Source organism: Cynocephalus volans, chromosome 3 (genome assembly GCF_027409185.1).
Source record: "Cynocephalus volans isolate mCynVol1 chromosome 3, mCynVol1.pri, whole genome shotgun sequence".
Classification (NCBI taxonomy): domain Eukaryota; kingdom Metazoa; phylum Chordata; class Mammalia; order Dermoptera; family Cynocephalidae; genus Cynocephalus; species Cynocephalus volans.
This window is the reverse complement of record NC_084462.1, coordinates 130,587,768-131,741,200: the sequence shown is the minus strand read 5'-3', so window position 1 is coordinate 131,741,200 and position 1,153,433 is coordinate 130,587,768. Positions and strand designations below refer to the sequence as shown.

The following is a 1,153,433-nucleotide window of genomic DNA, read 5'->3' as shown; positions in this document are numbered from 1 at the left end:
TTCTGTCTTCTTCCCCTCACCTTTGATTTGTTTCTGTGTTTATTTATTTATTTATTTATTTTTATCTCCCACAAATAAGTGGGAACATGTGGTATTTCTCTTTCTGTGCCTTACTTGTTTCACTTAATATAATTTTTTCTAAGTCCATCCATGTTGTTGTGAATGGTAGTATTTCCTTCTTTTTTATAGCTGAGTAGTAACCCATTGTGTAGATATACCACAGTTTCCTTATCCAGTCATCAGATGATGAACATTTTGGCTGGTTCAAACTCTTGGGTATTGTAAATAGAGCTGCAATAAACATTGGAGCACAGGTATCCCTTTGGCATGATGATTTCCATTCCTCTGGGTATATTCCCAACAGTGGAATAGCTGGGTCATATGGTAGATCTATCTGTAATTTTTTGAGGAACGTCCATACCATTTTCCATAAAGGCTGCACCATTTCGCAGCCCCACCAACAGTGTATGAGAGTTCCTTTTTCACCACAACCTCTTCAGCACTTATCATTCTCAGTCTTTTGGATGTTAGCCATCCTAACTGGAGTGAGATGGTAGCACAAAGTGGTCTTGATTTGCATTTCCCACATGCTGAGTGAGGTTGAGCATTTTTTCATGTGTCTGTTGGCCATTCATATATCTTCCTTTGAAAAATGCCTATTCAGCTCCTTTGCCCATTTTTTAATTGGATTATTTGTTTTTTTTTTCTGTACAGTCATTTGAGTTCCTTCTGTATTCTGGATATTAATCCTTTGTCAGATGTATATTTTAGAATTATTTTCTCCCACTCTGTTGGTTGTCTTTTTACTCTGTTGATTGTTTCCTTTGCTGTGAAGAAGCTTTTTAGTTTGATGTAATCCCATTTGTTTATTTTTCCTATACTTGCCTGTGCTTTTTGGGTCCTATTCATGAGGTCTGTACTCAATCCTACTTCCTGGATTGTTTCCCCTATGTTTTCTTTAAGAAGTTTAATAGTTTCATGATGTATATTTAATTCTTTAACTCATTTTGAGTTGATTTTGTTTTATGGTGAAAGGTATGGGTTTAGTTTCATTCTCCTACATATGAGTGCCCAATTTTCCCATCACCACTTGTTGAAAAGACAGTCTCTTCCCCAGTATGTAGACTTGCTGCCTTTGTCAAAGATCAGATGGCTGTAGGCATATGGATTGATTTCTGGGTTCTCTATTCTATTCCATTGATCCGTGTGTCTGTTTTTATGCCAGTACCATGCTGTTTTCATTATTATAGCTTTGCAATATAGTTTAAAGTCAGATAGTGTTATGCCACCAGCTTTATTTTTTTTGCTCAGGATTGGTTTGGCTATGCATGGTCTTTTGTTGTTCCATATAAATGTCTGGATAGCTTTTTCCATCTCAGAGAAAAAGGTCATTGGAATTTTGATGGGGATTGCATTGAATCTGTAGATCACTTTGGGTAATATGGACATTTTCACAATGTTAATTCTTCCAATCCAAGAACGTGAGCTATCTTGCCATCTTCTTGTGTCCTCTTTAATTTCTCTCAACAGTGCTGTGTAGTTCTCTTCATGGAGATTTTTCTCATCCTTGGTCAGCTTTATTCCTAAGTATTTTATTTTTTTGGTGGCTGTAGTAAATGAGCTAGCTTTCTTGATTTCTTTTACTGCATGTTCACTGTTGATGTATAGAAATGCTACTGATTTTCGTGTGTTGATTTTGTATCCTGAAACTTTGCTGAAATCATTTATCAACACTAGGAGTCATTTTTATAGAGGCTTTAGGCTGTTCAATATATAGGATCATATCATCCACCAGTGGGGACAGCTTGACTTCATCCTTTCCAGTCTGGATGCCCTTTATTTCCTTCTCTTCTCTCATTGCTCTAGCTAGTACTTCTAACACTATGCCGAATAGGAGTGGTGAGAGTGGGCATCCTTGTCTAGTTCCTGTTTTTAAGGAAAAAGCTTTTAGCTTTTCCCCATTCAGGATGATATTGGCAGTGGGCTTATCAAATATGGCTTTAATTATGTTGAGGTACTTTCCATCTATACCTAAGTTGCAGAGAGTCTTTATCATGAAAGAATGTTGAATTTTGTTGAATGCTTTTTCAGCATCTATAGAGATGGTCATATGGTTTTTGTCTTTGCTTTTATTGATGTTGTGTATAACATTTATTGATTTGCATATGTTGGACCAACCTTGCATCCCTGGGATGAATCCCACTTGTTCATGGTGTATAATTTTGTGTATGTGTTGCTGTATTCTGTTAACTAGTATTTTATTGATGATTTTTGCATCTATATTCATTAAGGATATTGGCCTGTAATTTTCTATTTTTGATGCATTTTTGTCTGGTTTTGGTATCAGGGTGATGTTTGCCTCATAGAATGAGTTTGGAGGAATGGCCTCTGTTTCAATCTTTTGGAATAGTTTGTAGAGAATTGATATCATTTCCTCTTTTAGAGTTTGGTAGAACTCTGCAGTGAACCCATCCAGTCCTGGGCTTTTCTTTGCTGAGAGCCTTCTGAAAACGGCTTCAATCTCTTTTAATGTTATTGGTCTGTTCAGATTTTCTATATCTTCTTGGCTCAGTTTTGGAAGTTTGTATGCATCCAGAAATTAATCCATTTCCTCCAGGTTTTTGAATTTGTTGGCATTTGGTTGTTTATAGTAGTCTCTAATGATTCCTTGTATTTCTGAGGTGTCGGTTGTAATATCACCTTTTTCATGCCTAATTTTTGTTATTTGGGTCTTCTCTCTTCTTTTCTTAGTTAATCTTGCTAAAGTTTTGTCAATTTTATTTATCTATTCAAAAAACCAACTTTTTGTTTCATTGATCTTTTGTATTGTTTTTCTGTTTTCTATTTCATTTAATTCTGCTCTGATCTTAATTATTTCTTTCCATCTACTAACTTTAGGTTTGGATTGTTCTTGTTTTTCTAGATCTTTAAGGTGAAGTGTTAGGTAGTTGATTTGCCATCTTTCCATTCTTCTGAAGTAAGTATTTAATGTGATAAATTTCCCCTTTAGTACTGCTTCTGCAGTATCCCACAGGTTTCAGTACGATGTGTCATTATTTTCATTAGTTTCAAGAATGTTTTTTATTTCCTGTTTAATTTCTTCTTGGACCCATATGTCATTAAGTAGATTGTTGTTTAATTTCCATGTGTTTGTATAGTTTCCATAGTTTCATTTATTGTTGATTTCTAATTTTAACCCATTGTGATCAGAAAAAGTACATGGAATAATTCCAATTTTTTTGAAATTGTTGAGACTTGCTTTGTGACCTAATGTGTGGTCTATCCTGGAGAATGTTCCATGTGCTGATGAGAAGAATGAATATTCTGTGGTTGTGGATGGAATGTTCTGTACATATTTGCCAAGTCCAATTGGTCTAAAGTATTGTTTAGATCTTGTGTTTCTCTATTGATTTTTTTCCCTAAATGATCTGTCCAATGATGAGAGTGGGGTGTCAGGTCCCCCACTGTTACGGTGTTAGTGTCTATCTCTTTCTTTAGGTCTAATAGTATTTGCTGTGTAAATCTGGCTGCTCCAACATTGGGTGCCTATATGTTATGATTGTTATGTCTTCTTGATGGATAGATCCTTTTATCATTATATAGTACACTTCTTTATCTTTTTTTATAGTTTTTGCTTTAAAGTTTCATATAAGAATAGGTACTCCAGCTCATTTTTCATTTCTATTTGCATTATATATCTTTTTCCACCCTTTCACTCTTAGTCTACATGTGTCTTTACAAGTCAAGTGAGTCTCTTGAAGACAGCATATTGTTAGGTCCATCTTTTTAATCCAGTCAGTCCATCTGTGTCTTTTGAATGGGAAATTTAACCCCTTTACATTTAGAGTTATTACCAAAAGGTGTTGATTTGCTCCTAGCATTTTACTGATTTTTGTTTAGATGTCTTAAGTACCTTTTGTTCTTTTTTTTTCAGATTTTCTGTTTGTCTTATGTATTTGTTGGTTTCTTGCAGTGATAGATAAACTATTTTTGTTTCTCTTTTGTTAGCATTTTTGTTTTGCTGAAAGGTATTGTTCTTTCTTGAGTATTCATGGCAGTTATGGTTGTTTTCGTGGTATGAAACGCAGTACTTCCTTGATAATTTCTTGTAGGGCTGGTCATGTAGTAGTGAACTCTCAGTTTTTGTTTGTCTGAGAAAAATACTATTTGTCCTTCATTTCAGAAGGATAGCCTTGCTGGGTAAAGTATTCTTGGCTGGGAATTTTTATCCTTTAGTGTTTTGCATATATCATCCCATTCTTTTCTGGCTTTTAGAGTTTCTGATGAAAAGTCTGATGTTATTCTGATTGGGGCTCCATTATAGGTGACTTGCCACTTCTCTTTTGAAGCTTTTAAGATTCTCTCTTTGTCTTTGAATTTTGCCAGTTTGATTATCACATGTCTTGGTGAGGATCTTTTGGGGTTGAATATATTTGGGGATCTTTGGGCTTCCTGAATCTGGAGATCTGTGACTTTCCCTATACCTGGGAAGTTTTCTGCTATTATTTCACTGAATATGTTTTCAATGCCATTTCCTTTTTCCACCCCTTCTGAAATACCCATGATTCGGATATTTGAGCACTTAAGGTTTTCTGTGGTCTCAGATTTTCTTCAACTTTTTTGATTCTTTTTTCTTTTTTCTGGTCTGCCTGTGTTAATTCAAACAGCCTGTCTTCAAGGTCAGAAATTCTCTCTTCTGCTTGTTCAAGTCTGCTGGTTAAACTCTCTTTTTTTTTTTTTTTTTTTTGTTGTTGTTGTTGTTGAATGAATCCTTCAGCTCCACAAGCTCAGCTACATTCTTTTTCAAGGCATTGACTTCCTTGTGCATTTCTTCTTTCAGATCCATTATATTTTTTCTCATTTCATTGTGTTGCCTAATTGAGTTTTCTTGTATCTCATTTAGTTTCCTTAGAATTGTTACTTTAATTTCCTTGACTGTCATTTCAAAGACTTCCTGTTCTACAGGATCTAGCACTTGAGAGGTATTATTTTCCTTTGGTGGTGATGTACTTTCTTGATTTTTCATATTTCTGTTATCTTTCCTTTGTTTTATTGTCATTGTGGCTGGGGTATCACAGTCCACTCACTTCACCCTGATGTCTGGTTTGGATCCTGAAGGGACTGCCACTTCTGGTCAGCAGGAATTAGCCTGGGCTGGGGCTCCCACTGCACCTGCCCATTCTGGGACAGCTGACTTGGGGTGTAGAGGCCCTGAGGCTCTTAAGTCTCTTCTGGGGGCAGGGATAGGCCTGCTTTGGAGGTTCCACCCCAACTGCCTTCTCCAGCATGCTGGCTCAGGATGAGAGAGCCCCAAGGCTCTTAAGTCTCTCCCAGTTTGGGGGACTGGCCTGGGCCAGAAATCCCACCCTGCCTCCCTTCTCTGGGAAAGTTGGCTCTGGGTGTTGGAGCCCCAAGGCTCTTAAGTTTCTCCCGGTGGTGGGGACTAGCCTGGGCCAGAGGTCCAGCCATGCTTACCTTCTCTGACATGGCTGGCTTGGGGTGTGGTGTCCCCCAAGCCTGTTAAGTCTGTCCTGGTGACAGAGACTGGCCTGGGCCGGAATTCCCACCCTGCCTGCCTTCTCCAGCCCAGCAGGCTGAGGGCATGTGGTCCCAGAAGCTCTAAAGTCTCTCTATGCAGTGAGGAGCTAGCTGAACTGGAGTCCTGCAGTGCATGGTTCCTGCCTGCTCCAGCACAGATCTCAGGTCTTCTGTCATTGCTTCTTAATAGTTGCAAATTGGTCATTCTATGGGAGAGAGTGACACTAGGAATCGACTACTCTGCCATCTTGACAGGAAACTTCGGTGTATACATTTATACATGTGTAATTCTGAGGACTCTTCTAATTATAAGTCTTAATCCAACAAATCAACACAGGTGTATGAGAATATGACGAAGAAGCACATCTTAAAAAGTCATTGTTTCCCAGGACACCAATATATATGTTAGCTACTCAACTATCAATACTTTATTCATTTAGTCATTCAATCATTTAAGCATATTGATTGTCTATTCTTATTTTAGGCCCTGTGCTAGGTATTTGGATTACAGAAATGAATGAGAATTATCCCTTTACTTAATGACCTCACAGTGTACTCTAGACAGCAGTTCTAAACTGCAGTGAACAACACTGATATCATGGCTTTGAGTGAATATATTCAAAGAGAAACCATGACAAATTTCTTAAATTATGGGTTTTGGAGTGAATCTGCCTGGATCTGAATCTCACCAGTATAACCAACTAATTGTAATATAACTTTGGAGGAATTTAATTCATCTCTTTATAAATATTTCTCCATCGGAAAAATATGGATGGTAACTTTAAGATTTTTTCAATTTGTTGTAAGTATTTAGCTACATAATCCAGAACTTGTGTTCTGTTTCAGGAAAATTTTTGTCCAAATATCTATTAATAAAAATGTGAATACACATCATTCTATTAATGCATATTCACATGGTAATTAGTAATCCTCTTTAATAATTCTAACAGCATACTTACAATGAGTGGTCATCAGATATGCTCAAATTTCTAACTCTATAATTCATCTGCTTTGGTGTTTGTTACTTAATACTAAATAAAATATGCTCAAGATCAAAGAATATTACACATCTGCATCTGCTTGTTACACACACAAAAGTAAAATATGTTCAATTGGCGGCATATGTTAGAATGAACACCAATCTGTTATGGTAATAATTTCATTGTTAGATGTACTACAGAGGCCTGATCTATTATGTACTTTATTAAGATGGATGTGCTTTAGTTTGTTCAGCCAGTCATGGTGTAATATCCGGCTAATGTTTTTATTGCATGCCATCTGTGTGGGCAGTAAGGCTGTCCAATAACACATGAAATGTCACTGTTTTGAAATAGGTGTCTAATTGAGATTCAATCAGGTGGACATTTTACATTAATTAAATGCCAGTTGATTAATGAAAACTTATTTTTGATATTTAATAACTATGTAAAAATGGGACATAATTAACTCAAAATTCCATGCATTATGCACAAAATGTAGACTTTCTCATGAATACATGCATGTGAAACAGTGGGGTAAAACCTAGATACACTTAAATAGAATTAAAGTAAATGTCACCCTGCTACTTAAGAAATAACAGCACTATGTGTTTGGAAGTGATTCTAATATCTGGATTTCTTTGACCCTTCTTTGTACTGTCATAAAGCAGCACATTTTTTTCCCCACAGCCTGGAAGAATTTCAAATGTACCTACTCCCACTCTGATAAATAATCAGTGCCATATATGCAAATCCAGAAGCAGTGCTAACTATCAAAACAATTGCAAGAATCACAGAAGAACAAACTTGGGCAGATGTTTTAAAAACAAAACAACTTGTTGAAATTAAGCTTCTCAAGAAAATTCAAAAAATATGAAACAGCTTAACTTCCCATTTTTCTTCCTTTCTGATTTTCCATACTACCTTCTGGTGAAACCATTTTATATTCTGGCTATTTTTCACTATTGGTGCCCATTTCAAGTACATCCCCCTAATGATTGTATATGTACATTCCCTTTTGGAGAGTGGGAATTCCCTCTTTCCTGAAAGATGTTTTCTTATTCAAGACTATAAGGAAATACTGTTTATAAGAGAAGACAACTCTTACACACCATTCTCCTATCATTTACATCAACAAGTGATGATTGTTTCCCTCCCTTTCTGCTGGTGTTTTTCCTTAAGATTAAAGAAAAAAAAAATCAAAGTATGGGATCAAGAATTGGATGACCATTAGACAGAATCAGGCCCCAAACTTTCCCAGAGTGAGTCCAAATTTCTAGTACCTCTTAAACTTCCAGAAAATACTAGGTGAAAGTCATCTTTGGGCTCTTGTATTTACTATCATGGCTGAAGCCATGAGTGAAGAGAAAGGTGTAATATCTACCTAAGTGTTGTTCTACCTAAATGGATGTTTAATGCCTAACTGTGTGGCTCTCAGGAACTGGAGCCATTTCTTCTTTTTTTTCTACCTTTAGTGATTAATATACTAAATAACTATTATTTAAGTACACTAGGAGTTTTAAAGTTTCAGGCCTTATATTTAAGTCTCTAACCCATTTTAAGTTGATTTTGGTATATGGTGAGAGGTACAGATCAAGTTCCATTCTTCTACAAATGGACATCTGGTTTTCCCAGCACTATTTACTGAAGAGGCAGTCTTTTCCCCAACGTATGTTTTTGGTGCCTTTGTCAAAGATCAGTGGGCTGTAAATATGTGGGTTGATTTCTGAGTTCTCTATTCTGTTCCATTGGTCCATGTGTCTGTGTTTATGCCAGTACCATGCTGTTTTTGTTACTACATATTTGTAATATAGTTTGAAGTCAGGAAGTGTAATGCCTCCAGCTTTACTTTCTTGCTCAGGATTGTTTTGGCTATTCAGGGTATTTTGTTGTTCCATATGAATGTTAGGATTGATTTTTCTATTTCTGTGAAGAATGTCATTGGTATTGTGATGGGAATCGCATTGCATGTGTAGATGGCTTTGGGTAGTATGAGCATTTTTACTACATTGGTAATGAAATTGTGGTATATATACACAATGAAATACTATTTGGCCATAAAAAAAGAATGCAGCAATGTGGATAGCCTGGAGAAAATTATTCTAAGTGAAACAGCACAGGTACAGAAAGAGAAATATTGCATGTTCTCACTCATAACCAGGAGCTAAATCCATAAATACAAATGAACGGTAAAGAGAGACAGAAAGAAAGAAAGAAACAATATAACAGTAATATATAGAACTTTTAGAAAACTAGAGGTGGAAAAGGAGAGGGGAGGGGGAGCGGGAGGGGGTAATGAGGAATTGGTCAACGGACAGAAAGAATGATTGCATATTGTAATGATGAATAAGCTAACTATACTGATCTAACCACCACACATTCTACACAATTATTGAAATCAATGTTATATCTCACATATATGTATAATAAAATAAGTTTTAAAATACACTATTATTTAAATACTCAATATTATCCCAAACCTTTAAAATTAGTTTTCTTTCTACAATTTACACACAGTGATAAAATGAGCTATTAGACAAATGTATCTGTATATAAATCTGAACCCGTTTATAAATACACAAATTAATGATATCTTATTTCTAATCAATAATTCATCTATCCCAGGAAAGTTATAAGGTTTAAGAATTTTGAGGCATCCCCAACTTAGTATTAAAAACTGGCTAATTTATGGACTAATTTCAATGTTTTTGAGTTTATATTTTCAGGCTGCAGCAGCACTTTGAATAATGATACTATTAAATTTGCCACCTGCTATGGTTTTATTTGACTAAAAAGGGCTTATTTCAGTATATGCCTTTCATTCTATTCTGCATTGTGTACATTTGTGTGTTTGTGTAACCTCATTTGGCACTGACACCTATGACCTGAAATGTGTCATTTAACCTCCTATACTTTTAAAGTTATTTTATACCTAGGATTTTACTCTTTGTACTATCTTTTCTTAATCGTGTTTAAAAATATAAGTAAGGCTCAAGGCAACATGCTTTACAGTGAAGCATCACTGTTGGCACAGGCATCTAGACATATGAACGCTTTAATTCCTGTCTCTAAAGAGTACACATGATGAAAATTATCTTCCCATAAAGAGAAATATCTCATAATCTTTGGAAGAAGGGAGTGTCAAAAAGACTTCTTTAAATTCTCAAAAGATTAATTTAAAAGTAAAAAATTTAGTAAGGTGTGTTCTTGCTTATAGAATTGGAGCTGCTTTTTCAAAGTAAAAATCTATTTATATATTCTATCAACTTGGACACCAAAGAATTACATCTAATGACTGTGTTCAAAGAGTGTCTTCTGGATGTCAGTCACATTGGCAGGCTTCTGAACCCTGACAGTGCAGTTTTTACAACTAAAGGTAATGCACTTTGGCTAATAATTTTACCCTTGAGTTCTTTCAGAATTCTTGGGGAAATTCCAGTTGGTATTGGGGATTTATTTACATCAGTTTCCAGATTTTGCTGTGATTTCATTACTTTTTGACTAATTCTTTTCTCCTGTAACTTTTTTGACTACCTATTTACTGGACAGTAATGCTGAAAAGCAAGTCATAATGGCAAAAAAATAATAATTTTCAAAAATAATTTATTCTAGCAGCATAAAACACTTCAAACTTTAGGCATATCACTAATGTGTTTTCTAATTTTGGAATTTTTCAAATGAAAATGGAAAATTCATACATATTTTAGAGAAAAAAGGGAATTCTTTTACCCATATAGATGTAAACAAATACACAGATAAATATACACAAATTCAACAGTTCTGTAGAAGGTATATAGTAGAGATAGCATGATGCTTAAAAGAGATTAGTAGAAGAAACTTAAATATCTTTAATGTAATATGTTACAATTTTTAAGTAGTTTTCTACTTCTTAATAAATTGTCCTAAGCAAAGTAAACATCAAAGCTCACATATATTAAACCCAGATAATTGTTCTTAATTAAAGTTAAAATAATTTTAACTATCAGATATTTTAGACCGAGGATGATTTTTATCCTAAATATCCTTTACTGATATTTCTTTTAACAATTTCCCTTTAAGTCTTCAACTATGAGATTCCTTAAAATATAGTGTTTAAAGTAACATTCTAAACTAATAAAGTTATACTTTATATAAAAGGTGTGAATTAAGTAAAAATACTTAACGGTATTAACATCTGGATAAACAATAACATTTGGAAAACATGCAAACATCATTAACATTGACTTAACATTTGTGCTAGGCCAATCATTTTATGAAAGTTCTGATGAAATTGTCATTCTAATTATTATTAAATTTAAGATACGTATTTAATTGCTCCAATCCACTAATTCTGAGTTATTTGATATTAGTTCTATTTTACACATAAGGAAACCAAGGTATGTATGTGATCATTATCTCATAGCCACAAAGACCGACAGCCTAGATCTGAACCCAGATATGTCTAATGTCCAATTCCACGGTCTTTCCATCCTGATGCATTGCCTCCACCTACTAATCTCACACTTCCTTTGCTGCCATTCACTGTATCAGAGGCCCCTTATCTCCAGGTATGCGTGATACAGGTAGAGCAGGACACAAGGAGGAAATTAGAAATTAGGTAAGATGGAATTTTTTTTTTCATGAAAGGAGTTAGAACAACCAAAATTGCTTTTGTATTGGGTATGCCAGTGTGACCATGGATTAAGGTGGACAGTACAACTATACCAGAAGAAACATTAGGCCTTTGTCTAAATGTGGTTCTTTAGGAAGGGAGCCAGATTGGTAACTAGGATGCACATACAATCTCATCATCCCTCTCACTTTTCAATGTATTTTGAACACATCATTTCATGTGTAATTTTCAATCTTGTGTTTCTGGTTATCAGATTCCCCCCAAAGGGTAGAGCCAAGCAAAACTGTGAGATTGATAGTTTGCCTATAGAAAGTTTATTTCAGGTTGATAGGATCCCCCTGAAAGGTTGACCAAGAGGCTGTCATACAGAGCCCGGTCAGATTATTCAAGTCATCAGCTGGGAAATTAGTGTATTTAGTTTAAACTGCTCAGTTCTCCTAAGAGGCTCTCTCCATTCATGGAGATTTCTGTGAAGCATGAATACAACATCACAAGTCTTTCACAGATCTAAGTTGATGAGCTCTATCGGACCAGTATTAACAAATATCAGAAATTCATTTCAGAAAAAAAGTAAGTAAAACATCAAACTGGAATTAGTAGTTCATTAAGTTATTAAGGAAAATGTTTCGTATTTCTGAGTCATTGCTCTTACTTCTCTTATATTTTCCATCTCAGTGAATCATAAAACCATTCAGCCTATAAAAAAGCAAAAACCTGTATATCTGATCCCATTTTTCCCTTGTCTTGTTTTTTCTACATTTCACCAAGTCCAGTAGTTTAAATCTCTTAATACTCCTCAAATCTTCACCATTTCTCTCTTTGTTCCACTACCACTCAATCTATTTCTTATTCAGCTTTCTGACATAGCATGCTGAGTACTGTCTTCAAGTATAATATAAACTATCTTAGTGTGGCTAGTGATCCTGTAAATTATATTAGTGATAATGTCAAATTTAAAATATTTATATTGTTCCTTATGCCTTCATGGATAAACTGTAAGTTTCTAAACGTTTATCATAAAGTACAGCATGACCTGGTGCCATTAGGTGGTGCCTAGCCTCAGCTCTCAGAACCTTCTACTGCTCTTCCCACTTCCCACCCCCATCCCGCTTCACTTTAGACATATAGAACTACTTGGCTATTTCATGATTTGTGACATGTCAGGTCTTCCTTTTAATTAATAATAGAGCAGAGATGATAAAACAGAACTTTACCTTTTTAATTTAGAAGGCTTACCAATATGCCACACTGTTGTTGATTTCAACTGTATTACCCACGTCATGAATTTTCATGGAGAAATATCCCATTGTATTTTTCATGTAAGATGCCCAGTCTAAACAAAATAAGCACAAAATATTATTTTAGAGGAAAGCAGCAGGTATACTTTTTAATTTTAACTTGTATTCAAGTTTAATAAACACACATAATGTATAAAATTCACAAGCATGCATTTTAAATTATCACAAAAGAAATACCACTCCGTTACTCCTATATGGATCAAGATATAGAAAATTACGAGCACACCAGGAGCCCCTTTCAAGTGACTTTTCACATATTATCCCTCCTCTGCTCCACAAAGGAAAATGCTCTGGTAACTTCTAACACTATAGATTAGTTTTGCCTGATTTTGAATTTTATTTTAGTGGAATAATAGTAAATGTTTTATTTAAGACTTCATGTGTTCAGCACTATGTTGGTGAAGGTAAACTAATTCACATCTAGTAGATTTACTGACTGTAGTTAATTTATAATATTCTGTTTTATGTACATACTATAATATATTTCTTCATTATACTATTAAAGGACACAGATCTGATTTTTCCTCTGGTCTCGTTTAAATTCGTACTAAAAAACCACACATTGAAAAAACATTTTTTAAGATAACTTATTATATATATATATGTGTGTGTGTATATGTGTGTGTGTGTGTGTGTGTGTGTGTGTGTGTGTGTGTGTGTGTGTGTGTGTGTATGGGGTGCAAAGTTGACTTTCAATAGTTCTGTACAATGTGTGACACTCACATCAGGATAGTTAGCTTATTCATCATTCCAATACGTAATACTTCATTGTGTCCATTAACCAATTTCTCATTGACTCCCATCCCCCAGTCCCTCCCTCCCCTTTTCCAGCTCTAGTATCCATACTTCTTTTCTCACCTTCTAAGCGTTCAGCATATGATTGTGATTGTTCTTTTTTTCTTTCTCTCTCTCTGTATTGTTTATTTGTTTATTTATGGATTCAGTTCCCACTTGTTTGAGTAAGGACATATGGTATTTCTCTTTCTGTGTCTGGCTTATTTCACTTAGCATAATTTTCTCCAGGCTAATCCATGTTGCTACAACTTGCAGAATTTCATTCTTTTGTTATGGCTTAGTAGTATTCCATTGGTATGTATATATATACCACAATTTCCTTATCCAGTCATCCATCAATAGACATTTAGGTTGGTTCCATTGCCTGGCTATTGTAAATAGAGCTGCGATAAACATGGAAGTGCAGGTATTCCTTCAACACGATAATTTCTAATCCTCTGGATATATCCCCAGTAGTGGGATTGCTGGATCATATGGTAATTCTGTCTATAGTTGTTTGAGGAACCTCCATACTGTTTTCCATAATGGCTGTTCTAATTTCCAGTCCCACCAACAGTGCAGAAGGGTTCCCTTTTCTCCACATCCTTGCCAGTATTTATTATTCTCTGTCCTTTTCTATAATAGCTAGTCTGACTGGGATGAGGTGATATCTCAAAGTGATTTGATTTGCATCTCCTTTATGATTAGTGATATTGAGTATTTTTTCATATACCTGTTGGCCACTTGTATGTCCTCCTTTGAGAAATGTCTGTTCAGCTCCTTTGCCTATTCTTTAATTGGATTAGTAGTTTTCTTTACTGTAAAGTTATTTGAGCTCTTTGTATATCCTGGATATTAATCCCTTGTCAAATGTGTAGTTTTCAAATATTTTCTCACATTTTGTAGATTGTCTTTTCACACTGTTGATTGTTTCCTTCACTGTGCAGATGCTTTCTCATTTGATATAATCCCATTTTTTTTTTGTTTGTTTATTTTTTCTTTTATTGTCTGTGCTTTTGGGGTCATATAAAGTCTTTGCCCAGTCCTACATCCTGGAGTGTTTCCCCTATGTTTTCTTTAAGAAGTTTTATTGTTTCAGGGTGTATATTTAATTCTTTAATCCATTTTGAGTTGATTTTAGTATATGCTGAGAAGTATTGGTCTAGTTTCATTCTCCTGCATATGGATATCCAGTTATCCAAGTACCATTTGTTGAAGAGGCAGTCCCTTCCCCAGTGTATGTTCTTGGTACCCTTGTTGAAGATCAGTTGGCTGTAAATATATGGGCTGATTTCTGGGTTCTCTGTTCCACTGGTTCACATGTCTGTTTTTACACCAATCCCATGTAGTTTGGGTTAGTATAGATTTGTAATACAGTTTGAAGTCAGGAAATGTAATGCCTCTGCTTTACTTTTTTTGCTCAGGATTGCTTTGGCTCTTCAGGGTTTTTTGTTGTTCATTATGAATATTAGGATTCTTTTCTCTATTTCTGTGAAGAATGTCATTGGTATTTTGATGGATATTGCATTGAATCTGTAGATGGCTTTGTGTGATATGGACAATTTCTCTTTGTTGATTCTTCCAATCCATGAACAAGGAATGTTTTCCCATCTTTTGGTGTCCTCTTTAATTTCTTTCATCAGTGATTTGTAGTATTCATTGTAGAGATCATTTAGCTCCTTGGTTAGATTTATTCCTAGGTATTTTTCTGTGTGTTTTTGACTACTGTAAATGGGCTTGCTTTCTTGATTTCTTTTTCTTCTTGTTTGTTGTTGTAGTATAAAAACGCTACTGATTTTTGTATGTGATTTTGTATCCTGCAACCTTACTGAATTCGTTTATCAGCTCTAAGAGTTTTTTTGGTAGAGTCTCTCATGTTTTCTGTATATAAATCATGTCATCTGCAAACAAAGACAACTTGACTTTGTCTTTTCCTGTTTGGATGCCCTTTATTTCTTTTGTCTAATTGCTCTGGCCAAGTACTTCCAATACTATGTTAAATACTAGTGGTGAGAGCAGGCATCCTTGTCTTGTTCCTGTTCATAAAGGAAAAGCTTTCAGCTTTTCCCCACTCAGGATGATATTGGCAGTGGGTTTGTTGTATGTAGCATTTATTATGTTGAGATACCTTCCTTTTATACCTAATTTGTTGAGAGTCTTCATCATAAAGGAATGCTGAATTTTGCCAAATGCTTTTTCTGCATCTATTGAGAAAATCATATGGATTTTGTTCTTGATTTTATTGATGTGATCTGTCACACTTATTGATTTGCATACGTTGAACAATCCTTGCATCCCTGGGATGAATCTCACTTGATCATGGTGTATAATCTTTTTGATGTGTTGCTGTATTGTGTTTGGAAGTATTTTGTTGAGGATTTTTGTCTAAGTTCATGAAGGATATTGGCCTATAGTTTTCTTTTTTGTTGTTGTACCTTTGTCTGGTTTTGGTATCAGGGTGATGCTGGCCTCATAGAATGAGTTTGGGAGAATGGCCTCTGTTTCAATTTTTTGAAATTGTTTGGAATGAATTGGTATTAATTTCTCTTTAAAGGTTTGGCAGAATTCAGCAGTGAAGCAATATGGTCCTGGGCTTTTCTTTATTGGAAGATTTTGATTACTGCTTCAGTCTTGTGGCTCATTATTAGTCTGTTCAATTTTCTTATGTCTTCTTGGTTCAGTCCTGGTAGTTTGTATGTGTCCACAAATTAATCCATTTTCTCCAGGCTTTCAAATTTGTTGGTTATTCATAGTAGTCTCTAATGATTCTTTGTATTTCTGTGGTACAAAGGAGACACCAGTTGTGGTGTCTCCTTTTTCATTTCTGATTTTTATTATTTGGGTCTTCTCTCTTCTTTTTTTAGTTAGTCTAGATAATGGTTTGTAAATTTTGTTTATCTTCTCTAAAAAATAATTTTTGTTTCTTTTTTTTATCATATTTTTGGTCTCTATTTCATTTAGTTCTGCTTTCATTTTAATTGTTTCTTTCCTCTACAAACTTTGGGATTGGATTGTTCTTGTTTCTCTAGTTCTTTGAAGTGTAATGTTAGGTTGTTTATTTGAAGTCTTTCTATTCTCTTTATGTAAGCATTTATTTCAATAAACTTTCCTCTTCATACTGCTTTTGCAGTATCCCATAGATTTTGGTACAATGTGTCGTTATTATCATTAGTTTTGAGAAATTTTTTGATTTCTTATTTGATTTCTTCTTTAACCAATGTGTCATTCAGGAGCATGTTGTTTTATGTATTTGTATGGTTTCCAAAGTTTCATTTGTTATTGATTTCTAGTTTTAATCCATTGTGATCTGAGAAGATGCATGAAATGATTTCGATTTTTAAAAATTTGTTGATGCTTGATTTGTGACCTGATATGTGGTCTATCTTGCAAGAGGTTCCATGTGCTGATGAGAAGAATGTGTATTCTCTAGTTGTTAGGTGAAATGTTCTAAATATATATCCACCAAGTCCTATTGGTCTAAAGTATAGTTTAAATCCTGTGTTTCTCTGTTGGTTTGTTGTCTAGATGATCTGTCCAATGCCGAGAGGCAGTGCTCAGGTCCCTAGCTATTATTGTATTAAATTCTATCTCTCTCTTTAGGTGTAATAATGTTTTCTTTATATATCTGGGTGCACCAATGTTGGGAGCATGTATGTTTATATTCTTATGTCTTCTTGGTGGGTAGATCCCTTTAGCATTATATAATGGCCTTCTGTGTCTTTTTTTATAGTTTTTGGTTTAAAGTCTGTTTCATCTGATATGAGAATAGCTACTCCTACTCATTTTTTAAAAAGTGAAGATCTACTAAAGAAAAATTTTCTCACCTATTATTTATTAGAAAATGTCTTTATTCACACTCATTGTTATTAGATAGACGTTTTAAAAGATATAGAATTCTAAGGTAGGAAGTTGTTTTTTTCTTTCAGGATATTAAACATGTCATTACCTTGCATTCTCATCTATCATGGTTCCTGAAGTAAATTCAGCCACCATTCTCTCATATATACTGTATCTTTTTTTACTCTGCTTGCTTTCAGGTTTTTTCTCCTTATTTTTTGTTTGAGCAGTTTGATTATGATGGACTTAATTGTTATTTACATTGCATATTTCTTCCTTGAAATTTATTCAATTCCTTGGATCTGTATGTTAACATTTTTCTTCAAATTTGGGAAATTTTTGGTAATTATTTAGACATTTTTTCTGTGCTACACTCTGTTCCACCATCTTCTGGGTATCAATTCACATATGTTAGATGATTTTATATTGTACCACAGGTAATTGACCGTCTGATTATAATTATTTAATTATTTTTCTCTCTAGTTTTTAGATTGGATAATTTCTACTGACCTGCTTTCAAATTCATGATCTCTCTCTTTTGCCATCTACAATCTGCTCTTAAACCTATTCAGTAAAATATTCATTCTGGTTCTTGGACTTTTAAGTTCAAGAATTTCCATCTGCTCCTTTTTTATAATTTTCATTTCTTTACTGAGATTTTCTCTATTCACTCATTAAGAGCATATTTCTTTTTTTTTAATTAAATTATGGAATATATTTATAATAGTTGCTTTAGAGTCTTTGTGTCCTATTTTTAACATTCAGGCAACATTGAGGTCAATTGCTCTTGGTTGATTTTTTCTTTGTTTTTCTGAATGTTGCTCTCATTTTCTTTTTTCCTTGTCTTTTCTGAATATTTTTCTAAATGTCCTCAATTGCATACTTGACACCATTTTGCATATCTCTCATTTATAGTAACTTAGAGTTACTGAATTTTGCTATCTTTTTCAAAGAGTGTTGATTTTTGTTTTGGAAAGTAGTTCAATTAATGGCTGATCATTTTGAACTTGAACAGGCTTGGTTTACTGTTCTGTTACCATGAATCCATGGAATGCCTGAGGAATTTCTCTAACCACTTCAAATTGGCAGGACTCAAATTGCAAATTTTGTTTTCTTCATGGATCTTTTCAAGGCTTGGTTCTAAGCCTTGTAAGGGCAAGTCTAGAATATGGCTTATGCTAGGATGTGGTCCATATGCCTTAATTATAGCCTTTTTAGTGGTTCAGTGGATAAGTAGAGGATAGTGAAGGTATTAATGAGTTTTCTCTGTTCTGTCTAGTACTCCAACTAACATTGCTTAGCTTCTAGTATCTCTGTTCTGCTTTATATCCTTAAGCAGATGGTCTCTTATGATCCTTGCATAGTCTCACTATGAAAATACGCAATACAGCTGCCAGACAAGGGCATGTTGAAGAGCATACTGACTTCTAGTGATCCCCTGCTGTCCAGCTCCATCATCTTCAGGGCCATGCTCTGCAGACTCCAAGCATGTCAAGTGTTGTTAATTTTCTGCCTCCTCACCTCAGCCAGGCACTGTGGCTTCTGAGTTCTTCTTTTATCTGGGCCTGTAATTTTGGTACCTGAAATTTCAGGCCACTATCTAAGACCTAAAAATAATTTCCTCTCCTATTTTTCTATTTTTATGGTTATTTAAAGTGGAGGTGCTTGTCATATATCATTTCTTCTGCCATAGCTGAAAGTAACACTTTCAAATGTAATTACTATTATATTTGGATTTTAACTTACTATATTACTATTTGTTCTCTATTTTTCCATTTGTTCAATGTTCCTTTTTATCTCATTTGTTATCTTTGGAGCAAATTTTTATTATTACATTCTCACTTTCTCTTGGCAGACAAGTTATACATTTTTGTACCAAAGCTATTACAATGTGTGTTATTAATTTATTAAAGCCTAGTGAAAATTTTGTTTTATCAACCTGACTAATATAAAGTCCTTTAAATTTTTTAATCCATTCATGACCTCCCACTTTTTATGCAGTTACTTCATTTTTATGTGAAAATTTTCTCATTTGACACTCATTTTTATAGGACAATTTTGCTGGGTATAAAATTCTAGATTTATGGTTCTTTTCATTCTTAAAAAAAAAAAGTTGTTATGTTTACATGCTTATAACTGTTTATATCTTAGTCATGAAAGTGCATTTCTGCATTTGCTACAGTATTGTCTTATGCAAAAAGTGAGGGCATTTAGTGTCACTAGAATTCTTGTCTTTCTTATTTCTAAAAGTAATTAATATAAGAAGGTATAAAGAAAAAGATAATCACTTAACGATCCTACTCTCCAGAGTTAGCCAGGTTCTATTTCATGAAAGATCTTGCTATAGTTTGAATGTGTGTCCCCAAACATTTATATACTGAAATCCTAACCCCTAAGGTGTTGGTATGTAAAGGTGAGACCTTTGGTAGGTGATTAGATTATGAGAGGGGAACCTTCATGAACACGATTAACACCCTTATAAAAGAGGCTCCAGAGAGCTTCTCACCCCTTCCACCATGTAAAGGCACAGGAACCAGCAAGTGGTTCCTCCCCAGACACCAGCTCTGTCAGCACTTTGACCAGAAATTCCCAAACTCCAGAGCTGTGAGAAATACATTTCTGTTGGTTTTGAGCCACCCAGCCTATGGTACTTTGTTAGAGAAACCTGAATGGACTAACACACTATTTCTGTGCTTGATAAGTTTCTGAGGCTGATCTAAAAAGGAAAAGAAAGAAAGCCCCTGGTCATGGGCTATGATTTGCATCTCAATTCACTAACCAAACACCGGCTTCTGAATACCCCTTCTTTCCTGAACTCAAGGGCCAGGACCAGGATATAAATCATTGATATTAGGAAAGATATGAAAGGAGAGGAGTACCTGAGACCCTATTAAGTCTATAGCAATAGAGGTTTTGCTTTTCTTTATTTTATTTTATGGTCACACATAGCATTCCTTTTTCAGCAGATGTACTTTTGGAGTTGCAAGTAATTGGGATTATTTTTATTTATATTGAAATACCGAAAAAAAGAAATTAGTCCACATTGTTAGGTGGTGAGTCAGGGAGTAAGTCTAACATGAAGATTGAGACCAAATTCCTGAGATCTCAGCAGAAATTAGAAGAGGGCATTCTTTAAAAATAAATAAATAAATAAATAAACAAAAAATGTCTTCTAATCATTTCGTGGCATTTTAGACAAGATCAAGTGTAAATATAGATCTTTTAGCAGTTGTAATTAAATAGGATCACAGATGGATCATAAATTTTAGATTGTAGAGAGTAGTCTCCATATAGCACATGGAAAAGTTCAGCCCCATTCATAACCTTTATTAAATGTTATAGAGACTGATAGGTAGAAGATGACAGTGTACAGTAATAGGAGTAGCAGGGATAAGTTTAATAGAAGCCTCTGTTGTAGCAATAATGACACCTAATACTATTCATTATGTGCCTACTATTACGTACCAGTATATAAATACATATACACACACATAAATATGAGTGAGTATCTCAAAAATTTTTCTGTAAGAAGGTATAGTTGCCACTATAGAGATAAAGAAACTAAAGGTTAGATAAGTTAAGTAATTTCACCAGGCTAATAGCTACTCGCTAAACAGCTAAATATCAAATATCGAAAGCATAAGGATTTAAACCCATATTTTTATGTTCCAAAGTCACTACTACTTACACCATTCAATATTTTACCTATTATTTTACTTCTTGCAATATTTCATAAAGATTGCTTTTTCCTGCATATTATATTTTTCTTACTCTAGCTTTTCCTGAATTATTAATTCCTCTGGACTTTTTAAAGAATCAGTTCAACTCTTTTCAGTGGCTGGGCCTTTTTTAGCAGTTGTTGGGCCCTGATGGCTGGGGTGATCCTCATGCAAGTGGAAAACTGCCATTTCTCATTAGCTCATACTCTTTGTTATCACAAAGCCATCTCCAAGATTAAGCAGTGTACATAGTGATACCTGAGGTTTGCCCTTGCTTTTTGCATTTTATAGAATATTTGTGAGCATGAACCTAAGCTAGACATTCACTATTATCTTACTACTTTAGAAGGGGTATTATTTATTTATTATTTTTTATTTATTTAATTTTTATTGAATTAAAATTGATTGTACATATTTTGGGGGGTTAATGTTGAGATATGTTGATTGAATCAATATTATTAGTATATATATTGTTACAAATCATACTTATTCTTTATGCAGCTTGTCCAATCTCACCCCATCCATCTCCCCCTCCCCCCTCCCCTCCCCCCTCTAATTACCCTAGATTTCTTCTCTCTTTCTGAAAGAATAATATTTACTCTGTTGATTTGTTGCCTAGATGATCTGTCCAGTGCTGAGAGGTGTGGTTAGGTCTCCCAATATTATCATAGAGCAGATGCCTCTTCTGTCACTCTAGAATGGGCTTTGTGGGGGCTGGCCTGTGGCTCACTCGGGAGAGTGCGGTGCTGATAGAATGGGCTTTGTGGAGAGAGACAGACTCTTCTTTTCTTTATCTCTGCTGGTGACTCTCCTTGTGTAAATGCATTCCAGTGGTTGGTGGACCATCTGCGTGGTGGTTGTGGCATCTAGCTGTTTTTGCAGCAGCCATGGCTATTGTGGTGGCTGTGGTGGGCCACCCACATGGAGGTAATGTTTTTGGCATGCTCTTTGGTGCTGGCGGTGTGCCTGGTTGTGGGGGGTCTCCAGTCCCTGGCTTTCCCTCAGGACCCCAGGCGGGCTGAGGCACTGGCCCAGTGTGTCTGAGCCAGAACTAAGTTTTTTGTCCTTTGCTTACTTCTAAAGTGAGGGAACTTCCTGTTGGTACCAGTACCTGAGCTGGGTGGTTGAGCTAAATTGCTGCTTTGATACTGCTTCCCTAGGGAAGTCTTTTTGTGCAGCACAGGTTATAATAGTTGACTTTATAGGTACTTCCAGCTCTCCAGAGACTCAGTGCACCTGGGTTGTGTAGTAACTCTGATCTGGGCCTGAGTCTTTTCATCTAACTGCACCCCATGCAATTCTATATTCCTGACCAGTCTCTTCTGAGTGGTCCTGCACTGATTGAGGTGCAGATCAGCTGTCCTTGCTGTGCCCTAGTATTCCCCCGAAGGGCCCATCTTTCCCACTGCCTGTGCTGCAAACAATTCTCGTGGGACAGGCTGTGCACTCGTCCCTTATGATGACTCACCGGCCTCTGAGTGGCTCCATTTATTCAGTTGTTGTAGCTCTTTGCTTTTATGTGGGTCCATGGGAATCCTATTAGTGGTCTTGCTGGCCTGGGGGCTACCAAGGCCCTCCTCTCCCCTGCTGCCTCCAAGCAGCTCATCCAAAGTGCTCTTGCTCTGTGTGCTCAGCAGTTCCAGCCCTAAAGCGGCTGCAGCATGAAATGGTCAGAGCAGTTTTTTCTTTCTCTCGTCGTGGCTTCTCCCGTGTTCATGCACTCTGTAGGTCTCTCCTCCTCTTCCCCTGAGCTCTAGTGGCCCAAGCTTGGCTGTTGTTGCATTTTTATATAGTTGCAAATTGGTTGATTTCTGGGAGAGAGTGATGCTGGGGACCGTCCCTTTCTGCCATCTTGACCAGACAGAAGGGATATAATTTAATAAAACCAATTAACTAATATGAGGATACTTCAAAAAGTTCATGGAAAATAGAATTGGAAGATAATATGAATCTTTTCGTGAATGTTTTGAAGTACCCTTATACCTTTCATGTATACATACCATGACAATTACAATCAAGTTATTATTTGCTTCTAATTTGAAAGTAAATGACATTCCTATATCTTTACAAAGAAAATCAGATTTGTTATAAATGCACTTGCAATTCTGATATAATGAGCATGTGACATGTAAGCAGCCTGTTTAACAAGGTGTGACAAAATATGGTAAACCTCAGAGGATCAAGATGATTGCCTCACAGAAAGGATGTTGATGGTGAAAGAGGAAAAGGCAATAAAGTTGGAATCATCAAGACTTTAAAAACATACAGAGGTCAAATGACTTACCATGAAAGACTGAAGCAGATTAGTTTGGATCTTTAATGAAAAGCAGAGAGCATAATGAACTGAAGAACTTATACGCCCTGTAATGTGACAGCCACAGCTTGTGATCGAATGCTGCTAGTATTGTGAGAACTCTAAATCTTGTGGGAGAAACCAGAAATCCAGATTTCCATGTTAAATCTCCTAAATTTTCAATGTTGAAAGTAGATTCAATTTATTTTTAAAAAAACGGGGGCCGAGTTTGACATCTGTGATCTTTATACCAGAGTACTGTTTGGTAGGCATCAAAAAGTGTAGGATGACTTTTCCTTCCAAAAACCCAAAAGTGTCTATAGAAGCATTAACCAAAGCTAGTTGTATATCATATTTCAGTCTGAAGTAAGCCATAATGCATAGTCACCTCTGATTTTCCTCATTCTAGGAAATTGTACAACATGAGTTATAAACTGAAATATTAATTTTATGCATTATAGAAATTATGATACATTTTTAATAATAAATAAATATTAGACATTTCTTTAAGATAATTTAAATACCCAGTAATTATAATTTAAGTATTTGTATTAAAGACAGCCACACAACATGACCAGCAGAAAACTCAGGACAAAGACAAAGATAAAAGATTTCAATATGAGAATATTATATATTCTCTATATCATATATGAAACCTATGCCATATATGAAACTTTTAAATAAATAAACTAATGTCTTTAAAGTAATGTTTTTATTTAAATTAAAAATAATCTGAAATGATATACACCAATTATTTACTATCTCTGTATGTAGTATTTGGTGTGTGCATTTTCAATTGTTTTTCTTATCTGTGTTTTCTAATTTCTAGTCTCTTGAAAAGACACTTAAACTTGTAAATTGTTAATTTTTTTCTGTGTTTATTCTGATTGTATATATCTTAAAAGAGAGAAAAATAAATAAATGATTGAACTTATACCAAGTTATTCCAAACTATGAAAATAAATACCAAAAGACAAAAAGCAAACCATTTGGAAGTTTGGGAGAAATTTTCATTTTAAATAGGGTAGTTGATACAGAGAGTTATGTCTTATCACCAAAGACATCTCATAAATACTAAGGCAGAATTTTGCATTCAGCATAAAAGAGAACTTAAATAAAGTCATGTATATGCAAGACAATTTATCAGTACTCTCTCTCAGGTTGCCAGAGATCACAGTAAAAATGGCAAGAGGAATGGAATAGGAAATCTGAAAAGCTAGACCCTCAGCCAGAGCACTGATGTGGGAAATTTCAAAATTAGAGGCTAGGAGGAAAATATTATTGAGATAGTTATGAAATATAGGACAGGTTTCCCCCTATTTTCTCATGGGGCAAGAGAAGCAGCCTGGATTAATGACAATTTTGAGAATTCTCTCATAGTTATGAGCCTGGAAGTATAGAACATTGAAAAGCCCTTCTCCATTAGTTGTGAAATTCTAATGAGCCCAATGATTATGGGAATCATCTGGAAAGCACAGCTGTCCCACTTTTATCTGGATTCTAAATATGTCTCATAATGAAAGGAGATACTGAGAATAGCTTGCTCAAAATCCATGGCCTTTATTTATCACATGAATTTCAAAGCATAAAAATTTGGGTAGTGCATGATGTCAAGACACAACACTCTGGCCATTCAAGTGGGCTATATTCTGAGTGTGTCATGAATCTTCTGGAAAGATCTTGAAGAAACTAGCAAGTTTTCTATGTAACCTAGAGGAATATTGCTGTATTCGTTTTGTTTGCCCGCACAGGAGATTTATTGCAGGGTCCTGGACATAGAGTTACAGGGATCAGGTGGAGAACTAGGCCATTAAAGTTAATCATCCCTAAATCTGCTGTTCCTAGATCTCTGTAGAATAGATTTGTGTGAATTTTAATGGAAGCATTAAGTTTTTATGCTTATATTTTCAGTATATTGAAAATAAATATTGTAAAATAAATGCAAACAAAAACAAAATCAATGGACAAGAATTAAAAGCTAAAAGTAAAAAATTTTAAAAACATTACAACAGTACTAAAAAAAGAAAAAAAGATTTGTTTAAACCAAAGTAATTAATGAGAATTTTTAAAGAAAATGAGGGAAATAAAATATTGTTATGTAAGAAATGGAATAAAAAGTAAAGTGAACCAACCAAAAGATCACAACAAACTAAAACTAATATCAACCGTATTATAAGTATAACACAATGACATTGGTGATTATATATTTATATGTGCTTAAGTTTATTGTCAAGAGGTTTTATGTAAGTCAACTTTATTGGCAGTCCTTACAAATTTTAGTATAACAAAAACAATGACATTGATACTTCAGACACTGTCTTGGTGTCTTGCTTTCTCATGATGGTCTTGATTTGCCTTCTGGATTCATAATCCATTCTTGGCATACCTTTCCACTTCGACTACATACTTTCAACTTCTTTAATAATTTTGTTTTTATTCATGTTTCCTACTCATTGAAAGTTATCTCTAGGCTTCTTCTACCCTAACTCTTAGCTAACGCCAAAAATAAGTTTCCCATATGTGTGTATACACATTCTATTTAGGTTTATGCAAATGCACACTGACCTGTCGTGTACATGCATAAGCCAAATGTTGTAACCACCTGCTCTCTTATTGCAAAAACTGTTTCAAAATATTTGATGGGGAGAAACAGCTCTTCATGTTACGGCAGGGTCGGGGGGGGAAGTTTAATATCAGAGAGTAGAATTCTTATGTTCAGTCTCATAATAAGGAATACTTGAAATGGGATTCCATTTAGTAAATTCTTACAAAATACCTGATTTTTAAAGACATACTTCTTGCATTAATTATAAAAATGAAAATACATTAGAAATTTGATATGGCAGTTTTCACTAGATGGGTGATTAGTTTTGGACTCCATATGAAGAAGCTTCATCTATAAGACCATAATAGAAATGTAAAAAAAAAAAAAAAAAAATTATTTAGCAACAGTTCTGGAGATCTCTTTGTGTCTAAGGAAACTACAAGAAAGGTTTGTGAAAGAGAGTGGTCTTAACATTTCAGAGTTCCCAGAAGAAAAGAGATCTAGTGAATCAGGGAAACGTCTTCACAGTGGAATGCATCATAGAGTCCAGAACTGGACTAAAATGAAAACTTGGATTTTTGAATTCCATCCAATGTCTGGATTGGTCTTCCTTCTTTACCAAAGGGCTACTATTGGCTTTCACATAAATGACTAGATTTTCCTGAGCTATTTATTTCCACTTTTTTTGAACGAAAACTATTTTGTTTTTTGCATTTGTCATAAGTCTACTTGTAAGTTTACTCAGTATAAAGACACAGAAGGTGACATTTTACTCTTACGCATCTGGCCTTTTTGATATTAGGATTGTTACATTTTATTTTGTTTCCTCTCTTTATTTTTGTTATGTGAAAGAAGAAAGCAGGGTATGGGAACAAGATCACCTCTTTACATATTTTAGGAACTTTTTCTATTTTTTTTTCCCTAGCTTCTTCTCTGCTGCAAACAAACATATTTTTATTCCCTCCTGATGCACAAATCACTTTGCTCCTTTGTTCATTAATTGCTAGTTATTGCATAACACCACGGGAGCAACACATTGCTCCCCCTGGCGCTTTTCAATAAATAATGAAAGCAACCAAATGACTGAGGCTCACCAACATCCAAGAGAAGCAAGGAGCTGAGAATTCATGGAAGCCACAGGATTATTTTTTGTAAAGATGAAAAGTTTTTTTTTTTTTTCTTCCATTTGTGCAGTTTTGCAGCCCTGGGCTCCCTTATGGGGTTCCATAAGCTTTTAGCTCTAAAGTTTTATTGAGAAACACAACTGGGGACTTCTTAGGGATCCATACTGATCTTTTCAACTGCCTGTGTTGTGAACTTGGTGAAGGAAAAATGACAGGAGGGTTGTTAGCAGCCACCATGTCAGCAGAAAGCAAAGTCAACAGACATGCTTGTATCAAAGGAGTTATGTTTGTGACTAGTATAGCCTTAGACTGATTTTCTAATGTCTTATTCATGACACTAAAACAAGGAATAGGTGTTTATGTTCATGTCTGGGCTCCATTTACAATTGCTTTCAGCAAGGAAGTATCAGATTTGTAGGTGAGCATTTCAAAACTGGTTTATATTCTGTAATCACAGTGTGTTAAACTCAGTATATAAAAGGCATATTCACTATATTTTGCATCTCTAAAATTTTACCAGACACTAAATAAGAATAAGGTAAATAACTTGATAAGAAATTAGATTAAAGAAGGAACTTCTGTTTTGGTGAATTCCTGTCATTATTCACGAAATCTACTCACTGTTTCATGTTGGATTTATAATGTTTTATTCATCAAGAGATAAAAGGAAAAACGCAGTTGGAAATTTTGAGTACAAGAATCATAAGGCTAGAGGACTTGCTAATACATACCTTTGTTTTGAAATAGGACTGTATAATCAAAACTTACTAAGGGAAAAGGTAGCTGCTGATTATTGTTCTGAAAAATAAGAAGCAACTGAAGGCACACATATAATTTCCTTTTGCTACTTATCTATACATCCTGTGGCCCTTAAAATCATGATTTACTTCCTAACACAAACCAATACAAGCTGGTGAGTTAAAGGCACTATTTTTCTTGTCTTTATTTTTGGTTGAATCAAAATAAAAGCCTATACTTAGGCTTCTATATGCAATCATATTATGTAAATCCAGGTAGATCATTCTGGGATCTCCATCAGCACCACTGCCATCACCTTCTCTTCCTCACCCCATTAACTGGCACCTTTAATTTCCTTAGAAAGAAGCATCAGCAAGGATAGAAGTCATACACTGGGATAGTCTAGGGATTCTATAGCACTTTCTGTACATAAAATGTATTGAGATGCTGCCTACATTTCAACTTAACCCCCAAAGTACTTTTATTAGAAAAAGTTTATTTGTCTCAGTCTCAGCAATCACTTTCCTGAGTTGATGTGGATGGGTAGAATATGGGAACATAGAAAATAAAGGAGTGATTATTCTGCTTAATTTAGTTTGAAGACCATCTTCTGAGATTATGCAATGGTAAAAACATGGGCTTTTGACAAAGTTGACATGAGTTTGAAATCAACTTTGCTATGCCCCTTAAGTAAATTACTTGCATTTTCTGAGTTTAAATTTCCATAATTGTGAAATGGAGCTAAATCCATCCATCTTGCATGATTCCTGTTACTATTAGGAATAAATCATATTAAGCACCTAGCACAGCTTTTGGCATCTAGTGTATGTTTAATAAATTATAGCCAATGTTATTGTTATTATTCTTACCATCCCTTTAAAATATTAATTCACCTAATTTCAGCCACCAGTCTGAAATATATAGACAATTTTATTTTTAAATATGAGCTTTAAAATGCTTCATTTTATACATGCATATGTACATGTGTTTTAGAAATAAGTGAAACAGTAATTTCTTTGTTCTTAAAATGTCTGCCTACATTACTGATGTTTTGTCAAACAGCAACTTACGAGAACAGAAATAAGATCTTTCTGCCTTTTCTCTAAGCATTTATTACATTTGTCCTTTTCACCACTTAGCCATAAAAGTGATTTATGCTAGTTGAAAGTTAAATGTGATAGCTTAATTTCTTAAAATTAAACAATCACTCAAATCAATGCAAATTGAAATGTCCAAATGTGATGGGAGATGTAAAATGCTAACTGCAAATAATATTAAAGAGGCTATTCTTTTAATAAAGACTGACGCTATTAGCATTGTTAACAAAAGACATCTAAGAACAGATTCTTCCACATTTTATTTGTATACCTAACACTGGATACTCTCACAGCATTGCTTCAAATGGCAGTCACCAATTCATGAAAAAAGACTCTAAAAAATTGCAAATGCTGCAGTCATACTAATATGTATATTCTACCTGTAGAAGATTCATAAAGCAAATGTATTTCACAGGGTCTGGTTTTCCAAAGCCTTGCAGTTTCAAATATTGACCTTGCAAAAGACAGGAAAATTTCCCCAGGGTATTGAGTCTCTGATGCAAGACAAGAATTGTAACACAGCAAGGTTGCTGGCTCAAAGATAGACAGGTTACTAATTGATATGTACAGTTACTAAAAAGCTGCTGGAGGGAAAAGGAATGTTTGCTAGATCAAGACTTTGTTGCAAATTGCATTACAGAAGGTCACCTGGTTTGACTTACTGAATGTTACCAGCTTCTATTGTTAAACTTGTTAAACTGTACTTAGCACCCCCCCCCCCCCCCAATGTGTCTTCTTGTAACTTCTTGGTCTGGAGAATAAATGCAGGAAGAGAACCCCAATTTGTGGTTAATTTCCCAAATGGAAGAAATGCCTCACACTTGAGGAAGTTCTGGGATATTAACCCCTTTCTGGGGCTTCTCACTGCTCAAAAGAGATGGGCTTTGAGTAATCTTTGGCAGCTCCATCACCCAGGGGAAAAGGGGTGACAAATCTGTGGGAGGCAAAGCAACACTAGCCCTTTTACATAACACTTTAAAAGGCACTTCCTCTGGCTCATTTGTTCATCTCATGTACATAACATAAAGATTTTACATAACAGAATAACATTGCAGGAGAGACAGTTTTATTCATTTCAGTAGCTTACATTGACACTCCTTTAGAAAAACAGCCATTTTGAGGGCTAACATTTTGAAAAATCACATGTTAACTATGAACATATGAGCAGCTCAGAGCAACTTCTTTGTCATATTTGTCAGAAACTGAGAATTTCAGTTGGAGTTCTCAGAGCTCAAAGCAGATGGAAACGTGCAGCTCCTCAGTTTGAGAAGTCATTAATATTCAGACCTGTAATGGGCATTAAGAAAAACTACAGTCTGAGATTTGGGCCATTGTAACAGTATTAGTTTAGATTCTTTGAATATTGCTGTCATGGAAATATATTTTTCTTTTCAGAATTCTGAAGAAGTTCGTAGGGAAGAAATAACAGAAAAATAAGTTTGAATTACACATGTTAAACTTATTTTTCTTTTTTCAGGGGAATTTTTTTTTAATGAGTAGATATTTCAGAGTTGCCAATAATCTGAGAGATAGGAACTGAGGAATATTGACAGCTCCCTTGTATTTGAGATGATCTCTTAGACTCTATTCTATAGGGACTTACCTTGTAATCTGCTTCTTGTGTTGCCTTGAATACAATTTAATGTAGTTTGATCTAAGGTAGAAGGCAGCCATGCTGGGAAATGAGATCAGATATGAATATACACAAATACACACACACACACACACACACACACACACACAATTTTATAGTAGTTTACAGCAATCATTTTAGTGTGTTTCTTCTTAACTCTTATTATCTGCCTCAGTGTGTTCACAGTCAAGTAGAATCTAGGATTTTTCCATCCTACTGTAGTAAATGCCTAAGAGCAAAGATATGAGAACACTTCAGTGTACATGTATAAAGAAAAACACTGAAGTTCATGTGACATTACCAAAGTGATCATAATACCTAATGTTAGAATTCTTAATTTGTTTTAAAAAATAAAATGCTTTTTAAAAATGTCAAGATACTTGCAATAAAAATAAAAATAAAACTTGTCTGGGTCAAATGCTGCAGGAAAATATAAGTTCAAAATATAACTAGGTTAATGATTTTTACAACCATCATCCCAAATTTAACCATTATTTGAAAGAATAATTGCTTGAAAGCCACGGGCTTAAGAGAGCTTTTCCAGACTGTTGGCAAAATAATGTAAAATAGTCCCATGCATTCTCATAAAGAAATAAATAGCACTTACCCACAGGAAGAGATGAATTGAAGGGAGCAAAGTTACAATTGACTGTTTTGTACATTAGAGATATATTTTGAAAATGTTTTTCATGGTCAAGTTTTAAACTGATTAAGATTTAGTGATGAATTTCTGCTCATATTTAGGTTAACTGAGACTGCATTCCAAGTTTACATATGCGTAAGATAAAATTCTTTATATCATATTATTGGTGGGGGAAGAAGGAAAAGGAAGGAAGAAAAGAAAAAGAAAGAAAAAGTGAAAGTTATCTACAGATTATATACGTAGGAATTAGAAAGAAAATGTATCTGAGAAAGAAAATTTTAGCTTTAGGCTTCTACAGGTTAATTAAAAGAGAGAATATATCTTGAATTTTTAACAATTGCTCAGCAAGATGTTACGTTTTAGTCCTCTTCTGTATATAATTTTAAAAGTACAATAAAATAAGCTTATTTTATAAAATTCTTAAAAATAAAGATATCTCAGGCCAGCCCTGTGGCTCACTTGGGAGAGTGCAGTGCTGGTAGTGCCGAGGCCGTGGGTTCGGATCCTATATAGGGATGGCCCCGGTGCTCACTGGCTGAGCGTGGTGCAGACAACACCGTGCCGAGGGTTGCGATCCCCTTACTGGTCAAAAAATAAATAAATAAATAAAGATATCTAATATTTAAAAATATTTGTATTCTACTTTCTCAATCAAACCTGATTATCAATAGTTAATATCAACAACATGTGCTTCTTTCCTATTTCTTCATAACAATTATCTATTGTTTCCGTGAAATAAAGCTATGGATACACGCAGACCAGCTGTGCTCTCTTTGTTAATAGCCTATATACTATACATCGGAATTGATTCTGACAGGTTACTTATTATTGGCTTTACTCCAAGGATGAAAAATATCATAACAGTGTGAAAAAAGAATATACTGAGAAGAGAACACACTAAAGCAAAGAAGAAAATAGAAAAATAATTGCAATTAGATTATCTTTTTAAATGTGAAGAAACATGCTTTGCTAAAGTATGTATGACTCATGATACCAAAAATCTGTTGCAATTAATATCTTGAGTTACTTTCCAAAATTTAAAGTTTTAAATTATCTTCATACTCTCTTCATTTGGATTAAATCAAGGGACTATTGATATCTGTTTTTCAGTAAATAGAGTGATTTTCCACAGATCTAAAGAAATGATTTTATTTGTTTCTAATTGAAGTTTTTAAATTAACACCTTACTTAATTATTTTGACCACTAACAGTGAATGATAAATATATTTAATTATTTTTATAATTTTGACTTTGCTTCTGTCAACCACATTATGGTTCTAATAGGTTAGCAGTACTAAATGTTCTCTAGCATGGTTACTTAAGCTTTCAATAAACTTGGATTTCTTTCTGTTCTAGTTTTTGTGCAGATAGATTACTATAGCAATAGAAAATCAAGAATTAGATTATGCATATTTTTCATCTTCTAGAGTTATTTTCCTGTTGTACTTTTAGATTATGTAATTATATGAATTAATTCTTTTGTGTCTTTCTTTTTCAAAAATGCTGTGTCTGAAATACAATGATGATTTAACCTACATGGCTTATTGATTTTTTATTTTTTTTGTCAAAACTCTTGCATTGAATGAATATATCATATTGTATTACTGATGATATATGTTGAGTTGTTACCAAATTTTGATATTGAACAAATATGCAAAGAAAATTCTTGCTCACATATCTTGGAGAACATGTACAGAAGATTTGCATATATACTCAGGGGAAAATTGCAGGTTCAGAGAGCTTGCATGTCTTAAAATTTGTTAAATAATGCAAAACTGTTTTCTGAGGTGGTCAAAATAATTTACATTCTAAGTAACAGAATATGAAGATACTAGGTGCCTACAACCTCACTGACAGTTATCGACATACTTTTAAATTTTTGCTGTTTTGGTGAATGAGTAATGGTAACATATTTTTTCATTTTTCTGATTATCATTTGAAAACATCTTCATGTGTTTCTTGTCCTTTGGCATTTCTTCACGTGTGACCTATTTATTCTAGTCCTGGTTATTTCTCTTTTTCTCATTGACTGGTGGTAATTCTTTATATATTATAGGTACCATTTAATTATCTATTGTGTTTATGTAACAAGTATCTTCTCCTTTACTTTGTCTCTTTTAACATTTCACATTTTTATTATAGTCAATCTTATCATTACTTTTATTTATGTTTGGTGGTTTGGTTTTGGTTTGGTTTTGGCAGCTGGCCAATATGGGTATCCAAACTCTTGACCTTGGTGTTTGGTTATCAGCACAGCACTCTAACCATGTGAGCTAATTGGTTAGCCCTGCTTAGTGTTTTTATCCCTTCTTGCAGAAGTCATTCTTGTCTATAAGTTAATGGAGATAATTTTCTACATTACATTCTAGAATATGAACAGTTTTAGATTTCACATTTAACTCTTGATCTGAATAAAATTTACATTTTTGTGTGTATGAGTTCAAGGTCCAATTTTATGTTTTTTTCCTTTTGGATATCCAAATATATCAGCTTTTTTGTTAAAATGCTATTCTTGTCCCACCACTTTGCAGTACCACCTTATCATATATCAATTGTCCATATTTGTGTGAACCTATTTTTGAGTTCTCTATCATATTCTATTTGTCCATGTGTCCATCCTCAGACAAAAACTATGTTGTCTTCATTACTATACTTATATGTTTAGTGTCTATATCTGATAATGAAAATACTCTTTGTTCTTTATGACTATTTTGGCATTATTTGTCTTTTGCATTTCCATATAAATTTTAGAATCAGCTTGTCAATTCCACAAAAATGTGTTGGGATTTTGAATAGTGTTCTATTAAATCTGCAATTTAAATATGTAGTATTGGAATTTTTGAGAACTGGAAATTTCAATACGTAAGTGTGCTATTTCTCTTCATTTACTTCAGTTTTCCTTAATGTCTCTCAATAATTTATTGTCTTATCTTATATGTTTTCTCTAAATTAGTTCCTATGTGCTCTGTATATTGGATGCTATTAAAATTATATTCTTAACTTCACACTAAAAAGTTAACATCTGTAATCTAAAATATCTAAAAATAAAGATACGATGAGGGGCAAAAACTTAATAGAACCGATAATGGCTCCTTTCTCTCTCTCTCTCTCTCTCTCTCTCTCTCTCTCATAATGAATTTGAACTAATCTTCATAATAGAAAAAAAAAATTATTATGCTATTCCAGTTCTCGGGAAATTTTATTTCTCAGTGCCTGAGCAATATTTTTGGAATTTTTGGTTCAGTTTGAAAAATGGAGTTATGGTGAAATATGTAAGAAACAATAATGTAACCTAAAAGTAAAAACGAACTGTTAAAGGGCCACAGAAAATGATTATATTGTGTAATGTTGAATACACTAATTATACTTAAAATAAATAAATAAATAAATAAATAAAATTAATTTAAAAAGGAAAATGTTTTATGATAGACACAGCCTGATGATAACCATATTCCTTTTTGTATTTTTCAATAAGCTGTTTAGTGAGAATTATTTTTGCTGAGCTCCATAAAGCATCTTTTGAACTAAGCAACACTTTATGTGTGCTTAAACTTTAAAAAGTCATTCTCTTAATATATAAAAAATCAACCCAATAGGCATTTCACTCATTATTTGCCTAACTGATAGTCTGCCAAGAATATATTTACGCTAACTTTCACTAACACAAAAAAAGAAACAATTAAATCATGTATATCATATTCTCAAGTGACTTGTGGTACCAAGATTTTATGAGCCCTTATAGTCTTTAAAATTTTCCTGATGAAAATGGGTGTGTTCTAAACCACAGAGCTCCCTCCTCCTCTCTTGCTTTTTTTGGTATGTTTTTGCCCAACTTACCAACTTTCTTTCAATCTTGTTGCTTATTTATTTGTATAATAATTATTTTTTAAGATACAGATTTACACTTAGGCTATCCAGAAGCACATGGATTAAAAAAAAAAAAAAAAACTGCATTAATCTATACTATATCCACAATTGTGGGCCAAAAAGATTTTAAAAGAGCAAATGACTTTAGAAAGTGACCCAGCTTTTCTTCACGGCAAAAGCTATTAATTGAGAATTTTTACTTGCAATACACTATGCTATGGGGAATAACAAAAAATAGGAGTCCTACTTTCTAAACACTTCCGTCATGACAAGTTTTCAAAAAATAAAAAAATCAGCCAGAGAAATATTCAAAACAATAATGCAGAAGCTGTTAAGAAGGTAATGCAAACATACAGTATGATTTCAACATATTTACTTGTATACATATTAAAATATATATATACATATATATATACACAAAAGAGGGTACTTCAAATGTTTGTGGAAAAATAGAATTAAAAGATAACATGAGTCTTTCCATGAGCATTTTAATGTACTCTCATAAAAGTTTATATGCATACATATAAAACAATATTTTTGAAACTGTTAATTTCAGTTGTTAGGATTATTGCTGATTTTATACTCACCCAATATTTCAAATATCTCAAATAAAAAAAGTAAAAATGGGTAATTTTCATTATAATGAGATTGATGGCCTAATTTTAATAAAGAGTCTCTTAGGTTGGCAATTTGTAACAATAAAAGTGGCCATGTTATATTATTAATTTACAAATTTCTCAAATTGCAGATTTCATTGCCTAGCTATATACATGTATCACACACTTGTTACAGTTTTTTGATTAATTCTGATCATCTAATTGCTTAAAATCAATTTATGATCTCAATATGTTGTTGTTGATGTGGAATCCTATTAAGCTCAATTATCTTTTATTTATGAAAATATATTATATTGTCTTATTAAAGAGGTAGAAATTTTAAGTTCCTCCTACCTAAAACAAACAAACAAACAAAAAATCACCCAGAATACAGGAAGCAATGGTTTTCAAGACTTTGGACATCAGGCAACATGGAGCAGTGATCACTGAGAGACAAGAAACAATATAATGGTATAGCCGTAAAACCTTAAGGGAGCACCAGCATACATGTGGTGCATCATTAACCAAAGCTTAGTTATGTGGCACGTGACTGTATCAAATTTAGCATACAAGGACATTAAAGACACTATTAGAACTAAATTTCATATGTTCAGAACGTTACATACAGACATATACAAAAAACTCAAGTCAAATTTCTAGAGTTGAAAATTACAATGTCTTTTTTTTTTTTTAACTGACTGACTGTGACTAATCAAACTAGACATTACTGGATAAAAGATTAGTATCCCTGAAAGCATCAGTACATACAACCAAAAGTAAATGCAGAGAGATTTTAAAAGTAAAATAAACATTAGTGAGATTATGGAGCAATTTTAAGCATTGCAATATAGAGAGGAGGAAATTATTTAAAGAAATAAAGGGCAGAAAGTTTTCAAATTTGATAAAATCCATAAACTCAAAAGCTCAATAACACTCAAGTACAAGACACATGACGATTCTTATTGATTGAATCTCTTTGACACATAATTTATTTCATAAAATCATAATAATGGCAACGGGGTTTATAACATATATATGTAAAATATAAGACAACAATAGCACGAATGCCAGAAGGAGAGATATGGAAGTCTACTGTTCTTATACTATATATGAAGTGGTATAATATCACTTCAGTGTAGACTATTATAAATTAAAAATATGTCTATGAACACTAGAGAAACCAAAATAACAATGTGTTCATATCCAAAAAGATGACAAATGAGAAAAATTTAAATTATAAAAGTAAGTAATCAAAAAGAAGGTAGACAAAAAGGGAAAAGAGAACAAATCACAGATGGTACTGGGTTAATAAGAATTCATACTAACACATTTATTTTAATATTCATAGAGATAGATGCTGAAATAAGTATACATATGTATGTACATGGGTTACTATACATACATAGGTTTTCTACCTCTATCCATTGTGAAGCTCTAGGAACAATAACAACCCAAAATCAAATGAATACCCAACACCCACATTTTAGTTTCTAAATATTATTCTCTAATAAAAGATACCAGGGTTTTCTAAAGAAATGGATGATTCTAGAGCTGAGGAAGAGAAAATACATGATGAGCCAGGAACATCTCGTAGTACCCAAGCGTAAGAAAATGCTAGAAACAAAAAACAAACAAAAGAATGGGCCCATATCAAAAGGATACGGAGCAGAGAAGCCTGCCTCAAAGAACTTCCACTGGCCATACCTGGAACAATTTGAGTTACAAAATATAGTGATGAATAACAATATAAATATTGTAACAAATATTGATAAGCACATGCTTATATAAGTAAATTATTGCATAAATATATCAATGGGGGAGAAGAATTCTTCACAGAAAAATTCCAAGTAACAAATATAGAAGGACTGAGGGAAATAGAAAATCATTTTTAGAACACCGAAGAAACAGTTAGAGGCAAGATCCATTTATGAATACTAAAATTAGTGGATGAAACTTTAAATAGAATAATTGCAAAGCCTTAAAATATCTTGGCCAAACTATTTGTTAATTACTGTTGTATATTAAATATATGTTCACACATTCTGTGATACTATTCCCTCCAGGGGGAGTTTAATTCCCTTTTCCTGATTGTGAGATGGAAAGGGTTATTTGTCTCTAAACAATAAAGTTCAGAAAGGAATAGGAATAGCAGTAACTTTACACTGGAGAAATTTGGCATGCACCACCTGAACCACGTGATCGACATTAATATCACCAGTGATGTCAGGAGGACATTAGGTAGCACCTGATCTGAAATGATGAGGAGAACATTTTACCTTGCTGTATTGTTCTCCAAAATCCATAATTTCAGTCTAATCATGATAAAACATCAGGAAAAAAATCAAATGAGTCAATTTATAAAATACCTGATCATTGCCTTTCAAAGTGTCTAAGTTATGAAAAACAAATAGGTGGTGACACTATCATGCACTGGAACAGAATAAAGAGTCATGATTATTACATGCAACTTGGTACTCTGCATCAGATCCTGGAACAGTGGGAAAGGTTGGTAGTTTAGTTAAAAGTATTGTACCAAAAATAATTCCTTGTTTTTAATAAATGGACAATAATTAAGTAAGATATAACATTAGAGAGCACTGCCTAAAGTATATAAGTAAACTTTCATAATTCTTATGCTAATGTAAAATTATATCGATATAAAATAACTTTTAAAATTTTATGATGCTCATTCACTGACTTCAAGACTTACTGTAAAGACATAGTATTTAAGATAATGTGGTACAGCAGAAAGTATAGACATAGATCTATGAAATAGAACTGAGAGTCCTGAAAAAACCACACATATGAGTATATCGTCAATTGACTTCTGACAAAGATTCAAAGGCAATTCTATGTAATAAGGAGAGTATTTTCAACAAATGGTGCAAGAACAATTAAACATCTGTAAAAACACTTCACTCACTCCAAGGACTAGGGTTCAATCTCTGTACCAGCCAGCAAACAAAACAGAACAAAACAGAAAAACTTAATTCATACCTTATTCCTTACATAAAAATCAACTCAAATTGGATCATTAACTGAAATGTAAAACCAAGAATTACGTCTAAAAGAAAACGGGAAAATCTTTGCGACCATGAGTTAAGCAAAGATTTCAAAGACACAAATCTCAAAATACACTTCACATAAGAAAAAATAAATAAATTAGACTTCATCAAAATTAAAGGCACTGATGAGAGAACAAAAAGACAAGCTAATATTAGGGGAGAAATATTTGCAAGTTACACACTGGATAAACAGCTTGAATCCAGAATATATAAAGTTTTATCAAAACTCAATAATAAATATGCAAAAACCCATTAAATATGGGCAAAAGTTTTGAACAAACACTTCACCAAAGAAGATATACAGAGGGCAATAAACACATGAACACATGATTAACATCATTAGTAATCAGGGAAATGCAAACTAAAACATCATGAGATACCACCAAAAAACTAATTGAATGATTTAAAACACAAACACATACACACACACAGAAAATATCAAGTGCTCAGAGTCTGTGAGGATGCAGAACAACTGGCACTCTCATACACTGATGTTGGAAATGCAAATAGTACAGTTGCTTTGGAAAATGATTTGGCCCATTCATATAAATTTAAACACATACTTACCATATGACACAGCAATCCCACCCCCAGGTATTTATTAAAGTAAATAAAAATTTTGTTCATAAATAACTGTATGCAAACATGTATACTAAATTTGTTCATATTTGCTTAAAACTAGAAACAGTTCAAATGTTGCTCAGTTGGTGAATTAACAAATGTGGTATATCCATATAATAGAATATGATTCCTTAATAAAACGAACTAATTATTAATCTATGCAACAACATGGCTGAACCTCAAATGCATTGATGTTGAGTAAAAGAAGCAACAATAAAAAAAGTTATATACTATGTGATTTCATTTATATGACATTCTGAAAGAGGCAAAAATACATTGACAGAAAGTAGAGCAAAAATTACCTGGGGATAGGCATGGAAGGAAGGGTGGCTACAAAGAGGCATTGTGGAGTTAAGGGAGAATATTTTGATAGTAGTTACACAACTGCAAGCATTTGTCAAAACTTGCAGAAATGTACATTAAAAAGAGTGAGATTTACCATATATACATTATACCATAATTTTTTTAAATGTATTAATTCACTCATCCCTATCCTAATTTTTAAGTGAAAATCTAAGATTTAAGCATTTACTTTAGCTTTAAAATGATGTCGTAAATAGCACTTTTTGATGAAAAATTTAATCTCCATGAAATTGCAATTGTAAATATCTTTTTGGCCTTGCGGTGAATAAAGATGAGAAATTATTTCCTGAAATAATTCAGTCTTAAGAATAGTCATGTTTAATAAATTTACAAAAAATACATATTATTGCTAATAAACCAACATTAACAAATGTTTAGTTTAAAATTTTTTCTGTAATAATGTTTGAAATTGAAACTGAAAATGGTACTTCATTAATAGGAAGTGAATATTAAACCATTGTTACCCCAAAAGTTTATCAGGAGAATGTGTAAATAAGTTAGCGATTGACACAGAAAAAGTGATACTGCAAATGCAGGTGATAAAATCACTGTTAGTAATATAGCAAAAATGTGTATTTTGTTAATTTCTCTCCTTGAACAGCCCACATTCAAAGATCAGTGAGCAAGAAATTTATGGCCATTTACTTAATGAAAGAGATATTGCTTAGAAAGCTATGTTAATGGGACAGATAACAATGGAATAGTCTTTTAAAGGGCTTTTAAAACAAGTATGGTAGTGCTATTTTATCCCTAAGTATCCTGTTTCATCATCATCAAGAAATGTTCAACTCCAGATTGAACATAATGGCAATAATAATGCTTCGTCTATAATATCCTCAAACAATAGTTATAATAAATGTGTATTACATGTATACATACAGTTGACCCTTGAACAACACAGATTTGAATTGCCTGAGGTCCACTTGTATGTGGATATTTTTCAATTTATTTCAATGTTTTTTAAATGTATTTTCTCTTCCTTATAGTTTTCTTAATAACGTTTTCTTTTTTCTAGATTATTTTATTATAATACAGTATATAATACATATCACATTCAAAATATGTGTTTATTGGCTGTTTATGTTATCGGTGAGACTTTCAGTTAACAGTAGGCTATTAGAAGTTAAGTTTTGTGGGAGTCAAAAATTATGCATGAATTTTCAACTGCATAGGGGTCAGTGTCTCCAACCCTCACGTTGTTCAAGGGTCAACTGTGCAAGTATAATGTAGTTTGTATCTACGTATGATAGAAGTTTTATTGAACATTATGTCTTAAAAATAAAAAGTTCTAGTATTTAAGATTTATATTTGTCCCACTATTTCATTTACCAATTTGGTAAAATACAGTGTATGAATAAGTGGTAATGCATATAATAGTCTTTATCAAATTTAGTCTGAATAGTCTTACTTTTTTTGTGAAAATATTAATATTTATTCATATAAATGGTTCATTTATTACTATAATAGAGCGCTGCATATAATTAAGAATATTGCATAGTATTTTAGCATATTAGAGTATACTTCAAAAAGTTTGTGGAAAAATAGAATTAAAAGATAATACAAATCTTTCTATTAATTATTTGAAGTGCCCTAATATACATTACCACTATTAAAAGAAAAAAAACAATGGTAAATTCTAAAACAAAATTTTAGATGTGGTAGTCTAGAACTATAATTTTCTTCGTATCATTAGATGTCCCATTCTGGAATTATTTTCATTTTCTTTTAGTCTCTGAAAGAATATCTATATGAAGGAGTTTTTTTGTTCTCTGAAGATTTTAGTAAATCTTACCTGTAAGTATATTGGGTGGGTTCATTTAGTATTGTTAAAAGAAAAACTTTAGACAAATTAAATTTAAAAGAGTTTAATTGAGAAAAAAAAATGATTTGTAAATCAAGCAATCTCCAGAACCAAAATAGGTTCAGAGGAACTGCACAGCTGCCATGTGTTCGGGTAAGATTCATAGACAAAAAAAAAAAAAAAAGGAAAGTGACATGCAGAAAACAGAAGTGAGGTACAGAAACAGCTGGATTGGTTACAGCTGGGCATTGCCTTATTTGAACACAGTTTTAACAGTTGGCTTCCTGTGATTAGCTGAGATTCAGCTACCTTTTTACAAGACTAAGATACAGTCTGTTTACATATCAAATTAGGTTACAGTTTACTATGTCTAGAGAAAACGTTAGGCCAAACTTAATTTAACAATTTCCCCCTTTTCATCAACCACTCAAGTTTGAGTGATTGACCAAAACTTTTGGCATTGACATCACTCTCTGTCACCATCATAAATGGATTTATTTGTTCTCAAATTCCACCAGGAAAATAGAACTGTAGGTTTTATAAGGTGAGGTAGAGGAAACAGAACAATAGGAAAAAAACTGATCAACATCAGGTTACTTTTTTAAAAGGGTTAGAGCAGAAGGGACTTCTGTATTATGCTGGAATATCCTGTTTTCAGGAGGAAAATAAACACTGGTCTTTTTTGAAATCTATCTCCTTTCTTAAAGTTTCAATCTGATTATGTGGCACTAAATGAGTGATCCATTTTGGTTTGGTCTGATCTGTTGGGGACTAGTAAAGGAGCTCAGTGTAAAACAATGCCCTTCCATAATTTTATTTAACAATTTCCCCTTTTGGTCAGGTTCTCAGCTAGATGAGGGTATGACCAAAACTTAGGGCAATAATACTACTCTCAGTCACCATCATTTTGGGTTTTCAGTCTTAACACATCATTCACAAGTTACAGTGTCCTAATGATCACACATTTCTTTGACTTTTCGTTATTACGATAGAAGAGAGATCATTTGACATTCTACAGATGGCTGCATAAAAACATTTTAAACTTTTGGGAGAATACAGCACATAAGGGAGACAATTATTTTGGCTATAAGGGGGATAATACCAAGAGTTTGGAGTATGCTCCTTAGCAAGGGTCCCGTGAACCAAACCAACTAGAATTAAAGAGAGCAAAGAATAATCCAGATGAAGTGTCTACCCATTTTAACCAAGCAGGCTGGTTATTTATTTCCTGCAATTGAGTCATTATGATACCCAATTATTCATCCATTTGTAACAAAAAGTGTCAGCATCTGCACAGATTCTTTCCAGTTTAGCCAGTAGGTAATCTACAGCAATTTTATTATCTAGCACAAATTTAGCAAGATAATTTTTAGAAGTCTGTTGTGCAACCATAGCCTTTGCAGTAGAATCTGCTACAGAGCCTACTGCAAAAGATAATTTTCTATTCATTGCCTCACTTATATTTACTTCAAGCCATGGAAGAAAAAAAAATAGCAAATGATGCTCACCCAAAAGAGTTAATACCTTCTAGCAATATTCTCTTGAAACTATGCCATAGGTTCTGCAGATTGAATTGTGTCCCTCAAGGTCCATGTAATAGAAACTTAACCCCCACTGTCACAGTGTTAAGAGGATGGAAAATTCTATTATGGAAATTGAAAGGTGGGGCCTTGGAGATGTGATTAGGTAGTGAGGAACCATGCCTTAGTAAATGGATCAATATGTTGATGGTTTAATGGTGGTCATGGGTGCAGTTCTTATGGCTTTAAAAGGAGAGTGCACAAGGACATTAGTTTCTCTCTCTGCTTCCACCATCCGCCATACACCATGTGACACCCTACTTTGCTGTGAAGAGTAATAACCCACCAACAAGGCTCTCACCAGATGTATTCCCTGGACTTTGGACTACCCAGCCTCCAAAACTGTAAGAAATAAATATCACTTCTTTACAAATTACCCAGTTCCAGGTATTTTGTTACAGCAACAGAAACAGACTAGTACAGTAGGGTAAGAGGAGTGAACCAATGTTTTGTTTCTGAATGATTATGAAGCAACAAATATACCATTAAAATTCCTAGCCCACATTGGTCTTTCACCTTTCATTCATCAAGGTGTAAGATTGTCCATTATGAGGGGTTGACTGCCAAATACTCCACGAATAAGAGTAAATCCCATAGGTGTACACAGTTCCTTTTTCTAGTTCTGTTGTTCATAGATGTATTAATTATAATAGTGAAATTAGCAGTTTCTACCTAAGGGCTTTACACAAAGTTATTACAGGTTAAGAGAGCACTATAGTACCCTGGCACATAAATCAAACCTGTCTTGTGATATACTCATTGGTCCTGTTTCTTGTACCCCATTGCTGGGTTAAGTTAAAATAGGGTATAAAAATCTTACCATTAGTGCAATTTGAACAACAGCTACGTTAGGGATGTTACTAAAGTTATCCACTGGGTACACCAAAGGATCCTGTAAGTCATGCAAAGATCTAGGTTTGGCATGACAGATCCAGCACTCCATCAAATTACCCACAAAAGCTACTGATTATAAAAATTTAAATGTAGCATTATCCTGCCAAGTGAAAGAGGTAGGCATAAATAAAGAAAAATTTAGAGAAGGGTTTCATGATAACAGAGAAGTCTTGATCCATGATCTTGGGAAAGCTGTCCATGTTTAGGATGCCATCTGCTTCTGGGGAGAAATTTCCCTGGTTAGCTTTACCTTAAGGATTCCAGTGGTGTACAGTTTCAAGAGTCTGGAGGAACCCTGTTGAGCTGTGAGATGTGGGCCCAAAGCTCAAGTTCCCAAATTTTTGCTGCAGTGTGGATGGCAAGTGTAATCTTTTTTAAATGTCATTTCCAGAAGTTCCAACCTTCAGGTTTTAGATCCTGAAGGGATTGATCGTACTCAGTTGGTGGACCATGAAAATCTTCCTTTACCTGGTAAAAATGTACTTTGGCATAACACATTAAATCCTTGCAGCACTTAGTCATATCAGATCTTAGGAGAGCAGGAGATATATGAGGTTCCATTATTAGGATCATAAACCCTCCAGTGACTGTTTCATAAGGAGTAAATTATGTTTTCCACTAGAAGTAGATCTGATTGTCATCAATCTACAATACCTTTGGTCACGGCAATCCAGTTGACTCAGTTAGCTTTGCCTAATGGTACTGTATCTCTAATACCTTATGTAACTGTTTTATAACTTGTTTAGTGAAACAAGTTCAAGTAACTATCTCTGGAGACTTCGCCAGGAATGTGCCACAAGAAAAACACATTGTCTAAAAACATTGTAGCTACTATTATAGCATTGACCTTCCTTTATGGGAAAGCTTTTATACAAAAAGTCAGAAAATGCGCACTGAAAATGGCAACTGAATGAAATCCCTCTATAAATGTTCAAATGGCTCATCAGGTAGCAGAAATGTACCTGAAATTATGATTTTCTTCCCAGGATTATGGGTTTGACAAACCAAACATTGATCATAAACCATTTTGGCAATTTTAGAACAGTCACCACACTAATTTTTACCGCACAAATTGGATCATTTTATCTCTCCCATGATGAGTCACGGAGTGCACAGCTTTTCATTATGAAGCTTTAAGGACTCAAGAAGGACTAGGCAGTGGACAAGGTGACCCCCTGAGTCCGTGCTCAACACTTTTTTTTTTTTTTTTAGATTTTTATCTTTTTAAATGTCATTTTTCTTTCTTCAATTCAGATGCATAGTACTGTTTATTAAATGGCTTATCATAGGTAATTTGATTTGAATCATGGAATTCATTCAAATTGCATATTTGAATAATTCAGTACAGACTAACTTAGCATGAAAATCTGCCAAAATATTTCCTTGGTTTTTAATTAATTCTTGCTTACTTGATGATATTTAGTAGTTTTACAGACTGGTTCGTTGCTTCATTAAAGTTCTGGAAGTTCTTACCTAGTACAATTGTATAAACTAAGGTTATCAAAAACCTGTGTTAGAGTCTTTTCCATTCTTTCCATGAACCTCCTTGAAGACACAACACTTTACGGTTATAATTGTTTGCAAAGGCCATTTATAAAAAGCATCAAAATTTACTAATCAACTGTGGACACAAAAACTTAAAATGGTCATGGTTAAGGACGCAATCAACAAGAAAATTTGGTTATTTATTTGGCCTATGATAATTTAATGTAATAACCATAATTATGACTGATAACATGCCAAGACATATTAAAACTAGAAATCTCATGCAAGTTTGGAACATATATTAATAACATATCCATATAAAAATAACTCACAATAAAGGTTAAACATGATTTCTTATTTGACAATAACATATCATATAACTTATATTTGACAATAACATATTACATAAGTTATATCAAATAAGACTATTATCTCACTTTTGCATGCTTCAGGGGCCAAGGTTAGTTTGAGGTTAAAAAGATTTAATTTTGATCTTGAAATTTGATTTTGACAAGTCTATCAGTGGTTTAAAACACTTGATAAAAATAGTATCGTGAGTCACTATAAAATAATAGTCACTCAACTAGGCAAAGTGATAATTAAGATTTTGAAAAGGAAAAACCTTTACTCTTTGATAGAGAAGAGTTTTCCATATAATCAAAGATCTAATAAAAACTACATGAAGCTTGAAAAACAAATTCTAATTTTCTATCAGTATAATTTTAATACTAATGCTCAAGTTTTAGAAAAACATAAGTATCTTTCAATTTTAGGCAGCTTGTTTGCACAAACCTTTTATAACTTTTCCTGTAACTCATTTTAGAACAACCAATCATTCTAATTTAGGACAAAATTTACTCTTTTTTTCTTAACTAAAACCCATCTTTTATGTAAGCTTCATTTGCCAAAAGCACATCTTTCTTTCCTCACATACAGAGTTGTTTTAATTACCATAATTTAATTGGAATAATTTTTAACTCTAGTAACCTTAATTTCTAGTGAAAATCTAACAAGTAAGCAATTTTGGACTGTTTTACATCAGCATTTTGTAGATGAGAACCATTTCATAAAATTTAGAATCATGTTTCATCATGACACATTTTTCTCATTAACAAATGAAATTATTATTATTAAATTATCATTAACAAACCCAAATATACTTAGCTTCTCTATACCATATAAAAACAGGATGTTGAAGTATGTATATACTCTAAACCTATGGTTAGCAATTAATATTTTAGGATTTTAACATACTCAGAAATAACTCAGACATGTAATGAGTGTCTATTACTTAATTTAACATTACTAAGACTATAAGTTACTGTGTTAGTCCATTTTCTGTCACTTAGAATACCTGCAACTGGGTAATTCATAAGACATAAAATGTATTTCTTACGGTTTTGGAGGCTGAGAAGTCCACAGTCCAGGGTTCATATGTTGTGAGGGCCTTCATTTGGGTGGGAACTCTCTACAGGGTTTCTTGGTGTCCCGGGTATGATATGAAGAGAATGGCATGAGCAAGAGAAATAACATGCTCTCCTTATGAAACCATCAGAACCACTGCCTGATAATCTGTCAAACTATTAACCGATTACTTCATGAATAGATTAAAACATTTAGAATTGCATAGTTCTTATGATCCAATCACATCTTAAATGTTCCACCTTTCAAATACCATAATAGGATTTCTGACCCTCTTAATGCTGTTACAATGAGGGCCAAGCTTCAGTGAGTTTTGGGGGGACATCCAATCCACAGCAGACACTTGCTAAGAATCCTAGGCAAGTGTAAAATGAAGTGGAGAAGAGTAATAGCTTATATCCTGATAAAACAAAATTTTGTAACTATAACAAGTTTATTATAAAGTTTTATCCTATTCCAATAAGGGTGTGAATCAAGGGACTCTTCTTGATTAACGTGTCTGATTATTTCCGTAAGTAATTGTCAACTACATTGCTCATTGTGATTTCTGCCTTCTGATTTTTTAAATTTCTCCAAACTGAGACATATAGAGCTAAGTAGTTTGTAGCCCTGTAATGTTGGGAAAACAACAGCGGTCCCTCTGGTCCATCTTTGGTAGATTTAGTTTTTGTTTTAACCGCATTACTGTCTACTTTACTCATCCCATTTTAATAACCATCCAAAAAAATTTTAACCCTAAATTTGCATTTCTAAAAAGATGGTTTATGTAACACAAGGTAGAAAATTTCTATCTCGAAAGCACAGACCTGAGACTTCAGGCCTAAATACCATTATAAACCACATTTGCCCAAACCAAAGAAGGAGGATGTCTTACCCTATCCAATTAAGACAGAATAGCCAGGAAAAGCACCTTTAACAAAAGGCTGTTGCATAAAATTTAAACTAATACATTTTGCATTGTGAGAGTTTCTAGTGATTCAGTTCTTCCTTTCTTCCTGGTGCAGGGAGGCAGATATTCTTAAAATGGAGATTTCCTTTATAGATGTAAATTTCTTTTACAAAAGAGTTTCAAAATAGACAGCTAAATGCCAGAAAGATGTATTTTGGTGATCAATTAAATTCAACAGGTGGTCCTCCTAATTTAGCTTCTGTTTCTTAGCTAAAATTACTGAGTCCAGAGCATATTAACAATTAGGCAAAGAAAGCATTCCCTATGCCTGGACTCAGAATAGAGAGCTCTGAAAAAGAAGCACAAGCCTACTTTATCTGAGGGCCTACATTTTATTAATACTTTATCCAGCTTTCTTTTTACCTTTGGGGCAAGATAGTAAATGAGCCAAAAGGTTAGCATATTCATTTTTTTCTTAGTAATTAGTAGCTTAAGCTTTTTATTTACATTTTGTAAACATTTTTTAAATGTTTATATCTTAAAATCTTTCTAGAAGATTCTACATATCAATTGGTGTCCCTGAATAAGCCTAATTTGGAAGCCCTAATTTTTGAGTGCACTGTTGTTCATCTGGAACATTCAGGCATAATTTATAATTATTTATATTAAGATTTCACCATCTTTGTAAGCATTTACTGCTTCCTAATACTTATACACGTAAAAGTAGGCATAGCTAGAAGGTGGAGTATTCAGTTTTTTAGAAATTAAGGATGCCATTTTTATGTTAAATGTTGGCTTTGGCTCAAATCCCCTCGATAAACTTATGCAATAATTTGTTTTTACCTAAGCACTCTAAGAAAAAGAAACATTGAGGTTGGAGCATAAAATCCCTGCAAATTTCTGAAAGATGAAGCTCATACTCCGCCCAGTAATTTCCATTTACTGCCAGTTTCTGTCTGACCCAGACAGACATCTAAGTCCTGTAACTGGATCCAATAAAGTTAATTACCAGTTTCGATCCAATCCTGGACCCAGTTTAGTTTATGTTTTGACTTTCAAACCCAGTTCAGATAAAAATTTGCTCAAATTCAGATAGGCCAAAACACAAATCCATGGATAAGAATCCAAGAAAGAACTTATCAATGATACCCAGTTGTTGCAAGAGACCAGGGGATGCAGTGTGTCCTGTGGCCACCTCACTTGGTCACTCAGTGCCCCTGGGGGTCGATGGAAGCGCTACTTCTTATCCCACTTCTGACACCATTTATTAAAAGAAAATCTTTAAATAAATAAAATTTAATAGAGTTTAATTGAGCCAAGAATGATTCACAAATCAGGCAGTCACCAGAACCAGAATGGTTCAGAGCTCCTCCATGGCTGCTGCATGTTTGGGTAAGATTTATAGACAAAATAAGGGAAGTGATATAAAGAGAATGGAAGTGAGGAACCAGAAACAGCTGATTGGGTACAGGTTGGTGTTTATCTGATTTGAACACAGTTTTAACACTTGGCTGCCTGTGATTGGCTGAGATTTGGCTACTTGTTACAAGACTAGGTTACAGTCAGTTTATATATCAACCTAAGTTACAGTTTACCACATCCAGAGAAACTTTTAGCCACACTTAATTTAATAGTTAATGGGTAAGTTTTTTTTCATTATTATAGATCTATAGAGTTCCTCTGTTATTCTGGAAACATTTATGGTAATTTATAAACACTGGCAGAAAAATACGTATTTAATCTATTTCATTTTACCTTAAATATATAATACTGTTCATATTTTCTCTCTCCCCCACCTCCTCTGTTTATCTCTTATCTCTATCTCTGATGGAGTTTGGATGTATTGTCCTCCCAGAACTCATGGAAATTTGATCCCCAGTGTGGCAGGTTGAGTCACAGGAGCAGATCTCTCACGAATGGATTAGTGCTCTCCCTAGGAGGGCGAGTAATGAATGAGTTCTTGCTCTATTAGTTCTTGCAAGAGCTGATTGTTTAAAAGACCTTGGCACCTCCTCTCTCTCTCTTGCTTCCTCTCACCATGTGATCTGCTTGTACCTACTGGCTGCCTGCTATTTTCTGACCTGAGCAGAAGCAGCCTGAGGCCTGCACCAGATGCAGCTGTCCCAGAATCACAAGCAAATAAACCTCTGTTTTTTTATAAATTAGCCAGTCTCAGGTATTCTGTTATAGCAACACAAAATGGACTAATACAGAAAATTGATACCGAGGAGTGGGGTGTTGCCATACACACACCTGAAAATGTGGAATCAGCTGTAGAACTGAGTAATGGGCAAAGGTTAGAGGAGTTTAGAGGACTTAGAAAAGACAAAAAGATGAAAGAATATTTGGAACATTTTAGAGTTAAATGGTTAAATCATTTCGACCAGAACGTTGATAGAAATGTGGACAGTAAAGACCATGCTGATGATGAGGTCTCAGATAGAAATGAGGAACTTATTGGGAATTGGACAAAAGATAATGCTTGCTACACCATAGCAAGGAACTTGGCTTCGTTGCATCCATGCTCTTGGACTTTGTGGAAGGTGGGACTTAAGAGTTGTGAACTGGAATGTTTGGCAGAAGAAATTTCCAAGCAGCAAAGCATTAAGGAGGCTTCATGGTTACTTTTAACAGCCTATTCTTGAGTTATGGCAGCAAGGGCATAGTGAAAAGCCAGAATTTTAATGGGAAGCAAGGTAAAGATTTGGAAAATTTGCAGCCTGGTGATGTGGTAGAGAAGCTGAGAGCAAGAGAAAAACACAGGGTGAAGCAGATAAACTGGCCACTAAAAACATTAGCTTGGTGATGATGCAGCCAGATACTAATAGCCAAGGCAATGGGATAAAGGCCCTGAAGGCATTTCAGAAGCTTGGAAGGAAGGGTGCCCCTCCCATTACAGACCCAGAGGCCTAAAAAGACTGAGTTGTCCTGGAGGACAGACGCGGGGCACCATTGCCCTCAGGAATCTTCTCCCTGCATCCCACTCTGGCTGGAGCAGCCCTACTCAAGTAGACCCAAGTGCAGTTCCTGCAGCAGCTCTGTAGAGCAGAAGCCTGAAACCCCTGTGGCATGCATGTTGTGTTAAGTCTGCAGGCCAGCAGGATGTGAGAGCAGTGGAGACGTGGCAGCTTCCACCCGGATTTCAGAAGATGTATGGAAAAGCCTGGGGGCCCAGGCACAGACCTGCTGCAGGGCAGAGCCACCACAGAAGCCATCTACTAGAGCAATGCAGAGCAGAAACGTGGGGTTGGAGCCCCCACCAAGGAAATGTCTAGTAAAACCATGGCAGCAGGACCACCATGGAGACCCCAGATCTATGGAGCTACCAGAGTGGATACCAGCCTGGAATGTTTTCTAGAAATTCTAATTGCCATTTTTTTCAAACACATTTGCTTTTTTTCTTAATATTCTGTTATTTTTTTATAAACAGATATTTGCAATTTTCAATTGTATATAAACTACTTACAAACTATTGCTATTTATAAACAGATATTGCTATTATCAAAAATATCAATGACATATATCTGTGCACTGTAGGTTACTTTAATTCTTACTGGGTTTTTTTAATTAAATAATATTTATTTTACTGCTTGCAACCTTTAAGACATTCGTTTATGTAGTGGTAAAACTGGAGATAGCCAAATGCAAAATTCACTTTGACTTGCAATTCTGCTTTCAACATCCCCATCTTGACATTTTTGGTGTCAGTCCAGTGTGATGACATCAAGCTAAATATCCTCCAAACCAAAAAAGTGTTTGAGCATGGAACATTTAGGATTTTACTTACCAGCAACAGCAGGTTTTTAAACACATAGAAATTAGTTTACAACTCTTTTAAAATGTCCATCCCTTTGTGGTTTGTTCTGATGGACCAGCTATTTACCAGTCTGGCTCTTTGCATTTATAAAGTCATCACATCAACCATCCATTTCTAAAATACCCACTATTTTGCAATTCTTGGAAGCACATTAGATGTCATCATAAGTTTAACCCTTCTTCCCCAAGAAAAATGGTTTTAAAGAATAGATCTAATTTGAACTTGTGAAATTGAAGTTGGTTTCCTCACGAGTGTTTTCTTTTTCTAATGGAGTCTTTACAGTGTCTTTCAGATGTTTTTTTTTTAATGTGTGTTCCTCATTATTTTGTTTGTTGTGGCAAGTGAGTTTCCATTTTAGTGATTCACTTCTTTCTACAGATTATAATTCTTTTTTGAGCTTGCCTTCAGCATCAACTATATTTTTATAGGAAATTCATGTGCTCTTAGCTGTGGAAATGTCTTTCCTGAAGAGTTTTCCAGTAGATTTCTCAGGGTTTCAGAAGATCGCAAGGTCTGTGACCAGTTGCTATTTAATTTTTCAATATAAGATTTTTATACCACATGAACTATGTAAATATAGACCCTGAAGAGGACAATGGCTTAAGTTTTTTTTTTTTTAATAAGTGATTTTTATTTTTCTATGCAAAGCTAAAAGAAGTAGAAGGAAGGAAATAGCATATTTTATGATATTCTCGAACCAGTGAGCAGGTATTTTTAACTTCTTTTCATATGCTCAGTAGCCTTTGAAGATTCTAGATTTATGAAAACTTCTTAATTTCAGCTGCACTTTGAATAGGGCGAAAACTATATCTTACACTTAATGATGGGCATTTAAACTCCAGTTCCCTGCTTCTAGATATTATATACTAATTTTTTTGCCCCATGTCATCCTTAGCTAGCACTACATTTGTTTGTACATGAAGTACTTACATCAAAATCTCTTTTTTTGTGCATGTAAAGATTTACTTTTTTTTTCTTTCTAGCTACAGCCATATTTCCTTACTTAAGCTGACTAATAGATTAGGCCTCTGTGTATTGCCTTTGCTTAACTCGAAACCATGATCCATTATGTTTCTATTTCATAAGGTTAGTTATCATTTAGCATTTCATATCAGCCCAGAACACCATCTTTTCAAACATTTACCTTCGTATTCTACTATATCATAAATTTTTAATTTATCTCTTATCTGAAAGAATGATTTAAAAAATGGGATCCTAGGAATTTTCTTGAAATAAACTCATTTTATATTATCTCTTTTCTCTCTTATATGTATAAGTAATTTGGGCTACTTTTCTCCTATTTAGCTACCATTTCTACTTCATCCCTTTTAGATGTCTTTTAAAGTCTGGACACAAAACAGGATACATTCCTTCTACCTCACCTTTTTCTTTTTGGTATAACTAAAGAAAAACATATGAATTCTTTGCATTTGAGAAATTTTGTCAGTTATTATAACAAGGAGAAAATAATAATAGCAATTAATAAACAAGAGAAATTGGCAAAACTTAATATACCCAAAATGTTCCCACAATTATTATCTCTGGACTTTATTTTTTCATTTCCTTCTGAGATCTCACTTCTGTGTTTACTTATATAGTTAGTATTTATAATTTTCAAATCCCCAAACTTCTCTCCTTGAAGCCATGGATGCAACATTTAAATTTATGTAGAGAAGCCGTTTATCCCTTGTCTCAGTTGCATAATTTGTAATTTTAGAATTTCAAATCTAAATGTAAAATTTTATCACATATTAAAAAGTATTTTTTTCTTGACATTTCTCCAAAAGTTTTTAAGAAGACAGAAAGATGGACCAATTTACACGGAACTTTCCTGTGCTAATGAAAACTTTTAAAAAAGATAAAAGTGCAAGTGAAGTAGTAAATATCAATTCAAAAGGCACAATCACTTGTTGAATTAAGCTAAAGACAATTTCAGAGATTTTCAGCAAAAATAAATAAACCTGTTATAAAATTCTTCTTCCAAAATGTTGACCCACCATATAGTGATCAGCATGGCTCCCTATCCTAACATTTCTGCGATTTCAAGAATTTTCAACAGTTAGTCATTACCTATAGCTGACATCAAGGTTTTATTCAGTACTGTTCCTAGTCAAGAGGCACTTAAAGAATCCTAGGTCACACCTGGGCAACTGCATCAATATTTCTGGGGCCTACTGTGACTTCATCATAACCACTTTCTTTGTTCCTTTTGTATTTGCCCCAGAATTTTACTGCATTTAAAAAACCTTTTGTCTAGATTTTCCTGTACCTCCCTCTCTGTCCTCAACTTGCCCAAGTCAGGCTGAGAATAGCTGATGCCCTGCTGTTTTGATGATCATGGTTTTGCCATGCTTCACTTAGTCTCAAACTTTAATCTCCACTATTGTTTACTTTCTGGATAATGCACATTTCCTGACTGCTTTAGTCCCTTTAGTGTTGCTATAACAGAATTACCTGAGACTGGGTAATTTATAAAGAAGAGAGGTTTATTTGGCTTATGATTCTGGGACAGCTGCATCTGGCATGGGCCTCAGGCTGCTTCCACTCATGGCGGAAAGTGGCAGGCAGCCAGTGGGTACAAGCAGATCACATGGCGAGAGGAAGCAAGAGAGAGGAAACAAGAGAGAGAGAGAGGAGGTGCCAGGATCCTATAAATAATAAGCTCTCATAGGAACTAATAGAGTGAGAACTCACTCATTACTCCCCCCCTGCAGGGAGAGCATTAATCCATTCGTGAGGGATCCACCCCCATGACTCAATCGGTTTCCAACACTGCCACATTGGGGATCAAATTTACACATGAGTTTTGGAGGGGACAACACATAGGCTAATTGATAGATTGGGATTCTATGTATTGGTCTTTCGTCTAAAACAATGATATTATGTTTCTAGACTTGGAAACTATCAATTATAACCAAATACAGAATTATGTTGACAATAATTGAAATATATTACGTGTCTGCTATGTTCCAGTTGCTGTGCCAAGTGCTTCACCATGCCTTATAACATTTAACCCTCATAAACCTATAAGGTATATATTATTATGCTCATTTTATATGAGGAAGCTAAGTTTAAGAGAGTAAGTAGTTTAAATCAGGTCACACAGCTAATAATACTAGAAAAACATGATTTGAATCCAACTGTTTCGGACTCCAAATTTCAACCATTCTTCCCAGACTATTGCTTACTAGCTGCTTTTAAATCTTTTTCTGATGGATTTCCAACATAGGTGATTTGTTTAAAGCCATAGTCATTAATCCTGACTTACCACCTCACAATCTTGGTTTTGATGGTATGCTGTGTTTGTCAAGTAGAGGTATCCTTGGACTTTTTTCAGTTCTAATGACCATTAGGAATCAATGAAGTAGCTGAATCACAAACATTAACCCAATTTTAAGTGATTCCTCTTAATCTAGCTATGTTCCTCGGGAATGAATTTAATAATTCTATGGTATGCCATAGTTCAATGCCATGCTTTAAAAATTATAAGATCCTCCCAACAAGAATAGAGTCTTTACTTTTCTATGCTATTCTTAAAATTATAAGCACCCAAAAACTAAAACTGTGTTCTTAATCTTAACTCCCACCTAGTTCTTAGCCTCTGTCATTAGTCTGCATGCACGTTCTCTCATTCTCTTTTTTTTTTTCTTCTTTCCTCTATTCCATCCAGAACTACTGTCTTCTCTCTCCCTATTGAATCAAAGTATCTTTAAGGAGTTTCTTTCGTCATTATGTCAGTGGTGGCTCTACCAATCTGCACAATCCCAGATGGCTAAGAAATACTTTTTGATCATTTTAATCATCTGCTTTTCAGATCCCTGATGACTTTGAGTTTGTAAGAAGATTATCTTTCATAAATTGATTGAGTCGGGTAAAAAAGGACTATTAAAATTGCATTATTTCTTTCAACTGTTGTTATGACTATGGCTATATTTAGAATAAAATAATTTGTTTTGGTATAGTTGTGCATGAAAACAGATTAAGCAAGAGAAGGGAAACAGAAATTATTTCCTTCTACAAAATGCAATGATGCAAAATGGCCAAAATATGATCAATTTTGTATGGCATTAGTTCAATTCTATTAAATCCATCAGCAAAGACATGGATAAATGATGTCATTAGTCTTTACCTCTTGATGAGTTCCAATCTCAGAATTTATATTCATATAATATTCCTATGATTTTATATATATGAATATAATGGTTTTTAGCTCAGAGATTTTATGATAAAATGGCTAATCAAACTGAAGAACGCATTTAATTTCCAAGTTTACCAAATTTTTAGCATAAAGGAGATTGTTACAATGCAATACATTTGAAGTTTTTGTGGTAATAGTATAGAAGAATTGAAAAAAACATTTAAAATGATAAAAACTAGACCATCGATAATGTAAACAACAAAATATTGAAGGGATAAATTTTATATAATATCAATGTGCATTTAATAAGAAATCTTTGTTGCAATTTGATAATTGTATTATTAAAGTTGCTAACTCTCTCTTTCTCAGACCTGTCAAAATTTAAATGTCTGAGCATTTTTCTGTATAGTTTTATGAAATAACTATAAGACAAATCTGGAATTAAATTGCTGAATATATTTTAAAATCCTTCCCATCTGGTGTCTTACAGCTTGGCTTTTGTTTCAAGGTGATTTTTTAAAGTTTATATTACATGTAGGTGTCAATATGCAAATATGCATAACCACTTGTGGACTGATTTAAGCCACAAGCACTCATCCATCCGAGGAGGAGAAGGGAGAGAAACAAAACTTTATTGTATTTACTTGTTACAGAATCTACTACTGTATTGACATAGCATCAAGTTCATAGAGTCAAAATGAAAAAGTCTCTTTTAGATATGACAAAGATATAGTTAGACAAATAATATACAAGAAATATTTACTCTTTAGAAATGTTTAGAATGTATTATAACATGGCAAATTGGAGAAACATTGCTAAACCAGTAATAAAACCCAGAAACATTGTTTCTCTTGATTCTTTTTATTAACTCTAATGTTATTCTTAGATATTTAACTTTCATGTAACACATACCTACATACATATACAAATTTATAGGCATATGTGTGTATACAGTGATACTTTTATTGTATCATTTTATTATCCCTGTTTTCATAAATTAAGAAATTTAATATAAGAATATTCACAACAGTAAGATGGTCAAATAGGAAACCCTGGACCTTCCTTCCCCCATGAGCATACTAATTCAGCAACAATTCACTGACAAATTCCATTCATGAGAAACCAGAAACTAATTGAAAATCTCCTGAAGTCCAGAAGAATGCTAAACCAGGCTCACCAAAGTCAATAGGGAGAACTGGGACCCCTTCTCACCAGAGACTCTGACCCTGGTGCAGCACCATGTAATCATGAAGAGACTCTTTAGCTCTCAGCCTTATCCAGGGGATGGAAAGGGTTGGTTCACATGTCAAGTGCACCAACTTTTTTGAAGACACTCCCCAGAGCACTGTCTTTCATCTGACCGGTACTCAAGTTATGACAAGTCTGGCATAGTCTATCCAACTGGTAGAGGACCCTAGAATCTCTGTCTGTGTTGATTGGTGAAGTTCTTCTCCTGTACAAAGCCAGTCTGTGAAGACTGAGAGAGGCACCTGCTATATCTAATGGGCAGTAACCAACGGAGAGTAAAGAAAAATGAAGAATCAGGTAAAGACGTTCCAACAAATAAACAAGATAAATCTCTAGAAACCAAACCTAATGAAATAAAGTAATATGATTACCTGATAATCATATAACTTTAGATAATTTAAAATAACTCTCATAAAGATGCTCATCAAGGTCTAGAGAAAAATGCATGAACAAAATGAGAATTTCAACAAAGAGTTAAAAAATATTAAAAAGTATCCAGCATAGCTCTTTCTCTAGATTACATGTTATATCATTTTAAAAAGTCCTAACAAATTTTTTAAAAGATTAAAATTATACCAGCTATGTTTTTCTGATGACAGTGGAGTGAAATATAAATTAAGAGCAGGAGAAATACTGGAAAATTCACATATATATGTGAACATTGAACAATGCACTCCATTTGAACAACCATTGTATCAAAGAAAAAATCAAAATGGAAATTATAAAATATCTCAAGATGAAAGGACAAAAATGCCAAACTTATAAGATGCAGCAAAAGCAATACTAAGAGGGAAGTTAATAGCAATTAACACATAAATTGGAAAAGAAAAAGGCACATAAACAACCCAACACTGCACCATAAGGAACAAAACAAAGAACACACTAAGCCCAAAGAGAACATAAAGAGAGAAATAATATAGATTAGGGCAGAAATAAACAAAATATAGAATAAAAAATGGGGAAAAAATCAAGAGAATTAAGAATTGGCTCTTTGAAGAAATAAACAAACTTAACCAAGCCTAACTTTACCAAGAAAAGAGAGAATACTCAAATAACAAAAATCAGAAATGAAAGAGGAGACAAGGGAACTGATGTCACAGAAACAAAAGGTTCATAAAGGAGTATTATGAACAATTACACACCAGAAAATTGGATAATATGGAAGAGAAATTAAATTTCTAGAAACATACAACCTACCAAGACTTAATCATGAAGAAATAGAAAACCTAAACAGAACATTAACAAATAATAAGATGGAATCAGTAACCAAGAATCTCCCAACAGAGAAAAGTTTAGGATCAAGTGGCTTAACAGATTACTTCTACCAAAAGAATTAATGCCAATTTTTCTCATACTCACCTAGAAAATTGAAGAACAGGGAGCACTTTAAAACTCATTTTATGAAGCCAGCATTACCCCGATAACAAAGCCAGAAAAAGACACCAGAAAAAACAAAATTTATAAATCAATATCCTTGGTGAGTATAGAAGCAAAAATCCTCAACAAAATGATAGTAAACCAGATACAACAGATTAGAAGGATCATACACCATGACCAAGTGGGCTTTATCCCTGGGATGTGAAGGTGGTTCAAAATAGGCACATCAATTGTGATACTATACATTAAGAGAACAAAGAATAAAAATCACAAGATCATCTCAATAGACACACAACAAACACTTGACAAAATTCAACACCCTTTCTTGATTAAAAACTCTCAACATCTTAGATATAGAAGGAATTTCCCTAACTATAGTGAAGGTCATATGACAAGCCTACAGCTAATACATACTCAATGGTGAAAAACTGCAAGTTTTTTCTCTAATATCAGGAATGGCAAGGATGCCCACTCTCACTACCTCTATTCAACAAGCTATTAAAAGTCCACATCAGAACAATTAGGTAAAAATTAAAAATATAAGGCATCAAAACCTTAAAGGAAAATGTAAAATTTTCCCTGTTTACAGATGACATGATTTTATATAAAGAAAACCTAACTACTCTGTTAAAATATTGTTAGATAGGAGAAAATCTAGATGACCTTAGGCATGGAGATGACTTTTAGATATAACACAAAAGGCAGAGGTCATAAAAAAAAAAAAAATTATAAGCTAGACTTCATTAAAATTAAAATTTTCTGCTCTGTAAAATGTACTGTCAGCAGAAAAGACAAGCCACAGACTAAGAGAAAATATTATTTGCAAAAGACATATCTGATAAAGGACTGATAACCAAATATACAAAGAACACTTATAACTCAACAATAAGAAAACAAATAATTTTTAAAATGGGGAAAAGACCTAAAGAGACACCTCACCAAAGAAAATATACAAATGCCTAATAAGTATGTGAAAAGGTGCTGCACTTCCTAAGTAATCAGTGAAAGGCAAATTAAAAGATAGAGATACCACTACACACCTATCAGATGGCCAAAACGCAGAATACTTACAATGCTGGCAATAGGGAGCAAAAAGAACTCTCACTTACTGTTGATGGGAATGCAAATCGATATAGCCATTTTGGAAGACAGTTTCACAGTTTCTTTCAAAACTAGAAATATTCTTAACATACAATCCAGAAATTAGGCTCCTTGGTAGGAACCCATAGGAATCAAAAACTTATGTCTACACAAAAATTTGCACTTAAATGTTTATAGCAACTTTATCCATAATTGCCATAACTTGAAAGGACCCATAATGTCCTTCAGGAGGGTAATGAATAAATAAATTTTGGTACATCCAGAGAATAAATTACTATTCAGCACTAAAAATAAATGAGCTGTTAAGACTTAAAAAAACATGGAGGAATCTTATGTGCTTATTACTAAGTAAAAAAAAAAAAAAGAAAAGAAAACTAATCTGAAAAGGCTCCATACTATATGGTTCTGTTGGAGTGAGCAGGACTGAAGCCATGTTGGGACTAAAACCAACAGGCTGCAGGCAAATTTAAAGACAGTTTTTTTCGTGGCATGCATTTCTATGAGTTCCCTCTTTTCCCATGGTTATTTGATGTTTTGAACCTTGGTTATTGGGCAAGATGCATTATTTACATGAATGTAAAGTTGTTTTCCAGCCAACCAGCTGCAGACTTGCACATATCATACAGACCTTGATATAACAGCAGATGGGAGCAGAAACTGGAACAGATGGGATTTTATTGTTGTTGCTGTTGTTGTTGTTTACTGATTATGCATATTCATGAGATACAAAGCTGACCATCACCACTGGTGTCCAAATGTGATGGCCAGATCAATACTATCAGCATGCCCATTACCACAAATTGTGATTATTTCCCCATGTCACCCACCAAATTAATCCACGACCACCCTCTCCCTAACCCCTCCCCACCCCACTCTGCAACCCTAGGTATTTTCTCCTGATGCTGCAAGTCCAACACACCTCTGTGGTCTTTCTTTCCTTCCTTCTTTCTCTCTTATTTCCCACTTACGAGTGAGGACACATGGTATTTTTCATTGTGTACCTGCCTTATTTCATTCAACATAATTTTCTCCAAACTCATCCATGTTGAGGTGAATGTCAGAATTTCATTCTTTTTTATGGCAGAATAGTATTCCATGGTGTATATATACCACATTTTCCTTACCCAGTCATTCACTGATGGACTTTTAGGTTGGTTCCATATATTGGCTGTTGTAACTAGAGCCACAATGAACATGGGAGTACAAGTATCCCTTTGACGTGATGATTTCCATTCCTTTGGGTAAGTACCAGGAAGTGGGATTGCTGGACTGTAAGACAGATCTATTTGTAGTTGTTTGAGAAACCTCCATACTTGTCTTGTTCCTGTTATTAAGGGAAAAGCCTTCAGTTTTTCCCCATTCAGGATGATATTAGTGGTAGGCTCATCATAGATGTCTTTTATTGTGTTGAGATATTTTCCATCTATACCTAATTTGTTGAGAGTCTTTATCATGAAGGGATGTTGAATTTTGTCAAATGCTTATTCTGCCTCAGTTGACATAATCTTATGGTTTTTGTCCTTGATTTTGTTGATATGATGTATCACATTTATTGACTTGCACATGTTGAACGATCCTTACATTTCTGGTATGCATCCCACTTGATCACAGTGTATAACTTTTTTTTGATGTGTTGGTGTATTCTTATTGCTAGTATTTTATTGAGGATTTTTGCATCTATATTCATCCGAGATATTGGTCTGTAGTTCTCTTTTTTTGTTGTACCTTTGTGTGGTTTTCATATCAAGGTGATACTGGCTTCAGGATGAGTTTGGGAGACTGTCCCTTATTTCAAATTTTTGGAATAGTTTGAGGAGAATTGGTATTAATTCCTTTTTAAAGGTTAGATAGAATTCAGCTTGTAAAGCCAACCATTCCTGGGCTTTTCTTTGTTGGGAGATTTCTGATTACTGCTTAAATCTCGTTGCTTGTTATTGGTCTGTTCAGGTTTTCTATTTTTTCTTGGTTCAGTCTTGGGAGTTTGTTGTGTCCAGAAATTTATCCATTTCCTCCAGGTTTTCAAATTCATTGGTGTAGAGTTGTTTATGATAGTCTCTAATGATTTTTTGTATTTCTTTGGAATCAGTTATAATGTCTCTTTTTTATTTCTGATTTTTGTTGTTTGGGTCTTGTATTAGTCTGTTTCTGTTACTTATAAAAAAATATACAGAACTGAGTATTTTTTAAAGAAAACAATATATATTGCTTGCAGTTTGGAGGCTTGTAAGTCCAAAGTCCAAGGAACACATCTGGCAGTGGTAACAGTGACCCAGGGGTCTCATATTGCAAGATGCTGGAAGCAGAGAGAGTGTAACTTCCTCATTCACTCTCTTTTTAATGCCACCAGAACCACAACCCAGAACACATTTATTTATCCATTAACTATCACCTCTTCAAAGTCCCACCTTTCAATTACCATATTATAATTTCCTTCCCTCTTAAAAGTCAAAGTGGGGGCTGTTTCTAATACCGAAAACTTGGGGACACAATTCAAGCATCAGTGAGTTTGGGGGACACAATTCAATCTATTACAGGTCTTCTGTCTTCTTCTTTTGTTGTTAACCCAGCTAATGGTTTGTCTCTTTTGTGTATCTTCTCAAAAAGCCAACTTTTTGTTTCATTGATCTTTTATATTGTTTTTGGCTCTCTAATTTAGTCCTGCTGTAATCTTAATTATTTCTTTCCATCTACTAACTTTGGGATCAGATTTTTCTTGTTATTCTAGGTCCTTTAGGTGTAGAGTTAAGTTGTTTACTTGAAATTTTCCTATTTTTTTAAATGTAAGCATTTATTGCTATAAACGTCCCTTTTAGTACTGCTTTTGCAGTATCCCACAGGTTTTGATATGATGTGTCTGTATTTTCATTGTTTTCTAGAAATTTTTTGATTTCCTGCTTAATTTCTTTTTGGACCCATAGGCCATTCAGTAGCCTGCTTAATTTCTTGTGGGACTGATCATGTGATGGTGAACTCATGCAGTTTTTGTTTGTCCAGGAAATACACTATTTATCCCTCATTTCTGAAGGATAGCCTTGCTGTATATAGTATTTTTGGTTGGCAGGTTTTTTTCTTTTAGTATTTTGAATATGTCATCCTATTTTCTTCTTGCTTGTAAGGTTTCAGTTGAGAAGTCTGCTGTTAGTCTGACAGTGGCTCCCTCATAAGCTACTTGATTCCTCTCACTTGCTGCTGTTAGGATTCTCTTTGTTTTTGAGCTTTGTCAGTTTGACTACAATGTGTCTCAGAAGGTATCTTTTTGGATTGAAACTTTTCGGAGATCTTTGAGCTTCCTGGATATGAAGGTTACTGTCTCTCCCTATACATGGGAAGTTTTCTATTTTAATTTAACTGAAAAGATTTTCAATGCCTTTATTTTTTTCCTCCCCTTCAGGAACACCCATGATTTGTGTGTTTGTAGCTTAAAATTGTCTGCTAGCTCTCTTAGAGATTCTTCATTTTTAAAAAATTTCTTTTTTCCTTTTTCTTGTCTGCATGAGTTATTATTAAAGACCATCTTAATCTGCTGCTTAATCTCTCAGGTTGTTTTTTATTTAATTGAATGCATCTTTTATTTTCAGGAGTTCTGCTACATTCCTTTTTAAGGTACTAATCTCTTTGTAAATTTTATCCTTCATATCCTGAATATTTTTTCCCATTTCATTGTGTTGTCTTACAGAGTCCTCTTCTATCTCACTGAGTTTCCTTAACATAGTTACTCAGAATTACTTTTCAGTCATTTCAAGTGTTTCCTGTTCTATAGGGTCTGATATTTGAGCGTTATTGGATTCCTTTGGTGGTGTCATATTTTCTGATTTTTTTCATATTTCTTGTATCTGTGTGTTGATTTTTGGTCATCTGGTAGATCCATTGCTTTTTCTGTTTTTCAGGAGTGGACTGTAAGTAGAAAGACTTCTTCTTCCCTTTCCAGGCTCTTTCAGTGACTCTCCTTCTGTCAATGAAATCAAATATGTAATGGGCCACCAGCACAGTGGTTGTGCATGTTATTAAGGCAGTGAGCCCTCCTTGCATCAGTGTTAGCTGTGTTGGTGGTTGTTGTGACTACCTCTGCAGAAGCTGTGTGAAGCCTCATGGTGGTGGCATGGTTCACAGGGTCCTGCCTTCTGTATGGAGGGGGTGGGGGTCTGACTGGTGGCTAGCCTGTTCTCCTGCCTGGATGGGTGCCTCCCCTGTCAACAGTGGCATGGTGTCTGATGCTACCTTCTGCATACTCGGGGTGGTGTTCTGGTGGGTGGCTGGCCTATTCTCTTCCCGTCCTGGGTGCCTCTCCCATCAACAGCAGCACTGCATGTGGTCCTGCCTTCTGCTTGGGCAGAGTGGTATTCTGGGTGGGTGGCTGCTCTGTTCTCCTGCCTCACCAGACTGGATATTGGTGAGACTTTGCACCTGAGACCTTTCATGAAGCCCTCACTGTTCATGTGCCAGTCGCTCTTGCTTTTCACTTTTGCATGTTCCATTCCCTCAATCCCCTCTTTAGAAAGCCCTTAGTAAGCCTCAGTCTTTGAGATGGCTTTAGCCTGGCCATTCTCCTTCAGGTTTACCAGAATGATGAGTTAGCTTAACACCTCTTCTTAGGTCACTGGTATTCCTGAATAAAAGCTGACTTCCATTTTCACCAATATTTGACTTTTGGGTTGTTTGGTTTTTGTCTGGGGGCAGGCGGCTCGACCTGTGAGTCCGATATCAATTTTGGGGTTGGGTCAGCCAGGATCTGAGTGTATCCTGTAACAGTTCCATCTGTATGACATTCTGAAAAAAGAAAAACTGTGGATACAGTAAAAAGATCAGTGGTTCCAAGGAGTTGGTGGGAGAGAAGGATAAACATGTGGAGAAAAGAGGATTTTTAGTGTGGTGAAATTACTCTGTATGATACTACAATGGTTGATACAATTCATTACACATTTGTCAAAATACATAAGATGTATAACACCAAGAGTGAACCCTAATGTAAACTATGGTCTTTGGGTAACAATGATGTGTCGATGCAGGTTTATCGATTAATAAATGTACCACTCTGGTGGGGAATGTTGATGATGGAGGAAGCCATGCAAGTGTGGAGACACTGGATATATGGGATATCTCTGTACTTTCCTCTCAATTTTCAATACACTTAAAACTGCTTTAAAAATAGTCTTTTAAAAAACTCATAGAACTAAAAAATGAATTCAGTAAAGTGGCAGGTTACAAAATCAACTTATAAAGATCAGTTGCATTTCTAAACACTAGCAATGAACTATCTGAAAACAAAAGTAGGAAAACAGCCACATTTACAATAGAACTAGAAAGAATAAAATACCTAAGAAATTCTGTCATTTGTGACAATGTCAATGAAACTGAAGGACATTATGCTAAGTGAAAAAGCCAGACACAGAAAGACAGATACCACATGATCTCACTTATATGTGGAATATAAAAAGTTGAACTCATAGAAATAGAGAGTAGAATAATGGTTATCAGAGACTGAGGGATGTTAAGGGGTTGGGGGTGGAGGGAGGAAATGGGGAGTTGTTGGTAAAGGGGTACAACATTTCAGATAGGAAGAATAAGTTTTGAGATCTAATGCATAGCAACGTGAATATAATCAATGAAAATGTATATTTCAAAATAACCAAGAGAAGAAATTTTATGTATTCCACCCTAAAAAATGATAGATAAAAGATGGTAAATGTTAATTAGCTTGATTTAGTTATTCCATATTGTGTATGTATGTATATACTCATGTATATATATGTCTCATAACATTACATTTTACCCCTTATATTATGGATTGAATTGTGCCCCTTCAAAGTTTAATATGTTGGAGTCTTGGTCCCCACTATGACAGTGTTAAGAGATTGGGAAATCCTATTGTGGTAGTTGAAAGGTGGGTTCTTGGAAAGGTGATTGGATTGTGAGGATTGCACCCTTGTGAATGGATTGATCCATTCTTGGAATAATGGGAGTGGCTCTGAGGGCTTTAGAGAGTAAATGAGGAGGTTAGTCTCCCTCTTCTCTCTCTGCTCTGCAATTCTCACCTTGAAACACCTGTGTTTCTGTAAACACATCACCAATTTTTTCCCTGGACTTTGGACTTCTTAGCCTCTGAAATGGTAAGCAATAAATTTTGTTTTCTTATAAATTACCCAGTTCCAGGCATTTTGTTATAAACAATAAAAATGGACTAATATAGAAAATTAGTACCAGAGAAGTGGGATGTTGCTTATAACAAATACTTGAAAATGTGGAAGTGGCTTTGGAACTGGGTGTTAGGCAGAGATTGGAGGAGTTTGGAAGACTCAGAAGATGACAAAAAGACAATGGAAAGTTTGTAATGTCTTAGAGACTGATTAAATGGTGGTGACCACAGTGCTCATGGAAATATGGTCTGTAAAGACAATTCTAAGGAGATCTAAGATATAAATGAGAAGGAGCTTGCTGGAAACTGGGGCAAAGATCATCCTTGCTACGAATTTGCAAGGAACATGGCTACATTCTGTTCATACCCGAAAGTTGTATAGAATGTGGAACTTCAAGGTGCTGACCCAGGGTATTTGGTAGAAGAAATTTCCAAGCAGCAAATCATTCAGGAAGCTACATGGATACTTGTAACAGCCTACACAGAGTTATGGCTAAAAAGGCATGATGTAAAGGCAGAATCTATATGTCAAAAGAAAGCAGAGGGCAAAAAATTAGAAAATGTGCAGCCTGGCTATGAAAGCAAGGGTGTAGCCACTGTTTACTAAAGAGAATAGTATAGAAGAAAGGGATTATCAAGAGAAGAGAAAAAAGACCTTGAAGACATTTAAGAGTTCTTTGGGTCCACGCCTTCCAGAGGCCCATGGAGATAGAATGGTTTCAGGGAATAGAACCAAGGTTCCCTACACAGGCTCACCTCCTGGTGCCATCTGGGGAAACTACTTTCCAAATCAGCATCCCAGAAGTTTTGGCTACTCCAGCCATGGCTAAATTAGCCCCAGGTATGACTGGACGCACAGCTTTCAAACATACAAGCAAGAAGCCTTCACAGCATCTAAGCAGTGTTAAGTTTGCAGGCTCACAGAATGCTAGAGCTGTGGAGGATTGGAGCCTCTACTCTGATTTCAATGGATGTATAAAAAAGCCTGTCATGGGGGCAGAGTTACCACATAGAACCTTATCTAGATTGATGCTGAAAAGAAATGTGGGGTCAGAGGGAAAAACCCTACCAGTGCCATGTCAAGTGAAGTCATGAGAAAGGGACCACAGCATTTGAGACCCCTTATCTGTGGAGTTGCCATCATGTGGTGCCAGCCTATGAGAGATGAAACATGGCCTGAGACCATGAAAGCCATAGGAGCAGAGCTACCTGAACACTTGGTGCGCCAACCTCCACATCAGCATTCAGAGAATACCAAACATGTAGTCAAGGTACATGATTTGCCAGCTTTGAGATTTGATGCCTGCCCTGCTGGGTTTTGGCCTCATTTGGGACCTGTTACACCTTTCTTTTGGACTATTTCTCCCCTTTTTAATGGGAGTATGTACCCTATGATTGCCCTACCATTGTATCTTGGAAGTAGATAACTTGTTTTGATTTCACAGATGGGACTTCGAACTTTGGTCTATTGAGTTGAAACATGTTAAGACTTTGGAGATTAAATGTATATATTTACCTGTGACAAGGACATGAACTTTAGGGACCAGGGTTGGAAGATTACAGATTGAATTCTGTCTCCTCGAAGTTTAATGTATTAGTGTTAAGAGGGTAGGAAATCCTATTGTGGTAGTTGAAAGGTGGGGCCTTGGAGAGGTGATTGGATTGTGAGGACTGTACCCTTGTGGACAGACCCATTCTTGGAATAATGGGAATGGCTTTGAGGGCTTTAAAGGGAGAGTGAATGCAGAGGTTAGTCTCTCTCTCTTTTTCTCTCTCCCCCTCTGCCATTCTCAACATATTACACCCTGCATTGCTGTAAAGCCACAACCAGATTCATTCCCTGGACTTTGGATTTCGCAGCCTTCAAGACAGTAAAGCAATAAATTTTATTCTCTCATAAATTATTCAGTTACGGGTGTTTTGTTTTAAGCTACAGAAATGGAATAACACACCAGACATGTATACAATTATGATTTTTCAGATAAAACTAATGTTAACAATTAAGTGCTTCAATTAATTTTTTATAAAAATAAAATACCTAGGAATAAATTTAACTAAGGAGGTAAAACAATTTTTGTACACTGAAAACTACAAAACATTGTTGAAAGCAATTAAAGAAGACACAAATGGAAAGATATCCCATGACCATGGATTAGCTTTTCAGATTTAAGGTAATCCCTATCAAAATCCCATTAGCACTTTTTATAGGGATAGGAAAAAAAAATTCCAAGATTCATATGGAGCCACAAAAGGTCCTAATGCACCAAAGCAATATTGAGCAAAAAGAACAAAACTGGAGACATCACACTCCCTGACTTCAAAAATATATTACAAAGCCACAGTAATCAAAACAGTATGGTATTGACATAAAAACAGCCACACACCAATGGAACAAAGAGCCCTGAAATAAACCCACACATGTAAGGTCAACTGACTTCCAACAAGGGCACCAAGAAAACACAATGGGGAAAAGAGAGTCACTTCAACAAATGGTACTAGAAAAACTGGATATCCCCATGCAAAAGAATATATCATATGCAAGTATCAGCTCAAAATGAATGAAGGCTTTAACAGTTAGACCCCAAATTGTAAAACTATTAGAAGAAAACATAGAAGAAAAATGTTGTGATATTGGTTATAGCAATGATTTCATGGCAAAAAAAAGTAAACTGAAACAATGGGATTACATAAACCTAAAAGCTTATGCAAAGCAAAGAAAATAGTCAACAACATGAAAAGACAACCTGTAGAAGAGGACAAAATATTTGTTAACTACATGTCTAACAATGGCTTAATCTCAAAAATATATGAAGATATCCTACAACTCAATACTAAATAAACCTAATAACCAATAACCAGCTTTGAAAATGGGCAAAGAACTTAAATGGACAGTTCTTCAAAGAAGGCATACAAATGGCCAATGGTATATTAGAAAATGCTCAACATAGCTAACCATCAAAGAAATGCAAATCAAAACCACAACAAGCTATCACCTCACACCTGTCAGGATGGCTATTATCAAAGATAAATAAATAAACAAGCATTAGCAAGGATATGTAGAAATTGAAACCCTTGCATATTGTTAGTGGGAATGCAGATGGTGCAGCCACTATGAAAAACAATATGTAGATTCCGAAAAATATTAAAACTAGAACTACTTGATGATCCAGAATCTCACTAATACATTTTATCCAAAAGAATTAAAATCAGGAAATGCCAGAGATATCAACATCCCTATGTTCATTTCAGCACTATTCACACTAGCCAAGATGTGGAAACAATGAAATGTCCAAGGAAAAATGAATAAAGAAAATATGGTATATACTACAGTGGACTACTACTCAGCTTTAAAAAAAACCCCACACACAAAGAAATTTTGCAATATGCCTTAACATGAACCAACTTCAAGGACATTATGCTAAGTAAAATAAGTTAGTCACAGAAAGACTAACACTGCATGATTCCATATTTATGAGGTATCTAAAATAGTCAAATTCACATAATATATTTAGAGAGAAGAATGGCAGTTGTTATGGGCTGAGGAGAGAGGAGTATGAGGAGTTAACTAAATGATGTGCAGAAAGTATCAGCAAAGCAAGGTAAATAAGCTCTAGAGAACTGCTGTACATTATACCTATAGTCAACAATAATGTATTCTACACTTAAAAATTTGTTAAAAGGGCAGATCTCATGTTGTGTCCTTACCTGAAAAAGATAAAATCTAATTCTGAAAAGAAAAAGAATCATCAAATTACAAAATACAAATAGAAAAGTCCTGATAAGCTATTCCTATGAGTTAGAGTATTCCAATTTTGGAGATATACAAGTACCTGACATAATTAAAACTAAGGATGGTCCCACAATTTTTAAATGAATAGGTCATCTAAAAATTTCCAGACAGGTTATATTTATCCTCTTTAATGTGAAACAAGGATGGACACAGTTTTTTACTTTAATAAAATAAAATGACTATGTTTTACTTGAATAAATTCAGCAACAGCCAAAACAACCTGTTTATAAAATTCAAAGTTGCAAGATATTTGCTTAACATGTTAATTTGCTTTTCTCTCCTACTAAAAACCAAGATCAAAACTAGTAGTTGAATTTCTGACAATCCCAATATAGCCAGAGGAAAAATGAGAGTAGGAAATGCTACAAACAAACAAAAAAATAGGGTAAGTTAAAGACTTACCATAACAAATTTTAAAAGAAAAAGAAGGCAATATTTATAACTATCAAATGAAAGAGTCAAAATATATCATGAATAATATCTCCCAGAAATAATTAAGAAATGCTAATTTCCCAATAGATGTGAGTAAAGGACACAAAGAAACATTTTACAAAAGATGAAATAAAATAAATTTGAAAACTGGTGTCTATAGACAATACAAGGGTACTTCAAAAAGTTCATGGAAAAATAGCATTAATTTCTGGCAGCTGCACTCTCCAGCCAATCTTCTCATCACCTCTCTGGCCTGTGCTGACTTTTTGGTGGGTGCGACTGTGATGTCCTTCAGCATGTCAGGTCTGTGGAAAGCTGCTGATACTTTGGAGCCAAATTTTGTACCTTTCACAGTTGCTGTGACGTGACATTTTGTTGCTCTTCTCTCTCCCACTTGTGCTTCATCTCCCTTGACAGGTACATTGCTGTTACCGACCCTCTGGTCTATCCTACCAAGTTCACAGTGCCCGCACAATGGGTTGGGAAAAATTGCTGTTCATGGCTCTACAGTTTGATGCTTGCTGGATTTCGGCCCTTCCTTGTGTGATGGAGTAATAATTTTGAATTCTGAAAATTAAAAAGAAAAACCCAAAGTGCATATCTGAGCAACTGTTTTTAAATATTGCCTCATATATTCCATTATATTTCAGTTATAAAAATATAAAAGAAATTTAAAAACCCAGAAAAAAAAATTAAAAGATAATATTATTCTTTCCATGAACTTTTTGAAGACTTCTTGTATATCAACCATACTTTTAAACAAATAATATAAAAATAACATACAGAAAAGACAGGTTTTGACACTTAAATAGCTAAAGAAAGATAAAGTTTGTTTAAATATGTATTATATATGGTTTATAACAGTAAACATTGAACAATTTCTTTGGAAACTATTTAATACTATGAATGAAGATACTTAAAACTGTTTATTTCTTTGACCCAGCAATTCTAATCCTGGAAAAGTAGCCTAAGAAAATAAATAGAGTAACACTCCCCTCCACCCCCAAAGTTTACTGCACAGGGAATTCTCAATTCATAAAAGTGACTAATTAAAAAGCACAAAGCTCTAATTGTCAAACAGTTGGAGAATTACTAAAGGAGTTAAAGTGCTTTCTCCTTTTGTTCAATGATACAACAATCACAAAGCTTATATCAACCAAGAACAAGGGAACAACTCTAGTCCTTTATCCCTGGTGATTGAAATTGCTGTTGTTCCTTCCCTTCACTGACATGGTCCAAGAGATGGGCATTTCCACTGGTGGCCACTCTCCCTCTTTATAAAACTTGACTCTTAAGACTTTGACTAAAGCTCCCAAGAGGAATGAGGATCTATTTTAACTAAGGATGGAACTCACAATCTTTGCCTCACTACCCCATCTACCACCTCTTCACTAAGTCCTATTGGAATTCAAAGAACATGCAACTAAGCAGGACATTCTTCCTCTATCTAAATTTCAAAGTACTTGGACTCTCTGTCTAGGAAAAAAAAAATTTAACTGTCTTAGTGGATTTAGACTAACAATCAAAGAAGTTGCCTACTTAATGCCCAACTATACTAATGGAATTTAAGGTATTTTCTTCAATGGCAACTCTCCTTCCAGTGGTCTCAGATTTTATGGACCTGAAACAGGAAATGAGGACTATATTTCATTCAAAAAATTTATTTCTGTGTGTGCTGATAGGTATCAGGCATTGTTTTAAGCATGACACATATATTGTCAAACCCAAAAGGGTTGATTCAAGGAGGTTTTTTTATAGTGTAGAAGGATGTGTAATTAAGTAAATAAATGTGTAATATGGGGGAAGGGGTATTATTATTCTTTCCCACGTGATGAGCCTACAGTGAGAATAATTAGATATTTAATTTCTCAAATGGTTATTTTGCTATACAAAATTCTGCAATAGCCTTCCTAAAAGCAAAATATATAAAATGAAAATTTGTGTATAATTTTAGAATTCTATTAAAATTATAGAAATTGTTCTAGTTTAAAACGATATATAACGTTGTCTGAACCAAGTTTTACATAAAATAGCTCTGAAGACACAGAAAGGATTTTAAATATTGTTAGTCACTTTGTAACTGGAGGAAACCATAATAATAGCAAGAACAATGGAATATAATGAAAACTTATAATCTAATCTAATTGGTAACATGCCCTTCAATCTAAAATGCAATCTGCCAGATATAAGAAGTCCAAGAGATTTTTCTTTCCAATTTGTTTGAATATTTTTTTCAGAGAACCAGTTATATAAAATCAGAATGCTAGATGGTAAAACTATGAATTTTATATCTTGTACAAGAAAAAATATCTTTCTTGGCGAAGAGCTGAACACCAAATTGGAGGGATAAAATAGGTGACAGACATAGGTGACTGGAAAGAAGGGGAATTGCTGGAACTGGTAATAAAGAATGGCTGTTCATTCACCCAGAATAAAGGACTTGAGAGTCCAATGTTGATGTAAGATTGGAAGGTTTATTATCAGGAAGCGCAACCTGGGAAACAGTTCAGCTCTAAATTGTTTCACAGACTCAAGAGCCTCAACAAAGGTTTTTAAACGAAAGAGTGTGGGAAACAAAAGGGGGTGGTTAGTCCCATCAGAAAGCTGCTATGTGAAATTTTTCATGTTTTGGGTTTTCTTTATTTCAGGGCCACTACTATAACTCATTTGGTTCTGTAATTCTCTCATTCATCCTTTTAGAGCACAGGTGTTGTCTGGCTCCTACAAGGTGGACACTGTCTTGTTCCTGGGCAGCTGCGACTCCAAAGGAAAAATGGTTACTTTACCAAGTTCCCGATTCACTCTTATTATCTTGATCTTCCTGAGACTAAGTCCTGCAGTGTTTTTCCACAAGCAATGCTGTGAGCCAAGGTTACAAAAAGACTTCTTTATGGCTAGCATTCTGCTTAAAGCTTATTCTATAAAATGGCTCTTACAAAGCAAATTGTCTATGACTGTTTGCTGTGGTCAGGTCTTCTTACATTACTATTACTAGCATATTACAGCTGGAAATTTTAGTTCACATGAATTAAGCACTCAATATATGGCAAAAAAAAAAAAAAGAGCTTTGGTAGTATTCATGCTAATAATTTTTATTTTTGTATATACTTTCAGTTTCGTGCCCTAGAATCAGGAATGGAGGTTACGAATCAGCCCACTTCAACATGGTAAAGCTGTACTGACTGAATGCCTTCTAAGTATTTGGCATCGAATAGAACTTTGACATACCACTTCACACTTTCTTTCTAGCTGTGATAAAGGTCTTATCTAACTTACACATAGAAAATAACCAGAAATACTGCTTAGTATAAAAAACACAGTAAGTAGGTAAGCTAAGTATTAACCAAATAGTTGTTGTTAAGGTTCAGCGAATATTCAAGAAACTACTTTATATTAAACAGAGCTAAAAATTTTCTAACTCATTTTATAAGAATTTTGCAAATCCATGCATAAAGACTTTGTTTTTCCAGTTTTTAAGTCAGAGCTCAGAACAAAATCCCTTTAAATTCAATACAGGAACTTTTTTTTTTTTTTTTTTTTTTTTAAGAATTCTGTTAATACATACATGGATTTATGTTTCCACAGTCATTTCCACTAGCTTATTATGCTGTTTTGTTCAGCTTTTTTTCTGGTTCTCGCACCTTTTCCCTGCTGCCTCTCTTCATTCTAGGCTTATGCGTGGCCTAAAAATCTGTCTCTTAGGAGTGTTTTCCTGTTGACTTGTTTTCCACTTTGACATCGAGTTTTGAATTAACTCTTCCCACCTCCTTAAGCTCTCTTTAAGGGCCTGGCATAATGGACCAACAGATCTGCTTCTTAGTTGCAGTCACAAACTCTCATCCACTTTCGTAGACGTATGTTCTCCCAAATTCTAGGTGATGTCCAAGGTCCTCCAAGTCTTCACTACTTTCCCATAAATTCCAGCTTTCTGCTGCCCTCTCCTGGCCTACTATGGCATATAAACATTTAATCCTAGTGTCGAAATTAAATCTTGAGTTTTACATTAGAGGAAAGTAAGGCAATGATTCTACAAATTTAGTGTGCACAAAAATGAGAAGCTTATAAATAAAGGTAAGTTACAAAGCCTCTAACTTGGAGATTATGATTTGTATCTCTGAGCGTGGATCATCAATCTTCACTTTTAATAAACAGTCAGTGTTTTCCTGATTCATGTGATCTATAAGCCACATTTTTAAAAACTCTAAAATGGAAAAATATGACCAAAGTTTTGGTTATAATCTCTTTGGTTGAAAGAACAAGACTCGAACAGATGATGTTAATCTAGAAAAAAGTTATTTGCATGACTTTTAATTTAAATGTTTTTAATTTTTTATGTAAATGGCTAAAAAAATAAAATAGTTTTTTAGAGCCATTAAATTGATATTCAAACAGAGCAAAATTTAAAGGAATATAAATACCTAGGTACGAATAGATACAATGACCTCTACCTTTTATGTAGTAACTAACTCTTCTTATTCTTAAACTTTCATACTCTGGCCTAATTTTAATGTTAACAAAGAAAACATGTAAAAGCTTCTAAAGTGAGCAGACAAACACAGTATCAAATTTCTTTCTCACTGATAGGTAACAGCATTTCTTTACTTCAGTCTCTAAATCTGTGATTCACAACCTTAGTCCCATATCAGAATTATCTGGGAACTTTAATATACCCATACTTGGGCCCCACTCCAAGACCTTCTCATTTAATTGATCTGGGTGCATTTGGGGTATCAGGATTTTTGAAAGCCCCCCATGGTGAGTCTAATGTGCTTTGAAAACTTTTTTTCACTTAGAATTCTTGTCAGAACACTGGTGGTTGTGAATCTGTTTTCTGAGGCTCTTGAGCACTGCCTCTGCCTCCCTTCCATTTTCTGTCATCCTTATCCTGGAATTATTGATAGAATGTATAATCTCCAAATATAGTAAAACTGGCTGGAGGAGATTCATGATTCTGATACAGCTCGTTGGCACAGTATTAAGGGAGCCGGGAGACCGTTAACATAGTCTTCTACTCTTTTACCTTTAATCAGAAGAATCCTGACATTTCCCAAAATATTGCCAAAAGACCCTTAAGTCCTTGACCTTTTTTTGTTCTCAAAAGCAGATGAGAGAATAAAAAAAGTAAGGTACCACACTTTTCTTTTTCTGCATCCATTGCCTTTACTAATAACATATAGCTATCTTCCTCTCTTGATTCTGATTTTGGCGTTGAAATGTATGTCTATGTTAATCCTAATTTGCATGACACAGCCAATTTGTATCCATCCTACATAAAGGATTGATGACAAATGCATCATCATTTCTGAGAGAAATGGATTCCTAAAAATAATTATAGAGTTAAGCATTTGAAACCATTATCAATGTGATATATAGTGGCTTTATACCACATACAAACAAAAGAATCTTTTTGAGTTTGAGCTCATTGGTATGAATTTGTCTAAAATATGAATGTTACATTTTAATATAAATTAGTACTCTAAATAGTCAACAATCTCTAAAGCTAGAATAAAGTTTTAATTTATAAACTGAACAACTGGATACATTTTAGGTGCCCATTGTCATGAGATAATATGAAACTGCAGTGTAAGCCATGTGGAGGACAATGTGTGCCTAAATCTACAACCTGAGAGTGTTTTAGGAACTTTAAAATGCTGCATCAATTCTATAAACAATTCAGACTGTAAAAGAGAGAAGAAAATTTGGGCAAGCTTGCAAGTTTGCTCTTAAGCCTTTAATGTACATTTTTTATTGAAAGATAAATTTAAGTAGGAATTTGAACTGCCATATAAATAAGGTCAAACATCTGGCTGAGAGGAAGGCCCTGTGCTCAGTCCTTTCTAGAGGAGTGTGTACACAAATGCAATAAGGTAAAGAAATTGTTATACTCTTAGTATTTTGTGCACCCTCTCCCTTGGGGAGAAGAAATCTGCATTTGTGGGAAAAGTTCTCAAAAATCTCTTGTCTTGAGTCAGTTCAAAAAGTGGGCCTATTCCCAGAGAGAGCCAGGGAGTATATGCAGAGAAAAATGAAGGAGAAGATTAAGGCTAAATAAAGGGAGGCCATGGAAAGTAGTTATTTCCAGAAAACTACTGTAATCATAAAATTATTGGTGCAAGAAATCTTTTGTGGGAAATTGTGAAACAACTGTTTATTTCTTCCAGGTTGGTAGAGAGAACAGGGTGGAGACAGAGGGCAACGCAGGCATGCAACTACAAGCTATTTTTCGGAAATTCTAGGGAGACCTCAAGATTCTCAAAGATTACAAACCAAGTTCAACTAGGTTTCTGAATCACGGGGGGTACCAGCTTACAAGTGGTTTACCAACAAATTAATTGAAACTTTTAGATTTAGTCACTGGTACAACATACAGTCACTGTACCCCTCACCCCCCACCCCACATGTCCTAAAGAAGTGTTTTTCTAAAATGGATTTAACCCCTTTATAGATGGTGGGGCATGGAATAGCGAGCATTTTTAAACCTCCACATTGTAATCTGTGGATGCTGTGCCTCTAAATCCTAAAGCCTCTAGCTTAAACTAGTGAGAAGAAAATGAAGTGAGAAGCTTGACTAGGAAGCACAAACATGTGACTATGCACAATCTTGATATAAATGAGGTGACTGTCCACTTTATACCTCTTTTACATCCACTTTCTGGAAACACTTCTCTTTCCAGGTGCATTTTTTTTTTTTTTTTTTCTTTTTTTGACCAGTAAGAGGATCGCAACCCTCGGCACGGTGAGGTCCGCACCACGCCCAACCTGTGAGTGCACCTATATAGGATCCGAACCCGCTGCCTCGGCACTACCAGCGCTGCACTCTCCCGAGTGAGCCACGGGGCCGGCCCTCCAGGTGCATTTTGATCTCTGTTCTCCTGTTCACATCTAATTTTCATAAAAGAGTTATTTGTATTTAAGGTGTCCACTTTCCCTCTTTCTTCTCTTCTTTAAAATAGGTTTTAACAAGGTGATCAATGACTACTATGTGGCTAACTCATTTTTAATTCATAAAACTTTTATCTGTTTTTAGAATTCTCTCTTCCATCTGCTTTTCTGACACATCCTTCAACTGATTTTTTTTTCTACCTTCTCCCACGTATTTACCAATTTATTTTTACTTACCTGATATTCAGATTCAGGATCCTAGTTCATGGGTCAGTGAATTATGGCCCACGAATCAAATCCAGCTTTTTCCCTGATTTTTGTAAGTAAAATTTTATTGGAGCACAGCCATGTTCATTCATTTATGGATTATCCATGGCCAATTTTGCACTACAATGGCAAAATGTGTAGCTGTGACAGAGACCATGTAGACCACAAAGCCTAAAATATTTACTATCCAGCCACTTACAGAAAAAAAAAAAAGAAAAAGAAAAAAATGGCTGACTACAATTCTAGGTATTATATATTAGGACATTTTCTCATAGTTTTCTAATCTTTTTCTTATGAGAGATCTCATTGACTCCCTGCCTCCAATTTGTAACTATAAACAGATGACTTCAAATTTATACCTTAAGTCTAGACAACACCTCAGAATTTCAAATCTGTATGTCCAGTTGCATATTCACTACTTCTAGGGGAAGAATGACAAATATCTCAAACTCACATTCATGGTTAATGGATGCAAAGAATGCTTATGTTTTGTAATGATGAATATGTACATTATCCTGATTTGATCATGTATTTTACACTGGTATTGATATTCGACTCTGTACACCACAGACACATATAATCAATTATGTTTCAATAAATAATTTTATAATTTTGAATTTTAATCATACACATACATACAAACTTGTCCTCCTCAGCTCCTCCCCTTAGTGACTGACACCACCATTGATTCAACGGCTTAAATTAGAAGCCTGCTGTTCACGACATCTCCCTTTCTCCACACCACACCTAAGGTAACCAGTAACAAGTTCAATCTATTCTACCATAAATATCTCTCAAAACTGTCTAATTTTATCAATATATATGAGGATACTTCAAAAAGTTTGTGAAAAACAAAATTAAAAGATATTTGCATGAACTTTTTGAAATATCCTCATATTAACTCAATCTTCAGATTAGCTCGCCTCAGCTCTCATCTGAACAAATGAAATAACTTCCTAACTAGTCTCCCTGCATTCATTTGTATTTACACCCTATTTTCTCTATATGGAAAAAGGGATTTGTTTTGTTCAAAATGAAAAAAATGTTAACTGCACTTAGTAAGATGTGATTGTAGTGAACATACTTATGGTGTGCTGACCATCTGTGTTTTAATTTGCTCTTTTTTTTCTTTTCTTTTTCTTCTACATAAAAGAATGCATATGGCTTATAGAACTCAGACATTCAGTCAATCTCTAAAATAATTGCACACTGATAATAAAACCTTTTCATCTTTTGTCTAGATGGTCTAGTAATATATACCTATGCACTGAGTTTTAAGATCTGTCCATAACTTACATTTAAGGTAGAATGCTTTATTTATAAGGCTGAGATATTGCTGTAAACTATGCTAATCGGCATTATAAATTTCCCAAATTAAAACTTTTTGGATTAACCTTAGCAACCCTGCTCTTTCAGGCCTATATTTTTGCAATAAACTATTATATAAAAAATATGAATGTAAAGGACATGAAGACCCCCGACTAGCATTCTGTCCACAGCATTGGGCCAACATTTTACTTATTAATCCAGCCACTTCTTCAGGCCCCCTAGGTCCTGGTGCATAACTTTATCTGTGTCAGAGCAATCCTAAACTCCCACATCATTGTCAGAAAATGACTTGTGCTAAATCGTACACTGAGATCTGGGTAAGTCTCACCAGCAACGCCACAAAATAACATTTCTTTCTATGTCTACAATGCAAGTGATTTGTTATTTATATAATGACTTTAAACACTTATCCTTTGTGACCTACTATGCAAGTCCACCCAACACCAGATTTCTTTTGTCTTTGCCTTCAAATTCATCCTAGCTCACTAATCTCTTGGGGACAAGTGCTGCAATATTCAAATAACATAAGCCTATGCCTTCAGCAACCAAGTTCTCTGCCTCTCCAATTGTCTGACTTAAGATTTGTGCCTGGTGTCTGGAAAATCTATAGCAGCTACAGAAGATGGGCTGGAATCAATTAAACCAGCCATATCCATCATTGGATCTAAGTCTTTATATTAGTTTAATTAATTATTCATTCATTTATTCATTTAGTAAGTATATTGAGTTCTACTCTGTGCTGAGAACTTTTCTAAATTTGAGGAATATAGCAAGGAAAAGGAAAATTAAAAGAGAAAAAATAATCTCTAACTTCATAGTGGAAAGAGGCAGACAGTAAATACATACATAAGTTAAGCATATAGAATGCAAATTGTAGTGATAGTTTTAAGAGAATATAAAACAATAAGGAAGGGGTGAAAAGTGCCTATTCTCAAATGGTTGATTGACACATTTCTCATTAATAAGCTGATGTTTAAGTAGAGACGTGAAGGATGATGGGGACAAGCAATGCTCTTAAGTGGAGGAAAATATCCTGGTCAGCAAAACACAGGCTGTGAACATTTTGGAGTGTTCAGTAATATCACGGAGGCCGATAAGTGTACAGCAGATTGAGCAAACAGAGTGATAAAAGGCATCATCAGAAAAGATACAAAGAAGGACAGATTACATAGCACCTTGCAGGACATTATGGGGACTTCTTTTGAGTGAGGTGAGAAGTTATGGGGATTTTAAGAAGAAGAATGACATGATATGATTTATGTTTTCTAAAAGATCACTCTAGTGTCTGTATAAAGAAGAGAATGCAGAAAGATAAGGATGGAATCAGAAGAATACTTAAGAAGCTATTGCAAAACTTCTATTAAAAGATGAAAATGGCTTATACCATGTGACAGTGTTGGAAATGAGGTTAAATGTTTACACTCCGGATACATTTTGAAAGTTGGGTGAATAACACTTACAATTAAAATCGATATTAAGTACAAAATAAAAAGGAGTGGAAGACATTTTTGGCATGAGCAAACTGAAAGAATAGATTTGGCAATTATTGAAAAAAGTAATATTGTGAGAGGAATAGGATTTAGGGGAAAGTAAAGAATTTTATTTTGGACATGTTAATTTTGAGGTGGTCATCACATCTCTAGTAGGGATGCTTTGTGTGCTGTTAGATATGACAGTCTAAAGTTCAGGTAAGAGCATCTACATGGAGATGTAAATTGCAGAGTCGTTAAAGTACAGATAAATTTAGAAGCTGTGTAACTAAGGGAAATTGTTCAGGCACTTAGTGTAGATAGAGCCTGTAGAAGGTCTGAGAACAGAGCTCTGGACACTCAAATGTAAGAGGTTGAGGAAATGAGGAGGAACCAGCAAAGGAGGATGAGATGGGTAACCAGTGTGGTAAGAGAAAAGCCAGGCAAACATAAAGTTTGGGAATACAAGCCAAGAATAGGTTTTAAAGAGGTGAAAATGACCACCTAAATCCTGATAGGTCAAGCAAGATAAAGATAAGAATCACCATTGGATTTACCAATACAAAAATCATTAGTGATTTTGAAAAGAGTATTTTCCATAGAGTGGTGGATAAAAAGATCTGATTTAAATAGTTTGTGAGAAGGAATGTGCAGGCAATACTTTGAAGGCTTTCATATAGGAATGTGGAAACATTCCTATTAAAAGGAGGAAAGGCAGAATTTAAGAGTATGGGAGCAGATATATGTGTGATATATGTTAATATATTAGGGGAGTTTATGCAAGTTCCCTTCTCAGTGAAACAGGAAGCAAAATCATCTGCTGAGGATAACGATGGGGGAGGATGTATTAAAGACATGAAAAGAGAGGATATGATATGAAATCGTTTTCTAAAAGGATAGGAAAGTAAGGTAGTAATATTTTCTCATGGCACTAATACTGGTAATTAATATTTGGTTTTCTCCAAGGCTGAGATTTTTTCACATATGTACAGAAAAAGAAGAAAAGAGAAAGGAATTTCAGTGATTGTACAAGAGAGTGATTACAATGATGGACCATGGAAACTAAGTTGTTTGTGATGGGGACAATTCCATTTTTGCTCACCATTTGATGCCAAGAATGAAGATTAATCAATTTTATTTATTCAGCACTGACATGGTACCTATACACTAGTAAGATTTTAGTAGCGAAAGCAGGTATTAACAAAATAATCAAACAAAGAGTGTAAAATTACTATGATTAGAAATACCACAAAGGAAAGGTACATCATAAAATAGGGGGATTTGAACAATTTAGATGATCAGAGAACTCTTAAGTAGGGAATGTGGCAATCCACATGTGATCTGAAGAGTAGAAGAACTAGACCAGGGCATGGTAAACAGTATATGCAAATACATTGTGATGAGAGGCGGTTTGGCCTATTCCAGGGAATGAACAGAAAGCTGGAGCTACCAGTGCGAGAAAGAACAAGGTAAAAAATGAGGCTTACGAGGTAGGGAGAAGGAAGATGATAAAGGGCTTTATATTAGGGTGAGCATAAAATTTATTGTCCAAATTATATACCTCTGTGAGTGAAAGGAATACTGCTAACAATTATGCCACTAGGATAACAGATATAAACTGGGACTTCCTTGAGCAATGTAGTATATATAGTTACCACACTCATAAAGCATGTTAAGGCCTTAAAATTTTATTCTGCAGGTCACAAAGAATCATTAAACATTTTTTATGCAGGGAAGTGAAATAAACATACTTAAATTTTGAAATAATCACTCTGGCTGCAGTGTAGAGATTAAAATGGATAAAATGGAGATTGGTTGTTTATAGAGTAATTTAAGGATGCCATTCAGGAAATAACAGAATGATGGATAGAAATGAAGAGAAAGGATCAATTTGATATATATTTATGAGATAAAATTGACTTACTTTTACAACATTGAGGTGTTGAAAGGTGCTAAAACAGACTTGGGTCTTTCAGGCTTGAAAATCTGGATGGGAGATATAAACATTTCCTGAGATTGGAAACATAGGAAAATAATGAAATTTGTGGAAATATCATGGGCCCACTTTTGAACATGTTTAGTTTGGAGTACTCCTTTTTAATTGTTAAAAAAGTACTCACTCTCTTCTCACAGTGTTGTAGGACAGAACTCTACAATTTACACATCTTACATAACTACGAAATCATTTCCATTCAACAGCAACCACTTATTTTGCCCTCCCCTCATCTCCTGGCAACTATTACTCTATTCTTTGTCTCTATGAGTTTGAATATTTTGAATACCTCATGCCATGGTTTAAATGTGTCCCCCAAGGTTGTGTGTTGAAAACTTAATCCCAAAGCAACAGTGGGGAGAGGTGGGATCTTTAGGAGGTGATTAGGCCATGAGGGCTCTGCTCTCATGAGTGGATTAACGCAGTTATCACAGAAGTGGATTCCTTACAAAAGGACGAGTTTGGCCCCCTCTTGCTTTCTCTTCCTCTAACCCTCTGTTTGCCCTTCCACCCTGAGATGATGCAACAAGAAAGCCTTTGTGAGATGCTAGTGCCTTGATCTTGCACTTCCCAGCCTCCAGAACCATGGGCCAATAAATTTCTGTTTATTATGAATTACCCAGTCTCAAGTATTTTGTTATAGCAGTACAAAACAGACAAATGTACCTCGTATAAATGGAATCATGAAGTATTTGTTTTTCTCTGACTGGTTTGCTTCACTTAACATAAAGTCCTACAAATTCATCCATATTGTTCCATAAGGCAGGATTTCCTTCCTTTTTAAGCTAAATAAATTCCATTGAAAGTATATACCACATTTTCTTTATCCCTTCGTTAGTAGATGAACATTTAGGAATTTTTCAAATCTTGACTATTGTAAATAATGCTGCAATGAACATGAGAGTGTAGATATCTCTTTTAGATGCTGTTTTGAATTCCTTTGGATATATACCCAGAAGTAGGATTAAAAGAGCATAAGATATTTCCACTTTGGGTTTTTGAAGACCTTTCATACTGTTTTCCATAGCAGCTACACCCATTTACATTCCCACCAACAGTTTGCAAAGTTTCCAGTTTCTACACATCCTTGCCATTTTTTTTTTTTTTATAATAGCCATCCTAACAGATGCAAGTTGATATCTCCTTGTGGTTTTGTTTTGCATTTCCCTAAGAATCATTGATGTTGAACATCTTTTCATATTCCTGTTGGCCATTTGTATATCTTCTTTGGAGAAATCTCAATTCAAGTTCTCTGATCATTTTTAATCAAGTTGTTTGTTTTGGGTTTTTTTTTTTGTTTGTTTGTTTTTTGCTATTGAGTTGTAGTTCTTTATATATTTCAGATATTAATCCCTTATTAGAGATAAAGTTTGCAAATATTTTCTCAAATGTATCCCATAACTTTGTTTTTAAGTACGTAAGGTTTATTTTTATGTGTCTCATTACACCATTTAATTTTTTGCCTTAAATTCTCCTTTATCTCTAGTGTTATAACTCTTGCATTTTTGGTATAGTTTTTATCCTTTTACATTCAATAGTCTGTTATAATTTTTTCTTATTGAGGCCCTTATAAATGGCCTTTATTTGGATTTTTGCTGTTGCTGTTAGATTGATGGCTTTTTACTGATCTTATGGTCTCTGTATTTTAATAGATCCAAGCCATTTACACATACAACTTATGATATGCTTGGATGCCTGTCATCATTTTATTATTCTCTATTCCACATGCTTCCCTTTCCTTTATTTTCTCATTCTTGTGTCTTTTGCATTTGTTATGTTAATTTCATCCTGTTATTCTCCTTTCTAATATTTTGGAAGTTGTGTTTTAATTTCTACTTTTCTAATGATCATCCTTAAAATGTTAACATTACCAAAGTTAAAAAGTCTCTGTTTTTACTTATATCCAGATGAAGGCTTAACATTCCTTCAGTTCTCTCTAATCTCCTTCTTCATTGCTGTCACCAATGCTGATGTTATTTAGGTTTGATATTAAAAATATTACATTTGTATTAACACTATTTAATTTGATCAAATTGACTCAATAATTTTTCATTGTTACTTATACTTCCTATTAATCTTATATTCATTTCTATATTTAATAATTGAATAAATATTTACTGACATATTTCTTCTCCTTTCAGTAATTCTATCAGATTAAATCTGTAACTGGTAAATTTTCTGATCATTTGAATGTCTAAAAATATCTTTATTTTGACCTCACACTCAATTGTAGGGTGGGTATATATAATAAAATTAATTTTCTTCATAACTTTGACAATATATCACAACATGTATTTCCTCTTTGGAAGCATTTAAGTCATGCTCTTCATTCCTTAGTGTTCTGATATTTCTCCAGAGAAGGTATTAATTTTTTAACATTACTTATGACTTAGCAGGATTCTTTTAGTTTGAGTACATGACATTATTCAGTTTGGGACACTTTCCCTCTACTGCTTCCTTGAGTTTTACCTCATCTTCATTTCTTGTTCTGTCTTTCTGAAAGTTCTATGTGTTAAGATGTTGTCATTTATGGAACTGTCTCCCAGGTTCTTAACTTTCTTCCCTGCTTCTTTTTATTTACTTTCCCCATTGGCACTTGGGAAGAATTTTTTGTCATTGACCTTACTATTGATTAATTTTCTTTTCACCTTTGACAGTTGTGCTGCTGAGCTATATGTGCTGTTGCTACTGCTGTTTTTGCTGTGTAATTAGAGCAAACATGAATCATGAGGAGGCATGATGAGACCATTGGAAGAAGTTAGGAGATCCCTACAATCCAGTGCAGGAGAAAAACAGCAGAGAATTCCCCAGCATGCCGGCAAAAAAATTTCCCATATGACAGCTGTGCAATAGACCCAAGAGAAAGTAATTCAGATAGAAGAACTGAGCTCCCAGAGGAAATGTTTTCATGGGGAAAAAAATGGAGATCCATAGTTATGGGTTACATGGGTTGAATTGTGTTTCCCTTCTGCATCCCCCCACCTCAACACACAAATAATATGTTGAAGTCTTAACCCCTGGTACCTCAAAATATGACCTTATTTGGAAAAAGATTTGTTGCTGATGAAAGTAGTTAATTTGAGGTCATAATAAAGTAGGGTGGGCCCACAATCTAGTATGACAGATGTCATTACAAGAAAATGAGTGGAGACTCAGAGACAAAGACACGGGAGTAGTTGGGAGGGGAAAGAATGCCACATGACAGAGGCCAAGATTGAAGTTTTGCATCTGCAAGCCCAGCAAGGCCATGGATTGTCCACAGACCACCAGAAGCTAGGAAGAGGCAAGGTGGGATTCTCCCCTATAGGTTTCGAAGAGAGCATGGTCCTGTCAAAACTTAGTTTCAGACTTCTAGCTTCCAGAACTGTGATCATAAATTTCTGTAATTTCAAGCCACCCAGTTTGAGATACTTTGTTATGTCTGCCCTAGGAAACTAATACATCTATCAGTTATATAATTGGAATTGACAGTGTAAAGGAATAATACTAACAAGCTATTGGAGGTTATGTGAAAAGTTAGTGGGTACAAAGAACAATGAATAAATTATGAAACAAGGCAATTATTAGCTAAACCAGAAAGTAATAAAGAAATATAATCACAGCCCACTAAAGTGGTCAGCTACAAATATTTGAATAGACAAAATAACATAAATATTCAATACTGATTTAACCACAGTAGGATGGTGGGAAAATAAAAGTAGAAAGAATAGCATTGCTAAAGATGTAACCACACATTCACTGTAACAGGAAGTCAATTTTTTTTCTAAAATTGATGAATCAAAAGATAATAGTGTGTGCATGTCACTCAGATATTTTAAAATATGAAAGTAATAAAAAATAAGCTGAGTCAGTGTTGCAAATGAGGACTAAGGAATAGTGAAAAGAGGTCACCAGAGGATACCTGCCTTTTGTTTCAAATATTTAATCTCTATTAATTTAGAAAATAATGTTCATACATTGCTTTGATAAAAGCAAAACAAAAATAAAAAAATTTACAGCATGGGCAATGAAAAATAAGCATACAGAAAATAAAAGACCTCTTGGATATCAAAAATATGATAATATCCATTACAGGATAGAAGATAGGAGACAAAAATTTCAAAAATCTCCTAAAAGTTACAAATATTTGGAAATACATGATAAATATTGTAATAGGAAACAAATCTGATTTTTATTTTATTTATTTATTTATTTCTATTTTTGCATAGTACTTTTTTATTGGTTATGAATATTCATGAGATACAAAGCTGATTACCACCACTCATGCTCAAGATATGATGGCCAGATCCATACTGGCAGCATGCCCATTACTACAAATTGCAATTTTACCCCATGTCCCCCACCCAGTTATCTCCAGCCTCCCTCCCCACCCCTGTTTCCCCCACTCTACTTTGTATCCTTAGGTATGCTCTCTCTCTCTGCAAGTCCAATACACCACTATGGTCTTTCTTTCCTTTCTTCTTTCTCTCTTAGCTCCCACTTATGAGTGAGAACATGTGGTATGTATCCCTCTGTCCTTTCCTTATTTCACTCAACATAAGTTTCTCCAAGCTCATCCATGTTGTTGCAAATAGAAGAATTTCATTCTTTTTTATGGCAGGGCAGTATTCCATGGTGTATATATATCACAGTTTTCTTATCCAATCATCCATAGATGGACATTTTGGTTGGTTCCATGTCTTGGCTATTGTAAGCAGAGCTGTGATGAACATGGGAGTGCAGGTATCCCTTCGAAATGATGATTTCCAGTCCTCTGGGTATATACCCAGAAGTGGGATTGCTGGATCATATAGAAGATCAGTCTGAAGTTGTTTGAGAAACCTCCATACAGAAACAAATACGATTATTTCAAGAAATTCATCATATAAATTCCAGAGAGAAACATAAAATAGATAAAATATGGAGAAATAAATATCTAAAGATACCACAGAAGTGACAACATGTAAGACACATTTTTGGATTATGTTTTTAGACTCGTCTCCTGAAAGCATGGATCTTCTTGCACACAACTCTATAATCCAACCCCCATGCTTTGTGTTTCGTTTTTTTTAATTTCTAAAAATTCTCCTGCTCTCTTTCACATCTGGGTCTTCTCTTTTCCCCTTTGTTATGCATAGAAATTTAACTCTGAGTTAGCTTAGGTCTCAGCTTTGATGCCTCTTCTCTGGGAACTTTCACTGGTATCTTCCTGCTTTTCTTTTGCATAAAGGTTCCTCCTGGCACCCTCATGACGCTCTCTAATGCCTATATTTGAGCACTTATTAAGCTTTCCTGTTTATTTTACTTCTTCATATCCCAATCCCTGACTGTAATCTTCACAAAGATAAATAATGTGACCATAAGCTATGTCAGGATGGGTTCTCAATTTTGTTTTTACTAAATGAATGGATATTCCAGCGGAAACTGTGGTGTGCAACAGCACGTCAGTTTCTTTATCTTCTAAGTAGTTTGACTTTGCTGCAAACTTCTATTAGACACTTAGATGATAGAAAATAAAATACTACTTATATATTGATTTCCTAATATGGTCATACTCTGCTTCCAATTTCAGATGTGAAAAGATCATGAATTATTATGCATATCTTCATACCTTTTTCAAGTGGCCCAATACCTTCCTTAAAATTTAATATCCAGTGATATGCTTTCTGTACTTAAGACTACTTCAGTATTTCAATATTCTGAACTTATTACATAAATATTATCATAATTACATAGCATTCTTTTTACCTAAGAGTTTTTTAATAACAGGTAACAACTTGTTTAAAGCTAAAATTTTTAAAAAATATCTTTTCAACAAGTTTTCATTTTTATTATGTTTGCCCCAAGGCTACAGGGTCTTCTGCTGTATAAATAAAAAGTAGACTACAATATTAGGGAAACTTGACTGAATATGTGATTTCTGCCTAGTGTTTATTGCTTTTAGATAGGCTAAATTATTACATAAATAGCACCAGTCACATAATAGTACTATTAGATATATATAGGTGCCTTTTATAGAACTGCTATAGGAATATATTTTCTATGTCATTCCTTAATTTCCAAATCAGTAATTTGAGATCATTTATTTATATTTGAAAATAATACATACATTTTATTTTCTTGATTAGAAACAATAATATCTGTGTACTATTATTGAGAAAAAGCTACCAGAAGTGATAATATCACATATGAGTGAATCACATTCAATCTTGTTCTTTAACTTACAGGGTAAAATAATATATTTTTTTCTTGTAGTATACACACAATGTATTTTTCTTAATTATCCAAAGACTGTGCCAAATTCTGTAAAAAAAAAACACATATAGGAAATGTCATTATTATTTTTCTTTTAGCTTATAATGATTAATGTTATGTATATATATTAATTTATTCAAATAAAAACTAATGTAATGAGAATAATTTTATATTTGAAACTTCTATCAAAGCTTCTTCTGTCTAGTGAATCAGATTTAAATTCAGCTCAAGTTCTTAGAATGTCTGCTTAGCACCTTGGAATGGTATCCCTGGAAATTCTGCAGACTTACTGAAAGACTGATTTAATGATGAACTGCTCTGAGGATCTCTGAAAATATTCTTGGATGAAAAGAAAAAGGAAAAGAGAACCAAATAGTACCCTTTGGAAAAAAGAAGAAAAAAAAGATCATTTAGAAGGCAATTACATCCAAGCAAGTAAAATATACCCCAATTATCAACCATTCCTTTGAATCACTAATATAACAGTTGAAAAATAATTCAAAAGTTAAGATAATCTAAAGATTCAGGACTCCTTGTTCATTAGTAATTTTTTAAGTAATCACCATCTTCATTTACCTTAATACTCTGACAAATTTTTGCTCATGGCTCAAACTGGTCCCTAACATGGACATAGCATTTAAAGTAAAAATATTTCAGAAAATGAACGTATTTTCAATGATTTCCTTTTAAGATCATTTTTATCAGAGGAAACAATAGTTTGTTCAGATTAGTTATGAAATTAGTTTTCCATAGATGTTGGTAAATGTTGATGAACTGAATTTACATATTTAGAATTATTGTCTTCTAAATATTTTAGCTTATGTTTTAAATATATTCAGGTGACTTCTTTTTCAGGATACGACACACCCATTCAACATTTCTTAAGATATATTTTTTGTTAATTACCACTAATTTTTAGCAAAAATAAATCTAAACCTGTACTACATCTTTATGCCTAATAAATACTATGGACCGCAATTAATACTGTGACACTTTCCCAATTTAAATAGAAATGTAGCAAATAATTTTGAAGCTATCTCTTTTCAGGAAATTCTGATTAAAACAAGCTACATGAAATCTTACACAGTTTTTGATTACCAGGGCCTATTATAACTCTGTTACTGCTATATTTTTATCTTATAGTACAAAAAAAAAAAAAAAAAAAGGCATCACGAAAAATCCAGATTCTTAAATGTGCTGCTAGCCCTTATGTATTTATCCAAAAGGCAAGGCAAAGTATAAATTGACTACTTAAATGAGACAGTGGGAAAGCAATAGGACTAATCCTAAATAATAAGAGGTCAAATTCTATCAAGGAAATGTGTTTGCTCTCCTATTTTTGTTGTTGTTGTTGTTTTGTTTATTTGCTTGTTTGTTTTAACTCTCTTTTTAAAAAAAAAGCCTGGTACATTAGGGACCAAGTTATGACACATGCCAAACATAGTGTGTGAGAGCTTCTGTCAGAGGCACAGTGGTGAACTGTGACTTCAACTAAATCCATGTATGACAGGAAACTGGCATTGCATCCTGTCTCCTCTGCCCTGACAAGTTGCAACATTTTGACAATGCTTGAAATGCCCAGTGCAACATTTATATCAGAGAGAAATGTTGAATTGTTGGAAAACGCTAGTTTCTTATTACTGTTGGAATTTAGCTAAACGCCCATTAATTCACAAGATTTTGCTTACTGGATTATTTCTGAGTTAGAATCTCAAACTAAAAACTCATTTCCACTTATATTACCTAGTTAATTTATCCTCATTTAGGACAGTACTTCTCATTTTTCAAAGTCATTGTTTGCTTCTGCAAATTTTGCTTTCTTCAAAATCTATAATGCCATAATATTTTTAGAAATCTTACCATTTATGTATATGAGAGCAATGTAACTTTAGGGCTGAAATCCCCAACTACAGCACGTTCTTCCATTTTACCCTCTTTTTGGATTTTCATGTGTGCAATATGTCAACAAGCTGTTTTTAGGATGATGTTCACTCTCAGATAGATTTTCAATATTATTTTGCTCTTTAGCCAGTTTTGTTGATATTGATATTAACTCGGTTCCTGTAAAGACATAAATGCCTTTAGCAAAAGGCAATTGGCAGATAATTGAGCTATAATTATTTGTGTTTCTATTCTCAGGAATAATTCCTATTTAATAAAGATTATGCATTGATCATACATTTTAAGAACATGAATGTGCTGGCACATTTTAGTTCTTTTCCTACTGTGAAATGCAAATCGTGAGTAGCCCAAGTGTTCAGGCCTCATCAACCTGTAAATAATTACAAAGTCATGTTTCCACATCGCAAAAGCATGTGTTCCCCCCCCCCCCCCCATGATTGCTGCATGTCAAACTTCTCAGCAAAATAGAATGCTCTCTAGTTATCACTGGGAGTCTGCAAGGGAGAGTGTCTTGTTCTTACAATGCAACATGTCCCCTGTAGTTGCAGCACAGGGTCTTTCCTTGCTGCTGCTCCAGCTCCCCCTGCCCAGAGATCCTTCAATCACCCTCAGGGGATGGCTTATTTCCACCTGTCATTGGAGTTTCTTAAGAGATAAGTACTGTCCTCTTTCCCGGCACTCCGAAAATTCTCACTCACTGCAGAGAGTGAGTAGAGAGTGTAAGTAGAGAAAATAGCTATCTTCTTAAGTCTGAGCTAAGATTGTTTATCAGTGCCTCAGACCAACAATTCTTAGGCCCAAACTTTCAAAAAGTTTCTCACGACAGTAATTTTTTTTATGCTTTTTCCCCTCAGCTGCTCATCTCTTGTGAGTAACTTTCAAAAGTAATAATTAACCACCCATGACCTCACTACAAAAATTACCACTCTCGTACAAGCACACACAAAAATGTATTTCTCACACTTCCTCACTCCACCCCATGAATACATAAAGCAAACTTCCTCAGACATATAGCTCCAGCACATCTATACCTCCTAATATACATCACCTTCTGGTATACATATTAACTTTCGATGATCTGTTTCTCCAACAGCTGAGTAAATTCCAAGTGCATTAAGGTGATTTGCCTAAAATGAAGATATACCCTGACCCAAAGGAAGTATCCACCGCTAGAGACAAAAGAAAATGATACTTATAAATGACTATTTCTTCCTACCTTGTGTATCAAAAATGGTAAGCTACAGTCTCATCCAGTGCCCTATTGTAGGTGGAATTCATATACTCTTGTGAAATTTGAAATGCTGTCATTGGCTATGACTATATCTCATTAAACCAAGGAGAAGTTTGCCAAACACATATTTACCCTTGAATTCGATTTAATAAAACACCAATTTATGTCATTTGTCATAAATTATTGTGTTGAAATGCAATATACCTAACAACTTGATTACTTTTTTTTTGTTTGTTTGTTTTGTCTTTTTCGTGACGGGCACACAGCCAATGAGTGCACCGGCCATTCTTATACAGGATCCGAACCCGTGGCGGGAGCGTCGCTGCGCTCCCAGCACCGCACTCTCCCGAGTGCGCCACGGGCTCCGCCCACAACTTGATTACTTTTAGGAAGATTGTACTAAAGAAATAAAATGGCATTCATCAAATATTCAAGCATGTGTCAAACACTACTCTAATAGTCTCACAATATTGTGAAAAATTCTGAGCATAATGAAAATGAGTATATGCAGAAACCTAAATTCAGAGGTGTGAGGAAAATACAGTAGTTTAGTCAGGCCCCCTCACTTCAGGTCCAGCTGGGTGTGGTGCAGCACATCGTTTGTAAACAAGCTGTGTGGGAGCAGAGTTAGTGTGCATGCATGCCCGTGTATCCTTTTGCTTGTTGCTATTTTTGTGTGCTCTTCAGTGTGTGTGAGGCAGTGGCTCTGAACTGCTGTTCAGCAGAGCTGCGTCTAGAAATAAAGTCTATTATTTCTTCACCCACAGCTCCAAGGACCTTTTCCTGTTACCTAGCTCGTAAACCTGCATGTGAAGGGTATGTGAACAGGTTCAAGGGGTCTGTGAGACCTAGCCCTAGCTCTACAAGAGGGTATGAGAAATTGGAAGTTCTCAGAATGCCAGAAGTAGGAACAACACATACAGGACAACCACAGAAACTAACAGAAAAACAGCATGAGGGTGAACTTGCAATTGCTGCCCCTAACTCTACACCATAATTGAATGTGCCATGCCTAATATAGGTTATAGACCTTTTGTGATTTTTTTTTTTTTTTTTTTACTTAAATCCCATACTAGGTTCCTTCTTCAAAGCACTGTTGCACAGAGCCTAACCTCGAAATACTGTTTTCAGTTTGTCCTACAGCTCACTGATGTTCTGTTCTTTTGTGTTTGTTTCTTCCATGTCCTTTTTTTCTCTGTTTGATTTTACATTCGTTCTGTTGTTGTTCTCAATTTCACTAGCATTTTCTTCTACAGTGCTTAATTTGCCATTCAAGTATCCAGTGTATACTCATATTTTATCTCATCCATGTCAACTTTAAAAGTTCAGTTTGGGTTGCTTTTTTAAGTCTTCTTTTTCTATGCTTGTGTTAAATCATTCCTCAACTTTCTTTAAGGAAAGAAAAGAAACAGTTTCTCAACAGACTAACTGTTTTAATTACATTTTATACTAATGCTAGCATTTTTGTTGCATTTAATTGTCTGATTTTTCTCTATGTGAGGGGTCATAATTTTATTTTTTGGTTTGTTTTGCTTGTCTGTAGCTTTTTTCCCATTGCTAGACATTGTAAATTTTGCTTTGTTAAGTGCTGGATATTTTCATATTCCTTGCAATATTTTTGAGTTTTATTCTGAGACACAGGTTAGCTGGAAACAGTAAAATCTTTTGGGATATTGCTTTTTAACTTTGTTGGGTGAGACCACAGCAGCATTTATTTGAGGCTTAATTTTTCCCCACTATTGCATATGCTACTGAATGCCCCATGAATTACAAATATGAAGTTTTTCACTCTGACTTTTGAAAAAAGGCACTATTTCTGGCTATCTGTGAGCTTTGGGATTACTACTTTTAATCCTTTCTGACGATTTAACCTAGATTTAGGGAGATTCCTCACATGCACAGACCGATTAGTGCTCAACTGAATATCACAGAGTATTTGCATCTCTGGAGCTCTGTCTCTCTGTGCAACTGTCTCATCTCTGGTACTTTTCCCTGCAAAGTCTAGCCATCTTGGCCTTCCCAGACTCCTAGTTCTATCTCCTGTACTCAATGAGACTAGCAGACCCCATCTTGTTTTCTTTCTCCGTGCCACAATCTGGCATCACTCTTCAGGCTGTAAACTGGGGCAACCGTAGGGCTCATCTCATTTGTTTTCTTTCTCTAAAAGATTATGGTTTTTGTTGCCTATGTCCAATGTCTTGAGAACCATTGATTTATATTTTGTATTGCATTTAAAAATTGTTTTAGTTAACGTTATAGACTGAATGTCTGTGTTCCCCTAAAATTCATATGTTGAAGCCCAAACCACAGTGTGGCTGTATTTGGACATGGGAACTCTAAGGAAGTAATGAAGGTTAAATGAGGTCCTAAGCACGAGGCCCTGATTCCATAGAATTAGTGTCCTTACAAGAAGACAAGAAGAGACACCAGGGTGAGCTCGCTCTCTCTTTCTCTTCCTGCCCCTGCACAGAGGACCGGCTATGTGAGAATACAGTGAGAAGGCAGCCATCTGAAAGCCAGAAAGATGACCCTGTCCAGAAACCAAATTGGTTGACATCTTGATCCTGGACTTCTAGTTTCCAGAACTGGGAAAAATAAGCTTCTGCTGTTTAAGCCACCCAGTCTGTTATATTTCATTAAAGCAGCATAAGCAGGCTAATAGAGGCAGGTAGATAAATCCTGTCCATTTCTCCATGTTGGTTAAAAGCAGAAGTTGCAGTAGAGTAATTCTAATCATGTACCCAGAACAAAAACCTTCAGTAGCTTTAGTGATACAGAGAACATGAAAGTGAAAACATGGAGTTAATATCAGCAAGGTCCGTTAATATTAATACCAATAACATTGAGTGAGTATTTAGACATATTTCTTAGCTGCACATGGGATAAGTGCTTTACTTTCATTAAACCATTTGTTTATCTTCAAGAATCTACAGAAAAATCCAGAACCCCTTCTCTTCAGAAGAAGACCAACTCTCTCCAGAAATCTACACCATAGGCAGTAGTGAGAAGTGTTCTTGAGAGCTCAGTGTGCCCCAGTGACCTGACAAGAACCTTATGCTTGCTTTCATCTGTCATTCTTAACACTAAAATTCTGCCTTGTAGCTTAGGGAATAATAACACTAGTCATCCAATTTCACCGTATAATTCCACTTTATAAAAATGATTTAAGAGAATATGCTAGAAATAAACAAAAAATAAATATTTGGGATTAGAAATTAAACAGATGGAATTAACAGCAAATTAGATACAGCAAAGGGTGTATTAGTAAACTAAAGGTCAGATCAATAGGAAATATTCAAACAGCAGTAAAGAGAGAAACAAATAAAAAATATAGAAACAATTATGAGACTTGTAGGAAATAGTAAAATCTCTATATAGGCACACAACCCCATTTTCTCCCCTCAACACCCCCACTCTCTTCCTCATACCATCCCTCTCCCTGGCCCTGGGAAATCATTTAACTGCTTTCTGTCTCCATATATTTGCCTAATCTAGATTTTTTAAAATATTCCTCCTTTTGTTCTTGTTTTTCTCAAATGAAGGCAGGTATTGGACAGAACTCTTATTTCAATGAGTGTATTTACAGCATGGAAATAGAGCCAGCAACATTTTGGCATCTAACCATACTTGCTCAATGAAAAGAAACACTTAGCAACACTTAACATAAGTAGTATTTTTAGAATAGACATTTTACAGATGTGGAAAACATAGTAAGTAGTTTTGTAAGTTTCACCAGCAAATAAATGCTAAAATCAGGAATAAACCTGAAATAGTCCAACTTGTATTCCTTTCTTTTCACCATTGAGCTATCACCAAACCTTGCTTCAAACCACTGAAGGAGGATTTAATCAGTCTTTTTTCTCTAGCTAAGAAGAACCTGAGCTAATTCACACAGGAAATTTTTAAGACAGTAGGACCCATATGTTTCTTTTAATACTTGAATCCCAGAGAGCTATTCTCTTAGAATATCTCTGCCAAACTCAACGTCTACTCACTGGAGCCTTCTAAGGTGGGAAGTAATAGAAGGTATTTGAGGAACTCCTACCTCAAGATAAATTAATCTAAACCTTCACTGGGATTTTTGAACTGAAACATAGTGAACATAATCTAAAATTTTAAGTGACAGTGTTAGGAGATATACTACCCATGTGTCCCATAAAAGAAGCAAAGGGAGATAGTCTTCATAAGGAAAGCTAAAGATGAAGCAGAATTGGTGGGGGGGGGGGGATGGAGAGTTTTGAGCATTTTTCTGGTGCATTTTTAAAACTGACTTTTAGTATAAATGCATAAAGATTTCCTACCATAATATAACCTAAAAGTTTTCAAGATTCTTTTTTAGGTTTGTCTTGATTTGAAGTCTTTTGGTTTCCACTGGTTGAAATGAATATATAATTTTGTATATATGTGAAAGTCAATTGCCAAAATAGTATTCATTGAATTCTTTGTGTTTTCACAGTGATTTGGGATAATGTCATAATGAGAACAATCTGTATGATAAAATAAGTTTTACCCATTTTAGTGTTATGTGCTTTCTAGATGGAAGTTGAAGTGCTATGGAAATGGACTCAGCAAGCAGTGACTGACACTCAGAAGGTTGGAGAGCCAGGTTTATCATGCTGGTGGGCCCAGACAAGCTAATGCTTGAAAATCTGGACCCCCAAGCTCAGGTCTCACAAAGTTTTTATAAGTGGACTCTTGCAGGGTTTTTACATTTTTTTTTCTTTTCTCAGCATTCAGTACACTGGCATAGATGACCAAATTCGGTTACGAAGCCAAAAAATGCAAGTAGTGATTAGAGGCCTGACTAGTGTAACGAGCAAACATTGTTTCAAAGACAAAATATTACTTCATAGACAAAACAGGCTTATAAGAAAATTATTTTGGCATTTTCCCAACAGCAATACTGGTTAGAAAGAAGAACATTAAAAGTCTCCCTTATCTTTAGGCATACCTGTTGCTGTTATTTGCCCTGAAATCCTAAAAGATCATGTGGTGATGGCAATATATATCTTGACATTACTGTATTATAATCTTATACATTATAAAGGGTAATCTCTTCTTATTTTTGTACTGTTTAGGGAGTAGGTTACATTATTAAATGTATTCATCAATATAAATAGATAGATAGTGAAGTAAACATGTTATTTTAAATAAGTTGTATAGTAACACATACTCACAACAAATAGGCAAAAATGTAATATGTATTAAAAATTTAAATTATTCAATGATTGTATAGCAGTGATGGGCTTGTTTCCATGTGTGGGACTGACTTCTGATAAAATCAACATTTTCCTGCACTGGAAAAAAATTATCTGGTTTCTCATTTACCCACACATAAGATTTTAAAACAAAGTGTATCATACTTCCACATTTTTTAGTACATCTTACATCCTTATTATAAGAAAATAATTAGAAAATAGTTATAACTTATTAAATATTTCCTTATTTTTGTAGCTCTAATATTGATAACCATTATTCTGTATTTGGAACATTCTTTATTATTGTTTAAAAATAATGGTCACATTTATAAGAAGAAACTGTCTTTCTAGAAAATAGTATTACTTTCTACACATCATTCAGGGAAGTATTTATCTGATATATGTCTAATATTTAGATGATAACCAGTCTGTGGTGCCAAATCAGCCCTGATATCTCATCTACAATTTATTTCCATATCTCCTTGTTACTGCTGACTTATATTTTATTTTAAATGTTGTAGAAGTGTATACCAGTGTTCTCAATATGAAGAACATCTGATATTTCATTCTCATGTGGTGCTTTTGCTTCTTTTTCTTTGTTTTACTTCTCTAGAATTATATGTTTTTCCTGTTTTTACAACATTAAATAAATTACTTATTTTCTGAAGATTTAATTAATTTACATTTGCACCACTTTTCAGATCATTATAAAGCTAATATTATGATCAATTCCTATTTCAACTCCCTTCGACTTGACAGTTTGCTATTTTTCATGATTCTTTGTTTACTGTCCTTCATTATATTGTCAATCTTGCTGACAATCCTCAGATCATAGGCATTATAAGTTAATTTTTCAAGCAAGATTATGTGAGAAATGTGAAAACATTTTAAGAGTTTTATAATGATGGATTCTTCTAAAGCAAAATTCTACCATTGCTCACAAAAGTTACTTATCATTAATATGAGAAGAAAATGTAATCACAGTTATTAATATAATGTATTTTAATATTTTCTGCTCTAATCAATATATGGTAAAATAATAATAAAATGTGATTGTAAATTGCATCAAGCCATTTAAACAATTTTATAAACAGGTTTTGCTCTTATCCATTTGTACTCATTCTTGAATGCAATGCTGCCTCTTTTTTTGAGTTCCAATAATAAAGAAGCCCCAACTACTTCAATATGATTGTTCAATTAATCTGAAATATTTGCTTATTTGCTAATTGTATATAAAAATGATATAGTTCATTCCATAGAAAGGCTCATGAATAGAGCACCTTAAGTGCAAGAGAAATCTCTTTTAGTTTATAAAAGGGGACACATTGATGATTAGTACATTGTTAGTTACCTCTTGAAATTTCCTGAAACTTTTAATCAATATCCCTTAGGTTTATCAGTGAAACAATTTTGTAAAATTCACATGGTTTTTTCTAATATCCCCTTAACCACCCATCTTTTCAAAGATAACTGTTAATTATAAACGTAGCTCTGTCTTTTTCTGTTTTAGTGGTAAAAGATTTGTATAAATTTCTATTTATTTTTTTCCTGGTAGATATTTCTGTTTTATCAAAGAGGAAAGACACTGGTTATACTTTGTTTAACTGTATTTGAATCATAACAATGAATCTAATTTATCATGGAATTGCTTCATAACTAAACAACAATTTCCTAAAATTTAAGTTCATAGTATTAGCCCAGGGTTGTCAAATGTTTTGAAGAAATAGAACACATTTGCAAATGAACTCCTAGGAATAACTTAAGATATATAACAGATAAAAGCTGACAACTCTGTGAGAAACAGATGCAAGGGTCTAGGGGTCATTTTCCATCTGTGTCTGTAAACCTTCAATCTTTTCTACCTCACACACCGTAAAGCATCACCACAGAATTCTAATATGGTGAGAATATTATCTCTTTTGCTTGGGAAGGTTTGCATGGAGATACATGAATGAAGAGATACACATTCAGAGGGAGATGAATGACCTATGCCAATTGTTAGTGGAATAGTAGTTACACACTCATACACACACATTTGCTCTGAAAGTCTGCAAGTGTTCTATAGGAACAGCAGATCCCAAGGAAGATTCTATTCAGTTAGCTGAGATGTGTCAAATGTACTTTTCTAATGGATCTGAAAACCTTTCATAAGACCTATTTGTAATTGATTCCATATTGTGTTTTACATATGACATATAAATCATTTTTATGCTGCATTTATTTTCCAATTGAATCTAATGTGCTCTAACATGATAATAAATTATGCATGTATATATATATATATATCACAGAAATAAACTGTTACTCTAATTAATTTTCCTCATTTTTCAAGTACTATATGAGAATATCTTAAACTAATACTTAAGATAACCAAAGTAAAGAAATAGGGTGCACAAGAACAGGACAATTTTTTAAAAAATTTTTATTTTGTCGATATACATTGTGGCTGATTATTGTTGCCCATCACCAAAACCTCCTTCCCTCTTCCCTCCCCCCTTCCCCCCCACCAATGTCCCCTCACTTCGCTTGTCGTATCTACTTCAAGTAATTGTGGTTGTTATATCTTCTTCCACCCCCCCCCCCCGGTTTGTGTGTGTGTGTGTGTGTGTGTGTGTGTGAATTTATATATTAATTTTTAGCTCCCACCAATAAGTGAGAACATGTGGTATTTCTCATTCTGTGCCTGACTCGTTTCACTTAATATAATTCTCTCAAGGTCCATCCATGTTGTTGCAAATGGCAGTATTTCATTCGTTTTTATAGCTGAGTAGTATTCCATTGTGTAGATGTACCACATTTTCCGTATCCACTCATCCGATGATGGGCATTTGGGCTGGTTCCAACTCTTCGCTATTGTAAAGAGTGCTGCGATGAACATTGGGGAACAGGTATACCTTTGACTTGATGATTTCCATTCCTCTGGGTATATTCCCAGCAGTGGGATAGCTGGGTCGTATGGTAGATCTATCTGCAGTTGTTTGAGGAACCTCCATACCATTTTCCATAGAGGCTGCACCATTTTGCAGTCCCACCAACAATGTATGAGAGTTCCTTTTTCTCCGCAACCTCGCCAGCATTTATCGTTCAGGGTCTTTTGGATTTTAGCCATCCTAACTGGGGTGAAATGGTATCTCAGTGTGGTTTTGATTTGCATTTCCTGGATGCTGAGTGATGTTGAGCATTTTTTCATATGTCTGTTGGCCATTTGGATATCTTCCTTAGAGAAATGCCTACTTAGCTCTTTTGCCCATTTTTTAATTGGGTTGCTTGTTTTCTTCTTGTAAAGTTGTTTGAGTTCCTTATACATTCTGGATATTAATCCTTTGTCAGATGTATATTTTGCAAATATTTTTTCCCACTCTGTTTGGTTGTCTTTTAACTCTGTTAATTGTTTCTTTTGCTGTGCAGAAGCTCTTTAGTTTGATATAATCCCATTTGTTTATTTTTTCTTTGGTTGGCTGTGCTTTTGGGGTCGTATTCATGAAGTCTGTGTCCAGTCCTATTTCCTGAAGTGTTTCTCCTATGTTTTCTTTAAGAAGTTTGATTGTTTCAGGGTGTATATTTAAATCCTCAGTCCATTTTGAGTTGATTTTAGTATACGGTGAGAGGCATGGATCTATGTTCATTCTCCTGCATATGGATAACCAGTTATCCCAGCTCCATTTGCTGAAGAGACAGTCCCTTCCCCAGTGAATAGGCTTGGTTCCTTTGTCAAAGATCAGATGGCAGTAAGTGTGTGGGTTGATTTCTGGATTCTCTATTCTATCCCATTGATCAGTGTGTCTGTTTTTATGCCAGTACCATACCATTTTGGTTATTATCGCTTTGTAGTATAGCTTAAAGTCAGGTAGTGTTATGCCTCCAGCCTTATTTTTATAGCTCAGCATTGCTTTGGCTATGTGTGGTCTTTTATTATAACATATAAATGTCTGGATAGCTCTTTCCTTTACTGAGAAAAATGTCTTTGGAACTTTGATGGGGATTGCATTGAATTTGTATATCACTTTGGGTAGTATGGACATTTTCACTATGTTGATTCTTCCAATCCAAGAGCATGGGATATCTTTCCATCTTCTTGTATCCTCTCTAATTTCTCTCAGCAGTGGTTTGTAGTTCTCATTATAGAGATTTTTCACCTCCTTAGTTACCTCAATTCCTAAGTATTTTATTTTTTTTTGGTGGCTATTATAAATGGGCAGGCTTTCTTGATTTCTCATTCTGCATGTTCTCTATTGGAGAAAAGAAATGCTACTGATTTTTGTGTGTTGATTTTGTATCCTGCTACTGTGCTGAAATCATTTATCAATTCCAACAGTTTTTTTGTAGAGGTTTTAGGCTGTTCGATATATAGGATCGTGTCATCTGCAAACAGGGACAGTTTGACTTCATCTTTTCCAATCTGGATGCCCTTTATTGCCTTCTCTTCTCTGATTGCTCTGGCTAGTACTTCCAACACTATGTTGAATAGGAGTGGTGAGAGTGGGAATCCTTGTCTAGTTCCTGTTCTTAAAGGAAAAGCTTTCAGCTTTTCCCCATTCAGGATGATATTGGCAGTGGGTTTGTCATATATAGCTTTAATTATGTTGAGATAATTTCCCTCTATACCTAACTTACAGAGGGTCTTTGTCATGAATGAGTGCAGAACTTTATCAAATGCTTTTTGAGCATCTATAGAGATGATCATATGGTCCTTGTGTTTGAGTTTATTAATATGGTGTATCACATTTATTGATTTGCGTATGTTGAACCAACCTTGCATCCCTGGGATGAATCCCACTTGATCGTGGTGAATAATTTTACATATGTGTTGCTGTATTCTGTTTGCTAGTATTTTAGTGAGGATTTTTGCATCAATATTCATCAAGGATATCGGCCTGTAGTTTTCTTTTTTGGTTATATCTTTACCTGGTTTTGGTATCAGGATGATGTTTGATTCATAGAATGAGTTTGAGAGATGTACGTCCATTTGAATCTTTTGGAATAGTTTGTAAAGAATTAGTGTCAATTCCTCTTTGAATGTTTGGTAAAATTCTGCTGTGAATCCATGTGGTCCTGGGCTTTTCTTTGTTGGGAGCCTTCTGATAACAGCTTCAATCTCCTTTATTGTTATTGGTATGTTCAAATTTTCTATGTCTTCATGGCTCCGTTTTGGGAGCTTGTGTGTGTTCAGAAATTTATCCATTTCCTCCAGATTTTCAAATTTGTTGGTGAATAGTTATTTATAGTAGTCTCGAATGATTCCTTGTATTTCACATGAATCAGTTGTAATATCGCCTTTTTCATTTCTAATTTTTGTTATTTGAATCTTCTCTGTTCTTTTTTTTTGTTAGCCATGCTAATGGTTTGTCAATTTTATTTATCTTTTCAAAAAACCAACTTTTTGATTCAATGATCTTTTGAATTGTTTTTTGGGTTTCAATTTCATTCAGTTCTGCTCTGATCTTAATGATTTCTTTCCGTCTGCTAAATTTAGGTTTGGATTGTTCTTGTTTTTCTAGTTCTTTAAGGTGAAGTGTTAGGTTGTTCACTTGCCATCTTTCCATTCTTCTGAGGTGAGCATTTAATGTAATAAATTTCCCCCTTAATACTGCTTTTGCAGTATCCCACAGGTTTTGGTATGATGTATCATTGTTTTCATTAGTTTCAATAAATTTTTTGATTTCCTGCTTGATTTCTTCTTGGACCCATATGTCATTAAGTAGAATGCTGTTTAATTTCCATGTGTTTGTATAGTTTCCAGAGTTTCGTTTGCTATTAATTTCTAGTTTTAATCCATTGTGGTCTGAGAAGATACATGGGATAATTCCAATTTTTTTGAATTTATTGAGACTTGATTTGTGACCTAATATGTGATCTATCCTACAGAATGATCCATGTGCTGATGAGAAGAATGAATATTCTGAGGTTGTTGGATGGAATGTTCTGTAGATATCTGCCAAGTCCAATTGGTCTAGAGTATTGTTTAAATCTTGTGTTTCTCTACTGATTCTTTGCCTAGATGATCTGTCTAATATTGACAGTGGGGTGTTCAGGTCCCCTGCTATTATGGTATTAGTGTTTATTTCCTTCTTTAGATCTAATAGAGTTTGTTTTACAAATCTGGCTCCTCCAACATTGGGTGCGTACATATTTATAATTGTTATGTCTTCTTGATGGATCAGTCCTTTTATCATTAAGTAGTGTCCTTCGTTGTCTCTTTTTATGGTTTTTAGTTTAAAGTCTATTTCGTCAGATATGGGAATAGCTACTCCAGCTCGTTTTTCCTTTCTGTTTGCATGGTAAATCTTTTTCCTCCTTTCACTCTTAGTCTATGTGAATCTTTATGGGTGAGGTGGGGCTCTTTTAGGCAGCATATAGTTGGGGACTCCTTTTTGATCCAGTCAGCCAGTCTGTGTCTTTTGGTTGGGGAATTTAAGCCTTTTACATTAAGAATTGTTATTGAAAGGTGTTGATTTATTCCTAGCATTTTATTGGTTGTTTGGTTGTCTTAGGTGTCTTTTGTTCCTTGCTTTCTGATTTACTGTTTGCTTTCTGTGTTTGTTGGTTCCTTAAGTTGTAGATAGCATTTCTGTTTGTTTGTTTTCTCTTCATGAATGCCATTTTTGTTATACTAGTGGGTATTGATTTTTCTTGGGTTTTTATGGCAGTGGTAGCTATTTTTCAGGAACCAAACCCAGTACTCCCTTGAGGATTTCTTGTAAGGGTGGTCGTGTGGTAGTGAACTCCCGCAGTTTTTGTTTGTCTGAGAAATATACTATTTGCCCTTCTTTTCGGAAGGATAGCCTTGCAGGGTAGAGTATTCTTGGCTGGAAATCTTTGTCTTTTATTATTTTGAATATATCATCCCATTCCTTTCTAGCTTTTAGGGTTTGTGATGAAAAGTCTGATGTTAGTCTGATTGGGGCTCCCTTATAGGTGATTTGATGCTTCTCTCTTGCAGCTTTTAATATTCTCTCTTTGTCTCTGAGTTTTGCCAATTTGACTGTAACATGTCTTGCTGAAGGCCTTTTTGGGTTGAATACGTGTGGAGATCGTTGAGCTTCCTGGATCTGAAGATCTGTGATTTTTCCTAAACCTGGGAAGTTTTCTGCCACTATTTTGTTGAATATGTTTTCATTGCAATCTCCGTATTTCTCCCCTTCTGGAATACCCATGACTCAGATATTTGAGAGCTTAAGGTTGTCTGATATCTCTCTCAGATTTTCTTCAATGTCTTTGATTCTTTTTTCTTTCTTTTTGTCTGCTTGTGTTATTTCAAACAGCCCATCTTCAAGTTCAGAGGTTCTCTCTTCAACTACGACAATCCTGCTGGTTAAACTCTCTGTTGTGTTTTTTATTTTGCTGAATAACTTCTCCAGTTCAGCAAGTTCTGCTACTTTTTTTTTCAGGACATTGATTTCCTTTTACATTTCCTCTTTCAGGTCCTGTATACTTTTCCTCATTTCATCATGATGTCTAGCTGAGTTTTCTTGTATCTCATTCCGTTTCCTTAGAATTATCACTCAAAATTCCTTGTCAGTCATTTCAAGGGCTTCCTGTTCTATAGGGTCTAGAGTTTGAGATTTATTAACTTTTGGTGGTGTACTTTTTTGATATTTTGTATTTCTGCTATCTTTTTTTTGATGTTTATTCATTGTGGCAGGGGGTTTCACAGTCTACCAGTTTGAGACTATTGGCTAACTAAGATGTTGCTGTGGTTGCCAATTTGGTATGGCTACCTCCGTGACTGCTCAGTTGGCTTCTAGTGCCTTGTATGTGTGATTGCCTTGGGATCTTGGGCCTCTCCAGGGAGCCACCTCTCTGGTCAGCTTGGACTCTGCTGGGCTGGTGGATCATGTACCACAGGGTGTGTGATCTCTGTTGAGCTTTCACTTCCCATGCAGGACTTCTTCCTGTTCAGTGCGCTCTAGCCCGGGCTGTTGGATCATGCAGTGGTGACCCCACCGGGTGTGTGGTTTCTGTCGAGTCTCCGCCTCCCTAGCCGGACGTCTCCCTGCTCTGTGCGCATTGGGCTGGGCTGGGACGTGTCTTCTGCAACCCTCGTCTCTCAGCTGGTCCTTCAAGACCCTGCTCGGCACCGCCTTGCCCAGGAAGTCTACCAGGTTTCTGCTAGGGACAGACGACCAGTCACTCTGGGTGCCTTTGTAGCACTGTGTAGATCTTTCTCGGGACTTATCACCTTCCTCCTGGTATCGCAGTTATTTGTGTACTTGTCTTATCTCCCACCCCAGAGCGTGAGCTCCTCAGGGGAGGAGCCCACAGCACATGGTTCACCTTTGAATTCCCCTGGCGTGGACTGAGTCTGGTGCTCGGCTGTAGTCAGCTCTACGGCAGGTCAAGCGAACTTGGGAACTCTCCAACCACACTATTCCTAACCAGAAATCGGTTAGGTGTTTTCCCGAACTCGTGGCCGCAGAGATGGTATCTGCCTCCCAGTAACAGGAAGTTTACCGGGGGCTGGAGCCCAGGGTGCGGTGGAGTGACACTCGGCCCAGCCCATACTTCCTTGCCCTCCCGACGCTGGCTGTGGACGCCCCATGCCACCAGCCCCACCAGAGAACTGCAGAGGGATTGGTAGGGGAGGCTGGCCTGGAAGCCCCGGGAAGTCCCATGCAGGGGCAAGCAACTGGGAAGGCTCAGTGAGGAGCTGAGCCGGGCTAGGAGGACAGGCTTGGCCGAGCCGGGCCAGAGCTGCCACCATCTGAGAAAATGGAGGCAGCCCCGGGGGCAGTGAGTGGCCCGGTGGGTCAGGCGGAAGCCGGGTGGGCATCTGCCCCCCGAGCAGGGCCGGGCCGGGGGTCACTCACGGGGCTGTGCCTGGTCGGGCCGCTCCTTCTCTCCCTCTGCTTTGTCGCTGTCCCCGTTCTTGGCTGCTGCTGCCTTGGGCTGCTCAGTCGGTCCCGCGGTGCGGCTCAGGCACTCCCAGGAATCTTCTTTTATGCCGGCAGTTTCTGAGGCAGAGAAGTCCAAAGTCTGTCTGGTGGTGGCAACAGTGACCCAGGGGTCTCACATTGCAGGATGGTAGAAGCAGAGGGAGCAGAGCAAACAGGACATTTTTGAGAGAACTTCGCAATTTTCTCTTGAAACTAAAAATTTGGAAAAGATACTGATTTTTCACTGAAGAAAAATTAAATCATAAAATTGACTTACACAATGGGATTATATAAAAAATATAGTTTGTTCTCATAAAGAAGTAAAATTACATAGTTAATAAATACTGATATATTCAGTGCTTGTTTAGAAAAGTGCCATCAATTTCCGGATCATGTAGCTTCACAAATGTAGATATTTTGAAAATATATTTCAACTTAACAACTGTTCATTGAAAGTTAAACAGAGCATACTTGGCAAATTAAAAATGTTTTACTGTAACTCATTTCATTTTGTATGTTTCTTTCCTTTATATTGCTTATTATATTTGAGAAATCTGTGAAATTATGTGTATTGATTTTAACTATTCAGAATAAAAAGTGAAAGTTTTTCTTCCCTCCTAACTGTGCTCATAATTTGGAAGTGGAACAAATATAATAATTCAGTTGAGGTTGACTTGACAATATTGTTGTCTCAGATTTTCAGTTTTAGTACTGTTTGTGCTTCCCTTAGATCCAGGGAAGAGAGACACCTAGATGCCCTGGGCCTGTGTTTTGGAGAGCCCAATTCCAGCTCTTCTTCAACCATGATTCTTTTTTTTTTTTTTTCTTTTTTATAAAAGATGACTGGTAAGGGGATCTTAACCCTTGGCTTGGTGTTGTCAGCACCACGCTCAACCAGTGAGTGAACCGGCCATTCCTATGTAGGATCCGAACCCATGGCCTTGGTGTTATCAGCACCGCACTCTCCCGAGTGAATCACAGGCCGGCCCCTCAATCATGATTCTTATCATGTCCTTTTCTACAATGTAAGGAGTCTTAGAGGTCAAGCAGACAATGCTCCCAGCTGATTCCCTGGCTCCCCTTTAATCCACTCTGTAGAAACTCAAAAACCTGTAATTTTCTGTCCCAAAAGACTGCTGCCAGGACAGTCTGACTACTGCAAAGAACTGCACACCTTTAAGGGTACCTAGGAGGCAGCTGTTGACCTTCGTGAAGGGAGGGAGAAGGCCCTGGGAGGGGGAGTGGAGGGGCCATGGTAGAGGTTCAAAGGAATTTGGGGGTACTCCTTCCCTTAACATTATATTTCGGCATAAAGCTCTATGGAGTCCCAGAGATATAAACTCAAACCTGAACTTGCAGGGTTTATGAAGATTTTTATCAAAGTAGGAAATTAGAGCATATTTTATATTGTGAATTGTTGCTTTATTTTGTAACTTTTAAATATTTATAAATATGATACAAGAATCCCTATCTGTACTCTGACCTCAGGCACCCCAATGTCATAGGTAAACCCAATTAAAATAGTTTACAGCACAGCAAGTAAAGAAAAAAATGCTGAGAATAAGTCATCTTAATTGACTACTAATTCAAATAATGTAATATGCAAATATTTGATTTGTTTTAGCTTGTTTCTCCCCCCACCCAATGAGCTGAATCGAAAGTCCACGTTGTTTAATAAAATGGAAAAAGTAAACACATTGACCAATTTCTAATTCTATTTGGGAATGAGTGAGAGTTAAATGAACAAAACAAAATTATTCCTTATTTCTTTTATTTTTATAATCATACATCATATCATACATATCATATGTATTTCATATATGTATGACATAATATATGTGTATGTCATAATATTTAATATTTTTGAAACACTTTAGAATGAATTCCTCATAAATTTTTTAGTTTAAAGTTCTGATTAAAATTATCTTGATTCAAATGCTAAATGACACTGGGGTAAATTACACATTACATGAAGTCATATAAAAGGAAACAGAAAACCCATAAGAGTAGATATTACTTATATTTGCCCCAGGAGGTATCCTTCAGAAAACAGAAAATTTTAATATATTTTCTTAGAAATTATTCATGAGGTAAAAATATTTTATTAACATAGAAACTCTGAATGCTGGCATAAACACCTCTAGTCTCAAACTGTATACAATAATAGAATTTTGATGATCATGAATTATATATGATTATATTTTTATGGATATTGTATGAGCACCAAGTTCATGTGTGATTGATTTTTCAAAAGTATTGAATGGAATACATTTTCAGGGTCCATTTACTTAAGATAAATTTCAAGTCACATGAACTATAATTTGTTATGAATTGTAAAGACAAAACAGTCCCCAAAACACCAGAGTTCAAATGGATTCCTATAACAGAGTACTTTTACTAAATGGCACAATATTATTTCAATCAGCTTTTTTTTACAGAGTCTAATACACATCTCCAAAAACCTCAGTGTATGCTATTATCTAATTATTCAATTTAATCTCCTCAGCCATCATCCAAGGAACATTTTTCCTGAGTTTTTCTTCAATCAACGGGTATATCAAACTTTCTCCAACTTCACATTTATTTATTCACTTATTCATGTATGCATTCATTAATTTAACAAATTGTTAGTTGAGAGCCTACCATACAGCAGACACTATGCTAGGTACTGGCATACAAAGATGTGTACACACACACACACACACACACACACACACACACACGCACACACAAATTACTATATAAGAAAGTTAAGAATATAGAGAAGAAGATAGGTGCCTAGCTGGATTTAATAAAGATAGATAAATCTTGTGTTAGAAGGAAGTCCCTACCTGAATGTCTCTATCTGTTAAAACTTACCAAGGTAACCTCATCTTCTCTCCAACATGGACAATATGATTTCTTTCAGTATATTAAAGTTACTTCATGGTTGTACATATTCTATACTTAGATTCATATACTACTACCCCCCAAACAAAGCAATTGCAATTAAGACTCAGTACTGACACATGTTAAAATTGAAAGACAAGGACTTAAGAACAGTTACAGTAACTCTATTCCATATGTTCAAATGTTTAGTAGAAACTTGGAAGATGTAAAAAACAAAACAAAACAAAACAAAAAAACCACATTTTTTAAATTAATTAATTAATTATTATTATTATTATTATTTTAAATTCTAAGATGTTGTTGTGGAGCAGTTGTGGGGGAGGGGAGAGGAGAAAGGGGAAGGAGTAGGGTGGGAGGAGAAGGAAGGAGGAAGCGGGCATAGTCAAGGCCTGTGGCACCCCCTCATTATGGCAGGGGGGCCCAAGAGGATTCTGGTGGCAGCTCGGTCATGGTTGAGCTGGATGCAGACTTTGGGGGGATGCATGGCTGAGGCCCTTGGCCTCCCACTGCCCCAGCTCAGGATCTGGGGCCCTTCCAGCGATGGCTCACTGGTCATCACTGGGCTGGGTGCAGATGTTGTGGTGATGTGGCTGAGGTCCTCAGCACCTCCACCCCAGCTCGGGAGCCTGGGATACTTCTGGAAGTGGCTTAGTCATCACTGGGCTGTATGTGGATGTCAGGGGTGTGGGTGGCTGATGCCCTTGATGTCCCCCCACCTTAGCTTGGGAGCCCAGAGGGCTTTTGGTCCTTCTAGGTTTTATAGGTATTCTTTGGCAGTATTAGATCTTTACTGGTTAATATCAGTAGTTTGACTCTGATCTGTGGGTGTTTTGTGTTTCCTTTCACTTCTGTGTTGGATTATTTGCTGTTCCCACCACTTAAATTCTGCACTGGAACTAATTTATTGTCCTTTGGTTACTTCTAAAATGGGCTAACTTCCTGTGGGAACCAGCACTTGAGCCCTGTGGTTGAACTAAATTGCTGCTTTGCTGCTGATTCTCTGGAGAAGGCTTTTTGTGCAGCTCAAGTTTTAATTGTTGAACTTGTAAGCACTTCCTGGTCTTGCGAGGCCTGGTACACCTTAGTTGTATGGCAACTGTGGTCTGGTCTGAGCCTTTTCAGCAAACTGCACTCCCTGCAGTTCTATATTCGTGACCAGTCTTTGTAAGACCTGTGCAACGTGCACAAATCCCACTCATCAGGATGGCTCACCTCACAAGGACCAAGAGACAGAGATCGTTGCAATCAAGCAAGAGCAGTTTATTCCAGCATGCTGGGGTCGCCCAGTCTCCAGGACAGGAGCGGCCCCTAGCTCTTAACTCAAGCATCTTTTATACAGTTTGGTAGGCAGACTTTGGTAACAGAATAAGTTGTACACAGCTTATTGGTCATCTGAGGTGACCTGTAATTTTATTGGTGGCAAACAGATGAGGAACTGGAGGATTGGCCCATCCCTTTTGCGGTTAGGCCCTTCCTGGAACTGGGTGTACTTGGGTTCTTTTGGAAAGTCCCTTCCCTCCTGGTAATGGAAAGTCCCAAGCACCTGGTATTCTTTACCATAAAGGTCAGGGGTTATTTTTACCTCTACATCTTGATTAAGTGGTCTTGTGCTGATTGGAGAGCAGATTAGCTGTCCATGCTGTGCCTCATTGTTCCCCCAGTGGGCCGGTCTCCTCTAACTCCCACACTCCAAACACTTCCCATAGGGCAGGCCATGTGCCAGTCCCTTGAGATGACTCACCAGCCTCTGAGTGGCTTCTTTTTTCACTTGTCTGTGGCCTCTCACTCCTATGTGGGTCCACAGGAACCCTGTTAGTGGTCTTGCTGGCCTGGGAGCCACCAAGGCCTTATTCTCCCCTGCCACCTCCAAGCAACTTCATATGAAGGGCACAGTGGCAGCTTTTATCAGCTCTTGCTCCATGTGCTTACCAGAGCCACGCATGAAGTAGCCAGGGATTGAAAAAATCAGAGTCCCTTCTTTCTCTCATTATGTCTTCTCCCACCTTCGTGAAATCTGTAGGTCTCTCCTCTTCTTCCCCCGAGCTCTAGTGGTCTCAGCTTGGCAGTCCTTGCTTTATAATATTGTCAAAACAAACTCGTAATAATGAAAATTTCAGTATCTGTTATTTAAAAAACTAAATGGGATTAATAGCAGATTAGACACTGCAGAAATAAATATTAATGAACTTGAAGACATAGTAATCCAAAATGAAAAACAAATCAAAAAAGCACTAAAAGAAAATGTTTACAGCATTAATGTAATAATGTTCCGTAATGTTGTGGCACAAATTTAAATGACCTAAAAGCTGTAGTTGGAGTCCCCAAAGTAGAAGGTGTGGGAAGAGGGGACAAGGGAGAGAAAACGTGAACACTTTTTCTAATTTGAAGACAATTATAAACAAGAAACCAAAACAAAAAACAAACAAACAAACAAAAACTAGCAAAACTAAAGCACAAGAAATATGAAGAAAAAGGCACATTATAATCAAATTACTCAAAATTGGTAACTTTGAGAAAATCCTAACACAACAAAAGAGAAAAAAACACAAATTACATACGGAAAAGTAACAGTAAGGATGACAGCATATTTCTTTTTGGAAATATAGCAAGTGAAAAGACATTTGAGAGGCATTTTTAAAGTACTGAAAAAAAATTTCCTGTAAATGTAGAATTCTATATCCAATGAAAATCCTTTTTCAAAAACAAAGAGAACTAAAGGCTTGTTTAGACATTCAAAACCTAAAGAATTGATCACCAGAAGATCTGCACTACAAGAAATATTAAAAGAAGTCCTTCATACAGAAGGAAGTTATATCAGATGGAAATATAGGTCAATACAAAGGAATGAAGAGCAACAAATATGGTAAATGTATGGGCCTTTTCTGTACTATTTAAAACTCTTTAAAAGATAATTGATGGTTTAACAAAAATAATATATGAGGGATTTAAACATACATAGACTTCAAATGTATGAGAGTAAGAGCAAAGAGCCTGGGAGAAAAGAATGGGATTACACTGTTTTAAGGTTTAATAATATATATAAAGTGATATAATATCATTAGGAACTAGACTAAGATAAGTTAATGATACACAGGGTAAAGTTTAAGGCAACCACTAAAATAACAAAACAAGAGTTAAAGCTAATAAGCCAATAAAAAACATAAATGGGATCATGAAATATACTTACTTGATCCAGAAAGAAAAAAGTCAAAGAAAGAGGAAAAAGAAAAAAAAAAAAAAAAAAAAAAAAGATACGATAAATAGAAAACAGACAGGAAGATTACAGATTTAAATGTAACCATATTTATAGTCACATTAAATATAAAATAATCTAACCATCACATTGAAAAGGCAGAGATTATCAGATTGAATAAAAAGTAAGAGCCACCTTTCTTTATGCCTAGCCAAAATAAAAGAAAAAAGAAAACACTTTAAAGATATAATTAAGTAAATTGTAAAAGCAACAGGTATTGTTGACTCCTCTGAAACTCAAATGTTTAATGAAAGTCACCCTGTGTTTCAACAGGAAAGATGAAATCTGCAGTTCACTCTGGAACATACTATTTTCAGGGGTCAATGTCAAACAGATAATATTGGCCCTTTACCTATCATTCCAGGTAGATGTAAACGGATTTACGCATATTCTGGATTTACCTCTGCAAACTAGTGACTGAAGCCAATGCTGCTTATACTTTAAAGCACTGGAACCAAAAATATTGTACCAGTTTGGAACTCTTAGTTGCTTTCATCAGATCGAGGCACTCATTTCACCTCCTACTTGGTGCAGCAATGGGAGAAGAAACATCACATTTGATGGACCAATTACACTTATTACCCTCAAAGCAGTGAGTTAATGGGGAATTAGAATTAACAAGTAAAAATCTAATATAAAAGAAAGAAAGCACAAAATGAAGCACAAATTAGACTTTCATTTGTTAATTCTAATTCCCCATTAACTCACTGCTCACAAAAAATTAAAGGGCTGGTTCACAAATCTCCAGCACTGTGTTTTACAACTTAAAATGACATATATATAAAGTATTATGCTTTTTGGTGAAACTGAGGCAAAGGGACTGGAAGATGACATAGGAACTTAATAGAAATCTTCCTGATGTTATCACAACTTTTCAATGCCATACCTAATGGCTATAATCAAGAATCCCAGAGGCTAGCAATTTTTCAAATTAGGACACTTTGTCTATTAAATTGAATTAGCATTCTAACAACCCTAATTCATAAAATAAGGGATTTAAAAATTCTTTGAGTCAAATCATATACAACACCGTCAAACAATTATTCCTAAGTGAAGGAATATTAATCTACCTATCCCCCGCACAAAAAATAACACAGTGACAAAAGTCACAGCACTGTGTATTATATGGAAATTGATCTGTGTGTGTCACACAAAAGTAAAACAGCAGGGACTTTGGAATAAAAAAATCACTGGTAGTGGTCCTGGATCTATTTGCTCAGTAGCTCTTCTAACATTGTAAAACTGAAAATCAGTATTTTATTTAGTTAATTTTAGTTTCCAAATGTTGTCACAACAGTATCTCACATCCCACATGCTCTTTTGCAATGTGACTTGACCAGTCCCTCTTCAAGAGGTACAGTGTAATCTCCCCTCGAATCTGAGCTGGCCTCCGTGACTTGTGTGTAACCAACATAATGCAGTTGAAGTTACACTGCATGACTCTTGAGATTAGGTCACAAGGAGTCTCACAGCTTCTGGCTAGGTCCCTTGGAATGCTTGTTCCTCAGAAGCATAGTGCCATTCTGTGAGAAGCCCAGATCTCATGTAGAGGTGACAGTTGGTGTTTCCAGTTGACAGCCCCAGCAAACCTAGCCTTTGCCTCATCCCAGCCCAAGCACCAGATATTTGAGTGAAGTCCCTAAATAATTTCAGCCCCACAGAATTCAAATCACGCCTGCTATTCAGTTAGGAAGCCAGTAAGACCCCAGACATTATGGAACAGAGACAAATCCTCATAAGTGCCAGCTAAATTCTTGACTCAGAGAATTTGTGAGCATGATATCATGGTTGTTGTTTCATATCATTAATCTGGGGTGACTTTGAGGATTGAAGAATTAGAGAAGATAAAGTGACGGAGATACCTAATTTATTAAACAGCCTATTATCCGCCCTCACTAAGGATTAATTTCCTTTTTTTATTTCCCTTTATGGCAAGAGCTCAGACAGTCAAAGCAGAGTTGATAATACACCAAAACTGTGCAATGTCCTAAACAGGAATGATAACAATGACAAAATATATACCTTTGGATAAAGCACTGTACAGTTAAAAAATTCTCATTTTAATAGACAGTATGCCTCTTATTTTGTAGTTATAGAGAGTGAATGAAATAAAAATTCAACTTCACATTATACCCGATTTTCCTATGCAGTTTAGTTCCTCCCTTTTTTAAGGAAAAGTTTTGTTTTTGATTTTGTTTTTCTTTTTGTTTTGAATGTAACACCCAGTAATAATGATGACTTTATTAGTTACACAGTTAGGGGAGTAAGCTTTGATTCATAGGAACAGTCATAGCTAAGTTGGGAGCTTGCGGTTTTCTCAGCATAACGCTTGTATAGTGAACTCTTTGGGACAACATGCTATTTCATTAAATCATTCCTGCTCTAGACAGTTTAACTACTATTTCTCCACACGGCTTTCCCTAAAAATGTAATCATTCTATTATTTTCTCTTGTATATATTTCTAGACATACAACGTTTCGAGTTTTGCTAAAGAAGCAAATTATGTGGCGTTAATTTTGTTCAGGATGGAGCACTAGTTTTAGGACAAACATGGATTGTTCTTGCTGTAAAACAGGATGTGATATTCTGCGACTGTATTCCACTTATAACCTAGAGGCACTATTAAGTTTGCACACCCTGGGAGAATGTTGCAGCAGATCTGAAATTATTAATGTTTATTAAATATAAATATTAATACTTATGCCTTTGGAAAAGTTTTAATTTCCTAAACATAAAGAAAAGGAAATGGTAAAAAATGAAAATTTACATAGAAATGTTTAATGATTATTAATAAATATTCATTTCAGTTTCCCTGACCCACACCATCTAGGGATAAAATCAGACAATAATGGTAATAATAATAATAATAATAATTAATAATAATAATAATAACAAAAGTATGTCTCAAAGAATAGTGGAAACCCTAGCTACCTTAAAATACTTTCATATGATTCAGAATGATGCTGTAGGGTTCCTGGCTATGACGTGATACCTAACTTTAATCGAGTCAGCTGTTATAACATTTGATGATACTTTTCTCAGGCCTATATTTTTCATTAAAATCGATCTGTTTTTCAACTTATCTAAAAAAGAGCCTTCATTGGGAGTACATCTTCTGTTGGACAAGTGGAAAGTTCACTTTCTTCCTCAAAAATTTGAACTAGATTCTTATTTAATTCTTCTGTATGCACATCTAGAAGCTCATTTTAACGCAATTTAAATATGAATGAAATATTTTATCAGGCTAAAGCTTACTTGGAAAATTGGTGTCTGATTCCCTAGAGGGGCTCCTACTACTCTTTCACATCCTCCAATAAACTTTATATTTTTGTTCTCCCTGTATATGTGTAATATCTGGAGGGAGTAAAATCACTTCCATCCAAGAATATGAGTTTATGTTAAAAAGCTTTTTAGGTCTGAGTAGGTGAGAAAAAAAATGTAGATTTTAGCCCCCATTGTGACTGTTATGGGGGTGGAAAATCCTATTATGGTAATTGAAAGGTAGAGCCTTGAAGAGGTGTTTGGACTGTAGGACCGTGCAGTAGTGAATGGATTAAAAACGCTGGTTAGGGGTGTTGTTCTGAGGGACTTTAAAAGAAGAGGAGAGTTTTTCTCTCTGCTCTCTCTGTATCTACCATCTTGCAATGTGAGACCCCTGGGTCACTGTCACCACCGCCAGATGGATTTTGGACTTCTCAGCCCCGGAAACTATAAGCAATAAATTTTGTTTCCTTTATAAATCACGCAGCTTCAAGTATTTTGTTATAAGCAACAGAAATGGACTAATACAATTCTCAAATACATTGAACTTTCTTGTAATTAAGACCTAATGCAGTTTGCTTTGTTTCGGCTCTTTCTGCCTCTGCTCTTCAGAATATGATCATAATCTCTGGATAATTATGAAGTACTTCATACCTTGAGCAAGTTTTACAGCCCACTAAAAAGTTAATTAATGTTAAGTTCAAATCGGCTCTTTTGCACTGGTGTTGATGTGAGTACTTGGCTTGGTTCAAATGTGAAATGCACTTTCCTTTGACCTTATATAAATGAAAGCAAGAGCCGGTCATTAAGAGAGTTGCAGCATTTTTCTTGCATGAATATATTACTAATTCTTCACTTTCAGAAGCAAAAAAAAAGTGGGGGATGCAAACTAGTGAAAGTTCAGTCAGGGTCAAATATCACATGCAGTTTAATGCTTCTCTTAGCTTGCTCTTGACATTGGGCAGGAAGCAAGTCTCTGGAAGTCAGATGTAAAGAAAAGTGTTTACACCCTCATCCCTGTGCTTATCTTTCTAATTTTGAATTTAGAGCATTCAACATAAGGTTATTTATCCTTACTAAAAATTTATACAAAGCAATATTCTTGTTGTGTAGTCCAGAGAAATATAAGTATTTAAGTATATGTATAAGGTGCCTCTTGTGGCCACTTCAAATCCTCCTGGCCCCATCTCTTCCTAAACCAATGTCTGGCCATTTTTTTGCAAGCTTTGACCAACTTTGTGAAGACGCATTTAACAGTGTCTTGCTTCATGCCAGTGCTCTATATTTCTTCTCTCCTGCTCTACATGTATTGGTTGCCTGAAGCATGGGTAGTTAACAACTAAGAACCCACTCTCAACTAATGGAGATAAACTCTTCCCCCTTTCTTCCAATTATAGGGATTCCTGAGCTAATTTCATAAAGCCTAGATAAAACTCAGATGGCCACTAACAAATGGCAACTTGATATTGCTTCCGTGGAGAGTTTTCTCATTTCCCTGTTTTATTCCTTAACTCCTGTTCCCTTGGATCACTTCCCACATAAACTACCTGCATGCCAAACTTTCCTTCTGTCTCGGCTTTCAGGAACCTCAGACAAGACGGTTAAAAGATATAGAGTAATGCATATATTGAGAGTCTTCATTAAATATAATTGTCTCATGCTTTATGCTATAGTAAATATCCTGAGTCTGTTTTCTAAACTTTCCAGTTTCACTGACAGGCAAAATTTTAATACAGAACTAATATAGCACTGTCCACTTTTTTTTTTTAGCAAGTGCAAACATGTAAAACATAATAGTCATCTTCTTACTATCTTAGTCTCTAAAATTTTGCCTATATCTGAATCTAAAAATTGCCATTTGCTAGGGGTCTGACCTTAGGCAAGTTATTAATGACTTGAGCCTCAGTTTCCTTATCTCTAAAATAGAGATAATAAGAGTATAGTAAAAAGTTATAATAGTAGCATAGTAGATAATAGATAATGAAGTATATAAGGTATCACTTGTTGCATGATAAACCAACTCCAAACTAAGTGGCTGTGGTTGTCATCATCTGGAAGTTTCACTAGAGTTAGGTAATTCAGGATGGTATCACTCACATATCTGGTAGTTAGCTGGGGCGCCTTGGATCTTTTCCATGAGGCCCTTTCAGAGGACTGTTGGGTTTTCTTACTTTGAGGCAAGCAGCCTTCCAATTGGAAGAGAGTGGAATCTGTAAAAACCCCTTGAAGTTGAAGCTGGTAAGTAACAAAATGTTACTTATGTCACATTCTGTTGAACAGAGCAAATCATAGGGATTAGGGGGGAAAGAAATAAACTCCACATCTTCATGGAGAAGCAGAAACTAATTTGTGGCCATTTTTAAGGTATTCACCTCAGGCATAGTGCTTGTAAATAGCTAAAAACAGTGCCTGGCACATAGTTTCTATTATTTTTAGAAGTAGCTTGTTTTCATTATGTATTATTATTTTTTTACTGCTGTTTTATTAAAGAGCAATTCACTTTTCTTAAAAGTACAGGAAATTTATTCTCTGAAAATAAAGAATGACTCTTTTTGTATATTATTTCTAGTCTAGTAGAAACTCAGCATTTTTTTTGTTTTTCTCATTTCCCCCCAAATATTAAATATAGATATCTATGACTAGTCCCAGCACCAGCAACACCAGTGTTTAGTAATTACTGGTCAAAAGCACCATTTTTTGTTTTACAATCCAGTCATATGGAATTCAGTTTGCTTAGTTTTTGCAAAATTTCTTATCACAACATGGCCATGCCAGGATTTTCACGTAATTTTCTGCCACATCAGACCTAGAGCATCCAAATAAAAGGAGAACACATCTATTCTGCCTGGGAAAAAATTACAGGATTGGAATTGTGTGATTTCCTGTTCCACAACTGTTCCTAAGCTTCATGTATGAGGTGTAATTTAATTCTAGTAATGAAAATAAAATAACTATAAAGATTTGCCTTACAACACACGGCCAAGTGTCAGTTCTATTCTTGTGCTGACAAGGGGGTTAAGTATTATATGAAATAATGAAGTTGTGTGATGTCTTAGAACACAATTCATTATTTATCAGTATTATTTGTGTGTGTGTTTATATATATATGTACGTATATACATACATACTAATTTAAGCTATTGTTATGATGCAACAATAATACAGTGCATGCTTAGCCATAAACTGCTGAATGTTCAGACTCCAACATTAGCTTTTGACTGGGAAGTGTTGGTTCAGTAATACCACATGGGCATTTGGTTTCTGCATCACTTGGTTTGCTGAATTTTAGAATTCACCTGTGTGCGCCTAAGTGGCTGACCACTTCTTGTCATGTAGACCTTCCCTCTAGCTAAGATAACTTACTTTACCTGCTAGCTTCCCTTTGATTAAATCAAACACACTTCTTTGCCCTTTCCGCTCCCACCAGATGACCTTCCCACATTGGTGCTGTTCAAAACTTATAGTGAAAGAATTAGAAGGACTATGATAATCAGGTTAGTTGACATTGCTGATCTAATATTTATCTATTTTAGGCCAATTGGATCAGCTACATGAAGATTGCCGCTAAACAGCAATAAAATTCCACCAGACCCTCTAATTCCTACACTAACATCTCAGTACAGTGTAATCTTGGTAAGATTCAGCTAAAATCTTCTATAACCCAAAGAAGCCATCCTTCAATTATCTGCAATTCAGAGTATTTCCAGGGTGTCTGTATTTGCCTTCCAGAATTAATATAAATCTGGCAATGTATAAACACCAAATAATTTGTGCCTAATGCTCCTGAGTCTTGCAAAATAATCCAAAAGAGCAATATGACTCTAACTCCAAATAAACTATGCTATTTCCTAGGATACATGAACTACACTCTTTATTTTTGTGATTTATATAGTAGGACTTGCTTATTCAAACAATTGGACTTTTGGAAAAATGTTCAGAATTCCTACAGTTTTCATGATTTTTATTTTGTATAGTGTATATTTTCAAAATTCATAGAAATTATAGATCATATTTTTATAAGTATAATTTCTATTGATGAGGGACTATATTCTAATACTTAAGGAATATTTATTACCAAATAATACCTATTCTAGTGTCTTTACAGAGAAGGAATGAAGGACGAGATGAAAGAGGAAGGAATTCAGATAATTTAAACAGGTTAAGGAGACTATTTAAATTGTTATTGGTTGTCAATAGCAAGTTCTTCAAAGGATACTAGTTATTTTTTTAATTGATTTATTTTTATTGGAACATAGTCGATTGTACATATCTGTGGGCTATAGCATTGAATATCAATACCCGTGTGCAATACATGATGCTTAAATCAGGATAATTAATAAATTCTTCATTATAGAATGTAATCAATTTTTATGACCTTTAGCAATTCCTCCTTTCTCCCTGCCCCCCCCCCCCCCCCCCCCGGTAACCTCAGTTCTGTTCTCTCCTTTTGAAAGTTCAACATATTATTGTGATTGTTGTGTCTTTCTTTTTTTCTTTCTTTCTTTCTTTTCTTTCTTTCTTTCTTTCTTTCTTTCTTTCTTTCTTTCTTTCTTTCTTTCTTTCTTTCTTTCTTTCTTTCTTTCTTTCTTTCTTTCTTTCTTTCTTTCTTTCTTTCTTTCTTTCTTTCTTTTTTTAGCTACCACTTATAAGTGAGGATATGTGGTATTTCTCTTTCTGTGCCTGGCTTATTTCACTTAATATAATTTTCTCCAGGCTCATCCATGTTTCTGTGAATGGCTCTATTTCATTATTTTTATGGCAGAATAGTATTCCATTGTGTATATATACCACATTTTCCTTATCCAGTCAACCATAATTGGACATTTAGGTTAGTTCCAACTCTTGGCTACTGTGAATAGAGCTGCAATAAACCTGGGAGTACAGGTATCCTTTTGACATGATGATTTCCATTCTTTTGGGTATATGCTCAGCAGTGGGATTGCTGGTTCATATAGCTGTTCTATCTATAGATGTTTGAGAAACCTTCATCATGTTCTCTGTAATGGCTGCACCAACTTACAGTCTCACCAACAGTGTAGGAGGGTTCCCCTTTCTCCACATCTTCACCAGCATTTGTCATTCTCTGTCTTTTTTATAATGGCCAGTCTAATGGGTGAGATGACATCTCAATGTGGCTTTGATTTGCATTTCCCTGACACTGAGTGATGAGCATTTTTTTTTATGTATCTGTTGGTCATTCATATATCCTCCTTTGAGCAATGTCTATTCACCTCCCTTACCCATTTTTAAATTGGGTTACCTGGTTTTTTAATTGTTAATTTGTTTGAGGTCCTTGTATATTTTTGATATTAATCCTTTGTAGGATCAATAATTTGCGTATATTTTCTCCCACTCTGTAGGTTGTCTTCTCCCTTTGTAAATTTTTTCTTTTGCTGTGGAGAAGCTTTATACTTTGATATAATTCAGTTTGTGTATTTTTCCTTTTGTTGCCTGTGCTTTTGCCTAGCCCTACTTCTTAAAGAGTTTCCCATATGTTTTCTTTTAGGACTTTTATAGTTTCAGGGTAAACGTTTAAGTCTTTAATCCATTTTGAGTTGATTTTGGTATATGGCAAGTAGTACAGGTCTACTTTCATTCTTCTATGTATGGATACACAGTTTTCCAAGCACCATTTATCAAAGAGGCAGTCATTTCCCCAATACATGTTCTTGGTGCCTTTGTCAAAGATCATTTGACTCCAAGAATGTGGGTTGATTTCTGGATTCCCTATTCTGTTCCATTGGTTCATGTGTTTGGTTTTTGCCAGTACCATGCTGTTTTGGTTACTATAGCTTTGTAGTATAATTTGAAGTTAGGTAGTATTATGCCTTTTTTGTTGTTATTGTTTTGCTCAGGATCACCTTGTCTACTCAGGGTCTTTTCTTGTTCCATATGATTGTTAGAATTGTTTTTTCTATTTCTGTGAAGAATGTCAGTGGTATTTTGATGGGGATTGCATTGAATCTGTAGATCACTTTGGGTAGCATGGATATTTTCATAATGTTAATTTTTCCAATCCAAGAGCATGGAATGTCTTTCCATCTGTCGGTGTCCTCTTTAATTTCTTTTAGTATCAATTTGTAGTTCTCATTTTAGAGATCTTTCACATCCTTGGTTAACTATTCCTAGGTATTTTATTTTGGGGGCTGATTATTGTAAATGGGCTAGCTTTCTTTATTTCTTTTTCTGCTAGTTCATTGTTGGAGTATAAAAATGCTACTGATTTCTGTGAGTTGATTTTGCATCCTATGACCTTACTGAAATTGTTTATCAACTCTAAGAGTTTTTCTGTAGAGTCTTTAGGCTTCTCTCTATATGAGATCATGCCATCTGCAAATAAGGACAATTTGAATTTGTCTTTTCCAATCTGAATGCTCTTTAGTTCTTTCTGTTGCCTGGTTGCTCTGGCTAGTCCTTCCAATACTACGTTAAACAGGAGTGATGAGAATGAGCATCCTTATCTCATTCCTGTTCTTGTTTGTTTTTTTCCCCCCACTCAGGATGATATTGGCAGTGGGTATGCCACAGATGGCTTTTATTGTGTTGAGATACTTTCCTTCTATACCTAATTTGCTGAGAGTCTTTATCACGAAGAGATGATGAATTTTGTCAAATGCTTTTTCAGCATCTGATGAGATAATCAAATGGTTTTTGTCCTTGTTTTTTGATGTGGTGTATCACATTTATTGACTTGTGTATATTGAACCATCCTTACATCCCTGGGATGAATCCCACTTGATAATGATGCATAAATTTTTTTTTGATATGTTGCTGTATTCTATTTGCTAATATTTTACTAAGAATTTTTGCATAAGTTCATAACAGATATTAGCCTATAGTTTTCTTTTTGTTGTTGTTGTATATGTGTCTTGTTTAGGTATCAGGGTTAGTTTTGGCTTTATACAATGTGTTTGGGAGAATGACCTCTGTTTCAATTTTTTGGATGAGTTTGAAGAGAATTGGTGTTTATTCCTCTGTAAGTGTTTGGTAAAATTCAGAAGTAAGGCCTTCTGGTCTTGGGCTTTTCTTTGTTGGGAGACAGCTGATTACAGTTTCAGACTCATTGCTTTTTATTGATCTGTTCAAGTTTTCTGTGTCTTCTTGGTTCAGTCTCAATAGTTTGTGTGTGTCCAGAAATTTGTCTATTTCCTCCAGGCTTCAAATTTTGGGGCATACAGTTGTTTACAATAGTCTCTAATTATTCTTTGTATTTCTGTGGTATCAGTTGTAATGTCTCCTTTTTCATTTCCAATTTTTGTTATTTGAGTCTTCTTTCTTCTTCTTTTAGTTAGCCTATCTAATGATTTGTCTATTTCATTTATCTTTTCAAAAAAAAAACTTGTTGTGTCATCTATCTTTTGTATAATTTTTTGTCTCTTGTTTAGTTCTGCTCTGATCTTAATTATTTCTTTACACCGACTAACTTTGTGAATGGGTTGTTCTTGTTTTTCTAGTTCTTTGAGGTGTAGCATTAGGTTGTTTATTTACAATCTTTCTATTCTTTTCTTGTAACTGTTTATTGCAGTAAACTTCCCTCTTTGTAATGCTTTTGCAGTATTCCATTGGTTTTGGTATCATGTGTCTTTATTTTCATTAGTTTCAATAAATTTTTTGATTTCCTGTTTAATTACTTTTTGGACCCTTCTGTAGACTTGATGCCCCACCCCCAAACTTCACTGAAGCTTAATCCCCACTGTAACCATTCAGAGTGAGAAATTCTATTATGGTAATTGAAATGTGGAGCCTTGAAGAGGTGATTCGATTGTAGGACCATGCTGTATTGAATGGATTAATAATGGTGGTCGGGGGCATGGTTCTGAGGGTTTTAAAAGGAGAGTGCATGAGGAGCTCTCTGCTCTCTCTGCTTCCACCACCTTGCAATGTGAGACCCCTGGGTCACTGTTGCCACCCCAGATGGACTTTGGGCTTCCCAGGCTCAGAAACTGTAAGGAATAAATTTTTTTTTCCTTATAAACCACCCAGTTGTAGGTATTTTGTTATAAGTAACAGAAATGGAGTAATACAAATGCCTGTGTCATTCAGGAGAATGTTGTTTAATTTCTATGTATTTGTATAGGTTCCAGAGTTTTGATTGTTATTGATTTTAGTTTTAATCTGTTGTGGTCTGAAATGATACTTGAAATAGTTTCAACTTTTAAAAATTTGCTGAGACTTGATTTGTGACCTAGTATGTAGTCTATCCTGGAGAATGTCCCATGTGCTGATGAGAAGAATAAATGTGTATTCTGTGGTGGTTGGATGACATGTTCTCTAGATGTCTGCCAAGTGCAACTGGTCTGAAGCATGGTTTAAATACTGTTTCTTTTTTGATTTTTGCCTGGATAATCTGTCCAATGCTGAGAGAGAAGTGTTCATGTCCCCAACTATTAGTGTATTTAAGTATATCTCTTTCTTTATTCTTTATATATCTGGCTGCTCTGATGTTGAGAGCATATATATTTATGATTTTGATGTCTTCTTGTTGGATAGAACCCTTTATTATTATATAGTGGCCTTCTTTTTTTCTTTTATGCTTTTTCATTTAAAGTCTATTTTATCCAAAATAAGAATAGCTACTCCTGCTCATTTTTTGTGTCTGTTTCTGTGGTGTATCTTTTTCCACCCTTTTGCCATTAGTCTATGTGTGTCTTTACAGGCAAATTGAGTCTCTTGAAGACTGTACATAGTTAGGTCTAGCTTTTTAATTCAATAAGTCAGTCTGTGTCTTTTGAGTGAGAAATTTAATCCATTTACTTTAAGGGTTGTTATTGAAAGGTATAGACTTATTCCTCTTATTCCTGGCATTTTACAGATTTTTGTTTGTATGTTTTAAATATCTTTTGTTACTTTCTTACTGTTTTATTGTTTGTCTCCCATTTGTTGGTGTTTTGAGGTGGTTAGATAAAGTTTCTTTCTCTTTATCATTTGCATTTTTGTTCTACTTGTGGTTTTTGGTCTCTCTTGGTGTATTCATGGCAGTGATTATTGTTTTTCAGATTCCAGATGGAGTACTACCTTGAGGATTTCTTGTAGGACTGGATATGTGGTAGTAAACTTTACAATTTTTGTTTGTCTGGGATATATGCTGTTTCTCCCTCATTTTAAAGGCTAGCCTTGCTGAATATAGTATTCTTGCCTGGTAATTTTTTTCTTTCAATCTGTTGAATATATCATCCTTTACTCTTCTGGTATTTAGGATTTCTGATGAGAAGTCTGTTGTTAGCCTGATGGGGGCTCTCTTATGGGTGACTTTATGATTTTTTCTTGCTGGCTTTAAGAGTCTCTCTTTGTCTTTGAGCTTTGCCAATTTGACTATATTGTGTCTCAGAGAGGACCATTTTGGATTGAATCTGTTTGGGAATCTTTGAGCCTCCTGGATCTGAAGGTCCATATATCTCCCTATACCTGAGGAGTTTTCTGCTATTATTTTAATGAATGTGTTTTCAATGCCTTTTCCTTTCTCCTCTTTTCTGGAACACCCATGTTTCAGATGTTTCTGTGCTTCATGTCGTCTGCTAGCTCCCTTAGATTTTGTTCATTTTTTTATTCTTTTTTCTTTTTCTTTGTCTGCCTGGGTTATTTCGAAAAGACCATCTTCAAGATCAGAAATTCTTTCTTCTACTTGCTCTAGCCTGATGTTTGGTTGCATTTTTTATTTTGTTGAATGAATCCTTCCCCTCCAGGAGCTGTGCTACATTCCTTTTTAGGGCATTAATCTCTTTGTACATTTCCTCCTTCAAATCCTGGATACTTTTTCTCATTTCATTGTGTCACCTAACTGAGTTTTCTTGTATTTCATTGAGTTTCCTTAAGATCGTTGCTCAGAATTCTTTTTCAGTCATTTCAAGGACTTCCTTCTCTACAGTGTCTGGTACTTAAGAATTATTATATTGTTTTGGTGTTGTCATGTTTTCTTGTTTTCTCATATTTCTAGTATATCTTCATTATATAGTGTCTAGTCATCTGATCAAGCAATTGCTTTTTCTTGTACTCTGGAGTGAGCTTTGAGGAGAGGAAATTCCTCCTGTAGATGTGTTTTATAATGATTGTTGATGGGGGTGTTTAGTACTGGTCCCAGGCAGATGCAGTAGTTAGTCTCCATAATTTGGTCAAATTCAGTGTTGGAATTGCATGTGAGTGCCTCTTTGGCCTAGTCCCTGGGGCACTTAGTAATTCCATGCTGAGGTTGGTGACACTATGTTCATTCACCAGGCAAGCTCTCAAATTCTTGGGGGAAGTGTTTTGATGCTTTGTCACTCTTTGGGTATGGTGGATGACCTTGGTCAGGTCCACTGTCATCCTGGTTAGTTCCCCCTGACTGTGATGGTGCACTGGAGTATACTGATTCTCCTAGGTTTAAATGGGTTACTCTATGCAAGTTTTCTCTTTCTTCTTTCCTACAGGCAAAGATTCCTCTTGGGATCTTGCTTACCCCTGATGGGGGATGGGTTGGTGGTGATTAGGAATTTTCTTACCCACTCTAGTTGAGTATACTGGGTTTCTATACTGTTGGGGGATTCTGCATTTGTCTCTACCCAGATCTACACAGTCCCATGGGTTGCACACGTATCTCCCACCCCCAAGTGAGCTACTGCATATATCAGCATAATTCTCCCTGTGGTTTGGGCCACTGGGTTGTGGGTCTGCACTTGCTCACCCTTTTCCCTGCACCCTGCTGTTGACTCTCCATCTGTCTGTGCTGATGTGTAGTCAGCGGGCTGCCTATGAAGCATCGGTGGCAGCTGGTGTGGCAGCAAACTATCCTTGCAATGGCAGTGGCTATGGCAGTGGCTGTCATGGACCACTCATTCAGCACTGATGTCTGCAATAGTGGTAAGGAGTGCTGCTGCTGGAGAGGTGGCCAGTTGTGTTGGTGCCAGCAGTCAATGGGTTCTTGTTATTGTAAACAAAATATTATTGTGTTAGTCTGTTTGTACTGCTATAACAGAATACCTGACACTAATTTATAAACAACAGAAAGTTATTTCTCATAGTTCTGGAGGTTGAGAAGTCCAAGATCAAGGCACTGGCAGGTTCAGTGTCTGAAGTCTTGTTCCTCTTAGATGGTGCCATGTAGGTGTTCTCAAATTGCAGAAGAACTGAAGAGCAAAAAGGGCCTGAGCTAGTTCCATCTAGGATTTTTAATAAGGCACTAATCCAGTTATGAGGGCTGCACCCTCATGTACTTCCCAAAAAGCTCCACCTCTAAATACCACCACAATGGGGATTAAGTTTCAGCACACGAATTTTGGAGTGGACACGTTCAAACCATAGCAGTTATCTAACAGCTGTGCATTATTTTCCAAACATCCTAACCAAGGTAAAACAAATAATTTATATCCCAGATAGTCTCATAGTATTATGCAATGTGAACAGATGTAAATGCAGCTGGATCATAGAGGATTAAAAAGTAAATACACCAATTCACCATGCTGGCATTTCTGTCTAAAGTCTTTGTACTGCTTATGCAAATGTTCTTGTGAACAGAAGGTGGTGTAAATTTGAGGAGGAAAAAAGCCACAGTGAGGACATTTTTGTTGTTTTTGAGAGAAATTGTTTTCCTCATGGGGATTACTCAGGAATAAAATGTTTCCTTTTAAACATCAAGGTTTTTAAAGAAAAAGAAAGGACCTTTATATGATGACTGTAAATAGAAAATAAAATACCACTGCAGATGCAAATTTACAGGAACAGATGACTGTATAATGGAAAAGTAAAGAATGGGAGTGAATCATAAGTTGTGTGGAGAAAAGAAAAGAAACATGAAAGAGATATTATGCGGAAGAAATAGAAATCAAGAAAAAACGATTTTTGGAGAACACCCTGCCAAGTGTAAGAAACCCTAAGAAATGGTGGTGATAATAGGGACAGTGAGATATTTGTGGAAGCAGCATTTAAGCCCTCTGAAACAATCCAAGAGGAAAGAATAAAGAAAATAAATCAAGACATTTCTTGAGGGACCATTAACACATTCCCAGTGAGCAGCATCTAGAGGCCAATATTTAACAGACCCTTGAGTACTTCTGTAATTGGATTTGGAATATCTGCAGTGATATATAGTTTAGTAAAAACACTGATTGGAAGAATAGTGCAAAATGGAAAGATGCAGAAATGTACAATATGACCAGAAAACAGCGGCTTAAATTCTTGCTCTAGTTCTTAATAGCAGTGTGACCCTGGGCAAATTATTTCAGTCCTATTGATATAATTATACTGAAATATTTACTGAGATAAGCCTTCATTTCCTTATCTGTGAAATGACATTCTAATTGTCTTGTTCTATTGTGAGTAAAATTATTAAGTCTAATAAATTGTAATAATTAGAAATGCCCTTTCTGGGCATTACTTGGGAGAGAAATACTTATTCTTGAGGGACTATAATATTCCTTCAAATCAGTATTCTGGTGTCCATCACTGCATATCTTGTCTTTCCTTTCGTTTCTTAAAATTAGTAATTTTAAAATAGAAATGATGAAACTGGCTGAATCTAATATCATTAATATCATTAGAGTATTTAAATTTGTGAAATGATAACTTTAGTGTGGAATTTAAAAGGGGTTTTAAGACTACTAGGCAAGAAACTACTTATGCCTTTATTCATTTTATAGTTTAGCCTGTAATACAGAAATTTGATGTTTTATTTTCTCTCTATTTTATGTATTCTTAATAGACAAGTAAGCAACTATTAAATAGTTGCATAATTAATTTTTGAAGGTTAAAAAAATGGAGAAGTAGGAGCAAGTTTGGGGATGAAAAATGGATTATTTTTATATAGTACCTAAGGTATCTTCAGACATTGTAGTAAAATATCCAGCATGGGGTTAGAAAAAGTTTAAGACTAGAACTGTAGAAATGTCCTGACATAGTTAATTTGTCTAGAGTTAGGGATGTAAACTCATTTAGTATGGCTCAATTCCCTTGAACAAGCTCCTTAACCATGTTGGGATTCGTCCCCTGTTATCATGATTAGTTTCAGACTACCAGTTTCTAACAGAGAACTCAGAAAGGAAAATGGGAACTTATTCTCAAACAATGTAATAGATTGCTTCAAGGCATTCAACTTCCCTTTCCATGTTTTTCTTCTTGTACTTAGTCCAAAGTATAAACCTGACTTTGTTTTCCTATCTCACTCAAATATAAAGTACCTTATATTGATCAAAGGGAACACTTTTTTTCAACATTTTATATATTTTCATTTTTATATATTTTCAACATTATATATATATAATGTTCATATCTATCACTATAAATATTATTCCCATATCCCTCTAATGATTTTTAATTGTAAACTTACAATTTAGTTGTTTAAAGCCTTGTATCCCTAGTCAATTTTTTTTTTTTACCACTTGGAGTTCACACCCACTCTACTCTTTAACACATTTAATGATCTTTATGAACTCCAAAGCTCCACTTTTCCTGTTTCCTAACACTTCTATTTTCTTAAACAATTACCCCTTAGTAGTTAAAATAAACTATAGGAGCAATATTCTTCTCATGACTTCCTCGATCTTCTAAGATAAGATGAGTGTGGCTTTACTTGATTTCTGCCATGGCTGAGTGTAACCTCTGGTAGACATTACTGTGCAGTATGGCACAGTGCTTAAGACCATTGCTTCAGGACCAGACAGCCTGGGTTCAAACCTTGAGACTGCGACTGGTGTATTAGTTATGGCACTGGGAAAATCACTTAGCCTTCCTGAACCTCAGTTTCTTCATCTGTACCCATGTAGAACAATAGATCCTATTTCATAGTTTTGTGTTTATCTTACATTTGCTCACCAGACTCCCCTCTGCACCTAGCTCCAGCCTGCTCTAAATTCAGAAGGCCTATGTGCATGAACTGAATCATTGCACTCTCTTGTTTTTTTGTTTCCCAATAGACCACAGATGGAGATGATAGGGTGTGAAGAAGAAATACTTATTCCACTCTCTTCTTGTCAGGTTACTGCACATTGGCTGCATCCACCAATCAAAACCACATCTTCTGGTGGGCAACACACTTCGTATAACTACATGCAGTAAGTTCTAGTAACTCTTCCTTCAATATGCCCCTTCAGGCACAGGGTTGGTAAAGCACCCCCACACCTCCCCTAGTACTAGTCCTATGCTATCAGTAGTACCCCTTCCTGAGGTAGATTCAAGTCTTCTTACATTGCTTGTTTTGAATATTCCTTTACTTTCCTGATGGCACCCAGGGAGTAACTGAAGTGATTAAATGAGGTAGTATGTGTCCAAGGCCTGTCACAGAAGTAGTTCTACAAAGAGGTTGGCTATCATTAATGTTTCTTGATATTTAAACTATTTCTATGGTATAATAAAAGCATCACTTACATAGAACTGGTAAGTTCTAAGTGCTTAATGTAAATTAACTAATTTAATACCACAACCCTATGAAATAGTTTCTATCATTATACTTTATGAAAGTGAAAACTGAGGAATAGAGATATTAAGTAACTTGTCAAAAATGAGACCTCTAGTAGGTAGCAGGGCTGGAATTTAACATGTCAGCTAGCCTTCACAGTATTTGCTCTTAATATTGCCAGTATTCTTTCATTTCTGTCCTCTGTTGAGCCAATAATTCTGAAGTCTATTTTTACTTTTTTACTTTAATATCACTCTATTCCTCTCTTCATTTATCTCTATGCAAATAAAATTTATCTTGTTTTCTACCCTCATAGTCGTGCACTTTTGTATTGATATAAATATCTTGACCAAATACTAAAATATCTTACCTCTTAAAAAATCAGTTGAGATAAATGATGCACACATGCATTCACAATGCACCAAAGAATAGAAGCAAAATTAAGAATTGAAAGCCCATGTTTTAGTGATGGAGCTTAAACACGAATAAAATGGAATCATATAACGTTAAGTGATGCCAGTACAGAGAAAAAGGAATAGGTATGGGGTTAAATCAGAATCTTAGAGAAGGGTAATGGGAAAAATAAAATCCCCAGTACAAAGCATTTTTTTGCCATTTCAAAACATTAAGCATAATAAAGTAATTTTAAGTGTAATTCCAAAACCCAATTCTAATCCTTTATTGTTCTGAAATAAAAAATATAATTTAATTTTTATTGGGTTTAGTTTAAATAATACATAATTATCAAGTGATAACGTGCTTATAGTACATATTTAGCATGTTATTAATTCAAAAATATAATTCTTTTATTTGCTATGTTTTGCACTATTTTCATCATTCCTAACAATGGTGCTTTTCATGTTTATCTCAGGAGGAAGCAGCTTGACATTTTAGATATGAAGCAATACTTGCCCTTATGAAATAACATGTACCCAGAAATACAATTAGTTATTTACTTTTACATTAACATCTCATACACACAAATATATATATCATTATAACATTTAATGACAATAAATGTATATTAAAGGCCTACTATGTTCCAGATACCTTGCCAATTGCTATAATATGAAGAAAAAATAAGATTTAGTACCTACTGCGAAAAGCTTAATATCCAGGAGGGGAAATTAGATATTAGAATAAAACATTTTAATATAGAAGAATAAAATATTCTGAAAGAACCACCAAAGTGAGGGACATGCATAGTGATTGGGAGTTACCAGGGAAAGTATAAAGGAGAACTAATCATTTGAACTGGGTTTTAATGTTTAAAAAGATTTCAAAAAAAGGAGCATTAGGATGAAAAGAAAAGCATTTCTAGTCAAGAGAACCACTTAAATACAAGGACAGTGCCAGGAAAATTAAGGGTATTTTCAGCTTAACCAAACTCGCTTTCCTTTAGGGTATACTGTGTAATAAGTTTAACAGTGGAAAGTAAGCCATGAACAGCAGAGTGGTGGCAAACCATGTAGATTCTTCAGTGCTGGCCAAGGAGTTTAGACTTCCTTGTTGAAAAGCTGATGGTCTCTGTTTTAGAAAATTTATGATGTCACCAGTGTATGGGATAAATTGAGGATAGGAGATAATAATGGCAGAGAGAACAATAAGAAAGCCATTGCAATAGTCAATATAGGGAACAAATTTTCATAATGTCTTTGTGAATATAAAGAAGGGGAAATAATATGTCCTGTTCATAATCATCTATAGAGACTGCATGGAATAGATTAGCAAATTTCCTCTCAATAAAGGCATGTATTATTTTACCAGATGACTTTCTTCCTTTCACATTAGAACCCTTATAAATATTTTCTAAGGAAAGAGTAAAGAAAAATCTGATAAGAAGAGAGCAGTGTTTGGGGAAGGAGGAACTTGTTTTTTCTAAAGTTTTCTAAAAGTGAAGGAGTAGTTATTTATTACAAAGAATTGCAAAGACTTTACACAAGAACTGAAGAGCTCCCTACAAAGAAGTGAAAACTGTGCTGTAGGAGGGCTGTGCATTTATAGACACTGACCCACCCTTTGGCACTGAGAGCACAGCAGCCTGGAAGATGCCACTGGGACCCCTATACATGTGTAGGACTGGCACCTCGCCTCCTGCAACCATAGTGATCCTAGCCCATGTGCCCTACATGAGCCCTGTGGCTGGCTTCACTCTTGTGTGCCTGCTCTCAACTCCCATTCAAAGTCATTTTCTCAGACATTCATTATCTTCTAGCTGTTAGCAAGTTGGAGTTCTCATAATACCCATAGACACTGTGGTAAATGCTTTGCTCTAAGTAGGCTTTGTTATATTACAAGCAAAGCAACCTTACATCCCTTAAAACAGGAGGAAAGATAAAAAATAGCATTTAGTGTGTTTAGGGGGCAAGTGCATTCTTGGCATCCAGACAGGTTCGTGTTTCTTAGGAGGGCAGTATGCTGCAGGAGTTTAAAATCTACTTCAGGTAAAGCCCACCAAACTACAGTGTTATTATTTATTTTCCTATGCAAATTTTTTAAATTGCCCAAAATTTCAATGTTCATGAAAAATTTGTTCTCATTTTTTATATTCATAGTAATGTCATGTGTACAATTGTTTATTCATTAGACACAATTAGCTTATGATCAGTTGGAAATAAATCGATCACAGTGAACATAGTACTGTTTAACAACAACAGAGACTATAACTTATTGTATTAGTCTGTTTCTGTTGCATATAACAAAACACATGGAACTGGGTACTTTATAAAGAGAACAGAATCTATTGCTTACAGTTTCTGAGGCTGGAGAGTCCAAAGTCCAGGGAACACATCAGATGAGATCCTTGGTGGTGGCAACAGTGACAGCAGAGTATCATATTGCAAAAATGGTGTAGCAGAGAGAGAGGGAGAGAGACTAACCTCTTGTGTGCTCCTCTTTTAAAAACCTCAGAACCACTCCCCTGACCACCATTTTTAATCCATCCACTAACGCATGGTCCTACATTCTAACCACCTCTTCAAGGCCTCACCTTTCAATTACCATATTAGGATTTCCCACCCTCCCAACAGTTACAGTGGGAATTAAGCTTTGAATATATGAACTTTGGGGACACAATTCAATCAATCCACAGCACATATAAACTAAGTTTATGATAAATGAATACTATGGTTTCTTTTTTAAATAATTTATTTTAATTAGTTGATCACAATACAAAAGTATTTAACTTCTCTTTGTTATAGAAATAGACAATCAGAATACTCCTCTAAGTTAATAAATATCTAACTTATTAAGTAAAAATCTTACTAGCCTAGCCCCATTTGAATTTTTGTTCTAATACAGTTTTAAAAAACAAACAACACTCTAAATATGACTTTATTTATTAAAACATAGTTGTAATATATTTTATTATTGCCACCATTATCAAAAATTAATTGCATGTTTTTTGGCAGTTGAAAATAGTGTGTACCAAAAGATAATTCATTTTGGTCAAAGAATACTTCCTTATATGAAATGAAAGATCAAAGCAAAAGTTTCTATCCACTAAAAAAGATATATTTGCTAAAAAGATAGAAGTTAAAGGACAATAATTTAGATATTAGTTTTCATTTATCTCTACTCGTAAATTTACAAGAATTTGAGGGAGAGAGTGAGAAAAGGAAGGTGGAAATTTTACATGAACTAGATAGGCTAAGGAGAATAGAATCAAATACATCTTAAAAGATTAGTGTACCTTAGAGCAAAATCCACCATTTTTCTCAGACTCTTACATACATAGTGCAAATATCCCAAAGTATAATCATAAAAATAAAGTGATCCTTCAGGATAGATACACAAAAGGAAATCTTTAAATATTGTATTTCTTATTTTCTAGTGATGTATTTCAGGACTTTGGGACATATAGAAAGAATTTTATGAATGCAATTTAACTTACTAAAATTTTTTGACAATTAACAAGGATCACATTATTACATAGAGGAGAGATTTTTAGTATAATATTTTCAGGTGAAAGAATTTAATTTTTTTTCTCACCTTCTTATGAAAAAAAATCCTGAGAAAAATCTATATATTAATAATTTTAAAAAATGTTCTTGTATGAGTTTGTCTAAAGTATGGAATTTATATAATTTCACTCTCTAGAAATGAGCTAAAAAAGAGATATATATTATATATATTATTTTGCAAGTGAAAAATAATTAGAGAAATAGTTTAAATAATGATGTTTTAAAATAACATAATGGCAGCTACACAAGATATCTTATAAATAATTAAAGGGTAAAATAGAAAAGAATGTAAATACATATAGTCAAAGGCAGGAAATGCAAGGAATATTAAAAAGTCAGATACATAAAACAAAACAATAGAAAAAGCTCTCAGATTGGTGTAAATACTAAATCTGTACACATTATAAAAGACACAGACTAAACCTTACAGCATTCTATCACCATAAAACAGGAGGGCTAAAAAACCTAATTAAAAGGAACAGTCGAGTTCATTATGATACCTCCACAAGATGTGCTCATTAAAATTATGTTCTTGAAGAAGATGTAAGGTTATAAGAAAATGCTCAAAATAAGATGAGTAAAAAAGATTTTATTGATATTATATTATATATTATGTATAGATATTATATTATGTAAAATACGTATCTAGACATTAGAGATTGCTAAATATATAGATATATATTAAATTATATATATTATTTATAATTATATATATTATATATATTTATAAATATTATAATTATATATATTATATAATTATATATATATTATATATAAATATATATTATATTATATATAATATATTATATTTATATATAATATATTATATATATTATAATATATATTTATATATAATATATATTTATAATTATATATTATATAATTATATGTTATATCTATATATTAAATATATAGATATAAATTAAAATATTGTATGTTTATATAACAAGGAAAAAAACAAAGATATACACCAAAATATTAATGGTAATAATATCAGAATGGTTATAATATCTACATTACGTGATTGCTGGTAGTCTCCTTCAAATTTTTGGTAGTTTTCAAATTTTTCAAAAAAAAACCAAGCCTTTTTTTTTTTTTAAACAGGTTAAGGGGGCAAGGAAGGTACAACACGAGTTTGTTTTGTTTTGTTTTGTTTTAAGAACAAAATGGTTAACCGTTTGAAAAAAGAACTATACAGTCATCACTTGAACTCAAAATTTATTGACATTATCTTGTTTTATAGAAAAACATTAGCTAATATTTAAAACAATTAGAAACAATTTAAAACACGTTTTCATTTTGCACTTAATTTTCATATGTTAATATTTGGATATTTTAAATTTCACAATATCAATTGAGTTTTTTTATTTCTGAGCTTAGATGTGCCATAACGTGTTCCCATCATTACTGGTTCTCATTTATACAGATGACTGATAAATTCTTTGTTTCAAATTTGCTATTTACAACACTAAACTTTCCTTGTGGAAGAATGTATTATTTCAGTCTAAGAAGATTTAACTTAATTGTGACAGTTTGTTGAAATATCGTATGCTTACTAGAAGATAACTTTGTAATGTTTTATGGTTTAGATTGCACCTTTAGTTTTAAAATAAATAGTTATTTCCATTTATAAATGTCACTTCAAACAAGAGTTCTCATCACTGCTACTATTGGCTTTTTGGACTGGATAGTTATTTGTTGTTAAGGAAGAGTGATAAGAGATGGAAAGGCCTTCTTATACATAAAAGGTTGTGGAAGAATGATTTGGGAGGCTAGGCTAGTGATTCATATTGTCATTGGTTCCTGTTAACAGAACCCTGTAATCTTCCAAGGTATCTAGAAATCTTATAAGCATGTTGAGGTTCGAATCTTGATTTAAGTGACTAAATTTGCCTTGAGGATCTCTTCTTATTTCAGATAGGATTCTCATCTGAAAGATAATAATAGAAACATAATAAAAATAGAGAATTATGTCCCAACATGTGGTTTAATATAGACCAACTCCATCGTAATTGCCTGGAGGGCAGAGAGCAGTCATGTATAAATACTAACGTGTGAGAACAATTACTTTAAAGTTTCTAGAGGTTTAGCCTCTCTAGGCTTACTGAGATCTAACTTTATGAAATTGTCTTAAAATATTTTTAGAAGGCTTCATAATACCTGACAGAGCCTACAAATAGACTTGGAAATGAAGCTCATTCGAATATATAGATCACAATAATTCAAGTATATTTTACCACCAAAATTAGTCCTTTTATTCATTCTTTGATGTTACTTCGGAAGCCCTTCTAGGATTCAGAGGATTGATTAGCATATAGATGATGCTAAGTTTTTAGCTTACTCAAAAAGTGAAAATTTCTATATGCCCACTAACATTTGTATGAGAGAATAATCACTGTAAATTAAGAAATTCCCTTGAAAAAAAATATATAAAAATAGAGCCTCCTAGTAGTTTACTAACTCTTCATTCTATACTTAAAAGTTTTATTTAGAGTAGCATCATTACAATAGGTATGAGGCATGGCTTTCTACTCCAGATAAGTTAGAAGGAATCAGAATGTATTCTTAACACCTAAATTTCTTTGACATCTTCTATTTTCAGAATATGAAAAAACAAAATGGGATTTTGGCTCCTTCCTCCAAAGCAGTTTTAGATATACAACATAAATGAAAAGAAACTGATGGATCAAAGAACAAAATGTGGAATTATGAAACACTTTTGGCAGGGAAGAAAGTAGTTGTTTATTAGTGTGCGTGAAAATCGGTAGCACAGAAAAGTTGGCTGGACATCCCAAATGAAGAATACTTGAGGCATCTTTTAGCTGTCTTCTTTTCTCTTCCCTATATTTACTAGGTAAGTTAATGCCTCCTTAAAATTGAGAAGGTAGTTGCTATGGTTAATTTTATGTGTCAACTTGGCTAGGCTATAACACCCCATTATTTAATCAAACACTAACCAAGGTGTTGCTGTGAAGGTATTTTGTACATGTGGTTAACATTTACAATCAGTTGACTTTAAGTAAAGAAATTATCCTTGATAATGTGGGTGGGCCTAATCCAATCATTTAAAAGACCTAGTACAAACTGAAGTTTCCCAGAGAAAAATAAATTTTGCCTCAACACTGCAGCATCAACTTCTGCCTCAGTTTCCAGACTGCTGGCCTGCTTTACAGATTTTGGACTTGCCAGTTCCTACAAACTCATAATTCCACAATCACATTAGGCAGTTACTTAAAATAAATCTCTCTCTTCTTCCCCCACATATATAAGTATGGAGAGTTTTTATATAGTTTTACATATTGCTTTTTATGTTTTATATACGTAATATAAAAATTTCAATTCAAAAGTGCTCATTGATACACACACAAACACAAATCTAGACAAATTATTGTGAAATTCAAGAATATCTAAAATAACATGACATTTCTCCAAGCTTCTGGAGAGAGGGTGGATCTGCCCTAAAGGAGCAAGCATCAGAACATGAGGAATCATTGACACTGTAAGCAAAAAAACAGTGTTATATCATTTTCAAATTATTGAAGAAAAATAACTTAAATCACTTAATGACAGAATTTTATAATAGAAAATTCTCATTTAAAGGAATAAATAAAATAAAAATATTTTCAACTTCACAAGGTCTCAAAAGTTTTATATCAAAAGAACCTACTTAAAATTTTACATGGAGGAAATAGCCAAATAAGGATAGAAATAAATCCAAGAAGATGTTAATACATAAATAATATGTAAGAGTGAGTAAATACTTACTGAATTCTACTATTCTCTAAATACGTAACAAATAAAAATATTCAAAAAAACACAACTAAAACTCAAAACAATACCAAAATGATGGTTTTGGAGGTTGGGGTAGAGAGTGAGCGATTAGGAAATGAATATATGTTAAGGATATTGAGGAGGAAGAAAATTTTCATTATGTCAAGAAAGTGATAGAGAAAAAGGCTTTAAGTAACCTTAAATGTGTTGTCCAAAAGTTCATGTGTTGGAATCTCTATTGTAATGATCTTAAGATGGTAGGAAATCTGATTATGATTTTTTGAAAGGTGGGGCCTTTGAGAATTGATTAAATTGTGAGGACTATACCCTTGTGCATGGATTGATCCATTCATGGAGTAATGGGTGTGGTTCTGATGGCTTTATAAGGAGAGTTGGTGAGAAGCTTGCGAAGCTTAGCTCTCTCTCACTCAGCCCGTTCTCACCATGTGATACCCTCCATCTCTGTGTAGAGTCACAACCAAGAAAAAGCCCTTCACCAGATTTTCCCCCTGGACCTTGAACTTCCCAGCCTCCAAAATTGTAAAAAATAAATTTTATTTCTTTATAAATTACCCAGTTTCAGGTATTCTATTATAGACAACAGAAAATGGGTGAACACACCAAGTGAAGCACAAAAATCAAATTCACAAATTTTGCATATCTGCATAAGAATATTGTATCTATTCATTTATAAAAACAAATGTAAATGAGTTAAATTTACTTACCAAAACAGAAATTCTTAGATTTATAAAAACAAGATTTAGCATTACATAGTAGCCAAGGAAAACACTGAAAGATGACAGTGGTGAACAAAGAAAGCTTGATAGGAAAGGAATAGAAGAAGATATGCAAAGAAAAATAAAAACGGAAAAAGGAAGGCAAGAGTATAAATTTTAACACCAGGTAAAATAGAGTTTAATACTAAACAATCATAAGGATGAATAATATAAGTTGTCTTTAAGAGTAAAGCTTCTATAAATAAACACTGGATAAAATCTTTGTGACCTTGATGTCACCATTTTCTTTGACAAGTCACAAAAATCACTAATAGTTAAGTTAAAAACCTAGAGTATATAGAAAAAAACTCCTGAAACTTAACTAAAATACTAAGTAAGTTCAATTAAAATAAATGGGCCAAAGTCTTGAATGGGCACTTCAAAAAAGAAGATATTACAATGGCCAATAACTTTATAAATATTGACTAGCATCATTAGTAATCAGGGAAATTAAGTAAGCCACAATGCTTTGACTAATGATGCTACTTCAGATCCACTAAATGGCTAATATTAAAAAGACCAATAATACCAAATGTTGGCAAGGATTTGGAGCAACCAGACTCTTAACTTGCTATAAATGTCCAACCTCTTTGTAAAACTCTTTGGTAGTTAAATGTCTATTATATGATCAAGCAATTCCACTCATACATATTAACACTAGGGAAATGAAAGCATATGTCAAAAGAAGACTTCAAAAGGTAAAAAAAAAATAGCCCAAATATCCATCAGTAAGAGAATGAATAAGCAAATTGTGAAGAATTTATTAAATGGAATACTATTCAGCAAAAAATGGAATAAACTACTAATACATACAACAATATAGATGACTCTCAAATATGTCTTGCATAAAAGAGACAGATACATAAAATAACTCTCAAGTGAGATATTATAATAACTTCAGACAAGGCAGGAACAACTTTATCAGATTAGCAGGGGTTTTTTCTACTGACAAGAAAGGCTCAGTAGAATTTGCTCTTCAGGTACTAAGAAATATCTGAAAACACCAAAGCACTCCATATCAATTCTTAGAGTCCCACTCTTTTCCAAAATATGCCCTAAATTTAAATAAGGTATTTGGGAAGCTATGAATTCAACTTACTTTGTAATTTGGCAACTCGGGGAAAAGCTGTGTTTGTGATCTTTATGTGATAGCATTGTGCCTTCAAGAGATAGATTCTATTAGAAAACACAGTGGAAGATCTCTCATTCTCTGATAATTCAATGAGCAAGGTTTTAAAATTCTCAGCTTATCATTTTGATTCTTCTATAAGCCTTCTAAGTAAGCTAAAAACAGCCAGCCTAACACACAGTCTTTATATTATATAACAAGCACTTCATTCTAGGTAACGCCGGTAAAAATATAAGTACCTCTTTCACAACTATGTTCCATGTACCACCCTTGCCTCTTTCTCTGATATTTAACTGTAAGAAGGATATTTACTACTTTTGAACCCAACCAGATCAGTTTAGCAATCTTAGTATTTTCTTTTAATGAGAGCCTCTGGGTTTCAATATCTCCATGTAACATTTACTCTATCAGTCTGTATTTAGCACAAGAAAGAAGAATATCTTCTAGATAATTAAGCAGTAAGCGATTTATTGCAGTGGTTTACAGAATTTCTGGAAGAGCTGATGAGAGAGAATGGAGCCTGAGCTGATAGGTGTAGACCAAAAACCACCTTGCAGAATTAGGTGTCCAACTGTTGCTCAAGTCAAGATCAGGAGGCTGCCTGACAAACTAGGAAGTCACCACACTACTAGTATCCTCTGCTATGATGCATGCTTGCATTAGACAAATTAAGTAATACATGAGTGTTAAATAAGGTAATAAGAAAAACACAGTGTAAAACTGCATTGGTTGATAAGATTTTTTTCCAATTTGTTAAGCTTTTTTACCAAGTAATAACATCTGAAGGCACAGCGCACTAATACAGTCTAGTGCAGCAAGCACCAATAGGTGGCACTCTCTTCCAAATCACAGTATCCATTCACCCCCTACCTTCCTTCAATTGGGCTTAGCTTGCCAGGTATTCCTGGAGGTGCTTAATGTGGAGCTTTCCCCATCTCTGCGTATTTTGCCCTTACCTCAGTAACATAGCAGAACACAAGGATTTTGAGGAACACATGCATCACATTATATCAGAAAATCCTATTTAACAGCCCCCGTTACAAACTGCTTTAGTAAAATGGATATCACTAGCTCTACACTCCATTCCTGTTTTGCATGATGTGCTTCTGATTGCTGGAATCTCAGTCACGTCCAGAGCATGAGAAGCAAGTGAGCAAGTGAGAAGCAAGACAGGAGTAAAGTAGTTTTAGCTTTTTTTTTTTTTTTTTTTTTCTTTTTCAATTTTAGCACACTAGAAATAGTTGTTGAATCAAAGAGGGAATTGTTGGCATCTGGAACCAAAGAACTCTGTGACTCTATGTACAGAAAGGCACAAGGATGGGAATCTTTAAAAACCCACAAAATGTTTCATAATTTTAAAAAAGTAGGAAATTCTGCATTTGCCTCACAGAGGAATCTGATGCCATATTACTACTATACTGGTCTAAGTTGTTTTTAATATGTTTTCTGGTCCCTTACTTCTCCTACACCACTTCCTTCAATCCTGAAAGAGCCAACGAAGAAAAAGAGAAAAATCTACAAGAGAGAAAGTGGGGCAAGAGAGAAAATGTCAAATATTAAAACATTAACTCCTATTGCAGACTTCTAAGCCTAAAGTAGGCTTTCACCCCTTAAGGAGGTGCTATGGGCTAAATGTGTCCCACAAAAGTTCATATGTTGGAAACTTGATCCCCTCTGTAACAGTGTTAAGTGGGTGGGAAATCTGATTATGACATGTGAAAGGAGGGGCCTTTGAGGGGTGTTTGAATCATCAGGAATGTGCCCTCATGAACAGATTAATCCATTCATGGACTAATGGGTTGATGTTTTAACTGGTTGTCATGGGCAGGAACCAGTGGCTTTATAAGGATTAGACATGAAAGAGCTCATGCCATGCTCACCATGTGATACCCTGTTTGCCACAGAATTCTGTAGAATCCCCACCAAGAAAAAGGTCCTCACCAGATGTGTTCTTGGACTTCCCAGCCTCCAAAACTGTAAGAAACAAATTTCATTTTCTTTGTAAATTACCCAGCCTCACGTATTCTGTTATAAGCAACGCACAAAGGACTAATACAGGAGGGGGAAAGATTTGAACTGTATTAAAGTCTAAGTTTTTATTTTATTATCTAAGATTGGCCCAAAAAAGTGTTGGATATATTTGATATTTCACCTTGAGCCAGGAAAGAAATTTCTACATATGGAAATCACAAAAACTGAAGTGGAAAAGAAATTTATTTGCCTTTTGCTTGAATCCTACTGTGTACATCTTATTCAACAAACCACTCACCTTAGATGATAGACAGTTTCCAATTCTTCACTTGGCTGTGGTATAATTATACAACTATGGCCACGGTATAGCTTTATTATGGCTGGTTGAAAGCATCTTCATGAATGGAAAAAAATATCTAAATTAATGGTGGTAGGCCTATATAGAGGATTCAATGTTTGCTAGGATAAATTTTATCAAAAATAGTCTTTAAGTAGAATTCATTAATTACATCAATTATGAAAAGTAGAAAATATGAATTTATGCAACTGAATAAATTTCAGAAAACTCATTTGATTCTATTACAATGCAAAGTAATTTCTATTTTAATAATTGTTCATCTTTCACAGATAAGACTGAGATAAAGTTTCTTGCTGAAAATGTTAATAAATAAAATTTATTTGTTTACTATTTAACAAAATATGCTTTTAGGCCAGTCTGAGTGCAATGGTGTTTACCGCTAATTGATCACAAGTAGTTACAGATTTCTTTGTTCCTTCTCCACTCCCGCTGTTTCAATTGACTAGAAAAAAAATATGTTTTTAGTTGTTTAATAGATATAATAGAAAATGTTTAATAGTTTCAGAATTGATCGTGTTATTTTACCTCACCATTTTAAAACCAGCTATTTCATCCACTTCCCTGAAATTAGCACTCTACGTGTATCAAGTTGATAATGGGTAAAATGTGGACTAAACTTTCATTAAATAATTCCTCAGAAAAACACTTCAAAGTAAGAATATAAAGCTTCTCCTTTAAAATTAAGCCAAAAAATAAGCCTATTAAAATTGGTTTCCTCAAAAACATGAGTGTCCCCTAAAGTACAGAAAACATATTTTGAGGAAATAGATACTGCTAATGTCTTTGCTTCTCTCAATGCAAGATGACCTACGTAATCTAAAGTTAAGGAGAAAAAGAAAAGAAAATTAAACTTTCAAATTTATGAGAAAGTTGTAAAAGCCAACAGGCAAATGGATCCATATATTAAGGGCAAAGTAAGAACAAAGGAAAAAAAGAATAGCAAGCTATGTAGGACCAGTGTAAGAGGCGTGTGTGATCTGAGGACAGTGAGGTCCTTTGCCTTTGAAATGTGACTACAGCCCTGTCATGCTCTAATAGTCCACAGGGCAACAGAATGATTGGGACCAATATTAACTCCGACAGTTCTGGGGAGTCTCTATTTAGCAACAGCTATACGACTAGCACAAACCTAATATTGTAGAACAGGATAGATAGTGAAACACCACATAATCTTTTGGTCATGGGGCACTGTTACATAAATGCAACTGTGTTGTTCATTTGAAGACTTCCAGCAATGGTTTATTAGATTAAAACAAAAGGGCTGAAGTCAGAACTACACAACATGCAATTGTAATAATCTTTCCTTACAGGTGTGTTAGTGTGAAGCATCCATCCATCTGTTAAAAACACATTTATATTTCAGTTTGGATTTCCTTGTGAAGCAGGATGTTATAATACTTAGGATCAAAGGTTTGCAGAACTGCAGTTCTGGAGGGGATTCTCAACCCAGTTACTTACTACCTATCTGACCTAAGCAAATATCAACCTCAGAGAGAAGCAATTGTACATTCTTCAAAGATTGCTTAGAGATATGTCAACTAATATATATTAAGCCCTTAAGACAGTGATTGAGACATGGAAAATCCTGAATATATTTTGTCTTAATATTTTTTAATTGAAACTTAATAGTGCATATTTGTATGGTACAGAGTTGAGTGTCAATACCTGTGTATAATGTATGATAATCAAATTAAAATAATTATCATATTCATCACTACAAAACAATCATTTCATTGTATTTAGGACATTTGATCTTCTCTCTTCTAGCTATTCGATAACATACAGTAAGTTAATGTTAATTATAGCTGCCTAGCTCAACTGTAAATCCGTAGAACTTATTTTTTCTAACTAGCCATTTTGTGTCCATTAATGAATTTCTTGCTACCCTTTCCCCCTTTTACCTCTAGTAACCACAGTTCTATTCTCTCTTTCTGAAAATTCAATGAAATCCTGTGATTGTTGTTTGTTTGTTTCTTATTTATTTATTTATTTATTTATTTATTTATTTATTTATTAGCTCCCACTTATAAGTGAGGACACGTGGTATTTCTCTTTCTGGAACTGGCTTATTTCACTTAACATAATTTTCTCCAAGCTCATACTACTTCTGTGAACAGCAGAATTTCATTCTTTTTATGACTCAGTTGTACTCTATATTCCAATATGTATATATATCACATTTTCCTCATCCAGTCATCCATCAATGGACATTTATGTTGGCTTCCTATCTTGGCTATTGTCCATAGAGCTTCAATAAACATGGGGGTCCAGGTATCACTTCAACATGATGATTTCCATTCCTTTGGATATATACCCAGCAGTGGAATTGCTGGGTCATACTGTAGTTTTATATGTAGTTGTTTGAAATACCTCCATACTATTTTCCCTAATGGCTGTACTAATTTACAGTTTCACCAACAGTGTATAAAGATTCCCCTTTCTCTGCATCCTTGCCAGCATTTGTTGTTCTCTGTCTTATTATTTCTATCATCAGTATTATGATAGATCCATTTTCATGTGCTTTTTCTAAGTAAATAAAGTTTTTTCTCACTTCAAGTTTTATAAAACTTAGTTTGAAGATCTGTAAATCTAAAGAGGATATAGTGTGTTAAATATAATACAGAATTTAAATTAATTTCCCCTGTTCCTTTTTACTTTTTGTAATATGGCCACTTAAAAATTTTAAATGATATATGTGGATCACATTTATGGCTTGCATAGTATCTCTGTCATACAGCGTTGCTATCGACAAACTGAGTGGTAGACCTCTGAGCATAGCATCAGTACCAAATTGATTAACAATTAGTAGTCTCCCAATTTGTTTTGATATGTAATTTCTATAACTAGTATATATCATTTCAATATGTGATTTCTGCTACCTAGATTTCTGTTACAAAAATTAAATTACGCACTTGTGCATATATATGCATATAATATATAATTTCAAAACAACCTTTATTCATAAAATTCAGTGAGAATCCGGAATTTTATATGTGCTAGTAAAGTTGCTCAAAGCATGTTAAAAGGAATCTCATGTTTCCTCTGCTGCACATACACATCAATGATGTTACTTTTGCCAGAATTACACTACAGCCCTGGTAGCCTTTCAACCAAGGATGTTGTTGGAAATTCTAGAGTAATTTGCTTCTTTCCAAAGAAGTGTGCTTATTAACAGCATCCAAAAACTTTCATAATTAGATTGATTTTGTACTTTGGCCCCTGAAAACATTGGTTTTTGCTCAATTAAATTTTTTTGAAAATTTTGGCTAACAATGTTCCTCATCTGTTTCAAATGAAATAATTACCCAGTCCAGTTTTGTAAATTAAACTAATTTTTTAAAAAAAAATCTAATCTTCCTCTTTTTAACAGCCGTTTAAATAAAAGCAATCTATTTGCATTTATATAACTTCTGCAAAGATAAAAGCTATAAAAATGTTTGATGCACAAACTAATTTTAAATAATGGGTTTGTTGACATATCCTACGATAATTCTGTTTACTATAAAATTGATCTTGCTTTCTAGCAGCTTATAGAAGATACCATTTATCTTTGGAAACATAAAGATATCTGTTAGATATGTCATATCATTTCTGTGATATTTAACTTATAATGCTTAATTTTTCATTTAATGAATCAAAATTTCCTCAATAATTTCAAATAAAAAATTTAAATATACATTGAAAATTCACCTGGCTTCCGATTTCATACTCTTGTTATTACCATTGCATAGTTACTCTTCTTTTTTTCAGTAAAACAGAATATAACATTTATTGATTTTGAAGTATTTCTTTAACATCCCTGATGCCAAATTATTATCATTTAATAATATAATGAACTACTAAAGTACCTACAGCTATTAAAGTTGTCTCTGTACACACTTTGTAGACCCATTACTACTGGTATCCAAGCTATGACATTTGGAAAGTGAATATATTATTCCATGAGATATTTTTCAGGAATGTGAGAATTGACTATCTCTGTATCCATTCTCAATACTTTTGCAAGTAACATTTCTTCATGTTTTTTCAGTCTTTATAAACCTTAAATATGTATGAGTGGTAACCATTCATTTTCACACAGGATACTTTCACCCATTGTATGGAAATTTGCTTGACTACAGTTCACGGCACAGATGATCTTTGACATTTTTCACAATGTCATCAACCCTCTTGATACAATATCACTGCTCAGTGGAGCACAAGAATTATTTTCATTTGGACTTCTTTTCTACATAAAAATAAATCTCTTACAGCTGGAAAGATTAATTTCTGTAATATTTTGGTTTTATGTATCTTGTAATGCACTGTGCTATTCTGTAAGAAGTAATGAGAACTTTATTCCTCTGATTAGTATATATTTAAAACAATCTGGTGAAAATAACAAAGTTTTCAAACAGTTCTTATAAATTTCAGGAGCATGATATTATATCCTTGCAAATTTAATCAGTGTGCTTCTTGGTAACATTTACATTCAATCTCACCTCTATTATTGCTTCATTTAAAACTGTGTTGCCAGATTAGGAATATGAGAAATTGTTCAATTATTGGACAAACTGTAAAATCTAATGTTCAACAATCAGCTGAATATAATTAATATATTTTCTTTATATTTGACATTTTAAATAAGGATTTAAAAAGCACATTAATACTTATATAAAGAATTTCCGTAAATGTAATAATTGTAAATGCAAACAGACACAGATATGTTACATTGGTGACACAAATATTACAAACAACATTGACATGGTAACCTAATTTTCCAAAATAGAGAGCAACTTTTTGCAAAATTTGAACAAAACAATGGGCAGTGCTCCCTTGATTTATGAATGAATTCCAGGAAAACTTGGTGTATGTTACAACCATTGAAAATATTTTGCATGTATGTATAATGCAATTAGTTTCTAGGCTCAGATGATTTTAAATGGTGATGAGGTACATTCAAATTTTTTGCGAACTGGGAGAACTTTTTAAAATTTTGCATTACTTCCCCCATGCTTTACAGGATGTATAACCTTCTTAGCCTCTACTTACAAATGCAGCACCACCCTGTAATATTTTAACAATCAGATAAATGCCTCCAATAAATTTCCAAAATGACTTGAAGAGGTGTGGCTCTGCCACCAACCAGAGCACTGACTAAGATATAAAATAGTGATTTCTTCTATACATATGAAAACCATTTGCCTCTCTTCTGCCATTCAGTGTCCTTTTATGATCTATGAGTAATCTTTGCTCTATTTCAATCCTTTTCATAAGAGCAGGTGTTATTAAAAATGCAACCCCTGAAAGAGACTTTTAGGTTCATCACAGAAAGATAATATTGGTGGGCTGCTTAGAAAATTCATGAGAATGAGTCATTTTCCTAATATTTCTTACATAAAATTTCTGTTTATAATGCCAGATTCAAATTTTTACATCACAATACATAATATATGGATTCATCATTGCTTGTTTATTATACAAATACAATCATTGTTATCAAATATTGTAGTGACCACTATAAATATTTAGCATTAGAAAATCAACATAGTCTTCCTTATGAAACACATGTAAAAAGGAATAATTTACTTGCTTTTGCAGCCAATATTTGTGTTTTTACTTCAAATGCAGGAAGAAAACTTACACTGTGTGCACCTAATATTGGAAAAATATTAAAATACTTATTTAATCTTTACAACAATCTCAGGAAGCTATTTAAAAATGAAGAAACAAATCTCAGATTAAATGACTTTATTGAAGGTCACAATGAAAGTCAAGTTTGGTTAAGCCTTTCTGTTCTACCATACTGCCTTCCATTGTATCTTGTATACACATGAAGTGCTCCAAACTTTTCCTTTTAAAAGACCACCAAATTATTTATAAGTAAATTCCAGAATGACCTACTGCTTCTTTTTCCCAGGATATCAAAACAATTTTGATATTCCTAGAATATCAAATCAAATTTCAGTGAATTTATTATTATTATTATTGCAGTTATTATTTTTATTATTATTATGCTCTGTCCCCATTTACTTCTTGTCACTCTGCTGATCTGATCCTCTGTTAAGGATATTGAAACTTCCTGCTATTCTTAATTAGGTGTTCTGCAATACACTGAGCATTTAGGTTATGGAATAAATGATATATGCATACTTCCCCTAAAACATGTTTGCTATAGTCTGATTTAATAACATGAATTTTGAAAATAAACAAGCCAATGCCACTATGTCTCACATTTATATTGAAATACTGATTTTTTCATAAGCAGGTAAAAGTTGTTTATTTAAAAGTTGCACTGTGATGGAAGGATTTTAAGGATATTGGTTTCATAATTAGAAACATGAGAAAATTCCCTTTCAGAAGCCTCACCAGAACTATTAGTGAGAATAAATCCATTTAATTCTCTTTAGACTCTTGCTTCTCAGTATTTTACTTTTTGGGGATAATTTCTATAGTCACAATTGCTTTTGAATACATATGAATCACCTATTTCATTCATATTGGTCTCATTGAAAAGCAGCATTTATGATGGGATAATTTGGAAATGTATTTCTCATCCCTCTGTGGTAACTCTGGCTTTTATCCTTCTCTTACTTGCATCCACATTTCTTCTCATCTTTAAAGACACAGCTTCAGACCACCCAGGCTACTTATTACTCTCTGATTCCACTCGCCCTGATTCTACTCTCAGTTCTCCAGTACCTGAAAGACTCCACATTATTTTCCTAGTCAAAATTCTTATCTTTTTAAAAAATAGACTTAGACTCATATATGGAGGGGTGAAAAAAGAAGGTAAAATATTTCTATCGTAGGCATACTGAGATAAATATCTGCTGTCTGTAGAATTTAAGATTGTCTGAAAAACACCTGATTATCTTCATTATCATGCTGTTTTCCCATTTTTTTTCTCCTCCATAAACTCAACTTTTCACCAATCTTTCAAACCCATTGTAAAAATAAATGTAGTAATATTAGGGGAGAAAACTGCATTAAATTTTCTCTTCCTCACTTTTAGTATTGATAAACTTTAGGTTTCTATTTGTATTTCTGAACATTATAGGCCAGATAATTGCTTTTTGTCAGTTCTTTATATCCACAAGGTTCTTTTACTCAATGGATACACCATAAACTTTTGATTTTTATTAAGAAACCAATTTGTAGAACCACTGCTGGTAAGACTTGAAAACAGCTGCTACTATTTTTTTACCTTAAAAGTAAATAAATACTTATACATTGAATTCTGTATGTATATTTTGGTTTATGTGATACTAACTGTGATAAAAAAAAAAAAGGTAAGTGATAAGTAGGAATTGTAAGGGAAAGGCAATACATATGATTTTTAGAAATAAGAGGAGAAACTAATTAGGAAGGAAATTGATACTGCACTATTTTGACCTAAACACAGAACAAACACTTTGGCTAAAAGAAAGAGGGTAAGAAGAAGAAAATCAGACTGCTGACCATAGAAATGAAGTATGATATCCAATTTTTTAATTGGGACATGGAGTTTCATGCATTTAGATATATAGCAGAAAGAAGGTATAAAATTCTGAAATTTAAAATCATGTTTGCAATTAAAATCTAATGTATGGAAACTAAAAGCAAGAATCCATAAAAAAAAACACATTATACACATTATACAAGAAAAATAAATCATAAAAAATAAAACAACCTCAAATGTCAATTCATTTTATATTTGCAAACATGTATGTTGGAATACTTACTCTTATATAATTAAAAATGACTGAAAGCAAGTTTAAAACATTTTATTCTGCAAACAAAGAGCTGTTCATAAGAGTACTCATAGGAAAACAAACATTCCAGGATAGATCCTCCACAAATACACCTCTTATTAAATCATTTCCAATCTTTGCCTTCAGGTCCCCTGTAGTTTTCATTGATATCTATGAAGCAGAGAAACCATATGTACTTCTTTCTTTTAACCTTATTACAGAACCTTCTGTGACTTTTTGAGTATAATGTACTTGAACAACTGACCATATACAATATATTCAAAATATTTAATCCCACTAAAAAATGTTGAAGATCAATATTATTAAAAATAATAAAAAAGATCTAAATATTTAATATTACAAATAAAGAAGTACATGTGCATTAAAATAATGGGATAACATTGAACCCTATAAAATTAGCAAAATTATTTAGATAATTTTAAGATATGACTCTCTAAATAATATGATTTTAGAGTAATATAGCCCTTTATTGCCATTAAAATTAAAAAATTTTAAAATCCAATTTATATTATCACATAAATAGAACTGTGTGAGCCTATGAAATCAATGCCAATGAAAAGGAATAATTTTAACACAGAATCTAGTTGTTAATTGTTTGAACATTATAGTGTTTAAATACATGAAAACAAATTTTAATGATACTAATCAAACAAATCTTTCTTGAGGAAATTTATTTAACAAAGAAAAATTTTGTAAGAAAAGCCCATAACATCAAACATATTCCCCCTTTCCACAAATCCTGGCATGAAGAGAAGAGAAAGTGACTTTGACAGCCCTTCAGATGCTCCTCCATACCCCTACATTGCAAAAAACAGTAAAATTTACCAAATAACCCATGTGTTTCTGTGCACAGGTAGATAGAGTCGTGAAACTAATTCTGGGCAATGGACTTTAAGCAGAAGAGGAGCGTGCCACTTCCAGGATGGGAATGGACAAGAAGGTGTGAGTTCTCTGTGCAGTCTTCTCTGACCCATGTACTTTGGGTGGTCTCTGAGTGGCCGTGGAGCAGAGCCCTTGTTGATGCTCATTGGCCATGCATCCTTGGAGAAAATTCGATGTTGGGTTGGAACACTGCTTTTCTGAGGTTTTTGCCATCATGATTCAGACTCCCTGAATGAGGAAGGTCTGAAGTCCACATGTGCAGACCAGCTGTATTAGTCTGTTTATGTTGCTTATAACAAATTACCTGAGACTGGGTGATTTATAAAGAAAATGAAATTTACTGCTTACAGTTTCTGAGGCTGGGAAGTCCAACATACATCTGGTGGTGGCAATAGCAACCAAGGGGTCTCACATTGCAAGATGGTGGAAGCAGAGAGAGCAGAGAGAAGGAAAGACAGATTCTCCTCTTTTAAAGCCCTCAGAACCATGCCCCTTTTTAATCCATTCATTAACCATTTTTAATCCTTTCACTACTGCATGATCTACAATCCAATCACCTCTTCAAGGATCCACCTTTCAACTACCATAATAGGATTTCCCACCCTCCTAACAGTCACAGTGGGGGCTAAGTTTCTAATACATAAAACTTGGGGGGTGCAATTCAAGCTTCAATGAGTTTGGGGGGCACATAATTCAGTCTGCTATACCAGCCTCTCCAACAGAAGTTCCTGGCTTTTCCTCTCAAAATACATCGCTTTCATAAAGAAGCTGGATAATTGAGATCATTGATATCTCTATAGAATTAGGGTTAGGGTTAGATATAAATTTAGATTAGTTCTGCATTTGAGGTTCTTACTACTGAATATGCTTTCAGGGAACCACAGACTAAGAGTTGCATATTTTCTCTAAGCCTGGAGATAGCTTATATATTGAAGAAAAATATAGCTCAGTAGACAAAAGAATAAATTTTGGAGTCAGGGAAATCTGAATTCAAATGCTGTTCTCACCATTCATTGGCTGTGTGAACACGGACAAGTCATTCAAGGTCTGCAACCACACTTTGCTGGTCTGGAAAATAGAGATAGAAAACCTGTTCCCATAGAGTTGTTATGTGGATAAAATAAAATATAGCATAAAAGTGCTTAGCACAGTATATGATGTATAATAAGAAGAAGTGGCAAATTATCCCATGCTTACTAAGTGCCCAATAAATAGAAGTTATTATTACCATTGCCTTGATTCTTCCCCAGTAATACTTTTCTATAATTCATAGTGTACATGTTGTAAAGAATCACTGTTCTTCTGTCTTTTTCTATTTTCTTCTCTTTAAAAGTTTGGAAGAATAGTCATAATAGTCACATTTTTCATATAATTTTATTCCATGTTTTTAACCAGATTATAGCATTTAATATTAAATGAATATTAATATTAATAATTAATGTTTTAATATTAAATTTGATCTAATATTTTTACAAAAATTAATAATTTCAGTTATGAGCTTCATATAGTATCTGACCATAGTAGGATCCACCAAAAGGTAGTTTTATAAATATTGTAACAAATCAATATTTTACTTGGCATGCAATTTTAACGCTCTGACTGGATGAATGGACCCAAATCTTCTGTCTTTCATCATTCAGTATGACCTCAAAATCTCAGTCACGATAAGCAATGACACTACAGACTTCAGGGTGTGGGGCCAAGTAGGAACTCTGCTGGAGAAATGAGAGGTAGCGGTAGAAATCCTGATTAGTGGATTTATAATCTCTAATCATCAAAGGTTCAGATCCCCATACCAGCCAGCTGCCAAACAAACCAAACCAAAACAAAAATATAATCTCTAATCATTTTTTTCTTTTTTCCCAACACACTCATCTCACTGCTTGCCCATCAAGTTAACTCTTAAGTCCCACTTCTCCTCTGAGACCTGCCTTAAAACAAAATGAACCTATCCAACTTATTTTTGTCTTCTTCCCACACTATTCCCATTTATGACTGAATTTTCAATGGTCCATATCGTATACTCTGTATGTGACAAATGAGCTCTCTTTTGTCCTACTAAGCAATTTAATTCTCACATTATTCTAAACGGTCTTATTTCACTTCTGCAGAACACTTTTCATATTTCAAATGGGGTCCTTGGAAGGGAAGGGTCACAAAGGCATTTTTTTCCTTTTTTTTCTTTTGAACTATGAAAGTGTGTGGGTTCTAGATGACAGTGTGTCCTCACTTGAAAATTCCCTCTGTATTGGAAGAACTTAATGTCAAATAGTTTTGTCAACAGAATCTGGCACCACCCCGGGGTTGTGTTGGGTGATTGTAGTGAAATGCATTTCTGAAACATTTGGGGAAGGCAATCACTTCAGCATTGTCTCGCCTGCAGAGTGTGTTCCACTTGCTACTCTCACTCACAGTTCTTACCTGCTGGCTGTCATTTTAAGAAGGGCCTTGATTGCAAGTGGCCTGAGCAGCAGGGTAGCTCTGGAGCTATGTATTTTTCTGTTTTTAGTCTATTTTTTCTCTCTTTCAGTTGCTTTTGATTCTTGGAAAAGAAAACAACATGTGTGTGTGTGTATATACACACATATATAAAAGGGGCCTTCGAAAGCTCATGGAAAATGAAATTAAAAGATAATATGAATTTTTCATGAACTTTTCATGACTTTTTATGAACATGTATGTATATAAGTACATATATTATTGATATATGTATATATGCATAAATGTAGAATGTTCATATTATATTCTGTTAGGAATTGAAATTATATATTTATGTGATCACTGAGAAAAGTTTTACTTTCCAATTTTATAGGACCAGAGTTTTATTTTGTTTGACCCACTTCAACCTGAGTTATTTCACTTCTTTTTAATATACTTAGAAATTACAAAGATTCTAAATCTCCCTTAATATTTTTTCAAGACTCATATGTAGAAAACACACTCAACATTGTAGCATTGCAACTGGGTCAGATACAAACTCCCTGGAGGAAGAAGGAAATATATCTATCGTTTTCATATGCTTATTACTTGGAACCCATCTGAAATCTTATTAGTGCCGAGTGTGGGGAATTTTTATTTCCCTTTCCCTTTGGCTAATGACTTATTTACATATTGACTTATTCCATGGGATTTTTGGGGGGAAAAAAACAATACATGGGCATTCAACTGGAAAATAAAATAGTATTAAAAATGTATTCTTATGAAAATCCTTCTTTTGTTGAGTTAACAATTTGAAATGATCTTTGTGTCATGAAATAATCGCTAAATGACATATGGCTCCTTAATCAGCATTGTTCACTGCTGGCAGAATCATAGTCATTGGACTTGCAAATGTAGGTTTTGACTTATGGTGGCTTAGTGCAATGTATGAAAATTGGAGATGGGGTTTTACAAAAGAAGAAAATTCAACTCTGATTTTACATGCATGGATAGTACTGGCCTGCATAGCAAAGTAAAATCTGTTACTTGTTTTTTTTCTATTTTTGTGAAGTTTGCTGAGGTTTTTTATGTGAGATTTATATGAAATGAAAAATACATGCTAAATCTTAATTTTTTCATTCTATATAGTTAAACATAATTTTGCTAATTATGTAGCTAACCTTTCTACAGTGTTAATCCTAAACCATATTCTCCATATGATTTATAGAAATGCATCTCTCTCTAGCAAACATCAGCGCCCAATATTGACCTTTTGTAAGGACTAAGGTTATCACAAATAGAAACATTATTTTTGATTGAAGATATTATCTTCCTAAAATCAAAATTTTTACCTGATTAGAGTAAATATTAGAAGAAATTGAAATATTATCCTTCCTTAAAAATGTGGTGCCAAATATAGGATTGTTATTTTTAATGGTAACTATATTACCAACAGTAATAGCTTTTACAAATAAATATTATTGCAATAGAAGATATATTGAAAGTTATTTCAATAAAACAACATTGCGTATATATTTACCACAGCTGAAAAGAAAATGCCAAGGTTTAGATTGCAATCTATTTATAGAAGACAGTAAGTTACAACATAATAACTATCTTGCTTTTTTAAATAATATACTATTTATCACTATATTTTTATGTACATTAATGCTTTAAGTTATTACTCTACTTTGATATTATAAAACCATTTTGGAGAAATAGGAACAAATACAATTTTGCTAGCTTTATAGACAGAATAAACAAGATGATAATGCATAATACCTCAAAATTGTCTAAATTATTGTCAAGAAATATTTTAGTATATGCTGGGCATTGTGATCATATGCTTACTTTCATGTGTTTATCTTATTTAAATTTTAGTTTTAACAACCTGAGATTGTTACTTTTTTTTTAGAAAGATAAACTATCTCAGAGATTGTAGTGACTTTCTGAAATTCAAACAACTCATAAATGAAAGAACTAACATTAAATTCAGTTCTCCTGTCTTCTACTCCATGTCTATTGCAAGTTGAAGTAACAAAATTAATCCGTAGCAAGAATATATCAGGCATTTCTATGATAAACAAAGCCAATATTTCCATTATTTTTATTTATTTTTTTTTAAAATTTTATTTTGTCGATATACATTGTGGCTGATTATTGCCAATATTTCCATTATAATCTCTAAGAAATATGTCTCTGTGTAACAAGACAAATTTTGACTTTCTGGTTTCCTGATTCCCTAGATTACTTTGTTGAAATGCATCTTAATAATCCAGTTCACTGCCATGGTGAACAGTAAACATGTGAACACATATGCTGCTCCCCGGCCCAGGGCCACAGTTTGGCAGTCTCAGGCCTACCTGTGACTGGTAGCAAATCAAGATGGCCTCTGTAGTAAACTTTACTCCTAAGCTTAAGAAAGAAAAAGAAATAAAATGAGAAATTTGTGAATTCATAGCTTTATATGATTTTTTCTATTTATTTCTAACTAATCATTTCCCAGACATAGATCAAAAAGATTTATCATATCTCAAGTAGCACTTATGCACACAAATCATGGAGTATTGATCATGTGCAGCTCACAAAACCTCTTTTTTTGTAAGAATTTTTTTCTTTTTTAATTGACACATATTGATTGTACATATTTATGGGGTACAGTTATATTTCAATAAATGTATACAATGTGTGAGGATCAAATAAGGGTAATTCTTTTTACAAATGTCTTTCATCTCTTCAGTTAGAATATGCATTTTTTTAATACCAGAGATATATTGCATCAGACAAAGCATCAGAGATACAGTGCATCAAGACAAAGCATTTACATAATAGATTCTGGATTATTTTCTGATTTCCTTTTTGATTATTTGATTTATTGGGCTTGACTTGACCTACTTAATATTAAAGTGTATTTTTAGAAGCATTTTATTTTCTGCTTATTATGTATAACCAGATAAAATTGCTTAAATATTATCACCTATTTATCCATTATAATTCTTTGCATCTGTACTAATTCCAATAATTTTTATTCATAGTTTTAAAAATTTTAATAATAGAACCTCAATTTATCATTCTTTTGCTTTAGTAGTATTTTATTCCTGTAACAATTCATCAAATCCCATCAGAAATCAATTCAGTTAGTTTACCAAAACCTGTTTATGTATCTTCAGGGATCAAATGTTAATGAAAAATTACCACTGCCTTCTAAAATTGCATTTTATTGCATACTTTTAAGTATTATAATTATACATTTTAAACCAGTATTTATACTTTCTTTTATTAGCTGTTTCTATGTTTCTTTTTAAGCCACTTCCTGCAATTGTATTTTAGGCATATCTTTGAAAAAATTGCATCTTATGGAATATATTTTCCTGGAAGGACCTCTCTTCAGTTATCCTGCTTATCTTTTATAAAACAATGTGATGTTTGATTTAGGGCAGCAAAATGTTCAGTGATATTTTTGAGCCTCCATAAATAATGTAAGAAAGATATTCTTCTATCTTTTTCCACAGAAGCCTTTTACTTTTAGCTCTTATATTAGACCTATTTCTTATTCTATTAATTTTCAAGTGTGGTATAAGGTAGATAGAGGCCAAAGTTCTTTAAAAATATATACAGGTGCAGCTGTTCTAGCACCATTTGTTGAAAATAATTTTTGTTTTACCCATTGACTTGTTTTGGCTATGATGTAAAAATCACTTGAAGCTTATATATGACTTTTTATAAAAGCACTTTTTCTACTGTCCCGTTCATTTATGGTTTATTATTTCTCCAATACCACACTATCTTGATTACTATAGGTGTATTGCTAAATGAATTAAAGTCAGTCCTCTAAATTTGTTCTTTCTCAAAATTATTTTACCTCTTTTCTATAAAAATTTAGCAACAGCAAGTCAATTTATAAATCATTGCTAATTTATAAAGATTGCATTAAATTTATATATCAATTTGGGGAAAATTTAAATATAAAGTCCTCTAATCCACGTACATGGTATATCTTTCTATTTCGTTAGGCCTTTTTCATTTCTCTTTCATCTCTAAAATACTCTTAGAATCTAATCAATGAGTTTTCAGGGAAGAAGTCTCACATATCTTTCATTAAATTTGCCATGAAGTATCTTATGCTACTACAAATTGTACTTTTAAAATTTTGTTTTCTAATTGTTTATTGCTAGTGTATAGAAATTTGATTGATTTTTGGTATTGACTTAGTGTCTTAGTCCATTTGTGTTGCCATAACAAAACATATAAACTGAGCATCTGTAGGGCTAGGCCACAGTCCCCTCTACCCTGTCCTGTGCAGGTCCTGAGCCAGGTAGTTGAAAAAAGATTCTGGCAGCTGATAACAGGGAAGACATGCTTTATTCCAGACATGAGCTCTGCCAGCCAGCAGTTCAGAGCTACTGTCTTCCATACAGAAAGTACACAATAGTGGCAACAATCCAAGGGGTACATGGCACACATGAGTAGTTACACCACTCTTACGTTTACAAAGAATATGTTGAATCATACCCAGCAGGATATGAGGCAAGAGGGCCTGACTAAACTAACTCCATTTTCCTCACAGTGTCTTATAAACAAGATATTTATCTCACATAGTTCTGGAGGTTGGGTAGTTCAAATTCCAGCAGATTTGGCGTCTGGTGAAGGCTCATTTTCTGGCTCATAATGGACACCTGATGGCTGCATCCTCATGGCAGAAGGGATAAAGCAGCTATATTAGTCCATTTCTGTTACTCATAACAAAATACCTAGAAATGGGTGATTTATAAAGAAAACAAAGATTATTGCTTACAGTTTTGGATCCAGGAAATCCACAGTCCAGGACACATGACTGGTGAGGTGACTCTATAGCAATGCAAGGGTCTTGTCTCATGTCGCAGAAAATGGCAGAGCCCAGAGTGAGAGTAACCTATCATGTGCTCTCCATTTAAAGCCCTGAGAACCATGCTCATGACCACCATTATTAATCCATTCACTACTGAGCGGTCCTACAGTCTAATCACCTCTTCAAGACCCCACCTTTCAATTACCATAATAGGGTTTCCCACCATCAGCAGTTACATTGGGAATCAAGCTACTAATACATAAAACTTAGGGGACGCAATCCATATCAGCAGCTCTCTGGGGCTTCCTTAATCAGGGCACTAATCCCATTCTTGAGGGCTCTGCCCTCATGATTTAATCATCTTCCTAAAGGCCCCGACTCATAATATCGTCACATTGGAGATTATCTTTCAACATTTGAATTTTGAGGGAATACAAACATTCAGCCCATAGTATTTAGTGTCCTGAATTTTTACTGAATTCACTTACTACTTCCAGTAGATATTTTGTAAATTATTTTAATTTTATTTTCCAATTGTTAATTGATAGTACTAAGAGATAGAATTAAGTTTTTTGTCCTGTAACATTGGTAAATTCACTTTTAATTCTAATGAGTATTTTTGGATAGATTTCTTAGGATTTCCTGCATATGCAATAGGTCATGCGAGAAAGTTTTTCTTCTTTCTAGTCTCAATATCTCCTCTTTCTTTTCCTTGACTTATTATCCTAGCCAGCAATCTCCTCAGAAAGTTAAAAAAAAAAGTGAGAGATAAATTCTTTGCTATGTTCCTGATTTCTGGGGGAAAAACATACACTATTTTACAATAAGTTTGATATTATCATTTAAGGATATGTCCTTCTATTTCTAGTTGGATAAGAGGTTTTCCCATGAGTAGATACTGAATTTTGTCATATTTTTAAAGGAGCTAAAGTGACCACATGATATTTTTTCTTTTTCTATTAATATGGTGATTATATTAAATGATTTTTTGTGTATGATTTTATATCAGACGAATCTTATATTCTTAGGATGAACCACATTTTCTTGTATTTTACATGTATCATTCATTTTGCTAACACTTTCTAAAGAATAATTATATATTATTCATGAAGGATATTTGTCTGCAATTTTCTATTCTTAACTAGCATTGCATGGTTTTGGAATCAGAAATGTACTTGCCTAATAAAAGAAGTTCAAAAAACTTCTTTTGCCTATAGTTTCTATTATAATATGTATAATATTGTTATTATCACTTTCTTAAACACTTAGAATTCACTAATAAAGCCAAATGGTACTAGAGATATCTTTGTGGGAAGCTTTCATAATTAAAATTTTGATTTTTTTAATGTATTATATTTTTAATGCCATTCAAATTTTCAATTTCTCATTGTGCCAATTACACTTTTCAAGAAATTGTTCCATTTCATCCAAGTTGTTGAACTTATTTACACAAAGTTATTTATTAAATTCTCTTATCTTGCTAGTGTGTATAGAATCTGTGTTGATATTCATAATTAAATTTCTTATCTTGGTAATTTGTGGCTTCTATCTTTTCAGAAGTTTACAAATCTTATTAATCTTTTAAAGTACCAGCTTTTTACTTTATTGACATTCTTTAGTGTTTGTCCAATTTCAGTTTCAATACTCTCACTTTTATCTTTAGTGTCTTTATTTTTTTTTAGGTTTATGAGATAAAGGCATAGTTGACAGATTTTCCATATTTTTGCTTGCTTTAAATTACTCTGTAATGTGTACTTTAGCTGCATCCCACAATTTTTGATAATTTGTTTTTACTATTATTAATTTCAAACTATTTTCTAATATTCATTCTGACGTTTCTTTTCTTTGACCCATAGTCATTTAGAGTGTGTTGATTAGTTTTCACTAATTTGGTGTTTTTCAAAATATCTTTCTGGTATTCATTTCTATTTTAGTTCCTATGTGGTCAGAGAACATACTCTGTTCATTTCCACTTTTTAAAATTTATATGAATATATTTCATTTTATTCATACCTAACTGCTTCATTTTTGATATTATTGTAAATTTTTAAAATTTCATAATGCACTTGTTCCTCTTTGGTGTGCAGCAAAGGAAGAAAGGAAGAATTGGAATATTCAACAATGTTAGGATGTCAGTTTCTCTCAATTTGATCCATAGATTCAATCAAACTCCACTCAAAATCCCAGTAAACTTTTTGTAGATATTCTGTTGAAAAAATAATTCAATATTTATATGGAAAGTAAGAAGTAACGAAATAACCGAAATGATTCTTCAAAGGAAAAATAAAGTTGTAGGACTCTTACTACCTGATTTTAAAACATATTATTAAGCTTCAGTATCAAAACTGTTTGTTATTGAAAAAAGAATAAACACACTGGTCAATGGAATAAAATAGAGACTGCAAAAATAGAGTCACACAAATATAGTCAGCTGATTTTTGCCAAAGGTAAAAAAGGAAATCACTGAAACAATTGCATGTGCAAAACAAATTAAATTTGACACATACCTCACACCTTATGCAAAAATTAACTCAAAATAGATCATAGACTTAAATGTAAAATGGAAATATATAAAGCTTCTGGAAGAAAACATAGGACAAAACCTGCATTATGTTGGGCTTGACAGTGAATTTTTAGCACAATGCTAAAAGTGTGATTCATGAAAGAAAATAATGATAAATTAGAATTTATTCAAAAATTTTTATATGTTTTTCTCTATGAAGGACACATTTATAAGAATGAAAGGATGAGCCATTAACTGGGGGGAAATATTAGCAAATGACATATCTGATACAGTGATAAAGGAATTTTATCCAGAATATGAGTGTTTGTGTATACATATATATATATATATAAAAGTATATATATTCTTAAAACTCAAAGGACCCAATTAATAATCTGGTAAAAGTTCTGAACAGACAGCTCACTGAGAAGTTCAGAAGCAGGCAAGGATTCAGAGCAAAAGGAACACTCATTCATTGCTTGTGGGAATACAAAGTGGCACTGTGCAAGGTAGTTTAGCAGTTATCTGCAAAATTTAACTTAGACATCATCCAATGTAGCAATCATATCCCTAGATATTTACTCAACTGATTTAAAAGCTTATTTCCTCCAAAACACATGCATGGGGAATGTTTCTAGCAGCTTTATTTATAATAATCAAACATTTGAACCAATTAAGATATCCTTCAACAGACAAATGGATAAATAAACTATGGTATATCCATTCAATGAAATACTTTTAAGTGATAAAAAGAAACAAGGTATTAACTCATGCAAAAAACATGGATGAACTTAAGTATGTATCGTTATATGAAAGAAGTCAAACTGAAAGTCTACATGTGAAAGAAATCTATTTCTATGACACTGGAGAAAGTAAAGCTATGGGGATGGAAGACATATCAGTATATGCAAAGGACTGGGGAAAGGGAGAGTGTTTGACTAGGGGAAGCACTGAGAATGTTTTAGTTCAATGGAACTAATCTGTACGTTATTGTAATGGTAGATAGATGATGCTGTGCATTTGTCAAAACCCATAGAGCTTTACAACACAAAGACAAAACTTCAATATATACAAATTGAAAGAATTGATCAGAAGAATATATCATATGCAACAAGGACTGGAACTAAAGCTTCTAACTTTATTATAAATTTATGGCATACTGAAAAGGGTAGGCAAAAAAAGGAGCTGACCTAAGCAACTTTGAAAAATAGCATTTTGATTGGAAATTATAAAAGACACAAAAGGAACTGTTCATAGACACCATACTCCAATTCTTTCTCACAGGGGCATGGGTTAACAATTCTGCAAAAGCTGTATGTATATATAATAAGACTGAACAAATAAGTAAATACATGGTGGATGCTGTGTATACAAATTGTAGATATTTATGTATGCATAAGTTAGTATACATATATATATTCTCTAGTTCTGTCAGGTAAAAGGTCTAGAAGTAACAACACCTTAGTAAAATTGAACCCACTCAACTCTCAGATCTTTGTTTCTAAAATCAACCTCCAATAAAATAAAAAATCAGGGTTTCTTGGAGAAACTACCTAATCTAGGGATGGGGCAGAAAATATGCAACATGTGCCTGGAGTAGGGCTACTATCAAAAGAGACAAAAGATAACAAGTGTTGGTGAGGATGTGGAGACAAGGGAACCTTGTAATCTTTTGGAAATACAAACTCGTATAGCTATTACAAAAAAAGTATGAAGGTCCCCCCCCCCAAAAAAAAAAATTAAAAATAGAACTACCACATGATTCAGCAATCTCACTTCTGGGTATACGTATTTGAGGGAAACATAATCAGTATTTTAGAGATGTCTGCACTCCCATGTTCACTGCAGCATTATTCACAACAGCCAAGATATGGAAACAACTTAAAAGTCCACTGACAGATGAGTGGATAAAGAAAATGTGGTATATACTCATATACAGAAGGGAATACTATTCAGCCATGTAGAAGAATGAAATTGTGTCCTTTGTGACAACACAGATGAACTTCAAGGGCATTATTCTAAGTAAAATAAGTCAGAAAGAGACAAATACGAGTACTGTATGATCTCACTTATACTTCTTTGTGGAATCTGAAAAAATCAAACTCCTAATTTAGAATTGTCATTGCCAGGGGCTGGGAGGCAGGAGAAATGTTTCAATGGTTAAAGGCAATAGTTAAAGTGTACAAACTTTCAGTCATAGGATGAATAAGTTCTGGGGATCTGTAGTTAACAATACTGTATTGCAGACTTAGAATTTTGCTTAGAGAGTACTTCATAAGACTTCTCACCATAAAACAAAACAAAACAAAAAAGGTAAGTAAGTGAGGTGGTATATGGGTCAACTAACTTGATTGTTGGTGATTATTTCACACTATATATGTATATTGTATATATATATATATGTATATATATATATTATGTATTATATACCTAATATGTATACAAGATATGCAATCCTCACACCGTACACCTTAAACTTAAAAAAATATGTTTTTCAATTATACCTCAATAAAGCTAGAGAGAAAGTATTGGTACATATCAAAGGGATACAGGAGCCAACCTGAAAGAGCTCCAAATGGCCAAAGCTAGAACAATTTGAGCAACAAAATAAATAATATAGCATTGAATTATATAGCACAATGTATTAAATAAATATCTATGTCTCCATATTAATATAAATAAGTAATTGAATAAATAAAGAAAAAAATAAAGGAGAAGAGATAAATCTTCTTAGGTAAATTTGTAGAAATTCCAAATTTATGAATGTATTTCCCTCTCCAGAAGGTGGAGCTTAACTCCCTGCTATTATCTGGATGTTTGTATCCCCCCAAAATTTATATGATGAAACCTAATCACCAATGTGATGGTATTAGGAGGTAGGACTTTCAGAGGTGATTAGGGACTAGTGCCCTTATAAAAGAGGCCCCGGAGAGCTGCCTCATCCTTTCTATCATCTGAGGACACAGCAAGAAGTCACCCTCTATGAACAAGAAAGTGAATCCTCACCAGCAGAGAATCTGAAAGTGCCTTGATCTTTCACTGCCTGGCCTCCAGAACCGTGAAAAATAAATTTCTGTTGTTTATATGCCACCCAGTTTATGGTACTTTCTTATAGAAGCCCAAATGGACTAAGATATTCTTTCTCACCCCTTGAGAATGGGTTGTACCAAATATTGACTCGCTTTCAAAAAGTACAGTTTGTAAAGGGAAAAGCGCCTGTACAGTTGAAAAACCTGTTAAAGCTATTGTTGTGGCTGTCATCAACAATAGCAGTAAATCATACTGATAGCATATACCCTCGTATGATGTGATGAAAATGATACTTCATAATCTGAAGCTCTTTTTGCTCAATTCATTTTTCCTTTCTTTCTAGTTTTACCAGTACTTAACATACATTAGCAACATAAAGACTTTCCTGCTATTCCTAATGACTCTCCCCTTTATTATTGACAGCAGCTACCATGAATAAATATCTTGAAGTTCTACTCTGTCTTGGGCAAACTTTCTAGAAGAACCAAATGACAATTATTTTTAACGTAATAATCGATATGTTCATCTTTAAGTCAACTACAATGGCATTTGTTTTCTATCTCTACAGTGAATTGTTATTTTTAGTATTCCACTTTATCTCCTTTGTTGATTTTTAGTCATGTGTTTTTGTGTTATTTATTTTGTGCTTTCTCTTATGCATCTTTAATTTATCATAGTCTACCGTCAAAATATTTATTACTTTATAAACAATGCAAAAATCTCACGGAAGTATACATTGAATTACTACCTTCCTGATCCTTATGTGATGAGTGCCCTCATCATACAATTAATTCTACATGTACTGTAGATCTCACAATCCACTGTATATTAAACAGTCAATAGTGTCTTAAGTGTATTTAAAGTGCTAGATATAGATATAAATATTGATATAAAGACATAGACATAGATGTAAGTATTTGGAAAATTTAAAAAGTATATTCTTTATATTTACTTACATATTTGCTCTTTCTGGTGTTCTAGTTTTACATGTACTAGGTTTATGTGTATTCATTTTCTATAGACTGAACAATTTATTTTAGTATTTTTTGTAGTTTAGATTTGCTGCAGGTGAATTCTTTAGGCTTTTGCTCATCTGAATATGTCTTTTTACCTTCATTTTGAAATGATATTACCTTTGAATATAGAAATCTTTGTGTATGATAATTTTTTCCAACACTGTAAAAATGCCATTCCAATATCTTCTGGCTTTAATTATTTCTGGTAAGAAATCAGCAATACTCTTAATGTTGTTCCACTGAATGTAATGTATTTCTCTCTCCAGGTATTTTTACTATTTTTTTCTTTGCCTTTTGTTTTTAGTGGTTGGACTATGATGTGCCTATGTATAGCTTTATCATATATATTGTGCTTAATCTTTGAGTTGATGTCCTACCAATTTTGCAAAAAACATTTGCTAGTATTTCTTTAAATAGTTTTTTCTGCTGCATTCATACTTCTCCTTCTTGGGCTCCAACAGTATGTTTTATATTACATTGCAGTTTTTTACTTAACTATATTATTTTATTTTGTCCCACAAATCTTGCAAGATCTGTTCTTTTTTATTCACACTTTTAATTTGGGTATTTCAATTTGGGCACTTTCTATTAACTTGTATTTAGGTCACTGATTCACTAAATTCTTCCTCTGCTGTGCACAGTCTGATGATAAGTTTGTCAGAAGAATTCATTTCTGTTACCATATTTTTCATTTATAGCATTTCCCTTTGACTCTATTCTTTACGGTGTCTGTATATTCTGATAGTTCCCATCTGTTCCTGCTTGTTGTCATCTGCCTTTTGCACAAGGTTCCTTAACATATTTATTTTATTTACTTTAAAATAGCTCTTCTTGGGCCGAGTCCGTGGTGCACTCGGGAGAGTACGGCGCTGGGAGTGCAGCGACGCTCCTGCCGCGGGTTCGGATCCTATATAGGAATGGCTGGTGCACTCACTGGCTGAGTGCCGGTCACAAAACAGAAAAAAAAAAAAAAAATAGCTCTTCTTTTTCATAAAACCCTTTAACATTTTTAATATGGCTATTATAAAATCCTTGATTGATAATTCCTATATTTCTTGACTTTTTCTTTCGTGCCTGTGGGTTTCACTTTCTCTGCTCTTCATTTGTCTAATAAATTGTTCTTAAATGTTAGAGAGTTAGTGAAAAAATAGATACTGAAATAAATATTTATGTCTAGAAAAGAGCACGCTGCTACTTTTGACTCAACCTAGTCTGTAGTGAAGCTAGGTCAAGAATTAGTTATTGCTTTAGTTAGATTTAGTTCACTACACGTTTCAAATTGCTTGATGGTGGGTTTAGAACCTTTCCTTGAGCAAACTTGGGATCTGAGTGTCTGCACCAGTTCTCTGTTTCCCAGTCCTCAGACTTCATGTTTATGTACTTTGGAGAATTTTATCTCATCTTTTTTTCCCTGCACTCAGCCACTGATGGCTTCTGCCTCATGCTCATTCTAATGTGGTTTAATGTGCTCATACTAATCCTCATTCTAGTGTGAATTCCTGCCAGTCTTCTGCATGGTCCTCAGACTTCAGTACCCCTGCACCTTAGAGATTACTCCTTGCTATTCTCCACACATAGACAGATGCTTTCCCCTACTCAGAACAAGGCACAGAGGGCCTGGAGGCTTTCTCTTAGTTGTCCTGCCCTGCCCTCACATTTTAGCAGGCATACCACACCACAGCATGATGAATACTTGAAATGCCTCAGGGTTTCTCTCAGTTCTAGTGTCCTACCCTCAGACTTTAGCAGCCCCCACGCACTTGAACCTCACATGGAATCTGTCTCACCTCTCCTGTGCTGCCCACAATTTTTCTCATCAATGCTCAAAATAGTTCGTGGCAAAGACTTGGCAGGTAGTCACAGATTTTCTTTGCCTCTTACTCCTAGGGATTCTAAATTGTCATACCGGCCCATTATCAGTCTTTAACAATGTGTTAAAAATATAACTGTTTTCTCTTTATCACAACTGTGATGGCTTCTTCCTTCTTCATCTGTTTTACCAGGAATAAAAGCATTTGTAGATCTCTTCTGTTCTAGGTCAGGTTAATCACTTTGTGGGTTATGATTCCGTAGGTTTCCTTGCATGCTTACATCTCTGATGAGTTTAAGAAACTAAGACTTTAAGGTTATCATTGTTGGGGTGGAAGGGACATCCTCTTTCAACTCTCTGTCTGTGTCCCAAGTGGAAATAGAAGTTGTCAACCATTGCTTTTCGTGTATTAGTCCCTTCAATAGTATCTTTGAACAATGATTAATGAAAGATGTTTTGAATTTTTAAAATATTTGTAATTCATTCATTTTATTGTTAAAAACTTACTCGTTTTAATTTCTCTAAAAATACTGAGATGTTGCTATTGGGGATTTCTGAAAAGGATATACAATTTCTAGGTCCTGGGTTTACTACGTTCCAAGTCATAAATCCAATTTACAGTGGCAGAAGAACAAATGTGGCTAACTGCTAAAAGAATGTCCTGCTTTTCCACCAAGAGTTGAGGGAAATCTCCCTATATGTAAAACTAAAACAATATTGCTATGCAACTAGGAGAAGATTAGGAATTCTGAAGTGTAACACAAAACTCCAGGTGAGATTAAGGTAATTGTGGGGACATAAAAAGTCATGCTGCATACAAAGATTTATTGCTTAAGCTTAATCTTAAGGATAATAGAAAACTAGAGCAATTCATTGAAATAATAAAGGGATCATTTCTTAGACCTTTTACAAAGCAATATTTAAAGCTTAAGAGAAGTGAAACTGTATGATTGACATAATCTGAATATGAAATACTGCTTGCATTTTAAGATTCAATCACCATGAATATAAGCTTGAAAACTTCAGATTGATAAATTCTAAAGAACTAATAAAACATTGCATTATTAAAATAAATATTATTCAACAAATTCAAAAATGCATGTAATCATCCAAATATTGGAATAAATTGGTATTACTTTATTTCAACAATGTATCTCTAGTTTTCAAAAAGCATAATTGTTCAATTAATTGGGAAAGTTCTGAGTTACAAATTAATAATCAGATACTTCAGAAACAGACAGAAGAAAACCAAAGTCTTGATTAAGTCTGAGTGTATAAAATAAATATTGACTGAAAACTATTAAAACTATTAAAATTCCTGATGAATTAGTCCTTCAATACAATATAACTGAAATAAAAGGGAAAGAGAGAAACTGAACTTTATTCAGTATTTATTACGTGTCTCACACTGTTACATTGCAACTTTATTTCTTCATCACAATGTGCATTTTATTGGAACTTGTGGCTCAGTATAGGATACTCAGGAGTCAGTATCCTAGCCTTAGTCAAACGCTAGTGGGGCTTAATTTCAAAATTAGGTGTGATAGACTTCTAATTCCATATTCTGAGTGAAAAAAAATGGAAATAATAGGATCAGAAAGATAATTAGAGGAGGCCTAACTTCAAAGATAGTAAATTTTCAGTAAAGCCACAGAAAGCGGACATCAGAATGGGGAAAGCCATCAAACAATAAAATTCTCTTAGGGACCATTAAATCAGTTCTTGGCCACAGAGAAAGGAATACAAATATTCTGGCAGCTCTATACACTGGTTATCTAATAGCGAAAAAACTTAGGCAGGGATTTAAAATATTACCAAATCACTGAGGGCTATAGCTGGAAGCATCAATCAAAGAAGGCATAAAAATGCCTCATAGATGAGCCTAGGGACTCTTTATAAAATAAAGTTCTGTTAAAACATAGCTAGAGATCGGCTAATAGCTAGAATATCCTCCAGCAATGCTCAAGGCAATGAAGGAGTTGACTGTTCATATACACAACTCCAAGATATTCAAGTAGTAGTAAGACTGGCAATTTAAAGACAATGATCCTGAAAAACTCATCAGCTGGAAAAGACAACAACCGTATACTTTTCTGAATGATCATCTTCTTCACACTGTTTATTGTTCCCCAAACATTCTTAATGAAATTAACTGAGAATTAACTTTGTATGTATTAGTATTCTAAATTCACTTTGGTAACCATAATCTTTATAATATATAATGTCTCCAAAGAATGCTCTATGTTTGAATGACAGATTTAATTTACACCGTTAACATGTGGTTGTTTAAATGAGAAACATTAAGAGCTTTTTATCTGGGCTATATAAATGATAAAAGGCATAATTGCTTGGAAATAGACATTTTAAATATTAGAATTCAAACACATAGATTAATGCACATGTACATATATAAAGTCAAGTGCCAAATTAAGTTGAAATTATCCTAGAACGCTGAAAAATTATAATAATAGCTATAAAATATAGAAGTTTCAATGCTGTCTTGCAAAGAGGATTATTTTATTTAAAAGCTCTGCCTGTGAAAATCAGCAATATAGGTCAATAGGTTTGTACTCAGATATAATACTGCTTCAAAATGTACCCCAGCAGAATCAATTCTAATAAATTATTGGCAGTTTCTTTTTCCCTCACATATAGAACTGATAAAACAAATAATGCCGATTATCAGAGTCTATGGATATATTTGTGAAGTTTTTAATTTTTTAACTGTGGTGAATGGTTTTCCTGCAAGGAACAGAGAAACCAACCAAGAGTCCAGAAGATACTATTTCACTTACTGAGAACCTAAAGTTAAGCAGTTACTCTTTTCATTACGTGTCTCAGAAAAGTCAGGAATCAGAATCAGAATCAGTATTAGTTAAGATTAGTTCAGGATTTAAGGAAGCAGAAACCCAACATAAAAATGGGTGTAAATATATGGAAGCTTAAGTTTTTATTTAATAAAAGTTCAGATACACCGTCCATGACTGGAAAGGTGTTCCACAGAATTAGAGATCTAGTATCCTCCTACCTTCTTGCACCATCTTTGTATGACTTCCATTCCTAATTCTTCTTATGGTATAGATGAATTACTTTAGGTAGAGGCATATTAACTGCATTACAGAAAACAGGAAAAGAAACTGAGAGAAAGAAACAACCAGAGGTTGCATATTTTTAGTAGGACTTGACCTGACAGAAACTAGCACCAAGAAAAGTTAGTACATACAGATTTTATTCCAAGCAGCTGTGAGCACAGGTAGTATTCAGAAAGTCTATAATTAAAGAAAAGAGTTGAATTTTGCTTCCTATTATAATATTCCTGGTATTTTCTTGGTCTTCCCCAAAATATCAAATGATTGCCATAGCTTCAGCCACTACATATTTAGATTTTATTAAATGGCAAGAAGCAGAAGAGGCAAGAGCACTATCCTCATGTGCTACCCCTTTATTCTCTATATACTCTCCTATTGCTCCCACAGTCCCCTCCAGTTACAATTCACTGAGCAGAACTAGGTCACATGCCCACCTCTATCTGTAGGAACTGTTATGAAAGCAAAGATCTGTCAAGGAAAATGAGATTGGCTTGAATGACCAAAATAAATGACAATTAATCCTTTTAGATTGGGAACTTGGGAGCCTAAACAAAGCTAGTGTTTTGTTGGTAAGCAAAATTGAAAAATAGCTACTGGCTAAGCAAGCCACAGGGTTTGCCATTATAACAAATTTTTGAGTGTGCTATTCAAACTTCATGACATAATAAAGCCAAAAATAAAATATTTAGCACAAACTTTCAGTTTGGAAAGTAATATTAGAAAATGGAGAGAGAGAGAGAGAAACAGCAAGAATTCATTGAACTTTGAGAAGGAGAGAACAAACCTAAAGTTACTGGAGATGGGGGCAGGGAGCGAAGGGGCTTGGGGAGGGACAGGTCATTTAAAGAGCAAAAAGAAAAATCATGATTTGTAATAATAAATATGCTAATAATAATACAAATAAATAAAAATTTTTTAAGTAAAAAAAAATATATATATATGACATTTTCCTTATCCAATCATCCATTGATGGAAGTTTAGGTTGGTTCTAACTCGTGGCTACCATAAATAAAACTGGGATAAAAATGGGAGTGCAGGTAAACCTTCGACATGATGATTTCCTTTCCTTTGGGTACATACCCAGCAGTGGAACTGCTGGATCATATGGCAGTTCTGTCTGTAGTTTGAGGAAACTCCATCTGTTTTCCATAATGGCTGCACTAATTTAAAGTCCTGCCAACAATGTAGAAGAGTTCTCCTATCTCCCCATCCTTGACAGCATTTGTTATTCTCTGTCTTTTTGATAATAGCAAGTCTAACTGGGGTGAGAAGACATCTCAGTGTGGTTTTGATTTGCATTTCCCAGATGCTGAGTGATGTTGAACATTTTTTCCTGTGTCTGTTGTCCATTTGTATATCCTCCTTTGAGAAATGCCTATTCACCTCCTTTACCCATTTTTAAATCGGGTTTTTAGATTTCTTACTGTTAAGTTTTTGAGTTCCTTGTATATTCTGAATATTAATCCTTTGCTGGATGCAAAATTTGCAAATATTTTCTCCCATTCTATAGGATGTCTTTTCACTGTTAATTGTTTCTTTTGCTGTGCAGAAGCTTTTTCGTTTGATATAATTCGTTTGTTATTTTTCCTTTTGTTGTGTATGCTTTCTTATTCATAAAGTCTTTGCCCAATCTTACTTTCTGAAGTGTTTCCCCTATGTTTTTTTAGGAGTTTTATAGTTTTACGTTTTATATTTAAGTCTTTAACCCATTTTTAATTGATTTTGGTATATGGCGAGAGGTGCAGGTCTACTTTCATCCTCCATATGAATGTCTGGTTTTCTCAGCACCATTAATCAAAGAGGCAGTCTTTTCCCCAATGTATGTTCTTGGTGACTTTGTCAAAGATCAGTTGGCTGTAAGTACGTCAGTTGATTTTTGGGTTCTCTATTCTCCATTGGAGCACATGTCTGTTTTTATGCCAATCCCAAGCTGTTTTGTTTACTATAGTTATGTAGTATAATTTGAAGTCAAACAGTATACTGCTTCTGGCTTTATTTTATTTTATTTTATTTTATTTTATTTTATTTTATTTTATTTTATTTTTGCTCAGGATTGTTTTGGCTATTCAGGGTTTTTGGTTGTTCGATATGAATGTTAGGATAATTTTTTCTATTTCTGTGAAGAATTTCATTGGTATTTTGATGGAGATTGTTTTGAATCTGTAGGTATTTTGGGGTAGTGTAGACATTTTCCCAAAGTGGATTCTTCCAATCCAAGAACGTGGGATGATCTTTCCATCTTTTTCTGTCCTCTTTAATTTCTTTCAGCTGTGATTTGTTGCTCTCTTTGTAGAAATCGCTCCCCTCTATGGTTAAATTGATTCCTAGGTATTTTATGTTTTTGGTGACTATCGTAAAGGGCTTGCCTTCTCAATTTCTTTTTCTGCTAGTTTGTTTTCAGAGTATAAAAATGCCACTGATTTTTGTGTGTTTATTTTGTATCCTGCAAATTTACTGAAATTGTTTATCAGCTCGAAGAGTTTTTTAGGAGTCTAGGTTTTTCAATATATAGAATGATGTCATCTGCAAACAGGAACATCTTTTCTAATCTGAATGCCCTTTATTTCTTTTTCTTGACTGACTAATCTTGCTAGTACTTCCAATACTATGTTAAATAGGAGTGGTGTGAGTGGGCATCCTTGTCCTGTCCCTATTCGTAAGAGAAAACTTGACAGCTTTTCCCCATTCAGGATGATATTGGAGATGGGTCTGTCATGTATGGCTTCTATTGTGTTGAGATACTTTCCTTCTATACCTAATTTCCAGGGAGTCTTTATCATGAAGGATGTTGAATTTTTTCAAATACTTTTTCTGCATCTATTGAGATAACTGTATGGTTCTTGTCTTTGATTTTGTTGGTGTGATATATCACATTTTTTGACTTGTATGTTGAATCAGGCTTGCATCCCTAGGATGAATCCCACTTAATCTTGGTCTATACTTTTTTTTAATGTGTTGCTGTATTCTACTTGCTAATATTTTGTTCAGGATTTTTGCATCTATATTCATCAAAGATATTGTCCTGTAGTTTTTGCTTTTTGTTCTTTGACTGATTTTGGTATCAGTGTGATGCTGGCCTTGTAGAATGAGTTTGAGAGAATGTTCTCTGTTTCAATTTTTTTGAATAGTTTGAAGAGTATCACTATTAATTCCTCATTAAATGTTTGGTAGAATCCAGAAGTAGAGACATCATGGGCTTTTAGTTTTGGGGAGACAGCTAATTACTGCTTTAATCTCTATGCTTGTTATTGGTCTGTTCAGGTTTTTTTGTTTCTTCTTGTTTCAGTCTTGGTAGTTTGTATGTGTCCAGAAATTTATGCATTTCCTTCCTTTTAAATTTTGGGGCATATAGTTTATAACAGTCTCTAATTATTCTTTGTATTTCTGTGGTATCAGTTGTAATGTCTCCTTTTTCATTTCTGATTTTTGTTATTTGGGTCTTCTCTCTTCTTTTTATAGTTAGCCTAGCTAATGGTTTGTCTATTTTATTTATCTTCTCAAAAAAATAATCTGTTGTTGCATTGATCTTTTGTATCATTCTGAGGGTCTCTATTTTATTTCATTCTGCTCTAAACTTAATTATTCTGTCTACTAACTTTTGGTTTGGATTGTTTTTGTTTTTCTAGTTCTTTGTGGTATAGCATTAGGTTGTCAATTTGCAATCTTTCTATTATTTTGATATAACCATTTATTGCAATAAACTTCCCTCTTTGTGCTACTTTTGCAGTATTCCATGGGTTTTGGTATGATGTATCTTTATTTTCATTAGTTTCAATAATTTTTTTGATTTTTTGCTTAATTTCTTCTTGGACCCATAGGTTGTTCAGAAGAGTGTCATTTAATTTCCACATGTCTGTATAGTTTCCAGAGATTCATTTGTTAATGAGCTCTAGTTTTAACCCATTGTGTTCTGAAAATTTATCAGAAATTATTTCTTTTTTTTTAAATTTGTTGAGACTGGATTTGTTACCTAACATTTGGTCTATCTTAGGGAATAGTCCATGTGCTGATGAGAAGAATGTACATTCTGTAGTTGTTGGATGAAATGTTCTATAGATATCTGCCAAGTCTTTTTGGTCTAATGTTTAGTTTAAATCCTGTGTTTCTCTGTTGATTTGTTGCCTAGATGATCTGTTCAATGATGAGGGAGGAGTGTTCAAGTCTCCAACTTTTATTGTGTTGGGTCTATCTCTTTCTTTAGGTCTAATAGTGTTTGCTTTATATATCTGGGTGCTCCAGTGTTGGGTGCATATATATTTATGATTGTGATGTCTTCTTGCTGGATAGATCACTTTATCTTTATATAATGAACTTCTTTGTCTTTTTTCATGGTTTTTGGTTTAAATTTTATTTTATCTGATATAAGAATACCTACTCCTATTTGTTTTGGCTTCCATTTGTATGATATATCTTTTTCCATATATTCATTGTTAGTCTGCACGTGTCTTTACAGGTGAAGTGAGTCTTTTGTAGACAGCATATAGTTGGGTCTGGATTTTTAATCTGATTGGTCAGTCTGTGTCTCTTGAGTGGAGAATTTAATCCATTTACATTTAAGATTGTTATTGAAAGATAACAATTTGTCTCAATCCTGGAATTTTATCAATTTTCATTTGGATATTTTGAATATCTTTTGTTCCTTTATTCCTCTTTTATTGCTTTTTTTCAATGTTTGTTGGTTTTTTGAGGTGGCAACAGATAGATTTTTTCTCTTTCTCATTCACATTTTTGTTCTACCAGTGGGTTTTCTTCTTTCATGGTAATGATTGTGTTTTGGGTTCCGGGTGCAGACTCCCTTGAGAATTTCTTGCAGGGCTGGTGATGAGGTGGTGAACTCCCCCAGTTTTTGTTTGTCTGGAAAATACACTATTTCTCCTTCATTTCTGAAGGATAGCCTTGCTGAGTATAGTATTCTTGGCTGGCAAGGGTTTTTTTCTTTAGTATTTTGAATATATCATCTCATTCTCTTCTGGAATGTAGAATTTCTGTTGAGAAAACTGCTGTTAGTCTGATGCAGACACTGTTATAGGTGGCTTGATGCTTTTCTCTATATGTTTTTAGGATTCTCTTTGTGTTTGAGTTTTGCCAGTTTGACTATGATATGTATTGATATGTATTGGAGAGAACTTTTTGAATTTTATATGTTTGGGGATCTTTGAGTCTTTTGAATCTGATGGTCTGTGTCTGTCCCTATACCTGGGAATGTTTCTGCCATTATTTCATTGAATATGTTTTCAATGCCTTTTTCTTTCTCCTCCTCTTCCAGAATGCCCATGATTTGTATGTTTTTGTGCTTAATTTGTCTGCTGTCTCTCTTAGATCCTATTCATTTTTTAAATGCCTTTTTCTTTTCTTTTGTTCACTTGTGTTATTTTGAAATTCTTTAAGATCAGAAATTCTTTCTTCTGCCTTCTTCTTTAACCCACTGCTTAAGGTCTCAGTTGTGTTTTTTATTTAATTGAATGAAACTTTCAGTTCCAGGAATTCTGCTACGTTCTTTTGTAAGGTATTTATCTCTTTGTAAATTTTCTCTTTTATGTCCTGGAACTTTTTCTCAGTTCCTTGTGTTATCTGGGTCTTCTCATATCTTATTGTTTTCCCTTAAGGTTGTTGCTCAGATTTTCTTTTTTTTCTTTTCTTTTTCTTTTTTTTTTTTTTTTTGTCCTTTTCTGTGACCACGGTCAGCCAGTGAGTGCACCAGCCATCCCTATATAGGATCCAAACCCGCGACCGGAGTGCCACTGCGCTCTCAGTGCTGCACTCTCCCGAGTGAGCCACGGGGTCGGCCTTCAGATTTTCTTTTCAGTCATTTCAAGGACTTCCTGCTCTATAGGGTCACATACTTGAGAATCAGTATATTGTCTTCATTGTGTCATCTTTTCTTTTCTTTTCTTTTTATATATTTCTAGTATCTCTGCATTGATGTCTGGTCATCTGGTAGAGCAAATGCTTCATCAATTACTGTGGAACATGCTTTGAGGAGAGAAACTTCCCCCTGTAGATGTGTTTTATACTGACCAATGCATTGGACGTTTTAGTATTGGTCCCAGGTAGATGTAGTAGTGTAGTCTCAATGTAGATATTTTGGCCGCATTCAATGTCAGAGTTGCATGTGAGTGCCTCTGTGGCCTAGGCACTGGGGCACTTAGTGATTCCTTGCTAATTGTACCCATCTCTTAAATGCACCTTATTTAACTTGATAAATTAAGAAAGGGTTTGTATTGGGTAATTTCCCTGTACTCTTCCAAATTTATTCTCCTTTTTTCTTTATCCTGCTCTCTGTGCTGGTATTCTAACTTGTATGAAGTAATCAGTGGGCTTCCATGCCTTCTATTATCTCTCTGGCTTCAGTTAATAGGATGTCCCAGCAGATGATCAGAAGGGGAGAAGTAAGTGAAGTCATTGTATTTATTCTTCTTGATCCTTCCCTTTCAAGGCAACCTCTGACTGGCTATGTCCCCAACCTAAAAACGGTGTTCATTTCCAAATAACCTTGTCCACAAGATAAATTTTCCTTCCATATTTCAATAAGATCCCCCTTCCCATGTTCCTTTGGCTAAGTGGTGATGACAGCTTCACTGCTGCTTGGCACTAGTGTCCATTGTAATCTCCAGGGTTCTTCTATAACTCCATCATTCCCCTATAATTAGTCCTTTTGTAAATAAGCCGTCCTCAAAATTCCTAATTTTAGTGCACTGTCTGTTAAGATCTTGACTAATACAGAGTTGAAGTAATAAAGATATTTAAATGTTGTTATGTTTATTAATTTAATTTTTATTGCTCTTATCTTGAACTTTAAAGAAATTTGTCAAGATATTTTGGAGCTACAGATGTAGCTCATTTAATTCATGAAAAGTGTTCCCAATAAGGCCCAATTAACATAGCCAATTTTTATTTTCATGCCAAACATCCAATTTTTTCTTTTTGTCACACAAAGTCCTATTTTATTTATCAGTTTACATAAATGAGTTATGTGTTTCAATTAATATTATTAAAAATATCGAGAAGAAAATAGTGGCACCCATTTGTAAGATAGATTAGTCAACATTGTACACTCAATATTGTAATGTTGTACATTCGATATAAATTTATTTAAGTTATAAAAATTAGATAATATCAAATGCTATTTGTCTTTAATTTAAATAATGCTATACAATGTGTGTAGCTAAAATTATTCATTTACGAAGCAAAAAGTATAATAAAATATGTAATATACCTTTGACCAATTTGTATGTTTGCATACATCTTTGTTTTGAAATTATTAAATAAGAATCAAGAAAAAATCAGAAATAATTCTGTTTAATATTTGTCATATATCATGATCAAATTTTCTTATATATTTAATGAAAAGGACAATTATCTATTACTAAAACTAATAGGTCTGGTATCCATAATACAATTTAATTTTTGCAAATTAGATGTAGAAGAAATTAAACATTTTATAAGTGTAAATATGATAGGAGTTCACTGTTACTGGAGATAAAGTTTATGATATGATTTGATAAAAAATGTTTTAGCTTTCATATTAAACACTGTCATGCCCTGCGTAATGACTTTTCCATCAACACCCAATCGTATATGTGATGTGGTCCCACGAGATTGTAACAGAGCTGAAAATTTCTGTCACCTAGTGACATCGTATCCATTGTAACATTGTAGCACAACACCTTACTTACATAGGAACAATAGGGAATACCATACAGCCTGGTGTGTAGCAGGCCGTACCATCCAGGTTTGTGTAAGTGCACTCTATGATGTTCGTCCAGGACAAAATTGCCTAACGATGCATTTCTCAGAACATATCATTGTCATTGAGCCATGTATGACTGACTGTTCAGTGAAACTACAAACCTGAAAGAAATGTCACATACACACACAGGAGTTTTAAATTGAGAACTTTTACCTTGATAACTTTGCTGTACAACATCCCAGTTACATTTACAAATATCTTTATTGCCATACTACATTGATTCTGCATTTTGCAAATGCTTTTATTAAAAGGAACAGTACTAAGAATAGCTGAAAAGAGTTAAGTTTAAATAGGGTTCAGAAAGAAAGAAAGATGTTACTAACATCCAATAATTTCTTTATGCTTCTTTTTGCTCTCACAAAAATCTCAAGTGTGATATATTCCTTGCTAATAGCCAGGCATTAAAGATATAATGTTATTAAAAGAAATTTGCCTTCACTCCCCCAACATATCTCAGATTCGTTTTATTGTATGAAAAGTCAAATGTCCCTTTCATTGAGCATGTTTGTACATTCACATACTTCACTCTTAAAAGGCATATTTATGAAAGGTGCAGTAAATAAGCCCTACAGGACCAGGGTTCATTAATTAAATAATTGAAAAAAAATTCTTTTGTTTTATGTCTGGAGGTTATCAAACAATACATTTCTGTGCTTAAATCATCCTCAAAGATCAAAAAATTCATTTTCTTAAAATTATTTTGCCAAATTACATTTGGAAAGTGTGTAATGAAGTATTTAACCTTACCCAAAGAAAGGTCTGGCCTTTGCATTCAGCTACTGGGAGGTGACCTAGGTTCTCTAGGCCTTTGGTATGTCCTTTCTTATAAGTCTGTCTTTGCTTACCTGGGGGTCTTGGCCACTGTATATCTAACAATGTGAATTATGAGGGGGCTTTGGGCCATGTGGCATTTAACCCCTAACAGACTGGAGACTAGAGGTCAGCCATGTGGGGTGTCAAACATGGAACCCCAATAAAATTTTTTTACATTAAAGCTCAAATGAGCTTCCTTGGCCAGCAATTTTCTGCATGTATTGTCATACATTGACACCAATAGGGTAATGCATCGTGAACATAATGGAAGCTTCACATTTGGAACCACTCCCCCACCCCTCACCCATGCCAACTCTGCCCCGTGCGCTTCTTCCCTTAGCTGATTTTAATCTGTATCCCTGTAGTAAACCATAGTCATGAGTATATGAGTATAACAACTTTCAATGAGTTCTGTGGGGTCCTTCTAGTGACTCATCAAACCTGAAGGTGGTCTTGGGAAACCCCAAACTTGCAATTGGTGTTAGAAGTGAGGATAATCTTGTGGACTGACTGGGCCTTCCAACTTCACAGAGAGTATCTCATATATTCCACCTTAAAGATACCTGCCTCCCATTAATGATGCTATATCAAAGAACATTGAATGCATGTAAAATTATGCCTAACATGTATCCTTAACATGGAATCAAGAAAGTAGTAATGAGCTGTCCAGCTACCAAGAGATCATAGGAGGAAGGAGATTTTCTTAGAGCTATTGCTCCCAAAGGTACCAGTTACTGGAGGAAGAAGAAAACATGTGGTCGGAGAGGATACTGTCAGGATCTGCTGCCATAATATGTGCTGCAGATGTTTATTGACTGGGTGTCCATTGGGAAGATGTCAAGCTGTAAACACATTATGGGCTAGCGGAGCCTGGTGGTCTTCACCTTCCCATAGTTAAAACTATGAACATCTGGAGCAAGGGGTAAACATGCTTGGGTTACAACATATTGCTTCACAAAGGGTACACTGACCCTCCAGTAAACCTAATGGGCTTGTATGAATTGTAGAAAACCATAGAAACTTGAAGTTGTAGCCTAGCACTTAAGTATCCAATACAAGATGTGGTCTGGTAAATGAGCACTGTAGCAGTATTTTCCGATTAGATTTTATATAAAATGAGAAGTGCTTTCAGCTGGAAAATACTTTTCTTCTAAGAATTACAAATTATTTAACACCTTATAATTAAGCGAAAGTTTTGAATTTATATACATGCATATATAAATGCACAAATGTTTGAAAATTATTTTAATAAACTAGTAATAGCATTTAGGTTACAATATGTACTATAATTTACATTTGGCATAGTTGTTTAAATGTCTAGGTAAAATAATAGAGTTTAAAGAAAAAAGAAAAAAGAACCCAAGTTCCATTTAAATTACCTTGTTTTCATGACAGAGTGTGAGCATACAGCACTGTCTTTGGTGGGTTATGTTTAACTGTTTCTGAAACAATTGATTTTTAGTAAGAAGCAGCTTACTTTGGACTTAGGAGGAATCAAAATGCTATATCAACAAAAAAAGGGTAAGTCACTAGCAATGTAAGAGACGTTATGGAAAAAGTGGAGAAACATTTATTAAGACATGTGGATTTTAAATATGTAAAATTAACTCAGTCAAGGTACATTTAATTACTTCACTGCTTTAAAATCCTGAGACAGTGAATTTCTAATCATTGTTTCTTTACAATAAGGTACACTTGTATCTAGTATCCCTGATAAATTGCAAAAGTGTGGAGACATAAGTTTAGGGGCATACCAATTAAAGTCATCTCAGCTTATTATCCAAAAATCCCCAGCGTATCCAAGCTGGGGAAAGGGGGGCGATTAGCCACTGAACATGTATTCAAGAACGTATGAGGAGGGAAAGAATTGAAAATGCATAGGTAGGATTCAGCAGTAGTTGATCTCTGTAGGCTAGGCACTGTGCTAAGCATATTTCATGTATTGCTTCACAGGAAACAAAAGCTGTCATCAATTAAAATATCTGATCAAAATGGTAAATTATATGAAGCACTAGTTAGTGGCACAGTCTGATCCTTTCTACCACTCTGAGCGGCAGGAAGGGGAGTAGGGAATTTGTGTTAGCATATCTAGGAGCTTTCAAGTAAAATGATCTTTGTCTTTTGAAAATATTAAAAACGGTGTAGTGGATTGAATTATGTTCCTCCAAAACTCACTGAAGCTTGAAACTCAGGTTTCCTATATTAGAAGCTTAATCCCCACTACAATAGTTGAGGGTGGAAAATCCTATTATGGTAATTGAAAAGTGGTGCCTTAAAGAGGTGATTAGATTGTAGGACCGTGCAGTAGTGGATGGACTAAAAACAGTGGTCAAGGGCTTGGTTCTGAGGGCTTTAAAAGGAGAGAGAATGAGGAAGTTGTCCTCTTGCTGTCTATCTGCTCTCTCTGCTCCATCATTTTCACAATGTGACACCTGCCATCACTGTTGCCACTACCAAGACCTTCACCAGCTGTGTTGCCTGGACTTTGGATATCTCAGCCTCAGAAACTGTAAGGAATAAATTTCATTTTCTTTATAATATACCCAGTTCTGTGTATTTTGTTATTAGCAACAGAAACAGACTAACACAAACGGTATAAGTTCCTGAAGTGCAAAGAATTGCAGCTTCACTTGGCTTCTGGAAGTTGGCTTATTTTAATTGTGAGGTCAAAACCAGGCAAAATACGTGTTTTTGAATGGGCATAGCCGATTTTTGCAATGTTCTCATACTTAGAGATATAAGTCTGTGGATGACAGCAGAATGACAAGGGTGGCTAAAGAATAGCTCACCAAACATGTTCAAGGCAATTGCTGAAGAAATGTGACCCAATATTTCAACCGGGTTCTTAAATTGTATTTTGGCAGTAGACCTGGGGGAGGAGGCGGGCAAGGAAGGAAGTAAAAAGAAGAAAAAAAAAAAAAAAAAAAAACACAAAGACATGAAATAATGAAGGTATAGGTATTTCAAGTGATTTAAATAACTCCCTCATCAAATTCCATCTGTATATGCAAGGCACTGTTGTTTAACATAAGAGTAGAGAAGTAGCTGTTTATTATTGATGGCTGTTCAGGCTCTTTGAGAGGGAGGCAAAGCCCAGCAGTTCTCCAACCTGCAGCCTTATCTCTGTGAAGCAGGAGCCCTAAGAACATAGCTCACTCCATCTGTGTTATGTTCTCTGATTTTAGCAGCTGAGGAACAGCAGGTGATAGACTAACCTCTAGGGAGCTGGAGCAATCAGACAGCAAAGAAATAAGTACTCGGCACAAATAATTCATTGCATCACTGCTGTTCACCTACCTAGAGCTCTTGAAAATTATGCATTATCAGTTTCAAATCATACACCTTAAGTTACCTGATGTTTGAAGCTGTTGTAGTACTTGGCTCCTAGCCTGGATTTTAGTGGGTTATAGATTCCAAGTGTTTTATGAATATTTTGCCTTTGATGCTTGTTTCATTTCATTATAATGGACAATGCTTGTTATTCTAACATATTGCATTTTGCACAAATTTCCCTGTGTGAGTAAGCATGATGTTTGGGTAAACATTTTTGTAAACTGCAAAAAGAAGAACTTTTTGAAAATTCTTTTTTTAAGTTGCGTGTTATTATTTTTCCAGTTGTTATTGTTTTTCAATAAGATGTTTTGTTTTCATATTTTTTTTTTTTGCCTATTGTTTGCATTGCTTAATGGAAAAGAGGAGCAGGTGTTTTTACTTCATACTTAAACAGGGAGAGGATGTAGGATCCCTCCGAACTGATGAGGAATCTGTATAACTCTCTTAGGTACTCATTTTGCTTGGTATTTATGTGGCATAAACATTTATTCAATATTTTTAAAGGATGCAGATTGCTATTATGTGATTCAAAAGTTCTGCTTTCCAAGTCATGAAAAATTGATGAGTCAATGAATGAGAAGGTGAGAGAAAAAAGGACAGTTGAAAACTATAAGTTGGTACTGGTCAATAAAGGATTTAGAAGCATACGTTAAGAGTGTGATTATGTCAAATCTTTTCCCCAGCTAGGTATACATTATATCACCGCTTCCCTCCAAGTACTAGTTGTGAAACTGTAAGGGAGAAAAAGTCATTTCTTTTCCTTGCCAAACTCAAGGTTCATGGCCTAGACCCCTATAACAAAAGACCGATTAACAAGAGAAAAGCATACATACTTATTTAATATAATTTTATGTGCTTCAGGAGCCTTCATAAATGAAGAACCAAAGAAACAAACAAACAAAAAAATTGTGTATATTTTATGCAAAGTCTGGTGAAGAAGTGGATAGTTTTGAAGAAACATCACTGGACAAAACTGGGGTATGATCTAATGGTAATAAACTGGGGGAGAAGTTAGCAAGGACTTTGCTAAGGACTTTGATGCTTGTTTCATTTCATTATAATGGACAATGCTTGTTATTTTAACATACTTCCGTTTGCACAAATTGCAAGGACTGATTCTTCATATTTTTCTTGGTGTTGCTGTGTAACTTTCCATTTCTTGGGGTATAAGGTAGGACCCCTCTGCAATGAGGGTCTAATGACCTATTTTCAGGGGACGGTCAGCTAGTTTTTATGGCCCACTTCAGAAGAGAAGGGTGTGGGAGGTAGTCCAAGGGATCTTCCTGCTTCTGTGGTTTTCTCAATTCCTTCAACTTAAAATACTCAGTGAGTCTGGGTGCCATATTTGGAGGTAGCATATCCTGGACCTCATCACTGTGTATGCTTGAGCAAGTTCTATAATCTTTGCAAATGTCCCAGTTTCCTCATATGCAAAATATGCAAAAGGAGATTAAATAGGACTGTTGTGAAAATAAAATGATATGTTAGTAGCCTAGAATCATTCCTGGAACACGTTAAGTGATTACAAAATGCTAGCTATTGTTACCACCCAAATTCACTTTCTCAAAGTCACCAAGTAAAAGACAATTTATCTAAATTATAAATTTATTCATTATAATTCAATTCATGGGTTTTAGTCATGGGAAATGTTCACTTATTCATTAATGTCTATTTGTTGTGCTATTTGTAAAATTTGCATGTAACACCTAACACTCTATGGTTCCCCTAGCTTTCAATGCCAGTGATTCAGGATTCAGGGAGTAAGACACGGCATTCACGAGGGAAGTAAAATCTGTATTCAAATTGGGCAACATTTAGCAGATAAAGAAACTTTTGAGGTCTTTTGTAATGTTGCTGCACATTGCCTGTTTTGTATTTAATTAAAACTTCCAACATTTAATTTTCTTAGAAGTAGTCTTCTTAATGTCCATATCCAGATATATTATTTTGTAAATAAAACTCTTGGCTTTTGAGGAAAAGTTGCTGCATGTTTTTGGTGTGTTATTTTCTAAAATCGGCTTTATGCACAGTTGCAGAACTTTCACTCTATCCCACAAATTTTGATAAGTTGTGTATTTATTTTCATCTAGTTCAAAATTTTTTTTTATTTCTGTTTTTTTTTTTTTTTTTTTAACCCAGGTGTTGAAAAGTGTTGTTTTGGGATATTCCAGTTATCTTTCTGTTATTGATTTCCAGTTTAATTCTGTTGTGGTCTGAGAATAGATATTACATTATTTCTTTCTTTTAGGTTTGTTAAAGTATGTTTTATAGTACAGAGAATGGGGTCGATCTTTGTTAATGTTTCATGCCAGCTTGAGAAAAAAAGTGTATTTTGCTGTTGTTCTATGAAGTGGCCTATAGATGTTAATTATAGTCCTTTGATTGATGGTGCTGTTGAATTCAAATATATCCTTAATAATTTTCTGCCTGATAGACCTGTCTATTTCTGATAGAGAGGTGTTTAAATTTCTAACAAAAATAGTGGAATTATCTATTTCTCTTGCAGTTCTATGAGTTTTTGCCTCACATATTTTGATGTTTGATATTAGGCACATACACGTTAGGAATTGTTATGGCTTCTGGGGGAATTGACTCCTTTATCATTATGCAATGCTCTTCTCTCTATTAATCTTATTTTTTATGACAAATCATAATTTTATACATTTATGGGGTACAACGTTATGTTTTGATATATGTATACAATGTGAAATGATTAAATAAAGATAATTACCATATCTATTACCTCATTTCCATATCATTTTTCGGTGAGACATTTGGAATTTACTCTCTGTTGCTTTTTGTTTGTTTGTTTAAGAGTAAGTGTTGTTTATTACAAAATAGCTAGAAGAGAGGTATTTTAAATACTTGAAACATAGCTGATTGTACATATCTGTGGGATACAGAGTTGAATATCAATATCTGTGTGCATTCTGTGATGCTCAAATCAGGATAATTAGTATATTCAACATTATGCAATGTAATCATTTTTTGTGGCCCTTTACCAATTCCTCCTCCCATACTCCCTCTCCCCTGTCCCCTTCACCCCTCTGGTAATGTCAATTCTGTTCTCTCCTTCTGAAAGTTCAATATATTATTGTGATTGTTTCTCTCTCTCTCTCTCTCTCTCTCTCTCTCTCTCTCTGTCTTCCCTTAGCTCCCAGTTATGAGTGAGGACGTGTGGTATTTCTCCTTCTGTGCCTGGCTTATTTCACTTAACATAATTTTCTCTAAGTTCATCCATGTTGCTGCGAATGGCAGAATTTCATTCTTTTTTATGACGCGATAGTATTTCATTGTGAAAATATACAACATTTTCCTTATCCAGTCATCCATTGATGGACATTTAGGCTGGTTTCATAGCCTGGCTGTTATAAATAGAGCTTCAATAAAATGAGAGTGCAGGTATCCCTTCAACATGATGATTTCCAATCCCCTGGGCATATACCCAGTAGTGGGATTGCTGAATCACATGGTAGTTCTATCTGTAGTTGTTTGAGGAAACTCCATACTGTTCTCCGTAACGGTGGTAAAATTTACAGTCTCACCAACAGTGGAGAAGGGTTCCCCTTTCTCCACATCCTCATCAGCATTTGTTATTCTCTCTCTTTTTTATAGTAGCCAGTCTGACTGGGGTGAGGTGATATCTCAAAGTAGTTTTGATTTGCATTTCCCTGAAGATTAGTGATGTTGAGCATTTTTCATATACCTGTTGGCCATTTGTATGTCCTCCTTTGAGAATTGTCTATTCTGCTCCTTTGCCTATTTCTTAATTGGAGTATTTGTTCTTTTACTGTAAAGTTATTTGAGCTCTTTGTATATCCTGGATATTAATACCTTCCCAGATGCATAGTTTGCAAAAATTTCTCCCATTCTGTAAGTTGTCTTTTCACTGTTTGATTGTTTCCTTTGCCATGCAGAAGCTTTTTAGTTTGATATAGTCCCATTTGTTTATTTTTTCTTTTGTTGTCTGTGTTTTTGAAGTCTTATTCACAAAGTCTTAGCCCAGTCCTATATCGTGGAATGTTTCCCCTATGTTTTCTTTTAGGAATTTTAAAGTTTCAGGTCTTATATTTAAGTCTTTAATCCATTTTGAGTTGATTTTGGTATATGGCAAGAGGTACAGATCAAGTTTTATTCTTTTGCATACGGATACCCAGTTTTCCCAGCACCATTTATTGAAGAGGAAGTTTTTTTTTCCCAATTTATGTTCTTGGTGCCCTTGCTGAAAATTAGTTGGCTGTAAATACATGGGTTGATTTCTGAGTTCTGTACTCTGTTCCATTAGTCCACATTTCTTTTTTTATGCCAGTACCATGCTGTTTTGGTTATGATAGCTTTGCAATATAGTCTGAAATCAGGAAGTGTAATGCCTTTGGCTTTACATTTTTTGCTCAAGATTGCTTTGGCTATTCGGGGTCTTTTGTTGCTCCATATGAAAGTTAGGATTTTTTTTTTCTATTTCTGTAAAGCATGGCATTGGTATCTTGATGGAAATCACATTGAATCTGTAGGTAGTTTTTGGTAATATGGACATTTTCACTACACTGATTCTTCAAACTCATAAACAAGGAATGTCTTTCCATCTATTGGCATCCTCTTTAATTTCTTTCAGCAGCAATTTGTAGTTCTCATTGTAGAGCTCTTTTGCCTCTTGGTTAGATTTATTCCTAAGTATTTTATTTTTTTGTATATGTGACTATTGCAAATGGGCTTGCTTTCTTGATTTCTTTTTCTTCTAGTTTTTTGTTGTAGTAAAAAAGATGCTATTCATTTTTTGTATATTGATTTTGTATTCTGAAACCTTACTGAATTCATTTATCAGCTCTAAGAGTTTTCGCTGTTTGAGGATGACATGATTCTCTATATAGAAAACCCAAGAAACTCTACCAAAAAACTCTTAGGTACTTTGAAATATCAATATGTTATTACTGGCCATAGTCACCGTGCTTTACAATAGATCTCAACATTTATTCCTCTTGTCTATCCTGAAACTTTGTATCCTTTGCTCAACAGCTCCCTATTCTCTCCCCGTCCCTCTCCCCAGCCCATAGTAATCATCATTCTACTCTACTTCCATGAGTTCAACTTTCTTCAATTCACTATACAAGTGAGATTATGTGGAATTTTTCCTTCTGTTCCTGGACACTTAGCATAATGTCCTCCTGGTTTATCCCTATTGTTGCAAATGACAGAATTTCATTCTTTTTTTAGGGTTAAATAGTATTCCATTATGTATCTATACCACATTTCCTTTACATTCATCCATTGATGTACACTTAGGTTGATTCCATATCTTGGATATTGGGGAATATGCTGCAACAAAAACTTGTGTGCAGATGGCACTTTCATATTGAAATCATTTCCTTCGGATATATACCCAGAAGTGGGATTGCTGGATCATATGATAGTTCTATTTTTAATTTTTTGAGGAATCTTCATGCTGCTTTTCATAATGGCTACACTAATTTCCCCAAAAACTTTCCTTTCTCTGATGTCTACTCCATCTGAAATTAATATTTCTGCTTTCTTTTGATTAGTGCAAACCTGGTATATCTTTTTTCAACCCTTTACTATAATCTATATGTGTCTTTATGTTTAAAGTGGGTTTCTTGTGGACAACCTATAGGGTGAGTCTTGTTTTTTGATCCACTCTGACAATCTCTTTTATCTGGTGCATTTAATTCATTGGCATTTAAAGTGATTATTGATATCTTTGGACTCATATCTACCATATTTGTTACTGTTTTCTATTTGTTGCACTCATTCTATGTTCCTATTTTTATCTTCCATTCTTTTTCTGCCTTTTGTGGTTGCAATTGGACATTTTATATAATCCCATTATTTCTGCTTTCTTAACATATTAGCTATACTTTTTAAAAAATGTTTTTTGGTGATTGCACTAGAGTTTGCAATATACATTTAAAAGTCAACTTACAAATAACACTATACCACATGATGGATAGTGTGAGTACCTTAATAATAACAAAATAATCCTAATTCCTCCTTTCTGTCCCTTTTATCATTGCTGTTATTCATTTCACTTACTTATAAGCATACATAACTATATATATATATATATACACACACACACACACACATATACATACACACACACAAGTATATCTAATCAAACAAGTTTCGCTATTAATATTTTGAACAAATCATTATCTGTTAGATCAACCAAGAATAAGACAAATGAAAGTTATTTTAGCTTCCTTATTTCTTTGATGCTCTTCTTTTCTTTATGTAGATATGAGTTTCTGACCTATATTATTTTCTTTAAAATTTCTTGCAAGGCAGATTTACTGGCAGCAAATTCCCTCAATTTTTGTCTGAGAAATTTTTTATTTCTCCTTCACTCTTGAAAGATAAAGTTTGAGGGTAGGTAATTCTGGATTGGTGGGTTTTCTTCTGTCGATGCTATAGATATTTTACTCTGCTCTCTTGTTTGCATGGTTTCTGAGGAAATGGCAAATATAATTCATATTTTTGTTCCTCTGTACGTAAGGTGTTTTGCTCCTCTGGCTTTTATCAGGATACTTTAACTTTGATTTTCTGTACTTTGAATATGATAAGTTTAGGTGAAGCTTTTTTTCTGGCGTTTATCCTGGTTGGTGTTTTCTGAGCTTCCTGAATCTGAGATTTTGTCTCTGATATTAATTTAAGGAAATTCTCAGTCATAATTATTTATAATATTTATTTTGTTTATCTCTTTCTTCTCCTTCTAGTATTCCAATTACATGTGTGTTACACCTCACAGTTCTCGAATACTCCATTCTGTTGTTTCTTTGTTTTTCAGTCTCTGTTCTCTTTGCTTTTCAGTTTTGGAAGTTTCTATTATTATATCTTCATGCTCTGAGATGTTTTCCTCAGATGCATACAGCCTACTATTAAGTCCATCAGAGGCATTCTTCATTTCTTTTAATAGTGTTTTTAATCTCTAGAATTTCTTTTTTGGCTCTATTTTTGGTTCTTTCTTAGCATTTTCATCTCTGTGCTTACATTGCCCATTTGTTCTTGGCATGCTGTCTACTTTATCCATTAGAAACCTTAGCATATTAATCATAGTTGTTTTAAATTCTTAGTCTTATAATTCCAGCACCCTTGCCATGTCTGGTAATGATGCTTGTTCTGTCTCTTCAAACAACGTTTTGCCTTTTAATGTGCATTGTAATTTTTTCTTGTGAGCCAGACCTGATGGACTGGGTGCAAGGAACTTCTGTATATAGTTCTTTAGTAACGCATTGGTAAGGTGTATGGAGAGGAAAGGTGTTCTATAGTTATGTAATTAGGAAATCATTGTATGATTGTTGATTTAAAATCATCATGCATCTTAGAAAATGACATCCCATTTTTGTATGGTCTTTTGCATGAGCTAGGCACCCCACTGGAACATTTAACTGGCCCTACCATTGCTCTACCATGCCACCACCTGATAGATCTTCATGCAGAATGGTGGTATTTGGGGGGCTTGGTGTTTGTCTTTGTATGTATGGACGTCATGCAATAATGACAGATAGATTAGTATTGGAGACAGGGAGCCCATACTACTAAACTGATGCAAAGTGTTTCTCACATCACCATGGTTACCATATTCACATGCCCATCATGCTAGCACTTTGGTTGCCTGTCAGTTGGGTATGTCATTCTATTAACTAACTCTAGTACTTTAGTACTTTTTCTGTAGTTACTGTGTACTGATGAACATGAACATTTGTATTGCCTAATATAGGCTGGAATATCACCCTCATATGTGAAATATGCTGCCTCCTATATTCAAAAAGGACTGTGTTTTTGGATGTTGTGCTGTCAAATGTTGTGCTTCCATCTTATTAGTGTGCACTGTAATAAGGAATAATTTGCCCTTTACTTAGATGTCCCATCATGCCCTAAACCACCAAACGCCTAAATTTCACTTGGCAGCTCTGATTCTTGGTAGTGAAAAGGAGATATTCGTTTGTTTTTACTACATTGATATCTTGTTCCAGTACCATTTTCCCACCATTAAATTATGTTGGCAAATTTGATAAAACCAACTGACTATAAATGCTGGCACACATTTCTGGATTATATTGTTCTATTAATCCAAATATGTGTTCTTATGCCAATACTTCAATCCCTTCATTATTGTCGTAGATGATGTATTGAAATGAGGTAGTGTAAGTTCTTCAACATTCCTCTTCATTTTTAAAATCACTCTGACTATTCTAAACTGTTTGTGTTGCACATGAATTTCAGCATCAGAGTGTCAATTTCTTCAAAAGTCCTGCTGAGATTTTATTTGGGATTTTATTTGTACTGCAGCTCAATTAGGGGGAATTATTTCAACAATATTTCATTTTTCAATCTATTAATATGTTATATATCTTCATTTAGTTATGTCTTTTTTCCTTATTTTCTGCCTTGTTTTTGATTGATATTATGGTTTTTAGTATTCTTTTTTTATTTCTACTATTGTCTTAACAGCTATGCCCCATTTGATTTTTCAGTAGTTGTTCTCAGATTTACAAAAATTATCACATTATATATTCAAATAATATTTTAATGTATTTACCTAAGAGCTACTTTAGTTCCTGTACTAAGGACTGACCACTCTGATGTCTCCACAGAATGCTCTGAATATTCAGTCTGTTCTGGTTGGTTAAAAAACAGACCATTTATCACCCCTGCTTGAGCTCTGGGAATTGTTTACCTTAATGCTCCCAATCCATTGACTTTCCTCATGCATGTGCAACTTAGTACTTAGCAACACACTCAAGGGGATCCCTGTGCATGTTCGTGGAGCTCCTCCTTTAGGTACTTTCCTTCTCATTGGTAAGTTGCCCTACACATTCCATATTCCAGGAACCTCAGCCTTCCCTAACTCTGATCTCTGTTTCCATAACTCATGAGATCATGCTAGGGATCTCCCCTCTGCACCACAGTTTGAGAAGTGATTCCTGGCAGATCAAACACGGCTCACTTTGTTTCCTCTTCCCTTGGATCACAATCCTATGTAGCCTGTAATCTTACATCTGAAAGAATTTAATTTATACATTTCCCAAGTTTTCTAGATGTTTATAATAGGAAAATTCCCGTCATGGACAGAGTAAATTCTATTTATTGATAATATTTTATTGATTACTGATTTTGTGATTTCACCTAGTATTTACTTAAGCATTTTATTTATTTTATTCTTTTATTGTCCACTTTATTTTTTAAATTTTTTATCAAAACATTTGGATTGTAAATATTTATGGGGTAGAGTTATATTTCAGTACATGTATAGTTGTGTGCTAATTATTCAGGGTGATTAGTGTATTCGTCGTTGCAAACCTTAATTGTTTCTTTGTGATGTGCACATTTGATCTTCTTTCTTCTAGACACTTGGTTACATGCAGTAATTCATTATTGATTTTAGATTTCTGGGTCGACTGTATACCAATAGCACTTATTTTTCCTATCTCGTAGTACTTTGTGCACATTCATCAGTCTCTCACTATCCTTCCTCCCCCAGCCACTTTCCCACCTCTAGCAACCATAGTTCTCTCCTTTTAACAGTTCAACTTATTATTGTTATTATTTATTTGGTTTTTTGTTTGTTTGTTTTGTTTTGTTCTCTCTTTTTAGCTTCCACACATGAGTGAGAACATGCAGTATTTCTCTTTCTGTGCTTGGCTTATTTCACTTAACATAATTTTCTCCACGCTAATTCATGTGCTGCAAATACAGGGTTTCTTTGTTATTTTGGCTCAGTAGTATTCCATTTTGTGTATGTACCACATTTTCATATCCAATCATCTGTTGATGGACATTTAGGTTGGCTTTATATCTTGGCTATTGTGAACAGAGCTTCAGTAAACATGTGGGTGTAGGTGTCCCTTCAGCATGATTATTTCTATTCCTTTGCGTATATATCCAGTAGTGGGATAGCAGTCTCAAATGATAGTTCTGTCTGCAGTTGTTTGAAAAAGCTCCATATTGTTTTCTATAATGGCTGTGCTAATTTACAGTCCCACCAGCAATGAATAAGGGTTCCCCTTTCTCCACATCCTCACCAGCATTTGTTATTTTCTGTCTTTTTGATGATAGCCAGTCTAACTGGGGTGAGATGTTATCTCGGTGTGGTTTTGATTTGCATTTTACTGATGACTAGTAATGTTGAACATTTTTTTCATATACCTGTTGGCCATTTGTATGCATTCTTTTGGGAAATGTCTATTGAGCTCCCTTGCTCAACTTTTAATGTGGTTAATTGTGGGATTTTTTACTATTGAGTTGTATGAGTTCCTTGTACTGTCTGAAAATTAGCCCCTTGTTAGATACATAGCTTGCAAATATTTTCTCCCATTCTGTGGGTGTCTCTTCATTCTGTTGATGATTTCCTTTGCTGTGCAGAAGATTTTTAGTTTGATAAAATGTCATTTGTTTATTTTTGCTTTCATTGCCTGTGTTTTTGAGGGCTTATTCATAAAATTTTTGCCTTGTCCTATGTCCTGGAGCATTTCCTGTATTTTCTTCAAGAAGTTTTATAATTCCAGGTCTTACACTTATGTCTTTGATCCATTTTCAATTGAATTTTGTATATGATGAAAGATAGGGGTCTAGTTTCTTTCTTCAACAAATAGATATCCAGTTTTCTCAGTACCATTTAATGAAGAGGCTGTTCTTTCCCCAGTGTTTGGTTTAGTGCCTTTATCAAAGGTCAATTGTCTGTTAACTACATGGGTTTATTTCTGGGATTTCTATTCTATTCCATTGGTCCAAGTATCTATTATGTCAGTACTATGCCATTTTGGTTACCATAGTTTTGTAGTATATTTTGAAATCAGGTAGTGTAATGTCTTCCACTTTACTCTTTTGGATAGTATGGTCATTTTCACAACAATAATCCTGCCAATCCATAAGCATGAAATGTCTTCCATTTTTGTGTGTTCTCTTTCATTTCTTTCATCAGTCTTTTTAGTTTCATTGTAGAGATCTCTCACCTTCTTCTTTGTTAGATTTATCCCTAGATATTTTTTTTTTTGGTTGCTATTATAAATGGGATTGCTTTCTTGATTTCTTTTTCTGCTAGTTTGCTGTTGATGTATAGAAAGGTTTCTGACTTCTGTATATTGATTTTATATCTTGCAACTTTACTGAATTTATCAGCATGAAGAGTTTTTGGTGGATTCTTTAGCTTTTATAAACATATAATATCATGCCATCTGCAAATAGGGACAATTTGACTTCCCCTTTTCCAATGTGGGTGTCCTTTATTCCATTCTCTTGCCTAATTGCCCTGGCTAGAACTTCCAGCACTATGTTAATCAGGAATGGTAAGAGTGGGCATCCTTGTTTTGTTCCTGTTCTTAGAGGAAAAGCTTTGAACTTTTCCTCATTCAGGGTGATGTTAGCTGTGGGTCTATCATATATGGCTTTTATTGTGTTGAGATAGTTTCCTTCTATACCTAATTGTTGAGAGTTTTTATCATAAGGTGATGCTGAATTTTGTTGAATGATTTTTCTGTGTTTTATGAGATGATCATGTGGTCTTTATCTTTCATTTTGTTGATGTAATGCATTACTTTTATTGTTTAGCATATGTTGAACCATCCTTACATCTCTAGGATGAATCCCACTTGATCATGGCTTATAATCTTCCGGATATGCAGTTGGATTCTGTTTGTTAGTACTTTGTTGAGAATTTTTGAACCTGAGTTCATTAAGGATATTGGCCTGTAGTTTTTTGTTTGTTTGTTTGTTTGTTTGTTTGTTTGTTGTGTGTTTCTTTGTCTGGTTTTGGTATCAGGGTGATGCTGGCCTCATAGAATGAGTTTGGGAAAATACCCCCTGTTTTGAATTTTTGGAATAGTTAGAGAAGAATTGGTATTAAATCTTCTTTAGAAGTTGGTAGTATTCAGCAGTGAAGTCATCCAGTCCCAGGCTTTTCATTGTTGGGAGACTGTTGATTACTGATTCAATCTCAGTACTCATTATTTCTCTGTTTATGTTTTGTATTTTTTCTTGGTTCAGTCTTGGTAGGGTCTATGTGTCCAGAAATGTATCCACTTCCTCTAGATGTTCAAATTTGTTGATGTATAGTTGTTCATAATAGTTTTTACTGATTCTTTGTAATTCTGTGAAATCAGTTGTAATGTCTTCTTTTTCAGTTCTGATTTTTTATATTTGGATCTTTTTGCCTCTTTTCCTGGTTAGTCTAGCTAATGGTTTGTCAATTGTGTTTATCTTCTTTTAAAAGCAACTTTTTGTTTCATTAATCTTTTTAATCTTTTTTTTTTTTTTTTTGGTCTCTATTTCATTTAGTTCTGCTCTGATCTTTATTATTATTTTCCATCTACTAGTTTAGGAGTGTGATTGTTCTTCATTTTCTTGTTCCTTGAGGTGTAACATTAGGTTGTTTATTTGGGATCTTTCTACTTTTTTTCATGTAACCACTTACTGCAGTAATCTCCCCTGTTAGTACTACTTTTGCAGTATCCGATAGGTTTTGGTAAGTTAAGCTTGTGTTTTTATTTGTTTTAAGGAATTTTTTTTTAATTTCATGCCTTATTTTTAATTAGACCCACTACTTGTTCAGGAGCATGTTGTTTAATTTCCATGTGTTTGTATAGTTTCCAAAGTTTTGCTGTTGATTTCTAGTTTTATTCCACTATAGTATGAAAAAAATACTTGATATGATTTCAATCTTTTTAAATTCGTTGAGACTTGATTTGTAGCTTAACATGTGGTTTATCCCAGAGAATGACCTATATGCTGATGTGAAGAATGTATATTCTGCAGTTGTTGGATGAAATATTATATATATTTCTGTCAAGTCTGTTTAGTCTACACTGCAGTTTAAATCCAAAATCCAATATTTCTCTGCTAATTTTTTGTTTAGATGATCTGTCAGATGCTGACAGAGTCACGTTATTTTCCCCAAAGGTTACTGTATTGGGGTCTATCTCTCCCTTTAGATAAAATAACATTTACTTTGTATGTCTGGGTGCTTTGTATATGTTGGATGTGTATATATTTATGGTTGTTATTATATTTTCTTGTTGCATTAATCCTTTTATCATTATATAATACCATTCTTTGTCTCTCTTTATAATTCTTGGTTTTAAGTCTTTTTTATCTCAGTATGACAACTCCTACTCATTTTTGGTTTCCATTGGCATGGAATGTCTTTTTCCATCCCTTCACCATTAGTCTTTGTGTGTCTTTATTGATGAAGTGAATTTCTTGCAGGCAGCATAGAGTTGGGTGTAATATTTTTGATCTGCTCAACCAGTTTATATCTTTTAAGTGGGGAATTTAATCCATTTACATTCAGGGTTGTTATTGAGAGGTATTTTATTAATTTTTATGGTTGTTTTATTTATTTATTTTGTTGTTGTTGTTCTTTTCTTTCTCTTGTATTGTTTGTCTTTAATATTTGGTGGTTTTTTATAGTGATAAGATAAATTTTCTTTTTCTTTCTTATTTGCATATCTACTCTTCTAATGGTTTTTACTCTTTCTTGCATATTCATGATGATAGTTATTGCTCTTTTGATTCCAGATGTAGGAATCCCTTGAGGATTTCTTGTAGGGAATTCCCCCAGGTTTTGTTTGTCTCAGAAGGACAATATTTTTCCTTCATTTCTCTAGGATACCTTTGCTGGGCATAGTATTCTTGGATGGCAGCTTTTTTCTTTAACACTTTGAATATATCATCCCACTCTCTCCTGGCTTGTAAGGTATCTGTTGAGAAGACTACTGTTAGTCTGATGGGGATGCCCTTATAGGTGACTGGATGATTTTCTCTTGCTGTTCTTAGAATTATTTCTTTATATTTGACTTTTGACATTTTAATTATAATGTGTCTTGGAAATGTCCTTTTGGGGTTGATCTGTTTGGAGATCTTTGAGCTTCTTGGATCTGGGAGGCCATATCCCTCCAATACTTGGGAAGTTTTCAGCTACTATTTCATTATATAGGCTTTTGATACCTTTGTTTCTCTTCTTCTTCCAATACACTCATAATATGGATGTTTGTATGCTTAAGGTTGTCTGATAGATCCCATAGGCTTTCTTCATATTTTTAATTCTTTTTTTTTTTTTTTTGGTCCAACTGGGTTAATTAAGAAAGCTTGTCTTCTAGTTCAGAAATCCTTTCTTCTGCTTGTTCTAGGCTTCCCTAAGATTTCAGTTGTATTTTTTCATTTCATTGAATGAATTCTTCAGTTCCAGGATTTCTGTTTGGTTCTTTTTTATGGTTTCTTTTTTGTTTCTGAATTTCTTAAACATATCCTGGATTGTGTTTTTGACTTCACTGTGCTGTGATTTCTACCTTTTTTTTATTCTTGCATCATGTTGAGTTTCCTTAAGATTGCTGTTTTGGATTTCTCTTCATGCATTTCACTGGTTTCCTGTTGTTTGAGGTCTGGTATTGGAGAATTATTGTCTTTTGCTTAGAGGTGTCATGTTTCTCTGTATTTTCATGTTTGTTGTATCTCTGCATTGATGTATAGACATCTGGTGGTATAGTTGTTTCTTTTAGTTTTTTGGAGTGGTTTTTGAAGGGAGAAACTATTACCTGTACAAGTATTCGATATCGATTATAGAACTCTTCTACAGTAATACTATACAGATTATAGTTGGGTTAGTTTTTGTAAGTTTGGTTCTCGGTGAGTGCAGTAGTAGGTGCTGCCTCACTCTCTGTACCCTCTCCGCTGGGATGGGTGGGCTTAGTGGGTCAGGTGGGACTCAGCTCCTGGGGAAGGTGGGCACATAACCAGAGGAGTGGCACCCGCCCTGCTCACTCTCTGCTGGGGTAGGGGAAGCCTCTGGGTCTGACATGGCTCTGATTTCAAAGGGGAAGGTGGTCATGCATCCAGGAAGTCAGTGCTCTCTCCTCACATTCTCCACTGGGATGGGTGGGCTTACTGGGTCTGAAGGGCTTCTTTACTTGTTACCTTGTTCCCTGGGAGTAAAGCTGCAGCATCAGCTCATAAATTTATTACTCTAATTTTCCATTCCATAATCAATCTGAACCACAGAGATTTTCTATACTTTCCTGAAATTACAGTCATACATTTATAATATTTGTTTTTCATACTGTTTATCTATCATTTTAGGTGTTTTAACAATCAAAAGATATTCAGCATATCTAGGCAAACACATTAGCAAAATAGAAACTGCTGGTCTTCATGTTTGATTGCAGTGTGGAAATTGAGGAAAGAGGTGCTAGCCTTTCTGTCGTTCAATTCTAGTCACTCTCCAGTTGATTCTCCAAAGGTACTATGATTCTTTATAGTATCACTAAAATATAATTTTGAAATTAATGAGTCTTGGCAGGTGAGTGGGGAAATGGGAGTGGCATTCAGGACAAAACTGTTACTTTTGACTGCAAAGTAACTCCCTAATATTTAGCCTAAAATTGAAATGTCCTTAATTTCAAGCTAAATGAAGTAGAGCATTGCAGCAATCATCTAAGTAATTCATGTCCAAATGAGACATAAGTATGTTTTGCATATATTATGTTGCTATTTCAGGATGTTATTTATTTTAAGGAGCAATAGCACAGGGGTAAAATTGTCACATCATCCAAAATTCCTACAGTTATAGTCTAAATATATTGTTATATTTTATATCCTTCCATCAGGAAAAAAGGTAAAGAAACATTTACCCTTCTCCACTTCATTTTACATTTGCCTGGGATTCGTAGCAAGTGTCCATATTTCCCATTTCTTCTTTCTGTAGCTAAGGAAACTTAAGTCTTTTTAGTTTCTTTAAGAAGTAAACTTATCTAAATTGTTAATTACAATTGAGTCGCTCCTTTGAAGAAATGCATACGTACCTCCTTAATCCCATAAATTGACACAAATCCACTTATCAGGATTTTTGTAGTTGTTACTCTCTGCTTCTAAAGAAGTCCTAATGTTCAAAAATGGTCAGTGGTTCCCAGGAAGGCTTTAAAAAAAAAAAAAAAAAAAAAGATTCTTCACCCCTAACAGGAATTAGCATTTACAAGGGTGTTGATCAGGTACTGATAATTGAACACACTTTTCCAGATGATACATGTAAATTCAGCTTAGTCTTGGTTCTCAGATTGGCAGTTTGGCAGTGAGAATCACTGAATTAGAACAGGTCAACTATTGTCCTCTAGGATTTAGACAAGATCTTCTACCAATTTAATGTATCCTGGTATAATGCACTCTTGAATGAACAAGAAAACTATGGCTTAGAGGAAAGGGATGAAAATTACTGTTGTCAGAAAAGAGTTCAGTCACTAATGGGAAGTAAATTGTTTAGAAGAAAATAGTAATGGGCATTTTTAGACAGAAGAGTCGATTTGCTGTTTTATTTATCTGTACAGCAGTGAGACTGAAAACAAAATTTTAAATTAGGCAAGAATATGAGGAAACATTTTACCAGAGTAAAATTTTCAGATTAATGTCTATCTTTATATGTTCAAACTGGTATCATATGTGACACAACATACACATTTTATTTTAGAATTAAAATTTTCATATTTTTACTTCATTTTTAATTGAGGTATAATTGACATACAAAAATAAATCGATTACACATATTTAAAGTTAAAATTTAATAAATTTAGACATATGCATACACTTGAAGAACCATCACCATAATCAATATAGTGACCATATCCATCACCCCCCCCAATTCCTTCTGCTTCTTTGTCATCCCCCCTTCAACCTCATCACCACCCTCCACAGATAATCGCTGATCTGTTTGTACTTACTATAGATTGGTTTGCATTTTCTGGAGTTTTATATAAATGAAATCATCAGAGATGTAATCACTTTTGTCTAGCTTCTTTCACTTCTTATAATTATTTTGGGATATATGTATGCTGTTGTATCAGTAGTTCATTCTATTTTATTGCTGAGTAGCATCCCCTTGTATGGACATACCACAATTTGTTTATCAGTTCACCTGCTGATGGACAACTGGGTCATTTTCAGTTTGGGCTATTACAATAATTCTGCTGTGAACAATTAAGTACAAATCTTTGTATGAATATATGCTGTATTTTCACTCACATAAATACCTAGAAGTGAATGACTGGATCATATGGTTGGTGCTTCATATTTTTTCGTATTTTGTTTAAAAACTGCCAAGCTGTTTTCAAAGGGATGTACCATTTTCTACTCTCATCAGCAGTGTATGAGAATTCCAGATTCTCCACATTCTCACCCAAAATTTTTACAGTCAGTCCTTAATGTTAGCCATCTAATAGTTATATAGTGATATGTTATTGTGGTTTTAATTTGTATTCCTCTAAGGAATAATGATATTGACCATCTTTTCATGTGTATATTTGCTATCCATATATCTTCTTTGGTAAAGTGTCTGTTCAAATCCTTTGCCATTTTTTGTTTTGGTTGATTTTTGTCATATTACTGAGTTTTGAGAGTTCTTCGTATTTTCTTTATATATTCTGAATACATATCATTTACAGTTTTTCTCCTAGTCTGTAGCTTATCATTTCATTCTCATAACACTGATCTTTGAAGCACTAATGATTTTAAATTTGATTAATTAAAATTTATCAATTCTTTCTCATACAGATCATCATTTCAGTGTTATATATACCCAAAGTTACAAACCTTTTATTCTGTTTTCTTTTAGCAGTTTTATAGCATTATATTTTACATTTAAGTCTAGGATCCTTTTTTTCTTAATTTTACATGTAGTGCAACGTGCAAATGGAAGTTCATTTTATGGGGACGTAGGGAGGATATTGATTTCTAATTGTTCCAACACTAGTTGTTGAAGAGGCTATCCTTTTCCACAGAAATGTTTTTAACCTTTGTCAAAAAAATGGTTGTCCATTTCTGGAATCACTTTCTGATCCACTAAATTATTGGTCTATCTTTATGTGAATATTGCATTGCCTTAAATACTTTAGTCTTATGTTTTGAAATCAGGTAGTGTGTTTCTACTTTGTTCTTTTCAAGGTTGTTTGGAAAATTCTAGATTTATGACATTTCCATATGAATTTTCAGAATTGGCCTGTTAAAGGAGAGAGACAAAGAAAGAAAGAAGGAAGGAAGGAAGGAAAGAAGGAAGGAAGGAAGGAACGAAGGAACGAAGGAAGGAACGAAGGAACGAAGGAAGGAAGGAAGGAAGGAAAGAAGGAAAGAAAGAGAAGAAGGAAGGAAAATGTGGTATACAAACACAATGAAATACTACTCAAGCATAAAAAAAGTGACATTCTGTAATTTACAGCAACATGGATAATCTTGGAGAAAATTATGTTAAGTGAAGTAAACCAGGCTCAGAAAAAGAAACATTACATGTCTTTACTCATAAGTGGGAGTAAGAAGGAAAGAAAAAAAGAAAGAAAGATCGCAATAATACATTGAACTTTCAGAAGGAGAGAACAGAACTGTGGTTACTAGAGATGGGAAGGGGGGAGAGTTAGGAAGAAATTTGTTAACAGACACAAAGAATGGTTACACTTTACAATGATGAATATGCCAATTATCCTGATTTGATCATCACATGTTGTACACAAATACTGACAGTCAACTCTGTACCTCACAAATACATATAATCAATTATTTTTCAATAAAAATGAAGAAAGAAGGAAGGAAGGAAAGAAGGAAAGGAGGAGAGAAAGAAAGAAGGAAGGAAGGAAAAAAGGAAAGGAGGAGAGAAAGAAAGAAAGAAAGAAAGAAAGAAAGGAAAGAAAGAAAGAAAGAAAGAAAGAAAGAAAGAAAAAAAGAGAAAGAAAGAAGGTCTCCTCAGATACCAACCAACATTATACGGAATTTATAGATCAATTTTGGGAGAAGTTTTATCCTAACAATAATAAATACCCTGAGCCATGAGCAAATATATCTATCTCTCTGTTTAATTAGGTCATCTTTAATTTTTCTCAGCAATGTTTTGGTTTTAGTTTTCAGTGTTCAGGTTTTGAATATCTTCAATTAGATTTACTCCTAAGTCACTTTGTGACACTATTGTAAACTGTATTTTAAAAATTTTAGTTTTCTATTTCATTGCTAGAATATTGTAGTATTGAATATTGTACATTTCATCAGATTGTCTACATAGATAATCAGATCAGGTTATCTGCTAATAAACAGAGTTTAACTTCTTTCTTTCCAATTTGTGTCCATTTAGTTTTATTTTCTTGTCTTATTCCACTGACTAGAACATCCAGTACAATGTTAGGAAGTGGTGGAGGTGGACATCCTTGTCTTTTTCCTGATCATAGAGAGAAAGTGTTCAATCTTTTACAATTAAGAATAATATTAGCACTATGTTTTTCCTAGATGCCCTTTGTAAGTTTGAGGAAGTTCATTTTAATTCCCATTTTGTTGAGAGTTTTTATCAGGAACAGGTATTAGATTTTGTCAAATGCTTTTTCTGTATCTATTGAGATGACCATATGATTCTTCTTTTTCAGTTTGCAAATATGGTGGGTTTCAGTGACTGATGTTCAAATGTTACAACAACCATGCAAGTTTGGATAAACCTCATTTGCTCATGATATATTATTTTTGTATATTGTTTGATCTGAGTTGCGGAAATTTTATGTAACTTTTTTTAATCTATTTTTATAATGGATATAGGTTTGAAAGAATACAGGTCTGTGTTTGCTTGTGTTTCTTGTGATGTTTTGTCCCTTCGGTATTAGGGTAATGCTGACCTGTAGAATAAGTTGAGAATTATTTCCTCCTCTTCAATTTCATAGAAGAGTTTGTGTAGAATTAGTATAATTTCTCAGTTAATGTTTGGTAGGATTCACCAGTGAAGGCATCTGGGCCCAGAGTTTTCTTTGTTGGAAGATTTTCAAATGCAAATTCAATTATTTTAGTAGATATTGGGCTATTCAAATTATCTGTTTCTTCTTCAGTGACCTTTAGTAGTTTGTGACTATTAAGGAATTTGCACATCATTGAAATTTTGAATTTGTTGATATAAAGTTGTTCTTAATATTCTCTTACTATCATTTAATATCTATCAAATTTGTAGTCGTGCGAGCTCTCTAATTCCTCCTATTGTAAATTTGTATCTCTTCTCTCTCTTTTTCTGATCAGTCTGGTTAGAGTTCAGTCTAGTTAATATCCCATCAATTTAATATAATCAAATTGGTTTTACATGTGAGCACAGTATAAGCATTACTTTTTAGAATTAAAAGATTTCAGACCCGAGAGTGTGGCAAGATGGCCACTATGTTTGGTCAGAGGGGAAGAATCTAGGCTTGGTATAAAGTAGCTTATTAGTGCTGGTATCTCATCTTTCAGGCCTATCCAGTTTTCAGGCCTTCCTCAATCATGGGCTGGAGGGAATGTTCCATGAAGGCTATTGAGTTCTTGGGAGTCAGTGGCTGACTGGTTCCTCCTCTCCTTCATGAGATGCAGGGCAGCAATCCTTAAGTTTAAGTCTCAGGGCACAATTTGTTTCCATGAATGCAATCAATCAAATATTGACAGAGAGAGTTTAGTACAGAGGTTGCTTTTCAGAAAGGGTTTGAGATATTTGTACTAAGAGGTTAGTCAGAACTTACATGTAGGTCCCAAAGCAAAGCCTGGTGTTTATGAAAAATCCAGGTAATGACATAAAGGAGAAGGAATGATGGTATTACTAGAAGCCAACAAACTTTTTGGAGGGCAGGTTGAGGTAGGTGAAGGGGGTAATATTGAGCAACAGGTCCGGAGCCTGATTTGGCAGGGAAATAAAGTCAAAACAAACAAACAAACAAACAAAAAACCCAGAGGAAGCTCTAGTAAGTAGAGATTAGACAACAACAGACCCAGAACTCTTACTCAACTATGCACCTTAATACGTTTGGAAGAAGGACAGGAGAAGAAAAGCTGATAATATTAGCACTATTAATGACTCAGCAGGTATTAATTCAATAGCTGGATAGGAATTTAGGAACACCTGTGTTGAATTAAGCTGTGAGAAAACTGTGGAAAGCAGAGGCAGAGGACTGTGATAGGACTTAAAGAGTGGATTTTAGAAGCTATGAAAGATCATTATGGTATTTTTAAAGGCTGGTAATTATGAGATTTCTAGTACTTTCCTTTCTTAGTACAAGTGAAGGGATGAACTGAGTAGTTCTCAGAAGTTCCTTGTGGTCCATTTGTCTAAACCATGCTATTCACAAAACTGCATAGACACGTTCAGCTCCATGAATATTTTACAAAATACTGTAACTTTTTCCTTACTTTATTTTTGGCATCACGAGATTATTTTGAGTAAGGAATGTTCAAAATTATGAACATGGCATTAATTATAGATTCACTTTATCCATCTGATACTATGTTTCAACCTTGCAGAGACATTCTTTAGAAACAGAATATTATTTTTCATTTAAGGAAACTGTGAACTGATTGGTTCATAGGGAAAAATAATCCCTTCACCTGTTTAATTATTTGATGACCACTACAATTATTTCCCATTAAATGAAAATGAGACTCTATAATATTATTGATCTGTTCTAACTAATTTTTTTATGTAGCAAATATTCAATAGTTTCCATGCTATTAAATTTATCTATTATGGCTTTATCTTTGTATTCCATATAACCATTTCAAGTATAGTAATTCTTTTTTCCTCAACATATATTTCTAGTTGAAAAAAAGTCATATAGAAAATCAAACATAATGAAAAATATAAAGAATAATGTTAAATATATAAATATAGGGAATAACGTTAAAACCATCCAAAATCTTACAAGACAGAAGCAAAGGTTTTTAATAATTTTTCCATACATGTAACTCTATCCAGAACCAAACTTCTTTCAAATAACCTGTATTAAAAATTCAAATGTCTTTCTTTACAGTGACTTTCTTCTTAGGGGCCCTTGTTGAATTTCCCTGCAATCAAGCACATGTCATTACAACTCTAATTATCAAATATCATTTAATATTTTTGAACCTCTACTGGGGTGCAAAGGAGTGTTAAGTTCCCAGTTCAGAAGTATTTTGACCCTCACAGACCCATACAGACAAATAAGAATAGCTATACCACCATACTTTGCCTGGTAGGACCCAATTCACCTAATTCCACCTATGCAGAGCATCCTTAAACCATGCCTGGGCAGCGAGGATAAGGAGGAACCAGGATCATTGTCGTCCCCTTCCCAGCCCCATTCACTACTGACAATCCCTGAATTTAATCCTCTTGGAGTATCTTTAATGATTTCGAAAGTCAAATATATTTGTAGGTTGCAAATTTGAATCTTGTATTTAACAAGCATTTTAACACAGTAGAATACTCATTTGCTCTGAATGTTAGTTTTAAACATTTTTTTTAAAAGCTTTCCGTTTTGTTCTTTAATTATAACTCAAAGGTTTGATTAATTTTTCCCAAGGATGTTTATTTTATTTGGACATAAAGGGGTCTTTCTCTTTAGCTATACACATAAAATCTGTTATTTTATTTATGTTGGATTTAATGAGAAATTAGCCAATGTGTTACGACACAATCTGCTGTTAATGGGGATTGGACATTTCTGTTTAATGATTATTAAATAGCTTTGTTGCCAAAATGCATCATTAATAAGCAATATTAAATTGACATGGACTCTAAAACACAAACTACATTATTCGTTTCCTTTTCATCTTCTCCATATTTTCCCTCTGCACCGTTATGCACAGTGACACTCACAGAGAGCTGGCTGCAAAGTCGCTAATTTCTTTGAAGCAGAGTCCACCACAGCTTCATTCAGGTTCCTGAACATATGATATTCCAGAAATTAATCACAGAGGATAAGAAAGCAGATTATGTTTTTTTTTTAATTCCATGGAAAATTTAATTTCAAAAAAAGAGAGCTAATGCCAAAATTATGCATCATCCCCCCAAACGAAGAGGAAAGGTAATAGCTAACTATATATAAGAAAGTGAGTTGATTCTGTCCTGCAGCAAATTACTGCTTCCAAGCTGCAGGAAACTACTTCCAAAATATGAGCGTCAGAACAAAATGGAGTTGAAATACCAATTTCTTTCTTTTTCCTGTAGTGTTATTCATAGTTTGTTAGAATTCTCAGTATTTTTTCCCAGCGCTGTCATATTTTTATAAAATGAAAGCAAATATGATTCCATCATAATAGAACAAACACAACCACAGAGGGTAGCTAAAATGATGTATCAGGAGTGACATGGAGATGTGATTTAAGAAAAGGAAAAAAAAAAGAACTTGCTTTTAAGTAGTCATTGCAGAATTTATGAGCAAATGATGACAGATTTCCAATCTTTTTCATGACTCCCATTATAAACTTTATCTGAGTTCTCCAACACTCTCAGTAGATTTTACTAGCCATTGTTATTCAGTGTATTTATTTTTAATGGTACACAGGTTTGAATGTATACCATTCTTTATTTTTTAAGATATAAAAGTACAACAATAAAGTTATAGGGGCTGGTCGGTTAGCATAGTTGGTGAGAGTGCAGCCTGTAACACCAAGGTTGAGGGTTCAGATTCCCATACAGGACAGCTGCCAAAAAAAAAACAACCCAACAAACAAACAAACAAACAAAAACGAAGTTATAATTCTTCTAAAGAAAATAATATAGGTAAAAGTTGAGAAACATTTCCTTTAAGTATCTTGACCTGAAAGCTTACACTAGACAAAAGGAGAAGTCTAAAATTGACTGCTGAGAAATGGTGAATTATGGTGATACTTCTCAGTGTGTGCATGTGTGTATAGTACAAAATTGTTTATAACTTGATTTCTTTTCCTTTACATACTTCCATTAAAATGAAGAAACATTTTCCCAGAAGATTCTATAGTTTGCTAGGAGCTCATAAAATTAGAGAGTAGAAGAACTAAGAAAGAAATGAAGGGAATTACGGTTTGCTCCTCTTTATTGCCTACAGCAGCATCACATAATAACAGTGATGAAAAAAGCAGCTTTCATTTTGATCTTCTGAAGTCCTATATGTGTACTGTATCTCAGCTTTAGCAAATACAGTTGCATTTTCTAAGGATTCCTTGTATTCTTTTGAGGAAATAAATATTATAATTTGACCTAAAATGTTATAATACGTATTCAACTCCTGTCTTCATTGATATTCTAAAGCCAAATTTGGGATGCATATCTCTTGGTCAACAATACCCAAATGAGAATGCAGAAAAGATTAGGCATGTTTTAGTCATATCCAGCATTTCTAAATGCATTTTTTTTTTTTTTTTTGACCAGTAAGGGGATCGCAGCCCTCCGCACGGTGTCGTCTGCACCGCACTCAGCCAGTGAGCGCACCGGCCATCCCTATATAGGATCCAAACCCGTGGCCTGGGCGCTACTAGTGCTGCACTCTCCCGAGTGAGCCACAGGGCCAGCCCTAAACCTCACTACTTTTTAGGTAGTTCTTTCCTCATCTGAGTACTACCACTATTACAAAACTCTTATAGTGAAAAACAAAAAACATTTGTCTGGCACTTCCTCTCTGTGATAGTGGTTCAACAATTTGGGGCCAGAAAGAACAAGTCTACATATCCTACCAACAGGCAGGCATTCCCAAACACTTAAAAACAAAAGTCAGTTTTTCCCAAGTCTATTTTTCAAAGGTAAAATTCCCCAATCTTAAGGAACACACTTTATGTACATTTTCAAGTGCCTCCAAATCCATTGACACTCTTTTATTTTGTTTTATTTATCTATATATTACCACTCTAACACCAAGGGTTATTCTGGCTGAGAGAAAGCATTATTAGACTATATCCTCCCTTATTCTCAAAATATAATCTACATGCGTATTTTTTAGCAATCACATCCCACTAATGACTAGTATTGAGATTTCTGCTAACTAAAAGTTCTAAGACTTTTTTAATATACTCTGCAGCTAAAATTCGACTGTTTCATACTATACAGGCAGGTTATTTATTTTTTTTCTATTTTGACCCTAATTCATTTAATTTTCTCTTTAAAATCTGTAATTAGTATAATAAATGACTTAAATTATTAGTGTATTTTTGTGTGTGTGTGACCGGTAAGGGGATCGTAACCCTTGGCTTGGGGTCGCCTGCACCACACTGAGCACACCAGCCACCCCTATATAGGATCCAGCCCGCAGCCTCGGCACTCCCAGCGCCGCACTCTGCCAAGTGAGTCACGGTGTTAAACAATATAGATGTAAGTACAAACCACACAGTGGAAACCTCTCTCCAGGCTGATAATGAATGATTCATTAGATGTCTTTGAAAACTGTTATTCCAGCCAATCTAAAGCTACCATGAGCATTCAGGTTTTATGTCTTTATCTTATGCACAAACAGTAACATAGGAGTTCATGTTCACAAGTTAATAAAAAAAAAAAAAACCTCATGTATTAAACTTGCTGTGCCTTCATCTACAGTACAGTGATTGTTTCTTTTTTTTTTTCTTCCAAATTTTATTTTATTTTGTCCATATACAATGTGGTTGATTATTGTGGACCATCACCGAAACCTCCCTCCCTCCTCCCTCTGCCCACTCCCTCCCAACAATGTCCTTTCTGTTTGCTTGTCGTATCAACTTCAGGGAATTGCAATTCTTGTGTCTTCTTCCCCTCCGCCCCCCCCCTGGGTTTTTTGTATATTCATTTATTTATTTTTAGCTCCCACAAATAAGTGAGAACATGTGATATTTCTCTTTCTGTGCCTGACTCGTTTCACTTAATATAATTCTCTCTAGGTCCATCCATGTCGTTGCAAATGGCAGTATTTCATCCTTTTTTATAGCAGAGTAGTATTCCATTGTGTATATATACCACATTTTCCATACCCACTCATCTCACGATGGACATTTAGGCTGGTTCCAACTCTTAGCTATTGTAAAGAGTGCTGCAATGAACATTGGAGAACAGGTATACTTTGGACTTGATGATTTCCATTCCTCTGGGTATATTCCCGGCAGTGGGATAGCTGGGTCATATGGTAGATCTATCTGCAATTGTTTGAGGAACCTCCATACCATTTTCCATAGAGGCTGCATCATTTTGCAGTCCCACCAACAATGTATGAGAGTTCCTTTTTCTCGGTAAACTCGCCAGCATTTATCGTTCACAGTCTTTTGGATATTAGCCATCCTAACTGGTACTAAACTTGTTGTGCCTTCATCTACAGTACTGTGATTGTTAATGATAAAACCAAAAGGTCAGCCCATGTAAAATCTACTTTTTACTAGTCATTTGTTAAACATTTGTATCTTGGACTACTACACACTGAATGCATTATGAGTGAAGAATAAGGATGCTGGACTTTTGGAATATACAGAATTTGAAGAGAGAGCACTGGGTAATGGTACAAACGCACATTTGCTATTATAGCAACACATCCAAATTTAACCATTATTCTTATATTAATAGTTATGATGAGAAAGGCATACCATTTTTTCATATAATAGTATAATACTGCAGTTTGTATAACTGTTATAGAAACTTGAAGTGAGATAACTGACTTGTTAAAAAATGTGTATAGGATAATGTCGAGAGTAAAGATTTCTACTAGCAAAAAAGGATTAAAAATTATAGCAAATACAATCAGTAGGGTGTACAAAACAGCCTTCAAGTTAACTCTAGTACTAATGAAAATATTGGAAATGTTGAATATGAATTCTTGAGTAAGAAAATAGGCTGTGAGAGCAAAGGTAAATCATTTGACTTTAGAATAAAGAGACTAGCTCTGAAAACACCATGAATATATAGAATATTACTACAGAACAACATGTTTCACATTTTGAGTGATAAACATTCATCTTCTTCTAAGAGAAATAAAGCAAAGCATTTCTAAAAAAGTAGTTGTCAGTCTGGAAACATAGGTATCTGGGCTTATGCAAAAATGTATGTCAAAATCCAAGACGAAAAATTGAAGATAGCTGATGCCCAAAAGGGTATATGCTTTAAAATCACAAGTAAAGCCAATGTGGTTGATTTCCCCTGCATTACTGATGTTCTTCATGCATAATTCATTTAATAAGATCAAAACGTCAGTCAAACTTAGTATGTAGAAATTCTACATTATCTTAAAAATAGAATAATAAATCTTTATAATCTTATAATCTATTTTTTAAAAAGTCAGATTCTGAATATAATTTCAAAAAAAGACATCCAAAATAGTTTGATCAACATTATTCTATAATTGTATTTGTGTATAAGTGCATGTATTTGGTTTATTCTTGTTTTCTTTAAAAATAAAAAAGTTTTAAATGTAGGAGCATCATATTTTGAAGAAGTGAATAATCTCCCAAAGTGATTGATACCTTACAGAACAGTTATCTTTTAATTGTATAAACTTCTGAAAAGTTTATTTTAAAAAATCATCAGCATTATTTACGAATGTATATAAACTACTTTAGACACAATTTCAAAATAGTAAACACCATAAAGGAAACAATTTTATGATTAAATTAATATGTGTGTACTCTATTTTTATTATATTCATTAATTTAAATTATCAGTAATTTACTTGCTTTTACATTATTATGAAATTTTTAAAAGTTTATGCCTTTAAAAATTATGGGGCTTTGCCATATATGCCAAACCCACTGCCAATATCATCCTGAATGGGGAAAAGCTGAAAGCTTTTCCTTTAAGAACAGGCACTAGACAAGGATGCCCACTCTCACCACTCCTATTCAACATAGTGTTGGAAGTACTAGCCAGAGCAATCAGAGAAGAGAAGGAAATAAAGGGCATCCAGATTGGAAAAGATGAAGTCAAACTGTCCCTGTTTGCAGATGACATGATCCTATATATCGAACAGCCTAAAACCTCTACAAAAAAACTGTTGGAATTGATAAATGATTTCAGCACAGTAGCAGGATACAAAATCAACACACAAAAATCAGTAGCATTTCTTTTCTCCAATAGTGAACATGCAGAAGGAGAAATCAAGAAAGCCTGCCCATTTACAATAGCCACCAAAAAAATAAAATACTTAGGAATTGAGTTAACCAAGGAGGTGAAAAATCTCTATAATGAGAACTACAAACCACTGCTGAGAGAAATTAGAGAGGATACAAGAAGATGGAAAGATATCCCATGCTCTTGGATTGGAAGAATCAACATAGTGAAAATGTCCATACTACCCAAAGTGATATACAAATTCAATGCAATCCCCATCAAAATTCCAAAGACATTTTTCTCAGAAATGGAAAAAACTATTCAGACATTTATATGGAACAATAAAAGACCACGAATAGCCAAAGCAATGCTCAGCAAAAAAAATAAAGCTGGAGGCATAACACTACCTGACTTTAAGCTATACTACAAAGCTATAATAACCAAAACAGTATGGTACTGGCATAAAAACAGACACACTGACCAATGGAATAGAATAGAGAATCCAGAAATCAACCCTCACACTTACTGCCATCTGATCTTTGACAAAGGCACCAAGCCTATTCACTGGGGAAGGGACTGCCTCTTCAGCAAGTGGTGCTGGGATAACTGGATATCGTTATGCAGGAGAATGAAACTAGATCCATACCTCTCACCATATACTAAAATCAACTCAAAATGGATTAAGGATTTAAATATACACCCTGAGACAATAAAACTTCTTAAAGAAAACATAGGGGAAACACTTCAGGAAATAGGACTGGGCACAGACTTCATGAATACGACCCCAAAAGCACGGGCAACCAAAGGAAAAATAAACAAATGGGATTATATCAAACTAAAAAGCTTCTGCACAGCAAAAGAAACAATTAAAAGAGTTAAAAGACAACCAACAGAGTGGGAGAAAATATTTGCAAAATATACATCTGACAAAGGATTAATATCCAGAATATATAAGGAACTCAAACAACTTTACAAGAAGAAAACAAGCAACCCAATTAAAAAATGGGCAAAAGAGCTAAGTAGGCATTTCTCTAAGGAAGATATCCAAATGGCCAACAGACATATGAAAAAATGCTCAACATCACTCAGCATCCGGGAAATGCAAATCAAAACCACATTGAGATACCATCTAACCCCAGTTAGGATGGCTAAAATCCAAAAGACTATGAACGATAAATGCTGGCGAGGCTGCGGAGAAAAAGGAACTCTCATACATTGTTGGTGGGACTGCAAAATGGTGCAGCCTCTATGGAAAATGGTATGGAGGTTCCTTAAACAATTGCAAATAGATCTACCATACGACCCAGCCATCCCACTGTTGGGAATATACCCAGAGGAATGGAAATCATCAAGTCGAAGGTATACCTGTTCCCCAATGTTCATCGCAGCACTCTTTACAATAGCCAAGAGTTGGAACCAGCCCAAATGCCCATCATCAGATGAGTGGATACGGAAAATGTGGTACATCTACACAATGGAATACTACTCAGCTATAAAAACGAATGAAATACTGCCATTTGCAACAACATGGATGGACCTCGAGAGAATTATATTAAGTGAAACAAGTCAGGCACAGAAAGAGAAATACCACATGTTCTCACTTATTGGTGGGAGCTAAAAATTAATATATAAATTCACACACACACATACACACATACACACAAAAACCGGGGGGGGGGGGGAAGAAGATATAACAACCACAATTATTTGAAGTTGATACAACAAACAAACAGAAAGGACATGGTTGGGGGGGAGGGGGGGAGGGAGAAGGGAGGGAGGTTTTGGTGATGGGGAGCATTAATCAGCTACAATGTATATCGACAAAATAAAATTTAAAAAAAAAAAAAATTAAAAAAAAAAAAAAAAAAAAAATTATGGGGCTTTGGATAACTATTTTCTTTTATTTAAATAATTCTTGAAATGGAATTAACTAATTTAATGGACTTCTATTAAATAAGCTTTTGATAATCTATTTTTTATCTGTAAGTAAAACAGTTTTTATTTTTCATATTATTTTTCAATAATCCACAAACAGACAGAAGTTTCAACATAGTAATTATTAATCTGGCATTTTATACCAAATTTCATTTTATGAGAAATGGCAATTTTACTTTGATGGGCTATTAACATTAGGTCAGATAAATTGAGTGTCATTAATAAATATCTATATTTACATGAAAATAATTAAGAGGAATTCAGGAAATAATGTTATGACATTAATATTTGATATTTTTGCAATAGTTCCAAGTAATCTGTTGTATAACCAAGGTGCTTTAAATTGCTCTACTTTGTGGTCTTTTTAATCCTATAAGTCACAATATAGTGTAGTGAACATAGGAAAAATATTTAAATATCAGAGTATGCTTGTCTTGATATCATATATTACTGTGCTAATTATTTTGTTTTAATAATCAACAATATTATGTATTTAATTCATTAAACAAATTTTATCATCATCTACTATGTGCCAGGCAATGTTTTAGGATCTGAGATAGCACAGTGAATCAAACATTAAAAATGTTTCTGTCCTCCATCTTACATTCTAGTATGTATATTTGAATAGATGAGCAGGAAGTGAACCTCAGCTTCTTTCTAGATGATAAATGCTTTGATGCTGTCGACATCTCCACTTTCATGTTATAGTCTCTTCTGCTTCTATTTTTTGTCCAAACTTCTTCCTGGCTTGTCTTTTCCACCAACTTTGTGTTAATCTTCTTTGCTAGCCCTTCTTTCAATACTTCAAACATTGGAGTTCCCAAAATTATGTCCCTTGGTTTCCTCATCCCTTTATCCTTTTTCCTGGAATACTACCATTCACTCCAAAGATTTCATCCACCATCTTTATGTATTTGATATCTAATTCCAATTTCCTCTCTACCCCAGGCCTTTGAATTCCAGATCATTATTTTACCTGCTTCCTGATCATATTCCCCTTTGTATTCCAAAATAAAGTTCAAGGCAAAACCATTGTATGAGGCAAGTGGACTAATTTAATTGATGTATAGCAAAATTAATAAAGCATTGCCAAATAACATAATTTCAAATGTAAAATGAAAGCACCGTTAGAAATATATACATATATTAACAAACACGGCAGTACAGAAAGAGTTTAACACATCCTCAATCTGTGATAGGCTAGGTTCAGATGATCAATATAGCCACAAAACATCACAACGCACTAATTAATTATTAGAAAGATATAAATTTTTCTAATATTATAGTCAAGATAAGTTATATGTGAACATTATAACAAAATTATATTGTTTATAAAGTTTTAAATAAACTTCTAAAAAAATCAAAACTACAATTAGTAAACCAAAATCATTAATATACAAATTGCATATTGAATACTATCAAATTTAACTCAGCAATAACTTAAAGTATTAAGAGAGCATCACTAGAGTTCATTATTGAAGTCAAACACATGTATTAATATTATTCATAATAAAATGATAAATAATGATTGTTGATCAATATGTACGGACAACTATTATCTCGTAAACTAGTGGTTGTAGCCTCTAGGAGTTGATTTATAGATTCGCTAGTTGAAAAAGTATTTAGAATGTCAAAGAGTGGAACAAAAAAATAGAGTCTGGAGGAGAGCTGGGTCTTTTTTGGCAACTGGTCCCCTAGCTGTATTAATGCTAGAATCTTAAAGAACTTGAAAACTGAATCTGAACTTCCTCTTTCAGTGAGGGACTCTGAAAGGCATGCATAGTCATTGGTGCGTCAAGCTTGAAGTTAAAATGTGTGAAAGTGTGAGAGAGAAGTTGTCCATACATATACAAAAAAAATATTACTTGTCCTTGGCATATTGAGAACTCTCAGCATTTGAGCATTGTTTCAGTATCTTAAGATCTTGAATTTTGCAATCAATAGTAAACAACATTCCTGGCCGGGATGTCAATGTTGTCAAAAAAGACTTTAGACAAAATAGGAGAGAATGCTCATAGCAGTTAACACCCATCAACAGCTTCCAGTGAGGTAGAACCACAGCAAAGAATATAAGAAAGCTGAGAAAATTTATGCCAAAATATAAAACTTAGATAAAATCAACCAATTCCTAGAAAAATTCAAGTTAAAACTGTCCCACAAAGACATCAATATTTGAATAGTCTAGAACTACCAAAGAACTTAATTCAGCAAGCTAAAATTTTCTCACATAAATACATCATGCCTAGATGGTTTTATTGGTGAGCCATAACAAATATTAAATAATAGATGGTAAACTTTGCCACACAACAGAAAAGGAAAATTGTCCTACAGCTCATTTATGGGATTATTATAATATTGATATGAGAACAGATAAGAGCAATATGAAAGAATTTTCAGATCAATCTCACTCTTGAATATAGATACAAAAAAATCCAAAAGAAAATTCATCAAGCAATATATATCATGATGGAGAATTTGAGATTTATCCAGAATTTCAGGGTTGGCTTAATACCAAAAAGTCTATTAATATAACTCACCACATTAAGAGATTAAAGGAGAAATTCTAAATGATCACTTTGGTAAATGCAGAGAAATATAAGTCTATAGTGTTGCATGTTATATCCCTTAACATAAAGTAGAAAAGGAAACATTCAAAATATGATAAAAAATATTTACCCAAAACTTACAGTGAAATATATTAAAATAACTTATTCCTTTAAATATCCAGATTACATTATAAATCCAGACAATGCCTACTATAAACAATTTTATTTCATCTTTTACAGGATGATAAAGAAGAGGATAAAGAAATATATGCAGGAATTTGAAAGGAAGAAACAGATATTTCATAATAGGCTTGTTACATTACCCTAAATAGAAACCCCCCCAAAATCTACAGACAAATAAGTATAATTAATATATGATTCCAGGTGCAATCAGGAAAGCAGAAATGATAGAGAGGGATTTAATTCCAGTAATTAGGTTACAAAATTGTTGAGTGGATTAGAAAAACAAAGGGGGATAGGCAGTATCTGGAGAGATTAAGAAAGACAGGGGAGGAGATCAGGGACTACAGGAAGCCGCGACAATGAAAGGAGATCAGGTGATCTGCCCAAGTGGCAGGCACTACCGCATGAGAATGAGACCCCAGCCCTTTTCTGGTTTCCGGCCATCCAAGGCTGTGTGCTCTTCTGAGCTACCTGCCTCTGTCCCTAACTACGACTTAGTTACTGCAGAAGCCAGTATTTATTTCCTATTACCAGCGCCACCACTGCTAAAATTAGTTGCCTGAAGCCACCGCAGCTGTGGCTGCTGCCACTGTGAAAGCCGGTAGTTGCTTGTGGAAGCCACAGCCTCAGTTACCTCTACAGTACTACGCCTTCCTCTCTAACCTTCTGAGAGCGTCGACCTTTATCAAAACTTAATCACAACCCAGGTCTCAAGGCATTCTGGGAAGTGTAGTTTTCAAGCATTCAGATCCAGCCTTAGAGGGACAGAATAGAAAGGTGAGTGTGAGCCTCAGAACCAACAGAAGATATCTGGTGAAATTAATAAAAGAAATGAGCAAGTTTTCTAAATACAAGGGCTCGATTTACAATCACTGCACAGAAACTGAATTTTCATATAAATCATTAATTATAAATTAACATTAAAATAGCATTTGCAATATTAAAAATAGGATAATTTTTTAATGTGGATTCTAAAACAATGTTTAATTCTAAAACAAAATATTTAAGACTAGAACTAAAATTACAAAACTTTATTATAAGACATTAAAGAATATCTAAATGAATTTCAAAATATGGCAAGACTAGAAAGACTCAATATTTCCATTGCCAAGTCTGGTCTTCAAAAAGTTCATGGAAAGATTAGTATTATCTTTTAACTCTATTTTTCCACAAACCTTTTGAAGTGCTTATATAGAATCAAGGCAACTCTAATCATCACTATAACATCTGTTTTGTTGTTTTTGTTTTTGTTTTTATGTTAGCAATTCTAAAATTTATATGGATGATCTAGGTTCAAGATATACATGAAAAAGAATAAATATGAAATTGTCCTAGCTTATGTAGAGCATATATAAGAAGACCCTATATACATATGGTAATTTAGACCAAGTAATGAATATATAAATGAAACAAACTAAAGTACCCAGATTTACAGATGTATGCCATATTACTACATTATAATACTATCATTGCCAATCAATAGAAAAATTATGGACTGTTAAAAAAATTGTGGTAGCAAAATTAGTTGACATTATTTTTAAAAATTAAATGGTATTGCTATCCCATTCTATACAAATCATTTTCAGGAAGACTAAAATATGTAAATAGGAAAGCAAAATTTAGAACACTTAAAAGGAATTATAAGGTAGGAAATTATGACATCTGTTAATCAGAATCCACCATAAACACAGTATAGAAATTGAAATAAAATATTAAAACAATCAGAGCTGACAAATACTTGTACCATATTAAATACAAATAGTTACTTCAATAGAAAATGAAAAACAAATAGGCATTTCACAGAAGAGAAAATATATCTGTTCAATAAACACATGAAAAGATAGTCATCCTGTTCTTTATTGGTCATCAAAGCCACTAAGAGAGCTGCCAGCTCAGGGCCTTTGAACTTGCTGTTCTCTGTGGCTGAAAGCTATCCACCTGACTCACTCTCTCGCTTCCTTCAATTCTTTTCTTCATCGTCACAATAATGTTTCCTTTACCACTTGATATAAAATTACAACCTTATCGTTCATCCTCAGCAATGCTTTATTGCTCGGTCTCCATCTATGTTTTATTTTATTTATTTTTTTCCCATCATGCCAGTCAGCCTCTAACCTCCAATTTTGTTTGCATGTTTACTTATTTATTTATTAGCTCTCTATTGTAAATTCAAGGACTATGTTCTTAAAATACAAACATCGTGCAGCTACTTTGGAAAAAAACTATTTGTTTCAGTCTTAAATGAATTACAAACTCTTCATCTATAAAATGGGGCCACAACATACTACCACTAAATGAACTTATTTACATGTTTGTTAAACAGATAGGTCTAGGCTACCATGAATTTTGTTCACGTAAAACATTTATCCTAATGAAAGAAATAATTGTTCTGCTCACACATTTTTAGACAAGCACTGGATCATCACAGATTGTGCATTCTTAGATGTATTAGAGAATCCTCACAGAAAACAGCTCAATACAGTTTTTGTTCACGGTCATGAAAAATATCCATCGGTTTGTTTATTCTTTATAGATAAGAGAAATGAGACCTATTCAAGTTATCAAAAACAGAATGCTAGAATGACAGTTGAGAACAACATTGTAGTAAATCTCTGGAACAGGTTGGCATTCATCTGGGAGTTCTGAAGATTCTGAAGTACAAACATCCCACTGAAAACAATTAATATAAAAAAAATCATTTTCCAGAAGAACTGGAGGTTGTCAAACTTTGTCCTGAACTTTTTAAAAGATGTTTGTGGCTTACAGGGAATTATGGACCAGTAGTACTTACATTAGTATCCCCTCCTTCCTCAAAAAAAATCACAAGGTAATTGAAATAAAATAAAATAAAGCTAGTCATAAAATATGAAAATAAATTTAATTCCCCTAAAATAAACCATTATGTTTCCTATAAGGGCACAATAAACTTCAGACTCAATAGATGAAAATAGTACATTAGCTGTCTCAAAACTACAAGAAATATTTGAAAAGATCAAAACAATAATTGACCAAGGGAGGAAAGTTAGCCTTTTAAAAATTAAATGAGAAGATAAGAAAACAATCTTGACATTATCAAAAATTCATAAACTGAATACTGAGTGAGAATGAGAACAAAACTAAACAACATCTGTAAAACTGAAAAAAATAGTATTTGGGGGGTCAGAATCTCTCCCTTAGGGCTACAGTTCCGACATATGATTTCAACAGTTATGTATTGCTCTACAATGTATGTTAGATTTTATTTTAACAGGCATGGTAATATTTATATAAAGACATAGGTGACATTATCTAAGACCACCTAATTTATCTTTTACACATGAAAGTAATTATATTTGTACAAACTAGCAAAAAAAAAATTTAAATATTTTTAATCTTTTATATATGTGTGTATATATATATATATATATGTATTTTATTGTACATATCTGTGGGGTACAACATCGAACATCAATACCAGTGTGCAACATATGATGCTCAAATAAGAACAATCAGCACATCTATCATCACACAATGCAATTGATCCTTGTGGCCCACCACCAATTCCTCCCCCTCCCTCCTACCCAGCAACCCCACACTGTTCCCCTCTCTCGAAAAGTCCAATGTATTATTGTGATGGCTGCATGCCTTCTCCTTCTTTATTTATTTGTTCATTCATTCATCTATTTTTTTTTATTAGCTGCCACATATAAGTGAGGACATGCAGTATTTCTCCTTCTGTGCCATGCTTATTTCACTTAGCATAATTTTCTCTCAGTTTATCCATGTTACTGCAAATGGCAGAATTCTGTTCTTTTTATGGCAGAGTAGTACTCCATTGTATAAATATATCACTTTTTCCTTGTCCACTCATCTGATGATGGGCATTTTGGTTGGTTCCATATCTTGGCTTCTGTAAACAGAGCTGCAATAAACATGGGAGTTTCACTTCGACATGATGATTTCCATTCCTTTGGGTATATACCCAGAAGGGGGATTGCTGGATTGTATGGCAGCTCTATCTGTAAGTGTTTGAAGAACCACCATGCCATTTTCCATAATAGCCACACCAATTTCCAGTATCACAAACAGTGTAGGAGCGTTCCCCTTTCTCCACATCCTCACCTGCACTTGTTATTTGCTGTCTTTTTAATAATTGCCAGTCTAACTGGAGTGATGTGATTATCTCAGTGTAGTTTTGATTTGCATTTTCTTGATGTTCACTTATGTTGAGCATTTTTCCTGTATCTGTTGGCCATTTGTGTATCTTCCTTTAAGAAATGCTTATTCATCTTCTTTGTCAGCTTTTTAATTGGGTTACTTGATTTTTTACTGTTAAGTTTTTTGAGTTCCTTGTATACTCTGATTATTAATCCTTTGTCAAATTCATATTTTGAAAATATTTTTTCACACTGTGTTGGCTATCTTTTTGCACTATTGATTGTTTCTTTTGCTGTGTGGAAGAAGTTTTTAGTTTGATAGAATCTCATTTGTTTATTTTTCTTTTTATTGCCTGTGTTTTTGGTGTCATATTCATAAAGTCTATGCCCACTCCTACTTCCTGAAGAGTTTCCCCTATGTCTTCTCATAGGAGTTTTATAGTTTCATGACATACATTTAATTCCTTAATCCATTTTTAGTTGATTTTGGTATATCTTGAGAGACATGGGTCTAGTTCTGTTCTTTTGCATATGGATGTCCAATTTTCCAGCACCATTTATCAAAGAGGAAGTCTTTTCCCCAGTGTATGTTCTTGGTGCCTTTGTCAAGGATCAACTGGCTTTAGGTATATGGGCTGATTTCTGGGTTCTCTGTTCTGTTCCATTGGTCTGATTGTCTGTTTTTATGCCAGTATCATGCTGTTTTAGTTACAACAGCTATGTTGGGCATTAATTCCTTTGTACATTCCCACCTTCGCATCCTGGATTCTTTTTCTCATTTCCTTGTGTCATCTAACTGAGCCTTCTTTTATCTCATTGAATCTCCTTAGGATTGTTGATTGAAATTTCTTTTCAATCATTTCAAGGACTTACTGTTCTATAGGATCTGGTATTTGAGAATTATTATTTTCTTTTGGTGGCATCATATTTTCTTGTTTTTTCATACTTCTAGTATCTCTACATTGGTGTTTGGTCATCTGGTAGAACAGTTGCTTTTTCTAGTACTCTTGAGTGGGGGTTGAGGAGGGGCAGTTCCTCTTATAGATGTGCCTTATAATGATGGTTGAATGGGGTGTTTTAGTATTGGATCCAGGTAGATGCACTAGTATAGTCTCCATGTAGGTACTTTGACGAAATTCAGTATTGGAGTTGCATGAGAGTGCCTCTGTGGCCTAGTACCTGAGACACTTAGAATTTCCTTGCTGAGGTTGGTGACACTATGTTGGTTCATCAGGACACAGGCAATCTTTCAAATTTTGGGGGGTAGTGCCTTGGGGTCTTGTCACTCTTACGTTATGGTGGGTGTTCTTGGGTGGGCCTGTTGGCAACCTGGCTTGCTCTCCCTGACCCTGATGTGTACACTGGGGCATATTAGTGCTCTTTAATTTGAGTGGGGACCCTGAGTGGGTTTTCTCTTTTTTCTTTACTCTTTCCCTGGGCTCCACTGGTGACTCTTTTTTCTGTTTGTGCTGGTGACTGGTCAGTGGGTCACCTATGAGGCAGCAGTGGCTGCTGGTGTGGCAGTGAGCCACTCTTATGGAGGCAGTTGCTGTGGCAATGATTATCACAGCCCACACATTCAGCACCAGTGTCTGTGACAATGGCAGGGAGTGTTGCTGATGGCGCAGCTGCCAGTCACACAAGCACCCTCAGCAGCAGCTGGGTTGGGCTCTTGAGGTCAGGGCACTTTAGCAGTGTCCCACATGGCTGCCTGTCACCAACAATTGATTTCTCTCTCTCTCTTTTTCACGAATATTGATAAAAATGGGTTCCTCTGGAGGGAGTGGAGAAACAGAAAGAGGATTGCTACATCACAGATGATCTGACCTTAGTTGAGAATAACAGGAACTGAACTCATTGAGAACGAAGTATGAGGCTGGTCAACTCCCACCTGGGAAGTTCCTCGATGATTATCTGAAACATGCAAGCATGTCTACATGTTCACACTTGGTCACCATGAATCAACATTCCACCACAGACCCTTATAAAACCCTTTGGCAAACCTCAGCTGGTAAAGTGAGGGTTGGCCCCAAGAAAGTGAGCAACAACCCAAATTTAAATATTTTTAAGTGCTTATTATATATAGGCCTGGTAGGGAGACTTTTAAGATGACTCCCAAGAGTCCCTCCCTCCTGGTTTGCACATAATTTCTCACTTTGATGTAAGCTGTATCCAGTTACTTGATTCCAACCAATGGAATACAGAGGCAATAGGATGTCACTTTCCTGATTAAGTTACAAAAGATTCTGACCTCCATCTTGCTAGCTGACTATGTATTACCTTCTTCCCTTATACACTTTGATGAAGCAAGATGCTAAGCTCAATAAAACCATGGGGCAAAGGAACTGAGAGCAACTTCAGGCCAACAACCAGCAATGAACTGAGGTTCTCAGTTCAATAACCAGGAGGAACCGATATTTGCCAACAATCGCATAAGTGACCTTGGAAGTGGATCCTTATCCAGACAAGTCTTTAATGAGATCCCAGCCCTGTATGACATCTGGATTTCGAGAGAAGCTGAGTATCAAGTTAAGCTGTGCTGAGAAGCCTGACCCAGAAACAGTGAGGTAATAAGTGTGTCATGTTAAAGCACTAAGTTTTGGGGTAAGTTTTATGCTTGATAAATAGGTAATACAATAATATTATTTAATTAGCACTTACAATGTGCCAGACACTTTTTTAAGTGCTCAGCATCTATTAAATTAATTTAATATTTTAAACTTTTCTATGAGGCAGATGCAATTATCTCCAATACAAGCTGAAAAAAAGACATATGTAACATCCTCGAAGTTAAAGCATCCTCGATTAGCAAAGAGAAGATCCAAATCACAAGGTAACTAAAAAAAAAAGTTGATCTTTCTTCATAAAAAATAGATACTTTTAATTATTTATTACTGCCTTTTACCTAACTATAATGACATGTCATTTGTCTAATTCTTTTTGTGAAATAGAATTATTTCATTTATTTTAGTCAATCCTTGAAACAATTGAGGGTTTTTTTCTGATTTAAATAAAGGTGAAGGACCTACTCTACCTGATTTCAAAGTTTATTTTAAATTACAGTAATCAAAATAATGTGGCAATGATGTTAAATAGATCAATCTGAGGGAGAGAATGCAGAAATAAATGCACATGCATATGTACAATTGATTTCTTACAAAGGAACCAAAGGAAGACAATAGGGAAAGGAAAGTTTTTTCACAGAAAGTACTTAAATAGCTGGATAACCATATAGAGAAAAATTTCAATTCTTATCTCACACCATATATAAATATTAACTTGAAATGATTCACAGACCTAACATAAAAGTTAAAATTATAAATCTTCTAAGAGAAAAAGAGTGAAAAATATCTTCAAGACCTTGGTTGGCAATAGTATTTTAGGATACAGAAGTGGTTATCACAAAAAGAAAAAGTGGTAAATTGTGCATATTCAAAAAATGAAAGACTTCTGCTCATCAAAAGATACCACTAAGAAAATATTGAAACCATAGAATGAAAGGAAAATATTTACAAGAGACATATGTACACGACAAAGGACTTATATTCAAAATGTTTAAGAACTCCTATATCCACAAAATAAAGGCAACTACAGTCAAAAGTGGGCTCAAGATTTTAATGAAAACCTCATGATACAAGTTATATAAGTGACTAACAAGGAATAGAAAGTGTATCATTAATAACCAAGAAAATATAATACATGAGATACATGAGATAATATACATGAGATACTATTTCCCACTAATTAGGTTGACTAAATTTTAAAAAGATTGAAAATACCAGATATTGCTGGAGATGTGGTTCACTTTGAATTCTCATACATTGCTGTTGGGAGTGAATAATGGTGCAACCACTTTTACAGTTTTTGCTGATTCCTTACTGAGATCAATTCTAGAGAGTTTCTTAGTAACTAGTTTCTTAGTTTCTAAAAGTTCTATGTCCCATTCTAACCTATGACCCAGCAATTCCTCTCCTAGATATATATCCAAGAGAAATGAGTATAGAGGACCCCCTAAATAAAAAGATTTGTTCAAGAATGTTTGTGGCACTTGTATTCATAATATACCCCACCTGGAAGCAAACCAGATACCCATTACTGCAGGAGAATAAGTTTTTAACTATGGTATATTTACACAATGAAAAACTACTCAGTAATAAAAAGAAACAAACTACTGATCAAACAACATGTATGAATCTCAGACACTTTAAGTTGAGTGAAAGAAGCCTTATATAAACTAGCAAATATTGTATGATTTCATTTACATAAAAAATTTTTTTAAAAGCAAGTTAATTTATGGTGGTAGAAATCAAGCCAGAGGTTGCAGGTGAGTGAGATTTACAGAAAACTTGCACCAAATAGTTTTTGGGTGACGAAACATTCTATATCTTAATCAACATGGTAGTTATATGGTGTGCATGCTTGGCAAAACTCAGTGAAAACAAATTTTATAGATGAAAAAATGAAACGGATACATTAATTTTTCCAGGATCATAGTGTTAAAACATGGAAATGTCAGGCCTAGGCTCCAGATCTGCTGTTTCTTATTGTGTTTACCTTTTTAATTGCACCAGTTGTTTTCTAACTTGTTGAAGAATACTCTTTTTTCAAATAAAATGTTATTTTAACTATTTGGTAATATACAGTGTTGAAGAGGAAAATATATACTATGCCTGTGTATTTCTATGTGCCTGTATGTGGGATGTGTAAATTGGTGTGACTTTTGGGGGGCATATTCACAACACCTATCAACAGTAAACATGCGTAAATATATTAACTAGAAATTTTGCTATTAGAATTTTATTCCACAGAATAAAATTACACTTAACCAAAAAATAACACTAATAATAAGAGTAAAAAGTACAAGTTATTGATTTTGCATTATTTATAATAACAGAGTGGAAGCAACCAAAATGTTTATCAATGGGAGTTAATAAATAAATATGAAACAATAAGATAGAAATTAAGAAGTTACTTGAAACAATGTCTATATATAGTAACATACGAAGATCTTTGAGACACAATAAGTTAAAAATAAAGTGCCTAGGAATTTTTATATTGTAATGCTGTTCAACTGAAAATATGAGCGTACACATGTATGTGTTGAAAAGTACAGAGAATACTTCTGAAAGACACATACATTCTTGAGGTAAAGAGACTCAGTTAGGGATAGAAGGAAGACTCACTTTTCGTTGGACTATTTTTGAACTGTTTAATATTTTTTTAACAGACTGAGTATATTTTTTCTCTTGCATCAATAACAAAAACAAAGAACACAAAGTTTATGCCAACTCATAAATACTGGTTTCTTCTCTGTGTGTGAGAAGATGGGATGAGATGAATAGGGGACATGATATCAAAGGAGTCTATAATTGTATCCATAATGATTTATTTATTTTAAAAGCAAATATGAAAGAATGTTAAAGATTAATGATTCCAAATAATGAGAATATGAGTGATGTGTATTTAATATTTCAATTTTTACAATTATTCCCCAAACTCAGAAAAAGAAGAGAATGAATAAATAACAGAAGAAAGGGAGAGAGGGAAAAAAAGAGAGGAAAGAAAAAAGAACAGAAGAAAAGGGGAGAAAGTAAAGGAGAGAGGGACGGAGAGACATGAGGAGAGATTGTGAAAGGGAGAAAGGGAAATAAAGAGATAGAAAAAAAAGGTCTTATGTTAAACTCCATGTAAAACAAAGAGAAACAAAGAAGCTTTTGTTGAAGCTGAGAGGGACCCTAGATACCCAGATGCTTTGCCTAGTCTACTACAGCCCCTGGTGCAGCTTTAAGAATGTTAACACTCTTTAGAACATAATAAATAACCTCTGTCCTGAATTATAACAGTCTTCTGGGTTTGCAGATGTTTTTATTTACTCACTGGGCAAGCAAACATGTATAGCACTGGGCAGTATCCAGTGACATTGAAACTGGTTTACATGAATGTTCTGGTCTTGGAAGCCACATTTGAAATCACTTACTCTCTGCATGTGTTAAGTTTTCTATTGAAAATTAATAAAAATATGCAAGGATACACACTCACTTTTAGATACTGGGAGCTGGAGTAGAGAGGAAATACAATGAGATGTAATAAAAATTGTAAATTTCATAATATAGTATCTTGGAGAAAATTCAATAGAGGAAAAAACATTGCTAAGAATACATAAGTGAGCATTCACTAGTCATGTGCACTTTATGAAAGAAACCACAATCAACTGGATTTTAAAAATCTGGATGATATAGAAAAGTAAAAAGAAAGAGAAATTTTTTTCAAACAAGTGGCCTACTGCTGACTTAACTGGCTCAGGATCTGAATAAACCTAGGATTCAATAATTTTTAGAAAACTTGTAGAGAAAACTCTCCCAGAACACATTTGTATAAGAATCTGAGAAACTTCCCTGTTAAGAGTCATCCAATGGGAACAGGAACTCAGTTTGTACAACATCCTGCAAGGTGAGTAGCTGGACAGAGCTGGAGGGAAGATGGGTCCAAATAAAGCAGCGATGGGGGGCAGTCAGATCACCATTTCGCCTAACCCCTTGTGCTCCTGCTTGAGTCTCAGGCCAAAAAGTCTGCAATAATAGTCCTAGTAAGACTTTGGAAATCTCTGATATTGTGAAAGCAAAGTATGCAAGAACATTCATTGAGTGCAAGAAGCTTCTGTTGGAAGGAGTGATAATACTGGTAGAATTTTGCTTTAAAGGAAATATGTCCAAAGTGGCCGGCAGCATCCAAGCCTCGGTTGTGGACAGGCAGCAGGAGGGGGGTGGGGAGCAGTGTGGGCAGCACCTTTGATAGGCTTTGGCAAGAATAGTTACTATGTTGCTTCCGTGGAAACAAAAAGTATCACTAAGGAGGTAGGCATAAGAAAGGAGTAAAGTGGCAGGTACCAACATGAAATGAAAAGTTTACATCTGGAAGGTTTAAAGAAATCTTAAGCACCATTCCCCAGAGAAGAATTAAAAAGATGAGATAGATAAATATATGGATATAGGAATGGGGATAGGGATAGGGATAGGGATAGAGATAGATGCATGATACGTAGATGATAGATATTCCTCTACTTCACACTAGAAGATGAAAGTCATGGGAAGAATAGCACATGATAGAAAAGAAATATTGTTAAAGATTGAATGTTTGGATAATAATGTATAGGAAATACTAGCTTAGGGTGTAGAGGGGAAAAATGTTAAGGACTTGTCAGCAATAAAGCACTAATAAGTGGTGGTATTTTATATATACCTTTAATTTCCCCAAACAGACAAGTTTTCAGTTAATGTTAGAATTCTTAAGCCTCTTCCGATCAAATTCTTTTTTTTTAATCAAAAGCTTTGACATTCAGAGTAATTGTACTGATGTGGCTTTCAGAGGCGAATTTGGATTTCTGAAACAGACTATTCACGTTCTCTTTGCAGTCCTTCCATAGCAATCTTATTCTCCTGTAGATAATTTAGGTGTGTCTGATACATGGAGAAAGAAAACACATCCTCTGCTCTTTCTGTATACTGTTATTGGAGTGAGCAGGACTGAAGCCACGTTAGGAACTAGAACCATGTGGGCTTTAGAGAGATTTTAAAACACACCGTTTTTTTCTTAGCATGCATTTCTGAGTTACCTCTTTTCCCGTGGCTACTTGATACTTTGAACCTTGGTTAAAGGGCAGGATTCATTTATTTACATAAATGTAAGTTGTTTTCCAAGCAGTCTGGAGCTGCAGACTTGCTGAGACACGTACTATCTGACACTGAGAAACCGCGGAAGACATCAATAAAGCTATGCGGATTCCACCCTGAAGCAAATCAAAATCCTGCAGGACCCAAAGATAACATCAAGGATAAGAACAGAAGCCAGTGGAGCCTTGACAGGAATTTGCACCTGGCTCCTTACACGTACCCCAACAACTCACATCCCCCTCCCTCCCGCTTTTCACTCCCTCAACCCCCTTTTAAAAACCTTCTCAGTAAATCTGAGTCTTTGAGATGGTGTTAGTCTGGCTAGCACCTTCGGGTTTACCAGACAGATGGGTTAGCCTAACCTCTCTCTGCAGGTCACCGGTGTTACTAAATAAAGCTGACTTCATTCTTCACCAACATTTGACTTTCTAGTCAGTTGTTTTGTTTGACGGCAGGGATCTGGACTTGTGTTTGATAATACCATCTTACTACACACATATTAATTAAGCACCTAATTTATGCCAGGAAATGGGACATGAATCTCAGGAATTCCCTCCCTCTCAATGAGTTTGTCCTCCTTCACTCGCCTGGTCAATAAGGAAATACTTGTGCAGATCACTTGGAAAGTAAAAGCAGCCAGCCTGCATTTGCACACATCTCACTAAAAGTATAAGTAAATAGAGTATATTGAGAGAGTATTCCAAAATCTAAAGACCATTTAAGTTACCATAAACAGAAATAACTGTAATTGCCAAGAATATTATATTTAGATTTTGAGGTAATACCCTACCCTTTTTTATTAGCTTCATTTTAGGCCTCATTTTATTTATTCCTGTATCACCAATTTCTAATGTATGTTCTTGTATATTTTCTGTATTCCTGTAAATTTTAAATTTCATTTATATATTTTTGGAACAAGATAGTTTAAAAGTAATCAGGCCTTTGATACATAAGTAGTTCAGTTCAGAGAAAGTTAAAGGTATACTCATCCATGCTAAGAACAGAGGAACAGATAGGTAGCAAGTATAACACTAATCCAACAAGTCTGTGATATAACTTACCCAAGGGATTATTGTCCCTGGGTCTATTTGTCCTATTATAAAGTGTATTCTAAAACAAAAGTTTTTAGTTTATATTAAAAACAAATGTTGACACATTCACATGGGCTGAAACCCATGGAATAGATTGAGAAAAACATTTGTACACTGGAAACTTGGCAGCATTACAGCTATGAGTATAACCACTTGGATGGGAGTTTAGTTCATGAAGAAAGTGAGAAACATGTTGATACCAAATAATTAACAAGAGAGACATCAATGCAGGGAATAGACAGGAAAAATAAAATGAGGTTCCCAAAATTCTGGCCAGAAGGATGCACAAAATGTACCTGCTATTTAAAAGATCAGAATAAGGAGAGAAAAAATAAGTTGAGAGAAAACTAAAATCTCTATTTTTGTATATTTAATTAAATGATGGAGATACAACACAAGCTTTCAAAGGACAATTGATAATAACTGAAAATATTATAGAGCATGTTGCAAGGAAATAGGGGAAGGAGAATGCAGTCAGGGAAAGAAGGCTGTAGGACACTCACAGAGAAGAGCATGGGAGAAATGAATGACAAAATCAGGTAAGATGTCACAGGACACATGCAGTGTGTATTTCTGTAGGAACAAAGGCCTGAGAACACAGTAATGTCTTTCAGTGGGCAAAGAGCACAAGAATGAGAAGAATATTTTTGAATCTACACTTTCAGAGAGCAATGAAAACTTACCAACAGTAATTTCCCTGGAGTATGCAAGGAGTAGCCAAACTGAAAAAAATATTATAACTATGAAGGAAATTTAGAAACATAAGGAAGATGGAAACGGGGAAATGACAACTTATTGAGCAGTATCTATATGCCAAGTTTCATGCTAGACACTCTGTGTTCTCTCATTCTGGACTGCAAATATTATTATCAATTATAATTTGGAATAAAACAAAGACATTTAAAATCTAGGAGGCTCCAGAAAAAAAACACAATCAGAAAGTATTTTAATCGTTTAAAAGAAATTTCAGATAAGCAAGGTTGAGGGTCTACAAAAAAACTGGCCTGGATTCTTCAAAATGTTAAAGTCATTAAAGACAAAGACTAAAAGTGACTAAAGGAACATGGCAGCTAATAATATTAGAGTGTTATATGAAAGTTAAGTAAAAATTATGGTATCTTTCAGGATTTGTAATAATAGTGGTATTTTTCAACTTTTAAAAACTCGTAACTTGTAATGGTTTTTTCTTATTTCGAAATAAATGTTCACTGTCATGCTTTTTTATTTGTAATGTAATATACTTTACACTATAAGATTATTATGATATAAAATAGTATAATGTAATTTCCTTTTTTAATACAGGGTCCCTAAAAATGTCTGAACTTCAAGCCCCACAAAGCCTTGAATCTGCTCCTAGAAAAGATGGAGATTTTATACTCAGAAATGAAAGAGAAGGAAAAAATAAGTTTTTATACAGTAGGCATATGCTATAAAGAAGAGATGTTAGGATGTTCTTCTAAAATATGCAGTCATCTTCTGGCTGAAGTGATTCCAGACCACTTAGATGGATACATTTAAACCTTAATCTTTAGAATCAATATTCAATATTTAAACAATCAGTTAATGTGTATAGCAAATTTATACACACAAAACGACCTACCTATATTATTATAATTACAAAGCAGTTTCACAGAAAGACTGGCATTTACACTCAAGCAAAAGAACTCTACTGGAATGTTTAAACTGTGAAAAGAAGAACTAATTTAAGAAATGCAGAAGTTAAAAATGAATAACTTGAAAGCTGGATTACCCTAGATATTTGCATTTAATTTTCTCTTTTCACCCTGTTCATCTGTTATTAACCTATTCTTTGGTGCCATTGTGAACATCTATACAAACAGGACCAAGGCAAGGATTTAGTTACTTAATGTTTAAAAAACTAAATGTTCCCATTATTGGGCATCTGTTAGTGTTCCCCTTTTATACAAGTAATCAAAGAAGCGGACCTGACTTTTTTCAAATGTCAGCTGTTTCTTAAAAATCAGCACACACGGTCTTAACCATTTCTGTTCTGATATTGTCTGGTAATTTTTTGTCCATTTGGATTCTCAAGCTGTATCTTGGTGCTATTGTCCTAAAAACTAGACACTATTTATTATTCATTACCAGAACCACATATTACAGAATCCATAAAGGCAAGTATCTAACAGGTTTTATTCAGTTGCATGTTTGTACACAGACTTCTGTATTCCATCCAAATAAGTAAATATTTCAAGTTTCAGTTGCTACTTCACAGCTTCAGAATGTCAGATAAGACCCTAAAAGAAATTCTTCCAAAATATTGTATATTAGTCACCTACAGGAGGGTTCAAAAGATTTGAGTATAATTTCTAAGTGACAGTTTTCACCATGTTAAACACATGGTGCTAAACTTTACATCAGCCAGTCCATAAATGTTGTCTTGTTAAAAAGATATCTTGTTTCTGGCTTCCCACCCTGAGTAAATAAGATACCAACAGGGTATTAGTTACACTTGTCTGTGACATCAGCCATCAGACTCATCAACAAACTGTGACTATGAAGCAGGAGATGAGCATTTAGAAAAAAATCTTTAAAAGCCTGTTGAAGATCCATTAACTACTGATTCCTCTGGGAGAGCTGCCTTCTTAGCATCCTCTTTCTGACATTGCTTAGAAGCATGCGATCTGAAGGCAGCTCACTGTTAGTTAGACCCCAAATTACACACTGGAAGATACACAGCATCTGGCTGGATTCTGCTGTCAGAAATTCTTTTACAGCAGGGCCACAAAGAGAGACTCAGTGTCTTATTTCTGTGGCCAATACACTGTTAATTTCTAATCTGGTACAAAGATCTGATTAGTCAATGAACATATTTTGTTGATAAAAGCTCTAGAAAACAATTAAAATGCAAACTAATTTGTTTTGGAAACTCTTGATACTATCTAAAATACTTGCATCTGGCATGCTAAACATTTCAGCTTTCATCAAACTCTGCATGTCCCAGTTTTTGGCCTTCCTAGTTCATGATTATTCCCAATTTTTTTTTTTTGGAAATAACTGAAGGACTAATTAGGTCAGTTGTAGCTTGGCTTCAGTGCCAAGTCTAGGATCCCAGCTGGAAATGGAAGGCACTCAGGAGAGCAATCACCATATCTAACGCTGCTGCTTGGCTTTGGGGATGATTGACATTTCAAGAACTGAACAAGCTTAATAGTGAATGAAATGCATTGAGGCAGAGCTGACACTAGGAAATGAACACATTTGTTTTCCAGATATTGCCAGGCATTTGCTATGTGCCAGCCATTGTGCTAGGTGCTGCAGATAGGTTAAAATGAAATAGCCCGTGCCCAAGGAAACTACAGCCTATGGATTCAGACAAGTATGTGACTTACAATATAGTATTATGAATGACACAACTGAGACAAAAAAAATGAGGAGTTACTAGAATACAAAGTAGGAGAATAAAATGAGTTTTAAAGGAAAAAGGAGGAAGGTTTAGAGAAAGAAGAAATATCACTGGGAGTAGAGCAGTGACAGGGAAACTAAAGCACAGGTAAAGAAGCAAGACAATGGAAGATGTGATGCCTTCTGAGAAATTAATATATTTAGAATATAGAGTATACATTTATTGTCATGGCCCTTAATACTCTGCATTCTTTACCTACATCCAACTTTTCCAACATGTTAGATGTTCAATATTCTTTGGTTGCTCAAGCCTTTGTTCAGATCCTACAATACCCCAAGCTCTTTCCTGGCTCAGAGACTTTGACCATTTGGTCCTTCCACAATTGGATTAATTTTATCCTTTACATCAGCTTAAAAATTACCTCCTAAAGACATATTTAAGTGGTCACATCTCCCTTATATTATTTACCATGATGACAACCTACGGAATGCCAGTATGAATAGGTATAATCATTTATAATCATTTTTTTTGCATTTACTTGTTTATTGCTTATTTATAGAAAATCTCTGTCTCCATATCATGATATAATTTTCCACCATTTGTTTGTGTAATATGAATGTTATCTCACCAGTGCCTAGATCAGCATCTGGCATATAATAGATGCTCAGTAAATATGTGTTCAACAAGTAAATGAACATTTCCCTCTTTCTTTACTCTAAGTTTCAGAAGAGCAGCGATAATAGATCTTATTTACATTTGTCTCTTCATGATTTAGGTCAGCTCTTGACACAAAGCAGATACTCAAAAAATAGATGTTGATTGAATGAATGAATTAATTAATGCAAGGTGGAGAGCAGTAAGAGATTGGACTGATGAGGTAAATAAGAAGCCAGATCCTGAAGGGCCCTTTAGCCTTCATTAAGGAATTTAGATTTTGTTTTGAGGGCAATATTAGCAAATACATACTTTCCAAATTGAAAGTGACACGGTCAGAATTTTTTTTAATAATAAAGGTTGCCAGCTGTGGTGTTGCAATAAATCAAAGGGAAAAATAGAAAATCTGGGAAATAAGTCTATAGAAACAATCTACATCATTAAATCTCTGTACAGAGGATTAAACATACTGGCATAAGAAAGAGAATGCTATCGAAGAACATTCTGTACATGGTCCCTTTATCTTTAGCTGGCCTTATAAAGCTTATAATGTTGCTTTCATATTTATGTCCAAATGTTCCTTTTCTTGGACACTAAAAGAACATTTTGCAAATAAAGCTAATTTATCTTCATGCTATGGGGACATATTAGGAGGGAACAGATTTAATTTTCTCAGAATTTTATGGATTTAACAATATTTAACATTGACCTTTTTCCTTTTTAAAGGAAACATAATACCATAGCATCTTTAAAATATGCTGAAAATACTCTATGACTATCTCTGATAATATAATCTTCCTCCCAGTCCCGTACAATGAGGTCGTGTTTACCTAATACTGAAGAAGTATTAATTTAGCAAGACAGACAAGAAAATAAATATGCTTCCTTTCAGGAGTGCTTTCTTTCATGCCTCCAACTTAGTGGTGGTACTTAGATAAATTGGGAAACTGGATTAATGGTCCCAGATGAAAACAATTTAATGTTTTATTAAGTCTGACATAGACGACATTCCAACTGTATAGTTTACTCAATATTATATGCATTTTATCACTCAATATAATACAAAATAGTGACAGATTCCCTGAAAGTTTATCAATTTTTGAATATCTAGATGGCCATGAAGAGAAAATTATAAAGACTATCATTTGTAATTTCTCTTTATACCTCTTAATTGTAGGTACCTGACCAAAATTTCCTGGCATGTCAGCAGTAGAGCTCAGATTTGAAAACATAGTAATCGTCTGTTGGTTTAGTCTGAAACCAGGCTTAATTTTTCAACTCTCTGTGCTCAGTGTTTCCCAGATTCATGAGATGAATGATAAACAAATGTGTCTCCCAAGCCATCCTTATTGAAAGTAGTTCCTTTCACATTGCAGTTCTAAAGTTCTTTGAATGAGCATCTTGCCTGAGTTGGTACCTGATTAATCTTCCTAGAATGATGTATTTGTAAATCTCATTGTCTTATACAAGTCCAGAAATCCTTAAATGTAATTCAAAAGCAACAGAGAATCAAAGATATAAACATTTAAATAAATACTAAGAAAAAATGACTAACAACAACAACAAAAGAGTAAAGTTCTACACTATGAAACTAAAAGAGGATAAAATCGAAAACATGTTTAAGAAAATAATATTCTTAATGGCTTTTAATTGATCAAAATCGTCTGGTAACGAAGAATAATTATTTATTTATTTATTTGTGCTGATATAATTCATAAAATTGAAAACTGCTTTTCTTAAGCTAAAAGGAAAGAGATAATGGCATTAAAATGTTGTCATTGTGCATTTTTGAAGTCCTATGACCTTATTAGAAGATTTTAATTTTGAAAGGTAATTTATTTTATTTGCTTCCGTCATTTATCCAACATTGATTTTACTTGTCCAAGTTAAGTTAATTGATAGAAATCTTTGCAGAATGGCAGAGAACTCCCTAAAAAATACATTCCTGAAGTTTATCCTGTAGTTCTAACACAATGTGTGGACAGGAAAGACTGTACCTAAATATCTTATGCCAGGGACAAAATATCAAGAGACAGTTTTTCTTGGAGACAAGAAAATGATCTATTGAAGCAGTAGACCAACTACATAATCCTTCCTTACAGAGAGTCTACATTTTTATTATGTGTTCAAATATCTATAGGAACGATAACTGGGATTGAGATTTATGATCTATTTTCTTATCACACATATTTTCTGATTTTTTCATGGTAAAATATAAACTTGCAATTCCACTTAATGAATAATAACCTTCCAGCTATTTTTAAGAAAAACATAATTTACCAAAAATATTAAGCTAAAATGATTTTCATTGGATAATTGTTTTTTTCTGTCTCTAGTAATCCTCAGCTTTTGTTATATCATTGATCATCAAATTTTAAAAACACTGGAAAAATCAACTGATAATGTGGCTTATTCAGGGGAAAGAAAAAAATCCTTAAATGTTCCTAAAGCCTGTTTAATGATTTAGTTTTTGTGGCACAATAAAATGCGATTGACTCAATACTTAATTTTTTTTTTCTTTTTTTTAGTGGAATCCCAAGAGATAGAAGGCAACAACTGGAAAAAGATCTCCTCTGCAAAGTCTGAGCTCCACTCTTTTCTCTGGGAGAGGTAGAGCCAACACAATGTGGTGCTTCATTTCTCATCCTCTGGGGTTACATCGTTTCTCAGACTCTTGGCCAGCAAAGGGCAGTCAAATACATCCGTGTTGATGGCAACCTTTAAAAGAACAACTGACACACTTTCCACTGCTTTTTACAACTCCTGGGTTCAAACAGTGGCTAATATTAAGCACTCATGGGCACTTTGATGTTTACTTCCATATTAAAAAGATTAATAAAGCACAACCTTCTTTGATTGACCAAGCTGACTTTATTCTTTCAATATTGGAAAAAGCCTGCCAGTGGAGTACAAAAGGAGCCTTTTGTTTTTTTAACTAAAGGGAGCTTTTAATACTGTTATTCTGGTATTATTTAATATAGATGTAATCTCGGCTTTCCTTGACCGCAAGAACAACACACACCCACACGTAACCATGATGTTATTTTGTGTCCCATCTCAGTTTCCATGAATCAGAATTTTAGTAAGTGGGGCCCAGGGAATCTGCAATTTTATCAAGAAAATAAAAGTTCAAAAATTCACTGCTCCTAGCTCTTGAAAAACAGTAAGCTATGTGCCCATATACATATTTTACTACTAGAAAGAGAGGGAAGCAAAATTTGGACTCTAAATAGTCTAAACTGTATATAATCAATAAATAACTATAGTAATTTTAGCCATGAAAGAACCAAATTTAATATATAATATTAATAACAGCACTACATACATAGTCTTTATGAAAGTTTTCCAAAAATAATAAGATTTAATAGTGTGTTCTTTTAAGTTATTAGAAATGTGAAGGCTAATTTCTATCCTAGCTACTAATGTTTATCAACTAATAAGTGTTCATCAATTTTTTATTATACATAGTTAAACGTGATTACATCCTTTTGTCTAAATTATTTCACTATTCACTGTCAATGCAATACTTCTAAATGAGCGACCTTGATATATCATTTGAAACATTTTAATATCACAAAGCTTGTCCTGTTTGTAACTATGTATGTTTTGGGGAGGTGTAGAAATAGTGTAGGTGGAAATTCAGTGTTGAATAAAACACAGAGTGAAAGGTAAACAACAGCAACAACAACAACAACAAAAACACTGGCTTTAAATTTATTTGAATTGATTTAGACAAATAATGTAGATTTAAAAATTAAAAAGATTACTTTTATGTTTATGTGAATTGGCAGGAGAGGTGAAAGGTAACTAACTCATTTAACCTCCTTTCTGAAATAGACTGATAAAATGTTGTAATTAGAATTAAATACTTGGCAGTCACAAGGGGCTTATAAACCTAGGGTGACTTGAGCACTTCTTTTAAAGACAGCAAATGGCAATGTGGACATGAACTTGTTTCAGCTCTTCAATTTAGACTATAAGAAATATTTAAAAATGAGAAATACAAATTATATAGATAGCAAGAAATTGCATTTAGAAAAAAATCGAACAAAGCAAAATGGATGATTATAAAAAAGTGCAAGATAGTGATTTTTATAAATTCTGATAAATCCAATAACTACGCTGTGTATTATTTATATTTGTATATTACTATTTCATTATGTAGATTTTATATAACTGAATTGATCTTTAAAGGAATTGTAACTTTACTATATTCACCATTGTTCTTTTCTTTTTTTTTTTTTAACATCTGAGGAAATTAATTAAGAAAAATTAAGTCATTCAGAAATTCAGTAAAAGAACTAAGACTAGAATAGTCTTTACTATTGGAATCATTTTTCTAACTATTGCATAAAAGAAGTCAAAATTTGGAAGTTATCTGATTTAATTAAAGAATAAAAACGAAAATTTTTGTTTTAAATTATAAAATCTTGCATTTGACAAAGAATAGCTGTGATGCATGGACTACCATGAAATCATATGCTAAAGCAATTTGTGAGAAGCTCTAGGTCATAGCAGAAATTTAGTAACATGAGAACTATGTTTTGGCTTCACACCTCACAAATTATGAAGATTTCCCATAAGGACACTCAGTACTCAATTTGATCATCTCACTGTGTTTAAGAGATGTGTCTCAGTGCCATCAAACTTGATCACAAGAGCTCATCCATGTGTGAAAACAAAGTAAGTCAGGTCAGCGATTGATTCCACATTTTTTACCTTTATGACTGCAGAACATCAGCCTCCTTCCAAGAAGTTCTCTCTATCTGTATGAATCTGTAGAGCCGCAGATTATATGCCCAGTGAACCTAAAAGTCATCAGGACCAAGGCCAGCTCCTCCCAGAGTGGCTTTCCATACACCGCCTAAGCCACTTCTCTCACCCCTTCCGTTTCCCACTTAGGTGACTACTGTCAGGACACAGCCCAGCTGAAGCTCATGCTGCAGCTGCACTGTCCCCAGACAAAGGTATTATCTTCACTCTCTGAAAAGAATAGTGAGATGTCTGCTTATCTTTGTTCCACTCCTCAGATTAATACAGAATTTATGCTTTCGGCATTTCACACAGCTCTCCATCCCTACAACTTATACCTGCTTCTAGGAAATCTAGGTCAGAGGTGCTACACAGAACCAGGAACCTCAGGACCTGTGGTTAAAGCTATCTCATCACGTCACACTTCACAAGTTCCTAGGTGAATTTTACCTAGAATTTCTCTGAAAGCTCAAAATCCCACCATCCATCTCCATTCTCACCTATCAATCTATTTACCTAATAAGTCTAAATGTATCATTCTCCTATTAGGCATTCCAATTTCCATAAAAATCATAAGATATACATAAACTAGGAGTAGGGGGATGGGGGAGAGAATAGTGTCACCTATTTCTATAAGCCATGGGTAACATTGAACTACTCTGGTACAAAAGAACTTAGTTGTTACAATGTACAGACAATTACTTACTAAGAAGTGATATCAATTTAGCAGGGTCCAAGTTCTTTTATACAATTTTATAATTTCCTGTGAAATAAAATACTTGTCTTTCTCAAAAATTCACCTGAAAAACTTTTTATGGTACTTTATTGTGATCATGATTTTGATCATTGGATTAGTCGATTTCTATCGCTTGTAACAAAATACTTGGAACTGGGGGATTTATAAGATGATGAAATTTATTGCTTATGGTTTCAGAGGCCGGGAAGTCCAAACGTCCAGGGAAAACATCTGGGAGGGTTTTCTTTGGTGGTGGCTTTACAGCAATGCAAGGGTCTCACATGGCAGAAAATGGCAGAGGGGAGAGAGAGAGAGAGACAGACTCTCATGTGCTCTCCTTTTAAAGCCTTCGGAATCATGCCCCCTACTACCATTAAACCATCAACTTAATCACCTCTTCAAGGCCCCACCTTTCAATTACCACAATAGTATTTCCTACCCTCAATAATTACAGTGGGAATTAAGCCTCCAATGCGTAGACTTAGGGGGACACAATTCAATGAATACGCAGCAATTATCCTCTCCAACAAAAACAGCAATAAGAACAACATGCTCTCGGGCTCTCTTTGTATTCTGTTCTTTTCCTTCGTGGTACTAACATTCCACATACATTTCATGGTTGCCAGTATGCTCTGCTTTGTTCAGTGTTCCATCCCAAGGCACTAGAAATATGTGGAGCAGAATGGACATTCATAGTAACTATTGAATGAATGAATAAATATATAAATAAAGTATATTAGTTTGCTAGGGCTACCATAACAAAATACCACATACTGGATGGCTTGAATAACAGAAATTTATTTTCTCATGGTTCTGGAAGCTGAAGTAAAGATCATGGTGTTGGAAGGTTTACTTTCTTTTGAGGCCTCTCTCTTTGGCTTGCAGATAGTTGTCTTCTCATTGTATCCTCACGTGATTTTTCCTCTGTGCACTCCCATCCCTGCTGTCTCTCTGTGTGTCCAAATTTCCTCTTCTTATAAGAACACCAGTTAGATTGGATTACGGCCCACCCTAACTACCTCATTTTAACTTAATTACTCTTTCAATGCCCTATCTTCAAATATAGCAACATGCTCAAGTACTTCAGAACTATAACATATGAATTTTAGGAGAACACAAGTTAGTCTGTTATAAACTATGTACATTGACATCATGCACTCAAAATTCGAGATTACAAAAAAACAGGAAATTCCAACTTCCTTATGTGAAAATTTCACTTCTATCTGTTTAGTCAATAAGTATACATAGCATACAAAAACACTAAAATAAAATAAAATAGTTTAAAATGGTTTCTTAACAGAGAAAATATTTAGTAAAACTAATAAATTTTAATAGGAAATTTGTTCCAATGCCAATGTTTTACACAAGGAAACTAATTAACAGGTTGTAGAAGTTCTCATAAAATCCCTTTACAACTATATTAGGTAAGTAATCTCAAGAGACAGCATGAAGAAAAAAGAGTATAAGAGAAAAGGAGGAAAGTAAAAACAAAACTCTAGAGAATTTAAACCTAAGGGCAACATTTATACTTTAGAACTTAATTATAAGCATGAGTTTTATTTTTAAAACTTCATAAGAGCATTGTAAAAGAGAAATAGAACCCTGCAGTAGTTAAAAGCAGAAGCTGGGAGCAAAGCAGACCTGTGCCTGAACCATGGTCCTGACACTCCCTGGTTGTGATTTGGAGGACTTATTTAACCTTTCTGAACCTGTCTCCTCTTTAGTAAAACAAGTAGTAATTATGGATTAAAAGAAATAAGGTAAATAAAGAGCTTTGCAGAGTGCCTTGCGAATAATAAGTATTCAAATGGAAACGAAGGATATAAATTAAACAGTGCTTAAAAATTCAATTTACTCACATTTAATATATGGTTATGATATGTGCTTCATTTAGCACATAGTCTTTAGCTTCTGGATCAGAGCAAGAGATATGAGATTGAATAATCATCTTTTTCTTCTCCATTATTAGCAACATTTCTCTAATAAATATCTATTTAATGTTTACTCCAGGAGACAATATGTTCGATGTTTTGCAAGCACGATCTCATTTAACTCCCCCCTCTACAAACACACATACACACATCCTACTACTATTATCCACGTTTTACAAATAAAAAAAAGCAATTTTCTCATTGCCACACACTTACCTATAACTTAGGTCTTTACAATTCCAGAAACTAAACTTTGGCCCAGCGTATTTACTGTCAATTGCTAATAACATTCAGATTGAATCCAGAGAAGCAAATTGAAGAAGTACGTTAACTGGATTATTCAAAATGTGCAGGGTCAAAATATATTCAAATTGCTTATTTATTGGAAATCTGGACAAAAAATTGCCAAAAGTTTTGTCTTGCTTCCTACTTATAAAGAAGACATGACTGCTAACTAAACAAGTTAACTTTGGACATATATGTAAGAAGGTAACAAATCTATAGGACATTTCACTTGATAGGTGAGGACGACGGGGTGATCCTCCCCAGAGAAACTATCTTCACTGTTTACATGGGAAAAGAGACCATTTTCCCTGATAAAGAGACGGCTTCTTCAAGGGCTCTTTCTTCTTGCCTTCCTTGGTCACTGATGTGGAAAGACAGGATGTTTGGAGCAGCATGAGTGATCTTGTTATCATGAGAGTGAAGCTAAGAGGGTCTCACAGCTGTCAACTTCAACAACTCTGGAACTGCAGATAGTAGAGCTTCTTGTTATAATTCTTGAATTAATTGTCCCTATTGTTTAAGCCATGTTTAATTGATCTTTCTCTTACTGAAAGCCAAAAGCCTCCCTGAATGACCCGTTTACTTCACTGCAAAAATCTTGAATCAAATGTGAATTAACTGTGATAACACTTTATATTAATTTATTTTTTTTCTCTCATTCGCATACAATCCTGCTACATTCCTTCCTGGGGAAAATAGATTATAATTTTAGAGTAGAGAATATGGAAAGTTGTTCTTACACAAAAACTATTTTTATGACTGACTAAATTAACAAAAAGGCCCTTGGCAAAAAATGAAAAATTCCAGCAAAAATAATTTCACAGATGATGTGAAAATTTTCCATGCAGCTCTAATTATGAGTATATTGCCCATAAAATAAGTGCCATTTTCCCCATTCAGATCAATATCATGACAATAAATAAAAAATAAAGAATGCCTCTTGCCATCATTTTAAATAATCGTTTTGCTTAAAAATCATGTGTTTTTGTGTGTACTGTTTTGTCATCAGTGGCATAAAAACTCATTCTATCTTTCTGCAAAAATTGTAACAATATATTCTCAGCACAGACTATCCAAAATTTGGAGACAGTTGGCTGTGAATCATGTGTAATGTTCTTACTGATACTCTCCCTGGTACTTATTACCCCTGAAACACCTGCTGAAGTTGTCAAGCTATTGTTACGGAATCACTCAACACTATGGACTCCAATCATCTGTACCATCATCAAAAGGTCTTTCGATGGCAATAAAAAGAACAAAAGAAAACATTCAGAAGCCAGAAAGATGCTTCTTTTTTCCCTTCAAAGTTTACATCACAAGATTCTCAAACAGAACTGGACATATACACAGACACATAAGCTCAGAAATGTATCACAGATTTGAAGTGTATCTGCATCCATAAGCTAAATGAAATAGTTTTTTTGTTTTTGTATGTAAGCAGTTAATGTGGTGTTACAGATTAGAAACCCATGAGAATCTGCACACTTTTCTACTGTTCAAAAAAAGGTAGACTTTCATCTTTCCTCTCAAAATCCTTCACAAACTATATCCATGGTGTACTATAAAATCCCCGAAGATAGTTGATGTGCTGTAACGTAAAATGAAATGTTATATATTAACTTGTCTGCAACAGATGTTTTAAATTGTTAAGATATACCTTTATATATCTATTGAAGTTTGACAACTCTTAATCAGGAAGAGTTTATCTTTTTTATGGTTATAATTTTCCAGTTAAATGTGCAAACATAATTTCCTTTACATTAGTGATGATAATACTAGATAGTACTTACAAAGGGGAATTGAGGCTTGCTAATAACTGTGTGAATTTGAAAGCTGATACTTCAGCCCTACTGAATTCTTAAGATGACTGCAGGTCTGGCTGACAGCTTGACTACTATAAGAGACCCTGAGCCTAAAATCACTCAGCCAAGCTGCTCTAGGATAATGGATCTTCAGAAACGGTATGAGATAATAAATATAATAAGCTACGAAGTTTTGAAGTAATTTGTAGAAAGCAACAGATAACTAACACAGATAAAACAACAAGAAAGATTTTCTTGGCCATACTAGTTGAGGGTAAATTAAAAAAGGACTTAAAGATTGGTAGCGGAATTTGTAGCATTTGCAATTCATGGTGTATGGGTATTGATAAAAAGTATTTATTTCAAAAAGTTCTGATCATTTTCAATATATTTTTCACCTTTTTTGCAACAAAGTCCTAAGTTAACAAGGCCTTGTATATCTGCTTATTCATCTAACTAGTTGTCTATCTATCTATCCATCTATCTGCCTTTCCACTGATCTATTTATCTATCTAGGGATTTGAACTAAGTGAACCCCACTTGAATATTAACAGTCTAGGTTATTGGGCCTAAAGAGGGCAACATTTTCTTGCATGACTGATTCTGTCTTAAAGAGTTTGATTTCTTTCTTAATCATTATATAATGATATTTTATGGTATTAGGTGATAAAATTATACAATCTCACACAGAGAAAATGACGAAAGCAACTGAAGGCAGAAAAAGATGAGTAAACAATTAAAACATGGCAAATACAATCCAATAAGTGTTGAGGCAGGTGTACTGTGGGACTTTCGGCCAAAGGACGAGGGAGGTTTTACTTTAGCCAAATCATGTTTTATTAAAACTTTCCATATGGGCAAGGTAAAACAATAATTTTATATTTATTAATGTGAAAAGTAGAGGCAACAAAATACTGAAATTAAGAATTTTTTCTACATTAACATATAACCCTTTCAGTTACGCTTTGCTGCAAACCAAACCAATGCAAAACTTAATAGCTTAAACCAATAATAAGGTGTATATTATTTCCATGATTCAGCAACTCAGACTGGTAGAATCTGTATTTCGTTTTGTTTTGTTTGGGGAACTTTCTGTTTGTTTGTTTGTTTGTTTGTTTTTGTCCATATAGTATCTGCCTTTATCCAGGATGGCTTTATCATTTGGGATGGGTAGAACAGCTGGAAATTGGTAGACTTTCTTTTTTTTATATATAAATAAGCTCTAAATGTGGTTAACTTCTTCATACAATGATGGTCTTCACACAAGACTTCTATGTGATGGCTGACTTCTAAGGGAAAGAAAGTAGAAGCCATCAGTCCCCTTACAGAACCAAAACTGACACAGCTTCATATTTACTGAACTCTTTTGATCAAAGAAAACTACAAAGCCAGAGAGGGGTAATAAACACTCCTTCTTGATGTGAGGAGCTACATGTACATGCATGGAGCAAAGGCATTGAGGGAAGCCATCTTTGGAGGATATCATTCAAGTCCACCTTCTGTCCACGCGATTTATGACCCAGCCATGCAAAATACATACTTTTGCATGTAGATGCTAAGTACATTCAAAAACCTCCAAAGCCTTAGCCCATGGTGGAATCAGGCTAAGACCTGAAGTTCAGTATCTCATTATGTAAGTCATATTCAGAGATACATGAGTACATTTCCTTAGAATCAGAGACCTGTGAATAAAAAGACAAGTTATCTTTTCTCCCTGTACTCAATGTATGGTGGCTAATACAGTCTGTTAGTTTCCAAATTCTATTGTAACAAAGTACCACAAATTTAGTGGTTTAAAGCAACACAAATGTATTATCTTACAGTTCTGGAGACCAGAAAACCAAAATCAGTTTCACTGTGCTAAATCAAGGTATTGGCAAGCTTGCTTTCTTTCTGGAGGATCTAGGAGAAAATCTGTTCCCTTGACTCTTGCAGCTCCAATAGGCAACTTGCATTGATAGGCTAGTGGCCCCTTCCTCTGTCTTCAAACCAGCAGTCTGACATGTTCAAATCTCTCTTTGGACACAACCCCTGCTCCTGTCAGCACATTTCCCTTCCCTCTGACTCTGACCCTCTTGCATCCCTCATAGGAGTCTTGTGATTGCATTAAATCCACCTGAGTAATTGAGGATAATCTTTCTATCTCAAGACCCTTAACCTAATAACATCTGTGAAGTCCCTTTTTCTATGTAAAGGAACATAATGTGCCATATGGTGGATAAGAGGACTTCCATTCAAAAGGGGAAAACAAATGACACATAGCAGTCATTAACCTGTAACTTTCCTGAAATCCAGTAGGGAATATTTCATAAGTCTTCCTGCTACAGAGACAAGGTACAAGATATGTTCCTTTGCTAAGACACAGGAGTATATGCTCTCTGGGAATGATTTTACATGGCTCTTAAGTCCTTTTTGCATGCTCATGGCCCTACTCTCTGAGTTATTCTTTCTTTTACATAAAAAAAAAAAATAGCTAGTATTTGCAAATGAGTAGCTTTATCATTCCCACCCATAAAAGTTACAGGGGCCAAAAGCCTTCTTTTCCCTTTTTTCTGTCTCTGTCTCTTTTAGTCCACATTTGTGCTGATTTTCCCAGTGAAATTATCTTGAAAACACCAAGTTTTCTAAGAATCTTATTATGTTTTACTTCATTAACTTAAAACCACACTCACAAATCTTTGCGAGGCAGGACCCCTTATACTTCATTTTGTAAGACCGTGCTGTGGGACTGTGCTCTTAAGAGTCATGCCCACAAGATGACTAGAAGTACTTTCATCTAGATGAGAGGCTCCATTTCTATGAACTGCCTTAAAATTTCCTAATGTCTTAACCCTCAATTTGGAATTAACCCTGTGTTCATGTTTTACTAGCAGTACCCTGAATTTGGTTTGCCCTGAGGCCATTTTTACTTTAAAAATCTTTTGCTGTCTACAGGAGCTGGTAATGTAATCCAGAAAATACTTGGTTAGGAGGCTTTCTTCTAAAGTCTCTTTGAAAACTGAAGTATCCCTTCTTTATTTGATCTCTCTTTTGCAATACATCATCATAGAACTAAAAGAAGCCAAGTAGTTTGATAATTCTTCTGGAAAACATACTTAACCAGACCACAACCCCATTAGATTCATTTTTTATCTTCTGTGTCACTGAAAGTCACAGTCTTCCCAAATGTTTCAACAAAGTCTAGCACAAGTTCCCTGTGCTCCAGCAAGTCCTTCCCTTCCACTCTCCATCAACAGTCTCTTTGCTGCCCTTCAGGCCTCAGTTTGGTCTGAAAGCTAATGCCATATGTTTTAGGTTTTAGTCATGGCAGTATCCCACTTCTAAGTACATTCTGTTCTGGTTATCTATTACCATGTGAGGAACTCAAAAGTTAATTCATTTTTTAAATGCACAATTTATTATTTCTCATGATTCTACAATCTGGGCTAGGCTCAGTTGTGAAGCTATCTTATTTCACACGGCACCTCCTGGAGCTGGATCATATAAAGTAGTTTCAACTAGAAAGGGTGATAGAGTTTATGGTTGACCAGTCTTTTTTCTCTCTCCAACTTGATTCTTCATGTGGCTAGCTTATGCTTTCTTTCAGTATGCTGATTTTGGGGTAGTCAGACTTCTCACACAGTGGTTGATTTCCAAGAGGGCAGAAATTGAAGCAGACAACATTCTTAAAGGCTAGGACCAGAAGTGTCACAGCATCACTTCCATCTTATTTGCTTCTTCAAACAGTTTACAAGGCCAGCCTAGATTCAAAGATGAAAAGTAGACTCAGCTTCTTGGTGTGAGGTCCTCTATGCACATATGGGGATGGAAGGAACTGGTGATTGCCATCTTTGCAAGCTAGCATATTTATTAGTATTTTACCTGCTAGCGTTGTAATTTCCTCATGGAAAACACTTGAAATTATCACAGTTTCAAATGGCAGTAATTGTTTTCAGTGTTTAACACCTTGAGGTTATAATTTACATTTAAATCATTTGACTGTAGAAAGCTTCTATTAGGCTGGCTATTAGATTCTAAACTTGTAATAAATCAAACAAAATCAAATTATGTAAAAATATATTTTGTAATGTTTTAAATTATTATATTAATAAATAACCTTTACTATAGCAGGACCTAGAATATATAATCTTCTAGTTTCCAAAGCCTCTAATTACCTTAGACATTATTTAAGAGAAATATACATATGTATATGAACAAAACTAAAAAGAGAAGTAATCCCAAAATCCCAAAATCCCCAAATCCAATTCTGATGGATCAGTATCGGTAGTGATCAAACTCTGATGGTGATCAGTTTTCTTTAAGGAAATTCTATTCGTTATTATGCTCTATGTTTTACATAATTGATTTAGGTGATCACTTTAATAGCTGCCAGATGTATCTTTTATTTAGCAAGAGTCCTAGAATACATAGGCCACAGGTGTTGGAAATAAATCTGGGAAGTTGTTTTTATTTTATTTTTTTCTTTAGTGTGAATTGACTGATTGCTAAGCAACATCTGAACACTCTTCTTATTTTGTGTGAGCCTTCATAAGGAGCAGGTACTGTGACCAATCAGATATTTCTACCTGGGAGTTTGAGTCCTGAAAAAGTAGGCTAAAGTTTCAGAGATGGGAAAGATACATTCTCAGAGTGGTGGCCATTATGATGATGGTTCAAAGGGCAGTTTGAAAAGTATAATGGTATCAGTGCCAGCAGAAATGTCCCAACTAAATTATTTCTGTGACAAGGCCTTAAATGTGTCCTCTGCTACACAGTCTCCATTGGTTTTCACCTATATTCTGAAATTAACTCTCCACATTGTTGCATTTTTCTTTTATTTTGCTGACAATCCAATAACTTTCCAATAAATTGATTTTCTGCTTAGTTTACTGAGGATCAGTTTTTATAGCTCACAACCAGGAAATCTGACTAATTTGCATGCTTAATCACAGTTTAACCCAATTTTATGTATCAATACAGAAACAGAGTACATCCAAGATGCTTCTTTTCACAGCTACACATTGTTCTTCAAATAGTAATATGTTCTCCAACAGGTACTCTATTGTATCAGCAAAGCTATAGCCCAAAATAGTGAATTTTATTTTTACAAATTTCAATATTTTAGTTATTTTACAATATTCTTAGATGAAAAGACCACAATTGTTTCTATAAAATAGTGATCAACAACAGGATATAAAGGAGAAGCTACCCTGTAGCAAGACACATAAACTCAAAAACAACAATACAAAATCATTTCTCTATTTAGAAAATTAATCATTCAAATTTGTAGAGCTTTATAGAAAGCTGAGTATTCATCCTTTCATAAGCCAAAATCTATTATTAGTATTTGTTTTCAAGTTTATTGAAAAGTATCACAAATGTATAGATCAGTAAATTTCCACAAAATTATTATATCTATGTAATCAATACCAAAAAAAAAAAAAAAACCCACAAAATACCCTTTATGCCCTCTTCAGATTAATACTCAGCTGAAGGAAAACCACTATCCTGACTTTTAAAAGCATAGATTAGTTTTCCCTGTTTTTGTACTCTCTATAAATGGAATCATTTAGTATCTACTCTTTTTCATCACGATTATTTTGCTATATATTACGTTTGGGATATTCATCCATATTGCTAGTAGTAGTAATTATGTTTGGGATATTCATCCATGTTGCTATTAGTAGTAATAATTTCATTTTAAAGACTTTTATATAGTTAATTGTGTGAAAATTTTATTTTTTAAATTTTGGATTTTTCAAAAAAATGCATTTCTGTGTTCATCATCATAAATAATGTATACTTATAACATTTTCTCCTTGACACAGATTCCTAATTATGAAGATCAATTACTCTCCTGTGCAGTACAGGATTTTAAGAACATTGAGGTAGTGCAGGGCTTTTTGTTCCTTCACCCACGTTTCCTTTTGATTTTAAGACTTTGAGTCATCTTTTCTATTTTGTTATTCTTTCTTTACTTATTTCTTTCCAGTTTCTTCTCTTTTTAACTTTTATAATTTGGATAATAAGAATCTTGAACTTGATGTAAATCATGTCAAGTCATTTCAAATAGTGTTAGTCGAATACTTACAATTGGCCTATGATAACTGGATCTGAGTTTATGAGATGGATAAGATAGAAAAGTTAGCAGAGCTTATTCCTGAGGGCGGGATTTCTCCAACTCTATTCAGAAAGGGACGGATTTTTATTTTCTCCCAAATCTTTGTGGACCAATAGTCTTGTAAAACATAAGAAAAATGTGATACTAGGAAAAAAATGGAAAAAAGTTATACAAAATATAAGCCTACAGGTATAAAATTACTACCAAATTAGTATGTAGTTTTCTAAATACATATCATCAATTTCTGTGTTTATATTATGGACTAGTAATAAACAAGTTACAGACCATCACAATACATAGACTACTCCACTGATCTAATGAATTCTGCATAAAATATTCCACATGTTATCGTCAGTTAAATTCTACGTGTTTTTATTTTTATGGTCATTTGTCTTCTTCCCAACTTGGCCATAATATATATGAGAAAGGTGACATTTTGCCTCATTATTTTCTTTGCTGCCATTCAAATGGAGGTGTTCAATAAATGTTTAGTAAATGAGTGAAATAATAGATAAATGAATCAATGAGTGGATGAAAATCTCACAAATCTTATAAATTTCGTATTAATTGTTCAAAGAATATTTGATTTCAGATTTTTATCTGAGTTCCTAATACCTAATTGCTACTGCAGTATTTTATCTATAGGTAACCCTGTTTCTCTAGCCATGATATAGTATCAGTTGTTATTCAAAGAGACATTTACATGGTGGTTGAGCTTGTCTCTTGCTCAGTAGGGACCTCTTTCTCTCTCTTCAGCCACCTCTCTAAAGCCATGCACAATGGGTATACTCATCTGGTGGTTTTAATCTTCCCCCTGGCAAGTCAACACTTTCTTTAGGTTTTTAAGAGGTAGCTGTTTCCTCCAAGGCATTTTATTCTTAATCTCTAAATCTTACGTTAAATTGAGAAGAACTGGATGTAAGTTAGAAAACATGCTTCATGGGAAATATTCTCATTGTACAAAGTAAATAATAAAATTTGTTAGCATTACTATAATATTTTCTCTGATACCATTATGTCTCTTCTGATTATGTTCAACACTAATGTATTTCATACTGGTAACATCAAGTTAATGAATAGTTATGTATATCAAAAACGAGTACAGTCCAGCATTTTATACTGCCCACAAATAAATTACATTGTACACACTGATATGCTGAAGACAAATGTATTAAAATATATCACCTTAAATCATTCAGGATCATGCCAATCAATTAATTGTTTACCTAATTACCCTCTTTGGTAATCAGGACAGATGTATTGGACCTACATTATGCAGTGATTAAGCTGTACCTATGTTAATAATAACTGTGTCTAAAGGTTTTCTCTCATTTGTTATTTGATTAATAAGCTCATACTTGACAGATTTGAATAAATTTTTTTTGATATTTCTGTAAAACTTTTTGAAAATACATATATGTATAGCAGACATTTTTATATTTGAGCACCTGCCTAAGTATCTATGTTCTCTCCCTATGTTTGGAGAAGTCTCTACTTCATGAGTCTTGACTGGAAGCAAATTTCTATTAAAATTATGAAAGCTGAAAGCATCAAATTCTAACTTGGATTGGATTCGGGAATATCACCTAGATTTGGCCAAGATTAGGAAGCTCCCCAGGGTGTTAATTTTGAACTAATAACACAAGAACTTGGGCCTCACAGATAATACTTTATAGCAATAGCAGCAGGTCTAAGGTTTTAGGAGCAACAGCATTCAATGCCCAAGTTGAATTTTCACAGTGTTTTTATTGTTTGAAAGATAAATTTTGAAATAGTGCTTTTACCAGTGAAATTAGTAGTTCTGTTAGGAAAGAATTTAGGGTATGGGTGTAGCTTCTCTTTTTTCTTATTTGATTTTAGGATTCTAGGCCTCTGCTTTCCTGGTGTGTCTGTGAGATACTTGACACCCTTTCAGTACGTTATTTTTTGTTTTGTTTAAGTTGCCAAAGTCAGTTCATGATGGTTGCATATAAAGAACCCAACTGACAAATTGGTACTTAATGTGTTACAACAGAATCCCAGGAAAATGAGAGTATCTTAGAATAGCTATTTGGCTGCACATAAGTAAAATATGGCAGAAGCAGCATTGTTTTAAGCATAGCTTTTAACTAGCTTGGTATATATTTCATTTTCTTTCCCTTGGAAAGTTTTCTCTTAAGATGATACTTCTGGAAACCCACCTTCCATGCAGGGAGAAACCCAAGGCTCATAAGGAGATCACACATAGACACTGCCATTGAGAGCCCTAGATGAACTCTTGTAATCAGCTACCAGCTATGAGAATGAGCCATCTTGGACACCCAGCACAGTAAAGCGTTCACATCACTGTAAACCCACGTGACAAATTGTTACAATTTCAGATGGCAATTAAAGAGAAAATCATCTAGATGTTTCCTGTCAAACGATAGAACCATGACAGATGATAATAAATTGTGTTAAGCTATTAAGTCTTGGGGTGTTTGTTATGCAGCAATAGACACTTAGAGGAAGTGATACATCAGTCAGGGTCCAGAGGAGATAGAAACCAAAAAAGCAATTTGAACACCGAAAATATATGAAAATCTGTTAATTAGCAAAAAGTGGCTAACTCCAGGAAGTAATTATAGACTCACAGGGGTATAGACGCAGCAACTACAAAAGGCTGTCTTTCTGCTAGAACTGAGGGAGGGTAAACAAAACAACTATATCTTTCCACATGACAAGATGTAGCTATACCTCCCGTAAGTAAGTTCTCCCATCTCCTCAAAATGAGGAGACACATAGTCCTAATAATCATTGTATCAATTGTTGGCTCTACTAATTAATCCTAAAATTCACTCACGGTCCCACTGGATTTACCTTAAAGTTTTGTAAAGTTAAAAGAGGAAGAGTATGTATAAATATACACACATATATCAAGCAAGGAAAAAATTTGCAAATATAAAACAATTCTCATTTCTGTAGTTGGTCAGAAGAGGTATCTATAACTTTCTTTTCCCAACGCTATCTTATATTTTAAATTTCCTTTCCAACCTCATGTGGTTGCAGTGCTTTACCTAGTAGGGTAAACCATCATTTCTGAAAGACCTAAGTCCTTAACAGTTTTGGCTTTTTGATGCTGTTGTTGGGCCAGTGGGATCAGGAGGACCGGAAGTGGCAACAAAGTAGCGATGGAGGCTTCATCTTGTTAACTCCACCCCTAGCCCCCTTTACACTCCCCGGAAGGCGGAAACCAGAAACTGAACCCTGCTCAATTCCATACCATACATGGGCAAAAAACTCACCAACAGCCCTGCCCTATAAATACCTATTTGTATCCACCCTGGGCGTGACTTCCCTGGCCTCACTCCCTTGCGGGCCATGGAACCTTGCCCAAGAGCACTTCCATTAAAGCTTGCCTGGAACCCCTTGCCTGGCTCCTCTTGTTACTTACCACCAGACATCTGGTGCGGAAACCGGGAAGAGGTTGAGGCCCCGCTCCAGTGCGAGGCCTCCCTCCCCTTGTTACCAGGACTCATCTGAGCCCCACACCTCGAGACACTGGGTAAGTTCCCCTGATTCCATGCCCCGATCCAGGTGGTCCTGCCTAAAAATGTGGCTGCATCAGGGCAACTCCACCGAGTCACCAGGTGACTCCCACTCAGCACCTGAGGATCAGGAGACACCTCAGGACAGCCACCTTTCCTCTGTCCACAGCCCGGGGACCTAAATGGGGTCTCCTGTTTTAATCCCTGGCCTGCCCGGTAGGAATCGTGGGAACTGCCCAGTCCAAATTCGACCCCAAAACCCCTTTGGGTTTCCTGCTGGCAAATCTCGAGACTCTGGACCTCTTACAAGACTTGAGAAGGCGCCGCCTTATTCATTACTCTTCGGTGACCTGGCCCCAATACCAATTGTACAATCAGTCTTGATGGCCCCCCCAACGAGGGTACCTTTGACTATCAGGTCCTCACAGATCTGGACAACTTTTGTAGGCGCCAAGGCAAATGGTCCGAAGTTCCTTACGTACAGGCCTTTTGGGACTTACGCTCTTGTCCCTCCCTCTGCACCTGATGTTCTACTTCCCAAGTCATCCTTGCTGGGATGCCCCCCTCCTTTAACACTGGCTCCATCTGCTCTGAAAACCCCTGAATCATTCCCCCCTTCTCCTCTGTCCGAACCCCCTGAAAACCTGGCTAGCCTGCCAGCTCGAGGCCAGCAACTCTTCCTCCCCCTCCCTATTCAGAGCCTCCTTCTCCCCCTTCCCCTGCTCCTTCGGCACCTGCCCCATTGCCTCATGCCAACCCAGTACCTTCACCCCCAGTACCTTCACCCCCTGGCTCGCCTCCCATTTCTGCCCAGACACGGTCCTGAGTAATCCCACCTACCCCCGATCTGGTCTGCCCCTTTAGGGAGGTCACTGGGGCTGAAGGAGTGGTTCAAGTTCATGCACCCTTCTCACTCCAAGACCTCTCACAAATTGAAAAACGGCTGGGTTCCTACTCTGCTAACCCGGGAAATTATACCAAAGAGTTCCAATATTTAGCCCAAGCATATGACCTCACATGGCATGACTTACATGTCATCCAGACTACAATCCTCAAAGCAGAGGAAAGGGAACACATCCATGCTGCTATCCAAGAACATGCAGATCAGGTCCATTTAACTGATCCGACTATGCTGGTAGGGGCTCAGGCGGTTCCCGCTGCAGATTCTGGGAGGGACTATCAGAATGGCCAAGATGGCCACCAACGCCACAACTGCATGTTTCAGTGCCTCATCACCGGAATGCGGGTGGCTGCTAATAAGGCAGTCAGTTATGACAAATTGCAGGAAATCACCCAAAGCCCAGATGAAAATCCCACTGTTTTTCTCCCTTTTTTTTTTTTTTTTTTTTTTTTTTTGTCTTTTTCGTGACTGGCACTCAGCCAGTGAGTGCACCGGCCATTCCTATATAGGATCCGAACCCGCGGCGGGAGCATCGCCGCGCTCCCAGCGCCGCACTCTCCCGACTGCGCCACGGGCTGGGCCCTGTTTTTCTAAACAGACTCACTGAAGTTCTACTTCAGTATACTAACCTAGACCCTGCTACCCAGCAGGAGCTACTGTCCAGGCCACCCATTTTATCTCTCAGTCAGCCCCTGATATTCGCAAAAAAATTAAAAAGGCTGAGGAGGGCCCTCAAACTCCCATTTCCAACCTGGTGAGAATGGCATTTAAAGTTTTTAATGCCTGGGAGGAAACGGCCAAACTTAAAAGACAGGCCCGGGTCCAGCAGAAGGTCCAACTCCAAACCCAAGCCTTGGTAGCAGCCCGGCAGCTGTCTGACTCTGGGAGCCAATGGAAAGGGGTAACCCAGCGCACCCCACTGGGGGCCTGCTTCAAGTGTGGCACTGTCAGACACTGGGCCCATCAATGTCCAAATCCAAAGGTACCAACACACCCTTGTCCTCAATGCCAGAGAATGGACCACTGGAAATCTGACTGCCCCGGAATCAGGGGATCCCCGGCACCTCCAGGATATGGAAGCTCCAAGCTGGTAAGTTCTGCCTTCCAGCTCCTTGGCCTGGATGAAGACTGACGGGGTCCAGACTCGGAAGCCCCTCTCACCCACACCGAGCCCAGGGTCATGCTCCAGATACCGGGTAAGTTCACTTCCTTCCTGTTGGACAGGGGGGCTACCTACTCTGTTCTGCCTTCTTGCTGAGGCACCAGCTTCCCCTTCCCAGTGGCAGTCATGGAAATTGATGGCACCTCTTCTAATCCATGGACTATCTCACCCCTTTCCTGTAGCCTGGATGGGTTTCCCTTTTCTCATTCTTTCCTAATGCTCCCCTCTGCCGCATCTCCCTCCTCAGCCAGGATATCCTTCACAAGCTCCAGGCCACCATTCGTCTTTCCCTCTCACCCACTGTTTCCACCCACCTTATTTTGGCCCTAGTTTCACCCGACCTTTCCAAACCGCCCCACTTCCCATTGTCGGTAGACCCTCAGGTTTGGGATACTTCTAAGTCAATAGTAACTTCTTACCATTCCCCAGTAAAAATATAATTAAAAGATCAAACCACCTTTCCTTCCCGTCCTCAATTCCCCATTTCAGAAACCCACTGAAGAGGACTCAAACCCATGACTCCTTATACCCATTAGCTCCCCCTGCAACACCCCCATCCTCCCCCTAAAAAAGCCCACTGGAGCCTACTGCCTAGTGCAGGATTTAAAACTTATTAATGACACCGTAGTCCCATTCCATCTGGTTGTCTCCAACCCGGATACCCTGCTCTCCAACATTCCCCCTACCACTTCCCATTTTTCCATTGCAGATCTCAAAAATGCTTTCTTCTCTGTCCCCCTTCATCCAGACTCTTATTTCCTTTTTGCCTTCACTTGGGAGGACCCTGACACACATACTTTGCAACAACTTACCTGGACTGTTTTGCCACAAGGCTTTAGAGATAAATAGTCCCCATCCTTTCGGCCAGGCTTTAGCCAAAGATCTCATACTTCGCACTCTAAAGTACAGCACCCTCCTCCAATATGTGGATGACCTCCTTCTTTGCAGCCCCTCCTTATCCTCTTCCCAAGAGAATACTGCCACCCTTCTCAATTTCCTTGGGTACAGGGGTTATTAGGTCACTCCTTCCAAGGCTCAACTCTGCACCCCCACAGTTACTTACCTAGGCATATCCGTAACCCCCACTTCAAAGTCTCTTACAGGGGACCATATGCGCTTCCTCCGGGATCTCCAACCTCCCCAGAGTGCCGACAACATCCTCTCCTTCCTGGGCCTTGTGGGTTTCTTCTGACAGTGAATCCCCAACTTTGCCCTCCTAGCACAACCCTTATACAAACAAGGCAGCTAAGGACACCCTGCACGGACCATTAACTGACCGCACCACTGTTAAACACCTTTTCTCTAGGCTACGGGATTGTCTCACTGCAGGACCCACTCTGGCTCTCCCAGATCCTTCAAAGCCCTTTCATCTATTTACGGATGAGTGTTCTGGCTCGGCTACCAGCCTCCTGGCCCAGCCTGCAGGACTGGCCTATCGGGCAGTGGCATACCTATCAAAAAAGCTAGATGACACGGTCCAGGGATGGCAGCCATGTCTCAGGGCGTTAGCAGCTGCGGCCTCCCTGACCAAAGAAACGCTCAAGCTTATTTTGGGCCAGCCCCTCACTGTCTTTTCCTCCCATCCCTTGGGGAACCTGCTCAGCCACAAATCCCTCACCCATTTGACTCCTTCCAGAATCCAACTGTACCACCTCCTTTTCATTGAAAATCTCCAGATTTCTTTATCCACCTCCACCCGCTTAAACCTTGCGACCCTTCTGCCTACTCCCTCCACTACTCCTGACCCTTTACATTCCTGTCCTCAACTTTTAGAGGACTTTATTCCCTCACACCCAGGGCTCTCTGACCAGCCCCTATCTAATCCTGACCATGTGCTTTTCATAGATGGCTGTTCTTTCATTGCCCCAGGTGGCCTAAGGCATGCAACCTATGCTGTCATTACTCTAGATGCCACCTTAGAGGCTGTACATCTTCCCCTCAGAACAACCTTTCAAAAGGCAGAGCTGATAGCCCTCACTCCGGCCCTCTACCTGTCCAAGGGACAACAGGTCACTATATACAGAGATTCCAGATATTCTTTCCTCATCACCCATACTCACTCTGTCCTCTGGCAAGAACAAGGATTCCTCACTACTAACGGGACTCCAATAATCAATGGGCCCCTCATCTCAAAGCTACTTGAGGCCTTTAGCCTCCCAACTGAGGTGGCTCTATTGTTCACTGCCGTGGCCACCAGTCCTCTAAAGACTCTATATCTAAAGGCAACAACAAAGCCAATTCCATGGCCCGGGCTATGGCTCTAGGCTCCACCCCAGCTCCTCTCCTTTTCCTCCACACACCCCATTCCCCCTCCTATACCGAAGAAGAAACTCAGACCCTCAAGCAGTTGGGGGGGATTATCGAGGACAAGGGTTGAATTTTTATCCAAAATAAGGTAGCCCTCCCGGGCCATCTAGCCCGCAGCATCATTACAGATGTCCACCAATCCCTCCACATTGGCCCAAAAGCTTTATATCGGTTCCTAGAACCCCTTTTCCATAACCCACACCTCCAAAATCTCATTGAGGAGGTTCATCAGTCTTGCAATACCTGTTCTGCTGTTAACTCTCAAGGGGGAATTTGCAGGGTAGGACCTAACCATCAACTCCGAGGCCATCAACCAGGGGAGGACTGGCAGCTTGATTTCACCCACATGCCATGCCACAAAACCTATCATTACTTACTAACTTTGGTGAACACCTTTACAGGACAGATTGAGGCTTACCCCACAGCTCAAGAAACAGCAGACGTGATAGCCGCTGTACTCATAGAACATATCATCCCAAGGTTTGGCCTCCCATGGACACTACAATCTGACAATGGCCCAGCCTTCACCTCCAGTGTCACCCAGCAGGTCTCCGAAACTCTGAACGTGACCTGGAAACTCCACATCCCTTACCATCCCCAATCCTCAAGTAAGGTTGAGCAAGCCAACGGCCTCCTCAAGGAACACCTTACTAAACTTTCCCTTGAGACCCACTTATCTTGGCCAGCCCTCCTCCCATTGGCACTTAAAAGGCTTAGGCACCCCCCTAGGGGACCATTAGGCCTCAGCCCTTTTGAACTCCTCTACGGGTGGCCCTTCCTGCTGACCCACAACTTTCCAGCTTCACCCCCTCCACTTTTATCCTACCTACCCTACCTAAACCTTTTAAGGGACCTTTGCGGGCCCATGCTCAGTTACTCCCACCCCTGAGGACCCCACTGCAGATACTCCCCAGGCTTTAACCCCAGGGGATAGTGTCTTACTGAAAGAACCACATCCAAAAACCCTACAGCCCAGGTGGACTGGTCCCCACACAGTGGTTCTAACCACCCCCCACAGCCGCAAAACTCCTGGGACACCATCCCTGTGTACACCTTTCCAAACTTAAGTGTGCCCCCCTGAGGCCCCCTCCCAAGATGTGTGGACAACCCAGCCCTTGGGGCCTAACCCAGTTCAGCGCTCACGTCACCATTCTCCTCCTAACTCTGTCTCTTAGTCCCACCACTACTGATTCAGGATACAGAGGGAGATTTTATTTGACAGAAACCTGTACAACCAATCATTAAACCCATGCTAGGCTTATTTCTTTCTACCACTGATTGCCAACCGCAGGGATGCCAGGGCTCAGTTAATTTCTCTATCCCCGCTTTTAACTCTGCCCCACGAGGAAACTCAAACCTCACTATCTGTTTCATTTATGACCAAATACATTACAACTGTCACACTTACTGGGTTCAAACTAAAGGCTGTTGCTCTTATCATTATTGCATGATGCACACCACAAGGCTGGATACTGCATGTACTAAACGGGCCCAATACCACCTCACCTCTAATGAAAAAACCACTTATTATTTAACTGTTCCAGACCCCTGGGACGACTACTGGGCCACTGGAGTCGATGCCAAACTGTACCACTTGCCCTTCCAGTCTTACCCCGCCACTTCCCTTCACATTTATAGGGCCTACACATGGGTCATCCCTCAGGTCCTTTTTGTTCTCAGTAACCAGACTAGCATTATTCAGGCACAGGAGCAGCTCCTCCAAGAACACCTGCAGATCGACCCTCATCTAGGTCAAGACGCCTTCTCCTGGGTAAAGCTCACTCAACAGGGCACCACCATCGCCAGCCTTTCCGGCATGGGTAACTTGTCTCATTGCTTTCTGTGTGCTGCCTTAGGTAAATCTCCATTGGTGGCTATCCCCCTTCCTGGCCCATTTAATCAATCCACCATCCTAACTTTGGCTCCTCTTCCCTTTCTCCAAAACATTCCCTTGTTTATTAACCCCCAAGCTCCAATAATACCCTTCTGCTACTCTTCCCCTAATTCCTCTCTTTGCAATACAACCCAACCAAACACCACCAGCCAACATGCCCCCATTGGAGGTTTCTTTTGGTGCAATGGCACCCTATCTGAGTCTCTCAATGCCTCTGCCTCCCTCCTCTGCCTGTCTGTTTCGTTTCACTGGCCCCCCAGCTTGCCAGGACGAAATTATATATATTGCCCTATTTAATCCCCCAGAAAAACAAAAATGTGCGGCTTTTCTCTCCCTAGTCCTCAGGGTCTCCTTGGCCTCCTCCCTGGTGGCCACAGGGCTGGACACAGGGGCATTTATCCAACCTGTAGACTCTGCCAGACACCTTTCCGAAAGGCTTTGGATGGCTATCAAGGCCTCAGTGGAGTCTTTAGCCTCCCTGCAGCACCAGATCACATGGGTAGCTCGAATAGCCCTCCAGAACTGATGCACCTTGGGCCTCCTCACTGCAGACAGAAGTGGCACCTGCATGTTCCTCAATGAAGAATGCTGTTACTACATCAATGAAACAGTTGTAATCAAAACCAATCTCCACACTCTCGCCAAAGTTTGTGAATCTCTTCAGACCCAGTACCATCCAGGAGACCCTACCTCACATCAGTGGTGGCAAAACCCATTAACCACATGGCTCCTCCCCCAATAAGCCCACTCCTTATTTTGGGGATATTGTTAACCACAGCCCCTTGTCTCCTTCACTTCATTCAGGAACAAATTTGACAGGTGTCTAGGGTATCTGTCAACCAGCTTCGGCTCCACTCCTACTCCTGTGTGCCCGCTTCCAACCACCCGTATGATGCCCCTTACTCAGCAGGAAATAGCCAGATCTGAGTCGTTGCCCTATAACAACAAAAAAGGTTGAAATGTTGGGCTGGCAGGATCGGGAGGACCAGAAAGCGGTAACAAAGTAGCGACGGAGCCTCCATCTTGTTAACTCCCCCTTCCCCCCTTACCCTCCCCGGAAGGCAGGAACCAGAAACTGAACCCTTCACAATTCCATATCATATATGGGCAAAAAACTCACCAACAGCCCTGCCCTATAAATACCTGTTTGTATCCACCCCGGGCACAACTTCCCTGGCCTCATTCCCTTGTGGGCCACGGAACCTCACCTGAGAGCACTTCCATTAAAGCTTGCCTCGAACCCATTGCCTGGCTCCTTTTGTTACTTAACTCTGCCGATTTGAACTGGAATGTTGTTGTTGTCATTTTCTAATGGCATTTACCAGTGGTCATGGAAGTACTTAAAGGCACCTCAGAGAATCCTCTGGATTCTAGTCATATTCCTCCTTGCTTTATCAGATAGCAACAAATCAATTTCCCCTTAATAATTAGGATTATTCACTTTACCCAGTAGAGTAACACCTTTATTGTATATTTACTCACAGGCATGAGAAACCCCAAAATGTAAAGACAGCAGTCTGTTCTTCAAAGTGAATGGGAGCATTCTCTCCTTGGGAACTAAGAACTCTAAAACCAGCAGACCTCAAGGCTTTTATGATGGGAAGCAAACATTCTGTGTCTGCATCACTAGGTGAAATAATGAAAGAAACCACTTCCTACCTTTGATTTTCAGACATATGTTTATGGCTATGGGGGAAATAGGAACATGTAATATTGTTTCTGATTCCAAATCTATACTGCATCCTATGAGACCAAACCCTTTCAGATGGTGTCTCACAATTAACACCGTAAATGACTCTGGTAAGTCATTTTGTCTTTGTATTCGGCCTACTGCTTCTGGGTGAGAGAGTATGTAGTAAGACCAATTAACTCCATAAGACCATTGTAGCTCATGATGAAAAATTGGTTCCCGGATAAGAATCAATGTCATGCAAAATCTCATGACAGTGATTAAGGTACTCTGTGAGTGCATACGGTGGTGCGATGAAAAGCTATGGTCACTAAAGGCAAATCCATATTCAGAAAATGCTTTTGTTACAGTAAGGTTAAATCTCTACCTCTTCCTTCACAGAAAAAGTTCCAATTTAATCAACCTGCTTCCAAGTGACATGCTGGTCTACGTGAGAAAAATTGCCATATAGAGAACTCAGTGTTGGCCTATATTACCAGCAGATTAAGCACTCAGCATTGAAGTTATCCACATCAGCCTTGGTAAAGGAAGTCCATTTTGTTGAAGTACACATTTCATTCCTACTGCCATAATCTCTTTGTTCATGGGCTCATTGAGTAAGCACTGGGATGGCTGGGAAAGGAGACTACTGGCATCCAGAGTCTTTGTGTATCTTTTTATTTAGGATCACCTTCAAAGTGTGTACCTTTTGGTAGGCATTCACAAGGAACAAAAATATCTCCATAACGTGCCCATTCAGAGGTATACATTGACATACCTTTTCCCAAGAGTTCCATCTAACCAGTCTTCCGTTTCTATTTTTCATGTCCCTAGCATCTGACCAAACTGTTAACAATTATATGTAAATTTGGTGGTCCATACACCTGGTTATCTCTCAGTCCATACAAAGCTGACAGTAAAATATGTAGCTTGTAGTTCTGCCTCGTAGGAGGATGCACTTCACTGTTGCCCTCCAGATCATCTTTGTATGGGATCATGAATCAGCAGCTGTGCATTTTCAGGTGATATGAATATATTGTTCAGACCCATCTACAAAACATATTATTCAAAAGTATAATATGCTTTCTGTTTTTCACTCCTTGGTCCATGGATTATAAGGAACTACCCATGAGGCCAGAAGTGTGGGCTGGGAGAGAAGAGGCAATGCAGCAAGAGTTGGTTTCAAATAAGTCTGAACCAGCTGCTCATACAATTTGTTTGTACCTCTGGAACCTGGCTGAGCCCAGACTGATATACTATGTACACTTGATGATATGTTGCTTTTGCTCATGCCCAACCTTTGGTTTGGTAGACTAGAAAACAACTAGTTCATGACTGAAAGCTCAGACTTTTTGGTGACCTATATATCAAGGCTGGTATTGTCTTCACCAATGTCAAGTAGCAAGTAAGAAGCTGTTTCTCAAAAAGAAAATATTTATCTGCCAGAGAGAGGATGGGTTTTCTCCAAAGTCCTTGATATTTGTATTGGAATTCTCGTATAGGTACTTGCCAGAGTCTCCATACAATATTTCTTTTGCCACAAATAATTCAACAATCACTGAATCTCCTGGATAATAAAGACAAAAGGAAAAATCAGATTGCACTGTATTCTATTCCATTGATCAGTATGTCTGTTTTTATGCCAGTGCCATGCTGTTTTGGTTATTATAGCTTTGTAGTATAGTTTAAAGTCTGGTAGTGTTATGCCTCCAGCTTTATTTATTTATTTAATTTTCCTCAGAATTGCTATCGCTATGCATGGGCTCTTGTTACTCCATTTAACTGTCTAGGTAGTTTCTTCCATTTCTGAGAAAAATGTCATTGGAATTTGGATGGGGATTGCATTGAATTTGTAGATCACTTTGGGTAGTATGGACATTTTCACTATGTTGATTCTTCCAATCCAAGAGCATGGGATATCTTTCCATCTTCTTGTGTCCTCTTTAATTTCTCTCAGCAGTGGTGTGTAGTTCTCATTATAGAGATTTTTCACATCCTTGGTTAACTCTACTCCTAAGTATTTTATTTTTTTGGTGGCTATTGTAAATGGGCAAGCTTTCTTGATTTCTCTTTCTGCATGTTCTCTATTGGAGAATAGAAATGCTACTGATTTTTGTGTGTTGATTTTGTATCCTGCAAATTCGATGAAATCATTTATCAACTTCAAGAGTTTTTTTGTAGAGGCTTTAGGACGTTCGATATATAGGATCATGTCATCTGCAAACAGGGACGGTTTGACTTCATCTTTTCCAATCCGGATGCCCTTTATTTCCTTCTCTTCTCTGATCAATCTGGCTAGTACTTGCAATGCTATGTTGAAGAGGAGGAGTGAGAGTGGGCATCCTTGTCTAGTTCCTGTTCGTAAAGGAAAAGCTTTCAGCTTTTCCCCATTCAGGATGATATTGGCAGTGGGCTTATCATATATGGCTTTAACTATGTTGAGATACTTTTCATCTATACCTAACTTGTAGAGAGTCTTTATCATGAATGAGTGCTGAATATTATCAAATGCTTTTTCAGCATCTATAGAGATAATCGTATGGTTCTTGCGTTTGATTTTATTGATATAGTGTATCACATTTATTGATTTGCATATGTTGAACCAACTTTGCATCCCTGAGATGAATCCCACTTGATTGAGGTGAATAATTTTATGTATGTGTTGCTGTATTCTGTTAGCTAGTATTTTAGCAGGGATTTTTGCATCTATATTCATCAAGGATATCGGCCTGTAGTTTTCTTTTTTGGTTATATCTTTACCTGGTTTTGGTATCAGGATGATGTTTGCTTCATAGAATGAGTTTGGGAGAATTGCCTCTGTTTCAATATTTTGGAATAATTTGTAGAGAATTAGTGTCAATTTCTCTTTGAATGTTTGTTAGAATTCTGCTGTGAATCCATCTGGTCCTGGGCTTTTCTTTGTTGGGAGCCTTCTGATAACGGCTTCACTCTCTTTTACTGTTATTGGTCTGTTCAGATTTTCTACATCTTCTTGGCTCAGTTTTGGTAGTTTGTGTGTGTCCAGAATAGAGAATACAGAAATCAACCCACACACCTACAGGTATCTGATCTTTAACAAAGGCACAAAGCCAATACAGTGGAAAGAGACTGCCTCTTCAGCAAATGGTGCAGGGATAACTGGATAACCATATGCAGGAGAATGAAACTAGACCCATACCTCTCACCGTATACTAAAATCATTTGATCTCTTTCTCTTGCCACCATGTTATTTATATAATTTTAAATTATTTTTGTATAGCAGAGTTAAATAGAATATCTTTTTCAGTCTGCTAACTTTCAACCTATTTGTGTCTTTGAATCTAAAGTGAGTACCTGTAGACAGCATGTAGTTGGATACTGCTTTTTAATCCTTCTTTGCTTTTTAATTTGGACAGAGTATCCATTGACATTTAATGTAATTACTGATAAAGAAGGACTTCTGCCATTTTGATATTTGTTTTCTATAAGCCTTACATTTTTTTTGTTTGTTTTTTCATTTCCTTTGTTACTGCTTTCTTTTTGGTTAAATAGATGTCTTTGGGGCTTTTTAATCCCCTTTTCATTTTTCTTACTATATATTTATGTTATTTTCATAGTGATTTCATTAACATCAGTAAAATTAACATCAGTAATAGAATATTTATTTTTTTAATTCACAAATATGTGTATATTAAACAACACACTCCTGGAGGAAAAAAAAAAATAAACAGTGGGTCAAAGAATAAATCAAAAGGAAAATTAAAAAATACTTTTACATGAAAAAAAGAAAACTTATTGAATGCAGTGAAAGCAGCAGTCAGAGAAAAACTTACAGACATAAACACCTGCATTGGAAAAAAAAAAAAACCAAATATAACCTAAACTTCCACATTGAGAAACTAGGGGGAAAAAAAAGAGCAAAATAAGCCCAAAACAGAAGGAAGAAAATAATAAAGATTAGAAATAAGCAAAAAAGAATAAAAAACGTACAGAGGATCAAAAACCAAAATTGGGGTTTTTTTGAAAATATCAACAAAATTGACAAACTTTTAGCTAGACTTACCCAAATAAAAGACAATAGAAAACTCAAACTAAAATCAGGAAAAAAGAAATAGTGACATTACTAACAACCTTGAAGAAAAAAAAGAAAGTAAGAAAATATTATAATTAATTTCAAGCCAATGAATTAGATATCCTAGGTCAACTGAAAAATTTCTAGAAACACACAAATGACCAAAACTGACCAAAGAGGATATATAAAACCTGAATAGATCTATAACAAGTAAGAGATTGAATTAGTAATCAAGAAACTTCCTACACAGGAATGTCCAGGACCAGATGGCTTTACTAGTAAACTCTACTAAACATTTAAAGAATTAACACCAATCATTCTCAAACACTTCCCAAAAAATAGAAGGGAACACTTCCTAACTAATTTTATAAGGCTAGTTTTATCTTGATACCAAAGAAAGACAAAGACAACATAAGAAAAAAATATATAACTACTCTGATAATAGCATAAAAATCATCAATCAAATACAACAAACCAAACAGCAGAATATTAAAAGGATTATACACCATGACCAAGTATTATTTATCCCAGGAATAGAGGGATGGTTCGACATACAAAAATTAATCAATATAATAAACTATATCAATAAAACAAAGAAAAATCCACATGATGATATCAATAGATACAGAAAAATAATTTCACAGCATCCAGCATACTTTTTAAAATTTTGTTGAGATAAAAACACTCAACAAACTAGGAATAGCAAGGGTCTTTTTCAATCAAATAAAGGACAACTGTAAAAAATTCACAGATAACATTACCCTTAACAGTAAAAGACTGAAAGCTTTCTTCCAAAGATAGGGAACAAGACAACGATATCCACTCTCACCACTTTTGTTAAACATAGTACTAAAATTTCAAGCCAGGGCAATTAGGCAAATAAGAGAAATAAAAAATAACCAATTGGAAAAGGAAGAGCTAAAACCATCTCTGTGCACACTTGACATGATCTTGTATATAAAAACAAAAACAACAACAAAAAAATTCACAAAAAAAGTTAGAGCTGACAAATTAGTACAGCAAAGTTTCAGGACACAAGATCAATACACAAAAATCAGTTGTCAGTTGTATATCTAGACAATTGCAATGAGCAATCTAAAAATAAAATTAAGAAAACAGTTCCATTTACAATAGTATCAAGAAAAAGTACTTGGAGAAAGAATTAACCAAGGAAATGCAAGACTTGTACACTGAAAACTGAAAAACATCTATGGGAGAAATTTAAGAAGACTTTAATCAGTGGAAAAACATCCATGTTCCTGGATTAGAAGACTTAATAATGTAAAAGATGCCAGTACTCCCCAAATTACTATATAGATTCAGTATAAGACCTATCAAAATATCTGCTACTGTTTTTGGCAGAAATGGACAAGTTGATCTTAAAACATTTATGGAACTGCAAGGGACACTGAGCAGCTAAAACAATCTTGAAAAAGAAGAGCTAAGACTTCTCATTTCAAAATTTGCTATAAATGTACAATTATCAAAACACTGCAGTTCTCTCACATGGTTTTAGACATTATATTAATGAAATAGAATTTAAAGTCTAGAACTAAACAGATATCTTTATAGTTAATTGACTTTTCACAAGGATTCTGAGACATTCAGTGAGGAAAGAATATTCTTTATATAATCAGACAACTTGATATCCACCTGCAAAAGAATGAATTTGGATCCCTACCTCATATTATATACAAAAAAAAATTAATATGGATCAAAGTCTTAAATGTAAGAGGTAAAACTACCAAAGTTTTTGAAGTAAACATAGGTGTAAATCTTCTTGACCTGAGACTAGGCAAGTTTTTTTTTAAAAAAAATTTTTAGAACAAGCCAAACATTGACAAAAACCTGTAAAGTGAGAATGCTCAACTTCCAACACAATGTTCTGACAGCCTAACTGCCAAAATCCCATTGCACAGTCTTATCTATACATCAGAAAATACATTCCACAGTCATTTGACGTTGTAAACTCTCATACATATTCTCTTATTTAGGCAATGAGTCAGGGCACCAGTATCAATGATCACTAGCTTAGCAATAGATTTTCAAATATGGGACCAAAAGCACAAGCAACAAGAGAAAAAAATAGATAAATTGGATTTCATGAAAATTAACATATCTTGTGCATTAAAAGACACTATCAAGAAAGTGACATTGAATGAGAGAAAATATTTGCAAATTATATATAAGTGTTTAGTGTCAAAAATTTATAAATAATTCTCACAATTGGACAACAAAAAGATGAACAACCCAATAATTAAGTGGGAAAAGGACCGAAATAGAAATTTCTCCAAGGAAAATATGCAAATGACTAATAAGCAATGAAAAGATGTTCAACATCATTAAACATTAGAGAAATTCAAATCAAATCATAATGAGATAACAATTTACACCCACAAGGAAAGCTATAACTTTAAAAAAGAAAAATAGGTGTTGGTGAGGACATGAAAAAATTGGAAGCCTCATATTGCTGATGAGAATGCAGAATGGTTCAGGTTCTGTGGGAAATGGTTTGGCAGCTCTTCAAAAGCTTAAACATAGAATTACTATATGACTCAGCAATTCCATTCCTAGGTATATACCCAAAATAGCTAGAAACATGCACCCACAGAAATGTCCATAAAACATCACTCATAAGAGCTTGAAAGTGAAACAACCCAAATATCCATCAGCAGATAAACTGTGTTATATTAATACAATGGAATATTATTCACCCATTAAAAAGGAGTGCTGTTTTGATACATGCTACAATATGAATGCACCTTGAAAATGTGCTATGTGAAAGTGAATGATGCAAGTCTGTATATCATACATGTAATTTATATAAAATATCCAAAATAAGCAAATCCAGAGACAAAAAGTATTAGTGGTTTTCAGGTACTGGGGGGAGGGGAGAATGAGATAAACTGATGAACAGATAAAGGATTTTTGGGGGGAGGGATCAGATGTGATAATATATTCTGGAAGTAGATAGTGATGGTGGTTGTACAACATTGAGAACATACTAAAAATCACTGAACTATACACTTTGATATGGTGAATTTTATGTTATTTGAACTTTATCTTAATAAAAAAGTCAAGAAAAACTGATGATTTTTTTCTCTACAGGCACAATGATATCAACTTCATGAAGGGAGTGTTAATTCTTCTCTGTATATCCTTATATATTTTAAAAATAGATTTAATTTTTAAAAATTGTTTTATATGTAAAAATTAAATTAAGAAGATACTAGAGGACCCAGCAGGTAGGCCTCTTCTCCACTGCCTGACTCCATCCCCAGCCCTGCTGAGTGCGTGCCAATCAGAGAGGTGCCAAGATCTGCGGGGACCACGTGCCCTGTGGTGCCGATGCATGACCCAGCAGGTAAGCCTCACAGCTGCCACCTGACTCCATATGCCCTGTCGTACTGGTGCGTGACCCAGCATGTGGGCTCACCACTGCCACCTGACTCCATCCACAGACCCGCTGAGTGCACACTGATCATAGAGGTGCCCAGCCAGAGAGGCCCATGATCCTCAGGGACTACCCGCCCTGCAGTGCCAGGGCACAGAAGAGCAGGAAGGCCTTGCCACCACCGCCCAACTCCATCCCCAGCACAGCCGAGTGTGTGCTGACCAGAGAACCACCTCCCCAGAGAGGCCCAAGATTGAGGCAACCATGCACCCAAGGCACTAGTGGGCAACCGAACAGACACTGAGGCAGCCATACAAAATAGGCAGCTTCAGAAGCATACTAGCTGGAAAATAGTGTCGAGCCAGTGGACTGTGAAATCCCCTGCCACAATGAATAACATCAAAGGAAAGATACCAGAAATATGAAAAATCAAGAAAGTACACCACCAAAGGGTAATAACTCTCAAGCTCTAGATCCTATAGAACAAGAAGCCCTTGAGATGTCTGACAAGGAATTTCAAGTGATAATTCTAAGGAAACTGAATTAGATACAAGGATACTCAGCTAGACAACACAATGAAATGAGGAAAAGTATACAGGACCTGAAAGAAGAAATGTACAAGGAAATCAATGCCCTGAAAAAGAATGTAGCAGAGCTTGCTGAGATGAAGAATTCACTCAACAGAATAAAAAACACAACAGAGAGTATAACCAGCAAACTTTCAGAAACAAAGGAGAGAACTTCAAACTTTGAAGATGGGCGGTTTGAAATAACACAGGCAAACCAAAAAGAAAAAAGAAAAAAGAATTAAAAACCTTGAAGAAAATCTAAGAGAGTGATCAGACAACCTTAAGTGCTCAAATATCTGAGTCATGGATATTCCAGAAGGGGAGGAAAAAGGAGATTGCATCAAAAAAATATTCAACAAAATAGTGGCAGAAAAATTCCCAGGTATAGGAAAAGTCACAGATCTTCAGATCCAGGAAGCTCAAAGAGCCCCAAATGTATTCAACCCAAAAAGGTCTTCTCCAAGACATGTTATAGTCAAACTGGCAAAACTCAAAGACAAAAAGAGAATCTTAAAAGCTGGAAGAGAGAAGCATGAAATCAACTATAAGGGAGCCCCAATCAGACTAACATAAGACTTTTCATCACAAACCCTAAAAGCAAGAAAGCAATGAGATGATATATTCAAAATACTAAAAGACAGCGATGGCCAGCCATGAATACTCTACACTGCAAGGCTATTCTTCCAAAATGAAGGGCAAATAGTATATTTCTGAGACAAACAAAAACTGTGGGAGTTCACTACCACATGACCACACTTACAGTAAATTCTCAAGGGAATACTGGGTTTGGTACCTGAAAAATAACTACCACTTCCATAAAAATTCAAGAAAAATAAAAACGCACTAGTAAAATAAAAATCGCAACACTGAACAGAAAAAAAATTTATCTACAACTCAAGGAACCAACAAATACAGAAAACAAACAGTAAATCAGAAAGTAACGAACAAAAGACACTTAAGACACCCATACAAAAATCAATAAAATGCTAGGAGTAAATCAACACTTTTCAATAACAACTCTTAACGTAAAAGGATTAAATTCCCTAATCAAAAGACACAGACTGACTGACTGGATTAAAAAGGAGGGCCCAATTATATGCTGCCTTCAAGAGACCCACCTCACCTATAAAGACTCACATAGACTAAGAGTGAAAGGATGGAAAAAGATTTTCCATGCAACCAGAAATGAAAAACAAGCTGGAGCAGCTATTCTCATATCTGACAAAATAGACTTTAAATTAAAAATGATAAAAAGAAATAATGAGGGCCACTATATAATGACAAAAGGATTGTCAGAGCAGCTAGACTTATAAAACAAACTCTGTCAGACCTAAAGAAGGAAATAGACACTAATACCATAATAGCAGTGGACCTGAACACCCCACTGCCAATATTGGACAGATCATCTAGCCAAAGAATCAATAGAGAAACACAAGATCTAAACAAAACTCTAGACCAATTGGACTTGGCAGATATCGACAGAACATTCTATCCACAAGCTCAGAATATTCATTCTTCTCATCAGCACATGGATCATTCTCCAGGATAGATCACATGACAGGTCACAAATCAAGTCTAAAAAATTCAAAAAAATTGGAATTATCTCATTTATTTTTTAAGGCCACAATGGATTAATATTAGAAATCAACAAAAAATGAAATTCTGGAAACTAAACAAACACATGGAAATTAAACAGCATTCTACTTAATGACATATGAGTCCAAGAAGAAATCAAACAGAAAATCAAAAAATTTATTGAAACTAATGAAAACAATGACACATCATACCAAAATCTGTGGGATACTGCAAAAGCAGTACTAAGGGGGGAAATTTATCACATTAAATGATTACTTCAGAAGAATGGAAAGATGGCAAGGGAACAACCTAATACTTCACCTTAAAGAACTAGAAAAACAAGAACAATACAAACTCAAAGTTAGGAGACGGAAAGAAATCATTAAGATCAGAGCAGAACTTAATGAAATTGAAAGCCAAAACACAATACAAAAGATCAATGAATAAAAAAGTTGGTCTATTGAAAAGATAAAGAAAATTGACAAACCTTTAGCATGGCTAACTACAAAAAGAGAGAAGATCCAAATAACAAAAATTAGAAATGAAAAAGGCAATATTATAAATGATACATCTGAAATACAAGGAATCATTCGAGACTACTATAAACAACTTTATGCTAACAAATTTGAAAATCTGGAGGAAATGCATAAATTTCTGGAAAAACATAAGCAACCAAAACTGAGCCAAGAAGACGTAGAAAATCTGAACAGACCAATACCAATAAAAGAGACTGAAGCTGTTACCAGAAGGCTCCCAACAAAGAAAAGCCCAGGACCAGATGGACTCACAGCAGAATTCTACCAAACATTCAAAGAGGAATTGACACCAATACTCTAAAAACTATTCCAAAAGATTGAAACACAGGCAATTCTTCCAAACTCATTCTATTAAGCAAGCATCACCCTAATACCAAAACCAGCTAAAAATACAACTAAAAAAGAAAACTACAGGGCAATATCCTTGATGAATATAGATGCAATAATCCTCAATAAAATACTAGCTAACAGAATACAGCAACACATATGCAAAATTATTCAGCATGATCAAGTGGGATTCATCCCAGGCATGCAAGGTTGGTTCAAAATATGAAAATAAATAACTGTGGTATACCACCTCAATAAAAGCAAAGACAAAAACCATATTATCATCTCTGTAGACGGTGAAAGACCATGTGACAAAATTCAACATTCATTCATGATAAAGACTCTCTACAAATTAGGTATAGATAAAAAGTATCTCAACACAGTTAAAACCATATATGATAAGCCCACTGCAAATATCATCCTGAATGGGGAAAAGCAGAAGGCTTTTCCTTAAGAACAGGAACTCGAAAAAGATGCCCACTCACACCATTATTATTCAACATAGTGGTGGAAGTACTAGCCACAGCAATCAGAGAAGAAAAGGGAATTATTCCAGATTGGAAAAGATGAAATCAAACTGTCCCTGTTTGCAGATGACCTGATCCTATATATTGAACAGACTAAAGCCTCTAGAAAAAAAACTCTTGGAGTTGATAAATGATTTCACTAAAGTTGAAGAACACAAATTCAACAGACAAAAATCAGTAGCATTTCTATTGTCTAATAGTGAACATGCTGAAAGAGAAATCAAGAAAGCTTTCCCATTTACAATAGCCACCTAAAAAATAAAATACTTAGGAATTGAGTTAACCAAGGATGTGAAAAATCTCTATGAAGACAACTACAAACCACTGCTGAGAGCAATTAAAGAGGACGTAAGAAAATGGAAAGATATCCATGCTCTTGGATTGGAAGAATCAACATTGTGAAAATGTCCATACTACCCAAAGTGATCTACAAATTCAATGCAATCCCCATCAAAATTCCAATGGCTTTTTTCTCAGAAATGGAAAAAAAAAACTATCCAGATATTTCTATGGAATAACAAAAGACCATGCATAACCAAAGCAATTCTGAACAACAACAACAACAAAAGTTGGAGGTATATCTCTACCAGACTTTAAACTATACTACAAAGCTATAATAACCAAAACAGCATGGTACTGGCATAAAAACAGACACACTGATCAATGGAATGAATAGAGAATCTGGAAATCAACCCACACACCTACAGCCATCTGATCTTTGACAAAGGTACCAATCCTATACACTGGGGAAGAGACTGCCTCTTCAGCAAATGGTGCTGGGATAACTGGATATCAATATGCAGGAGAATGAAACTAGACCCATACCTTTCATCATACACTACAGTCAAATCAAAATGGATTAAAGAATTAAATATACACCCTGAAACAATAAAACTACTCAAAGAAAACATACGAGAAACCCATCAGGAAGTAGGACTGGACACAGACTTCTTGAATATGACCCCCAAAGCACAGGCAACCAAAGGAATAATAAACAAATGGGATTATATCAAACTAAAAAGCTTCTGTACAGCAAAAGAAACAATTAACATGATTAAAAGACAACCAACAGAGTGGTAGAAAATATTCGCAAAATGTTCATCTGACAAAGGATTAATATCCAGAATATACAAGGAACTGAAACAGCTTTACAACAAAAAAACAAGTAACCCAGTTAAAAAATGGGCAAAAGAGCTAAATAGGCATTTCTCAAAGGAAGATATATGAATAGCCAAAAGACACATGAAAAAATGCTCAACATCACTCAGCATTTGGGAAATGCAAATCAAAACCACACTGAGATACCATCTCACCCCAGTTAGGATGGCTAATATCCAAAAGACTGTGAATGATAAATGCTGGCGAGGTTGTGGTGAAAAAGGAACTCTCATACACTGTTGGTGGGACTGCAAAATGGTGCAGCCTCTATGGAAAATGGTATGTAGTTTCCTCAAACAATTGCAGATAGATCTACCATATGACCCAGCTATCTCATTGTTGGGAATATACCCAGAAGAATGGAAATCATCAAGTCGAAATTATACCTGTTCTCCAATGTTTATTGCCACACTCTTTACAATAGCTAAGAATTGGAACCAGCCCAAATGTCCATCATCAGATGAGTGGATTAGGAAAATGTGGCATATCTACACAATGGAATACTACTCAGCTATAAAAAGAATGAAATACTGCCATTTTCAACAACATGAATGGACCTAGAGAGAATTATATTAAGTGAAAGAAGTCAGGCACAGAAAGAGAAATATCACATGTTCTCACTTATTTGTGGGAGCTAAAAATAAATAAATAAATACACAAACAACCTGGGTGGGGAGGGAAGAAGACACAACAATTACAATTCCTTGAACTTGATACAACAAGCAAACAGATATGAGGTTGTTGGGAGGTAGTGCAGAGAGGGAGGAGGAGAGGGGTTTCGGTAATGGGCCACAATAATCAACCACATTGTTTATTGACAAAATAAAATAAAACTAAAAAAAAAAGAAAGAAAAAAAAAAGTTAAGTAACTTGCCTGTGCACATGTACCAGTCAGTGATGTAACTTAAGACTCCATGTTTACTGTTCCAGCCTGAAGGATGCACTCATTCTTCCATTATTTCAACACATGAGTCTGAACGCTTTCTTATGTCACAAATCCTTTTGACAGTATAATGAAGCCTATGACCCCTTCTTGGTATAATATCTTTAAATGCATAAAATAAAAAAATGGAATTATAAAACCAACCAATTATTCTGAAATTCAGCTGATAAAGTACTTTTTTAAAGCTTAAAAAAAAGAAGATACTAACGTTCCCATACACTGGACACCTATTTTCTCATTTTACATTAATAATAATATGAAATGAAATAAAATTAGTATAGTTCATTTGTTATTATTTATAAACCAATATTGATACATTATTATTAAATTAAGTTCGTATTTTTGTTGGGCCTTAAAAACTAACGCCACCTTAAGTGACATTATAAGTGGTGCCATTATGGGCCCACAAGGGTGCATTAACGATGCAGCCTAAGATGGTGTTGGGAGGAAGTAGGGTGGGAGTGTCTGTCAGAACCTTGCCTTAGCCCTTATTGGCCAAATACGCACTTCCGTGCTCGTGAACACTGTGTGATTGCAATAGCTAGGCATTGAGACAGGATGCGTGCTCTTGTAACCTTTAAGCTGATCAGAGGATGTAAAAAACCTCCCTTCCCCATTTGCCTTTAAAAGCAAGTGCTTGTGTGATAATAAACGGAACTGCTCGACAGAACCCCCGCCGCGTCTGAGTGTCCTTTAACGGGCTGGTTGGGGACGGTGGCTGTGCTCACCTCTCTTCACGGCTCTCTTCCCCCATCTCCTTCCAACGGGGACCGGAGGGAAAGAGGAATCTGGGCAATTCGCTCGCCCACCAGAAGGAACACCAAGGGAGAGACTGATAGCGAGGCAAGGGTTGTTCAGGTAGGCCAGCAGCAGACCCGACATATTTAAGTCATATTTTCTTAGTTTTTGTCTTATGTTCTCTTTCTACTTCAGAATACCATACATTACATTTAGTTGTCATGCTTCCTTAGGCTTCTTTTCGTTGCCTTTATTTTTATTGACATTGACAGTTTTGAGAGCTATCGGTATTTTATAGGATGACCTTCTATTGGCATTTGCTGATGTTTTCCTCATGATTTGACTTGGGTTATGAATTGTTTTTAGGGGAAAACCATAGTGCAAAAGTGCCATTCTCATCACGTTGTACCAAGGGTACATACTACCAACATGATTTATGATTGCTGATGTTGACCTTGATCACCTGGCTGAAGTAGTGTTTGTCAGATTTCCCCACTGTATAGTCACTCTTCCCTCTCCTTTCATAATGTGATATTTCGAAGGACATTATTACATACAGCCCACAGTTGAGTAGATTTCATAAACTATTTTTAATTCTTCATTGAACACTTGTCTTTTCTCCCCATTTATCTATCTATTCAATTATCTATTTATACCATTATGGACTCATAGATGTTTATTTTATACTTTGGGTTATAATATAATATTACTTTGTTGTTTTGTTGCTCAAAGTTTCCAGCTTTGGCCATTGGGAGTTCTTTCATCTGACTCCTGTGTCCCTTTGACATATTTCCATTAATATGTGTTGTTGTGGTGGTAGTGGTTGTGTTATCTTTTTTTTGAGCACTTCCTTACTTTAGCAAAAGATGCTCCAGGCTGTCGTATATGTTTCATGTCCCAAGCCTAAAATCATCCATTTCTACAAGAAGCCCTAGTTACTTTTATTTTGGAGAATATTATAAATAATTTTTTAAAAAGCTGTGAGCTGACCACTAGGCATTCTCATTGCTACTGGAGTGTTGCTGCCTTTATGCTGTCAGATGCTAGAAATATTTTTTTTGCAGGTTGTTCTTGAACTTTCACTCAAGTATAGCCCCTACACTAGAATTTGACAGAGGCTGATCACTAGCATATGTTAAACCAAGGAAATATATGTGTATATACTAACCCATGTGTCTACACATATCTATAAATATTTTTATATGCAGTCATCTGCATCTATATTATGCTAAACATGAGTTCATACTGATGTCTTCAACTGTAATTCATTACCACATAAATCATTCTAGCCTCTCCTTGCTTATCTGTAAATCAGATTCCAACATTGTGAAACCAGGCTTCCACTACCTGCTACCTGTTTATTAACTTGTTCAATTACAGTAATCAAGTTTGGCAGCATCAAAATTGCTAAAATGGACCCTCATGGGAAACAACTTTAATGACTAGAGAACTACGTTTATGTGCAGTTCCTTTGTCTTTAGTTTTACAGGCTACACTCATTTCCAAAGTTACTAAGGTCAATACCCTTTCACCCTACCTCCTCAGTGAGGTTACTTCATACATATGTAATACAATTAGATACGTTCTTATCACAAGATTCATTTCATCCTGGAATATTCTACCTCCTGAAATTTTTATAATTTGCATACATTAAACCTCAATTATTGTGCTTCAAAATTCTATGGGTTTGGAGTAATGCATGTCATGTATCTACCATTATAAAATATTTCCACCATGCTAAAGTGTTCCTTGATCTTTATCTATTCAACCTTTTATTTCACCTCCCTCCCTCTGGCAACCATTGATCTTCTTATTGTCTCTATAGTTTTGCCTTTTTCAGAAAGCCATATGATTGAGATCATACATTATTTAGCCTTTTCAGACTCACTTCTTTAACTTAGCAATATGCCTTTAAGATTCATTTCCATTCTTTGTGATTTAAAGATCACTTATTTTTATTGCTGAATAACATTCCATTATATGGATGTACTATATACTTTGTTTATCTATTTGCATAATGATGAACATCTTGGTTGTGCCCAGTTTTTAGTGATTATGAATCAAGCTGCTATAAATATTTGCATGTAAGTTTTTACATGGAAATAGGTTTTCAAATATTTTGGTTAATACCTAAAAGTATAATTGCTGGATCCTATAGTAAAATGATGCTTAGCTTTTTAAGAAGGTACCTAACTGTCTTCCAAAGTGGCTATATAATTTTGTTTTTGCAATATATCATTTTGCATTTGCATTATATCATTTTGCATTCCTTTGTTCCACATTTGCACCAGCAGGTGGTATTGCCTCATTTTTTTGGAATAAAGCCATCCTAATAGGAATATACTGGCATCTTATCATTGTTTTATATACTTTTATTTTTTTATCAGTTTCATCATAGTGACCAGAACTCTTGATATAATGTTGAAGAAAAATAGCAACAGCATACATTTGTGTCTTATTTCTGATCTCAGAACGAAAGCTATTTTGGAGAAGGGAGTTTTCAACAGTTTATCCTGAACAATCAGCAGACATCCTTATCATTATTCCCTGAAGATAATGTGCTCCCTTCCTCTGCTTTTAAGACTTTGGTCTTTATGTTTGGTTTTCATAATTTGATAATTATAAGACCAGCTGTTGGGGTTTTTTTGTTTGTTTGTTTGTTTTGTTTTTCTACTTGGGATTATCTGAGATTCCTAACATTAATAGCATTCATTGGATTTGAGAAATTCTTGGCCTTTATTTCTTATAATATTGTTTTTCTCCTATCCTATTTCTCTTCTCTTTTTGAGGGAACAGTTATACGTATGCTATGTATTAGGCTGTTTCCATTGCATATTACAAAATACATGGAACTGGGTAATTTGTAAAGAAAGTGAAATCTATTGCTTACAGTTTCAGAGAGGATAGGAAGTCCAAAATCCAGGGAACACATCTGGTCAGAGCTTTGGTGGTGATAACAGTGATGGCAGGGTATCACATTGCAAAAATGGTGGAGCAGAGAGAGGAGCAAAGAAAGACAGACTCTCTTCTCTCTTCTTTTAAAGCCCTCAACAGCATACTCCTGACCACCATTTTTAATTCATTCACTACAGCACAGTCCTACAATCTAATCACCTCTTCTAGGCCCCACCTTTCAATTACCATAATAGGATTTCCCAACTTCTTAACAGTCACAGTGGAGGCCAAGTTCTAATACCTAAAACTTGGAGGACACAATTCAGGCTTCACTGAGTTTTGGGGGGACATAACTCAATCCACTACATGCTAAATCTTTGGATTTTTCTTTGCATCTCACATATACTCTGTTGTTTTTGTTTTTTGTATTTCAGATTAGATTGCTTTATTGATACATATTTAAGTTCAAGAATCTTGTTTTATGCAATGTTATTCTCATATCTTTTAATAAAATATGTATTCTATTGCTGCCTTTTAAAAAGTATCACAATTTTCGTGGTTTAAAGCAACAGCCATTTGTTATCTCAGTGTTCTATATGTCAGAAGTCCAGATACAACATAGAAAGCGATTTCCTCTGTTTGAACCTCACAAGGCTGACATCAAAATGTTGACAGGATTCCATTTCTTTCAGATGGCTCTGGGGATGCATTCATTTCCAAGTTCTTTCAGATTGTTGACCTAACTCAGTTCCTTGCAGTTGTTAAGTCTGAGATCCCAGTTTCCTTGCTCGCAGTCTGCTAGAGGCCTGTCTTTTCTCTTCAGGCTGATCCCATTCCTTCTCACACTTTCCATGTGGTCTCTCTCCAGCAATGGAGAAAAAAGAATCACTCTCACATTCTAAGTCTCTCCAACATCCTTTATACTCTAACTCTGCCTCTGACCTGATAAACTCCTCTGATATTAAGGGATTCTGTGACTAGACTGGACCCACCCTTATAGTCCTAGGTAATGTCTTAGGTTTCAAGTCCTTAACTTAATCACATCTGCAAATTCCCTTTTGACATAAAATATATTCACAGGTTCGAAGGATAGAGTACGGATATTTTTGTGAAGCACAATCTGATGGAGATATTCTACAGTGTGGCCCCAAAATATTCCAGGCTCTCCCAAATGCAACATACATTTACCCCATCCCCAAATCCCAAAATTCTCATCCCATTAGAACTTCAAGCCAAAGTCCAAATCTCAAATTCAATGAGCTCGATAGTCCTCAAAAATGTAATCTTCTGGGTCGACCCCATGGTGCACTCGGGAGAGTGCGGCACTGGGAGCGCAGTAGCGCTCCCACCGCGGGTTCGGATCCTATATAGGGATGGCCGGTGTGCTCACTGGCTGAGAGCGGTGCGGCCGGTCACAAAAAAGACAAAAAAAAAAATGTAATCTTCTAAATCAGGTATGGTTAAATAATCCATTGGGTACAACATCTGGGAACAATCCCTCTCCATCTGAGAATCACTGAAACTAAAAAGACATTATCTCTTCCCAACCACGGTGGTGAGACAGGCGTAGGAAAATAGTTACAAACATTATGATTCAAAGAGGAAGGAAATGGAATATAAAAAGGAATAACCATTCTAAAGCAGTTTCAAAATCAAGCTCACAAAATTCCATATGTTTCAAGACCCGGGAGTAATTAATTATTTGTTACTCTTGGGTCTGTCTCTTTGTTGGCCTCAAAATTATCCTTCCTTTTTTCATGATAGTTAGCAGATTTTGCAACTGATTAGTTCCTCCCCCCCTTTTTTTGCTTGTTTTTTTTCAATTCAAGAGTGTAGAAATTTATTTTTTATTTAATTAAACATGACCTCAGTATTATTTAGAAAACTCATGGAAAATGAAAACCACAAAGAATCTCAAAACTTCTTTGAAAGTACAAGTTTAAATTCAAGGTATAAAACATCAGGGGAACCAATCAAAAGACATCTTTTAAAGTTCACCTTCCCGTATTTTCATGATTCAATTATAAGACTATATCAGTCAGGATAGGCTAGACATAACACTGGCAAACTAGGGCCTCACAGACCAAACCTAACTCACCAACACTAACTATTTTTTCAAATTTTAAATTTTTTTTATTGTGGGTAATGTAATATAAGACCTATCCTCTAAACAAATGTTCAAGTGTATAATATAATATTTTTAACTATAAGAACAATATTGTGTAGCAGATCTCTAGAACTTATTCATCTCGCATGACTGAAATTTTATACTCGACAGCAAATTTCCACTTCCCCCTGCCCCCTGCCCCTGGCACCCTCCGTTCTACTATCTGTTTCAATGAGTTTAACTATTTTATATACCTCCTATAAGTGGAATCATGCATTGTATGTCTTTTTATGACTGGCTTATTTTATTTAATATAATGACCTCCAAGTTCATTCATGCTGTTGTGTGTGGCAGGACATCCTTCTTTTTAATGGCTGAATAATATTCCATTGAATGTATATACTATGTTTTCTTCATCTACTCATTCATCAATGGATATTTAGGATGTTTCCTTATCTTGGCTGTTGTAAATAATGCTGACATAAATATGGAAAGCAAATGTATCTTCAAGATCCTGATTTCAATTCTTTAGAAATACTCAGAAGTGGAATTGATGGATTATATGGCAATTTTATTTTTAATTTTTGGAGGAACCACTATACTGTTTTCCACAGAGGCTGAACCATTTTACATTCCCACCAACAGTTGTTATTTAATTTTGTAATTGCCATCCAAACAGATGTGAGATGATCTATTACTACAGTTTTGATTTGCATTTTCCGAATGATTAGTGATGTTGAGCTTTTTATCATATAACTGTTGCTATTTGTATGTCCGCTTGGAGAAAACACTGGCAAACTAGTTATATCCATTCAAGTTATTTGTTTATATTTTAATTATTTGATTTTTTGCTTTTGAGCTGTAGGAGTTCCTTATATACTTTGTAGACTAATTTCTTATCAGATAAATGGTTTGCAAATATTTTCTTATATTCCATAGGTTGTCCCTTCACTTTGTTTTCCTTTTCTGTGTAAAAGCTCTTTATTAGTCGTATTTTCACTTGTTTACTTCTGCATTTGTTGCCATATCTAAAAGCATAATTTTTGCTTTTAATGTCATATCAAAAAAATCATTGCCAAGACCAATATAAAGTTTTTGCCCTATGTTTTCTTCTAAGAGTTTTAGAGTTTCATGTCTTACACTTAAGTCTTTCATCTATTTTGAGTTGGGTTTTGTGTATGTTGTAAGATAAAGGTCCAAATTCATCCTTTGCATGTGGATATCCAGTTTTCCCAATACTACTTCTTGAAGAGACTCCCATTCCTTCTTGTGAATTCTTGGCACCCTTGCTGAAAATCAGTTGACTGTATTTGTGAGGGTACTTCAAACATTTCATGGAAAAATAGAATTAAAAGGTAATATGAATCTTCCCATGAGCTTCTTGAAGTACCCACTTATACCCAGTAGTGAGATTGCTGGGTCATAAGATAGTTCTGTTTTTAGCTTTTTTGAGGAAACTCCATATATTTTTTTCATAATGCCTGTATTACTTTACATTCTCCCCAACAATGTAGTAGAGTTCCCTTTTCTCCACATCCTTGCCAGCATTTGTTATTTTATGCCTTTTGGATAATAGCTATTAGAACTGCAGTAAGTGGTATATCATTGTGGTTTTAATTTGCATTTCCTGATGATTAGTGATGTGGAGTGTTTTTTCATATGCCTAATGGCTGTTTGTATGTCTTCTTTTAAAAAAAGTCTATTAAGGTCTTTTGCCCATTTTTTAATCAAGTTATTTGTTTTTCTGCTGTTGAGTTGTTTGAGTTCCTTATAGATTATGGATATTACCCCTCATCAGATGCATAGTTTGTAAATAGTGTATTCTGGATTTCTGTCCATTTAAATTATTACTGTGTTATATACTTTTAGATGTTTTGTTGTTATACTTTAGCATCTTCTTTCATACTGGAATCCCTTTACATTTTCTTGTACAACAGGTCTAGTGTTGATGAATTCCCTAAGCTTTTGTTTGTCAAGGAAAGTCTGTATTTCTCCTTCATATTTTTTTTCACTTATTTAGTTATTTATTCACTCTTTAAATAGTGTTAGCTATTTATAAGTAGAAAGAAACTTATCACTTATTTACTTGTTTTTTTTTATTATTTTATTTTTTTATTTTAACTTCGCAATATACATTGTAGCTGAATTTTATGACCCTTTACCCATTCCTCTTTCCTCCTCCCTCTCTCCCCTGCCCTCCCCACGATCATATCTGTTCACTTGTCTTAAAAAGTTCAAGGAATTGTTGTGATTCTTGTTTCTTCTTCCCCCTAAACTTTATTTGTTTGTGTGTTTATTTATTTTTACAGCCCAGAAATAAGTGAGAACATATGGTGCTTCTCTTTCTGTGCCTGACTTGTTTCACTTAATATGATTTTCTCTAAGTCAATCTAAGTTGTTGCAAATGGTAGTATTTCATTCTTTTCTATAGGAGAGTAGAATTTCATTGTGTAGATATATACAGTTTCTTTATCCACTCATCTGATGGTGGACATTTGAGCTAGTTCCAACTGCTGGCAATAGTAAATAGTGCTGCAATAAACATGGGAGTACAGGTATCCCTTCAGCATGATGATTTCCATTCCTCTGGGTATATTTCCAGCAGAGGACAAGTTGGGTCATATGGCAGATCCATCTGAATTGTTTGAGGAACCTCCATGCCATTTTCCATAAAGTCTGCACCATTTTGCAGCCCCACCAAAAGTGTATGAGAGTTTCTTTTTCTCCACAACCTCACCAGCATTTATCATTCTAAGTCTTTTGGTTATTAGCCATCCTAACTGGAGTGAAATGGTATCTCAGAGTGGTTTTGATTTGCATTTCCCAAATGCCGAGTGATGCTGAGCATTTTTTCATGTGTCTGTTGGCCATTTTGTATATTTTCCTTTGAGAAATGCCTATTCAGCTCCTTTGCCCTTTTAAAAATTAGGTTATTTGTTATTTGCTATAAAGTTGTTTGAGTTCCTTGTGTATTCTAGATATTAATCCTTTGTCAGATGTATATTTTGCAAATATTTTCTCCCATTCTCTTGGTTGTCTTTTCACTCTGCTGATTGTTTCTTTTGCTGTGCAGAAGGTTCTTAGTTTGATATAATCCCATTTGTTTATTTTTCCTTTAGTTGCCTGTGGTTTGGGGGTCATATTCATGATGTCTGTACCCACTCCTACTTCCTAGAGTGCTTCCCCTATGTTTTATTTAAGGAGTTTTATTGTTTCAGGATGTATATTAAATTCTTTAACCCATTTTGAGTTGATTTTGGTATATGGTGAGAGGTACTGGTCTAGTTTCTTTCTCCTACATATGAATATCCAGTTTTCCCAGTACCATTTGCTGAAGAGTCAGTCTCTTCCCCAGTGTGTAGACTTAGTTCCTTTGTCAAAGATCAGATGGCTGTAGGTGTATGGGTTGATTTCTGGGTTCTCTATTCTATTCCATTGATCGGTGTGTCTGTTTTTATGCCAGTAACATGCTGTTTTAGTTATTATAGCTTTGTAATATAGTTTAAAGTCAGGTAGTGTTATCACTCCAGCTTTATTTATTTATTTGCTCAGGATTGCTTTGGCTATGTGTCATCTTTCATTATTCCATATAAATGTCTGGCTAGTTTTTTCCATTTCTTATAAAAATGTCATTGGAATTTTGATGGAGATTGCATTGAATTGGTAGATCACTTTAGGTAAAATGGAAATTTTCACGATGTTAATTCTTCTGATTCAAGAGCATGGGCTATCTTTCCATCTTTTGTCTTTTTTATTTTCTCTCAACAGTGGTTTATAGTTGTCTTCATAGAGATTTTTCACATCCTTGGTTAATTCAATTCCTAAATATTTTGTGTTTTGGTGGCTATTGTAAATGTGCAAGCATTCTTGGTTTCTTTTTCTGCATGTTCACTGTTGGAGTACAGAAATGCTACTGAATTTTGTGTATTGATTTTGTATCCTGCAACTTTGCTGAAATCATTTATTAACTCTAAGAGTTTTTTTTTTTAGAGGCTTTGGGCCGTTCAGTATATAGGATCATATCATCTGCAAACAAGGACAGCTTGACTTCATCTTTTCCAATCTGGATGCCCTTTATTCCCTTCTCTTCTCTGATTGCTCTGGCTAGTACTTCCACGACTATGTTGAATAAGAATGGTGAGTGCAGTCATCCTTGTCTAGTTCCTGTTCTTAAGGAAAAGCTTTTAGCTTTTCCCCATTCATGATGATAATGGCAGTGGGCTTATCATATATGGTTTTAATTATATTGAGATACTTTCCATCTATACCTAATTTTTAGAGAGTCTTTATCATGAAAGAATGTCAAATTTTGTCACATGCTCTTTCACTGTCTACAAAGATGACCATCTGGTTTTTTGTCTTTGCTTTTATTGAGGTCGTGTATCACAGTTATTTATTTGCATATTTTGAACCAACCTTGCATCCCTGGATGAATCCCACTTGATCATGGTGTATAATTTTGTGTATGTGTTGCTGTATTCTGTTAGCTAGTATTTTATTGAGGATTTTTGCATCTATATTCATCAAGGATATTGGCCTGTAGTTTTCTATTTTTGATGCATTTTTGTCTGGTTTTGGTATCATGGTGATGTTTGCCTCATAGAATGAGTTTGTGAGAATGGTCTGTTTCAATCTTTTGGAATAGTTTGTAGAGGATTGGTATCATTTCCTCTTTGAAGATTTGGTAGAACTCTGCAGTGAACCCATCCAGTCCTGGGCTTTTCTTTGTTGAGATACTTCTGATAACAGCTTCAATCTCTTTTAATGTTAGTGGTCTGTTCAGATTTTCTACATCTTCTTGGCTCACTGTTGGTAGTTTGTATGCACCCATAAATTTATCTATTTCCTACAGATTTTTGAATTTGTTGGCATGTAGTTGTTTATACTAGTCTCTAATGATTCCTTGTATTTCTGAGGTGTCAGTTGTAATATCACTTTTTTTCATTTCTAAGTTTTATTTGGGTCTTCTCTCATCTTTTCTTAGTTAGCCATGCTTAGTTAGTCTTGCTGTTAGTCTTGTCAATTTTATCTGTCTTTTCAAAAAAAAAAAAAACAAATTTTTGTTTCATTGATCTTTTATAGCACTTTTTGAGCTGCTGTTTCATTTAGTTCTGCTCTGATCTTAATTATTTCTTTCCAAACACTAACTTTGGGTTTGGATTCTTCCTGTTTTTCTAGATCTTTAAGGTGAAATGTTAGGTTGTTTATTTGCCATCTTTCCATTCTTCTGAAGTAAGCATTTAATGCAATAAAGTTCCCCCTTAGTACTGCTTTTTCAATATCCCACAGGTTTTGGTATGATGTGTCATTACTTTCATTAGTTTCAAGACATTTGTTTATTTCCTGTTTAATTTCTTCTTGGACCTATATGTCATTAAGCAGAGTGGTGTTTCATTTCCATGTGTTTGTATAGTTTCCAGAGTTTCATTTGTTATTGAATTCTAATTTTAATCCATTGTGATCAGAAAAAAATACATGGAATAATCCAATTTTTTTGAATTTGTTGAGACTTGCTTTTTGACCTAACATGTGGTCTATCCTGTAAAATGATCCATGAGCTGATGAGAAAGAATGGATATTCTGAGGTTGTTGGATGGAATGTTCTGTAGATATCTGCCAAGTCCAACTGGTCAAAAGTGTTGTTTAGATCTTGTGTTTCTCTATTGATTTTTTGCCTAGATGATCTGTCCAATGTTGAGAGTGGGGTGTTCAGGTCCCCTGCTATTATGGTGTTAGTGTCTATTTCTCTTTTTAGTTCTAATAGTGTTTGCTTTATATATCTGGCTGCTCCAACATTGGGAGCATATATATTTATGATTGTTATGTATTCTTGATCGATAGATCCTTTTATCATTATACAGTGGCCTTCTTTATATATTTTTATGCTGGTTACTTTAAAGTCTATTTTATCTGATATAAGGATAGCTTCTCCAGCTTGTTTTTCGTTTCTACTTTCATGGTACATCTTTTTCCATCCTTTCACTCTTAGTCCATGTGTGCCTTTACAGATGAAATGAGTCTCTTGAAGGCAGCATATTGTTGGGTCCATCTTTTTAATCCAGTCAGTCAGTCTGTGTCTTTTGAGTGGGGAATTTAATCCCTTTACATTTGGATTTTTTATTGAAAGGTGTTGATTTACTCCTAGCATTTCATAGATTTTTGTTTAGATGTCTTAAGTATCATCTTATTCCTTTCTTTCTTATTTTCTGTCTGTCTTCTGTATTTGTTGGTTTCTTGGGGTGGTAGATAAACTATTTTTTCTCTTTATTGTTAGCATTTTTGTTTTACTATAAGTTTTGTTCTTTCTTAAGTATTAATGGCAGTGATGGTTGTTTTTCATGTAACAAACCCAGTACTTCCTTGAGAATTTCTTGTAAGGCTGGTTGTGCGGTACTGAACTCCCACAGTTTTTGTTTGTCTGAGAAATGTAATATTTGTCCTTCATTTCAGAAGGATAGCTTTGCTGGGTAAAGTATTCTTGGCTGGCAATTTTTGTCCTTTAGTATTTTGCATATATCATCTCATTCTTTTCTGGCTTTTAGTATTTCTGATGAAAAGCCTGATGTTAGTCTGATTGGGTCTCCCTTATAGGTGACTCGCTGCTTCTCTCTTGCTTTTAAGATTCTCTTTGTCTTTGAGTTTTTCCAGTTTGACTATAACATGCCTTGGAGAGGACCTTTTGAGGTTGAATATATTTGAGGATCTTTGGGCCTCCTGAATCTGAAGACCTGTGACTTTCCCTATGCCTGGGAATTTTTCTGCTATTATTTCATTGAACATGTTTTCAATGCCATTTCCTTTTTCCTTCCCTTCTCGAATACGCATGATTTGGATATTTGAGTGCTTAAGGTTGTCTGCTATTTCTCTTAGATATTCTTCAATTTTTTAAATTCTTTTTTCTCATCTGCCTGTGTTAATTCAAACAGCCTTTCTTTACGGTCATAAATTCTCTCTTCTGCTTGTTCTAGCCACTGGTTAGTCTCTTTTCTGTTTTTTATTTTGTTCAATGAGTCCTTCAGCTCCACAAGCTGATTTCTTTGTACATTTCTTCTTTCAGATCCTGTATATTTTTTCTTGTTTTATTGTGCTGTCTGAGTTTTCTTGAATCTCATTTAGTTTCCTTAGAATTGTTGCTCTGAATTCCTTGTCAGTCATTTCAAGGATTTCCTATTCTATATGATCTAGAGCTTGAGAGTTATTATTTTGATTTGGTGGTGATGTATTTTCTTGATTTTTCATATTTCTGGTATCTTTCCTTTGGTGTTTAGTCACTGCAGCAGGTGGTATCACAGTCCACTCATTTCACCCTGATGTCTGGCCTGGATCCTGAAGGGACTGCCCATTCTGAGCAGCAGGAACTAGCCTGGGCTGGGGGTCCCACGGCACCTGCCTGTTCTGGCATGGCTGGCTTGGGGCATGAGGCCTGGCAGCTCTCGGTCCTCTCTGGGCAGTGGGCAGTGGCCTAGGGTGGAGGTACTGAGATGCCTGCCTTTTCCAGCACAGCTGACTCAGGGCACGTGGGCCCTGCAGTTCTAAGACCTCTCTGGGTGGTGTGCACTGGCCTGCAATGGGAGTGCTGTGCTGCCTGCCTTTTCCATCATGGCTGACTCAGGGTGTGTGGACCCAGCAGCTCTCAGGCCTCTCTGGGTGATGGGCACTGGCCTGGGCTGGGGGGTCCTGCAATGCTTGGCTCCTTCCTGTTCCGGTGCATCTTTTTGACCTCCTGTTGTTGCTTTTTAATAGTTGGAATTGGCTGATTTGTGGGAGAGAGCGATGCTATGAACTGTCTATTCCATTGTCTTGAATGGAAGCCTCTCCTTCACATTTGAAGGGTAGTTTTGCTGGATACAGAATTATTGGGTAATGGTGTTTTCCCTTTAGCACTTTGAATATATCATTCCACTCTTTCATAGCCTGTAGGGTTTCTGCTGAAAAATGCAGTGAAATCCCATCTGGGGCTCTGTTGAATGTCATGTTTCTTTTCTCTTGATGCTTTAAATATTTCCTTTGTCTTGGTTTGTGACAATCTTATTACAATGTGCCTTGGGGAATTCCTCTTTGGATTGAATTTCATTGGTGACCTCTGAGATTCCTGTACCTGGATGCAGATATCTTTCTCCATACTTGGGAAATTTCCAGTCATTATATCCTTCAATATACTCTAGGCCTTTTCCTCTCATCTCTGTCAAGTTCTCCTGTTATGTTTAGGGTATTTCACTTGATGGTGTGTCATTTTTTTTGTAGGCCTACTTTATTTTTTCTCATTCATTTTCTTTTTGCTCCTCTGATTGGGTAATTTTGTATGTTCTGTCTTTGAACTCAGTGATTCTTTATTCTGTTTAATCAAATCTATTGGTGAAGCTTTCTATCCAGTTTTTTGATTCATGTAACTTATTCTTTATTCCTATAATTTCTGTTTTTTAAAATTGATTCTATTTCTATGTCTAGATTCTCATTCTGCCTCTGCATTTATTTTCCAAATATAATTTAATTTTTTATTTGTATTTCTTTGGGACTCACTGAACTGCTTTCAGAGGATTATTTGAATTCTCTGTCAGACATTTTGTAAATCAGCAGTTCTTCCAGGTCCATTGCAAGAGCTCTGTGTTTTTTTTTTGTTTGTTTGTTTGTTTTTGTTTTTTTTGGTGGTGTCATATTCTCTGTTGTTTCTCAGTTTTTGTGTCTTTACACTGATCGCTTCACTACTGAGGACATGGTTACCTCTTTTAGCTTTTACAGGTCTTTGGTGGTGTTAGACCTTTGCTGCTTGATACCAGAATTTTACCTCTGTCCTGCAGTTGTCTCCTGGACTGGGAAAGATTTATCTTGAGCACCACCACTTAACCACTGCACCAGAACTAACTTGCCGTTCTGCTGTTATTTTCCAGTCTGGGGAAAACTTATTGCAAGGACAAAAACTTGAACACTGGGTCTGAACTAAATTGGTAACTTGCCATTGTTTCCTGTCACGGGAAAAACTTACTGTGCAGACCAGAATTTAATTGCTGGCTTTTTAGTCACTTATGGGTCAACGGAACACTCCACAGGAGCAACTAGACTGTGTGGAAATTCCAGCCCAGGACTGATCTTTCCCCAGATAGTGTCCACTACAGTATGATGGCACCTGCCAGTCTTCTTTGGGTGGTGCCTGTGCTGATCAGGACACAGATCAGCTACCTCAATGTTCCCCCTCTGGTGGATCAACCTGCCAGACACTTTACATATTTCCTATAGAATGGGTGTGTTCCATGCAAAGAATCCCAGACTAGTGGGTATTTCAAACACCCATCTTCTACTCTCCCCTCTCACCTCTGAGAACTTCTTGATGAATGGTGCTATGCTGGCCTAAAGGAAAGATGGAACAATCAGCTGCGATCCTTTCCTCCAACAGATCTCAATTTCACGTAACTCTGAGGGCACAGAGGAACTTCCTGAGCAGTGTTATGCCAGCTTGGGGAATGGGATGGAGCATTCTGAAATAAAATTTTTTTCCCAGTGGCTATGGCCTTTTCTCCTCTGCAGGCTCTGAGGAGCTTCTCACCAACGATGTTATGCTGGCTCTGCAGGCTCTGAAGAGCTTCTCTGTGGGCTGTGCTACCCTGGCTTGGGGGTGTGAATGCAGATGTCTGAAGCAATTCTTTCTCCCACCATTGTTGCTTTTTTTACTCTCATGGGCTTGGCAGCCTCTCTGCCTCTTCCCCCAAGTTCTGGTGAATTCAGGATGGCAATTATGCTCTTTAATCTACTACCATTTTCTAGTGGTATTCCTGTTGGGAGTAGCAGTGCTGGGTATCATCTATTCCACCATCTTGGTGATGTCTCTCCTTTGATTTTATTTACTTGAGTCTTCTATCTCTTTTTCATAGTCAACCTAGCTAAAACTTTGTTAATTGTGTTGATCTTTTCCAAAAAACAACTTAGTTTTGTTTATTTGTTATTGTAGTACTGTTATATATTTTATTTATTTGTTTCAATTTTTATTATTTTCTTCCTTCTGCTAACTTTGTTCTTACATTTTTCTTCTTTTCGTTCCTTGAGGTGTAAAGTTAGGTTTATTTAAGAGCTTTCTTTCTTTTTTTTAACATAAGCATTTATCACTACAAACTTCCCTGTTAGTACTGCTTTTCCTACATTCCATGAATTTTAGTATGTTGTGTTTTTCTTTTCCTTTGTCTTAAGATATTTTCTAATTTCTTTTCTGACTTTTTTCTTTGACCCATTTGTTGTTCACGAGCATGTTGTTCAATTTACATATATTTGCAAATTTTTCAGTTTTTCTTCAGCTAGTTAAATATAGTTGCATTTCATTGTGGTCTTAGAAGATATTTAATATGATTTCAATTTTCATAAATTGGTTAAGACTTGTGTTGTGACCTATCCTAGACTGGAGAATGTTCCATGTGTGTTTGAGAAAAAAGTGTGTTCTTGGGAGAATGTTCTGTATAAGTCTGTTACATCCATTTGGTCTATAGTGTCATTCAAGTCCTCTGTATCTTTACTTATTTTCAGTCTGGATGTTCTATCAATTATTAAAAAGGGGATAGTGAAGTCTTCTACATTATTAAATGCTGTCCGTTTCTCCTTTTAGTTCTGTCAGTTCTGGTGCTTTATGTTTAGGTGCTCTGATACTGGGTGCACATGTATGTATAATTGGTGTAATTTCCTGTTGAATTAACTCTTTTATTATTATGTAATGTCTTTCTGTACCTCTTATGATAATTTCCGACTTAATGTCTACTTTGTCTGATATAAGTATGACTATCCATTCTCTTTTGGTTACCATTTTCATGGAAAATCTTTTTATATCCCTTTGTATTTAACTTATGTGTGTCCTTAAGTGAGTCTCTTGTAGACAGCAACTAGTTGAATCCTCCTTTTTAAAATCTTTTTAGTCACTTTATGTCTTTCAATTGGGAAGTTTAATCTATTTACATTTAAAGTAATTATTGATGGAGAAGGACTTACTCTTGCCATTTTTTTAACTGTTTTCTGTTTGTCTTGTGGCCTGTTTGTGCTTCCTTTTCTCTCTCGCTGTCTTCTTTTGTGTGTTGTTGGGTTTTTATTGTAGGTTAGGTATTTTCTTTGTAATTACCATAAGGCTTACATAAAATATCTTACAACAGCCTATTTTAAGCTGACAACTTCAGTTGTATACAAAAACTCTCTACACCCATTTACTTCTTCCACCCACACTTTATGTTATTGATGTCATAATGTACATCTTTTTATGTCATATATTCATTAACATATTTTCATAGTTATAATTGATTTATACTTTTTCTCTTAATTTCTATACTAGAATTAAAACTAATTTACACACCACTGTTACAATATTACTGTATTCTTTATCTATACATTTACCTTTGCCAGATAGTTTTATACTGTTATATGCTTTCATGTTGCTGTTTAGTGTCATTTTGTTTGAACTTGAAGAACTTCTATTATCACTTTTTATAATGCAATTGTAGTGGTGACAAACTCCCTCAGTTTTTAATTGTCTGGGAAAGTCTTTTTCTGTCTTTCATTATCCAAATAGGGTATTCTTGGTTGATATTTTGCTCTTTCAGCATTTGGAATGTAAACAGTATCTGTGTGTTTCATGTTTGCAGATTCAACCACTGTGGATTAAAATTATTTGGAAAAAATAAAAAATAACAATAATTTTAAATAATGCAAATAAAAATACAGTAAAACAACTATTTAAATAGCATTTACATTGTATTAGATATCATAAGTGGTATAGAGATGATTTAGAGTATATGGGAGGATGTGCATAGGTTATATGTAAAAACTATGCTATTTTATATAAGGGACTTGAGTATCCTTAGATTTTGGTATCTGTGGGGAGTCCTGGACCCAATATCCTGTGGATACCAAGGGATAATTATATATCTTTTTACTCTCTCCCGGCCTTCAAGGTTGCTGCTCAGAAATCTGCTTATATTCTTAGTCATATTTTCAACTTGTATGTAACAAATTGCTTTTGGCTACTGCTTTCAAAATTCTCTCTTTGTCTTTAACTTCTGACAATTTTATTATAATGTATCTAGCTGTGAATTTCTTTGGGTTCATCTTTTAAGTGTCCATGGGCCTTCCTGAATCTGGTTGTTAATTGCCTTCCCCAGATTTAGGAAGGTTTGGGCCATTAATTTTGAATAAGCTTTCTGCCCACCCCCCTACTTCCCCTACCTTCTCCTTCTCAAAAATCCCATAATGTGTATATTGGCCTGCTAGATGTTGTCCCATAAATCCTGTGTCCTTTCTTCACTCTTTTTCATTATTTTTTTCTTTTTGCTCTTCTTACTGGATAATTCTAGTTAGGTTCAAGTTCACTTTTTTATCTTCTGTTTTTTCTAGTCTTCTGTTGAACTCCTGCAGTGAATTTTCCAGTTTAGTTATTGTAATCCTCAGCTCCAAGATTTCTGTTTCCTTTTAAATTTTTTCTTTGTTGAAATTTCCACTTTGTTTATCCATTTTTTTTCTTCTGAGTTCATTAAGCCTCTTTGTAATGGATTTTGAATTCCCTGTCAGGTAATTCAAGTACTTCTGTTTTATTAGGGTTGGTTTCTGGAAATTTATCTTGTTCCTTTATTTAGGCCATGTTTCCCTTTTTTTTTTTTTTTTTTTTTTCATTTCTCCCGACTCTGTGTTGGTATATGTGCATTAGACAAAACAGCCTCTTCTCCCAGTCTTCATGTGGAGGAGAAGTCCCTCACCAAGCAGCCTTGCCACAGATTCTGGGAGCTTCTCATACATTCTCTGTGTATGCATTTTCTCTAGACTTGTGCATGTAAATTCCCAAATGAAGGGATTTTTTAGTTTCTTTTTTCAGAAGCTTGTAATCACCTGCCTGCTTGTTTCCCTCTGCTGTACTGTGGGTCTTCTGGAGCGGTAGCATGTACCATGACCCAGGCCCTCTTTTGTTCTCAGTGGCCCCCAGGCATCTAGATTATTCCAGGTATTATCCACACTATGAGACAGGTGAGAATATAACCAGTCCTTTTGGAAGTCACCAGAAGTCTAAAAAAACATTGAGCAGATGTTCTGTCTTCTCTTTTCTTTCTCTGAGATAAGCCAGGGGCTGGGAGTCTTCCTGATTATGCAGAGCTGGGCTCTGGCAGGTGAGCATGTACTAGCACAAGCCTTCAACTTTATTCTCAAAAACCCTCAGGTGTCTATAGCATGCCAGGTTTTGCCAGTACTCTGTGATAGGTGAGACAGGGGCAAGTCCCTTGGACAGCCTCTTAAAAAGTTAGAACATTGGACATATACTCCAACTCTTTTCTTTATTAGGGAGATGCTGGATTTGGAGGGTTTTCACCTATGTGCTTTACACTGACTCAGGAGGAGGGGCTATGGCAAGTGTACGTGTAGTAGAGCAAACTGCTTCCTTTTTTCTCAGGAGCTCCCACTGAGGGTCCTTTCCTGTAAGTGTCCAGATTCAGGGAAGGCAGAAACCAGCACGTCTAGCAACCAGGAAAGTGAGAATTGGACATACAGTCCAGTCCTTTTCTTCCCTCTCCAGGGAGAATGTGGAAGCTGGGGATTTCTTTCTGATTATGTGGCATTACGCCAGGGAAATTATGGAGAGAGAGAGAGCCTCAAATTTTCCTAAGACTTTGGTCTAACTAGTTTTGTGCTTTCCTGGAGTGCAGGAGCCTCTCAACTGATATTTGGATTTCTCACAAAGGGTATGGGTCCATATTTTGTTGTTGAATCAGTGTGTTTATTGGGGTAGTGCGGAAGGGGAGACAGATTCCTATTTTGCCATCTTGTTTCCAACTCTATGCCTGACTAGTTTAATCATCCCAATTTGTGCTAGTAGAGTTTTGGGGGTCAAACATCCTTATTTCATTTTTTGCTCTCTGATCCTTTCAGTCCAACTTGGTGTTTCTTTTGGCATAATGATTCGGAAAACTTTAGTGTCTCATGTGTACATCAAAGTAATTCACTCCATTATACAAAGTGCTCATCAAGAGATCTTACCTAAATAATCTTTTCTCAATTTTTGTTTCTGCTGTTGTACTTGAGAGGCATTGACCTCGTTTCATAGAGGCCATGTGGTTTAACTGAGGGGATCTGTCAGTCACACACTTAACATATTAGAAAGAATGTTTGTATAATTAAATTCTCAGATCTTTTTATTTTTCTAAGGTTACAGAGAAGAGTTTTAAGGTCACAGGCTCAGCAGTTTCTCTAGAGAACATTTTCCTGACAATGAATTTCTTTATTTTAGCATTTTTGTCAGGTGTGTGGTCTGAGAATTTCCCAAGTCATCATTTCTCATTTCTCTTTTTGTTTAATAGTTATTCCCTCAATTTATTTCTTTCTTCAATTTTAGAAGCACAAGAATAAATCATGTTACATCTTCAAAACTTAGCTTGGAAATATCCTCTGCTAAATATCATTTTATACTTCATTATATTATTTCCTATTAATGTAGATATGGGTTGTAGTCTATTCTGCTATTAGAAATAGTATTGTAATTGTTTTACTTGTACATATGACATGATTTTTTATGTATTTTTTCCAGAATATGTTTGAAATAGATTCCTAGAAAAAGAATTGCCAGATGAAAGAGAAAATGTATATATGATTTTGCCAAATTGTCTAATTTCTGTTCATAGGTGTTGAACCATTTTGTACTATAGGAGAGTGCCTGTTCCTTAAATCTTACTAACATAGTATTTTCACACTTTTCAACTTTTGCCACACCGATAGATCAGAACTAACATTTAGTGCAGTTACATTTTGCATTTTTTGTTATTGTAAGTGTAAGCATTTTTTCCTATTGTTAAGACCTCTTCATTTCATTTTTGAAGAATATTTTCTCTGAATACGGAATTTCTTAACTTCTTTTAATACTTTGAAGATATTTCATTGTTACCTCATTTCAATTTGTTTTTCTGTTGAGAAATCTGTCTTCAATTCTATTGTGACTTCTCTGTAGGTAATTCATCTTTTTTCTCTAAATGCTTTTATGATTTCTCTTTTTATTTTATAGTAATACATTTACCTTGTCACATGTAGGTACATTTTCTTCATTTGCTTCTTAATCTGAAGCTTTATATCATTATCAGTTTTTAAAATCTCAGCTATTGTTTTTTAAATCTTTAATATTTCTTTCTTTCTCCTTGGAATCCAATAATGTGTACCTAGACTTAAAAAAAATCATTTCTTGTTTCATATGCTCTGTTCTGTATTTTCTATAGTTTTACATTTTTATGCTTAATTTAAGAAATTTTCCTCTGATCTTTCATCCAGTTCAATATTCTCTCTTCACCTGTATCAAATATGCTATTAAACCCATCTTTGAATTCTTGAGTTCAGATTCTGAATTTTTCAGGTATAATGTTTCCATTTGTATTATTATAATGGTTTCTACTTCTGAGTAAATCATGTCTTTTATTTCTTTGAAGATATTAAGCATAAACATTGTTTATCTTTTTAGGTCAATGGTTAATACCATCACCATCTGGATTCTTTATAGATATTTCTATTTTATGTTTCTTTGGGCTTTGATCACTAAATTAGTGTGCCAGGGCTGCCACAGACAGCTGGCTTAAAAAACAGAAATTTATTTTCTCACAATTCTGGCTTATAGACGGCTATCTTCCACTGGTGTTCGCACATAATTTTTTTCTGTGTGTGTCTGTATACTAATATCTTGTTCTTATAAAGACACCAGTAATTTTGGATTAGGGCCCAACCATATGACCTAATTTTATTTAGGTTACCACTTTATAGGCCCTATCTCCAAACACAGTCACATTCTATGGTACTAGGGATTAGGGCTGCAGCATATGAATTTGGGGTGGGGGAGGCAGAAGTGTCACAATTCAGCTCAAAGCAATCAGTTTGCCTCATTTCTTTATATCTTTAGATATCTTGGATTGAGTGATCAGTATTGTTTATAACAAAATTTATAAAACATGTTTGATATAAGATAATATTACCTTTCCTTAGAGATGATTTACAGTTTCTTCTGGCATGCAGCCTGTGCATTAGCAACTTGACATCACTTTAATCCAATAAGTGCTGGAGTTGATTCAAAGCTGTAATTCAGACCCAGTGAGGGCTGGCCTATTTGAGTTTCATCCTTAGTCCCAACCTGTAGACCTTTGGGGTTTTAAGTCACACTTCGTATTTTACCAGGCTTTAATTGTTGGTGGGCTCTGAATCACAAATTCTGCCCCCTTAGGCTCTTAAATTTCTTGAAAATTTTGCTTTGCTTTTCAGCTTCTCAGCCACCTCTTCAGGAATATGCTAATTCTTCCTGGCAAAAAGTGAGTACAAATGCTGGGCTTGCTATGCCAAGTTTTAGGTTTTCATCTTCTCATAGATCTTTGCCCTGCAATTCACATTGCCTTATCAGTTCTCTGTTGTCTAGAAAGACAGACAGGCAGGCAGGCAGATTAATGTAGATAAAGGTGTAAATACACAGACATACACAGACATACAGAAATTTATGTTTTAACTTCTTGATTTCTTAGTGAAAATGTTGATTCAGATTACCAGCCTATCATTACCAGGGGCAAAGCTCCACCCCGCTGATACTTTTTAAAGGCTAAAACTGGCTATGATAGCAAGGAAGCTGGAGAAAGAACAAACTAAAAGTTAGCTTTATTTTTTTCATTGAAACATCATTCAAATGCTTGGGATTATTATTAGAGAGCTAAAAGATTAATGTGAGACATTTTTACTGTATTACTCCCCTCTGCCTTTTTTGCAAGATCCCTGGAAATTTAAACTCTTAAAATATTTTCATTAAAAATTGATTTAGATGGATAGAATAGATATCTTCGAGTAAATATATTTGGTAAAGAAATGCATACATCTTAAATATTTGAAAAATCAAAAACTAAATGATAAATATATGCTATTTGCAGAATAAACAAGATAGAAGAGAGAATTTTCAATTCTGCATGTTGGAAGTCATTGTTTTTGAGCATGAAATCTTTAAGTAGTTTAAAAAGTTAATGTAAAAGTAAGGCAAAAATAGTAATCTTTATAAATTATTTTAAATAATTTGTCATGACCTTAAGATTTCTTTTATGTAATTTTATTTTATACTTATTAGTTTTCAATAACATGGAAGAAATCTATATTTTGTGTTTACTTGAATATTTTAGTAACTAAATGTGATAATATTATTTGAATAGTAAGAATATATATATATTTGCTTCACACTATTGAAGGAAGAAAAGCATGAACATTTTATTAAAAACCTAGAAGTTCTCAAATGATTAACCAGATATATTTCAAAATATATTGTTTACAACTTTTTCTTTCTTAAAATGTTGTTAATTCAATATGAAAAATGGACATAAAAGCCAGGCATTATTTTGAAATGCAAAGAACTAACTTGAAGTTCATTGTTCTCTCTTTATTTCTGAGTTAACAAGCGGAGGGCTACATTTTAGCAGAAAAGAAGTACAGTGAATCAGACACTGAAACAGTTGTCTTCTTTGAGCATTTGTCTATCAAATAAGGAAACATCTAATAGATGTGAAATTAGCTTATACTATGGGGAAAACGGTATATTCCAGAAATACAATGCATTATGTCATCATCAAAATTAATTATTTTGAGCACTTTATAAAATCAAAACCAGATTTTTAATCAACAGATGTATCCTAATAGAAAGTAAATTTTCAAATTGAATTGACTCTAGTCATCCTAAAATAAAACTTTTCAACATAGATTATGACTTAAGTCCAAATAAAATAATTATTTGCAAACCTGGGTTAAAGTTAGAATGTAGTGCTTTAACATAAGGGTATTATTAATAAAATTTCAGGGTTTCTGAGCAAAATAATCCAATTCAGGGTGGGAAGGGGTAGCAACTCACAAAAAACCATGTATTTCTTTCACGATTTTTGACCCTAGGACTCTCCTTTCCTACTTTAATGCAAACTTGTAGAGTGAAAGCATGCCTTTTACTCCTTCATTATGTAATTTTCTTCAATTCACTAAATTCAGGTTTTAGTTCATTTCTACTTGAGGGAAGAATTTTTTGACAAGATTTTTGGGAAAACTGCATGCATGAAGCATGGTGGGGTTAGGGAGCAATTTTGTCTTTAGATTAGACTTAATAATATACAATAAAGCAGGGTAGATATAGTGGTGAAATAACAGGGTGGATTTTATTTAATTCAAAAGACTCAGAAGTTAGAAGTTACAACAATGTTTACCTTTGTTGGTGTGACTGGTAACTAAAAAGGAGTGCGAACATGGTGGGGGGAGAACTGGGGGTGCTGGTAGTCTTCTATTTGTTTTATCTGCATGCTGGTTACATTGGTATGTGTTCAGTTTGAGAAAATTAATTTTGCTGTACATTTACAATATATGCACTTTTTGTGTGTGTATATTACAATTCCATGAATATCTTTAAAAAATAATTTGGATAGGATACCTAAAACAAGTATAGCAAATGTTAATATTTATTGAAATTGGATACTAGGATATATGGGATTTTATACTCTACCTACAAAATTTTGAATTATTTTGAAACTTTCAAAATAAACAAAGTTTTAAAAAGTAAAGTAAGAAGATGCAACATACATAGCTGTTTCCATGATTATTGTTGATTTCTTGACATGAAGCTTTTACATGAAAATTAGCACCAGTCTAAATGTCCATCTTTGGATGATTGGATAAGGAAAATGTGGTATATATACACAATGAAATACTACTCTGCCACAAAAAAGAATGGAATACTGCCATTCGCAGGAAAATGGATGAACTTAGAAAAAATTATGTTAGGTGAAATAAACCAGGCACAGAAAGAGAAATACCACATGTTCTCACTCATAAGTGGGAGCTAAAAAATAAACAAATAAATTAAAAGAAAGAAAGATACAACAATTACAATAATATATTGAACTTTATAAAAAGAGAGCACAGAACTGAGGTTATCAGAGGTGGGAAAGGGGGAGGGAGAGAGGAGTTAAAGGAGGAATTAGTAAAGGGCTGTGAAAAACAATTACATTGTATAATGTTAAATATACTAATTATCTTGATTTGAGCATCACATATTGTACACAGGTAATGATATTCAACTCTGTACCCCACAAATATGTACAATCAACTATGTTACAATAAAAAAAGAAATTAAATTAAATTAAATCTAAAGAATAAAGAAATAAAATAAGAATAAAATAAAATAAAATTAGCACTGTTATTGTTGGGTAAAACAATGCTTTAAAACAAACATTTTGATGACACATTGAATAGAATCAATGTCTAAGAAATTACCACTGGCACTTACAAGCATATATTGACTCCTCCGATATTTATTTGGTATTACATACACAAGGCTTAGAGGTGAATCTAAGTCTACCTCTGACCATTTCCTCCTTTCTTAGGTGAGGTTCCCCCAAAAGCAGATCTTGATCCCAGGAAGCGCTGTTGGTGAAGGGAGACCAAAAAGCGAGGAAGATCAAGACTTGCTGAGAAGTTTTTTCCACCAAGGGATGAGGAAGTTGAGATTTTATCTACAAATGAATGTCCTCTATTGTTTGAAAGTTGCTGCCACAATTATTTTCCCATATCTCTGGCTTGCTCCTTAAGCAAACCTAATTTGCTTCTACAGCTAGAGAAAGCCTTCATACTGAGGTGTCTGAGGTAAGAAGCCATTGGCTTGTATGAGAATTCTTTACTAAACTGCAGGTAATCTTCAGGGTGGACCAAGAAAGTGATAACCAAAAGAATCTGTTCTAAGCAGTTCAGCTAATTATAGTATCTTTGGAGATCTAAGTCAGTAATCATGTCCACCTGTCCTACAAAACGTTATCATAACAGCATTTTACTTAGAAGCAGCCATAATGGCACCAGAGTGCCATAAAATAACCTAGCATACTTCTTGTTACCCTTATCCTAGATCCCTACATGTAGGATGTAACCTAGAAACCATCCCAACTCTGCATGTCACGTACAAGCAATAGAATACCTGATAAAGTAATTAGGACAAGGCTGTCTTTCTTTTTGCCCTTTGACTCTCCTCCTTTTTTGAGATCATAAAATATTAAGCTCTATTGGCCCTCTTTAAAACACATTATTTCAGGGCCACCTGATCTGTGTGTCTCCCTGATTGCAGTTGTCATATTGGCTCAGTGAATCCCTGGTATATGTATTTGATCTCAGTTTCTTTTTAGGTCAACAAGAGTAAGGTCAGGGCATTAAGAAATGCTAGACATTCTTGTTTGTATTTAACCAATGTTGAAATGAATTAATATTACTACCCACCTAGTAACTTTTAATTTATACTTTGTGATTTTGCTTCCTTTTCTTTCATATGAAGTTGATAATAAATGAAATAGGAAGATACACAATACATTGGGTGCAGGGATTTTGAATGCTTTCAGGGTTCAGAGTATTTTCTCCAAGATTATAAAACAAGAATTCTCCAACTTTTCAAGCTGATGTCATGTACTGAATCCATTTCAGTTTCATTTCTGTTCCTGCAGAGTGAGATTTGCATTGTATAGATTTTATTTGTGATTCCATCATTCTCTTTATGGGTATCTTGTAAGCAATAATGACATTTCAACAGAATTCAAAATAACCTAAGAAATACTAACCAAGGAAAATTCTTTATGGCTACCAAAAAAAAAAAAAAATACAAAGAATGATGCCTGTCATTCTGGGTTGCCCACTAGAATGGAAGTAAATGGAATGACTTAAACTGAAAGAAGTCTAGAAAATTAAGTGTGATAATCCCCATTCAAATGGCATGAGACTAAGACCACTAATGCAGCCTTCTCCCCCCGCCCCCCCAAAAAAGACAAAAACTAAGTCTAGAATGTGGAAGGAATTGATATACTTAAAATATAAATAGAAGTAGTTTGAGGGAGAAAAGAAATAAGGAAGGAAGGAAGGAAGAAACCAATTCACCCATCAACCAACCAATCAACTAACCTATTCTGGCTTTAGCCCTTGACTATGGAAAAAAACTAAGGAAGGTGCTTTATACATTCCTTGACTCAGAGTCTGGATTAACAAAATATTAAGCAGCCATGCTCCTTACCTTTTACGTGCAGTTTGCAAAGGAAGCAACACACTTTCTGTACTTTCTGGAAAGTATAGCTACCGCAAGTTAGCAATGAAAAGGAGATAGATATAAAAAAATCTTGTTAAAGCATGCTGGGAATTATAATATTTGTCTACTGTATTGGTTTAGAGCCAGAAAATCAGATTATGCAAGAAGTAGAAAAAGGCCTGAAACTGCATGGTATCCTCCTTGCTAAGGCTACATCAATCTACCCTCAAATGTAAGTTTCAGAAGAGAAGTTCACCATTGCACAAATAGAAAGAGAACCGGACCTAAGACGATCCATTCGTTCTGTTAAAAAAATTAATCCTCATAGATCTAAACTCTCTTTAAAAAGAAAATTAATTCATGTTGGGCTAATACAACATTCTGTTGCAAAAAGAGTAAGGGAATAGCACTGAGGACACATTTCTGACAATAATTTATTGCAGGATTTAGAAGAAAATTATAGTTACTTCATGGTTTATGATCTTCAGAGTGTCAGGGTAGGACATAAGGAGCAAACAGATGAAGTAAAGAAAGCAACAAATGAATTATCAAAGGGCTTCAAGAAAAATTGTAAATCAGTGATAAAGTTAAAATTTCCATCTGACTCTGGAGTCTATATTCACTGCTCTGGAAAATCAAAGCAGTATGTGAACCAGAAGAATGTGAAGCTTTTCCAGAACATAGAGGAAAATGACAGATTTGAAGTGATAAGAGAAAATGAATAAACACACATACTTAATGTATTATATTATATGTCATATATATATATATATATATATATATATGAAAATAGTTTCAAGATATAGCAAATACTAGTTGCTCCCAAAAGAGTATGGGTAGAACAAACAGAGAAGACATAATTAAGAGACAACATTTCAGATGTGAGAAAGGGCTTACTAAATTTAAGATATAACTGCTGAGAAAAGCACTTATCTAGGTACATGCTGATAAAATATATAAATCATAAACAAGAAGTAAAAACACTGAAAGTACATAGGGAGAAAAAGCAAATACCTATAGTGGATGAAAAATCAGGCTGGCTTCAGACCTCTCCTCTGCAACAATGAATGACAAAATACATTGGTGCAACAGGCATAAAATATATTGAATATAGAGCTTAAAAATAAACTAATTAAATCTGGTTTTATATATTTACATCTAAAACTTCATATTTTACATCTAAAATTCTACAATATTTTCAGAGTCCATAAAATATTTACCTAGAAAAAACCTTCTAAAAGGTCACAGGGAAAATTTCAACAAACTTTAAAAAGGAGAAATGGTATAGTATACATTTTTTCAGTGTGCTATACTTAATATGGCAGATAACTAATCACAGGCAAATTAAAAAAAAAATTCTCCTTGACAATTCTAGTTAGCCAGGAATTAAAAATGACAATTATTATATCCTATATGGAAATTAGCAAAAAAAGACAACATGATATGTGATATGGTCTGAATGATTGTCCCCTCCAAAACTTATGCGGAAGCTTGATTCCCAATGTGGCAGTGTTGAAAGGTGGAACCTTTGGGAGGTGATTGGATCATTCATGGATTAATGAGTTATCACAGGAGTGGCACTCATGTCTTTATAAGAAGAGGAAGAAGCATGTTAGGGTGCTCTTGCTCAGCCCTCACCATGTGATGCCCTGAGTGGCCATGGGACTCTAGAGAAAGTCTCCACCGAGAAGATGGCCCTCACCAAATAAGCCCCCTCCACCTTGCACTTTCTAGCCTCTAAAACTGTAAGAAATACATTTATTTCTTAATAAATTACCCAGTTTCAGGAATTCTATTATAAGCAGTAGAAAATGGACTAGTACATTATGTCAAAAATATAATGAAACAGCAAATTCTATGCTCAGGACAGGAGATATAAAACTAAATACTTTCATCAGTAAATAGGTAAATAAACATAAATAAACTAATCATTCAATCTAAGAAGCTGCAACTGAATGCAAAACATATCCCTAGAAAACTAAGAGATAGGAGTAAGTAGAGATGAAAACAAAAAGAAGACTTACTTAATTAGAAAGTAAGAAACAGTAAAATAACAAATAAATTTAAGAGCTGGTCTATTGATGAGACCAATAAAATTGAAATTTGAAAACTCGCAAAACACTGATATACAGACATGAAGAAAATAAAAGTATTCAGTTTAGAGAATGAGAAAACAATGTAAGCACATACTTAAGATGTTTATGAAATTTTAAGACTACACTACTCATAAAACTATATTTTAGTAAATGCTAAGAAACATATGACTTACTATGATGACATAAATTGAAAAGTCTAATAGGAAATGCCCTACAAAAACATGAAATAAGCTCTTTTTAAAATCTTTATGTAATAATTTCAATGATATTTTTGAGCTCATAACAATTAGAAGCTTCCTAATTAATCTCATAATTATGGCATAAAAATTTTCAGATCAACTTCAAATAGGAATATAAATTCAAAAAAAAATTCTAAGTAATATTACCAGTAAATCCAGCACTTTATTTAAGGTCTAATACATTATTACAAGTTTGGGTTTATTATTTTTCCACAAGTACAGAGATATTTCAACATAATAACTCTTCTGTTCTTCAGTTTCCTCATCTAGAAACTGACTAATTATTGGCTCTACTTTATTTGGTGATTTTGAAGATTAAATGTATTAACAAGTTTAAATGGCTTAAGAATTCTTTTCTATAACATCTCAACAAATAGCAGCTGTTCATACTAATATTAAAATCCTTCGGATCAGCAGATTTGTATTTAGAACTCTGTCTACCAATGAATTTAATCCCTCTAAATGTCAGCTTTTTACAGATGCAAATATATAATGATATTTTTCTTTTAGGTTTATTGTGATGGTTAAATGATATAATATTTAGCATGTTGCCTGGTACATTATAAGTTTCCACGGTAATTGTCATTGTCATTAAAATAAACCTAACTTTCAAATCATCATAAAATGATTATAATTCATACCAAAAAGGCACTGGTTAAATTTATTAGCCATGCATATTGGGTGAGTTTGGTAGGAGAATAACAAGGAAAAACAACAACCAGAAATGACAATACAAACATATCTTTTACTAAACAAGAAATCGTACAGTATATTCATGTAAAACTAACACTCAATGGTATTCTGAACTGTGAAAGACTAGAAGGTTTCCAATTAAAATCTAGAATATGTTATTACTACCACTTTTCAATTTTATAATGGAAGTTCCTAACAATGAAATCTCACAAAAAGAGAGGGGTGGAGACTCATTACTACTGGAAAGAAGCAAACAAAATAGTCATTATTAGCAGATTATGTGATTGTCTCATTAACTGATGAACTCAAGAAAAGTAATGAAAAAAGAAAAACAGACCTAACAAGGAATTTCATCTGATCAACAAAGGAATATTAAAAAATTAGATAACTGTCCTACTGCTATGGAGTGAACAGTGTCCCTCCAAAATGTATATGTTGAAGCCCCTACCCCCAATATGATGGACTTTGGAGATGAGGTCTTTGGGAGATAATTATGTTTAGATGAGGTCATGAGGATGGGACTTTCATGATAGAATTAGTGCCTTTATAAGAAGAAATACCAGAAAGGCTGCTCTCTGTCTGCCTGCCTGCCTGTCTGTCTGTCATATGAAGACTCAGCAAGAAGACAGCCATCTACAAGCCAGGAAGAGAGCCCTCACTATAACCTAACCATCCTGGCACCTTATTTTGGGACTTCTAGCTTCCAGAACTGTGAGACAATAAATTTCTGTTGCTTAAACCGCACAGTCTATTGTATTTTTGTCATGATAGCCCAAGCTGACTTACATACTTACATGCCAAATACACCTACATACCAACAATAACTAACCAGAAAATATAGTTTTAAAAATTTCTTGTTCATAGTACCAAGGTATAATTTTACAAAAAATGTGCTAGATATATACAAGCAAAACTACAAAAAAAATTAAAGAACTTGAAAAAACCTAAATGAATTCAGAAATAATCTACATTCCTAGGTGTATGTAAATTGTTGGTTTTCTGAAGACTGAAATTGACTATAGGTATCATATGGTAAGCTCCCAAGTCAAGTTCATTCATAACCAAATCCTAATATACCCACTGACTGTAAACTCTCTCTTCTCCTGGGATAGTCTCTCCCTCTCTCTCTATCTTTCCATTTGTCTCTTCTTCCTCTTCTCCTTCTATTTCTACCTCTATTGTCTATTTTTATCTCTGAATTATCTAGAGGTTCCCCTTACACTGAAAATAAAGATTTTTCTTTACACTGGCATATGGGGTCCTTCATAATTTGGTTCTTAACTACTTCTCTGAATGCCTTTTCCCCCTGCTTTTTCAATGCAGCAAACTCTAAGAACTTTTTTATCTTCTTCTCCTTTTTCGGTAGATCTCTCCCCATCTTTTTAGATGGTTGGCCTTTTATCCTTCAGGTCTATCTCAATAGCACTTTCCTATTGATATTATCTATCTAATTACCAGACTTTTCATACACTATCACATCACTTTTTTTTGTATAACAGGACACTTAAAGTATCTTTGTTTGTTTGCTTGTTTGTTTATTATTTATGTTTCCTCCCAATAGCATGTAAGCTTTTGAAACAAACCACATACTCAACAAAGGGAACTTATTTAAATGTTTACGTTGCATCTGTACATTGGGATGCGATTCAGTCACTAAAAGTGTTGTTGGAATGATCACTTACTGTAATGGAAAGATATCCCTCTATATTAAATTAAAAAATAGGATATAAAATAGGTAGAGAAGAATGTCCTTCAAAATATATCTTTAACAGGTATACCTCTTCCAAGGCCTAACCAAGAGAATTACTGTCTCAGGGCAAAGAGTGAGGGTAAATGTTCTCATATTCTCTCTAGGCTTTTTAGACAGAGGTGGAGTGCTTTTATTCTTTTTTTTTAAGCAACACTTCAGCATGTCAGAAACCAGGTATTTGTACTTAATCTAATACATGACACATTAAAGTGTTATGAACAATGTTCACGTGGTCTGACCACACTGTTTAGAAGAAAATAATATGAAAAAGAATGGAATGAAAAGACATATCAGAATACTTGGCATGTTGTAAGTGTAATTTCTTTATGAGATTGGTGTTGCTGGCAATCCCGGAAACTCCTTAACTTGAAGACACATCACTTCAGTCATTACCTCTGTCGTCATGTGGTGTTCTCCCCTGTGCGTGTCTGTTTCTGTGACTTCTTTCCTTATAAAGAAGTCATACTAGATTAAGAGTCCATGCTACTCCAGTATGACTTCATCTTAACTAATTACATCTGCAACAACCCTATTTCCAAATAAGGTCACGCTCTGAGAATGGGGGAAGAGTGTGAATTTTGGGCAGACGCTATCCAGCCCAGTCCATCTCACTCTGCCACATCTCTTCTTCCCTTGTCTTGTATTCCTGCTTGTTAAACCATATCGGGTGACTCAGCCTCATAAGGTTTATTTGGCTGATGCTATTCCTTTGCCCTTCTAGTTTGGAGGCACACTGCAACACTTAGGCCTCTCTAACCTCCTAATAAGCAATTTTCTGCCTATAGGGTTTTTCCCCTCCTATTTCAAGATACTCCTTTTTACTGATTTCCCTATACTCTCCTCACATCAGCCCTGCACTCCTGTGGATCTGCTCCTGAGCTTCCATAATAATGTTTTGCCTTCCTAGGCCATCCCAAATAGGCAGGTCCTAGTCCTCCACCTTACTAACTTATTTATAGAGGGTTAGACTGTGAAGCTATAACTAATATTTTGAAATATTATCCTATATTTAATTGATTTCTGATTCCTTGTAATTCTTATAGCTCTAGTGTTTTAGTTATTGAAGGCAAGCATCCCTTCAGAGAAAGGGTAGGAGCCAAGGAAAAAAGAAGTGTCAGATATTTGAGAGAAAAAAGGTTTTCTAGGGAACTCTCAGACTAAAGCTTTAAATTATTAAGTGCTATTTTGGAGTATTCAGACCACAGAAATTTTTTCTACAAACCTGAGAGTAGGAAGAATGCAAAATTTAAATAATGTCTTTTCTCCCTTTACAGGGAAGGTAAAAAGTGCTCTGCCCTGTGAGAGGCTTATAGTGGGTGGCCTGTGGTAGGAGAGAGAGAGAGAGAGAGAGAGAGAGAGAGAGAGAGGCAGCAGAGTTGGAAGACAGGTATATGCATGTCCTTTGTATTTTAAGAGTTCCTGGTTTAGAAAGCTTGTTTTTTTAAATCTTACCTTAACTGTTTGATGAAAATGCCTCACAGAGTGGAAATCAGGTAATCTACAAAGAAGTATAAATGTGAACACGGTATATTCAGGTAAAGATAGAATGAAAAATGGTGCCATTTGATTTCCCAGTGTGAGTGGTGTGAGACTTTCCTGGTGGCCCCAGAGGAGAATAGGAAGTACTTCGATGGCTGGAAGGCTGAACAAAGCCTTAGATTGGGAAGAGGAAGGAGCTAAGTCCTTCTAACCCAAAGCAGTGGGTGAGCTATGGGTGCATCAGTGTAAGTTGCAGACACCCAAAGATCAAGTGGAGGCCAGTGATGCTAGGCTGAAGATGACACCCCTCCACATCATCAGGACAAACTATGAACCAACACTCTTGTGGTAAAGAGAAGAAGAGTGTGTGAGAGAAACCCTGAAAAACTGGGTAATTACATAAAAGAGACTAAAAGTTACACTGCTGTAAATATGTGTTGTGATAGCAAATTTGGAATCCATCACCTGGTTAGGACCCAATTTTCCTTTCCTTTATTTCTTATTAAAGACACACCTGTAAATCGTTCCAAATGTAGAATCCTGGAGAAATTTTTGCTCACTCTCTTCCAGTCCTTCATATCTTACCTGTGGGTTAATCAAATCACTCATTTGTCAGAAACAGTGGATTTCTTTATATTTCCACCACAGAATTTCTAACCTAACTTTGATGCTGATCTTTAATTTAGTCTATTGTTGACCTTGAAGTATAAGCATTGCTTCATATTAATCCATTTTTAAAAGATAGTAAACCAAGCATAGTAATAACTAGGAACTTCTCTGCATTCATATTTAAGCCCTGGAGTTCTCCAAAGATACTTCCAGTGATGTGGCACTTTCAAAAATAATCCTGAAGCAGAATAGTATTTTAAAATTTTTAAATTTTAAGAAGGTACTAAGCTATTCCTAAGTACTGAAATGCCAAACCATTTCAGATAAACTGTGGAAAGACTTCAGAATTCAATGTGATCATACAGAAATGGGGCAGATAAACTTTGAATGAAAGCAAGTAAAGTAATGCTTTTAGAGAAAAACACTACATCATGCTTATAAAATCCAGACTTTCTTGGTGGCCCCAGAGCTGAGCTGTCAGCTAATGCCCAAATGGAAATCATTCAAGTTATTAGCCACATATATTAATGACCTTTAACAACTAACAAATATTATCAAGAAAATATTAAGTGTGATAATAATAATATATTCCCTGACTACTATGTATGAGGTGCTGAGCTGTGGTATCTTATATGTACTATTTTGCTTGAAACTCTTACTAACCTTTTGCTCTTTTCCTTTTATGGGTCACAAGGTCACACTGATGTCAACGATTCAAGCCTAGGGCAGTCTGGTGACAAAGCTCAGATGTTTACCTACTAAGTTACCCTGCCCTACACTGAACATCTCTACTCTGGAACAAATTGGCCTTGCATCTATTCCTGAAATAGAGTCAGAATTATAATAAGAGTTCAAGGGAGACATGCCAGAATAAGAATAAATCTAGGGCAGGGCTACTAAAATTACCAAGGCTACGGTATCTAAGGAGAGGCTTTTAAAAAATAATTATGGGTTCAGGATAAAAACTGTATAGAAATCATGAGTGGCACACAATACCCTGGAAGTCTAGAACTAGAGACTAGCATGCCTGGCTTGAAAGAAGATGGGCATTTACCAGATGAATAAAATCTCTCAGAAATGTGCTGCTACTTTTAAACTGAAGATAGAGTATCAAAAATACCAAGGCCATTGCCTCATGTTTTCTGCCTCTGCCTCTACTTTCCTCAGTTTGTCAGATACACTTCACCAGCAGCCACAATCTATCTGATACCTTAACCCTGTCATCTAGTTACGAATTACCTCAGCATCTTATCAAAACAGCATCCACAAATCCAGCCTCTCCTGGACACTGCCTTTGCTATCTAGATCCTAGATTTGCTACCTCTGGGGATTATTCTTTGGATATTTTGTTGCTTCCTCAAGCTGAGTGTCTCTCCTCAACCCCTCTCAGCCCATGCAATGTGGATTTGAGGTGCTTCCTTATTTCCAATATTAGCAATGGCCATCGTCATTCCCCTTTCTGTTCTCACTAAAGCCCTGTTGAAGGATAATCCTGCTTCCCCAACTAAATCCTTGTCTCTTGTAGCAGTGTCTGGGTTCCACTGCTTAGAAGCAACATCCCCATGCCTGCCTCCTGGAAATGACCAGCACCTGGAATCCCCGGTGCTAAGCTTTGCCTCATGTCTTTAGCTACCATCTGAAACAGCCAGTTCTGCTCAGATTTCTAAGCTTGCATGTTGGAAACTATTACTAAGTAGAAGGAAATAAAACTAGGTGGACAGGGATTTGGCTAGAGAAAATTTACCAGGACAGAATATTCTGTGCCCTTCAGAGGTGGTTCCAATTTGGGGGTTTTATCAAATTTTGTTTTATCTGAGGTAGCTTTAAAGAGGTCTGGTCCACTGGGCAGAGGTCAAGGGAGTGATAGTTTGGGGCCTCAGGTGTATGTCTGAACCATAGAATAACATAGCTTGCCTTAGCAGGTTTTGGAAATACCAGAAGTGGGTTTAGCCCCAGAACAAAAGGACTAGGCCAGGGATCTAGATATATAGCCAAGTGAGGTATGACTTAGAGTGGATTACAGTTCCAGCAAAACATGTGACCAAGAAAAACAGAAAAAGTGTAAAGAAGCATGGAACAACAGGTTAGAGTATACAATTCACAAGAGATTACCTGCATACCACTGATGTTTTTCTTGTGTAGGAACAGGACGTAGATGTAAATTACCACCGGGCCTGCTATTTGCATTGTGGGAAGAGGCTACATTGGAAGGAAAGAACAAATTTGCCCCTGATCTTCTGAATTTGCCCCACTCAGCTGCATTTCCAGACTTACCAGTTTTGGGTTTTCTATTTTTCATTTCCGTCCCACTATCTTGAGTGGAACTTGTGTCTGCCTGTGACTTTCTGCATGGTGCTCTGGCTCTTGTTGGAATCCTGCCGACTTAGCCAATGGTCATGCTCAGGCTCCGGCTAACATTGGAATCCCGTCGACAGCACCAATTGTAGAGATCTTAATCCTGTTCCTGACACCAATCGTCTAGCTACGTGACCACGCCAGTTGTCGGGCTCTTTTACCTACCAGTAATCCTGCCCCAACTGGGCCAATTGTCAAGCTAGGGCTGGGTCTGGAGCTCCCAGACCCCTCAAGCCCATTGTCCAGACTGGGTCACAAACCCTTCATATGCCAGGCTGGGACACCAGACCCCTCACATGCCAAGCTGGGTCACCAGACCCTTTATACGCAGGTCTATGAGCTGGGTAACCAGCAAACAGGTCCTTGGAAGCCATAGGTTCCAAAGCATGGCTGTGCATGGCTGCTGGAGGCACCCAACGCTAGATGGGTTGCAGTGCTGTGCAGGCGCACTAACTCCACCCACACACAACTTGCCTACAAAGAATGCTGCACCACCCCCAACCTGCTCTGAGGCGAGGGGGCCCGATTAAATTATTCTATTTTCCCAACACTCTCCATGACCCTCCATGCTACCTGTGTTGTAATGTCATGCTCATACTGGAGAATGGAGACAGCAATTTTATATGAAATGATAATCAATAAAACTAAAACAGGTCATTAAGATAATTATAGCTGTCAGAAGAGAGCCTCTAAATTTTCATGGCCCTGTTATGAATGATAGGCTGTCCATTGCTGCTGCTGTTAGAAACAGAAAAATATTTTTGAATAGACCCTAACAGTAATGCAATGTGGGATTCCTTAGGGCTCTATGCTCCATGTAACATCCATGTTCATTGTGCAAAATCCAAGAAATTGGTGATCCCTGAAATTATTTACACCGCTCCTATAGGAAACTGCTCTAATTGGGTCATACAGACTGTCCTGGGCGTGATTTCATAGTAGCATCTGGATCTGCCTCATCGAGTTCTTCCCTTCTCTCTGATAAACCATATCCTGCGTGTCCTTAACCTCAGCTCAGGCTCACCACCTGGAGGCCTTCAATAGCCATTGCTAAGGTGTGGTGAAATACATCCTGCCTGCTTGATCAGTGCAGCCTAAAAATGTTAAATTTCCAGAAAGAGAGAAGAATACTTTGGTTGATTGAACTGGACAATTATTTCTAGATGTAATCTATGCAGTGTTTTCATAGGAACAAGAAAACACATTAAATCCAGTGCAATTTTTCTTCTTACTCTTGTGCCTTAGGACTTTATTTATAGCACTTATAGTTTCAACAGAAGCAGTGGTACATATGTTGAAACCCTGCCCACTAGATTGTATGCTTCTTAAAGAAAGTCTTATAAATCTTTAAATGTACAACATGTGGGATAAGGCGTGGCATAGAGTAGCTGCACCTGGCTGTTTCCTCAATTTTTATTTCAACTGTGAGGGGTTCTCGAGAAGTTCACAGAAAGATTAATATTATTTTTAATTCCATTTTTCCACAGACTTTTTGAAGTATTCTCCAACAACTGAAATAGTAGGAAGACCAGGTTCTTTAAGTTCTCCCCAAGCTCTAATTATCTCATTCAGGAACTGTTGAGGGCTCCTTGAATATATGGTCCTTTCTATGCAGAGATAGGTATTATTACATGGAAAAGAATGGCCCTGGGTTCCTGAAGCTCAGGTTCTAATGTTAAGGTTAAAAAAAGTAATCCCCATTAGGTATACTCAGTTTGGGTTCCTTTGGTAAAGCCATACACTGACTTTTTGGGATGATAAAATATTCCAATCTAGAGACCTGCAAACATTCAAAGAGCCCATGATTCCATAACTAAGAATTTAAAAGGACAGTGAAAAATATGGGGTGAAGTACTACTTCACAACATGATAAGCTAAAATCCGGAAGAGAATCATAGTTAAGATACATTCTGAGCTTCGATTTGAGAAAGGAATTTCAGTTTACTGCCCGATGAAGCTGCTGTGCTGCAATGTGCAGGAATGGTCTACCCATAAAAGGCAGATCTCCTGAATTCCAGAATCGTAGGACAGTTTCCCCCTCACAGTTGACCAGTGGGTAAGATTCACTAATTTCCCTTCAGGGATGTCATACATTGAGTTTTGCCTCTCGGGTAATACTTGATTCTACCTAGTGAAAGTAGCCTTTCATAAATTAGGGGTCCTCAACACGGTGAGGCATCCCTGGGATCCTCTTAAAATTCTTGGTTCCTCATATCTCGTAAACGTAGAGTAAGCACTAGATCACACCGTGTAAAAATGATAAGCACAATTCACTTCAGTGAGGAAGAAGACCTTGGTGGAAACACCAGGGACTATTCATTTTCTTGTGCTTGTGGTCCCATCTCCCCAGCAGAAGTACAACCTGGGGAGAGGGATCCGAAGTGTGTTATATCAATTTACTATGGAAGCAGATTAATGAATACTGTGCTCCAGACTTTTCCTGGCAATTACTTTTGTAACACATGTGCAAATGAACGTTTTAAACATGTCAATTACTTCCCTACCCATATGCTATTTGAATAGTGAAGAATATATTCAACGAAGTGAACTGCATTCAGGAAACACTATTATCTTAGTTACAGAAAGAAGCCATGAACTCTACATGTTCTCAGATTTTCCTTATTAATTTTGGGTGAGATATTTCTACACTTGTTCCAATGTACATTAAATATGCTTTGGATTTTCTAATCCTTTCGTATCTATGATTTTTTTTTTTTTTAAATTGGAGCTAGCTCTGACCCAATGAAAGACTCTGTCTTTCACAAAAGGACAAAGATTTCTCAAGCACTTAACTTTAGTGGGAGACACTGCATATAAAATAAACGAATCTCTGAAATAGTGTTTCTGCCCCAGAGCCTTCATCTGCTGTGATAACCATATTTCCATTTAAAAAGACAGAAATGAAGAAGAAGCTTGTGGCTCCCAAGTGCTGTGGCCTGTTCTGCCCTCTAGCCAAGCAGAACCCATCCCGGAAGACCTCGGGCGGCGGGGAGGGGATAGCGTGTGGTGTAATCGCCCCGGGTGTAAGGTGGGAGCTGGCCCTTCGGCGTGCAAACGCCAACGGCGGCATCGGCGGCATCAGAAATAAAGAAGGGACACTCGCCATCGCGGAACTCCGGGAGAGCCGGGAGGGCCTCGGCGGGGGAGGTTGGAGGCCGGTTGCCGCTGGCCTCGCGGAGCCCCGAAGCGCTGTCCATACTGATGAGCTCCCGGGGTGACACGGGCAGGCAGAGCGAAGGAGGCGCAGAGGAGCAGAGGAGGCGCGGAGGCAGTCGGCAGAGCCGCGCAGCCGGCTTTGACGTCGCCCAGCTGCGGCTAGCAGCTCGCGCTCCCAGCACGTAGCGCACAACGTGACCACACACAGCCTTCCTCCCCGGCAGCCCGTCCGCCCGTCCGCCCTCGCTCCACACTCGCCGCTTGGCCCTCCTCCTCCTACCTCCTATCGCCTCCGCAGCGTGCACCCCCGCGAACAGCCAGGGGTTCCGGACGGCGTCGAGCCCCGGGCGCTCAGCCGCCCAGCCCGGGCACCTTTGCCGCAGCTGCGGCCCGAGCGGCGGCCACGCAACCGGGTGCCCTCGGCAGGCGGCCGCTCCTGCGTTCACTTCTGGATGCCAGCACTACGTTAGCTCAGGCGGGGAACCCCTTCGGCGGCGGCTCCCTCCTCTCAACTCTTGCTTGTCCCGACCGCCCCCACCCCTTCCACCTGGCGGGGGCGGCGCGGAAGCAGAGGACGCGCGCAGTGCCGCTGGGCACGCGGAGACGGTTGTGCGGCTCGGGGCTCTGCTTGGCATTCTCCCTCTCTTGCAAGTGGCGGTGCCTGGACTCTGCTTTCGGCTCCCGGAATTGGTGCGGCCGGCCCGAGCACCCTCTTGGCTGGCGGGGTGCTAAAAGCTATTTTGGAGAGCGGTGGCGGTGGCGGCGGCGGCTGAAGCTGAGGCTGGTCCCCGAGCGAGCTCCAGACGCGTACTCCGCTCCCCGGTGGACCCTCTCGTCCTCCTCCTCCTCCTCCTCCTCCTCTTCACCCCTCCTCCCTCCCCTTCCTCCCCACCTCCAGTCCCCCCAGCCCCACTCTTCCTCTTCCTCCTCCTCCTCTTCCTCCTCTCCCCGCTCGGCGATGCGAGTCTGTGTCGTGTAACAGGATTGGCGTTGCAATGGCAACTGATGGAATGGGGGAAGGCAAGACAGCAGGGCTGGGGGCTCTGGACTGCGGGCGGGCGGGCCGCTGCCGCCGCTTGACGCTCCTCCGGGGACCTTCGCGAGTTACTTTGTAAAGGCTAACCCAGGCGAGAGAGCCCTTCTGGGTGTCGCGGGTCAGAGGCCACTTCCTGCTCCTCAGCTGTCCAAGCCAGGCTCGCACCGCGCGGCACCCCCGGCCCCCTGCCCGCGCCCGCCGCCAGCCCAGCGCGCCGCCGCCGCCGCTGCGGAGACTCGAGCCCGCTTCCCTGAAGAACACTTCGCCTCGCAGCTCCCCTTCCCATCACCGCCCCCTGCTCCTCCCCGGCGTCTGCGATTTTCCCAGGCGCCCGGTGTGAGTGCGGCGTGCGTGTGAGTGTGTCAGGGTATTATTGTGTTGTGGGAGTGTGTGTGTGCGTGTGCGCGCGTGTGTGTGTGCATGAGTGTGGGGTGTGCGGGACTCCTGCGCTCCGCTCGCGGCGGCCGCCGGGGAAGGACTGACGGACGGCGCTTCCTCCTTGGGCGAGCGGTTCCCGGGCACCTCGGCTCGGCCCAGGCGCGAGTGGAGCGCGCCTGGCTGGCCGCCGGCCTCCGGAAGGTCCCGCTGCGTCCCCCCTGGGCTGGATATGTTCATGTTCACGTGAAGATGGATTTGGTGTACGGTCTCGTGTGGCTGCTGACCGTCCTCCTGGAGGGGATCTCTGGCCAAGGAGTGTACGGTGAGTGGAATCGCGACGCTATCGTGACCTTGTGATTCTCAGGCAAGATAGGCTGGTGAGCGAAAATGCAGGACTCGCGCCGTTCGGGGGCCCCTCCCGGCGTGGCATTTGATTTACACTTCATCACGTTATTGGGAGCGATAAGGCGGCAGCGAGCGCGCTGCGGATTGGGCTGCGAGCCGCTCCCCCGGCGCCTCGGCTCGGGATCGGAGTTGGGTTGAGCCGGCAGCATCGCACTTATGCGAACGAGTGGCTTTGCACTTGATTTATCCCCGCGGGGGCCTCGAGCTCCAGCAGTCTTTGATTTAATAATGGTTTGGCTCCTTGCATGTCACAGTGTTGGTGCCGCGGTTTCCCCCGAAGGGGAGCTTGGAGTGTGACCCCGTGAGTCTCCCCTCCCCGCTCCGCCCCCCACCTCTTCCTCCCCCCCTCCACCTTTTCCTTTTACTGTGAAAGCCTACATGACTTGATTTTCCGGCTCAGGAAGTGGGGTGACAGTTGAGTTGGGTTCTGCACCAGCCGTTGCCATGAGCACTGGCTTGGGGAGGGGAAAATAGCAGACAAGATTCTCGGTGCCAGACACAATTAAGGGACATGTTTGTGTGAATGGATGAGCAAATGCATGAATGAACAGACGGCCGAGTCCGCGCGTCTTGCCTCCGGGGCAGGACACCAGCTCTGTGCAAACGGAATACAATCTCAGCTCTCCTTCGGGAAACCTAGATGTGGGAGGGTTAGGACGTAGAGGACGAGTTTATTAATTCGGATGTTTTGAACTCCTCAAAAGCAAATCCAAGTTCCTTTGCCTGTCAGCAGTTGGCACCCTTGGCTTTCAGGATTGAAACATACACACACACACACGCACACGCACACGCACGCACACACACGCCCTGGTTAGTATGGGCTGAAATGTAAGTCGTCTCCTGAGACAAGCAGGCGGTGCCCCAAAAGAAAAATAAGTTTTGCTTTTTCAAGGTATGGTGGGAGGTTGGGGGGGGGGGTTGCAGCTCTTGAGGGGACAGCAGGACAAGACTCACCCACAGTGCTCCTCCCCCCCGGGAGGGAAATATATTCAGAGAACGTATGCTGGAAATCCAACCCACTTCGCCCTTGGTCTTACCCAGGGGTTTGGACCCCCGCTCTGCAGGGCTGAGTCAATGGCTGCCCCTGGGCCAAAAGGCATAAGCATTTGTGGAAGTGTCGAGAGCTTTCCCGGCAGACCCTAAAACCGACTGCGGAGTGGACACGGGTGCCAGTGGACCTCCAGTCCTCAAACTCTGGGAACATGGAGTGCTTAGTGGGAGGGTGTTTGAGGAGGATTGCGGGAGATCCGACCCAGCCTTTACTCTCTTCACGGTGTTCTGTTCAGGGCTGAGCAGTGCTGGGGGATGTGGGGGAGGTGGGGGAGATGGTCCCCAGCGGCAAACTCTGGTCCCTCCTGTGCTCCATCTGCCACTCCTTTTTCCTGTTTTCCTAGTTTCCTTCTTGGCTGGGACCGAGAAACCTTCACTTTCTCCCACCTCTAAGCACCTTAATTTCCCCTCTCCCCACCCCCTCCTTCCCCAGTGAAAGACAACTTGCCTGGTGGCAGCAGCGGATGCGATGCTGAGTCTCCTGGCAGACCTTAGGGCTTGACTGAGGGCAGGAGGTGGGCCCTCAAGTGAGCAGGAATTCACTTAGTGCTCTTTGAGTTTGCTGGACTCTGGTGTCTCCCGAGAGAAGCTAAGAGAAGCTGAGAGAGGCTGGCGTTGCAGGGAAACAGTAATGCTGGACACAGAGCATTCTCCAGGGGCTTTTCCTTAGGATGGAAGCACCTGAATTGCTCTCATCCCATGTCCAAGTCTGTATTTCTCTCTCATTGGTTCAGATCATCCCAGCTAAAAGGAGTTTTTTGTTTGGTTTTGTTTTTTAAATGTGTGTGTGTGTGTGTGTGTGTGTGTGTGTGTGTGTGTGTGTGTGTGTGTGTGTGTGTGTGTGTGTGTGTTGTAGGGGGTAATGAGAAGTGAGAAAGATTGGGAGGGGACAGTAGTGGGACATTTCTGGAAATGTCTGGATTAAAAAGGCATGATTCCATTTTCCTGTCACTTTTTGTCATTCAGGTTATTTGTCTTGGCAAATCTCATGTTGGGCAGTGGAAAGAGTAAGGTCTAGGAGTGGCGACAAGTAGGAAATGGTTACATTAAAATAATCCTGTGCCCATGTTGCTTAACATTAAAAGAGGAGGCGGTTCTTCTACTGAGCTGACCACTGTGATGAGGATGGTTATCTTTTTTTGTTTTTGTTTTTGTTTTAATATTGGTGTGGTTATTAGTCACTTAGCTAGGAACAGAATTGGCTTCGTGTGAAAAATATTAATCAACATCTCTGACCATTATAAATGTCACACCTATTAGGTAGGCGAAAAAATATATTACTTTTCAAATATGTCTCACATATCACAGAAGTTAGATTCTCAAAGTGTGGCCCCTAATCTTCAGCATCAGCATACCCTGGAACTTGTTAGAAATGCAGAATCTCAGGCCCCTCCCAGACTTTCTGAATCAGAAACTCAGAGTGTGGGACCCAGCAATCTGTGTTCAACACCTCAGGTGATGATTTAGATACACACTACAGTCTGAGAAGCACTGACATAGACATGGAGTTTCATTGCTTTGACTTTGTAAATCATGACCTTTCTTAACCTGAAATAGTTTTTATTTGTTAAAACATTTATAGGAAAGAGAATAGTTTATTTTTATTTAGTTAAAAACATTGATCAATTGTAAAGGACATGATATAAGAGTTAGTGTAAGGTTCTAAAGTGTGTTTTGGACATTTTATGTGAAGATGTTTGAAAATGATAGATTTAAAAAGGGCAATTAGAAACTTCAAAAACCTATATAGGAACTTTGTTATGTAGAATTCTATATCCCTATGTTTCTTTATTTGCTTGTTTATGCCAGATGTAAAACCATTCATACTACACACAAATTATTATTTCTTAATACTGTCTTCTAGTAGCTAGGTCCAAGAGGAAATGAAAAACTTTTTTTAGGTAATTCAGGCAAAATAACTTCAATGTAGCCTAAAATACTTACGTGATTTAGAACTATATCATTATAACCTCTCTTCCCTGGAATAGTGAGGCAGTCACTTCACTCCTCCACTTTCTGGCTGGCAAACTCTGAACATGAAATTCAGATTTTATTTTTTAGTAAATTGAGAATATTTTAATGCATGGATTATGTTGTTTGAATACTATAATCTTCTTCTTATGTTCAGTCACCTTGGCAATTATGTGCAGTAGTTAAGTGTAAGAGTTTCTGCTGTAGACCAGGGAACTTACTGTCATTTACCTTGGAATATTGTTCAGGAAACTAACTACACAATAGCTAAGGTTTATGTATGGTGTGGCGCTTGGGTAAGGGAGATTATCTTTTAACTGCTTGTCTACCCTCCATCAATAATTCTGATTTCATTAAAAAGGTATAATGGGATTGGTCCTGCATATTCCTTACGTATTTCATATCATATGTGACATTACACTATTGTGAATTATTTGAAAACACTTCTGAAAGAAAGATTGCAAAAAACCTTTTCATAATAAAGGCACATTTAAAAAAAGTCATGTGAACTTCCCAAGACAACTATTTTAATGGATAATATCCATTTAGAGATAAATATTTGTGGATTTTGAGAAATTCACTTTCTTAAGCTATTTCTCACTTCTTGAATTTTAAAAAGTTGTTCATATTAAAAATTTTTCCCAAAATACTCTTGAAATTTTAAAGTTTTGTTTGAATTTTCTTTTTACTTAATCAAACACCACTGAAAACCGAAAGGTCATTAAATAAACAACTGTTATCTATTGTTGGCATTATTAATTTTGTTGCACTCACACTGCATAAGATTTAGGATAACCAATTAGACATAGCACCAAGGGTCAGAATGTAAAGGCCAGCTATGTGTATGCTTACTGAAATACCTAGAGCTGAGTGATTGGAAGCATTTTTCTAGTTTTGAAAGTTTTCTTTGTAAGCCATTCTGTGGTAGTAAATTGTTTAGGCTGTTTAACTGTGTTTTCTGGAGGTCCTGTTGATAATAATGTAATATTAAGGATCATATCTCCTGTAAACTTCTTAGCTGGATTGCTAGAAAAGGAAAAACTGCTCCACTGACACACACGGTAATTTTTTCTTCTGGTCATCATGTCCTTAATTTCCGAGGTGGTTGATAAAACATTATGATTGCATTAGCACAGACATATCCCTACTACAAACAAAAAAAACAAAATAAATCTTCAAGTTTGAATAGTTTTATCAGGAATCAAATCAAATAATGACTCTGTGTTCTGTAATAATGTTCTGTGTTAATGCACTCTCGAAAAATAGCTTCCAGGATGCAATAGAAGCAGTAGAGTAAGTTTATCAAACACACATGTATGACAAAATTAGCAAGCTATATTAACTCAATTCAAGTAATATCAGTAAACCTCATACAATTTAAGAATTACAAACCTTAGGCAGTAGATGGATAGAAATGACATGTGGAATTGAGGACAAGGAGATAAGTGAGACAGGAAAGCTCTGGAAGATATTTCAGACTGTCAGTGGGTTGAATCTGGAAGGACGGATTGATTCAAAAGGAAAAAGGGTGCTATGGAAGGTCAGGCAGTCATTATGGCCAGTTCCAGGATGTTGTCATCCTCATAGCAAAGTTATCTCAAGGTACACTGACTAATTTTTGTCCTGTTTGGGTTTGGAGAGGCTCTGTGATGAAATACTTCTTTTGACTGAACCATATTTAGGGTGTCAGCCTGCAGAGGAAAAGGAGATGACTTTAATAAATGCTGCTAAGAAAACTCAGTATGAAGCTTTTTGACATACAATCGGCTTTAACCCTTTCTCTTTCCATTCCCCACTCCAGTAGCTCTACATACCCACACATAGCTAATATTGATGACCACCTTGGCCATCATCACCAAGGAAAAGTGTCTGGGCTGCCCATTGTTCTTAGACTCATTTTTGTCCAATCAACCATTGGGGGAGGGAGGGTTAGGGAGAAATTGGTAAAGGACCACACACAAAAATGTTTATGTTGTGTAATGGTAAAATTAAAAACGAAACAAAACAAAACAAAACATTCAGGCTTGTCATTGCTGGTCAGATTACTGAAGTTTCACATACAAAATGGGCATATTATTTACACAGTGTTATTTGGTCATCTCCTATATGTTCCTTGGAAGCCCTAAAGTGGGCTGATAAGTATTTTAGATTGAGCAGGTTATACATCAGATCCACAGAATTATTTTATAGTGAATAAGTCAGTGACAGTATTAAGGTTCAGACAATTAAGAGTCAGAGGTAAAGAAGATGAGGAAATTCTGGTAAATAGATGTCACAAAAGGAATTCTAGGAAGGCATTTTTCATGATCTTGAATTTTTTGCTTAATTTTATTGTTTCTGGTTCTGATTCTTCATATTTATATTGTATCAATATATTGATTTCTGTTTTATAGTTGTGAGCCACCTTAGAACTTTCTTGAGAAGCAAGGTACAAACAAATTTTTCTGAAAGAGTGTGCTCTCTATTTTTTTTAAACTTACTATTTTAACATAACTGGAGTAGGACTCATATTGATGCTATTATAGCATGAGCCTTGTGGGTTCAGTTTGTGTCTTAACACAGTGTTAGGAACCATGGTCTTGGGTTGCTTTCCAAGTATAGAAGTGATTCATCACTCATGTTCTGCGGCCTGGTTCTCATGCTTTGGGAAGCGTCTTGCAAGAGTTGGGCTCAGGGCTTGTAACCCACAAAAGCAGCAACAAACAGCCAGATATACGGCCTAGTCCTGGAACTGAGCTCCAGAGCTTGTGCTCTTTGGCAACTAAAAAATGGCATCTAAAAAAGTTAAGGGAATGTTTATCAGCTCAGAGTTAAATTAGGGAAGGTCTTCCTTGCTCTTCTTTTTGGCTGTTTTGGAAGGATAAGGAAAGAATTATATTGAATGCATTTCAGGTATGAATAGGATGAACATTTTTAGCTTCATAGTAATTGCCACTAACAATAGTTCCACAAAATGAGATTTTATTTTACTTTTTTACATCAGTGACTGTCAATGTAAATATATTACTTAGAGCAGACTGAATAAACTATTGCATTAATAGAAAACTTTACCCCATTTTTTTTTTTTCAAATCTGATTAATAATGCTTTGGCCCATTAAAATCATAAAGTCATAAATGAGAAGAGAGACATTAAGATATCATTACATCATCACTGTAATTCGAGGCACAATTGTTTTACCATTATGTCGGGTAGATGGAGGTCCTACGCTGATTGTGAAATTTCTTTTTCAAAGGCCCAGGCATATTCATTAGATGAATTATTATTGTTGTTGTTATTATTATTATTATTATTTACTATTATTTTTTTTACTGAAGTCTCTCATGCTCCATTGTTGGGGCATGCACTTAGTTATTTTCCATTTTATACTAGTACAGCTTCATTTTCTTTCCTGACTATACTACCTTGCACTGATGTCATTTAAACTCTTTTTCTATTAGTTTCTTGCCACTTTTCTAAGATATTATGTCATTTGTAATCTTATATTTTAAAACACTTTACTTCCTTTTCTGTTGATGTCATCAATTGAATTCAGTAAGAATGATGATGTCTATTTCATCATCTAAATCATATATTCTCTAGGAGGTTACAGTCACAGAAGAGGATGTCAACTATTAGGTACATATTTTTTGGCTATTACGCATTTACTATAAGGTTTTCATTTAAATACATATTCTGGTAGGATGAAGGGCACTACATGAGAAATTATGATGTAACGTATTCTTTCAGTGTTTTAGTATGCTGCCTCTATAACTTTGCAGAAGAACAGGAGACATCAATTTCTTGCTGTTCCTAGTCAAATCTCTATTAAGGACTATTGTGTGATGGATAGATGGGGTGAAGCATGTGACACGTTACCATATCTTCAAGCAGCATATTTCTTGTCTTATTTTGTTGTAATGAGAATGGGGGGAATAAAAATAATTGAGTGATTCGGTGGAAAGGGAAACGTGTCTGCCTGAAGGAGGAAGGATTTGTTCTCTGCTAGGCATCCCAGAGTCCTAACTGACAGCACAAAAGGCAGCAGAAATCTGAAAGAGGCGAGTAGGAAGTAAAGGATATTAGAAAAATGTATATGCTTTAAGTGGTGGCAAAATGCAAAATCACATTTCTTTTTTTTGGAAGTAACTAGAACTTTGCTCAAGTGCATCCAACAGAGTAAAAAAGAAAAATATCTGCTGTTTGGCTGAAGGACATCTTCAGAGAGATTTTTTTCTGGTGTCCTGAAGGGGAAAGATGAGGGGATGAGAAGATTCTTAAATAGAGCCTGTGGTCACTGAGGGCCAGATCATTTCTCCTACTGATTAATAGGAAAGGTGGGCAGAAATTAAGCCTGGGGTGTTCTGTCTGTCACTTCTGAGTGTAACTGAATTGGGTCCATGCCTCACCTCAGGTGGACTCCTTACTGAGCAGGAGGAGACTACGATGCGTATCCTAAGAAGGAAAGGAAATACTTGAGGAAGACGTGCTACTTTTCAGAAATTGTGACCAGTGGGAATTCTACACAGATTCTAGGCAGATTTAGGTTAATTCCAGTAACTTCAGTCAACAACTTAATGTGTAACTGCTGTGCATAATGTGTGTAACTATTTAGTAAACACAAAGAGGTTATGAGTTAATTGAGGAGATAAAAACAAAGCGAAAAACAATAAGGCTATGAAAAATACACGACTGTTTGTGCCTAGGCAAGAGAGAGCAATCACAGTTGCTATAAGGAAACTTGAAAAAGCTGATACATCATGAGTTGAGCCTTGAAAGTGGGTTGGCATAATGCAGGTCAAGAGGGAGGAAAGGCAGTTGCTATAGCAGGGATGCAAGCTAGAGGAATGGTGCTGCAGGAAGAAAAATATTCTAGGAATGGATGTGTAATAGAGCCTAAGCAATTTCTCCAAAGTTTAACGTAACTAGAAAGAAGTATGTGTCTTTTAACCTATGTTGTCACCATCCAAAAGTCTGCAGGCCTGCAAAATAAATTTTATTGTATGATACTCTGGAACTTGCTCAGATATTTATTGCTCCAGGAATCTGAGTTGATGTGTGCTCAGTGTTAAGTCAATAGACCTATTCTTCAGAAGACAGGACAGTTGTCTCTAAAGTTCCTGTGGGATACTGAGCTCCCCACAAATCTAGGCAAACTTGAGAAGCATGGAACCTACAAAGCAGTTCCTTTTGGAGTTGAAGTCAAAGACTTTTCAAAGCCTTTTTAGAATGTTAAGAAATGCTGCTTAGAAGCAGCAGACTATGGGTACAGAATGACTGAAAACATCATGTTGTTCTTTACAAATGTACAGCCACTGAGATGAATGAATTGCACTTATGAAAAGAGAGGTATGTGCTTTCATTATTGTTTTTTATTCCTGTGCAAGGCAGCATGATATACTTAAAACTGTTGGGCACCTTGGGCTTTCTTCTTGTTCGGCTGCTGCTTTACTGTGTGACCTCAGGCAAAAATCTTAATCTCTATCCCTGAATTTCTGTATCAAATAAACTCTTAGGAGAGTGGTCTGATACATAGAGGAAATGTAAATAACAGCAAGAATAGAAAAGTGTGGTTGCATTTTTTTACACCTGGAATAGAAGGGGCAGAACATGGAAAGTTTCCTCTCTTTAAAAAACTATACTTAGATGTACTTGAAATTGAACCTCATAATACGACTACCATTTAATTTTAGAACAGAATAAGGAGATAGGAAGTAACAGAGAGCAAGAAATTTATTTTTCTGGCAGGAAATGGTCAAGAAGTATTTCTAAACACTTATGTAATATTAATGTGTGCATGAAAATGCTTTTTGGTATTGTATTTTTGTATGCAAAAATTTTGTTGACATTGCTGCTTAGCCTAGCCTCCCTCTCTCAAACCACATAACCCTGGAGTTTCTTCTTTTGCTTTTTAGTGGTGGTGGTTGGCAGGAAACTGGTATCTCCCCCTATTTAAGAGCTCCAGGAATGGTAGTAGAATCTAAAACTCATGGTCATGGGTAAATTTATGCTTATATAAGCATACAGTATTTGTGTGTTTACGTATAAATCTTATTTTCATATCAAGAAACAAGAATATTCTTAATATTCTCCATTTCAAGACTGATTGAAAAATAGCAGTATATTCCATCCAAATGGGGGGAGGGGGACTAGGGATATATTTGTAAGAATACCCATAATTGGTAATTTATAGATAAAAATAGAAAATGAGGGTAAATCATTAAATGGAGTTATCATACATTTATTGTGTAACATTCTCTTCTAATTTTTATCCTAAAGCGACCAAAATTGCTGTTTTCCACCTGCTTACCTAATCATTTAAAAAATCTTTAAATTAGAATTAACTGGAAAGACTGGGTGGGACCTTAATGAGCATTAAACCGTAACAGCTGCATATATAAGAAAGCATTTTTATACATAGTGCATTTTAATTATCCTTGGCAAACACTTTCTATTTTTTGAGAGTAAAAGGTAGTTCACTTCAATAATCCTTATTCATATATATAATTAATGAGATGGGTGCAATTGCTTAATGAGACTAGTTTTCTGAGTGTCGGAATATGAGGTCAGTATTAGTTGGATATATTGGTCAAGTACTTTTTAACCAAACCAGAAGGTGATTTTTACTCAGGACTGTGTACAGAAGACAAAATTATTAGTGGAGAAGAATTTCCTCATTATGTGGAATGAACAATATTGACTTTGCTAAGGAAATCGCCTTAAGCATATACACACAGTAGAAATCATCTTAAGCCTAGGTGCACCTCTAATATGCACACATACAACCATCGAGTAGTTTTGGAGTTGTCACTCTTACCTCCGTATCTCAGAATTAGTGAAGTTGTTATTAAGAAGAGGTATAGTTAATGTTTTTAAACTGGGTCCGAACTTGTTCCCTGTTTTTCATGGTGATTATCCCTCATCTTTTGAGTCACATTTTTCATTTGTTTCAGATTTCACACTGGTCTATACCACCTGTATCCTTTCCTTACAACGGATCTGCTATATTCATTTTAAAGAGTTTTCAGTATTAGTCTATAACTAATCAAAGCTCAGTCTTTGACTAATTTTACTTCTTTGTTGTGCAGAGATTCATACAAATATGCTTGTCTAAAAAGGTGTGACTCTCCATTATGACCATTCCCTACAATATCTTAAACTAAATAATGACACCATGACTATGAAAATTGAGGTTTGGAAACCCCTCAATCTTTCCCTAAGACAGAATAACTCTCAGTGGACTGTGGCCTGAAACAATCTGCCTTGTTACTCAGAGGCTACTTATTCTCTCCTTATTTCCTAGGCCTATCAAAAGTCTCTCCATGTGCAGTAGCTGGGGTTGAAAGTGGCTGCCTTCTTGCTCACTGTGATTTTGCTGTTGAACTCTATTATCACTATATAATTTTGGTTAATATTTCAAAAAACATTTAAGTTTTTTATTTTCTGCCATCACTGAAACCCACTTGTTAATGCCTTTTTTCTCTAAGCTTACTTATACAAAGTGCTTTGAAACCTTTATGTTTAACCACCTCTCCAGTTTCAGAGAAGGACTAGAGAAGACACACACACACACACACACACAGACAGAGTCATGCATCACTTAACGATGAGGATACAGTCTGAGAAATGCATGGTTAGGTGATTTCATCTTGTATGAACATCACAGAGTGTACTTAGACAAGCCTAGATGGTATAGCTACGTGGTACAGCCTATCTGACCCAATCTTATATGCATGCATCCCTGACCAAAACATTATGTGGTACATGAATGCTCATATACATATACATATATAGACATATATATACACACTATAAATATAAATACATACTACAAATATATATATATTTGTATGTAGAGTATATGTATATATACTCTAAAATGTATATATTCATATATATAAGTATATTATCTGTATAAGTATATATGTTTGCACGTGTGTATTCATAGAGTAGATCTCATGGAGTAGTAGCTCAAGGAACTGGGTGGCTTTCCTGCTTCCCTTGCAAAGCTGACCCTGATTCAGTGTTGGCAGCAGGGTATGCAGTCTTTCACCTAACATTCACTTTGCTTTTGAAAATCTTTTGTGATGCATTTGTGTTTGTATTGTTCATGAGTTTACTACATTACTTTTAGAAACTCACGTTACTTCTCTTTCCTTCTTTTATTTCAGCTGACAAAAGGGAAATACTCTTATTTCTTAGGTGTATAACAGCTATACATATGTAGATTATCTTATCTGCATTGCAATGATGTACACACTTGAAGCTGAGTGTCAGTTGTAGACTTAGAAGAGTACCCCTTCCATTCTATTAGTCACGACTTTATAGTGGTCTTTTTAAGTGAGCTTTTAGTGCATCAAACATATCTGTATTCACATGTGTATACTAAAATATACCCACAAACTAAAGTGGCTTGGTTTATTTTCCATCTTTTTCTGCCTATTATTGAAAAATAATTAAATATAGGATATGGTAATTTTTCATAAAATAATTGCCATTTATTAAGTGCCTACTATGTGCCACACCTTGTATTAGGAGGTTTTTCATACATTATACCATACTCTAATCTTTGAGTGAGATAGATGCAAACTCTGAAACTCATGAAGTTTAAATAACCACCATATAGTTGCTAGTGGCTGAATTTAGAATCAAATATGAAGTGTATGTAAAAATAAGTATTTGTATATATCCTTTATGTATTAATAAAATTATATTCATATATGTATGTGCTTATATTTACTGTGATAAAACATGTTAGTTAGCTACCTCACATTATGTCATGCATGAAACTCATCTCAAATGGTGTATATTTGAAATGCAATGTGGGTGATGAATTTTAGCTGTTTGCTTAAGAAATATATATATAGGAAGCTAATGCCAGTATTTTATACCACACAGTTTTCTTTCTTGGAAAAGAAAGATAGGATTTATAATGTTTTTTTTTTTCTTTTTAGTATTGAAATGCCCATGGTGAAGACTCTCTCTGGTATAATTTATTTTTGGACTGATAGGATATTTTAAGCTTATTCATAATTAGTAACCTGTAAAAATGAAGAAATGGCTCTATGATACATTCTGCAGAAGTAGTTATTTTCCTCCATGTAAAATACTAGGCATGTGCTTATAAAAAAATAACCACTGTCAGGTGCACTACTTTAGTTTCCCCCAGGCCGATTAACAATCACTGGCCTTGGCTGAGACTGATAGTTAAATGTCATATTTGGCCTGATTTTTACTTTGGGTTCCCTCCGGGTATTGGTTGGGCATTTTTCACACAGAGTTAATTGAGGAGACTCTATCAGTGGAATTCTTTTCTTTAAAATCTTGTTGTGCTCAAGAGAACAGTTGATTGCAAGCTCTGCCCTTCTCTTAGTTGCCAGTGAGTTCCTCAAACCTCAAAGCTTACAAATTAGTGCAGCTTAGTGATTTGTTTTAGACTTTTCACTGCAGCATTTGCTACTAAAAAAGTCATTTTTCCTATGGTTTTTGAATGCAGTTATTGTGTTATATAGTATAACCCTGTACCATTCTGGCTATTGTGTGATTGATACAGAAACTGCTTCGATAGGAAACCGTTTCAAGAGAGAACAGGAAAGGTATTATATTCAGCTGTACTGCCATGCATTTCTAAGCAGCTGATGTTTTCTTTAACTGATAACCAACCCCCCAATTTTCAGAGGCAATTGAGTCTTTAGAACTTTAACTCTTAATTCAGTCTGGCTGCAAGAGCAGTTCCCTGAAATTCATTATACATTCACATTTCACAATTGGGAATTCATTAATTCTGAAGTATAACTGTGTTGTTATTGTAGTATTTTAAAGCCAGACCTCTTTATTTTAAAAACATGTAGAAGCATTGATTTTGTGAATTTCTTCTCTAATCAGTGACTTCTAGTGGGATATGACTTTTTGCACACTGAGAATTGTGATAATTTTGTCAAGTGGTTTGGGCCACCATGTATTTTGACATCAGAAATTTCAAATTAAACTGCAAGCCACTGTAGGAACAGAGTAAAAGATGAGTTGAATCCAAGTTTATTAGAATTTAATAGATTTTATATTTTTACTACTTCACACATGTAATGTTATTTTTGGGAGTACTTACAGAATACAGTATACCCTGTTTTAATGAGTTTCTTCACTTCCAGTTTTTGCATTTTATAGTACCTCAGATGCATGCCCTATTTTGGGTGAAGATGAATAGTGACTTAGTCATTGAGGTATAAAATTACATACCTGAGATTTAAGTGCATCTGTATGTTATGGTTATCATTTAATTAACTATTATATAATCTTAACAACAATAATTTGAATGAATTTCTATTAAAGCTGGAATAGAGATTCTTAAACAAAAGAAAAGATGAAATATCTTATGAATCTGAAAATGCCATTTAGATGTCTTAGAATGTGGCAAAATTTAGAGTCTACATTTTCTTAAAAATTATTCTAAATTTGCTCTAAGAATATTTTCTATTGGCTTAACTATTGACTGCTTCTCATTCATTTCTATGTAGCTGTCATACTCCCAACAATTATTATGACATTGCAGAGGTTTTCACATTATTCATAAAAGACTCAGCGTTTCTACAGATGGGAAGTTATTGATAAAGCAAATAATGAAAAACAGTAAAGCAGACTTCTAGCATATTATTGTGCTGTGCTTTGGGGGATTGGACTTGAAGTTGCATGGATAGGAACAGATGTGTTAGCCTGGTCATAATCTTAACCAAGAGAAATAGGAAGAATTAGCTGGAATAAATTTATTGTTATCACAGAAAGAAGGCTTCCAGGTCATGGGAATTATTAGGGTACATCAAGGCAGGATGCGGTGTCTGCATGTCATAGATTGGCTTCCCCAGGAAACTGACTCTGAGAGGAAGAAGTACATGCAGGTGGTTTATTAGGGAGTGCTCTTGTGAAGAACACCTCTAAGGGAAGGAGGGAGCCTGTTGAGCAGAGGGAGAAGGTGAACTCTGGTTCAGTTTCAACAGAGTCCTAAGCTAAGCAGGTGGGATACGTGAAACTAACATGAACCTTCAGAGATGTCCCAAATAGAGGAAAGATCTTTTTTACTCCTTTTATCCCAATTGTGGGATGTGGGCTGCACCTGGCGAAGGTGCGCTGTGTGTGATGTGGCTCTGTTTGAAGACCAATTCTTGGGGGAGCGTTTGTCAATTTTCTGTCAGAACTGGGTAGGGGAGCACCAGCTGATACTAAAGTGGGTCATCTGAGTGCCAGATGTCTTCTCCCCTGCTCACATTATATAACAGCAGTCTTGCCTCCCAACAATCAGGGTGAACAATCCCTTCCTTAAAGGCAACTCCTTTCTTTGCCCGCTCGTCTTTTGCATAAGGAGCCCAAAGTGAATAGGTGATAACTGTCTCAGGAGTTTGAGACCCTTGCTGTTGTTCCTGGGGAAGTGTTCCTCTTCTGGGAACCAAGACGTCCTAGCCACACAGAGCCTAGAATTCTGCAGACAGGAAGCTCAGACACCCCAAGTGGCTCACTGGGAGTGAAGATAACTGAGACCACTAACACTTCCACCTCTTGGTCCTTGAACCTGTGTATTCTACCTCTTGGGGACACAGCTCCACATAATGGACATTAATTTAAGGCTTACTGTATCCTGGAGGCCTGGTGTCCAGATCCACTCAGAGTATCATCTCCAAGCTGCTATATCAGCTGCTCCTTCAAAAGACTGTTCTATCATTCTATCAGGCCAGCTGCTTTTGGGTGGTACATGATTTAATAGAACAAATAGATTCCATGTTCACATACCTGTTGTTGCACCTTCTTTTCTCTTCAGTGGATGCCTTTGTTCAGTGCAATGTTATGAGAGATCTTGCTTTAATGGAGCACATATTCTGAAATCCTTTGGATTGAGGTGTTTGCTGAGGACTTATAGTCAGGAAAGGTAAACCCATACCCAGAATATGTGTCAATTCCAATCAAGATGAATTTCTGCTCTTTCATGTGTGAACGGAGTCCACTGTACTCAGTTAGCACCAAATGGCTGGTTAGTGTCCAAGAAGAATGGTGTATATCAGATTCCCTCTTGTTAGCAGGTTGGACATTGGCATCAGCATTATATAGGCCAACCTTGGTGAACGGCAGCCTATACTATTCAGTGTATGCATAATGCCCATAATTTTCATTATAGCTTCTTCCTTCTTGCACCCATTGAACCAGCAATGGGGTGGCTGATGGCAAGTGGACTAATGTCAACTGGTCAAGTCATTCTGTATACTTGGTTGTTTATTGCTTTATTCTAATAACTATTGCTCTGTAACAAACCATTCCAGCTTAGCGGTATAAAACAGCCACTTTATCATATTCATGAGTTCTGTGGGCCAAGAATTCATATAAGGGATGGTCAGAATGGCACATATTTGCCCCATAATTTCTGGGCCCTCACCTGGAAGAGGTAAAGGTGGAAGGTCACTTGACATCTGGAGACTGGAATTGTCTGAAGGCATCTTCACTCACGTGTGGTAGTTGATATTCTGGATGACAGCTGGGACTTCAGCTGGGTTAGTAGGTGGAGCACTTACATGTGATCTCTCCATAAAGGCTTTCTCATAGCTTGGGCTTCCTCACAACATGGCAGCAGGATTTTAAGAGAAAGTGTCCTGAAAAGGTATAAGCTGTCTCTTGAGATCTAACCTTGGAGGTCACATGTATCAATTCTATGGTATTCTGTAGTTTGAGACAGAGACAAAGGTTTAAAGGAAGAGACTGGATCCAACCACTTAATGAAAATAGTGTCAAGTTCATGTTTAAAGGAGGACTTGGATTAGAAAATATAATCTGCCATGTGTGTCTTTCATTGTGGATGCTCTCTTGGGGGCAATGACATGTTATTCACAGAGCTGTTCCTTAGGAGGTACATTCACATGCTTCTTCCCCTGAGTTATTGTTGCTGACCTTCTGTTATTTATCTTTTCTGGCCTCTAAGAACCAGCCAAGCTAGTCACTGCTGCCTCTGAGACTGTATATATCCTTACCTCAGCCACTTCTCTTTCTGCACAAAATATATGATCCCTGAAGCTCTGCCCATTGGGTGGATTTTCCCTCATTGCTATCTTTGAAGGCACCCTGTAGACGATCTGCAGGTTGGGTGCAGTACATTTTTTGTTTATACCACATGTGGAGCCAACCCATCTGTGAACCCAGCTTGGACTTGGCAGTTATAAGGGACTTGCCATGCAGTCATGGGTATGACTTGAGGAGAATGAGCCAGAGGAACAGGGTAAATGGGGGGTCTTGATCATCTCTGCATGCAGCTAACTTTTGCATTCTCTGTCTACTTGTGCTCAGTCCCAAATGTACCATTTTCATCTAATAATGGACTGCAACAGGACCTGCTTGATCTTATGACTTGGCTCACAAAACCTAGCTTATAATGGACATTTTGGCAACATGATCTCTTAATAGCCTATTTTCAGGCACTCTGCCTAAATAAGTTCCCAGTAGTACACCATAAACTGTTTTTCAAATGATTTGTAATTCTCTATAGCTAATAGCATGGGCCTGCTCAAAAACCTTAGGTGTCTACATTGTGATTTTTCTATTGGGATTTTCCATAAACTCTGCCTGGTATTTTGCCCTACCAAAGATCCTTCTAATATAGAGTTTGTGGAGTCATATGGTCCAAGCTGTAGGAATTATTCAGTGGAGACTGTACCTTCTGCAAAGTCTTTGATTGCTCTCGACCCCGTTCCATGCCAGCATCCTTCTGTGGTACGTGGTCAGTAGGTCAGAGCAGTATTCTCAGTATGGAGTATGTTTTCTCCTGAATCCAAAGAGGACTGCTAGGGATTGTGCTTTCTCCTTATTGATGGGCAGTGTGAGATTATTGTATTTTCCTTTAGAAGGTTTTCCTTTCCTTTGGAATGTGAAATAATGTGTCCTTTCTTTGGAAGGGTAGTCTTCTCATGATTCAGACCTTAGGCTCCTAAAAGTTTCACTGATGAGGTGTTTATTTTCCATCATCTGAACTTATGTGTCTTACCAAGGCTTCCAAAGTACTTGCCACTTTTTGCTTATATGGTCCATTTAACAGAATTTCATTAATATAAGGGACCAGTTTAATTTTCTTCCTTATGTCCAGTAAGTTCAGATTCCTTCAGACTATATTATGGAAGAAGACAAAAAAGTTATTATAGTCTTGAGACAGGATGGCAGATGTGTACTGCTGTTTGCCTCATGTAAATCAGGACTGCTCCATTCTCCTCCTTGACAGAGATGAACAAAAATGCTTTTGCTAGATCAATTGCCAGGTACCATGACGTAAAGTTGTATTAATCTGCTCCAGAAAAGAAACCACAACTAACTGAGCACCTGCAACTAGGGCTTCTGCTTGGTCACCTTTGTAGTAGTCCATTCTCAGCTTCCAGCATCCATCTGGTTGTTGTATCCACAAGACTGGTGAATAAAATGGAGGGCGTATGGGGACTTCAATGCCTGCCTCCATTAGGTCTTCAAGGGTGGTACTAGTATCTTCTGTTCCAATCAGAATGCGATATTGTCTTTGATCTGCTTATCTTGGCTTGGGGTGCGGACAGGAGATGTTTTAGAGAACCCCCTCACCCTAGCTGCCACTCCATCTGTGCAGCTTCTTATGATAATTGTGCCAACATTGCTTCTGATAGTTTAGCACTTCAACGTGGCCTCTGTTTTTTAGGAAGCTTGTCATTCTCTGTGCTGTCAGGGAATCCAGTTCTGTAATGACTTCTGCTGTCAGTCCTGGCCTCACCAATGTGGGGACCTTTTTCACTAATGCAAACATAGTGAGCTGGTGAGTTTTCTGTCCTTAAGTAGTATATGTACGTAGGCTTTCCTACTTCTCTTAATCTTTAAAGAATATTCTTTGTCAGTCACATTATGAAAACAGTATATTGTTCATTCTGGTTAGCTCCATTTTCTAGAGAGTGCAGTGATAATGAACCAATATTTATTCAAACTCCCCTTGTCCCTAAACAACCAGTTTTCTTTGCCAAATTTAAAAAATTTTTTAAATCCTCCATTGTTACATACTGTATTTCTGCATCTCGCCAATCATATGTTTGGTTTCTAAGGGGATTGTTATTGACTGAATTGTGTCTCCCTAAAAATTCATAGGTTGAGGCCTTCACCCCCAATGTGACTATATTTGGAGATAGGACCTTTAAGGAGGTAATTAAGGTTAATCGATATCACAAGGATGGAGCCCTAATCTGATAGGACTGGTATTTCTATAAGAAGAGCAAGAGACACCGGGAGAATGCACACACAGAGGAAAGGCCCTGTGAGAGAGAAGACAGCCATCTGCAAGCCAAGAAGAAAGTCCTTTGGAGAAATCAATCCTGCTGGCACCTTGATCTTGGACTCCAGTCTCCAGAATTGTGAGAAAATAAATTTGTGTTATTTAAGCCATCCGTTCTGTGATATTTTGTTATGGCAGCCTAGGAGACTAATATAGGAGTCACTAAAAGAAAGTGACTATAATAGCACAAATATATCCCCCCTAACTAGGAATAAAATACATTCTGTTTTTTAATCCCTGTTTTTGCTATGTGCCACAACATTTCTGGCATTTCTGTTTCACTTAGTAAGGCGTGTCACTTACATGCGGTTTGCCAGGCTAACCCAGCAATATTATTGCACCATTTCCTGAGGACCTCAACGAGGTGTTATTAAATCCTGTATCCTGGGAAGGCACTCCCACATCAAAAAGCCCTTCCTTATGTAACTTTATTTTCCTTCCCTTCCTCTATCACCCTCTGAATCCATTCACCTGCATACTCTTTGAGCTCCTGCTGATACTTATTGGCTAAATCCACCTCCTTCAAAGTGTAGTCCCTTCTTTCTTTCTTTTTTTTTTCCTTGATAATATTAGCATCCTCATGGCTGGGCTATGTCGTAACTTAACCCTGGTTATCAGTTTGACTACCAGTACAAGAGTTGGGTATAGTTTCTAAAGGAGAAATGTGTTGTCTTGCTAAGCAGCAGTCTCTGCATTAACAAACTCTCAGTTACTCAATTTTATGTTCCATTCTCGTTGACCCAGCATCCTTAGATTTGGTTCCAAAGTTATTCTGCTGATTTGACTGGCATATGCTGGCTAGGTCCTGTGGCTCCTTTAGACCACTGTGCTTTTTCCCTTTGTAGGCTCAGCACTTCCCCAGCCAGTTGTGAGTCACTCCTAGTTATTGGCCACCTGGGCAGGAGAGGAGATGTTGCAATTCCTGAGTGCGACTTATGTTCTCTCGCAGGGAAGAGTCATCTGCATCATCTTCAAGCAAGGGGAAGGCAGGAAGTACTAGTCTCTTACAGGGAGGAGACTTCTGTAGGCCCACAAAGTCCATGGGAATCTGATGACCAAAACTGTTGAGTGTATCAAACCAGGTGTTCTTTTCCTAAGTCTCTGGGTCTTCACATCTTCCCAATTTGGGCCCTTATTTTGGTGTAGCAGATTTTCCAGTTGAATTCAATCATATCCAGAGCTCTTGTTCTTATAATTAAGTTCTGTATCTGATCCCTAAAGATTTTTTTACCCTCTGTTTGTAGGAGATGGGATTCTTTTTATTTACTGACAAGGAGGCTCTTTGGCTGTCACACTTCAGCTTCAGTTGATGATTGTATTTGTTTTCTATTGCTGTTATAACAGGTTATCAAAAACTTAGTGGTTTAAAGCAATACAAATTCTCTCTATAAGTCAGAAGCCTGACTTGGGTCTCACTGGGCTAAAATCAGAGTCAGCAGAGCTGTGTTTCATTCTGGAGGCTCTAAGGGAGAACCCGTTTCCTTGCCCTTCCCAACTTTTTCAGGCTTCCCTGTATATCTTGGCTAATGGTCTGTGTTTTCCATCTCCATAGCTAGCAACACTGCATCTCCCTGTGCCTTTCTTCCATAGTCATATCTCCCTCTGGTGCTTGCTTCTTCTTCTGTCTTCCACTTACAAAGACCCTTATAAGTACATTGAGCCTGTCCTGATAATCCAGGATGTTCTGTCTGTTTTAAGATCAGCTGATTAGTAACCTTAATTACATCCACAACCTTAATTCCTCTCTGCCATGCCAACTCCCATATTCAGTTTCCAGGGATTAGAATGTGGACATTTTTGTGTGTTTGTGGGAGTGTTATTCTGCTTAACACAATAATGAATTGATGTCGGCTCTCCATTGCCTTTCTCAAATACACGAGGATCCTCCAGAAATAACCATCTGATTTTGTAGTCCTTTTAATTATTACTTCTCCCATTCTCTCAAAAACCTTAGATATTGTATACTTCTTCCTCTGGCATAATCTCAGTTCACCTAGGAAAGACATGGATAGAATTACATAAAGTTCAAGCAGTCTCAGTCATAGGTCTCAGTAAATCTCAGCAAAGAACTGTTACTTTCACAGTATTCCCTCAATAAATGAAGTCTATTCTCCTGAGAAATTCATTGCTACTGCCCTGTTCTTGTTTCTTGAGTTTCTTGTGTCCCATAGAAAATGGATTTTTCTATTTTAAAAGACTTTAACTGTGGCAATTTTGGATCTTGTTATGGTGAGAATTATTTTTTGTCCATCTAAGATTCTTACTGGTTATTGAGGTCTGCCAAGATAGCATTCATATCCACCAGTGGCTCTGTGAATTGGTTTTTGGAAGTTAGAGGAATGAAAATAGAGAGAATATGGCCTGTCTTTCTTTCCAGCCTGAATCTGGCTCAGACTTCAAATTACTTTCCTGTGATGTGGTAAAAATCTTGGCCACACATGCCAGCTCTTCAGGGATTTGATGCCTGAGTCTGAGTTATAGTCCTTATTCATTTTTACTGTTTTGAACAAATTAAAGCTGATATATTTACTTTTTACTGTCACTTATGAATTGCAGGAGAAATGTATGTGTGTGTTTGTGTGTGTATGTGTGTGTATGTGTTTGTTTATGTGTGTGATATTGGAAAGATCTTTGTAATTTTAAAAATTATTAAAGAATTATAAGATACTATTTTCTTACCTCACATCCATTTGCCTGGTTTGCTGGTGTTTAAAAGCACTTGTTTTGCCTCAGGAAATAATTATGCAATCCTGAAACAATTTTGATATCACCTTTGTGAGTTTGTTGCACATGAATCAAAGTTTAATTCTATTTAAGAATATATAAATATTATAAATGTTGAATAAATTAATATTTGCAGATACAGGAAAATTACTTTATGATTTTTTTCACCATTGGAATTAGTGAGTTAGTCTTATTTTATAAAATTTAAGAACATTCATATGTTATCTGATACTTTTATTGCTTGATATGTATGTATAATGAAAGCTCAGGTTTCTCTGTGAATAATTTATATTGCCTATATAAAGTTTTGTTCTCAGGAATAATAGATGAAAAGATTATTGGGCATATTTGAGTTTTGTGTAAATAACGTTCCTTATTCCAAAAGAGTTTGAGATGTTCTGGTAGTACTTTATAGTAAAGGAAAATAACAGTACTTTCTAACACAGCAATCTATTTGATAGATCATGTTTCTCTATATCCTTTGCTAGTTCTTCCTCTCCTTAACAACCGGATAATAAAGATCCTTAATTCTGTTCTTGTCCTTTTTTTTTTTTTTTTTGTCACTATGTACCCTCTTGCCTTAGGCAGTTTAAATACCATCTCTGTCTGATGACTTTCAAACTTATACTCCATATCAGATCTTTCTTTTGAGCTCCAGACCAGTATGTGTAACTGCCTCTTTCACATTTCCACTCAGAGGGCCAAGGGCATCAAAACAAATATGTCAAAGGAGACTCTTGATTTTTGCCTAAATTTTTCTCCCCATCTTCCCCCTTCTCATTAAGAGTCATGCAGGTCTACTCAATTGTTCATACATCCAACTGGAAGTCATGCTTGACTGTGCCCTTTTTTTAATTCCCCTAAAACCAGTCCATCACCTTTATTGTTGATCAGGCCTGCAACATAGGTCTCAGATGTACCACTGCCAACACACTGGTCCATGCCTATGTTATATTCTGTCTCTACAAATGTGTACTGTCTTAACTAGTCTCCCCACCTGCTCTATGAATGTCTCCTTCATGTACTCCATACACATCCATACATCAAGCCTGCATAATTAAAAACAAAACAAAACAAGTCAGATTACATCACTCCTCTGCTTTTAAAAGTAGTCAGTGGTTTCTCTTCTTCTGATGGCAAATTTGAAACTCTACTATCGTCCTCACACACTCTAGATGTGGCCCCTACCCACCTCTGCAACTTCGTCATGAATGCTTCTTTCTTTAAGCATTCTGGTGGAGACAGTGGTTTTATTTCATCCCGTAATAGCTCTAAGCTCATTCCTACCTCAGAGTCTTTGTACATGCTTATTTATTGCTTTGAGATTTTCTGCCCTGTATCAGTTAGGATTCTCTGGAGAAACAGAACCAATAGGATTTGTGTGTGTGTGTGTGTGTGTGTGTGTGTGTGTGTGTGTGTGTGTTTGTGTGTGTGTGTGTGTGTGTCTGTGTATAATTAGGAATTAGCTAATGTGGTTATGGAGGGTGACAAGTCACAAGATCTGTAGTTGGCAAGCCAGAGAGACAGAAGAGAGCTGATGGTGTAATTCCAATCTGAAGGCTGTCATGCTCCAGATACAAGAAAAGCAGATGTTTAAATCTGAGTCCAGAGGAAGGGAAAAATGGTGTCTTAGCTTGCAAGAAGTCAGGCAGGAGGAATTCCCGCTTATTTGGGAGCTGGTCAGCCTTTTGTTCTATTTAGGCTTTCAACTGATTAAATGAGGCCCATCCACATTAGAGAGGCCATCTGCTTTACTCAGTTTATTAATTTAAATGTTAAACTCATCCAAAGACACCCTCACATAAATTTCCACAATAAAGTTTGACCAAATATCTGGGCATCCCGTGATCCAGTCATTTATACAAAAAATCACACCCCTCTTTTCTTCCATTCTTTTCAACCTAATTCAACCTGGTTTTTCAATTCTCAGATTAAAAATAGAGCAGCCCACCATGATCACCCCCCACCCATTTAAATTTAAATCTACTGTTAAGTATCTCATAGCATCATATATTTTCTTACTGAGTATGTATCACAATTTCTTATACTGTATATATCTGTAAAATGGTTTGTTTGATGTGTGTCTTTCCGACTAAATTGGATGACCCAGAAGGACAGGAACTACTCTCACTTGCTCACTGTCTATACATAAGGCACTTAGAAGTTTGCCCAACACAACACATTTACTTTATCAGGGCTGGAGAATGAATGGGTAGATCCATGAGCAAACTATTTAGTTTAAGCTTTCCTATCAGTAACTTTAGAAGTAGTCATTAAAGTATCAAAATAACAGGGCAATAGGAAGGTTTTAAAAGTGTTAAATTACTATTTTCTCTCTCATTCATTAAGAAGAACCATTACCTCATAGGTCTTTTGGCAAAAATCTGAAGTTACTCTGAATCACTCTGACTATGAAAATAATGATTAAATCATTTGATGAATATACAAATATTTTGTATGCTTAATGTCAGACATTTCTTAAATGCATTGATATTGCTAAATAGTAAGTGCTCTAGGGACAGGATGTGAGGTCAGAATATATACATAAACCATCATCTTTAAGTGTTAATATAGTAGCTGCAGGTACAATCGTTGTTAATATAATTTTAAGTAAAAATACATTATCTTTTCTCCATTTCTGTTTGCATTCTAAAGAAGATATGTCTGAACATGGTTTAATAAAGAAGTGTTGAACACACATGAAAAAATTACAAAATTAAATTAATGAACACTTTTATGAATTTTAGTTTACACATACTTCAGTTAGATCAAGATATACTTCTGAAAGGTATTTTGCTGAGAACATTGTATGGTTTTATTTATTCAGTCTTATTCTGTCTATAAAATACTTTTACTTCCTAGTTCTGGTCCCCTGTCTGCCATTGATCTTTCCCTGACTACAGCAGCCCACTCAGATCTCATTCGTTGAAGCTGAGCTTTCCTTGCGTACTTCAATGCCTTATGGTTTAGTACTTAATTGCTCTCTGTTCATTTTTAGTTACGGTTGTTCATTGAGCAAATCATTGTTAGACATTATGCACGTAGCATGGTACTTTCAAGACATTTAGGAAAACATTGAAAGAATTGTAAGAATGGTCTTTGTCTTTGGCTCTCATTGAAGACACAAGGAGATTCATAATCATGCCCATAATAATGCCATTACTGAGAATGTACTATGTAGCAGGAACTTTATTTTATAAATTCTCAAAATACGCCTTTAAGGGTATCCCTGAAATCAGAGGAAGAAGCTGAGTTTCAGACAGATTGTATAATTTGTGAAAAGTTATGTAGTTTATAAATACAAAAGCCCAGATTAGAAGCCAGAAGTGTCTAACTCCACAGTCTGTATTCATGTCTCTTAATAATATGAAATAGCACATCATGACATAGGCAGATAATTGGAAGATCCAAAGAAACATAGTTTGAAGCTATGTATATGTAAGTGGATATTTGAGGACACAATTTGAAGTGTCAGTTTATTGTTGTGGTTGTTCTGTAGGCTTTTAAACTTTATCTATAGTAATCATAACACTTATTTTATAGAGTTGAAGAGAAAATAAAATGATGACAAAGGTACTACAATGTACGTAGTTAATTCCACGTTTCATCTTATTTTATGTTTAATGTTCTAAAACTGTTAAAACAGCTATAAGACATATATTTTGGACATAATAATATTACATTTCAGTTATTTAGTGGTAGGAGAAAGGAAGCAAGCCACCTTCCTACTCTAATATTATTCTACTACATAGGATAAATAAATTAAGTGCCAAAATGGGTAATATGACTACTTTTGTCCACAAAAGAAGAGCAGTATTGTCTGAAGTGTTTATAAAAGGTTAAGGTTTATTTCTCTAGTTATGTTTTATTCATCCAGGATGAGAAATCTTATGACATTCAGTCCCTGAGCCAAATGGTGAAGTGGAATTTCATTTTAAAGAATTATGATTTTTTAAAACATTTTTAGCTTGTGCCTAATGTTAATACATACTATTATAGGGAAAAGTCATCCCCAAAATGGCATTACAAAGATGCATGGAGTGCAATATAGTGAATAATTCACTTGAAATAGGCCACACTGCTAATCTAGTATAACACATTGCAATTAATAGAAAATGTTTGAAGCAGATTTCATAAGGTGAGGCTTCATTTACAGACTTAAAATACATTTGAACAATTAAAACTTGGGTATTTTCAATCTTTCTGACTTATGAGTGGCATGTATTTTGGAAAATGGATAAAATATTTACGTGTTCATTTGAGATATTAGAACACCATATGTGATATTAGAGCTAGAGATTCATTCAAGCAATATTTGCAATAGATAAACTTCCTGTGAGAGAGCAATGTGTTTCATTTGTCAGCCATCCCTTAGATATTCGTGTAAGTCACAGTGCAGTAAAATTCTCTAAATAGTTGAGTTAAAAACTTGGTCCAATGGAGGCAGAGAATTTAAACATTGTCCATAGCTCTACTGACATGGACTAAAGAACGTGGACTTAACACACTAGTAAATCTCAAATTAAAATTTTAGATTCATGAACAACGTCATTTTATATAAAATCTCTCTGTGATATAAATTCATCCCTAAAATCAAACACTCACCTAATATTTGTTTAGTATGTGCCAGACTTTGTGTTTAGGGTTGTAGGGCATAAAACGATGTGTAATGAAAGCTTTTTATAATAGAAATTTCAGTTGTGGTTGGACAAGTACTTTACATGCATCGTCAGTTGCACAGCATTAAGAAGAATACACCATTCTACTGACTATGATGCCAAGCTTAGGAAGGATAAATAACATGTCCAATTTCACCCAACCAGTAGTTGGGAGACCAAGGATCCAGACCCAAGCAGAATGGCTTTGCTGTTCCAGCCTCAGAATTAAAATTTAAACTGAAAATCTGGAAAGGAGATTATATATATATATATATATATACACACACATATACATATACATATATATATAAATATATATATGAAAAGCTTAAAGAAGTAGGTATGTACATTCCTGAAGTGTATTTAGTTTGCTAATCTATCCTAGATGCATCTTTAGAAGTGAAAACAAAAAAAAAACCCAAAAAGCAAATACCTGTTGGTTTTTGGTATATATACCATGATACTTAACATTCAGCATATTTCAGAAATGAAAGTTTCTGTGTTCAAGGTGATGAAACTGTGAAAAATTGTCTTTTTTATGTTGGGTGTTTTGTTAATCTGTTCTGAAGCATTTGACCATTATGTATTTATATTTTGGTTAGATCTTCTTTTGATCAGTTGCAAAATTTTTGTTACTGCTGGTACTGGATTTATAAAAACTTAAAAAAATGTGTGTAATAAAAAACATACATCTACCTTGAATTATAAGAAGTATGTGTGAAGATGGTGGTGACATTATTTTTGTAAAAATGGTGTATTAGTTTTTTATTGCTGCTATAACAAATTACCACAAATTTAGTGGCTTAAAGTAACTAATATATGTTCTCTTACAGTTCTGGGGGCTGGAAATCTGAAATGTGTCTTACAGAGCTAAAACCAGTCTATCTTCAGGGCAGTGCCCTTTCTGGAGGCTCTGGAGTGAGAATCTGTTTTCTTGCCTTTTCCAGCTTCTGGAGGCTGCCTACATTCTTTGGCTTATAGCTTCTTCCTCCTTCTTCAAAGCCAGCAGGATAGCATTTTCTTATCTTTCTCCTACTCTGAAATTCCCACTTAATTCTTATAAGAACCTTGTGATTCTGCTGAATGCATCTGGATATACCAGGGTAATATCCACATCTCAGTAATTTTAACTAAATCACTTCTACAAAGTCTGTTTTACCATATAAGGCAACATATTGACAGCTTTCTGAGGTTAGGATGTGGAAATCTTTGGGGGACCATTATTCTGCCTACTAAGGTAAGAATCTAGTACATGGACTAGAATGACTATTGTCCTATAAAAACATATCTTCCTATATCTTACTGCATGTGTATAGATGCTCTAGTAGAGTAATTTAAAATTAGCTGCAAGAAGACTCACCTGCTCTACACTCTGATCCACTAAATGACCTTTTAATGGCTCATTTCCTCGTTTTTACTATGTAAATTATATCCAACAAGGATAGTGCTCAGTAATGAGCTTTTAACAATTACTGCATTAAACAAATAAAACGGATTCAATCAGTTAACTTCACAAAAAAGGTTGTTTTTTTTTTTCCATTTAAATAAAGAATAGTGGAGAATCTAAACCATTACAATTTCATTTTAGCACTGGTTGTCCCCAGATTTACTTTTGTGGGTAAAACGAAAAAGAAAAGCATTTTCATTATCCTGTTAAAAGAAGATTATTATTATAAAGAGAATGCCAGCTAAAGTATGAGTTTGAAATATTTTTATGAACACAGCAGAACTTTTAGAGAGATTAGGAACTTCCGACAGGTAGGGTAACAGTTGGTGCCTGTTTGCTTTCCTACATTGAAATGTCTGGTGATAAAAACATGTAAGGTTTCATTTCAGTAACTAGGATGATATTCCTTTGCATATTAAACTACTTCCAGGAGATAAGTATTGAGGAATTATTGGGAAGAAATTGCCATTTCCTGTTTACATCAGTAACCTCCCTTCAGCAAATCTTCTGGGCTTAGAGAAATCAATTATTTACATAGCGTGTCCACAAATGGTGAATGTTAATGATTTCTGCATCATTTAAAAACTGATTGACAAAAAGTAACATAGAAACTAAAAAAGTCTGCTCATTAAATGTCTTTTCAACTTTTGGTAGATATTTTATTAAAATAGTATAATGTAGTATTTAAATTTTTTTTTTTTTTTTTGGAGTGCTGGGCCACCCTGCTTCATGCCCATCATGTGCTGCTGCTATGGCCAACCAGAAAGGTCTGGCGCTTTTCCCCCACCCGCCCTCAAAAGAGCCAAGATAACAGACAAATATGTATTTTGACTGGAATGACTGAGGAAATACACTGCAGAGCCCCAGGGGAGTGATGGGAGTCTTGTGAGGTTTGGAAGATGGGAACAGCACAATAGAGAGCAGAGCAGAGCATTCAGTCTCTGCCCCATTGCAGGGACTGGCTTGGAATTGGAGGGAGAGGAGATAAGCTGGAAAAGATCCCAGCTGTTTCTACTGCCAGTACAAATGCCAGCGATCCCTGCTGCAAGAGATTCCCTCAGTCTTTCTGTGCCCAGGGCCCAGGTGGAGAGTAGCTAGGAGTTAGTGCAGCTACACAGTCTCATAGTGGAAGCCCGGGAAGAGAAAATCTCCTCCTTTCCTGAATAGCAATGACACAGTGCAGTCTTGGAGTTGAACCTGCGGCTGGAGTGCACCCTGCCTCAGACTGGTGAGACTGACTTTCTCTGTCTGGAGACCCCGCCTGCAATCTTCTGTGTTTACATGGGTGCCAGCAGGACTATGGAGGCTGCCTAGAGTGTAGGACAGACAGACTGAGACCCCAGCATCTGAATCCAAGCAGCAACCCTACCCTCCACACTCCCCCTCCAACCCAGGCAAGCAGGCAGACCAGGTGAGTGGAAAAGCTGCCAAGGTGTGGTGGTTCCCCACATTGATGTGTGCCTGCCCTACATAATCCATGGCCCACTGAACCCACAGGTACCCACACCAGCCCACAGCAACCAAGCAGTAGTCCTTCCACCCCTGCAACCTTGCACATGTTTGCACAGGTTCCAGCAGGACTGCAACACCTGCTGCCTGGAACCTAGGCTAGAGGAACTGAGACCCCAGCATGTGAACCCACATGACCTTCTATCCCCTTTCCCCTTGTCAAGATGGCAGACCAGCTGGGTGAGGAAGCTACCAGTAAGTGGCTATTCCACATGTCTGTGCACCTGCCCTGTACAACTTGTGGACCTGCTGAAACCAGGTGCCTGCACCAGCAGCCAGAACAGCGGTGGCCTCTCCTCCCGCTGCAGCCCTCCACAGACTGTCAGGACCAGCTGCTTCCTTGCATGTTTGCTGCAGGCTCAACTGCTGATCTGGTTACCCTCTACAGAGCTGCCAGGATCTTTTGCACCAGTGTACACCTGCTCCCAGACTGAAAGCGGACAAGGCAGAGGCTTTGACTCTGCAAGGAAGGCCTCTACAGAGCTGCTGGGCTTGGTGTAGCTTTTCAGGCTTTCACCCTCACAGGCTTGCACCAGGATCAACAGCTGATCAGGTGGCCACCTACAGAGCTGCCAAGTCCTGCAACACCTGTGTGTACCCATTCCTAACCAACAGTTGATGGGGTAACAGCTTCCCTCCCCACAGCATGCCTCTAGAAAGCTGCTGGGTCTTTCAGCATGCATACAGGCTTGCTTTGGGCTCAAGAGCTGATCCAGCAGCCCTCTACAGAGCTGCCAGGACCTGCTACATCACTGTACAGCTGATCATCAATCAATAGCAGATTGGGCAGGGGCTTTGACCCTCCAAAGCAGGCCTCTACAGCACTGCCATCCCACAGCCACAACAACCCTCCCCAGGGACACATACCCCAACAAGAAACTGCTAAGGGCCCTACAGCCTAGGACAGAAAGGCATGCACAGACAACTCTGCAACTGAATGCAGTTGAAGAAGTCGCATGAAGCCTACACTACCACACTCACCCAGATCCAAACCTAAACCCCCAACCCAACTGTCAATATAGAACACTTCTATAGGAGTCTCTCCCTACAAAAACCACTCCTAAAATTAAAAGAAGCAACTACATCACCAGATGCCCAGTCATCAATACAGAGATATGAGAAGCATGAAAAAAAAGGGAAACATGACACCCCCAAAAGAAGACAATAATTGTCCAATACCAGACCATGAACAACAAGGAAACTGGTGAATTGCCTGAAGAGGAATCTCAAACAGCAATACTACGGAAACTCAAAATGTTGGATGAAAAAATAGAAATCACAATGAAATAAAAAACAACAACAGAAAACTAACCCAGGACACTTATGAGAAATTCAACAAAGAGATAGAAACAATAAAAACTAATCAAGAAGAAATCCTGGAACTGAAAAATTCATTTAATGAAATTAAAAAAAAAAAAAAAAATCTGAGAGCATGAACAGCATGCTAGAACAAGCAAAAGAAACAATTTCTGAACTAGAACACAGGCTTTTTGAGTCAACACAGTTGGACCAAAAAAAAAAAGAAAAAGAAAAAGAAAAACTTGAAAAATAAATGAAGAAAACCTATGAGATATTTCTTGCTAACTTAAGCATGCAAACATCAGTGTTGTGCGTGTACTGGAAGGGGAAGAGAAAGGAAAAGGCATTGAAAGACGTCAATGAAATAATAGCGGAAATATGTTCTTACAGATCCAAGAAGCTCAAAGATACCAAAATAAAATCAACCCCAAAAGGACCTCCTCAAGGCTTATTATAGTCTAATAATCAAAAGTCAAAGGCAAAGAAGAATTCTAAAAAACAGCAAGAGAAAAGTGTCAAATTACCCATAAGAAAATCCCCATTAGGATAACATCAGACTTCTCAACAAAAACCCTACAGGCCGTGAATGATGGGGATGGCATATTCAAAGTGCTAACAACAATAACAACAACAACAACAACAACAACAAGAAAACCACTGCCAACCAAGAATACTATATCCAGCAAAGCTTTCCTTCAGAAATGAAGGAGAAATAATATCTTTCCTAGACAAGCAAAAACTGCAGAAATTCACCATCACAAGACCACCCCTTTAGCAAATCCTCAGGGGAGTCCTACATCTGGAATAAAAAGAATGATATCACCATAAATACATGAGAAAGAATAAAATAAAAACCACTAGTACAATAGATATGCAAAAGAGAAAGATGATACATCTCATCACTACAAAACACACACACACACACACACACACACACACACACACACACACACACAAAACACCAAACAGCAAAAATAAGCAATAAAAGAAAGGAAAAAGGAAACATAAAACAACCATTAAAATTTAATAAAATGGCAGGAATAAGGCAATACCTTTCAATAAAAACCTTGAATATAAATGGATTAAATTCCCCACTTAAAAGATACAGACTGACATAATGGATTAAAAAACTAGGCCCAACTATATTCTGCCTGCAAGAAACTCACTTTACCAATAAAGATGCACATAGACTAATAGTAAAAAGATGGAAAAAGACATTCCATGGAAACCAAAAATGAGCCAGAGTTGCCATACTTATATGAGTTAAAGTAGATTTCAAACCAAGAACTATAAAAAGAGACAAGGACATTATGTAATGATAAAAGAATCAATGCAGCAAGAAGATATGACAATCATAAATATGTATGCACCGGACATCAGAGCACCTAGATATAGAAAGCAACTGTTATTGGATTGAAGGGGAGATATAGACCCCAACACAGTAATATTTGGGGACTTTAACATGCTGCTATCATTGGACAGAGACCTAAACAATTAACAGAGAAATATTGGATTTAAACATCACTGTAGACCAAATGGACTTGAAAGACATATACAGAACATTTCATCCAACAAATGCAGGCTATACATTCTTCTCATCAGCACATGGATCATTCTCAAGGATAGACCATGTGTTAGGTCACAAATCAAGTCTCAAGAAATTTATAAAGACTGTAATCATATCAAGAATATTTTCAGAGCCCAATGGAATAAAATTAGAAATTAACAACAAACAAAACTATGGAAAATATACAAATACATGGAAATTAAACAATATGCTACTGAGTAACCAATAGGTCAAAGAAGAATAAAGCAGGAAATCCAAAAAAAAAAAAAAATCCTCAAACAAATGAAAATACAAGCAAAATTTACCAAAACTTATAGGATAATGCAAAAGCAGTACTGAAAGGGAGATTTATTGCAGTAAATGCTTATATTGACAGAGTAGAAAAACTTTAAATAAACAAGCTAACATTAAAACTCAAAGAACTAGTAAAACAAGAAAAATCCATCCAATCCCAAAATTAGTAGTGAGAAAGTAAGATCAGAGCAGAGCTAAATGAAGTAGAGACCAAATAAGATACCAAAGATCAATGAACCAAAAAGTTGGATTTTTTAAAAAAATTCAAGTTAAGAAATTCTGTTATTTATTTAATTTTATTCGATTTGATTTGTGTGTCTTTTTTGACAGCTTTTTTAATGAAACATAATTGATTATACATATTTGTGTGGTACAGATTTGAATATCAATACCTGTGTACAATATGTGGTGATCAAATCAGGATAATTAGTGAAATAAACGGAATAGGCTACCATTGGCCATACTAACTAAAAGAAGAGAGAAGACCCAAATAACAAAATTCAGAAATGAAAAAGGAGGTATCATAAGTGATAGAACAGAAATACAAAGAATCATTACAGACCGTAATGAAGAACTGTACATCAACAAATTTGAAAATATGGAGGAAATGGATAAACTTCTGGACATATACAAATTACCAAGTCTAAACCAAGAAGAAATAGAGAACCTGAATAGACCAATAACGAGCAATGAGATTGAAGCAGTAATCAGCAGTCTACAAACAAAGAAAAGCTCAGGACCAGATGGTTTCACTACAGAAATTCTACCAAACCTTCAAAGAAGAATTAATACCAATACTTTTCAAACAATTCCAGAAAATTGAAACAGAGGCCATTCTCCCAAACTCGTTCTATGAGGCAAGCATTACCCTGATACCAAAATCAGATGAAGACATGACAAAAATAGGAAACTAAGGCCAATATCCTTGATGAGCACAGACACAAAAATCCTCAAAAAATGTTAGCAAACAAAATCCATCTGTACAACAAAAAGATTATACACTGTGATCAAGTAGGTTTCATCCTAGGCATGCAAGGATGGTTCAACATATTCAAATAAATAAATGTGATACACCACATCAACAAAATTAAGGAAAAAATTCATGTGATTAGCTCAATAGACACAGAAAAAGCATTAGACAAAATTTAATATCCCTTTGTGATAAAGAATCAACAAATTAGTTATAGAAGGAAAGTATCTTAACACAATAAAAGCTATATATGACACACCCACCACCAATATCATCTTGAATGAACAGGAGAAAGACAAGGATGCCCACTCTCACCACTCCTATTCAACATAGTACTGGAAGTATTAGCCAGAGAAATCAGGCAAGAGAAAGAAAGAAAGGCCATCCAAATTAGAAAAGATTATTGCAAATTGTCCCTGTTCACAGATGAATGATCCTATATATAGGAAACCTAAAAATTCTACCAAAAAACTTCTAGAGCTGATAATTGAATTCAGTAAAGTTGCAGGATACAAAAACAATATGCAGAAATCGGTAGCATTTTTGTACACCAGCAACAAAGAAGCAGACAAAGAAATCAAGAAAGCAAGTCCATTTATAATAGCTACCAAAAGAATAAAATACCTAGGAATAAATTTAACCAAGGAGGTGAAAGATCGCTACAGTAACTATAAAACACTGCAGAGAGAAATTAAGAAGACACCAAAAGATGGAAAGACACTTCATGTTCATGGATTGGAAGAAATGACATTGTGAAAATATCCATACTACCCAATGCAATCTAAAGATCTACAGATCAAGATACCAATGACATTCTTCACAGAAATAGAAAAAAATGATCCTAAAATTCTTACGGGACAACAAAAGACCCGAAGTAGCCAAAGCAGTCCTGAGCAAAAAATAAAACTGGAAGAATTACACTACCTGGTTTCAAATTATACTACAAAGCTATTGTAACCAAAACAGCATTGTATCGGCATAAAAATAGACACTCAGACCAATGGAACAGAATAGAGAACCCAGAAATCAACCCACATACATACAGCGAACTGATCTCTGATAAAGGCAACAAGAATATACATTGAGGAAAAGACTGCCTCTTCAATAAATGATGTTGGGAAAATTTGATATCTATATGCATAATAATGAAACTAGACCTGTACCTCTCACCTTATACTAAAATCAACTCAAAATGGATTAAAGACAAATATAAGACCTAAAATTATAAAACTCATAGAAGAAAACACAGGGGAAACACTTCAGGATTAGGAATGAGTGAAGACTTTGTGAATAAGACCTTGAAAGGACAGACAACAAAGAAAAAATAAACAAATGGGATTATATAAAACTAAAATACTTCTGCAGAGCAAAGGTAACAATCAACAGAGCAAAAAATCACCTACAGAATGGGAGAACATATTTGCAAACTGTAAATCTGACAAGGGATTAATATCCAGAATATACAAGGAACTTAAACAACTTTACAGTAAAAAAAAGACAAAAACAAACAAAAAAAAACCTGATTAAAAAATGGGCAAAGCAGCTTCATAGACATTTCTCTAAAGAAAACATACAAATGGTGAAAAAGAATGTGAAAAAATGCTCAACATCATCGATCATCAGGGAAATGTAAATAAAATCACAGTGAGATATCATCTCACCCCAGTTAGATTGGCTGTTATCAAAAAGACAAAGAATGACAAATGCTTGTGAGGATGCAGTGAAAGGGGTACACTTATATACTGTAAATTAGGGCAACCATTATGCAAAACAGTATGGAGATTTCTCAAACAAGTACAGATAAACTACCATACAATACAGCAACCAAACTACTGGGTATGTACTCAAAGGAATGGAAATCATCATGTCAAAGGGATACCTGAACTCTCAAGTTATGGCAGCTCTATTTACAATAGCCAAGATATGAAATCAACCTAAATGTCCTCAATTGATAACTGTATAAAGAAAATGTGGTATATATACACAATGGAATACTACTTAGCCATAAAAAACAATGAAATTCTGCCATTCGTAGCAATGTGGATGAGCTTGGAGGAAATTATGAGCTTGGAGAATATTACAAGTCAGGTGCAGAAAGAGAAATACCATGTGTCCTCACTCATAAATGGGAAAGAAAGAAAGAAAGAAAGAAAGAAGGAAGGAAGGAAGGAAGGAAGGAAGGAAGGAAGGAAGGAAGGAGGAAAGAAAGGAGGGAAGGAAGGAAGAAAGGAGAAAGAACAATCACAATAATGCATTGAACTTTCAGAAGGAGAGAACAGATCTGTGGTTACTAAAGGTGGGAAAGGGGAACGAAGAGGGGGTTAGCGAGAAATTGGTTAATGGGCACAAGGAATGATTACACCTTGTAATGATGAACATGCTAATTATCCTGATTTGATCATCATACATTGTACACAGGTATTGATATTCAACTCTACCCCACAAATATGTATAATCTATTATTTTTCAATTAAAAAAATAAAATTTCAGGAAGGTAGATTTTTTTTAAAATTTTGCTTTATGAACAGAATTTAAAATAAAGGAAATGTATAGAATCCAGTTTATTTTATTTATTTATTTATTTTTTTATTTTATTTTTATTTTTTTTAAAGATGACCGGTAAGGGGATCTTAACCCTTGACTTGGTGTCAGCACCATGCTCAGCCAATGAGCGAACCGGCCATCCGTATATGGGATCCGAACCCGGGGCCTTGGTGTTATCAGCACCGCACTCTCCCGAGTGAGCCACGGGCCGGCCCTAGAATCCAGTTTATATTTGGCTATTTCTTTACAAGTAGAATATAATTTCTCATCAGCATAAGAAAGGAGTATAATCATTGCGCCTTATCCAGAATAACAACAGCAATAATAATAGCAAATGTTTACATGGGGCTTACTGTTTGCCAGGCAATATGCTAAGTGCTTTATATACATACATACATTGTTTTTCTTATTTGAAATATGAGGAAAATGAGGCAAAGACAGGGTAAGTGCAAGTTAATAACAGCCGGGGTTTAAACCCAATCTATCTCCAGAGTCAGAGCTCATAACAAAATAAATCATATTGAACTGTTTAAGATATTATTATGTAGTAATCCTGATAAATATTCAAATAATTCACCCCACTTGGAAGTCTTCTGGAGGTTAAATTTACAAAGTTAACCATTTTTAGTCAACAGAGGTTGGGTATGAAATTTATAATGCTTATGATATAGTGTAGATAGATATTTGGGGGTTGTAGCATTGAGAACTCTAGGACTTCTATATCATTTGGGTTTAGGAATACAATGGGTTTGTTTGGAAGGAAGTGAAGTTGCATTTACCTAGCAATATGTGTAAGGTTGAAAAAATGTCAATTTTTTGATCCAGATGTATCTGATGGATAATGTTTAGGAGCTAAAGCTCTCTCCAAGCTCTCCTTTGGAATGACCAATGGATGTAGGCTCTTGTCTATTTTTCATCTGTTAGAAAGTCATGTTTTGAGCTCATTTTGCTATATTAAAATGCATGCACATGATTGTTTAACACACAGAGTTATATAGGGTTTATCATGTATCAGGCCCTGTTCTAAGTGCCTCTCAAATATTGATCCATTTAATTCTCATAACAGTCCAATGAGGTAAGGACAAAAATAATCCCCATTTTACTGATGAGGGTGCTGAGTAGTGAGAAATGAGTAAACTGCCCAAGACCACTGAGTTAATAAGTGGCAGACCTAGAATTTGAATCTAGGAAATTTTGTCTCTGGAGTCCATTCTCTGTTCGTATATAAATAATAGCTCAAATCTGCTAGAGCAAGTTCCCTTTGGGAGAGAAGCCTCTCCCCTACCGATTTTAGCTCAGTTCATAGTTTTTCCTAGGATTCTGTCATAATTGGATTGAGGTAGTTAAGCCTTTATGGCACTCTAACCCCACTCTTCACTACATGGGTTCTATCTTGTCCTTATCTACAAATTGTGCTCATTCTCTTCCCTCTCCTCTCCTCGATTCTCCTTCTGTCTTTCAAAGAAGTTCAATAGACTGATGGACTGGTAAAAGAATTTACATACTTCTAAAATGTCATTTTGTGTGGAGTTCCTGACGGCCTCATCTAAGGTTGTTACATGGGGATGAAGTATTACAGTAAAACTTTCTAATTATTTCATATCAAATGTAGTAGTATCACAAATGTTTAACCTAAAATGTATTCCAAGAAGATTATATCCTCACGATGAGAAATAACAACTTGTTAAAGGATAGCCAGTATTTATCAATCTTTCTATTGATCTCTTATTGAATCTGGTCTGGATTTTTGAAATCTTAGTCATCATTCAACTCCCTGTTTGAATGCTATTTCTTTTGGCATCCTTTCCTCCACTGGATTTTCTGTCTCCCTTCCCTTTTTCTCTAATACTTAGTCCCTAATTATTAAATTTTCATTAGTATACCTTTTCTAGTTAGATTTACACTTAGAATCAAGTAATAGAAATGGTGAAATGTCCCTAGAGGCATTCATTGAATCAGGGATTACAACTGTACAGAGAAGGCAGAGTGGATAATATAAGTGAGGAAACAACTGATCATGCACACAGATATGTACAATCAATTATGTTTTAATAAATTAAAAATATTTAAAACATAATAAAAATAACAATAGAATAGAAATAATCCAATAAACCAATACCATTTAACAACTAAAGAAAAATAAAATAAAGAAAAAGAATAATTGCAAACTTGTTTATTTAAGAGATGTTTGATATGTACTTTCTATGTGCAAGTCATACCTAGCTCTCTATATGTAGTTGTAAACCAGACAGGTAGTGCTCCTGCTTTTATCAGGCTTATGCTGTGATCTTAGGTGATGTGTGCAATGATAGAAATGAACAGAGGGCTTGGTGATACTGCAAAGAAAGGAAGGCTTGTTAAAAGAAATGATGTTTGAGTGAGTCTTCATAAAAGCATCAAAAATATTAAGGGAGGGGCCGAGCCTGTGGCGCACTCGGGAGAGTGCGGCGCTGGGAGCGCGGCAACGCTCCCGCCGCAGGTTCGGATCCTATATAGGAATGGCGGGTGCACTGACTGGCTGAGTGCCGGTCACGAAAAAGACAAAAAAAAAAAAAAAAAAATTAAGGGAGGAGAGGATATTTCAGGAAGAGGGACAAGCATATACAAGTCAGGGTTTTTGACCTTAGAGGACTGTAAGTGGGAAAACTTATAGAAGAGTAAATGCATGTTGGCAGGTGAGAGCAGTCAAGAGTAAGAGATGTCTAATGAAGAGGTGAGTTTCTTATCAATGGGGTTTTATATGATATTCTAAAAATTTGGTTTATAAGCATTCTACAAGGATATAGGAAGCCTTCCACAGATTTTTATGAAGTAATATGATATGGTTCGTTTTAACAAAAAATGGCAGCCATAACATAAAGGGCAGCCATGTAGAAGACTAGTAGGATAAAACTGGAGGCAGGGAGAACAAGTAAGATGTCGTTGCAATAAATCTGGTAAGAAATAATAAGGACATGAACTGACATAATCATGTCATTGTTAAATGATGGGGGACTCACTGAAGAGACAATTAGAAGAAAGCCTACAGAAGTTGAAAACCAGATATACAAAGTTAGGAGAAGTGATTCTCAAATGCTTGGCTTGTGTGGATTTCATTTCTCAAGATGTAGAATATAAAACAAGGGGACTATTTGACATTTAACTTTAGGGTGAGGGAAAAGGAGATGGAGAAATATATGACTTACGTTGTGAACATGTGCCTTAAATGATCAAAGTCACTCACAGTCAAGTGAGCATATCTAATAAGTAGAGGGAGGTATTACTTAGAGTTACACATTGACTTGAGAGTCATCATTTATTCAGCAGATATTTGCTTACCTTCCCTTCTGGGCTATGTACTGTGCTTAAAGCTAGTGATTCAGTGAGTAGGTTATAGCCCCTTTTCTCAAGGCACCAAGAATGGAAGAGTCAATGATGGGTATTTAAGAGTCAAAGCTGTGTAGATATCTGAGATTGTACAGGCAGAGTGTTTCTTCTGTGAATAAAGTCACACCTGGAGTCTTAGGGACTGAGAAGCAGCAGTCTGAGTGATAGGACTTGAAGAAAAAGAACAGTATGCAATATGAAATGCCATAAAGGTCTTAAATAGAAGAGCAATAAAAAACAGCATTTTTACTCAAAATTTAAGAAGTTATCTATGACTCTGTTGAGAGGAGTCACAACGTAGTTATGAGCAGAATTCAACTTGTGGTGGTTTGAGGTGAAAATATGAAGTATACCAGAGACCATGAGTAATTCTAAAAGGAAGGAAGGTTAATTTCTTAGACAAAATTTTTATAAAGGCATTTGACTATCTCAGTTGTATTCAAAGGGGAAGGAGGTGGAGGAAAGAGAAAGGATTTATCCATGTCCATGCCAGATTGGTCAGAGAGTGGAGTACATTGAGGAATGATGCACGGTGAAGGCAGCCATAGTGCCTGATGAATACATTTGTTCATCAAATTTTTAATTGAGTGACATCCTTGAAAGACATAAACAGGTGTTCTTGTGGACCTTACATTCTAGTGGGGTGAAACAGACAGCAAATTTATATCTGTATCCATCTATCTGTATGCAAACATTCACATACAAATATACCAGGTGGTAATAAGTGCTATAAAAATATAAATTAATATAAAGAACAATGGCAGGATGTTCCTAATTTAAAGTACAGTAGCCAGGGAAGACTTCCTGTGGTGACATTTCATCAAAGACCTAAATTATGTGAGGAAGCTAGGACAGAGCATTCCAGGCTGAGGGAACTCTGTCTGCCAAGACCCTGATGTAGGAGCATATCTGGTATGTTTGAGGAATAAAGAGAAACTCCACAGAACTGGAGGAAGTACTAGAAGTTGAGACCAGAGAGGTAACCTGCGGCCAATCATCTAAGCCTCGAAAACCATTGTAAATACATCAGGATATATTCTCATCATAATCAGTGGGAACCATAGGTTCTGAACAGAGATGTGAGATCAGCTATCACGGGTTTTAAAAACGATCACTCTGGTTCCTGGGTGGAGAGTAGACTGGAAAGGGTTGAAGTTGTACATAAGAGGCAATTGTCATAGTTAAGGAGAAAGAGGATGTGGTTTGGGCTAGGGTGGGAGAAAGTGCAAAGATTCATGATGTTTGTTTTTTTTTTTAATTTTTATTGAATCAAAATTGATTATACATATTTTTTGGGTTCAACATTGAGATATGTTGATCAAATAAATATTACTAGCATATTTGTTGTTACAGATCTTAATTATTCTTTATGCCCCTTGTCCAATCTCCCTATTCCCCTCTCTCTCTCCCCTTCCCTCTCTAATTACCCTAGATTTCTTCTCTCCTTCTGAAAGAATAACGGTTACTCTGTTTGTTGCCCAAATGATCTGCCCAATGCTGAGAGGTATGTTCAGGTCCCCCAATATTATCGTACAGCAGATGCTTCTTCTGTCACTCTGGAATGGGCTTTGTGGAGAGAGACATCCTCTTCTTTTCTTTATCTCTGCTGGTCATTCTGCTTGTGTCAATGCACTCCAGAGGCTGGCGGGCCGTCTGCTTCGTGGTTGTGGGGCTTAGCCACTTTTGTGGCAGCCATGGTTATTGTGGTGGCTAGTGGGCCACCCACATGGAGGTGATGTTTTTGGCATGCTCCTTGGTGCTGGTGGTGTGCCTGGTTGTGAGGAATGTCTGGTCCCTGGCTCTATACCTCTGATTGCTGGGCGGGCCCCGAGGTGCTGGCATGTGCCTGGTTGTGGGAGGCGGGTCCAGTCCCTGGCTCTATGACTCAGGTCCCCAGGCAGGCCCCGAGGCGCTGGCAGTGTGAGTGGTTGTGGGCAGGGGTCCAGTCCCTGACTCCATGCCTCATGTCCCCTGGTGGGCCCCAAGGCGCTGGTGGTGTGCCTGGGCTGGAACTAATTTTTTGTCCTTTGCTTACTTCAAAAATGGGGAGCTTCCTGTGGGAACCAGTACTTGAGCTGTGTGGTTGAGCTAACTTGTTGCTTTGCTGCTGTTTCCCTAGAGAAGGATTTTGTGCAGCTCAGGGTTTAATGGTTGACCTTATAGGTACTTCCTGCTCTCCAGAGACCTGGTGCACCTGGGTTGTGTAGAAACTCTGATCTGGGCCTGAGTTTTTTCATCAAACTGCACCCCATGTAATTCTGCATTAACAGCTAGTCTCCTTTGAGTGGTCCTTTGCTGATTGGGGGGCAGATTGGTTGTCCTTGCTGTGTCCCAGTGTTCTCCTGGTGGGCCCATCTCCCCCACTGCCTGTGCTCCATACGCTTCCCCTGGGATGAGCCCTGTGCTGGTCCCTTGTGATGACTCACCGGCCTCTGAATGGCTCCCCTTTCTAAGCTGTTCTGGCTCCTCACTCCTGCGTGGGTCCATGGGAACCCTATTAGTGGTCTTGCTGTCCTTGGGGCCACCAAGGCGCTTTTCTCCCCTGCCACCTCCAAGTAATTCCATCTGGAGGGCACAGCCGCAGCTTCTGCTGGCTCCTGCTCCGTGCACTCAGCAGCTCCAGCCTTAAAGCGGCTACAGCCTGAAATGCTCCAACCAGTTTTTTCTTTCTCTCATCGTGCTTTCTCCCACCTTCATGAACTCTGTAGGTCTCTCCTCCTCTACCTCTGAGCTCCAGTGGTCCCAGATTGGCTGATGTTACATTTTTTTAGTTGTAAATTGGTTGATTGGTGGGTGAGAGTGACACTGGGGACTGTCTATTCTGCCATGTTGACTGGAACTCCCATGATGTGTTTTGAAAATAGAGGCTAACAGGATTGAGTACTGGACTGGGTGAGGGAAATGAGAGAAAGAGAGGAGACCAGCACCACCTTCGGAATCTTCACCAGATAAATTGTGCAGAATTTGACTGAATAAATATGAGGTGAAATAGTTTCAGAGATCTGTGATTCCTCCTCCTTACCTAGCACTGGGGATTACAGGTAAAAAGAACCTCACACATGGTAGGCATTTGATGAATGTTGGTCTTAAATTCATCCTCAAGGAACCATGGAGAGGAAGTTTTGTTTGAGATGCAAAGAATCACTCTGGGTACTGTTGTTGCTAAGTTCTCTCAAAGCAAAACTGGATTTCTAATTTATCATCTTCCCACGAATTCTCTCTACCCCTCACTCCTACTGCTCAAATTAAATTTATTTTGAATGATTTCATTTGCAAAATGGATTTAACATTTATATCTAGCAATCGTGTGTCTGTACACACATCCATATGCATGGACATGTTCTGTGGACATGCACAGACTTATCAGCACTGATTCCTCCACTCCTGAGTATTCTGACTCTGGATGTCAGGGACTTCATCTAAATTCATTGTGTTCGGCATCATTAAGCCAGCTTCTTTGACTCTGTTGTAGCTTTGAAGCCCATAATCACATGTTCAAAGCCTGACAGGATTTGATTGAGAATGATGATGACAAAGGAGACAGTAAGCAAATGAATCAGACTTTTGTCATCTCATCCCCTTGGGTAACCGCATAGACATTTAATCTGAGTGTGTTGCTGTTTGCCTCACCACAGCCAGTGTGGGAACAGAGCTGTGCAGTTAGCATGGTAGTTCATTCAGGAAGAACAATGAAATGAGACCTGCTAACATTTAGGATTATGTATGTTACATATGAAATCTGACACTTTGCTCTCTATAAAACTATCTTGCAGTCAAAATTTGGATATCACTTTCTATGGTGATTTCACCCTGGTTTATATTTTGTATAATATGCTATATGAGGGCAATTTTTGCAGAGCCATATACACTCACAATATGCAGAATTTTGCTTTCTTAGTGGCAGGGGTGGAGCAATCTTTCCTCCTTAAAGTCTTCACAAGGATATTATTCTTAGAAAATTGTTTAAAATTATATTTTATACTAGTTATTTTAATTGACCATTTGGCTATGTTATCCCAGAGGGAACTTGACCTTAAAAGAAAGTGATACTTCTGTCAATTTTTCTTTTATTGATATTTAGGGCAAAGTTAGTTATTTTAAATAATTTACTGACAAAGTTAAATGGTTTGTCCATAAAATTAAAATTCTTTATGCCAAATTTTTAACTGTGGGCATCTTAACCACAACAAAATCAGCATCTCAGAATGGTTTGCATTAGAAGCTCTGGAGTTACTCTACTTGGATTTGAATCCTGTTTGTTCCCCTAGCCAGCCGGGTGATCTTAAGCAAGTCATTCAACCCTGTTTACACATCCACATGCATAACTACGTTTTATGAGACTCTGTTTCCTTCTTTATAAAACATGTATATAATACGAAGTCTCATAAGGCTGTTTTATAGATTGAAATGAGAAAAGGCATGTACAGTACTTATCATGATGATTAGCACACTGTTAAGTACTTATGCATTTCTTTAATTGCTTGAAGTTGTTGGGTTTACACATACAAACATGCATTTATTAATGCTGGCTTCTGGACTCCAGATAACTTCAATTGATGTAGCCGTGTCTAGCCTTACAACAATTTTAGAGGATTTTGCTCTGATGATTAATTCAAACCTAGAAACCAACAAAAGCTGTCTCCTTCATTTGCATTCAGTGAAGGCATTATTAGACTGCATTGTGGTTTCATACAATTTCTTTCCAGTTATACTTAGAAGGTGTGCTTTTAATAGTAAGATTAATATTCTAGGTTATCTTTTTGCTTACACCCAAGTTATACCTTTAGGAGAATACCTTTGTTTTAGGAGGTTTGGAGCCTGGGGGGATCAAAGTGCTTCAAAGTAGTATATAACCATCAAAAGAGATGTAGTGATAAGATATCCGTGTTGTAAGAAATGTTGTCCTTTACTGGAAAGCCTTATTCCCTAAGCAGCTTTTTGAAAAAATGTTCCTATTTATACAGTTTTCTCTTAGTTTCTCATTGAGAATTTTAAAGTAGGCAACTTTTTGAATGAAAATTTGCGAGTGTCAATGCTTTTTGTCAATAAGTTTAGTGTCTGACCATTATTCTCTTTCTATGTCTTGCATAAGGTATGTCTATTTTTATCTTTTCTAATTCAATGACTTTACACAGTATTCTTGGATATTTCACACACTGTTTTAGATGAAACTTACACTCAATGGGAGATAACAAGGCATGGATATTTTTCTTGACAGCAACTCAGCACTTAAGGGCATTATCATTCCTGAAAGTTTGAGGTGCAGGATTACAAAGCATTAACACTTCTGATTTTAAGGACAGTTGAATTTTGGGGGTTAATTGTTTTCTGTGAAGATAGATTTAAGTCAAATAATGACCACAGTCCTTTCTACCAAGTATTGATATTTTTGATAGTCTTGTAGAAAGGTATTTGCTCTCTGGCATCATAGTACGTTTAATATGTAAGGGATAGTGATGAGTCATGACATTTGGCCTGTTCAGGTTATTTTTTTAAATTAAATTTATGTCCCCTGGAGATTTTTTTTTTTGCAGAATTATACCTACTTTTAAAAATTATTATTGCTTGTGAGTCATCTGCTGTGTTAGATACTACATCAGGCCATACAAAATTTAGGAGAGAATAAATTGATTATATTGCATTGATTTCTCTGTGTCTCATTCAATTCTATTTAAAACTTATAATGTAGGTATTCATTCCATTTTATTAGTGAGTTCCATTCCTTTGGTTATATACCCAGTAGTGAGATCGCCAGATTGTATGGTAGTTCTATCTATAGCTTGAGAAACCTCCATACTGTTTTCCATAAAGGAAGAACCTGTCACTTAGAGAAATAAGTGACTGCCTAAGGTCAAAACTTTAAGGTACAGAATTCTAGGACTTTCTCTTAGGAAAATAACATAAAATTTATTTCTTGCTATGCTTTGTAGCATACTTTAAATAAGGAAAAAATGTGTAAAACTAGGTCTGATTAAAGTTGAATGATGATTATACAAATAGCAAACATTTATGTGTTACTACCTGCTATTTACTGTTCTAAATGTTTTCCTTCTATAAACACATTTATTGCTCACAACCACCCTAATGGATAGATATTATTATTACTATCATGGTAATTATCCAGATGAGCAATTTGAAGCTGAGAGATGTTAAGTAATTTGCCTCAGGTCCCACAGTTTAGTAATTGTGGAGCTGGGATATGCCTTCAGAGCCTGCTCTTGAATTCAGTTTTCTTTCACATTAATGGCCTCTCTAGAGAGAACCTGTACATAATAATGATTTAGATGGACGAATCTAAGAACAGTATGCCTTTTACATAGCTTCCTACATATTCTTCATTTCTCACAAAATCAAAAAACAAAAATATTTTTCATCCTTTGTCAACTGTAGACAAGAACTCGTGAAATCAAATGAACTGATATTGAATTCAGTCATTCTTTTTAACTAAAGTTTATGGTTTAGGTATATGAGATACAAAGGTGATCATTTTATTTAACAAAATATAGTCTAAAATATAGTTTATAAAAGCTGAAAAAGAAAGTTTTGTCTACTGGAGATGAGATTTAAATACAAGCATTTTTTTTCCCCCAGAACATAATAGGGATACAATTTTAGAATATTTTTCTACATTTGGAGAATGTTTTAAATTGACAGATATTATAACAAATATTTGTATTTCACAGAATTTATTAAAAAGTGAGCATTTACAATTATACAGTTCTAAGAAATTGTTAACTATCCATATACTTATCTATCCCTTGTTAAAATGAATAATTTCCACATAATTGTAGACAATGTACATAAAATGTTTTTTTATTTTATTGTTCATAGCAACATGAAAATGCTTAAAATTTTAATTCTATGGGCTGAATATGATCAGTCATAATACAGTAAATTTTTTCTTTGTTTCGAATCCAAATAGTTTTTAGTGTTTTCCCTTTATTTTGAGAAATACTACAAAAAATGTCTTGATGCATTTGGCTATTTTCTTCTTTCAGAATATTTCTTAGAGTGAATTCCTTGAGGGAGGTTTGTTGGGTCAAACTATACAAACGTTTTTCCAAATTAGCTTTTGAAAGACATGTACCTTATTTTTTTTCTTAAAGGATCCATTTACTTGTTAGGTACATATTGCTCTGTACTTCATCCTAGAAAAGGACAAACAATCATTTTTCATACCTTTCACCTTCACAATATTTCTCATCTAAACAACTCCTACCCAGTTCATACAGTTTACACCATTCCATCCTCGGATTACAAAACTCAGGATTTTGTAGCCAACCTACAGAATGCACTTTGGAAGGTGATTTGGGTAAGAGTAAGATCCAGGGGAAAGAATCTACCTTATGTTTAAAGTGGACTGCAGACTAAAATTTGCATTGTCTTAATAGCAGCATCCATAGAGTCTTGCAGCTTTCACACAGCATTTGTAAAATAAGCAAAATGTACAGTGTAGTTTACTGTGGAAATTACTGGTATAATATCAATATTTCTGAAGATATCAGAATTCTCTTCTTCAAACTAAAATTTTGGCATTTCTTCTTATATGCCCATTTAGCAATTTGTCTTATTTATTTATTTATACTTTACATTTAGCAAAATGTTTCCAACATAAACTACCATCTCAAATTTTAAAAAAAATGTTAAGCATTATTCCTGAATTGTTTAATTTACATGCACTTACACATGCACACACACTATGATTATCATTTTTTTCCAGGAGCAGTGTGGTGCTTTGAAAAGTATACAGTCTACGTAGTGGGAAAGGGTTCTTGTGAATTCTGAGGCCCCTGGTCTTTTTTTGAACTAATGTTTAATTGGTGCTATTATAGGGTCATCTCTGTGCCAGATCTCAGGAGTTCAATATTAGATAAAATGGACATAGTCCAGACCCTCAAGAGCTTTAATATAGTGGATGATAGAGGACAACAAAAAAAAGACATAGTCACTCCATGTAAGAGGGTCAATGACAGTAGCAGTGGAGGGCATGGTGAAAGCAGTTAGGATTCTGGCCAAAAACATTTCTAGAGTCAATTAAGGCTTCTCAGGAGCATGCAAATAATAAAATTTATTGATAGTATGTGCCAGGAAATGTGCCAACCACTTTACAAGCATTATCTCATTTAACTTTTGTATAGTTCTGTAAGATACATATTTCTATAATCCTCATTTAAAGATGAGGTGACTGCAAATTTGAAAGTTTAAACAATTGTCTTAAGTTCACACAGTAAGGAATGACAGAGTTACAATTGAAACACAGACAGAGTCCTAAGTATGGGCACCTGCTGTTGAATAAAAACCTGAAAGATAAGGGAAATGTTATCCAGAAGGTCAGAGATGTTGGGGAAGGAAAGGAAGAGAAAAGAACCTGTGCCAAGCCAGAAAGTGCTTGAGAAATTGCAAAAAAATTAAGAAGTTCATTGTGGATGTTTATTTGAATATAAAGGAGGAAATCACATGAGATCAAGCCAGAGAGGAAAGTAGTGATCAGTCCATGAAGGGTCTTTTAAAGATAAATCAATAAGTTTGAACTTTATTTTGAGGGAAATATAGAGCCATTGAAGGGTTTTATTAAGGAAATTTACATTTTACAATTTCCTTTTTACAACGCTCTTCATGACTACCATGTGTAGATTGGAGTAGAGGGAATAAAAGTGGAGACAGAGGGAACAGTCAAGAACAGTAACTGGGCACTAGGTAATAGTAGCCAGACCAGGCAAGTGAGGATGATGTCAAGAGGATATTTGGGAATTAAGAAGACTTAACGATTGGCTTGGACTTAATGACTGGATGTTTTTGTAGGAAGAGAGAGGCTTTAGAAATGCATTTACATTTCTGGAATAGAGATGAATTGTGGCACCATTCATTGCTATGGGGAACAATGGATGATAAGAAAATTTTGTGAGGAAGATTATAAGTTTGTTTTTGGACATATTAAGTGGCTGAGTAGATGCCTAATTTATTATAGTATATATGAATCCACAGCTTGAGAGAGATCAAACAGAGCATCAAGATTTGTGATTTACATTCCATAATGGTGTTCATGTGTTTTTCATGTCCATGCATTTCATAGTGTGAGAAAAGTACAAGGCCCTGAACAGAACCTGATGAACATTAATGCATCAGAGACAAGAAACCTGCAAAGTTATTGAGAAGAACCTTACAAATCATAGCAGGAAAACCCAGAAAACTGCAGTGTTGCAGAGATGGAAGAAACAATTGAAAAAGAGGTTAAGAGTCAAATGCTGAGAAGAAATGTGAGGTATCAGATTTTGGTGAGAGTAAATTCCATTGAGTATTGGGGTAGAAATCAGGCTGAGACATGAATGGTAGGAAATGTCACCAACCATTATGGATAACTTGGAGAAGATATTTGGCTGTGGTGGGCATAGAATAGGATATGTGATGACAAAGAGAAGGCTTTTTGTTTTTGTTTCAAAAGATAGGAGAGACTTAAGCTTTTTAAAATTGTAATGGGAATGAGTTGAGTAGAGGGAGGGAGAGATTGAAAACAGAAGATAAAGAGATGATAATATATTCAGGGAGGTTCCAGGAAAGTAGTGTGTCTGGGGTAGGGTGGGGTATGGGATGGGGTTCAGAACTCAGGTGGAAAAAATTAGCATTAGATGGGAAAAGGGGGTGGGGAAACAAAAACTTTCTGGTGTAAACTGGAGGAAAAATGGAGAAGATCTGGATAGAGGTAAATATCTAAGTATGATGGTGACAAATTGAGGAAGTGCCCATTTGATAGCTTCTACTCTCCTTTTGAAATGAGACATGAGGTCAGTCTGCTTATGCGGAGGGTAGTGGATGAGAACAGAGGTATTCAGATGTTCCAGAATAGTGGTTCTCAGCTTTGGCACACATTAGAATCACCTGAGGGAGGTTTACACTCAATATAGAAACCAAACACCAGACTATTTAAGTTAGAATCTCTAAGAGGTGGGATCCAGTAATTAGTATTTTTTTTAAGCTCTCCACATAATTTCATTGTGTATTCATGGCCGAGAACTGTTAAGAGGATTTTTATGTATCTTTAAAAAGGAAAGTAGGAGCTGTCTTGCTCTGTAACCAGGAACGAGAGTTACTTTACATTTCTCTTTCATTTGTAAAATGGGGATAGTAGGACTTACCTCAAAAGGTTGCCATAAGGAATAGATGACAACAGAGATATAGAGCAACTGGCATAGTCCCTGTAACATGGGAAGTTCTCAATAAATATTAATTCTGTTGTTCTTTGTATCCAAATGGAGAAGACTCTTAGAAATGTGCTTCATTTCTAATATCTGGCCATTACATATACTCAGGACCTTAAGACTGATAGATTGACTTCATTGGAATGAAGGGAACAGATGTTCTGCATGTCCTTATTTCTTTTTGCACCATTGCAGTAACTCACTTTCAGACTTACATAACACACATGTGCATATGGCTTGTTTTTCGTTTGGCTTTGTTTTTAATATTCAGACACCTGAAAGTGTAGGATTCCTTCCAGAAAGAAATTCTCTGTATTGTATGGATAATTCCATTAGCACAGAAAAAGTAAGATTTTTCTAAAGAAATAGACATGAAACAAGCATAGCTTTTGAACAATCAAAATGTATTATCTGTCATTGAAGTATATCACATAAACTTTGACAACGTATGAATATGTGTGTGTATGATACAGATACACACACATATACACACGTACACATACTACGTACATATATACCCAAATTACAATCTGAAAATTTAGTTCCTGCAGTATGAAAATAATCTACTGAAACTTTTTTTTTGCTTCATGCAATCTATGCTTATAAAAATACTTATCATTTTGAGGTATATATTACAGAAGTGGTTCCCATTTGCTTCCTATAACTACTTATTATGGCTGACTAGGCTTTTTTTGTTGTGCTCACTTTCTAAGTACAACAGTTAAGTGGCTGAGTGTCTTTTTTTTTAACTTATGTTTGTGTGTGTGTGTGTGTGTGTGTGTGTGCGTGTGTGTGTGTGTGTGTAGTTTTTTCCTCCACAAAAATAGTATTATGGAAAAAATAAACTCAGTTTTTCTCACTGTACTCTCACAACATGCTTCTGACACTAGATGTAGGGGGATTTTTCTCCATTGGCAAGCAAGCAGTCAGTTCTGCAGTGGACATCAGTTGGGTATTCTCTAGTTCAGTTCTATCACTATCTACCTGGAGATAGTGTCAGATCTCACAGGTTGAAGGCTCAGTCCCACAAGACTACGCCCTACTTCAGATGTCAGTCTCAAGCCCATATTGTTTTACCTGTGCTTCTTACCTACAGGCTGTGAATTGAGGTTCCCATGAGCCATTCCTTGGATTCAATTAGTTTCCTAGAGTGGCTCACAGAACTCAGGGTAACACTTACTTACCTTTACTCATTTATCGTAAAGGATATTTACAAAGGACACAGATGAAGAGATGCACGGGGCTAGGTATGGGAGGAGGGGTGCAAAGCTTCCATGCCTTGCCTGGACACAACAACCTCCAGGAACCTTTATATGTTCAGCTACTCAGAAACTCTCTGAACCCTGTCTTTTTTGGGTTTTAATGGAGGCTTCATTACATAGGCATAATTAATTAAGTTATTGGCCGTTGTCGATGGACTTAACCTTCAGCCACTCTCCCCTCCCCAGAGGCTGGGAAACAGAGCTAAAGGTACCAACTCTTTAATCCTGCTTTGGTTTTTCTGGTGACCAGCCTTCATCATGAAGCTACCTAAGGTCTGCCAGCTACCATTCAACTTATTAGCATACAAAAAGAGAGCACTTTGCAGATTATAAGGATTTTAGGAGTTGTATGCTAGGAAGTGGGGATGAAGACTATATATTTCACAATATCACAGGTATATAACCTTTATTTTTCTCCACTGAACAATGTATCAGAAATATTGCCTTATATCTTAATCATATTCTGTGAACCCTACTCACATATTATTTTTTTCTTTTAATTTTTATACCTTGCCACTCAAAGGATGGTGCATAGATCAGCAGCATCAGTATTAGCTGGTACTTGTTAGAAATGCAGAATCTCAGGTCTTACCACAGAACCCATGAATTAGCATCTGCCTTTTAGTGAGATCTTTTGACTGATTTGTGTTCACAGTAAAGTTTGAGATGCCCAAGTGCCTCAAGGGAAGTCTGTTCTTCCCTAGTAGACATTTTCTAATCATCTGCAGAGAAAGGAGGATGTTTATTCCCTTAGAAAAAAGTATGTGCATAATTTTAATTACTTAACTATAAAATATGCATAATTAAGGTACAAGGGAGAAAGTAATAAGGGTTAAATTTTAGCTAGCTTGCTGAAAAACAACTGCCAAAGTCAGCTGGCTAATTTCCTTTATTCTAATAATAAGCATTTATATCTTCGTTTTTGTGTGTTAGACATCTGTTACTACCCTGAACCAGTTACGTCTTTATCCTAGACACCTACTGTCTGAACCAGTTCCTTTATAAGGATGGCCTCCTATTTTCTGGAAAGGTAAACTGAAACAACTATGTGGCACAAATATGGCTTACATGCTCTCATCGTTTCCTTCTTTGACATAGAAATATTTTCTACAATGTACATGTTCTCTTCAGGCAAATTTAGGCTATAATACTTAATATTTTTAAAAACCTAGGACAGTAATGTCAATATGTCTGTAAATATTCATTCATCAGAATGCTATTAGAGCTCTTGAAAGAATATATGGCACCCTTCTAATAGCTTAAACAGTTTTATAATAATAATATATACATCTCTACAACACTGATGTGCTACAGATTTTTTAATCTATGATTTTTGTCCACATAGAACTCTAACTTATTTCTGGTCACAGATGGGTTTGCTGTGAAACAGACTCGGAGTTTAACATGCAGGACATTTCTTAGGAATGGTCGTTGGAATCAATGCCTCTAGAAGTGAAGGAGAAAAAGCAGGAGTGGGTAGAAGACAGACACAATATCTGTGACAGCCCCTGTGGACTTATGGAGAGCTCTGGAGGTGCGATGGACCTTTAGCATTGTCCCAAGTTGGGGTAAGGAGCTTGGACTTTTGTACATTCAAAGGATGTATGTCCTTGGAAGGAGGCAAGACCTTAAATTCAGTGGTTTTCTTTAGCTGAGGCAATCTACAAAGTGAACTCACAGGGAGGGACATCTTTCTGCAACATTCTCACTGGCTGGAGGAATAAGTCTTCATTCTTTTTTTTTTGTTTTTTTTTTTGGTACTTTAACATTTACTTGTACATATTTGTGGGTACAGTGTGTTGTTTCAATATAGGCATATTCTGCACAGTGATTCACTTATAGTACATGGCATTCTTTTGTAACCATCAGTCCACCACTTTGCCTCCCCACAAACCCCTCCCCTCAAGGCACCTTGTAATCGTTATTCTGCTCTCTATTTCTGTGAGACCCTCTGTCTCTCCTTTTTTAAAAAATATTCCCCATATGAGTGTGATCACGTGGTATTTCTTTCTGTGCCAGACTTACTTTATTTAACATGATGGTTTCCAGTTCCATCAATGTTGCTGCAAACGATAGAATATCATGTTTTTGTAGCTGAATAGTATTCTATTGTGTATATATACCACAGTTTTGTTTTGTTTTTTTATCCATTCATCCACTGATGGGCATTAGGTTGATTCCATCTCTTGGCTATTGCAAATAGTGTTGTGATGAATGTGGGAGTGCAGAGTCTTTTTGCTATATTTATTTCATTTCTTTTGGGTATATACCCAGTAGTGAGATAGCTTACCTGGGTTGTAAGATAGATCTATTTTTAGTTCTCTGAGGAACCTCCGTACTGTTTTCCACAATTGCTGTAGCAACTTACACTCCCACCAACAATGTAGGAGGGTTCCCTCTTCTCTGCATCCTTGTCAGCATTTGTTATTTTCTGTCTTGTTGATAACAGCCATTCTAACTGGGGTGAGATGATATCTCATTGTGGTTTTAATTTGCATTTTCCTGATGGTTAGTAATGTTGAATATTTTTTTATGTGCTTGTTGGCCATTTATATATATTCTTTTGAGAAATGTTTGTTCAGGTCCTTTGCCCAGTTTTTAACTTGGTTATTTATTTTTATTTTTTTCTGTTGAGTTGTTTGAGTTCTTATATATTGTGGATATCAGCCCCTGGCTGACGTGAATGAGGATCTGTATGGTGTATCACAAGGTCCATCCTATTTCCCCTTACAATGTGAGTCTAAAGCAATGCAAGCTCCTTCAGTATGTTGAAATAACCGAAGAAAAGTTAATCTGTTCAGCACAGTTTTAATATTATGATTTTTGGTGGGTCTTTGAAAATTGCCCACTTTTTTGATCTAATATTTAGTGAGAATCCATATAGGCAATTCTGTACTGTGCAACTCTTTTGTGTTACAAAGTCACATGAAATCATGATTCCTCAGGAACAGTGAAGCTTAGTGGAAGAGATTACCATTCAACAAGTATTTATGAGTACTGCACTGTACCAGTTGCTCACCAGCAGACCAGTGGCAGACACTGAGTCTAGGGAGATGAACAAAATCAATGTGGTCTTGTACCTCATGGAACTTATGGAGGATGTAGAGACAGACATTAAACAAACAGTTATGTAAAAAGTGCGTAATTATAAATTTTGATAAGTGCTATAAGGAAAAGCAAAATATGCCATGAGAAGGGAAGTTGCTTAAAAATGGGTGAAGGCAATGACTCTTTAAGGAAGTGTCATTGAGGAAACTTCAAAAAGTTTGTGGAAAAAATAGAATTAAAAGATAGTATGACTCTTTCCATGAACTTTTTGAAGTACCCTTATCTCCAAGGGCAAGAGTGGGGGATAAGGGAACTTGAAACAGAGGGAAGAAAATATGCTAAAGCTGAGAAAGAATTCAGGTTTGCTCTCCTTCCCTGCAAGAAAAGTATGGTAGGTGGCCTAGAGGACAGGAAGAAGAATGCATCCAAGTAGATAAAGTGGGAAACTTGGGCTGTATAAGCTCAGGTAGGGCCGATGAAGGCTGTTGTGCAGAATTCAGGATGCAAATCTTGACTGTTTTTTAATGATGTAATTAGGTTTACATTTTTTTTAACAGCCAAGCTTCCATATAGAAAATGGATTTCAGCATGGATTACTGACTCACAGAATGTGAATACTCAGAGGATTCAGTGAGAACACCCAGGAGAGCATCTAATCAGACTGAAGGGCAAAGCAATGCTTGAGCAAAGACTTAGGTATGAGTGAGCCTGGCTGTACCCGTGAGGGGAAGGGAAGCATCCTGGGGTGAGGGAACAGTATACTGGGACTTACAGAGACTGGAAACTTAGTCTGCTGTCCTGTCCTGAGATCCACGTAGCTTTATAAGGATAGCAGAGGAGCCTGTGGCTAAAGAGAGAACAGAGGCTCCTGAGGTGGAGGTAAGGGACTTTTCCTTTATTCTGAAAACTAAAGCACAAGGGAAGGCTATAAGGCAGAAAAATGACCGTCAGTTTAATGAGCATATTAGAAAGATAACTGTTAGTCATGTGGAGTAAAGATTGGAGAGTGGTAAGATTAGAGATATGGAAATGGTTAGAAAGACATTTATCTCAGTGATCCAAATAATAAATGAAGAAAGGTTATTTTGAGACATTGAAAAGGAAGATGAAGGAACTGAATCTGGAAATGTTAACTGGGAATCTATAATGTCTATTTCAATTACCAGTTTTATTTAATAACCAAAAGTCACTGTGCAATTTTGATAGTTGAAAACCACAGTTATCCTATTTAAGACTGAAAATAGGATATAAATTTTGTGTAACATTGCTCTTAAGGGGATATTATGAATATCAGCATTGGTATGTGATTAGGAGGTACAATCTAATACAAGTTTTAATAGGAGACTAAGTAAGACATTGTTATATAAATCTTTTAGTGCAGCAAAGAATCTCACACTCCAAGCTAAATGAAATTTTTTTTATACATCATTTAGAATCATCTTTTTTTTTATATTTACTCTCACTGTAAGTTTGACCAAATTTTAATAGAGACCGTTACAGAACTCTACAAGAAATCATTCCAAGATGAATAAAAAGTGATCGCAGAAACGCCTATTCTGTAACCTGTTGAAAAAGGATCCATAGATTTCAGGAGACATGTCTTAAAGTTGTGTAGCTATCACTTACTAGCTACACAGTATTGAGCATATGAGTTGGTCAGGGAAGGTAAATTATACCTACTGTACAAACACGACAACTAAAAAATGGGAGTGTGAGGGATTTGTTTAATTTCACATGTCAAGTTAATTGCGGAGCCAGGTCTAAATGAAGGTTCCATTTAATTATGATTCTGATAGAAATGTCCATGTGGGCAAAAGTAAAAATCAATCTGTACAAAATTAATTTATCCTGAATTTGAAAACAGTCTTGTACGGTGACCATATAATCCCCCTATTTTTATGTTGTACAGTCATTGTTTTATCTGAAAAGCATCTATTTAGTACCAAAAATAAAAATAAAAAAATAAAAAACAGAAGTGTATGTTTCTTCAGGTTGAGATCAAATGAACTAAATTGGTTTTGACTTCCACTAGGTCAATGTGACCTCAATTTTAATTTAAAATTAGAAGCACATAGGGAAATTGTTTACCATCTATCTCATTGCTGAGAGCTTTTTTTTTTTTTTTAACTGATTGGATATAAGAATATTTATTTTCAGGTTCTGGAAATGATCTTTGGCTCTATTTATACCTTTATAATTTATATAAAATATATAATTTTTTTTCAAGGATAAATAAAACAGTTTTCTCAAACAAAATGAACAAGGACCTTCAACCTTACTAGGTTTTAGACACATCTTTTACAGTTTATGATGATTAAATTAAAGCAATATTTATATCATGTGGGTAGACATTAAAGGAAAAATCAATGCCTCAAAAAAGGGGATGTCAAGGCTGACATAGATTAATAACCTCCTGAGGATACAATGTGGCTGAACACATTTCTTCCTGAAATGACCAGAAGAATACAGCCATTGGACTATGGTGTGGAAATCAAACAAAAGGACTTCTTTGAAATGATGGATAATTTTAGTATATACTAGTGTTTTGCCATATGGATAATCTGCTTCTGCTTCTGAGTTTTCTGCATATATTGCTTAAGAGGTACACATCAAAGGACTAATAAACAGACTGGATTCTAGTTATAATTCTTCACAAACTCACCTTGGAATCTTAGGCAAGTTTTTAAATTTGCCTAGACTTCAATCTTTTTGAATTATAAAATGAGGATACTTATACTTGTTTTTCATAACTCACAAAATTGTAACAACAGTCAATAAGGCGTTTTCAGTGAATGGAAAAGCATTTGAAATGAAGGGAAGTGCTATGCAAATAAAGTAAAATTGTCTCTTAGATCACTTAAGTCATGCTTGTGTTTGGTGGTTCAGAGAGAAGTGTTTAATATTTCCTGATACAGGCAGACAGTAACTGCATCAGATATTGTATGTGACCCAAATTTTAAAAAAAATCCACTCCTTACCTTCATTGAGATCCCCAGTTCCTTGAAATCTCTGCTTTTGTAGTATTTACCCATAGAAGCACCTTCACCACCATTATTTTATTTTCCTGACTTGGACATCAGAGTTCACAGCAGCACCTCCCCTCCCCTCCAATATCCATAATTGCAAGTCCTTGTTGGCTTCACTACAACCATCTGGCATCAGAAGCTACTCTGACACAAGCCACCTACCTACTTCCCTATGACTAGTGCCAGCCTGAGTGGCACTGTAGAAAGCCACCCAACTCTGAAGACACATGCCACTTTAATGCCATGCTTTCCAATAGGCTAGCAACAGAGCCTTGAAAATGTTCTCATTCCCCAGTCAGCTTTCTCGCTTGTTTTCTGTAATGGCTACATCATCTAACTTTCTAAAGATCAGCTTTACTGTCCCAGCCCCTTTCCCTAACAATGGATGGCTTTATCTGTTTTTGCTGGGAAATGATCATCCCTGGCTGTTTGCTGTGCCTGAAACATTCTTTTCATACCTGCATTTTCTCTCCTTCACCTACCTACGTCCCATTTATTCTTGAGGCCGCAACCCAAAGAAAACTTTCTTGACACGTTCGTTCTATGTGTTTCCAAGTCACTGTGCTTTTCCATATCAGAGGACACATATAATTGGTGCTTAGATTTCATTATTTCTCCATCTCAAAAAGGCAGAATTGCCTCACTCATAGTTGACTCCTTAATGCTTATCACTGTGTCTGACTCATAGTTAAGTGTTCAATAAATATTTTCTGTGTGAAAAGAGGTGATGCCATTCGATTTACTCCTCCCAGCTCCAAATCTTATTTCCCCTGTTACAGCTCTCTTCAGGTTACCTTTTTGTTACCTTTCCCTTTGACTTTATGTAATACATATTAAGTAGCTGTCACTCTACTAGGCGTATCAGGAATTTAGAAAACATATAATTCTGTTCTTTTTTTTTAACTTTTATTTTTCTTATTCTTTTTTTTTTTTTTTTTTTTTTTGGTGGCTGGCTGGAATAGGGATCTGAACCCTTGACCTTGGTGTTATAATATTGTGCTGTAACCAATTGAGCTAACCAGCCAGCCCCATAGTTCTGTTCTTTAAAGGATGTGAGAAAATAAAACAAGAAACCTGCAGAATGATGCCTACTTAGTAATAGCTCACATGTTTGGAATATTTACTGTGTCATGAACACAGTGCTAATCACCATGCATTTTATCTTATTTAGTCATCACTATAAATCTATGTAATAATGTATTAGTAAAATAATATCTTATTTAGTCATCACTATAAAGCTATGTAATAATGTATTAGTTTACTCTAGGTAATGCTGTGGTAACAGATAATCTCAGAATTTCAGTGGCTTACAACAGAAGGACATGAACAGTACACATTGGCTGAGGTTCAGCTGTGACTCTGCTGTATGTTCTCACTTTGGGAACTAAATAGAAGGAGCAGCCCCTATTGTAGACATGTCTTAGTCCATTTGAGGGACACCAACTTTCAGACCATAGCAAGACATGACATTCTTGACATTCTTGTGGCAGAATTATATGTTGGTTCTTCTGAAATATATATATTATATATTATATTATTATATATATTATATATATATTATATATATTATATATATATTATATATATATAATATATATAATGTCTGCTCACATTTGTTGGACAGAGCAAATCACATGGCCAATCCTAATGCCTATGTTTTGATGTGTTGTATGTATAAATAGATGCTGTTTCCTATAGGGATATGATCAAGAGAATTACATGAAAAGAGGCAAGAATTTTTTATTAATTAGGGTTGGTCAGAATCTCTCATGGGTGTGGAGTATTAAGAAAAGTGAGATGGAAGGAAGAATGATTCCTAAGAACTAGATCTTAAATGTATTTAATAAAGAGTTTATAGATTTGTGAAGAGACTCAGAGCTGTGAGTAGAAGGAAATGTTCTAATATGCAGAAGTATAATATAAGGGGTGAGAAAAGAGGGTTGGAAGTTAGTGAGAATGGTCAGTAATGCCAAATGTGGTATTCAGACATAAAGACCATTAAATTTAGCAAGTAGTAGGAGAGTGACTAAGATTTCAAAGGATTTGCTCCATTTAAGTAATCTTCAAATATTTGTTACATTAAAGTATGTTTAAAGTTAATGACTGAATCGGATTTTCAGCACTGAGGATGCTCAATGATTACTGTCGTCATTGGGCTTCAGGTGACAAATAGTGGGCAATTTGTCCAGTTGTGCTTACACTGTCTTGCTTAGATGGTGTGCCTTAGCCAGCCTGACCCAGTCACAGTGACCACAAATATCGGACCATGTACTGCCTGTGGAAAGTTCAGGTTTGCTGTTCCCAAAGACTGAAAGCCACTGCCTTGAATTGTCCCTTTCTTCCCTTGAAGTTTTATCCTGCATTCAAGTCATAAGATTCCTATTTCCTAAAGTCATAAGATTTTTTTTTTTTTGGACACTTTGAAAAGTTGTGTATATGCTAATCTTATAATCTAGAAGTAAGTTTATGGCACAATTAAGCAGGAAGCAATTAGGTTCTCCTGTCTTCTCATTATTATTTGAAGAATTAGGAAATGTATTTGTAAGCATACACAATGCACTTATGACTAAATGAAATGTACTTACATGTAATGGGATCTTTATGATTTAAGAATTTAGAATTTAAAATGGAATACAATTTTTTAAGAAATATTTATCATTCACATAGAATCAATAATGTCCTCCCTTTCTTTTGAAAAGAAGTGTATACTGTGTATATTTAGTATGATATATTGGGAAAAGAAGAACTAAATGTGTTGTCTTTAAAATTTAGAAAACTTTAATTTCATAGACTAATTTAATTGGAATTTGCCAAAGATTTGCCCCAAACAGGTTTCTTATATACGTTCACAACATCATGCATCACCTACTGTACATTATTCTTTTCCACATGTCCTTGAATAGGCCACAGTATCTTGAATGCTAGTTTTGTTCTAATTAAAAAACTCAGAGTTATTAAATCCTCTTGAATCAAAAAAATGATTAATAATTTTATAAAACATTATATTGATAATAGCTTCTTGATGATTTCTTTTCTTCTAAAATTTGGCATCTATTCGTTGTCTTGGTTTTCATGATATATGTGCTGTTAGATCTAAATTTCCATCCTTCAGTATTCAACTCTACATCTCATAAATACCAGCATTAAGCCAGGAACTGTGTATACCTCTAGCCCAGAGCTTCCTGCAAATATTTTGTCGTGGCCTTTTTTGGAGCCAGGACATGAAGGCAGGTTGGGGCCATGTGAGTTGAGGGGAGGGCTGTTCTGTGAGGACAGTGAACAGATCAGTCTGTGGGTCAGTAGAGCTCCATGGCTAACATGCGGCTGCTGTGGCTAGCCAAGTAATAAGTTAAATTGCAATCACATTTAGGATTGGTGTTGAAAACCTGTTCAAGTACTGTGTGTGTGGTGAGAAGTATCTAATTGTATGACTGAATTTGTCAAAGGAAACAAAACATAAAACCTGCAGTTTTTTTAAATGTCAGTGCTAGGCTTGAAAAGGGGATTCCAGCCCTGTGCTTGACCTTGAGTGCAGGGAAGCACATCTGTCAGTTGTGCTCCGTGGTCTCCTGAGAGCCTTTCGGGCTTGGTCCTTCTGAGATTCTGTCTTTGCCGTCCACAAGCTGGAGCAGTGTTTCTCACTGTGGTCTTTATATGCTTCCTCATCCACATTCTGACCGAAAACACAGTCCCGATTCTTGACTACTTCTACCCTTCATCTAATGTGTGGTATTAGAGAAGCCTTTGATTTACCTATGAAATTATTAGTGTTAGTGTTAATGTACTTAAAGCTGTTTGCTTATTCATTCAAAAGATCAGTCAGCTAGTCCTGTATCCGCAGCCTACTTCATAGTGATGATGATCAGCTGATCACTGTCCCATGAACGGTACAGTTTTTATTCATGTGATTTATATTGCATGTGACTTATATTCATGGGCTTATTATTATTAGGCACTAGAATTATTAGGCACTATTTATGAGTCTCTACTTTGTATCTAATACAATAGTAGATTCCTTACAAACACTTTTTCTAATCATCTCAGCAGTTTTGCAGAGAGGTATTGCTATAGACACTCATGCCTCACCTAATGACCAGGATGCACTCTGATAATGCACCATTAGGCAATTCCATCATGGTGTGAACATCTTAGAGTGTCTTTACACAAATCTAGATGGTACAGCCTACTACACACCTAGGCTATATGGGATAGTTTTAAGGGATAACTTATGGGACCACTGTTGTATTTGTGGTCTGTCGTTGACCAAAATATCATTATGAAGTCATGACTGTATATTTAAAACTAAGAAATTGAGGTTCAGAGAAGCTATTATATCAGTGTATCAATATAACCTAGAGGTTTCCACTTCAGGCTTATGTGCCAAGATCTTGATGCCTTGATCCTTTGGACCTGCAAAATAGAGGCCTGAGGAAGCTAGAGGCCCTGGATGGTCTCATTTCACCACCACAAAGGGCTTTTCTGTTCCTCCCAGTGTGCCTTACGTATGTCATCCTTCTCTGTGGGTGCCATCAACAAAAAGTTTGGAAAGCTCTAAAGTTCATTAAGTTTTGGTACTGGAATTTTAACTCAAGCCTGCATGAATCCAAAGCTATATTATTTTGCCTCATCAAGAATGACTCTTTTTTGTTCATGCTTTGAGTTTAGAGATTTTTTTTTTAAATTTTGTGGCCAGTTAAAAGCATTGGAATAACAATTGTAGCAAAGCAAATGAGAAGAAGAAATGAAACTCAAGGTAGATAAAATAGAATAATGTATTAGGCATTCAAAAAGATTGCAGAAATGAGCAAGATAGAATGCCTACTTCTGACAGATTTAGAGTACTTAATATAGCACACATTGCAGCAAGAAAGGTACAAATGGAGAGTTTTTGAGAGTCCTGAGAAAGAATGGGTCACTTGGGTGTCAGGAGGAGATTGGTGGAAACATCCTGATAGACATCCACACAGATATGGATGGATGGGTAGGCTTTTGTGAGTAAAGAGGATACAGATGGACACTTGGCAAAAGGAGAAAAAGGAACAGAGCAACACAGATGGAGGTACAATGTTGGGATGCCCGATGACTTTTGTAGAATTCACTTATCTCTCATTTTAAATTTTGCACGTGGAAAAAAGTCACCAAAATAGATCCCCACTGCTTTATAGGCATCAGAGTGATATTTAAGGATTATGGTGACACTATTTATGAGTGCAGCATTTTGACTGATTAGAAGAAGCATCCCAAACTAGGGTGGTTATGTGTGTTTATGAATGTGTTTGTCCTTCTCTTTCTTTTGGAAGTAACAATAATAATTAGTTTCTATTTTGTCAAAATTGCTCCGGGTTTTACCATTTTCACTCCTATTGAAAACTGATAGCATTTAGCTAAGAAATGGAAAAATCAGTGTGTTCTTAGCTGAATTCAGAATCTAAGATTCAGCTTATATTAAAATCGTTTTACATTTAATGTCTTTTGAGCTCTTCCCAATTGCTGGCATTGTTTTGATATAAATCTTTTACTAATCCACTCATTGAGTATAATGAATATGAAATTTCCTGCCACCCCCCAATTGCATTGTTCCTCCTCAAGCTATCTCTATCTCCATCTTTGTCTATGTACAGTATTTCATGTGCACAAATGTGTTATATGCAAATATATAAATAATATGCATCAGACCTAAGAAACAAACAGTAAATACAAGTTACTTTGCACTAAGCAACCCAGTAACATTTACATTTTTACAAGTCACTCATAAAGAAATTGTCTTAAGAAAAAGTCAGCAAAGAAATTAAATATATATGAGGTCTAAGAACTGGTAGGTTTAGTGCGGAAATAAATTTTTGAGATTGTAATGACTTATTGATAGCAACATGCAAGTTCACCAGTTCCTTGTTTAAAAAGAACTAATAAAATTTAAATATTCTTATAAGTGCTTTATTATTCACCTAGTTTACCAGATTATATCCACTCTTCAGTATAAATAAGAATGTCAGATCATTTGGAGGTATATGAGCTGAACCCCTTAGAGTCCTTTATTTAACGAGGTTAGTCCAACAGTGGGGCTCTAAAATCAGTGCTGTCCACTAGACCTTACTTGAAAGATAGATGTGTTCTATATCTGCGCTGTCCAGAAGGGCAGTTGCTAACCACATTTGGTTTTTGAGCACTTGAAATGAGGCTAGTGAGAATGGAGAAGTGAATTTTTAATTTTGTTTAATATTAACTAAATTAAATTTAAAGAGTAACGTGATTAGTAAATACCTAGTGGATGATGTATTTTTAGATGATAGATCAGGTCATATTTTTAAAGTTTTAGACAAATGTCTCTTGTGAAAAATTCCATATAGGAGCTTACACAAGTGTAGAAGACTCTCTAAACGTGCTCTAAAACACTGCTCTGTTTGTATGTTACAGTTACTTAGGTGCGAATTTTAAAAAATCCGTTCAGTTTGTTATTTTATTTGTGTGACAACCTCCAAAGTAACAGAAGTCACCACTTGGCCCATTACATTGTGCTTAAAGCAGACTCTGTAATTAGCAGAAGCATAGAGAAGGGTATTTGAAAACTCAGGCATGCCTCAGGCAAAAGGTTTTTGAGATAAAGTACCTGCCTCAACACTGTACTGGCAGGTGAGTAAAGAGGAAGCAGAATATAACAGTATTACAAAATTTAGGTCTATTTTTTGTCATGTGAGCCCAATACCTAGGACTATAATAAATCACCTATTTTCTCACAAATTATATGAGTAGCATAAATGCGTAAGCAGACACTATTAATATAAACCCTCTAACTGGCTAATTCGATGTTTACTGACAAGAACAAAGTAGTCTGTGAATTTTAGCAGTGCATCAAAGAAGGAGCAGACAACCCACAGACATTCACTTTGATTCTTCTGTCAAATTTGACAGTAATGTTCCTTCATATTTTATTGTCTGCTTCAAAACTCAGAGTCAAATGTATTTTAATTATAGCATTGAAAATCACAATGCTTACTGGACTTATGCTGAGGTTTCGGTGGTCCTGATCACTCCTCCACACTCCCTCTCACTCCCACTCATTCCTCCCAGGGAAGGTGGAATGAATGACTTTTCTGCACAGTGAGAGTGAAAAGAGGAACAAAATCTGCTCTTTAATGTTTCCAGCCCCACCCATGCTAGTCACAAAGCTCATGCTTGAAGGGCGCAGGCTCAGGTGTTTCCAGTGTGTCAGTTCTGAATGGACAGGGTCAGTCCCTTCAGTTCTGGGGTCAGTATAGGAATCCCATTTGCTCACAGTGGTATTAGCCACACTTTACAATTTCAGCTTTATCAGTAGTAAAGGTGCAGTTCAGTTCTTATTTCCCAGTTAGTTCAGAACTCAGGTGTGGAAGAGGATTGTTATTTAATAGACCCCTTTGAAATCTCACACTTTTTACCTGAGCTGGTGAAAAATGAGACTGAGGCTTCAGGACTGTTCATTAGAATCTCTGGGGTAGTTATTTCAAAGTGCATTTGTCTTCTTTCTTCTCTCCTCTCTCCAGCCGACCTCACCCTGCTGCAACCCATGTAAATATCTCGATTAAGAACTGGCCTAGATACTGGAAAGATCCAGTTATGATTTTGCTTAACATAGACTTGCACACCCCATATTTCATACTCTGACTATACCAGGCTGCTATACCATGAAACATTGACCTGTTTGTTGGCTTGTGCTAGAATCATACACTTTAGGATTATATTGGTCAGTCCCTCAATGCTTAATATAGCCATCGATCTAGAAATCTAGCATTTATAGTTAAAATGTTCAAGAATTTCAAATGCTATATTAATTTATAGTAAACATACATTATTCTAAAATGGTAAATAGTTATTTTGGTAGGAATTAAAAACATAGCTAATGAAATGTTATTTATTATATTCTGAATGGTATCATTTTATATTAATTCAGCATCTATTATTGCTAAGGATGTTAATGCAAATAAAATAAATGTGCTGTTCTATCTGATGGCTGTACATTTATGAGAGGGGTTTAAAAACAGAAACAATAATAAAACAACAACACACCAGGAAGATGGATCAAACTTGCAATCGGTTATTTTTAAATTAAATAAGTAATTTTTTCCAACAAAAATTATAAATCAAATAGCTCTTTAATAAGCCCATTATTTGCAGAATCCTTTTTGTGGCAGCAAAATAATAATAAAACTAAATTTATGGAACACTTACTATATACCAGGTGTAGAGCTAAATCCTTAATAGATACAGTCGTTTCTAAATCCAAACCCCACCTGAAGTGGGTATTATTATTGGTATCATTTTATGGAAGAGGAAAGTAAGGAACAGAGGCTTTATATTTTCTTAAATCTTGGAAACATGCATCTTAACATCTTCTGAGGTGGGATTGGTTGATATCTGGCATACATAAAAATAAAATTTGCTACACTTCTTATTTTCCCTGATTTTCTTCTTCTACCCAATTAAAACTGTGAGCCAGTAGAGGTTTGATCTGATTAGATAGCGTTTGAGATCTTTGCCCTACTGGAGGGTTCTAAAACATGACATTTTTTTTTTTTTTAACCTGTAGCCATTTCTAAGAATCACTCAATGGTGAAACCTTCTAATTAAGTGGATTCATATAAAAATATTGTGTTAGAATTAATATATAAATACTATGTGATTTAGCACAATGAATATGAAAGTAAATAACATGAATATCTATTTATATCTATATCTATGAGTATATCTATGTAACAAGGCCAGTATTGGTTGTATGATCAGCAGGCTTTCTGCTCTATATCTTGAGTAGGAGTGGCTCTTAGGGAAAACATTAATTTAAAAAGTAAATAAGCTGTCTCTGGGCAAATTTAACCTAAGCATTTTATGGGAAATTTTTTTTTTTATAGGGGAAAAGTTTATCATAGCTTTCTAAATAACGTGTATGAATTTCCTCCAGAATGACACAAATTTTGTTGTCAGTATCTCGCCAGTAGAGCTATAGAAGCCATAGTTAAAATAACTCCAAATATAGTAAAGACGTTTTAAATGTATTCATATCTGATGAAAAAAATTAAAAGCATTTGATATAATAATGCAAATAAAATACCTAAGTTCATTTTGTTTTTGTTTTTGTTTTTCAGTGTGACATGGAAAGTTAACTACATGAGATCTTTTACTAGTATAAACAATTATATTGTCATCTGTGTGATAAATGTTGACATGACATATGTGTAGTATTCACAAAGGAAAGCAGGAGAGTATATATAAATGTATGTGCAGATACATAGCATACAAGTCCATATCCTAGACTATTTGGGTGTTATTAGCCTCACATTATGAAATGAATCCCTCTTTCATGATAAATAATATTGTAGCAAGTTCAGGATTTATTTTTTTTATAGTGTGTGTGCACGTGTATGCGCACACATACATGTAATAAAGTTGCCTGCAAAGTGTGAATTCAGGACCTCTCTCCCAAAGTATGTGTTTTAGTCCATTTCTCTTGCTTGTAATAGAAATACCTGAAATTGGGTAATTTATAAGAAAACAAAATTTACTGCTTACAGTTTCATTGACTGCTTAGTACAAAGTCAAGGGAACACATCTGGTGAGAGTCCTTGTTTGTGAGTGGTGATTCTTCACACCAATGCAGGGTGTCACATGGTGAGAATGGCAGAAGCAAGAGAGAGAGCTTCTCATGGCTCTCCTTTTAAAGCCATCAACTATGCTGGTGACCACCGTTAAACCATCAATGGATTAATTCATTTACTGGGGCATCGTCCTCATAATCTAATCTCCTCTTCAAGGTCCCACCTTTCAATTACCATAATAGGATTTGCCACCCTCTTAACACTGTCACAGTGGGGATTAATTAGGGGACAACCATGTACAAACTATATCAGTATGCATTTCCATCTCCTTGAAATCCACCTTGCTGCCTTCTTTATTTCTTTGGTTTAAGAATTTGCTAATGGGTTAAGATGCAGAAGTTATTTGGATAGGGGATGCTTTAGGAAGTTTGCCTCTAATGAGAAAACAGGACATGTAGGGCCAGACAGACCTGGGTTTGACCCTTGCCAGTGGCTGGCCGAGTGGCTATAGGCAACTTATTTATGCTCTAAGGTCCACAATTATCTCTTCAGGAAAATAAGGTAACATTAGTTACTTTAGAGTTGGTGTGAAAAAGAAATGAGAAAACTATAGCAATTATCACAGTAGCTGGCATATGGAAATGCTTAAAACTTGATGTGACTGGCTCTTTGAAATTCTTCCCTGACTTTAGTTTTCAATACTAGGTAATAATAGGAAGAAAACATGGTTTCAGTAGGTTTCCAGAGGATGCTAGAGAGTCAAAAAGCCCAGGAAGAAGAAATCCTAGGTTCTGCAGACAACCTGGTCCTTTAAGTATGGTTAGATTTAGATTTCTGGTGCATACTTGCCTAATAAGTCATCAATCAGCACCATATTTTAAATCAGATGTGAATTTTACTTTGTATATTTTTACCTGTGGAAATAGAATGTTTAAAGTACACTTATTGTATATAACACATTTCCTATAGAAATGTTATTTTAGCACTTTATGTGGGGAAAATAAATAAAGGTAGTGTTTAAAGTGCACCAATAGCACAAATTACTTGGAGAAGATTTAATGCTTTTCAAATAGAAGCATACCCAAATAGTTTCACATAACCAACAGTGAAAAAAATTAAATTATAAATGCTGTTTAAGAGGCTTAAAGATAATTCACTTTGAAATGCTAATACAATTTAAAATTCACATGCTGCCAGTTATAACTTTAGGCATCTACAACTTTGAGCAACTTAAGAAATTTATAGAATTCAATTTTTTTGTGATGGTTGTGAAAGCTTGTATTTGGTAAAAAAATTGTATTTTATAGTATTAGGAAGCATAACAAATAGTTACTTTACATCTGAGGGTTTTCCATAAGGGTGTGTAACCTTCTAAATTCCTTACATGAATTCTATGGAACAAGTGTTTATCCTGTACCTGCTGGGTGTCATGCTCCATGCCAGACACTGGCAATTAATAAAGCACAGAAGACAGATGTAGAAACATATATTTAAAATATAAAATAGAATGTGGTGAATGCAGTGATAAAGTAGTATTGGGGTACAGATTAGGAGACCCATTATTTTTTTGGATTAACAATTCATTTGGAAACTTGAGAAATATTTCCAAATAAGATAGAGTTTCTTCCCTCTAAATATCTTGCTGAAGATCCTCAAATAATTGTGCATACTGTTGGTTCTACACTATCTCTGTCTTTCTAAATACATCCTTCCACTCTTGGGAAGTAACAGGCTATGATTCCTCTCTTCTTACTGGGCTAGTGCTGCACACAGGTCAGTTACTCTGCTGTTGCTTTCCATAATTGCTTTTTTATGTGCTATGCTGTGCTGTTGGCCAGTTCCATGCTTGATCAATATGCACTACATCCCAGATAATCTCATTATTTCCTTTTGCTCTACTGTGCTTTGTTTGGCACATGGCTTTTAAGCACCCAAGATTTGGGACATCTCAAACTTAATGTCAGAACTGAATGCCTGCCTGATTTTTCCTCACTGGGTCTGCTCTTCTGTCGTTCTTTCCCTTCTCAGTAAATGGCAACTTCATTCTTCCAGTTGCTCAAGGCAAATCCTTGATTCCCTCTCTTCCCTCTGGACCGAGTGCCAGTCTGTCAGCTAGCTCTACTTCAGCATATGACTGTATCCAGAACCCAGCCAGTTTCCCTACTACTACCCTGAGCCAAGTCACGTGTTATCACCTGTTAGCTGAATCATAGACTAGCTACTCACAGGCTTCTGCTTCTGCCCTTGTGCCCTTGTGTCTATTTTCAATACAACAGCCAGAGTGATTCTTTTAACACTTGTGTTTGACTTCTTTCTCCTGCTTAGAACTGTCAATGACTTTCTATTTCACTTAGGGGAAAAGCCAAAAATCCTTACAGTGGCATACCAAGTCCCACATGATCTCGCCCCCAGTGCCTCTCTGAACTTACCTGTTACAATGCTGTCCCTCACTGTTCTAGCCACAGGGAATTCCTGCGCACTGTTCTTCATATAAGGACATGCATTCACCCGCTTTACAGCTTTTATATTTGCTGTTACCTTTGTTTGAAATTCTGCATGCCAAGGTCTTTACTGAGCATTCTACTGAAAAGTTCAAGTTCCTCCACTCCTACCAATGTAACATTCCCTATACCTCTCACCTTGTTTTATTTATCACCATCTGTTATGTTATATCTTAGCCTACATACTTGTTTCTCTCCAATCCACCATGCTTCTAAACTTCAAGAAAGTCGATGTTTTTGTATGTCTGTTCACTGTCTACAGTGCTTAGAATTTTCTCTTGAACATTATATGCTCTCCAGGGTTTTTTTTTTTTTTTTTTTTTTGCAAGAATGTATAGATTTGGTGGGATCTACATAAAAGTTGACATATAACTTGCCTTGCTGCTGTCTGTCTGAGGATCATATTTTATAATTAGGATGATTTGTTTCTCATAGTTCTGTTCAGAAGAACGTGGAAATGTCATAACAAAAGACCCCAACTCATTAGGAACTACTAGTGCCTATTATCTATTCCTGAGCCTGTGGCCATGAGTAGTAATACATTGTATGCCCCATTCAGTGAGGCCTTCCTTACCACGAATTATAGAGGTTACTAAATGGACATTAAAATATTTATTTTGTTGGGCTTACACTGAATATCTCAAAGCATTTACCAGTGTTGTTGTGGTCATGGAATTGCTAAAGAAAATCCTAGTAATTTAGATAATGTCAAGTCTTTTAGATTTTTGTTATTTTTTCTCATTGGGAAAAAGCAATTAATGCAGTTAAGTATATCAGAAAAAACACGGCAGTGATGCAATTCAGAATTTTGCTTCCATACTAGATCTTATCACATTATAAGCACAGTTTTCCCACAGGGCCAGATTAGGCCATTTCTTATATATGCAAGACCATTAACTTGTTTTAAGTAATTGAATAGCTATTGACTATTTATTTGGACATACTGAATTAAGTTTGCTTATTAACCAATTTTATAAAATACAAATCCCATATCCCCTCTGGCCTGCATGATGAAGTCAAAACCACTCAGTCTGGATGCAAGGCCCTTCCTGCTTTTTCCATCGATCTGATGGCCTCACCAGCCAATCGTTTGTGAGTCCCCTATACTCTTGATGTCCTCTCCATTTGGCTCACTGACTTACAGGTCAGGGAGGAAAACTGCTGCCACAGGTCTTGGCCCACCATACAATGACTTAAACTATTTCCTGGTTTAAAATGTTTGTTTTAAAGTTAAAGGCCCAGAAGAAGATTGTATTTAAATTTTAATTTTGCCTAAGCAGTAGTTCCATTGGTATATAGCAACTAAAATAACTTCATGCTTTTCCCTTTTAGCTGCAGTAAAACTTGAAAAAGTTGAAAAATAAGTGAATAAACAAGATTCATATATCATTAGTTGTTGTGTCCTCTTATTTTATAAATGACACTAAAATACCTATTTTTATGTATATGTACTTTACTTTTTTTCTTTTTCCCACTCTGATCTCTATTGAAGGAGAGTAAAGAAGTTACACAAATTCAGACACAACATATATCTGGAGACACATGTCAAGCAACTTGTGTTCTACTGAAATATGCATTGTAATAGAGAAGTGTATGTTTGTTTTCTTGGATATATATTTCTTATAACAAATCTTAACTTTAAAACTAATTAGACCCTTGCTAGTCATTGCCCAAATAATCTTTAGCAAACAGTAACAGAACATCTTGAAATTAAATTGTTTCTATTCTTCCTGTACCAATTAATATTTAGAATAATTTGGTTACACCAAATTACAGTGCATGCATGTTTCTTTATTTAAGCATCCTGGTGTTATAACCGTTCCCAACACAAGATGTTCTTTCTTAATATTCATTAAGCTTCTAATAAGATGCCCAAGGTTAAGCAGTATGGAAAACTGGTGATTTATTTTAAAAAAATTCTCTAGGTGGTTCATGGAGTGAGGCATTTCAGTTTTGCACAAGACACAAGCTTTCTGACTCACTCACAGCAGTTCTTTCAGTCCTACAAACCATTTCTTCCCAGTGGGAAACAAATCATATCATACATCTTTATAAGTGTCCAGTGTGCTGTAAGGAAGGGTGGTGCATTTTCAAAGTGGTGTGGGTGGATCTGCTGACACAAGGCAAATAGTAACTTTCGTATTTAGCCTCAGATGTAAGGTTTTAGCTGGAGGCCATGATTCCAGGATTGCTGTACACAGCCAGATCGCAGTTGCATCTGCTGATGGAGAGGGGCAGGTGTCTTATACCCTGACATGGTGATTAATAAAATACATTTTAAACATATAGAATACATATTTAGCTTTTGGATTAAATTATGTTTCTTTAAATAGATACCGTTTTTAAATAGTTTTGTTAGGCTTGTATCAAAATTTATATTTCTTTTCTGAGTACTGGTTTTGATAGAAAAAGGGAGAGAATCCAAATTTGTTATGTGGCAGTAAGAAACTATGTGCAATGCATATGAGGTCTTTTTAAATCTGAGAAAGTTAGAGTAAGATCAAGATTAAAGGTGAAGAAGGAGCAGGCGGTGAGTGTGGTGGAGGGGAGGGGAAGAAGCAGGAAGGAGGTGGGAAGGAAGTAAGAAGGTGACATTTGAAATGCCAAAGAAGGTTGCAAGTATTCCTTCCAAGTTTTATCCTATTTTGGCTCAGGTACTGTCGATCAGTCACATGCATGTTCAGCAAAGTCTTCCAAAGATTTGAAGACTATGGGTGTTGGGCAGGTGAAAGAAATGAGGAAAGGAGGGGGGCATAGAGAGAGAAAGAGAATGAGAGATAGACTGTGAGGGATGAACAGGGGAAGTGCAAATAAATCCACATTCTAATTTTAGCTCAGTCATTGGACAAAATCAAAGCATTTGCTAATCAGCATAATGCAGAGTATAGATCTCTTGTTAGTTCAGAGGAACAACCTGGCACAGGAGCACTTTTCAGTGTGGCATCAAATAGTAGCCCTTTTGGAAGCAGCTCTTCTTTGAACAATGATGATTTTATGTCTAGTGAACATAATGTGAGGATGTACTCGGATGCTTTGGACTAATACATCACTATGTGGAACTCGTACAGACTGATATTTTAGTTTAATAAAACATTCAAATGAAATCTGATAGTTTCATTAATAGCTGGGAGGGGATTGTAAAAGCAAAATTGACTAGTCATGAGATAGAGGAAAAATTAGTATTCCTTTGTTTAAATCACTGAAGGTGGAAAGAATAAAAATATCGCATGTCTTTGCATCTCGGCAGACAGACTATGGTGTTGCTTAGAGAGCTGTGGTCCCAATTTCTATTGGGGTAGGTTATATATAGACTCAGCAATCTAAACCCCTAAATTAACCAGATCGACTTGTAAGAAGAAGCAGTCTTCTGTGACTTTATGTGGGTAATTATTGGATGGACATCCTTTGTAGGCTGTATTTAATGTATGACTTATGGTCCATGTTGTTTCCTTTCTTACTCAAAACTTGAAGATGTCAGACTTACTAAGTACCTCACTTGGTCTCCAGTGATGTATTCAACTGGAACAAAGTTCAAAAGTGTTATGTGACATTCATCCTAACCTTCTGCACTATGGATCCACTTCTATCTAGCACAATATATTTCCCAGTCCCTGAGCCCTGAACAAGGGAAACATGGATGTTGGGCTGTTTTTCCCCAAGGTCTATCTTTCATCTAGTTTGCATACTACAGAAAAACTGATGATGATACGTTTTCCTGCCATTGGAGGCCTCAAGGAAAAAGCCTAGCAGTTTTCTGTTACTTTTATCCTCCAAAAAGGAAAAATGAAATTCCTGTTTGAATTCTTTCTTACCGAGCACAGTTTTCTATAGAGGCATGACAGGAAACTAAACACATTCACATTTCAGCCTAGTAAGAGAAAAAACATAGGTGGTCTCTTTTTCCTGCTGCTTTTAGAGGAATTTTAATTGTTTGTATTTTATAGAGCTTCAGAGCTCTGTAAACACCCTCTAAAAATAAAGTGAAATTATTCTACTGTTTTAATGAGTGATTCATCTGATCAAAGTTAATGCTGCTCATCTCTCTTGGCACGACCTGATCTAAAAGCAGGCACTAATTAGTGCTTTTAGTACATTCACTCTGTGTTGGGCCTCTGGTCTTGCCTGTCTTTTTGGATTTTAGAATGATTGGCACTCACAGGGCACCTGTGTGATTAGGTCTGTCAGTTCGTTGGTTAGTTGTTTAACATGGTCATTTCATTGAAACATCAAGTTGCTGGTACAAGATTGAAGCAAAACATGTATCACTAATTTAAACAATACTTTCTATTCAAATTCAAAATAGTACTTTCCATGGTCCTGAAAGGAGCTTTCTTAGATTAATCACGTAGCATTGACTGTGGCATTCTTTCTCTTTATGAATGAGTGAATTTCCTATAGTGGTCATATCTAAAACAGTGTATAGTGACTTCAGGAAACTAAGTCTAAATCAAAACTCTGAAACTATGGGAGAGAATGTATTTTTGTCGTTTCAGAGATTCAAAAGACTTCCTTGCAGTGAACTGAGTTCAAGTTTTAATAAAGAATATCCATTAATATGGGCCCATACATACATAGACTCAATTTCATTGCCAGAGCTGCATGTACACTAACAAATTCTGATGTACTCACTGTTCACTGATGTAACTAAAACATGACCGTTTTGTTTGTTCATTTTTTTAGCAACTGGCTGGTAAGGGGATCTGAACCCTTGACCTTGGTGTTGTAACACTGTGCTCTGACCAGCTGAGCTAATTGGCCAGCTGAAACACGACCTTTTGACCTTGTCCCAGATGCCACTGAAACTGGAACAAAAAATCTTTTAAATACATTTTGTAAGAACAAAATTTGAGTTTCATTTCAACTATGTAAGTAATCTGACAGAATATTATCTTTCTTATTTGAAAGAAAGATTTTTTTTTTTTGTAAAACCATTTACTTTTAATGTTGAATAATGGAAAAAGAAATGAATAGAGCTGTTTTATCCTAGACTGGTAATGGAAAATAGATTTATATGTAAGCATCCTTTATAGTTTAAGAGTCACTCAAATTTTCCTCTTTGGTCCTTTGTCATCTTCCAGAAAAATAATCACCTTGGATCAGTAATATATATATATATATGATTTTGCTTCTAGACCCAGGATGTAGAGGAGTCTAGGAGAAAGCCAAAATAGTGTTGACTTCTGGCACAGTCAATTCATAGCTGGTCACCTCACATACTCCCTTGATCTTGTCCTGTAACCATAGCTGTTCCAAGCGCCCTCTCCTTGTTACTCTCCAGAGGTATAAGAGACCTTCACTACTTTGTTCATGCCTCCTGTCCGATTCCTCGTATTTAGCTGATAGCACAGCTTTATTCCACACAGCAAAAGGAGATCATCAATACACAACATAGTTGGTGCTCAAAAATATTTGTTACATTAGGATGCTTAGTATTCCTGTTTGACTTGATGTCAAATATTTTGTTAGCCTGTACTCTCTTTGAGGAACTTTTGAAGACGGTCTTCTACTGTTATTCAGTCTCCAATCTTATAAACAGTATATATTTTGTGGCACATATCTCTGCATGTTGTAAGAAAGTATTAGTAACAACAACATGTAATTTTGGCATCCGTAAACTTAAAGTTTTTGTTAAAGTTGCCCATTAAGTCACAGAAAACTTCCTGGCTAAAATGACTTCTTTTCAGTGTTCAAAAATGGCTTTTATTCAGCTATCAAACAGACACTTAATGGAAAGTTGTCTTTTAGCAGCAGTGATGGATTTATAGCAATTTGAGTGTGCTCTTCCCCAACTTTTTTTTTTTTTTTTTTTTTGTGATCTGACACTCAGACACACATTTGTGATATAGTTTACTAGGACAAGGATGACCGAAGTTGTGGTTATGGATCATATGCATCCCCACCTGTGGGTTTAGATCCATTTATTTTATCTCAACAGTCTGATACTCTAATGAATCAAGACTACTAGAGACCCCTGGGGAGGGTGTGAACACTATTCCTATTTCATCCCAAAGGAACCATGTAGTCATTAATTCAATAAGAGTTAGATATAGTATTAAACTATCCTCTGGGACAACTATATACAATATTGAAGAGAAGAAAACCCACCATAGCCATATAGCTTACATAGCTGCAAATCATGTATATCTCATTTCCTTGCACATTTGAATTATATTTCTTTATTCTGTAACTAATAACTAAATCAATTCTTATTTTCCCTCTGTGGTAATGCTATCACTAGGGATGTGCAGAATATACAGTAGATTATATTAAATCTTTACTTTAATTTGTATATGTTTTATACATTTCAAACAGACCTCTTCTTCATTTCAGAACACAGTGAGTTGAGGTTATAATGACACAGAATAATCTGTCAGTAGACTTGACACCTAGTCCTGACTCTAGCACTAACCAGCTAGGTGAATTTGAGAATGTAATTAACACTCTCCTGGCCTGAATTATGTGTGAAAGGAAGAGGTGGCTGTGGCAACAGGCTTCCTTCAGGAATCTATTAAATTCCTAATGGACCTTAAAAATCCATTTCAGTTTTAAATTAATATAATTTTAGACCATAGACTTTCAAAGTAAATGGAAAATGTATTGTATTTTGCAGATATGGAAACTGAGGTGAACAAAATCAGTAACTTATTTAAAGCCTACTGTTTGTTATTGGCTTAAATTCCTTGATGAGGTTAAATGAAAAACTCATGACTTATCCAAGTACATGCTCTCAACTACTTTTTGGAAGAAATGAAATATTGAATGCAGTAAAATACTCAGCTGTGTTTAAGTGCTTTGAGTTCTCTATATTGCCTGTTTTTTGTGTGTGTGCCTAAGTATACATCAGTAATTGATTTAATTTGCTGCCATTTGAATAAAATGGAATAAACCAGCACTTGTCTTAGTTTCCAACTGACTTCATTCTTTCCTGCTAGCACATTTTCTGTCTAGTTACATTTCAGATGGAATGGCTTGACAGATTCCTTTAAGTTAAAATTATTGACTCAGTAATAGAGTTTCCTCTTTGTACATAATGATATTGAAAGGCACACTAGAAGAGGACGGACATGATGTCTTCCCCAAATGACCTTATTATGTAGTTTAGAGTTGAAATAAACCGATGGGAAACAAGTAGAGAATGACACTCTATTGATGTAGCATACGAACTTTGTGATTTGAACTCAGATTCCTTCTAAGCTGTATTCCATCTAGATTTTAAAAATAACTCTTCCTTATAATGTATCTAACAGCAGTTAGTTCTCTTAGTTATTGTTTCTGTGGAGAAAGGCCATGAACCATCTTTAGGTGGAGAAGACTTTAGAGATGATTGCAACTTTTTTTTTTTTGTAGTGAAATAAATGTAAAATTCTATTTACCATTTTGACCATTTGTAAGTATATGAATTCAGTAGCATTAAATATGTTCACAATGTTGTGTAACCATCACCACTGTCTATACCCAAAACATTTTTTTTTAAATTCATCCTTGACATAAACTCTGTACCCATTAAACATTAACTTCCATTTCCCTTTTCCCCTCAGCCTCTGGTTACCTTTAGTCTACTTTCTTTCTCTATGAATTTGTCTATCTAGGTACCTTCCTTTAAGTGGAATTGATATTTGCATTGTTGTGTCTGACTTATTTCAACAAACCTGTTTTCAACGTCCATCCATGTTGTAGAATATATCAAAATTTTAGTACCTTTTATGGCTGAACAATATTCCATTGTATAAATATATGATCTTTTGTTTGTTTATCCATTCATCTGCAGGTGGATACTTGGGTTCTTTCTATCTTTTGGTTACTGTGCATAATGCTATAAACATTGGTGCACAAATATGTGTGAATTATATTTATTTTGGCTATATACCTAGGACTAGAATTCTAGGGTCATATAATAATTCTATGTTTAAGCTTTTTGGGAACCACCAGACTTTTCCACAGCAGCTGAAACATTTTATATTTTCACCAGCAATGCCTGAGGATTGCAATTTCTTAGTATCTTTACCAACACTTGTTATTTTCTATGTTGTTTTTATTTATAACCTTTATAGTAGGTATGAATGGGTGAAGTTGTATCTCATTGTAGTTTTCATTACCTAATAACTAATGATGTTAAGTACGTTTTTATGTGCTTGTAGTAGCTTTTCTTTGAAGCATGTATATACTAAACACACTTTGTGTCTATATCTTAAATTAAAGATGTCATACATCTTTGATGTTCTAATCAATCAATATTTATACTTTCCTAGGCCTTGGACAATTATATGGAAGGTGGGAAGGTGAAGGTGGGAATCCCAGATTCTGTGTGTGTGTGTGTGTGTGTGTGTGCGCACATGTGTGTGTGTAAGTAATCTTTCATGTATTTAGTCCTCTCTAAAGTAAACTCTCATTGACCATATTTTTTAAAGGGATACATTCTAACAGCTATTGAACCCAGCCAAAGATGTGTGAAAGTGTTTCAAAGTGTTGTCATGATGATAATTAGGGAGAAGAGTGCTGAGCAAAGGTCCTTGTGATTCAAATGATTATCAACTTATCACATTTATATTATAAGCAATCTATTTGAAAGGGAAGTATTATAAAGTTATTTTTCAAATTTTTAAAAATTTCTGAGATATAAAAATACAATGTGAAGGGACTTGATGAATTCCAAGACACTCTAAAGGCCAGTCATGTTATAGTTGAACATTATTCATTTATGTTCATTGTTGGAAAAGAGTGTTGGTAAATTTGCTAAAAAGAAAAAAAAAAGAATGAAGAAAAATTTCACCCACAATGTTTTTCCCAATTGACAGGTTTTACTAAAGAAAGAATAACTTCTTTAATTAAAATACTCATTTTGTTTAAAAAATGGACTACCTTATAGTTGTCATTTCTTGATGGTGAAAACAGACAATTTTGATAAATCTGTGAGAAAGAGTATTAGTGAATTTGTTTATTTTGATGATTCCCGTAGATTTTTCTTAACTGATTACCTAGAAAATTTAACCTTAAAGGGGAAATTTTCAAGGCCTTAACTTTGTAATGAAAGCGTTTCATGACTACTTTAGTACAATCATTTCTCACAGAGCCTCTCGATCTTCTATAGGATGAATACCTTGATGGGAGTTTTAAATGTGTGATCTTACTATAGTAACACAATTAGTCACTAACATATTATCATGAATCCTTTATTTTATTTAGCTACTACTTAATGTAGAGCAGGATTCTTATAGAACACATTGGCTATAGATATAGGCTCTTTCTTTGGACATGAATCAAGACTTATTAATTTTTAAAAGTTAGAAGAGTTGCCTAATCTCTTTAGGACTAGTTTCTTCCTCTGTAAAAAAAAAAAAAAAAAAAAAAAACTACTGACCTCAGAGGGATATTCTGAAGATTAAATACACTATTCCATTTTTCCATTTAGCAGAATGCCTGGGAAGTGTTACATGTCTAGGAAGTATTACCTGTTAATGATATTGATAGTAATTTTTGGTAATGGTATGAAGAGAGGACAAAAAGAGAAAAGTACAATTTCTAGGCACTTAGTATTCCTTTATTCCAGAAGGAGCCCTACAAGACAGCCAGAGGACAGAATGGGTTTCCTGGGAGGAGACAGAAGACAGAATAGGAAAGGTGATACTGAAAGTGGAACTGTGGTCCCTAAACATATGAAACATCAGAGAAAAACATAAATAAGGAATAAGCCACTAAAATTGGCTTTCCAGAATGAGTCAGAAATACTTTCTGAAGATGATGAATAGTTGAGTCCTTATTGGTTTCAGTTCTTAGGGTGAATCAATTGCTTAAATTTCTTTAATTCTCACACAAGTTTTACTTCTTGATTCTAGAATTACTAGCAAAAACTGGATGCATCTTGTGTTCCTTTTTAATTTAACCTTTAAATAAATTTTGAGTTATAATTAACATGCAATAAAATGCACCTATCTTAATTGTGCCAGTCTAGGAGTTTTGACAAATGTGTACACACCTGTGTACTCACACAATCAAAATGTAGAATACGTCTGTTGCCCACCTCCCAAATTATCTAGCTTTCCTTTGCAGCCTGTCCTTCAACCCTAGCTTTGAGCAACAACTGATCTACTTTCTGGCATTATCGTTAGTTATGTGTGTTCTAGAATTTTATATAAATGGAATCCTATAGAATATACTCTTTTGTATTTGGCTTATTTTATTTGTCACGAGGTTCTATTGAAGTTGGATTTGTTCCTATAGAAAAAAAACATCATATCTTATCCAGACTGTCTATTTCTTAACTTAGGACTTTGAAAACTACCACATCATATAGAAAAATTGAATTATAGGGCAGAGATCACTCACTGTATGCCTACATAATTTGGCTTAGTGTGGGCACTGCCTCAGTGACTCATTCCAGGTGATAAGCATTTAAGATGCATGCCTGAGGGTGGCTTCTTCAGAGAGTATAATTAATGCCTCTCGCTTCATTATAATGTCATGTCCTTGAGTGAATTCTTCATTTGGTTTGACTAAAAACATAGTAGGATGAGTTTTTGTGGGTTGCTATTCTTTTTTTTTTTTTTTTAATCTCTTAGACTGTATCAGTTTTTACATTTTCCTCTAGTGCAGGGGATTAGCGAAGAAGCATAGTTAAAAATCCCTAATGGATGTTCTTTTGAGCTTCCCAGTTATCGCATTAGGCACTTGCTATGTCTAAAATCATCAGGTCCTTACAGTATGCACAACTTTTTTTAGTCACTTTCAGGGGTTGGAGGAAACTTAAGTTATGGGCTTTGTTCTAGAAAGGCAAGTATATGTCAGGGTAGGATTTGTGAAAAGAGTTGGATATTTAGCTAGATTTTAAAGGTGGGTAAGATTTTAATAGTGAGGAGTGGGGAAGCATTCTTAGGTAAGAGGAAAAATGTACCAATAAAGGTCAAAAGGTTATAGAGATATGGAGGAAATTGAGGAGAAAGGTAATATGTGATCTATACCATATAATCCCTCTTATCCACTGTGCTAGAAACAGCTTGAGAACAGAGATGTTGTTTTGCTCCACTCTATCCTCAGCATCTAGCATGGTACTAGTTACACAGTAGCTACTTAACATATATTGGTCAAAAAAATGAACGGATGCATGGAGCCTCATGGTGAGAAATGGAGCTAGAGGGGAGTGGCTCTGGATTTACTGTACCTACCCAGCTATTAACCTCAACCAAGTCCTTGTTTAAGTAATCAGAACAATTGTATGTGACTCTTGAGAATATGGAGACCACCTAGGAGGCAGTACTTCCCCCTCCAAGCTCTGAAGACTACTAAACCTACCTTCTTTTACACAACCTGAAAGTCAAAGTTTCTATTAATTTATACCTTTCAATTGAAAACAACTTTATGCGTCCCTCAGAGGAATCTGTAGAAGAATCTGTATTTTCATGGGAACGTTGAATTTATTCACATGCTCTCAAGACATTATGCTTGCTAACACTTTACGATAAAAATCCGAATAGGATCAGTCATCAAAACCAGTAAGCTGTTATAGAGTCATGGGAGAGAATAAGATAAAATAGAGAAAGATATTCATCTGCATTTCCTTGCCATGTCTCAACAAACAGAATATTTAAAAGTATGACTACTGTTTAAAAGTAGTACTATTAGTACTAATACTAATCTAATGTTTTTCCAAGACAAAACTATGGATTTTCTGAAAGGGAGCAAGCCCTAATTTAGGTGTTAATTATACTTTGTACAAGGACTATTGCTCCAGTCAACACTGAAACTGAATTCCATTCTAAGAGAGAGAAGTACACTGATAGATTTATTTTGAAAAATCTGTAAGTTTTATTCTAAAAAATTATAGTACTTCTATAATTTCACTGGTGTTTTTAGTTTAATTGTATTTTAAATGTCATTTAAAATGTGCAAATCACTGACAAAATCTCTCCACAAGAAACTATTTGCAGTCATTAAACTTACAAATAATCCAACAGAGTATTAACTAAACTGCTTTTGCATGGCACTGAGCTTTTCAAATTGTTTGAATTCCTGCCAAACTTTCACAAATAAGTGTGAGAGCATGAATGGCATATGTCCAATCCCAGCAGGCAAAGTTGGGAATCTTCACATCAGAGATTAGCAGTTGTCCTTTGCCATAAAGATGAGCAGACAGAGAAGTTCTCTTTTGTAAAACTGGTACTAAAATTTAATAAGATTCCATAGTGTAGAGTCATTTTTTATGACTTATCAAAGTTCTGTTCATTGCCAGTAAAAAGACAATGTCCTGTCCTGTTCCAAAATTAGGCTGTAATTGGGTTAAATTGACATTTTTCCAGCAGTTTATCATTATTTGTTGATTAGTCATCAGATTTTGAAAATACTACTTTGTGAAGTCATTGGAAAAATTTCTTGTCCTAACTGTGGGTGGTCAGTGAACATATTACAAAATATCATTCAATGCAGTACTACTATAATTTTCCTGAGATATTGCTTATGAAAATTTCTTGGTTTAACTAATCTGTATTTTCTTCTTGATATTTTAATAACTGAAAAATTCACTAAAATGAGTACAGATCTCCATTTTCTCTGTTCTGTAAAAAATTCAGTTACACCTAGTATTCATAATCGTGCCCCATGCCTTTCTCCCTAAAAGTCTAGAATGTACCTTACCTTGTCAAACTCCAACTCGTTCAAGGTCCAGCCCATGTTCTTTTATTTCTACTTGCAAGTGATAACTACATCTTCTGAAGCTTCAGATATTTGCATCTTTCCCTCAGCATTTTTCGTATTCTGATTTTCATTTAAAACATTTGTATTGAACATCAACTGTTTACCATAGCATGAGCTAGGACATTACAGGGCTTATAGTCTAGTGGGGAAACTGATAATGTAACATACCATTAAAATAAAGGTTCATATCTGCTCTCACCACTTTCATTTGACATTATACTACAGGGCCTACACAGGGTGATTAGGCAAGGAAAAGAAAGAAAAGGCATCTATATTGGAAAGGAAGATGTAGAACTATCTCTATTTGCAGATGAAATGATTTTGTTTATAGAAAACCCCGAGGAATACACCCACACACATACACACACACAAACAATTAGAACTAATAAACTAGTTCAGCAAGGTTGCAGGGTGTAAGATCGATACACAAAAATCAATCATGTTTCTATACACTGGCAATGAACAATCCTAAAATGAAGTTAAGAAAGCAATTTCATTTATTCTACTATCAAAATAATTAAAATACTTGAGATGGAATCTAACAAAATAAATGCAAGACTTGTACACTGAAAACTACAAAACATCATTAAAAGATATTAAGGAAGACCTAAAAGATGGAAAAATGTCTCATATTCATGGATTGGAAGACTTACTCTTGCTTAGATCACAATAATCCCTGAATTGATCTACAGATTCAACACAATCCATATTAAAACCCCCACTATGGGCCGGCCCTGTGGCGCACTCGGGAGAGTGCAGCGCTTGGGAGTGCACCGGCGCTCCCACCGCGGGTTCGGATCCTATATAAGAATGGCCGGTGCGGTGCGGGCAACACCACACCAAGGGTTGCGATCCCCTTACCGGTCACAAAAAGACAAACAAACAAACAAACAAACAAAAAAAAAACCCCACTACCATTTTTGCAGAAATTGACAAATTGATAAAAAAATTCAAATGAAAATTTAAAGGACCCAAAATAGCCAATACAATCTTGAAATGAAGAACAAATTTTGAGGACTCAAACTACTTGTTGTCAAAACTTACTACAAAGCTACATTAATGAAGACAGTGTGATATTATCTTTGGCATAGATAATGGAATAATCTGGCAATAAACGTATATATTTATGGTAAATTGATTTTTGACAAGGGCATTAAGACAATTCTATGATAGAAGAATAGTCTTTTGAACTAATGGTGCTGGGACAACTGGAAATGTACTTTTAAAAGAATGATATTGTATCTGTCCCTCATACCATGTACAAAAATTAACACAAAATTAATTGTAGACCTAAATGTAAGAGCTAAAACTATAAACTCTTAGAAGAAAACATTAGCTTAAATCTTCGTGATCTTGGGTTAGGTGATGATTTGTTAGAAATGACACCAAAAGCACAAATGACAACAGAAAAAATAGGTATAGTAAGCAGAGTAACTGCTCCACAAAGATGCCCACAATTTGAATCCCCAAAACCTGATGTTACCTTACATGGTAAAAGGGACTTTGCAGATATGATTAAGTTAAGCATCTCAACATGGGGAAACTATCCTGGACTATCTGGGTGGGCCCAGTGTAATCACAAGCATCCTTATAAGAGAAAAAAGGAAGCAGGGAGTCAGAATCAGAGGAGGAAATGTGAAGATAGAGCCAGAGGGTGAAGTGATGCAGGGCCACAAGCCAATAAATGCAGGCAGCCTCTAGAAGCTAAACAGGCAAGTAAACAGATTCTTTCCTAGATCCTCCAGAAGTAATGCTGTCCTGTCAACATCCAGTGAGATCCATTTTGGATTTTTGATATCTAGAACACAATATAATAATTTTGTGTTGGTTCAAGCCATTAAATTTGTGGTAATTTGTTACAACAGCCATAGAAACCTCGTATATAGATAGGTTGAACTTCATTAAATGTAAAACTTTTGTGCTTCAAATGACAACACTGAGCAAAAGGATGACCCCCAAATGGAAGAAAATGTTTGAAAATCATATATTTGATGAGGGACATTTTTCTGGGAAATATGAAGAACTCAAAATCTACAAGAAAATGATGTGCTATTTTTTTCAATTTTATTATATTTATTTTTGTGTGGTACAGAGTGTTACTTCAATACATGCATATACTGCACAATGATTCACTTAGGGTAGATAGCATAGTTTTGTATCCATTAGTTCACGCCTCATTTCCCTCCCCCACCCCGACCCCTCCCAGCCTCTGGTAACCATTATTCTACTCTACTTTTTAAGTTTTTTATTTTTTTCTTTTAAATTTTTATTTATTATTAGCATATTCGTTCTTACAAATTGTGATATTTCTTCATGCTCTTTGCCCAACCTATCACTTCCCAAACCCTCTCCCTCCCTGTCCCCCATCTCTAGCATCCTTAGGGTTTATTCTCTCCTTCTGAAAGTTCAACTTACTGGTGTAATCTTTTCTTCCTTTCTTTCTTTTATTCCTTCCTTCTTCCTTCCTTCTGTCTCCTCCTTCCTGCCTCCCTTCCTCCCTTCCTCCCTTCCTAGGAGCCAGTTATGAGTGAGAACATGTGGCATTTCTGTTTCTTTGGCTTATTTCACGCAACATAAGTTTCTCCAGGCCCATCCATGTTGTTGCAAATGGCAGAATTTCATTCTTTTTATGGCTGAGTAGTGTTCCATTGTGTATATATACCACATTTTCTTTATCCAGTTGTCCGTTGATGGACACTTAGGTTGGTTCCATATTTTGGCTACTGTAAATAGAGCTGCAATGAACATGGGGGTGCAGGTATCCCTTCTACATGATTTCCATTCCTGTGGAATAGGGAAATATTTCTCCAAGGAAGTTATACAAATTGCCAATAAGCATATGAAAAGATGCTCAACATCATCAGTCAGAAAGAAATTTAAAACAAAAACCACAATGAGATAATACTTCACAACCACTAGGATAGCTATAATAAAAAGATAATAGCACATGTTGATGAAGATGTAAGAAATTGAAACCCTCATACATTGTTTGTGGAAATGTAAATGGTTCAACCACTTTGGAAAACAGTTGATGGTTTCACAGAATCTTAAACACAGCATTGCTTTATGATCTACCAATTCCATTCCTTGGTATATGCCCAAGAGAATTGAAAACATAGTTTTACACAAAAACTTGTATGTGAATGTTTATAGCAGCATTATTTATAATACTCCAAATGTGGAAGCACCCAAATATTTATGAACTTATAAATGAATAAATAAAATGTGGCATATCCACATAGTATAATACTATTCAGTAATAAAAATAAATGAAGTAATGATACATACCACAACATGGATGAACCTTGCAAACGTGCTAAGAGAAAGAGGCCAGACACTAAAGGCCACATCTTGTATTCCGTTTATATGAAACGTTTGCAATAGATAAATTTATAGAAAAAAGAAAATAGATTAGTGGTGTCAGAGGTGTCTGGCAGTGGCAGGAGGAATGAGGAGTGACTATTATTGAGTATGGAGTTTCTTTTGGGATAATAAAAAGATTGTGGCAATCTAATTCTAGAATATTTCTGTGAAATATCTATATTGAACACTACTGAATTATACAGAAAATGGTGAAGTTTATGGTATGTGAATAATATTTCAATAGAACTATTATTAAAAATATGACAAATTGAGGGTAATAAGTACTCAGAGAGAAAAAGTGAAGGTGCTGTCATAACCTAGAAATGCCACCCCAGCATGACTCCAGGTGTTCTGGACATCTTCTTTATAGAAGAGACATATAAGATGAAACATAAAATAATTTGTTTCCTCATCTTATATTCTACTGTAGCCAATAGGACTAGATAGATGCCATTACTATTGTAGGAGCATATAGCCTAGATTCAGATGTGTGGCCAAAAGAGAGGAATCCAAGAATTATAGCTGTCTATAATCAGGATTAAGGTATTGAGATTCAAGTGAAAGACAATGTAGTGTAGATAAAGAATACCAAGGGAGTTTGAACATGACTGGGATCAAGACAGAATACTCATTAAAAAAGCATTGTTGGACAGAACAAAGCATGTGTCAGTCCTAAAAACTATATGAGAGACCACCCAAAGACGATTTTGTGTGGCCCAGCCCATGTCCCCTTGGTACTGACCATCCTCATATTGATGTACTGCAAGCTTCTGTGACCTTTGGCTGCAGGGACTTTCTTTCAGCCCTCATGGGAGGATCTCAGGACATCCTTGAGAATGGACATACCTTGGAGCTGTCCTTAACCACTGACAAATGGATGTTGGAGGATAAATATTCTTGATTCTTCATTTTTGGGGAAGGACAATTTTGAGAAGTGTCCGAGACCATCTGCTAGAGGTGCCCATTGGACTTGAGTGCCTGATGACTGCAGAAAGAACCTGTTCTTTAATGCATGCCATACTGGCTTGCTTCCATTCCTTGCCTTACTTTCCATTCCATACTGATGGTTCCTTAGATTATCTTACCAAAAACTCATTTGTACTCAAATCTTTGTATTTTGGGTCTGCATCTGGAAAAAACAAAACAAAGCAAAACAAAACAAAACAAAAACACCATTGAACAGGAACTATGAGTTAAGACATCAACAGGGAGCAATCAGAATAATGAATTCAATCTCATTTACTAACAAGTAGCCAGTGTAGAGCTTGAACACATTGAGTCCTTGGTCAGAATTATGGCAGAAGTCGTAATAAGTGCAGACTGATGCCAGTGGTTAATGCTGGGCACCACTTATTTAGAGAGTAATCAATTAACAGAGAAAACTAAAACAAGCTTAATTTAGCTAAGACCAAATGTAAAATGGAAATATTAAAAATGATAATGTAATAGTTATGATTTACTTCTGTCCAATCTACCCCCTCCCCCATTGTGGCAGCAGACTTCACCCTCCAGAACTCAGGAGTAAATATGTGATCTAGGTTGGATGTGCTGTAGAAATCTCCACTTCCACTACAGCGATTGATCTCAAGCTGACCAATCAGAGGACTTTGTAGAGACTGTATATACTGAGGCAAAGAAAGGGAAAGTTTCTTGCTTCTTGTTTTGCTAAGTGGTTTGCTAAGATTGAATGATGAAAACTGGGGCCATTGGACTGAGGAAGTCCATATACAGTGGAAAATAATAAGAACAATGTACATAGGGATATAATAAGGAGGGAAGGATGTGAGGGGATTAGGAAGAGAGAGTTTGACTGATGGACTGAGTCTGAAAGTGAATGAGAATTTGTGAATTATGGAAGCCTATTAGACACGTGGTACTTCCTAGTTATGGGAGCCAACAAATCACTTTTTGTCCAGCTTCAGTTAGCTTACACTGGGCCCATCAATTGCACCTGAGAGTCTTAATTATCAAATATGTGTCTTTCCTGAACACTTGCTATGTGCCAGACTTTGTTCTAAGCACTGTGTTTGTATTCTCATTTAATTCTTATAGCAGCTTTGCAGGATGTGTATCTTTATTATCCCCATTTTATAGATAAGAAGACTGAGGTTTAGAGATAAGTAGTTTGCTTAAGTTGCTGAAGTTCAGATAGTTGTTAGCAGTGGAAGCAGGATCTTAAACATGAAATACAAGTTCTGTGATAAGCCATCATTGTTCTGGAAGCTGAGTGATGCTAATGATGCAGGGAGAATGTTGACAAAACTGCATCTGGAGAGTGTGGGAAAAAGCAGCCGTCACATCTTACACATATTTTTATTTCTGCCAGGACTTACGCAGTGTCTTACAAATACTCATTCAGCATGTAAGTGCCAAATTACCCATTTGAAATAAAGTTAAGGTTCTAAACCTCAACAGATTATGTTCAACCAGAAATAGATAACCCTGCGTATCTATACATTTCTAAAAGTATGTTAAGAGTCTAGGTATTATGATTTAAGACTATTTTAAGTTTTATGAGGGATTTAAGGAGGAAATAAATTTTTATTTGAATGAGGAGTGGAATGCAGACAAAGCTTTACTGAGCAGAGTCTTGATGTGAATAAATGTGTGCCATTCAGGGTAAGGAGGAAGCCATTCTAAGGAGAGAGAGCAAGTGGCAAAGGTTTGAAGCCATGAAACAGAGTGCATGTTTTGGAATTATAACTAGTTCAGCTTGGCTGAGTTGTGGGGTATTGATGGGCTATAAGCCATGATTAATTCATAGAAACTTACATGAGATTCTAAGATGTTTGAATTTTACCAGTAGAAAAGAAGGCACCATTGAAGATTTATATTTACAAAGATGACATAACAAGATAGATTTTTAAAAATGGAAGTTGATTTTTACTTATGCAAGTGGGGAGATTTAGGAGACTTTGTGATAATCCAGGCAGGAGCCTCTAAATTTCTATATCAAGGCTGCAGCAGAAGGAATGGAGAGGAGGGGAATTGTTACGGGTTGTTAAGGTATTTAAGAAATATGATATTTAGTTGTCTGTACTACAACAATAGAACAATGCTTTCCTCCATATAAAACCTATAAGTAAAACTTTCTTATTTACGTTTCTGATATTTAGATTATATCTACATCGCAAAATACTATTGGACAACAAGAATTTATTGAACAACCATCACATGCTCAGATTAAAGGTTAATCTATAAGTTAAATGATTATTCACAGGTGTGACCATGTTTTACATTGCATAACATATTGCACTCAAAAATCATTACTTGATTGCTCGAAGAGACTACATTTGATTCACATTTGAATCCTCAGTGCCTAACAAAGTGTCTGGAAAATAGAAGTTACACAATAAATGCTTGTTCAGTGAATGAGAGATTAACAGACTTCATGGAATTGCTGGATTTTAAAAATGGAAGGTTTTATAAAAAATGGATGATTTTATTATTTAAATAAACATCTATGTTTCTCAAATATCTCACCTTGGCATCAGGGAGATAACTAGCTAAGGTGTTTACTTTTTAACCAGACAATTTGAGACCGTGAAAATACAGGTTACAGAGTAACCAAGAATAAATAACTTAACTTTCTAGTGCCTCAGTTTATTCATTAGCAAATGGCAATAAGGTTGTCTTCCATTTACATCACTAAGATGTGTTGAGTAGTACATGGGTTTAAAGTAATTAAAAGTAAAAATCTGAAGGGACAACTAAGATCTTCAGAGGAAATGCTGTTTACACACAAGGTAATCATTTCACCTTCTAAAGACAGCTAATAAAGAATTTGTCTTAGAAAGTAATCACATATTCTCTGGGGATCATATGTTGGCTTGAAGACAGATGCAGTTTTAGATAACCTCAACCCAAGATCCAAATAAAGTTATGTAAATAATGAACAGACAATTATTATTAAACAGATATATTTAAAATCCACCATTTTCTCCATTCTCCTGAAAGTTGAAGGCAGTTGATTTTGTTGCTGGGACCTAAAATTTGTCAATTTTTCAAGATAGAGAGGACTCAACATTTGTACTTGAAATATAAATATATTTCGATAAAATCTTGATTCTTCAATTCCCCCAAATCTGATACACTAAAGTATCTGAAAATAAATTAGAAATCAATTAAATATCTTTAAAGAGAATTGTCAGGATGAATCAGAGGCTCAAATTCCTATTCAAGCCAGAAGTCTGCAAAGCTCTTTGTTCCCACTGTCTGGCTGCTTTTTGTCATTCAGAGCTCGACATAAAGCTCATCTCCTGAGAGATATGTTTCCCCTGGCCAAGCAATTTAATCTAGCCTTTCTCTCTCACATCAACTGTCTTAAGTCTCTGCATCACACTAGTTTTATTTATTTATTTACTTGAACATTATCTGTTTCCACCCAAGTTCTTGTATGTCCTGCTTACACTCTCTGTCCAGTACCAAAAACAATGCATTGTGAGTACTCAGTAAAGGATTATTGAGTTAATGAGTTATGGATTAAAAAAATAGTAATTTGGATTGTCTTTAGAATAAATGTCTTAAGTTTACCCATCAGAGAGAGGGCTGTGACAAGCACAAGATGCACATTTGATCACTTGCAATAGTTAGAAGTTAATGCAAGTGAGAACTGAGTTGAAGATGACAGAGATTGAAGTTGGGACTAATTCTGAAATAAGAGAAGATGTTTTGAATAATGCTATAATTTCAATGGGTACTGATAAATAAAATACGATTTTATTGGGAATATAAAAGAACTTCAGATAAAACTGCTGCATCGTTTGGTTTGCTAATTTGTTTGGGTAGGACAATGGTCGTGTAGCACAAGCCTAGCAACTATACGTCCTGCACTCTACTGTTATTTAAGATAAGCAAAGGAAAAGATGATATATGACCGTATTTAGGGATGTAAGTTGTAGTTTTTGTTCTAGAATGAATACTGATAATTTATATTAAAAATACAAAGTGTTACAATTAGTAAAAATAAACAAGAAACTAAGACATGGAATCATCAAAAATGGTCAAACTTCTAAGAAGTCCATATACTGAGGAAGGTAGGTTTAGCATATCATTTAGAAACATTTCCATCAACAGGATTTAAAATAATTTCCGTGTGAAAGAATTCATATTCAGTTACATGTAAAAGCCGTTCTCAACATCACATTTTAAAACATAAATTTATTATGATACCACATTTGCTGTTGCATTTTTTAATGGAAAGTCTTGAATGAAGTGTGGAGGTCCATGTTCACGGCACTGCCATGGAGGACTGGCCATGGTAAGGATGCCCCATTCCTTCCCTCCTCCTACTTTCACTTCCTATTTCCTTCCTGGGCTTTAATGGCAGCCTGTGCCATGATACTGTGTCAAAAACTTAGATATAAACAATGAAAGAAAATAATACCATAGCTAACATTTATTGAATGCCTACTTTATACCAAACATTACCAAGACTTTTAAGTTTATTATCTTATTTAATCCAAACAATAGCAGTATGAGATAGGTACTCTTATTATGTCAGTTTTAGAATTGAATAAGCTTGCAGAAGTTCACTTACTGAAGGTGCATCTTATTCCACAGCTTGCATACTTAACTGCCATTGCTTTACCAACAGTAATGAGTGCAGCTCCAGGCAGAATAAAGGAAACAAGCATATAAAATAATTCTTGAAATACAGTGTGTATTAGTCAGGTTTATATAATAATTAGCCCTAAGTAACAACATTTTTTAAATTTCAGAGACTTATAATAGCAAACATTTATTTCCTCACATAAGTTCAGGTTGTTTCACCTGTGTTTTTATTTTGGGGCCAACGGCTGCTGGGGCATGCTCTTTCCATGGAATGTGAGGAATGGCAAAGGAATTTAAGGGTTTTATGTCTTCTAAAGCCTTTGCTCTGAACTGGCAACTGTCTATTCTGCTCAGATTCTAGTGATCAACACAAGTCATATGATCAATTCCAAAATTAATGGAGCAAGAAAATGTTCTCTGCCTGCAAAGTGAGGAATGAGACTGGGAATATGCACTGTGCATATTTCATATGGCAGAACCTTCTATGTTCTTCCCACATTACTCAGCTAAGCTTATTTTAAAGTGGATCCCATAGATTTTCTGATTCTTTTAAAAAGACTGTATTTGGACATATTACCATAAAATCTTGGTTGTTCACAATTCCCAATTCTCAGAAAACCTTCGAAATGACTGAAATGGAATTCCAAGTTAAAATCTTAAGGAAACACTATTCCCTATTCCAATATCTTCAAATAATAAAAACAGTCATCCTCAACCAGGGCTTGGGTTACTGGAAACTTGAAGATTGAGTGGTTAACCGGCAGATGCACTGTGGCAACCATGGCTCTATGTCTTACTTCTAATCCCAAATCCTGCTGAGAGCTACTTTCCTAAAAATGTTGTTTTCCTCCAGCCAGGAAGTGGGCCCAAGTGAAGAAAGTAATATAGGAGAGGTTGGAGAGAGAATTTTCTTTCCTGTGTGTCCATGAAAATACATGTTTAGGGCTTTATTGAGCTTGAAAACTGAATTAAGAAGGAATAAAAGCTTTTAAAGTAAATTGCTTAAGAAATATAAGGCATTGTGATGACTTACAAGTGCTTCCTAATGTCACATAATTAAAATCTTGCTTTATCCAGTGATTGAGCTATCACAGCTTTAAGCTTATTAACAATTATTTTTCTTTTCTAAAATGACACAAGTAAGAGACATCAGCTAAGCCAGGCAACCACTGTTGAGTGCTCCTCTGGTGTGTGCCCTGTGGAGAGGGCCATTGTCACTAAGTTGGATAAGAGGCAGCAGGCAGCATGTTATGTAGCAGAAACATTATTTCCCTTAGTTGCAAACTGTGGGGTAAGATAACCAGTGCCATTTTCTGACTTAAAATCTCAGGAAAATGCAAATACAGTACATAATCTTTAAAAAAGAAATTACTTCCGAGGGACATGCTGGCATTTTTTTCTTTGTGCTTTAAAATATGAGAGTATTTCAAAAAGTTCATGGAAATATTCATATTATCTTTTAATCCTCTTTTTCCATGAAGTTTTTGAAGTACCATCATATATAGAGACCCCATATTTTCTCCTCTTTTCAGAGATTACTGGCAGGTGGAATATTTCCTCTTTACATTCCTATTTCCACAAACTCAGATCTTCTATTGATATGGCTTATAATAGCAGCTTGAGTGAAATCTTAGTTATATGGTTACATTTTGTGAAGAGGAACTACTATGGTCTGAATGTTTTTGTCTTCCCATCTAATCCTCAATGTGGTAGTATTAAGAGGTGGGGCCTTTATGAAGTGATCAAGTCATGAAGATGGAGCCCTTATGAATGGGATTAGTGCCATTATAAAAGCGGTTCCAAGGGGGCTTGTTTGACTCCCCACCCATGTGAGCACTTGTAGAAGGCACCAACTATGACAAATGAGCCCTCACCAGACAGTGAACCTGCTGGCACCTTGATCTTGAACTTCCCAGCCTCCAAAACTGTGAGCAATAAACTTCTGTTGTTTGTGAATTACCCCATGTAAGGTATTTTGTTACAGCATCCCAAAAGGAGTAAGAAGCTAGCACACATGTGAAAGTTTGAGCTTTGGAGAGTGTGAAATAGAGGTGGGTTCAAATTCTTGCTCTGCTGTTTAATTGTGATGTAAATTTGGCAGAGAAAAGCAACCTTTTTGGATCTATTTTCTCATCTGTAATGTGGGTATAATTTCTCACTATTTTGTCCTACCATGTCAATTAAATGCAATTATAAATTATACACACACATGCATATATATTTACATAGCACAACGACTTGTACATAGTAAAATGTGCCCAATAGTTTTTAGTGTTTTCTGTCTCTTTAAAAAAATAAATAAACTGGAAAGTGAATATGTAGCAAGAACTGTTTGCCCTCTGTATACCATCAGGGTCTATTAGACCCAATTTTAGATTTTAATGTCTTTGGAAACAAACTCTTTAACGCTTTGTAATGACTGATATGTCATGACTTTTATTATTTCTTAGAGGTCTTTCAAAGGACAAAGTGAGCATTTACATCTTTTTAAAAATTGGAATAAAACTTACCCTATCTTTTGATTATCATATGGGTCCATTGGACCCTTTTATAAATCTAAGATATATTATGAGATTTTAGTGGTATTATTTTTCCCATATATTGAAACATTTTGCTATTTCATCAGCTTAGGAATTATTATTTTTATTTATCATTAATTTCTAACTATTATAAAAAAGACTGAAAAAAAGAAATAAGAGGAAACGTTTCACAATTATTAAATGAATCTGAAGATGAATGAAAAGATACAACAGCATTCTAGACTTTGATAATATTGCTGAAATTTATTATATAGAAAATTTCAGACTATGTATTTTCAGATTATGATATCCTATATGAATTTTCTCAAAATCAGGAATAAGTGGATGAATCTTTCTTCTTTTGTAAATTATTCATAAAACTCAAAAATATATATTAAAATATTTATATTAAAAATTTGAACTCTAATGGTAAATGGTGACGATTATTTTTCCTGATATGCTGTGGATAAAATATTCATACACTTCAACCTACTATTGTATTCCCAGAAATTTGTCCTAAGAAAACATTTCAACCTAACCAAGAAGAAATTCATTGTAATACAAAATGGAAACAAGCTAAATGCATAACATCTGAAATGATTTAATAAGTTATGGTGTGTCAACACAATGGCACATCATGTAGCCTCTAACAATAATAATTATGAAGACCACAGAAATTTTTAAAAAGTATTTATAATGTTGACTGAAAACAACGAATATTAAAGAATACATAAGATAAACAAGTAAATACTTTTCTTGTATTATGATAGTGGATGAATTAAGAAGAAAATCATTAATCATGCTATTCGTCAATTATAAAGAAGAAAGCAAGTTATCAGAATTATCTAAGCTTAATTCTGACCTGTGTTGGTCATATCTTACTATCATCACTGCTTGACTGGGCAGGGGAGGCTGAACTTGGATTTTGATAATTTTCAGAGTAAGGTGGAAATTCACCAGGCTTTGGGGACATTGTGGAATCCTTTTGCTTAAGCAGGTTATTACTAATATACACTTCTGTCTCTGTTCTTATTGAACTTCCCCCTTTCCAGAAATATGCACAATAGCATGATTAATTTTAACATCTTACTTCAAGAATACTCTGGCTAGGCAGAAAAGTGGATTTTCAAAGAAGGCCAAGACATTTGTTCTAAATTTTAGAATCAAAAAAAAAAAATTCTATTCGATGTTTGATTATGTATTCTGGCCTATTTTTCCACTTCTAATTAGGTTACAACCTTTCTGATGGCAGGGATGGTTTCCAAGTTCATATATGACCTATGATAAACACAAAGAAATATTTTTTAGATTGAATGAATTTAAATGCATCTGTGTGAACAAACCTGATGCAGTGAGAACAATACATCTTGAGACAAGGAAAAGGGATTGAAGAAAACTGAGATTTCTTGAGTACCTGAAATGTGACACTCATGGCAATGAAATTTCTACATCTATTCTTAAAATAATTTTCACTAAAAATCTGTAAGGATATATCATTATAATTCATATTTTTAGTAGAAGATAAAATTTAGGCTCAAAAATGTTATATGTTCAAGGTCACAGTGCTGGGAAGTTTCTGAGCCAGAATTCCAACACTGGTCTACATACTCCCCAGTGTGTGTACTATGCGTGATTCCATACTGTGAAAAAGTAGAGAAACAGAAAATATTGCCTACCACATAGGCTAGTCACTAATATCGGGGACACATACAATTATCTGTGAAGTTGGCTGCCACCTTTTGCAAATGATGAAACCTAGAAAATGTGTAATTAATTATTTGACTATACAAGGTTGTACAACAGGCTAGTGGGTGAAGAGGAATTAGCTTTGATAAGGTTTTGACTCACAATTTTGTGTCCTCTAAAATCTTCTGTTCAACCTTATTAAAAAGACAGACATACACACACATCAGTGTGATGTATTTACAGTGAACCACCTTGTTATTACTAGAAGCTGTTGGGTTTGATGTAGCAGCTCTACTGGAATTTGTTGCTCTGTGATTAAGTTCAAATAAGTGGGAATGAAAATAGACTTATAACTAGGTTACTATGACAAATGTTTCAGGGCCTTTATGTTTTGCTTCTATTTTTATTAGAAAAAGGTGTAGCAGGTCACACATTTGTGTTAGCACTTTTACAGTCTGCACTCCAGATAAACCAATCACAAGGTTACAAAGACACTGACTTGCAAGTGGGGTTTGGGGAGTGCATTTGTGGAATTTCATGTATAAGAAAAGGAAAAAATACAAATGCCATTGAAATAAACTGAAGACCAGGAAATATTCTCAAGTTAGTGTGCTGGGATTTCTTCCAACCTTATTAAATCCTATCTGCCTTTTCCCACTGGATTTAATAATGCTTTCCAATCTCCAGTTGCAATAGATGGAGCATGTGGGGTGAAGAATCTGTCACATGCACACTCTTTTAAAATCACAAAGCCGAAAGGACTAAAGAGGAAACATGCTGATAGAAAGACTAGAGCTAGCAAACTGACCTTGCATTTTTGGAGGTGGGCTGTAAGAGGTTATTCATTAGTTAAATGAGTATTTTGCCCATAGTAGGCTATTAATACTATTATTATCATCAATATTTACATTTTCCTCTCCCCACAATAACCAACTGGTATATTTCTCATGTTTGTTCCTTGCTAGCTACTTTTAGTTTGTACTCTTCCAATACTGCCACATTTACTTTGGGACTTGACACACTGGGGAAATATGGCTGTTTTATAATGATTGATTTGATATTTTCACCATCAAGCATAACTTCATTTTGTGAAAAGACACAAAGAGGGAAATAAAGAGCCAAAGTCATAAAGAAGAAGGAAACCCTCTATTTTAGTTGTTCTTAAGATCCTACCAGTAATTCACATTAAAAGTACATTATAGGGCCGACCCCGTGGCTCACTTGGGAGAATTCGGCGCTGGGAGTGCCGAGGCCACAGATTCGGATCCTATATAGGGATGGCTGGTGCGCTCACTGGCTGAGCATGGTGCGGGCGACACCAACCCCTTACGGGTCACAAAAAATAAATAATAAATAAATAAATAAAAATAAAAGCCCTCATTTAAAAAAAAAAGTACATTATAGAAGCAGTTTTATAAATATCAATCTGTCCTCTAGAAAGATATATTAAATTATTGTTTAGGTAAGCTGATATTTACATTTACTTATTATGTTTGCAGCATACCTATTTCATAAGAACTTTGATACTTGTTTAAAAATAGCAATCTATACTGAAATAGCAAAAGAGAAATTGAATTAGAAAATCTGTTCTGAAAGTAAAGATGCCACATTATAAGCATGCAGGTAAAGAGTTTGTGATTGACCCTCAGATTTGGCTTTCAGTTTCCAGAAAGCTGGAGTTAGGGTTCAGGAAAAAGCAAACTTGACATAATTATATAGCTTATAATACTGAAAAGGAATAAATATATTTGTTCTTCAGAAGAAACCCCGATTTCCTTAGCACTAAATTCCAAAATATATGATGTGGGTTTTTGTGTTCTAAATTGATGTAATAGAAAGTGCCCTAAATTATATTTTTGTGTAATATCATTATTAAATTTCATGTGGATTTTATATGACCTTCAGAATTAGGGACACAGTATTAAATGTTTTTTATTAAAGTTGCTTCTGTGAGGAGCAAAACTAATTGCAATTCAAATTCATGTCCTCATTGGAGCTGATCTTGATCTCTAATAAAATTTAAAGTACCAAGAGAAAAGGATCATATGCATTTTTCCCTAAACATCACTTCTTGTCCTTGGGGTAGTGGATGGCAGAACATACAAGATTTTATTTTCTGATGATGATCTATGGGGTTGGCATGACGGAAGTAATTTTTACATGGAAATACTTCAAAATCCATATTAGTAATCACCACATTCAGCCAGTTGATTGGTGGTTCCAAGTAACATGGTGAAATTTCTCTCTGAGTCTATGTACTGTTTAATAGAGACCTAATAATTTGGGCTATTTGCCTAAAATAATGGTTTTGCTTTTGATGGAATTGACGTGGAACTCATTTCTTTGAATATTTAGATATTAGGGCCATTTTTTTCCCAATTCCATTTGCAGTAAGTACTGGGATAGGGTGTGTGTGTAGCCCATTGCCACCTAGCTACTGGAATGGAGTGATGAAGGGCACAGGCCAGACTTGCTGGGCTTAAATTCCATCTCTACTAACTGGCTGCATAACTTTGGGCAGGTAATAACCAGTGTCTCAGTTTCCTCATCTATAAAAGGAGGTAACAGTAGCAACTACCATAGAGAGTTGGTGTCCAGATTAAAAAACTAGTATATGTAAACCACTTAGAAATTTCTGATCCATTGTAAGCTCTGAATAAATTTTAGCTATTATACTTATGTTTAGTACTAATTGTAGGAGTACTAGAAAGGAAGGCAGAGAACATTTCTTATTTTAAAGGAAGAAATCAGTATCAGATATTGACCTGTTATGAATGGATTAACTAGAATTGGGGTAGAGTTAATGGTTAAGAAAACCAAAGAAAATTGTTTATTAAAAAGAATATTTAGAAATTGTACCCATGTCATCAAACTGGAATTAAGAAATACAGAGTTAGGGTGTAGAGGTAGATGAATAGGCTGAGTCCAGGGACAAAGAAGATCAAAGTCCTGTTGCTGAGCCAAGATCAGGAACCCAGGAGAGTAGAACGTCACTTGCAAAGCTGTCTGATGTATGGAATTTGGGCGTGGGGACTTTAGCAAGGAGCTTAGGAAGTGAGAATATAAAAGAGTAGTAAAGCATCCTGACTTAGGCTCATGCTATGAGTGGGGCTACAGATACCAATCTTAAGCATCTTAAGACACACAGTCTCTGAGACTCCTAATATCTAACTGAATTTAACCTGCTCTCTTCTTTGGTCTATATCTTACATCACAGTGCACAGAATTCATCTTCTCCATAAGAACTTGCCACTAATAACCTAGTGTTTTGTGTTGTATTTTACTTAATAAAATTCATCAGCTGAATTTTATTATCAGAAAAGAAAAGAGAAGAGTGAAAAAAGACAAACAATGCTAATTTTGGTTCAAAAGCACTTTTAGTGAAGTATTTTCTTCATATCAATGCCAAAGCTTTACCTTCTACAGTTTCACCTTTCCGGAATTTTAAAAGACAGCTATGTTCTACAATGAAATTACTTCTTAATTTTTAAAGCAAGGCTAACAAATTTGTGAGTTGTAAAACACTCCTTCCGTGTCATTTCCTCCAGTCAGCTCTTCACATGCTTTTCGCTGATTTTCTCCTGCTTATTAAGAGCAGCTGTGTTTAGGCAGCTGGAGCAAAAGTTGGCCAGTAAATGAATGCTGTATAGATATTTAATACCAGTTGGTGGTTTATCAGGCTTTGCAACCTCTAATTAGTTAAACCACAGAACACCCGAGCACATTAGGTAATTATTACTTTTCCCCCATTTCACAGATAAGGAAACTGAGTTAAGGAAAGATTTGCTTTCTGTTAGATTCTAATGGTTAAATGAAGATGCATGTAAGTTGAACATTGGGTTTGTGAAAAAACGCGCTGTCTGGTGAGATGGCACGTCCTTGGGACTCTGCCAATGAGAAGTATAATAACATATCTTCCTGTATCATCCAAAGGATTATAATGTGGTTAATAACAAGCTACTTTTTTAGGGCTAGAAATAGTCTATGCACAGTATTCTGGATTCTCTAACCAATGATTCATGCTTAACTGCTTGGAAAACATTCCCCAAAAGAATAATGCTTATTTCTTCAGTGTTATCTTATCTTAATCATGTCTCATAGTATTTCATATTTTCATTGCTAATTTGATGGAATTGATGCCTATTAATCTTTTATGAGATATAAAATGAGGCAGAGAAACAGATACCTTAATGGATATATTTAGTTACAGAATTATGTGTTAAATTAGAGAAAATGAGTTGCAGAGGGATTGATCATTGGTATTGTTTCGTAGGGACCTGCTTAAAAAAAAAAAAAAAAACACAAGACCATGGTAAATGAATTAAATGATTTGATTGTAAGCATAATTTTTGTCTTTCATCATTGTTTTGCACTGAACTAGAAAGAAAATATGGAAATAATCAGAAGATAAAGGGTATTTATATAAAAATGCTAATCAATGTTGTGTAAATTTGTTTCTTATGTGAAGTTTAAATGAGTCTGCTCGTCTGGTTTGTTTACACTATTTAGTGGTGCTGCCTAGGCCAGAATTTTGGTCTCATTTATGTATGAACCAGTTAATGTTACACTGAGGTAACTTTTTTCTGCTTCTGTAGTCTATTCCCAATTCCAGTTAGTTGCTTTCCCAGGAACTGGGCTGCCTATCCTGAGTAGTGCCAGTGGAGGTGGTGAGATCTCTCTACCTGGAGACGTAAAGAGAAGACATTATGCTCATTGTAGGTTTGGTAGAATTTCTGCCTGAAAGATTTGGTCCTTTGCAAGCCAACTCAGCAAAAAGCTGAGTATTGAACGAGAAATACTATCAGTTCATCAGGTGAACATCTTTAATAATTGAGTATTATGTTTAAATTAGTTCATATTTTTAAAAAATTATCCAGCCAAAGTTTAATAATCTTAATTATATTCAAGTGATTATTGTAATTAATAACATAATCCCACATATTTCTAATTCAAGAAAGATATCTGGCTAGGAGTTATAGGGACTCCATTGCGTAAAACATAGCTCATGATTTATATAAAGTTCGTATGGAGCATTAGAAATATATTATTTTTATAAAGTAATAAGAATAGCATGTAGAAGTCAGAATTTTTGATCATGGTCTCTGTACATACAAATACCTTATATTTTGTAGAGAAGAAAATTGGCCATAAATCATAAATACCACAGGCAGTGCAAGAATTTGGAGGAGCAAGGGGTGAGATTGGCTAGCCTAGGGTTCTGTTTGGAACTTCTTTTTAAAGTAGAACAGAAGTGGAAGATGTGCTTATGCACAGGGAATAACAAAAATAGTGATGGCCAAAAACCAGATTCTATATTCTTGCTTCATTTACTTTTATTTAACACATGAGAAAAGTGTGTGTGTGTGTGTGTGTGTGTGTGTGTGTGTGTGTGTGTGTGTATGTGTCGATGCATGCTCTATACTTCTAGGAGAAGATATGCCTTTGAAAATTTTAAATGGAAATACAGAAAATAATATCTTGTCACTTACAATGTGATATCTTATGCCCCTTAATTTTCTAACAACTCCATAAAAAGGATATTATTACCCTCATTTTGCACATGAATATACTGTTAGAATAGTTAAGGAACCTGTGTAAGTTGAACACATATCTGTAATACCAAAATCTGTGCTTATTTGAATGTAATATTAGACACTTAGATAAAGTTCATACTTGGAGATAATGTACTCAGAAGGCCAAGTGCGTTCTAGTGTCTATTGTTTCCTTAAGTAGAAAAGTATTCTTCCTTTTCATTTTAGTTTTTCCAATAATGCTGTGGTATATTTCAGAAATAAGACATTTTTTAAGGTTAACATTTTATAGCATCTTAACTGGACATTTTAATAATTGATGTATGGGGTTAAATTTAATTCCATTTTAAACATTTTTCCATCTTCAACAATAATTAAGATTTATTTTACATAAACATTTTATTCAATAGTTCATTAAAGTTTTTGCTTTCTGAATATAAGCATAGATATTTAAAAGCACCGTTACAGTTTCTCATGCTTATGATGAATCTTTTCTTAAAACTGACATTTTTGAACTGAAGACATTAGAAGTTATTATTTGTACTTCAGTGAAATACTAGACCATGAGAGAGATCAGTATCTGAAGTATACTTAAGTTTTAATTCTCAACTGGATTATTTTTTTAATATATTGAATCAGGATGCTGTGAGCTGTAAGTAACGGAAATTTTGACAAAACTGGCCTAAGCTATAAGGATATTTCTTATCTCCAGAATTTTCCAGTGCTCAAGAATCGATTGTCGACTGAACCATAACATCTTGGCCTCTCTACCTCACTTCTCTGCCATCCTTGGTGTATTCATTTTTCCCTTGGGCTGGTTTCCATTGTGGCTGCAAGATGCTGAAAGCATGACCTGGGACAGTGTGGGTTTCTGTTCAAATTCCTCGACCATGAAATGCAAATCCTCTCTTTAATATGACTGGACTGAGATTAATAGCAGTTGCCATGTTAATGCCATTCACTGGTTAGTCCAGAGTCCTGGAGACAGTGATGGGGAGGATTCATGAACTAAACTATGGTTTAAAAAGAGGGATTGATTGTTAGATTTGGGCCCTAAACACTACAAATATGTATTAACTTTCTAATTTACTGTCAATATTACTCTCAATTCAACCCTAGTTTTTGTATAAGATCTCTATCAGAGAGAGTTATTTTGAATAGCAAAATAGAACCATTAAAAACAACAGGAACACAAGATTAATTATTTATTTCAGTAATCAGCCAAGTTTATGACAAGAATGACTGTAGTTTTATTTTTTAATTAAATGAGGGAAGAAACTTACCTACCAAAAGGAAGTAAAAAATCTTCAAATGGAGGCTTAATTCATGAACATCAGTGCTAACTTAAAAAATAAAATTTATATTTCATAACCAGCGAAGTAAACGCCATCTAAAATAGATTATGTGAAAATCCTACATTAAAAAAAAATATTTTGACTCCAGCAACAATTTCAAATATGCCAGGCTTCTTTTATTATGTACAGTATCCATTGGTGGAAAGATAGTTTTACCAGTTTACAAAGATTTCTTATCAGCTATTATCTAAACCTTTTTCATCTTTATTCTCCCCAGAGATTGTAAGTTTAATAGTGTTTGGGGCAATTTCAATTTCCATGATATGGAAATTGGAGTAAATGACCAATTAAATAGACTTTCAGTGATCTGAGTCATCTGTGCTACCTTCTCCAAAGACATATTTTGAAGTATTATTTTTTTTTTTACCATGAAGGCAGTTCATTCTTCCTAGTGATTTATTTTTGCTAAAAATTGGTTGTTAATTTACACTGTCATAGTCAGTATTTAGGTGTAGTTGTCACAAAAATGAATTCTCAAATAATTGCATTTTGTTAAATTGGAAAGATTCATTTAATTTTATATTTTATTTTGAAATAATTTTTGGAGCATGCTTTAAGTGGACAGGAATAAGGGAAGCTGAATAGCCTTAATACTCTTACTTATGGTACAGGAATAAAATCTTCCAGAACAGCAGTTGGTTGATGACTTTGGTCTATATAGACAGCATGAGGTCCATAAAATCCACATGTGATTTTAAAACTTGTAACTTTAATAACCTTGCTTGTGTCATAACTCAGGCAGGCTGGAACATAATCCATACTATTAGGGCCCCAGCGGTACCGACTAATGAAGAAAATAAGGAAAATGGGATTCTGTGGAAACATGCAAGTGTGCCCAGGAAAACTGTAGTGCTTGCTTGATGCTTACTGGGGAGAGCTATTATGGGAGTAGCCAGTAAAGTGCAGAAACAGTATCCAGGTGTTTGGAACATGCCAGCAAACAGTGGAACAGGTTTTAGACAGTCTGACACTTTATAGCAGAATTTCAGCTGTGGAATTTTTTCTTGATTGTTTCTTCAATAAATCGATTTATGTAAAAGAATATGTTACAATTAATTATACAAAGTGACATTACCAAACAATTTTATTTATTTTTTCTTTTATTCACAATATTTTAGCACTTGTGCATATTTGTGTGGTACAGTATGTTGTTTCAATACATGCATATACTGCACAATGGTTCACTTAAGGTAGATAGCATAGTTTTGTATCCATTAGTCTACCAGTTCTCTCTCCCCTACCCCAATCTCTGGTAGCCATTATTTATTTTATTTTTTTGTTTTTTTTAGATTCCACATATGAGTGATATCATGCAGTATTAGTCTTTCTGTGCCTGACTTACTTCATTTACATACAAACAGGATGGTTTCCAGTTCTATCCATGTTGCTGCAAATGATAGGATATCATTTCTTTTTATAGCTGAATAGTATTCCATTTTGTATATATACCACAGGTTTTTTTAAAAAATCCATTCATCCAAACAATTTTAGAGTTATTAGCTCTAGAAAAAGGAATAAAAGAAACACTGCTAGCCATTATGTGTCTGTGTATTTTCTCTTCGCCTTCAAAAATCACAAATAAAAAATACAAGATACTGCAGTGACAATACAATTAGAGAGTTTCCCTCGAATAAATGGTAAGGCATATATTTTAAAAATCAAAAAAACAAAAACAGGTGTAGGGTCAAGGTCTTAGTTAAGTGAAATACTCTTGGATTGGTCCTTCCAGCCCAGCAAGAACCAGGGGCGTTAGGGAGGTGGACTCAAGCCTAGGTATTCTCTGGGTCAAGCAAATGAAGATGGTAGCAGCTGCCTCAAAGGTGTGTGTAACACTCAGCCCTCCCACAAATGCTGTGTATACTCAATCTCAAAGCAAGACCCAATTTTACCTTATCTACCGATGTTTTGTCAATAAAGGCATTCTCTGTCATGGTTGGGATTGGCTTAAAAAATGGATGAGATTTAGCTTCTAGATGAAGAGTATTGTTTCTTGGGCAAGCAAATGTTCAACGGTTGCTAAAGTTTGTATTTCAACATTTGGCATTTCTATGATGATGAATGACAAGTGTTTGTACCTCAGTTGATATGGACCTCATTTTAGCTAGTCAGAAGTAAAGCTTACCTTATCATTCTATTGCAGGCACTTGTTTGACACAGGTTCTATAATAAAAATGCATTACAAATAATTGTATGTCATCTACATCTTCAGCTCTTTAGCTGTAACCTTATTCATCAATGTCTTAAAGTGCTTAATTATCTGAGACTCCCACATAAATATTTGAACAATTTCATGTGATGCTCTTTTGTAAAACCAATATGTGTGTGTTATATATGTATATATGTATAAATTTTTAAGAAAATAAAATAAAATTCACAGATTATTTTACTCCCTTTAAATGCATAATGCATACAATCAGAAATGATAGTTAGCAAATTCTCTCTCTAACAGGGTTCTGTGAGAAGTCCTGTTGTTAAAAATCATTTATCATCATAAATCCACCCCAAGATTTAATTATAATTGTCATCATACAATATATATTTCCTATTTGCCCTTTGGGAAAGAGTTAAATTTATATGCACCTATAAAAGTACAAGCATATTATGTGAGACTGGCAGGCAGCAGTTACTGTAAAGGTATAAAATTCATCAAAATGAACAAAGAGGTCATGCACGTACGTGCTCTTCCTGAAAACAGAAGCTAATTATAAAATGTGCTACTTAAAGGCCTGCTTTCTCTTGTCAGTTCTCATCATTTACTTATTCCTGAAATCCAAAGATGTTCACTTATTATTTTTGGAATCTTGACAGCTATTCTTCATTTTTTTTAGGTACAAATAATATACTCCCCCAGAAAACTGCATGATGAGTCAGCCATTTTTAGTAAACATTACTTTTCTATTGAAAATATAACTTCCTCCAGATGCTGGGTTAAAATATGAACTGGCATTGCACTAGTCTAGACCTAAATTTTCTCCAGTATACCAAGGGGGACTTAGTTTTTCTTACCCCTGCCCACCCTTACCACAGATCTTTTTAAGCCAGGATTGGAAGTTCTTTATAGAATGATGTTATTTTTAGAAACCATTACATTTTTATCCATATGCATAGATGGGAATAGTCATAGTCTTCACACGCCTATAAATCATGTTTTCTGGGGGTGCAGGAATCATGGTCTCATATGCTGTCAGGCCTGGTTTCTTTCTGCCTCTGTCCCCCCACCTTCACCTTCATTTTCAATCACCTATTTCAAAGGATTTTATTTTTTAAAAAATTGTGATGACTCATACCTTTTAGAAAGTAGGTCTTTCAGATTGCTACCTCAATTATGTGAGATAAGTGAAAGGATTTTAATGAAAAATGTAGATAATCTAAAAGTCAATTTACTTGGCTTATGATCTGTATGTAACTCCTTTATATGACAATGTGGACAGGTGAGTTTGGGTGGAGAAGCTTACAAAGAGAGACCAAATCAAATATTTTTTAAAGATAACTCACAATTCAGTCACACACACATACACACAAGTTCCAGACTCAGGTTTAAACATATCACTCCCTAGAAAACAGATCTTTGTTACCATTACATCTGTACTGCCTCATATAGAGCATGGCACATGGTGGGCACTTAGTAAAAGTTTGTTGAATGAATAAATTTAGCAATGAGTTTAGCTGGATGCAAAGTAGCATTCCTGAAGAATTGTCTCTGATTTGAAATTTTGAATGTTGACTCAAGCTTCCTAACATAGTATGTGCCCTCCCTCCCTCCCGTTCCCACCACAGCCTGCCCAGGTGTTTGCAAATGTCATCTGTCATTCTCTAGTTCTTAAGGGCCTGTCTGTAAATTGTGTCTTTACTCACAATTGATGCGTGAGCCCAGGCTATCAGGAAGTTTTATAGACCTAAGACTTCAAATGAGAGGCTCTAAAACCAACCTTGTTTTATTTCACAAATTACACACTTCATGTGAATTTGCCCAGAGATAAGATGACAAACCAGTATCTGAGAAGTCTTTGATCTTAGTAGGATGTTTATATATAATCAATTAAATACTAAAGTGTGCCCATGCTCAAAGTTTTGTAAATTTTACTTGTATTTGATTTGTAAATATTATCTCCATCATGATGCCATTTTCCTTCCTTGGTTACATTAGTCCAGGTACCATAGGAATTCTAGGAAAAGTTCTATTTTACCACTCAATAATAATTAATAAAATGTATATTATGTACCCATTTATGCAAAACAATGAGTTATGTGCTCTGAGGAATAGAAATATTCTGAAAACACGATTTTCCCCTCCTAAGGAAGCTGTGCCATTATGCAGAGTTTGTTGAGGCTGGTGTGATACATACTAGCTATATGAGGGCTCTTCAAAAAGTTCATGGAAAGATTCGTATTATCTTTTAATTCTATTTTTCCATGAACTTTTTGAAGTACTCTGTTATGTGTCTTTGGGTCAGTCACTTCATCTCTCAGTCTTAGTTCTTCCTTATTGGTGAACTGGGGATAATTTCCATATCACAGTTATTGTGTGGATTAATTTTTTTAAAAGTAGAAATTTTAGCAAAATACTCAACACCATATAAAGATATAAAATGTCCCAGAAACGTTTAGAAAAAGAGAGAGGATCCTGTACTTTTTATTATAATAAAAGTATCTCAGAGATGTAATATTAATAATAGAAAGTACTTATTGGGCATGTATTATATACCAGGAACTTTTCATTTTAAACTCAGATAATCATCTCGACACCTCTATGAAGTTGTGACTTTTTTTAGCTCCATTCTGCAGATTAGGATAGAAAGGCTAAAGAAACTTAACTTGACCAGGATGTTCCAGCTGGAGAAGCAGGGATTCAAACCTCAGCAGTCTAGTTTCTCTGTTATTCTGCTCAAGGTGATGAAATTTTGGAAAATGAGAGTTTACTTCTTGCTGTAATGTGGGAAATGTCCTTTCAAAAATCCAGGCTTGGAAAATGTATAGAATTCAAGCAACTGGAGTTGGAATTTCGACAAGGGCCTTTCCTACTCAGTATTAGACCTCACAATCAGCTTAGCATAAGCACAGCCATGTCAACCGCCTCCTCACCCTGTCCCCTCCCCCCTCCCTTTCTCTTAAGCAAAGTGCTTTCTGAGAAAAATTGCATTCTGTACAGAACAGAATCTTGTGCAATACAGGAAACCACAGAGCAGCTACAAAGTGCTGAATGCTCAGAATAGCTACCAGACCCCTTCTCCTAATTCAAACCCTATAAAACCTCTACTAGTTTGTACGGGTACAGGAACTGATCTTTCAGCCTCCTCTCCAGGTTTGCTGGAAATAAACTCCCTGACATAGTAATCATTTGGCTTTGAGTCCTTTAATCCCTTTGTCTCACCGACCTAACACTCATGGATCTGTGTGAGGGAAGCTTCACGGGTGGGAGAGCACTGAGCTGGGTTTGGAATGACTTGTGCTGTTGTCTGTAGAGAAGTGAAGAGGCAATGAATTATAGGTTCTGATAGTTGGGTTAGATCAGATTGTGGAGTCATAAATGACAAGGTATGGAGTTTGTGTTGAATTTAGTGGGCAACAGAGTCCTATAACCTGTACTATGTGGCACTTGCAATGACAGCCCAACTTCAAAGTCAGAGACAGGGCACAAGCTAAGGTCTGATACTGAGAAGTGTGAGAGAGCCTACCCACCTGAATGTAGTCAGCAGAATCGGGGGTCCAGTATCTGGAGGAGAGTCACTTAGGAAGAATAATTGCAAGAACCTGAGCCCAAGACAGGCTCTAAATTCAGAAATGTCAAGATGAATAACAAATGGAACTTTCAAGCCCAAACAGAAATTTTGTTAGGTTGCAGCCTGTCTGAAGAACCACTGCTTACTCTCAATGATGGGTGGGAGTATGGGGGGGGGGGTTCCCTCAGGGTTTACAAATGGGGCTGACATGGAAAGGAGGGTAAATTATAGTCGTGTTTGTGGAAAAATTAATGTGACTGAAGGATATAAGAGGTATAGTGGAGACTGGAGATAGAAGGAGTTTATAAAGAGATCTAGCAAAATTTGGGGCAACAATGAGTTATTGCATTGTAGGAGGTGAAGACAGAGCAGGTCTCATTTGCACTGGCTCACGAATGCTCTATTTTCTTTTCTGGGAAAAATGTCTCTTGCAATGTAGGAATAATAATTTTTAAAAAATGGCTTTAAATGTTATTATGATGGGTTATTACTTATACTCTTGCCTCCAAGTTGATCTCAAACTGAACACACATGGCAACTTCATGCCACCACTGGGTGTGGTAGCATCGAGTGTCCCCAGCACATGTACTAGTCAGAAGTAAAAGGATGTGTCTTTCCCAGACTCAGGAATACATACTCTTAGCTCCATGCCATGCCCAATTTTGTCAGTCTCTGTTACACACAGCTCACAAACTCTCCACAACCCCACACTCCCAGTTCTCATCAGCCTGGGACTCCAGTGACTGAGAATGCTGCAGTGTTGATGAAGGAAATGTCAAAGGTTTTGGGTTCTAATTCTAGTGGTATTGCTAGTTAGCTGTATGACCTTGGTTAAAAATATTAGCATGATATTTGCTTTCAACTTGCCAATTTTAGCTAGAGAAAGCACTGTTGAACTTTTTTTTTTTCTAGTCAGTGAGAACACACACAATATTAAGCCTGTCTCTTGTTGTCAGCTTGTACTTTGACAAAGGTAACCGTCCTGTTCTAATAATCTCTTTTCCCAAAATGTTTATAGAATGGAACTCAACATTCAGAATGTTGTTTTTAGCTGGGTTGAACATACTCATTTGTGTAGATTTGGTCTTATTTTGTAACTGCACTGGGGAAAGTTAGAAAAGAGAAATATGGGAACAAGGAAAAGAGAGGTGAAATAGATAGTGCATAACATGGTATAGCAAATAACTTGTGGCCTCATTTTCCACATCAATAAAGTAAAGGAACTGAAAGAGGTGGATGCTAAGGCCACTTGAAATGTGTAGAGGTTAAGTAGGATGTACAGGTAGTAGGATTAGGATAGAAAGAGTCCAATCTCAATCACTGACTGTTGGCGAGATGAAAGCTAATTTTTTTATCTTTAAAATTAGAAGACGGATGATACCTCTATTAAAATGTGACACCTAACATTCATTTTTTTTTTTTTTTATCATGAATACAGTTAGGGAAACAAAGATTAAAAAGCACTTGTAGTAAAATTAGCCTGTTTCTTGGAAACTTTCCCAAAGAATCATTATTAACTTCTCAGCTGTCCAGTATACCTGTACATGTGCATCTTCATTCATCTGGGATAGTTTCGTTCTAATGTTGCCAGGGTGGTCTATGAAGACAAGATAATTTTTCAAGATTTTCAATTCATTTGAGCTTACTTTTTGGTCCTTCCACATAAACATAGTCAAAAACAAACATACAATTCAAAAATAATCTTCAAAATTAGGTTTCCTAGAAGTAAAATTTCCATCCATATATGTGTTTTTCTGTGAAGTAAAATACAGACAAACTACTAGGTGTGTGATATACTCATCATCAGACAGTCAGATGGCAAATGTAGACTGAGCTCAGAGAAAGGAAGATAGCCCAAATCAATAACATCTGTAATGGAACTCCCACACCGAAGCCCAGGACATAGGCATCAACTGCTCTTCCATAATGGACAGTGATTTCACCAACTGAACATTCAATGAAAGTAAACAGATTTCTTAAATGATAACAGAAAAAAAAAAATAGGAAGAGGGGTTAAAACAGCAAGACCCAAACTAAAGTGTATTAAATTGCCATTTTGCCACTTGAAAAATAAATAGAATGCTTGATTTCATTTCATCTGTGACTTTTCTATTAGGAAAGTGCAGTAGTAAGATTATCTTCTTTAATAATAAATATTTATTGAGTACCTAATATGTAGAAAACATGAGCAAGTTCTAGAGATGCAATAAAGTATAAGACAACACATATCCTCATATGCCATAACCAGGGAAATTACAATTCTGGGAAGTCTTTGATGGATGCTTCTGAGTGAGTGGAGAACAGATCATTATGGAATGGAGCCATTAGTGAAATCAGATATTGGACTTGATCTGGTCCTTCATATAACTTAAACTCCAGTAATATGGGATGCCTAAATAAATTAATTTATGTGCATTTGATGGAATATAATTACACTATTCAAATTTGTTTAACAGTTTAGCATTTTTCTTATATTGTAAACTGTATCCTACAGTATTATTTTTATAAATATATGTACATATATAAACAGATACACACACATATATACTTCTATGTATGCATAGGAAAATATCAAGAATAAATATTTAAAAATCTAAGTAACATTGAAATGGAGGAGACATTTTTTTATCTTTCAATATTTTCCAAAAACTTATAAATGACTACACAATTATTTTTTAAAAGGATCTATTTAAAAATTAAATAAGTAATAAAGATATCATGCATTTCAGGTATTACTTAATGAGTGAATTATTCATTTCCATCAAATAATGACAGAATTTATTAAAAACCTAGCAGGGGTTCCCCGGGGCTGACCACAGTGTACTAATTGACTTCCAGACATCTTCATGCCTCATCCCCATAGTTAAAAAATGTTTATTTGGCATCTACTTTGTGTCAAGCACTTTTCTTGTCGCTAGGGAGCAGTAAAAAAATAAAACTATTTGCCATCATAAAGTTCACATTTTAGTGGGAAAAGTTAGGTAATGATCACAAAAGCCACCAAAAAATATATAGAACATCAAAGAATAAGTGTATAAATAAAGCAGCGAAGTGGCTTAGAGAGTGCCAGGCAAGAAGTTAGGGCTGCATTTTAAAATAGGATCATCAGGGAAGGTCTTCCTGGGAGGCTAATAGTTAAGCAAAGATCTGGAAGAGGTGAAAGAGCCAGCCTGCAGATATCCGAGGAAAGAGCAATCTCTGAGGAAGGAAAGTAAGTGCAAAGATCCTGAGGCTAGGACTTGCTCGTGCCTGCCTTTGAGGCATACAAAGGAGTCACATGCAGGGTGAAAAGGTTAGGAGTGGTAAGAGATTGTATAGTGCTGTATAAGCCGTTGTAAAGAATTTGACTGTTAGAGTAAAAAAAAAAAAAAGCCGTTGGTTGGTTTTGACCAAAGGAGTTGCATGATCTGACTTTTTCTGGCTTACTTTTTTTTAACAGATACATGAAGACCAGTTAGGAGGCTATTGCAAAGTGGGGGTGAGGGTGAAAGAACGATGATGGCTTGGACCAGTGTGGAAGGGGTGGAAATTATAAGATAGGAAAAGATTCAGAGTATATTTTTGTCATTATAATAAATAGGATTTGCTGAAGGATTAAATACTGTGGTATGAGAGAAAGAGAAGAATTGGGAATTACTCCAATATATTTGGTCTGAACAATGGAAAGGATGTAGTTGCAATTTACTGAGGAGGATTAGACTGTGGGTGAGCATTTTTTCTTTTTTTGATTGTGAGATACCTTGAACTGAGTTTTAGACATACTAATTTGGAAATGCTTATTTAATATCCAGGTGGAGTCATTGCATAGATAGTTGGATAGTCAAGTCTGGAATTCAGAGGAGAGGTCAAGGCTGGAGAGACACATCTGGGAGTTGTTAGTCAGAGATGATATTTAAGGCTATGGAGCTAGATAAGATCTCTGGCGGAGTGAGTACTTATTCGGTAGAAAAGAAGGTCGGAGGCCTGATCTGGGAGCACCACAATGTATAGCCATAGGGTCACTGAACTGAAAGACAGAAGTGATGATGCATATGGAAATGTCACGGGAGGAGGGAAAAAAACGAAGAAAGCTGATGTCTGGAAATATTATTTTTAGTCTAATCTAAAAATAAACCTCAAATGACTATAAATGCAATGAAGTATAATTTATTGTTAGAAAACAGAAAAATAACTTGGGTCTTTTTGTAAATACTATCGTTGATGTTATTTCTACTACTGCTTCTCTCTTACCTCTTTCACATACATTGTTTTCTCTTACTACTCCAAAAATAATAAAGATAGTATATAGGAAAGGGCAAATGGGAGTTGATTTGTACCTCATAAGCATTCCGTGAAAAAATGGAAATTTTTAGAAATATGCTTACAAATTCTTTTGAGATTGCTTGTTTTCCAATATGTCAAGAAATAGATATGAACATGTAATGTTAAAGTCTTGGGAGACTTGGCTTTTAGTCTATTATTTTTTATTTTGGCTTTTAGTCTATTATTTTTTATTTTGTGTATTCTTGGGAGATGCTAGGCTTTAAAATATAGAAAACGTCTGATAATGTAGAGACCTCTTCATTGGAGATTAATAAGAAATCAAATTGGGGGAAGGGTTGAATTATTAAAGTAAGATGCGAAGACTCCCTTTATTTAAATAAAATGCCATCAGGGTGTTTCATGGAGACTCACAGGAGCAATATGTACTTATTTAGGTGTGGTGTGAAAAACTGAGAACATCATAATATTTAGCCTGAAGTGCAGCTGCCTGCAGTAGAGATGTTTCACAGAACAGAAAAGCATAGAAGTCAAAAGTGTTTATCCCCAGGCAAAAAGCAGGCCCGGTGACTTTTGAGCTGATTATCAGAAATCACTCTAATAAGTTAAAGACGTGATAAAAGCAAAAGGAAAAACCACCTACCTAAGCAGACTGGAAGCTAAATTTAGAGCTATGTACTTTTTGAAGTATTTTTTGAATCAAAAATATGCTTCTCTGAATTATATTAAACAATTATTAATTATAGTTTTAGTTTGGTTTGAAAAATGTTATATTGTGCCTAATTTCTTTATAAACTTGGTTTGTATTTTTACTTAACATTTAAAATATATATTTTAATGAAGTAATATTAAACATGAATGTTTCCCATTTCAATAGGTACTCTTACCTTTATGAAAACACTTTAAAAGCATAAATGAATGAGACTCTCTCTATGCTTTAAAAAGGCTGGGTTGGTTTGCCTCTTCTAAGTTCTATATGGATCTCCTCAGCTGGGTCGCCATGACTTGGCTGGGGCAGCGTAAGGATTCTTACTGAGAGAGACTCTGCCACTATCTCAGTGTGCACCTCGGGCCAGTCTCTGAACTTTAAATTTGATAAGAGAATATTATCTTGATATGTTATCTGGTTATCAAAAATGAGATCACCCTAAACAAAACTGGATACTATTTGTGACAGAGGCAAATTGTCCCATCTGGCAGTGTTCATCTGATTCCAGGAATTCTGCTATACTACTAAATGCAAGGACAGTATCTGTTTCAAAGACACAGTCTCTTGAAGAATAATATAGTGAAGCAGGAATTTGATCTTTTCTTTTACAAACAGTGAATTAAAAAGTGAAAAAAAAAATCAGTGAATGAATTATATCCTGACTTATGTAATATCTATGAATTGCTGTGGTTTTGTTTTTTTCCTTCACCGATTGTCTTCTCTACATGTGGGTTGTTTAGAGGTGCTGTAGACACAGATTTAACGTCACTTGCACATTCCCTGCAATATCAGTGGCTTTGATAGTGCTTTTCTATTTATAGAGCATGGCTTTTTATGCTTGGTGCTATTGATTCTGAAGGATGTGGAAGAATATTAACATATTGAGGTAGTTTGCCAAACACACTGTATTTTATCCATAGCCACAGACATGGAGGGACTATAATCATTTTATTCGTAAAGAAGTCACTAGTAAAGAAAAGAAAATGCCTTTAATCCCTTGTTTAGAAATGCTCACTAAATAGCTATGGAAAATATTTAAATATCTTACAAAATCAAATCAACTTTACTTAAGTATGAGTCTGGGTACCTGAGATTGTGAATCATTAGTCAAATTAGGAAAGACAGGAGGAGATGCTGGTTTATAGTTATGAGATCTCATTGGCATAAGTTGAGCTTATGAGACCAGAATGACTTTGAGGAAGCAATATCCAGCAAGAAGTTGAAAATGTATGCTGATAATTCACAAGTGAGCTTGGGAATTGAGAAATAGATTTGGGAGATAGGAGCTGTATTTGTCAGCTCAGGCTGCCATAACAAGATATTACAGATTGTGTGGCTTAAGCAACAGAAAATTATATTTTCTAACAGTTCTGGAGAATGGAAGTCAGAGATCAGGTTGCCAGCATGGTCAGTTTCTGCTAAGAGCTCTCTTCTTGGTTTGTGAATAACTGCTTTGCTGTGTGCTCACATAACCCTTCTTTGGTACATGCATGTGAAGGAGAGGGGGTAGGATGAGAAAGAGAGAGGCAGAGAGACAGAGAGAGGGAAAGAATGAGAGCTGTTTGCTGTCTCTGCGTATAAGGACACCAATCCTATCAGGTCAGTGCTTTGCCCTTATGACCTCATTCAACCTTCATTACATCCTTATAGACCATGTCTCCAGTTTGAGTCACATTGGGAATTAGGGCTTCAACATATAAACTGGGGGGCGGGGGGCACAATTCAGTTCATAGAAGTAGTCAAATCAGAGTAGGTAGAATCATGCATGTTTTAAGTGTGAAGAAACAAGACCCAAAGAAAAAGTCTGATAGTCAAGAATGATGAGGACTAAAGAATGCCATCAACCCTGGATATTAAAGCTTATCAAGAGAGAAGCACTTCTGGAATGGCTGAATAAGGGCATCTAAAAACCCTGATCTTCCATTTAAAAAAGAAAGTGAGAATAATAGCAAAACCCATCAACATGAACTTTAAAAAAATTCTAGAAACCAATCAAAGAGTTCCAACATTCAAGGATTATTATTATTATTATTTTTTTTTTTTGAGAAAAATCATTGAATTTCAATAACGACAGAGAACTTTCTGGCATTTTTTGCCTTCTCTATATTCAGCCCCCTCTTCCTGGCTCCACAGTAGCTGTGAAAACCACCAGCTTCCTGAACATGGTAGCTATGGAAACCAGCAGCCTATCAGCCACTGGTGGAGGAAGACAGGTTTGGAGCCCCTCACACAGCTCTGTCCCTGCACAACCGTCACTATTTGTCCTGTCTGCCAGGTTCCTGGAAAAGCCCCATTTACACCATTTACAAGTTCTGTCTTTATCTTTACCCGACTCAGAGCTTGCTCAGTGAGGAAACTGTTATCACCAAGGAGTTTGTTGGAAAAAACAAACAAAAAAACCCCTCAGCTGCAATTGTTAATATTGAAGCTGTCTGAAGTGGTGATACCAATTGGGCCAAATAACAGGATCACCAAAATCTTAAAAAGAAAATCTGAGGAAAGAGAAGTCCATAGGGAATATCCTATGGAAAATCTCTGCCATATTCTTGGGGATCTAGACGGCCCAAAGCCTTGTAGTGGGCTGTGTGCATGACCAGGTAGGATTTCACAAAGCCTTAACTTCCCACCTCTGGTTGACCTTGAGGCTTTTCACAAGCAAGAAGTGAAGGCTAAGACAGAGACTTAAAATGCTGGAGTTTTGAAGATATGCCTCCAATGAACACAAAGAGCTCTTTTTTAAAGGTTGAGAAACTTACTGATTCAATGCCTTTAAGGAAATCTGTGTTCAATCATTTGCTGAGCACTATGTTAACTAAGCAGAGACTTCAATGGCTGCATATGACAAAGAAAACAGATTTTCAGAATTAGGCCAGAAGAGTCATAAAGCATACAGTAGCAACGACAAATTGTGAGGATGGGGAATCTGTTTCTTGAATTGTCTAGTTTTCAACAAAAAATATGACATACACAGAGAAATGGGAAAGTATGGCTCATACTCAGGTTAAAAAACAAATGCAAAAACACCACCAAGAAATAGCCAGAAGAAACTGTTCCTGAGGAAGCTTAGATGACAGGCTCACTAGAGAAAGACTCAAAATCAGCTATTACAAATATGTTCACTGAACTAAAGGAAATCATGTCTAGTAAACCAAAGGAAAGTATGAAAACAATGTGTTCCCAAACAGGGAATATTAATAAAGAGATAATATATTTTTAAAAATTAGGCACCTTGAAATTTTGGAGTTGAAACTATAATACCTAAAATGGAAAATTCAGTAGAGGGGCTCAACAGCAGGTTTGAGCTGGCAGAATACATATTGTCCAAACTTAAATGAATTGAGCTTATTCAGTTTGAGGAGTAGAAGAAGGAAAACAAACAGAGCCTCAGAGGCCTGTGAGATAAGACATCATCTAGTGTTTCAAGATACACATAACGGGACTCTCATAAGGAGAGTAGAGCAAGAAAGTGGCAGGTGACGAGGAACTCATGAAATTTGATGTAAAACCTTAATCTGCATATCCAGAAAAGTCAATGAATTCCAGCCAAGTAGCATAAACTCAAAGAAATCTATGCCTGAACATAGCATAGTGAAACTGTCAAAAGACAAAGAGAATCTTAAATGCATCAAGATCAAGCACCTCATCACATGCAAGGGCTTCTCAATATTAACAGCTGACTTAATCGGAAAACACAGAGGCCAGAGAGAGTGGAATGACATATTCAAAATGCTGAGAGAGAAAGACTGTCAACCAAGAATTCTATATTCTGTCTTTTTTTTAAGAAATTCCCAGAAAAACAAATTATGCAGCATGACCAGGTGGGATTTATCAGAGTTCAAGGTTGATTCAACATCCAAAAGTCAATCAATATTCATAGAGTAAATGGCAGAATCACACTATCATTTTAATAGGAACAGAAAAATACTTGACAAAATCTAAAACATTCAACCATCTAGAAACAGAAGTGAACTTCTGCAACCTGATAAAGAGCATCCACAAAAGAAAAACAAAAATGAAAAACAAAAAGCAAGTACTAATGTTATACTGGATACTATTCTCCTATGATCAGAAAGAAGACAGGAATGTCTCCTTTCACTACTTCTATTCCATTTGGTAGTAGAGGTTTTAGACATGGCAATTAGGCAACAAAAAGAAGTAAAATGCATACATATTGAAAAGAAAGAAGTATAACTATCTGCCGACAACTTGATCTTGTTATGGAAAATCCTAAGGAATCTTTAAAAACATTAGGACTAAAAAATGAATTTAGCAAGATTGCAGGATACAAGATTACTTTATAAAACTCAGTTTATCTCTGTATACTAGCAATGAACAAGCCAAATATGAAATTAAAAAAAAACATTTTGACTTAAAAAGAATAAAAATAAAATGCTTATTAATAAACTTCAAAGAAGTGAAAGTCTTGTACACTTAAAACAACAAAATATTTTTCAAAGAAATTAGAGACCCCAATAAATGAAGATATTCGATGTTCATGAATCAGAAGACTTACTTTTGTTGAGTGCAGTATTCCCCAAATTGATCTAAAGATTTAATGCAATCTCTATAAAAAATCTCAGCTGCTTTTTTTCTTTGCAGAAATTGACTAGCTGATCCTAAAATTCATATGGAAATATAAGGGACCCAGAGTTGCCAAAAGTATTGAAAAAGAATAAAGTTGTAATACTCACATTTCATAATTTTGATACTTACTACCAAGCTACATTAATAAGGACTATGTGGTACTGTTATAAGGATAGGCATATAGATCAATGGAATCATAATGAGAGTTCAGAAATTAACCTTTACCTTTATGGTCAACTGATTTTCAGCACAGATGCTAAGACGATTCAATCGGGGAAAGAATAGACTTTTCAAGAAATGGTACTGGAAAGTCTGGATATCCCCATGCAAAAGAATGAAGGTTGACCCTTATTTTACATCGTATGCAAAAATTATCTCAAAATGGATCATAGACTTAAATTTAAGAGCTAAGACCATAAAACTTTTAAAAGAAAACAAAGGAGTGGAAAACCTTCCTGGCCTTGAGTTATGCAATTCGTAATTTCTTGTGTATGACACCAAAGCACAAGGACAAAAGAAATAATAGATACTTTTAACGTCATTAAATGTAAACATTTTTGTACTACAAAGGGCACCATCTAAACAATGAAAAACAACTCATGTCATGGGAGAAAATATTTTCAAGTCATATATCTGATAAGGGCTTGTATCCAATAACGTTACATTACTAAATAATGTACTATCATTTATAGAAATATATATATTTCTTATAACTCAACAGTAAAAAGAGAAATAACACAATTTAAACATGTGCAAAGGATTTGAACAGATATTTCTCCAAGGAAGATCTATAAATGATCAATAAGTACATGAAAAGATGATGAACATAATTAGTCACTAGGGAAACTGAAATCAAAACCACAATGAGATACCACTTCTCAACTAGTGGGATGACTTAAAAAGAAGAACAAAAATACAAACAAAAAACCAGGAAATAACCAGTGTTATTGAGGTTGTGGGGAAATTCAGACCCTCATAAATTGTGGATTTAACTGTAAAATATTGTAACCACTATGGAAAACATTTCGGAAGTTCCTCAAAATATTAATTATAGGAGTATATTTACCACATGACTTAGTAATTACACTCCTAGGAATAAACCCCAGAGAAATTCAACTATATGTCCACAAAAAAACTTACACAAAAGTGTTCATAGCAACAGTGTTCATAGTAGGCCCAAATTGGAAACAACCCAAATGTCTATTAACTGAGAAATTGGTAAATTGTTCAGCAAACAAACTAACAAAGTACTTATACCTGCCACAACATAGATGCATCTTGCAAACATTATGCTTAGTGAATGAAGCCAGTCACAAATGCCACATATTCTGTGATACTATGTATATGAAATGTCCAGAATATGCAAATCCATAGAGAGAAATTATATTAGTGACTATCAGGTGCTGTGGGAAGGAGGAAATGGGGATTGACTGCTAATTGTTTTGGGGATGATGAAAATATTCTAAACTTAGGTTTTGGTGATGTTTACACAACTATGTAAATATACTAAAAACTGTACTGTACAATATAAAGTGTGAATTTTACGGCATATAAATTGTATCCAAAAACTTTTATTCAGAATGTCGTCATTAGACATTTTGCTAAAAGGATGATAAAGAAAAAAGGTAAATTACAAGGAAGTTGAGATTAAGCCAGAATAAGATATAATGTACAGCTTTCCTTTTGAGAATTTTCTCTGTCAACAGAAGGAGAGAGGACAGTATAATTTAAGGAAGAAAAGAGATTATTTGTAAATCCTGTAATAACTGAAATGTTTGATGATAGAAGGGAAGAAACTAAGATAGAAAACATGGAAAACGTAAGTGAGGGAGCATAATTCGATAATTATATTTCATGAGAAAAAAATTGCAAGTTTCTTTTAGTACAGATGTATTACTTCTAATTATGACTGATTACTGATATATTATCACATTAAAACTATTTAATTATCCACTTTAAATCTGTGCTTTTCCAGCCCCAAAGTTTGCAAAATTTTCTAACCTGAGCCAGATCTGCGAGTTAGGTCTGTGCTGATATTGTGATTAGAAAATATGAGAACTGAAATTTTCAACCTGATCTCTTTCATCGTGACAGGTGACTGTGCCTGGCTTCAAAGCGTCCATAGTTTTCTCACTTGTTACCCCATGCTAGTTGTTCAGCCTTTATTGAACAGTTGACAGTTGTCAAAAGGTTGAAAGTAAGTGAAATATGTGAACTTTATCATATGCTTCAACAATCTGATTTTTGGTTCTAAAATTCACATCCCATGAAAACTGTTATTTTTTTGTCAATTTTAGGCAAAAGGTGTATTACAAATTTATCTTATTAGGGACTCTGACTTTTGTATGTTCTGTTCACTGGTATCTAGAAAGCTTCAACTCCTTGAAATCCAAAAAAGTATTATTGAAAGGTTCTTAACCATATTTTCTGTATATCAAAAGGACTAATGAAAGCCCACATTAGCCATGATAAGGCTACAGAGAATACCTGAGATATCAAGATCATCTGTTTAAATTGAAAATATATCCATGCAATGTGGAAATGATGTGGTTATATTTTACAAAATAGAAGCCCCCATGCTAGGTCTATCTCTGTAATACTAAATAAAAATGGTATGTTAGTATGTTATTTCAAAATTAAGTAAGTTGGTATAAAAATATCTCCTTAAGAAAATCTTTTGAAAAGGTGATAACAGATATTTTAAATGAAAGCCTTCAGATATTGCCTCAGTGTCTACCTTCTTAGGATGGTGAAATGTGAACAAATAGGATAATTATGAATCAATTGTATTTTTAAAGGAATGATTGGCATCTACTTTAATAATTAACACGTTCTGTATAATAAATTTATTAAGTATTTCTAGTGTTTCATAGCAAATTTACCAATAACACATCTCAACTAATATCTGTGGTTTGCACTGAAAGATGTCTAGTTATGATACAGATTTTGTTTTGCCTATGCCTAGAAATAATAAATAATTATCAAAAATTGTTTCTGAAAATCTAGAAAGGTGATATGAGTTTAAAACCAAAGCATTAGAGGCAATGGGAATTAATATACTCATATATGTGCCAGACATTATTCTAAGCATTTTTCTTTCTGTGACAACTCAAAAAGTCATTACAACTGCCCCATAATTAGATGAGACACCGAAGACCACAGAGGTAAAGAAGCATGCAAAGGCATTTAGCTAGTGAGTGACTCAGCTGAGGTTTGAATCCAGAGAACTGAGTTCCAGTGTGTTCATGCATAATCAATATCGTACACTGCATTTTTTTCTTTTAGACAAAACATTTTTCTCAATCCCCTTTCCTCTCACCTTTACCTACATCACCAAAGTAAATACATTAAAAACAGGTTTAAAATGTGGTTATATATTCTTTCTATTCTTTTGGGAGGAGTGTAGTCCACATTTTATGGTACTAAAATTGACAGTTATTCACATGACTCCATTTTCCCTGTCTAGTGTAACAGAAATGTATTTAATTCTTAAATTAGTCAGATATATCAGCAAATTCAGACATATTTTAGAAATATTATATGAAAGAGGGACTTAAATATAACAAGACAGATTGCTCATTCTGCATGTGAACATCAGTCTCATTCTTAGCATGGCTGTAGCAATAGCTGATTTTAAAGGATGCCACTGGTTATAGCAGTATCTTTACAAATGCAAAGAATTACATTTGAAAATATTTAGAAGTGTAAAATAATCTTGTTCAAAATTTATTTTTAAATTATCTTGCTTCTTTGAAACTGAAGACATTATTCAAGGAAATGAGGGCATATCGTCAGCACTATATTATTATTCCATTTTAAGGACTATGAATGTGTGAGTGTGTATAGAACATGAATTTTAATTTATTTAGTAATTAAATATTTTGGTTAATAAGATAAATTCTTCTTGTATTACTGCTAGGATTATGAAAATGTACTACAGCTTTAGAAAATTTCTACCACTATGAACAGTTTTTACTCTATATATCCAAAATGGAGATTAAGCAGAATTTTCTAAAAGGATAACCATTCTTTTAGACCTTTACAGCTATTGATATTACCCATACATGTACCATAAATAAAGCACATGCATTGAGGTTTTTGTGTGTGATAGAGTTTGGACGTGTTGTACAGACCAAACTCACGTGGAAATCTGATCCCCAATGTGGCAGTGCTGGGAGCTGTTTGAGTCATGGGGGCGGATCCCTCATAAATGGATTAATGCTCGGCCTGGCGGGTGGAGGTAGTGGGTGAGTTCTTGGCTTTATTAGTTCCTTCCAGAGCTGGTTGTTTAAAAGGAGGCTGGCACCTCCCCTCTCTCTCTTGCTTCCTCTGGCTATGTGATCTGCTTGTACCTGCCAGCTGCCTGCCACTTTCCGCCATGAGTAGAAGCAGCCTGAGGCCCATGCCAGATGCAGCTGTCCCAGAATCGTAAGCCAAATAAACATCTGTTCTTTATAAATTACCCAGACTCAGGTATTCTGTTATAGCAACAAAAAACAGGCTAATACAGTTTGTTTGTTTTTAGATCCAATGCATTTGCCCTGTTCACACTTCCTTTATACAAATACAAATTTCTGAACTTGGAACTAGGGAATGTGGTTGATTATTGGTCCATCTAATTATTTAACCAGTTTTCTCATCATTTTAGTGAAGATATATATATATATTTTATTAAGAGTCTGTCATACATAAGATATTATAATATCTAAGGCTGAAAAACTCACTCTCAGACATGAATCTTCATTTAAAAAGCACTAATGTGTTTTCTCATTTTAAACCACAAAATATATATGTATTAATGAGCAATAATAGCAACAATATGTAACACTCAGTGGTTAGTGCATTCTCTCTTCAGTGCTAAGTATTTTAGATTAATCATATTTAATAATAACAACCACGTGTAAACTGAGAGATATAATTTATATCCACTTATAAATGCTAAATTGATTCTTACAGAATTGAACTTGCTCACGGTCATACCAACAATAAGCACACAGCCAGATTTTAAATTGAAGACTTCTTACTCCAGAACCTCTGTGCTTAACATATTTTAAGCTTTGAAAGAATTTCATAAAGCAGTAACTCTCATGCTTTTACATGGATAAACCTGGGAATGTCAAGTAGAAATGCCATTTCTCTTTCAACTGCAGCCAATTGATCTCCTGTCACCCTTACTTGGCATCGTCGATTCCCAGTCCCTCCTCTCCTCACTTCCTATTGTGTTCAGGCCAAATCCTGGGTGGAAACATCAAAGAGCACCAGGGAAAGGAAAAGAGGAAGATGAAGGAGTTAAAGACAGCAAATTTCTAGTCTCCTCATTCATTTGTTGATTCTGTTGAACAAAGATAGCTACAAGAATGAAAAGACCAGGGGCCCATGTTCAAGGGTTTTATAATCTGTAATCAATGATTATGGCAGTTGATGACTGAAATTCTGCCCAAATAATCTACTGTCTTTTATTATAGCCCTGCTCCTCTCTGTCATGACTTGCTGAATTCACTCTTTCTCTAACATATGACTGAGTCTTAAATCATTCTCTAATCTACTAACGCACACTACAAAAAATGTATGTATTATTTTGCTTTCTCTATCTTATCAATAAAGAAAAAAATTAGGCTAGTATTAAAATGGAGCTGTTCTAGTCTAGATTTCCTTTTAGTCATTTGTGTGAGACACACTTATTAAAAATTAAAGGGCCTAAGTATCTGCTTCAGGAAATTATACATTGGGTGGGGGAAATTTGTGAAAACAACCTCTTTAGTTCCTTTGGGAGTCACAGAGGATAAATAACCTTGGCTAAAATAAAAGTTAGTGAGAATTTTAACATTAATTTATTCAGTTTACTATGTGCCTAAAATGAATCAGGTACTGTTTCGGCACTATGCTCTAAAGTTTACAGGATTCAACTCCCTAACTTTCTGGAGGTTCACTGAAGAAAATAAAAGGGATAACTTAGGAACTGGAGGGACTGAGAAACTTTCTTGAGATTTTAAAGGAACATGAAACCCCAAATGCTCAGGCCCTTTTTCTGGAGCTCTCTTCTCTCCACCCTTCTTTGATGGCCCGATCTCCTGTCAAAACCAAAGGGGTTTCCCTATATGGCTTACTTGGGAGAGTTCCCATTTCTAATGTCTTTTGGATGGAGTTTGAAGCCAAAGAAATTTCTACATTTGTACAGAATAAGTTCCTGATGGTCCAAACAAGGGTCTTGAATTTGTTTTCCCATAGAAATATGATGGTTCTCTTCATATTCAATAATCAATGAATACTGCAGCCTGCTTTAATAATATTATGGCTTAAATATGTTCTGTGGGTAAGCATATAGGTGTGTGTATGTATCTAAACCTTCACACACACACACACACAACCTCATAGAAATATTAGCATATATGTATCAAAAAATGTTTATGCACACATACAAACATTGAGTTTATTTATTCTTGGGATTGTATATTCAGAGGCAAATATTACACAAACCTGTCCACATTATTGATTGATGAATAATTGATCCTTTAAGCCTTCCCCATTGTGACCACCTGACATGCTTCAGTGGGCAGGACTGCTCTCTTGCCAGCATACCTATTTACCTGCTGCTCTCAGACTGTGTCTTTTTAGTTTCCATTTCTTTTCTTTGCTAGATTTTCCTGCCTGTTAAACTCTATCATTATGCATAAACTATGTTTTCCAGGTTCATATTAAAAGGAACATTTTATATGCACTCACTGTAACTGCTGCTCTTCTGAATAATCATAAAATTCTGTTTGTGTTTATTTCAGTGTGCTAATATACTCGTTGGAATAATAGTTTTGTTCTCCTTCAGTACGTTCTTCATTCCACCATCATGCCAGTCATTGAAAAGGCAGGGATTGTGTTTTAAACATCTAAATATTCCCCCAAATTCCTAGCACAGCACTGCATCCTTAGATGGAGACTTGCAACACAGCCTGCTCATAAACTGGGCTACATTAATCCCAGACAAGCATCTCAATAAACTCACACTGTTTTTAAATTGTTCACAGTGCACATGATGGACATGGCTTTCAAGCCTCACCCTCTCCCCTTCTTTATTTCTGTTTGTAGCACACTGATGTATCTGAAACTGCTGCTGTTTTCTTCTTCTTATTATTATTAAATACTCAATGTAAGGATCCAAGCAGGTTTCCTTTTCTCCTTTGACTGTGACAGAGTTCTTAAATGTCATTGATTGACACCACCGAGTTGAAATGTATTTTAGGGAGGAAAGCTTTGTTGGCAGAAAGTCACCCGTGTAAATAATACATCATCAGTAGCACCCTGCATAGTTTTCGTTTGCCTTTGGTATGTACAGACCTTTAATCTGTGGCTTTCATTCTTGTGTACAGTGTACACCAAAGCATCAACATATTCCTTTTTGAAAAATAAAGTGTATCCTATACCTCTCTCATGATCCCTGCCCCTCTCTCTAATCTTTTCTAATCTATAAAAACATGAGATAATTTCTAACCAAATACTGAGTCTATCTGACTAACAAAATGGACATTTCCTCTTTAAATAAAAGTGTGTGTTGATGGATTTTATGGTGTGCAGTTTAAATTGGTTCGCAACCATTAAATGTGGTTACTTAAATACACTTAGAGCTTAGCTATCAGCTTTTAGTGGCATCAGCTCTTCTATTTTGTTCTTTTATTTCCACAAATGTTATTAAACACAGCCAATGGTGACTTGGAATTAATTCATAGATATGAAACTCATTTGTCACAGAACTTGACAGATTTTTACAATACCAATACAAGGCCAGAATTGTTCATTTAAATATTGAACTTGGTGTTGCATAGTTGAATAATGAAAATGATTCTTCTTTTCTTAAAAAATTAAAATTAATTTTAGTTGGCATAGATAATGTAGATGATTATTTTATACTCACCTCTCAGTACCATTTTGTTGGAAAATTAGTTTAAATGTAGAGAAGGTTGGTTGACTTTAAAGAATAAACTCAGTTTGAATCTGCAGCATCTCTGGTGATCTAAAGTAATTCTGGGGACCAGCTCTATCATATTGGCATGTGATGTCACTCGCATGGTATCTTTATCTCTACAGGTTTGATCCCATTATATGGTCTTTGTATTCTCCAGTACAGATCGGGTGAGCGAACTCATGTGATTGGTTTTGCTAATTAGTATTTACTCTAGTAGGAAAACAGAATCCTCACAGTCCAGCTCTTCAGTAGTCGTTAGTCCACTGACTTGGGATTTGGTGCACACCTCTAGACCAATCAGAGGCCACCCCTCTGTACAACAAAAATACTAACCAGGAGCCAATTGTTAATAACCAAACAGAAAAACAAACAGCACAGAACTATTGTAAAAAGAAGCATCTTAGTTGGTGGGGGATATTAGGCTTGGGAGACATATGATTGACATATCTAGTACACCCATTCATTCAGAATTAGATTTGAAGTGGCAGTGATTACTTCCCATTGATCTTTCCAGCAATTAAAAACATATGCAATTTAGGAAGCATATATTTTATTACAATTGTTAGCCCATGTCTACACATTTGAAATATGCAAATTGTACATCAGGAAAGCAAGTTAAGAAAGTACACTTTAACCTGCTCTGTAAAACCTGTTTTGTAAAAATCTAAGGAGCTTAAATACTTAGTTTTATAACTGGTTAAGACTGAACACAGTTAGATTTTGATTAACAGTTATTTTCTCACTGGTGATATTAACCCCAGCATTTATTCTCTGACGTAATTTCTATGCTCCTTATATTTCAAATGTGGGGACATTATCTTTAATTCTTTTGAATATATTTAGTAATAGAACTTTATATAAACCAATCTGAAACCTTTAAGATAATCCCGAGGAGGAGTGAAGAAACTTAGCTAAATGTTTCGTGGAAAATATAATGGAAAACCACTAGATTAAATGAAGTGAATCAGGTTTATTTACCACAGGTTTTCTCAAAGCCTTTGTAAGTTAATGTACTTTGAGACTCTTATATGTTAATGTACTTTAGGTTAGTAAGCTGCTCCCCCTGTATTCATTAGAGATCTCACTGTACTAATGATCTGCACTTTTTACTTTGCCGCATGATATTTTAGCACTTCATATGTTAGATAGTATCTTTGAAACACATCTCTCTTGATGACTTATAGATTTTAATGGAGTCTGGTGGCTAGATTGGATGATTTATGACTATAACTCTAGCAGAGTGCATGAGTGAACGCAAGATATTTTTGAATTATCTGAGTAAATACATTTGAAGTGGCAAGAACAAGGGTCATTAACTTATTAACCATGGAGAGAAATTGGGAAATTGATGGTATCACCTGCTCAGAAGTTGTAGTCAATTCACTGCTTTGAATCATGCCTGTCTCCTTAGCTCTTTTAAATTGGAGTTTTAACAATTCAACCAAGCATCTCCTTGTTTCTGGGTTAGTGTTTACTTTCTGCTTGACCATCTTAAGGCAATAAGGATAAATTATAATCACCGGTGATATAGTGAGCTTTATGCTGGATGTAGCTTGTTACACTTTCATAATTGCGGTTATTATTTTCTGCATCTTTTTATGTTTTTCTGCTTCCCATGCTTTTTAAACCATGCATACATTATTCTTTATAACCTGAAAGATAAAATACTTTCATAGATCTATTTTCTAATACAAAGCATGCTACATCTTTGCATTAACCAATTGTCAATATCCACAATATAAAATATACTTTATATATTTTTATAATATAAAATATAAAATGAATGAAGTAGCATTTTTATAACAAAATTTTAGAAATTTTATTTCAAAAAATTTTTAACTCTAATTTATCTGATTTATTTTCACTCCAGTTGACTTGTGAGTAGATAACAATTTTTCTTAAACCTTTTTTTTATCAACACTAATTTAGTGTTTTTAAATGATTCCTAAATGATATTGTTGTCTTCAGCCTAGGAGTGAATTTAAATGCTGTCTCTTTTTAAACTGCACTAGCATGTAGTCTAAAGGTTGTAGTAACAGTCTTGACTCAGAATTTCCAAGGAAAATTATGAAATATCCCCAAAGTTTAAAGAAAAAGCTGAAATAATGTTAACTGGACCAGTTGTTATCCTCTGATTTTTGTCGTGTGCCAGTAGACAAATCAAATGTGTTTCCTAGGGGTTTTTACAAAACTCACAAAAAGTTTGCTAGCTACAAATTCTTTCACAAATAAATGAGTTTTAAATGTCTTTTAGAGTATAATAAAAGAGATTGTGAGTAGAATATCCCTTCCATGAACTCTTATGAACACTTTTTTGAAAGTAAATATTTTGGCTGTCTATAAAATACTCTTTCCTCTCTTCATTATTTATTATGACCATGTAGTCACAGAACCATGGAACACAAGTGATACTTTAAGACTGTATAATCCATAATCCATTCTTTTGCCTCCAACAAGGAATACTTTGTAACAAAATAATTACTTATTTCTTATTCTTCCTTCTTACTCTTTTTCTCTGTCTCTCTTTGTCTGTCTGTCTGACTGTCTCTCTCTGTGTCTGCCTATCTCTCTTTCTCTCACTTTTATGTTATTATGAGGAAAGTAGTTGATAATGAATTGAGACAGCAGTTCAGTAAACAAGAACATTATATGGCAAAATGGAGTTATAGCACCAGTTTTTAAAAATTTTTTATGACAAAGGAGCCTTGTGTGATTCTTCCTATTAAGCAGAGATGAATTAAGCAACTTAGAGGAAGAGCATCCAGAGGCCTGGAGGACAACCCAAGGATAGTACTGGGAAGGGATGGCAAGATTTAAGAAGAGAACAACATGGGGTGGTTTCCAGCGGAACGCAAACACTATGAGAAAATTAGAGGTTGTACATGTAGAAATTTATCCACGTTCTCACAGCAATCAAGAGGTAGAGCTATAATTCAATCCCACCCCCTTTTTGTGATTTCAAAGCAGATGCCCCTTCTCAAAATTTACCATGTGTAGGCTACTACAGAAAAGATCGAAAGACTAAAGGATATAAAGAGAGCAGGGGGAAGAGACAATGGTGTCTTCATGAGAACAAAGCTTATTTGATAAGAGAGAGTACTGAAACATTAAGAGGTTGAGCGTCAGTACAGGAAGAGTGAATTTAGAAGACAAGCAAGCAATTTCCCTAATATACCAGTGAGGGAAAATCATGTGGCTTCCTGGCTGCTGTGGCTGCATTCTGTCTCCAGACGTATTTTCTCTTGCAAAGTGTTTTGGTTTTATTTTTGGACTCTTTTTGTTTTTAAGTTAAATTAGTACCTACATTTATAAACTAGGAGATTATACTCCAAATTCCATATTTCTTACCTCTTTTGAAGAGTCTGAAAGTGACAAGACTTAATTTTTATTCCTATGTGGCCACAGTTTTCAGCAGAGGTGGTGAATAGCTATTCTTTTCAGACAGGACCTGCATTCTCCACTTCCCCCCGAGACTCACCTCAGCCTGCTTCAGTCTTTCATATTACCTACTTGGCATCAGTAGGGATTTGAATTTTTCACATCTAAAGTAAAGAGCAAGCAATAATCTGATTTTAGATTATAGGATAAGAATCATTCCACATGTATTTATTGACCAACTAGTATGTGTCAGGCACTGATATAGGAACTAAAATATGAAGAAATCAGAAAAAAAATCATTCATGTAGATTATACTATAATGTGACTGGCAGACAATAACCAAAATAACCAAATAAAAAATATATACTGTATTGGTGATAAATAGTAAATAGAAAAATGAAGAGGAAGGGGGATAGGAAGTATTAGAGGGTTGCTATTGTAAGCAGGGTAATTAGAAAAATTCTTACGGAGAAGGTAACATTTAAGAAAGTAACATTTGAGGTGACATTTGAATGATTAGTTCCTGAAGAAAATAAGTGGACAATCCCTATGGTTTTTTGAGTGAGGAATGTTTCCCGGGCACCAATGTGCAAATGCTCTGAATGGATTTGCTAATGTGTTATAAGAGTCTTAAAAAGGCTAGTGTGGGGCGCATGGAGTGAAACAGTGAGAGTGGTAACAAAGGTCCACATCTGGAATGGCTCTTAGATAATTGTTAGCTCCCCAACTTTCATTGTGATTATCAATTATATGAGCATAAATATTAAGCCATAAAGGAAATGAGTTTATGCAAAACTGCTCTAAGCTACACCATAGAACTGGATGTGATTTACTTCATCTGTCTCTCAATTCTCTACAAGGAAGTAACCTGTGCTCTTTAAACTACCTGTATACTTCATTGAAATAGATTGATTGGAAGAAAGCGTTCAGGGAGGACCAGAAGATAAGGTCCTAATATGAGGTTGTTGTTGAGAATAAGTTCCTCTTTTGATTGTGGAGTGATGTTTCAATTATTGATTCACTGCCTCTCAGCTCCAAAGCCATCCTTCATTACTGCTCTGCTATAATGGAGTCAGACCCTTTAAACGTTTCTCCTTTGCAGTGATCTTGAAATTAGACTTTGTCAATAGAGGGCATTAAAACACCACTATGGGACAAAAAAGGTTTCTCTTCCTGGTTCTAGTGTGATTTGGTTTGGCATCTTGCTTCTGTTGCAAGAATGGCTGTGTGGGAACATCTTGTGGCACTCTGTTCCAGCCACACACCTAGAACATGCAGTCTGGTGCACCACCTTGCTGTGGCTCTCTCAGCGGGATACCATATACAGCTGGTCTCCTGCTGCTCTGCTGGTGAGCAGGATCCAGTGTCCCTACTCCACTTGTGTGCACACCAACTAGCCTTGACCTTCCTGCACTCTGAGGGATGTTTCCTGCTTGCCTAGTAACTGTGCATCGGCTCTGGTCTGGGCAACTCAGTGGACTTCTCCACTGGTTTGCAACCACCATACCTACTTCAGTGAGATCCAAATCCTAGACTAGGGGGAGTCTCCTCACCCATGTGAGTTGTTCCTTCCTTGGGTTCTCTTCTCCATCTATGGAGTTTTCTCAAGTTCCCATTATACCTTCATATTTAATATATGAGAGGTCTTCAAAAATGTCATAGAAAGATTTGTATTATCTTTTAATTCGATTTTCCCATGAACCTTTTGAAGTAACCTTGTATAAAAAATATATATTTATAATATATTATAAATAATATATCCCCTGCCATATTTAATAATTCTTTGTATTAAACCTTACCTGTTCAAATCACAATGTGGTTTCTGACTCTTGATTGGACCCTGAATGATAAAGGTGGTGAGAGCAAAAAGTTAATTCTAAAACTTACAGACACACGATTATTTTTTCAGTATTCTCAAGGGTGCATCAAGTTGAAAATCCCAACCAAGACACTGAGTTGCAGTTAACAGAGAACATAAGAGTGAGACTAGCCTGACAGGTGAGGGAAGAGAGGCAACTGACACAAATGAAAGCACTCTTGGCTAGCAAAGTGTCATAGACTCAATAAAGAATAGGAAGATATGGTTTAATTCAAGACCACATACATTTTTGGGGACAATTTTTACACACAAAGCAACTGTGCCACTTGCCCTGAAACTTTAAATACACACACACACACACACACACACACACACACACACACACACACACACACACTAAAGTTTATATATATAGAGAGAGAGAGAGAGAAAGAGACAGAGAACACCAATTAAGTTCTACATATATATGAGGGTACTTCATAAAGTTCATGGAAAGAACTGTATTTTTTTAATTCTTTTTTTCCATGAACTTTTTTAAGCACCCTTCCTTGTGTATGTGTGTGTGTATGTGTGTGTGTATGTGTGTATGTATATATATATATATATATATGCATATATATATATCTAAAGAAAGAAAAAGAGAGAGAGAAGATAACACACATACATACACATCACTAATTAAGTGCCAACACCCAGATAAATGCTAGGTAACTGCAATACTAATCACGTTGGGTAGATGGGATTTTTACCTTTCAGATAATGTAGCATTCTGTGGCGGGGAGAGAAGAAAAGAAACACACATGCAATCACATATGATGTGATAAGACCTGTGATGGAAGGGACAGAGTAAAATGAAATAGAAAGGTCAAGTGTTTCCATCATGGAGAGTTAGAGATGTCCTGAGCATGAGGAAACCCTGCCGTAAAGGATCCCCAGACGAGAGGTGTTGCGTTATCCTTGAGAATAACACTAAACCTCAACAATTTGAACAAGTAATTTCTGAGAACATTCAGTCCTGTTAGGAGACTGAAACACTTTGACCTACCATTTACCATTTAAAAATAATATTTTACTGAATATCACCTGGCAGATGAATAATGAAGTCAACTTAGGTGCTCACTTAACACTCATGAAATGATATACTGACCAGATTCTGCTAATTGTAGGAAAAAAATTAATTCATAAATTTGAAATACCATGTCAATCTATCAGTCAAACTTTAATAAAACATTGATTCAGGACAAGGTCTTGACACTTTTATTTCATCTCTAAGCCATATATATATTCAGGGTATACATTTGCATATGGTTAAAATGTGCTAGCGCAGATTTTAAACATCATACATTTGTTTAACTACTGCTTCTTTTAAATAATTAGGATTTAAAAGACTCTAGCAGTGCGATTTAAATTGCAAATAGAAAAACATAGAGGATCTATTTATCTGACTCTGTATTGTCTTAAACATCAGAGCCAGTAACAGCACATTTCATTTAACAATATTTTTCCTTATCATATAAATAATGTGTTAGGATCTAAAACTGCCCACCTGTGCTGTACATGGTTCTTATTCATGACGTTGTCCTTGAGAAGTCTGGTTCCTATATATTTAGTAGTATGAACTCATCTGGTTGTTTTAATCTATGAGGAATAGGTTGAAATCTTAATCCTGTTCTTTTGAGATGCAGGGAACACTGGAATCAATGTGGTAGCTGAAGGAGGGGGAAGTTTAAACCACAATTCTTTGGCATAGGATCAATGGATTAGTTCCAGTGTAAACAAAGGTTGGTTTAGTCAAATTAGCCATCTGTCTCTGATGAATTTAAACAGTAATGTGACACATTTTAGTGTTGTAACAAGCATTTGCTTATTTTTAAGTTTTATACAGGGAGTAGATATCAGTGGATAATAGCAGCCCCAGGTTTCCTCTTCAGACTAATTCTTGATTTGCATAGTAGCATCTCTCGTTCATGTCAACAGCTGGTATAATTTGTAATGGTTGCACATTTGAAGGAACTTCCATTTCTAGATTCTACAGTTCTTAAATTCTTCTGTAGTCACTTGACCTCTTTTTAAAGTTTTTTTCTTCATGGATTAACCAATTAAGTCTGCCATTCTTCTGTGGAGTGGTCTATAAGCTTTAATTACATGCTTAGAGAGTTAGTACCATATTTAACTTTTGAACAGACAGCAAAAAGGTGTCTACTTTTGTTATGTGACTAACTTTAGGGCAAGATTATATATTTAGGGTAATTAGACCACTGAAATCTCTTGATGGCAAGTCTGTATGGAATATTCATGCTGTGCTGTCAATATTGTTGGTGATTTAAAGAAATACTTTTACTCCTTACAAAGAAGTTATTTGTAGTTCTGCATTGTCCTGCTGAAGAATCTTCACTTTATTACAACTCTCAGGTATGTCTTACAATGGTATGAATATATGCTGGTACTTATTCATCTCCACTGTTTCAACTGGTATGACTGTCAACTAGTTTGACTAGCTAATCAATGGAGTACTTGTTAACTCTCATTCTGAGTGATTGAATGGAAACTTCCATCTGCTATTAACAATTTAAGACTCACAAGAACCCCCATACTTCAAAATAGACAGAATGTAAAATAGTGATTACTTTTTAATTTTTTGGTACTAATGTTTACATTACATTTGTACATAAAATGTCCAGGGTCACAGATATGTTCTATACATACAGGGCCAACAGCTGGAGGGGAAACATACATTTAGGATTGTATTTAATAATTCGTTTGTGTATATTTCATTTGGTAATTTTCATTTGCTTGATTTTGTCTTTGTGGTAGATTACGTTATTGACCCAATTCTTCACCCTGCACTATGTCCACACTCTTTGACTTGCATTTTTGTAATTTCTCCAACTAGAAGGAGGAATCTGTTTCTTGATTTGGGTTCAGTCATGGTACTTTCAGGGACCAATGAGATGGTAACAGATGTTGACGCCTGCAGTGGCTTTCGGTGTGTGGCTAGGATTGCCCTCCTGTGCTCTGCCATTGATATGAGAGTCCAGTTAGCCTGATACTCCAGGAAGCATAAAAGACATGTGGAGCCAACTTGGAAGGCAAGGCTAACTGAGAGCAGTCTAGACCAGCAATTCCCCAGCCAACCTATAAACATGGGAGTGAGAATAAATGATTGTTGTCTTAGACCACTGAGTTTGGGGTTGGTTTGTTGTGCATCATTTTTGTGGCTAAAATTTTGACTGATACAGTAGTGGCTTTTATTACGAAGATCATTACCTTTGGAACTATTGTACCAGAAGTTAAAGAAGATGAAAATTTTTACTCTGTACCTATTTCATGTTTATTTTTGTCCTTTCTTTTGTCTGTAAATTATTTATATTGGACATCACTGTTTTAAGACCCACTCTCTGTCTCTATTATTCAGCCTGTCACTAGATTACTGAAATCCACTTTTCTCCAACTCAGAGCCATTTCTTCGACTTCCTTTCTAACACAGGGCTGACTAAACTGTGCCCTATAGTTTTAGGGATAACTGCAAACTCCTGACAACTACTGCTAATTTCCTCACAAGGTCTTTCAGAAGAACATCCCCTTCCTCTGACTGCTAATATAAGACATATCATTACTTCCCTACCATTTAAACTTAATTTGCATTTGACTTAATTTTCAATAGTTAGGAGCTAACACAAGAAACTAGTAAGTAGCCACCTTACATCTGCACTCCAAAGAGAAGAAAACAAAATGGCTCCTTACAGAAGAAGGAATCTGTCCTAAAAAGGAAATCCTGTTTTTATTATTAAACCACTATAAGCAAGTAACTATCAATTACTTGGTTTTTTTTTTGTTTTTTTTTTTTGTCTTTTTCGTGACCGGCACTCAGCCAGTGAGCGCACTGGCCGATCTATATAGGATCCGAACCCGCGGCGGGAGCGTTGCTGCGCTCCCAGCGCCGCACTCTCCCGAGTGCGCCACGGGCTCGGCCCTCAATTACTTGTTTTTAATAGTAGATTTGTCTCTATTTCTAGTTGTCAAGTCTTCAGGAATATAAAGGTTCAGTTTTAGAGCATCCTGTTACATGAATTGTGTAAGTGGTATAAAAGGAATTTACACTGCTGCTTTTTAATTTTTTTTTCATTTTTCTAGACAGGAATTAAACAAAAAACAAAACAAAACAGATAATACCTAACATTTGATAAGCCTAATGATGACAAATAGATTCTGAAGAAACAAAAATGAGCAGCATGTTGGCATATTAAGAAGGTTATCTGGCACGTAACTTTTCACAACTCAGTTTCTAATTTTGAGACACAGTCTGTGCTTCCCTAGGCTTTACCTGAGTGGCATTCAGAAAGGGATGCAACAGGAACAGTGATATTGTGTCCCTTCAGCTCTGTCCAAACTGATCTGCAAGAAAGCAGGGAAGATTGGAACGTGTACAGCACAATCTATGCTCAGAGTTTGTAACTTAATTGAGGCGTGTCAGAAATAAGTTTTGCTTTCCTTCCCAGCACCTATGTCTCTTTCTTCAAGTACCTGCTTTTCCTTTGAAGGATTCATTCTATCTCCATTCTAAATGTTGTGTTGTGGGAAGATTTGAGGACACCTTTGGCCCAGTGGACATATTCCTAGTCTCAGTGATTGTTTTGATAATGGACATATGACCTAATTCAGGCCAAGATAAAAATAATCCCAGGAGAGTGAATCCAGTGGGGAGTGTGATAGGAGAGTTGGGGGACTGGAGCTGATGCAGCCACGTTGCTACGACGAGGGAAGGCATGATGTTATTTTGGGGGCCACAGTATGGAGCCTAGATGTAGCTGAATCTATGGAACGCAGAACAAGAGAGCACAGTGAAATCAGATCCTTGATGACATTAACTGAATAAAAACCTCAAATCAAATAGAAACTAGGTCTGGATTTTAATTTGCCTGAGCCAGTGAATTTCCTTAATAAAATAGATTTGGATTTGTTCCACAGTTACCTACAATATAAAAAAAAATTAACTGACACCAAGAAAAAGTATTCAGAGGTATAAATAGTGGGAAAGAGCTCAATAGTGGGTAAGCAGAAGAAAGCAGAGCCACTGGCAAACACAGGTAAATGTTAACGGGGTGGTGCAGAGGTGATTATGGAAGCATAATGGAAACATGACAGTAAAGCAGATTTGCTCTATCAGCCCCTACAAATATAGGACTGGAATAGGGGTGAGGGTAGGGGTAGAGAAATGGACCTGTGGGTGACTCTTAGGATCACAGTTAAATTCATTAGAGATGAGCTCATAGAAAATAAACATAGTAAAATGCAGTGGACTCAGAGAGGTAACTCCACTGTTAACTTCGTTGGGTCATGTAGGCAATAAGAAAGAAGACTAAGTTAGGAACTGTCAAGACTATGAAGTCCAAAAAAAGAGAAACCTTTATAATGCTAAAATGAATAGATCTAATGCATTTTTAATACTGACAACTATAATAGAAATTAAGTTGTAGGATAAAATTTGGAAATTTTTCTCTATTTTTAAGTGTTTGGTAATCATCATAAGTGCACAGAGGGCAAAGGCTACTCTTCAATGCACATTCATATGCCTGTGTAGCTCTTGAGCCTTTGATTATGTGAAAGTAAGGAGCCCCTCTGATGTACTAGAGACACCGCATACAGTGGTTCCTTTTGAACAACCATTATGGTGGTCAATTTTCTACAACATTTGCTTTGATTATAGTAATATGTTTGCTGGTCTTTTCCTTATTAAATCTGTTTAAGGATCTATCTCCCTTGATTTTGCAGACTTCCAAAGTGTTGGATCTTCTGCTTAGAATGTAATGTTAATTTCCTAGGCATTTTTCAGCCTCCTTTGGAAAATTAATTTTAGCCTGGAAACTTCATGGAATGTGGATTATATGAGCTTAACTAATTTATAATTTGGGTAAGGTGAATGCTAGAAGATTATTCTTTGTTTTATGTTATTGTTTGACTATTGCACTTTCATGTTTCTACTTAGCAAAAAATTCAAACTAATGGAATATGATCCATGTAACTTTTATGGCTACTAGGAATGGTGAAAAATGTTTGTAATCATACAAATGTCATAGCCATACATACCCTGCAACTTCTTCAGTGCAACGTGCAATTGTTTTGAATGACAAGATTTCCAAAATAGAAAAGTCTCTGGCTGTGACATGCATAAAAGCATTTAGACAAACATGTAGACTTACTCTTACCCATCAGAAAGACTGTTCCTCCAGATATGTCCTAGTTGACCATTCTCAATATCTTTCACAAAAGAAAAGAATTCAGAAATTCAGTTCAGGAGTTCAGAGTGCGGGAGTAGAGCTCTCTGTTTAAAGGTCACTACGAATAGGAAATAATGAAAAAAGGGAAAAGATTTGCCCTTTTTCCTTTACAAAAATACATCTTTTTCTTTTTTATTACTTAATGAAATCTTCTCTATAAAAAATATAAGTAATAAATGCTCATGGTAAATTTTCTAAAAAAAGATGAAGTTACCTGTCTCTGATTTGTACAAGTTTTTCCAGGATGGTTATTCAAAGAGGAGGCACAGAGGCTATGCAATAATGAGCTGTATTGCAGATGTAGCTTATGAAAAAAATCTTTAAAATCTTTCTCAATACCATAGGAAGGAATATCTGCCCATTTCTTAGAAAATTTTCTGAAATTATTTCTTGGAATATATATGGTTTGTTCCTAAGAGTGGGTGATTAATTTTCTCTGTGTAGTAGATGGATTGTTTCACAAAAGAAAATGTTTTGATTTTTTTATTCATGAGTTTCATGATTAGATGCAAAAAGAATTTAAGTCTATGTAAAATTAGAAGAGAATTATTTGATTTGGTCAATTTGTTATAAACTAATATATTTGAAAGTAAATAAATAATCAATAATTTATATTATATAGATCAGTAAAAAAACCTGGATGAATGTAACTTTTAAAACATTTGTTTTAATGTATATTGACAAAATAAAAGTTAAAAAAAAAAAAAAAAAAAAAACGTTTGTTTTGCTAGGGCCGGCCTGCGGCTCACTTGGGAGAGTGTGGTGTTGATAACACTAAGGCCACGGGTTCAGATCCTATATAGGGATGGCCGGTTCGCTTACTGGCTGAGCGTGGTGCTGACAACACCAAGTCAAGGGTTAAGATCCCCTTACCGGTCGTCTTTTAAAAAAAAAAAAAAAATTGGGAGAGTGCGGTGCTGATAAAACATTTGTTTTGCTTAATTTTGTTGCCATAATATACGTATAATTTTAGTGAATTTTTATTTTCTAGTACTGTTATCTGAAGTTCTGCGTGAAACCTATTCTCAGACAGTGACAGAGGAGACCATGACTCCTTCTTTAATTGGAAGATGGAAAGTTGCCATGAGTTTCCATAGCCACTGACCAAAGAACTTTTGTATTTTGGATCCGTATCAATGTGCATGATGACTGTTTGAGGGGAGAGTATATCATGCTGTAAACAGGTAGAGTATGAGCTCTGGGAGGGCAGGTATGGTATTTGTTTAGTTCACTGCTAAGCATCTAGCTCTGCCTACAGTAAGCACTGAACAAATATTTACTGAATGAAGGCATGGGCGGTCAGAGATGGGATTTAGCAATGCTGTGTCGGGGTACAGAAGAACTTCTAGCTGACCTAGGCACTGAGAAAAAAAGGCCTGACCTGGCAGCATGAAAAATCACCATGAAAAAGACATGGTGATTTTATTTGGCTGTAAGTTTAATGTACCTGCTCTGAAATGTGGATACTAGAAAGGTCAGGAATAGTAGTATCCTACATAATAACATCCGAGGAAGGGCTGTTACTGTGTTAACTTCATGCTCTCTTGCCAGCATTTTCAGTTTCTGCTTTCTGGTTGTTCCTTGCTTTAGTTTCTAAACATACCCAAGTTGCCTCAGAGTTAAAACTAAAGAATGTCTCTGGCTTTTCACCACTTCTTTATTTTTTTCCTTTCTATCATGTCCAGATTGTTATGGAGAATCATTGATAGTCTATGTCTTCAATTCCTTCTTTCTCATTTCCTCTTAGCCGCTTTGCAAACTGGATTTGCTGCCACTATTCTGCTCAAAATAATTCCATTTAAGCCACCAATGCTGATATTTTAAGGTTCGCACGCAGAGGCTATTTCTAAGAAATCTTTACTACACTTGAGACTTCTCATGTCCTCTTATTGAAACTCTATTCTCTTGCTCATGGAGAATTCAGTTTCCCCTCTTCTAACTCCCCCAACCTCATTTCACCCTTGCTTTATACTTGAACTTTCCCTAAGTTTCTGTCTGCGGTTTTTATTCCGCTGCTTTTCTCGTGTACACACACGTCATAAACAATCTTTTCCACCATTAGTATTTTTAACACAACCTATATGATGATGGCTTTCTTTATACTACGTCCTGCCTTTTTACCTTCCATCTTTCCTTCTTTCTTTTGTTCCTTTCATGCATCCATCCATAAATGTCTTGATGGATACACAATAAGACCATGGCTATCTTCCAGTGGGAAGCAAGAGGGAGTTTCAAGTTTCTTTTTTATGGTTTCATTTATTTTCTGATTTTTTACAATGAATATGAATTACTTTCATAGTCAGAAGTAAAAATGAAATTGTTTCCAACTACAAGCAGACAAGAAAGTGATTCTCTTTAAGAATAAATGCTTTCTTTGGCTCTCCTGCTCACTTCACACATTCAACCTTTCTGTGTTAAGTGGAATGAAGGGTAAGGACCATGTCTTAATCATCTTTATAAGTTGCTTAATGTAGTGCTTAGGATTTAGTAAATATTCAATAAATATGTTTACTCACTGCACTCTGCATAATTAAAATCACATGTTAAAATCCTGGAAGACACAAGTGAAAACCCAAAGCAGACAGGACTTGGACCCACATTCTAGAGAGTAGAGATTACCATAGTGATCCCAACAATTGCTTGACTTTTCTTTCACAGAATCTGTCCATTCTCATCAAGGGGAAGAAAGACTGTGGAGAAAGTATCAGCCAGAGGCTTACAACACACTTGCTGGGCTGGAGAGGAAGACATTAGCATTCAGGGCTGCCAAGTGGATCAGGACTCGAGAGTGAGAAAGAAATGTCAGAGAACTGAAGCAGAAATTATATATGTGATTTTCTCCATAGGCACTTGCCAATTCATAAGCTATACAAGTGCAGAGTAAGACTCCTAGGAATCCAGTAGAAGCCTATTCCCAGATGACTAAAGAGCTGAGCAAAAATAACTGAAGTCCTGTGGTCCTAGGGGAGAGAGAAGTTAGAGTTTAGTGCCCATGAAAGTGGAGTGACCCTTGTAAATTCCACTGGATTGCAGTTTTGATCCCCAAAGTACTATGATCTAGGAATAAGGCAAACTGGATAAAACACTAGCCCTAACAAAGAGCCAAACCCACACTTAACTGAAGATGCCAATACTTTACCTGCCTTTCAGAATAAAATAAAATTCTCCTTGGAGAGAAATATGAACAAGCAGAGCCTTTGCAATATTTCACATACCGTATCTAGTATTCATTTAAAATTACCTGGCATGCCAGTAAATATGTTCAGATGACCAAAAATGAAAAAACATTTTCAAGAGATAATTTAGATATTGAAGCTATTAGTAACCTCTAAATAACTATGATTACTATTTTCAAGAACTAGAAAAAAAGTGGAGAATTTTCCAGATAACTAGAATCTGAAAAATTCAGTGGCTGAACATTAAAAATTTAATGGGTGGGTTAATAACAGATTTGAATAGTTAAAAAGAGGTAGTTAGCGAACTGGAAGGTAAATGACTGGAAATATCCAGATTAAAGCTCAGAGAGGGAGAAGGCTAGAAAATGAAGAATACAAACAAGCTGTAAAATGTGCCTAACGTGCATATACTTTAGAGTTTTAGAAAGTGAGGAGTAAGAAAAGGGGAAAGAATCAATGAAAAAGTTTAAAAACTGATGCTTAAGCCACAGATCCCAAATCTTCAAACTCTGAGGAGGTAAATACAATGAAAAACCACATCTAGGTACACCATAATAAATCAGCTGTAAACAAAAGAGGGAGAGAAAAAATATTAAAAGTAGTCAAATTACACTTTAAATTCGTTCATTTTTGAGTTCCACATTTATAGAAGGTGATAGAAAAACAAGAGCATATCCAGTAGCCAGTGGCCAGAGATCATAAAAGTCCCAGAGACCAGACCTAAGAACCAGAAAATAATAAGAGAGATGAAAGAATTGGGAACGTTAAACCAGGAAAGAGTAAGTGAGACAATTATGGTAGACTTAAAAATTTTCAGCCTAAATGCCCATAGACAGATGATTGGATAAAGAAAATGGAATACTACTCAGCCATAGACAGAATGATATTCTGCTATTTGCAGCAGCATGAATAAGCTTGGAGAAAACTTTGTTAAGCCAAATATGCCAGACACAGAAAGACAAATACCACATGTTCTCACTCATATGTGGGAGCTAAAAAATGAATAATGATAATAAGTTAAACTTTTAGGAGTAGAAAGTAGAATTGTGGTTACTAGAGGCAGGAAAGGGGAGGTTGGTTAATGGACACAAAATAGCAGATAGATAGGAAAAATAAGTTCTACTGGTGTACAGTAGTGCTGGGCATCTATAATTAACAATAATTTATTGTATGTTGTAAATGGCTAAAAGAGAGGAGCTTAAATTGTTTCATCACAAAGAAACTATAAATGTTTACAACAATAAATTTGCCAAAAGCCCTGATTTGATTAGTACACATTGTTTGCATGCATTGGAATATAAGTCTGTACCCCATAAGTGTGTACAACTAATTCATTTCAATTAAGTAAGAATTAAAAAAAAAAGAATGAACAAAAAAAGCACTATTAAATCAGAAAAAACAAGTGTTGTCAGGATAAAAAGGCAATTTTCTTATTCTGTGTTATTCAGAGAACAGAGCTAGGATGCTAATTTCAAGGAAGCAATTTGTGACTCAACATAGGAAAGTTTAACAAATGGAGCTGAATGAAATGGAACAGTGACTCCCATTCATTGAGGTTTTTAAACCAAGATATAGATGACCAAACTTCACAGATACAGAAGGTATTCTTGAATGTGAGTTTAATGAGCTCTCCTGTAAGACTCCTCAGAACTCCAGGGTTAAATAATTCTATAATGTGCTTTCTAGTGGCTGATTGTTGTGTTGTCATCACTGCCACCGAAAGAAGCCATTCATTTAATCATTAAGTCAGCGGATGTTGTTGAGTGCTTGCTTCATGGAAGACCCCATCACAGGCAGTGGAGCTACCAAGAGACATAAGACACAGTCCCTGACATCGTCTTGATTATGCACATGAGAAAGTCTGTTCTGGAGAGTTTATAACTTATTCAGATCACTATAATGTAACTTAGTACAAGGGAAGAAGGACATATATTATTAAAATGGATCTGAATAGTGTAAAAGAATAATTCATCTCCACTAAATGGGTATTTTATTCCATTTTGGAGAAGAGATTACATGCTGTTTGTCATCTATTGAACAAAACTGCCATAAATATAAACCTTTACTAGACACCTGGATGATCTTAGCATACTGGCTTCATTCTCTAGAAGCTGTGCTTGGAGCCTTGATGCTCTTTGCTTAAATGATCTTGCATTTCTTCAACAATACCTACTTTCTGTTTTGGTTGTCAATGTAATGATTCCAACTTTCTGGCATGAAGTGGTCAAATAAGTCGTTATGTAATGGCAGAAGAAAGGTGATATTAATAGTAATTTTTAAATGCATATTCTGTAACATTAAATTAAAATCCTGTGAACTTATTTTCTGCCCCAAACATTTTTTCCTACTAAGTCTAACAGGTTTGAAAATCTTTGATCCCATCATATTAATAACTCAGGCTGAGGAGTTAGTTTACACTGTAATGTGAAATGATAAGGACACATATCTTCAAAAACGTAGTTTTTATATCAAAGTCTATTTTTTAAGCTATTATCTAGTAGAAAAGATGCTTTACATTTAAAAGTATCTTTTTTAACTTGAGGAGGGGGAAAAAAAGAAATACTACATACCTCAGGTCTCAGGTCTTTTTTATCCGTCCTTGATTTGCCCTTACGCATTACTAAAAAATATCGTCGGTTCCACTGCCTGAAGATTGTTTTTGGAGGAAAATAAATGTTTCAGCTGTGACGTTATGTTCCCATTTGATACACTTTCAACTTGTAAGCTGTTGAAGGAAGAAATAGGGGTGTTTTGTTTCAGTGACAAACTAAGGCAAAAGCAGCTTCTTACATGATGGATAGCAAAATAAAAAGACATGTTTCTGTTGTGATCGTGTGCTGAAGGCTTAACAAACGTATGCATAGTCCAGCTGTAAGCCCGGGTATAGGCAGGCACACAGGCCTGGAAGCACTCTGAGACGGAGCCCGCCTGGGGATCAGAGCAGAGCACAGGCGCCTTCGCCTTTCCCATCTCCCTGAATGGCCCTCCCTTCTTATCACCCTGCAGAGTTTCATGTGAATTTAAGATTCTATGGACCGATTACAGATGTAACCTCTGTATATTCCACATTTCTGTCTCTGTCATCTCTTTTCCCCTTTAAATAGATTATGCTAAAAGTATACTGACCTAAGGACATCCTCTAAAATTCTTTAAAATTAAAATACTACTACTAATAATAGTTAATAAGTTAAGGTTAGTATTCAACTTTTACTGTTTGTGTTAAACCTCTACTGTGTACCCAAAACTATTTTGGGAGTTCTCATTAATGTAGGTTTTACCTTAATATGTTTGTGTACTTAACTGAGTACTTAGTCATTTGAAAATCGGGTGAGCAAGATGAACGGACTTGTTGGTTGTATTTACATTATTTTTTGTCTTCCTTGGCATTTGTTTAATTGGCATGCCCAGGTACAGAGAGACAGGCTGTTTCCTAGTTCAGGAATATGTTGTTAGTGTTTGATAACTATATAAACGTACACAACAATACTGATATGCCAAAGAAATTAAGCTTTGCAAAGGGCAGCTTTAATTTGTTGATTCTGAGCTTGGAAATGTGGGTTATTTTGTGATTGAATAACATTCTTTAATCTTTAATGCATGGCTCCATTTACCTTGATTAGCTCAGCAATTTGCTACACATTATTTCCAAAGATGCTAATCAATTTTAAATCAAAATAGATTGAATTGCCTCTAAAATTGTGAAGATTACCCGAAAGTGTCAATCTCTTTAGGAAATTGAAATTCTGGCATCTTAATGAATACAACCAAGTTATGGAAGTACTGTATAAGAATAATGCGTTTTGGAGCTACTATAAGGTATGGATAAATTTCTGAGCATAACAATTACTTTTAAATTAATTTAGCACTAGAATTATTATCAATTCCATTCCATTTGGAGGAAATACCTGTGCTAATATTGTAGATTCTATTCCTTCTAATTAATTAAAATTGGAAACTTAGAAACACCATCTCACTAGTTATTAGCTACCTCACTCACTTCTTCTGAACTGTTCAAACTTTACAATTTTAAGCATTCTCCCTGGTCAACATCAAAACTACAAAAACTGCATGTTTAATATTATTCAAAGCAGAAAGAGAAGACAATTTCTTTAGTGAACATACCCAACTGAATATAGCATTTTTGTTTCTATTTATTCGGGGTATTACAATGTGGGAAGACGGTGTTACACTGTTTTTATTAACTTATTTCATACATTAAAGGCAAAAATTTATATTGCAAGAGAAAATCATTGGCTTGCCAATAGAAAGAAACCAAAATGCAAATTCTGACTACGGGTCTGTATTAGTTCATGTGTTTATTGTTGTTCAGTGGAATATTTAAAATAAGGAAGGCAACAGATAGGGAAAGTGTGTTCCCATTAACGAGTCATTCAAGGGCTTAAAATATTGAGAAGTGGAAGGGGAGATATTTTTTGTCCATGAAAGAAATATATATATGCTATGGAATTAAAATTCTAATTTTTTTTAAACATGAAGATATTCTGAAAAGTGGTTCAAACATTTTGAAGTTCGTATGACATTCTTGTTTCAAATCTGAGCTTCCCTCATTACTAGCTTTGTTGCTTTGGACAAATTATTAAACTCTCTGAACCTTAATTTTCTTACCTATAAAATGGGACTAATTACTGCTGCTTTGTAAGTTTTTTGTTTATTTTGTTTGGTTTTTTTTTTTTAAGAGGGCAGAGTCAGGGTCAGGATTCAAGAAAAACATGTAAAGAACTTAGCTCTGTACACTGTGCCTAATAGATGTTCTTGTTACAACTACTCTTAATACATAAAGGATGAGTCAGGAAGCTTTGCTAGGTACGCTGAGGAAGGCTGAAAGGAAGATATGTGAGAGCATCCAAAAATAATCTTCCAAATCCGGTTTTTATTTCATTATTCAATAATTAAATATTAAGAATGATAGTCATTGAACCAACAAATAAGAGGCCTGGAAATGAGAAAACAAGTTTTTCATGAAAAGATTGAGACTGGATTTGGGGGAGGTGGGAAATTAGTTTCAGTTTCTGTGTATGTGTGTGTGCAAGGTGAAAGTTACTTTTGCTAATTATTATATCCATGACAAATTTTGTTATCCTAGGATTTAAACCAATGACAAAATATCAGTTCTCCTTAATAAACGTAAGAAAAGAAATAAAATTCTCATGTAAGTTGAAATTCATTCTTTATTAATATTATTCTACAAATTATTTTCCTTTAATTCTGGGTGACACCATGCCTGTACTTTGGGGAGGGCCAATATTAATTTTAATGTGGATTTATCTTTAACGAGGGAAATTTATCTGAGCCTTTTATGTATATATGTATATATGTATATGTATTTAGTAGTTTGGAATCATATTTCAAGGAATAGTCACTGGTTCCATCAGTGTTCTGAAGTGTACATTCATTTCCAACATGTCAAATGCTTAATTTAAAACAATTATTGATTCTTGATTTTTTGCTTGACTGTGAGCTCATTTATTTTAATGGAATTGTAAATAAATGTCAGTTTTCTCCTGTTCTGTGTTCTGTATCTGTTTTCTGACTACACTTGCTTGTGATCTGTCACAGAAAAAAAATGACTAATATAATTTCTCAGGCCTTGCAAACTACTTACACTTTAATGTCTGTATTACAGATTTTTACATTAGAAAGTTTGCACAGGATCATAATTTGCAGCTTTACTTGTCATTGACATCAGCCTCTTCCAGGAAATGAATCCCATGAGTTCCTTGTAGTGGGATAATAGTAGCAACTGTACTTTTAGACAATCATTTTCAGTGTCTAAAGATTTTAGGCAACTTTTTTTTGCAGATATCTGAGGGCACTGTGTTTAGCTTAGTTTCTGAAAGGGCACATTCACTGAGTCAGAAGCACAGAGTGACTTTAAAAAAAAGAAAAGAAAACACTGTTAAAGAGAGAATAGTACACAGTGAATGCAAATCCTTAGGAAGCTCATGCTTACTAGTGAGAATAAGTGAAGTAGGGTGATTTAGTGATGTGGGACCTCATAGAGAACACAGCTTAGAGGTCTACATGTAATAATATCTGAGATCTGGAATTAGTCTATCTGCTAAGCCAGGTGTATAGACATGGCTTTGCCAGATCTTAAATGAATTTTATCAAAAAATGAAGTAGTTCCAATATAGTCCTCTACCGATTTAATATCTGGCTTCATGCACAGGGGAGGGTTTATGGTCAAAAAACATAATGACCTTTCAGCTTAGTGCACTGATTTTATCTGAAATACAACAGAGGGGGAAAAAATCTTTGGACTCTTGTTTCTCCTTTAATTACAGAGAAAAGGAAAAATAAAAAATAGTGCTTACTGACTTGGAAATCATTATCTCACAAACTATAGCTGATTGGATACTGGAGGTAAGATGCATGTATATGGTGCAAGCTCATGATTTGATTCCAGCTGACAGATGACTCGAAAAGATTGAGACAAAGGGAGTTGGGAAGTAATCAGGAAGAGTAATGAGGGATAGAATCTTTCTACTGCTCTTCTGACAAAAGAATCAAATGGAAACTTGAGAAAACTTAACCTTTGCCATTTCTGTACTTGCTTTTTTACTCCTCATTTTTCAAAGAAAACTGTCAACTATTTAAATTAAGCACTACATGTAAATTCAAATGCTTTCCCCTAAGATAGAGTTACAATTTAATTACCCAAATGAGGAGTATTTTTAAGTCATATGCTGTACACAAAGTTGCAGTTTAAAAGAATTGCATGGGGGAAAAAAACAAAACAGGTAACCTAAGCCATGTGAACCTTCTAGCCCATGAAAAATCCATGGAGAAGGAACAATACTAAATTAGTTCCTTAAATTAGAATGTCAGTATGCACAAAATACAGAATAGATTAAGAACTAAAAATAAAATGAAAGAAAGTAGTTTTTAATTGGTAGGGATATTAAAACTACTGCATTAATCTTGATTTATTCCTCTATGTTTTTGAACCTTCTACATAAAATCAAAATGAGTATTACTTAAAGATAATCACCAGTACTTGCTAAAATATGGAGCAAAATAGCACTGATAAAACGTTGGGTTTAATAGTTTGTTTTTCAATAACAAAGGACATGATTCCTCCAAAATAGGCAAAAGTTAGAAAAAGAAAACAGCAAAAATGATGATGTTCTAGTGTGTAGCTGATTCTGTGTGTCTCCCGAATGTGTGTTTGAAAGCTTCCAGTGTCACCGGAGCTTATGTAAAGCAGACTGGTGCGATATAGATGGATTACGGGTCGTAAGTAGCTATATTATCCATTTTTTAGAAGTGGTTTTAATATTAGTTCTCCAACTTTCTTTTAAAAAGGCTTCTCTATAGAGATATTTAACATTAGAGAATATTAGACAGAAAAAAAAGCATAAAGGCAGGTGTCAAATAAAATGTTTTTGGCAAGTACACTGTTAGAAATTATGTGCACATTCCTACCTATTTTACTGTGTGTGTGTGTGTGTGTGTGTGTGTGTGTGTGTGTGTGTGTGTGTGTGTGGTGTGTGTAGATCAATAATAGAAAGCCTTAATAGGGTTTTATTTTGTTCTAAACAATTAATTAGTGTCATATAACAGTTTGTGCAACGTTTTGAATATATAGCAACACACACATATGCATATATATAATTTAAACATATATTTCCTCCAGAAATTATTTGTGTATAGATGTTAAAAATTGTATTATTGTGTTCTTATTTAAAGTAAATTTAATAAATCTCTTTACCTCAGTATCAGTGAAGACTGTCGAACTCACCACCACCTCCCCATCCCCACCAGCACAAATTTAGTAGGTTTTTGTGAGTAGAATGTTCTTCTTGTAGAATTCTAGAGTACAGTTAGTCAGTTGCTGAGAATTATTTCTTTGGCCACTTTGATATACATATACTTGGCACCCCAGTACCTCTTCATTCTTTACTGTTCTAGCCCCCTACAAAGTGATATCTCCTTATTTCCACTGCATGTTTCCGCTACCACCACCACCACCAAACACAATAAAATGTACTTACATTTTGCTCTCCCCATCATGAGCACTCATCACCATAATTTTCTACAATATTGTGATTAAAAAATAATAATAATAACCAAAAAGAAAAGTGAGGAAATATAAGACACACAATATGCTGAGGGTACCTTTGCTTCTTATCAGTATTTTCCAGTTTTGGATCAATCAACTCATATAATTAGATTTTTAGGCATTTTTGTAATTTTCATGTGTTCAAGAGTGTTATACATGATATTTGAGTGATGCCATATCACTCAATAGCTTTATGTACAAATGTACAGGAGAGCTGAAGGTCAGAAGCTGTCTGTGTATTGCCCAAATTCATTGAGCTGATTGCATGGCAGAATCTAAGTGAGAGTTCATTGCCTCTTTGTTTCTGGAGTCAACTAGTTTTATACTGAATCATCTAACATTCGTGTTTTGCATGTAGTACAAATTTAGTATGCGTTTTTTTTATTCTGTGATTTGCACATTGCTTTTTTAAAATGAATTTTAAAAGTTAACATTTTTGAAAGTTATAACCTATTTTCTAAATATTTTCCTCTAAATATTCTCTGTTTTCTTCTCCCTTTTTGTACTCCTGGGATGAGTGTACACATGATGGCATACTAATATCTCTGCATTAACTTTTGCTGAAGGATATATTTTGACATGATAATTTCCCTTCAGAGCTCTGGGGTGTTTTAAGCTTGACTTCTCTTGATTTTTAGTCATTGAAAGACTCCCCCACATTGCAGTCAGAGTTAAACTGTTTAAGAGTCAGCTGCAAGCATTTTTTGCAGGCATGATTTTTTCTCCCTGTACTTGTGAAAAAAATTCAGTCTAACACGACTTTATCTGATGGATATTTTCAATCTAAAAGGGGGATGGATTGTCATATGTGAAAACATTTGTGATGTTTGTAAACTATTTGTTAATGTCACAACTACCCTGAGTCTTAACGTGCGATTCCTTCCGATTGTTTCTTCTGATTATTTCTCTGATGAACATATAGTACACTAGGCATTTTTTTTTGTAAGTATAGTATCCAGTATTTTTGTTCTTATGGGAAAGAAGGTATTTCTAATCATTTTCTAGTTTGCTCTTGAATTAGGAATCTTTCAGTTGCATGATTTTGCTGACTTAATGCACGGTTTGATCTAAATGTTCATGATGTCATCTTTGAACTTTGCCTTTGTTTCTCTGCAGTTCTCTAGCTGTGCCCTAACCTACATATAGGCATAGTGCCCAGGACAACTTCCCATGTGGTAGCCACAGAGGGGTCAAGCCTCACAACTTCACTCCATGAAGTTCAGAGGAAAATAAGGCATTTCTTCTGGTATATCACCTTAAAAAGAGAGAGAAACTGATTTCTGAAAGCCCCGGCAAATGCCTCCTTGTGGTTCATTGGCTTGATCTGGGCTGCATACTCATCCCTAATCCAAGTTTGCATTCAAGAGTGTAGAATTTGCTACCTGGTTTAAGCACATTCCCGCCTGAACCTGTGGCTGAAATGGCTGGGAGTGAGGTCAAGGGGATTCACCAAAGGAAAGCCTAGGTGCTGTTAGAGAGAAAAGTAGGGATTAGATGTTGAGGAGGCAACCAACAAATGCCTGCTACAGGTCTGTGTGTAAAAGACCATTTTACAACACTCCCTGTGCAAAACAGTCATTGATTTGTTTTTAATTACCTATGAGCTAATCATTTTACATAGTAAAGTATAATGCAGAGGAAGGATATGGTTCCAGGATAGATACTATGAAGGACCGATGAGGTCCACGGAAGACACAAGTATCACCTGCAAGGCAGGTCTTATTTCTAAGAAACCATTCATGAAGTCCTTGAGTCAGTGCATAAGAAAATGTATTGAGTTTGATTTGAGGTTAATAATTGAGCTATGATTATTTTCCATTGGCTCATTGGCTCGAGGAGTAAAGAGTCTCATTCTCATTGATTTGAGATCCTGTCAATGGATGCAGATAGTCTTCAATCAATATCTTTATGAAAAGGTCTTTGTTACCTTTTAATTTAATTTTTTCATGAATTGTTTGAAGTATCCTCTATTTATACCTGTACAGTCTGTGTTCTTAATCACTACATACACTATCTTTCAAACCGGGGCCACTTTTTTTCTTGAAAAAATGTTGTGGTACTTGATGATTCATGTTCCCAGACTTGCCCATCATAACTTATTTATCTCTCCATACAGCTGAGCGCAATATTCTGACACTTTAAATTAACCAGGAATAGATTTTCCTTCTGTCTGTGTCTTAAGTACTTGTTGTTGTTTGGCACCCAGCCACTGAATATTCATTGTATTTTCAGCACATGGCGGGGGCGGGTGGATTCCAAAAGAGTCAGGAAGCAGTGCTCCACTGACCTGTATGCAAACAAAAACTGCAGAAGCTCTCTGTCCTCTGACTGCAGAGATGTGAACGCATGATTCAGGCTGGGCCCATCAGATGTGAACTTTACATTTTGATGAGTGCACGGAATTCACAGGTTTTTCACAATAGTGGTAACCAAATTGAAATTTACTGTTATGATGCCAGGGGCAGCATCCTAAATATTCATTCCTGTGTCATCACCCTTCTGTATAATTAATTAGCTAGTCCATCATCCTGGGCTAATTCTCTAGTCTTCTGTACAAGTCTATGAGCCACTCTAAATCGTGATATAAATTTTTTTTTTCTGCAAAAGCTATTCATCATTACTTTCTAACTCTGACTGACAGAGCCACTTTTTTTCTACTCCCTGTTCAAATAATCTTCTGTTTATTCAGCGAACTTTATTTAAAAAATATAAAGCAAGCATAGTTACAAGTGTAGAACTTTGGATATATGAAGAGATAAAATATAGTTGATTTGTATTTCAGTAATAACTATGCTTAGATCATCTAGATAACTGCATTGGAGGAGATGGGACGGGGACACTGGTCTCCTGCTAGCATAAGAAGAATTAGAGACGTGAGAAAAAGAAAACACTTAACTCCTTGTTGTTAAGTCTGCTTTGGGTTGCTTTGTTATCTGAGTCTGAGTTACAACTCCCAACTCCAGTGTTACTACATTCTACATGGTGTTCGAGCCTTATAACCTATTCCTGGAAATCAGTAAGATTTGTTGAGTATTTACTGTATGAGGGGTCTTCAAGAAGTTCACAGAAAGATTCATATTATCCTTTAATTCTTTTTTTCCACAAACCTTTTGAAGTACCCTCTATTTTCGGATATTACACATCAATCTCAATATATCCCCAAAGCATCTGAGTACTTAAAAACAAAGGGAGGAAGGTGCATAATAAAGGCTTGTCAAATTTATTTATATGTGAGTTACTTACTGTCTTACTTTGGAGAAACTATTTAATATTAATTGCTACAGTATTAGAAACAGAGGCAAATTAATATTTAGTTCAGAATGTATGATAGGGAATGCCACAATGTACTTTGAGTTCCTTGAATTTCAAACATTCTGCAGCTATCACTTATGTGTAGTTCTTAGCTTTAGAGACAATGTATATCAGAATTTACATGCTAGTAAATATTTACATTGTGATTTGATTCTGCTGTCTATTACTGGTGAGATGTTCATTTACCCTTCAATTTTTTAGACTGCAAATTATCAGTCTATTTCTCTATGCAAGTAGAAAAAGATCACTAAACATACTAAATTAAAAAGGATTAAATGATCTAACATTTTTTACTTCAGGTACACTAGCACAAATTATTAAATTATCCATGTATATATTATAGTGATTTTCTTATTTCTCTTCATTGTAAGCTCCATTAGTACACAAACTATTACTGTTTTGTTCACTGTTATATCAAGCATATATAAAACACTCAGTAAATATATGAAAAACTTAAGTGAATGCTTCTATATAATTTGTTAAATTTCTTATCCTCAATTAGCAAATGTCTCTTATCACAAGCTTTACTTCAGTAACACAGTTATCTAAGAAGTATTATTTCTGTAAAAATCATCGAGTGTTTTAGATTTGCTTGAAAGAAATGCATATGCTATAAAAATGAAATGATTATATACAATAGAAAAAGCTAACACAATTCTTTTTTTTTTATTTTTATTTTTCTTTTTTGTCTTTTTCGTGACCGGCACTCAGCCAGTGAGTGCACCGGCCATTCCTATATAGGATCCGAACCCGCGGCAGGAGCGTCGCTGCACTCCCAGTGCCACACTCTACCGAGTGTGCCATGGGCTCGGCCCACAATTCTTACCAGAATGTACATGAAATAAATTACACAATAATTAACTTTGGGAATATACAATATTATTAAAATTTTCCTTCATTGCCACTTAGTCAAATTTTTTATATTTTGTAGAAACATAGCAGAGTGTCCAAGTTAAGCTTTGAATTCTGGTTGACATTTAGGAAAAAAATAATCTTAAACGACTATGATAATGTGGACCCCATTTTCTACCCATTTGTTCATCCAATTCAAAGATGGCTGACACCCTCACAGTGAGAGAAAGCCATGGATTTTGAGTGGCTCTACAGGGAATCTGCTTTATAAGAAACTGACATCAATAATTTCAATATTATGCTGTCATCTCTTAAGAAAATCATTGAACTGTGGGTTTAAATTAACATTTCACAGTTGAAGTACGGTTAAGTATGGACCTTGGCATAGATTTCAATAAATTTATGATGTCGATAGAACAAGGCATCTCTTCATAAGTCATTCAAATATTTGGCACTTGAAAGGTTGATACCATTTCAGTAACTAAAATGAAGAATTTGATTTATGATTTTATAGTCCTCCAATTTTGGGGTGTCTTTGAATCTTTATGAGTGATTTTAGACTATAGGTGTATTGATATCATATTAAATGTTTATAGCCAATGAATTACTATATATATCAAAAAATTTAGTGACTTTTCTAATGCAGAAAAATCAGAAGAAAAATTTACAATTTTTTTTTCACCTGACACATTTAATTTTGATTCATTGTTGGAGGTCAAAGTCAGATATAAACAGAAAACATTTTACACTTTAATATTTTTATATGTCCAAGTATATCACCTGACCTTAGAAATAAAGTAAAATGTTAAATCAGTTGATATATATGGTGTTCACTGGGCAGTTCTCAGTAGTTTTCATGATGTCACATGAGACAGTAGCACATACCAGCTCTGTGACTTTTGGCAAGGGCTTAAATGCACTGAACTACTTTTATTATTTGTGGGTTGTTGTACTTATATATTCAAGATGGGTAGAACAATTTGCAGTATGTAGGCCTGCAAGTGTTCATCAAAAAAACAAAAACAAACAAACAAACAAACAAAAAAACAACCTCAAAACTGTTTCTTTGAGGGGTAGACCTGAATATGTGTGGTCATAACTTGCTCACCTGCAGACTAATTCCTTTTTCACTGTCTTCATGTTCTTCTTGCATACTCAAAACAATGGAGATAGCCTTCCTGCTTGAATCAGCCGCCTCATCAGTTGCATTGACATTTCTAGTTTAAAAGTGCATTTGTCTGTTATCTGTAGTCTGTGTTCATTTTCTACGTTTCCTTTCTTTCTTCTGTGTGTTCAATAGACAACGATTTTAAATAATATGTTGACACAAACAATTTTTATACTCAGGAAAATATGTCATGTTTAGGTATGTTAGAGTTGGATCAAAAAAGGGCAAAACCAAACAAACAAAACAACCCTCTTACATGTTAAATGTTTCCATGTAAAAGAACATGTTAAAATGTTGAATTATTTAGTAAGTACTTTTTGTATTACGAATGATTTTTTTTTTCTGTATACACATATTTGATGCTGACTTTGTGGCATAGTCTTTCAAAATTCAATTTCCTTTCCACCAGTAATGAGGTTTTCTTTGGGCCAAAGTATAAGTTGTCTTCATTCATTCATTCATTTATTCATTTTACTGAGGGCCTTCTTCCTGCTAGGTACTATTCCAAGATCTGAAGATACATTAATGAATGAAACACAGTCCTTGCCTTCATGGAGTTAATGTGTAAGTGGATTAGTAGATACAATACACATATTTTCATTCCAATTAAAAAAAATAAAACTGTAGATAGCGATATCTAACATAAATAAGTTAACACGAGGCAATGGAACAGACAAGTAACAACTTGTGTGGGAGGTTTCTTTAGCTAAAGTAGTTAGGGAAGTTTGTGCCAAGAGAATAACATTTGAGCTGAGATCCAGACTATGGGAACAAAGCATCCACGATCTAGGCTGAGTAAATGACAAGTGCAAAGTCCCTCAGGGACGAATATGTTGGAACAGGGAGAGAAAGAAGGTACATTTGATGGTAAGTAAAATGTAATGAGGTTGGAGAGGCAGGAGCCAGCTCCTGTAAGGACTTACCGAAAACCACCAGCAGTTTGGATTTTATTGTAATCACAATGGGAAGTACTGGATGGCTTCCTATTTGTCCTTTATATCACCCAGGCAATATCAGTCTTTCAATCCAAAATAAAAGGGGAAGGAGAAATAGCTAAAAGGAACAACATGACTATTTAAGGCTGTGCTGACTATCTCAGAATTTTAAAAAAGACATGGAGTTAAATGATAAAAACAAATAAAATTTTACACAGCTCTCAAGCTAATATCGAAAAGGCTAAAGGCCAAAATAAGGTATTTGTAAAATTCCTAACAGCAAGGATGTTTTAGTCTTACTTTATAGCAACACATTAAACAAGAAGAACTCTATATTTTCTGTCTTTCTCACGGTATGTTTCTATCTTAGTTGGGCTATTATGACAAAGTTCCATAGACTAAGCAGCTTATAAACAGCAGAAATTTATTTCTCATGGTTCTGGAGGCTGGAAGTTTGAGATCAAGTTGCTAACATGGTTCTGGTGAGGCAACCTCTCCCAAGTTGCAGACTGCCATCTTCTCACTGTGTTCTCACATGGTGGAAGGCATGAAGGAGCTCTCTGGGGCCTCTTGTATAAAGGCACTAATGCCTATTATGACCTAATCACCTTCCAAAAGCCCCAACTCCTAATACCATCACAACTGAGAGTTAGGTATTCAACATATGGATTTTGATGAGACAAAAAATGCTATTCAAATTATAGCATTCCATATCTGTGACCCCCACCAATTCCTGTCCTTCACACATGCAGAATACATTTATTACATCCCCACAGCCCTAAAAGTCTTAACTCCTAACAGAATTAAAGTATGAAATCCAAAGTCTCATATAAACATCATCTAAATCAGGTATGAATAAGGCTCAAGGTCCGATTCATCCTGAGGCAAATTGCTCTCCAGGTGTAAGACCAAATAAGTTATGTGGTTCTAAAACACAGGCACAGGGGACAAACATAGGGTAGACACTTCCTTCCAGGAGGGAGAAATCAGAAAGAAGGTATAACGGACCTGACGTCTAAACAATAAGACGACCTCCATGAGATCTTAAGGCTCAAAAATAATCCCCTTTGGCTTGATGCTCTGCCTTCTAGGCTCACTGGGGTGACAATATCACCCACACAGTGTGGCAGGAAGATCCCTCAGTGGCTCTCTGCCTGGGTCCCACAGCTCTTCAGGGATGAGATCCCAAGCCTGTGATTGTGTCAGGCTGCCCTGTCCTGTGAAAGCTAGGTGGTGCCTGCCCCCAAGGCTCTGCTGGGCATATCCCTTGCCGCAGCTCTCCATGTTTCATTGCCCCCACACTGCTGAAATACAAGGGCTCCCCAAACTTGCCTCTTCTTTGCTTTCAAACCACTTTCCTTAAATGATCTGATCCATTTTCATGGATCACTGCTGTAGTGGATTTAATTATGTCCCCCCAAAACTCACTGAAGCTTGAATTGTTTCCCCTAAGTTTTATGTATTAGAAACTTAGCCCCCACTGTGACTATAAAGAGTGTGAGAAATCCTATAATGGTAATTGAACGGTGGAGCCTTGAAGAGGTGATTGGATTGTAGGACCCTGCAGTAGGAAATGGATTAAAAATGGTGGTCGAGGATGTGGTTCTTAGGGCTTTAAAACAAGAGGAGAGTCAGTCTTTCTCTTTGTCTGCTCTGTCTGCTTCCACCATCTTGCAATGTGAGACCCCTGGGTCACTGTCGCCACCACCAGGTAGACTTTGAACTTCTCAGCCTCAGAAACTGTAAGCAATAAATTTTGTTTTTCTTTATAAAATACCCAGTTACATGTATTTTGTCATAAGCAACAAAAATGGACTAGTACAACCACTATGCTACCAAACTTATCTCTTTAACTCATTTTACTCAGTTCCAGAATAAATACGTTAAGAGTTTTACTAAATATAGCCATACCCCACCCCACCCCATTACAACAAAGCTTCTTCTAGCATTCTATCTTTTCTGTATTACAGATTACCCAGTTATTCAATTTAGACTAAATTCTCTTATCTAGACATTCCTATTTTTCTCAGCCATCTTGTACAAATATCAATTACTGTCTCACTTTCTCTTTGCCTGTGTGTGGTGCCCTCCATAACTCTACTTTCCTCATAGAAATCTATCTACACCTGCAACCATCTTAACTCCATCCCTGTAGTCCTGTAGGAAGTTGTGTCCCATTTTGCCCAAGACACTTACTTGTATGTGTGTGTGTTTATATTATTTCTTCCTATATTGTGCAAGTCATGATCTTTAAGCTATCCACCAGATCTCAAATTCATATAAAAATAACCACCAAGAACAGTGAAACAAAAATAACGAAATAACCTTCTTTACCTCATTCATACTTGGAGACTTTGTTTTTATACCAACAATTAATGGAAATAAATAGAAGATCAATGTCATTCTTTTCTTTTCCTTTATTTTCTCATTCATACTAAAAAAAAATCAGAAAAAGTAGTGGTAGAATTGAGTCAATCAACAATTTAGAAAATACTTGGCTAACATTAATTAACTCTACATTACTCAGATATTTTTATAGGAGTTACAGAATCATTGGTGATGCAGAAACTTTGCATTTATGTTCAAGAACAAAAGTTATAGTCAAACAGTAATGATATTTATCTCGTGTTAGCTTGCATCATTGCTCATTGCACTTACCAATTGGAAGATTAATAGTACTTGAAGAGAGATTCATCACCTAGAACAGAATATATATGCTAGGAATGTCATGCAACAATACCTGAATTTCTTGTTGTTCTTGTTATTGTTTTTTGTTGGTTTCTTTGTAGTTTTGTTTTAATTAGGCTAGAAAAGCTGCATTTTTTTTCCATTAGTGGTGTACTTGATGTATTTCTATGAAAGCACAGTGTATAGAAAAGTGACTTTTGATTTAAATTTTACTAATATGGAGAAATAATGTCTAGATGACAAAATACATTAGGACAGTCTTATAAGTAGGCTGAGTGGCTGTACATGAAATCTTATTAATGAAAGTACATCACCCTAGAGGGGGTTTTCTAATACTATAATACTGAGTTCAGTTTTCAATCTTGTCCTTTTAAAAATTCTTATTTATTATTTTGAGGGAGAAATTGATAGCATAATGATAAAAATTGACAGATAAAGTATTGATGAATAATCTGCATACAGGATTGTGATGCACTAATTTTCTCAATAGGTTGGAATAATACAATGAATCAGTCAAGGTGAAATTGAAAAAGAATTAATATAAAATCTTTTACTTAGATGTAAATTTTACCATACACATACGAACTAACAGCCACTTATTTTTTAAAAGCCCCAATACTTTCAAGTAACAAATTTTCTAGTGTTATTGTTATTCGTTGTTATACAGGAAGAGCCTATAGTTAAGTTTTGAGGTTAGCAATATACCAAACTAGTTTTAGTATAACGGTTTGGTCATAATAGGTAAGATGACAGTTCCTGACTATTTTTCACTGACCAAAGTCTCTTTAATTTTGCAATCCATTTTAAATGTCTGCAGAATATGGGCATACAGAAACATGCTCCGAATTGAATGACTGGTGTGGTAAAAGTAGGAGAAGTGTTATATAAGAGATGGTTTAAAAACCTGGAGATGGTTAGTCTGGAAAGATTTACAGGAGACATACTCTTTTTGAATAATTGAATAGTAGCCATGTTGAAAAGGAATTTGGGAGTCTTCTATAGAGAATTGAAATGATTACACTACTATATCAGGAAGACTTCCTAATAAATAGAGCCATTCAAAAATAGAATTCTCTTAAAAGAAAATTCTTTAGTCAGAAAGTACCTGGTGATATTTAGATAGAGGTAAGACTTGTCAAGAGAGGTGTAGAGGGATTCCCGAGGGAGGATGAGTTAGACTACTTGACTTGCAATCACTATTTCAATCATTGCTTCAGTTCTCAGGTTCTGTGTTGGAAGGGAATAAAGTGCAACCTAGGCGATCAATTTAGAGATCTTAAGCAAAAATTTAATTTTCTTCAGTTACTGACGTAATCTTGCCAGAAACAAAATTTTTGTATGAATTATTTAGGCAGTTCTGACAGTGGAGATAAGATCCATGTAAGTATTAACTGGGGAGAATCCTTTAAGTATAAAGAAAAATACTAAGAGAATAATGCATTGCCTTTATCACTAGGGGAAAGTCAAAATCACTATTCAAAACCTTTCTTCTAGTGTCTAATAATCTATAGCAAACATGTTATAGCTACTTGAAAAGAACTTAAAGTAAGAGGCTTATTAGCGCTTTTTTTTTTTTTTTTTTTTAGAATCAAGCATGGATATGTGAAATCATGTCCTCTCCTCTTTTCAGATCTGGTCTGTTTTGCACATTCTTTACAATTGGTATTACACTGAGTTTATTTTCTCAACTTATTTTTATGCAAAAGTATTTCTAAACTGAATTTTCAGTCCTGCTCTTTTGCTAGTTCCTCTTCTAAATTTTTAACTTACTGTTGAACATATTTTTTCACATACCATATTCATAATTCTCTCTTCAAAATCCTTTTCCTTATTGTGTTACTTAATTTGAAAATAGCTAATCTCTGTTGCCTCCTAGGTTAATATCACCTCTAAATAATCTTCTGTTATAGCCACAATTCTGCACTCTCTACAGTTTATCTCTCTGTTGTCTATTTTACATTTCATTTATATTAACCGATTTGATATTATCTATCCTTACTTCAATTCATTAAATGCTTAACTGGCAATAAATGCTTCTCATTAAATTATAATGAAAAAACTTGGAAGAGCATAGTGATGGTACATTGGAAGTGTGAAAAAAACAAGTTAGCTGCCTTCTTGTCTTATCTTTCTCACCTACTAAAGATCATAAAAACTGAAAAAGGTCTAAACTTAGCCTGGCATCCAAGGCCATAACATAAAGTCCGATGTTAGAGATCTAGGCTAGCTCTGCTCCAGAAAAAAATCATCCGGGGACCTTGGTTCCATCCTTCTTATGGCCTCATGCCCTAGAGCATTGTTCTCACATGTATGCTTGAAACCTAGTCAAGTGCCAGATACTTCCAGCACATGAGAAGGCGAAAGAGAGAGAAAAAAGAAAATCCAGAGCAAGCAATGTAATTTAAAACAGCATTTGTGTGTGCGGACAAGCCGTCAATCACATGACCCACTCTAGCAAAAGCAAAGCTTGGAAATGTTTCTAAATGGGTGGCCCAAAACATATATATATATTTGAAGGGACAATTATCTGTGTCCTTCATCAATTCTATTTTCCATATTTCTTTCATGCTGTATCTTATGCATCAGCCACAGTTACATGACTTTGTTCATCCTGGTCAGTCTCTTGGATGTCTTCTCTGACATCAAACTCCATTTGCCAAAACACTTCACACTTAAAACCTACTTCTTTTGTGGAGAATATGCTGATGATTTCAGCCAGTAGAAATCTATTGAACGCCCATAGTTCTTTGTCTATACTCTTATTACTAATACCCTCTGCATTTTATTAGTTATTTATGTACATATCTTATCTTTCCTACAAGTTTTTGTTCATAGAGAATAGGACCTTTATCCTATTCATGTTTTCTCCCACTCCCTTCCCTGAGAAGATTGTGCTTTGTGTATCATTTCTGCTCAGTATTTATTCAGTGAATGCATGTGATTATTATTTTCCTAACACTGGGTGCAACAGAGTGAAAAATCAGTAAACAAGATATATAGTGGAAATATGCAGAACACATGAAGGCCTTGCCACAGGTTAGGAATTATTCCATAGATAAATGAATTCTGGATTTGAATTCCAGAATTCATTTTATATTCCTCCATTGATTTTGTATTAATGTCACAAGAGACTACAGTGTAAGTTGAAATTTGGGGTTTAATTGAAAATAAGGGAATAATTAGTATGCACTTTGCAAATATTGGCATAAACTATGACTAGCACTTTTTTTTCTAGTTGGATTCTAACAACCTTGGTATTTCACTTACATATTAATTAATTAATTTATTCATTTAACACACTTATTGGTGCTTAATGATGTAACAGGCATTATTCAAAATACTGTAGATATAGCATGACAAGACAGACACCATCTTTGCACTCCTTCTTGCTATAATATAATGTAATGTAATATGATAAAGAAGATGAGCATTGGAGATATATATGTATATATATATAATGGAGGTCTTCAAAAAGTTCATGGAAAGATTTGTACTATCTTTTAATTCTGTTTATCCACGAACTTTCTGAAGTACCCTTGTACATATACATATACATGTCATACACATGTACATATTTATAATATATACAATTGCCCACCTACTCCTCGGAATGTTATCAGAAATGGTGAGATGTAGCATTTTTGTAATCCATAGCTTAGTACTCAAAAATAATTTTTATATCCAAAGAATAATTGTCGTCCTTCCTGTTAAAAAGAAAGGATTTTCAGAATGAAAATATGACAAAATGGATCACTAACCTATTAAAACGCCAAAGTCTGAAAGAGTTCATCTAGGTTTTTTTTAGAGTAATTTGGTCCTTGGCCTCCCTTCACTTTTAACCCCAGATCTATTAGTTTTATTAGAGAATAGTCATTGAATATTGTGTCACTCAACTATATAAAATAGCACTATAAAGTTGTCATGTATGCTAGGCTGTTAAGACGATCTTAGAGTTAAACATTTTATACATCCCTTTTCAGGCTAGGCTCTGTAAAGGATGAGAACCTTTACTGGAGAGGAAACCTCGAACTAAGTATTCACAGACTGGTTACAAGCTAACTACATTTTAAAAGACAGTCACAGGTAAGTACTAAAAAGGAGACGATAAATTGAAACTTAAACATCAGTACCACTAGCCAAATTCCAGGGAATTCATACCGGTATTGGCAACCGGGGAGGGACAAAATAAAGGGATAAGAACCTAGGGTAGGGTTGAGATAGTAAGGGACAACATAGTGGAAGAGTAATGACAATTAATTTTGCTTGTCATATTCCTTATCTATGACTATTTTTACTTTGCTAGCTGACTGTGGCTTTTTCTTTATGCATATTTTGCTCTCTAATCCCTTAGCTTTTCCTGGAACTAATTTCAGACATAGAACCCACCTATAGTTACTGTGCTGATCATCAATACATTTTAAAACGCTGTTATATTTCATGTCAGATAAAAGGGAACAAGTCTACCTCATTTCATTGTAGCCCATACCACAATGGAGAAACATCAGATAGTTAAGTGCTACTTCGGAGGATGGATTTGAATCTCTAAATGTTAAAAGGGGCCTGTGTATATGTGTGTACATGTGTTTATCTTTCCCTAAAGCACCAGGAATGTTTATAATAAAATTATATATATATATAATATATATATATATAAGTGTCTTTATGTTTAATATTTTTGCACTGGATTCACAAAATATTTACATTCTTTGCATAGTATTTATAAAAACTTTCTTAGAAAGTTAGTTATTAGAGTGAGTTTATTAACATTCTAAAAGGTATGGACTGAGATATAAATCATCACGATAAAACCAATGAGTGGCATTTGTCTGGCTAGGTGCTTTTGTGCTTTGGTGCTATACACATGAGGCAGAACATAGTTCTAGAAGATAGACATAATTTCAGCAACGTGTTCACGTTTAAACCCAAACATTGATTTTATGCATTTGTTTTCTCTTATCTAAACCTTTCCTATGGACCTTTTAAATCACACCAAATGAAACAATGTAGTTTAAATAACCCTATGTACCCATAACTCAGCTTCAGTAATTACGAAGAGTTTCCAATCTTATTTTGTTTCTTCTCTCCCACTTTTTTACTGGATAACTTTAATGGCAATCTCACACGTGTCCTTTCACGTGTACATACTTCGTAATGTATTTCTAACTACTAATAAGGACATTTGAAGGGTGTTTTTTTTTGATAGGGTAGCCATCCAAAGGTGTCATAAACTAGATGGCTTAAACAACAGAAATTTATTGTCTTACAGTCAGTCCTGTGTGCTGGAAGTCTGAAATCAAAGTCTTGGTGGTAGAGCCATGCTCCCTCTGAAGGTGCTGGGGAAGGAACATTCCATGCTTCTCTTATTGACTTATAGATACTGTCTTTTCCCTGTGTCTTTACATATCATATTCCTTCTATATGTGTCAATCTCTGGTTCCAAACCTTCCCCTATACAACATTAGTCATAGTGGATTAGGCCCACCCTAAGGACCTCATTTTAACTTGAAGTTAATTGACCTCATTTAACTTTACCTCTATAAAGACTCTTTCTCCAAATAAGGTCACATTTTGAAGTATTGGGGGTTAGGACCCCAACATATAATTTTGGGGGAACACAATTCAACCCATAATATACAGTAATTCATTTAACACCATTATTACACTAACACAGTCCTTGACAGTATCTAATACCCAGTTCCTATTCAAATTTCCCTGTTATCCTCTAAAATATCTTTGTAGACTTGGTTTGTTCAAATCTGAACCAAACGATGTCTACTTATTACATTTATTAGTGATGTATTCTCTGTTTCGCCATGGATCCTATCCCACCTTCTTTTTTTTGGAAAGGCCATTGAGTTATCAAGAAACTGATTCATTTGTCCTGTAGAATGTTCCACATTTTGGATTGGATTTAATCATTTCTCATTATGTCATGTAGCTTATTCTTATATCATCTATTACCTGTAAACTGGTAGTTATATCTTGAGGTTTGATTACATTCAAGTTCAGATTTTTTTATTTTCATCATACTGTGAAGCACGTAATATCTTGATGTTCTTTCAATGATACTAAAATCCATCAGTGGTTTTAGGGGTTGTTAATCTTATTTGTGCATTATAAATTCCCCATTGATATTTAATCTAACAAAATTCACTGCTGATCATTACATAGATCAATTATTTCATTAGGGTTGCAAGACAGCAATTTTCTAATTTTATTACTCTTTTTATATTTTTAGCTGGAATCTTTAAAATAGGAAAACTGTCCCTCATTATTCAGAGAAGGCTTGATAAATGCTAATTTCCTTTTTTATTTTAACCAACTCTCAACATAATAGGTTGGTTCTAACTAACTTGAGTTGTAATAAGTTGGTTGTATTAAATTTTTTAGTGTCATTGTGAATATATGGATTTTTAACTATTTGATGTATTTTGATCAACTGTAGTCATGATTCTTTTCAATGCTAAAATTGTTGCATGTGGGACCAGTTGGAGCCCCTTCTGCTTAGTTCTGACAACTTCTGTGCTTGCCAGCACATATCCCAGGCTAATCTTTTATGTATCCCCCTAGAAGTCAGCTATGTTTCCAGAAAGCTCTGATTCCTTCAAGTGGAGATTAGTACTTGGACAACACAACCTTGCTGCTAGGTGTCAAATTTCGATTTTTAATGAAGTGTCATTTTAGATTTTCTAGCTCAACTATCTAAATCAGTATACATCCTCAGCTACCACAAGTTTTGATCTTCTTCTCTTATCTTAATTTTCTTATTCTCAACAAACAGAGAAGAGTCCTAGTTACAATTGTGATATCCAAAGTAGCTTAAATTAGGAAAGAATTCCTGGTACTGGTTTAGCTAAATGGTTCTTTAGTCCCAGGATTAATTTACCTTTTCAAAGACTTTTGGAATAACCAAGTTCAGTCACCAAGAACATGTGAGGAAATTTGTGCAACATAGTTTTTACCCTGAAGTAAAAGGGTAGGAGAAACAGACTTATGTGTGGGGATTACACAAATTTTCAAGTATATTTATCATACTGTTTCATGAAAGTCTATAAATGATTTTTTCAGTGGAAGTAGAGTTGTAGATTCTAAAAAAAAAAAAAGAAAATCATTTTAAACACTTTTAGTGTTGGTATATTTTCCAGCAATATCTTCTACTAAATTTCACATCTTCTTTCATCTTCAAGTTAAATATAGGCACATATATTCTTGCGGTTATCTGGACAGAGATAAATGCCAGGACACAAAATGAGAGAAAGCACAGTTTTAGAAGAATGAGTTAGATCTGATTAGAAATGAAAACTATTTGTAAGTTCTCAAGCATGGAATTGCAGTGCGTATGAACTGTCTCTTTTCTGGAAGTAGAGCCTGACTGTCCTGATTTAGTAAGTACAAAAACTCATCAAAACATAAGTGTAGGTTCTACTCCCATTGTACCATTTTTTCCTCTCATTGTCTTCGGAATAGTCAATCTGTGATCATGTCTGTCGCTGGAAGCTATAGGTATATCAGCTGATAGTGGTAGGGAGCTCTAGTACAACTGCATTCTTAGGATTCTAGCAATGCACATTAAAATAGATTAATTATTTGCTTACAATTTGCAAAATACATTTTTTGGTCTAGAAGAATAGAGAAGACTACTGTTTATGTATGCTGTGGCTATTCATAGAAGGAAATCAATCTGATTGAGTTGCTGTAATCCTATATAAATAGGAGAAGGCAAAACTATATTTGCATATTGGACCAGAAATATAAAATAATATTTCAACAATATCCCAACAGTAAGAAATAGATATTCAAGATACATATAAAGCATAAAGCTCACCTTGATATTTCCAATACTCTAGGATTGCTATGAATCTAAAATATATCAGTCGAGCAAAGACTACTCAATGGGAAGACAGCCAGGTACATTTTATGCAACTTTGTTCCATTATATTCTGGACCAGTTCCAGCTGGAATACTCAGGAAGAAATATTCCTAAATAATGAACTCACACCTTTGGTTTCAAATATGGACTAGGATTAGCTATCCTGGAGAAATATGGACATTTTAGAACATGATACAATGAAAAGATATTCTACAGAAGAGAAAAAGTGCCTGAAGTGTTAAGTATTAAAATCCTGGATGACTCCTTCCCAGCTACATGATTCATAAACTGTGGCTTCATAAACTACAAATGGTGATGTCATGGCAATGAATCACTGTAATTTGTAATGTCATGGCTTTTGTCCTTCTTTTTAATTTTTCAGACCAAAATATGTAATGATACATAGGGTATTTATATGCCAAACATTGCTATGCTGAAATTCTTCTCTTTATAACTTTATGTTTTTCCATCTTTCAGTGCAAGCCTTGACATGTTTGTTTTTTCATGTTTTCATTTTGCTAAGCATTGGGCTCCTTTATTTCATATGCGTTGCTACCATGGAAATCTTTGTTCCAGTGCATTTAATAACCATTTAAATGATACCATTATTTTTTCCTGACTTAACAATGTATCTTGAATATACCCTTTGTTGGTGAATTCCTGAAGGAAAGTTTTCTTTTGTTCACTGGATGTACCCTTTCTTTTGTATCTTCCATGGTGGGAAGGCATTGTGAGCACATGTGTTTACTAACACTAGATTAGAAGGATCATAACTGCTTCATAATAGCACAGTGTAACTTCAGAAATCAAGGATGTCTGTGTCTGTATTGTTCCAGTAACAGCTTCATGATAAAAAAAATTTGTTTGCTCTTTGCTTAGCATTTTATTGTGGGAATATTAGCTCAGTGAAGAAGTTGCAGCACATATAATTACAGTTAATAAGAGGGGGTAATTGCCTAAGAATACTCCATGGAAATGAAAAAAATTACATACAGCAGTGTAGAAGAAGCCGGGATCTGGATGCCAGTAGTGAAGCAGACATTTATCCTTAACATACCAGGTTTCCTGTCCGGTGGCTCTATTTTCATCTCTGCTCCTCTGCTGTTTTCTTCTTCCCATTGGAGCTTGTTGGATAATTACTTAACTTTCATACAACAATTACAATAATTCTTCAAACTCTCAAAAGGAGAGAATAGAACTGAGGCCACCAGAGGAGGGAAAGGGGAAGGGGGAGGGAGGGTTAACAAGAAATTGGTAAAGGCCACAAAAAATGAATATATTGTGTAATGATAAATATGCTAGTTATCCTGATTTGAACATCACATATTGCATACAGGTACTGATATTCAACACTATACTCCACAGATATGTACAATCAATTTTTTCAATTAAAAATACTTGCAGAAAGAGCACCCCAAATAGAAAATTATACCTGATAATTAAGAAATATTTATCAGAAGATTAATATATAAAACAAATTGCTGTTTTTCATTGTATTTTTCTATTGACTTATATTAACAATTCAGAGTCAGTGTTTGTGATTTATTTTAAATTTCAGCAGACTTTGACCCTTTAAATTTTATAGCTTCTCAAATCTGCATACATTAAAAGTTACTAATCTGGTAACAGATACTTCTTAGATGATAGATAACTACAATTTAAATTGAACGTTCTTATAAAGTAACTATGAAAGAAAATGTACTCTAATAACAGTAGTAATTATGCATTAATATATTTATTTTTAATGTTGAATTTAAATTTGAATTAATTTTAAAATTGAATTTAAATTTGAAATTAGTAATTATACACTAATACATTTATTTAAAAATTTAAAATTTAAATTTGAATTGAATTGAAATTAAAATTCACTCACATTGCTTTACCTGCAGCATATCCTATTCATAAAATATGGAATCAATTTTTAAACCCTCTATTAAATTGGAGCACAGGCAGATTCAATGAATTATCTAAGATCCCTCACCAAGCCCATGAGCAGTAATGAGTGACCTGTTTTTTGACTGAATCTGTATATTAAAAGACTCAATATTGAAAATCATAAGGTTAGTCAAATGTCACTCTTAATAAACATTTTTTAATAGTTGCTAAATTTATGAAACACTAGTGACCTATGAGAAAATAACTGCTGCAATCTTCAATCCTTTCATGTTACTAAAGATTATATAAGTATTATAATTAAAGAGAATATAATATGTCAATGTATTTAATCTCTAATTCCAATGCAAGTCAAATATTTTTCTTTTAAAATTCCTTAAATAAATTCTCTATGTTCATTTCTCCAAAATTGAAAGTTAAATTTTTGTAAAAAATGGACAGATATTGAGAATATTATTTTTCTTTTTTTCATCTGCATGTGTTGTTAAAATTCCTCACAGGCATTCATTTATTTATTTGGCTCAAACAATTTTGGCCTGGTTATAAAATATATGATAAACAAAATATTATTATATTTAGTATATCAATATAAAATGAATCTATCACAATTATTAAATGCACCAAGTATGTGAAGATTCAGTTCACAAAAAAATGCTAATATCTAGTAAACCTTTGAAAATTATTCAATCTCACTAACTTTCAAAGAAATTAAAATTAGAGCGAAATAACTTTTTCACCAAATCAACAAAGGTTTAAAAAACGAGGTAACCCAGTGATTTTGAAAAAACAACAAAGTGGACATTTATGTCCACTGCCACTGAGAATGCAAATTTGCTTACACTCTGGAAAGCAACCTGGAAATACATATCGAAAGCAATGATAATTTCAGTCCTCCTATTAAATGATCATCATTCTCATCATATGTACTATGAGAAATACTGGAATAGTTACACAACTACTAAAGAAGAAACAACAATTAATCATCACAAATAATATTCCGTTAAAATACTTCTATCTCACTTTGAGACAGAAAACTGAGGCTTTGGGAAGTAAATGAAATTCCTAAAAATTGTGAAGGTGGTAAATAGGGGATACATGATTTGAAAATGGGGTTGTCTGATGCCAAACGTCATTGATTTGATTTACTAGGCAGTTATCTTTGAAGAATTTATAGATATAATCAAAGCGGCATGGTACCTAATTTTACACAGCACAGTTAACAAGTGTCTTTCTGAAGGCTTTATTCTGGATGCTCTAAGGGAATGTAGCTTTGGCCATCAGCTACAATTTCAAAATAGTAGAATAAGGATTAACGTATGGTCATTATGGAATGAGTATCGGGAAAAATAAGTGTATATACACTCCTTGCACAGAGATTTTTATAAAATTCAATTACATATGTTACATAGTGACATTTATCTATCTCTTGAATGACTACTTAGACGACGTTTTCCCAGAGTCTTGCAGATTTAAAATTTTTAATTCAAAAGTTTCATTGGATATGTTATATGCTTTGTTAATGACCAAAGAAACCAAATATATAAAAGTATTATCTTTAATAATCTATGGGATAGGAAAATATTTCAGAGTGGAATTTTAAAAATATTTGAGCGTTACTTTTTGGAGTATAATATTAAATAAACAGATACAATGTATTTTAGGTGGTTTTATCATATCAGAGTTCCAGAAATATTTTAATGTAAAAATATTGTATATGTCTATTAAAATCTTTCAGAGATGGAGAAATAACTGGATAATTCTTAAGTACTCTATATTTGGCTTCCCATTAGAGATCTTACCTGAAAATATTGAGATAATTATATTAAATATTTCATAGATAGCTTAAAATGTAGAATTAACAAATGTTAGGAAGCCACATTTATGATACCTATGCACTGTATTATCTTGATTCTGGTGATAAAATATTATTAGAAGAGTTATAGTGCTTTAGAAATTTTCTTCAAGAATGTAAAAAACAATTAAAAAGTAAATGTCTGCAGTTTTGGAGAAAATGAGAAAAGGAAACGGTTTTTCTAGATTCACGTAAAGTAAGTTTTAATCTGGTTTTTTGCTTGATACTTTTAAGATATAGCTGAATGATGAACTCAAAGACTGCATATACTGCATAAGTCTAATGTCATGGAAATAATAATTTTATTATTGCTCATATAATTCAGTAGGGTCTTGAGTGGGGTTCAGTACATTTTTTAAAAAAAATACCCTGTATGTTTTCAATAATGTTACTTATAGAAAGAACTGTATTCAATGCAGTCATCAAAAATATTTAATTGACATGTCAAAGTAAAATAAGCTCAGATACTGCGGTCTGAAATTCGCCATATTTTAACAACTTACCTGTGATGATAAAAATCACTTACAAGATAACCTTTATTGAAATGAATAAATTAACAAACCAGCTATAGCCATAAATGATCTTTCCTTCCACTAATGTACCAAACATTTTCTCTAATTATCTTTTGTAAGTTTTTACATTTTATGCCCTGAATTATAATTTTGGAGATATATAGATATAGGTATGTAGCTATTGTAAGCTCATTGACAGCATCATCTCTGTCTGATTTTGTACGGTGTGTAGAACCAAGCTTGAACATTGTACTTACATGAGATAGAGAATTAATAAATGTTTCTTAAACAGATGAGTGAATGAATAAATGATCTCCATCTTTTGTTCATGTCTGTTGTGCTAGCTGCTGAGACTAGAAACCATAGCAAATTTGATTGACACCTCAGATTCATTCTGCAACAAAATCAACATTGTTAATATATTAATAATGGAAAATCAAAAATTAAGTGAAAGTTGGAAATGAGTGCTCAATTAGATTCATTTGGGGTTTCTTGGCATGAGGAAGCATTGGAAGAAAAGAGGAATTTATCTTTGCGGTTCATGGTTCAAAGAAGATAAATGCTCTTGAATGCTCACAAATTGCTGGAGACTCTGTAGACAAACACACTTGCTGGTCTAACTCAGATTCTAGACGATGTCATTGCCATAAGCGGAAGACCAATTTATTTATTTATTAAATGAAATGTGGGTGTTAACGGGAATGTATGAAAATACTATCCCCATTCTGTGGTCAAATGTGATAACTTCTGTTAGAGAATTTTTTAAAGAGATGATTATTGCATACTTTGAAAATTAATAGCTTTAAGATGTTTCTCTTTAAATCAGACTTGTCAGATAGCAACCATGACATAGACATAAAATAATAATTGTCCAAAGTTACTATTTACTGATGACAGATATTTATCATCCTAGTGGTATTCCTGGGAAGAAAATAGGTTATTACTTCTTAACCATGGCTATATATCCACATCACCAGTTCAGCCGAAAAAAACAAAAACAAAAACTATTATACATTTTTACATCCCCATTTTCATCTCCATGTTTGTCATCATGAGATCTGCTTATTTTGGCTAATTGGCAAGTCTCTTGCTTAAGTGGAGATTTTGGGAGATGAAGTACTAATCTCTCCTTCCTAAAGATGTCCTTAATCTTCACAATTGATGTCTTGGTGTCCGCTCACTTGGCTTCAAATAGAGGAAAGTTCTCCTCTTCCCTTCTTCTCAGGGAGGAAAGAGAATCCTTCTTACTGTGAAATCTGCATTCCTCATAAGACCATCAAAGAAACTTTTGGGAGGGGTTGGTGCAGTGATGTTTGCTGGTAATAGGGCCAGCTGTGCAAACTTTGTAGATGGCATTTAGTCACGACTTGAGGTTGTTACTCATTACTTTAGAATGGGCCTTAGTCATAATTCTAGGATAATAGAAAAAAATTCTACTTATCATTTTTATAATTATTTTCTAAAAATCAATTTATCTTTTAGAAAGTGATTAGAATTGTTTATGTGTCTATCCCTCTACCTATATATCTACCTACTGTGAGGATATCAAAGGCCAATTCTCCCAGTTCTCTTTTCTGGAAAGGGCACCTACACCAGGCCTGACCATCTGATTCCCATGAAAAGGGGAAGTCATTCTACAGGAATATCATTGAATTATAGGACTCTTGGAGGAGATTTCTCAGAGTCCCCTGTAACAAAGTGATATTTTGATTATTATATCTAATCTAATCTTCATTACCACCTATGCTTTTAGATTTTCAAAGTTTATTCTTATACCATATCCTGTTCTCTTAAAATTTTACAATTTAACACTTCTAATGTTGATTTTAAGACAGCTTTTTAGCACTTTTTTTTTTATTATATGACATTGTAAAAGTGAGATTTGGCAATTATTGAGTTAATGTGATCGAGGTAGAGGAGACAGACTACACCATCTGAGTTGATTTCAAAACGAATCTTCATATAGTCCTCAAAAAGTTATTATATGATGCTGTCAGTCTCCAGTTATTGAATAGCAGCCTATTTTCTTGAAATGTGTTCAGAATAAGATTCTTTTTCTTTAGCTTCTCTGATAGTATTGGCTTTAAATAAAATGTTTTCAAATTACTGAAGATGATTCCTCTATATATGCACACTATTGTTAGGGTAGTCAGTAGAGTTCAACTTTTCTGCAAATAGGAAAGTGATTTTGTATAAATAACAGTGACAAGCGCAGAAAACTGGAATAGAAAAACATTTCATATTAGGTAACCCCAAGCGTTGGAATTTCCACACAGTTTATGAGCAAAAAGACTTATGACTTCCATTGTTGTAGGCATTTATTTGGGGAATAGATTTTTATCCTGTTATTGAAATATTATCTCATTAAAACAGCCATCACTGTCTCATTTGTGTTTTCCAAATTAAAAGTAGGCGTATGTAGTCATTCTTTGTTAGAATCCTGTAGAAAACAACATTCCAACAAAACTATATGAGCATGATGACTGCTGAGTAATTCCTTGTCTTGGAAGTTAATGTAGTTTTCAGAAAGTAACCCACTAAGATGTAAAGGAGTGGTGGTGATTAGCTTGAGCAATGTAAAAAAGAAAAACCCATCCCATAGAGAAAAAGAGCTGAAGACATACTGAAGCTTGGTAAGATATGGAGAATCAAGTGTCACCCAGCTGTTTCATTGAGTGCTTCCATAACACTGGCAGCATCCCATTTGCTACATTAGTTTTTCTGCTTAAGGCAACAATGGTAACTGTTCTGAATACTTACAGAATTGTTTTTGGATAAATAGCAAAAAAAAAAAAAAACTTGAAAATTTAAAAAGATTATTATGCACATGTTATACGTTAATATGTGAAATATTTATTGGATTATTAGTGTCATTTGCTTCTCTTCTGACTGCCTGGTTTAGGCATTTCATGAGCCACTATCACCTCCACCAAATAGATGAGGAGCAGAAAGTAAAAATGCCAACTAAAAAGAATTAGTATCTAGGAAATGTCTTATTTTATTCTTGTCAATTAATTTAGTTAGCTGCCAATTCTTTGGGTAAGATATTCAAAGATGAAACAAAAAATGAAAGGCTTACTCAATTTAGTAAATAAGTGAACCCTTAAATATGTGCCAAGAAAAAATCATGAATTCAATATACAACCATAAGTTAATGAACTCCATTTATAAATTTACAGGGGAAAACATTTAAAATATGTTTGAGATTTCTAAATCATAGTTGTCATTAAGGTTGTAGTACTAATTTTCATAGTGTCAGAGAAACACTGGTTTCTATGTATCCATTTATATTGTTAAATTCTGTCAGTCCTCAAAATCTTTATAGCCTAGCAAAGAACTTGAATTGTCCACATCTCTAGAAATAATTTTTAGCAAAACCTACATCAAAACAAATACCTAGGCTCGTATGCATAACGGGGAGCATACTCAGAATGGTGCAGAAGAAGAACCACATTTCTTAATTATGCTGTTTGGTCAATTATCAGATTATAACTTTGTCCTATCCTTTATATGAGGGGCACCTCCTGTCTAAGGGGAAATGCTGCAGTCACTTGTCTGTTTTGGCTGAGTATAATGTGTATGTTTCCCATGGCACATTTTTCCTTTATTTTTTCTAGTCAACCTCTGTTGTGCAGAAGTAGATTAATTATCATACCCTCATTATTCTATGCATGGTCTTCTTTTACACATTTATTGTTGATCAACTTTTTGATTTACTTATAAATCTCTGAGAAGCACTCACTAACCACATTTAAAATAAAAGCTAGGACCTTAACCATGACTTGCTTGTATTTATGTGGTCTTTCCTCAGCCATTCTTTACCTATGTTTATTTTTCACTTGTTTATTCCTTAAAAATCTATTTATGTTCATCGTCTTCAACTTTGTAAGAGCAGTTGCATATGTTTTCATGTTACTTGTTAAAAAGTCGCTAAACTACTCACAAAACACACGCTAAAAAGTCTCTAAACCAGTAGAAAGCACACATTTTAAAAAGTCTCTAAACCATTCACAAAGCACACATACAGTAGAACCATCTGAGGTGGGACGTTCAGAGCATAATGATGTCCTTGAATCTGATCTATAAACAAAATACACAGGACATTTGTTTCATTGGGAGAGGGAACTAGTCAACTTATGGCTCTTGATTTGCAAAAGTTAGCTTCGTAAATATATCTTATTTATTGTAGTTTTGAAACTTAAGGGGTTATATATTTTCTCTAAGTGCACCATCTTTGCTTGAAATCTCAAGTCAATTCATACATCTAACTAACAAGACAGCTCATAGGATGACCTACTGGATACACTGAAATGTGCATGTGTACTTATAATGCATAATGATCTAATCAGGGTAGAGAATGAGTGGTTTGGAACATGAAGACAGACTAGAGCCCTCAGGGTTCTGCAGCATTAATAATTCCTACAAGGTGGTATAAACGGCCTCATTCAGACAACTATTCCTAACCCACTAATAATTTTATTTTCCTCTGTGGCAATGCTCCTTGAGCAAGCAAGAAAATTCTTGTATGTTATATGAAAATAAATTATAATTTAAAATCTAATTCATTTTTCAAAAAGCAGAACAAATATAGACTTATTATAATGGACATTTTTGAGATTATTGCGAAGACTAAGTGAAAGAATTCTTGGAAAAGGAAGAAGAAAAGTTAATTGTCAATCAATTTAGATTATGAAACGGCAAGTGAAGGATTATGCATTTTCTTTTTTTCTTATTGAAACATAGTTGTTTGTACATATCTGTGGGTACAGAGTTAAATATCAGTACCTTTGTGCAACATGTGATGCTCAAATCAGGATAATTACTATACTCAACATTACACAATGTAACAGTTTTTTGTGCCCCTTTACCAATTCCTCCCTTACTACTTGCCTCCCCCTTTCCCACCTCTGGTAACCACTGTTCTCTCCTTTTGAAAGTTCAATGTATTATTGTGATTTTCGTAACTTTCTTTCTTTTTTTATTTATTTGTTTATTTTTTTAAGCTCCTACTTACTGGTGAGGACATGTGATATTTTTCTGTGCCTGACTTATTTCACTTAACACAATTTTCACTAAGTTCATCCATGTTGCTGCGAATGGCAGCATTTCATTCTTTTTTACTGCCAAGCAATATTCCATTGTGTGTATATATACCACATTTTCCTTTGCCAGTCATCCATCGATGGACATTTAGGTTGGTTCCAACTCTTGGCTATTGTAAATATTGCTGTGATAAACATGGAAGTACAAGTATCCCTTCAACATGATGATTTCCATTCCTTTGGGTACATACCCAGCTGTGGAATTGCTGGATTGTATGGCAGTTCTATCTGTAGTTGTTTGAGAAACCTCCATACCATTTTCCATAATGGCTGCACCAATTTACAGTCCCACCAACAATGTAGGAGTGTTTCCCTTTCTCCACATCCTTGTCAACATTTGTTATTCTCTGTCTTTTTTTAGTAGCCAGTCTAACTGTGGTGAGATGATATCTCAGTGTGGTTTTGATTTACATTTCCCTAATCCTGAGTGATTTTGAGCAGTTTTTCATGTGTCTGTTGGCCGCTTCTGTATCTTCCTTTGAGAAATACCTGTTCAGCTCCTTTGCCCATTTATTGACTGGGTTACTTGTTTTTTTACTGTTAAGTTGTTTGAGTACCTTGTGTATTCTGGATATTAATTCTTTGTCAGGTACATAGTTTACAAATATTTTGTCCCACTCTTTAGATTGTCTTTTCAGTCTGTTAATTGTTTCTTTTGCTGTGCAGACCTTTTTAGTTTGATATAATACCATTTATTTATTTATTTTTTCCTTTTGTTGCCTGTGCTTTTGGGGTTATATCCATTAAGTCTTTGCCTGGTCCTATTTCCTGAAGGGTATCCCCTATGTTTTCTTTTAGAAGTTTTATAGTTTCAGGTCTTATTTTTAGGTATTTAATCCATTTTGAGTTGATTTTTGTATGTGGTGAGAGGTATGGCTCTAGTTTCATTCTTCTACATATGGATGTCCAGTTTTCCCTGCACCATTTATTGAAGAGGAGCCTTTTCCACAATGTATGTTCTAGGTGAATTTGCTAAAGATGAGTTGGCTGTAAGTTTGTGGGTTGGTTTCTGGGTTCTCTATTCTGTTCCATGGTCTGAATGTCTGTTTTTATGCCAGTATGCTGTTTTGATTACAGTAGCTTTCTAGTATAATTTGAAGTCAGGTATTGTTGTGCTTCTGGCTTTATAATTTTTACTTAGGATTGCTTTGGCTATTTGGGATCTTTGGTTGTTCCATATGAATGCTAAAATCTTTTTTCCTATTTCTGTGAAGAATGCCACTGGCATTTTGATGGGGATTATGTTGAGTCTGTAGATCGCTTTGGGCAGTATGGACATATTCACAATGATAATTCTTCCAATCCAAGAGCATGAATGTCTTTCTATCTTTTTGTGTGCTCTTTAATTTCTTTCAACAGTGATTTGAAGTTCTTGTTGTGGAGATCTTTCACATCCTTGGTTTAATTTATTTTTTTCATGACTATCATAAATGGCCCAGCTTTCTTGATTTCTTCTTCTGCTAGCTTATTGTTGAAATATAAATATACTACTGATTTTTGCTTGTTGATTTTGTGTCCTGCAACTTTGTTTATCAATTCTAAGAGTTTTTTGGTAGTCTTTAGGCTTTTCTATATATAGGATCATGTCATCTGCAAACAGGTACAGCTTGACTTCATCTTTTCCAATCTGGATGCCCATTATTTCTTTCTCTTGCCTGATTGTTCTGGCTAATACTTCCAATACTGTGTTAAATAGGGGTGGTGAGAGTGGGCATCTTTGTCTTGTTCCCATTATCATTCAGAATGATATTGGTGGTGGGTTTGTCATATATGGCCTATATAGCATTGAGATACTTTCCTTCTATACCTAATTTACTAAGAGTCTTTATCATGAAGGGATGTTGAATTTTGTCAAACGCTTTTTCTGCATCTATTGAGATAATCATATGGTTTTTGTCCTTGATTTTGTTGATGTCATGTATTCCATTCATTGATTAGTGTTATGTTGAACCATTCTTGCATCCCTGGGACAAATCCCTCTTGATTATGGTGCATAATTTTTTTGATTTGTTGCTTTATTCTATTTGCTAATATTTTACTGAGAATTTTTGTATCTATGTTTTATCAAAGATATTGGCCTGTAGTTTTCTTTTTTTGTATCTTTGTCTGGTTTTGGCATCACGGTGGTGCTAGGAATGAGTTTGGGAGAATGGCCTTTGTTTCAATTTTTTGGAATAGTTTGAACGGAATTGGTATTAATTTTTCTTTAAAGATTTGATAGGATTCAGCAGTAAAGCCATCTGGTTCTGGGTGTTTTATTGTTGGGAGACTGCTGATTAGTGCTTCAATCTCATTGCTTGTTGTAGGCCTGTTCAGGTTTTCTATTTCTTCTTGGTTCAGACTTGGTAGTTTGTATGTGTCCAGAAATTTATGCATTTTTCCAGGTTTTCGAATTTTTTGGTGTATAGTTGTTTCTAATAATCTCTAATGATTCTTTATATTTCTGTGGTATCAGTTGTAATGTCTCCGTTTTCATTTCTAATTTTTATTTAGGTCTTCTCTCCTTTTTGTAGTTAGCTTAGCTAATCACTTGTCTATTGTGTTTATCTTCTATTTATTTTATTCCTTCCAAATTTAGAAGTAAGCAACAAATACATTTTTAAAGTAACATTAAGAGATATCGGGCTCAAACAATTAACAGATATTCTTTTCCATTTGTTCATTCTGTGAAGAGGTCACAGAAGACATAAAAATGGCTATTTAATTAAGAGAGTAATAATAAAAATTCTTATTGTCTGTGAGCCTTCTCTGTGCCATACTCTTTAACTTACCGTATTTCATTGAACCCATTCAACTTTTTGGATTATGTTTTATAATTTTTGCTTTGTAGGTGAGGAAATTAAGGCTCAGAAATATTTATTAACCTTCTCAAGGTGTAAGTTTTGATAATGTATTGCCCTTATTCTTTGTTATGGAAAATGCTAAATCTCCTTTAAATCAGACCTAGAGAAACTAACCTTTTGTCTGATTGAATGTGCTCTACTAAATCTCCATTGGGATCACCCATAGTAATGTTGATATAACTGAACATATATCAGGAACATTTGAATAAAGCAGTGTTGCATGGGTACTTATGCCTCTTGTTTTTAATAAGGACTGTGGTGCTGCTTGTTTTCTCAAGTTTTGGCTTAGGAAGAGGTGATTGAGATGAATTTAGCAATCATGTCAACTGAGCAGTTATTTTTCATAACTAAGGGAAGAGATTTTTGTTTCTAATGTTGCAAATTGATGATTGCATAAACTTCCTCAAAGACATTTAAATGTAAGAGTGATAAAGGATAAAGAACAGTGTTAACTTGACATCCTCATGTCACGTATGAACAGCTGTTGTGGATTGCAAAAATCTCCATGAATTTAACACCATGCAGGAGAGCAGAATTAACAGATACTAGTGAAACCACTGGCAATTTGAACAAAACTTTCAGTTACTGAACACTCCCTAAATTTAGCAGACATCCCTGCACTGTTTGATCAATGTGTCCTCTAATCTTAAAGCATTAATTTACAAATCATTACTTTTGATTAACCCACTGTCAGCCAAAGCTGTTCTTTTGGATGAACTTGAATGCTACACTTTATTTTGCATCCTTGTAAAACCATCCATTTATAATTGCATAAAAATTGAAAACCAACATGCATTGTTTCACATCTACTTGTGTCTTTGAAAGTAAATCCTTTAGAAATATATAAATTTATTTCAAATTTCTGTTCCATAATTATGATATGGCTTGATAGGATAAAACCAAAACTTGGTCAAACAAACAAAACAATAGCTAGCTCAAAAAATATCAGAAAGTTGCAAATCTGTAAAGTAAATAAGAATATGCATGTGACTATAGTCTCACTCTTCATTTTGAGGTTTTTCCTACTCATTTACAGTTGGACTTATTTTATTAAAACAATTAGACAAAATTTATTTTTAAAACTACGAGAATGAAGATGGTACAACTTCTGGTTAGAGAAAATTTGTCTCTCAAGTGTTTGACACCGACTGACAGATAGCAGGTACACTTTCACCAATACTGAGCAGTTGAACTAAAAATTGCTGAGGAGTCATAATACTCAAATGCTTCTTGGGGGCTAGAATATGTCCTTGACACTTGTCTTTATAATAGCATGCTGTTTAAAAAATGGAGACTCAAGAACTACTACAAAATGAAAATAGATGCCAACCACTTGCTGCCTGCTGAGATTTGCCAGTGTGAATGGAAAGAAAAGAGGAGTACTTGTAGGAAAACGAGGTGAATATGAATATGTTAACAGATGGAGAGCCACTATTATGTTGACTTCCGGATGTACTCACGAGCTTTCAGCTTTGTCTGTCACCATCTGTACTTCTCTGTACAAACATGGTGGCCCTTGATGCTGGGCGAGACAGGATTTAGAACAGTTCTCTGTTGTGACTGTTTGAAATATCAGGACTTGGATAAAGACTTAGAATGATTCTTAAAACTGAAGCCTCTCAAAGTTGAAGCTCAGCTTTGGACATGAGAATGATGGGGCAGGAGGAGTGAAAAGAAACGAAAGAGGCAGCTGCAGTGATGGTGGTTATGGTGATTGTGTGTGCCATCTGAGGCTGCCTCTTGCTCATCAATGTTACTGATTGAGAGCTTGACAAAAGCAGGACAATTGGAAAGGGAAGAGGGAAAACAATATGGAATATATGAAATATATGGTTATAGAAAGTAAATGTAATATAGAATATCATTTATAAAAGTTAGCGAGATTAGAAAAGAGTTGTGGAGTGTTTTAGAATTATGAAGAGAGAAAGATGGGGTCAATAAAAGCACTCAGAATGAATTTCTCATAGCTATCCCTGTCATGATTTGAATAAAAAATGAAAACTGTTAAAAATTATTTTTTTAAAATTGGAAAGTATGCCATGAAGTATCATTTCAATACTGCAAAATACTTTTGCCGTATTGTAAATTTGAAAAGAAAAAGTAAATGTCTTTTGAAGAGAAAGGGTTGAGATTGTGGAATCAAACTGCAGAAACATCCTCTATATCTTCATTTTACACCACATCCAGTCCTTCAGCAAATCCTCCCTTTCATACCTTCAGAATATATCTAGAATCTGACTACTTTCTTACCCCTTCTGCTACTAACATTCTGGTACAAGCCCAGAGTATCACTATAATCTCCTAATACATCTCTCTGATCCCGCCTTACTTCCTGTAGTTTATCAATACAGAAGTTAGAATGATCATTAGTAGGTGGTCAATAATATTGATTCATTGAATGAATGAGTGGATGAATGAATGAGTCAAAGGAGAAGGAAGAGAAAGATATGTGTTTGACACAGGTTTCCCTGTGTTACAATCTAGAAACTTAGATTCAAGTTAAGTTTTGTGAAATAAATTAATATGACTTTACATTTAAAAATGAGCGATATCTCGATTTTTCAGTCGGAATGAACACTAGTCTGATACTCCCTGTGCCAAATGAGGAAGCTGAGGAGCAGTGAAAGATTTGGGTAATATGCTCTATGTCATAGTTTTGTTTAGACCTGGTACTAATTTCCAGTCCATTCTGCCCTTCAGTATACCATACCCTCCCCAATATGAAGGTAAAAACTGTTGATAAGAATTGGTGTCCTGTGTCATGCAAAATGCTGTTTTGCAAACAATTCTATAGCAGAAACTTTGTAATTCTTTGTAGCCTTTTTGTATCTTGGGAAAGTTAATCTTTGTTCTCCTCTTCCTAAACCTCTGTCATTCCTGGAATCGTATAATTTTCTTCTGTACCTGGGAGTCAAAGCATCCAGAGCTAAAGCTTCCTTTCTTTGTTTTGCTTTTCACCTAGAAATTATGATGCCTTTAAGAACTAACAGCGGAGCTATACTTTACTCACTGTTATAAACCCATGATGAATTCTAGCTGGAAAATATAGGTTCGACCTTCATAGACTGTTTATTAATTATAATACATTACTAATATTATGTCAAATGAGACTGACTTCTGTATTACAGCCCTTATACAAGACTACTTCAAAAAGTTCCTGGAAAAATAGAATTGAAAGATGACACAGATCTTCCCATGAAACTTTTAAAATACCCTTGCATTTTCTAAAATTATGAAAATTTGTAGTAACAATATCATCATTGTAAGTTTTAACTGTTTCTTGTTTCTAACAATTTATGTAGCACCTCATATACAGTAAATTTTGGATATTTTTAAACTTATTTTTTAATTGACACATATTGTGAATACTTATGGGATATGGAGTTACATTTCAATACATGTATACCATCTCTGATGATCAAATGAGGTTAATTGGCCTATCTATCATCACAAAAATTTATCATTTCTTTGTGATGAGAGCATTTGAACCCCTCTTTTCTGGCAATTGAAAATGTGCAATAAATTTTTAATTATAGATACCTAGCACTACTATAGACCTCTAGAACTTATTTTTCAGAATTAATCTATTGCACTTCTAGGGAAAGCTCTGTATTTTTTGTAGTACTTTAATTTTCACCGAAGGAGAAATAAGCCTGATTAATCTTTTTATTGCAGAACTTCCAAGTCAAATATAAATTATTTCTGGACCATAAATGTTTCTATGTCTTTGAGGGCCTTCTACCTAGGATGGAGAAGCTAAGCAAACATCATTTCTCTTATGTGTTTTAACTTATCTGATAATAAAAAGAACTTGAGCAGCTTGGTCACTGATAAATGATTATATGACTAGGGATAATTTGATTACTTTTTTGTCTGTAGGTAAAGAGTGGGTATTCTTGAAGTAAGACTATTTTACACTCTGTATCAAGACACAGGGAAACATTATACTGTCAGTTCAGGATATTAGTGTCTGTTAGAACTCATTCCTCTTGACTATTAATATGTTGGACAAAATACCTTGCATCTATAAACCTTATTTTGCATTACGGGCAGACCATATCATTTGCAAATTTCACTTCCTGTAAATTGGTGCCTCGTGCAAACGCTGTTAAACAAAACTCTGATATTCTATTTAGATGTTGATTTAAAAGTTTCTAAGTTGAAACTGTTTTCCTCACTCTGGAAATCACTTTATGTGAGGCAAAGGGAGTAAAAAAAGTTAGGAGGAATAAGGCTAGTATCTTTTCTCAGCATCACACTAACTAGGGCAAGGAATTGGTCCTCATTAACTTGTATTTGCAGTGGCAATGTCATTACTTATGTACCTTTTAGGATATTAATTGTTTTCAAGTGTTAGGATGCTCTTACATGAAGTCTTCTAATTACTCAGAGTTTTTTCCCCTTCTCCATTTCTACTCTCATACAATATGAAGATTACCATTATAATAGGAAGGTAATTATTACTATCAGCATAATTCTCTAGGGTTCTTCTCCCTATCAGTGTAAAAATGAATCAGGTAATCATCCTATAGTTTGAGAATTTTTACAATAACACGTTGTCTTAGTTACTACAGGAGGATTTACAGTATCCCATTCTTAAAGATTCCTATTTTGGCAAAAAAAAAAAAAAAAAAAAGTCTTCTCTTTTCTGGTTTATCTTAAATACTAGGTTTCAGAAGTCACAAGAGGTGTTCAGGGACCAATTCTGGTGGACTAAATTTATCTATTCCTTCCTGTTTTCTGAACAATATTTAGAAAATGAACTGCATCTTCATCACTTTTGAAAAAAAAAGGTATGTGAAAATGTGAGAAAACAGTATTTTTTCTCTTTTTCGTAATATAAATGTCTAGTTAACTATCCCAAATATGTTTTTGATAAAAAAAAATATTGGATTATTGGTACTTGCTGCTTGACATGCTGATTCTTATCATTTTTACCGAGCGATAAAATAAATTGTCAACTAAATATTACCACTATTGGTAGAAATTATTTTATTTTAGATAAATTATAAGTATTACTTTTATAGTACTATTGCTGCTTAGGCTTAACAGATAGGTGCTAGGAACAATTCTCTGATATATTAAAATAGTCATCCGATGCTTAAGTTAAATACCACTACAAACTATTTTAGTTGAATTCATGCAGTTCTTAGTTTAACTGTAAACATTTACATGTTCAGTTCTCTCTGGAAATGTTTGGTTCTCTGTGTATGTTTATGAATTAATTTTATATGTGCTAAAGTTTGACTAATTTTTAATGAGCTGACCATTAGAAGTTTTAAGATAAATATCATGGAAAGAAATTTTTAGGTATGAAAAAATTTCTAAATAATTGAAACATCAAATCTTTTTTTTTTTTTCTGTAAAGGAACCACATTATTTATGATGTTTCTGTCCAGTTTAGCATATGAAATTTGAAAGGGATGAACCTGGAGGGAGACAACAGAAAGGATGTGATTACATAACCTTCGGATGATAAGATGTGAACCTGAACATTGGCAAGGGCAGTAAAATGGAGCAGACATGATTGATTTTAGAGATATCGTAGGAAGTCGAAGCTGTAAACTGGTGGTGTAAGAATGACTCTGAGATTTTCGTGTGGTTAGCAGAAGTGATGCCATCACTAAGGGAAGGAATATAGGACATGTTATAAATAATTACTATTTGGAATAATTTGGTTTTTATACCCATGTGAATTTTTTTTCCTTACTTGTGAGCTATTGAATGTTTACCAGTGGTTGTTTAGAAAAAAATGTTTCACCAATGGTAATATATGCATCATTAAATCTTTATGTCCTATGTGTAGGGCAATAATTGCTTCTAGGAAATATACCTGTAATTAGGATTAGATGTCAAGAGGAGGCATGCAGTCTTTCATTAGACTGCAAAGTTTGCAGCTTTGGGTTTATGGACTACAGCGTTAAAAATATTGTCAATGTGTTCCTCACTGTAAGACCTGCTTTTGAAATGGTTCGAGCCTTATTTGAAAACTAAATAATTGTATTTAGCACTACAGATTACCATTTAAATTATCATCGTTCCACTTTATATTTCAAAAGGCATGATGTTATTTATTTCAAGCTATTTTGGAGCTTATATAAGGATCTAGTGTTCTATATGCAGATCACATTGAAAATTTAGTTTTATTGAGAAAAAATTACCATGTATATAGGACTGTTACCAGAGAGAGTCTGCTACTATCACTCTCAGAAATAATTGTTTTAAAATAAGCATTGTGGATATTTCATTTTGATGGAGCAGAGTACAGTGTACTAGTGCTAAATCTGAATTGCCTATAAAAAGCCAAAGGTGAGGCTTTTTAGAAATTGGCCATTCAAAACCTTCAAGATGTCAAGAGATTTCTAACACTTCAAGGCCATGTGTTTTCCTGATCTACTTAGCATGATCTGTCATTCACTGGTGAAATATTCTCCACTGAGAATATTGTTAACTCACAGATTTTTCTCAATGTGTTCTTGCCTTTTGGAGAAGGGTCCCTCGAGGTCATTGTCATTGGAGAGATACTGCTCTTGAGTATGAAAACATATACAAAATAACATTTGTAAATACAATTGGATTTTCAGTAAAAGCATCATAGAATACAACATTTGCATAACTGTCTTTGTTTTGGTGATCCATGTGTTCATCTAGAATACATGCAATCTGTCTACATTTTGAAAGATATGCCTCCTACAAGAAGGCTCTGTATTGAAGTTTCTAATTTTGTCACATGGAAGACAAAATTTCTACAAAGTCAACTGCAACTTTTTAAAGCTAAACTAAGTTTTCTTTTCTTTGGTAAAAATATGTAAGGTTGAGTTTTGCCTTAGGCATTGTGAACTAGAATACCAGTAGTCTTTGTTCATTTTAAAAACAAAAGGAATATGTTTCAGCAGCATTAAATCTATTTTTAAGTACCTTTAAAGCAGCAAGATATAGTGGGAAGGGCCATGGCCTGGGAATAAGAAGGCCTGAAATGAGTTCTCTGACTAATTAGCTGTTTAACCATGAACAGATGACTTACCCTTCATGGGCAAAGTTTCTTCCTCTATAAACAAAAGTGGTACTCTATGATACAACAGGGTTCTTGGAGCTATGTTTGTCTGAGAGTCTCTCTGGAATATCATGGATTTTCTTCTTGATCAGAGCTAGGCAAGATCTTTCTAATACGTGAATTTTATTAGAATTTCTCTCTCTTTACATATGAATGAATGAATATAATTTTTATATCCCAGATAGAGGGTTAGCACAGAGAAACAAAAGTTGCTATGCTGGAGAGATTTGGTCAAATATTACGTAAAATTTGGTATACAAGAATAACTAAAATCCAAGGCAGAAATCAAAGTTAAGAAACTAGTAATTACTTAAATCAGGTAAAGACAAAAGCTCCATGAAGCAAAATGAGAGAGTCATAAATGAAAACTTTGGTAAGGACTTGGCAAAATCAAAAGAATCAGGGTATGGACTCTGGTTGAATGCTACCCATTGAATGTAGCAGGAACGTGATTTCCATGTCATGCATTCAGTCTTCCTTCCATTTCACGGTGAATTACTTTGTATTTGATAGTATTAAAAGACATGTTTCCTAACATCCAGAATCTTAAACAACTCAGTCTTACAACTCAAATGTCTAAGACCTAAAAAAACCATATATTTATGGAACACTCACCATGTGGCAATGACTGTCTCAAGCACTTTATCGCATGCATTATCTCATTTAAGATATATGACTTTATAATGTAGATGCTATTATTAGGTAAGAGCACCGAGTGTTGAAGAGCTTAAGAAGATTGTTGATGGTAGAACTGGCTCTCAGTGCCAGATTTGACTGTGTCTAAAGGACACCTAATTATTACACCTAACTATATTTTCTCCATTAAAGACCTATAGACGTATATCCACATTTGTTATTGAAAATTTACAAAATATAAATTAGGGAAAAGAAGATTAATTTAAATATATATAATCTCATGCTGTGTGATAAACTCTGTGTCCTTCAGGTCCTTTCTAGGCACACACTTATGAAAAATTTACCATAAAAAAATAAATGCTACTGTGTATGTTTTCTAATTTATTTCCTTTACTGAGGAATATCTTTATATGTCTGTAAATATCTGAGATCAAATTCACTGATTTTATATGCTATTTTATTAACCAATCTCGTATCAGTATTTATCTCATCTCTAAATCTTTCTACTGCAAAATTTTTAAGTTGATTACCATTGCATTTAAAACTTAGTCGACTCAATTTGTTGTTTAGAATATTCTAATTAAATTTTATAGATATTTTTAAGAGATTTGTCACATTTTGCCAATTGTGCACCAAAATATTTATTTTTTATTCCTCTACAAGTATGATTGCCCCTTTCTCCATGACCAACACTAGATTTTATGTACACATGCAGATTTTTATCTTTTTGACAATTTGACAAGTTGTTTACGTTTATGGATCTTTGACTAATACTCAGATTGAAGGGTTTTGTTTATGCTTTTTAGCCATTCAATTTTTTTTTTTTTAAATTTAATTTTGAAGCTTGTTCATTTTTCTTTTGGAGTATTCATTTCACAAGTTTGCTTTGTAAGGCTTTTTGAATATAATGATATTAACCCTTTGACCTTTTATTTTGCAGTTTTCCCCAGTTTGTTCTTAGCCTTTCAATTTTCTTTGTGGTGATTTTTTTTTTTTTTTTTTTTTACGTTTTATAGATGTTAATATTAATGTATTCAAGTCTCCTGGTGCTTTTCCTTTTGATTTCTGCCTTTGGTTTCAAAGAATTTCATTTTATAATATGAAAGGCCTTGCTCTCACAAAAATTGTTCTGGAGTGCATGTATATTTTCTTCAGGCAACAGTAAAGCTATTATAAATCAACTGTATTATTATTGTGGTTGTTGTTTACAGGACAAGTGAGTGTTGTTACATTCGTGGCTTATTGTTAGAACCTGTCCCACTCTGTGACTTGGAGAGGGACCTCTGGTGCCTTAACACCCCAAAGTTTGTGGAATTGGAAGCACAGAGCAGGGCCATCAATGGGCATAGCCTTTGGGGCCTGTGCTTCTGTAACCTGCTCCGTGCTCTGATCAGTGACTCTATTTGTAACTGCTTTGTCATATCCTTCCATTTATTCTGCTACACTCATGGCAAACTTTGTTTCCAGATGTCCTCCATTATGAGTGGCCTGACTCCTGTAGGTCTTTCTTTCCTTGGGGCAGGCTTATGCTTCTCATATTTCCCAAAGCCAAAACTCCTGGCTTCTGGCTTCTGATCCTCACTGACATAACCCTGGGACTGGGCTCTTTAATTGGCTGAAGAATACTATCAGCAACAACAACAAACACTTTTGAGGTTTGTTTTGTTTTGTTTTGTTTTAAATATACTAGAGATTCCCCTAAATACCCCTCATGAATAAAATCATTAAATCTCACAGCATTTCAATGAAGGTAGGTATTATTATAATCATTTGCATACACATACGCAGTTGGTAGGAGGAGCCCTCTCCCCAGCTTCTTACCCTGAACATCTTCACCCCTCTTTCTATGCTCCATGATAGTCACGTTCCCCAAACCTTGCCTTACGCTTTGCTGCCACCATTTCTAGTCCTTTTCTGACTAATGTACTCAGTCTCCTCTAGCCATTCCATCCTTAACCACCACTGGATTAACTGAACCTAGTTTACTTTGTTGTGGCTGCAGAACTAATGGCTCATTCCCTTACCTTTGTGGAATAAATTACATATATGTATTGAAAAGAGTTCTGTCTTACAAATCATTTTGTCATCCAGTGTAACACAGTAACTCTCACAAAGTAAGCACTTTTAATTACGTATCATACTGTGATTTCTGGTAATAAATTATCACAAAACTACAATTGCATAAATACTACTCTAAATCATTTCACTTTTTAAAAAATCGTGGATATTTTAGTTAAAAGTCATAGACTAATTGTTCAATACAATAGCATGCAGTCATTACTAATGGCATTCGAAAATGGAAAAACATGAGATTAATGATTAGTGATAAAATGCAAAACTGTAAAATTATTTGTATATTATGAATATGGCTACTTATTTAACAGCTAAAATTATGCATATAGGCATAGCTTAAAATGGAATAAGTAATAAAATAATTGTGCTGGATTAGTGGGGTTATGTGTTATTTTTCCTTCTTTCTTCTGGATTATTAGTTTTGATATGCTACTTTTACAATTAAAAGGAAAAAAAGAATCACATTGTTGTTTTCTATTTATTTCCTGTTCCCTGATGTTGCTTATTGAATAAAAATAATTTTATATTGTATTCACTGAAAATATAATACACTGTAAACATTCTAGTTATGGAAGCCTGATCTCATAACAGGTTTAAAGTTATTTGGAAAGAGCTATAAATGATTTTTTAGCTATCATCTTCTAATTTAGTAAATAATTGTTCTAATACAAAATTGGAACCCTTATGGAACACAAGAACTATTGTACTTGCTAACCGTTTAATGTATTTTGATTTCATAGAGTTTATTACTAAATTAATTTCCAATGAGTAACTAAGCCACTAAAAGATTGATACAATTATAAAATTTAGAATTATTTGAACCCTAACCAAGTAACCACAGCTAATATTAGTTATTGTATTTTATTTGAGTAAATCAATGTAACAAGATTATGTGTTTCTAAATTAAAAGTAAAAAGCATTTTGCCAGAGAAGATGAATTCTAAAAACGGGACAATCGTTGCCATGATATAATTGCTTTTTGAGTAAATAAGCATTTTACTAAATTATATTTCTTAGACTTATTAATACAGTCCTCCCCCCCATTTTGTTTTAGTTTATTTTAAAACATGTCCAACTATTCTAATCTAGAATAGAGATAAGGTGATATTTGTTAAATTTCAAGACAGTTTTTACAACTTTGTCACTACTAGATGATTAGCATAGACTTTGTATAATATTGGTAAAGTGACAGCATCTAGGGTCTGTTAGTGAAGAAAAAAAAAACCTTCCAATAATACCATTAGTCACAGAAAATAGAATAATGTTGAAGAATATCTCCCTTTCCCCTCTGATTTCTATTCTAAGAACCATTTGGCACTTACTTGGCGAGATGAAAAAGAAAAACAAAACAAAACACTTGTTTATTGCACTGTCAACCCATAATATTTTGGAATACTACAACAGTGGTGTGTGTGATTGAGAACCTCTTCTCCAAACCACCCCAAGTAGAGAAGTTCAATAATCTTTCCTCATTTTCTCCCCTTGTCACCAAACTTGAGATGTCACTTGTAAATAAATTTCCTGTTACTGGTAAATCATAGCATGTGAATTCATTCTCTGAAAATTTATACTATAAACTTTAGGGGAAAAATGTTGTCTTCTTAGCTATGTATAAAATCAAATTTACTTTCATGCTTTCATTAGTTAATGCCAATTTCAGCACTAGAAACAGCTACTCCTGGGAGAATTTTTCATGCTTAATCCTGACAGAATTGGTGGGCAATCTTTTAGTGGAAATCCCAGGAAACTGGAGAAGCGAATCCCATGGGAAACTTCATAAAATTTGCCAGCTGCCCCCGTGATGGGGCTGAACCTTACACTGAGCCTGCCCGTGGTGTCGCTGACTTTTAATTCCTTGCACTTTTTAGCTTTCTTTTATACAAAGGAGAGACAAGACAAGTGTGAGGGCAAACCCCCTTTACGTACCTTTATAGATACTAGCTTTCACATTGTCCTTCTAACAAAAAAAGGTGCTAACTTCTGTTCGAATCTAATCAAAAATAATGTTAAATAAGCCTATGGAGATAGCAGTTTTTGAATGTTTATATCATACTACCATGTAGGTCATCAGGCGTGATTTTCATATTTCTCTGGAGTATTTCATGTATATAGCAATCAAATAGAATGGAATCATTTATTTCTAGAGCCTTCTCATCGATGTAAAACCTAAATATATATATTTTTTTCTTTCTCAACTTCTCAGCCCTCAGTATGAAGCAGATTTGACATTTCAAAGGCAATTTTAGTGATTATTATTTGCATAGTAAATTCTCAAGATTCCCTATGTGCTTAGACACCTTGCAATGAGCTGAAGTCATTTGAAAAGCAAAGCACCTGGCATTTATATCCAAAGGAGTTGTCAAGTTTAACTAAAATAAACTTTAAAAAATCTCCCCAATGGTTTAAGCTTTATTTTAATGCTATTTTAACACTTTAAAGAAAAAACTCACCATGAGAAATACAATTTATGATATCAGGAGCAGCTTTTCTGGGCATAGCGAAGGATTCTAGACTACCTTTATTGTAGCTGATTTATTAAGTATCATTTAGAATTGGATTAATTTTGGCCTCACCTGCCAACTCTCATCACAATCAGAGTTGTTATCCATGTAAGTCTTTCCTTGAAGAGCCCTCAGAAAGAAAAACTACGGATTCCACTCAGCTCTGATTAAGAGTTTTCTGGCACATCGGGGCAAATAATTGGTGTCAGAATTTTCAACTTAAAAATGAGGTGAAGGGCAAGACAACCACTGTGAGTGTCCATCTACTTTGAAGCTGCCATAATTATATTGTTTTTAACTCACACAAAAAACAAATCTATTTATCTCTCTTTTATTTCTTTGAGACGTCTTTAGAAAGTCACAGAAGGCAGGATCTTAGAAAATTGAACCAGGTCTCATGAGGTGGTTTTGAGGCCATCTTAAGACTGCCTTTGTCACTGTTACCCACCTAGAAATACTGGGATGATTAGACTTTTGCAACACTCTCCTGATTGCCTTTACTCCTTGGCTCTTCCTCTCTCCTGTACTTACCTGATAGAAATGCAAAACTAACATCACTTTCAATAAGCCACCCCTGTAAGCTATGATTCTCCCTAACTACCCATTACTATAAGGTCCAGTTTCCTTAGCCTGTGATACAGTGTTTCTCACTTTTTGCCCCATATTTATATGGATATTTCATTAACTGACAGACACAGTGTTAATAGAGTTTTTGCTTTACTCTTGTTTTAAGTATCGAGTTAAGGTTTATTTCATATGAGTTGTCTTGCATAAGACCAGTTAACAAGGTTAAAATATTAAATAATACTAAATACTATGTGCTAGGCTCTGTTCTAAACACATTCTCTCTCTCTCTCTCTCTCTCTCTCTCTCTCTCTCTCTCTCTCTCTCTCTCTCTCTCTCATTAAATCACCAGAACAACTTCATTTATCCCTCGCTTTACAGATAAGACAACTAAGGCACAGAGGGCTAAATGACTTCCCAAGGTCAAAGAGCTGGTAAGTGGGAGAATGAAGACTCACACCCAGGCAGTGTGGCTTTAAGAGACCATCCATTTACCCATTGCATTCTGCTGCCTCTTTAGCTACTTCTGAATATTGAAAATTATGCCACGCTATCAAAACCTTTAAACGATGCCCTCGCTCATGTGATTGTAGGGCATATTAATGGAGGGAGGAGGATGAAAGGTGACAGTCTCCTTCCCCAGAGTCCTTATTGGATGTCACGCTGCAAGATTCATGTCCCTGTACTCCCAGATTTCCATTTGCTGGAGACTTTTATTGTGTTACTTTTTCATTCCTGCAGCACATGTACTTTGTATGCCATTATTTTTATCTCACCTACCCATAGTCAACCGTTGATAAATACTAATGCTTAGTCTTTGATGCGGATGAAGGAAACCTTTCTCATATACCAGGAAGCTCTATTTTTTTTCCCCCTCTCTAACTGCCAGCCTTGTTTTGGCTTCTCCTCTTTACAGTGTTGGCAGGCATTTATAATAAATCTTTGTGGCTTTTTGTTGAGAAGGTAGTAATTTGTCATCTTAGTTCCATTTAAAGAACAGAGTTCCTTTCTTAGCGGTACCTTGTCCATCTCCCTTAGTTACAATTACTCCGTTCTGCAGCCCCTGAGTTGCTGGTGTGTCCCGAACACTTGGCCTCGCTCTTTCTAGATTCAGCTGCTCCTCCTCCTTCCCTCCACAATCTCCTCTGTGACTTACACCGTGCACAGTGAAGCACAAGCTTCAGAAAGTGATATTGAAGATACTTGTGGAAGAAATGTATATACACACACACACACACATATATATAATTTTATATTATGTTATTAACATGATAGTAATATGTTGATAATATACTATATTAAATATATCACATGCATTTGTATGTATGCGTACCCCTCCCCACCCCACACACATATTTCGGAAGACAGTTTTGTAGACTTCACTTTGAAATAACAATCCTCTTGAAAGGCAAAAGAAGAGGAACTCATCCATTCTAACAAAAGTTGAAAGATGATACAAAGTTATCCCATGGACATCGAAGTCTTGTAAATGAGAGGCACAGCCTTTTCACAGAGAGACTGAACTGAAATTGGAAAATTGCAAAAGATAATTCCTCTGTCTCTTGAGGACAAAACTGGTGTGCATGCTTTCTCACTTGCTCTCTCTCTCTCTCATCTACTTATTTGTGTTTTATCTCTCTCCATCCTTCTATGTCTGCTTTCACATAGTCCCAGATGAGTAGGTAAATCCTAGCCTGAGTTATCTAACAGGAATCACTTAATGATTTTCATTCAGATGTCACTTAATTCATATACTTAATTCAAATACTTGAAAGAAATAGAATCAGATCGATTTTTCCTAGCTTGTGTATTGTTTTCTCATGTCCACCTTTGGTCCATCTCTGGTCCAATCAGCTCTGGTTCTTGTCTACTGGCACTAACAAAGCAACAGAGGCTCTTTGCGAGTGATGAGTGTGTGTGTGTGTGTGTGTGTGTGTACATAGTAAACTAGAAATGAGTTGTAAAACTAAGCTACCCAGTTTATCTTGCAGTAATTGTTACAGGGAGAACTTGTGAGTATTGTTATATCATTCTTAGGTCATGCCTATTGATGATCTCTACTAAGCAAGGCTCTCAGTAAGCATTTGGCCATTAACTTAAACTGCTATCAGGTACAATTCTATCTTTTAAGTCATGTCCATGAAAGACTAAAAGAATGTTGGAAATAAGGACTAATCAGAAGAATCTTAGTTTCCATACTATTACAGGAAATGAATCAAAACTAATAATATGAGGATTAAATGAGATGAAGAGTGCTTAGCACAATGCGTGACGTGTAACTGGTGATTAAAAAAGATAGCTATTATTTTAACAATATTTTTAACAATATTAAATATATGTTCCTAACCCCAGAAGTTTGCTTGAAAATTAAGAATTCTTACATCCAAGAGTACCCCTATCCATTTATTTGCATCCCTGAATTTCTCCATTTTACCAAGTTCACCTCAATCACTACTTCCTATGTGCAGACTTAGCTGATCAAGCAAGGTTCACATACATGAAAACCCATCACTTTATTTTTTATTAGGTACCTCATGTGGATGGTATACAGTCTTTACATACTGCATGACATAGAATTATTTGTAATCTCATATATTATTGACTGTTCCTCTTATTTTATTTTTTGGGTGTCTGTGACACTTCTTTCTCCACCTAAATTGTGAACATCCAGCAAGCAAGGGCTAAGTCATATAGTCCACACGATATCTACCACTGCACCATATGCTTGGGGCAAGCATTCCTGTGATTTCTTTCAGAAATGTGTAGATAAACAATTTTCAAAGGAAATTTTTTCAGTGGAACAGGACAAGGAAATATAAAAGTAATTTTAATAGAAATTCAATTTAAGACTTAAATTTGCTAAAAACTATTTTCCATAATATAATGCTTATTTTCCTCAGTTATATAGTAAGATTTTTAGGAATTGCAGGACTACTGAATATTTGAATATTCTTGTTCTTTTCCATGTCTTAATTTTTTTCCATAAAATTAAACTTTATTTTGCTTATAATTTGAAATATGAATTTTAAAACTTCATTGTGGATAAAAATGTTTATATACACATCACAGAGAGAATAGTATTTTCGATCTCCATGTACCTCCTACTTATTTCAAGTGTGAAGCTGTTTCAGTCAGAAAGCCGTGATTCTTGATTTACCTCTTCCCCGCTTTTCTTTACTTTTTAAAAAATTTATTTTTTAATTTTTTTAAGTTTATTTATTTATTATTATTTTTATTATTTTTTTACATTCTAAGATGTTGAGGAGCAGTTGGCAGGGATGGGGAAAAGGGAAAGGAAAAGGAAATAGGGTGGAAGAAGGAGGAAAGAGGGGGGGTATGGTTGAGGCCCATGGCAGCCCCCTCATTCCTGTAGGGGAGACAAGGAGGCTCCTGCGGTGGCTGGGTGGTCACTGGGCTGGTTGCAGGTGTCAGGGAGGCATGGCCGAGCCCCTCAGCCCACAACTGCCCCAACTGAGGAGCCTGGGGTGCTTTCTGCGGAGGCCTGGTTGTCATCATTGGGCTGGTTGTGGATGTCGTTGGCAGGCATGGCTGTGGCCCCCAGCCCTCCCTGCTCCCTGGCTTGGGAGCCCATGGGGCTTCTGGTCCTTATAGGTTTTATAGGTGTTCTTTGGTGATGTTAGACCTTTGCTAATTAATATAAGAACTTTGTCTCTGATCTGTGGGTTTTTTGTGTTTTCTTTAAATTTTGTATTGGATTATTCACTATTCCCATCACTTAAACCCTGCACTGGAAGTAATTTGTTGTTCTTTGCTTACTTCTGAAATGGAGGAACTTCCTGTGGGGACCAGTTCTTGAGCCCTGTAGTTGAGCTAAATTGTTGCTTTGTTGCTGATTCCCTGGGGAAGGCTTTTTGTGCACCTCAGGTTTTAATTGTTGACTTCTGGGTCTTGCGAGTTCTGGTACACCTGGGTTGTATGGAAATTCTGGTCTGGTGCTGAGACTTTTCAGCAAACTGCACCCCCTGAAGATCAGTATTCCTGACCAGTCTCCACTGATTGGTCCTGTGCTGATTGGGGTTTGATCAGCTGTCTATGCTGTGCTGCAGTGTTCCCCTGGTGGGCCCATCTCCCCCACCACCCATACTTCAAACACTTCCCATGGGACAGGCCATGTGCTGGTCCCTTGTGATGACTCACCAGCCTCTCACTGGCTCCTTTTTTCAGTTCTTGTGGCTCTTCACTCCTATGTAGGTCCATGGGAGCCCTGTTAGTGGTTTTGCTGGCCTGAGAGTCAGCAAGGCCTTCTCCCCTGCAGGCTCCAAGTAACTTTATCTGAAGGGCACAGCTGCAGCTTTGCTAGCTCTTGGCTCTGTGCACTCACCATCTCCAGCTTTGAAGCATCCAGGGCTCAAAATGGTAGGAGCAATCCTTTCTTTCTCTCATCATGGTTTCTTCTGCCTTCATGAACTCTGTAGGTCTCTCCTCCTCTTACCCTGTGCTCTAGCAGCCCCAGCTTGGCTATTGTTGCTTTTTTATAGTTGTAAATTGGTTGATTTGTAGGAGAGAGTGATGCTGGGGACCATCTATTCTTCCATCTTGACTGGCAGCCCCTTGATATGTCTTAGATTTTAACTGATTTCTTCAACACACACACACACACACACACACACACACACACACACACACACACGCACACACATGCACACATATTAGAGATTTCTTTGCTAAAATGATCACTAATTCCTCCAGAATTTTTTGTGGCAAATCATGACTATATATAATGATTCAATTTTCCCAGTAAAGTTTAATTTTAAAACTTCCCTCTGTGTGTGGTTGGGAAAATATAGAAAAATGGTCAGGGAACTCACATGTTCAGAATCTTGCTGAGCATCTAATGTAAACATGCACGTGCACCCAGGTGTTCCTTGTTATTGTCTAATGTAATTGCACATGTGCACCCAGGTGTTTTGGGTTATGTACTTAAGTGTAAAGGACTAATAATTGCTCTGATAGACGGTCTTTCTTGGGACACTCCTGGAAGCTACCAAGGCGGCTGCTCCTAGCTCTGAATAAAGCCTATTAGTTTTTCATCCACAGCTCCCAGGACATTTTCCTTTTACTGAGCTCATAGACCTGCATGTGAAGGCTTTGTGACCCAATCTGTACAACGGGCTTGAGGGGTCTGTGAGCCCTAGCCCTAGCTCTACAGTGTTCATTAAGGAATTGATGTTTTTATGTTGCTAATATGTTCAATCCTTTTTGCAAGAGAGATGGATGGGAAGGGAAGAAGTCCAAATAATTGTTTACTATCAGAATTTTATAGGCAAAAACATAGCTTATTTTAGTCAATTATTTCCATTGTTAAAAGGCTTTATTGTTGGTATCACATAAGTGCTTACAAAACTTCCACGTTGATAATAATCACTGGGAACATTGAGCATAGAGCTTCCTGTTCCTTCTTGGGAGACTCTGAGTCAGTAGCTCTTAGGTGGAAGGTGTAATTTTAACAAGATTTTGTATTTTTAACCATAACTTCTATTCTGGCAAAGTTTTATATTTTTCAAAAGTACTTCAGACAATTCTTAACATCTGGAAACTTTGGGATAGCAACGGTATAAAGCAGTTATCCTTTTTGTGTGCTTCCTTTATTCCTAGTTACAAATCTTTGTGGGCATTACTTGACACAATCACTGGTTTTATTGGGAACATCTATAACGAGTTGGCTTTAAAGGTAGCAAAGTGATCAGAGTTCATTAAGCTTCTTTTAATGGCAAAGAATATCACTATGTAAGAATATCGTTAGCTGGTAGATTGTCTTCATTGCTTATAAGGTATTTCTAATTAGAACAATTTATTGTCCTTAATCAAATATGTGGGGATCCTGCAGATTTGAATTCAGGGTCTGTATATTACTCGATTGTGATTTTCTTTTGCTACTGTTGTTGCTTCAGTCCTTTCAAAGTCCTCTTCTTTGAAATAATTTGCAATTGGGTTTCTAGGAAAAGTGAATGTCTTTGGACTTCAGTGGTACTGTTCACTTCACATGAAAATAAGAAAACTGGGACCACATATAGCTCAAATCTTTTTCATTAAATATCTACCTTTGTTTTTTTCTTCTTTCATTTTTAATGCTTTATTGTGGTTCAGTCTGTAGTCCACAATCATTACAGGTATTCTTGGGGTTTGAATATATTTGAGCCCCTAAGTGTAGAGTCTGTGAAGGAGAGAGTGCTCACAGTGGGAATCCATTTTCCTGAGAAATAAATGTACCACAAAAAATTTAAATTGCTTCCATTTTTTTCACAGTGCTTTTCTGTTTATAAAACGAAGACATGTTCTCTGCTGTTATTTCTAGGTTTGACTTTCTCTGTTCTAACATCTTTACAATTCTCTTTCTTATTTCTATTTTGAGTAAGAAGTTTGACCAAATGTTTTTCCTGGTGCAGCTGCCTGGACCCTGCTGGTTTTATGCTTCCATCTCACAGTTAATATATTTTTAACTTCAGCTCCATGGAAATATGAAAGTTTTTAATTTTGACTCTTTCATTGAAATAATTAGGAAACTCTGGGATTATTCTTATTAGCCTCCCTACCCCTATCTTCTTATCTGATAGTGGGTGCAATTTACCATGTGTGTAGGGAGAATTGTAACTCACAGGCAGTTGTACACTTGCATGAGCAAAGTTTATTCCCACAGATTTGAAAAAGCAAGATTTGAATTTTTCCTTATTTTTTTTAAAAATCAGATTAGAAGCCGTTCCTTTGGAGAATGCGAAGCTGTGTGAAATGAATGACATTGTATATTTTTCTTTTTTAAAGGTGCATAATTAATGCTTAACTATGGATGTTATGAATATATGATCTCAGTCAAATAAGTGGAATGAAATTCACTTTCTTGGGGCTGCCTGCATTTCCACTGAGGAGACTTGTGGGCCTCAGTAGTTAGTTTTAGAATTGTTCCAAGGTGAGCAATGGATCAGAAAACATGTTATCCTTTATCATCATCTACTTGACAGTGCCCGTCTAGAATCCGGGGCCCCTCAGGTTTTGTTTTCAGGGCACTGCGGTATGCCATTGTGTAATATCCCATCCTCTAAAGAGGGCACAACCTTGAAGGAGCTGCATAGTGAGACATGGACTGCCTAAATATTGCCGAATAAAATTTTATTTACTGTCTTCCATCTCTTAACACAATTTTTTGTTTTGTCTTTTTTTTATGAATTTTGCTTGAATTTTTATAGCTCTTCCACTTTCATAGTAATTCTTTCCTCTTTCCTCTCTTTGTGTCTCATCTAAATAAGTTTACTGTTCTAAAAATAGAAAGGCAAAAGTACACCATATTGTAAACATTGTAATGCTGTGCTTGGTTTTTACATGTTTCCTTTCAGTTTTAACACATTTCCTTTGTTCAGTTTAATTCTCAAACTATTTCAAATTAGTTCCAAGCTCCAAATTACTCCTTTACTTTCTCTGTTTCTCTTGTGTGAAGGTAGAGTAGGAAAAAAACACTTATTGCTTATGATAAGAGTTGAAGGTTGTAACACCCAAAACAGGAACAAGATGTTTTCAGCACATATTCTGTTTAGGCATATCTGAAAAGAGAATTAAATCTCTGAGGAGTCAACTTCAATACTGACAATGAGTGAGTGTGAAGAAAATGGTATCACCTTATTTTCGTAAAAGTATTTATTTTGTAATTTTGAAGTTAAAAATAACAGATTCAAATTAACGTATACAGCCACCACTATATTGAAAAATCCACTCAAGATCACACAATAACAAATTACCTGTTTTGCAGATTATGAATACTCTTCTCCACTTCCTACTTCTTCCCACTGCCCTGAAAATAAATCTGCCTCTTAGCATCTTTAATAGAATGTGAAAGAAGTAGCTATTGTAACACTTAAATTAGTTCATTTTGGGATTAAGTCTCATAAAGAGTTTTGATGATAGCAATAGTGTTTGAATCTTACAAAATTATAACAAAATATGTTTAAATTATTTGAAATTTTTCTTTCAATATGTAATTTTACTTTGAGTTTGATATATACTTCTATAACTTTTTCTTATTGATCAAAATACAGTCATACACATATACACACACAAGAGAAAGCAAACAAGAAAGAAGGAAAGGAATGGGAAGGAAAGGAAAGAAGGAAGGAAGGAGCGAAATGATAGATGGATCTATTTCACAATTCTTAAAAAAGTGAAATTAAACCTCTGCCAGCATTCTGCAGGTAATTCTTCTTGGCAAAGTCAGAGTTATCTTGCTTTCACCCATCATCAGTAAGTCAACAGTTCGAAAACCTCAAGGAGAATAATAGAGGAGGGATTTATGCTATCACATTGCCTTCTAGAACTGTATTTCCAGAATATAATGTTCTCCAGAACAGCAGAAATTGGCTGAGCCATAGGGACTCAGAGATTTTTCTGGTCAAAGAATTATAGACTGCCTTAAATTCACTAGGACATAAATACTTCTCCTCTAGTTAAGGAATCACTGAAGGGCAAAAGAAAATATACCTCTATCGCACAGGTCCATACTAGATAAATTTCTGGCCATTACTGGAAATTGAACTGTTAGCTCAACCCTGCCTAAAAGTGGTATATTCTTTCAGTCCCAGAGGTCAACAGGGGTGCTAAGATTAATTCACACATCTCCTCCTTCTGTTATAATACTTTCTGTTATTTATTTGTTTATTTATTTATTTGTTTGTTTATTGTATATGTTTAAGATATACCTTGATATATATATATATACACACACACATTGTGAAATAATCACCACATCCAAGCTAACTAACATATCAATCACCTCACAGTTACTTTTTGTGTGTGTGTATTTGTGTTCTGAGAACACATAGGATCTATCCTCTTAACAAATTTCAAGAATACAGTAGAATATCATTACCTACAGTCACAATGCCTATACCTTAGATCTCCAGAAATTACTCATCTTGCATAACTGAAACTTTGTACCCCTTAACCAAGGTCTCCCCATTTTCTTCTCCCCCCAGTGCCTTGTAACCACCATTCTACTCTCTGCTTTCACTGTACACAAAAATCAACTCAAACTGTATTGAAGATTTAAAGAAAGAACCTGAAACTGTAAAACCCACAGGAGGAAACATAGGGGGAAAGCTCCTTGACATTAGTCTGGGCAATGATTTTTTGAATATGACACCAAAAGCACAGGCAATGGAAGCAAAAATAATAAGTGGGACTACATCAAACAAAATAGCTTCTGCAAAGCAAAGGGTACAATCAGCAAAATGAAAAGGCAACCTAAGCAATAAGAGAAAATATTTGCAAAACATGTATCTGATAAGGGATTAATATCCAAAATATATATGAAACACATGCAATTTAATAGCAAAAACAAACAAACAAAAGCCCTGATTTAATCTGAATACACATTTTTGCAAAGAAGACATGCAAATGTCCAACAGGTATATGCCATTAAAATGTCCAGGATGTCAGGGCAAGATAACAAAAGTGGGGGAAGTTTCTTGTGGAAAAGATTAAAAATTTTAAAAATTAACTGTATAAAAGTGAACAATATTCGCCTAACCACTTGGAAGAAGAATGTACTTGTGAAAATAATTCACTATATTAACAGTGGATGATTTTAGAAAATATCTGCTAACTGTTGTCATTAAAAAAAAAAAAGAAATAAAAAGCACAATTAAACAGTAAAAAAGACCATATGGTCTGAGAAAGGAACTTATAATAAAATATTAAAGTTATATTTTAAAAGCATAGACTGACTTAAGATTTTAAAAACAGAAGTAAGCTAAATTTTTTTAAATAGCAGAAAAAGAAAAAGAAAATGGGGTCATTAACTTCAAATTCGAGGCAATGAACAGCAGAGTTAACAGTGCAGAAAATAAAATAAGTTATATAAAGGAATACTGTTAAAAGCTTTCTCAAAATGTCTTTTGTGGAAAAAGCATATTATCTCCTCCCCGAACTTTTTTCTTTCTAAGTTATTGTTTATACCGTTCTGAAACCACTTAACATATGGCACCTTGAATTGGAATTGTTTTCATATCTTAATTCTCAATTGTATTTTAATTTAGGAAGGGCAGTGAGTTTGCATTAGTGTAGTTCTCAGTCCACTTATCAAATATTTGCAGAAAGCATGACTTCTAAAATGCATACTGATTGCTAATATGGAACTAATATTTCCTCCTTTAGGACAACACGTTTCAAGAAGAAACTAAAACTTTTCACTCCAAATTAGTAATACATATTTAAAATATTTACAGTTAGTATACTTCTCAAACTCCACTAGGTAATCCAGACCTTTTGACTATGCATCCCTTTGTTACTTCACATGTGCTTTGTCAGAATATTTCCTCATTCACTTCTCCAGCATTGGAGTCAGCCAATTGTTGCAGTATGTTGGCTTTGGTTCTAAACATCTGATTATATTTGGTAATGAAGAATAGCTGAAATGCTGAAGTATTTTTATCCATAGTCTACATACGGAATGACTTTTTAAAGTCTATTTTAAGTGCTTTTAAGAAAAGTGTATTTGCTTATTCAAAAAATATATTTAGTCAGTAAGATCTAGTGCTGTTTTTAGTTAGAGCATTAATAAATGGAGAGTCTATTGCTCCTCTGTCAACATTAAAGTATACCCTTGTAATTTCATTTTTTTATATTTATATTTTTTTATTTAAACCTTTAAGCTTTTATCCATGTTTATAATGAAGAAGAAAAGCAGGAAAGAAATCATGGAATAAAAACTAAATTTTAGTTTCTCCTTTCTAAAGGAGATTAAAAAAAAAAAAAAAAAGACACCAAAACCCTGAATAACAATTATAATTAATAAAGAAACAAGAACATGCCAAGAATTCATCCTATCAGCTGATAGAATCTTGGGTAGCAATGAAATTTGTTTGTCAGCAGCACACTTTTAGTCAAGCTTTCCATTCTGAAGGCTCTTTTTGGCTTCTTCTTGTCCAATGAGAGAGATGACTGATGCACCCTTTTGAAATTTTGATCATCCACGGGACATTGCTCTTGTAATTTCAAACATCATATTTCTTTCTTCAGGAGGTTACTCCCTTTAATCATGAGCAATTATTTCTCTCTCACGTGAGGACATTCTAACTTGCCATTTGTCTTCAAGTTCATCCCACATGCTAACTCTTTAAAAATGTGCACAACTTTATTGCTAACACTGACTCAATTGTCTATCGTAGTGTAAGTGTTATAATTCATTCTTGAAAACTTTTCCAGTATCACTTAGTGTTCTAAAACGTTATACCCTCTAAAGCCTTATAAAAGGCCCTAGGACTAGAGGGCTTCTCCTTCCCTCTTCACGTTCTTGTCATTTGCAACATTTGATACAAACTCATTCCAAAAATATCACTTTTTTCCCTACAGCCTATCCTCACTCGTATTCTAATGTTTAACCTGCAATTCATTTTACATTATCTAATGCAGTTGTCCCTCAGTATCCACCAGGGATTGGTTGCAGGACCTCCCCTGAATACCAAAATCCACAGATGTTCAAGTCTGTGGCATAAAATGACGTATTTGCATATTTTCTACTCAAATCCTCCCATATACTTTCAATCATCACTGGATTACTTATAATACCTAATATAATGTAAATGGTACATAAGTAGTTGTTATACTGTATTTTTTTAATTTGTATTACTATTTATTGTTGTATGATTTTTTATTTTTATTTTTCCTGAATATTTCTGATCCGTGGTTGGTTGAATCCTTGGATGTGGAAACGTGGTTACAGAGGGCTGAATGCATTTACCAATGCCCTTTTAGGTTAATCTATTTATTGCACCCCTTTAACATACTTCTACTTCTATGCATTCTCAAAAGATAAAGAATATACTCATATATTCATAAACACCTCCATATTCATTTTGGCTCACTATTTTGTATGACAGAAACATTACAACTTGCTTTATTATTCTTATTGTTATGGGGTACATCAAAAAGTGCATGGAAGAATTTGTATTATATTTTAATTCTATTTTTCCATGAACTTTTTGACATAAACTCATGCATAATGTCCATGCTCTAAATAATGTAATGTTCATATTTTTTAAAGGTGCTTTACATGATATTGTTTTCCCCATTTTTTTAGACCATTGATCAAAGCCAATGAAATGATATGTATATATGGTTTTTCAATCACATTATTAGATCCACTTCTCTGCTGTCATTATTAGTGTTCATCTGTCGGTACTACTCTTCCCAACATTCGCCACTTCCAGGAGTTAATATCTTCTGCTTCTTCACATTTTATCTTTTCTTGAAATTATCTTTGCTTGGAGGAGTATGCAATTATCTCGCTCAGAAGAATGAATTCCAGGTCTGAGGAGATCCTGAAAGAGGTCATCCTTACCATTCATTACTTCAGGCAGTCTTTCAGGTTCTCTAATTCCAGGCATCATAATAGGTGCCCACTTGGGCTAGCTGGTTAGCTCAGTTGCTTAGAGCCTGGTGGTGATAATGGGTGCCCACTAGCTAGCCTCTCAACTGGAATCTTTTTATGTAGACAGCACTATTGAATCTGAGAAATGATTGTAAGCTCAGGGAGTCAGGTACATGTATAAAAGCTTATTCTCACTAAATGTGAAAATTATTTATGGAGTTTAGGAAACAAAACAAAACAATGGGAGAATGAATAATAATTTTCATTAATTTCTTAAGGACATTGAGTATGAGTATTATAGAATTAGCTTGTGGTTGGTTTTGGCCCTAAATTGTATGGTTTTAAAGAATTAAAGAAATATTGAGGTTATACATATACCGTGGATCAGGCATTCCTCTTCCTATAAAACAGAACGTAAAACTTCATGATTTATGGTAAACAACACTGCTTCTTTTCACCCAGCTACTCCTTCATCATAAATAAATGTTGATGTACTTTGGAGGGGAAGAGAAAGTCTGTCATGTGAATGTCATTTGCTCTGTCAGACAAGGAAAATTACAGAGTCTGCTGCCTACAGTGCTCTCCCACCTCCCTGGATGAAATAGAAGTGTCAATCAATCATATGGAACAGCAATCTGAGGAACAAAGTGGCTACATTTATTAAGCTAAACCTCTCTTTGGGGGCCTGTTTTCACAATTCTAGTAGCAGAGGGAGTATGTAGCCTGTAATATGACAAATTAACTATTTCAAAGCACTGTATGCTATAATTTTAGCATATCATTTAGCATCTGTTATCTCATCTTTTTAAATGTTCATCTATGTGGCTTGATTTTCCATTTAAAGGAACTCACAGAAGCAGAGGTAGACCTGCTTTTCCACCAGGCAACAGCAGTTCATGGAGCTCAGTACACCTGATGGGTGAGATCTTGTAAACATTTCCAGCTACTTCCACCTCTTTAGCTACTTTCATAAACTGACTATTATTAGCAAGTTTTTCAGAGCTTACCAAAGAATTTCAGATATGCTATAATTCTGTGATTAAAACAACTCTTTTCAGAATGGTCCTTCTAAAATTTAGTTAAATTATATTTCGAAGATCTTTGCTCTTTTGGCTTGAAATTGTGTGGGATTTAAAACTTCATAATCTTCAATTTGGCCCATAGATGAGGGTCAGAGTTACAAGGAGGAAAGAGAACACTAAGTATAGTGAGAAATGAGTAAAACAATCTTCTAGATGATTCAGGACTTACTCAAAATTTACTATGTGAGGGGGATGATTATGAAATATGTTTTAGTTTTATTTTGCTGAGTAACAGACCATTCCCAGATTTAGTACCTTAGAATGACACAAATTTATTATTTTCCAGAATTCGGAAATTCGGGTCTTGAATTTATCAAAAACAAAAGACCTTAATGAGCTTTGAAACTTACAGCATCCCTTTGTAAGGAAAATTTTAATATTTAAAAATGAGAAGGCAATGACGAAGGAATTTAAGAAATAGGACAAAGCTGGAATAATCGAAAACTAAACCCAGGCTCGATCATCAGTTGATCATACTTGAAGAAAAAAGGTAGCCTTTAGTTGAAGTTACTCATTTGGCATTTCTTCCATTGCCATAAATGCACATAGTAACAGAGCACCTAATAAATTATACTAATATTATTACAGAGCAAGACCATGTGAAATATTTTAGACTTTAGTAGAGAAAAGGTAATTATTATAATTTTTATTACTCAAGGCAGGCTGTTATAATTAACCCCAAAATGTTAGTGATATAACGTAATAGAACTATATTTCTTACTAATGTAACAGTTGGTGTAATGTACATGAAAAGTTGGTGTCTTTTCACAGTGTGATTTATGGTCTCAGATGCCTTCAGTCTTATATTTTTACTATCCCCTAGAACAATGGAGTTTTTGTCTTCTAGCCAGAGGACAAGAAATGAGAGCATGGTGAAGATATTCCAATTTCTTAGCCATTTCATCTTAGAGCTGGTACACATCATTTCTGTTAACATTCCATTAGAAAATCAATTATACTTAGAAGGGGCCTTATAATATAGATGGAGCCAAGGAAGTATATCCTTGGTTGGACTGGTGTTTTGTAGCAACAATTCCATTTTTTGGAAGGAGAGCACAAATCTTTGGTGGACCACTGGTCATCTCTGTTGCAGTATGATAAAATCTCTGTTTTGGGAGAAATCCTAAAGGTCATCTGATGTAACTACACTTCTGATGTTCGAGTTCTTTCTATGAAATTCAATAAAGTGGCCACCTAGCCCAGAAGTTCTCAATGTCTGAACATATTGTTATACATCCCACACTTAGAAGATAAGTCGAAATCGATATTATAAGTAAAAATAGTAAATTATTACAATTTTCATAGGATTTACTTTTGTTATAAAATAGGTGGTTTTATTCACTGTTGCCTTCACTCTCACTCATTTGCATTTCTTTTTAATTCAGTATGTCAGACGTTCTACATAGTTTACAGGCTGTCTAAACTATTCATTGGCTCCCATCATCAAAATCCAAGGAAGCTTCGGGAGCATGTTGAGAATATGTACATCATCTGTGCATGTGACACACGCACGTGTGTGTGTGTGTTGGGGGATCACTGAGATACTTTTGATTTGCCTATGCACACTGCACTTGTGATAACATACTTATTACCACTCGGGACTGCTTTTTCTACCTTTAAAGAATTCTATTAGAAGACTTCCTTTTTAATGACTAAAAACATGTCTTTTTGAAGTCTTTACCCTTGACCCCTTGTCAGGTCCACCACTGGCTGACCCGAACAGCCCTAGCCTCGTTCCTTTTGGTGGGCAAGCCAATGGCCTGGATTCCTGTTTCCCTCCTGTCCCCTTTGGAAGGAGACGGGGGAAGAGATCCGTGAAGAGAGGTGAGCACAGCCGCCAGCCCCAACCAGCCCACTGAAGGACACTCAGACGCGGTGGGGGTTCTGTCGAGCAGTTCCATTTATTATCACACAAGCACTTGCTTTTAAAGGCAAAAGGGGAAGGGAAGATTTTTTACATAATCCTATCAGCTTAAAGGTCAAGGGCATGCATCCTTCTCAATGCCTAGCTATTGCAACCACGCAGTGTTCACGAGCGCAGAAGCACGTATTTGGTCAATAAGGGCTAAGGCAAGGTTCCCGCAGACACTCCCACCCTACTTCCTCTGGCGCCGTCTTAGGCTGCCACATTAATATGCCCTTGTGGGCCCATAATGGTACCACTTGTAACGTCACTTAAGGTGGCGTTAGTTTTTAAGGCCCGACAACCCGTAAATGTATGCACTGTAATAAGCAAATCTAGTAATTATCTATAATGGCATTTTTCAAATATGCATCCAAAGAAATCATGTATTTCCAAGTTCTTTCAAACTAATACATGATAAATCCCCTGACATTCTCATCATTCTCCTCTCAACATTGCTGAGTCTTTCCAAGGTCTTCTCTTTCCTGTGTCTATCTCCATTTGTTCAGTTTTATGGCAGTGTAAAAATGGCAAAAATTTTATTACATGTTACTGAGTTTTCATTTACATATGGGAGGATAAATAAAATCCTTTGGCCCAAACCAAAATCTCATTATATTAAATAGCTAGCTGCCTAATGTATCCGCTGTTACTCTTATGCAGTTAACAAAGATGCACAGAAGAATCTTGTAGCTAAAACTGTCTTTATTACTCTGTAGGTTTTCGGCCCATTAAATGCATCCATTTTCTCATCCTCGTAGACTGTATCACATGTGTTAGCTTCAAAGATTTCTTTAGTTTAGGATTAGAAAGAAGTTTCAGCAGGCAGTTCCTTGTGGCCTTTCCCCAGAATCATACCTTGCTATCTGCATAGCTTCCAAAGACAGGGAAATCTAGGTGGACACATTCTCAGACTCCATATGATGGAAATGAACAGAGTGATCAGGAAAAAGAGAAACAAAACAAAACAAAAAACAAACAAAAAAAATTGCTCCACTTCAGATTTATTTATGATCACTTTATTCTACTAAAGTTTCTCCCTAAGCCTAATGGCCAGCCCCCTTTGGGTATTCTTAAAGAATTCCTGATGGACTTGGTCCACATCAGAGATCTTCCTAGATAGGAGGTTAAGCTCCAGCTACTACTTAAGTTAATAGTATGTGATGTTTTAGCAAATCTTTAGGATCTGCAGGTAGTAAGCCTTATTTCAGTGATTACAGAGGAGGGTTTGGAGAGATGCAGTAGTGCAGAGCGGTTGGATAGAATCTCCTGAGGTGCCCTTTTTAGGGAGTGGCTGCCATTTCTGAATCCTTTTGTGGTGAGCCATGGTTACTGGCACATGTGTGTCTCTCTCATCTCTCTCAGATGAGTTAGAGAGTAAAAGAAGTGGAGAGCACCTGCCTTATACAAATGTTAATGTAATAGTGCCCCAGCTAAATAAGAATTTTGAATTTGAATCCTTAAGGTTATTTGAAAACCGAGTCCTTAAGTTCTCCATTGCATTAACCCTTATTATAAATTCCAATGGCAATCACTTGAAAAAAATTATACTATTCACAATTTTGTGCAACAATTGTGCTTCCTTTCAGCTTGAAAATAAGAAGTCTTTATTCATATTCACTAATAGATTTCTTCCATTATTATGACAGCTATATGTAACTGCTCTGAATATTCTAATGTATTACATTGTAGTTTATTCTGGAAAATGTCTCAATAAATGCTCATAAACAAAATACGAATAATCCAAAATGACAGATGATGAAAAACAGATATTATTATTTGACACTGATACTGTTAAATTTTATTTTTACATTTGTTCTGGAGTCTTTTTCATACTTTTCATAATGCTAAATAATGTCAGTGTTAATACACCACTGCTGGGAAGTTATTTCCCAATTGCTGGTCCAGCCACTCCTCTCTGTAACTTACACTAGGCTGGAAAGAGATGGTGCTCGTTTAAGTCTGACATGTGAGGTAGCCTTTTCTCTGATTGCCTTGTCTTGGAGGAAGTTAGCGTGCATGTTCTAAAGAATTTTGCTCAGAGAAGTAAAGAGAAAAGTGACAGCTCCACAAAGCTGTGTTTAAACACATAAGGGGTGTAATATTTGCTACCAAATGGTAAGAACTCATATTTGAGCAAGATGGGAGTAAACCTCAAAAATAACAACAACAAAAAAAACGGCTATTTATTCTAGCAAGGAAGGCCTTCAAAGGAATATACAAATTTAAGAGCATATAAATTGTCAATGAGTAGTGCAAAAAATGTGAAATAATATGAATTTATGAAGCCCTGTTTAGACTAAATAAATTTTTTTTCACATTTTTAGGTAACAATTGCTTTTAAACCACTATTTCTTTTTTTTTTTTTGGCATAGGAAAGCATAGTCTAACCAAGATCTTGGAATTTTTTTACAAAGAAAAAATAAGTCGGTCAATGTCAGGCTAGGTAGTTTGCTTCTGCTCTGCATGATTATGTGTATTTAGAAAACATGAAACTTTAACTATAGTTTTCCAGCTTTTTTTGTTATTTTTTGGCTGTGTTTGTAATTACAAATTCAGATGTGACTATTATGTGGTTCTCTCTAGCTATAGATTTAAAGTTAGTGACTTCGTAAGTGTGCTTAACTTTCTCTGCTAAATGTAAATAATTGAGGAAGGTAAACTGGATGTTTTCTAAGTTCACTTATATTTCTAAACAAAAAGTTATGTTCCTTTGAAATAACACAGTCACCGTGGTCAATTCTCATTGGTCCCTACTTATAAAAAGACTATGCTGGGCACAAAAAGTCAGAACTCTGTCCTAAATTAATTCATTGTAGGGATGAATTTAATAATGTCTGTATAGCAAAGACCTCATTTATTCCTGCTTAAGACCATGTGCAACCTGAATTTAAAATATAGAATACACTTTTATAGGTGTAACAGTGTTTAAATGGTAATAGACTCTTTCAGAAAGACACAGATAGGGCTGAGGAGGTTCTGAAAGTAAAGAACAAAATAATGGGGTTAGTGAGAAATTGGTAAGGGGTCACAAAAAATGAATAAATTGTGCAATGATGAATATAGTAATTATCCTGGTTTGAGCATCACATATTGTACACAGGTATTGATATTCAACACTGTACCCCACAAATATGTACAATCAATGATGGTTCCAAAAAAAAGACCAAAAAAATTCCACATGCCTCCACTTTTTTATGAATGAATGTGAACTGCTGCTGCAAGACAGGCAAAGGCAGTGGCAAGAGTTTAACGAGTCTTTTCAGATGAAGACTGAAGAATCAAAGTTGAAGAATCAAGTAAAGATCCTTGTGCAGTGAATTGGGGAGATGGTTTCTTTTCATCTGCTATGATCTGTTTCTGCCCAAAGAACACTTCTGGCACCAAATGTGTGGATGTTCTTCTCACACCAACAACCAACCTCTAACTCTCTGGAAACCAACTGGGGGTCCTACAATTCAATTAAATTCTGACAGTAACTACCTGCTGTTAGTATCAAAGCCTGCAAGCAAGGAGCTCAACCCCATGAGAATGCTCCCACTTCGGATGCCATGTACAAGTTCAAGACCACTGGCGCTTTTCACCAACTGGCTACAAATTCAGGGGTTCCTACAGCTCCCTCTTCATGTTTCATAATTTGCTAGAACATTTCACAGAACTTAGGAAGGCACTTACTATCATGGGTTATTATAAAGGACACAGATGGACAGCCAGTTGAAGAACTACATAGTGAGGAAATCTGGAAGGGTCCTGAGTACAGGAACTTCCATCCCCTGAAGTTGGGGTACACCTCCTTCCTGACAGGTGGATGCATTCACCAACCTGGAAGCTCTCTAAACCTCACCATTCAGGGGCTTTTGTGGAGGCTTCATCACATAAGCATGGCTGATTATTATCTCAATCGACAGCCCCTCTCACCTCCCCAGTGGTTGGGGGTGAGTGGGATTGAAAGTTCTAGGCTTCAAATCAAGGCTTATCTTTATGGAAACCAGAAGCTATCTAGGATCTCACCAAGAGTCATCTCATTAGAACATGAAGGTTCCTATTACCGAGGATATTCTAAGGGGTTCAGGAGCTCTGTGTCAGTAACAAAAGACACTCTTGTCACCACTATCACTCAGGAAATTACAAGGATTTTAAGAGCTCTCTGCCAGGGACAGGGGACAAAGATCAAATAAAAAGTGTATTTCTTTTTATGCCAAATCTCCCCAAGTCAAATGAGAGAATGTTAGAGGAGCTCAAAGCTCTGATATTCTGTTTCTGCCTAAGAAATTTAGAGGCAATAGGCTTTGGCTAGAGTTGCTGGCCTGACTGTCAACCAAAGAGGTCATTGCATTGGGAATGATGTCAGTTCTACAGATGCTGAGAACAAAACTCCACATTGTCCACAGACCATAATGGATCACAAGGGAGGGAACTGCCTAGAGTGCACTTAAAGGGAATTTTGCTAGCAGTGGTGTCTGGCGGCACTGAGTCTCTGTGGAGTGGACTGCTGTATACCCTGTTAGAATGTTGAGGATTGACATCAGACATGACCAGTTAGAGAAGTGTATTGTCGTGTCTCCAGCCATTATGGAGAATTTCCATGTAACCCGCATAAGCATCAATGAGAGAAAGTATCAGTATCAGGAAACTACCATACATCGGAGCCCTATAGCCAGATGGCATCTGAGGGCATCTTTCTTTCCTGCTCTACTTCCCTAAATGAATTCAGAAACTGTGGCCAGGGAACAGAAGGAGGCAGCCGGATAGAAATGAGATGAGTCCTTATCACATTTATCTTGTCCTCAACAAGACCTTGTGACCTTTCCCTTGTCCTCATCAAGAAACTCCCCAGGTTAGCAGTACCAAGCTGAGCTAGAGTAGGGCATGGAGGAAGGCATTGCATTCTATAAAGTTAGGAGCTCCCTCGGCTAGACATTTTTATTACTCAGATTGTGATATTTGACGAGTAAGAACAACATGAAAATATTTTATTATCTGGAAGTAAAAGAAAAATATTTCATCCAAAGTTAGAGAAGAATGAGTCCATTGGCCAAATTTAGGAGAACAGTGTGGGAAAATATAAATAGTTTTCTGATTACATGCCACTGAATTCAGCCCATTCAATATAATTAGAGTCGCTACAAAGATGTATGAAATTCATTCACAGCATGTGAATAAAATTCTGGTCCCTCATTGACAAATGGGGAGAAACTACATATATCTTTTGTTTTTTATATTTAAAAAAAATTATTTTTTCATTGTACATGTTTATGGGGTACCATTTGTTGTTTCAGTACATGCCTATATTTATAATGATCTAATCAGAATACTTAGCATATCTATTACCTAAACATTTATCACTTATTTGTGGTTATAACATTCAAGATCCTCTTTTCTGGCTACCTTGAAATATATAATACAATATTATTAGCTATTGTCACCCTAGGGTGTTATATAAACTTCATTTCAATCTTTTAAGTCTTCATGAAGCATGAGTGTTTTCTTTCTCCTTTTTCCCCCCGTTACCATCCACACTCCCCACTTTTATTTTTACAAGAAATAGTCTTTTAAAAGAAACCACCAACCACAGCTTTTATATTTCCACTTTTTCATAATGATCCAACTCCAAAGGGAGGAGAAACTGATACCGTGTCTGCATAGGCAACAGCTTTCTTTTCATGTTTTAAGCTTTATGGCTACACCAGAACTAGTTGTTTTAGTCTGTTTTGTGTTGCTGTAACAGAATACCTGAGACTGGGGAATTTATAAGGAAAAGAGGTTTATTTGGCTTACGATTCTGGGACAGCTGCGTCTGGCACAGGCCTCAGGCTGCTTCTACTCATGGTGGAAAGTGGCAGGGAGCCAGTGGGTACAAGCAGATCACATGGCGAGAGGAAGCGAGAGAGGAAGCAAGAAAGACAGAGGAGGTGCCAGGGTCTTTTTAAGCAATGAGCTCTCGTGGGAACTAATAGAGTGAGAACTCAGTCATTAATCCCCCCTCCCCCAGGGAGAGCATTAATCCATTCATGAGGGATCCGCCCCCATGACTCAATCAGTTTCCAACACAGCCACCTTGGAGATCAAATTTCCACATGAGTTTTGGAGGGGACAACACATCCAAACTCCATCATTCCGCCCCTGGCTCCCCAAAACTCATGTCACTCTCACATACAAAATACAACCATTCCATCCCAACAGTCCCAAAAGTCTTAGCTTGCTCCAGCACCAACTTAAAAGTCCAAAATCTCATCTGAGACCAAAAGCAAAAGTCCTTCCAGCTGTGAACCTGAAAAACAAAACCAAATTTATCTGCTGCCAAGATACAATGGTGGAACAGGCATTGGGTGCACATTCCTATTCCAAAAGGGAGGAATAGGCCAGAAGAAAGAAAAAACAAGCCTGAAACAATTCCAAAACCCAGCAGGGCAGACATTATGTCATAAAGCTCCAAAATAATGTTCTTTGACTCAAAGTCCTGCATTCTGGGCACAATGGGGCATCCGGGCCCCCAAAGCATCAGGCAGCTCTGCCGTGCACAGCCCAGTGGGTCACGCTGGTGCCTTTGGCTTTTCCAGGCCTGTGTTCCACTCTGGTAGCTCCATAAGTCTGGGGTCTCCATGGTGGTCCCACTGCCTTGGCTCTACTAGACATTTCCCTGATAAGGGCTCCCTGTGGGGGCTCCAACCCCACTTTCCTGCTTGGCATTGCTCTAGTAGATGGCCTCAGCAGTGGCTCCGCCCCTGCGGCAGGTCTCTGCCTGGGTCCCCAGGCTTTTCCATACATCCTCTGGAATCTGGGTGGAGGCTGCCACGCTTCCACTGCTCTTGCATCCTGCCAGCCTGCAGACTTAACACAACGTGGACGCCACCGAGGTTTCAGGCCTCTAATCTCCAGGGCTGCTGCACCAACCACACTTGAGGCTGCTCCAGTAGGAGCAGCTGGGATGCAGGGAGCAGGTTCCTGAGGGCAGCTGCATTCCAGGTCTGTTCTCTGGGACAACTCAGTCCTTCTAGGCCTCAGGGCTTGTGATGGGTGGGGCACCCTTCCAGACTTCTCAAATGCCTTTAGGACATTTTTTCCATTGTCCTGGTTCTTAGCATCTGGCTGCCTGCCAACCAAGATAATGTCTTTAGCAACCAGTTTATCTGCTTCACCCTTGCATTGTTCGTCGGCTCTCCACTTCTTTACTGCATGGCCAGGCTGCAAGTTTTCCAAATCTTTACACTCCAATTCCCTTTTAAATCAGGCTTTACATCATGATTCTGCCGCCATAACTCAGAGTAGGCTCTTAAAAGCAACCATGCAGCTTGCTTAATGCTTTGCTGCTTAGAAATTTCTTTAGCCAAATGCTCTGGTTCACCACTCTTAAGTTCCAACTTCCACGAAGTCCAAGGGCATGGACACAATGCAGCCAAGTTCCTTGCTATGGTGTAGCAAGGGTTATCTTTTGTCCAATTTCCAATAAGTTGCTCCTTTCTTTCTGAGACCTCATCATCCTCATGGCCTTTACTGTCCACATTTCTATCAGCATTCTGCTCGCCACAACATAAGTCTCTAAGACATTCCAAACTTTCCCTCATCTTTTTCTCTTCTTCTAAGTCCTCCAAACTCCTCCAACCTTTGCCCATTACCCAGTTCCAAAGATGCATCCACATTTTCAGGTACTGTTTATCAACACGCCACTCCTTGGTACCAATTTTCTGTTTTAGTCCATTTTGTGTTGCTATAACACAATACCTGAGACTGGGTAATTTATAAAGAAAAGAGGTTTATTTGACTTAGGATTCTGGGATGGTTGCATCTGGCAGGGGCCTCAGGCTGCTTCTACTCATGGTGGAAAGTGGCAGGCAGCCAGCAGGTATAAGCAGATCACATGGTGAGATGAAGCAAGAGAGAGGAAGCAAGAGTGAAAGAGATGGTGCCAGGGTCTTTTTAAGCAAGGAGCTCTTTCAGGAACTAACAGAGTGAGAACTCAGTCATTAATCCCCCCTCCCTCTGGGAGAGCATTAATCCATTCATGAGAGATCTGCCCCCATGACTCAATCTGTTTCCAACACTGCCACATTGGAGGTCAAATTTCCACATGAGTTTTGGAGGGGACAACACATCCAAACTCCATCATTAGTGTAAGTCCTAGTTCACAAACACATGATCATATTTGCTAATAGCCATTGTGTAATCTTCTACTCAGATTTCTTATATACCCTGCTCACACATAATCCCTAAGGTGTTTTTACTTTGTTACATGAAACCAAGTACACTAATACACATCTTCATGTTAAATTTATCTATTGCAAACCATTTCTCTTAAAAATTCCACATAGGGTTGTTTGCAGTGATATAAGTTCTTTTTTTAATGAAATAAGCATAAAATTGTGAATATTTTTATATGTTATTACTAATAAAGTTTTAAAAAGTCCTAAATTATTGGTTTCCTTTCGATAGGCACATAGATATGAGCTCTAAAGAGGGTGGGTTTGTGAGAATCCCTTGGAGAAAATATCCAATGATTTTGCAGGCTAAGACTACACAGCCATACGTCTGTCACATGACCAAAGTATTGCTTTCTGTTTCTCTACAAGAGTTAACGGAAATAAATTATACTTTGTTCTGTTGTGTTTCTTTCTTTTCTATCTGTCAGCCATCATACCTCGACCACTGTGGAATGAAGAAATTGGATTCCATTTCTGACTCACTGCTTTGCCTTTGGTGTTTCTGCTTATCATTTTCCCGGACCATTTACGAAGGGACCACATGGCAATCAGTGAAGCAGGGGCACAGCAGTTTTGCTGTCTTTTTCCTCCCCTTCCTCTCATCTCCCAAAGTTGTCTTCATTTTCTTATTTTCTCTATTTCTTATTGCCGTCTCTTTGTGGAAATGTTTTTCTTTTGTCTTATTATGTTTTGTGATCTCAAAAGATGAGGAAAAGCAGGTAAGAATGCAAACTAAGAAATTAGTTGCATTTGTTTTTTAAAAATGTTTTTCTATGAAGATTTTCTTATCACTTATTCATGTAAAAAAGAAATTTGGTGAAGATGAACTCACTAACTGAAAAGAAAAAAACTTTCTTGTTACAATTTAAATATAATTAGAATATACTACATGTGATTCTTGTCATTTGTCACTCTTGAATTTGGGGGGATATATGAGGGAAAACATTTACTTTCAGTACACATACATGCTTATTCCCTGAGGAACAGGTATAAATAGAAAAGGTGGCTATGGCCAAGTGATAGAGGAGGCCACAGGTAGATCTTCTTTTATGACCTTGCTGCTGGGTCAAGTGCTTTGTTCCTTCCTTCCTTTTTTCTTTCCCCATTCTTCTCATAGTCAATGCCGATATAGGCTGTGGGTACCAAATATCGTACCCCTGAACTTCACTTATCCTCAAAGAGGGACAAAGCATAGCAGGAGAATTAGAGGCACCCAAGATCTATGCTTCCTCCCTTAATTTCGTCCACTGTACCCCAGATTAGCACTCTGCTTTTCACCAGCCATGTTCCCCGCCTTCTCTCTCCATGACTACCCTACAGGTACCTTCAGAGAAGATCCTGTCATGAATGCTGTTTTTATTCTCTGAAGTATTCATCTTCTCTAATGTATTATTATAAATTTTATAATACTTTTGAATATACAGCCAGTTGAAGCAGTCAAACCTAGTATTTACTCAATTTAATTTACTCAATTAAATTATGGTATGTGGTATAAAGATTTCGAAATACCACCCCTACTTTAAACCTGAGAAAATTGAGGGTTAACTAGTAAACCCAGTCTTAGTGATGTCTCCTGTACTTCATGCTAAGACTCTGAGGCTAAGTGCCTGTGGTATCCAAATACCTACGATCACCAAATGAGCCCTTCCTTTTTTCTAAAAGATCTGATGAAAAACTGAAGCTCTAATAAAAGATAACTCTTATATTAGGAAGAAAACCACAGAAGTTTGTTATGCATTGTGTTTTATGAGCATAAGCTAATGAGATGTTTTAATCTTTACCGGGGAACCTACAGGCAGGGTTGCCACCATCTAGAAGCAAGACAATCTCTAACTTAAACATGTAATTCTTTAGTGTCTGTTATGTAAGAGAGCCTGTGCTATACAAAAGATAAACAAATAATAAATGCCTCCCCGCAATGAAGTTATAATCTAGTGATTGTGGAGTAGAATTGGAGCAAAAATGGTAACCCCAGAACTCATGTAGGGAGGAAAAGTAAGACTTCCAGGAATAGGCCTGGGATTGAAGAGTGTCCTTAAGAGTTTCCCAGTGGAAGGCCTCGGACACTGTCTTACCATGTGGATACCTGAATTGCAGCCCTCACTCGAGACCCCCCTCTCTAAGGACATCCCTAGTCATTTGCAGATGAGAGGTGTCTTCCCTTGCCAGGGGTAGCTTCTTGGCATCTCAGTTTTGATTCTGAGCTTATTCTTCATTGAAACCTTGCTGTACAATTGATAGTTTCTATAGAATTGCCAATATCGAACTCAACTTTTAGGCACTATGGTGTTTAAACAGGCATTTGGAAATGAACGGGGACAATTAATATCATGTTTGATATTCTTTTATTTTAAAAGCAAAATACAACATACGTAATTTGTGGACTTGATCATGCGATGGTGAAATTCAGAATAATGAATATGTATGTAGTAAACATATAGAGAGATACTCATATATAGAAATGCAATTCTTTTAATTTGATGAGCCATTTAACACAAATTATCATTTTCTAACCTGCTTCGAGGCTAGAGCTCTCCTAGTGATATATAAACAGACATTGTGTCTGCAGGGAGGTGGTGAACGTGGGGGTTGGGGTCTCATGCCGTCTGCATGCCATTTGCTGTGCCCCACTTTTTAAAATGCCTTTGAGCTTTTGTTTCCCACTTGGAAAATGAGGGGCATAATAATACCTACAAGGTAGAATCATTGTGAGGATAACTGTGTTAATACTAAACTCCTGCCTTCACTGCTGACCTCATCTCCAGCCACTCTCCCTGCTCAGGTCACCCCTGTGCACCTGCCTATGAGTGAGTCTCTGACCAACTCAGCTACTCCCCTCACTCTTGGCTGTCTCCTTCCTGCTGAGAGGACTGAGCCTCCCGACACCAGCCTGCCTTACTCTCTTACTTAGGTCTCTCCTCAAAACATCAGAGATGTTTCTTGGCCAGCTTATCTGACAGTTGCCTAATCATCTTCTTTCCCTGCCGGATTTTACTTTTAGGGCACTTTTCAGGGGAATTATGTTACATTCTTCCTCTTTTCAGTAATTATTGCTCTTTCCACCACGAGAAAGAAAGCTCCACAGAGACAGGAACTTTTGCTGTTTATTCAAAGAGCAAGAGTGGATCCTAAATTATGTCTGCAGTGTCTGGGACAGTGCCTGGCACTAAATAGACACTCCATAAACATAAGTTCAGTAAATATGGGAATAAATAAATGTTTATGAATTTCTTAACAGACTACTCATCACAAAATAACTCAAAATATGCTATCCATTTACCTTTATTATCAATTTTATTATTGCAAATTAATGCCAACCTATGATAAATCACATGATAAATAGTGTTTCTTTGATTCTCAACAATTTCTACAACACAGGCTTCTTTATCTTTTCTGTACTAAACCAAGTTTTTTTTTGTTTGTTTGTTTGTTTGTTTGTTTCCTAAGTAGAAACCTGGAAACAATGTATTTGACTGGGTTACCTATTTTCTGAAATCAAATAGGAAAATATTCGTTCTGTTGCACAGAATGTGTGCATCTGACACTGTGTTTCTATCCCAGGATATATTGTGGCAGCTGTTTCTAATCATTCTCAGCTTTATACTCATGGTGTTGGGTCTAATTAATGTTTGATTTAAACTTCAGGTACCAATTTATATTTCTATTAAAACTATTCTACCTACTGGCATAAGACCATATGTGCACTTCTATAGTTTATCTACCAATTATATATTTTGCTTCTCTGCTAGTTGTCAGTATGTTGTTTGTACTCGTCATTAAACTGATTTACACCAAACTGTAAGTTTAATGAGGAAAGGGCATCTGTATGGTTCAACAATGTAACCCTAGAACTTATATGTGCTTAATATGAAGGTACTTCAAAAAGTTTGTGGAAAAATGGAATTAAAAGATAATGTGAATATTTCCATGAACTTTTTGATGACCCCTTGTATGTATTTGTTGACAAAACATTTATTTATATACTTATTTTGGTAGCTAAAATTAGATTATCCCTTAATTTTTCCAACAGGTTCTTCAAAATGTCTAAAAAATGCCTTGCTTCAGTCACTTATTTGACTTTTTAAAAAATGTATATTATCCCATGATTTTATGCGGTGACACCATGCCACTTTATTTTCCTTGTGTCTGGATAAGCGGTGGAAATAGTATTGTTTCTAGTTATAATTTCTTACCAAATTTCAGTTTTAAAATTTTAGTGATCTATAACAGATAAATTCATTAATCTGTGATACCCAATAGTTTTTTTTTCTGGAAACAATTATTAGTATAACTCACACATGTTTATTACTCCTCTTTTCTTCATTCATGTGAGGAAGAGTGTTTTATTCATATGTTCTGTTTTGTCATTTACTTACAGTTTGTGCCTATTGCAAATGCCCGGATGAAAGTTTCAAAGGTTTAAGTGGGCAAAGTTTACTTGAGGATCTGCTCGCTCTTTGTCCAGTTTCTCCCCTTGGTTATTACTTCACTGTCTTCCTCACCTTCCCTCTATCAATGCCAGCTGTAAATCAAAATATTTCAGAAATCTTTCACTCTAAGATAAAACTGACAACTATGCTAAGAGTGTGCTTCTTTGCAAATTTGCATTTTTAACAACCTCAGGTTGGTGGAATTTTAATCACATCATGATGGAATCCAGCCAGTGGGTCTTCCTTGTCTTCCTGAAAGCTCATCCTCTGCTGCCTCCTGCTTAATGCTGCCTGCACCCATCTGCCTCGACTGTCCCTCCCCGACCTGCTGCCCTAGTCTCTGAACATCACAACCTGTTCTCTGTCATGTTGCTCTCAACTTGGGAGGTTCTGCCTTGACTCTGCCTGAACAGATCTCTCATATTAAAGATCTCATCAAGAGCCGTCTCAGCCCTTCTGCTTTGCTTGACCACTCAGTTCAGGGTTCATCCATCTCATCTTTTGGCTCCCATAAACCTTTATTTATCATTCTCTGCGGCATGAGGCATGTGTTTTCTTCCTTGCTTTATAGTTGCTATGCACAGATCTCTCACTCCTACAATACTGTAATACAGAACAGCTGAAAGTAGGGAATGATTGTTAGACTGTCCATATGAAGTACACACATGGAATCAGGGTTTGCCATATATCCAGTTATTAGCTATGCCCCTGAATTTAATTCTGCCTTTGCAAGGGGTATGGAGCTGAGATAGGAGAAGTGAAAAGTGTCTAAAGAATGATACCTTGGATTCCAGGGAAAACAGTCACATCTTTTCTCTCATATAAGCATAACCATGGGGGCAAAAGGCATTCCTAGAGTGAGAAGAAGGTGTTTTGGTTTTTGATATTTTGACACCATCTTCCCAGGGAATCTCTGGAAGATTACAGCAAGGGTAGAGCGATGCTGAGTAAGACCATGGAGTTTATATTAGCTTTTAAAAAAATCTTTTATGGTATGTACAAGAGAGGCCAACTAGAAGAGTCTATCTTTTCATTCTTCTCTGGACGAGAGGGGTATAAATTGACCAGTGATTCTCAGTTCTGCCAGTCCTAGGTTTAACAGTCACCTGTGGCGTAGGTTGTCCCCACTCTCCACAGAAGCAGGCCCCAGGACAAGGAGTCATGAGAAAGTGCACTATTAGTGTGTTATTATTCCCAGGAGTGAGGAAATGGCACAGGGAAGGGAAAGACAGCAAGTAAGCATGTGAGATCAAACAGAGTCCATGGGCCCTGTCCCTTAGGGGACTCTGGTGATAGTGAAAAAGGCACTTCAGAGATCTCAGATCAGGGGCAAGATATTGATATGTCCCCATTAAGTCTGCCACAAGTGTGCATCTCTTCGTGTGGCAGGCGAAGCAGACTCCAGCAGCTGGAGGGCAGGTGTCCTCCAGAGATCCTCAGGTGCTTGCAGTTGGGAGTGAGAGCACTTCGGAGCCAGTGCACGTGACTGAGAAGGAATCCAAGAGGTATGAGTGAGCAGGGACATTGCCTGCCACAGTCTGCCTGTGCTCCTACAGGATTTCTACTGAGAATCCTGACACAGGCACGAGAGGTAATAGCAGCAGCACACCCCAGGTGAAGGCAACAAAGAGGAGCGTTGTCTGTAGAGAATTTACAAACCAAAATGAAAGAAAATTGGCTAAAAGTCAATCTGCTTGTTATTATCCTCATGCACCAACAATTCTGGACATTGACACTGATAAAATACTTCCAACCTCCTCCTCCCCCCACATACACACTCCCTTGATGTGCCACTGTCCTGGCCCACTCTTAGGTACTAAGTACATAAAATTGTAACCCTTACCATGCTTAAACAATAATATTTGGATAAGATACATCTTTTTTAAAAAGTCAGTCATTATCCGCAGAAGTACACATTATTTGGTGTTCTTTTAAACCATATGAAAACAAGAAAATGTTTGTCTACATCTATGAAGTGTAGATGTGTCTTTCTGATGCTGAATCCCTACAGGCATAGAGGGAACAGGGAGGGCAGTAGAACGAGAGGGTCACATGACAATGAGGAATGTGAACTGAACATTTCAATTCATCAATTCCACAAATGTTTTTTGAATGACTAGTAGGTGCTAGATATTGATTGCTATGCATGTTTTGTGATAAATGATAATGTAATTATAAATTATTCCATTAATATGTATAGGAGATGCACATACACACATTTATGTGCACACGTGAACTATGTACATATCTGTCTAAACTGCAGTTCACTTCCTTACTTGACTTGTCATTGCCATGTCTCTAGATATAGCCGGCTATGTATATCTCCATGATACCAAACTATTCTAAGGAAAGAATCTTCTTGCCTTTGGAATAACTTTTCTTCTTCTTCTTTTTTTAAATTAACCAGAGCACTACTGCAGTTCATTTAAGCATCCTGAGCAAGACAAAAGGACCTAATTCACTACAGAGGCCTAATGCATAGTTAAATTCTGCAGATTATTTGCTAGTGAGTCAGCCTATTTACCAAGATAATTCAACTTGCAAATTAGTCATGTAGAAAGATTTAGTTGGCGAAGATAGAGTAGGCACATTTGCCCTAAAAATAGACACACTATGCTTGTTCCTAAAGCAGTACAGTAGCACCACACATAAGAGACACAGTGAGACAGCGAGAGACTTTTTGTTTTTTTCTTCACCCAAATGATCAATTCCTTTCCCTGATAGAGCTTGGAGCTCAGTGCCAAGCATTTGTGCCAGCTTCTTTCTACACTGGAAAATAAACCCCGACCCATGCTAATGAATCAGGCACTAGCAGTACCAATTGGTCTGGCTTTTTTTGCTTTCTGCATTGCTGACATTTCCTCCTTCCAGCTTGGGAGTCACAGCTGCAGGAATAGAGCTACAGCATATATCTGGCTCCTGTCTCTTGAAAATGATATCATGGAGCTAGGGGAGGGAAGTAGCCATACTGGCTTACATATATGAGAAGTGGGAGCTGTTTAGAACCTAATCAGGAATATTTGAAATCCCTTGAAAAATGCAATGTGTGGAGCTGCAGGATCAGAACACAGTATTCCCCTATCAGGTTATATCCAGTGATATTTCTTTCAGGATTGTGGAGTGAAACTGAAGCTTGATAGATATGGGTGCCTACTCCTTCCTGGTGAGAGATAGTGACTCCGACTATGCTGTTGGCTAGCATTGAATCACTGCAAAATATTACCTTCCTCTTGTATTGGGGATGATCTAAAATGGTTTCCCTTTAGATTATTCTATTTTTAGACTTTAGTTTGCAAATGTAGTAGGAAGTTAAATCAATGAATAAGAGCTAGTAACAGAGTACAGTTCAGAAACGGATAGTTTGTGCCCAGTCCATCCACAGATGCTTTGAATCATATCCTAATGTAGAATGGATTGTAACAATTAAATCTAAAGGTACTTCAGAATGAAGTGCTGAGAAATACATGGCTCCATGTGTATTTGACAATCCTATAATGGGAGAAGGTTCCTGACTAAAAAGACTAGTACTTGATGAGGAAAGATACTGCACATAGGACATGACCTTATGTAATAATCAGAAAAAATGTTGCCTTTATTAGAGTATAGCATGACTGCTCAGAATAAACTGGTGCTAGAGCTCATTAATGAGGCTTCTTCAGCAAATTACCCCTACTGTGGATATGCTTGCATATTGCTGGACTGAAATACCAAGATTTGCATATGTTTTTCCAGCTGTGCTTGTTTGTTTAAAAGATCAGCTGCAGAAGAAATTCTGATCATATTCTTAAATTAGGAGATGGCCCCAGTTCCCTGACCACATTTGAAGGCTCATTCATTTCACACAGTAACTTCCTGTCATTTGTTGCCTTGCTCTACCCTATGTTCCATTTGAAATTGGTGACGCATTGCATTTACAAACTCTGTGTGGATTTGAGTATAAGGCATGAAGAAATACTATAACTACTAAAGAAATGAAGTCGTAGACATTATCTTCTAGCAACTTGCAATCTTTCTAGAATGGCGACATATAACATACATAATAGGATTTGAACAACTGGAAGCATATCCAAGATATGAAATACGATACAAATAATAGCTAACGTTTACTGAGATTTACCATATGCCCTGGACTAGGCTAAGGTTAGGTGCATTATCACATTTAAACCTTTGCAGTAGAGAGTCTTTATTCTCCAGTTGTGATATCTGAGGCACAAAGAGATTAAATTTCTTGCTTTAAGTTTTCTATGCTGGGCAGCATTATTCCATGGCGTCATATCCTTATTTAACTGCTCTGAGATGAAGAGGAATTAATCTGAGTAAATTTTTCATAGAGGTAAGTTTAGAGGAATTGAAAAAAAGAAAAAAAAAAGAGGTACAATTCTAGGCTAAAGATAGAAACATGATTAAGTAATGTGTCCACTCTTTAGTCAGCTTTCTATTCGGTAGTAGAGACAGACAAATCAACCAGCAACTACACTGCAGAGTGAAAAGTGCCATGGTAGGTATGATAAACACCCGGAGGAACACACAAAAGCCAGACGGGGTCCCATTCTTCTTCCAGCAGGGTGCAGGTGCAATGGGTATGGATCAAGAACTCAGGTCCAGGGTTGGTGTGTTCCTCAAGAAATAAACTGGCTAGGGGATACTTCCTACAGTTTCCCTAGAAGTCCGGGGTATTATTGAGAAATATGTTGAGTTGACTCGGAGAGTATGGTACACTGTACCAGGTGAAGTCCATTTTCCTGCCTTTCTTCTTTCTATTCTACATATGAACTCCAGTTGGTATTACTTCTGTATAGATCTTTAAAAGGAAATGCCATCTGTCCTGCTTGTTTGTACTGCTAGAAATGGGCTATATGTAACATGTATGAAATTCACAGTTTATACTAAAGCATGGACATTTGTAACTTAACATTAAACCTATTTCTACTCATCATTCCATTAGAATGCCCAAAGTAGTCATCCAGGACTAAAATTTTCAGCCATGTTTAAAAACCTGAATCTCTTATCAGCTTTTACTTATCTCTAGGAGAAGGGCAACCTCTCAAGTAGAGAAATGAAAACGCTGGGTGTATCAGAGATGTGTTCTTTGATGAGTTTTTTCTGAGGTGTCCTAGTTTGTGGAAAATGATAACTATTGAAGTACTGGGTACACAGAATTCAGGATTCAAGCTTGAAGAGGCCTTTGCTCTGCCTAAAATTGACTAGCTTTATAGAGAGAGAAAGAAGGAAAAGGCCTTAGAAAAAGGCTAAAGGTATTAGATAGGTCAGTTGGAAACACTGTAGATTTTCTGGAAAGAAAATGAATAACACAAACATTTCGATGGGCCATATTCTGCCATATGTCTCAGGAATGAATTTGAGAGGTGAGCCCCAAAGCATAAAGTTCAGAGGGGGCTAGTTCAGTAACCTGGTCATGAAGGAATGAAATCTTTCGTCACTGTGCTGTTGGCAGGAACATAAAGCCAAGTACTCCTCAGTACAAGAGAGGTTTGGCAGGACTAGTATTTTTCAATAAGCCTTTAATATTTCTGAGTTTTTACCATGAATACAAATGGCAATTTATGGTGACTCTAGAAAGTTTTAGAAAACAAATTAAACATTATTTTGAAGGCAATAGTAGCCACACTGCATAGGTCATAGACAATGCTAAGCCAGGTCGTTAAAATGTAGCCAAAGGGTTTTGTGAGTGAAAGCTGCTGATACCCAAGAATGCTGATTTCAAGGTTTTGCTCAGACATGCTGCCTTGGTCCACACTTCAGAGCCCAAACCCACACTAATATGTGGGTCCAGGTGAAAATGTGCACAATTCCTCATTCAGGAAATGATGGAAAATCTGGGGAAAAAAATATACAGTATCCAAAAATACTTGCATTACAGAAATGCATTCAAGAAATGTCTGGCAGAACACAAAGAAAATCTTGGCTTAGCTAAAAATTAAGGGAATATAATATTTTTAGGAAAGTGTATCCAGTTTTCCTCATGAGTGGTGCTTCTACTAGAGCTAAGTATAGTCACTGACTGTATTGCCCACGTAAAGTACAGTTGTATATTGCAATATTTGTTTTAATTAAAGCATCGTAAGCCCCCATCTTGAAATACTGGGGTGCGGAGTAACCAAACCAAAATTTATGTACCCCATGCTCAAAGGTCACGTCTAACCAGCATTAGATAGAGTGAGAAAGGAGACAGAAGGTGAAGCAACGTCAGCCCATAGGACACAAGCTATAGTTACATTCCCCGTACATCTTTGTGATATGCTGAACATCGAAGCCGTACTTAGAGTATCAATTATTGTTTCAGACAAATAGAAGAGTCCACATTGGTTCTATATGTACACTAAGAATGATATTCTACCTTCTTTGTCATTACAGAAATAGTCTAGTATTAGTAAAAACCATTTGATCAAAACATAAACTATATTTAAATTTCCAATTGAAAAGTCACTTGGTGAGCTATGAACTCAAAAGACAGAATTTCACAAAGCTACAAATTATTCCAATTCTATGAGATGTAATGTTTGTAGTCTGTGTTTGAAATAAAGTGTAACACTGATAGTCCCGATAGCATAAAACATCTACAATGAACAAATTATTGGAGAGTGTTTAACATTTTCAAGAGAGTCTGTATCTGAGTATTATTGTGGCAGTTGAACTTTGGTTGAAATTGAAATGTATTGGAATGTATCACAGAAAAACGCAGTCCATGTCAAGAATAACAAAGGACATCTATCCAATAATTGATAGGCTGTTCTTAAATGATTATTTCCTAAAATACAGGATATTAACATGTAGTCTTGTAGCCAAAAATCTTTTTTTTTTTTTTTTTTTCTTTTTTGGCATCAGAATGACTTTTTTACAACATAATTCCTTTTCGGACAATAAAGCCCTTTACTTTTTACGAGATATGTTTACCTTACGTTCTTCTCATTTAACAGTGGTTCAAAATTAATTTGGGAATAATAATCATGGGTACATACCTAATTTCATATATGTCTACCATGATTACATTTTCAAACAAATGCAAAAATTTAGCAATGACTGATAATTGTTTCACTGACCATATCTCAGACTATGCTCTGTGAAGCTTCAACACATTCCTGAATTCGCACATGCATTAGTTTCCTGCACAACTAGATGAAATATTTTAATAGCAGAGAATGCTTTGTCTGCTTTGAATAACAAGGAGATGATTTCATTTTTCTCAGTGTGCTTACAATTCAAGTCTACAGCTTTATCCCATTTTCACTGGAATAACAATGTAAATGGCAGTATTAGCCCCACAGCACTTCAATTCCCTGATTTCCTGAATCCAGAATTTCTAATTTCTCCTAATGAATAGCTTTCCAAATGTCTCCTCGGTCCCTGGTTAGATTTTATAAAGCTTTAGGGAATATGTCCATTAAGATATTGGGCTACTTACTTACAAACTTGCAATAGTCATTATGATTATTTTATAGGGTATAAATATTTTTCAAAGTGATTTTAAATATTTTGATTTTAAATTATTTTAATTCTCTTGTCTTCTCTATTTTTCTACATATTTAGTTTATGGAATCAAAGAGTAGTTTCTCCAAAAAATATAATCAGATGGAATATCACTTGCTTTTTAAATCAATAACTTAGTGTTTCCAGCAGACAGTCCTAGACAAGAAACTAGGTAGAATGAAGAGGTGCCTCTGTTTTCCAGAAAGGCAACTCTGCTGTCTCTAAGGTTTCTATGTCTAGTATTATAAAAATGCTTTTAATGAAAAACTATTTATTGTGGTTGTGACCACTTTATAATTATCCAAATTAATATTTTCCTACCACACTTTTTCTCTAAAACTTCCTATACTCTGTTTACACCCTGCCCTTTCTCTTTTGAAAAGGCAATTGTATCTGTAATTACTGGCTCTGCGTGGCTTTGCCATGTGACCATGAGGGCAATTCCCAGAGAACATGGATAATAAATCACTCCTCTTTGTCTCTGAATCTCAGTATTTGGCACTGCTCCTGGAACATGGTAGGTACTCAATCGATACAGAAAGAATGTGTGAAATTATATTAATACCTGGGTCCTGATCTGCAACCAACCTCTAAAATAATCATCAATCTTCAAAACTCTTATCTGCACTTACCTAGGTCATCCAATAAAATAAAGATGTTGCTTTAAACTACAGTTTCCAAAATATCTTCCTTCAAAAAATCATTATTTAGAATATGATTTATTTAAACTGCATGGCATATGTATTAATGATATCAAGATTGAGAGGCAATTTTCATAGTATTCACATTTGGAATTTTCTTTCTCTCCAAGTTTTATGTCTGAGACAGCATTCTTTTTTTTTTTCTTTTTTCAGAAAGATGCAAAATGTATCAGGTAGTTCATAAGGTCTTTATTCATATAAGTGAAAATAGAAATACATCAGTGGGCTGAATCTCATCGTTCTTTTATCATCTGTTTTCAGCTAAATACACCATGGAGAAATCCCTTCCACATGTGATGGAGATGGAATAGGAGTCAAAAAGTATATATAAAATAACTTAAATGTATGGATTTTTATCCTAAAGACTTATAAATGTAATTTGGCAGATACATACAACATAATATGAAGACATTTCAACTACTAGACAAAATATGAACAGGGCTGTGACCTTACATATAAGTGTGAGATTTCCTTAATCATCAGAAATGTATGTTAATTCAGTAATATCTGATTAACTCTGAATATTAAATAGACTTTTATCTTGTCATAGATTTTTAATAAATTTTAATCACAAAACCATGAGCTAAAAATTCCCACATCAAACCCAATTATCCTTCAAAATCTTTAAAAATCAATCAGAGATAGACATGCATAAGTTGTCCCAATCGTTTAGAGTATTTAGATCTAACGGACATTGTCTTTCACAAGTTGGTCATTTATGTTAATCTTCAATGGATAACCAAATTGATATAAACAATGTACTGCCTACATTTCTATCTCCCAAACTTCATTCCTTCAAGTAGCAATACTCAGGATGTTAATAGGGGTCTTAGAAATAGAGAGTGTTTATAGTCAAATATGTTATGGAAAGCTGCATTAGGCAAATTTAAAGAGGTTTCTTTACTGCAGACTTTTCAGAGCCTTTAGATAACTATAGTGTTTCATGAATTACCATTTATAGAAAAATAGAATGTAGACAAATCTCAACTCTCAGTTATTAATGCTCTGCTTATTTTAGACTTTCTTAGTCTATTTTTCACCATAAAATTTCAAAATTGTGTGTAGTAAAGTATAACGTTTTTTATAATGATGTAATATTATTATTCCAGAAATCATCAATTGTGCAGAGAAGAAACAGCACTCCAGGCAAGATTTTAAACATGATCAAATTTCTTCATAAAATAGTAGTAAAGACAGGACTTGGACTTACCTCTAGTATTATATGAATTCCATCCTAAAAACAACAAAAACATCATATTTAATGAGTTCTTTCTATGTGCCCAGGGACTGGGATTAACATTTTATATACCTTAACACATATAGTTTCATAACACTAAAATAATAAAGGTGTCATAATCCTATGCTTACTCAAGACTTTTGATGGACAGGTAAATACCTTTTCAGCAAATTTTTTTACTAAATTCAGAAAAATTTTGTATGAGGCTCTTTTCCCCTCCTTAAACTAGATGATTAAGACTTACATTGTGAGTCAATATTCAAAGATGTGTGAGTTGCCTACAGTGATATTTGTAACCTCTGATTGTTTAATAATTATCCCTTCTCACCAGGGATTCTCAGTATATATGTGAATATATATGAAAAAAAAAGAGAGAGAGCCTATCTATTTACACTTTATTACATGGGCAGGGCTAACCAATAATGTCTAGATGTGTAGACAGTCCAAAATCAAAACAGATAATGACATAAAAACAATAATAGCTGCAAGTGCTTGATGAGTTCTTAACGTATGCACAATTATATGCCCTTCATATAGATGAATGTGCACTCATTCAATCTTCAAAATAAGACTGATACCACTTTGCAGTTGAAAGTGAAATAGAATTAATGAACTAGCCCCAGGTCAAATAGCTAGAATGGTGGCACCAAGATTTGAACTTAGACAATCTCACACTTGGTCATTTTGTGTGCTGCAATCATTTGAATAAGTAATACTTTAAACTGCAATAAAGAATATCATTCCAAGTGCTTACTTGATATAGAGTCTTATATTTTAAGCAGGAATGACTCGAGTTGCTCTATTATGGGTAGGCTGGAGTAGGATTTCTAATTGTAACTCAACCAAATAATATAATGGCACTTCTTTTTTTTCTCTCCCACAGAGAAGAAATTTTCTTTTATTGAGATATTTAAAATTTCTAACTCCCAATAAAAATGTGTGTTGCCACTCAAATTAATTAAATATGCACTTTATTCAATCTAGTCTAAGGTACACACAGATCATAGCAAAAAATCATATGCAAGATGGTTATAGAAAGCTACCTGGCTAAGGACACATTCATAAGCCTACCGATAATTCTTTCTTGGCACTGCCATCTAGTTATTCCAAAAAAAAAAAAAAAAATCATCTGTGACTCTTCTCAAATTATAATCACTGTTTGATTCATCATCAGCATGTTTTAATAGCTTTACTTCCAAATATATTCTAAATCATATTACATTTTTGAATTATTTCCTAGGCTACTGCAACAGTCTTCTAATGACTTCTCAATGTACAGTGGACTTTTACAGATATATCTTAGATGATGTCACTCACTGCCTTGCTTAAAAGTATTCTAAATATTCTTACAATCAAAGCCAAACTCTATATGAGAGTCAACAAGGCACTATGGGATCTATACCCTGTCTGCCTCTTGACATCTAATCCATTCATCCATGTATTCATTATATTCTAGATACACTGTCCTGTTTCCTACCTTAGGGGCCTTGCACTTGCTTTTCCCTCTACAGTGTTCTTTGTCATCATTATCCAGGCCTCCTTTTCAATCAATTTTCAGGCCTTAGACTGTCTAATGTTGTGTTCCCCTCCACTTCTTGTTTCCCCTTAAGCTGGTCATTCTATCACATAATTTTATTTTCTTCCTACAACTCATTGCTACATGAAATTACTTGTTATTGCTCCATCTTTCCCACTAGAATATAAATTTTATTTCTTTTGTTGACTGATTTATCCTCAGTACTATGAATGGTGTCTGGGACATTGAGGGACTTGATAAAAAATCTTACAATGAATGAATAAATGCACCACATCATGATTAATAAATTAGCCGGCATTAAGCATTTATTTATGGGAAAGCAAGTCTACAAAAATTGATTTGTAAAGATTGTAACTAAAGTGAATTTTGAGCATTTGATAATTCACAATGCTGACATGCAGATGATGATAATGAGTGTTTTATAACAAGAATAAGACTTTCCCAGAGAAAAACACCATGAGAAAGGCAGAAGGTCTGTGGAACATGAATAAAATGAAGGAGAAATCCAAAGAAACTAAACCATTTTCTAAATTATATTTGCTAAAAATTATTATAATTTTCTTAGTGAGGAAGAATTGGAACTAAATATCAAAACTCTTTCTCTTTCCCTATGTATATAAAAACATATATGTATATGTGTAAATATTGAGAGAGAGAGAGAGAGACTTATATTTTATGGTTATGTGATTTCCTTAATTTGTTTTATGAAACTTATGGATAGTCCTGATATGAGTTTGTGATTGAATTATGTTTAACAAAGCCTTTATTATTTTGTGTAAATCATTATTCCATGTAGCACTTTACAAAAATGTGGTTATTAAGGTCAAGAATTTAGTATATATATCTACATATACATATACAGAGAGAGAGAAAAAAAAGAGAGAGGACAATATCAAGGAAATGCTCCATGTATAAGAACCAGCTACATATGTATAGAAAGCTCCACATATATATAGAACTATAATAGGGGAAAGCTCCACTTAGAGAAGGCTGCCCCAGCAGGGTTTTTTACTTGGGTTTGACTGATGATAATTAGATAGCAGAACACAAAAGATGCATGTATGAGAGTTTTGAACTCAGATACCTAAAAATTATATACTTTTTAAGATGAAATTTTTATTTTGAAATAGTAGCACATTACGAATATTAGGAATCAAATATATACTTGATTCTGATAATTAGTCTTTATATAAGCTACCCAGAATCTTCTTATTGTGTGGTGAGATTGAATGATAACTCATCATAAAAACTTCTGTACTACTCTATTGTAAAGAAAAAATGCCTTACTGAAATTTTGAAAACAATCCGTAGCCAAAAAATTTCATTAAAACAGAAACTTTAGAACTGCACATTAATATTTTCAAATATGACAGTGAGGGAATGATACTAATATGGTATTCTCCAGATTAATTTTACTTACTCATAAGTAATACATACAGCAAAGTGACAAAAAATGTTCTTGAATTTTTTTCCTGTTTTTCAATTTTCTATCAGGTTTGAAGTGGCACAAAGTACGTAATGATTTATTTTTAATGCAGTGATCTTGTGAACTGATCATCAAATTAAAATAGCCATTCAAAAAAAGAGGAAAGAATAATCTGGCAAGATCAATAAATGTGCTTCAGTGAAATCAAGGAATAATTTATCTTTCTTACGAGTTTAGCAGCAGTTTATTTCTGTCTCAGTTGCAGCTAATCCATAGATCTAGGCTAAGTGTGTGATGAATTTTAATCTTGGCATGTTCAAATGATAGATCTCTTAATAACGAGAAGCACATCTTTCACACAATCTGCACTGAATGAAATGTTTAGCAGAACCATGTGAAGTTTCCCCTAACTCAACGCTCATTGGCACTTTCTAAGAGAAAAAGAATTGCTCGACAATTGAAACAAATTCACACTTGAGGAAGTATCTGGCATCACATTAAGTCCCAGGAAAGAGATAACTGGCTGTGCTTTTCTGACCCTGTCTTTTGGCTTCTGCCACCTAGCCTAGTGATAATTCCTCAGTTGCAATTAATTCTTACTTCCCCTGAGAATGTTACAAAAAAGAGGAGAGGACAGAAGAGAATGAGGAGATTGTGTCTATTTATATTTGTATTGATAATAACAAAATGACATGGGGAACCTTGTCCAACAACTTCTTTTTTCTTATTACCTTGATCAAATTGATGAGTACTGAGAGTATTTAGAATAGCATTGGAAACATAGTATCTGAAAACCCTAGCATATGAAAATCATAATAATCCTTCCCTTCTTTTTACTTACCACCCCTCAGCTCTCTCTTGCTATTCCATAGCCAAAAATCATATTTTCCTAAAGTCCCTTTCCACGTTCCCATCAGTTTCAGGCTAGGGGTGGGGCGAATGGGGCGAATGTTATTTTCTTTCTGCCTTTAGAGAACACATTCAAGCCTTTTTTTCCAAAACCCCAAAAAAGTAACGGCTTTTTATACCATTTTATTATATTGACAATGATGGCAAGATGGCAGTTTATGGGCATTTTATGTCTGTTTAGACTAAGCATATTTATTTAAATGCTTTTAATCTAGAAACAACCTAATTCAGTAACGTTTTTATTTAAATTATCACATAGTTTTAAAGATCACTTGGAATTCACCAGCCATAGCCTACTACTATTACTTTGGTGTATTTCCTTGTAGACATTTTTTCCTGTGGTTAAAAAGCAACTCACAATACGTAGAGAATTCCAAAGCTTGCTGTTCTACACTGAGCACTATATTATGAATGTCCATCCTCATCTTCAAATATGGATCTGCATTATGCTTTAAAGTCCATGTGTGTCAAACATTGTAATCTAGTCAATCCATTAAGAAGTTTCATATTTAGCTTATTTAACAGTTCAAAGAATCAGTATAATTCTGTTAAAAGGACATTTATACCAGGATTATCTTATGGTGCCAAAAAAGTAAGAAAGTGCTTAAAAAAATTTTTAAAAGGGCTACAAAAGTTGGGAGGCATATCAAAAGGGTATAGAAACCAATCCAAAATAGATCCAAATCTGAAATAACTTCATCAGCAAAATAAATAATGATAATATCAGATTATAACCCAAAGATAGAATAGATATCCTTGATTCTATACATATATAAACAACTGCACAAATAAATAAATGGAGAAGTAACAATTTTTTTTTCATAAAAATTTCAATTAGAAAAACGAGGAAACGAAAGAAGTAAAAAATCACCATTAGATCACTATTGTAGCAGTTGTCATAGGCGAGATCCTCTGATAGAAGTCAAATTAGTGAGCAAATTTTAGTGGGCAGAATTATTGAGCAGAAAAAGGATATCATCTAAAATACACTTCGTGCAGTACATAGAATAATGTCTTCCCCCAAAGATGTCCATGTTCTAATCCATGAAAACTGTGAATATGGCATTTACCTGGCAAAGAAAAATTAAGACTGCAGATGAAATTAAAATTGTTGCTCAGCTGATTTTAAAATAACATTATCTTGGATAACCTGGGCCCCAATGTAATCTCGGGGTCCTTACAAATGAAAGAAGAGGTCAGAGTGATGCAATGTGAGGACTAAATCTGCCACTGTAGGCTTAGATGATGGAGATTCTCCCCTAGACCCTACAGAAAGGAACATAGCCCTGCTGAACCTTGGTTTTATGCCAGTGAAAACTGTGTCTACTAATACATAACTGTAGGATAACAATATGTGTTGTTCTAAGCTAAATTTGTAGTAATCTGTTATGGCAGGAATAGAAAACCCACGTAATTTCTAATTACAATAAAAAAAAAAGCTTATACTAGAGAATCTTGGTAGGTACCACCTTAGCTAAGTGATGAAGGTTAACATTGCCATTTATCCATATCACCATTATGTATCCTTGTTATGATGCGATGTGAAAGACATATCAGCTCAATGGCTTCTTTCCCAATACATAATCTTCATCCATTCAGGAGAAAACGTCAGACAAACCCATATTGAGAGACATTCTACAAAATAAATGACCAGTACTCTTTGAAAGTATCAAGGCTATGAAGTACAAAGAACCATCACAGATTGGAGGAAACAAAGGAGATATGAACACGAAATTTGATGTGGGGTCCTAGAATGGATCCTGGAACAGAAAAGGAGCATTAGTGAAAAAACTGGTGAAATCTGAAAAAATTTGATACTTTTGTTAATTTAGTATTGTACAGTAGTTAATTTCTTAGTTTTGGTAAGTGTCCTCTGGCTATGTCAGGTGTTAGCATAAGGGAAAGCTGGGCAGAAGACCTATGAGAACTCCCTATACTCTTTGGCAACTCTTTAAAAGTCTAATATCAAGTCAAAATTTACATATATTTATATATGTGTGTGTATATATATTCATACACACATATATAAGTGGCTTGGGAATAGTATATTAAAATTGGACAAAAATAAATGTTATTTTATTAAGCTCCCTGGAGAAAGCAAGGTTTAAATTACACGTTAGTGAAACAGATCCTAACACTCCCTAACATTTCTGAACAGAAAACAATTTACTTCTTGTTCCCTGAAGATTCTAGCTTCAGTGGCTTTTCTGTGTGTGTGGCTTTTCTGTATGTGTTTAATATTTCCCTTACTCCTAGACATTTTATTGGCATCATATTTACTAGTTCTCAAAGGTCTTCCATTAGAAAGTATTCTTAGGGTTTGATGGTGATGGATACAATTATTTCATGCTTTTAGGTGACTTTTTCTAAATTAAATTTCCTACTGAAATTAAATGAGGGTTTATTCATCTGACTTCATTTTATTGTCTGGATGGATGTACATTATATTTAAAATCTGTTTTGCGAGGTAGCACTAAAAATTGATACCCCCGAATCTGAAGTTTATAATATAATTATTAATCTTGGTGCAACCTCTTCCGTTAAGGCACTAACATTGAACCATATTTTTCAAGGACAAGGATTTTGCAAATTTAAAGAAATACACAAGGGATTATAGAGACTTATCAGAGAAGCTAAATTTAAATTGCCTGATAACTTTAAATGAGAAATTCTTGTTGAAGGTCTACCTTGGGAGCTGCTCCAATTCCCATCACACCTGAGCTACTTCGTTTTTGGATCCTCCTATCTTCCTTCTTATCATGCCTCATCTTTATCTCCACACTCCGGGTTGTTTTGTCCTACAACATACCAACACAACATGCTTTTTCATCATTTGCTTCCTATAGAGTTCCAAAAATAAAAACTGTGAAATTATTGGTTGTTTGCTTTGGATCATCAATAAACTGGGCAATGAGAGAGCAGGTGGAAGATGAGAGCATTCATCTTGTATATGAAATCATGGGATTTTCCTTATGGAAAGCAGAAACACAAAGGGACCAAGTTACATACATACGTATTGCTCCTGTGAAAGAACTTCTAGCTCCACTCTGCATTAACTATGCAATATTGTGGAGTTCATGTAACATTGAGAATTTCACCATTTGCTTAAGTAATAGTCAGAATCACCACCACCATAACTGTATGTGTCTAGAAGTGATGTATTTTCAATATACAAATGAGTTTAAGTGATGATAAAGTTCTGACACACATGGGAACATATGGGTATTGGAAAGAGTACTGAATTCAAGAGATTGATCCAAATATCCACCTATGTCATTCACTTGTTGAATTTTCACTTGATGAATTTTGGAAAAGTGGATAGTCTGGACCTGAATTAAATTCTCTCTTAAGAACGTATTAAATGAAACAAACTGTATATTAGTTCTCAAAACACTGTATGTGTACATGTGTATGTGTGTACACACACATATACACATACATATCTTTTGGCTTTAACAATCTTAGTCATTGGAAAAATTCAGTAGGAAATAATACGTTGAGTTCCATCACATGATTCTTCAAAAACTACATAAATAAGAAAATATTCAAATACAGGAAGAACATAACTTTCGGTTTCCATCTAATCACTGTATTGAAGATAAAGAGTACACACACACACACACACACACACACACACACACACACACACACACACACACACACACACACACACACACACACACACACACACACACACAGAGGGACAGAGACGGAGAGACAGAAGGGTGAGGGAAGCTGAGTTCAAATCAAGACTGACAATTAGCAGCTGTGTGACCTCGGGCAAGTTACTTAAGAATTCTGAGCTTCACTTTCCTCACTTGTCAAATGAGTTGCTCTGATGATTAAATGAAATGAACGGTGCATGTAAAGCACCTAGCATAGTATCTGGTACCTGGATACCCTCATTAATATATATTAGTTTCCTAGCAGTTACTGAAAAGTATTGGAGATAGTTAACTCCATATGGAGAAAGGAGAAAACTGACTCACAGAAATTACTTAGAGATTTAAAGTGTCTTGCAAATGCTTTTGACTTTTATTCCTTATTTTTCTAATCAATAATAAAAATAATTAATTTCAAATTTAGCTCATGATACTATTATTGGAGATAAAATTTATTTAATATATAAATATAGACAAATATGTGTTATATGTATAGGAGTCATTCGGGAAAAAAAGGAGAGAAAATAAGGATCTATATATCTAAACACTGAAAAAAAATTCTCCTAAGCATACAAGTATCCTTTACATACATAAAAGAGATCAAAACTGGCTATTTAATTATGCACAGGAAGAGAAAAGCACAATAACCACCTGGGATTAAGTATGGGCAAAATCTATCCATCCATCTATCTATCTACCTCCCTATCTACGATCTCTTTCTAGCTTCTGTTGCAAATGTTGATTCGGACTTAGTCCTTGTAATTGAACTAACAGGGAAGAGACATGCACTGTAGCTTTCGTGTTGGTGACATCTGAGAAAAAAAGGAACAAACTTTTTTATGCAAAATTTTATCCAAATGTGTTTTTTGCTTTTTTTTTTGTTTTTTGTTTGTTTTTTTTTTTAATTTTTGGGTTGTCACTGGCTCAGTGTCTACCTAGTGATAAAACAGTAGAAAAGAGTAGAGATAGAAGGATGGCAAAAACATATATTGTGTAAGTTGTAATGTAAAATGTTAGAAAACTTCAGACCTAATATTTGAATGATGGAAAAAATATTCAATTTAAACATGCCTTTCATTTAGCTGCTTTTTCACTTGAGCTTTCCTTTTCAGTAGTCCTTAAAATGAATTTTGGGAATATCCCGACAGTTCTCTCATTCTTTGGGGAAATATTTGATTAACTCATTTTACTTTTGTTAACCTGAAAGCTGGAGGAGGGAAGTATAGTGGGTGAGAGGCAAGAGAGGTCTTCCATGTTTGTCCTGCAAATCGAGACCAGAGGAAAACCCAGGCTCCGCTAGGAAGAAGAGTAATTGGGAGGTCAGCATCAGCACTCATATTTTCTTTTTAATCTGTAGAGATTTTGCTCACAAATATTAAATTTATTGCTATTTCAAAGTGCTGAGAACGCTTCACTGAGGAAGAGAGTAGAACATTTATTAGTTTAGAGATAAAAATTAGAAAATGGTGGTCTTGCAATTTAGTAAACAAAAGAGAGAGGGTGAATGCCTGTGTCATAGCATATAGAAGGCAATTCCACATTTTATAAGGAGATGACTGTTTTGTTTAGTGACACTAAAACTTCAAAAGGTATTGTAAAATTTGAAAATACTTTATTACTGTTGCCATATGTCCAAATTTGTCAAGTATAGTACATAATTTTTTTTAATTGGAAAAAATGAATTTAAAAGCCAACACAATTAGCAGATGGTCATACACCAAAACAAACAAAACAAAACAAAACAAAATGCACACTCATAAATATTTCAAAAAAATCGAGTACATTTAGGAAATATAATCTTGTTTTCGCAATGCAAGAATTCTCTAATTCTATAAATATTTACCGGTTAATAATAAGTAAACAGCTTTAGCCATCATGAGAGAAAGATTTCTCTTAAATTTGACTTTTTTTCCCCTTGCAAACATCAGTTAGTGTGTATTTGGTATCCACTAGAAGCTCAATGATACATTGACGGTACTTTCAACTCTGTGCATTGTTATATAAAGTAAATATTTTCTATTGTGCTACTGCCCATCTTCTTCTGAAAACAGAAATCGTGGTGTTCTAAGTTATTTATTTTGTTTGACTGTTCATAAGCCAAGCAGAGAAGGTAGGATTCCTCCCCCCAATTTGCAAATTTGCAATTTGATTTGGTTTGGTTTGGTTTTTTTTTTTTTTTTTTTTTAGCTCTTTGAACAACCTAGTTTTAAAAGCCTCATAAAATGATCTTTTAATCCCTTCACTCCTACTGAATAATGGAATTTGAAAATGTAAATATTACAGATGAATATAAGTGGAGACTCTAGAATGAAATTCTCTAGATCTCGTGCATCAAACTGACACGGAGTTTAGGTGCTCAGATTGCATTAGAGGTTACCGAATGGCCAAGTTAAGAGTAACATTTTGATGTATTTGTGTTCTGCTGTCTGGGAAGAACAGCAGTGCCCTTCATGTCTTGTTCTCAGCTCTGCAGTCTGTTTGCTGTACTACATTTCTTATTTGGGCTTTATTCCGAAATTGACATGCTTTCCTTGCATATAAATGAATGTAAAACGACAATGATAAAAATGGTCTTCTGAAAGGATGCAGCATTCACATTTCTTCTTCCTGATGGAAGAAACAGTTTGTGCTATGATGCCTTATTTAAAAAACTAGCTTTCTCTCTCTCCCTCTCTCTCTCTCTCTCTCTCTCTTTTCCTTTTTCTAGGCATTGCTTTTACATCTAAGGAAAATGGGAGTCCTTATATAAATATTAGTGTCTGATATTGAAAGTAGGGGCTTTTTTCTCTATTCAAGCCTGTAACACCTATGGCTTGATGAGAAAAGGATTCTTACAATCTTCAGTCTTGCATGCAATTGAGCCCATCTAGTCAAATGTATCCCTTTTCATCAACTTTAAATTTTACTGTGTGCTTTACAAGCACCAAGAAGAAAATGCCAACATATATTCATACAACTCCTTTCCTCTCCTCTCTTCTCCATCTCTCTCTTTTCTTTTCACTGTTACTATCCTCGGGGCTAATTAAAAGACCTTTTATACTAATTTAGCATATACATTTCTCCCACACGTAGAATTTCTTGGATTCACAGTCAGATACTGGCACATTTAAAACTGAAAACCAAGAGCTTTGTTAAACCTAGTCTGTTTCTTTCCTCTCACATTTTAATTCTTTATCATTCATCTTTATCTTGTTATGTGGACATACTACTATGGCAGAATTATCTCTGAAAAGATTCATGTGAATTGATGTTTTGTCAATTATCACTCAAATTATTTGAATGACATTCAATTTAAAATCATTATTCTGAATGTAATTTCAAAAATCTGTTATAAATATTCAGCTACTATATATGTTGTATGTGTGCATGTATGTATGTACATGGGAAACTTTTGGATTACCCGATCACATACTCGGTACCTGTTTTGTTTATCTTCCTTCCATCCAAACCCCACACTTGTAAAATTTACCTGGTAATCTTTATTAAAATTAGATCACACAATCTTTTTAATTATGTGGATCATTTACTAATACTAGCTTTTAATCACATTCAAAGGCTTATATCTCATTTCCTTTTTATAATTTTTGTATTATCCTTCATCATATTTTTATGACCATGTGTCCCCTTAAAGAGATTTCAGCCTCTGGTGATTATACCTAGCCACAGAGAAAGACACCATCTCCCTTATCTCCCGAGGGAGAAGATCCTCTTAAATATATCTATATCTTATCCCCAATTGAATTATCAAACCAATTCTGTAATATTATTGATTATCAAATCAGATGTGAATATTCAGTATATTTTGCTGAATAATATAATAAAAATATATTGTCTATGTCTAGAGATATGGTACATTTTCTTTACATAATTTCAACACAAATTATGTAATTAAACAAATTTACCAAGCATATGTAAATAAGCAATGAACCTATGTAAGGAATGCATAAGGGAAGGCCATGACAGATGGATATAAAAATATAAGAGTACTAAATCAAATTCATTAGTATGTGCTTTGGTGTGTTCTTTATAAAAAGGCTACTATAAAGAAATATTTTATGTATTTTTCTCATGATTACTTGAAGCATATTAAGGATTTTGACCATCTTAATTTCTTTGAGTCATGGCCTTTGGATCAGTTAGTCAGACTACAATGAATACCATTTGGTATTTCAATGACTAAGTCTTTGATAGAACCAAGAGAAACCCCCCTTTGCTAAATTCTTCTCTCAAGAGAGCAATATTGATAAAGTACGGACAGTGCAATTATGTCTCTTTGCCTTTGCCTTTCATATCACTTCAGCCTGGAATCTTCTTTCCATACTGATATACCTTTGCCAATCCCTTTGCCAATCTTTTTTCAAAACATGTGAGTAACAACATAAAATCCAATTCTACCACTGGCAGATGGATAACTGATATACCTATATAAAGTAAATGACTTACTTAAAGTTGCACTTCTTAAAAATAAATTATTTAGTTATGTATCTGAATCCCCATTTAATTTAATCTCCCGTTAATATATCTTTAATCCTTTCCTAATATGCACTCTCTTTATAGGGCAGGAACTGAGTATTGTTCTACTTTTTGTCACCAGAATTCATAGAGTACTTAGAGTAAAGTAGTATTCAATAATGCTTGTTGAACAAATAAACCTTTCTCAATGAACTGACCTCCCTGACAGCATTTCTGACCTAATGTTCTTCCTGTTCCCTCAGTCCTGGGATCTGTTCTTCTCATGTCAGCTATATGTAATGCTTGGAGAATGGGGTAAGAAAGTAAATTGAAGTAAGATGCTAGAAAGTGATGGCTGATATAATATACTCATTAAAACTATCCAATTGTATCTGTCCTTCCAAATTCATATATTGAAATTTTAACCCTCCAGTGTGATGGTTTTGAGAAGTGGGGGCTTGAGGAGGTGATTAGGTCATGAGGTTGGAGCCCTCATGAATGGGATTAGTACTCTCAGAAAAGAGGCTCAAGGAAGCTTTTTTGCCTTCTTCATCATGTGAAGACACAGCAAGAACCAGAAAGTGAACCCTCACCAGACACTGAACCTCCAGCACCTTGAACTTGGCCTTCCCAGACTCCAGACCTTTAAGAAATGAATTTTGGTTATTTATAAGTCACTCAGTCTATGGTATTTTGTTATAGCAGCCCAAAATGACTAAAACAGAAAATTGGTACCAGGAATGGGATGATACTGTAACAAATACCTAAAAATGTGGAAGCAGCTTCAGAACTGGGTAATAGGTAGAGGCTGGAAGAGTTTTGAGGTGTATGCTAGTAAAAGCCTGTGTTGCTGTGAACAAACCATTAAGGGTGATTCTGGTGGAGGGCTCAGAAATAAAAGAGAAGAACTGGAAAACTCAATCATCTTAGAGAACATTTGAGTAATACTGAACAGAATGTTGGTAGAAATATGGATGGTAAAGGTTATTCTGATGAGGACTCAGAGAAAAATGAGAAACGTGCTACTAGAAACTGAGAGAAAAACAATCCTTGTTATAAAGTGGTATAGAACTTGATTGAATTGTGTTTGTATCCTAGTGTTTTGCAGAAGGTAGAACTTGTGAGTGATGAAATAGCATATGTGGCTGAAGAAATTTCTAAGCAAAGAGTTGAAAGTGTGATTTGGCTTCTCTTGAATGTTTCTAGTAAAATGCAAGAAAAGAGAAATGATTTAAAGATCGAATTTTTAATCAAAAGAGAAGCAGAACTAAACAATTGAAAGAAATCAGAAAGTGTGTTTGGGAGAGAACAAGGGTATGGCCAAGCAACCATTTGATAAGATTAATAAGTATCTGCTCTCTTAAAGGAACCCAGGTGCATCAGTCCATCAAGAAAATGGAAGAATGACCCCAAGGACATTTCAGAGATGGGGCTACCTTTCCTATCACAAACCCAAGTGCAAGGGCTTTGAGGGCAGAATGATTTCAAGGTTCTGCTCACTGCATTCTGGTACAGTGCCCCTTGACCTCCCCAGGTGTTGCTTAAGTGGGCCCAGCTGTGGCACAGAATGCAGGAGCCACCCCTCCAAGAGGTACAGGTGATAAACCTTCCTTGGTGCCATCTCTGCCAGTGTACATAGTGCATAGGCCTTGGAATTGTGGGTACTTCCACCTAGATTTCAAAGGATGGAGCCACTTGGAGCCTTGGGCAAAGGACCTCCCAAGGGCAAGGCTACTGTGTCAAGTCCCCACTAGAACAATTCTTAATGGAGCCAAGGGGTGAGGCTCCCCCTGTGACCCCAGACTGGTAGAACCACCTGCATGTGGTTCAAGCCTGGGAGAGCCACAGGCACCCAACTATATTCCATGACAGCTTCAGGGTGGCCTGCACCCAGCAAAGACATGGGGCGGGGCTGCCAGGAGCCTTGGGGGGCCTCCCTGCTCTTATGTATCTGGAATATTAAGTCAAAGAAGGTTATTCTTGAGCCTTAAGGTATTGGACTTGCTCAGGGCCTGTAACCCCTTTCATCTTTCCTATTTCTATCTATTGGAATAGGAATGTCTATCTTATGCCTGTCCAACCATTGTATTATGGAAACATATAAAGAGAGCAATTTGCCTCAGGATGAAATGTACCTTGAGTCTCACCCACATTTGATTTAAATGACATTTAGATGAGACTCTGATCTTTATATTTTTCAGTTGATGCTGGAACAATTTAAGACTCCAGGGCTATTGAGATAGAATTAATGCATTTTGCATGTGAGAAGTACATGAATTTGGGGGTGCCAGGGACAGAATGCTATGATTGGAACTTTTGTGACTCCCCTCAAAATTCGTATGTTGAAATCCTGTCGCCAAAAGTGATGGTATTAAGAAGTGGGGCCTTTGGGAAGTGATTAGGTCATGAGGACAGAGCCCTTATTACTGGGATTAGCACCCTTATAAAAAGAAGCCCTGGAAAGCTTCCTCACCCTTTTTACCATAGAAGAATGCAGTGAGAAAGTGGCAGTCTGCCACCTGGAAGAGGATCCTCACCAGACACCAAACCTGTTGGTGCCTTGATCTCAGACTTTCTAGCCTCCAGAACTGTGAGAAACAAATTTTTATTGTTTATAAACCATCCACTTATATACCTTGAGTGTATTCTGTTACAATTTATACAAAAAGTCATATGGGTTTAGCAGGATTAACACTTCAGCAGTGAGATAGGATTAGAATAAAAATCTAAAACCGTGAAAATAAAATATTTTAATTTACTGTACTATGTTGAGGATGAGTGTATGCATATATGTAGATATACAAATTGTACATAATATGTAAATAAGACACATTTTATACAAGCTAGAATAACTAAAATTGGTTAAATTATAGAATATATGATGGTGCTTACTCTCTGTGATGATGAGGCAAAAGTAGGTTACTGAGTTTGTCACTCAGAAAACAACTCTATTGATTAATCTAGGTTTCTTCTTTATACGTTACCAACCAAAATCATATATAGTTTAAAAGGGTTATTGGTATGGAAATTACATGGCATTTGGATCTAGTTGGGTTTATCCAATCAAGATTTTCGAAAATAGGCTTCATTATATCAGAATAGTGACATTAGCTTATTAGTTTTAAAGCAAATGGGTGAACTAAACAAGTCATGCTGATGGAAAATATTCAAATTTATATGTAAATATATACGACCATTTACATCTTAACCAAAGATTCTTTGAACAGAAATGAATCCTTTCTTTATGTTTTTTATTTGCAATAGAATTAAATGTGAATCTTTACAATGTTAGTAAAAAGGACGATTACATTTTAATGATTATTCTTTTGACTTGTTCTATCTTTTTTTAAGTATCTGTTTTGTTGCATCTAAATTTTTGTTGGGTTCTTGGCTACATGGTGTGAATTTAAATCAGGACAGAACTTCATAAATCTTAATAATGGTCAAATGTTCAACATAGTAGCTATGTACACAATGAAATATGAGTCAAAGGAAGTAATTTTGAAAACCAAAACCTCGGCAGGGGCAGTTTTTATATCCCCAAATACAATGTGCATTAGCATTTTTATGGAGCTCTGACAACATTATTTTTTAGTTTTCATTTAAATTAATGAATCAGCAAGTATTTAATCTGGTGCTATCTATTTCCATTTTCTTGTGTACAAATGTATACATATTAAGAAATTTATTTCTAGACGTTGAATTGTAATTTAGTAAAGGCTATTATTCTTGCCATTAATAGCTAACATTTACTGAACTCTTCGGTATATACTAGGTTTATTTTATGAATTATATATATTAATTCTCATAACTAGCTGATGAAAAGGTCATATTATTATTCTCAAACTATGATAAGAAACTCAGTCTTAGAAAGGTTATTAGGTCAAGGCAATATAACTCACAAGGATGGATCTTGGGTTATAACAAGGTGCTGCTGTTTGTTTCTAGTCAGTAGTCTTAGTTGCAATATCTGAGGAAATCATGGAGACTAAGAAGTTTGATTCAGGATAAGCATCTGAAGAGTACCCTAGGACTATAACTCGATTTCACTGCAAAGTCTACTGTGTCCCACTACGATTTCACATTCTCTTAATTCTCGTATGACATTTGATCTCTTTCATTCTTTTGGCCATTTAAAAAACGCTACTTATTTTATAAATGCAATCCTTCTTCTGAATAGACTCTTAAGTACTAGAGAGGCTGCCTCTATTCCTCTTCTTTCCTTGCAACTTAAAAGAGTCTGGGATATAGGACCTGTATTGTGCTAATGGCATTGATGACAGAACTGAAGGTTGGCTTCTGTTTCTCAGATTCTAATACACGTCTAACCTTGCCATTGCTGCACCTGATTTACTGACCCTCTCTTTCCATGTTTGCTTAATGTCTTTTTGCAACTTATGTTTTTTTGCATATACAACATTATCACTTTTTGTTTAGTTCAATCCCATTAAGCTAATAAGTGTCTTTGCATTCTCAACTTATTTTTAATTGACTGTTGATTTTAATTAATAGACAGAGCTGAAAAACAGCTGGCCAATCTTTGTGTTATAAAGACATTTACCTTGTGAGAGTCTGTATCAGACATTTTAACCATCATGTTAATCTGTGTTAGACTCCCTTCAATTATTTTTTAGAATTAATTTAAAAATCTTTCTCCCACAGAGTCACTGAGGACATAGGCAATCCCTTTAGTTACTTTTTCAGTCCCCCTTTTCACATTACATCTCTTTCTCACTGCTCTTACGCTTAAAAAAAAGACATGAAGTCTTCTCCAATTTTAGAAACCCAAACATCTAATGCAATGCATGAAACATAGTAGAGACATAATAATTTTCTTAGCTTAACTTTATTAAAGAACATGTTCTCAGCCTCAGAAATTAACCAAGCACAGGTTCAGCCAGAAATTTAAGAATGTGCCTTCTTTGATGTCTTATGTTTACTTCCAGTGAGATATTTTGCAGCCTGGTGAAAACTTTTAACATTTGATAGATGTTTAATACTGATAAGCCAGGATTAATATCAGTTTGAAACACTGAAATATGGCTCAAATACTTAATCAACCTGATGGAATGATATAATTCATGTGGAATAAAAAGGTTTGACACTATACAATTTTCTGGACTAAAACAAAAATGGTTCTGAAGGAAACCAAATGAAATTTTGATGAGATGTTGATAGTTTTCCAAAGCACATTAATAAATCTCTGAGATACATCAGTTTCCTTAATTTGTAATATATTCAACTTTCAGTGAACACATGATTAAAATCTTCAACTTTTGATTAAGGATGAATGCAAAACTATTTAGCTCAAAGTGCTTTTTCCCAGAATCTCACCTTGAAATTGCATGAGCAACATGTGGTTCTAGTGTGCACATCAGCATCTGAAAACCGTGGGTCATCTTTTCCCAGGAAACACACAAGTCTGACATGGGTGACAGCCGAGAGCACTTCTCTCATTCCAGACTGTCTCTCTTTCTGCAAATCTACTGTCAAAATAATTTATTTTACCACATAATTTATACATTATCTACAATCTACAACATTTCAACTTGAAATATTTCCTTTTCTATTTTGTTTTTCTTCTAAATAATTCCTGTAGAATTTCCTGTCTCGTGCTTTTCCCTGCCTCACGTTATTCCTCCTTCCCCTTCCCCATGAAGACTGACAGACATTTTATATCAGACAAACCAAAGACAGTTGTGAATGCTTTGATGGTTGTACTTTCCTTCTTCCTTTCAAAAAATATTGCCAAATGGGTGCTAGATTGCATTGGGCTACTAACTGAGACTTTAAGCATGCTTTTTAACTTAGCTGTGAGTTTTATTTCCCAATCTGTAAAATGGTAATAGTCCTCATAAGAGTATCTACTTTTTAGTGTCATTTTGAAGAATAGTTAATATATGCAAGAGTGCCTGGCACATAGCATTCTCTAGGCAACCTTCCTAGCCTTTGAGGTTTTATCAAATGTCCTAATATAGCCAGAGCTGTGGTTTCAAAGATTAAAAAACCTGCGTCTGATGATCCAGCCTAGAATATGCAGTGATAAGGGGAATGTATGAATTTAACAGACCAATAGAGCAGATGGCTGTGATCTTCCTGCTTTACACATAGTTTACTGCTGAGATTTTCCTTATCTGCTCCTTCATGAGCCTACTGCCTATTAATATTTCTCATTTCCACATGCTTAATTTTTCTGTCTTTTGGTTCTATATGAGATTTCCACTTTCTAGTTGTTGCTTCTTGTTCAAAGACCAACTGTTATGATCCCAGTGATGTGATGAAATTTAAACAATTGAAAGCAAAAGTCTGTATAAACTTGTATTTAATTATTTTAGGACATGCTGTGTTTGGCCACAATCTCTGTACCAGGACATGCAAGTAAGTGGCCTTATTTCTGTCCATGATGATTTTGTCCAAAATTCCAGGACAAAATTAGGTGAATACCTGAACGCTCCTACTCAACCACACAAGCCACTTAGTTTCCTTTTCTCCAGTAGCATTATACTCTCTAGCATACTTTCAAGGCTGGGCATAATTTTTGACTGTTGTCTAACTCCCCTCAGGGTGGGAGGGAACAAAAAAAACCTTTTATGGTATTGCCATATAATTATATGGGGATCAATTCATATTATCTTACTTTTCTCTTTGCAGCTTATAAATCTCCCTTTTCTGATTACTCCTACTTCTGGAAGAGATTTGCCTGTCCTCCCTCATAAACTGTGATGTACCTCTGTCTACAGAAAAACAGATTGGTACCCCACACATGAAGGAGCTCTGCACTGAGTTACCCAGTGATCTGCCAAATACATGATAGTAAACTTTCAAGCCCTAAAAGATATGGATTCTGCGAAGGGTTGAGAGCCTATTCAAGAGATTCAATTTGAGTTTAAGAAGTCTGTGAGATCCTCAAAGGCAAGGCCTGTGTTTTAAAGGTCTTTTATTTCTAATGACTGGCAGAGTGCTTGATGAATAGCAGGCATTGTTTAAACACTTGTTGGTTCAATGAATAAATAAGTAAATCTAATGTTAGATCAATTTTGTCCAGCATAAAATACCATCAAGTTAATTTTATAAGGAACTATATGATAAGTTCTCTCTTTTACATAGATAGAAAAATTAGGAATGAGGACACTTTGCAATTATTTTTAGAACAATAGATTTTTTCAAAGTTCCTGCTCCCTGAAATGGTGTACTTTCTCTGTCTATGTATGCATACATTCGTTCATGTGTTCAAAAATACAAGTATATATCAAATATCTCTCTATTATAGTTGGTATGTCATTTGTTGTCTGAAATCACTTCTTATAAGCTTGTTACAAAGATAAACTTTAAGAAGAGTGAAGAGATGAATTAAAAATGGGTAAAAACAAAAAGAAAACTGGTGATGCCCACATCAAATTAGCATAACAAAAATAAGTAGAAAGGGTATAAATCATCTCTCTCTTTCTTTGACTGACTTTAACATTCTCCCTTGTAAAATTTTAAAAGTCTAGAAAGTAGTGATAACTTTTTCTTCATTTTTGTTCTTTCTCTTTTTTCCCTCCTATGTTTCATCGTTCTCTTAAATAAGCTATAAAAAAAACAAAGGCTCACTCCAGGTTAATTAGCTTCTCTTGGTACTAAATGATTAAAAGCTACTAATGCCAGATATTAATTTATAGGTATATGTTTTCTAAACAATGATTAGAATGCAAAATGGTCCTTGCTTAGATCCTGAAAGGCTTCCTGTCTGAAGAAAAAAAAATGTTAGTTGGCTTTGGTTACTTTCAGAATGTGGGCCAAAAAAAAGAGAACAAAGTTTGTTAAACAAAATGAAGCTTATAGCCTGTAATGACTATGGTGCTTATTATGGAGCAGAAATCAGTTGTTACACATACTTCACAGCCTTTGTAATGTTTTTGCACTTTTCTCCTCAGTGATGTGTAAACATTGTGTCACTGCCTACTTTTTCTTTATTGCACTGATCTAGGCTCGCTCTTTAGAATGTACCAACCCAAGAAAGAGAAAAAAGTGAATTAAAATCGAAGAAGCAATATTTCATATGGCCAGCCTTTCTCCAGATGATTATACTATATTCTTGAGGTTTTCTTTCTACTAAAAAATAAAAATAAAAATAAAATGAGCCTCGTTTTCACATCTAGGTATCATCTACATTATTTGAAATGATATAGCTTCTGAAGGAAGTGGCCTGGAGCACCTCTGTTGTGTCATAACAGATAACTCTTCTTAGAAGACTGAACTATACCTACAGTACAGATTAGAAGTAGAGATGGCAGCGTGTAGCTTTTTATTAAGCTCACCTGAAAATACACAGTTGCTTTTCTTAGAGTCCAATTTGCAGTCTAGAAAGAGAGAAAGGATAAACAGGTAATTTCAGACTGGTGTGATAAGTGCTTTAATAATAGAGCAATGAGTTATGATAAGTAAACTAAGTGATCTAGGGGTGTCATGGAAGCTTTGGGGGTAAAAATCCCTCAAATTTTAGATGTAAATTTAAAAATATATATATTAAAAGAATGATGTCCCTTCTCATAACTTCTGTTTTTAACCACCTTAGTTTAAACTCTCCTGATCTCTTGTGTGGATTAGTAAAGTCAGAACAAATTTCTGGCTTCTATCTCTGCTCCCCCAACAGGCTGTTCTCAATACACAGCAGCCAAATTGGTCCTTGAAACATTTAAGTCAGATCACATCACTTTTACACTCAAAAACTTTCAGAGACTTCCTATTTCACTCAAGGTAAAAGCTAGCATTTCCAAGGGCCGAGATGTGTCTCATCCGCGTCCCCAGCCATCTCTGGCTTCATCTCCACCTATCCTCTCCCACCCCAACTCCCTCCACTCCAGATACACGAGGCCCCTCAGAGACAGCAGGTATACTTTAGTCTTTTCTCTACCAGATTCCTCTGCCTGGAAAGACCTCTCTCACATGTCCACTTGGCCGACATTCTTACCTCCTTCATGTCTTTTCTCAGTATTACCTTGATGAGGCCCAATCTGGCCACCCTGTTTAATACTCTATCTGCCCAGTCTCTTCACACAGGCATTCCTGACCCTTCTGACCTTGCATCAATTTCACTTATTTTTTTCTAGATCATTAAATACCTTCTAATATTATCTTTTTTTTTTTTTTTTTTTTTTGCATTTTGTGTTAGGTTTCTATTGATGTCAGGACAAATTACACAGATGTAGTGGTGGGTTAGAGAAATATAGGCTTCCAAGCTTATTGAGAGTTGCAGAATGCAGTTCCTTGTGAAGGTCTCATTGCCCTTGCTGGCTGTCAGCTGTTGGCCTCCTTTAGTTCCTAGAGTCCTTTCTCCAGTTCTTGCATGTAGATCTCTGCATCTCTGAGGCAGCAATTGCTCATCACATCTTTCACAGGCATAGAATATCTCTCATTTCCCCTTCTGCCTCTCCTCCCTTCCACTTTCAGCCAGAGACAGTTCTTTGCTTTTAGAGGATCATATGATTAGACTGGGTCCACCGATATAATCTTTATATTTTAAGGTCCACAACCTTTATTGTATCCACAAAGTCTCTTTTGCCATGGAAAGTAACATATTCACAGGTTCTGGGGAATAGGGTATGGACATCCCTGGGGAGCCATTATTCTGCCTACTACGATGTTTGCTATCTATCTCCCCCTATTAGAATGCAAATAAAAATTAATGTAGACAAGAGCCTCCATCTGTTTTGTTTACTGATGTATTCAAAGTGCACAAAAAAAAGAATTTGCAGCAAGTAACTGCTCAATAAACAGTATTGAAAGCATAAACGAATGAATGAAAAATAACTCCCATTTTCACTATTGTACTAACCTATTGTACAATTGATTAATGATGGATCAGAAAAATTTAATCAGCATATAGAAAATCTAACCTTACTTTAAATATATATTCTAGGTTAAATCTGATTACATAAATGCATTCCCATATCCTTCTCTAAGAATATACAATATGGTAAAATCTACTAAAGCCAAAGGGCCAACTAAAAATCATATTTTCAGGAATATAAACTGTTATTATTGGTGATATTTGAAGATCATGATAATCTATCCCATCAATTCCAGTTTAAAAAAGCAGCGTATATAAATAAGCAATGACAGAATAAGAAGTGAGATATCAAATAAAATTAATTAATAACTGCATTATTAATCAAATGATTGAAAATAAAACAAAAGAGTCCATTTTAAGCTCAAAAGTAGAAACAATTTGTAAAAGATTATACTAAATGTTGGTTAGGGTACAACGAAATGGACAAACATATACAACTGGTAGGAGTGTAAATTGCTGCATTCTGGAAAGCCAAACAAAACAAACAAAAACAAGTCTACCAGGAGCCTTTACATAGCTCCTAAGTTTTAGCCTATAATGCATAATGGAAAAATTATGCCTAATGGTACAGAAACTTACACCAAAATTAATATGCAGACCTATTCATTGCAATGTTAGAAGAAATTGGAAACGATGTACATGTCATAATAGGGGAATAGATGGCATATTACAAATAATACAATAATTTTAAGTGACTTGAAGAAATGTTCACTATTAATATAATGTAAAATTTAAAAATTGAATAAAAAGTGTATATGTGGAACAGTTTATATCCCTATACTTGCACATCATATATAATGAAGGAAAAACATCAAAATGTCAAACATTGAGTAATTGTCCCTAGAGAGAGGTTGTATATGATTTTTATGTTCTTTATACCTTTATGAAACTTTATAATTCTTTTAAGTCAAGATGTATTACTTCAATATTCAGGGGGAAATTATTTAAAACATTACAGGAAAATAAATACTGTTTCAACATAGGATGAATGATTCATTCATTCAGTCACACTAATTTCTGTCAGCTTCCATTAAGTGCAAGGAATAGAGAAATAAAGAGGAAATATGCCAACTATGACTTGAAATATCTCATGGCTATTTTTACCTATTCTTTTTGATTGATGCTGGGAAGAAGAGAAAATAAGAAAATTAGTAAGATATGAAGACTAGGATAATATATCATGTTTTCTCTCTTTGTTCCATTCCCTCATTGGTAAATTCTGTTCTTCAGACTTTTAATTTTCTTTGTTTCCATAATTACTGCTATTTTAGTGTCAGTTCGATAAGCCATCCTAAATTTGTACCATAGTTTAGTAAATAGTTGCCATATTGTCAATCATTTGTACCATATTTAATAAATTCATAATTTCAGAAATTTGTATTGTTTCCATAATTTTGCTATTTTAAAGTATGCTACAATGAACTCCTTAATTGTATATATTAATTTCTGATTATTTCCCTGGGACAGATTTCTGCCTTACTGGGTAAAATTTATTATGGTCATAGAAAATTATTTCCGGATTTCTTTCTAAAATTAAATACTAATTTTCATTTCTTCCAGCAGTATAAGAGTATTACTTTCTTACATATCTTAATTCTTATAACTAGTATCACCTCCATTCTTGCTCTTAGACTTGTTTTGTATTAAACCACTTGCATAGAATTTCCACATAATGAGATAAATGAATTTCATTTTCTATGGATCATTACAAAGGCTTGGAAATTTATACTTTATAGAAAAATTTTAGCTATACTGAAGACTATTGAAAAGCTTAAACCCAAAATTAATCCTTGAAGTTCTCAATTGTTTCTTTTATTCAAATATTGACCGTACAGGTGGTGTTAATAATATTGAGTCAAGCATGAACATAGATAATGTTTTAGACTCTTTGTAGAGGTAAATCTGTTGATTGAATTTATATGATTGTTTTATGTGTCATTTATACTCTAGCAATTAAAGCACTTTAAATCTCCCTCTTATTGTCTTCATGCTCCAAGTGCTTGAAAGATTATGCAAAATTATGTGACAAAAGGCACAGATTCTAAAAATAGAATCGGTAACTGCCAGAGTGATTTTGCGTTTTATAATTCAAGAAACGTATTTGGAAAAGACTCTGAAATTGGACAAACCATTGCACCTTCAAAGTCAAGTATGTGTCTTTGTTTGGGGATTGATAGTTTTATTTTCTCCCACCGGTGAGGCTAGTAACATTGCTTAACATTACTACACCCTTATCTTTGAAAAACATGCAAAGCATAAAAGACATGTCAGGGAAGGGAAATAAATGATTAATTCTCAGACATTTTAAAAAGCAGCATGTAACCATCTTTTTCATGGCTTAAGACTTTGTGGAATTTGTAGATATGACAGAATATTACACTCTAGCAGTAATGCATCAGAGTTCATATCCATATTCATTGGAGAGAGCCAAGTGAAAAACATTAAATGAGGGTATGACTTAAAGTCTTATTCATGAATTAAGTTAAGAACTGTAAGATGAAGGGCCCATTATAGTTCCTTGATTTAAAAGGCATTTTAATTAATTGCTTTGTACACTTGATAAAGCTGCATTGAGGCATACTTGTTATTAATCATTTTTACATAAGAACAGTATATGTATACAAAAGAGAAGAAATATATAAAGAAAATGTTTAGAAGACAATGATTAATTAATTATTGCTATAAACATCATTCATTATTTCAGACTCCAAAACTTAGAAATTATTTTTAATATGTACAGAAACTGAGCTGCAGATTTTCATTATCACTGTCTTGGGTAAAGGCTTTATGACACAAATAGATAATATAAGATTCATATCATGGATAAGATGGGAAGTTTGCTTAAAATCCTTAAAATGTCTGTGTCATAATCACTCACCAAATTTACAGGGAAGGCAAATAAACCAACAATCCCATGATAGCTTAGAAATGGTTGGTATTGTAGGAGAGATTTCTTTTCTCACCCATTGCTATGTTTATGGCTGAGACCCCTATAACAATAGATAGATTAACAAGAGAGAAGCATACAAATTTATTTAATGTAAGTTCCACATAACACAGGAGCCTTCAGAAATGAAGACCCAAAGAAAAGGGAAACCTGTGTATTTTTATGCTAAGTTTGATGAAGGGTGGACAGTTGTGCACATGTATGATAGGTCAAAGGGAATATGATCTAATGGTAATAAACTGGGGTTAACTTAGCGAGGCCTGTTTGTTTAGATTCTTCTCCATGTCCCTGTGTCTTCAGAGATAAGGACATATTTTTCTTCTGGGTATAGGGTGGGCTTCAGAAGAAAGTCAGAAAATTCTTTTATGGCCTGTTTCAGGGGAGAGGGGCTGGAGAATGTCAGAGAGACCTTCCTGCTTCTGCTGTTTTCTCAAGTGCCAAGGTGCCGGATTTGGGAAACTGTGTCCTAAACTCAATCATTATAGAAAGCTAAGGGACCCAAATTTAAAATCAACTTAGAAAGTCTTGGGAAGGCTTTGATATGAAGATAAGCATAGGCCTTTGAAGACAAGCAGCAAAGATGACAATTCTAGGTAGATGAAATGGTGTCTCCGTAGGACAGAAGGCAAGGGAGAGCAGCATGACCTCACAGAAGAGCAAAACATTTGCGTGGGCTGGAGCTCAGAATCCATGTTGGAGATTAACAGTGAATGAAGCTCAAAAAGGAGGGACGTGCAAGCCTTAAAAAACGTGCTTGCTATTTTAAAGTGTTGCATCTTGATTGCCAAATAATGTTGGAAAGTAGTAATTTTATTTGCATCTCCCTAGGGAATGAATGAGTGTTTGTGGTTGATGATGGTGATGGAAATGGTGAGTAAAAGCAGGAAGAACTACTGGCAAACTATATAGTCATCCGAGATTACTTGTGAGGGTGAGCAAATGAGTTAAGACAATGGCAATGGAAATGGAGAGGGCAGATTGGAATTTGTGTGTGATTTAGTCAATTGAATGGACAGTCCCTTGTGCAGATCAGTTGGTTGCAGTGGGGAAAAAGGCAGGGAAAAATCTGGGAAAACTGCAGGATTGACCATGAATCTGACCATCTAACATTAAGCTAGACAGCAGAGAAAAAGGGAGTTTACAAAAACTACCAATAGGGAATGGAGAAGAGAGGAGATGAAGAGAGTGGTGTCCAGATTCCTGAATGGCAAATGAAAAAGATTTTTAAGGAGAAGGAAGACAGCATCAATTGAGGCAAAGACATTAAGAAGGTTAAGAAAAGAAAATGACCAATTGAGTTAGCAGGCAGAGAATCTGGGACTTAGCAAGAGTGCTTTTATAGAACTGGGAAGGATAGAATGAAGTTGCCAGGGAAAAGCGTTGCAGATGAAGGGTGTTGGCCAGAGAAGAATCTCAAAAAGCTGGGAAGGAAAGAAGGCAGCACAGCACGGTAGCTGGAGAGACAGTGCTGAGAGAGAGACTTAGAAAGAAACTTACAAATGGCTTTGTGTTGAGGGGGGGAAAAGCAAGTCAAGCGGGGAAATTATGTACTGAAGAGAGTTAAATGATGGTGCCACATACAGAACAGTCACATACAGCATTAGAAACTCTTCGTTAATGAAACAGAAAAGAAAGATGTTGAAAAATTAACTGTAAGTCTTAATGGAAACATTTTCAAAGTTCTCTGTGTTCTGGTCTCTTCATTTGCAATTTCCCCATTCCATACAACTTTCAAGGCAAAAATGAAACATAGGTGCACCTAATATTTTGCAAACTACATAATGCTATATAAATGCAAAATACCATTTTTTAGAGGAAAACAATTCATGCTCTCTCTTTTCTTGTTTTACATTCTTCCCTGTCACTTCTTTCCCCCATACTGTTTCAGCAACATTGCAGAATAAACATGCTTGGTAGGCAAGAAAGGGAACTTCTGTATCATTTATAGCATTGCATTGGAGGGATAATACACTCCTTGGAGATGGAAATGTGGCACAGGAAAGGTTTACATCTCTGCTCACAGGAAACGAGGGTGTCAGGTTCTCCTGCTCCTCGTCCTTCTTCCTCCTCTGCTTCTTGCCCCTCTTCTTTTTCTCCTCCTTGTTCTTTGTCTCTGGGGTTTCTGTACTAGCATAGACAAGTCATTTATTTGGGGTTTTTTTAAATCAAGTTTGTGGAAACATAGTGGCAACAATACTGCTTAATTTGTGGATTTAACATTCTCCTGTCTTCCCAAGTGTACCATAAGCTCCTTGAGATCTGGAACTCCATCTTTAATGCCTTTTAAAGATGTGCTAATGTTACCTGTGGCAGAGCTATAAATGTAGGCATAGAAACAAAATTTAATTTGCCAAATGAGAAACAAATAATGAAAAAAAGTATAAATATTTCTTCTAGCCTGTAAAAGGTAGACACTGATAATCCACATATTTGTGTTGACTTTTGACCACAAACTCAATTTGATAGCCTCTGATTTTCATACTTTTAGACTTCGTGTCCTATAGCAAGAGCTTTACTTGTTATGAGGAATTTGAATATCTATTTCTTATTTACTGTCCCTCACCTGTCACTGCTTGGAGAATGATTACATTAATTCTAATTCACAATGAAGCAATCTTACCTCCCAACAAACATCATAATTTATCAGTGAATTTAATCAGTGAAAGATATGTAATCAGTGGCTCAGGCAAACCTGACATTGGCTGTCATGGGGTTTCCAGAAGGAGAGCTCTTAGGTGATTGTGCTCGAGATATGACCCCAGAAGACAGATCTCAGATTTCTGAGTGAGTTGATCTGATTGAGTGCATAGACAGGGCCATGGCCAGTGAGTGATTTGCTGCCAAGTAGCCTGATACCAAACCTATGATCGTGACCCAAACTCACAGTTTGATTCTGTTGACATACCAACATAACCAAAGACTATAGGAATTTGTTGCTAACAATTCAAGTACTTTGGTGAATACCTAACTCTAAGGTTGATCATGTTGTTTGTACAGAATTAGGCTGCATTATTGCCTTTCTCTGGCAAGCAGAACAAATCATAGTTTGTTCTGTCCCACCCCTTAAATCCCATGCAATAGCTCTGAGTCCTACCATAAGACATTCTAAACTTTCTGTGTCTGTTTTAATTATATACATTCCTCTCATTTTTCCATAATAGACTTGTACTGCTTTCAGGTCTAGAATTCCATTCTATCTTCTTATCCCTATACTGCCTGTTGAAATAAATGGGTGTAAGAACTAATGATGAACTGAATAGATGAACAAAAAGAATGAGTTTTGTTTCGTTATTGTATTGGGTAGTTTATTCATTTATTTGGCATGTTTTTATTGAGGTTCTAACTATTAATTAGGCAAGAAAAGCTCCAGAACAGAACTGGGGTCATAGGGGAAAAAAATACGTGCCTTGCTATCAAGGATTTTAAAGCTTATATGTCGTTTTCCTTCCAAGGTTTTGTTTATTGTTGGTGCCACCAATATAAATCTTAAAAAGTATATTTTAATATTGGCTAAATATAGATAATGGTAGATTTTGAGTCAGAGCCAGGTACAAATGTACAAATATAAGGAAACAGAGAGGGCAGCCTCAAAATTCATTCTGCATAAATAGCAAGTGGAGCAAGATTAGTTGCAGAAAATAATAAAGAAAAATAATAGTCATGAAAAGAAGGGAATTAAATGAGTGTAAAGTTGGCTGAGTTTGGGGGAAAAGTCAGACTAAATGTTATAGCTGGTATTTAGGATGATGATTATAACATGTTGAATAGTAAAGATTTTGACATTAAATTGTGAAGGAAACAGAAAAAAAACATAGTACAAGAATATGAGTGTTGTATATTTTTTCATCATATGCATTTTTAAATGCTCTGTACTTAAAATTTTTTTTTTTGATATATGATTGATTGCTCTGTCCACAAGATTATTTTTACCAGAGCATTATGCATTCAAACTGGGAGAAGGCTGTCGGGAAAAAAAAGGAAATAAATTGTAGATATGTGCTATTCTTGTACCATGGTTCAGCCTTTTAGGTGTCACTGCTTAATTATATATTCTTGGTACCACACTAAAAGACTTGGATGATGACCAGACCCACCTCCTTATCGGTGCCTTCTCTGACCACATCAGCTGACCCATGGTGATTTTCCTTTCCTCTGAAATCCTGAAGCTTGCTATTTTTATATCCCAGATTTGATAATTGTATATATTGTTACATAGCATTGTTTTTCTTTTAAATCAGACATAATTTATTTTCTGAACTTTTTGTAAACTCTTCTTGAAAGTTAAAAAAAAAAAAAAAACGAAAAATTTATTGAGCACCTAGTGTTTGCTGGGTGCTTCATCATGTGCTTCCACACACTGTTCACTCTGCTCTAGCACCTATTGCTGTGTTGGGCCTGCTCCATGGGACAGAAGGGCATTTTTCCTAGAGCTGGACAACCTAGTCTGTCATGTTCTGCAAAGTGTGTTAGAATCCCACTCAATCATGTTAAGGGTTTTCTGGGGTCTCAGAACCGATGGAAATAAATCTAATTCTAACATAACAGAGCAGTGGTGGCTACTTATTTTGAGAACACAGAAGCAGATTTTGGACTGCTATTCCTCATCTTCTTTCTTCTGACTATGCAAATAGATATTCCTCATCCCCAGTTTCTTTACCTGCTTTTCCCATGTTACAATCCCTATCAGTCCGTGATCTTCCTGTCCCCACGTGGTTGGGTACAATGGGTCTATGCCAGACCCATTTCTCTTTCTGACCCCCTTCCTTCTTCCTTTGTTGTGATCCTTCTTCATATGACTCTTTAAGATGGATACTTCCTTCTTTCTTTAGTCTTATCTTTGGCATTTCTTTTCTGTATATTCCCTTAGTTGTTGTCCATGTCATTTGTGAATGTCTTTCTATAGCAAAATATCTGCCAACATCTGGTTTTCTTTTTTGGCTGGAGAAGAAAGAATCCCTGGAGAGAGGCAGAGAGCCCATCAAATGAATACAAGTAGACAGGAGACCCTAACTATTTATTGAAAGATTAAGGTATACTCCATAATAAAATCAAGTAAAGTTATTTATTGTGTGCATGGGTGCAAGTAGAGGCCATTTTGTATAAATATTAGTTACTTTGCTCTCAGGTAATTCATTAAGTTTTCGTAGAAGCAACAACGTACAAAGCTAGAAATAGTTAAATACTAAATTGTATCGTACAAACTAGGTACTGTATAAAGATACAAAACCAAAAAAAAAGTGATATAAAATTAAATAACCAAAGGAAACAATTAAAAAGATGAAGTTTGTACTGTGTGGGGAGGAAATTTTTGAAGCAGTGAGGTACTCTAAAATCTCATGGAATATAGCATGAGAACCAGAGTTCAAGATACACCTCTACTATACAAGAGCTGTGTGTCTTTAAGGAAATCTCTTACACTCTCTGTTCCTTGATTTTCTTATCTGTAAATGGAAATAATAATGATTTAATGATAGCTATCATTTATAAAGTCCTTGTCCTGTGCCAGAAAATTGCAGTTTCTATAACCCCATAACAACCTTCTAAAAATGCATTTTTCCACTTAGTATAAAGTAGTGAAATGAGACTCAAGAAGGTTAAAATACTTACTAAACACTCACAGGCCAAAGCTAGTAGTGTTAGACGAGGGCCTAGCTCTGCCTGGCTCGAGGTTCCCTCTCACAAGACTCTTGAGAGAATGAATGCAGATGACATTGCGCCTCTCTAAATAATATTGATTTCTATACTCCAGTGGTTTCTGAGTTATAAGTAAACTGGATATACTATATTTAAGCTATAGGTCTATATCATGGAAAATTTGGGCTTGAGCAGTTAATTGAAGGGCGATATAGCATAATGGTGGAAGATATGAACTCGAGAGCCAAACCACCATGGGTTTGATTCCTGCACCTGACGCTTTCCAGTGAGGTGACCTCAGTAGTGTCATTTAATTTTATGGTGCCTTGGGTCCTCTTCTGTAAAATGAGGATAATAATGGTACAATTTTCAAAGGGGTGCTGTAAGAATAAAATGAGAATATATAAAAGTGTTTATAACAGTGTCTGCTACATAAAAGTGTTCTAAAACTGTTAGTTACTAGATATTTCTAATTGTTGAAGTATCTAAATAGCTGAGGCAGATATACATAACTGATAATAGGAACTTTGCATTCTCTATATTATACCTTTCTTAATCTGCGTCTCTTCAACCAGCCCCCAGTGCTACACCACAGCATCTAGGACATGATTACATAACATTGGTTTCTAAAAGTATGCTTAAATGTGTATTTATATATAAATATCTCTATATTTGCATGTATATATATATGTAAATGTATAATATATATTTATGTAGAGAATCTATCTATATCTATTTATTGATCTATAGAGAAAAGAAACCCTCCTGATTTGCCTATGCTTTATTTTATTTTGGCTTTTGAAAACTATCTAGATAACTTTTCCATCATAATGTTAGGTCTTAGTTTCATCATAGGGTATATATTAGAGTCTATGAGTACAAATGTAAGTACAGTAATAAAAGCCTTCTGCATTACATAAAGTAGAAAAGGAAAAAAATCCTTTTAATGTTCCTTAACTTTGAAAATATGCTTACTAGGGAAGTTTTGTTTACTCACTTAAAGTTATAGGCTATGCTTGTTATTGGAAATTGATTTTTGCACTCACCTTATGAATATTAATACATGGTCTAATACCTCACCTCAATTTTACCCATTCCAACACTTATGAAATATGTAAATACCTTACTACTCAGAAAATACTCAGACTTTGGGTTGAGGTTTTTTTGTTTTATTTTGTTTTTTCCTAATGCTTACCACACATGAATGTAAATATAGAAACCTGTGGCATAAATTGCTAGTTACCTCCCAGTTAAAAGAAAAAAGCACTGCAATTATAATCATATACCTAAACTAAAATGGTGACTATATTGTTTTTATGCATGGACATAATTTAAAAGTTATAATTGTGTGTGAACTCATTTGCAATTCCTTTATTTTGTCAAGTCTGCTAAATAGATATTGCCCACCCCATAATATATAATGAGCAAATTTTTAATATGTGCATCACGCATAATTTGGTCATGTTTCTTGCTCTGTGATTATCATGTACATTTTTAATTCTTACAGTTTTCATTGTAGTTCCAAAGAATCCTGTTCATATTAAATAACATCATTTCCCGATAACTTGTTATTTACTTCAGGCTAACACTTTAAAAATTACTGTTTTTAAAATGTTATGTTTGATACTTGCCATAAAATCAGAAATTTAAATATATTTCAGACAAAATATTATATATAATATATATTGTAATTCTACTCATTTTATTTTTTCTTCAGAGCAGAACACTATGGAGAACTAGATGAAAAAACTACACTTTGGGATATATCTACATGTTGGGCACTTATGTTCAAAACTGGTATACACTATTGAAAGTATTCTTTTTATTCCATACCAAGCTTTTTTTTTTTTAACTAGGAGTTTAGTTTGTTACCTCAGAGATCTGTGTTGCAATATATGAAAGTCTAGACATATCAGAGAGAGTTTTATTTTAAGTCATCAATACATAACTTTACATTTGCAGTAAGGAATGATTCATTTTGAAAATTTCTAGCAATTGTGGTTTTGAGCATAATTCATTATCATGTTATATTTTTGTTCTAATTGGCCACTTTGCATTTTAATCATGTGAATAAATCCACGCATTTTTTATAAATATCTACATAGTTATACAATTGTCAAATTAAACTGTTATAATTTTAAAGAGACCCCCTATTACAAATAGAAAGACATGCATACTAGCATATATGAAGGAAAACATTAATTATTCTTTGCATTCTATTTTAGATATATTCACTCAAGTGGCTATATAGTAGCCTTTGTGGTTTGGGATTAAGATAGTTTTTTCAGTTATAATCAAATAACCAGTTCTATGTGATGTACTTTCTGATAAGGTTAAATTGCTAGCACAGTTAAGGTTACCTTTAAGAAGGTTTCTGACTGGTAAATATTTGGAGTCTGGGACATTTTACAGGAGGTTTCAGATGCCTGCTTGCTGTTCTGTTGTGTTCTAATTCAAGAAACTTTGGTTCTGGTCCTGGTTCAAAAAACTACCTGTCCTTCAATTCTTCATTCAAAACCTCAGTGGCTTAATTGCTTTAATTTTTATAAAAAGTAAAAATTTCCCTGCCTTTACAGGTTGTTTAAAAAGTTCAAATGAATGAACAGATGCAAAAGCAATTAGAAAAATGTCAGATGCTAACAGATATATAACATTTTTTATTATATAAAGTTTTTTTCCCCCCTTGGGATGTTATTTTTATAATCCTAGAAATTATGAATTTGCATTTTCATCTTCATAGGGGAAAAAGAGAGGACCAGAGAAAGGCAGGTTGACAAGCAGTTTTTTCTTTGGAGAATATGATTAAACAGACTTCATTTTCCTCCTTCTTTTGATTAAACCACTGTCTATCCCAAAGTTTCAGTGATCCGTTGTACTGGTTTTAGCACCAAATGTCCATTTTTTAAGAAAACCCTCAGTTCCTGATAAAGCAGTATAATAAGTCGGGTTGCAAATACATTTCCTCCTTTCCTGTGTAGGCATAAATCACTGGATTTTGTCAGTATTGAAAGATGAACAGGTAGCTAATGATCACACAGAGGTAGAATGTTACCTGATTACCAAGATCCCACTCAGATTTCATTGGACCTTGAATCTTACACAATTTTGAGGGAGAGGAGGAAGGGCCCCTAAAGAAACAGAATACAAAGTAACAAGTAAAAACTAGAGACAAGGCCTTGGAAATAGCCTGTGCATATAAGGGACCTTAAGCTTAAGGTCATGGGAAATTTGCTTCTCCTGATTATAAATCTCTTCCCCCCCGCTTATACTCACAGTTTAAAAGAAATAGGTATTATCAGTGGTATTTTACTTTTTAAATAGCCAATATATTCATTCATTAAATATGTAATTATTTTTTATTTTTTTTAATCAAGTACAATTTAAAATTTTTAATTTTAAAAATTGAAGAAAAACTTGAAAAAATTAAATAGAAATTCTGGTTTAAATACACAGCGAGTGTATTTAGAAGTGAGTTCCATTGCTGCAACACATATACAAATTCTCAAGGATGTAAAAGAAATGAATACTTTAGATTCAGCAATTAAGACAGCTCTAAAGTTTATTCTGCAAGGCTGTCAATCTCAGAGAACAAAGATTTTTGAGACATTTAGCTGTTTGTATCCCTAGTTGCAATTCTTTTTTATTATCTAGTCTATTTAGCTAGCAGTAATTTAAGATTCATCTAACAAACACTTTAGTTTTTAAGGCTTTGGTAAACTAACTTTTCTTTTACCCACAAAGGCTGCTCAGAAAACTCTGAGCTGTTCTGATACTCCCCTCTGGAATGTCCTTGGTGGATGAAGAAATAAAGGTAATGGGACATTCTCATGCTCCTGAGCCTTTTCACTTCCCTAAATGTCATCTTTTTTCCATTCAGGCAGTGTAAGAGACTTATATGCTTTTTGTTTAAATTCAGAAATCTCACTCATCAGATATTCTTTTCTTAATCATTTTGTTTGTTCATTTAGAAATATGACTACCTCTGGACAGTGGGTTTAAGTGGAAATGTAGGCTGAGCCACATCGCCTTGTACGGCAGCCCCTCATCTGTTCAAGCAGATGTTAACAGAGACTTACTTCCTCACAATGTTCCAGAAACATCACAGGGTACATGCAGCTCAGTAAGGCCTCTCTGAATTTTTTGCCCTGAAAGTGCATCTGCTTCTTGAAAGCAGGGTAAAATTTATTTTGTTCCTCATTATATCTTCTATTCAAAGATATTTGTTTAATAAACAAAGCTTTTCTTGAAATTTGGCCAGGATTCAAAGGCCTAGTTGCGCGAGGCTGTATTATAATAAACAATTTGATGTAGGTCAGCATGAGATACCAGTAAGAATTAGGTCTTGTATTGAAATATACTTTTAACTTTCCCAGCACTTTAAATGTTGGATCACTTGCTTCATAAGTCACAAAAGTTAATGGTTTCTAAGCCTCTTCGACTTTCATAATTAACTGTCTTTTTTCTCTGCTCAAACTCACCCTAAACAATTTATTATCTATTCACTTATTTATTATTTCATTCATTCTTTCACTTATTTACACGTACCCTTCATTTAATGCCCTCCTCAGAAGGACTCAGGGTTAAAAGTATGAAATTCTGGAAGTCTGATATGATAGAGCAGAACTTTGTTGAAGGTCACCCTCTTACAGACAGAAGTACAGCGAAGGGCATGGCTTTGGCTCACAACACGCAAAAAGTAGTCTTAATTAGCCTTCTAGCTTTTTGGGTGATGCATATGAGAATATTTAACAAGAAAAGAAGAAAATTTAATAGAAAATAAGAAAATAAAGAAAAAAATTTTAAATGAAGAAAATAGATTCAGAAACTTGGTTTGGGAAAAATTAAATGAAAAAAAAAATAGCCTTTAATTAATGCTCTTCAGCTGCTTATATCAGATCTTTGAGATACTTATGTTATAGTCACAGCAGTTCACCAAAGAGAAAATTGAATGTCTGACACTCATCATACATACCTGGGTGTTCCTAGTGTTTGCTGATGTTGACATTGCAAATTAGGAAAACATCTTCAGATTCATATACTTTACCGTGTGAATGACTTTAAGAGATAATTAAGATCAAACCTGACATTTTATAATTGACAAAACCAGGATCAGAGAAATGAGTTGTCATAATTAGTGTGTTATATTTTTACACATATCTATGACTAGAACAAGTTCGATTTAAACAGATGTTCAAAGTGAGGTGAGGTTGACATATAACTAGGGAAGCCCAACTTGCTGGCATCCACAGTCTCAAAGGTTGCCATTATCTTGGCTCCGACTTTCACAGTCTCAGAACTTCCGAAAGACTCTGAATGGAACATCCCTCTTTTTAGAGGCAGTTTCACATTCTTCTATTCACAGAAACTGATTCACAAAATCTATGATAAATCAATGCCAGCCTATTTTGTAATGAGAAATCACTGTCACAGAAAAGGAATTCTGGAAGCAGACTGGTGCATTTTTTTCCTTCAGCAAATCTATATACTATATGCAGTTACAATCAGAAGATTGAGCAGCATGAAATCAGAGCAGAGTTTGCACGGAAGGGAATGATTAACTGTTATCAGAGTCTGGTCAGGAAAAGCTTCACAGAGGATTTCACCAGAGGAGGGTCACTATGTGTTTGCTAGGAGAATAGAGAAGGTGACTCCAGCCAGAGAAAATGCACCTGAAAAGTATAGAATCAAAAGTAACATGCTTTGTCTCTGGTATCCCCAGGTGGGAGTTGGTAAGGCTAGAAATGGCCAAGACAAGGGTTGAAAAGGTTGAAAAAGACCAGACCTTGAAAAGTCTGGTCCATTCTATGGCAGGAAAGAGAATTCAACCAAGGAGATTAAAAAGCAACGGACAGAGATAGGAGAAAATCCAGGAGAAATTGGTGTCCCAGAAGCCAACAGCAGGTATTGGGGAAAGTTAATTAAAACCAAAATCTTCTCCCAAACCAGAAAACTTCTCCATAAAAATATAAGAGAAAGGAAATAGTTTTATTATTGAATAAGCATTAAACCAGAGTGTAATGTGTATCATGGCAAAGGGATTGCAAAGGCAGAAAGAAATCTCACTATTATATGGCCAAGCAGATACAGCCCATTGCATCCATGTTCTCAAGATAAACAATAACTAGTCCTCAAGTAAGAGGACTTGACAGTGCCATTTGTCACACACGGTTCATCCCAAATTCACTTGGTAATTGGGGAGACCATGTACGTTAGCTAGTTGGCTTTATCCAAAGCAAAAATAAATTTATTTTTATGATGGAAGGTAGTTTTGGAGGGAAGCACCTGCCAAAATTAGGCTCCTACACTCCCACGGAAACCAGGACATAGGGGCACTGATGACATTTCAAAATGTTGATTTCCAGATCTTTGAGAAAGACATTCCTGCGTTGTAAAGCTGGCAAGAGGCTTATTGTCTTTTTTTTTTTTTTTTTCTCCATAATATTTATCCATCTCTGGAATTATCTTGATTGATGTCTGTCTTCCCAGCCAGGACAACCTAAAAAGAGTTACATATATTTCAAAAAGAGTAAAGCATTTACAAGTTTTCTAAAGAAAATGATCTAAGAAAAGTGAGAGGGAAAGTCTCCTCTCTTATTTTCAACAGGAAATTTAAGCCTCTTGATTTTAAGTTGTATTTGCCCATAGGGACAGTTTTCAGAGTGACTACTTCAAATGCTGAAGTTCACAGGATTAAAAAAAGGAGGGGAGGGCAGCAGAGAGGGTCTTCAAAGGAAAGTCACATTTCCAGTTCAAAGAGGCTTGTCCTCTACTTCTATGGGTACCCTCTCTATTTGTATGAGCATATTGAAGGAGCCGGATACATTGTTTTCTCTCTAAGGGTCAGGACATTTACTATTAAATAGTTAAATGGCCTCTTTCTTATTATCCCTTTAAAGTCATTTGACTCAATGCATGAAATGCTGTTTGTGTTTGAGAGAATTACATCCTCTACCCCTAGGCATTTTAAAGAACTTGACTGTGGCAACAGTTTTGATTCACAGCTCTCTGGGAAATTCCTCCCCCCTCCCCTACTTTATTTATTTATTTATTTTTACCCTGAAGCCCAAGGACTGCAAATTAGGGAAGCGCTTGGCTCTCTTCTCCAGCTGCAGGGGTGAGCAAGGCTGCTTTGCTTTCTGGAGGCTTTTTAGCATTTTTTCCTCAAAAAGTGAGATTGACAAGTCCTCTGTAATTGCTCATATAGCTTTTTATTTCTCATATATTCTACTGTCTGGAGACATTCCTAGAAAGCAGCTTTTTAAAAGCTTGCATTATAGTATAATGATAAAAAGACTATAGATTGAAAAAAGTATTTGTATTTGCCACTTAAAAACCACAAAATTTAGTAAGGTCAGCTTAAGAAACATAAACAACGTATTATTAGATACTTCTCTAGTCATTTTATGTTAGTTTGGGGACTTTTTGTTTTTATTTAATTGCATAATACGTAGTCTATTTTAAGGGTCAGCATGTTTATGTGTTTATACCTATATTTTCTCTATACGCAATTTGTATAACATTTATATTTCCATTGTACAGATTCCAAATGTACAGTGTTAGTTAAAGTTATTATAAAGCACCAACTATTTGCTAGTATGGTGCTGGGTGTATTTGGAAATAAAGAAAAAGTAAAGATGTGGTTCTGATCACAAGAGCTTGCAGTCTTGGTGATGAAATGTTACTAACAGATATAGACAATGCATAACTCTGTATGATTAGTACAGAATTTTGTGACTCAAAGCCTCTTTTACAGCAGGATTTTCAAGATCCAGAAATCAACAAGAAATAACCAAGACATTGTATAGAAAGTAAAACATGACCTTTAGGTTGAATGATAGTGTCTTGGTTGAGATCCATGGTTGTAAGGAACAGAAATCCAGTCAGCAAATTTAGGCAGAAAGCAGCCTGTACTGGGAGGAGGCAGAATAGGTCGTAGTGTGATCAGGAGTTACACTCAAGCATCAACAGAAACCAAAGGAGCCTTGCTTTGTCTTCTTTTCCTTTTTTCCCTCTGGGCTACCCGTTCCCCCACCTGGGCTTCTCCAGGTGCACCTGCTCTCTCTCCACTTTTTCCTGAGATTGGATTTGTGTACTTTTCTTCACGTGATAGAGGATTACAACTCACACCACAAACTCCTAATTTTTGTATCCTTAACTTAGTTCAGGTGCTCAGCAAATTCTGGCTGGCATCTCAGAATCCTGATTTCAATATAGTAAGAAAAAAGTGCCTGACTTAGTCAAGTAAGGGCACACATCTCTCTGGTCAAAAGGGTGGTCAGCTTGGATATCTCCTAGAATCTCCTTGAAAAGTAGTAAGGTAGGCAGGAGACAGAGCATTCAGGTATAGCTGGAACAGACTGTGCAAATGTAACAAGGTAGGAGTGAACATTGGTATGTGAGAAGAAAAATAATATTGTAAAATTGGGTGCACCATTCCATGAATGAAAAATTTCTTTTGGAGAAGAATGTCTTATTGAAGGGTTGGAATCTGACAATGTTCCAAGCTGGAAAGACAAGTAACAGAAGTCATTAAGGAACAAGGGTGGTACACCTCCTTGCCTTTATTTTTAATCTACAGTGAGCCACTTAAAACTGCTCCTGTGTCCTGTTCAGTAGCAGGAAGATACTGGGTTGTGTTGAGCCTGAGTCTAGTGGCCAGGGGTCTGGGAATAAGGTTCTGAGTGTCAAAACAAAGACAGGGGCTAAGTCAGGAATCCAAGCAAATCAACAAGGCTTGAATAATGGAAGTGAACTCCATGAATTAGGTCAGTCAGTGTGTGAAAATAAGGGATTTCAGGCTACTAGAATCAGTGAACCATATGGGAAGATTTGTTTGAGGGAGAGAATCCAGGTCAAGATTAAGCAGCCCTTTAAGTGGTCTCTATCAAGAGGAGACAATCTTTATTGCATGAATGGACCATCGGCACATGATTTACATGGCTGGAGGAGGAAAAGTGAAGGGATGGAAAATTTCCTGACAGATGTAAAGTTCTGACCATTCAATAGATTTGGAATACAATAGCACAGAGAAGAGAGTTAAAATCATAAAGAGAAATAAAATATGCAATACGAGTTAGGGCATGCAGAGCATGAGGAATAAAGGTTCTAGGATTGCCCTTAGGGAACATGTTTTACCTTCTGTAACTTAAAACAAAACCAGAAGATTTTTCCAGAAGTCAATGGAGAATCAGGACTTGTTATACCACAAATAAAAAGAAATTCAAGGAAGGGGAGAGTATGTGTTAGATATAGTAGAAACATGAAGAAAAATGAGATTAGAGACAAGGCCATTGCATTTGGCAATATGGAGGCTGTTAGTGACCTTTGAGGGAGTAGAATCAGGAGATTGGTTTGGTTGGAAACCAGGTTTCACAGGATTAAAATATTGAATGAGTGTGAAAAATGAAGGCAGCATTTATATATCAATCATTTCAGATACTTGTCAATGAAGGAAAAGAAACAGAAGATATTTAGAGAGATTAAAGGGATTTTTTTTAATGTTAAGAGAGTGAAAAATGTTAGAAAGTTCTGTGTACTTATATCCACCTTCCATAGTCCTCATTCTCATGTATCTTATTTTTCTCTGATGAATTGTTAGTCTATTTGGTCTCCTCCCCTTACTTTGCAATACTTATTTATCTGCTGGTTTGTATAACTTCCAATTTACATTACTGATATACTTCAATGAAAGGGGCCAACTCACAAATGTATACATTTTTAGAAGGATTTGGGGGAACAGAGTCTGAAACAGTTGATTTAGTGCCACTAAGGAATTATCGGAGAATTCAATTTACTTTATATACTTAACATGGATAATAGTAGACAGTATTTAATTTCAGATTAGATTTTAGGGAAGGAACTCAAACTAAGGAATCATTTTACCACTATTTCTTACTATTTATGTCTTCACATCACGTATTTCAACTAGGAATACCTTACAGAAGAAAGGAAATAAAAAGTAAATAATATCAATAAAAGCAAAGACGGACTCCTCAAAGCCTTGAGGGATGAGTTCTGAGAGGGAAGGGAAAATACAGAAATAGAGTTTGTCATCACTTACTCTGTAGTCTGTGGTTCCTCAATAGCCAGACACTGAGATCAAGGGGGAATAACAAGAGTGGATTAAGTGAATATCCAACACTGTGATTTACTGACCGAAAGGGATTTTTCACCCACATATTATCATTTTCCCTAATATTAAAGGATATACTGGTCTGACCCGGCCCTTAAATACTGATAGGTTTAGAAATAGATAAGAGGCCTGCTTACATCTAAACACATTCTCAGCGAAATCTACGACTTTTCCATATCCATTCTACAGAAGTCTTAGAGTATGCCAGTTAAGAGGACAGAATGTGTTTACCCTGACACAAGGATATTTAAAGTACAAATATGTCAATCAGAATTATGCCCACGTGATGACATTTGAACAAAGAAGTGTACTCTGAAGCAAAAGTTTTTAAAATAATTGAATACCTTGGTTGAGCTATTAAAGAGCACAATTTAAGTTTCTGCAACTTTGAATTTTTCTCCTTTTTGTTTTATTTGGCTGAAACAACAGAAGAGTTTAACAGTAATAGAAGGGTTGAGTGGGCATAAGAGGTACCTGGTAGACAGTGATGAGAGACACTGTGTATTGATGGCAAAGATCTAAATGCAATATGGAGTCAAGGTTGCACCATAACCAGCTCCTACAGAAGTATTCTAAAAATACTAGCAGAAAGGACAGAGCCATGCCCTCTGAAGGTAACTTTGAGGAATAACACTCACGAGAGTGTATAGTCTGGTCATAGATGCTTTGTTATTTTAAATTTATTGTATGGAGCTGCATTTACTGAGTGCACACCATGTGCCATACATAGTATTTTAAATCCTTCATGTTATCCTCTTTAAAACCCAGTGAAGTAGATACTACTTTGCAGGTGAGAAAAGTAAGGCGCTTTCTAAGATCACACAGCAAGTAAATGGCGGAGCAGGATTTGAAGCAAGGCAGTGAGCCTCATGAGTTCATGCTCACAAACACTCTGTTACACTGAGTCACGCTGAGGCTTGTATATAATCCTTGAATGATACAGATGCCATAATTGGGAGGTGAATTTTTAATTTTTTTTTTTATTTGACAAATTGCCAGAGGCTTGCTTCAGCAGGTATTGTTAGTTTTGGTACTTATCTCTCCATTTTATTTTCTCTTTACATGCATGTTTTCACTCCGCTTCTGTAACTAATCAGTATCTTTCAGCAAGGCTTATATTTTATAATACTATTTCCTGAGAACTCTTTTACTGTGTAATTGTCACTCTTGTTGCTTTTTCTTCTGAAGTGATTGCCACAGTTCACATCTGTGAGGACTGGTGGCCATTTCATTGTGAAACTAATGGTGGAGATTATCTCTTCGTTAACTACATCTTATCAATGGTTGCATTGTTTTCTTTGACGGAGTCCACCATAATCAGTTCTTATGAAATCAGAATTATTGAAAAGATTATAAATAAAATCTATATACTTTAAAATTCAAATAATAACTCTAATGAATATGATATAGGTGTCCTTATTTGATTATACCACTCGGAATGATAAATCTGCATGTATTATTTTTTTCCCTCAATCCTGAATGCTAATGGTTATAGTCCTGGGATTTATTGACATTGTAGAAATAGGTAAGCAGCTGCCTCAGTTGCTATCATCACTGACTTTCCTTAGACCTTCTTAGAGATAATTTGTTCATTGTGATTACACAATAGCTACCCATTCCTTTCTTCCTCCACCGAAAGCTAATGTATGACTTCTTTGCCCCTGGCATTTAGAGAAAAACAGTGAAGCATTGCTAATGGATGGGGAGGAGGGAAGGTGGAAAGTGGCGTCTCTGATGCTCACTGCCTTTTCTTTTGATCTATCTAAAACTTTTGAAGGAAAAGAATAGCCTTTTCATTATCAGTGTCTAATTACCAGTGTCCATTTCTTAAATAACAATATTATGACTCCATCTTTAAAACAACGGCCTATATGCCAGTCTTGAAAATATTTCTAATTGTGTTGGAATTTTTAATTTGATAGGTATTTTTATGTGCAACAAAATGTATGCTAGATAACATTGCTCTTAATAAATTACGTTGATTACTTATTTTGATTTTTTTTCAATTTTTACAAAAAGCATTTTACTGTGTCCAAGGGAATGAATATCAATTCCTATTCTTGGTAAGTGTGACCGTTCTCAATGAATTTTGTTTGGATCCAGAAACTACGAGTGATGCAGTAGATATTTATATCTATATAGTTATAATCTTTAGAGATTAACGTGCTATTTATTAAAAACATGTGAATAACTTCTTAGAAATGAACAGTGTAAATTTTTACTTCTAGTTGGTTCACACGTATTATTAGATATACATCATATATGTGAGGTGAGTCAGTATTACCTTCCGCTAAGACTCTACAGCCTGTTCAGTTGCTTTGCCCAGGATTATACAAGCAGCTAATAACACAGATGGGACTTGAAATCAATCTGCTCACATTAAGAACAATGTTTGCCCCCTTTTAGGAAACCCTGGCAAGACAAATTTGAAATAGCTGAAAGCATCAGAAGTATTCATTGTATGGTTATAGGCTCAGCTATCTTTGTGTTCCCAAGTTGCGTAGTTTCCTGATTAGCTCTGCATTGTTGTTTGTCTGGTCCACCTCACTGGGCTTAACACCCGCATTTGTTCAGTGACTTTCAATTTGTTTTTGCAATATTTTGTTCTCCACTGGAGAGTCTCTAAGTGGTATAACAGGTGGGATGGAGCCACTGGGAGCTCTATGGAAGTACTGTGGCACCCGCCCAGGCAATCAGGAGCAGTGATATTGATGTCAGTATGTGGTAGATTTGCCCTCTCGAGCCATACTGCAAAACACAAAAGTATGAAGCATACTAGGCTGGAGAGGAGGGAATGCAAATAATGGTAAACCTGATTTGGAATTCCAAGTGCAGTCAACAACATTAAGGAGAAAACAGAAGGAACAAAGAAAGAAAGGAGAATAATACAGTGTAATAATTCTAGAGAAATGATCTTAGAAAATTAATTTTAAGGAAAAATAAAATAGTATTTGTACATTAGATTTTTTCTAGATTTTAGGATTATTATGAGGTGGCATTAAACTAGTTGAGAAAGTATAAGAAACTTTCTCAGCCTTGGTACAGCCTAGCTTTGTGCAGAAGTTTGGAATCCTCTGGATATTACAGCCCCTCTTGTGACTCAGTAGCAACTCTATCACAATGGCCCATTCTCCTGATTCATTCCCTCTACTCTGTCATTGCTACCAGGTATAAACTCTCTGCCTTACTCACTGCTTCCTGCACTCATATGTGTATTTTATGTCTATATGACTACCAGGTTCTATTTTACAATGCTTCGTAAGCCTCTGGATATATTTCTTATATTCAATATATGAGGGAATATTTGATCATATTAACTAGTTACTAACCAATATGGAATGCCATTACATTCCATCTGTCTATCCGCCCATATGTCCGATTCATCCATCCATCAAACACCATACATAGAGGCTTTATGCTAGGCCACATAGATGACAACCTTTTATCTCAGGCATGACCATAATCAGCTGATCACATATGTCCGATTAGAGTGCTTCATGCATAAGAAATTCTTATGAATCTGTGTTCAGGAGGAAGGTGTGATATGTGTCATTTACTTTCCACATAGAATTTTATTAATTATTTCCTTAAGTAATCACAAATTGCATATAGTGATCAGTTAATACATGGACCTTATTAGACAAGCATTTGATTTGTGCTACCAAGAAATCCAACATCTTTTTTTTTTCATGTTTATCATCTTTATTTTTATTAATCTTCTGCTTCAACTAAATCAATGTGTTATGCCCTAAATTTAAGTTCCCATATTTCACCTCTCTGCTTTTCAATAGACCATCTCCCTCTGAATGGCCCTGTTTCTTTTCTCTCCACAGAGAAGTACAACTTTTTGTCATGTTAATTTATTTCATTACATCAGAGGCTCACTACTCTAAAACTTGCCTACTCCAAATCTAAAGAAATTAATCTTTTCTTCAATCTGACCAGTTCTTTCTTTACTTCTTATTCTGACAGCACTCTTATTGTTAGTTTACACTATAGCATGTTGATCTTTTTAATTAATTATAATTAATCTTCAGAAGAATTCATGTTTCCTTCCCCCTTCCAATTTAGTTTGAAAGCTCCTTAAGGTTATGCACTTATATTTTTTCTGCATCCTTCTACCTCAGTTCTCTGTGCAAAGTGACTGCTTGGTAAACTCTTCCTATAGAACTAGTTGCATAGTTTTGCTGGAATGGCATGATATGTACAACATGAGGTTATATGGCACTTTAGAGGTTTACAATGGAGACACAGAAATGGAATGCAAAAGCAGTAACTCAAAAATAAAGAGGCCAAAGAAAACAAAAATGTATTTCTCAAATTTGAAAATTCCCAACTGAGGTGAGAAAAAAATTAGAGAAGATAGGGTTTAAAGTTAGCATTACCTGAAAATTGTTCCAGAAAATGAATTTGTGCTTGTGAAAAATTTGTATTTCATATTTTTTCACAACTTGAACAAGAGAACAAACCTAGGTCTTAGTTTGACCAATAATAGTTGAATTATACAATGTAATTTTTCTTCTTTCTTTTTGTTCAATATGTTGACCTTTATGTACAATTGACATATAATATCAATGATAATTATATCTGCCAGAAAAAAAAAGTGTGGAAAGAATATGTACAAAATATTTTGCCCATTTACAGTAGGTAAGCTCCAGCATCAGATGCACTTTTTTGCAATAACTTTTGGAACTGTCCACACAGGTTTTAAAAAATAGTCAAAAATCCAAAACTAATTAAAATGCTTTTGATATAAAATAAGGATTGATGAACATACATTGCGACCGAGGCATTGGAATAAATTGTGTTATCGGCCCCTCTCTGCTTCCACCATCTGCAATGTGAGACCCCTGGGTCACTGTCGCCACCACCAGATGGCCTTTGAACTTCCCAGCCTCAGAAACTATGGCAGTGGCTGCAGCGGTTGGCACGGAGTAGCTGAGGTGGAAAAGGCGGCCACTGGGCCTTAGGCAGCTGGGAAACTTGTGGACCTTCCTCTTGCCATCTCTTAAGGAAGGACCCGCTGCTGGTGGCCGGTCGTGGGGGCTGACCGCCACTTTGCCCTTGGCAGGAGAGGCTGCCTCATTTACAGGCAACAGCTTTGAAGTATGAAGCAGGAAAAGAACTATTTCTTAGCTGCAAAAGCGAGTCTCTAAACAGGGAACACGGCACCAAGGCTGCTGTGGATGCAGCCAGGATCCCGGAGGCTGGGGCCGCGCCGAAGGAGGCCAGCGGCCCCATTCATGATTCGAGGTTTCGGGCTGGCATAAAAGAAGATTCCTGGGAGCGCCCGCCCGAGCTGCGCCACGGGACCGAGCGAGCAGCCCGAGGTGGCGGGAGCCGAGAACAGGGAAGGCGACAAACCAGAGGGAGGGAGCGCCTGACCTGGCACAGCCTTGTGAGTGACCCCCAACCCGGCCCTGCTCGGGGGGCTGACGCCCACCCGGCTTCCGCCTGCATCACCGGGCCACTCACCGCCCCCGGAGCTGCCTCCATTTTCTCAGGTGGTGGCAGCTCCGGCCCAGCTCAGCCAAGCCTGTCCTCCTCCAGCTCAGCTACTCACTGAGCCTTCCCACTTGCTTGCCCCGGCGTGGGACTTCCCGGGGCCTGCGGGTCGGCCTCCCCTCCCACTGCCTCTGCGGTTCTCTGGCGGGGATGGTGGCGTGGGGCGTCCCCGGCCAGTGTAGGGAGGGCAAGGAAGTACGGGCGGGGCCGACTGTCACTCCACCACACCCTGGGCTCCAGCTCCCAGTAAACTTCCTGTTACTGGGAGGCAGATACCATCTCTGTGGCCACCAGTTCGGAAAAACGCCTAACCAATTTCTGGTTAGGAATAGGGTGGTTGGAGAGTTCCCAAGTTCGCTTGAACCTGCCGGAGAGCTGACTGCGGGCGGGCACCAGGCTTGGTCTGCATGGGGGGGGGGGATAAAAGGTGAACTGTGTGCTGCGGGCCCCTCCCCCGAGGAGCTCATGCTCTGGTGTGGGAGATAAGACAAGTACACAAATAAGCACGATACCAGGAGGAAGGTGATAAGTGCCGAGAAAGATCTACACAGTGCTACAAAGGCACCCAGAGCGACCGGTCGTCTGTGTCTAGCAGAACCTGGTAGACTTCCTGGGTGAGGCGGTGCTGAGCAGGGTCTTGAAGGCCCAGCTGATAGACGAGGGGTGCAGAAGACACACCCCAGCCCAGCACAGTGTGCACAGAGTGGGGAGACGTGCGGCCAGGGAGGCGGAGACTCGACAGAAACCACACACCTGGTGGGGTCGCCACTGCACGATCTAACAGCCTGGGCCAGAGCACAAAGAACAGGGAGAAGTCCTGCACGGGAAGTGAAAGCTCAGCAAAGATCACACACCCTGCGGTACCGCCCTGTGATGCAGCAGCCCAGCAGAGTCCAAGCTGACCAGAGAGGTGGCTCCCTGGAGAGGCCCAAGACTCGAGGCAACCACACACACAAGACACTAGAGGCCAACTGAGCAGTCACGGCGGGAGCCATACCAAGTTGGCAACCACAGCAACATCTTAGTTAGTCAATAGAATCAAACCGGTGGACTGTGAAACCCCCTGCCACAATGAATAAACATCAAAGAAAAGATACCAGAAATACAAAAAATCAAGAAAGTGCACCACCAAAAGTTAATAAATCTCAAACTCTAGATCCTATAGAACAAGAAGCCCTTGAAATGACTGACAAGGAATTTTGAGTGATAATTCTAAGGAAACTGAATGAGATACAAGAAAACTCAGCTAGAAATCATGATGAAATGAGGAAAAGTATACAGGACCTGAAAGAGGAAATGTACGAGGAAATCAATGTCCTGAAAAAAAATGTAGCAGAACTTGCTGAACTGAAGAAATTATTCAGTGAAATAAAAAACACAATGGAGAGTTTAACCAGCAGGCTTGTCAAAGTTGAAGAGAGAACCTCTGAACTTGAAGATGGGCTGTTTGAAATAACACAAGCAGACAAAAAGAAAGAAAAAAGAATCAAAGACATTGAAGAAAATCTGAGAGAGATATCAGACAAGCTTAAGCGCTCAAATATCCGAGTCATGGGTATTCCAGAAGGGGAGGAAAACGGAGATTGCATTGAAAACATATTCAACAAAATAGTGGCAGAAAACTTCCCAGGTATAGGAAAAATGACAGATCTTCAGATCCAGGAAGCTCAATGATCTCCAAACGTATTCAACCCAAAAAGGCCTTCTCCAAGACATGTCATAGTCAAATTGGCAAAACTCAGAGACAAAGAGAGAATCTTAAAAGCTGCAAGAGAGAAGCATCAAATCACCTATAAGGGAGCCCCAATCAGGCTAACATCAGACTTTTCATCACAAACCCTAAAAGCTAGAAAGGAATGGGATGATATATTCAAAATACAAAAAGACAAAGATTGCCAGCCAAGAATATTTTACCCTGCAAGGCTATCCTTCCGAAATGAAGGGCAAATAGTATATTTCTCAGACAAACAAAACTGCGGGAGTTCACTACCACACAATGACCCTTACAAGAAATCCTCAAGGGAATACGGGGTTTGGTTCCTGAAAAATAGCTACCACTGCCATAAAAACCCAAGAAAAATCAAAACCCACTAGTATAATAAAAATGGCATTCATGAAGAGAAAACAAACAAACAGAAATGCTATCTACAACTTAAGGAACCAACAAACACAGAAAGCAAACAGTAAATCAGAAAGCAAGGAACAAAAGACACCTAAGACAACCAAACAACCAATAAAATGCTAGGAATAAGTCAACACCTTTCAATAACAACTCTTAATGTAAAAGGCTTAAATTCCCCAATCAAAAGACAAAGACTGGCTAACTGGATCAAAAAGGAGGACCCAACTATATGCTGCCTACAAGAGACCCATCTCACCCATAAAGATTCACACAGACTAAGAGTGAAAGGATGGAAAAAGATTTACCATGCCAACAGAAAAGAAAAACGAGCTGGAGTAGCTATTCTTAAATCTGACAAAATAGACTTTAAACTAAAAACCATAAAAAGAGACAATGAGGGACACTACTTAATGATAAAAGGACTGATCCATCAAGAAGACATAACAATCATAAATATGTACGCACCCAATGTTGGAGCAGCCAGATTTATAAAACAAATTCTATTAGACCTAAAAAAGGAAATAGACACTAATACCATGAAGCAGGGGACCTGAACACCCCACTGTCAATATTAGACAGATCATCTAGGCAAAGAATCAGTAGAGAAACACAAGATCTAAACAAGACTCTAGACCAATTGGAATAGGCAGATATCTACAGAACATTCCATCCAACAACCTCAGAATATTCATTCTTCTCATCAGCACATGGATCATTCTCCAGGATAGATCACATATTAGGTCACAAATCAAGTCTCAATAAATTCAAAAAAATTGGAATTATCCCATGTATTTTCTCAGACCACAATGGATTAAAACTACAAATTAATAACAAATGAAACTCTGGAAACTATACAAACACATGGAAATTAAACAGCATTCTACTTAATGACATATGGGTCCAAGAAGAAATCAAGCAGGAAATCAAAAAATGTATTGAAACTAATGAAAATAATGATACATCATACCAAAACCTGTGGGATACTGCAAAAGCAGTATTAAGGGGGAAGATTATTGCATTAAATGCTCACCTCAGAAGAATGGAAAGATGGCAAGTGAACAACCTAACACGTCACCTTAAAGAACTAGAAAAACAAGAACAATCCAAACCTAAAGTTAGCAGAGGGAACGAAATCATTAAGATCAGAGCAAACTGAATGAAATTGAAACCCAAAAAACAATTCAAAAGATCAATGAATCAAAAAGTTGGTTTTTTGAAAAGATAAATTGACAAACCATTAGCATGGCTAAAAACAAAAAAGAAGAGAGAAGACTCAAATAACAAAAATAAAAAATGAAAAAGGCGATATTACAACTGATTCATCTGAAATACAAGGAATCATTCAAGACTACTATAAACAACTATACGCCAACAAGTTTGAAAATGGAGGAAATGGATAAATTTTTGGACACACACAAGTTCCCAAAACTGAGCCATGAAGATGTAGATAATCTGAACAGACCAATAACAATAAAGGAGATTGAAGCTGTTATCAGAAGTCTCCCAACAAAGAAAAGCCCAGGACCAGATGGATTCACAGCAGAATTTTACCAAACATTCAAAGAGGAATTGACACCGATTCTTTACAAACTATTCCAAAAGATTGAAATGGACGCAAATCTCCCAAACTCATTCTATGAAGCAAACATCATCCTGATACCAAAACCAGGTAAAGATATAACCAAAAAAGAAAACTACAGGCCGATATCCTTGATGAATATAGATGCAAAAATCCTCACTAAATTACTAGCAAACAGAATACAGCAACACATACGTAAAATTATTCACCACGATCAAGTGGGACTCATCCCAGGGATGCAAGGTTGGTACAACATACGCAAATCAATAAATGTGATACACCATATTAATAAAGTGAAACACAAGGACCATATAATCATCTGTATAGATGCTGAAAAAGCATTTGATAAAGTTCAGCACTCATTACTGACAAAGACCCTCTATAAGTTAGGTATGGACGGAAAGTGTCTCAAAATAATTAAAGCCATATATGATAAACCCACTGCCAATAACATCCTGAATGGGGAAAGTTTGAAAGCTTTTCCTGTAAGAACAGGAACTAGACAAGGATGCCCACTCTCACCACTCCTATTCAACATAGTGTTGGAAGTACTAGCCAGAGCAATCAGAGAAGAGAAGGAAATAAAGGGCATCCAGATTGGAAAAGATGAAGTCAAACTATCCCTGTTTGCAGAGGACATGATCCTATATATCGAACAGCCTAAAACCTCTACAAAAAAACTCTTGGAATTGATAAATGATTTCAGCACAGTAGCAGGATACAAAATCAACACACAAAAATCAGTAGCATTTCTTTTCCCCAATAGTGAACGTGCAGAACGAGAAATCAAGAAAGTCTGCCCATTTACAATAGCCACCAAAAAAATAAAATACTTAGGAATTGAGTTAACCAAGGAGGTGAAAAATCTCTATAATGAGGTCTACAAACCACTGCTGAGAGAAATTAGAGAGGATATAAGAAGATGGAAAGATATCCCATGCTCTTGGATTGGAAGAATCAACATAGTGAAAATGTCCATACTACCCAAAGTGATATACAAATTCAATGCAATCCCCATCAAAATTCCAAGGGCATTTTTCTCAGAAATGGAAAGAACTATCCAGACATTTATATGGAATAATAAAAGACCACGCATAGCCAAAGCAATGCTGAGCAAAAAAAATAAAGCTGGAGGCATAACCCTACCTGACTTTAAACTATACTACAAAGCTATAATAACCAAAACAGTATGGTACTGGCATAAAAACAGACACACTGACCAATGGAATAGAATAGAGAATCCAGAAATCAACCCACACACTTACTGCCATCTGATCTTTGACAAAGGCACCAAGTCTATTCACTGGGGAAGGGACTGCCTCTTCAGCAAATGGTGCTGGGATAACTGGATATCCATATGCAGGAGAATGAAACTAGATCCATACCTCTCACTGTATACTAAAATCAACTCAAAATGGATTAAGGATTTAAATATACACCCTGAAACAATAAAACTTCTTAAAGAAAACATAGGAGAAACACTTCAGGAAATAGCACTGCACACAGACTTCATGTATATGACCCTAAAAGCACGGGCAACCAAAGGAAAAATAAACAAATGGGATTATATCAAACTAAAAAGCTTCTGCATAGCAAAAGAAACAATTAACAGAGTTAAAAGACAACCAACAGAGTGGGAGAAAATATTTACAAAATATACATCCAACAAAGGATTAATATCCAGAATATATAAGGAACTCAAACAACTTTACAAGAAAAAAACAAGTAACCCAATTAAAAAATGGGCAAAAGAGCTAAGTAGGCATTTCTCTAAGGAAGATATACAAATGGGCAACAGACATATGAAGAAAATGATCAACATCACTCAGCATCTGGGAAATGCAAATCAAAACCACACTGAGATACCATCTAACCCCAGTTAGGATGGCTAAAATCCAAAAGACTCTGAATGATAAATGCTGGCGAGGTTGTGGAGAAAAGGAACTCTCATACATTGTTGGTGGGACTGCAAAATGGTGCAGCCACTATGGAAAATGGTATGGAGGTTCCTCAAACAATTGCAGATAGATCTACCATATGACCCTGCTATCCCACTGTTGGGAATATACCCAGAGGAATGGAAATCATCAAGTCGAAGGTATACCTGTTCCCCAGTGTTCATCGCAGCACTCTTTACAATAGCCAAGAGTTGGAACCAGCCCAAATGTCCATCATCAGATGAGTGGATATGGAAAATATGGTACATCTACACAATGGAATACTACTCAGCTATAAAAATGAATGAAATACTGCCATTTGCAACAACATGGATGGACCTTGAGTGAATTATATTAAGTGAAGTGAGTTAGGCACAGAAAGAGAAATACCACATGTTCTCACTTATTGGTTGGAGCTAAAAATTAATATATAAATCCACACACACACACACACACACACACACACACACACACACACAAAAAAAAAAAAAACGGGGGGGGGGAAGAAGATATAACAACCACAATTACTTGAAGTTGATACGACAAGCAAACAGAAGGGACATCGGTGGGGGGTGAGGGAGGAGGGAGGGAGGTTTTGGTAATGGGCAACAATAATCAGCCACAATGTATATTGACAAAATAAAATTTAAAAAAATAATAATAAAAAATATATTGTGTTATCTGCTTAAAGGGATACTCTGGAACGTGCCTTCTCATTGTTTTGAAGATATGTGATAGAAGTCTTCTCTGTTTTATAAAGTGAATACAATGGAATTTTATTTTCTTGGTGATTCCGAAACCTGCATTACCTTCCATAATTCGGTACGTATAGGTAGAGTTCAACTGTCTGATTAAGTTGAAAAGAAACTGACTAAAGAAGAGAAAATCAAATTTTCCAAGTGGTCATAAACTACCCATCGTGCATAAGGTACTTTTACAGGGGTTGGGGCTGTGGGAAAAGTAAACCTCTAGTTATGTTACATACACGAGACATGTTGCTTTGCCCCCAACAGATTTGTCACCCCACATCCCCTGGGTCCCAGAGCTGCAAAGGATTACTCAAAGCCCATCTCTTCTGAGCAGTGAGAAGTCCTGAAGTGGTTAACTTCCCTGGAACCCTCAAGCGAGAGGCATCCCTTCTTTGGGAAATTAACCACAAATCAGGGTTGTCCTCCTGCATTTATTCTCCAGACCAAGAAGTTACAGGAAGAGACATAGGTCAGGTTTTTGCTAAGCATCGTTTAACAAGTTTAACAATAGAAGCTAGTAACATTCAGTAAAAACAAGTCAGATGACATTCCCTTAGACAAATAAATGATTGACCAACATAAGCTTGATCCAGCAAATATCCCTTCTCCCTCCAGCAGCTTCCCAGTAACTTTAGATATCAATCAGTAACTAGACTGTCTTTGAGCCAGCAACCTTGCTGTGTTACAAATATTTACCTTACACCAGTGACTTTATAGCCTGAGGAAAATTTCTTGTCCTTTGTAAGATCAATACTTGAAACTGCAAGGCTTTGGAAAACCAGGCCCTGTGAAGTACATTTGCTTTATGAATCCTCTACAAAGACACATGTAAATGAAGATGAATCACAGGAAAGAATTTCTAAACATTTTATAAAAATACAAAGTCATTTACCTCATAAACTCAAAAACTATTGTTTTAGAGGTTAGACAAAGGAAGATGTGGCTTTTTATTGGAATATGTAGGAAGATTTCTACATGGTAGATAAAGATTGAGATCTGAATAGATGTGAGGATAGGGCAAGTAAGTGGTCATGAGATTGTTTGATGGAAAAGGAAATTGTAAAATGTATATAGTTATGGAATCAGAGAAAAACAAGTTAAAAGTTTTTTGGTTTTTTTTTTTAAGAGACTGACCTTAGAAAAATGGCAGATTTAGGGAGAACAGGTTATTTCAAATATCATGAGTACATCAATTTTTACTGGAATAGAAAGAAGATGAGGCCAGATTAAGGAGGATTTTAAAGGTCAAGCTAAAACATCTTGAGTTTATTTGGCAAGCTATTCTTATAACCTGGCATTGATGATTTTAACCTTGCATGAGGTGGATTTTAAGAAGATAAAGCTGGCAGCAGTATTCAGTATAGAGTCAAGATCAAGCAAAGTGATAAGGGCTTTGTCTAAGATGGAAGCTGTAGGCTAGGAAGTTAAGAAAAATAGTATTAACTGTCAGTGAGTGATTATTTTGGTGAGAGGCACTATAAGACTTTTTATGAATGATGACTAATAAAACTGTCTGAACAACTACAAAGTAGATACCATTTTACCCATTGTGTAAGTGAAGAAATAGGTTTGGAAAGGTTAAGTAAGCAACCAAGTAAATGCCTAGAAAACAGGTGAGCCAGAATTCAAGATAAGTGCTATTTGACTTTGAAATTCAAGCTTGTACTACCTTACTTAGCGCACTGAAAAGTGTGGAAGAAGACACATCTGGACAAATGATGGGTTTCATATTAATCTATCTGAGCATTTAAAATGTTTGTATATTAGTTTGACTATAAATTTTGATACAATTACATTACAAATACAAGATCAAAACAGAAAGGATCACGTTTCCAAGTCTAAGTAATAACTTTCATTAGTTTGAGGAAGAAATGTGCAGAAAACAACAGAAGCAAATCTAGTCTGCATTTACCAGCATCAGTGAATTTTTTTTGCTCTTGTGTCATATATTAAACTCATCTGTCACAGAAATTGAAATTATTTTGATGTGCAGTTTGAAAGTTAGTGGCTACATTCACTGATAACAACATATTTGGTGCAGTGTAGACTGAAGATAGATATTTGTGCAGTAATTTAAATCCTTCATGGAGTAAAAATAGATATGAAAATCTTAACAATATGAGTACCAGAAAATATCAGGAGCTCTGCCCGGGTTGACATCCTTACTTATATAGAATGGAGTGAAGAACCAAAAACAGAGGAAAAAAGCATCTGAGCAGTCAAAATTAATCTCACAATATGTAAGCATTTAAGGTCAGATACATTATTCATGGGAACTCATGCCTCGTCTTCAATGAGATTTTTTTCTCTTACTCTAATTTAAATGTATATTTAATGAGATTTACTATCAAAGATAATTAGCGGGAAATCATGTGGGAACTTCTGGTGTAACCCTTATTTACTTTAGTATTACATTTAAACTATATTATGTCATAATATTAAAAATTATGTTCATATCATTCACTCCAGCTTTTAAGTATGACATATCTTCATTAGAAACTGTTTAAAAAGTCAAGTAAGTTTATAACAAAGTTTAGAAATATTCTCATCCAGAATATTTAAAATTAAGAGAAAGCGTTAACTTTTTAAGAGGAAATTTCCAAGCAACAGGAAATTGGATTTACATGGAATACATTATTCTCATCTGATGCCAGATCATAAGATGTTTAGTTTAATGAGCATAACATTTAAAAATGAATTTGTTATAAGACAGTTTGCATTTTTCAAAAAAAAGTCATAGTTTTTTTCAAGTTTTGTTGACATATCATTCACATACCACATAATTTACCCTTTTAAAGTGCAAAATGAATGTTTTTAGTATATTGACAAGATTGTGAGTTATCACAGACACACACACACATAAAGAAACCCCCTACCCGTTAGTAGTCACTTGCCATCTTCCTCCTACCAATCCCTACAGCCCTAGCCAACCACTAATCTACTTGCTGTCTCTATAAATTTTCCTTTTCTGGACAATTCATACAAATGGAACCATATATGATTTGATCTATTGTGACTGGCTTATTTCACTTAGCATAATATTTTCAAGGTTCAATCAAGTGGTATCATGTATTAATACTTTATTCCTTTTTATTACCAAATAATATTCCATTGCATGGATATTCCCATTTTATTTATCCATTCATAAGTTGAACAATATTTGGTTGTTTCCACCTTTTGGCTTTTATAAATGATGATGATATGAATATTTGTTAATAAGCTTTTATGTGGATTCATGCTTTCATTTCTCTTGCATATATACTGAGGATCATAGCTATTTTTGAACTGATATAATTGGATTTATACACTTTATCCTTTACTAATCTTAATTTTAAAATGTGTCACAATTTTTTTTCCTGCGTGAGGAGGGAATTAAAGTATAATGCCCTTCAAATTGAGCAGGTAATTTGAGACTGAAGAAGGAAGCAACCAGGTCCATTCAGTAACCAGAGATATTTATTAGTTGGGCTGACTTACATACAGGAATGTCACACACAGCAAAGAATCAGACATTAGCAGATGAGAACGTTCCCTCTCTGGGCCTAGACAATGTTTGTATAGCAAAAGTCTCTGTCACTAAAAATATATTCAAGAAATCACTTTAAGAAAAAATAATTTGATAACATCATTCACTGGTGTCTTGTGATCCATGAAGCAGGTCTTATGATGCTAGTGTTCAGAGAACTAACACCACCTGATGTAATAAATCATTCACCCCCTGAAATCTGTGTTCCCTTTACGGTTTGCCCTAAGGTTGATGTTAACTGGTCAGTGAAACAAAGGAAAGAGGTAAAGCAGGAGTCAACATGGTGGACAGGGCACAAAATGGCATTGGCTTTGTTCATCTTTTAACATTCCCAAAGTGATTTAATGAATTATTGTTGATGTATTTAAAGAAAAAATACCCCACCTTCATCTTTTCGTTGAACCCTCCAAATAATTAAACATAATAGTCTAGTTTGTTATTCCATATCACATACTGTTCTCCCATGCCTACAAATATAAAAAACATATATAGAAACTTATGCTAATACAAAATTTAATATGTACACATATGAGGTTTGTTTCCTCATTTTTTTAAAATGGGATAATGCTAGTGTTTGCATCACTCTTCAGTAAAAACTTTTGTTTTTTCTATTAAAAATGTATCATGAGTATTCCTCTAGGCCATAAAATGTAGCCTTGACTCATTCTTCTTAATGAGACAACATTCCATAAAATTAGTGTAACAAAATTTATATAAACATCACTTCTTATTGGATATTCAAATTTATTTTGCCTCCAAATTTTTTTGAAATTACAAACAAAGCTACAATAATCATCCTTGCACATATGTTCTTTGTAAGCAATACAGTAATTTCTATAGGCTAGAAATTCCAAAGCAGGATGACTGAGTCAATAGTCATTCTTAATTTTAATATATATTGCTAAATTTATTTTCAAAAAAGTGTGTGGCAATTTATTTTCCAACCGCAGTTAGAGAATAACTGTTTCACGGCTTCTCCACCAGTACTGGATATAGTAAATCTTTTTAAATTTGCCAATTTTATGTATATTTCATTGTTGATTTAATTTGCATTTCTCTGACTACAAATGAGAGGGAACATCTTTTCCTATGTTGATTAGCAATTTAAATTTCTTCTTCTGTGAATTGCTAATTCTTTTTCTTTGCTCTTTTTCTAGCAAGTTTGTTTTTTTCCTACAACCTGTTGTTGCTTTTTATATATCAAAGATATTAACATTTATCATTTGTGTTGCAAATATTTTATCATTTGATTTCTGACTTTATTTGTTATCCTCTGTCATATAAATCCTTTGTACTGTACTCAAATATATCTATTCTTTTCCTTTTTAGTCATTGCAGTTTATTGAGGAAAGTTTCTCCTACCTTCTAGTGATAGAAATATTTTCATACTTTTTTTCTTAAATGCAGTTCAACTTATTTTATATTTAAGCAAAAGGACATAGTATTTCAGTAAGGTATTCTGTAATAATACTAATGTTAATGTAATATCCAATATTTCCTGCACAGTTTCTTTTCTAAATTTTAAATGCTTTATAAAATTTCAAAGTATTCTATGAAATGAAATTATATATATTTTATTTTCCTATATCATGTTTCAAAATAAATATTGAAAAATTCTGTGTATATTATAATTATTTAATTCACAAAAGACAGGCTACTTAAAATGTCATCAGATATAAAATGAAAAATAATGCTAATAAATGTTTTTATCACAAAGGGAGAAATACCGATTCATATGATGCTATAACGTAAAACATCTCAATGTACGAACCTAGAAATTATCTTGGTGTTTATTATTTTCTGGCATTATTTTGGTGACAATAAGAATCTATTATTTTTACAGTTAGAAAATCATTAAATCTATGCAAAATTTAGAATTCATATATGACCCCTTGATTAGTACATTTTTGGGAATGAGGGAAAAACATTTTTGGGGATGAAGGAATATTACCATCTAGGAAACTAATTTTCGCATTACCATCCTCAAACTATTTAAATGTATTCATGCTTCCCTTGATTCTATTCAGAATATTAAAATGTGCTGGGGTTAAAATGATTAATTACCATAATGTTAATATTTTATGGGAAAATATATCAAATCCTGTCTTGAATGTAATTCATGGCTGGAGAGAGTCAGTAGATTAATTTAGACAACTAAAAGAGATGAATACTTCCAAATAAGTAACTTGGGTATGTATTTGAGACCTTATGTAGAACCTTTAGGTTTTGTTATTATATGCTAAACTTTAGTAATTCTTTCTTTCATTGCATTAAAAAGATCAGTATTTGAAAATGTCTTTATGCATAATTTTTAAAATATCATAATTACTGCTCAATAATAAAAACTCTGAAACAAAACTTCCTATAAAAATATCCCACGTCCCACCAGTGAATCTTGGCTTACAATTTGGTTTAAGAGAAGAATAAAAGTTTCTCCTATTTTCCAAGTCATTTTCAAATTGTAAAATTATTATTATTTTATATCACTCTTTTTTTTACCCCCTATTTTATTCTGGGGTCTTTTAAGAACTTTTTCAAGTCAAGGAGTACTTTAAAATTCCTCTTGTGCTATCTACAAAATATGCAATATATCTCCAACTATTGATGAATTTGTAATAAGGTTGGAGATATAAAATGTATGTTCATGATGGTATTAACTATAAAAATAGGAGACAAAATTTAGTAAGTGGTTAGGTAGCGTAACATCAATGAAGCAAAACAGAAATACAGAAAAGGATGTATCATTTGAAGTTTGACAGTTGTTGGAAACCTAAAACAAGTGTATGATTTGTATTTTTTATTTGTTTACATAAGGGATGATTTACACAGGTGGTATTGCGAGAGCGAAAGGAGAAAAGCAGAAATAAATAGCAGCTATGCTTGGAAGAAGTTGGGGTAGGGGACATTTGAGACTAAAATTTTGCAAAATTGTTGACTGACTTCGGGAATTTAGCAACATGATGAATATTTCAGTGACTTTAATCAGCTTTGATTATATGTAGTATAAACAAAACTATTTAGGTGAATAGCACGTTCTTTAATATGTGGAGAATGTTTAAAATAGAATATTGTAAATTGTACATTTATATTTTTCCTGAATGCCCAAACACAAAAATTTTATACTCATGTATACACACACACACAAAAATAGGCCTACAAAATCTTCATTCAGATACTGGTCTCTCATAAACTCTTTTCATAAGAGAGGCCTTTTGTCACCTATCTTAACTATCTTCTCCAAGTCCACAAATGTTCAGTCCTCTCTATCCTCCTATTCTGCTTTTTCTTTTTTTTTTCTCTTCAAAGCATTTGTTAACACATGCCATTTTATTATATAATTATTTGTTATTTTCTCTTCTTTGGAATGTAAATTCAATGAAAGCAAAGGCTTTGTCTCATCACTCTGTCCTATCACCTACAACAGTTGCTAAGCTCATGGTAACAATGAATAACTGTTGAATGCAGTATTAAATGATTGAATTCATTATTCATTGAATGATTTGAGAAAATAAGATTAGCGTTTGGGGAAAAAAAAGTAAAAGAAAACCAAAAAGAATAAGACTCTTACCTTACTTCATATTTTAAAATAAATGTCAGGATTTTATTTTTTAAAAATATGACCACGAAATGGAGTTAGGAATAATGAGGAATAACATTTTATCATAAGATAAAGGAATAACAATTTTATTATAAAAATTTCCAATTTTTTATCATGAAAAATTTTCAAGTAAGGTAAGAGGCATTGGAAATTTTTTTATGATAAAACGGAATAAGGAATAATAAGGAATAACATTTTCCTTAACATTGGAAACATCACAAAGGAAAAGTTCTATGGATATGATTATCTAAATATTTAAAAACCCAAACATACACACAAAAAATTGCAAACAAATGAAAAACTAAGTGCATAGCTGATAGAAATATGTGCTACAAACATGTAAAAGGGATATGATTCTTAATATGAAATGAGTTCTTAGAAATCATGATGAAAAATATTTAGCCTATATAAATGATTAATCTAAAAGCTAGGCAAAAAAGTATTTAAATTCCTAAAAGAAATAAAGATAAAACCATATTTATAGAAAAAATATTGTAGCTTATTTGTAATCAAGTAAAATGCAAAATAAGATCTTATGGAGCACCATATTTCATCTGTCACTGTGACAGTTTTTTTTTTGTTTGGGGGAGCTGAAAACTGAGCTCTCATAGATTGCTGTGAAAAGAAGTGTAGATGATTACAACGTTTTTAGAAAGTAATTAGGAAATGGTAACAATCTTAAAAAACATTCTTACCCTTTGACCAGGTACTTCCAATTCCAAAATCTATTTAAAGAAATTTTTACAGAAGTGCACAAAATTGTATGTACAAAGATCTTCATCACTGTACTATATTTTTGTTTTTACGTTTCAAAAAATGTTCAAAATTAGGAAAGGAATTAAATAATTGATGTCATCATAATAAACAAATAGGCAGTTGTTTAAAATGAAGTTTTCAGGGGGCCTTTACTGTCACTGGAAATTTTTAATGTATAATAAAAAAAGAGAAAAAAACTATAATGCAAAACTATATATCAAGCAAGTTTATCTATCTATTGATCTATCTACCTACCTACCTATATATTAAATATCTGGACATAAAACACCAAGTTCTATAGTAGTGCTTACCACTGAATAATGTTATTATGCATTCATTTTTATATTGATTGTTACAAATTTTGTAGTATCAAAATTGTTCTACATATGCTTATTATCTAGGAAAGAAGTAATAAATGTTATTTAAAATTTATATTTTATATATAAAAGTGCATATATGGCATAAAAATGATGGGAGTCATTTGACAATTTTTTGAGGTATAAATGTAGCCTTTATTGTTTTTGGTAAAAAGTCAAGAAAATAGCTTTTTTCCAAGCATATATTATTATTATATAAACTCTCTAATTATGTACTTTCTCGTAAAACTCTTTAATGCCAAACTCAAAGTTTTACCTTAAGGACAACGTAAAACCTAGTTAATGTAAAATATGATGTATTCTTTAGAATAGATGGTATCATTATTGATATTATTTAGGAAAATTAGGTAAAATAACTGGAGTTATATATCTTAGATCTTGGTAGCAGGTGACATAAAATTGCCATCGATTAGCAGTATTTCATGTTTCTTTCCACAAGCCTAACACTGAAAACACAGGTCTAATTTAAAACTTTTAAACCATCTTTCTCTTGTTTTTCAACTATGGACTTCCAACGAAGGTCAATTTTATCATACTGTGTGATTATTCAATTCTCTTCTGTGTTGTTACCTCACCTAGATGGCTGAAATATTTAATTTGTGAATATATCTTGTTGAAGTTAGTGTTCACTAGGTTTATAGCATCTTTTATTTCAATTCCAGAGGAATTTACCATCTTTCTTTTTTGGAGCAGTGTGGCTAGCAGAGGACATTTTACTTTGGTATTTTGAGGAAAAAATAATAAATTTAATTTAAAGAATTCTTTGCTTTGTAAAGATATAATTTTACTTTCCCAGGTAGATAATAAGATCATTGCCTTAGTAATTGACTGTCTTTTTGAGAATAGCCTAAAGCCAAGTTTGGAGAAATGCCAAAAAGGATTTTAGACAAGTAAGGAAATTAATGAAAGCAGAGAGAACTGAACTTCAGAAGGGAGCTGGGAGGTCAAGAAGTAACTGTTGCTCTTGTTTACTTGTTTTTATTTTAACAAACTGTGGAAGAAAAAGAGTAACAGTTTTTAGAATGTCTTCCTATAGTACCCTCTGGTAGTTAATGACCTACATAGATGTTACTCAAAACTAGAAAATTGGCATTTGGTACCTGGGAAAGAGCATTTTTGGTAGTCCTAGAATTAAATTGATTCTATATGAAAATAGAAACAAATTGTAACGTTATTTTGAAGGTATTTCCTGGATGCTAGTGAAGAGTTTGCAATATATGAGTCCTTCTTGTGCATTTTGGTTACATAAACTCTTAACTAATTTCTTGCTCTTTTATGGCCAAAGAGATATTTTTAGAGAGATATATATGTACAGAAAAGATTTAAGTGTTTTTTTTTAAAACTCTGGGACTTTATCATAATCTGCAACAAAGATGGATGGATGCTACTGGAATTGCAAAGACACAGAAGAGAAATATCTATGAAATTATTCAGAAGAGCTAATGACTGAATTAATTCTACTGTGTTTTAACTGCTTACTATAAAGTAAAGAACAATTAAGATAGCTTAGTATATTTGCATTCCTCTGTGAATGTTAGCAGTAATTGACTAATAAACTACAACTGAGTTTTTATTCACAACTGTCAGTCTTTTATTTGATGACAGATGATTAGGCTTTGGAACATATTTGTCTGTAACAGTTCTAACATTGTAGATTATAGTCTCTGTTAATTAGTTCTTACTTTCATGTACAAATTTGAATTTTTTTTCTGTTATAAACAAAATGAGTGGACCAAAATCAAACTAAAATGATTGCATTATATCTTGGTAAAACATAGTATCACACATAATCTTTAAGGAGTTCAAATCTGCTTAGATATGAGTACAGTTACATAGATTGAAGTACATATATTTTTAAATGCTTCTAGTGAAAGAATATGTTCACTTGAACAAAGGCAAATAATAAAAACAGTAAAAAGAAAAACTGAACTGAATCTGAACTGATTAATAATAAATGAGTCAGAAGCAAAACTTAAATAATATATACTTAAAAATATATTATTACATAGTATTTTTGCTAGATGAAGAGGTTTTATTGTCCATGTTATTGACTGATAAGCAGAGCATTCACTACAATATAACTTCCTGGTAAAAGTAACCAGATGAAGGATAAGGAAAAAAAATTAGGAAGGAATTTTTATATGGCCATTATTCTGGTCCTCACTAATAGAGACCATGAAAAAACCTGTTCACCCTGGCTAATCCCAGAAGGATTAGAAGATTCATCATATCTCTAGGGAGACTTAAGCACAGATTCTTTTTCCTTCAGTTTTTTGCAGACCTATAAATCAGACCCAGATGTCCCTGGGGTGAATGCGTTCTAATTTCTTAAAATTCTATCTTTTCTGCAGAAAGGGCACAGTAACGTAAGAGGGGCTTGGCACTTGAGGCTCTCTATTTCAGAACTCTTGTGTACTTTTCCTGACCTTCCTCCAACAGTAAAAGCCCAAAGCCCTCAATCTGGAGAAGTCTGAGCTATGCAAAAGAGCCCTTGGAGTTTTCTTGTGTTGTAGGAAGAATGGACCTGGTTGTGAGAATTGTAATTACTGAAAGTATGACTTACAAGCATGGTTTCGAGCTGTTTTTTCCCCCATTTCTTTTCCCTTCATGCATGGTTATTGAGATTGCCTTTGTGATTGAGTTCTTGGCACCTCAGCTCTAAAAAAGATTTAGATAAATTAAAAAAGCTTCCGAGAAAAGCCACAAAAATGATGAAAGAGTTAGAATTATTGATTTATGAGGAAAGATTAAAAGAATGCATGTGCTTTGGCTTGGAATCAGATTAGGAAGTGGTGGCATGTACTATAGCTATAAATATTTGTATACTGAGGAAGAAGGAAAAATTCTTTACATCGGTCCAATGAAGCAATATGTTATGCGGGAAAGGAAAGGTTAAGACTATGTATTAATGCACTTCTTTCTGGATTTCCTCTGCAAGTATTCTGGCCCTGTCTTTACTTGGAAATGGAGTGAGTTACCACTCACTGCCTAAAACACCTGACTGCCTCATACTGCTTATTTTCAGGGATGGAAAAAGAAAAAGAAAAATGAGTAAATTATTTCTTTACCCATATTTGAGAAATGTTTTGCAATCTGTGTGAGCTTTCTAGGCCTTTTCCTTGTTTTTGTCTACCAGTACTGGTCCTGGGCATAGAGTAGCTTAGGAATGGCAAGGGGTTGGGCTGCCAGCAGCATAGCTGTGGTGATTCTGCCCATCCCAGCATAATCAACTCTGTGTGTTCTGTGAGGTGAAGAGCGCCACTCATTTATTTGGGGCAGAGTCATCTCTGCCTTAGTAGCTGTGCGTACTGCTAGCTGCAGCTTCCCTGGGTAAGCCTAAACAGACAGGAGAAGCAGGAGTAGCATGCCAAGATGCGCATTTTCCAGCTGTGCTCAGAAAGGCATGTCTTCCTTCTAATCCAGGAGGGGGGAAAATCTTAAGTCTTTTAGAATAATGTATGCATGAGAAGTGAATAGAGATGAAAGAATTGAGTTTTATTTGATTTCTATGATAATGTGCATGAGCACAAGTTTAGTTCTGATCCCATTGAATAGTGTCGAAAACAAACTACATATTTCCCCAAAGGTACTTTATTTTGTGCAGATGGGTTTTCTTCACATTGACTTAAGTTGTTTCGTAGAATTCATACACATTATGCCATGAAAGCAGTGTTATACTTGGTGATTCAATTTTAGATGAGACCGTGAAACCCTATTTTATGTATAACTACTAATAATTACATTTTGACTCTACTAGGCAACTCTTCTCACATTGCTTGTATGAGAAAATGAACTCTTAAGATTCAGCTTAGAATATGAGGACATTTTTCTGGAGGGCCAATTCCCTAAGTGAAGATTTGTGTAATGCAGATCAGCATCAATCGCTTTTAACTATCTGCATTTGCTCTAAAGGAAGAACCTCATTTAGTTTTCACTCGCAGGATAACTGTATTCTATCATCTAATATAATTCAGGATTAGCAAATTACTGCATTCAATATTGAAGAATTACATACGTGAGAAAAAGTTCATGGAAAAATGGAATTCAAAGATAATACAAATCTTTCCATGAGCTTTTGGAAGTCCTCTCATATACTTACCTTTTAGAGATGACTTACACTGTATGTATTGCTGAAATAAAATCAATGAAACTCAGAGAAAATCACTACAATGGTTATCTGAAATAAAGATGACAAAGTCAAACTCTTGGGAATATCCAGATTCTATTTGCAGTTCATCTGTAATCAGGTGATTTGATGTAGGTGCTCTTTTATTTTTTTCCTTTAACATAGCTATTCCAATAAGCTCATTTTTATTTAGACAATTACTGTTTAGTAATGAATCAACACTTTTAGGTATATAGTTCAACTTTAAAAGAGATGAAAGCAAATAAAGCATACATGTTAGACATGTATTAGGTATTAAAATACATACTCACATTCTGAAGTGAATTAGATGCTATCTAGAAATCTTCCTTGCAGCTCATCTATGTTGGCTTTGGATATTTCTCTCTCTCCCTCTCCTCGTCCCTCCTTCCCTCCGTCTCTTCCCTTCCATATGTTTCTTCTTCTGCTCTTCTTCCTCTTTATTATTCTCTTTCTCTTTCTTCTTCTGGCCCTTGTTTATAAAAGAATTTAAGTGTTTACCAATTTGTTTACCATGCTGTGTGACTTTCTATTATACTGAGCAGGAGCTGTTTGATACTTGGATTTGTAGTCAGTATTTGGTGAGTGTACCAATTTGATACAATCCAGATATTCAACGACTTTTAATAAATTAAGAAGTCTGAAAGTATATACGAAAGATATAAAAATAAGGTGACACAGGTCTAGAAAGACATTCGTACATAGACTTATATTTCCGAGAGGATGAACAGAGATTCTAATATTTTTAGCTCCCAGAAAGCTTTTCCTAAGGGCAAGAAAAGGGGCTGTTTCTGTGAACATATAAAATTGTGCTACTATGGCCAAATTAACTGTATTCAAAAGTTTTACTAATTTCTTCTGCATCAGGAATGCACAGTTTCCATGCAAAATAAAAATTGTTAAGTATTTATAGTTCTAGGTGCTCCTACAGAATTAGATTTTACTGACAGCATTCAATCCATTAATACTGTAGTCTTTGACACATTTATTTAGAAGTAATTCAGGATAAGTGGAATAAAATAATACCTATTGTCAAAACCAGTGAGAAAACTTCCATCTTAAATATCATAATAGCAAACGAAATGTCAGATTGATATGACATAACAAAATATGAAAAACTAAAGTTTTATTAAATATGGTGAAATATTCCTTCAAAATTATTGGTGTTACTGAACTCAGGTTTCACTGCCCATCCCCTTAAGAAGGAAAGAAAAAAACTCAGAAGTCAAATGGTTGGTGTTAGAAAAGCGAATGTATGGGCCGGCCCCGTGGCTCACTAGGGAGAGTGCGGTGCTGGTAGCACCGAGGCCGCCGGTTCGGATCCTATATAGGGACGGCTGGTGCGCTCACTGGCTGAGCGTGATGTGGACCACACTGTGCTGAGGGTTGTGATCCCCTTACAGGTCAAAAAAAAAAAAAAAAAAAAAGCAGATGTATTCAACTGAAGGAGATGGTAGCCTATCCCATCTTAAAGATTTAGATTTACTGAGGGGTTTTTAGAGGAAAGCTTGAGGGAATGGAATGTGGGAGGTGAAAAGGAGGAGAGAAGGAGACGTGAGTTACTAGGGGTCCATTTCTATGTGTCAGGTGCAAGGTTTCGCCAAGGCCCCGTCTGGTTTCTATTTTTATCTTTGCTGTTATCTCAGGACCCTGCAAGATTTTCATTTGTGCTGGTGTACTTGGATGGTGCCCAAGGTCAGCTTCATTTATTTGGCCTTGATCATTTCTCAAAACACTACAAGTCTCAAAGAACTGTTAGCTTTGCAAAGTACTAATTAGCTTTGTGGCCTTGTTTTCCTACTTAGCAAGCGAAATAAGAAAGTCAGGAGATGGGAAGAAAGAGTGGCGAGAAAATAACTGTCCTTTTTAAAATCCCCCCACCCCTCCGCAGCCCAGTCCATTTTAGGTCCCAACGTGGCTTCAGTCCTGCTCACTCCAACATTGGGAAGACCTAGTAGCTACTGACTTTTAGTTTTACCTAAAAATTTTATAGCCTTATATATTCATAGTAGTCTTTTTTAGAAAAAAAAATACAATGAAGTGAAAATCTATTTAAGGCAGAGCAAGAAACAAAAGCAAATGCAACCAGTGCAATAAATAGCAGGATAATATTATGCATATTTTAAAATATCAACATCTCAAATTTTCATTTATTTTATAGAGTACTTAGTATAGCAGATCCATGCAACGTAAAGGCAATAAACATTATAAAAACAATAATTAAATTAATTGAAAATGGAGTGAAGTAATGTTACTGTATATATACACAATCAACACTTTTAGATTTATTTGATTTTTGTTATTTTTAAAGTCTGATTATTTGTAACTTCAATGTAGTACACATGTGGAAAGGAATCCTCTTTGAAGGAGAGGGAAAATTAACTAAAGGTACTTCAAGATCCAGGGAGATGTTAATATTCCCTTTGTGAGATTCAATTAGTGATGCAAATGTATTTGAATGAGAACACATTAAAGTTAAGGTCACTTCGGATAGAAGGCTAAGCCAAGCCTCTAAGTTCAAGTTTCATGAAATTTAAACTTAAATTTAATGGAAGAGTAATATATATGCAAATATATGTATGTTGTCTGATCTGAGGATCCTATGTTAAAAGGAAACCCCACTATCATTTCCTTTCAAAGAAAGGTCTCACATTTTATCACCAAAAAATAAAGGATGGGTGGTATAACAGAATGAAAAATAATTCTTCAAATTGTGTAATTTTAGATTTTTGGAAAACATTCCATTATCCTTATTTCATTTTATTTATTTTTTTATTTTTCCTGTATTCTGGTGAAAACTTTTTCATAAACTGTCTGGGTATGCAGATCACTCATCAACCAAACTACTGATTCCCTGGTTTAAAACCAAGGATTCAGGAATGGAGGCCTGTGTAAACAGCCTAAGAGACTCATCTGGTTCAATCTCTTATTTTTAAGGGTGAGAAAACCATATTCTGATGCCTCTTAGAAGGTATTGGATAAAACTCATGCTTTAAATCTGAATATGATGAATCAGAGGTATGGAGGGCAGCAGAATTAATTATTTTTGTGTAAAGATGACATTGCCATTTCTTAATGAGGTCAGAGACGACTGCACTAAGAGTTTTAAATGACCTCACAGTTTCCTCTGCATTTAGGTGTGTATTATCAGTATATGCTAGGGTTGCCATAATAAAAATACCAAGGACGGGTGGCTTAAGCAACAGAAGTGTATTTTCTCACAATTGTGGGGGCTGGATGTGCAAGATAGAGGTGCCAGCAGGGTTGGTTTCTTCTGAGGCCCTTCTGCTTGGTTTACAGATGAGCTCCTCTTGCTGCCTCTTCACATGGTCATGCCTCTTGCACTCTAGCCCTTGGTGTCTTCTGGGGGTCCAAATTACCACTTTCTTACTTTTAAATGTACATATTTAAGGTGTACAACATGATGTCTTGATATATATACAAGGATATTTCAAAAAGTTCATGTAAACATTCATATTATCTTTTTATTACGTTTTTCCACAAACTTTTCTTTGTGTGTGTGTGGCTGCTGTCCACAAAATTTTGAAATGTCCTCGTATATAGTGAAAGATTACTATAGTCAAGCAAATTAACATATCCAGCCACATAGTTGAATTTTTCATGTGTGGTAAGAGCGCTTAAAATCTATTCTCTTAGCAACTTTTCATTATGCAATACAATATTATTAACTATAGTCCTCATTACATCTCTAGACTTGATCCTACGTAACTACAGCATTGAACCCTTTCATCTGCATCTTCATTTTCCCCACAACCTCTAGTAATCACCATTGTACTCTCTGCTTCTAAGTATTCAACTTTTTTCTTTTTGTGTCTCACTTATTTTCACTTAGCATGAACGTCGTCCAGGTTCATCCGTGTTGTTGCAAATGGCAAGATCTCTTTCTTTTTAAAGGCTGAATAATATCCCATTATTAGGTAGATAGATAGCTAGGTAGATAGACCACAGTTTCTTTATCCATTCATTTGTGATAAACACTTAGGTTGTTTCCATATCTTTGCTATTGTGAGTAATGCTGCAGTGAACATGGAAGCATAGATATTTCGATGAGGTGCTGATTTCATTTCCTTTGTGTGTATAACTAGAAGTGGTATGTCTGGATCATATGGCAGCTCTATTTTTTGAGGGACTTCCATACTGTTTTCCATACTGGCTGCATCGATTTACATTTCTACTGATGATATACAAGGCTTTCCTTTTCTCCAGACCCTTGCCAACACTTTTCATCTCTCATCTTGTTGATAACAGCCATCGTAACAGATGTGAGATGGCATCTTACTGCAGTTTTAATTTGCATTTCCCTCATGATTAGTGATGTTGAATACCTTTTCACTTACCTGTTGGCCATTTTGATATCTTCTTTGGAGAAATTTCTATTCAGGGCCTTTGCATATTTTTTAATTGGTTATTTGGTCTGGGTTTTTGCTGCTGAGTTGTGTGAGTTCCTTATACCTATATATTTTGAATATAACCCTTTGTTAGATAAATGGTTTAAAAATATTTTCTCCCAGTCTGTAGGCTGCCTTTTTATTTTGTTGATTGCTTTTTTTTGTTTGTTTTCTTGTTTTTGTTTTGTATTTCCACTTGTTTATTTTTGCTTCTGTTGCCAGAGCTTTTGGGGTGAAATTAAAAAAAAAAAAAGTCATTACCAAAGCCAATGTAAAGGAACTTTTTCCTTATGGCTTTTCTAGAAGTCTTATAATTTTAGGTCTCGTGTTTAGGTTTTTAATCTACTTTGTGTTGCTCTTTGTGTATAATGTAAGATAGGAGTCCAATTTTATTCTTTTGCATGTGGATGTCCAGTTTTCCCAACATTGTTTATTGAAGAGACTATCCTTTCCTCATCATGTATTCTTAGTGCCTTTGTTGTAAATTTGTTGACCACATGTACTTGGGTTTATTTCTGGGCTCTTATTCTGTTGCATTGGTCTGTGTGCTTATTTTTTATGTGAGCACCATGCTGTTTTGATTACTATATCTTTGGAATAAATTTAATCAAAGCAGTAAAAGTCTGTACACTGAAAACTGTAAAACATTGATTAAAAAAAGCTGAAGACACAAATATTTATTTAATTTTACTCCTATAAGAAAAGGAGAACTATCATATAGAAATCTTACTTTTGCCCTGGGCCCTTAGGTGAACTTAAGTATAACAGGGTTACAAATCATGGCATGGAAAGGGGGCAGTTACAGGTGATTGTTGAAAAGAAGGCACATTCTGTCTTGGGAGAGTAGTAAATTTGACAAAAAGATTTCCAGAATGTTGTCAGAGCACAAATAGAGTCTGATTCCAAGCAAATATGCAGAGATCTAAATGAACTTAAACTCACCTATATACCGACTTCATGGTTATAAGGTTCAAGTCCCATTTCCTGAAAAGAAGCTTAAACCAGGGCAAGTCTTGTTTTTGAAAAACTGTTATATCTGACACAGTATCAAATCAGCATGCTAACCATGGGGCATTAAAACAGGAATCCAGTTATTGCGAGATGAGTCCAACATGTTATTTTTTAATTGGTTAAGTATGATTAAACAACAATGCCAAAACAAAATAACAGTAGTCAGAACAAAATAGAAGTTTCTGTCATTTTGAAGAAGCTAGAAGTCCATTGAGGGTTAACATGGTTCTCCATGATGTCAGGGACCAAGAATTCTTTCTAGTATTCTCAAAGCTGTTTATGGTCCAAGGTGGCCATAGGAACTTGCACCATTATCGCCTATTTTCTAGTCAGTAATCATGAAGAAGGGCCCTCCCCCTCCTTTGAAAGACATTCTTGGATGCTGCATATATCATTGTTGCTTATATCCCATAAACTTAGTTATATGACTATGATTAGCTGCAAGGGACACTGGGATATATAGTCTTTCGTAGTCTATATTCCAGGAGCTTTGTGGCAGGTTAAAAAATTAAAGTAACAACTGAGGAAAAAGGATAGCAAGAATCAAGGTCAATTGCAGTTGGTTACACAAATGAGATAGAAACTACTCTTCTAGAACTGAGATGTAAAGCCAAAGAGGAAATAGCAGGGAAACTAACCTAAGGCTGTCATTTGACTTCTTGATCTAGGCTTCTAAATTCTCCCAAGTAGTTAAGGTCTAGTCTCAGAGCTTGAAATCAGATTTGAAGTATCTATAACCGTAGACTAGGAGTTTTGTGGAAGCAGGAAGTCAAATAACCCACTTTGAAGATCTTCTCCTGGGTATGAAATGACCACAAATAGAAAACAGTCTTGTAAGAGGGATACTTAAATACCCTAAAAATGGGTATCTTTGGTAAATACACCTTAATGAATTTTGTATTTTAGCTATATCTTTTGAATAGAATTTCTCATTAAATTCTACTTTTTGTTTATCAAAATAGTAAGGATGGGATCTCTGCCAGAAGCTGTTAACCTTTAATAAGGCTAGTTAAAATGTCAACATATTTCAGACAGGTCAACATAGGTTATTAGGTCAATATGACATGCTGTATTAGTCCATTTTTGTTGCTTGTAACAAAGTATGCTGCACTAGGTGATTTATAAAGAAAATGAAATTTCTTGCTTATAGTTGCTGAGGCTGGGAAGTCCAAAGTCCATCTGGTGGTGGGGACAGTGACCCAGGGGTCTCACATTGCAAGATGGTGGAAGCAGAGAGAGCAGAGAGCAAGAGAGAATCTCTTCTCTCTTCTTTTAAAGACCTCAGAACCATGCCCCTGACCACCATTTTTAATCCGTTCACTACTGCATGGTCCTACAACCCAATCATGTCTTCAAGCCTCCACCTTTAAATTACCATAATAGGATTTCCCACACTCAACAGTCACAGTGGGGGCTAAATTTCTAATACATAAAACTTGGGGGACACAATTTAAGCTTCAGGGAGTTTTGGGGGGACATAATTCAATCCACTACACATGTTTTATATAGGTCACTGCTAAACAATAAAAGGCGAATGTATTGATAAAAGTCCCAGCAAAAAACAGATGGAACACTACCAGGATAATTTAAAAGTCTTCAGTAAAGTGACTCAACATGTAGTAAGGTGAAAGAGAATACAACAAGGGTAGTTGCACCCCAGGAAGCTGCCACCACAACTGGCCCTGAAAGGGCAAGGGAAAGAAGTGGTTCTTGCAACTCTGTGACTGCCGTAGCTGTAGAGGAGTGCCACCCAACAAGAGCTCTGGCTTGTGATAGAGCAACACAGCCACTACCAAACCTTGGCCTGGCAGAGGGGAAGCCGGGGAAATAAATACCTGGCCTTGTCTCTTCTCCTGCTAGTGCCTCTTATTGGCTGAGACCAATGGAAGGCAGATGGGGAGGGAGGAGCCAGTTTGATGCATGACCTTGAAGTTCAAACTTCTGGGGGTACAAGTGTGAGATGGGGAGAGAATGGACCTGGAAAGGTCAACGGGTAATTTGCAGTTCAGGGAAAAACACTAAAGGCTGACTCTATTATTGATCGTTTTTCATCTCTAAACACTTCAGAATCTATCGTTAGTAGATACTATCTTTTTTTGAAAACATGACCACCATAATGCCTTAATATTATCAAAATTAGTGACCAAATGTTTTTGATCATCTCAATTTTTTTGCAGTTGATTTGTTAGAATCAGGATGCAAACTCCACATGTTTGGTTGATATTTCACTTGTCTCTTATGATCTATAAAAATCCTTCCTCTTTTTTTTTTTTTTTTTTTTTTGCCTTCATTTATTTGTCAAAGAACCTGGGTAGTTTGTCCTCTAAATTTTACCCATTCTAGATTTGGTTGATTGCATTTATGTTACATTTAGTATGTTTCTCTATTCCCTGTATTTCCTATAAACAGATAGATCTATAACCATGAACAGATTTAGGTTCATAATCTGCTGAGAATACTTTATGGTAGGTGTTGTAACCAGAGATTCCATCACACCAGCAGACATGACATCTGATTAGGACTGAGCCTTTAATAGTAAGATTTCATTTACAGTAACTCCTGAACATGGGAAGTAACTAGAGGTGATGACATTCTCATATTTCCTCAAATTATGCCACATGGATTACTTGCACAGTTTTGCATAAATCCTGACTAAGAACTGGCCTATGAAAATGTTTGTTAAAATTTAATTCTTGGTGGATAACATGTCAAGGGACAAACCTGGCTTTTTTTCTGAATTTTAACTCACAGATTTGTATAGACAAATTTATTTTGCCAAAACGGTTTCATGTAGATCATCTGTTCTTCACAATTTGCAGAGAGGGTGGCAGAGGGGGGCTTACCTGAAAGCTAATGGGTTTAAGCTACAGATCTTCTCACTTACATGAGTCCCTTTAAAGTCCATGTATGAAATATGACACTTGTGTTTTTGTTTGTTTTCTTAAAAAGGAAAATTTTTTAAGCTGTAGGTACCCTGAAATACAAAACCTCTCCTAGCTTTTGTTGATAAGATCAGAGCTCAAAAAACTGGGTATGTTTGGTTACTTTCTGTGATTCTCTGAAAGTTAAAGAAAACTTTTGTACCTTAAGGTCCCAGTTCTAGAAAAGGTCCCTTTACAACTCTTTGAAGATGATTGTTGAGAGAACCTGCTTATGTTCTAACAAAAGATGAATATTCCTCTTCTACAAAACTATTTCCAAAAGAGGGCTGCCCTCCAACGTTTGACATTTGGCCTGCAACCCAGACACTGTGGTACTCTCTACTTGGCTTGCCTTTTGTAGCTGCATTCCCACAAATGCAATGCCAAATGCCCAATATCTTCTTCACAAAAAAGGGATTGGTTTTGTAATTGTTAGGATTACAATTCAGTCTATATGATAGTTCTAAAGATGAAATTCTTCCCTTGCTCTATCTTCTGTGACATTGCAATGGCAAGAATGTGGATTTAGAGATTTCTTCCTTTCTCTGAAAGGTATGACATTACAATTTTAGGGTTTTCATTTGTGTTATACCCTCACACTCCCACTGACTAAAGTCAGTACATTTTATTTTGAAATCATGTTGTCTTAAAAAATAAACGTTAAAAATAACCTGACAACAATGAAAATACTTATCCTTCTTAAAAAAAAAAATTTGTGACAAAGCAAGAAATTTTGTGATTTTGAGGAGATAGACAGTTACTTTGAACAGCAACATATATTTTTGTACGGAGGGAAGCTTAATTTCACTCAACTGATTTGCATTGGAAAATATTCATTGTGTGTTTTCTATTAAATATTTTCTCTCAACTACAAAATTTTGGCTTTGTCAGAAGCCATGATGATGATTATCATTTGTTGAGTGTTTGTTATACAAGCATATAAATGTTACCCAGTGCCTGTGTTGCAAAATTTCAGTGGCCCTTTTCCTGTAAATTACATATGTGATCTCATTTCTTAGCAAGCACCATATTAGATAGGAATTAGATAGGAATTATTAGCCCCATTTTTCAGATCAGAAAATTTAAAGTGAAACCCACTTAACCTCTTTAAATGTGGTTCATCCCATGTCTAGCAATAAGTGAAAGGAAGGCTTTTGAACTCATGTCTAGGTCAATCCAGTGCCAATATACTTTGCTGCACTCTTAGAGCCCTCTCCTGTTACCTCTTGTCTCTCCATCATGTTTAGTTTCTTGGTTCATCACTTCAAGTAGGCTCTTGGAAATACTTTCAACTTCATTCCCCTTTTGTCCCTCTGCCACAGCTGCTTGTCAATACCTGAACCCTATATCAGTTCAAGTGTTTATTTTCTTCACTCCTGCACCACAAATTCTGTACACTACCAGAGGCCACATAACCAAAAATATTTATTTCACTATAAGTTTATTTTCTTCATCCTTTCAGTCTCAACTAGATACTCAAAACATAGGAACACATTTGTATTTCTCAATAATTATCTCTCCTTTTCTCCTTGGAAGCTATTTCAGACTGCTTCAACTTTTCTCTACTTGCAAACTAGCTTCCTTTTCTACCAATGGATTCAGCAGATGACCTTCAGATAAATAGAAGCTGTCAAATTAGAATTTTCTTAAGTTCTTTTCACCATATCAATAAGCATTTTTGCTTCTGTATTCAGTTTTCCTCTGTCTCTGTTTCCATCTCACTCTCTGTCTCTCTCTCTTTGTCTCCCTCTCTCTCTTTTTCTGTTACAATTGAGGAGGTGTTCTGTTCCTTTCTAAGTCAAATCTTTTCAACGGGCTATGGACTTTATCTCTTCTTGCCTTCTCAAGAAACTCTCTCAAGTAATTATCTTTCACTTCTCATTCTCCTGACTTCACAAATCAACATTTAAACATTTTAAGGATTTTTCCATTTTAAACACACACACACACACACACACACACACACACACACACACTACAATAGAATTACTTCATTCAGTCCCAAGTATTTCTCTAGCTACTACAATTAATCTTTTTTCTGCCTTCACAGCCAGGCTTCTTATAAAAATGTTTACACTCCTATCATTATTTCCTCACCTCTGAGAATCAACTCAACCCACTTTGGTCTACCTCCTCCACCTAAAACTCCACTCTTGCCTTTTTCCTAGGGACTTTCTCAATTCTGATATTTCTTGGCTCTTTTCTAGCATTTGATGTTGTTGAACATTTTCTTATATCTTGGATCCCTTAGTATTGCACTTTCTTCATTATGCGCCTGTATTTCAGACTGTTCCTTCTCAGTCATTGTTGTGGACTCTGTCCATTCTTGACGTTGGTATCATTCACAGTGATGTCCTTAACACTTTCCTCCTCTGCCTCGTATACTTTCAGTAGACTACCAAACTCCCGTGAGTAATTTCCACTGTAGGCTGATGACACCCAAGTCTTTTTCTCCATTCCAAATCTTCATTCTGTTTTTCATGTTGAAGTGCTACAACCATCTTAAACTCAAGATGTTGAAATCTGAACACACAATCTTTCCAAAACCCATATTTCCTCTTGTCTTCTCTAGCACAGAGAATAACACCACCAGCCACTGGAAGTCTGACAGACATCTTGGAGTCATTTTGTCCATTTGACTCATAAGCAATTCCTCCCATTCCCTTATGGCTGTTCCCACTCTGAAGCCAATAAAATACCATGTTTTTAAATTCTACTGTCTAAACATCTGTTGCATTTATCACTTTCATCCACTCTTATTGTCACACTTTCTACCCTTTTCCTGTGGTAGGCACCTCCCACATCTCTTACTGGAATTATTACCACAGTCTCCTAAACAATATCCTCACTTCACTTTTACCTGTAATTGCCCACAATTGCTCTAGACTGATTTTTCAGAATGAAAATCTGACCACGTCACTTACCTGTTAAAATTCATTGCTCTTAAAACTAAGTTCAAACTCCTTAATGTGGCTGCAGAGCTCTGTTTAAATGATTCCCTGCTTATGTCTGATCATTCCTCATTTCTTTCTCTACACACTTGAGAACCAGCCATGCTGTGGCTTCAGTTTCTCAAGTATACACTCTGGCTCTGACTCTGCCTTTCCATGGAAGCTGTCTCTCTGTGGTACACCCCCCAAATCCCAGTCCTCCTTCTGTTAGGCTCGTTTTTACATTTTCAGATTAGCTACCAATTTTTCTCAGCCTTTCTTTAATCCCAAGACACACTGGATTGCTCCTACTATGTATACTTCACCATGTAAACTCCCATTGCTTTGTAATTGCCTAGTTTTCTATCTTTATCTTCCATGAATTATATTCTTCATGGACTATAAGCTCTGTGAGGGTAGAACGCATATCAATTTAGTCCATCATCATATTCTTAGTACTTAGGACAGTGCCAGGCACAATGAATGCTTAATAAATATTTCTTGAATAAATTAATAAAAAGAACATGTGTCTTAAGAATTTACAGTTAAAAAACACATTTTCTGTACTTAGAAGGGATATTGATACCTAATATGTAATGTATTTTCATATACATGATATCATGCAATCCTAAGAACAGCTCTCTGAGTAGGAAAGGCTATTGTTTTATACCTGAGAGGACTGAGACTTAAAAAAAGTTTGATGATTTTCCTAAAATTGGAAGGGGATTTAAAAACATCCAGTTAGAACAACTCCTGACTTCTGGTTCAGTTTTGATTTCACTGTCCCACACTGGCTAAAATTCTGAAGTGCTAAAAGTATGAAATTTGCATACATTTTTCCATTAGATAAGTTTATATGATACCCAACTGATTACAACTGACAATAAAAAAAAAACAACTAGTTACCATATATTGAATGTTTGCTGTGTTACTTACAAGTGTCCTTTAATTGATGTTAGCGTGACTATTTCAACAGAATTACTGACTCAACTCACTTATTTACCATGCACAAATGTATTTGTGTTTATAATGAAAATAAAACAGCCAACACATGCTACACTTCTGTAGAATATAAAATGTCTAGTATTTGGGTTAGCTAATTTATGACCATTCTTTGAGCCTCATTGTAATTCATCCTCAGTCTTACAGTGGAAGAATCCTCATGCTGTGGAAATCGCCAGATCTCTGTGGTTTTATTGTTTAACAAAGTACAGTTGGAAGTGGGGCAAGTGCAGGGAGTGGATTTAAATTTTCAAATTTTAGAGTCACTATGTAGTTGAGAGTTGTCATCCAGAAAGTGTTAGAAGTAGGAATTCAAAAATATCTTTGAGATTACTTTTCTTCTTTTATTCTCCTAATACTTCACTTGCAAATATATATGAAAAAAGTTGTTTGGGACAATATTTATTTGCCTAAAGAGTATTGCTACTCTCCTTTAACTCTCATTGTTTTATGCAAGGAGGATGTAATTCTTACCTTCTTATTCATAGCACATGTGGGAAGTATATTTTAATAGCAAAGGGACAGTCTGAAGACCATCTTTGTTTCCTGTTGGGGCATTTCCAGATTGGATGAAATCTAAGGAGGGCCATCTGTTGAATATTTAGTATTCAGAACTGTAGAACTACTCCTGGTATCTGGCTTTGCCAAGTCCTAGCTAAAAATAAATATTAAATGGGGTTTGTTTCTTTTTTTTTTTTTTTTCTCATTAGTTTTGAATTCTCAGAAAAGTTGTATATTTCCTAGGGAGAGATATAGGAAAAAGAAATGTAGGCATTCATTTTTTATTTTCCTTCATGAAACATTAGGTTGAATTCTAAGATAAAATATCCTAAGACATTTGCATTTTTATCGTCTCTCTTGTGAGTTTTTAATAAGTTGTTATGAAATAATGATTACCAAGTCATTGATATCGTGTATGTCTCCCACATGCACATGCTAACACACACACATGCATACATTTGTTTTGTAGTCACATATTAAGTTGCAGTTCTGTGGTAATGTAATAAAAAATGTTTAATTATACTCTCACGCTGGCTCTTGGGAAAATATTTTTCATATTTAACTCATGATCATTGGTGGAGAAAGCGCACAGTTTCTTAGCTGGCATCTAGCTTTGACAGACCCTCTAAGACATGAAACAGTGCTCTGTTCATTCACCTAATGCTAAAAGTATCCCACCAGATTTGACGTAAAAAAAAAAATGAGACAAACTGAATTAAGACATTTTATATAGGTTAACAAATATTAACTAAAATTCTTCTGTATAGGGCATAATCTTATATGGTAAAGAAAATATTAGGAAGTTTTATAGAAATTACATGCTCTCAAGGAGCCAAGGGGCCAGTTTACCAAAAAAAGGAAAATAAAAAGATTTGTTGCATTTTCCTTTTTTAGAATCTACCCACACGCTACACTTTATATATAGCTTATTATTATTAGACATCATACACCTTGCAAAAATTTCCCTAATATTGACTAGGGCTTTGAAGATATGTTCTTTAATCATCTTTCTGGGACAGCAAATTAGTGTTTAAGAGAAAAATGAACTAGTTTTATAATTGGCTCTGGTTTTCCCTGGCAAAACATTGCAGCAAAAACTGTTTGTTCTTGTATTATCTAGGGGAGGTTCTTTATACAAAAGAATGTCAATAGGCCCCACCCTGGCCAATCTTTAACAATCGGATGAGAGGCTAAACATTTGTCCTGACAATATGGCATTGTGAAAAATACTTGGCTTATGCACATGCCAAAACTAAAAATGCTTTCCTCTTTATGAAATAAAGAAATCTCTTATCCCTCAGAAGAAATGTTTTTGAGACATGCCAAGGATAAAGAAGGCAGAAGGAAATTGTGAAGACAATGAGGGAAAACAATTGCAGAGGAGCATGATTGTGTGGTAAACAATGATCAGCTGTTTGCACTCAGAAGAGGCGGCGATGACAGTTCAGTTAATTCGAGATATGCAGAGGTATACAGTCTTCTCTGATTTCTCTGAGTCTGGGTAAATGAATGAACCGTAAAGTGATGAATTCTACTATTGAACTGAATAGTGAATAACTCTGTTGAATTTTTAGGTATATATGGCTATTTTATTCTGAAATATTGCATATTACCTTAAATGTTTTCTTTTTTAACACATTTTAAAATGTGTAAAGCCCATATTATTGTGCAATGATTGAATATGCCAGGGAAAAAAACAAAGACATAAAAGCACCAGGGAGAGCTTTAACCTATCGATTAACAGAGCAATATTAAGTTATAATAACCTAAATGCAACACTTCTTTTAATGGGAGAAACAACTTCACTGTTGTGTCTGTATGTCATTATATTTACATAATGAATGAAAATAGCATCTTTGTTCCTTGAACTCTTCCTACTTTGTTAGAAAAAATATTTTTACTCTGTGACAGTTAATTATATTATGTCAAGATAAAGCTGAAAAGAAGCCATCATGAGACTCATTGGGGGCAAAAATGACAAGAAGAAGGAAAGGAAATTTCAGTATAAACATGAGACTGATAAGTGACATTTAATGATAGAACACACATATATTTATTTTTGATTCAAAGTTAGCTTTTTCACACTAACTTGTGCTTTCCTTTGGGCTGTTCATTTCATCATAGATTTACCACCTCTCCTTACTACTTATACCTTAGGTCACATCGCCTTCCTGACATAATGCAATGCCTAGGATTCAATATTTTCCTAAAAAATAAGATCACCTTTCCTTTTAATGGCTTGAAACCTTATCAGAACGTTGTCAGAAATTAGTCCTTCTCAATGTAACCTCTGCTATTTCCTTAATCCATGAAGTGTGTCTTGAGCATCTGGTTCTCTGAGATCTGGCCTCCACGTTCAAGTAAGGATCCTGTGGGATCTGTTCTCTGGCCTCATGCTCGTGCTGCCTGCTTTGACCATCCTGTGGCTGGCTCCCCTGATGTCGTTCTGCCAAGCAAAGGTGCCTTTTCTTATTCCCACTAACTATTCTGACTTCTGAGGAGAGGATATGGTTTTCACTAATCTATCCCCAAAGAATGAAACAAGCCCCTGCCTTTTTTCATCACATTAGAACCTTTAAGTCTTTAATGCAGCTTTCTATGGTTAATAGAAGAGAAGTACAGCAACTATCTCTCCCTTTCTCCCAACACCTTCACCATCTAACCTGTGATGATGTTCTTCCTAGTAAAATATATAACTGCATTCTCTACTCCCTTCAGAGAAAGCCCACTATCAACCTCTTGCATAGAAACAAGTAAACAATAGTCTGAAAGGAGTAAATTTTTCTAGTCTTGTAAGAATGTGGGCTATGAATAATAGATACCAAAGTTTGAATCTCCGTTTCACCACTCACTAGCTATGAGCCTCTGTTTTCACACTTGTGCAATGGGAATAATTATTGTTCATTCTATATAGGAATTGAATAAGGTAATATATATATAAAACATTGTGTTTGTGCTGGGCATAAATTTTCAATAACTGTTTTCAAGTTTAAATAAATAAAATCTCAATGTAGAAACTCACAGGTCAAGCTTATGAAACTCTGCAGAAGCCAGGCCCGGCTCCTAGACAGAGCTTCTCCCACAGGATGTCTTTTATAAATAGCTGTCCAAACAATAACACAGGTAAGTGCACAGAACAGTCCAATTATTTCTAGGGAAAGGTGAACAAGTAACATTTTCCCCCATAGAAACATCAAAGCTTATAGAGATCATTTTCAAACTCTTAAGACAAGGTTAATTTGTCAACTATATCCTCAGATAGTGAAATATGTATGATCAAACCTAACTTATTTGCATTGTGATAAATTCCTTATTTTCAGATTTTCTTGAAGAACTGGGTGCATTTGTTTTATCTTTGCATTTTTAAAAAGACTGCTTAGAATTTATCCAAAATTAAAAATTTATCTACCAACGGACAGTTATTTCTTATACCTTTAATATGATTCATTTTACATTTTATTATCATTGGTGGTGAAAAAAACAAGTTCAGGCTTAACCATTTCACTCTATGACACCTACAAAATAGGTTTATTTGGCCTCATACCATTGTATCAAAAAGCCCAGAATCTTTGAGTTTTGTTATGATAGATAGTATTGATTTCACTTCTATTTCCTAAAAAAAAAAAGTTTCCCAGTCAGGATTATTATATGGAATTCAACTATTCCTTTGCATATCATTAACTGTAATGTTTCTTAAAAGGAACATTTAGAATGAGATCAACATGGGAGGAAATGCAACATTACAGGATAGCAGATGTGCGTTTAGTGTGCAGAAAGCAACAACTAGCTGCTCCCCAAATTTAAAGATAAGGCATTAATTGAGAATAAAGTTATAGAGTATCAAATATAGAAGGTGTGATCAGTCATCAGTAGAAGCAACCCACCTGAATCAATATTCTTTAAATACTGTATCTGAGATCACAGAAATACCATATCAAAGGCAGGGTGAATTCCAAGACATTAAATCTTTAATGTTTGCATATGGAACATGTCTGAAACTTAATTCTAACTCTGAGATGGCAAACAAATGTCATTTAAAAAGACAATTATAATCAATTGGTAGTGATTACCTGGACTGAATAAAAGTCTAAGACTTAGTCTGAATTTATCAGAAAAGACGGCCATCATGGACCTCTGCCATGATGGCATCAGGGAATGGCAGCAAACCATTTGCTGATCCTCTTGGTACTCTGTCTTGTAAAAGACTGTGTTCACTCACCCTCGGACATCAGTAAGACTTTTTTATATGTCAATTTTGAGATGAATTGCTGGCTTGGTTCTAGTGCTAACACGCGAGAGTGCCACCACTCTCTAGAAGGGGTATCTCTGTAATTGAGATGGAGTTCGCCAAGTGGCATAACTAGATGATACTTCTTGTTGGTGTCATCTATCTAATTATGCTGAATCCTGAAATCATGACTAAAATCTATATTCTGTATATTTTTTATTTTCTATGTTGGTTATTCACTGGTAAAGATCACACTAATCAATAAGTATTTGGCTTATTTGGCATTCATATTTCTCATTACAAATTAATCTATTTATAAATTGGTTTATGCATTGCTGTCTTGAGAATTTAGTTAGCCAGAATCATTTCAACTGAATACACCCTGCTGTGATCTCTGGTTGTGCTGACAAAATTAAATGATTATCTATGTATGAAACCGAGGACCCTAAACTGAGTATCAAAATTGTCTCTGGAAGCCTTCTCGGAGTTGCAGCCTGCTTCATTGCAATGAAATCTTTCTCCTTCTAATACAGTTCTAAGATCAAAAGCAATTCCTTCCCCCTTATATCTGCTTTTAGGGGAAATATATTTGATAAATTCCATTATTATTTCTTGAGACTATATAAGTCATGGGATTTGTGGAAAATTCAGAATACTGACAGTAGGGAAAACACGTATGTGTATATAAACTCATGATTGTATATGTACATATGCTTATTTAAATGTAAATTAACCTCAGAAAGCATGCTTTCTTAGTTATAATAGTTTTAAGGTATGTTATACAGTCTGCTATTTTTAAACTTTTATTACTTATGTCTCCTCTTCTTGAGAAACTTAAGATCTCCTTTAATATTATGTGTAACTGAAAATTTTTTTAAAATGCTAAAATTAAATAAAGCTATCCTAAACATAGTGTGTTATTTTCTAACAACTCAGGCCAGTTTCCTCATTCTTTTATACTCCTAAATATGACACACATACCCTCAGACATTGAAGATTGTATGATTATAAATGAAGATATTATAGTCTGTTTTAAATGAACTGTCCTGCTAAAAGATACAAATTTATTATCAGTGATTAATTTCAACCAGAATAAAATAGACACATTTTTTTTTCTCCCCAAAATGCTTGTTAGGTTCATAGAAATTCTCAAAATGAGCAACTCCTAATTCAGGTACTGGCTAATTACACTCTGTTAATTAAATTAGGATTTTTATAACCAATTAGGAAGAACTGTATATCATATTAACAACAATACATGCCCTTAATGTTGCTTAACACCAAGTTTCTGAAGTAAAAATACTCATTACTGGGTTTCACATATTTGTAAATGTTTTGGAATTGAGGAAATAAATCACAGTATCATGTAGTTCAAAAAGCCTGTCTTTTGGATTATAATGCTTCTGTGAAGTATTATTTGATCTGTAGACACCTTTTATTTCTAAACAAAGAGAATGTCCTGTTGTGGGTAGAATTTGAAGGTGCACGTGAACCTACAAACATACCTCCACAGGCCTGTTGACTTGACAAGTTGACTAAAATGACTACCTTTATTCGACAACCTACTTAAACAACTGTTTTCCTAGAAATGATTGCTTGTTTAGGTATTATATAAGCATTGCCTCCAGTTATAATTCCAAACATAAAAGTGGGAATTAAAGACAGAGACTAATATTTATGGCTCTCAGGAAACAATGAACTGGGGCGTAGGTGTACCACATTACTGCAGAGGAAAACTATTTTGGTAATACTAAACACATTTTGGTTTTCAGCTTTGAGCAATAAGTTGATGGACTCCTGAATAATAGCCAACACTATTGTATAAACCATTTATGATGTAAGCAAGAGTTTTACTATTGTCTTTTAAAACCAAAATCTAATAAGTATGTCAAATTCACCTCTCTTGCAGTGCTTGGAATCTTTACAAGCTATGAAGCACTTAACAAATTTTATTCTTATTTAATTGTGTTATATAAATTGGCATAAAGCAGTGAGGATGTGATAATTCTTTTATGCTTGGGGCTAAATATCAGGAACAAACATATCTATGTTTCATGTATATATATGAAGACATTATATCCCAGGTTACTAGTGAGATATATTGTCTATCCAGACAGATATTTTGTCTTTTTAGCATCACGTTTCTTCTCTCTGATGCCATAGCAGAGTTCTTTATAAGCTACATATTTATTATATTCTATCTAGACAGAAAATGATTTCTATAAACTTGCACAAACTGTCTGTTTAAAGCAAATCATGTCAAAGACAATGAAATCTCACTAACTTTAATCCTCATGATCTAGTTTGATGGCATGCCAATTGAAGAGGACAAATATACAACTAGGGTATAACAGCCATTGAAAACCAGGCATGTTTTAACCAGATTATTTGAAAGAGTAAAGTAAACATACAGATTATTTTAAGATACTTTCAGAACAAAATTGCTCTGTTACACCATACAATAATTTAACCAACTCTCAAAGAGAAAATTAGTCTACGTAATAGGAACTACAGTATAGTGTTCTACTGTGTGTGTAATTTTAAAAACCATATCATGGGGCATGAGACATTTTAAAAATATGTATTTATAGACTAGCTCATTCTAAAAAAAGTGGGGAATGCAGTGATCTAGTTTTTTCTTTATGTCTTCTATAATATAATCATACAATATAGTGTAATACATGAAATTTGATCATGTGCTGTTGAATACTGTGTAATTCTAAACCTAGAGTTTTAATACCATAGATTATGAAACTAAGGATAACAATTATTAATGGCATCTAGATAGTGGCCACTATCTGAACAACTTATTCCCCCCCCTTTTCTTTTTATCATTTCTTTCTCCTGCTTTATCAAATCTTCTGATTTCTTTTCATTTCAGTTTTGCAGCTCTACTCCCAATAAACATAACTGTGTTACCAGTTGCTAGTATTCATATGCTGAGAAATTTTAAAGTGCCACTCATCTTTCCCGTTCTTTACCTATATCTTTTAAAAATCTTTTTTCTCTTTTAATTTGATTGGCATGAGGGCCCTGTTATTCTTGCCAAATTAGTCTGATAGATGGGAACTCTAATCTATAAGTAGATTTGTGTCAACATTGCTCAGAAAGAAAAATGGCCAGTAAGGCAAGCTGGAGCCTACTTTCCTCCTGATATGAGGCTTATGCCTTTGATCTGTCGGTAGCACCCAAAACACTTAATTGCTGTGCTGTAACTGAAGGATCTCTTGGTTGTAAATATTGTAGGTGAAGAATATGGGCTAGAGAATGCTGAACATCAAATGAATTGTTTGGAACTGATGTGATCCTTCAAGTACATGCTTTAAGAGAAATATCTGCATCCAATAATTTTGGTGGCTATATCTGTAATGCATTTTTTAAAGTGTTATCATTACTGAAGTTCTAGAAAAACAATTTGTACATCTAGATGTCTTAAAGTAACATATTCACTATTGACATCTCACACGTTTTACCTTGCTTGAATTTACTACTTTATTTCATTGGGTATTTTTTATGAAAAACTAAATGAAAACTACAATTTATGTGAAAGCAGAGATATTATAATTTAACGTAATGTCACATTCATCACTAGTAATAGGATTGAAATGTATGTGGAATCAGATTTTAAAAGAGAACTAATGAATATTTGTAGTTTTGCTGCTGGTAAAAGCAAAGAATATCCAGGAATACAGATACAAATGTATATTTATTTTCTGTATATTGACATGAATGTGGAAGGGCCAAAGGAAGGAATGGTAGTTATGTATTCAACAAATATTTATTGAGCATAAATATACTGAGCCTGTACTAGTGTGAACATATACTACTGTGTTGGGTACTCTGGAGAAAACTTTGAGCAAGTCAGAAAAACCCCTGAACTCAGTACTTGGGAAACAGAAAATAAATGTTATTTATGAAATAACCACGTTTTCTAATGTTATTAAAGAAGTATGCCCTCTGATGTAGTGGAGATCCTGAGGAGTACTCTTCTTAGGAGGTAACATTTAAGCTGAGATCCTAAGCACTTACCATTTTAAGGCACTGTGTTATTAGCATAAAAGCTCTCTCCTCAAACCCTAAGATGCTAAGACCCTAAAAAACTGATCTACAGCAGTGACCCTAAGCAGCACTTTAATCTAAACAAAATAATTTGTGGTTACGTACTATCGTAACTTACAGTTTTGGGATCTAGGGCAAGTTACTTAGACTTTGCAAAATACAAAAAATAATGCTGACTTCAAAGGATTATTGTGAGCATGAATTATTTTTTCCTCTCCAAGATATCCTCTTTTTACCATATTCTCCCTACTGCCACTCTCCATTTTTTATTTTCCTAGTCAGCTAAATTCTTGAAGTGGCTGTATACTTGGTGAGGCTGATTTCTGTCATTTCCATTTTTTTCTCAAAATTACTATAGTCCTCCACCACCTGCCCCACACCCCCCATCACTCTGTCACCAAAACTGCCCTGTTGAGGTCAGTGATGACTTCTGTGTTGTTAAATGTAGACGTAAATTCTTACCATAGATCCACATTTTTATTTGGCATCTCTATGTATAGTCTGAAAGGTATATCCTGAATGTTGATATGTACAACTTCTGACCTTTTCCTCAGCCTCAAACCTTTCGCTCCTACATTTTCTCTTGCCTGAGTCAATGGCAGCTCCAACACTCCTTTGCTCAGTTGAAAAAATTTGGAGTCATCCTTGAATTCTCTCTAGGGCTCCACACTCAGCAAGGCTCTGTGGTTGGTTTAGTGCACTGCTATCACTGTATTAAAATTCTTACATTTGCATTGGAATTTGAACAAGGGACCCCGCATCATTTTTATTTTTCACTAGACTCCACGAATGATGTAGCTTCCTGCTCCTCTCTCTCTCGCATTCTACATTTCATCCACTATCGTCTCTTGCCTGAGTTAAACTGAGAGCATCCTAACTGGTCTTTTTTCTGCAAGTTATGTCTCTCTTTAGTCAATTTTCAACACAACAGCTAGAGTGACCCTGTATGTACATATGTATGTGTGTATATATCTATGCATGTGTATATTATCTATTCATACATGTAATGTGACAAATACATCTGTACATACATGTATACATACATATATGTACATATATATGTATTCATGTCAGATTACATCACAGCACTGTTTAAAAGCTTCTGATGACCTCTTACCTTATTCAGAGTAAATACAGATCTCAAGAAGCCCTGCACAGTCTGAGGTCCTGTGACTGTTGACCTCATCTGCCATGACTCTACCCTCAGTATGAACACTCAGTAATTCTATGAACACTGTCCACCTGAGGGACATTGTATTGTTGCTTCTGCCACCTGGAAGCTTCCCCTCCTGCATACCATATGACTCACTCCCTCATCTACGTCAAGAATTTGCTTAAATATCTTCTTCTCAGGAAAGTCTTTTAAATAGATCAATCTCTCTGACTGATCTATTTAAAATTGCCCTTAATGCTCTAAATTCTTTTCTACCTTATACTTTTTTTTCCTCCATAGTACTGATTACCAAATAACATAGCATATATTTTATTTAAATTGTCTCTGTCTCTGCTACTACAATGTAGGAATTATGAGGGCAGGAATTTTGTTTGTTTTTTCACTGCAGAACCTCATCGTTGTAAAAAGTAAGGGGTTAGCACTTAGTAGATATTCAGTAATAGCTTTAAATTAATAAAATTAAATGAGGCAATATACATAAAATGCACAATGTTTGGTTCATGGTGAGTTTGCAATAAATAGTAATAATTTTAGTACTGCCTTTAAAAAGCACCCAATTTTAAAGCTGGACCAGATCTACGTTAGCAATTATGCAGTTCTGCTCCCTAAAGTTTTAGGTTGGAACGTCAAGGCTCAAAGATTTTAAGTACTGTTTCAACAGATATTGTTCATTCAATGTAAAGACAGATCTGGTCTTGACTTTCACCTGAGGGATCCTTCCAGTGTTTCTGATTAATTTCTGAGCAGTCACAGCCGTAGAATATTATCCTACTTGAATTATCAATCATGCCACAGCCTACATCCTTCTGATATTCAAAATATGGCCAAAAAGATACCAGTAAGATGTTAATTTTGCTTACAAAATTGTCAGGAAAGTATTCACAACTTAGCCTAATTTTCATTTGTCTTTAACCTTAAAATAATGAAATATATTAAGATCAATGTATTTAAATAAAAATTTAAATATAACCACTTTGTATTTACTGCATGTGGTTTAAAGGGATTATCTCACTAATTCTTTGAATGATCCTATGAGGTATCCTGCCCCTATTACCACTGAAGAAACGGATACTTAGGCAGGTTCAGTTACTTGTCTGTACAAGTAGTAAATAAACGTGAACTCAAAATCATACTACCTTACTCCAGAACATTGCATTTTAAAGATCCAGTATACAAAATAGACTTGACCCACTTCAAACGATAATTTCCTACTAAAAGTATTTCTTTAAATGCACATATGTGTAACTTGTATTTCATCATGAAAGCGAGCCAAAGTCATGTGACCAAAGGTTTGACAGTAGATCTGACACAACTCAAATTGAGGTAATTATTATTTTTTTAATTTTGCTTTTTCTCTTGTAAGTCTGTGCTTTAGAGCTCTCCAAAAAAAAAGAAAAAAAGAAGCTTTTTTTCTTTGTTTTTATATGCCATTTGAAGATTTCAAACAGTTCTAGATATCTTCTTTTGAGTGTGATGGGTCACAATTCCATTATAGACTTATTTTTAATTTGCCATTATCATGTCAGTTGAGAGCTATGATTCCTCCAAATTCTGAACACCAATATTTAGCAAGAGGAAATATCTTAACCATAACTTAAGACATGTAGGAATAATAAAAATCATAAAATATTGTGTGTCACCTGAAACTGAGAAGTTACTTCAAATAAAAATTACTAGTAATTATAATATAATGTAATTATATTATATTTTAATATAATAAGCTAAGGATATTTTTGTTTTTTATTTGTCAAGTCAGAATCTAATATTAACACATATTACTCATTAAGATATATTTAGAATAATTTTATCTGTAAAATCATTTTCTCATTTTGTTAAATAATGACTTATTAAATTTGTGCATGTATGATTATGAAGTTGTGGGTGGAAACTGGAAGAAATGAGAGAGGAAGACTTATTTTTGCTGTTTGGCCTATTATTGACAGGAGAACTACAATTAAATCTGCAACTTTAAAATTTTATTTCTATAAGTATTATGTTAATAAAATAAAGATTTGTATTGTTGAAACAAATAAAAATTGTTATAACATTTGGATTATAGTGATCAAGACATCATAGCCAAAATAAAGATTTTTCGGGCCGAGCCCGTGGCGCACTTGGTAGAGTGCTGCGCTGGGAGCGCGGCGACTCTCCCGCCGCGGGTTCGAATCCCATATAGGAATGACCAGTGCGCTCACTGGCTGAGTGCTGGTCACGAAAAAGACAAAAAATAAATAAATAAATAAATAAAAAAAATAAAATAAAATAAAGATTTTTCCATACTTGTGGTATTTATGATAAAACATAAATCATATACTCCTTATCTACTGTAACTACATGTTAAAATGTTACTGAACTCAGAATTATTGGAAAACATGTATCTTCACTATTGCGGTAGTTTGTGAAATTTTATGAATTATAAGTTGGTTATTCATTTACTTTTGATTTTTAAATCCCAAACTAGCAATGTTTATTGGAAGATACTTTACACTAATATTGTGTTGACTTAGTGTCCATTCTTGAATTCTATTTAAGGACTTTATGCCTTTTCTTTGAATAGGACTAGGTGATGATAATCAATCTTTTCTCTCAGCTGCATAGGCAGACATGCTGTTTTTCTCCCTGATAAGGTTATAGTTTTGCGTATTAACTCAAACTGGCTCTTTAAATACTTTTTGCTGCCATTGTTTTAATGCCATTTGGATTCAACAGCATGTGTGAAAGTTGCTAATGTTACACTGACATACTGTGGCTAAAAGTGACTAACGTTAGGCCAGTGTGGTCACTTGGCCATTTCTGAATGCAAACCAATTGCTGTTTAACAGAATTTGAGAGTTTAAGGGATACTTCAAAAATTACCACTCTTTAGTTTTTCAGCTGAGAAAACTGAGCCTTAATGAATATGATTACCTTGTGCAGGATTACAGGAGAGTTAAAGGAGGAGTTTAGACTCGACTCCAGGATTTATGAGATGAATAAAATGGTTCATGAAGTCAAACTTAATATTGTTGTTTTATGTGTGTAGATATGGGCCAAATCATTTTGAAGGTTTTTATTATGAGTAGACATGGAAATAACTGGATTTTATTTCTTTTTCTTCCATTTAATTTGTAAGCATAGACATCTGAAACAAAAAGTTCTCTTGGTTAAATTGTTTGATTTCTTTATTCAGAAATGTCCGTATGTACTAAATGGTTTATTTCACTTCCTTTTAGAAACATGTCTGTGGTCAATTATTATAAAAAAACAAAAAAAGTTTTTGAAATGTTTGATTAAAAAATGAAAGTTGACTAATAGACAAATTTAATCACTAATGGCAAAATTGTCACCGATCTAGTTAAACTAATAAGTGAACACAAAATAAAGCACTGGTCTTTATTAATCCCATAATCAAGTAATCTAATAAACTTCTCCCTCCTATAGTCCCAATAGGCTAATTTGTTAACAAAAACTACGCAGCATTAAGTAGCTTTCCAGACCAGTATTAAAAAAACCCAGGAAAGGGCCGAGCCCGTGGCGCACTTGGTAGAGTGCTGCGCTGGGAGCGCGGCGACGCTCCCGCCGCGGGTTCGGATCCTATATAGGACTGACCGGTACACTCACTGGCTGAGTGCCGGTCATGAAAAAACGACAAAAAAAAAAAACAAAACAAAAAACCCAGGAAAATATGAAGTGATTTTAGGAAAAGAGAAGAAATATGTGTGAGAGAGTTTGTAAGGCATTTGAGAAGCATTGTTGTGGAAGAGAACTTTTTTCAGATGTGTGTGTTTGTAAACTGAATACATATAGATTGAAATACTAGTTTCAACAGTATAAATTTTATTTTTGCACGTTTCTATTATTTATCATAATGACATGCACAGTGAGTTTTCTGTTGATTTTTCTTTCATGCTTTACACCAAACTACTCAAGGCTAAATGCAGAAAATTATGTCTTTCTAATCTCAGCATTTGATTGAAGAATTACATCACCTACCATATTATAAAGAAAATACTTTTTCATAAAAATAAGTTTATCCCGAATGTTAAAAGCAGTTTTGCTTTTTAACTTTTTTTAGAATTTATGTGTGTTTAGAATTTATTCAGCTATGTGTGTTCATCTTTAATATTAATGTAACTTTTTTTCATTGGGTGTTAATGAAATACTTCATGGACTGGTACTACAGTTCACAAAACTGTCATCATAAAAAAAATTCTGGATTTGTAAAGCTATGTTATATTAAGAATAATTGGATTTTTAAGCACTGATAAAAACAGTAAGCTCAGTCTGAAGTTCATTAATAGTGAGTAGCTCCTACAGCTCTGGACATCACAAAAACACAGAAAGATAACATAGTCTTTAAATGTGTAACTCTTTTGTAGAAACTGCCTTTTGACTTGACTTTTAGAGACAAGGAATCTGAAAAGTATTTTTCAATAGAACTGTTTAAATTGCTTCCTTATTTCACTCATACTCATTTTAAATGTCAGCAGGGAAGTGGCCTCACTGTGGTTCTTTGAAAAATCATTTGCATAAGTTTTTGAGTTGAGGTATCTATCTCGTATCTTTGATTTTGTTTGCTGGTGGCTGCAGAAAAGAGTGACTCATTATGATACAGCTTAGTATTTACTGTGGTTTACCACCCAATATCATGATTTAAGTGACTTGGGAATACAAGTTATACTGAGTATGCTCATTATAGAGGAAGAAATATGCACTGTACATTTAAAACTCTCTTTTTGAAGACACACTTCATTTCACTATTGGAGTTCTGCTTTTCCAAGTGAAAATTTACCAAATGTTTGTAGACTATTCCCTTGATGTTATATTGAATTTTGAGACATGCCGTATAAATATTGTTTGAAAAACTTGTACGTGTCCTCCTTTCTCTGTATTTCTTTGTATATTCCAGTTATCTAAAGCACAGACACATACTCCAAACTATGGCATTTGATGTCTGAATTGTATTATAAACAAATGTATCACAAATATATAGAGGAATAATATTTCCCAAGATGTACTCGTATATCAGTCCTAGATCTAGATATGTAAAATAAATCAAATTCACATGTAAGACACCTAATATAAATTAAAATTTTTATTAGATAACCTGTAACTCATTCATAAAAATGAAAGAATGAAACATTTAAAATTGATGTTTGTGAAAATATACACGTGAGGATGGATATATTGATTTTACTCTTCTTCTTTTAAAATTGTGATACCCTAATAGTCCCAGCCAAAGTGGTTTCCCTGAAGTTATTCTGAGAAAATAAAATAGAAAAATGTCATCTTGAATATTATTGTAATATTTGATTTGTACATTAAAATTATTTGCTTTCTTTCTCTTTTCTTGCAAATATAGAGTATTTTTTTTACTTCCTATTTATTGTTTGGGCTAAATTTTAAAGTTTCACGCTGAAGTCCGAAGGATTGGCTTTGGATGAATCACTTAATGTTCCTTTATTTTAGTTTTCTTATTATAAAATGATTGCTAGATTACTTAGCGTTACGTGTTTCTTCATTTTATATTTATTTCCTTGATATCAGATTTTATGTATTCACTAGCAGCCACTAGTTCACAATTGTCAACAGTTGGTATGTTTATTATGAGAATTTGGGACTTTATCAATTTATGACATTCAGTTTTTAAAAATTTCTCAGAGGTCAGAAGATAGAGAAAAAAGAACTTACTAAGTGATTATAAAAAATGTCACTTTTGTAACCAGAAGAAAACATTTGAATCTTACAGAAAAGTACTGTGTTTATTAGTGCAGAGTGAGAAAATGTGAAGACTATAAACCTTGAGAAACTCAGGCAGAAGCACCTATTTCTATCTATTGGGAACGAAGGTTCGTTTGAGCCCTCCCCTGTGTTGACACCCTCCCACATGTTCTTTTTGTTTTTTTAACTTTTTTTTCTTTTTGTCCTTTCCTTCCTTCCTTTTTTCCTTCTTTTTTTTTTTTTTTTTTTTTAAATAAACACTTGTGTCTTATAAGTACTGGTCTAAAAGACGAAGCTATACTGTTTGGCTTTACGTAGCTCATGAACAGAATAAAGAATACAAGAAATAATGATAATTAAGTCCATTCAATCTAATGACAACAGCAGCAGCAACAACAAAATCTTGCCTTGCTTAGGCTTTGCATATATGTGAAAAATGAGGGAATTGGGCCGAGCCCGTGGCGCACTCGGGAGAGTGTGGCGCCGGGAGCGCAGCGACGCTCCCGCTGCAGGTTCGGATCCTATATAGGGATGGCCAGTGCGCTCACTGGCTGAGTGCCGGTCACGAAAAAGCCAAAAAAAAAAAAAAAAAAAAATGAGGGAATTCAGTCAAATAATTTGTTAATTTGAGTGAAAACAGATTGTAGGAGTTTGTTGCCGAATGATAACCTGAAACCTAGAAATTTACCTTAAAAATCATAAAAGCAAACAAAATCATGTCACATCAACTGATAGAGAAAACAGTTGCATGAATTAGGATGATGTCCTTTATCTGTAATTAAGGACACAGTTCGTGGCCTGTAGGCTGTTGTCCACCTGCAGACACTTAGGGCTTGGAATATAGAATATCTACATGCATAGTATGGTATTTCAAACCTTTTTGCATTAGTTGCCACCACTTAAAAATGGGGAGGTTTTACAAAATATATACATATATACACGTACATTTTCCGCTTTTCTTAACAAAAAGGGGGAGATGTATTAAAAATGAGACCACATTCTTAATTGGCAATTGTCAGCTAGAATGGAGTAATGGAGTCAGCTCATGCCTTCAGCACCCCTCCTGCCCCCACTTCACTGGGCCAACCCTTTCTGGTTCTTAGCAGGATCCACCCCTCTCTCCCTACTTTTTCTAACACCTTGTCTTCTACAGATGATATCTGATATGTCCCCTTAGGCATTTGAAATTTTTCCCTCAGTTTACAACAAACACACCATTTTAAAATATGGATTAGTTTATTGGGCTATCACATATATGGTATTATTAAGTAAGCAATTAAGATCAAAACCAAGAACCAATTAATAGTTTTGTAATGCCTGCTTTGTTTAGTTTATCCACAATGTGAGAGTAATCTAAAGTTGCTATGATTCTTATCTCCTTTGTTTGGGATATAGTGCTCTCCAAAGCGCTTATATTCTTCACAATCCTAGTTGGCTAGTTAAGTAGCAGGTTCTAGAAAGAATTCACTTATACTTCAGAAACACTCAGTTTGATTGCTTGTATTTTTTTCTCATATTTATAATGTGAACTTCAGTAAAATATTTTGTGAGGAGCTTTTTCTCTGAAGGTTCTTTTGTTACCACTCATATTTGATATCTGTAAAAATAAAAACAAAAATAAATAAATAAATACATGTCCAAGTCATCTGGATACATACACATGTAGGACATGGTTATTTCAAACAGACCTATGAATTCACACTTGCCAATTTGTTCCAGGAGGACAGACCATGAGAATGTGCAGTATGAATGAAGTCCCTTCCAATAGAGCATAAAATGTGCACATTGTAATAATAGGCTCAAATTACTTAGGATCTTTAAAATGCAGCATAATATGAGGGTAAATTTTGGTTGTATGCCCTGAAAGAAAAACAACAGATCCTCTAATAAGTGGTTTTCTACTTTGAACACTTTTTTGTACTGGCCCCAGCTAATCATTAACGTTTCCCTGGGTTGATGAAAATATAGTATTTCACAGTGGGCGACAAACACTGTGTGGAGAAAATCTTTCCCTTTCTGTTCCCTCAGGAATTTGTATCTGAATCCACATTGTTTTCCAGACAGGGTTTATTTTATCACCTCTGCCTACTGTGGAGCGCTCAGACCATAATATGTAGATGTCAAGTGATGCTTAAATAATCACTACCACCCTCAGATCATGAAGGACCTTCCAGAAGAGAATGAATCTATTAAGGTTATTGTACGGTAAGCAGTATTTTTGTTTGTTTGTTTTTCACAAACAAAATGTATTATAGTACGTTATTCTATGCAATTCAGCATGTGTAGGCAGGAAAAATTGTGATTAAGAGTGTAAATTAGTATTAGAGTCCTGTAATTTGTATTCCAGCTCCTACCTTTTCCTTAACATGTGAGCTTCTTGTATTCACTTACCCTTGTCCAGGCTTTAGGATTCTTCCGTGTAAATGATGATGATACATTCTATCTAGGCTTATGTGAACTGTAAATGAGAAATTTTGTGTGAAATACATAACAAAGAGCCAGGTATATTTTATAATATTCCAATATTCACACATACATATATTATACATATAGGTATACATGTGTTGTATGTTATATTTATATTTATATGTATAGGTCTACGTGTGTGTAAGTTATATTTATATTTTTTGTAGTAATTTACATTATACATTGTAAATAAGTCATAATGGGAAGCAATTCTAAAAGCTGTGAGGAGGAAAGAAATAGATATTTCTGGAATATGAGTGCACTAATCTGGTCTTGCTCTGCATTAGAATTTATTTGTTGTCAATAAGGGTTTGTACATGTCTCCCCGTGCCCAAATCCTTGATTTTGTAGTAGGCGAGAGGCAAGACTATTCCAACAATAATGCCGTAATTAGCAAATGGAAGCCCAGCAAGCTTTCCTGTTGCCAGGTGTCAGACTATATGTTTGTTTCTTACATTCAGATAGGCCTTAATTTATATACAGTAATTTAATGTCAAAAGCAAGACCGTTACATATAAAGGCAGACAGATGTGCTGAATAGTTCCCATTTATGCTTCCATGTTCACTCTCTACCCTTGCCTACCTTGCTGTGTTCTTTGGCAGGCTGACCTGCTGGGCTCTGATCGGATCAGGCCAATGGGACAAAGGGAGAAGAGATAGATTTGTATGAGGAGAAGAAGTTGGGGTTTATTCCCCTAGCATCCTCTCTTAGAAAGCCACAGTTTGTCAATGGCTATGCTCTGCCCATGTAAGGGCTCCTGTCTGGTGGTCCTCTCCAGCTAATGGTCTGGCCAGATCCAGACTTTTCTGTTCAGGCCCAAGTGGGGAAATGACTTTCAGCTCTCACTAGACTCAGAGTCTCTCCCAGTCCTTGCTTTTTTCCTTAACTTCGCCCTCTCCTTGGTAAATAGTTCCTTTGTTAATATCTCTTCAGTCATGCTTTTTGAGTGTGCCATCTGATTCCTGACAAGATTTTGACTTGTAAAAATATCTTCAATGAAACAAAATTAATGACTTCTCTGTAGAAAGGAAGGAATAATAGATTATTCAGCTCTGGGGATCAGTAGCACTTAATGTCTCTATTTCTAAAGCCAAGACAAGCTGTAACCAATTTGCCTTTATTTCTCTCTCTGTGTGACCAGAGGTTTATAAGAATGGGACAGCTATGTGTATGTGTGTACTATCTTATTGGCCTAAAATGTTATGGCTTGCAGTTTAGAATGACTGGTGTGACAGTAAAAGGAGAGTGGCTTGAGAAGGAATAAAACTGAAAGCAGAAACATTCATTTGGAGGCTCTTGGGAAATTTAGACAAGAGATGAGATTAATCTTAATCTTAATTAGATCAGTGGGGGTAAAGATGTATGGGCGAGGAATAATTTGAAAGTTATTTAAGGGGTATTATAGTACAATGTTTAAAAATGCTCATCTTCTTTATTGCTTTTATGCAACCCTTCTGAATTTCATTCTTCTTCATATTTTCAAAATTGGGAGAATAGTAGTTGTTGTAAGGATTAAATCGGCGTGTGTAAAGTCCATAGAATAGTTCCTGGCACATTGTAAATATAATATAATATACACTTTAAATATTATTAGTAGCGTATTTATGGATGTGGAAGGATGTGGGTGGAGAGAACATGTCTGGGGTGACTTGCAGATATAGGATTTGGTGGAATTGTGTGATTTTCATTGCCATTCACTGAAGTAAGGCAATTTAATAGGAAGCTCAGATCTTCAGGTTTTTCTATTAATTCCATGCAGATTCTTTTTTTAAATTAACATTGCTGTCATCTTAAGTTAATGTCTAATGTTATCATCATCATGCTTAAGATACAGCTAAATAAATCCCAGTTCTTTTGCCTGGAATTCCAAGTGTATTCTAGGTATCTTCCACTATGACTTTGTCTTAAGTTGATACTTTTATCCCCAGTAGAATCCTCCATAGTGACCTAGTGCATCTTTCCTTAGTTCATCCCACAGAGAGTGGCCTCTCTGTAATTTTATCTGAGTCTCATGAATCCTCAGACACCTTCTATGGCTCTCTGTTATTTCCAGAGTATATGGCATAATCTAGAATTCAAAGTCTTTACTAGTTTGGCCCACCTTTTATATTGCTTTATTTCCTCACTGTACTCCATTATCAGATATTTAAATATTCCTGAGACAGTTTTGATTTATCTCACCTCTGAGCTTTGTTAAAGTTTATTCTCTATAATTGCTATATGTCCTTCTCTCCCAGAAGTGCCCAGTAAAGTTCTAATAATTCTTGCAAAGCTCAGTTCAATCAGTTTCTCAGAGACAGTTTTCAAATTCCCTCTTCCTACCTTAGTTGTGTTCTCTCAATTCCTCATTTTCCCACGTCATGCTAAGTGAAAATCTATTTCTTGTGTGCGTGTGTGTGTGTGTGTGTGTGTGTGTGTGTGTGTGTGTGTGTGTGTGTGTGTGTTAGAAAAGAGATCCTCAGATTTTATTGCGAATGTAATGCAGCTTGGGCCTCCTGATCCAAGAGATTTGGACTCATTAGATCTGCAGGTTTTAATGCAGATGCTTATATTCCAGTGCTCAATGATCAAAGACAAAAGGATTTACAATGCATGTCCCCAGCCCCACGGATCCTCCTCTTGGTACGAAGCCATGATTCCCTCATGATTGGGACACCACTCGTGGGATGACCAGATGGATGTAGTCATCCCTGTCATACTTGACTCATGATGTCAGTGTTGCTGAATTATCAATTTCAGGTTTTATAGTTAAGAAATCTAGTCAGATCTTGAATGCCCAACCAAAAAATATCGGAATATGCAACCTCTCCTACCCATACCGTCCATGCTATTTTCCATTTTCCATCTTATCACATTCTAGTTCTTACTCCTTCTCCTACTTTTGCCGACTTTTGTTCCTGAAGTTGTGCTGGAACACAGTAATCATTCCCTGTTATTTAATTTTATTATATCATAGTTATAGCTTTTGTTTAGATACATGTGCCTATTTTTCCTAAATCCATCTTCCTCAAGTTTGCTATATCACATATACATATGGGGCCTACATCTTTTTTATTTAATCACCCGAAAGGCAGCCTTATTTCTCTTTCTTTCTCTGTCTCTGTTTGTACAATACCTATCAACAACATTTATGACATTATCATCCTTTCCTTTTTTACCAAGATAAGATAACCACCAACAGAAACCAAGAAAAACCCTCGCATGTTTAAATTTTCAAACAATTTATAAGAGGTGAAAATTTAAACAACTTATATTAGAATATGAAATATGGAGGCAAAGTTTCATGGCAAAAAAAAAAGTGGATGAATTTGTTACCTTTGCGTTTTCATCATATATTTCTAGCAAACTAGGAAAGAAAAGAACTATGAAAAAAATCCACCTAAAAAAAAAAAGAAAAAAAAGAAAAAAATCCACCTCTTGTTAATTTTGATAAAACAATGCTTTGGTTCAATGATTCTGTGACTAGAAAGGTCCACAGAGAATACCAGGATATGCATGAATTTGCATTGAACAATGAAAATATTCTGACTGTCTTCAAATGTAAGGTAACTTTGACTTTTTATGGCTGATTAGTGAAATGTGCATTTTACATGCATTCCCAGTGACTCTGGAACAGCTGGCCCATTGGTAGCACTAATGTATCTGACTCTCCTTATTATACTTTGAGCCTCTGGAAGAAAGAATGTTTTATATCCTTTTGTATCCCTCAGGGAACTTAATATAGCATTTTGTGTAAAGTATTTACTCACTTAAATATTCACCAAATTGAACTGAATGTAATTGCTTGAGATTTGGTTTTTCTCATACTTATTTTCTTCATGTTATTTCGTAGTTTCATTCGTATCATATTCCTTACAGTTTAAGTTCTTCTTCCCTCTTGTATTAGTCTGTTTCTATTGCCTATAACAAAATACTTGGAACTGGGTGATATATGAAGAAAATGAGATTTATTGCTTACAGTTTCTGAGGCTGGGAAGTCCAAAGTCCATCAGGTGGTGGTGACAGTGACCCAGGGGTCTCACATGGCAAGATGGTGGAAGGAGAGAGAGCAGTGGGAGACAGATTCTCCCCTCTCTTCTTTTAAAGTCCTCAGAACCACTCCCCTGACCACCATTTTTAATCCATTCATTACCACATGGTCCTACAATCTAATCACCCCTTCAAGGCTCCACCTTTCAATTACCATGATAGGATTTCCCACCCTCTTAACAGTCACGGTGAGGGCCAAGTTTCTAATACATAAAACTTGAGGGACACAATTCAAGCTTCAGGGAGTTTTCAGGGGACATAATTCCATCCACTATACCTCTCATGTTTTGCCAGCCTCCACTTTAAAAGTTGTGTTGCAATGTAATCCTAATTGAGAATGTCATTCCAGTTGAGAATGTTTAGTAACTCTTTTATAGTTATAGATAGCTTTAACTTTCTGTCTGTTGTCCCCTCTTATGTAGTGAGGGAATTTATTTTATCACATCTATTAGTCAAGTCTAGCCACAAGTCATTTAAACAATAACTGTAGTTGAACCTTTTATTTGTAATCCTTAGATTAGAGTCACTCAATGAGTCATGTGGAACTGTATGCCACATGCATGTATGCATAACTCTTTGCTTCTGAAGTTAGGGTTATTGAACACATTACAAAGTTCACCCCAGGACAATGGGTGAAGTTGGTCTTTAAAGGGGGGAGGGGATTTCTACGCCCTCAGAATTTGTTCCTCTGCTTCTCTGACACAGCCTTAGGCCCACTGTCCCCTTTATTATTTATGGCAACTGCAAGCTTTCTGTTAATACTATGCAGCTGCCAGAGGGAGGGGCATATATGTGTTTGTGAGAGGAGATGGGAGAGGTGGTGGCAGTCACAAAGTGGGGAGGTGGGGGGTGGCGGGGAGTTACAAATTAGCTGATGCAATCCAATGCTGATAAAATATTTCCTATATTTGCATTATGTGCTCATGATTCTGAAAAATTATCCAGACATTAGGCAAATAAACAGACTTTTAAAAAATAGTAACGGGCTCTACTCTTCATAGCACCTGGAATTGTTGCACTGTATCAACCCAAACAGAGGAGAATCTGAGTAGCACACATGATAAATACCATCTGAGATGTGGATATGTCGCAGAAGTTACTTTCTTCACATGTAGGTCATGTTTTCTGGTTCCCGTCATATTAAAGTCCTGCCTCCTCTATTCCAGCACTGTTCCTGAAGAATAAAATCACATTTAGGTCCATTACTTCTGGATCTGTATCTCCTTGTCAGGTTGTTTGACTTCATTAAATTTTAGCAGATAGCTTTATTTTCAATCTTCATTATTTTTCTGCTAGAGAGCACTAATAAAATAATAATAATAAGGCACAAAATGAATTATATCACAAAACTACTTCCCAAAACTGCTGTCAGAGGAGAACCTGATTTTTCTACTTCAAAACTTGTCAGTAGAATAGCTATTAAGGAAGAGGAAACACTATCCTACATGTAGAAACCCTTAGCTTTCCCCCTTTACAACTGGTTACTCTGCTGTTTATGGTAATTCCTGCTGGGTAACTTTTAAAAACATATGCTCTGTGACATATGGCCTGTGTCTGTCGGAGTCTGTTTCTCCAACATCAGGGAATCAATCCAAATAGAATACTGTTAACATAAAATGTTCTTTCTTTGGAATAGCTTGGAATCTCTCTGTCTCTGTCTATCTCTCCTTATTCAGTTTACTATTATATTGGAAGTTGAATATTTTGAAAAAAATAAAAGAGCCATTTTTTTGCATTTTAATGACAAGCTAGCTGTCTTTTTCTTTTTCTTTTCTTTTTTTTTTTTTTTTTTTTTCGTGACCGGCACTCAGCCAGTGAGTGCACCGGTCAGTCCTATATAGGATCCAAACCCGCAGTGGGAGCGTCGCCATGCTCCCAGCGCAGCACTCTACCAAGTGCGCCACGGGCTCGGCCCCTAGCTGTCTTTTTCTAAGTGAAATGTTAATGCAGTTGTAAAATCCTAACTCCCAGAACTGAAAATGATATTATTAAATTAAATTATTAAAATGAATTATTAAATAATTTCTATTTTCTTTCTGAATATATGTAATCAATAGTTACTAATGAGAGAGAAGATGAAAGTAAGGGCACAGCAATTTTGCAGACAAAAAGATTGTAGAAGTTTAGTAATGCAATGTGACTGCATTTCTAGTAGGGTCATTGTGCCCTCTTCATTTATAAGAAGGTAATCTCATTCTCTGGTCAGACACAACTGGCATTAAATGCTGACAAGTTAGCAAGTAGAGGTTGGGTTTCAGTTACCAGCCTTTAGGGCAATCAATGTATGACAGCCAAAATGGAATGCATCTTTTGATCAAGACATTTCATTTGATAAATAAAATCTACAGGAATTATTATGTGTGATGTTAACAATGTTATATTGAATACCAGCTATGTCAAAAAAGCTATTACTTTAATTGAAAGTAAAAATACCGACAAGCTCTTTCCTTACTGTGGTGACCTTGGTTAGGTATGCCACACAAGAGGGAACCTCAAGAGCAAATGTATAGGATTACCTAGAACTTATTACAGTGTCAGTTGTGTGTGTGTGTGTGTGTGTGTGTGTGTGTGTGTGAGTGTTTCCACTCTCAAACTAAGAACAGCCAGCTAATCACTTGGAAACCACAATATACTCTGACTGCCTCATTCACCTTCAAATATACCCTTTCCAGTCACATATGTATTATTTACATGTTTCCTGGGAAGGTCTCATCCTTACTGTAGTATTCCATAGGGTGTCCTCGAAACTCCTCTACCCACAAGCAAGGAAACCTTTGCTTGTGTCCCCATTTGACCATTATCTCTTATAAGTTTGGTTCAGTTTAATCTGGGTTAACAGTGTTTCATGGGTAAATGGCAGAGACAGACAGCTTTCTCTTAACTTTAATACTAGTATATATACTCAAGGCAATTTTTAATTTCTTTAGTCCAGACTCTCTTCCCTCTGGAAAAAAAATAGAAACAAATTTATGTTTCTGATAAAAGTTCTGATTTTATAACCATCCCTCATTTTTTGGTACGGTATTTAAGTTCCAAAATAATGGACTTCTTTTCTTGGAAACTCAAGTTTCTTTTTACTAGTATTCTTCTTGGAGGTTGAGATCATCATTATTCATCATACTATTCAAAGGAAGGAAGGAAGGAAGGGAAGGGAGGAAGGGAGGGAGGGGAGGAGGAAATGAGGAGAGAAAGAATATCAAAGAAAGGGGAAGTGGAAGAGTGAGACGAAAATGGAAGTGGGCCGGAAGGAAGGAAAGATGGTTCCATGTGTTACTACCATTCCTACTCACATATCAGTTTTGGTGACTGTATCCTTATATCATCAAGGGGAAATGCAAAAACGTGAACATCCCATCTTTATCACTAATTGTTTAATAGTGTATTAGTTTGCTAGGGCTGCCATTACAAAGTACCACAAACTGGATGGCTCTAACAAGAGAAATTTATTGTCTCACAGTCCTGGAGACTAGAAGTCCAAGATCAAGATGTCTACAGGGTTGATTTCTTCTGAGGGCTTTAAGGAAGAATATGACCCATTCTTCTCCCCTAGCTTTTGGTGGTTTGCCAGCAATCTTTGGCATTCCTTGGGTGGGCCAGACACATCACCCTGCCATGATGTTCACATGGCGTTTTCCTTGTGCAGTTGTCTGTATCCAGATTTCCCATTTACACAAGGACATCCACATACAGATTAGGGCCCACACTAACGACTTTGCTACAACATGAGTACCTCCGGAAAGACCCTAACTGTACATGAGGTCACATTTTGAGGTACTGGGTGTTAGGCCTCCAACATTTATTTTTTGGGGATCCACATTCAATCCACAACAAATTACATGTTCTCTTTTTGTAATAATGCCAAACAGTTATAGCATTTGAAGAGTTTCCCCTACTGCTGCCATAAATAAAAGACATTCAAAGTAGTAAAGCATCATGTTGACTTTTTTTTCACCAAAAATTGAGTACGTGAGATATCTCTCCATCAGGGAGTGTTCCCATCATGGAAAATAAACCTTTTTAGTAATTTTTAGTAGGTCTACAAAAATATATGGATATGAGCCTGAAGAGGTGAAATATCCTTGACATCTTTCTGTTGGATGCAGTTTAACAGCATGTGTGGGCTGAAAATGGAGTATACTTTTAATCTTTTAGTTTATAAGGTATTGATGTAATAGAAAGAGGAACATAAGTTTAATAGATCAAGGTGAATATAGGTCTAGAGGTGGGTAGAAACAATTTCATTATTTGAAAGATGAATAGAATTTTGCTGATTATAATAGATGTTTTGCAATTTGCCTGCGAGTCATAAATGCACACTCACAGAACCTGGTTGGGAAGAGATGGTTTGTTTGAATTTGCTCAACCAAGGATATTATTTACAAATCTCAGTATCTGTGACTTGCCTACATAAAGCAGGTAGTATGTTGTTCCAGTCCAGAATAATAGGAGGTGATTAAAGATTCACTAACCAGTAAGAATATTGTAACATAACACTAAGGGAAAATAATGTTACATAAATTGCAATATACATTTTAAGCAGCATGCTTTCAGACGTTTTATATGTAGAAGTTACCACATAATAAACAGATCATAGAAAAGGAAATTAGTCTTTATGCCTCAGGATAAAAGAAAGTATGATGTAACTTTTCTTACCATAAGAGATTTGGATTTGATTTAGTCCCATTTGATGGAGTGACAATCAATTAGAAAAAGATTGAACTTTTGGAAATAGACTTGAAGTAATCTGTAAAATTAGAATTCTAATGTATGTGTGTATTTGAGAATTATGTTTAGCCTCTCTTTCTACGAATTCACTTCCTTCCTGCCTGCCTGCCTGCCTTTCTTGGTAAACATTCAATGAACAACACTATGTGCTCCACACAGTGCTAGATGCTTGGGATATAATGCTGAGTAAAATTAGGCACAGTTCCTGCCTATAAGAAGTTTACTTTCAACTGGAGGAGACTGACTTTAGCAATCACACACGTATGTATAATTGTATCTACCAAAAGTAGTATGGAGAAGAGATCCGTGTTGCTTTGAGTGCCCATAAATGAGTGATTTGATGTATCCAGGAGGTTCAAGAAATGTGTCCTTGAGAAGGACACACTGGAGCTGAGTTCTGTGTAAGCAATAACTAGCTTCAAATGAGTGGAAAGGACTTTGGAACCAAAGAGAACACCACGTGCAAAGGGCTTGGGCCAAGATTAAACAGAGCAAGTCAGAGGGACTGAAAGAGGAGAGAAGGAGTCTGAATGCTATGAGGAAGCAGGGGTAGAGTTTGTGGGGATTTTAAGGTCACGTTAATGGCAGTTTTATTTTAAAAGTATCAGGGAGACACTGAAGATTCCTCAGTAAGAGGTTGCTATGGTCATTTTGAAAAGATCACGTGTGCTGTCTAGAGAGTCAATTGGAAAGGGGCCATCAGTTAGGGTGCTTTTGCAGTAGTAAGTGAGGGGTGATAGTGTTTTGTGATAGCATGATTGTGATGAAAATGGACAGAATAGACCAATTAAGAGGGTGAAGTCAACAATACTTGGCACCTTTGCCAAGAGTGAGTTCTTATGTGTCTGGATAGCACCGTTTCTGATGGTATCGCCATTCAATGATGGAAGAAAGATGAAATGAAGACACCTTTTTTTGAGAGGATACAGGTGTTGAATCATGCGTTCAGTTTTGGATATTTTGGGATATATTAAAATATTCAAGAGAAACTGTCAAGAAGACAGCTGGGGAGAGGGGCCTGGAAGACAGGGCAAGGTCTTTGTTGGGAATATGAATTTGTGAGACATATGAGATGGTTAACTGGGCCATTCTACAACTTAATACATGTATCGTTTGGAATAAAAATGGGTGAGAAGAAGTTAGAGTAGCATTGGGATAGCCTTGAGGTATTGTCCTGTTTTCCTTGCATAAACAAACTGAGATGAGCCTCAGGCCCTCTTCCCACAAAAATGATTAATGGGAGAAAGTGATCTTTCTAGGGGAAGACTTCTTCAGTGTCGAGAAGCATGATAGGAAGTTCGTCTTGAGAAAACAAAATTGGGAACTTTAGGCAAATTCTTCCAAAATAGTATAAAAACCCTTAGCTCCATAGCACACTGTTAGCAGTCTCCAACTCAAGAATAATAGAAAAAAATTAAAGACAAATATGTCAACATGTGTTAAATGATTTTGATATGTGTTTTTTTATGAACTTGTACACACATATATCACTGTCAAAGATTTCATCCTTAGGTTTCTCAAAATTAATTATTTCTTGTCTTATTCATTTATGAGCTTATTTTGAGAATTGAATTATGCAATCTCTGTACTAAATTCTATTTAAAAAAGATTTTGTGGGTCTATAAAGCTATTTATTATTGTGTATAATTTTTCTTTAGTGTCTCTCTTCAAGTGAGTAAAGAAGAAACAGGGATATTTGTATTTCATTGTTGTTGAGGTACTCTTCTACATATTTGGCAAAAGACAAGTCTGAATTATTATAATGTACAGCTATAATTTGCTGTCATAATTTGATGTAATAATATAGGTCAGTGATAAAACACCACTTAAAGGTACTGGTAGCTAATAGGAACATATTGACATGAGAACTTGTCAAAAAGGCCTTTCATTTGAATAAAAGAACATTTGATATATGTCAAAATAGCTTTGGAGTTAGACCCTCAGGTCTCCCATTCTCAGCCCTTCATTAAAATGGAGGCTTAATCTGCATAATAACATTTCTGGTTTATGTCATTCCTTGACTATTCATTTTAGGTATTGTAACTCCAGTTTGGAAAATACCATTTTATAATAGTTTGTTTGGATATTTCTTTGAATTTTCTACAATGTTAGGCTCCCTTTGACGTTATAGCAGGGAAGCAAAAACATGATTTGCACACTCAGTATTAAAATGCTATTTCTATGAATGCTGATTATAGTGATTAATTAGACAAAAGCCTATCTGAATTGCTTCTCTGTTGATAAACCTGCCAGTTATTCTCTAGGTGTTTCCTTATTTTATTTACTTAAAAGTGGTTTGTGATATTAAGTAAATAAAATAATGTTTACCTAAAGAAGTTATTTTCCACGTTTATTTTTGAAAAGCCCAGTTTCAAATGAAATTTTTGGCAATAATTTTCATTCATGTTTTTGATTAACTGACCTCAAAGAGGAAACTTCAGATTTGTTGACAAATTTCATTTCATTACATAAGCAATTTATTTTGTTGTCTAGTTTTCTGTTCTTGTCTAGTTTTTTATTTATTTTACATAAATTACAGAAAAGAAAATACAATGATTTTACTAATGACCAATAATGTTATTCCTTCAATGTTTGCTCCGAACATGGAGATTTCAGACTGCCAACAAAAACTAATGCTTAGTGCTAAGAGCCAGGAACTGTGGAAGCCTTAGATATGAATTATCTAATAAGATTGTTACAACAGTATGAGGTAGAAAGTCGTATCATTCCCATTTTATAGAGAAGGAAAGGGAGTTTACCTGCGATTATATGCTAGTATTTGTAACCCAGGAAATCCAACTCCAAACTTGTTTCATTAAATTAGCAACATTGGGAAGATTTAACTCTTTTATCATTGGAAACTTCTTAATTAGAGGAAAATATATATGTATTTTTTGCTAGGACCATTAAGCAGATGTGGCAGAAAATTCCTACTGAAAAAATAAATTCCCTTTTTCTTTGCTTAAAATTTGACTGTTTTAGTTATTGCTCTAAATTATGTTGATCATGCAAAATTGTAATGTTGGCATTTGGAAGATAGCTCCTTGGGAGAGTGGGCCAATAAATGTGAGGGTGGGTAAGATGAGTGATAGTTCATTGTAGGGGACCTGGGAATGTGGACAAAGCTGGTGACCAGAACCATAATGAGCTTGGGTGGGCATTCACTGGATTTTTATGTGTAGTCTTATTTGCTATACAATTGAGTTGAAAAGAGTTAAAATGAGGTTGAGAGAATGAAAGAAGCTGTCAAGAGTTACATTAGAGAATTTGAGAGCAGGAAGAGCAAGAGTCTGTGGTGGCATCTTGGAAGATGAGAAATTCTTGTCATACTTCAATCATGGCACCAAATTTCAATATCACATGATGCTTACTGAGATTCTGCAAAGGTAGTTGCTTAGAGTAACTCAATAAGTGAAAAAGTCAAACTTTTTCACAGTTATAAACAGGTATTGGTTATGTTTCAGGCAAACTTGGGAGGGCAAAGAAGAAGGTAGGATTTTTAAAGGCCAGAAACAAAATTTAAGAAAATCAGAAAATGCTAAGTCAGTAAAAATAGCTTGATGTTCATAAAGGAAAAATATGGTGAATCCAGATAGATAAGTGTTTTTTTTTTTTTCCCCTTTTCATCTGGATTAAGAGAATTAGGGCAACTGTGAAGTGGAAGTAGAAAAAAATATTACAGTCAGGGACATAGAACTTGGCTCAGAAACTTAGAAATAAACTACAAATTCATTTTATTAGTTCTGAATAAAATGTATTTATTGTAAAAAAAAGTTGGAAAATACAGAACCATTTTAAGAAAAAAGCAAACATATCAGGAAATTAACTGCTCCAAGAGAGCACCATGGTTAACATTCTAGTCAACATCCATCTAGACATGTCTCTAGGCATACAGTATGCAATAGTACACAGGGTCATACCATACATATTCTCATAACCCTTTCTCATAACCATAGGGCTTATGAAACCTCTACATGATCCATAGCCTGCTCAACTGTATTTTTAAAAAAATCAAATGATGCTAACATTTTTCCATGTTAATATATTTGGAGTTACAACTATAGTTTTTCATACATGCTGTTATTTCCAGTTTTCCCATTATAAATAGTGCAGTGGGCATACTTGTATATCCATCTTTTGGCAATTTGTCTCTTTACAATATATATATATATTTTTACAGATGGACCAAACGTTATGTGTATTTTGCATTTGGATCTACATTGACAATCTCCTTCCCAGAAATACTGTACTGACTCCATCCAACAAGTATGGAGGTATATTTTGCCTCACACTCCAACATTAGGATTAATTAGTTAATTAATTACCTTATTTTAGTTACTAATGTCTTAGGAAAAAAAATAATTGAATCATTTCAATTTCTTTAAGTTATTTAGATCGAACAACACTGAACATGTTCATAGACCACCCGTTTCTGGACGTAGGTTTTGTAAAGGCACTGACCCAGATGTTCTACAACTTGGCTCAGTTCAAGTCTGAATAGCCTATTTGGTTAACATATAACGTAGACATAATCTCATCACTTCTCCAGGATAAAATAGAAATAATTTCCAAGTTGACATTTAAAGTCAGTTAAGCAAATGGTGCCATGTAAATTGAAGCAAGACAATTTTACATTTAGCAAGATCCTATGGCTATAAGTATTTATTTACTTAATTAGTTTTACATATTTCCTTGTTCAAAAACTGCAAGGAAATACCACTAATTGGAAGTTTGTAATAGATAAAATAGGTTAACCTATATAAAATGAAATTTAAAAAATCTTGTACACCTAAATGTTGCGAGTTACCATTTGACTTGCTACTGTTGTTAAGACTTTAAAGTTTTTTTGTGATGCTGCAAACTTCCTATAGTTCGTTTTATTAACAACCCCTAACATTTGACAGTTCTTAGAAGGGGTATTTATGAGTTTATTAAAGAGAGTGTGGAAAACATTTGAAATTGGGAGCAGGGTCTTTCTCTGTGGCAAGGCAAAGAGCACAGGTTCTTGGGGGAAGGTGGGAACAGTGGGAGGCCTAGTCCCTGGAGCCTGAGGTGACAGGTGATCTGGGAGATGGCAGGTCTAGGAGGGTTCCTGGAAAGTACCATACTATTTTGCCACAGATGTGAACCACAGAGCCAGTTTCAAAACTCCATCCTTAAGTAAATGGATATTAAATTATTTGAGCAGAAATTTTGGGCAATTCAGTCCTGTGTATACTTATCTGAAACTGTCAAAGGCTAATATTTTAAAAATTTAAGTTGAATGATAATATTTACTAATAATTGCTTATGTTTCACATTGTATGATTTAGACAAATGTTTTCACTTTGAACTCCTATAGTACCAAGTAATTTAACCAGAGTATCCTTTGTTTATCAGAACATAAATAATTGATAATTCTTTTTCTGTATTCTGTTCTTCCCCCCTCAATTCCTAGAGACATAAAAAAAAGTCTAGACTTTTAAAAATGAGGATGCAGCATGGTAAAATGAAAAAAATATATATATATACATATATACACACTACAAGAAAAATTACAGAATTTTCTTCTAGTATAAGGCAAAACTGGAATCAAAACTAAGCTTTGGCAATTCACTAACCTTCACTGGGGATGATCATTTTTTCAAATGGAAATACAGACATATACTTTCAGAGTTTTAGGGAGGACTACGCTCATCAAAATAGCATGTGTTGCACAGGTGCCTGGCATTTGCTGAGTTCTTAGCCCATGAGAGTGTTGCCCTGGTAGAGTCTGAATCATTCTTGCCTGGTGATAGCTGCTCTTCTGCCTGGCTCAGAAGAGGAGAGAGCCAGGATTTGAGTGAGTATCACTATCGCACTGATTCCTCTCTTCTGTAGTCCAACGAGCATTTTTGTGACATGCTGGTGGTCTCGTCCTTCTGGGGGCTATAGTCACAGGCAGTGGCAGTGATTTCTCAGTGGATAGAAACAGTGGAGAAATTGGTAGGCCAGATCCTCAGAATTATTTGCCTGCCATTCTTGCTCTTGGAAAAGCAAATTGATTTTTGGCATATTTTCTAATAAATTTCATTTGTTTTCTTGATAAACTAGGCTGGAAGAAATAATGGCTCTCTCTAAATACCCAGTTTGTGATTAAGGTTGGAGCACAATGATGAGACTAATTTCATTTTGGTTAGTATTTTCTGAGGCTTTGTGGTTATTTCTAATAAAGCTGAGAAACTCAATTTTAGAGAAGGATGAGTATATTTAAGTATACATTAAAAAGTAAAAAGAAAAAAAAATGTTATTAGTACCTATGCCTTCAGGAGTCGCAGGAGTACTGATCTCTTCAGATGCTGTGATAATTCATAAAAGGCAAGGAAGATTTGGTTCAAAGAACCTTGGCAAGTTCATTGACCACATGATATGTGATTCTGACACCACTAAAAGGAAGCCATTCTCAAGTTTGATTCAGAGGGGAAGACTTGATCTAAGAGTTTAAGGATTAAATGTTGCCCCCCTGGCAGTGTTATAATAGTTTCTTTCTCTCTTTCATTGTGCTATGCAAATTTCAAAACCCGCAAATAATAGTACCATAAAAGCAAAAGGAAAACTCCGTTGTTAATCTCACTATTTTTTTCTGGATAGTCTGTAGCCTCCAGAATTTCTTGAGTAGTGTTTTTCTATTTAAAATTGGCTGATTAGGTAGAGACCTGATTCAACCTTTAGTTGGAGACAGTTCAGGATGTGACATAGGATACAACATAAAAACAGGAACTTGTGTATAAAATATCACATTCCTACCCCAAAAGGGGAAATCTCAGTTTCCCACAATATTTACCTACAAATTGGGGTACTCCACGTAGTTCACACAAGTTCTTTGTGAGCAAAATATAAGATTAATGAAATATTAAATAGACTTAAATATTCCCCAGATGCAGGTGAAATGTTTCTCCTGGGGAAAACTGGGAGGAACACAGTGAGAGGCTTCAGTTGGGAAAATCCACATAGAGGCAGAGGGACATAGATAACCAGTGGCCGTGTATGACTTTGTCAGGCTTGATGGCCCATAGTTCCTCTCTGGCACACATGTCAGAGGTTGTCAAATGCTGTATTTGAAAAGAAAAAAGGACCTTAGATTCAGTGAGACTTGTATTTTTTCATCTATAAAACATGCAAGAATCTTTGACGTTTTAGCCTTAAGCATTAATAGGCAACTTTTCAAGATGAAAACAAGGAAAGGTTTTCAGATGGAATCTGAAGTTGCACATTGGAAAATTTATGCAATGAAATTTTTTATATTTGCAGTGTTATAAAAAACAGGACACACACGTCATTCTCTGAAGACAATTCAAAATAATATGTGGTAGTTTTGTGCTCAATTTTCTGTGAAGTTAATACCTTGATTTAAACAAGGTAATTTTCCTTCCAAATTATTGCCTTTTTGGCAATTGGAATAGACATACAAGTTGGACATTTTTCTATGCATTTTTGGATATGTGTTTATATTCATGGGTGCAGTAAGTGTGGTAGTAGGATGTAATAGCATACTATATTGTTTTGAAGTATAGGGCCAGTGTGTAATTTAAAAAAGATCTTTACATAGAAGCACAGGCAGGTAAACTGAGGCTAAAAGAAAGATAAGAGATGAAAATGATGACACACAAAAAAATAGCAGCTTACCAAAGTGGTCTTCTTCTTCCTGCCCTATTCTTTTGCAAATACAAGTAATAGGGCAGAAGCCACACTGCAGTGGACTGAGGACTGCAAATAATGTGCTGAAATGTGGCTGAGAATGTGTATCATTATTTCCAGTCTCCACACTGCAAAGGAAAGACAAGAGAAGGCCTTTTCATGGGAGGATGAATGTTGTTTTGTCTCTGTTTTTTAATATGAGAGCGATTAAGCATGTTTATATGCTGTGGAGATTAATCCTGACTGGCTATTATTTTACAGAAAAGATTAGATAGTTTTGAGAGATTTTTTCATATGCACTACAGAAGTTAGCAAAGTTGAACTTGGAAAAGAATAAACTAACAGAAAAGAGAAAAAAAAGAAAGAATAGAAAGAAAGTAGGCTTTCAGGGAAATTCCTCTGTAAAGAATGATGCAGGATACTAGGAAATAGTATAGTATTCACAAATTTACAGTTATGTCGAAAGTGTAAACATTATGGTTTATTTCTTACAATGTAAATAATTATTTTTTAGCATTCCTGAGATGGTGGTAGAATACTGTTACAATTTTTAATTTTTTACTTACCATTTTTTAAAAATATATGTATTTTTTTATTGTTTATGAATATTCATGAGATACAAAACTGATTGTTACCCCTTGTGCCCAAGATGGGAAGGACAGATCCATACTGGCAGCATGCCCATTTCCACAAGTTGCAATTGTACCCCGTGTCCCCCATCCAATTATCCCCGACCTCCCTCCCCATCCCCCTTTCCCCCACTCCACTTTGTATCCTAAGATATGTTCTCTCCCTCTGCAAGTCCAACACACCACTGTGGTCTTTCTTTCCTTCCTTCTTTATCTCTTAGTCCCACTTAATGACTGAGTACATGTGGTATTTATCCCTCTGTGCTTTGCTTATTTCACTCAACATAAGTTTCTCCAGGCTTATCCATGTTGTTGCGAATGGGAGAATTTTATTCCTTTTTATGGCAGAGTAGTATTCCATGGCATATATATACCACAGTTTCTTCATTCACTTGTCGATCAATGGACATTTAGGTTGGTTCCATATTTCGGCTATTGTAAACAGAGCTGCAATGAACATAGGAGTGCAGTTATCCCTTCAACATGATGACTTCCATTCCTCTGGGTTTATACCCAGAAGTGGGATTGCTGGAACGTATGGAAGATCTCTCTGTAGCTGTTTGAGAAACCTCCATACTGTTTTCCATAGTGTTTGTTCTAATTTACAGTCCCTCCAACAGTGCAGTAGTGTTCCCTTCTCTCTACACCCTAGCCAGCATTGTTTATTCACCATTTTCTTGATTATAGCCAGTCTAACTGGGGTGAGGTGATATCTCAGTGAGGTTTTAATTTGTATTTCCCTGATGACTAGTGATGTTGAGCATTTTTTCATGTACCCATTGGCCATTTGTATGTCTTCCTTTCTGTTCAGCTCCTTTGCCCATTTTTTTAATTGGGTTATTCGTTTTCTTACTGTGTAATTGCTTAAGTTCCGTGTTTCTTATGGACATTAATCCCTTGTCAGATGCATAGTTAGCAAAAATTTTCTCCCACTCTGTAGGTTGTCGTTTTACTCTGTTGATTATTTCCTTTGCTATGGTGAAGCTTTTTATTTTGATATAGTCCCATTTGTTTATTTTTTCTTTTGTAGCTTGTGCTTTTGGGTTCATGTTCATAAAGTCTGTGCCCAGACCTAGTTCCTGAATGGTTTCACCTATATTTTCCATTAGTAATTTTACTGTTTCAGGTCTTATACTTAAGTCTTTAATCCATTTTGAGTTGATTTTAGTATATGGTGAGAGGTGCATATCTAGTTTCGTTCTTCTGCATATGGATATCCAATTTCCCCAGCACCACTTATTGAACAGGCAGACTTTTCGCCAATGTAGATTTTGTTGCCTTTGTCCAGTATCAGATGGCTGTAAGCCTGAGGGGTGGTTACTGGGTTCTTAATTCTGCACCACTAGTCTTAGTGTCTATTTTTATTCCAGTACCATGCCGTTTTGATTAAAATAGCTTTGAAGTATAATTTGAAGTCAGGTACTGTTATGCCTCTGGCTTTATTTTATTTTATTTTTTTTGCTCGGGATTGCTTTGGCTATTTGGGGTCTTTTGTTGTTCCACATGAATGTTAAAATTGTTTTTTCCTTTTCTGTGAAGAATGTCATTGGTATGTTGATGGGGATTGCATTGAATCTGTAGATCACTTTGGGTAGCATAGATATTTTCACAATGTTAATTCTTCCAGTCTAAGAGCATGGAATATCTTTCCATCTTTATGTGTTTGCTTTAATTTCTTTCAGTAGTGGTTTGTAGTTCTCGTTGTAGACATCTTTCACCTCCTTGGTTAAACTGATCCCTAGGTTTTTGTTTTTTTTCATGACTATTGTAAATGGGCTTACTTCTTAATTTCTCTTTCTATTAGTTCATTGCTTGAGTATATAAATGCAACTGATTTGGGGGCATTTATTTTGTATCCTGCAATGTTACTGAAATTATTAACCAGCTCTAGGAGTTTTTTGATAGAGTCTTTAGGTGTTTCTATATATAGTGTCATGCCATCTGCAATAGAGACAGTTTGACTTCATCTTTTCTAATCTGGGTGCCCTTTATTTCTTTCTCTTGCCTGATTGCTCTGGCTAGTACCTCCAGTACTATGTTAAATAGAAGTGCTGGGAGTGGGCATCCTTGTCTTGTTCCTGTTCTTAAGGGAAAGTCCTCAGTTTTTCCCCATTCAGAATGATACTGGCAGTGGGCCTGTCATGTATGGCTATTATTGTGTTGAAATCCTTTCCTTCTACACCTAATTTGTTGAGAGTCTTTTTCATGAAGGGATATTGAATTTTGTCAAATACTTTTTGAGCATCTATTGAGATAAACGTATGGTCTTGTCCTTGAGCTTGTTGATGTGATGTATCACATTTATTGACTTTCATGTGTTGAACTATCCTTGCATCCCTGGGATGAATCTCACTTGATCATAGTGTATAATTTTTTTTTAATGTGTGGCTATATTCTGATTGCTAATATTTTGTTGAAGATTTTTGCATCTATGTTCATCAGGAATATTGGCCTGTAATTTTTTTGTTGTTGTTGTGTCTTTATCAGAGTTTGTTGGCCTCATAGAATGAGTTTGTGAGAGTAGCTTCTGTTTCAATTTTTTTGGAATAGTTTGAGGAGAAATGGTATTAATTCCTCCTTAAAGGTTTGATAGAATTCATCTGAAAAGCCATCTGGAACTGGACTTTTCTTTGTTGGAAGATTGCTGGCTACTGCTTCAATCTCGTTGCAGTTTTTGGTCTGTTCAGGTTTTCTATCTCTTCTTGGTTCAGTCTGGGTAGTTTGTATGTGTCTTGGAACTTATCCATATCTTCCAGGTTTTTGTATTTGTTGTCATACAGCTGTTTATAATAGTCTCTAATGATTTTTTGTATTTCCATGGGATCAGTTGTAATGTCTCCCTTTTCATTTCTGATTTTTGTTACTTGGGTCTTCTCTTTTCTTTCTTTCTTTTTTTTTTTTTTTTTTTGTTAACCGAGCTAATGATTTGTCTATTTTTTTTATCATCTCAGAAAAACAACTTTTTGTTTTGTTTTCTTTTCTATTGTTTTTTGAGTCTCTATTTCATTTAGTTTTGCTCTGATCTTAATTATTTCTTTATAACTACTACCTTTAGGATTGGATTGTTGTTGTTTTTCAAGTTCTTTGAGGTATAGCATTAGGCCATTTATTTGAAGTCTTTCCATTCTTTTGATGTAAGTGTTTATTGCAATAAATTTGCCTCTTGGTACTGATTTTGCAGTATCCCACGGGTTTTGGTATGATGTATCTTTATTTTCATTAGTTTCTAGAAATTTTTTGATTTCCTGTTTATTTCTTCTTGGACCCTTAGGTCATTCAGGAGCCTACTATTTGGTTTTCATGTATTTGCTTCTTATTAATTTCCAATTTTAGTCCATTGTGGTCTGAAAAGCTATTTGAAATGATTTCATTTTTTTTAAATTTGCAGAGACTAGATTTGTGACCTAATATGTGGTCTATCCTGGAAAATGTTCCATGAGCTGATGAGAAGAAAGTATATTCTTTAGTTGCTGGGTGAAATGTTCTGTATATTATCTGCCAGGTCCAGTTGGTCTAAGGTATAGTTTAAATCCTATATCTCTCTGTTGATTTTTTGCCTGGAATATCTGCCCCATACTGAGAGAGGGGTGTTCAGATCAACCACTATTAATGTATTAGGGCCTATTCTTTCTTTAGGTCTAAGAGTGTCTGCTTTATATATCTGGGTGCTCCAGTATTCAGTGCATATATATTTATGATATGTCTTCTAGCTGGTTAGATCCTTTTATCATTATATAGTGGCCTTCTTTGTCTCTTTATGTTTTTTGGTTTAAAGTCTATTTTGTCTGATATAAGAATAGCTACTCCTGCTTGTTTTTGGTTTCCATTTGCATGGTATATCTTTTCCCATCCCTTCACTTTTAGTCTGTGTGTGTCTCTACAGGTGGGGTGGGTCTCTTGAAGACAGCATGTACTTGGGTGTAGCTTTTTAATCCAATCATTCAGCCTGTGTCTTTTTAATGAGGAGTTTAATGCATTCACATTTAGGGAAATTATTGACAGGAATTGTTTAATTCTTGTCATTTGTTTTTTGTTTAGATGATTTAAATATCTTTTGATCATTACTCCCCCTTTTATCTCTCTTCTTCAATGTTAGTTGGAAATTTAAAGTTGTATGATTTAGCTTCTTTCTCTTTCTTGCTGGCTCTTTCTTGTGTATTTGTGGTAGTGGTCATCATTATTCAGATTCCAGATGAAGGACTCTCTTAAAAATTTCTTGCAGGGCTGGTCATTTGGTGGTGAAGTCCTACAACTTATGATTGTCTGGGAAATGCTCTATTTCTTCCTCATTTCATAAGGAGATCCATGCTGGGTAAAGAATTCCTGGCTGAAATTTTTTTTCTTTTAGTATTTTGAATGTATCATTCCACTTTCTTCTGGCCTGTAGGGTTTCAGTAGAGAAGTCTGCTGTTAGTCTGGTGGGTATTCCCATATAGGTGATGTGACACTTTTCTCTTGCTGCTTTTAGAATTCTCTCTTTGTCTTTGAGCTTTGCAAATATAACTATAATGTGTCTTGGGGAGGATCTTCTTGGACTGAATCTGTTTGGGGACCTTTCTGAAGGTCTGCATCTCTCCCTGCCCCTGGGAATTTTTCTGTTACTATTTCCTTGAATAGGTTTCCAATACCTTTTCCTTTCTCCTCCCCTTCTGGAATATACACAATTCAAATATTTAGAGTGCTTGAGGTTGTCTGCTATCTCTCTTAGATTTTCCTCATTATTTTAAATTCTTTCTTACTTTTTTTGTTTGCCTGGGTTATTTTGAAAAGACCATCTCCAAGATCTGAAATTCTTTCTTCTTCTGGCTCTAACCTGCTGCTCAAGCTCTGTGTTGTTTTTTATTTCACTGAGTGAATCTTTCATTTCTAGGAGTTCTGCTACACTCTTTTTTAAGGTATTAATCTCTTTGTAAATTTCCTCATTCATATTCTGGATATTTTTTTCTTGTTTCATGGTGTTCTCTAATTGAGTCTTGTTTTATTTCTTCAAGTTGTCTTAAGATCATTAAATGGAATTCTTTTTCAGACATGTCAAGGATTCCCTGTTCCATGGAGTCTGAAATTTGAAAATTACTGTATTCTTTTGGTGGTGTAATATCTTCTTGTTTGTTTGTAGTTCTAGTATTTTTTCATTCACACTTGGTCATCTGGTAGAGGATTTGCTTCTTCTATTTCTCTGCGGTTGGCTATGAGGACAAAGATTTCTTCCTCTATTTGCAGGCTTTACTGGTGACTCTTCTTATATCAGTGTAGTTGAGTGAGCAGTTGGTTATCTATAGAGTGGCCCTGGTTGCTACTGTGGTGACTTTGCCTGACAGTTGGTGTCGTAGGGGCTGTATTTCACCACCTTGGGTCCTGTTCTGGAATCTCTGGCCATAGAATAAGCCCCCAACACTGCACAGGTCTCAGCTCACCTTGGTGCCTGCTGCAGCTATGAGTGCTTTCCTCTAGGACCTAGGAGTGGGCTTCTGGGCCTCATGGGCCTCTGCTCACCCCAACCACTGGTGCAGCTGCAGGTGCTTCCCTCTGAGTCCTAGGAGGGGGCCCCTGGTACCATGTGGGTCTCAGCTCACCTCAACACCTGCTGCAGCTTCATACGCTTCCCTCCAGGTCCTAGGAGGGGCCCCTGAAGCAGGTTATTGCTCCATTTTTTTTAATACGTGTAAACTTCAACAGCACTTTTATTCTGTGCTCTAAGCTTGATTTGACCTAGTAAGATTTCTCCTCTCAAACCTCACTTTGTCTTTTGACCCCATTTCTCTACAGCCGTCTCTTCTCAAAATTCACCAATAATGCTTTACTTCTCTTTTGTCTGTGCTCCTCCTAATTGACAACTCTGTGGAAAGTGGCAGTTTTGGACAGTCCACTGTGCTTGAGCATCTCTTCATTGAACTTCTAAAGCACCACATTTTCTTTGTTCTCCTTCTACTTCTCTGACTTTATGGTCATACTAACTCTCTACCCTCTCAATTTCTCACTCAAAGTGCTCTGCTTTAAAGATTTTTTCTATTCTATTGCTATCCACCACCAACTACCATTTAGAAGTTCTAAATCTTTATGTCCAGCAACAACTTATTAGCCATTGGTCTGCTAACCGTCAGCATCACAACTGAATTCTTCATCTTCTTCCCCAAATCTTCATATTCTCCTCTTCTCTATGTGAGTTTTTGGTAATAAAATATGTAATATAACTAGCCTAAGGATAAAGATGTTAGGCAGTGGAGTTGTCAACATCGGAAATGATTATGGACTAAGCCTGTACAAACACGTGTAATTTCTAAGCCTGACTGGGAAATCATTGTGAAAAAGGGAGGGAGGAGAGGACTCATGTAATATCTTAAACCAATAACTCACATAGGAAAAAAAGGAAATAAGAAGAACGGAAGCCCCGTATCCTAGAAGTAGTATGTACATGTACTATATTGGAAATTATGAAACAGAAGAGACCAATCATTGGCAGTGATTTTTAAGATGTTACGAAAAACTGAGAAGTGTTTTATAAAATCATGTGGTCACTTAAATCAATATAAAAATGGAAGGAAATTTCGATCATTGTTGTTTTCTTTACAAGCAAAATTGAATAACAGCCAAGAGAACTGTGTAAGTAATATGTGCTCTCTTACTTCTGTTTGGCCATGTGAGAGGAGTAAAGTGTGAGGCTCTCCTTTCTTTGTGTCTGTGTCTGTGTCTCTGTATGTCTGTCTGTCTCCATAGAGTCTAGAATGTATGAAGGATGCTGGTGCAAAGTGCTTTATTGATCTCTCCACTGGAGCTTTTAAGAGAGGAACCAGTGGGCATCCTTCTCTCCACACTACTTTTCCCAGGAGATCCGCTACCTGCACCAAGAACATAAGTTACATTGACATAGTGTGTAAGAGTAGCAACATTCTACTGGCACCTTGAATTCCCAGAGAAGAGTCGCATGAGGGATTTGAGGGATTTACTGAAGTACGAGATTCTTACTTGGGATTCTGAGAGGAAAGAAAACTCCTAATATCAAAATGATTGCTGTCTAGCAACAGTGTATCCTTCAGGAGCTGTTCCTTATCCTGGGAAAAGCTTGTTCAAAAACATTTCTCATCTCAGTTCTCATTCTAACAAAGCACCATGCCCCATTCCACGATTTGGGCTGAGAGCCCTGCATCTCAAGCCTCTTCCAACTATAAGTAATGTGAGCTTCATGGAGATCAACAGAGTATCTTCTATTAAGAAAATCATCATCTTGCACACAGTTGACGAAGGTATAAACTTTAGTATCATTTTAACTTCTTCTCCTTCACCCCCACATTCAGTTAATCATCAAGTCCTGTCTAAAAAGATTTCTAAAATATGTCTCTCCCCACATGCCCATTCCCTGACTTATACTGTGTCTCTCTTATGTCTAGAGACATAATGGCAAGTTGAGAGAGCAGTACCAGTGTTAAGGTTTACAGTGAATAATAATCTACATGGGACATATTTTAATGTAGTTATTTCAGGAACATGAAGGACACTTTACACAGACACACCTTTGAAAACACTATTTTATCTCCCTGAAATGTTCTCACAAGCATTTTTCCAAACTTAGGCTAAATGTTGTTGACTTCTGTATTAGTCTGTTTCTGTTGCTTATAACAAAATACTTGTAACTGGGTAATTCAGAAAGAAAACAAAATTTATTGCTTACAGTTTCTGAGTCTGGGACTTCCAAAGTCCAGGGAACATATCTGGTAAGGATCTTGGTGCTGACTTCAGTGACACAGAGTATCGCATCGATACTCTCCCTCTCTCCTTTTAAAGCCCTCAGAACCACTGCCCTGACCCCTATTTTTAATGCATTCATTACAGCATGGTTGTACAATCTAATCACCTCTTCAAAGCTCCACCTTTCAATTATCATAATAGGATTTCCCACCCTCTTAACAGTCACAGTAGGGACCAAGTTTCTAATACATAAAACTTGAGGAACACAGTTCAAGCTTCAATGAGTCTTGGGGGAACATAATTCAATCCACTACAACTTCATAGAACCTGTTAGCTTCCTCCAGGCATATTTAGTTATTTTCTGCTTTTTCCTCATATTGTATTTTTCATTTTCTTCTGTTAGAGTACCTATCCTGATCAACTATAACATTTTTAAATAAGTCAAACAGATCCAGTAAGATGTAAGCCCCTAGAGGGTGCAGCTCATGGCATTAATCTTCATATTCACAACAAACAGCCTTGTACCTGCTATAGAAGTTGCTCAATAAATATATGCTTGAAAGTTTGTATATGAGATGAAAGGCTAAAAATGCTCCTGTTGTTGACATTGGAAAGTAATTTATTTGTGTTTTTTTTTCCCCCAAAAAAGAATACAGAGAGAATTTGATTTAACTTTCAAAAGTGTACTCTAGCAGGACGATTAAAAAAAAAAAGTCTCTCTTTTGCCTTTTTAGGCTGACCTCTTGAACCCAAAGCCAATTTACTCAAATTAAGGTAGCTGATATGATTAGTGTTAGAAAGGGATTTTATGTAATAAGATTTGGTTTACTTCAAGGAAATTTGGATGAATGCGAGTCTCATGCAATATTTTAACATTTTAATTCATTGCTGACCCTGCAGGGCAAAGGGGATCATAACCCTTGGTCTAATTTCAGGATGACAAATTGAGGCTTTTTCCAACTAGGCGGAGGATAAAAGATGTCTTGCTTCAGATATAATACTGCAAATTGTATTTATATTTAAAGTAACTAAATTCAGTGCCATACTAGTTGATATTTTTCTGAAATAGGAGGTTGGTGTCACTATAATGACATCAGCTAAAACAGAAATTATAAATTAATTATTAAATCAGTACCTGTTCTGTGCTCTCAACTATGTGATATGGGGCAGGTATCAAATATGATTTCCATCCTGGCACTGAAGTGATTAATATCAAGTTAGGATGTTAAGAAAAAGGAAAATCATCAGGGTATACATATCTCCTGGAAAAAAGAGAAGAGAATCATTGCTAACTAATCAAATAAGGTATCAGGAACTTGGGTCTAAATACCAGTCTGGGAATTCAAAGTGGGAGGACTGATGTCAGAGGTAGGGTCTGGGGGCCCTGTAGTTGATCTCAACCCACCCAGTCCTCTTACCAGGTTCTTGACTCCACCACAGGAAAGAATTGAAGGGCAGAATGACAGTAGAAATTGAGAACAAGTTTAATATAATAGATAAGAAATACAGGTTCCACAAGAGTACAGCACGCTCCAGAGACTGAGCAGGGCCCACACCAAGTCTAACACAAAAGTAAGTTCAGTACAGATATCAAGTCCAACACAAAAGGAAGAAAAACATTCTTAAAGTTCAGTGCAATGTACAGGCTAACTCAGGAGAGTAAGCAGCTATGTGCTGAAAGTAAATTGCATACAAAGTGAAGTATGCACACCTCAGCCAGGGAAGTGCAGGTTGCCTCCAGGAAAGTGAGCAATAACTGCCCATGCCTTTGGCAGGGATTCAGCTTTTATAGTTTCTCTATCTAATGAATATTCGGTCAAGAGAGTGCTTCCCAGTAGCATGCACTAGGCACATTCAAGAATATTCTGTGCTCTCTATTGAGCATTTGCAGCCACTGGATTTGCATAAGCCAGCCCCTTGCGGTCTCATTTGTCCTGTGTTGGTGCTAAAAATAGGTCTAACTGGCAATAGTAACTTTCCTTCAGGGGAGAGCTCAGAGGAGGGGGCTTGAAACCTCAGGGAGTGGCTGGAAATCCAGAGTTGTGTCCTGACACCCAAGCCCAGGGAAACTGAGCACCTCCTGTATCAGAACATCATGACCAAACACTTAAAATTTTAGAGATCTATACCTTCCCACCTTTGATAGGCTGTCATTACAGAGAAATAGGATTTGAGGTTGGATGGTCAGTGTGAGGACCCTTTACAGAGAACCTAAATGCCACCCATATGCAGGAATTAGAACTCTGTGAAGAGTCACGGGGAGACATTACAGGTTCTCAAGCAAGAAAAGAACATGATGAAAATAGAAATTTCAGATACTATTTTGGAAACTGGAAGATGTCATGGATTTGGCAGGGACTGGGGGCAGGATGGTGAATGGGGACAGCATTACAGTGGATAAGTTTGGAGCAATTACCATGTATTTATATTGTGACTTTAGTTATGATGCTTTGCTTCATGAACAGTTCAGTTTCTCACTCCTTTTTTGTTCCCCTAGTCTAGTCTAGGTCTACTTTGGGAGTTATTTAGAGCACTAATTTAACTATGACAGGCCTAGTTTTAATAGCATGAAATAGTGAAAAGAACAGAAGACCAGTGGTGCTAATGGTCTCCTTCAGGCCACAACTAGCCACAGGACTGTGACCAGGTCACTTGATATCCTTAGGCTTTCCTTTCAGGATCTGGAAATAAGAGCACAGGTCTGGATCTTTCAGGTGAGCTCTCAGGAGATGGAAGAATGAATGGAAGCTTCCAAAATGTTCATCTTATCATTGAGCAGCTAAAGAATCAAACATATATTTTAATGAATACTAAAAAAATACATCTTCAACACTCACAATTTGGTGGAATATTCCAGGCTCCTGCAAGATAGGTGGTAGGTTCACAGTGTCTGCAGTATGTAGGCAATTACCTTTTCCAAGAATGTGTTAAAATATAGAAGAAAATAGCAGAAAATTAACTCTTGTAAATGTCACAGTGTGCTTACTGTATAATTTAAATGGTTTAAATAAAGCTACTTATTTGCATAATGATGCTTTTGAAAGATATATCTTAAAAATAACAATACTATGCATTGATTTTAAATTAAAACAAAAATAACAAGTGTAAATTAGTCTGGAAAAGATGTCATGTCACTATATAATTAGATATATTAATAAACATGTGGGCTATCACTTATTAAGCTAAATTTGGCATGGAAATATATTTCAAGATAATGAATCTATATTTTCTATTTAAAATTTTTCTATTTTAGTTTTGCAAACATTTATTGATTGTCATCAATTCGTTAGCCTCTATAATCTGGATACAACTATAAAAGATAGATGTCTAAAAATAAGTACATCACTGGTATTACTTATCTAAATTAAAGTCTAAATCTGATCACCGTCAGAAATGATTTGTAGGAAACAGTGTGTGAAACATATCAGAGCACCCAGAGCAACATTAAGAAAAGGATTTCTAAAGTCATAATACTAAACCAACTATTACGATGTCTAGACAGAGTCCAAAGACATGGTTTAAAATGTTTGATAAACTGATTTTACAGACCAAATTAAACATTTGATTTGTTTAAGCATCATTTAATTTTTCAAACCAGTGAAATGATGCATAGCTTGAAATTTAGTTACTTAAAAAAGGTTTTAAAAAGGGCATTTTGTCACTCAGAGTATTTTCTTTTAATGAACAGATATTTATAAGACCCAATCAAATATTTCTAATAATCTAGTTTAAGTAGCAGCATCACTGTAGTCACCTGGGATGTTCGGTAAAAATGCAGATTCCTGGGGTTTTCTGCTGACATACCAGGTTTGTGTGTATACCTCTGAAATAAGTTTTTTTTAACAAGTTCTTGGGTGTTTGTTATGCATATTGAATGAAGAAAGAGCTTTTTAGAAATACTCTTTATTTTTATCTTGCTGTTGGAGATTATTATGTGTCATTTGATAATTGATATTGGAGAGCAGTGTTCTGAATTTTAAGGTTAGAGAACAAGATTATGTCTTGGTACCCAGAAGAACATGGAAATAACCAGTTGTTTTATTATCCATAAGTGGGCTTTTCTATCTTCTAGTGTCTGCCTGAAATTTGGAAGATTAATAAAATATGCCCTTTTTAATTATTAAGCTCTATGGGTGGTCTATACATTTATTGGAAACTAATTATTCTATTTTACTTTCAAAACGCACATTTTCCCAGAAGAGGTTTTCCCATAAGTTGGCCTCATAATCTTTTTTTCTTACTCCATAGAATCACCAAATTCATTTTCAAATTTTATAGGATTCATGGTTTATTTTAGTACAAAAAAAATTCCAAATATGCCAGCATTAATTTTTAAGCAATCATAGCCTCTGCTAGTAGTACTGCTGTTTAGGTTGAAGATTTGTACCAGCAAATTCTTAAGATCACTACCCTTTACAGGTATATATACCCTTTCCACTTGCCTGTAATTAAAATAACTGTTTCTCTTCCACCCCCAAACATATTACACACAAAAATTCTGAGTTGACAAATGGGAATAATCTCCAATCTGAATCTAGTAAGCTGTTGGTAATCTACTTGATGGCAGGCACCATATTTTATTAGCTAAGTATTTCTCATGACCCACAGAGTATTTTTATGTAGTTGGTTTCCAAAGATATGTAAGTCAGTGAGAGCTACACATATTTAATTGGCCTTTTTTTGTGGCACTGAAGTAGGAGAAAATTATGTTTAGGAATTTGGGCAGCTTCGTGTGAACTAAGTTCTTTTTGAATCAAAATTTTAGACTTAGGCATAGATGATTTATTGCCTTCTTCATTGGCTGAATTCAGTGATCATCTTTTGCTCATTTCAAAACATGGTTCTATAAATATTGTAAACTCAGTTGGTGTTTAGTACTTGAGAATCAAACCTTCTTATTTCTCAGCTTCTTAATTGGACCATAGCATTCATATATTTAGTAGACTATTACCAATGTGTTCAATTCAAATACCTTTTCCCTTCCAATGGTCTTTTTTCTTTTGCATTGCCTGTCTTTGGTACAGTGTTCCTTACTATATTACCGTTTAGATTTCAGAAAAGAAGGGGCCTTCTCACATTTTAACAATCAAATTTTTTCACGTGGTCTTGTAATGATGGTGATTTCCTGAGGCACCGATTTTATCTCACTGCTCTGTTCCCATCTGCCATTTTCAGAATGTGTTGGTGACTGTCAGCTATATTTGAAGCTTTCTGTCCAGAAAAATCTTTAATCCTCTGGGGAAACTCAAAGTGTTAAGACTGATGGATCTGACTGTGATGAAGTCTAATAAGAAATGCTCTTGCAACCAGGAAGATTCATGGGAAGACAATTTATTCATCTTTTTATGCACCTTGTCTTTTTTCTTTCTGACTCCACAGCACCCCCCACAGTTCGTATTGTGCACTCGGGCTTGGCCTGTAACATTGAGGAGGAGCGATACTCCGAAAGGGTCTACACTATCCGGGAAGGAGAAACCCTGGAATTGACCTGTCTGGTCACAGGACATCCACGTCCACAGGTGAGCCCCGAACTGTGACATTGGAGAAAACTCTCTGACCTTTCTCAGAAGTAAAAAACATATATTTTACAAGATTTAGTAAAAACAATGTGTGTATGCATGTGCGTGTATGTATTTGTGTGTGTGAGTAACTCGTGTGTGTGAGTAACTCATGTGCAAGTGTATGTGCAATGAAGGACAAGAGTGATCATTTCTGAACATTCAGCCTTGAAGTTTCAAGTGCATAAGATGAAAAAAGAAGTTTTTGTTTTGGTATTATGAGAAATTTAGAAGACACTTGTAAGGAAGCCGTTAAAAAGACATCGACAAAAATATCTCAGTAAGATAACAATTCATATGGCAATGAGTTTATTTTAGAATGTGGAAAATGATTTCATGATGACATAATTGCAGACGAAGAGGCATTTGTTCTGAAGAATGTGATGCACGAGGTCACATGTACTTTCCTTACTCCTAGTCATTATATTCGTAGAAAACTGAAAAACATGTTTGCAGGTGCTATGTGCATTCAGGCTTTCAGAGTCATCAGCTACAGCTTTCTGAAGCAGGAACAAAAGTTGGGACTTTCAAAGGGCACTGAAATTACAATCAATATGCAAAGAAAGAACTTGCAGGAACAAAAGAAAGGGTAAGATATAAGGTAATATATTTAGGCTATGTAAATATGATGTAAAAATCTAATTGGAAGACAGATATTCAGGATGTTTTACTCATGAATTGGCAATTCTTACTGTCATATGTTTTACTTGACTAGATCAAAATTCATGATGGTGATCAACACAAATGCAAAAAAAGAAGTCTCATTCAGTACAGAAAGACATGGTTTAAATATTTGTGTTACAGAAAAAAAATCTGTCAGCTACAGAAAGGAAAGTGAAGAGCAATGGAGAGATTTTATGAACTCACTATGTTAACCTTGTCTTGCTCCTGTCACTCTTAACTCTTAATACACGAGGACTTTTTGATCTTGACATTTTGACCCTGAAGAACAAATAAAAATAAGCATGTGAAACTTCACAGATGGAAGCATTAGATTAATAGATAGATAAACAGATAAGACCATAGCTAGAACTGCAATGATAAAATATATTTTGTAAAACTTATGCTGTTGGTAAAATGGTAAACAGTAAAAATAATCTAAAAGAATTATTTTAAAATGTTGAAAAAAATTAAAACTCACAATGGCTAAAATTGCAAGTTATACATTTGCTATTAACTGAAAACAGATTAACAAATAAAGTCTTTAATAAATAACTTTTAAAAAGCTGTTAATAAATTAATTTAGTTCTAACTAACTCAATAAAATTTAGTTCTACAAAATTTGACTCAGCATAGTTAGACTTGATAGAAAAAAACAAACAATGCTATTAAAATTTGGTACAAAGAAATGGATACATAAAGCATATCTGTTTAAAAATTTATACAGAAGACAATTTGACTAAAATTTTTAAAATGATAGAATTAACTGAAGAGAATATTAGCTCAATGTAAACCTAGTGTTGTTATAATTTGGTTATAATTTTTATATTTGTAGACATGTAATAAAAATTTCCAAATCAAACATTGGGATCAAAACAGGAGTGTCCAAACAAACCTTAAAGATTTGTGTGGATACCATCAGGAGTACAGTCTGATCTGTAGCCAATCCAAAATAAGTTTTGAAACAAAAGAGTAGATCATTACCTTATTTTTTTTTCATAAGCAATTTCATCTTTGAAACCATTACAATGTGTTAGAATCCTAAGAAAAATGTACTGTTTCAGTATCATTATTTTTTCATTTCTATAAGTAATTCAGGTATTTGCAGGTGAATCAGTTTCAGTTTATATTGCCTGTTTGAAACATTAACTGGGCCTCTTCTTTGTCAACAAACTGCATAAGGTAGGCTGACAGAACAGCTGGGGCTTGGCATCCTGGCCAAAGATTAAAGGGTATGCTGTTGGCAGCTGGTCCTGAGGATGATTTTTCTTGGCTGATATCGTGAAGCTGGAATGACTTTCTTGCCTGTCTAACCTGAGCATGATGATGGTTGGAAATGCAGTGGGAGAAGTTTCTTATTCACTCATTAGCAGATTTCTTAATCTGCTGCCTATGCCAGTAGCAATGACAGTCATAAAGATTGTCCATTTCCAGAGTATTCTAAGGCAGCATTATTTTTTCCCCTTAGGCTCTTTCAAATTTTCCTTTAAAATACACTGTTTGGTGAAGGGTAATGACCTGAGGGTACTGATGTATCCAAGGGAATTAAAATAAGAAGAGGCCAGTACAGTGCAGTGGTTAATAGGACGATACTGGAACTAGACTGCCTGGATATAACCCTGAAAGCTCTCTGCTCTTGTGCCTCGGTTTTCTTATCTATATAGCAGGGATGATGATACCTATCATATGTATACCATAGAATCCCTTCAAAAGTTAATTTTTATTATGAGTTTGTATGTATGCACATTTACACACATACATATATTCTTGGCGCGTAATAAGTATTATGTTGTTATCGAATAGAAACATATTTTGGCATTATTAATTTTAAGTAATTTAAAAGCTTTGACTCTAAGGTTTAGAGTTGAATGTGTAGGTGTGAAAATAAGTAGATTTAAAATGGTTTTAGTATTCTCATATTCTATTTTAAATTATATACATTTTAATCAATTTTAATATTTTTGTGTGTTTTAATGCACTGTAGACCCTATACATCTCTGTTAATTAGCCTTTTTAGCTTGCAAGGAATAGAACTATGCTCAGACTACCTCGTTTAATGAAGATTTATTATAAAGATACATGGAGAAGTAAAAAAAAAAGGAGGTAAGGGATTATCAGTAAATCTAACAATCTGGTATAAGCTTTAGATGTCTACAATTTCAGGATTTAGCTACCTTTCCTCTTTCCCTCCCTCCCTTCCTCCTTTCTCCCTTACTCTCTTTCTCTCTCCTCTTTCCATTCTCTCAAAATTATCATGCCAATAATTGAAGTAAATTATGAATATACTCTTGTAAATGATTTAAACAATAGATATTTAACACGAACTTTCTCCTTCTCCCTCCCATTCCCCTTCCTAGAGATAAATATTAAATAGTTTGGTGTATCACATTGCAGTCCTTGTTCAGTGCATTTCCATAAATATAATAATATATAAATCCATGGGTTTTTTTATAAAAAAAATAGATAATGAAAAGTATTCATCTATGACTAGAACTTTTCACTTAGCTACATGTCCAAAGCACCATATAGGTCTAGCCTGGTAGTTCTCAATGTGTGGTCCTTGGAGAGAACTGGTTAGAAATGAAAATTCTCCCCATCACATCAGAAACTCCTGCATGGGAGCCAGCAATCTGTGTTTTAACAAGTACTGCAGGTAATTCTGATGTATACTAAAATTTGAGAATGACTGGCTTAGCTCATGTTCACTAGGGCTGAACTGTTCTTTGCATGGGTGCACTGAATTGTGGTATATGAGTGCACTAAATTGTAGGTACTTGATGCCATATTGTTCAATAATGAATCACTTACATATTTTCACTACTACAAACAATAATCCAATGAACACTTGTGTGTTGCTTTGCCTCACACGGATTTGTCACCTCTTTTCCCGTGGGTGATGGAGTAGCAAAAAGGATTACTCAAAGCCCATTTCTTCTGAGCAGTGAGAGACCTTGAAGGGGTTAGTTTCCCAGAACCCTCAAGAGAGAGGCATTCCTTCTTTTGGAAATTAATCACGAACTGGGATTCTCTTTCCACATTTGTTCTCTGGACCAGGAGGTTACAGAAAAAGAACATAGGTGCTATTATGGCTAAGTATAGTTTAACAAGTTTAACAATAAAGGCTGGTAACATCAGTAAAACAAGCAAAGTGACATTCCATAATGCAATTTGCAAAAGGTTGAGTCAATCCAACAACAAAAACTTGATCTTAGCAAACATTGTTTTTCTCTATAGCAATTTCCCCAGTATTTTTACATATCAATCAAGTAGCTTATCTGTCAATGAGCCAGCAACTTTGCTGTGTTACAAAGAATTTAGCCTGAGGAAAGTTTCCTGTCTTTTGCAAGGTTAACATTTCTATTTGTAATTCTAAAAGGTTAGGCTAAACCTGAGACTACAGGGCTTTGGAAAATAGGCCCTGTGAAATATATTTTCTTTATAAATGTCAGTATACTCCACACTCGTGGGTGGGGAATGTATATGTATATGTGTATATCTTTGTGACATGTGTACTAGCATTACTGTAGGATCATTTTCTTCCTCAAAATAGAATTATTTAGTCAAAGTAGAAAGTGACCTTTTACTTGCTTTCTCAGCATGAGTGAATGTTTTTTTGATTTTTTCCAATTTGATGAGAGAAAGTAAATTACACTCCATTGCAATTTAAATTTGCTTCTTTTAAATCACTTGTCAATTTGAACATTTTCCCACACATTTGTCAATCATTCGTACATCTATGCTTATTGGTTGGTGTTGTCTTCTGTTTTCTTACTGGTTTGCTGCTTATCTTCTCGTAGACTTGTGGGGACTTTTATACACTATAGAAATAAATTTAATTGCTGATAAATATGCTGCAAATTTTACTTCCCAGGGTATTATTTGTGTTTTAACATTTTTTATGTTATTTTTGTTCAGAGGCTTTTGTTTTTAAAAGATGGATCATTTTAATCTTTTAATTTTTAGCTTCTAATTAATGTGCCTACTTTAGCAAGATATCCTTCATATCAATGTAAGATATCTTATATTCTATACTTTTCTTCTAATAACTTAAAATTACTTATATATTTGATAATTTAATCATCAGAAAATTGCTTTGTCTATAGTATGACATATTAGTCTAGTGTTCTCTCCTTCTGTTTCTTTTCTTTCTTTCCCTCTTGTCCTTATACAAACGGGATAGTCAACATTCTGCCCTACAGCTTAAAAATGCTATTTTTTTTTTATTTATTTTTTTTATTTTTTAAATTTTATTTTGTCGATATACATTGTAGCTGATTAATGCTCCCCATCACCAAAACCTCCCTCCCTTCTCCCTCCCCCCCTACCCCCAACAATGTCCTTTCTGTTTGTTTGTTGTATCAACTTCAAATAATTGTGGTTGTTATATCTTCTTCCTCCCCGCCCCCCGGTTTGTGTGTGTATGTGTGTATGTGTGTGTGTGAATTTATATATTAATTTTTAGCTCCCTCCAATAAGTGAGAACATGTGGTATTTCTCTTTCTGTGCCTGACTTGTTTCACTTAATATAATTCTCTCAAGGTCCATCCATGTTGTTGCAAATGGCAGTATTTCATTCGTTTTTATAGCTGAGTAGTATTCCATTGTGTAGATGTACCACATTTTCCGTATCCACTCATCTGATGATGGGAATTTGGGCTGGTTCCAACTCTTGGCTATTGTAAAGAGTGCTGCGATGAACATTGGGGAACAGGTATACCTTCGACTTGATGATTTCCATTCCTCTGGGTATATTCCCAACAGTGGGATGGCTGGGTCGTATGGTAGATCTATTTGCAATTGTTTAAGGAACCTCCATACCATTTTCCATAGAGGCTGCACCATTTTGCAGTCCCACCAACAATGTATGAGAGTTCCTTTTTCTCCGCAGCCTCGCCAGCATTTATCGTTCATAGTCTTTTGGATTTTAGCCATCCTAACTGGGGTTAGATGGTATCTCAATGTGGTTTTGATTTGCATTTCCCGGATGCTGAGTGATGTTGAGCATTTTTTCATATGTCTGTTGGCCATTTGGATATCTTCCTTAGAGAAATGCCTACTTAGCTCTTTTGCCCATTTTTTAATTGGGTTGCTTGTTTTCTTCTTGTAAAGTTGTTTGAGTTCCTTATATATTCTGGATATTAATCCTTTGTCAGATGTATATTTTGCAAATATTTTCTCCCACTCTGTTGGTTGTCTTTTAACTCTTTTAATTGTTTCTTTTGCTGTGCAGAAGCTTTTTAGTTTGATATAATCCCATTTGTTTATTTTTCCTTTGGTTGCCCGTGCTTTTGGGGTCGTATTCATGAAGTCTGTGCCCAGTCCTATTTCCTGAAGTGTTTCCCCTATGTTTTCTTTAAGAAGTTTTATTGTCTCAGGGTGTATATTTAAATCAATAAATGTGATACACCATATTAATAAACTCAAACACAAGGACCATATGATCATCTCTATAGATGCTGAAAAAGCATTTGATAAAGTTCAGCACTCATTCATGACAAAGACCCTCTATAAGTTAGGTATAGAGGGAAAGTATCTCAACATAATTAAAGCCATATATGCCAAACCCACTGCCAATATCATCCTGAATGGGGAAAAGCTGAAAGCTTTTCCTTTAAGAACAGGCACTAGACAAGGATGCCCACTCTCACCACTCCTATTCAACATAGTGTTGGAAGTACTAGCCAGAGCAATCAGAGAAGAGAAGGAAATAAAGGGCATCCAGATTGGAAAAGATGAAGTCAAACTGTCCCTGTTTGCAGATGACATGATCCTATATATCGAACAGCCTAAAACCTCTACAAAAAAACTGTTGGAATTGATAAATGATTTCAGCACAGTAGCAGGATACAAAATCAACACACAAAAATCAGTAGCATTTCTTTTCTCCAATAGTGAACATGCAGAAGGAGAAATCAAGAAAGCCTGCCCATTTACAATAGCCACCAAAAAAATAAAATACTTAGGAACTGAGTTAACCAAGGAGGTGAAAAATCTCTATAATGAGAACTACAAACCACTGCTGAGAGAAATTAGAGAGGATACAAGAAGATGGAAAGATATTCCATGCTCTTGGATTGGAAGAATCAACATAGTGAAAATGTCCATACTACCCAAAGTGATATACAAATTCAATGCAATCCCCATCAAAATTCCAAAGACATTTTTCTCAGAAATGGAAAAAACTATTCAGACATTTATATGGAACAATAAAAGACCACGAATAGCCAAAGCAATGCTCAGCAAAAAAAATAAAGCTGGAGGCATAACACTACCTGACTTTAAGCCATACTACAAAGCTATAATAACCAAAACAGTATGGTACTGGCATAAAAACAGACACACTGACCAATGGAATAGAATAGAGAATCCAGAAATCAACCCACACACTTACTGCCATCTGATCTTTGACAAAGGCACCAAGCCTATTCACTGGGGAAGGGACTGCCTCTTCAGCAAGTGGTGCTGGGATAACTGGATATCGATATGCAGGAGAATGAAACTAGATCCGTACCTCTCACCGTATACTAAAATCAACTCAAAATGGAAAATGCTATTTTTTTTAACACAATTGCATTAGTTTGTACCTTTCTGTTATCATTTTCTATATCAAAGCCATGCTATTTTAACTTCTGTAGCTTAATAATATATTTGGATGTATAAGAGAGCAAGTCATTCCTTTGTAGTTTTTCACTTGTTCCTTGATTGACAAACATTTTTCTCTTCCTTATAAATTAGAAAATGAGATTTTTATGTTCTCCATCCAAATAAATGTGGGGATTTTAATTACAGTGCATTGTTCATGCAATGATGTCATGTGGTAGAAAGCATGCTAAAAAGAAGTTCTCAGCAGGACACTTTGAATATTTCAGACTTCTCAGGCAGGAAGACAGTTTTATTGTAACCAGTGTAATGTGAGGGTCTTTGGATTTATTTTAATAATAAATATGGGTATGCATATGTGGAAGGATGGAAGATACTGACCTTTCCTTCTTCTTTCAAAACTGAAACAAAACAAAGGAAATAAATGTACAGCAACCTTAGCAACTCTACCTTCATGTGTTTCATATGTTGGCTTTCTGGGTAAGATTTCATTCAAATAATATTTTTTATCACTAAAATATTTTTGAAAACCACTCTTTAAAAAATAATTAGCGGGGCTAGCCAGTTAGCTCAATTGGTTAAAATGTTTTGTTATAACACCAAGGGCAAGGGTTCAGATACCCATACCAACCAGCTGTCAAAAAATTCACAATAAATAAATAAATAAATAAATAAATAAATTGTGCATATCCAAAACACTAATCTAAGAAGCTTTAAAATTGCCTGCTATTTTACTACACTTTAACCCTAGTTAATGTTTGCTTCTTGGATGAAGAAATTAGGTAAGGCTATTTTTCAGTTTTATAATGGAATTATGTTAAGTCGTTTGATTGCTATGTAACAGTGTTCTTGACTGTCAAGGCTGTTGAAGTTTATTATTGATGTTATTATCCTCATTAATCTTCTGTGCAGATTCTGAAGTGATAGTCTTACCATGCTGAAAATCTTAGCAAACCTTGGTAGCCAGTTCTTCAGTTTGAAACCATTAGTGCCTCCTGCATATGTTCTTTACAGATATTTTATACATCTTCGTTCATATTTCTTACAAGAATGCTAATACATGCATATGAAAAATAGACATACCAGTTTTTGAATTTATATCCAATTAGTGTGGGCGGAATTGGGTTTTGCTATCTAATCAGTAATAATCAAACATTACATTTAATCCTTCTCAGGGTTTATGGAATTCATTATAATTTGCTATTTTTCATCTGTGATAAATATGTCTAGACTGGATTTGTTTGCTGCATTATGTGATTGTATTTCCAACTAAAACAACTAATATTTTTTCAATGAATCTTTGGATAATATGTGGAAGGATTTTGGGACAAGCGTCCAAAATTTTACTGATCAAAAATTCCATATCAATGGCTACTTACACAAACTCCCCTTACCCCACACACCTAGTCCCATTCCTAGGTGATATATATCTTTATTAGGTTCATGGTTAAATGGCTAAATGTACTCAGCATAGCTTGTTTAGGACAATAAAATTGAAACTTGTTTAAAAAAATTGTTTAGGACATAGCTTATTAGGACACTTACAGTCTTTCTGATGGTTGGTGTCATACACTCAATTAGTTTTGTTTCCACTGATTTTTACAGGAGAGGCTTTATTGGGTCAAAACTTTAATATGCAGTATTCCAACACTGCTAATATATTTTACTCCCAGTACATCAGCATTAACCAAATATATATTTTTTTAATTAATCAAAATTCTCATTAATACAGGCATTTTTGTTCATCAGGAGATCTGAACCTATTTTCATTCTCTCGGAACTTTTGGACACTTTCCCCCAAAATATTAGTCAATGTACTTAATAAGATAATACATGTAGATCATTTAACAGAGTGCCTACCACAATGTAAATTATTAGTAAATCATAATTATATTTATGATCGAGTTCATACAAAATAATAATTTCTTCTACAAACTTAATAATTTTAACCTATTATTGTTGTTTCTTTACAATTGCAGTTAACCCAGTACAGGAGGGGGAGTATTTCTGCTGGTCCCGTTGAAGTTGGTCTTGGCCATATGCCTGGCTTTGGCTGGTGGATTTTGACCTAGATGTAATATGAGTCTAGATTTTGATAATGTTTTGCCAGGGAGAATTTAAGATGAAAGCACTCTTTCATGACTTGTGCTTAATTATTTATAAGAATACCAGGAGCCAGTCCTGATATGCTCTTATGATGGTTCTCTGAAGTTTAGACACCCTGATGACATACAGTAAGAGAAGTAGAGATACAGGGACTGCCTTCACGAAATACTTAAAAAGGGCTCATAAGTCTCCAGATGAGACTTTTTTTTGGAGAGAGTTCCCAAAGCACACTCACTGTAAGAAATGCACTGATCAGATGGGCATTGGCATCTTTAAGAAGCTCGGGGGTGACTGTCTTGTAGACCAAGGTTGCAGAAGGAGAACTAGGATTTCCAAAATCAATGGGATTGTGAGATTCTGAAATGGCAGCAGTTGAGTTGTCACACTATGCCAACAGACTCAGTGTAGATATAAATAGTGTAATGAGCAGCAAGGTCAGAGTAGCAATCAGTGTGCTTTTATAAACAAGGCTTTGTGGTGAAGGATGATAGATTATGGTGTCTTTAGTGGTGAAATATAGGGGTAGCTGACTACAGTGGGACTTGACTTTCTTAAAGAGACAAAAATGACACCCTGAAGAGGTTGACATTTTCCTCTCTAATGGAAAATTATGATCACTCATCCAGCTTCCAAATCTAAACTAGTTCAAGGAGCCAACGGTCATGGGTTGAGAGAGAAGCCAGGTCTCCTTGAGGAAAGGCCTAGAAATATCACTAAAAGTTACACAAAAATACTGAGTCCTTCCCCAAAGGGATTTGTGGCCATATTTTCATAGCAATTTGTATCAGAGAAAGAGAAATACGAACACCTTTTGAGGGTTCTCAAAGTTCCGAAGTCTGAGTTAGTGCTGAAATCAGTGTACTTGTAATGCTAACATAGAGTGGGGGCTTATGAAAGGCAGGAGATAAATGGAGTTCTGGCCCAGGTAAGTGGGTCTATGGTTATTCCCCGAGACTGCCAGTGCATAATTGGGATGCACATACTTAGCAGCTGGCGGGATCCTCATATTGGTTATGTGACCTTTAGAATAAGTCAGAATCATTTGGTAGGAAAGATCCAGTAGAATTCTATAAAATTGTCCCTCCCAAACAAATATATTAAATCATTATTAATACTGCATCCCAGAAGAAATTTCAGATATTTTATGCTACCATCAAAGACTTGTCAATGAAGGAGTGGTAGTCTCCATTGTGCACTTATTCATTTCATATGTAAGATACCTAAAATGTCAGGTGGACTATGACATATGATAGACTATGGTAAACAATCAACCCAGCACAGCTTCTGGACCAGACGTAGTTATCTTCCCTGGGACAAATAAACAAACCTCTGGCACTAGTTTGTACACAACAAGTGATCTGACAAACACATACTTTTCAATTCTCATCAAAAGAGAATTAAACGTTTGCTTTTATATGGGATAGATAGCAATCCACATGTATAGCTCTGCCCTAGGTCTGGGTTAACTCATGCTCTGTAACATTATAGTGCACAGGGAAATGGATTGTCTTGATAATTTACAAAACATTACACTAGTCCTCTGTACTGATTACATCATGGCATTTTTGATCTTGTGAACAGAAATTAGCAAGTGCTGTGGATGCTGTAAGATATGTGCATGCTGGAAGGTGATAAAAGATGTTGCTGCTCACAAGCCCTACCACTAAGTATGAGGTCCAAGCATAAGGTAGCCCTCTTTTGGATTTTAGTGGCTGCATATACTACATTTGAAATATTGCACCAAGTCACTTTATCAGTTAACTTTAAGGGCTGTCAGTTTCAAATAGGGCTCAGAACAAGAGAGGGTTCTGCAGCAAATCTAGGCTTTAGTGCAAACCACTTTGCTATGTAGGCAATATGATCTAGCAGATTCGATGTTGCATAAGGATGCTGTGTGGATTCTTCGCTAAATTCTTGGAGGAGAATCACAGAACAAAACTTTAGATGTTGGAGTGAGACTACACTTCTACAGCAGAGTGCTAATTATTCTTTGAAAAGCAGCTCTTTGGTCATCAGGAAGTACGTTCCAGTTGAGATTTGCTCCCTTCTTTTGTCCCTTGGTCAGGCAATTCTGGGGCACCTTCTACACGGCTCCTGGGAGAGTTCCAGCAGAATGGAGCCTCAGGCATTCACTAATGATCAATGCAATAGCACTTTTATGTTTCGGTTTTTCCTCCTTCCCTGTGTCACTGTTTCCAATATCCTAATCTGTTTCTCTGCGATTAGTTTCCAAAATAAACTACCTACTTGTAAACTCTTGCCTCAGACTTCCTTTTCTGTGGCAATCCCAAGATAATACAGTACCCACCTCCTAGCCTCAAACCGAATGAGCAGTGTACCTGTACACCTGACCCTAGTGTCTTCTTCCTTTCTGCTCACCTTGTGTTGCTTAGTTGTGATTCTGAATTATTTTATTTTTATTTTTTCTAAAGACTTGTAAAGGAAAGCTATAAGACATTAGGCAAGGTATGACTTTCAATCAAGTTTTGCTTTTATTTCTTTATACTTTTATACAACATAATTAGCATGGGTATATGTCTTAGTCTGAGACAAAATACCATAAACTAAGTGGCTTATAAACAAAAGGAATTTATTTCTTATGGTTCTGGAGGTGAAGAATTCCAAGGTCAAGGCATCTGCAGATTCCAAGTCTGGTGAAGGCTTACTTCCTCGTAGTCAGTTGTCTTCTCACTGTAACCTCCCATGGCGGAAAGGGCAAACAAGCTGTCTGGTGTCTATTTTATAAAGGCACTAATCCTATTCATGCAGGCTCCACTTTCATGACCTAATCCCTTTTCAAAGGCCCCACCAACTAATACCATAACCTTGGGGATTAGGATTTCAACATATGAATTTGGGAGGGACACCGATATTCAGAGCATAGTAATATAGACTATATTTTCCTAATTTATTCTCTACATCTCTTTTAAAAAATTGTATTTTACTTGAATTAAATCCAAGCACTGAAAGTTTACAAGTTCACACACAAGGAATTTTGTGTGATGGAGATTCAGATGGCCAAAATTGGATGTTGAGGGAGATCAGAAAAATGGATCTCAAAACATAGAATCAAAATAACTATGTTACAAATTGCATGGAATTTTGAAAGTAGATGTCTCCCTTTGAAATTTATCATATTTTAATGAAAATATTATAGGGAGGAGTGATAATATAATAACCATTATTTTACTATAGCAATTGATGTGAAATAGTATTTTAAGCTTATCAGCGTCTTTCAAGAAGATAGAAGGAAATCAATACTACCTATCAACATGCAATTAAGAATCTATTGATTGTATTGTTCATAGTTATAAATATGTCATTTTAAGGTAAACAGTTGCAGTTCCTTTATATTGAATTACAGAACAGTAACAAGACATTGATGAGTTGTATTTTGTATTTTTATTATTAGAAAAATATTCCTATTGACATAATTTAAGAATGTATTATATAACAAGGAATATTACTAAATAATAATATCCAACAATTGTTTTTTCCTCAGATGATTCATCTTTTTCAAATAGTAGTTATTGGGTTAGAACAAAATCTAAATACACTAACCTTAACAAAATCTGAAGTGAATTTTTTCATCATAGAATGATAATCAAATTAATTGATCCATTTTTATGTATATGTATTATGTCTATGCTTTAATCTATCTGTGCAGCTGTAAATGTGAAATTTTACCTTGTGTATGAGAGTTCTTTAAAAGGTTGATGAAAATATTCATGTTGTATTTTTATTCTACTGTGTGTGTATATAGACATATGAGGGTACTTCAAAAAGTTTGAAAAAATAGAATTAAAAGATAATACAAATATTTCCATGAACTTTTTGAAGACCCCTTGTGAGTGTGCATGTGCGCGCACACACACACGTAAATCTGGAAAGTATAGTCATTTAGGCACATTCCACATGTTGTCTATGATCATTTATCCACCTCTACTATTTTAAAAAGATAGCATGAGAACAAATGTCATAGTGATGTATTTGTGGTCCTTTTGAACAAAATTTATCCTTTTCACTTACGGTTAGCACATTATAGATGCCGATTAAGACAATGGATTTACTTGAGTTTTATATCTCTAATCCGTGGAGGATTTTTTGGAATGTCTTTAAAATATGGAAGTTTGAAATTTTTTTTTATTCATCTTTGTGTGGAGGTTTGAAATTTCAGTTTAATACTTTCAGTTGCAATTATAGAAAATACTATCTATCTACATCTGTGCTAAAGAATATGCTGTCACTGCTGATTAATAATCTATTATCAGTGCTGGTTGTAAACATGACACATTTATCCTAAATTAGGCTCATCATGGCCTTTTCCTGAAATGCACAGAGATGCTTTAAAAAAATCAGTAAAGAATAAAAACCTTTCTATGATCTGAAAAAGTTAACTTATGATACACAGGAAACATGCTTATAAAATGTAAGTACTTCCAGGACTAAAAAATGAGAAAATGGTTATTAAGAATGATTCAATTATTTTTTTAAGGAATTGATCATCTTTTGATTTTCTTTTAGTGTCAAGGTCTTAACAAAAAACTAAAAATAACATCTATATTCCTGACAGCTTTATCTTTTTCCATCAGCAAACATTGATTCCTTCCTTTTTCTGCTTCTTGTGGTTCACAAGACAATATTATCCTGTACAACCTGGTTCCTTCTTGTTTGCTTATTTGCCTTTGGCAGAAATCATTAAATGATGTCCTATAAGCTTGAGCAGAACAAAAGCCTTAGTTCATTAGTGCCTTCTCCATTGGTGTCATAGAGATTCTGTGTTTTTTAAGATTAACTTCTAGGCATCCAAGTCTGCAGTATAGTAGCAAATTTAAGTAATCTTTTACACTGACACAATGTATAATCAGAGCAACTGAATATTTTGGATAATTCTTCTCAGTGCCTTCAGGAGATGGACTATAGCCAGTCAAACTTACAGATCATTTTGGAAAAATTTCCTGAATCAGCACAAAAGCATTACAGGTGTTATTATATGAGAGTACTTCAAAAAGTTCATGGAAAAATTGAAATAAAGTGTATTATGAATCTTTCCAGGAACTTTTTGAAGATCCCTCGTATAGAATGAATGTAAATATATTTCATGCAATTTGTAATTCTACATGGGCTAACATCCAGTATTAGACTAACTGATTTTCTAATTCCAAAATTGTACAGATGCCTGAATTGCATGATTTTATACTGTATTAGTTTCCTAGGGCAGCCATAAGAAAGTACCACAAACAAAGTGGCTTAAAACAACAGACATTTATTCTCTCATGGTTTGGAGGCTACGATACTGAAGTCAAGGTGTCAGCAGGCCCATCCTTCCTCTGAGACTCTGGGTAGAATCCTTCCTTGCCTCTTCCTAGCTTCTGGTCCTGACCATCAATCCTTGGCATTCCTTGGCTTTCAGCTGCATCACTCCAATCTCTGCCTCTGTTGTCACGCGTATGTGTGTGTTTGTGTCTGTCTTCACATGGTGGTTTCCTCTTCTTATGAGGACACCAGTCATATTGGATTATAGGCTTCCCTACTCCGGTATAATCACCTTAACTGATTACATCTGCAACATCCTGTGTCTAAATAAACATCACATTCTGAGGGACTGGGAGTTAGGACTTTAACATATATTTGGGGGGCACATAATTCAACCCATGACGTATATTATTTGTTCTTTTAAATTAGATCATTTATATCTTCATGGGCAGTACTTTGCCTCCTGAGCTTATATTTGTTGTCCCTTCCAATTGGATGAGTAAACAGCTAATTCATCACTTCTTCCTAAAGGTCTTGTTTGGTCTAAGAGACTTGCTTAAGTGCCCCTGTGATGTGGTCCTAGAATACCCTCCATTTTCCTGCCATAATACATCATAGGATACTGTTTTGGGGAGTGATATTTTAGGGTCTGGAGTCAAACTGCACGGTTTCAAATTCCACCTTCTCTACTCTGTGGCCCTGTGAATTTGGGCAATTTATTTAACCGCCCTTTCACTTGTTTTCCTCGTGTGTAAAATGAAGATAATAGCAATAATTATGTAGTAAGGATCTTTAAAAATCAAATAAAGTCATACAAGGAAAGGCTTAAAACAAAACCTTGAACCATAACAGTAATGATGATGAAATAACAAAATAGAATAATTATATCATGTTTAATTTTCTCAGTGTACTGTAAACTCCTAGAGAGCGAGGACTGGATTTTGCATTCCATATTTTCTCATGTTATGGTGTATATATGTCTTGATTTGCCTAAGACAGTCTTGGTTTGTGGCTGTTGTTCTGGTGTACTTATTAATACCATCCTCTTGCTACCCCCAAATTGTCTTGCTTTGAAGGACAAAACATATGGGACTGTAAATATAAAAGCTTCACACACAGAGGGCCTCAATTATTTATTGAATGAGTGAATGCGACAGGCATTATCACTTTAGGCTAATTATTCAGAATTTTAATTAATTCTGTTGTTTTTTAAAAGTACTAAATTGTGTTTGCCTGTGTCTGTGCCATTTTATGTAACAATTAAACATTTAGGGAAACCTCCAGATACACTCATGTCTGTGATGCGCCGTTGGAAGTCATATACTTCAATGCCTGTGGGAATGCATTAAGCGCTCCCTTGGTGACCTAGAAGAATAATGTGTCTTCTTATTTCACTACCTAGCGAGGACCTAAAGACACTTGGGCAATGGGACTCAATAATATGAAGCTATTAAAACCCTCCAGTCAGAGGAAATTCTAATCTTAAAACCTCCGTGTAATTTTTGACAACAGCACGCATTTGTAAGTGCAGATTTAACAGTGAAACATTGGGATCTCAAGTCACTGGAGCATATTCACAAAGAATCAGACAAAAACCTGGTAATTCATTGCTTGGAATTTGTTGCTTAAACCAAACTACTAAGTCATAACATTATGTCTAAATAATATAGAGATGATGGAAGGCTGGTTTTCACAAGAAGAGAGAAAAAAGTAAGTATCATAGAAAGTAGAACAGAGATAGAAAAAATACATGTTAAGACACATTCAATTTCATATTGACAGCTAGCCATAGTTAATTTTGCAGAAACCTTTGAGGGGGCATAGCCTCTGTTGCTCATTTGGCACAAAACAGAAAGCCCAAGGGTAGAGTTGGTTTCTTCACAGGCACAGGGAATTTGGATGCATGAAATAGGATGGGTTATCCATAGGTTATATATTCTTTGAAGTATGTATGAACTTTTTCTTAGGTCCTCCTTGGAGATTAATATATTGATTTGGCCAATATGTTAGTTAACAAAACTGGTCAGTGTTCTGATATCGTGATGCCATCTTGTTTATCAGTCTGAACATTGCTAAGCTTTTAGCTCAGCTCTATAGTAATTTGATATGTTCATAGATTATACTAGAAACTGCATTTAATCTGCTGTTAGATATACCTATAAACTAAGTCCACAATTGCCCTCACATCATTTGTCCACTTAGGATTTTGATTCACTGTGATTGTTATTTGACAATCACAATAAACCATGTACTCAACTTGTGACTACTTAGGGTGTCTAGTCTAATGGACCAAAAAAAAAAATACAACCCCAAATTTGTATAGGTTTATATAATTTTATTATAAACCTGTATGTGTGTCCACAATACATGCTTGATACTTTCTGAACATATGGTTACATGTACTTTTACTAGCGGGCTTTATGGCATGTAGTAATCGGGTTGGACAGGGAAAACAGAAACCATTCTGATATTTAAAACTCTGAGTTTAAAATGAACAGAACTTAACGTAGACAATGAGTTAGAGTGGAGTTAGAGAAGGCTGAGAAGAAGGAGAAATACTTGGCTTCTCATTTTCTTCTGTCATTGAGTCCTGCCAGTGCCTCCCATTCATAGAAACCAGAGAGAACCTGGGAACAATATTCCGCAAGGGGTTAGCCCCTCCTGATGACACAGAGCAGAGCAGGGGAAGGTTTAAAAAAATGGATGCGTGGGCATACTGGGCACATCAGCCCTCACAGCCAGATACCACCTGGGGAATGTTGGCTCCTTTTTAGGCAGTTATCCACAGAGGGAGATTTACCTTGGTAAATAAGGCTACTGCAGGTTCTAATACCAATTTTACAGGTTCATAAACCTGGTTTTGTTAGTATAATGAAAGCAGATTAGGGATTGGTTTTCATTTTCCAGATGTACAAACAATCCAAAAATCAGGTTGCATATTGATAATGAGAAATCCAACTATAGATAGATTACAGCAGATTGTTCCATTTGCAAGTCTGTGTAGACAAGCTACCAGTAAAGCTAAATTATAATCAAAGTGCCATTTTTTAAAACTTGGAATGACAAACAGGTGGGACATTGCTCTTATCCAAAAGATCACTCTCCCAGAAGGTGAGCCACCCAAGAAGCCGAATAGAAATCAGAGTGATAAGCAAGGACTTTCCATTGAGGTACCTGAAGGCCATCTCGTCTACCATGTGTTAGGAAACAATAAGGCTTGAGTCCAACAGTAAAGATTTTCTGTCTTTTGAAAAGTTCCCAGATGAGTACTACTTGCCAATTTGTCCTCCTAGAAGCTTGTTTGTCCATTCCCAAGGCTGACCAATTCCCATTTTGATAGGCATATTCTTTCTTTAGATATATTAATATTAATACATTCAGTCACATTATAGTCAAATCCCAGAAATGTGTTAACAACTTGGCATCATTAAGCTGACTTTGCATATTTCTAATCTGAATTGTTGTACTTAATTATAACTGCCCTCTCTGAGGACACTTATTTTTTTTATTTCTAAATTTTTTAGGATGGTTGCACCTGCTTATATTTTATTAGAAAGATGAAATCTTGATGAAACTTCGAAATTATCATTTCCTCTGCATTTTACAAACATGCAGACTGAGGCTGGAAGAGTCAAGTGACGAGGCCAAAGCCACCCAGATTGTTGGGGACAGAGATTAGATTACTAGATGGCTGCCAGACTGCTGACCTCACACTCCTTCCACTCCACCACTCTGTGTCTTCAAACATTTATACTCATTCTGTCCCCGTTTTAGCACTCACACACTTTTCAGCCTTGTAGACTGAAAATAAACTTACTTGAATGGTTCAGATTTTATTACTGCCACCCGTCATAGGCACAGCTCATGTCAGTATCTATTAAAATTACTGTATAAAAGGGAATCCGATGGTTAGTTTAAATTATTCATTATTAAAAAGAGCACTACAAGATTATTGACATTTCTTAGAAAATAAAACAAAAATAAAAGAATATTTACCTGGTAATGGGGCTTGAGAATCTGATAATGACAAGCATCTAGTATTAAAAAGATTTATGCATATGGTACAATGCATAATTGTTTCTCTCTTTGGAATGTTATTTGCGGCTTACATGGTTGCTTTTGTAACTTGCATCAAAAGTAACAAAGTGGCATTCGTGTAATGTTTATTTCTAATTTCATTTCAAATGCATGAATAATATATATGTATAATGTCATGCTCTAGGTGACATGCAAAACAAACATGCAAAAAGTCCACCCTATCCGCAAAATATTAAAAATTTAAATTTTGTTGCATTAAATAGCAAAAAAGAAAAAAAAATACAGTTGAGTAAAGCATTTCATCAGAATAGCATGCCTGTATTGGTGATATCCCTTTCCAAATCTCATTTTATTTTACTTTCCTTCAAAACAGAGGACCGACTTAAATTCCATTCACTCTTTATGGATTTTTGCTCTTATCTACCAATTTATTGTCCCCTCCCTCAATATATCTTTTTCTCTTTTACTTTCTGTGTCTCTCTCTAAACCTCATGTTCCTTTTCTTTCTGTTTCCACAATTTGTACATTTAAAAGGATCAGTCAATAAGTGCCCAAGATTAATAGCCAAAATCAAAGTAATGGAACAAAGACCACCAATCATTTCAACAGTAAAAGAATTTTTTCAAGTGTGCATTTGAACAATGGTTATTTTCAGTGTCTTTCCATTCTTAATATTCACATGTATTGTACATTCAAGGACAAAAGATGACAGTTTGTGTGGACAGAATACCTGTTTGAATTTCTGGAAACATCTGTCCATGAACATTTAACTGAGAATTTCTATTTCTTCAGGTCAACTATTGTATTAGTCCATTTCTGTTGCTAATACCAAAATACCTGAAACTGGGTATAAAATACCTGAAATTTGGAAAGAAAACAAAATACCTGAAATTTGGAAAGAAAACAAAATGTATTGCTTACCATTTGGGTGGCCGGGAAGTCCAAAGTCCAGGAAACACATCTGGTAACAGCCTTCCTTGGTGGCGTCTTCAGTGATGCAGGGTCTCACATGACAACAATGAAGGAGCAGAGAGAGGGGCTGTCATGTGCTCTCCTTTTAAAGCCCTTGGAATCACGCCCCTGACCACCATTTTTAATCCATTCCCTAAGGCATGATCCTACAATCTAATCACCTCCTCAAGGCCCCACCTTTCAATTCCTATAATTAGATTTCCCACCCTCCCAACAGTCACAGTGGGGGCCAAGGTTTCAATACCTGGAACTTTGGGGGACACGATTTAAGCTTCAGTGAGTTTGGGGGACACTCAATCCAATGCATTTCACCTCTGACCCCCTCAAACACATGTCCTTTTCACATACAGATACATTCATTTCATCCCCAAAGTCTTAACTGTTTTTGACTCAAAAGTCCAAAGTCCAAAGTCCCATCTGTGAAATCAAAACAAGCTATCTACTGACAAGATACAATAATGAGACAAGCATAGGGTACATACTACAACTCAGAAAGGGAGAAATAGGCAGAAGAAAGTTGTAATATGTCCCAAACAATCCCAAAACTCAGCAGGGCAGATATCAAATCTTAAAGCTGGCGAATCATGTACCTTGACTCTATGTTCCACATCCTCTGCATGCTGGTGTGGGGGGTTGGGTCCCCAAGTCCTTGGGCAGCTCCACTCCTGTGGCTTTCCTGGTCTCAGGCCACACTTCAGCTCTCATAGGCTGGTGTTCTATGCTGGTAGCTCTACAAATCTTGGATGTCCATGGCAGTCCCACTCCCACGGCTCCACTAGGCATGGCCTTGGAGGGTTTTTTCTACTGTAATCCCAATCAATCCCACATTTCTTCTCGGTATTGCTCTAGCAAAGGCTCTATGTGGTGAATTTGCCCCCTGTAACAGATCTCTTTTGGGGCCGCCAGGTTTTTCTATACATTCTTTGAAATCAGGGTGGAGCTTCCCAAGCCTTCACAACTCTGGCATTCTGTGAGCCTACAAACTTACCATGTGGATGTTGCCAAGGCTTCTGGCTTGTATTTTCCAAAGCTGCTTATCCAGCCACACCTGGATCCAATTTAACCATAGCTAGAGCAGCCAAAGCAGCTGGGGTGCTGGTGCAGGGAGCAGCTTCCCAAGGTGGCCCTGGGCAGTGAGCTCGTGGAGGGTGCCTTGGACCTGTTTCCCAAGAACATTCAGTTTCCCTAGGCCTCTTGGCCTGTAATGGAATACACAGCTTCCAAGATCTCTGAAATGCCTTCAAGGTCTTTTTTCCTCTCTATTGATAATCCCTTTCTTCTATACCCATCTCCTTAACAAAGGGTCCTTAGGCTACACCCTTGCTTTTGTGGTGAGGCTGAAGGTTTTCCAAATTTTTGCCCTCTGTTTTCTTTTGAATTATAAATTCTGGCTTTACGTCATGCCTTTTCTGCCATAACTGAGCATAGGCTGCTGCAAGTAGCCATGCAGCTTCCTGAATGCTTGCTGCTTAAAAATTTCTTCCACCAAATACCCTGGTCCATCACCTTGAAGGTCCACATTCCATAAAACTTTTGGGCATGAACAGAATGCAGCCAAGTTCCTTACCAGTTCATAGCAAGGGTGATCTTTGCCCCAGTTTCTAATAGGTCCCTTCTCATTTACGTCTGAGATCTCCTCAGTATGGCCTTTACTGTCCATATTTCTATAAGCATTCTGCTCATCACCATTTAACCAGTCTTTAAGAAGTTCCAAACTTTTCCTGGTTTTCTTGTCTTCTAAACTTTCACCAGCATCTAGACTTTTTCTAGCCATTTCCTTCAAATTCTTCCAGCATCTGCTCAACACCCAGTTCCAAAGCTGCTTCCACGTTTTCAAGTATTTCTTATATGCAACACCCCACTTCTCTGGTACCAACTTTCTGTATTAGTCCATTTCTGTTGCTTAAAAGAAAATACATGAAACTGGGTAATTTGTAAGAAAATGAAATCTATTGCTTACCATTTGGGAAGTTGGGAAGTCCAAAGTCCAGGGAACACATCTGATGAGGGTCTTAGTGATGGCGATAGTGACTCAGGGGTCTCACATGGCAGAAAATGGTGGAGCAGAGATAGAGTAACTCTCACATGCTCTCCTTTTAAAGCCCTCAGAAGCATGCCCCTGACCACCATTATCAATCCATTCACTAAGGCATGGTCCTACAATCTAATCACCTCTTCAAGGCTCCACATTTCAATTACCATAGTAGGATTTCCTACCCTCCCAACAGTCACAGTGGGGGCCAAGGTTCCAATACCTGGAACTTTGGGGGACATGATTTAAGCTTCAGTGAGTTTGGGGTGTACATTCAATCCACAGCAACTATTTATTTAGTATAAATCCATGAAAAGTCTTTTGAGCCGGAAGTGAGTGTATTAATGTAAAAAATATTAATATCTGTGAGAATGTAATGACACCAGCCCACCAAAACAAAACAACAGCAACAAGGAATGAAATAAAACAATTAAATAAACAAAAACTTAATGAACACATTTAGAATTTGCTTAGACACACTCATTTTTTTGAAAATTGATAATAAAGAGAAAGAGTCTAGTATTTTCCTTGCTTTTCTGCCCAAATTGCATTTCAAGGTAAGCAAGTACTTGTTGAAGAAAGTGTCTTCTTCAGAGATGAATTTCAGCTAATACATGCTAAAGGAATTGAAGAACTGAAATATCACCATTTTACAACCTCTGAAAAATAAGGAATCTGGGCAGTGACCATCAATGACTGCTGAAATTATTAGGTAAAATATGTTGAGGAAATTTAAAATGGATGGATCACTATGAAAATATCTAGACTCTCTGATCAGTCTTCATCTAATGGAGAATGTAACAACCAGTTATTATGGGCCTCCTAATAAGCACTAAGCATTACAATGCTATTTGTGAATTATTTATACTCTGTTCTCAAATACATTTAAAAAACAAACCTAGAACTAACGGGCAATTTCTGGAAAATACCTGGTTAGAGAAACATATTAAATGGCATCAGGATGCGATCACCTAAATACATAATGAAGGAAAATCAACAGGACAAATCACCTAGCAGAAGACATGGGATGGGGAAAGAGGGGAAGTTTACAGATTAAGATACTTAAGGGTCACATAGTCCTTATGCAACAGAAAGACCTTTTCCAGATTCTGATTGAAAATAAAATACTTAAAAAGAAATTTTGGGACAACAGAGGAACATTTAACACACCTAGTAATTTTATATTAAGTAGTTTTTGTTAATTTTACAAGGTAAAATTGCTATAAAAATGCTACTATGGTTATGTTTTTGTTTTTAATGTTCTTATCTATTAGAGATACATACTGAAGTATTTACAGAGGATATGATATAATGTCTGGAATTTCATTAACAGACTTCAAGAAAACAAAAATTATTTTTTTTAAAAGGTGAGAGGGAAGATAGGCAAACCACTATATTTGTTGATGCTGTGTGGTAGGCATAGATGCACTTATAAACCATTCTCCTTACTTTTGTTCAGGCTTACCATTTCCCAGGACAATATAATAAACATGAAAAAGTAAGGTTGGATTTGCTCTAGCACTCAGATGAATAGGTGATTTCACCCTCCAGAATCCTCTACCACAGAGCTTGGCAGTTGGAATTTTAGTCTGAAAATATTTTAAAGCAGATAAAGCTAGATATCTGGAAAATACAGCTTTTAATCTTAGTAAAACACCTAAAAAAAGTTTGACCTTAAACATAGTAACTTCCTGTAATATCCACCATAAAGTAGATTATACAATATTTAATGAATTATACACAAGAATTAACTTGCTTTTTTTGTTTTGGTGACTAGATAGATAAATTCCTGAATATATTTTTTTAAAAAATAGGACTTTGGGTTTAGAATAATTATCCTGAAGTCCTTTTTATTGTAATCAAATACCAAGACCAGTGTTCTGATAAAGCCATATCTAGGGACAAACAAAAACCATGTCATCTAAATTTTCTAAAAAAGAAAACGTGTGTGTGTGTGTGTGTGTGTGTGTGTGTGTGTGTGTGTGTATTCTGGATGGATTTCTAGAGTTAAGAATAAAGAAACAAAAGTGCTAGAAGATAACATACAATTCTTTTTAAAAATCCTTTTTATGGATGACACGAAACCCTAAAGCCATAAATAAAAGACAAGTATGTTTGAATACGTTAAATAACAATAACACAAGAGAAGTCTAGGGAAAATCCTAATCTAAATTAAAAGCAAGTGTCAAACTGTGAAAAAATATAGAAAATATTTACAATTTACATCCAAGAAAAAGAAGTAATTTTTAGTTAAAGAGAAGTATAGCTTATTATAAGATAAAGTACAACTCAAGAGAAACATGGTCAAAGAATATGAATAGGCTAAAAGAAAAACCCATGGATGTCTCTTAGACCAAAATTAGCTTATTCTGACACATTAATAATTGATGAAAATTGAAAATGGAGACCTTTTTAAAATTCTGTTAAATTAGCAAACATAAAAAGTAATTCATAATATACTCTCTTAGTGAGTATTGAGGGAATGCATAATCACATATATTTCCGGTGGGAACACAAATTGTTAAATTTGTTGGCAACTTGGAAATGTCGATTAAGAAGAATGCACTTAGGTTTTGATGCAACTTCATTTCAACGTATTCAGTCTACAGTCATACTCACATGTCTTAGTGTATATCACATACATATTTATGAATCAAAGGTTTTCATTGCAACATTTTTATACTAGCAAAAAGATGGAAACAATCTAAGTATAAAACATTAGGGATCTGGGTAAATAAATTCATTAAAAATGGAATACTATGCAGTCATTAAAAAAAAATGATCTTTCTATATATTCTGATGTCAAACTACCCCCAAGATATATTGTTGAATTACAAGGAGGAATGACAAGAAAAGCAGAAAAATAGGGATAGCTTTTGTCTGGAAAATTCATGAAATGTCCCTGAAAGACCATATAGAAACCTACTAATAAGGTGTGCTTCCTCAGGCAGGAGAGCTATGGGACAGGGCAGGAGAGGAAAGATATTTACTTTTTACTGCATGTGTTTCTTGTTTCTTTTGAAATTTTTGCCATAGGCATATGTTGACTATTCCATAACTTAGATTAAAAACCGAATAGTATTACCAAGGGGTTGGTAAGCATTCAAAAAAGAAAAAAAATCTCACTTTAATCTGACCTCCTCAGTAAACTCCAGCACTAATGCTGGTCTTCCCGTGACTGGACCATAATTTTGGACCCAATTTGAGATCTCCCTGGGGATCCTGAGTGCCTGGCAAATCTGAGTGTGTGGCTGGGCCTGCAACAGTTTGTGGTAGAAGCTGGTCTTGCTGAGCACACGGGGGACCTCTAGGGGGCGGTGTTTCCTAGAGCCTCTGCCAGCCTCACAGTCTCAGTTCTGGCTTCATTCAAGTCAGACACAGAAAGACAAATATCAAATAGTCTCACTCATAAGTGGAATCTAAAAAAAAAAAAAAAAAAAAGAAAGAAAGAAAAAAGGTGGTTCTCATAGAATTAGAGAGTAGAAATGGTTCCCCGAGGATGGAAGGGGAAGGGGTGAGGAAGGGGAGGAGAAGGGATGGACTAAGGGTACCAAACTGTGCTATCTACCCTAAGTGAATCGTTGCACAGTATATGCGTGTTTTGAAACAACACGCTGTACCCCACAAAATTAAATAGAAATAAAATCAACTAATATTCTCCAAGAATATTTTCATTATTACTGCTATCTTTTTACGTATTAAATTTGATCCCTGTTTTTGCAGCTACTTTTCTGATTTTCCATGTTCATTCTTCTCAGCCATGTAGTTTTAAACCTCAAAGGTTTTTCTTTCTCTTTTCTATCTTTTACTCCCCTTTTTAGCTTCTTAGGCTTTTTCTCCCTCTTTCTCCTTTCTCCTCTGCTGGCTGCTGTCTGGACTCCTCACGCCTGTCCTTTGCTTCCCTTTCACTTCATGTCTGGCCAGTTCAGCATAACTTCTGCTCATTCGCACAGCAGCACTGTTATAAAGGAATTACTTAGGGTGAGGTTCATGGTTATCAACATTTCCAGGAAACTGGGATGGGTGGGGGAATAGGATGGTCAGTATGTTCAAGACTAGTTCCTGTTACCAAGACATTCAAGAGTGGTGTATGAGCAATTTAGCCTTCCTGAGCTTTTAATTCATCTTAGTCCAACTCACACTGTGTTTCTTGTTCCTCTCATTTCAGTTGGAGAAACATTTCATACTTCCGGCAGAATAGATCCAAGTGACCTATATGCGTTTTCCCAATTGATACCTTCAATTTCTACTAATTAATATTTCCCTTATTATAGTTACCATCTGCAATTCAACATATTGTTTTTTTCTGAATTCCCTCTCTGGTCAATGTTGTCCAGTCAAAGTCATAGGAATTAGGCAATGGTCAGTATGTGTTTTGTATTATTTGGTAAATTTAATGATTCGTAATTGTTCACCCAACACATATTCATGGAGTGTCTACTCAATCTAGTCAAAGCAATATGATAAAGATGGTCTAAATGTGCAATTATTTATTTAAATCTGGCTCCCGTGAAAAATATAAATCCATCTTATTCAGTGTTTATTCTCATATTCTGCATATTTTTTTCATTGTTTATCCCCTATCAGAGTGTCTTAGGTCAGGTTCCCTGGAAGCAGTTCCTGAGATGGAGATTGGTGTGTAAGAGATTTGCTAATTAAATGTTCATTGGAGACTGGTAAGGGAGTGGGGGTAGCAGGGCAGAGCAGGGAAGGAAGCAAAACAAGGGTGTGATCTCAGGCAAAGGTGGTTAGAGGATAGCTTCAGTCTGATCCTTTATGGGATCTTTGCAGAGTAAGGTCTTCCTTAGAGTTTTCCTCTCCCTTGTTGCTTTTAGTCCATTGCACTCAGTCATGGTCCAACCCTGTCCCTGGGGAAGAGAATTCTCAGGCTGGCAGGGCTGGAGTGATGGTATTTTAGTCTTGGAACTCTGACCTTGTACTTTAAGCACAGTAACCCAGACTTACTAAATATATATTTGTCAGAAAAGTGAATGGGAAATAGAACTGGTAGGGAATATCAAGGAGCTTAGACTCTAGTCATAAGAATATAATGAAGACTGTGATCGAAGTTGTAAGAGCAGTAAAAATAAATTGCTGTTGAAGTTCAGTGGAAGAAAAAAGATGTGTACTTTAGACCAGGCTGACCAAACACATTAACCACTCCACCACCGCATAGCTGGGACACAGAATTCTCATCACGTGTTATTTGACAGAGGCGTTGGCAAGAGCAGCATTGCAATGTGTCTTTTGTAAAGGGAAATTTTTTCTAAATTCAAAAGATACTTTCACTGGAGAAAAAAATGGAATTATAGTATGAGATGTTATCACTTTTTACTTAGAATAATAAAAATACCCCATTTTTACAAAGGTAGTTTACTCCATTAACCAAAATACCTCCATCAACATTTAGTAATCTATCTGACATCTTAATATATTATTGTCTGGTACATATATTTATGGATTTTAGATTTATGTATAAGTAATTGTGAAAGTGTTTATTTTTCTTCTGATAAGTAATGTGGGAAGATACCACAACATTACAGCATGATTTGTTTGCTATATATTCTTCTTCATACTTTAAAATATTGAAGCACAGAAAAAAAAATGCTAGAATTGGAGTTAGCAGTATTATGATTGGTGTCCTAGATCTGCCATCAAATAGTGATACGGTTTTGGTCAGTTTATTTATCATCTCCAAGACTTAGTTTTCTCAGTCATTGAAAGAGGGTCCCTTTTATCTCATAGATTGATTAGAACTCATAATTTGGACTCAGGTACTATTATAAATTTTTAAAAACAATATCTGATTATGTTTAACTAAGAGGTGAATAGATGGAAGACTCACCATCTATTCTGAGAGATTCACCTGGAACTCTCAAATCAAACCACATAGATGACAAACTACTACTTGCGTGTCTACACTGCCTGGATTGAGGCATTAACCCCTTGCCTCACCAGTAGATTCTGTTCAGCCACTTCATCCAAGAAAGTCACAGTTGGACAGAATATCTAGTCAAATCCTCTAATTTTTTAAATGGGACAATGGGAGTGTAGAGAGAACAAGTGACGTGTCAGAGGACACACAGTGCAGGGAAGAACAGGAATTGTGTCCTGATTCTTAGACCTTGGCTCTTTATATTACACAGGCTGCTCCTCTGTGGCATGAGATGTTTCTCTGCTGAAAGACAAGATGGTAAGGCCCCTATTTGCTTCAGTTCAATGTAGTAAACTTTAACAAAATTAAACACTCCATGTTTAAAAATTATACTAGAAGTAAAGATTTATTCAAAATACAAGTTATTAATATGACTGCTATAATTAGTTCTACCATTTTTTCATGGTTATACTATTAGAAAAAGCTCTTAAAGAATACTTAGCAGTCTCCTAAATCTAGTTTAAAATCCAAGGTAATAATGAGGGTGTGTAAACGGGACTTTGCCTCAGGGCCTCCAAATCAGAGTGCACAATTTTTTTAATTATTTAAAGGTATATAGATTTTTTGAAATGTTTACATTACATGGACCTTCTTTCAGCCCATTCACTTCTTCAACTTATCTTAACCTGATAGGATAGTGTTAATCACATCCATCTGGGAACCACATTGTACATTACAGAATTGATATGATGGTATGGCAAAGTTGCTAGGTATGGCCCTGTGGGAATCTACCCTGTCCCATACAAACGGAAGAGGAATTCAGCGTATCATGCTTCCATGCTGTTGCCCCTTCTATTACCTTTGTCTGGAGTGAGCTTCCACTGTTTATAATTTGGTTCTTTCTTTTTCATTATTCAAGGCCTAAGCTCAGATGCTTTCTTAATATGACACCAAAAGCACAAGCTAGAGCAACAACAAAAAAATAGATAAATTATGCTACATCAAAAATTAGAAATGTTTGTTCTACAAATGAGACCATCAAGAAAGTGAGTCAACAATTCACAGAATGGGAGACAATAATTGCAAATTATGTATCCGATAAGAAAATTGCATGCAGAGTATGTAAAAGACTCTTAAAACTCAATAATAAAAAGACAACACAATTTAAAAATGGGCAAAGGATTTGAGTAGACATTTCTCTAAAGAAGATATACACATGGTCAATAATCACATTAAATAGACATGCTCAACATCTTTTGTCATTAGGGAAATGCAAATCAAAACTACAAGGAGGTAACACTTCATACCCACTAAGATGGCTATAAACAAAAAGGACAATTACAAGTATTGGTGAGGACATGGAGAAACTGGAACCTCCATACACTGTCAGCGAGAATAAAAAAATGGTGCAGACACCCTGGGAAACAGTTGGGCAATTCCTCAAAAAGTTAAACATAGAGTTACCATATGACCCAGCAATTTCACTCCTAGGTATATATTTGAGAAATAAAAACATACCTTCACACAAAAACTTGTGCCACAAATGTTCATACAGCATTACTCATAATAGCAAAATAAAAGGAAACAATCCAAATATCCATCAATTGACAAATGAATAAATGAAATATGGCATAACTGTATAACGGAATGTTTTTCAGCAGTAAAAATAAATGAAGTAATAATACATGCTAAAACAAAGGTGAACCTTGAAAACATTATGCTGAGTAAAGAAGCCAGTCACAAAACACCACATAGTATGTAATTCCATTTACATGGAATGTCCATAAATAGGCAAATCCATAGAGACAGAAAGTAGGCTAAATGTTGTTTAGGACTGTTGAGATGGGGACAGGGGGCAATGGGGGGGGGGTGATGGTAAGTGACAACTAAAGGCTACAGGGTTTCTTTTAGAAGGCACCAGAATCTTCTAAAATGTGATTTTGGTGATGGTTGCACAACCATGTGTATATGAGGGGTATTCAGAAAGTTCATAGAAGGATTTGTATTATCTTTTAATTAATTCTATTTTTCCACAAACTTCTGAAGTATCCTCATATATTAAACAGTGAATTGTAAACTCCAACTGGGTGGATTGTGTGACATGTAAATTATATCTCAATAATACCTCAAGAAAGCTATTAGAAAAAAAAAAAAAGCTTACATGTGACCTCTAGAAAAATTTCCCTGAAACCTCAATTTGAACTAATTATCCTTTCTTTGGGTTGCTGGTATATATATTTACGTTAACACTAAAATTCCTCATATGTCTGTCTTTATCACTAAAATTTCCTCACGATCAGAGGTAAATTCTTCTTTATTATTATTATTTTTATTTTTGCCAAAGTCTAGCATAGTTCCTCATGTATAGGAAGCATACAGCTGAATTTAACTATATTATTCCTTACATTCAAACAGTTTTTTGGAATTATTTCAAAATTTTATGATATTAAAAGTACTACAGACAGGAAAAAATACCTCCCTAAATATTAGAAAATTCCATGTACAATGATCTCTCTCTTTTCTCTTTTTTTTGGTGAGGGAAAGGTTTTGCCTTGAAAGTGTGGATGATGAGATTAAGTTACAAGAGCAGACAATCAATATTTACATACAGAAAGGGACAAAATGTACTGGGCCATTAATATGATTTTATGAAGGACAAATCTTTTAAGACTTATTTTACTTTCTTTTCATTATATCGATCTTATAATTCAAAAAACCTTATAATTATTTTATCTTTTGTTAAAGCACCATTAAGCTTTGCCTCAATACAAAGCAAGGGAAAGTATCATTGAGCAAAAGAGCTGTATCGAACCACTAAAACCTTGTTATTCAAATATTATCATATGGCTTTATTAAAAGATTTCATCATTATCTTAGTTTCATTAAAAACACCAGAATATATTTGACATGAATTTTCATGACAGCTTTAAGCTTTAAGAACAATTATAAATTGGCTCTATATTCAAAATTATACATCAGGAAAACAGAAAGTCCTTTACCTCAATGACTTGCAGGATTTTTTGAACTGAACTCTTTTTCTCAACCAAATCTTATTCAAAATTCAGTATGTAAGTCTTATAAGAACAGAGTTGCTCTTCTTATTAGGGATTGAAAAAGGGGTCAAGAGACCCAACCTCTAGCCACCATAATCCCCTGGGGCACCTCCAAAAATTGCTTAAGGCTCCTTAGGGTAAAAGTCACTGTCTTAGTTGGGTGGAAAGTAGGCCTAAACATCTCCTTGTTCCTGGGGAATTACATTTTTTATAGTAACCAATTACTTTTAGCTCAGCTAATTTAATGGCATTTTACTGATTAGCAAGCAGTGGCACCTACCTCATATGTATGCTGTTTTATAGGCATTAATAGGTTGAGTCAATGATAACTCACCAGTGTGATGAAAACAGCTATGGAATGGGTTGCATGCAATTTGTTACTAGTAATATTTAAAGGAACAATTTTTGCAAGTGATTCCCTTGAAAAAAAAGAAAATTCGAGGGTTATTGCTGTAGTAAAATTATTTTAATTTCTTTGTTTTTCTTCATCAAAAGTCCAAATTGGAGTACTAGAGAAAGAAGTGGAGTAACAGCTGGCATGAGGATCGCTTTAGCCCTGAGTATAACTTTGAAGGTGGGTGAAGGGAGTGAACCCACCCATCCTGCAAGGGAGGATGGTGAGAACCTTTCCTTTCCTTCTGCTTTCGACTGCTCCTCCCCTCGTCCCTTTTCTTTTCTTGATTTCTATCTCAGTCTCTGTTTCTGTCTTGCTCTTGCTCCTTTTTTTCTGGAGTCACATACCTGGGTACCAGAGGTAGCTTGGCATTTACCCACAATGGGAACTTCAAGACCTTCAGCTTTCACTTCAGTTTCCTCATCTATGCAATAAAGATAATCATGATGCCTGCCTCACAAGGTTGTGAATGAGGATCACTGAATGAGACAGTCCGTGTAAAGCACTTAGCAGAGTGCCTGGCTTGTAGTCAGTGTTCGATGAATATTAACAATTGATCTTTCAATCAGTTGTTTTCTGTTTCTCTATCCTTCCTTACTGCCTTAAATTTCATCTTACTATGTAATGCTTTGTATTTCTTTTTTATACTTACTGAAGAAAAAATGCTAAGCATTTTTGTTTGAATTTTTTAAGGTTTTGGTTTGAGTGTGCTTTAGTATAATAATAGCTTACCAGGGAAAAATAAAACATTCTTATTCAGGAATATCTAGAGTATAAAAACTGGGGTGCACAAAATAGCAAACCATCAACACTTAACTTAACAATGATTTTCAGCATACTGCAGCTCACCAAGGGTGAAGGCCTAGATTAAAACTGTTTTTATGAGAGTCAGTCAGTCACCTGTAATTGAAGAAGAAAATTATTTTAGAAATCCAGGGAAAAAGAAACCAACTTTTGCCTTTTGACGAATCATTCATAAGAAAAAAGTTTATTAATAACTTAATGTTATTTATAATTTTATAAAGTTCTTTGATTTATTTTCTAACATTATTGGTATTGCTATATCTAAAGTGAGAAAATAATGGGCTCTTCAGCTTAAGTGATTTATTCAAGATCAGGCGGAGCCACTCACTAGAAGGGGATGGGAACTCTGATTTTTATCATTCCTACTACCATTTGATGACTCTCCAGGACAGTGCTCCCAGGACCTTTTCAAATCATAATCTCTATATTTACCCAGGTTCTACTTATATTCATTTCTTATCTTGTGCTATAGAGTGACCTTTGGCATCTTTCTTGAAAACACACACACGCGCGCGCATATATGCACACGAATTTTTAGATAGCCAACAAATTTGCTCACAATGAACTTTTGTAGTATTTTCTTTCTAATATTGGAAGTGGAGAAGCAGGGTAGAACTATATTAGTGACTTTAAGTTAAGCATGTTTAAAAGATTAAAAATAAAAAGAAGGATTTCAGAGGTAAAGTTATTGCTGGTATTGGCGCAGCGCTTATTCAAAGTGAGGTAGAGCCAAGCCTTTGGGGGAAGTAGCGGGATGGGGTGCAGTACTGAGATTTGGAACTAGTTTTAAGTTCCTCTCTCTGAGAGTGAGACTCTAAAATCTTGCACTGGCTACTGTCTGAGCATATGCCTGCATGACTAAAGTTAGGAAATTCACACAGGCAAAAAAATGGCCAAATAAGACAGAAGAGGAGTAGCTTTCTTTTTACATGGGGAAAGCGTCTAGGGACAGCTTTAATTCTACTAAGTCTAGATTTTCTGCACAAGATTATGGTAGAGGAAATCACGTGAGTAAACAAACCTCTGTGGGTTTGAAAATCTAATTAAAAATGTTATCTTCCCTTGGTCTTTCTATTATAGTGGGTGCATGTTCACATGCATGCACACTCACAACATGCACACACTTACATCCGGTCTGTTCCAAGAATAATTTCAAATGCATTTGTAGTTTTCTTGCAGTGATCGTCATCCCTCTGTATTTAAGTAATTTAGTGTTTTTCCACTACTAGATTTTATTCTAGAAACACTATGAAAGAACATCATATCTCACTTCACATCACAAGCCACCTTGCCATTTGAGCTACACATAAGCTAAAAATAGATATAAAGCAATATCAACATTCCTTTTCCCCATTAACATCAATCTATGTACTGTGGATATTTTTGAACCTTTTTATTTTGTATTTTTTTGGTGTGTTAAATGACAGCAACCATAACTCCTTTCTCTCTGAGTTCCTAAATGACATATGTTCATATTACCAATATGAATATTAATGCTTCTCTTCTCAGTTATGCCATTTCAACATGAGTGCTGTTCTCTAGGGTATGGAGCCACTTAATCTGTTCTATTGGGAAAAATCAGGATTGCATATATTACATGCAATAGAAAATTCTGGTACTCTGGAAAGTGAGTAGAAAAAATTACATTGCCTTTTTTAGAGAACAAATAACCTCAATGTACTGTTTAAGAGTCTAATATTGCTTAATGGAAAAAATCCATGGTACAGTTCAAACTAAATGAAATAATGATATAAGTTAGGGAGCTCCTTCAAACAGCATCTTAAGTAGATACTTATGCACTTCTGAGTTCAACCCCACAGCAGCCATGCAGCCTCAGAGCTTGTTATGGAATTTCATATTCCTTTAATGGAAATGGCCCCGTGCTGTGTTTTCACTTTTCCAACTGTGGCAGTAATAGTTAGTAATCAAGTCATAATGTAATAATCACAACTACAGGGAAATGCTGGCTGATGTAATGGGTTGCAGGGGGAAAAACACTGGTGTTTTTCCAGACTTTATTTCATCAGTCTTTTTATTGCATGTTGAAAGAATCTAGGCTTGTAGGTGAAAACAGCCCCTTGAAAGTGCCTGCACAGATAATGTAATATCACTTGCTTAATCCTACTGAATTCTTCTCTTCTGGGAACTCACAAAGAGGTCGTGAACTTGGGAATTTTATGTTGAAATATGAAAAAGCAATATACTCTGAACAAGAGCCCAGAACATTCCCAATTCGGAGTCCCACACATATTTAACTGATATTTTCATGAAGCAGGCAACAGTAAAGCATATTTATATTCTGTAGCTTTCAATTATCTGACTTATTTCAAAAAACTTACGACATGTCACGAATGTTCATGAGAAAATGCTACTTGCTGCCTAGAATGAGTTATTACTGCTGCTTTTTAAAATTAATTATTATCCACTAAATTTTCGAAATGAAGATACAAAGTCCTCTAATGTAGAAAAACGTATTGTACAATCACTCAGTAAAAACTACCTGGCCTAATCTTTTCACTTGTTGGATAAGAAAACTGGTCCCTGATAAGTTAACTGACCTTATGTTCTTTACATGCGTGAATAAATATAGTTAATGATGACAATGGATCATTTCAAACTGCCTATAGCTTCTCTTTTACAAGAACAAATATATGACATAGCTTAGCCAAAGAAAATGTTTTTGCAAGGACCCATGAAGCCTGCTATACACAATACTAGGCAGTGATCCTAAGTATTAAAGCATATTTTCCTAAATTATATCCTTCAGCCAACCCCTAATACTTAATTGCAAGAAGTTCTCCTGTTAGATGTTTCCTTGATCTACAAGGACTTTTCCTCAGTTTTACTGAGGTATTAACAAGTAGGTCTTTGCTCACAGTAGTGAGCCTTGCTTCAAAGCCCTCTGTGAAGACCTTAGAATCCCAAAAGTGTTAAGAATTCTTTTAAGAAAACTTAAAACTTACTAATTGACTAATTTAAATCAGATTGTGCTATTATTACTACTGCATATGGCAGCTTTTATCTCTAAACACTTATTTCCACTAACCCTACCAATAGCTTATCTACTCTCAGTTTATGCTTCATGAGTGCTGAGAATGTTTTGGATATAGTTTGGAGAAGATTTATGATAGTATCCTAAGGCCATCACAGGGTAGACGTACTATGTAACTGACATTGCATCCTGTTTCTAATGAATAAATCATTACAAAGTTTGACACCAAAGAGACCAGAATTGTGTCTAGACTTATGACAATAAAATGGTTCATGTTCTAAGAAATGGAGGGATTGGAAGCTTTTGCCATCTTGCTTTCTTGTTGATTAAAGGGTTTCAGGATAAAATGCCCCTGAATTTTATTTCTGACTATTTCTGCAGTCTAGTCTTTCTGTTCTTTAAATATTTGATAGATTCCAGTCTTTTGTTCTTTTAGTATCATTCTTTTTTACATACAATTTTCAAAATTTCTTTTATGATGAAGTTGCCTATATAAAAAAAGGAAAGAAAATGTTTTTGAGGCCACATAAATAGATATAGCCTTTATCATACTGTGTTAACTACTTAAGCACACAAACAAAATAAGGTTTAAAACTCAAGGGAAGGAGAAAAAGAAAGTTGTTCAACACTTTCAGTAAATGCTTTTTATTTTTTTTAATTAATTAATTAATTTCTTTATTTTTTATCTTTTATCCAATAATTTTTTTTTTTAATTTTATTTTGTCGATGTACATTGTGGCTGATTATTGCTCCCCATCACCAAAACCTCCCTCCCTTCTCCCTCCCCCCTCCCCCCCAACAATGTCCTTTCTGTTTGCTTGTCGTATCAACTTCAAGTAATTGTTGTTGTTATATCTTCTTCCCCCCCCCCTCTGGTTTTGTGTGTATGTGTGTGTGTCTGTGTGTGTGAAATTATATATTAATTTTTAGCTCCCACCAATAAGTGAGAACATGTGGTATTTCTCTTTCTGTGCCTGACTTGTTTCACTTAATATAATTCTCTCAAGGTCCATCCATGTTGTTGCAAATGGCAGTATTTCATTCGTTTTTATAGATGAGTAGTATTCCATTGTGTAGATGTACCACATTTTCCGTATCCACTCATCTGATGATGGACATTTGGGCTGGTTCCAACTCTTGGCTATTGTAAAGAGTGCTGCGATGAACATTGGGGAACATGTATACCTTGGACTTGATGATTTCCATTCCTCTGGGTATATTCCCAACAGTGGGATAGCTGGGTCATATGGTAGTTCTATCTGCAATTGTTTGAGGAACCTCCATACTATTTTCCATAGAGGCTGCACCATTTTGCAGTCCCACCAACAATGTATGAGAGTTCCTTTTTCTCCGCAGCCTCGCCAGCATTTATCGTTCAGGGTCTTTTGGATTTTAGCCATCCTAACTGGAGTTAGATGGTATCTCAGTGTGATTTTGTTTTGCATTTCCCGGATGCTGAGTGATGTTGAGCATTTTTTCATATGTCTGTTGGCCATTTGTATGTCTTCCTTAGAGAAATGCCTACTTAGCTCTTTTGCCCATTTTTTAATTGGGTTGCTTGTTTTTTTCTTGTAAAGTTGTTTGAATTTGATGCTGAAAAAGCATTTGATAAAGTTCAGCACTCATTCATGACAAAGACCCTCTATAAGTTAGGTATAGAGGGAAAGTATCTCAACATAATTAAAGCCATATATGCCAAACCCACTGCCAATATCATCTTGAATGGGGAAAAGCTGAAAGCTTTTCCTTTAAGAACAGGAACTAGACAAGGATGCCCACTCTCACCACTCCTATTCAACATAGTGTTGGAAGTACTAGCCAGAGGAATCAGAGAAGAGAAGAAAATAAAGGGCATCCAGATTGGAAAAGATGAAGTCAAACTGTCCCTGTTTACAGATGACATGATCCTATATATCGAACAGCCTAAAACCTCTACAAAAAAACTGTTGGAATTGATAAATGATTTCAGCACAGTAGCAGGATACAAAATCAACACACAAAAATCAGTAGCATTTCTTTTCTCCAATAGTAAACATGCAGAACGAGAAATCAAGAAAGCCTGCCCATTTACAATAGCCACCAAAAAAATAAAATACTTAGGAATTGAGTTAACCAAGGAGGTGAAAAATCTCTATAGTGAGAACTACAAACCACTGCTGAGAGAAATTAGAGAGGACACAAGAAGATGGAAAGATATCCCATGCTCTTGGATTGGAAGAATCAACATAGTGAAAATGTCCATACTACCCAAAGTGATATACAAATTCGATGCAATCCCCATCAAAATTCCAAAGACATTTTTCTCAGAAATGGAAAAAACTATCCAGACATTTATATGGAACAATAAAAGACCACGCATAGCCAAAGCAATGCTGAGCTATAAAAATAAAGCTGGAAGCATAACACTACCTGACTTTAAGCTATACTACAAAGCTATAATAACCAAAACAGTATGGTACTGGCATAAAAACAGACACACTGACCAATGGAATAGAATAGAGAATCCAGAAATCAACCTACACACTTACTGCCATTTGATCTTTGACAAAGGCACCAAGCCTATTCACTGGGGAAGGGACTGCCTCTTCAGCAAATGGTGCTGGGATAACTGGATATCCATATGCAGGAGAATGAAACTAGATCCATACCTCTCACCATATACTAAAATCAACTCAAAATGGATTAACGATTTAAATATACACCCTGAAACAATAAAACTTCTTAAAGAAAACATAGGAGAAACACTTCAGGAAATAGGACTGGGCACAGACTTCATGAATATGACCTCAAAAGCACGGGCAACCAAAGGAAAAATAAACAAATGGGATTATATCAAACTAAAAAGCTTCTGCACAGCAAAAGAAACAATTAACAGAGTTAAAAGACAACCAACAGAGTGGGAGAAAATATTTGCAAAATATACATTTGACAAAGGATTAATATCCAGGATATATACAGTAAATGCTTTTTAATCAAACCACAACATTCTGACCCTAATGCTGGATACCCAGAAAGTATACCTTTGACCTACTAATGGGTTTTAAATTAAGGGCTTTAAATTAGGCTCTAAAAAAAATAAATCAAATGATTAATCATTTATACCATTCATAATAAATAATACTAGTAAATACAATAACAAAATAAAGCCAACAATGGATAAAATTAAAGAGTTTAAAATTTGTAAAAGGGGCCGACCCCGTGGCGCACGGGAGAGTGCTGCTCTGGGAGCGCAGAGACACTCCCGCCACGGGTTCGGATCCTAGATAGGAATGGCCGGTGGGCTCACTGGCTGAGCGCGGTGCGGGGTGATCCCCTTACCGGTCACGAAAAAGACAAAAAAAAAAAAAAAAAATTTGTAAAAGGAAAAAACAGCTTAGAGAAGATCATGTCTCCTATGGGATTTTCAAAATTGTGTGCGTGTGTGTGTGTGTGTTAGAAATAATCTATAAAAAACTGACATTGGTCAGATATGCATACATTAAAAACATGAAAATAATGGAAAAGTAAAATGATACTGACAAAGTTTCTATTTGCCATATATGACCTGAGGAATCAGGAATCAATAGGTATGATGAACACAAAAAAGAAAAATCAATGACAGAAATAATTAAAATTTGGTATAGACAAAATTTAATGGCTGAATCAAATCCTTTCTATGTAATTAACATTGGCAATGATGGGTACAAATGAAATATTCAAAAAGATGCATGTTAATGGAACATGAAATCGTTTAATTTTCTTTCCAAGGAATTAAATTACCTTTGTGATCTTAATTTTAAGGAAGTATTTCTGACTTAAAATATATTGACATTGGTATAATTATGATTAAAGTTTTGTATTTATCAAAAAGGATCATATTGGAGATAAAAGCAGAAGGGTCAATATATCCTGTACTCTTTGTCATCCCACTGCCACCTTTATGTTTACACTTTTATGTTTAGGTTTGCAAAAAGGACAGTGTTACTATCATTATCTCTTTGATCCTCAGAACAAACTCATCAATTCATTCAACAAATGTTTATTGATTACCATTACAGTTTTAGCCACCATATTCACGGTGGGGTTTAGAGAGAGAAATAAGACAAGCATGGTTTCTGGCCTCACAGAATTAACAGGGCACTTACGATAGTGTAGTAAGTGTTTTGAATTGGGAAGTTCTGGATAGCATGAAGGCAGGGCACCACTGAGAATCCCAAAAGGCTTCCCGCAAAAAGTGTCTTTCAAATTGAGAGTTGAGTAATTTACCCAAGTACGGTGGAAATGTTAGAGATAAGCGGGAACAAAAGATTTTGTCATTTCAGACAGAGAAAATCACTTGTTTAGAAGTCGGGTGGTGAGATCCTGACACCTTCAGAGAACCAGAGGTTGGTCACCATAAAAAGGGGAATTTACAATTCCAGAGACTGAAGAAATTATAGAGAGCAGATCCTGAAAAGCCTGGGAAATCCTTTCAAGGATTTTGGAGCTACTTGAGCCCTCTCTGAAATATTTTAATTAATATATTGGCAGAATCAGACTTTAATTTTAGAAAGATTATTCCAGCTACATGCCAAAGAATGACTGAGCATGACAAAGCAGGGAATAAGTGGTGAGATGGAAGGAAAGGAGACTTAAGTAGGAGATTCTGTAGTTACCTTGGCCAGAGACGATGGTGGCTGACCAGGGTAGTGGCAATGGAGATGAACAGACACGAGACCTGTTTGGAAGTATAACCTACAGGATTTAGTGACTGAGTAAGTACAAGGGGTAAAGGAGTAGACAAAATTAAATGTCTGGGGTTTCTGGTTTCAACACTGGGTGGATAGAGGACAAGTGAGATATAGATAATACATCTAATAAACTTAGTAAAGAAAGGACTTGGGGGTTTGGCAGACCTGGGTTTGGGTTTCAGTTTTATACCTGTTATTATTTGGGCTGTTACTTAGTCTATTTAAACCACACCTGTTTGCTTACCTATAAAATGGAGATAACATAGGTACCTCCTCCATGTGGCTGTGAAGATTAAATGAGGTAATATATGTAACAACTAGACCAGTGCCTGGCCAGTAGTGTTTGCTCTGAACAGCATTAGTTTTACTAATAGTAGTAAAGATTTGTGGAGTGTGGAAATTATGATTTCTGTATACCCTATGTGGTAGGCATTGTGATCTGTGATTTCCTTTTTTAAAGGCCTGGAGAGTGCTTGATTAGAAAATTTTAAAGTTTTGTGTTATTGGGCACTTGGCCTCATTAGTTTAGTCAATATTAACATGGAAAGCCTCTAAAGTGAGAAAAGATTATACAAATGTCTCTGGCCCTCACAGTGGAATTGTGTTTCTCTAGGAGTATTCAGAGATTTACCCAGTCAGTTTTTAAATAAAACAATTTTATCCTATGATAAATCAGTGAGTTTAAAAAGAATGGCTTTCCCAGAACAAAATAAAACACTGGCTTCTGCAATAATGTCAAGCATGTGTCATTACATTTAGGCTCTTCTCTATGAACTTAAAAGCAGAAAAGATAGTAGCATACTCCAGCTATCATGAGTAGAAAACAGAGCAAGCAATCAAAAAGCTGTAGGATGTACTTACATGTATATTTAAAATATGAATTTCACTATCATGGAGATGCATATAAAGTTAAATCTTGGTTAACTGTTATAACACAAGGCAGTGATGTGCTGGAGGCAGCTCTTAATGGCCCGTGAGAGATGAAACATCATCTTACAATTAAATAAATTATATTAAAACCAAAAGCAATAAAATAGTCAAAACTAATCACTTCATAATTATTTTACTACATTTTGTTATTATCAATGCTTTTGAAATTATTTATGTCTATTGCAGCTATGTAGGGGGAATGCTAAATAATAGTGTACTGTGCATCTCTTCCTAATTCTGCATTTAATGCCATTACAGTGGTAATTTGAAAACAGCCCTCCTGGGAATATTTACACCACAGAAATTTGTAAATGCTACAAATCAAGACTTTTTGTTTTACACTGTTTTTGTTTGGAGAGCTAGTTGTTAAATATTTACCAACATGCTGCTGAACAAAGATACCCTCTTGTAGCAACTTTCAAAAGAAGACAATCATAAGATTTTTTGAGGAAAAAAAAAATCCCAAATATTTCTCAGAGTTAAGGTGAAAGATATTAAGGGTAAGACAATGAAAGACACTAATTACCAAGAAGATTTAAAAGTTGTTTGGAGCTTCCTTAGAAGTTACAACTTGGAATGTGGAAAACTTAGTTCAGCCCTGTGCCGTAGATAAAGCTGACAGTATATTGGATGTCAAAATATTTTTAATGTTTCCTTCTTTTGAGTAATGCTACAGAAGATAAATTTTACTGTGCTCCAAAAACATGCTTTATAAAATGGTTGAAAAACTGCAGTCAACCCAATATTTGTAGCCTACTTGGAAGAAAGAATTATATATTTTAATAGTTTGGCTGTTTTATTATTTTTCGTTTAGTACCTTTTAATGACGATGTCTATAATAATTTGTTCCTATGCCAAAGATTTGAGAGCAGAAAAATTGGGGAAGAAATTTTCAGTGACACAAGTTTTTAGTGAGTACATTATAGATGAGTCCCAGAAGTACAAATACAGGAGAGGTTTCAGAAATAGTACCTCTCTGCTTCTTGAAAAAAAACTGCAATTATTAAATTATGCCACAAGACACCTTGACTTAAATAGCCTGATTCTTGATTTTCTTCGTGGGTTCAAGAAATAGTGATGGGGTAAATTCTGTGAAATAAAAAAAATGGTTTGAAAATCATTACTTTAGTTAAATCTGTTACAAAATGGAGCAAAACTTTTAGAGCTTATGCTGCTCCACAGAGGTAGGCTGGCTTGATCACAAGTTGGTGATTGTCAGGCTTTTTGAAAACAAGATTGAATTGTTATTTCCCTTTATTAAGGAGAAAAGGAGACATCATGACAATGACAAATGTTAAAAATTAGGATAAAGTGAATGAATTAATTTTCCATATTAATGTAAGGAACGGCTCACAATGTGGGCTAAGTGCATATTTGTCATGGCACATCACCTTCAGACAATTGCAAGGCAAATGTGATATTTTTGCTGTTCAGATGTGATCACCATAATGAAATAGAGTCTGAGAGTTGCCATAAGAGAGTCTAATGTGGGTGAATGTGTTGGAGCTTTCTAACTCCTTTGCATGTATGATAATCACAGTGATGGTCATAAAATAAAGAACATCATCAGTCATCCTACCCTACAACAAAACAATTTGTAATTTGAATCCGCATACCTAAGTAAATCTATGTTCTTGAGATTGTGTGGCATGAAAACATAAAGGAGAAATTAGCGCCAGTTGTCTATGATTGAACTTAGATAACTTAAAGCAACAGCATCTAAAAAGCTGGTAGGTCTCCAGGACCATGCAGCCAGGCTGGCATGCAGGCAAAGGGAAGAATTACCCTGATGAACTTGCCTTCATCTTGAACCTTCCCCACAACTTGGTAGGCCCTAAACTCAAACTTTTCAGTGAACTTAGGAGGCTGACTCATGCTGACAAAACCCACAATAATTTTAAGTTTACAAGTAGAGTGATCATTAATTTATTTGTCATGAGAAGTTTAACTGCCAAGGAGGTAGTCTAAATTCTTTGAGTAAGTTTAATTCATAGATGAATGAATACACATACATTAGTGAACAGTACTTACTGATAGGGCTACACAGGTGAATCCATTTGTAGGCCTCACCTGTTCTTTCTGATTTGGGGAAGTCATATATGTTTAAGTATCTGTGCTCTGATCTGCTTGTTGTATGCCGTTTTTGTAGTTGAAATGTCTTTGCGTAATACCAGCTCCATGTTTACAACCACCAATGTGTGTGTCCACATTCTGGATGTGATTTCCTGGCATCGCATTTAATAATCTAAGGTCACTCCAGCAACAGTTAGTGTTGCCCGGCTTAATAAGTGTTCTTTTCTTTATCACTACGTCAAATACCAGCAAATTCTCCATTCTGCTTATTTAATGTGCAAAAAAAAAAAAAAAAAAGAAAAAAGAAAGAAAGAAAGAAAGAAAAGAAAAGAAAACAATCTCTGAAAGAGTATTCCATATAGTATCATATAGTATACTTTTTTCTAGGTTGCTGTGTTAGTTTACTCTCATTTATCTCTATCACATAGGTGGGCTCATAAGACAAGCAGGCCTCATTGAAGGAGAGAGGTTAGTTTCTTTCATCTCAGCATGGCAAGCACCCAGATGCTTAAACATACGCAACAGATCAAGAGTAATTCAGAAAATAGCATTAAGTGTAAGGAGGAAAAATCTTTTGTGAAGTGAGATTTCTCCCTAAAGGTATTTTTGCTGCTATACTTGGCATCTTGTTAATAAGAATATTACTTGGGCTATTTTAGGTCTAGTCTCCACACTTGTGTGATGTAGTACTGTGATTTAGGCCATCTGTTTTAACATCTTATGATATATCATTCTTTGCTGTTTTTAGCAGATGAATCTTTCAAACAGCAGTTCATGGAACTTGATCCCTGCTTTCTTATTGCATCATCTTTTTCCCTGTAAAATTTTTCTGGATATCCCAGATATAACTTTATATTCCACTATTGAGATGGAACGAGGATAGTTAGTAAGATGGAGATTATGTAGTTGTAAAAGATTTTAGCTATATATCAATTTGTGTATTCCAATGTGACTTTCTGTTTTGCTTTGTTTTAAATCCCAAGTTTAGAATTTTAAAAAGCCTGAAAAATATGCTATTGAGGAGGTATCAATAATGTGCTGCTAGTTATAAATAAGTGTATAACTTGCTGATTGATTTGTCTTTTTAACTGTGTTTTTCCAACCCTCTGAACCCTCTTAAGCCTGCATGACTGTCATTGTCATTGCTATGTGATAGGACATTGAAGTAATTTGCTTTTGCTCAACTTTTATGTCATTCTTGTCTGTATTATTAACTCTGTGGGCTAGAATGCTAACAACTTTAAATAGCCCATTTGTTGTCATAGTAACTGATATTAAAGCTAAATATAATCTGTCTCTTGGATTTCACATTTAAATCATTGCTGGTATTTGCATTCTTTAGTAACTCTGTGTATGGATTGACCATAGGACTTGGTACAAAGAGTCCCTGAAAATTTAGGTTGCTGAGGAGTTGATTTGAGGCATGCAGTTTCAGCCCAGTTTATGATTTGTTCATTCCCAGTCCGGCTCCATCAAATGTATGTTCAGAGAACCTCAAAGAAGATGCTTATCTAAATATTGCAAGGACTGTATAGACAAAATTTTACTGTTTAAAATTGTATGTGTTCACAATGAGTATTTTCTATGCTGTTCAGCTTTTCTCTTTGTCATCTTTGTAATGTTTTCTATAATGTTTCTAAACTTCTTTATAATTACACTCTGGGTACTGAGAAAAGGCACATTTTAAGAAGCCTTTTAAGAGAGATGACTTCTAGTCCCATCCTGTTATCTGCTATTTACTTCTGTTCTTCTTATCTAGGGGCTCAGTAAAGATTTCACATCCTGCTTAAAGCCTTTTGCACTTCTTTTCTGTCTCTTTTTTTTCCCCCTACAAAATACGTGCTCTTCATTGAACACACGAAATGTGATTATAGGAAATTTGAGAGCTGACTATATACAAAAAAATCCCAAACAAACAAAAAAATTAAATCTTCCTTATCTCACACATTCATTCAACTTACATTAATTTAAAAAGTTCATTGCTTTCATGTGGACTTTGTAATCTTTCTCTCCAGGTAGGTCAGCTTTCCACATAGTCTTATATTTTGGGCTATGCTATTCTTTTTTTTTTTTCTCCCTAAATCACCATTTTTCCACCTAGCACCATTCAAGGCTGAATGAATTTTCTTAACTCCTTTGATCTCTGTAGATGCAGAGTTATTTTCTGTCCAGGATCCCCATCCACCCCCGGCTTCAAGAAGAAAGAACACTCTATTACCAGCAGCAGCTTATCTGATGAATATGTATGAAATATCCTAGATGTCAGATCATCTCATCAGTCTCTTACATAATAACTTGGTGATAGCACTGAGTCCTCTTTCTTCCCCTGTGTTTCTTGAACTGGCCCCTTTTCTGTTCTGAATACACAACATACTGCTCAGCTGCTGGGTCCCTCTCTACTCAGACTCTGTAGTTATCAAAATTCACTTCTCTATGACTTCAACCATCTGTCTCACCCGGCCCTGATTTTCTAAAGCCATTTGTCTTTTCAAAGTTTCTATTTTATATATATCCATGCCTTTCAGTAGGAACATCTAACAGTGTGAAACTTGTGCCCATGGAATATTAATTCTGTGGGTTGTTAAATATGTCACAAGGGAAAAGTGTCCTGTGTTCAAATATGATTTAGAAAGCCTAGGTTAAAGCTAAACCATTCTTCACCGGAAAACATCCGTAAGTTCCTTATATGCTGACGATGAACACTGTGAATCTTTTAAGGAGGAAAAACATTTCTCAAACATGTCGACCTTGTATACATTTTAGAACCATCATTTATGGTATTGCTTGTTGTGTGTGTGTGTTGTTTTGTTTTAAAGTAGCAAACTTCAAACAACAGTATGTGAGTAGAAGGATAGTTTTAAGGGAATCAACCTCAATATCTTCCACCTCCATGTGAATACTTTCCTAAAATTGATCTGCTTGAAAAAGAGTTGATAGGATTTAAGTTCTCTTTCCCCACCCATTTTAATTACTTTTATCCCTTTACACAAGAGAAAAACTCCACATTCTTAGCAACCTAAATATTATTATTGGTGCATTACTTCAGAGTGAAAAAAAAAAACCATAAAAAACAACAAAAAAACCTTCAGGGCACCAAATAAATAGAAATTGGTCTTGCTGTGGAAAACAGTGAATAATTTTTAGGTCTGAGTAACAGATTTTTTTTTTTTGCAACTAACATGATAGTCAATTCCTTTTGCTTTCAACAAAATTGAAGATGGACCAAATGTAGTTGTTAGCTGACAGGTTACTGAAAATAATTTTTGATGACGTAGTATGGCACTATATGATATTCTTTCCATAGCTTCGAAGACTTTCCAGGAACTAAATTTCCATATTCTTATTTATGTGAGTAAGTTTCTCAGTTTTTAATTAGAAAATTGAAAAATAGAGATAAGCATGATGCTGAACCCCTTGTCTCATTCTAGCAATAAATGATGATCATCCAAGTATATGAATTAATTGGAAAATAATGATCTTCTCCATCTGATTGAGATGCATTTCCAATAAATACTTTTCAAACTACTTAATGTATTTATATTCTTTATATTAATTATGTACAAATGTAATTTTAGTGATAACTAAAAGAAGAATCTCAATCTAAAAAATATCCCAGGTAATATGAAAAAGTGATCAGTAAATGATTTCAAGCATATGAAGAAAAGTGGAATGAAACATGATCCAAGGAGAAAAATAAATGATATAAAATGTTTAACTACTAAATAAGACCATGTTTTCATATTTTTTGATAGATGATATTGAATATCGAATTATTGTATATGCCATGGATTTATTTTAAAGAACTGTATAACCATTTTACTTTTAAATCTCAATAGTTAAAATGCATCTTTGCAACTAGTTAAACAGAATAATTTTAGATGTCAACCTAAATATATATGAGATTTAATCTAGGTTTTCAAAAGTCTTCTATGAGGTATGTGGACAAAAAATGTTTGAAAACTACCATTCTGCTGAACACTCCTTAGAAAGCACTGATCTAAGACTTTATGTTCTCCTTTTGGTGCCCAGGTACCCCGGGCTTTCCCATCCCCTCAGGCCAAGTGACTCTTTCTGGGTAGGACTTTTGAACTATAAAAAGTGATTAATTAGCCAATCAAAATATACAGTTGGTTTAAATAACTGATAAAATAGCTTTGGGGTTTAACCATTACTAAAATACTACTGAGAGATTCTACATGCCAGGCACAGTCCTAGACACTGGATAAACCACCAGTGAACAAAATCTCTGTCCTTATGGGCATTCTAATGAGGTAGTGCAGACAATAGACATATATAAGTTTAGTATAAAAGTAGCAGATGGGGAGAGTTGGAAGGGGTGGTAAGCGGTGATAATATGTTTCAATGAAATGTTTAGGAAGAGTTTCCATGAGAAGCTAATTTGTGAGTAAAGACCTAAAGGAGGTAAGGGAGAGAGCCATGTAACTATCTGAGGCAAAACATTTCTGGTACAGGAAACAGCAAGGACAAGGTCCCTGAAATGAGATCACACCAAATATTATTGAGGAAAATGTCAGCATGAATGGACTGGTGCAAGTTAAGAAAATATAGGAGATAAACTCTGAGAGGCAAGAAGCCGGAAACACAGGGCCGTATGATCTCTTGAAAGGACATTGGTTTTTATTCTAAGCTGGGAAGCTATTTGGAGTGTTTTGAACAGAGGAGTACACATGCTGCAAATCACGACTGAGTAGTGTTGCTCACAACTAAATCTATTTTCAAACCTGGGCTCTCTAAACCTAACTGTGCCTACATACATCCTTTTATCTCCCTGTCGATTCCTTTCTCTTCCCGTTCCTATCTCCATTTGAAGTTTTTCCAGATTTTTCTTGCTCTATGGTTGAGAGTGTCGCTCCTCGCAGCTGTCCCCAGAATTCTGACAGGGATGGTTTTTAGGGAGCCCAACGCCTGGTCCCAAAAAGAATCGTGACCCAGGATTTAAAAGGCTTCCAGGGGAGACACCTTGTTTTGCCAGTTTGTTTCCTGACAGGGACAGTTTCCTGAAAATCGACTCCAGCCTGACTGGCCTTCCTGGCCACCCTGTGCCCTTTCACTAGCGCTTTTCATCTGTCCTCACGGGCTCCCGAGTGACCTCAGTTCTGGACAGTGGTTGGGATGTCTTTTGCTGAGGAAATCATCACACAGGGAGCTGTGAGAGAGTTTTAAAACCCCTGCACACCCAGGCTCTGCGGACGGAGGCCGGCTTGTCCCGTGGCCTCAGGCCAGGTGCTGAAGCGTTTGCCTCGGTGACCACGTGTCTGGGCTGAGCCCGTAGGGAGCATGCGCTACTGAGTTCGAGAGCCGGGGGTCAGTCAGTCCATGCACCTTGGCAGGTGCACAGTTCGAGGAGCATTGCGTGGAGGGCTGTCAGCCAAGCGTGCCAGGTGCAGGTGCCTGGGACCGCTCCCACTTGACGTCCCTGTGGCGGAAGACCCTGTTCCCTCTGCCGTCCCTCCACCTCCTGCCCAGCTCACTACCGGTGGTGGCCCAAATGGCCCAGGGCCCAGGACCTCAGGCGGAGGGCGGCTGGGGCCCGGGGACAATGTCTGGCTTCTTCCCAACCGTTTCCTTCTTTTTAAAATCCAGCACAACAGACAGAAAGTCTCCACGGAAGGCGGTTCCTCATGCCCTGTCCGGTGTCCCCCTGGGGCCCCCTTTCCTTCCCCTCCCTTTCTTTCTCGTTTTTTCTTTCCTTTTTTAAATGGCTCTAATTGTAACTAACAATTTTTTTTATTTGTTGTACTTAATAACAATTTTTGCCCTATTTCCTCCCAAATTAAAAAAGCCAACCTAATCAAACTGTAATAAAGTATTCTGTTTATAATTGCAGCTAAGTAGAATCTCTTCTTCCCCAATGCAGTATGAGAATTTTCTTCCAAAGAAATTATCTTTTGTTTAGCATAGTATCTTCTTTAAGTGTGTAAGATGAGTACTTGAGTGCGTGGTGTGGTTACAAAGAAAGAAGCAAGTAAACTGTTCTGCTGGAAAAGTGCACTGAAATTTGGAAGTAAGGGAGACCAGAGAAAGGTAGAAGGAGAAACAGGAAGTAAGACAGGAGAAAAATCACGGGAGGAGAAGGTACTGTTGGTAAATGTCAGCCAGTGACAAACTCTTGATTGGAGTGGAGGAAAAGTAGCTGTAAGATTTTTACGGTCACGAGTATTTAATTTTTTTTTTTTACCGTGTTTGTTTAGTAATTCTATGATGTAATCATAGCCCCTCCTCCCAATTGCCCCCAATTCAGCAGTCTCCTACACGTGCTCTATGTCACTATTATCTTGGTAACATCAAGTTAAAGAGAATGTATTATAGATTGTTGTGGGACATGAAAAAGATAATAGTCATGGGGCGAGATAAGTAAGATCAGGTGTTCAGTAAAAACATGGAAATTTGAATTTAAAAACAAAACAAAGCAGTAAAATAACCCAAGCCTTGAGGAGTTTGTAGGAATCTGAAGGTGGGCATCTAGCTTTCCACTAAGTGTAAACAGTGGGATAGAGGAAAGGAAGGGTCAGGAAAGGTGTCAATTTAATTTTACATAAATATCTCAAAGGATGAGATGACCTCAGTTGCCTTCTGGACTATACAAATATGCACAATACTTCTTTCCAGTAACACTTTGAAGTATCCTCTAGTCTCACTCTAGTCTCACTTATCAAAAAAGCAGGACTAGCATGCATATAGTGCTCAGATACAAGAATAATGTCCTGGAAATTTATTTTGTATTAGAACTCATTGGGTGAGACCAACGAATGTGATAATAAGGTGGTATAACTAGCCACTGCCAAAATAAATAGCATGCAGCTATTAAAGCAAATCGTCATTTTTTAAGTAACAAAACAATGAAAAATCTAGTTTCAGTGAAATCTCATTCTATATAAGGTGGGGAAGCCAAAAAGAAAGTGAAGATTAAAGAGAAGATGAGGAGCGTATAGCCTGAGAAAATTTCCTGTGTAGAAAGTAGCTGCAAATACATTTTTAAAAGTTCCTGCAGATGTAGACATAGGACAGATGGGCAAAGGTAAGTGTTAACAACCTTGACCTAGACACAGATATACATATAACGAACACACAAATCTGATCATGGTATCCCCTTCCTTAAAAGTACCTGTTAGATTCCACTATCTGTGAGATAAATGGTCAGTAACTGTGCACCACTCTTTCTTCATCTCCCATGACTCCCTGGAAGGTTGTCTGTGCTCTAGTCAAACCCATTCCAGGCTCTTCCTCTGACAGATTATTCTTCACGGTTCCATCCCTTGCCTAGAATTTGAGATATCCTCTTCTTCTTTGTCAATCTACAATATCTTTAATGTTTTTGGTATTTCAACCTTTTGGAATTTTGCAATATTTTATTACTTAGGAAACTTTAATGTTTTCAATAATCCATACTTTGGGAGGATCACAAAGTTTGAGTTAGGCTTTTTCCCCATTACTTACTAGCTGAAGACCTACAGCAAGTTACTCAATCTCTGTAAATCTCTCACTTTTGCTAACTACCCACCCCCTGAAAACTCAATTTTACCTTTTTTATTGTGTTAAAATAATTAAATTAGATGATCTATTTGAGACCCAGCTAGCACAGTGCTGAGAAAATTGTAAATAATACCAGATACATGTTAGATTTTTTAAAAAACAAAACTTATTTAAACTCAAACAAACATTTTTCCAAAGATGGTATACAAATGGCCAACAAGCATATGAAAAGATGCTCCACAGTACCAGTCATTAGAGAAATGCAAATCAAAACCACAGTGAGATATTGCCTCACACCTATTAGGATGGCTACTATTAACAAAATAATAATAATAAAAAATAATGAGTGTTGGCATGGATGTAGAGAAATTTGAACCCTGGTGGTGATATAAAATGGTGCAGTTGCTATGGAAAAGAGGATTGCAGTTCTTCAAAAAGTTAAAAATAGAACTACCGTATGATCTAGCCATCCAACTTCTGGGAATACATTAATATTTGAAAGCGGGATCTCAAAGAGATTTTTGCACACCCATGTTTATAGCAGCATTATTCACAATAGCTAAAAGGTGGAAGTAACCTTAGTATCTATTGGTAGATAAATAGATAGACAAAATGTTGTATATACATACAATGAAATATTATTCAGCCATGAATAGGAAAGAATCCTGCCACATACTATATCATGGATGAACTCTGAAGACATTATGCTAAATGAAATAAACCAATCACAAGGCAAATACTGTATGATTCCACTTATGTGAGGCATCCAAAGTAGTCAAATCCATAGAAACAGAAAGTAGAATAGCGGTTGCCAGGAGCTGTAGGGAAGGGAAAGCAGGGAGTTGTTTAATGGGTATGGAGTTTCAGTTTGCAAGGTGAAAAATTCTGGATATTTGTTGCACAACAGTGTGAATTTACTTAACATTAAACACAGAATCTTAGTTCTCCCTTGAATTTCCATAGGTTGGTGATGGATGACTCCTAACAAGTGCCTAACACATCTTTCTGACTAAATGCATGAGTAAAGAATAGAAACATCAGTCACTTGCTATGTCACCCATCAATTTCAACCCCTTTTCCAGCTTAAAAAAAAAAGAAAAGCTAAATGGGTAACAAGACACAATACAACCAAACCACGTTGAAATAGATACCATACTCCTTGGTCAGTAGGGACATACCTTGCTAACATGAGTTTTCCATTTCTTAAATGTTTTCTAAATAGGAGAGACTTAAACTTTAATTTTCTGGAACATTAGTTGCAGGTGGCTAAGTTTGAATAGCAAATTTTTTCTTGATTTCATAAAGTAAAGAAAAGCTGCCAAAGAAGTATTGACTGAGATATTGACCATATGTTAGATTTTTCCTATTTTAGGCATCTCTATTTTTCATAAGATATTCCTGTTAGAAAATCAGTTTTCTTTTTTTTTTGCAAAATTAAAATAGGTAACATGTCACATATAAATGTTTTCTTTCTTTATTGAGACATCACTCTCACCTTGTTCTCACCCCTTTACTAATTCTTTCTGTATTCTAACATACAGATCTGCTTAGTGTTTTGATGTGTCAAGCTTTGAATTCAGATTGTCACTTACAAACTATGCTCCTGTTAACATTCATGTTTCACCACCAAAATAGAATAATGGCAGCATGTCTCACTTTGCAGGAAAAACACAGTACATTAGCAGATTGAATTTTCTTAATTCTGCATATGTTTTCCATAAATAGTTTTGAACCTTTAATGGTATCATTACCTCACTAGATTACGAAAGAATGACTAACAAGCCCACTTTAGTAGAAAGATGCAAAATTGTGATTAAATATTTTCTTGTTATTTTTCGAGATGGGACCTATATGTATATTACCATTATAATTTATCTGAAAAGAATCAATACATCCCACAATTAACCACTGTTCATCACAACCCTATTCTGTTCTGAAAGTGGTCTGCCAGAATAAGTTTGAAAATGTATTTGTTATTTATTATAAGAATACCCTACTTTAAACAATGATTTTATATTTCATGAGAGTCTAATATTTAGGAATTATAGGATTTTCTAAGCTTTATCCTTCATTATCATCAATGTATGCCCTCTCTCCTCTTTCTCTTTTGCTGTAAAAGGGTTTGATAAAGTATAAAATGACACTATCTTACCATCTCACAAATCTAGATTGAGAATGAGATGAGGTTGTGTGGATCACGGTGGTAGTGGAAGAAGGAAGAGTAGCTGTGTTAAATGTGTTAAATCTAGCTAATTAATAAATGCATTACCTCATGCAGTTATCATTTTTGTCGTGAGAACACTTAACATCCACTCTCTTAGCATTTTTCAAGAACGCAATATGTTGTCATTAACTATAGTTACCATGCCATACAATAGGTCTCCTGAGCGTATTCTTCCTGTCTAACTGTGAATATGTCTTTTGACCAATGTCTCTCAAACTTCCTCTGCCTAACTACCAAAGCATCTAGTAACTATTCCACTCCCTTGTATGAGATCAACTTTTTTCGATTCCATATATGAGATCACGTGGTATTTGTTTCTGGGCCTGGCTTATTTCACTCACAATTTTCTCCAAGCTCGTCCATGTTGCTGTGAATGGCCGAATTTCCTTCTTTTGTAAGGCTGAGTAGTAAAAGTTTTTTTCAATGAGTGAGTGTCTTACTTCTCAGCCCTGAGCTCAATCCTGTTTTACTATTTACAGGAATATCTAAATCTAAAATAATATGGTAGCCTGTGATTACCCCCTGTCTTGTCTTAACTATAAACTCTGAGGAAGATAAAGAAACCATAAGAGTTGTGGTTAGAAGATTGAATGAAACAAAAATGTAGCTTTTAGTTTTCAGGCAATGGCGTTAACACCAAATATACTAATTTATTCTCTATTGTAGCAGTGTTAATTGAAATTATTTTACCAGACGACTCTAGCTATTAGAGAAATAAAAACAATATTTAAAAAATTCCTTTGATAAACTTTATACTTTGTTACTCTTAAGCAAATCATTTTGTTTTCTGGTCACTAATAAGATTTACAATTATTCTGATGCTCAGGAATTGTATTAAAAAAAAAAAAGCAAACAAACCCAGACTCTATAGTTAGCATGATGCCAACTATCTATCGATTTTATTGCTATAAAACTGTACAACTTCAACAAGGCATTAGGGATTTGTCACGTGTATTTTTTAAAATATAATTCTCTTTTTGGCTCTTAATTCTACCCTGTCTGAATCATTTCCTTGTGGCTACTGTCTAGCTATGATTTTCTGCAAATGTATAGAGAAAAGTATCTTCTTTCATTAATCTATTTTCCTAAACTTTCTAACATGACATTTTCTCTGTCTCTTCTGTGAGACTTATATAATAAGTGGAAAGAGGTATGCATTTTACATTATGTTTTCCTATTGCTATTATTCCATCTTATGTTTCTTATGTTTTTCAAGATAAATTCATCATTTGCACTCTTCTACTCTTTGCATAATATATGTCATAATTTTTCTTTCATGTCTTTATTTACGTTTTTATTTACCTATTTAACATACATATTGACTCTAACAATCTGACACCATACCAGCCACTGTGCTATATACACATATTTTTAGTCCTGTCACTCACTCTTGGAGGAGTTCCACAGCTGGCTCCTTAGCTTAAAGACTAGCCCTTCTCCTGCAGGTCTAAAATATACAGACTGAGCACCATTTGTCATCAAGCCTTTCATTTTCCTTGTATCTGAGATGGTCCTGGCACCAGCAAACCAGTTAAGATACAGCATCAAGAATGGCCTCAGCATTACAATTCAGAAAATATTTTAATTAATAGAAAATGTATCAACCACAACAAAATCCTCTACTATACATTTGGTAACTGGGGATCCCACAATGCAGCAATAACCTCTACTAGTATTGCCCATGGACATCAGACAGATTATAAGGAATCTTCTGTTCTCCAATCCAGAACTGTGGCTCTACTCTTTTCCAGGTATTGCACTCCAAGAGATGCTCCAGCTTTTCAGTAATATGTCCAAGTGTGCATGTGTGTTTCATTTCCTACCCACAGTATTCATAGGTTTCTGATTCTTTTCTGTTACCTTTCTTCTCATTTCTCTTGGAAACCCTAATCACCTTGAAATAGATAAATAAATAAATGAATGAATGAATGAATGAATAGATAAATAAATAAATAAAGGGTGGAGTCCTCCTGCTCACACAGGTTATTATCTGTATTACCAGGTAAATCTTCTTTCCTGGGGAAGTACTATTCTTTTCAGGATAAGAGATGTTAAGTAACTGTCTCATTTCACTTTTATTTAGATGAACCTTAGCAGTCATCTGGCTCAATCTCATATACTCGTCAGCAATTCTTTCTAACAATTTAGAAAGAAAGTAGGTGTATATACAGTGCCTATTTCAATATGTGAACATTTTGAATTTCATGAAGGGAGTTTGGGACATTGTAGCCTCCAGGAGTGGATTGAAGTGGGTATCTTTATATTTCTCAAAGCAGCCTTTGAATGCCTCTGTTTTTCTGCCAATAATGATGATTCTATAAATGTGTGTGGAATGACTAGATTAGGACCTTGAGGGGGACTAATAAATTTGAGCCCAGCTGTTGTTAGTGGAAGCAAACTGGAAAACTGCACTCTTAAATTACTGGAAGACTATCAAGTCATGTTTTGCACACACTTGGTGCCAAATGTATATTTGTAAAATAAATGGAAAGTAAAAATAAAATCAAATTGCCAATCAGAATGAGTACCCAATTAATGTTTTGAGTGCCCTGTAGGGTGAAGAGCCTAGAGCAACAGTGTTGTAGGTGAACTTGGATAACCTGGCCAAAGTGCCTCTCCTCAAAAACCAGCTCCACTAGTCAATAGCTCTCTGTGACCTTGAGGAAGAAACTTGATCTCTCCTTACCTCAGTTTCCTCATCTGTAAAGTAGTGGTAATAATAGCAACTACATCCAGTCGAGATAGTGGGAAAGACAGTCCTCAGGGTCACTTTCTCCCACAAATTAACCAATTTACAACTATAAAAAGCAATGACAACCAAGCTGGGGATGCAAGAGCTCAGGGGAAGAGGAGAGACCTACAGAGTACATGAAGGTGGGAGAAGCCAAGATGAGAGAAGGAGAAAACTGCTTCGACAGTTTTGAATCCCGGCCACTTCCAGGTTGGAGCTGCTGAGCACACAGAGCAGGAGCTGGCAAAAGCCACAGCTATGCCCTTCAGATGAAGTTGCTTGGAGGTGGTAGGGGAGAAGAAGGCCTTGGTGGCTCGCAGGCCAGCAAGAGCACTAATAAGGTTTCTGTGGACCCACATAGGAGCAAGGAGCCACAGCAACTGAAAAAAAGGAGCCACTCAGAGGCTGATGAGTCATCGCAAGAGATTGGAGCATGGCCCATCCCATGGGAAGTATTTGGAGCACAGGCAGTGGGGGAGACGGGCCCACTGGGGGAACACGGGGGCACAGTAAGGACAGCTGATCTGCCCCTCAGTCAGTGTAGGACCACTCAGAGGAGACTGGTCAGGAATATAGAATTGTATGGGGTGCAGTTTGATGAAAAGACTCAGGCCCAGACCATAGTTTCTATACAATCCGGGTTCACTGGATTTCATTAGACCCAGAAGCACCAATAAAACCTGAGATGCACAAAAAGCCCTCCCTAAGGAAACAGCAGCAAAGCAGCAATTTAGCTCAACCACAGGGCTTAAGTACTGGTCCCTACAGGTAGTTCCCCCATTTTAGGAGTAAGCAAAGGACAACAAATTAGTTCCAGTGAAGAGTTTAAGTGGTGGGAACAGCAAATAATCCAACACAGAACTGAAAGAAAAAGCAAAGTACCCACAACCAGAGACAAGTTTGGTATTAACTAATAAAGGTCTCGTTTCACCAAAGAAAACCTACAACACCTAGAAGACTGGAAGTCCCCTGGGCTACCAAAACAGAATGGAGGGAGAACTGGGGTCCTCAGCCATGCTCCCACAACCACTCCCGATGGTGGGGCCTCAGGCCTTGGCTGCACCCCCCTGACACATGCTACCACTCCAGCGATGACCACCGAGCTGCCACAGGAAGTGCCCTGGGCTCTCCTATGCTGGGATGGTGGGGAGCTGAGGGCCCCCCAGACACCTGCAACCAGTCCAGCAATGACCACAAGCTGCCATAGGAAGTGCCCCATGCTCTCCCGAGTGGGAGTGGTGGGGGGCCGTGGGCTTCTGCCATGCCCCCCTGACATGCACAAGCAGCCCAGCAACGATCACTGAGCTGCTGCAGGAAGTGTCCTGGGCTCTCCTGAGCCAGGACGATGAGGGTACAAGGGTCTCAGCCATGGCTCCCTGACACTCCCAACCAGCCCAGTGATGACCACCAAGCTGCTGCAGGAAGCATCCCAGGCTCTCTCAAGCCAGGGTGGTAGGTGGCCAAGGACCTCAGCCATGCTTCCCCGACATCTACACCCGGCCCAGCAATGACCAAGCCACCACTGGAAGCCCTCTGGTCTCCCCTGTGGGAATGAGGGGGGTGCCACAGGCCTCAATCACATCCCTCCTCCACCCTCCTTCTTCCATCCCATTTCCTTCCCCTTTCCCCTCTGCCCCTCCCTTCCAACTGCTCCGCAACAACATCATGGAGTGTAAAAAATAATAATAAAATAAATTTTTTTAAAAATAGCAACTACTGGTGTTTTTGTGAGTATTAAATGAATTAGTGTTTATAAAGTTCTTTAGAAAACAGGGTTGCATGCCGTTAGAGCTATATGAGTAATTGCTATTATTATTTTCTTAAGCAAAAGATTGAAAATAGGAGTAGGATGTTACAGTATTTCAGTGAACTTTTAACTAGGTAATGAGATATTTTAATGTTTTGTGGAAGTATTTTTTTAAGTTAGAAATAAGGATAGATTTAAAATCCTGAACATTTATTAAAAAAAAAAAAAATCTTACTATTTTGTACCTGCAGTTTTATAACTTGCTTTTTTCTTTTAAAATATATCTTGGACAATTTTCTATGTCAGGACATATAAAATTTTCTCTTCTTTTATAGTTGTATAGAGTTAGGAAGGAACGTTAAAGTCATTTATTTATCCTTCTACCTCCATATAATAAACTGATTGTACTTCTTGGAAGGACTACAGTTTTTCGGTTTCCTTCTTACAATGTGAAATCCTATACAATGTGCCATCAGCAGTATCTGGGTTTGTTGTTGTTGTTTGGAATGACACCCCTCCTCATAAAAGAAAAATTAGCTCTTGTTATTAATAAGACCCCAAGTTCTTTGTAGTGGTTAAAGCCTAAACATGTGTAATCACCTGAAATAGTGCATGCAGAGCAGTAGAGTAATATAATCTTTTAAAACCCATTTAAAAATAATGGATTGAATACACGCATTAAGACCATTATGTTCTGAAGTTGTAAAAACGACAACCAGAATGGGGAAGGAGACTCCAGCAAGCAAATCATTAGAAGATAAACAGCAGCTGGTCAGCAGAAAGAGGGAAATAAAGCTGAATTTAAAGCCAGCGTTGTTGAAACAGAGAAGGAATATGATTTACGTCACAGAATCCCTCCTCTCCATCATTGAAGGCTATGAACTTGCAACACCAGGTACCTCTGGAAGCAGAGGGTATGGTAAAGCTAAAAAACTGGGAGAATTGGTTGAAAGCGTGTTTAAGAAGCAATAAGACCCTGATCCTCTCTCCTGCACCCGGCCCGGCAATGACCAAGCCACCGCTGGAAGCCCTCTGGTCTCCCCTGTGGGAATGAGGGGGGTGCCACAGGCCTCAATCACATCCCTCCTCTACCCTCCTTCTTCCATCCCATTTCCTTCCCCTTTCCCCTCTACCCTGGACTCTGCATAGCTGAGTAGTCACCCCTCCCTCTCTGATAATAGATGAAGTTTTTATATTCTGGAAAGGGTAAATGTGATGATCTCTGCCAGGTAAGGGGACACTAAATTAAAACAGGATAAGAAAGGGAACATTTACATGATGGACTTGAGATGCCCAGTACTCTGCTCTATTCTCTGTCCCCTCACACCCAGGATGCTAGAAACATGCTATACATCCTCCAGGCATAAAAGTGGAAGATGCTTTCTTAGGGAACGTGCGGGAGAGGAAATCCTAAAAATACTGGTATCAGAGGTCCCCAAGCCAATGACCCAGTAGATCATCATGTAATGAAGACCACAGTTAACAAACCCCACACACCAACATGGAATTTTTAATCAGCTTTTTAGTATTCTACTCTTAAGTATGAGTAGACAGCTATGAATCACTACATATTTGTGGAAATTATCTAAGATGAAACATGCAGGAAAAATAAACAATTGGAAAACCATATCAAAAGAAACTTGCTAAACAGAGAGTGAAGATCTCTGCAAAATTATCGTAATTTTAGAGAGATAAAATACAATATTTTACTCATGAAAGAAGAAATAGTTTGCCATTAAAAATAGTTGTCAAACAGAAATGAGCTCTAGACAATTTAAGATCAGATAGTTGTGGGAAACCTCACTAGGAGGTTTGGAAATTAAAGAAATCTCTCAGAAAGTAGAGAAAACAGATAATGAAATAGAAATTAGGAGAACAAAAAAACAAACAAAAAAAAAGAATTATTCCAGGAGGTCCATCATTTAGATAATAAGAGTCCCAGAAAAAGATGAAGAGTAAAAAATGAAAAGTAATTATCAAAGAATTAAGACAAGAATTTTTCCAGAGCGTAAGGAGGCAGCACAGGAGAAAGGCTAGTTGAAAGGAATCCCAGTGATGATGGCGAAGGGATGATGCTGCTGAAGAGGTTTAAGAAACAACCTATCCAGAGTTGAAAGGCTGGAGCTCTGGGCAGGGATTTCTTCAATAAGAGGAAGTGAATGGAATACTTAGTGTATTTGTGTAAACTGAGGCAGATAAGCACTCTGACAGAGAGGTGAGAATGAACTAATGATAACTATATGAACAGGGATCCAGCAAATGAACACTATTATTAACATCAAGGAAAACCGAAAGTGGTGGAAAAGAGGAAAAATTACATAATATTCTGTATAGCTCAGTAGTGAATAGTATTCACCCAGTTATAGCATTATAAACACTGAGTATCGATTAAACTGAAACTATGATATAACTGTATTTGGGAATGCAGGGGGGTGGTATTTCTTTCTGTGCATGTGTGTGTCTTTGTGGTGGAGGTGGTGAGGCTGGGCAGTGCAGGAGAGCTAAGTCCCCATCTTCCACAGTGGAAAGCCAATACATATGCCCCAAACGAAAGAACACAGATGAAACAATTAAATATGATATTTAGATATATGGAAGTAAATATAATAAAGCATGCTAAATGGGTTGAAAGTTATTTCTTTCAGTAAGCAGGAAATGTGTGACCAGGGCTTTGGGTAGTATTTGGATTTTAGAAACAAATCTCTTAAATAAATCTCATTTGATGCTAAATTATACGTATAATTTTGATTTAAAAAATTATAGGGGAAAAAGTGGATGGTTGATAATACTTGCACATTCCTCATAACTAGATTTTAGGAACAAAATCAGAAGGGCAAAAGCCTTCAAAAATCCTTTCTACTTGTAAAAAGTGGACTTATTTTCTGTTGTATTGTTCAGAAATTTGAAGAAATGCCTCAAGAAAAGATTACAAATATTCTACATCATTAACTTTAACATTGTTAGCATCAGTAGTAATTTCTTTAAAAAGTGCAAGTGAGAAACTTAAGTATCTTTTTACGGTGGGTAGAAGTTCACCTGTCAACATAATTTCACTTTGAAATGCAAACATAGGGAGGGATGTGTGGAGAGCAAATAAAATTATATGTATTTCACTATATGTTTAAAATTACCTATTAAACATATCTATAAATCTGACACATAGCAAATCTCAATGTAAAAGTTATCTGCAAAATATCAATTCATATCTTGCAGTCATATTTTTCTTCTGTTCCTCATCGTCACCTTAATGGCAGAGACTATTTTTGCTTATTCTGTTTTTACCATTACACATTACTACTTATAAGTGCCCAAGGGAACAAAACACTGTTTTGGGGGTTGTGTATAGAATACACATTCAGAGAGCTCACGTTTTCAATAGCCTTTTCACAAGATAGCCTCTTCCACACCTTTAATCGAGATGTCATGTCATTGAAAAATGCTAGGTGGTCTATGTGCTACAACCTAGACAACAATGTATTTGTCTTGAAGACTTGTCTCTATTTTACAGAAGCTTTGAAAATCAGTATTGATGCAGATACAAGAATGAAACCAAAAGCATAGAAGGAAAATATATTTTAAAGAATTAAGATAATTCTATTTGTAAGTATGTGAATGAGATTCTTTTAATGGACAGATGATGAGACAGGACAGGAAAGTTTCTGGCCCTCAAAGGCAGAATCTCCTGTGATAGATAGATAGATAAAGAAGCAATTATCAATTGTGCTAAATGTCGTCAAGGGAAAGTCATCAAGGGTGGGAATAGATTCTTTATAGACCATCTAATTTTTTTTACAGACCAGTAAACTGAAATCCAGAGAGAATAATGATGTAGCTATAGGCAGAGGCAAAACAATCACATGTATGTCCTGTCACCATTGTAACATGATCCCAGTCACCACATGAAATGGTTGGAGCGTTTGGCTCCATGAGTTTAATATCCTCTATTCAAGGCAATCAAACCATTTAATAACTATATATATACTGAAAAACAGAACTGCAGTTGTGTGTTGCAGAGAGGTTACAGTCTATATAAATAATTATTCTAAATGAAATAGTAGCAATAGTAATAGCTTATCAGAAGAAAACACTCAGTAGATTTTGCTAAGTGCTAGGGAAGCAGCAAGGGCCCGACGGTGAATAAAAATGCTCCCTATCCTCATTTGCTATACACTGTCTCACTTTTTCCTTCACAATGGCCCTCTGTGTTGTGTATAATTGACTCTATTTTACTTATGGGAAATGTGAAGTTTTAAAAAAGAGAACTTCTGCAGTATCACAAAGCAATTTCATGGTAGAAAGGGGATTTACTATTTTGTTTTGTTTGTTCCCCTGCCTAAAAATTTTCTTGGTAGGTAAATGTTGCTTTTTCATTTGGGGCAGTAAACATTATTTTTGCCCCAGTGGAAAAATATAAAATATGTGCTGAGTTTTTATGACACAATGAAATATTCTGGAAAGCAGGACAATCTAAGAAAAAGGGTTGGGAGATGCCAAGAGTTTTGGGAAACAAACTCCTTCCCCATAGATATTCATTCAAATATTTTGGGCCACAAATAATTTATCGGAGACTAAACCTTTTGGTTCAAAGTTCAAAAACTGATCTTTAATTAAAGGAAACACCTTGCTAAAAGAAGCAACTAGTACCTCTCTATCATTAACAAATTTCCACAACTTAAAAAAACAAAAAAAAATTTTTTTCTTTCTTTTAGCCTGTGAAAGAATTGACATTCGAATGAAAAAGATACCATATTTCTGGAGTAGGTTAGGGTGTCCCTGTGAAGATCGCCTGAAGCAACATGAAGATGATTGTGTGTTTCTCTAAAAGGGAATGGGAGTCTGACTGAGAGCGATGGTTTCACCATTTTGCCTTTTGGAGTCCAACCTTAAAGCACACACTTAGATTTTGTTATGACTACTTAATGCATTGTTCCTCCCCCATGCCATAGTAAGTTTCTTAAGAGTTGAGTTAGGCCTGTTTTAAGAAAGTATTAAAGTAGCATTTTAAATGCTCAATCCTGCAACATCAAGTGACTCTGAAAGCATCTCCTGAACTGGGCATCCACTTCTAAGGGTTTAGGTGAGTAGAATTTGAAAGTCCCCAGTGACTTCATAAAACGTGAGTATCTAGGGCAAGTTTCTTCCAAATAACCCATTTTCTAAAATCACACACACATGTCTCTTTACACTCTCATCTATATAACATTTCCTAAATTCAGCTGATTAAGCTGAATGTTCTGAAGAAAGCATCTGATTAAAGTAATTGACAATAAAGAATGAATAATTAACTGGCACCACCCTCCTTAAAGGTATTTGTTTGCAAGAGGGTTGGCTGAGTGCTCCCTAATTGGGAGATCAGGAGAGAGCAGCAGTGATTTAGTGCACTGCTTCCACTTTTCACTTTCCTTTCTGGTTAATGTCTTTTTGTCTAAAACCTCTCCGTTGTGTATATTCTACAACATGTACTACCTCCATAGCAATAATCATTAATCCCTTTCTATTAGTGACTTCCACAACTTCTCTTCAAATATTTATTTTTCTATCCACTACCATACCACCATGCTCCTTTTCATTTTCAATTTGTACCTTCTCAAACAGGCACATTTGATGGTCCCTGTCATTAACAGACACAATGCTTCTTGAACCCTTTTAATGATCTAGTTACTCTTTATTATGAAAATTGTTATTTTATTGGATGTTCACTAACTTAACACACTCTTATAACCAAGAAACTGACCATTACCAGCACAGCACATTTGTCTTGAAAAAATGTTTCTTACTAAGAGTAGTGTCTATCTTCCCATTATTTTTGGTGAAATCACTTTGCGCTTAATAAGAATTTGAGTGACAAGGTTAGAACACTGAATGTACCCAAGATGTTTCATGGGCTGAAATGTTTAGAGACAAAGATTGCTGCTACACCCCAGAAAGAAAAAGTACACCTAAAAAAAGATGATATGAAATTTTGATATAAAATCTGTTGTTTCAAAAAATGGAATGCAATAGCAGTTGTGTATGTGGAGGAAAATAAAAACTCCAATCAAATATTTATTGAAATAGTGACTTTTATTTATTAATTTAGAATGAACTGATTTGTTAAGCATTGGAGACATTTTTTTCTAAGGAAGATTTATTATCATTTTTAATGCAAAGGTAATAATAAAATAGTCATTTGACTTACAGCTCCTTTTGGTATGAGTTCCCTGGAAATATTAAAAATTAACAAAAATTTTCTCCAATTAAAATTGTATGCCTGGTGTCTGTTTTATGTGAAAGAAGCCTTTTATGTTTCACATTGAATTGATCAAAGCACATTACTTGCGTTTTTCTGTGCAAACACATTTTTTGAGAAGGCTGATTTTCTCATCTGTTGGAAAGTTTATAAATTATTTTATACAATGTACAATAATTAACATTAGACATGTTAAAGTAGAAGCCTATACTGAAATATTTATGATTAAAATAATGATACTTTTTCTCTACTCAGTCCATGAAGTTAATGCTATGTGACAGAATTTGTTCATAATTTAATTGAGCATGTTCCAAAGCCATTTTCTTATAAATTTGGGCTTCTGTAAAGGTATGGTCCTCAGGGTCACAGAATATATTTTATTTCCCCCAAGCTAGCATGAGGTTTATATTAGGCCCTCAATAAATCATTGAGCAATGACAATAGTTAATAGCACTCAAGATTGTGGCAGATAATTCGTGTTTGATAGTTATCCAAGAACAGCCAGACCCAGCTACATGAACGCTCGTAATGAAATTGTTAGTAAAGAATAAACAGGTAATTGTAGAGCTGATCACAGTTTATTTACAACAAAAATATTTAGATATTCCTTCCTACTTTGACCTTCTACCTCTGACCTAGTCCTTCCTTTCTATTAATAAAAATATTTTAAAAATTATTCTGTATTATTCAGGGTCCTCTGGGTTAGTCATATTTTACTAAAAACAGCTTTTTATTTTAAGTGTTATTTTGTTTTACTTCATTAGGTATGGAGAAGCTAGTGGACATAGCTCCTTTTTTATTCCTGAGCTTTTACTTTCTTTTCTTCCTAAAACTGCTAAGCTTCATAGTCTTTTTATAAAACCTCTTCTCTGAATCAAATGCCCTCCTGGGAACACAGCATTTCCACATTTATTTGGATAGGTCTATAGGGTAACTTAAACAACAAATACTTTAATTAATAATGTTGATGTCTTTATTGTTGTTGAATGGTTAACCTGATTTTTGTGGACACATAAGAAGTTGGGTTTCTTAGAGAGCAGATTTCCCTCAGAATTATGTGGGGCATTAATAAGATAATTTGTGCTTTTTGCTGCTTATCCCAAGAGTTGTAAAGAAAGATAGCTGCGTGCCATAGTGAGGAGGTGAGCGTTTTGGTGCTGGGATAGAACACTGAACAAATCCCACCAGATCTCAGCCCTCATGAAAATTATATATTTTTAGGTAAAAATAGGAAATAAACAAATAAATATATATTCTGATTTCTGGTATTGATAAGTGTCCTGAAGAAAATTAAAGTGGATATGGGTTATTGAGAATAATGGAAACCATTATTTATATAGGCTGGCCAGGGACGCCTACTCTGATGAAATGGCATTTAGGTAGAGGCTTGAACGAAGTTAAGAGGAGAGGGAAGAGCAAGGGCACAGGCCCTGAAGTGGAAGGACTGTGAGTGTGTTTGAGGAAGGTCAGTTTGGCTAGAATGCAGTGACTGAGGGGTGACATGAGGAAGGATGTAGGGTGTGATGGAAAGGGGTTGGCCTCCATCCTGTAGGCAATGGGAAGCCAAAAGACGGTTTAAGCAGGTGATATAATGTGATTTGTGCTTTAACAGGATCACACTAGCTGCAGTTTGGGGGCATAGCTTAGACGGATTAAGAGTGGAAGCTGGGCATCATGTCCAGGGAGAGATGATGGTGACACGGGCAAGGCAGTTAATGTTTAGAGGCAGTGGAAGAAAGTAGATCAACTATATTTTGAGTTTGAAGGTTTTTGTTGAAGGATTGGATATAAGGGTGAGAAAAAACGAGAAGTCAAAGATGATTCAATAATTTTGGTCTGAAAAACTAAGTGAATGACAAAATGCCATATACACAGGTACAGTTTTAATTTACTAATTTATGACAGTAATCTTTAATATCTATTAACAACAGGGGCATTTGCTTAACATATTTTTGTTTTCTAAATTTTTTGTGCTACAAGCGATAATCTGTGATCATTCCACAAAGAATATCTTGATTCTTATTTCCATTTCACTCTGAGTTTTAGAGACTGAGGAGAATCATATTATCATTTTTATCTGTAAAATCATGTTTATAATCCCAACTCAGCGTCGTTTCTACTGTATTGTCACAGGTGAGTTTTGAAGTATAAAGAAAAGCTTGCATTAAAGGCAAGGCCTGGGAGACCTGGGTGTGAAATGTAGCTGTAAGTGTTGCAAATCAGTTGATTATGTCAGAAGTTAGAGTTCATCAGTTTGTTTAATCTGATTTTAGTTTTTTATTAGGGAACTAAGGTGTTCTAGAGATTAGGACCTTACCTTCTTGGATTGGGCCCAGAGAACGAGTAAATTTCTCTTTGCAAAGCTTTCCTTTTTATGCACCAGATTCTCTGGCATTCTGAATTAATAATAAGTCTGTCTAAATTAGATTTAGCTTGTGGGAAGGGAAGACTTACTTTACTCTAGGGGAGGCAATAGCTATTTTTATAAGAAACTAAATATTGTCAGTACTGCATATTCAGGGTATTTGCACTAGTAAGTTATATTAATAGGTAAGCTGATAACAAATTTCTAAGAACTGGGTCAAAGAGAGATATTAAATTGGTGCCTTAGAAGGTTTCCTAACAGCTTGGCTTATTTTGCAAGCAAAGTTAAAGAGTATATTTTCATGGAGGCTTTCCTTTATATTTTATGGCCCAGCATAGGAGCAATTTTTTGAAAATTTAGTTGTTTTTTTTTTAAATCTAAAATCTAATATTGCATGTTAACTTATTTAAACGTTTTCAAGCAGTTGATTATTGGGTACTTTAACACTTTGCTAATGTGGAAAGGTGAGATATTCTTGTATCCCCTCCCTGAAGGCACTGAAGCAGCTAATCATTTATTTAACAATCACTTATGGGGTGCTGTAAGATGCCCCCAATCACTGCATCATCAATGCTTGCCCAGAAACTAGGGAGGCATTTGGTAAAACATAACTGACCAAATCTCTATCTATCTATCTGTCTGTCTGTCTGTCTATCTATCTATCTATCTATCCTTAACAAACCTTTGGAAGAAGACCTTCTGCCTACTTAGCATTTCTTTTTTTTTTTTTTTTTTTTGTCTTCTTTTTTTCGTGACCGGCACTCAGCCAGTGAGTGCACCAGCCATTCCTATATAGGATCCGAACTGCGGCGGGAGCGTCGCTGCGCTCCCAGCGCCGCACTCTCCCTAGTGCGCCACGGGGCCGGCCCTACTTAGCATTTCTTTATCCCAAAAGTAGCATGCAACTCAATCTCCTTGAGCCCTATTATTCCCTCCTGATTTTCTTCAAAGTCTAACTGCTTCTAAACCTTACTACTAAGGTTAACTGTATCCTTCAGCTGTGATCTTCAGAACACTTACCTTGTAATAAAACTGTTGCCTCCCCACAGTGGATTCTTCTCTTGTAAACTCGTTGTCTCTGACCACACCACTGACTCTTCACTCTCTTTGTTCATGACTCTTGGACCCAGGCATTGGCATTGATTGCTAAGGCCATTTTTAGGCCTCTGGGTCTGGCTTCCTGAGCAGCCACTGGAGGCCAGCAGATGGAGCTCAGGCATATGAGAGTGTTAGTACTTCTTGGCATGAATCTAGACAAACAGGAAACAGGAAACAGGATGGCATAAGACAGATAAATTTCTTTTTATTCCTCCTCTCAGGGAACTGCAATGGAAGTGTGTTTCCTCTTTGTAAACCTTTCAAGTAATCCTGCATGTGGAAGAAAGGCATATCACAAGCAACATATCCTTTGCGTTGCCTCACATCTTTCTTTGCCAAGATCATCCCTTCCCATTTATTCCCTCATCTTTATTTCCTGGGTTTGCACCTCCCAAAGAAAATCCTTGCCTCAGGCGCTGCTCTTTTTAAGGGATCTACACTAGGATAGCTAGTATCATCAATCTATTCATTTTGCAAAGATGGTGAGAAATAGAAAGGTTTATAAGATCCCTTTTGCCTATACTGTCTGAATTGTTATCAGTTGTGCTCCTTATTCTTTGAATGATGAGTCTTCTAAAAAGCAAAACAAAAACAAAAACCATTCCCTTTTGAATGATGTAGAAATTTTTTTTAAAATGATCATTGCAGGATTTTAAAAAAAGCCCCCCTAATCAAAACATACAAGGAATAAATGCATCATAAATTAGTAATTGAATGAGTGAATCAAAGAATGATGAGCTATTAATAATAGGCATTTTGACATGCCATGGGAAGAAATAAAGCAAAAATTATTCTGTGGCTCAATGTGGATGTATAAGATTTATGTGATTATCTTCTCTTTACTTCCCTCTCAAATCTTAAGTTAACTTCGGAAAGGAAACAATTTGAAAGACAGCATTATAACTGACACTTGAACCTTTTCTCCTTTACGTACTTAATAAATGTCGTGCAATAGCTTAAAATCAATAAGATAATGAAGATTTTGATCACTTCAATATACCCTATAATTATGTAATTAGATATCATAATTGCATGTTCAAATGATTACACATATGAACACTAATTGCTTACTTAAAGACAATTATACCAACTATGTAAATATACGGTAATTGACTGAAGTGATAAAATCAAGTAAATACGTCCATCAAAAAACATTAGGGGAAAGTGAAAATACAAATCTATCGTATACTGCCTTCTGATGGACTCTAGCGTTTGCTATTTACTAGAAGTCTGATGTAAATTGTATTCATTTTGCAGTGAGACTCTTACCTAAAATGGTGAACATATAAGTTTATTAAAAGAGGCAAAAATCCTTTTCATGAAGTATCACAGTCATTATTTCGGAATGTATGTCACTTTCTATTACCTGGTAAGTTCAACATACATTAATCTCCCCTTGATTTTGTATCTTCAACATATACTGTTACCAGAAAGTATTAATTATTTGGATATATTCGATATCTTACGGTTTCTTGGGCATCAGGCATAGAAGTAGTATCACAGATGTGCATTTGAAATAACACAATCTTCGGTCTTTATCATTTCCTTTACTTCAAGAATACAATATATGCAAACTGCTGAGGACAAACTAAACATTTCAGATATGTCCAAACCTTCATTGAAAGTTTATAAATGGTGTCTACAATTTACCTTCTGATATTTTGTGTCCTAGAGGACCTCTGCTATAATTATAGTAGAGGACTTGTAATCATAGTTCCATATGTATATGCATATATGCACATTTATATGTAATATATAAATATATATTTATGTGATATAAATATTTATTTTGTATATGTACATATATATGAAGGGTCTTCAAAAAGCTCATGGAGATATTTATATTATCTTTTAATTATCTTTTTTCACAAAATTTTTGAAGTACCCTTGTGTATTTATCGGGACAACATTCAGTAATTGTATCTCTGTTGCTATGTGATTTTGGTTTTTATTTAAATATAAAAAATCGAGTTAGTAAAACGAAAAAAGAGATATTTAAATAAGATATTTTATAATGCTGTGTGTACTGGTTTTAATCTGAACTATTTAGGTAGATGCAAACATTAAGGGTTACCCTCAACAGCTCGCAGGACGACAAACAGGCTGACATCGTTTCTCCTTTGTCACCGATTTTCCTAAAAGACCTGAGTTCAAGTTATGGGGCTACTGGTAAGATCCAGTGGTAGTGACCCCACCTTATGGTGTTTAAAGATTTGAGTTCCCCCCCAATTCTTGGGGTGGGAGTAAAATGTTCTCAGGAACTTCTCAATATGGTTCTGAATTAAAACAGTTTAATAGGGTGTTAGGTCAATGTTCTGCCTTTTTCTTAACCACATAGTATGAGGGGACTTCAAAAAGTTCATGGAAAAATAGAATTAAAAGATAATACAAATCTTTCCATGAACTTTTTGAATACCCCTCATATGATTACTTTTATAAACATTAAGAGAATGTAGTTTTCCTGCCCTTTGCATGACATTTTCTACAGCAACATCTTTTTGTTTGAATTTTGGGGCCAGTAAATCCCTCATGTTTTTCTTCCCCCTATACCATCCTTGCTTTAATGCTCCACCTTACTCCTATCACACATCACATGGAGAGTATCGAAAGCTATGAGATATGGTTAACAAAGTGACAACTGAGGCCTAAAGTGAAAAGAGTGATTTTTTAACAAATTAACAACAATGCACTGATATAAGTCAAATATATTTCCCCACACTTGCTGGCTTAAAAACTAAGTCTGTAAGGAGAGATGAACAAATTTTTATCATATGCATTGTATTTGTGATATAGATTTTTTTATGTCAATTTTGTAATAAGAATTTCTTTTACATTTTACCTGATATATAGTTTAGAGTTTCATATGCAGTTCTCTCACACTTATGCAGGCTATTGATTTGAAATATTATGAAATACATCTTCCTTTATTTATGCCAGTATGAAACTAAGTATTCATGAGTTTTTGTTTTTTTCTCGACCTTGGTATTGCAAGACTACGCTCTAACCAACTGAGCTAGCCTTTGACCTTTGGTATCACAAGGCCACACTCTGACCAGCTAAGCTAACTTGCCAGCCCCATGAGTTTTTATAGATATTGGTGTTAACTTTACATGGGTAGATTAAATTGTAACATAATTTACTATCAAATAGCACACTTTAGTTTTAAAATTAATGAAGTTATTTATTGAAATGTAAGTACACTGATAATTTCAATACTGAGTATGAAGCTCCTTTATAATAGAAATTACCTTCAGTTGAAAACACACTAGTCTTCATGAATTATGCATAGAAGCTTCTGCATGTTTCATACAGCTCCACATAATGTTTCTATTTAGCAAGACATGACTTCTGATTGTTCCCACTCTGTCGAAGGTGCCACTTTTCTCTTCAGTTACCAGTGCCCTTCTATTCTGAATCATTCCTCTTCCTCTCATTAAAATTACAGAATTTAAAAAAATTATTTAAACGTGCAGATTTACTGATAATACTTAGGCAGCAAAGAGTTTATGTCAGTATATCACTTTCAGTGGGCAGTTAGATTTTACGGTGTTTATTTATAATTGTGGAATAAAGTTGTAGTCCTTGAGTACAGGTGAGGCAGGTAATTCCAAGAAGAGGGGCATGTGTTTGGAGATTGGAGAGGTGGCATAGTAATGCAGACATTATTCTTTTATTCTACCAGGCCTGGCTTTGAAGGCGAACCTTACTGAAGACAAGTGAGCGTTATCATTTAAGTTATCATTTAATGGTCAGCTTGTTTAAGCATAAATGGAATAATCTAAGTAATTAATTTCTTACAAAATTTATTGTAAAGGCTGCAGGAGAAGGTCCTAAGGCTGTGCCTACAGGGATAACACCCAGAACAACACCATAGCACTTGCACACTGAGATAATTGCTTTCTTTATTAGAATCATAAAGTAACTCTCCCAGCCAGTAGTTAAAAAAAAAATTGTACCTTAATTATGATTAAGAAGCTCACCCAAGAATTTTAGGTTGTGTTTCTTAATCATGTATACCGTGATTTGCACCTGCAAAAACTGATTCCTCATGAAATACATTTCTTCCCATTTAATTTGGTTCTAAATTCTTATTGATAGAACCAAATTCTGTCTGTAACCGTAGTGCATGAAAGTCTGGGAAATGTAGTTTTTAGCTTCCTGCACTCTGAATTGCAAAAAAGGAATGCTAGGTAAAGTTGAAAGAGATGGTGAACAACCCATGAACTGCATCTTGTGGTCATATGGGGCAATCATATGGGGAAATTTTCTGTCCATCTACCCCAGCAGCCTATTTGATCTTTACCATATATGGATCAAAATCAAAATCTCTAACTTGCTGTTGAAGACCTATGTCTTGAAGCCATCAATGTGTTGAAGATTACATCCTATCCATTCCTATTGTTTATGGAAACCACTCTGTTTTAAGAAGGCTTCTTTGATAGATCTTTCTCTTTTAACTTTTAAATTCCCCATTTTCTCTCTTCTTTGCACAGCAAACAGGTTCAAGTTCCTTTTCTTTCTTTCTTTTTTCCCCCCTTACTCAGGAACATTCAGTCATTCTGCCCCAAGAATCCCAGGTAATAGTATATAATATAACTTTGAGTTTCATTCTTCATCTCCATTTCAACTAAGAAAAATAATCTGTCAGAAATATAAATATGTATAAGAAACTTTACAGTGGGTCAGTAACATTTAGTAATGTGTTCTCTCTTTACCAAGAGTTAAAGCAGCTATCCATTTTCACTTGTTCTTGGAGAAAGGTTTTCCAGTCTACTTGAATTAAAGGCACCCGAGTCAGTTTCTCATAAAATCAGAGTGAGACTGAGTATAGGCTCTGGATTCAGATGAAGTGGGACCCCCATTCTATGTTCCTCCATAGACTAGTTGTGAGACCTTGGGAAAATCATTTTTCTGCCTAAAGCATCAGTTTTCACATCTGTAAGATGGGGATATAATACTTGATTGATATAATTTTTGGGACCAGCCGGTGGCTCACTTGGGAGAGTGCGGTGCTGATAATACTAAGGCCATGGGTTCGGATCCCATGTAGGGATGGCCGGTTAGCTCACTGGGAGAGCATGGTGCTGACAACACCAAGTCAAGGGTGAAGATATAATTTTTGTAAGGATTAAATGAGATGTATTAAGAAAGCATTTGCCAGAGTAATCCCTTAACTAATATTTGCAATTTTTAGTAGAAATACTGTCATACAGCTGCTTGTTAGAATCTTGGAACAAGTATTTACTAACTGTGTATTCTTGGGAAAATTAGTAGCCTTTCTGAAATTCAATTTAATCATCATCAAATTGAGGACAACAATATTTACTGGTGGGGTTCTTATGAAGCAAGTATGCAAAAGCATTAGTAGAGAATCCAGCATGAGATTAGTTCCCATTTCTCCTCTTTCTAAGCTTTATTCAAAATTGAGACATGTTAAGTATAAATTCTTTCAATATTTAACCCTGGCATTAATCTAGTTGGCTGAAATACTTCAAATGTATGTAAGAACAGCATACTCTATGCTCTCTGATTCATGGGTCCTGAAATGGGTCCACTTATGTAAACATTTAAAATGGTCTTCTTTCATGTGTATTATTTCTTATGCCTCAGTTTAGTTTTTCATATTATCTTGTTGATAGCTTTCAATCACCTGAATGTTGTATGGAGTTTAAGTTCCAAGCTGACTCTTATGTGTAAAGGTCATTTATACCTCTGAGTGTTTCAACGTGCCTGTAAGATATGTTGTTGTCATTTTTCTAAAATTTGTTCAAATGTTTTGATGACAAAAGGTAAACATATGTCCATAAGATTGAAAATGTACCCATAGGAGTTAGAGATGTTAATTTTCTCTTTCCAGTTCCAGGTGCCCTGAAAAAATGGAGAGGGCCAGATGATTCACCCTGAAATATTTCTTAGGCCAACTTATTGTAATTTTGTTTTTGTATTTTAGATGAATTATTAGAAAACATGAAATAGAATTTATTTGGCACAGTCTGGCTAAATTGGCCTGCTAGGAGAATACTAGAATACTGTAATTACAGACATCTCTGTCAAACCTATAGGCCTCGAAGACATTCCCATTTTTCTGTAAGTGTGCTGCTGTTTTTTTTTAAATCTTTAAATGGCAGGAGCTCATTGGGTTCCTTATGAATAAATGTAAGTACAGCTTTTGTAGAGTGCTGTCTTGGAGTGAGTGGAACAGAGCAATTTATTTTTTATTACATTTCTAACACTCTGCAGTGTCTGCAATACTGTTAATTTAGATTATACTCTATTATAAAAATCATTAAAGTGATTACTGCTTTGCTTTCGATAAGATTGAGAATGATGGTGGAAAAATCCCCATAAGAAATCCATAAGGAGAAGACTGAAATGCTGTTCAGCAGCAACACTTAAAAAAAAAAAAAAAACCTTAATTTGTAAAATTTGTGGTAAATCAATCGTGAATTTTAAGTGTAAAAGTGCTACATTTAAATCAGGGAAACCTTTTAAAGTTCCAGGAGAAACATTACAGTGAAACTTGAATACCTTGTGTTTATTCATATACATTACAAAAAAATGTGGTTAGAATATATTGTGTCATTACAGCACCTTCCCCTATGTAAAAATGATATAGTGCTGATTAAGTAGTGATATTCAATTTTAAGATATTATAGGCCCAGTTTAATGATTTAATTTTTAACCAATAGTTCATTCTTTCTCTCAGGAACTATTACTCAAATCTTTTAGCTGCTTTAAACACAGCATTTCCAACGCATGCAGTTTCCTTTATTTCTTTAGTTACTTCTAGTTGTTTCTCCATGGGTATTTTCATTATTTTACTATTGAAAAACAGAGCAGATATTGCACATATAGGGTCCTCACATGTTAAAAATGTGTTTTTTATATTTTGCTTAATTTAAATTTTTTTCATGACAACTTGTATTTAGCTGCTAATTACTGAATGCAGAAATAACAGTAGCTTAAACAAGATAGACACCAATTCTGTCTTATAGAAAAAAAGTCTAGTTGTAGAGAATATTTAGATGGTATGGTGGCTTCATGGTGCCACCAGGGACCCAATTAGCACATGAGTTCTACTTTGGAGTTGGCCCACAATCTGAGGTGGATCCTGGAGCCCCCGCTAGCACATTTGAGTTTCAGAGAGCAAGGAAGAAAAGGGAAAAAGATAAATGGGCCTATTTTCTACTCTTAAGGAGCTTCTCCAGAGTACCCACATCATACCTCTGCTTACATGGTATACATGTGGGCAGAAAAAGTTAACCTACCAGGCCTGAGAGTACTGTCCTTAAAGAGCCTGCTGGCAAGGCTGGCCTTTCGCTGCCATCTAGGAATTTTGACTTCAGGAGGGATCACAACATTCTCTAACTGATAAGAATGGCTCACGGTGCCTAAATTGTTTTCACAAACAATATGGTTTATGCTGAACACTGGCTTTACTTTTGGGAGACTAGAATTTCAATGTGTGCTAGGCTGAGAATGATTAAGTGACCAGCCCCCAATAAAAACCTTGGGTGCCGAGTCTCTAAGGAGCTTCCCTGGTAGAGCACATTTCATGAGTTGTCATAATTTAATGCTCGGGGAATTAACACGTCTTTTGTGATTCCAGGGGGAGAGGATTCTTGGAAGCTTGTGCCCTTTTTCTCCAAACCTTGCCCCAAACATCTATTCCTTTCACTCATTTTGATTTCTATTCTTTCACCATAATATATCACAGTCATGAATATGACTATAGAATGGGTCCCACGAGTCCTCTGTGAATCATCACACCTAGGTGAGGTCTCGGGGATCCCTCACAAGCATGAAAATTGAGTAAACGACCATGTCACTACTTCTCATGTTATAAAACATATTTTAAAGTCTGTGACAGATCCGGTATGTTTTTTTGAAACTAAGATTAATAATATTATTTTGTATTTTTATTGAGATTCTCTTTTTATCAAGGTAGTCTATCAAGTTTTGGGTCTGAATGACTAGAAGGGTGAAGTTGCCAATATTGAGATGGGAAAGACTGGGAGAGTTGGTCTGGAGGGAAGATCAAGAGTTTATTTTGGACATCTTATGCTGGATGGAGGGCAGGCAGTTGGTAGCTAGAAGTCTAGGATTCATTGGAGACGCCTGAACTACAAATACTAATTTCGGAGTCATCATTATGTAAATGGTATTTAAAGGACTCCATGGGATGACTTAGAAAGTGAGTGTAGATAGAAAAGAATAAAGATTTAAGGCACTCAATCTTTCAGAGGTCAGGGAGATGAGTAGGAACCAGCAAAGGTGGCTAAGAAGGGATGGTCAGTGAGGAAGCAGCTAAATAAATCTTTCCATTAACCTTACAGAAAACTGGAGAGTATTTTTACATCTTTTAATATTTTTCTATAGCTTATATGAAATGTTATATTTCTTAAAAATTTAGGTTATGATGAAGAACGAAGTCAAATCTTTAAATTTCAAACTTATTTGAATATATTTAACACTTGGTTATTTTTATACTCGTTCTCTTGCACTGCTGATTCATTTAGTAGTTTTTGTCTATTCTTAAACTCTAGTGGGTTTTATAATGAATTAATTCGTAGCACATATTACCTCTCCTCTTGTTTTTATTTTATATTATTCTCTCTCCAAAGCCATCAGTTCTCTTTAGTGAATTTATCTTTATAAATTCACTTTTTTTCCATTTTTCTAAGTTTACTTTAGTTCTACTACAGCTAATTGCTAATTCAATAGCAATTTAAAATTTGACACTAGAAAGCTGTCATTTGATATTTTACCCTAACTTCAACCACCCATGTTCAAGATATAATCCTATGCTTCTAAAGAGGAATGGGCAAACATACTTAGGTGGATTAATATGAATCTGTCAAAAGATAGAGAATTTAAATAAAAATCACATCATGTTTATTCCAAAATGAAAGCAGATGAGTTGATTCAACTTTCTTTTAAAGAAGTGTGGGTAAAAGATTAACATCTCAATTAACCAAAAGTCATTATATGGTGGGTGCCTTGTGGAGCAGCCTTTTATCTAATTCGTATTTGTGTTGTCCACACAATTATAGTGTCAAGAATCCATTCAAGTAATAATGATTTTGTTAATTACTACAATGCCCTAGGCTAGAAATGCCAAGATCAAGAACATTCCTTGCTGTAATGAACTTAAAGTTTATTAAAGGCAAAAGAATTATGTCTTAGTTCTCATTCTTTAGAAACAGAACTTTAGACGAGTGTTCATGTGCAATTGATATAAGAAAGTACTTGTAGGAGAAACTGATAATGGAACCAGAAAGCAGGAGAGGAAAAAGAAGAAGTTGGACAACGATGTGATTTCAGAATAGCTTCAACCCAGTACTACAAGGGAACTCGGGAGTGTAAATTATGTTTCAGAGTCTGTCCCAACTGGATGCAAAGTAGCAGGGTTTTCATATTCCACACTAATCATTCATTGACTAAGAGTCACCAGTATAGGGCATAAGCTACCAAGTTTTCCAAGGATTTACCTCTGAGAGCAATAACTCCATAGCCCCAGGACCTTCTTCCATGAGAAATAAGGAATCCTAGTGAGATACATATAGGAAGGGTAAAGGGTTTTAAGGGAATCAGGAAGATCACCAGATATCTGCTACAACATATAAAAAGCTAGTTTCTATAGCATTTGATAATTACTGTCATAGAAAGAATTGCAGGGTGCTATGGCAACAAAGAAGACAGGACATAATAGAGCTTTATGGCAAAGAAAACGCCTTCTAATAAAATCAGAGGGTGTTAATTAGATACTAAATAAAGGGAAAAAGGAGTCTCATGAACATGGAAGAACTGGAGCTGTAGAATGGGAAGAAAAAAAAATCTATCTTTGAAGCCTGTCATGGGGTTAAAATCAGAGGATGGAATATAACAGCATTTTGTAAACTTTTATAGAAGTAAAATCCTGTTAGTGGTTGTTTGGGTCCCATGGCAAATGCTTGGTTGTGCTACAAAATCAAACCCTTCCACAGTACAATCTACATTATCCCTACAGCATATCATACTTATAAGCATGTGCACCAAAATACACCCTCTTCTGTCACCTCTGGTTTGAAACAAAGCTAGCAGGCCCTGTCCTAGTGCTCCATATACATATAGGAAGTCTGATGCTGTTAAAGATAAGCACTAATTTTTTATGATTTCTCCAATTGCCTATTCACACAAGAGGTAAACATATTCCTCAAAGTTTAAGTCCGGAGAAAAGCCAAAGCAAAGATCAGAAAACGTAGTGTTCTCTACCTTGAAGCCTATCCGATATTCATATACACCCACATTTTCACCCCATTTCTTCCCTTCCATTTCTAACTCATCTTGCCATGATGGTTCCCTCTCCTTCATCACTCTGTTTTCTGACAGGTAAGATGACCTACCTGTGACCCCCTTACTGTTCTTCAGACTCCCTTTTTTTATTGCTACCATGAGCTTCTTATATGCATATATTAGATAGGAACTCTACCTTGTGGGTATCTTTTAAAACTTTCTATTATATTGATAGTAGTAGTAGTGGTAATAATAATGTTAAGCACCGTGATCTCTAACATTCTGGGCATACTAGAAAGGTTTAATATTTTATGCACAGAGATAGAAATTTTCAGGTTAAAATTTTGTTGCTTTGTCGGAAAATTGTGGTTTTTTTTACAAAATCTGATTTAGAGGCAGGTGGGACATGTTGCTATAATTTATTGTAGACTGATATGATTTATTAAAAATTGAACCTGTGTGATCTAGAGTCCTGTGCCATTCAGAATTCTATTTATCGTATTAAGTAATTCAAAGAGAACCTATTTTCACTGCAATTTTCCCTGATATCAGAGCAGGAGAAGAGGATAACCTTTATTTTCAAAACTCTAATGAACACTGTCTGCTCATAATCACCTACCATAGATATTCCTTTATACTATTTCAGGCTGACACTCTGTAAGTTGCTTTTTAGATTTAGCTCCCAAAGGTTTTAGTGGCAGATCATTCAGATAATTGTAGCAGATGAGGTGATGTTTGTGTTATTTTTTCTCTGGCCGCGTTTCACTGATGAAGGATCTTTCTCCAGAGTACAAATAATGCTGGAACAAAGCTCGGATTTGACCTGAGTATATTTGGCTTAACTCCTTGGCAACCGATAGAAAGTAGCTTCAATTCACACATCCTCATTCACTAGATATTAATTAAAGGAGGGATCCTAGAAGTCTCAGCACTGTCAACGTCTAAGTGCTTATTGAGTTTGTAGCATCTATGCAAAATTCTTTTTGGATTCGGCCAAGTCTATTTTTGATCTATGCTTTAGGTTTTTGACATTTTCCTAAGATTATCTCAGTCAATGTTGATTTTATTTAAGACTATATATAAGCAAAGATGTTTCAGAAGTATTATATCAAAAACAAAATAGAATTCTCTGTCGGGAACTGGATAACCCTAAGCTAAGTGTTATGTTCTGCAGCCTAATAGAATCTCCATGTTATTTCTTCAGATCAGGAAGAGAGTTACAATAAAAAATATTTCCTAAATTCTAGTATCTTTTTTTCCCCTGTTAATATTAGTTTTATGGAGATAACTGCTTAATGTTATATTTTGTAACAGGATTTAATCACCAGTGTATTTAATGGACATAAGAAAAAATTCATAATTCTATGGATGGAAGACTTTCTATACGTTTATTTAAGTGTCCTATATGTTGATTATATTTTTCAGTTCTTCTCTGTCTTATTTACTTTTTAACTTAATAGAAAAACATATAGTATTGCCTCATTCTCAGAAATGAGTATTGGAATTTTCTACTGCAGCTGCATATTTCTCAAGTTCTTTCCTTTCTAAGTTTGTTTATTTTATGTCTTTAGTTGCTCTGTACTTTACTGAATTACAATTAACGACAATATATTTTTGCTTTTGACTTTCAACATTACATTAAGTAATGATTTTCTTCCCTGTTAGAGTTTTTAACTGCAAATTTCTTATTAATTTAATCTTATGGTATAAAATATTGTCACTTCTGATTGACTGATTGGCTGATTTCAGTTTACCACTCATCCATGCCTTCTTTTCTAATCTTGGTTTCCAATCTTTAATTGTTACCTAATGATGAACATGCTAATCATATTGATTTGATCATCAGATACTGTACACAAATAGTCAACCTTGTACCCCTACATTTGTATCACCAAAAATAAATAAATCTTTTAGGGAAAAAACACAAAAACAAAAATAAATAAATAATTATAAAAAAATAAAATATTTGTGGCAGACTACATAAAAACTTGTTTTAACTTTTAAATTCAGTATCCCAGGTTTTTTCAATGGGCAAAGTCAGTCTATTCACATCTAGTCTATAACTGTTTCTTCTTAGTCTATAATGATCTATTGCACAGAATGCTGGCTGTAATAAATAATAATGCACTGTGTATTTCAAAATTGCTACAAGAGAAGATTTTAAATGTTTTCTTCACAAAAAATGATAAGTATGTGATGTGATTAATTTGTTAATTATCTTGATTTAATCATTCCATGATCCAAACATATATCAAAACAATCATATTGTACCCCATAAGCATACAGAATTATGATTTGTCACTTAAAAATAAAATTTAAATTTAAAATATATTTAAAATTGTACATTTCTCTTTCCCTTTGCCCTATTTTTGCTCCTTTTATCATATCTAGTCATTCCACACTTCCCACTTCTCTCGTTTTTCCTTCTGTTAATGGAATTGTGCCTTTTGCTGTTATTTTAATCAACAGTCATGCTTCTGTTGTTACTTGTAAACAAGATAACCTTCTGTTTCTCCCACAGAGACACACTCTCTCCCCTTCCAACTCTCCCAAAGTTTGAACAATAACTTATCTCAGTCCTCTTCTTCCCTTCCTTCCCCACAAAAGTTAAGAGTTTTACCTCTCTTTTGTGTCCTATTCCCACCCCCAAACTCCTGGGTTTTGGTAGGTTATTACAAATACCCTTACTCTATGTGCTTTTGGTCTTAAGAAATTTTATTTAGTACTTAAATATATATTACCCAGGCAAATTCTACTTATTCATTAAATGCACATGTATTAAGTACTCACCACCACATGCTTTTCTGTATCTTCTCCAAATCCAAGGCCTCAGATACAGTTCATTTGTTGAATTGTTAGAGTACCTGTCATTACAAGAATTTTTGTAAGGTGGAGTTATTTGAACCTTGAGGCTACTGAATATGCATGTCACTGAATATTTTTCTTTCACACTAAGAGGAATGAGATCTTAAATGGGTATCAGATATTGGGAGATGGCCCGTAAGGTGGGTGGATGCTATTCCACCTTTTTTTTTTTTTGAGCTTTCAGTGCTGGAGTTGAGAATTCTGAAGACAGGATTACCTCCCATACCACTTCAGAAATAACAGAATTAGATTTGGGTTTTTCCTGTGTGTGCGTGTGTGTGTGTGTGTGTGTGTGTGTGTGTGTGTGTGTGTGTGTGTGTGTGTGTGTGTGTTTGCGCATGCGCCTGTGTGTGTACACATTTAGTTTTATTGTAACAATACAATTTGTACATTTTTAACATTTAAAACTGAGCATTATCTTTCTTTTTCAGTGAAACAAAAAGAAAATTTAAAAATAAATAGAAACAAAATTACAATAGAGATTCTAAATTAATATCCTACAAGTTCTGCTGATTCTCCCATCAAGTGGCATGGCTCAAGTTATCATTAGGAGAGAATTTTATTTTAAAAGTGTCATCTTAAACTGTAAGGATGTCGGGTAAACATCACAATTAAACATGCTAAAGGAGAAGCCATGTTGTCAAAATGCCCACTTAACCAACCCAAAAATCTCAAAACCACCCTTTGCTGACCTTCTATAAATAAGCCCACTTTTTATTATTATTATTATTATTATTATTTTTTTTTTCGTGACCGGCACTCAGCCAGTGAGTGCACCAGTCATTCCTGTATAGGATCCGAACCCGCGGCGGGAGCGTCGCCGCGCTCCCAGCGCAGCACGCTACCGAGTGCGCCACGGGCTCGGCCCTAAGCCCACTTTTTAAAGTTTTTGTTTATTTTAACAAGAGAACATATCACATGTTGGTAAATGCTAACTGTCCGTATTCATAGAGACACTGTAATGTCTGAGCCCAGTGTACAGAGAAAGGAGGGAAAAAGCTAGAATTCTACATACTACTGCACAGGGGCCTGGTACCCTGCACCTTCCCGCAGAGTGAAGGGAGCAGAAGGTTTCTCTTTTTTCCCTCGAAGCACAATGGTGTTGAATCCATGCTGTTGTCTATGGAGACAGGAAGGGATAAAAATGAATTTGGAACAGAAAGGGGTAGAGATTCTTTTTCCATTGTATTCTGCTCAAGGCATTTCCCCCCAACAAGATGAGAACCAAGGTGAAGAGAAAAGAGATCTCAAGAAGAGGGTGACTGAGCACAAGAGGGGAAAATAAAGAAAAAAAAAAAAAAGACTGCAACTTGCTCCCAGAGACTGGAGAATTTTTTTTTTAAAGGAAGGTTGGAATCCATCAGTGTTGTAATAGTCATCTTCTCCTTCCTCCCTCATCAACATCTCCATCTTCTTCACCTTCGTCCTCCTCCCCGTCTCCATCAGTCTCATCCAATCCGTCTTCTTCATCATCATCATCAGTTAATCATAGAAAACCCAGAAAAGAATGATGTAAATGAGGTAAAATTTTAGGTCTGGAAATAGTTTAGGTCAGATAGGCTCAGCTCAGTGGTATCAGGGATTCAGATTTCTTCTGTGTCACTGCTTCTGTTTGCTTGACTTTCATTCCATGTCAGATCATTGTCCAAGATGGAAGCCAACAGAAATGTGCAGAAATATGCACAATGTTGATTGCTGCTTCCCTGTAAGGGTGTTTCTGCTTGAAACACACTGGCAAGAATGTAGCTGAATGGATGGCTGGGAAATGTTGTCTTTGTCCTGTGCTGATTAATAATTTGGACTTCAATTACCATAGAAGAAGAGTGTTAATATTAGGGCATGAGCAGTCCCTGACACTTTATACGTTTGTTCCTTCTACCTGGAACAATTTTCTTTGGAGACACAACTTTTATCAGGGTATATATGGTATATATGGAAGTTTCTTTTCTCATTAATTAAACATATAACTTGGTAAGCCCTCCCAATGACTAAGTTTTTATGTCTTTTCACTGCTCAGGAATACTTCCTCCTAGTATTTAGTTTCGAAATGTGGAGAATAAAAAGGGGAAATCTTTTTCCTAAGTGATTATTAGCATTTCTCTCTATTTCCATTTTCTACTTTCCCTAATTCCTATTGTTTCATTAGAGAATTGTATTTCATTTTTTAAACTTGCTTATGATAAACACAATAACACAATATTTGCTCATGGTAATATAAATGAAGTGTAAATAAGAATTTAAAATTAAAAATTAAAAAAAGAAAGCATTTCCACTATCCACTTCTTACTTCTACTCCCACTAATGGGGTTAATGTAAAGTTTTGTATGTTTCCTTGCATGAGTCTAATAAACATATTAGTAATATGTACACACATATACACATGCATGTGCTCTTTTTACACAGATGAGAATATTCTATGTTTCTTGCTTTTGATTTTATTAACTTAATAATGCATTTTGTATTTTAATTATTTTAATGACTGCATTTAATTCAATTTTAAAGTCAATCAATTTATAGCAACTCTCCTATCATTTGATATTTATGTTATTTCTAATGCCATACTATTACAAATGCAGTAGACTTATTTTTCTGCATTTTTGTGCAAATATATTAATAAGGTAAATTTTAACAAGGTAATTACTAAGTCAAAGTGTGTGTTTTCATTTTTGACATAGTTTACAAAATTATCCTCCAAAAAGGATGGTTGTACCAATTTACCCTTCTAATCCCAAGTATGAAACCTCAGCAATACAAGATATTATCAGTATTTTTGACTATTTGATAGATGAAATTTATTTTCACTTGTTTTTATTTATATTCTCAATTATGAGAGAGGTTAGGAATCTTTTCACTTACATAATGGCCACTTGCATCTCTTGTCTCCCCTAATTTTTTGGTTCTTATCTATTAGCTTATTCATTAGTGCACTGAAATATGTATATGTGTAACATATATTATGTATAATATATGTATTTACACACATTATGGAAACTAACTCTGAAATCTGACATTGTTAATAATCTGTTTTACATAAATAAAAAATAATTGACATATTAAACTTTTAAGATTTTTAGGGTTTGTTTTAAAAGCCTTGCTCACTGCAATATTGTAAACAAATTACTCCCTTTCTTCTTACAGAACTGTTATGGTTTCAGTTTTCTACATTTAAATCTCTGTTGTATCTGGAATTTATATTGTGTGAAGGGTAGGTTAGATAAACAGCTCTTTTTTTAATGAATATATAGTCAGTTGCTCTAACACAATCTTTTAAGCAATCCTCTCTTCCCTTCTTGATTTAAAATGCCACCTGTATGAAATCCTAAATCTCATTTATTAGTATGGCTGTGTCTGTACTCTTGACAAACAGTGGTCATTAAAGTGAGATCCATAGATCTCCAGGGTTTTCATGTGATTCTTACAGTGTTTATAAAGAAAAATGTTATTTTTCTACTGTGTTATGTTTGCGGTGATGGTGCAAAGCCATGGTGGATAAAAAGGTGGCACATAAACACAAAACAAAGCAATGACATCAAATTATACTAGCAATCTTTATATTCTTCACTATCATGCACTCACAGTAAAAAAAAAAAAAAAGAAAAAAGAAAACAAGAAATCAATGTCACTAAGAATATCCTTAATAAATAAGTAAAAATTATCAGTTTTTAATATCTTAAAACTTGAATATTTTTAATGTTCTGTGACAAAACGGAAAAATATTTACAAAGCATTTCTTTGTCTGCTAAAATTCAGTGGTTCCCTCAAGGAAAAGGACTTGTGTGATTGATTTTTGTGCTAAACTAGCCACCTTTTATTTCATAGAATACTGTTGTTACTTAGAAGGATAGTTGTGATACAAACCATGGTTATTCAGACTTGGGGTATGTGGCAAATATTTTCTCAAAAATGAATAAAGCGAGCCTACCATCCCAAAGAAAAAACCTTGACTCTACTTGTTGCCAGTGATAAAATACATGTTTTTAAGAGAAAAATTAGAATTTTGGCAAATTCACCAACATAAGCATGATGGTTTCCCAACACTTAAAGGCTATTCTGAAGATATTGGTGGTAAGATAAATAAATGTAACTTTTTTATATTGTGTAGTGAAATGTGTCAACACTTGGGAGGTCTGTATAACCCAGTGAATCTGTATTTTCCTGATGACTAATGCATTATAAGACCAAATTACACATGAGTAAAAGATCCATTCAAAGTGCAAAATAGACCAATGAAGTTTAAGGTAAGAGTACAAAAAGTTCATTGATAGAGCTTTAGGTTCCATTTTGCAAAAAAAGTTAAGAAACTACCACTTGTAGAGTTTTAGCATATTTTCAAAGAAGGATATCCACGGTTATATGAAAGGTGATTAAAATACCTCTCCCTTTTCAACTCAACTAAATATCAGTGTGAAGCCAGATCTTCTTCATATATTTCAAAGAATCATGTCACAATAGATTGCATGCAGAAGCTGATAATCCAGCTAGCTCTTTCCCACTAAGCCACATATTAAAGATATTTGCAGAACTGTAAAACAATGCCACTCTTTTTACTCATTTTGTTGTTGTTGTTCTGGAAGATATAATTTTCTGATTAAAAATGTTACTTATGTTAACATGTCATAAGCTTAATATGACATAAGCTTAATATGATTTAAAATGAGATAACACATAGTTTAACGTTTTCTCAGTCTTCATTTCTAATGCAATAATTATGAATAGATATAAACCCAAACAAACAAAAGCTATTTGATGTTCTCAACAAGTGTCTAAGACCAGAAAATCTGATAATTGCTGGTCTGTATCATAGTTCCTTTTCCCTCTTGGTCTCTCTGTCTCTGTCTCTGTCTCTGTCTCTCTCTCTCACACACACACACACACACAAACCCACATACACACACTCTAGCTTTTTCTTCCCCCCTTTTCCTGAACCTTATCTAATACTATGCCAGGATTATACAACTTAATCATTTTACATTAATAATATTTTTCTTAATATTTAAAAGAGCTAAGCCATTTCCATAACTCTTCTTACCCTAAATTTATTTTTATATTCTGAAATACTTATTTTTTCAAATCAACTTTAGTATTAAACTGTGATATTCAAAGAAAACTTGGTATCTTAATTGGAATTTAATTTATATCTTTGATTATACCTCAGATATATCAATTATCATAGAGAGATTCAGCATCTCTATACAAAGGCAAACTTATATAATTTACTTAAATTTTCTCTATTTGTTTACCTATATATTTTGAAGGGTAAGTGAAAATAGAATCCTAGATTTCTCCATGGAAATATTATGTATCAAAACAGTGCCCTTGTTATACCTCTATTTTTTATGGGCATGTTAGTAGTAAGTTTGCAAACTGCTTGAAGTCAGGAATCATGTCCTTTACTTCTTTGCATATTCCATGCACATAGAAGTTAAATAAATATGTGATCCTTTTTGTGACTTACTGAATTTTTATTAATCTCTAACTACAGAAAGCATTTTCATTTCGTTCACAATTAAGGCAAATATGATTATATTCATACTAATATTTTAATGATGTAGAGAACTTTTTAAAGATATTTTTAATTCCATTAGATCATAAATTTTAATTAACATTATATGAGAATAGATATAGAAATGGCAGTATTATAAGATTTCGGTTTTGAAGACTCAGTCTTTAGTTTCATTTTTCATGTTTCATCACATGTTAACCAGAGATTTCTCTTAGCTGTTTCTCAACTTTAAAATAAAAACAAAGTATGTTATACAGGATGGACAAGGAGAAAAATAAAACCAAATGCTTTTTACTGTCTGTTTTGTATCACTTTGCAGTACCAGCATGTGGCTTTTGTTCACACTTGATAATCTAAAATACACAAAATTTAAGTTGAATGCCAGTCATTACTACTAGAAAAAATGGTCTGTTATATACAGCTGTGTTTATAAGAATGTATTGTTTATAATGTTTTAGATATTCGAAGTGTTTTGGCAGTTTAATAGAAATGTTCTTGAAAAAGTTTACGTATTTTTGAAAATTATTATTGATGTAACAAGAATTCTAACTATTAAAATAGACAAATCATTTGTGAGCTTATTAAAGCAAAACAATTAAAAAATGCTTTTAACAACCAGGTGTGTAAAATTATACATAATCTCAATAAGCCGTTATGGTAATATGCCTAAACTATCCAAATCAAATAGGAAATTTAAAATAAAATAATGAAGAATGTCCAAAAAGAAAATGATAGATAGCCTACCTGTACTAAAAAAGGAAAAAGTATCTTACAAGGTTTGGAAAATATAAAAGGAAATTTTTAATGCTCTATAAAAAGGGAAACTAATCAATATTTTCAGTGTATTACTGATGTTTAACTCCTTTTATCTAATAATTTATATTTCCCTTCACACTGATTAGGCTATTGATGAATTCTATGAAATTGAATCTGAATTATATACACTATATGATGATGACATTACATTTAAAATTTTATAATTCCATTGTGTAGATAAATTTTAAATTTTTTAAAAAAATATTTTGACAGGAAAGGCAATGTAGCAGCTCTGAAAGTGAACTCTTGAAATGAGTAATTGCTATTTGATTTTTCTGGGGGAAAACCAACCTAAAGTAACAATCTTTGTTGATGCTTGCTCAGATCAGGTGGACCAAAACAGCAGGAAGTGCCTCTGACAGATTCCAAGACTCAAGTGTCTTCAATGAGACTTTGAGGATTACAAATATTCAGCGACACCAGGGAGGCCGGTATTACTGTAAAGCAGAGAATGGCTTGGGGTCCCCAGCGATAAAGTCAATCAGAGTGGATGTGTACTGTAAGTAAATTTCCCAGGACACTATGATTATGCCTGGTATAGGTTTCTTCTGTCCTACAATGATTGTTTTCTCAAACACCATAAATATAGTTCTGTTTAGTTGAGAACAGACAGGATATGATGATGATAGCTCCATTAATACATTTCTGAAGAAAGGAATCTATTAGAAATTTTCACCGTTTTTATGGTTTAATAGTACATATTAATTATAGAATATTTAGGAACAACATTATCAAAAAGACAATAAATATTACTGGCAATTCCAGCAATAACTGTTAGTGTTTTAATGTATATACTTTTAATCTTTATATATAAATATACACATGCATTTCATATTTTTATGAGTTAAGGGTCATGCTGTATATACCATAACTTGTGTTTGTTCATTTTGCCTATGTGTAAATACAGGTATACTTTTTTTTTTTTTTAATGCATTTATGTGAGCAGAGCCATCTGAATTGGCTTGTGAATTACTAAAAATCTCTATGTAGAATCTGTTTCTTCATCCAACCCTGTTGAACATAATCAGCACTGAACCTGGGCAGTGTTGGGCCACCTGAAAAGTGTTTGTTGATTTATTTTTTGTTTTTCATCTCATTTTTCTCTTTTTTGCTCTTGGCAAATATATTTGAACTCTTACTGGTCTCCTTACTTCCTTCCCCCCAAATCAAGGGCCTGCATTTAGTTTAGTCTTTTGTGAAGATTTATCTTTATACAAGAACTTGCATTTTGTTTTTGAAGTCTCTGATGTTAGAATATAAGGTATTTTTATCTCTCCTTAAAGTAATTCAGACATAAGTAACAAGTGACGAGTTCCTGTTTTTCTATCTTCCTTTCCTTACCCCTTCCTTTTTTTCAATGTAGGGCAGATGTTACATAGTTAGTAAGGGGCTTGAAATTATACATGATCTATTTATCAGACCTTATGCTGAATTTCATTTAGATTTTCAGGTGACTGGAAAGTGGGTGACAGAGCTGCATTTGTGATTTGCCTTCCACATTCAGGTGCATGCTTCCCTCCTGAAAAGGATGGGAGAGTTCATTTTTCATTCTCTCCAGTATCTTTTAGCCCCTAAAACACTTCTGACAATTTTGGCACCTTCATCCCATGTGCCACTCTTCGCTATCATTATGGACGCACAGGTTGGCCATACCTGTACACTTCCCAACCAAAGATAGCTCCGGCTTCCCTTTTTCTGACCAAATTTTTCCAGTATTTTTGTTTAAATATAATTTTAAATTAAACTAAATATAACTTAAATGAGTTAAATACCTCTGTAATATAACTTTCTGGACTACATATCTCTGCTTTTTCTTATTATTGTAGTTTAGATCATGAAGTTTTAAAATATACATCTTCAGTACCTTAAACACAAGTGTAAATCTAAAAAGTTCTGAAAATTAATAGATGTATTTTGTTTTGTTGGTTTTTTTCTTTTAACTTTTGTTAGTGAAACCTGATGTGAACTAGTGGCAAAATCTGACCTGAAATGACTTGAATAGAAAAATAGAAAAGACTTTATACTCTTTATTTACTCTACATTGTATGAGTAATTACATGTTTCGCTCAGGAAATGTTTGATTACACAGTATAGCCACAGATCCAGCTGGGTGTGTTATGTAATAGATCGTATATGCACTATATTATCTTTATAAAATCTGAAAGATTCTGAAACACTTTCCCCAAAGGTTATGAATACAGGATTGTGACCTGCATTGCTATCACAATAAATCTGATAATAAAAAACAAATTGTATTGCTGGGTAAAAATTAAGTACAAAGGGAGAAATCACATTTTTAGACTTTTGAAAAAATATTTTTCTTTCCTCCTTTTACTACAGAGACTTTTTAGTGCTATTCTGCATGACACCTACTCTTTGCTGTCTGTTCATAGCTCTTGCTGTCCAGTATGGGCTTTGCCTATGAATCTTCATTCATACTGCACATCTTGCTGGAAATGATAACACGGTTCCCCAAGCTCTGCTAGTCTTTTAAGACTTGAGTCATCTTCTGTGTAGCCATGCCTGAAGGCACTAGTTCTGTTACCTTCTTCTTCGACTTCCTTTGGTGTTATTCTCATACAACCTGGACTTGACAAACATCTTGTTTTATGTTATTTAAGTGAAATGTCACTGTGATGCATTCCACATTGAAGTATTATTTTTAGTAATTTTTGGTGACTAAAATTTATTAGAAAACTGTCTAAAATTATATTACTTAAGAAAATAATGGATTAAATTCCGGGCTCTATGAATAAATGTGACATCTCTCTAACATAAATTTCCCAGAGAATGCTTTACCTTCATCTCCAGAGAAGATCTTTTTAATATGGAGATCTAGACATAATTTTTAAATAGTTATGCCTACTCTTGAAGACTTGAATAAATAAATTTCTTTAGATAGTAGATTTTCAAATATGTTTTGACTGATAAGAATATTTCACAGTAGAGAAAACAAGATTTGAAGAACCCATGTGCTCCAAATATAACCTTGATTGAAAACCAGAGTATTTAGGTTCAAGTATGTTTTCTCTACATGGATCCTTATAATTTAAAATATGCTCTATCATTATTAGTAAGGACTTGACTAGCATATTAATGCTGTTTGCATTTGGCAATGTTGGTGTCTAAAATTAGATTATAATACTTAAGATTGATCTGTGATTGGATTTTGATTTGATGTTGGACTGTTTGATTGAATATAAATATTCCTTTTTGTCAACTATAAACAAGTAAACAACTTTATTTCAGGTATTTTTGCTATAACTGTTCTAGGAAATGCTAAAACTATAGGACCAATTTTTCTGTTTGGAGCCGTGATTTTAGAGTCGCCATTTGCACTATAGATTTCTATTTCTTTTTATAAATTTGTTTCACATGTGGAACTTTCATCAACCTTGGTACGTTGGTAGAACTTGGAACACAAGATGGACATACAATACAAAATACAAAATATGAAAAAAAATGCAGTAAAGCTGATTTGCAGCGCCATACTGAAGCAGCGTATGACTTATTTTAATAAAAATAATAATAATAATGTTAGAATTTATCCTTGAATGCCTCATGATGGGTTGTCTTTAGAAACTGCATATAATGTATCAATGTATGATTAATACATGGATTATGTTTTATACTACAATACAATGTATGCATTATTTAACATTGATCTATATATATAATATAATGCCATCAGTAGTCTTGGAAATTTTCATAATAGCAAAAATGAATATCTCTCATTAAATTCCATGTTCTGATCATAAATTTCTATATTTTAGAGCTAAAAGCTACTTAAAATAAATTTAGTGCTAATCACTCATTATTTTGATGAGGAAATTTAGGTTTCAGAAAAGGACTTGCTACAATGATGACTGATATAAAATGAGGTTCTTTTTTTTAGGTAAATATTTTGAAATATTTGTAAAAATATATTAACATTTTAGTCACTTTGGGAAGATTTATTAATCTGCATTAGTAATTTTTTCCCACATAATTTTCTAAAATTTCTTATAGTAAAAAAAAAACTGGGCTACAGAGATTCTATAAAAGAAGTACCAAATGTATTTTTTTTACTGTTTTAATCAAGAATATGATTTTTGAGATTATAACCTTGTTCCCCAATTTATAGGATCTATAATTTTATTTTTTAGGAATTCTAAAAGCACTTAAAGAGTTCTATGAAATATAATTCCTTAATAAAATTATATTTATAGTCTGGTAGCTTTCATAACCACATAAGAATTAATTTTTTCTTCCAAAATTTGATCTGGTCATTCATACCAATATTTCTGATCAAAAGCTAATCAATTACAGTTCTTCTTCATGTGGGAAATAGCCAACTCCTTCGTTAACTGCTCCCCTGCTAAACACTAGAAATATATTTTTTTAAGAATCTGAAACAGAGAAACGTTAAACGAAGAAACCTGAGTTATTTCAAAAAAGAGGCAACATACTGTAGTTAATCAGAGTTATTAAATGAGTTTACCTACTAATCTCAGTCCCTTCTCACATTTGGTTCAGAGAATGCTGGTCACCAGTTTTAATGCCGTCTAGGCAGGGGATTGGAGGATTCTCTGTAGGAAAACTGACAAACCACAGAAAAAAAGGCTACAGATCCCCAAAATTGGGGGCCTTGGTTAAACAGGCCAGCTAATACGCTAAAAATGAAGCCTACTCTTGATCGACAAGGCTACCACTAAGATCTTATGTAATAAGATATTTAAGACAATTTTCCAACAGAAAAGAGAGAAACCAAAGCAAAGAAATGGAAAAAAGAATTCAAGAAACAAGAACAATGCTGGGAGCTAAAATACAAAGCAAAACCAATTATTGATATTTATAATTAGTATTCTCAGAAAAAAAAAGAGAAATTATTGCATCCATATAACAAAAACAGGAAACTATAAACAAGGAACTTTCAGAGAACATCAAAGAGCTCTTAGAATATTAAAAATGTTAACATAAAAGTCAATAAAAGGGATGGAAGATAAATTTGAAGAAATCTCACAGAGAGTAAAACTAAATTTTACAATCAAAGGGATACTACATTAAAAAGAAGAGATAAGAAAATTAGAGGATTAATCCAGCTGATTTAACCTTTGAATAATAAGAATTCTAAACAGATACCATTGAAGTGAAGAAATTATTTTTTAAAAAAATTAAGAAAACTTCCCATGATAGTCGGACATGTATTTTCAGTTAGAAAGGGACCACTAGATGCCTAGCATAATGGAGTGAATAAAATCCACACCAAATAACATCAACATGCAATTTTAAAACACTAGGAACAGAGTTAAGGTCTTAAAAGTTTCCAGAGAGTTTTTATTTTTTCCAAAATTCTCACATATAAAAACATTAGAAATCAAAATGGCACAGATGTTTTTAATAGAAATCTGGAGACTCAAAGGCAATTGAGTAGAGCTTTTGAAACTCTGAAGGAATTATTTCCAGACTAGAATTTTCTACACAGCCAGACCTTTTTTTCCCCCCAAATATTAAGGAAGGAAGACATTTTAGGCCTATATGATTTCAAAATATTTTGTCCCATGTACCCCTTTCTCAGTATACAACTTTTAGATATATCCTACCCAAACTAGGAAGTAAATCAAGAAAGAGGAAGAGATGTAATCTAAAAAATAGAAGATTATTTATGGGAGAATATTGAAAGGAATCCCAGGATTATAATGAAGCAGGACACCATGATAGCTGTTCATTGGACTTCAAAAGCAACCAAGACAGATTGAAGCTAAAGGAAAAAGGTTGCATGAAGGATGTCTTCAGGAAAGAGATGCAACTGGTGGGTTACCTGAGGTTTTAGAGAGAAAAAGCATTATATAAATATATGGAGGATGGGAGAGGGTTAGTATAAGAGAACTGAAGGCTTCTTTTCCACAGAAAGGAAACAGTAAGACAATGCAAGAAAAGATTTTTTTAAAATCTATAAATAGCAGTTAAACATTTAGAAATATGAAGGCAAAGTCAAATATGAGTAGTTAAGAGATGCATTAGAAAAGGTTGTCTCAGGGTATTGGAAATACTTGAGGTCGTCTTATGTATAATTATTTTGCTTTTAAACTGTGTGCATGCATAGTTTGATTTTTTTAAATTTGCAAAATATAGATTTGAAGATTTTACCTTAGAGGTCCCTGTTATTAAGCTCCTAAAAGTCAAAATGAATTTTATTCCAAATTTTATCAGAAGATCACTGTCAATTCTAAAACTTAAAACTAGATTTATACTCACACTTTTTCTTAATTATACATAAGAATTGATATTTCTTGATATTAACATCAATTAAAGTGGACTGAAAAGATATTATCTCATAAGTAAAGGACAGGCAGTAGCATAGGGAATGTTGGTGCCATATTCTAATTTTTTTTCTAGATTTTTTAGAATAAAACTATTTCAGGTTAATCTCCATTACAATTTGTTTACACATTGTTTAACATGAAATATTTAAAAAATAACTTTTGACTCTGCATTTATTCAGCAAATATTTGAGTGGCTATTCAAATATAGCTTCATTGAATTTTATGGGTCTAAAAAGGAACTTATTAAATAATTTGTACCTTCAATGAGTTTAAACTACTTAAAGAGACAAAGTGAAATATGTAATTCATTTAAATGGAATACAGATGTTAAGCAATAAAGTTAATAACATAAACTATGTCAAATAACAGTGAAGGATGTGCCAATGGAACAGAAAATATAGTGCAGGGAGTAAAAGGCTACTGCAGCCTCTTATCATAAAGGAAGTAGGATTTACACTGTAGTTGGAAGGATGAATTTTGAGAAGCAATTGTCCCTGACATTATTACTACATGTTTTTTGACAGCTTGTGTCTTGAACTCTTTTTTTCAAGGATGTTTGTGTAGTGAACAGCATTGGACAATAGAGATAGTGTATGCCTGCAGAGAAGAGGGCAGATTTCTTTCCTGATCAGAATAGCAAAGCTAATGTCTACTTCAGGGCAATTTTCGGGTAAGTTTTCTAACAGGACCTTTTTAAGGTGGGGAGTTCTCTAAACTCAGGGTTTCATAGCTGTGTCAGAAACCCACTGTTTGCACAGCATTTACCTGGACTGTTCCACACTGCCCCATGAAAACTGAGAGGAATGGGGAACTTATGAAAACATGAAGTTCATACTTCCATCTGAGACTTTAGTAGTAAAGTCTTTTGTCTCTGACCCAGGAGTCTTGTATTTTCTGCCAGCATCCGTGAAACTCTGGCAGGCTAACCGGTTAGCCAGCAAGTAGGGAAAACATCAGACCCCTCACAGTTCTTCACAGAGTAGAGTTTAAATAAGTAGAAGGGAAGCCAAAGGTATTCTTTAATGGGTGAAAAGTTTAATTACACACACGGAAGGGAGAACAAACAGTGTTTGGGAATATAGTGGTTAAGATGATGGGTTTGGTGGGGGAACAAGAGCTTAATTTGAAAAATGGGCTGTTAAATTGTGTTGTACTTTTACTGCCAGTGTTTTTAGACCATATGAATGTTAATCCGCCATTTATGTAAGATGTAAAATAAAGATAATTCTATCACTGCAGAATTACTAACGAGTGTCAACGTTCTCCTACTACCAGTATTGGTTCATTTGCCTTGTCTAAGAAACAGTGGTCACTCATTGAGACACCCAAGGTCCATCTTTGGAGGAAGAAAGAGTATATTCTATGCAGAAAAAAAGTATGTTCACAAAATTTTAAAGTTCTTATCCCAAAATATATTTGTTACCTTAAGATTCTTGAGGACATTTAAACAATTTTCTAAGAATGTGTTCACCTAATTCACATATTCTCAGCCATGACCATGTTACTCACAGAGTAATAGAGGTCATACAACTTTAAAGGTTAGGGTTTGATTAAAACTTATTTTTAATTCAAAAAGAAATTAGATTTAGAAGCATTAGCTTAATAAGTTTTCATGTGTGCAGACACTGTTCACACAAGAGACAAATCATTTCCAATAGTCATTAAATATTTTATAAGCATTCTTATTTCTGAAACATATCCCCCACTTCAATTTCACTTATGTAGATGTCTGCATTTCATTATATTCAGAAAAAGCAGTGATTTTTTTTTTTTTGGTCTTTGTCTAATAGATTTATTTATTATGTTTCCACCTGAGAAATTAGTGGGGGATTAGGATGACTTGTTACCAATGTATTCCACAAACACAATTTACCTATGTTAGAAAAAATAATTATAAACTGAACAGTTAAAAAATACTGATAGTCTTTTATTGTATTTTTATTGGACCCATCAACATGACTTCTGTATAGAAAATGTTTAGGAAAAGGACTAGAATGATTAATGGGAATTCTGGAAGCATGGCGAACCTTGGAAAAAAACTAATGTCAGGTCAATCCCATTACGCATAATCCCCCCCCCCCCACCATCCTCCCAAAACACCAGCTTTGGGTTTAGAAAGTCTTAATAATGTTTGATGTGGTAGTTATAATGTTTATTAAAATGGGTTGCTGTCATTATAATTACCCTATTAATAAAATTCAAGACAGGATTTTGTAATTTTAGGTATGCTACAGGTGAAGAAATGCTGGCTTATCTGTGATGTTTACTAGTGGGGCACTCAACCAATCTAATTCTCAAATAGTATTAGAGTCTAATAAAAGAGCTCAGTCAAAAAACTTTACCTGTTCACCGTTTCTTATTCAGAAGACATAAGGAAAGAGTTCCTTTTAAATCAGTTTAGTCCTGTCTTTATGATGCTGATTATTCTCCATTCACTACTGGTCAAATGTACCCTTTAAGATGTATTCATAGAAAACCTACTGGAATCCTTCCCACATACCACAGAGACACAATCAGAATGGCAACCAGCAGCTTTCCCTTAGTTGCTCTTGCATCTGTTCCTGCTGCCTTTAGATTCCCGTGTTCATTCACAGCCCAATTCAGAAAATCATAGACGTTCTGTGAGCCTTCTGGACTGAAGGCCCTGGAAAGCCACTTCCAATTAAGTCATCAGTTTGTGATGTTAATTGAGAAGCCGCTCTATGCAGAACACTCTACCAGAAGCTCTGGTGAGAGGTAAAGAAAGAACTTGGTTAAAAATTAGGCTACTGAGTCTAAAAAATTAGTTTGTCTATTTAAAGTACTAATGGAAAAGTGATACAAAAAAATGACATCAATTAGAAAATCCTCCTACTAAATTTATTAAAGAGTCAAGAAAATAGATATAATTATTACACCAATGTACATTTAATTTCCAGGTTGTTACTTGGGTAAAAACTAACAATTTTTGAGCAAACTTATTAACTGAAAGTTTGCAATGGTTTTCAAATGTTGAAGACTATTCTAATGTGCAACTATGTTTATATTTTTGCTCTGATATGTTTGCAAGTAAATCGAGTAAAGTTTCTCTCTCAACCATCTAAAAATTATTTATAATGACATCTGTCATTTTAAAGAGGTAAATCCATTGATTAAACTGAGTAAAAGGCCCTTAGAGACACAGGGCATGGACTGTGCGGGGTTAAATGGTTAAATGTTGAATCAACCAGAGAATGGAGATTGGCATCTAATGTTCTGATTTCCAGTCAGTTCATGAACCCTCTGAATCTAGCTTTCTCTCTGAGGGCAAAGTCTGCTGCTGTAAACACTGAATGGGACATATGTTTCATTAAAAAAAGGAAAAAAATTAGTTTAGCAGAAGGGATATAATATGTACAAATAAAGTGCTTTGAATAAAAAGGAATGTATGAGGATGCTTAATGTGATTTTTTTTACATGTTTTTAAATCTGGCAAATCTGAGTCACACAGAAGATAAAGTAAAAGTGTGAATAGTAAATTATTGCTAGTTAAATGTTTAGCACTTGAGGCCGTTATATAACTAATGCTTTCTCTGAATTTATTCAGAATGCATTATACTATCTAATTTAAATGTATAACAGTCCCAAGAAAACCTAGCAACCTTTGCTTCTGCAATTTGGTCTATGGCATAAGTCAGGTCAAACAATATGAAATATCAATTGCTGAATAGCTTTATAGAATAAGGTGCAAACATTCTCATAGAGAATGACAAAGCTATTAGATTTATACAAGGTATGAAGCTCTTTAAAATTAAAATAATTTCTACCTTCGACTTTAAGGCAAGAGTTTATTTTATTTTTTCTCTTTGACAAGTGAAGAAATTGTTTCTTGCTAAGGTTGTCAGAGAGGACATCTGACCTTGCCTCGATACTTCATATTTTCAAAAACTTAGCTCTGTTCTCTCATAAGAGACGGGTAAATTTAATTAATATTTTTTAGCTTTTGAAACATATTGGTGTGATTGAACGTGAACTATTGAAGTATCTGAAAAAGAGCCTACTTTGAATCTCTTATACTGAAAGTAAAATGAAAACATCTACACCCTATTAGAGGACACTGCAGTGTTTTTATTCATGGTTGGTTGAGCTTGTCACCAGACTTGGAATATAAAAATCCATGTGTCATAAGGTAACTTTGAGGCAGATATGCAATAGAGACATCCAGATGGCTGTAAGTGAAGTAAATGAAAGGATGTGTTTAATTTCAAACATTTTCCGGTGTCCGTCCTTAAGATTTATATTCTAACTGTAGAAGTGAACATGTAGAGGAAAACTTTGAGAAATGTTTTCCAAATTTCAGAATGAGCTAAAATAGAAAAAGGGTAACAGATTCCATTTTCTAATCCCACCTCCACTATCTTATTCCATTCTCTCATCACTTTACTTCTGGTTCCTGCAAAAAGCCTCCCAGGAGATCTCTCCTACGGTAATAATTCTCTCCTTGAATTCATTTGGCATATCATTGCCAGATCAATCTCCTTTAGATACACTGTTCATTATAGTACTTGTCACTAAAAATTCTACATTTCAGTTCAGTCATTTTTGATTAATAAAAACCCAAGCCCCTCTGCTTATTTTTTCTTCTGTTCTGTTGAAATTTAACCCCTCATTCTCTCAAAGCAACATCCCTCCTCCTACCTTGCCTCTTCCCCTCCCCACCCTCTACCTTCCCTCTTGACCCTCATGCACTAGCTGTCCTGGCCCTCTCACTCTGCAAGAAGGGCCTGGGGTCACTTCGGCCTCCACATTGTGTTCCAGATGTGACTTCTGCTGGATCCTGCTCTCCATTGTTCCAACCAGCTTCCAAATTGTTCCTACCCTTCAAGGTTCCTTGCTGACTTCTTGAGCTCTTTCTTCATCTCCTTTCCTGGGAATTGTAACTTTGCTTTTTAAATTTATACCTCACAAATTTAATGTAATTACCTGCCTTTTCATGTTCCATGTCTACAATTTATTTTGTGAAACCTTGAGGACATTTCAGGATTCAGAGTTTTTCTGATATTAAAAAAGTTAAGTGGAATGTTCAATACATTTTGTAACATCACCAGTGAGATCTGGGGCATGTCTCAATGTTGAAAAATGTTAATATGCTGTAGTTCTAGCCATAGCCTCAGTCATGTCAGTCATGAAGTAGGATAAGTGAACTTTACACTCAAATCCTTCAACAGCAGTGTTGTCATTGACGGAACCATGGTCATGCCAAGTGTACTTCCGAATGGGTTATGGAAAAACTTTCTTTTTTTTCTGAGATTTTTGAACTTCAGAATTACGTAGAAGGAATTTTGGAACTGGATGTAAGGCATTGTGGACCTGTATTAACAGTTATTGTGTATGTTGATTCATAACTATATATTTGTTTTTCTAAAGGTCTTGCAAACTCCTACAGAGCAGAGATCACCTTATGTCATTATTTAGTAGACTCCCGTCCAAATGACCAGCTCAGTGACAGACTTACAGTAGGATATAAGAAATGTGTTTATGGAGGGACTGGTACATTACTGAAGGGCACTTACAGATAAAATCAAACTGCTTGATGTTATCTCTTTCAGAAGGTGTGTGGATTTTTATCCTCATCCTTGTTTAGACTTGTGGCCTCTATCTTTTAGAACCTCTGAATTCTTAAAAATTAAAGTCTGTGATACCTATGACTAATCGTAATGCCAAATAACAATAATATTTTTATTCGGTCCAGTATTTTACTGCTTAAAAATTGTGTTTTTATAAATTTCCTCAAAGCAAAGATTCAGGCGAAGACATAATGGCATGTGTCCATATGTACATTAGAAAAAAGAGAGCAAGTGACTTATAATCTTAATGGCAGTTCACTGAGAGAGGGCAATATGCTGTAGGTGGAAAACCCTGAGTTAGAAAATTAGCTGTGTTTCCTTTTTTCTTTCTATGAAAAAGGAGCAATGTTTTCAATGTGAAGCTGAGATATAGAATTCAATGCCTTTTAGTGGTGCCCTCCTTTGTAGGAGTAAAATTCTACTTCATGTGGTACAGTAGATAGTGGCCCAATCAGTAGTCGTTCAACAAATAGTTATCAAATGACTTCTGTGTGTCAGATTCTGTGTGACTCAGTGTTGGGAATAGAGTGGTAAACCAAACCAACACAGTTTATATCGTCAGAGACAGGAGAATCTAGCAGAGCACTGTTAAGATACTTGCTGTAGTAGGTGAAATGCTGGGTTACGATTAGGAAATCATAGTTCCATTTCTTCTTATGTCGGCCTTGAGAGCTGCTAAATTGGGACTTAAACAGAGATTTGACTTTTCTAGGTCTCAGTTTGTTGTTTTTCCCTTTCTGAATGAATAAATTGGGCTATTAAAATAAAAACTAAGTAGAAATCATTAAAATAAAATTAAAATATTAAAACAAAATCTAAAAAATAAAATTAAATTAAAAAAACTAAAAACAAAATAAAATTTAAGCAGAGATAATCTAGCATAAAGATTAATTACTTTTCTCAAACCACTTCTGAATAATTTTAATGACATATCAATACACATTTTTGAGTGCTTTTTAGAATTGGAGGTAGATATTAAAATGTATAAAGCATTTTATCTGCCCACTCATAAATTGCATCCTCTTTTGGAAGTAAGAATATATGTAAGACCATAAGCACAAAGGGGTATTACAAAAGACTGGCATGACAGAAGGAAAGGCTTGAAGATGTCACTTAGAAAGTCTAAGTGAGGGAGGGAAGTATTTGTGGATATATATACATGTATATTTCAAAAAGTTCATGGAAAGATTCATACTATTTTTTAATTCTATTTTCCATGAATTTTTTGAAGTACTGTGTACTCACACACACATACATGCATACACACACACATAAGTATATATGTACACACACAGACACATATATATATATGTCTGTTCTGTGAAAAAAATGCTGGTTGAAGTGTAAGGGATGAAGGAGCTGAGAGAAAACAGCAATCAAATAGAAGCCCCTTTTTCAACATTTGTGAGTTCAGCTTCTCCAATTTTTAAAAGTCTGTTCGGGTCTTCACAGCATGTTGGTGGTGCAATAGAAATTAGAAATTAAATCCTTTTCTGTGCCCACAATTGGTATGTGGCAATATTGTCTTAGGATAAAATAATGTTGGTAATTGAGAAGCCCAACTTTAGAAATAGAAAACTAGTCAGTTTCCTCTTTAGCATGTTATTTTTCACCAACTCAGCAAAACACTGTGAACCTGATCTGTTGTAAACTATTGTCAATAAGCTAACATATTTAGTGAGCACACACTCTTGAGGTTCCACTCCTTATATAACAATACTAAGTATGGAAAGGATGTTGCAAATGACGTGAATTAGAAAGAAGAATAAGAGAATATATTCAAAATAAAACAAAACAAAAATATACCTTCTGTACTCTAGAAGAGAATACAAGATGTACCTTTTGAAGTAACTATTATATAGTTTGTCAATAACTACAATGGCCTTTTGAAAGACAAGATTTTAGTTTTTCTTTTCTATTTTGTAGCTTTCTTTCCCATTTAATTAGTTTTTTATTTTTTTGAAAGACAGGTAGACATAGATCACCTGTCTTCTGCATAATCTTATAGTAAATGTAATTTTTAGTTGATTGTTGCTGCTGAATTTTCTCATCCACCACAGTACGTCCATGAGCATTTAGCTTTATCTACCACACATCTTCTCTTGCAAGGTAAACATGTGGTGTGGTGTTAAAATGGAAATGAATCACTGTAATTGCTAATTTTTACTATAACTGGTGGAAGAAATGAGGTGGAATGACTCCACTCTTAGTATGCAAAAAAATTAATTAACAAGCTTTCATAAAGATTGTTTAGTCCATTCACAATGTTCACTATATCAGAATGCTCATTTCTGGTTCTTTTTGAATTTTACATGCCTGTGTACTTTTCTTTTCCAAGTATTATTCTGTGCCAAATTTAATTTTTTCTGTTGATACCTCTCAGATCTAACCATCCCTCTTACCTTGCCTAAAGGGGCCTAGAAAACATTTATCTGCCCTACTGCAATCAGTGTGTGTCCTCAGGAAGTGTTGTTGAAGAAGCTTATTTCTTTCTCACAGCTCTGAAGCCATATTGTGGTTCTTCTCTCTGGTTATATATCCCAATCTCTTACAGATCTTTAAAAAGTTACAGATCCTTGGTCCAATCCCAAGATCTCTTGAATCAAAACTAAGTATGTTATTTTCACATGCTGTCAAAGTCCAATACCCTCCCTCAAAGTTACTGAAAATTATCTTGGTTTATAAAGCCCTCAGCCTCCTGGACTTTTGCTTCTCTGTCCCTGTCATTATGTAATCCTGTCTGGCCCAATCATGAAGCAAGGTGCCATTTGATTTCACATCAAAACTCTGCAACCACCTAACCTTCATGAGCATAGCACACTTTAGTGAAAGTGGTCCAGGTGTGATGGAGGCTCAGTTTGCATCCCAGCAATACAAACAGCTTTGCTTCTGGATCTGGTGGAATAAGTGATCTTAGTTTCTTGTGTCCCTCAGTGTATTCAAATGTTTAATGTCTGCCTGGTGCCTTTCTTCCCAGCATTCTTCTCTCTCCTTCTTTCAAGGAACCATACAACAAATCTCTTCCCATCTGCCACTAGATCCCCTACTCAAGAAAAACAATGTCATTCTCCTCTAAGACATGATAGCTCTCCTTCCAGTCCTCCCAGCTTTACCTTTACCCTGAACACTTGTAAGTGTATTTTTAAAGGAGTGATCTCCTTGGGGGAAACTAGTGCCAGGTATTAGATTAATAATATGCCTTTAACTCATTAAAGTTACAGAAGAAATATCTGGATCTCTGTAACTAACTGAACAATACTTAGGCAGTGTCAATGATACAATCTATTTACTTATATTCTTCTTTATTTTATTATTTTCTGAAGGAGGATAGGTACAAATTAAGACTATAAAATCCTAAAGCTTCAAACTGTACATGACAACTGGGAACTTTTTTAGGTATTTAAAATACCAGAACTGAGAGAAAAGTTATTTTCTAGTATTTCAAAGATTTCCCTAAAATGGCATCTAGCTGCTTATAATAATAATTCGGCAACGAAAACATTTATTTAACATGTTATTTACTTAACATGTATTCAGCATCAATTATGTGCCACCAACCTAGGCTACTAAGGGCATTAGAATGTCATCATTGTGGGTACCAACATTGAGCCAAGCTGCCAGATTCCCATCCTGGGAGTTACACCCTGTCAATTGTTTAAGTTGTGTAAGCATGTAATCTATTATATATTTTCAGTCTCTGAGCCTAATGCAGCTAGTGCTGCTCATTTATAAAATGGAGATAATAATACCTGCTTCATAGGATTTTGTAAGGATAAAATTAATCAGGGCATGTATAGTTCCTAGTTCAGTGGCTGACACTAAGTCAGAGCTCAGGGAGATCAGCTCTTAATTGCTACTGACAGGTGGCATGATAGAGATATAGCAGACTAGGGAGGAGTTGCAAGAAGCATAGTTATCATTGACAGTATTGTAAACTTTACATGCAATGACGATAGAAAGAGGCTTTTTTAAAAAAAAATCAGGAAATTAGTAGAAAGCTTCTAAGTGTAGGAATTGTTAAGGGAAGTTGTGTCAATGAATTTATCGAATCACAGGCATTCACCTCAACCTTTTACTGGCTTTATGATCTTGGGAAAATTGCTTAACTCCTTATCAAAGGGCAATAATGATATCTAACCCATATATTTATTATTATCTTATCATCACAACTACTTTTACTAACATTAATCAAGTAAGTGATATTTGCCCCAAAAAGTGTTAAGCCCATTATAAAGATTCTGTTACTTAATTCTTACAACTATAGAAAGGTTTAGAATGGCTATTGATGTGGTAAGAACTCAATAAAGAAGAAAAGGTGTAGGAGTTCATTTTGTTTGTTCATGTTCAGGTGCAAGAAACTTCATCACGTATATATCACTACTAACACTGTTACTACTCTACTAACAATAACAAAATATAATATTTCATAGTATTTAACACTAGTAGCTACTATACATTGTGCCAATGGCTTTACATATAGAGCTTCACATAATTCATTAACTATGCACAAGTCCCATTTCACAGATGATGAAATTGAGTAGAAGAAAAGATAAATAATATCAGGCAAAGAGATGGGATTGAGATTCTGGAGGGAATAAAACACTCAGATAGATAACTTGAGGAAAAACTGCCTTTCTCACTTTCTAATACCAAGGCAGGCAAGGAGATAGAAAAAGAAACAGATGAAGTAGTCTGGCAGTGGCTGGGAAGTTGAAGTTCATACCTGTTTACCCTTTTGGTCTACTAAAATAGAAGATAAGTCATTTGGTGAGAATGTGTCTGATTTAGATAACTGAAGAAAATTCTGCATATTTGGGGCAGTTATTGTGAGAAATGTCATTTACTTGGAGGAGAGAGGCTTGTGAAACTGCAGTAAAGGTTCAGTTAATGCAACAAATAGGTACCCCAGGCAAGAAGGAGGGAGAGAATGGGAGGCCAATGTGAGAAAGGAAACCGTCCAGGTTTACAATTACAGAGATAAAATGCCTTTGTGTGATCTTGAGGTCCAGGTAATAAACCTGTGAGATGCCTGCTGAGGTGGAATGAAAGTGACCGTCCCTTCAGAAGAGGGTATTAGGGAGCTAGAGAGGATGGATGTAGCATTGATGTGGATGTTAAAGTCACAATGTGGTAGCAGGAATTACGGGGATGAAAGAGTTGTAAACCAGGCATAAAAATGTTCAAGAAGTTGATGGAGTGCACAGGCAAGCAGATGATGCAATAAGAGTAGGAAGAGGGGAGAGGCTGCATGTATGAGTAATTAGAAACCAGTATGGTATATAAATTATGACATTAAATTCTTACCTTATTTCCTGCAATAAACCAAATTTGTTCTATAGAAAGTGAATAGTTTTAGAAATATATCCTTTTAAATTGTTTCCTTTATTCTGCTGTATCTTCAGCACTTCTAATTATGTTTAACTCTATTAATTTTTGTAGATGATTATTTTTTACATTAAAAAATAAACTAAAAATACTGTATGTAGTGAAAATTGTTGATTTTTTTTTGTGCTAAGGCATTTTTCACCATTTATATTCTTCCTTTTTCATTCCTTAGCCAAACATATTACTATACATAATATATAAAAATAAAAGTGTGTGTGTATATATACACACATATGTGCACATTAAATAAAATCTATGAGTAAATATAGCATATGTAAGTATATATATATATGTATATGTATTTCTAACTCTTTTTTTTTTTTCAGTCTACTAATTTTCTCTCTCCTTTACCCTTATTTTATTTTACTTGGTCTACATATTAGTCCTGGATTCTGATGTAAATCATATATGTATTTTTTATGCTACTTATATCACTATTATGGTTTTTATGCTACTTATATCACTATATTTTTAAATTTAGTTAAGGATGTTTTTTATATTGGTAAGCCGTGTAAGCCAAAATTTACAATGAAGTATCCATTTGTTACACATTGCGGTGTCCTAAAATTTCAGAATATCGAATTCCATTTTATATTCTTTGCAAATACATCTGAATTATTATGTGAACTGCGAATACAGTGTTGGAAGAACTCGTCTTACTTATCCTCTTCTTCAATTATTAAACAAATACCTGTGTGCTTATTATGTATTTGGCATAATGTGTTATTGTCTTTCTTCATTCTGTATAATATCAATGTTGTTATTTGTATCACTTTAGATCAATAGTCACTGTGAAATGAGGGATTTGGAAGAAATATTTTTCGAAGGTCCAATCTAGCACTGGCATTCTGCTACAGCCAGTCCTTTCTGATGAAAATGTATGGTTTCAAAGCAACAAGTTTGTGAAACCAAAAAAATTAGTAGAAAGTAATTTTTTCAAAAACTCACTTATTATTTTTCTTTTTGAGATGCTTATTTAACTTTGTCTTATTTAAAGGTACAGCATTTTAAATATTTGTCAAATTAAAGGTACAACACTATGTAATAGTGTTCCTAAGAAAAATAGCCAAAATTGTTGTAAGGTTAGATTAAGAGATGAGAAATTGCCCAGACCAAGTTTTCTGTGTCTTTATTCTAAAATTATTAGTTTTTTATTGAGACTAATTGATTATACGTATTTATGGGGTATGGAGTTATATTTCAATACATGTATATAATATGTGATGGTCAAATCAGGGTAATATTCTAAAATTAATCATGAAAATATGATTCCATTTTAAGAGAGAGAAAGAGACATATGTTAAGGAATTGGTTCCCACAGTTGTGTGAACTGGCATGTCTGAAATTTGTAGGGTAAGCCAGCAGGCTGGAAATTCAAAGAATGTCCCATCAATTTTTTAAAAATATAAAACACAGATAAAATAAAACTTTAAAAACATTGCTAAATACATAAAGTAAATGAAGCTGGTTGAAAACTGCAACGGCATATTCTTATAATTTTATAATCTTTATAATTCTTTTAATCTTTTCATCAGTATTGTGTTAATATATGGTCAGTATTTATCCCATAATTTTATCATTTTTTTTGATAAGGTAAAGTAAACATTGCTAAAGTTTAAAAAGTGAAACTAACAATTTGATCTATAATTAAAAGAGATGTGGTAACTAATTTTATGTGTCTAACTTGACTAGGCTGTGGTGACTATTTTTCTGCTTAAATAGCAGTGTTTGGAAGCTATTTTTAGATGTGACTAATACCAATCAGTAGACAATGAGTAAAACAGATTATCTTCTAATAATCCGTGAGTAAGTGAGTGAGTGGGCCTTATCCAGTCAGTTGAAGGCTTTAATAGCAAAGACTGTTTCAACCAGTTTGTTTTGGACTAAATCACATAAAAGCCATTCAATGCACATATAAGACCACAATGGTCATATTGCACATAGACACATTTCTATTAGAAATGTTAGTTAGAGATAATCATATAGCTATGGACAGATTTCTTTTAAACAGCATTGCCACATAAATGCATACTTATTAATTCCATGACTAATGGTATCATTTTTCAGAGAAGTTAAGGACTGAGTGTGTTACCATAACTGCACAATACTAACATCATATAATCTATGCTGATCATCATGGTAGTTTTTTCTAATTTTGTCACTTCAGATTCATCACCAAGAGCATTTCTGACAGACATGCCTCGATTTTTAAAAAGCATTTTTGTGGCTTTAAAGCATATTATGAATAACACATTAATATGTGGTCATCTTTATTTTAGACTGAAAATAATCTCAACTGATTAATATGATTTTGTATATAATATCAATCCTCCAGTATGATATTTATGTTTGTTTTCTTTTCACTGTCAGTCTGGCTTTGTTATAATGGTGAAATTGATTTAATCAGCAATGGTTTTTACTGGCACTTTTCACAGTTATTTTCTTTCCTATACACATCTTTTCCCTGTTTATAGGTGTATTAACAACAGTTTCATAATTTTTTTTTATTTGCACTTTCATTCTTTGAAATTGCTTGGCTGATTCCACTTAGGTCTCAGTATATTCCTTGAGAAGAATTCCTTGGAATCACTCACTATTAAGTTATGGTAATTGTCATGCGAAAGATGACTTAGGTGTGCAAATACTAAACATTGCTAAATTCAAAATTAGTCATGTTTACTACAAATATCAAGATCCTGATAATAATATTCCTTATCCTAGAATCATGTAGCATAGAATTTGTGATCATTTTTGAAGTCCAGTTCTGGTTCTGAAAGGCAGTTCTGGTATTCTGTTATAACAGAAAGTTATAACAAAATACCATCGACTGGGTGCCTTAAATACCAATTTATTTTTTGCAGTTCTGGAGGCTGGTAAGTCCAAGATCAAGGCACTGGCAGATAAGGTGTCTGGTGAGGGCACACTTCCTGGTTTGCAGATGGCTGTCATCTTGCTGTATCCTCACATAAGTTAGAGTAGGCTCTCATGTCTGTTATAAGGACACTAAACCCATTCACGAGGGCTCCACCCTCAAGATCTAATTACCTCCCAAAGGCCCCACCTCCAAATACCATCTCACTGGGTGTTAGAATTTCAACATATGAATTTAGGGGGAACACAAACATTCAGACCATTACAGCAGTAAATGCTTAGAAATATGTATTATAAAAAATGTCCATGTAATAGATTATGATACATAAGTCATGAAAATAATTATTTTTAAAAATGTGAAACATAAATTCTACTAGTTTTAAATATTATATTACTATTCCTCTGTTTTTATTACAATGAGTCTTATAATATCTGATGTTATTTAACATTAGTAGACAGTGTAAAGTAGTTGCAAAAAAGTATAAGCTTAAGAAAAAGCTAGTACACTTTTAAAATTCTAGCTTCAACACTTAGAAGCTGTTTAATCTTTAAAAAACATATTTAAAACCTCTGAGCATTAACTATCTTACATAATACGTGGGAATAGTGATTTCCACATCACAGGGTTCTTGTGAGGTTTAAATAAGAAAAGGCAAATCAAGTCTTGACTAATGTGTAGTATATAGTGAGTGATCAGTTAATGCTGTGCTATAATAATAAGGTAGTTAAAATTATCTCTTTAGGTTGAATACATTAACAACAAACTACTACTACTATTACTGCTGTTCCTGCTTCCATTACTATCATACACTACTACCATTACTACTTATTACACATCCTATAATATATTTAATGAGTAGCAACTGTTTCACACAATATGTTTGGTGCTTTACATAAATTTCTCAACTCTTAAGGGAAAATTATTTAGCTTTTCTTAAGGTATTCTAGTTCAATTTTCCCTGAAAAGGAGTAACTAAAAGCAGAAAACATATTTTTTTATGAATTCAATATCCTTGGGAATTAAATAGCTTTTGAAATCATTATATAAAGGTCTCCTTGCTTTGAAAACTCTTCCTTCCTTTTAAGCCTAATATTTAACTGGTGACCTATATATATTTTATTAAATGCCTGGACTAAATGCCAAAATAAGATATAATGAAACTGTCATTAAATTAAAATTAGTCTTGGTATTGAAATGATCAAAAATCATCCTTTGCTGCTTTTTCCCTTTTTTATGAATTTTAATGTTATTTTAAATGCAGCTTTTAATTTATTATTTTCTTTTACTAGCCATGGTTTCCAGTAGACTTTCCATAGCAATTCATACATCTCAGCACTTAAGACATAATCCACAGATTGAAGGAAATATGTAATTTACTTGCAAACTTCTCAGCTGCCTTCCTGACTTCTAATTGTCAGTTACAGACTGGAGAAAACTTTGAATCCTTTTGCAATAACGTTTTAAATTTCTATTTAAGATATGCAACAAAAGTTAGTGAACTCTTTGAACATATCTCTCCTTATATGCTTTTTATTTTTTTCAAATCACCAGTTTATTTCCTGATCTGAGTGTGTATATATATATATATATATATATATATAAAACAACAACAAACAAATGAACCTCAATGTGAGGCTGGTTAAACTTTGTAGATGTAAGTTTATATTAATTTTTTATAATTTTCATGTTGTTCAATAACACTGTTTCACCAAACACATGCTGCAGTAAGTTGTAATAGATGATGGGCCTTAATGTCTTCATATTTTGATAAAATGTGTTTTAGGAGTTTAAATTTTTAAATCAGTTTAAGGATTTTAAAGTGTTTCTTTGAGATTTACAAATATTTTCTCTATTTTCTAATTGAATTTCAATGTTATTACCTTAATTCTGGTTGAATTGCAATATTATTATTTTAATACTTGAAAAGAGGATACTTTTCCATGGTAGTGCAATAAATGTAAAACTATTGTCAACATTGATGGAAATTCAAAGAAGGAAATATAATCATTGAAACTTGAAATATAAGTGCAAATAAAAAGAATACAATTTGAAGTTTAATAAAAGAAAATTTTCACCGCACTGGTTTTTAGTAAAATATGTACTATATATTTAACCGATAAACTGAAGTTTATGCTGAAATGCAGTATTGCACTTTAATGTTCAGTAGAGAACAAGTGAGAGCCTTTGTCATATCAAATGCATTTATATCTCAATCATTCCATAATATATAAAATAAGAAGTATTATGTTGTAACAGAAAACAATGAACAATGCATTTGGTCCTATACCTTTAATATTTAATAGCTAAATATCTATGTTTAATAGCTAAATGGCTCTGGGAAAGTAATGAAGTGTCTTTTTAGTTCAAATTTTCTATTGTTAAAAACTAGGATAATAGTAATAACCTTGCAAAGTTGTGAGGAGAGAGAGAGAGAGAGAAAGAAACCTTCACCTAATTACCTAATTGTAATCCTAGGATAAATTAAAACATCATTATCTGTCATCCCTTTCTCTGAATCTTCAGTTCAGTTGTGTAATTTTATTGTGAGTTTCTGGTTTATTATGAGCTGATTGTTTTACTTCATCATACCCAAGTGCTTTCTTGAAACCGTGCTTCCTAAAGAGAGCCCAAGGGACCAGTTACCCTAGTTGAATGAGAACACTTTAGTACTCTCTCTTATGCAAAGAAATGATCCTGAGATAAGTGTTTTTAAAAGGCCCAACAACTTTCATTTCTTAAAACTGTAACAAAAGAAAAAATATATCAAATCTGATGAATTAACTGAAATTCCTCATCAAAAACCTACTGATGATTACATTTTATCTATGCAATATATACATATACAAGGAAACTACTTTGGAAATAATTTTTGAAAAAGCCTTTTTTATTGAGGATTCAGCCAAAGAAAAAGGGAAAATTAATAAACCACATTATTCTGGATGAACTTGAGCCTGAACTTTCTGCATCTATTATTTTGTCAGTCTTGTATATAAAAATATTTAAAAGCATTGTTGCTGTGTCTAGAAATTATCTTTCAGCTAAATTTCAGGCCTCTTACCAGAATATAGTTTTGCTATCGAGGATACAGCATAGTAAAATGGAAATGGAAATATAAGAAATATCTGGAAAAATTTCTTGCACATCACTTTGAGGTACAGTGTGCTGGGCAAGTGATTATTTGTCCTGAAGTAACTTCAGAAAATTTATTTTGCTCTTTATCTTAGTGGCTAAGTCTAATTATGATGACCATTTGCTAAATATCCCCTAAAACTAAATTAGTTAAAGGCCACACTAAGAAAGATTACTATTGTCTCCTATTGTTATCATATGTTTAAAGTAATTTTATAATAAATGTCAAGTGACAAATGTCATTTTCAGGAGCTATCTGAAGGAGCCACCAAAAGCACCCAAAGAAAGTAGTACAATTTTATCATTTTCCGAGCTCTAGGTGTGCTGTGAATCCAGACTTGGGCATATTAAATCATTCTATCATTCTTCAGCTCCTCAGACACTTTTTGTAGCTGTCTGCTTGTATGGGAGAGCCCACGTGCTAAGCCGTTACTTGCTTCATCTCATTTGATATTCACATTCTCCTGTGAAGGAGGTACCAGGATAACCACTACTTCCCCATTTTACCCTACACTTTGCAAGATCAAAGATGAAGAGTAGGACACATGCTGTATGCTCAAAATACTCACAGGACACTGCAAAAAATTCAGAATAATGAGGACGTGTGTATAGTCACATGGTTAAGATCCCTGACTCTAAAATAAATGGGTCCAATTTGTAATTTCACCCTGACTAGCTGTGGGACAGTAGGTAAGATTCCAGATAGTAAAATAGCTGTCAGTGGTATGGTATCCACTATACAGTGTAATTACAAGTATTAAATGAGTTAATATAATACGATGTTATGTTATGTGCCCAATAATGTTATTTGTTGTTTCTGCTGTTGCTATTGCTACTATGATGGCCCCTGCCACCACTCTAGTTATCACTCTAGTTACTACTTATAAGCAAAGTTTATTCCAAGTAATAACTAGAGGTTAAATGCAAAGTTTATCTCCTGTAATGACTAGAGGTTATGTGCAATCATGATTTTCTGAACATTACGAGACTAAACCTCACTTTGAGAGGACTGGGAATGGTTTCCAAGAATGATAAAACTGGAGCTACGTCTTGAAGTATGATTAGGAATTTCACCAAATAATTTAACAATCACAATATTTCTTAAATTTAGGATTTTTAAACAATGGGATGATAGACTTCAGATAGGCCTAATAGGAGGTTTACATGAAAACTGTATTGATAGCACCTGCCTTTGAACACATAGGACTGCACTGCTGGTGAGTCCAGGGAAAAGTGTTTGTCTATAGCAGTGATTATCAATCTGTTTTTGCAGGTGGCTGGTTAGAGGACAATACATGGTTAGCTTCTTTAGCTGAGACATTTAATAGCTAACTGGGAATGATTGAAAACATCCTATGAAATAATAAGTATGTACAAATTTTTGTTACAGCTAAATTAAACATAGTTTTGTACAATGAACTCTAAACAGTATATTCTGGAGATCTACTGTTAACTAATTTTCATACGTCTTCTCAAAGAATTATCAAAGCAATTGTTTCTTTTCTCGTCTGTCACAAATTTCTCTTCGTACATCTTACACTTATCTGCACTGGAATTACCACTGGTTACTACCTTGCCTTTTTTATTAGCTAACTACTAATTGCAGAAAGTTCTCAAAGTCTGCATTTGTGTAGAATTCAGATTTTAAATGCAGAGGCCTCATTAAATTCATGGCTGGGGTGGTTGCTCAGCAATAAGCAGTTACTCATTATCTGAGATGGTTTCTCTCTTTAACATGACCTGTGGTATTTCGTACTTTGATTAGCATCTAGATTTTTCTGCCTTGATACTATTCCTTATGTGCTCATCACAGGTGGATTCACTTTACTCTGTTCAGACTTTGAGAAGTGAAGGTGTGAATGGATGCGTGATATTCCTAAATATCTTCTGACTGCAGTACATCAGGAGGTTTACTGTTTAACCACAGTGTCTACTAATTGCAAAGGTTGACTAGTAGATAGAAAAAACAGGTGGGCAATTAGCAACCTATTATTAGTAGTGAAACTCAGAAAGTACTTATATAATTCTTACTTAGGTAACCTTGTTGTTTTTGCGGACATGGAGTCATTTCCTAGTAAAGGGTTTGGAGTGAAGAAGTAGTTAATAAGAAAAAAAATTAATTAATATACACCTATTCTAATCAAGTGATGAAAATACATTGGAAATATAAAGATGGCCCTAAGACAGACTTTTTCAGTAATGGATACCATTAGAATTGGTGATAATATTTCTAGTATTCTCTCATGTATATATGGATTCAGAACTTAATGTTTTATGGAGAAAGCAATTTTTGCTTTCTTGAATGGGTCTATGAAGAACACAGATGTATAAAAGAAATATAAATAAGAACATTTCTAGAGTCTTCATATTGTTTTCAAATTTCTGAACTGCTAATATAAATGAAATTCTAGTCCTGAGGGGGGAAAAATACACACATAGATATATGTATATATGTACATGTACATATGCATATATATATATATATATATATATATATGTTACAGTAGCTAAATTCAGATGCTACAATTATTTTTTAAACTTTTAAAAAATATTGTTTTAACGTTTCAGTTGAAATCTATCCACCTTCCCTAAATCTAATACAACAGCTTGTAGGGCAAGTCTCAACCTGATACGTTTTGAAACAGTTGAGTGAATGAGTGCCTCCTGAAAAACTGAGCTTATATGGAGGAAAAAACTGCACTAACTGACCTCTAACTATATTGTTTCAAACAAGGCAGTGTAATAAGATTGGAAACTCCAGTGCACATACAAGACTCCTACATTGGATTTTCCGCTATATTACCCCAGCTGGTCATAGCTATATTCAGCTGTGGATGCGGTAAGAAAATTGATTTAGATAGTTCCATACTGTGCTACTTTTTTTTTCTTTCACTAGAAAATTTCTGTTGATAAAATTCATTTTACTAACGGGGAGAAAGAAAGAAAAATACTCAATAGTTCATATGCAATCATGATTTTCTGCACATTATGAGACTAAGTGTTACATAATGTCATACAGATACGGCAATCTTGTAGAGATACTTTCTTATTTTTTGTTTGTTTACATAGCCAAAAATAATATTTTAAGGATTGTGTCATTTCTGGCAACTTTGGCCTTACATGCAAGTCAATCTGTGCAGCAGTTTATTGAATTTGTCGATATTTATATATTTCCACCAGAGATTATGAGAAAAATTCCAAAGGACACACACCTTGAAAGCAAATGTGTTAATATAGTACTGCATGATCTGACTGCCTAATATTTCAGCCCAAAGGACAGGCAGGACCTTCTACTCAATTGATTTTGACCTGGCTTGCTGTCCTGGGCGGCTGTGTATATTTCTGTCAGTGAGCCTAGTTACAAAGTCATGCTATTTTACCACAGCATTGCAAAGGGTCATTAAGTTCTAACTCCTGTATCAGCAAAGTGGCCATTTCTAAACACTACATGAAAACAAAAGGAACACGGAACACGCTGCGTGTTTCAATTCGTACAGGATTAACTCTAGTCTCATTTTGGGTGTAGTGACAGGTCAAATTGATTTGAATTTATCATGGCCTGTTTATTTAGTAAATATGGAAACAAGGAACCGGAGCACTTCTGTAAGATATTGCCTCTACCTTACAGCTAAACTGACAGATAAATGAGAGAAATGATGGGACTTGGCAGACAAGTGAAATTCTGGAAAAGTCATGGAAAGAGTGACATTTTATTAAGGTGTTGGAATACAGCTTTATTATTTCTTTTTGTTGTTACACCGAGGTGTCTTTTAGGTGTTAATTATTACCATATCAGTGAGAGAGATCACCAAAAAATGATTTCAGACATATTAAATCCATCTCTTACCTGACAAAGTGACTGAATGCTTCTTTAAGTGCATACTATTCAAGAATCATGCATCTGAGTTCTGGCTCTCACACTGAGGGTTTAACATAAATTAAAATCTGGTAGCAGCTTTTATGATTTAGGAAAAAATTCTGGGATTAAAATTAAATGCTTGTTTGCCTGATGGCACAGGCATGTTCTAAGTCATCATTGAACATGTAAAATCAGTGATAGCATTTTTGTTTAAGAGAAGATGGGAAAGAGGAAAAGTGGATGGATTCAAGCTATCGTCGTGTGATACTAGGAAGAATAGAAATGGCATCTGCCTCAATATCAGCAGCTGCGGTTGCCAAAAATAGTTTTTCTTTTTTATCTTATGATTCTATTGAGTTTTAAGGAGAAGTAGTTGAACCAACTATATTCCATGCTTTTTTGTTAAGTCTCTGTGGGAGGAACCTTTTCACAAAGGAATAACACGATGGCTCCAAACGATAGGTGTACCTTGATGGATTCCAGTAGCAGCCCTGATAATTGTGGATAAATGTTGATAAATTGTAGTGTGTGTGTGTGTGTGTGTGTGTGTGTGTGTGTGTGTGTGTGTGTGTGTGTGTGTGTGTGTGTGTGTGTGTGTGTGAGAGAGAGAGAGAGAGAGAGAGACAGAGAGAGACAGAGAGGAGAAAGAGAGACAGAGAGAGAGAGACAGAGAGAGAGAGGGGAGAGAGAGAGAATGTGTGCCACAGGAAAATGGAATGAGATCGTCAGGGCTGCAAACGCAGGACACCAGTGCCGTTGGCTCTCCTGTTTACTTGTCTTTAACTAAAAACTCCTCAAATCAAGTGAGCTTTCTCCAACAGCAGTAGCAAAACTTGTTTCCAAGTCTTGCTTAGACTACTAAGCAGACAGAGCCTGACTGGGGTAGGAGAGTAACCACGAGCATAAATACCACGGACTTGTGCTGTTCTTACCTAAAGTTCTGTAATTTTTGTGAATAAATGTTTCTCAGTTTGTTGTACGTCCAAGGTAAATTTCCAGAATGTTGGAATGTTTGTTGCCTTTTGGAGAGAGCGTCTGAGATTTGGTTGATTTCCTTGCTCTGAAAATAAATCTCTTCTAATCATCTTTTTGAATATATTAAGAATACTTTATCTTTATTCTTATAAAAAAGAAATACTTTTACATTTCATAGTCTAGTTTATATTCTTACTTTTCATAGTCTAGCTTATATTCTTTTCTAAGTATAGTCTTAGTTATTTATTACTGCATAATAAATGACCCCCAAACTTAGTGGCTTAAGTTTATTATTATCTCACATTATTATCTCACAGTTATGTGCATCAGGAATCCCATGATAAGCCAGCTAGGTCTTCATGCTTAGGGTCTCACATTAGGCTGTCATCAAGTTGTCAGCCAGGACTGCAGTCATCTCAACGTACAACTGGGAGAGGAGTGACTTCAAGCTTACTCATATGAGAGTTGTCTGGCTTCACCTCCTCACTGGCTGTTCCCCAGGGACATAAGATCCTTGCCACATGGCAGCTCACAATATGGTAATCAGCTTCCCTTAGAGCCAGCAAGTTAGCAAGAGATCTAGAGTGAGTGCCCAAGACAAAAGCCACAGCAACATAACCTTAGATGTTACTGAGTAAGTAACATTACCTCAGTAACACAACCTATCACTTGTGCTGTATCCTGTTTGTTAGAAGTGAGTCAGTGGGTTCAGCCCACAATCAAAGGGAGAAGCTTACAAAAAGACATGAATACCAGAAGGAGGGAATCCTTGGAAATCATTTTAGAAGCTACTGACCACAAATGCTGACATGGAACCAATGGCTTTACGAAAACCAAACAAATAAACAAACAAACAAAAATCCAAAAATGAGGTTCCCGAGTCATTTTTTTATAAAATCTCTAATGGGAAAATCACTTTCCCCGTTAGATTTTTTTACCTTCATATTTTCACCACAGGAATCAACTTTTTGTAATTTGATGGAGCTTTTGGGAACACAAAATAACGTGGAGAGAATAGGTAGGCAAACACACACACATATCCACATCCTACTTTAGTAATAAAACATGGCCAGTATAGTTAAAATCCCCAATGTACTCATTCTGTCCTACGGCTAATTGCTATCCTGATTTTGATGGATTTGATTCCAATATGTTTATTTGTAATTTTACTATATATGTGTACTATTAACAATATATTATTGTTCCACTTGTTTTAAAACTTAATATTGCTTCTATTTTATGTGCTCCCAAGAACATACATTAAAGATTGTTGGAAAGAGCATTGTTTATAACACCAAAAAAGTTTGAAGATTTGAAAAAAAGGAAACAACCAACATATTCACTAATAGCAGAATGAATATATAAATTGTGGTATATTTATAAAATTGAATATTGTACACAGTGAAAATGAATGAATTAGAGTCACGGAATCATCTCAGAACCATTAAATTGAAGAAAATATTTTTAATAATACATACATATTTTTCACTCAGCTAATTTTTGAGTGGATCGATGTAATTCTATAACTTGTTAAAAATGTATGTAAATAACTTTTCCCAAAACTACAGAAATTATATATCTCATACTATATTCTTCAATTTGCCAACTGTTTATATAATAAAATTAAGCAGAAAATTTCTGCAAAAATCCCATGGAAGTGTAAGCCTTTTAATTACTAATTCCAGGCTTGTCTTATGATTATGCTCGTTGTATGTGCTAAGTGTTGCTAGGATTTATATAGGCCCATTCATTTTAAAGTTTAGTGCCCTGGAAGCAAATTATTTCTTCTTTTTTTTTTTCTTTCATATTTTATTTCAAATGCCTAGAGAATTGATGGATGCATTTGTGCCCCCATCTTCCCCCCTCATTTCTCTATCTTACAATTGGGAAAATTGCAGCAGCTGTGGCTAACTATTTACATTTAAAATAATAACATGTGTCAATAGCATCTTTCTAACTCTTCATTATTGGCAGCAGAAATAAGTGGGAATCTTGGCCCAGGCTCATTGCAGAGACAGAACCACATTCAGAATGAGATAAAACAAATGATTATAAACTCATAGCAAAACAAGAGAACAAATTAACAAAAGAAGATGGTAATAATGATAATCAAAAATACATAATAATCCCAGAAAATCGAAGTAATCCAGCAGATATATTTCTTCAGAGAGGATTGGTCTCCATCTGTTGATTAACAAATACTGAGTAATTTGAGAAGGGTTAGGTAACTAGAGGCCCCAATGACAGTTAAAAGTCAACCCGTGTTTAAGGCACATTGATATTCAGTAGAGTGTATGCTTAATATCATGTGCCAGACTGTCTGGATTTGAAAATCAGCTCTATCACTTAATAGTTATGCGATCTTGACAATTTCTTAAACTCTCCAGTTCTGTTTCCTCACTTGTAAGCCTCAAAGGATTTCTCTAAGTATTAAGTGACTTGATATTTATAAAGCATGTTGAAAAGTAACTCGCCTATAGTAAGCACCCTATAAATGTTAGCTTTTTTGTTAGTTAGAAGTCAAGCATGTGTGAAATTCTAATTACTTGAAAATTATTTATCACCTTCAGTGAAAATAGCTATGGTACTATAATAATCCATGTTTCAGCTGTCCTGGATATCTATATGTAATAACTATATCTATGCATCTACAATATCCAGTAATATTAGAATTTAACTTCTAATAACAATAATTACACTAAAGAATTTTATCAAAACTTATTGTATTGTACAATATAGTATTTGATGGAATATCAATGAGACAAAAATTTTGTCTTTCTTATCCATGTTATTATGTCTGTTACATTTTTTGTATAAAAATCATATGTAATATTTTTGTATTTTAGTATTTATAGAAAAATTATGAAACTATACATGTCTTGTTGCAAATTTATTTACTTTTTTGTTCCACATAAAAATTTTTAGTCTCATCCAAGTTAACATGCAGATTTAATTCATTCATTATAATTGCAATATAGTATTACACTGAATGAATAATGATACTAAAACTTTTTTTCTAATTTTCTACAAGGAAATAATTGAATATATATGTACATGACTGTGTGCACGTTTATAATATTTTCTCAGTGTGCTATATCTAAAAGTGCAATTTCAACTTTATTCAGTATGACCAAATGCTCTTCAAAGTGGTGGTTATATTAAACTTAAGTACGATGAGAAGTCTATTAAAGTTTTGTTCGCCATGTCTTTGTCAGTGTTTGGTTTTTTGAGACAAGCTAATTTTTGCCAATCAGAATGATTTAACGTGATATGCAGTCAGAAAGATATAAAATGCTATCTCATGATTTTTATTTGATATTTTAATTACTAATAACTAACACAGTTTTTCACAATCATTATTAGCATTTGGGCCTTCTTTTTCTGTAAATTGGCCTTTCATACCACTTTCTAATTTTTCATAAGGCTGTTTGTTCTTCTGCATGTTTATTTAAAGAAATACCTAATGTTGTCTTGACATTAATAACTTTGTATGTATTAAAAGTCTATGGCCTTTATTTTTATGTACCTTTCAACTTAGATTTAAACAAGTTTGTCACATAGTTAATTTAGTTAATTTGATCAATCTTTTTTCATAGTTTGTGAATTTTGTGCTCAGTCAGAAAATATTTTTCTTCATCCTGAGCTAACAAAATATTATCCCATATATTTTCTAAATTCTTTAAAGTTTTGATTTTCATTTTTAGAACTTTGAATATCAAGAATCTGTATTTTGTATGATGTCAGGTAGGGATTTGCAGTGATTATCTAGTCTCAAATAATTGAAATGAGTCACAAGATTCCACCATGTATATTCATGTAAAGCTTTAATAAGAGTGAAAGATATGACCTAATAAGAGGGATAAAAGCACAGGCAAACATAGAGAGATTGACAAACATCTAGGTGTAATCTACCAGTGTCCTTTGATTGCACAGGACATAGTTTTCAGATAAGGAACCAACCAAGATATGTGCATGGTTATCTTAGTCGAGCTGTATAATCAGCTAAACCAGATGCAAACCATCACTGTACAGTCCTAAATAATGCAGACAAGTTAATACATTTGTGCTTCAAGGGGCATTTCAACCTTAAATGTCATGCTATAAATCACCAGCTAAACCCATCTTGGGCAAGGGTCAGTACCAGACTTCTAAGCACCCCTGTAGATAAGCACAGATCTACAAGTTATCTCTACCCTTGCACAGAATCCTTTTTTTTCCCCCACTTGAATGGAAAATTGTTCCAGCAACATTTATTGAATGGCCAACTCTTTTCCCGCTAAGTGAAATGTTGCGTCTCTCACAAATAAGTTTCTGTGAATGTATGGGTCTAATTTGAGGCTCCCTCTTTTATTCCGTTGTTTTTTTGGTCTGTTTCTAAACTGAAATCACAGTATATTAAGGCAGTGGTTAAGGGCACAAAGTATGTCAGATTTCCTGGATTAGAATCGTGGCTCTATCTACTAGCTAGATGATCATGGATAATTTGTGTAATGTTTCTTTATTTCAGCATCCTTATTGATATAATAATAATAATACCAACCTCATATGTTGTTTTGAAGATAAGAAATAATACATATTAAGTATACTTAGAGTAGAATTGGGAGATGTAAGGCATTCAATGATTATTAGTTATTATTATTGCTTAATAAAAAATTTGATATTTAATAGGGCATGTCTTTCTTCTCTTTCTTCAGGATTGTCTTATTATTTTTAGCCGTTTATTCTTTCATATGAATTTTAGGATAAATAGGACAAATTCCATGAAATAATTTTTCAGGCATTGCATTACATTTATAAATTGATATGGAGCATGAGTTTCTTCTTTAAAATAGTAAATATTTCTGTCTGTGACCACAGAAATTTTTTGCAACTATTTAGGGTTTTTTTTCAAAGACTTCAATAAAATATTCTAATTTTCATTCAAAAATTTTGAATTTATTGTAATTTGTTTCTTAATTTCTTATGGATCCTATTGCTCTCATAAATGCTCTAATTTTCTTTTTTTTCTAAATGACGGTGGTATGTATATATGTTACTAATTTTTATACATTAAGCTTGTATATAGCAACTCTAATGAACTTTGTTATTTCTAAGGTAGTTTTATAGATAATTTTTATTTTCTTATTAGTCAATCTGCAAATGATAGCAGATTAGATTAGTATTTTCCTTTCCAGTGGCTGCATCTCATGTATATTTTTCTTGTGGTATTTAAATGTCTAAAAAGTGTAGCAAAATATTCTCTGAAAGCAATTAAAATTTGTCCATTAAGTGGGATGCCAGCTGTGTGATTTTGATGGTACGTACCTTCAATCATGGTAACAAAGCTATCTTACATATCTATTTTGGAAAGTTTTGTTTTTTCTCAATTACAAATAGGTATTGAATTTTATTCAATGCTTTTTTCTGTCCGCATTGATTTGTCCTCTGATCTATGTATATTTTTTAACTTTTTATTTTAATGCTGCTAATTATAGTTCTCAATTTCCAAACATCAAATCTGGCATATTTCTGTGATATATACGATTAAGGATGATTTTTTAAATGTATTATTACCTTCTGATTGCTAATATTTTATTTTAGATTTTTAAATATGTTTTTTAAATCAGACTTATAATCTTATAAATGAGATTAGCTAAAATATCTCTTTCTCCTCTGTCTTAACCAGCTTTACTGTTAAGATTATACTAGTCACATCAAACAAATTGGTGAGGAGGGACTGTTTAACTTTTCTGTTCCCTGGGGCCTTTTGTCATACATGCAAGTTTTATCATTCCTAGGTAATTTGGTAAACATTATCTGTAAACTGTAGTTAGTCTATAGTTCTTTTTTAGAATTTTGACACTCATTCAATTTATTAAGAGTTATAAGTCTATTCATGTTTTCTGTTTCTTCTTGAGTTGATTTTGATAGTGTGCACATGTTTAAATATATAGTATATATATTGCCATCACATAATAGTGTGTAATCATAGTCAAATTGTTTAACCTTTCTGTCCTTTAGATTCATGATCTACAAAATGGGAATATTAATAGTATCTAAATAACAAGAGTTTTTTTAGGATTAATTAATACATGCAAAATGATTAAAAACACTAAGTATTCATTGTTTTCCTGAAAAATTATCTGTACTATAACATAATGACACACTTTATTACTATTAATGCTTTTGCCTTGTTTTCTTGATATTAATAGTACTGCCATGATATTACTCAGGTTGATATTTGCCTTTTTTTAGTTCATCTTTTCTTATTCAAAAACTTCATAACATTATGTTAACATTGTTTTATGTCTGTCTCCTGTAAAGATCACATCATTAAATTTTTTTGTGAAGGAAATATTTTTCTTTTATTATCACATTACATTATAGTGGTTAACATATTTGACATATTCCTAGCATATTATTTCTTAATTTATATTTTATATGGTTTATTTTCTTCATTTTATTTTTTCATAGTTCTTATTTAATTATTCTAGTTTTACTTATTTTTAATGGAATTTAAATTCACACATTCTATTTTTAAATTTTAATGGCTAAATTTTATGTTCTTTTCATAAAATATGTGTTTTAGTATCTTTAACTCTTCACCTCGGTCTTCTGTGTGCCACAAATGCATTGATATAATTTAACTTTTTATATGGTGTTGTTAGTACTGAGAATTAAACAGAATTTCATGCTCTAGTTTTCATAAAATATTTATTTCACCTGAAGTTTATTTAATTAATGGTATTTTTTTAATAAAGGAGGATACTGTAACAGAATGATATTTATTCTGCATAGCTCATATTGTTATTAAGTAGGTAAACTTTCTTTGAAAATGCAAATTTTGTTAGTCTTATATGTTAGGAAATATCGCAACAACTTTGGAGAGAGAAAGAGAGAGAGAATATAGAAGTCCATCTGGACCACATGGCTATTTAATAAAGTAACCCAAACTTATACCAGTATCAATTTACTAAATTTATCATTAAATAGGTTGATTTTAATTAACTACGTGGACAAAAAAAATGTTCTAAAATATCTCAATAGAAGTCTAATTTGCAGCTGGTTGATTGTTTTTCCCTACTATTATCTACAAAGCAATTATACATGAATAAAGACTTCTTGACTAGCTTTCAAGGAAATATTGACCACTAATACATTTTAATTAAGGAATATTGAAGCAGAAGAATTTCAGTCAACAAGATAAACAATGTTAAAAATGGCGAGGTTTCAACAGTAAGCAATTCTGAAACATATAGATGTTTCTGTTCCACATTCCTATATACATACATGTACACAAAAATATATACATACACACTTGTATACACACATAATTTTAAATTTATTTATTTATTGGATATACACACACACATATATGTATGTATAAAATGAACATATAATAAACATAGTCTTTGCCACAGATCACATGGGAGGGAGATTTAAACTTTTATGTGTTGGGAGGGAGATTTATCCTGAAAAGCTTGCTCATGGAATTGATGTCTATGTTGAGTCCTTAACAACTAAATAAGAGGTAGGGATGCAAAAAGGGGGGTGGAGATTTCTAGGTAGAGGAAAGCATATAAAGTACAGAGGTGAGAGAATTCATGGCAGTCAGTGTAGTCTCACACATTATGGTGTCAGGAAGACCTGGATTTGAATTCTGCTGCTGAACTATTTTGTAGGAGTAATTTTATCTCAAAGACTTATGTAAATTCCAATGATAATATTATCTTTCTCAAAATTGTGTTTTGGAAGTGGGTTTATCATATATGGCTTTAATTATGTTGAGATTATTTCCATCTATACCTAACTTATAGAGGGCCTTTGTCATGAATGAATGTTGAATTTTATCAAATTCTTTTTCAGCATCTATAGAGATGACCATATGGTCCTTGTGTTTGATTTTATTAATATGGTCTATCACATTTATTGACTTGCGTATGTTGAACCAACCTTGCATCCCTGGGATGAATCCCATTTGATTGTGGTGAATAATTTTATGTATGTGTTGCTGTATTCTGTTAGCTAGTATTTTATTGAGGATTTTTGCATCTATATTCATCAAGGATATCAGCCTGTAGTTTTCTTTTTTAGTTGTATCTTTACCTGGTTTTGGTATCAGGATGATGTTTGCTCATAGAATGAGTTTGGGAGATTTGCCTCTGTTTCAATCTTTTGGAATACTTTGTAAAGAATTGGTGTCAATTCCTCTTTGAATGTTTGGTAAAATTCTGCTGTGAATCCATCTAGTCCTATGCTTTTCTTTGTTGGGAGCCTTCTCATAACAGCTTCAACCTCCATCACTCAGCATTCTGGAAATGCAAATCAAAACCACACTGAAATACAATCTTACCCCAGTCAGGATGGCTAATATCCAAAAGACTCTGAACGATAAATGCTGGCGAGGTTGCAGAGAAAGAGGAACTCTCATACATTGTTGTTGGGACTGCAAAATGGTGCAGCATCTATGGAAAATGGTATGGAGGTTCCTCAAACAATTGCAGATAGATCTACCATATGACCCAGCTATCCCACTGCTGGGAATATACCCAGAGGAATGGAAATAATCAAGTCGAAGGTATACCTCTCCCCAATGTTCATCGCAGCACTCTTTACAATAGTTAAGAGTTGGAACCAGCCCAAATGTCCATCATCAGATGAATGGATACAAAAAATTTGGTATATCTACACGATGGAATACTACTCAGCTATAAAAAAGAATGAAATACTGCCATTTGCAACAACATGAATGGACCTTGATAGAATTATATTAAGTGAAACAAGTCAGTCACAGAAAGAGAAATATCACATGTTCTCACTTATTTGTGGGAGCTAAAAATAAATAAATAAATACACAAAAAAAAACTGGCGGTGGGGGGAAGAAGACATAACAATTACAAAAAAAATATTGTGTTTTGGATAGTTGTTATGCTTATGTATATACATATTCTGTGTAGTTTCTAGCCAAAGTAAATGATCAATAAATATGCTATTATTCTTATTATTACGATTTTTGCTGTAATTATTACTGCTGCCCATTTAAGACACTAGAATTGTTTCAGCACGACTTGAACACACCAAAAAGAGATAGTAGTAAGAATTAGAGTAAAAGAATGAGGTAAAGTAGGGAAGATAATGAACTACCTTTTAAGCCTCATCAAAACATATGAACATTAATTTTGTGTCAGGAGGGAGATATTGAAGTAAGTGACTGAGTTAGAATATAGAAAAGTCTCTCTTGCTATTGTGAAAAATGGAAATGGGGCATATAGAGCAAAACTAGAGGGAGAAATAATTGTAACATAAGTTACAGATGATGAGCACCTAAACTGTGGTAGATGCAGTAGAGAATGATAAAATTTGAGGGATAATTAGGAGGTAGACTGTACTGGGCTTAAAATTTTGTTAGATTAAGCAGTTGAGGAGGAATGAATTAAGGATGATGAAGATGTCTCTAACATTGTAAATTAGACAGATATGAAACTATTTCCTGGAATGATAAACAGAGAAGGATGAAGCCATGAGAGGGGGAAGATAATGAGCCTAATTTTGCACATGTACAGCTACAAATGTTCCAAGAACAACCAAATGTGTATATCTAGCTTTGTTGAACTGGATTTCAGTTTAGGAGACATGTCAGCTACAGATAAAGAATTAGACATTATTGGCATTTAGATTAAAATTAAAGTAATGGAGTCAATTAAATTGATACCTGAAGAACACCCACCCACATTTAAATATCAGACAGAATAACAAGAGCTCACAAAAATGTTCAAAAATGCCATATGATTTGTTTAAGAAATGCAGGTTTCTTTATGAATTTCATTAAGTAAGAGCAATATATTACCCGTATAAATTATAGTTCTTGTAATGTACTGGCATCATTTTCAACTAATCAGAAACATCAAATATGAGTAACTTCTCTTAGTTTTACATTAAAGTGTGCATCTTCCGTTACTGTCTTAGTCTGCTCAGGCTGCCACAGACTGGATGACTTAAACCACAGAAATTCATTATCTCCCAATTCTGGAGGCTGGAAGTTCAAGATCAAGGTACCTGTGGGATTGGTTTCTGGTGAACCTCTCTTTCTGGCTTGCAGACAGCAGACTTCTCACTGTGTCCTCCCCTGGTCTTTCTTCTGTTTGAACGTTCTCCTGGTGTCTCCTCCTCTTCTTAAAAGGACACCAGTCCTATTAGATTAAGTCCCCAACCTAAGACCTTCTTTAACTTTACCTTTTTAAAGGCCCTATGTCCAAATAAAGTCACATTGTCGGTTAGGGCTTCAACATATAAGTTGGGAGATGGGGGACATAATTCAGTCAATAACAGTTACAATATCAAAATGAGTATACCACATGTTCTCACTTATTGGAGGGAGCTAAACATTAATATATAAATTCACACACACACATACACACACACACACACAAATCGGGGGGGGGAGGGAAGAAGATATAACAACCACAATTATTTGAAGTTGATACAACAAGCAAACAGAAAGGACATTGTTGGGGGGGAGGGGGGGAGGGAGAAGGGAGGGAGGTTTTGGTGATGGGGAGCATTAATCAGCTACAATGTATATCGACAAAATAAAATTAAAAAAAAAAAAAAAAAAAAAAAAAGAAACTCCTTTCTATTCTAGAGAAGCTTGAAAATGAAGGGATTGGCAAATTATGGCCTACGGGCCAAGTCCAACCCTCTGCCTGTTTTTGTAAATAAAATTTTATTAGAACACAAAAAAAAAAAAAAAAGAAAAAGAAAATTCTAATACACTGTAGAATTAAAACTGCCTTGATCAAAAAATTAATCATAAGAAAAAAATTATCCCTTAGGAGAGCTCTATGTAAAAAGATAAGAACTATCCCAATATCATGGGTAAACAGAAGAATCAAAATAATAAGGGGGATGCCTCCCCCCACATACTTGGAACAATTTCTGGCATAGATTAAGGTGTTAAACTATTAAGTTTAGAATTAACACTGAATAAAAAAGTGATCATTTGATCAGTTCACCAAAAAATAAATGTAGACAAGTAAAGGTTTATATGAGGCAACTAAGAAAGCATTTAGTTTCAACTTCTTAGTATAAATATTAATGAAATTAAAATTCAGACAGGCTAAATACCTTTTCCAGTGTCACACAGTTATTTAATAGAAAAAAAATGGGTCTGGAACTCAGTTCTTATAATTTTATTTTACCCACTCTAGTTCATGATGTATGATGGTTTGAAGGAACCCCTGTTATGTAATGTGATTTGCAAAGCGAAATATGATAATACAAAACTGAAGATAAAAAATATGACAAAGGGAAGTGATGTTCACTTATGAATAGGAAAAAAAAGTCAAATCTTTGAAACAAGGAAATTTAAATTAAATCTCAGTTAAAGTGGACTGCATCTATGAATCTAAAGTGAGTAGTAAACTCCTGTTTATAAAAATCACAAGTCAAGATTATCTTAATACATTTATGATTAACTAAAAAGCAAAGTGAAATAATTAAAGGAGTAAAGAATAGAATAAGACAATCAGATCATGAATAAAGAGTACTAATTCTTTAGAACACAGTAAAATATGTTAATATAACTAGTAAAAGCATGTCTCTCGACCCAGAAATAGTAAGAAGATACTATTAAATTATGAAAATATCCAAATTAAGTTATTAAAAAAGATATTGTTCTGGTTAAAATAGAATAAACAGAACAACTCAGTATCTTGAATTTGCGTGTAACTACTTCAATAGAATATTTTGATGAAAAGAAATACTTGAATTTGAAATATTGAATTTGACAATTCAAATTTTTTTTTCATAACTACATTTAAAATTCTTCACCTGCCTCGTAGAACCTATAGTGTTGTGCTTTAAGTGTTTTTATGTGAGATATATATTAAATATAATATATATTACTGTAACATATATACTATAATTAAATCTCCTATGTCACAGTAGCATGTTAGATTATATAACTAAAAAACATGCAATTTTATGAAGAAAACTCCAAAGCTTTAATAATATGTATGTGGGACTTGAATCAATATAGATATGAGTTATGAACACGGTTTAGGAGTCTGAACAATATGGAGGTGTCAGTTCTTCACAAATATATACCAGTTTATTTGTAATAATAAACATATTTTTAAAAATGAAAATGTCATAAAAAATAAAGTTATTTGACCTCAATTATTCTTAAGCTGCAGTGAAAAGAACTAAGTAGATGTAAATGGAAGAAAAATAATAAAAATTTTAAGTAATGGTTCTGTCAAAAGCAAAAATCATAAATGGAAATATTGATTTTTTTATTACATATTAAAGCCTTATGGCTCCTGTTGTTTTGACTCTGCATATGACATTGTACACTTGTAATTATTAATGACTTTTCATTATTTGTTTAAAGCCACCTTCCCGATGAGGGCAGTCACCATGCTTTGGTCACAAGTATTCCTTTGTGATCTAGCAAAAAGTCAGGCACAGTAGGTTCTCAATTAAAATTGTTTACCAGGCAAGTTAATATTCTAATCATCATCTACCAAAAGTCCCTGATAGTTCTCATTTCTTATAAGACCGATATTCCTATATGTTGCTCTAATAATTTTGAATTCCTTGCAGTTTCCTTAATATACTGTGCTCTCTTATATCTCCAAGTATTTTCTGTTCCTTTTGCTTAAAACAGATTAGCTTCTATTCACTTTTCTAAACTCAGCTTAAATGTTCTTCTGTACATTTTCTCTTCAGACAGAATTTGTTGCTATTTCTGCCTGAATCCCTGTATGAATTTGGATAGGTTGTGTAGTTTATCACATATCTACAATATGTGTGTCTCTGATAGCTCCCATAGTACCTGGCATACACGATGATGATGGCTTATTTTTCTATCTTTTCTGCCTAACTGAATTGTGAGCTCTTCCAAGGTGGAAATTTTCTAAGTTATTTTTATATTCCTGTACCTTGAAAAATGCCTGGTACACAAGTGGTAGACATGAAACACTTCTACAGAATAAGTGAACTAACTGAATATTGCATTTTGTAAAATTTCCTAGAAAATAGGCTGGGAAGAAGGCATTTGTATCTTCAAAATCTTAAAGTTAGAAACAAATAGAAAACAGTATAGTCAAAATAAGAAAACATAGGGGAAATGCTCCAGGATTTAGGACTGGGCAATGACTTTATGAATAACACCCCAAAAGCACAGGCAACAAAAGAAAAAATAAACAAATGGGATTATATCAAACTAAAAAGCTTCTGCACAGCAAAGGAAACAATCAATAGAGTGAGAAGACTTCCTACAGAATTGGAGAAAATATCTGCAAAAAATGCATCTGACAAGGGCTTAATATCCAGAACATACAAAGAACTCAGACAACTTTATCGCAAAAAAACAAATAATTCAGTTAAAAAATGGGCAAAGGAGCTGAATAGACATTTCTCAAAGGAAGATGGCCAACAGGTGTATGAAAAAATGCTCAACATCGCTAATCATCGGGGAAATGCAAATCAAAACCACTCTGAGATATCACCTCACCCCAATCAGACTGGCTATCACAAAAATGACAGAGAATAACAAATGCTGGCGAGGTTGTGGAGAGAGAGGAACCCTCCTGCACTGTTGGTGGGACTGTAAATTAGTACAGCCATTATGGAGAATAGTATGGAGGTTTCTTAAACAACTACAGATAGAACTACCATATGATACAGCAATCCCACTACTGGGGATATATCCAGAGGATTGTAAGCATCATGTTGAAGACATACCTGCATGCCCATGTTTATTGCAGCTCTATGTACAATAACTAGGCGATGGAACCAACCTAAATGTCCATCAATGGATGACTGGATAAGGAAATTGTGGTATATATACACAATGGAATACTACTCAGCCATAAAAAAGAATGAAATTCTACCATCTGCAGCAATGTGTATGAGCCTAGAGAAAATTATTCTAAGTGAAATAACCCAGGTACAGAAAGAGAAATACTACATGTTCTCACTCATAACTGGGAGCTGAATCCATAAATAAACAAATGAACAATAAAGAGAGACAGAGAGAAAGAAAGAAAGAAACAACAATCACGGTAATACATTGAACTTATAGAAAACTAGAGGTGGAAAGGGGGAGGGGAGGGGGGAAGGAGGGGGGCTAATGAGGAATTGGTCAATGGACAAAAAGAATGATTGTGTGTTGTAATGATGAATAAGCTAACTGTACTGATCTAACCACCACACATTCTACACAATTATTGAAAATCAACGTTGTACCCCACGTTTGTATAATAAAAAAAAAAGTAAGGTAAAAAAAAAAAAAAAAAAAAAACACCTGCTCTCCTATGTTCATTGCAACGCTATTCACAATAGCCAAGAGATGGAATCAACTTAAATACCCATCAGCAGATGAATGTATTAAAAAGAACATGGTATATATAAACAATGGAATACCATTCAGCAATAAAAATAAATGATAACCTATGGAAATCATCGTGTTAAGTGAAGAAAGTCAGGCAAAGAAAGACGAATACTGCATGATCTCCCTCATGTGTGGAACCCCACAAAAAAGTGGTTCTCATAAAAGTAGGGAGTAGAGTAATGGTTACAAGAGACTGGGAGGGGAGAGGAGTAGAGGGGAATAGAAGTGGTGGACTAATGGGTACAAAGCTATGCCATCTACCCTAAGTTACTCATTGTGCAGTATATGCATATATTGAAACAACACACTGTGCCTCACAAAAATAAATATAAACAAAATTGGAAAAAATAAAGTTTACCAGCATAGTCCCAGGTTTAAATATCTATTTTGAATAGGGAAAAAAAGGTTGGTGTCAGTATAGTGGCTATCAACCAAGAGGAGATGCTTGTGAATACTCTTCAGTCATGAAAGGAAATACAGCTTTGGAGAGGGCCTGGGAATTCAATGCATTGCCAAATGTGCATTTCCTATGCTAAAGAAGAAAATGATAGCACCAAGTCAGTAAAATGCCATGGTGGTTTTGTAATGAATATTAATAGTATACTACTTAATACTTTTTTAAAAAAATTTTGTTCAATCAAAATGGAACTGTCCTAGACTATGTCTTTGGATTAAAGTCTACAACAACCAGCTTCCTTGATGTAGGTTCCTTAAGCAATGTATCCTTGGGATACATTCCAAGCGGAATCTTCTTTGTACCACAGAACAGAATTGATTATGATGAAATATTAGTATGTATATTAGTAGTTAATCTACTAACCAATCTTAACATTTGTTCTTAAACAATTCACAAATGCAAAATTAGTAAAGAAGATTTTAAAAATATATGCATATATCATAAATTGACATAGAATTTCTGAAGTAGAAGATTCTGAAATAATTAGCAGCCCCTATCTGAAATGGTTTTTGTCAGTAAAGAAATTATCTCCCTTTGAACAACAAGAAATTACCTACATTGATCTGTATCATTTCTCAATAATGAACAGTGAAGAATTCTAGAAAAGTAGTTACACTTTTCTTGTAAATTGCCTCTGCCTCGGGCCAAGAACATATGATAACTGATTAATTTTTCTTTCTGTTAAACCTAAGGATTTCCTTAATTCTTTCAATGGAAGCAATGTGAAGTTTTGATATTTTGTTATTTTAATTTATTTTTATAGTGTATAGAAATTAAAAGGATTTATAACATATTCATTATGTTTTGGGCCTTAGTAAAAATAGTTAAAAAATTTATATTTCTGTACGCTGGGAGTTCTGTCATTTCATATTTAGAACCTCTAGTATTTTCCCACAATCTTTTCAGAGATTATGGCTTTCTAGAATATGAAAAACATATTTCTTTTAAAAAATGAGCAATTCTCTAAACAATTATGATTTTAAAATAATGCCTAATTAATTAGGCAAGGAGTTGTGAGCCAATGGTTCATGAGAAGTATATGACTTTAGATTTTCATATATATATATTTGAATTAAGCTACATTTATTAAGCTAATATATAATGTGTCAGGCATTGTATCTTTTGATATTTCAATTTAAATATATGTGAAGATGCTGAATAAACCACAAAGCAAAACATTTTTAAGATCATCGTAGCTGAAAAATTACATCTTTTCGTTCATGTTGTTAACTTTTTACGCTGCTCTCCCTTAGGTTAGTCACCTTTCATCCAGAAGTATAAAAATCAGGAAAAAAAAAATTGTGTTTGGTAACTAGTCTATAGAAATGTGCTTCTTATATAAACTTTACAGAGATTTTTATGGGAAACTTTCTAGAATGTTTTATCTATTTGTCATCTTAATGTGATAACTCTGTACCTGATTGTATTATAACAAATGGAAAATAATGCATTGAAGTTTTGATGAAGTATGAAGGGATATTTCCCCCTAAATAAAATGTCCATAGTGCTCAACTTTTGAATTCTTGCAGAAAGAGCTTTGATTTTCAATAGGCTTGTTTTTGAATCTTTGCTCTGCCCTCCTGTTCAAGTCACTCAACATCTCTGAGAAACTTCAGGTGTATAGTTTCTCACCTATAAAATGCTGATGATAGCGATGACTTGAAAGCACTCTTGTAAAAATTGCATGAAATGTTCAGATGCCTGTACAATGACTGGCATGTAGTATTTGTGGTATTGAATAGAGTATTTAGTAAATTTAGTATTATTTGTTATGGTTTATGACTTTTTTTTTCACTATCTCCTCAAATAACATTTCGTATTGCTACTACTGTCATTTTCCCTCTTCTAGTTTACTTCTGGTTAACTGAGAGTTTAGTACTATACCAAGAAGCAATTTATAATTGTATCTAAAAGCATCGAATGGGATTAGAAACCAAAGGAAAGGTGCCATCCCCTGTGAGTAAAGGGCATGAACTTCTTTTTGTCTGGTCAGAAGAGCTTTGAGTTTATTTATGAACACTAGGATTTATTCTAGTGGTTGACAATATCAGCAGATTAACTCAGGATAGTCGAAGTATTTACTTAATAATTTACTTAATAATCCTTGGCCTGACTGGAATCTTGTAAATGTGGAAAAGGGTGGCAGGGGGTGAGGGTATTATTTTTGAAAAATTTCATAATATTTTTTTCAATTTCTGAGTGACTTTTCTCACTTACATATATTTGATTTATAATTATTAATATTTTAGGGGAAATTATCATTCAAAACTCCTTTAATCAAGGTAGAATCTAGTTAATAAGTTGAGGGAAAAACTACAGAGATTTTTGGTTTTAATAAACTATAGAAAACTTGTCTGTTATGATTATTGTTTTTTATCATAACTGTCAAATAGAAAGACTTATTATGTGTAATTAGTAAATATGAAATATCTCAGTTTTTAAACTAATATTATGTTTATTTTCTTTCTAATTAGATCCATAAGTTCATGCCTTGGTAATAAACTTTTTGTTCCTATTTAAGGAGTAGTTTATTTCCATGATAACAGTATTTGGAAATCCTTAGCAAAAATTACTGGCTTCTGATAAATATGAATCTGTGTGTTAGTGTCTATAGGTAAGTGAAGGCAACACAATAAATATCTAAAAATTGTAGGTGCACTTTGATTGTAATCATATAAATATCTGTGGTTATTTTAAAAATAAAGAATGAATGGAAATGTCTTGGAAGGACATTAACCTGAGTTCTATTCTCTCCTTTTGAAAGTAAAATGTATTATTGTGATTGTTGTATTTCTCTATCTTTTTTTTATTTGTGTATTTTTTTAGTTCCCACTTATCAGTGAGGACCTGCGGTGTTTCTGTGCCTGGCTTATTTCACTTAACATTATTTTTGCTAAGTTCATCCATGTTGCTGTGAATGGCAGGATTTCATTCTTTATTTATGGCAGAATAATATTCTTTTGTGTAAATATACCGCATTTTCCTTATCTAATCATCCGATGATGTACATTTAGGTTGGTTCCAATTCTTGGCTATTGCAAATAGAGCTGTGATAAACATGGGAATGCAGGTATCCCTTTGACATGATGATTTCCATTCCTTTGGTTATATACCGAGCAGTGGGATTGCTGGATCATATGGCAGTTCTAGCTGTAGTTGTTTGAGGAACCTCCATACCATTTTCCCTAATGGCTGCACGAATTTGCAGTCCTGCCAACAGTGTAGAAGGGTTTCCCCTTTCTCCAAATCCTTGTCAGCATTTGTTATTCTCTGTCTTTTTGATAATAGCCAGTCAAACTGGGGTGAGATGCTTTCTCAATGTTGTTTTGATTTGTGTTTCTTTGATATTGAGTGATGTTGAGCATTTTTTCATGTGCATTGACAAACTTTAGTTCTGCAGGAACAATAAATCTGACCAAAGACAATTATTTGAGTTCTTCTGGTCACAAATCTTAGATTCTCTTAGCATTCTCAACAACAGAAAACCAGTTGACCCCCTTTTCTTAGCTTTTTTGGGAAGTTTGAATAATGGATCCAAATACAATCACACAACAGGTAAGAAGATATGGCATGAAGCAAGACTTTGACATCATGAAGTCACCCCAAGCTGGTCACAATTCTGTGACATTTATTGTATGTTTGTTGAAATTCTCATCATTTTGGTTGAGATTGCTATGTGTCTTGTTTAAATAACAACAGGTTGCTATTAGGCTTTTTATTAGTATTACAAATCCCATAAGAGGAAAAACAAACTCAAATGGCAGAGAAAATAATGGCATTTGTCAATTAAATAGATGTAGACCCAATCCCATAGCAACCAGGCCAGTTACAGATGGACAGATCTTAACAGATGTCTAATATATTGAGAATGGTCAGTTCAAAATGGAGAAATCGTAGAGATATCAAGTCATAAACAATGCACGTATGGCTAAATGCACTGCAACTGTACATTTTATCTAATTGAAATATGCAATAAAATAGTTGCAACTGTGATGGAAATGCAGCTAAGTTATATGCTTAGAACATTTCACAGAGACAGCAATCACCCATTATTCCAAAGCTAGTCTCCCAAGATCTCAGATTTTACTTGACTTTGACTGTAAATAAAACAATTACTTGTAGAGTAAAATTCCATGTTGTTCATATATACCATTCACTTTTTAAAATTTATTTTTTAAAAATTATTATTAGCATATTCATTATTACAAATCATGATTTTTCTTTATGCCCTTTACCAGCAGGAAATCCAAGTCTTGTTCTAGGATTGATTTCCCCAGGTACGTCCAATAACTCCCTGAGGTGCTTACATGTACAGCTGGACAGCTGTAGCCACTCTAATCTGATATCCCAGAGAGGACTGACTTAATCAGAGCACTGCGTATAGTTTGGATGTCCCTCATTTTTGCTATTCTTTCCTCCCTTCTGCTCCTTTTGGCCTCTGCTACAATGTCTCTTGTGAGAAGACTGCTCACTGCTGCTGATTTTCTTCTCCTGGTCAGCCTCCATTGATTTCCCCCCTCTACACTTGGTCAGAGAGTGCTTTCTGCTTTTTATAATCAGCTGGTTCAGAGGTGCTTCCCACAGCAGAGCCTTTATAAGAAGACATGGGTGCAGAGAGGTCAAGTAACTAGCCTCAAATTGCAATATTAGTAAAGAGCAGAGCTAAGATCATGGTGATTAAGCAGTTATTTCTATAAACAATAGGCTAAATGATTCTTGTTCTATTTGAATGGTAATTTGTTTTGTACAGTTAATTTTTAAAATAGGTATTTACTTCAGAAATAACAGTGGGTGTGGGGGGGGAAATAATGGCCACATCTACACTTAGGAAGATAATCTTAGAGGCAGTATTGAAAAAAAAAAAGAAAATAGTGAGTGGATTCTCATAGGTGTAGCATGCCAGTGGTGATTGGTCAGTGTCTACATTTTGAGTATTACTAATTTCCTCCAAATTTCTGAGTGATAAGCCCAAACCATTAGGAGATGGCAGCTGAGAGCAGAATCCTACGTGCTGAGCATTTGGCTGGATTGCCTGATATAATCTGTCTGACGCAAATAGTCTTGTCTGCTTGTGTGGAGTCCCTTTTGATTAGTTTTTAAATTAATAAGTATAATGAGGAGCATTTGGTAATCAGTGGGAGGTACAAAGAGCATTACTTTCTTAATATCAGACAAGTACTGGGATCGTGTAAAACATTCTCTTTTCCTCAGGTCAGATTTTTGTAGTGGCTGTTCATATTTTGGTTTTGGTTTTGGTTTTCATTTTAATAATCATTTATTTCAGGTTTTGTTCCTTCAAGCTTTGTAGTATAGAGCTGGAGATAAAGGTTCCTCTTAGTTGTGTCTCATTTTGAGGTCTACTCTAAAGACCTGTTCTTATACAAGACACAGCTAAAGATATCTTGCTCAAGACCAGCGGATGCTGATGCCTGTATTATGGATGAAATAGCCCGTGTTGTTAAAAGAAGGAAAACACAAAGTGTATTTTCTTTAAGAAGATAGAAATATATATTTGTGGGCTGATGAAATAAGTACTATGTATGTGTTACCTATTATTGTTGTTGAATATTTCAAAAGTTTCTAAGAATGAATTACAGGTTAAAATAATAAAGTGGACCACTTATAAAAAATTGGAGAAATCAAAACTTGGACCAGAAGGTATATATTGGCAAATAAATAAATAAATAAGAGTTATCTGATATTTAGCCACCAATGCTCTTTTTAGGTATGCAAATCAAAGTAGGACAAAAATCTGTGTCTTTATTCTGCCAATCAATAAATAAAAGATTAGTTTAGGACAAAGGTTTATTAGAAGAACCAAAAAGCTCTATGCATCAGGGCACATAGTTGCAAGAGTAACACAATGTTACTTTGCACCGAGTCTCTTTGTATGTCAGTTTTAGCAGAGGCCCAAAAGCTTAGATCAATTTAGAAGGTGTCAAGTACCTGTGGCACAGTGAGGTGCATACACTGTCTATACCAGTGTTGGAGCCTCCACTCCCCCCAACTTATTTATACTCATAAAAGCAGTTGAGATTGGGACCTTGGGATGGAAGCAAATGAAGGAAACTTCAAGAGTTCCACCCTAAGATCTGCTGACTTTTTCATCTACAGAGAATGGGGTTCCATTTCCTCTCACTTCTCCTCCTTCAGTCATCATCTCTACCATATTGAAAGTCCTGTCCCCTATGGCTAGTAGGGAGGAGTCAAAGAACAAAGTAGGGGAAGATAGAAAAAATACTAAGTAACCCTCTACATCCCTGTCCTTTCCCCCTCAGACTTTCAGGATATTGAGCCTGAACTAGTTACAATACAGCTGGAAGGAACAGAGAAAAATCTAAATTAGAGAGTTCACAGGTTTGTTTTTTAAATTATAGGATTGGGCATTTTAATTACAGAAATGGTTGTTTTTGTGACTGACTATAGGGAACTGGAAAAGCTGTGAAATATGCCAAAAATGTTCTCCAACAGCAGGCTAAGAAATAGCCCATCACAAAGGCTTTAAGAGCCAGTGGGAGAAAGAATAAAGTTGATTTATAGCTACCCCTTATTGACTAGCACTAATTCAATAAACCATTGCATACAAGCAGCTGACTTCAAACCTGGATGGCTTAAACTAACTAACCAACCAACTAACTAACTAAATATATATGTAAAATTTAATATATATATGTAATATATATTAAAGCAATTGTAGAATTGCTTTAAGGTTGCAGAACAAAGTTTAGAAAACAATGAAGTTAAGCGACATGGTGTGCACAGCTCCCAGTCCCTCCACAAACCAGTGAGGACACGCCTGCCACTAACACAGCTAATGTGCATTGAATTTTCCACTGTGCACTGCTGTTGCTCTTGTTAAACACGGGGTGCGGTTACTAGCACAGTTGCCCCTGCTTCCCAGGAAACTCAGTATTATTATCACTACCCTCACCATATGCCACTGAGAGGGGTTCTCCAGGGCCCCTACTTCTTTGTATCAATAGTTCCCAATTCAAGTGTATGGCAGGTGCATCCAGTCAGATGAAACTGTGTCATGTACCCACAGCCTGGATGCTAGGCGACAGGGAAAGAAATTTTCTAGCATTTTCATTAGTTTTGGTGGAAAATGGCAGTACCCAAAATATAGTAGAGTTCAAATGTTAGTCCCCTTACTTAATAAGTACCAGCCATTTACCAATTTATTCAAATCTTTACAGAACCCAATCTGAGAACCATAATATAAAAAGTCCACTTTCTGAGGCCTTCTTCAAAACCTCAAAATTGTTTCCTCTTAGTTAGCTCCATCTCAGCCCTCTTGACAGTCAGGATTTGCATATCTGTCATATATACAGCCTCTGTTTTCATAATGTCCACTACAAAGGATAAAATCAAACAACATTAAGCCATATAGTTAAAACAACAAATTGTATGTTGATTCAATGATTCACATTATGAAGCCAACTTCAAAATGCTATTTGTACATGATAAATTCAATACCATTTCTTGGGTAAATTTTGCAATCTGTTTTACACTTTCATTGTATCTGCAGTACTATGGATTAATATCCTAGGAGTTTAAACAAAATTACTTCTCTTTATTTCCATTGCCACCCTAGCCACCTGGATACCTATAACGGTCATTTAATGGTCTCCCGCCCATTCACTGTTGCCCGTTTTCATTATTTTCTTAGCACTGCAGATGGAGAAAACTTTATGAAAGTCAAACCTGCTTATGAAACACCCTGCTTGAAACCCTTTAAGGGCTTCTGTAAGGCTCCTGCTTCCACTGAGCCATGTCCACCTCCAAGCTTCACCCCAGGGTCCTCTCCATTTCCTGCCTTTGCTTCAACCATGTGTCAGTTCATGGAATCCACAAAGCTTCTGCCCACTCCACGGACTCTGCTTTATCCTGCCTTTGCCTGAAATTCTCCCCAACCAGTTCTTACCAGGTCCATCCTTTCCTCAGGGACACCTTCCCTGATGCTAGACTGTCATATATTCACCATTTACTCATTCTAATAGTAACCTGTATCTTCCTCCTGGCCCTTATTGTCATAAGTAATTAATAGTAATAAGTAATAGTAAGTGTTAACAGATTAAATGTTTAAGTAATTTGGTATTTAATGTTTGTTTATTTCACTGGAATATAAACTTCAGAAGGACAAAGTTAGTGCTAGTCATTCTCTCTCTCTCTCTCTTTCTTTCCTGTTAAGACTCAGTGCCTAGTATGGTGCCTAGAACATATTACATGCTGATTAAATTGCAGTTCAGTAAATAAGGGAGGGAGAGATAGAGTGAATGTTTAAGAAGAACATACAATGTCATAAGAAAATGCTCACAATATAAACAAAAAATACAAGATTTAAAATTATTTGCAGTCTCATTCTTGGACTGGCAGAAATAAAACCAAGTTTACTAAAACTTGTCTAGATTATGGGTTTCTCTTTGAACGTTCTTTCTTGTACTTTTCCATATTTTATTATGTTTGATGGATAGCTATTAAGGAAAAAACATGTTTAAGGAAATATCTCATTATCTCATCTTTATTCATTATTACTTTCAAACTTGCAAATATTTTGGACCAAAAAGATACATAGTTTTTACTTGGATATTCCTGTTCTTTTTATCTAAGCTTGGTAAGTTAACTCCTTCATTAATATTGTATGTGTGCATGTGTCTGTCTGTCTTTCTATCTATCTGTATCTCCCCCTAGGAATAAGCATGCTGTCTGCCCTATTAATTTTGTTGTTAACTTATACAATATGTGAGGTGATATGGAAAGCTCTGCATTAATTTATTCCACGCAATTCTCTTGATGACAGTTAAAGTTTTAATTCACTATTAAAATGCATATTTTCAGAGTCAATTCTTGAAATGACTAAATAATGAAGAAAACAGAAGAATTGTATAATATATATCATGATCTTATTTTCCATTGACAATTAGGTTTATATAAGGAATAATAATTCTGTTAGAATAATAATATAACTTATTGGAAAAGCATACTTAGAACACAAAGTCATATTTATTAAGTAGAGATATTTTCTTGTAATCATGACCTTGAATTAAATTTTCACTCTAGATCTAAGAATAATGAACAAACCCTTTTTGCTAGGAATCTTTCTTTTATTAATATTTTTTTTAATTTATAGTTTTCAGATTTTTGAACATTCTGTATATTACACTTTCAAAAATTGTTTTTTAGTTTCTCAAAGTTTCAAGAATACCTAAGGTCAGTAAACCAGTTTCTAATTTTCCCATAACCATTTATTTAGAGATAATTGAGTATGTATCTACCATCTTACCTCAAAGGGTGTTCCATACTCATAACAACTCTACAGGATATGCTATAAAGCAAGACATTAACTCATATGAGAGCTTTGGAGAGAAGTAATTTGCATGTGTAAGGAAACATATACCTCTAAAGCCTAGGACATGTCAAAATGACAAGTTTTAGGAGTTTTTTTTTAAAAAAAACATTATTTCAAAAAACATTATGTTGTAGCAAATTCAGAGTCACCATAAAGAGGATAAATTGTATTTAAGTATTATCAGGCATGTAGTTCAAAAAAATGCTCCATTCAATAATGCCTAAGTAACTTTCTGAATTTAATCCCTTGACTTACACATAAACTTTGTGATATGGTTACAGCAGTCTTTGTTCCAAATGGGCTTTGATATAAATGCTGGAGTGGTCAAAATTAGCCAGGACTAGAAATTCATAATTAGAAACAATTACCAACTACACATTAAAAGAAATAAACCTTATTTAGTCAAATTGATGTACCATTTCTACAATATTAATCAGTGTTAAAGTCTTTTAGGGTTTGGATATATTTTTAACTGTTCACTTTCTTTACGAGAGTTAACAAACATGTAATACAGTATTAGCCAATTAAATAAATATTATGTTTAGTTTTCAGGTATACATCAGGTAGAGGAGTTATTTCTTGAGTTTAGAATGAAATCCCTTTTCTACCCCTGGGTGTTTGAATTGAATCAAAGAATTATCAGAACCATACTTGAGGAAATGTGGAAATAGATAGGATAGACCTAAATTCAGCCAAATAAAGAAGTATTTAAAAGGCTAAGTCTTTGTTGTTGTTTTTGTTGCTGTTTTATTTTTTGTACCTTATAAGCCAATAATACATATATTATTGTTCTAAAAGATAAATATATCTTTTGATATCAAAGGTGGCAGGAAGGTTGTCATTGAGATGTTAAATTTGCCTCATGAAATGAATGAGTTGAGATGAATCTAGAACTCACAGATAAGTTTATGTATGAGAGTCCTTCAAAAATGGAAAAATGGAATTAAAAGATAATGTGAATATTTTCATAAGCTTTTTGAAGTACCCTCATATTGTTGATGTATAGCATGGATAGAGAATAGCATTGTACTACTGTTTATATTTGCTATACTTGTTTTGATAGCTTTTTATACATGAAGAGAAACATTAATATTAAATTTGAGATCTTTCAATTCTTCACCAACAGAATATTGGGGGGTTGGGGTGCCTGAGTGAAAGGTCAGTTGTGTGTTTTCCTCTTCTTGCTGCCCACAAGGTAGAGAATGGGTAAAGTCAGTGTTCCCTGCCCCTGAGGCGGAAAGGCTTGCCTGCCTCTACACCACTGACCCATAGATCAGGGAATAAATTGTCTTCCTACACGTTTGATATTGCCTATAGTTGGGATTCGTCAACAACCAGACTAGAGCCTCAAAGACATGACAACTACCACAGTGTCCTATGTTCAGAAAAAAGGTCAGCAAAAATTAAGTAGAACTACATCCAGTGAAACAGAGTGCAGATTAAGTTTTAGTTAATAAAAATAACATAAAAATGAAGGCTAATACATAGGGAGATTTATATGATGGGTGCATGCACTTGAGTTCATGTGCACACACATACAAACTAAACTTTCTGAGATTAAAAATCATGATTTCTTCACTAAATAATTTAGTAAAAAAATGAAAATTGAGTCAAACTGGTGTCTAGGACACAAAGTGTTTAAAATATCTCCAAATACAGGGCAAAAAGTATGAAGATACATAAATCATGAGCAGAGGGAAGTGGAAGAGAGACTTGGAGGATATAGCCTATAGAACTAATACCCTTATTATACTAGAAATTCCAGAAAAAGTATTACATTAAGTTGAAAAAGACTGTAATTTGTAGCTTGAAAATGCTTATTGCAAATTCGGAAAGTGGTGAGCTCATAATAAATCAGTAAAAAAGACAACTACTTAGGCTAATACAGAAAAATTCTGAAATCTAAGGAGGAAAAAGAAATCAGATAGTGAAAAAGGACAAAGTAAAAGAAGAAAAAAATGGTTTGTATCAGAGTTCTTATTTTTGATACCAGAAGCTAGAAGGCAGTAGAATAATATCTACAAATTATTAAAGAAAAATACTGCAACTCAGGAATCCTATAGCCAGTGACCATATCACTGATCTGGAAGATAAAAGAAAGATTGGCATACAGGAATTCAGTGAGGACATCACTCATTATATGAGGGCTCTTCAAAAAAATTCATGGGAAATGGTATTATGAAAAACTATGCATGGATTGGAACATTTTTTTTGCATCAAAATAAACTTGTACTAACTCATTATAACATGTCTAAACAGCATCTTATTTGAGGCGCTAAAAAGGATAAGAAGACATCAGTTTGAAAAGAGTGACATAAATTCTACTAAAATTGAAGCAATAACAAACATCAAATTTATAGTGAAGTTTGGGTGGAAGAATGGTGAAATCGTTGATGCTTAACAAAAAGCTTATGAGGACAATTCCCCAAGGAAATCATCGGTTAACAAATAGATAACTCATTTTAAGAAGGGACAAGACAATATTGAAGATGAAGCCCACAGTGGAAAACCATCCACATCAATTTGAAAGGAAAAAAATAATCTTGCTTGTGCCTATGATTAACAGCTGAAACAATAGCCAGCACCATAGACATCTCAATTGGTTCAGCTTATACAATCTGACTGAAAAACTACAGTTGAGCAAACTTTTCACTGAATAGGTGCCAAAACTGTTGCACCCAGATCAGCTGCAGACAAGAGCAGAGCTTTCAATGGAAATTTTAAAGAAGTAGGATCAAGATCCTGAAGAATTTCTTTGAAGAATTGTAACAGGAGATTAAACATGGCTTTACTAGTACAATCCGGAAGACAAAGCACAATCAAAGCCATGGCTATCAAGAGGTGGAAGTGGTCCAGTCAAAGCTAAAGTAGACTGTGCAAGAGCAGATTTCATGGCAACAGTTTTTTGGGGGATGCTCAAGGCATTTTGCTTGTTGACTTTCTAGAGGGTTTAAGAACAATAACATTTGGTCATTATGAGAGTGAGAGTGTTTGTAGAAAGTTAGCCAAAGCTTTAGCAGAAGGACCCCTGGGAAAGCTTCCCCAGAGATTTTTTCTCTACAACAATACTCCTGCTCATTTATCTCATCAAATAAGGACAACTTTACAAGGGTTTTGATGGGAAGTCATTAGGCATCTACCTTACAGTCCTGATTTGGCTCCTTCTGACTTCTTTTTGTTTCCTAATCTTAAAACATCTTTAAAGGGCACCCATTTTTTTCAGTTAATAATGTAAAAAAGACTGCATTTACATGGTTAAATTTTCAGGATCCTCAGTTTTTCAAGGATGAGCTATATGTTTGGTATCATCCCATACAAAAGTGTCATGACTTGATGGAGCTAATGCTGAGAAATAAAGTTTATGTTTTTATCTTTTAATTCCAGTTTTCCCACAGACTTTTTGAAACCCCCTTGCATAGTTTGAGGTGTACATTCTAGTAAAGATTGTAAGGGAAAAAACAGCGACCTCAAGATGGGACAGGAATGTCGGGGCAGTTGGTAAGGGGTGAGTGCAGGTGTTTAAATCTAATGGATATGAATAAACAGTTTGCACTGTTTTAGATAAGAATCCAAATAAAAATTCTTGAAACTGAAAGCTATGAGTTTAAGGGAAATCTAAAAACAATCAATGCAAAACCTAAGAGTTGAACTTAGGGTGAGAGAAAGGGGGAAATATAAAGCATTCTAATATCTCCTGTTAGGAGGTGAGGAGGTGGAGAACAGAGATTAGGGTCAGAGTGTGCCCTGAAGGCTATCTAAAATTTTTACTTTATTGACATGAGGGAACAATGTAAAAATTGATCACCTTGTAAAAGAAAAATATTACCTCTTCATGAGTATGTTCACAAAATCATTTATGTATTTGGTTAAAATGCATATAGAAAACTTTGCATTGTGATATGTAAAGATTTACTATTTATTTCTATTTAGAACTTATGTGCTACAAATCTTTACATAACAGAATGCAAAGTTTTCTAGCACATAAGTTCTACATAGAAATAAAGATGTGACTATCGAGTTCTTTCTCCTTGAATATTTAAAGACACCTTGATAACCTTTGTATCAAGGGGAAATCAATAGGTAGGATATATACCATGTAGAAGGCAGCTGAACAGACAATTCATAATAAAAGTTATGAACACAAAAAATGCTGAATTCAATGCAAAACGTATAGCCCAAAATGCTTTTATTATTTAAAAAGAAATAAAACACAACAGAAATTAATACTCAATAAATTAGAAAAGAACAATAAAATTAGGTAAATTAGGAAGACAAAGTTAGTAAAGTAAAAGCTGAAAATAGAATAACAGTAAACAAAAACAAGGAGAAATTTTTTAAAATACAAATCTGATTGTTTAAAAGGGAAAATAAAGGGCCGAGCCCGTGGCGCACTCGGGAGAGTGCGGTGCTGGGAGCCCAGCGACACTCCTACCGTGGGTTCGGATCCTATATAGGAATGGCCGGTGCACTCAGTGGCTGAGTGCCAGTCACGAAAAAGACAAAAAAAAAAAAAAAAAAAGGCAAATAAAAATGACAAACTTCTAGTAATTCTAATTAAAGAGAAAAGAAAGGAAGCTGAAATATGCAAGATTTGGAATGAGAAGAGACATAACCTTAGATACAGGAGAGATCACAAAATTTGGCGATACTTTATGCAGCTCTTATGGAAATGGATGATTTTCTAGCAAAATTTAAATTACTAAGTATTACTAAGTAATTGAGCATTGCCAAGTAAAAAATATGCTTCTTTAGATAATATTAGAAATGTGATTAAATATCTGTCTGTGCTAGTGGCACCAGGCCAGATATATTTCTGCATTTTTGTTTTACCTTAAATTAAAATTAATATATGAATTTAATGCAATCTCAATGAATAATCCCAAGAGAGTTTTGTGTTTGTGTGTGTGTTGTTGTTGTTGTTGTTGCTTTTAATTTGACTAAAATAAAATAATCTAGACATTAGCTGTAAGACGGAAGATTGATAGTAACCATGAAAGTGTGAAATAGAATAGCAACAAAGGGATGGGACAGGGTGAAGTTGTCTTAATGAAATTCAGAAGGAAAAATCTTCTGTATCACATTAATATGGTTATACATAGAAATAAACAAATAAATGTATACAACAGAGAAGTTAAACCAGAAATAGATCCTAATATATGTGAAATTTTAATACATGATAAAGTTGGAGTTAAATTTATTGTGATAAAATGAACTATTAAATGGTACTGCTGCTACTGGTATCTCCATCAGAAGGAAAGTAAAAGTAGATCTCTAAATGGCACACCATTCAAAATTCAATTCTAGATTCATTTCAAGTCTAGCAAAGACTTTACGTATAATCTGGGGAGAAACTAGCCATTCTTTATTATACTTTACCAAAAATAAAAAAGATAATTCTATTTAACTATATAGCTTTGAACTATTTTGTCTGTTAAATAGATTTATTAAACAAAATTAATAGAAAAATAATAAAAAGATTATAATCTAAAATATACAAAGCAATTCTTTAAAAATTTAAAGAAAAATACAACTAAACCAAGGGAAAAATAGACAAAGGATGTGAGTAGGTAGTTCAAGGAAGCAAAAGTCTAGAAGGTCATTTATCAAATGAAAAGACACTAAAGTTGACTAGTAGCCAGGGAAGTGCAATCTGAAGCAACAATGAGCTATATCACCTTATGCAGTCAGAGTGCGCGTAAATTTAGAAGAGGGAAAAAAACCTATCATGACTGATATTCAAGGAGAAAAAACTCATATACTCGTGAAATGTACGGGTTTTTTTGGCAAGCAACCGGAAAAACAGTTACAACTACTGACAAGCCAGCTTCCCTCTTATAAGAATGTCTTTTACTAAATAAAAACCACCATGTTCAGAGGAATTAATGTAGCATTGTTTTCAGAGGCAAAAAAAAGTAAAAAACTAGACATAAAGTCAATACCCATAATATGCGAATGATTGAATAAATTATAATACATTTATGACCAGGGATATTGCACAACTATTTTTAAAAAGGAGGAGGAATTAGATCTCTATTTGGAGGGATTTCCATGTGAGAAAAGAAAGATTTTTTTTTAAAAGGTGTTACCTGATTTAATTTTTATAAAAAGGCAAACAAAAGCCCTTACACACATACACATATGAATACGTGAGCTTAGAGAAAAACAGAATACCAGGATGTTAACATGGGTCTCCCGGGGAGGGGAGGGTGTAAGAACAGAAAATGGGAGGCAAGTATTAAGAAGGAAAAGACTGAAATATGTATACACATAATATATACACATAAATTATAATCAAGTATGTGTGTGGATGTTTATATGTGTCTGTCTGATTCTGTATCTCTATGTCTGTATATTTTAAAAATTCATGTCTCTCATTATCCTTAATTTTTCAGAGTTTGATAGAAAATGGGTGAGAAGAAGCTAAGGGAAAAGTCTAGGATAGTTTTTCCAGGCCATCTGAAAGCTCGAAAACTCTTTCCCCAGAATGATATGTAGAATTATCAGGATATTAGCTAAGAGATATAAAACATGTAGTTACATATTTTTTAAAGCTTATAGAAGATGCAAGTGTATTCTAATTGGTGTGACTAGATGAGCAATAGCAAAACTTCACAGAAGAATGAGTCTGAATTTTATAGATAGCCCCACTCATATAAATGTTTCGTTTTGAGAAGTTGGGTGTAAGTATTCATTTTGTCTGTTTTCTTTTGTAGATTATCAGATAAAGTTATTCATTGTTCAAAAATCACTATGCTGGAAAAGATATGAAACATTTCTTGTCATCAGTATTGACACAAAATTTCCCATTGATTTATCACAGAAAACGGTGTTTTTAATTGGTTTCTGGAGAAAGTGCTAGAAAACATTGATATTGATGCTTTGTTTACAATAAAGTGCTTTGTTCTTAATTATTGATATGTATAACAATGATTTAATTAGTCTCTTTTGTATAACTTCAAGGTAACTTAATTTTATTCATGTCGTGGCAACTGACACACCCATAATCAGCATTATCTATTTTTATGTGCATTTATCTTATTGTTATAATATTAATATAAATCCTTGTTCATAAAGTGGAAATATAATATACTTTACTAGCTTTAGAGCCTCCAAGTATATTAAGTAGTTATTTTCTTTAAGAAAACACAGTTGCATGTCTTCTATATAGGATGTTAAAGATTTTTGAAACTTCCCAGAGGGAAAGATGACATCCAATGCAGTATTTAGTGTGTCTTTGCCATCTGGGTTTTCAGATTCATTTGATTTAATTCAAAGATTAAAGACAGAAAAATTGCACCAAATGGTGGAATAAACCCCTGTGGAAAATATGCTTCAGCTGTGATTATTTTTGAGACTAATTGATTCCTTAACTTATAACTATACCCCATGACTCCAGTTGCAGTTAATAACTGATTAATCATAAGGATTAATTGTGCCGGTGCATGCTGGGAGGTAAGTTAACTCTGTCATGTCACTAGAGTGTCCCCAATAGAAGTGGAGAGTAGACTAAACAAATGCATTCATAATTTAGTGAACAGATTTCAAACAAAGCTGTTTAGTGTGTAAGCACTAATTTTGGATTTTTTTAATGTAGAAAAAAATTATTATTGATGTAAAAATAAGAACAGGTCAAAAGTAATTCCAAGTTTTCTAGCTTTCAAGACTGGCAGCTTGAATGAAAACCTCCTGATAAACAGGGACACACCACTGATAAAAGAAATCATAAATAATGTTGATTTATAAAATCCCATGTAAAAATTATGCGACTAAAATAACAATTCTTTATTAAAATAGCTATTTCAGACATTGGCCATTTTCCTAAAGCAAAGCTCTCTATGTTTTATATTTTTTTTATAAACTCCTGGCTCTTCCCTATTTGGATTTAAGTGTACATCTCTCAGCTTAGGGGGAAACAAATCAATGACGAAACAAAACAAGAATCCTTTGATCACGTGTTGTCCTCTAACTATTCCAATAATTCTTTGTTATCAGAGCCAAGTTTTTTGAAAGGATTATACCCATTAATCTCTCCATGTTTTTACCTTTCACTTTGTTGTATACAGGAAAATGATGTAAGTCCTGTCATTCCACTGACACAACCCTGGCAAGGTCACCAGTGACCTACTGCTTGCCAAATTTAAAGTCACCTTCCAGTTCTGCTCTTACCTTAACCTCTTTTCGCCATTTATTTTGCTTTTTAGCCCCTCCATGGTTGTGGAAGGAGCTTTTTAAACTTATTTTGTTTACCATTGATTTGTTTAGACTCTACTTCCTCCATCACTTTTTTTTCAGTCTTTTTCAAAACTTCTTTTTGCTCATGCTTGGTGCTGCCCATCGATCTCTACTTTGTCATTTTTTTTTTTTTTTTCATTCTTCACATCCTTGAGTGATCCATTCTTCCACAAAGCCTACCTCCTAAACCCATGTCTGTAGCCCACACTTTTCTTTCTGGCTCCAGTCATGTACACTGTGACTGGAACATCTATAGGTGCCTGACATTCCACATAATCCAAACAGAACTCATTAACTCCCCTACGTTACGCAAACCCTGTGAAACCCCATCCCATGACCAGATAACATTCTCTCTACATTTCATGTTTTAGTTAATGCACTGTCTACCCAACTGCCAAAGTCAGGTCCTTGGAGACCTTCCCTAATTTATGTTTTCCTCAGGCCTATGTCTAATAAGTCACCCAGTGAAGTTCATTTAAGCCTTCTCCTCATGGCCATTGCCATTACTTTATTCAAAGCTCTTATCACTGCTCATCTTAATTGTGACAACCACTTTCTCATTGATCTCCTTGCCACTATTCTTGCCTCCTCCAAATTTCTCCTCCAGATAGAAGCCAGAATGATCTTTCTAAAATGAAAGCCCATTTCAGCTAAAAAATAATATAATGAAATTGATTCCCTTTATCATACATGGTGCTACTAATGAGTTGGCCCATTTTTACCTCTCAAACATCATATCATATTACTGCTCCCAATACCCAATACTCTTTTCTAGCTCTGCTGGGTATCTGCTATTTGATATTTTTTCTGATATCTTACAACTTTATACATGCCACTTCCTGCTCTTCACCTGGCTTACTCTCCTTGTAATTCAGGATTTATTTCAGGCATCATCTTTTCAGGAAGCATTTACTATTCATTCCAGATAGAATTAATTGTCCATCTTTGGTTTACATCTCTATGGGATCATTTATCTATGTTTTGTTTTTTTTATTTGACTCATCTTTATTTTTTTGACTCATAGATTGTAGGCTACTTATAAATTGAGTGGTTTATACGATGCCTAGCATATTGTAGATATGTGAAAATATGCATGAAAAACAACGGGCTTAAAAATGTTAGGTTTAGACATATTTTATTATGGTATTAACCCTGCTACATATAAACTAGAAAATTAATCTCTCTGAAACTCAACTCCTGGGAGATTTAAAGAGATGAGGCACCTGTAAATATGAAATTAGTTGACATATGTGAATTTTCTCCTCCAAAAAACAAAATGAGTACTCAATAAACATTAGGTCCATCACCATTAGTTAATGATTTTGTACACCGTGTCCTAAACATCTCCATGTTGTGGTTCCCATAGGAACTCAAAAAATGTTGGTAAAATAAAACTGAGTAAGTAGGTAATTCTTATCAGCACACAAAGAAAAATTGTCAGATAAATTCAGATTGTCTTGGAACATTTCCCTTGCCATTTCTTCAAAGCCTAGATCAAGTTTTTTTGTGCTATAAATTATTCTGGGAGACTTTAGTTGTTTCTAGAGTTAAGAAAGGTAGCACATATATTCATATTTTTATTTGTTAAAATGATATTAATCTGTTAATGTCTGGCATATTTAATCAGCTAAAAAAAGTTTCAAGAAAACAATTTCAGTTATAAAAGAGTAACTGCTGCACATAAGGAAAAAAATGAATTTTCATTATATTATTATATATATGAGTAGCCTTGCTGAAAACTGATATTATCTATAATAGTAACAGATTATTTTTTATGTTAATTTGATTATTGTTCAGTATTTATGTTTATTATGTTGGTTTTTAGGAGTACACGCATAACTAAGGTATAGGTCCTATGTACATAAGGATATATTTTATAGACAACTATATTATTTTGTTATTAAAATAAATTTAAACAAATATTTATATATTGAATAATGTATTCAATGATTTACATTGTAAATGTGAAAATTTTGGCCCTCATTAAGTAATAAAAATCATATACTCTTTACATCAAAAGACATTTTGCATTTGTCAGTGAATATAATTTCTAGATTTTGAATTTCACACATTTAGCCTATAAAATCAAAAAAAGTTTATTTTAAAAAGAAGAAACAGATATAGATAAAATATCGTCAGTAACAGAAAACAGGCCAGTGTGGTTATATAACTTTCTTAAAACCATGTAGTATGAAAATTGACAATAAAATATGAAGACAGATCTTATGCTCCTTGAGCTATCTACAAAGACTGAAGAAAACTATAAATGGTAACCTCAAGGTTTCTGGATAAAAATACGTAGTAGGTGTTCTGTCTAAACCTTGGGAGTGCTGGAACATTCTCAAGTGAGCCCCTCTAATGGAATTGCTCGCAGCTGGAAAGAGCCATCTAACCCAGGGTTAAACCTCCTCACCAGAAGAAGTTCTAATCCAGTAACTGAGCAGTGTCCTTTGTAAGAAAACTTCAGAACAACTCCGAAAGGCCTTCTCAATCCAAGAGCTCCTTTGGATTATCTGGAGCCTTTATAACGATGCATTATTGTTTAACCCCGCTCATTGACTAATCCTAATTTTATTAATTTATTTATTTATTGCACTCTACCACATACGTTGATCCTGAAGGCACTCTCTGATAAATTTTCTGAATGTATATGTTCATCAAAAATCAGATTTCCAAAGAACCAATTCTGGGTAGTCTGAGGAAGTTGACTCTAATATTTCGTAGAGATGGATCACCCATAAGCCACCTAGCTGGTTGGCAATGATGGCCTCATTGCTGGTGGTAAGTGGACCACTGATAGCCCTTGAAAGCAACAGCGGTGAAATTGTTAAAAACCTTCACTTATGGTGAACAAGGTTAGTTACCAATGGAAGGTAATGCACTAAATGTTCAATATCTCAGGCTTTTGAAGAATTTAGGGGTAAGTTATAATTATAAAGACAATGGAATCAGTTAATTTTGGCTGGGTTCCATTTATGCAGTAGTGAAAAATAAATAAATAAATAAAAACGAAAGGCCGAGTATAATTCATCATCACTTGAGGCTGATGTGTGAGAATAAAAAGACCTTTTTTTGTGTGTGTGTGTGACCGGCCGCTCCGCGCTCAGCCAGTGAGCGCACCGGCCATCCCTATATAGGATCCGAACCCGCGGCGGGATCGCTGCTGTGCTCCCAGCGCTGCACTCTCCCGAGTGCGCCACGGGGTGGGCCCAAAAAATACCTTTGTAGTGAATGTAAAGACATTCTTATCTTCTGTAGCTAGAGGTCATAAAAACTGATTATAAGACTTATTTAAAATATAACATAACTTCAGGAAGCTTGCATCTTCAGCAAAGCCAGTGTATAAACCCTGGTTGGGAAAAAATGGAACCCTGACTTGGGAGGCAGGCTACCTCTGGGTTTATGAACTCAAAAACCGCGAAAGTTTAGATCTCCCTAAATCAAGGACTACAGTAGTAGCCTATTATTCCCAATTAAAGGCTATCACTTTTGTCTTGCCTAAAGATGATGCAGAAACTTTTTTCACTTTGAAGCAACATACATTCCTCTTAGGATATAGCCCAAGCTCCGTTTTTGGCCTTCTGATCAATTTGTAGAGTCAATAGATAATATTACTTGGCTGTGGAAATGTTGGGTATCTCAGAGAGAAAAAAGACTATGCTTCAAATGAGCTTCAGACCCTAGCCAATATTTACTGGCAGGAGTTAGGGATGTATGTATGGAGCTGGATCCTGAGGCTGCTGGATTAAGTGGGATAGAGAATAAGATTAAAAAAGACTAGAGATAGAGAATAGGATCAAGTGTGAACAGAGAATAAGAATTTATTGATATGGGAGCATTCTCCCATGATACAAGATTTAACACCTTGGCAAGGACAGCAGGAAAGAGTGTTATACACTACTAGGATAGCTCTTGGAAGCTTGGGGAAAACAATGGTCCCCACTAAATGAAACATAAATGTCAGAACTGCTGTGCAGACTGTTAAAAAAAAGGGATCAAAAGACTCAGCTGTGGGCATGCTAAAGTGAATATATCAGATAAAGTCCAGAAATATCATCAGCTCACTTTATTCTGTTTAAAGGCTTGGAGGACACCCCATTGACTAAAGCACTAAGAATGTCCTGATGACTGAGTCACAAGTGTCATTGAGATACTCAGTGGTGAGTGTCTTCTGTAGGCAAATGCTGATGACAGGAAATGCTATTACAGAATTGGGCTCTCTGATAGCAATGAAGATGACAGAATCTCAAAATTATTAATAGAGTCTAGGAGGCAGTGCTTAGCTGTCACAAGCAAGGTAGACACAATTATCTTAATAAGCAGCTAGTTCAAATGCATCTAGGACTCATGACTCACTGAGAGCTGTGAAGATGGTTGTATTAGTCCCTTTCTGTTGCTTGTAATGAAATATTTGGAACTGGGTGATTTATAAAGAAAATGAAATTTATTGCTTACAGTTTCAGAGACTGGAAAGTCCAAAGTTCAGAGAACACATCTGGTGAGGGTTTCAGTTGTGGCGACAGTGACCCAGGTGTCTCATGTGGCAGAAAAAAGGCAGAGCAGAGGGAGAGACTGACCTCTCATGTGCTCTTCTGTTAAAGCCCTCAGAACCACACCCCGGGCCACCACTATTAATCCACTCACTGGGGCATGGTCCTACAACGTAATCACCTCTTCAAGGCCCACCTTTCAACTACCATAGTAGGATCTCCCACCCTCAGCAGTTACAGTGGGGACTAAGCCTCAATGAGGTTGGGCGGTGGGGAAGGCACCCAATCTACAACAATGGTTAATAGAACACAGCATCCCTAGGGGCAAAAGAAGTGGACAGCTATCAAAATATTGTACAGTCTACATAAGTAAAATCAATAAAAATGATGACCAGGACTCCTTGCCCAATATCTGAAATCAAGGCAACTTTCAGACCTTGAACTGAATCACCAGAAAGAACCCTGAAACACTACAGCAAATACAAATAGAAATGATTCTCCCAGGTTTTTCTACAAAGAGCCTACATCCATTTACTTGCATAACCATATACTAGAAAAAGGAGACTCCTGAAACATTTGAGGACTGTTGTAGGATCCAAGTTGACCTGGGTACATAGGATTCCACATTGGACACATTGCCATGGGATTATCTGGTCATATCATTTACTACATCACCTAAAAATGGCAGCCTAATAAAGTGATAGAATGTCCTTATGATACAGCAGCTTAGACTTGCAAAGATAATATCCAGTGAGGTTTGGGTGCTCCAGGATGCAGTTAAATCCTAAATCAATGACCATTATTATGTGGTGCTATTTTTTTTTTCTTTCTGTAGAACACATAGGGCCAAGAACCAAAGAATGACAACACTACCATCACATCCAAAGACCCACTTGGGGAATCTATGCTTCCCTTCTTATAACTTTGGGCTCTGGCAATTTTGAGGTCCCAGTTCCCAGAAAGGAAAATAAATAAACAAATAAAAGCTTCTATTAAGTGACACAGTAAAGTCTCATTAATCTTTAAGCCATGGCTACTATTTAGGCTTCGTGTATCACGAAAAAGCAAATAAGAGGAGTCACTATTTTGGCAGGAGTAACTAGTCTTTATGATCTGCTGGAAGTAAGACTATTGATATGTAGTGAGGCAGTAAAGAATATGTTTGATAACTTAATTGATCCACTAAGTCATTTCTTGGTATTTGTTCTCTTGTCCAATTTTGGTGGTAAACAGACAAGTGCATCAGTCATGCCCTGAGAAGGATATGGTAACCAAAGGCTCAAAATTTTCAATATTGAAGCTCTGGTAACTACATTAGATAAGCTGCCTACACCAAGTGATGTACTACCCCAGGGTGAGAAGAATCTAGAATGGTAATAGTAGATGATGAATATCATCCTGCCACAGTTCCTTCTGAATGTTTTCCTAGGCAAAGAGATTAACCAGAATCCTGGAGTAGCTTTTCCCAGATAGAATTGCCACACCGAGCATGTGGATCTGAGTGGATACTATAGGGCACCTACCAGATCCCTCCCATCAGGAACGAGGCACTCATTCCTCCAGTTGATGAGAGTATTAGCAGCTGATGACTATCAGCTAAGTTCCTCTCTAGAAGTTGCCCTAAGCCAAACAGAGGAGCTCCACCTAACGCCATTCCCCGTATTGGGGAGTAGCACAAATTCAATGACTAGGTGATAGGGCAAAGGGTTGATGTATGAAGGTTTAGCCCTGCTGCTTCAGGACAGGACAGGTCTGAGTGAACATCACAGCTCCAAAACTTCTCCAAAACTACTGGGACCTTTGCTGCAAGTGCACTGTAGTTCAACCTTCCCCCTGCCCAATCCCACTTCCTTTACACCTCCACGTGTGTTGATCTGGAAGGTACTTCCCATACACTTCAGGCTTACACATCTGAGTCTTAGAGGCTCTTAGAAACCTGACCTAAGACAAATACATATATTCAGTATATATTTAGTAATATATAGAATATATTAAAATATATTTTAAGTGATATATATGTGTATATATTTTAAACGATATGTCATTACATGCTCGTATACATACATGCACACACATGCACACACACACATATATGTATGATATCCCTTAAATTAAATATTTTAACCATGCCATTATTTGACTTGTCTAAAACAAATCTCGTTTTGGCATGTTAGTTTTTAAATCTAAAAGGGAAAAAAAAATCACTGATGAAATGTATGAAGTAGAAATTTCTAAACATGAGTGAATGCAACAGATAATTTAGCCAATAGAATGTTCAGTGAGCCATTGTCACAGGATTAGATTCTCAGAAGGCGAGTGACCCGAAACTCATCCAGACCAAGGAAGAGCATGTTTAAATGACTGTTCAGGTTTAGTCTATTCCTGACCAAGCCTATTGACATTGCCACCTAACAAGAAAGAAGCCAGGGATACATCAATAAATGGACGTTGGAAGGTATAATAGTCTTAACTGTTAGGAACCCAAAACAGTCACTGTTTGCCATCTAATTCCATTTTGTTTCTAAGCTTTCTGGTTTCAGAATTTTGTTTCTGCAACATAATACAGCTCATATCTTCTAAAACTGAACCTACTAAAAGAAATTATGTTTTGAACAAGAAAGAAAATAATTGTTTACAATGGACTCAAAGTATCTTTCTTCATGTCACTAAGGCTGAATTCAGTTAATCAATCTCCTGTAGGATTTGATATATATATGAAGGACTAATTACTAAATAACCAAATATCTGATAGATTTTCAAAAGCTTAAAATATTTCATGATAATAATGCTGGTATCCCTAAATATCCCAACTTATTAAAACCAGACAGTGTATATCCCTGCATAGCTAATAAAGTGAATTTAAAGTGAAAGTTTCCTACTCTACCAAAAACAGCAGTTGCTCTGTAAATTTACACTACTAAAATTAGAGGCCTTTGAGGTAGCTGTGAAAAGATTCTAATGTTGAAAGAAAAAAACCCCTCAGAATGTTACAAAACTAGGAATCAAAATAAGGCTGTCAAGAAATTCACATTTGAAAAAAAAAAAACTTTTTAAAAAATGGGGATATTTTGGATTCTTTGATTCCACAAGGCAGCTATTACAACTTTTGTTGGCCTTTTATTATTTTTAACACATCAAAAGAAATCTATTCTAAGGAACAATGTTTTTTTTAAAAAAATATTCAGGGTAGCATATACTCACACATTTTGCTGTTTTTATGTCTATATAAATATTGTAGATTCTTTTCAGGTTTTCAGTTACAAGTGCTTGTCATGTAGAAGCATTTGATAGCCTGAACGAATGGGCAAGCAACATTTTTACCTACTTGTAATGAGAGGTGAATGCATTATGAATTGGTGACATAAAGTAAGAAAACAAAAAGAAATCAATGGGAGTTTAAATGAGACCCTAATAATAATAATAATAATAATAATAGTAGTAGTAGTAGTAGTAGCAATAAATTTTATTGAGCATTTACTACGTGCCCAAGACTTTTTGGACTATCTCATTTAATCTACCAACAGTCTATAATATTGTATTATTATTCACATTTTACTGATAAGGAAATTGAAGATTACAGAGGTTAGGTAACCTTTCATGGTTATAAAAGTAAAAGGTAAAGCTGGGTGTTAATACAGCAGGTGTTTGCATCACACAATAAATATATACTAGGTTTATGCTAGTGTATGGAACTAAGAGTTTAGTGTTGCTTTAAGGCAGGCAAACTTTTTAATCTCTTTTTATTTTAAGAAAAGAAGCTGGTATATGATATATCAAGAGTTGGCAAACCATGGTCCATGAGTCGAATCTGGTTGGAGGCACCTATATTCATAAATAAAATATAACTGGAACTTAGCAGCTTCATTGTTCATTCATTTGCCTGTTGTCTTTTGCTGCTTTCATTCTACAATAGTGGAGTTGAGTAGTTGAGACAATGACCCTACGACCCGCATAGCCCAAGGCATTTATGAATTGGCCTTTTCCAGAAATTGCTAAACCTTATGGTATAGAGGCCTTCTTTAGGATATATGTAAAATGGCACATATTTACTTCCAATGTTCTAGCAATAGAAATATGAATGCCTTTTACTAGCGCCTTTTTTTTAGCACATTTCAAGTTAACAAATATAATATGGAATATAAAATCTGAAAGTAAAGTTTAACCCAGTGTAAGATCATATTTTGTTACTATCAAGATTGTGATAATTTGTAAACATAATTCTTTGAATGTTTTTAATATATTCGTTATAAAAAATTGGTAAAATAAGTACATTAAAGGGAAGAGTCAATTGAGCTGCTTGATATTAACTTCTCTGACACTGATTCATTGTTTTGGCCAAAATCTGGAATCTGAGGGTTTTGAATTTTCATCTTTCTCATGGAGCTCTGTTTTATGTGGCTGTTGGGAAAGAGAAACATACAAGTTCATTTGTACTCTCTCAACAAATAGATATCTTAAGAAATAATTATTACTTTTCTCTACTTCTTATTTGGAAATTCCCTTGCAAGTGAGTTCAATAAGCTGAATGAAAAAAAAAATGAGCCTAGTGATAAGTAATATGTACGATCAGTTAGGAATATGCATCTTTAGTCGGGATGTATAAGTTAAAAGCCATTTAACTCATAATATTGTCACTTGGTTGTCTTTATTTTTTCTAGATTTGGATGATCCAGTAGTAACTGTTCATCAAAGTATAGGTGAAGCTAAAGAACAATTTTATTATGAGAGAACAGTGTTCCTCCGGTGCGTTGCCAATTCCAATCCTCCTGTTCGGTACAGCTGGAGACGTGGCCAGGAGGTGTTACTACAAGGATCTGATAAAGGAGTTGAGATTTATGAACCCTTCTTTACCCAGGTAGGAATTAAGGTATAGTATTTCCACCCTACTTTGCTAGGATACTTTCCTAATTTAGGGACCATGCAATAGTATAGCTATTTGAGAAGCCAGTTTCTCCAAATCTGGCCTTTTACAAAGCAATATGTGCTTGACTGAAAGATCAGAGGACTGAAATATGAAGGACAACTTTTTTTTAAATGTGGTTGTTAATTTAAAATGTTAACTCTTGGGCCGAGCCCGTGGCGCACTCGGGAGAGTGCGGCGCTGGGAGCGTGGCGACGCTCCCTCCACGGGTTCGGATCCTATATAGGAATGGCCGGTGCACTCACTGGCTGAGTGCTGGTCACGAAAAAGACAAAAAAAAAAAAAAAAATGTTAACTCTTGAAAACATTTTTTTAACTTAATGTATCCTAATGTATTTCTCTACCCATAGGTTTAACAAGATTTCACTATAAAGTACATAATTATACATTTTGTGTACTGATTTGGTTTTTGGGCAAAATATTTCTTAAAAGGAGAGATTTTGATTCTCCCATTTGAAAGAATAAACAACGTTTAAAGAAATGAGGAATCTATTTGAAATTTATTTGGAAATTAGTTTTAGGAAAAATCTGTCTTTGATTTCCTTCGTTCGTTTTTGTTTTTGACTTAGTTTAGAATAATGCATTAAAATGTTAAAAATGAACATATCTAATGAGTTATTAAAAACTTAATAAAAAGAAAAATTGAGTTAATTTTACATAGAGCTAATGTAATATGAATTATTCCTATGTAATGTAATGAATCTATATTTCTTGAAAAAGACATTGAAGTTTGTATAGGGATATTTGAGTGCTTTTTTTGACAACTAGAAAGAAGCACAAACCTAAATTAACAAGAAAAAATGTTTTAACATCAAAAAAATGTATTTGAACAAATGTTCAAAACAATTGACCATGAATAATAATAAAAAATGAGATAAGCTACCAAATAAACAGGGATTTGACCACACGTATATAGATTTGAGATCTCTGCCTGTCCATAACTAGGGAAATGCACAAATAAACTTCGTTATATTCTGCTTTACAATTTTAAGGATTAATATAGCTTTCATATCTAAACTCTAATAACATAAGGTTACCCCGAGTTTGTAAACTTCCCAGCATCTCATTTTTTCACTATTAAATAAATGCTTTTACATAGTAATAATGTTTTTATATAGTAAATTAAGACCTGACCTTTTTCATTTTTGTTGTTGTTGTTGTTGTTGTCCTTTTTTTGTGTGACCACACTCAGCCAGAGAGCACACCGGCCTCCCTATATAGGATCCGAACCCGCGGCCGGAGCGCTGCTGCGCTCCCAGCGCCGCACTCTCCCAAGTGAGCCACGGGGTCGGCCCCAGACCTGACCTTTTTCAGATTAATATAATTGCCAATGTCTAGAATTAACTAGTATTAGGTCTAGTATTGGAAGAATGCAGTAATTGTACAATAACATCTGCACACATATTTATTTCTGTGTTTTGCAAGTGTATTGTAAATACAAAACATATATTCTTTATTTTTTCAAAGATATAGAGTAGCTCTGACATGCTAAAATTTAAATCTGTAAAAATAATTACCACACATGTGTTACCAGTGAATCTACCATGACACAGTATTAAAGCCTGTTCTGATCAGACTCTCTCTTTATTTAGGCCACTATGACATCAGCTATTCACTACCAGCAGGCAGGATTGAATTTTCCCCGTATATTCTGCACTACTGCAATTCATTCTCGAATTTTTACTAAAGTAATTTTTCAGCTAAGAAAAATTTTAAAAAATGTCATCCAGATAAAATGATCACCAATTATATACTTGATTCTTCTATTGGCAACTTATTTTTAAAATATGGAATTGTTCAAACTTAGAAAATACCTTTTCCTCTAGAGTCTTGTCAGACATGATAACATTCACATATACTTAGGTTATTCTAAACACTTATTTAGTATATGGCTATTTCTTATCTACAAATGGGTCTGATCACTTGGAAATGAACACATAGTCCTTGTCCAAACTTTGGGATATCTTTTATACTGTCAAAATAATTAGAAGTTTGTTTTAAAATTATTAAACAAGCACAATCAAACTTTTCACTCATTGTTTTGAATTTGTTTCTATTTTACGTAAGCAGTTCTCAGAAACCATCTTACAAGAGAGCTCTCAAACTATTAGCTGATAACTTTGCCTTTTAAAAGTAACTTGGATTTTCTCTTCTTTGTTTTTCTGCCATTCTGTTATGAGAAAACAGCAATTTTTTGATATGAACATTTCAATACAGACACTTCCTTTTATCTGAATATCAGCCTTAACTATGCTGTGTAACACAGACTTTCTCCAGCTTTGGCTGTGCTAGTATCTCTGCTGCTTGGACAGTTTTAATTAATTCTCTTAAAAAATATTTAAGAAACAGACGTTTCTTGCAATTCTGTGTTCTGGATTAGGGGGCTGTAATTAACAATTGCCAAGAGTATGCAGTTTTAGCTCCTATTTTAAAAATGTTTCCCCTGCCTTTAATTACATAATTATGGTTTGCTTATCTCTCTTTCTGAACTGGCTATGTATTTGTATCTGTCCTAAAAATCATGTTGAAGCAATAAATACTTTAATACTTTTATGTTATATGTATACTTAATTTAATATTAAATATATTTTATACGCCAAACTGATAGAAAGACTCAAACATCAGCATGTGGCAAATTTAGTTCTTATAGCCATAGACAATGTTTGCTTTTCCATAGACAAATGTTGTCAATGGTTTTTCTTCATAGCATGCATGTTGATATACTGAATTGGGCCTGTACGCAAATCCAACCATATCACATGGCTTCCATTATCTCTCCATGTAATATTGCAATAGGCTTCTAACTGGCTGTCACACTTTATTAAAGAAAACTCGAAACATTCAGAGTGATCATCTAAAAATGTAAGTCTGATCAAATCAGAGTGAGGTTGTGTTGTATCTATTAGCTCAGTTTGAGGAGACTGATAATGAGATTATTGATCTGACGATGATTGATATTGTCAATGCATTATAATCAAGCAGAGAAAAAACCTGATCCTCTTGATTTTTATTTTACTATTTTTCAGGTATAGTTTTGCTCTATAAACAATTTCAGAGCATATGTAAAATTTTCCAGTGCAAGTTGTCTTTAGGCTTATTAAGCTTTGAGATACTGCTTTGAGTCTATATGTGTATATATGTATTCATCATAAATACATAAGAAGCTTGTCATTTATTTAAGAAATTGTGGAGAGCTTCTTATGAAGAAATTATCCCTCAGGGGCAAGGAAGCTAGCCACGTATAGCTTCCTGCATGTCCAAGGGTTTCTTTTTCAGTTAGGCCATATTAGGTTTACTTTTATAGAGGGATTACAAATGCAAATACCTACTGAGAATAATATAGTAACATAAATATGTGAATCTGTCTGGTAGTATGAAATAACTGGTGAGGCCTGCTGTGAAGTGGACAGAGCATGCCTGCTCTTTAGACGACACTGCACCAGCAGTTGTCAGAGCTCTGTATTTGACTCATGGACTGCCGTTATGAAACTGCTTGACACCACATGTTCTTCAGGGCTCATCTAGTGGCACATATGATAACATTATTAGTTTCATATGATTTCACATGTAGAAAGTTACAAAATAATTAGGGTTTCTCTAAAAGTTCAGTTCAAAGAAAAAATTAGAATTAATAGATTGAGAAGTTCAAGGCTTATTCCAGGCACCAGGACACATTTGAATAATATAAGTGAAAATGATATGCAGAACATTTTTACCCATAAGTATACTCGATAGCAAACAATGTCCTCATTTGTAGCTGCTCTGGAAATTTGGAAGTACTGTGAATTATGGCTGTCTAGCAGTAGAAAGAAACACAATGGACTTCTGCTTGTTTTTATTTTTACAATGATAAAATATAATTTTTATGTAGGGTCTAATTTATATAGTTATCATATCTAGTTATTTGTCTCTACATTACAATGTAAACCCATACATTTAAAAGTAATTATTCAGAATTGTTCTGTTGAGTTAAAGGCATCTTTTATTTGGTCTACATATCAAATTTTCCTTACATTTAAAATTAATTTTGTGTTGTATCCTGGAAATATTTCCCAAGATTGACTTCTTTTTTTTTCTCTTCCTAGCATGACTTTGCTATTTTTAATGAGATAGGAATGGTGTTTACTTTTCCTTTTGTTTATTTTGCTAGTATTTTTATATTCATAAATATACAAGAATGAGGGTACTTCAAAAAGTTTGTGGAAAAATGCCATATGTACTTTATAATGAAAATGTTACTTTTCGTGTTAGGATTGTTTATATTATAGCACTTCAATAACATTTTAATTTATATCTATAGATCTATAGTCTAAGACCTCTATAGCTTCATAATGTAAATAAGACCCAGTTAAAATAACTGAGATATACTGGGTACAGATATGGGTAAATCTTTGCCAGAGATATAGAGGTTAACTAGGAAAGGCTCCTCCTCTACTAACTTTGTTGATATATAAGTGAAAAGTTACTGTAAACAGTAATTATTATACAAAGTAAAAATCATTGTCAAAATAGAGGTACATAATACTGTTATGGAGAGAGCATTCAAGGTGGAAGTATTAACACCTCAGAGGAACACAGAAGGAAGACAGTATCTCTGAAGATTTCCTATGTCTTTGGTTGGCTGGAGCAATAATTGGTACACATGGGAGCAGTGGACTGTGAAGCTGGGAAGGTATACTGGGACTAAATTGTGTAAGAATTCAGATGATAAATCATGTGTCGGCTTATTTTTTAATTTTAGAAAATTAAATTTATTTTAAGGATATTATGTTTTCAATAATAATGCTATTCAATAATAATGAATAATTCAATAAGAATTATAATTTTGTTTTTAATAAGATAGAATTTCTAAGAAAATGAGCTATATCTGCATGCCCATTCATATTAAGTTAATAACTATATCGATTTGAATTGAATACTTATTTGATAATCCTGTTGAGCAACAAACTCTTGTTTATACCTTTTTATAGCATGTGTTAACAGAATGAAATTGGTCTGTATTTCTGAGGCTGATATGAATTCATAAGTCTAAAATGTAACAATTCTAACAGGAATAATTATGCTGTTCATACTTTCACTCACTTAATACTGTATTTCAGTATTGAAATACATAAGTTGGCATATATCATTATCTATTTATAAGTTTGTAATAAATTAATTAATCATTAGAGCTACAAAAAGTGAATGTAAATTGGAAGGCTTTTTTTTTTTACTGATACCTGTAGATTGTAATAAACTTCTAAAATAAATATTTTTAAAAGTTCTAGTTAATTTTATAAGTAACATGGAAATACTATTTGATATGTGCATTATTTCACTAGAGCAATGTCTACATTGGTAAGGGCTACTGACTAATTTATAGCATGCTTTTTTCCCTTTATTTCTTTTATTTAGAAAATAGCTTTAAAAGTTTAAATATAGGTGTTGCGGATCATTTTATGATTGTTCCAGAAATGTGTACTTACATTTTATAATTTGGACATTTACTTGCCATTTTTCTTCAACTTTTGTAAAGATGTTCATGACATCATCTTGTGTATTGTAATTATACCATCTAATTGCAAGACTGAACATATTTACATCAATTACATAATTAGTTATAATTAGGCTAATTAGACTAATTATACAATTAGACAATAATCAGCTCAAAATTTCTTTATACAAATCATGGAAATTCACATGCAAAAAGCCTCCCTACATCACAGAATATCAAATTTATATGATCAACAAAATAAATTAATGTTATGTGATAAAGCCATTGTAAATGTTAAAGTCCACATCATATATAGTCACATGTATGCATACTTGCCATTTGATAGCATATATATGTATACACAAACATATTGAAATTCTGTTTTAAAATATATTATTCTGTTTTTTTAAAAAAATCTTCATTATTTCCTCAATGTGTTGAATTAAGTGGGTAAGATTCAAATTCTTCCACAATTCTGCCTGTTAGTTTTTACTTTCCTTCAGCAGACTTTGTATTAGCCCCTCTCCCTCTTGACATGGTATATGGATAAATCTTACACATTGACGTAGCAGACAGTTTTAAGTGGATCCTGTAGGTTTGTACATCTTGGCATATTATTTTCTGACTTTGAGAAGTTATCACCTTAGCTCACCCAGAACGGCTCTTCAACACCATGATAGCTGAACCACTGGGAAATTTTAGATATAGAGGTTTTATTTTCTCTTTTATCTGTCCTTCTCACATGCCCATTTTGCTGCTTTATTCTGAATAAGAATTATCCAGGATATGCATCTGGAAACTATGCCATACTTGTTGGTGTATAGAGTGGGAATCACTCTGTTGGTTGTCTTTTCACTATGTTAATTGTTTCTTTTGCTGTGTAGAAGATTTTTAGTTTGATATAATCACGCATTTGTTTATTTTTCTTTTGGTTGCCTGTGTTTTGGGGGTCGTATTCATGAAGTCTGTACCCAATCCTGCTTCCTGGAGTGTATCCCCTGTTTTCTTTAAGGTGTTTTATTGTTTCAGTTTGTATGTTTAATTCTTTAATCCATTTTGAGTTAATTTTGGGATATGGTAAAAGGTATAGGTCTAGTTTCATTCTCCTGCATATTGATATCCAGTTATCCCAGCACCATTTGCTGAAGAGGCAGTCTCTTCCCCAGTGTATAGGGTTGGTGCCTTTGTCAAAGATCAGATGGCTATAGGTGTGTGGGTTGATTTCCAGATTCTCCATGCTATTCCATTGATCAGTGTGTCTGTTTTTATGCCAGTACCATGCTGTTTTTGTTATTGTAGCTTTGTAGTACAGTTTAAAGTCAGGTAATGTTATGCCTCCAGCTTTTTTTTTTTTTTTTTCTCAGAATTGTTTTGGCTATGCGTGGTCTTTTGTTATTCCATATAAATGTCTGGATAGTTGTTTCCATTTCTGAGAAAAATATCATTTGAATTTTGATGGGGATTGCATTGAATTTGTATATCACTTTGGGTAATATGGACATTTTCACAATGTTGATTCTTCCAATCCAAGAGCATGGGATATCTTTCCATCTTCTTGTGTCCTCTTTAATTTCTCTCAGCAGAGGCTTGTAGTTCTCATTATAGAGATTTTTCACATCCTTGGTTAACTCAATTCCTAAGTATTTTTATTTTTGGTGGCTATTGTAAATGGTCAAGCTTTCTTGATTTCTTGTTCTGCATGTTCACTATTGGAGAAAAGAAATGCTACTGATTTTTGTGTGTTGATTTTGTATCCTGCAATTTTGCTGAAATCATTTATCAACTCCAAGAATTTTTTGTAGAGGCTTTAGGCTGTTTGATATATAGGATCATGTCATCTGAAAACAGGGACAGTTTGACTTCATCTTTTCTAATCTGGATGCCCTTTATTTCCTTCTCTTTTCTGATTGCTCTGGCTAGTACTTCCAACACTATGTTGAATAGGAGTGGTGAGAGTAGGCATCCTTGTCTAGTTCCTGTTCTTAAGTGAAAAGCTTTCAGCTTTTCCCCATTCAGGATGATAGTGGCACTGGGTTTATCATATATTGCTTTAATTATGTTGAGATACTTTCCATCTACCTAACTTATAGAGGGTCTTTATCATGAATGAATGTTGAATTTTATCAAATGCTTCTTCAGCATCTATAGAGATGATCATATGGTCCTTGTGTTTGATTTTATTGATATGGTGTATCACATTTATTGATTTGCATATGTTGAACCAACCTTGCATCCATGGGATGAATACCACTTGATCATGGTGTATAATTTTGCATATGTGTTGTTGTATTCTGTTAGCTAGTATTTTATTGAGGATTTTTGCATCTATATTCATCAAGGATATTGGCCTGTAGTTTTCTTTTTTAGTTGTGTCTTTACCTGTTTTGGGTGTCAGGATGATGTTTGCTTCAAAGAATGAGTTTGGGAGAATTGTCTCTGTTTCAATCTTTTGGAATAGTTTGTAGAGAACTAGAGTCAATTCCCCTTTGAATGTTTGGTAGAATTCTGCTGTGAATCCACCTAGTCCTGGGCTTTTCTTTTTTGGGAGCCTTCTGATAACAACTTCAATCTCTTTTATTGTTATTGGTCTGTTCAGATATTCTACATGTTCTTGGCTCAGTTTTGGTAGTTTGTGTGTGTCCAGAAATTTATCCATTTCCTCCAGATTTTCAAATTTGTTGGTGTATAGTTGTTTATAGTAGTCTCGAATGATTCCTTGTATTTCAGATATATCAGTTGTAATGTCATCTTTTTCATTTCTAATTTTTGTTATTTGGGTCTTCTCCCTTCTTTTTTTAGTTAGCCATGTGAATAGTTTGTCAATTTCATTTATCTTTTTAAAAAACCAACTTTTTGATTCATTGATCTTTTGTATCATTTTTGGGGTTTCAGTTTCATTAAGTTCTGCTCTGATCTTAATGATTTCTTTCTGTCTGCTAACTTTGGGTTTGGATTGTTTTTGTTTTTCTACCTCTTTAAGATGAACTAGTAGGTTGTTCACTTGCCATCTTTCCATTCTTCTGAAGTAAGCATTTAATGTTATAAATTTCCCCCTTAGTACTGCTTTTGCAGTATCCCACAGGTTTGTGTATGATGTATCATTGTTTTCATTAGTTTCAATAAATTTTTTGATTTCCTCTTTGTTTTCTTCTTGGACCCATATGTCATTAAGTAGAATGCAGTTTAATTTCCATGTGTTTGTGTTGGGCCTGCCACCGGCTGACCCAAACAGCCCTTGCCTTGCTATCAGTCTCTCCCTTGGTGTCCCTTCTGGTAGGCGGGCGGATTGCCCAGATTCCTCTTACCCAGTCCCCGTTGAGAGGAGATGGAGGAAGAGAGCTGTGAAGAGAGGTGAGCACAGCTGCCAGCCCCAACCAGCCCATTAAAGAACACTCAGACATGGCGGGGGTTCTGTCGAGCAGTTCCATTTATTATCACACAAGCACTTGCTTTTAAAGGCAAATGGGGAAGGGAGGTTTTTACATCCTCCAATCAGCTTAAAGGTTATGAGAGCACACATCCTGTCTCAATGCCTAGCTATTGCTATCACACAGTGTTCACAAGCGTGGAAGTGCATATTTGGCCAATAAGGGCTGAGGCAAAATTCCCGCAGGCACTCCCACCTTACTTCCTCCTGGCGCCATCTTAGGCTGCCACGTTAATACGCCCTTATGGGCCCATAATGGCGCTGCTTGTAATGTCACTTAAGGTGGCGTTAGTTTTTAAGGCCTGACATGTTTGTATAGTTTCCAGAATTTCATTTGTTATTGATTTCTAATTTTAATCCATTGTGGTCTGATAAAATACATGGGATAATTCCAATTTTGTTTGAATTTGTTGAGACTTGATTTGTGGCCTAACATGTGATCTATCCTGGAGAATGATCCATGTGCTGATGAGATGAATGAATATTCTGAGGTTGTTGGATGGAATATTCTGTAGATATCTGCCAAGTCCAATTGGTCTAGACTGTTGTTCAGATCTTCTCGGCTGATTCGTTGCCTAAATGATCTGTCCAATATTGATAGTGGGGTGTTCAGGTCCCCTGCTATTATGGTATGAGTGTCTATTTCCTTCTTTAGGTCTAATAGAGTTTTTTTTATAAATCTAGCTGCTCCAACATTGGGTGCATATACATTTATGATTGTTATGTCTTCTTGATGGATCAATCCTTTTATCATTATGTAGTGGCCCTCATTATCTCTTTTTATGGTTTTTAGTTTAAAGTCTATTTTATCAGATATAAGAATAGCTACTCCAGCTCGTTTTTCATTTCTGTTTGCATGGTAAATCTTTTTCCATCCTTTCATTCTCATTCTAGTGAGTCTTTACAGGTCATGCAGGTCTCTTAAAGGCAGCATATAGTTGGGTCCTCCTTCTTATCCAGTGAGCCAGTCTGTGTCTTTTGATTGGGGAATTTAAGCCTTTTACATTGAGTTGTTATTGAAAGGTGTTGATTTACTCCTAGCATTTTATTGATTTTTGTTTGGATGTCTTAATTGTCTTTTGTTCCTTTCTTTCTGATTTACTGCTTGTCTTCTGTATTTGTTGGTTCCTTGGGTTGTTGATAAACTTTTTTTTTGTTTTCTCCTCATTGTTGCCATTTTTATTTTACTAGTGGGTTTTGATTTTTCTTGGGTTTTTATGGCAGTGGTAGTTATTTTTCAGGAACCAAACCTAGTACTCCCTTGAGAATTTCTTGTAAGGGTGGTCATGTGGTAGCGAACTCCCACAGTTTTTGTTTGTCTTAGAAATGTACTACTTTCCCTTGAATTCGGAAGGATAGCCTTTCAGGGGAGAGTATTCATGGCTAGCAATCTCTGTCTTTTAGTATTTTGAATATATCATCCCATTCCTTTCTGGCTTTTAGGGTTTGTGATGAAAAGTCTGATGTTAGTCTGATTAGGGCTCGCTTATAGGTGATTTGACATTTCTCTCTTGCAGCTTTTAAGATTCTCTCTTCGTCTCTGAGTTTTGCCAATTTGACTATAACATGTCTTGGAGAAGACCTTTTTGGGTTGAATACAGTTGGGATCTTTGAGCTTCCTGAATCTGAAGATCTGTGTCTTTTCCTCTATCTGGGAAGTTTTCTGCCACTATTTTGTTGAATATGTTTTCAATGCAATCTCCTTTTTCCTCCCTTTCTGGAATACCCACTCAGATATTTGAGTGCTTAAGGTTGTCTGATATCTCTCTTAGATTTTCTTTAATGTTTTTAATTTTTTTTTTGTCTGCATGTGTTATTTCAAACAGCCTATCTTCAAGGTCAGAAGTTCTCTCTTCTGCTTCTGCAAGCCTGCTGATTAAACTCTCTGTTGTGTTTTTTATTTAATAGAACTAATTCTTCAGCTTGGCAAGCTCTGCTACATTCTTTTACAGTGCATTGATTTCTTTGTACATTTCTTCTTTCAGGTCCTGTATACTTTTCCTCATTTCATCGTGTTGTCTAGCTGAGTTATCTTCTATCTCATTTAGTTTCCTTAGAATTATCACGAGAAAGTCCTTGTCAGACATTTCAAGGGCTTCTTGTTCTATAGGATCTAGATCTTGAGAGTTATTACCCTTTGGTGGTGTACTTTCTTGATTTTTCATATTTCTGGTATCTTTCCCTTGATGTTTAGTCATTATGGCAAGGGATTTCATGGTCCACTGGTTTGACACTATTGTCTGGCTAGGATGCTGGTGGGGCTGCCAATTTGGCACTGCTGCCTCAGTGTCTGCTCAGTCGCCTACTGGTACCTCAGGTGTGTAGTCACCTCGGGCCTTGGGCCTCTCTGGGGAGGTGCCTCTCTGGTTGGTGTGCACTTGGCTGGGGTGGGGATGGAGTCCGGGGGCAGCAAGGCCTACCTGCTTGGTCACATGCCAGCACTGCGGGGTGCGTGGTCTCCACAGATCTCAGGTCTCTCTGGCAGAGCGCCTCTCTGATTGTGCACTTGGCTGGGCTGGGGCTGGGGTCCAGAGGTGGCGAGGCCTACCTGCTCAGTTGCACGCTGTCTTCACAGGGCACATGGTCTCCGCAGATCTCGGGCCTCTCTGGCAGGCGCCTCTCTGGTCAGCGCACACTCGGCCAGGCTGGGGATGGAGTCTTGCGGCAGCGAGACCTACCTGATTGGTCATGTGCCAGCATCACGGGGTGCGTGGTCTCCGCATATCTCAGGCCTCTCTGGCAGGGTGCCTCTCTCTAATAAATATTTATTATCTCGAAGTCAGAGCTTTAGGTTGAAAACCTTTCCTTGAAATAATGGCTTTCAGGTAATATTTAAAATGACTGAAGGTGCATCTGTTGCTTGGCGTAGTAGACAGTTATGGTTGGTGGGTATCATGATTAAAATATTTTGTGAGAAGAGAAGGCTAGCCTTGGTGAAAAGAAAGTCAGATAGATGAGATTAGTAGAATTAAACACAGACTAAGTGATTTCAGAATAGACACAAAACTACTCTCATAGTCCATCTAATCTGGCCTCCTCCAAGCTCTGAAATTTTATCTGATTCCATGCTCTTTATTGCTCTGCACTCCAGTCAGATTGATATCCTATGTAGTTCTCCAACAGGCCACCCTTACTGCTATGGCAGGGTCTCTGCAGTTGTGGTTCTCTGTGTCACATTGTACCACTCATTCCTCAAATATTCTTCTAGTCCTTCAAGTATAACCTCCTTAAAGATGTTCTAAGACTTTCCATCTAAAGTAGCTTACCACATTTCCATCTCTATCTCTATTACCTTGTTTGATTTATTTGATAGTATTTAATACTTTTTAAAATTATCCTCTGTGTTTGTGTAGATGTTTATTGTTCCAAACATTTATATTCCATGTCTTTTTCATTGTGTTTTCAGCATTTAGAAAGTACTTGGCACAGAGTATGTACTAAACAATTATCTGTTCATTGAAATAAGGCTATAGTTAATTTTCTATAAACATATATTATTGAAATATAGCATACATATAAAAAAGTACATGAAACATAAGTTTACAGCTTGATGAGTTTTTAGAGATCATTCCCTCTTAGTAGCACAAATATCAGAAAACAGAACTTAAGAGCAGGTTACTCCCTCCATGGTTGTAGTTAATTTTAAATCAGCAACTGGCTATTTCTTAAAATTGATAGTGCATGACATGGCCAGCATAATATTTAAAATAATTGACTTGATATAATTGTTATGTTTTTCAAAGAACTGGAAGGAACAGAAGAGTACCAATTCTAGTAGTCCAAGTGAAAATATTTAAATGCAGAAAAATTACAGAAAACGAATCAGATGGGTTCCAATTGATTGTAAATGTGATAATATTTATAGGGGAAAAGCACCCAGAAAGATGAGAAACTAATGAGAATGATAGAAATAATATGCAGACATGAGGAAAGGACAAAGTGCCTAGTGAGGAAGAAAGAAGTCTAATTTTTATATGTATTATGATTATATGATATGACTACATTTCTTTTGGGGAGATATGTTGGGTGGGAAAGACCAAACTTTAAGTATGTTCTGTTAATCAACCAATACTGTATTTATTAAGCAATGGATATGAAAGCCTCCTTATTAGGTATTGTGAGAGATATAGGAGACCTCTGCCCCTTAGGGGCCTTACAATTCAGTTAAAGAATATAAGTCAGCACACTGAATGATGACTCATAACCAAGCACTTACTAGTGAGCTAAAAATAGATGTCATAGTATAAAGATGCAAACGAAAATGCCAGAAAAAGAGAATTTATTTCTAATTGATGAGGTCTGAAAGGACTGCACAGAGTAAGGAGATATATTTTTGGACTATGTATCATTTCAAGCAGGAACAGAAAAAGATTCATATCAAGAAGTGGGAAATTTTATCTTAAAATCAGCACAAGTTTGGAATCATAGATACCTCAAAAGAGTAGCAAAACTAATTTGATGAGAATAAAAAGTTGTGTGAAGAATAAGGAAAGAGTAGTTTTGCTTAGATTACAGAATCTCAAATGACAGACTATGAGTTTTTGAAATGCCTTTTCAGTGAAGATCTACTTAGGGTTTTCTAGCATGTAATTTGCATTATGAAGGCATATCTGATGGAAGCATAGAGAATACTTATGGTGAAGTTGGGCTGCAGTTAACTGTGGTAGGCAGCATATTACCTTAGCCAGAATGAATACTCAAGCAGCATTCATTCAATGATTAAAGAGGGTCTGAAGCAAGTATTAAGACTATAAGATTGGAAAGGAAGGGCCATTTGTAAAAGAAAAATGGAAGAATGAGTCATAAGCACTATTGTCATTAAATGTGGGGGACTGACAAGCAATGAAGAGTAAATGATGGCATAATTGAGTCTGGATTGTAGAGAGAATGATGGTGGCTGTCATTAAAAAAGTAACACATCTGATGAGAAATCTGATATGAGGTGGCAGAGTCAGTAAAATGGAGTGGGATAGTGAACTCACTGAGTTTGATATGATACAGTATGTCCTATGATGAAAATGTCCATTGGGTAGTTATCAAAGAACATGAGATGAGAGGTCAGAGGTAGAGATAGAGATGTGGGAGAGGTCATGCACAGAGCGGTCAAGGGGAAATCCATGAGGTGAAAAAATCTAAAAACAGAACAGACAAGTCTAATTTGTTTTTTGTTGGCACAGCATAAAGTACATGGGTTTTTGAGGGGTGATGGTGAACAATGCAGGAAAAATAAAGTCAATAAATGATAGATAGATAGCCAAAGGGAATTAGAAAACCAAGGTAGATTACCTTAAGAAATCCAGAAGGGGAAAAATAAAATCAAGTGCAAGAGAGAAATAGCTAGCAAACTTTGCAACTAAAAGGACAGGAAAAACTAGCAAAATCTAGAATTTATTAATTTTAATACTATTGGTAATTTTTGCAAGTGTGACATTTTTATGCTTAGAGATTTGTCCGTTATCTATACTTAGGTGCTAATTGAAATTATGATAGTGGATAAGATTTCACTAGAATTATGTTAGTACAAGATTGCAGACTTAAATTTGATAGAAAATGAAATAGAAAAACATACAAAAAATGACAAAATTGTCATATTTGTCATTAACTACCTGTACATGAGAGGCTGTGAAAGTAGCAAAGGTAATCTGATGTGTTACAAATAAGTAGACAAGTATGGAAGCATACAAAAGAAAGGTTTATTGAATTTTAGCATAAGAGCATTATTGATAACATTAGTAGGTACAGTTTCAGTGGAGTGTTGAAAAGTATTATCCAGAAAATATGAATTAAAAAATAATTTGTCAGTGGAAACAGAAAAAAAAGAAGTACTGTCGGAGTATAATTAACTCTATGTGAATCAAGAGACTTTATCATTAAATATACATCTAAATGATACTGTTCATCCTTTGCATATATTTGACAAGCGTTATCATTGTATGATTGCTTTTAGAATATTGACTACATACAAAAAAACTTTCAGGAAGATTAGAGCTCAGGTTTTTCTTGGAGTAATTGTAATTATATAAATATGTGTATATATGAGGGTGCTTCAAAAAGTTCATGGGAAAAGTAGAATTAAAAGATAATATGAATCTTTCTATAAACTTTTTGAAGTAAACTTGTGTGTATATATCTATATATTTACCTATAATATGTAATTGCGTATATGTTATATATTATTATTTCATTGTATTTATGTATATTTCATTTATATTTCTGTTGATTTTTATTTATTACTTTTGGTATGAATTAAGTTTTGCCTTATTCTGATATTTTATCTTAAATGCAAATTTCCTTCCAAAACTAAAAATATAACCTAGTTCCGCTTTCTTTTTTATTATGTGTGCAAATATCTATTGAATACATGTAAAATGCTACGGTCATCTTTCTCAAAGTGCATTTAATCTCTGTTTATACTTTATTTTTTTATCCTCTATTGAGTTTGTATCAAGTGTGAAGCAGGTAGTAAATTCTGGAGAAGTAAATATGCATAAAGCAAAGTCCTGGATTGTAAAAGATAGGTAGTTATAGTACTTTTAATTGAAAAAGTATTAATTGAAAAAGTGTTTCCTCCATGCTAAGTCCTGTGCTAGGGGATGCTTAGAATATAATGCTGAAAGCAAGACAGACATACTCCCTAACCTCTAGGTGCTAACTAGCAAGGGGAGGAGTCTTGAAGAAAAAAATCCATCACCCAAATAAATGTAAAAATGAGACTGTTACAAAGAAACAGAAGCATAGGGATTCCTCCTATTCCAGAAGGTGAGGAATGAATGCCTCACCTGTAGAAGTTAGGGTCGTTGGCATTCAAGAATGAGATAGAGTTGATTAGATATAGAGATGAGATGCCAGGTGTGTGCAAAGGGTCTGTGGAAGGAGGAAGCTGGGTGTATATAAGGCACTAAAAGAATGAGGTGATACCAGGGATGCAAGGAGAATGCAATGACAATTCTAATTCATTTTTAAGAGTTCGTTTTGCAATAAGGATGTTAATCAATCTTTGTATGTTTATTTATTAATTTTTTTTTAGGAAAAGTAGAGAGTAGAATAATGGTTACCAGAGGCTGGAAGGGGTAGGGTTGGGGGGGAAGATTAGGGGTGAACTAATGGGGACAAAACTCTGCCATCTACCCTAAGTGAATCATTGTGCGGCATATGCATTTATTGAAACAACACACTGTACCCCACAAAAATAAATATAATAAAATTGAATTTTTAAAAAATACATGAAGTTGTACACCTTATATATATACATTTTTTTTTTTTTTTTTGTCAATTATACTTCAATAAAGCTGAAAAAATCCTATGCTTGATTGCATCTTTAAACTATACTAAGCATAGTTAGGAGATTTTTCAACTCAGTGTAGGGATTTATATCATTCTGATTAAAAATAAATAAAAAGAATAATCAAGACTGAACATGTTTAAAGGTCAATAAAAGGATCTAGCCACGAGGGAGATATTGAATTTATGAATAAGATGTTCTAATTGAGTCTAAGATTCCCATTATTAAAGAAGGAAAAGTGGTTTAGAGGAATAGATTTGAAGTTCATTTAGTATATATTGAATGTAAGGTTTCTGTGAAGTACCAAAATAGACATATTGAGGTAAAAATTTGGTATATGCATCTGAAACTCATGGGAGAATTCTGGAATATGAATACAGACTTGGGGGAAGGGCAGGAAAATAGGGCCTTTAGTAGTAATTCACCAGCGAGGATAAGATCACCTGGGGAAATGTTATAAAGGTTAACTTGAGAACAAATAAAATCCCAGGGAATACCAATAGTTAAGTGTTGAGAGGTATATTAGACTTTTCGTTGCTTGAAACAAAATGCCTGAAGCTCAGTAATTTATAAAAAAAAAAAAAAAAAAAAATAGAATTCATTTCTTAACAGTTTCAGAGGCTGGTAAGTCCAGGGAGAGCATCTGGTGAGGGCCATATTGGTGAGTGGTGACTATTTACAGCAATGCAGGGTGTCACTTGGCAGATGGTTTGAGTGAAAGAGACTAACCTTTTCACTTGCTCTCCTTATAAAGCCATCAGAACCACACCCATTGCTCCGTGAATGGATCAATCCATTCATGAGGGTACAGTCTTCACAATCTAACCACCTCCCAAAGGCCCCACCTTTCAAGTGTCATAATAGGATTTCCCATCCTCTTATCACTGTCACGGTGGGGATTAAGTTTTTAATGTGAGCTTTGTGAGGACAGATATATCCAAATACATCAAAAGGAGAAAGAAAAGCAAGGAAATCTGAGCAATAAGTATTAAAGAGGTAGGAGGAGTTGTATTGTATCACCTCATTCAAAAATTACCTGAGCCAACTAGTTCTAGTATAACATTTTCTTTCAACTCTTCTTTCGAAGCACATTTTTTCTAGGCATTTTATATAGTAATGTATGAGAACTCTGTAGTACAAGAGAACATGTTTTAAATATCAATTCCAGAAACATACACAAACTTCTGTGTATATTTGTATGGGATGCATTTATATTTGTTTGTATAGGAAAAATGCAACATCTTTCCTAAAAAAAAAAATTAAAGACAAAAGGTTATTGTTTATTCCACTGAGAAAAATGCTAAATGTGCAACTCACTTAAGACTGAATGTTGACAGTGAATGAAAAGACCATAAAGTTTTTGTGACCATAAAGCCACAATGCCCAGGTAGGTATACTGAAATAGAGATTCATTTGACACATTTGGAATACTGTATGCCTATGTCTGGGCAATCTTATTTGCAAATGCACAGCAGTGTTTTTATGTGTTAAGTCACTAAGAATCCCAGAACTTCTCAAGAGCTTATGAAAGTATTGCGATTTTTAACACTTGACTAATGTTACCCGAATAAAGTGAAACACATTGTCCCATACAGATATTATCTGGAAAAAATTAACATTTTGCAAATTGCTATTCCAAATATGAAGTATTTGGGACACTGTTTTGCCATTATCATAAGTAGTTACTTATGAGAGAAGCAATTTTGAGAAGATGCGTTCATGAATTTAGAAGGCAAAGAAACTCCAGGGAACCTCATTTGAATTGGACAAGAGGGCTCATTGCTCTTTCTTTGTTCTTTTTTACCCTTTGAACAATTTCAGTCTAATGTTTTTACATGTTATTTCCTGGCTTATCAATACTTTATAAGATACTTCTGGCCACTTGCCTGACTTGGATCTATCTAAAATTTTGTAGATTTACTTGAAGACCTAACCCTTGAACTCCTGTACATAAAATAATAACAATAAGAGTATAGAAGCACTCATGAATGCTTCTTTCATTCAGCTTTAGATTGGTCACCTGTCATTGCTCCATATACACAAAATATTGATTTATATAAATTTAATTATCTATCATTAGATAGATTTTCTTCACTAACTTTGCTCTAACAACAGTGTTTCATTTATTGGATCTTCTTTAGAATCCTTTTCTTTCATAACATTTCATGTTGAAGTCTGCATAGATTGCAATGTTTGTTTAATAAACTCTGTTATTAAGTACACTGTTCTGATCTGTGCATAATAATTTGCATAACTACCACCATAAATAGATTTTGCTCCCCTAGGAAGCTAGTTTGCAAAGAAAACATTATGAATTTTTATTGTAGACTGTTAGTTTTTATCCCTGGGCATATTAAAGTATTATTTTAAAGTGCAATATTTTTTTTAAAAAAGCACATTTTCCTTAAAAAATGTGACAATTGGCCATATTTCAATAATAATATGATTTAATACAATATAAAGCCATGCTTTATTTATTCATTCTCCTACCACTGCTTTGACCTAATGACCTTTTCTACATTTTCAGGGTGAAACAAAGATCTTAAAACTAAAGAATCTTCGACCTCAGGATTATGCTAACTATAGCTGCATTGCTTCAGTGAGGAATGTATGTAATATTCCTGATAAGATGGTGTCATTTAGACTTTCCAATAAAACAGGTATGGAACTATCTCTGTGTGTTATATGTCTGTTATCAACAACTAATGTTTAAACAGGCTCTTTAACCTTCTTACAGAACAAATGATTTCTATGGTATGTGTAGGAAGAAGCACCTTTTTTTCCAGAAAGTTCTGAGATTACTGAAAAGCTTTTGGTAAATGGACATAGTAAAATTGAACTGCAATATGCTCCATATAATGTGTTTGTGTAATAGGATACAAAATTATAGTTCCTTAAAATATTGTATTCGTAAATGTCACAAGCAAACAAATATCCTGTTCAGAAAGATTTTTTAGAAATATTAGATTCTTCATATAAAAATTCATGATCTAAAAGTTGCTGAAAGTGTTTTGTGAATCCAAAGTGAAGTAAAAGAATCTTTCTTATACTCTGTTTCAAGTCAAGAAACCTATCTGGTAATTTCAGGTAGGTGTTTTTAGGAAAGTATTTTTGTAGGAAATGTCAACATATTAGCAAGGCTGCAACTTAGTATAGACCTGTGTTCAGTAGTACAGACCTCGGAACAACTGCAAAAAAGAGTAAGAAGGAATTGCTAAATGAAAGAGCAAAGAGAAAGCATGTGAGGGAACTGTCTATTGTACGATTTTGTATAAAGAATCACCTTAATAAATTAGTATTTAAACAGGTTTTGAGAAGCTCGTTTTTCAGGGTTATTAATATTAAATTTGCACTGTTAAATAACTATATTGAACTAAAGAGTTTTGAAGATCCCCTGTCCATTAACAAAAACCTCTAAGTGTGGACTATGTTGTGTCTGGGTCTAGATTCTGCTTCTGCCACATGCTAATTCTTGTTGAGAAAGTCACTTCACTCTTTTTGCCTCATTTCTTCATAAAATCATAAAGTTGTAGGAAATAATTAATGAGTTGATATGTATAAAGCATGTGGAACACACTTTATTAGTTCTTCCAACAAGCGGCTGGTCAACAGCTCCTGCCAGCTCTTTGGTGAAAAGATTAAACCTAGGACATTATAGAAAGATTTAAAAAAAAAAAAAAAAGTGTGCACATACATTGATTCATCTACATATGTTCCCTTGAGTTGCTAAAAACTTGAAATTCTCATCTTTTTATTCATTCATTTACTTATTCATTCATTCATTCATTCATCAGAAATTTATTGGGTCCCTATTATGTATCGGCAGTGATAGGCATAGGGATATTGGCTAAGATGCAAATTGCCTTAAACTAGAGAATGCTCTGTTAAGCACCTGGTATAAGTCATTAGAGGAAAGTACAAGAACAGTGTGGGAGAGAGAAGCAAACTTTATAAGGATGAGAAAGACTTCATAGAAATTATGTTGCAGAAAAAATAGAAACGTAAAATCATAGTGGATATAAGAATTAAAAGTTAATCTCATCTCACTTATAAAAGAGAAATGGGATAATGAGAAACAAAAATAAGAGATTAACATATAAGAACTGACTATAATTATGTTGTTCTTCATCACATGAAATGTATTGTGAATTTTAACAACTAATTATGTTTTTTTAAATTTCTTTAATATATTTTAAAAATACAGACTATCTAGAGAGAAAAATTAAAAATAAAATGAAAGTAGGTCCGATGGGATGGGTAAAGGCATTTCAGTAGAAGTAGAAAGAACAGTGGATATATTACTACTTATGTTATGCCCTTGCGCTTGAGCAGTGCTTTTTTAATTTTTAAAGTTCTTCATGTTTATTATCTTAGTGTACCTTTATAACTATTGAGATATAAAGAGGTAGATATTTTTATCATGTCTTTTCCTGCTATCTGACATAAACTGACCTGTAGCAATTCAAGTATCCTCATTGAGTTTGAGAACAAACTAAATCAACATACACAAAAGTTCTTTAAAATAAAATTATATTTAATATTTTTATGCTGCATAAATATATGGTTTCATTATTTCCAAAGGTCCTATAGCGAGATTGATTCCAATGTTTGAAGAGTTATTTAAAGTAGGAGACCAACCAGCTCTTCTTAATTTTCATACAGCTGGAGAAAATAAACTTAAATTTCAGCCAGCCAGAGTGTTGGACTTTTTACCTTAAAGCTCAAAGGGGAAGATTATCTGAACGGTGATAGAATTCCTGAAGTCTTTTAAAGAAGCTGGGCGACCTTTTTTTTATTTTTTTTGAGATGATTTTTAAAAATTGTCAGCTCAGAAAACAGTGTCTTTATTATCTGTCCAATGGCAGGCACAGGAGCACTGAAGATACAGTTTTGTTTAACCTTTCAGCTTTCTGTTCCATTCTTTATTTTTCAGGTTAATGTAGATCTAGACTGAGCAAACAAACAACAGAAAATATTATTCTTCTTTATAAATTATCTCACAATAATTTTAGATTGATGTCCACTACCAAATGAGTGTTAGAGTTACGGTAAATAATTAGGTTAAAAAATATAAGCTAATACCTGTTTGACTCTTCCATAACTGTAATCAAGCATGTCATATGCCTGATACTTTATATATTGAAATAAGGTTTGCTTCGACACTTTTTCCATCTGGTTGTGCTCATTGTTGGAGGAGCTTGTGCATACCAAGTAGGTGAAATCATTGACGTATCTCTCAAAGTACACCGGGAATAAATTAAACTTAAATCATCTTCATGCAAACTGGCCTGTAAAGTGACAAATAAGTGCATTTAGGCTGGTTCATCGCCCTTCTCACACTGGAAGAGGAGCATGAGTCACCATTGCCATATCAATGTGAGAACCAGGTGCTCTTTATGATTCTCACTGTTGTGATCCTCTAAGTAACAGAATTAAAATTCCCATAATTTTAACTCTTGGTTTACAAAATATCAAGGAAAATGTGTACCATATTGAAGGTGAGAAAATTATATTACAAATACTGTGTTTGGTTAATCTCATCTGTAAACCAATATGTTTATGAAAGTTTTAACTTTGGAAATTATTTTTGTAGTGGAAGTCAAATAATTGATTAATATATGTACTTTTGGTATAGACAAAATTTCATTTCAAAATCTCTACAGTCAAATAAACATTTTAATTGCAATTAGTCTATAGATGTGATTTATACAATACCCAAATGAAGCAGCATGTTAAGATGGAAACAATGTCTGCTATGGGTAAGAATGTCTAAAAGTTTTTGCAGCAGAGCAATTGCATTATGTAGTACACTTTCCTGGCTCCATTCTATACCTGCTGAATTAGACTTTCTGGAGGATGGCCTAGTAATGTATACATTTTAAATAAGCTTAAGTAATTGCTTTGGTTTCTTTCTATTGAAACATAATCAAGTATACATATTTCTTGGGTGCAGAGTTGACTATTAAGTACGCGTGTACAATATGTGATGTACAAATCAGTATAATTAGCATACTCATTATTATAAAACTTATTCTTTGTGTCCACTAACCAATTTCTAGCTACCCCCCTTCCTTCTTTGGAAACAAAATTGCTAGAGATAATAGTAAAATGTAGTCTTTGTTATCAGACTGTTTTCCATGAACTCATTCCATTTTGTAAATAGAAACTTTGGTTAATAAAAATCATTTTCTAGAACTGCTTAGAAAAGCAATGTCTCGGGGTGATTTTAAAAGCCAGTGTCATTATATATCTACGAATGATGTGGTTTCTTAACTTTTCTAGTATGAATTTGCATTACAGTAAAGCTCATAATTGTCTATCAGCCATGGAAAGTGTCCAATAATTTGTTGGCCCCTGTTGATTGCTTGGCATGTTATGAAAATGTCTGCTGGCACAGAAGCATCATTATGTATTATACCTCATCTAGCTGTCTTATACCTTATCATGACAGTTCATAGAATTTTATAAAAGATAAAGTGCCATGTTTATTTATTTCATGTCATGGACACTGGCCAATTGACAGTGCTGTAAGTAGGGTCCAGAAGTTGTTTTGGTTGTTTTTCTACTCCAATTTGGAAGAAAAAGAGTATGATTGGCAAATTCTTAATGCAGCTGTATTTCTCATAGTCTATTAAAATGAACCTGTTAGGATTTGTAAATTTAGAATGTTAATAAATATAGGTGTATTTTGAAATTATCATAATTATGGTAACTGAATATAAATTATTTTTATTTTCTCAGAATATATGTATTTCCAACATGAGGGCACATAGGAATTCTGATAAAATAAATTTTATTTATTTTAATGTATTTCAAGTTCTTATTTATTTATGTCTCACAGTTTTAAAGGCAAAAAGAATTAAGTAGATTACTTATATTAGGATGAAGAATATATTATTTACCTGCTTGAGAGATTATAATGAATTCTATAAAGAAATGTGACAGGTGTGGCTCGTTTTACTTAATTATGCAGGTCCTGTGATTTAGTCTGCTCAGCCTTAGCATTTATAAAAATTACCTAACTAAGGTATCTTCCTTACATGTGTATTATGTCTATGAACCAAGTCATTGCAAAAGTATTGCTGCTTATATAAACGGGAAACCTATACCTCCTCCTCCTCATACTTCCTCTCCCTTATTTCTCTATTTCTTCTTTCTCTTCTCCTGTCTCTCCTTTTTGTCCTCAATTTGTCTGAATAAATTATCATGGAAGAAGATAGAGGTTAAGAAACATCTCTGTTGCCTATGTTAGGCAACTATTATCTGTTTTTATTATTCTATGTAATTCACAGGGAAGTTGTAATATAAGTGCCCAGCAATTGCTGTGAAATTATATATAAATATTTTTGTACAATGAGATCTACTCATAGTAGGTCTTTTCTATTTTTAGAGGAATTTAACTAACTTATCTAAGTGATGAGAAAAAGATAATATAGTTTAAGTGCAAAAGGAAGTGGCAGTAGGAATTCTGCTGTCACCTGCACCTGAGTACTAACCACAGCCATTTTCCTAAGCCATATGAATTTCTTAGTTTCTTGCCTGTAGATGACCTCCACAGCATCTAAGTAAGTAGTAGCATCATTTATTAGAATCTAGGTATACCAACAATCACAGTTGTGAAGAAAGACTAGCCAGGTTTGTGAGAAATACATAGTGCAAATATGATGCCCTTTATTATTCTGCTTGGATTGCCCTGTTATAACAAAATATCACAGTGTGGGTGGCTTAAAAAACAGAAATTTATATGCTTATGGTTCTAGAGACTACAAGTCCAAAATCAAAGTGCCATTAGAGTTGGTTTCTAGTGAGAGCTCTCTTCCTGGCTTGCACATGGTCGCTTTCTCACTGTGTCCTCACATGATTTTTCCTCTGTGCCTGTGTGGTGAGAAATAGAACTCTAGTGTCCCTTCCTCTTCATATAAGAATATCAGTCTTGTCCTTATGACCTCATTTAACCTTAATACTTCCCTAAAGGCTCTGTCTCCAAATACACTCACATTGGGGGTTAGGGGTTCAACATATGAATTAAATGGTGGGAAGGTGGAGACAGCATTCAGTTTATAACACATCCAAATTACTGAAAGTGGTCTTTGCATTTAGGATTGCATTTCCTTTGAAATTTTAGGTATAAGTTTATGATATATACTAAATTAAAGCAAAACAGTGAGTAAGAGTTTTTTTATTTTTATTTTTTGTAAATAAGTCTGTTCTTCACTAGGAACTCAAAGAGGGAACTCTATTGAGAGTATTTATGGCCCTATATTCTTAGCTTTGAGGAAATAGGAAGAAAACATCACTAAAGAAGAAGGTAAGATGAAACTTTAGTGAGGGACTAATATCACTTTTATAATCCAGTAGTATGACCATGAATTTTTAAAAACATGATCAAATATTAAAGTAGGGACATAAATGACATGTCAGTGGATTGTGCGTTTTTGTTCTTTGTTGTTTTTTTTTTTAAAAATGGCCAAGTTAGCATGTGAAACATAGGAAAAAAACATTTGACTTTTCACCTTTTAATGGACTGAAATATTGGAAATATGAATGCTTTATGGCCAACAGGTATATGGAAAAATGCTCAACATCACTAACCATCAGGGAAATGCAAATCAAAACCACTTTGAGATATCACCTCACCCCAATCAGACTGGCTATTATAAAAAAGAGAATAACAAATGCTGGCAAAAATGTGGAGAAAGAGGAAACCTACTGTACTGTTGGTGGCACTGTAAATTGGTACAGCCATTACAGAGAACAGTATGGAGGTTCCTCAAACAACTCCAGATTGACCTACCATATGATACAGCAATCCCACTACTGGGGATATATCCAGAGGACTGGAAATCATCAGGTAGAAGGCATACCTGCACTCCCATGTTTATTGCAGCTCTATTTACAACAGCTAGGCAATGGAACCAACCTAAATGTCCATTGACAGACGACTGGATAAGGAAATTGTGGTATATGTATACACGATGGAATACTACTCAGCCATAAAAAAGAATGAAATTCTACCATTTGCAGCAATGTGGATGAGCCTGGAGAAAATTACCCTAAGTGAAACCACCCAGGTACAGAAAGAGAAATACTTCATGTTCTCACTCGTAACACAGTCATAGTAATATTTTGATCTTTTAGAGAGAAAGAAAAGAATCATGGTCACTGGAGGCGAAAAAGAGGAGGTGGGGGAGAGGGAAGAGGGCTGATGAGGAATTGGTCAATGGACACAAAGAATAATTGCGTATTGTAATGATGAATAAGCTAACTATCCTGATCGAACCATCACGCATTCTACACAATTATTGAAAATCAACATTGAACCACACATGTATGTATAATAAATCATCTTTAAAAAAAGATTCTTTGTCATGAATAGTTCAGTTTATCTGAACAACTGTGTTTATTACTACAGACTTCAATGGAACACAGCAAATGTTGTTAGAATATTGATGTACAGTAGTTAGAGAATAAGATGTTCCCTCAAACTCTTTTGCATAAATTTTAAAGTTCAAATGTCTAAGTTTCAAGTTTTGGTTCTGTGGTCTTGGGGATGTTACTTAGCTTCTCTAACCTTATTTTTTACCTTCTTAAAAATAAGGATATAAAAAGACGCATGTTATTTGGTTTTGTAGGCAGTAATGCAATTAAATGCAAAACTTAGAAAAGTATGTGGCACATAGTAAACACTCAGTAAATAGTAGTAATAATTGGGTTGCTAACCTAGGTAATAGAAAGAAGGGATAAAATTGGTATCATCAGCAGTCATTGCAGACTTTTTGCTAGGATATGGTGTATAGCTTCAGCCATTGCTGACTACTCTTGAAATAAGTTTTATAATCATTTTACGATTACTTCCATCAATGGGTACATTAGATAGTAATATTTCACAAAAAATCTATGGAAATGATTGCATATTTGGGGTATATTTGTATCTAACCTATCATTGGTAGAAGTGTTCAACATTAATATAAAATATTTTTGTGAAATTGATAATCGTTTGTCAGGGAAATTGAAGAAACTTGCCAATTTGTTGATATTCAATGGATTCTTCATCTCACTGCTGTTATTTCCTAAGGTAATCAAGCATATATGCTCTATTCTCACTAATGTGATTTCAAAGATGTGAAATCTGGGAGCAAAAATAATGTTCATTATGGAATTTCAACTTTGGTCTTTTTGAAACAGTTTCCAGAGCAACAAGATGACCCAGTTTTCCAAAATTCTATTACCATAGTAACAGGAAGTTTGCCTGTTGCTGGGATGTCTCTGTACCTGTGCATTTTGTTGTCTTAGCAATGAATATTTCAGGTTCCTTGTATTAGAGTTTCTTTTGAGACTATTAGTTTTTACCTAAAATATCCCCTATAAATTAATAACTTTCCCAGAAGACATCATAACCTAGATACATGGGGTAGCTAAAAACACAAGACATTATTAGTCAAACGAAAGACAAAACTATCATACTTATTCAAAAGGATGTGAATTATTAAAACACAGTTTCGCAACCTAGCACAAATACTTTAAACCTTATCGCATAGTCTGTATATTAGCAAACATCTACAATATTCATTGAATAGGTTTTTCCAACTCTAATAATTTATCTTTCTTTGTATGCTATTAGATTGTAATCATAATTGAAAATTTTAAAAGTTATTCATAAGCAAATCTTATGAAAGTTCAGACCATATATTTTATATTTGTTTCAGTGGGTTGAGTGATGATATGCAAAAATAAAGTAATAGAATTTTTTATACTTTTAAGAACAATTAATTTTTAAACTGCTTCTGGATTGTAGATTTGTAGACCATGACTTGGTCCTTTTCAAGGTTTTACTGTTCTAGTGAAACTGCTGAGAATATATTGCTAGCATGAATAAAATAAAATGAATAAATATATAAAATAAATATAAACTATAAAATAAATAGAAAAAAATAAATATAATGCTATAAATGCATTTTACAATTTCTTCATGGTTTTTAAGCTTGCCACTCATAACTTGTGGTTTAGAATACCTCCATGATCATTCATGACAAATTTAATTTTATAGATTACTGGCTCTTATGATGGAGATGCAATCATTTCCCTAAGTGCATGTGTCAGTCCGTTTTCCATTGCTGATAACAGAATACTGAAACTGAGTAATTTACAAGAAAATTCTATTTATTTCTTTCAGTTTTGGTTGCTGGGATGTTGATGGTCGAGGGAAGCTGTAAAGCTAGGGCTAGGTCTCACAGACCCCTTGAGCCCATTGTCCAGACTGGGTCACAAAGCCTTCACACACAGGACTATGAGCTAGGTAATAGGAAAAGGTCTTTGGAGCCGTGGGTGAAGAAATAATAGGCTTTATTCAGAGCTAAGAGAAGCTGACCTAATACCACTAGATGGTCCTCTGGAAGCTTCACGCATCTGCACCCTTACTTCTTTTTTTTCTTTTGACCAGTAAGGGGATCGCAACCCTTAGCATGGTATTGTGCTCAGGCCATCCCTATGTAGGATCCATTCCCCTGGCCTCGGAGTGGAAAATCCTTTAATGGTAATTGAAAGGTGGGACCTTGAAGAGATGATTAGATTGTAAGACTATGCAGAAGTGAATGGATTAATAATGGTGGTCAGGGGCGTGGTTCTGAGGGCTTTAAAAGGAGAGATTTTTGGAAGTTTCTCTCTCTCTGCTCTACCATTTTCTACCATGTGAGAACCCTGAGTCACTGTCATTACCAAGAAGGCCCTCACCATAAGTGTTCCCTAGACTTTGGACTTGCCAGCCTCTGAAACTGTGTGTAAGCAAGAAATTCATTTTCTTACAAATTACCCAGTTCCACATATTTTGTCATAAGCAACAGAAACGGACTAATACACATAGCGAGAATGGCAAGAACTCCTTAATATGTTCACTTAAACTCCTTATAAAGCCAGAAGTGCCACTCCAGTGACAACTCACTAAACCAGTAACCCATTACTCCACAATGGATTAATCCATTTATAAGGGTGTAGTCATCATGATCCAATCACGTCTTACAGACCTCACCTTTCAAGACTACCATAGTCTGATTTTCCACCCTCTTAAACACTGTTACAGTGGTGATGAAGTTTCAGTGAGTTTGGGGGGAACATTCAATTCACAGAAACATGTAACTAGTCACATTACTTATTGATCCAAAAGCCTAGGATAGATTATGTCAGTGTCATCTTTACAATGAGCAACGACCCCAATTTGCCTTGGACTCAATGATAGTCTCATATCTTGGGAAACCCATATTCCCAAGCAAACAAAAACAATTGGTCACCCAATGATCTAATCCACCACCATCTAGCCTACCACCCCATAGGATACTATTCATAATGTCAATTGTTAATGCTGGTGCATATAGATCCTTAAGCAACTCTACATAAAGAAGCATCAATGTGAAAGAACTGGGCATGGATTCTGGCTCTCCCCATAGGACAGCAGTATGATCAATTCTTTCATCTCTTTGAACTTGCTTTTCTGCTAAATTACGTTGATAATGTGCTCTGTGTTAGATTACATTTTGGTAGGAAGAGAACACCTGCTGTAAAATTTCATTTACAAAAAAAAAAAGATAATGACAATAGCAACAACAAAAATACATAGAGGAAATGAGGTACCACAAAGGAGTAGATGCCGCCTATGAGTGCACAGCTAACCTTGAGCCCCAAGGTCCATGCAAGCAAGGTCCAGGCTCTCAGAATCCGAGAAGATTAATACTTGATAGTTCTGTTGTCCTTTTATACACGGGCTTACTTTAGTTGCTATTTAAGAAAAAAAATGTAGCCAACAAATAATCTCTGGACCTAACGTACCTATTTGAAGGAATCTTTGCAAATATTTGTACTTTCAATATTTCTTGTGCTAAAGGTCCCTGTTAGGAAGGCTTTATCCTCAAGAGAAGATGCATACCTGACCACTGTTCTTCAAACTCTAAGGCATTTAGAATATCAGGTTTCTCAAAGAACCTCTCTCACTTCATTACACATTTTGTGAAGATGAAATGAGATTACATGCTTAAAGTGCTTACCAAATAGTAGGCTCTCAGTTATGATGGAGGTGGATGATATATTAAAAATATCCTTTGTGAAGAAGGAAAAGATGCTTTCTAAAATCTCCTCTAGCCCATAGATTTTACTTTTCCTTTTTTATTTAGTGGAATATATCAATTATAGAATCTACTAATTCGTATTTTTCATCAGAAATATTAAATTATAGCTAAATTCCAAATCTTGTCAATAGCTGGAAAAATAAGTAAATATCAAATATTGTACTTTCATTACATGCAAATTATACTACTGTAGTAATATGTGTATTAGAGTGAATATGTTTATCACGTTAGTTCTTGTGGATTTTCTAAAGCTTTTTTGAAATATCCTATATTTACTTCCATAATGAATTCTCAACATGTTCTTACTGTTTCTTAAAATCAATTACACTAATCTGTGTCAGATAAATGTATATATTTAAAATTTTTTATTAGGAAAATAGGAATTGATTATCATCTCACTAAAGAACACCTACAGAATACATTTCCCAATTTAAGGAACAGGCAAAATGCAAACAGCTCTCCTTTGGGTCAGCCATATGTGTATATATATATATATTTTTTTTTTCTCTCTGATATGCTGACATACTGAGATACACATATTTTTGTTATGCTAGAATATTTGTGTTTCAAAGCATCATCTGACCTTAGCTATACTCCTAGGATTTAACATTCTGTGGTGTAGCTAAATGTAACCTTGTGGTCACCATTAATATCACAGAGGCTTGTGTGGGACATCTAGGCATAATTTAAGTGATCCACATTGGTTCATGTGGAACTTTTAATTAAATTTGAAAAACAGAGTCCATGTAGTAGTCTGTATTGTAGGATAGTGTATCCGGTGTGTTGCTACAGGGACTAGAAGGAAAGAGGAAGGTTGTAGGCTGGGAAATAATGGACAGTTAGAGCATCAGAGATACATTAACATGAGCCTTTTGACTATAAGTCCAGGCGTGGAATGGTTTGCTATTGTGGCAACTATTTCTAAAGAATCAAATTGATTTCCGCTGGTCTCTCAATTTCAGGTTTCTACATAGTCTGTTCTAAGAGTCACTTTTTAATTTATTTTTTTCCTGATAACAGCATGCTTTACTACTACAGCCACAAGTCAGCAATGCTGATTTCTGTTAGACACGCAGGGTAATAGGAATTTGTTGATTGTAACCCTATGCTCTTGCTTTTCTTAACTGTTTTTTTTTAATAATTGATTATACATATTTGTGGGGCACAGAGTTAAATACCAATACCTGTGTGCAATGTGTGAAAGCAGTAGAACTCCATAGTACTCTTTGAGCAAGTGCCTAATCAAAGACAATCTTCTTAATAAAAGTCAATAAGCATCTCACAAGAAGCACCAACCCACCCAGCCATCTCAACCCAAAAGCATTCCTGGAAAATTAGGAGATACTTAAGATTGAAATTGCAGAAATTAATCCTCACCCCACCTGCACCAGCTCTGTAGTTCAAGATTGTTACAAATCCCTTATTGAGGTAGAATAGTAGTCAGACACCAGAACCTTACTAGTTCTTTAATTATATGTGTGTGTGTGTGTGTGTTCTCATTATAGAAAGTGTATTTATTTAAATAAAATTATAGCTTGACCATAATAAATTCCTTACTATATTTTTCTCCATCCAAAACAACAAAAGCCTGGACTGAGTGTCTATCTAACTGCCCATAGAGTTAAATTCTAGCTCCCAGAGTGATCAAAAACCCAGGGAAGTTTTGCAGGATTCCTTTATTCTTCGCTTTGCCTGCACATGATATGAATTACAATGTAACTGTGAGACAAATATCTGCTTTTTGGAACAGTTTAATAACTATTAATGAATAATCTAATCATTATCATTTTTATGTTCTAAGTGGTAGAGTTTTCCAAAGTAAAAATTTCCATTATTCCCTCTGCATAAACTTTCCAAATTCTAAGGACTTTCAACAAACTCATGTCCTGCTCATGAATACAACTTGCCAACTCTCAATGAATGTTTTTCGTCAGTCTGCTCTCATTCCCTCTTTCATTATAATGCTTTCTGCTCATATTAAGCCAATATGGTTCTTTTCATGTCTTTTCAAGTTTATTCATTTCGAGAATCCTCTATGAATTGCCAAAATAATCAGATTACTTTGACTTCCATGTTAGTACATTATAAGCTCTCTGCAGATGCAGAATCAGGTATGGTTGGAAAACAGAAGCAAAGAAAGTTCTTTTTCCCTTTCTGTTTTTGTTGTTGTTGTTGTTGTTAATTGATTATATATATTTGTGGAGTACAGAGTTGAATGTCAATACCTGTGTACAATGTGTAATTATCAAATCAGAATAATTAGCATGTTAACCATTATAAATCTTAATCATTCCTTCTGCCCATTAATCAATTTCTCACTAACTCCCCTTCCCCCTCCCCCTTTTACACCTCTACTAACCACAGTTCTATTCTCTCCTTCTGAAAGTTCAATGTATCATTGTGATTGTTGTTTCTTTCTTTCTTTTTTTTTTTTTTTAGCTCCCACTTATTAGTGAGGGCCTAGTGAGGACATGCAGCATTTCTCTTTCGATGCTGGCCAGTTTCACATAATTTTCTCTAAGTTCATCCAAGTTGCTGTGAATGGCAGAATTTCATTCTTTTTTATGGCTAAGTAATATTCCATTATGTGTATATATATATATATATATATATATATATATATATATATCACATTTTTCTTATCCAGTCATCCATCAATGGAAATTTAGGTTGATTCCTTATCCTGGCTATTGTAAATAGAGCTACAGTAAACATGGGAAGGCAGGTATACCTTCAATACAATGATTTCCATTCCTTTGTGTATATACCCAGTAGCGGGATCACTGGATTGTATGGTAGCTCATCTGTAGTCATTTGGGAAATCTCCATATTGTTTTCCATAGAGGCTGTACTAATTTACAGTCCCACCAACAGTGTAGAAGTGTTCCCCATTAAAGCCCCATATCTTCACCAGCATTTGTCATTCTCTTTTTGATAAAGGTCAGTCTAAGTGGGTTGAGGTGATATCTCAATGTGGTTTTGCTTTTTTAATGGTAATTATTGCCCTGATTTGACAAGAATGGGAATTATCAAGAAACCAGGTAAAGAATTTTTGACATAAATAAATGTGACAGTAGTATGAAGTTTCTCTGTCAGTTTTCACTTTGGCTTGGCATTTCAACATTGTGCTCAACCAAGCAAAAGGCAGGATTTTCAGTCAGCCAAGTAAAATACTACCAGGTAGTATTCTGTCTCTTTAGCAAAAGTCAGCAACACCAATTTACTTTGTTCTACTGAAAAGAGTTTTTAGTTCTGAAATTGTCAAACATAGGCAATTTTATAAATTTCAATTTAGTAGGTAACAATAGGTAGTAGATTCCTTCAAAATGATTGCCACATATTAAGTACAAATTAAAAAACATATTTCCAATGTGAAGGGAGAAAAATTTAGGCTCAACAGAATATAAATGAACAAAGCAATTGGCAAAACAACCAGTGCAATATGGGTTCTTATTACATTTCTCAGGGATTTGAGTCTACTAATGCAATTGCCTAGAAAGGGGAAAAAGGAAGGAAAGAGAGTAAATTTCTTCTCTTATTGTTTCTTTTAATTCTCTAGATCAGGAATACTTAATAAGGTCCCGCCTCATTGCATATTGTCTTTCAGTTTTAAATTTAGCTAAATCTGATTAAAACTGAAATGTTTGTGTCTTTTTTATTTTTGGAATCATCAGTAAAAAGCAATATGATTTGATACCTATGTGAAATTAAGACACTATGAACTATACAAAATTATGATACTGCATTTCAAGGAACCTGAAAATTCAGGGAATATGTAGCGGTCTGAATGCTAAACATTGCGTATTTAAGCAAAATGTTAAATATGAATACAGGTATAGAAAAGCATTATTATGTGTATATAGATCCTCAGTTGGAGAATATGTAATACTGATCTAATTTCCAAGTCTCTGGAGAGTTAAACAGGCAAATTAATACATATGAATATTAAGAACTTGAAAAACAAAAAAATAATAATTCTTTATTAAAAACAAATGGTATTTCTTTACAAGATATATCAGTAGCTAATTAATCAAATAAAAAGGAGAAAAGTGGTGTTACTAAAATCAATATTGAAAATACAAGAATTAGAATGTGTAAGCTGTATTTCAAATAGCTTTGAAAAATAAAATATTGACAGGACATTTTGTCCATGCATTTCTTATGTGTAGAGAGGGAATAAATTCAAAGGTGATTCCGTGTTTTATCTTTCATTTTTAAAATAGTATAAAAAAGGTTTTTATTGCCTTTTAATCTTTCCTTAAGCAACATCCCATTTTGTGCAGCTTCTTTAGTTTCTCTACATATATTACAATACAATATTATCTTATTCAAAAAATAAATACCTCCCTTATCATATAGCACCATTGTTCTAGAACATGGCAACAATATATTTTAAATGTTCTCTGAATGTCTGAAATCCCAAGACAGGAAATGTAGCTAGTTAAATAGCTATACTTGAATTGACTCTTGTTGGAATTAGATCTGCAGTAACACTATTAAGCAGCAGTTAGTATTTACAGTAAGCCAACATGATATTGTAGTGACACCTCCTACAAGGTCTGTGGCTTAAAATTGTCATTTCTCCAGTGTAAACTACAATTCTACGGCTTTGTAATTCAGTCCAGTAAATTGGCTCCTAACCATACAAAACATACAATCATATCCCTCTGTTTGGAACATTTATTTGTGTGTTTTTTTTTTAATGTGGTTTTAAAAATGAATTTTTTAAATCTTATTGCAATAAGAACTCTTAACATGAGGTGCATGTTCTTAATAAAGTTTTAAGTGTGCAATATGTTATTGCTGACTGTAATTACAATGTAAATACAACAAATTTCTAAAGTGTATTCATCTTGCTCTACTGAACTTTATGCTTATTAATAACTTCCCATTTTCCCCTCCCTCCAGCTCTAACAACCACCATTCCACCCTTTGATTCTATGAATTTGCCTATTTTAGGTACTTCATATGAGTGGAATTACGTAGTATTTGTCTTTCTATGACTGGCTCCTTTCACTTAGCATAATGTCCTCAAGATTCATCCATGTCATGTTGCATAATTTCCTTATTTTTTAAGGCAGAATAGTGTTTCACTGTATGTATATACCACATTTTCCATATCTATTCATTTGTTGATGGACACTTAGTTTATTTCCATCTCTTGGCAATTGTGACTAGTGCTTCAGTCAATATAGGAATCCTAATATCTCTTCGAGATTCTTATTTGAATTCTTTTGGATAAATACTCAGTCCCACAAGTGGGACTCCTGGATCATATGGTAGTTCTATTTTTAATTTTTTGCAGAATCTCTATAGTGGTTTTCATTGCATCTATACCATTTTACACTCCAAACAGCAGCATACAAAGCTTCCAATTTTTCCATGTACTCACCAACATGCATTGTCTTTATTTTTAAATAGCCAGGTGCAATCTGACAGATGCAAGGTAATATCTAATTGTGGTTTTGATTTGTGTTTCCTGGATGAGTATTTTCTAATATACCTGTTAGCCATTGGCATGTATTCCTTGGAGAAATATCTATTCAGATCTTTAGTCTATTTTTAAATCAGGTTATTAGGATTTTTTTTTCTATTGAGTTGTAGGAGTTCCTATATGTTTTGGAGGTTACCCTCTAATTGGATGTTTGGTTTGCATATCTTTCCTATTTCATAGGTTTCCTTTTCACTCTGTTTATTGTTTTCCTCTGTTGTGCAGAATATTTTAGTTTAATGTAGTCACACTTGTCTACTGTCTTTGTTGCCTGTGCTTTTTTTGTCATTGCCAAGACCAGTGTCATGAATCTTTTCCTCTATGTTTTCTTCTTGTTGTTTTAAAGTTTTAGGTCTTACATTTAATTCTTTAATTCATTTTGAGTTGATTTTTGTGTATGGTGTCTGATAGAGGTTCAATTTCATTCATTTTGCATGTGGGGATATCCAGTTTTTCTAGCACCATTTGTTGAAGCAACTATTCTTGACTCCAGTGTTAAACATCACTTGACCATATCTTTGTAGATTAAATTCTTGGCTCTTTATTCTGTTCCATTTGTCTATATGTCTGCCTTTATGCCAGTAGTATATTATTTTGTTTACTATAGCTTTGTAATATATTTTGAAATCAGGAAGTGTGATCCTCTGACTTTCCTTCTCAACATTGATTTGGTTATTTTGGGTCTTTGTGGTTCCATATGAATTATAGAATTTTTTTCTTTTCTATAGAAAAATGCCATTGAGATTTTAGAAGAGATTGCATTGAATCACCTAGGGCAGTATGTACATTTAAACAATACGAGTATTAAGTCTTCTAATCCATAATTATGGAATGTCTTCTCATATGTTTGTGTCCTGTTCAGTTTCTTCCATCAATGTTTTGTAGTTTTCAGTATATATACAATTCTTTCACATCCTTAGTTTAGTCCTATGTATTTCATTGTTTTTGGTGTTATTGTAAATGGGATTTTTTTTTCTAATTTTCTTTTCAGATAGTGTATACAAAGAGAACTGATTTCTGTATGTTGTTTTTATATCCTGAAACTGTACTGAATTATTTTATTAGCCCTATGAGGTTTTTTTGAAATGAAGTCTTTAGGATTTTATGCATATGAGATTATGTTTTCTGCAAATGGGGACAATTCCACTCCTTCCATTTCAATTTGAATGACTTTTCTTTCTCTTTCTTGTCTAATTGCTCTGGCTAGGACTTCCAGTATTACACTAAAAAGAAGTGGTGAAAATATCTTTTCCTGTTCCAGATCTTAAAGAAAAACTTTTCAATCTTTCACCAACAAGGATGATATTAGCTATGGGCTTTTGATATGTGGCCTTTATTATGTTGAGGTAATTTCCTTCTATTCCTAGTTTGCTGGGAGTTTATATCATGAAAGAAAGCTGAATTTTGTCAAACAGTTTTTCTGCATCTATTAAGGTAATCATGTGATTTTTAACCTTTATTCAGAACTGTTTCTAAAATGTTTCTTCATATGGTAATAAGCAAAATAAAGTAATAGTAGTACCTACCTCATACAATTAAATGAGTTCATACATGTAAAGCTTTTGGGAGAGTGCCTGGTATATATTAAGGTCTCCATCTAATTGCACATTCTATGAGGCAGAATTTTTGTCTGTTTTGTTTAACATCTGCAATGTCTAGAACAAAACCTGGTACACAGTTGGTACTTGACAAATATATGTTGAATTAGCATTTTTTTTTTTTTAAATAACACATAGGTACATTCCTCTACTTGCAATCAATTTATTCTGTTGTGATCATTGACCTGACTAATTAAGCTTCTGGTGTAATTTTTAATATTTGCTATATTATGGAAACAATTTAGACATTTGAGTAACGTGAGCATGGATACATCATAAGATTTCAAGGTTATATATGCAGGTGCTTTCCTAATCATGATAGAAATTTGCTCTAGGTTGTCCTTTAGAAATTATCTAACAGAATTCCCTCATTGTTTAGTAGAGCAAACAGAAGCCTCTCAGAATTAAATCTATTCGATGTTATTCTTTAAGATTAGCTCTGAACAAACCTTAACCAACATTACTATAAAATGAAGATACAGAATTATAAAGGGGTTCAAAATATAACACTAAAATAATATGTTCCAGTATGGGTAATGTAAAGAAAAACTAATCTTTATCAGGCAAAACCTTTTAAACAATAGAAGAGTAAATTTTTTATGGTACAAAACACAAAAAAATTAAAAATATAGCTGAGAGATCAATATGAGATGGTCTTAGAGGTGATGTCTTTATCTGTTTTGCTATTGCTATACCACTCTTACAAAAGAGTCTTAAATCTTGACTGATTTGTTAAATCCCTATTGAATTATCTGTATACTGGTCCTCTTATGAAAAAGGCTATTTTCCCTTTACTTTGATACCAGAGATACAATTTGGCTTAATTATATAGTTTATTAATAGTAATGTTTGGTGGTATAACTGATCAAAGAATTGAGTTTGAAGGAGTGTAAATAATATGTTTGTATTTATTTTTTGTGAGCAGTATGCTAAATGTTGATAGAGAAATTCTCTGACATCTTCTTGTTAGTAATATCAAACATAGTTAAGTTCAAATATATTGAGCAGTGGAAGAACTGGCAGGTCTTTATAACTAGTATTTTTCAATAAATGGCTCTTAAAATCATAAAATCCTGAGTCATCTGTTACATTCTTTGACGTTTTTGTTTTGTTTTTATTTTTTGTTAAGTTTATAATAAATAGTCACAGCTTAGGTGGAGTTTCTGTTCTCTAGTTTTCAAAGTTAATATCTTTTGATTCACTAAGACTTTATTGAGTATTTCATCCTTTGTCAGGTCCTCTTCTGGGTGCTGGTGATTCAAATATGAAAAACTCCACCCTTTTCACCCTGATGTCCTATTCCTAAATATCACACAGTGAATGCGTGAGGATAAATGTTCTAATGAGGGGGTATTATAAACCGCTATGCCCATACAAAGGAAGAAGCAACTCAATTGGCCTGGACAAAAGCTAGAAATTTTGATGAAGAATTGATGTTGATATTTGAGCATTGTAAGTTACCTGACAACTGATTTACTAAGTAGGCAATCACTGGAAGAGAATTCCAAGGAGCAGAAATAGCAAGTTCACGTTCGCTGACCTAGCAATCTAGTACTATTCTTAAAGTGTTGTAAATTCCATTTAGAACAAGAAAATTTTTATGGACAACAGATTCCTTAGTTGGAAGTACTTAGCATGGATTTTTCTCTCCATGAGTAATGAATGGCCCTCTGGGATTCTGCAGCAGAAGGTGAGATCTCAGTTTCTTGCAGACTTGGATGAGACCAAGTTTGCTGTGACCTTTTGCCTGCTGTAAAAAACAGTAAAGAATTGTTGACCAAAGGGAGGGAGATATGTGTGATGCTAAAGTTTTTCTTCATCATAACTTTCCAATGTTTATGAAGACTTTTCAGGCTATTAGGTATTAGTACCCAAACTATTGGCATATCTTATTGACTGATAATCTTTTTTGTTTCATTGACTTTTGCTCACCTTAGAACACAAATTCCATTTCTAGTTTTTTCCACTTATTTTGTTCAATGATTAGTTTCAAATGTGTCACTTGTTATATTTTGTAAAGTTTCATTTCACAAAATTGACCTTTTGGCAATTTTCTTTACTCATTGTGCTCTGATGACATAAACATCTTGGCCAAGGATCTTAAATGCACAGGACTTCAGAGATTAGGCAGGTGATGTAAACATGAAAAGTCAGTTAAGACCTTAGGAGCCGTGGGGAGAGGGCTGGTTCTCTTCCTGTTGGGGTATAAGCTTCTGAGTGCAGGGATTCTTTGGCTATTTTGTTCACTGATACATTGCAGGTGCTTATCACAGGGCCTGATACATAGTAGATGCTCTGTAAACACTTACTGAATAAATGAATAGGAAGTATGTTGTCCTAAGGAGAACAAGCAATGTTTAAAGTTATTTATTCACTGATAACAGCAACAACAGATTCTGTGCCAGAGAAAAAAAACCCATCTAGGCAATTTTTGGTTTGGGACTCATAGTCATATGAACTAGGTCTTTTCAAGGAGATTTTTATGCAATTTTCCATGAAGGAGCACACTTTGCCTTCTTAATCATTTCTAGAAATATCTGTTCTGTGAATATTAAAATAATGAAAAATTCATGTTGGCTTCAATATATGTAGCAAAGGTTCACTTCTGCATTAAAAACTGTTTATGAATACTATTTCAAATATTGCCATATCCTGGAGCATCATTTTAAATAGAATTTCCAAGTATGATATTCTTGGACTTCATGAGAATCAATCAGTATGTGGATGATAATATTTGAATAATAACTTCAACTAAATGGGTAGATAATTTTGGGTTTTGAAATCAATTTCTAATATGTTTTCTCATTTTTATTTTGTAAAATGTTTACTGCTACTTGTATTTTAATGAAATACATATTGAAAATGGATTCAAATGAAATGTATAAAAGTACAGTGAAATCTTTATCTCAGTGAATTGGCTAGTTCTTCCAAGAGAAACTTTTTTCTCTTCATTGAATCTTTAGGCATAGCTTTAGCATGTCTCTCCACATACAAGCTGGACTTGGTTTGCTCAGCGCCTATATATGTTATATGGTTTAAAAAATGTAAGATCATGGAACAGAAGCAGAAAGTTAATTGTATATTCTCACCTCCTCTTTCTTTAATTCATATCACATTCTCATTCATTTTATTTTGCACCTATACCCTGACTGATAAAGGTGCCTCCCATCACTTACCCACCACTTCCTTGCTCTTTCTTTATCCTTTCTACATTATCTCCAAGTAGCCAATTATTGACCAGTGAATTGACATGGAAACAATGTCATGGCAGACACTGTGAGTGTCTTTCCCTCTTAGCTTGACCTGGAAGTTACTGCATTTCTTTGGACAGATTCAATATTCGGTATCCTTCTGTCTAAGGACTTTCTCTGAATGTGGGAATATGTTCACCAACAGCATGAAATTGGGAAATTAAGGTCTACAGAGTAATCTTCAGTAAATGAGGCACAGGGATGGGTGGATACACATTCCAGCCAGTTTCTGCTCTTAGAGGAAGAGTTCTGAGGTGCATTCTACTTGGTTTCTCAGAAGGTTCCCAACAGCAGGCAGCTGGGTTTCCCACAGTGACAACCTGCTACATAGTGTCCCTTTACTGGCTCTTCTCCCCTCCCAGTCTCCCTTTTCTGCTCCTTCAATACGTTTCCTGTGATCCCTGCTCAAATGAAAGACTGTGTCAGGACCTGCTTTTGGTGTGATTCAAACTAAGCAGATACTATCTTAACTGCCCAACTGAGCATTTTTAATTGGAATTTATTCTGGTTTTTTATGTTTCTCTTTGCTCATGATTTTCTCTGTAAATTAGGTTACTTTCTAATACTCAGATTACTTCAATTCAAAGAAACACATCTTACGGTATCAGTAACTCAAGGCAACTGGCGGGTTTATGCAGTAGTTAACTGCTTCATACCAACTTAATCAAAGAGTCTGGGTGGGAAGCTGGGCTCCTGTTTTAGAATTAAAAGCCCTGTATCCATACGTCTGTAAGAATATAAAACGGTTAGCACTGTATTCTGTTTTCGGATTTTTAAAATCATGTTTATCTTCCTGTTTACCTATTAAGTTAGGAGCAGTAAAAGCAAAACACCCAAGAAGTCATTGTCCTCTTCTAAAATAGCTTCCTGCAGAATGTACTCTTAATTAACCCCAAACTAAATCTTTGCATCACAAATTCAGAGGACCTTATGAAGAACTGAACCATTAAAATTTGTAGTGGACAAGAATCCCTGTCTACAAACTCAGGTTTGAAAGAAATATATCTTTCTTTAATTATTTCATAACTCAAATTTATTTTTCTTTCAACCACCTATTCAGCTATAATTTTAGAAAGTTTATCTCAATCAATTTGAAGATCCTGTTTTGTTAAAATTCTAGGCAGTGCTATGTTGTATTACGGCCTTGCACATGAGGTCTAAATCTTCTGACTGGCATGTATTCCCTGAGACCTCTCTTATTCCTATTGTCTTGACACTTTTGGTTCTAGATGGTCTCTCTCCTACTTTCTTTCCAACATAGTAAGGCTGGAAGATGTTTCCCTGGGCCATGGAGTCTCTTCCATGAGACTACTATGCCCTTGTCTGTCTAGCCAGTCATACTCAGTGACATCAGACCAGGAAGGGACACACAGGTACCCTCTGCTGTTGAATATCCAACTTTTGGAATTGGAGTGGGAGTTAAGAGGCCAGTCATTCCTCTCCTGGACCCACTGAAGTATCTGTGGCTCAGCCAAAACAACTTTTCTTTTCCTTTCGACAGGAAGAGAGGTACTGAATGGAACATAGGAAGAATTTCCTTTCTCAGAGATATTTTCTAAAATGCACTTTCTATATTGCACTTATTTTAGTTCTGTTAAGGATTTTGGAAAATAAGAAGCACAGACTTGTCCACCTGTCCTCTCCCATCCCTTCCCCTCCTGTCCTCTCATCTCCCTTCCCCTCTTTCTTTCTTTCTTTCTTGCTATTCTACCTCATCACATCTCTCCTGGGACCAATGCTTCATATCTGTCAATCTAATCTATCCAGTATTCCCACTGCAGAGCACATCCGGCATTCTAGAATGTTGACATGCTTAGCCTGAAGAGGGGAATCAAACCTCTGTGACAACTGCTATGCTGACCTGTGCCTTCTGTCATTAAGTACTGGCAGATTATCAGTCTGGAAGCCTGACTGGCACCATAGTCGTTTATAAGCACTGTGTATATAGAGAATGTATATAGCTGGTGGTATAGTTGGAATTATTTGTATGTAATTTGAGCCATGTTTTTGCGATAACTATGAAATATGTTTTAAAATTCCAGGATTTTGTAACATAAATGCTCCACTTAATTTGAGATATTTCCTTTGTTTACTTTTTACCTTTTATTTCACTTTGGTTTGATGAACATCCCAAATAAAAATTACAAACTTTCCTACTCGGTATTTCTTTTGTTCCATTGCTGCAATCATGTTTAAATGTCTTTATTACTTAAAAATGAGTTTAAAGTAATAATCTGTCTTACATGTTACTGTGAAGAATGAATGGATATCTAGATCCTGTAATGTTTTAAGACAGTGAACTTTTCTCATAGCCACAAGGGAATTTATGCCTCTACTGCCTTCCATGTTTTTCTTTATATAGCAATGGAGTAATTCAACCAACACGTGCTACAGACATTTACTGAACTCTCATATTCATACATAACTTTAGTGCAATAAGCTTTATCTTTCTTCATGCCTTATTTATATACATGGAAATGCAGAAGAGGAAGCTTATAATGGGGCAGTTAGACAGTTTAAGGACACTGTGAAAAAATAGCATGAAATACAATAGTACCTTTGGCCCATGAGCTTTTAAAGGTCCCATGAAAATGTTGAATCTTTAAAAACAATAGTTTCAATTTATAAATAAAAAACATTATAAAACAAAATTAATTAATATTTAATTATGTTGACTTAAAATATATAGTTGTATATATATGGGTGTATTTAAATGTTTTATATGATATGGTACAAGATCTCCAAAAGTCAAAATGGTTTTAAAATATCTCTACCATATGCAATCAGAATAATTTCATTTTCTAGTGACAACATATTTTATACTAGTCACTCATTTATTTATTTCCCATTTACTAAATCACCTTACTAATATTTATTAAGCACTCACTCTGTTCCAAGTGCTGGACCAGACTTTGAAGGTGGTAATAAAAATAATGACAGAAGAAAACCCTTAGTCAGTGCATATTTTGTACTAGGTACTATTGTAAGAACTTTACACATGTTTAATCATCTCAGTGCTACAACAACAGTTACAATTATTTTCCTCCTTTTCAACAATGGGAAACTGAGTCACTCAGAAGTGAAAGAACTTACCCAAGTTTACATGGTTATTAAATGGCAGAGTCAAGATTTGAACCCAGGTGTCTTTCTCTGGAATTTGTGCTTTTACCACTTAACTCTCATCCCATACTTCAGAGAATGCAATCATGACCCTTTACTCCTGGCTGAAGAGCCTACTCTCATCCTAATATCACACGATGTGATATGAGAGGGGAAATATGGGGGACTATGGAACCTCCCTGAAGGGAGTAACTAACTGAGACTGTTTTGCATTACTCTTTACATATACCCCCAAATTAACAAATGATCCATTCAATATGAAATATATTCTTTAAAATATTTTTAATATTAGAAAAAATATTTTTATGTTTTTCCTATATATTTTTTTTCTCTAAAACATGATTTACACTTAAGCTTAATGAATCCTAATGTCTGTGCTTCTTAAGCCTTATAGTTTTAAAAAGAATATTTGTGGAATCAAAAGTAATGTGCTAGAGCAAAAATTAAGATTTCACCTTTTTTTTATCTTTCTGAGATTTAAAGCTAGAAAAATGTGATATTAAAATATATATGAATACTTCTCGAATATATATACTTTTATATATATATATAAATATATTATATATATATATGTATATTCTTAAGGTCTTGAAATTGTTAGCCATTTTGTAGTCTGCTTGGGCTTTTTCAAATGTCAGGGACAATCATAGAAAAGAAAAGCTATCTTCAATAAGACTAACTTAGACAATGCTCTGTGTTTTCAACTAAGATTTGGAAAAGAGAACATTTTTGATAAGGTTGTGAAGATAGTTCTGCAATGCCCTCTACTTAAAACAGTGATCTTATTATATATGTATTACTTTTTGAGATTTGAAATTCTCATGAGCTTTTTTCCTTTAAATAATGTCTAATAGAAAACAACTCATCCTCTACAAGTCAATTTCAGTGGCAAGTATTTTTTGACTTAATGTCACCGTTGTGTGTTTCCATAGTCCAAACATATGCCATTATGGCCTTTAGGCCTTAAGCCATATAATTTTATTAAAATGTAATATGAAACAATTTAAGCTTTTGTAAGATTACACAATTTACTTCAAGTTGGGGTATAGGGATTTTCTTCACCTCTTCATAATTATACATTAGTAGTTAATCATAGTATGTATTTTCAGAATATTTAACTAGTAATATTTTCTATCATTGTAACAAAATTAAATAACTCTTAGAGATACTTTTTTTCCCTACAAAACTGCAGTGACTTTTGCATATTATTTTCACTATGTGCACTTCCCAGCATGATTTTAATCATAAATCTCTGCAATTTAATGTCAACACCTCAGAAGGAGTAATATTACAACATTTTGAAAATATTCATATTATTTAAATGATGTTAGAAGAGTCAGCATGCAACAGTGATGTTTAAAATGTTCTCATACAGGCATTTCATGTCTTTCCCACAGAAACATAATATGGAATTATTTTCTTGTTCTCCTCTGGCCTTTTTTTTTTTTTTTTTTTAAGTAAGGTAGACAATATTGAACCCTACAAGGAGTCTAGCTTTTCTTCTGAGAAAAATACTTTCCAACTCTAAGCTAAAGTTAATTTCTAAAAAACTCACGCAGTACAATTGAACCATTTAAATTTTTCTAGTATGGATTGATTTCATACAACACAGTCTTAACTTTGACATACTTGTAAAATATTTGTGTGTGTGTGAACTCAAATGTCAGTATAACGCATTCTCCCTTTTTTTATTTAGGGATGCAGTATTTAATCTATCACTGCGGTGTAAGCAAAAATAAATAAATAGAAAGAAAGAAAAAAACTTGCTATGCATGTATATAGTTTTTGTGCAGTTTTTATTTTGTGTTTGATGAAAAGGCTGTAACAGCATTTTTTATTGAATGGATATTTATCTTTGTATTTTTTTAAGCTGAAATATTGCAAAGGACTTATTTTTACTGGAGGATTATTATAAACCAAACATTAGAGTAGTGGCAGGTGGGCTGTGTTTGCTCTCATGTGTTTGGTTCTTCCTAAGTTTTAAAGCAGTGTTTACGGGAACTCATTGCCTAGACCTTTATGATTGAAGAGGTTGCAGATGAAGTATTGGGACTGCATTAGAATTAGGTGATTTTGCTATTCCTTTCAAGAATAAAAATCAGGCTCCCTGCATGGTAAAAGACTGGGATGGTCTATGCCTTCATGTCTTACTTGGTTGTGATCCAGTTGCAAAAATTTATCATTTCACCTCAGAATGATCCACAAATCAAATAATTGACCATCTTCACCATGAAAATGCAAAGGCTAAATAGCTGTAAGATCTATACTGGGAATGAGAAAAACAGAGGGTGATTGTCAGCATTAAAATAGAGAGGGATATCTTTAATTACTCCGGTTCCAATTTCAGAATAATAATCCAGGGAAACATAATTCTCCTCCTCATGGGTAAGATTCTTAATACAGTTCTACATGCAAAACCATTTAATTAAAATGCAAAACCATTAAATCTGTTTTAAAATTGAGTGATACAGTATGCTTCTGGCAAAAGAGAAAAATATTTTATTTTAATTATTTGAACGAGTGAATATAAATCATGTCGTTGAATTCTGGTTGTAGCGTATCTAAATAGGTGCATGTTCTTTTGTTTATTTCTTTTAGCATCTCCGTCAATTAAACTCTTGGTGGATGATCCTATAGTTGTAAATCCTGGAGAGGCCATAACATTAGTATGTGTTACAACAGGAGGAGAGCCCGTACCTTCTCTCACCTGGGTCAGGTCCTTTGGGACTCTGCCTGAAAAGACTGTTTTGAATGGAGGAACTTTGACCATACCTGCCATCACCTCAGATGATGCTGGTACTTACAGCTGCATTGCCAATAATAATGTGGGAAACCCTGCAAAAAAGTCCACCAACATCATAGTGAGAGGTAAGTTTGCCTAGAGAATGTTACAATATAGATTTCTGGGTTAGACAGGCTATCAAAAAGCAAATAATGTTTGATATAAAAGTATTTCCTCAAATATTGCATATATATGTAGCATACAAAGAAAAGTGTTTATACATAATGGGATGGTGTCTAATTATAAGTGGAAACTAAAAATCCTAAATCAATATTTCCATTGAATAGTCTTCATAATCAGTGATATCATTGAATTTTTATATGTTCTTAGTAAAAAATGATTTAAAAGAAAATGTTGCATAGAACATAAAACATTGTTGCACAGATTGTATATATTAGTTTAAGAACTTAGTAAATTTATCAATTTAATGTTTAGTAACATTTATTGAATTCCAATTACAAGAACTTTTAATTGTGAGATCTATAAAACAGTGCCTTGTACCCAAGGATTCTACTGTCAAATAGTAAAAATAAAATATACCGATTGTCATATGATATAGCGTTTGATAAGCATAAACAAACGGTGTAGAAATTTTTAAAAATTATAGTTACTTCTGGCTGAGATTACTAGAGAATGTCTAATGAGCTTTGCACTAGGTTTATAGGTTGAGCAGGGTTTTGACAGACTGAAATTGGTGAAAGACGTAGAAAAGTCGGAGGTAGAAAAGGAAGTGCTTATCTGAGGAACTGAAGTAATATGTGGGTCACTAGGTCACAGTAGCAGTAATGTTCAAGTGTTGCTGCTACCAGCTGGTTTGCCAGTGCTACACATAGAGGAAATGTTTTCCCCTCATTTTTCAGGATGTAAAGGAGATGCAAGGAGGACGTGCAAAAAGACCATATGCTTCCTGATGTCTCAGTTCACACAGTGTGGTCCTGCATTGGGGTGGGGGCTAGACAGTGGTGGTCCTGAAGTTAAAATAGACACCCATAAACCCATAATGACCCTTTGAACACACAAATAAAAATTACTTATGATGGTGTATTATGATGGAAGCAAAATATAATTGAGTATATCAATATTAACATTTGTGATTTTGTGAATATAGATTGTGATGCTTTTAGTGACCATGGTTATCCGCTATCATCCAAATAATTAGAAATATGCTACTTGGCAAAAATATACTCTACTCAAAATATTGCAAGGTATTATAGTGTAAATCAAGACACAATGAATAGTGTACTATCTGCCACAAAATTGTAGGCTATTTAACATTTAATATCTGCAAGATATACCATTATTTTATGTATTACTACAAAATAAAACATACTGCCAATTACACTACCACAATGTTTCTTTTGAGATAAACTGTTATTGAAAGAACTCTTCTAAATTTGTTTATGCATAAGTTTTCTTTTAAACCATATATTGCCCATAAGTATATGTAAAAAGGAAGATCAAAGCAAAATAATTTGATGAAAATTCGTAAAAATTTACACTCAGAACCCAACTTCTAAATCACATTTTGTCCCAGTCTTTGATGACCATGACATTCTACAGTGTTGTCCTTTGTGTTGTTAAGAGCATTTATAATTAAGAAGTATAGAGAAATATTTTCTCTGAGATTTTCTTCCAAGGCAGTCACCACTTCTGTGCCTAGCTGATAGCAGCTGTGAGAGGCTATTGCATGTAAAATGCACTCTGATCTCAGAAATGTAAGAATCTGAAAATTAACAAGAATTTTAGAGTCAGTAAGATGTGATCTTCATTTCAATTGTTTAATAAACTTCTACTACACCACTACCACATGCTAAGGACTCAGCAAGTAGGAGGGATGCATGAAGGTCACTACCGAGATCAATGACTAAGTCCCTGTTCTAAAAGGAGTTTACAGTTCTGTAAGGAAGATAGACATAAAACAAAGATGATATCTGGAAATAATTTAAAAGGTAGGATTCACAAACGGAAGTATTTTCAATATCAGTATTGATAAAATGAGACACCTTCTGAGCCGTGTCTCAATGAGCAACCAGATTCTGTTCTCTTTCTACCCCAAATTTTAAAAAGAAAAGAAACAGAAAAACTGTACAGTCACCAGTGTTTGTTTTATTTCTATTTTTTGTCTGTTTTCTTTTTTTAAATATTTAATTTCCCAGATATCCATGAAATAATCTACCAAATCTTGCTATAATGATTGGAATATTAGTTAAAGCATTGCGACATCTATCCTTAAATATCATGGATGCAATGTAGAATCATTTATTTCATTATTTTGTCAAGGACAGGAACTCACTAGAGAAAAATGGTACATTAAATCTAGTTCTTACAATAGGATCATTTGCAACTACATTGAACCCATATATGATTGGCAAAATGTCCAGCATAAAATGTCTGTGTTGTTCAGGCACACTCTGTAAAGGACTAACTCAGTGCACATCAAATATATGATCAGAGAATAATTTGTTCCTCCCTATTCTACCTAGCAGTTTTCATCTGTGTCTTTAACAAAGGAAAGTTCCAACTCTGACACCAATGACCTGAAATAAATAAGGCCCTAAATTTTATTTATTCAATCTATGATTTCTTTTTGTGCCTTAATTTGTCTGGTGTACATTTGCATAATCATATTATATTACCAGTGGGACTTCTCAGTAGTGGCATTCACATAATTCATAGAACTGAGTTTGTATGTAATCTTACTGACTATAGAAATAGCCTTGCAAAGAGTCCTAGATTAAACTGTGGGGAGAAAAACTACTACAGTAATGTGAAGTATCTGATTTCTGTCCACAGAGACCAAGAAATTCAGTTAAGAAAAATAGTTTCCTTTTTATTATACCAAATAAATTATTTTCAGGTCTTCTAAATTTATAGACTTTCTGCAGTGTGTTAGATTAACTATATGACGGATACAGTGGAAATAGAGCTCTAGGTTTATCTCCCCCCATTCTTTTCTATAATTAAATCAAGATCCATAACCAGGTTTCTGAGCAAGCACAAGGACATCTTGTGTGTAGAATTCTCATTCCTATTTGAGGCTGTCCAGAATAAGAGTGCAGGGTGAAGATAGGAATAAAACTCTAGAAACATTTCTGAACTCTTCATTTGACTTGTTTAAAAAATAGAGGACACTATAAAGTACATAGTATAGATTACACTCCATGTGGACAACAAGCTCAAAACTGAATATGAATTTCACATAGTTTACTACTTCGGTAGAACATTTATAAATAGAGCAGCAATGCTTTTTCTTATGATCCTTTAAGAAATTGCAGTGATTGAGCCCACTCAGTCAGGAGAGAAGCAGTTGCCTAATACATCTGAAAAGAAAATTATGCTTATGTCTTAGTCATATGTTGGGTGGCCTGAGCTCAGTGCTTTCCAAGCTCCTGTTAGATGACATGTCATTCCCATTTAAAGTTCTCTGTTGTGATCTGCTGTATTTAGAAATGCCCACATTTCTTTTCTGTCATGAACTAAAGCACTGGGTTGAACAAGCATGGCTCATAGGATGATCAAGACATTAGTGTAATTTGGTGTCCTGTGGCTTCTTTGAATGTCATACAGGACATTTAAGTCACAAACACTCATTTAGTTTAGTCTTTTGGATGGATGATTCAAAATAACAATAGAAACTGTCTTATTTAATGCAAAAATTTCTCACCTCCCCAGCTCGGGTCCACTTTGGGCTGGAGACCTGCGCTGAGAAAAGACGATGTGGTGTGTTTGGCTTCTTCCTCTTCCTTGGTCAATTCTCCACTCTTTCCACCCACCCCACCCCTGTCCTGATAGCCAGGTTCTGACCACCCTAGCTTGGGTGGGATATGGAGGTCTCTATATAAAGCATTCATTTTTCTTATATGGCACATTAATGGATTCTGAGGAGGTTCCTCTGTCTAGAAGATGTGTACATCTGTCTAGATCAAGAAGAGGTCTCTAGTGGTAGGTTTCCCAGAAGTCCATTAATGTGCCACATTCCTTGAGCATCTTGTGCTGCACCCCCACCCCCTTTCTGCTGAGAGTTTCTCTCCTCCAGACAGCCAACTAAACAGAGCCCAAGACAAGCTCATGCTCCTTCCCTGAAGAACTCACATTTGTCTGATGGAAATGCTTGCCAGTAAACTGAGAGCACACAAGTTTCCGTGTACTGCCTCTATCCTATTGTCACACGGATTTTAGTTTCTTCAGCTATGTGTCAAGCACCATTGCAAGAGAAATATTTCAAAGCTTTGATATGTGCCATAGAAAGATCCTCAATAGGACTGAGATGAAATAGACAGATTCTCTTTACTCCACGTCGGGTCTCGGAAGAAGCTACATCTCACAATTTTCTCCAAAGATATCCTTCTAATCACATTTGGTCTCTGATTCTTCTACTATCCTTAATTGTCTATAAAAAGTCTAAGAATCACGGAATGGGGTTTCTTTCATTTCCTTTGAGAATTCTGCATAAGAAGAGGTCTGTTTTGCACTCCCTGTGGAATAATTCTGTGGATTTTATTCTCAGTCAAAAGTGAGTCAGGAAGAGTCTATTCTATCATTTAGTTCCACAAATATATAGGGGATTAGTGGAATTTTCAAATTTTCTAGCTGACATTCTTGAATATGATCTTTCTGCAAATCCTTCTAGCTCTGTGTTCATAATATACTTTGAATCTGACCATGTCTTTCCACATTCACTGGTACCACCCTTGTCTAAACCATAATATATCTCCTCTGGTTGATTAAAATAGTATTTTTATTGATATTCTTTCCACTCCAGCCCTCTTTTAGACATTCATTCACTGTATTAGAAAAGGTGCTAGGCTGTGCTAATAGACCCATGCATGTAATTACTCAAAAAAAAGAACTTACAGAATTTGTTAATGAAAGAGTAGAGACCATGTCCTAGTTGGCACTGCTTTGGTGTGTATGTGTGTGGCCTCTGCTCTATGCAGTCACTCAGGCATCTAGGCTGCTCATTTCTCTTTCATCTTAAATTTATGGCTACTAAGGTTGCTCTAAGTGTTGCCCCTATCCCTGTCAGCTGAAAGGGGAAGAAGCTTGAATGAGCACACATGGGATATTTTTATTGGCAGACGCACATTCATTCCAATCATATTCTTTTGGCTAGAATTCAGACACATGGCCATACCTAATGAATTGAAGGCTGGGAAATACGAATATATTCTTACTTTGCACTCAGGGATAAGGAGACATGGATTTTTGTCAACAGCTAGTTATCTCTGCCACATTCATGCAAAAGCCAGAGTGATTAAAATCATCTCATTCTCCTTATCAAATTCCTCCCGTGGCTTTCCATCTCACCCAGAATGGAATTAAAATTCCTCTCCTCTTTATCTACTCTATTTTAGACACATGGTCTTTCTTATTCTGCTTCACAACTCAGGATTTATGCATTTGCTATTTTTTCTGCCTGGACTGTTATTTTTTTCAAATACTACCTTCCCTAACTACACTGTCTTAAACAGCCCACCTCTAATTCACATATCATGATTTACTATTTATCACATACTACCTGGGATTATTTCATACATATTTTCTTACATATTGTCTGTCTCTCTCATGGTGCTATGGGGGTAAAGAATTTGTCTGTTATCTTATTAAGCAATGTATTCCTGGAGCCCAGAATATTACTCAGCACATACATGTTCAATACATATATGTTGAGTGAATGAACTGTTTTTATAAGTTCACTGGCTTGTATTATACATTTCTTCTGAACATCTCCCTTTGATAGCCCAAGTGTGCTTTAAATAATGTTAGGCAAAAGTAGGGAATTCTAGGTGCATATTAAATCATATGAAATAATTCGCATGGTGTGACTAGCTTACTTAAAAGGCCAAATTGTCCTGATTATTCATTGCTGTGTAACAAGCGACACCAAAATAGCAGCTTATAATACAGCAGTTATTTATTTTGCTCACAAAGCTGGTAGTTGAGAGCCTAGCTAAAAACATTCAGGATCTCTCATGTAATTGCAGTCAGAAGGTGGCTGGGGCTGGAAACATCTTTAAGCCTTTTTCATTCAACTGTCTGGTGTCTGGACTAAAAGGCTCAAACAGTTGAGTTCCTCAGGTCAGTCTTTCTCTTGCTCCCCACAACCCTTCCCCCATTCCACACCCATCTCCCTGTCCCTCCATCTCTCACTCATTCTCTCTTTCTCATCACTTTACACAAACTCTCCCCATGGCAGCTTGGAGGTAGCCAGACTTCCACAAGGCTCTGAGATCCAGAGTCCCAAGAGCTGCGTGAGCTCTTCTAATTTAGCCTCTGAAGCTATGCAGTATCATTATTGCTTTCTATTCTTCAAGGCAGTGACAAAGTCTGGACTGGTTCCATGAAGGGTCAAACATCTCCATCCTTTGATGGCAGAGTGTCAGTAATTTGCAGATACATTTTAAAGCCACTGTGAGATGCAATGCACCCCATGAACTGTGTCCTTCATGCTCCCATGCTGCCTTAATGCTCACATATGCCTCTACTTTTTCCCCTTTACTCTTTTATTTCATCAGTCCTCTTTTGAACCCACACACTCTGTAATGTGAAACTATAAACATGTTTTTTCTATTAATTTTAGAAATATGTCACCGTATTTTCTGATAGCTATGATCTCAGATTCCAAATACAGAAAAACTGAAAAAAAAAAAAAAAAAAGTCAATATGGAAATAGAGTTAAACTTTATGGAAAAAGTCAATATGTATTCAGTGAGGCATGAATTTACACTTTCCTAACTGCACAGAAATGTGCTATAACCATCAAGAACATCATAACTCTCAGTTCTGAAAAGTGAAGATTTACCTAAAACTAGTTCATCCACATGAAAGGACTGCATTTTTTAAAATCTGAATTTTAATATTCCATTTGTTCTGAACTTATTTGACTGAAATATGTTAAAGAATTGCTAACATTTCAAAATGATCATCTTTATGCTGATTACAAAAAAATCTTATAATTCTAAAATTCTGGGATAAAATTTGTGAACCTTTGAGTGCACAGGTTGTTTGAATAATAGCAATAGCTAACATTGATTGAGTCTTACCACGTACCAGGCTACCAGGCACACTATGCATATTAACTTTTTAATCATCTCAACACACTTATGAGGTAGAAATATTATTATCCTTTTTTAAAGAAAAGTAAAACTGAAGAGGGATCAGTTAAGTAACTTCCCAAAAGCAAACTTTATTTAAGCCACAGAGCTGAGTTCAGAAAACACACAATATGATTGCATGGCCACTGTCTTAACCAAGGCACCTTTCAGAATTTAGCCATATTTTCAAAAATGTTTAATTTCCTCCCAGATATTTGAACTGACCGAGGTTCTTTCCTATTCCCTCAATCCTGGCATTGCCAGAAACTTACAAGGGGTTCTTTCTAGGTTATTAATACATTGTCTTTATACTTATAAAAGAAATCCCCAACAGTATAGAGTTCTCAGATATTTTTCCTAATTACACTGTTTCATTTCCAAATATTCCAACCTCTCTTAATTGTGGGAAATTCTGTGTTTTTGTTATCAGCATTTTCTTTCAATAATGGTGGACATACTTTAATTTCAAGTGTTAACCAACATAGTGTTAATTTATGATTTCCTAAATAATATTATGTTTTGAAGGACTTGGCATGGCTCTGACTTCCCTGGCTGTCTTACAAATTATTGCACCAGAATTTTAAAGAGTTTCTAGTAATTGGAAGAAATCAATGGAATCACTAAAGACAAAGATACAAAGTATCTGCATAATTAAAACAGTCAGTATAAGCAAGGAACAAAACATGATGTATAGTTATAAATGTATGTTCATTGTTTTTGTATATATAAGTATATTGTTTGTAAATATAGGGGCATATTTTAAGCTATTGACCATAAAATCAATCAGAGTGAATTGGTAATTTCAGAGAAAGAATTGATCAAGTTTAGCCCACAATGCATTTCTGAATAAAATTATTTGTGAATTTCTGATTATAAGGTTAGTGCAGTTCTTCCCAAGCATTTAGATTGATCAAATTTAATTTCAAATCATTAATACTTTTGTTCCATAATCTTTCATTATTAAAAACTGTAATGATAATAGCCAAAATTGTAGAAAACCAATCCTTTAACATTCCCCAAAAGCTGAACTGTCTGCTGTGTGCAGGTGTTCCAATTATTCATGCAGATTAAGTGCTCTATTTCTCTTTTCCCAATTTAACATTCTGTAGTAATTACACCTCCCCAAAACACCAAAGAGAATTTTATTACATTGTTTTGTACCTCTAAAATGGTTTAATTATGATCTTTTTAGAAATTATTCAGGGCCATACAAAATCTAAAAATTATCAAATTCAGTAGTTCTCATCTGAATATAGATAGCTTAGTTTCCTTTGTAAATAAAATAAATCTAACTTATCTTTGTTCATTGAAATAACATATGAAGAGTAATCATAAAATACAATTTCAAGTAAAAAAGTTTTGTCAAGATATTGTATAATGTTATGATTACTTTTACACAATGATATACAGACAGCATAGTTATACATGTGTATTTTCTTGAAACTTAAATTATCCTGCTCAGTAGATGGCATCTCTTTTGTCATTTACTCTAGACAAAAAGAAATGTGCCAATTGATGGGAGGGCTCTAAAAGTCAACACCATTTAATATTCAGAAAAGAAGAATCTTATTCAAGTAATGCTGTTTTCAAAATTGTTTAACCTGTTCCTTTGAAGGCACTCTGTATTTTTTAAGATAACCTACAATTATAAATTGGTACCAAAACAGTGGATACTAATTTGACAACTTGTAGTTCAACATTTTTACCCTGTTGTCATCGCAGATATTTATTTCCCAGGCCCTCACGCTCACCACACTTAGTCTATGTGGGTTAAATTGTCTGCAGGCAGGAAGGTATGGGGAAAGATATTTGTAATCTGATTCTGGTTTTGCCTTTAGTTCTCACAGAATGAATATATGAATAGGCCTCTGCTTACTGTTCTCTACAACTAAGAAATTGCAGTATATAAACTACAATATGCAGGTACTCTAACCATCTATGGTTCTCTAACAGCAAAACGTTCCAGGTCCATTTTTAAGTATTCTAGACTTAATCGTGCTTTATTTTTGTTTACAAACTCATGAGGACACATGGCTCTACAGATTTACATATAGTAACATAAATAATTAAAGAACACTGAATCTTAAATTGAAGTTCAATTTATACATATTGTTCTGTGACTTTAAAATAATGCTTAAATAAGTTAAGTTGTTTGCAGTCTTGAACTGCTCAAGATTTTATATCAATTTTAATTCAACTAGAAACCTGCCAAATTTTCTGTTTTCTGTGTTTGTCTATTTCTCTTTGAATTCTGTTCAATATTCTTCCAACACTCATACTTATTCTAAATACTTCAGGAAATTTCTAAAGTCAGTCAAATTGAATTCTTAAATTATTTCTCTTCTAGACTTCATGAGATAATTTCTCATTTTTAGCTTTCATAGAATCTTTGTTTTCTTTTTCTTCTTTTAAATTTTTTTTTGGTTTACTGGCTCAACAAATACACTTATCTGAAAATTGTATGAGCATGGAAATCATCAACCCAGTAAAAACTCAAATCTATCTTAGCCAAAATTTATCTATTAAGATAAATCAAGAAAAAACTTATCCATTAAAAGTTCATATCACAGGGGCCAGCCCATGGCTCACTCGGGAGAGTGTGGTGCTGATAACACCAAGGCCACGGGTTCGAATCCCTGTATAGGGATGGCCGGTTAGCTCACTTGGGAGAGCGTGGTGCTGACAACACCAAGTCAAGGGTTAAGATCCCCTTACCGGTCATATTAAAAAAAAAAAAAAAAAGGTCTATATCACAATGGTATGCATTAATTAAAACTGATCGGGCTGAACATTTAACATATGAGCATTTCACTGTATGTAAATTATACTTCAATACCAAAAAATGGGAATCAAACAAAGTTGGGATATATTTCTTCTTTCATGCTGTCTTGAAGTTTATGAAAAATCAGTGTTACTTTCTCTTTAGTTGTTTTAGAAAATTCTCAGGAGAAGCCGTCTGGGCTCACAGATTGCTTTGTATGAAGATTATAAATTACAGATTTAATTTCTGTAATAAATATAGGACTATTAAAATGTTTATTTCTTTTTTCTGTCTTTGTTTTATTTTTTCTTGGAATCTGAGTATGTCATTTAACTTGACAAATTTATAGGTGTAAAGTTGTTATAATTCCTGTAACTGTGTTTTTAAATATTTTGGGTGTCCAGCCAGGGTCCAGGGTGTGCTGGTAAACCATCTCTCTGGGAAAAAACAAACAAACCAAAAAAAACTTGATTTATATCATTTGCCAATTTCCATGGTGTATATAATCAGACCATGGCCAACTTTCAAGTCTTATAGTTGGGAAAAAACACACATTATCTGCTGCCGTGAGCGTGTATGAAGTGTTTCCAACATACCACCATGGTAGTCTGTAATGGAATCATGATATTGGTCATTTGTGTCTTCTTTGGTTTTTCTGGATTAGTTTTGCTGAAGATCATTCAATTTATTTAGTTATTTAAAATAATTAAATCTTGAATTCTTGGTTTTCTTGATTTTTCTCTATTATACATATGTTTTCTTTTATATTGATTTCTGCCCTTGATTATTTCCTTCCTTCTACCTAGATTTAAACTGCTAATCATTTTCCTAATTTCTTAAAGTATTGATTTTTTTAAAAATTTTCCTTTATGTTGGCTTTTAAGGCTATAAATGTTCCTCTAAAAATAGTGTTAACCAGATCCCAAAAGTTTTAATATGTAATAATTTTATTATCATTCAGTTTGAAATACTTTATAATTTCTACTGTGATTTCTTTCTTTGACCCAAGGGTTACTTAGAAATATATTGCTTAAGTTCCAAACACATGGATTTTCTAGTTTTATTTTTGTTATTGATTCCAGCTTAAATTACTGTGATTAGATTTCATATTCTGAATGTCTTAGTTAGCTTAGGTTCCTATAACAAAAATATCTTAGGTTGTGTGGCTTATAACAAAACAGAAATTTATTTCTCACAGTTCTGGATCCTAGAAGTCCAAGATCAGGGTGTCAGCATGGTTGGAATCTGGTGAGGACCCATTTCTGGGTTGCACACTGCAGACTTGTATTCTCACATAAAGGAGAGCGGAGAGGGAAAGCAAGCTCTCTCATTACTCATATAAAGGCACTAATTCCATTCATGAGGTCTCCACCCTCATGACCTCATCTAATCCTAATTTCCTCACAAAGACTCCACCTCCCAATACCTTCACATGTGGTGGGGGTGGGAGTGGGGGATAGAATTTTAACATACGAATTTTGAAGGGACACAAACCTTCAATCCATAACCCTAAATTACTTTTATTTTATTTTGTGACTCAGAATGTTGGTTTTATTTTGCTCTTCTTTTTCTAGATTCTTGAAATGAGAGCTTAGATAATTTACTTGAGACTTTCTATCTTTTCAGTTTTATGCATTTACTTTTTCATTTTAATTTAGCAGTATACAGTGTAGTTGATTTTCATGTCCCTTTATCAATTCCTCTTGTTCCCTCCTCCCTCTAACCCCTCCCCTCCATCAACATCATATCTGTTCACTTGTCTTCACAAAATCGAAGAATTGTTGTGATTGTTGTATCTTCTCCCTGGCCCTTTTATTTGTATATTTATTTATTTCTATTAGCTCCCACAAATAAGTGAAAACATGTACAGTTTTCCTCTTTCTGTGCCTGGATTATTTCACTTAATATAATTTTCTCTAAGTCCATCCATGTTGGTGTGATGGTAGTATTACTTTTTTTTTTTTTTTTTTAAGCAGAGTAGTGTTCCATTGTGCAGATATACCACATTTTCCTTATCTACTCATCCAATGACGGGCATTTAGGCTGGTTCCAACTCTTAGTAATAGCATTGCAATAAACATGAGAGTAAAAGTATCCCTTAAGCATGATGCTTTCCATTCCTCTGGGTATATACCCAGCAGTGGACTAGCTAGGTCATATGGTAGGCCTATCTGTAATTGTTTGAGGAACCTCCATACCATTTTCCATAAAGGCTGCACTATTTTGCAGTCCTACCAACAGTACAGGAGGGTTCCTTTTTCTCTGCATCCTCACCAGCATTTATCATTCTTAGTCTTTTGGATATTAGCCATCCTAACTGGAGTGAGATGGTATCTAAAAAATGGTTTTGATTTGCACTTTCTAAATGCTGAGTGATGTTGAGCATTTTTTCATGTGTCTGTTGGCCATTCGTATATCTTCCTTTGAGAAATGCCTATTCAGCTCCTTTGCCCATTTTTTAATTGGGTTACCTTTTTTTTTTTTTTTTTTGCTGTTAAGTTGTTTGACTTCCTTGTATATCAGAAATATTAATCCTTTGTTGAACGCATAGTTTCCAAATATTATCTCCCCTTCTGTAGGTTGTCTTTTCACTCTGTTAATTGTTTCTGTTGCTGTGCAGAAACTTTCTAGTTTGATATAATCCCATTTGTTTGTTTTTCTTTTTGTTGTTGCTTTTGGGATCATATTCATAAAGTCTTTACCCAGTCTTACATCCCAAAGTGTTTCCCTTTAGCAGTTGTATAGTTTCAAGTCTCATATTTAAGTCTTTAATCCATTTTTAGTTGATTTTGGTATATGGCAAGAGGTGCAGGTCTAGTTTCATTCTTCTGCATAAGGGTGTCTAATTTTCTCAGCACTATTTATGGAAGAAGTAGTATTTTCCCCAATATGTGTTGTTGTTACCTTTTTCAAGGGTCATTTGTTTGTAAGAATGTGAGTTGATTTCTGGGTTCTCTATTCTGTTCCTTGGTCTGAATGTTTGTTTTTATTTCACTACCATGCTACTTTAGTTATTATAGCTTTAGTTATTATAGCTTTGTGGCATAATTTGAAGTAATTGCAATGCCTCTTTGTCTTTTTGTTTTGTTTTTTTTTTTGCACAGTATTGCTTTGGATATTTGGAGTCTTTCATTGTTGCATATGAATGTTAGGATTGTTTTTTCTATTTATGTGAAGAATGTCATTAGTATTTTGTTGGAGATTGGTTTGAATTTGTAGATTGCTTTGATTAGTAGGGACATGTACACAATTTTGATTCTTCCAATCCAAGAACATGGAATGTCTTTCCATCTTTTTATGTCCTCTTTAATTTTTTCAGTAGTGATTTGTAGTTCTCATTTTAGTGATCTTTCACCTCCTTGGTTAAATTGATTCTTAGTTATTTTTGGTTTTGGGTGGCTATTGTAACTGTTCTTGTTTTCTTGATTTCTTTTTCTGCTAGTTTGTTGTTGGAGTATAAAAAAATTGCTGATTTTTGTGTGTTGAATTTGTATCCAGTAACTTTACTGAAATCATTTATCAGCTCTAAGAGTTTTTTTGGTGGAATCTTTAGGTTTTTCTATACATAGGATCACATCTTCTGCAAAGAGAGATAGTTTAACTTGATCTTTTCTGCCTTTTCTTTCTCCTTCCTGATTTGTCTGGCTAATACTTCCAATACTAAGTTAAATAAGAGTGGTGAGAGTGGGCATCCTTGTCTTGTTCCTGTTCCATCCGAGTTAGGATAATATTGGCAATGGGTATGTCGTATATGGCTTTTATTATGTTGAGATACTTTCCTTCTATACCTAATTTACTGAGAGTCTTTAACATCAAGGCATGTTGACTTTTGTCAAATGCTTTTCTGCATCTATTGAGATAATTATATGGTTTTATGTTCTCGATATTGTTGATGTTGTGTATCACATTTACTGACTTGCATTTGTTGAACCATTCTTGCGTTCTTGGGATAAAACCCAGTTGATCATGGTGTATAATATTTTTGATGCGTTTATGTATTCTGATTGCTAATATTTTGCTGAGGATTTTTGCATATATGTTCCTCAGAGATATTGGCCTGTAGTTTTCTTTTATTATTGTGTCTTTGTCTGGTTTTGGTATTAGGATGATGTTGTCCTCATAGAATGAATTTGGGAGAATGGCATCTGTTTCAATTCTGTGGAATAATTTGAAGAGAATTGGTATTAGCTCCTCTTTTAAGGTCTGGTAGGACTTTGTAAAAAAGCTGTCCAGTCCTGGGCTGTTCTTTTTAGGGAGACTGCTGCTTACTGCTTCAATTATGTTGCTTATTTTTGGTCTGTCCATATTTTCTATTTCTTCTTGGTTCAGTCTTGCTAATCTGTATGTGTCCAGACATTTATCTATTTCCTTCAGGTTTTCAAATTTGTTGGCATATAGTTGTTTGTAATAGTCTCTAATGATTCTTTGTATTTTTGTGGTCTCGGTTTAATAGCTCCTTTTTCATTTCTGATTTTTGTTATTTGGGTCTTCTCTCTTCTTTTTTTTGCTAACGTAGCTAATAATTTGTTTATTATTTTTACCTTCTTGAGAAGACAACTGTTTGTTTCATTGATCTTTTGCATAGTTTGGGGTCTCTATTTCATTTAGTTCTGCTGTGATCTTTCTGCCTACTAACTTCAGAATTGGACTGCTCTTGTTTTTCTAGTTCTTTGAGGTGTTGGTTTTAGGTTGTTTATTTGAAATCTTTCTATTTTATTGATGTAAGTATTAATTGCAATAAACTTCACTCTTAGTACTGCTTTTGCAATATCCCACAGGTCTTGATATGATGTGTCTTTATTTTCACTGGTTTCAAGAAGTTTTTTGATTTCCTGTTTAATTTCTTATTGGACCCATAGGTCATTAAGGAGAGTGTTGTTTAATTTCCAAGTGTTTTTATAGTGTCCTGAGATTACTTGTTATTGATTTCTAGTTTTAATTCATTATAGTGTGAAAAGATGCTTGGGATGTTTTTTTTTTTTTTATTTGCTGAGACTTGATTTGTGACATAATATATGTCTGTCATGACGAATGTTCCATGTGCTGATGAAGTTAATGTATATTCTGTAGTTGTCAGATGAAATGTTTTATAGATATCTACCAGGACCAATTGGTCCAAAGTCTAGTTTAAATCCTGTGTTTCTATGTTGATTTGTTGCCTGGATGATCTATCCAGTGCTGAAGAGGGGTGTTCAAGTCCCTTACTCTTATCATATTGGGTTCTACTTCTTTATTTAGGTCTAATAGTGTTTGCTTTATATATCTGAGTACTCCAGTGTTGGGTGTATATACATTTATGGTTGTTATGTCTTCTTGTGGGATCAATCCTTTTATCATTACATAGGGGCCTTCTGTGTCTCTCTCTATGGTTTTTTGGTTTAAAGTTTATTTTATCCAATATAAGAATAGCTACTCCTGTTCTTTTTAGGTTTCCATTTGCATAGTATATCTTTTTTCATCCCTTCACTATTAGTCTGTGTGTATCTTTACAGGTGAGGTGGGTCTCTGGAAGACAGCATATAGTTGGGTCTAGCTTTTTGATCCAATCTATCAGTCTGTGTCTTTTGATTGAGGAGTTTGATCTATTTATACTCAGGGTTGTTATTGAGAGGTATTGTCTTACTCCTGCTATTTTATTGTTTTGGGTTTAGATGATTTAAATATCTTTTGTTCCTTTCTTCCCCTTTTATTATTATCTTTGATGTTTATTGTTTTTTTAAGGTGATAAGATTTTGTTTCTTTTTTCTATCTTGTTTACATTTGTGTTTTACCAGTGGGATTTGTTCTTTCTTGTGTGTTTGTGGCAGCAATTACTGTTTTTTGGATTCCAGATGCAGTATTTCCTTGAGAATTTCTTTAGGGCTGCCTATGTGTTGATGAACTCTTGCAGCTTTTGTTTGTCTGGGAAATACACTAATTCTCCCTCATTTCTGAGGGATAGCCTTGCTGAGTATAGTATTCTTGGCTGGCTTTTTTTTTTTTTTTTCTTTTAGTATTTTGAATACATCATCCCATTTTCTTCTTGCTTGTAGAGTTCCTGTTGAGAAGGCTGCTGTTAGTCTGATGGCTCCCTTATCAGTGACTTGACACTTTTCTCTTGCTACTTTTAGGATTCTCTCTTTGTCTTTGAGATTTGCCAGTTTGACTATAATGTGTCTCGAAGAGGACCTTTCTGGATTGAGTCTGGGGATCTTTGAACTTCATGGATCTGAAGGTCTGTGTCTCTCCCTATGTTTGGGAAGTTTTCCATTATTATTTCATTGAATAGATTTTCAACGCCTTTTTCTTTCACATCCCCTTCTGGGACACCCATGATTCAGATGTTTGTGCAGTTAAGGTTGTATGTGAGCGCTCTTACACTATTTCATTTTTTAAAAAATTATTATTATTTTTTTTCTGTCTGGGTTATTTTGTAAAAACTGTCTTTGAGATCAGAGATCCTTTCCTCTACTTGTTCTAATCTATTGCTTAAACTCTCAGTTGTGTTTTTTATTTCATTGAACCATTCCTTTTATTACATGAGTTCTTCTACATTCTTTTATAAGGTATTAACCTCTTTGCAAATTTCCTCCTTCATATCCTTGACATTTTTTTTTTTCATTTTATCGTGTTGTCTAATTGAATCTCCTCTTATCTCATTGAGTTTCCCTAGGATTGTTACTCGGAAATCCTTTAAAGTCATTTCAAAATTTTCCTATTCTGTAGGATCTTGTACTTGAGAATTACTGTATTCCTTTGGTGTGTCATAATTTCTTGTTTTTTCTTATTTATTGTGTCTCTATGTTGATTTCTGGTCATCTGGTAGATCAATTGCTGCTTCTATTACTCTGGAGCAAACTTTGAGGAGAAGGACTTTCTCCTCTTTATTTCAGTCTCCTTTGGTGACTCTTCTTGTGTCCATACAGTTAAATATGTAGCAGGCCACCTGCACAGTGGTTGTGGCTGCCACTGTGGTAACTAGTGGTCCCTGCAACAGTAGAAGCTGTGGTGGTGGCTGTTGTGGACCACCTTGTCAGAAGTAGTGCATGCCTCTCAGTCACGGAGGGCAGGCGGCGCTGGGTCCTGCCCTGTTCCTGTGTGGTTTGCCAGCTTCCTGGGCTTTTTCCATGCCTGTGCGTACCCAGTTGCAGTGGGCAGGCAGTGCAGGGTCCTGCCTTTTTTGTAGGCAGTGGGCGGGCTTCCTGGGGAAATTTTCCCTGCCTGTAGTCCCCGGTCTTGCACGTGCATGGCTCTGGGACCTGTCTTGTTCACAGGCAGTGGGCAGGCCTCCCAGAGGCTTTTTCTCTGACTGGGCCAGTTGAGTCATTTTTTTAATCCACTCTGCCAACCTGTGTTTTCATTGGTGTATTTAGACCATTTACATTGAATATAATTATTGAAATATTAGAGCATAAGCTTGCCACTTATTTTTTGCTATTTGTTTTCTCTTTTTTGTTTTTGTTCTCTTTGTCCTGCCTTCCTATAGGTTACTTGAAGATGAAGAACTTTTGTTTCCTGGAATATGGAGTAGATGTGTTTTTCCCTATTCCACTACATATAACCAAATTGTTAAGGTTTACATTTTGATTCATCTGTAGTGTTTTTTATTTTATCTCCTTGTATAGTTGTTTTTTTTTTTTTTTTTTTTTCCTGTTTGCCTTTCTAAGAGCTTCTCTTTATCTTTACACATTTTAACAGTTTTACTGCTCTGTGCTTAGATGTGGTTTTCTTAATGTATCATGTTTGGATTTTTTCTGAGCTTCTTGAATCTGCAGATTGTTGTCATGTAAGTTTTGGAAAATCCTTGGCCAGTATTTCTGCAAATATCTCCATTTTCTGTTCATTTTCTCCTCTTCTTCCTTAATTCCATTTACATTTCTGTTAGAAATTTCACCAAATTTCTTATTTCATATGCTGTTTCCTAACTCATCTGTCTCATTCACCTCCATCTGTGTTTCAGTCTATTATTTTTTATTGCCCCATCATCTAGTTTGCCTGTCTTCTATCTTTTGATTCTAATGTGCAATTATACATATTTACTGGGTTCTTAATTTCATTTATTTCACTGTAAAATTTGCATTTGATTTAGTTTTATAGATGCCAATTATCTGGTGAAACTTTCTGTGTTTTCATTTACTTTTCCCAGGTTTTTATCTTGTTTTGTTAAGCATTTTAATCATAACTGTTTTGGTATTTCTAGAACTCTCATAACTTGATCACCTGTGGTCTTTTATTATTCTTCTATTGTTCTTTGTCATGTCTCTTGAAAAATCTTATATTTTATTAAGTGCCATTTATTCCACATGAAGATTTGGCTCAGGATTATGTTATTTTTCTCCAGAAATATTTCTTTTCTTTTTCTTTTTTATATTTTATTTTATCTCATGCTAGGTATAGTTTTATTGCCTCATTCCAATCAGGGGCTGACTAGATTTGAAGCTGTGTTGGTAACACTTTATTTGTCTCCTGTTTGGTCCACTCCTAGGGCATCATTCTTCAGAACTTCTACTGAGTACTCTGGGCGATTCACTGGAGATTTTTACTTGGATTTTCAGCCTCCAGCTATATGCCTCAAACAGGCATTTGACTTGATAGAAAAATAATTTTAGTATATATACAGCTCACCTTTTTCTTTTTCCCCTCTCTGGGATTTTGACCCCTCAAGTTCAGGTGGACTGAACTGATATCTCATACCTTTGAAAAGGACTTTCAAAAAATCTTATTGTCTTTTTAAATTTTTCTGCATGGAATTTAGGTCATCGGCAAGCAAGCCCAGTAAAGTCAGAAACAGAAACTTGATTCAATATACTTTGAAAAAGAATGTATGTTTAGTAATAAAGACGAACAGTCTATTTGAGTATTTGAAGAACAGAGCTGATAGAACACAGAAAACACAAATGTTATAAGCAAGTAAAATAGGAAAATAACTGAGTAGCTTAGATTGGCTCATTTTTCCACCATAAATTTTATACTATTTAAGCTCCTATTGTTAAAGGAAGCTTTTTCTACTTCTTCATTTTTGAGGAGCAAAAAATGTAGTAGAATATGAAAAGACTCATAATTTGTTATGTTTACATGGTAAAGCTGCTAACAGTAGCATAATTTCACGATATAATGATCAATAGCACCAAAACAATAATTGGCAAATTGCTTAATCAGCAAATAATGAAAAATTAAATTGAAGAGTAAATTCACAGTTCTTTCTTCCATAATTGGATGTGTCTTAATTGCAGGCACTGTGCACTGAAAATAATGTTTTTGGATATATATATTTCCAGTGATAATTTAGAAACCATTCATAGTTACCAGTTAATATATGATATACTGTTGTACGTAATTCATCATTTTATTTACGGAAGATGTCATTTCCAAAAATAATATCACTCACTGATATCCCCTTGCTGAATAAACTCCATAGTATTTTGTTTTGTTTATTAAAAAGCACATTATGTCCAAATTCTGTGCCTGGTTTTCCAGACTCTGGAGAAAAATCCCAAAGGGACAAATGGTATATAAGCTTAGAAATTGCATTAATAAGTGAGTAATACATTATTTTATAAAAGTATTTTTGTAACATAATATTTAAAATATTCCTGGACTGGAAACTTTTGATTTTTATGAGTTTAGTACTTAGAAACATTTTTGCATTAAATTGTCCCATGCCTCTGTTACATCACCTGTAGACTACAGGCAATATGGTGTTAATGACCTGGAAATGAACTTTTGGAAAATGTCTACATTTAAGGGATTCAACAATTTTTTTTAATTGAGAAAGAGTTGTTTGCGAGGTAAAATGAGAAACAGAAACTAAAACTGTTCCAGAGATTTTTTTTTAAATTCCAAAGTGAAGGTATGGTCAGCAGTGTAAGATGCTGGAAAGAGTTATTGTCGATGAGGACTGAACCTGAAAGAGATGCCACTTGGATATTGTAATATAGACAGGTGGATCAAAAACCAGATTTCAGCAGAATGTGGGAATAACTGGTGTTTGAGAAATAAAGACTGTGAAGATGGGCTATTTGAAGAAGTTGACAGTAAGAGAAAAAGTAGGAATGTGGGAAAGATTGTTTTTATGATGACAGAGACATGAGCACTTACAAATGGTGGAGACTGAAAATGGACGAGAGAAAATGGGCAGAGGGAGTACTGGAGCAAGAGAGATCCATGACCAGGCACAGCAGCAAAAGAACATAGAAGAAATCATTCTGAGACAGAACAGAAAAGGGTAGGAAGAGGTGGAGCCATAATAAGCTTTGACTTTGTCTGGAACGCACCTCGGGCATTTATACTTAATGCTGTTTCTTTTTCTCATTGAAGTAAGAGGCCCCGGCTTTTGCTAAGACTGTGAGGAAGATAATAATAGATTCTAGAGGAAGGAATAAGGTCCTAAAAAATGGAGCATACATAAAGCATTGTTAAGCAACAGAAATTGTTCTTAAATAATATTCAGTAATAACAAATACAAGATAACTCAAAACTAGCATTTAATTATCATTATATCATGGCAAAACCTGTAGACTCTTCCTGTTTTTTCTTAAATAATTGAATTTCGCCAAGTTATTGATTATTGTATGTATTACAGTGTAATTACTATGTGTGGTTGGTGACTGACTATTGGGAATGGATCAAAGTCTCTACCTTTTAACTAATGTATTTGCATCCTATTTCTCTCCAAAAACAAAGTCAAGGCAAATTGCAATAATGTACATTTAGTAAGGCTTGGGGAAAATGAATAATAAATGATATAAAGAGAACTCATATATGTCTCAAGATTTATTTTGTAGAAAAATATTTTTAGCTTAATAGCTAAAAATTGTTTCCTTATTGAATTAAATACTTCTAAAGCCCTCATGGAGGAAAATTCACTTCATCTGTATACCCATATAAACGAGTGGCTACATAAATTTAACAGACATCTTTTCAACCAAAAATAATTGAATTAAACATAAGTGCAATATAAATTATGTTATATTTACTATTCTTAGCTCTAGCATATTCAGCTTTGTTTTAGAATAATTTTTGTCTTCCTTATCTATCATAACAGGGTCTATGTCCCTCCAATGCCTGAATTATGTAATTTATGTTCAGTAAGTATTGGTTTAATTGAATTAAACTAAGAGTTACCCTTTATTTTCCTATAGTTTCCTCATTCTATTTTATTGAATTCCAGGTGGATTGACAATAGAAATTAGGGAAGAAACAACAGCTGACCCAAACAACACAGTACCTTTGACAACATTTATCTTTTGACAGCATAGCCTAAAACTACTTACTGTCAACATTATAACTGACACTTGGATTCATAAATGTTTTTCTGTAGTCAAACTGAATAGAAAGGGATAAATAATTTGACTGTTCTTGTCACTAAAATTTATTGCCAAACTTAAAATAATGCTATCAGAATTATATGTATTTTTCATATTTTATTTGCCTACATTTCAAAATTATTTTCGTGCCAGCTTTTACCCCAAATAATGGTCAGAATGAGGGAATACTAAACAAAAATATAATTCCATACCGATCTACTCTGGTATCTAAAATGTTGAAGTAATGAAATTTCATCAGTGTCTGGGTTCTTCTCAATTTAGTGAACAGAAACATTAAAATCAAGGACACAATTAAATGCATGGCTTAGTTTTTTGGAGCAGTCAGTAGTTTGTGCATCTTTCAATCTATTAATGAGACTCTTCAATCATTTATTATGCTAATTTGTGCTTTCTTTAAGTTGCTAAAAATATCACCCAATCTACTTATTACAGAGGATACTTCATTAAAAATGCTTATGCGGAATGAAGATTAAATAACTGTTGAAGTTCAGAGAGATTTCTTTCTTCTCTCTTTCTTTTTCTTTCTTTCTTCTCACTTGTGTGTGATATCTAAAACCGTTGAATGCATAGAAGTAGAGAGTAGAATGGTGGTTTCCAGCAGCTGGGGGGCAGGAGATTTGGGGAGGTATTGGCCAAAGGATATAAAATTTCATTTAGATAGGGGGAATAAGTTCAGGGAGGTCTCTTCATCTTGCAAATGTTGGTCAAGTAATATTGGCACCTCCAAGAACTGTGTCCTAATGATTTCAAGGTACTATCAAGTCTGGATAGGAAGGACTGTTAATATTAATTTGTGATAATGGCCATAGGTATATGAAGAACTAGGAATGGAAATGTCACAAATTTGCCATGCTGAGTAATCATCATCATTTTTCCCCAAAACTTTACTTTTGAAAGATTATTTCCCAAGGGAAAAAATGAGTGAGCAAAGTTATCTAAGCTTTTATTTTAATAATTTACCCCCCAAAACAAGAAGGAATAAGCAGGTACATAGGTTGTGGGTTGTGCTTTACTAACATCTAAACTGGATTTATATTTTTAAAATTTGATATGGATGTTTTCTTTAATACATTGCCATTCTAACGAGTTTGAGTTTATCAATATTCTGAGCAAATTTGGGGTAAGCTTCAATTTAGCAGTGAAATGTTAGCTCCATGGTTTTTATGGGAGGCTGCATGAGCTTGACTGACTGTTGAAGTATATGGTTTTGTACTTAACTTTCATTTTAGATTAGTCACTTTATAGTTACTTGTCAGGGAGTATAAACTCAGTTATTACTACTCAGTATCTTTCAAAGTCTTACATCAGAATATCAAATATATGCAGGAAAGCATGTAGGATATGTTTCCAACTATTCCTCTAGGACAGTAGTTCTCATCCTGAAGCATGAATTGGAATCTTTGGGATGCCCTAAAAACCCAGATCCCCAAACTCTACCCTAAAGTAACTTACTTAGAATCACTGGTGGATATAACTAAGACAATGTGGTCTGATGCTTACATAAAGAACCACTGGACTCTGCTAAAATCTGTCCCTAAATTGACATATCTTGTCATGTCATATCATACTGCTTCATCCTTCACATATTAGAATTCCCTTTCCTGAATTTCCCTTGGCCTGGTATTTTAAACTGTATTGAACAGCTTTTTAAAATTAATACCTCTCCAAAACCATTCCCTGTTTAGTGGATTGTATTATGTCCCTCCAAAACTCATTGAAGCTTGAATTGTATTCCCCAGGTGTTATGTATTAGAAACTTAGCCTCCACTGTGACTGTGAAGAGGTTGGGAAATCCTATTACCGTAATTGAAATGTGGGGCCTTGAAGAAGTGATTGGATTGTAGGACCCTGCAGTAGTGAATGGATTAAAAATGATGGTCAGGGGTGTGGTTCTGAGGGCTTTAAAAAGAGTGAATGAGGAGGTTGGTCTCTCTGCTCTCTCTGCTTCCACGATCTTGCAATGTGAGACCCCTGGGTCACTGTCACCACCACCAGATGGACTTTGGACTTCCCAGCCTCAGAAACTGTAAGCCATAAATTTTGTTTTCTTTATAAATTACCCAGTTCCATGTATTTTGTTATAAGCAACAGGAACAGACTAAGAAAGAAAGTGTTCAAAGATATTGTTCATTACTTTATACTATACCATTTTTCTGACAATCATAGAAATGGTTGTACTTCTCTTGTGCAACTTTTTGTTTTTACCCTACAGGTTCTGTCAATATTATAACTGGCCATGTTTCCCTTATTTGGGCTGCTAAAATATTTAGTGTGTAATCTCTTGCTTATCTCTATCGTATAAATATATAGAAGTTTATTGAATTTACTTCTTTGTCTCAAACTCACTTCTATCTTTGTATTATTTTCCTAATTTGATATTATCATTGCTTCTTTGGTTTCTTTTGCTGCAAGATGCAGTATATTAACAATAAATATTGAAAACCTAATAAATCCTTCTTAGAACATGGCAAGGTACAAGTATGTCCATAACTTATGTCATCTCATTATGTAGAAAGTGTAAAGTAACATCACACATACACCGCAATCATACTGAGCCCAAAAGAACACAGCTAAAGATTTTGAAACAGCAAAACAAATATAAAAAATAACAATAATATATAATTATGAAAAGGGAGGCAACAACTACATATGATAAAGTTCTTGTACATCTTTTATAAAAGAGGTAGAATAGCAAATTAGGAAAGGAATAAAGTTGTTGCCCTAAAGCTGTGATGATAGTGAGAAGTAAGAGCTGATAGTTACCCATGAAATAAAACAATATAAACCAAAGAATGACTGACTCAAACTAAAACATTCATGCCCTCTGTAGCTGTTTAGTGAAGAAAATAGGTATTTCTGTTAAAATTGGAAGGTAGCCATTCCTAGCTGTGAGGTTTGGTAGAGTAAATTCATGATGATAGTACCTCAAAATGTTTAATCTTTTAAAGTCATGGTTTTAAAGTGATGTATTTTCAGTTATACAGAAAAATCTTTTTGTAAGTCCAGAACAAGTTCTCAACTGGGTAGGTTTTAACTTTGCTGCAAGGTGCTATTAAATAAGAAATGTTTATCTATAAAAAATGGTCGAGAAGAATTGTGCAGGATATTTAGGTAAAGAAATGTTTTCCAGGTCAGCTACATTGTTAATACTCTATTTTGTTACGGTGAATAATAATGGTGGCATAAAATGTGAATAAAAGGTATTGCTCAATCACACAGCTCAAGAGAGTGGATTCAGGAAAATTAATTCTGAGATAATTTTTGGAATAATAGCTTTATAAAATTCTCATTGGTTTATTCCCAAGTTTCATATGGACCTCCAAATGAAAGTATGTGGTCCATACAGTATGATTTGAAATATGTACTTTTTATTAGATTATATTTATAGAAAAAATAGGAAGTAAAAAAGGAGAGTCAGAGTAATTAAACATGTTTAGAAATCTAGTGCTCCTTTAGTAACACACACATATACGCCATTAAACTATGTCCTACGTTGATAAAACATGGTAAAAATGGCAAAACATGGCATTACACTTCAAGAAGCCCCATTTGTATACCTTCATTTGGCCTGACTGAGCTTTCTCAGAGTTACAGCTACGTATATGTGAGAAAAATGTCAAAAAATTATCATTTTTATTTTAAATCATAATAAATTGTATATATCCATGAAATATATCACATATGGAACAATTAGCTGCCACATTTTAGAGTTTTGTTTAGTTTTTAAAAAATAACTACAGAATTACCATTGCAGAGTATTGAAACTTTTTATTTCTTTTCTCTATTAAGTGTTTTTCAGAATGGCAGATCATTCAACTTAGAAAAATTTTATGCAACAAGGTTCTACAAGATTTTGAAAAGTAGTTCACAAAGGGCACGTAGTATTTATCAGTCACCGCCACTAATGGGCACCCACTTGTGTAAGGAGGATTAATCTGTTTGCTTGACAAATATTTTATTGACTAAATGTCAGTTTCCGTGCCTAGTTTTATTTGCTATTTTTTTGTTTTATGTCAGTATTTGATAATATTTTTTCTATTGTTGATGATTTTCAAAGAGCTGTAAAAGTTTATTGTATCTTAATATATACTTAATATACACTTAATATACACTTAAAATGAGAATAATATAGAGATGTAAAACAAACTCCACAGTTATAACTGGTGATACAGATTTTAAATCTGTGGATATAAATAACAATAAAAAACAAGCTGATTTTTAAAAACTGATTCATCAAACAACTTCTTAAGAAAAAAATTTTTAATATCAGGAATAGTACAAGGATCATGTTCATCTATGAACAGTGATAATTTGACTTTCTCTTTCCAATTTGGATGCCCTTTGTTTCTTTCTGTTGCCTGATTGCGCTGGCTTCCAATATTATATAATACTTTCAATACTATGTTGAATAGGAATGGTGAGAGTGGATATCCTTGTCTTGTTCCTGTTCTAAAAGGAAAAGCTTTCAGTTTTTCCCCATTAAGGATCATGTTGGTAGTGGGCTTGTCATATGTGGCTTTTATTGTGTTGAGATATTTTCCTTCTATACCTAATTTGTTGAGAGTCTTTATCATGAAAGATGCTGAATTTTTTCAAATGCTTTTCTGGAATCTATTGAGATAATCATGTTTTCTTCCCTGCTTTTGTTGATGTGGTGTATCACATTTTATTTATTTGCATATGTGGAGCCATTTTAGCATCACTAGGATGAATCACACTTGATCATGGTGTATAATCTTTTTGATATGCTGTTGTATTCTGTTTGCTAATATCTTGTTAAGAATTTTGCATCTATGTTCATCAAGAATATTGGCCTGTAGTTTTCTTTTTTTGTTGTGCCTTTGTCTGGTTTTGGTATTAGGGTGATGCTAGCCTCATAGAATGAATTTGGGAGAATGGCCTCTGTTTCAATTTTTTGGAATAGTTTGAGAAGGATTGATATTAATTGCTCTTTAAAGTTTGGTAGAATTCAGTGGTGAAGCCTTCTGGTCTTGGGCTTTTCTTTGTTATTAGACTGATGATAACTGCTTCAGTCTCTTTGCTGGTTATTGGTCTGTTCAGATTTTCTATTTCTTCTTGGTTCAGTCTTGGTAGTTTGCATGTGTCCAGAAATTTATGTATTTCCTCTAGGTTTTCAAATTTGTTGGCATATAATTGCTCCTAATAGTCTCTAATGATTCCTTGTATTTCTGTGGTATCAGTTGTGATGTCTCCTTTTTCATTTCTGATTTTGTTATTTGGGTCTTCACTCTTCTTTTTTTAGTTAGTCTGACCAATGGCTTGTCCATAGAAAAACCCATAACCTCTATTAAAAAATTCCTAGAGCTGATAAACAAAGTCAGTAATGTTGCAGGATACAAAATCAAAACAGAAAAATCAGTAGTGTTCTTAACCACCAACAACAAACAAGCAGAAAAAGAAATCAAGAAAGCTAGCTCGTTTACAATAGCTACCAAAAGAATAAAATACCTAGGAATAAATTTAACCAAAGAGTTGAAAGATCTCTACCATGAGAACTGAAAAATTCTGCTGAAAGAAATTAAAGAGTACACCAAAAGATGGAAAGACGTTCCTTGTTCTTGGATTGGAAGAATTAAAATGATAAGAATGTCCATACTATCCAAAGCAATCTACCGGCTCAATGCAACACCCATCAAAATACCAATGGCATTCCTCATAGAAATAGAAGCCACAATCCTAAAATTTATAAGGAACAACAAAAAGACCCTGAATAGCCAAAGCAATCCTGAGCAAAATAATAAAATAAAACTGGAGGCGGCATAACACTACCTGACCTCAAATTATATGACAAATTTGTAGTAACCAAAACAGCATGGTACTGGCATAAAAACAGACATTTGGATCAATGGAACAGAATACAGAACCCAGAAATCAACTCAGGTACTTACAGCTGACTAATCTTTGACAAAGGCTCTAACATATATTGGGGAAAAGACAGCCTCCTCAGTAAATGGTGATGGGAAAACTGGATATTTATGTGAAGAAGAATAAAACTAGACCCATAAGATCTGAAACTATAAAACTCCTGGAAGATAACAGGGGAAACACTTCAGAATGTAGGACTGGGCAAAGACTTGATGAATAAGATCCCCAACGCACAAGCAACAAAAGAAAAAATAAACAAGTGAAGTTATTTCAAACTAAAAAGCTTCTGCACAGCAAAGGAAACAATCAACAAAGTGAAAAGACAACATACTGAATAGGAGAAAATTTTTGCAATCCATACATCCAATAAAGTATTAATTTCCAGAATATACAAGGAACTCAGTCAACTTCACAGTAAAAAATCCAAATAATCCATTTTAAAAATGGGAAAAGGAACTGAATAGACAATTTTCAAAGGAAGATATACAAATGTCCAATAGGTACGTGAAAAATTGCTCAGCATCTCTAATTATCAGGGAAATACAAATCAAAACCACACAGTTATCATTTCACCCCCATTAGACTGGCTGTTATCAAAAAGACAGAGAATAATAAATGCTGTTGAGGATGTAGAGAAAGGGGAACACTTCTACACTGCTGGTGGGACTGTAAATTAGCACAGCCATTGTGGAAAACAGTATAGAGGTTTCTCAAATAACTACAGATAGAACTACTATACGATCCAACAGTCCCACTTCTAGGTACATACCCAAAGGAATGAAAATCATGTTGAAGGGATACCTGCACTCCCATGTTCATCTCAGCTCTATTTACAATAGCTGAGATTTGGAACCAATCTAAATGTCCACCAATGGATGCCTGGGTAAGGAAAATGTAGTATATGTACACAATGGAATACTACTCTGCCATAAAAAAGATTGAAATACTGTCATTTGCATCAACATGGATGAGCTGGGAGAGAATTGTGTTAAGTAAAATAAGCCAGGCACAGAAAGAGAAATATTGCATGTCCCCACTCATGAACCAAAGAAAGAAAGGAAGACCGTAATAAAACACTGAACTTTCAGAAGGAGAGAGCAGACCTATAGTTACTAGAGGTAGGAAAGAGGTAGGGGAAGGGTGGACAGGGAGTGATTGGGTAAGGGAAACAAAAAGTAATTATGCTTTGTAATGACAAACATGCTAATAATATTGATTTGATCCTCACATACTGTACACAAATACTGATGATCAACTCTGTACCCCATCGGCATGTATAATTAAATTTAAAAAGGAATAGTACAAGGAACTCACATATATAGCTTTCACCCAGCTTCACTATTAGCTTGTATTTTTTCCTATTTGCTTTATCAGTTGTTCAATAAATATGTATATAAATTTTTATAACCCATTTGAGAGTAGGTTGGAGATATAGCGCCCCTTGAAACAAAATATTTCAGAAAGCATTTCATGTGTAGCCACAGTATAGTTATTAAAATGTGGAAAGTTTACCTTCACATAATACTATTTCATATTCAAATTTTGCTAGTTGTCTGATAATTAACAAAATTGACTAAATTTATTTAGGTTAATGGTTAGGTGACACCAACTAATCTGATGACTATTTGGAAATAACTTTAGATTTCCCCTGTGCATGAAAAGCTTTACACTGTTGTTTATCGTATTTGTTCTTCCATATCACCAACCTTAAGTGCTGTGACAGCCTGCATGTGGAAGAGAGTGTGCTCAGGAAAACAGCAATGTGAAGTACCTCTGCTTTCAGAAAGCTTGAAAATTCAGATAATACAAAATATGTTTAAAAAACAACTGTGGAAGAAGGATTTCTGAAAGACATAGAATAGTGGCAATTCTTCCATTGTGATTGCATGATTTGGGGAAAGTATTATGAAAGAGATGAGATTGGATCTGCTCTTAGATGACTAGATTAGATTTGGACACACATCATGAAGAAATGTTTTACCAGGTAAATGCAATGACAATGGCAAATTCTGGGAGACTGCAAACAGTAAAGGACAAAAGGGAAAAATATAGATTATATGGAAGAACGTGTCATTGATGAAAAAGAGAAACAGGGAAAAAAATCCAGACATTCCTTAAAGAGGTGATACAAGAAATTTGATTGAGGCACATAGGCTCTGATGTGCTGCCTCACATAAAAACCCAGCAGGCAATTGGAGATAAGTTATTGTCATTCAGGGAGTTGAAACCAGAGTGTTTTACTAAAGAGGAATCTGGGCTGAGGCAGAAACTATGGATGTAAAGGCAAGTTGTGAAGAGTTAGTGTAGACAGGAGAGAAAAGGGGAGCCCAGATGCATGACAAAGGAAGCACAAATAGAATCGGTCTGGAAGCTAGAAACAAAAGAGCAAGAGAGGTTGTACATAGCAAGTGCAGCAGGGGGCTTGAGCTGAGCTGCAGCTCCTTGGGACACATCCTCACTGACAATTGTTAAGAGAAAAGTTCCATTACTGGTGGGAATCAAAACTATGGGAAAGGTTAAAAGTGAGTGGTTTATATATTAAAATTTTGACAGTGAGAGAAAAAGAGAGTGAATGAGAAGTAGCTCCAGAAGTCAAGGGAAGGCTTTCTGTACTATTCAGTTGTTGTTGCTTTGTTTTGTTTAATTAATGAGAACCTTGTGATCATATTTGTAGATAGGTGGGAAAGACCTCATCATGAGAGAAAATTTAAGAGAAAAACAGGAGAAAATTGATGCTGTGTGATGTTCCATGCAGAGCTGGAGCTAAATTTAGGAGCTCAACTTAAGAGGTCAGCCCCAGAAGGAGGACCAACTTTGCATCCCGAGAGAAAGAAAATGGAAGTGAATGTTGGAAATGGCAGAGGAATACATTTTGCAGATACATGAGAGGATTTGCAAGAGTTAGTGGGAGTTGAACTAGAACCAATTGGTGCAGTAAGAATTCCTGTTCTGCATACCAGTAATGCTATCACTTTCTGGAATGACCTTTCAGCATCTTCAATTGTTTGTCTTTCTTTTATCCCTGAATTCTCAGGCACCACGGAATTCATGAATCATTCTCTGACCCCTCCACAATAGCTAGTTGTTAAGTGTTCCCTCCCATAATACTAAGTACCCTCAATCTTTGTCTTTATAAAATTATTTGTTTCTATGCTTTTCTCCACCACTAGGCTCTACATCTTTGTGCCCTTGGCAGCAAGAACAGTGGTAGACATGTTATGAGAGCTCAGGAAACATTGAGTAGAAAGCATCTGACACCTACTGTTTGTTTATTCTGTGTTGGTATCAGCACACTCAGAGATTTGTGGATTAATTTTATTTTTTATTATTACTGCTATTTTACAAATTTGGGAAATTGTGGCTCTATAGAGTTAATTGCACCAGGTCACACAGCTAATGTGATGAAATCATAGTAGATCCCAGGCAATCTGACTCCAAAATACTTTTTCTTCACTGTTATCTACACTGGCTCTCCAAGAAACAATTGGCACTCAGAAAAAAAGTTGATGAGCTATTATTCTATTGATCCCCATTTATGAACATATTAGTTTTTTAGATAATCCCTACTCAAGGCTGGTTACATTCTTAATACTCTGAGAATTAGAATTTCTTAAGTAAATAAGGGTGTCCTTAATGTACTTAATATTGACTACTCAACATTTTTATCATTCTGTAAAGAAATCTGGAAATGATAAGTGCTTTTGTGGGACTTTCTTCAGGCTTTGGCTATGTGGATAAGAAGTAGGTACATATTAATCTATGTGAGATCAATTTCGACTCTTACAGGAGCTGTTCCTTAGTAGTTTTTCAAGTGTGTTAATCAGGATAAACAGGCTCCAGAGGGCCTTGCAAAGTAAAAAGACATGCTATGGTCACTTTTTAGTGTGTGCCCTAAATACTCAATAATCTTTCTGAATGAGCTGATGGCTTCCCTTGCTCTTTTCTGGGCCTGCATTTCTTAAAAAAAAAAGGTGGGATAGCTGTTTTCTAAGGCAGAAGTTCTCAAACTTGAGAGTACATCAAATTCACTGAGAAGGCTTCTTCAAAGAAAATGGCTGGACTCTGTCCCAAGAATTGAAGATTTGGTCTCGTATGACATCCAAGAACTTGCATTTCTAGCAAGTTTCTATATGATGCCATTGCTGTTGGTCCAGGATCCACACTTAGAGTACCACTGATCTAAACTATAGATGTCATAGTTTTAATTTCAAAAAGTAAGAGTAACTTTAATGGATTACTGGCCTTAACATCTAATTACTCTCTTTAAGAATGAGTTCAAATCAAGTCTTCAAACACAAAAGTCATTGTTTCTTGTAGATGTGTCTTTACATTAGTCTGGTTTATATCACACCACTGTCTAAGTAATACAAATAATTGACTTAACACAGAGGCATTTTTAAAAACATTTTTTTTTCCTCGAGGTGCTCATAGTTTTCACATTATAAAGTTGTATTTTTACTGTGTCTGAGTATGATGTGACCTTTCCTATCTTGTCCCTACCCATGTGTATCCCTCTATTTACCTCTTTACAGAGTTTGGCTCCTGGTTTGGCTTTTCTCCATTAATTCTTTTTTCTCTATTTTTATCAGTTAATTCTTAAAGCATATATTTCCATATAACTGTCACCATATAGTATCTACCCCCCGCCACCCACCCACACACACACATAAACACTCACCAGCACCACCAACAATACCAACAACCTTCCTGGGCCATTTTCATAGAATATAAACTTGTATTCACTCACGCTTAATATTTACCAAGATGTTATCTTTGGATTTATTCTTGATTTAAGCCTGAACAGCAGTGCACCTGGACCATATGCATCTGGTTCCTGTATAAAATTGCTGTAATTAGCTCACTTTGAGAAACAAATTGACAACTAGTCCTGTGAATTTCATTGTTATGCTCACCATAAGAATGTGGTTAAAAATGTTGCTCATTGCATGTCTCCTTTATGCAGGTTCAGAAGACAAATTCCACTTAGATCTCTGAACCAGGAATAATGTTATTCATTTTTTTTTTTTTTAATCTGAGGAGTTGAAGTGTATTTCACTCACAGATACTGTGAATTATGAAATCAGTATTTCCCTCTTTGCCTTTGTTCCTATAAAGAGCAGAGCCAATTTATGGCCCAACTAGCAACTATACAGGATATAAAAGCATGTATTTAATACCACCATCATTTTGACTTTATCTTATTTGCTTTTTTTGCCATAATTTTCTCATTAAAAATAAAGATATATATGAGTGTGTGTGTGTATATATATATACACATATATATACATACTATTTCTAAAATCTGCTTTAAAGACTCCTAGATCAGGGTTCGGTGTACATTTTAAAAAGGAAATGTTACACATTTCACTTTGTAACATATATATTAAATTTATGAGTCTCTTCACACCTCATTTTAGCAGTCGTATTGTCTGTTGCTACCTACCAAGCCAGATCCTTGTCCTGTGGTTTATTATCAGAAACTCTAGACCTACAGGGCATTAAAGATTAAATAGAGTTTACCGCTTTGGAGAAGCAGACCTATATAAAAAGATGAAATTAACCTCTTTTACGCTCAAATACTCTTGTACTCATGTGACATTTCATGTTTGAGCAACATATGAGAACTATAGTGTGTGTATGTGTTATAACCATAATGATTTTCTTTGTCATTTAAAACATTGTAGTGATGAATTTCCTAGACGGATCCTACTTTCATCTATTTCAATAATGCACAAGACTATATTTAATGGTATAAAAGAAAACTTACACCAGGCACTTGTTAAAAATGGCGAGGAAAACTGTATTCAAGACTATTGCAATTGGGAAGGAAGACTGAACCCAACTGAGATTTAACAAAAACAAGTGGGAGGATTTATAACAGCTGGGGTGAGCTGGTGGAAAAGTTCCCCAAAACTAGGCGGGAGGTGGGTCGATGTGATTAAGTTATGTGTGTCTACTAATTGTCTCTTTTCACTTTTCAAAGCTAGGCTCCTACCCTCCACAGAGGCTGGGAGATAGGGGCATTATCTCAGAGACTTTTATGATTACATTTCAAAGGGATGGCTCCCAGGTCCTTGAGAAAGACATTTCTGACTTGTATGCAATTTACATCTTAAAGGAGCAGGGAAATAATTTACAATTAAGTTTTTTAAGTTTTTTAAGTTTTCTAAAGTAAACACTCTAAGAAAAGGAAGGTCAGTGGCCTATATAAAAAAATGAAAAATAATAGTAATAATAATAATAAACCAGTCTAACATTAGTCAAGCTGAGGAGAATGTCTAGGTGTGGTCTTGGTCAATGGTATTGATTCTTCATCTTCTCACCAGGAAGGACAATATAGTTAATTTTTATAAATTCATAATGAATACAGATATTTTTCATTTGGTCGTTCAAAACTCATATTTCAGGTTGTTTTCTTTTCTCTTTAGTATTAAAATGGAAGGTAATGAAAGATTTTTAGTTTGAGTTCATCTCATCTTTAGTTTTCACTGCTATATGATCAATTCTACAAATATTAAGGATGTACTATTTTCAAAAGGATTTCAAAGGAATTTTATTTAGCACATGTCTTTCTAAGCTGCAGTTCATCTTATAACTGTTTCTAGTCCTAAATCTTAACAATTAATAAAAAAAAGTAATTCACTCTGAGCATATTTTTCCTTTCATAGTGAAGGGGCATTATTAAATTTCATGGAAAAGGTGAGCTCAAAACACCAACTAATTCTTAAACTCATAGGGTCAGCAAAATGTGCTGATTAATATTTCCCTATTCAAATAACTGATGCTAAGACATCATGCTATGTCTAATACCAGTAACATGGCAGCCACATTATGAAAATGTTTGGTTTTATTTATGACACCTATGTAGACATTTTGGTAATTTATGGGAAATATATATTTTCTCTCTACTTAAGATAGGACTAAAATAGTAAAAATGGCAAAATAATAATGACGATAATAATGATATTATTATTTTAGTCCACTTATTTTCCCCCTTCTCAAAGAAGGACTTACTCCAAAGAGCATAATTTGTGCCCACCTAAAACATCCTTTATTCTTCAATTCCTACCCAAGATACTTTATTGCAGCTGTTTTATTGAGCAAGGACATTCAAAATATAATTAAAATTCACCATACTTGGCTTGAACAATTTAAATAATTACCTGAAGTAATTAGCTTTGAGTAAATTAACAAAATAAATAGAGCCTTGATACTTTATAATGAAATAGAACCTCAACTTCCTTTCAGCATCTGATTCTGCATTCAGATTATCAGGGGTGCTATATTAAACCACTTTTAGAAAAAGGTGTAATGCTTTTTTGTTGTTCTTGCATTCTTAATGAACTTCTATACAGACCATAGACTGGCAATTGGAGTTGTTAGCTAAAGAGAAGTGAGTGTAAGAATACCTAACAGTATATAAGGAAAAGAAGACCTCTCTACTCCTATTTATCTTTTAGAACTTTAATATTTTTATACTTTTTATAATAACAATGTATATACATTTTAAAACAACATAAGATGTAAGTAAACTCAAATTATTATTTCCTAAGCAACTGAGATAGATTGTCTTACTAGTTTATGTCAACACTTGAAATTGTACAAAAGCTAATACATTTAATTCATTCTTAATGCTATTGGCATATTTCAAAATATACATTTCTGAGATAAGAACAAACTGAATTATTTTTTTAATTGCTGGTTGGAAAGAAAGAGGCAGGCTGACCTTAGTGAAGATAAGTTTATTAGATGGCCATAAAATATGTTTTATAACTTCTATGTACCATTAGATACTTGTTAACTTAAAATAATTAAGATCTTTCCCTTACCCTTTAGCTTTTTTTAATCATAAATTTTATTTTCACTAGAAAGTTGTATCTTGTTAATTGTTTTTGATGCAGATAATGGAAATGCCCAAAACATCAAGAATGGAATCTAATTTTACAGTTTTTTCTATGATTCTCCTCAATTGATAGATTTCCTTAGGTCATTATCTTCCAAACTTTATTCTCTGGGATACTAGTCTTGAGAGATGTTCCACAAATAGAGCTCTTTGGTGCATACAATCAGCCACTCTAGGAATGTGCATGTTAGCATGTTCTGACCTCTGAGAAGTTCAGCAGAAAAGCAAACTTCTACTCATACTGACAGTCCTCCAAACTTTGTTTTTCTTTGCTTTAACATAACCCCTACTAACCTTTTTCTGAAGCAAGTTTTGGCAAATACTATTTTAGATAATGTAAGTGTGCTTAGATGTGAGTTTTCTTCCTTCTTCCATCTTTCCTCACAGATGATTATCAACTGAGCTCTGAAGCATGTGAACAAGCTCTTTTGGGTGAAATTCAGTCTCCTTTTACAAAGCAGGATGTTTGATAGCTGGTGTTCTTGACACATCACATGACTAGAACGCATAACCAGTCAGTGGCTGTGCCTCAGTGGAATGAAGTCTCCTGCATTCCGTACAGAATCTTCTTCCTCACATGTATCCCAGTATTGATACTGTTTTATCAAGTATCCTTCTACTCCCACAACAAAATCCCTGAATAATCCTGGAAAATATCAACTCTGTTCTTCTCTTTTCCTATCCCACTTCCCGAATGCATCTCAGAATTAATACTAGAAAACAAAATCAAAGTTAACATGGACATAGTGGACTGAATGGAAACAATCAGCATCTGTAAAGTTAATAATTTGAATTCCATTTTAATCAAATTATACAAAAATTGTTGCATACTAACTATAACAAAGAACCATGTTCAGGATTTAGGGACAATAAAGAGTAAGGTATGGCCCCACCACCCAGATGTTCACATCCTCTTGAGGAGGAAAATAGGTGCCTAATTATAATAGCACAGATTATATATACTATCATTTACTATCGTTTAGGTTTCTTTGCTGACGTACTCTATTCCCAACTGCTTATTCAATTAGCATCTAGTAGGACTGGAAAATACTTCATTTCTCACACAAATATTGTTATTCTTTTTAGCAGAGATTAATGAATAGAAAATCAATTGTTATTTATCTGATTACACTATTATGGTTTCTAGATCCCTTCCTCTCAGCAACATTTTATCACTTTTTCATGTTGTCCAGAATCCTACTGAGATTATAAGACATGGTATATTTGGAGAGTCTTTTTGCTAATTTGTCAGCCTGGAATGGTGAAAAGTAGTCACTCCATGTCTCATCATTCTTCTGAAACAAATTCTTAGCAGAAGTTCAAAAGCTGACAGCTGATACTTCTTATCTCCAAAGAGATACTTTCTCATTAAAATTAAAAACATCATTGTCATGTTTTGTTCTTTCTAAAATTTTTATTTTATTATTAAATTACTATGTGTTGTATACTTTAGAAAATATTTGACCAACAAAGCGATGTATTTTATCATTTTAAGTCTACAGCTATAGTCAAGATACCAGCTCAGTTAAGATGCCTTATCTTTGTGGAAGCCACAGGCTGGTGCTTCTTCTTTCAAGCATATGCTCAAGAAGTAATCTGGTTTAAATAATGGAAGTCTTCCATACAACCATCAACATTCGTAGGCACAAATCTGCTTTTGTCTCTAGAGAAAGGTCAGCAACAAACCATATCCAGATTTTTCTAGGGAGTGGCCTCTGCTTTTACATTTAGGTTCATGACATTTACAGAGCACTTTTGTATATCTCAAAGTAGAGGGACTTCAGTAAGTGCAATTACAATGTCCTCCCAAGTAACCTGTCACAAATGAATGTGGGCCAAGTGTACATTCAGTTCTCACAACATTGAAAAAGGGAGGCTATGGTAATATTGCAATGTTTCCAGATTGGTTTTCCAGAACAGAGACTCGACTTCATGCCAGTCTTTTACATGCATTGCCAAACTAGACAAGTACCTTTTGAGTTTCATCCATCACAATTTATGACACATTAAGCCAAATCTAATGTTCTCTCAGGCTGATGTTAGGGGATTTTCGATATTCAGACTAAGAAATCACATTTGGGGAAAGGGATTACTCTTTTTCCATAAAATTTCTTTAGTTCTATAGAGTCTTGTTAAGTCTATTGGACCCCTGCTATACTCCAGTACTCATTGCATATTGATTTTAAGTGTCTGAAATCTTAACTGCTAAGATGAAATAACTAAATTAACATCGCATGAACTACTAGAAATTGTTCACTGAAAAAGAGAGTGTTTAATTACAAATGAGGGAACCTGCTTCCCAGCTGATGAACTATATTAAACATTTTATATTTTCAAAGCCTGAACACAGTTGCTAATAAGATATTTCTCACAATAGGTCTCCAAGGGAGCCTAATACTATCACCTCCTATTTTTATAAATGATACACTTGACCCATAAAAATTAGATTGCCCATTTTAGACAACATAGAAATGAAAAACTAAAATTAGGTTGCAAGTTCTCAGTGTACTCATGTCTAGTTCACAGAGCTATGCTCTTAGTTTTCTAAGCAAAGTAATTGAAAAAACCCAATAAATTTTACTGTCCTCTGTTATTATAGATAACTATACACACACGTAATATTTTTCCTTAGACAATTTCTGTTTTGTATGCAAAACCAGTTATTTTTTTTATAGGGACAACACAAACAAACACAGAGAGATGTCTCTCCAGTCAAATGATCTATGCTACTTATTGTAAAATTCCTTAATTTGAGCTCACTTAGCAGACTGCTTTGTCCCTTTTCTTCTCTCTATAATCTGTGTCATTTGGAAGAATAGTAAGATTGACTTAGCCCAAATCATAGAATTGTCTGACACAGAGATCAACAAATATTCTTAAAAGTGTACTTGATAATATTGCTTTATATCAAAGAGTATAATTAAATATCATATTTAATCTGATTTATTAATTGATGATTGCTCTATAATTTTTAATATTTTTTACCTTGGGCTTTAAAAATTATTTTCATGAATAAAATGATCTATAACACATAGGTATAGATTGCATATTTTTATCACTGGTTTTTGAGTTGTGTAGTAGTTCAGATCTAATTTGGCTGATGAGTTTGCCATTCTCTCAATGTCAATTTCACTTTAATATGTCACTACATAGATCATAGAACGAGAAAACAGTAACTGCATAGTAAATAAGCGTTAATCACTTAAACATCTGAATTTTTTGTTGCGTGCATTTGTATATGTAAACCAACATATAATTTTGTAATGAAAATTATTGTAAAAGTAGTTCCATACATGCCATATTAATAATATGAAGTTATTACTAAATCAATATATAAAATTTTAAAACTTTTTAAATTATGATTTGTCTTTTGTTTAAAAATTCTATTTTGATTATCATTTTTCTTTAGAAACAAGGTAAGGAAAATTCTTCACAATTGAAAAGAACTCTCATTTAAGTGTTATGATGCTAATGAAAGTAAATGCTTTCGACATACTATTATTTTAGATCTTTTTTTAAAAAAAAGGATATTCTACACTTTTATGATTTGCTTTGTGCTGTAGAACTTCAGTTACATTTGAATTGTATATGCACAGTATTATATGCCAAATATGGTGGCTAGATATGGACATTTTTATCATATTTCCCTTTCTAAATACAATGTGAAGTCATACTTCAATGCCTATGAAAATATGAATATATGAGTATAGGTAATAGAATAGCATAATTTATTCTAATTTTCTCCTAGAGTACCCTACTGATAAAGATACAGTTAGGGATAAGTACAATTTATAAGTTACATTTTGTTATAGAAAAACATAACAAACAACAAAATGAGAATGTGATTTAAGTATTTGTCCTCTGGTGTAAAACTGAAGCTTAGTGCATTTTCTAAACAATAATTTGGGGGGGGTGGTTCTCCTCTTAGATTCAGACTTTTTCACCCATATGAAATATTTCATATCTATGTAGTGTGTGGTTTCTCTAGAAATAAGTATCATAAGTGTTTGGTAAACAAATTGGGCTATAATCTATGAGTATACAAGTTGCAATATGTGAGGGCCATGGTTATGTCTATTTTGTTCATCTCATGCAGTCAGGGCCTTGCTTATTTACTTGTCCTGAGGAAGAACACATAAATCTTGAATAAACAGAAAGATACAAATATTGTTTTTGATATTCATTTATCTCTTCTCATTAAGATACAAACAAGAAACCAGTTGAAAATATTTGAGACTGAAAAGTAAAGAAACTTAGAAGCAAATTTTTTTCAGATTTAAAAATATAGTTTATTCTGCACAGTTTTACAGATTTTCATGGTGTTCACTGTCCTTTTTTGGACTAACTAAGGAATATCTGGTTAAATTCAGGAAGGGTTGTTCAGGATGCAGTTAGAAGGCTTTCGTGTCTGCAGGTCCAGTAAATTGACATCATTTTTGACAGTATCATATGTGTAACGGTAAAAGTAAATGGCCAGTATTTTGTTTTGATAACTGTGTTTCACTGCATCTGCTATATACATTTCATCATACAGGGATAGAGACGTTAAGGGAGAGAGGAAAGGGGAGGATGTTGGAAAAAAGAAAACTGTGTGCATAAGAGAATCACTGTTCTAAAAGTGAGCATACTCTATTCCATATTGAGTCCCATGGCATCATTCAGAGATTTTGCCCTTAGGAAGCCAATAGATGCTCCCCCAGCAGCCTTCTGGTAATGATCACTACTGACCCAGGTTGTGAGATCAACACTGACCTCAGACGCAGAAAGCACTGATACTAGGATACAAATATCGTATGTTTTATAATCCATTTGCCGTGAGGTTCTTTTGGTTGATCTGCAGAAGAGAGCCAGCAAACAATTTTAACTAGAAGCGTTTATATATTGTGGAATAAAGCAGTTCATAGAAAATGTTTTAATTTTTTTCAGTCTAGGTTATTTCAGTACATGAAAATGCCTCATAAATGTGAACTGGCACAATTCTTAGCAAAGTAGTTTTGGTCAGCATATAGCTACACGCTTAGAAGAATGTTCTTTAATATGATGCTTGTGCAATGTTTGAGTTTTGGGGGAATTATTCAATAATTATGGATGGCATAGGAAATTAATTAAACTACATGATCCACATTATTATTTTTGACTTTAAAAGTTACCCTGTGACTCTATATAAATAGGTTCTAACAGTTGTTCAAAATTCAGTGACAATAAGGTTTAAGTATGATTGCATATAGATTTAAGCATTACTTTTTATATCAATGGAAAATATCATCCAATTTATAAAAATTAGTGTTTAGTCTTTATATGACTTGAATTTTAAAATTATTTCTGGATTACCTAAATGAGATTTATCGGTAGACACACTACTTGGAAACAGCAAAGAAAAATACAGAATGTACGTTTTATTTTATTTTTCTTTATTTCAGTCCAAAGATGACTTCCTAGAGTTAATGAATCCCTAAAATTATGAAAGTAACACTAACTACTTATGGAATTTTTATGTTTTAGCATTAAAAAAAGGACGATTTTGGATCACACCAGATCCTTATCACAAAGATGACAACATCCAGATTGGGCGTGAGGTGAAAATATCTTGCCAAGTAGAAGCTGTTCCTTCTGAGGAATTAACATTTAGTTGGTTTAAAAATGGTCGTCCATTAAGAAGTTCTGAGCGGATGGTTATTACACAGACTGATCCTGATGTCTCCCCGGGAACGACAAACTTGGACATCATTGATTTAAAATTCACGGATTTTGGGACATACACATGTGTAGCATCTCTGAAGGGAGGAGGAATATCTGATATCAGTATTGATGTTAATATATCCAGCAGCACAGGTAAGAGTCATATTTATGATGCAAAAGATGTTCACATTTAGAATAACTTCTTTAAGTTTAGCAGACAAAATAGTCTTTAGTTCAGCTAAGAATATTTCTATTTTTAAAAGTTTTCTAAAAACAAAATACTATTGTTTTGAATGTCCAATAAATATCAGGTTGTAAAACATTGTTATTTCAATTTTTATATAGACTTGCACGAGATTTTACAGAAGTTGTTCAAATAAAATTAGTAGTTTTAACTAAGATAGGTATAAGTTCTACATTAAATAATACCAGTTTTTCATTAACTAAAACCTCCAATAGAATGATTTTCAGAAATTTTAAACAAGCAGAAACTATTTAGTTTTAAGAAGAAAATTACTGAGATAATTTATGATAATTTATTCAAATTAAGATGAATAAGAAATACATCCTCCACTAAACAAAACCTGGATAAATGTGTTAGTTTTAGTCAGATATGACTTTTTGGAGAATCTTATGGTAGAATCTCTTTACAATGAAAATAGTTGAATACAAAAATATATTGGTGTGAAATTTCTTTTAAGGTTAAAAGCAAAAATATGCTGTCAAATTTCTTTTGTTTAAATGTATATCTGTAGATAAAACAAATTACAGGGGTTTTGTATGGGAGGACACATTCGATTAACTCTCAGCTCTGTGATTCTATGAAATACGATCAGTATGCATCCAGAGAATTCTGAAGTAGCTGTATTTGTTTTGCCAGCCAGTTCCCCTATCGGATTTTAATTGAATATCCTTATATAATGGTAGATGAATAATATGTGTTGAATACTTAGAGCACAAGTGTAGTAAACAGTGTGTTTTGAGAAATGTTTAATAGCTAGCTTTTCCTTTCCAGTCAGACACATTTTGATTTTTGTACATTAAGATAGTCACCTGTGATTTTGTGTCTTCTCATGGTTTGAAATTGCACTGCACGCTGGATTTATTTTACTCTTTACGGGATATAGGTCCATACTTCAGGCTGACGAAATGTGCTCACTTTTCACAATTCTGCTTTGTTTCTAAAGGATATTCAAATTTATCAGCTACAATTAATTCAAAAGAAAGTTATGGTGATGGAAAGTACTTATGTTTGGACATTAGTCATTTTCTAGGTGAAAAAAACTATTTTTATCTAAATGATATTTCAGTATTGTGCTAGTACTACAAAATGGATTCACTTAGGATATCTGAAAGAGAATTATTGACATACCTAGTCAGTTTTCATTCATTTATGTATTCATTTCATCAATAAACATCCATTGATTGCCTGCATCAATGTGCTAGGTAATGCTGTACCAGGTGACATCCCACATATATTTTGTATAAAAGTGAAAGCACTTTTGTAAGATCCCGGCTCATTAGTCCTCATTTTCTGAGCACTTTTCCACAATTATTCTATACTTAATTATAAGCATTGCTTTGTTTGGTTTGGTTGCTTGTCTGGTTTTGTTTGCTTGTTTCTTTTTCAGAATTGGTGACACATAGGCCAGATCCAAAGAACCAATACTTCCCTCCAAAAAGACTTGTTTGATGGGAGCACAGTTCATATACAATTAAATTTAGACAAAATGGGGGGCACAGAATGGAGAGAAGAAAGGCGCATTATATAATTAGTCACAAAATAAGCCTAAACATTCATTTTTAAATATACTAGTTATACTGCCTATTGAAAACTATCTATTGCAAATGACAATGTTGAAAAGATGACCAACATTAATTCATGAAATTTCCAAAAATCCTAAAAGGAAAATCCAAGATTATCGACAGCAGATTTTACTCAAGAAACATCTCTTAGTAATAAATTAGTTGTAATAATTAAATGTTCATAACTATTATCAGTTTGTCTGGTTACCAGCGGTAGCAATACTAGAGATAAAAGAAATATATTAAATCTTTTTTCAAAATACTGCCCATTGATATCCCCCACTTACTACAGACAGACGTCATTTGTCCCTAGAGTGGAAGCTCCATGAAGTTTGAGACTTTGTCTGTATTGTTCTTGTTGAAATCTCAGCATCTGGTATAATACATGGCACATAGCAGACACTCAATAAATAATTGTTAAGTTAAAAAATGAGCTAATTTGCACACACAGCTTTCCTTTTATGTTTTCTCTCCTCCTTCTGTTACCTCTATAGTATAGACATTTGGTGTTCTTCTTTCTGCTTTTGCTGTAATTCCCTACCGACTTTAAGAAAAGTTATTTGACAGATGAATTTATTCTGTGACTCAATGTGTTATCATCTCCAAGGGCAGGACTGGTTCTGTAACTTGTGATGTCAAGTGAAAATAAAAATGTGGATCCCTTGTTCAAAAATGGTCGTGAAATTCACAATGGCAGCACTGTAGCATTAAACCAAGTGTGGCCCTTCTAAGCATAGCTGCACAGGTGGCATGCCTGTGAGTCTGGCCTGCCAGGAGATTGTATTGTGATAGAAGGCCTAGAGGATAATGCTTAATCTAAAGTTTGTGTTACTGAAGGAGGTTACGTACTCTATCTCCATGCTGAAACTGGCTTTGATGCTACAATTTGCTTACAGTAAAATGGAATAACAAAATGCAGTATAAAGTTCTGTAGATCTGAGATTGTGTGATTCAACTAATGTCATTAAAAATGATTGTTATCCCCATATCATAGACTATACTTAAAGCAGTACTTTAATATGAAAATAAATATATTCTAGAATAGAGTTTGAACAATGAGAATGAACAAGCTATAGCATAGAGGAGAATGTTTGACTATATTTATTTTATGAACCATAGAGAATACTAAGGAAATTCCTACAAACTGGGTGAGTCAAAGAGAAGGAAATAACTTTTACGACATGAGTATATATGTGCAGACCTACTAGAGTCTTGATTTTGCTGGTTATGTTATTACTATTTTAGGAAACTGAGCATTGACCAAGTGGTCAGTGGCTTTCTTATGTGTTAAACAAACATTGTCTTTATGTTAAATGTAAGCTATTTTAGGGTGATATTTTAAAACGTCTTTTAAATTCTGAGCTTTTTGTTTTTTATACAAAATCGTACATTGAATCGCAATTGCTATTGTGCTTTATGATACTTTTATTAAGATGAGAATGAGGTGTAACAAAGCATTCTGCCTAAAACAGAGAACCATGTTTTTAAATGACGGAGCCACATTTTGGCATATGCTTTAGATGACTTTTAAAATTGAAACATAAAATATCCCAGGAAAGTAAATCCTAGTTTACAGAATTATTAATATTTTTAAAAGACAATGATTGGATTTTAGAAAAACTTTGGAGAGAGAGGCCACACTCATTTTGGAATATGCCTTATGCATTCGATTGAATAATAAAAACTATGATATAGTTCATAGATTGTCTTATTTTTACATGAATTCAGTATTAGAAATGTTTTTCCTCCTGATTCTGTAATCATGCTAATTGTTTTATTGTGAGCATTTGTTGTTTTGTCAATTTAAAGTTTATGTTTCTTTCTGATTCCTTTACTGAGTTATTGTTCATACCAGGCTCTGTGTTTCATGGTGATAGCACCAATGGGCTTGCTCTTAAAGAATTTACAATGTAAGTTTGTCAAGACAGATTACGTAGAAACTAGGCACAAGAGATAGTGAATAGATACTATGCTTAGAGATTGATCAGACATCTGTAGAAATTGTGAATGCTTTTGTCAGTGTGGGTACAGGAAAGTTTCACAGAGAAATGGCATTTGAGTAAATCATGAAGGAAGTAACATTGAGATAGTGGTGTTGTAAGGAGGCCACTTCTGGCAAAATTATAATGAAAAAAAGAAGTCCCAGGAATGTTAAAGTGATTCTTTATTTCTTGCATTTACTGTAGGATTGATGCTAATTGATGTTAACATAAGCAAATTATACTGGTTTATTTCAACTTTATAATTTTTATTACTAAAGCTATATTTTATCTGGCTAGACTGCATGTAACTTAAAAACACATTATAACAATTGTTGTAAATGTCTCAATTAAAAACTTAAATATACTGAAACTTTGTTACAATTCAATTTTGTAAAATAAAAATTCTTCACATACTTGCTGGAAAATGCACATGAATTTTAGTTTAAAATTTTGACAGCACTTAAAATCAAATGCTAAAAATATTGTCACTTACTTTTTACTTACTTGCATAAATATAATTGTTATAATAGATTTTTAATTATTAGAGCTCTTGCTGCACACTATCCTGTTGCTTTTTCCACTGTTGTTCCATGATATAGTCCTCAGGTGCTCATTAGCTTGCATATATTCTTTCACGTGACTTGACAATCTTGTATGTTTATAGTAAACTTGGAAGCGTCTGCATCATGCCTGGGAAATCTAAATAGTGAGACTGGTTGGTGATCTGTGGAATTCCTGTGGTGAGACATCTGGTGGGCAAATATAGCAGAAGATTCAATACAGATTTTTGATGAATTTTTTCTCCCTTGTTAGAGTACACAGGCATTTTATATAGCAGGAAGTGGAGCAAGATTTAAAGGATTAAACAAGAGACTGAAACATGAAACATAGCATAGGTGCATAGTTGTGACCAACTGAAAAAATCAATACAAAATTTTAGCTTTGCTGCTGACTACTTGTCTAGTTACTATAATTGTGATAGTTAGCAAGTGTCTGTAGAAGTATTCACATCTGTGAAATGAAAGCCCTTGATAACATAGGACTATGGTACACAACAAGAAAGAATTTAGTGAACAGAAGGGCAAAGAGAAAGATGACTAAATCCACCTGGATTTGCTCCTTTGTGCTTTTCCAGTTTAGGAGGAATAGAAACTCATGAAATTCTGCCAATTAAAAGTGAAGTTCTGTAGAATGACTAGAGTGAGGGATAGGTTGTTCTATGTAAAGGGAAATCATAAGTGTAAGGCTAATACATGAAGTCCTGAGAATGCTTTAATCAGAGGAAGCTTCCATGCAGTCAAAAGTTAGTACCTGAGTTACTGGACAGTGACAAATTAATTTCCTTCCTTGAATCCGAAATTATGAAGTATATCCATGACCTCCAAGTTAAAAATAGGGACCAGAGACTGGCATAATTTTTGTAAATGGCTGGCTAGTAAATATTTTTGGCTTTTCAGGTCATACGGTTTCTGCCAGAACTATTCTACTCTGCTATTATAATGGGCAAGCTGTCATAGACAGTAAATCAATGGGCACAAATGTGTTCCAATAAAACTTTATTTATAAAACTAGGTGTTAGTCCATACTTAACCCACCGGCCATAGTGTGTTGACCTCTAACCTGCACTTTTGAAACCCTATTAATTAAGAAATAAGATAACAAAGCTGAACTCTATGGACTTAACTAGGAAATTAAGTTAAACCCACATGTAAGTAAATGTTATTTGTACAAACATCATTACATTGTGTAAAGTTTGAAGCAAAATCTCAGTATTTCCTTATTACTCATTTACATGCATATTTTATAGGATGCTTTGTCATAAATTGTCTGCTACAGTGGTCCAAATTGTACAATTATGTTGCAAGGATTCCTGAGATTATTTTGTAATCACTCAAGTCTCTTTCCTAAAATACAAACTTTTCTGTTACTGTCTGTATTCTGATTGTGAACCCTTTCATCTAACTTTATCTATGTTTCTATATTTTTTAAAATTTTCAAATGGCTAAGAAGACATAATGAAAAAACACAACTTTTTAAAAAATGAGATACACTCTGAACTTTAGAGTCTCCTGATTATGAGGTCAGTTCCTCTTTTCTGATTGGCTGATTGGCCACTTTTCACTCTGACCTCAGGCATAATTGGTTTCATGCAGATTAAACTTACCCTTTAAGTCCTAAAAATTTCTCTTGCTCAGTTAAATCTTGTGTTTATTGAAATGAGCATTATATCTGTCCTTGATATGGGCCAGGAAAGAGTACATTGTTTTGAACAGGGTGTCAGTAGGGAGACTATCCCCCTAAAAAATAGCTAATTACTTCTACAGCCTTTTTTCATTTTTTATTCCATAATTTTCCTCTTCACCTGTAGCATCAGAACTGAAACTAGACTCGGCCAAGTAGATGTCTTTGCTATGGTGTTCTTAGAGCCTTAAGATGTTGTCATGCTTAGTAAATTTCCCAGAGAGGTACTGAACTGCAGAATACTGTTCTTATTGAGCACGTACATTTCATTGAGTATGTACAGAGAACATCATTTAGGAAATATTTGACTATGCATACTTGTAGAGATACATAATTCCTTTCATTTGTTCTTTTAGTAAAGGACGGTATTTAATGTTAGCCTATGTGGCTGATGCAGATGTTCCACAAAGGAGGCATGCAAACACAACAGTCTGGAAGTATTGATGAGTGGCTAGCAGATTTATCTGGAATCTCTGCTTGAAAAGATTATTCTGTTTTATTCAGATTTATGTTTAAAATAATATTTTAAAAAATATCAAAAATAGCAGTTTTCTAAAGATGCTTATTCTCACACTTAAGTTTGAGAAAATGTCAGTTGTTCATGTCAAATATTATCATTTACATTATTGTTATTGTTATAATTTCTCTTCAGGTAGCACTGATAGAGATTGTGGTATTTGAAGTTAATGTCCAGTTCTTTATTTTCTTTCATATCAACTATTAAGATAGACAGGAATCCGTGCTCAAAGGGTAAAAACACCTCAGAAAGCTTAGCAAGTGCCATATTAAAATGTGCTGAATGTCCTAAAATAAATATTGCTAAATTGACACAAAATAAAAGTATGATGGATCAGATGGGAGCAATTTAGAAAGATCTGAAATTTCTGAAGTTTTCTTAATGAATATATGGAACCTACCCCAAGAAATAAACACAGTATTTATGGCTCCAGCCATTGGTACTTTTCCCCTTACATTTGTGATATCTGACCTTTATTTCAACAGCTCTCAGCCCTAAAAAGTCTGTCCTTAATGGAGTAAAATTGAGGCTTAGAGATTCAACTTTGAGAGGTCAGGTTAATTGACAATGCAAGTAGGAATAATACCAAGTGTTCTAAAATGGCAAAGAGAAATGAAATGTAGATGTCACTCACAATTCTGGTATTAATTCATGAAATACCGTGCACATTCAATCCAAGTGATTTTATTGAACAACCACTATAAAAAAGGGGATACAGGAAGAAAAAAAGGGATAGGATATAATTCATAATGCAGTGTATATCCCAGTGGAATTATACTTGAATAACTTTAATATAAAGTCTGTTTATTATTTACTTTAATAAGCCATCAAAGTGATATGGAAGCACACAGGACAATGTTACTGAATCTGGTCAGCAAGAGTTTGATAAAGTAGATGGCCTCTGAGCTGTATTAAGAAGTGGGTACTAGATCTTAGAAAGAAATGAATCTTATTAGATCTTATTAGCCCATAGTCACACCGTCAAGAATGATCAAAAGATTTTGTCAGGGATGTGATAAAGGGACTCTTCATTGGGTGAATCTGTAGAGTTTAAAAAAGAGAATACTAGAGGAAGACTTGTAGAGAAATAGAACATTGCTTCAAAAGACATCCCAGAGGCCTAACAATTAATCACCTGGGCAAAGGAAACTTTTCCTTTGCTCGCTAACCTTGCAGGCTCCCTTTGCATTGTGCACAAATATTCAGTGAGTTACTTATAGATGATGTGAGAAAGAAAGCAGAAAAAACTTATTAGGAAGGAAATCAAGGCAATGGGGATAAGCAATATTTTATGGAAAGTGGTCAGGTAAGACTGGAAAAGATAAAGTTTAGCCAATAGAAAAGCTTCAGACTCACTCATGAACTACACCTGAGAAGTCAGTTAACACCTATGCATCTGATATGCCTTATTTTACCACCCCAGCTTTGGAATATTTTAAAGGCAGATTTTGAGGAAATACAATGAATGAAAAGGAACATAAGGAAAAATCTACAGATTGTAGTGTGTGTGTGGGGGTATCATTTATTCAGTTGGAGAGATAGATAGGAATCAGATGAGGTGCTGAGGTGCACTCACAAGCTCTCTTACTAGGGGGCAGTTAAGCCAATGCCAGATGCTATCAAGTCAATTTAAGAAAGAGCCTGATTGACATCAGGCAGTTTTATGTATTGTAGGGCTGGGACTTGAGTCCAGGCTCAAATTTACCACTCACAAGGCTTTATGACCTTGGGTCTGGCTGGGCCTCAAAATTTTTCATCTATAAAATAAAGGGATCAGCTGGGTAACTGATTTCCAAATGGTGGTCCAATGAGAACTAGAAATTCTTTGGAATATTCTCAAGGGCTGCTGAACTGCAGGATAAGGGAAGTAACCAGCTGAGAATTTTACCCCCTTTTTCCTCTTCCAACTTCAACCTAACCAAAACATCTTTCTCTTTAATGTACAAGACTTCTATGGGAAATTATATTTGTACAAAAGATTCTAACTCCCATTCACACACATGTACGTGCACGCACTCATAGTTGAAAATCATTGGCTTGAATGACTTCTGTCCCTCCTAAAATATGCTATGCTTCTGATTACAAAATGTTATGCCTTGGTGTTTAGAATATGGTAATGCCATATACTGATTGAGGAATTTTAGGTTGTGCAAAGATTGGCTGCGTTAAATACTCTGTTTCTGTAATAGATCAATAAATACTAATCATGTTTTTATATTTGAATTTTCTCACATATATTTGAATCTATATAATTATGAAAATAATATTGAATTTATAATTTTCCTCCAGTTATCATCTTACCCCAATTTTCTTTGCAAGTATCAGAACAAAGTTCCTACCTATTGGTTATAGATGTACAATGATTATCTAGTTTTTGTCTAATTACTGTCCTATATGCTGAGGACTTTCTCCACTCAGTGAAATTAAACACTTTTTGAAATTCTCAGATTATATTTTTAAAAAGAACAGACCAATGAGAAATAAGAAAGTATACCTGATTTATGCTTTCTATATCCTTTATCCTTTTCTATTGCAAGTAATGAGGACATAGGCACTATTTGAATTTTAAATGGCTGAATATAGATTTGTCTGTTCTAATGAGGACTGAAAATCATTGTTTAGTTGTATAATTTGCATTTAAAATTAAAGCAACAAGCAATAATTTACCAGGTTTGAGAAAGACTTGTAACAAATATCTTCATTAACTGATGAAGAGTAAATGTCTCCATCAGATTTATAGTTAAGTATGGAATATAAATTAAGGTATATCATTTTAAAGCTACAGTACTAGGATCAACCCTGGCTCTTTTGACTAAAAGAGAAGATAAAGGTGTGGGAAGTGTTATTATGTTCACTATTTATTTAGTTATAACACTTCAGATTTTTATTTTCACAGATAACACTACTTATCTACTCTTAGCAATTAGGAAAAATAGAAATGAATAGGAGTAGCCATGGTAACTGTATCGATAGATTAACAATTTGGTCACTATTTTGCTCTGTGTAGTAGCAAATGCTCTAGAACTCTAATTCTTCTTGTATCAGATAGAACAGTTATTATAGTGATTTGATTTGTTTGTGGTGTCTCCAAGTTTCATTTAAGTTTACAGTTGGGAATGTCCTCAACCAAAGCTATTTCTTTCAAGGGTTCCAAAATAGAAACTAGAAATATGATTAATGCAAAGAACTTTTCCCTCAAAATCTGCTTGCAAATAAATACATTTTCATTGTCAAAAGGTCCTCATAATCTTTTAATTTTTCATTCTTTATTGTAAGATATCAGTGAAGTTTGGAAAAGAAATTAGAAAAAACTAGAAAATTATTAATATTTTGGTGGTGGAGTTAGGTGGTCTTTATGTGTTCTGAAAATCTATTTTTTAAGTAAATAAGAAAAAGATTATTGAAGCAGGTCCCCAGATACCTATTTCATTAAACAAAAATTAATTTTTTAAATGTCTTAAATATTAGCTTAGTTTTCAAATATTGAGGACACATAATATTACCTAATATCTTGCATTTGAAGAAAAGGAAATGGAGCTCAAAAGCTTGGATAACATTGTTCACTCTCTACAGCTATATCCTGACTTAAGCTTATAATCTTAGATTTCAAATCTAGTATGAGAGCTTGCAGCATGGATTAAAATCTTAGATTAAATGGGTATTTTCCTTTACTTTACTATCTCAGGAGATTCTGACATTCAGTCATACCCCTTTAACAAAGGTCCTGGATGAAAGGGTCACTATATACAGGTGTTAAGATATTCTGGATGGGATTCAGAAAACATTCTAGTTAGGTCATGTGATCACATACTCTGTTGATGATGGTCCACAAGACTGTAAGTACCCTAGTCCAAGAATGCCACTCCAAAGAGTATTAGAATGTCAGTATTAGAATGTTCAGTTTCCCAGTCTCATAACCCACACGTGAAAGTGGGGAGGCCTTACCTACTCTAACCAATGCACATAGCTTGAGCAGTATATATTTCACCGAGGAAAACCATTTTCAATGTTATGCTAGGTTAAAACTCCTCTAATGCAGCTCAAGATAATGTTATTTATCTTTTCCTAGCTGCCTGAAAACAGTAGACCCACTTGGGTTTTAAATTGCTACCTAACTACAACTGGAGTGTGTACTCTTGAGTAGCATAATTTAAATATTAACAGCATACACCTTAAAACTTACGGCACACAAATGGAGATCACATTGTTAATGGTGAAGTATCTTTTTAAAAACTTTTATGTCAGCATAACAAAAACACAGAAAAATGCACAAATTGTAGGGATGCAGCTTAAATTGTGAACATTCATGTTCACACTCACATTAAGAAACAACACATTATCATTTACTGAAGTATTTCAAAGTAATTTACAGACCATATAACATAGAATATACCTATCTACACACACACACACAGAAAAACTAAGGTGTTTGGAATTTTTATTATATTCTAATTACTGAGCTGAACACTTTACAATTAGTACTTCATTGAATCCTCAGGACACCCTTTACAGTAGGTATTGTGATTATACTCATTTTACAGATGAGAAACTTGAGCTTTAGAAAGCATAAGTAATTTTCCTAGGCCTCGTGGTTACTAACTGGTAACATAAGGTGACTTTTTAGCTATAGGTCAATTCAAGCTGCAGAACCTGGGTTCTTTACACAAAACACACAGTATCTCAATAGAATGAGCTCAGGTAATGAGATTTCAGGCTCCAGATATATACTGTGAGAAATGTATTTTTGATGAGTGAATCCATCTCAGAAACCTCAAATCACATTGTGTTTGCCTTCTGACCTCTTTGACTAAGGAATTGGAGCCTGGGAAGTCCTGTTGGGTAAAAGTCAGCCTAAGAAGCAGCTTAGGATCAGGACTGACAGCTTGAGAAAAGGGTCCATGACAATGATTTGCAGGGGAAGAGAAGAATCAAGAATACTGGACTCCTCTCAACTACATGATGGATAAAGAAATCAGAATTTCCCAGATTTTTTAGGTATTCTGTCAGTAATATGACTAGATTAAAAATATGTGAAATAAGAAGAATGCCATTACATTTCTAAAAAGATTCTATGCACAATATGAAATATGCTGGTAATATAAATATGTGAAGTAGAAATAATAAAATGACAAGCAGTTCAGATGTCTGTGTCTAAAACGCATTTAGCATGAATTACAGTCCACTAAAAATGAAACATAAGTAGTCCACTTTTACTATCTAAATAATAGCTGTAAACAAAATATTTTTAGTTGACATTTAAATAGAAATTCCTTTACTTGGGAATAAACCACAATGTAAAACTGTATTAATAAAGTGGTACTATATTCACACACATATTAGCTCAGAATGAGTTATGCATTATTTCAATCAGTGACATTATATGAGTTTTTATGTGGTTTTAAAATTTGGCCCATATTTTTATTGTTGCGTTCTATACATTTACAAACTAGCAGAATGAATCATAAAATGCAATCATGCATCAGTAGAATAGTTGTCAATAAGGTCCTCGTGTGCTATAAGAAAACTTTCCTCCTATTTTTTAACTGACCAGTTATCTAGTAACAGATCTGTTAATTAAACCTCATTTGCTCTAAAGAACATGTGGCTCTGATCTGTTGATGAAACATCGTGTTCACTGGTTGTTTCATTTTGCTCTTGACAGAACATGAAAGAGCCAGCTTCATTTTATGTCAAAATGTTTAAGATAGTGGTAGTGTCTGTTACCACAGGATAAGGCACATTCAGTGGTACATGATCAGTGGTGTAATTAGGGAATTCATAAACCACAGGCATTGTCCACAGTGATCATTTGTAAGAGGCCTAACAATGTCACATGGGTTCTACAAGGAGACAAATGACCTTTTTAATGTGGAAGTAAATTGATTTTTTAGCCATTCTGCACTGAAGAGTTTACCACTGCGAGCAACAGTTGCTCTAGAAAATAAAATAAATTGCAAATTGCTTTAAAGCATCTTTCTGTTGCTATGCTTTTATAAAATGCATTTTATATATAATTTATAGGTTATCTTCCTTTTAATTTAGAATTCCTTCATCCACAGGAAAGCAGTAACATAATTAACCTTATCAGACAGCTCCTCTTAACTTACTGGTCCCTGGTTTTCATGGCAACACCCTGACCTTTGTGAAAATGGACAGCACTGACATTTTGTCATCTTCATAAGGGAGGAATAGGTGTATTCAGGGATTTCCAACCTTATTACTTCATAGAAATAGAATGAGAGCTGGAATATCTGTATTAGGTGTCATGTTATGATAATATCCAAACATATAGGTCAAATTATTATGTTTAATGGCAGACAAATGGAACCTTCCTTCCTTGGATGGCTTTGGAGGATGCCTTTGACTATTCAGATTAGGATAGGTCATTCCTGTTCTTTTCAAAACGCTATTTTCTTCAAACAGTGTCCTCATCTGTTACCTGGACAACTGACAATGGCAATGACACACACACACACACACACACACACACACACACGCACAAATATACACACAAGGATACTTCAAAAAGTTCATGAAAAAAGTAGAATTAAAAGATAATACTGATCTTTCCATCAACTATTTCAAGTACCCTCCTGTATATATGGATCCATGCTCAGTACTTAAGACATTATAGATATGAATAAAACAAAATCGATGCCCTCAATATAGAAATGTGAATATATGCATAATAATAAATTATGGTCATTGATATCACACTAATAACGGGCAATGATAAGAAAGCATAACTAACATATATTGTTTACTGTATGCCATACTTTGCACTTCTGATATATATTTTTGTAAAATGTGAGGTAGGTACTGTTATGCTCTGAGTGAACTGAGAAATGCAAGCTAGGTAACTTTCCCAAGCTTACCCAGATAGTGGGTGACAGAGCTAGGATCTGAACCTAGGCAGCCAGACCTTGCTCTTTACAAGTATATTACAAAAGTCAAAGTGCTTTACAGTTTAGAAGACACTCTCACGTCTTTTGTGCCATTTTATTTTAAAATTCTAATTAAATTCTTATTTTCATCAGCTTAATTTTGCAGATGAGAACATTGAGATTAAGACATCCCTTTGCCAAGATTCACAGCTAGTACGTGGTTTAGATCCTGAGCCCAAGTCAAATTTCCAATCTTGTATACTTAGAACTCTTCCAAACTCTCCATGTCTATTAAAAACAAGGCCCCCTAATTTAGAAATAATTATGAGCAATTACCAGGTACTAAGAAGTCTCAATGTTTATCAGTTTCCATAATGCATAGTGTAATTCTTGAAGATAGTAAATGGCCTAATTTATCTCTCTTGCCCCCAATCTTAAGCATATTTGTTTATTAAAGGGGCTCAAAAATATATGTTAAAATAATTGATATTAGCTCTAATGTAGGGTACAAACTTTTATATATGGAGTCCTGCTTTTGTTCATCCCAGAGTGCTTGCTACTGATTTTAGAGATAATGCATTTATATTCATGTATAAATGTATTTGGATAAATCATGGTACCATTTTTAACAGCAAGTAGGCAAGGACACAAACATGTTATGGACTGTAAGAACTGTAGGAATTTGGGAATCTTAGCTAACTTTTTAGTCATAGGACTCTCTCCTGCCTATTGTCTTTAGTTCGTATAATACTGTTTGGAGTATAGTATTCCACCTTTAAAGTTAAAATTTTTAATTAATTGCTTATATCCAAATAACTAGTTTTCCAGATTTACTCCACATTATTAAAACAAAACAAAACAAAACAAAAAACCATAAAACGAAACAAGAGAGTTGAAGAATTGGTTCCTATTTCTTCGAAATGTTTATAGGTTAGTTATTTTTTCATCAAATAACCACGTGATATCTTAATAATTAAATATCTTAGAACCTTATTTCATGTTTTGACTCATATAGTACCCCTTTTCTTATTACAGCAAAAAATGCAAGTGCTTCTTTTGTATAGTGAATAAGTGAACATTCCTTCCAACTTTTCCAGTCTATTCATATTCCTTGCTTGCTAAAATTTTAACATAATTTGAATCACAAGCAAGCTAAAATATCTTGCTCCTGTTTATTTCTTTTAGAAAAGAAAAAGTTTGTCACCTGTGAGATTTTATATACTTAATCACTGACCATCATTCATTTATGTATTTCAGTGTATGAGAAACACATACAATAAGTCAGGGAAGGGAGTTTACAAAAAGAAAAAAAGATGTGCTTTTATATCTATTTCCAAATAGGTTATAAAATTTTTTCTTATTAATAGAGACTTATTTTAGTGTTTTTAGAAAATATTTATTATAAGCTCAAGTTAGAAAACCAAATTATGTGAAGATGATATCAGTTCAGGACACTTGAAAACTTAACCAACTAGTACCGCTAGTACCTAAGCAACCCTAGACTACGTCCCATTCACTTATCTGTTCATGAGGCCAAAAGAATAGAACCTATGTTTATTTGCAACTCATCTTGTAGCTTGTGTAGCAGGGAAAACATGAATGCCACGCAGAGAATTTTCTGTTCTGTTCTTTCATCTTACACTTTGTGTTCTATTGAATCCCTCAGAGACTATTCTTATGCCATAGCAACACCTGCTGGGAGAGGGAAGTTGGAACAGCCACAACTGTTGCCTGCCAAACCTGCTCTCCTGATTGAATGGCACTGCATGTCCTCCATCCTCAGTACCAAACCCTTCAGAATTGCTACCCTCCGGGAGCCTGTCTCTCCCCATATGTTTCAAATAACCTACACAATACCGTTCTAATAAGATTTCCCCAGTTATTTTAAAAATAAGCATTGTGTGTGTCTGTGAATGTATATTTCTGCTTAGAATTTCCAAATGCAAATGCTGTGGTAATTTAAGCTCATGTTTGTTTTTAAGGTGGGTTTCTTCCAAATCTATTGCTAGATTTGTAAAACGTTGTCAATTTTGTTTGCCCAATTTATTATGGGTGAGGTATGTGTACATATACGTCAGTGCAAAAAAAAAAAAAGACAGTTTTTATTTACAGAGTTTGATAAAAGATATATTTATGCTTATTCATATCATGGACAAAAACAGTAAGCATATTGTCTGGGTGTGAAAATATATTGATAAATAAGTGCTTATTTCATGTGTGATTTACCCACAGGACCATAAGTAACACAAGTCTTAGAATATGGATCCACATGGACATTCTATTTAGATCCAGCTGGCCTTATCTTTACTGCTAATTGAGGAAAGTCATAGAATGGATAAATGAAAATAGTGCAAAATGCTTCCAAGATTTTAGTGTATTATCTCTACCTCCTTATGTTATTGCTCTGACCAAATCAAAATCGAGTAGGAATGATAACATTGAAAAAAAAAATCTATTGTTTTTTGTGTATTTTTAAAATTAAAAATAGAGAACAGTTCATGTGTGAAAAATGATCTTGAAATTTATATGCTTTAAAGTTAAGCCTTGGATAATCAGAAGGTAATTATTCAACAATAGTTTTCTTACTTTGGTTGCTTAGTAACCTTGATTGGTGCAACATCAATCAAGAATTCATTAAGCACCTCTAAAATACTTTATAATGTCACATGGTGTGGGAGCTACTGAGGGCATAAAAAACCCTGATGCCGACATCAGGATGTTTTAGCTATGTATGTAAGGGAGTGCACATTTTGTCATGATATATAGAACAAATCGGACTAGCTCTAATTCAGAGACATTGAAGATGAATAAAAGATACAGAAATCAGGAAAAAAACAAATAAAACAGGAAACGTAAACTGGGCTTTAAAGAATGGAGAATCATTTGATGGGTATGGTGAGGTTAAATTCATTCCTGGAGAGAAGGAAGGAAGGTGAGGAGTTGAGAATGAGTCAAGTGTGTTAAGCAGATCAAAAGACTTGCCTCGATTGAATAGAGAGCTTCTCACAGAAGCACTCTATTAAAAGTTTGGCAGGTAAAATGGTAAACAAGCAATCGGATTTAGATCTATTCTGGAAAATGGGGAGCTACTGTAGATATCTGAATGACAAAGTAACATGATTTTTAAGAAAGATTAATTGAGAAATAGTAATTAAGATTTTTTTAGGAGAAGAAAGAGACATTAGCCAATTAGATTTCAGTAATTCATTTATAAGGGGAAAGATAATCCAGAAGGAAATGCAAAAATGCAATATATTATTATCTTATTAACCTATGGCTCAGGGAAGTTCTGCATATTTTCATACAACAGCCAAATAATTCTACATGCTATATATCACTTAATTCACCATATTATCTTTTTGCATTTTTACAAACCAGGAATTGTATCTGGTAAGTATCCAGTAGTGACCTTGATGCCTTTGACAAGAAATGAGCTATAGTTTTGTTACCTTCCCTTTGAGTATGTTACCAGTCAGTCTTTAAAAGGAAGCCGATGCCAATGAGGAATCTTTAGCATGTTGGAATTCTTTTGTCACCTTGAACACCTTTCAAGCACACCTTTTTATATTTTTTTAAATGACACAAAGACCAGGGGTCTTCAAAAAATTCATGGAAAGATTCAGATTGTATTTTAATTCTATTCTTACAAAACTTTTTGAAAAATCCTAGCATTAATTATACTGAAAATGTATCAAGCTTATTAGTTTGAAAAGTATTATTGGGATTTGGACTGGAATTATTTTTAATTTGAAGGAAATTCTCAAATGTGCCTTGTATCATCATATGAATATTTTTCAGTGGCTACTCAGCATCAAGTTCTTAAAAATTATTCCCAATCTTAGTGGCGTGTTCAAATCAGCTGTGAGGTATGTGGTGATTAGAATATTTCCAGTATTTGGTCTATGAAACCTTTTAAATATAGATTACAGTAATAACATTTTTCTCACTTACACTGAATATACTTGAGTCAAAGAGCAATGAATGAAATTACAAGCATGCTGACAATTTAACTTAAGCACTGAAATTACTCATACGTATCTTACTTACCTTACAGTCCATTGTGAAATGTCATTACTGATATGCCACTGACAGTTGTTGCAATTGCAGATTACCTAGTTCTTTGCTTCTGTGTAAAGTTACTTTGTGATTTCTCAAAACCTCCAAATTTGGCTATATCCATGTGCTTGTCTCATGCTTATGAAGTGAATCTATAATGTGCTAACAAAGAAGAGATTGAGAACTTCTGAGAGTGCATTCAAGTATGATAGAATATCTTTCCTTTAAAACAATGTGGTCTGAATTAAGTATGCTGCTTACCTTGGAGTCTCAATCAGTATATCACCAAGGATTAAACTCACGTCAATTCTACAATAAAACCACCTGTTGTTTTGAAGAAACAAACACACAATAGATTTGGTTCATTTGGATTATTTACATCTACAGGTTCACTATTTACTTTAGTCTTACTTTTACATTTGTTTATATCTGGTCATCATGAGAATTCTTGAATTCTGGGCTCTAGGGTCACTTTCATGATTTATTTGAAGTCTTTATTTATATTTTGTTTTATTTTTATTGTAACATTTAAATAAAAAAGTTAAAATAAAACGTAAAATGTAAAAACATAAAACATTTGTTTTATTTTTATTTTAACATTTTGTGCATATTTGTGGGATAAAGCACGTTGTTTCAATACATGTATATATTACACAATAATTCGCTTAAGGTAGATAGCATAGTTTCTTACCTGTTAGTCCACCGCCTCTCCTCCCCATCATCCCCCTAACCTCTCGTCTCTCCTGGCCTCTGGTAACATTATTCTGTTCTCTACTTCCATGAGAACCTTATTTATTTATTTGTTTATTTATTTATTTATTAGATTCCACATTTGAGTGATATCATGTGGTATTTGTCTTTCCATGTCTGACTTATTTATATTTTAAACATTATGCGTTCTATTCTAGAACATAAATATCTCTTGTAAACTTTCCCCCTAAAATTCAAATATAGTTGAATTAGTGCCATAGTTATTTTAGGATTCTTGTAAATATGAGTCTCACCTTGCTGGAGAAAAATCTGCTTATGATTTAGTTTATATGATTTTTTATATTAAAAGAAACAGGTCTTTTGTTTCAATATCTAATATAAAAGTATACTTAGATATTTATATATTGTATACCAATAAGTCCATAAAAAGCATGTTCTGATGTCTTTGTTTCAGACATCGTGAAGTCTCATATAGTTCAGATGCACGAAATTTACCCTGCATTCTTTTGAGCAAGAATAATAAACTAGTCATTTTTCTCTTAAAGACTAAAGATTAAGTTTTCTCACCTTCCTTTACAATGAAGAAATACAAATATTTTCCTTTTCTATATTTGTTTTATTTTACAGTTTATGATAAAATGAAAAAGTTGATAGAAAACTGATTTGTTCAAATTGTCTATCTGTTAACATTTGGACTGAGAAACTTTCGTATCATTATCAAGTTTTCCAAGTTTCTCTGATTATGGCATCTCCTACAGTAGCATTTCAGACAAGAAAAATAAAAATTAGGGCTGTGTGTAGACTGTATGTCAGAGAGTGTATTTGTATTTTTATTGGAAGGTACTTTTTTTCTAAAAAGTATCTCGAGTAAATGTGGAACTCATAACATGCAGATGTTTCACATTTTTGTGCTTAATTTGATGTTTTCATTATGAGACTTAATATTTTAAGAAAAATAATGAATTTGATTAAAGAAATAAAATATGATAAAATTAAATGGCATGTTCTCAAATTACCTTTTTACTTTTTATTAAATTTAATGTATAGCTTATCTATCCAAATCTTTAAATGAAAAGAAAAAAAAAAACTGGAAGAGTTCTTTCTTTCTTGACGCGTTTATCTTTCTTGCACACCCCATACATCTCAAGATTTGGCATGAAAAATCTACCTTAATTTAATATAGTTGCATTAGATTCTGCTACTTGTATGAGCTGCTAACTGTAGAATTAGTATACTTCATTATTATTTATAACTTTTGTTCTGAAATGTGCATGAATTATATCTGTTATGTTTATTTCTATTATCTATTATGCTCGTAGCTTTTTATCTTCCTACCTCTCTACCTTTTTTTCTCCCTCTCCCTTTATCATTTCTCAACTTCCCGATCTGTCCCAATCAAGAAAGCAAGGCACTAGGCTTTAGAGAAAGAATTATACACTCTGTGCCCCAAGGCTATGAATATGGGCTAAAATACAGGGCAAAGCCGTGCAGGATAAATGAGTATACAATATAGTGGTAGAGCATACTATGTGCAAGACAAGTGAGTAACCAGATCAGCCTAAGGGTAGACAAAGTTATTACAAAAGTAATAACATTTGAAATGGGTTTCAACAGGTAGGGCAGACAGGGTGCTAAAAGACCCCCTTTAAAAACCGAGGTTTTGAATGGAAACAATGGATGAAATAAGATTGGGATTGGGGTGAAGGAGAAATCTATTCTAAAACGTGGATTCGAGGGCGTTATCTCACTCTAGACGTGGGAAAGATCTGTTTGTTCAAGGACACTGAGGTTAATGAGTCAGTGTAACTTCGAGTAAATGACTGTTACAGGAGTGAGTGATTCTGCAGGAGCATTTCTCGCAGGAGCATTTCTCCTGCATGATGATTATGTTGTTGAGAACACCACTTCCAGAATGATACATTTGTGTTACTAAAAAGTGGAGTTTTCATTGAATGAGTTTTGGAAAACAGATTGAATTAATATTAAGTTTCTCTGGGATTTTTGGAGCCTGTGAAATGCTAATATGTGTTGCACATATTGTTGAAAAGTGAAAAATGCAGGAAAAATATGTAAAGAAAATAAAATTTATCAATAATCCCACATTCAGAGAGAACCACTGTCATGGTTTTGGTATAGTTCTTTCTGGGCTTCCTTTTCTTCTAGATTTTTCCCATATAAGTCTCCATGTTCTCTCAATCAGTGCCCAGCTGTCTCTCTGTCTTAATTTGTACTTTAAGTGTAAAATTTTTTACTGAATTCCTATTATGTGAGTGATAGTGTGCTGGGTGCTGGCAATATAAAGATGAAGCATACATATTCTCCCCTTCAGGAAGCTCCCTGTTAACACTTATTGACGTATGTCTTTTTCTTTTTCTTTTTCTTTTTCTTTTTCTTTTTTTTTAGTAAATGTTATTGTGTATACTTAAGGTTTGCAATATCTTGTTATGGATACACATGAATGGTAAAATGGTTACTATACTTAAGCAAATTACATATCCATTATCTCACACAGTTGTGTGTGTGTGTGTGTGTGTGTGTGTGTGTGTGTATGACAAAAGTAGCTAAAATCTACTTATTTGCTGTATTAAAACTGGGTACTACTGTTCATACTCCGAAAAACATGTTTTGCTTACTTAGTAGTGGTTATAGCTATTCCTACTTGCTAACATGCTCTTCTCGCTTAGCTATATAAATATCTTTATCAATAAATACAGGTCCATTACATCATTATTTTAAAGGCTGTATCATTCTATTGTGTGACTGTTCTATGATTGATTTAACAAATTTATTAGGTTGTTTTCAATTTTTTTATTAAAGCGGTATTATGATGAGCAGTCTCATTAAGATTTGTAGTCTTCATTGTGACATGAACAAAATTATGTTGATGATTATAAAGCTTATGACAGGGTAGCAGGAGACCTAGAAGAATGAGACTGGTTACAGAGAAACCACTTAGGACACTCACAAGAAGAGAAAATGATTTTTCTACTGAGAAATCTGTCTATGGCCATAAAAAGAAACAAGCAGATGTGAGAGATATTTCTGATAAAGAAACAATGGGATTTGATAGCTGTTTGGAAATGGTGGACAAGAGGAAATGGTGAAACAAAGAAAACTATGGTTTTTAATTAGCGAATGGGATTTGTTGACACTTAACTATTAACCAAGTCAAAAAATAAATAGTGCTTAGGTTTGGAGGTTTTAAAGACTTTTGGAATATAAAAATAGGCTGCAATCATAGGCTGGAAGAGCCTTGGGATAAAGTTAGAATTTGCATTATCGACACATAAAACAGAGAGAAATCTATGTGAACAAACAAGATCTCCCAAAGGAAAAATGTATATCAATAATTAAGAGAGTTCAGTATGGAATTCTACGGGACAGAAAATTTAATGTGGACAGAAAGAGAAAGAAGCCTATGAAAGTTTTGAGAAATTATAAGGACTTTTTGGCCAAGAGAGTTGTAGAGAAAGATTTCACTCTGATTTCAAGACCTAAAGTTTTACAGAAGAGAAGGATGGAGATTAGTCTGTCTTTTAGTTTGGTTTTGCTATTTGGTAAAGCTTGGACTAATTTATCCAAAAATCTATTTTTAAGTTACAAAGATTAAAACTGAGCCTTAAATTTTTGTAATTCTAATTAGGCAAGGGTGGGGGGAGATTTATCTAAGTAAATTAATAACAAATAAATTTACAGAGGGAATTTTTGAACTATTTAGCATGATAAACTTTTAAAAAATTATAGCTACTCATGGATCTATTTTAGTTAGAATGGCCTAATGTAATAATATCTTTAAATGTTTATCTTATTAAGTCAGGAAATAAATTCTTACATTTTGTACCACTTCTCTCTTTAACTTCTTACTACTTGTTCTTATATAGTCAGAACATCAATAACCTTGGGGCTCATAAAGTACAAATTCTTAGTTTCAAAAATGGAGAAATTAGTACTGAGAGTAGTTATGCTTGGCCAAGGTCATATGGCTTGTTTTTGGAAGAGACGTGGATTGAATATTTCAAGTAATAAAACTGTTAAATAATCTTTTAATTTGTAATTTCTTTTTATTTATTTCACACAGACTTATCAAAATTTGGATATTTATTTGGGTTGGTATATCTTATAAGCAGTTTTGACATACATGAAAAATATTTTAATATAGATATAGTTGTTTAGATATACTATGGATATAAGATATGACAGTTATAATATAGATAAGATAATTTGCAAAATATGTACCAGATACTCCCTTATATTTGTATGTTGACTCATTATATTGCCCTTGAGACAGTGACCAAGAGAAGGGCAGGAATTTTGTCCAGTTTGTCCATTGGAGCAAAGTGGTAATGGGGAGGAGAAGAGGAGTCCAGGGCTAACCCAAAGTTATTAATTCCAGATATCATACTTTACAGGAGCTTCTTCAGTCTATCTGCTATTAATTGGCCTTGATTTGTCTTCTGTTCAAATAAAAGTATTTATCATTTCTTATTCTTGATGTCCTCATTTGTTAAAATGTAATATTAAATATATGGTCCTTAGTATTATCAAGAGAATTAAACAAAAATATGAAAGCCCTAATTATGCCTGGCATGTAGTTGGTCCATAATAAATGTTAAATGCAGAGGTTATTGCTGTTACTCTGCACCCTTTCTCAAGGACAGTAGATAAATATTGCAGCTACATTCTAATCCTGTTGTTACAAGATGGTGCTTAGAATTGCATCATTACTTTGTGGTTCATTTCAAAAAGAACAAATTATTTGACTAAATCATTTAATTGTTTATATCTGTAAATATGTGAGAACAAATTATTTAGCCATTTAGGTTTTTTAAATGCAGTCATTTTAAGTACATATTTTGTTAATGTCAATTCCTAGATTGTAGCTTCTTCAAGAAGATGGTGCTTAATGTTTCATATTTTCTAAATTCTAAGGTGCTATGCATTATGTAACAATTTTTTAAAAAACAAAGTAAATGAAAAAATTAAATTAAAAAGTAGAGATGAAGATATTTAAATAGCAAGCTAATTTTCATATCACTTTGGATTTGAATTAATTTTCTCTATATGTAATAAGAGAAACATTTCAACATTAGTTAAAAAAAAATTTTAATTTTAATTTAATTATGTTTGGCTTTGTCCCTGGGAATTGGAGCACAGTAATGCTAGAGGGAGAATAAAATACTTCCCTTTTCATTCATATGCAGTACTACTTCCAAAAGGAGCATATGACATTTATCAGAAGGATAGAATTATTCATATGTTTCTGGTTATTTTTATTTCTAGCAGTCTATTTAGCTGGTGCTTTTTTGATAGATGATCTATTGCATAAACTCATCTGAATTCATATACAATTGTATAAAAAATAAAAATCTTCCACTGGAGCAGATGATATGTTTGTAGGAAAAATCCCTCATATTAGGTCATGTTTTTTATTACATCCTAATATGAATATATTTCAGTACAGTAAAGCAAGGTCCAGTAATATCAGCCTAATTTTCTCATGAATATTCTCAATAAAATCACAAATTAGCTTTACTTGAGAAAAATTACAATTCTTATATTCATTGAATATATTTTGAAAATTTACTTAAAATGAATTTTATAGAAATAGTGGCAACATCATGGCAAACCATTTACAATAACTTCAAAATATTTTAAAGTGAAATTTGAAAAATTCAAACGTCAAACAAAATTAAAAGTTCAAGAGAGGAGAGAGAATGCAATGAATTGTCTAAGAGTGTGACATTGTAGTCAGTTGTTCCATTCTATTCCAAAATGGGAGATAATGGACCCAAAACCTTAGCAATTGGGCAACAGTTTTTAAACCAGAGTCAAAACTTCTGATTTTGTATCAGAGGTTCCCCTTTTTCACTTTCCTACCACTTGCACTTTCTGTGGCTGCTGAATCTACACAGCTGAATCTTACCCTCAGCAAGCAGAATCACACTTCTGTGAAATGCAGGTGTTTAAAGACCCGGTTAATGGCTGATAATTACAAGCCATTAAGTAGATCGTTCTTAGGTTGACTATTCGTTTTTCAATGTAGTGCCTTATGTGTTGTGCTAATGTTTAAAATCCTCATTTGAAAGTGTTCAGTGGAAAGAATTCAGAATTATTTTAAGTGAGGGTATTTTCCATTTATTCCCAAGGTCTCTATATATTTTTTGTCATCTGAATTGTCACATTTCTTCAACCAGCAGAAATTTTTTCCTTATGATTATCTGTGTCTGAATATGCTTTACCAGTTTATACTAACCTTGAAAAATTTTCTTTTTCCCATTTCAAGTTCCACCCAATCTGACTGTTCCACAGGAAAAATCACCTTTGGTCACCAGAGAAGGAGACACAATAGAACTGCAATGTCAAGTAACTGGGAAACCTAAACCGATCATCCTTTGGTCTAGAGCGGATAAAGAAGTTGCAATGCCTGATGGGTCAATGCAAATGGAGAGTTATGACGGAACACTGAGGATTGTGAATGTATCCAGGGAAATGTCAGGAATGTACAGATGTCAGACCAGCCAGTACAATGGATTTAACGTGAAACCAAGAGAAGCCTTGGTGCAGCTCATTGTTCAGTGTAAGTAAATTCCCTTTATATGTGTTTCAATTCCGGGACAAGGGAAAAATTGATACCATTATTCTGCAAGTAGAATGAGGTGGGTTTTGGAATTAGATTAGGATGAAAAAATTCTATATCATTACTACCCATTTTAAGTATAGTTTTCTCTAAATCTGTTTGTTACTTGAACTAACACACACTAACAGAAAAGATTTGTACTAGTGTGTGTGCGATGATTATGATAGTGTTACATGGTTGATTAATGCCAAAGAGTCTACAAACCTAATGGTTAAAAACTGTCCATGTGCAATGAAGCAAAATGAAGACTGTAAGAAATTGCTAATTCAAGTTATAATACTCTTGTTTTCACAGTTCATGATTCCACTTCAGGAAATTGCATGCCCTTTGCCCAAATTATCTACCTATTTCAAGGCATTCCTTTGCTTAAATTGTGGAGACCTAATCATTGAAATACTATGTTTGCATATCTGAAGTTGTAACAGTGGGTTACATAATTATCTACTAATATAGAGGTAATTCCAACAAATTTTAGGTGCTCTTAATAGATAATTGTTTAACTGTTAAAGTTGAATAAGATAAATTTTTAACTATTTTTGTTAAAAATCACAGTTACAGTTCTAACAAAAAAAATTGTAGACATTTGCGGGCTTTATGTTTGCTTTTAGAATTAAAAATACCTAAATCCAAAAATTTAAGGGATGATAAAAACTTAATGATGTTACTGGTGTTGGGTTATTAGAGAATGCCCGGTATCTGAGCTGCCAGGTGGTGTGGATATTGCTGAAAGAGAAGAAGCAAACTAAACACAATCTATACAATCTCTAACTGTTGTACTATTTGTTAAGTACGTGGTAGTAATATCTTCAAGAAAGCAGTTGAATTAGATGAAACTGTGAAAAAGCAATGTGTTTGTTATTCATTGTAACTCAGAAAATTGAAAACAGAATTTAGTTCAAAAATGTCTATTTTTATATTAGATTTGGTTGTTGGCAGAATGAATTAAATGGTTTTAAATTTAAAAGAATAATTAAAATATGAAAATATTATGCTTTGGAACTGTTTAGCAGCAAATGCATTTATGTATGAGGTATGTTGGGTGGACGAGTGGGGCAAGGTTCTGGATGCTGCTTAACCATTGCCTGTCCCTCTTTTATAGAAACTCAGTTTCCAGGTATGCTATTTGTCCTATAAATATGCAAACTGGTTTTTGCAAACAAATGTCAAATAACTTGGCTGATTTTCAATAAATTATTAGTTTTTTTCTCTGAATGATGCAGGTTTTAGATTTTGAGTCCCATTCAGCAGTTCAATATTGCTTTTTTCTTAACGGTTTTTATATTCATGACAGTGTGCTCATGGGTATAAGGTACATGTGAAAATGGTTTTCAGACAAAATAAAAGAAAGAGAAAGAGAAACTACACCTTAATTTTCTAAAAAATTGGAAGCACCCTCAAGTGACACAGAGGAATTTGATATAATTTGGAACACTTTAATTTTGTTATTAAGCACAGGATTCTGTGCCTCATCTGGAGTTATGCACAAAGCTTCAATATTCCCAAAGCTTTTCACTCTGCTCACTCCTCTCTAGGAATATTCTAATACAAATAAAAGTTACAGAACCCAGTGGCTCTAGGGAATTTTAAATTAAACTTTTAAGAATCAGGATCGCCAATCTCTATAGGATATTCTTAATTCCAGAATTCTATGTTAACTAAATTTCCTTTTTCCCTCCTGCTTCTTAATAGGTCCCCTAGAAACTATAAGCTCCACACAATATTTTAAAATTCAATTCTATAATAGTGGATGATCATAAATACTGGCACGGTTGTCTCTAGTGTGAAAGGGGGGCAACTGACTAAAAAACACAGATAGACAGAGGCAAAGTTTAATTATTTTAATGTAGGTAAAAAGATGCAATTTATCTGCATCTCAAGGTGACTTCACAGGGCACAACTCCTCTCAGAGGCAACTTCCCCGGCCTGCCCAGGAAGGCAGCTGGATGCCAGCAGTCTTGTCAGTTCCAGGTGAGGATGCCATCATATCTTTTAGGAAGCTCCCTTTCGTATATTTCCAACTTTTCTGAAGACTCTGGATATGTGTCTGAGTACTTGCCAGGTTCAAATAACCAGTAACTATGCCAGAATATTACTGAGTAAATCAGAGGATTGTTTCCTCAGTATAGACTCCCTGCTAGCAGGTCCAGCCTACATGCCTACCTGAGCCTTATTCCTGGAGAACTAATAATGCAGGAATCCGGATAATTTTTTTTTCTGATAATATTTTTTAAATGATAAACATTCTAATCTTTATTGTGATGTTTTTAATGTATGAAAATAATACCAGTTTTTGCTTAACTTGGATAGCTATGCTACATGTGAGAAAAATTGATATGGAATATAAAATACTAGCTATTTCATACATGCATGCACAAACACATGCATGCATATATACATACATTTGCACGTGTTTATATCATCCTCAGCAATTAATCCGATCATTGCAGCTAACAAGTTATGCTTCATATACTTTGTATTCTGAGAATAAAGTATTTTACATTATAGATATTCAGTAAACTTGTTGATTAAATGCAAGTGATTATAACAAATAGAATAAGAATATATATATATATATATATATATATATATATATTACGTACTTCTTGGTTCTTGAATGTCTGATTTTATTATTTAGGTTTCAGGAGTATCTGAGGACTCGTTGCATAGAGTTTGATACCTGAAATTGTCCAAGTATTTGAAGGGAAAAGATGTCAAGTTATTTTAACTCTTTTTCAGGACTTGAACTCTATACCTTAGTTTAAGATTTTTTTTCTTTAAACTTCTATTATATTGACAAACTCTCAAACTGTTTATTTTACACACAAACACACACATATAATAATTTTATTTGTTTTGAAATATAAAATAATGAAAAAGAGATGGTTATAACAAATAAGAAAAAAATCAAGTACCTCCAAGATACATTTTGTTCCTTGTTTAGTTTTACTTATGTCCAATTAAATAATAACCAATCAGAAAGACTAAAAGATCACAGAATTAATTATACGTAAGACTTGATGAGTGTAGGTTGTACAGGCAAAAATATAAATAGTATATATATTCCTATATTATATAAATAATGGATTTATTTTATTTAGTTTAATTTAGTTTAATGTTCTAAATCTCCAAATGAGGTTTATTCTTAAGCAATGTTGTGTTAAAAAATAAAGCAATATCATTTATAAAATTATGAAGTTTACTAAAAATTTTTGAAGTATTTACTATTTCCAAATAATTTCTTTCTTTTTAAAATGTGTACATAGTGAGGGAAAGAAGCCTAGAGTTAGACTATTTTATATTTTGTTAAGAATAATTTAATTACAGTGAAGTAATTTAAATTATTAAATTCTTGTGCACATTTCTCACTCTTAGAAAACAGGCTTATTTTGTATGATTTTTAACTCCTGTAATTGCTGGTTACCACACATGATATGAACCAAAATAGGAAGTTGCAAATATAATTTTTTTAAAGTGCTTTCAAATTAAATTTTTTAAAAACAGCTAGATGAAACTATAAAGTACAATATAGAGCTTTAATAACATAATTTTAACTTTTCAGCCATTACTTAATTTTATTCACATGTTTTTAGAACTGTAAAATAATTATTTTGTTAACTGTTTGGCTCATTTTTATTTGAAGCAGCACTAGAGTAGAATAATTAAAAATAAAGACATTATATATGCTAATTAATTCATATACTTAAAAATCATAGTATGTATAGAGTTAATTGAACAAAACTAAAGCAATTTCCTACACAAAGTAACTAATAAAAATGATTTTTTATTTATCCATTAGACTACTGATCATTTGAATATTCATAAATGAAGATGCCATTGTTTTTTTAAATGTCTCTTAATTGAAGAAACTAGGATGTGCGTATGGTTCCTAAAAGAAATTATTGTGTTTTCATATATTTATATTATATTTATATACTTATAAAATTACATCTTATAATTTTAATTTGATAAATTGTAATATTTTATTTTTATTATAAATTGTCTTTTAAATGGTTTCATTTCAAAGCAGTGTTAAAATCTATTAGTGAAATGAGTATACTTTGAGGTACATTTCTTGAAAATCAGTTGGAGAAGACATGTACTGCATCAAATGTCACTTTTGTTATTAAGGCTTCATCATATGTATGCACATTTGTTGCACCTGCAACAAACAACAAGATATTTCTGTTATAAAGTATAAAACATATACTGAAAACCAAAGACTGACAATATTGTTAAGTTTTATTAAGTAACTGCCTTTCACCTATCTCCAAATGAGATTTCCTGCACCCCTTATAATTTCTATATTCAAAATGAAGAAAAATTATGAAGAAAGTAATCAGAGCTACTGAAAAACCTGTGTTCCCTACCTGTTTCAGTTCCCAAAGCAAGACCAAATTGGATGAAGAAGACAGAGCCACAGATCAAGGCTTTATTTCTTTCTCTTTTTCTCAAGAAATCTAGTGAATAGTATATGTCAATTACTTTCAATGAAAATAAATATTCAACAAAAGCAAAATTTCATGAACCTTATAAAGAAAAAGAAAATTAAAGACAGATTGGAAAGTGCTATAACGATATGCTCACCATCATTGGACAAATCACTGAGTAATTTTCTGTAGTGTCAAGACATATAGAATGACCGTATTGAGGGGCCGAGCCCATGGCGCACTCGGTAGAATGACCGTATTGAGATCATATAACTACTTTTTGGATTTTTTAAAAAGAAAATTTGTTCTGAAAATATCAGTGTGACTAAGGATTAAATTAAAGCTAATATCAAACATAAGGTAACTATTGGTAAGGTGAGAGAGGAAACAAGGATGTTATATTCACACAGAAAGATGTTCAAAGTTATCCAAAGAAATTTATAAATGGATGAACAAATTTTAATCTATTAGCAGGGCGATAAAATGGCTTCCAGCTCAGTAACCTGAAAAGCCCTACTTACCCAGTTGTGTTTTTTATTTTCCGTAATAACTTAGTCCATCTCTTCTCAGTCTCATAGACATGGTAATTCAGTGTTGTTTGTCTGGCTAGTCTCCTACTGCTCACTTCCTGTTCACACCAAGACTTCAATTCTTCTTTACCATTTAAGTTCTAGCTAAGTTCCACCTCTTTCGAATGCCTCTTGGTGACTGTAAAGAACCTTCCTTGATAGATAGGTCTGTGGACACTGGCATTAGTCTGATCACAATAATTTAGACTTCAAAATAAAATTTCATTTGAACACACATTAGATGATATACTTCTTTCAAAATCATTAATTTTTATTTCACAGTTGGTCTTGCTCAAAACTCTCCTGTAATATTGCCTATAAAGTTAGCTTGAGCAACACAAAGAAATACTTCTAATGATTGTAAAGTTTTTACCCTAAACTATTATTGTCTAATTGCATTTTCTCTTTCACCAAAGTGACTTGATTTTAATTGCCTTTAGTTTCCTTCCATAAAATAAATTAATCCTCAAAAGTTGAAGACCTAGTTTATTCAAAAGACTGCATCAGAAACATTAATGGTAAGTTCAGTTATTTTCTAAATGTTTTAGGTGATGGCTGCATCCAACTATACATCTGCTGCTGCTGTAACAATGATAACTTTGAAGAAAGCATTTAGAGTATATTCTTTTTTGACACATAGAATCTTAGTTTTACTACTTATTACTATATGTATGGCTCTTGGCAAATATCTTAATTTCTCTGAGCTTCAGTTTTCTCATTTCCAAACAGGGAGAGTGTTTCCCATTTTTCAGTTAGTATTTAAAGTTTAAAATAATTTCACCAAGTAACTAGGACATTGCTTACCATAAGGACACAATGGAAATTACTATTTTTATCATTATCATTTTAATTTTAATATGTAAGTTTTGGTGTATTTTAAGCTAAAAGAAATTCATTTTCTTACCTGTGAATCATTTCTTATGTACTCTATGTCTTAGTGCATTTGGGCTGCTATAAGAAAAATATCATAAACTAGGTGTTGCATAAACAACAAAAATTTATTTCTTAACTTTCTGCAGGCTGGTAAGTCCAAGAGTAAGGGTGATGGCTTGTTCTCTGCTTCATAGATGGTGCCTTCTTGCTGTGTCCTCATATGGGCTATCTAGCTTCCTGGGGTCTCTTATATAAGGGTACTAATCCCATTCTTTAGGGTGGAGTCCTCATGAACTACTCACCTCCAAAAGGCTCCTATCACACTGGTGGTTAGGTTTTAATCTACAAATTTTGGGGGAAGCACAAGCATTCAGAGCATAGCACCATATTTTATTGTTTTTGCTAAGGCTGATTGATACATTTCTACTATAATTTAAACTCCTTGTGGGCCAAAGCAACTCTTATATTTTTTGCACTTGCACAGTACTTGACAAATTGGTAGATTCCTGATTAACTGATTCATCTTCAGGGTCTCTGTTGTAGGAAAAGTTTAGAGCTAAAACTCTACTGGGCAAGACATTCCTAATTTTGTCTTCTTATCAGGGAACTTTGTAATATACTGTACTAGTATGAGGAAAGCCTTTAGTTTACTAAGAAAATGTTCAATATTTTAAGCATTCATTATTCATATTTTAACATTAGTGAGTATTAAATAGAACTCAGCCTTTATTACTCAATATTCCCTTATTTTAATTAAATGGCCATATTAGTTGTTCTGTTGTTTTCATTAGTTATTAGAAACATTAATTAATAGAATCCCAAGGCAACGTGAATATTTTGAAACATTAGTATTATAGCATTTTCTCCTATCTTACTTTCCCCCTCTTCCCTTATTAAAAAAGAAGAAACAATATATTTATATGATTGTGGTCAACTTAAACTCTGTACAAAGTAAACTCTAGGATTATTATTTCAAGTTAACCTACATATACATATATCATACTAAATTTTCCTGTGAATTTACATTACTCCTGAATATTTGAAAATTGAACTTCTCAAGTGGACATATTATTTTTTTAAAGTTTCTAGGGTGAATTTGTTGCTTTGCCTCACATGGATTTATCACTTCTCTTCCCCTGGGTGACAGACCTGCAAAAAAGGATTACTCAAAGCCCATATCTTCTGAGCAGTGAGAGACCCCAAAGAGGTTAATTTCCCAGAACCCTCAAGAGAGAGGTATTCCTTCCTTTGGAAATTAACCATGAACTGGGGTTCTTTCCCTGCATTTATTTGCCATACCAGGAAGTTACAGAAAGAACATAGATGTGGTTATAGCTAAGTATAGTTTAACAATATAGGCTGGTAACGTCAGTAAAACAAGCAAAGTGACACTCCATAATGCAGTTTGCAAAAGGTTGAGTCGATCCACCAACAAAATCTGGATCTTAGCAAACACTGTTTTCCCCTACAGCAATTTCCTCAGTATTTTACATATCAATTAAGTAACTTGTCTGTCCTTGAGCCAGCAACTTTGCTGTGTTACAAAGACTTTAACCTGAGAAAAGTTTCCTGTCTTTTGCCAGGTTAACATTTCTACATGTAATTCCAAAAGGTTAGGCTAAACCTGAGACTACAGGGCTTTGGAAAATATGCCCTGTGAAATACATTTGCTTTATAGTATACTCCACATGAATTTACTTTAGCTGAACTGCTCCTTCCATACTGGACATTGTCCTTGCTCTCTGTTTTTTAACTCTTGCAGAGATCATAGCACTGAACATAACCATCTAAGGGATAGGTAACCATCCAAGGAATTTTTCAAGAAAGTAGAAAGGAACTCTTCCTTTCTAAAAGACTGCTCAGTGTCAAGCACAAGCATAAAAATTAGACTGAGCAACAGACTACACGTTATCTAGAAAGTGGATCTGTTCATCACATATATGGCTGATATAAAAAGAATAAGTGCATAGTTTATTTTTCTGGTTCCATCTCTGGTGCTCTTTTAATTTAGGTACAACCATAGATTAATATTTTAAAGAATCTTATCTATTAAAAGTTTTATATTCAGCATCTATGCAAAGAAGGAGGATAGGAACCAGCTGGTTTGAACAAAATGGTTGAAAGTACAACTTAACCCAGCCAAGACTATTTAATGATACTGCTGGCTAAGTGCATCTGCCTACCCCAATAGTGCAGAAATGAATTCAAGTGGATGATTATAGCATTTCCATAACAATTCTACAAGAGTATTTTCCACTTGAAACCCTTCAGATATGTGATTAAGTTAAGTGTATTTTGAATGAAAAAAGTTTATGTGCCTCTTTTCCTGGGGCCTTATTGTCTCCTCCTCCCTCGCTTTTTTTCTTTAAAGAAATGTATTCTCTTTTAAGAGAATGAATGCAAACACATACATAAATATATATGAAACTGTAAACATTTTTTTCATTCCTAGTTAAAAATAGATTTATCTTTTTTTCCAAAATAAATGCATTCTTCACAAATACAGAATTTAGGCATTTCCTAAATACTATAATCTTCTCTCATGAAAATAAGAAAGTAATAATAATGAATCATGAAAATAAATCATACATAGAGGTGAAAAATATCACATGAATATGCCTATGATGTTATCAATTTATTTTAAATATACCATAAATAATGTGCTTAGTACAGAGGGAAATATGAAGTATGAAAAAAGACATGAGTCTCTCATCAGGAGAAAAATACATAATCACTTCAGAAGTTAGGTAACAATATAAGCAATTGAAGGTAAAAAAGGCAATTCAGTCTGCATGATAAAGCCAATCAGGAAGTGAAAAATCAAAGGCCACTGTTGTGAGGAGAGGATATGACTTGGTATCCCTCTGGCAGGGGATGCACATTTACCAGAATGTTTAATCCACCTGCCAGAATTGTTCATATGGAATTTTAGCTTATATGTTGTTAGCAATTTTATCTATATTGATTATCAACTGTTCAATACAACATAATATTTTAATATTTAATACCAGCCACAGATTTTTGTTTTGTATATGTTACATTATATTGGGCTATATTATATTCTATTATATAAGTTATTTTATAGTAAACTCTATTGTATAATCTATCATTGGTCTTCTTAGGTTCAATTACTTTCAAACTCATAGGACTTTTGGCATCAAATTCACTCCCAAGGATATAGGACAGAAACCACAAATTGACAGCATGTTCCCCTACACCCCATTTCCTGGAGACCTTTGAAAATGTGTGAAAATATTTTTTATTTTCATGATTAGAAGAGGAGGAATGTTACTGGCATCTAGTGCATAGAGGCCAGCCATACTGCTAAATGTTCCAATTGCATACAGCTGTTTTCCTGCCCCAAATAATTCTTTGTTGTTTGGGGTGGTGGCGGGGGGGGGGGGTCATCTAGTAGTAGCATGCTCCTCCCTCCATGTCATGACAGTAAAAAATGTCTCCACGCATTGTCAAATGTCCCCCGACTGGCAAAATCACCGCAGGTTAAGAACCACTGCCTGGATGACGGCACACATACAAGGAGACAAGATCTTTGTAATGTGGGGATGGGAACTCTGGCAGAATCCTCTGCCCCACAGGAGCAAATGTCTCTTGCAGCACATCTATAGGCGTAATTTCCAGGGTCCTTGAAGAGATATGCCAATTACAAGTCATTGTACTAAGCTCAAAGCTACAGTGTCCTAGCAGGTATTAACATTCCTCCCAATTCAGGAACAATTTAATATAGAAATGTCACCTAAATTCATAGCTGACGTTCTTCCCTTGTCAGGTTACCAGGGGATCAGAGATAGAATTTTAAAAGAAAGTCAAATTCTCATGCAGTAGGAAAAAAGTTTTTTCAATCAATTAAACTGTATCTACTCTCTTCATCTGGCAGGCTAAACTTCTTTAGCAATTCTTTTACTCACATTTTTCTTCATTTGATCACAGTAAGTATAGTTTTGTGTATTAAGTGTAGTATGTTTCCAACATATATTTTTTAACTTGCTTTTTGACTCATCTTCTGTGAACTGCTGTGCCTATATTCTTTCTTTTAGTCCTTTTGGCTTTGTGTCTGAGTTTGGCAGGTAGTAACTATGTTTCATACTGTTCGAACATTGTTTTGATCTGTCATATGAGTACCTTTCTTCTAGCAAACGAGTATTTCCTTGAAGCCTTAAAGATTGTAATAAGCTAAAGTAAAATTTCTTCAAAAGGAAACCTCAGGACTTTAAGCTGATCATGCATTGTGAAGTTGAAAGAAATTATCCCTTGACTTTGCACTTAATAACACTTACTCTAAATGTGGAAATTACTCCTTCTCCCTAATTTAAAACTATTTTCAAAGGGGGAGAAATCACATACTTTTCTTGGAAATTAATCAATGCTGGATATTGTTCTTCAATATTGTTTCTCAATGAATGAAATGAAGGTTGTAAAATATTTTCTTTGAAAAGGATTGTTATATAATTTGAGAAGTACTGTTTTTTTTAATTTAAGAAGGATATAATTATATGAAATTAATCAAGGGAGGAAAATATTAAAAACCAAACAGGAAGCTGAAAAGTATTAAAGAAAAATAGGAAGCAGCTTCTTGTCATTTAAATTATTTGCATTGAAAATAAATTGGATAAAATGGCAGAAATAATCTGATTTCTGAGTTTCTTTGTGCTTGTCAGTGTCAACATTTTTTTCTGGTGATTCTAGTATTTAAGGATGTATGAGTACTTCAAAAAGTTTGTGGAAAAACAGAATTGAAATAGAATATGAATCTTTCCACAAACCTTTTGAAGTACCATCGTATGTTCTTAAACACAAAATAACTGCCTCATGTACAAAATAAAATGATGAATATAGTGCTTTGTAGCTGAATTAACAGATATAAGTATTTTGAGTATTTGAAGTTTTGACACACTTGAAACCCTAATGTACAAATGTATCAATCATACAATCAATCACATATATACATAAATACAGATGCATATGCAAATATTTATAAAGATATGAATGTGTGTGATATTTATCTATCTGTATATCTCTCTACCTATCTACCTACTTATCCATTCATCCATGCATTTGTCTATTTTACTGTCTGTCTGTCTCAGAGTTGGCTTCATGCAAAAGTCATGTTTATTAAGTTCATTTCTGTTAATGCATTATCTTTCCTTGTCTTTTATGATGTTGTATATGCTAGTTCTGTTTTTACTTTCTAATCATGTTTTGATTGCTATTTATTTTTTCTATCTCCAAATCAGAGTTTGATCCTACTCTTCTCTTACTCCACACTCTTTCTTGGCAATATAATGACATAAACTATCAGTGCTATGCAGATTTTCCCCAAATTCATATCTGAGACATTCAGCTAGTTTCTGTGGAATGTTAACTTAGTTTCCTGATGAATTCTAAAATCTAATGTGACTAAAATTAAACTTATACTGATTCCCCTCAATTATTTTTTCTCCTCTTGAATTACCTATCTCACTTAAAAAAGTCCCTTTCCTCTCTGTTACCAAACTCAGAATGGCTATTCTGTCTTCCCTTTTTCCCAAAATACATTTAAAAATTAGGATATTGAATCCTGAAATTAAAGACCCGGGTTGAATTCCAGCATTGCTACTTTAACCATAATTTCTGTAAATATTCATTTTGCATATTTACCACGATGGAAAGAAATTTCATTATATATGGATTTCTCTGAGGATTAAATTAGATGATTCCTGAAAAGTGTTTAGCCCGGTATTTGACACAGAGATAATACTCCCTAAATGTTACCCAAAACCTCCTCTGAATTCATTCCTACTTTTCTATTACAACTGTCATTTTCAAAGGTAAGACTCTTACCTCCTGAAGAAATTCCTGTCGTTTTCTCCCACCTCTGATCTTTTCTTTCCCTTCACAGCATTGCTGTCAGATGAGCATGCCTGTGACCAGAAATACTTTCAGTTGCAAGTGACAGAAAATTCTTGCCTAACTGTTGTAGGCAAGAGAGTGTAGAGGGTTCCAGGAGCTTAAACGCTGCCATCTTCTCAACTATCAACTCAATTTTCTATGTTTTCTTTATGCTTAGTGGTTCTCATTTTCAGATCTACCTGTAAAAAGCTTGACCCATTTTGCCTCTTAGCCAAGGATTAACTCCAACTGGCTGTGATTGACTTGGCCTGGGTAACCACACTCTACAGCAGAAAGATGTATGTAAGCATGGTTCCCTCTATGGAAACTCTCTATGGCTACTCATTTCCTATAATTCAAAGTTCAGTCTCCTAAACTAGCAAACAATATTGTCCACCCTTCATGAGATCATACTTCATATTCCAACCTAGGTGAACAGTTCATTATCGCATGCACTTTTGAACTTAGTGCTTTTTTGTAATTTTATTCCCTTTGTCATGAATATCTTCAAGTCATCTCTATGAGCCCACTTTTTTACCATCTTCAAGGCATCACTCAAATGCCATTTCACCAGGGTATCCCCTGAAATCTCCAGCTATATCTTCTAAATCTGCAGCTTTTTTCCCTCCTGGACTTAGCAATTTCAATTTTCTACTCCTAAGTAATATGTATATATTTTCTATCTCCAACTCTCTCTTTTTCTCTTATAACAGAGTATATAGGGTCTTTACTTCATGAGTTATAATTACATCTTCCAAAAGTGTCTTGATCAGTCAATGCATAAATTAATGTATTATTTGAAATATAGTCATGTTTTTCCTTTATTTCATATTCAATTATATTTTTTTCAATAATTTCAATTAATTATTAAAAATTTGGTCATGTTTTAGCTGCAATTATGTTAATGAAGACATAACACTACACACACAGTTTTTACCATAACTATAAATATGGGTACACTCTGAAATAGTGGGAAAATAGGGAACTAAAAATAGGATAGATTCTAATTTTGGCACTGAATTCTAATTCTGGCAGTGCCAAATTTTTTATTTTTGGATAATTTATTTTTTTTAATTTTAATTGCCACATAATAATTGTACATATTTATGGGGTACTGTGTGATATTTTGATACATGTACACAATGTATGATGATCAAATCAGGTTAATGAACATATCCATCATCTCAAACATTTATCATTTCTTTGTGTTGGGAACATTCACAATCCTCTCTTCAAGCTATCTGAAAGTATACACTAAATTGTTATTAACTAGAGTTACCCTATGGTGCTATAGAACATGGATGAGCTTAGAGTCTAGCAGTGCCAATTTTAATTTTGTGACTTTTCTGTGTCTACCACCAAAATTTTCTGTGCAACTGAAGGACTTATTAAGATGATCCCTAAATAATTTTCAAGTTTGAAAATTGTTACCATGAAATTGTCTGATTTATATTTAACACATATAAGTATACAAAAGAAACAATGTATTTTATTAATTATTTCTGGAGTCTTCTAGAAACTGCATCCTTGAATTAAAGAGACGATACATGCATGACAAAATTTTATTGCAACAAGTTCCCAGTGTTAAAATAACTCAGATGTGTGTTCTAATAAAAGACAAGAATAAAAAATAAAAGACAATGTTAAGACCAGAAGCACATATAACTATATGTACTTGGCAACTATTACATCTACAGAAAGTGCAATGCATTTGAAATCTTACTGAAAAGGCATTTTTAGTACAGACAAGATATCATTGCCTGATGAGCTAAGATTATTAAAGTTTATAAAAGATGTCATCTTGTGAATTTTACCTTAACCTTCACTTTGTTTGTTTTATGTTTTAACTTCAATTTAGAAGAGGGTTGATCTCTAGGTACAATAGTAGATCCGTATACTAGTCCAAATATCATGCATACAAATATGAGGCTACTTTTTAAAGTCTGTGGAGAAATAGAATTAAAAGATAGCATGAATATTTCCATGAACATTTTAAGATACCTCGTATGTGTTATTTTGCAAGTACTTATTTTTAAAGACTGTAGATCTGCTGTCTTATTAAGGACACTGCTGTATGATTCCTTCTTGAAGTAGCCAAACATCCACATAATATGAAGAAAAAAAAATACATATATAACATCATAATACTTGGAAAATCAACTTAAATTATTTCATTTTTGTTTGCATGCCAGTTTCTGTGTAGATATTCTTTGCAGTTTATCTGTAAAGCAGGTAAATATTACAAAGCAATGGAAAGATGTGGTAGGCTGAAAATTAGTATTTCTCTCTCAAAAGCCATTTTATGTCAAATGCCTAATTTAAAAGTTAAATCTCCCTTTTCCTTTAGCAAGTGTTTTTTTGAAAAGTTTCTGAGATTTCCCACCCTCCCAGAGCAATCTGTTAAAAAGAAATTTGCTTCCCATGTTTAAATGTATTATATCAATTTATTTGGGTAAGAAAAACTAATTTGCTCAGAACACACACATTAGTATTTGTCTGGAGTTGGAAAAGATTTCAATTGAAATGGCCATTTAGATCTTGGGCAACATCCAAAGTAACATTTAATAAATCATGTGACAATCCTTTATTACATGTATTAGGTTTCCTCCAATATTCTTGGTAAAATACAGCTACTTTTTCAGGCAGCTTTTCAAGATTCTAACCTTCAAAAGTCTCTCTCCCTCTCAATCTTTCTCTCCCTCTACAAACACATACACACACTTTTAGGTGGTTATAATTTGAGTCTATTGCTCCTTGTTTAAAGATGGAACATACCTTGTCACTCTGTATTTCACACAGTCAGACTGGTTTTCTCTAGAGTTCTACGTAACTTGGACTTTCTCTTGGACTTTTTCTTGGACTTTTTCCTTCTGTATACTTCTTAAGATGGGCACCAGGCCATACTATGCTATGGCGTACACTTGATCCCAAATTGTAGCTTGATCATAATTCTTGGGTTTCAACATTGGTAACTACATAAACCAGTGTTTATTAAGAATCATATCTTACCTTACAACCCCTGAACTTTAGGCTCCAGTAATTTTTTTATATTTTAATTAGCTCACCTATAGAATGCTGATTCTTCCAGATCCTTTTATACTTATTTAAACAGCAATAAAAACAATGAACTGACTTAAAAAAAATAAAGCCAAATTACAAAAGAACATTTACTTGTAGTGCACCTTTCATGCTTCACCATGGTTGTTTTGCATACTTCCTTATTTCTTCTATTTTGGTCAAAATAACAACCAATTCTTCCTACATTATATAAACTCAAGACACTGGCATTGTTTTGATTCTTGGTTCAGTCATGTTTAATTTATTGCTAAATGTTTCATTCTTTTCTAAGGTAATGAAATTATTTCTCGTGTTTTTTTCACTTTAAGTAGTATTCAAATTAGAAAGCTTTAAATAATTTGTTCAATAAATATTTAATTAATTCATTCAATACACATTAATTCAGTGAATAAAAATGTGTCAATTTCTGTGCTAGACTAAGGGAAATTCAAATAGGAATTAAAAGTAATCTGTGTCCTAGATAAGATTATCATCCAATGTGGAAGCAGACGAAAAACTTTTCACATAAGTGACATACCAGAGGTGCCACCTGAGCAAAGAGGAGGGGGTGATGGAAGTTAATTATGCTTTGTCTTAACAGCCACATGTTTTTGGTATATATTTTTATATTTGAGTTTACCACAATAAATAGATATAGGTATGAATGTATAAAAAGATTTTCCCTAATTGTCTCATTCTGTTTAGATTTTCTCAATTTAAACCTTGTAAAATGGCTTGAGCCTTACAATTAATTTGGGAAGTTGCCTAGCCTACCTCCTAATATTTCTGAGAATTTCTGGGGGTCTCAATTCTTCTGTAAATCTCTCACTCTGAATTCCCCCTGTGTTTTCAATATCTCCTTCACCATTATCTCTCCCTTAGCAACTATAATTTTTCTCCTTACGTGACTTGGTTTATTGGACATACTCTTTTTTCATAATTTCTCCAAAGTAGTTTTAATCTAGGGCTAAGGGACAGAACACACTAGGTTGTGCCTAGTTTCTAAGTTTCCAGAAACTTGGGAGGGGTTAAATAAGAGAAGAAGATATTTTGAATGAATGATCAGTGTTCCCAGATAGGTATCATTAGCATTTCTATCCGTAAGCAATTTCTTTTTGTTAAGTCTCTCATTAATTTCCATCTGGGGTGAGATCCTTACTTCCCAATCCTGAGCCACTAACAGAAGGTGCAACTCATATATATCTTACTTATTTGTATAATAATTTAGTTCTCTTCACGATAATGCCCTCCTATTTAGACTGTCTTGTGACAACTGAATGGACTATTAGAAGTGTTTCTTCAAAAAAGAAAATGAAAGGAATAAAAAGCCTATTACCCTAACAAAAAATTATGACATTTCCATAGCACATAATCAATCTGGGCTCTAAAACAGTACAATTTTAACTGTCCTTCTCTGTAGTTTGCGGATATGTGTGTGTGTTTGTGTGTACTGGTGTGTGTGTCTGCATATATTGATGTATGTATGTGTGCCTGTGTCTGTAAGAGTTCATATCAAAGAAGAAACAGTCATTGTGCACTGGGAAGAAGAACGGAGAGTAAAAAATACTGGACATATTGAGTCTAAAATTCAACACGGTGACAGAAAGATAATTCCAAAGCAAACATATACATTTTGCATGGAGGTCCTCTTTAATAGCTTGACATCATGTAGCTCCTATTTCATGCAATGTGCTTTAACGTTTATTAGAAGCAATACTCAAATCTAAAGTAGCACAAGATGATAGTGTTAATCCATTTATGTGGAATCTCTCCTTTAAAATTTGAGAACATATATATTCCACCTACCAGAGCAAAAAAGACAGGTCTTGAATCTCTAATAGATGAGGGCAAAGGAAGATTTTTTTTTTTTTTTTGGATAACTGTATTTTTCAGCTTTATGTGGAATTTTGAAACCATTTACTTAAGAAATCATGTGAATATTGTTGTGTCTTTTTTTCTTCTGAATTTTGAAGTTTGCTGTATTGATATAAATATTTCAGCTCTGCTTTCAGGCTTTGGTAAGATCCTGATGCTATGTCATGTTTTATTTCTTTGTTCTCTTCTGTTCTCTCTTTTTGTGTCTGTATCTCTTTTGTAGTTGGACATAATATAGAATTATAATGAATTTTATTTCTTAGTATATGTGTTTTCTACTCAATTTAAAATATCAATCAACAGAATATTTTTTATTTCTTACTAAAAATGATATAAAAATAAAACTAGACTTATATGCTTTTTATTTTCTTGATTGTGAGCCTGGATTAATTCTCTTTGGCCCTTTGGGCCAGAGGCCCTTAATGAACTTAGGCTTCCCTATCTGGATCTAAACAAAACCTGTAGGCATCAAAGGAGCATGAAGTCAGAAAAATGTTTTCCTTTGATAAGCTTGAAAAGTCAATTTCAAGGATAAAGCACCTTGATAAAAGTGGATCAGACTAGATAAACACAAATGGGAAGCAGGAGAAATAGAGACATAAATAGATATGTGATATCTTCTACTTTTCTGAATAAAAAAGGCGGTTACACGTAAAATGCAGGTACTTTGCAAGATGGAAACACAGCAACAACAGCAAAAAAAGAAAAAGAAGACAGAAAATAGGACAGAATGTGGAAGAAAATTTTTAAAACTACTTCAGAATGGGAGATAAAATATTTTAAGCAAGTGTTTTAGAGGCATTTGCCTGTGACTTATGCAAAATCTCAATAATTTCCTATTAATTTTGAACATATCCTGACTGTATTAACAAAGATATGAGTTTAGACTGTTATTTTCATTTCTTTAATTTTGAAATTATAAGCATATATTTCCAAAAATATAATAAATCATCCATTAAAAAGGATTCATGATAGCTGTATTCACTATGAATTTGTTTGGTAAGACATTTATCACAGCTCCAAATGCCCAGTCCAAGTTACGTTATCACAGGTTCCAAATTAGTAGGGCAATAAGAGGGTTTCAGGCTCTTTTTCTTCCCTGAAATGGAAACATATAGATATTCAGGGTGAGTCACTGAAATGTGTATAATCACAGCTTCTCCAGTGCATTTATTTTTTAATTGCATACTCAGGAATTATTTTTATATGAAATGATAAATCTGTGTTAATTATACAAAGTGAACTGTACAAAACAAATTTTGAATGATAAAGAAATTAACTCACCTACTGTGGTATGTCAATCCTGAAAATATAACAGATTTAAAGATGTTCTGTAACAATGAATTCTACATTTTTTTGGAAAATATTTTAAGTACTATAAATAATATAATTTGGATCATATGCTGTGGAATACTTTGAGGAATACTCAAAGTAATCCTATGAAGAATATGTACCCCACCCCCCATTTTCTTTATGGCTAAAGAAATTGAGAACCAGAGAAAGCAAGTGTTTTAACTGAATTGACAAATGTAGCAACTGAAAAAGATAAAATTCAGATGGCAGTTTTCGGACTCTTTCCACTGTATCCTTTGCTGTAGATATGTGTAAAAAATATAAATTTCAGTAATAAAACTAAAACTTTTAAATGGATTTTTGCCAATATCCTACTAGCAATGTTATGTTTTCTCCCAAAAAAACAAGCAGAGTAATTTAATGCTTTACTGGTACTATCTTAGTGTTTAGTCAGGGAAACTTTTTCCAAGTTGTTGACCCCCTTTTGACCAATGGGTCATCTTACCTCTCCATATTATTTTTATTTTATTTATTTTATTTTATTATTTTATTGTATTGTATTTCATTTTATTTTAATTTAATTTTATTTTATCCTGGCTCCTTAGATTTCTGTGATTCTTCATTTGGGGGGTTCATTTTTTCTCCTCTCTAATTTTATCAGTATTTTTCTCAGAATCCTAATTTTTGAAACATATATTACATTCATGTTTTCATTTTCAAAGTCCTGTATCAAACCCCCCTTGCCTCTTGCCTACCATGTCTTCGGTAACGACTTCACTTTCTGACATTATATTATCTTGGGGTTCTGTGTTTCTCACTGCCTCATAAATTAATCCTAAACTCTTTAGCCTGAGATTATCAGCCCCACCTTCTTGGCATCAAGCCTTCTCATCTATTACAAATGTACTCCCTATTGCAGCCCTAGTAGACAGCTCAGTTTTCATATCCCCATGTTTTCATGCTTCCACCTATTTCTAGTGTCCGTGCCTATTTGATTTACATCTCTCCCTTGCTCTTCTACCTAAAGATAATGCATGTCAACTCTGTCAAGACATCTGTATTGAACCTCCCTACTGACATATGACCTCCTACCTCTAAGCCCAAGTTAACAATGACAACAATATCCATAACAACAAAACCAAGCATAGTGAAACACTCACTATATGGTAAACACTGTAGTAAATGCTTTATATGCAATATTTGATTTAATCTTTAGGTCACTTTCCAACTGTACATGTTGTATTCTTATTTAGTTGTATGCTTATTTAAGCCCACTATGTTCGTTTTTTAACCCAGAGACTGTAAGCTTATTAAAGCTAGTTAAAGCTAAAGTTGTGATTGATTTATCTTTGTACTTTCTCCTATAGACAGTTCAGTCCTAGACACTAAATCGGTACTTGAAAACAATATATAAAGCAATTAAATGATGTAACAAATCAATGGAAAATGTTTGCCCTGAGAATTCAGGCCCTGAAGTATATATTTGAACTGATTTACCATTTGCGTCATGAATGTTGATTCAATCGACCATTTAATAACAAGTCAATTCATTTTATGCAGTTCTCTGCTCTTACAAACAGCTATATTTGGCTTATAGAGAAGAGATTTTTGGGAGACATTTGAATGAATCTCCATCTTTTATATTAATCTTTGATTTTTCACTACTCCACTCTTGCATTTTTTTCTCTGACCTTATCATCATAAACCATTAATTTAACACAGTCATGGTATGTGTGGAGATTGAAGAAAACATCAAAATCAATAATGTAAAAAAAAAAAAAACCCTGCAAATGCCTAAAAAGCTAATGATAACATAATTCAAGAAAGTACTGATGAAGATAGCATGTATTCAACTGAACACCTTGGCATTATGGCTCTTCTTTATTGGTGAACATGAAAATTGAGAAAAATGGCAAAGACAGAAAGTGAGAAAAATTGTATACCCTTTTATTGTTTCTACTTTTAAATGATCTGCAAAATATATCTCATTAATAAAAGCATCAAATTATAATTAATTGTAATTTATGCTAGGATTAAATTGTCATAATTAAAACTAGCAAATATTTTTGTTTGATTTTTTATGTTTTCTTTAATGAATTAGTTATCCACATGATTTTCTTTACTTTTATTTGGATTTCTTAATGTAGATTGTTCTAATTGTTATACAATATTAGAAATAACATGTTAAAACATAACCTGTACATATCAAAGGCAACCCATTTTATTTTATTATTTAAAAAAGACTTTTTAATTTTAATTTGTCAATATACAATGTAGTTTATTTTCATATCCCTTTACCAATTCCTCTTTCCCCCCTCCCTCTCATCCTGAGGCAACCCATTTTAAATATCCATTTTTCAAGCTGCCAATTGTTTATATTACACTAAAGAATTTTTTTAGTGTAATGAAAATCAATTACAATGTATATTGAGAAGTAAAATTTAAAAATAATAAAAATAAAATAAATAAAAAATTTAAAAAATTAAAAATAAAAATTGATACAGACTGAAAAAAAGTATGCAGGTTTAAAGTCAATATACATGAATAATTGTATTTCTATACATTTCAGAAAACAATTGGAATAGGAAATTTAGAAAGCCCTATTTGCAATAATGTCAAATAATGTAACATACTTAAAAATAAATTTATCAAAAAATGAAAAAAAGAAAAATGAAATAAAATATGCTATAGTGTAAAACTAGAAGACTCTACATTTGTAGCTTAGTGGAAATTGGGGAAAATTAACTCCTAGAACTTCAGATACACTGCTTTAAACGTGTTTTGATGAAACATTCTACGAGGCAGAAAAAATTTGTAGACTCAATAGGACCACCCAACTGAACTTACTTTCTTTTAAACATATAAGCAGATCACAGATTCATTAGGTTACCTTCTAAAAGTTGATTTACAAGGCAATTATTTAAATTTCAGAACATATGTCCTCATAAAAATAAAAAGTATGATGAACATTATGTACGTTCCTAAGCCAAACCACAGATACACATAATGTTCATGAATCATAGCAAGAGCAATGTTATTCTAAGGTGAGTTCTATTCTAATAGTTCGATTTGTGTTATGTGGGAAGTAAACATTTTTTTTTTTCCCAGCGTCAATTCTACTTGTTTGGAATTCTTCCACTTCCCTTCTGATTACCTTTCCAAATTCCCCTTTCCCTATGATGCTAAATATCTACTTCTTTTATTATCCAAAGTAAACTTCTAATCATCAACTTCAAATATTCTCTGTACATAAACAGAAAGTGAGTTATAAATTAATAAAATAAAACAACTCTTTTAGTGTAAATGGATATTAATAGGAAATAAATCTGGTGAAATTAATTCATATTCATATGTCTGTGACTTACATTCATGTAATTATAATGAGGCACCAAATTTAATTCACACAATATTTAGTTGGTTAACAAAAGAAAGAGAGTGAAAGCATTGAGCAAGTTAAGTACAGACCTTCCTGTGCAATTCTTTATATTTAGTGACTAGAAAAACTTAAATTTTGCATTGTATTTATGCTGAAGGTAATTTACCACCACTAATCTTCACCAAATATGTAAAGTGCTGTCAGAGGAAAAACTGGGTTATAAAGACATAGTTATGAACTGAAATAATTAGTTCTATAATATGCAGATATAAAGAAAAAAATGATTTGTTTATTGGAATATGTCAGAAAGACTAATTCTACCCTTCTTCTAACCATGTAGGTCCCTCAGTATTTTACCTCACAGTGTATAGATTCAGCTTTAATGAACTAGAAATTTATATTTTTTATATCGTATTTGAATTTCTTCCTAAGCAGATCTCAAAAGCTTATCTGATTATCTCTAAGCTATTTCTGTAGATCAGTTCAAACATCATATATTGAGAATCTGCATGTCAGCAATTGGAGTAAATGCTGAGGATACAAACATTACTAAGATCTAATTCCCATTCTTAAAAATGTCCTATCTGGCTGGTAAGTCATAAATAGCCATGGGCATTTCCATGCCAATGAGTAAAGGGAAAGATGCCACAGTTCTTGATGCTACAAGAACATTAATGAAGGAAGATTCAATTCTGACCAGTGGAAGGGCTAATCAGAAATCTTCAAGTGACGTCTAAGTTGAGTTTTGAAGACTCATCAGGACTTAGTTTACTGGGAACTGTGTAAGGGGCAGAGACACAAGCATGCACAAAGGCTCGAAGACTAGAAACAACATGTTGTGTACAGGTGACAGAGATGGCCTCATTATTGCTAGAGTGAAAGTGAAGACAGCAAAGGCACAAGTGTAGCTGGAGAGATTTTGAGGATCAAGTCATGGAGTGCCCCTTTTTGTAGTTTAGCTCAACTGTTAAGACTGACCCTTACTACCGCTATCCTCGTTCCCTGAAAGACTAAGAATTCAAAATTCTTACTTACACCTAATCCGATTTAGTACATCCAACAGGGGAAATAAATTGCACTGTCTCACCAGGAAGAGATGGAATCACAATTTACTGTTGTACAAATAATGCTCATTTATTGTATCACATTGACCATAACAAAGTAATTCTCAAGTCCTAGTCACTATATGTCTGCTTTTTTTCTCCTTTAACTTTGTATTGCTGATAGAACTTAAAACGTGCTTAGTTAGAAAAAAAGAGGATATTGATTAGATTTTAATGATTGGGAGGCAGAGGGCCAGAGAGGCCAGTAAACATGTCAGGATCCTATGATTATCAAAGGAGATAGAAAAGGTTCAGATGATAGGATCCGTAAGGCACATACGTAAAGAGTAGTCAAATTGAAATCAGCTGATTTTCTGTTTTGTTTTGTTTTTTTCTGTTCATAGTTACCTTAAGAGAAACTATAGCATATTAAAATGACTAGTTTTAGTAGAACATCTAATCACTCTATTTGAACATTTCCATAATGTATTATTGCTCCAGTGCTTATTCTGGAGAATAGAATAATTTTATATATAAGTGGAAAAAATGGTTGTAATGCCAGCTTGATTTATGTGGAAAATGTAAACTAATCTACAGGACTATTTGGAGTGCCATACTATACAATTTTATTTATCTATTAAATGAATGTTGCATTAAATAGTACTGCACAATTAAACAAAGGTGACCTGGTAATGCTCGGAGCAAATATGCATGGTTTTTTTATGAATTGTGTAAAGGAAATATTTTCTCATAGTTCCATATTATCAGGTTAAAAATAGAGAGAAAAAAAATAGCTTAATTTGCTGAATAAGATTTAATGATTAAACAGCTAAGATATGCTCAGGGAGAAATAAACACTTGAATTCTTAATAAAGATCTTAGATATTTTTATATAACATACATATTATTACAAAAAGAATAATGATACTTTATGAAGGGAGTGTAAGATCTGATAGAATGATATATAATTATATTTATGGAATGTTTTAATTTTTAAAAACTCCTCCAAGCACATTATTTTATTTTATCCATACTTCCAGTGCAGATGTTTTATATATAATAACACTGTAGCTTAGAGGTTAAGTGACATAACTATATCACACACCCGATTACTGACAGAACTGGAGACAGAATTTCTAGTCCAGTGCCATTGTTTGCTCATGCTGCCAAATTCTGCAAAAGATTTAAATATTTAAGTCTGGGTAATATAGCTTTGCAGGGCAGAAATATGAAATACACCATACTTCCTAACTGTAAAACCCAAAGGATATGAGTCTTAGAAACTGGAGCAAGTTCAGCAAGGTGGTCCAGGGAATATTTGGTTTCAATAACTCACTTCCACGTGCTAAATGTAGAGGAGAGTCATCATTGTTTAGCTGCTTGAATGAGTCAGCTACAAAAATAATAACAACTAAGCACTAGCCAGTTTCTCCAACACTACCTATTAGTAATCTTTTGATGCAACTTTAGCTGAAATTTTTATTCACACTTTATGTCATTATTTTTCTGTAAACCCTCTGTCCTTCATTCATCCAGAGGATCTCTGAAACATTTTTGTTCTTCTAATATACACATTTCTAAAACATAGGTCCCCTGGCCTGAATGATTTGTGTATAGCATAAGATCTCAATACATATTTACCCATTATGGAATATTGAAAGGCATAATAATACAATGGTTGTTTACCATTTGCCATCTGATGCTCAGTAATCTCAAACTTTAAGTTATAGACACAAATAAAGGTCCCAAATAAAACAAACACATTTGGGAATCGCATGCTTTCCAAAATAATTTATTATCATGTTACAATCCACTCTATGCCCATTGTATTTTCTTAGATCATAATTAGAAATAAATATAATTGAATGCTTTAAGAATTTGATTCACCCAAACTTAATATAATATAGTTCTAGCGAGAAAACAACCCACAGTATTAAAATAAGCATCATTAACACTATAGGCAAAACAATCTGATACACATTTATATTAGTAGAATATCATACCCAATCAACAAGATAATAGGGGAGCAAGATGAAGTTCTGGAGACCATTGAAAAGTATCAGTACTTTTACACTGTATTCCATTTTGCTGCCTTTTGTCTTTTATTTTCTAATGTTAGAGGAAAAACAAACAGATCCTTAATAATCATGATGGTAACATTCTAAACAGTCTATGTAAAGTTTTATTCCTTACTTTTCAGAGCAGCAAGATGTTCACTTTAAGTATCTTCATTAAGTGATTCGTGTTTTTCTTACCACTAACAGGATACCATGCAATATTAATGTAGACTAAAATAGCTTTTATGTTTATGTATAGGTGTATGGTGAGCACTTTTCAACTACCAGAATCATTCCTGTTGCTTTCATTTATGAGTCTCATCAAACCCTGCAACAAACGCATCATAACATGATGGAAACACAACACAAAATCTGAACCTTCAGTTATTAAGTAGAATTGATGTAAAAAAATTGTAGGGCAGCAACAATTTTTGATTAGGTCTTTGAATTTTTTTTGTAAAGTGTTTTTATTAGGTATTTATAATTTTTCTTGATTTATATATGTTCTCCTTAATCAGGGATTTTTGTGCATTAGTCCATCCTTTCCCTAAAAATTTTAACCCAGAGGTCAGATTTAACTCACAAGACCCAGAATTCTCACTCCCACATTATACAAATCCTACAGGAAGTCCTCACTGGCCACTCACCATCAATGGATGGTTAAATGGTAACGTCCAATCCTCAGTGGATGTTACCACAGTTACCCAGAACTTTGAACACCCCCCAGAAAGCTTATAGAAGTCTCCAGACTGTTCCAGGCCAGATAGTCTGTTATACCATTCTCCCAGAATAATGCATACTTTCCTCTTTTACATCCACATTGCTAAAATGAGAAAAACAGGTGGTTATTTTCTGATAGAGGCACTTTGTTTAAAGATGAGTTTACATCTTCCCTTTTAAAGAAAAAAATGTTGGCAAATTTTAAATGGCAGCCATTTAGCTTAAAAATAATAGAAAATAAGTATAAATTTTACATTCTGTTTTATAAGCATTACTTTTTAAATTCCATATCTTCTAATATTCGCATTACATCAATAGAGTGTCCACCAGTCCTTTCTACTCAGCTTCCCCATTCCCATGTCTTTATTTGATCCGTCCTTCAATTTGCTGGATTTTGTCATCAGATGCCTTCATTCCACAGCATAGAGATAACAGGGACTATGTGTCCTGGCTTTAAAAATATATGAGAATCACTAACTCTTGTTTTTATAGTTTAGAAATATATTAGCAGAAGATATTTCTGTCTCTCTTTCTCTCTAAATATATATACACACATGCATATTTATATGCACACACATATATGTTGCATGTGTGTTTGTGTGTATTACTGTGAAAACATCTAGAATACATTTACCACCACTGCTGTTGCCATCACTTCTCCTGGGAGCAATTTTTTCTGTCTTCTGGATTGCTGAAAACCTATGTCTTTATCACTGAAGTTCAAAACTGAAGTAGGGTATGTACCAGTATGAAGCATTCTACATCTTTTTTTTTTCCCCCTTGGGAAAAAAGAGTTCTGTATTTTAAGAAAAAATAATCTTGTACTTCGTGCAATTTTTAGTTTCATTTGTTCAAATCACTACCTCGAGAATACTTTATTTTTGAATTGAATAGTGTTTGACCTCCCATTTATTAGTTCCTTTCTGAATTGTAAATTCTGTTTCTTTTCTATATGTATGTACCATGATTTTATCAAGTCTTTCTACCATGTTAGTAACGCAACTTTAAGCCACATGTATATTTTTTCCTTCTCTTTCTAATTTGTTTAATTTTGTATCAGTTGTTTTTGGTCCTCAAGTTGTTTCCATAGAGTTTAATTTCTCTCTTTATCCTGTTTTGCTGTTTTAACTGCTTGTATATGAACACATTTTACAGAACTTAAATTCTCAATATGCTGTCCTATTTCATAGAGCACTTTCTATTCCTGGGATTATGCTTTTTTACTCAGCTGGGTTTATTGTCCACATTAGCACATTACATTCCCTTCCTTTTAAAATTTTACTTATACTTTGTACTGCTACTCTGGTTGCATAACTGTCTTGAAATTTTTCCCATCTTGTGATTTGGCACCTCACAATAGGCAATTTATTTGTTGTGATATAGAACAACTGAATTCCAGATTCTGTTTCCACTGCCTCCTCTCCTAAGCTACTGTTTGAAGCCTGAGTATTTTATGTTCTGTCCACATCATGGGCTCATGAAGCGGGACTTTGTTCTCACTAAAAATGCTTCTAAATGATAACTTATTTTCTTTAGATGTCACATTGAAATAATCTACAGATTTCAGAGTGACAGAAGAAGCATCTGCTCTATGATAATATTGGGGGACGGGATCACACCTCTCAGCATTGAACAGATCATCTAGGCAACAAATCAACAGAGTAACCATTATTCTTTCAGAAGGAGAGAAGAAATCTAGGGTAATTAGAAGGGGGGAAGGGGAAGGAAAGCGGGATAGGGACAGATTGGACAAGGGGCATAAAGAATAATTATGACTTGTAACAATATATATGCTAATAATATTTATTTGATCAACATATCTCAATATTGAATCCCCAAAATTTGTATAATCAATTAATTTTGGTTCAATAAATTTTTTTAAATGAAAAGAAAAAAAGAAATAATGTACAGTATTCTTAGCTTTAGAATCAGACTACATTAGTTGGATAATTAAATAATAACTTAGGTTTTAAAATGTCATTTTCTTCCATATGTTAAAACTTGAAGGAAAATTTTCCACGAGAAGTCAAATATTCAAAGTGCAACTTCCTCCAGGATGATAAAAAAAAAAAAAACATGGGATTAGGAGTCTAAGAAATTCAGTTCTTGAAGAAACATGATTGGGGTCTTAGGCAGGAGCCAAGGGCAGACCCCACCATCCAGCAACCGGCAAGGATCATGCCAAAAATACCACTTCCACTGGGTGCCCACCAAAGCCACCACCATAGCCATGGCTGCTGAAAAAGCATCTCAATGCCATAGTAGTGGCCACAGCCACTGTGCAGGCAGCCCACCAGACACTCAGTTACATTGACACAAGGAGTGTCACCAACAGAGATCAGAAAAAGAAGAGGAAGTCTCTCTCCTCAAAGCCCAGTCCAGAGTAATAGAAGAAGCAATTGCTCTACCAGATGACCAGACATGAAAAGTAGAGATACAAGAAATACAAAAATCCAAGAAAATATGACACCAGCAAAAGAATATGGTAATTCTCAGATATCAGACACTATAAAGCCAGAAAACCTAGAAAACACTGAAAAGGAATTCTGAGAAACAATCTTAAGAAAACATTGAGATATGAGAAGACTCAGACAACATAAAGTAATGGAAGAAAAATCCAGGATATGAAGGAAGAAATTTACAAAGAGATTAATAATTTAAAAAAGAATGTAGCAGAACTTATAAAACCAAAAGATTCACTCAATGAACTAAAAAACACAACTGAGAGCTTAAGCAACAAGCTAGAATGAACAGATAAAAAAAATTTCTGATCTTGAAGGTAAACTTTTCGCAATATACCCAGGTGAACATAAAAAAAAAAAAAAAAAGGAAAAAAGAATTATACAAATGAAGAAAATCTGAGAGAGAGAGCAGACAACCTTCAGCACACAAACATTCAAATCACGGGTGTTTGAGAAAGGGAGGGGAAGGTAAAAGGCATGAAAAACCTATTCAGTGAAATAATAACAGAAAACTTCCCAGGTAAGGGGAGAGACATGGAACTTCAGGTCTAAGATCCTCTCCAAGACACATTATAGTCAAACTGGCAAAGCTCAAAGACAGAGAGAGACTCTTAAAAGAAGAAAAAGAAAAGTGTCAAGTCACTCATAAAAGAGCCCTTATCAGACTTACAGTAGACTTTTCAACAGAAACTCTATACTATAGGCCAGAAGAAAATGGGATGATATATTTAAAATACTAAGGAAAAAAACTACCAGCCAAGAATGCTATACCCAGCAAGGCTATCACTCAGAAATGAGGGAGAAATAGTGTGTTTTCTAGACAAACAAAAACACAGGAGTTCACCAACACATGACAAAGCCCAGCAAGAAATCCTCAAGGGAGTCCTCCATCTAGAATATCAAAAATGGTAATCACTGCCATGAATGCACATGTAAGAACAAAATCAACTGGTAGAATAAAAAGACAAATGAGAAACAGAAAGAAACTAGATCTTACAACCACAGAAAACCAGCTAACATCAAAGACAAATACTGAAAGGGGGATAGAGGAGCAGAACATATTTAAAATATCCAAATGTAAATCAATAAAATGCAAGGAGTAAAACAATACCTTTCAATAACAACCCTAAGTGTAAATTGATTAAACTCCCTATTCAAAAGACGTAGATTGACTGATTGTATTAAAAGGCTAAACCCAACTATATTCTGTCTACAAGAGACTCACCTCACTTGTAAAGACACACACAGACTAATAGTGAAGGAACGGAAAAAGATATACCATGCAAATGAAAACAAATATGAGCAAGAGTAGCTATTCTTATGTTGGGCAAAATAGGCTTTAATTCAAAAACCATACAAAGTGACAAAGAAAGCCACTCTATAATGATAAAGGGATCTATCCAACAAGAAGAAATACAGTCATAAATATATTTGCATCCAACACTGGAGCAGAACACCCAGATACATAAAGCAAACATTATTAGGCATATATAAAGAGATAGGCCTCAATACAATAATATTCAATACAATAATAGTAGGGGACCTAACCACACCTTCATCAGCACTGGACAGATCATATAGGCAACAAATCAAGAGAGAAACAGAGGACTTAAACTATACTTAAGAACAACTAGACCTGGCAGATATCTACAGAACATTTTATCCAACAACTACAGAATATACGTTCTTCTAATCAGCATGTGGAACATTAACCAAGATAGACCATATGTTAGGTTACAAATCAAGTCCCAACAAATTTTTAAAAATTAAAATAATTTCAGACCACAACGAATTGAAACTAGAAATCAATAATGAGCAAAACTCAGGAAATTATAAAAACAAGTGGAAATTAAACAACATGCTCTTGAACGACCTATAGTCCAAGAAGAAATTAAACAGGAAATCTAAAAAATTGTAGAAATTAACAAAAATAAAGGCACATTATAACAAAACCTGTGGGATACTACAAATGCAGTACTAACAAGGAAATTTATTGCAATAAATGCTTACATCAAAAGAATAGAAAGTTTCAAATAAAAAACCTAATGCTACAACTTGAAGAAGTAGGAAAACAACAGCAATTCAATCCCAAAAATAGTAGATGGAAAGAAATAATTAAGATCAGAGCAGAACTAAATTAGAAAGTCAAAAAATGCTACCAAAGATCAATAAAACAAACAGTTGGTTTTTTGAGAAGATAGACAAGCCATTATCTAGGGTAACTAAAAAAAAAGAAGCGATGACCCAAATAACTAAAATTACAAATAAAAAAGGAGACATAACAACTGGTGCTACAGAAATACATCGAATAGAGACTATTACAAACAACTATACTCCAAAAAATTTGAAAACCTGGAGGAAAAGGACAAATGGCTGGCCACATACAAATTACCAAGACTGAACCAAGAAGAAATAGAAAACCTGAGCAGACTAATAACAAGCAACAAGATTAAAGCAATAATCAGCAGTCTCCCAGCAAAGAGAAGCTCAGGATTAGACAGCTTTACTGATGATTTCTACCATATCATTAAAGAGGAACTAATGCCAATTCACTTCAAACTATTCCAAAAAATTGAAACAGAAGCCATTCTGCCAAATTCATTCTATAAGGATAGCATCACCCCAATACCAAAACTAGACAAAGATACAACAAAATAAGGAAAAATACAGGCCAATATCTCTGATGAACACAGACACAAAAATCCTCATCAAAATATTCATAATCAGAATACAGCAGCACATCAATAATATTATTATGCACCATGATCAATTGGGTTTCATCCCAGTGATGCAAAGATGGTTCAACATATGGAAGTCAATAAATGTGATACACCACATCAACAAGATAAAGGACAAAAAACCATATGATTATCTCAATGGATGCAAAAATAAAAGCATCTGACAAAATTCAACATCACTTCATGATAAAGACTCTCAGCAAATTAGGTATAAAAGGAAAGTATCTCAACACAATAGAAGCCTTATATGATGAACCCACAACCAATATCATCCTGAATGGTGAAAAGCTGAAAACTTTTCCCTCAAGAGCAGGAACAAGACAGGAATGCTCAACTCTCACCATTCCTGTTAAAGATAGTATTGGAAGTACTATCCAAAGAAATTAAGCAAGAGAAAGAATTAAAGGACATGTAGGTTGGGAAAGATAAAGTCAAACTGACCCTTTCTGCAGATGACATGATCCTATATATAGAAAAACCTAAAGACTCCACCAAAAAAAACCTTAGAGCTGATAAATGATTTCAGTAAGTTGCAGGATACAAAATCAACACACAAAAATCAGTAGCCTTTTTGTACTCAAACAATAAACTAGCAGAAAAAGAAATCAAGAAAGCAAGCCCATTTACAGTAGCCACCAAGTTAATAAAATACCTGCTTATCAATTTAACCAAGGAGGTAAAAGATCTCTACAAGGAGAACAACAAAATACTGCCAAAAGAATTTAAAGAGGATGCAAAATAATAGAAAGACATTCCATGCTCTTGACTGGAAGAATTCACATTGTGAAAATGTTCATACTACCCAAAGTGATCTACATATTCAATGCAATTGTCATGAAAATACCAATGACATTCTTCACAGAAACAGCAAAAAAAAAATCCTGACATTCATATGGAACAGCAAAAGACCACAAATATCCAATGCAAAAATATCTTGATAGAAAAATATCTTGAGCAAAAATAAAATAAAGCCAGAGGCATTACACTACCTGACTTCAAATTATACTACAAAGCTATAGTAACCAAAACAGCATGGTAGTGGCATTAAAAACAAACACTCCGACTGATTTAACAGAATAGACAACCCCGAAATGAACCCACATACTTACAGCTAACTGATATTTGACATGGGCAACAGGAGCATACATTGGGGAAAGGATGGCCTCTTCAATGATGGTGCTGGGAAAACTGAACATCCATATGTGGAAGAATGAAACTAGACCTTTACCATATACCAAAATAAACTCAGAATAGATTAAAGATAAGACCTGAAACTCTAAAACTATTTTTAAAGAAAACAGGGGAAACACTTCAGGAAGTAGGACTGGGCAAAGACTTTATGAACAGACTCCAAAATCACAAGTAACATAAGGAAATATAAACAAGTGGGATTATATCAAACAAAAAAGCTTCTGCACAGCAAAAAAAAAAAAAAAAAAAAAAAAAAACAGTTAACAGAGCAAAAAGACAACCGTACAGAATGAGAGGAAATATTTGCAAGCCATGCATCCTACATGGAATTAATATCCAGAATATATAAGGAACTCAGACAATAGTAAAAGACAAGTAACCCAATTTAAAAATGGGCAAAGGAGCAAAATAGACATTTCTCAAAAGAAGATATGCAAAGAGCAACAGACACATGAAAAAATGCTCAGCATCACTAAGCATCAGAGAAATGCAAATCAAAACCACATTGAGATATCATCTCACACCAGTTAGGCCAGTATCAAAAAGACAGAGTAAAACAAATGCTGACCAGGATGTCGAGAAAGAAAAACACTCCTACACTGTTAATGGGACTGTAAATTGGTGCAGTCTTTATGGAAAATGGTATGGAGGTTCCTCAGACAACTACAGATAGAACTACTATATGTTCCAGCAATCCCACTGCTGGGTGTATACCCAAAGGAATAGAAGTCATCATGTCAAAGGGATTCCTACACTCCCATATTTATCACAGCTCTATTTACAATAGTTAAGAGTTGAAACCGACCTAAATGTCCATCAAAGGATGACTGGATAAGGAACATGTGGTATATATAAACAATGGAATACTTTTCTGCTATAAAAAGGAATGAAATTCTGCCATTTGCAGGAACTTGGATGTAAGTGAAATAAGCCAGGCACAGAAAGAGAGCTAACACATGTCCTCACTCATAAGTGGAAGCTGGAGAAAAAAGAAAAAGAAAAAGAAAAAAAAGAGAAAGTAAGAAAGGTACAATAATCACATTAATTCCTTGACTCTCAAAAGGAGAGAATAGAACTGAGAACACCAGAGATGGGAAAGGGGAAGAAGGGGAGGGGTTATGGAGAAATTGATAAATGGCCACAAAAATATGTTTACAGTGTGTGATGCTAAAAGTTTAAAAAGGAAAAAGAAAAGAAATTCAGCTTTTTCCACAGTATTAACCGATTTTTCCAAGTATTAACCAATTTTTCCAAGTATTAAGCAGGCCTGTCCCTGTTAGCTTCTGAGACCAGACGAAATCAGGCATGTTCAGGATGGTATGGCCAGACTCATTTATGAAGTTATATGAATTATAGAGGCCTAGATGACGTCACAAGCTTTTGTTTACTTCTGATTCTAAAACTCTATAATCATTTATACTGTTTTCTCATGAATTAGGGGTTAGAAGACCTCTTTTCTTGAAAAATTTATATATATATGAAATATTATGAGCTAATAATTCACGATTAGCAATTTAATTTGCAAGGATCCTGCACTTTATTATTATTATTATTATTATTATTATTATTATTATTATTATTATTATTATTATGTATGCACAATGCCTGGAACCTAGGCAATGAAGGTTTTATTATCCTTAGAGCAGTTGCATTCTTTGAAGTCAGACTTTCTACCCTTCAAATTCCTTGTGTATTAGATAAATATAATTATGTCTAAGCCACTGTGTTGTGAGAATTACATACTCCTGGCATACAGTAAGTTTCAAATAAATGGCAATTATTAATATTTGTATAACTTTTTAGCAACAATAATTTTGCTATTCTTATGCATATAATTGCAGTTATTTTCAAGCAGGATAATTAAAAGTTGTAAAGGATAAATGACTTGTAAAATTTGTGCAGCTATCAATGGGCCAGGCTGGGATTCCAATCCAGGTGTTTTACTTCATAGTTCACTGTAATGAAATCCTTTTTGTTATGTCTAAGGGCATATGTCATTCTTATGAAATCCGACCACCTAAATATGTGTGCAAGTGTACAGAGTAGATGATCTCACGTGTCCTAGTTTGTTAGGTATGTGTGCTCTTCTAGGTTACCTCTTCATCAATTTAAATATTTTTCAGGATGATTCAAATACGAAAAGATGGATTTGAAACCCACCAAGATACTCCAGAGAGAAAGAAAAAGGAAGTGGGTAGGGAGTGTTGTCTTCTTTTGTGGTTCCCAAGCTGGCAGAAGAGGGAAGATATGGCTTCCCTTATTTCCTTCACATACCCCTTCTTCCATAGCCAATATTTTAAGTATTTAAACAATTATGGATTTATTTTTATTAAGTCGTTGTGATGAGAATAAGTTTACCTCATTGTAAATGCATTTATTAATAGATTACAAAGTGGAATAGCAGGAAAAGAAGTTTTTCTAGACTCCAATTATAGTGTACCTGTACCTACAGTGTTCCATAATGCTTATGATCTCAGTGATCAAAAAAGTATTTTTTTATACTGAGGTTAACCAGCTATTACCTTTATTTGCTTTATAGTATAAAATAAGTGTACTGCATTGCACCTATTTTTTTTTTCCTTGCTGCTATAACAGGAAAATTTTGGCCTTTCTGGTTCTGCAGTTTACACTTACATCATATTTCAAGATGCTGTATTTTAAATTTGACAAAAAATAAAATTTTAAGAATCTGAGCTAGAGAATAAAAAGAATAACAATAATTAGCTTATTCTGAGAGATGGTATTTTTCATCCACTGCATTATATTCTGTATTTCTATTTCGCTTTATTATTTTACTGACAGGTAACTTAGTAAACAGTATACAGTTTTCTATTAGAAGAGTTAAGCTCCTGAAATTTCCCATGGTAGAACAATTTACAGTTGAACAACGTATTATTATATGGAAAAAATGGGACAAGGGAGACCAAGGTTATCAGTAAAGTTATCAAATTCCTTGTCCATTTTTTAAATACTTTGAAATAATATAGTTGGCCCACTAATTAATATCATATAAATGATATCATACAAATATTCAATTAGTAATGGTGGGTGGTGGATAATTATTGTCCATTTATTATATACAATTGATAATATAAACTTCAAATTCCCCCTTCTAGGAAGTTTGAAACGCTATTTTAATTACTTTAACTTTGCAAAGAATAGCTATACTAAAAGGAATTTTGTATGAGTATCTGATCTTCCGTGAGCATTTCTCATTTTGTGACTCAATGTTATTGGCTTCCACCTTCTAGTATTTGGAGATGCAGAGGAGCTTGATCTTAGAGTTAAAGATTGAACAAAGTTTATGAAACCTTTATCTAACCTACTCACTTTATTAAACTTGTCCAGATAATATATTTCTAAACCTTTCTCTAATACATATGTTTATATAACCTCAAGTTGCCCAAGATAGCTGCATGAACACCACGCTCCTTACCAGTGACTTGATTTCCTCCCTCTCATAGAGAAATTATTTTCTAAGCCTCATGATATTTCACTTCATTTCCCTTTGTTTCCTAAGGGTTCTTTTATAATAACTCTCTTTTCCTTCTCTGCTATTCATTTCTCTTTCTTACTCTAAATTTCTTATTCTTGGTTCTTATTTTTTCTGATAATCTTCAAAATGGATTATTCAAAATCTTCAAGTAACAAAACCAACATTTTCCTGATAAAGAAGCAATATGCACAAAATATTTGCATTCATGGACCTTTACATTTGGAGTGTTCACAGTAGGGTTGGTATTTTTATGATATTTATATCTGTCACACCTAGAACTTATTCACCCTACTTCCTTGCCATTATAATGGCATTTCACCAGTAATCCTTCTAAATATAATATATATTTTATGTTCTTTTTTGCATTTTTTACAATACAACAGTTTTATTAAACATATGATGCACTTATTTTGTACAAAACACAGTAACATTTTTCCTCTCCTCTGCCCTGAGAGACCACCAGTCCAGAACCTCATGTTCACATAAACACATTTTTGCAGCAGTTATGACAGGGAGGTGAAGGAAAAGTGGAATTCTGAAAGTAATGCCAATTAACCAAAATGGGAAACTAAAGAAGGCAGAGGTTAGTAGGTTTCATGGCTACTCTCTGCCCACAGGCCCTAGTCCTGTTCATTTTCTCTCAACATGAAACATTTTAGAAATAGAAACTCCCAAGCATTATTGAAGTAATACTGCCCAACTCTCTTGGTAGCACGCCTCTTCCAATTCCATCTAACCTGATGTTAAAACTAGCTTATCTTCAGTTTCTTCAAGAAATTTTGCCCTGATTTATATTTCTGTCACAATTTCTCATCTCCTTTTGTGTAATAAGAACAAAAACCCCAGAACAGTAAGTTTCAAAAGTATGTTAATTGGTACCTTTTGTAGATGAGACCTACTTCCTAGAAGTCAATTGGCCAATCATATACAGTGCTGGAAACAACAAATAGTGAAAATAGATCAAGCTGGAAAATATCTCCAATACCAAATTAGATCCAGTTATTTTGTACCTGTGGATTTAAAATTATCATCATTCAAAGCAGATGTGTCCTTGTTGCTAAGGAAATCCACAGCTTGCTTGAATGATGCTACAGTGATGGATCTTGAAATCCTGAAAGTTCAGTCCTTCGAGTCTTGGGTAAGCCCTAATCAAATTCAGCACTTGGTTTTTGGCTGTTTGCTAGCAGGAAGCTATTCTCACTGATGGTTCCTACTCCCCATTTCTGGTTGCTGAAAGGTGCTCCCCGTGGCTGTTAGATTGGCTCAGCATCATGTGTGCATTGATTACTTCCAACATATTTGTGGTAAACTCATTCATATCCTCCAGGGGCGTGATGTCAAAGGCTGCTGAGCTGTTTTTGTTCTGAAAAGATCTCAGGTGGCCAGCCTCTTTCACCTACATTTCTGGAGGTGAATAGTGACCTGTGATATCTCAACATTCCCAACTTTGAACACTTTATCAACCAGAGTGGCAAAAGGCAGCTGAGATATGGCACAGGCTACAATGTGCTGGGCTCCGGTTCTTGATTTCTTGTCAGTCTGAAGAGATGTTGGTGGTCTAAATCCCCCAGGGAACTGTTTGTAGCCACCAGCTCCCCCTTGGTGGAGCTGCCATATATTTCAGATGCACTTTTCAATATCTTGGTCATGATTCCCCCAGAAAAGGGGCCCAGCAGATATTGGTCTGGTGGTTTTGTAGTACTTCTTAGGACCCTGTTGCTGCTGCAGTGCTCTACTTTTCACTGGTGTCCCTTTGCACTTTGAATGTAAATAATGTTGAGTCCATAGAGATTTAAAACAATAATTCAAGCACGTAAGAATTTAATTTCCTATAAGCACAACTTTGGTGCTTTTTGAAAGTAATGGCAAATCTTAGACAACGAAAAGCTTTTCCTGAAACCTATGAAGGTGATGCTACTGTCTCATTACTCCCATAATACTGGTTAGGGGCTTCACAAAATGATTAACATATTCTTACTATTTTTCTCCTCCTATGACCAATGGTGCATCCATATAGCTGATATAAAACTGGCTTAGAAGTGAACAGATACTGGACATAGACTAGATTTTTTTTTTTAGTGTGAAAAATTAAGTGTGATCCTCATTTTTGAAGCGAATCAAATATTTCAACTTTATAAGAATCATGTTACTCAATACACAAAATTTAAGAAACTTGCTCTTTAACTTGCTCTAATTTTAAATTTTATGTACTATCATATGAATAATATGGGGGGTAGTTTTATACTAAATAAACAAATGTAAATTTTTATGTTTGATGTCAGTTTCCTTATGCTAATTCCTTCATTATTTTAAGTGTGTTAATTGAATATTCACATTCATAAAATAATGTTTAAAAAGTGCCTGCTGAAAACAACTCTCATCTAAATATTGTCAAATAAAACATTAAAACATTCAGAACAAGAGCTTTTGTTTGTTTGTTTTTGTAAGAGTTAATTTTTTGTAAAGAATTCAGCAAAATATACTGCCAAACAAAAGCAATTGTCATGGAAATAATTTAAATACAAATATAACCTGACAAAAATCAGAAGTTAATAAGACAATCACGGTTAATTCGGTGTTGAAAACTTTAATTCCTAAAATGCAATTAATTTAGGTTTTACAACATTTATTTAGTGCAAAGCAGTGTGCTAGGTCCAGTACTTAAGGAATTTAATTTAATTGATCAGTAGTTCTTAAACGTTGGTACGCAACAAAGCTGTCTAGAGAGAGAGCTTGTTAAAATGCAGAAACTCAGGATCCTGGCTAATCTACCAATTTGGAATACCTTGGATTAGGACTGGGGCATTAAAGAACTCTCTAGCTGGTTCTAATGGATGCTGATTTGATAGCCATTGTAGTAGAAAGTGAGGTAGTAGAACAATATGAAAGCAAATAGAAATGATTTTTGTCTTGTTTTGTTTTAAATCAATCTGTTCCTTTCCTCCTCAAATTCTTTTCATAAAATAATATTCATCATCATATAATGGTCTACCATCACTGTTTGATCAGAGAAATACCATTTTACTCTTATCAAATTTCATGTACTAAGCAAGCTAAATTTGGAATTCCAGATTCTTCATTATAACGTTGATGTTGACTAATGTGGATGTAGCCAAACACAAAAAAATACTGTAATAAGGTGAGGTCTGAAAAATGATGTCTTAAGAAAACTGATTAAGGGAACTACCCTTTGTGTTTAAAAAATGAAAAAATTACAGGGAGTTATACTTAATTGCTTTTTTCCACTATCCCATGCAGTTATTTCCTTTTCATCAAGACATAAAATTAATGATTTAGTACTTTCAATTCTAGAGGCATTATACTTAAGAGAGTTTTGCTCTTATATTTAAGCTATTTTGTATCAATACAAATTAACTATTAAAATCCATTTATAGTTCAAGAGGCATGAGAAGAAGCAATGTGGCTCTGACAGTAAGTTATTGAAAATACATTTGTCAATCTATAGTTTGGTCTATCGATGTTCACTTTTATGTTTGAACTGAGTTTCTGTGTTTATGTATTTGAGTTTTATGAGTTTGTGTGAGTGTGTGTGTGTGTGTGTGTGTGTGTGTTTACCTTTTAGTTAGTGTGTCATCTAAGCACTTCTGCTTGGGAGTTAGCCCAGCTGCGCAGTTTTAGGACACAGTCCTTTGCAGACTGCTCTCACTTCTGACACCAGCTGCAAGAGTTGACTCAGGTAGTCCCCCAAACCACTCTTAGGTTGGACAATTTGTTAGTAGTTCCCACAGAACCCATTGAAAGCTACTGTATTTAAAGTTACAGATTAATTACAAGGAAAAACATAGATTAAAATCAGCCAAAGGAAGAGACACATAGGGCAGAGTTTGGTACAGTTCCAAATGTGAAGCTTCCATTTTTCTCCCCATGGAATCAGGATGCATTACCTTCACAGCATTGATTTATGACAACATGCAGAGAGTATTGTCAATCAGGGGAATTTATCCAAGCCTCTGTGTTCGGAGATTTTGTTGAGGCTTCATTACATGTGCATGATTGATTGATTGATTGCCTTCATGGTTGAACTTAGTCACCAAGTCAACGGATATGGTGTGACCCAAAGCCCTTAAATCACATAGTCGGTCTGTTTGCCACATCCATACTCCAACCTAAGACTGTTGGATGTGGCTAGTTTCCATCCTGAACAAAGACACTTTTATCTTTTAACATAGATTACCTCCAAGAAGCTGACTGTGACGGCAACACCTCTCTTTCAGTAAGACCAAATTCTAAACTACACAACTTTCTAAAGCAGAAAGATGAAGAGCTTGAATGAATTAAATAGAAAGAGAGTTAATATGGAACTGGGCATACAAGAATAATATAGGAAAAAAGTTATTATTGTCTAGAATTCATAAGTATTATTTATCATCAGTGATTTAAATGTGCAGGATTTTGAGTTAATTATTGAGCATGAGGTATTGAGAACCAGACTGGGTAGTGGAGGAATCTTCTGGAATTAAAATGTTGACAGAGGGAGTGTTTTAGTCCATTTTGTGTTGCTATAACAGAATTACCTAAGACTGGGTAATTTATAAAGAACAGAGGTTTATTTGCTTACAATTCTGTGACAGCTGCATCTGGCACAGGCCTCAGGCTGCTTCTACTCATGGCAGAAAGTGGCAGGTAGCTGGCGGGTAAAAGCAGATCACATGGTGATAGGAAGCAAGAGAGATAAAGAGAGAGAGAGAAGGTGCCAGGGTCCTTTAAACAATCAGTTCTCATTGTAACTAATAGAGTGGGAACTCACTCACTACCCCTTCTCCCCCTGGGAGAGCATTAATCCATTCATAAGGGATCTGCCCCCATGACTGAATCAGTTTCCAATACGGCCACATTGGAGATCAAATTTCCACATGAGTTTTGGAGAGGACAACACATCCAAACTCCATTAGGGAGTAAATGGTTTTCAGGTGTTTTCTAATAATTTCTACCTATTTACAGATAAGTGGGATAAAATGTACTTAATAAGCATTGTTGTTTTATTAAAATAATATATCACATCATCATATTGCTAGGATAATAAAACATCTTTACTCCAATAACCTGTATTTTGGTGATTTTCCTAGTGTATGAGAAAAAAATTTTGTTTTTTAAAATAAATATTCACAATAAATAACCAAAAAGACAGGTAAAGCTCAAGACTGAAAAATTCATAATTATTGAGGAAAGAGGTATATGAGTACAGTTTCAGGACGTTTGGTTGAAAGTGTTTTCACATCACTCATTTCCCCTTGTCAATATTAAGTGATATGTAAGTAATTAGGTTTAGTCAAGGTATATTGCTGTGCTATTAATCAACTTCATGTGTGGCTCAGGAATCATCAGGACAGTCATGGAAGCTATTTTTGTCTCATAATTCATTTTGCAGAGTGGAGCTCAAAATTTAATTTCCCTACATATCAAAGTGAAACAATTTATGTAGTTATGCTCATTATGTAGGAGCTTTCAGCAAAGTAAATATAAGTATATGATTGCTTAAGAACTCAGGTCTTTATCTAACTTCTATGAAAAATGTACCAATAAATGACCAGAATGATATGACAGAATATTCTCTTCAAGAGTAAAAACCATTATACAAATGAAAATCACTATACTGCACTATTGCAATGTATAATAAATTTAGGCATAAATTATTGTTACCAGCTACTATAGTATATAAATTACTAGTAAATTGTACTGTAACATTTCATTTTAACAAACATGGAGCTGCAGTAAATTGTCTCCTCAAGGGAAGAAGAAAACTGGATATTTTTTAAATTGTGTTTAAAACTCTTGGCTAATCACTTAAATAGGAAATAGTCATGAACTTCTTCTAGTAACTTTGGTAGATTTCTATCTATAATTTATTTTTTCTTTTGAATTAAAAAACAGATTTAATTTATACGTGAATTGTTGATATCATCTGTGAGTTTTGCTCTTTTGACAGAAAGAAGTATCTTTTCTCACCAAATTATGAAATCATAAGTTGGAAGCAATTATTCTCCTCCTATTGAAATCACACAACTATGCATTTTTCTGAGTCTATGAAAAAAAGCTAACCTATAAACAAGACTCTTTTTGTATTTCAACCTTTGGATGGGATCCAAGAGAGTCTTATACTGAATTCCGTGTTATGATGAATAGTGCTCTAGCCAAGTTCCAGGGTATTGAATGAACAAAGTTACTTGAAAGTTTAGTTTTAATTTGAAGAGTGCAATATAGAACACAGTTGCATTAACTATTTTGTTCCACTTGCAAGCGTAAGGGAAAATAACCGACTTTTAGTTTCAACGGATGATGGAATTTCACATTTTTTTCCTTAGAAACATTCAAGTCTAAGAGGAGAAAAATTGATTTACTATTGATGTAAAGCTATATGTTTGGAAATGTTTTCTCAGACGTTATTCTGTTTTCCTGAAAATAATTGTTGTTTTCAAATGTACCATGTAGTGGACATAAAATTGCCAAATAATTTAAATATCAAAGCCTTAGATTGCTGCTTTGAATCTTCGTACATAAATGAAAAAAAGGAAAGGAAGTTTTAGGGACTATTAAGATAAAATTACTGAGTAACAGCTAGTGTTGCTATTTGACAAGTGTTCTCTCTGATAAATAGAATGGGCTAGTCTGTACTTAACAAAAAACTAGTTGCTAAGTACCAAGATGAGCATCCTATTTCTTTTCTTGCTGGAAACTATAAGATCTTCTTTACTTTTTATTAAGGATTTAAATAATGCTCAGGAGATGACCTTTCTAAAGCAGAGGATGTCTTTCTTATTATTATTCTGTATCTTAAAGTTCCTATTGAAGTATGTGACATTTCCATAGAACTTTAAGTAGAAATATGAGAGGACAGAACAGGAACTACATTCATAATAATTTTTAAAATGTCTGACTATCTGACCCCAATAAAACAAGTTAAATATATTAACACTACTTATTTCATATTGAAGGACCAGATGGTAGCCAGAACAAATCACCGAGCATAAAGCCTAATTCAGAGTGTGTGCTCTGATACTTACAGCAATAATCCCATAATCCTTTATGGTAGCAATCAACAATCTCTTACTTCTGTACTTTCTGGCTCTGTCGTGTGTGTGTGTGTGTGTGTGTGTGTGTGTGTGTGTGTGTGTGTGTGTGTAGTTCCATATATGAAGACAAGTCAATGAGTAGAATCTTGATGTTTATACTGTCTCCTGTACTTACATTATTAAGCATTTTGCTATATACAACAAAGTTTGACCTATTTTTCAAATAAAAATTGTATTTTATTATTTAACTGTATATAGTATCCTTACTAGAAATTATTTTTAATCTTTAATCCTGCTTTTTTAAGGACAACGTTTCAAAGATACCTTTTTCTACTATCTGCTGCATGCAACACTGGACATTAGACAACCTCAAAATAAAGGAATGGTTAACATTTTCAGAAAATGTTTAACAGATGTCAACATTTTTTTAAAACTTGTTACTTTAACAGTACTTCTCAGTACCTTTTATTTGTTAAACTATATCACATTTTCAAAAGGATAATAGAACCTATAGCATTTTCCAAATAAATTTTACTGTAGGACATTTTTTTTATATCTAGTAATTTATTCAAGAGATATTGAATGAGTACTTGAATTACCATAGTAAACAAACCTGAACAAGTTTCTACCCTCATCAAGTTTATATTCTAGTCTTTTAGGACTAGTGCTCCATAGAAAGTTTACAGTAGCTGACAGGGAGTAATGGACTGGGTTAAGAGCTTCATATATGTTTAATACCATTTAATTTTCAAAACAAACCTATGAGGTAAGCCTTATTATCATGCTCATTTTAGAAATGTGGAAATTGAAGCCTAGGGGAAACTAAGTTAATGTATTTCAAGTTCTCAGGCCTAGCAAGTGATAAAGACTGGATTTGAACCTGGGAGCTATTAGAGATACTATACGATGTAAAGAACTGATCTTTTATAATAGCCTGTCCTACATAAGACAAGTCAAATATTTTTTCATATACATGAGATTAGGAGCTGTAATGTTAGTTTCATAATATGGATAAACTGAATAGTGGGAAATTAGTAGCAGAAAGTTCAGCTCAACTAAATGGGCAGTTGAACTGCAGATCTTTAATGTTTCTCTGAAATATGAGAGTTCTGTGATTTTATGAAATATTCATGATCTACTTACTGGGTGATATCTGCCACCTGCCTCCTCTACCACCTGGTCTAGGTAGCTAATCATATAGTGCATATATAAGTGTCTGTATGTAGTTCTATCTGCTGAAATGCAATCTAAATGGAAGCTATATTGAAAGTAGAAGGAATCTATTATTTCATGTTATCTGTTATCTTTTCCTTTCCCATTGGCACAGTTTACTGGATTTACTCAGGAGTTTACTGGATTTGGTTTGAGTAGCTATTGCAACAGACGGTTTAAGCTGATGTTAAATTTAGCCTCTCCCCTCATAGTATTAACATATGTGCTTCTAGCCATGATGAAAAAAGATAGATTAGTCACATATTGTCACCTGCCAATATTAAAAAATATGAGCTTTCCACCTTGTAATTTTATTTACCCTTAGTTTATTCTCCAGTAAGAAATCACTTTCCCAGGCATGTCTACTTTATTCTCTTCCTAAATGTGTTTTTATTTCACTGCAACTATCCTGTCCAGATATATTTTGGAGAAATTCCATTTTTCTTCCACTTTCCTGCAAGTATTCTTAACCCAAATAGTTGGAACAAGCCATTAAGAGTTGCTAGTGGAATTAGGATAAACTACATAGCCACAGAAAGTAGAGGTTTGTGATGGCACTGGAACTCAGAGAGTTGTATGGACAGATGCAAAGAAAAGTGAAAACTGGGCTGAAAATTATAGGGGCATGTGATGATTAATTTTCTATTAGTATGCGGTACTAAAATTTGTGACAGTTTTGTTTTTTAAGTATAAATTGAAAGATACCAGCACAAATTTGAGGTTATGCCTTGGAAATGCTTATTTAAAATGAGAGGTGGAATGTACTCTAACAGTCCAGGAACTGAACATAGCATGCAGCCTTTTACAGTCCTTGCCCCTAATCTGGGAACACACATGATCGTGCTGTGGGCGAGACAATTATCCAAGTGTCATGATGAAGAAACAGTTGAAAATCACTCTTCTGAAAGGATCTATTCAGAAATAGGTCTCATTCACACTAGCAGAATCATTGTAGAATATGAATTTCAGTCCTACCTGAGAAGAGATAGGTAAGTCATGCCTTCTCAAGATTTCTTAAAGCTCTTGCGGAGAAAAAGGAACTCTCATACATTGTTGGTGGGACTGCAAAATGGTGCAGCCTCTATGGAAAATGGTATGGAGGTTCCTTAAACAATTGCAAATAGATCTACCATACGACCCAGCCATCCCACTGTTGGGAATATACCCAGAGGAATGGCAATCATCAAGTCGAAGGTATACCTGTTCGCCAATGTTCATCGCAGCACTCTTTGCAATAGCCAAGAGTTGGAACCAGCCCAAATGCCCATCATCAGATGAGTGGATACGGAAAATGTGGTACATCTACACAATGGAATACTACTCAGCTATAAAAACGAATGAAATACTGCCATTTGCAACAACATGGATGGACCTCGAGAGAATTATATTAAGTGAAACAAGTCAGGCACAGAAAGAGAAATACCACATGTTCTCACTTATTGGTGGGAGCTAAAAATTAATATATAAATTCACACACACACATACACACACACACACACAAACCGGGGGGGGGGAAGAAGATATAACAACCACAATTATTTGAAGTTGATACAACAAACAAACAGAAAGGACATGGTTGGGGGGGTGGGGGGGAGGGAGAAGGGAGGGAGGTTTTGGTGATGGGGAGCATTAATCAGCTACAATGTATATCGACAAAATAAAATTTAAAAAAAAATAAAAAATAAAAAAAAATAAAAAAGATTTCTTAAAGCTCTGCTTCAGCCACCCTCTTTCCATCTCACATATGGCATCCATGCTGGTGTATATGACGGATGCACCTGTTTCTTCTTTGCATTAGTATTTGGTCATCTGTGAGTCCTCTTGCCACTCTCAAGTTTCTTCCTGACCATAATATGCCTATCCTGGGGTCTAACTGCTATCTCGATCTTCTGAGAGCTGAAACACCGCTGTCACCACACACAGCATCAGCAGCTTTCTACCAGCCAATGTGTCAGATTCTAACCTGTGTGACCTTGTGTCTCTGTTTTAATTAAGTTGCTTATGTTCAAATTAGACTTTATGGCAGCAGCCATTTGAGTTATGGAGTCAGAATTATGCTACTTTCTCTTAATGTTTTTCCATCAATCTGCCCTTTTCACATCAATTTTGTAAAATAAATATAAAATCTCAGTAACTCTTTTTATTCGTTCCCAATTTCTTATTTACATTCTGTATAATTTATGGTATAATCAGCATGATTTTCCCATTATGAATCTGAGGACACCATAATAAAACCTACAGAAAAAAAGAAAAAGAAAACTCTCCTCCCACATTCCTGTATGGCTTTGCTAACTATGCTAACTAGTACCATCTTAAGAGGCCATGTTCACTACAACAGTAGTGAGAATATGTTATAAGAATGTGAAATGTACTCTTTCTTGAAGAGAGTTAGTAAATACCATTTAAGACCAAATTTCATAATTCATGTATGCTTTGTAATGGGATAATAACTTGCCTATGGTATTTTCAAGCTTTATATTGAAATTTACCATTTTCCTGCATATTTGGACCTGTGCTTCCACATCACATTTTTTTCCTTCCTCTTGTGCTAATATTGTCTTCATGCTGAAGTTGTACATCACATTGAAAGAGTGGGAGCTGAGGGTTGTGAATGAAAGAAAATAAGAATAAAGGAGAGGGAAACTTGTGAAACAGCGGGAAGTAAGAGTGGGTGGAATGAGTGGACATGAGGAAGTCACAGTGGTGGACAGATGGAGGGTGTGCGTCGACGTGGATGAGGAGGGTGTGGTATCTGGGTTAGAAAGCAGAATGCCTTACTGGGAATGAGCTGAGCTCTTTAGCTTCTCCTTCCTCTTATTCATCCCTTCCTTCTATTTTCATGATTATGGTCAGAGGAAGGGAGATGAAGGAGAGATCAGGTGTTTAGAATAAGTATTGACAAGGACAGCAGTTTGGAGTGTTCAAATGAATGAGCTTATTGATTTGAGGTACTGGAATTCTCAATTTGCATCCCTTACCTGCTTGATATCCCATTGATGCCTATATATGTTGTAATTCTTATTTTTAAACCTTTAGTATTTTCTCTGTTTTTTCTTTCAAAATGAGTTTTGGACAGATATTATGTGTCTTTATTTGTGGTCATAACCTATTCACTTCTGTGTTTTAAACTCTCAAAAATTGCTTTCTTGGTGACTGTAATTCTGAATTGATAGTATTTTTATTTTCTCTGAAGGTCTATGGAGTATATTTCTGGTCAGATTTCTCCAGAGATTTGGCTGGAATGTTGTGAGAATCTTCAAGAAACCAATAGGTGATTTATTGAACAGATTGGCCTGATTTCTACTTTTAAAGTGGATACCTTCATCTCAGACTTCTTTACTAATTCATTTCCAGCATTGTGACTTCTCCTCAGCTCCCAAATAACACTAGAATTAAACATTTCCAGTTTCTTCCTACTCTGGTCTCCACTTGGTTACTTTTCAATAATGTTCTCCACTCTCTATTACATGATATTTCTTTAATAATGTTAATTTCAATACTATTATTCATAATTTTGGCCATCACATACTGTAATATCTATCCTAAATAACTATAGCATACATCTACAGTAATTTAGAACACACACACGTACACACTCACACACACTCCCCAGAATATTCAATCCCAGCACCATTTGGCATTCATATTTGCTTTGTTTTACTAGACATAATGGTTTACCTGTAAGGAGGATTTTTTTCTGAGGCCTTAACAGTATTATATTACTGAATTTTGACTTCACTTCATACAGATTCAGTTGCCCAGCACATAGTAGCAACTTAGTAAATTTCACTGTCATTCATTTATCTTGATTATCAAGGAGACATTGCTCCAATCTTTTTGTGAGTTGTAAGTATATTAGGAAGTTAAACAAACACTGTCACATACACTGGTGTTGCTCCTTAAAATTAGGTTCAGTTTCAGATCACCAAGGTAAATTTTTTTCTCAATATGGTGAGTGCCATGTTCCTGCATCTGTACTCTGGAACCCTCAGAACATAGGCCTTCTGCCCAGCTACAGCAAGGAGAGATTGTCTGTTATACTGCTTCATGGTTCCTGGCAAAGAGTAGCTCTTGTGGATAGTATGAATAAATAGTTTATAATGACATTTTTTACCTCGGACATTTTTTATGTCAAATTCTTAGTTATATTTTGATAGGGCAGATCACAAAAATATTTCGTGACATTGTCCCAGTAGTAATCAAGGGGACTCACTCATCACATGGACTAACAGACTAGTAATAAAAAATCCCATCCATGTATGCTTGACCAGTCTTTTCCCAAATTCACCTTGGGCACACTAGTACTCCAGTCATTTACTTAAGAGAACTGTCATTTGAAAATAAGCTGTCAAATATCTTAAAATAAGTTGAGGTAAATGCAGAGTATATGTCAGGTACTTTAATGTTTTAGCACCATGGACTACTACAGATAAGTAGATACACACATACATACATAACTGGGCCAGAGCAGTGAGTTTCACTGTAAAGGCTTAAAATTGAACTAGGGCCACTTGAGTAAATGTGAAAAGTTGCCTCCTCCCAGAATGGTCTTGAAAATCAATAAGCATCGTTAACCCAACCTTTTAAGTAATTTCTGATAGAAAATCAGGCACACTTGACAAGTTAACGCCAAGAAATGTAGAATAAGTTACAAAGTTCTACTGACTTCAATAATTTAATTAGTCCTAGACAATCTAATATAACTACTACTGATGCTTTGTGTCAAACAATTTGCTAACATGTTCATAGGACAAGTAAGACAGCGTGCTAAATACCTCGTTGTGTCTTTTGGGTGGATGATTTCTGCTGAAACTTTTGTTTCCTTAAGAAATTTCCCTTTTGATAATTTCCTCAATAGCCTGTTTAAGACTATCTGGGATCCAGCAAAGTTTATCGTAAATTTAATTAGCCTGTGGACAAGAATAAAAAAGAAGATCTAACATAAGTATTTTCAGGGAAGGTGGTCGAGATATTCTGGGATCAGTGTGGCAGATGCTCAGGTAGTTGGCCTTCAGTGTTGTTTTTCCCATTTCATGTGGTCATTAGTGTTGAGTAAAGCAGCCCAATGTTTTATAATGCAAGGGAGTAGCTTTACCTCAGAAATATTCCCTGAAGAGGCTTTGTTGGTACAAATAATAACTGCACAGATGCAGAGGTAGCTGATAAAACTTCTTGCACAAAGGGCTTCTGTATCCATTTGTTCTTAATTGAGTTCTGTATGGGACACTGTTCTTGAATGGAAAACAGTTGATATTTTTGTGCCATCTGTTATTTTGTGTCTGTGCCAGGTGCCAACACCATAAGGTAAAAACAGTGGTTTGTGAGCACTGTAGTGTATTGGTACTCACTTGGAACATATTTCAGCAAGCTTCCTCAGGCTATCAAGGCTATCAAAATACAGTGGCAACTTTTAGTAGCCAAAGATACTACTCAGAACAGTTGCCTCTTCACAAATCACATTTATGGAGCAACCCATGAAACCTAAGAGCGTTTGAAGTCTTTTTTTTTTTTTTTCCTAGAAAAAAATATTCCAGTTGCAGATAGCTAACTTGAATCTTGGAAAGGTGAATAGCAGCAGTGTTAATGCAGTGGGATAAGTTGATGAGGTCTGTGATTCTTACATCAAATGTCTCTTTTTACTTAATTATCTGATCATTCAAATTATGTGAGGTTCATGAAGGTGATCTTTGACTTTTCCCTGGGTGATTTTCATGATCAATACATGTTACCACCTGGGATGGTCATCTCATGATGCTCAACACTTTATTAGCTCCACAGTAAACCATTCAAGGAAAGGTTTGCTCAGTTATCAGGATAGGTTCCAAGCTCCATTGCTTAATTAGATTTTTCTACTGTGATCTGGATCCTTCTTATATGTATGATATTCTTGTTATCAGTACATGTTATTTTGGATAACAATAAGTCAGATAGGGGATAAATGTGCCCTCAAGAGTACTGACGTTTCTCCAAAAAATTTTCTGGCCTCACCATACTGTAAATTACTGTCACTATACTCACACACATTAAGTAAAACATTAGGAACTTAAACTAGATAAGCAATTCAGCATCCCATGGTATGTAAAAACTTAAATGTGTGATTACAAATAAATGCATAATCCTCTAGGGTCATTGTAATTCCTTTCAATAAATTTCTATTAAGAAACACTTGTATTCAAGAAACTGTACTGGATTACTCAAACAAATCAAATAAATTAGTAGAAAATGTTGATAACTCTCATGGTATTATTTTATATTTTTACTTCTTTGTAACCACTTTCCCATCTTTCATTGAATATTCATAAGAACTCATTGATAAAGACAAGAGAAGTCTACGTCTAAAACTCACAAAAGACAGACTAGGAAACAGAATGCAAGGAAAAGTCAGTGGCATGGTCCTGGTCACCTAATACATCAGCTTCCACAATTAGAGGAGACTTCTTGTTCCTTGTCTGTAGCTCTACTGTATTATTCTTATTGCTTTAAAATCTCCTCAGGAGCCCTAAAGGAGAAAATGAACGTGAAAATAAAATAAAATAAACTACTGAATATTAAAGAACAATTCCTAGTTAAAATAATATTAGGGGAAATTCAGAAAATGCCTACTTATTTAGCACCTAGTTTTGCCAGTGTTAGCAAAAATAAGTGCTAGGTATGAAAGAGCAAGATGGAACTTGAGATATGGATAAATTTTGTATTTTTTGTTAACAGAAAATTAGAACATGGAAGTTCTTTTGCAAGTTGGCAATTGCAACTATTTATTTATCACAGTAGTTTAATATGGTTGCCAAAGTAGATCTAGTTCAATAGTGAAATTGTAGTGTTACATCATTTATGTAAGATTTTAACTGGTGGACTGATGGATTAGGTAAATATTCTTAAGAAATGTGATGTATACAAGTATTGACTGGAAACCATTGTCCTGATCTAGGTATAATGGCATTGCTTTGCCAGTTAGAGGTATGTGAGCAAGAAGCATTTATTTTGTATTTGGAAATATTCTGAGTGTTTTGATTATATTTTGCATAATTGTAAGTTAAATAGGAAACTCAGCAGAAGATACATCTTATATTGCATCCTTAAGCCTTTCATGAAGGCTTTGCCTATAGAAAAATCCTAAACCTAAGACAAAGTTATTTTTGGAAGATCATTGTAAGATAAAGATGAGCAAAGAAGCTTGAGAAAACCATGGGAAGTAAAATGATTTCTTAAAGTTCATTAAAAATAGAAAAAAAATAATTTAAAAATAGGACAATAGGACAGTTAACACTTCCTTAGAGACTACAATTCCTAATTTATTTTCCTACAACAGTTTGAAAAATTGGAAATTCATGTCAGATACTCATTTGAAATACCAAGAAATTGAAACACTAGATATAGTTTGCTGTGTTTAACAATGTAAATAAAGAAGCAAGACTGAGGACAAGGATGTGTGGACAAGTAGGTATTCCTGAAGGTTGGAATGTAGACTTCTAATTTGAGACATCCAATGGAATCATGCAAAATATATTGACATATCTTTATTAGAGTAATATATCTATATTTTGTTACTAATATACTTATAGCATTATACTTATACTTACTAATTAGTAATACTCTTAATTCTGTATACTTAAATAGATTAATATTCAAACTAATTTCATTAAGCACCCCAGTAGGTATTATGAGGGTAGGGCATTGTTGGATAAAGAAAATAATTAATCAAAATTCTCATCATATTCCTTCTGTTTTGAATTGCAAAGACAAGAAATATAATATTAGTGAAAAGTTACCACATAGCTGAAACTATTCTCTCTGTGTGTAAAGTGCCAAAAATCTTCAGCTTTTGAACCTCTCAGCACATTGATATTACTGAAATCAAGGCCTGCAGCCAGGAAGATATTGAAATTCATCCCTACAAAGCAAAGGGAGACTAAACAAATTAAACAAGTACTCAAATGTATGAGTATGACATTTAATTTTTAAATCTCCTATGGCACATTGGTATATCTCAACTTTTGGTAGAAATCTTTTGATGGTGCTTCTCTGTAAAGGCATTTAAGTATGTCGTTTTCTTAATAGAAAGTTCTGGTTGACAGAGAAAAGCCAATTGAAAATTTCATTAATTTCAAATTTATAAATCATAAAATACAACCGTGAAGAAAATTACAGGGAAATTTATTTAAAAACCAAAAATAATATGATCCTATTGGAAAACAACATTTATAAAGGAAAACATTAATGACATAGTATAAGATACATGATTATATATCAAAAACAATCATTTTGGGTTATTTTATTTGCAATCTTCCTTATTTAATATCATTTTTAAAAATACTTTTTATCAATGCTTATAGATATATGCTGTATTTTACTTTTGGAAAGGGGGAGGGGGAAAGGGGTTAAAGAGAAAATGGGTAATGGAGAGAAATTGGGTAATGAACATGAAGAATAATTATAATTTATAATGATAAACATGCTAATAACACTGGTTTGATCATCACATATTGTACACAAACACTGAGAGTGAACTCTGTACCCCATAAATATGTATAATCAATTATGTTTCAAGTGTACAATTTAAAAAAACAAAAGAAATTTTGGATTTTTTTAAAGGAACTAATTTTTGGTTCTACCAGTATATTAAAATTAATTTGGCAGTAAATAAATATTTCAAAAATTATACTATTTTTATAATTTAGGGATCTCTTGTGCAAGGTTTGGAAGATAAACTATATGGTTACTCTTTTTTTTTTTTTTTTTTTGTCGTTTTTTCGTGACCGGCACTCAGCCAGTGAGTGCACTGGTCAGTCCTATATAGGATCCGAAACCCCGGCGGGAGCGTCGCCACGCTCCCAGGGCAGCACTCTACCAAGTGCGCCACGGGCTCGGCCCTATATGGTTACTCTTTTACATTAGTTCTTGTATTACATGGTGTTTTATACTATAGTCACTTATGTATATATCTTACCTACTGAGGAAATTGCAAAGTCCTTGAGTGTGAGACCTGTGTCTGAAATTCCTGAAATACTATACCTAGAAGAGGATTTAATATTAGGCAATGCTCAAATACTTTTGAATGAACTATTGGATGCATGAATTTGGTTCTGTACATATTACATATTACTGAACTGCTGAAACTCTATGCTGTACTGAAAATGGTATCTTCCTATTCATCACTATTGTCAGCATGATTTTTGGTTTGCCACCTCTGTGATTTTGTTTATAGAATTATTTGCCTCTGCAGTCAATATACATCTTTCAGTTAACTGAGGCCTAGATATATTAATTGAAAATGCAGACTCCGGAAGTGTGCAATGCTCAGATTTTCAGTCCCAGCCCCTTTCTACAGTAAATGCTATTTTCACGTAATTCTCTCTGTTTAAAAACCAGGTTGTTAAAAAAAAAAAAAAAACAATCAAGAAAATTTACATCACTCCTTATAGTTATCCCCTCTTGTAAAAACTTGCAGCATTAGTACTCTATACCCTTTATTTCACACTTAACACTTGGCATTTCTTAAACTCTATTAAACTTACCTATTCTATTATTTAAATGTTTATATATTTATTCCTTATCTTCTCCAACTAGACCATAAGCCCTGTGAGGAGAGGGACTTTGTATTATTTTTCACAATTTCTAAAACACTAACTTTCATATAGTAGTATTAAAAATATATAAACTTATGTTTTCATTTCTTATCTGCCAGTTCAGACTCTTAAGGTTTTTTGGAGAGTAGGAAAAATGTCTTATATTGTGCAGTCTTAATAGATATTTATTTACTGACATAAATATGTACTGCTTTTCTAGGAAAAATAATAAAGGCTCTTCAAAATCAGGGAGGGTCAGAAGTCAGAAATTGAAATACATTTTTACAAAGTTACAGTGTTGAACACTAATCCAACTGTGTGTACATTTACAATCAATGCATATATATATGGAAAGTCTAGGATATGATCTATTCTGCAAACTCAGTATTTAAAATAAATATACATTTACGAAAACAGTGAATGTGAATGGAAATGTAAATACTATCTTGCCTCTCTGAGTCATTCTTCAGGAAAAATTTAGCACTTTGTAATGGGGATTTTGTAGTATTTTCCCAGTGTTTGCAAATGCTGCTACTATGACTTGGCAGAGGCAATGAAAACAATTTTTCCTCCGTTACCAATAATAATCTCCAAAAGCTGAAACTTCAGATTTACAGTTACTTGATATAAATAATTTACAGAACATTAAAAAGTGTTTTGCTTTTTCTGTCATTACCTCCATATAAAACGGTGAAAATATATGGTTTGTTTAGGTAGTTTATTGATTATTTTAAAGCATATCCTGAGAGCATCCATTGTAGTAATTAATGTTGGCCTGGTAATTAATGTTAGCAGCATAATACGTTGTTGTCTAAATTACTACTCATATCCTCCATTTTTACACCAATCTGTTTAATATACTACTTAACTCATAGCATATATACTAAGTATTTTCCTTAGAATATAATAAATATAGAAACCATTTTTGAAGACTAGAGTGATATTTTAATTTAAACATTTTCTGTATGTGAGTGCTTCCGAACAATCATTTTCATCAGTGTTAATCTTTGTTATAACAGACAAAAAGAGTAACTTTAAACAATGTGATCACTATGTTTTATATAAAACAATCTCACAGCCACTGGAATTATGATCATTTTGGTTTTATTTTCTTGCTTGGTTTTGTTTTGTTTGTTGTTTTTGTTGAAACTTTTAGGCATAAATACATATACATGAAAAATGCCTTTAATCCTCAAATGAATAAAATAACTAAAGTATCTACTAAATATGAAAACATTCTTTGGAGGAAATCATAAGGCATGAGCAAAAACTGAAAATCATATAATCTCTACTCCCTCACATTTTTCGTGAAGGAATTCATTTTTTATACCTCCTTACTATCAAGACTAAAGCAACATATCATCTACTTTTTTGGCCTAAGATTAGGCTCCACAATTTCAGCAGCAAGATTTTCAAAGATAATGATTTTGCTGAGTTCTCTATATCATTTCTTCAGTTCCTATATTTGTAGAAGAAGCCTTCATTTCTGAAAAGTTCTATATTTACTAAGTTTACTATTATGTTAATAATCTCTATTACCTATGTATTTGATTTGCAAAGGATAGATCAATTTATACTCCACTTGTCAAATTAGGCATGTATTTTCTAAAGGAAAATTCTATAATTTAATTAGAGCTATCATATGAAATGGCTAGTTATGATAGACTTTCAGGTGTAAAATGAAGCATTTTAACTATGTTTTTGAGAGACCACCATTTGCCTAATTGGGGCTATTATCAAATAAACATTTCACTTTGGGATGTAGAAATATAACCAGAAATAAAATATAAATTGTCTGATTATGATTACTTACTCTGAACATGAACATGGAAAATGAACTTTTTTTTTTTTTTCATATTCATATTTTACCTAGTATTGTGAAAGGAATAAAATATTAGAAAGTTAACTTGGTCCCATTTAACATTTTCAAAGAAATTTTATATAATCCTTCAAGAAAAAAGTGAGGGCCTTAGACTCTAAATTGAGTAGTAAAAGTAAGCCAAGAAAAAAAAAAAGGGTTTCTGAAGAAGGAACTTGAAAATTGGTTCTTTTTTCTGATATAAAAGTTCTCTAGTTAATTTCTACTCTTAGATTTTGATTAACCTAGAGTACTTCAAAAAGTTTGTGGAAAATAGAATTAAAAGATAATATGAGTCTCTCCATGAACTTTTTGAAGTATACTTGTACATAAAGCATATGGTTATTTACACTAATATTCTGTATCTTTTTTATAAAACAAAAACTTATGTAATACAGAATTGAAAGTTTGGTCCCCATGCCCTCAGTAATATAATTTGGATAAATCAACAGAGTAAAAAATCAACCAACAGAGTGGGAGAAAATATTTGCTAAATATACATCTGACAAAGGATTAATATCCAGAATATACAAGGAACTCAAGCAACTTTACAACAAAAAAACAAATAACCCAATTAAAAAATGGGCAAAGAGCTGAACAGATATTTCTCAAAGGAAGATATACAAATGGCCAACAGACACATGAAAAAGTGCTCAATATCACTCAGCATCCACGAAATGCAAATCAAAACCACACTGAGATACCATCTCACTCCAGTTAAGATGGCTAATATCCAAAAGACTGTGAACGATAAGTGATGGAGAGGTTGAGGAGAAAAAGGAACATTTTTCCACTGTTGTTGGGGCTGCAAAATGGTGCAGTCTTTATGGAAAATGATATGGAGTTTCCTCAAACAATTACAGATAGATCTACCATATGACCCAGTGATCCCACTGCTGGGAATATATCCAAAAGAATGGAAATCATCATGCCGATGGGATACCTGTACTCCAATGTTTATTGCAGCTTTATTTACAATAGCCAAGAGCTGGAACCAGCCGAAATGTCCATCATCAGATGAATGGATATGGAAAATGTGGCACATCTACACAATGGAATACTACTCTGCTATAAAAAAAGAACGAAATACTGCCATTCGCAACAACATGAATGGACTTAGAGAAAATTATATTAAGTGAAACAAGTCAGGCACAGAAAGAGACATACCACGTGTTCTCCCTTATTTGTGGGAGCTAAAAATGAATAAATAAATAAACATACAAACAAATAAAAGGTGGGGGGAGAAGACTGAATAACCACAAAAATTCCTTGAAGTATTTAAGCCAAGTGCACAGATACGATGTGGGGGGAGGGTAGGGGAGGCGGTGGAGAGGAACGGATAAAGGGACATGAAAATCAAGTACAATGTATTTTGAGAGGTAAAATTAAATTAAATTAAAAAAAAAAAAAAAACCCTCTTGGTTTCCATCCTAAATTTCAAGGGAATAATGAAGTTCAAACAATGTAAAATGGTATGTTCGTATTTTAAGGCCTAAATCTATTAAAATAATAATCGCAAACTAAGTATCTGCACGTTAGAGTCAATACTAACACATAGAGTGCAAACTTTTTCTTTTTAGGTAGCTGTCCGGTGTGAGGATCTGAAACCTTGACCTTGGTGGCATAAGACTGCGCTCCAACCAACGGAGCTAAGCAGCCAGCCATGAGTGTAATCTTAAAGAGCAGATGAGTAAGAAAACGTAGTTCCTTTCTAACTGTGAAGTTATGTTCCTGAAAACCTCGTTCTAGGAGAATTACTTATAGCAAAATATATGAAAAAATTTATGAGAGATAACAGAGGAAATGCATGAACCAACTGAAGACCTTGATAGGCATTAAATAAAACAGTACAGACAATACACTAAATACACCGTGCTAAACTAGTGATATTATACATACGAACAGCTGACATGACAGCATCTTTTGAAGATGAACCTTCTTTATATTTTTGAAGAATTATTAGTAAATTGGTTTTCATATGCGGTAGATAATTTAAATAAAAGCAAACTTATGCCTGGGTCTCTAACCAACTGTTAATTTACTTTTCTTACTTTCTGTTTCATAATTATAAAGTCACATCAAATGGTACCATTGGTTCCAGAGGTAAAGAATTATGTGGCTTTTGTCTGTTGTTGAAAAAAATAAACTTTGAGGTCATCTTTGTTCAATTTCCACAAAGTGGTAATTTGGTATTCTTTTTTGTTTTGTTTTGTTTTGAACCACAGAGATTTTTTTTCCAATTATTTTCTATTATTGTAAAATACACATAACATAAAATTTGCCATCTTAACAATTTTTAAGTGTACAGTTCAATGGTAGTGAGTACTTTCATAAAGTTGTGCATCCATCACCACTGTCCATTTCCCTAACTCTTTTCATCTTGTAAAACTGAAACTCTATACACATGAAACAATGACTCCTCATTTCCCTCAAAAGTGGAATGAATGTTTGTGTCCCCTCCAAATTCATATGTTGAAACATAATCACCAATATGAAAGTATTGAGAGATAGAGTCTTTTAGAAGCTCTACCAAAAGCTCATGAGGGCAGAGTTCCTATGGATGGAATTAGTGTCCTTGTAAAAGAGGCCCCAGGGCTGGCAAGTTGTTTCAGTTGGTTAGAGCGAGGTGTAATACCAAGGTCAAGGTTTCAGATCTCCATACTGGCCAGCTGCCAAAAAAACAAACAAATAAAAGAAGCCCCAGAAAGCTTCCTTGTCCTTTCCACCATGTGTAGACATAGCAAAATGTGCCATCTATGAACCAGGGAACAGGCTTTCTCCAGACACCAGATCTTCTGCTGCCTTGATTTTGGACTTACCAACCTCCAGAACTATGAGAGGTTGTTTAAAGGCTACTCAGTTTATGATATTTTGTTATCGCAGCCCAGATGGATTAAAAAACCTCATCCCACCAGCCCCGGAAGCTACCATTTTACTTTCTGTCTCTATGATTTTAACTTCTCTAAGTACTTCCTATGAATGGAATTATACATTATTTGCCTTTTTGTGACTAGTTTATTTTACGTAGCATAATGTTCTCATAGATCATCTGTGTTGTAGCACGTCAAGATTTCATTACTTTTTTAAGGATGAGTAATATTTAATTGCATGTGTATTCCACATGTTGCTTTTCCGTTTATCTGTTGATGGATACTTAGGTTGATCCCACATTATAGCTATTGTGAATAATGCCATTACAAACATGGGCATACAAATATCTCTTTGAGCCCCCTGCTATTGTTGGATCATATGGTAATTCCATTTTTAATTTTGTGAGGAAACACTGTACTGTGTTCCACAGTAGTTGCACCATTTTACATTCCTACCAATAGCACACAGGGGTTCCAGTTTCTCCATACCTTCACCAACACTTGCTATTTTCTGTTATTTAGTTTTGCTTTCAATATAAGCCATCCTAATGGATATAAGGTGGTATCTTATTGTAGTTTTGATTAGCATTTCCCTAATAACTAGTGACGTTGAACATCTTTTTATGTGCTTATTGGTCATCTGTGTATCTTCTTTGGAGATATATCTATTTAAGTCCTTTGCCCATTTTTAAATTATTGTTTTATGGTGTTGAGTTTTAGGCCTTCTCCATATAGTCTGGATATTAATCACTTATCAGAAATATGATTTGCAAATATTATCTCCCATTATGAGGGATGCCTTTTTACTCTGTTGATATTATCTTTTGATGCACAATTTTTAAAAATTTTCATGAAATCCAACTTGTCTATTTTTTCTTTTGTTGCTTGTGCCTTAAGTTCCATACTCAAGAAATCCTTGCCAAATTCAAAGTCATGAAGTTTTTGCCCCGTGTTGCCTTCTAAGAGTTTTATAGTTTAAGATCTTACATTTAGGTCTTCAATCCATTTTGAGTTAATTTTTGTATATGTTGTGAGGGAAGGGTACAATTTCCTTCTTTTGGATGTGGATATCCAGGTTTTCCAGAACCGTTTGTTGAAAAGACTGTCCATTCCTCATTGAACGGATTTGCCACTATTGTGAATCACCATTTGAACATATGTGTAAGGGGTTATTTCCGGGCTGCCCATTCTATTCTGTCGGTCTATATGTCTGTCTTTATGCCAATACCACACTGTTTTGATTACTGTAGAATTGTATGAGTTTTGAAATCAGGAAGTGTGAGTCCTCCACCTTTTTTGTTCTTCATTTTCAAGGTTGTTTTAACTATTCAGAGTGCTTTGAGAGTCACAAGAATTTTAGGATGGATTTTTTTCTATTTCTGAAAAAAAAATGCCATTGGTAACTTGATAGGCATTAATTACATTGAATCTGTAGATCTCTTTGGGTAGTATTGACATCTTAACAATACTAAGTCTTTCAATCATGAACATGAGATGTGTTTTTATGTATTTATATCTTTTTTAATTTCTAAGTATTTAAATTTATTCTTAATTTATTCTTTAATTTTTTTGATGCTGTTGTAAACGGATTTTTTTTGTAATTTCCTTTTCAAATTGTTCATTGTTGGTGTATAGAAATTCAACTTTTTTGGGTGTTGACATTGTAGCCTGCTACTTTTCTGAATTAATTTATTAGTTCTAAAAGGTTTTTTTGTGGGGTCTGGTGGGTTTTATACCTTGTTTTCTATCATCTGTAAACAGAGATGAAATTATTTCATGTTTTCCAATTTGGATGAGATTCATTTTCTTTTCTGTGTCTAGTAGTTGTGGCTAGAATTTCCAGCAGTATGTTGAATGAAAGTGGTAAAGTGAACATGTTGGCCTTGATACTGATCTTAGAAGAAAAGTTCTCAGTCTCTCACCATTTAGCATAACGTTTGCTATGGATTTTTCATATATAGCTTTTATTACATTGAGGTAGTTTTCTTCTATTCTTAGTTTGTTGAATACTGTTATCATGAAATGGTGTTGAATTTTGTCAAAGGGTCTTTCTGCATTAACTGAGATGATCATGTGTTTTTTTTTTCTTTATTCTATCAATGTGATGTATTACATTGACCAATTTTCATATGAAGAAAATGCTTGCATTCTAGAAATAAATTTCACCTAGTCATTGTGTATAATTATTTTAATATGCTGCTGAATTCGGTTTCCTAATATTTTGTTAGGGATTTTTGCATAAATTTTATTAAGGATATTGATTTGTAGTTTTATTTTCTTGTAGTGTCTCTGTCTTCAGTATCAGGGTAACACTGGCGTCACAGAATTAGTTAGGAAGTGTTCCTTCCTATTCAGTTTTTTGGAAAATTTTGAGAAGGATTGGGTGTTAGGTCTTCTTTAAATGTTTAGTAGAATTCACCAGTGAAACAATCAGGTTCAGGGTTTTTCTTTGTCAGGAGATTTTTGATTACTGATCCAATCTTCTTAGTAGCTATGGGTCTGTTCGATTTTTCTGTTTTTTTGTGATTTAGTCTTGGATTTGTCCATTTCATCTAGGTTATACAATTTGTTCATATACAATTGTTCATGATAACTTTTATATTACATTTTATTTCTGCACAATTGGTATTAATGTGTCCACTTTTATTTCTAATTTTAATAATTTAAATAATTTGGGGGTTTTTTAGTCCATCTAGCTAAAGATTTGTCAATTTTGTTGATGATTTCAAGGAGCCAACATTTGGTTTTATTGGTTTTCTTTATTATCTTCTATTCTCTATTTCATTTATCGCTGCTTTCATCATTATTATTTCCTTCCTTTCTGCTTGCTTTGAGTTCAGTGTTCTCCTTTTTCTAGTTCCTTAATTTGTAAAATTTGGCTGTTGATTTGAGATCTTTCTTGTTTCTAGTGTGTTGATAGCTAAAAATTTCCCCCTGAGCACCACTTTTGCTGCATCCCATATATTTTAGTATGTTGTGTTTTCATTTTCTTTGATCACAGTGATTTCTCATTTATGATTTCTTCTTTGATCCATTGGTAGTTTAAGAGTGGGTTGTTTAATTTCCACAATTTTGTACCTTCAGTTCTATCAATGTTTGCTTCATATATATTGATGGTCTGTTATTAAGTGTGTAAATGTTTATAGTGGCTATATCTTGTTACTGCATTGAACCTTTTGTTAATAAATAATATCCTTCTTTGTCTCTTTTAAACTTTTTTGACTTAAAGTCTATTTTGTCTGATATTAGTATAGCTGCCTCTGCTCTCTTTTGATTTCTATTTGCACAGAGTATCTATTTCCATTTTTTCACTTTCAGTATTTTTGTATATTTGGATCTAAAGTGACTCTCTTGTAGACATCTTGTAGTTGTTTCATGTTCTTATTTTTATCCACTCTGCTGATTTCTGTCTTTTGATTGGAGAGTTTAATCCATTTACATTCAAAGTAATTACTGATAAAGAGGAAATTATTTCTGTCATTTTGCTATTTGTCTTCTATATGCCTTATACATTTTTGTCCCTCATTTTTTGCATTACTATTTTCTTTTGTATTTAGCTGATTTTTGTAATAAAATGTTTTAATTACATTCTCATTTCCTTTTGTGTATATTCTATATTTTATTTTTGTTTACCATAGAGATTACATTTAACATCCTAACATTAAAACACTCTAATTTAAATTTAACTTCAACAACATGTAAAAACTCTGTTCTTTTAACAGCTATGTCCCTATCCATCTCAGTTGTTGCTGTCACAAAAGCACATCTTTATACATTGTATACCCAAGAACATAAACTAATATTTCTTTTAAATGTGTTAGTCTCTTAAATTATGTAGAAAACAAGATGTGGACTTACTCACCAAAGTTACAGTAATAGTTTTAGATTAATAATTGTGTTTTTTAGTGTATTAATCTCTTAAATTATGAAGAAAACAAAAAGTTGAGTTATAAACCATTATTACAATAATACTAGCTTTTATAAGTGCTCATGTTTTCATCTTTGTTGATATCGTTATTTTTTCATACAGCTTCAAATTACTGTTTAATGTTCTTTCATTTCATGCTGCAGGATTCTCTTGAGCATTTCTTGAAGGGAAAATATGGTGGTAACAGATTCACTCAGCTTTTATTTATCTGTTATCATCTTAATTTCTCCCTCACTTTTGAAGTACAGTTTTACCAGATTTAAGTTTATTGCTTGGCAGGCTTTTTTCTTTTAGAGATTTGGATATATTGCTCTAATGCCATTTAGCCTCTAATGTTCCTGATAAGAAATTTGCTTATAATCTTGTTGAGAATTCCTTGTATGTGATGAGTTACTTTTCTCTTGCAGCTTTCAAGATTCACTCTTTGGCTTTCAAAAGTTTAATTACAATGTGTCTTAATGTGTGACTCTTTGAGTCAATCTTACATGAAATTTGTTGAGCATTTTAGATGTTTATATTTATGCCTTTCATTAAATTTGCAAAGTTTTCAGCCATTGTTTCTTCAGATAGTCTCTCTGCCTCTTTCTCTCCCTCTTTTCTTTATGGGTGTCCCACTACACATATCGTGGTCCACTTGATAGCATCCCACAGGTCCCTTAGGCTCTATTCACTTTTCTTTAATCTTTTTTTTTTCTCTTTCTCAGACTTGACAGTTTTCTTTGTCCTACCTTCAAGTTTGCTCATTCTCTTTCTACCTGCTCAAATCTGTCTTTGAAACTGTCTAGTGAATTTTTCATTTGTATTTTTCAGTCCCAGACATTCTTTCTGTTTCTTTTTAGGTCTTCTATTTCTTTATTGATATTTTCATTTTGATCATACATCATTTTCTCGACTTTCTCCACATTTTCCTTTTGTTCTTTGAGCATCTTTATGACAGCTGTTTTAAAGTCTTTGTGTAGTAGATTTGTCATCAAGACTTTTTCAAAGGCAGTTTCTGTTTATTTTTTCTCCTTTGAATAAACCATACTTTCCTGTTTCTTTATATACCTTATGATATTTTGTTGAAAATTGGACATTTGAATCTAATGTAAGGATGTGATAACCCTGGAAATCAAATTCTCCCTTCTTCAGGGTTTGCCACTTTTTGTTATTTTTTTTTTCATTAATTGTTGTAGGGTGTCCCTTTGTCAATGATCAACCTAATGTGTAAACTTAAGATTTTCTTGGGTATTTTCCAAGCTGCACCTTTCCTTGGGCATATGTGTTCACTTTCTAATTTTCTCCATATATGAGTTGCTTTTAATGGCCTAGTCTTTAATTTCTGGCTCCCAAAAGGGGGAAATAAACAAAACTAAAGTGTGAAGAAAGGTGCCCACCCTTTAAATGCCCTGGAAATCACTTCAGCCAGAGGAGGAGGGGCTTGATACAATAGGGGGACATATAATAACAATGGCCTCACTCCTCTTTGTCTACATTTCTGTGACCAGAAGCAGCAATCATTGATCAGAGCACAGATCCCTGATATTAGGATGACAGGGTTCTATTTGCCTACCTTGAGTCCCACAAACTATGTGCAGGTTGCCCCAGGAATATCAGCACAGTTGCTTGCCACAGGGCTGGGAGTGGGGGATATGTAGCTGATACAGTGGAAAGAGCTGAAATTGACTTAAACTAACTGCAATTTACAATGCCAGCCTTCCCCTGGAAGTTGCAAGCCTTCAGTGGACTCCAAAATATTTACATCATAAAGATTTTGCAAGTGCAATTGTTGTCAACATGGGGAGACATATATCAAATGCTTCCTACTTCATCATATTCCCAGAATACTCTCTCTGCCTTGGTATTCTTAATCTGCTCTTCCTCCATCCTCTTTCCCATCATACTCAAGGAAAATGTCAGCCTCTCTTTACTGTGCCATATCTCTCCTTCCTTAAACATGCAGGAGTTCTATCTACTCTATTGAGTACTTTAACTTTTCCTGTTCCCTTTATCTTTGACAAAGTATGTTTGCATAAAATGTATTTTCTTCCTCTGTGCTCTGCTTACTACATTTTCCTATTTCCAAGGCCTCATCTTTTTTTCTAAACATTTCCAGTAGTCACTGCATCTGCTAGAGAAATCCCTGATTCACACTCATAAAGCTGTATTTCTTTTTCCAGTCTCTTGAGATTGTTCACATTACATATATGAGACACCAAAAATTTTTAAAATCCTTATTTTTGTTTGTACAAAATTTAATTTTTTGTCAGAACCACTATTTTTTTAGACTTACTCAATTCATCTTTAATCCCATTGCAAATTGTACATTCTCTATAGAAATGCTTTTCACAAATACATGATCACTTCCTATATAGGACTGAATTATGTCCCCCCCAAACTCACTGAAACTTAAATTTTGTCCCCCAAGTTTTAGTTAGAAACTTGGCCCCCACTGTGACTGTTAAGAGGGTGAGAAATCCTATTATGGTAATTATGGTGGTATTTATGGTAATTTGTGGTATTTATGGTAATTATGGTGGTATTATGGTGGAGCTTTGAAGAGGTGATTAGATTGTAGGACCGTGCAGGAGTGAATGGATTAAAAATGGTGGTCAGGGGTGTAGTTCTGAGGGTTTTAAAAGAAGAGGAGAGTCTGTCTCTCTTGCTCTCTCTCTGTTCTCTCTGCTTCCACCATCTTGCAATGTGAAACCCCTGGGTCACTCCCCACTATCAGATGGATTTTGGATTTCCCAGCCTCAGAAACTGAAGCAATAAATGTTTTCCTTATAAATCACCCAATTCCAGGTATTTTGTTATAAGCAACAGAAACAGACTAATACACCTCCTGAACCTAGAACTAAATACAAAATGTAAACTCTTTTCTCATCTTTTCAAGAATTGGTTCTGTGATAATTGGTATACTACACCACCTCTGGAAATCATTTTCATCCTCTGTTATGCAGATTCTTCTGTTGTGTAAAAGAATGAGCGAGATGGTTTCCCTAGTTTGTTCAGTCCTAAAATTTATTCTAAGATGATTGAAAGAATCATTTTTATTTTATTTTCAATTTTATTTTAAATTGAACTAATTGTAAAACTGGAATTTTATGGCATGTATGAACATATACAATACGATTTATTCTGGACCACTTGCACTAAATCTTTGATATAACTTAGCTATTAGTTTTTGCTTTGTTTTATTGAACGTTAAATACCTTTAGATGAAACAATCTTTAGCTTTTTAGTACAAGCTATCTAATTTTGATAGCTACATTTTTAATGCATGTATTATGAATCTCTATTTATTTTATTAGTTCATAGCAGGCTAAGGCCTGACATTTTGTTTCCCATACAGAGACTCCTGCACTGTTTGTTAAACATTTACCAATTGTTTCATTTGCCTGATTGTCGGGGCTAGTGTTTCTCAAAGGAGCTGATCTTTGAATTCTTCATGTAAGATATGTAACAGAATAAATTGTTTGTATTAATATATAATTTATGTGTTACTTTTTTCATTGAAAAATCTTCCTCCAAAAAAAAACTGAACATAACAGTACACTGTGATGTTGGTATACACTTTGGTGCAATCTTCTTTCCTCATCACAGATATGTAAGAAACAGTTTCTGAAGCAATACTGGATCTCAGAGCACATATTAAATAGCACAGCTCTAGATGAATGACCTTAGGAATATTTCCTGGATAATTATATTTCCTGGATAATTATATTGTGGTTACATTTTACTGCTTTCTCTTAGTTTTGTTCTTTTTCTTATTAAACAAATGAAGAGAGAAAATAGTTAACTGAAGATACAAAGTAGGTTCATGTTAAATGAACATTTTCCACAAAATAACTAAGGCAAAAAAAAAGTCACCGAAGATGAATAGTTATTATATTACTTTAAAAAATACTTTTTACATTGAAATTATTACTAAATTTATGTTGCCAGTAGATTCTTGGCATTAAAATTTTAGAATATAAAACAATAAGGACATTTGAAAATAATAATCTACCATTTCAAATATAGACATATATGTAAATAACTTTCACTTAGAAATAGCTATTATAAACATACAATGCTGTGTTTTTGTTGCCTAATATTATGAAGAAGACTCCAAAAACACAAGCAACAAAAGAAAAAATAAACAGCATTATATCAAACTAAAAAGCTTCTGCACAGCAAAAGAAACAATCAACAGAGCAGAAAGACAACCTACGGAATGAGAGAAAATACTTGCAAACTATACATTGGACAAAGGACTAATATCCAGAATATACGAAGAACTCAAACAACTATACAGTAAAAAACCAAATAATCCAATTAAAAAATGAGCAAAGGAGATGAATAGACATTTTTAAAGGAAGACATACAAATGGCTAACAGGTACATGATCACTAGTCATCAGAGAAATGCGAATCAAAACCACATTGAGATATCTCTCACCCCAGTAGATTGGCCATTATTAAAAAGACCAAAAATTGCAAATACTGGCATGGATGCAGGGCAAGGGGAACTCTTCTACACTGTTGATATGATGGTAAATTAGCACAACCATTATGGAAAACAATATGGAGGTTTTTCAAACAACTAAAGATAGAACTACCATATTATCCAGCAATCCCACTACAGGGTATATATCCAAAGGAATGGAAATCATCATGTCAAAGGGATACCTGTACTCCCATGTTAACTGCAGCTCTACTTTCAATAACCAAAATATGGAACCAGCCTACATGTCCATTGACAGATGGCTGGTTAAGGAAAAGATGGTATATATACACAATGGAGTACTACTCAGCCATAATAAAGAATGAAATTCTCCCATTTGCAGAAACATGGATGAGTCTTGATAAAATTATGTTTAGTGAAATAAGCCAGACAAAGAAACAGAAATACTACATGTTTTCAGTCATAACTGGCTGCTAGGTAGGAAGGAAGAGAGGAAGGAGGGAGGGAGGGAAGAAGGAAGAAATGAAGGAAAGAAAGAAAAAAAAGACCACAATAATACATTGAACTTTCAGAAGGAGAGAACAAACCAAAAGATACTAGACATGAGGGGAGGAAGGGAGGGGGTTGGGAAGTGATAGGTCGGGTGAAGGGCATAAGGAAATATCACAATTTGTAAGAATGAATATGCTAATAATAAATTTAAAAAGGATAAAGCACAAAGAATCTTTCATTGGCTACACTATTTTAGTCTAATTAAACTTGTGCCTATTTGGGAGGAGTAATGTTATATTAGAATTTACTTTTCTATATTTGTTTTTTTTAAAAAAAAACAGGATTCAATCAGTATTTTATATTGTATTGGTTTGGACAAATTTACAATAACAGTATTATAGTATCGTATAAAGTATTTTCACTGCCCTAAAAATCCTCTATACTTCACCTATTCATCCTTTTCTCCTCCCCAACCCTAGAAATCACTGATTTTCTTTTTCTTTTCTTTTTTTTTTTTTTTACTGTCTGTATAGTTTTGCCATTTCCATAATGTCACATAGTTGCAGTCATATAGTGTGTAGCCTTTTCAGATTGACTCCTCACTTAGTAGCATGCATTGAAGTTTCCTTCCATGTCTTTTCATGGCTTGGTAACTCATTTCTTTTTTGTGCTAAATAATATTCCATTTTCTGGGTGTATCACAGTTTATTGATCCATTCACTTATTGAAGGACATCTTGGGTGTTTCCAAGTTTGGGCAATTATGAATAAAGCTACTATAAACATCCATGGGGGATTTTGTGCAGACAAAAATTTTCAGCTCCTTTGGGTAAATGCTACGGTGTACCATTATTGGATCATATGTAAGAATATGTATAGTTTTGTAATAAACTGCCAAACTATATTACAAAGTGGTTGTACCATTTTGCATTCCTACCAGAGATGAATGAAAGTTCCCGTTGTTCCACATCCTTGTCAGTATTTGGTGTTGTCAGTGTTCTGGATTTTGGCCATTCTAATAGTTGTATAATGGTATCTCATTGTTGTTTCAATTTGTATTTACCCGATGACAGATGATGTACAGAACCTTTTCAATACTTAATTTTCATCTGTGTGTATTCTTTGGCAAGGTGTCAAAGTCTTTGGCCCATTTTTAAAATCAGGTCATTTTCTTATTGTTGGGTTTTTAAGGTTCTTTGCATATTTTAGATGACAGTCCAAACATATTCTGTAAAGAATATATCTTGGCAAATATTTTCTCCAAGTCTATGGTTTGTTTTTTTTATTTTCTTAACAGTGTCTTTTGCAAAACAGAAAATTTTAATTTTAATGAGGTCCACTTATAAATTATTTTTTTCACAGACCAGGCCTTTGTTGTTGTATCTAAAGAGCCATCACCAAGCTCAAGGTCATCTAATTTTTCTCTGTTATTTTCTAGGAGTTGTATAGTTTTGGACTTTGAAGTCATGTGAGTTGGGTTTGTACCTTAAGTCTGTCATCTGGAATGTGTGGAATGCTTGAGGATGTAACTTATTGGATTTAGTTTCCTCATCTGTAGAAAAAGAGATAATAGTAATACTTTACAATGTTGTTGTACAGATTGAATAAAGTAATAGTATGTGAAATGTGCTAGCAGTCACAAGGATTAGGTTAATCTTAAAAATCTTGGCTGTCTCAATCCATTTTTCTTCTACCTACATTTATCCAGATCCTACAAACCTCTCAATATCCTTTTCCAAGGATGTTATTTTTTATATCTTACTATACAGAATAAATCAGATTTATTTTGAAACTTAATTAGCAATTCTCTTGTTCTTTCTGACACCAAATACCTGGAGGGTTTTTCATACCAATTCTCCGAATTTCCAACACTAACTGGGTGTTCAACAATTCAGTTCAAATTCAGTTCAATTCTCATAGTAACAACTTGGAGTTAATACAGTTAAAGGGCTCTGTCCCACAAGATTGCCCCCACTTCAGATGCCAGTCACAAATCACAGGTCGCCACTTGTACTTCTAACTTGCCAACTATAAATTCAGAGGTTCCCATGACCACCTCCACCCATCTTTCAGGTTTGATAATTTGCTGGAACAACTCACAGACACTTCAAGAGAACATTTCAATTACGTTTACTGATTTATTATAAGGAGTACAACTTAGGAACAGCCAAATGGAAAAGATGCATAGGGAAAGGTATGGGGAGAGGGCTGGAGCTTCCAGACCTTCTCTGAACGTGCCACCGTCTCAGCACCTCATATGTTCATGGAGAGAGGGGTTGTCATACACTAAGTGTACCAATTTAGCTAGTGGGCAGTGGAAGAATTTAATTCACTGACTTAATTCTCCAACTCTGGATTATTTCCTGTAAACACTGGATTTGTTAATTACTAAGAGCACAATTTCTCTAATCCCTTTAAACCCAGCAAAGACCAGATGACAAGTGTTTTACTGGGCAGGCTTTGACTTGAGAAGAAATGGATTGAGAAGAAATGACTCCAATGTGTTCACGTTTAGCAGTGTCCCCTCTAATGACTAAATAATTAGTATCATCTTACATGAAGTCCTCCAAACTGGCAGGCATTCTCCTTTTTTAACTGTAAATGGCTGAAGACAGCCCTCTATACATATTTAATATCCATAGTCTCACAGTCCCTTAAAGATTTAAAAATGGTTATATAAACATTCATTGATATTAGTTAGGTTTTCTTATTTATTTAAACATTTTTATTATCTTTTAAATCAAGAGTATTGCTTTGCTTATAGTTCTGATACTCGTCTAAAACGAGTAATTGTTTTCAATAAATAAAGGCAAAATTTTATTTATAAACAACATCAAAAGGACATATAAACAAGACTCTGATCCGCTTATTAAAAAGTAATACACATTTTTCCTATAATCTAGTGTTTTCAGGCATTACTCTTTCCCAATAAGCTAGACATTTGTATATGGATTTAAACACTAGAATTACCCCCCATTTGAAACCATGCCAGACATCTTGAACTAATAAGTACAAGAAAATAAAATGTTAAAATTAGGATTGATTTTGAGCACGTGTTACTTAATGGCTTTATTCCAATTAAAATTTTTATTGACTTTAAAAAGATTACGCCTTTTCCTCCAGACATTCAATATTCTGCATAAACTTGTATATATTAATGTATGCGTAATACAGCAATTAATATACATGGAGTACATTATTACATAAACTGCGATTTGAATATGGTTTGAACTCCCTTAACATTTTTTTTTAACTTAGCAGTTTTGTTGCAATATTTTTATGCTTTTCACAAAGCATGATTTCCATTTTTTACCTTTGCAAGTCTGTGAATTCTAAATGATAATGTGAATAGGCCGACCTCTATTTTAATTGATAAGTTTGAATAGTCAATTTGGCAAGATTTTCAAAGTCCTCTTTGAGGGAGAGAGCAAGATCATGAAACATTGACAGTATTTGTAAATGGAAATGAAGCATAGGTTGTTATTAAGAGCATACATTCTAGAATTAGATTGCCTTGTTTGAATCTTTACTCTGCTACTTTTTAGCTGAGTGACTTTGTTTAACTTCTCCATTCCTGTTTTTTCTATAAAATAGGTTACTGTTACAAAAAGATAATCTGTGTAAATATCTTGACACAATACCTAGCACTTAGTAAAAATTCAATGTCAATAAATATAATTATTATCATCATCCTCCAGTATATATGTAGTGAGATAGTGTGACAAATAGACTTTTGAACCAGATATTTTAACATTAGCAAATAAATTCTGTGTAATATAATGATATATTTTAAGAATCATTTTGTTTAATTGAACAAAACAGAGGCGCCTGTTTATTTCTTTTAAGCAATCCTTTTTAAGCATTTTATATCTAAGTGGATATTTTCTTACAATGTTGTTTATTTCACTTTCTTAGTATCAAATATTTCATAATAAAGCGTGATGAACAAATCTTATACCTTTACAAAATGAGTCTATCAGAACAGTGAACATTTTTTTTTTAACAACTGAAGCTTTCTTTCATCATATTCAAAGTCTTCATCCTATACATTTAATCATAACTGCAAAGGTCTAGCCTTCTCACTGGGTATTCCGAAGAATGAAATGTTGAGCTCATTAATAGCCAGTATGCTTAAAGTAAACCTTAAATCAGGAGAAATTTTTCATAGGCAGACTTGATTGCACTATAATGCATGTGCTCTGTTTCACAAGCTTTTTCAAGGTTAGCTTGAAACTACCCTGGAATTCAAGTAGTTTGAGCTGCCTTTTAGATAGATGCAATTATTACTTTAATTTAGAGATGCTTTCCCCCTCAGACTCTTTATGAAAATAAGATGTGTTTGAAGCATTTTAAACTGAAACTATCAGATGTCCTTACTGGCCATTAACCATCGAATGGGCTGAATCTCGTAGATATGGACAAATGACATCCATATATAGAAAGGATCTAAAAGACTCATTGTTTGAAATAAGTCAAATACATTCAAAGAATTCTCACAGAAGTTTATTCATAGAAAAAGTAAATATGTATTTCCCTGTTAGGTACAATTAATTACATCTATAACCTTTGTCACTTTAAATGAAATTCATAAGAAAGATAAGAAGTTGCAAACTCTTTTAGTTTTATTTGACAAATACGAATATAATTTAGGAGCAAATCTGAATTCACTTATTTGCATTTGATTCCAGGATCATTAATCTTCACTCCACTTCAGCATTTCATTCCAATGGCCAATTGTTTGATTTTGTAATCATTCCAAAATTCTCTACCTCTGAAATATTAAATTCCTACAAAATCCTGTTTAATGACTGCAACTTTCTAGCTTCCAGATTCTCTTGTTGTTCTCAATGTACTTACTTTTCAAGTTTTCACATTGTCCTAGTGATTCTGTCCGTTGACTTCTTTCCCATTAGTTTTCTTCTGCATTTATTTCCTTCCAGAACCAGCTTGCTCTGTTACTTGAGCTGTGCCTTCTTATTATCTTATTCCCTTTTGCTTCACTATACCAAGTCTGCACTCATAATATTAAACTACTAAATTTTGAGGGACAGAAGCCATGTGTTTCAGCTTTTCTCTTGCTATGTAACAAACTACTCCAATAAGTAGGAGCTCTAGAAAAAAAGCACATTTTATTATATTCAATTATAATAATTTTAATTAGCAGGTAGTTGATCTGGTCTGGAAGGTCCAAAATGTTTTAACACCTGGAACCTTGATGGGGACAGCTGGAAGGCTAGGTTTAACTCTGGCCGCTCGTTCTTTGTACAATCTCAGGGCCTCCTCACGTAGTCTCTACAACAGCGTAGTTGAACTTATTATATGGGAATTCTGGGTATTTCAAAAGAAATGGCTTTTTTGAGGTTAAACTTTTTTGAATGAAACTGCAAGTCTCTTTTGTCCTGGGCCCAGAAATTGGTACAACATCACTTCTACGATATTATATTGGTCAAAGTAATCACAGTACCCATCTAGATTTAAAGAAGTCAACATATACTTCAGGTCTTGATGGGAGGTATTTTGAAGATATCGTGGATATCTTTACTCTTTTACATCATCCATGCATTCATTTGTTCAATCAATAATTATTTAATCAACTATAATGCCAGGTACTGTGATGAATACATGGGATAAAGCAATGAATGGGGATGTTTAGGTCCCTTCATAACGGAGCTTACATAAAAATGTTATGAACAAATGTTGAAAATATGTAGGAAATAAATACAATAAGTAAAAATTAACTGTAGGAGAGATACTTTACTAACTGATTATCACAGACAGGCTTTCTACCTAGGCAAAATCTGAAAGTTTAGAATGAGCCATCCATTGAGAGAGAAAAGGAAAGGACATCCTAGGCAGAAAGAATAAAGCCAAAGTTTTAGAGCGCAGAAAGGGCTTGTCATGTAGAAGCAGGAAGAAATCCTGTGTGTCTGAAACATAGTGATCAAGGTGAGAATGGTCTAGAATATGACCAGATCCACAACTTGTATGAACTTGCAGGCCTGGTTAACAAGGAGGGGTGAGTCAATAAAGTGTTTAAAGCAGGAAATAAGATCAGCTAATTTCTCTTTTAAAAGCACATCTGGCTAATTTCAGGAGAATGACAGAAAGTCGAAATAGGAAGCTCACTGGCCTATTAGAAGGCGATTGCAAAAAATTTTTAGTAGTTCACGTAAGAGATGATGGTAGTGGTAATGGAGAGAAATGTATATGCTCCTAATATATTTTTCTAAGATAGAATCAGTAGAAATAACTGTCTTTTCTAATCAGAGAGAGTGTTCTCGAACAAACAGTTGCCATTCCTTGTGTCCAAACATCTATTCAAATGCTCCAACCTGTAACCCAGGTAATATATACTCCACAAAAAATGCTTTGACTATAGTCCTCGATGGTATTAAACTTGTCAAAAAATAGATATTTTTAGTCTCAACTTGTTTCTTGATCACACTTGACACTTTTGATCATTTCATGTTTTTGAAACATGTAATTCCTTTAATTTTTTGTAGCACATATCTCTGGATACCTCTGATTATTTATATTTATTCTCCTTTTAGGAGCTTTTATTTTTCTCTAATCTCATAAGTGATTATACTTGAGTGCAAGTCCAAATTAGGCATTTTACTTGTCTTTGTTTGTACTCATTCTGAGCCATCTCAGCAGAACTGTAACCTGTACTCAGGTTACTGTAACGTGCACTCTCTTCTGAGTTGGCTGTCAGAGACATGTTTTTCTGGGCATATAATAGACCAAGTATTTTGCAAAACCCTTCCAGTGGAAACAGTGGAAAATGTTGAGTTATATTTTTAAATATTATAAAAAGCTTTAAAATTGCTATTAAAACATACCCTGTCAAATTTTTATGAAAACAGTAAAATGAGGCTACTTTTGCCCTGAGAGCATTTGCAGTCATGGACAAATTTGAGCTTTAGTTTTGGTGACATCTCTAGGCAAGGGTGAAGAACTCAAGAGTATTCACTGGAGGAGGAATCTATTGGTAGACCCTTCCCCCGAAGAAGTTGGAATTTAAAGGACTACAGTATTACCACAGGGTAAAAGTAAAGCTGAAGTAAACCCAGTCCACACATTCCCACACCTAAGGCAGTGCAAGAAACTTGCCATTTTGAAGTGACCAGGATGGGGGTGATATGGGCATCCATGCTTGAAATTATAGTCACAAGCTGGCCTTTATGTGGATTTTTTTTTTTTTTTTTTTTTTGAAGAATAATCCACTTTATTTCCAGGCATTTGAAAAACATAGCTTTGCCCTTTTTTTTTTTTTTTTTTCTTTTTTTCGAAAGATGACCAGTAAGGGGATCTTTTTTTTTTTTTATTTTATTTTTTATTTATTTTATTTTATTTTATTTTGTCGATATACATTGTGGCTGATTATTGCTCCCCATCGGGGAAGAAGATATAACAACCACAATTTATGTGGATTTTTAACTCAAATTCATGTCACCTGATGGTTGAAATAAGCCTCAAGCCATGAACTTAGATTAATATGATCCTAGACATTGATGCTAATTGTTGCCTGTGGACACAAATCTTCTCCAGAGGAAGAAACCATCATTTTAGGCATAAAATTATCCCATAAATATTTTTGAAAGGACAACGAGCAGCACAGTGTCAAAATTAAGAACACACAGAAACAATGCACTCTGAGAGAAAACCAGCAGAAAAACACCCTGAAAACTTCAGTTGGGATTTTCAGATAATATATAACAATTACTTTGTTTAAAAAAATAAAAGACAAGCTTGACTACATTTGCAGGTAATGGAGAAGCATAAAAAAGTTGCATAGCAGGTACACAAAAGAACTACAAAGTAAATGTATAAATTAAAACTACATTGTTGGAATTAAAAACACGGTGGATGAGTTTAGCAGATTAAGCAGAGCTGAAGAAAAAATTAATGAACTGAATTACCTCAGAAGAATGTATTTATAATGAAATACAGAAAAAAAAAATGGAAAATTAGGAAGAGAAGTTGAAAGATGTGGAGGACCATGAAAAAGACCATCAAGTGAAGACATAAAGAAGGTAGCAGAGGTGGTGTTTGAAGAATTAGTGATGAGAATTTTCCAAGTTTCCCCAGATGAAAGACACCAAACTTAAATCAACAGATTTAAGAAGCCCAACAAATCCCAAATCTATAATTAAAAAGAAATTCATACCTATTATACTGAAGCTATAGAACATCAAGACAAAGAGATTTTGAAAAGTAGCTTGAGGAAAAATAAAGTAAGACTTTGAGCAGAACTTGCTAGCAAATAATGGCCATCTGAAGATGGTGAAATTATATATTGATATGCTGATCGAAAATAACTGCCAACATATAATCCTATCTACAAGGAAAATATTTTTAATAATGAGTTTAAAAATATATTTTTAGAAAATTAAGATCAGTGTTCACTGAAGATATGACAGTTCAAAATGATAATTTCAGACACAAAGAAAGTGATCACAGATGGAAGGTCTAAAATGAAAGAAGGAATGAAAGGCAAATAAACTAACATATATCTGGATAAATTTGAGAAATAGTACAGGTAGGAAATGATAATAAGAGAATAAAATTCAGGACTCTGTAACACATGTTAGGATGAGAATAAAAGGAGCAAATTGTCCTTACATTATTGGTTTGTCCAGGAGCATGGTAAGGGTACCAATTAGTGTTTTGGGACAACTTAAGTATGCATGGTGCGAGCTTTATGACAATCAAAATAACAGAAACAGAGTAGTACTCTTTGTAGCAAGAAAAGAGTTGGAATAATGATGTAATTCATCAATCTAAAACAAGGCAGTTTTAAAAAAAAGCAGAAAACAAACAGAAAATACAAAATAAGAAGGTACATTTGTATCCAAATATATCAGTAGTTATAGTAAATATGAATGAGTAAAGTACTATACGCTTTGAGTAAAATAAAAATATTGTCAGACTCTCTTGACAAAATAGAACATAAGCACACATTGTTTAAAAGAAATGCTTGTAAAATATAAGATTACTGAAAATATAAGAATAAAAGGATGGAAAAATATAACATGTAAATACTAACTAAATGAATGCCAGGGTAGCTGTATTAATATAATATAACACACACTTTTAAGAAATAAAGCATTACTAGAGATAAGGAGATTAGTTTATAGCGATAAAAGCTATTCATGAACAGCGTAAAACAATTTTAAATTTATATAAACTTAATCACTTAACCTAGAAACAGATAAATCAAAAAGACAGAACTAAAAGAAATTTTAAAAATCTAATATGCTTTAGAAGAATTTAACACACTCTTATAAGTTAATTCAACTACAGTAAGTAGACAATAAATAAACAAATAACAAACAACTGTATAGATGATTTGGACAACTCAATAATCAGACTTGTCTCAACAGATGCATCTCATACTCCAAAACTGCAAACTATTCCTTCTTTGCAAGCACACATGGGATAAATATCTATTCTATATTGCCCCACACAGTTTCAGTATATTCAGAGGATTGAAAACTTAAGCAAAGATAATAAAACATAATCTGTATGTTTGGAAATGAAGAAACACTTTGCTAGTAGGTGTTCCTACTGAGTGACTCACAGGTACACGAAATCAACGTGTCCACCATACCTCAAATGGCCTCTCTGTGTTTCCCCATCTTTGTGACTGACATCATTATCGACCTCACTGCCTAAGGCATCATTTGTGGTCCCACTGACCTCACCTTAGTTCAGGCTTTCACCAGTGATATTATCTCCACAACTAGTCTCTTCCCTCTGTCATTTATGCTCCTTCTCTCTGCCACAGTATTTTTTTCTAAAAAGGTAACTGGATCATGCAAATTCTACGTTTAAAAATGTTAAAAGACCCCCCAGTACCAACAAATAAAATCCAAACTCCATAACATGACATTCAGGAGTCCTTGAATCTAGAGTCTCTGCCTTTCTTTTCATCTTTATTTCTTCCCGAGCCCTCGCGGTCTTTTCTGCAGCAGCTGTGCTGATCCATTTCTATTGCTCTCAGCATCCCCTCCTCGCTAGCTCCTGCTTAGCTTTGCATGTACTCATCCCTTTACTTGGAACGCCCTCTCACCATTTACCTATTTCCTATGTATCCTGGAAGACACAGATCAAGTATCACCTTTTTTATGGTTCCTTGCCTGGTCAATCCTCATAGTGTCATTCACTTTTTTACTTGTTACCCTAAAATTATTTTTTATAGTCTAGTTTTGAAGATTAGATTTTTTAACTGGGTTAGACCATGAAGTACATGAAGGCAGGATATTTTTTCTTGTAATTCTTTTTTTTAATTCTTAATATTATTACTTCTTTACCTTCTAAGATGTTCTTGTGGCAGTGAGAGGGGGAAAGAAAAGGGGGATAGGAGGACGGAGGTGGGGGTGAAGGAGCAGAGCTGTCCCATAGCTGACTCCTTTGCTGGCCTGGTTGCAGAGGGTGGGTAGAGGGGCATGGCTGAGGCCGGTGGGACCCTCCCACTCCAGCTCGGAAGCCCAGGGGGTTTCTAGCAGTGGCTCTGTTGTCACTGGGCTGGATGTGAATATTGGGGGTGGGGGGGTGTCTGAGGCCCTGGAGGCCCCCCTCATCCTGTCTCAGGATTATTAGCTACCACCACTTAAACTCTGCACTGGAACTAATTTGTTGTTCTTTGCTTACTTCTAAAATGGAAGAACTTCCTGTGGGGATCAGCATTTGAGCCCTGTGGTTGAGCTAAATTGCTGCTTTGCTGCTGACTCTCTGGGGAAGACTTTTTGTGCATCTCAGGTTATAATTGTTGACCTTTTAAGCACTTCCTGGTCTTGTGAGGTCCAATACACCTGGGTTGTGTGGAAACTCTGTTCTGGGCCTGAGTCTTTTCAGCAAACTGCTCCCCCTGCAGTTCTATATTCCTGACCAGTCTCCACTGAGTGGTTCTGCACTGATTGGGGGGCAGATCAGCTATCCACACTGTGCCCCAATGTTCCCCTGGTGGGCCTGTCTCCCCCACCCCCTGCACCTCAAACACGTTCCATGGGTGGGCCATCCACTGGTCCCTTGCAGTGACTCAGTGGCCTTTGAGTGGCTCCTTTTTTCATTTGTCTGTTACCACTCTCTCCTATGTGTGTCCATGGGAACCCTGTCAGTGGTCTTGCTGGCCTGGGGGCCAGCAAGGCTCTCTTCTCCCCTGCAGTCTCCAAGCAACTTCACACAAAGGCACAGCTGCGTTTTTTGCAAGCTCTTGCTCTGTGTGCTTACCAGGGCCAGCCTGGAAATGGCCGGGGCTCGAAATGGTTGGAGCGGTCCTTTCTTTCTCTTATCACGGCTTCTCCTCCCTTCGTGAACTCCATAGATTCCTCCTCCTCTTCCCCCGAGCTCTAGTGGCCCCAGCTGGGCAGTCTTTGTTTTTTAGTACTTGTAAATTGGTCGATTGTGGAAGAGAGTGATGCTGGCGACTGTCTATTCTGCCATCTTGATTTTTACTCTGTAATGTTCTTTTTAATTCTCAGCACCTTTAGAGAGAGGACACAAAAACAAAAATAGAGTGAATGGATATTAGAATTAATACTGTAGTTTAAAAATATTTTCCAAAAGAAGGAAGAAGGATCAGTCAACAGACTGGCACTGAGAAGGAAGATCAACATTATAAAAAACAGGTGGAATAACATGTAAAGAGTATTATTATACTAGGCATATTTTGTATGGTAGTCCTAAAACCTTTTAGCATAAAGGAAGAATCACTGATGGGATTGTACAGTTTTTATACTGCAGAACTCAAAAGGGTGCCATGTACAATAGATGTTTTTGTTGTAAAGTGCAATCCTGAGTGGTGGCACAGAGTTTCCTTGATCAAATGGAGCAAATCATTAGAGCTCAGAAAATAATTTTAATTTATTATGACCATTGGTTGACATTAAGAAAAGGACTGTACTTTGTGCACTCTAAATAATGAGAGAAATGTAACATCTTTGGGGGATATTCCCATCCAAAAAAAAAAAAAGAAAAGAAAAAAGGTTAGGTACCTAATGTAGCAAGTTTTAGTTATTTTTTTTTTTAAATCACAATTATGTCAAATTAATGAGCCATTGCAGTGGGTTGAAAACCACCTCCACCTGTGTATAATTTGCCAAGTCTGCTTAAGATTTACACATGAATATTTTGACTTGTAGTCAAATAAGATCAGACCAAATAATTTGGAGAGCAAATTTATAAAATTACGTTACCTGTTTTATTAAATAATTGGTACTCAGAAGCCCGAGGACTGAGCCTCCCATGGGAATAATTAGAATTCACTGACTTGAACCAACAACATTATCTGCTTCAAATTATTGTACTAGGTTGGAGAACCAGTCTTACTCTGCATTTCATGTCCAGAGCATTAGTTGGTTGCTGACAGTATAAACAAACACAGTTATGACAATTTTTTTCTGGGAAGCAGCTAGAAAGGAAAAAATTAACTCTGCTAATTTCACCTGCAAATGCTCTGTAAGGCAACTATGCTCATTCACTGCCCACACTCAGGAAATCACATCTCCCAGCCCAAGCTGAAATTCCTGGGCCTAAATATGTTCTCCACCCACCTCTTATCTTCCTTTCCTATTGTTACATTTGTTCTCAGAGTAATTTCTCATAATAAAAACAGCCATTGGCTTATTGCAAGCTACATCTTTCATCTGTTTTTAACATATCGTTTCTACAGATCCCCCGGCTGTGGAACCAGCATTCCTGGAAATCCGGCAAGGACAGGACCGAAGTGTGACTATGAGCTGCAGGGTACTGAGAGCCTATCCAATACGGGTGCTGACCTATGAGTGGCGCTTGGGCAATAAATTATTACGGACGGGTCAGTTTGACTCTCAGGAGTACACAGAGTACCCAGTGAAGAGTCTTTCCAACGAAAACTATGGGGTTTATAATTGTAGCATCATAAATGAAGCTGGAGCAGGCAGATGCAGCTTTCTTGTTACAGGTAGGATTCTGAATATTTTGCCTTTTATATATTTTATTTTTTTAGGTCAAAGGATCTTAGGCCTATGTCAATATAAGAATGAAAACATTTTGTAAATCTGTGTTGTTTTTTATCTAGGGCATAGACATACATTAAAAGGAAATATTCCTTTTTATTGTTATTTTGTCCTGGTAAAGTTGGTTGTAATAGTTGGAGTGTTGATGCTAGTAAAAGAAGAAACTGGGCATTATGTATTACCTGAAAAGCAGTTGTAAAAATAATGATTAAAATTTTCTAGCCTTAAAATATGTTCATTAATAATATGAATTCTTAGTGATACTTTCTTATGAGAGAATTCTTTAAATACGAATTGCTTCAATTGAGCCATTTTTGCTTCCTGAAATATAACATTAGTTAACCAAGGAACGTGAAGAACGCAAAGCTGCCCTCTCTGCTGGATCTTGCCACTTCTTGGTTTTACAATCCCTTTTATTAAGGTTCAGTTGCACTTAAGGCTTTTCTATTTTGATTCTGAAAGTAGACTGATAACACAGAACCAAAAGTCCCTAGGATAATATTACTTACATGGTGATCTAACTGCTAATTTTTATCCCTAGATGTATTTGCAGAGTAACGAAAATGTAGCCTATTACTCAATGGGGTAACCTAAATGGCATGTTTACTTTCAATCCTTCTTTACGTATTATATCCCAAAGCAATAAGACTCCTTCAAAGGCAATTATTTTTTACGTATTAGTACAAATGAAGCATCTAACTTTCATTTGTTAATGTTCCAAAACAAAAATATTCCGTAAAATGAACTATATTCCTTTCTTCAACCTTTTTGGCCTTATATATGTTCCTATTTTCTATAGTGACACTGTTTTCTAACTTTAGGCTAGAAAGTTTAGGTCCATGGTACCTCTGCAGATTTTCGTTGGCTCTCTATTACGGGATACAAATTGTATTCTTTGAACTAGAAGACAGGCTAAGACCGAGCAAATACTGTCTCTATCCTCCCATCCCAGATCCATGAGGTGTGACAAGTAGATTTTGATAGCCATGGAAAGGAATAAACCTGTTATAGGTTGCCCCATAAAGGAAGAGGAAATAGCCCCACACATTAATTTGTTTCCTTTGTGCACTTTTCAATCTTCAGTCACCTGATAGCTTCAAGATCTCCACATACAATGTAATATAGTTTTGAAAAAGAGAAAAGGAAATGATTGAATTACAAATACAGTATAATCCAGGGAAATATAGATAGAAATTGATGATCCTATTGAATCAGGTATCTGGAAGAAATCTGAAAGACCATTAGTTCCTCTACTGAAACATATCAGAATATTCCTTATGAATTTCCCACAATTCAAAACTTTTTGAAGCTGACCGAAGAAAACGAGGGAATAGAAAATATAAAAAGATACATATGTTCTCTATCCACAAAATGATCTTTAAAGACAATTCTGTTTACTTCCTGAGACCGAAATCGACTATGGAAATTTTAAGTTGTATTTTTACAATTATTTTACCAAATTCAAGATCACTTGTCCACCTACCATGAATGTTGAGTAGTCACCCAAAAGTAGACTTCGTCTCACTGCACACCAAAATGTACATAATTGAACTAAAAGCAGTGGAAGCTATACTTACTTTGGCTCCTAGGCAAGCTTTGTTATTATTTTGTCCTTTTTTGGATTGTGTGTGTGATAGGTGTGAGAGTATGGGTCGTGTTTACTGAGTTGTCAGAGGAGTGTGGGAATATTTTCCTGCCAGGAAAAAATAAAAGTAAGCAAAGTTATTTTGGAAACACTGATCAGCGTAGCTTGGAGTTCACTGTCCATGTTGGAGAATAATAACTACAGCACTACAAAATACTGTGAATTTGCATATATTTTATTTACTAACATTAGTATGGTGAAGTTACAGTAGTTGTCTGTGGTTAAGTAACCTTCGTGAGCTGTGGTAGAAACCCAGACAGCATTTATCATGTTTTTCTATGGAGGAATTTTTATAAGTTCTAAAGATTAATGTGGCATATTGATTTATTAGAATAAACCCACTTATAAATATGAAATTCAAAGTACTTATCTGTATGTATTTGTATATTGATATGTAGACACAAAATATTACTATTTTAATAGGTAGCTCTGTGCTATTATAGTGGAGAATTCAACTGGAACATGGATTTTGCTTTATCACAGGTTGAAAATTGTCCAATATTTACCTATTGAAAAAAATGTTCTTAAATACTTCAAATGTCTAGGTTTATCCTTGCATAGTGTTACTGGATATCATTATATGGTATATTCTAGCACATAGCTTGATCCAGAAAAAAAAAAAAAGTAAATCTGTAGTAAATAGAAAAGAGATAGATGAAAGAATTAATGCTTGGATAAAAGAAAACTTGCTGAAAATTATTTTTAAAAATGGGAGAAGAGGTGACTCAGAGAAGGTGAAAAAGTGGTTCAAGTTGAAAATGAATAATATTTTTTGTAGTGAGCCTACTGATGCCCCTCCAAAAAGGTATTTTTATGTCCTAATCCCTGAAACCTGTAAATATTATCTTACATTGCAAAAAAAAAAAAAAAAACTGATTATGTTAATGATTTTGAGAGCAGGCACTTATCCTGGGTCATCTGAGAGGGCCTAAATGCAGTAATATTTATCCTTATAAGAGTGAGGCAGTGGGCATTTTGAGGCAGAAGAGAAGGAGGCAATGTGAGTACAGAGCGATGCAGCCACGAGCTAAACAGCCCCTGGGAATATATTCTCCTCTAGAGCCTCTGTAGAAAGTAGGGTCCTGCCAAGACCTTAGTTTCAGACTTCCGATCTCCAGAACTGTGAGAGAATAATTTTTGTTTGTTTGGTTTTTTATTTTTTATTTTTATTTATATTTTTTTTTTGAGGCTGGCCAGTAACTGGAATGGAACGCTGGACCTTGGTGTTATCAACACTACATTCTACGCAACTGAGCTAACTGTCCAGACCATGAATTAAAAAAAAATGTTTTAAGCCACCCAGTTTACAGTAATGTGTTATGGCAGTCTTAGATAACTAACACACATTACAACTCACTTTTTCAAAGACCCTCATTCTTTAAAATGCTGCAAGTTAATAAAATTGCTTTTCCAACCATCCTCAGATTACTCACCCTTAGAGGCTAGACCCCTAGCCATGGGTGCAAAGCTTCTCACAACTCAGCAAAGTTGTAAGGAGCAGTTACTTTTGCCTCCTGAAGAGCTAATTGGAAAAAGCTTATAGCTGCAAGAGGCAGAGCAGGTAAGAAAAAGAAATCTGGAGGTTGCACTGGCCACTTGCATCAGTAGTCTGTGTTGGTTTAAGCTGTATACCGGCAGAGAGCCCAAGGGATGCTCCAACATTGAAATGTTATGCCCATTACACAATACGGTGGAGACAAGATGTCTACTACAGCTTGATTATGCAGGAAACAAGATGAGACTCTGTCGGCAGGTTCTGTTGACAGTAATGGAGATTAATGAAGATGCACTTTTACTCCTTCCTTTGACATGAAGAGCTAGACTATTAGCACTAAAATGCAGCATGGTTTATAAAGTTTTAAATTATCTATGCCTTCAAAATTGTTTTAATAGATATTCTTAAATATTTAGTGATCAAGATGTTTGTTCTAATTTATTCCAATTATTTTCCCACTAAACATTCTTTCTTCATATTTCTTGCCTTTAACAGACTTCTTTCTGGCAATATGTTTCTGTTGAAATGTTTACTGATATTGGGAGATTAAGATTTATTTAAAAGTCAGGAAAAGAAATGAATGAGGTTAAAACGAGAATTTTTCTGTTTAGCTTTTTTGACTAGTTGCTTAAATAAAATATGGAAGCTATCATGTGACTACATAAGCATAGGTGTTTATCATACTAGGTTTTAGAGAAAATAAGACCAAATTAAAATGGCAATCAGTGTTACTTATATAGCCCAGGAAGTAAAAGTAGAATGACCTTCTAATTTCCAGAAAGGACACAGATTTAAATACTTAGACTTGTAAAACATCTAGAAATTTGATCAATGGAGGAAATTTTAGAGTATTTTAAATTAAAAATATTAAAGAAGTGAGGTCTTTTTCAAAAGGTAACAGTGGATATATATTCTATTAAATTTTTCATTGCATAACCACAAATTATAATTGAGTATAAAACAACCAATACGTACTATCTCTCAACTGATGAGATTTTTGCAATCAGGAAAATACTTAATAACTATTTCCTCGTACCTGCTAAGTGTGAGGTACTAGTTAGACACAAGAAACAGGATAATAAGTACTCTCTCTCTCGAAAACTTTGCCAGTTTTATATTTGCATAGTCTCTTGAAATTGCATTTTTATTCCTTTTGCCCTTGTTAAGCAAATATATTTTCTTCTGGGATATTGTAGTAGCCCTTTATCTGATCCTGAACTTCCAGCCTCTTTCGCTTTCGCTCCATTTTCCCTATTGCTGGGCTTTATTTTTCAGAACGTATGTCTTACTGTTAAGTGAGAAATGTTGTCACTTTTTATGGTGTGTTGGATGATATGCAAATTCTTTATTGTCGTAATTCTTCAAACTATTCGTTAATATCTCAAAGAAAACATATAACACCATTGTTCCCTCAATTCTACACTTACTCCAAACTTCACTCAAATTAGACTATGCTGCCTTCCACCAAACCATAACACATTTTCAGAGCTCTGCCTTTTGTTCACATGTTACTTTATTCTGAAACACTAGCCATTTGTGTTACTTTTCTAGAGTTATGGTGACCTTTATGTATGATTTTTCTAGGGTTACTGTTAGTCTTTGCTCTTCAGTCAAAAGAGAGGTGCAGGATGTGATAATATAGTATTTTATGATTCACAGATTAATTATATATGCATACTTCAAAAAGTTCATGGAAAGATTTGTATTATCTTTTAATTCTATTTTTCCATGAACTTTTTGAAGTATCCTTGTATGTTAATATTTGCAGAGCATCTGAAAGTATCAATAAACTCCAAATAACCGTGATTTAAACAGGATGGAAAATTATTCGCTCAGGTTAAGTTCTTGATGTATCATTTGAGAAACTAACATAGTGGCTCTCTTCCACAAAGACCTCAGGGGTTCGGGTTTCTTCCATCTTATTGCTCAACCAACACCAATAAATGGCGTGTTTCATAGCCCTAAAGGCTACTTAAGATCTGATCATTGCTTCCACATTTCAGCCAAAAGTAAAAGCATACTTTGTCTTTTTGAGGACACTTCCCAATAATTTTAGGCACCCTTTCTGCTTACAAGTTATTAGAAATAACAGTCATATTTTTTTCACCTGCAATAAGTGCCATGGGTATAGATTTTTTTAAGAAGATGAAATCACATTTTATCATATCTATTTAATTTCCTTTATTAAAATATTGCAAAAATTTAAATTGAGATGGTCAAAGAAAATCATGGATCTTTGGTTTTATCTCTGGAAACTTCACACCATTACTATTAGTTAGAACCCCTTTTCAGAAGCTGTGGACATTTAGTCTTAGTATAACTTAAAAAGATAAGAAGAGGTTTAATCATAGACTTCAGCAAAGGAGGGTACTGTGTTAATTACTTGTTTCTGAATAACAAATTATTACAAGTTGAACAGCCTAAAACAATATTTATTTATTGACCCATACTTTCTGTGTGTCAGAAGTCCAGGCATGGCTTAGCTAGATCTTCTATTCTGGATTTCAAAGACTGCAATCAGAGTGTGGACTGGGATTTGTTCTTATCTGGAGACTCAAATGGGGAAGAGATTTCTTCCAAACTTTTTCAGGTTATTGAAAGAATTAATTTCTTTCTGGTTGTATGATAGAAATGTGCTGGCAGTTAAGTAAAGGCTACCTGCAGTTCTGAGAAAATGTGTACAGATCCTAGAAGCCACCTGTGATTCTTTGTTACATGGCCATCTCCAAAATATCTACTTACTTCATCAAGCCCACTAGAAGAATCTCTAGCTCCAGTCTGCTAAGATGAAATCTTAATAACATCACAAAATCAGAGAAGTGACATCCCATTACTTTTACTAGAGTCTATTAGTTTTCTCCCACACTCAACAGGAAGGAATTACACAAAGACATGAAAACTAAAATGTATAAATCATTGGAAGTGACCTTAGGGCACATCTGCCACAAGTACCAACATTTCCTGCCAATAGGAGTACTTTTTGAACATAGCCTACATATAAATGAAACTGCCATATCTATTGCAATATTTATCTAAAGAAATTGTTCATAGTTTAAACTCTTTAAAATAATGGCAAATAGGGTTTTACAAACCATAAATTTGCCTGTGACTTTCATCTCTACTTTGGAAATATTTGTGTGTTGTCCTCACATGGAGCACCATTTTGGTGCTTTGCCCCCCACGGATTTGTCACTCCACTTCCCCTGGGTGACAGAGCTGCAAAGGATTACTCAAAGCCCATCTCTTCTGAGCAGTGAGAAGCCCCAAAGTGGTTAATCTCCCCGGGAACCTTCAAGCGAGAGGCATCCATTCCTGGTAAATTAACCCCAAATTGGGGTTCTCTTCTGGCATTTATTTTCCAGACCAGGAAGTTACAGGAAGAGAACATAGGTGGGGTTATAGTTTAACAATATAGGCTGGTAACTTTCAGTAAAACAAGTCAGATGACATTCCGGTAAGACAATTAAGTGGTCCTATCACCAAAAGCTTGATCTTAGCAAACATTCCCTCCCTCCAGCAGTTTTTCAGTGTCTTTACATTTCTATCAATAACTAGTCTGTCCTTGAGCCAGCAACCTTGCTGTGCCACAAATCTTTATCTTACACCAGAGACTTTATAGCTTGAGGAAAATTTCCAGTCCTCTGCAAGGTCAATATTTGAAACTGCAAGGCTTTGGAAAACCAGTCCCTGTGAAGTACATTTGCTTTAAGAATCCTCTATATCTTCCCCCATTTTGTTTATTTAAAAGAGAAAGCAAAAGCTATAGATCAGGTTGGCACAGTTAGGACAAAAAGCATTTCATTAAAGCAAAGTTAGTATCATTTAGCATGGCAAGTCCCTTTAATTTACTTCAGGTGAGGACAGATGATGTCATCGTCTCTCAGGGCAGCTGCAGAAGCATCATTCCAGGTGCTGTGAATTGGGTGTAATTACCAATTGTTGAAAGTCTGGAAAGGGATTCTGCTCAGCATAATAGTTGATTCTGAGTCCAGAGAGTTTGTTATTATTAGTTCACCTGTCCAGGACATTACTGCTTTCAAAGCATCTAGTCTCTTGTAAAATTTATGATCAATTACAACTTTTTTGTTTAAGAACAGGATGTCTCATCCAAGTTGCAAACATGCTCTTTAAGGCCAGGAAAATTTAGAGAACTGCTTTTGTAGAGAAAACGTTATTTCCCCCTTTATGATCAAGGCATTCCTTATAAAAACATTGATGATCGATATCTTGATTGAAAAGGTTTTACTTTTCTTTGTACAAATTTCTCGGTGTTGGGAAGGCTCTTTCCCAGGTGGTAATTGAAAGAAGCATCTCGGCTCACTTTCTTTTAGTGATCTGTCCCACATCAGAGGGAAAGATGAACAGCAGGATGAAGCAGCAGTTTAGGCCAAATTATGGCAAACATGAAAGAGAGATCAGCAACTTGAAAGTGAAACATGCTATCTTATACACAAGGTTTTAAACTATATCCTGATATAAAGAGAGAGAGAGTTAATTTTCATTGAATTTATAAAAATACCCACATTGCCATAATAATCATAAGGATACTTAAGGTTATTAAATTTTACAGGGATCAAATAGGGAGAAAACAAATGCTTTTATCTCTGTTTTAAATGATATTTTTACCAAACTGTTGTTAGTTATAGATAGCTTAAGAGATAGAGAGAGAGAGAGTTTTCTTACATTTGGAAAACATTAGAAGAACCAGCAGTGTTTTAAAATAAGGAAATTGTAAAAACCCGTAATTCCTTTTAAATAATTTACCAATTAACTTTTGTTGTTTTGACCTTAGTGAAAAATTTCACAAACTGTTTTAGTCCATTTTGTGTTGCTATAACAGAAACACCTGAGACTGGGAAATTTATAAAGGAAAGAGGTTTATTTGGCTTATGATTCTGAGACAGTTGCATCTGGCATGTGCCTCAGGCTGCTTCTACTCGTGGGGGAAAGTGGCAGGCAGCCATTGAGTACAAGCAGATCACATGGTGAGAGGAAGCGAGAGAGGAAGCAAGAGAAGAGGAAGCAAGAAAGAGAAAGAGAGAAGGTGCAGGGGTCTTTTTAAGCCAGGAGCTCTTGTGGGAACTGATAGAGCAAGAACTCACTCATTAAACCCCCTCCCCCAGGGAGAGCATTAATCCATTCATGAAGGATCCACCCCCATGACTCAATCAGTTTCCAACACTGCCACATTGGACATCAAATTTCCACATGTGTTTTGGAGGGGACAAAACATCCAAACTCCATCATTCCACACCTGGCCCTCAAAACTCATGTCACTCTCACATACAAAATACAATCATTCTATCCCAACAGTCCTAAAAGTCTCAGCTTGCTCCAGCACCAACTTAAAAGTCCAAAGTTTCATCCTAGACAAAAAGCAATAGTCTTTCCAGCTGTGAACCTGAAAAACAAAACCAAATTTATCTACTGCGAAGATACAATGGTGGAACAGATATTGGGTACACATTCCCATTCCAAAAGGGAGGAATGGGCCAGAAGAAAGGAAAAACAGGTCCCAAACAAGTCCAAAACCCAGCAGGGAAGTCATTATGTCTTAAAGCTCCAAAATAAAATTCTTTGACTCAAAGTCCTGCATCCTGGGCACAATTGGGCATCTGGGCCCCCAAAGCATCAGGAAGCCTTGTTCCCACAGCTCTGCCAGGGACAGCCCAGTGGCCTTGGAGTTCTGGGGTCCTGGCGGCAGCCCCGCTGCCTTGGCTCTGCTAGACATTTCCCCGGTGGGGGCTCCATGTGGGGTCTCCAACCCCACTTTTCTGCTCAGCGTTGCTCTAGTAGATGACTTCTGTGGTGGCTTCACCCCTGCAGCAGGTATCTGCCTGGGCTTCCAAGCTTTTCCATACAACCTCTGGAATCTGGGTGGAGGCTGCCATGACCCCACCACTCTCACGTTCTGCCGGCCTACAGACTTAACACAATGTGGATGCCACTGAGGTTTTGGGCCTCTACTCTCCAGGGCTGCTGCATGAACCACACTTGGGGCTGCTCCAGGTGGAGCAGCTGGGATGCAGGGAGTAGGATCCCAAGGGCAGCTTTGCCCCAGGTCTGTACTCCAGGATAACTCAGTCCTTCTAGGCCTCAGGGTCTGTGATGGGTGGGGCATCCTTCCAGACTTCTCAAATGCCTGCAGGGCTTTCCTCTTATTTTCTCCTCTATTAGCATCTGGCTGACTCACCACCAAGATAATGTCTTTAGCAACCAGTTTATCTGCTTCACCCCTGCATTGTTCTCCTGCTCTCCACATGGCCAGGCTACAAATATTCCAAATCTTTACACTCTGCTTCCATTTTAAATTTTGTCTTTACATCATGCCTTTGCTGCCATAACTCAGAGTAGGCTGTTATAAGTAGCCATGCAGCATTCTTAATGCTTTGCTGCATAGAAATTTCTTTGGCCAAATGCTCTGGTTCACAACTCTTAAGTTCCAACTTCCACGAAGTCCAAGGGCATGGACACAATGCAGCCAGGTTCCTTGCTATGGTGTAGCAAGGGTTATCTTTTGTCCTATTCCCAATAAGTTCCTCATTTCTATCTGAGACCTCATCATCTGCATGGCTTTTACTGTCCACGTTTCTATCAGCATTCTGCTTGCCACCACATAAGTCTCTAAGACATTCTAAACTTTCCCTTGTCTTTTTCTCTTCTTCTAAGTCCTCCAAACTCCTCCAACCTTTGCCCATTACCCAGTTCCAAAGATGCATCCACATTTTCAGGTATCTGTATAGCAACACCACACTCCTTGGTACCAATTTTCTGTTTTAGTCGGTTTTGTGTTACTATAACAGAAATACCTGAGACTGGGTAATTTATAAAGGAAAGAGGTTTATTTAGCTTACGATTCTGGGATAGTTGCATCTGGCATGGGCCTCAGTCTGCTTCTACTCATGGCAGAAAGTGGCAGGCAGCCAGCGGGTACAAGCAGATCACATGGCGAGAGGAAGCAAGAAAGAGGAAGCGAGAGAGAGAGAGAAGGTGCCAGGGTCTTTTTAAGGATCTAATAGAGCAAGAACTCACTCAATCCCCCCTCCTCCAGGGAGAGCATTAATCCATTCATGAGGGATTCACCTCCATCACTCAATCAGTTTCCAACACTGCCACATTGGAGATCAAATTTCCACATCAGTTTTGGAGGGGACAACACATCCAAACTCCATCACAAACCCATTGGTTTCTGTCAGGTCCACCGCCAGCCGACCCGAACAGACCTAGCCTCGTCAGTCTCTCCCTTGGTGGGCAAGCGAATTGGCCAGATTCCTCTTTCCTCCAGTCCCTGTTGGGAAGAGAGGGGGAAGAGAGCCATGAAGAGAGGTGAGCACAGCTGCCGGCCCCAACCAGCCCGTTAAAGGACACTCAGACACGGTGGGGGGGGTTCTGTCCAGCAGTTTCGTTTATTATCACACAAGCACTTGCTTTTAAAGGCAAATTGGGAAGGGAGGTTTTTACATCCTCCAATCAGCTTAAAGTTTACAAGAGCATGCATCCTGTCTCAGTGCCTATCTATTGCAATCACACAGTGTTCATGAGCACAGAAGCACGTATTTGGCCAATAAGGGCTAAGGCAAGGTTCCCGCAGACACTCCCACCCTACTTCCTCCCGGCGCCATATTAGGCTGCCACGTTTCTTGTGGGCCCATAATGGCACCGCTTGTAATGTCACTTAAGGTGGCGTTAGTTTTTAAGGCCCGACAGGTTTCTTCATTAAAATTTTGGAAATTTAGTTTAAAGCTATGAACTCAAAAAGTTTGTTGGAAACTGTACCTATCAAGAGTTTTTTCATGAAATATTTGAAGACATAACATTTTTAAATTATAATTAAACCAAGATTATGACCAGTAGCATTTATATCGAGACACAGATATTTAAGAACCTTACAAGATTTTGGAACACATATCCATAACACCTTCAGTACTGAAAATGCTCTCCCATATAGTCTAATTTATTAAATAATCCAATTAATTTTGATACATCTTTTATATATCCTTTGAGAAACTCCAGGGCCCTTGGAATTCCTCAAAATTAAAGTTAAAATGTTGAGCTTTCAGAATTTGGTTTTGGAAAGTTTTGTTAAATAACAAAAGGCTTAAAACATTTAGTTGAATAAAATCACAAATTACTACAAAAAATAAAACCAAGGTGACAAAGGGTTTTACAGGCAGAGAGCACAAGAACTTATCATGAAATAAGTTTTTTAAACCAGTTATCTAAGGGACAAAGAAAACCTTTTACAATTTTGTATTAAGATCAGTCAAGTGAAAAGACCTCTAGTAATCCTGTTTGATTAGTAAACCCAGGCAATGATGTGTGCTGATAAGAAAATTTTTATAAATTCAGGTTAGTAAATTGGCGTCCATATATCAGAGCAAATTATGCAAAGCCCAGTTTGAGTTTTAGCTGTTTTAACCAAATAAATATTTATGGTTTCCCAGCCAAAAACTTGGTGTATTAGATCTATACACTTATCAGTTAATGCTAACTAGGTCCTATGCAATATTTGGCATAGGTTTCTTTTCACTAGCCATTTCAGGTGCCAGGTTTCCACATGGCATTTGGAGCCATGTGGAGCTTAATACAGAGGGTGGTATATACACAAAAGATATTGTTTCTCCCAGCATGGCCAGGAGGCAGAGCTGAGGTAAAAAGTAGGCATACTGATCTAGAGACAAATTTAGGTAAAAAGTTTGAATCAAATTTTGAAAATATATTTATCAAAACTTTAGAAGATTTAAGTCACGTGAACTTGAAAAGTATATTTATTTATTTAATGAGCATGCATTAATTATAAGCCAATTTGGTACCTTACACATAACACAATTACACAGACATGAACATACACACATAACATATAGCTTACACACATATATATGCAGACATAAACAACAAGAACAAACAAGGATATTATAGGTTTTGCTCAAAATGTAAAAAAAAACGCTTACTAGTAAAAAGGATAATCAGGTTTAGATTGTGTTTTTTCCAAAAGACTTATTGGTGAGGCCTAACCCTGCCTTAAAGAAAGCAAGAAAACAAATTTACATTGTAAATCAAAGTAATGCCAGCCTTTCAAGAAGATGCAGAGAAGATTTTTTTTTTCTTTTTAAGAAAATAGCATAGAATTCTACCATAGGGTTTTGTGAAGAAATACATAGATGAGACTACAAGAGAATTTAGAAGTCTGTGTAAGATAACCAGGTGGATATCAGCAAATTTGAGACCAGTTTTTAAACAGGTAGATCTTAGTCTAGTTTTGGTTTCTTAAACGGCTTACTGACCTCAAGAGCTGAGCCACCAATCAAGTATGAAACCATTTGACTCTTGAGGTTTTTAGAAGTGCAGTAGACTCAAAAGGAGTCTGGTTGGCACCATGGCTGCTTTTCTTCATAAAACACCAGAGTCTTCAGAGAAAAAGAGTAGCACATGCGGTTAAGAAAAGAACCACTGCTTTTAAGAGAGGAGAGGAGCATCGTGCAGGTAAGAAAGAAAAACATGCTCAAACAATACCAACACTGTAAAGAAATATTAACTTCTTTTACTTTAGATTGTCCAATTTAAAGTTTTCTTAGTCACTGGCAAAGATTAAGTTTTATCCTTTTTTGGTGACATAAACATATCTTAGTCTTTTGTTAAAGTCTTGGATAGGTCTCAGAGTGACTTGACATAGATTCCTAGTTGTTAGGTGGGAAGCCTTAATGAGACCCATTGCATAATTAATCAGTGACCAATTTATTCCCAAATTTTTATGTTAAGGCTCCCTTCCTTGAGGTATCAAGGACATGGTTGTTTAATATCCACTAACAGTTTTACAAACTGCCATTCAGTTACTTACAGCCTGCTGCTTTAAGGAGACATTGGAGTTGTAATGTATGTTCAGTCTCCCCTTTCATTAATGAATAATCCATATTTTAAAAATAAAGAGAAGGAAAAAATATCTCCAAGGTTGAAAAGACCTAACTTTGACCTGCCGCAGGCATGCAATCGCTAATCGAAAGCCACCTGTGATTCCCCTACCGGAATGTGTTTTCTCCATTAGGGACTCCCATGCCAGGATGAACTAGACGTCCTATTCCTCTCCAATGCTTAGCAAGTCAGTCTCTGATCTGTGGAGAATGTCCACACACAGGACACCATTTGTCCTCACACGGGGCACCATTTTGTTGCTTTGCCCCCCACGGATTTGTCACCCCACTGCCCCTGGGTGATGGAGCTGCAAAAGATTACTCAAAGCCCATCTCTTCTGAGCAGTGAGAGGCCCCAAAGTGGTTAATCTCCCCCAGAACCCTCAAGCAAGAGGCATCCTTTCCTTGGGAAATTAACCCTGAATTGGGGTTCTCTTCCTGCATTTATTTTCCAGACCAGGAAGTTACAGGAAGAGAACATAGGTGGGGTTATAGTTTAACAATATAGGCTGGAAACTTTAAGTGAAATAAGTCAGATGTCATTCCAATAAGGCAATTAAGTGATCCACCAACAAAAGCTTGATCATAGCAAACATTACTTCTCCCTCCAGCAATTTTCCAGTGTCTTCACATATCAATCAGTAACCTGTGTCCTTGAGCCAGCAACCTTGCTGTGCCACAAATCTTTATCTTACACCAGAGACTTTATAGCCTGAGGAAAATTTCCTGTCCTCCACAAGGTAAATATTTGAAACTGCAAGGCTTTGGAAAACCAGGCCCTGTGAAGTACATTTGCTTTAAGAATCCTCTACATTTGTGCTAGGATTGTGAGTTCTGTATTTACTTTTTGGCATATTACATACAGCATTCAGATAGATATATTAGAGCTATTATTTTACCCATGTTCAGTATCATCATATCAGACACATACTCAAAATTAGACAGATTTAAGAGATTATAGAAGGCCAAGGTGAGACATTTTATAAAAGAGTGTGCATGTTATCACCCAATGAATGTAAAGAAATTCAGAATGCCTGAGAGCTGTAAAATCACCTAAATCAGGATGTCAGAAAACTCTACCATTTCTTGCTCCTGAAGAATAAAGGGGAAGAAATAACAACCAAAGCAGATTTGGCTACAGATAAAAATAGAATATTTTATTCCTGTTTTCTAATTTTGGACTAATTTATATAAAAAATACATTTTACTTTCTGGCAATGGATATTTTTGTGCTATGCAACTAGATACTAGTTTCTTACGAATTTCAACCACTCCTATTCAACACAGTATTGAAAATATTAACCAGAACAATCAGGCAAGAGCATCCAAATTGGAAAAGGCAAAATAAGATTGTCACTGTTCACAGATGATGTGATCCTATATATAGAAAAACCCATAATCTCTACCAAAAAATATCCTAGATCTCATAAATAAATTCAGTAATGTTGCGGGATACAAAGTCAATTCACAAAAATCAGTAGCACTCTTATACGCCAACAACAAACAAGAAGAAAAATAAATCAAGAATGCAAGCCCATTTACTATAGCCACCAAAAGAATAAAATACCTAGGAATAAATTTAACCAAAGAGATGAAAGGTCTCTATAAAACACCGCTGAAAGATATTAAAGAGGACATCAAAAGATGGAAAGAAACTCCATGTTCATGGATTGGAAAGATTAACATCGTAAAAATATCCAGACTACCAAAAGTGATCTACAGATTCAATGCAATCCCCGTCATCAAACCAATGACATCTTCACAGAAAAAGAAAAAAAGCTTAACATTCATAGGGAACAACAAAAATACCCTGAATAGCCAAAGCAGTCCTGAGCAAAATATGTAAAACCAGAAGCATTACACTACCTGACTTCAAACTATACTACAAAGCTATAGTGATTGAAACAGCATACTGGCATAAAAACAGATACATGGACCAATGGAACAGAATAGAGAACCCAGAAATCAACTCAGTTGCCTACAGCTGACTGATCTTTGACAAAGGCACCAGGAACATACATTGGGGAAAAGACAGAGTCTTCGGTAAATGGTGCTGGGAAAACTGGATATCTACATGTAGAAGAATGAAATTAGACCCATATCTTTCACCATATTCTAAAGTCAACTCAAAATGGATTAAAGACTTATGTATAAGATCTGAAACTATAAAACTCTGGAATAAAACTTAGGGGAAACACTTCAGGATCAAGGACTGGGCAAAGACTGTATGAATAAGACCCCAAAAGCACAAGCAACAATGGGGAAAAAAAGAAAGAAATGGGATTATATCAAGCTAAAAATCTTCCTCACAGCAAAGTAAACAAATAACAGAGCAGAAAGACAACTTACAGAATGGGAGAAAATATTTTTAAACTATGAATCCAGCATATACAGGAACTCAAACAACTTAACAGTAAAAAACCAAATAATCCAATTAAAAATGGGCAAAGGAGATGAATAGACATTGCTCAAAGGAAGACATACAAATGACTAATAGGTACGTGACAAAATGTTCAATATCACTAAGCATCAGGGAAATGCAAATCAAAACCTCATTAAGGTATCATCTCGCCCCAGATAGACTGGCTTTTATCAAAATGACGGCAAATAACAAATGCTGTCGAGGATGCGGAGAAAGGGGAACCCTTCTACACTGTTGGCGGGACTGTAATTTACTACAGCCTTTATGGTAAACAGTAAACAGTATGGAGGTTTCTCAGGAAACTACAGATAGAACTACCATATGATCCAGCAATCAAACTACTGGGTGTACACCCAAGGGAATGGAAATCATCATGTGTAAAGAATACCTGTACTCCCATGTTCATTGCAGCTCTATTTACAATAGTCAAAATATGGAACCAACCTCAATGTCCATCAATAGATGGTTGGATGAGGAAGATTCAGTATGTATATACAATGGAATACTACCCAGCCATAATAAAGGATGAAATTCTGCCATTCCCAGCACCATGGATGAGCTTATAGAAAATTATGTCTAGTGAAATAAGCCAGGCACAGAAATAAAAATACCACATGTTCTCACTCATAAGTGGTAGCTAAGAAATAAAGAATGTGAGAAAGAAAGAAAGAAAAAACACAATAAAATGTTGGGCTTTCAGAAGGACAGAACAGATCAATGGTCACTAGAGGTGGGATGGGGGAGGCAAAGGTGGTTGGGGAGAAACTGAGTAATGGACACAGAGAATGATTACAGTCTGTAATGATGAACTTGCTAATACTGATTTGTTCATCACATACTGTACACAAATACTGATAGTCAACTCTGTACTCCATAAATATGTATAATCAATTATGTTTCGAATGTCAAAGAAAAAAGACAAAGAAGCCACGTAAGAGTGTTCAAAAATAATTAACAACTATCAGAAGTAAAAGTAGTCTAAACTTACTTTGAAAATGAAGAATGACTTCTAGTAAAATTCCCCATGTTAACTCTAGAAGGCAAGAAACTGACAATTACAAAGTCGTGAACAGGAAGAGCCCAATGAAAAGCGTCTCATGAGAATTTCGTGAGAAGTTACACAGCCACATAGACACAGTTATAGTGTATGAACGGAAGAGAAAAACCCTTCAGTATCTGATATTATAAGGATGAATAAAGATAAGTCGAATCTCTAATACTACATCGTCTGTGAGATTTTTTCTCTTGTTTGGACGGCTATATTCTAAATTTTGTGTATTGGTATTTTTCCACACACTTTCAGTTACATAATTCAAATTATCATAAAATTTTCCCACTCTATGTACATGGACCTCCATTCCCATCAATAAAGAGATTTTTTGTTAAAAACTGGAGGAGAAAAAAAAAAAATCAGTTCCTGGTAAGGGAAGAAAAGGCCCAGTGGAAGAGTCAAGGTGATGTAAGGGAATGGTGTGTTAGCTCTTTTCTTACCGCCTCTTTGCATCTGGTTTTTCCCTGTGTTAGGGGATAGTGTCAGAAGTTGATGGAACTCCTCAAGGATCAGATTGTAGACATAAGCAGCAGCTCAAGTGCCTGAGTGGCAGGCCCACATTTAGACTTTTATGAGCTGTAGGCACTTTTGCCGTATGGACCACTTACATACTCCATTAAAAAATTAATTAATTAAATCATTAATTAAAATGTAAAAATTTATAACTGAATTTGTAAGTATAGGCTATATAATCCCAATTATTACTATTATCATTATTATTATTTATTCAGTATTATTATATTCATGTTTTCTTCTGATTTTAAGAGAAATTAAAATATTTTCTTGGGCTCCTTAAGTATCATAGGCCATAGGCACCATGACTCCTGTATCTAGTGATAAATCAGCCCTGACTAATGGAATGGAAATATTAGCACCTTTGCCTGACTCTCCATGTCAACACAGCCACTTTCTGCCAACCTACTGCACCCTTCTACACTCAAGAAAGTGTTGGAAGCTTCTGGAGCTGGAATACTTGGTAGTGGTGGAGATGGTGAAGTTGACGGCAGAGCTGGAGCAAGAAAGGAAGGACAGGAAGCCTGAGGTGACTGGCCTTTGAATTACATGTGAGAAATCCTTTGGGGATTCCCAGAAAGAGCCGGGGAAAAGTTTGGGCTTATAAAAATTTGTGCCCTATTAGATAAGCAGAATTCTTGGTTATTTCCTATATTGACTCATAAATGCTCTTACATGCCTTGTATATTTAAGGGGAGTGCAAATCTTATTTATGTTTCCTTTCTGGACCATGTAAGAATTCGCAACTCAGTTTTTAAATGGTTGCTAGATATGTCAGTGATTTGATTCTTCAGCAGAGAATCAAACAATATTTATTTATTTATTTTTAATTTTATTTTGTCGATATACATTGTAGCTGATTATTGCTCCCCATCACCAAAACCTCCCTCCCTTCTCCCTCCCCCCCTCCCTCCCAACAATGTCCTTTCTGTTTGCTTGTCGTATCAACTTGAAATAATTGTGGTTGTTATATCTTCTTCCCCCCCCCCCCCGGTTTTTTTTTTTTGTGTGTGTGTGTGTGTGTGTGTGTGAATTTATATATTAATTTTTAGCTCCCACCCATAAGTGAGAACATGTGGTATTTCTGTGCCTGACTTGTTTCACTTAATATAATTCTCTCAAGGTCCATCCATGTTGTTGCAAATGGCAGTATTTCATTCGTTTTTATAGCTGAGTAGGTAGTATTCCATTATGTAGATGTACCACATTTTCCGTATCCACTCATCTGATGATGGGCATTTAGGCTGGTTCCAACTCTTGGCTATTGTAAAGAGTGCTGCGATAAACATTGGGAAACAGGTATACCTTCGACTTGATGATTTCCATTCCTCTGGGTATATTCCCAACAGTGGGATGGCTGGGTCGTATGGTAGATCTATCTGCAATTGTTTGAGGAACCTCCATACCATTTTCCATAGAGGCTGCACCATTTTGCAGTCCCACCAACAATGTATGAGAGTTCCTTTTTCTCCGCAGCCTCGCCAGCATTTATCGTTCATAGTCTTTTGGATTTTAGCCATCCTAACTGGGGTTAGATGGTATCTCAATGTGGTTTTGATTTGCATTTCCCGGATGCTGAGTGATGTTGAGCATTTTTTCATATGTCTGTTGGCCATTTGTATATCTTCCTTAGAGAAATGCCTACTTAGCTCTTTTGCCCATTTTTTAATTGGGTTGCTTGTTTTCTTCTTGTCAAGTTGTTTGAGTTCCTTATATATTCTGGATGTTAATCCTTTGTCAGATGTATCTTTTGCAAATATTTTCTCCCACTCTGTTGGTTGTCTTTTAACTCTTTTAATTGTTTCTTTTGCTGTGCAGAAGCTTTTTAGTTTGATATAATCCCATTTGTTTATTTTTCCTTTGGTTGCCCGTGCTTTTGGGGGCGTATTCATGAAGTTTGTGCCCAGTCCTATTTCCTGAAGTGTTTCTCCTATGTTTTCTTTAAGAAGTTTTATTGTTTCAGGGTGTATATTTAAATCCTTAATCCATTTTGAGTTGATTTTAGTATACGGTGAGAGGTATGGATCTAGTTTCATTCTCCTGCATATGGATATCCAGTTATCCCAGCACCATTTGCTGAAGAGGCAGTCCCTTCCCCAGTGAATAGGCTTGGTGCCCTTGTCAAAGATCAGATGGCAGTAAGTGTGTGGGTTGATTTCTGGATTCTCCATTCTATTCCATTGGTCAGTGTGTCTGTTTTTATGCCAGTACCATACTGTTTTGGTTATTATAGCTTTGTAGTATAGCTTAAAGTCAGGTAGTGTTATGCCTCCAGCTTTATTTTTTTGCTGAGCATTGCTTTGGCTATGCATGGTCTTTTATTGTTCCATATAAATGTCTGAATAGTTTTTTCCATTTCTGAGAAAAATGTATTTGGAATTTTGATGGGGATTGCATTGAATTTGTATATCACTTTGGGTAGTATGGACATTTTCACTATGTTGATTCTTCCAATCCAAGAGCATGGAATATCTTTCCATCTTCTTGTATCCTCTCTAATTTCTCTCAGCAGTGGTTTGTAGTTCTCATTATAGAGATTTTTTACGTCCTTGGTTAACTCAATTCCTAAGTATTTTATTTTTTTGGTGGCTATTGTAAATGGGCAGGTTTTCTTGATTTCTCGTTCTGCATGTTCACTATTGGAGAAAAGAAATGCTACTGATTTTTGTGTGTTGATTTTGTATCCTGCTACTGTGCTGAAATCATTTATCAATTCCAGCAGTTTTTTTGTAGAGGTTTTAGGCTGTTCGATATATAGGATCATGTCATCTGCAAACAGGGACAGTTTGACTTCATCTTTTCCAATCTGGATGCCCTTTATTTCCTTCTCTTCTCTGATTGCTCTGGCTAGTACTTCCAACAATATGTTGAATAGGAGTGGTGAGAGTGGGCATCCTTGTCTAGTTCCTGTTCTTAAAGGAAAAGCTTTCAGCTTTTCCCCATTCAGGATGATATTGGCAGTGGGTTTGGCATATATGGCTTTAATTATGTTGAGATACTTTCCCTCTATACCTAACTTATAGAGGGTCTTTGTCATGAATGAGTGCTGAACTTTATCAAATGCTTTTTCAGCATCTATAGAGATGATCATATGGTCCTTGTGTTTGAGTTTATTAATATGGTGTACAACATTTATTGATTTGCGTATGTTGAACCAACCTTGCATCCCTGGGATGAATCCCACTTGATCGTGATGAATAATTTTTTGTATGTGTTGCTGTATTCTGTTTGCTAGTATTTTAGTGAGGATTTTTGCATCTATATTCATCAAGGATATCGGCCTGTAGTTTTCTTTTTTGGTTATATCTTTACCTGGTTTTGGTATCAGGATGATGTTTGCTTCATAGAATGAGTTTGGGAGATTTGGGTCCGTTTCAATCTTTTGGAATAGTTTGTAAAGAATCGGTGTCAATTCCTCTTTGAATGTTCAGTAAAATTCTGCTGTGAATCCATCTGGTCCTGGGCTTTTCTTTGTTGGGAGCCTTGTGATAACAGCTTCAATCTCCTTTATTGTTATTGGTCTGTTCAAATTTTCTACGTCTTCACGGTTCAGTTTTGGGAGCTTGTGTGTGTCCAGAAATTTATCCATTTCCTCCAGATTTTCAAATTTGTTGGCGTATAGTTGTTTATAGTAGTCTCGAATGATTCCTTGTATTTCAGATGAATTAGTTGTAATATCGCCTTTTTCATTTCTAATTTTTGTTATTTGAGTCTTCTCTCTTCTTCTTTTTGTTAGCCATGCTAATGGTTTGTCAATTTTATTTATCTTTTCAAAAAACCAACTTTTTGATTCGTTGATCTTTTGAATTGTTTTTTGGTTTTCAATTTCATTCAGTTCTGCTCTGATCTTAATGATTTCTTTCCATCTGCTAACTTTACGTTTGGATTGTTCTTGTTTTTCTAGTTCTTTAAGGTGAAGTGTTAGGTTGTTCACTTGCCATCTTTCTATTCTTCTGAAGTGAGCACTTAATGCAATAAATTTTCCCCTCAATACTGCTTTTGCAGTATCCCACAGGTTTTGTATGATGTATCATTGTTTTCATTAGTTTCAATAAACTTTTTTATTTCCTGCTTGATTTCTTCTTGGACCCATATGTCATTAAGTAGAATGCTGTTTAATTTCCATGTGTTTGTATAGTTTCCAGAGTTTCGTTTGTTATTAATTTCTAGTTTTAATCCATTGTGGTCTGAGAAGATACATGGGATAATTCCAATTTTTTTGAATTTGTTGAGACTTGATTTGTGACCTAATATGTGATCTATCCTGGAGAATGATCCATGTGCTGATGAGAAGAATGAATAATCTGAGATGGTTGGGTGGAATGTTCTGTAGATATCTGCCAATTCCAATTGGTCTAGAGTCTTGTTTAGATCTTGTGTTTCTCTACTGATTCTTTGCCTAGATGATCTGTCTAATATTGACAGTGGGGTGTTCAGGTCCCCTGCTATTATGGTATTAGTGTCTATTTCCTTCTTTAGGTCTAATAGCGTTTGTTTTATAAATCTGGCTGCTCCAACATTGGGTGCGTACATATTTATGATTGTTATGTCTTCTTGATGGATCAGTCCTTTTATCCTTAAGTAGTGTCCCTCATTGTCTCTTTTTATGGTTTTTAGTTTAAAGTCTATTTTGTCAGATATAAGAATAGCTACTCCAGCTCGTTTTTCTTTTCTGTTTGCATGGTAAATCTTTTTCCATCCTTTCACTCTTAGTCTGTGTGAATCTTTATGGGTGAGGTGGGTCTCTTGTAGGCAGCATATAGTTGGGTCCTGCTTTTTGATCCAGTCAGCCAGTCTGTGTCTTTTAATTGGGGAATTTAAGCCTTTTACATTAAGATTTGTTATTGAAAGGTGTTGATTTATTCGTAGCATTTTATTGGTTGTTTGGTTGTCTTAGGTGTCTTTTGTTCCTTGCTTTCTGATTTACTGTTTGTGTTCTGTGTTTGTTGGTTCCTTAGGTTGTAGATAGTGTTTTTGTTAGCTTGTTTTCTCTTCATGAATGCCATTTTTATTATACTAGCGGGTTTAGATTTTTCTTGGGTTTTATGGCAGTGGTAGTTATTTTTCAGGAACCAAACCCAGTACTCCCTTGAGGATTTCTTGTAAGGGTGGTCGTGTGGTAGTGAACTTCCGCAGTTTTTGTTTGTCTGAGAAATATACTATTTGCCCCTCATTTCGGAAGGATAGCCTTGCAGGGTAGAGTATTCTTGGCTGGCAATCTTTGTCTTTTAGTATTTTGAAAATATCATCCCATTCCTTTCTAGCTTTTAGGGTTTGTGATGAAAAGTCTGATGTTAACCTGATTGGGGCTCCCTTATAGGTGATTTGATGCTTCTCTCTTGCAGCTTTTAAGATTCTCTCTTTGTCTCTGAGTTTTGCCAATTTGACTATGACATAACTTGGAGAAGGCCTTTTTGGGTTGAATATGTTTGGATATCGTTGAGCTTCCTGGATCTGAAGATCTGTGATTTTTCCTATACCTGGGAAGTTTTCTGCCACTATTTTGTTGAATATGTTTTCAATGGAATCTCCATTTCACTCCCCTTCTGGAATACCCATGACTCGGATATTTGAGCGCTTGAGGTTGTCTGATATCTCTCTCAGATTTTCTTCCATGTCCTTGATTCTTTTTTCTTTCTTTTTGTCTGCTTGTGTTATTTCAAACAGCCCATCTTCAAGTTCAGAGGTTCTCTCTTCACCTTCGACAAGCCTGCTGGTTAAACTCTCCGTTGTGTTTTTTATTTTGCTGAATAACTTCTTAAGTTCAGCAAGTTCTGCTACATTTTTTTTCAGGACATTGATTTCCTTGTACATTTCCTCTTTCAGATCCTGTATACTTTTCCTCATTTCATCATGATGTCTAGCTGAGTTTTCTTGTATCTCATTCAGTTTCCTTAGAATTATCACTCGAAATTCCTTGTCAGTTATTTCAAGGGCTTCATGTTCTATAGGATCTAGAGTTTGAGATTTATTAACTTTTGGTGGTGTACTTTCTTGATTTTTTGTATTTCTGGTATCTTTCCTTTGGTGTTTATTCATTGTGGCAGGGGGTTTCACAGTCCACCGGTTTGAGACTAATGACTAACTAGGATGTTGCTGTGGTTGCCAATTTCGTATGGCTCCCTCCGTGACTGCTCAGTTGGCCTCTAGTGCCTTGGGTGTGTGGTTGCCTCGGGTCTTGGGCTTCTCCGGGGAGCCACCTTTCTGGTCAGCTTGGACTCTGCTGGGCTGGTGGATCACGTACCATACAGTGTGTGATCTCTGTTGAGCTTTCACTTCCTGTGCAGGACTTCTCCCCGTTCCGTGTGCTCTGGCCCAGGCTGTTAGATCGTGCAGTGGCGACCCCACCTGGTGTGTGGTTTCTGTCGAGTCTCCGCCTCCCTGGCCGCACGTCTCCGCCCTCTGTGGGCACTGTGCTGGGCTGGGGCTGTCTTCTGCACCCCTCGTCTATCAGCTGGGCCTTCAAGACACTGCTTGGCACCACCTCGCCCAGGAAGTCTACCAGGTTTCTGCTAGGCACAGACGACCGGTGTCTCTGGGTGCCTTTGTAGCACTGTGTAGATCTTTCTCGGGTCTTGTTCACCTTTGTATCCCCCTGGTATAAACCGAGTCTAGCGCCCGCCTGCAGCCTGCTCTCCGGCAGGTTCAAGCGGACCTGGGAACTCTCCTACCACACTATTCCCAACCAGAAATTCGTTAGGCTTTTTTCCAAACTGGTGGCCACAGAGATGGTATCTGCCTCCCAGTAACAGGAAGTTTACTGGGGGCCGGAGTCCAGGGTGTGGTGGAGTGACAGTCGGCCCGCCCGTACTTCCTTGCCCTCCCAACACTGGCCGGGGACGCCCCACGCCACCAGCCCTGCCAGAGAACCAGGGAGGGAGTGGGAGAGGAGGCCGGCCCGCAGGCTCCAGAAAGCCCCGCGCCAGGCCAAGCAAGTGGTAGGGCTCAGTGATGGCCGAGCTGGGCAGAGCTGCCCGCACCTGGGAAAATGGAGGCAGCACTGGGGTGGTGAGTGGCCTGGTGGTGCAGGCAGGAGCCGGGTGGGCATCCGCCCCCCAAACAGAATTGGGCCAAGGGTCACTCACAGGGTTGTGCCAGGTCGGGTGCTCGCTCTCTGTCTCTGGTTTGTCGCCTTCCGTGTTCTCGGCCGCTGCCGCCTCGGGCTGTTCAGTCGCGGCGCGGCTCGGGCGCTCCCAGGAATCTTCTTTAATGCCGGCCTGAAACCTCGAATCCTGAATAGAGCAGCTGGCTGCCTTCAGCGCGGCCCCGGCCTCCGGGATCCTGGCTGCATCCACAGCAGCCCTGGCGCCGTGTTCCCTGTTTCGAGACTCGCTTTTGCAGCTAAGAAACAGTTCTTTTCCTGCTCCACACTTCAAAGCTGTTGCCTGTAAATGAGGCAGCCTCTCCTGCTGGGGGCAAAGTGGCGGTCACCCCCCACAACAATATTTCTTAGATGTGGGATTTATAGGGTGAGCCGGAAGATTCAGGATTGTTTAGAGAACAAGAGTGTGTTCACTATTACTACAGAATGGGAAATTTGTGCTAATCTCAGGAATTGGATACCATGTACATTTTTTTTTTTTGGTGGCTGGCCGGTGGGGGATTCAAACCTTGACCTTGGTATCATCAGCACTGCGTTCTAACCAACTGAGCTCACCAGCCAAGACAAGGATACCATGTACTTTTAATCATTTTCTGCTTCCACTTCTGCTTCTGTCTTATGAAATTTAACGGCACCTGTAGAATATCTTTTGCAATCTCAATTATGTCTCTGCTCTCCATGCCACCACACTCATACCCATTCTAGAATTGGCTGAGCAGCAAACACAGTTGTGATATATGAGGGAAGTAGCATAACTCCTGAAGGGAGAGTCTGTAGAGCTTTACATGAAACCAAAAGAGAAGCTCAGAATTGACCTAGAGCTATCATTGTGACTTGGCCAAATGCAGCATGCCAGATAGCTACTCGGACCTTGTGCTTTCCTCACCCACTGACAAGCAAATGGGAATGACCATTGACACGCACCGTGTACTAATGAAATGTTTTTTGAAGATGTAAAATGAAGCAAAAATAGGTTTGTGTTCTCTCTGCCTAAGGGAATATTTGCTGTGGTATTTCCATAAGGAGAGATTTCTCATAATTTTGCTTTATCCTATAAAACATTTAACATTCCTAATATAATACACATTAAGGGAGGTAGGAATCAGAGCCTCTCAGTTTGCATGCTAACTTTCTTTGTATGTTTAGATGCATTGTGTAACCTCTCTTCCTTCTGACAAAATATCCATTTGCCTCTCTTTGAGGGATGATCTGTAGACCAGACAAGGACAGACGTCTGTGTCAGTTCAGTAATTACGATGCTCTTATTAACTTTTACGATTTGCAATTCAAGCCAGGTAATATCCCTCTGCATATTTGCCCTTCCTCATCGCTGTGAAGACTAAAATAAGCTAATATTTGTCAAAGTTCTTTGTGAACTGTAAATTCTTGTGTAAATTTGAGATATTATTTTCATCTCTCAAGGTTTTTCTTGCTCCATGTGCCCATGTTTGTAGTGGTAAATTATAAAAGAATAATTTTTAAATAGAAACCACAAACATGTAATTCTGGCATGTGTCTCAGATACATAGTCGAGTAGTAGTGTATGAATGCCCCTGGGCAGGTTCTATGGTATACAAACAAAAGGATCTATACTTCAATTGAAGTATAGAATTAAAGAGCTGCCTTTTCTACTTCCTCACTCTCTCCTTCACCAATTCCCAGAGAAGCTCTTGAGATTATTTTTCTTTAAAACGTGGTTTTAATACACATAACATTTACTTAGATATTTCCAAGTAAAATATCAATGGAATTATATTTTTTATTTCCAAACTTTCTTTAATTTCCAGAGGATTTCTTATTTTCATGCCAAATGTGAAAGCTAATTGTTTCATCAAATCCAAATAATCTTTTCCAATTTTTGGACCAGATCCTATACTAAGCTTATATATTTATTTATTTATTTGACAGCTGGCCGGTATGGGGATCCAAAACTTTGACCTTGGTGTTAACAATACCGTGCTCTAACCAACTGAGCTAACCGGCCAGCCTCTAAGCTTATTTTGGAAAAAAATACCTATATTACTTATATTTTGCATCACTTTTTGTAAAGTATGTTCAGAGTTTTAGAGTAAAAGTGTTATTTATTTAAGTTGAAATGATATTTTCTGGTAAATGCATGTATTTATTTTACATTTTATGTTGCTCAAGACAAATTCATACACATATTTGATGTGCAAACCAATAAATGATTTGTATAAATATTTTGTTTTTAAGAACAATGCCAAAAAAGGGATCAAAGGTGACTTAATTGTGTTGAAATATTTCTTCATTAAAGTTTAAAGAAAATAAATGGGAATTCATTTAAATTTGTCTAGTTTAGTTTTAAAATTGCTTCAAGTTCCTGTGCTTGTTAACAATTAACAATCTAACTTTTGAAAATCTTCCTAGAGTGTTTTATTTTACTTTCTTTACTTTTTCTTTTCTTTTTTTTTTTTTTGTTTGAAGGAGGGAAAGAGTGGGAGATTAATATTTATTGAACAATTACTATTTGCACAGTTTTAATAGGTATTTTATACAAACTAATTAAATAATTTAAAAAAGAATACTCTGTATATTTGGATCCATTTGGATATACAGAGATACTTTGTTACCCTAGCCAACTTCATAGAATAATTGTCATTTTTGCAAACCAGAAAACCTAATTAAGAGTCCTTACCAGTAATGAAATGAATCAATTATTATTGTTGTTATATTAATTACACTGTATTTATTACCTATGGTATGAATAAGGAATCTTGATTTTTATTTTGATGGTGTCTGGCCAGTAAGGGGATCTGGACCCTTGACCTTGCTCTAACCAGCTGAGCTAACTGGCCAGCCCATACAGTAAATGCCATCATGGACTTTTCTGAAAAGTGTTTTAAACTGGGGAGAAATCTCACAGTGGAAAACATAATCACATTATTTTCCAACTTACATGTATTATTTCTGGTGTGAACATTTAATGGTGTGGTAAAACAGACCCTTTTTTGTAAGACTGAAGTAATTACTAACCATACTACTTCTGAAAATCCTGCTTACTTGCCTGCCTATTTCAGTCTAAGTGACTTCTCTCCTAATAACCAATGGCAGAATTCACGGTGAATTATAGTCTCTGGATCTGATCATCATGTTTTTAGTTTCTGCCTTTTAGCTACAGGCCTGGAGACCATCTTCTTGGGCTGTATTTAATGATTTCTGCCTTCCTAGAGATTAAGGAAAAGGCTAAAGTATTAATACAGGAAGATGATTTTAGGAGAGTTTATAAAATTGGATCTGTGTTCGTTCTACCTTTCAAATATTAAAGTAAAAAGGATTTTTAAATTTAGACAATTTGAATACATTATAGTTAAACAATTTCTCAAGTAGATATTTCTATAAACATATTTCCTATAAATATCTAATCATTTAAACAAATCTGTAAAGGAACATTGGGTTATATAATGGGATATTATTTTTATGTAAACAAACTATTGAAGCAAATTATAAAAAAAAGTAAGTTATAAGTTAATACAAATCTAAGTACCTTCTTTCAATTTTTTTAAATAGGAAAAAAATTGGTGTCTCCATAATTTCACTTAATACCTATCATGCTTTATGCCAATACATTTTAATAAAGGATGTGAACTACACGATACTATCTTATGAGCATAACATAAGGATTCTGCTATGTGACATTTTCTCCCAATGCATCTTTGAAAATTGTGTTAATAATCCTAATCAACTTTGAACCTATGTGGGTCACAAAGTGGCAAGTAAGAAAGCTTTTTATTTAATAATTGAGATTTGTCAACTTCTGGGTTATGTATACACACGTTATTCTATTTTGCTCTCTATCAGTTTTGTTATTCCAGTAGTATTCTTTAATAATCTATTGATTATACCAACAATATTTATTTATTTAAATAAAAATTTAATGGAAATTTTTGTAAAGACTTTCATTAATATGACTACAGTTAAAGTGACAACACTATCTCATTTACCCTAAAAAAAAGTTAAACTGAAAAAAATTGGGATAAATTTTTTTTTCTACATTACAAATAGAAATAACGAAACAGTCTTCCAAGTTCCTACGAAATTGGAAATTGGTCGTACATATTTTAATTCTCTGTTCTGGGGAGATATTTTCACCAATAATAACACATTTAAAAATGATTTTCCAATTAACCAAATTTCAGTTAATGTACATGTGATGACAACTATGTAAGCAGTAAGTGCCTGAATTACTCTCCCTTTCCCACCAAAAGACCAGATGCAAATGACTATTTCAATGAAAATTTTTAACAGAGATTTCTTTTGAGTTCAATTAATTTTTCCAGATTTCAACTGATGGGACAATCTATAAAAGAAGAGGTATCTTCCATCTTTGTCTTTTAAAAAAATTAATTTAAACAATTAACTATATAAAGGGCAATAAAATATGATGGGGGCAGTGAAGATAATATAGCGTATTACAGTAATCACCTTATCGAAAAAAGCAAGATGTAAAAATAGGGTTTTTATGAATCATTCAGAAGAAAGAAAGGATATACCAGAGCAGTTAGTTAAAACACAGTGAGATTAACTCTCTTCAATTTCAAGTATGTATGAGAGATAGAATCTTGAATCTTAGTTGTTATTTGTCATTAAATAAGTTCTAATATAAAATTAATCAAGTGGAATGAGTGCTTATTTTAATTGAAATTTTCTTCTAAAGGTTTTCATATTTACAAAATTTTGAAAACATTCATGATATCTCTATTCTAAATATTATGTTTATTAATCTACTAATGTTTGTTTGTTTACTGATATTGGTATATCAGAGAATAATGTGTAGAATACCAAAAAGGATATGAGAGTAATTGACCTTTTTTTTTTTGAAAATACACTGATGACATCTTAAATCCATTTCAATTTGTTTTAGGGAACTTTTAAAAAGTATTGCTTCTACTACATCTGCAAACTGCAATTGGTACTTAGTTTTAATCAAATGTCTGTGGGAAACAAAATAAATTCAGGTAAAATTTATCAAAGTCTTTTGCCAGTGTCTGGCTATTGAATATAAGAAATATTGAACTCAGTCTTTTCATTTTTTGCATCATTTTTTTCTTCCTTGGGTGTTGAATACTCATGAAAGGAATAGTTCTTCAGCTGTAAGTAAATATTTAGAATTGAAATGACATTGTCAATTCTGAAATTCGTAAAAATAGGAACATAAATAACCTGTCAGCTCATTGCAGGGCTAGATGAATTTTGCATTTATGCTTGTATTATATCACCCTCTCAAATTATATCATCATGGTATACATGCATTTATAAAACTGTGTGTGTCTTAAGCATGTATCAGGTCAAATGTTGTTTATATATTTACATTATTTAAAATATGTATTAGTTAAAAGTTAAAAAGACTCTTGAAGCATGCTTTCATTTTATTCACTTAATTATCAAATCAACTAGATGATTAAAAAGGGCATATATATATATATATATATATATATATATATATATATATATTCTCAGACACTGTCTAATTTAATTAGATGTTTGCCCTACCAAAAAAGACTGTATTGTCAAAACAAGCTCACACAGGTCTTTCATAACCTTCATCTTTAGTAATAAATTAGCAAAATACATAAGTAAAAAACTGCCATTGGCCCAGTGTTCATATCTAAGAGGTCCCAAATCCATTGGATAGAGCTTCCGCGTATTCCTTTTCTATTTTGAGGGGTTTGACATAACATGAGTGGTAAATTCATCTAGGGTTCAAATAGCCCAGGGAATATGGGTTTGGAGTCCAAAATTTGTATTTTGCTAGGCACAAAATTAGAAATTCTATGTGGTTAACTTTCATTCTTTATTACAACTGTAGTTAACAAATACGTAAGTTGCATATTTCTTTAAAATAAGCAATTTAGCAGACAGGGAGAGCCTAATAAAGACATTATTTTAGATACAAACTTAGTATATCCTGAATTCTTAGATAAGAACTTGGCAATTTAGTAACTTAATACTTTGTGAATCCTAACATCCCCAAATTATTTAATACAGAGCTTAGCGAACTATGGCCTATGAGCTTTGGCTCATGGATTTGTCCAGTCCACCAACTGTTTTTGTATAGCCTGTGAGCTAAGAATGATTTTTACGTTTTTAATGGTTGGGAAAAATTCAAAAGAAGAATAATTCAGGACATGTGAAACATGAAATTCACATTTGTGTCCATAAAATTTTATTGGAACACAGACTGTGTCCATTCAGTATTATCTAGTGCTGCTTTCTCTCTAAAATGGTATAGTTGAATGGCTGTGTCAGATATCTTGTAACTCATGATTTAAAGTCTAAAATAATTACCATCTGACCCCACCCAGAAAAAGTTTGCTGAGGCCTGGTTTAGAAGATGGTCTGCTTGATGTCCAGATCACCTAAAGCCTCCTCGAGGAGGAAGAAAGCAATGAAGTTGCTTTTAAAATTTTTTCTTCCTAGTGTGTATGCTAATATAACCTTATGAAAGCTCTCTAAATAATGCCTTAACTACAATCAGAAATAAGAACACATAAGTGTTATATTACTTTTATACTGATGATCTCATTTTATTTTCTCTGTGCAAAAATTGTCCTAAATGTTTCAATGATGAACTAACATTATTAAACACACAGGCATGCCTTAGGAAGGTTACTCTCGGTCAGTAGCATTACACTATTTAATGGCTATAATTAAATAAAACAGAGGTTTTATTTAGAGACCTTATCTATTATACCATAATTTTCTTTCTTTTTTTTTAAATCTTTAATGCAGGTGAGGATTGAGACATTAGGATTATTCTGAAACAACAGGTTGTATGTAGTTGCTTTGCATTGTTCAGTACTCTTTACTGGCCCCAATTATGTCTAAATATGAGCAAGGGCCTCAATAAGAAATAAAAATGATTTTACAGAAAATATTTTCAGAAATTTTTGTATATTAATATGACATTACAATGTATTTTCCTAATTAAATGTTAAGTATAATAGTATAAAAAATTATCATAGAAGAAAGAGTAACTAAAGGAAGGAAGGATAATCAGGATTAAGGTATCAAAAGATGGATAAGAATTAAAAAGCAGAGAGGAGTTGCACAAGCAAAGCGTTTTGGTTTATGGGATCAAGGTCTGTGAGGATAAACTGGAGTTTCAGAAGCTTTCAGTCACTGGCATGCTGAGTCACTGGAATGTGGGAAGAGAAATGCAATCAGGTAGAAAAGTTCGCTGATTGATTTATTCAACAAATACTGAGCGATAATGCTTTTGTTGGTGTGAAATAATGAGTGAAATTAGATGTTATTAGAACAGACTGTAATGGTCACAAACAAAAGACTATCTAAAAGATGAATCGCAAATGCAGGGGAGGAAAGAGGCAAAGATGAGTGGCGAAGATTTCCCTTTACAATGAATTTAGCCAGAAATCCCATACAGCTTGCTCTCAGTTTCCACAGGTTTATTTTCTTCATAAAAATGCCTTAGGCATATTATTAGGAATTTATCAGTTCCTAAAGTAAATTCGTATATTTGTTGAAAGTATTGTTCTAGTGACAATGTTTTTTAAATGATGCTAAATTTGTTATATTTTTTTTCCAGATAGAAAATAGGAGCACTAACTTGATATAGAATATTTTAAATTAAATCATTTTTGGAGAGTGAGAAACCTGTTTCTTTAGCAGTTTAGTTTTGCATAGGCATAACCTACAAAATAAACCATAATGTTGTAACCAAAGCAACTATACCTTAAGCCTGAGCAGATTTAAAGGCATTATATAGAAATCCCTGTGATTTGTAAAGACTGACAATATTATCAATAGTTTTATTATTTAACCAAGCAATAAACCTGCTCCTCAGGACTGTAAATCCTAAAAAAAAAGCTCTTTAGTGCTAAAGTATGGTCACTAGGCAGCCTGCCTTAGTGTCATATGCCCAGCAATTACTCCAGCAGAAGAAAATGAATTCATGTAAGGGATGAATACAACCAGTTTTGTTGCAATTTAAAAAATCATGTCGTTGACAATGATTGGTCATTTGAAAATACAGTGGCTGTCTCTAAATGGGAAGACACAATATGGATAAACACTTCTCTGTCTCAAGCACAAAGGCACTTCACCTAAGTGATTTAGCTGGGTTATAAATAGTTACACACATTTTGCATTTGTTTTTAAAATTAACTCTAAGCAATCTTTAACAGAGATGTTGTCATTGACTTACAGTTGTGAAGACTGTCTATGTATAGTAGCCAATCTATGTATCTAAATGCAGTATGACTCTGACTCCAAAATCATTTGACTCTATTGGTTACCTTCTACTAAAAATGTGTACAGGCAGAGAGCTGTGGTTCATATGTGATTCCTAGAAGACTTAAAAAAAAAATCAGTGTATTATTAGTGTTTGTCTTTAGTTTGCCATAATCTTTAGTAGCTTCTCTTGTATTAATCAATACACATTTGAGAAGCTCTAAATAAGATTTTGTCATTTTCTATACTTTGCAACTGTGTTTTTGTGAAATTCTTTTTTTTACAACCATTTTGGTTTTTATTTTAGTTCCCGTTCAATTCTTTGTTATCACTGAGTTCTTTTCACACTGGGAAATGAAAATCAGTGGATCTACTATAAATTTTTTTTCTCCCACTTAAGTAAGCACTGGTAAAAATAATTTCAAAATAACTGAACTATAGGGTAAATATTCAACACATTATTGTATCAAGCAAGATGCTTCACAAATTAGCGTTGACCTGTTCCTGTTTTATTCGAGCACAGACATCTTGTCAGCCATTGTAGTAAGGGCTGATGATACCAGCCCTGTTCTTCAGAAGTGCATAATTTGGTAGGAAAGGTGGGCACGGAATGTTAAAACCATACTACATCACATTGTAGTTTTTAAAATAATTTCTATAACATGTTCATTTTTCTCCACTTAAGGTCATGCTTTATTTGTTCTCTTCTTAATTCTTCCATTAACTACACTTGTCTGTCTGGGGAATTTCTCCTCCTTTAATATCAATAGAAATATCATTCACCCTTTGAGGCTTATTATCAGTCCCAATAGAGAGTATTAATTATTATTTCATAGAAGGTTCCATGGTGTTTGTTTACAATTCTCTATTGTATGACTTCAACTGTGTTAACCATACTTATTTAAAAATTCTGTTTCATATTCGATTATCTGAAGTTTAATCCTTCTTAGTCACTCACAGTGGAGCATTTTCTTGTGTGTTTGTAATGATGGGTTTTCAATTTATACCCATTGGGATTCGGAGGAAGTTGATTTGGAGGAATTCTCTGCACTGTAACTTGACAGTGTGTCTTTCAAAACCAGTTAGTCACTGGCTCTTCTCAAGCACTCCAGCGGTATCACTAGCCAAGGATTTTTCTTTTATGTTAATGTAAGCATTTTTGTCATCTTCCTATACTGATGAGAGGCACTTTTTTCTAGAATACCCTCTGTCTGAGTATATAGCTTTTTATGAATTTTGATAATATGTGGTGGCTTCATTTCCATCTTCTCATTTTGCACTTGTCCATTAACCTTATCTCCTTGGACCTGAAAATCTATCTCCCATGGATACAAAGACCAAAAACACTTTTTAATTTTCTTTCCAAACTCTTACTCAGTGTCTGGTCTTTAGTTTTTTCACTCCCTGGAAAATTCCCTTTCTTGCTTACAAGCTAACATATACCTCTAAAAAGATGTTTGTTATGATTTAGTTTAGCGTTTCTATTAAAAATTTCAGATTAGTTTTTGTTTTAGTGACTCTGTTATACCCACAGATATATCAGAGTTTTTCGTGTGGCTTTCTCTTTCTATATTATGCAGTGTGAGATAAAATGGACCTGATTTTTTTTATTTGAACTTTGTCAGCACCTCCTGGAAAAGTGACATGTATTAGCTACTTGATATCTCTTCTAAAAAGTAAAAACTTAACAGACATCCCTCACACATGAAAACATGTTCTATAAATCTTTTCCTAAACCAAATTAAGCTATTTTGTTTAAATTTATTTTCCTACATCCTATTTTCCTAAATGTGAACTGCTTTCATACATGGTCTTGACCACTGTCGTACACTTTTGATGCTGAAGGTAGGGTCCAGGAGGCCCAGTAGTCAGCCTCAGTTCACCCCATCCTCTGACCAGGTTCTTGACTCTGCCACAAGAAAGAATTCAAGGGCAGAATCATAGTACAAAGTGCGAACAATTTAGTAAAACAGATAAGAAATACAAGTTCCACAGAAGAAGTATGGCATAGCTCCAGAGACTGAGCAGGGCCCACACCAAGTCTAACACAAAATCAAGAGATACACACTTAAAAAGTTCAGTACAAAATGCAGGCTGGCTCAAGAAAGTGAGCAGCTGCTTGCTGAAAGTAAGTTCAATACAAATACACTTTGCTTCAGCCAGCAAAGTGTGGGCTGCCTCCACTCCAGGAAAACGAACAAGAACACTGCCTTCTGCGGGAATTTGGTTTTTATAATTTCACTAACTAATGAATATTCAATTAAGGGGGTGGTTTTCACTTATTTAACATTAGTCTTGCACATGCTCAGTTGGTCTCATCCTGGAGGGTGTTCATTGGTCAAGTCCTGTCACATGCACCAGGCATATTCAGAAATGTTCTGTGCTCTCTAGCACCTCTAGTGGAAGGTCATTCAACCACCAGGGTTACATAACCCCTCTTTACTGAGCATGCCCAGCCACTGGATTTGCATAAGCCAGCCCCTTGTGGTTGCATTTTCCCTATGTTGGTGCTGAAAATAGGTGTAACTGGAATAGTAACATTCCTGTAGGGGAGATCCTAGATGTTGGGGCCTCAGACCTGGGGGAGTGGCTAGAAACCCAGAGGCATGTCCTGAAACCTGAACCCAGGGAAACTGAACACCTTCTATCTCACTCTCTCTTTTTTTTATTACAAAGACTGCATTGACATTACTAAAATCAATTAATATGGCCAAGCACATTTCAAGTGTTTTTAATGACAATGATGATTATTTTAGTTTATATTTAATATGTAAAATTATATTCTGAAATCTCCAATTATTTTTCAAAAGCTTTTGCAAAATAGAATACTTGTACTTTTATATAAATTCTGTGCAATATCTTGAGCAACACACTTTTTTCTATATATATTTTATATTCTTAAAAATATTTTAAAGATATTTTAAAGTTCTAAGATCTATATATAATCATATGTAACGTATCTAAAAAATTATCTCTCAATTTAGATAATGAATGTATTTCTAGGTCAGTTAATCTAAAAAGATTTAAAATGGAGCAACATTGTATAAAAATAAAATAAGAATAAATGTAAAAGAGTATGAAAATTTTCTCGGTATGCTTTCTGGAAGAAGAAGAAAAATGCTGGAAGTATAAAAAAAGAAAAAAGAAATCACGAGTTCTTTCACTGTTCAACCAGCAGACGTCACGTTTTGTTGTCAGAGTTTAAGATTATTATAAGGGTATTTCCTTGGTATTACCCTGTGCTTCTTAAAAGCAAGCACATTAACATTAACTGTGATTGGCTCTGAATCAGAGAAGAAAATTGCATATTTTTAAAAAATTTTAATATACATTCCTTAAATGAAATCAGTAAGCATTTTTTTCTTTTTGAGGTTTTTTCAAAGGTTTTTCACTTTTAACTTCAGGGTAGTACAATTATTCAACTAAAATAAAGCTTCCTCTAATTTTGTGTGTGTGTGTGTGTGTGTTTTAGTGGCTGGCCATATGGAGATCAGAACCCTTGATTTTGGTGTTGTAAGGCTATGTTCTAACCAACTGAGCTAACTGGCCAGCTCTAATTTTGTTTTTAAAAGTTATGAAGCAAAGTCAAAATTGTAATGGGCCTTATGGTATTTGATTATTTATTATATCATCTTCTATGTGTTATCACCATCTCCACTCCGTCCCTAAGTGTTTTAACCTATAGTAGGAGACATTGGAATAATCTCTAAAGTATTTTTTAATCTAATGTTCCATGAGTCAACCAATGCAGATAAAATAAAGTATTTTTAGAATACACTGGAAAGCTTTTGTAATAGTACGTTATTAAACATAAAGATAATTATAGAATTTTACACTGTTTGATCCACAAAGAATATTTAAATTAAGGTTTGATTGAAGCTTAATTTTTTCATTACCTTCAAAATGGATCTTAATAAACAAATTCATATTATTCACAAGGTCATGAGGCTTTTTGTTTTTATTTCAGGGTCAAACAGCTTCAATAACCTTAAAAGTATTAATTTTGATAATCTCCCTAGAATGATGGCAATTTGCATTTATGACATGTGGCCAATTACCCCCACTGGCAGTCAACAAAAAGTCAGCTATGCTAGGATATCTACTTTCTGAAATTCTCAGAATGTGATTTTCTGTCATCATTTTATCCTCCTTTGCCCATTGACTGACCTCTCTGTCTTGATCAGAGATGGGGGCTGCTGTATCAGGTGTGCTGCTGCCAGCCTCACAGCAGAGGGAGAAGACCAAAGAGATTTTTCTTGTGGATTTAGAATTAGTTTTGATGTCTTTAGTTGTACAGATGTGGAGGTAATTTCAGGAGAAAAATTTCAGCCTTTTTAAAGCATTCTAGAATGCATGGTCTGCAGTCTGTTGCATCAGAATAAACTGTGGTATTTGTTAAATATCTGGATTCCTGGAACTTGTTTTAGAGATGAACTCATAGTTGTGCATACTAAATTAGGAGAAACATAATTTTTTACAACACGTGTATGCTCTTTCAAGGGGAATACATTTAAAATGTCATGAGATAATTTAGAAGTGCCAGTCCCTCCATATTTAAACCATATTTGATCTAAAATTAGTTAAGGTATCAAATCTTATTTGAAGTAGGCAAATGTTTTACAGCATCCTGCAGATTCAGGACTGAAAGGTACTTTAGTGGCCATCTTGTAGGCAGATACCCATCTCAGCCCTGCTAGATGGCTATTTAGTTATTGACTAATACCTCTAGAGAAAGGAAATCCATAGTCTACTGAGGTAGACCATTCCATATTCAGTCAGAGATCATTGATAGAACATTTGTAAGTCAAAATATGCATCCTTTTAATAGCCAATCACTGGTATTCATTTTATTCCATAGATCTGTTAACATTTAGTCTGATTTCCTTTCTCTGTGATAGATTTTCAACTCTTAGAAAACTCTATTCACCCGCTTTTGAGAGAGATTTCTTTTCTTTTCCATGCTACATAGGCCCTAGTTATGACTCTTTCCTCTCCTCCTCTTTGAATGTATCCTTCTTTTTTTTAAGGAAGTGCTACTTAGAAATGAATCAATATTCTTTGTGTTTCCTCCTCAGTTAAACAACAAAAGCAACCCCCATTCTCTATAAAAAAAAACAACAACAACACAAGACTCTCATCTCCCCTATTAAATCTAGACACTACTCTCTAAATAAAACACTCGAGGTTTACATTATTCAACTAAGCTTCTCATTACTTCATTTGTAGGTGTTTGTTATTTATTTTAATCAAAACTTTTAGCTCTTTGTCTCAGCTACTACAAAATTCACCTCCCCAATTCCATTTTGAGAAATCTGTTTCAAATATGAGTTGTTAAGAATGTTTTAAGTATTGATTCCTTCATTCAGTATATTGTTTTCCTCTCATCTGTATTTTGCTCTTAAATGTGAACATGAATTTGTAGTATTATTTAGTAATAAGTAAAAGAAGAAATTAAAATGAATATGGTGGCTTTTTTCTAAAAACTTCTTTCATTTGATAACCCATTTTTCAATTCAACTGAATAAATATTCACAGAACATTTTTTAAAATGCATACAATTTTGATTTAGGGGACTTTGCCAAATGTGAGTTCAGATATTTAATTCACTATATTTAATTTTTCTAGTAAATTTTACTAGTAAATCTGTCAAAAATTAAACAGTGTATCTGACATCATTGGTGAAACTCTTCAGAATAATCGAGACCGTCATTTCCATTCTTAGTGTTCAAAATTTATCCTTTAATTGTGTGCTATACATTTTTCTGTATCAACTCTTCTGCAACCCTTAGATGACAGTAAGTGATGATGAAGAAATATGCAAACCGAGGTAAGAGAAGTTCCCGTGTATAGCAAAAAACCCAGTAGGACATTTAATATTTAATCAAATTTTAAAAAAAGAAAAGGTGTTAACGAGTGATGATAAAAATAAAATTTTTCAACTTACCCAGTAAGAATTGCAAAGCTATTTTAAAAGTCTCAGAAAATGTAAGCAATTTCCATAAAAAATGAGTCTACATCTCCTCATTCAGTGTATCCCTAATGCCTAGCACAGTACTTGGTATTTAACAGGCACTCACTAAATATTATTATTAAATTATAAAATAAATCTTAAAAATCTGTATTGCAGAATATTGGAAAGTTGTATCTATATTTCCCAGTGATCTGCACACGGCAAACTGAGATGGTTTGTACACTATATGTACTTCACACTTCCGTAAAACTCAAATGAAAGCTTTTTTATTGGCTGAAGTTCTTTTGTTATTAATTTATTGTTTTAAATTTGAAGTTCAAATTTATTGATCAAAACCACAGGTAATACAAACACAAATTTTCATTTTCACAAACTTTTTTCAGCATAATTGATCACTCACTTCCTGATACACTTCTTTTGACCTATAGGATAGTGCATTTTTGGTTTTCCTCCTATTCACTTGTTTCATCTCAGGCCTTTGTGTGGTTCTTGTCACTTCCCATAACTCTTAACCTTGGATCGCCCCCGTGCTCAGACCTTCTTCTTTGCTTATGCAAGCTCTCTTGAATAAGCTCATCAGTCTCATGGCTTTAAATTTAAGTTCTACGTGTATGCCTATGGTCATCCTTGATTATTCTCTTTTTCTCATGCTGCTCATCCAATCAACAAGGAAATCTGGCATCTATTCTCAAAACCTATCTAGAAAATTGATTGGATTTTAATAATATGACTTTTCAAGAAAAGAATTACTTATAAAACATACAGTAGAAAGTGATAAAAGGCCCAAAGAGAATAATATGCATGTTTAAACTATAATATGTCAGCATTCAAATTTAAGCACACTTTCTGTTTTTAGGAAAGGCCTATGCTCCAGAATTCTATTACGATACCTATAATCCTGTGTGGCAGAACAGACACCGTGTTTATTCCTACAGTCTCCAGTGGACACAAATGAATCCTGATGCAGTGGATCGGATTGTCGCATACAGGTTGGGTATAAGGCAGGTGAGAAATTTAATTCATATCTTTTTTTCCTTGTGGTCCTTTGTGAACACCTTGTTGCTGTAATTTTTCTAAACATTTTACATGAATTCCAGAATATATTTTTTATATCAAAGATAATATTACACAAACTGTTCTGAATTACTTTGAAATATTTGAAATTAATTTACACATTTTCCAGTATGATAGCAGACACATTAAAGTGATATCCTTTGAGCTTTCTGGAAACATTTATCACAAGCTCTGCTACAGAAATTACATGGTATAATTACCATGAAAGGAATTTATTTAGGATGTGCTCCCTCTTACCTATACTGCATAATTATTTGTCTTGTTTTCTAAGAAGCTGAAAGTCTTACATATTTTTACACTAAGGGTTCAAGAATGTTTTAAAAGTTAATTTAATATGTCTGAAGAATAGAAATACTTTAGTAAAATGAGAAGAAATAATAAAGTATGATATTTCCCTAAGGTAGCTGAAGATTATGTGTTACGCTGAAAAAATAATATGTTTTACAAATGAACCCCTGTTAAACTCATCCTTTGTTGGTATACATGGTCAATATAAGTCCTTACATTGTGTTGTCAGATCGCATACTGTCTGGGTGACTGTTTCAGCATAAAACATGTTTGAATATTTATCTGATTGCCACATAATCTATTATCTCATCCTTAAAATTTTGTATTATTCACAGATTTGCAAAGTGTGTGTTCCACTGCCTTAATTAAATTGCAGGATAACATTTTGAGTTACGACAGTAGAAAGGACAAAGTTTGCTTGGGGAAAGATTGATTAACGTCCAACAATCCATTCAGCTCTTCTATCATAAAATTGTGGTTTTTCTATCTTGCTCATAAAGTTACAATAAGAGACCTTGTAAGATAGCATCATTCAAATAAGAAACACTGTAAATTGAATATTCTTAAACTGTGTGTTTGATAATCTGAAAAAAGTAAAAGAGCTTTTCTAGTGAAAATATCCTGCCATTTGATAATTGCTGCTTACTTATCTAAGTGCTCACAGGTCATTGATAAAGCAAAATACAGTGGACCATTCAGCAAGTTTCTCCTATTACCCTTCGTTTACATTGGTCCCTAGGAAAATCTCAGTCAATCTCAAATCCATCTCAAACTTGTTTGTTCAACTTGTTCTTATTGACCGTCTTCCTTGATGGAGAAGATAACAACAAAACAAATTAACAGTTCTTCTTCCCTCAGCTTATCCTTTTCTTTTTTTTTTTCTTTTCTTTTCTTAAGACAGCTAATATTTTTAAACCTTTCATATTTGAGGCATCTCAGAGCATTCTTGACTTCACAAATCTCGCACTCTTTTTTTTTAACTCCTTACCACATCTCGTTTGGTCATTTACAGTTATCTTTTACCAGGCATGTTTTTTTTTTTTTTTAAATCTAAGAACCTAAAACCAAATTGGTATTTGTAAAATTAAATTGTTTTCTTTAGGTGTCTTTTGCTATGTTCTGGCTATAGGTTTATTTGCAAAGATAGAATCAGAATTGTATCTTTAGTTTCTGAGTTGTCTAATCAGTTAGATTTTCTGAGAATCTCTGGGCAACTTCCCACTGCTAGTTGCAGGGCTGCCTGTTGTAAGTCTACAGAATTTACCCAACTTTGCTCCTCATTTCCTTCCGTTACTCTAAAGTGCCTCAAATACTTTGTTCCCACCTAATGTCTCTGTTGTATATGAAAGTCAGAAACATTCTCTGTAAGTCAAATTTAACAGAAAAATAATAACCAGTGAAGTCTCTCAACCCCCAAATAGAAGACAGATTTTAGCAGAGTTAGAATTCCTCCCAGGAGGGATCCAATTAATTAAATCCCCTCTTTCCAGTTTATATCTTGTACTCATTCCTAGCAAACTATCTTGTGTAATATTTTTTGTTAGGCTATTTTCCAATGATAATTTCTCTTTTTTGAATTTCCCTCCCTGACACAAACATCTTTTTAAAATTTCTGTCTTTATATTTTTTGACTATAAAGCTGGTGTATAATATCTCCCTGATATGCAGTGACACATATTTCCCAGTCATTGCATTGTTCTTTTTGACCAAATTAGTTGGATAATTTTCTCTTGCTCTGCTTTGTTAGAATAAATTATATATATATGTGTGTGTATAAATTTCCCTTTACTATGTTTTGTTAAAATAATGAATTGTAGACAAACCTGGCTTCCAAGTTTAGCCAATTAGCCTTCTAATTTTTTAGTTATATAACCCTGAGCATGTTTCTGAACATAGCAAACCTGGGTTCCTATCCTGTAAATCCAAGATGATGCTACCTGTCAGGCAATTGGAGCATGGAATTGAAGATGTCCCCCACGTGTCCCACAAGCCAGGCACTCTTTGCACAGACATTTGTGGCAATTCTTATAGTCATCTGCCACGGTTGTATGAGGATTGAAAGAAAAAAAAGAAGAGTGTATTTTAAGAGCTTAACATATCTGATATTATTATTTTAGTTTTATTTACTATACTGCATATCTTAAGCCTAATTACTATATTATTCCTAGCCATGATTTTCACAAAGTAATTTCCAGACATTTTTTTCACTATATCTTATTTTTATTTTAAACCTATTGTCCTCCGTAAGATCCATTTTATTGATTTACATTTTTCTTTCCCACTGTGAGTCTTCGTTTAAAGCCTTCTTGATCGGATCAGTAAGTCTCCTGCTAATACTGTTCTTTCCACGTTTTGTGAGATACTTGCTATCCACTAGAGGAAAACGTATTTCTGGTGTTATAAACCATGGCCCAGAAAGCAAATCCTTTCCCTTATCAATTTTTAATGCTAATTATTTGCCAAAGCATCCTTTTCTGGCCTTCTTTGTTCTTAAGATTTTCTTTTATACTTAGAAAATTTTTTTTCCAAGGGTGCTTTTTTATGACGCTCTATTCTAATTGGTAATTTTACTCAGATAATATATCTGCTACAGGAGAGAGAAACTTTGCTATATCTTTTTGGAATGTCTCAGTAAATAGTAATGGCCTTGTGCTATTCTGCCAATGTGAACAGGAAGACGATGTTTGTAGATGGGGTGCAGAAGAGAAAGAGTATGTATACCCACTTTTCTTTTTCCTGCTATCATATTCTTTACACTCAGCCCTCCCACGAAAAATTTGTATATGCAAAATGGCCTCAATAAGCAACATTTCCTTTTAAGATCCACTTACACACAAAAGTTTAGGATGATAAGGCAAAAGCGTTTAGATACAATTAAATTGATACAGTTCTTTTTAAAAAGGCCTGTTTTAATAATAGAAAACAAAAGTGTGAATGTAAATTTTATTTTTCCATATTATCTTAGAAAATTTAGATTCCTAAATGTATGTTTGATATTGGCATTTTCTTAGAACACAATCATACACCAGCATTTTTTTAAAAAAATCACTAAGTTCTGATCTGATTATCATTTCTTTTTTTTTCAAGATGACTGGTAAGGGGATCTTAACCCTTAGCTTGGTGTTGTCAGCACCACGCTCTTCAAGTGAGCCAACCGGCCATCCCTATGCAGGGATCTGAACCTGTGAGCCATGGGGCCCTGATTATCATTTTAATGAGGATTTTATGTTACATGTATGTGGCCTTTTTAATATCCCGAGTGATCCCAGAATCTTGAATCAAAGAGCTTTTGAACATAGTCAACATCACGTGAGCAGTATTTAAAATAAACTGTGCTAAGAATGTGGCAACATAATTTTTTTTAGAAAACTGGATTTTTCCCGCCATTAATTACTATTTATGTCTTTGATTATGAGATCAGCTTTTTTTCAAGGGATTATTAATTTGAGTTATATATTTTACGATTTTAAAGTCTTATTTTTAGGCCATATTTTTATTTTAAGCCTATAGATCTAAATAATTTTTTCTATCTATAAAATACCTAGACTTTCTAGTACAAAATATCTTCCCATTTAATATCAAACCTGATCTTAATTACACAGTATGTTTGTATATCACATAAAGTCCGGAAAACAAATTTGATTCTTTAAGACTAATAGCAAATTCAGTTCTAAGGAACTATACTTTTTTTTTAATGAAGAAAATCTTGTTACCTATTAAATTAAGTACGATTGTAAAATCGCTGCTGAGTTATTAAACTCATAGCTGGATGGGGTTGGTAAACTGAACCCAGCATTTCTCTCACCTTTCTGGTGATGTTAACTGACTCCTTTGGTTAAACTTTATGTTATGTATTTAAATGTGAGGAACATTGAGTCAGAATTTGAGTATTGGTTTGTATACTTTTCTTACAAAATTCTCCACTCTGTCTAGAAAAAAGCACTAACTTCTGGAATCACTGCTTTAGAAAACTTAAAAAGAGAACAAAAATATCACAGGAAGCTAAAAAATTATTGGAAAGAAATTTGAGGGAAAAAAAGTTTTTTCAAAATCTCCATGTCCTTAAGTTATACATTTTTAGGCTTAACTGAGCAATTGTTTAATCTTCTTAGACAGCTACTAGTCTCCAATTATTTGCTTCATTTGTTGCTTAACAGGAAAGAGAAAAGGTTATTTGAATGTCTGTTTTCCTTGGTGTATAGGCAATTAAGAAACAAGCAAAACTGTTTCCAAGCTATCGAAAAATACTAAACAACAAAAACATCATTTGACTACTTTTGAAACATACGCAATTATACCTTTTAGTTATAAAGGATTTTAGAGTTTTATACAATTTTCTTTTTATATTCTGCCAAAGAGATGCAAAACGAGTGTGACTTTTTGACTGTCACCTTTGGAAAGTATGATGTTTTATTTAATAAAATACCTTCCTCGCCCCTGTTTTTGTCTTAAGTCATAATGTATTAAAGTGCTTAGAGTTATTATACTCATTTGCTAACCAATTCAGTCAATAAAACTTTGAATAAATTAATCATAGAGTAATTGCAAGAAATTAAAAAATGAAGAAGTATTGTCCTTAGTGTCCTTAATGTTAAAATAAGTGCTATCATAGAAATATATACAAAATGCCATAGAAATAGGTTTGGGAGTAGTTAGCACTGCTAGGTAATGAGCTAAGAGACATGATCAGTAAGATGAAAACTTTGTTAGTTTTATAGGTTTATTCCCAAATTTTCTTCTTAAACAGTAATCACCAATAATTACTAATCAAGAAATCTCTAATCAAAAACAATTGGGGGGATAGTTAATCACTGGATGAATTTATTATACATTTCATTTTGATCTTCAAAGATGTGACTATAATTACTGAGCTACTGCTTATTCTTCTTTCCAGTTAAGACACTTTGAAAAGTTACTTTACTAAATAATTCATTGCTTATGTCGCTTATTAAAGGTTTAACTATGATACAGTCTAAAGATGCTGAAGGAGAATGGTAGGATAAGACAGAAGTGAAGTTCACGTAATGCATGTGCTTGGCTGAAGCCAATTGGACAGATTTTGATGTGAGCTGTTTGAAGGAATCTTTTGACCTAGGGCATTTCATGCCAGTCCAGGGAAATCTGTGGAGATTTGGTAAATAAACTGGATTCTATGTATTGACTTTTTTTTCTTTTCTTTTTTTTTTTTGATGGTGGGCTGTTACAGGGATTAAATCTGGACCCTGGTGTTATCAGCATCACACTCTAACCATAGCTTAATTAATGAATAAAATGATACCCTCTGTAGATTAATCTGATAATGCCCTGCTGAGTAGTATATCAAATGATATTGCGGTAGAGACAGAGACCACAATTAGGCAAATGTTTGAGGTATGTACCAATGATTTAGATTAGAGGAGTGAAAGAGGAGAGGAAGAAAAATTGAATTAAGGAACTGTTGAAATGGACAGAACCTAAATATTGATTTAGTTTTGAGTAAAACTTTGAAAAGGACAGTGATCTTATATTTTTCTGCCATTCACTTCAATCTCTTTAATGAATGTTCTAGAAAGCATCAGATATGTAGAGATCAGGGAGAGAGTGATGGATACAGAGAAACCATTTTGTAAATGTTCTCTTTGGCTCTAGAAAAGAAATAAACCATAAGCCAGTTGGTGAAAAGTGAGGCTAACACCATCTTCCTAATGAAGGATGTTGCACATATCTGTTTCACTCCTGTAAATACTAAATTTACAATGTATCTATTAGGAGGAATAAATGTATGGTAAATTTGAAAGATCTGGGTGAGGTATGGACCTTTGGTTGATATTGAAGTCTCTGTAAAATAAGGATACCATGTCTTGGAAAATTCCAAGTACTTTCTGAGGAGTTTTTCTGAATCTGTGGCTGTTTGTGCTATTTTATTCTGCTTAGTAATACTGCTTGGGAAAATTAATTAAAATTTTTCTTTTTCTTGACCCTGAATGTGGTGAAAATGAACAACTTCAAAGAGACTTTCGTAGTGAGAAAATATTAAATTATTAACATAAATAAGATATTAAGTCAAAGTTTGCAAGCATGCTCATATTTTCAAATTTGGTCTTGTTAAATTTAAAGTGATTGAGGAACTTAAAACAAACAAAGGTAGCCTAGTTAGGAACATGTTACTAGAACTGGGATGAACAGTTCCTTTTGAACGTAAATTTACAGATTAGAAGTATTAAACAGGAGAGCTGAAGTCGGGAAAAATATAGAGACATAGATTTGCCATATGAAGACAGTAATGACAGTATTTCCAGCAAAAAAGAAAGAACCGAGAGGTAGAAAAGCCTGACAGTTTCATGAAAACTAAAAGTTTGAATGTGCATGGGTGTGGGGGCGGCGCAATATGTACATTTAAACAACATTTTAAAAGATGAAAATGTCCTAAATTTTTAAAATTCCAGGTACTAAAAAGTCAATTTTTTATTTAAGTTAATTAAGTTAAGAGGATAATAGAAAAAAAAAAAGATTTTAGGTGAGTTTAATATTATTCTGAGGTCAACTGATTACAAGCCTCATTAAATTGACCTGAGTTATCCTGGTTATTCATTTGAATCAATATTTTATTAAAGAAGTGAAGACTGATATATTTCTTTCCTTGGCTGAAAAAACACTTCTTAAATGTCTAAAGTGTTTTCTTTACAGACTGTAAATATTGAATTATTATGAATTCCAAGACTTTTATTATCCAAATCAAAGAAACTATCCAATAGACCAATATACATTCAGAGTCTTATATGACTAGAAGTGTACAGTTCAATGGAAAATATTTATGCAACTAAGCAAAGGTAAAAACTTTTGTTGTTTATTTTTTGTATTTCATGTCAATTTGTAAAAAAAAATCACATAGAAGAAAGAAGAATTCATTCATGTAATCAGCAAAATATGTACTGAGGTCAGATTATATATCAAGGACTCTGGTACACATTTGAATTGACAAAGGGGTAGGGGTGAATGGATGGGAGGATAGTTCTCGTCCTTAAAGGAGTAGGAATTACTCAGATCAAGGGACATGGATGGAATTAACACGTACCTGGCACAGAGCCAGCATGGTAATTTTGGAGAACTGAAAATGGTGAGGTACATCTTGACCATAGTTCAGGAGATAAGGAATGAGATGAAGCTGGAGACGTGAGGACAAAGATCGGGAAGGGCCATAAGAACCATTCCAAAGAAGTTGAACTTTACCTTGAGGAGAGGGGAGACACTGAAAGAGTCAGAACAGGGGAGTCAAGTAATTACTGTGGCGGTAAAAAATTAATAAGGGGTAAACATAGAGTAAAAACTATTGTTTTATTTCAAATGAAATGCAACGACCTGAACCAGAGATTCTGCACTGGGGATTGGAGAGAAATAGAGGTGTCAAAATCTGGAGGTTTTGATGATTGAATGCAGGTTTAGGGAAGGGAGAAGAGCAGGAATGCAGGGATGGAAACAGTGTTCACTACTTAGCTGCTTGCTGTCTTTAGAGTATCTTATGTTAAAACATCAACATTTGTTGTCCCACTTCTACATGTTAAGAAATGTCTAAAGTTTTTTCTTGAATATGATTATTTATACCAAAAAAGAAAGTGAACTGAGATTGACATTAGGCACATATTTAATGGAACATTTTCAAAGAAATGTAAAATGACAAAATTTAAGAACAAACTCCGAAGGAGGCTTCATGTTCTAGTACAAAATAACTTTAATATACTAATGTATCCATGCAATTCTTTCATTTTATGTTCTAAAGATCTTGGGATGAAGTTTATCCTTCAGACATCCATGTCTTAGCAAAATGACACAATAAAAAAATCATAGGTAGTTTTCTTATATTAAAAAGCAGCTTCTCTGCTTAGAGAAGCTAAGTTTGAATATATATGTATTTGTGCTGTCATGTAAGGTACTGCAATGATAGGTCCAAAATTAGAAACAAACAAGCCTGGAAAACTTTTTTTAAAAATAACATTTCACTTTAGAAGTAATTTTTGCTTTTTTATTTTCATTATCTTCTCTGTAATTTTTACATTATCCTTTCCAGGTATTAGGAGGTATTTTAGTGCCCCACCAATATTGGTTTACTAGGTTAAGTACTTCCATGGATTGATGCAAAATAATCTTTACAATTTCAATTGTAATTTGGGAGAGCATGTTGAAGCACCTTCACCAGCTCTTAAATCTTCCTTTTGCAGGGGCACATTCACTTCTGCTCATATTTTCTTGACCAAAGCAAGCACCATGACTTGATCTGAGGTCAAGAGGGCAAACAAGTGCTGTCTTCCAAGTACTGGCAAGGAATAAAAGAACCAAATACTTGTGAAAAGCTCAAATTACTATCAAGATTTGCCTTTCTGGTCAGCAGTATTTGACTGAATATATTAATAGTACCATTTATTTTCCTGCAGAAAAATATAACCTCAGAAAAATCTACTTAAGTTTACTTCTAGAATACTAAAAGTATGTGAGCAAAGATTTGATTATGAAGTTGTACCATTTATTTCAAATAATGAAAGCATTTGTAAAGAACTCAAAGGGGCTTAATTAATGTCTCATGAGTAACTAAATGAGTTAATGAATAAATGATTAAATAAATGCCCTTTGCATATGATCTATGTAAAAGAACAGTAAAATATGACACATGCTCCTGAAAATAATTCACCAAAGCCATGATGTTCTTTGATTCTTCTACCGTAATTAGATGTTGCATACCATTACATGTACATGGGATAAGAATTCAATTCACCAGACAGAAAACATTCATGATGTCATAGAGCTTATATCCTGGTAGAATGTAGACAATAAAAAAGAGAATACCCTTGTCATTAACAGTTTTATTTACAGTGTGTGTGTGACTTAGTGTGCACATGCATAATGACACAAACTGGTATCAATAATTCGATATGGCATTGTTTGCATGAAACCTCAAAATAATATACATAAAAGTGGAAAATGGAATTTAGAAACATAATGTGTCCATTTGCCAAGTAAAGTCCCATCTGCTTAAAAATAGATTTTTTAAATCGTAAGATTGCACCACTGGGAATTGCATTGAATATCTGTAATATTTTCTGTCCATACTAGTCTTCTTGTATAAAGTGAGTCTTCCAGAAAAGGTGAAATGTTGGGCTTTTCATCTAAGTTAAGGACTTATCTTATAGAAACTTAATAGATAATAGTATTGTGACAATAATATGAGATAAAGAATAATCATCTAGGTATAGAGAAGAGTCTTCTGGGACATTAAATATTTGCTTGCTTCTCTGATTTGCATAGGGCTGTCCCTACATGTTCTATTACTTTTGTTTTAATGGAGCTGTGATTTCCACATGCCTTCTCATAGCTGCAGAGATTCACACTTATTTCCAGTGGTTCCACATAGACTACCCTGGTAATGCAACTTTGAAAACTAGGATATAATTTTCCAGGACTACAATAAGAATTTTCTAATAAACCAAGACATCAATATCAAGACCCTGATTTTGGATCTATCAAAGTGGAGCTCACCTGAGTCCATAGTTTTTAGTCAAATTTCATCTTACATTTTTAAGGATTATTGAAGAACTATATAGGTTTTCATTGTTTATAGACCTCTAATTTTTTAAAGGAAAACATGCTGATGTAAACATTAAATCATGTTAGCTTGTGTATGAGAAACATCAAAAAGATTTGATAAAAATAAATGGCTTTGGTATGAATTTTCTTAAATATTCTTAGTTCATTTGAACACTCATCAGTACTTCTCCTTCGGATTGCTAATCTGTGAATTGTATTAGGCTCACAAAAGTACTTAGCCTCACCAAAGCTCTGGATATCTGCATATCCTTTTGTGAATCACACCTAGTCTTTCTAATTAGCACATTTTTTTCAATTTTTATTGAATCATAGTTCATTAGACATATTTTGGGGGTTCAACATTGACATATGTTGATCAAATCAATATTACTAGCATATGTATTGTTATAAATTGTACTTATTCTTTATGCCCCTTATCCAATCTCTCCCTATCCTCCTCCCCTCCCCCTTCCCCCCTCTAATTGCCCTAGGTTTCTTCTCTCCTTCTGAAGGAGTAATGGTTACTCTGTTAATTTTTTGCCTAGATGATCTGTCCAATGCTGACAGTGCTGACAGGTGTGTTCAGGTCCCCCAGTATTATCATAGAGCAGATGCTTCTTCTGTCACTCTGGACTGAGCTTTGTGGAGAGAGACATCCTCTTCTTTTCTTTGGTCTCTGCTGGTGACTCTCATTGTCAATGTACTCCAGTGGCTGGCGGACCATCTGCATGGTGGTTGTGGCATCTAGCTGCTTTCGTGGCAGCCGTGGTTATTGTGGTGGCTGTGGTGGGCCACCCACATGGAGGTGATGTTTTTGGCATGCTCCTTACCTAGTTGGTGGTGGTGCTGGCAGTGTGCCTGGTTGTGGGAGGGGGTCCGGTCCTCACTCCATATCTCAGGACCCTGGGTGAGCGCTATGGCAATGGCAGTGTGCCTGGTTGTGGGTGGAGGGTCTGGTCACCAGCTCCATGAGCACTTATATTATTAATGCTAGTGTCAACAATAATAGCCATGTAATAACTAGAATTTTTTAAAAAATATTTCAAATTTTACTATTTTTATAAATCTTTCTTTTTTTAACAAATGTATACATTGAAACCACCATTGTTTATAGTTACTCTAATTGACTCAACTTTCTTTAAAATATTCTTCCTTTTTAGTTGATTTAAAATTATTTTATAATATGGTCTGGATTTGACAATTATAATTAGAGGAACACATAAAAAAGCATTCAAGAAATTGCTGTTTATAAAGATATTTAATTTTAACTTCAAAAAACTGTTTCCTGGAAACCATGCTATCATAATAAATAATTAAGTGATGCTTAGTTAATAAGCAAAGCCACAAACCAAGATAAAGTAAAGACTTTTTGCAATGAAGTGAAAGGGCATTTCAATGTGCCATACTACAAATAACATAATAGGCACATATATTAGACTAACAAGTTCAACTAGGGTTTTTCTTTCTTTTTTTTTTTTTTTGAAAAATATGTAAATTATATTGGTATCTGACACGGTGGCTCTACAATGGAGATGGAGAGGCAAAATGCTTCCATTAATTGGAAGCAGAATGAAGTTCCTCCAGGTCAAGCATAGGATTGAACATTCTGGTTGTAAGTAGAAAATAAACCTTTTGAAGAATCAAAACAAAATTTATTGTTTTCGGGTAGTAAAAAGTCAAAGCATATAACCAACAGTTATTTTTATCTGTAAAAGCCATACTAGGCTAACTCTGCTCTAACGCTAAAATTAAAATAATGTATTTCTTGGCATAAAACAGCCCCATAGCTTTCATTTTCTGGTGAAATCTATTCAAAAAGAGAAATTGGGTTGTACAACCAAAAAGAGAATCACTGATTAATCTATATATTTAACTAGGTCTGTGTATTTCTAGTGCCTTAGAGATCATAGCAAATGAAGTATTACTATACAAAGTAGTGTAAATCTTTTTTTAAAATGCATATTTTCTCTACTATAAAATGCTAGATTGCATTACCTTGACCATAAAGCAGATTGTTAGTCATTATTAGTTGAGAGCATGGAAATGTAATAGCTATATATGAGGCAATAAAAATAGACAAATAGCGAGAAGGAACTCTTGTACCTCTTGTGTTATGTACATTCTACATTAATGCAATTCCATGTCCACTTTGGCACGTTGCTTTGGAAAAAACAAAACAAAACAATCTCAGTTGCAGAAAAATTTCTTAGCATAGCAAAAAAAGGAAGTATTTTGGAAGGAGATAGGGTGGGGTTTTTTGCTTTTGTTTTTGTTTTTGTTTTTTTCTCAATAAGTATAACTTCTGTATATTCAAGCATATGTTGGAAAAGCTTAAAAACATATTTGGGAAAAGATTTTAGAAAGTACTGAATATATATAATAATATATATACTGAATATCCTGAATATAGTTCCTCCATGTAGTGAGAAGGAAGGAGACAGATCTGAGTAGAGGTAGAATGTGGTGTTCCATATATCTCTGTCTTAATTATTTTAAAAAGAGATCTTACTATATTTATTAATATAATAATTTTTTTTATTTTAAAAAGAGATCTAAGGCAAATATAATAAAATACCAATGATTTTATTTTCTTGATAAATACAGGGATAGTTGTTCCTGTATTCTCTGCACACTTCTGCAATTTATCCTTCACTTCTGCAATCTATCCTTTTTTTGTAGCTTTAAAGCTGTTTTCAAATTAAGATGCTTGTGGTTCAGATACTTAGTTCTGTTGTTACACAGTTTAATTAATGATTTTTATGCATTTATAGCAAATATTCAGCTAGCTCCATTATTAAAAGGAAGAAGGGCTAATAGTGGACTTTGATATAGTGCTAATATTTCATCTCATCTACAGATTTAGATATTCCACGATGTCCAAATACTTATCAATTTTAGTGCTATGATGGATTTTAAAGACCATCCTTATATTATTGGTGAGGAAACTACAGCCCTCAAATTTCTTGATGTGCCCAAATACAATCAAAACACCATGCTGTACACCTTAAATATATACAATTCATATTATCAATTATACATCAATAAAGCCAAAACAAAAATGTGAAAAAAAGTAGAACCAAGTAGACTTAGATATTAGATCTTTAACCATCCTCGAGACTGCTGCTTTTAAGATATTTCCACCAGTTATATGCCTTTTCTCTGCTAAATCTCCATTTAACTAATTTTGTTAGATAATGTCTTTAGGTTTTTATGGTAAAATTCGTAATATGTGAGCCACATTACAGCTTCAAAAACTATAATTAAAAAAATAGATGAAAAAAGAACAAATACAACAAAAAGTAACCGAAATAGAAGAAAAACTATGAAAAAATATTTCACATCCTCACGAGTCTAGAAATTTTTATGTGGAGTCATGAGTATATTCTAATAACACAGAAACTAACTTAAATGCTAAGAAATTGTATTGCAAATAATGTGGATTTTTTTCACCGTAATTTCAGTAAAGATCTTTTGTTCCTTATCTAACTTTCCTGATTTATTTGTCTTTGTGACACTTATTTCCCCCTTACATATTATACATTTAATTATTACTTGGTTAGTGTGGTTTCCCTCAACTAAAATGTTAGTTTGTAAGAGCTGGGCAGTTTTCTTTTGATATAATTATTACTATTATATTATATTTAACTGTAATGTTAAATTTTTACTGTATATTTCTAGTTATCTGGGTAAGGGATACTATGTAATCCTTGTCTAGGAATGCCTAACATATAGTAGGCACTCAGTAAAATTTTTTTTTAGTAATTTATGGCATAAAACAAATACTATTCCACTAATTATCACTTACGCAGGTATTAGGAAGTAAAAAAAAATAGCAATAACAATTCAAATGGTAACACTGTTTCAAAACTGAGGTCTTGGTGACACTGTCGAAAATGATATGTTTCTTAATCTTTTATAATTTGTAAACTATAATTATACTCTACTGTTGTCTTCTTAGATAATTGTTTGATATAATCTGGCTCAGAACATTTTCTTAAGTTACATCAGTTTTGCCATTCAGCTTTACTGTTGCAGCACCCCGTATTTTTAAAAGGTTTTAAAAGGTCTATAAAGCTACTTTTTTTCCCCTGGTAAAATTACTTCTGTTTCTTTGAAGGTAGTTGCATTGATTTTAAATTCTTATCTTGCATTTGGGCTAAGAATTTAACATCGATTGAGTCCTCACCTGTTGTAGGTTGGTTCCTTTGTTATCTTTATTATAATTATGCTCCTCTACAAGCTCCACTCACTTCTCCTGGTGAGTGTGTGTTCCTTTGCCCACGATGTCAATTGTCTTGGGTGGTCATATGTATCCATGAGATAAGCTAAAGCTTTGATCATAACTTCCCTCCATTTACTTAAACTTTAGAATCAAATAGAAAGTTAATGGTACAAATGAGTGTAGTTTTGGGCATTGCAGACTGGGCTTTACTACTCCCCAGACACCTTCTTACCTGTCAGGGAAACTTTTTATATCTCTTCTTTGGAAATTCTCCTTCACATGTATCATTTTCCCCAATCATTTGGGGGAAAGAAGACTCAAAAGGAGAGAAAATACTGAGGTTGTCAACTTACCTGCAAATGTTTTTATCCACTCCTGACCTGGTAAGATTAATTTTTATCTTCTCATAATCTGTCCATAACAATGATGGTGAGGGGAGGCAAAAATAAAACACTATCTGCTAACCTACCCCCTACTTGTGACGTGACCCCTTTTCCATTAGGAGCAGCAATTTTCCCCTGAGGTCCTTCAATATTGTTTTATGGTATCTCCAGGGTTGGGTTTGAGATGGTGCAAAACCCTGTTAGATTTTCTTTTATTGAGAACTGCACTATAAGCAATTAAATGCTATCTTTGTTTACCCTGAGCTAAAATTTTTATCCTGTTCCAATATTTTCGTTGATGCCATCTATCTAATTAAAATGATTGACACCCTTTGTTCTTAATTAGCTGTGTGACCTTGATGAAATATTTCATTTTCCTGCCAACCCTCATTTCCATCCAGTCTTGGAGTCTTGCCCTGAAGTATTTGCTTTTAATCTCTTCCGTGTCTAACTTCTTCTCCTTCTTTTTATTTTAAAGGAGCCACTGCACAATATGTGATTGTCATCACCTTACAGTATTTCAAGTGCCAAAGAACATGTCAATGAATGAGGTTGTCATAGTTTTCATGTTACCTCCCTAGACCTACCCACTTGAGAAAACCTGTACTTGATGCCTCAGTGGACCCTCTAACTTAACATTTCTAAATCCTAACCTACTCTATCTCAAACTTAGTCCTCCTCCTGTGTTTCTCATTACACTGAATGGCATTTCTCTCTCCCATTGCTCAAACCAGAAAAAAATTGGGAATAATTCTTGACACTTCTCTTTATTATGTTATTTCATTCTCCATAACAAATTCATCACCAATTCCTGCCAGTTTTATCTCTTGAATATCCTTCAGATCCTTCTGTCTTTATCTATCTCTATCACCATCACAAAGTCCAATTTGTTGCCGGAGAAATTACCAGAGTCTCTTGCTGAATAAACTCTTGTCCTCCTCCAAATTGTTTTCCATAATAAGCCATTATATTTTTAATGGCTAACATTCTTCTTATTGATTATACAGACTCTGCATATATTAAAAATTCTGTCATATGGTTTAGAAATAGTCTTTCATGTGTTTATCTTTTCACTAATTTATTTTTATTGTACATATTTTTAAAAGTTTTATACAGTTAGATTTTTCTACCTTATGTTCTCTGAATTTGGGGTCCTCTTGGAAAACCTATCACTCAAAGATCTAAAAACATTCTCAAATAGTTACTTCTAACACTTTTATGGTTTCATTTTTATACTTTATAATTAGGACCCAGCTATCATTTATTTTGGTAAAATTTCTAATTTCCAAAAATGGATAAAGATGATTACAATCCCCCATGCTAGGTAAGATCCTCATATTATTTATGTTATATTCCCAGCTTATAATTATGCATTTTTGAATGATAACTAAATTAATCTCTCACCACATCCTTTCCATATATGTACCAATTGCTGCCCAGTAATAGCAGTCTTACATTATTGTATTAGCTTACACTTATACAATGTTTATTTTTGTCAAACATTTTTTAAGTGCTTTACATAAATTAACTTTTTTAATCCTCAGAACAACTCAGTGAAGCAGGTACTAGGTTAGACTTTAAGTTCTATAGAGAACAAAGACTCTGTATAATTTGTTTAAGTAATAGGCTCTCATTAGATGGCTTTTAATGAGTGAGTCAATCAGAGATATTGTATAATATTTCTATTAAAATAGAATATTATGAATATTAGCTATTCAACATGCATTTTCAAAATATCAAATGACTTTAATATGCACCTTTGCATAACACATTACTTTCTTCTCTGGCTGTTCACTTTCTAAAGCAATGCATTAAGAACACTTTGATGTTTAAAGTATTTTTCTGGAAATTGACAGGAATATAGGGTACAGATATGAGGATCATATCAAGTTAAAATGATATTTAAGCATAGGCATACTTCATTGGAGAGTGAGATTATATGCTTAATAAACTTAAGTAAAATATGTTAGTAGAAAACAATAATCTAAATATAGATTTCATACATTGATATCACGTGTCACATCAGGGTTTTCTGAAAAACATTTAAAATATGTTTACTATATATTGTCTTGGGTTGCTTAAATTATCAATTTATTTTGTGCCAATCTGGGGGCACATTTACAGCATTTCTTCATACAGAAGACTCTGCTGATATATTACTATTTCAATAATTGCTACTGAAAAGTTGTAGCACAATTTTAATAATTGGCCCTTTCCTAAAAATTGGAATTAGTCTCATTTCACAAAGGAGAAATACATCTAATTATGCATCTGTAGTTGATGGAAATTTTTAATTTAAGGTAGATGATGGCTTCTCAAAATCTTGTTTTTAATTATGATATATGAAAAGAACTATAAAATTATTTTTATAAGATTGTACGACACCTTTGGTCTCCATGAACTTGCATATTTTAATAATTTAATAATAAATTTTGCAATTGGAAATATGTGATACGCTGAAAGTTTTACTAGAAACTTATAGCACATTTTTATTCATATAAGGTTTATTTTTCCCCAACTCTGGTCTCTTAGGGGAAGAGTATATTCCAGGCCCACAGATGTTGAGTTTAGTCATGTGATTTTCTCCTGACAATAAAATGTGCATAGAAATGATAGATGCTAATTCTGAGCCTAGGCATTAAGAGACCTTGAATGATTCTGATCACCTCTCTGGGTCCATCTGACTTCATTAATGAGAAGAATCTGCCTTAGGTAGCTTGATGGTCTAAGAAGAATGGGAGACATCTGGAGCTAACCTGAATTCTATTCATGACCCAGTCAAGCCTAGCTTAGATCAGCTGAAACTCAGACAACCTGCACATGCATAAGCAAGAGATAAATGCTTCTTGGTGTATACCAATAAGATTTTCTGGTTATTTGTTACATAGAATTGCTATGCAATTGCTAAGTGAAAGAAACATAGTCTTATTTTTACCTTGATGTATTTTTATATTGCAGTTTGCAAACTGGGTCTTTGATAGAAGACAATGTTGACAAAACCATAACATAATTTATTAAATTTTTTAAGAAAAAATTTTTTTATAATTTATATTGAGTAAATCAGATTTGTTTTTAATGATTAATATCTATAATACTTAAGATTATATATGGCTGTGTATAACTGAAAAGAATGAAATAGCAGAAGCTTAACTGAGATTGTTTATTTGCTTTTCTCATGTAAAACCAGTTTGGACATCAGTAGTCCATTGCTGACATGGTGCTCTATGGTATCATAAGACAACTAAGGTTATAGGTGTTTTCCATTACCATAGGTTAGGTAATGACTTCCATGGTCAAGATTACCTAATGATCTAAGATAGTGGCAGGTCAGAATCAAGAGTAAAGACAAAATATTTTTAAAAATTAAATTTCTTTAAAAAATTTTTTAAAAAAATGAATAAGAACCCTTTCCAGTTGTTTAGGCCGTCTTCGCTAGCCTTCCCAGAAGCACTACGTAGCACATCCATTTACATTTCACTGGCCAGGACTAGGTCACATGACCACACCCGATTTAAATGAATGCTCACCACTGGGATCCTGAGGTACAGAGTCACGGGAAACTGAATCGAGCTGCACCCAGGTAAAGAGCACACCAAACACACAATTTCCATGCAGGAAGCCCACCATAGCCACCACAATTGCCGTGGCTGCTGCAAACATGGCTGGTCTCTATAGCAGCAGTTACAGCCACTGTTCCCATGGCATGCCAGACTCTCAACTGCACTGACAGAAGGGTAGGCACCAGAAGAGACCAAAGGAAAAAAAAAAAAAAGAAGAGGTCATCTGCCTCCACAAAACGTACTCCAGAGTAATAGAGGAATCATCTGATTTATGATAATAGGGGAGAACTTGATTACACCTGTCTCGGTACTGGACAGATCAACAAACCAACAGAGGAACAGTTAATCTATCAGATGGAGAGAACGAATCCATGGTTATGAGAAAGGGGAGTGGGAAGGGGAAGGGAGGAGGAGGAGAGGAAGGGGAGCAGGGATTCGATAACAAGCATAAAGAATAAGTATGATTTGTAATAATGAATATGCTAATAAAAAATATATTTAAAAAAGAAAGAAATGCTCAGAAGTGTAGCATCATTAAATACTGGGTGTTCTTACTAAAGAACAACAGGACTGGGAATAGATTAGCAAGTAGCATTTGCTGCCACATTGTTCTACTTATTCATTTATTTGTTCTACTTATTCTAAATTTTCTAGACTCGAAGAAACTGTATGCAGAGCTTGAAGATATGTTGAGCTGTGTTTGAATATTTTTTATATAATATTCTTATGCTCCTATTTGCTGTCCCTTCCACTCTCAATTTGAATACTGATACAATATAAAAAAAGAGCTTATTCTGCTTAGTTACCATTTATTTTGTCTGTCATGCCAAGTTAGAAGATTTTGAATGAATGAATAAATATATCAATCAATGTCGTTATGCAGTAATTTCCATGAAAAGAGAATACTATTGTCAATTTTAATCCAAAATGCAGTAAGTGATTCTAATCTCTGTTTACATATTTGTGTAAGCATTGCCTTTTTTTTACATTTTTATTCTGTCTTTTTTTACATTTTTATTTTATTTTAGAATACCTTGATGATTAAGTTTTTTATCAGTGTCAATAATTGATTTAAAGCTACAGTACATCAGTACTTTAAAATTTGTATATCAGTATATGCTCTACTATATAAAGTCTGTGAAAATATATTAACCTGATATTTCTACCTATGAGTGTCAAATTTATTGCCCAAATGGTATCAAGCTAAAATAGTCTAATAGAACTTAGAAAATATCCAAGATGATATAGACTTTAACTAAATGAACTTAAATGATTCATCAAAGTACATAGTGGATGTACGGTAATTCTATCTGTTATTATAAATGATATTTAAAAGGGAAATCAATCAAATAATATAAGCAAAAAAATATGATTTAATTAGTTTAGTGGCAAAATGTAGGATGGACAGTAATTAGAATTCACCAGAAGCAATAAGTTCAGTTAAAAGACTATTAGAGGAAGTTATAAATGAGACATGGATGGCACAGGTGGTATTGGCAGGATCAAAATATAAGGCTATTAGTATTAAATCCAGAATGCAGCAGTAGTGAAATATCCTATAGACATAAAGAAGCATTGTTTTATTTATTTATAAAAACAATTGAAGGAAATGATTATAATCCCCTTGTAACTGAGAGATACCAAGATGAGTCAAAACTAAAAACCTGAAATATTCAAAACCTAAATACAAATCTATCTGTACTTCTTGAGTAAACTAACTAATGAAGAAAGATGCTGACAGCTGCTAAATTCCAATTTGTCAGGGTTGAAATGTATAATGAATTAATCTTTAGGCTGAGGTGTCCTTTCACCTGCTTTCAAGCATGACAAGAGAATAATTAGAATGTGTTACTTCCAACCTTGATAGGAAACAAGTTTTTTCTTTCTTTTTTTTTTATTGGAACTTGGGTGTTTTTCAATATTGTTTTGTTTTCATAGATGGAACTAATAAATACATGGTAGAGAGTTATGTCAGTAATACATGCAAATTCTTTCCTGAGGTAATATGAAATACTTTTTCATTTAATGATTTATGTAACAGTTATGAGTACAACCTAAGCACAACCAGAGCACACGTTCACTGGAGCCACTAAATAAAAATCCAAAGCAGAATCTAAATTCACTTAGAAATGTCAGGTATCACAAAATCAAAAGCTTTTTGTGTGACTAAGCCTTCTCCTAAAGGTAGATTTATTGTCTTAGTCTATCACCCCGTGCTATGTAATTCAGTTCAACATAATTAGGATTTCCCACATGAAAAAAAAAATAAACTTCTTCATTTTTCTAAAGGAATGTAGATAAAGTGCACATTGGTCAGGGAAATCTGTGAAAGCAACACATTTAATGTAATAATAGGAAATGGAGAATAGAGATTAAGTTTACAAGGATAGTCTTGATATTGGACAATATTGGGTTTCCATATCATGTCCTGCTTCTTACCAACTGCATAACCTGGGAACATATATTAGTTTATTAGTTTCCTCAGCTGAGAAAATAAGGATAATAATACTAATCTCAATGGATTTTTACTAAGTTAAAATGTGTAAAATCTTTAACAAAATGCTTGTCAATAGTGAATCTTCAAAAAGTTGCTAGCTATATATATATTTTTATTTTCTTAGTAAACAAAATACTTTGAGTATTTCCAACTATCATCCCAAGCTGCAATTCCATAAATTATGGAAGATAAATCAAATGCACCATTAAAGGATCAGCCTTTCTGATATATGTTGGTGGAATAAGGGGATATATTGTATAGAAGTCATCATTTAGGCACCTTACTGGTTGGGGTCACAGTGAATTGGAAGTAGTCTGACTTAGTACAATTTATACTAAAAACACAGAAGAGAGTTTTTAAATAAGCTTAATCTGTTTGATTAATTTCTTAATTCCTATTTTCAAATATAGTTTTTAAAAGTGCTTTTAGAAATTTAACTATAATATTGAAGTGGGAATGTAATGTTAACACATTTTTAATTTCTCTTTTTCATTGTATATATTTAAAGTATATTATATATATTCCCTCTTCTCTTGTAGATTCTGACTTATCCGATACTTTTCAGTGGAGTTCATTACAGGGCTGAAAAAAGTTCACTGTCCAAAAGGAAAAGAAAAGGATAACAGCTTTTTCCCTCTTTACATTTCAAAGTCTGTTGCAGCCTTCTGCTTAGAGGAGCTAATTTGTCTCTTTTAAAATTAAGAGAAAAAAATTAATATGTTTTTCCCCCTGAAACCTTTTTCAGCAATAGCTTTTTAATTATTCTCTGTGGCAAAAGTAACAAACTACAGCATTTAATAAAAAGTCTCACTGTAGGGGATTTGAGGGGGGGTTAGGCTACCCATTAACAGGAATGTATCTCCTAGGAAAAGGAAAAGTTAAATGGAATTTTTAAAATTGGCATGAAAAAAATTTTAACACCTTACTTTTATATCAGTATGCTTATAAGTATGGTCTGGGACTGTCATCTGTAGTTATGATTTAGATCTCACGTTCTCTGAGGGTTGTGTAGTGTTACCTTCAACCAGTAGAATAATATTGCATTTTCTTTTGTGTACATGCAAACATTGCATTTAGTTTTCCATTTTTACATTTTGCACAGCTCACTGAGATATGATATGAAGTATTTGATTGCTTATTCATCCAATTGCTGAAGTATATACATTCATTGCAGCCTTAAATTAAAGACTTGGAATCGAAGTTATTGCTTTTTTAATACACATATGAAGTTATGTACTCCACAGTTTGTAATAAGTAACAACATCAATGTGTCTGCCAACTAAAATTACTTGAGTAGAACATCTCATTATAACCACAGAACACCTACAGTCTCTCCCCCGAGATGTACTACAAACACTGAGTGATATTAAACTTACATTAACATCCATAAGAGTACACCTTAATTAAACGTGTTTTTAGATAACAGCAAAATGTCAAGTTATTTTGTATATATTTTTGGGTGCTTAAACTCCTTTTTTTAATCTTTTGAAATAACAGCACTTTGTATTTAGTTCATACATATGAAAAAAAAAAAAAAAAAAGAATTCAGTAGCAAAATGAGCCAAATAAGAACAGGTATTTTATAGATGAGGAAACACAATAACTAGTTAATTAAAAAAGAGCCTCAGCCTCATGAAGAAATGAAAATTGAAACTACAACAATATTTTCCACCATCAGATAGACAAAAACTTTCAAAAAATAATGATATTAAGATTTGGTGTATATATAAAATAATGAGAATATGCATGTCAGTACTAAAGAGTGGGGGTGGAAAACAGTGAGATTTTACCTTACTTACAAGCTAACACGTTAGCTACAACACTATCATGGATACTAGCAGACGACTAGCGACTGCTAGGTCAAAGAAAAGGACTCATAACACAGCAGATGCATAAGTTTTATGTTAGCATGGATTCCTCTTGCCCCCAAAGTCACACAGAAGCACCCAGGTGGGTGGTGCACATGCCTTGGTTGCGCATTACATAAGGGACTCTGAGCTTAAGAAACCTTAGTATTTTATAATTGACGCCAAGGAAACCTTCCTAACAACTGCCCAAAAAAGGAGACATCTTTATTATACTAGACATCAAATAAACGTTCCTTCTGCTCCAGAGGAAGACACTATACTATAAGGAAATTTTGTCATTTGTGTAGGACTGTGTTAATAGCACACATATTTGAGATTTTCACTTTCAGAAATATAGCAGTATAGGCTATATAATTAGGAATAACCCACCTTCAGAAAACAAATATATGGGAATACATATACATACACTTATAAACACACACATATATATAGTATGTACATGTATAAGTGTGTGTACAGGGAGACAGAGAAAAGGAGAGAGAAATTATCAGGTAAGAGGCTAAGGGAAAATGGGAATCCAAAGTAATAAATGGAATTTCTACCCAAACTACTTTTGCCCTTAGCTGTTCACCAACCCAGACAAACTTGAACTTTGATTCTTAATAGTTTGGCAGTGTTGAGGCAGATAAGAATAAAAACCCAAGGCCTGCCCAAAGCAAGGAAACTTCTCCACTTTAATCTGTAACACCAAAGGGTTTCATGATCAAAGTAAAAGTTGATGCCCTTAGGAGCATATCAGAAACAGAGGTACACATCTAAAGCCATATGTCTTTGTCCTAGGCCCCAAAGAACCCCCAGTAATAGAATTTTAAGCCACATGATCAGCACATAGTCAAAAATAACCAAGCAAGCAAGGAGAAAAGCATTATGAACAAGGACACTATAGATTTCAGATATAAAAAGTTTCAGATGCATATTATAAGGTACTATTCCTAGTATATATAAATGTATATAGAAAGAGTACCATATATAAAAAATATATATTTATATATATATACATATTGCTGAATATAAGGAAAATGCAAAAAAAATCAAAATTTTATAAACTAGCAAAATAGCATAGAATAGAACAAAATCACAATTTATAATAACAAGCAAATCTATGAATTACCTACTAACAAATTTAGTGAGTTATATGCATTAATTTAATGAGTACAACTTTAAAATGCTAGTAAAAGACATTCAAGTGAGTCTAAAATAAATGGAGAGCTATGATTTATTCATAAGTGGGAAGACTAAATATATGTGCATGGAGGGAGAGCGGGAAGAGAAAGAGAGAGATTTCTATGTAGATAACCCTGCAGATTTATTTCATTTTTACAATTATTATACCCTTCATTGTTACCAAAGTAAAATTTTTAAACAATTATATTAAACATTCTTTTCTCATTTGTGATACTGGGGGAAATAATTGTAACATATAAGCATTATTAACAAAGTGTCCTATAGATTTTTGTTAGATCTTATATATCAGATTAAGCAAGTTCCCTTCTTTTCCTGTTATTAATAGTTTTGTTATAAATAGGAGTTGAAGCCAATTTTTATCCATCTGGTAGCAATAAATTTTTTCTTCTTTTGCCAGTTAACTGTATTAACATACTTCCTAATGGTAAACAATTCTTGCATCCTTGTGAGATAAACCATACTGGACGTAACATGACTTTTAAAACTTGATTTGTGTATATGTAATGAATGAATGTATGAATTTGGTTTGTGTATATGTAATTTTCCTTTCCTGTACTATCCTTAATTATTTTGGTTAAAATTAAATAAAATTAGTTTGGGAGTTATTTTTTCTTCTTTTTTAAATCTCTAGAACATTTTGTATAAGAAAAAAATTATTTGTTTCCTGAACATTTTGTATAACTGTCTTGTTAAATTTGCTGAGCATTGTGTTTTTAGTGTGGGAGGTAGTGAGAAACCCATTCTTTTAAATTGTTACATTCAGGTTTTCATCTTCATTATTCCACTGGTACCATTTATTTCAAGATCACCATCATGTTCATCTTGCCAAATCCAATGGTAAATTCCTAACCCTCATCTTGCTTCACTCCCCAGCGTCCTTCTTATGGAAATGTCCTCTGACTACCTAGATAAAAGAGTTTCTCCTACCACCCTCCCAACTATCACTCTTAATCTCCTTGTCATTTTTACTTATTTTTTTACTGCACAGCTGACTATTTCAAATCATTTTATGTTATACATTTATTTGATTGTTTATCATGTCTCTCTTTTTAATAGACTTGAGAAAGTTAAGAACTTAGTCCTCTTTGTTTCATATCCCTAATGCCTGGAGTACATCCTGGCAACCGTTAAGTATGTAATACATATTTTTGCTAATATAATAGAGAATTTGCAGTTATTCAAGTCTCAAATGTCATTAATATGTTAAGTAAAAAATAGTTAAACTTGCATCTCTTCAAACTTCCATATCAAAGTTGTTTGAACTTTCTGACTCTTACATCATACTGAATGACATATTAAATCTATCAAATATATTTAATTAACCTCTGATAATTAGGTAAGTATCTGCAAGCACCTGCATACAGACATCTGAAAAATTTGTTGCTCATTATAGGAACAAACTTTAATAAGATGTATTCACATAATATATTGTACTTTCTTATTTAATAAAATTTCAGAATTTTTTTCTCATTTCCTTTGAGTACAGTAAGTACCTGTAAAGAAAATATTGGGGACTTTATTAAGTAATTGTTTTGATTTCAGGCTGGACAGCAGCGTTGGTGGGAACAGGAGATTAAAATAAATGGCAATATTCAAAAGGGAGAATTAATTACATATAACTTGACTGAGCTAATTAAACCAGAGGCTTATGAAGTTCGACTGACTCCTCTCACCAAATTTGGTGAAGGAGACTCAACAATTCGTGTGATCAAATATAGTGGTAAGTAGCCTTTTATTTAAAAGAATGTATTTGCATTTTAAACTATAAGGAACATTTAGGTTACAATTATCTTCCAAATTTAGACACAAAGTAAAATTTAGTATATTGAATTTTCTCTATCATCAGCCAGGTGACCAAAAAGCCCCCCCCCAAAACAACCCAAACCTTAACGCCATAAATTGTAATATTCGATTACAAATAAACAGATATAGAACATAATGCTTTAGTTAACATTGAACCTATGTGATAATGTGAATTCATAATTGTCCTTTTATTTTTGATCCCACAATTATGATGGAATATTTGTCTACATTTTATCTTTTCAAATTCTTGATGACTTTAAAACTTATCTCATTAAAAAGTTAAGAAATGTGATCACAATGTTTTTTCTTTTTTCTTTTTTTTTTAGTAAAATTAATAGCTCTCATTTTCACTACAGTTTTAGATTTTACAGAAAATTGAGCACAAAGTACAGAAAGCTCCCTTTCCCTGATGCATTTTCCCCTATTATTAACATCTTACATTAGTGAGGCACATCTGTTATAATTGATTAATGAAAATCGAGACATTATTATTAAAATCAATAGTTTACATTAGGGTTATTTGTGTTGTACAGTTATAAGGATTTTGACAAGTATATAATGTCATTTTTCCAATATTACAGTATCAAACAGAATAGTTTTACTGCCCTAAAAGTCCCCTGTGCTCTATGTCTCCTTCCGCCCTCCAACTCTGGCACCCACTGATCCTTTTACTGCCTGAATAGTTTCTCCTTTTCCAGAATGTTGTATAGTTGGAGTCATACAGCTTGTAGCCTTTTTTAGACTGGCTTATTTTGCTTAGCAATACACATTCAAGGTTTTTCCATGTCTTTTTGTGGCTTGATAGCTCATTTCTTTTTACTGTAGAATAATGTCCTATTCTATAAACATTACACAGTTTATTTATTCACCTATTAAAGGACATCTTAGTTGCTGTTTTGTTAGTGGTGGTGGTGATTTTCTCAAATTGTGAATGTTGAAAATGTCTACATGTTTGTGTGTTGTTAGTGATAATTTGCCTTTACAAACTATGTGCATAAAATATTTCTTCACTATTTAAATGTCCTATTTGAGCAAAAATAGAAACTAGTGTAGAACTGTGAAAAAATTAGAAGCTGATCTAAATCTTCTATCTAGAATTAATAGCTCAACAAGAAACAACAGCAATTAGATATGTTATTATTTAATGTGTGCTAAAGAGATTAATATTTTATAAGGTGAAATTTGCATGAATTCTAGAATTATAATGATCAATAACCAGCTCTAGAATTTTCAATATATTTTTCAGAGTTGAATAAATCGCTGGTGAAATATTTTATATTTCATTGCTTCTGGAACGTTCTTTTTATCATTGATGATTAGGGTTCGGGTAAAAAGAAAATAGAATGCTTTTTTTGCAGCTGAAGTTCATCATTGTGTTTAGCGTTAAGTATATTTTTTCTGCTTCAGAGGGAAGCAGTGAATACTGTCAAAAGTGAAAAATAAAGTGAAACTATTAAAATCTCAAAGTTGCTTGTACCTATGATCAATTTTCACTAAAAATCTGATGTATAACATAGAATATAATATTAGTAAGTGATCAGTCATTGCTTATCTTTTCTTAAATGTAGTTCTTGAAAATATTAGGATTTTTAATGTTAGTGACATAAATATTAGCACAGAATAACAATTGTTATTCGACAGACAACTAGATAACATCCCAGTATATTTTCTAAAGTTTTTAATTTCATATGTTTTATAAAATATAAATTATTATTTCCTCTTTTCTGATGTTTATGCTTCCTGCCCCTAAATTATAAAGTTATTGACCATTTAGTGGGTGGGGGCACTAGAAGCCATGTATTAATATCCATTTCTTTAAAAGATGAAGATATTAAGACCCAGAAAGTTTCAGTGTCATGCAAAGTTAAACAACTGTGAAATAACAAAGCCTGACTAGAACTAGGGTTCACCTCTTTGTGAAAGAGGATCTTTACTTCTCTGCTAAGTTTAGGAAACCATTATGACTTTCCTTAAAGGGGTATTAAAAAAGAAATATGAGCTCAGTAGTTCTTACTGAAGACTCTGAGGCAATAAACTGAAATGAAAAAGAGATGTGGAAAATAAATATTACTTTTAGTTCTAATTTTTAAAAAATACATTCTTAGCCATATGTATTAAAATCTTAAACATTTATTTAAACTTTTAAATAATACATATTTAGGCAAGGTACACTTTAATGGTTTAAAGGCATTGCCTTAGTCTGCTTGGGATATCATAACATATACCATACGCTAGTGGCTGAAACAATAGAAATTTATTTCTCATAGTTGTAGTGGCTGAGAGATCCAAGATCAAGGAGTCAGCGCGGTTGGTTTCTGGTGCAGGCTCTCTTTCTGGCTTGTATATTACCGTCTTCTCACTGTGTTTTCACATGACAAAGAGAGTCTCTCTTGTGTCTCTTCCTCCTCATATAAGGACACTAATCCCCTTGGATTAGGGCCACACCCTTATAACCTCATTTAACCTCAATTACCTCCCTAAAGGTCCTGTTTCCAAATACATCACATTGGAGATTAGGCTTCAACATAAGAATTTTTGGGAAACACAATTTAGTCTATAATAAGTATTTATAAGAAATTAGACATGCAAATTCAAATGAAAGAAGAAAAAATTGACTCACTGCAATATTTAGAATTTAAAATTGCAAGTTTTCACAAAGTTAACTGTGCTATTTATAGAAAATTTGATTACTAAAATATTCTGGAAGATGCAATTAAAATTGGGTCTGGTGAGAGGTACATGTAGATATGAAATTCTGTAGAACAAAATTATAATTCAAAGATCCTTCTTTGAAAGATTGTACACAAATTTTTATTATTTTATATTATTTTGACTATAAAAGTTTTGATTTTTACTAATTAATTTTTCATATTAAAATATATTTATATCTCATGAGAAAAGGAATTGTTATTTTTTTAGTTCACTTTCAGTGGAACTAGTAAAGATATAGTCTCTTCTCTATGTTATTCATTTCATAATTTGCAATGTGGAATGCATAATCAGAAAAATAACTAAGGCAATGGAAATTTCCTTCTATTTGTAGAAATGGTAAAAATGATTGAGAAACTGTCTCAATTAGTTAAAATTGATCTCAGTGCACTAATGTAACAATTATATGAGTACATGAACATGCTTTGTGCTTGTGTATGCGTTTTTGCCTATCATACTTGACTAGTAATGTACAAGTTTGATAAAGGTGGTTAATGGTAAACACTAAGAAAATGACAAACTAGAGATAGAGTTCTACAGGGTAGATTAACTACCCGTTGTACTTGGGAAACTACAATCATGCTCTCCATACAAAATGGAGTTTTCTTTAAGTGATAAATGCCTAAACGATACATACAAATACAATTTTGTCTCAGGTTATATGTATTTTTGTTGATGTCTTAGTAAAATTTGAAACCCATTTCTCTTTGGGTGAAAATCAGTTGGCACTTATATTGCAAACACTGTTAGTTTTCTGAAACATACTTTTAGTACACAAAAATGCAAAATGTATTGTTGCTTATCATTTGAAAACTCTGCATGTTGTATGTTTTAATGTAATTAAACAGAGTGGCACTGAAATAGCTATTTGTTTCAGGACACATGATATTACACGATATGATGATTGCTTTATTTTCATATATGCCATGTTTTTCTCACAAGAAATAGATAACAGCAAAAAACAAAAGTGTAATCTCTGTTGGATAATTATTTTCATTGTTAAACGATCTAGATTTTAAGTTTGACTATTGTCAGCTTCAGTTTTCATTTCTGGATTTTGTTCAGCACTGGTTAAGATATAAAAGGTCAGCAACTCTGTTCCTTGGAAAATGAACAAATCCCCCATGCTACTTAACATTGATCTTTTTGGTGCTTTGAAGCTGTTATCGCTGAGCTCCAAAGTACATTGTAATCAATACTCTAGAACAAAATGCATTGCAGATATAATTCTCCATGGTCACAGCGGGGAAGATCGTTAAGTTTTGATAAGAAACTATGAGATACTGATTAGACTTTTATTTATAAAAGACATTTAAGCCATGCTAACGTTGTTTTCTGTTTCTTGTTTTTATTTTTTACTTTTCTTGTAGCTCCTGTAAATCCTCATTTGAGTAAGTATATTTTCACTTTAAGAATGGAACTGTATTTCATAATTAAGAAAAATAAAACATATACATATGCAAAGATTATTTAGCAACTATTCTTATTTGATTTAAAACACAGAGGTTTAGAATTAATAAAAATGGCATTAAATGAGTTTTTAATTTCAGAGGATATGAATATAATGACAAATTATTTAATGCTAACAATTGAGGTGCATAAATTTTCCTAAATATGGAAATGTGGAGCCATTTTTCCAACCAGGTTAATATTTGCTATTTCTGTAACTATGGGATTATTTTTTTCTTTTATGGGATTGCATATCATTCTTATTGTTGTTACATGTTTCTTTGATTTTAATTCTTTGAATTTCTATATTCCACTCATAAAAAACTATGATTACTTAGAGAGTTGATCTTTGCATGGTTTAGTCAAAGTTATTTCTTAGATTACTGTTTGAAATTCCAATAAATTTGACCCGATTTAGGTTATAAATTTATAGAATGGTTATATTTTGTAAATTTTGGAAAATTATTTTTCTTTTGCTTTATATTAAAGGTTATGAGTACCAGATGACATATGTATATATCTGAAAATTATCTTCATGCGTGAAAGTCTCCCTATCTCTGGAAAACGACTTTGGACTAAAAAGAGGATTTACCATAAAAAAAATCCACTCTAAAATATCAGTTCATGACAGCTTTTTATTTTTAGTATAAGGCTGGATTTTTGCAGGTTTTAAGGAATGACTAAAGAGCGCCATTGGGTATCAGGCTTCTTATTCCCGAGTTTTGATTCTTTATTCACCATATTGGGAAGGATTCAGGGAAATAAAGCAAAATTTTGGAGACCATGTAATTCAGAATATTTAAAATACCTTTATTTCTATGTAGCCCTTGAAACTCTGCCAAAATAATGTTGTAATTAGAAAACTAGTAAAAGATTCAAGATCTAGTCAATCCTCAGTTGGGTGTCTTTGTGAAAATCCCAGACTTTATTACTTTTCTATTTCAAGAGATATTTTAACATTTAATTTTCAATTGGCTTTTGATAAGTTTATACAGCTGAGTGCATTGTCATGTCTATCACATACTCTTTATTCCAAATAACTACTTTATGGATAAACTTTTTGCACATATTTACAATTAAAGTCAAAATTAAATTGCAAAAAAGATATGATTAGGTAGTGTCATAAAAATTCATCATACAAAATTTCGAATAACATATAAAAAGGAAGATTTGACAGCAGATGTATAGATTGAAATCCTCAATCTTTACATTTGTTCTTTGACATCTCTTTGGTTTATAGATAATATGTAATTAAACAATTGAAAACATTTAAAATCAAACAGTGCCCTTATGGGATTATCATGACTCCAAAGTAGCAGCTAAAGGAATATCATATTGCACCTAAAAGACATTTAAGTAAATCTACGCATGCATATAATGACACTGCTGTCACCAACACTGTATCTTTGAATGATAGCATCAAAAAATCATGTAGTGTTTGGTATAAAATGTGTGACATATATGTGCCTAATAATTATTTTTTGTGAAATATTGTTTATTCAGAAATTTACTGATTTTGACTCCCTTAAATGCTTATATTCCCTATAACCCTACCTATCCGGAATATAGAATATAAACAAATACAGAAAGTTACGGCAGGTTAAGTTTTAAATTTGAAAAACAAAAACGAAACAAAAACTTATTTCTTAAATTTAAAGGGAAAACCTTCTGTTTTATTTTTATTTTTAAGTTCCAATAATTTTCAATTAATTCAGGTATGTGATTCAAACCAAGGGTTCCACTCCCAAGCATATCTGATAAATTTAACCTAGTGTGGGATAAGTGGGGACTCAAATAGGAGTCTCTGTTCTTCAGATATTTATATCTCTATGAATTCCAGGGAATTCCAGGGATCTGGATTTAAGGAATCTGGGGAATCTGGATTCTGTTGTGACTTTATCATTTCATAGCTGACATTAGTCAATGTTTTTTCCTCTGTGAGCCTCATGAGTAAGGATTATAGTGATTTCTCAGAATTATTAGGTTGAATAAAATAATATGCACTATGTTTAATTAAGGATACACATTGTTTAATTATGTGTCTAGGGGGACTTATGAACTTCATTTACACCTATTTTTCAAGCAAGGTATATCCAGTAAAAGAACCTGTGATACCTAGTTTTGAGAATTACTTGAAAAAGTCTCTTTCTGAATGTGTGTTGGGTTTGAACTCAGTGTATAATAGGTATCCAAAACATCCCATAAAGAATCTTCATAAAGACTTTTTTATTACTTTAAGTAAATTTCAAGCATCTGGTAAACCTACATTCAAATAAATTATGAAAGATGACTACTTTACAAAATAATTTGCTATTATCTTGTCCTAAGAAAACTTTTATTTATGCAAATGAGTATCCATAAAAGCATCTGTAGACACAGAATGAAAAATTATAAACTCTACATTTACATCTTTAAAATACCATCAGGTAAATTAATAAAGGTTATTTTTCAATCGACAGCTTTGTTTTTATTGTTCCTATACTTACAAAATAAAAGTTGGGAAAATTATTCAGCTATAATTCAAGCATGAATTGTATTCTTTAATTCAGTTATCTGGATATTTCAGAGGAAAATGGCTTGGGTCATCATTATTCAATAAGAAACTAAGTTACATAAATTTTTTTGTTTGTTTTTTATTAATATTGAAATAGTTTTATGCTTAGTCATAAATCTGTACACTGTTAGGGCTCTGGTGCCATTATCATGATGTTACATTGCTGCATAATGTTTAAAATTTTTTTATAAAAGTATTGCAATGTTTGTATTCATTTAATTAATATTAGTTACTTTAATTAAAATTTGTTAACAGGAGAATTTCATTGTGGATTTGAAGATGGTAACATTTGTTTGTTCACCCAAGATGATACAGATAATTTTGACTGGACAAAACAAAGTACTGCAACAAGAAATACAAAATATACTCCCAACACAGGACCTAACGCTGATCGCAGTGGCTCCAAAGAAGGTATGAGTTGTATAAAGTGTTGTGTTCAGAGCCACCAGAGACTTTTAAAAACGCTATTAATATGAAATACAAAAGAATTTTTAGCCATATATATGAAGATAATGGAAAAAATCATTAAATTTTGTGTTCAGCATCAATAAGTTAGATATTTTCAAAGTTTGCAGATAATTTTTCTCAGAACTTGCTGACATACAGTTCAGAGATGAGAAAAAAAAATTCTTGATAATTCCAGTCTAAACTTCCAATTTGGTCTCATGTTTTTGTACATTTTATCTTTAATTAAGTAGATAATTTATTCTGTATGTTAAAGCCACCATTAGTTATGTATGCACATATAGATATCATAAATGAGAAGCAAATCTTTACTTTGTACAAAAACTCTGAAACTTCTCAATGATTTGAAGTTTCCTGTTACTAACAATAATGTGTTGAAACATTTTATTTTGTCTGTTTTAAGGTTTTTACATGTACATTGAGACTTCTCGACCCAGATTGGAAGGCGAAAAGGCTCGACTTCTCAGCCCTGTTTTCAGCATAGCTCCCAAAAACCCTTATGGACCTACGAACACAGCATATTGTTTCAGCTTCTTTTATCACATGTATGGACAACATATAGGTGAGATGGCAAAAATTACTGTTTCTTATAAAGAGAAAGGCTCACAAACACACAGCATGGAAACAGTTTTAGTCGAATAATTGACTTTTTAAATGACTTACCTGCAAATTGCAAAATAAGATGCTAAGAATTTTTCTCATCATCTAATTTCCCAAATTTAGAAATTTGGAATTCTAATTCAGGCAGACCATCAGTGAGGTAAATTCCTAATGAGATCTTCTTGTGGAATTGACACAGCATAAGTTAGGTAGTTCTTTCCAAAGAAATTTGCTTTAATAATAACTCGCTGCCTATTAATGATGGTGCAAAAGAATATTGTCATATTGTGATATTGACAAGTACTTTTAGCACCATCCATGTATGTGGAATATTGTTGTGATTTTTTTTTCTTGTTTGTAAAGTATGCCTAACGTAAATAGTAGGATTTAAGAATGCACTAGGTCCTGAAGAGCACACAAAGATGATACATTCCCTGCCCTTGGAGATATCATGCAGTAATTAGGCTAAGATGAGTAAATACACAACTGTGCTAGAGAGAATGCCACATAACACTGAGAGTGGACCTAACAAAACTTCCTGTGGAGAAAGATCATGCAGGTCTACAATTCTTTATGTGCAATTCTAAAATCCAAAAAACCAAACACCATTTTTTTTTTAAAGTTTAATCATTTTTCAGTACATATTAGCTTGAACTACATGTGTTAGAAATAGATCTACATGTGTCAGAAACCTGAACTGATATAAGCCTTTTTACAGTCTGTTTATCCAAATGAGTGTGAACATAATACCATTTGCAGCAAAAATATTACTAAATTTAATTATGGTATTCTGCTCCAGACCATTCTAGCAGATATCACATACAAGAGATATACTCTATTACCTTTGTAATATAAGATAAAATTCTGAATAGTGAAACAGAGCCTGGACAAGGGATTGTGGGTCTGTATCTAGTTGAGGAATGATGCGATGCTTCAAAACAAAGGAAAACATTTCTCCGGGTACTCACGAGGGCTATGTGTTCAATAGGCAGAGATTGGTACAGGGAGGATTAAGGCACTGGTAATGAGTAAGTAAAATGCTGGAAGTTAGGGTCACATTAGTGTGTTGATATAAAGTAATAAAAATAATAATACAAATATGTTAATATAAGCTAATAACATTGGGTGCATAATATATACTATTGAGGTGAAGTAATCTTAGGTTTGTGAAATTGAGCATCATTTTCCATCTTTTAAAGTGAAGAAAACTGAACCTCAAGAAGGCCGTATGAATTGCCAAGTAACTGGCTGTGCTGGGATTCAAACTCATACCCAACTATTAACCAGTGTTCTTCACAGTAGAGCAATAGGTGACAAGCCTGGAAAGGACAGCTCTTATGAAGTGAAAAGTGCCCTCCATGCAAAGTCAGGAGACCTGGGTTGGAACCTGGCTGTAGCATTCGGTCTCTATAAGACTTCAGAGAAGTCACTTAAACTGTCTGGATCTTAGTTTCCTCATCTGTATAATGGTAATAATAATTCCTATTTCAGGGAGCTGTAGTTTAAGTTAAATGAGAAAGCATACATAATATCTTCTAACAGATGGCAGACACTCATAATAATCAGATTACTTTGAATCTCAAATAGCAATTATAATAGCAATAATAAAGTAATAGCTGACATCTATGGAGTACTCATCATGAACCAGGACACTTCATAGATTATTTCTCAATCTTCACAATAAACATTTGTGCTATTAAAATCATTATCCTGTTTCATAGATAAGGAAACTGAAATACAAAGAATTTTAATTACCATGCCCATCACATGCCTGATAGGTATTGAAGCTGTGATACCAATCTGGGAAACTGGACACAGAGTCTGTCTGTTCCACCACTCTGCAGGATGATTTACTGGAGTGTCAGGAAACCTTAGCTAAGTATGTGACATTTATTTAGTAGTTGGGGGGAGTTATGACATATTTTGTGCTGACAAGAAGCATGTTGAGATATTTGATTTAGGAAAACAGTGGGTAAAAACTTTGGGAAATAGAACATGGACAGGAAAAGCACTTAGAAACCTATAAGAGTAGTCATAGTTTCACTATGGCATAGACTATGAAAGGAAACAAATCTCCACACAGTGACCAAACCATCTTATTATTGTGCAATTACTTTCCTATTACAAAGGTAGGATTAGCTCAACTCTTAATTCTCTTTTGTTGATCATGTGTGTTTACTTACTCTATATTCTGAATCTGTTTCATGGACTTTCTCTTCCAATTTACCTTGGAAGAGGCATATTTTTTATTGTTTTTGAAATAAATAATTCCAAGACCAATATTTTGTATTACTTTAAGGTGTAAAGTAGGTATTTAACTTGTTTATAAGACTCGCTCTTTTAGGGCTTCCTCTCAAAATTTCTGCATATTTATGCAGAATCCCAATTTTTAATATGCTTTTAACGTCACAATTGTTATTCTTATCTTCTTTATTGTCACTGGAGGTCTAGTTGACTTTCTGCTAGTTTTATTCTGATTATTTCAGGGTGGAGTTGGGGAGGGCAGTTCTCCATTACTTGGTAAAAACTTTGAGCCTGTGCCATTTGTCTGCTTCATCAGATGGTTGAAGTTGGCAGGCTGGGCATCAGGTCTGTCACTTGGGTTGCTCTAAGCAAGGTACAGTCATGCTGCTACTAAAATCTAGGCAAAAAAAAAAAAAAATACCTGTTACAGACATTGTAATTAGTTAAGACTAGATGAGATATTTCATTAGGGAGATGCTTTCTTTCTATAGTTAAAATTTTCCCTCTTTGCCTATGTTATTCTCAGATCCTCAATTATCTGTAAGCCTTGAGGACATTTATAGTCACCAGTTTTACAAATTGCATTCTCTGTTTTCTTTATTCTTTTGGAAATCCAGATTCAAAAATGAATTGTCTTGGATTTCTAGTAGCCTAACTGCATTTATTACTTCTTAGGTAATTGTAACTAAATCTTGCAGTTTTAACTGTGACTAAGGGAGAGTGTATCATTGAGAAGAGTCATAATCATCTGATAATGCAAAAATGAGTGATACATTACTTAGAAGGGAGATAAAATAAAGTTGATATGTTGTGTTATGCCAGAGACCAGCTCCAGTCGGGTGGGGGTCCTTGAAAAAGGGATGAGGAGACGGTGAAAATAACAAACACAGGCAGAGACCTCTGTTCCTTTGAAGCACGTTCTCACCCTGCGGGCTGTCAGCTCTGTCGCAGCCAGAGCAGCTAAAGCAGCTGAAGCAAACTTTAGGCTGAAAACAGCACATTTATTTGTTACACAATATGGGGGGGGGGGTTAAAGTGGGTAATTTGATTTTATCAACAAAATTAATCATCAGTTTAAAGTTCATGGAAAACTTTTCAGATGATCAGTCAGTTTCTTTCTGTCTGCATCAGTAACTCTTTGGTAGTAGGGGTGTACTTTCTTCTTCCCAGAACTTGATGCAGTGTTTTGTTTCTTATTAACTGTTTATTTTACAACTAAATCTTTAACAAGCAAGCTGAAGTTAAATGTCAATTCTGAATACAGAAAGGCAGCATCTTGCAGTTACAAAACATATATTAAACTAAAATATCTTGATACAAACATATAAAGCTAAAACATGGAAATTTAATAATCAAGCTTATGACTAAATAAAGGCTAATGATTCTCAAAGCATGAACCTACCGTTCATCTGGAAAAGGAGCAAGGGACAATTGAACAGCTTTATGCATTTAAAAAAGGCATGCAACGGCTCTGTGGCCCGTACAATCCTGAAAAATCTATTAATAAAATATCAAAGTGCACAGCACCATCTCACAAAAAGCAAAGCATAAAACCAGGTGCACTTAAGATTAAATCTGTAATCTTTATTTTTAGGAGGGGAAGTTGTGCATCATATGTTTTTGTCCCAATATCTTACTAAGGTGTTTTTATTTAACTTAAGGCACCAATGAGTAACAGGGTTTCTACGCATTCTTTCTCATAAACTTAATTCTTCCTATAGTATCTTTTTCCTTTAATTCCAACCATTCTCTTACCATTAATGTAATCCCCTGTAAGTGACGTTTGCCATCTTAAGTCATATTTAGGACGTCCCCTAGGAGTGTACCAAATTTTTCCTTTTCCCATTTTATAATCCATATAACCATTTACCCAGATGGTGGGAAGAGGATGGGGATTTCTACTGTTTATTAATTTCTTTGATAAAAACAATTGCTCATGACTACTCATAAGGTGTTTTTAAAACATCCGTTGGTGTAATAAATTGACTCAAAAGGGACAATTTGAAATTGTTGATCTTCCTGGATCTTTTGTGGGATAATCTAATTTTATGACAACAACTGTTTGTGTGTCATTTTTTGCATCTTTTGGAAACTCAGGAAACTGCCACGCTGACCAAAACATCAAAAGAGAAAGCAAAAGCAGCACCACTATGCCGAGGCAGAGATCTTTAAGTGAAAGCAAGTGCTGGTAGCTGGGGCCCTGCCAGTAGCTCTCCCCCCGGGGCCTTGCCAAGTCAGAAAGGGCAGCCCGAGCTATTCTTTTCAATACCCCGCCATGGCGTGGACCGCGCCAGAATTACTTTTGTATTGCTACATAACAATTTTTCCTAAAATTTTGTGACTTAAATGACAAACACAGTTTTTGTTGATCAGGAATATGGGTATGGCTTAGCTGGGTGTCTGTGGCTCAATGTCTCTCATGTGGTTGCAGTCAAGCTGCCAGGCAAGGACTTCAGTCTAATTTGAAAACTGAACTTGGGGAGGATACACTTCCAAGCCCACTCACTTGGTTTGTAGCAAGCTTCATTTCCTCACAGGTGTTGAACTATAAATATCCACATATTACTGGCTGTTGGTAGGAGGCCTCCCTCAAATCCTCACCATGTAGACCTCTCCATGGGGCTGTCTCATGACATGGAGCAGAGTTCCTTCAAAGCAAGCCATTCATGAAACAGAGAGAAAGAGAACGCATGTCCAACATATTGTACAAAATAATTTGTGAAGTGACATTTAGTACCTTTTCTTTATTCTGTTTATTGTGACTAAGTTGGCAATTCCAGCCTATAATCAAGGGCAGGAAATTAAGAGCATTAATTAAGAATGTTAATGATAGAAGGCTTAATTTATCAGGAGGCTGCTTAGAGGTTGTCTACCATACTGAGACAATTTCTGGTGTCAATTGGAAGTTTCATCAAAATTTATTGAAGAAAAAACATTTTTTCAAATGAAAGCTATAATGTATTACCCTTAAACAAACTGTTGATTTATATGTAAATGATACAATATCTGGCTACTGATAATAATATAATATTGTTTCCATATTCCTGTGGCTACTAGTGGGCATTTTGATTCTTAATGAATCAGCCCAACTTCTAATGCTCATGCAAAGAAATTAAACCTCATATGAGGTCACTAGATAGAACATAAGCTTATTAAAAACCAGTAAAATATATACTTCATTTATTTCTAAAAAGGAGAATCTGAGATATAAGCATCATATCATACAGGGAAATTAAAGATAAAAATACAAAAGGCACCTATGAATGCATTCATTGAATTTGGTAAGAATGGTTCAGCAAAGTTGTGCCTCTAGACACTAGCTAATTTCACTGTGGAGCAAATGTGAGGAAAGGAAAATGAGTTTGTTAATGAAGTCTACTCTTTCATGAACCATAAGGGTAAGGAAGAAGTGATTAAGTAGAGAGGTGTGGGGTTGTAGAAGGGCCTATTTTAAGAGAAAAAAAAAAAGGTCAACAGAAAGGGTAAGTTTAGAGATACAAAAATAATAGGGAAATATGTTTTACAAACAGGTTAGAATTTAGAGCTCTGGTTGGGAAATTAGCTTTGAGGGATGAACTAATGTCACTTCCCCTGAGATAGGAAAAAAGAATTAAGTAGGAATGTGGCTTCTGATATATTCCTAGATGCAAAACCAGAAAATAGATATGAAAGATGGCATCCTAACAGTCTCTATTTTCTCTGCAAAGTAAATATATAAGATGCATGCTCAAAGAGTGGACAGCTTTAGGAGAGTGGTGATTGAGAGCACAAACTGATCAGCAATAGAGACAGCTGGAGAGGTTGGCGATGAGGAAGGACATCAGTCCTCAGGGTTCTGAAATGTGTTTTAGAATATAATGTTCAGTTTGCATCCCCATCACTTGTTGCATATAGTACTGAATTAGCCTGCTAACTGATTTCCTTGCTGTCTCTTTGGTCTATAGCTTCCAGGGTAAAGTCATTCTCTAAAACCAGTAACATAGGGCTTGGAAAATATATGGTCCTCTGGCTTCTCCTTGTAGTAGCTCCTTAGTCTATTCTAGTCATACCTGAAGTTCTCCGAATCGAGCTCTGTTGTATCTGGGTCATCTTCACAGGCTCTGTCCTTTGTCCTGCTAAGCTGTATGCTTGGTGAGGGCAGAAACAATGTCTCTTCCCATGACATGGTGCCCTGCATGTAAATATTTATTTGAGCACCTAATAAATATTTATTAAATAAATGAATATTTAAAAAATTGTATAATAGAATAAGTAATTTTTCTCCTATTTAATTATCTAGATAACTCATATTCTTCCTTCAAAGTCCAGTTGAAGGCCACATACTGAAATTCTTCCCCATCCTCTGTGCTCTTTTTCTTCCAGTAACTCCTGGTGCACATGTCTGTTGTAGTGCTTGCCACACTGACCCCCACTAAAATGTAAGCTCCTTGAGAACAATAACCAATATTTATTTATATTTTATTCTCTGAAACAAAAAATACTCAATAGGTTAAAAAATAATTCAAACTAGATGCTTTAGCTTCTGGGTATACCAGAATAATAAAACAAGAGAATTGAAAGTGTGAAGTTTAAATTGGAAATAGAAGATAGTTTCACAAAGACCTTATAGGTTGTAAAAAAAAAAGTTAATTATCAACTTAAGTTGAATTTGCATCTAAGTATTCTGGCAAATAAAGCAAAAAGGAAAGCAAAAGTGTCACATATTTCTTAACAATTAATTCAAAAAGAAAATTATGTTGTAAAAAGTACCCTTGAGTAATGTAAAGGGCAGTATCTTTACTTAGTAATTTCAGAAAGATATAAAACTTGTTCAAATAAAAATTTCATATATTGATAAACAATAATATATGAGAGAATAAAATTTGTATTTTGAGCTGAATTATTGTGGCCCATATACATCACTTTGTGATGACCTAACAATGTAGAAAGAGAATTTTAAAAATCTGGAATGAACCTCTCATTAAGCCTCTTTTAATAAGATATCTTAGGTTATTCTTTAGCAAGAGATGGATTCAAGCGTTCTAAGTGCCAGAGATGCTCACATTCTTGGATTTTAAACTATGAACTTAAATACTTTTATACAAGAATAATATAGAGAAGGCAAAGGTGACGATATTTTGCATGGTTTTAGAAGTCTGGCTTTTATTCTTGTGCTGGTCAAAGACCATATTTCTTTTGATTAAAGTTAAAAACATTGAGATTCTTACTTATATCTTGAATATATTCCTCAAATAGAAAATCTGCTTACAAATTGGAATTTGTTTTCCTTGGCATTAAACACTATGTGAGAGACAGTTTGAGCTTGAAAAATAATGTTAAAACAAGGGGTCATTATTTAGAACCTTGACTACATTGTCTCTCAATGAATCTCAGTGGAATAAATGTGTAATTTTAAGATACTTGCATTTTGATAAATTCTCAAAATGAATTTCCTTGCAAAAGACAACTCCCAGGTGGCTGAGGAAATAGATAAGGTGACTTAGTATTCACCATTTAAATATTAGATACCAAACTACTAATTGTTTGATCATAGTTAATATTAAGTCACCCTTTCTGTTAAGAATTAATCAATATTTTCAATGAACTTCTATTTGCATTTAATACTGATAATGCCAATGCTGTCAATATGAAAAGAATGCTGTAAGTGGAAAACATTCTTTCAGTAAACTGCTTTGTTAAATGAGATATATTTAAAATGTGAGGGAGTAGATAGAATCTAGCCTTGGTTTATTACCATATATAATCAAAATCTTATTATAGGCACTTGTCACAGACCCTCTAGTAAAACTATAGGAAATTTCTAATGCATTTACCTTTTAAGTAAGATTTTGAACCACCAACTACTAAACTTATTTTCCTTTAATTTAATTTTTCATTGGTGATGGTCCCTTAGACAATGTATAATAGAAGCTAGTATATTTAAACAAAATTAAATATATGAAATGATTGCAAAAGGCTGGTATTTCAAACTACACAAGTCACATTTTCAGTGTAATTAATAGACATTATTTCATCAATTGAATATTAATGGTAAGCGAATGAGCTTACCCAGTGTACCATCCTTTTTAAACCAACTACAGTGAAAGTAAGTATTTATCGTGATGGGTTTTTTTTTTACCCTTAGGTGTTGAATTCACTCATTTCTGCTCAATAGGATACATTGCACATGCTGTGTGCCTAGTGGTGTTTACAGTTCTGTGGAGGATAAGAGAGAATTATGAGAAGTTTCTCATCCATCAAATAGTTTGTCATTTATTTGGGATAGTGAATTACTGAATAAAATAAAAGTCAGAGAGTAATATGCATCAAAATTTGTGATAGGCCCATGCTAAGGGTGAGCAAGGGAGAGAATGCTGAGGCCAGCAGGGTTAAAATAAGAATTTCTATGGAAGAGAAGAAATGTAAAGCATCCACAAAAGAGGTAAGTAGGAAGTGAAAGACAGACTAGAGGATGTGAGAAATAGAAAGAGCCAAAGTGTGAGAATGGAGCATGCTGTTCTTACGGAAGAGTGGGGAGGGTGACAGAAACAACGAGAAAAAAAGGTCTGCATAAGAGATCTGACATACACAAGAGAAATAGAAAACTTGATATAAGCTATATTTTAGGAAAAATGTGTTGGGCACTAAAGAGTCAACTGCATACCAGAAAGCATGGTAATGACTGAAGAAAATGAACTGACATGTTTTATTTGTCATTGCAGTTATATGTTGAAACAATAATATCAATGGATTCATACAGCCATTTCTACTCGAGCAGAAAATAATGATTTTATAATTTCCCATTTTGTATGTGTGTATGAAACAAATGGTACTAACAATTGCCTATCAATATACATAGACCTTGCCTAGAGCTAGATGATTTTGGTACATGCTCATCTTTCATGAACTGTGAAACTCAAATTAATGAGTCCGTGTTACTGATTATAATAAAAATGTGATTTATATGCAAGTGATCTCCAGATCTTTAAATAAACCAAATCACAAGTTAATTCATGTGAGCTTGAAAATTTCAAGTATCTATTGGAAATATGTATGCACATTTTAAGACATAAGTTGTTTATCTAAAATATATATATAACACATATTTATAGTAAAATAAATTAAAATAAAATTATAGGAAAGACTTAATGAAAGAAGTGAACTAGGTTATAGTGATGATAAATAATATTTATGCAAATTATATTTTGTACAGTTATTATATAAAATAGTATAAAAATAAGAACCATGCTATAGCGTAATATCAGGAAAAACCCCCAAATGTTGGTCATTATTCGTGAGATGAAAAAGCGGTTAGGTCATTTAGCCTTTATCCCTACAATCCTTAAGGATAAGAGATGAGCTAAGTCCTCTCTAGCTCCGGCATCTGACTCGATACGAGATGACCAAAAGATGAGAATTAGGAAACCATGGAAAAGAAAAAGACAGTTTAAGTTTTGCTTAGCTACATTAAACTTGTATCATGGAACTATATGTATGGCATTTGAAAATCCTTGGGGATGATTAAATTCATACATTTTGGTATCTGGCGCCTACTAAAGCATAAATACAGAGTCTCTGAGGATTTAAAATTACTTTTACAGGGTATTAACACAATCCATCACATTCACTTTGGAATTTTTTTTCAGTAATACCATAATAATGTGCTGAATCAGCTTTGCTGAATGTAAACTTCTCTGGAAGAGCTTTATTCTGTATCACAAGTTCTAATTTTGTTGATCAGGAAGAACTGACATAAGTTTAAATATGTTTTGGCGCTGAATTCTCCTTTAAAAAGTTAAGAACTGTAAACTTTGGGGGCAAAAAAGTTTCAAAGTAATTTGTCTGTTCATTAATAATGCTTTTATCATCATCTCTCTAATATACCAGTGAATAAGTAATTTGTATCCGTTGATTGGGATAATAATACAATTATTGCTACCTAAAAATAAGATGTTTAAATTATAATGTATTTGAAAGACTTATTTCAGCTATACTTCTAGTGGCTTTTTCTTATAAAGCAAGTAATATTTGCTTTTTGAAATAAAATCTAGCCACAACTGCACACATCACATTTAGTCTCTTTGAAAATCTAAGTAGAACTTTAGGATGACTTAGACCTGACTTCTTTAGAACTAGGCAAAATATTTTTCACGTAGTATGTATTCAATAAACAAAAATTAAAATAACTCAAGTTATAATTTATATTACTTACGTCAAAAGGAAATGTTAATTAAAAAAATAAAATGTAAACATGATCATAGAAAACGTGTATTTCCTAACAGAAATAATTTATTCAATACTGACACAATATTCTATCATTATTGATAAAATAGTGTCATATATTAACATGTGTGTCATTAAAGCATGTATTATTACTTTAAGTAAATTCTGAAATACATATTTTGTTAGCAAATTACAATGAACTGATCTGAAAAAAAGTATTATCACTATCAATGTTTAACAAAACTATTCATTTATCGATTTGATGACAATATCAGTTTCCTGTTGATTCAATCAATACTATAGGTTAACCTACCCGAGAAAAATAAAACTTCCATATAAAATGATACAAAAGAAGTCCCCAAAGTGGTTTGGACAAAAATGCCACAGGATTACTTCACATTATTTAAGAAGAGAAAGAGAAAGAGAGAAAATAAGACTCGAGTGAAGATTTCTCAGTATAAAAAGAGGCTAACATGGCACATAGTAGAAGCATATACTGTTGAAAAAGTCTTACTGACTGACTTCAGGTGTAAGTAAAATTTGTACAGTATATGCTTTATATTATTAACAAAATACATAAGAATATGAACTTTATGAAAATAAAAAGTGAGATGATACTATGGTGGATGAAGGAAAAAAAGAAACTGGATAAAAGAAATAAAGGAGAGATCGGTGAGATAAGAAAAGAATGTAACATTTTAAATTATACAGTACCGTGGAGGACAAGTCTGAGATTATTTGTTACACTGATGGGGAGTAGGAGAGAAGATAATAGATTTTGAAACCAAAAAGTGAAAATGCAACAGAGAGAGATATAACAAAAATAGTAAACTAGAGGATTTTATAGATAAATATATATGCATTATTTATAAATACAATATTAGCAAACTGAATAACCTTACATTAAAAGAGTAGTAGTCTATCACCAAGTAAAATTTATTCCTCTAATATAATCTCAGTCCAATATTTTGGAATGCATTAGTATAATCTATGACATCAATAGGGAAATAGAGAAATATTAGCTGAATATCTTTACAGATAGTAATAAACAGTGCTGATAATGGTTTACATACTTTAACTAATTTTCTTATAAAAAAGCTTACGATGGTTACCATCATTTACCTGATGAGGAAATTGAAGCAAAGAGAGATTTAGTGTTGTTCAACACACACACACACACACACACACACACACACACACACACACACACACGGCACTTCAAAGTTTGTGGAAAAATGGAATTAAAAGATTATACAAATCTTTCCATGAACTTTTTGAAAATCCCTCTCCTGTGTGTGTGTGTATGTGTGTGTGTGTGTGTGTGTGTGTGTGTGTGTGTTGTGGTGTGTGTATAATTAGAGTAAGTAAAGGAGAGAAATGTTACAATGAGGCAAAAAATACATATATTTTAAAAAATAATGGAAAAATCTTAGAAGGAACTCCACAAAACTAAAGACCATATTTAGCTACATCATCATCAAACTACTACAAACCAAAGACAAGGAAAATTCTCAAAAGCAGCCTGAGGGAGAAAGAAAAACACATTATTACAAGGAAACAAAGATGAATGATAACTGACTTCACATGAGAAATAATGGTATGCAGAAAATAATGGAAAAACATATTTAAAGTGCTAGAAAAAAATGTAATAACTCTAAACCTTACAAAAACCATAAGGGTAAAATGAGGACATTTTTATATGAACAAATCAGAGAAATTTTGTATCCAGCAGCTCATCACTACAAAAGTGCTATATGGTGCTAGATTATAACTCAAATCTACAAATAGAAATGAAGACTGTCCAAAATAGTTACCAATGGAAATTGAAAAACCTTATTTTATTTTCTTTCTTCTTGTAATTTATGTAAAATATATCTGTCTCTTCAAAGATAATAGCACTGTAAGGTGTGGTTGATAATGAAAACAAATGTAAAAAATATAATTACGAATGAGTAAAGAAATGGGGCAGATAAATGAATATATACTGTTATAAGATTGTTCCATTTGTGAAGTGAGATATAGAATGTGAAGTCTCAGGTGTGAAATAAAGAGGGTAAGGTGATAGTGAAGGAGATGGAAATTATTAATTGTGGGCATGAATAAGTAAAATACTGACTTTAGACTCTGAAGAGTTATGAATTTCTCTTGTTAGCACTTGAACAACACTAAAGCATAATAAAAAGAGATATATTTAAGAAGTTAGTACAGGAAATAAAATGAAATTTATTTTATCAAGTGAAAAGAAAAAAATGGAAGGGGACATGGAGGAAGAAAATGGAAGAGACAAGTGAAAACAAATAGGAGGGTTTGTTTAAGTCTAAACATCAATAATTACATTAAATGTAAATCAACTGAACACTGAATTTAAAAGGACTAATTAATACAAGCAATGACATAGATGAATATCCCAGACATTTTGCTGAGAGAAAGCAACCAGACACACATTTAAGTACATACATACTGCATAATTCCATTAATATGAGATATCAGAAAAGGCAAACAAAAATCATTGAGTAGTGATAGAAGTTAGATCTAGTTTACCTGACACAGGGAGAGGGCCTAAGAAGATTAACTACAAAGGAAAGTAAGGCAACTGTCTGCGGAAATGGAATTCTATACCTTTTTTTTTTTTTTTTTTCTGGTGGCTGGCTGGTATGGGGAACTGAACCCTTGACTTTGGTTTTAAAACACCACACTGTAACCAACTGAACTAACTGACCAGCCCAGAATTAAATACCTTGACCGAATGCCATTTACACTGTAGTATACATAAGTCTAAAATTATTGACCTGTACACTTAAAATGAAAGAATTTTGTTACATGCAAATTATACCTCAATAAAGTTGATTTTTTAAAAATTTATTAAAATGTTGATTGCCTAGTGATAAAGATGTAAGACTGAAACTCTCTGGGTTCAAAGCCTGCCTCTGCTATTTTCTTACTATATGACATAGAGCAAATTAATTAACTCCTCTGAGTTTCCTCATCTACAATGCGGGATAGTAGTAGTAAGTACTTCATAGGGTTGTTGAGAGGATTAATTCCTCATATGAAGTACATATTCAACATAATGTTATATTGTATTAATATTATTACTATCTTTACTATCATTACTGTGTACCACACATGAAACTGTTTAAAGAGATGTATCAAATAATAAGATAAAACATCTTCATTTTATCTTCAAATAATTCTTTTAGAAGAAAAATGTGAACTGAGTGAAAATTAAACTGAAAAAAATACTAAAAGATAATATAAAACACAATTAAGGTCAAAGTATGAGTGAGTCAGTCAGTACATGATTACATGAAATATTAATTTCCTATTGCCACTGTAATAAATGTCAAATGACTACAAATTTGGGGACTTAAAACAACACAAATTTATTGTTTTACAGCTTTGGGGAACAGAAATCCAAAATAAATATTACAGATCTAAAATGAAGATGTCAGTAGGGCTGGTTTCTTTCTGAAGGCTCTAGGGGAAAATCCATTTCTTTGCCTTTTCCAGCTTCTAGAGGCTGCCTGCATTCCTTGTCTTGTGGCCCCTTATTCCATCTCCAAAACCAGCTATTCAATTTCTCTTTCTCTCACATGGCCTTCTTTGCTACTATATCAAATCTCCCACTTCCACTGTTTTATAAGGAAGTATGATTGCATTTAAGGCCTACCCAGATAATCTAAAATTATCTCAGCAACTCAAAATTCTTAACTTAATATCCCTGCAAACTTCCATCTGCAATATAAGGTAACAGTCACAGGTTCTAGAGATTAGAAAATAGTTATTTTTGGATCAAATGTCAAATGTCATAGAGCAAGTAGGAAATGAGAGAAGAAAGAATGAGATACTAGTATTAAATACTACAAAATTTTATTTTAAAAAGTGTATGTGTTAGGTCAAGGAGAAAACATTTGAAGTGAAAACAAATATACAAAATGAAATTTCATTATTTTTTTTTAGGTGTTTTAAATGTTTATCTGCGTTTGAAAGGGCAGACAACAATAGAGAATCCGCTGTGGTCTTCAAGTGGGAATAAAGGACAACGATGGAATGAGGCTCATGTTAATATATATCCCATTACTTCATTTCAGGTAAGAAAACAACAGTCATTTCTGCTAATAGATTGCTGTATGTAAGCGTAACATTAAAGGCAGATCTTGAGAGAATATTAAAATATGAAAATTCAGAAATTCTGTGACATGAGCATCACAGAAATCACGATTAGGTTTCTCTTTAGCTCTAAAAGCTGTCTTATAAAGAGAAATGCCTTTTTTCCTTAATAATTAAAATTTATCCAGTAATATGTTTGAATAGTAGTCTTTCAAAATTAAAAAGATTTTCCTGGAAAGATGTAATTAATTTCTATCAAATCACGTGTGTATATTTTATTCCTTGAAGAAAAACAGTATAGTTTTTCATACTAATGTAACTGGGTAATCAGGTCTCAATCTGTTTGAATTTTACTTGATAGTATTTTATACACTTTTGACAAAATGTGTCTCTTTGAGGTAATGCCATTTTGGTATTTTAGCACTTTGACTATCAAAGTCAGATAACTTTAAACAAGCTATTCTTTGTTTTTAAGTAGAAAAGAAGTAAGACTTGGATTGAATATGAGTTAGCTGTAAAGATATCATAGAAAAGTTAATGACTATAACAGTGGTCATCATAAAGACAATGTATCATGAAACTATTGCAATGGGACAGTTAATAATACACTTTTAGTGATTTTTATAAACTATGTAAACATATATACATATATAAGTGTGTGTATATATACATATATATCCAACATATATATCTCCAAATATTTTTTCATGTTTAAAATTTAGCAAAATATCTTTAAAATCTAATAACACATAATATGTTCTATAGCTCTATTTCTTATTTTGAAAGAATTCAAATCCACTTTATGACATTATATCGATAGCACTGAATGTTTCTTCTACTAGTGATACATTGGATACATTTCATGGCATATGTTGTAAGGATATAGAAAATCAAAGACTGTTCCAGTTATGCTAATTTTAAATGGATAGATTGCCCTCTTCTTGTAATGAACATATAAAATTTTATTTGCTTTTGAGATTGCACTTCTAAATCTAACCAGGATGATAAAAATGAATACAATCATTCACCATGGTAAATAATAAAGGGGTAAGACTAGCTAATTATCTACAAATACATAAAAGCAATTTAAGACATGTGACTTTGGGAAAATAACAATCATTTTGTTTCTATGAAGGACAATACAATTGTGCAATAGTACTAATATAAATTAATTTTATTAAATAAATATAATAGTATTAATATAGCCTTCAAAATAATCCTGTATTGTCATTTATATCAATTTAATAATTATTTATTGAGCACCTTTCAGACCAATCATTTATTTCCATAAGCAAGGGTTCAAAAATACTTACTGAGCTTCTACTGTATGCTGGGCACATTGCTAGGCATGTAGATTTATAAAATGATTGTTTCCCTCAAATTGGTGGAAATATACCTCCAAACACACAATCCCTTACTATAATAATTGCAGTAATAGAGATATGCACAAGGTTCTATGAACACATCTAACAAACAAGAAGAATAGGGAGGAGTTAAGAAAAGCTTACAGTGTGAGGTGAAACCTGAACTAAGGAGAGAGATTGCAAAGCAGAGAAAAGCCTAGCATTAATATTGCCAGCAAAGGGCAGAGTGAACAAAGATATCGTGGTCATATACCCAGGGGATGACATGGTGCATCAGTCAGGTTGGTTGTCGTGTGGAAGACCGGATCAAGAAGATAAAATGGGGTTGGCAAACCAGTTAGGACACCTTTATAAAATCCACACAGAAGATGTTGAAGGGAAAAACTAGGAAAGTAGTATAAAGAAAAAAGGATGATTTCAAGATATAGTTAAATGTAAAATGTAGCAGAATGTTTTTATTTTAGGAATTTGGGAAGTAGCCATGAATGACTAGGAATTTTTGAACTGGGGAGTCTTGAGTAACGCTTGTGCGAAACATAACAAAACAAAAGAGACAAGCTTCAGGGATGAATATGATTACTTCTATTTGGGGCATGTTAATATAAAATGTCTATGGAATATCCTTTTAAATATGTGCAGGATATAGTTGTATATGTTCTTCTGAAGTTTTGGGGACGTGCATATTTGTGAGTCATCACATTGTATGTGTTACCTCAAACTTTAAGAGTGGTTGATGTTAGCAAGGAAAAGTGTATTTATGTAAAAAGTGATTAAAGGATGAAACCATGCAGATCACCTACCCATCAATAAGATGAACTGTGGAGGAGGAGCCCAAATCTAATTAGTGCTTTTTTGAGTTAAAACGAAAGAGATCTTGATGTCCATGGAATTTAAAGACAATGAAACTCAAATTGGAAAGCAGATTGAGTCCACCAGACTAGTCATTAAGAGGTAATTGCCATGAGGAGGTAACTCAGAATTGATGTTAGAGGTAGGGTCAGGGGGGGTCCGATGGGCCTGATAGTCAGCCTCGACCCACTCAGTCCTCTTACCAGGTTCTTGATTCTGCAACAGGAAAGAATTCAAGGGCAGAGTCACAGTAGAAAGTGAGAGCAAGTTTAATAAAATAGATAAGAAATACAAGTTCCACAGAGGAAGTGCGGCATAGCTCCAGAGACTGCTTAGGGCCCACACCAAGTTTAACATAAAAGTTAGAAATATATACATCAAGTCTAACACAAAAGCAAGAAAAACATGCTTAAAGTTCTGTACAAAGTGCAGGCTGGCTCAAGAGAATGAGCAGTGGCTTGCTGAAAGTAAGTTTGATAGAAAGAAAAGTATAAAAACCTCAGCCAGTGAAGTGCAGGTCACCTCCAGAAAAGTGAGCAACAGCCCTGCCTTCTGCTGGGTTTGGCTTTTATAGTTTCTCTGTCTAATGAATATTCAGTTAAGAGGGTGGTTCCCAGTTTTGTAACATTTAGCCTGGCACATGCTCAGTCTCTTCCTGGAGCATGTTCATTGGTCAGACCCTATCACATGCACCAAGCATATTCAAGAATATTCTGTGCTCTCTATTGAACCTGCCCAGCCACTGGATTTTCATAAGCCAGCCCCTTGTGGTCTCATTTTCCGGGTTGGTGCTGAAAATAGGTGTAACTGGAAACAGTAACTATTCTCCAGGGTAGAGTCCAGAGGAGGGGACCTGAGACTTCAGGGAGTGGCTGGGAACCCAGAGACATGTCCTGAAACCTGAACACAGGGAGACTGGACGCCTCCTGTATCAGAATGATTTCAGTGAAGTCACAGAGGAAGAAGCTACATTCATAAATGGACACAGAAATGTTGCTTTGCCTCCCACAGATTTGTCACCCCTTTTCCCCTGGGTGACAGAGCTGCCAAAGATTACTCAAATCCCATCTCTTCTGAGCCGTGAGAAGGCCCGAAAAGGGGTTAATCTCCCAGAAGCCTCAAGATAGAGGCATTCTATTTGGCAAATTAACCACAAATTGGGGTTCTCTTCCCACATTTATTCTCCAGACCAGGAAGTTACAGGAAGAGAACATAGGTGGGGTTTTTCCTAACTACAGTTTAACAAGTTTAGCAATAGAAGCTGGTAACATTCAGTAAGTCAAGCAAGGTGACCTTCTATAATGCAATTTGCAACAAAAGCTTGATTTTAGCAAACATTATCTTCTTACAGCAATTTCCCAGTATCTTTACATATCAATCAGTAACCTGTCTGTCTTTGAGCCAGCAACCTTGCTGTGTTACAATTCTTTATCTTACAACAGCAATCATATAGCCTGGGGAAAATGTCCTGTCCTTTGCAAGGTCAATATTTGAAACTGCAAGGCTTTGGAAAACCAGGCCCTGTGAAGTACATTTGCTTTATGCATACTTCACACAGAAAGTGTCCACTCTTAAGAAATTTGGGGATAAGGTGGTAAATAAATTGGAAAGACCACTATCTAAACAAAAGTTGTTTCACTGTTCAGAATTAATAGAATGACTTACAGGTAGGTAATGAATTATTATATGATTTATTCAAATAGTTCTTTTCAACTATCATGTTTTTTACATTAGAAAATGTATAAAGGGATACCTCAAAAAATCATGGAAAGATTTGTATTATCTTTTAATTCTATTTTTCCATGAATGTTTGAAGTACCCTCATAGATTTTATTAGTGTTGTTTTATATTGTTTTTTCAGGGGAATTGAGTTATTTATTCAGAATGTTACAACAGAAAAAAATCCTGAAGGGAATGAAATCCCTGGAATACAAGTAATGAGAGGAGTTTCATAGGGGAAAGAAACAAAAGAGGCAGAGTGCTAGGGACAAGTTTGATGTTGTAATTGTATAGAAAAGAATTGCTTTTCTTTGAGATTTGGCTAATCTTGTCTGTTGCATCCTGTTCCCAGAATTGTTAATTAAAGAAGGAACTTCAATTAGTGAGTTAGTCTTTTGTTACAAGGAAACATAGTATTAGAGTAAATTCAGAACAGAAAGTTTCTACAGTTTACTACAAGTGATAGCAGGTTTTCTGTAGGGTCAGGGATTTACTTACTAAATTCACAAAAAAGACATGCACAAGAATGTTCAAAGGAGATATACAAGAATGTTCAAATGTATGAAACTTTATTCATAATGATCCAAACCTTGGCAGACTTCTCTGTCCACTATACTCAGCTCTTCTCCTCATTTCAACTGAGAAATCAGACTCAGCTTGTATATTTGGTGCTCAATATAGATGCTGTTTCTGGTGCTCTTTGTACCTTTTTATATATCCATGTTTTCATCTGGTATCAATTTTATTTTGCCTGAAGGACTTCCTTTAATATTTCTTGTAGTGTGGATCTGTTAAAGATAAATTCTTCTGAAAAAATCTATTTTACCTTCATTTTTTGAAAGATATATCCTCTAAGTGTGGCATTCTAGTTTTTCCTTTTGGAATTTTAAAGATGTTGTTCCGCTGTCTTATTTGCATTATTTCTGAGGACAAATATGTGGATATGCTTATATTTATTCTTCTGTATGCAACAAGACTCTTTTCTCTGGCTGCTTTTAAGATTTTCTTTTTGTCACTGGTTTTCAGAACCTTGACTATTATGTGCTTTGGTGTATTTTTCTTCATTTTTCATGTGCTCAGGATTCATTTAATTTCTTAAATCTGTGGGTTAATAGGGTTAATAGATTTTGTAAAATTTGAGAAATTTCTGGCTATTTCTTCAAATATTTTGCTTTCTCTACTTTCCTTTGAAGTCTCCAATATACAAAGCTCCTTTCAACGTGTTTCATAGGTCATTAGTGCTGTTTTTTTTCATTTAGAAATATATATATTTTTCTGTTTGTGTGTAATTTTGGGTAGTTTCTACTCTGTCTTCACATTCACTAATCATTTCTGCAATGTTCAATCTTCCTTCAATGCTATTCAGTGTATTTTTTCATTTGAGCCATCGGACTTTTTATCACTGTAAGTTCAATTTGAGTCTCTTTTAGAAAACATTTTTGTGTTTCCAGTTAATGGTTTGAACAGAAGAAATTCAGTTGTAATTGTTTTAAGTCATTATCTGTTAATGCTAGCATCTGTGTTTATTGGTTCTTGATTAGTTTTGATTGGTTTTTCTTCTTATTATGAGTCATTATTTTTCCGCTTTTTTGCAAGTTTGGTAATTTGATTGGGTGCAAAATATTGTGAATTTTACCTTGATAGGTGCTGCATATTTTTGTATTTTGTAAATCTTAAGATTGTTGGCAGATGTAGTTAAGTAACTTGGAAACAGTCTGATCATCTTAGGTCTTGCTTTTTAAAAAGACTTGTTAGGTGAGACTAGAGTAGAGTTTGGTATAGGGCTAATTATTTCTCACTGCTGAGGCAAGAGTCTGCAGAGTACTCTGCCCAATGTGCCATAAATTATGAGGTATTTCAGTGGGCTAGTGGGAAAATTCACCATTCCCAGTCCTGTGTGGGCTTGGCATTATTAACTTAAATCCATCCCTCCGATACTTTCCCAGGTCTTGGGTAGTTTCTTCATATTTATATCCTGATCAGTACTCTTCTGAATACTCAAAGGGGACCCTCTGCAGATCTTTCGCTCTTACTTTCCCTGTCCAACTCTTTTTTTTTTTTTTCTTGTATTCCGCTCTGAACTTGGACTCTCAGATCCATCTCCTCAACTCAGTTTTTCTACCAGCCTTTATCATTGTTCCTTTTTCTTGCACCATGGTCTGCAAACTATACAGGGCAATCATAAGACTAACCTTTGTGTAGGGCAATCATAAGACTCACCATCTCTCAGGGTTCAAAGTTCTTCATTATCTAATGTCCAGTGTCCTAAACACCATCATTTCATATATTTTGTCCAGCTATTTGGTTGTTTCAAGTGGAAAGATAAATCTGTTTTTGGGTGGAAGCAAATCAAAAAGTAAAAATTTTGAGTCAATGCATTTTTAAGCTATTTAAATTACCAGTAGAAAATAAAGATAAATAAAATGTTCTTCCATTTCCTAATATATTTCCAGTTCCATTGGCTAGGGACCTTCTTATATTTCATAGATCTTGATTATCCAAAGAAACATGAAATACAACTACATCATTCCATTCTGCTTTTTTGTTTTGTTTTGTTTTTGAGTTTCTTGTTTTGAATTGTTTCACACAAAGCATTTTTTACTCAAAAAATCATTTATAATCTATGAAGGTTTTAAAAAATATTTTCTTTGGTATGTAATGCCTACCAGGAAAGGCATGATAACAATGGTACAAATACATTACCATATAAATTAAGTTGTGAGAAGTTTTAATATTATTCAAATGCAGCATTCTGGCATTCAAGGATGTTTTCCTTCAAGTGGAAGGCATATCTCTTACCTATTGGATTTTAAATGGAGTATAAGTGACTTTGAGTCTCTCTTTCACTAACATGTGTTGTTTTATTTGCTTGAAGTTGCATGATTTTAAATTAGTTTGATCCATAAACACTTTAAAAAACAAACAACTAAGTCAAACAACTTCCGAAGTCTTTTGTTTGAGTATGTCCAATTAATTTGCTTGGCTGAAAATAAAATTATTGTGTAGTACTTTTGAGGGCAAATAGAAGTTTAATTCTAATGAAATTTCTTTTGGGGCTCTTTTCTTGGAATTAATTTAGCATAATCAGTGCTCATGATGAAAATATATTTTTCTATACTTGAAAGGATTAGAACAAAATTTCCAAAAAAGTAAAATCAATATGGTCTTAGTCTTATAATGTCACACATTTTATCTCCTATACCAAACAAAATATTAACCTTCCCTTTTAATGCTTTTTCCTCTTTCATAGTATATTCCAAATGTTTTCCAGGGTAGAGTGTAAAGAGACATTATAAAACACAAAATACTCTTTACATTTTCTTAGTTTAGGTAAAAGGGATTCTAGAAATCTCCTATGCTTCCATCGTCACTTAAAGATTTGGAACTAGGTTTTGAGACAATTTTTGAAACAATTAGGATACACATACTTTACACTAAATAGGGACTGGAAAAGAAAGAGATTATAGTGCTCTCATTACTTCATACTGCCTTTAAGTTCTAACTAAGAGTAATAATAATCTGGAAAATATTGTCCTCATTAGTAGACATTACATGCTCATGTAGTTACATATCTGGCATTCTAGCCAAATTCTAGGGCAATAATATGGACATGATGAGGCTCCTGAATTAACTATTGACCACAACGTGGTCTATTTATTTCTGTCTCCGCCAACAGTCAAAATCTCATGTTATTATTTCAGATTAGAAGCTTTGACAATCAATTGACATTTATCCAGCTAATTGAATTGGCAGAGTCTTGTGAAGGCAAACTCACTGTTAATATTTGGAACAACTTCCCCAGGGAAAAAGCCAAGGCTACCCACCCGGTCTACTATGTTGCCTCTCTTCAAATCTCTTTTGTAATGGTTGAGGATAGTGATAGTTCTGTTATTTGCTGAACGAGTAATAAAATAAAGGTAACAGTATTAATGCTAATAGCTATTTTCAGACTTATTTATATGTTTTTAAAGTGATACACACTGTCAATTTTCAAGTGTTCTTAGGCTTTTGCACTTGCTTGAGCCGTAAAGATCAAAAGTGATTTGTCTCCTGTCAGGAAGAAAATGTGCTGTGAACATTTCCAGAAGGCACCATTAACATTGAAGTCAGATCATCAGAAGTGCATTGTATTCTTTGATTCCCACATTGACTTTTACTGCATGTAACTCTTCTACTTTTGCTGAGAAATTCTATTTGAACAAAAGCTTTAATAGCATCTGCTGTATTTCTGTATCAACATCTATATTTATATACTTTAAAGCATTATGATGTATATAAGAAACTGTGAATTGATGAATTGAAAAAATTTTGTGTAGTGTAATCTAATGCAAAGTCCACACGATTTTTTAAATTCCCATTTGAATTTACCATCAAGAGTTAATTTTCTGATTATGCAATATTTCTAGCATATTGTATGCTAAATTGTATGCACACATTATGAAAACATTTAAATTTTAAACTTGTCATTTCAGTTAAGGGAAACTTTTAAATAATATTAACATGATTGTGTGGGAAAAATGTTTTGCATAATTTTATTCGTCTCTTAAGAGACCTAAACTTCAACATTTTCTCCCCAGGTATCTACATGCCATTAATTCCTTCTTCGACTCAGTTAAACTAAATGCATTTCAGAAGTGCTGAAGAGAAAAGAAACATAGATTTATCTCTGTAATGTAATAGTAGTCAGAAAAATGATGGGATTTCATAAAAACATGACATTATTGAACTTTTTAAATTACAGAGACTTTCTTCTCAAAGTAAATAAACAGTAATACAGATTTTTTTCATTGCTTACAAATCACTTCTATGTTGAAATACATCACTTTAATGAACTGTTATATTTTCTCATCTTTATGTTTTAGAAAAAGTTGTCAGCAAAGATTTTCTTTTATAAATAGTAAAACTTTTTATTGAAAGCTTGGCCAAGGCATATTCTATAAATTTAATACATAAGCATTTTATTTCTGTAATCTACCTCACAGTCAAAAACAATATAAAGGAAAAAGTTACTCCTCTAGATCTTAGTCTAGAAGTTATTTATGAATCTATTGAAATTTGCAAAATTTAATTATAATAATTCAAAGATGTAATTGTGAGAGTTTAGAGAATAAAAAGAACAATGCAATAAATATTTATTTGTGGGAGTCATTCAGTTAAAAAATGTTCTGTATCTTCTCAATAGCAAAATTACCATGGAAATTAAAAGGAAACAAACGTGCTACACAAGACTTTCTTCTTTCTCTTCAAAAAGGACCCTGAGAAAGAGTATAGTATTTCTCTGGACTATTGGATTGGATTTTCTATCATCAGAAGATTTCAAATAAATTTTTAAAACACTAATCATGACTATATCAAAAGTTTTATTGTCAGAATGAACAACTAATTCCCTGATTTTTTCCCACACAATGTCTAAAACTCCTGCTATGCTTATATAGAAAGAAATCAACTTGCTTTATTCAATGACAAACTGTATTATTAATAGTTGTAAAGGTCAATGTAAATAATAGATTTGCAAATCAGCCAACTTTTATTACTTTATCAGTTCATTCAGTATCACCAAGCGATGAAGTATTCATATAAGGGAATGCTCTAGGTATAGGCAGCTCTTTGGACATATGACAATTCAACTTTTTTGATTTGTATTTTTCCTATTCAGCCAACTACACACTTACCGTCAACATACTGCCAGGAAGCAGGCAGCACACATATTAAATGACATCAGTCAATCCCTCCCTCACGTTTACTGCAAGAAGCTCCTCAACACTCCCTCTCAATCTGACCACAAAAGGGACTGTCCTCACAGCTTCTCTGCTTCAGCACTTGTGTGTTTAGCACAAGCCTAGGTCTGACCTTGTGATTTTGATCAAGCTCCACAGGGAGGCAGGAGTAAGGGAAGAAAAAGAAAATTAAATGAAAAAGGGATGTTTAATACTTTAAAGGCAGTAACAGAAGAAATTTTGAAATGCTTTTAGCAAGGACAGGATCATTCTAATTAAAATATGGTTTCCAGAGAAAGCAGCTTTGAAAAATTCAGGAATGATTCTGATGATTTATACATTTTGGTTTTTATCTTGTTTAACATAATTCCATTATTTTATATTGACTCCTGCCTGCAGGTAACAAGAGCTTATGAAGTAAACATAATTGTGTACGTTGGATAAGAAAAACTATAGATAACTTTATCAAACTCTTTACCTTTACATAGCTAAGGAAAATTCATGTACTCCAAGCCTTTATCCCCAGCATTCTTCCCAATGAAAGGATTATGACTTCAGTTTCATCTGTGTAAATTTCAAATGTGAGCAGGTGCAGAAGAGTTGAACCTACCCTTGTTAGACTCTTCAGCCCATCTCACTTCCCCACACAAAGCATATGGAAATGCAATTCCCTTATCTTTCCTACTTTTTAAATCTTCTTTTCTCCTACTTTTTTTTTTAATCTTTGCTACGTTGCAAATCCTGTGTTGTACTCTACAAGCAATATTTACTCACATTCCTTCCCTTTTCCCACCCCGTTTCCCACTACCACTTTTTAAATCAAAATTTTGAATGACTGGAAACGTTTCCCCTTTACTATGACAAGTTTTCTTGACAAAATATCCTCACTCCTCCTTCACTCCAAAATTAAAACTTGACTTGCAGGAAGAAATCTACTCTTTATTCCATTCAATCATTTAAAATATCTGCATAAAATAAAAATTTATTTTGATGGCAGCACTCCACTTTCCAACAATGAAGTATAGCCTTGTGGCCAAAGTAGAAACTGATTTTACAAACAAGACTGATATTCAGCATGAACTTTTGAATTCTGACTTTCTCCAAAATAATATTTCATTCATGGTGTTATTATGAGAGAAGAGTCAGTATCAAATGACTGAAACTAAGAAGGGGGGTGGGAAAAACTATTGATTTACCCTCACACTGATTCTCTGTCAGGTAAGGGGCAGATATGAAAGAAGGGAAATACACCCAAAAGGCTTAAGAACCCACTGTTAGGAACAGGGTAATACCTTCTCACAGATAGATTGCTCATAGGGGCAATTTATAAGGCCTTAAAGAATCATGCACCCTAAATATGTATTTATAGTAATTACTTGAAATGTATTCAATTCACCCTTTATTATAATAGCAGAAAATAATTTTAATGTCTAACAATAACAATGGGGTACAGATTAAATAAATTATATCCATAATGTGGAATATTCTGTAGCCATTAAAATTACTTCCCTTTTTCTATATCTACTGCTCTCAGATGTTTATACTACTGGTTATTTTGGGTTTTTTTAAATCCTTTCTCATAGGACCTTTGGATTTAAAGAGTCCTCTGAGGATTTTTTTATCCACTTCCAACATACCTTCCCAGATACCACCTGTATTAGTCCATTTTGTGTTGCTAGAACAGAACACCTGAGACTGGATAATTTATAAAGAGCAAAGGTTTATTTGGTTTACAATTCTGAGACAACTGCATCTGATATAGGCCTCAGGCTGCTTCTACTCATGGTGGAAAATGGCAGGTAGCCTGTGGGTACAAGCAGACCACATGGGAGTGGAAGAAAGACAGAGAGAGAGAGCGTGCACGTGCCCGTGTCAGGGTCTTTTAAACAACCAGCTCTCCTGGGAACTATTAGCTTAAGTTCGCTAAATATCACCTCAAATTTGCCTTTAAGGAGCTATTTTCAGACAAAAAACAAAAACAGAAAATTTGGCATTGATTAAAATAAACTTTCACTCAAATGTGTTATATTGAAAAAGCCCAGAAATTTGTAAAAGTATCACATATCAGCTTGATGTTAGAAACGACTCTTTATTAAACTAATTTTTCTTAGGAAAGACCAAACCAGATGTTCCATTTTGACATGTAGAAATTTTTCTGGAAATACAAACTGTTAAATACGTAGGTTGCCCTTTCATATCAAAAGGATTAAAAAGTTTTACTTGAAGCAGGGAATAATTTAGGGGTTGTAGAGAAAATTCTAAAAACATCTTGTTTCTATAAAAATTAAATAGTAAGATTTTGTTAATTGTCCTTAACTGTTCTTTTATCCAGAATTTCATAATAAAGGGAGTCTGATTTCACTCATCTATTCTTTGAATATTCATGCACCAGTGTGGTAGACACTGGAAATTCAAAGGTTTGCCACTCAACATAAATAGACCCATAAGTATCTTCAGGTGTTAAGAATAGACTATCAAAAGTGAAATCATAAAGGTAAATCATAATGTAAATATATGAGGAACCTATTCAATCTATTTTCAAGAGATAAACTTCAGAGATGGTAAACATTTGTTTTGGGTGTCAGTAAACATAAAACTGTTGTAAAGAACACAGAATTGACTCATTCCTTAAAATATTTCTAAAAAACTTATGTTACAAGATATGCTTAGAAAAAAACTGGAGGGAATCTATTTCAGAAAAAGACTGCTCAAATGAAAATTTTTCTTACCCTTGAAAATTAGAAGTGAGAGGATCTGTAGTAGTTGTTTTTATGGTACTGTAATAGTTTTGTTTTATAGTTAACACAGAGCTTTTGATGTGAAGAACTCATACTATGCAAGGAAGATCCTTTTATAAGTTTTGTTAAGCAAGTTTTTGTGTTTTGTAAAATAACAATTTTGAGAACCATCAAGAATAAAGTATGCCAGGATTACTGACAAGTTTACCTTTGCCACCTCAATTTCTCAATAGAAATTGATCTACAAATCAAAGATCCACATTTAGGTTTGTTTCATTCATATTTGTAGCTCATTTTTGAAGGTATTCGAGGTCCTGGCATAGAAGGTGACATTGCTATCGATGATGTCTCAATTGCAGAAGGAGAATGTGCAAAACAAGACCTAACAACTAAGAGTAAGTGTCTTTTCTTGGGATTGGTTTGATGTGATGTTAATGTAACTACTATTAAATTAATATATTCTCATTTTATAAAACAAATTTATTTTTATTTTGTTTATTTAGAAAGTTCTTATATGTAAGACCTCAAAGTTTTGAAGGTATTTTTAAAGTGTTATATTTAATTGTAAGCATATTTGACCTAAGATAAAATAAAAGTAATTTTAATTTAGAGCTATATATGACAAGCATACTTTGATTTTTAATTAAGATTTTAAAATATTTTAATTTATATTCTCTAATTTTGAAATTTTTAAAACTTTTATTAAAATATTTGTCAAATGTCTATACTCAGCACACATTTGTATAGCCATAGATATTTTTATTCATCCAAACAGTTTAAGAGTATATTTTCTAGATATAACTTTTGCCAACCATTTTAACAGATTCAGTATCGTAAAGAGTCTTAATATATATATATTAAGTAATGGAGTAGCTTTGTTTTTTATGATGTAATTAATCTCCTTCAATTTGCACCATAATCTTGTTTAGTAATTTGATACTTTTAACCTGATTTGAATGTTATAATTTAATGATATGTTCAAATTTTATTTTCTTTTTTTACCACAGGTCCATTTTTTAATAGAAGAGTTATAAATAAAAAATGATAAACAATGCAAAAAACATTAGAATTATGTGCTGAACTGCTTATTGGAATCCTCATCTACATATTATACATTTGAAACTAAGATATCTGAAACCATTCCTATTAAAAATTCCTCCAATTGAATTTTCTTAGACCCATCTTGAGTATTTAATTTGTGGTCATATGAACAGGTTGCAATCAAGCTAAGTTTACACAAATAACACATCAATCCTTTAGCACATACAAAAGCATGAAAATCCATAATGTATAAGTCTAGACAAATCTGAGTCTTTGTGAATTTACTATATTTAATGGGAAATAATACCAGTCTAGATGTCGAAAGTCAAATTTGCACAACTATCCAGTGATTGCTCATATGAACTTGAATTGACTCCATTCTTAAGCATTGTAAAAAGATAAAAACTAAGATTGCATATAACAATGAATCATTTTGCTTGTAGCTTCCTGTCATTATACTTAGCATTTCAAGTAACCCATTTAGTAAAAATTTCTCCCCGTGTCTGCTTCATTCTGCTTTAGAAAACCAGTAACTACACCCAAATGAACCAGGTTTGTCTAATGCATGGAAAAACGTGCTTCATGTTGTAAAACTCAGAAGAATCACCATTGTCCTTTTGCATTTTACAACATGAATCAGTGACAGTAACATATTAACTGAAAGTAGTTGCCACTTTATACAGACAATTTACGTTTTAATAATTCATCACTGAGAAATATTATGAATTCAATTTAATAAATTGAATTAAACTTTCCAAAGGAGGGAAGCAAGAGAAAGAAATTTACTCCCTAGAGGAGAAAGCAGAACTGGTAAGAGTAGCCACAGTGAAATGATGATGAAAGCCCTTAGAGTTTTGAGTATTAAACAATGGAATGTTTTCATAATCAGCCTTTTTTTCTATTAAACTAGTAAATCCAGAGAAATGTGTGGCTATTTTAAGTTGGCTATATTTATATGTATTGAAGGTATTTTTATTTAACCTCTGTTAATCAGGGGAAAGAAATAATTTAACGGAACAAAAATACTCTATTTGGTATGAGAAAGTATTCTGTTGCATTTGTGTCTATTCAACTATCATTTATTAAGTTCATTTTGATAAATGGTGTTTGAATGTTTGGTGAATATTAATTTAATATTAACTTCTAAGTACAGAGCAGCCTGAAGGCCAAAAACTTCTTCCTAACTGCTCAGGCTCCCAATCCTTCCCAGACACTAAATGCTACCATCAAGAGCTAAGATTATATGTCTCTATTTTCAAAGCTCAGCTCTCTTTTAGGAGAGAGCCATGTTGTACATTTAACCAGGTTAATGAATTTTAGGTATGCCTTCCTAGGTAAGATATGTATTAGCCCTCCTAGGTAAGGTATATGTCCTAAAAGACATCACCTGGACACAAGGCTGTAACTGAGATATGAACTACATACTGTAGGACTTTCAAAGCGTATTGCTAGAAGGGAATTTTTTGTTAGAATCACCTTCAAAGTGTTTTTAGAAGTTAAACTAAAGAGAAAATTATTTATGCAATTTGTATATAATGGACTGATCTAAACATGGATAATCTACTAGTTGCAGTAGTCAATTTTCTACCCGTAGTTATTCCTTCCTAGTTTTCATCAACAGCAGTTTTCTTCTGTCTTCAAGCTTCTCTTCTGGAAGCTTGGGGGGAAAAACTCACCTTTTTAGAATTTCTGAGAATTTTTTCCATGTGCTTGCTTTCATATGACTAACATTATTCTAAGGTTGAGCTCAATTGCAAACTCAGGTGAATATCTTACGAACAAGTTTTCATTAGCATATTATACCAATTTAAAATTGGCAAATATTTTATTTTATCAAATGCTTTACCATATATTCAAATTATTTTCATTTTCACTTGCCTTGTAATGAAGGTGATAAGTAAAACAAAGTAAAAACAAATATTTTCCAAAAATATTTTCTATAATTTGTTTTATTAGTTCACCAAGGTTGTATCAGTAGCTACCTGGAATGCTTTTTCTCTTTTGTTTTTTTTCTAATTTGGCATTTATTTCCCTTATCTTTAGATTCCGTTGATGGTGCTGTTGGGATTTTAGTTCATATATGGCTTTTCCCGGTTATCGTCCTCATCTCTATCTTAAGTCCTCGAAGGTGACCTTATCCTGGCAGAGGCTATAAAAGATTCACCAGGCACTGGCATGAAGAAAGAGTCTTTGTAAATGGACACTGAAAAAACAAACTACCAAAGATTCCTCCACTGACTACTGACTCAAAAATAAAATAATAAAAACAAAATTTTTTAAGCACTGGGGATAAAAAGACATCATGGAAGTATAACTTATTCCAAACTACAAATAAAAGATAATCTTGACCTGAGTAGAAAAGAGACCTTCAGGTGCTTTTGTGGCTAAAACGATTGCAGTGTCATCTGGTTGAACTCTGGAAAAAAAAAAAAAAAGAGAGAGAGAGAGAAAAAGAAAAAAAAAAAGCTATAGAAATCCTTGTCAAAGCACAAAGTCATGGCTGGTTTTGTTTCAAATGAATAGTTTGCTTGTTACCATGGAAACCTAATGGCCTGCCAACAAAAACCTCACTGTAAACAGGGTACGTGAAGAGCTGGCATTTATTTTCCGTTCGAGAAGGTTTTATGTAGAGAATTAAATAAATGTAGGCCCTTTTACCTTTGGCTGTTACCCTTCCTTGAAAATAACCTGAACTCAGAATTATTTAAAGCATTCATGTTCCTGCCCACCTTATCCCCATCCCATCTTTATTATTATTATTATTTTTTTTTTTTTTCCCTCCGATGGCTAAGCTAAATAACTGTAAGCTATGTCTTTTTGCATGCACTACTATCCAGGACGGTAAACCTGGGCTTACATAGTACACAGGCTTATCGGAGTTTGCTTGCGGCCACTTGAACACCTAAACTACGTCATCTGTTCCAATGAAGAAACCAAACCACCATCTTTTATAAATTGCCATGGAAACCAAGTGCCTTCAATGAAACAAGCCTGAATAATTTTCAACTCAGAAGCTTGCACTGCTAAGAGTGGTTTGTGTAAAACTATTTTATAAACAAACTACAGAACCTAAGTGTGCAAATTACAGGCAAGACAACAAAGCCGCTTCTGAAGAAGAATGGACCGAAGCTGCTGCGTAAGCCCATGCAGACAAGATATTTGTTGTTTAACCTCCTAGACAGCCATGGCCTTTCGGCTTAATGTCCATTAGAAAATAACTTCCATTGAGACCAGACGTGGAGCAACACTTTTTTCTTCCAGGTTATTAAATGGGTCAACCAGAGCAAAAGGTTATTAAGATAATACTTAGCGCAGAAGGTGGTAAAACACAAAAGTGATTTTTTACTCTAACCTCCATTTGAAATGAAGTTGGCCCTAGCTTTTGAGGGAACAAGAAAATGTTTGTGATTGCAGTGCATACAAACTCTACAGCAGAACTGGGCCTAAAAAATCTGGCTTTATTCTAAACACTGAGGGTAATATGCCTCTGCCCTATAGTCAGACTCTGTGCAAATTGTGAAATATTATTTTATTATTTTACCAAGATTAAAAAACACTTTTACAAAAAAACAAAAACCTGTAAAAATGATTTTGAGCTACCTGAGGACAAATCATACCTTTAACCAGCCAGTTTTCCAATGCATTGTAAATTTCACTTAAACCTGTTGGTTATGAAAATTTGAAGATCTTTTTCCTTAAATTATCTCAGCTTTTAACTTCATTTAAAAAGACATTTGTCTAAAGAAGAATATTATTATTATATGTTCTTTCAACACCCCAGGATTAAAAAAAACTGATTATGCAAGTAATTGGGATATAAACATTAAATTATAACATTTGAAAATATTAATATAAAAAGCACAACAAAATGTAGTGGAAAAATGACAAAGCTTGATTTTTTTAAAAAAAATCTATAGAAATGTTTGTGCAAATTCAGTAATTCACTTAAAATATAATTTTACAGCTATGTTCAATAAAGCCTCTTTCCAGGTAAGGTATGACAAGCGGTATGTGTGTTTGTTAAACAATGTTCACTTATCACTAAAATGGGAGCAGCTATACAATTTATTGGTCATGTTACCATGGGATAAATCTTCAGTGAGTCATACACCTTAATGTCTGCAGGAAAAATTTTAATAGGAACTCCCTGATGTGCTCTTCTATATTTGTAAAACATGTAAAAAAAAGTGAAAAATTTGAAGGTAAAATATGAAACAAATATGAACTTGGAATTTAATGTATATTTTCATAGTCAGTTAAAGAGGGGACCAATCTAAGTAACTAGGTAGTGACAGAATTGAGCTAAACCAAGTTTTAAAATTAAACGTAATATGCAAGTGAGTTTCATAACCTATTTGAACAAATTAGGCATACTGAAAATTTTTCAAAATTTCTGAGTCACCCATCTATTTTATCAAACCAAAGAGATTCAAGTAACTAATATCTGGGGCACTTAGCTTAATATTTATAAGTTCTCCCTTTACCCTGACTTCCATTTAGTGGCAACTAACCACTTCTTTCTACCATCCCATATTAGTTGATCACCCTTTTTAATTGATTTTCTGCACTCTCATTGTTGATAATATCAATACAAATGTTTTAGATCTGAAGAGAGGCTTAACTCATTTCCTTCTTCTTTCCTTTAAGTTTATTTGAGTGGGTTTTTTGCAAAAAAAACACAAAAAAGAAAAAACCCTATATTCAAAATATTTGAATATACATGTATCCTTTCCAAGAAAACAATCACATTTCCTTTTCTTTTATATAAACCTGCACACAGAAATTGCTATAAGTGAAAGTTTCGACCCTACTACTAACCATTAACAGATACTAAGATCTTTCCTAACCTATCACACAGTAGGAATACTTAAAGCCTTCAGAAGTTCATGAGAACTGGCTGGTATTTCAAAAATTAATTTTTATTAAAGCTTCAAGAAATTGTAGATGAACGCAAAAAACAAAGGGGCAATCAGAAGTATAAGCAATCAGATTTATTGATATGGTAACAAGTTAAAATGTATATTTCTTTCTTTTTTTTTTTTTTTTTTTGTCGTTTTTTCGTGACCGGCACTCAGCCAGTGAGTGCACCGGTCAGTCATATATAGGATCCGAACCCGCGGCGGGAGCGTCGCCGTGCTGCCAGCGCAGCACTCTACCAAGTGCGCCACGGGCTCGGCCCTAAAATGTATATTTCAATGGGTTCTGGATCAATTATGTAAACCAACAACCTTAGAATTAGATCAAAACAAATGTTAAGTTACTTCAATTAAAAGTAAATGGACAAAAATTCAAAAAAAATTCAATTGGGATATATGAAATGTAAATTGTGTTAAGTAGCATCTTCTTTAATGTTATAATAATAATGACAACTTTCAAACACTTGTACCTGTTTAGCAACTCCCTTTCTTTTCCTAATATTTTTGTATTCATTGAGTTGGACTCACCAACATATTTTCCCTTTTTCAATTTGATAACATATTTAAAGTGTAATTGATGCCAATATTTTTTGTTCTTTTATAGGAGTGCATCAGGCAATGGCGCTTTTAATTTTCCAGGAGAAAGAATATACCATTAGTCTCCCACTTCTGTAACTGATCCCAAGTAATTAGGACCATTACTGTATTTCATCAGTTCAAAGATGCTTATTTTTCTTTATTTTAACATCTCTGCAGTCGGCCTATTTTAATTGCAATAGGCAGCATTTCTGTGTAGTGATACATAAAACAAATCTTAGAACTGATGGCATCTTAGATATGATGAAATTGACTAAATTCACTGAAGTTGCCAAAAGTGCCAAATAATGCCTAATATTACTACTTTTCAACAAACCCAAGAGTTAGAAAAAGATACCCAATCAGATTTGTGGGATTTATATTAAATATTCATTGACTATGCAGTATTTAAAAATAATGTAACACTTATTTTGTCCTCTTTTTAAAATCTGAGTCTTCCTTCATGTACATTACATAGACACTTAGCCTTGCTTTCTATTCTTTTTCTTTTTTCTTTTTTCGCTACATATTTATTGGTTCCATTGTGAATTACAATATGCTATGTATCCCGGGTTTAAAATGTTTCCTGATTCCATGTGATTCACAGTACTCAGTAGTTCAGAAGTTTGGCCTGTCATTAAAGTTTCTTTAAAAGATTTGTAAAATGCATGGTATACCACAATGTCATGCAATAGGCTAAACTAATGGTATTTTATTTCACATATGTCACAGACTTGACTTTGGCATGGCAGTGAATTATCACAATTATAATAGTCAGAATTAGAATCCAGCTAGTCGATTACATCATGTAATAAATGGTAAAAATAATCCCATTTCACTTTTATATTTTAAAACATGATGAAATACAAATTACAATTGTACTAACTTTTCACCAAACATGCATTTTTATTTTAAAGACTTTATAATAAACTTATCTGTCAATAAAATGTGTAATTGAAAGAACAATTCATTTAGTTCTGTATGTAACATTGTATGAAACGGGCTATGGTATTTTTCATGATCTATAAAAATTTGTTTTAAATAGTGATTTGAAAAATGGTGACAGACTAATATAGTTTTGAAAGGCTGATTTCAAATGATTATTTTGAATACATGTTCTTTACCAGAAAACCTTTTTTTTTTTTTTTTTTTTTTTTAATTTAACGTGCCTTTCAAAGATCTGGGCCACTCAACAGACATTTAAACTGGAAAAACTTACCCCAAATTCATTTGCTTCTTGTTGACTACTTCTAACTGATCACTCATCTATGTCTCAGCAAAGCAGAAGGTATACTCTTCTTGCAACTGGGTAGTTGATGTCAATGAGGAGTTATTGCATTTTCTGTGAAAACAATAAAATCATAGGGTTCAATCCCAATATATTTCCTTTCCTATAATGTTCCTTTTGCTGCTAACCAGTTTAATTAGTTTTCTGAGTGCTTATTTTTAAAAAGCAATGTCTAGCATTTTCTACTTCAGCTTAGGAAAAAAGCTACTACACAATGATGAGAACATTTTTCAAATCTAATATAAAAAGTTCTTTGCTGAATATCTATAATATTTATAAGTAAATATGTATATTGTTATTACATAGAAAAAAGAAGACATAGAGACTTGGAATTTTAATGTGAAATATGCCAATCCACAATTAATGCATCGTATGTTCATATCTGCTTAGGAACAGAAGTGAGAGTTAGAAAGAGATAATATTCCATATATTTGTATATGGATTATTTTATTAACATATATTAATTTATGACAATAAATTATGAGTGGTGATTTTACTATCCTGAACCCACATTGAGTATATTGAAATTAAGGAATTAAAATACAAAATTTTGAATAGGGCAGAGGTTAAACTGTGGGTAGAAACTGAAATCGTTTTCTCAAGGAAATATTTACAACTGATTGACTTTACTTTCAATTGTACTAATTTTCCATGAGTTGAGCTGAAATGTATTCTTATTTTTTTAATAAAATGATGGGAAATTCCATGAAATAGGAATTAGCTTGTTAGTTTCAGCTTGTTTTTGTATGGTTCTTAATTGTTATCCTGAATTTCCAGGATATCATTTTTATTTCTTTAGTCTCAGTATATTCAAATGTATAAGTTTAATCAAACATACGTTGTGTTAAATTTATATTGAATATTAGTTACATTTGAGATCCCAGATTTTAGATTTAACTTGATTTTTCTTTTGATATTTTTTTCTGCTAAATAGTTTCAGATAGCTGTGTGTTATTTTCCCTTGGATTCTTTTTTCAATAAATGGAATTATGTTAAAGACTATATTAGTGTTCTGGGGAAATTTCTGCTGTCAATAAGCACTTAAGTTAGAAACAAAAAGATGTTTGGAACGGCAATTATATTTGCAATTTAAGATGAAAATGCCATCATTTCTGTCACTATTGAAAAGCTTTTATAGACTCAACACTGCAGTGAGCACAATTAGCTGATTAAGACGTGTTGATTTTTACATCTTTTGTGAGGGATCATTTATAAGATTGTGTTAAACAAGTAAGCACTAAAATCTTCCTGAATGAATACGATTTAAGAATTATGCCTCAATTTAGGAACTCTGGGCTTCTGTATGATATGTGAAATAATTGCAGTTCAATAGCGCTAATGTTATCCAGGAAGATAGTTTTAATCACATCTTTCATGGGGATGCTGTAGACTAAATGTCAGTCTTCGGGGGGAAACAATACTGCTTGACAATGATTTGAGTGAACCAAAGTGTAAATGGAATCCTAAAAGTTAACTTGCTTATTATTGTTTCCCTACTGCCTATTTAGCTTAATTTTCTTTGGTATTATATCTCTAAATAAATCCATGAAATTTTCAAAATGCAGATAGAATTAAAATCAACAGATCCATTAATCATGTTTGAAAATCAACCCCCGAACAGCTCCCCATCTATGTATTACTCTTTATTCTTCATAAGTCATTTTAGTTTCATAGTCCAATTAAAGACCTTACCTGTATTTTTACTTTCTATAATACTTATATTACTTTAAAGTATTCTTTAATGGTGTGTATATCTTCTTCCCAAATGTAATTGTAACCTCCTCCGTGGCAAGGACATGTCTTTTACATCCTTGACTGTCTCTATTAGAGCCTAGGAAAGTTGTAAGTCTAGGTATAATGAATACTATTGAATTAATGATTATTAAATTAATCCATGATTTAGAGCTATATTTAGAACAGAATTTATTCAGTGAACCTAGGAAATAAGTAGCAATTCCACTTTTCATTTATAAAATCTATGAAATGTCAAGGATAGATCTCTGTGTACAGAGAAAGATGAGAAGCCAACTCAATTGAAACAACAGTTTAAACATTTGCAACACAATTTTCTGGCATTTCTTAGTTTAACAGAAAATGATTGTATTTCTTAATGAAAGGGCAAGTGTTGTTAATGTATTTGCAAACAAAATCATTATACAGTTAAACCAATGAAAATTAGACTAATTCTGTATGTTTTGTGTTATATGCCAGCATTATACATGAGATTATACATTAACATTATTACACATGAGAATCTTCATAGAATCTCTTCCTTCAACTAAAATGGATTAATTATAGAATATTATGCTTAATTTTACATTAGTGGCATCATTTAAGCTCTAGTTGAATTCAAAATCTTAGCTCCATTCTAGAGTTTGTTGCAGCATATATTTCTTGGGATGCAGTCATCTACTAAACTTGAAATGTAGTATACTTAGATATGCAACTATGATAACTTGAATTGTAAAACAAAGTTATAAAAACAAGAACATATTTAGTTCTGGGTAATATTTTATGTAGCCAAAAGTAGATTCTTACAAATGGAACAAAAATAATGAGAAACTACTTCTCAAAACTGGAAACAGTGCTGAAAAAAGACTATTAATTTGTATTATTTTAATTTGCTTCTGCTTTGAATTATATGTTTTAGTTTCCAAAATTAATGCAATTCAGCCGGCCAATGAGCCCAAAAAAGTGTATGATACAGTGCTAATAGGAGAAAGCTGCACAATAACTACTTGATAAGTAAATGAAAAAAATAAGTACCGTTTCTACTGTAATTTTTTAATGAAATAGCATGCATCTTCCCTCTTTCATTCATTTGTATTTTGGCAATATTATATACAAGACAGGGATTTCTCATATATCCAAAAGGCCTTTCCAATACAGTGGGACCTGAGGGTGTGGACCTTTCTGAATCAACAACCCAACCCCCACTAGGACCTGCAATTCCTCACTCAGCTCTCCATTCCTTCATGCTTAGACTTATTTTCTCCATTTAGTCTTCTTCCAAGCTATAAATACTTCCCTAAGGGAAACATATTGGTCCCTAATATTTTGGGTGACATTTTATCAGCTCACTCTCTTCCAATAACTGGAAAAACAGGCTGAGAAAACATTGGACCTACTGAAAGGGGCTAAGCAACCAGAAGAAGAAGCATGCAAAGAAGAAAGGTAGGGGACTTCAGTGACTACATTCATTTCACAGCTTTCCTGAGGAGAGGTCCAGATTACATACCTAGTACAGAAAATCTAGATAGAATGGAAAGGAATGTCAGGCTGTGAAATATATGTAAAGGCTCAAAGAACAGAGTGGTAGAGTTTGTAGGACAGAAACAGACAATAAGGACCCAGGGATGGGGGAGTGGAGACAATCTGAATAGATATGGATAATGTATTTTAAAATGAAACTAATTAGAGTGTTCACATCAGTAGAAGAGAGAGAAAAGGAAAATTTCATAACCAAATGAATTTGGTAGAGATGCAAAATCTAGAAAATGAAAATATTTAAATAAGTTAGAAAAGGAATTGCAATAAACATATTTGCAAATATTTTACCACATGCTCCTCTTGTTTTCTCCTCCTTTTTCAGTGACTGTGGTTACAACTTGGCATCTCTGTCCACTTTCTCCTTCCTGTTTAATGTGAATTCATAGTATGTTGGTTAGTCTACTTAAAGTCAATTTTACTTTAAATTATTCTTCAGCAAAGAAGTTCCTGTCTCAAGCTGCCTCTTCTCACACTCTTCCTCCACCATTTTCTCATTGTGTAATTTTAATCAGCATATTTAATGTCCCTACAACTCAATTTTTCTCCTGTAAAATAGGGATAATAGCAACAGCAATAAGGTCGTATTTCATAGGACTGGTGAAATCCACTCCTCAAATGAGATAATCTGTGTAAAGCACTTAAACAAGTTCCTGAAACATAGCAAGCATTAATGAGCACTAACTTTTCGTAGATGTGCTTACTGTTCTTAGAGAAAGAAAAGTACTGTTGAAAATCATGTCTATATACATTGCATATGTGCCAAGTTTGGAAATGAGTAGTTTGAAATTATTCCCACTTCCCGTAATAATCTTACTTCAAGCCCATGCTTACACACACTAGTACACATATGCCATTTATGTAACAATCTACCATTGTCAAAGTGTTTTCAAGCACATCATTTAATCTGTTCTAACCCCTAATGATTAGTGACTTATCTGTGGTATCTATGAATGTAAGTATGATGGATGACTTGTGGTCCTCTTTCCAGCACCCTGTCTCTCATAGCATGAAAATGGGCACCTTTCACATGTGAGCAGGACTTAAAAAAAAAAAAAAAACAGTGTTTAATAAGCAATATCTTTTGTATTTTATTATCCAGTGAACCTTTTCCAAATACTTTACCAAATCAAAAATGTTATTTTATGTACAGCTAAGAGGGAAAACATATTCTGTTTTTACAGTAATTGCAAGACACCAGTAGTTGTAACAGGCAATCTTATTTCAGAGATGTTAAATTGTGAAGAAAATTGAATCTTAAGATTGATGAAATATGGCTTCATTCATAATTATGCCACATATTTCATTTGAAATTTACCAGAATACTGCTTTGTGTACTAGAATGCAATTAGACTCAGATTTTAATGTTAATAAAAACCTCCTAGATGGTTGCCGAAAATTCAGATTCCAGGGTCTTGACACCAAAGGTTTTGATGCAGTGGATTTGGGGAAAAGGAGAGGGCCCTAGGTTTTAAACAAGCTGCTTAAATAGTTCTTAGATATGTGATTAAAAAACACAATTTGATAAACATTCTTGTAGCAGAAAGAGCATAAGTTCAAATACTGATTTTACTACTAGTAGCTGTGTGACCTTGAGCAGATAGTTTAAGATCTCTGTGCCTTGGTGCCCCCCGGAGAGACACCATCTGGAGGTCTATAGTTAGACTGCCTGCATTCTTCCTTACATAATCTCTCTCAGTTCCCTTATAGTATGTTAACTAAAGGGATAGTATGTTAACTAATTAATGAATAATATATGTAAAACACTTAGATCATTGGTAGCACATAATGAGTACAACGTAATTGTTCGCCTGTAAAAATGGGGTGGTAATAATAGCACCCACCTCATAATGCTATGAAGATTAAGTGGTGCAACGTATCAAATATTTTTAGTGAAGAGAGTGTTTCATTGTTTTTTTTATAATATTGGCTTCATAAAGTAACTTTAAAAAAAATAAGTTATTTAAAAATTCTTTTTACAAATAACCTTTACTTCTTTATTCTTGTTTTTTCTTGAAGACAGACAAGGAAGAATTTTCCATGATATTTTAATGATTCAAATATTTTAATGATCATACTTACCTGACATGAATTATATTAGCCCCCAAATGAAGCTGTCTCAGATTACTTTATAATATAAATAATTTTTGAATAATCATGTTTATTTTAAAATATAAAACAAGTTAGAAAAATTAGACAATTATTAATGAATAAGCACAAGCTTGACATTCTTTGAAAGTTAGCCATTAATATTTACATATTCTAGACAGAAATGTTACTCATTTTTAAAAATTAACCTTTTGTTTTGACAAAATTAGATTTATATTGTCATAGGATATAATACAGAGATCTTGTGTACACTTTACCCAGTTTCCCAATGATATCTTGCAAAACTATAGTACAATATTACAACATGATTGATACTGATACAATCCACTGATCTTGTTCCCCCGTTTTATTTATGTTTGATTATGTATGTGTATGTATTTAAATCCGTGTATTTTTATCACATCAGTGGGTTCGTGTATCCATCACCACAGTCAAGATACAAAAGTTCAATCATCACGAGGATCCCTTTAGTGCTGTCTTTTTATAGTACATCTCCCTTCCTCCAACCCATACTATGCTCCTGACAACAACTAACCTGTTCTTCATTTCTACAATTTTGTCATTTCAAGAATGTTACATAAATGATATCATACAAATCTTAAATTGGGGGTATTTGCTTTTTTATTCAGCATGATTCCCTGGAGATTTACCCAAGTTGTGTTATGTTATCAATAGTTTATACCTTTTTATTGCTGAGTAGTATTATGTAATATGGATTTACTACAGTATGTGGAACCATTCAGCCACTGACGAACATCTAGGTTGTTTCCAGTGTGAGGCTATTACAAACAAAGCTGCTATGAACATTGATGTTCACATTTTTGTATGAATGTAGGTTTCCATTTCTCTGAGATAAGGGTCCAGGAGTGCAATTGCCAGGTGGTATGATAGTTGCATGTTTAGTTTTATAAGAAACAGACAAATTGTTTTCCAGAATAGGTGTACCATGTTACATTCTTATCAGCAATGTATAAGTAATTCAATTTCTATACATTCTCACCAATCACCAATATTTGTCATTATTTTTTATTTTAGCTATTCCAACAGGTGTATAGTGATATCTCATTGCGGTTTTAATTTTCATTTTCCTAAAAACAAATGAAGTTGAACATCTTTTCATTTGCCATATGAATATCCTCTTCTGTGAAATAGCTAGCCATGTCCTTTGCCTGTTTTCTAATTGCGTTTTTTAAACTGTCCAGTTTTGAGAGCTCTTTTTATATTCTACATCAAAGTCATTTGTCAGATATGTGGCTTTTAAATATTTTCTTCCAGTCTGTATCTTGTCTCGTCATTCTCCTCACCTGGTATTTTGCAAAAAAAAAGTTTTTAGTTTTGATGAGGTCAAGTTTATTATTTTTTCCTTTTATGGATTGTGCTTTTGTTGTAAAATCTAAGAATACTTTGTCTAGGCTTAGGTACTGAAAATCTTTCTGTTCTCTTAAAATCAATGTTTCCCTTAAGATGAAAAATTGGACAAATTTAGAGTCCTTCTACAATTTTAGGTACATTTATTTTAGTTCAAAATACTGACATTTTCTAATAGCAATGATAGAGTATGTAAAAATATGAAATAAATGTAGTTAACAATTTAGATATTTTAAATATTAAATCTAAATTTAAAATGTTACATTTAAAGTCATTTACGTGATATTATCTGACCATTTCATAAAAACACTCATATAAGCAGAAGAAAGTTGCCTCTCTTCATCCCAAAACAGACTCAAAGATTACAGCCTTTAATTTTTTGATTTTTTGAATTATTGTTCAATTAAACTTGTAGGAATTATGTCATGGAAATAATCAGACAGCCATGCAGGTAGTAATGTATAAGGATATTGTGGTAGTTTATAATGGCCCAAAAATTGGAAACAATATAAATGCCCATCAGAAAGGGGATTTTAAATAAATCATAGAGCTCTTCTTGTATCTACTCCAGCTTTAATAGCACAGTGCAGCCTGAGGACTGCCAATTGCATAAGAGATTTCTTTAGGAGCCAGGATCAACCCAAGATTGTAGTTCAAAAGTGCCAGAAATTTAACACCACTGCAACCAGACATACACCTCTTTCCCCACTGCACCATTAGCCCTCATCAATGAATGCCCCAGCTTTCTAGCACTGAGGGAGAATAACACTGAGAAGTTCGTTTTTATTAACTTCCAGAATTCTCTTCTAAAACCAAGTTCATTACCGATAGTGGCCCCAGGATTAAGAGCAATCCTTTCCTGGCTGCCTTAACTTCCCTTTCTCACTTCCTCATGTCTCCAATAGAGCTTCCTGGAATCACTGTTCAGATAAAATACTGCATTGAAACCCTTCTCTCAAAGACTGCTTCAGAGAGAACCAAACTAAGACAGTGATTTATTTACGGAAAAGATAGCCAAGAATCTGTTTTCAGAAATAGGCTCAAATTTTATGTATGACATACAAATATGTTCGCTATATATTGTTTGGTTAAAAATAATACATAACATTGCATGTCTTCTAATATACTTATAAAAATATGTATAATCCAAACTGGTAGCATTTTTCCTGTCTGGTAGGTTTAGCTTAGCAGTTTCATTATATTTTCTTCCTGGATTTTTTTCAACATTAAACTTATATTAAGTTTTTAGTATGGAAAAATAAAAAATGCCTGGGGAGAGAAAGGGAAGAAAAGGATTCAGCCAAAGGAAAGGTTTTCTTTGGGTTTTTTCTTACTCAAAAGTTGATCTTTTCTTGATTTGGAGGTCTTAGAAAATACAACTTTGCTCATTCCACATGGAGGCATTGAGGATAAAATACATTGAGGAGAACCACTCTGCCTGTGGTGAGGTCTTATGGCTGAAATGGGATGATGAAAACAGGATAATTATCAAGGGCAAAATATTAATTATGCACATTGGCAGAGGAAATCAAGTAGGTTGAAGAGACAAAATATGAAGAGACAAAATATGATCTACTTAGTGGCTATACTTAATTCAAAGTTTAGGTTGAGAATATTAATTGCAAAAAAAAAAAAAAGGAAAAATCTTGTTTGTAATTTAATTGAAATAAAATGGTAATGTTTGCATTAATGATGAATATCAGTAAAGAGTTTCCATGCCAGGAGAAAAATGTGAAATTTCTCTTTGAGTATAATGGGCATGTTCTTTAAGACTATCTTAACATTTTTATCTCTTCCCTTCTGCATACTAATTATATGTTGATCTCAATTATAGTCTCTCAACTGTATTTATTTGTTCTGGAAAATAGTACATTGCCCATGAAAGTAATCTCTATAATAATGAGTGCATTTCTTTTCATCTTTCTTGCCTGGTTGGTTCTGTTGATTTGGGCATGTGCTAATGAGGCCAGTGCTTATAAACTCCATCCTAATTAGCTGCACATAGAGAGATAAACTCCATGGACACGCACTGCTAGTCTCAGCCTGACGTCTGACCAATGCTTGTTATTGGTCAGAAATGGGACTGAGACTGTGTGGCTTAATTGATGATTTTTGTTACCATTATTGAATACAAATTTCAAAACCTTGTTTTACACTGGTGTATTAACACCTGCTGAATCTCCAGTATTCCTTATGTCTAGAATGGCACCAACAGTCACTGTATGCCACAAACTGGAGAATAAACCTCAATGCCTCCCCACTCTTCATCCCCTGTGTTCAATCTATCACCAAATCTTGTTGATGTTTGACTCCTGAATATATTTTGAATTTACTTACTTGTGGCCGTCAGTAATGTCAGTACCCTACACCGAGTTACCATGAACTTTTGCTGGGATACTGCAGTAAGTTCTCATCACAGACCTCTACGTCCAATCCTGCCACCCCTATTCTATCACATTGTAGCTTATGTGATTGTCTCAAAACACAAGTTCACTCTCCTTCTTGATGTCTTTTAATGGCTTTCCATTGCTTGCCAAATAAAGACTGAATTCCTTAAAGTAATATGAAAAACCTGCATGATCTGGCTTCTTACCGATCCAGCCTTATCTCCCTTTTCACTAGGTACTGACACTCATGATTAGTACCCATCATATTACATAACCTGTCATCAAATTTAGATGAAGGACTGAATGATTATCCTAACAATCTCACTCTTGTTTATGTGGCTTCAGAAATAGAGCTTTTCTTCAATTTGTCCAATGCTGCTTCCATACTCAAGGCCTTTGTGTCTGCTTTTGCTGAGTCTCAAATGCTCTAAGCTTCCTTTCCCTTCGCCCAGTTTATTCCTGGTCTCAGCTTGTAGATGCGTTCCTCTGGGAATCCTTTATCATTTAGACCAAATCAGTTTCTTCTTTATATGTACCCTCTACTTTCCTTTAGAACATTTCTCGAAAGTTTAATTGAATAATTGTGTTTTATTATTATGAGTTGCCCTTACTGCACTGTAATCTAGGAAGCCAAAGGAAACATGCTTATTTTGCTTGCTTTTTTTTTTTTTTTTTTTAAATTCTTGGGCAGGTCTTAAATATTTGCTAAGCAACAATGGATGCCTCTATTACCCCACTATTGATTCCTTAGAAGCCAAGTCCTGAGACTTCCCCAAAGATTTAATCTCTTCAGTCATTTTATTCTTTTCGGTACTGCTCATCACACTGTTAATTTTGAAATTAAAAACACTGGTATTGTGTTATTCCTGTATTTCCTGGCTTTTCCTGATTGTTTTGGATACTATCAATTATCTCACATGCCACTACTCCTTCTTCTATCTTTAACTGTAGGTGATGTTTATTTTTGTTAAGTCCTATCCCATCCACTATAAGGACTACATCTCAGTGGATGTCCAAATTGACCCCACCCTCCAAGTCTGAATCTGTTACATAGATTCAAGATTTAGGATGAATCCTATTCTCTACACTACAAATTAAAAATAAACTTTCTCTTCATCCCTAAAAATCAAATTTTTCTTCTTCCAGAATTCTGAAATTCTTCTGAATCCTTTATCTTGGTTAATTTGGTCACAATTGTGCTCCCATTTTTCTGGTCATCTATGTTCAACCATATTCAGAATCCATAGAATCATCTTTGCCTTCATTTTCTGTGTATCCTGTGTTTAATCAGTATTGCCTCCTCATTTCTGTTTCATTTTACCTTTTTTAAACACCTTTCTGCTTTCACAGAAATTCAGACTTCAATTTTCACCCATCTAGACAGTGCCATAGCATCCTAACTCGTGTTATTGCCCTTATCCCCCCGTTCGCAAATTCATCACCATAACCCTGTCGAATTAGTCTTCCTAAATAGAGTTGCACTCCCTTACGAGGATGCGGTGGCTCAAACATATTGGTCCCCTGCTCAGGGATCCTAAGTGTCTACCTATTGTATACTGACTAAGGTACAAAACCTAAGTGAGTACCCACAATTTTTCTTAAGTGTTTGTAACATACCTTGCCAGATTACTGTACACTGCAATTTTACTGAAAAGCATACTATTCCTAGAAGATATTCACCCTCTAAATTCTTTGAGTTTTACTATTCCATTTTACTTAAGTGACTTCTAGCTTATGATCTGGGGGCGTTGGGTGGGGTAGGCAGAGTTTTACCCATTCTTGAACATTCATGTCAAATGCTACCTTTTTATCTGATAGCCTTCCTGACATTCATAATACCTTTTGGCATATCTTTTATGGAAAAGATACTTTGCTTTATATTATAACTATTGGGTCCTTCTCTTATTTTCTTAATAGAGACTGTAAGCTCCTTAAGAGCAGGCATTATTTCATATTAATTTTATGTTCTCTTCAATGCCAGTTTCAGGGATTGGCATGTACTAGGTGCTCAATTAATATTTGTTTAATTAAACTAAATATGTAGGAAACCAAACTAATAAAAATGTATATATATATATAGAAAAAATAAAGAAATCAGTAAAATTTGTACATTAGAATGTATAGAATAAAGAATTTATTGTTCCTGCTGTATCATTTGTTTTATTATAAGACTTAATATCATTCATATTTATAGGATTTAATTGTCTTCACATTTTCTAATAAAACATTAATGTGCTATTCCCCAATTCTCTGTATAATCAGAACAAATAATAGAATACCCACTCTATGAATCAGTAAACTGGAGAGATTTCATAATTGACCTACGTGAAGTACATGACTGATGATAAAACCAGAACTAAAACCAGGGATTTTTTAAACATTTGTCACCATAACATACTGTCTCCTAATCCTAGCATTATTTGTTTGCAGATATAAAGTTTATTAATGTATTAACGGTGTTTGATGGCTTAAGTTTTGTTTTATCTAAAGGCACAAAACATGTATGGGACGTATTCTGGTTATTCTGAAAGATGATTGGAAAACTGACCAAACTGTAACACAAAAAGAATGAATGCTGATAATCAGGTTTTATCATTTATTAGCAATTATACACACATGCAAAAAATTGTGTGCACATTTTTATACATATGTGTATATATGTGTGAATATATATGCACACAATTGCTTGTGTATATATGTATATATCATTATATATACATATATAGAATCTGACTGAAAATTCTAGGCACATAATTATTTCTCCCAACCGTCATATGATTTTAGAATAAAAGTTTTAGTGACTGTATCTCAGAGGTCACATTAATCTTTTCACAAGTAATCATGAATGTGTATATCATATAGTAGATCAGAGGAGACAAAATTAGGAAAGACTTATATCTCATCAAAATTTAATCATGTTCATCTTAGTTTATATTATCTGTAATGTTATCAGCATAAAATAAGGTTCATATAACTGCAACCACTTCAATTATTTTAGTGTTATTTGTACACAGCAGTCTGTATATGACTAAACCAGATTCAGAATCTTTGTGACACTTGCAATTTAAATCTCGAGTCACATTGGAAATTGTACAGGAAGACATAGTGTTTAAACATCGATAGTCTTCATCTTTCATCCATAGCAATGAATGCAGGTTCAAGAGAAGAATTGGAAAGGCTGTGGTGGTAACTAACATGAAATATGCTGATACCAAAATATATAAAATATCTTTTTTCTGACATTCACACTGAGGACATGGTGTGACAAAGAGGTTTAAGTGAAGGTGCACTGTTGTTGCTAAAGAAATAACATGACTTAGCTGTAAGGAAAATCTATTTTTGTAATTTTCCCCCAAAAAAGAGTTCGTTGAGAAGTACTGTGACTGTTTCCACTTGGCTATAAATATCAAAAAAGGATTTCTAGACTGTTAATTCTATTTTGAAATTGAGTAGAAATAAATTTCATAAAGGTAAAATTTAAGTAAGTCAAGTGAGTAACAGGATTAATGTTTATATTCACAGTGAATAGACTAAAAAGGATGTTATGCTTCTTCTTAAAAGATTTCCTAATATTAGTACTGCTTTTCCTTTAAACGAAGTTATTTTCTATCTGTAGGGATAATGTTAGAAAAATATCAGTTTTGCAACTTGATACAATAAGAGCAATAACCTATATGAAATGTAGTTCCTTCTATTAGAAAAGCCAATTGTGTTCTAAGGAATGTTTGCTGACCAGGAGAACATTTTGGTCCTCTAAAAATAGTTTTAGAAATACAGTTTGGTTGGTCAAATTTCTCAGTTTTGTGTTGTTTTGTTTTGTTTTTAATTGGTTGGGTCTTTAGTGTTGAGGGGAAGGCACATGGGTTGCCTGTATTAACTAGAGTGTAAGTCTAGTTACACTCAGTCGTGCTGGATTTCAAACTGTTCTGCTTCCTTTTCACTTCTGGATTTATTCCTTCCAGCATGCATTTATTCAACAAAACTATTTAACATGCTGTTATGAGCTAGGCATGGTGCTAAGAATTGGGAATGCAATGTGAACAAGATGCATGACATTGCCCATTCTCAAGTTAACATCATCAATTTAAGTGTGCTTTTTCTTTTTCATATTTAAGGCAATCTAATCTCCGTCTTCTGGGTGGGAAACAGTAATAAATCTTGAGTCAAAGATTTATGTGCATACTTGCAGTAGCTCTGTTCAATTCTCAGTAAGTATCTCTTAAATATACCGCACCCACCCAGGGGTTCCATTCTTGTTTTGCCTTGCAAAACTCAGGCAGATCATGTTGAAAATCAGATAACACTCTGTTTCCATGGACCATTCTTAGCTCATTAATCTAGCATTGTTTGATAGTGTGAAACTGCTAAAGTATCCAAAACAGTGTGATCATGAATGGAAGGGAGGTGGTAGCTCTGAAGAAAGGATGCTGTGAGGCTCTCTGAATGTCAGTTACTCAAAGAGCCCTCGCTTCTCTCAGATCTGATACTTTGCCAAATTATTAGCAAAAGTTTTAAAGTAAATGCATTAATGTATTAAGATTCTGAAGATATAACTTAGACAAACTATCTTTTTGTGAGGTTAGCTCTGACCCGAAACAAATTTAATTTTTAAAAAGAAATATACTTACTAAGAGCTTAATGAAATCTGGGATACTGTGCAGTCAATTGAGAAAGCAGCTATATTTAAACAGTCTTTGGTTAAATATGCCCATCTCTAAAGAAGCTATTACAAGCCTGACTTTCCTTATCCTTAAGTAAAGTAAGACCTATCTGTTTAACAATTACAAGCAAACCTTCCAGAATTGAATAGCAAGTATAAAGGGAGAATAAGCTAGAAATGAAATCATTGGATTTGGAGGACTACATATACTTTTGTTTCAACTACATTCTGTCCCTAATCTGTAGAAGTTTTTGCAGATTCAATAATTTTGTGAAGTGACAGCTTTCATAACAACATTATAGTCAAAGCTGTTTAATTTTTGTTTAATCAATTACTAAATTGTAACAAAATGTTTCTATTAAAAAATAATGTAATGGGCTTCTTTAAGGTGATGGATGCATGCATACAACTATCCATCCATTTATTTAATAACAAGAACAAGAACAAGTGAGTGACTTCTGTGAGCTAGGCATTGTTCTATGTGCTAAGAATACAACAGTGCGAACACACAAAAATGCCTAACGCTATGTAGCTTATATTCTAGTAAAAGAAGAAATACAACCACCACCATCACCACCATAAACAACCACAAAATAACTGAACTTTATTATATGTTAAACAGTGACAAATGCATTGGAGGAAAAATAATAAAGTAGAGCAGAAGGAAAGTGTTGGAATTGTAGGATGTTTCTAGGGTAATTTGACTTTAATAGGCTTGGGAATACTTTAGGAGATAAATTGGTAATGATCCACAATGAAGAAATAAAGAGAAAGAAGCATACACTCTCAATCAAACCACCAAACAATAAAAATGACCTAAAATTTACCTGTTTTTCCTTTCCCTCTAATAGGGGAAGCAAAAAAAAAAAAGAAAAGAAAAGAATACCAAGATTTGAATATGTAGAACTGATTAGAATTCAAATACCTCACAAATGATTAAAGAAAGCTAGAATTGATTTTTAATAAATAAAGATTTTAAATATATAAAAATATTGATATTGAAATTTATATGAGGCATGTTGATTATTGTACACATCTCCTTTCTGCTGTGCACCACATTTTGTTTTAGAAGATGGATATAAGGGGCCATTTTCAGAAAGCTCCCATTTTTCAATTATAAAAAAAATCAGAGATAGAGTTAAAAATTCAGAGTTATTTAAAACTTTGGATATGTCAGATATGTTTAGAAGAAATCAGTAAGACAAAAATTGAATTACTGCCTACTTATGATAAATAGATTAAACATTACATTAAAAGTTTAAAACATTACAATTAGAATGTTTGGATCTTGATAATTCTGTGTTGGTTATTTGCAAATTAGTTCAACTTGTTGTCTTTCCTCCATATTATTTACCAATTCAAACCTGGGTGTTCAGATTATTTACGTAGTTTGACAAATGTTCCCTAATCTTGCCTCCTCCGTCTCTCCCTAAAAGGCACACGAATGTGAGACAGAAGCTTCATAATTTTAACTCTATTTGACATTTAAATATATGTATGTATGTGTGTGTGTGTGTGTGTGTGTATATATATATATACACATAAACTTTATCTTTAAAGTTTCCTGCAATCTAAATCTCCAGATAAAACATTTAAAATTTTGGAGAGCATTCAATTCTTATCTTTCTTTGCTTCATTAACTCTTTAGAATCTAATCCGTCAGCAAATTCTACCAATTCATTCTTCTTCCTGTCCCTTTTGCATTACTGATTTTATACTCTTTTCTCTTCTGACTATATAATTTTGCCCACGACATTTTTCTTTCCAAGATATCTTCTTTTCTTTCTGTGCAAAATGGATTCGTGCATAGTTTAACTCAATGTTAGTCTCAAAAATTAGTTTCTCAAGAAGTTGTCCTTTGCTAACTGTTGTCCAATAAAATTTGTTTTGTATTTCATGTTCATTTGAGCATGTTCCCTCATCAATCATTAGCATACTTTGTATTATTTTTTGTTTTTCTAATTCAATACGATTTTTTATCCATTTGAATCTTAGCAAATGCTGGGCATGCTGTGGCTTTAGTAAAATTATGAGCTCCTTATTCAAATTTGTCCAAATAAACAGTGTCAGGCACATAGTGTTTCCCAATTAATTGGTTATTGAATTAAATTCCATTGAATCAAAGAACAAAGATCCAGTTGGTAAGGATGTTAACTTGGTGCTAAGCCCAAAAATCCTGACTCACGGATCCTTGAATCATTCTGCCTAATATCAGTTTGAGAGGGGGCTGAGTTTAGAGTTAGTTGCTCCGTACTGTAGAAAAAAGGACACTATAGAGGAGGTCTCCTAAAAATTATGACAAAGTAGCTATAAAGTTGGGAAAAAATATTTAGAGTAAAGGAAAAGAAAAAATAGCTTATAATGTCCCAGAGAAGAGAAGACATGTGTAGAGATGCTGAGTCATAGAGATAATAGAACCCCACAGATTTCTGCTGAGCTACCCTGGAATCACCACCAGTGCACAGGAGGTGCAGCTTCTGGATAATCTGTGTTCCCATGTTTTTATTGTCTTTACTCCAGCACATATCCCTGCAATAAATCATCCGCATTTAACAAACTCCCCAAGAGAAACTTATGCATATCATAGTTTGAGAACCATTCCCTAGAGATATTGTCCACAGTACTTAATAAAGAGTAAAGAGTAAAATATCAGACACTCAGAGAATCACTCGTCTACCTGCAGGGCTGTGAGGTGTCATTTCAGCCAGGATGATTTAGTAATGCTGGGAGACTGACTGTGTCTGAGGACTGCCTCTCTAGATTAGGTTCCTGAAAGGTAGAGAAGATAGATCTCTAGTGTTTTTAAGCCCCCAGATTTGGGACCTAAGAAGTAGTTAAGATTTCTAGACTAGGTTGCCTCACTTACTGCAACATGGACAAAGAGGATCCACAAAGTGGAATGCGACACAAATTCCCCAGGTGGGGGTCAGCTGAGAGATCTAGCCCAAGTCAAAAGAAATCCCAGTGCCTAGGGAGCCTTTACAATTTTCTTCCCAGTGAGGTTTTTGCCTTTCTTCTCACTGATTCTGTAAACCATGAGAAGGACGACAACCATCATAAAAAGGACCATAACCTTATAACCTCCAATGAGTGTTTTATGTATGATTCAAGAAATTAGCTGAATTGCCACAAGCATTCAAAAGCAGTTACCTTTCCCCCTTCTCTTTGTCCCACCCTCTGACAGCAAGGACAGAGGAAAGGGATGTTGAAGAGAAGCAGACCAAGTTCACCCACCCCACAAAGTAAGCTACTGGGGCCTGACTGAGCCAGAACTGGGGGAAGGGAAAGAACAAAGTCAAACAGGAATCTATTCTTTACAATGTATAGGATAGAATCTCAACAACTGAATCAGGCTGTTTGAATAACCCAAGGTGAATAACCACTTGGGAGATATCAAAAAGTGATCTGGATACCTAGCAAAAATAGTGGTGACAGAGCAGAGTCGTTAACAATTATAAGAAAAATAAAACCATTTTATGTTTATGCTTGAAAGAGACAAAACTCTTTACAGAGCATGGCAGAAAATATACAGAAGCAAAACATAAATGAAGTGCTTTCATTATCAGGCTTAAAAGCTGACTCATTATCTATATAGGCTACACTTAATGACACCAATATGATGGACAGACACCATATCTCTAAGGATAACAACAATTTCCAAGTGATTCTGAACCTCCAATTAAGCACAGACCTTATATCAATTCCCCTCAGGATTACGGAGCCTGCTTTACCTCTCACTGACTAATTAAGAAGTGAATGCCAGGGAATTAGGATGCCTCAAAACACATGCTGAATTCTGCTGAACTTTCAGAATTGGAACATGGAGGATGAATTGGATCTTCTGCAAAATTTGTGTGTGCTTTGGAAAGTGCAGCATCTTAAGGATGCCTCTTCACTGATTATTACATTGACAAATGTGAGTCACACTGTAGTGGGAGATAATGGGTGGCTTTAAATGAGCCATAAAGCAAGTCTATTGACTAAAACTAATTACTTGGCACCAGTGGTTGTCTTCCATAACTGAGTACTCATTTAGTGCAACATAGAAAATTAAAATTCAGTGATTAAGCCTTCAATTTGGGTTAAAAAAAAATGACCATTGTTTTTCTATTAAAAAGTTTGATGCCCGTGAGAAAATCCTTGAAAAGTTTTAAACTTGGGATTCCTAATTATTGTTGTAAAGGTATATCCTCTAGCCATTTGAAGGATCTGTCAAAATTCTTTTCAGCTCTATGACTTTATTTTCCCCCCAGCTTTATTGAGGTATAGTTGACAAATCAAAATTGTATACCTTTAAGGTGTACAACATGATGTTTTGATATATGTATACACTGTGAAATGATTACTACTATGAAACTAATTATAGTGGTAATTATACTCATCATCTCACTTAGTTACTTTTTTTTTGCTGAGAAGATTTAAGATCTACTCTCTTAGCAAACCTCAAATATAAAATACAGTATTATTAATTATAGTCACCATGCTATATATTAGATCTCCAGAACTTATTTATTCTACATAACTGAAACTTCGTACCCTGATACTTCTGTATCTTTTCATATAAATCTTTTGTCTTTTATGAGGTTTTTAAACTGATAATTCAGTTAAATGTGAGGAGAAAATGAAAATAAAGCATTGAAATATTAGAGTATATGTATAGAGTTTCTGTTATTACAGGGAAAAATAAACTTTGCATTTTGAGAAGAAACAAAATCTTTGGTATCATCTAAAATATCTGTTATTTAATATTAGATGACAAAAGGGTTTATTATAAATTTAAGAGAGCCTATATATTTCTAATAGCTAACTATGTAATTATTTGGGCACAAATTCTTTCTTTATGATAATTACTATGAGAATCTGAAAGCAAAGGTACTACCATCATTGGCAATTACAAGTGCCAAATTATAAAGTGCATTAACGATTTTTAGGCTACTGGAGTTCCACTTAATGCACTGGAGTAGCAATTTACTAAATGGACTTAAGTGGCCTGAAAGATCTAATGCACCCAACAAAGGTAAGCACTCAATCACTTTATTACCATTTGGTTCATCTGTATATTCAAGGAGAGAAGGATTGTGGGAGTGAAAAATTATTAAGAAACAAAAAAGAGAAAAATACACCATAACAGAAGCAATTTAGAAGTTTCATTTTCTTGGGATGACAGAGATTTTAAGAGGCTTTTTTAAAGAATATTAAATTTATTAAGTTTGATGTGGCAAATTGTAGTCGACAAAGTTAGACCTTTTGAATAATTAAGATTCAAAGTAAGAGCTATCCTGAAGTCTTACTGCAAATGCTATACACTGTAATGTGAATTTGCTCAAAGGAAAAAGAAAAAAAAAAAAAACACTCATGAGTAGAGAGCTACACATTCAAGGTTATTCAATTAAGAAGAAATGAATATGTTTGACCTTGTAGACCTAATGTTGTTAGCTCGTGTAAGGATATATATGAAGAACACAAGGGTATAAATACACCGTATGTATTGAATACTTAAAGAAGTTTTGATTAATTGGTTTGTTTTAGTTTCATATGTTAATTCAGGCTTCAAAGAGGACTACATGCAGTCTCTGCTGAATTTGCTTTTTTAACTGAAAATAAGTTTACTCTAAGAATTGTTGGTTCTGAATCTTGCAACCAGCTCTCTTCATGCTATCTGTTTTCAAATGTGGTTATAATTGATACATATTAATTAATAGATTTAATAATCAAGTCTCTTGCATGAATATTCCTTAGAGATACATAAGTCCATTGTACATTAAGTGAGATAAAAAAGTTTTTGAAACACATTTTGTAGATGCTGTACTTCACAGTCTAGGGAATTTTCTTGTTTGTGTTTTTGCTAGGTACTATTGATCCCAGGAACAGATTATTTTAGGTAGTTCAGGGTAAGATTAAGATTAGACATGAATATAAGAAACCCTGAATTTCATATACATTTACAAAGGGGAACTTTTCCATGGTTGAAGACTAGGATTCTTTCTAGATTCAAGGCTTTGGTAAGCAGCTGAGCAGTAGAACTTTAAAATGTGTGTAATAGTGCTCCCCATTTACAGTGCCTACACTGTTCTCTGCATGTGTATTTATATATCTATCTGTGTCTTTTCTGTTACTAATTTGCTCCCATATTCATGCAGCAGATATATCCTGAGCGCCTACTATGTGCCAGATTCTGTTCTTGGTACTTGGAAAACATCAGTGAACAAAACATATAAATATCCAGACCTCCTGAATGTTTATCTTAGCTGTGAAGAGACTGACAATAAATAATAAATATAATTTTACAAGAAAATTATGTTGTATGTTGGATGGTGATATGTGTTATGGGAAAAGATGTAAGGCAGAGCAATTATGGTAGAATTGTAATTTTTGATTTTAAAATTCAAAAGAGTTGTAATTTAAACAAGAAGTTTCTATGGATAAGGTAACATTTGAGCAGAAACTTGAAGAAGGTGAAGAAATTACCTCCGTGAATGTTCCAAAAAGAGGAAACAGTTAATACAAAGGTCTGAGGTGAGAGTGTGCCTGGCATGTTCTGAGAACCGTAGGGAAACCTGTGTGGCTAAAGCATATTGATCAGAGACATTAGTAGGAGATGAGGTCAGAGAGATTATGAGGGAAGGCAGAGGATACAGGGCCTTATGTGTTTCACTCTAAGTGAAATATAGAGATTTGAAAATGATATGATCTGCCATGTTGTAAACAGATCTCATTGACCTCCCAATTGAGAACAGACTGCAGAGAACAAAGGTGGCTGTAGAGAATCAAATCAGGAGGCTACTGTCAAAGAGAGTGCTGACCAGAATCACTGAGAGTAGTGGTAAGTGGTTGAATCTGGATATATTTTTAAAGATAGAAGCAATATTTCCTGATGGATTGGATATTTGGTAGGAGAGTACGCTAATAGTCAAGGAAAGCTCCCAGGTTTTGGCCTGGACAACTGGAAGGATGGAGTTGCTGGCAACCAAGATGAGAAAAGATACAAGTAGAGTGGTTCTGGAGGTAGGGCTAGTTTATGCTCAGGTGTTCTGTTCTTTTCATATTTTGCCTTCTAGATGTGTATTCAGGATGGCAGATATGAGTTTAAAGTTTGACAGAAAATTCTGGATTGTAGATGTAGATGTGAAACTTCCCAGCTTCATTTGTCTATCTAACAACATAGGTAGTTCTTTTGTGAATTTAGTCAGGATCTATCCATGCCTTATTATATTCTATATATTTAATATGTTTGTACATAGGTATACAGATTTATAGATATATATGAGGGAACTTCAAAAAGTTAGTGGAAAAATGAAATTAAATGATAATACAAATCTTATCATGAACTTTTAAAAGTCACCTTGTACATAGATATGTATCTCTCTTGCTTAGCATGGTGCTTTGAAGCACTCACAAGTCACTTGAATGCATGAGTGTAATGCAATGAATGAGACATACTGAATATTACACAACGATCTCAGGGCCTCAGTTCTTCCCTCTTTTTGAAAGAGCATGACATGGTCCTTACTTCACAAGATGCTTGGAAGAATGATAGAGGTATAAGTATTACAGATGCATCGAATACTCATTGATTCCACTGTGCCAATTTATGACTAAATTACTATCCTGCATTATTTTCGCATGACCACTGCCACTGACTGACACATTCTTGCCATCATTCCCAAGTTCACATTCTGAGAGTTAGAGTGACTGGCATTTCTTCTTGCAAAGGTTTGTACCAGCGAATGTCACAGAACTCAGTATATATGTACCTTTCCTTGTCCGCAGTCTAAGATTTCCCCCATTCCATTGTCATAACCATGGAATCAAGAATGCAATATATGCTAGTTACATGTTAAAATAATAATAATAGTGATAATAATAGCTATCATTTACTGAAGTTTTCTATGTGTCTGGTACTGTACTGTGTTTTACATGCAATGACTCATTTACAATTTTATATCGTGTTGATGTGATTCAGAAGTCTACTGTTGTGTTTACGTGTTTACTTACGATGAGTGTTTTACATATCTGAGACGAGCAAGGCAATATGAGAGCCATGTACACAGTGTTTTAGTCTAGACTATAGGCAGGCCTACATAACTGTATTCTTACTTTCTCTCTCCTAGACTTTATTCCAGTTTTCACTTGGCTTTATAAACAGAAGTCCAATAGTAGTAAGGTTCCAGAATATGCCTGAACCTCACCCCTTACTGACACAGCTATGTGAGACTAGATCCCAAAGTAGAAAAAGATGGAGTAGAGTAAGATACCTAAAAGGAAGATGTGAACAAAAAAGGCCACAAAAGGAAATATAATAAAAAATCCTAAAAGGAGAACAAAGAACAAGAGCTGAAAGAGATGTCTCACTGAGACTCACCTACACATCTTGAAGAAGCAAGAACGCTCGAATTATTTATTCTTCTTGAAAAGCTGTGTTTCTCAGCATTAAGACCCACTTAGGTCTCCTCCCGTCTCATCAGCAGCAAAACTCCTTCTCTTGGGGATAAGGTGCACTGCATAATTAACTTGCCTTTGCAGGATGGCTCTGTAAAGAACTTGTCAGATAAACCTAGTGTTATAGAAAGTTCGACTCCATGTTTGTTGTTAAAGGCAGACAACTTTCAATCTCCACCACTCCCTCTTCTCTTGCCTCACATTTGGGCAAGCCAATAAGAAAGCATGAGGCTCCCTTCTCTGGAACTGGCAGGAAGTTCAAATCCCATAACCTTGAGACTTCATGAGGGAACCCCCACTTCAGCTCCACCCCTAATCCTGGTAAAAACCCAAACTAGTCATTCCTCCTTGCTATCTCAAGCCATTTTTGGACATGCTTGGGAGCCCTTCCTGCTTCTCACAAAAACTTCATTATGTTAGTAATAAGTCTCTTTATGTCTTTTGTGTGTGTGCATCTGCAATCTTGACATCCTAGCCAATTTTGGATGAAGGCCCATATCTTTCCTCAGAGGGGTGAACACACTGCCTATCATCAAGCAGGAGCATATCCAAACCTCTCACATCTGTGAGTCACTTTCCCTTTCATTTCAAACAAATTGGGTGTTTGGATCTTTATGAAAATCTCTGATGTTTCACTGACCGTGACCAGGACATTACTTTGATTATGTTTAAAAATGCACCCTATAGTGGTAGAAGTTATGTTCTACTCTTTGGCCCATCTCAGATTATATTTGGTAATGTTATCAGACCATGTTCTTTAGAGAGGGCTACACAATGTTCTAAACAATGGAAATCTGGCAATATAAACTGCTCCCAAATATATGCCTTTCTTTTAACAGCTATTAACGTTTCAACACCTTACTCCCAAAGAAATGTTAAAATCGCAGAACAAATGGTTTTCTTTCATAATTTTCTTCTCAATCTCCTGAAATAGAGACTAAAGAGAGGAATTTTTTGGATGTCTGATTAGAACTTAAATGTTTTTTTTAATTATTATTATTTTTTATTGTTTGTTTTCTTTTTTCAGTAGCTGAAGAATGAGATAACTTCCATGAAAACTGCTTTTGTCCCTTCAACATTTCCCAGGCTAGAACAACCCAATCTTAAATTATCCCATGCACTTCAACATTCCGTATTTCCAAGGAGAAAACAAGACAATAAGAATATTATATAAATCCAGCATTCACAGCTTTAAAAAATTACAACCAAATATGTCACAGTCAATACCACTTTATACACAATTGGCTTAAAAAATTACAAACATATGCAAATCTAAGTTATTTTGTTATTAACAGTAATAGTTTACTTAATTATTAATTATTCAGTATCTGGAAATTGAAGGAAAAAACACTGACATATCTATTCTGCAAAAAGATTCAAACTAGCAAAAATGAATTAAATTAAGCAAGCTAAAGTCACATATGCCACTTTAGAATCATTTTGGAAGTTTGCCTGTTCCGTATGTAATTATAATATTTAACAAACATTTTAGGAATTGAGGCTGCTCTGTTTTAGAAAATACTGAATTTCTTTTCTTATGTTTAATTTCTTCTAAAAACTGATATAGTTTGATTTTTAAAGAGCTCATTATTCAAGTTTTTACTCATTTATGACACTATAATGTAATAAAAACTTCTTTCCTACTAATTATTATTTGTAATAAATGACTTTAACCACATTTTTTTAATCCATTGCTGTGGTAAAATAAGAAATACATATTTGGACTTTGTTTCTGTTCACTGGCACACAGCTCCTAAAGCCCTAAGAATCTCTCTTGAGTGATGAGTCCCGTTGGTATGATATTGTGGCAGCTCTTGGGCTGAGGGGCTCCTAAATAGTTTCAAGACAGGGTCTGGTCACCAGAAAGACCAAGTCTTGATTAGAAGCTTGGAAATGTCAGCAACATCCCACAGCCACCAAGGAGAGGAGAGGGGCTGGAGATTGAGTCACTAATGACCAGTGATTTAATCAATTGTGCCTACATAATGAAACTTCCATCAAAACCCCTAAATGAGGATGTTTGGAGAGCTTCAGATTTGGCTAACTCGTCTACATGGTGGTAGGGTGTCACACCCAAACTTCACAAGACAGAAGTTCCAGTGCTCGAGATCCTTCCAGACCTTGCTATATGTACCTCTTAATGTGGCTACTCATTTGTAGCCTTTAACATGAACCAGTAATAGTAAACTGTCTTCCCAACTTCTGTCAGCCATTCTAGCAAATTATCGAACTTAAGGGGAGGTTGTAGAAACCCTCAACATTGTAGCCAAGGCAGACTGGTGTTTGAGTGAAGATAGTGTTGTGGGACTGAGCACTTAAACAACACTGGGCAGGTAATGTCAGAATTGAACTGAATTGTAGGACACTGAGTTGGTGTCCAAAGAACTGGAGAACTGATTATTGGTAAGAAAAAACCCCTCACGTTTGGTGTCAGAAGTGGTGCAAAACAAATTATAATGCCACAAAACATGATACAATAATATGAATAATTTTATTATTATATCACTGTCAATTATATGTAATTGTATTAAATATAATTTTATTAATATTAATGAAAATAGCAATTTTTATTCAATAAGTATTTATTGAATATTTACTACGTCCCAGCTTTAATATATACATTGGGTATAATTAGCTGTGAAAGATGGCTTGAAATTTTATGGGGAGTCACACATTCAACAGCTGAAAGCAAAAAGAAATTATATTAGGAATTTGTAATCTTGTTGGGTGGTCGTAAGTAGAGATTTCTGAAGAAATATTAGTCAAGATGAGAAATACCACATAAATAAGAAAGGAGAGGCATTCTAGGTAGAGAAAATAGCACATACAAAACCCTTGCACAGGACACGACATGGCATATTTGAGGTAGTGAAAAAACTGGGGGCTGAAGCTTGGAGAGTGAATGGAGAGAGGGACAAGATAAATCTTAGGCCTCTCTAGGCAGTGACTGGCAGATTATGCTATAAATTGAATCTTTCTCTGCTAAACAGTTGCAAATTATAAAATGACTTTATCCAAAAAAGTGACACAATCAGATTCATAAAATAATTTAACAACACATTACTCTTCTGTTAGGATGCAAATGCTTACAAATATCAGAACACCTAAATAAAGCTGATTCATATCATTAGAAGGTCAGAGATAGAATGAGCTTCAGAAGTAATTTTATTCAGTGGCCTAAATGGCCACTAAAGAACCCCATTTTTTCCTCCACTATATAGTTTATGGTTCACCTGTGCATAAAACTCCTTTCCTTCATTATAACCAAATGGCTGCAGTACTTCAAGGCTTCATATCATATACACCACCATCGAAAAGAGTACAGAGAGTTACTCTTACTAATATTAACCAAGATCTCTGAAGTTTATCCTGATTATTATGTATAAGTCATATATCTATCTCAGAAATAGCCGCTGAAGCTAGAAGGATAAGATCTATTGAATGTCATTAAGTCAACAAGTCTAGCCCTATAAGTTATATTAGAACCAATTTCTTCTGAAGAGGGTTAATTGGGGGAGGAGAGATGGATACCTGAAAAAAATCAGGGATTTAGTAACAAGGAAGGAGGTAATGGATACTGAGTAACCAACACTACAAATCAGTGCCTTTGATGATCAAAACACTCTGAGCTAGTGTTATATGGTGATAATAATAATAATTTAAAAATCTACTCACATAGTTAGAATGCTTTATTTCTAGCATTTTCTTTAAATAGTATTCCTAAGGTATAACACTGAATTTCTTATTATATCCTTATTATTAAATTGAATGATGAAAATTGGAATTTAGGAAACATGGGTTATGCCGAACTTTTAGGCAATTTTGTGTGACATAGTAGACACATTACATTGCCAATTAAAGGAATTTGTGATTTGGCAAAAAATTTTGTCTTGTTAAAGTTTAACTACAAGTCTCACAGAAGAAAGACATGAAACTCAAAAATAAGTTCTTCAAAAATGATAAAAACATGTTACAAGTATCGAAAATTACAGACCAGTATCCCTAATGAACAAAGGCGCAAAGATTTTAAGCAACATGGCAAGAAATCAAATTCAGCAATCTATAAAGGAATAATACATAATGACCAAGTGGGGGTTATACAGGGAATACGGAGTTGGTTTGAGAGGTGAAAAGCAATTAAACAAATTAAAAAATTGAAAAAATATAATTCAATAAATGCAGAAAATGTCAACCTCGATTCATTGTAAAAACTCTGAGTAAACAGGGAGAATAAGTGAAATTTATCAACTTAATAAAGGCCACCCATAAAAAAAATACAGCTAATATTACATGTAATTGTGAAAGCATTTCCTCTGAAAATAATTAACTATGAAAGAATGGACAATCTCACCACTTATTCAACATTGCACTCAAAGTCCTAGCCTATACAATAAGGTAAGAAAAAGAAATAAAAGGCATACAATTTTAAAAAAGATATAAAACTATTTTTGTTCACAGACAATATTATTGTTTACATAGAGAAATCAAATGGAGCTACAAAATTAGTTACTAGGAATATTAAGTGAGCTTAATGAGGTCAATATATACAAGGTCGATATACAAAAATCAATTATATTTCTACATAATAACAAAGAAACAACTGGAAATGAAAATTTAAAAAATAAGATTTATAATAGCCTTGAAAAGCACAAAATACTTAGTTATGAATCTCACAAAGATGTAAATATCTGTATACTGAAAATTAGAAAACATTGATACAAGAAATCCAAAGGATTGAAATAAAAGGAGAAATTTGTAAGTTCAAGGATTGGAAGGCTCAATATTCTTGACATGTTAAAAATAAACCCTAAAATTATATATAGATTTAATGCAATCTAATCAAAATCCCAGTGGGATTTCTTTTGTAAAAATTTATAAGGAAATTCTAAAACTTACATAAAAAATACAAAATAACCTTAATATTCAAGACAGTTTTGAAAAAGAAATAAAGTTGGAGAACACACACTATTTGATTTAAAGACAATATTAATCAAGAGAGTATAATATTGGTGAACGTATGGGTAAATAGATCAATGTAACAGAATAGAATATTCTGATATACACCCACACATATAAGGTCAATTGATTTTTGACAAATATGACAGTGTAATTTAATGAAAAAAAGACAAATCTTTGCAACATATGATGTTGGCTTCTGGCCATAAATTATTTATAATCCTATCACATACAAAATACAGTAATCCCCTTCCAAGTTTCCCAAAAGTCTCACCATATTATGTAATTAGCAAAAAGTCCATAACTTGCTTTTTATATCAAATTCAGATGAAGAAGCTGCTCCTTCAACTTAGCTACTAAGATACAGCTACCGAAGTATGACCTAAGATATAAAGGTACAGGTATGGCATAACTACTATAGATATTCTTGTTCAAAAAGGGAGAAAATGGGAGTCACAGAATCACTGATCCACACTAATTTTGAAATCCATCCAAATAAGTGTTAGAACTTCTTTGTTGTTGCTATAACTCATCCCAGTCCTTCCAGGGAATAATTTTCCTTAACTCTTGTCTTTGCCCTCTGGGGCTCTTTATTATACCTTCTGTGCTCTTCGTTTCTCTCTCTGTGTCATCCTGTTTTTCTGGGGAAATCTAGCCCATGTTTGTAGGTGCATAATCTTCTTAGCCTGTTTACTACTAGTAGAATTTTGGGGATACAAAAGCCTCTTTTCATTTTGTACTGCTATTGTACCTTGCATTGCTAGTTTGCAGCAATTAATGAATATAATTATCTTAAAAATTTGTGGGTCCCTCATGAATAACACTGAGATTTACTTCATTCTCAAAAGTCATATCCACATATATTTTTCAAGGTAAGTCTTCTCTACCTAGGACTTCTGATGTGATAGTGAGGAAATGCCCTAAGCTACTTTAAAAACCTATAATTTTACTGTGAGGATTTATGAGATGAACCATTAAATTCTTTAGTGGACCTTTTGTCTGAGGTACCACCCACCATTGATATTTTGGAGACCATAAAAAAGGATTTTGCATTCATACCCTTGGCTTCATATTCAGACAATGACTTTCTTGCACTGAACTGTATGTGATCTTTTTTTGGAAGGCACTGCTTAGTATTTGCTTTCTGGAAAGTCTGAGGACTTTCAATACTATAAAACCCCTCATCATTAATGTTTAACAGTTTCTCCATTTTTTATCTCTTTCCTCTGACATTTTACTACAACATTTTATAGGTACCAGGTACCAGGGCCCATCACTTAAAGGATTATCAATGAATTTGTGGACATACTTTGAAACTGCCACACAATCCTCCTTTGGGGACGTTGATTACTTTACTTACATGTGTATTAGGCTGCTCAAAGTTGTCCCACAGCTCAATGATAATCTATTCATTTTTTCCCATCTATTTTATCTATTTCATTTTTGATAATTTCTATTATTAGGTCTTTAAACTCATTAATTTTTTTTTTTTTTTTTGGTCTGCAAAACGTAATCTTCTGTTAGTTCCATCAAGTGTACTTTTTATCTCGAGCATTATAATTTTGTCTTCAGAAGTTTATTTCTGTCTTTTTGATTCTTCTATGTCTCTGTTTAACATGTTCAATTTTCCTTTAGATTGTTGGACATATGAATTATAGCTATAATAACTATTTTAATGTCTTCTATTCATTTGATCATCATTCCATTAATTTGTCATTTCTGAGTCAGTTGTATTTAATATATTTTACTTTTTATTATTAGACATCCATGGAAAATTATTTTAAGAGTAAATCTTTCATTGCAAAATTTTATTTTGTAAAAGTTATAACAATTATATAAGAGCCAAATAAATCCCATTGCTAATTTTTAAAAAAGGTTAAGAAATGCTTGCATATTAACATAAAAGTTCTGTCATTATTTTCACATAATAAGTATATTGTATATGTATACATATATAAACACACATATGTATATATACATATATACATGCATGTATATAATTAGATTTGAAATTTTTGGTAAAACATGCCCCAAAAAAAGGCTTAATTTTCAATGAAAATATTTAATCAAGAAGTAATTTGATAATATACATTCTAAAGGGAAAATTAAATTTTGTATTTTGCATTTTTTCTCTTTCATATTTTATAGATACCTCAAATATCTGGTCTAGAATCACTTAAGAAAAAAAGGAAAAATAATAAAAACTTGCTTCTGCACCTATATGTAAGATTAAGCCTCAAGTTTCTCTTTTCTTAATTTCAAGAAGCAAATTGGATTTCATCTTTGTGCAATAAAATGCAACTTAAAATACCTATCATGTGGTACTAACTGATTTCTATAAATTGCTTTCTGAGATGTTTTTAGAAATAATTTCATTTTGGAGCATATCGATTGCTGTGAAAATGAATAACAGCTGTCAGAGCTGGTTTATTTAGTTGACTTCACACCTTTTAATAAACCGGTGTCATAAATTTTTTTACTATGAAAGTAAAAGATTTAATTTTAATGCAAAAATGAGAATAACGATAAACTGATTTCCCAGACAATAAAATGGGGGAATTGCTGTTCTTTTCCATCCTAAGAGCAATTCCAAAAGTGGAATGATATGTAAATTGATTCTTTCTAGCTTGCTCATGTGAAAGAGCATCGCATAAAAGTGAGCACTAGGCTAGTGTTCTTCATATTACTATCATGCCACCCCAAATGTCATTAATGCAAGATGGGATAAATGGAACTCAGCACAAACCAAACCCTCTGATTCTATGACACCATGTCTTGGCCATCATGAGGATATATACTTTCTCTTGGCATCAAATCAGGGCTAAAAGAAAAGCAAAAGGTTCTTTAAAAGAGGAGTCAGCCTGAAGTAACTATAAATTAAAACTAAGCTACTTTAGAAATAAAGCTACTGTAGCACTAGAAAATTGGCTACTCTAGAACTACCCTAAAAACCCTGAAACAGAATATTGAAGCAATCAAGCTTATTCACCATTTTTTTTCTTTCTTTCTTTTTTTTTTTTTTGGTGGCTGGCTGGTTTGGTGATCTGAACCTGTGACCTTGCAATTACAAGTTTGTGCTCCAACCAACTGAGCTAACTGGCCAGCCCTTATTCAGCATTTTATAAACAGCTTTCAAGAATAAAATATTAATACTCTTTAAAATAAAAAATAAATTCCAAGCCCTCAGCAATATAGTATTGACAATGTCTAGCATATAATAATAATAAAAAATTACTGGAAAGGTGAAGATACAGAAAATGTGACCCATAACCTGGAGACATTCATACCTCTCCCTCCAACCAAAAGAAAAGAAAGAAAGAAAGAAAGAAAAAAAGAAAAGGGATGGGGGGGAGAGAGAGAGAGAAAAGAAAAAGACCCAGAGTTTACACATATGTTAAAATTAGCTGACAAGGCATTTGAAACCAACTATATAAATGACATTTATATTTAATAAAAAAAGATGGCTATAAGTTAAGAGATGGAAATCTCATCAGAGAAATAACAACAACAAAAAACCCAAGCAAATTATAGAATGAAAAATACCGTTTACAAAAAAAAGAATTTACTGAATGTGCTTAACAGCAGATTAGGCACTACAGAAGAAGAAACAAGTAAACACAAATTATCCTAACTGAAAAGCAAACATTCTCTTTGCAGAAATGTACTTAGTCATTGTAAACCAACCTAAACTAACATAGGATTCATATTAAATTTCTACTTTTTTATGATTTATTTTTTGCATATATATAAGTATACAACAAGCATTTGGGGAAAAGAGATTATATGGAAGAGTCTAACAGTTATTTAATGGAAGAGAAGAAAATCATAAGGGTGGATGTGGAAAAAACATTTCAAGAAATAAGGTCCCACTTTAAATTTTTATGAAAAATATTAACTCATATGTCCAAGGAGCTCAGAAAATTTCAAGTGTAATAACCGCCCCCCCCAAACCATAACTAAATGTTAGAAATCAAATTGAAAAGGAAAATCTTAAAATAAGCCAAAAAAGATATAATACATAAAAAGGGACAAAACTGTAAAATCTTACCATCAGCAGTGATGCAACCCAGGCAAATATGAAAAGATTTCTTTAGGATGTCAAAAGGAAAATTTAAAAAGTTCTGTCAACTAAAAGTTTATATCTAGCAAACATATCCGTCAGTAGTGAAGATGATAGTTCCACTTCTGCTTAGGATCTTGAAGGTCCCAAGGGAATGTCATTACTTCACTAACAATGTGAAAATAGCTAATGAACATAAAAAAAAAAAAAAAAAATGTGCTTGCTTTAAGTTAATTAGAGATAAGATGCCACAAAGCAATAAGTACTTTAAATTCCAAAGAGTGAAAGATTTCTCTGAGGAGAGATGGAACTCAGGAGCTATTTTCACCTTTGGCAAAGCACTGGAAGAAAAAGTGAATACCATAAAAACAGGTAAGAAAAAATAGCTAAAATTTTAACACATTCTTAAAAAATAAATAGAGGATAGCATGACAGTTTAGAGAACTGTGAGTCTTTTGAAACAAGGTGAGTTCTCACACAATCTCAAGATCTTTTCCTCGGGTCACCACCACATGCTCTTGAGAAAGACGGGGAGCAGAGCGGGGGATGGGACAGGGAGACTCCTGTTGGAGGCAAAGTTATGCAGTGGGTGATATACTGCTCTTGGGCTCAGGCATGAAACCTCACACAGTTTTTTAGACCTTTCTCTTCTACAAAACCAGATATTAGGCACTGATAGGCAGCAAACCCTTATAATCCCAGGATCATGCAATATCCATCACAGGAAGAAACTCCTTCAACATTTTTTATAGTGTAAGTCTACTTGTGATGAATTCCCTCAATTTTTATCTCTTTAAAAGTATTCATTTAAAAAAATATATTGATACAAAAGACTTCAAAGAAAGAACAAAATTGAAACTATTTTGCAGTGACCACCTGTATACCCACTAGATTAGATTCTATTACTAACATTTTATTATATTTGCTTTATCACACATATATATATCAGTCCACGTGTCAAGAGCCGGGCTGGCCCCGTGGCTCACTTAGGAGAGTGTGGTGCTGGTAATGCTGAAGCCCTGGGTTCGGATCCTATATAGGGATGGCTGGTGCACTCACTGGCTGAGTGTGGTGCAGACCACACCGTGCTGACAGTTGTGATCCTCTTACCAGTCAAAAAAAAAAAAGTTTAGATATATTTTGAAAGTAGAGCCAGTAAGATTTTTCCAGCTTTTTATTTATTTATTTTGTTATTTTTAAAAGTATTTATTTATTTATTTATTGAAACATAATTGGTTGTACATATCTGTGGGGTACAGCATTGAATATCAATACTTGTGTGCAATATGTGATGCTCAAATCAAGATAATTAGCATACTCAGCATTACACAATGTAATCGTTTTTTGTGGCTCCTTACCAATTTTTTGCTTCTCTTTGTTGGGAGACTGCTGATTACTGCTTCAATCTCATTGCTTGTTACTGGTCTGTTCAGCTTTTCTATTTCTTCTTGATTCAGTCTTGGTAGTTTGTATGTGTCCAGAAATTTACCCATTTTCTCCAGGTTTTCAAATTTGTTGGCATGTAGTTGTTTATAATAGTCTGCAATGATTCTTTGTATTTTTGTGGTATTGGTTGTAACGTCTCCTTTTTCATTTCTGTTTTTTTTTTTTTTAATTTGGGTTTTCTCTGTTTTTTTTTAGTTAGCCTTACTAAAAAAATATCAATTGTTTAAAGCAAAATATTAGCAGTATTTTACGTAGTTTATAACACAAAGATAAAATCATACAACTTTAGCATGAAGCTTATTGTAAAGTTCATATATTACATCTAAAGTGGCATAACATTAATTCTATTTCATATAAGAGGATATTTCAAAACGTTTATGAGGAGATTTGCATTATCTTTTAATTCTATTTTCCCACAAACTTTTTGAAGTACCCTCATATATATAATATTAATATTTCATTACTAAATCTTATCAAACATTAATAAACTAATAATACCAAATTTACAAACATTTCACAGAAAAAAAAGAGTAGGGAATGCTTCCCAATCCCAGACAACGAAATTTTAAGAAATACAATTACTAATAAACAACTTTTACAAATATAGATACAAAACTCCTAAACAAAATGTTAGCAAATTAAATCCAAAAATATGTAAAAAGGATAATCATGATTGTGGTAGCTTTTAAACATATCCACAAATGTTTTGACTATCGCCAAATGGTGTGTCTAATTACTCTTATACAAGCTGACTTGGTGACTTACTTTCAATGAATAGAAGGCAGTACGAGTGATTCTGCATGACTTCTTAAGCGAAACTTCAAAAAACCAATATAGCTATGTCCAGCTCTCCTTCAGGACTATTGTCCTTGGAGCCCAGTCATTGCTCTGTAAAAGCCCTGATCACATGGAAAAAATTCCAGTAGTTGTTCTAGTTGGCAGCTTCTGCTGACGTCCCACCTAATAGCTAGCATCAATTGCCTCACACATGATACTTTGAGATGACTTGCTCTGGCCACCCTCTGATTGCAACTTTTTGAGAAGCTTTGAGCCTCTCATGTGAGCTGCTGAGCCTAGTCATCTACTGCAACCATACAACATAAAAATAAAAACAAATTATTACAGCAATCCTAAGTTTAGGATGGTTTGTTATGCAGCAATAGATATCTAGAAGGCTTATCTAGTGTGGTTTATTCCAGGAACGTATGTTGGCTTAAGGTTAAAAGAAATCAATTAATCCTATTCGCTACATTAATAGAATAAAGGAATAAGGGCCGAGCCCGTGGCGCACTTGGGAGAGTGCGGCGCTGGGAGCGCGGCGACGCTCCCGCCGCGGGTTCGGATCCTATATAGGAATGGCTGGTGCACTCACTGGCTGAGCACCGGTCACGAAAAAGACAAAAAAAAAAAAAAAAAAAAAAAAATAGAGTAAAGGAATAAATTTATGTGATCATCTCGGCTGATACAGTAGTCCAAAATATAAACATGTAACTAAAGCCAGAGAAATAAGAAAACTTCCATGATTTAAAAAAAAATGTTAGCTGAGAGAAAACGGCACTTTATCAATGATCATAAAGTTGTGAGTATTTGATCCTAGATTTGCAAAAATGAATGTGACTGGTTTTTTCAAGAAATATGGTTGAAGAGAATTAGGCCAGAATACAGACAGATGTAGAAGCAAGAGGTGGAGAGAGAGCCTGAATGTGTTGTAATCTGAAGTTCTAAATGCCAATGCCTTTTCCTTAGTTTTCTCATACGCCCCAATATATTATCTACTTAAAATTTTTTTTCATCAAAGACAGCAGGCTGAGTCTCTGCACTTTCAAATAAACCTTATTCTTTCTCATAATCCTTTCTAATTTCAATATTCTGTTTTAATAATAAGTCTATTTTTTAAAAAGACAGTGTAGGAGACCTAAACAAAATAAAAAGTACAACTGATCATCATGATAATGTATATTAATACTGCTATGGAAGAAAACGAGAATACTAAAGGCACAGTTAAAATGTACTCAGAACAAAGAAAACGAAATATATAGCTATTCTCTAATTTTGCTTCTGAGTTGGAAGAAGACAACTAGAAAAAGTGCTAGGCCCTGAAAAGATAAAACCTGTAAAATTGGAGAGATTAAAGAAGAGTAATTTTGTGATAGCAGTAAAGAAAGAAGAACAGTGAAGAAAACAAAAGGAGAAAATTAAGAAATAGTTGCAAGGCTTTTTCAAAACAGTTCAGTAGTCAAAATTAGTAGAACGTATAGGAACAGGTGCAGAAGCCAGGAACCTCGAATGGGCACAACCTATAGGATTAACATTCAAGAAGCTGGAAGACTGAGGAAGACCATCAGAAGTCTGAAGGAACCCTAGAAATTTAATTTAAAAATTTAATTACTATGTACTGAAGCATGAACTTTTGCATTTATTTTTGCTCTTTGCAATATTTCCAAAATTTCATTTGTCACCTTCCTATTTTTGTTACATAGGCTTAATGTTTTTCTTTAAATAGGTTTGCATTTTTTAACTTAAATAAACTCATTTAAATTTTTTTTAATGCATTAAAAAATTTCTGAAGGTTTCTCTGACACTTCCCAGGGCAAAGTTGAACAGCATTCTTTATACTTACTCATGCCTTTATCTTGTGTTTGTCACATTGTTCTGTTTTGAATTTATTTTACATTTCATTCTACTGTATCTGACTGTAAGCTGCTTATGGGCCAGGACTTTGTCTACTTCTTTCTCCTCTTTTTTTAATCTTTGCAACTCCAGGGCTCTTGCCACTAGAACTTAATAGGTGCTCAGTAACCATCAAAGACAAACTCAGAGACTATTAATTCACAAAACTGAAGACTTCCTCAATTATTCTGTCAGGAAATGAACAAAGGAGATTACTGGGCACTCTTGCAATGGAGTATTAGACCCTGTATTGCAGACTCTTCTTGAGATTATCTGATTGATTAAGAATGCATCTTTCATTGTTTTTGACTAGGCTGTTTTTCATTTCTAAGGGATGAAACAACTTAGGTTACAGAAAACTGAAAAAAATGCAAATGCTCATTGTCCATATTAGCACAAATATATTATGTCCAGTAGAGAATATGTATATATAATATATATTAAATATATGTTAAATTTTTATTTGAACCTATAACTAGTTCCCTCAATAATTAAGGAGACAAAATCTTTGAGATGCGTTAATTTTATATCCGTATTAGTCATGTTTTTACCTGTTTCAAAATTATACTTTATCAACTCAAATATATATAAGGAAGAGCATTCTCCACCAACTCCAGAAGCAACGGTGGGTCTTATTCAGGAAAAGCCCAAAATAGTTTACAAAAAAAACAGATTGCTGTGTTAGTAAAGTCTTTGTCTGGCAGTTGAGGACTGGTTGGCTGCAGGGAAATGCTGTGTTGACTGACTGCTCCCCTGTCAAGTTCCTTAAGGGCTATTTTTCTCTCTGGATACTTTGTGGTGATAAAATCATAATAGAACAGTGAATTGGACCAAGACGGTGTCAAATAATGTGGTCAAATATCTTTCTCAAAACTCTTTCTTATAAGAGTTCATATAATGTAACTCTCCCATCATTATGGAAAACTGCTGTGGGAGAAAAGACTGTGGTTTGAAGAACTGAAATTTTGAAATTTCAGCATGAACAATATAGAAAGATAAAAATTAGGTGAGTACTTAATCCTTTTCTATTGATTATTAGGAGTTTGGAAAGCCAGAGAAATGTCAGCATTTGTATTTTCTGGCAAGGTTTTATGCAAACGATAGAGTTTCATTGAGTCTATAAAAGTGAAATGGACAAAGAAAAAGAGGAAAGTATTTTATTGAAAAAACAAATAGGGGCACAAAAAAAGAGAACAAAATTGGCAGGGAATAGCAGAGGGTAGAGTTAGGAGCCTGAGTATTCTTACACTTTTAGGGATGAAGGAAAACATGTACGAGTAGAAAATGGACAGTGGTGAAGCAGTGTAAAGTAGCTAAGTGTGTGGGTATTAGGCAAAGAAAAAAGGGAGACGTTGGGGAAAGCAGCCTGGGCTGATGGCTGGAAGCCCAGAAGGCTTTCTGTTAGGAGCAGAGCAGAGATGTTTTTGTGAAAAATCTCTGGAGACAAATAAAAGCAGAAGAACAAAACGATCTGATGCACAGTAGAAGAAATTGGTAAACAGTTTGCTAGGAAAATAACAACTGAAACATAATCTGAGAACAGTTTTTTTTCATATTATTTGATATATGGAATACACTTTTGAGAATAGGAAGAATATCCAGGCAATGAGCATGAGTTTTGAATCCCAGACATTTATTATTAAGACAGATGGTGATATCAGTGAATAAATTTTCAAATTAAATTGTTACTTAAAATTTTTTTCAAGATGATTCTAAAAAGAACACATTACCTTTTATTGAATTATGTTGTTAATGTTCATGTAAATTTTTCTATTAATTTTTTTATTTTTTGAAAGTGTTTGTATATGATCTTTTCATTCCCATTTAAAACATCAGAATAATATAGTTTACATATCTTTTAATGTTTTAGATATGTACATGTTTGTGCAGAGTAATAAATATATTTATCTGAAAGCAAAGGGTCCAGAAACAGGAAAGAAAAGCAAAAATTTCTTGAATTAAAATCTAGGTAAGAAAATGCTGGCTTCAAAGGTTTCTTTGATGTTTAAATATATTTGCATCAATAAACACAGCCTTGGCTTCCAGAAGCTCTTAAGCTGAGTTCCTCTGCTTGTGATTGCCTCTTCCTATTTTTCATTAAAATAGACATGAAAGTGTCAGAAAAGTTAAACGACAAACAGATAAACAAACTGTGAAAGTCCTTTTTGGCAAATAAACACCTGCTCTGACATAATTCTACAGAGGCACAGCTGAAGCAGGATTGAGAAAGAGCCATGCCACTTGTCCTACATGTAAGTCTCTAGATAGTGAGGAGGACATTGACTTCAGGGTAGGAACAAATCTGACAAAGGCCGTATCCCTTACCAAATTCTCAGAAAGCATTTATCAAGTGGCTGTGCTGCGGTCAGGAAAATAAGGACAATGAGGTGCTTGTAACTTCTCAAATTGCACCCTCCTCCTCTACCACTTAGGTTTGATATCAAAGGATGGTGGGACAGGATGACAAGAGAAGGAAAAGTTCCAAATAGGCGTGGTGCATACATTCAAATCCCAAAGTGATGTTTAGCTGTTTGTCCCTTCATACTTTTTCCTCAGGCTACAGATCTGAGAGATTGGCCTTGAAGACTTAAAATTCAACATTACCAGCTTTTGGCAAGTCTGTTTTCCAGAAAAAAATAACTCTT

The 1,153,433-nt window shown here is 34.7% G+C and overlaps 1 protein-coding gene and 1 pseudogene across 1 annotated transcript; one reads left to right on the top strand and one right to left on the bottom strand.

Annotated features, from left to right (window-relative positions):
• The first annotated feature begins 309,840 nt into the window (after positions 1-309,840).
• On the top strand, positions 309,841-1,110,778 carry MDGA2 (MAM domain containing glycosylphosphatidylinositol anchor 2). Its single transcript, XM_063091085.1, has 17 exons — positions 309,841-310,120; positions 661,730-661,869; positions 748,074-748,248; positions 817,420-817,616; positions 836,392-836,524; positions 863,038-863,307; positions 903,674-904,003; positions 928,331-928,624; positions 1,007,808-1,008,077; positions 1,047,307-1,047,455; positions 1,072,625-1,072,802; positions 1,076,965-1,076,985; positions 1,079,853-1,080,008; positions 1,080,466-1,080,624; positions 1,095,069-1,095,199; positions 1,107,895-1,108,000; positions 1,110,690-1,110,778. Exons 1-17 carry the CDS (start codon positions 309,841-309,843, stop codon positions 1,110,776-1,110,778), a joined length of 3,078 nt encoding a protein of 1,025 aa, XP_062947155.1.
• Positions 964,747-965,396, bottom strand: LOC134371752 (replication protein A 32 kDa subunit-like; annotated as a pseudogene).
• Positions 1,110,779-1,153,433: the final 42,655 nt, after the last annotated feature.

Excerpts from the sequence above, each read along its gene's own strand:
- MDGA2 (XM_063091085.1), top strand. The coding sequence starts at position 309,841 with ATGAGTGTGGGGTGTGCGGGACTCCTGCGCTCCGCTCGCGGCGGCCGC. Across the intron at positions 310,121-661,729 it reads CTCTGGCCAAGGAGTGTACG|CACCCCCCACAGTTCGTATT; the intron begins GTGAGTGGAATC and ends CTGACTCCACAG. Across the intron at positions 1,095,200-1,107,894 it reads ATCCCATTACTTCATTTCAG|CTCATTTTTGAAGGTATTCG; the intron begins GTAAGAAAACAA and ends TCATATTTGTAG.